At 45.8% G+C, this 1,153,433-nt stretch overlaps 3 protein-coding genes, 1 long non-coding RNA gene and 1 pseudogene across 29 annotated transcripts; 3 read left to right on the top strand and 2 right to left on the bottom strand.

The window, feature by feature from the left end:
• Window positions 1-3,243: 3,243 nt before the first annotated feature.
• PXDN (peroxidasin) lies at window positions 3,244-115,842 on the bottom strand. 2 transcript variants are annotated; one of them, XM_007971638.3, is made up of 23 exons: window positions 115,544-115,842; window positions 63,638-63,709; window positions 62,485-62,556; window positions 57,876-57,947; window positions 54,328-54,399; window positions 53,882-53,953; window positions 50,263-50,432; window positions 47,502-47,619; window positions 44,231-44,400; window positions 36,788-37,060; window positions 35,520-35,636; window positions 34,042-34,200; window positions 32,422-32,534; window positions 31,241-31,397; window positions 25,529-25,637; window positions 24,763-24,920; window positions 18,955-20,458; window positions 15,323-15,457; window positions 14,466-14,674; window positions 9,936-10,056; window positions 9,535-9,667; window positions 6,734-6,847; window positions 3,244-5,683 (listed from the first exon to the last, which is right to left on the bottom strand). In XM_007971638.3, exons 1-23 carry the CDS (start codon window positions 115,741-115,743, stop codon window positions 5,564-5,566), a joined length of 4,440 nt encoding a protein of 1,479 aa, XP_007969829.3. In that variant the 5' UTR covers window positions 115,744-115,842; the 3' UTR covers window positions 3,244-5,563. The 2 variants fall into 2 exon arrangements, with proteins under 2 accessions (XP_007969829.3, XP_007969830.3); XM_007971639.3 differs by lacking the exon at window positions 57,876-57,947.
• Window positions 93,090-93,470, top strand: LOC119627169 (small nuclear ribonucleoprotein G pseudogene; annotated as a pseudogene).
• Window positions 115,843-160,470: 44,628 nt separating the features above from the next.
• MYT1L (myelin transcription factor 1 like) lies at window positions 160,471-689,754 on the bottom strand. Of its 22 annotated transcripts, none has more exons than XM_073022739.1 (27): window positions 689,369-689,753; window positions 643,618-643,717; window positions 549,098-549,256; window positions 536,499-536,615; window positions 421,458-421,603; window positions 369,389-369,545; window positions 348,399-348,453; window positions 348,193-348,226; window positions 347,840-347,902; window positions 310,760-311,115; window positions 291,688-292,665; window positions 286,690-286,824; window positions 281,533-281,623; window positions 279,581-279,688; window positions 273,378-273,592; window positions 262,496-262,764; window positions 259,728-259,964; window positions 257,956-258,077; window positions 257,005-257,073; window positions 222,429-222,491; window positions 211,889-211,972; window positions 210,387-210,608; window positions 179,750-179,841; window positions 172,614-172,723; window positions 163,660-163,803; window positions 163,213-163,347; window positions 160,471-162,618 (listed from the first exon to the last, which is right to left on the bottom strand). In XM_073022739.1, exons 7-27 carry the CDS (start codon window positions 348,451-348,453, stop codon window positions 162,592-162,594), a joined length of 3,609 nt encoding a protein of 1,202 aa, XP_072878840.1. In that variant the 5' UTR covers window positions 369,389-369,545; window positions 421,458-421,603; window positions 536,499-536,615; window positions 549,098-549,256; window positions 643,618-643,717; window positions 689,369-689,753; the 3' UTR covers window positions 160,471-162,591. The 22 variants fall into 22 exon arrangements, with proteins under 22 accessions (XP_072878840.1, XP_072878834.1, XP_072878837.1 ...); XM_073022733.1 differs by lacking the exon at window positions 549,098-549,256 and adding an exon at window positions 684,461-684,536; XM_073022736.1 differs by lacking the exon at window positions 549,098-549,256 and having other exon boundaries at window positions 689,596-689,753.
• LOC119627171 (uncharacterized) lies at window positions 234,350-253,531 on the top strand. The gene is made up of 2 exons (XM_073022750.1): window positions 234,350-237,726; window positions 251,305-253,531. The coding sequence occupies exon 1, from the start codon at window positions 234,350-234,352 to the stop codon at window positions 235,883-235,885; it is 1,536 nt and encodes a 511-aa protein (XP_072878851.1). The 3' UTR covers window positions 235,886-237,726; window positions 251,305-253,531.
• On the top strand, window positions 385,414-397,062 carry LOC140713285 (uncharacterized). Of its 4 annotated transcripts, none has more exons than XR_012095172.1 (5): window positions 385,414-385,599; window positions 387,940-388,145; window positions 390,581-391,702; window positions 393,045-393,243; window positions 393,922-397,062. It is a non-coding gene; the product is annotated as an uncharacterized lncRNA (long non-coding RNA). The 4 variants fall into 4 exon arrangements; XR_012095174.1 differs by having other exon boundaries at window positions 393,166-393,243; XR_012095173.1 differs by having other exon boundaries at window positions 390,581-390,694; window positions 391,594-393,243.
• Window positions 689,755-1,153,433: the final 463,679 nt, after the last annotated feature.

Raw genomic sequence — 1,153,433 nt, forward strand, 5'->3', positions numbered from 1 at the left:
TATTGAAATTTGACCAATTAATATTCCTACAATGACCCTAAGTGTTCAAGGGAAAGGAAGAGTCACATGTCTCTCACTTGAAATCAAAAGCTAAACATGATTCAGCTCAGTGAGTGAGGAATGTCAAAGGCTGAAACTGGCCAAAAGCCAGGCCTCTTGTGCCAAACAACCAAGTCGTGAATGCCAAGAAAAAGTTCTTGAAGGGAATTAAAAGTGCTTCCCCGGTGAACACACTAACGAAACACGGTAATAAGTGAAACAGCTTTATAGCTGATAAGGAGAAAGTCTGAATCATCTGGATACAAGGTAAGTCAGACACAACATTCCCTTAAGCCAAAGCCTAACACAGAGTCAGGCCCTAATTCCATTCAATTCTATGAAAGCTGAGAGTGGTGACGAAGCTCCAGAAATAGATTCTGAAGCTAGCAGAGGTTGGTTCTGGGGTTTAAGGAAAGAAGCTGTCTCCACAGCATAAAAGCGCAAGGAGAAGCAGCAAGTGCTGATGGAGAAGCTGCAGCAAGGTCTCCAGAAGCTCTGAGATCACAGATGAAGATGGCTACACTAAATAACAGATTTCCATGTGGACAAAACAGCCTTCTATTGAAAAAAGATGCATTCAGGACTTTTGTAGCTGGAGAGGAGAAGTGAATGCCTGGCTTCAAAGCTTCAGAGGACAGGATGACTCTCTTGTCACGGGCTGGTGCAGCTGGTGACCTTAAGTTGAAGTTAATGTTCATTTACTTCTGAGAATCTTCAGACTTTTAAGAATTATGCTAAATCAACTCAGGCCATGCTTTTTTTTGTTTGTTTTTTTTGAGACGGAGTCTCGCTCTGTCCCCCAGGCTGGAGTGCAGTGGCCGGATCTCAGATAACTGCAAGCTCCGCCTCCCGGGTTTACACCATTTTCCTGCCTCAGCCTCCCGAGTAGCTGGAACTACAGGCGCCCACCACCTCGCCTGGCTAATTTTTTGTATTTTTTAGTAGAGACGGGGTTTCACCAGGTTAGCCAGGATGGTCTCGATCTCCTGACCTCGTGATCCACCCGTCTTGGCCTCCCAAAGTGCTGGGATTACAGGCTTGAGCCACCACACCGGGCCTCAGGCTGTGCTTTATAAATGGAACAACAAAGCCTGAATGACAGCACATATGTTTACAGCATGACTTACTGAATATTTTAAGCCCACTCTTGAGACCTACTGCTCAGAAAAAAAATCAATTATCTTCAAAATATTATTGCTCATTGACAATGCACTTGGTCACGCAAGAGATGAATGTTAACACAACATCCATTCTGCAGCCCATGGATCAAGTTATAATTTTGACTTTCAAGTAAGAAATCATTTCATTAGGCTGTAGCTGCCATAGATAGTGGTTCTTCTAATGGATTGAGGCAAAGTAAACTGAAAACCTTCTGGAAAGAATTCACCACTCTAGATGCTATTAAAATATTTATGATCCATGGGAGCAGGTCAAAATATACACACTAACAGGAGTGCCTGTTAAAAAAAAGTTGATTCCTGCCCTCTTGGATGACTCTGAGGGGTTCAAGACTTCTGTGGAGGCAGTAACTGCAGATATAGTGGAAATAGCAAGAGAATTAGAAGTGGAGTCTAAAGATGGGACTGAACTGCTGCAATCTCATGATCAATCTTGAAAGGATGAGGAGTTGCTTCTTGGGGATGAGCAAAGCAAGTGGTTTCTTGAGATGGACTCTACTCCTGGTGAAGATGCTGTAAACACTGTTGAAATGACAACACAGGATCTAGAATATTCCGTAAGTTGATGTGATAAAGCAGCAGCAGGCTTTGAGAGGACTGACTCCAATGTTGAAATAAGCAATTCTGTGGGTAAGATGCTATCAAACAACATCCCTTGCTACAAATAAATCTTTCATGAAAGTAAGACTAAACCAATGCGCTAAGCTTCATTTTGTCTTGCTTTCTGAAACTGACACAGCCACCCCAACTTTCAACAACCACCACCCTAATCAGTCAGCAGCCATTAACATCAAGACAGGACCCTCCACCAGCAAAGAGATTACAGCACACTGAAGGCTCAGATGATCGTTCACTATTTTTAGCAATAAAGTATTTTTAAATTAAGGTATGTACATTTTTTAGACATCATGCTTCTGTGCATGTAATAGATCATAGTATAATGTGAACACAGCTTTTATATGTACCGGGAAACCAAAAAAATTGTATGACTTGCTTTATTGAGATAGTAACTGATTGCGGTGGTCTGGAACTGAGCCCACGATGTCTCCCAGGTATGCCTGTATTTATGTCATTTGACATATAATCTTGCACGTCAGAAACAGGTATTAAGTGTTAATAACAAAAAGCAATAGGAATGTTTCAATGCATTCCACATATTATTAAAACAAGATGCATATGGTTAACTTTTGCTAGTTTTGCATTAGGCATTTCATTTAAATTAAAATTGGTATACGGCACTCATTCCCTGGTGACAGAAAAGCACCTAATTTGTCTTTTGTTGACTGAGGAGTGTTCATCCCATGTTCATAAACATTCCATGAAAGCAGCTCAATTTCTCATTCTAATTTTGAAATGATTTGGCAATTTTAACAACATAATATTTAATTTTTCCTTAATATTTCATTGCTCTTCTTATATAGATGAGTAGTATTTTTTCCAGGCCCTATAAAGACGCCCTCGAATCCATTCCAGTTTCCTTTAGAGCAGCAATCCTGTCCCCCACCCAACCACAGCCTGAGGGGCTCAGCAATTATCACAAGTCATCCCCCACTTCTGGCCCCAGAGCCCCACATGGCTCAGCTCTGAAAAGGGAGTGTCTGCCTTCTGTGCACTGTGCCCTCCTGACCTGCGTTCTTGCTTCTGGAAAAGCAGCTGCCCGTCACAGACACCTCGGTGTGTGAGCTGCTTGTATATACCTCTCTGACAAAGAAATGTCCTTCTCCACAGCACAAAAACTGCAGGAGGCATTTAGTTGCCAGAGGTTTTTCCCAAGAGCTCACTCCCACCTGTCAAAATTCAGTCAGGTTAAAGCATCCTAGCTACTTCGGAAAAGGAAGTCAACTTTATCTAATACCTTATTTTTAGTAATGTTTTCACATTTAGTCACAAAATCATTAGTGACTAGGACAGTTCTGGGGCTTTTTCCTGGACCTACCTCCTTCCCTTCTCAGGCTTTGGATCTCACCTGGAAAAGCTTTAGCCTCATGTACTGGTTTCAGGTAAAAAAAAAAAAAAAATAAAGCCATTCTCCATTTGAAAATGTGACCCATTTATTTGAACTGAAAGGCATCATTACAAAGTGCAAACATTTCTTTGGTAATGAACTGAATACAATGGTCATAAAAAAGGCATTTGGCTGTTGGAGCAGTTAGAAAAGTAAATAAATATGTACATTCCACTCCCGTTACAGCGATCCCGCAGAGGGGCTGCTAGACACGTTCACCCAGGCACTGCCCACTGTTCTGATTACAGAGAGTATCAAACTGGTGATTCCGCAGACGTTTTGGTTTGAATTACAGAATTTTTTTTTGGTAAATAACAGTCAGCTTCCCCCTTTGGCTTAGACAACACAATTGCTTGTCACTGGCCCAGACTGCACATTACACAGGTGTGCTACAGGTGTGCCACCTCAGCACTGAGACCGCAGAGGCCTCCAAGGCACGTAAGAGGCACAGAACACTTGAGAACCCAGAATCCACTGTCATCCGAGTGCCTCAGCAACTTACATAACCGTCAGTTTTTAGACGAACTTACATTTCCTGTTTTACAGAAATCTCTTCCACAATTCGGTCACTACATTTGACTTGCTATTTCAAAAGAAGTCCATATGTCATGAAACGCCAACCAATTTTATCACTCATTTACCAATATGAGGATAAGAAGTCAAGACAACCATTTTTACAGATAAAACCCATGAATCCAACGACCCTCCTCACAGCTGAAATGCTGCCTCTGCCACAACAACGCAGCAGGCTCGTGCTGGAAGGGTCGGGCTGCCTCCTTGGGAGGACATGCTCCTGGAACACGGGCCGTGCACGAATCACACTAGGCACTGTGCGCACCCATCCTGTCAGAAGGCAGCCGGCCACCCCCACCCCATGGAAGCCTCGACGTCATACCCCAGTGCTGGACACCTGCCACCCTGAACTGAAACGGCCGTGACCTCAGGGGCTTCCGCCTCCACCACCTCAGCTGGGCCGCGCTGAGGGCAGGTGGCCCGGACCTTGGTGCCTCATGTGTCCAGCACTATGCCCGGCACACGGTGGGTACTCAGGTCAGCGTGCTGCACTGAAGCTGTGTGTTCGGGGAAACGTTGCGCAGAACACAGATCGCTTTGTATTTAGAGAAAAATGGAAGGTTTTGGTCAATTAAAGAGAGACCATGAGGTATGAGAGTTGATTTTCACTGACTTCTAAAAGAACTTTTGCATAGTGGAAATGGTTTTTCTGTCATATCTAATACTTAAAAAATGGACAAAATTTCATAAAACATCACGCATTTTAAAAATACAAATGAGGTATAGGGATTCTTCTTTTTTTTTTTTTTTAACGCACTCACACAACCTGAAGTTAGACAGTTCCCGACACTCGAGCTCCTCTTCCCTTGGGAAGAGCCATCCGGAGGCGGCTCCTGTTCAGGACATGGACACAACCAGGGCCAGCTGGGGGCGGTGCTGTCAACGCATGCGACTGGCCCTCGGCAGGTATCAGATACACAATGGGATGAAGGAGGATTTTCACATTTGGTTCACAACTAGGCAGTATGTATGCAAGTGACAGCTGAAAGCAAACCTGTTTCTAAATGTGGCTTATGAATGTTCTAATCAAGTGTGGAAGGAGCTGACACACGGAGAGTCACAGGCTATACTGCTGCTTCAAGCAGCGGGAATGTTGGTCTTGGGATTAGATGCTGACACGCGGTGAAATGTTACAGAGAGCCCAAAGGAAGGAGGAGTTCAGAGGTTCCCAGGGAAGAGGCCGGGGGCTCGCACTGCAACCCCAGACAGTGTCCCTGTGAACACTCTTATAAACGGTTCTGTTCCATTTGCCAAACACCAATTCTCTTTTTAAACATAGCTTGTGAGGGAACCCCGATTTCGGTGAGCCCCTCTGGCAGCTCTGAGACTCACCCCACCTGCGGGTGACAGGTCTGCCGGCTCCTGGCATCTGAACAAGGTAAGGCTGACGTGTAGAGGTATCCTGCTTTATTTAAAAAGAAATGGTGTTGGGAGGCAAAATCAATTTAGGCGCCTAAATGATTCAACTGTGCAATTTAATAATAGCACCAATTTTTCATTGTAAAAGAATTAAATAAAAACCTGAGAAGTCTAACGTGAAGCTAGGACTCCTGCCTGCTTCCCTTCGGGCACCTGCTCCGCCTCCTTCTCCACAGATGCTCCAGTTGGAAGTCTCCTGCACTGCGTTCTGTAACAGCACCAGCTGGACGTTGTCATGAAATGTCGCGAGTTCTGGGTGTTTCCTGGTCTGCAGCCTGCAGCTCCCTGCCATCGGCCACCTGATCTCACGATGGCACAGCAGACAAACTCCGAGGAGCTTCCCAGGAGCCTAGGGCTTTTCCTCCGCCCTCTTCTGTAAGCAGACTGGACAGCAGGCCCCTGGGATGTTCATGGGGACAGCACAGGTGGCAGGGGGGCAAGCTTCCACGAAGCAGGTGACCTGCCCATCCTGGAGAAGAGAGACAGAGCACAGCCTGTCAGCTCCGGGACAGGTGTCAGCCACAGCCATGAGTCAGGCCTTGCCCTGAGGCCCCTGCCTTGCCCACTGTGCTTGCCCTGTGGGCATGGGTTTTGTGGTTCTCTGAGGATTTCATAGTTGCAGACAGGTATGAGTTAATGGGAGCTCCCATAACAAGTCTCCCTGAGGCTCCCGTCCCACCCTTCTGTCCATGCCCACCATCCTCTCACCCTGAGGGGCCAAGACCACCAGCTGGGCACATCCTCCCACCTCACACCTGGATCCCCTCGGACTGCGTCTGGGCGTGGACGTTGTCAGGAAGCAGGATGGGAATAGACAGAGAGGAAGGGACAGGGCTTTGCTCTTCCCCAGTCTGCTCTTCCCAAACCTGACCAGCTCAGGGACACAGATGCGCCCTCTCCCAATGGCCATGGCAAGCGAGGCGCCTGGGCTGGCCTGCTGTCCTCACCATCCTGCCTCCTCACACTATGCCCTGAGCTTTCCACGGAGCCTGCTCCAGCCAGACGTCTGTCCACTGGCGGCACCAGGGCACGCTCCACCTGCCACCAGTCTCCTTCTGCAGGGGAGGGATTGTCCCCCCGCGACCTCTGTAACAACCCCAGCCCTGATGGGAGGTGGGACAGGGTCAGTGGCGGGCAGGTCAGTGTTCACCCACCAGCTCTGCAGGGAGGAGCTGATCTGCCCCACTCACGGGTTTCCATGGCATGAACATTCCTGCCACAGCTGGTGGGAGGTGAGGCCAGTGCACACAAGCAGCCCCACATGGCCCCCCAACAGAGTAGGGGCTGCCCGCCCTCTGTGGGGTGGACCATGCCGAGGTTCTGAGCCTCCTAGCACGTCCTCTGTGCACAGAGAGCTGGGCTTGCCTGGTGCTTCCATAGGAGTGAAGGAGGGACGAAGGCCGGCAGAGGTGGGTGGGGAGGGGACTGGCCCTGACATCTGGGCCACCCACCTGAGTGGTCACATGGGACTCTCGGACTTGGGTATACCTTAGGGTGTGAAGACAGACCCCATACTCACTTTGCATTCACAAATGGTGCATGCATCCTTCTTCCACTTGGTGCTGTTGGCGTGAGACTCGCCCCCGGCGTCCACGCACTCTGTGGTGCTGAGCCGTGACTCGAGTTTCTTTATCTGCAGCAAAGCAAAGAACATTCATTCACGGGCCACTTCAGAGTAACAGCTTAGTTCTCGTATTAAAATATGTTATTTCCCTGAAAATAATGCCTTAAAATAAACAACATTTGAGGAGAATATTTCTCAAGAACTTTTACAGAATCTCCCATGTCCTTATTAGACTGGCGACGGCTGGCCAAAAGCCCCAGTGGAAGATGGTCCCACCACCGTGCTGTCAAATAAAAGCCTTGGTCACAAAGGTGACGTTCTCAGAGGACTGTGGGAGCAAGATTCAACCAGAGGACAAGAACGTCCTGAGCCTATGCTTCCACCAGAATGAACGACGATCACTCAGAATCCCCCGAGTCAAGTCTGCCTATTTTCCGAGTAACACCACCACTGGCTTTTCTCTGGAAGCATGGGGCCCCATAATAAGGTGCCCTTTCCAACCGCCGTGCCAGGCAGCGGGTGGCAGGAGCCTCCTGGAAGGGTCTCCTTCCTCAGACCTTCTCTTGCGTCTTGCAGGGCTGGGGGCCAGACAGTGTGACAGTGGCCGGAAATGCCTGGGCCACGAGGTGACCTTGGGAAGAGGCCACCCGCAGCACAGCACTGAGCCGCAGCAGGGAGTGACAGAAAAACTCGTACCTCATTAAAACCATCCGGATTTGGGGTTTTCTGTCCCCTGCAACAGAACCTAAACTGTCAGTGACGTCTGAAATGAACACAAATTATTTATCGTATCTATCCCAATTCTTCCAATAAGCCTTCTCATAAAGCATGTCCAGCCACAGGCAAGGCTGTCTGCTTTGACCGATCAACGATGCTGGCTGTGTGAGCCACCCACTCACTCATTTCAATTAAAACGTCGTCTTTGATCTCCTGTCAGCCAGAAGTGTGTCGTCCCCAACCTGTGCCGGGGCCGTGTCTCACCTGTGCACACATCATGCTGAAAAAGGTGGACGTCCCCTCACCGTACCCTCTGTATTTCATGACAGCTGCACATCTAGAACCTAACTAGTTACTCACTTCGGGAAATGCCTCAGATACGGCTTCTAAATGAAAGCCATCTTTCCTGCCTGCCTCATTCATTAGCAACTGGCACTTAAGTTACCAAAGCTTAGAACTTTCTAGCTTTGGGGATGGGGATGGGGATTAAGAAAAAAAAAGGGAAGCCTCAGGAGCAGTGGCACAGGGGCCAGAGAGCACTTGGGGGTGGCAGCCAGGACGGTCTGTGGAGGTTCCAGGTGACCTGCATGTCACCTCTGTGTCTGTGGCTGACCTGCTTTAATTCACAGCCAGAGAGAAGCAGTGACCACAGCAGCCTGCATGCGCCTCAGCAGTCACCAAGATACACGAACGCCTCTGCGCACACAGGGTGCGGGGAACGACCACAGACGGCACACACCCTGTGCTGCTGCCAGCCGCAAAATCACAAGCGACATCCGCGTTTCTCAGACCTAGCGCTGCTACCCTGGGAGCTGCCCATTCATTCTGAGGGTGAAAGGAAGTCACAGCGCTGTGGACCGAATCAACAACACGGGAGGGCACAGGGCATTAGTATTTGCAGACACAGGTGGGGTGGCTGGTCCCCCTCCGCCTCTGCTCTGCTGTCCAGGGTCACCTGTGCACAAGGCCTGCCCTGAATGACCTTGGGGTTCACAGACCCACCTCCCCAGTGGACCCCTGGGGCTCCCAGGCCTCAGCACAGACCCCAAGGGTCAGTCTGGGTTTGTCTCTGCTTCCCTCCTACTGCCAGGTGGAGCTGAGTGAACACTGCATGCTGTCCACTTGGGCAGCTGCCGGGGGATGTGCACCTGGTCTCCAGGCTGCAGAGGCAGGAGGACCTGCAGCTGCAGGGGATGAGGCGGCAGGCATAGAAGCAGTCAGGGTACCTCTCCCTGTGGCTGGGGGTTACCTTGGGGCTACACTAGGAGATGACTCTCCCAAACCTAGGGGCTTAGAGTCCTGTGAGTAGGAAAGGAGCTGTGCTTACAGGTTAAAAGTGCTGCAGACAGCCAGGACCCGCGCGCCCTGTGGATCCCACCCACACCAGCGGAGTGAGTGCACCTCCTTTTATTTAGCCATAGATCTCAATCTCCACCGGCTTATGTAACATCCCAGAGATAACCCCACCACAGGCACTGGAGAAAGCAGAAGGACGTTCCTGGGATAGGAAGGAGAGGACAGAACTCATTTCTGCAGGATTTCTGCAGAGCCCGAGAAGAGCCCCATCTGAAAATCCCTATGGTCGTACCACAGACACCAGCACTTTCCTCACACCGGAGAGGCTGGATCGGCTGTGGAGGACTGAACTGGAAATGCCTCCTTACCACGCCCTGGGAGGGATGATTCCAAGTTATTCCTAAGTAAGAGGCTTAAGAACAGGACTTCATGTTTGAACTCTCCTACAGCACCCTAATCGTGTGTTCTCTCCTGCAAGGTCACCTGGCTGGCAGTCCCACGGCTGTGACACAGATTGCCCCTGCCTGGTGACCCCCATCTGCTGGGAAACCCAGGGACACCAGTGGCACATGGCCCAGCCCGACCCAGCACGCAGAAATGACACCCCAAGGCTCCAGGGTCAGGGTCCCGTGTGGGCAGTCGAACAGCCGCCTGGGAATGAAGCAGTATCCCCAGAAGGTTGGGGCACGGCTGTGCTGCTGTGGAGTCTTGGATGGGGGGACACAGGCCCCCAGGCACCTCACCTGTGTTCTGAGGTCTGTGATGGTCTTCTGCATTTCCAGAACAAACTCTCTGAAGTCATTAGTCCCGGGTGTGTCTGAGCGTGTGCTGAAGGCTGAGGTGCTGTTGCTGAGATGTTCCCCGTGTCTCCCAACACTGTGGTGAGGGGAAAGGAAGAGGGAAATATAATCTCAGCAGGTCACGCAGGGTCTCATTTCAAGGTTTCCTGGGTGTGCACTGCCCCTGATGCTCTGAGCGGGCAGCACAGCAGGATGCAGGCTGCAGCCTGGCCCCCAGTGCCCCGGGACGTCCCTGCCAGGAACCATCCTCACCAGAGGCCCACAACAGGATGCTGGTCCTACTGCCCGATGCCCGTGGTGTGAGGGCCCCTCTGTCCATCAACTGACCTCAGAGACCACCATACCTGGGTATTTTCCGTGGTCTTGTTTTCTTGGTCGGCTTGTCCTCCTGGTAGCTGAACTCAAGAGACCGTCTGCCTCGGAAATGATAGGAGAAGGCATTGAACTGCCCCCTGGTCCTACAGTCTAAAATGGAAGCACAAAGCAGAATGTCAGCTCTGAAGGCTCTGACCTCAGGGAAGTAAAGCACATCCTGCCAACTATGAACAGTCTTCACTGGCTGCCGTGGAGCAAACGATGGCACCTTAAATCAGGCAACCTGGCAGCCGGTCTGCAGCTCTTACCGTCTCCTGCCCTGAGGGGGTCAAGCCTCTTTCCGCTGTGCCCCTGCCCTCGTGACCTCACGGCACCGGCCGCGCTGAGGACAGCTGGGCGAACTGAGGAGGCCCACACCACCCACCACGCCACAACCACACCCTTGCTGAGTTCCCTCCACCCACAGATGGAGGCTCAGGCACTCTGCCTCGGAGATCAGAGTCTGCTCCTGTCTGGCGGTCCCTCCCCTATGGCCAGGTGACACTCTGCACTCTGGAGTGCCTTGAAGTTACGCTACACTACCTGCATCACACTGCCAGTCCCACTGCCAGACAAGAGGCGGGCCCGGCCCTGCTTCTCCTGAATGTAGCCCAAACGCCTCCCTGCCTCGGTGTGGCTTCCTTTTCAACCTGTGGTGGACTGAGAAGCCTTCAGTGCGATACCTCACCTGAGCCCCGGGTGAGTGAGGGGCCCTCAGTGCTGTGTCCTCCTGAGTCCCGGGTGAATGAGGGGCCCTCAGTGCTGTGTCCTCCTGAGCCCCAGGTGAATGAGGGGCCCTCAGTGCTGTCTCCCTCCTGAGTCCCAGGTGAGTGAGGGGCCCTCAGTGCTGTGTCCTCCTGAGCCCCGGGTGAGTGAGGGGCCCTCAGTGTTGTCTCCCTCCTGAGTCCCAGGTGAGTGAGGGGCCCTCAGTGCTGTGTCCCTCCTGAGCCCCGGGTGAGTGAGGGGCCCTCAGTGCTATCTCCCACCTGGGCCCTGTGGACACACCATCTAACGAAGTGATGGGGTGTTTAGTCTGTCTTGTACATCATCCTCACCCAAGAAAGCTGTGGCAGAGAACGAAAGTGAAGGGCAAATATGGACCTTTGCAAAATGCTAATGTCTCAGGAAGCCACTGGAGTAGACATTCTATGAGAAGAGAAGAGGCATATGCAGTATAAACCTGAGACCCACGCTAGCTTTCCTGTCTCCCGTGAAGGGCGGCCGGCTCCTTCTGGTCTAGTATTTGCCTGACTGGCTGGAAAGAGGCAGGGAGTATCTTCAAGACACAGGCCTAAAGCCCCTTCTGCCCCCAGAGCAGAGCCCATAAACAGTCCCGCTGAATGACCTGTTGTTTATTTCCACATTAACTATACAGCTTCTGAGTAAACTCAGTTGGCTGGACCCCTCGCTTATTCCACTCACAAATCATCTCAGGAGCAGAGAAGAGTTTCTTGAAACGGCTCCTGGGCACACAAATACATCCTAAAACAGCAGCTGCCTCCCAGACTACCGTAGCCCCTCCCAGCAACACCCTGGGGACAAAAATGAGCCTCACTGGCAGGCCCACCCAGGGCTGTGCAGGTCTGGGGTGGGTCCCCGGTAGATTTCCAGGGCGACAGGGAAGCAGCAAGGCGAGGACATGGTCCCAGGCACTGAGGGGTCCCTGCCAAAGCACCCATCAGCCCCAACCCCAGAACTCTTTGATGGGACCCCCATCCCTCCAGGATGGCCGTCTCCTCCTCACGCCCCAGGGCACGGCTGGGCCACACCTGCTCAGCGGCCTGGCCTGCACCTGCTCTGAGCTGCCCAGGCTGGCCAAGCCAGGAGCAGGCTGGCTTCCCAGACCTCGTGCAGATGCCACACAGCACTTGGTGTAGGCATCAGTGAAGCGGATGACAAAGAGTTTCACCTCAAGGATGTTCATTTTAAATGTGTCTTTTTATTTTTATTTATTTACTTTTTTGAGACAGTTTCACTCTTGTTGCCCAGGTTGGAGTGCAATGGCACGATCTCAGCTCATTGCAACCTCTGCCTCCTGGGTTCAAGCGATTCTCCTGCCTCAGCCTCCCATGTAGCTGGGATTACAGGTGCCCACCACCACGCCTGGCTAATTTTTGTTATTTTTAGTAGAGACGGGGTTTCACCATGTTGGTCAGGCCAGTCTCGAACTCCTAACCTCAGGTGATCCGCCTGCCTCAGCCTCCCAAAGTGCTGGGATTACAGGCGTGTGCCACCGCCCAGCCCCCAATGTGTCTTTCTAAAAAGTGTAATTGAAAAGTAAATAGCAATTGACATTTGGTTCTGTCAAATCTGAGTTCTGTTTTCATATTTTTCTGCTGTATTTAAATATGGCTTTTGGGGTAAAATAAAAACAGGTAAAGCTTATCAAGCATTCTCTAAGCTGTGTCAGCTTAAGGCCATGCCTGTTATTTTAAGAGAGAAAAGTATCCTGAAGAAACAATGTCAGCCATTGCTTCAGGCAGTTCAGCCTCTCCCACAGTGCCCCTGAGAGGAGGAGGGGCTTGTAACACAGGGGAACAAAGACTGGCTTTAAAGATGAAGTCTTTCAAAGGACTTTGGATTTTCTTAGCAAAAGAACAGAAAACCTGGCTGTGCTTCTTAATAAGCAGCTAACAGGGGCCTGGTAAAGTTACCAGAAAATGGTTTTTGTATCATTGGCTTTTCCTAATCATTTTCAACAGCACAATTTTCTACAAACAGAACACATTTTCTACCATGCTTGTAGAAAAGTATTTTGAATTGGATAAACCAGTGAGGATACAAAACAAAAACAAAAACAGGCAGGGCGTGGTGGCTCAAGCCTGTAATCCCAGCACTTTGGGAGGCCGAGACGGGCGGATCACGAGGTCAGGAGATTGAGACCATTCTGGCTAACACGGTGAAACCCCGTCTCTACTAAAAAATACAAAAAACTAGCCGGGCACGGTGGCGGGCGCCTGTAGTCCCAGCTACTCGGGAGGCTGAGGCAGGAGAATGGTGTAAACCCGGGAGGCGGAGCTTGCAGTGAGCTGAGATCCGGCCACTGCACTCCAGCCTGGGCGACAGAGCGAGACTCCGTCTCAAAAAAAAAACAAACAATAAAACAAAAAACAGATACAAGTTTCCGACAGATGTAATAACAAACATGTAAATGATGTGGAAAATTGGGTACCTAGAAAGCATAATTTTATTTTTTATGTGAATTCTCCTATCATATATACTTCCCTGCATGTGTGTGTGGGTGGTGGGTGGGGGGAGGCAGATAAGGAGGCAGATGCAGAATTAGATCACACACCCACCACACACACACCCCACAGGTACACACACCCCACAGGCGCACACAGACACACAGGCACACGCTGTCTTAGAAGCTGCTAAAACACAGCTCTATTATCAATGCAGATTTCAACACTTACTAAATTAAATAAGATCTAGGCCAGAACTATTACTTCAGGAAAAATAAGGTGGTGGAGAATATGCCTACAGTATCTGAACTTTGTGTCTATTCTTAAACTACCAAGTGTCCACAGACACCACAAGCTCCACAGAGCGCTGGACGAGGCCAGGGTCTGGCCCCGCCTCCCCGTCATGCTCACCGCAGGCCCCCAGATCCCCCCATGGTGGTGGGCCCTGCTTCTCTCACCACGAGAGTGAGCACTACACAACCTGGGTTCTAAACATCCCCAGTTTGGTATTTTATGGGGCTCTGATCATAGTTTGAATAAAGCCAAAATTATGTTCAAATTAGTAATGGAAATGGAGGTTAACCAAGGCTGGGAGTTAGGAATGCGAAGCAGGAGCTCAGCCAGGAGAACCATCGCTGCACTCAGCAGGCCACTGACGCCTCTGCAGGGAAGGGGACCTGGCGCGCCAGGGCACGAGTGCCGGGGCTGTAGGATTGAAGTCAGGGCAGGGCACGAGTGCCGGGGCTGTAGGATTGATGTCAGGGCAGGGCACGAGTGCCGGGGCTGTTGGATTGATGTCAGGGCGTCCCTCAGCTACAGGACCCCTGACGCCGATCATGAGGCCACCTCCTACCTGCAGGGCTCCTCACGAGATACTTTACAACACCTATCTTCAGTCATTTACGTTACAGATATTTAGAACATTCAGTATAATTTTTTAAAGAAAACCTGATATATTTGATATGCTACTTTCATATTTTGATTTTTGTCTTTTATCTGGCTACACAAGTACCATAAGCTAGACATACATTAGGTTTTAAGGAAAAATTAGGGGCACACCTTGCTGAAGTCTGGGTTTCTATTTCTCTTACATAGTGCTTTAATCATGAATGTTCTCCCATAGCACTGCCAATTCCTCAGAATCACCACCTTTGTTTATATTTTTGGCTCCGCAGTCCATCTCAGCATGGATATAGCACAATTTAAATCTAAAGCTGAATATTTTGTTTTCAGTTTTCAAGATTAGGGTGACATCTGCAGGTAATTAAGCACCCGCCAAGCAGTCACGAAAACCAGGGATGAGAAAGGAACAGACGTGGTGCCTCTGGCACGCACCTTCACAGCAGTCCTGCCACACCCGGAGGTCCACCCTGGGGATCTCGTCACAGCTGCCGTAGCCATGAGGGAACTCCGCCACCCTGAACACGTCGCTCTGCACCCGGGTGATGTTGTCCGCGTTGTCGCATAGGATCCTGGCCAGAGACGTCTGCTTGATTTGAGTCAGCTGGGCGGGGGAGAACACCCCGGGGTTCTCATACCACAACCTGGATCCCCCAAAATGAAAGCAGGATCAGAGAAGGGCAGGAGACTCACAGGTCACCAGGAGCTGAGTTAAAATCTCCCCCTACTTAGTTCACAGCAATACAGAAACCACTAGGTTTGATTAGGTGTCACTTAAAAATGGACTCACACACTGTTCACATCCCTTACTCCATAACATAAGCAAAGGCAGACAATCTGGTGTAAAAACGACAGTGTTAGCTCTTCTGACTAGCAACAAAGACAATGGGCAACTTTAAAAAAAACTGGTATGGCACTTATTTTAGGTTTGCTGAAATAGTAATAGGTCTGCCTTTCCACTACATTAAAGTAGTAACAGTAGACAAGAGGCAAAACAAAGATCTTGCCCGAAGCCCAAACTTCTCTGAAGTCCCACAGTGGTTTAGCTGTATGGATTGTCCAATAGGTTTACAGGAACAGAAATATTCCTACAAATGAAGGGGTGGGAAAAGCATCTTTGAACCTGGTGTGGTTGAGTTTTGAGGCTGCAAGGACATGCAAGTCCAAGGCGGTGCACAGAAGACACCAGGGCCTCGTGCCTCCCTCATTCTCAACCAGGACGGCCCATCTCCTCTGGAGTCCCTGAGAAGGCGGCTTAGGAGTGCGCTCCCCTTTCTGGTGCACGTGCTCACCTGTCCCCATCTCGCAGGCGCTTGAATTGTGTGCTAAGAAGACACATCAGGGTGGGGCCCAGCCGGCTGCCAGGCACCAGGTCCTCCACCATGAGTGCTGGAAACAGGTCGATGTTGAGTGTTGAGCCATACAACCTAAAAAATAAAGAGAGAACTGAATTTACCTAACAAAGCTGGACATGGTAAAAAATACAGCAAACATGAAAACAGTTCTATTACATTTTACATTATTTAGAATTTTACTTAACAAACAAAATCTTTACTTCTTTGCAGCATCTCTCCACTATTCTTCAAAGGATTTTCCCTACTTTCTGTTATATATGTGAGACAGACACACACACACACACACACACACTTATTATAACAAATTTAGAAAAGTCAAGAAAACATAAGGAAGAAAACTTAAGCCACACCTTTTCCTACTATTCAGGGATAACCACATTAACATCATAATGTATACCCTTCCAACCTTTTTAAAATAAACATATGAACAATAAATTATATATAGCTAAAAGCATATAGTTTATTGTTCATGTTTATTTTTAAAAGTATATAGATACATTTTTAAAGAATAACATTTGATTCTACTATATATTGAAAATATATTTGCCATAAAAGAAAATATCTGCTAAGCAAAGATAGGGCAAAAGAAACTTAGGTTTATATGTTCAAAAACAAACATTTTCATCGACTTCTTCCAATTCCTTAGAAATACAGGCTTATAAGCAACATGTCACAACTTCTACCACAAATCATCTAATCTCATCTTAGAACTTGACTACGCAGCAAATGATGCCTGTTTCAACTGCTATTCAAAGCTCAACTCGATTTTTAACATATACATTCTATAATTCTCATTGCCCTTTTCTACAAAACTCAAATCAGTGACCACCAGCTGACGCCTAGGATCAAGAGAGATTTTGTTGCTGACTGAACAGGATGCACACAGGGCTGTGTCCTTAGTGGCCCCTGGTCTTACCGTAGAATAAACACAATTTTATGTAAACTAGCATTTAGTCTTTCAAAGACAGACAAATTGTGCCTTTTTCTTGTAAGTTCAATAACATTCAGGCTGAACTTCTAGCTCTAAGATGTCCCCTGGGAGTGAAACTTGGTCGGGAGGACCCTGGCAGCATCTGGTCTGTGGCTGAGGACAGCACACTGGGGCCACCAGAGGCGTCCACACCTTTTCCCAGAGGACTCCCTCCTGCTCCAGGCGGCTCCTGCTCCGGGCGGCTCCTGCTCTGGGTGCCTGCTGTCTTCTGTCCCCCACCTCTGGGAGGGACCCACCGTCACAGGGGCTGCAATAGTCACATTCCTTAGGCTCACCAGAGTCTAAAGCCTCCACCCGAATGCAAGGAGCTTCCTCCAGGGAAGAGACCTCGCAGTTCCAGAATGTCCCATGGCTGGGGATGGGCAGCAAAGGCGAGCCCAGGCCAACGCCATGCCATCCACTCGCCGTGCCGCCGTGAAACACAAAGTAGATGAGAACTACACAATCTCTAACGTCTGCTGAAGGCAACCCCTCTGCCCTGTGAAGTCCTCCCAGCCCCATGGTCTCCGATGGTCATGCAACTTTTCTCACGTTTATGTTTCATTTCCCCTTAGTCAGCAATGGGCTGAGCCAGGAAAACAGAAACAGACGAAGGGCTCAGTGTGTGGGTAACGTCCTTAACTTCTTTACCAGAGGCCTAGCACGCAACGCAGCCACGGTCCACCCAGCACTGGGCTCCACATCTAGTTCTTTTGAAAAGTTTTGAAATAAGTTTGGCAAAAGAGAGAATCAGCTGGGAGAGTAATCTGTGTCAGTTTGGACAAGAACAAAGGAGGATATTTAAGCACATAAAAAACACAGACAGTTCACATCAGTCCTAATTCAGCAAAACCACAACAAAAAACTACACTGGATTAATGGAGTGCGCACACATTTCCAAATGCCAGTAATTTAAGAGCATTATTTAAACGAACATTGGAACATATTAAACTTAATAGGACATCATGTTCATTTATTCATAACTTACAATAAATTACAAATAAAAAATCACTTTCCTTTAGAAGGCACAGGTCAGATCCTAACGGGATATGTCCTAACTTCAGCGTTAAGTAACTTAGGAGTCAACTGGAGAGTCCAGAAAATACGGGAAAACAGTCTTAAGAAGAAAGGTTTTTCTTCTTTTTAAAACAATGTTTTTGAATGGGAACAACATGTCCTATACACAGTGCCCTGTGGATCTGATTCATAATCTAAGGACTGAGAAGAATCATAACAGGAAAACACTGATGAGCAATTATTTTATTTTTATTTATTATTATTTTCTTTTTGAGATGGGGTCTCAACTCTGTCACTCAGGCTGGAGTGCAGTGGCGCGATCTCGGCTCACTGCAACCTCTGCCACCCGGGTTCAAGCAATTCTCCTGCCTCAGCCTCCCGAGTAGCTGGGATTACAGGCGTCTGCCACCACACCCAGCTAATTTTTGTAGTTTTTAGTAGAGATGGGGTTTCATCATCTTGGCCAGGCTGGTCTTGAACTCCTGACCTTGTGATCCACCTGCCTCAGCCTCCCAAAGTGCTGGGATTATAGGTGTGAGCTACCGCGCTGGGAGTAAAGGCACTAGCCACCCACCATGCTGGGATTATAGGCGTGAGCCACCATGCCTATTTGCAATTATTTTTATTTCCTTAAAATACCAAAAGCAAATCTGGTAGAAATAACATGCAAAAAAGGTAGTGAGTAAAAGATGTGAATATCTAGTAAAAAGGAAAGCCACTGAATATCTCCACTTTGGGGAAATCTGAGTTAATCAGAACCCCACTGTGCCACCGAGTCCTGGGAAGTGGACTGGCTATGGACCAGGCAGCCCTGATCCTACCCCAGTCCTAGGCCTGGGTAGTGCCGTGGTCACTGCTTTGCCGGTAAAACTTTGCCATTTTTGCCGCCCCACATGGCCTGATGTGACCTAATCTAGCTGGCCGGTTTTCCTTGTCTCAGGAGTGATGGCCTCCCATTTTGCCTCTGCGGCAGGACAAGGAGAACTGTGTCCACAGGTGATCAAGGTTGTGGCTCAAAAGCGGCGCTATCTGTGGCAGTAACGGGCAGGTGGCCCCACAGGCCTAGGTCTGGGCAACACAGTGAGTACGGGAGTTGCTACAGGCCAAGCCTTAGGGGTTGGTGGCCCCAACGGCCTGGTTCTGCAGACACCAAGCTCTGCCTCTCTCTCTCTGCCCCTGATACAAGACCAGGAACGTGAAGCACCGCCCCTAACAGCCACAGTGTCAGTTTCGGTGTTTTCTGGTGCGAACAGTGTATTGTTCTCTGCAGTCAACCCTTCTGCCGGAAAAGTATAGCTCATCTCCAAGCTGAAAACGTGCCACAGCTCAGCGAAGCTCCTCTCTTGGAAAACAGGCTGGTGGAAGGGCCCTCCACTGTCCGTCCACCCCTGGCTCTGCCCCCTCCCCACAGCCACACAGCCACTGAAGGCTGCAGGTTCCCATCTTCACCTTCATGGACTTGCTTCATCTCACCTCTGCACGACACAAACAAAACTCAGAACCAAATAACACACACAGCCACAGTTTGGGTCTTCCAGGTGCCTAGGTACATGAGCCAACCGCCACGGCCTCTTCAGCTCACCTTTTCAGTCTCTCCCGGATCTCAGGGTTTTTTATCTCATTTTTCAGGTCCTCGAACGTGTGTGCCGCCGACAAGTTGCAGTAGACCCTGTAGTCGTGGTAGGGCGGGATCCCGTGGTCCCGGCCGCGCTGGATGTTGATGGCCGCCAGGTCCAGAGCCACCGTGTGCGCCATGGAGAACAGCCGCTCCGTGAGCTCCGTGTTCAGCAGCTGCGAGGGCACACGCATCTTCCCCGCCACCCCGAACAGCCCCCTGAGAAGCGGGTCGATGCCGCCCTCGTTCACAATCCGGAAGGGAGAGAAGAAAGCTTTGTGGAGGGGGAGGTGGCCCTGTGCAAGCGGCTGGAAGTTCTCGTCCAGCCGGTAAAGCAGTGGGTTGACGAGCGTGTGGCCAAACCTGAAGGCAGCGGTGGCGAAGGCGTTGAAGATGCCAGCATTGATGCCGGGGTCGTAGCCCTGGTACTCTCCCAGCGTCCTCATGCCCACCTCCCCCAGGATCTTCGGGAGCCAGTGCTGGTAGGTGATGTGCTGGATCTCCGCGCCCACGATCTTCCTGGTCTCGTAGTAGATGGTGTCGCCGTCCCAGTGCGGGTTCAGCTTGAGCAGCTCCGCGGCGACGCGGTTGTGCTCGCGGAACCACAGCGTGTGCATGCTGGTGAGGCCCAGCTGCTCGTTGGCGCGGTGGTCCCCGGCCAGGAAGCAGGGGATGGGGCTCTCGTTCTCGTCCCGCATGCACTCGGTGGGCGGCCCGGCGGCGAAGGGGAGCAGCGGCTTCCCGGACCGCTGCACGATGCCCTGCCGCAGCAGGCCGCGGTGGCTGGCCAGGTCGCGAATGCTGCGGGCCTCGTGCTCCGTGCTGCCGTACACGTTGGAGGCGTCGATGTAGGAGGTGAGCTGGTTGATCTGCTCCCGCGGGTACACGGAGTTCATGAGCAGCGAAGTCATGCCGCTGCCGCACACGGGGCTGGAGCGCACGAAGAACATGCAGCGCGCCCCGCTCCTGGCGCGGGAGTCGTTGGGGGGGATCATGACAGAGAAGCAGGGGGGGTCGTTGCTGCACACGGAGCTGCAGTGCTGTCCGTCGGAGAAGCGCGCCTGGCTCAGGGCCACCACCGTGGAGTCTAGGTCGTGGTCCAGGAACTGGCCCCACTGCATCAGCATGTGGGTGAACTGCTCGTCGGGTGTGACGGTCTCCGTCCCGATCAGGGTGGTGGACACCAGGCGCGGCATGGGAAGGGCGTGCCCGTTGTACAGTCGGTGGGGGTTGATGCCCCGAGGGGTGTTGAAGCCGTTCTCGTACACGGACTTCAGCAGGCGCTCGAAGGCGGTCAGCGAGGCGCCCCACATGGGGTGCTGCAGGTTGTTGCAGGTGCCGTCGTGCGTCCGGTACTTCTGGTGGAAGCACATGTCGGAGCAGTTGTTCACGCGCCGGTGGGCGGTGCAGCCCGACAGGTTTGCGATGAGGTTCAGGTACTGCGGAGACACCAGGTCGTTGTAGTGGTAACCTGGGCATGGAGAAAAGCAAGATGGCACTCAATTCCCCTGGAGGACGTGACAGCCTGGTACCCCTTGGCACCTCTGCCGCTGACATGGGGCTGTCTACCCCTGGCTCATGAAACCTGTTGTGCGCCATGCAACCAGCCCTTCCTGCTGGAAACCTGCTCAGCTCCCATTTGGTAAAACTGCTCCTCCCCTCCTCCAGCCCCAAACACAGATATTCTCTCCACAGCCCCAGTTTCTGGGCCCTGTCTCCCCTCCACACTCAGCAGTCTCATGGTTTCAACCAGCAGCTCTTCTCTGGGAGACCCCTAACTGATGGAGCCCGACCCACGTTCACCAGTCCAGGCTGACACTGCTCCAACTTCACTTTAAACGCCCCGTGGAAGAGACAGTCACCACACCTCCACACGAGTGCACACCATCGGTCTCCACACGCCGCCGAGCAGGGCATTTCCTGACACACCTGTCGCTGTACATCTCGGTCCACTGAGGCTTCATGCTCTCCTCCCACCATGTCCAAAAGATCGCCACTTCCTTTCACACTGCCTCCAAAATGTTCCTAGCCCCCGTGCCCTCCTCTCCATTCCTCTGGCAGAATCCTGGGACTGATTTCCATGGCACTGGCCTTCAATTCCAGAAGGGCCTCCTGCCTGGTGGAAGCCATGCACACACACACCCTCCCCACAGCAAGCGCGCCCTCCCATGAACCTCGCACAGACTGGCTAGGTCACCTCGCTCAGAGACCTTCCATCTTTGCCCACTAGCTACAGAAGAAATTCCAAACATGGTAGCCTGGGCCATCGCTCCACAGATGAAAGAGATCTTCCGAAGTTCAGCTCCTAGTCTTCGCCTTCAAGACACCTGCTCCACGTCCTGGGGTCAGACACATCAGATCTCTGTGTTTGCCAAAGTATTTCCCCCACATATTCATACATCCTAGGCCTTCACCTTCCTCAACACTCCTCCTTTCCAGGCACATGCCATGCCTGCCAAAAAGCTACCCATGCACACATACATGCACACTTAAATATTTACCACTCACACATGCACACACTTACATGCAAACATGCTTACAGATCACACTCACACTTTCGTGTGTGCAGACACTCACAGAGTTCCAAGCCATCAATGCCTCTTTTTTCTAAAGTTTCTCCAGCCCGTTTCTGCTTGTCAAGATCACAAGTATCACTATGGACACCTTTACAGCAAACAAGAGACAGCCCCACATCAAGATCACAGGTATCACTATGGACACCTTTAAAGCAAAGAAGAGACAGCCCCTTTTCTGTGGGGGAGCGGTGTGCATAACTTCCACATAAGAAAGCAAAGAATTGGAAGTGAGGCATTTTCCAGGCTGGGGAGAGTAAGTCAGAAACACACACCCTGGTGTGTTGGGTGGGAAAGGTCTGCGCAGGGAACATGAACCCCAGGCTCCCCTCAGCCCCTGGTTCTGTTCTGACTTTTCCCAGAGGCTGAAACAGTGAGCTGAAACATCTGGCCCTATTTTCATAGCGACTGTTAGGAAGTCCCACAGAATTATCAATCTTGAACATCCACAGAGCCAAGAAAGCAGAGCGCCAGGAGGAAAAGCGCTTCCTCCCAAATGCCTGGCTGGGCTGCGGGGCTGGTCTCCGGGCTCTCCTCCAGAATGTTCACTTTTTCCGTGGCATTGGCCATTGGTTCAGAGGCAGACCAGACCTGCCAACCAGAGCAGGTGGCACCGACCCTGGCCCCAGTTTCCCAGGGCTGGTTAGCCCACGTCTGTCCTCACCCCACACAGGTGGTCACCCAGCCTGATGCTTTAAAATGCATGAAACCATGTTACTTCTCTGCAGGAAACCCTAAGGTTCCCATTTCATACAGAGCCAATGACACATCCTTATATTTGCTCCCAGGCCCTTTCTGGTGGAGCACAAATCTCCCTGTCTTTATCAGCTCTTCCCCACCCACTTTCCAGCCACACTGACCACCTGTTGTTCCACTATGCCCAGATGTGCCACACCTCCAGCCTCTGCATGTGTGGTCCCCTCAGATGCTCCAGGGAGGCCCCCTCACCCTTGTGGGGTTCCTGCTCACATGTCACCTTTGCCCATGGAGAACAGCACCCCATCCTACCCAGGGCGCTACCCACCTCCCACCTGCTGTTTCTCTCTGGGTCACTTGCTGGGGCTTCTTATATGCAGGGACCTCTCTCTGGTTTCCCATCTGCATTTCTCTGGACCGTTTGATCTTTGAGGGCTGAGGTTTTTATTTCTTCTGTTTGTGGCTGTAGGCCCCGGCCCGGGACAGTGACTGGCATAGAGGGTGTGCCCTGACAGGCAGGTGGAACGAGTAAGTGAAGAAATGAGTGCCTGCATGTGCATCTAACTGCTGCTCAGGTAAACAGCAAAGGTATAAAATGATTCACATTGTTGGGGTGATTTTACTTTTTCCTTTCTGACTGTCTCTGAGTCCAAATCTTTTTTTTTTTTTTTTTTTTTTTTCCCGAGACGGAGTCTCGCTCTGTCGCCCAGACTGGAGTGCAGTGGCGCGATCTCGCCTCACTGCAAGCTCCGCCTCCCGGGTTCATGCCATTCTCCTGCCTCAACCTCCCAAGTAGCTGGGACTACAGGCGCCCGCCACCACGCCCGACCAATTTTTTTTTTTCTTTTGCATTTTTAGTATTTTTAGTAGAGACAGGGTTTCACCGTGTAAGCCAGCATGGTCTCGATCTCCTGACCTCGTGAGCCCGCCTTGGCCTCCCAAAGTGCTGGGATTACAGGCATGAGCCACAGCGCCCAGCCCCCTGAGTCTAAATCTTTCTATAATTGGCATGTAATGACACACAATGGACATGCAATTCCTCACAAGGAACAACTTCCAACAGCCTGGCTTCGAGGAGACGTTTCCAGATGGCTTTATTTCTGTGGTGGTAGCAGAACCCACTTACTGAGCTGCCACAGTCATGTTTAAAGATCTGATCCTGTGACTAAATGAAGAAAGGTAGGAAGTAGCAAGAAATTACACTTACTAACTTCCCTCTTCATTCTCTGGAGAAGAGAACATGGCCTTTCTACCAGGAGACTGGCACCAGGGACTTGGGAAGGGGCTGGGACCCCACATGCCTGGTGCCTCTCACCCTAGTCTCCCCCTGCACCTGACAAGCACAAAGTGCCAAATAAACACTTGTTGAAATAACAAAATGGGCTCTGATGCGTCTCCCCAAGAATGTGTCTGGGAGGCGAGGCTGGAGTTTCATCCATCAAGAAAAGCAGAAACATTCAGAGGCCTCCAACTCCAATATTTCCTGCCCTGCCCCGCCCCGCCCCCAACCACAAGAGGCCAGGAGAGGACTGGGAAGCAGGAGCTGCGGAATGCACAGTTTTGCACTGGCTGGTGCCTGGGCTTCAGCACCAACAGGGCTCCAAAACCTAACAGGTTGGGGCTGGCTCAGAGCAACACTTTACTCCGAAGACAGGGATAAATTACCCTACAGGTCTCAATTTCACGCCTCTTTCATTCAACCCTTGAAGAACATTTTTTGCTCTAATCGTAAAAGATATGCTCATTGAAGACAATTTGGAAAACTGAAAAATTATAAGGCAGTTCTTTCATCCCACAGGGACAGCTACTGTTGCATTCTCCTCTGTGCTGTGTGTGTGTGTGTGTGTGTGCGCGCGCGCGCGCGTGTGCTCAGAACTGTGAGTAACCAGCTGCTGCTCAAAATGATGATTTTACATAAGAAAATCAGGGTCCTCTACGGGTTCATCAATAGTACAACTACCAGCAAGGACAATAATGACATGTAAAGGCATCTGTTATTTACTGGGCAATGGCAAAGTGCCAGAGCAGCGTGAGTGGGGGACATACCTCCCCCAACAGCATCTCCACACCAGCCAGAGGTGATCTCATCAGCTGGTTTCACAGACCAAGGACTCTTCAGAAACAGCCCTCCTAATACGCACGGCGCCGCATTCCCAGGACACAGCGTCACTCAGGGAGCAAGCACGTTGCCAAGTCCTCCCTTACGGCTCATTTGTTGCAGAGGTACTGGGCTTGCATAACCCACCCTGGCCAGGTGGACCTGCTGTAGCCTGACCAGCACTCCAAGGGACTTCACGTCCCCCAGAGATTCCTATTAAACCTAAGTGAGAGCGACAGGGCTGTAGGGTTCAAGAAGACTCACAGTTTAAGGAAATAATTTCACAGTTCATAAGCACAGTGGGAAAGAAAGTGCTGGAACTCTTCCCTAGGAATGTGACTTAACTGTGGCATGTTCAACCCCATTACTCAGGCCATGGAGGAGGAAGAAAAAGGCTTTGGCACTGACTTGTCCCGTTGAGGTCGACCATCAAGCCATGCTGCACGTGCTCCTGAATGAGCTGCAATGTCCGTTCAAAGATTTCTCCTGCCCGGGCCTGTTCAACCGTGTAAGGATCCCTCGGATACCGGAACAAGGCCAGCAAATCATTTGGAGAACGAGGACGGCTAACCAGAGTTTAGGGAGAAAAAAAGGAATAATGAAACAGATTACTGAAGATAAAATTCACAGTATCCAAAAATATAATCATTGCTATTAATATTTCTACAGCTACTTTCTACAACATAATGTACTATACCTTCCTCATCCGGAGTGGAGGCAACAAAACAAAAACAAAACAGACAAAAACCGGAAGACACTAAAAACAGATAATTAATTAAGTCAATAGAGAAAATTGCAGATATTGCATTTCAAATAAGAGGCAGAAAAACTGCTTTGGGATCAGCAACATGAACAAATACACTAATGACTTTTAAACTATTTGTTTTTGCCAAATCATGTAGTCATAAGCCAAAGGAATGAGTTGAAATTTTCAAAGAATGTTTTGGTTATGGATCACGGCCAAATTCTATTTGAAAAGCACACGTCCTTCTGTTATTTCAACCCCCAGAAAACTGGTGCCCATGTTGTTCATGATTTTTAAATTAAACATTTTGGTCATCAGATAATCAAATCAAAATTCATATACTAGAACTGCATGCATTCTTTAGTCAATCCCACCTTCACCCTAAAGCTCTGTGATTTGAGGATCAGCGTGTTTACAGCCCCGTGATACCTGTCAAACAAATGTGTTCGGGTTGAGTTTATAGCTCTGTCAACAGTCGCAATCGCTTCCACAATGGAGGTAGCTACAAACGGATCTCCATTTCGACTGACGTCAGGAACTAGGAAAATACAAAGTCGCGTATTACCAGGAAAAATACTACACAATTACTCATAAAATGATGTCTAGACACTACATCATTTAGCCACAAGGCATACTTTTCTCCAAATGTTATTTCTATTTTTCAAATCCAAACTCAAATTATTTTCTCACAAATTCTACTAGAAGCTGTTTCAGAGAGCATGAAAATTACAGACTTTAGCTTTTGAAATCATGTTATACCTAAGAAGACAGGAAGTAGTTATAATGTGAAACATGGAAGATCTTATACTACATGCGGCAGCACATGGGAGGTGTGGACTGAGGCCTCCCTGGGTGGCCAGCTGAGCGGACAAGATGTCTGTGGGGACACCTCAGGGTCCAGCAGATCTCATCCATTCCTTTCATCAAGGGCCACAGCCTCCCTGGACTCCGGGATCCTAACCCGCTCCCCTCTTTAAAGATCTGCTGCCTCCATGATCCCATCTTCTTGCCCGTGGACTTGTATCATTACACAGGGCAACTCCCTCCTCACACCCACCACACATCACACACACACAATCACATTATACACACAGAAGCACACACAGCACCTACATAAAACATTATACAGAGACACATACACACTATACGTAGCACATTACATGCATGCCACACACAGATCCATACCACACACACAGCACATTATACACACATATCACATTATACACACAAACACATACCACACACACACATTATATACACAGAAACACATACACCACCTACAGAGAACATTATATACAGACACATGTCACACCACACATAACACATCACACACACACCACACAGATACATATCACACATGCACTACACATAATAGCACATTATACACACACAAATCACATTATACCCACACACCACACACACATCACCTTATACACACACATCACATTGTACACACAAACACACATACACCACACAAATCACATTGTACACACACACCAGAGGTACCCCACACACACTGCACAGACACACAGACACAACACACACACACCTGCCCCTCCTGACAGAAACCTGCCCCCACCTGAACAAAACCTGTCCCCTCCTGGCAGGGATCTGCCCCCTCCTTACTGGGATCTGCCCCTCCTGACAGGAACCTGCCTCTCCTGACTGAAACATGCCCCCTTCGGACAGGTACCTACTCCCTCCTGACATATCCCACCTACATAGCACATTAAACACACACACACCACACATAGGACATGACACGTACACCACACACAGAAATATGCACCACACACACAGAAGATTATACATACAGATACACACAAAAATTACACATCCATCACACTACACTCAGATACACACCACACACACCACATTAGACACACGTACACACCACACAAAAACACACCCAGCACATTATAAATAACACACACAGCCCACCAAACATACAGATACACACGACACTATACACACAGATACACACTACACATGCCACACCATAGCACACCACACATACTCATCACACTATATAAACACACACATACACACACTACACAACACACACACACACACCTCCCAAACACCACATAAACACACAACATACACAAACACATCAAACCAAACACAGAAACACGTACACACACAATCGCACACCTTATCTACCCCTAAAGTTACTGCCCTCTTTCTGGTTCCCTCTTGTCATTCTTTTCTGCTTAATACTAAGTCCCTAGTTGATATTTTACCAAATAATATAAACTAATTCCAACCAACTTTTATTTCTAGTGATAAAAACAGCTCTAACCATCTCACGCAATGACATGAACCCCAATAAATCCAAAGTTGATTTCATTTTTCTTCAACATACGCAATCTTTTGACAGACGCTGACACAGCTCAACGCACCCTTACAAAAAGGCTTCTTTCACTTAGCTGCTGGGACACAGCCCGCCATGGGGACCTGCCCCCTCTTGACAGAGACCTGTCCTCTCCTGACAGAAAGCTGCCCCCTCCTGACTGAAACCTGCCACTTCCTGACAGGCACCTGTCCCCTCCTGCCTGAAACTTCTCCCCTCCTGAATAAAATGGGTCCCCTCATGACAGGGCCTGCACACTCCTGACTGAAATATGCCCCATCCCGACTGGGACCTGCCCCCCTGACAGGAACCTGCCCCCTCCTGACTGAAACATGTGCCCCTTTCGGACAGGGACCTGCCCCCTCCTGACCAGAAGCTATCCCCTCCTGCCTCAGACCTGTCCCCTCCTGACTGGGATCTGCCCCCTCCTGACAGGGACATGCACTCTTTAAACTGCAACCTAACCCCTCCTGACTGGGCAGGGACCTGCCCCCCACCCGACTGAGATCTGCCCCCTCCTGACTGAAACTTACTCTCTCCTGACTGGAACCTCTCACTTCGAGACTGGGAACAGCCCCCTCCTGACGGGAACCAGCCCCCTCCTGACAGGGACCTGCCCCGTCCTGGTTGGGATCTACTTCCTCCTGACAGAAACGTGCCCCCTCCTGACAGGGACCTGCCCCCTCCTGACAAAGAACTACCCTCTCTTGACAGCGACCTGCCCACTCCTGACAGGCACCAGCCCCTCCTGTGTGAAACCTTCCCCCTCCTGACAAGAACCTGCCCCTTCCTGTCTGGAACCTGTCCCCACCTGACAGGGACCTGCCCACTCCTCACTGGGACCTGCCCCCTCCTCACTGGGACCTGCCCCTCACTGTGATTTGCTTTCTCCTGGTCTCTTCCTTCCTCCCGAGCACTCCACTTCAGCTGTGGGCTCTCGCGCTCTCAATCTCTCTCTCTCTGAGTCAGGTCAGTCCTACCCTTGCTCTCTGTCACCGTCTCTGCATGTGTCCACTGTCAGTGTCTTCATGATCATTCTGCCTTGCCCGCCAGGCCTCTGATGCTGGAGCTCCAGCCCAGTGACCAGGTGTTCTGGTCCTCCGCAGCATCTCCCTGTGTGGTTCCATTTCACGCTGTTGTCTTAACATTCCCAACTTGACACCATCGTCCTGACCTCTCCCTGCAGTTCACTTCGTGCCTCTAACCACCCACTCCAGGCTTTTCCCCTTTTCCATGCTCAAACAGGACTCCTCCATCGCCTCTTCCCCCAGGCTGGCTTCTCCCCAGCTGTTTCTGGGTCTCAATCAGTGACACTGGCAGGGCCCAGCAGTCACCCCACAGTGCGAGCCAACTATTGCCAGGCCCCTCAGATCTGCTATTGGCTGCGTGCCCAGGGACTGGCCCTGCAGACCCCAGCTGTGCGCCCGGATGCAGGCACTCCTTCTCCCACGTGGCCAGGCACCCTCTGCTGTCCTCCCAGATACCTCATCCCGGACACTTCATCCACAACCCAAGCCGAGTCTTAGGAAAGCAGACCAGCTCACGGTGCTCCCCGCTGGGAACTTCCTCATGGCGTCCTGATATGTCCGCAAGGACAGTCGAATTCTGCAGCCCGGTCAGCACCAGCACCCCGAGAACTGCCCCAGCCCTGTGCTCCCCACCCCCTCGGCATTGGGCTCATTCTGACCCCAGAACCCCACCCCTCTACCCTCCCCAACCAGGCTGCCCCCTGCTACCCCCTCATCTCCCCGTGGCTCCTTCTGCTCAGAATTCAATACTCAGGAGAGTGCTGACGCCCTCTGCTTCCCACTCTGACCCACGCCTTGCCCTGCGGGTCCTCGTGGACTCCTCACTATCTGAGTGTGACTGCTCATCTCATTGCTTCTTATTCCTCTCTCCACCAGGATCTAACTCCATGGAGCCGAGCGCCTGGCGCACCTGGCTCAGCACTGAGGACAGAGTCCAGCCCACAAAGGCATTTGCTGAATGAATGACCAAGCGACGGCGACTATCGGTGTAACTGGGTCAACCCAGGGCCCTTCTGAACCACCTTCTTACAACATGTGTTCACACCCAGCTATGGATGGACACCTCCAGTCTCATTTACTTCACCGCTAACAAACATCACAGGCACGTGGATTAGGGGAGCTCGTCGGCTATTTTGCATATTTGAGGAAGGTACACATGGACAAATCAAATGGCTGAAAAGAATTTCAGCTAGGCAGACACTTTACTTTTGTGTGTATCTCAGAGCTCAAATTGACTAATTTTTGGGATGCAATATTTTTATGCCAATAGGTAGATAAGTAATACCATTTTACATAATTTTATGACTCTAATATTTCATTCTTATTAATGGTTTAAGTGGAATTTGTTTTTCTACAAGCAATGATCACAGAAAAATAATCCAAAAGCATTTCTTTATCTACCTTTATATAAAAAGAAAAGAAATCCAACCACAATATTAATGATGGCATTTTGGGGGGATGGAATTATGGGTGGAAGATTAAATTTCAGATGTAGTTAATTCATGTTAAGGTGGCATTTTTCAAGCAAAAAACAAATATTAATTTACAATAATCCACTAGTTTTTAAGTTTCATCAACTTAATTTTACATCAACTTTACATTTCACACTCTACATATAATGGGAAAATAAGGTCATTTAAGACTTTTCCTAAATAATTCTGAGAAGTCTGAGGAATTCCATTACGGTTCACATTTATGTCTGCCGTGTTCACGCCACTGAGGGGAGTCACTCTTCTTGTCTGTTAACAAGTCCCATGGAGAAGGCGGATCAGTCACAAGGAGAGTGGAAAAGGCAAAAACAGAGTCGCAGTGGAGGCCCAGGGGGAGGGCCAGCGCCCGTGGGGAGTGGGGTGATGGCCAGAGGGTCCTTTACCCCGTGAAGGGGGGTTTGTGCACGTTCTCAGAGTGCTGTTAACTCTAGGGGGACAGAGCTGGAGTGGGAACACACCACTGATGAGATGCAGGTTTGGGTCACATCATAAAGACTCCATGCAAAGCTAAAGGGTGTGAGTGTCACCCTGGTGGCCACAGGAGACACGGAGAAGGGTCAGGGACACATGACGGGCATCACTGGGTCTGTGGGTTGAGAAAGAGGGGCCAGAGCGACCCGGGCCTCTGTTATAAGAACCCAGACAAGGTGCCAAGGGCCTCGGGGTGAGTGGGATGGAAACGGTGGGGGAACCAGGATGCAAACAGGCAGATGCAGGCATGGAGTCAGGACGGCTCTAGGACCACTGACTGGATCTAGGTAAGGCTGCCTACAAGCACCTAGAGGTTCCCACTGAAAGACGCTTCCGGAGCATTCCTGGCCACAGCCCGGGGAGAGAGACACCGCAGCTAAGGAATCGGAATCTCATCAAGCAACCACATTTGCCAAATTATAACTGTAAATTACACCTGGTCATTTCTGGACAGATGTGGACGACCCGAGAGCAAACCTCTGCCCAGTGGACGGGCTGCAGGGTAAGGTGTTGCCCAGTGGAAGGGCTGCAGGGTAAGGCGTTGCCCAGTGGAAGGGCTGCAGGACAGAGCTCTGCCCAGTGGATGGGCAGCAGGGCCTGCAGGTGCCTGAGTGGAAGGGAAGGGCTGGCAAACAGCCTGGCCATGCACCAGGAGAGTGTCCCCACCTGGGAATCACAGGTGCTCTGTCTTCTGAATAATTCTGAACAGCTTAAGCCAATGGGCCTGGGACTGCACTAGGGGCCTGCTGGCTTTCTTTGTGGATACCACGTGGGTAGATGTGGGCATGTAGCATCTTACCGTTCACACTGAGCACCATGCTCACCGAGGCCGACCCAATGGTGTTCCGGGCTACACACTCATAGCGGCCTGCGTCTGCAGGGCCAACATCATTGATGGTCAAGAATCCTTCAGGGCTGATGTGAAATTTTCCGCTTTCTGTCACCTGAACCCCATCCTGGAGCAAAACAGAATGAAAACAGTAACAGAAATAAGACTAAGAAGCAGAAGTTGTCTGACCTAGGGTTGGGGGAGGGGAGACATTTGTTAGGATGCTTTGCAAATGGAGAAGCTCCCAGGCTGTGCTCGGATCCATCCAGGCCTGGGAAGGGAAGGAGACATGGTCAGTTCTTCCAACGCCAAGCTGGCGAGATAAACTCCACATCTCATTCTTCAGGAGAACAAAGCTTGATAGCTTGAGGCAAGGATGATTTTCCACAATGAGGAGAAGTGGCAACAATGATGACTCCCTTAGACACCCGCCATGGTGGGGGGCTCTACAAAGAGACCTAGGAGTGTCTCAGAAAGAGAGGCACTGGTCCAAGGGCAAAGAAGGATTCAGAGGCAGACACAGAGGGACAGGTGACCTCCCAGCTGAGGCAGGAGCAAGAGCAGATGCCTGGAGTGTGTGCGGCGAGGAAGGAAAGGACGCAGAGATTCACAGGGAGTGCAGGGATGCGGTGGAGGACGGGACCGTCTCCGCTGAGCACTCTCCTTCCGTGGGGACCAGTGCGGCCGGCCCTGTGCTCCCGGGAGGGATTTCACAGAAACACGGGTCGTGGCGTATGAGTGCTGCCCACATCTTCCTATTGAGCTTAATAAAAACAGCAAAGAAATGAAGTAACAATGTAAACCCTTCCTTATTGATGATGAGACCATAGTTCTGTAAGAAGGTTATTCTTTGCTTTTGTTACGAAAAAGATTAAAAAAATGGAATGCTCCAAGTTTGTTTTGTTCTTATTAGTAAGGATGCCCTGAGAAACCTCAAGGCGTACGATTTGAATGTTTTTCTTTCTGCTACAGAAAGTCTGTAGAGGAAGTGGGCAGGCAGCAGCTGTCCAGCCCATCACAGCCCACAGCAGAGGGGAGGCTGGGGCGTGGGCACTGCCCTGCCTACCTTGTTCCAGGCGGTGGGTGGTGTGGGTGCCAGCCCGTCTACCTTGTATCTGGGTGGTGGCTGGCCCGGGCACTGGCCCACCTACCTTGTTCCAGGTGATGGCTGGCTCGGGCTCGCCCTGGGAGCTGCATGGGAGCTGCACATTGGCGCCCACCTCCACCGTTGTGTCACTGGGAATGCTGGCAAACACTGGGGTGACTGGAAGGCAGATGTAGATAATCCAGGAAAATGAGTCAATTACATCAGAAAACTTCAGAAGAACAAAATCCCCTGCCCTCCCATCAGGCCCACCCAGGGATGCTGGCAGCTCGCAGTCAGTTTCAGAATGGGCCCTTTCCCTGCCTCCCAGCGGCCTCTGCACAGGGCGGGGGAGCCTGAAAGGTCCCAGGGAAGATCCGCCCGCCTCCCTGTCTCCCAGGGCAAGGAGAGCAAAGTGCAACCAGTGTCTTCCCTGCTCAGAGACAAACAGCCGCAGGGTCCAGGACGGGCTGGCGGCCATGTCCTCCAGCCCCTGCCCCTCACCGATGGCGGGGCAGTCTCAGGCATATGCTGTGCCGCAGGGCCCACGGAGGATAAGCAGCTCTGGGGAGAGCCCCACTCTCGGAGAAGGAAACAGAGGGGAGCTTCCTCCTCTGAAAGAGCAGGAGCGCGGCTGACTGCGGGGATCGGGGGCGCCGCTCAGAAATCCCACTCCCGCATTCTCTACACAGGCACCCAGAGTCCCGCTAGGTCAGGGACGCAAAGGGCAAAACCAAGAAACACAGAGCCAATCCGACGGGTCAGGCGTCAACAGCCTGCTGACGACAGGCCGGGGGAAGCCCCTTCCAAAGGTCCGCAGCGTCTCAGAACATCCCCAAAAGGGACACAAGGAAATCCAGCCCTATCCTCCCCGCACGTCATCTCTGCCCCACTCCCCATGGTCTCCATGACAAGCTCAGGGTCTGTGGCCACCTGGACTGCTCTGCTCTGGGGGCCACTCATGCTAACACTGGAGTTAGCACAGGACGCCTGCAACATGAGGGCTGGGTCAGTGGCCTTCGCTCTTGCAGAGGCCACAATCAGTGCTACGCTGACTCTATCAGGAGGGATATGAGGTTGCGGGGATCCTTCTCATTGCAGAGAACGGGCAAAGGCAACATCCAAAAAGGACAAGAGGAAGGCCGGGGTCCAAGGATGAGCGGGCAGACGGGAGAGAAACCGGACTTGGCCCTTGTGACACATCATCTGGGGTCTGTGCCTTGGGGGCGGACTTGATTACACTGCGTTCCTTAAATAACCACCCCAGAAAGGGCAGTTAGAAACAACCCTTTTCTAAAATAATCTTAATTAACCAAGGGAAAAAAAACCAAACAGACTTTACTTTAACAAGTCAATCTTTTCCAAGTTCAAAACAACCATCACTGAAAAATAAGCAAATGCTTTCACCAGCTAAAGGGACAGAGATTGAATGAGCTGCTAGGCAGACACCTTGGGGGCACAAGCACAATGACGGCGCATAAAATGCAGAGAGGAGAGCCAACGCTTCATAACGAAGAACAATACTAAGGTCAGCTGCAGAATCTGTGTTTCCTGATAACTGATCTGAGAAAATCAATTCAGTCCACATCCTCCTGGCACCTACCTCGGGGCCACATCCTCCTGGCACCTACCTCGGGGCCACATCCTCCTGGCACCTACCTTGGGGCCACATCCTCCTGGCACCTACCTCGGGGCTGCACAGTCAGGTGGGCCACGACCTTCTGGGAGCCGATGATGTTGACAGCCTGGCATTCGTACTGGCCCTGGTCGTGGAGGGCAACCCCGGAGATTCTAAGTGTTCCCGACGACAGGACCAGGTGCCGCCGGTCCACGGAGAGCTGGCTCCCTGCAAGGGCATGGGTCCATTACACTGGACACTCGGACGTACGGAGAACGCCTGTTCTCAAACTGACAGCATCACAGAAGCTTGTCTCCATCTGGGTCAGGGCGCCGAATAATTTGGCCTGGCCCTGCATAAGCAAATCTTTGACTCCCCAGCAGACACCATGGTGATACCTGAATGTCCCCACACCCGTAACTCAGAGAGAGGCGTTGACAGGGTCAGAGAACAGAGAGAAAAGCATTACACAGGGATCCAGGAAGATGTGGGGACTCGGGGGGCTCTAGTGGGGGCGGATGGCCAGCTGGGAGAACCAGGGCAGGGAGCCAGGAAGACGTGGGGACTCGGGGGGTCTGGGGGGTGGATGGCCAGCTGGGAGAACCAGGGCAGGGAGCCAGGAAGACGTGGGGACTCAGGGGGTCTGAGGGGGCAGATGACCAGCTGGGAGAACCAGGGAGAGGACTGGCTGGAGATGATGAAGAGTCAAGTGAGGCCCCAGCACGTTCCTTTTGGGGATAAGTCTCTTCTGTTCCACCCACAACTGCCTGAGAAAAGGGAAGTCCAGGGCGTGTGATGCAGGCACAGGCCTCCTCCCCAAAGACTCCTGGGTGGGGCCCCTCAGAGGGATGAAGGGATGGGCTGGCCATTTGGTGCAAGCTGGAGTGGACAGGAGGTCTCAGGGCCACTGCCTGCATCCCAGGACAGGAACCAGGAGGTCTGTGTAGCTCCTTCTCCGGCAGTTTCAGCTCCTGCCCTCATCCCAACCCCCACCCAGGCTGTGCCTTTACGCAGTAACGTGCCCAGTGACTTTCCCATTGAAGGAAGAGCGCTGGGACTGTAGGCAAAGAATGTGATGAAAGGTCACGACGCTGAATGGGGAGGTGACAGTGAGGGCTCTGCGAAGCAAAGTCAGAGCAAAAGCTGTTTGTCTGTTTCAATATAGTCCATGACTGTTTCCAGAAAATTCTATCCTCCATGCAAATAGATTCCTTCAAGATGCTACTTAAAAGCACGACCTGGAGACTATCTGAAACAAGGCAGGTGTGAGGGAGTCAAAGGCAGGAACCCCAAGTCTCTTCTGTAATGACAGAGCTTCTTAGAGTTTCCTGCCATGATGTCCATGAGGGACAGCCGTGCATGGACAGGAAGCCACGGGGGGTGTGCAGACACCTCTGCGCTTCCCAGTGCCTTGGTCCTGTGGAATCCAGTCCCAGCTCAGCCCTGTCCAGAACACATTGGGGGTTGCCTGGGCCCGGTGGAAAAGTGTGCTTCCTGTGTCTGTGGCTGCGGAGGGAGCAGGCAAAGGCCTGGGGCCTGGCTCTTACCTCCCTTGGTCCAGGCAATGACGGGCGGCGGGTTGCCCTTGGCTTCACACTGGAAATCCACGGTCTGGCCCTCGATGACGACTCTGTCCTGAGGCGTCACAGTGAACTGAGGAAGAGCTTCCGGAGAGAAAGCATTCGAAACAGGACATGTAAAAAGCAGCATGGGGTAAAAACGCCACCAAGAAAATGACCACAGTCTTGGCAGACACCTGACGGTTAGGAGCGATGTCTACAACGAAGAGTCAGAAAGAGGCAGAGGGCACGGGAGAAGATGGGAGCGAAACAGAAAGAAGATGAAGGATGGGTGAGTTCTCAGCATCATCCTGGAAAGCACACAAAGACTGTTCGATCACACCGTCAGCTGCAATGCACACAGGGCACAGATGAGGCCACACTGAAGCCTGTGGACACCAGGCCGACTTACAACGGTTCCTCTCAATCCTCACCCTAAACTAATATTTGCAAATGCTTAAAAAAAAATGCCATCTGGTATAGCTGTGTGCGATGATAGTGGTTATTATCACTGGATGAAAAACATTAACTTACAGAACAGTATTGTCTGGTATGATTCCATTTTTATACAAGTAACAGCCACAAAAAAAGTAATCCACGTAACACGGCTGCATTGCTGTACGTGCAAATAAACCCAGAAAGATTCTCGACAGATTGCCAGTGAGACAGGAAAGGGTTGAAGAGAGGCCGGCAGAAGGAAGTGATTTCTCTATCTCTAATATCATCTCTAATAATTTATCTTTTGCACTTCTGTATTGTTTGAAAGTTTTCCAACACACATCCCGTTTCACAAGAATAACTCATTTTACAGTCCATTAAGCAACGCAGAATACATGGCAGAAGGTGTAAACGATGAATACTCCCAGAAGACTACATCCAAAACTGATCTTATGGAAGGATTCAAAGCTGTCTGCAAGGTGTATCACCCACCTTACTGCACATGTGCACGCATGCACACACACACACACACACACACACTCACTTATCCGACAGACACTCCTGCTGGCCAGGTGCTTGAGGTACAGAGACACCACAGTCAGCACACAGAGCCCATCCTACTGAGCCTTCTGATCCAAAAATCTACAAATTGCGATCGTCTGTAGGTAGTCCAATGGGGGTGTAATGGATAAAAATGAACTGAGTGAAGTGGACAGGGCAGAGATTCTATGGAGCGTTGGTGGGTACGGCAGTGCGAGCTGGTGGAGCGGGGAGGAAGGGGCTGAGCCCTGGCTCTGGCACAGAGGATGGATACCCACCCTGGACGATGATGAACGCAGTGGCATGGACGCTGTCAATGCTGTTGGTCGCAGAGCACGCATACTCTCCGCTGTCCTCCTGGACGACATTCTGTATGTAAAGCCCGCCAGAAGGTGTGATGTTCACTCGCGGGTCGACGGGCAAGGGTGTGCGGTCACCTCTCGTCCAGGAGATTCGCGGCGGGGGGTGGCCTGTGGCGCTGCACTCCAGCGTGACGCTCTCTCCAACCAGCACCTCTGTATTCTGTGGCTGGATTACAAAAGTGGGTCGAGCTGTCACAATTAAACAGAAATTCTCAATTAATTTCGCCCGGTTTGACAAGGTTTTTGCTTGATTTTTTCTATGTCAGGCTATTAATTCTATTTACCACCAAAACAGGGCAAAACAAACACAACGTAACTGCATATTTTCCTTTTAAAGAAATGTGCAGACAATAAAAATGGTTCACAGCCTCGGGTCAAACAACATGCAGGCCACCTGAGCAAAGTGAGCAACCATGGCTGCTTAGGAAGAGCTAACGAGGAAGGGCTTTCTCTTAAAACATGTGCTGAACTCTATGGGGATCCTTATTTCTAAATAAAATCCATTATGTCAGTCTTGTTAGACCTTGCTAGTAGTTCCTACTGGCACAAATTATTGTTAGTGAAGTATATTTAGAGTATACAAAAATAACAAATTTACTCATAAAAAGTGCAAATTAAAAGTAAGCAAGAAATAATATTTTTCAAATTTAAATCCAGAAAAACACCCTACAATTACGAATGTGTTTCATGTGCGAGTTTGTGTGGAAACAGAACTCTCCCACGCTGGGAGTGGGAGCACGCCCTGGCCCAGCCCACCTGCAGAGATGTGGCCGTGCATACCAGCACTGAACATGTGCACACTCTATTGCCCAGAAATTACCCAGCTAAATAAAGGCTAGCAGAAGACAAGAAATAACTAAGATTAGAGCATAACTGAAGGAGACAGAGACACGAACAACCCTTCAAAAAAAAAAAAATGAATCCAGGAGCTGGATTAATTTGAAAACATTAACAAAATACATATTTTGTTAATCTGTTTGACAAGCAGATTAGATAGACTGCTAGCCAGACTAATAAACAAGAAAAGAGAGAAGAATCAAACAGGATAAAAAATGATAAAGGGGATATCACCCCTGACCGCAAAGAAATACAAACTACTATCAGAGATTACTATAAACAGCTCTACACAAATAAACTAGAAAATCTAGAAGAAATGGGTAAATTCCTGGACATATACACCCTGCCAAGAGATTGGTATTCAAATAGGAAGAGAGGAACTCAAATTGTCTCAGCAGACGACATGATTGTATATTTAGAAAACCCCAACATCTCAGCCCCAAAACTCCTTAAGCTTACAAACAACTTCAGCAAAGTCTCAGGGCACAAAATCAATGTGCAAAAATCCCAAGCATTCCTCTACACCAGTAAGAGACAAGCAGAGAGCCAAATCCTGAGTAGACTCCCATTCACAATTGCTACAAAGAGAATAAAATACCTAGGAATACAACTTACAAGGGACATGAAGGACCTCTTTAAGGAGAACTAGAAACTACTGCTCAAGGAAATAAGAGAGGATACAAACTAATAGAAAAACATTCCATGCTCTTGGATAGGAAGAATCAATATTGTGAAAATGGTCATACTGCCCAAAGTAATTTATAGATTCAATGCTATTCCCATCAAGCTACCATTGACTTTCTTCACAGAACTAGAAAAAACTGCTTTAAATTTCATACGGACCAAAAAGGAGCCCATACAGCCAAAACAATCCTAACACAAAGAACAAAGCTGGAGGCATCACACTACCTGACTTCAAACTATACTATAAGGCTACAATAACCAAAACAACATGATAGTGGTACCAAAACAGATACATAGACCAATAGAACAGAACAGAGGCCTCAGAAATAACACCACACATCTACAACCATCTGATCTTTGACAAACCTGACAAAAACAAGCAGTGGGGAAAGGATCCCCTATTTAATACATGGTGCTGGGAAAACTGGCTAGCCATATGCAGAAAACAGAAACTTGACCCCTTCCTTACACCTTATACAAAAATTAACTCAAAGATGGGTTAAAGTCTTAAACATAAAACCTAAAACCATAAAAACTCTAGAAGAAAACCTAGGCAATAGCATTCAGGACACAGGCACGGGCAAAGACTTTGTGACTAAAACACCAAAAGCAATTGCAACAAAAGCCAAAAGTGACAAATGGAATCTAATTACACTAAAGAACTTCTGCACAAGAAAAGAAACTATCGTCAGGTGAACAGGCAACCTGTAGAATGGGAGAAAATTTTTGCAATCTATCCATCTGACAAAGGTCTAATATCCAGAATCTACAAGGAACTTAAACAAATTTACAAGAAAAAAACAAATAACCCCATCTGAAAGTGGGTTAAGGATATGAACAGACACTTCTCAAAAGAAATTTATGTGGCCAAGAAACATACGAAAAAAAAAAGCTCATCATCACTCGTCATCAGAGAAATGCAAATCAAAACCACAATGAGATACCATCTCATGCCAGTTAGAACGGCGATCATTAAAAGTCTGGAAACAACAGATGCTAGCAAGGATGCAGAGAAAAGGAACGTTTTTACGCTGTTGCTGGGGTTGTAAATTAGTTCAACCATTGTGGAAGACAGTGTGGCGATTCCTCGAGGATCTAGAACCAGAAAAATAATTTGACCCAGCGATCCCATTATTGGGTATACACCCAAAGGATTATAAATCATTCTACTATAAAGACACATGCACATGTATATTTACTGTAGCACTATTTACAATAGCAAAGACTTGGAACCAACCCAAATGCCCATCAGTGATAGACTGGATAAAGAAAATGTAGCACATACAGGCCATAGAATACTATGCAGCCGTCAAAAAGAATGAATTCATGTCCTTTGCAGGGACATGGATAAAGCTGGAAACCATCATCCTCAGCAAACTAACACAGGGACAGAAAACCAAACACTGCATGTTCTCATTCATAAGTGAGAGTTGAACAGTGAGAACACATGGACACAGGGAAGGGAACATCACACACTGGGGCCCGTCGGGGGTTTGGGGGACAGGGGACAGACAGCATTAAGACAAATATCTAATGCATGCGGGGCTTAAAACCTGGACGACAGGTTGATGGGTGCAGCAAACCACCATGGCACATGTATACCCATGTAACATACCCACACATTCAGCACATATATCCCAGAACTTCAAGTAAAATTTAAAACATATATATATTATGCTAGAAACCTAATCTATAGTTATTTTTATAAGCACATAAAATGTCATATGTCCAAATACATTTTTGTTTGGGCCAGACGTGGTGGCTCACGCCTGTAATCCCAGCACTTTGAGAGGCTGAGGTGGGCAGATCACCTGAGGTCAGGAGTTCGAGACCAGCCTGGCCAACATGGTGAAACCCTGTCTCTACTAAAAATACAAAAATTAGCCAGTATGGTGGCGCACACTTGCAGTCCCAGCTACGCGGCAGGCTGAGGCAGGAGAATCACTTGAACCAGGGAGTCAGAGGTTGCAGTGAGCTGAGATCTCACCACTGCACTCCAGGCTGGGCAAGAGCGAGACTCTGTCTAAATAAATAAATAAATAATAAATTTGTGTTTTCCTTTTGCCCTGTTGTTTGTTCAGGTCAACCATCCTTACTCACCATGCTAAAATTCAGAAAACTCCAAAAATCATTATTTTTTTGTAACTTATTTGTTTGGAAAACTTGATCTATCTAGCATGAGGATACTTATAGCCTTTATTCTACTTTCTGTGAATATCCATACAGTTTGCTATAGGATATTAATACATTAATTATAGGGTACTATCCCAGACTCTGCTGACCGTCTAAATTGGTATGTGGATTTTACACTATGCTACCCTTCCAAAAATTTACCCAAGTTTCTGAATATCAAGAGACATCTGGCCCAAAGGCTTTTGAATAAAGAACACAGAACTGTGAGAGCTAAAGATTTGGAAAAAAATCTAAATTCACTCCAAAAGGAAACTTGTTAAATAAATTCAGGGTGCATTTAGATCATGGAATTCTATGAAGCTATAGAAAGAAAGAGAGTAAGAAAACTGATGTATCAAAAGTGAAAGACTAGAAAGATTTCTAAGCTATCATCTGAGAAAAATCACTTGCCTCAAATATGCTTACATTTTTTTTTGTATACACACAGGGAAGAAACTACTAAGCATTTTGGGAAGAGGGGAAGGGAACAGGAATTGAGTGCATGACGGAAAGAGCCAGGACGACTTTCTACCTTTTTATATACGTTAATATGTAAGCTGTGTTAGTCAAATATTTAAGTATAAATTACAAAAAATATAGAAATGACATTTAATATTAGCATTTCTATCAGAATAACAAATTGGAAACCATGAAGCTAACTCACAGAAGTAGGAACACCAAAGTCAAAGTCGGCCTTGAGGGCATTCGCAGACCCTTATAACTTAAATTGAGCTTTAAAGAGCCTTGTGCGGTACAGAAGACAAGACACAGATCAACAGAGGCCCACGAAGAGAAGTTCGACAGAAAACTGAACAGCTGCCTCCCCACAGTGCTGTGCCCTCGGCATGAGAAAGAACTAACTTCAAAACCTGCCTGCCCCACTCAGGGAACGATGCCCAGTACAAGAGATAAATAAATCTCATTTAAGTGTTCTTCACCAAAACCTGGTGCTCACATGAGCTTGCTGCCCAGCTCCCCCCACATCAGGCAGAAGGAAGGTGATCCCCGACAGAAGAGGAAGGACAAAGGAAGTGGGAACCACATGGATGCATCCAGACAAACACTGGAAGAACAAAATAATAATGTTTATAGGTTAAAAAAAACACAAAACAGAACTAAGCACGTCAACTCAGCAGGATGAATACATGTTAGAGGGGAAGGTTATACTAACTTTAGGCTTTGGCAATTTAAGAATGCATTTAAAATTTTCTAGGCTAACCACTAAAAGAACAGAAATGGGCATAGAGTGTGCAAACTGGTAGTGGGAAGCAAATATGAAAAACAATTCTTTCCAATTAAAGCAAAAAACATAGAAAAGTTTGGACAAACAGTTCAAAATAAGAGGTAGAATTTATAAATCTCATATTGTTAACGACAATAAACATATTTAAATGGATTAACTTTAAGGAAAACCTAGGATTTTTAAAAAAATTTCTAGCTCTGTGTTATTTATATTAAACATCTCAAACATGTGTACGTGGAAAGGCTCGGAGAAAAATGGTGGGAAAAGATACACCTGACAATAAAGATCAAGTAGAGGCTGCTTTTATGTATCTTACAACAAATTTACCTTGAAGCAAAAAGCACTGATAGAAGTGTTATTGATCAAAAATGTAATTCATCAGACAGATAAAAACTGCAAACTTTTTATATGCCCCTAATCACAAAGCTTCAGGATAATAGGTGCGATATGCCCCTTTATGGCCCACGGAGACCTCCACGTCACTCTATTCCTATTACTGTACATTATTACCATAGTCTGCAACAGCAGTTGGCCATTCTCTTTCTGTAAAGGGCCAGACTGCTCCTGTTCTAAGTTCTGAAGGCCACGCAGGTTTTGTTGCTACTCCTCAACTCTGCCATGGTAGCATACAAGCAGCCATAGACATTGTGCAAAAGAATGAGTGTGGTCATGCTCCAAGAAAACTTAATCATAGACAGTGACGCTTGAATTTCTTCTAGCTGTCATGTCGTCATAAGATACTGTTCTTTTAAAAGTTTTGATCATTTAAAATTGCAGAAAAGTATTCATACACCTTAGGAGAAACAGGCAGTAGGCAGGTGTGGACTGCAGGCTGTAGTGTGCCAGCCTGGCCTAGGCTTCTGGGCTTCTCAGGGCTGGTTCCCCCATGCTGCAGTAACTCCCTGTGCGCTGGATGGCGGGAGACTCTTCATTTCTATCTGAGGGAGCTACACCCACATGTTCAGACTCGTATACTAAATAGGGCTGTTATTCCTGAGAAAGACCCAAGAATTCAGATCAAAAGGAGCGAAATTTGGAACTCTCAAGCCATAAAGAGCTGGCTAAATATTCCTGTCCAGGAATCAATCAACCTACTCGCATAGTAATTCTCCTAAGTAGTTCATTACTCATAATCCACGGTTATTCTCCTTTGTCTGTGGCACATACTTCACAGTACTACATAACATTTTGTCCCTATTTGGTGGACTTTTTAATGCCTGAAAAACAGAGCCCAGCCTCCTTCTGGGAGCAGTGGCTGTGTCTTCACTTCTCTGCACAGGCCCACAGCACTGACTCTGGAAAGATGCTGAACGCCTTGTGCTGAACATGTGGAACGTTGTTTGATTGAGGGCTTTGAGTCAGCAGTACTATATCACTGGGCTTTCCTTCGAACAGAAATGTGAGAGCCGGGAACTTTCAGCCATCGGTACCCGTCGATTGTGTCTCTGCTGGGATGTACCAGGTGATACAGAGATTAGGCCAATTAAGGAGCCAGCATTTAAACAAGAAACACCAAAACCACTTATATTGCCAAACAAAAGGTTTTATAACCATAATGGCCTGAAATACAAAATACCAGGGAAACAGCGACCCTGGCATGATTTGTGGCTGAAGCTAAAGGAAGCCAGAAGGTTTCAGAGAGGAAGTTACCCCTGCAGCCTCCCTGGGTAAGGGCTCCGACTCTACTGGCTTCCACACAGGAGGACAGGCAGACCCGTCCAGAGGCGTGAAGGGATCCGCATCGTTTCCCAGAGCCGTGGGGTACACCCAACGCCCCATTCCGCTGTTCTGCAAGGGCCCAGCTCCTCTTCTGAGCAATGGCCACGGGTCACACAGGTGGATCAGAGCAGAGTTTGCAACCTGGTGGGGCCCAGATGGATGAGAGGCCACAGCTAGACTTGACGTGGCTGAGACAGTTTTCAAATGTTTTAAATGTAGGTGCCATTATCTTAAACATGAAAATATTGGATAAAAATCTAGAATTGTGGTTCCTTTTACATAATCCAAGCCCTTCGCAAAATAGAGACCTTGTTACCACATGGCAACAGCTGGCTGTGCCTGAGTAGTTGTCCCTTCAGAGGGCGCCTGGGTGGTGGGGTCGGTGGGTCGGGGGTGGCACAGTCTCTCCAGGTTCCCAAGGCCCTCTCTCCATGGGCCGGGCTCACAGCATGGACTGCCCCAGCTGTGTGGACTATGAGTGTGTCCCCAGATGAGGGGCTAACTGGGGACCACAGCACCACTCACGGATCATCTATGACCCTGAGTTTCGAAAGCTCTGTGAGCCAACCCTGTATTGCAGCTTCAACTTCAGACTTCAACGTTCATTCTTATTTTACTGAGTTGGGGTGCAAGGAAAGGAGAAGGCAGATACTGAGGGACGACAATTCTGGGCGGAACCCAGGTATGAAATGCCTGCCACATACCTGGAGACCCGAAGTACCTGAGGGTCACCTCTTGCGTCTTCACCTCTCCGGCCACGTTCTTTGCCATGCACTGGTAGATACCCTGGTCCGTCTCCTGTGTGTTCTGGATCATCAGGGTCCCATCGTCCAGCAAGTTTAGGCGGGAATCTGTCTTCATGCTCAGCTCGTTACTACAAAGACAGAAATTTGGTCTGGTCAAGTGTTGAAAGCACAAAGACGTACCTCACCCATCCCCAGCACAGGGGTTTCCAGCCTTGCAGCAGGCATATCAGAGCTTGTGCGAGCAACAGCTCACCTTCCAGGGTCTCCTCCTTCCTGGCAGCCCCTGACCCAACAGGCAGTTCTGAAAAGGGGACCGTGTATTCGCACATCTCATTCACTCAGATATTTATCCTTAGTATTCACGTGTTCAATCTATCTACATGTTTTAAAGTGTTCCTAATTCCAAAGGAGAAAGCAATGAACAAAATGGAAAAAATTCCAAGGAAACATTTTTTTTGTTTCTGGTGAATTAACTAAAAAGGGTAGAAACATTTTTACATTACTAAACGCCGAAGATATACCTACGTGTATTTTATTTTTTATTTTAGAGACAGAGTCTCACTCTGCGGCCCAGGCTGGAGTGCAGTGGTATAACCATGGCTCACTGCAGCCTCAGCCTCCTGGGCTCAAGTGCTCCTCCTGCCTCCAGCTCTGAAAGTGCTGGGACTGCAGGAGTGTGCCAGGCCTCTCTATCTGTATTTTAACAAACAGTGCCTGCAAGCTGCTGGCTGGCCTCCCTCTGGGATCTGGGAGGAACCTGTGGAGCTGCACCATGAACAGGCCAGGACACGGGTGACCTCACCCCCGCGTGGCTCGGTCAGTCCTTGGGCAACAATGACCTCCCCGGGGCCACGCTGCATCACACACACTTCGGCAGCCAAGAAAAGCTGCAACACCTTTACCCCAATGCTGAGTCCTGCCGCCTCTCACCTCACCCACCTGTAACTTCACTTTAGTTCCCTTTCTACAGAAGCAGGTGAAGAGAAGAGAGGTGACACTGGATGCCACTGAGATCACAGTCTACGGCAAGTGTGAGGACTAAGAACAGCCAGGCACGGAGCCCTCTGAGAATGCAGATGGGCCTACGAGAACTCCTGCTTCCAGATCGTTAAGAGAGACAAGGCCTCTGTGAAACAGAAACCCACTTCCTCCGTGCACGAGATTCATCATCTTCCATGTGCGTTTCCTAAGGAATGTGTGGAGCCTGCACCACGCTGGGTCGTTCATGCAGGAGGAGCAGCCCCCGCACTGTGCAAAAGCACTTTCCCATGACCGCCCTCAGACACCTGCTAGTGTGCTGCCAAACCATCAGGGACGCTCTCGAAAGACCAACACCCACCTTCTCCCAAATCTCCCTCATGCTCTCCTCTGCCTGGCACCAATCCCCCAACCTGCAATCTGCCCTTACTCACAGGGCTTGCTAGACGGAAGCAATGTCAGCTCAGGCCCGATAAATATGACTCTCTCTGATGTGGCCCAATCCCCTGCCCAGAAACATGGCGAGCCAGAGGTGAGGCTGGCCTGCAGGTGACTCTGGGTGTTAGGTAAGACCAGCCAGCAGGCAGGTGAGGCCAGCAGGTGAGACTCCAGCTGGTGGAGGGCAGAACCCAGCACAGGTCACCAGGCCTCAGGACCTCGGCTCGAGCTCTGCCATATTTAGCTGTGAGATTTCAACTTTGGGCACCAATTTTTTCATATATTAAATGTAGGTGTGATGGACTGGGGCCAAATTTATGCTCCCCTGACTTTTACATGCACACAACATAATATACTGCAGAATTCCTCCAGTGTTCTCTGGATTTTAAATCTCATCTACTTGGGAGTCATCCAAGACAAGAACTGTGAACAGAGTGACGGCACCTTATAGGCTCCTTGTCCGGCACTGCAGCCAAGGTCAACATGACCTTTCAGTCATGAGGATAACAAAATCTAGAGCTGGAACAAACCTCCCATGTCCTCTTCAGCATGGACACATCTTCCCATTCTGTTCGTGACAACTGGGGGCAGCCAGTTCCCTGCTCCTGTCCATCTCTTCTATAAACACCGCCTTGCCCGAGAGCCAAGCCCAGCCCGGTTTGCCTCTGGAGTCTGGAACAATGACTCAGTGTGTGCCTCATCTATCTGCCCGAGTATCACAGGGCTCACATCTCAGACGCATCCCTCTTGCTCCCTCATGACTAAACATGGCCAGAGAGGAGCAGCGCAGGAGCGCTGGGGCTGGGCCGGCAGGAGGAGCTTCTTCAGAAGCTGTCCTCACGCAGGCAGATGGGAGAAGGCAGGACATGGTGGCTTTACTTCAGGATTTTCTTTTAAGGATTCCTTTCAAAAGGTCACTTTGAAAGTGTTCCACTCCAACTCAGGACCCTCAGTGATTGGACCCCAGGTGCCTTCCGGCAATCTGACCTCATTCCCACCTAGACCTCTCTGCCCCTGCACCATAGGTCCTGCCCCACCCACCCCCCTTGCACGCCTTTCACCTCCTCCCACCTCCCACCTCTCCCCGTAGACTCCATTACTCTTTCACGAACACAGCCCCAGCTTGCAAACCTGAGCGGGGCAGGGGTGCTCCCCACACCTGGGCTCACAGGTGCAGCTTGCTGCCGGAACCATGTGATGGTCAGCGGTAGGACTTCCCTCTGTCGCCCTGACAGCCAGCAACTGGGACCAACTTAGCCTTAACAGGCCCACACCACGTTTGTGGACACAAGGGGAGACTTTCTTTGTTTGGGAGACAAGTTAGATCCACACGGGAGCTGAGCAAACCTGTGTCAGCGGCTGCATGGCGCTCGTCTCCTGAAGACGCCGTCCCGGCAGAGGTCAGGGCCCCGCCCACACCCACTCAGGTTGGTCACAATGCCCCAGGTCAAGGCTGCCAACAACAGTGACCAGAGCAAACAGGCTGCTGCCAGAGGTCAGTGGGCAGGGAGAGAACGACCAGCACGCTCTCCCTCCCTCCCACTGGGCAGGGCCGCAGGGACGCAGTGCCCGGCCAGGGCACCCCTGTGCTGCCCAGGAGAGTGGGGAAGGGGCCTGAACCTGGCAGAAACGTAGTCACACCCCCTGCCATGTAAGACCGGAAAAGAGCAGAAATATTTCATCCCTTGTACTTTTCCCTACATGACGGGGGAAGAGTGGACGTGGGCCTTGGTGGGGAGTGAGGTGCAGTTTGGGTGTCCAGGTGTAACTGTGAGAGATGCATGGGGGACATTTCCGTTTGGCCCCAACTCACTTGTTTCGCAGCCAGATGATCTCAGGCTTGGGGTTGCCTTCGGCTCGGCAAGTGAAGTACACGGTGTTCCCCGAGGTCACGTCTGCATCCTGGGGCTCAGATGTGATCCGGGGCCTTTCTGTGCCCAACAAGAAAACGGAAACCTTTTTAGTGTAAACCATGACATGAAAATAAACGACAACCCACGTTGAGTCCTCTGTGTCCAAGAGGAAACCACAGATGCCCAAAGGCGTAATTCAGCCGTAAACATCCCCCACAAAATTGCCAAACCGGCTTCTCCACAGCGCTGTCTATGGTGCGGATCCACATGATGTCTGCGCCAAAGGACGCCATGTTCTGACCACCTGAGGGACAGGCTGGCTCAGAGCCGGGCAGATGAGCCCCAAATCACACCCTTCGGCATCCCCTGAAGGCCCTTCGGGAAAGCCAAACACCAGGGCAGAGTGGACACGCCACAGGTCACTATTTTCAGTGAATAAAAGACAAAAAATCGTACTCTGTAGATAAAGCATCGCTGAAAGAATAAGTCTCTAAAAGCACAGGCAGGTAGCAGACACCACAGCTGGAGCAACTCCCAGCCTCCCTCCCCAACAGCTGCCCGCCCCTCACCCTCCACCCTGGACCAAGGGAAGAACGGCCTCTCCCGCCTCCTGCGTGCCCTGACTGCACACAGCTTCCAGCAGCCACCCGAGGGCTGACGGCTCCCAGGCTCCTGTCCCTGGTGGCCACTCTGGAGCTCCAGGCCTGCACAGGGAGTGGCCTTCTCTAAGGCTCCCTTCAGCAGCCGTGAGGAAACCACACTGAGGGCAGGCCTAGGCTCCCATCTCTGCCTCATCACCTCAGTGTGCAAATCTGTCTCCATGTACATGCTGTGAGCATCACAAGAAGAAAAACACAACCACACGCAGGTGTGTACAAGTGAGTGCCTGCAGTGGGGCAGACACAAGCGCAGGTACGAGTGTGTGTGTGCACTGGAGCTGACTCTGCTCAGCGCTGCCATTCTGTCTGGCAACCAAAACAAAGGCCCTCAGACCCAACTGGGGGCTGTCAGCAAGGGCTCCTCCTGGATGGCCTCCTTCCGTCTCCCCAGCATTGCACAGCCCAGGTCGCGAGGCTGGGGCGGCTCTGCCCAGCCCTCCCCATGCTCCCACATCACTCTGGGAACCGTGCCTCCTCTTCTCTCTCCTCTGCGGCACTGGAGCCCTTGGCTTCATGGAGGTTCTCATCCCTCCGGCCTTAGTCCGGCCTCCCCGCCTGCGTCACATACTCCCCAATTCCCTCTCCCTAGGGTTGCCAGAAAGCTCCTCCTAGAATACAAACATCATCCCAACGTTCTGTAAACCCTCCCATGGCTCCCCGTCACCACAAAATCAAAATAAGCTTTCACTGCTTTCTTCATTATTTAGGCTGCACAACCCTGCAGACATCCTAAAACCCACCTAATTATACACCTGAACAGGGTGAATTGTCTGGCACAGCAACACCACCTCCATAAAGCTATTATAAAAAACAAGAATAATCAGTGACAGCCAAATTGGAGTAAGGAGTAAAAGTACGACGAGATCTCCAAGGGCACAACCTCAGGAGCATTAGCGGCAACAACAGGGCCTCGACTGATTCACAGGGACTCACACAGCTTAGCAGAGCTGCCAAGTTGGGCAGCACAGGTCCCTGGGCCCCCCGAGCACTGAGGGCCCTCCCGTCAGGGATGTGTGGGGCAGCTCCTTCCATCAAGGGCTGTTTCTGGAGCTGCTGACAGCCAGTGCCCTGCAGAGCTGAGGGCGGAGTCTGCGTCCGGGGTGGGGAAGCAGTGCAGGCAGGCGGCTGCACAGGGGTCTGGGCCTCTTTTGCTCCCCAGGCTAGAAATCTGAGTGATGTAGTACCCCCAGCCACCAGGCAGCACTCAGTTCTAACTGCCCCTGCCATAGCTCCATCAAGAACTGAGCTAGAAGAAACTTTAAAAAAAAAAAAAAAACAACTATGTATTTTTGTCATATTATAAAACCATCACACAAGGAGATCCTTTCACCTTACCAAAATAAACAGCCGTGTGTGTGCGTGCCTGTCTGCATATGTGTGTGTGTCTATAAATGGTGTGAGTGTGTGGATGGTGTGTTCGTGTGTGTATGTACGTGTGTGGTTTGTGTCTGTTGTCTATAAATGGTGTAAGTGTGTGGATGGTGTGTTCGTGTGTGTATGTGCGTGTGTGTGTGGTTTGTGTCTGCGTGTCTATAAGTGGTGTGAGTGTGTGGATGGTGTGTGCATGTGTATGTGTGGTGAGTGTGTGGATGGCGTGTATGTGCGTGTGTGGTTTGTGTGTGTGTAGATGGTGTGTACATGTGCGTGTGTGGATGGTTTGTGTCTGTTTATGTGTGTGTGTCTATAAATGGTGTATGGTGTGTGTGTAAATGTGTGGGTGTGGTATGTGGATGGTGTGCGTCTGTGTATGTGGTTTGTATCTGTGTGTGTGTCTATAAATGGTGTGTGTGGTGTGTGCGTGTGTGTGTGTGTAGTGTGTGGATGGTGTGTGCATGCGTGTATGTGCGTGTGTGGTTTGTGTCTGTGTGCCTATAAATGGTGTGTGTGTAGATGGTGTGTGCGTGTATATGCGGATGGATTGTCTGTGTATTTGTGTGTGTCTATAAATGGTATGTGTGTGGATGGTGTGTGTGTGGATGGTGTGTATGTGGATGGTATGTGTAAATGTGTGTGTGGATGGTGTGTGTGTGTGTGGATGGAGTGTGCGTGTCGGGCCACTCACCACAGTTCAGCTCTTCCGGGGTGACCGCTGCCACTGAGCGTCCCTGGATGCGTCTGGGATATTCACAGGTGGCTGCTGCCTGCGCGTTCCCCGACTCCGCGTAGGTTTTCAGCAAATCCGCCAACCACAGGATTTCACAGTCGCAGTGAAGTGTGTTTGAGTCCAGTCGCCTGTGGGAAGGAAGATGCGGCCGGTGAGACACGGGGTGGGTGGGCTTGTCCATCCGTCCATCAGACAGGGCTTCCAGGTCCTGCGTCGGGAAACACGCGCCGGGCCTGCCGGGCTTGCGACACGGGGATGGGACACGTCCCGTGGTGGAATCCGAGCCCCAGTGCCCGACTCAGGGAGTGATGCAGAGACACACACATCACCAGGAAGAGCCTGGGGGTGCACAGTACCCCTGGAGGCACTAACCGGAGAGGCATGAGTAGCAAAGGGCCAGTGCACACCCAGACATCGGGTGTCGAGTTCAAGACGAAGGAGTGTGCCAGCGGCACAGGTCAGGGAAGTTTGCGAAGGAGACCGGGTGGGAGCCACTCACAGAAATCAGTAACATGAGAACCACAGCCACAAAACCACCACTGTCACCCAACGCCCATCATCACGGGCAGGACAGTTCTACGTCATCTCACTCCGGCCTGAGCCTTCCCAGGGAGTGCGGGAGGGGAGGGCTGCATCTCCCGGCTGGGGTTCACACCTAAGTTTCCTGAGGTCCAAGCTGACCTGGAAAGTTTCCAGTGACTGGCACATCCTGTCCCAACAAGGGAAGCACGGGCAGGATGTGCCTGCACCCTGGGAAAAGTGTTGTCTCCGCACACGGGGAAGAAGCTGTCTGGGGGCAGAGGAGTTCCAGGTAGCAAACACAGCCTACAGGACAAGGGCTGGAAGAGGCTGGCAGCTGGATGTGAGACTGAGGTGACCACATGCTAGCAGCCCTCATTCTCAGCGCCTTCTTGGCCTCGGCGTCCACTCTGGTGGTGCCTGAGGAGCCCTTGAGCCCGCCACCACTAGAGTGGACGCCGAGGCCGAGAAGGCGCTGAGAGTGAGGGCTGCTAGCATGTGGTCACCTCTCAGTCCAGGACAGCCAGGTGGGATGGGGTCCCCAGGCCCCTCCAGCCGGCCTGCGCACTGGGAGGGGTGCGCACTGGGGTGGAGCCCACAGAGATTCATGCCATTTGTGGGGGGAGAAGCCTGGCCCTCCTCTTCACGGGTGGAATTCAGTCTGCGAGGCAGGAAGCCCACCGGCAAGAAACACCCTCTCTTGCTTTGCTAAGGGTCTCTGTTTCCCCCACTCTTTTTCCTTTTTACCCAATTAAGTCCCATTTTTCTCACTCTTCAAATAGTCTGTGAGCCTACATTTTTGTGGCCACGTAACAAGGACCCCATCTTTCACTGAACTAAGGAAAAGTCCTGCAACAGACGTGCTCACTATTAACCCTGGATGAGGTGGCCCCAGGTCACTCCCCAGATGGGGATGGGACCCCGAGAGGTGCTCACCAGAAAAGCAGGGTGAGGGCATCACTAGGGGCCGAGGTTGGCTCCAGGAGGCGAAGGGGAGGCTACACCTCCCATCCGAGGTTCTCCTGGACATGAGCCCAGAGGGGACAGGAACACAGAACTGGCCTCATGACCAGAATCACCCTTTCCCACGTGAGCAGGTGCACAGCTCTCAGGTGAGGAGGCTGTGAGGAGGACAGTGTCAGCCACGTGCCCAGGGCACCCAACCCGTGCCCACAGCTGAAGGTCAGTACAGGACCACGGGCACATGTAAGACCTGGATGGTCACGGTCCGGTATGTGACATCTGGCCAGTCGGTCCTGGCGAAGCAAGCTGCCCCGGGCACCCGAGGAAGCACAGGATCCCCAACCGTCATCTGCTCTGAAGCAGAGAGGGCTATTCAGGAGGTCTGGAGTGGGGGGCAGCTGGCGCGCCCTCCTCGGCCTGGGGCCCCTCAGGGACGTGAGGTTAGAGACCGCTCCCAGCAGACAGCAGCCAGGACACAGCATCTCAGTCTGGGGTTGTAGTGTTCGAGCACCTCTAGCAAAGTGAGCAAACAGGAGAGGGGGACCTTGCCAGACACCCAGAGAGAGGCTGAGAACAGAGGGAAGGCAGCTGTCAGCATCATCCCGGCTGTTACCAGTCTGCCCTAAACTTGGCTACTTTCTAGAGCATTTATCTGGTAATTTCTTTCTACTCTCCGTTATCTATCAAATATGGAAATATTCATCCCATCTTCCTACCCAGGATGTAGCTTTTAGTTTGGCTTGTGATATCTTTATCCTAAAGAAAAAAAAAAATCACACACAGTCCTGAGGGTCTACGTTTTACTCCACTTCATTTCACTGAATAGATAAAACACACACCGTAAAACCACTCTGGAGCCAGGCTTGTCTCCTGGCATTTTCTGTTTCTTTCTAGGTCTAGTTCATTGCATACACTCAGTACTATTTAACTGAAAATAACGGCTCAAGACCATGGAGGAAAACACAAAACGAATGTCACAACTTTCTCCACCAGTAATAAAATGCCTTAATTACAAGAAATAGCTCAGTATAAGGAAAAAGTACATTTGGAAGCCTTAAAAAACGGGTGGGATTACGGGTGTGGTGGCTCACGCCTGCCATCCCAGCACTTTGGGAACCCGAGGCGGGCGGATCACTTGAGATCAGGAGTTCAAGACCAGCCTGGCCAACGTGGTGAAACCCTGTCTCTACTAAAAATACAGAAATTAGCCAGGTGTGGTCGCACGCGCCTGTAATCCCAGCTACTAGGGAGGCTGAGGCACAAGAATCGTTTGAACCTGGGAGGCAGAGGTTGCAGTGAGCCGAAATCGAGCCATTGTACTCCAGCCTGGGCAACAAGAACAAAACTCTACCTCAAAAAAAAAAAAAGGGTGGAGATCAGCCTCCTTAGTATGCTGTAGAAAGAAACAGAATACAGCACAGGGGTTCTTTCTATACTGGTTTTACTTCTACCAGTAAAGTATGCACTGGAATTAAAAATTAATTTGATGAATTTAAAGATGACTTTTTTTAAATGTTGGCTGGGCATGGTGGCTCATGCCTGTAATCCCAGCATTTTGGGAGGCTGAGGTGGACAGATAACTTGAGCTTAGGAAATCAAGACCAACGCGTGCAACATGGCAAAACCCTGTCACCAAAAAAAAAAAAAAAAAAAAAAGACAGAAAAAAAAGAAAGAAAAACAAAAAAACACAAAATTACAAATCTTAGCAAGGCATGGTGGCATGTGCCTATAGTCCCAGCTACTCAGCTATTTGGGAGCACTGCTTCAGCCCGGGAGGCTGAGGCTGCAGTGAGCTGTGATCATGCCACTGCACTCCAGCCTGGGCAATACAGCAACACCCTATCTTGAAAAAAAAAATTTTTTTTAAAGTCTTAATTGCCTATCAAAGGAGTAACTATTTGCCACATTGTCTGAGTCACATGTTTTCCATTTTGTTCTCTAATGGAGTCAATCCACCCTCCATATATTCTCATTCTTTCAGAATCAGATTGTTATCAACATTTCACTACACTTGAAAAAGAACCAGGTGAATGGACAACAGAGAGAAGTAAGGATTTGCAGCAAAGGAAACACAAAAGGCATCATTATACTTACAATCTCTTCATAGATTCCAAGTGATTAAATGTCCCTGGTACTAAATGTGTAATCCGGTTGTTATGCAAAAATCTGTTGAAAGAGATTTTATAACAAACCAATTTTGAAAAATACGTCTTAAAATGTGTAGAAAAGAATATAAGCAGTCAAATATACATCAGCTTTTAAGAAATCTCAGTGATTACATTTATTTAATACAAACGAATCTGAAAACAATGCTGTTTATCCCAGCAAAGAAATGGATTTTTTTCCTATTTTATCAACACTTTCAATTAAAGAGAAAATTATAAGTCCTATTTCCAAATTGTTAGACTAGAAATATGGACTTTATATCAAAACAGTTTTCAGGTGTTTGGTGGATATTGACCTTAATCTAAGCAAGCCAATGACTGAGGCCTGGGCTCTGTGAATGAAAAGGCAAGGAACAACACAAATACACAACTCACAGCCTCTCAAGCTTCGGGAGATGCTGGAACGACTCTGGGTCCAAAGTTTCTATCTGATTAAAGTGCAGGTATCTAGAGCAGTTAAAAGAAAAAAAAAAAAAAGTATAACTTACAATTTAATTTATTTTCTTAGATCCAGATTTTTGCCCCCAATTTTTTTCCTAGTGATTTCAAATTCAGGTATCAATAGATAGCTCACTCACTAGACTTCCTACGTTGTATGAAAAATACATAAAATTATCAAATGATTCGATAAATACAACTGAACACTAGGCACAGACATCCACCCTAGTGACTGGGTAAGGGTGAGGGAGGCCTAGAGGTGCTCACTGAGGTCCTTGACACCATGTGAGAAAGGCCTGACTAGGCCATTTTTGCTTCCAAAATATATGGAAAAAAGCCAAAATCTAAAGCATAACTTTAATGATAGCATATATATAAATAGGTGAATACCTTCACTCAAATCTTTTAACTCGTATGAATTTGGCAGCGGCATCATCACATACTCGGGCAGAGAGTATACTGTCAGATACAAAGATACCCTTCAAGACCACAAAGGAAACACAAAAAGAATGTCACACGACTTTCTCCGTCAATCCTGAAGCGTTAAACAAGAGACCGTCTTTCCTCGGGTGTGTGATGGTACAGAATACCCAGGGTTTCTATTTCTTTCCATTTCACGTGTCTCCATACTTCTACAATTTATACTTTTAGATATAACTCATTCTTTCTAATTTTTCCTGAATACGAAATTTCTCATTTTGAAAAGTGGGTTTTTTCCTCGTAAGTCAAACACAAAGTCAGTCTTCTCGCTGGGGTGCTCTGCTGGGAGACCCCTCCTGCCCACTCAGGCGTTCCCTGCAACCAGCACACATTGTAAATGAGTACTTCTTCAGGAGGCCAAAACGAGTAAAGCAGCAGCATGCCAGCGTTCACAGGTCTTCAGAACTCCACAGAAAGGAAGGGTCTTCAGAACGCACGCCTGAGAATCAGGTCTGTGGACATTCTGAGAATACCGTCACCGCCAGGGCACCAGAGTGCAGCTGCCAGGGCCCCCCCATCCTGGGGCCAGCTCCCTGGGCAGCACCCACACAGGCCACACTGAGTCTCTGCGGATGCCTGCAGCCGGAGGGGCCCCCAAACGCAGACTGTCCCTGCCCCTTGTCCCGGGACAGGTCTGTGCTCAGCACTCTGTGCACGAATGGGAAACATGAAGGAAGGAAAAACTGGAGCAGGAAGACAAGGAAAACCGCCGTGGGCGAGCATGACGGGCAAGCATCTGACGCGGGGGTCCCGAGGAAGGCCGAGCCCTACGTGATCCCTGGAGCCTCGTCTCTGCCGGGCAGTGTGCTGACAGAGTGCCTGTGGTTTCTTGGGGTTCTTGGTCTTTCGCAGCACACGCCAGTGTGAGACCCAGGCACCATCAACACACAGTGGCCGTGAGCTGCTCAGCGAGGCTTCAGTGCAGGCAGGCAGGGGTGGAGTCTACCAAGCAAAGCCCAGAAGGATGAAGAGGTGCTGACCGAGGGAAGGAAAGGGGGGATTTCAAGCCCCACGGAGAGTGGTGGGTATAAAAATCCCTCCACCCAGACTCTGCCATGCAGGCTGGCCGGGGGGATGGCTGAGCGTGTGGGACTTGGCACCTGCTGCATGGGTGCTACAGGAAATGACGGGCCAGGGTACACAGGACCTTAGAGAGGCTGGGGCTCCGGCGGCCTGGGGTGTCCTTCACCCCTCCCTGAACAGTTGAGGAAACAGGACCAAAGACAGGAAATGACTCCCCAAGTACAGCGAGATCATCACTGAATTCAAATGCGTTTCCTGCCTGGCCAGGTGTGTTTTCTGTCCTGTGTCCACAGCTTCCTAAGGAGCTTTTCTGGATCAGGGATACTCAGTTCCCCCAGGACAGCATCTGCGGGCTCTAGGGCATTCCTGCCTGCCGGTCTCCCAGTGTCACCAGGAATGCATGTTTTCAATAGCTCAGGGCTATACAGCCGATCGGGGGGGAAGGGGTGCAGTGAGCCAGGGTCCGGCACAAGCCGCCCTCCCTGGACACACAGCCTTTGCCCAAGTCTCTCACTGAGGTCTGGTGGACTCGCTTATCCCCTCCCCAGCAGTTCCCTGCCCGAGGGCGGGGGCTGGGCTGCCCTCAGGCTCGCTATACAGCATTTAATGAATGGAACCCACGTCACAGCAGCAGAGACCCCAGGGCTCACCTAACCCTGGGTGCTAAAGGCAGCCTGGCCAGCTCATAAAGCCCCCGCATCATCCAAAATTTCAGCGAACACCTACTTGGTGATTCACAGACGCCCTTCCTCGTTCAGCCTCAGGTTTCTCCCCTGACTTGCCCTTTCCTTCCTTAAAAATAACACTGGACTCACTCAGCACAAAGCCGGATGAGGATTTTCCAGTCCATTCAGGATCGAAGAACTGTCTGCTACGAAGATGTTCTCGCCCCCACTGAGTGACACGCTTGCTGGCTATGAGAGCTTGCTCCTTTGCAAGCTCTCCCTACATCTGGGGGTTCCCTGCATATCTCCATGTGTTTCTGCAATGAGGTGCACTGTCCCTCTCCGTGGAGACAGACGATCTCTTCCCAACTCTACCCACGCCCTGTCCGTGCTCACTTGAATCAACACGCACTTTCAGAACCATGAGCACTGTGGGTCCTCGGGATGCACAGTCCCAGAGTGGTCTCTCCCCCGCACCGCCTGGCCTCACACTCTCTGACAACATCGCTGTGTCCAGTCGCCCAGTGACCCGTGACCAGAGATCAGCAGCTGTGGCAGGAGGACGTCACACTGCATCACAGCAAACAGCTGCTTTCATCCACATTCCTAAAACCGTGACAACTTGCAACTCCCCAGGAATGGGCTCAGCTTGCCGAGTGAAAGGTGACAGGCCGAGCAAACAAACCAGGACAAATCCTCCTTTTTACCAGGACATTGTAACGAAAAATCAACATGCTGACTTCACAGCAAAGTACAACTTCACGGGCGGCCAAGGAAACTAGGAGTGTTTCATTACACGCTGCACACACTAACTAGAACTACAAGGGAAAAAAGGTTTTCTCCAAAATAATGGCATCACAATTGAAGAAATTCAGCCCATGTGTTCAGAGTCATAATGAGGAACAGTGAACGAGGCAAAGAGCCCGCTCCTCCCCGGGCACTCTGGACATTTCCCCTGCGAAGGACGCCTTGATCGGACTTGTGCGCCTGCCTGTCTCTCCTCTAAGTTGTGACGGGGATTCCACGGATCTTACTGTCCTTGGCGTCAGGAGAGCATGGCCCAGGGTCTGGTGCCACCATAGGGGAAACCAGTGATGCATCCTGAGGGGTGGGTGGAGGGCTGGCTGGGTGGAAGGCGGGGCAGAGGGCGAACGACTAGCCCATGCCTGTTTTTCCGTCATCATGCATGTACTCCCCGCACCTCAGGTAGCATAATCATGCATCATGCAAACAGCTAGCTCAGTCGACTGGTCCCTACAAGAGGAAAAGAGCCAGGCGGCATCCAAGAACTGAAGCATGAAGAGAGGAGGCACTTACAGTTGCTCTAGAGAGGCAAGTCCCTTAAATGCTTGCCTGTCAATTGACTGGATCTCATTCTTGTACAGATAGCTGAAACAAGAAACATGGGGGAGCATTAGCACACAGACAGGAGGTCAAACTTCAGACGGAAAAGAAGAATTAAATTGACGCGTGGAGACAGTTTTACAATTAATGGCTGTATTCGAATGCAAACAAACCGTCTGCACAGTGAGTACAGAGTGCCTCTCCCAAGGGCTTCCCTTCCCTCAGATCTCAAGTGGGCCAAAAGCAACTGGTGCCAACTGAAGGCGATCAAACCACTGCAACGGGTTTTTCAGGCAATTCGCAGACCTTAGACTATGGCTAATGAATTGCTGACAATACATTTGCTTCAAAGCCTGAAGAAGATAAAAACCATTTTCCACAGACATGTATAATGCACTGGTGATAAGATTCTATAACTGATATTGATACATCTCTAAAATACCTAGGAATAATTTGGGGAGTGGACCATATGAAGACCGAATGTGTCCTGAATAACTCACCCCTAGAATCGGATTCTTGAAAACAGAAGCAACAGAGGCATACTGGAAGAGTCACACAGTTGGCCTGGCGCTTGTCTTTGTGTAAAATGGTGGAAAATCTCAACAGAAGAATCGTATTTCCTAACATGTGACCTTGGAATGTCAGTGTCCATAAAGGAAGCTCTGCCAGAACCCACCCACACTCGCACACTCCGGACCGTCTGGGGCTGTGCTGGCGCCGTGTGGCAGAGCCGAGTGGCCCCGGCAGAGACCGTGCAGCTCACAGAGGCCTGGTCCTGCACTGAAAACACCTGCCAAGCCTGACCTAACAGACGGAGGGTGAAAATTTCCACACCAAAGTATCACCATTCCAAAAGAAGCCACAAAACCATGTGCATTGTGCCCACCCATCTCGGACACGACTCGCCCTCAGCCAGTTTGCTTCACAACACAGCTCTAGGCCAGCAGCTTGGAAGAGCCCAAGAAGGCTGTGAATCTGTGTCCGTGCCCAGACTCGGGGAGACCTGCCACTACCGCTTCTTGGAATCCCTGGGCTCCATCTCTGACATAGGCAGATGGGCAAGTCAAAATCTATGCTTTTCCTACTTGTCAAATTCAGGCAGACACGTCTCTTCAAAATTGATTATTTATGACTGGGTTTCACCTACTCGTTCCACTAAATAAACAACATTTTTTTGTCTCAATGCTTATAGTATTATATAATTCATATCCAGAAGGGCCGAGTGTTTGATGGTAAGTTAATTAATATGTCTGGTGCAGGATCCAGTTTAACAGAACCAGCACTGCTAGCCTTACTTCTTACAGCCCATCTAAGTGGATCTCACATCCTCCCTCCATGCAAATTTGCAGAGCTGACTTCATAAAGAGTTACAAGCCTTGGCCTGGCGCGGTGGCTCACGCCTGTAATCCCAGCACTTTGGGAGGCCGAGGCGGGAAGATCACAAGGTCAGGGGATCGAGACCATCCAGGCTAACATGGTGAAACCTTGTCTCTAATAAAAATATTAAAAAACTAGCCGGGCATGGTGGCAGGTGCCTGTAGTCCCAGCTACTCGGGAGGCTGAGGCAGGGGAATGGCGTGAACTGAACCCGGGAGGTGGAGCCTGCAGTGAGCCGAGATAGCGCCACTGCACTCCAGCCTGGGCGACAGAGCAAGACTCTGTCTCAAAAAAAAAAAAAAGAGTTACAAGCCTTAACACGAACCACCCAGAGTTCCCCAGTGACCGAGGGCCCAGTGCCCACAGCAGAGGCCTGGCACGGTTGTCACTTCTCTGGGCTGCACGTGTAGGAATCCTTGAACTTCCACTTAATGCCTGGGCCTCCGTTTCCTCTTCTCTAAAATGGACAGAAATCATTGGGATTAGTGTGTAAATATGTGTGTGTGTGTGTGTATACATTTATCTCTTACAAAATGGCCCCACACACATTAACTGCTGTTCACATGGGAGCTGTTACTATACTTCTGGAGAAGGCAAGTTTAAATGTAATTTTCTGTGCCCATTTCTTTAAAAAGAGAAACAAAACAAAGTATCAATGAGAACATCGTTTTAGAGGCATTTTAAAAAATGAAAGGGAATCTTTTTAAAGAATACACAGGACAATTGCATCAAACTGACATGTATGAATGTGTGTTTATAAAGACACTGGGATGTAATTTGTTTTCATAAGAATAGGTGGGTATTGGCTGGGCGCAGTGGCTCACGCCTGTAATCTCAGCACTTTGGGAGGCCAAGGTGGGTGGATCACCTGAGGTCAGGAATTCGAGATCAGCCTGGCCAAAATGGTGAAACCCCGTCTCTACTAAAAATACAGAAAATTAGCCAGGCGTGGTGGCGAACACCTATAATCCCAGCTCTTCAGGAAGGTGAAGCAGGAGAATCTTTTGAACCTGGGAGGTGGACGTTGCAGTGAGCTGAGATCACACCACTGCACTCTAGCCTGGGCAACAAGACGGAAACTCCATCTCCAAAAAAAAAAAAAGGTGAGTATTGATCATAATAATAAATTGTGATTTTCTGCTTCATCATAGAGTTGACCCTTGAACGAGTCCTAACTGTCTCAAGAAATGATTTCACTAAAAAACGTGAACTAAAGGGAAGGCTTATGCCTTACTAGAAGTAATTGGAGTTCCAAGAAATAAGAACTACTCAACCTCTACAAGTATACTTTGGTACTGACTCCCTATAGAAGGCTGAAATAATCAATAAATTTCAAGAGAGTTCTTCAGCATTTAGGTTGTACACAGTTTAAATCACAGCATTTAAGTCTTACACAGTTTCCTAAATCAGCACTTATCAAATGTCCTCCTCCAATGAGCGCTGAGGAGGCGGAGGCTGCAGTGCTGTGGAAAGGGGTCCCCGGGCCTCTCTGCACAGCTTCCCTCCTCTGCCCTGGTCTTTAGTCCGTTTCTGAGTCATGACCCACCAATCTGTGCTCCCTCCACCCCAGTGATCTGTGTCCTCCGCCGCCAGGGACACCGTGGTTTGTTACCCAGGGAGTGAAGAGGGAAGAGTGTGCAGTGCAGGCGCTCAGAGAGCCGCTGTGCAGCAGATGAGGTCGGACGAGGGTCGTTGAAAAGAGATCAGTGAAAACAGAGCATCCCAACAACTCCACTGTGAACACGTTTGCTGAGTGCATAGTAAGTTGCTCTTAATTCAAAACCAGTGACAAAAAATAAAATGTTAAAAAACCTGTTAAACCTATTACACACACATATACACACACAAGGAATGCTGGCTATCAGCTGACTGGATCTCCTTTCCAGGAAACAAAAGCCCTCTTCTGGAACTTGCACAACACTCGAAATACAAAAAAAAAAGGGGGGGGGGCGCGTAAATTAACCAATAAAAGATGTGTCTCATTTTAGAAATGTGGGACAAGGCTTAGTCATGTTTATATGAAATTAAAAATTAACATCCTATGCCACAATGATGGAGGGAGAGTGTGTATGTAACACTGACAAGTATCTTCACAGAGGCAATTATTTTAATAAACAGAGTTAAAGGCAGCTCTGTAATTAACAGTCATAGACACAGCTAGAATGAAAACAGATTTCAGAGTATACATCAACAATAACAACACAACTTTGTTTTAAGAATCAAAAAACCTAGAGCATTAGGACAAATACCTAATGCATGTGGAGCTTAAAACCTAGATGTCGGGTTGATGGGTGCAGCCAAGCACCACGGCACGTGTATACCTATGTAACAAACCTGCACGTTCTGCACATGTAGCCCAGAACTTAAAGTAAAATAAAAAACAAATCAAAATAACTTAAACATTTTTAGGTTCACGTATAATAAAAACTTCCAATAAAAATGGCTGAAATAAATAATTTTTATTAAAAATAACTCTCTTTGGAAAGTGACTAAGTCTTAAAAGAATAATCTAAAAGCACATGACACACCCTTCTACTCTGTTTTTCTTCAACCTTTCCAATTTTATAGCAAGTATGTGTGTGACTGAGACTAAACCAGGAAGCTCATTTTCTAAACTGCAAAACTGATCTCAACGAGCAAAAGATGTGTTAAATGAAGATAAATAGATCAAACTCAGTTTTTAAAAGTGAAATAAAATTCACACAAAATTAAGAGGTGAAATCACTTAGCGGAAGACAAGACAATATGCAGGAATGAGTGACATTCCACCGGGGTGAGTTATTTCGATTTTACATGTCACCTGCAGCAAGAAAGAGAACTGGAAACTATTTTGATAGCTGATATTCTGCAACACACCTGTCAGCTGTTCATATCAGCAACTCACTTAGCATCACTTTCCCCTCTGGAAACATCATCATTATTTCTAGAGCGATTTTCAAAGGCTGTGCATTTTAATTTTATGCAATCCACTTTACTAAGGCTTAGTGATGAAACATTAAAAATCACATAATGTAGCACTTTGTATCAATGACAACCTGTTTTTATAATCCCAGCTAAATTTTTACTCACCTTCTGAAAATAAAACCTCTTTTAAATGAATATATTTACAATCATTCATAAACAGCACGAAATTTAGCTCTATTTTTAAGTAATCTAAATATAGATACCGTAAGCTTTTAGGTTAAAGAACTGATCATTAACTTACAGATATTTTAAATTTTCCAAGTCTTCAAATGCTCCACTAGGGATCCTCTTGATCTGATTATTATTGAGAAGCCTATGAAACAGAGTCAATAAGAATTTTAAACAACAACAGAAAACAAACTTCGAAGTTGTGTTAAAACATTCCGACAGCCTTGGTAAAGGCCATGTAACAATTTCAGTTACAGATTTGCCATCAACATTCAATGAACGCTGAATTCACAGGACAAAACACAGCTTTAGCGTTTAACCATCATGGTGGAAAAGTTGCTCTGCAGTGCTGTCCCTATTCCACAGTTACCACCTTTTGATACAGTGGAGAAAAAATTCCTTCTCTCCTACAGAAGGGAGTTTGTATCTTTATCCTGCTGTCTCTTAGGTTTTCTGTTTTAGCCAGGACTGCGGCCAGTGCTAAGGCAGTCATGGTGGGAGGGTGGTGTGGGCAGACAGACGTGCCAGGAAAGGTGGGCCCTGTGGCCCGTGCTCGCTCCATTCATGTGCACAGACAAGGGCCTGGGGTGAGAGGCCCCAGGCCCCTTGCTCTCCAGAGTCAACAGTGGACAGGCGGCCCAGGCAGTCCCATGTTCCCCATGACCCTGCCCTTACGCCACTGTGCTCAGTCCTGGTGCAGAAGGGAACCAGCTTCCACTGCACTGGGCGTGCCCTGCAGAGCCGGAGGTCTGCACAGCAACACTGGACCTGGCCCTGCCTGCTCCCTCTGGGCATCATGGGACTGCCTTGAACCCTCACTTCAGTCCACTCCACGCTCAGAAGCAGCATTGTCCTGCTCAACCTTGCCACAGAGGAGGTGCAGGAGCACACAGAGGTCAGCCTGACCCAGCAAGGGCAGTGATTCTGGAGCAAGCGACCCATATGAAGGCCAGGGACAAGTTTTGCGGTCGGTCAGCATGGGTCCCAATCAACATGCAACGGACAGGCACACAGCCATGAGACGAGAAATACAGTGGCCACAGTCCTGGCATTCACCATCTTGGCATTCACCGTCCTGGCACTCAGGTGCATTTTTCAGCCTCACTTTCCTGTTCTACTTTTCCCCACCCATGCCCACTGATTGTGGACAATGAGTTCTACTCACAGGTAAATAATGTAATGATTTCTATTTTTCTATTAGTTTCCAATAGAATACTTCCACTCACAATGTGTTCAAGTTCCTCAGCCGCCTGAATGCCCCAGGTTGGATCTCTCTGATTCTGTTAAAGCGAAGATCTCTGTGAAGAAGCAAGAAAGGTATTATTATGTGGAAAAAAAAATCTATAACCGCCGCTACACTTTTGCTGTTCTTAGTCAGTTTCAAAACAGTGACAGCGCATTTAAAATATTCAACCATCCAGTTCACTCCTTAAATGAGTCTTCTTTTTCACTGAGGCTAATAAGTGTATGAATATTTATCTGAATGGTGGAACAACAGTCTTACACTACAGAATTTTTAAAAACAGTAATTATGGGGAGAAAAATTACATAAACTACCTAAACACCCTATCTTTGGTAAACCACTGGAAAATGTCATGTCGATAAGTCTTAGGATAATAAACACAGGTTAGGTGTGATGATATTCAAGAAGAGAGTCGCACCACCTGTGGAACTGAGTAAACACCTTAGAGTTTACTCCAGTGATTTCATGAGCTAGAATTCGGCTGTTCCTTAGTCAATGACCTCAAGTGTTACCTTCATGAGATTTAAACTGAATGTCTCAAAACCACGAAAGTGAATTCAGCTAACTGGGAAAATAGGCTTTCTCACATATGGTTTTACCCTAATGGTTCCAAACAGGTATTTTCATTAAATTAAACTTCTACTGTTATTTATTTATATTTATTTATATTTCGGGGGTGGAGAGAGGATCCAAATAGCCCATGAGAGACCAGAGAGCACACCAGAATCGACACAGAATCTGGTGCTGGAAGGAGAAACACTTCAATTCCTGACGATCTGATGCTCAGGCAGAGCAAGCTGGGAGGCCCCGACCAAGGAGGCCACGGGCCGCAGCATCAGGCAGAGCAAGCTGGGAGGCCCTGACCATGGAAGCTACGGGCCGCGGGCAGCAGCATCAGGCAGAGCAAGCTGGGAGGCCCCGACCATGGAGGCCACTGGCCACGGGCAGCACAGGCAGTCAGGTCAGAGGCCTGAAGGCAGCGACAGGAAGTGCAGACATGCAGAGGCGTCTGCTCTACCCTTGTAGACAGCCCATCCCAGCTTGAATTAAAACTATAAATTGAACAAGTATAGAAACCACTGAAAAATAAACAGAAAGACCAATTTCTTTATCAAATACTCAGGAAAATTAAAATTCCTTACGCGTAGGTCCAATCCCTTTTCATACCGTCCAGCAGGGATTGGTACGGGTTGAACTGTGTCTCCCGAAATCCACTGGGCTCACCCCCAGGGCCTCAGACGTGACTATGTTTGGTCATTAGGGTATCATAGGTAAGGTCAGGGCATTAGGGTATCATAACAGAAAATGTTTATAACCTTCTAAGGAATCTGATTGCCCTACACCAATCACTGTCAGTAGTTTGCAGAACTAGTTTATGTTCTACAAACTAAGTTCTAGTTTATGGTTCAGTAAGATACTTCGAAAAAAGTATCTGTGTCACTGACAGTAACAGCGTCCAGCCTAGAGGTGAGCGAATTAAATGTGTCCTTCCCAGGGCCGCCCCATGCTGTGGGTCAAGTTCTCCCGGAGGAGAAGGGGAAGGCAGCTCCCCTCTGCCCATCTGGCTCTCCTGGGCATCATTCCACGCTGTGCCCTCGCACCCGGGTTCGCTTTTCTCAGTGATACCCACTGTCCACCAACAGTCTCCTCACACGCACCCTCCCCTTGCACTGCCATGCTCCTTTTTAAACAGATGAGATTTTCATTTACATTCATATTCAGAATACCACTAGTGGCTCCATGTACTGTCCACATAGGAGCTGCTGAAAGTCAGAGGCACCGAAACCGGGAGGTGTTGCTGGAGGAAGACACGGGAGGGGAAAGCAGCCATCCAGGATGCTCACTCATTCCGTACAGAAAACACAGATCAAGTACAGATAAGGAGAGAATTCTGACCAGCTACAATTTCGGGATAAACAAATGATTGCAAAAAAGCTCCTGTACCTGAGACACAGCAAGCTGAGGGGCTTCCCAGCATTTGAACAGGTAAGAAAGGCTGTCCTGGAAGGCCGAGCCACGCATCACAGCTTAGAGCAGAAATCAACCCCAACCCCATCTAATCCAGAAACCAAGCTGCTCGTCCAGAGCAGAGGATGGAGTGACCCCACTTGTTCTGGCTCCTCATTCCCCATGGGAACCCACACTCAAGGCACAGAGGAGGCAGCGGCAACAGCGTGGAAGCTGGAAAGCAAGATGTGGGCTTGGCTCCTGGCGCCTGGGAAGACTGCAAGAAGAGCTGCAAAACCACCCTCCCGGCGACATGCAGGCCTTTCCCCAGACCTGAAGTCGGTGCCACCAGAAACCTCTAGAGTGACGGACAAACAGGTGCTGCCCCACACACAAGCCCCTGTGCCCTGGGTCTGAGCGCCTGAGAGGTGGCCAGTGTTGAGTAAAAGTGCAAAACTCACACTGGACCTCAAGGACTTCCTACAAACAAATAGAACATAAATACATCTTCAATAAAAGTTTATATTGAGTGCATGTTGAAACATGTACAAGTTTGGCATGCAGAGTTAAATAAAACATTTTTTAAATTAACGGTTTCTAATTTTTTCAGGAATTGACCAGAAAATGTTAAATTACATAAGCAGTTCTCATCGTATTTCTGTGGGATGGCACTGGTCTAGGTTAAGGGGACCATTTCACAACCTGCTCCCAAGCAGTTAGACCTTCCCCCACGTTCTTAGGCAGACCACTAAAAAAGACTTCTACTATGAAGAGGGTAAAACAGAGGGTCCCCTTTACTGCAAAGGGGGTTATCTTAGGCAACAAAGTGAAACAATAAAAAAAACAAACAAACTGAAATTCTAGAACTGAAAAATATGATAGCTGAAATGAAAAGCTCATTGGATGGACTTAACATATTGAGCACTGCAGAGGGAGAGGACTTGGGAGCTACTCAACATTAGAAATGATCTAATCTGAGGAACAGGATGAAAAAACACTCATACACCAATATTTATACATGCACATATTCATCTGCATGTGTGTATGTTTACATTTTCTGTCTGATACCACAGCACATGAAAGGAGCTAGAAAGATTTGTCAACAAACAGGAGCGTGTGTTTGGGTGGGATGATTTACAACACAGCTACATCTGCACACGTTACTGGAGGGGACTTGGAGCTGCCTCAGAAACCCTCCTGTTCCAGAGCAACAGAAAGGGCACAGGGTCCAGGTTGTTGTGGCTCCATCCCCGAGAGACAAGCTCAGGGCATGAAGACACCACAGACACAGGAAGCCAATGTTTGTTTCAAATATGAACCCCAACTTTGAGGTCATGAAGACAAATGCAAGGGCTGATTTTTGCCTGAATATTTCTCACTTGCAAGATTCTAGAAAGGTCAGGAGGGATCTGCCCTCCACAGAGCAGCCAGGATTCTCCTAAGCACTGTTTCATGGCACAGGTGCTTGGGAGCCTATTACAAAAGCAAATTCTGGGCCCCACCCCAAATCTCCAGAATCAGAAACTCCAGGAGTGGGTCCCAGTAATGTGGGTTCTAATAAGATTTCCAGGTGATTCTAAGTAAGGTAAGGTTTGGAAGTCACTGTTCTTCGGGAATGCTGAAGACATAATGCAAATACACACTATGTATATTTTTAAGTGTGCGCGTGTGAGTAGATATAGGAAAAGCATTTGCACACGCATGCAAACACATAAACACTAGTAGCAGGCATTTGCTCGTTTCCTCTGCATTTCTTCCACGTCTGATCCTTAACTTACTGGTCATCATTGACATAAAGTTTACAATAAATGTAAAGCTAAACTCTCCAATTAAAAAGTGCTACCATAAAAATCCTAGAGGAAAACCTAGGTAGTACCATTCAGGACATAGGCATGGGCAAAGACTTCATGTCTAAAACACCAAAAGCAACGGCAGCAAAAGCCAAAATTGACAAATGGGATCTCATCAAACTAAAGAGCTTCTGCACAGCAAAAGAAACTACCATCAGAGTGAGCAGGCAACCTACAGAATGGGAGAAAATTTTTGCAATCTACTCATCTGACAAAGGGCTAATATCCAGAACCTACAAAGAACTCAAACAAATTTACAAGAAAAAAACAAACAACCCCATCCAAAAGTGGGCAAAGGATATGAACAGACATTTCTCAAAAGAAGACATTCATACAGCCAACAGACACATGAAAAAATGCTCATCATCACTGGCCATCAGAGAAATGCAAATCAAAACCACAATGAGATACCATCTCACACCAGTTAGAATGGCGATCATTCAAAAGTCAGGAAACAACAGGTGCTGGAGAGGATGTGGAGAAATAGGAACACTTTTACACTGTTGGTGGGATTGTAAACTAGTTCAACCATTGTGGAAGACAGTATGGCGATTCCTCAAGGATCTAGAACTAGATGTACCATATGACCCAGTCATCCCATTACTGGGTATATACCCAAAGGATTATAAATTATGCTGCTATAAGGACACATGCACACGTATGTTTATTGCAGCACTATTCACAATAGCAAAGACTTGGAATCAACCCAAATGTCCATCAGTGACAGATTGGATTAAGAAAATGTGGCACATATACACCATGGAATACTATGCAGCCATAAAAAAGGATGAGTTTGTGTCCTTTGTAGGGACATGGATGCAGCTGGAAACCATCATTCTTAGCAAACTATCACAAGAACAGAAAACCAAACACCGCATGTTCTCACTCGTAGGTGGGAACTGAACAATGAGATCACTTGGACTCGGGAAGGGGAACATCACACACCGGGGCCTATCATGGGGAGGGGGGAGGGGGGAGGGATTGCACTGGGAGTTATACCTGATGTAAATGACGAGTTGATGGGTGCAGCACACCAACATGGCACAAGTATACATATGTAGCAAACCTGCATGTTGTGCACATGTACCCTACAACTTGAAGTTTAATAATAATAAATTAAAAATAAAATAAAATAAAATAAAAAATAAAAACAACTTTCAGAAAACTTAAAAAAAAAAAAAAGTGCTTAAATTTAAGTGCCACATATAAGTGCTCCCCATTTTACAACTTTTAAAATAACCTTTGCACATGTCTGGGCAGAATAAGACTGTGGGGAGGCATTTGATCCCTGCATTATGCACTTACATATGACTAAACAACTTGACAAACAGAATTATTATTTTAACAATCATAATAAATAGTTCCACAAATAATCCTAACTGGGGGAAAAAAACTTGCCCAAACTTTGAAGATTTAAAGAGCACTTCAACAAGTCTTCCTTGGCTCTTCCCTGGAGCTTTGTGCTCCCACCCAGTCCTCCTGCAGTGATGTCTCCCGAAGGGGCTGCGGGGGCTGGAGAGGGACCCTAGGCAAATGTGGTCGCATGGCCCTAGCTGTGTGCCACATGCCAACAGGCAGACCACTGGGTCACCTGCCCTCCGCAGCCACAGGACCACTTCTCCCAACAAGCAAGGGGCTCTGGCACTCCCTCCATGAAGTAAGTTGGCATGATGAGCATAGAAACAGATTCTAGAAAGTTCCGGGAAACTATAAGTGGCGTGATTACTAAAGCAAGGGGAACACAGATGAACACTGAGGGCTAACATCGGACACAGCATCCATGAACTCTTGCTGAAGTCAAGGCCAAAGCCCCAGGAGATTGTGATTAAAAATGCCACACCCCTGCCTGGGTAAGCGTGAGGGGTACATCCCTTCTAAAGCCTGGGGCCCTAAACCATAAAGCGCCAATGACAGCAAGCAGCAGTGAACAAGGTCACAGAAGGACGAAGTGCTTGTGTGTGAAAAGTCCTTCATAAACAGCAACCCTCTGTAAATATCCATCATGAACACCCCCTGCAATTCCAGTGGGTCTTGTCAGCTCGTTCACTGAGCACACGAAGCACGTATCTGGGGCAACCTCTGAGCTCGGCAGCAGCACCTGCGCTTAGAGAAGATCGGTGTGTACAGGGAACCCTCGAGAGCTCTCAGAAATGACCACGGTAGGGCAAGGTCACCCCCTACTTCAGAGTGACAAAGGCACATCCTGAGGAAATGGCTAAGCACACTAAGGCAGAGCACGTGAAGGTGGCTGACTGAGGGAAGGGAGGAGAGAATGAGATCCAGGTTAGAAGAAATCCCTTTTCTGGACAAATCGGAATTTAGAAACTAAGAAAGATCAGGTAATTTACCTAAAGTCAGTCAGTCTGTAAGTGGCAGAACTAGAAACACAATTAGAGTCAGCCCAGGGCTCTTTTCTCAGCATTAAAACTGCTCTCACTGAAGGCATTTCAAGAGGTTAATCCTCCCAGGTAGAGTCCACCAGACTCTGCCACTTACATTTAAGAGTTCTCCCAAGTGTTAGAGCAGAGCCGCTGCCTCTGACCTACTTAGGGAACGTGGACGCCAACACAAGCCCTCTCAAGTTTAAAGAGAAGCCTGCAATAACTATTAAGCATGAACTATGAATTTTTCAATTTAGAGTCTCAAAAACAGAACACAGATTCATTTACATTTTACATTTAAAAAGCAAGTGAAGTTCAAATCAAGGAGTTTTAGGGTAGTTTTTGTGTTTCCTTTTGTTTTGTTGTTAATGTTTCCATTATTCTCAAGTCTTAATGTACTAAAAATCCTACTAGGAAAAAAAAAATGTCAAGAATTGTAGTGTTTGGAATGAAACATCAAAGTACAGGTTTACACTCAATATCAAAATCACAAGTCACTGCAGAACCACAGAATAGTTGAAGGTTAGAACTAAAAGGAAGCTTGGAGATCCAAGTTCTAATCTAATTCCTTCCAGGGATTTTCGTCATTAGATTCCCTTTCACAGTAAACTAAAATGCACAGAACACTCGGAAATGCTTCATTTAATCATGGCAAAGTTATGAATTCTAAAAAGCAGTCATTAAAGATTGTTTTATACAGTTTATTCTATTATAATACCTTCCATAATACTGATTTTTAAAATAAAACAATCTTGACTTTTCCCATATGCAAGTCGCAGATGTGTTTGAATCCATGTTTAAATATAAAATATTAAGAATTTGGCCGGGTGCGGTGATGGCTCACGCCTGTAATCCTAGCACTTTGGGAAGTTGAGGCCGGCGGATCACCTGAGGTCAAGAGTTCAAGACCAGCCTGGCCAACATGGTGAAACCCCATCTCTACTAAAAATACAAAAAATCAGCCAGGCGTGGTGGTGTGCACTTGTAATCCCAGCAACTCGGGAGGCTGAGGTGGGAGAATCGCTTGAGCCTGGGAAGTGGAGGTTGCAGTGAGCCAAGATTGCACCATTGCACTCCAGCCTGGGCAACAAGAGCAAAACTCCGTCTCACCAAAAAACAACAACAACAACAAAATAAATAAATAAGAGTTTGCCAATTTGCCAACAAATTCAAAGTTACACACTATATTGTTCGGTTCAAGAACCAAAATTATCTCAATTATGGAATGAAAACTGACTCATGTCAGGGCATCAAAATTTAAGAAGTTACTTTCATGATGTGGCGACGGGAACACTTGCCTTTTGTTCTTTCTTGTGCTAGTCGTGTAATATAGGCCTGTTTCTAACTAACAAGAGCCAGGAGTTACCTGCAAATATTCCCCACAAACTATGTATTTCAGAGGTGAACTGTCTTTAATCTCAATATTTTTTTATTGTGACTTTATCATTATTGTCTACATTTTTATTTTTATTTATTTATTTTTTTAACACAGAGTCTCACTCTGTTGCCCACGCTGGAGTGCAGTGGTGTAATCTCAGGTCACTGCAACCTCCGCCTCCCGGGTTCAAGTGATTCTCCTGCCTCAGCCTCCCAAGTAGCTGGGATTACAGGCGCATGCCACTGCACCCGGCTAATTTTTGTATTTTTAGTAAAGACAGGATTTCGCCTTGTTGGCCAAGCTGGTCTCAAACTCCTGACCTCAGGTGATCCACCCACCTCAGCCCCCCAAAGTGCTGGGATTACAGGCATGAGCCACCATACCCGGCCATTGTCTGGATTTTTTTTTTTAAGTATTTTGTGCATCTTAACATGTTACCTAAGATTTTTGATCACATTTGGATCACAATGTTAAAAATCATCTTGAAGCTAATGGCAGAAGTATCTTCATTTTAAGCTCCTCATTAAGGCACAGGATTTCAACACGAATGTGCCGTCCTGAAGTAAATCACAGTGATGACATTGTGGTTCTTTGTCATTCGTGTTGCTCAGCAGTGAGAACACACAGGACACAGCAATACAAGCAAGGCCAGGCACTGTGGGAGGCCGAGGTGGGTGGATTTTTGAGGTCAGGAGTTAGGGACCAGCTTGGTCAACATGGTAAACCCTGTCTCTATTAAAAATATGAAAAATTAGCTGGGCGTGGTGGCGCACGCCTGTAATCCCAGTTACTCAGGAGGCTGAGGAGGGAGAATTGCTTGAACCTGGGAGGCGGAGGTTGCAGTGAGCTGAGATCGAGCCACTACACTCCAGCCTGGGCGACACAGCGAGACTGTCTCAACAACAAAAAACCAATACAACCCAAAGGCTCTTAGACTGCTGCTTCAGAGGAGCAAATATGCAAAGTGCTTTACTGATTTTAAAGGTCGGAATCACAGCCGATGCCCCACGCCCTCTCCCAGGATGAATACAGGACAGAAGCCCCCCCTCAGCCCCGCTGGGAAAGGCAGGAGGCTGAGTCCCACCTCCCCATCCCAGTCTCGCTGCAAGTGGGAGGCTGGGGGAGTTTGAAAAGCTGCATCCCAAAGCCAGGCCATGTGGTTTTCCATTCACATTTGCCTGACCTAAAACCGCTTCAGTGCCTCGCAGTAAGGACTGCCTCTCGTGACTGAAGGCACACCCAGGGCTTGTGTTCTCGGAGTACAGACCGCACTGCTTTACCACAGGGCTGAGGAAATCCACGCACTCGGGCCGAATGTCAGGAAGTCTCACGGGGCCCACCGAAGTCTGAAGGATTAGGACTTGGTAAAGTACTCGCTTCCGCACTTAACAGATGCGACCTGAGCCACCCGAGCAGGTGGCCACAGTGACACGAAGGGCACGGGGAGTTTCAAGCCTGCACTCCGGCAGTCGTAGGAGAAATGGGCGCCCTGAGTGGAGGGCAACGGTGTATTCTGGAGGAAGCGGGGATAGGACCACTGAGGTGGGCCGCGTGGCGTGAGCGAAGCCTCAGGATGCCCCTTGCCCTGTGGGAGAAGGGGAGCCCCACAGAGAAGCAGGCTCAAGGTAGGGGGATGCGGGAAGAGGTAGGGGGATGGGGGGGTGCGGGATGGGGTCGGGGGTGCGGGACGGGGGCGGGGGATGCGGGACGCGGGCAGGGTGTGGGATGCGGCGGCGGGTGCGGGATGCGGCGGGGGGTGCGCGATGCGGGGGGGCGGGGGGGTGCGGGATGGGGCGGGGGGATGCGCGATGGGGCGGGGGTGTGGGATGCGGTGGGGGGGTGTGGGATGCGGTGGGGGGGTGTGGGATGCGGTGGGGGGTGTGGGATGGGGTGGGGGCGTCCAGCTGCCTGGGTCCAGCGCTAGTGCTCATGGCTCCCTGAGCCCCCATGGCTGCAGACTGAACGTTCACGCCCCCTCAGATTTGTGCTGAGACCTAACCCCCAAGGGATGGTGTTGGGAGGTGGGGCCTCTGGGAGGTGACAAGGCTTTGATGGTGACCCTGAGAGCAGCCTTGTCCTGTCCACGATGTGAGAGGACACGAGGAGAAGGTCCCTTCTCCGAACCCGGGTGGCCCTCCGCAGACACCCAGTTGGCTGCTGCTTGATCTTGGACTTCCAGCCTCCAGAGCTGCGGGGGTGAACTGGTACCTGCTGCTGTGTTTACAGACTGCCCCACCCATGGCTCCTCAGAGAGGCCTGAACAGAGCTAAGACATAAGACGCCCACTAATACCATTAATGAGATCAAATTACGTTAGTCAGGACCTGCCTGCCCCTCAGCTAAAGAAACCTGGCCTCAATCCTTTGGCTGTGAGGGTCATTTCTTGGGGGATCCTGGAGTATCACAAATACCTGAAGGCAGAAGGAGCAGCGGCGGCTTGGGTGGAGTGAAGATCTATCTCGGCTTCCAGGCAACGAGAAGTGGAGGCCTGCCCATCCTCTCCCCCTGCCCTTCCTGTGTCCATAGGTGACACCCCCGCCCCCGGCACAGGGTCCCCTGTCACCGAGGCTTCCTCCAGGACACAGGGAACAGACTCGGCCTGGAGCAGGCTCTACCAGGGCTGCATGGACAGGACCAGGAGCTGCTCCAAGAGAGAAGGGGAGACAGAGCCCGACTCTCCTGCGGGTCACAGATGCCACCCCAGTGATATGTGTGAACCCCAAATATCTGAGACAGGTCTCGGCCAATTTAGAAAACTTATTTTGCCAAGGTCAAGAACATGCCCATGACACAGCCTCAGGAGGTCCTGACGACAAACGTCCAAGGTCTTCAGGGCACACCTTGTTTTTGTTTTTTTGAGAGACAGTCTCGCTCTGTCACCCAGGCTGGAGTCCACTGGCACGATCTTGGTTCACTGCAACCTCTGTCTCCCAGGTTCAAACAATCCTCCTGCCTCAGCTGAGGGAAGAGAGAGACCCTCTCATATTGTTTCATACTGTTTTATACTCAGAAAAGGAAAGAGAAGTGAAACTAAAGGCAGGTAGCCCGGCGCCTAGGAACCAGACCTGAAACCAAGGAACCAGACCCGAAACCAGGCCTGGGCCTGCCTGACCTAAGCCTGGTAGTTACAGATCGACCCCTGACCTAACCGGTTATGTTATCTATAGATTCCAGATATTGCACAGAAAGACATTGTGAAACTTCCCGGTCTGCTCTGTTTCACTCTGACCACCGGTGCTTGCAGCCCGTCACGTACCCCCTGCTTGCTCAGTCGATCACAATCCTCTCACACGGACCCCCTTAGAATTGTCAGCCCCTAAAAGTGACAGGAATTGCTCACTCGGAGAGCTCAGCTCTTGAGACAGGAGTCTTGCCCGATGCTCCCGGCCAAATAAACCACTTTCTTCTTTAACTTGGTGTCTGAGGAGCTTTGTCTACGGCTCGTCCTGCTACACAGCCTCCCGAGTAGCTGGGATTACAGGCGCCCGCCACCACGCCCGGCTAATTTTTTGTACTTTTAGAGACGAGGTTTCACCGAGTTGGCCAGACTGGTCTTGAACTCCTGACCTCAGGTGATCCACGTGCCTCGGCCTCCTAAAGTACTTGGTTTTATACATTTTAGGGAGGCATGAGACCCCAATCAATATATGTAAGATGAACATTGGTTCGGTCTAGAAAGGCTGAACAACTCCAGGTGAAGGGGGAGCAACTCCAAGAGGGGAGGGAGCTCCCAGGTCACAGGCAGGTAAGAGACCAATGGTTGCACTGTCTTGAGTTTCTGACCATCTTTTCCAAAGGAGGCAATCAGATACGTGTCCCAGTGAGCAAAGGGTGGCTTTGAATACAATGGGAGGCAGGTTTGGTTTGCCTTTAGCAGTTCCCAGCTTGACTCTTCCCTTTAACTTAGCGATTTGGGGGATCCCAAGACTTACTTTCTTTTCATGCAGTCTTGGGAATCAACCATTATCACATTATATTAATAAAAGCAGATGATGCATTATCCATTGGTGTATTCTGAGGATGTAATGAGAGAATGCATATACAGGAGCTAGTTGGTAACCAACTAAAAATTAACTGAAGTTACAGAAAAAAGACAACAGGGCAAGGCAGAACAGCTCAGTTTACTCCCAAACCCACATGACCCACTAAAGACACTCCTTCCAAGAAGGCTGGGGTTGGCAGGGGCGAGTGTAGGAGGCAGCCATGTGCCACTCCCCATGAGCCCAGATGCAAGGTGCGGCTGCCCACAACCTGGGACGCAGTGTGCAGGCTGCCGCTGCCCAAGGCCTGGGACGCAGGGTGCAGGGTGAGGCTCCCCACGGCCTGGGACGCAGGGTGCAGGGTGCGGCTGCCCACGGCCTGGGACGCAGGGTGCAGGGTGAGGCTCCCCACGGCCTGGGACGCAGGGTGCAGGGTGCAACTGCCCACGGCCTGGGACGCAGGGTGCAGGGTGCGGCTGCCCACGGCCTGGGACGCAGGGTGCAGGGTGAGGCTCCCCACGGCCTGGGACGCAGGGGTGCAGGGTGCAACTGCCCACGGCCTGGGACGCAGGGTGCAGGGTGCAGTTCCCCACGGCCTGGGACGCAGGGTGCGGCTCCCCACGGCCTGGGACGCAGGGTGCAGGGTGAGGCTCCCCACGGCCTGGGACGCAGGGTGCAGGGTGCGGCTCCCCATGGCCTGGGACGCGTGGAGTGTCACCAGCCCTTTTGGGGAGTTTCCCGCGTGGAGTGTGCAGCTGCAAGGAGCAGTTCTCCATCCATTACGGCCTCCCCCAGGCACTTCAGGCTCCCGGGCAGGGCCGCTTAGGTGTCCACGTGGCTTGGACACCCCTCTGAGGCTACTGTCTTCTCTGGTCCAGCTTCTTCAGGGTCTCCAGAACTCAGTCAGAGCGAGCACTTGGATCCGACTGGATGCTGGACTCAAGTTCTACCCCGTCCTCCAATTCCTGGGTTCTCAAACCCAGAGACCGTCCCAGCGTCTCCGACCTTCAGTGAGTTAGGAGCTCCTGGGTTATTCTACAAAATTGGGGGCTGGTCTGTCCAGCACCTAAAGATCTATCTGGGAAGGTGGGGCTTCCCTGTCCCACTGGCTGCCTGGTATTCACTGGGTCACAGTCCTGCCTCCATGTCTTATCAAGTCCTCCAGGGAGCAAGTGCAGTAACAGCTGCTTAAATCACAACTCCAAGTCACAGAATTTACATCCTGCTGGCATTGCCAAAAGCCAATCAGCTCTAAGCCATCACCTCCCCGATTGATAATATAGCCTGAGACCACACTGTAGTGTTCACCAATCAGCTCTAAACATCACCTCCCCACTAATAATACAGCCAAGACCACGCTGCAGTGTTCACCAATCAGCTCTAAACATCACCTCCCCACTAATAATACAGCCGAGACCACACTGCAGAGCTCACCAATCAGCTCTAAACATCACCTCCCCACTGATAATACAGCCTGAGATCACACTGCAGTGTTCACCAATCAGCTCTAAACATCACCTCCCCACTAATAATACAGCCTGAGACCGCGCTGCAGTGTTCACCAATCAACTCTAAACATCACCTCCCCCACTGATAATACAGCCGAGACCACACTGCAGTGCTCACCAATCAGCTCTAAACATCACCTCCCCAATAATAATACAGCCGAGACCGCGCTGCAGTGCTCACCAATCAGCTCTAAACATCACCTCCCCACTGATAATACAGCCAAGACCACACTGCAGTGCTCACCAATCAGCTCTAAACATCACCTCCCCACTGATAATACAGCCGAGACCACACTGCAGTGTTCACCAATCAGCTCTAAACATCACCTCCCCACTGATAACACAGCCGAGACCACACTGCAGTGTTCACCAATCAGCTCTAAACATCACCTCCCCACTAATAATACAGCCTGAGACCACACTGCAGTGCTCACCAATCAGCTCATCAATCTCAGATGCCTCATCCACGCCTTCTGAACATCAAACTGTCAAACAGAAGTAATCAGAAAGAAATTATGATTTAATTGTGATAGGTCTGACTTCTGTGTAAATAATCAACCCACACTTTTCGCCCAAATTTTTGGAAGCACGAGGTTGCCAAAAGTCTTCCAAAATGGAACAAAATGAATCCCTGCAGAGGGGCTATCAGCTGTCAAAGACGCAAGAACTGCATAGAAGAGGACAAAAAAGGGGAAGACATTTCCCTGCACAAGGCAGGGAATCAACACGCTCTGGGTTCTCTGTTAAAACTTAGTGCAGAGGAGAGATTCGTACCAAGGTGCCTAAAGCAACAATCCGCAGATATCCCTCCCCTAGCAACAATTCCCGTGACTGTCTAAAGCGAAGAAGAATCACCAGCGTTTAAGAGGAACCCATTTAGGATCTACCTTTTACCACACTTACGACAGCATCCTAAGGGCTAGAGAGGACCTCTTAAGACTGGAAAGTAACACAAAGCGAGAGATGGGAAACCAAACGCAGGCGATCCTCAGCCGGGCTCTTCTCCAGCTGGAACAATGAGCTTTGTCCCAGGAACAAGGCGGGAACGCCCAGGCCTGGAAGCTGCAGGATGAATGGGCTTCTCAAGTTCTCCTCCCACCTCCCCGCCAAGTAAACCCGGGAGCTGGTGTTTGCTTTGGAGCTGGCCTTGCTTGAGCTGGGATCACAGGGCTGGGTTGGCTGTCTGCATGTGCCCTGGCACAGGCCCAGGTCTCATCATGCACCCTCTGTCCCTGCCATTGTTCCACAATTAGTTAAGAGGGGAAACAAGCTTCTTACAACCCAGCAGGACGCTTTAGCGGACAAAGCTCCTGGATTTAACAGGTTCGCTCTTTCGTGTTCAGGCAGCTCCTCTGGTTTGGGCCTGGAGTTTGCCCGAGGCCCCCTGTGGATGGACTGAAGGGCTTTGCTCAATCCCACCCAAACACCAAGAACCCAGTCAGCCTCTGCCCTTCGCAGGAAGCTTCTTCCTGACTAGAATGACAAAAATCGTAAGAAGCCCAAGTGATTCTCAATCCTCCTTCAGGAACAGAGGTCGGAGAGGTTCCACCCTGACCCACGAAGGCAGAGGAAGGGGAAAGGGGTCCCTGATGCAGTCATGCACCCAGAACCACCGACTCACCCCACAAGGAAGAAACAGTGAGAGCTCCCTGAGCTGCCCTCACCGCCAGGCCACGGTGGGACGGAACCTCCTCTCCCGGGCATCTGAGTTGCACGGGCACTGGGCATGCCCAGTTCATAGAAACAAGGGCATCTTTTATGGTATCAATTTGGATCACCTCACTTAACTCTGTGACACACAAATCACCAAGAGCACATGGAGTCCGGTGTGCCCGGCTGGGTTCATTTAGACCCTTTCTACATGTACAGGTTTTATCAAGTATAGTTTTTTTGAGGAGTCACTGATGATGCAGAATCCTGGCTCCAAAACACAGACCTGCAGCGCCCTTGACCATGGTGTCACCCGACTTCACAGACAGCACGGGACAGGCATGATCTGAGGCTGCCAGTTCACCAAGGGACAGAGCTGGTGGCCGGTCTTCCCCATGGGAGCCAGGCTCCGGTCGCTGTGCCCTGGCTCTGATCCCACCCGTGGAACCGCAAAGAACATCCCAGCCCCTGTGCTCGCCGCCCACTCGTTGGTGTTCGCGGCACATCTGCAGTTCATGGGCAATGCTGACCACAGGTGCGGAGACCCATGAGCGCCGCTGTTCGGTGAGGAGGCGGCCAGGCGCCAGCAGGTGACCACGGCACCCGCTACAGTGGAAGCCTCAGGAGGAGGCCCGGGAGTAGCTACGGCTGCAGGTCAGAGAGGGCCTCAGAGTTCGGGTGCTTGATCTGACGAGGGCAGGGTGTGCAGTGTTTGCTGAGCGGACACTGTGCATGCCCATGGAAGACAGGGTGAGGAAAGGGCCTCTAACGGAAGCCACAGTGGGGCTGGGGTGCAGCGGGGCTGGGATGCAGCCAGAGCCAGCTCGAAGCTTCTCTTTCTTTATCTCAAACACTCTGAAGGTTCCAAAGTCAGGGCCATTGAACAAGACGTGCTCCCGACAGCACTCCCACTCCGCACCTGCCCGGCCCTGGGAGGCGGGCGAGGCGGCTCCCATCAGTCCTTCCGCTGTCACCCACGTGATGGTGTTATCAGGAGGGGAGCCTTTGGAGGTCACGCACTTTAGATGAGGTCCTCAGTACAAGCCCCATCATGAGATTCGTGTCCTTGTAGGAAGGGAAAGAGACCCAGAGCGTGTTCCTCTTTTTCCGACACGTGAGGACAGAGAGCACCATCTGCAGACCTGCAGGAGGCCCTCGCCAGAGCCCAACCCTGCTGGCATCTTTGATCTCAGACTTCCAGCCTCCACAACTGTGAGAAGACAGATCTCTGTGATTCACGCTGCCCCATCCGTGGTATCTGTGGGGCTGCCCGATTTACAGCACACAGTCTCCAGGCCCTTCCCACCGCGCCGCCCAGCTCACCAGAGGAGCACAGGCAGCTGCGGAGAGGGCATCTGGGTTCCTCCAGCCTTGCACTATTACAAAGAGCCCTGCAATGACAAGCTTCGGTACATCCCGTCTGTGATGCGTGTTAATATACTTATGAAACAGGTTCCTAGAAATGGCACTATTGTGTCAAAGGAGAAACACGCCGAAGAACAGCTGCCGTCTGCTGCCCACTTGCTAGGTGTGGACCACTTCTATCAATTCAGGTGCTGTGCAAGCCTGAAGGGCAGGAGCTCACTCAAGTCTGACCACAGCACACGGATCTAAAGACTCAGACCCAGCCTGCTGGGGGTGCAGTGTTTCTGGGGGACAGCTGGAGACAGCAGCACATGGTGGTGGTAATAGGAGGTGAAGCCTTTGGAGGTGACACATGTTAGATGAGCACCCGTTCCACGAGCATCCACTTCCCACCAGCATCCACCCTATGAGCACCCCCTCCACCAGCACCCATTCTCCACCAGCACCCCCTCCACCAGCACCCATTCTCCACCAGCACCCACTCTCCACCTGCACCCCCTCCACCAGCACCCACTCCACCAGCACCCACTCCACCAGCACCCCCTCCACCAGCACCCCCTCTCCATCAGCACCCACTCCACCAGCACCCCCTCCACCAGCACCCCCTCCACCAGCACCCACTCTCCACCAGCACCCCCACTCCACCAGCACCGACTCCACCAGCACCGACTCCACCAGCACCGACTCCACCAGCACCGACTCCATCAGCACCCCCTCCACCTGCACCCCCTCCACCAGCACCCACCCTCCACCAGCACCCCCTCCACCAGCACCCCCTCCACCAGCACCCACCCTCCACCAGCACCGACTCCACCAGCACCCCCTCCACCAGCACCCACTCCACCAGCACCCCCTCCACCAGCACCCCCTCCACCAGCACCCCCTCTCCACCAGCACCCACTCCACCAGCACCCCCTCCACCAGCACCCCCTCCACCAGCACCCCCTCCACCAGCACCCCCTCTCCACCAGCACCCCCTCCACCAGCACCCCCTCCACCAGCACCCCCTCCACCAGCACCCCCTCTCCACCAGCACCCCCTCCACCAGCACCCCCTCCACCAGCACCCCCTCCACCAGCACCCCCTCCACCAGCACCCACTCCACCAGCACCCCCTCCACCAGCACCCCCTCCACCAGCACCCCCTCTCCACCAGCACCCCCTCCACCAGCACCCACTCCACGAGCACCCCCTCCACCAGCACCCCCTCCACCAGCACCCCCTCCACCAGCACCCACCCTCCACCAGCACCGACTCCACCAGCACCCCCTCCACCAGCACCCACTCCACCAGCACCCACTCCACCAGCACCCCCTCCACCAGCACCCCCTCCACCAGCACCCCCTCTCCACCAGCACCCACTCCACCAGCACCCCCTCCACCAGCACCCCCTCCACCAGCACCCACTCCACCAGCACCCACTCCACCAGCACCCACTCCACGAGCACCCACTCTCCACCAGCACCCCTTCCACCAGCACCTACTCTCTACCAGCACCTGCTGAACCAGCACCTGCTGAATCACTAGCCTGAATGAAAGGAGGGCCACCTGCAGGAACCCCTGGGGGAAGGTGAGTGCTGGTGGAGGCTCTCTGGCAGTGATGACCCCCTGCACATCGAGCTCCCACTGCATTTGGCAGCCACGAACCAAATCCTCACTCAGAAGGTCTGGGGAGATCTCAGCTCCCTATAAATAGGGGCCTGGACTTGTAACTGCTCCCTCAAGAGGCAGGAGACTGACCCAGGAGCTCCTCCTCATCCAAAGCTCCGCTGCACTCAACAGCAGCTCCCATCTCAGCTTCCCAAGACAAGATGTCAAGTTAACTCAATTCTCAAGTAATCATCCAGTAAATTACTTTAAAATTCTTGTCAATGAAAATGTTGAGGATCGTATATCCATCAAGTGCAAAAAAGGTCAAAAAAAGCCGTTTTTTCTCTCCAATGAATATAGACTCAGAAAAGAAAGAACTGAGGTAATATTAAAAGCACAGGACAGAAAACTATTTCCAAAGAAGACAGGGAAATAAAGTATTGACAAATTGAAAGGAAGAATGTACATTATAATTTTTATTACGATTTTAGGTTTCTGAGGTTTTTTTTAATTAGCAAATGTAAAAATGCAGTAATTACACTTAAAGATTAGGCTTCTCTGGGATTTAATGACAATATTATTTCCTTCTTAAGGTGATGTTTCACTTTTTTTGTAATGCATCATGTCATAAAATAATCATAACACTAAACCTCGTTTTATTGGGTTCAACTTTTTACAGTCAGCCTACAGAGAGACTGGAAGACAACCGTGTAGAGGATCAAATTGAAAAGTCAAGAGCCTGGCTCATGTCAGATCACATAACTAACCAAATTCCAAACAGGCAGGAAGGGCAGGAGAGTGGAAATCTAAATTTGCTAAATTCCTCTTCTTCCCAGCAGCAAATCCCCAGGGACAGCCTGAGGTAGAGGAGGTCACACATGGTGGCCCTGTGGAAAAGCAGCCAGCAGCAGAACTAAAATGAAAACGGTCGGATGAGACTTGGGGGCAGGGAAACCGTTATTCTTAGTTTTAGACTTTTTTTTTTTTTTTTTTTTTGAGATGGAGTTTCGCTCTTGTTGCCCAGGCTGGAGCACAGTGGTGCAATCTCGGCTCACTGCAACCTCCACCTCCCAGGTTCAAGTGATTCTCCTGCCTCAGCCTCCTGAGTAGCTGGGACTACAGGCATCTGCCACCAGGTCTGGCTGATTTTTTGTATTTTTAGTGGAGATGGGGGTTTACCCTTTTGGCCAGGCTGGTCTCAAACTCCTGATCTCAGGTGATCCACCGGCCTTGGCCTCCCAAAGTGCTGGGATTACAGGCGTGAGCCACGGTGTCCGGCCATTTTGGAGTATGTTGTATATTTTTTCTAAAATAGAATACTCCTTTAATTACAAGTAAATGAATGAGTCACACAGGCAGCCCCCGGTTCCTAAACCTTGGGGCCCAAGACCCCAAGCCACTGCACGAAGCCCCTGCCACCTCCTGTCTCTCTCCTTCCACACATAGGTGCCCCCCGGTTCCTAGACCTGGTGACCTTGGGGCCTGAGTCCTCAAGCCGCCGCACGAAGCCCCTGCAACCCTCCCATCTCTCTCGCTTCACAAGCAGGGCCCTCAGGATTCAGACACGCTGCCCAGTGCCTTGCAGGGCGAGATCTAAAGCAACTCTAATTTTCTGCACCAACGATCAATTACCGCAGAAGAAAGAAGGCTGAGCCTCTCCCTGCTACAGTTTTGTGCTGTGATAACTCAGCCTGGCCTCCGGGCTTCCATCTCTTCGAAGAGAAGCAGGTGGATCCCACAGGAGGCACCTGGGAAGTCTGCGGCTAAGAGGTCTTCCCGCCCCCAGTCCAGAGCAAAAACCCATTCCAGATTCCTGCAGGTGACTACAGGCTGGGGAGGAGTAGGAGGGGCACCTGCCTCTGACAGGAGACCCCTGGGGGCTGCGTCTCCCCACTGGCCGCTCCAGCGCCACAGGCTGTCTCCCTCACAGCCCAGGGTGGCTGCACCAGCGGCCATGCCTCCAAATGGACCCCGGGTGGGCGGGAGCCTCAGCACCCATGAATGCTCGTGTGCTCGGGGCCTTGGTGTGTGCTCCTGGTACTTGCAGCCGCTGCAGTGCCTCCGGAGCATGGGGACACAGACTGAGGGGTGCACCTGAGGCCCCGGGCCCCCGAGAGGTGAGAGGTGGGCAGCCAGGCAACCCCAATGCTGCCTGCTCCAGAGAACTGCATATCCCCGTAAGTTTCCTGGGGTGTTCACTGACCCCATTTTTTTGGTATTGCTTAAAAAGAGACACGAGAAGAGAACTTTAGAGTTCTCCTTCCTCAGCAGGCAGGAAGGAGCTCCCATAGCCAGGAAGGCACAGGCTCCCAGGCTCTCCTGTGTGGGACAGGCACGCAGGTCGCAAGAGACAGCCAAAGTTCGTGTCCCCCTGAAACATGGCCCAGCCTGGGCAACCTACGATAATACTGGGATTGGCAGCTTTGGAAATGGCCTTCGGATAAAAAGGTTCAAGAAAGCGCATCCGTCACCTTTGGTGGCCTCCCCGCCACAACACCCATCCGCATCCAGGACACTGTTGTTTTTTTCAACTGCCTCCTTTATTGCTCTTACATCTGCACTTAACTCTCATGGATTTACACGTCACACCCACAGCACGCTGGGTAGGCAGTTGAGGGGCCAACCCCGGCCCAGGTCAAGCCCTCCAAAACCCCAGGAGCCACCTTGGGAAGGTTCCCCTGACCCCAGACCCTCCTGCACCCTGGCCCACTCTGCTCCCATGCCTGTGAGAGGAGAGCAGGTCTTGCCTCTGCCAAGAAGACGGAGCTACTGTGGGAGGAGGGACTCTGCCAGTCACACTTTCTAGAACTTCCAACCCCTCCCTCATCAACACCAATCCTCACCCAGCAATGACCACAGGTCCACGCTCAGGGAAATGCCCCTCCCACAGCAGGCCCAGTGCGCGCGTTCCCTAAAAGGCCAGGAGGGGACATCTTTGCTTGAGGTGCAGATCATGGCCTTGCAGCTCCTGAAATCTGTCTCAGCAGCAGGAATGCGGCCACAGAAGATGCAACCCAGTGGCTGTGGCCAAGCTCCATAAGCTTTTATTTATGGCACTGAAATTCCAGTTCCATAAAACGTCCACATGATGAAATATGACTCCTTTTGATTTTTTCAACCATTTAGAAACGCAAACTGCATAGCTCTTGGGCTGGACAAAAGCAAGTGTGGGTCAGACAGGGCCCTTGGCCAAGGGTGCAGGAGGTAGGGAGTCCCTCTCCAGGCTCTGGGAGCCTGGCCTGGCGCCCTTTCTTGCTCACCCTGTCCCAGATTAACCTGTTTCTAGCATTTGTCTTTTGGGAGCCTCAGGTTTTAGGTCACATATGAACATACCACCCATTAATACAAAGCTCCCCCCGCCCCCGGCTTACAGATAATCAATACACATCCATTCATGCACAGTTTACTCTTTGGGAAAAATAATCCAAAACTTCTTCCATGAGTGTTAAAAAATAAAATCAGTATTTTTCCTGCCTTCCAGACAGAAAAACTTGGCCAGTTTTGTGTTCCTGAAAACTTCTTCCAATGAAAACTTCTTTCATTCTGCCCTAGAAAGACCCCGCTCTGGGGTTAAGGGCAAGGACAGCGGGGTCACGAGAGGGGAAGGAGCCAACGGTCATCTGCTAAAGAACCCAGAACCAGGCACGTGAAACAACTGCAGGAACTCCACATTTCCCACTAAGTGTGTCCGGGAAAACGCTGCAGGCTGTCATCTGTCTAATTAGAAACAGCCGCAAAAACAGTGCCGGAGCGGGAGCCAATTCCCAGCAGAATCATGCAAATGAAATCCCAGATGAGAAGTGGGAACTCAACTCAGCTTCTGCTGAGAAATTGTAAACGCCTTCCTGTTATGAAAACAGGACACAGGTGTAAATAAGGGGCTGTATCTTCTAACTCAAGGAACATGCCATGGTGCAGGGCGGGTGTTGTCCCCAGCATCCCAGAAGCACCAGAGCAACTCAGCCACAGGTCAGCCGGCTCTCTGGTGGAGCCTGGTCTCTAGCCCTGGCCTGCAGCAGCCAAACAAGCTGCAGATGGAAACAGCCAGGGAAATGCAGCGTGGACCACTTCCCAGGCTCTGAGCACAGGGACCCGAGTGGCAGGTAACTCAGGTCTGGCGGAGCGTGGACCACTTCCCAGGCTCTGAGCACAGGGGCCCGAGTGGCAGGTAACTCAGGTCTGGCGGCCACAGGCAGCTTCTTTCTCATGGAAAGGCCTCACCTCCCTGCCCAGCCCAACTTCTGCAGGATGAGTATCTTCCACACTCAGGGTTAAGGTACTTGCCCGGGGAGACCAAAATGTGTGTGTACGACACAGACATAGTTTTTTCAGGCAAACAATACAGCTCTCACCCAGCTGCTCTGAGCAACGGATGGTCTTTTCTACTTTGACGGCAGGTGGTGGAGTGTTGGCCAAAGACAAGGCAACAGGCAGGCCTGGGGCACAGTCCACCTGTGCCACCTGACTGGCTGTGGCTTCCTGGACAGATGTGTGGGCCTCTCTGAGCCTCAGTGTACATATCTATAAAACCAGGGTGGCAGGCCGGGCGCAGTGGCTCACGCCTGTAATCCCAGCACTTTGAGAGGCCAAGGAGGGTGGATCACCTGAGGTCAGGAGTTCGAGACCAGCCTGACCAACATGGTGGAACCCTCAAGCTCTACTGAAAATACAAATATTAGCTGGGCATGGTGGTGCACACCTGTACTCTCGGCTACTCGGGAGGCTGAGGCAGAAGAATCACTTGAACCTGGGAGGTTCAAGTGAAGGTTGCGGTGAGCCGAGATAGTGCCACCGCACTCCAGCCTGGGCAACAGAGCGAGACTCCATCTCAGAAAACCAAAACAAAACAGGGTGGCAACATCGCTTGCCTCCCAGGACTGCGGCAAGTACTGGATGAAATAAGAGGTGTACGGTGGGAAGCTGGTGGTTAAGGAGGACCCGCGTGGGAGGCGGCGGGTGGGCTGGGCACAGGGACACCTTCTACCTGGGGCGAGGGGCTGGCAAGGGGACCCAGTGTATAGCATCCTCCTCAGAAAGAGACAGGCACCTCCAATCATGTGGTAGGGCCCACAGTGAGGTCCCGTCTGGGGCCTTATGCCCTGGTGGTGCCTCTCATGCCCTCCCAGCCCCAGCTCCATCAGTACGGGGTAACCACTCTAGACACCCCTGTTTGACCCCAAGGACAAACATAAGGGACTGAAAAATGATGAAAGGATGCCCAGTTCCACTCCTTCATTTCGCACCACATGGACAGGTTCAGATAAGTGGGTCCCTGTGCCTAAAGTCACAAAGCCCAACAGGGGCAGAAAAAGAAGGGGTTGCTAGCCTCGCCCCCACCCAGCCCCATGTCCCCAAAACCCCGCCCCCTGGCCCATTCTCAACAGCCCCTTGGTAAGCATGGTCTCTGCTGCACTCCACCCTCCCCAATTTTAACTTGGTTAAGGTTTGTATACTGATGGGAAGACAATCGATGTAACACAGCCATCGATCTTAAAATGCTACGGCCTCCCCAAATCTGACGTCTAGAAACGCTGGCCATGAGAAAGCTCCCTCGCCATCCTCTTGGCTGAGGCCACTCCCGAGAAGAAAAGCCTGCTTGGCTGGTGAATTCTTGGCCTTTCCCAACAATAGATTAAGGCCTAAACTGGCTGGTGGAAAGTCTGACAGGCGCAGGGATTCCGCAGCTGTCTGTCCACTATTCAAGGCCTCTTTGTTCTCGGTTCTGCGGATCAGGCCAAATGCCTCTCGCCCGGGGCTATCTGATTCAACTGGGCTCAGCAGCTTTTCCTGACTGGTAACCACACAACCAGGAAACAATGGGTCCACACACTAACGGAAAAGACTTCACACACCCCTGAATCTTTGTAAACTCCCATTGACAAAAGAAAAACTTGCAGCAATAGACTCACCTAATTTACCTAACAGATGAAAAAAATCAGGTCACCAAATTGTTGATGTGGGAAACTTACTTACAGGTCTCCTAATAAATGCAGACAGAATCACAAAATAGCTGATCCTGAGCCTGGAACCACATGGACTACTCTACTGACCTGCAGCACGGACGTCCTCTACTAACCTACTCCACTAACCGACCACCCAGAGCTACTCTACTAACCAGCTACCCAAACCTGCTCTACTAACCTACTCCACTAACCGACCACCCAGAGCTACTCTACTAACCAGCTACCCAAACCTGCTCTACTAACCTACTCCACTAACCGACCACCCAGAGCTACTCTACTAACCAGCTACCCAAACCTGCTCTACTAACCTACTCCACTAACCGACCACCCAGAGCTACTCTACTAACCAGCTACCCAAACCTGCTCTACTAACCTACTCTGCTAACCGACCACCCAGAGCTATTCTACTAACCAACTACCCAAACCGGCTTTACTAACCTACTCCACTAACTGACCACCCAGAACTACTCTACTAACCAACTACCCAAACCCGCCCTACCCACTAACCGACCACCCAAAATTATTCTAACTAGCTACCCAAACCTGCTCTACTAACCTACTCTGCTAACCGACCACCCAGAGCTACTCTAATCAAATACCCAAACCTGCTTTACTAACCTACTCTGCTAACCGACCACCCAGAGCTATTCTACTAACCAACTACCCAAACCCGCCCTACCCACTAACTGACCACCCAAAACTATTCTACTAACCAGCTACCCAAACCTGCTCTACTAACCTACTCTGCTAACCGACCACCCAGAGCTACTGTACTAACCAACTACCCAAACCTGTTCTACTTACCTACTCTGCTAACTGACCACCCAAAGCTATTCTACTAACCAACTACCCAAACTGGCTTTACTAACCTACTCTGCAAACCGACCACCCGAAGCTATTCTAACCAACTACCCAAACCTGCTCTACTAACCTACTCTGCTAACCAACCACCCAAAGCTGTTCTACTAACCAACTACCCAAACCTGCTCTACTAACCTACTCTGCTAACCGACTACCCAAAACTATTCTACTAACCAACTACCCAAACCGGCTCTACTAACCTACTCTGCTAACCGACCACCCAAAGCTACTCTACTAACCAACTACCCAAACCTGCTCTACTTACCTACTCTGCTAACTGACCACCCAAAGCTATTCTAACCAACTGCCCAAACCTGCACTACTAACCTACTCTGCTAACCTACCACCCAAAGCTATTCTACTAACCAACTACCCAAACCCACCCTACCCACTAACCGACCACCCAAAGCTATTCTACTAACCAACTACCCAAACCTGCTCTGCTAACCTACTCTAACTGACCACCCAAAGCTAGTCTACGAACCTACTATCCAAACCTACTCTACTAACATACTCCACTAACCAACCTCCCAAAACTACTCAACCTACTCTACTAACCTATCATCCAAACCTACTCTACTAACCTACTACCCAAAGCTACTCTACTAACCTACCCAAACCTACTCTACTCACCTACTCCCTTAACCTACCACCCAAACCTACTTTACTAACCCACTCCACTAACCTACCACCCAAACCTACTCTACCAACCTACTCCACTAACCTACCATCCAAAATGATATGGTTTGGCTGTGTCCCCACCCAAATCTCATCTTGAATTCTCACATGTTGTGGGAGGGGCCTGGTGGAAGGTAACGAATCATGGGGGCAGGTCTTTCCCTGCTGTTCTTGTGACAGTGAGTACGTCGCACGGGAGCTGATGGTGGCATAAGGTGGAGTTTCCCTGCAAAAGTTCTCTCTTTTTGCCTGCTGCCATCCATGTAAGACATGGCTTGCTCCTCCTTGCGTTCCACCATGACTGTGAAGCCTCCCCAGCCACATGGAACTGTAAGTCCATTAAACCCTTTTTTCTGTATAAATTACCCAGTCTCGGGTATCTTTATCAGCAGTGTGAAAACAGACTAATACACAAACCTACTCTATTAACTTACCACCCAAAGCTGCTCTACTCACCTACTCCACTAACCTACCTCCCAAAGTGACTCTACTAACCAACTACCCAAACCTACTCTATTCATCTATTCCACTAACCTGCCATTCAAACCTACTCTACTCACCTACTCTACTAACCTACCACCCAAAGCTACTCTACTAACCTACTACGCAAACCTACTCTACTCACCTATTCCGCTAACCTACCACCCAATTCTACGAATCTACTCCACTAACCTAAAACTCAAAGCTACTCCACTAAACTACCACCCAAAGCTACTCTACTAACCTACTACGCAAACCTACTCTACTCACCTATTCCACTAACCTACCACCCAATTCTACGAACCTACTCCACTAACCTAAAACTCAAAGCTACTCTACTAACCTACTACGCAAACCTACTCTACTCACCTATTCCACTAACCTACCACCCAATTCTACGAACCTACTCCACTAACCTAAAACTCAAAGCTACTCCACTAACCTACCACCCAAACCTGCCACACTGTCTACCACACTTTCTACCACACTAATCCAACATATGAATCTACTGCACTAACCTGCCACACTCCCCGCCCTGCCACACTCACCCACTCTGCCCACCCCACAGGTGAGTCCTGAGCCCCTCCTGTGAGTCACTCTCTTTGTCTGGTGTCCCCACCCAAAGGAATTCAAGCCCAAAGTTTTAGGAGAGAGACTGCACAATTCCCAGGATGGCAGCTGACCAGGAAGGGTGTTGCCAACACTGGAAACATGGACAGAGCAGAGGACAGAGGGGACGCAGAGGGTCCCTGGGGTCAGGGGAACAGAAGAAAGGCTGGTGTGCAGCAGCTACACCTGCGGGGACGGCAGAGCCCCGGACCACCTGACACACGTGGGGGCAGCACAGCCCCGGCCCACCTGACGCCTGCAGGGACAGCACAACCCTGGCCCACCTGATGTGCGTGGGGATGGCAGAGCCCCAGCCCACCTGATGTGCATGGGGATGGCAGAGCCCCGGCCCACCTGATGTGCATGGGGATGGCAGAGCCCTGGCCCACCTGCAGAGACGGTCTTCAGGAGCCCAGGGGCCAGTAACGCAGGCACACACAGGGTGACGCGGAGCAGCACACACAGGGTGACGCAGGCAGGGCGTGTGTGGTCCCTTTAGGGCTGCCGGGTCTCCAGGCCTTTCTAGGCGTCCTTTCTCTGGTGATGTCCAGTACTCTGGTTGAGCCCGGTCTCCAGCTCTGGCCTGCCACAGCCAAACAGGCTGAGGAAGAAATGGCCAGGGCAGGGCAGAGCGGGCAGCTCCCAGCACCTGCCACGACTCCAGCCCAAAGAGGGGTTCTTATGGCCATGGAGGAAGCCCGGCCCCGAAGACCATACCACGCAGATGGCGTATGAGGGGCACACCTAGGACACGCTAAGAGCCACGCAAGATCCTTGCAAAAGCAAACACTGGGCACAGTAGCCGAGCTCAGATGCCAGGGGCTGGCTGCACTGGTGCACTCACGGCTCCTTAGACCAGCGAGCCGGCCTGGCGCCCTGCGGCCATGCCTCCCGCCTGAGTTACTCGGAGTGGGGCTTGCTCCACACCTTCTCACACCACCTGCTCCCCACGTGGGACCGGAGCCAGGGGAGGCAGCCACCCTGCTTTGCCTGTCACCCACAGCCTGGCAGTCCCCTAAGAGGACGCCCCATGGAGACAGGCCCTCCGCAGGCAGCACCGGGCAGCAACCGACCCAGCCAGGCTCTGTCCCAGGCCCTGCTGGATGAGGCCCCCGAGTCCGTGCCCCGGTCACTGTTCTCTCCCCAGCACGAATCCTTACACACACCACACAAAGTCTGTGTGCCTCGAGGGTCCATGGAACCTAAGAGGGGACACTGGCCTTGCAGGAGGCATCGAACTCCCCGCCGGTCCCCGCCAACCTGCTGCTTGGCTCCCTAGGGCCCCTGTGCCTCTAACAGCGGCCTCCAGACCTCTCTGGACTCTCACCACAGGCCTCTGGTTTCAGCCCTCTGGTCTCAGCCCCGACGGCCAGCTGTTGATCCCTGAACATTTTCAAGTTCAAGTTCTCAGGAGACAGCATCACCTAGGCTAAGCCTGACCATCAGCGACTAGCACCTGGACCACTGTCCTGGGTCAGGCGCCCACCTGGGTCCAACCAGCTGTGGTCCAGGAGGACCAGGTCATGTGACACACATGGCAAACATTGGGTTGGTCAGGGTTCTCCAGAGAAATGGAGACCACAGGATGTGTGTACATGCGTGCGTGTGTGTGTGTGTGTGTGTGTGTGTGAGAGAGAGAGAGAGGGACGGAGAGATGCAGAGAGAGAGGGAGGGATGCAGAGAGAGGGAGGGATGGAGAGAGAGAGGGAGGGATGGAGAGAGAGAGGGAGGGATGGAGAGAGAGGGAGGGATGGAGAGAGAGAGGGAGGGATGGAGAGAGAGGGAGGGATGGAGAGAGAGAGGGAGGGATGGAGAGAGAGGGAGGGATGGAGAGAGAGAGGGAGGGATGGAGAGAGAGAGGGAGGGATGGAGAGAGAGAGGGAGGGAGGGATGCAGAGAGAGGGAGGGATGGAGAGAGAGAGGGAGGGATGGAGAGAGAGAGGGAGGGATGGAGAGAGAGGGAGGGATGCAGAGAGAGAGGTGGGGTTGAGGGTGACGAAAGAGGCAGAAAGAGAGGAAGGTGTATTTTAAGGAGCTGGCTGAGATGGTAATGGCTTGGCAAGTCCAGAGTCTGCAGGGGGTGCCTTGCTCCATACCTTCTCACACCACCTGCTCCTCACACAGGACCAGGGCCTGGGGAGGCAGCCGTCCACCTTTGCCTCTCAGATACAGCTCTCTCTGCGTCTCTTTCTCTCTCTCTGCATCTTTTTTTTTCTCTGTCTCTCTCTCTCACACACACACACACACGCACGCATGTACACACATCCTGTGGTTTCCATTTCTCCGAAGAACGCTGACCAACTCAGTGTTCGCAATGTGTGTCATATGACCTGGTCCTCCTGGACCGCAGCTGGTTGGACCTCGGTGGGCACCTGACTCAGGACAGCAGTCCACATGCTGGCCACTTACTGATGCTACAGCCCTGGGGGAAGCACGGTAGTCACAGCTCCAGTCCAAAAGCCGCCTCTGCTGGTGGAATTCCCTCCTGCTCAGGGGAGGTCAGCCTTCATTCTGTTAAGGCCTTCAACTAATTGGACGAGGTCCACCCACAACACAGAGGACAGTTGGCTTTACTCAAAGTCTCCAGATTTAAATGTTACTGTCCTCTAAAAACCCCTTCACAGAAACATCCAGAATAATGTCTGATCACGTATCTGGGTGCAGTGGCCCAGCCAAGTCGACATAAAATTCAGCAACACAGGCAGGCAGGCAGCGTGGCTGAGGACGGGGCTCCTTCATGTAGAAGGTGCGAATGTGGCAGGCAGCGGAGACGAAGCCACCTTGGGAGAAGTGTCAGAATTCAAACAACCGAACGGGAATAGTTTAAACAACTGTACGGGTTAATTGAGGTGGTTCCTGTTCGGAAAGACCCAGTGTGCTATTTGAGTTGAGCAAAATAAATGGATGAATCATGTTATCCCACTGGGCATTCATCCAGGATTCAGGAAACCAGCAGGCAGGAAGCCCCTCTTCACAAACCAAGCCCAGGAAGTAACTGACTCCAGACTCTACTGAAACAGATTGAGTTTTGCTTGTTGCTTTTCTAAAAGCCTCAAATCAGCCAGGCGCAGTGGCTCACTCCTGTAATCCCAGCACTTTGGGAGGCCGAGGCGGGCGGATCACGAGGTCAGGAGATCGAGACCATCTTGGCTAACACGGTGAAACCCCGTCTTCACTAAAAATACAAAAAAGTAGATTTAGTTCCAAGGCATCTGTGAGCCCGCAGAGTATACGCCATGAGCAAAGCTCACCCTCCCGAGTTGAAAAAATTTATGGACAAGAAGTTATCATTGAAATTAAATGGTGGCAGACATGTCCAAGGAATACTGCGGGGATTTGATCCCTTTATGAACCTTGTGATAGATGAATGTGTGGAGATGGCAACCAGTGGGCAACAGAACAATACTGGAATGGTGGTAATACGAGGAAATAGTATCATCATGTTAGAAGCCTTGGAACGAGTATAAATAATGGCTGTTCAGCAGAGAAAACCATGTCTTCTCTCCATAGGGAAATTAGGTCATATACATTTTCATATTAGACTTTTTGTTAAATAAACTTTTGTAATAGTCAAAAATGCTTTCTCGAATGTTCTGAATATAGAATATTAGCTCTCATTCCAATTTTTTCTAACATGAATTTTCCTGGTTGACACTGATATCAAAGGGTTTTATGCACTAAAGTGGACAAATCTTATTAAATGTGAAAAAAAAAAATACAAAAAAGTAGCCGGGCGTGGTAGTGGGCGCCTGTAGTCCCAGCTACTCGGGAGGCTGAGGCAGGAGAATGGCGGGAACCCGGGAGGCGGAGCTTGCAGTGAGCCAAGATCGCGCCACTGACTCCAGCCTGGGCAACAGAAAGACTCTGTCTCAAAAAAATAAATACATAAATAAAATAAAAGCTTCAAATCAGGCTGTGTTTTAATGACTTCCACTGGGGAAATGAATCATAAAATGGAACCAAGAAATATTTATACCAAATAGTTACTAAGAGACTCAAAGGGGATCTGACCTAGGGGACTTCCCACATACACATGACTTGTTAGGAAGACGAGAAAGGCAAGCCAGGCTGATGAGTGAATGAAGAAATGCTTTTTAAAGCGCCCAGTAAGACAGTTTTATCAATGAAAAAATACCACAGGACAAAGAGGTGTGCGAGAAATAATGAACCCAAGAGGGTTGACAACAGACGGGCTGAAAATGAACTATCAGGAAGCTTCTGAGCGAGTGGACACAAAACAGACATGTAAAATGAATAAAACTGGCCGGGCGCGGTGGCTCAAGCCTGTAATCCCAGCACTTTGGGAGGCCGAGACGGGCGGATCACGAGGTCAGGAGATCAAGACCATCCTGGCTAACACGGTGAAACCCCGTCTCTACTAAAAAATACAAAAAACTAGCCGGGCGAGGTGGCGGGCGCCTGTAGTCCCAGCTACTCGGGAGGCTGAGGCAGGAGAATGGCGCAAACCCGGGAGGCGGAGCTTGCAGTGAGATGAGATCTGGCCACTGCACTCCAGCCTGGGCGACAGCGCGAGACTCCGTCTCAAAAAAAAAAAAAAAAGAATAAAACTAAGCCAAGCAGTCCCTCTTGAAAGTTCTCCACGTGGACGTTCACTTGACCTCAGGTTATTCCGGTCACCAGCCAGCATGGCCGTTCCCTCACCCCGGGACGGTGATGCTGATGCAGTCTCCTCTCTCGGCACTGAGTCCTCAGAGTTCTGGGGGCTTGGCAGTCCCTCTCCAACGAGAAATTGGGAACAGGAGAATCTCAATGCAGCATCCACTGTGTGCAATGCATGGGTTATCCCAGCATCCAGATTCTAGCTGGCTGTGATCCTCAGAAGAACTGGAACATATTCACCCACATCATTTTCTTTGGAGCTTTATTTTCTCAACAACCAGTTGAAAAAGACTGCTAGACACAGAACTCTGAGGAACTTCCCAGCAAAGGAGGCTTTTCTAACCTCCCCTCAAAAAATGTAAGAAAGCTGTATTTTAAAATCAGTGCATTCTGAACTTAGGAGAAAAGAGGTGTGCATCTACAGGTGGGGCTCCTTCCACAGCTACCTCCTTCTCTATGACCCTCTAGCTGGGCTTCCAACACCATTCTTGAAATATGGGAGGGGGTACGAGGAAGCAGGGACAGGCTGTGGCTCAAGGGGCACAGGGTTACACGGCAGGGTGTGCCTCACAGCCTGACCCCTTCTGAACCACTAGCACCGGACAGCCTGCTGCTGTCACCAGTGTGGGACATGTCACAGTGATTCCAGTAGTGAGGGATGGATGGATGGGTGCATGGGTGAGGAGCTAGATGGAAAGATGGATGTGTGGATGGATGGATGCACGCATCATGGATGGACAGGTGGCTGATTATGGATGAATGGACAAATGGATGGACTAATGAATGGATAGATGAATGAATGGATTAATGGATGGACGGATGGATGGATGAATAGATGGATGAGTGGCTATGGATGAATGGACAGTTGGACTAATGAATGGATACATTGATGGCTGACTGGAAAATGGATGAACAGTTATGAATGAATGGACAGATGGATGAATGGATGAATAGTTATGAATGAATGGACAGATGGATGAATGAATTAATGAATGGAAGAAAGAATAGATGGATGAGTGGTTATGAATGAATGAACAGATAGATAGACTAATGAATGGAAAGGTGGATGAATGAATGCATTAATGATGGATAGATGGAGGGATAGAAGGATGAATAAATAGATGGATGTGTGGTTACGGATGAATGGAAAGATGGATAAACTAATGAATGAATGGATTAATGGGTGGATGGATGACTGGATAAATAGATGGACAAGTGGTTATGGATGAAAGGACAGATGGATGAACTAATAAATGCATAGATTGATGAATGAGTAAATTAATGGATGGATAGAAGAATAGATGGTTGGGTCATTACAGACGAATGGACAGATGGATGGACTAATGAATGGATGGATGGATAAATGGATAGGTGATTATGGATGGACAGATGGATTAATAAATGAGCAGATGGATGAATGAATGGATTAATGGACAGATGGATGGATAGATGGATTAATGAATGGATGAAAGAGAGGTTATGGATGGATGGGTAAACATGTGAATGGATGGGGTGACAAGGGCACTGATCCAAGAAAATTGTACAATAAAAAAACATGCACAAGAAAACAAGTGTTCAAGACTCCTATCAGCTGCCTGTTGCCATGCCAATACAAACATCCATGTGTTTGAGTAAACTACAATCATGAGTAATTGTATCTGCCAATACAAACATCCATGTGTTTGAGTAAACTACAATCACGAGTAATTGTATCAGCCGCCTGATACAAACATCCATGTGTTTGAGTAAACTACAATCATGAGTAATTGTATCTGCTTTAACTGATATTTTAAAAATTAAAAGTGTTGCTCTGCTGGTTATAGATTTTTAGAAATATTTGCTTCATACCAGGATTGCAACAAGTCTCATCTTATCCCCAAAAGGAAGCTTGGCTATGACTAGGAAAAGGAGCATAAATTCAATGACAAGGACTTCAGATACACTGCAGCCTTTGTTTTCCACTGCTGAAACACACAGATAATATCGCATTTTGTCTAGAAAACCATGTTTCTTTCCCACAACAATTCTCAGTGAAGAAATCTTCCTGCCTGAGAGCTGTTATAGTCTTATTTTTGTCTCCGCAGAAAAAAATGTTAATCAAAGAGTTTCAGTCAGTGCTAAGTCAAAATCTCTCCATCTCTACCAACATCAGCCTTATATTTTATTTAAAATAAATCTCAATTTCCATTTTTATTGTCTGTAATTCTTAGCAAAGACTTAACATAGATCTATGTGAGTACGACCCTTTAGAAATCGAGAATTGCTTTTTAAAAAATAAGGACAGGACTTTGGGAAGGGAAGGGCACGCTCATGGATCATGTCCTGGACCCCCGGAATGCACAAAGTGCCGTCTCAAAAGGGAAAATCAGATGTTTCTTAAACATATAGGTCTGGTCTGTTAGACAAAATTGCCATTCTAAAATGAAGTGAACACTCTGCTTTCTTGTAATTTCCTGTTTGCATCGAAGTATCCGTTTCAATTAAAGCCAGCCCATGAAGTAACGGCTGACTGAGCCCTGCGAACACACACAGCGCACTCTCCACCGGAGAAGCGCCACTGCCCCTCACAGCCATCCTGAGTCCTACACAGCGCACTCTCCACCCGGAGAAGTGCCACCGCCCCTCACAGCCATCCCGAGTCCCACACAGCCCACGCTCCACCCGGAGAAGCCCCACCGCCCCTCACAGCCATCCCAAGTCCCTCCTGCTGCCTCTTCCTGACCCTACTTTGGACTTCCTTGGCACGGCCTCGTATTTCAATTTATCACACTTAAATGTGCAGGATTCCATGCAAGCCGGAATAATAAGCAGCTTCCACTGCAAGAGCATCTACTGTGCTTGGCTGTTGCTAGGAGGTTTGCACGCACACCCTTCCTTACTCCTCAGGACTCCTACAGATGGGGAAGCTGAGGCCTCCAGGGGTGTGGTCACATCCTCCAGGAAGCACATCTGGAAAGCACAGAGCAGGACCCCAGCTCAAGGCTGGCACATGCCCTGCACCTGCTGCCGGTTCCACCACACAGGTGCATTTGTCCTCAGCCCTCAGTCAGGCAGCCTTCCCGCCCCTCTCAAGAACAGTCTCCACCACATCACACCACAGGTTGGTGGAATCCAACCCCCTGCCCACCAGACCCGCTGTGAGTCCATCGCTGAGATCATCTCCATCCCCAGCATCCGCCGGCGGGGCCTCCACATGGCGTGTTCGTTCTGACTTCCTAATAGTATCATTAAATACAACAACTTTAGAGTTGATCTAGCCTGAAAGGCAAGATATTTTCTCCCCTAAAGAAAATTAGTTAAGGACTGCTAAACTGTTTACTGTCTTGTGATATTCTTCTCAAGACTGTCCTGTTCCTTTCTTTCTTTTTTCTTTTCTTTGACACAGGGTCTGGCTCTATTGCCCAGCCTTGAGTGCAGTGGTGCAATCACAGCTCACTGCAGCCTTAACCTCCGAGGCTCAAGCAATCCTCCTGCCTCAGCCTCCGAGTGAGTAGCCAGGACTACAGGTGTACTCCACCATATCCAGCTAATTTTTGTATTTTTTGTAGAGATGGGTCTTGCCATTTTGCCCAGGCTGGTCTCTAACTCCTGAGCTCAAGAGATCCGCCTGCCTCAGCCTCCCAAAGTGCTGGGATTATAAGCATGAGCCACTGCACCCAGCCAACTGTCCTGTTCTTAACAACTAACGTAAACCCTGCAGCACAGATTCCGAGGCAGGTTTCGCTTGAGGCGGTCACACGGCAAGCGCCCCTGCTGGCAAGGTCCCTGGGCCCTCAGCACAGAGCCTCTCTCTAGAAGCTACCAGCTGGAGAATACAGTCCGTCATTATTTGCAGATTCCAAATTTATGACTTCATCTCAAAAATCAGTACTTGCAGCACCTCCGCCATTATCTGTGGACAGGCGCAGAATGGGGAAAAAAAGGAGTCACCTGATACCCAGGCCCACAACTGAGCTGGTGAAGCTGACACCGGCCCTCTTGTTTCCCCTCTCCTACAGTAAACAGGGTCTTTTTCAAGGTCTATTTAGGGCCACATGTTTCACACTCTCTGTGCTTTTGTTGGTGATTTTGCCATTTAAAACGGCCCGCAAGCAGTGCTGCCGTTCTGTCTGTGCTGTCCTCACAAGGAACAGGTGTGGCAGAGAAGCTCCACTCAGGAGTAGGGGACGGTGTTCGCGGCCACAGCTCGTTAACAATATCAGTGAATCAACAATGCACAGAAACAAAGTGTCCTTCAACCGAAATGCACCCGAAACAGGACGATTTGATAAAACTTTTGTGGCCAGAGATGTAGCCCTGTGAGTCCTCCAGAAGCGAGACAGGCCAAACACTCTTATTCAGGGTTCCAGGGCTCTGAAGAACGCGACCACCAAGGCTAACCAGGCTCCGCCCCAGGTAACAGCAGGCAGGGTGCGAGGCTGGCTGCTCTGTGAGCTCCTCCCAGTGTAGGGCCCAGTGTGCAGGTCCCACCATGACTATGGGTCTGGTAAGACCAGCTGACAGTAAGGCAGAGGCCAAACAAGCTACAGACAAGCCACACAGCGCAAACGGTCACAACGGTCACAACCTGGGATAAAGACAGAGCTGGCGAATAAACACACGTGATGACAGGCACAAACACTAGATGGTTTGGCTCTCAGGGCACACTGAAAATCAAACCATTTGGAGAGAAAACACATTGTAATAATCAAAATGCAGTTACTCAGCAAGGAAATACCAGCACTTACACAGGTTGTATATCCACCATCCCAGGGTGAGAGAGACGGCATCCTCGGCCGCCGACCCTTCCCTCAGCCCTTCCTCCTCACCTGTTACAGGCTCCCCTTGGTAGTTGCAATCTGTATTCGTCCTGTAGTAGGTAAGTCATCACCGCTTAGCTACAGAGAACATCCATCCGCAGGAAAATATGAACAGGGGCCAGGAAGAAAACACAACAGGGTAAGCACACCGTGGGCCAACCACAGTCCCCGGTGCAGATCAAAACCTCCCAGAGGGTTTCCACAGCAGGCTGGGGGAGGGGTGAGGGACAAAAGTCTACACATTGGGTACAGTGTGCACTGCTCGGGTGATGGGTGCACCCAAAACTCAGAATTCACCACTAAAGAACTGATTCATGTAATCAAACACCACCTGTTCCCCAAAAACCTACTGAAATTTTTTCAAAAAGATTTCTATAAAAATGTGCCCTAAAACAATCTAGAACGAAACAAAAATGGATGCAATCACACTTAGGAAATATTGTTTGCAGGAGCAGAAAAGTAGAAACAAAGAAATGACCCATAATAAGAATTCTGTTAGGCAAATTCGGCAAATTTCAAACAAATACCGTGTGGCCATTAACAATGATGATGGAGGCCTCTAATTACTGAACAGACACACAATCATAATACATTCTCAGATTTTAAAACCACACCAAGTGCATTATAGAGCGGAACATGTATCATGACCCAATTTTTGAAAATAGATACGTGACAGATAAATATTAACAGGTAGACAGACAAATACTGCTACACACTTTCTTTTTTCTTTTCTTTGACACAGGGTCTGGCTCTATTGCCAAGCCTTGAGTGCAGTGGTGCAATCACAGCTCACTGCAGCCTTAACCTCTGAGGCTCAAGCAATCCTCCTGCCTCAGCCTCTGAGTGAGTAGCCAGGAATACAGGTGTACACCACCATATCCAGCTAATTTTTGTATTTTTTGTAGAGATGGGTCTTGCCATTTTGCCCAGGCTGATCTCTAACTCCTGAGCTCAAGAGATCCGCCTGCCTCAGCCTCCCAAAGTGAACGCTTCCATGTGTGTGCATCTGAGGACAAAGCCCAGCTAGTTTATGTTTCTCTCGAACAACAGCAATGTAATTTGTTTCATTTTGTTCATCTTTATTTTTAAATTTTTCTAACATGAACATGTGCAACTTGCATAAAAATATTTTTAAGATGTGTTGTAAAAGAAAGCCGGATGGTGCAATTAGTGGGTGAAAGAGCAGGCATCATAATTCTTAGCGACAGCTTGTCGGAGAAGCAGCTGCTGAGCCCTTGTGGCAAACAGGCCTGGCAGATTATACCCCTCTGTGTACCTAACCAAACTCCACACTGACAAGAGGTGAACATGGATGGGCAGTTGAGGGGTCCTGGAGAGAAGGCAGTGGGGCAAATTTCCAAAGCTCTTACAAACTGATACACAACTTTAGAATTGTGCTAAGTAAACAGGAAGAGCTGGGCCCCTTGGCTAGAGGGCAGCACCGTGGGCAGGCTCAGGGTATGACGGACGGCCCAGTCACAGGCAGGGGAGGAGGCATGTTTACATCTGAGTAAAACCTCTCAAACATCCAACTCCTGGTCCCCAGAAGCCAATGATCCAGGCTGAGAACTCGGGATTCCTGCTGGCTTCCTTCTAAGGCTTCACTGGTGACCCATTACTTCTCTAACTACCCAGGGTACACATGAGGTCAAACCCAAATCTGCCCCATCCCTTAGAGAAAAGTCTTCAGTTAAGCAACTGGATTACAAGCAATCGGCTGTGACCTATGGTTCCAGTCGCGGAAACCATTCTACCCTTAGCACAATAATCACTCTGGGTCATCATGCATAAATAAACTGCCTTTAATCCCCAAATGATAACAAAATTCTTCCTGTTAGAAGAGGAGGGAGAGAGTTTTAAAACTATCTGTGGTAGTAGTTGCTACAGCCCACATTAGAAGCTGGGTTGGGAGGTGGTAAAATCACTGTAAGTCCCAGAACACAGAAGCAAGCAAAGGGAATATCAACATCACAGACCTCTCCGAAAAGTGACAAGCAGGCAGAGCTGCTCCATCCATGTCAACAGGACACTGTTGAGGAGAGCGCGCGCGCGCACACACACGAACTAGCGGGAGGAAGTTTTAAGAAAGCAAGCAATAATTGCATGCTATTAAACTCTGGGACAGCTATGGCAAAAACTGATAAGCTCACAGTCCACTTCCGCTTCCTGGACACGCAGCTGACCTCCGCATCCCAGCACCCTTGCACCCAGGTTGAGACGTGTGCCATCTCTCTAGTGCGCTGGGAGCAGGAACGCGGGTCAGCTCCGAGCAGGTGGGAGCAGTGAGCCTTCACATAACCTCCTCTCTCCCCTTCTGTGACAGCTTCGAGGCCAGGAACAGATGACGGTGGAGCTGCAGGCGGGGCAGAGCTGGGATCCTTGGGTCAAAGTTAGAGCAAACATGTTCTTACCAAGCCAGACTAAACAGCTTGGCTTGTGACAACCACTCACCTCTGCCTCTGCCAGAAGTGGGCAGCCACAGACGAAATTGGCCTGCCACATCCCACAGAGCTCAGGCACAAAACACACAGCTATCCCACGGCCAACCCCCGACCGCTCAGAGCTGAACCTCCAATGAAGAGCTGCCCAGCCAAGAACATCTGCCCAGGGATTTGTGTGAGGGGGGTGAGAATTCACATTGTTTTAATGCAATGAGGTTCTGCCATTGTTCAGGACACCAACTAAAGTTCAACGGCCCTGACTGAGGCGATGGCATTCCAAAGACAGACGGAGAACACCACAACTGAGTCATTTTCATCTTTCCTTAAATTTGAGCTTGAGAATGTGCATGTGGTCATTATTTTATGATGTTATTTATTTTACCACACCTGCTTGCAGAAGAATTCAGAGAAGGTTAAAAATTCAGAGAACATTTGTTTTTAAAATGTGAATGGAGATGTCTGCTTTAGAACAAGATGGGATTACAGGGGCAAGACTTTCTCTTCTGACTGAAAAAACCAAACACCAAAAGACTGACAAAATACATGAAGCAACTGTTTTCAAGTGACTGGGCATCAGCCAACAGAGCACTGATTCGTGCGAGATGGAAAACAGATGCAGCGAGCAGAAAACAGAACCGGCTCATTGCCTAAGAGAGAACACAATGCTGAGAGCCCGGGGAGGCCAGGGGACAGAGCTGGCAGGACAGAGATGGGATGCCCGAGCCCTCCCGAGATAGGGAGAGAAAAGGCCCAGGGGCCTGCAGAGCGTCCAGCACTGAGCTGCCCTGACCCACACAAACTGCCCACGGCCAGAAAACAGTCACCCAAATGGATTAGGGATCACAGGGCCCCACACACACTGGACCAGAAGTGAGTAGTGCCGTCTCATCAGCCAGACTGGAAACCTCACGATTCACAGGCAGTCGGTATGGGACAGGGAAGGGTCTTGGTTCAGCTGTTGAAAATGACGAGCCTTAGGTAAAGCACTGCTCCAATCCTGACCAACAAATCTTAAAAGCAAGACCTTAAAGAACCAAACTGTTTCCATATAACTGCACCAAGTACAAAGCTCAAGGATAATTATAAGAGCACAAAAATGTCCAGTGCTCACCAAAGTGAAATTCCATTGTCTGGAATCTGCTAAAAAAATGATACAGCATGAAAGGAAGGATATTACAACCCCTATTGAGAATATTAAATTATTCAATTAAAACCAACCCAGAGCAGCCACAGATGTTAGAGTTAGCAGAGTTAGTAGAGTATTAAAATTATATGGCCAGGCGCGGTGGCTCACACCTGTAATCCCAGCACTTTGGGAGGCCAAGGTGGGCGGATCACATGGTCAGGAGATCCAGACCATCCTGGCTAACACGGTGAAACCCCGTCTCTACTTAAAAAAAAAAAAAAAAAAAAAAAAAACTTAGCCAGACTCTAAGGCTAGGAGTCATGACATCAAGTAGTCATGGAAGATTTGTTTTTAATGCCCGCATTTTCTAGAGGTGAAAATCACAATGTCTGATTTGAAAAATACATAGAATTAACAGCAAATTAGATATTGAGAAAGACTTGTTACTTTCAAGACAAAAAAACAGAAACTACCCAAAATGAAACACATGGAGAAAAAGACACAGTTACAAAAAATTAAGCGATAGATGAGTGAGCCATGGCCTCATACATGTACAACTGGAATCTTCAAAGAAGAGGAGACAAAGGTGGGAACAGAAAACACATCTGAAGATGAAACACCCCCAAATTTTCCAAATTTGAAGAAATCTGTAAACCCACGGGTCCAAAATTTTTTTAATAAAATTAAATAAAAAATTAAAATCAAAATTAAAAAACCCAAGCATAAGAAACACAGAGAAAACCTCACCAAGGCATATCATAATCCAATTGCTCAACACCAGGGATAAGGAGAAAATCTTAAAAGCAGCCAGAAACACACAGATGTTCTACTGACACCATATGGGTGTCAGCAGATTTCTCATGGGAAACTATGTAAAAGGACGTTTTTAAAGCAGTGTCGGCCAGGTGCAGCGGTTCACGCCCATAATCCCAGCACTTTGGGAGGCCGAGGCAGGTGGATCACCTATAGCCAGGAGTTCAAGACTAGCAGGGCCAACATGGTGAAATCCCGTTTCTACTAAAAATACAAAAATTAGCCAGGTGTGGTTGTGAGCGCCTGTAATCCCAGCTACTCAGGAGGCTGAGGCAGGAGAATCGCTTGAACCCGGGAGGCGGAGGCTGCAGTGAGCTGAGATGGTGCCGCTGCACTCCAGCCTGGGCGACAGAGTGAGACTCTGTGTCAAAAAAAGAAAAAAAAAAAAAAAACGTGTCAGAGAAAACCACCAACTCAGAATATTACTTAGCAAAATATCACTCAAAAATGAAAGCAAAGTAAAGCACTTTTTAAACATCCAAAAGCTAAAAGAACCGATTACCAACAGAGCTGCACTACAAGACTTTTTTTAGAGTTCTTGAAGTAAAAGGACTGAATTATGAACCTACGCATAGGAATAAGCAGCACTGGAAAGAATTAAAAACATGTTTGTTTATTTAAATCTCTAAAAAGATAACTGACAGCTTAAACGAAATCATAAAAGTACAGTATTGAGTTTATAACATATGTACAAATAAGATGTAGGACAACAATATCACAAAAATTGGGGCCAGAGAGAAATATACCACTCAGATATTTCAGGTTTGGGCCCAGATCACTGAAATAAGCTAAAAATTGCAAAAAGGTTATTCACATGAATGTTTTGGTCTCCCAGTACATAAAAGTTACATTTTCACTACAATATAGCTGATTAATTATGCAATAGCGTTACATCTAAAAAAATGTACATACTTTATTATTTTGTTTAATTGATTTTTTTGAGACGGAGTCTCACTCTGTTGCCCAGGCTGGAGTGCAGTGGTGCAATCTCGGCTCACTGCAAGCTCTGCCTCCCAGGTTCACGCCATTCTCCTGCTTCAGCCTCTGGAGTAGCTAGGACTACAGATGCCCACCACTACGCCTGGAAAATTTTTTGTATTTTTAGTGGAGATGGGGTTTCACCATGTTAGCCAGGATGGTCTCGATCTCCTGACCTTGTGATCTGCCCACCTTGGCCTCCCAAAGTACTGGGATTACAGGCGTGAGCCACCACACCCAACCATACTTTATTTAAAAAATATTTTATTGCTAAAAATATTTTATAAAACACCTGAGCCTTCAGAGAGTTTTCTTCTTTTTGCTGGTAGAGAACCTTGCTTTGATGTTGCTGGTTGCTGAAGGATCAGGGTGGTGGCTGCCGAAGGTTGGGGTAGCTGTGGCAATTTCTGAAAATAAGACAATGACACTTGCCGCATCTATTAGCTCTTCCTTTCCCAAAAGGTTTCTCTGTAGTATGTGATGCTGTTTCATAGCTTTTTATCCACAGTAGAACTTCTTTCAAAACTGAAGTCAATCGGCCAGGTATGGTGGCTCACCCCTGTAATCCCAGCACTTTGGGAGGCTGAGGCCAGTGGATCATGAAGTCAAGAGATCAAGACCATTCTGGCCAACATAGTGAAACCCCATTTCCATTAAAAATACAAAAATTAGCTGGGCATGGTGGCGTGTGGCTGTAATATCAGCTACTCAGGAGGCCGAGGCAGGAAAATTGCTTGAACCCGGGAGGCGGAGGTTGCAGTGAGGCAAGATTGTGCCATTGCACCCCAGCCTGGCAACAGAGTGAAACTCCGCCTCTAAATAAATAAACAAAGGCTCATATTTGCCTATCCTGTAAAAATTGAAGTCAATCCTCTCAAACCCTGCGGCTGCTTTATCCACTAGGTTTAGGGAATATTCTAGATCTTGTGTTGTCATTTCAACAATGTTCACAGCATTTTCACCAGAAGTAGAATTCATCTCAAGAAGCCACTTCGTATGCTCATCCGTAGACACAACTCCCCATCTGTTCTGGTTTCATCATGAAGTTGCAGCAATTCTGTCACATCTTCAGACTGCGTTTCTAATTCTAGCTCTCTTGCTATTTGCACCACATCCGCAGTGACTTTCTCCACGGAAGTCTCTGAACCCCTCAAAGTCGTCCATGAGGGTTAGAATCCACTTCTTCCAAACTCCTGTACCTGTTGATGTTTTGATCCCCCATGAATCAAAAATATTCTTAATGGCATCTAGAATGATGACGCCTTTCCAGAAGGTTTTCAATTGACTTTGCCCAGTTTAATCAGAGAAATCGCTATCTATAGCAGTGATAGTTTTATGGAATAAATGCATGAAATAATAAGACTTGAAAGTCAAAATTAGTCCTTAATTCATGGGCTGCAAAACAGATGTTTTGTGTTAGCAGCCATGAAAACAACATTAACCCCTTTGCATTCTCCATCAGAGCTCTTGGGTGACCAGACGCATTGCAAATGAGCAGCAGTGTTTTGAAAAGAATCTTTTTTTCTGAGCAGTAGGTCTCACCAGTGAGCTTAAAATATTCAGAGATCCATGCGGCAAACAAATATGCTGTCATCCGGGCCTTGTCTCTCCATTGGTAGGGCAGAAACAGAGTAGATTTAGCACGGTCCTTAAGATCCTAGGGTTGGGGAACGGGAAATGAGTGCTGGCTTCAGTTTAAAGTCACCAGCTGCATTAGCTCCTACCAAGAGTGTCACCTGTCCTTTGAAGCTTTGAAGCCAGGCAATGACTTCTCCTCTCTAGCTATGAAAGTCCTAGATGGCATCTTCTTCCAATAGAAGGCTGCTCTGTCCACATTAAAAATCTGTCGTTGCGTGTAGCCACCTGATCACTGATACTAGCTGGAACTTCTGGAGAACTTGCTGCAGCTTCTCCATCAGCATCTGCTGCTTCACCTTGCACTTTTATGTTATGCAGTTGACTTCTTTCCTTAAACCTCATGAACCAATCTCTGCTAGCTCCAAACCTTCCTTCTGCAGCTTCCTCATCTCTCTGCCTTTACAGAAAGGAAGAGAGTTGGGGCCTTGCTCTGGATCGAACTTTGGCTGAGCAGAATGTTGTGGCTGGTTTGCTGTTCTTCCCAAACCACTAAAACTTCCTCCATAAACTAACTGATGCAAGAGACCTAGCTTTTGACTTATCTCAAGCTTTTGACATGCCTTCCTCACTGAGCTTAATAATTTCCAGCTTTTGATTTAAAGTAAGGGACATGCAACTCTCCTTTCACTAGTACACGGAAAGGCCACTGCAGGGTTATCAATTGGCCTGATTTCAATACTGCTGTGTCTCAGGGAATAAGGCCTGGAAAGGGAAAAGAGATGGAGGAATGGCCAGCCAGTGGAACAGTCAGAACACACACAACATTTAGGTTAGGTTTGCAGTTTTACATGGGTGTGGTTTATAACACCCCAAAACAATTACAGTAGTAACATCAAAGATCACTGATTACAAGGCAGCCACAATGGCTCACACATGTAATCCCAGGGCTTTAAGAGGCCAAGGTGGGAGGACTGCTCGAAGCCAGGAGTTGTAGATCAGCCTGGGCAAATAGCAAGACCCCATCTCTACAAAATAAAAAATTAAAAATAAATTTCTAAAAAAATCCAGGCATGCGGGCGAGGTGGCGGGCGCCTGTAGTCCCAGCTGCTCGGGAGGCTGAGGCAGGAGAATTGCGCGAACCCGGGAGGCGGAGCTTGCAGTGAGCAGAGAGCGGGCCACTGCACTCCAGCCTGGGTGACAGAGCGAGACTCCGTCTCAAAAAAAAAAAAAAAAAATCCAGGCATGGGGGCACATGCCTATAGTCCAGCTACTTAGGACTAGCTAAAAGTAGGAGGCTAAGGCAGGAGGATTACTTGAACCCTGGAGGTGGATGTCACGACTTAGCAAACATACTTTAAGTATGTGCCCTTTTAAAATGTGCATTATGTCTGATAAGGCTTTTGTTTTCTTAAGTAAAAATTCTCATGTGGACAAAGGTCAAATAGGGTAACAGTCACTGGTCAAGCTTCTCCTTCTGATTGAACCGTAGAACAAAAGGTAGATGCTCCTGCAGGCTCCTCCTAAACCTCCAAAGCTCGGCGGGACTCAACACGCAGCAGCCCGGTAGGATGGAGGGTGTGGGGCCGACCGCAGCCTGTTTTCCCGTAAACACCCTGCGCTGGTGCTCGGGGCTGCTCAGATCTGCTGGGCATCTGGACAGGAGCAGGGCATGAACCCTGCTTTCCATGGGCAGATGACGCAGGAGGCAGCCAGATCTGGAATAAACAAGACGCCGAACACGCAGGGCCCTCAGACGCCCGGAGGACGGCTGCCATTCGCCACCTCAGGCCTCCAGGTTAGGCTCCTTGGGGGTCTGTGTCTCCCATCCTCTTCGCTTGAAACAGGAGGGAAAGCAACATCCTCCAGAATAAAGAAACCAATGAACAAAACAGCAGTGATGACTGATCTCGTACCTACGCCAGGGAGATCCAACCCACGAAACAGTGGACAGTCTATTCATGGTTTTGTTTGTTTTTGCCAGCTTCAGTTTACCTTGCATGAGTAATCTTCCACTCAGACGTATTTTAGGCTTTACTATTTTGCTGTGGCCTTTTGGATCTGACGAGAAATTAGATGGGGAAAAATATAATGCCTATTTTCTTTTTTTTTTTTTTTTTGAGATGGAGTCTTGCTCTGTCCCCCAAGCTGGAGTGCAGTGGCACGATCTCAACTCAGTGCAACCTCTGCCTTCCAGGTTCAAGCGATTCTCCTACTTCAGCCTCCCTCCCGATAGCTGGAACTATAGGCGTGAGCCACTATACCTGGCTAATTTTTGTATTTTTAGTAGAGATGGGGTTTTGCCGTGTTGGGCAGGCTGGTCTCAAACTCCTGACCTCAAGTGATCCGCCCACTTCAGCCTCCCAAAATGCTGGGATTACAGGTGTGAGCCTCCACACCCGCCTTAATGCCTGTTTTTCAAAATAAACTTTAAAACAAAGAAAACAAAAATTACTAGTGTTATCAATTTAGAAAAATATCTATCAATCAGTTGTATTACTTTAGCATCAAAAAAAGCATGCAGCCACCCACTAACATCCGTGTGCTAAGTCACACGCAGGTGGCCCGGCAGCACGCACAGTTTAACAATTCAACCATCCAGCCTCGATCCTGGGGAGCTACTGGCCCACATAGAGAGATACCACTTAACAGGCCGGGCGCAGTGGCTCGTGCCTGTAATACCAGCACTTTGGAGGCCGAGGCAGGTGGATCACGATGGAGACCATCCTGGCTAATACAGTGAAATCCCATCTCTACTTAAAATACAAAAAATTAGCCAGGCGTAGTGGCGGGCACCTGTAGTCCCAGCTACTCGGGAGGCTGAGGCAGGAGAATGGCGTGAACCTGGGAGGCGTAGCTTGCAGTGAGCCAAGATCGCACCACTGCACTCCAGCCTGGGCAAAAGAGTGAGACTCCATCTCCAAAAAAAAAAAAGAGAGAGAGATACCACTAACATATAAAATGTCCTGATCGGCTATTTAAGCATCAAACATGGTAAAGTTTGTCTTCTCTTAAATTGAATTCCCTCAAAAAAGGTACTTGTAAATAAATCACATTTTCTTCTGAACCCCAAAAACATATGCAACTATCACTTAAAATAATTAGTACATGTTGGTCCCTAAAAGACCAGAGGCCGGCAGTAGCTTCTCAGATCCAGACCCTGAGTAGGAGCCGGGAAGATCTCTGTATTCCTGAGAGATCACCCGATTCCCGGGCCTGAGTTCCCCTCCCAGAGCACTGTGTGAGCCCGGCAGGACGTCATGCATTTGCATCTATTTTAGCAGCTTCTTACCGTCATGTGCAAAGGAAAAACACTTGGATTCTCCAATCAAAAAGGTATTTATCTCATCATACGCCAATGGGAATCAGCATAACGCAAGTTGATCTTCAAACTTTTCTTTTTTTTTTTTTGAGACTAGGTCTCGCTCTGTCACCCAGGCTGCAGTGCAGTGGTGTGATCCCAGCTCACTACAACCTCCGCCTCCCAGGCTCAAGCAATTCTCATGCCTCAGCCTCCCAAACAGCTGGGACCACAGGTGCGCACCACCAGGCCCAGATAATTGTTTCTATTTCTAGTAGAGAAGTGGTTTCGCCATGTAGTCCAGGCTGGTCTTGAACTCCTGAGCTCAGGCAATCTGCCTGACTTGGCCTCCCAAAGTGCTGGGATTACAGCCATGAGCCACCACACCCAGCCTGATCTTCCGACTCTTACCTAGCTTTGAGATTCATGAGATCTGCCCTGCAGACTGGAATTTTGTCTTTGTTTGTGTTTACATATTTAATTTTGAACCCTGGATCTGTGCCATTGAGGCTCCTGCCCGGAAAATGCAACACTTACTTTGCTTAAAAAGGCCCAGGTTTTACCCCAGGCAAGGGGCCCTCATCAGCTTCTGGCCAGTGTGTTCAGGGAAGATCAGATGCCATCCATGGCCCCAGAAGGGAGTCATGCACTCCAGACCCAGTGGCAAGGCCTCCTGCCCACTTACGGACATCTTGAAAACTGGTGTGCCACACAGACCATCTGATCCATTAAGACAATTCCCCAAACTTCTGCTTGTGCACTAAGAATGAGTCATGCATTGTCTTTCCACTGGACTGAGCTCTGTCGGAAGGGAACTATACAGCTGCCAAACATCAGCCAACTGAGTCACAACAACAGAGAAGCAAGCCAAGTCACCCATCCAGGGGAGAAAACCATAGAATATCACAGCCTGTGGACCCTGGATCAAGCCGCGCTTGAAGCTGGAGCGCCCATGGATTCAGAGTCATATAGAAGGATGTGCTTTCTTTTTACAACTATTTCCTTGACAGATGAAAAAACACACAGGAGGGAGGCAAGTTCTAACAATAGAAGAGCTCAATTACTCTGACTTCCTAACAAGAGAGGGCACTTTGCAGACATGTGGCACTCACATACTCACATACTGGTTTTCAAAGGTTAAAGTCCTGGTGAAAGCCTGGGGGTCTCACATACTCCCCTGAAGGGCAAACTGGACATCCCAGGAAAGGTCCCAACACACACTCTCTTGGGGATGGGCCCTCTCTAAGCTTATTTTGAACATTGATGATTTTCCTCTTCTGGCCACAGAACACAGAGAGCTCTGAAGATCAACCCGTCTCCCAGGCTCCCATGCTGAGAAAATGTGTGGTCCGCCTACTACCTTGCAAAGATAAATTATCAACATCTAAATAAGTTTTAAGTATCTGTATGGTACTTTTCAAACGTATTTGCGTGACAATAATACAGTCTTTGACTCTGTTGTGCCAATAAACAGGAAGTCATCATTTGTTCTATGGAAGGCAAACACTGACACTAGCGCCTGCAGAACCCTCCCAGCAGATGCAACCCAGACTCATCTGCCTAGGGCGGAGAAGCCCCAGGCTCCCACTCACACCCCAGACCACTGCAGTCTCCTGCCCAAAGGAGGAGGGGCCTGGCGTCCCGGGGCTGCGGGTGCTCCCAGAAGCTGCAGTCAGATGTGAGGGAACTTCCCGGGAGCAGGAGGATGCAGAGGAGGAGGAGGGTATGGAAAGTGCTGAGGGTGGCGAGCCAGGGAGTCCCCGGTAGGCGGGCCCCTCTCCAGCACCAGCCAGCTGGCTCCCTGAGTGCCAGGCAACACCCTGTGACGTCTATCTACGTGTAAGGAGGAGAGGTCCTCTCCGAAAGGCGGCCAATTCTCCAAGGGAGGTCAGGGAAGCTCCAAGGATCAACCTCAGGGCTGTGACTCAGGGGCCAATGTGCCTCAGGGGACGTAGTCTCCTGGACACAGGAAGTCAGTTAAAAGGCCCAAAGACCCACTCCTACCCATGAACTCTGAGCCCCAGAGGGTCTGCGGGACCTGCAGGAGGGTGGAGACCCAATGAGCAGCAACACTGGAACCTTCTGCCCATGTGGACACAGGCCAGACCACCAAGAGTGCAGGTCCCAAGCGCTCTGTGCCCCCATCCCCCGTCCCACCAGGCCTGCACACACCTGGGGTCATCCTACCACTCCCAGGAAGCCCCCTCACTCTCCGGGAGCCCCTGCTGGACGGGGATTCCATGAAGGCGGGTTCCAGTCTTGTTTTCTGTGGGTGGCCAACACACAGCACACATCGAGGGCCTGAACACCCAGTAGATGGTGAGAAAAACTGAGAATGAGCAGCAGCTGTCTGGAGATCCTGCAGGAGAAGAGGCCCCGCCCCGCCTGCCGCAGCATCTGCCTGTAGTTTCTCTGCGATGTGACCTCCCTGAGCCCACCCCAAGCGCCACATACCCAGACCCCTCCAATGTCAGCGTTTCTGTCACAGAACTACAGTTTGGGACTTTTTTTTTTTTTTTTTTTTTTTGAGACGGGAGTCTTGCTCTGTCCCCCAGGCTGGAGTGCAGTGGCCGGATCTCAGCTCACTGCAAGCTCCGCCTCCCGGGTTCCCGCCATTCTCCTGCCTCAGCCTCCGGAGTAGCTGGGACTACAGGCGTCCACCACCTCGCCCGGCTAGTTTTTTGTATTTTTTAGTAGAGACGGGGTTTCACCGTGTTAGCCAGGATGGTCTTGATCTCCTTTCCTTGTGATCCACCCGTCTCGGCCTCCCAAAGTGCTGGGATTACAGGCTTGAGCCACCGCGCCCGGCCCAGTTTGGGACTATTAACGGCTTGCAGTGGCCTGGACTGTGGTGAGGATGTTGGTTTTGATGAGTCCATGACCACTGTGGTGGCTCCAGGGAAGAGAGGAAGGCAGGACAGGAGGAGGGCGTGGAGGGCCTAGCTCCAGTGTGTCCAGCCAGCACCCGAGCGGCCCGACTGCAATGAAGAATGTTTCAAATGTGACCTCCTCAAAGAGGCTGGGGTTGAGAGGAGGAAAGGAAGGGGCGTCCAACGGCAAACTTTAATACTAGCTTTGAACTACCACTGTGATAAACTTCTATTGTGTCAGATACAGAATGAAACTGTATTCAAAAACCAAGCATTTCTACACAGCTGAACTAAGTCAGGCCTCCGGAGGGGAGGCGCTCTCCAGGAGACCCAGCAGCAAGGCCAAAGCCCCCAACCGAGCAGCACAGGGCGGGCGTGGCTCCTGCCATTCCAGAGCTCCCTTCACACTTGCAGCTGAGGGCACTCAAAGGTCGATCCAAACTGAGTCATGGGTGGGCTTATTTCCAAAGCCCCCAAGCCACAATTCAAACAATCCAGTATCAGACCCACTTAAACACATCTGTGGAGCATTTGAGGGGAAGGAGCAGTAAGATGTTTCCAATGGCTCTGATTTAATCTTTTGTGGAGATGGGGTGGAGGTGAGTCTCTTAAAAGCAAAGGGACACTGTGACGGTTGGATGGCCCAACTAACTTTGGGGCAGGTTTTTTTAAATTTTCATATATAGTATGTTCCCAATTTCTACCAAAAAATTTTAATAGCAAATAATCACATATACATGAGAACACAGTCCTGGGAGAATGCTGAAAGTGGACATGAAATGGTGCTTCACGTGTAGCATGTATCATGTATAACTGTGTCATCTCCAGCAACAGCCTACAGACCATGCCCCCAGAGACCCCTCAACACGATGTCCCCACAGAATGGGTGTCCCTCTTCCCTCCGTCCCTGCCTCCCCAGGCTGCACTCCCTAGCGCTTGCTCATGACGTGTCCACTGTGCCTAGGTCCGCACGGCTACACCCTCATGTTCTCCCAGGGAACACAGGTCCTGCTAAAAATCTCCCGGCTGGAATGCATCCAGCCAGGACTCCATTCTGGCCACCAGCGCTACCCTCCTCCTCTTGGCCACAGGAATAGCATCAGGAGCTGCCCTTCTCTCCCAGAACTTCTGTTTCCACTGCCATAAAATGGGTATGTTCATTTCTCCAGTAAAGTGTTTAGATCTATAAGGGATTTGATCAACTTAACAGCTACCAGTCTACCTGCCTCACAGAAGCAATGTGACTCAACAGCGACCTTTCAAAGTATCTCTGAAGACTGCAAAAACTCCTGAACGTATAAGATACAAATGGACGCAAATGTATCCTTTGAGGAAGCGTTGTGAGAGTTGAGGATGATGTCACCGTCTACTCTCAGCTCCTTTTTCAAATTCGGTGAGGTGTTTGTGGACGAGCACACCATGCAAAGCGCAGCACAGGGCCCCATGTGTGTTCTACGACACTTACTTTAAAATGTTATTTTCAACAAGCAATTAATATTCCGGGACAAAGCATACCGCAAGCTTTATGAAACTGACCAGATGTGAAAAATGACTTCGGGGTCCCATTCTTCCACTGGCTCAGCAAAAATTACATTATCCAGACCCGGGGAAACCTCACCCGGTTCCATTCTAAAAGTCCACCGCTTTTGAGTGAGATGTCCCCGAGACGTCCGGCCTGGGCTGACCTTCACGGGCTCTGGCAAGAAAGCCTCGGTCTCTCTCCGGAGGAACAATTTCCCAGGGGGAGAGGAACTCGCGCCCCCGCCCCGCCCCAGGGCCTGCAGGAAGCGGCCAGCAAGGCCGGCGACCCCCGGGAGCGGTGGTCTGTCCCAGCACTTCGTTTCGGAGGTGAGCGCACTGGCCGCCCACTTCCTGAACTGTTCACTCAATTATTTTACAACTTTTGCAGACTCTCTGGTGGTGCCAGAAAGTCCTCTGGCTCAGCTAAGAAAAGTGAAAACTATTTTTGGCATGCAGAAGAGTCGCTACAGGACTAAATGAGAGTCGGCGCCTGAAACGCAGCCCGCCTTCACAGAAGATTCCGAAAACGCTGAACCCGAGTCGCTTCAGAACGCAGGAGGCCTGCAGCGAACTCTGGCGGCACCTCGGTACCTGGAGCCGCGGCGCGGAGGAACGGGGATTCCTGCTGTGGAGACCGTGGCACGGGGAGGCCCGGGGGGGACACAGGGTGTCAACCCCAACGCGACGCATCTGGTTAAACGTTTGGCGCAACCGCGAACACGGTCGCGTGGATTAGAAACGAAAGAAGTGCCCGGGGCAGAAACCCGCTCTGAGCCCCGGCTCCGTCTAGACCCGCGCGGCCCCTCTCGGGAACCCCGGCCGCCCGGCTCGCTCTGGGCGCAGGAAAAGCCCCTGAGAAGCGCAGGGCCCCCGGGACACCCCAGGAGAGGACGCTGCGGGCGGATGCGGGGGCACTGGGAGCCGGGGCGCCGCGGCCGCGGGAACTGAGGCTCCTCTGGGGACGCTTCCCCGGCGCGGGGGGATGGGGTGGGCACCGCGCTCCAACGGGCGGGGGAGGGGGAGAGGGCGGAGGCCGGGGGAGGAGGAGGAAGAGAAGGAGGAAGGCGGGGGAGGAGGAAGAGAGCGGAGGAGGGGAGAGAACAGGACGAGGAACCGGGGAGGGGGGTGGGAGGACGGAGGGGGCTGCGCCGCGCTCGGGGAGCGGAGGGGGACCGAGGGGTCCTGAGCGGGGCAAAGGTGAGCGGAGGAGGAGCCGCGAACCAGAGGGAACCAGGCGGCCCGCGGAGCTTGGGGGGCGGCGGGAGGCGAGCGGGGCTTCCCCCGGCGGCTCCAACAACTTCCCTGTCCTGCGGGGATTCCGAGTTCCGAACAAAGGCGGCTCCGGAGGCCGCGCGCACAGCGCACTGGTCCGCCCCTCGGCGTCTCGGGCAGGGCGGACAAAGGCCCAGCGGGTCCCCCCGCCGGGTCCCCCCACGTTCCCCTTCGGAGGTTCGCTTCTGCGTCCCGAGCCCCCAGGCCCCCCGCGCGCCCGACGCCCCCTCCACCCTCCGCGCCCCCCGCCTCCGCTCACCCCTGCGCTCCCGGATCTCCACGAACCCCCGGACCCCGCGCCCCCGGCGTCCCCGGCGTCCCCGGCCGCACTCACAGGATGGAGGTCTGCGGCGCCACGGCGGGCACGGCCTCCAGCAGCAGATGCATGCAGCGCACGGTGGTGCGGAAGCACAGGCAGCGGCTCGGACACCCTGCGCCCGGCTTCTGGGCCACCACGGCCAGCGCCCCCCAGGCGCAGCACAGCACAAGCGCCAGCAGGCAGCGGCGCGCGGGGCCCCTGGAGAGCTTGGCCATGGCCGACGGCGCGGACGGACGCTCGGACGCACGGAGCCACCACGGCCGGCTCCCGACTGCGCCCGCCCGGCCGCGGCCCACGTCCCAGCTGTGCGCTGGGGGCGGGGGGCGCCAGCTGTGCACATGCGCGAGGCTCCTCCCGGCCCCTCCGAATCCCCGAGGGCGGGGCGGGGCGAGAACCCGGGGCCCCAGTGTCCGGCCCGGGCGCCCGTATCCAGGTGGGGCGGCCCGCATGGCCAAGGCGAGCGCTCGGGAGCGCGGAGGAGAGCATTGGCACCCCTGATTCTGCGCTCGGGACTCGGGACCCTGGGGCCTACGCGAAGCTTCTCCACTTTTCTTACCCGTGGTTTCTGCCTGCGCGCAGTACGGGTTTTTTTCTTGGCGCCCTGCTGTTTGTAACACTTTCAGAGCGCCTGCTCTGATCCAGGCACGATTGCAGGCGCGCACGCGCGCTCCTCTCTCTCCCTCTCCCTACCCGCAACCACGTAGGAAATTATTTAACGTTCAAAAAAGCCCCTTATTCCTTTTGAGGAAACTGAGGCCCAAGCCCCAAGGCGCACAGCAAGGGAGTCTCTGCGGGAAGGTTAGACCCAGGCGTTCCGGCTCCCCGGGGCCTGTCAGCCACCTGCTCTCTGCCGGCTGCCTGGCTCAGCACGCTTGGGAGCATGAAACGCCCTGTGTGGAGTCCTTGGCGCAGCGCAGCCCCCGGGATGCTCGCGGCCTTCAGTGCCTGTCCTCGTGGGACAGGCCTAGGTGGAGATCCAGGGAACCCGCCCACGTCGGGTGTGTCTAGAGACAGCAGAAGACTTTGGAAAGGAGGGAAGACACTGCGTGAAATATGCACAGTTAAAGGTGGTGTTCTCACGTAGTTCATACATTCTCTCCAGTCATCTCACAAGGACCCAGTCTCTGAATTTCACAGATAAGGAAGGTGAGGCCAAGTTGTTGAACCCAGGCCGCAGGGTGACAGTGCCAGATTCAGAGGCACAGGCTGGGCGTGTTGCCATCGCAAACCCCGAGTCTCAGCTGTGTCCCCGTGCTGATGTTCTAGCCTGAGCTGAGTTTGAAGGCAGCCTGGAATGGGATTGGTGGGTAATCGGCTAGTTTCCTGTTGCTATGTTAAAAAACAAAAACAATGACCACGAGACATAGCCCGGAGGTCACAGGTGCATTGCTGGCCACAGGGCACCATCTAAGGACTGGACTCCCGAGGCTGCTGGCAGGGGGTTCCAGTTCCTTGCCATGTGGGTCTCCATGGCCTGCACACCAGACATGGCCTGATGCCTCCCAGAGCAGGTATTAGAAGAAAGAGGAAGAGAATGAGAGCACAACACAGAAGCCAAGCTAGAATCTAACCTAGCCTTGGAACTGGCCCCACATCACACCTGCAGGGTGCATCCTCAGACGCTGGTGGGTCCTGCTGACATTCCAGATGCCATCTTTCCTGCAGGATTTTAACCACACTCTACAGTGGATGCAGCTCACACTCCAGATGCCATTTCTCCTACAGGATCCTATTCACACACTCCAGTAGGCCCAGCTCACACTGCAGACAACACCTCTCCTGCAGGATCCTATCCACACACACAAGTGGGTCCAACTCACACTACAGATGCCATCTCTCCTGCAGGATCCTATCCACACACACAAGTGGGTCCAACTCACACTGCAGATGCCATCTCTCCTGCAGGATCCTATCCACACACACAAGTGGGTCCAACTCACACTGCAGATGCCATCTGTCCTACAGGATTCTATCCCCATACTTCAGTCTCCAGATGTCATCTCTCTTGTAGGTTCCTATGTACACACTCCAGGGGTTCAGTTCACATTGTAGATGCCATCTTGAAGGGGTGGCCTGCCCCTCCACACCTGTGGGCATTTCTCGTTAGGTGGAACGAGAGACTTGAGAAAAGAGACACAGAGACAAAGTATAGAGAAAGAAAAAGTGGGCCCAGGGGACCGGCGCTCAGCTTACAGAGGACCCACGCCGGCACTGGTCTCTGAGTTTCCTTAGTATTTATTGATAATTATCTTTACCATCTTAAAGATAAGGGAGTGGCTGGACAATAGGATCATTGTAGGGAGGAAATCAGCAGTAAGACATATGAACAAAAATCTCTGTGACATGAATAAGTTTAAAGGAAAATGCTGTGCCTTGAGATGCATATGCAAACATCTCCATAAACCTTTTAGCAGCATTGTTTCAGCCTATCACATGGGGAGAAACCTTGGACAATACCTAGCTTTCCTAGGCAGAGGTCCCTGCGACCTTTGGCCATGTACATGTCCCTGGGTAGTTGAAATTAAGAGAATGGTGATGACTTTTAACCAGCAAGCTGCCTTCAGGCACTTGTTTAACAAAGACACATCCTGCACAGCCCAAAATCCATTCAACCTTGAGTCACCGCAGCACATGTCTCTTGCAAGGACAGGGTTCTGGGTAGGGTCACAGATTAACAGCATCTCAAATACAGAACAAAATGGAGTCTCTTATGTCTACTTCTTTCTGTATAGACACAGTAATAGGCTGATCTCTCTTTCTTTTCCCCACACCATCTCTCCTGCAAGATCCTATTCACACACTCCAGTTCACACTGTAGATGCCATAACTTATGCAGGATTCTATCCACACACACACTAGTGGTGCATTTAACACTCCGGATGCCACATCTTCTGCAAAATCCTGTCTGCACACTTCAGTGGGTCCGGTTCACGCTGTACATGTGCTCTCTCCTGCGGGCTCCTATCCACGCCCTCCAGTGGCGCCATTCACACTCCAGATGCCATCTCTCCTGCAGGGTGATGGCCACACCTTCCAGTGGGTCCAGTTCACACTCCAGAGGACATCACTTTTGCAGGATCCCCCCTATACATTCCACCGGTGCCATTCACGCCACAGAGGCTGTCTCTTTGCAGAGTCCTATCCACACACCCCATGGCTGCAGCTCACACTGCAGATACCATCGCCCCTGCGGTGGGTCCTATTCACATTCCAGAGGCTATCACTTTTGCGGGATCCTATACACACACTTTAGTGGGGCCAGCTGACAGTCCAGAAGCCATTACTCCAGTGTGATTCTAGCCACATGCCCCAGTGGCCCAGTTTACACTGCAGATGCCTTCTCTTCTGCAGGATCCTCTCCAGGCACAACAGTGGGTCCAGTTCACACTCCAGTTGCCATCTCTCCTTCAGGACCTACCCACACACTCCAGTGCCTCACTTCACATAGCAGATGCCATCACTCCTGAAGGATGCTGTCCAAACAGTCGTGTGGATGCAGTTTACACTCCACATGCCATCACTCTTGCAGGATCCTATCCACACACTCAAGGCAGTCCAGATCACACTGCAGATGTCATCACTCCTGCGAGATGCTATCCATACACTCAAGTGGGTTCGGTTCACACTGCAGATGCCATCTCTCCTGAAGGATCCTGTCTACACAATGCAGTGGTTGAATTTGGGTCCTATCCAAAGATTCCAGTGAATCCGGTTCCCACTGCAGACGCCATCTCCCTGCAGGATTCTCTCCATACACTCCACTGGGTCCAGTTTACGTTCTACATGTTGTCTCTCCTGCAAGATTCTATCCACACACTTGAGTAGGTCCAGCCGAAACTCCACATGCCATCACCCCTGCGGGATCCTGTCCACACACTCCAGCGGGTTCAGTTCAGACTCCAGGTGCCATCACCCCTGCAGGATCCTGTCCACACACTCCAGCGGGTTCAGTTCAGACTCCGGGTGCCATCACCCCTGCGGGATCCTGTCCACACACTCCAGCGGGTTCAGTTCAGACTCCGGGTGCCATCACCCCTGCGGGATCCTGTCCACACACTCCAGCGGGTTCAGTTCAGACTCCGGGTGCCATCACCCCTGCGGGATCCTGTGCACACACTCCAGCGGGTTCAGTTCAGACTCCGGGTGCCATCACCCCTGCGGGATCCTGTGCACACACTCCAGCGGGTTCAGTTCAGACTCCAGGTGCTATCACCCCCGCAGAGTCCTGGGCACACACTCCAGTGGGTCCAGATGCAGATGCCATCACTCCTCCTGGATCCTCTCCACACCCTCCTGTGGCTCCAGGTCACACTGTGGATGCCATCTCTCCTGCTGGATTCCATCCATAGATGCTTTTGTGTCCGGCACATGCCACAGGAGGGCATGGCCTGGGAGTGTAAGGAATATGAGACAGAACCGCTGGAGACCATCTTAGAGGCTGCCTACCACATGTCACTCTTGAGTTTATGTAGAACAGGGATGCTTGCCAGAATGCTGCTTCTGTATTTCCATGAGGGCAGAATGCTGGGTAGGAACTGCAAACATATGTTCAGCAGAGGAGGAGACAGAATCCTAGGCAGACTTCAGTACAGTCCTGCTGCTAAGTACCTGGAGCTAGAGCAGACCCTGCAGGTTACGGACGTGGATGGACCTCAGTAAGACCATCCTCATTTTAATACCACTTGTGTGTTCAGGGGTCCCCAGCTCATCCACACTTCTGACTGGTTACAGATTCAGAGGTTTCTGAGACCCTGTCCAACTACATCTCCTGCTGGAACCACACACAACAGATGAAAGTGCTGTGGTTACAAATACAGTTGTATTATGATACCAATCTGAACCCTCCAAATGAAATACATCAGGAGAGGTCAGGGAGGGTCCCAAATGCAGAGCCTCTGTGCCTGGCCTGTGGGATCAGGGCCCATCACCACCTGGCACAGGGACATGATCACCAACTGGGAAGCTGCACTGAGCTTTGGTGTCCAGAGTTTTCACCAGGGTTTTATGGCTCAGGGAGGACTGATGACTCACTGTCCATGGGGTTGAACTCTCCAGGGAGGTCAGGCGACAGCACAAGGCCCAAACACTTCACCCTACAATCACATGGTCAGTCCTGGTGATCAGCCTCCATCCTGCGTTCCTTCATCAGCATCAGCTCAGACATGGCTGGGAGCTCACCATGAATAACAGACACTCCTGTCCCTGGGGAAATTCCAAGGGTTTTGGAAGCTCTATCCCAGGAACCTGAGGAAAAGACCCAATTCCTTCTCATACACCCAAGCTTTACATGGATACTCGTGTTTAGGCAAGTGGCACCTGCTGCTGTGTCTGTCGTTGTAAGCAAGCACCCCGCTCACAAGGTGTAATCACCTTTCTGGTCATCTAGGGACCCCTTCCAAGCCACCCAGGTGTCCTAGGCACTAAGGAGTCACACATCTACCCACAGCACGCTCTGGGGCTCTGTACTCACTTCCAGGTTCCTTCCAGACATCTCCACCTCAATGTCCCACAAGAATTCCAATGTTATGAGGTCAGAAACCAGAATATCGCTCTCCATAAAAAATGCACTTTTTCTCCAGAATCTCTAATGTGATCCTTTGCCAACCTGGAAGTCATTCTCACCTCAATCCCCCATCCCGTCCTTAAAGACAGCAGTCGGCCAGGTGTGGTGGCTCACACCTGTAATCCCAGCACTTTGGGAGGCCAAGGCAGGCAGATCACGAGGTCATGAAATCGAGACCATCCTGGTTAACAAGGTGAAACCCCGTCTCTACTTAAAAAAAATACAAAAAATTAGCCGGGCGTGGTGGTGGGCGCCTGTAGTCCCAGCTACTTGGGAGGCTGAGGCAGGAGAATGGCGTGAACCCACTAGGCGGAGCTTGCAGTGAGCCGAGATCTTGCCACTGCACCTCCAGCCTGGGCGGCAGAGCGAGACTCTGTCCCAAAAAAAAAGAAAAAAAAAAGGCAGCAGTCACAGGATCCCGTTAATTCCTTGTGCTGAGCACTTTTCCTTCCCCATGGCTGTTGGCGGAGCTCTGGCCCCTAGACCACCAGTGAGACCCCTCCCGGGCACGTGCCTTTGGGTCTGCCTGGCTCATCACAGAGAAAGCAGCTCTCAGAAAATGTGCCGCAGCTTGGACCCTGCCACTGCTCTATGCAAGCACCTCTCACCCCCAGCCTAATGGAGTGGGCTTGGGGTCACCATCTCCACTGGCTTTGCGTCTGTTCTCTCCCCAAACACCAGACACTGACTTATTTCAACTTTATTTCCTGGCAAACTGCTACTGAACCTTCTAGAATCTGCTCAGTTGGATGGCTCCCTCTGTGTACTTTCCAGGCCCTGGTTTCCACCCCTGGTTTCACACTTCCCAGTGTGAATATCCTTCTAGTGCTACAGCCCACCCCACACAGCCCCAGGACAAGGTTTCTATGCCTAGCTCCCTGTCATGGCCAGGAGCCCTTGGGGATGGACTAGAATGGGCATCATTGGGTAAAAACAATGTGCACCGCGTGCCGCACTGTGTGCGCCACTGCCCAGCCCGATGATCAGGCGGACTCTTGGGCAGTCTTGCAGTTCTGAGTTTGCCCTGACACTCACTGGGGTGGGTGACAAAGACTAGAAACATCTGGAAAAGACCTCTGCATTCTCTGCTTTGAGTTTGCTCACGTTTAGAAATCATCAGAAACATCGTAATAATGATTGTGAGGTCGTTTCAGCATCTGCACAGAGCTCCAGGGGCAGTGCTGGGTATGGGCATTGCATTGTAAGGAGGGGCCCTGTGACCGCAGATACTCAATGCCTCCCAAGTGCGCTGGTGCCGCCTTCAAGTGGCACCTCTCAGTCTTCACTGTGTCACCCAGTGGCCCAGCACTCCCCAGTGTGTAGTCCCCCTCGCTCAGACACGGCGGCCTATACCTGACGTCCAAACTCCTCACCTGCTGCCACCCACGGGAGCATTTCAGGGCATCATGAATTGATGGCTTTTCTTTCCAGTTCAACAGGCATCTCCCAAGTCACCTGTGATGATTGCTTTTATGTGTCCACGTGGCCACACTCATCTAGACATTGCTCTGGAGGTATTGTGGATGTGGTTAATCTCTATCATCAGTTGACTTTAGGTGAAACAGGTGACCTTTGATGATGTGAGTGAGCCCTGTGTAAGCAGGTGAAGGCATTGAGAGCAAAACCTGAGGTTTCCCAGAAAAGGAGAAATTCTGCCTCAAGGTTGCAGCTTCAGCTCCCAATTTCAGACCTGCTGGTCCCACAATCACCTGAGCTGATTTTAAAAATCTATCCATCAATCAATGTCTCCATCCACCAACTCACCTATTCATACATGTACTCGTTCTTGCATCCGTTCATCCCTCCCTCCCTCCTTCCTTCCCTCCTTCCCTTCTTTGTTCATTGCTCTCCTCCCCCCACCTCCCTCCCTCCCTCCCCTTCTTTCCTCCTTCTTCCCCCAAACCCTTCCATCCTTCCCTCCCTCCTCCCCCTCCCCATCCACGGATCCATCCTAGGGACCCCATCCTATGTGTCCCTGAAGACCCCGAGTGGCACAGCATTCGTTTACATGTGCGTGGGGTTGGCAGGGAAGTCTGGGCAGGGGGTGGTCAGTGCAATGACCTGGGCCTGAATGAGGGTTTGGTCGTGAGCTCTTCCCCTGTGGAGCTGATGTGCAGCCGTTTTGTTCACAGCTTCCTGCGTCTGCCCTCTAGAGGCCCACAGGAGCCTCGCACCTCCCCGTTCTGCCGGTGAATTGTCTGAGCAGGAGCACGGCGGCTTAAGCTTCGTGTTCCCTGGGCCCTGGTGAAATACTCCCGCCCGCTCTGATGGGCACTTTCCGATCCTGTTATCCACCCCCAGTCTTGAGATTTGTCCCACAGCAAACACTCCTTCCAGGCATGAGTTGTGCCAAGGAACACTGTTTCGTTGTCACACACAGTCCTTAGACGCGGTGAGTGAAGAGATGCTTGATCCCAGGCCCCCTTCTCTGCACACACTGCCCTGTGCGCTACAGCATGCCAGGCAGGGTGCCAGGAGCACAGACCCATGAAGACTATGGCGGCAGCTGTCTGAAGACCAGGGCCCGAGGTTGTATGGAAAAGGCTTGTCACCCTCACAGGATGTCACAATGCTCAAGTGAGTGGGTCAGAGCCCTGTTCCCGGTGAGTTCCAGTCAGTGTCAACCATAGCAAAGGGCAGCCGGGCGGGGCACTGGGCTCCCGGGATACCCGCAGGGAGAGGCAGCTGCAGGCTCAGAACAGTTTGCTGTGCTCATTTCAGCCACAGAAAGATGAGATTCTAGAATTTACATGCTAAGCGTGGAGAGTCACCACTTCTCTGTCCAAAGGTCCCTCTGTCCGCCAGAGCACCAGGTCAGGCACCCGGGACATGGCCGGAGTGGAGGGGAAGAGGGGTCCTGAGGGTCCTCACCTTGTTAGAGTCATATCTTCACTGCTCCTCCCCATGGGATCTTTATGTAAATTAAGCTGCACACTTAGATTCCACGTTTTTCTCAGATAGATAGGTACCAACAAGGGCTTTCTGCACGCCTGGGTGATGGCGTCAGAGGGTGGAAGGCTCATGTCTGGGAGAGGGGCCCCGCTAATAATAACCCCTATCCCCAACAGGGGCCCTGGGTGTAGATGGAGGCCTCCTCAGCCCAGGCCCATGGCACGCTGTGTGCGGAGGTGGGCGACCCTCTGTCCTCCCTCGGGGAGAGGGTCTGCTTCCCGCCTTCCATGAGCCTTGCTGGGGGTAGCCGAGGCCTCCGCAGGAGGGAGAAACACCGAGAGGGTTACAGGGCTACCGTGGAGGGAGTTTAATTGGGCGACTGAGAGGTGAGGCAGTCAGGGAAGCAACCGGGCATCTCTACCTCTGCCCTCGGAGGCTGTGGAAGGCAGGGGAAGAACGTGTGAGCCTCACCTAGCTAGATTTATAACTGCAGGAGGGGCTGCCAGGGGCCACGGCTGCAGGTGGACGGCTGGGAGGGCAGGGAGGGCATGTGGAGCCATGGAGGCTGATGCCATCCCCTGGTCACCCAGGAGGAAGCCAGGTGGTAACGGGGACTGGGCAGTTCCCTATTAGAGGTTGGTTCCCCAGGACAGGCGAGGCAAGGAGGGGCAGAGACTGGACCTGGAAAATCCAGTGTGAGCACAGCACCCAGCCAGCTTCCAGGGAAGTGAGCGAGCAATGAAAATGGACAAGGAAGGGCAGAGACCCTGAGAAACTCACAGTTAGGTGGAAACACAGGCTTAAACGCAAGCCACTTAGACCTGTAATCTCAGCATTTTGGGAGGCCAAGATGGGAGGATCACTTGAGTCCTGGAGCTTGAGACCAGCCTGGGCAATGTAGTGAGACCTTGTCTTTACAAAGATAAAAAAATAGATATTTAAAAACTGTTTTTAAAGCCACATGGATACAAGCTGCTCGGATGACCACATTAAGTGAATGGACGCATCTGTGCACTGGCTCTGCGGCCCTGGGCAGGGACACAGAGACAGCAGGCAGAGCACCCGTCACCAGGATTCTCAGGCAGGAGTTTCACCAGAGCTCATGCGTGCCTGGCCCCAGGCTCTGAGCTGTGACGCATTCTCCTTGCACATGCCCTGTAGGCTGGGTGAAATGTTGTCACTGAAGGTGAGCTAGGAAGTCACAGGGCAGGTTTCACAAGTGACACACTCATAAAACAGAATGTGAGAGAGAAGCCAGCCAAAACCAAGATGGTGGCAAAAGAAACCTCTGTTCATTATACACTAATTATAATGCATTTGCATGCTAAAAGACATGGCTGGCGGCACCAAGGCAGTTTACAGATGCCATGGCAATGTCTGGAAGTTACCCTATGGGGTCTGAAGTGGGGAGTAACCCTCAGTTCTGGGGGAATTCCCTTTTTCCCAGCAAACTCATGATCCACGTGTTGCTCAGCATATAATCAAGAAATAACCATAAGAACAGCCACTCTTTTATTCCTGTGCAGTAACCACCCATTTATTTATTTAATTTCTTAATTAACCTGGTTTCACTCTATCCTCTCCATTTATTTATTTATTTATTTATTTATTTATTTATTTATTTATTTTGAGGCAGAGTCTCACCCTGTCACCAGGCTGGAGTGCCATGGCATGAACACGGCTCACTGCAACCTCCACCTCCCGGGTTCCAGCGATTCTCCTGCCTCAGCCTCCCGAGTAGCTGGGACTACAGATGTGCACCACCATACCCAGCTAATCTTTGTATTTTTAGTAGAGATGGGATTTTACCATGTTGGCCAGGCTGGTCCGAAACCTCAAGCAATCCTCCCACCTCAGCCTCCCAAAGTGCTGGGATTACAGGCGTGAGCCACTGTGCCCAGCCTGTCCTCTCACTCTTGAATTCCTTCCTGTGCGACGCTAAGAACCCATGTGACCTGGCCTGAGCCCCGATTTGGGGGCTCACCTGTGATAAAGTAAGCCGGTGAACAGCAGGGAATCTCTGTGTCTGTAGCTTCCTGCATGTAATTATTTCAAAATTAAAAGTTTAAAACTATAAAAATTATAAAGGAAATTAATAAAAATCATTGTCTCAATCTTCACAACAATCATGAACCTTGGAAATGAATTATTGTTTTGTTTATGCAGAAGAAGAAGGTGAGACACAGATGGGCTGAGTAAGCAGGGGAGTGAAATGGAACCAGGATCTCCAGCCCAGGTCACGCCGCCTCCCTGGGATGCCGGCTTGCTCTAAGCATTTCCATCTGTAAAGTGAAGTGTCTCCCATGTGAGGGCCGCCGAGGACCCAGCATCCCAGGTTCTCTGTGCAGTGTTCATTGCCTGTCCTCCAGATCTTCCCAATTCCCACCTCCCCAGCCGGCCTCCCCACTCCTGCGGAGGTGCCTGTCAGGGCCCAGGACTCACTGTTGCCTCAAATGCCCAGCACTTAGCCCTCCTCGTGCAAGACTCAGCTCTAACCTCAGCTCCTTTGAAGGCTCCCACGTGCTGGTTCACCTGCGGGAAAAGCTGGTCTTCCTCCGTGCCCAGCGTGATGTCTCCGTCCCTTCCTCACCATCACGGCACTGAGTGCCTTACCTGCTCACCCACAGGGCTGTCTCCCCACCTCGACTGTTTGATCTGGTGACTTCATCAGCGTGGGTGCTGGTAACCAGGAGGTAATGTGCTGACGGTGAACTGACGGGTCAGTAAATGGCTGGACGGGCTCCTGCCATCCTGGCTGCTGGGGGCGTCCTCTGTGGACTGTGGGCCCTGCTGGAGCAGGCATCTGATGCACCCCATGGCCCCCACCCAGTGCATTCCCTGGAACACAGGCTCTGAAATGTGCAACGCGTGGATTCACGAGGTAGCGGCCAGGAGTGCTTGTGGGGCTCGCTGCCCTGGGGCAGAGGCAGGAAGGGCTGACAGAGGCTCTGGGCCCAGCTCTGCCATGTGCTCCTTGGCAGGCGTTTCTGTTCTTTGTGTCTTGGTCTTCCTGTCTGTTCAGTGGAGCCCACCACAGGACCTGTGGGCCCCAGAACTACCTAGAGAGAGCACCTCACGTAGGCGCAGGCACATGGGGCGTGCCCACTCCCACGGCCACCTTCCAGCGAAGCCCACGCTGCCTGTGTGCCCGCATTCCTTTGCACAATGGTCTTTCTCTTGTGCGCCCCACATTTCAGGTCCCCAGCCTCCAGGTCACCCTCCTTATTATATCCGAATGAAAGGCTCCACCTCTTCAGCACTCCCCGTCCCCAGACACTTCCAGGAGTGGGGGGACCCAGGAGTCGGATGCACCCCCAGCACCAGTTACCTCTGGGTCCTTCTTTCCTGTCCGCACAGTGCCCACATCCTTCAGACCCCCACTGAACAAGGGGTCCTGTGTTTACTGAGGATATGAGGGTGACGGGGACCACAGTTAGCATGGAGCTGCCATTATCTCAAAATCACAGGAAATTGTCTCCTTGTAAATACTCTAAGTTTTCCCCACTGCAGGGAACATCTCACCCACCCTGTCCTGGCACACAGACTGTCTTCTCTAGGGTCCTCCAGTGCCTCCATTCAGAACAGGTGTACCCAAGGCTCCTTCATCCTCTACCCTGGGCACCTAAAACTCTTGTCTCCACAGCCCTCCAGGCAAAAACAGGAAATGCATGCTTATTGGGTAGAGCTGTCTGGTTCTGCTCCTTCCCTGCTGCTATTCCGGAAGAGGGCCGGCCTCCTGTGCATAGATGATAGGTAAGCAGGTGTGGTTTCCGAAATGTAGTCTCACCTGCTCACATCTCTCCCACAGGCGATAGGGGTGCAGCAGCCTCCCCTAACACACTGGGCGGGTACCTCGCTGGGCAGGGTCTCCCTAGGGAAGTGCCTCATGCTCTTCTCCTCCTGGCCCCTTTCTCCTTCCTTTTCCAATAGAAAGGACCTGAAACCAATGGAGCTCAATGCTGGTGATGAGATCAGTGTGCGTCTGCCCTCTGGGTGCCAGAGGAGAATTCCGCCATGCTTGGCTGTGTGTGTGCTAAGCACAGAGACCAAAGCATACCATGTCTCCGCTAAAAGCAACTTCCTGAGAAATTCCAGCCGGAAAGAGCAGGAGTGACCGGAAGCTGCTAGATAAATGAAGGTCGACTTCATAGATGGCTCAGCTAAAAGCAACTTCCTGAGAAATTCCAGCCGGAAGAGCAGGAGTGACCGCAGGCTGCTGACCATAGGCTGTTAGATAAATGAGGGTCGACTTCGAAGTGGGGCAGGAAAGTTGCAGTGAGAGGGGAGAACAATGCTGGCCCTGGGTGCCCTGGGGCTCTGATAAATATTAGTTTCTGCAGAGTAAATGGATGATGATGGAGCTTTCCCACAGAGAGAAGAACTAAGGCTTTGGATGCTTGGAGCAGATATTTCCATTCTTATCAAGTTCGTTTTTTGTGGATTTAATTAGTACTTATTCAAACTCCGTTCACAATCTGTCGCACTGGTCCCTCAAAGCCTAACTGGTTTTCTACATAAAATGTCACGTAGTCTTACACCCACTGTGTGGCTACTGGAAGTCTGTCGCTGTGCTCAGCAGGGGCTAGTTGTGGAGGTGAAATATGGCTTCCTGGGGAGAACAGAGTTCTTACAAGTTACAACAGAGACTTGTAAACAGGAGATTGCCAGCCTGGGCTTGGGAAGCATCAGAGCCTGCTGAGGGCCTGTGAAGCCCTGGACAAGGCTCCACCTGCCACGTCTGATTCATCAAGAATGTGCATGGCTGGCAGGTGCCCAGGCACCATGGATGCTGCTAGTCCCAACGTCGCAAGCCCCCAAAACTGGGTTCAGTCCGGGAGGCCTTGTGGGTTCTTCGCTTGGAGAAGGAAGAAATTCAAGAGCAAACGGGCAGAGTTAAGTGAAAGCAGGTTTATTAAGAATGTGGGGGCCGGGCGCGGTGGCTCATGCCTGTAATCCCAGCACTTTGGGAGGCCGAGACGGGCGGATCACGAGGTCAGGAAATCGAGACCATCGTGGCTAACACGGTGAAACCCCGTCTCTACTAAAAATACAAAAAACTAGCCAAGCGACGTGGCAGGCGCCTGTAGTCCCAGCTACTCGGGAGGCTGAGGCAGGAGAATGGCGTAAACCTGGGAGGCGGAGCTTGCAGTGAGCTGAGATCCGGCCACTGCACTCCAGCCTGGGTGACAGAGCGAGACTCCGTCTCAAAAAAAAAAAAAAAAAAAAAAAGAATGTGGGCCGGTGTAATCCCAGCACTTTGGGAGGCCGAAGTGGGTAGATCACCTGAGGTCAGGAGTTCAAGGCCAGCCTGGCCAACATGGTGAAACTCCGTGTCTACTAAAAATATAAAAATTAGCTGGGCATGGCAGCAGGCACCTGTAATCCCAGCTACTGGGGAGGCTGAGGCAGGAGAATCGCTGGAACCTAGGAGGCAGAGGTTGCAGTGAGCCGAGATCCTGCCACTGCACTCCAGCCTGGGTGACAGAGCAAGACTCCATCTCAAAAAAACAAAAAACAAAAAACAAAACAAAAAAAATGAAAATAAAAAGATGCAAAAGCCCCCATCTCCTCAGGAATAAATTATTTTTATAAAATACAAACTCTGGCCAAGCACAGTAGCTCACGCCTGTAATCCCAGCACTTTAGGAGGCTGAGGCGGGCAAATCACCTGAGATCAGGAGTTTGAGGCCAGTCTGGCCAACATGGTGAAACCCCATCTCTACTAAAAATACAAAATTAGCTGGGCGTGGTGGCACGTGTCTGTAATCCCAGCTGCTTGGGAAGCTGAGGCAGGAGAATCTCTTGAACCTGGGAGGCGGAGGTTACAGTGAGCTGAGATCCTGCCACTGCACTCCAGCTGGGTAATAAGAGCGAAAATCTGTCTCAAAAAAACAAACAAAAACAAAAACAAACAAACAACCAAAAAACTCACGTTGGGGGAGCAGTCAGGGAACAGCATAGATGGTGGTGTGTCACTCTGCACAGGGCCCCGGGTGGAAGCGAACTTAAGCAGTGAACAATCACCCTTCCTCCACGTGGGCAAGGACTCGTCCTCTGCAGCCAAAAGCGTGTGATCTGATGCTCAGCATGTGTTTGGTTAAGGGGGTGAAAATCATAATTAGGTCCTGCCCCAAACGCCCCTGTAATCCTTTATAACAAGTTAATTGCTTTAGGAATGACAGTGGGTGCACAGGCCGATTCCACCCAGGCCAGAGTCACTGTTGACTTGGAGAAACCAGACTCAGCTCCCGGCGGATGTTTTCTAAGTTGTCAGGAGCTTCCGCACAAGATTACGGTAAATACGGCTCACATCACCTGGAAGCCAGAGAATGTCAGCTGTCGCATCAATACCCACTGGAACTTGAGCTGCAGACATGTTTCCCACTCCCCCCCCCCCAACTATAGAACGAATGTGTTTGTTTTATGAGAAAATTCCAGGACCCTCCTTTTTAAATTCAGTCCAACTTCAAAAGAGTGAGCCTCTCCACCCAGAGGAGCTGAGTGCATTTCTACCCCATTTTCAAAGGCTCCGTTCTAGCTGAGAGTCACGACCTGGAGGTTTTTGCCCCAGGACTGCCAGACGTGGCTCCAGGGCAGTGGGTGCAGGAACTGGACTACCCTTCCCTCTTCGTCTACCACCACCTCAGGGTTGGCCCCACAGTGCAGACCCCAGAAGCCTGGCAGGTGGGAGCCCTCCACGTCTGCAGCTTGCAGAGGTGCACGTGGCTTTCCTGGCTGTCTGCAGGGCTGTCGTATGGGGAGCTCTGTTGCTTGGCTGGAGAGGGAGAGAGTCTGGACTTATAACCAGCTCTGACAGTTACCAGCTGCCTGATGTTGAACAATCTGACCGCTCAGAACCTCAGAATCCTCATTTATGAAATGGGACTAATATCCCGCAGGACTGACATAGAGGCTGCAAACGATTGCACGTGTCTATGGGTCGGAAATATAAACAGTGAATGTTAGTACAAGCCTTCTGCCCTACCAGTCTTGACCTAAGGATTAAACTGTCCGTCTCAATAATGGGGCAAGGGATACAGGCTCTTCTTGGAAAAGGGAATTTAGACCTTATGTATTTAAAATGACTTCAACTTCACATTTCTAAACTTTTGACCTAGGAATCACATTACCAAAAGCATCTTGATTAACCAGTACAAGCTCCCATTAGGATTTTTAATGACATTGCATCCTTTGATCCAAAATAGTTTTCAGGCACACTCTGCTCAAATTTACATGCCGACCACACTTCACAGCACAAAGCAGTAACATCATGGGTAGGAGAAACAGAAGTCCTATTATTGCCACTTAATTTCCTTCCTGTTAGGGAGACATGAGACATCAATTAACACGTGTAAGATGAACATTGGGTTCCAAGATGGCCAAATAGGAACAGCTCCAGTCTACAGCTTCCAGCGTGAGCAACGCAGAAGATGGGTGATTTCTGAATTTCCAACTGAGGTACCAGGTTCATCTTACTGGGGCTTGTCGGACAGTGGGTGCAGCCCACAGAGCAGGGCAGGGCATCACTGCACCCAGGAAGCACAAGGGGTTGGGGAATTCCCTTTCCTAGAAAAGGAAGCCGTGACAGACGGTACCTGGAAAATCAGGACACTCCCACCCTAATACTGTGCTTTTCCAATGGTCTTAGCAAACGGCACACCAGGAGATTATATCCCGTGCCTGGCTCGAAGGGTCCCACACCCACGGAGCCTTGCTCACTGCTAGCATAGCAGTCTGAGATTGAACTGCAAGGTGGCAGCGAGGCTGGGGGAGGGGCATCCACCATTGCTGAGGCTTGAGTAGGTAAACAAAGTGGCTGGGAAGCTTGAACTGGGTTGAGCCCACTGCAGCTCAAGGAGGCCTGCTGGCCTCTGTAGACTCCACCTCTGGGGGCAGGCATAGCAGAACAAAAGGCAGCAGAAACTTCTGCAAACTTAAATGTCTCTATCTGACAGCTTTGAAGAGAGTAGTGGTTCTCCCAGCACAGAGTTCACGATCTGAGAACAGACAGACTGCTTCCTCGAGTGGCTCTCTGACCCCCGGGGTAGCCTAACCGGGAGATACCTCCCAGTAGGGGCCGACTGACACCTCATACTGCCAGGTGTCCCTCTGAGACGAAGCTTCCAAGGAAGGATCAAGCAGCAACATTTGTTGTTCTGCAATATTTACTATTCTGCAGCCTCCACTGGTGATACCCAGACAAACAGGGTCTGGAGTGGACCTCCAGCAAACTCCAACAGACCTGCAGCTGAGGGTCCTGACTGTTAGAAGGAAAATTAACGAACATAAAGGACATCCACACCAAAACCCCATCTGTATGTCACCATCATCAAAGACCAAAGGTAGATAAAATCACAAAGAAGGGGAGAAACCAGAGCAGAACAGCTGACAATTCTAAATGTAAGAGTGCCTCTTCTCCTCCAAAGGACCACAGCTCCTCTCCAGCAATGAACAAAGCTGGATGGAGAATGACTTTGACGAGTTGAGAGAAGAAGGCTTCAGACGATTGGTAATAACAAACTTCTCTGAGCTAAAGGAGGAAGTTTGAACCCATCACAAAGAAGCTAAAAACCTTGAAAAAAGATTAGACAAATGGCTAACTAGAATAAACAGAGTAGAGACCTTAAATGACCTGATGGAACTGAAAACCATGGCACAAGAACTACGTGATGCATGCACAAGCTTCAGCAGCCAATTCAATCAAGTGGAAGAAAGGGTATTGGTGATTGAAGATCAAATGAATAAAATGAAGTGAGAAGAGAAGTTTAGAGAAAAAAGAGTAAAAAGAAATGAACAAAGCCTCCAAGATATATGGGACTATGTGAAAAGACCAAATCTATGTCTGATGGGTGTACCTGAAAGTAATGGGGAGAATGGAATCAAGTTGGAAAACACTCTGCAGGATATTATCCAGGAGAACTTACCCAACCTAGCAAGGGAGGTCAACATTCAAATTCAGGAAATACAGAGAATGTGACAAAGATACTCCTCAAGAAGAGCAACTTCAAGACAAATAATTGTCAGATTCACTAAAGTTGAAATGAAGGAAAAAATATTAAGGGCAGCCAGAGAGAAAGGTCGGGTTACACACAAACGGAAGCCCATCAGACTAACAGCGGATTTCTCAGCAGAAACTCTACAATTCAGAAGAGTGTTGGGGCCAATATTCAACATTCTTGAAGAAAAGAATTTTCAACCCAGAATTTCATATGCAGCCAAACTTAGATTCTTAAGTGAAGGAGAAATAAAATCCTTTACAGACAAGCAAATGCTGAGAGATTTTGTCACCACCAGGCCTGCCTTACAAGAGATCCTGAAGGAAGTAATAAACATGGAAAGGAACAACTGGTACCAGCCATTGTAAAAACATGCCAAATTGTAAAGACCATCGATGCTAGGAAGAAACTGCATCAACTAACAAGCAAAATAACCAGCTAATATCATCATGACAGGATCAGATTCACACATGACAATATTAACCTTAAACGTAAATGGGCTAAATGCTCCAATTAAAAGACACAGACTGGAAAATTGGATAAAGAGACAAGACCCATCAGTTTGCTGTATTCAGGAGACCCATGTCACATGCAGAGACACACATAGGCTCAAAATAAAGGGATGGAGGAAGATCTACCAAGCAAATGGAAAACAAAAAAAAGGGAGGGGTTGTAATCCTAGTCTCTGATAAAACAGACTTTAAACCAACGAAGATCAAAAGAGACAAAGAAGGCCATTACATAAAGGTAAAGGGGTCAATTCAACAAGAAGAGCTAACTATCTTAAATATATATGCACCCAATACAGGAGCACTCAGATTCATAGAGCAAGTCCTTAGAGACCTACAAAGAGACTTAGACTCTCACACAATAATAATGGGAGACTTTAACACCCCACTTTCAACATTAGACAGATCAATGAGACAGAAAGTTAACAAGGATATCCAGGAATTGAACTCAGCTCTGCACCAAGCAGACCTAATAGACATCTATAGAACTCTCCACCCCAAATCAACAGAATATACATTCTTCTCAGCACCACATCGTACTTACTCCAAAATTGACCACGTCATTGGAAGTAAAGCACTCCTCAGCAAATGTACAAGAACAGAAATTATAACAAACTGTCTCTCAGACCACAGTGCAATCAAACTAGAACTCAGAATTAAGAAACTCACTCAAAACCGCTCAAGTACATGGAAACTGAACAACCTGCTCCTCAGTGACTACTGGGTACATAATGAAATGAAGGCCAGAAATACAGATGTTACTTGAAACCAATGAGAACAAAGACACAACATACCAGAATCTCTGGGGTCACAAATAAAGCAGTGTGTAGAGGGAAATTTATAGCACTAAATGCCCACAAGAGAAAGCAGGAAAGATCTAAAATTGACACCCTAACATCACAATTAAAAGAACTAGAGAAGCAAGAGCAAGCACATTCAAAAGCTAGCAGAAGACAAGATATAACTAAGATCAGAGCAGAACTGAAGGAGATAGAGACACACAAAAAAACCTTTCAAAAAAAAAATCAATGAATCCAGGAACTGGTTTTTTGAAAAGATCAACAAAATTGATAGACCACTAGCAAGACTAATAAAGAAAAGGGAGAAGAATCAAATAGATGCAATAAAAAATGATAAAGGGGATATTACCACTGATCCCACAGACATACAAACTACCATCAGAGAATACTATAAAAACCTCTATGCAAATAAACTAGAAAATCTAGAAGAAATGGATAAATTCCTGGACACATACACCCTCCCAAGACTAAACCAGGAAGAAGTTGAATCCCTGAATAGACCAATAACAAGCTCTGAAATTGAAGCAATAATAGCCTACCAACCAAAAAAAGTCCAGGACCAGACGGATTCACAGCCAAATTCTACCAGAGGTACAAAGAGGAGCTGTTACTATTCCTTCTGAAACTATTCCAATCCATAGAAAAAGAGGGAATCCTCCCTAACTCATTTTATGAGGCCAGTGTCATCCTGATACCAAAGCCTGGCAGAGACAAAACAACAACAACAAAAAGAAAATTTTAGAGCACTATTCCTGATGAACACTGATGCAAAAATCCTCAATAAAATACTGGCAAACTGAATCCAGCAGCACACCAAAAAGCTTATCCACCACGATCAAATTGGCTGCATCCCTGGGATGCAAGGCTGGTTCAACATATGCAAATCAATAAACATAATCCATTATATCAACAGAACCAAAGACAAAAACCACATGTTTATCTCACTAGATGCAGAAAAGGCCTTTGACAAAATTCAACAGCCCTTCATGCTAAAAACTCTCAATATACTGGGTATTGATGGGACATATCTCAAAATAATAAGAGCTATTTATGACAAACCCACAACCAATATCATACTGAATGGGCAAAAACTGGAAGCATTCCCTTTTAAAACTGGCATAAGACAAGGGTGCCCTCTCTCACCATTCCCATTCAACATAGTGTTGGAAGTTCTGGACAGGGCAATCAGGCAAGAGAAAGAAATAAAGGGTATTCAGTTAGGAAAAGAAGTAGTCAAGTTGTCCCTGTTTGCAGATGACATGATTGTATATTTAGAAAATCCCATTGTCTCAGCCCCAAATCTCCTTAAGCTGATAAGCAACTTCAGCAAAGTCTCAGAATACAAAATCAATGTACAAAAATCACAAGCATTCCTATACACCAATAACAGACAAACAGAGAACCAAATCATGAGTGAACTCCCATTCACAATTGCTTCAAAGAGAATAAAATACCTACTTACAAGGGATGTGAAGGACCTCTTCAAGGAGAACTATAAACCACTGCTCAACGAAATAAAAGAGGACACAAGCAAATGGAAGAACATTCCATGCTCATGGATAGGAAGAATCAATATTGTGAAAATGGCCATACTGCTGAAGGTAATTTATAGATTCAATGCCATCCCCATCAAGCTACCAACGACTTTCTTCACAGAATTGGAAAAAACTACTTTAAAGTTCATATAGAACCAGAAAAGAGCCCACATTGCCAAGACAATTCTAAGCCAAAAGAACAAAGCTGGAGGCATCATGCTACTTGACTTCAAACTATACTACAAGGCTACACTAACCAAAACAGCATAGTATTGGTACCAAAACAGAGATATAGACCAATGGAACAGAATAGAGCCCTCAGAAATAATACCACATCTACAACCATCTGATCTTTGACAAACCTGACAAAAACAAGAAATGGGGAAAAGATTCCCTGTTTAATAAATGGTACTGGGAAAACTGGCTAGCCACATGTAGAAAGCTGAAACTGGATCCCTTCCTTACACCTTATACAAAAATTAACTCAAGATAGATTGAAGACTTAAATATTAGACCTAAAACCATAAAAACTCTAGAAGAAAACCTAGGCAATACCCTTCAGGACGTAGGCATGGGCGAGGACTTCATGACTAAAACACCAAAAGCAATGGCAACAAAAGTCAAAATAGACAAATGACATCTAATTAAACTAAAGAGCTGCTGCACAGCAAAAGAAACTACCATCTACCAAGAAACTACCAGAGTGAACAGGCCACCTCCACAATGGGAGAAAATTTTTATAATCTACCCATCCGACAAAGGGCTAATGTCCAGAATCTACAAAGAACTTAAACAAATTTACAAGAAAAAAATCAAACAACCCCATCAAAAAGTGGGCAAAAGATATGAACAGACACTTCTCAAAAGAAGACATTTATGCAGCCAACAGACACATGAAAAAATGCTCATCATCACTGGCCATCAGAGAAATGCAAATCAAAACCACAATGTGATACCATCTCACACCAGTCAGAATGGCGATCATTAAAAAGTCAGGAAACAACAGGTGCTGGAGAGGATATGGAGATATAGGAATGCTTTTACACTGTTGGTGGGACTGTAAACTAGTTCAACCATTGTGGAAAACAGTGTGACGATTCCTCAAGGATCTAGAACTAGAAATACCATTTGACCCAGCCATCCCATTACTGGGTATATACCCAAACGATTATAAATCATGCTGCTATAAACACATATGCACATGTATGTTTATTGCAGCACTATTCACAATAGCAAAGAGTTGGAACCAACCCAAATGCCCATCAATGATAGACTGGATTAAGCAAATGTGGCACATATACACCATGGAATACTATGCAGCCATAAAAAAGGATGAGTTCATGTCCTTTGTAGGGACATGGATGAAGCTGGAAACCATCAATCTGAGCAAACTATCGCAAGGACAGAAAACCAAACACTGCATGTTCTTACTCATAGGTGGGAATTGAACAACGAGAACATTTGGACACAGCGTGGAGAACATCACACACCGGGGCCTGTTGTGGGGTAGGGGGAGGGGGGAGGGATAACATTAGGAGATATACCTAATGTATATGATGAGTTAATGGGTGCAGCACACCAACATGGCACATGTATACATACGTAACAAACCTGCACGTTGTGCACGTGTACCCTAGAACTTAAAGTATTTTTTTTAAAAAAAGATGATTGGTTCGATCCGGAAAGGCTGGACAACTGGAAGCAGGGGAGGGGACTTCCAGGTCATAGGTAGACAAAAGAAAAGTGGTTGCATTGTTTTGGTTTTCTGATGAGCCTCTCGAAAGGAGGCAATCAGATACGCTTGTATCTCAGTGAGCAGAAGGGTGACCGTGAATAGAATGGGAGGCAGCTTTGCTCTAAGCAGTTCCCAGCTTGACTTTTCCCTTTAGCCTGTGATTTTGGGGTCCTGAGATATTTTCCTTTCACAGAGCCTATCCTCCGGTACCTGGGAATGAGACCTCGCTGGGACACAGGGCTGCCGCAGAGGGGATGAGCTCGTACCAGAGAACCAGGGGGACATGAACCCAGTGACTGGCGTCCTTATTAAAAGACGGAAGGCAGAGATGCAGAGGCCAAGGCCATGAGAGGCCGAGGCAGAGGCCTGGCCAGGGCTCTGTGGGATCCCCAGCCACAGGGCCGCTGAAGAGGTCCTGGAGGACACACTCTTCCCAGCCTGCAGAGGGAGCAGGGCACGCCCAGGCCCCACCGTGGACTGGACTGCAGGCTTCGGAACCCTGCAGTTTAAGCCTTAGTTTGCACCTCTTTGTTACAGCAGCCGCAGGGAATGCGCTTCCAGCCTGTCTGGAAGTCGGTTCTTCCCACAGGGTGTTCAAGGTCAGGTCAGCTGCTCCCAGAGAAGCAGGTGCAGGCAGAGACCACAGGCTGCTGGAGGGGAGGGGACTGCCAGCCTTGGCTGAGGCTCTGTCCCACTTCTGTTTGTCATATTTTAGCCATTTGGGGTGCACTTAACCACTTAGCTTATTCCTTCTCTAGCCTCCTACCTCCACCACCCAGACCGTCCCACTGTGCGGAAGCCAGGCAGCTCTGGGCCTCTCCCCCAGTCCCCCTGCTGAGCTCTGGACACTCTGGGATGGACTCTCCGCTCAGATCAGGCAGGGTCTGGGTCAGGCAGGGGCCGGCCGGCCGCTTGTTCTCACTGGCTTAGCCAGCAGTGGCCTGAGCCCAGGCAGCTTGCTGAGGAGGGATGGCAGGGAGAGACTCGGGTGTCCACCCTGCCTCACGGGCTGCTGGCCCTCCCACACTCCATCCTGCCCTCCTACCCTCCTGCCCTGGCTGCCACCCTGCCCCCTGGACTGGCTCTCAGAACAGCCGAGCACATGGGGGGATGGTCCAGAGGAGTCCCAGCCCCCTGAACGGGTAGACCTCTTTGGTCAGCTGTGCCCCAGGGGGATGAGTTGCATCTCAGGTGGCCGGTGCCCCAGGGACCCCTTTCCTTTCACTTACAGGAGAGTTCCTCTGTCTCACTGTCTGGAGGAAAAAACCAGCTGAGCCCGTCATGCAGATCTTCTAGGGAGCTGAGCCTGCAGGAGTCCTGGCTTGTACCGCTCCTGGGAGGTTACCTCTGGGCGCTCAGGATGTCTTGCCTGATGAGAGCGTCTTTCTTTACCAGGGGCCTTGGGCCACGCTGGAAAGCTGACAATCACAGTGGGACTTGTGGGGTCCAGCCTCAGGAGGACCTGCAGGCGCCCGCAGCACGGGATCTCCAGAGTCCGAGCCCGCCCCAACGCCCACGCCCTCCATGGGGCTGGTGCGGTCTCCCAGGTGCTGGTCCTCCAGCACTCACCACCAAGCCGCCCCACCTGCTTCCTTCTCATTCACCCTGGCCCTGCCTCTGCCCCTCCACACCACCAGACTCGAGTTAACTCATACCTCCTTCCTCTGTATTGTGCCTGCAGTATTTCTCAAATGTACTAAAAAATCATAAGAAAGACTTTCTGTGGATGTTTGTTAAAAGCACTTCCCAAACCCCTCTCCTAAAGAATCGGAGTCAGTAAGTGTGGAGTGGGGGTAGGGGGAGGTGGGGGAGGTGATTTTTTTTTTTTTTTTTTTTTTTTACAGGTAAGAGGAGAAGCAATTTGGTATTAAAAGAGTGTGCTGACTGGCCTCCCTGCCTCCAGCAGCCCATCCAATCCACGGGCACCCACTCCAGCAGCCCATCCAATCCACGGGCACTCACTCCAGCAGCCCATCCAATCCACGGGCACTCACTCCAGCAGCCCATCCAATCCACGGGCACTCACTCCAGCAGCCCATCCAATCCACGGGCACCCACTCCAGCAGCCCATCCAATCCACGGGCACTCACTCCAGCAGCCCATCCAATCCACGGGCACTCACTCCAGCAGCCCATCCAATCCACGGGCACCCACTCCAGCAGCCCATCCAATCCACGGGCACCCACTCCAGCAGCCCATCCAATCCACGGGCACTCACTCCAGCAGCCCATCCAATCCACGGGCACCCACTCCAGCAGCCCATCCAATCCACGGGCACTCACTCCAGCAGCCCATCCAATCCACGGGCACTCACTCCAGCAGCCCATCCAATCCACGGGCACCCACTCCAGCAGCCCATCCAATCCACGGGCACCCACTCCAGCAGCCCATCCAATCCACGGGCACCCACTCCAGCAGCCCATCCAATCCACGGGCACCCACTCCAGCAGCCCATCCAATCCACGGGCACCCACTCCAGCAGCCCATCCAATCCACGGGCACTCACTCCAGCAGCCCATCCAATCCACGGGCACCCACTCCAGCAGCCCATCCAATCCACGGGCACTCACTCCAGCAGCCCATCCAATCCACGGGCACTCACTCCAGCAGCCCATCCAATCCACGGGCACCCACTCCAGCAGCCCATCCAATCCACGGGCACCCACTCCAGCAGCCCATCCAATCCACGGGCACTCACTCCAGCAGCCCATCCAATCCACGGGCACCCACTCCAGCAGCCCATCCAATCCATGGGCACTCACTCTTTCCAAGGCCAGCGCTCCGATGACGCTGCAGCCTCAGCCCCCAGCCTCTGTCAGAGGCCCTCTGACGCCAGGCCACCTTTAAGCTCCTCTCCTAAGCGCCCCCTTTGGTATCTTGCACACGGCTGCCCCGTGTGAGCAGCTGGTGTGAGTTGGAGTGTAGGGAGCTTATTTGGCAATCTCTTCGATGATCCTTTTGTGTGTCTTAACTACCTGTATTTGGTACACGACGTAAACGTAAACTCAGAGAATCCTGACCAGCTTTCTAAGGTCAGGCAGCTGGTAAAAGGTGGTGTTTAGATTCAAATCCGGCTCTTCCTGGTTCCGAGCCTCCACCTGCTTCCCCTTCCAGGAGGGCTTGAGTTTGTGACCGATCTGCCAGCACCCCGACACGCTCCTACTTCGTGCTGCTCCCTCTGCAGCTCTACCCATTCTTCAAGGCCCAGGGTGGGCGGGCACAGTGGCTCACACCTGTAATTCTAGCACTTTGGGAGGCCAAGGTGGGAGGATTGCTTGAGGTCAGGAGTTCCAGACCAGAAACAAGAAAAAGACTCAGGACCCCTCCACGAACCCCATTTCCATTTCCACTGAACCTGAGGAATCCCCACGCTCGCTCTTTTACAGGCTCCCGAAATAGCGTTTTGTGTCAGCGTGACATCCGCGGGCACATATCCAATCTGTCTTCGTGGATTTTGAGGCAAAGATTGCCGCTTCTGTTGCTTCCCGTGAGGGGTGTCTGTTCTTCCAAGCGTCTTAAAGCCTTGGCTAAATGGAGTGGGAAATCAATAGTACTGGGAGTCCTAAAGGGAGTTAAAGGTTCTAGATTTGGGGGTCAAGACATAAATGGGAAAAAATTTTTAAATATTACATTATTTTGAGCTAAAGTTCATACCTGCATTAATTCTAACTTAATCTTAGTTGACATTTCACAAGACTGCTCTTATAAAACCTGGTTGGCTTGGGCTGATCTACTGAGATGCCCAGAGGAACTTATTTTACTTTCCCTCTGAAAACCCCAGTGCGAAACACGTGGGACTCCTGACCCTCCCAAGGCTGACTTGGAAGCTGCAAGCCTGGCTCCTTCCCTGCTAAAAAGCCTGCTCAGGTGAGTGCCCGGTGAGATGCTGCCCCCTGGTGGCGATCCTCTTCTTAGTCCCAGGTGCCCAAGGTGGACCTTGCCCACCTTCACAGGGAAGTATTTCTTGTACAGTGGTGACTACCCGGAGAATCACAGCGGGAAACAGCTCTGCTTCCAGAAACCCCGTCCAGTGAGATGTATGTCGCTTGGGTGGGTCTGACTAGGAGAAGTGGGCGAGCTCTTGCGTGTGTCTTTGAGGTGAGGGTTACATCCCTGAGCATCTGAACACAGCCAGGGCTGGGATCGCTGAGGAAAGAACTCTCCTCAGTCACTGGCAGGCTCTTTCCTTCCACCTCTGCTGCCCACAAACCCAGTTTCTTCTGTAAAGAAAGCGAGAGGGGACTACGCTTTCCCACCCTCTTGCAGAGTATGCAGGTGGGAGTTGGGTCAGGGAGACTGGGAGCTCTGGGCTCCTGCAATCCTAAGGAGATCACACCTGTCACCTAGGTACAGACGAGGCCAGAGCTTCCTGTCCTTTGAAATCAATGCTTATGAATGTTTTTCCCTAGAACAGGAATGACTGGTCAATGAAGAAAAATTGGTAAATAAATTCAAGCAAAACTTTTAAAACATGAAAGCACACATCAAGAATACCACTGTATTTCTTTCCATTTTTTTATATTCCATGTCTATGAGAGTGCACATTTCTCTTATTCACACATATGCGTGGGCCCCTCTTCTTCCCCTCTCCCGGGACTCCCCAACCCCATCTGGAAACCACTGGGGGAAGTGAGTATGCTCTTCTCGCTAGAATGTTATAGGAAACCAGCACCTCAGGAGGCCAGGCAGAGGGGAAGGCCGTGGGGTCTTGTCTCGAGGAATAGGTGGGAGAGGTGGGAAGACACCTGGTGCAGAGTTCGAACAAGTGAGATTTCTTTGGGCATCTCAAGTGCAAGTTTGAGGCCCACAGTAGTTCCAATGAGGACAAGGTACAGGTGAAGGAAGCCCAGTGGAGGTCTCGGACGGCAGCCGCCAGCTCAGCCCTGGAGATCCCAGAGGCAGGGCTGGGACAGCCACACTACTCACTGAGGCTGAGACAACAGTGACTACAGAGGGCATCGGGTCAGATCCTGCACCCACCACTCAAAGCTGGGCACTATGAAGCTGGTTCCCTAATCTCTGTGTCTCCATGTGATGTGTGTGACCAGGAGGGGCCCATGTGGGGTCCGAATGAACTGAAGCCCCAACAGCACCAGAGCACCCTGTGAGTTCATCTAACGGGCTCCCAAGCACAGATGCAGCGCCAGGCCAGGCTTGGCATCACCATGGAGGCCCCCACGAGTTCATCTAATGCGCTCATACACACAGATGCAGTGCCAGGCCAGGCTTGGCATCACCATAGAGGCTTCCAGTGGAGGTGCTAGAGCTCGAGCTGGCGAGGTGTCACGGGAAACACACCTCCTCCCGACCCACGCCTCACAAACCTCTCCACAAATGCGGAAGGGAATGGCAACAACTGAGTTACAGAAAACTCAATCAGCCAGAGTGTGGAACGCGGCAGCGGCCACCATGAGGAGACAGCAAAGACAGAAAGAAGCCTCTCGCTTTCCCACAGCTGGGGTTGCAGGTTGTGCAGTTTGGAGTTAGGGGAGAAGCTGGGCCTCCTCCTCCCAGAAAACAGGGAGAGGGACATGGTCTTCCTTGGCGGTGACTTTTCAAGGAGATGGCTCTTGGGTCCTTGAGAAAACTTTCTGGGTACCTGAATCTGGCCAGTGGCTTCTGTAGCCATTAAACAGGTTTACATACATTAAAAAAAGAAAGAAAGAAAGAACGTCTGTAGGGAAAGGGAAAGAGGGAAGATCTTATCTTCAGTAAGCAGAATGCAGCCTCTCTCTGTACTTTGTATTTGTCCTGGCACTGGGAGCTGGTCAGGGTGCATGTTCCCAGGTGGCACCCCAGAGGCCCCTGGATAGAATCTGCAGGAAGAGGGTGGCCACTGTTCATACCAGGCAGCTCCTGCCTCTGGTCCTTTCTGCTGCACCAGTGGAACTCTGGTCTCAGGTGGAATGCACTGGGTAGAACTCTGGTATTGAGTGGAACACACCAAACCCTCCCTTGTACTGATGGAACTCTGGTCTTGAGTGGAATGCACTGGACCCTCCCTTCTTGCTGCCCCTGAGGAATGTTCTGGGATGAACCACAAGTGGGGACCATAGAGGGCACTCGACAGGCACCCGACAGAGGGGTGCTTGGTGTCACCAGGATCCAAGGGCCTTATGTTGGAGCCAAGGGCAGTGCGTGTAAAGAGGCCTGAGTGAGTGGCAGCCCCCGGCCTCCGTCTGTGTCAGGCTCGTGGCGGCCCCCAGCCTCCGTTGGTGTCAAGCTCGTGGCAGCCCCCAGCCTCTGTCAGTGTCAGGCTCATGGCGGGCCCAGCCTCTGTCGGTGTCAGGCTCGTGGCGGGCCCAGCCTCTGTCGGTGTCAGGCTCGTGGCGGCCCCAGCCTCTGTCGGTGTCAGGCTCGTGGCGGCCCCAGCCTCTGTCAGTGTCAGGCTCGTGGCAGGCCCCAGCCTCCGTCGGTGTCAAGCTCGTGGCAGCCCCCAGCCTCTGTCAGTGTCAGGCTCGTGGGGTGCCCCAGCCTCTGTCAGTGACAGGCTCATGGCGGGCCCCAGTCTCCGTTGGTGTCAGGCTCGTGGCGGCTCCAGCCTCCGTCAGTGTCAGGCTCCTGACAATTTGTATTGGTCTCTCATCAGATCAGCCCAAGGATCCATGTTCCCAGGCCATTTTCTGCTGCAGTTAGCGTTTCTCATGGTGGGATTTCTCTGCCTGCTCCTTAAGCCGTGCTTTTTCAGGCTTGCCCTCAGAGTGGCCATTAGCCCTGATTGTTTCAGGACCCCAAGGCTGGGCCCATCCCTACCCAGAGCACACCAGAACGAGGGCACCGAGCAGTGGATTCGCAAACAGAACTGAGCTCCCGGCTTCCAGGTCCTTACACTGAGATTTCTTACTGTGCCAAGCAAAGTTATGAATGAACAGAGGTCTGTGGGCTTAACTCTCAGAGCTTCTCCTGGAGAGCAGCCCTGCTTGTCAGTAGAGCCTCAGGAGGCCAGTGCACTTTCTTTCTCATTGGCCCATGCCACTCTGCTCTGAAATCCACATGAGCATATCCTAAGTTAAAAAGAATGCAATTTGCAAATCATTCAATGAGTGGCAGGCCTCAGGAAGAGCTTGCCTGGCACAATTTGCACCAGGAAGTGGAGGCTGCCTTAAGGACAAGGGCTGGAGAGCATCTCTCCAACTGAAGGACCAAAGCTGAGAGGGGAGGAGGTGTCAGGTGGGGCTCAGAAACTGAACGCTGCCCTTCATCAGAAAATAAGAGATCAAGATTCAAGTCCAGACTTAAGGACGACTTTCCAGGTCTGAAGAGCAAAGGGACCCTCTGCTTAGGCTGCACTGAAAGAATTTTTAAAATGTGACTGCAGGCTAATCTTTACGACTTTCCATCAGATAAGCCTAAAGCATTTAAGAACATTTTTGAACCAACAGTTCATTAAATTCCAGGACATATTTTGAGCACTACAGCAAATAATGACACGTAATTCACAAGCAACGGGCAAGTGGGGCCTCCAAGCTGAATGGCCCAGGGACCCTCCAACAATGAACATCCAACAAGAAGCCTGGTGCACTTTGTAACTGGCTAAACTGCTCAGAACGATGCTGGAAACATGTGGAAAGAGATCAGGGTGCGAAGGCATTGCAGAAAGATGCCCAGGAGAGTGAGAAGAGTCCCCAGAAGTTACCACCAGCAGGGCGGCCTCCAGGAGGGCAGGCAACACCTGCAAAGATGTCGTCCCCTGATGTTCTAGATCCTTCTGAGGCCAACCCATCAGCTTCTTCATTGTCTTTGATGCTGCTAGGACCAGGAACATACTTCTGTTAAAACGAGAAAAAAAAAAATCCAAATGGTTTATTATTTATCCCAAGTGTTTTTCCACATTGCAACGCAACCCCCAAATCAGGAATGAAATTGTGTCATCTGAGCCTGATTGTACTTAAGGAGCTTTTCATGTTGTCCATAGTCAAATGAAAGGGAAAACTGTTCATTATCGGGTATAGATATTCTGTATATGAGATCACCGTCAACTCTCAAAATTTAAGAACAATGATTGTTCTGCAGAAAAGAAGAAAGTGCACATTTTTAATTGCTAACATCAACATTTCCAACAGAAAATTAATTTACTGATCTGAGTAAATGTGAGAAAATGGTGGCCCTCTTGCAAATGCTGCCTGAGGGACGAGGTACCAAATTTCCTAGCCCTTCCCGTCACTTGCCACCCTAAAAAACAGAGAGGTTCTCTAAAAGAAAAGTGATTTATCTGGAAATAAAGCATTGCTATGGGAGTGCACACGCCATAGTAAACTCTGTGTGTGTTCAGGGAGGAAAAGGATTCCAAAGGTTTTTAAAGGAAAAAAGGAGGAGGATTACATACTTGTCGGGGTAATTATCCTTGGCTGCCCTTACTTTGAGTTTAGTGTGAAACTGCAGCCTTATGTATTGTAAACTCAGCTTAAAGGTTTCTCTGTGCACAGTGAGCTGCCACCTAGCTGGGTGTGTAAACAGACACCTACTCTTCTGCCCCTCACCGAGCTTTGGGCAATTCCAGGCAACCAAACGTTCAAACCATGTCCCAGTAAGGCAAACGCTGAGCCGTAACCAATGCGGCTGTTTCTGTGCCTGATTCCGTTTTCTGCTCCTCACTTGCCTTTTTCTGTCCATAAATCTTCTCTGAACACCCGGCAGTGTCCACGTTGCTCTGAGCCTGTCCTGGTCCCTACCCGATTTGAGAAACGCTCTTTTATTCAGCGAAACTCTGCTAAATTTAATTTGTCTAAAGTTTTCTGGTTTTTTTTTTTTTTAACCCTATGAAGATAAATGACAAGGGTGACACACCTGTCTGAGGTTGGCCAGGTAGTTGATGGGCAGACGTCCTTGCAGAAGTGTTTCTTGTGTCCGGTTGCAATGGCCTTGGTGTGCGGCTGTGGTTTTTGCAGGCTTTTGTGATCCTTTTTGTTTTCAGGCATTCACGCATGGGCACCCTCTCCTCATGACTTTGCCTGGCTCTATTTGTTAGGGTTTTCTTGACATCAGTGACTCTATTTTGACTCGGACAACTTTCGTGCCTTCAGACTTCTGTGTTACAGTGATGGTGGTATTTCAGATTCTTTTGTCGATTGACCTCATTGTCTCCCACAGTTCCTAAGGACCATGTTTCTGAACCACCTTAATTTAATGTAGCGTGTTTGAAGAACACTATAGAAAAAAGATTGGACAATTGGAAGACCTTATATTTTCAATAGTCGCTACAATGAAATTGATGTAAGATGTTGAGAGCGTATCAGGGCATTTGACACATCTCTTACTAACAGCTACCGTAGGAAGGCATCCCTTTTTGTGTGTGGTGGTGTTACTGGAAAGGAGTTTGGATCCAGACCCCAAGAGAGGGTTCTTGGATCTCTTGCAAGTAAGAATATGGGGCGAGCCCATAAAGTGGAAGCAAGTTTATTAGAGAAGTAAACAAGCAAAAGAATGGCTACTCCACAGACAGAGCAGGCCTGAGGGCTGCCTGCTGGCTATTTTTATGGCTATTTCTTGATCACATGCTAAACTAGGGGTGAATAATTCATGAGTTTTCTAGAAAAGGGACAGGGAATTCCTGGCTCTGAGGGTTCCTCCCCTTTTCAGACCCTATCGGGTAACTTCCAGACATTGCCCTGTATCTGTAAACCGTCATGGTGCTGGTGGCATGTTTTTTTTTTTTGGCACGCTAACGCATTATAATTTGCTTATAATAAGCAGTGACGACAACCAGAGGTCCCTTTTGTGGCCATCTTGGTTTCGGTGGGTTTTGGCCGGCTGCTTTCCCCAGTCCTGTATTGTCAGTGGGGTCTTTGTGACCAGCGTCTTGTGAAACCAGTCCTGTGGACCTCCTGGCTCCTCCCACAACGGAGAATGCCTCCCCTCCTGGGAATGCAGCCGTGTAGGCCTCAGCCTCATTTCACCAGCTCCTGCTCAGGACGGAGTCACTCTGGGGTGAACACCTCTGACAGTGCTCCTCCCAAATGTCCAATCCCCACTGCCCAGCTCCCAACAGGAACCCAGCACACCTCTTTAGGGCCGAGGTCCAGTCCCATCCAGAAATAGCTTCACCTCCAGTGCCGAGCCCCAGACATGTGTGTCTGCCCCCACTTGACCTTTGATTTCTTGGCTCCTGTGGTCTTTGCCCCGGCTGCCTTGTTTGCAATGACCTCCAGAAAGACGGACTCACACTCACCAGAAGTGAATGTGTCCTGAAAAACAAATTTGTAGACAACAGAATGTCTGAGGGTAGAGTTCAGGATGGCTATATCATCTATATCTATATCTATATATCTATATCTATATCTATATCTATATCTATATCTATATCTATATCTATTTTTTTTTGAGATGGAATCTCACTTTGTCGCCCAGGCGGGAGCGCAGTGGCGTGATCTTGGCTCACTGCAACCTCCACCTCCCATGTTCAAGCAATTCTTCTGCCTCAGCCTCCTGAGTAGTTGGGATTATAGTTGTGCAGCACCATGCCCGGCTAATTTTCATATTTTTGGTAGAGATGGGATTTCACCATGCTGTCCAGGCTGGTCTTGAACTCCTGACCTCAGATGATCCACCCACCTTGGCCTCCCAAAGTGTTGGGATTATGGGCATGAGCCACCACATGCAGCTAATGTTTCTTTAAATATGATCTAAACAAGTTTCCTAAGTTCATACATGTTTATCATCTATCAGTCAGAATTCTTTCCGTAGGAATTACTGTCATTACGTTTTGTACTGAAAGTATCAGTTACAATGTGAGTGACAAACTTTTTGGGAGTATGTCTATTTTTAAAAGACATAAAGTGACATACTGTCAGTCACCAGTATTAATTTTTAATTAATTAATTAATTAATTAATTAATTTTTTTGAGATGGAGTCTTGCTCTGTCGCCCAGGCTGGAGTGTAGTGGTGTGATCTTGGCTCGTTGCAACCTCCGCCTCCCAGGTTCAAGAGATTCTCCTGCCTCAGCCTCCTGAGTAGCTGGGACTACAGGCGCCGCCACCATGCCCGGCTAAGTTTTGCATTTTTAGTAGAGGTGGGGTTTCACCATATTGGTCAGGCTGGTTGGAAGCTCCTGACCTTGTGATCTGCCTGCCTCACCCTCCCACAGTGCTGGGATTACAGGCGTGAGCCATGGCACCTGACCTTTAATTGGTTTTAATTTTAATAGCCTTATCAAGGTAGTGAATTTGTTTTTTAGTAACTATAGCTCAAATTAGTTTTCTGTATTCAATAACTCTCTTGGCATACTGAGGAAAACTATTTCATTTTTTGCTTTTTCAGATGATTTCATTAAAAAGGTAAAGAGCCACACCAACAGCTCATGTTAGACAGATAACTGCCAAAAGTTGTCAATTAGAAACTTGGTAAACTTCTCACAATTTTGTCTGTAGTTCAGGGGAAGAAAAACGTTTTTTTCTCTATTTATCTCAGGTTCTCCAGCTTGGACCATACAAGTGAGACCAGCCAAAGGCAGACTACTAGGAGAAAGCAAACCAAAGATTATAGCCTCTGCTTCCACAGGGGAGCCCCCAGAGATGAGTGCTTCCTGGGGGTGTTCAGAGCCTGGGTTTAAATACGAGCAAAGGAGAAGGGTTGAGGGCTTCTGGGTGGAGGAGGCAAGTTATGAGGAGGTGATTAGGAAAAGTGCTGTGTGTGAACGATGGCTGTCAGGCAGGGCTGCTCTGCAGACAGAGGCCTGGTCTTCTCCATTGATGAGAGCAGAAGCTGTCTTGTGAAGAACAGGGGAGAATTCACCTTTGAGGTCTCTGGTTCTTGAATGACCTTGCTTTAAGAGTCCTCGTACAAGAGAAGGAGACACCTTTTACGAAGGTAACTTGTCCTCACAAAAGGAAAGCTTGTGCCCTGTTTTTTAGGGTTTTCCCTGCATCTGCTCATTCTCAATGTCCTTCAGCTCAAAATCATCTTTATGTCAAATGGGCCTATTTTAGGGTGGCAAGTTCTGGTACTTTCGCTTGACAACACCTCTTCCTTAGACTGTTTTCTGTCTGCTTTGCTTCCAGTTATCAATGTGTTCTGTCACTCCTGAAAGACTAAAATCCAGCACTTTGGAGAATAAAATGACTGCAAGTTTCTGTTGAATTAAGTTCAGCCTCGAGCTTCCTTTCTCTGTACGCTGTAACCTACTCTTTTTTTTTTTTTTTTTTTGAGACAGAGTCTCGCTCTGTCGCCCAGGCTGGAGTGCAGTGGCTGGATCTCAGCTCACTGCAAGCTCCGCCTCCCGGGTTCACGCCATTCTCCTGCCTCAGCCTCCTGAGTAGCTGGGACTACAGGCGCCCACCACCTCGCCGGCTAGTTTTTTGTACTTTTTAGTAGAGACGGGGTTTCACCGTGTTAGCCAGGATGGTCTCGATCTCCTGACCTCGTGATCCACCCGTCTCGGCCTCCCAAAGTGCTGGGATTACAGGCTTGAGCCACCGCGTCCAGCCTGTAACCTACTCTTATGACAGTCACCAAGTTTTGGCTCATCAGAGGAGGCTGCTCAAACCTTGTTCAAATAAGGCAAACACTGAGCTGCAACCAGTCCGGCTGCAACCAGTCCTTTTTCTGTCTGTCACTTTCCTTTTGGTGTCCCTAAATCTTCCACTTCATGGCTGTGCTGGAGTCTCTGAGCCTCCCCTAGCTCCAGAGGCTGCCTGATTCACCAACCATCCACTGCTCAATTAAACTCTGTTAAATTTAATTTGGCTAAGGTTTTCCTTTGAGCAATGCATTTAACTGTCCTTTCAGCTTTCCAAAATTTACTCCTTTAACAGATATCGAGTGCTTTTTCTAAAGTGAAAACGCTGCTTCTCTGTATGATTCTCCCAAGGCAGCTGCTCTCAGATTCTGAGCATCTAGAATTAGGAGGGTCAGACCCGCACGCACGAAAGAGTTAGAAGTTACAGATAACACCAAGATGGGTAGGGTTGCGGTGGAGGGAACTTTCTTGTGATGAACCGGAGGGAATTCATCGTTGAGGTCTCTGGTTCTTTAACGACCTTTCTTTCAGCTTCACAGACATTGTATACTGGCTCAAATTTGAAACTTGCCCTAATGGGGACCCAGGTAGGCAAGGTCCTTCTACCCACAGAAGAAACAAGGGTGCACATGAGATTTAGCCACTTCTCTATTCTACTTTTGCTAGATCACTTTGAGTTAAAGGACGTTAGGAACCAACTGTCAACCTAAAAGGAAGGAAGAGGCAGAAGCACAAAATGTGATTTAAAGGGTTGACTTGAGCCAGAGCAAGGACAGCGACCTGAAAGTCTCAGCCCCAAGCAACCCTGGCTGGGAGCTCAAGACTCAGCCCCAGGCAACCCTCACTGGGTTTGGCCAGGAGGTCCATTCTGCCTTTGGTATAGGCAGGTTTTTAAAACCAAAAGCAAGGGTACGGAGAGGGGGCTGGTGCAAAGTGGTTTGCAGCAATTCTCATTGATTTGCATTGATTAGCGATTGCAGATACATTGGTAAGCAATAGGCCGGGGGTTACAGTGTCTGGTGGGGTGTAAGGAGGCTACTATGGCAACAGAGAGAAGTTTCAAGGGATGGACACGCAGCTCAAGGCAATGGTGGGTCCTGATTGCTGTCCCATTTGAACCTCTCTGGGCCTAAGAATTTGAAAGGGTTCACATTCCTTAGATAAAAGTTATTTTCTTTCCTCACAGTAGATTCAGAAAAAGCTCTAAAACAGGAACATGTTTTCCTTTTGTGAAGGAAATTTACATTTGTCAAAGATGTCTCCGTCTTCTGCACCAGGAAGAGCAGAAGTCTCAGCAACTCCTACTGGGGTGCAAGCCAGGCTTGAATCTGCAGGCCAGCCTCACCAGCAGAGGTTCACCAGCAGAGGTTCACCGGCAGAGGTTCACCGGCAGAGTTTCACCGGCAGAGCCTCACCGGCAGAGCCTCACCGGCAGAGGTTCACCGGCAGAGGTTCACCGGCAGAGCCTCACTGGCAGAGCCTCACTGGCAGAGGTTCACCGGCAGAGGTTCACCAGCAGAGCCTCACTGGCAGAGGTTCACCGGCAGAGCCTCACCGGCAGAGGTTCACCGGCAGAGCCTCACCGGCAGAGGTTCACCGGCAGAGCCTCACCGGCAGAGCCTCACTGGCAGAGGTTCACCAGCAGAGCCTCACTGGTAGAGGTTCACCGGCAGAGCCTCACCGGCAGAGGCGGGCCTACCTGCTTTCCCTGCTCACTTTCCTGTAATTTGCCAACCGCACCCAGAAACTCAAAACCCCTTTCCTCTGTTTGAGTCTGAGATGATGGATAAACACAAGTTCTACCCACTGCAGCACTCTCACACTGGGTGTGTGCTGTGTGTACCTGTGAGAGGCATGTGTGAACAAACTTCTATTTTTCTCACGTTAGCCTGTTTCTCTCAGGTCTGGTTGACTAGGCCACAGCTGTGGAACCTGTGATGGGCAGAGGAAAAGGATTTTATTTTTTCTCCCCTCCAGCGCAGTCCTGCCCACGTAACGCTCTGTTGGCTAGAAACCAGTTTGCCGTTACCTGATTGATGTCCGCCAGCTCTGTTTAGGCTCCACCTGAGGAGAGGGGAGGCAGAAACTGGAGCCCCACCTGCCCTGGGAGGAGAGCGCAGACTTTGATGAGCTGCTGCAGTCTCTCCTGGTGAGCTCCCGTGGGGCTGTGAATGGGGACCACGGACTCTACATGCGTTCCCACGCAGGGAGAGCCCGTCTTGGGCTCCATGTCACACAGGGAGGTGCCAACTCACCTTCTAGCCCAGTGGCAGACACTTAAGGCCTCTGATGTTAGTTCCAGCTCCCCTTCAGCCCTAACTTTTAATTTTCTTTCCTTTGCTCTTTTTTCTTTTTGAGAGCTGCAAGCTTGCTGTGGTCACGGTGCTGTTCTCCCCATGAACCACCCACAGGACCGCCTGCCTCCTGTGCCCTTCACGCACATGGACTGATGTCTCACGGAAGGAAGCCGTGCATTGGAGGGAACTCACATGCTTGCCTGGGATCCTCATTCTGGGGGCAGCTCTCAGGTGCGGGGGGCTCAGACCGGGCTCTCTGCACTGCCTCGCACCTGCCCTGTGACTTGGGACAAAGCATTTACCTTTCTCAGCTGGTTTCCCATGGTGCACTAAGGAGAGTGATACCTACCTTTGCAGACGTTGGGACTCAGAGCGTGATACCTCAAGGTACGTGCCTTGGCTGTGGTGTTCTTTGAGTTGCAGGATGCTGAAAGGCTCTGAAGCTAGGCTGTGGCCTCTCATTCTCTCTTTCACTCCTCAGCCTCCCCTGAAGCAGTGGTAGAAACGGGAATTCCTATGCCCCGAGGCAGGTCCTAGAAACTAGAGGTCCCTTCCCCGAAGCCAAAACACCTGGAAGGGTCACTTTCTCCCATCTGCCTTCAAGACACTCATTCCAGAAGGGTCCTGTCCTGTAGACAGAAGGAAGAAACTGCAGGGGCCAAGGGGAAACCCCCTTTTTACCCTCTGAAGGTTTGTTAAAAGTCCGCTGGTCAAAGGACGATTAATAAGAGTAAAGGCACGCAGATAGGAGCAGGCACAGGGTGAGGAAGGGACCGCCTCACCATGCGATGGGACAGACGCTGATACACCAGTCATTTTAGGGGAAAGGGAGGTGGGGCGTGTGGATGAGTTTAGCAGGTAGTAAATAACCTTTAGGGAAATTCAATGGGCTTGAAGAATATACGGTGACCTGAGGCAGCGTCTGTTGGGCCCACAGAGCAGACAATGGCTTATGACATGTGTCTGTCCAGGTGGCTTGAGACTTTGGTCTTTCTTTCTGTGACAGGAATCCAGCTGAGAAAAACCCAGGGAAGAGGCCAGGGGTGACCGTTTCCTTCTTTGGTGGGTCCAGATTTTGGCAGAGAAGGAAGCTGCAGAGAGCAGCTTCATCCTGTGCTTTGGGAGGCAGGGGATTCAGATGGGACGCGAGGGAGGAGACCAGAGAGACCTGGAGAGGCTGTCTCTTCAGTTCAACACGTCAAAGCACCACATTTTCGGGTGTCGATTCCTGAGCCCCCACAGCATGCTACATAGAGAGGCTGAGAGGAACGTGGACAGCCCGGTCTTGCTGGGCGACCTCTCTCTTTGTCCCATCATGTTTCTGCGTGGCCGCCCATCTTTGTCATGTTTCTGCGTGGCCACCCGTCTTCGTTGTGTTTCTGCGTGGCCGCCCGTCTTCATCATGTTTCTGTGTGGCCGCCCGTCTTCGTCGTGTTTCTGCGTGGCCGCCCGTCTTCGTCGTGTTTCTGCATGGCTGCCTGTCTTCGTCATGTTTCTGCGTGGCCGCCCATCATCATGGCATCCGAGCAGAACCTCAGTTTTCCCTTGGTCTTTGGGTCTTCCTTTGGAAGCCTCGGGGGCTACAGGAAACTTGGATTAAATAAATGCATTGCATTTTTCTCTAGTTAACCTGCCTTTCATTCTAGGAGGGTCAGCCAGGTCGTGACCTTATGATGAGTGAGGAAAGGTCTCACACCAAACAGGACTCTTGCTGAAGGCAGCGGGAGGATCAGGTGTCGCCTGGGGATGGGGAGAGATGAGGAACCCAGTTAGCTATGGAGGGGGTCAGATGTGGAGGGTGGGGGATTCTCTCTAAACTAATGTAATATTTTTGCCACAACTGGGTGAGGCAGGCCCAACGGGGAGAATGCTAAGGTCAAGCCTAAGGAGCCTGACTGGACTTCGGGCAAGGCAGGTCTTTCCCAGCACCGAGGAGGTGATAACAAGATAATATATGCTTTCGTTTTTTTGAGGCCTTGCTCAAATAATTTTTATTTATTTATTTTTTTTGAGACAGAGCCTCACTCAGGCAGGCAGGAGTGCAGTGGCACGATCTCGGCTCACTGCAAGCTCCGCCTCCCTGGCTCAAGTAATTCTCCTGCCTCAGCCTCCGGAGTAGCTGGGATTACAGGTGCCCGCCACCACGCCCGGCTAATTTTTGTATTTTTAGTAGAGACGGGGTTTCACCATGTTGGCCAGGCTGGTCTCAAACTCCTGACCTCAGGTGATCCACCCGCCTTGGCCTCACAAAGTGCTGGGATTACAGGCGTGAGCCACGGCGCCCGGCCACTCAAAGATTTTTTTTCAATGCAAAATAGAAGTTACTTCAGCTTTAAAATGACACATTGAAAAATCCTAGTTCTTTCTAAGGCTTTTATTTTATTTTGAGACTAAGTCTCACTCTGTCACCCAGGCTGGAGTGCAGTATTGTGATCTCAGCTCACTGCAACCTCTGCTTTTTGGGTCCAAACAATTCTACTGCCTCAGCCTCCCAAGTAGCCGGGATTACAGGCGTGCACCACCATACCCGGCTAATTTTTGTATTTTTACTAGAGATGGGGTTTCGCCACGTTTGCCAGGCTGGTCTTGAACTCCTGGCCTCAGGTAATCCGTCTGCCTCGGTCTCCCACAGTGCTGGGATTACAGGCATGAGCCACAGCACCCAGCCTTTCCTTAAGCTTTTAAAAACTCAACTTACAAAAGCCGTTCATTTGTTTAAATACGACAGGTGTGAGCAATCGAGATTAACCTTTGGTCCTGTCCACAAAGTGGTGAACTGAACATCATTAAACCTTCCACGCAGATTTTACAAGTGCGATGTGCTCACACTCCCCTAGAAGCTCCACTGTCTGTTGCATCCTTGTATTTTTTTTTTGACAGTAAAGCTGATAAGCAGCAGGGCTGTGTTTCTTTTAATGAGGCTGGGTGCACACGTGGAGGGATCACAGTTACATCAATAACAAAAATACACAATTGAAATTTTAGTCCTGTGGCTGAGCCATCACTTTAATTGATCAGATTCTCTTAAATATTTCAATTCCTAAAATGCTAAATATGCCTAATTCTAACACAGAAAATGGTTTATTTCTTCATTCTAATTTTTGCAACGTTGAAAGATGCCTATGACTGAGAGATGAAAATACAAGCAGACAATGGACCGACCACATGTAAAAGCAGAAATCAGACCCACAGACTGCACAGGAGACCAAGCCCTTACCTGCAATGAACAGCCCAGGATGCCCACCTGCTATCTGCAAATCAGACTTGCAGGAGTCCTGATCGCTGTCCTAGTGACGATCCAAAACGCTGAGCAACAACACCCTGTAACAATTAGCCCCAGCTGGTCGGAGCTTAATAACTCACTGCCCTGACTCCTGTCCTGACGTCCATTGAGGACAAACCGAGAAAGACAAACGTGCTCCCCCGACACTCACACGGGACGCCCCGATTCCTGTTGCCGCCCCAGCTCCCAGGCCAGCAGCCTCCATCGGGGCTCACCGGGCGCCTTCCCTTCCCCTGGGAATCTCCCACACCCAGCCTGCTGGAGTCTGCAAAAATGCAAGTGATGGCGGTCGGTTCCCTAACTCTAAGGAGCTCGGGACAAGTAGCCTCTGTCTGTTGTCGTTTGGGCAGTCTTTGCTTATTTCCACCCTACTCAGGAAACAATTTGAGGCCCCCAAGTAATTTTGGGGGTGGCCTTCCCAACTTGATGAGGTTTTGTAAACCGTCAGAGAGAGAGGCTGGGAGTGTCTGGCGAGAGACATGGCGCCTGAGTTATGATCTCATTTTAAGGTAGTGTCACAACCTCAATTTTTCAGTTTCTTTGTAAAGTCAGCAACCTCCATCTAGACTTCTATATCCCCTGATTAACCTCTGCACTCAATTCTATCTAAATAACTTTAAACTAGTGCCTAAGTTCTGAAGATCTTTGAACATGACAATGCTGTAATCTTTTTAAACCTTCTTTTCTGGATAGGTCATTTCTTACTTGGATTCTAATACTCCTAGGCCACACCTCCCTTTAAAGAGGTCACTCCTCGTACGGGAGGGAGACAGAGTCTTGTTGACTCCAACACACGGTCTCCTCCTGGATAGAGGGTCAGAGATTCTCTCTTAGGGAAAAAATGAGAGGATTGGGCTTTTCCATGACCAGTCTCACTGCAGCAAGACATTTCTCAGGAACACCTCTGCCGTCAGACATGCCTGACAAAGCTGGGTCCTGGGGAGAGGCCTCTGCCGTCAGACATGCCTGACAAAACTGGGTCCTGGGGAGAGGCCTCTGCCGTCAGATATGCCTGACAAAGCTGGGTCCTGGGGAGAGGCCTCTGCCGTCAGACATGCCTGACAAGGATGGTTTCTGGGGCAGATGCTGTTCAGGTGTCAGGAGGCCCCTTCTGTGGGGACAACTGTGTGAGACGCCTTGCTTGGGGTTGATGCACACGACAGTTTAACGATGGCGTGTCTCTGGCTCTCTCCCCGATGGCCTTGGGTGTTTTTGTTCCCCACATATCAGAGAAGGCAAATGAGTTGAACGCCTACTGTTTGCATCTCACACATGAGAGGAAACAATTTGTTCCTTAGAAAAGGGAAACACAATGATTGTTCATGGTTTTTATCAGATGCCTCACATGTTTTGTTGGTGGCGTGCGGAAAGAGCATGTTCTGCTGTTGCTGGGCAGGGCTACCAGCCTCCGAGGGGAGGGGTGGATCCTAAGGAAGGCCGAGCTCCCAACGTATTTGGCCAGAAAACAAGGCTGTGGTGGAAGCCGGGGACAGCTGTTGGGCCCTAAGTATTGATAGCCATGATTTACTGATTATCTCTCTTTCGGGCTCTAAGATGGAATTCTCAATTTCCCGATTCCATCACCGGCCCCTCCCTCTTCTTTCCTTCTCTGATTAATTTCCCGCCTTTATCTGGCCATCCACACACACATCCCTGTGTTTGTGGGTAATACTGATCCTTCTTTATTTGCTTATCTTACCTTGCTCAACGAAGATTCGAAGCAACTGGAAGGACATCATGAACAATGCTCTAGAAAGAAAAAACCCATTAAATTGAAAAACAAGAAGAGGATGAAAGGAAAGTAGGATGCAAGGATGGGGTCAGAGACCAAAGGTGACTCCATCCAGAGGAAAGTCCAGCACACTCCACGTTTGGCCTCACACAGGGAAGGCCTCATTAGGACCAGCTGTGAGGCCTCCCTTTCGACCACTCTATTTGATACTGAAAAGCAGGGTGCTCAGGAGCTGCCATGTGCCTGTTTTATTATTATACAAGGAGGGCTGTGCCAACTACATTTGTTAGGATGGGAGTTTTTCTTTGTGTTGTTTCCTGCTTGACCCAGGGTCTGAACGGTGACTGATAACTTGTGAGTGTCGAAGTGAAATACACACGATGAAAGCCTGATTGTCTTCATACACTTAAACTGCTTCTCCCTTAAGACCCTGAGCTCTGCCTCATTACCCAGCTGTGTTGTGTAAACCAGTAAGTGTCTGAGACAGGTCTCAACCAGTTCAGAAGTTTATTTTGCTAAGGCTGAGGACTAAACTCTGATTTTTTTTATCTTGCCCAAATTCCTATTGAAGGGGTCTGGGGAGTCACGCCCTGCAAATCTTACATTCTCATCAGATGGGTTTTATTCAACCTATATATCACGACTTAATTTTCCAACCTGACTCTGGCACATTACAAGACAAGGAAGAAACTCAAAATATTTTGCCACAAAACATGTTTCTTTGCCATATTTTGAAATGGCCCTGCAAAGCTGTTCTTTGTAGGGGGAAATTTTGCATCTGTAAAGAATCTCTGTTAACATAACTGGATCTTTTTCTTCTAGGCCCTCTCAACCCTGAAGAGATGAACTAAGATCTGAGTAGGAAGGCCAGGTGCAGTGGCTCATGCCTATAATCCCAGCACTTTGGGAGGCTGAGGTGGGAGGATCACAAGGTCAGGAGTTCAAGATCAGTCTGGCCAACATGGTGACACCCCGTCTCCACTAAAAATACAAATGTGATGGTGTGTGCCTGTAATCCCAGCTACTCGGGAGGCTGAGGCACGAGAACTGTGTGAACCCAGAAGGTGGAGGCTGCAGTGAGCCAAGATTGCACCATTGCACGCCAGCCTGGGCAATAGTGTGAGACTCCATCTCAAAAAAATAAATAAATAAAATACAATCTGAACAGGAGACATTAGCCATCTATTGTCTCTAAGAGAAGTCACTAAAGACTTCAAAAGAACTTTGGTTTCCACAATCTTTATCTTAACTTGAACATTCCCTTTCTATCAATCCCAGGTCTTTAGACAAACTCAACCAATTGTCAACCAGAAAATGTTTAAATTCACCGATAGCCTGGAAGCCCCCACTTTGAGTTGTCCCACCTTTCTGGACCAAACCAATGTATTTCTTAAATGTATTTGATTGATGTCTCGTGCCTCCCTAAAATGTATAAAATCAATCTGTGTCCCGACCACCTTGGGCACATGTTCTTAGCACCTCCTGAGGGCTGTGTCATGGACCATGGTCACTCATATTTGGCTCAGGATAAATCTCTTCAAATATTTTACAGAGTCCAACTCTTTTTGTTGATAATGTGCCCCTTCATGCATTTGTAATTTTTTTCTGTACTCTTCACCTATTTTATCATAATCTCTTTATTAAAAGGTTTTTATAGCCATTATTTTAAGAGCTCTCTAGTACTCCATAAAGTTCATGGATCATGAATTGCTTAATCATTCCTCCATAATCGGACTTCAGGGTTGTTTTTATTGATTTTGGTACATTTGTAATTGTTTTGGTATTTCTAGTATAGACTGAGATTGAGGCAAAATATAAATTTTCTAAGATTTTTGAAAATATTATTAAGTTGCTTTCTAAAATATTTACGCCAATTCTCAGGCATACTTCTCCTATGGAAAAATAGCTTTTAAGAATCCTAACAGACAGACCCGAGTCAGCACATCATTAACTTGACTTCCTCCTAAAGACAGCCTTTGACAGAGCTTCTTCCACCCTGCGGGTCTAGAGAGGCAGAGATGCAGGGTCACAGGAATGAGAGTCGCCCCTCTCTTCTGTCAGCTCTGGGGACTCTACCAAGGACTGGAGGGGGACTCACTGCAATCACCCGCACTTCCAGGAGGCAGTGCTGTCGCCAACGAGCCATCAGAACACACTAGCTTATAAGAAGTGCTCAGGGGGCCTTGAATCGTGAAGCAGCTGAAGGCACCACTGGGAATAAATTATGAAATTTAACCAAGGTTATCAGAGTCCCTTTCTCAAATTTTATATTTTGGGTGATTGTGTCTATGAGAGGAGGGTAGTTCTGGAATTTTAAACCATGACATTTACTAATACAGTTGATGTGAAAGTGGGTAATTCATTGTTAAATTATATTTGAAGGGCAATTTAAGTTTTATGGGTGACTTGCTGCTGGGATCCTTGCCAATAGCACGGAAGTAACAAGGCATCATCTTTCAACAACCAGGTAACCAATGATGGGCCGCCTGTCCTTCTGCTCCCCTGACCTGAAACTGGAGAAGGACACGTCTCCCAGTTAACCTGAATCAGTCAGGAGGTGGCAGCCAGTTTGGGACATTTTATAAAACAACGGTCCTGGGCTGTTGAAAACTGTCTGTGATCTGGGAGACAGGCAGGCTGAGAAACTGCTCAGTAATAAGGAGGTGACAGGGACAGAGACAGGGGCAGGGATGGACAGCTGGGAGCAGTGCACCTCCTCGACTGGATTCCAGAAGAAGAAAGCCTCTATGAAGGACGTGACTGCCTGGCCTGGGCACGCTGAGATGTTGACCAAAGCACAATGGCAAAGCCCCCAAGTGTGGTGGCTGCAAGGCTGCTGGTGGAGAATTCCCTGTCCAGGGGAGCCCTGTGCCGGGAGGCACCATGTCCTCCATCCAGGCTGGCTCTCAGATGGCCTGGCCCAGCGAGGGGCAGGAGCAACAGCAAATGGGAAAAGGACGGCCCAGTGGGGATGCCGAGACACTCACATAGTTTTCTAAAAGTCATTAACTCCTATATGCCTCGGAGTTGAGAACCAAACTGGTAAAAATGTTAAAAGCAACTAAGCTGGAGTGAAAGGCTTCGAGTGGATCCCACGGGGCTCCAGACAGCATTTCCCAGACTCAAGTGAAGACGCAGACCCGGGTTAGAGATCCTTCGTGCTACAAATGTGGCAACACCTTTTTTATTTAGAGTAAGATGTGTTAACATCCAGCATGACAAAATTTGTACAAAGTTCACAATTTAAAAATGAAGTATCACAGCAACTTGTGATTCCACACATTTATAGCAAAATTAAAGTGTCAACAAACCCATGCCGTGTAGTACAAAAATAAATCAAACTTCAGTTCCACAGAGAGCACAATAAATAGTTTATACAAAATTCTGTCTTAATAAATGATTACTTAGATTAACTTAGAAATGAATATGAACAATAAGTTATAATAAACTCTGATGACTCACAATAATTCCATATGAAAGGTCAGCATTCTAATATGTGACACTTTTGTGATCCCTATATAATAGTCACAGATAACTTTTGATTTGATATTATGTACCAACGTTAGATGAGCAGCAGGTTTGTGCTTAAAATCCCTTTCCATTGTACATAGGTGATAACAATAAGAATCCAAAACTGATACTATCTAGTACTCTACTAAAAGCATTACTATATTGGCAAAGAAGCTGCAGACACAACGCGGTGGGGAAATGCATATGCTGTTATGAACAATGGGGGCCCTAAAGGCGGCTGGGGCCCTGGGCCACACGGACGGCCTCAGGTGACTGCAAGCACCTTGCTTCAGCTCTCAAACGCATTCTGAGCATGGCAGCTGCAACCAATAGCACAACAGAAAGGGGGCGCTGTACAGAGAAGGTTCCGCAGAGCCCCGAAGTAATTACATCATCTTTTTCCCAGCTAGTTATTAAAGTCCTTGTGGAAAACTGTAAGCTTTTGTACAGTGAACAGTATAAAGTGCCGCTGGGATATACATATATTTATACATATATATATACCGAGGTTGAGTATTGTATCAGAATATTTGTCGTGAGATCCCTGTAGTCTCCCTTCGCAACATTATTGATCGGCCGTGAGGGCTCCTCTATCATCCATCCAGGTTCAGTGTCACAAGGCTACTGACACGAGGAATTGCACACCTCCGTACGGATATATAGGACAAGGTAAGTGCAAATAGTCGACTGGCACATTGTGGGGACAATGACCCTGTAAGTCCTGTTCTGCTAAAAATATTTTTTTTTTATTTTTACAAAACCCATCTTTTTTTTTTATTTCATAACAAAAATTTAAAGTACGTCTGTACTTCCTGCATAACATCAAGACATGGAAGGAAGAGATGCTATTAAATGGAAATCAAGTCAACATCAGAAAACACAACACATCGTCAAAGGACTACTCAGAAGGGGGACGCAGCGCTCAAAAGTGGTCTTATGCATACATATAGTGCAGTCATTTGGAGGAAAACAATCAAATCTGGAAGGTATAAACAAGTCTAAGATGATCTAGTTTAAAGCAAAAAAGTGCTGAAGTATATTTAGTTACTTTTAAAATCTGATTGCATTCATTCTTAGAATAGTCACAAGGAATCAAACAACAAGGCTCTGCAAATGCTCTATGGTCAACTGGTCTCCAGCCAAGTGTAGAACAGAAACGTCGTGGTAAAAGTCCTCTGAATAGGACCAAATGCTTATTCAGAGTCAAAGTCGGGCAGGGGGAGCAGGAGAGAAACTTGACCGAGCTGCCATCCCACCAGATCCAGCAGAAAACTCGGTCCAGTAACTAGAAGACTCACAAATCATTTGCCTTTATCCCTCAAATGTAAAATAAGAAGGTTCATAACAATAATAGGAATAATCATAATTTTTTAAAGTGAAAAGGGGAAATAAATGTTCTTAAATTATCTTTTAGCTTAAATCGAAAACACACAAATTCTGTTGATAAACTACATTGCAACAACAGACAGTTCAGAGGGGCACGAAACTCTAGGGGAGATACGAGAAGGTTGTTCCAAAGTTTATTGAAAATGTAAAAGGAAATCTTCACGTTGTCCACCTCTGATAAGATCCTGTCTTAACTGGAGTTCCATAGTCACACCATGTAATGCTTAGGAGTTAATTTAAAAGTGCTGTTTAAGCTGCTTTGAATCTTCTGCCAAGTTTCCATGGCTTGATGTTGTCTTACAATAAATTACTTATTTCATTTCTTACAGTTAATCCATATGCCATTTCCTTGGAATGCAAAAAACCTCATTTATTGCCCCCACCATACACCATCCTCCTAAAACAAACAAACAAAAAAGTCACATAATATTTCCAAGCATTGTTCAAAAATAAAGCATTTTTGCAACCAATTCTTGCTATGAAACAATATGCACACAAAATGTATTTCTTAAATTCCATAAAGTCCTCCAACATGAGGCAAAATGATAACGTCTAAAAAGCGGCTGCTTGGCCACAACATGGTCATTCAAAGCTGTGTGTGTGTGTGTGTGTGTGTGTCCATTTCAGTTCAAAATACTAAAACATTTAATCACTAAAGCATTAAAAAGAATTTACACTCTATTTATTTTGATCAGCTTACCTCTTCAGAAATAGATATACCCCCAAATGTGCATACATCAGCAGCTATAAACATTACATGGCAGAACACTATGTCAGCTTACATGGAAACGTACAAAATGTGGGTGTATTCAAAAACTATTCTGCAGGTACTATCTTTAAAGCAAGACATAAAATCATTATGAAGTCTTGTAAGCATAACACTGTTTCAAACAGAAATAAATATAGAACACTTTCTGGTAAGTTACAGCAGCAAAAAACAAGAGGCATCCTTTTTAAGCAAGAGTTTCATCACTACAGCAGCTGTTCAGACCTGAATTCCTCTCACAGCCTGCTTTATATTTTCCAGTAGGGCTTTATTTTCTGGACTCTGATAACGATCTTGATTTGTATACATTTCCGTCAAAGTAGTCACGTAAGCATCAAAATTTTGTTCATTGATTGGATCCTACGAGATATTAAATAGTAGTTCATATACAACTTTTATTTTCTTAATAGTATATTTACAAAAGCATAAAATAGTATCATAGCATAGTGCCCTTGGTTTTATACTATTTCAAAGGCCAGCTCAGAGCACACTTAAGTTTATGGGGTCAGCCCCGCCCATGTTTCTAGCAGTTAACGGTATGGTTTCGGGGTGGTAACCACAAACATTTGCCAAAGGCTGAAGAACCATGAAAATAACAACCAAAACGGCATCTACTTTAGGCGGTGCGCTGTGAGGACTCCACATTCCTGCCTTGCGCGCTCAGTCACTTACCATGTGTGGCAGCTGGATGTTGGCCAGACTGTGGATCAGAGACTGGCTCAGGTTCGCCAGCTCGTGGAGGAGGGACTCGTTCTGCTGCTCAATCACTTTGTTCTCCTCTTCGATGGTCTTCAGGTTGCTCTCCATCGTGGTAATCTGAAACGCACAAGTGCGTGTGACATGTAACACCAGGAGGACCTAGAAGCCCGTGGCCATTGCCGGGGGCCACAGCCTACTGGGTGCGAAGAAGGGGCCTCTCGCTGAAGGAGAAAGCCTTCGGGCCCGGTGCTGTGGCTCACGCCTGGAATCCCAGCACTTTGGGAGGCCAAGACAGGCAGATCACTTGAGGTCAGGAATTCGAGATCAGCCTGGCCAACATGGTGAAACCCTGTCTCTACTAAAAATACAAAAATTAGCCGGGCGTGGTGGCGGGTGTCTGTAATCCCAGTTACTTGGGAGACTAAGACATGAGAACAGCTTGAACCAGAGAGGCGGAGGTTGCAGTGAGCTGAGATCACACCATTGCACTCGGGCCTGGGTGACAGAGCAAGATTCCGTCTCACAAAAAAAAAAAAAGAAAGAAAGAAAGAAAGAAAAAGGCTTCAGTGTGAGCGCTTGCCGTTTAAGGACCTGCTGTCTATGCTTTGGATTCCTTGCACTTGACAACTGGGGAAGTGGGACTGTTTCCTTGTGCCATCCTGTTCTCTCAGCTGGCCTGATGGGACTGCAGTGTGTGGGGGCTTAGTGTTTTACTGACTTGATGCGAATACTTCTCCTTTCTAGCCTGAATCAAATTCTGCCACGGCTAAGTCCTCCAATGCTCATTTCTGTGTGGGGGTGTCACTATCTCTTCAGATGGCACCGGGCTGGCACTGTGCCCACACGGTGGTCTTCCTGCATTTCTCTAAGGAAAAAGGCCCACCGCGGACCCTTCCTTGCATATTCCAGAGATAATTTAAGTATCATCAAGGTCAAGGTCAGGGCCTCTGCCTATAACGGCACAGGACTAACTTCACACGCAGCAGGCAGGGAGCTGCCCTGGCCGTGGGGGGTCTGCCTCGGCCACCCAGGGGTGCCTCTGCTGTGTGTGATCTGGGGCTTCTCCCTGGAAGACCAAGCCGACCCACAGAGTCCAGGGCTGGCTTGCCTGGCCTACCCGCTCCTCTCCTCTCCTTCCCCGATGTGTCATTCCCAAGTCCTCTCATGAGAGTCTCTCCTCCTCTCCCCCTTGGTCCTGTCTTCTCCTGTGTTCTGGCCCTCCCTTGGCTGTACTGGGTCAAATCCCGGGTTCTCCCACCAGCCTCAGGCACAGACCCTCTGTTAGAAAACTGGTGCCCCTTGGAGATGCCCTCCAGGATGAAGTGGGGAGGGCGGGCCTTCTCCTTGGAAGGAATCGCAGCCCCCACCATTCCTGCAGGGTAGTGCCCTGTGGAGAACCCACTAAATTACACAGCTTTGTTTCCATGCACATCCTTGGTGACCTTCTCATTTGTGTTCCTTGGGATTATTTATCAAATTAATGTTCCCCTCCCAGCCGCCCCCTTGCAGGCTCAGGAGTGGATGCCTGCCCTCCCACGACTCCTGGGTGGGCCCTGAAGGGCTGCGTGCCTCGTGCTCGTCTTCCAGAGCGTTCTGTAACCCTTCCTGGGCGGCCACGTGCCTGCACTCACGGCCGGTGGCAGCTGTGGCTGGGACCTCACTAGAGATGATGTCAGTGTAAGGAGACGTAGGTTTTCTACGATGGAATCTAATCTCGGGTGAGGCGCCACTGCCCAGGTCCCGAGGTGGTTAAAGGCCCACGCAGGGGGAAGGCCACAGCAGGACGGCGCCACTGCCCAGGTCCCGAGGTGGTTAAAGAGCCCACGCAGGGGGAAGGCCACAGCAGGACGAGGTGGTTAAAGGGCCCACGCAGGGGGAAGGCCACAGCAGGACGAGGTGGTTAAAGGGCCCACGCAGGGGGAAGGCCACAGCAGGACGAGGTGGTTAAAGGGCCCACGCAGGGGGAAGGCCACAGCAGGACGAGGTGGTTAAAGGGCCCACGCAGGGGGAAGGCCACAGCAGGACGAGGTGGTTAAAGGGCCCACGCAGGGGGAAGGCCACAGCAGGACGAGGTGGTTAAAGGGCCCACGCAGGGGGAAGGCCACAGCAGGACGGGCACCTCTGCAGTCTCCTGAGCTGAGCAGAGGGCGGCTCCTGCCCTGTGCACCCGGTGGCTTTCCTAGATGGCCGCTGCTCCAGGCCCCTCAGCCCCTTGTCTGTGCTCAGGGAACCCTGCAGAGGCCTCCCCATTGCCGGCCCTCAGCGGGCCCTCCTAGATGAGCCCAGCCCAGCTCACCTCTGGTTGAGTGTCTCAGAGGTGCTTCTGACTATTCCTTCCTATCCTAGCCGGGCAACTGTGGGCTCTTTTTCTGGAAAATGGGCATAATGCTCCTTGCATTACGAACTCACACTGGCAGGTGCTGTGTGTTTGCAGTGAGAAGACATGTGTTATTCCTGGGGCCTCTGACCTGGTCTTTGGGGCTCAGAGTAAAGGGAAGTCCAGCTGCTCCCCCGGCTTAGCAGAGAAGTGGCCTGTGGGGTGCCCAAGGCAGGGGTAACACCCTGTCTCGTTGTCCCCAGCAAAATTCATGGGGACACATTTTAGATCCATTCCTCCTTCAACCTCTGTTCCCTGCTGGAAAGTCTAGCCCCTTCTGCAGAGGCAGAGACATGTTCCTGTGCTCAGGACTCTCTGTGAGACTCAGGAGTTAGGCTGTTCCTTCCCATGTTACCTGGGTCTGTGGCTGGGGTGGGGGTAGGGGGGCTCCCGTGCTTATAAATGCTTTGATTTTCTCAAAATGGAACAAATCTCATTATGTTGAATCCACTTAGCAGTGGAACAAAATATGCAGTTTGAACAAACATCCCATCAAAGCCCTGGTCAAAATGATCATCTCCTGAACCAGGCTGTGTGGTGAGCCCGGTCCAGGGTCAGAGGGGATGCCTGGAGATCCAAAACCAGAACTGATGGGTATCTGCCAGGTCTCACAGCCTTACCTCCCTCAAGCACACCCCCCCGGCCCCTGAATCTCCTGCATCTCCAGCCCACACACACAGGGCCCCGGGCTTCTCGCACGGGACACATTTGCTTGCCTGAGGCCTTCCTCCTGGGTGGCAAGAAGCTGTGTCTCAGGGTCACTGTTGCCCATTCCTTACTATCCTAGCCAGGCAAACTGTGGGCTCTTTTTCTGGAAAATGGGAGTGATGCTCCTTGCCCACAACATACACTCACACTGAGATGTGAGGCATGTTTGCAGTGAGAAAACATTTGTTATTCCTGGGGCCTCTGACCCAGTCTTAGGGGCCCAGAGTAAAGGAGAGCCCTCTCAGAACATCTTGGAGCTGGCCAGCACGCTGTGGTGTCATGGGAGACAGTGCTGCTGAGCAAGGTGATGCAGGGGCTCCGCCCAGCCCCTCATACGCCAGGCCTCCTCTGAGGATGGGGCTGAGCAGGCTGGGGAGGGCCCCAGAGGCCGGTGTCTCTCTTCCAAACCCAACCCACAGCAGCCACGGTACGTGGTTCCTGGCACTCGGAAGGCGTCCCTGATCACAGGTGCTTACACGGGGAGGGGCCTGTGTCTCGAGTGGGTCTGGGAGCCTGGCTGGGAGCTGGGCCGGCCACCTCTGCCATCGTCAGCAATGTGCACTGGCGAATCTGAGTCTGCATTTCTAGAACCATCGAGTTGCCTGTGGCAAAGCGGGGAGCCCTCTGACGACGGTGGGTTCTGTTTTTGATTGTTTTAAGAAACACCAAAAGTTTTTCAGGCCGCTAGGAAGCAGTGCATTCCCGGATGTTCCCAAGAAAGTTCCCACGTCAGCAGCAGCCTGATGGCCAGTCTAGGTCCAAACCCGCATTTTTACAGACTTGTCCACACCCTCTGTCCTTCTGGACCTTAGCATTTCTTAGACTGTGCAGCCTCTGACCACACCTGGAGCAGAGAAAGGTCAAATCTAGCCCAGGGCCTGACATTGAAAGCTAAGACTGAGCTAAGAATGGCATTTGCGGTTTTTAGTGGTAAGAAAAAAACAAAAGAATAACAGCATTTTGTAGCACAGAAGAGCTATTAAGTTCCAACTGTAGAACCATGTGACGCTGTGTTGAAACAGGGTCACACTCACACATGTGTTGTGAGGCTGTCACACTGCAACACAGATGCATAACCCAGAAGCCTAAAATATTTGCCATCTGGTCCTTTATAGAAAATGTTTGCCAATACCTGGTCTAGACTAAGTACCTGGATGGCGTGATGTGTTTAGAAAACATTTCTGGAAGAAGTGTAAAATGGGTGGGAATCGCAAGGCGTTAGCAGTGGGGCAGTGGAAGGGCGTAACCCCAAAGAAAGTGTCCTTGTGCAGGGAGGATGGGCTCCTGCCCATGCCTGTGCTGACCAGGGAGGCTGGACCACAGACAGGCTTAGCCCCAGGGAGAACAGCCATCATCTGAAAGTGGTGCAGGCTGTGGGATTAACTGAGCTGCCAACCTTAGAAGAAGTCAAGCTTCACAGGGCTGTTCACGCTGGTCCACGTGGGCCCTCGCACCAGGAGCTGGGGGGTTTCTTGTGAGAATAGCCTGGCCTGAAAACACGAGCTCCCTTTTATACTCAGATACCCCCACCCCCACCTCCCTGACAAACGCCTGCACTGTTTGAGCCAAGGCGGGCAGCATCCCAGCCTCCCAGCCAGCTCCGAGCCATTCTCCTTCTGCTCCTGCTGTTTCCTGTGCCGGAAGTGCTCCTTTCCCTTCTCCACCTCCCGTGTCTGCAGGACTCCCACCATCTCTCCTCGGTCTCCTTGCTCCAGTCCCCCATGGTGGGGTCTCGAACTCAGGCCCTCAGCACTCATGTAGTTCACACAAACGCCGCTTGCCCCGGCCGCACCCAGCACTTGAGTCCCCTGCTCTCTCTTCCTCAGTGGCAGTCTTCTTTTCTTCCGGATTCTGACAACAAGCGACTTCTGGGCGTCCCCTGGGGCCGAGGGCAAGCTTTTCTCGTCTCTGATCTGGGGTCTGGTGTGAACTGAGTTGAATCGGATGAGATGTGTCTGGGGAATCTTGGACTCCAGAACCAAGGCGTGGGTGTGCCCGGCGTGGGTGCCCCAGCCCCTGAAGCTGAGGCCACACTGAATCCAATTGAATGGAGTTGGGGAAACAGCAGATCCCACAGACACCTCGGCCGTTCTGCTGGTGCTGGGCCACCCCAGGAGGAAGCCTGACTGGGTTCATGCCATTCTCCTGCCTCAGCCTCCGGAGCAGCTGGGACTACAGGCGCCTGCCACCACGCCCAACTAATTTTTTCTTTTTTTTTTGTATTTTTAGTAGAGACGGGGTTTCACCCTGTTAGCCAGGATGGTCTCGGTCTCCTGACGTCGTGATCTGCCTGCCTTGGCCTCCCAAAGTGCTGGGATTACAGGCGAGAGCCACCGCGCCCAGCCGGTGTCAGGACTTCTGATGGCGTTTGTGTGCGGTGAAGTCCCTGAGACCCACTCTTCAAGCTGCCAAGCATAAGAATGGATTTTTCAGCCACATAGGAATTGTATTTGGTCGCACTCATTGGACCCCAAATAGTGTTTAAACACATTCCAAATTGGAAAACTCATCTCTCAGTAAAATAAAATTGCGTTTGTCCTAATTTGAATTCTTACAACTGAACAGTGAAAAAAACCTTTCCAAGTTTTAGTAAGAGCACTCCTGGGCTTGACACGTAACACAAAACCCCTTCTGCAGAGAGTGGCAGGGGCGGCCTTCCCCGCATCCAGCACAGGCACGGCGGTCTCCTTCCATCCAGCACAGGCGCGGGGGTCTCCCCCTACCCGGCACAGGCGCGGCGGTCTTCCCGGTCCGGCACAGGTGTGAAATTTAAAGGTTTGGACGGAGTCTCCTTTCTCCTTCTCTTGGATCTGTTCTTTACCAGATTAAAATCTAGACCCCTCCCTGTGCAGGACCCTCATCACTGGGCTGCAGGCCTGAGCACTGACTCTACCGTTCTTCCCTCTGTTCCCATTCCAGAGAGAACATCAGACCGTGGCATCCACTTCTCATCTATCTCATGGCTTGGGCTTGGGACAGGCCTGCAGCCCTGTGTCATCTCTGGCATGGGCTCTGTGCACAGGCCTGCATCCCTGTGTCAGTGTGTCTTGAACATGTCATGAGGCACTGGGAGAAGTCTGCCTTTCTCTTGGGTCAGAGTGGACAAGAAAACACGTGGGGCCTGTTCCCCTTCCTGGCCATGCTCCCTGAGGGTGTGAGGGCCTGAGAGGCATGGGAAAGTCAGGAAAATGCAAGGGGCGTGAAGGCTGCTGCAGGGAGGCCAAGGCCCTCAGGCAGGGCCGCGTTATGCCCTGGAGAGCTGGCCTGCCCCATGCTCCTCCTCCATACTCCCCGGGCAGTGGCCGAGGCACAGACAGCAAGGAGGGCTCCTGGCTGTGGGCGCACATTGTTTTCTGGTTAAGTTTTGCCCCAGGTCTAACCCGTTTAAGGAGTATCAGGCTCTAAGCTGCCTGTGTCAGCAGCTGCCTGTCTCTGAGCTCAGGCCTGGTGCTCACAAAACAACTTCTGGACTGGAGCTCATCATCAGACGCTGAGAGCTGCAGAGCTGGGGAACTCTGGCTCAGCACATTCCCGTCTCTTCTAGAATAGAGGAAGGTCCATCCCTGGGCACATCTGGGAAGTCACCTCTCTCATCAGCTGAGTCAGTGAGAATACATGTGAACTCTACACATTCATTTTTGACATCAGGTCCAACTACATGCTGTTAGAGCAACTACTCATCTCAGAGATAAAGAAAGGCACAAAGGAACGAGTGAGAATGGACACAAACCTGAGTGCTTCCTGAGGGGGAGGCCACGCCTGTGCAGGTGCAGAGAGTACCTGAGATTCCTACTCAAAGCAGCCCGCGTAGGCACATGCATTGTTTCTGAGGGCTCAGACCTCTAAGCCTACTCAGCCCTTGGCTGAGCCCCAGCCCCAGTGCTTCATCCACAGCTAGTGTCAGAGCTGCCGTCGTTCCCTCATGGACGGCCACGGAGCAGCAGGCCTTCACTGCGGAGGGAGGGGTTTTGGAAAGTGGGAAGAGCCCCCTTCCTGAAGGGCATCCTGTTGGAATTGGGTTGCCCCAGTAGACCATGGACTCAACACCCTGGACAGACAAGGACAGTCTGCCTTATCAGAGAGTGCCCCGAAAGGTGCCATTCAAAGGAGGAAATAAATTAAGATTTTCAGCTTGTCGCCCTCGTAAACAGAATACAACTGTGAGTCCATTAAACCCATTTCCTTTATAAACTACCCAGTCTCAGGTTATTTATTAGCAGTGTGAGAACGGAGTAATACTTAAGGGTGAATTGATTGTCCCAATTAAACAATCTTTGCTGACTAGGTCACCTCCTACTCTCTCCCAGAACCAGCAGCTCGTGGGTGCTCCGGTAGCCATGGAGTCTCCTATACAGTCCAAGATGCCGCCTCCATGGCCTCGGCTGGTCCCGGGGCTGAGAGATGCCACAGGCTGTCACTCTATTCCCCAAGCCCAACATTCAGGTAAGTCTTAAGGGAAATTCCAACCTGTGTTGGGTGAGCCCCAGCCAGGCCAATGCACGATTCTAGGAAGGCCTGAACACAGCCCCTGGGGCTTCCAGGTTGGTCAGATCAAGGCAGTGATGCCCTCTGGGGAAATAGGTTGGCATCAAAACGCCCAGGCAGCAGCCACATGGCCTTGTGGGGAGTTCCCGCCCTTGGCCTCATCCTTGGTACCCACAGGGGGGCCTGGAAATCCCTTTCGGTTGCTTGGTGGGGCCCCAGCCCCAGAGGATGTCTCCATTCTTGGGAAAGCCGTGTCCAGCGGGTGGAAACCACCTGTTGAGCAGAACAGAGCCATTGACCACACCTAGCTGACCACGGGAAAGGCCCTCAACCTTCCCCAGCCTCAGCCTCTTCATTCACGGAGGGGGGATAATAAGGGAGCCCCTCACAGTTTGTTAGGAGGACAGCATCATCACGTAGGTGGCCGGTGGTGTCACCATCCTCATTTCCATCCAGTCCTCGGGCTCATTCCCAGCAAACTGAGCAACCTTCCTGGAGGCTGGTCAGCATCCTCTGAGAACCTCATCACACCTCGGCCTGCTGGGAGGGGCCGGAGTGGAGACCTCATTTCTAAGAAGACAGGACACCTCTGCTCACCCTGTGGGCAATGTGAGGGTCGGGTGGTCAGCAAAGAAATTCCACTCCCAGAGTGTACTCAGGCGACTGGGACCCCAATGCAGCAAGCTGGGGGATGCCAGGCACAAGGCTCACGGTCAGACAGGGTCCAGCCTGGCCTCTGTGGCCTCGGCTTGGCTGAGGAAGCTGCCTCTCCGTCTTAGAAGCTGTATGTTTAAGACGAGGCTGAGGATGTTTATCCTGTGGGCTGCTTGTGGGCACGGAGGGGGTTAGGTGACCACAGCTGCTCTGCCAGCTGCCACTGCTCTCTCTTCCCAACCCCAGGCTCTGCAGCCGCAAGTCACTGGGGCTGCTTCCCCAAACCCCAGACACCCAGGAGTCCTATGTGGCAGGCACTCCTTGTTTTAAATTCTGGGAACCTCGGCTGTCGCTATCCATTTAATATAGTGATTAAATAACACAAGGACCTGAAGTATCTTGGAAGGAAAACCCTCATTGTTTGCAGGAACAGGTGATCCTCTGAAAATGCCTATTCGCAAATGCACTTTATTAAAAAACACAGACACACATGCAGACTGAAAACGAGAGAACCATGGCCCCTGCTACAGCGAACACTGCCATGGAATCGTGTCCATGGAAGATCAAGATCATAGGGTGGGAAAATAAAGGAAGTAAAAGAGCAAAGAAAGCGGAAACGACAGCTCTCCTAAAAGCCGATTTCATGCCATGTATCTCTGGTATAATAGCACGTGTTAGAGCTAAAATTGAGGGCTTCAAAAACTGTTACCTGAGTTCTGAGTTTAATCATATCGGCTTCCATCTGGGAATTGGATTCATTTAGCTCCTTGATTTCTTCATCTAACTGTTTGATTTCTTCATCATTTTCTATACCTGTAATAATGAATATTAGTATGTTAAAACTATTATATACAAAAATATTAGAGTTAAAATTTTGGGAGTTTTCTTTGTTCCTTTTATATTCGTAATTGAATTTGCTTGGAAAATAGACTCTTGAATTAGAAAGGAAAAAATCATCACAATCTTGAGTCTTTCTATTCCCTACCACTGCCCCTTCCCCACCTAAGTCCCCCCACAAAAACAATCGAGACACACAGAAGACTCCCGGGCACTCTGAGGGCTGAGCTCCCTGGGACAGTTAACCTGGGTCTTAGATATATCCCTGGGACACGAGGCAGAAACCACCTGGTCCTGGGTGCTGATTTGCTGAGCCTGGCCTATTTTCTCCTGCCTTTGTTCTCTCTCCCAACTCGCTCTCTGCATCAGACATTCTGCAAACACCCGAGGCTTGGGGCCAGGCTCTGCAGGCACATTCATCAACAAGGCCAGGCCCTCCCTGCCTTCACTCAGCTTAGGTTCTGGGTCAGAAAATGGGCAACAGACATGTAACCGCAAACGCAGTCCAGCAAATGCTGAGGATGACCTCACCTTATCCACCAACAGGAAGCTGTGGGAAGTGGGAGAGGGACACGGGGACTGGCTGGAGGGAGACGGCCACAAAAGGCTCTCTGAATATTCGACATTTAGCGAACAAAAAAATCTCATTCTGAATGATTAAAAAAATACGTATTAACTAACAGAATTCCCAATTCTACCAGAATGGCGACCTCAGCCAGGTGTGTACCTGGCCATCTGAGTGTCCCTGGTGGGTGACTGCTGCTCTGCCGAGGTCCACGGGGCACATGGATCAGTCCTGGCATAGCTGGGCACAGGGCCCAGATGCCCATATTTACAAAGGACATTCTGGACACCTGCTTCCCTGACTGGCTGTGTCTGGTTACTGGCAACATTACACTGCCAACGCCAAAGAGATGGAGATTCCTCTCTATTTGTGACCACTTGACCTCACACAATTGGGTGTACACAGAAGGAGAGCAGGAGTTTGGCAAACGCAATCACCCTAGAAAACTCAGGATTTGAGACTGCTGTTCTCATTGGTCCTATAGCACTACAATGGATCTTTACTCAAAACTAATGGAAATGTATCCAGGCCTCCTAGGAGGCTCCCAGTGGGTAGATGCTGTTTTCAAGCTTTGCAGACAGAAGGGAAGAAGGGGTGCAATCAACCAGAGTCCGAGGCCTGAAAGCACCCCAAACCCCGGCTGACATCAGCAGGACAGAGGTGGAGGCTCTTCTCTACCAAGACATCAGAAAGATGAGAGTAAGAGAAAGTGATGGATCATCCCAATTCATAAAGCAACTAAATTATGAATGAATGTATCATTTAAGAAGCATTCCCCACAAGCTTCTGTTAAACTGCAAGCATCCAAATGCCTTTAGAACACCTCCGTGTGAAGGAGGCCCTCAGAACACTGGACCTGGTGACGCTTCCACCCTCTACAGCCGTCACGGGCAAATTTCTCAAGCACGTTCCTAGGGATCCCGTCTTGCACAGGCCTTTCAATATATTTCCATCAAAAACCTTGGACCGGGGTGTTTAGTTTGAAGAATTTATGAGAAATGTCAAACTAACTGGCCTGTCAGGCTTGGTTATCTCATTGATCTGCCAGATCAGGTCAACTGTTCTGACAGAAGTCAGTGTCATTTTAAATCCAAACAAAGGTCTCGACACGGGTCCCACGACAACCTTTCATCTGTAATTTTGTTCTGGGAGTGATGGATGGGTGGATATTACTTCCATAGCTCTGCTCTGTCCTGGGGGCCACCCTCAGGCCCAAGTGGTCACCAACAGCCCTTTGTGGGAGCCTGGGAACGTCTCCGTCCTGCGGCTGCCCACTGCGGCTCCACACAGCATGCCATTCCTTTGTAAGGGGGAGGAGGGAGACGGGGAAACGGTGCCAGGAAGAACCGGCAGGTCACAGAGGCGTTCCCGGCCCGTACGATTCTGGAGGATGAGGGAATGTGGAAGAGGAGGGCCTGCAAACTAATTCTGCAGAGCTGTCCACAGCCACATCCCTGGGACAGCCTACGAGCCCCCAGGCACGTGTGAAGTCCCCTCAGGGAGAAGACAGCTCTGGGTTGGGTGGGAATTCCCCTTCCCCCTGCAGCAGGGCAGTGACTGGCCCAGGAAGCAGTCCCTGGGGTTGCTGGGGCCTCTGAGCTGAGCCTCACTTTGTGGATGGTTAGGCTGAAACTAGAATTTTGTTGTTGTTGTTTGTTTTGAGATGGAGTTTGCTCTTGTTACCCAGGCTGGAGTGCAATGGCATGACCTTGGCCTCCACCTCTCGATTCAAGCGATTCTCCTGTCTCAGGCTTCTGAGTAGCTGGGATTACAGGCGCCTGCCACTACACCTGGCTAATTTTTGGTATTTTTAGTAGAGATTCGAACTCCTGACCTCAGGTGATCTGCCTGCCTCAGCCTCCCAAAGTGCTGGGATTGCAGGCATGAGCCACTGTGCCCAGCCACAAACAGGGTTTTATAATACATTCCACCAGCTGGCCTGTAAGCCCTCAGGAAGAAACTGCCTTTATAAAAAACTGGCCCGAGCAGGGAGGGCCCCAGCTGAAAAGCAGCATCTCAGAGCCAGAAAATCCACCCATTGGACACCACACCAAACAAGCAAAAAAATCCTACTCAAATTAGCATAGCGTGGTCCTGGAAGATTTTGATTTATTTCAGGATCCTGGTAGCGCTTGAGAGACCAGCGTCCCATGGTGAACCCGGCCAGCACTGGTCACTCTCACTAATGGCTTGGTGGAATTTCCTTCTCCTTACAGCTGAAGTAGAAATGTTTGAGTTCCCACACTTTGGAGCTCTCAGGAATATTAAGCGAACTAAGTAGATGAAGTTCCTGACAAAGTGCTTCATGTTTTCGGGGCTCGATGGAGGTTAGAGCTCCTTTCCCTAGCTTGCTTTCTGCTGTGATAGTAAAAGGAAAGAAAAAGCATTATCTTATTTCCTTCTCTCCTAAACACTGCCCCTGCCCCCACTACCCCCCAAAAAGCCACTGATTGTACAACTTCAGCCAAGGTGCCAAGGCGCTAAGAGGCATACGGCGAACTGCAAAACGGTTCTGAAGGGAGACTCACTAACAGGGTCACCCCGGCTGCTCAGGCAGAGCTGAGTGCTAATGTGTGATGAGATCACTCCACGGATAAAGAAAATAAGGTGATCCTTGTCGGGGAGAGACACGAGAGTAGGCTCATCCCTAAACTTAAAAAAGAAAGAAAGAAAAATACTTTAGAGCCAGAAGGGAACCTCAAGGACATTTGGAACAGCTGCTTCCCTGTCAGACAAATGCTCAAGAGAAAGAACTCAAGTCTGCTGCCAGGGTCCTTCTTGGCCGAGTCAGGGCCTCACGGTGGGTCTCGGCGGCTTCTCCGTCCCACACGGCATCTGGGCGTCACACTCAGGGAAGCTGCTGAGCATCTTGTGAGAAAATGACCCCAGGAAAGGCTTTACACTCAGGATATGAAAGAAAAGAAGGCTGGGCGTGGTGGCTCATGCCTGTAATCCCAGCACTTTGGGAGGCTGAGGTGGGCAGATCGCTTGAGCTCAGGAGGTCAGGAGCAACCTAGTGGGCAACATAGTGAGATCTCGTCTCTATTAAAATATTTAAGGCCAAGCATGGTGGCTCACGCCTGTAATCCTAGCACTTTGAGAGGCGGAGGCAGGTAGATTGCTTGAACTCAGGAGTTTGAGAGCAGCCTGGGCAACATGGTGAAGCCCCATCCCTACCAAAAACACAAAAATTAGCTGGGTGTGGTGGTGCACAGCTGTAGTCCCAGCTACTCAGGAGGCTGAGGTGGGAGGATCGCTCGACCCTGGGAGGCAGAGATTGCAGTAAGCCAAGATCGTGCTGCTGCTCTCCAGCCTGGTGACAGAGTGAGATCCAGTCCAAAAACAGAAAGAGAGGGATTGTCTTTTCCACATCTGTGGCAAAGGCAACAGGAACACAGAGCTTCGGACGCGAAGAATGGTACTACGGCAGCAGAAATTGGATGCTGTGCCTCTGTCCTCTGAAGACGAGCAGGAAAGATCCCCTTTCCTGGATTAGCTGCACAGACACGGAAATGACGCCTGGGCACACAACTGTGCTCTGGGGGTCGGTAAGAACTCTCTCGGTTTGGTGCAAACAGTGTCAGGAATCAACAGCCCCAGGCGTCAGCACCCACCTGGACTTAGGAAGACCTGGGTGGGACCCACTTCCACCACCTGTTCTCCCAGTGGCCTGCAGCTCCTCTTTTTCACCCGTGGACGTGCGTGCATTAGGATCTGCAGAAGGGGAACTGTTTCTGTCCTGAAACTTAGCACTGCACGAACTGTGTGTCCAGCAGCTCGGGCGAAATGCAGCGACCTGGCTGAAGGCTGGCCGGCAGCAGGAGCTGGGCCCAGCGGGTGGGCGGTGACCCTGGAGTGCCCATGCCCCGGCTGCTTTCTGGTGGGATGAAGCCAGTTGTTGGTTCCTCTAGTTTAGAGTCACAGACCAACTGCTTATCTTCATCCCTCCGAGTCAGCAACTGTTTTTGTGAATTAACTCCTTGTGTGCGGCAGTAATGGGAATGTCTAGAGCCCTTAATGCCGACTCAGGCCCGCCAACGAAGACACGGCCACCTCAGGGATCTGCCCACCGCTGCCCAGGTGGACCAGCCCAGGTGTGAATGGCTCCTCCTCTAGGGTCGGCAGATCTGTTCTCTCCATGCTTTCCTTCCTTTTCTGTTTTGAACTGGACTACCTAACCTAACCGCCACGTCCTTCATTAATGGGGAACAAAGGCACATGGACTCAGATCAATTGTCTAAGGATTTCCGCTTTAATCCAGGATTATTCAGGGGTGAAATGCCCTCTAAGTATTTTGAAAAGCACCTGGCATGTGGATGGAGCTCAGGGAATGTTTTCTTCCTGGCAAGGAACACTGCTCCGTACTAACTGGGAAGCGAACGCTGGCTATCCTGGTATCTCAAAAGCAGGGTCCTTACGCTGGCTGCTTGGGACTGCACCCGCAGGGAGAGGGTGTGCGGGTGGGTCCGGGTGTCTGGAAACTGACAGGAGCAGCCTGGGAGGCAGGATGCCTCCAGGAGCCCCAGACTCTCAGGACCAATATCAGGAAGCTGATGACCTTTCTGGTGAACAATGGGCCACATGTTGAGGAATAGTTTGTGCTGGCTGCTGGCACAGGGAATCCTGCAGGCACACACGTGGGACATGCAGGCATCTCTCATGCTGTCCTCAGGACCACCAATAACAGTCAGATGAGAGGAGACCCCCATGGCTGTGGCCAGGGGCTTCGTGCCTGCATGCTTGGGAGCTGCTCAGGTGTGGCTCACTTGGTGGATTTGGGGAGGAGGTGCCCTTTGGTAAACGTACAGCAGGAGGTCCCAGGTTCTGCCCAGGGTCAGCTTTACAGGACGGATTTGTGCATCATAGGTCTGGGAGCCTTCAGCCCAGGGCATCCCGTGCTTTGTGGTGCTTGAAGAGCTTTGCAGGCTCCTTTTAGACATACAAAATTAGGGGTGCATCTTGCAAGTGAGAGCGGAGAAGGGGAGGCTGGGCTTCTGCTGTGAAGGGGACCAGTCTGCTCAGTGGCTACAGGTTACAGCTGATCTCATTATTCCCAGGGGCCGTGCGTGGTAAAGTTACCTGCACACAGGCTGAGAGCAGAATCACTGCCTCTGGAAACAAGGGGCCAAGCTCCTGCCAGCCTCTGGTCCCATTTTTGTCAGTTGAAAAATAAAAAAAACCCTGTTAATATTGTTTGGCTGTGTCCCCACCCAAATCTCGTCTTGAATTATAGTTCCCATAACCTCCACATGTCTTGGGAGGGACCTGGTGGGAGGTAATTGAATCATGGGGGTGGTTACCTCCATGCTGTTCCTGATACTGAGTTCTCACGAGATCTGGAGGTTTTATTAGGGGCTTTTCCCACTTCTCTCTGAACTTCTTTCTCCTGCCGCCATGTGAAGAAGGACATGTTTGCTTCCCTTTGCGTCATGATCGTAGGTTTCCTGAGACCTCTCCAGCCATGTGGAGCTCTGAGTCGATTAATCCTCTTTCCTTTATAAATTACCCAGTCTCGGGTATTTCTTCATAGCAGTATGAGAATGGACTAATACACCTGTTTTATGTGTGCTCCAATTTAAAGACAACTTATTTAATAGATACTGTGGATTCCTTAACATTGAACTCAGAGCCAACAGTCAAAACCATGACTCCTGTCTGAAGGGAGCTTGGCTAACGTGTGTGTTTTCTCTGTGAGGCACATCACAGCCCCCTGCACTTAGGAACACCAGACACTTCAGCTGCTCTGTGAATGCACAGGAGTAACTACAAAAGCACTGAGATCACTGCCTGTGTCTACAAATTAATTTTAGCAGGGAGGTGAACTCGCAAATAGAGTCCTCAGGTCATGAGAGTGGACTGTGCATGTTTCTAAGGGTTTAAGTGGCTCTCCTCTCTCCTGCTCCTCCAGAGGCCCCCAATTTTCCTCTGCAGAACTCTCTACACACCTGTGCCAGTTGGTGACAAGAGACACCCTCAGAACAAAACAGATTTGCAGGTGGAATCAAGAAAATCAGGCACTAGACATGCTGAGAGTGAGGGCAACAGGGGAGGAGGTACCATCCTTGTTATCTGTGGCCTGGGGGGCCCCAAAGCTGCTCCTGGGTGGAGAAACCGCAGATGAGGGCCTGAGGGACTGAGGCAGAAATGTGGGCACACTGGGGTTCCAGGGAGCAAATCGACCAGTGCTGGAGAGACCCTCAGGACTTGGGCTAGTGAATCCAGTGAGTAGTGAAGTTGGTGAAGGGGGGAGATGGTTTTGAGAAAGACTGCTTTTTTTCTCAAGATGCTTAGCTTTATAGATGAGAGGGCCAGAATTATCCCTGCCCCTGCTTTCTAAGAAAAGTGAGCTGTAACTGTTAAAGGACACAGAGCTGGCGTGGCCGTGCCCGCTGGGCCTTCCTGACCACGTATGCCACGAGGGCTGGAGGGGTGCTCACCGTTGCTGGCCCGCTGTTTGATGGTCAGCATCTGCTCTCCAGAAAGCTTTGCCTTCTTCATCGCTGACGTGGCTCTCGGGCATCCTGATAGGCTGTGGACAAGACACAGGACGGCCATTAGTCAACTGTCTAGTGTCCCAGCTCCGCAGGGAAGCAGTGGTAAGCGAGGTGTAGACTGGCATTATTGTACTAGCTTGGTTGCCAGCAAAAGGCTGTCTGACAATGAGGAAAAGCAAAAAGACCAATGCGTACAGTATGACAGTTATGCACACGGGGTGCATGTGTGTGTGCATCTTGCGTGTGTCCGTGTACTCATGCATGTGGTGAGCGCTGGTCATGGGCGCTCGGCTGGAGCTGCCTCTCAGGGGGGATCTTGGGAGCTGGGGCTCTGAGAGCAGAGGAAATTTGCCCTTCATTGTATAACTTTCAGAGCTTTTTGAAACTTTTATAGAGTGATAATGTTGCTTAAAAATCTTCTTTATTATGGGAAGCATCAAGCTTATAGAAAGGTTGGGTTTAAAAGTTAATTTCAAATAAACAAAAGTAGAGAGAGCAGAATAATGAACTCACCCCAAACTCAGCTGTCTCTCGAGGCTAGTCACCTGTGCCCCTCCTGCTTCCCCAGTCTTAAGCGTGAAAACATAACCGCAATCTCCTTATCTCACCCACAGTTTTTAGACAGTTTTCTAATATCACCAGCTATTCAATCTGTTTTCAAACCTCCTGGTGTCTCTTCACTTTTCTCAGCCACTGGTTTGTCGACGTCAGGATGCGTCTCAGCTCTTCAGAGTGCATGTGGTAGACGTGGCCGGTGGCCTCCGGGGCAGGAAGCGCCTCTGCCTCCTTTTCTATCCTGTTGGGTGTTTGCTGAAGATGGCATGTCCTGTGTGCGGAGCGCCTCTTCCATGCAGTCCCGTGCCTCGGCTTCCTCACAACTCCTCAGCCTCTGAGGGGCCTTCCCTCCCTCCCAGGGGCTCCTGGACATGCTGGTCAACTGGAGTCCTCACTGTGCTATAGGCCAGGGGCCATCTGGCACTTAACCATGGGTGAGGTGAAAAACTTCTGTATATGTTTTCTTTTTTTTTTCTTTGAGACAGAGTCTTGCTCTGTCACCCAGGCTGGAGTGCAGTGGCACGATGTTGGCTCACTGCAGCCTCCGCCTCCTGGGTTCCAGTGATTCTCCTGCCTCACCCTGCTGATTACAGGATTATGGCCTCTGGGATTACAGGTGTGTGCCACCACGCCTGGTTAATTTTTGTATTTTTAGTAGAGACACGGTTTCACCATATTGGCCAGGCTGGTCTTCAACTCCTGACCACAGGTGATCCACCCACCTTGGCCTCCCAAAGTGCTAGGATTACAGGCATGAGCCACCACACCTGGCCTATAATGTTTTATATATGTATATGACATACACGTTTATTCTCTCACTATATAATATTGTATTCCACCTGTATATTAAGTGTTAGACGGACCCTGTCCATAAGTGGTGTGATGGTCAGCAAAATAAGGTGGAGCTTGGCTGGGGTAGTCGGAGGAGCGCGCGCCCGACTCCAGGGAAAACCATCTCCCTTCTGGCTCCCGCATCTGCTGAGAGCAGGTATGTGTTAGGGATATACCTAGAAACACTCTTTACTAGCGCAGGCAGATTACATAATTATTAGAAATATCTCTTTAATATCTGCACTAATATTAAGCTTTCTAGATATTGTTTTTGTAATACATGTTTTAAAATTTTTTTTGAAGAAAACGGGAAAATTCATAGCAGAACTTGATTGTAATACATTTTCAACTGGGGATATTAGCGTGTTGTTTTTGGGGAAATCCTATCTTAGTATAAAAATATTTTCAGTATTCTTCATCAACATCACAGGTCTAAGTTGTTATTTTTTTTGCTGTGATGTTTGCATCTCATAATTATAACAGAATATTCATAAAATTCTAAATAATCATTGCTGTTGCCTGACCGTGTCCCCCGAAAACGTGTGCACTGAAATCCTGACCCTCACCGGGATGGTGTGAGGGGGAGGGGCGTGTGGGAAGTGAGGAGGCCTCGTGATGGGATCCGTGCCTCTATAACAGGGACCCAGAGAGCTCCTTCACCCCTTCTCCCGTGTGAGGACAGAGTGAGAAGGCGCCCTCTACCAACCACAGTGCAGCCCCGGCTGGACGCCGAATCTGCTGGCGCCTTGGTCTCGGACTTCCAGTCTCCAGAACTTGGAGGAGTAAATTTCTGGTTTCTACGCTGCCCGAGGTATGGCATTTGTTTTTGTAGCCCTAGAACGTCTAAGACAATCACCAGTATTTGTTGCTCATCCCAGAACTCTGTGGTTGTGAACTGCTGTGTTTGCTGATGATGTTCCTAGGTTCAGTGGGAGAAGGAGCAGCGGGGACTTTAACCCCGGCGTCATCAGCTCCAGCATCATCAGCTCCCGCGTCCTCTCCCATCCCAGGGCAAGCCCCACGGGAAGCCCCAGGAGCAGAGAGGCCTCTGGGAGCCGGATGGCGTGACGGGGTGGGCACCCTGGCTTCTCATGCTCGCCCTGACTGCATCCCCAGGAATCTGGATAGTCCCTGAGGGGGTCCTGGCTCATGGTTCCCTTTGCTGTTTTTTTGTTCATTTATTCGTTACTAGACGTTGGCACTGCTGCTTCTGATGGAGCCTCTCACCCTGCCTGCTGCTGTTTACACCGGAAATCCCCGTGCTCCTCAAGCTCTCTTTAGTGTGGGGCGTGAACAAACCCCTCGCATTCCAGAGGGAACAGGCTCCTTTTCAGCCTCCCTGATGGGGCCTGGGCAACAACCTGGCAGTCGCCCCCACTCCGGGGCACCCTCCTGGGTCTTCTCCTGCCTCCCCATCAGATCCCAGCAGGACGCCCTGCAAATCCGGCTGGGGTGGGGGCTGACACTTCTGCTTCCCTAGCTCATCCGTAAATCTGCTTCTGACGACGAGCTGGATGTTTTCATTTGTAAAAATAAGAAGTTCTCAAAAGATCTGTTAAGGCTTTCCTAAAATAGGATGCTTGGATTTTAACACCACTTTTCCCTTTCCTGCCACTGGACACACTGCGGCTGTTGCACACATCTTCCTGCAGGTGCCTGCGCTTTGGCCCCCTCCATCCAGGTAGACTCTGCAGTCAGGTGACCACATCTGGCAAGTCCTTCGTGAGACCAGGAGGCCCATCGGACCTCACACCGCACCCCCTGATGCTCTAACGCACATAAGACGTGCAGCTGGCTAGGAGAGACTCATGCATTCCTGTTTGCTCACTTGTGAAATGAGAATAAAATATTGAATTGACTGTGTTTGTGAAGTTTAATGAAAAGAATGTGTATTCTTGCGGGCAAGGATTAAAATGCAATTTTTGTTAAAATCCCCAAGATGGGAGAGTGCTGGAGACAGAGCAGGTGCCTAGTGACGATTTCTGAAAGCATAAAATGTCTGAATGCATTTTGTGATGGCTCAGTGAGTGGAGGCCCAGGGTGAGTGTGAGTGCACCCAGGCCCTGGAAGGTGCAGGCAGAGTCCCGGAAGAGGCCTGTGGCAGGATTTTGCAGGATTTCCAAGTTGAAAGAAGACTCTTGGCCAGGCGCAGTGGCTCATGCTTGTAATCCCAGCACTTTGGGAGGCCGAGGTGGGGGGATCACGAGGTCAGGAGTTTGAGACCAGCCTGACGAACATGGTGAAATCCTGTCTCTACTAAAAATACAAAAATTAGCTGGGCATGGTGGCGGTCGCCTGTAATCCCGGCTACTCGGGAGTCTGAGGCAGGAGAATCTCTTGAACCCGGGAGGTAGAGGTTGCAGTGAGCCGAGATTGCACCACTGCACTCCAGCCTGGGCGACAGAGCAAGGCTCTGTCTCAGAAAAAAAAAAAAGAAAAAAAGACAACTCTTGAGTGCAGCTGCCGCCCTGGGCTAAGATGAGAGGAAGGCTGGGGGGAGGGCCTCCTGCAGAAGTCCTGAGACTGTGACTGTAGGACGAGGATGACGCCTGGTCGGTCCACGGTGCCTGTGGCCCAGCCCTGCTCAGTGTGACCCTCAGAAATGCAGGGAGCAGCTCTCATCTTCCGTCCTCTGAACCTCCCCGGCCCTTTCGACTTGCCCTGTGTCTGTGAATGGCATTTAGGGGCCAGGAGCTGCAGGTCGGGAGAGAGGGAAGGCCAGAGAGGCCTGCATCCTCCCCCTTGCCATCCTCTCGGCGAGCAGCCTCTGCTGTTTGCCCTGAAACCCCTCCCTTCTCTTCATCACTTCAGTCCAGGTCTGTGCTTCTCCCTCTGCGGGGCCCCTGGGCCTCAGCCTAGGTCCCAACCGTTCCATCCCGGAGCTGAGAAACGGCCCCAGGGGCTCAGCTGTGATTGCCCCCCACTCCCCTGCCGCCAGGAGAGCTTCCAGCAGTTTCTCTGAGAGCAGCCGCCAATGCTGGAACATCTCCTAGGGCAGGGGTCCCCAAACCCCGGGCCGCGGCCTGTTAGGAACCGGGCCGCACAGCCAGAGGTGAGCGGTGGGCCAGCTCTGCCTCCCGTCACAGCAGCGGCGGGATTCGATTCTCACAAGAACGCAAACGCTATTGAGAACTGCGCCTGCGAGGGGTCTACACTGCGGGCTCCTCAGGAGAAGCGAATCCTGGTGATCCCAGGTGGAACGGTTTCATCCGGAAACCATCCCACCCTTTTTCTGTGGAAAAATTACCTTCCATGAAACCGGTCCCTTATGCCAAAAGGTTGGGGGCCGCTGTCCTAGAGGGCCTTGGCGACGGGCTCGTCTCCCATGTGCTGCTTCCCACTGTCCACTCACAAATTCCCCAGGCCAGCGAGCTCCCCTGCCGCTCGGTGCACGCCCCTGGCCTCCCACGTGAGTTTGCTGTCCCGCCCTGTCCCCGTCCAACTGGCCTCCCAACTCGTTACTGTTTTGTCCACAAAGCGGGGCCCAGCCTGCACCAGGAGGCCCTCCCGGCCTGGGCTGGGGCCCACCACAGCGTCGCCTTCCTCGAATCCCCGCGCCCCGGGGACGTGGACACGGGCGGTTCACATCCTTGGTTACTTTTCCTCTTTTGCTGGTCTAAGGGCGGGTCCCCGCAATGCCGAGCACATGGCCGTGTGTATCCCGGTGTCCAGGAGCCTTTGCAGATGGGACGCGTTTAGTAAAAATGCACAGCCTAGAAAATGGGAACAGACTGACATGCCAGTGATTTTTCCTTTCGGATTCGGCTTCTGCAGAAACTGCCCGGGTCTCCACCTCACTGGGGGTGCGGAGCTCCCCAGCCGCTTTCTCTTTTATGGGTCTTGCTGCAGAATTTTTAAAGATCTGCTCAGGTAAGTCCTTTAGGGCAGATCTCACTTTCTTTGTCCCACAGTGGACCAAATGCTTGCAGAATCGTCGGTGCAGGCCTGGCGGAGAGCATTCACCCACGAAGAGCAGCTCCGCAGTGGTGGGGCCGAGAGTGGGACCTCGTTTCCCTGGCTCTGCTCCAGTCTTGCTTCTGGGGGATTCTTGTTACCCACAACCTAGGAGCTCCAGGGAGAAGCAAAGGACGGGCTCGGAAGTCAGACTTTCTCGGCTAAGTCCTGCTTCCGCTGCTAACTCATTCTAGCGACCTCTCTAAGCCCAGGTGTTTTATTTGTAAAATGGGAATTTAAAAGCAAACAAAATTCCCTACCTCATAGGGATATTTTGAAGGTTGAATATAGAGAAAGGATATTAAGTGAGAGCCACGAAAGGCAGATGTCAGGATAACCAGGCCTGGGAGAACAGGTGAGGTTCCCTCCCCTGGAAACAGCTCAGTGAGCTCCGGCCGCTGTAGGCCCGGCTCTCTGGGGGACACGGCTGACAGCCCGAGGCCCCTCTGCGGCTGGGCTTGGTGACCCAGCTCCCAGAGCCTGGCCGTGTTGGTGCGGATGTCTCTGCCGCCTTCACTCAGCAGCACCAGCAGGCCCCTTCCCCGTCCTCTCTGTCGCTGGGGTCCCTCCCTGCTCCCACTCGTCATGAGGGAGTGCATTTGCTTCTTCAGTGGCTCTTGCCTCAGGACACTGTCAGCTCCACCCCAGCAGGGCCACCCCTGCGTCCTTTCCATCCCCTCCACTCAGAATCATGGTTCGTGCCAGGGACACCATGGGCCCTGGAGGAATGTCTGTGGTGTGAATAAAATAGGAAGGACAGTGTCCTGCCTCCCAGTGGTCAGGAAGCAGGAGGGGCCGACAGGCCGAGCTGCTTTCCGGCTCTGATTCGGAGGAGGGAGAGTGTGGGGTGCATCCCCCTGGGTGCACCTTCATGGAACCCTGACAGCCACCCCTTCCCCACACCCTGCCCGGAACTCCTGGCCTCCAGGCACCAGACAGTCGGCCAGGCCAGTGTCCCAGGGCTGCCTGGCCCATCTCTCCTTTGTCCTGTATTTTATCTTTTCTAGTTTAGAATTTGTTTTTGTCTCTTCTTAACCATAGGTGGCTTTTCCTGCATTCAAACCCTTAGACCGGAGAGTGGCTCCAGGCACACAGGTGCCAGGCGTACAGATGCCAGGCGTACAGGTGCCAGGCGTACAGGTGCCAGGCATACAGGTGCCAGGCACACAGCACCACCCGAGAAACCGTGCGTGGCTCCCTGTGCATCAGAACGCTTCATCGCCAGCGGAACGCCCCGTGGCACAGTTATCTCTTTTCTTTTAAAAATATTTTAATAGAAACTAGGTCTCACTATGGTGCCCAGGCTGGTCTTGAACTCCTGATCTCAAGCGACCCTCCTGCCTCAGCCTCCCAAAGTGCTAGGATTACAGGTATGAACCACCACATTCAGCCTTTTTGTTGTTGTTGTTGTTGTTGTTAAGGAATAAAACGGAAATTTTCATGGCTTAAAGTCCCATGTTAAAAATTTTGTATGATCCATTACTAACACATCACACAAGTACTTTCCAGCTCAGGTAGTGTTTGGGGACCCCAGGCAAGCGATCGTTCTGAGCTACGCTGTATGGATTAGCAAATGAAGCAGAAGCACTTGGGAAAAGCGGACAGGCCCCGCGGACAGCAATTCTGTGGTGTCTGGCAATTCCTGGCTCAGGAGCAGAGCTCCCTGCCGGGTTCCCAGAAGCTCTGGGCCCTGGTGGGCACCCCCAGAGGAGAGAGGAAGGAGCGCTCAAGCCCCGGTGCCACTCATGATGCTTCCTCCCTCCTGCTTTAGATCCAGCAGAGAAACCAGCCTAGCAGGGGGGAGGTGCTGCATGAGGAGCCAAGGACATTCCCAGCAAATACTTTCACAGCTTAAAAGCCGCAGCCAAAAGCAGCTGCTGAGGCTACGCCAAGACGAAGGCGCATAAAATGAGGATGGACATGGTGCACGGTTGGCTGCTTTGACTTGACTTCAGGGAAACCCCATCACCCACATTCTCTCGCTGCAGCTGCTTCCTTCAAGGTCACTGAGTGAATGCGGAGTGAGGAGTTGACAGCTATGGGCCACCCTGGGGGTGGACCTGTCCCGCTCCCATGCCCCAGCGGATGGGGCCTCACTCTCTGGCTGGGGGGCTGGGGCCTGCATTGTAGGGTGAGGTAGACCAGAGGACGCTGGGGTCCTGCCAGTTGGTTCCATCCCAGGGTGGACCCCTGTTGTCGGCAGCACCCGGGCCCCCGCAGATGCCATGCTCCAGAGGGGCTTCACACGGCCACCTTGTCCTCAGCTCCCCATGGGGGCCTCAGCTCCTGAAGTCACCCAGTGTGGTCAGAAGGTGGTTCCTGCTGGGAGGTGAGCACTGGGATACTTGTCCACTCTCATGTCAAAAAGGCCCATTTTCTCATGACTTGATTAAAAACTTCCTTATTAAGTGTATTTAAATAGTCATATCTATTAGGGATCTCCCCATCCTGGCTTCTCCTACCTTGAAAATAAAGGAACAGAACTAAGTGGTGTGTGGCTAATTAAGTGCATGGGCGAGAACCACCCAGAGGACCCACCGCTCCGTGAAGCAGAGGCCGCCGGAGACAAGTCCCCCATAGACGGGGGGATGGGGGCGCCACACTGCCGGAAACTGCAGAGTCCACATTCCTGGACCCACACTGAGGTTCAGCACCGGCTGTGCCCACAGTCTCATGCTGCTTCTCTTCACTCTCAGTTAATAAAACTGCCTGCTGGGAATGACAAATAATGGTGTTATTTAAGGAGCAGGAGCCTTCAGCAAGAGTTTGGGAAACTAAATTAGGAAACAAAGACGGGCCTGAAGAATGATGCATTCTGTCCAAACGCGGCTGTGTCGGTGCCGCCAATTCCAATCCAGTGACTGCATCGCCAGCTCAGGTCCAATTTGGAAGCGAACGCTGTGAGCCGGCCCAGCACAGCCCTGGGGGTGGTGGTGGCCCCGGTGTGGGGACAGTGCCATCTAGCGGTGGCCTGGGGGCCTGGGGGTGGCGCTGGCCCAGGGCTCTTAGGGGAAAGTCCACACACCTGGTTCAGCCAGGGAGGTCAGCCCACGGCTGGTCTCGGGTGGAGAGAGGGTGCTTTACCATTTCATTCACACGTTGGTTCTGAACGAGAGACCCAGCGGCCTGTTACAGAAACGCTTCTCCAATTAAAGTCAAGTGCTGCTGAGGGTAGGTTTGAAAGTCACAAAGTTTCAGTGCGGGAAGTTCCGGGCAGCAAGTGGTTAAGTGGCTGCTCCACCCGCTTGCCCCAGGCCCCAGACGTCTGGCCCCAGGCGTCAGCACCAGGAATTCCAGATGAACGTTCCAGGGGAGGCCCCGACATTTTTATCAGGACATCAGCCTAGAAGGGCCTTTTTCTGGAGAACATTACAGTTGGAAATAACTAAAGAAGTGAAACTTTTGAAGGGGGATATGGTTAATAAGACACAGATTGGGAAGAAAAATAAGCAATTTGAGAGGAGGTGGGAGTGTGTGCAGCTTTGTTGCACCTGGAAGGTGCTGGGATGAGGACAAAGAGCTCCGGGTGGGAAGAGCCCAGCATCCTCTGAAAATCAATTCAGCATCCTCTGAAAATCAGCTCCACCCAGCCAGGGGCAGTTTCCTTCACACTGAGTTTCACTCTAACAACATTTTATTTATTTTACTATTCACTATTCCACCACTACCATTATAATACTCTAACTGTATATAATTTATAGGCGACACCATCCACTCCGGGTGCATACATACACTATCACTGTAGATTTTAATCCTATTCTTGTCATTGATTGACTCATGATGACAGAGCGCATCTCCTCAGTAAGCAAACACGGATGTGGTGCGGCAGCCACAGCCTCTCCTGCGTTTGCCCCCGTCCCCCGGGAGCAGCTTTTCTGTCCTTTGCTTCCCAGACTCTGGCCCCAGCACGTGAAAGGAAGGGCAGGAGGGTGCTTTTGGAGCCAGGTGACATTCCTGCCTCTGACTGTGTATCAGATCTGCTTCCATGTCAGTGGGAAGCAATGGCATAGTGGTCCCTTCTCAAGCCAAGATCCAGAATTTGGAGGTTTTTCCCCTAAAAATATTCTGTGTCAAACAGGCTGCTCTCAAACCACGGAGCGAGGGGAGCGTTTCCAGAACCGTGGCCTCTGTGCCGGGTGGATGACTCGTCCACAGCCACACAGGCAGGTGGTACAGGAAGTGCAGTCCTGGGTGGCTGTGTGACCACCCAGAGGGCCCCCAGCTCCCAGCCCAGGTCCCTCCCACTGGGGTGCACGTCCACCTGCCTCAGGAAACAAAGCTCCCTCTCAAAGCCTGAGGATGGCAGCTACCCACACAGCTCATTCCTGCAGTCCAGGGAGTCCACCTACCTCCTGCCAAGGGATGGATTCTGGAGCCACTGCTATTCAGCAGTGACAATCAAAACACTGTTAGGAGAAGGAGGCCTGAAAAGAGACGTTTTGAAGAGCCACTTCCGTACAGTCCTAGCAGGAGGGTCATGACAGTGCCAACAGCAGTGGTGAGCTGCTGTAAATGCTTTACTTATCATGTGCTGGCAGGCTCTTCAGACTTGATCCACCGCTCAAACAACCTATGACCATCCCATTTTACAGAGAGAACTGGGCAGAATAGCTAACTTGCCCCAGACCATACAGTCAGAAAAAGCAGGGCTGAGTGTACACCCAGGTCATCCAGCACCGGCCTCACTCTCCACTCCTCCTCCTGCGGCCTCTCCCTATGCACCCGTGAGTGACAGATGCTACACCCGGGCCCTGCCAGTGCAGTACAGGCAGAGGTCCCTGTGAATACACATGCCATAGAGGGAGGCGCATGAGCCGACGATAGGATGCTCTGCACCGTTACAGAGGGAGGTGGAGTCTGCATGGGTGTTTAAAGACAGACATTTGTTTGAAGAGGACGAGAACAGTGGAAGGGCCGAAGAAGCCTGAGCAGCATGTCTCCAGCTTTGAATTTAGGTCTGGGTGCCACCAAGGGACAGAGAGACAGAGGGAGCTGGAGGGACGGGTAAGAGCTTATGAGGGAAGATCCCAAGTGCCTTACGGAGGAGAACGGATTTAGCTTCTAGGCAACGACAAAGGATCGGAAGCATGTAGTCCCGGCAACTAAACACCGTAGAGTCTGCCTGGTGGACAGCTCGCTGGCAGCAGCATGGAGGATGCTTGCGGAGAGCAGAAGGCAGTGGGGGCCAGTGGGGAAGCTGGCAGAGGGGACTGGGGGAGGAATGAGGGAGTACAGCCTGAGGCAGCAATGGCAAGGGTACAGAAGAGAGCACCCACTCAAGAGGAGTAAGAAGGGCTGGGGCTCGGTCACCCATTGGATGCGGCTTGCTGCTTTTGCATTCCAAATTGATAGTTTGGTTGAGTACAGAATACTGAGTGTGCAAACATTTTCCTAAGAGTTTTGAATTGTTCTATTTGATTATTGTTTCCAACATTGCTGTTCAGTACATCTTTTATTAGCTTCCTTTTCTTTTGTCGCTCACTTTGTCTCCGTTTGTCTCTCTCGCTCTCTGTATCCCCATTCCAGGTTCTCAAAATTTCACGATGATGAACTTCTGTGTTGTTGGCTATGATAGTTTTATATGTCAACTTGGAGAGGATACAGCACCTGGTTGTTTAATCAAATACTTATCTAAGTGTTGCTGCGAAGGTATTTTGTAGAGTGACTAACATCTACCATCAGTTGGCTTATTTTTATTTTTATTTTTTTTTTGAGACAGGGTCTTGCTGTTACCTACGCTGGAGTTCAGAGGGATGATCATACTCACTGCAGCCTCCAACTCTTGGGCTCAAGCCATTCTCACTCCTCAGCCTCCCGAATAGCTATGACCACAGGGATGCATCACCACGCCTGGTTAATTTTGAAATTTTTTGTGGAGATGGTGTCTTGCCATGTTGCCCAGGTTGGTCTTAAAGTCTTGGGCTCAAGTGATCCTCCTGCCTTCTCCTCCCCAAATACTGGGATTGCAGGTGTGAGCCACCACACTTGGCCTTGTTGACGTTAAGGAGATTATTCTTGATACTGTCAGTGGGCCTGACTCAAGCAGTAAAAAGACCTTAAGAACATAACTAAGGTTCCCCTGAGGAAGAAGAAATCCTCCCTGTGGAAGGGAACCTGTCCTGACCAAGAGTTTCTAGGCTGCCTGTCTGCCCTACAGATTTTGGACTTGCTGAGCCAGCCCCAGATGGTGTCGGACAGTTCCTTGTGATGAACCCCTCCGTATATAAATCCTATTGGTCCTGCTTCTCGGGTAGAGCCCTGGATGACATAGAACCATTTCATGATTGCGTGACTACTCAACGAGGCCTTTACATCTGAAAACTCAAGAGCTCTGTTATGGGGATTTTCCTTGTTTTCTTTCTTTGGGAATTTTCTTTCTTCCATTTTCTCTATTCTCTCTACTTCTTCAGAAACTCCTATTAGTTGATTATTAACTCTCCTGAATTCTTTCTCTATTTTTTTAAACAAAATCTTTTATCTTCTTTTCTCATCTCTTTATAATTTATGGGACATTACCTCAATTTTACATTTTAACTTTCTAAGTAAACTTTTTATTTATTTTTTAAAATAGGTATTCGTGTTCTCTGAATGTTTCTTGGGTTATGAATACAATATATTTTAATGTTCTTTCTGTTCTTTTCTGTCTGATGACAAATTACAGGTTTTTAAAAAGATTGCTCCTCTTTCCAGAAATGTTTCTGCTTCCTCTGAGCTTTTTTTGCCCCCTGGTAAGGCTGGTTTGTTTACCTGGTTTCTGGCATGTTGTTTGCTGCTTGCCTTCAGTGGCCAGAGTCCTTGGCTGTTCACTCATACTTTCCAGACACTGGTGCCTGGAGGCCCTTTATCTTGGATCTGTTGGTTCTAGAGAAGAGGCCCCTGCTCTGTCTGGAGTGGCGGGGAGTGGAGAAGGCAGAGGAGCAGGAGGAGCCACTGGATACCCAGAGTCACACAGGACCAAGGCCTTGGGGCCTCTCCATGTCACTTGATGTTCCCATCTTCAGTACAACGGCTCATCCTGTTGCCAGCTCTTCTCACCACCAGCTCCAGAGCTTCTGTTCTAGCTTCTCCTTCTTCTGGGGAGAAGGAGGCCTGTGGCAGGGCACCCAGGAGTCGAACCCCTCTTAGAGAGTTCAACTGGTCCTCTGTTTTCCGACCAACTCTGAATCCCCACCCTCAAGGTCCCAGCCTCTTTTCTATGGAGGTTCTGCACGCTACTCACTCCTCTTTTGCTGGGTTCTTTCTTCCCTCTTTCTCTCCACCCCCACCCTCTCCCTCCCCTACCAGCTCCTCTGCAGGGAGCTGAGGCCTGAGCCATGTGTGCTTGGGCTGGACAGCTCCCAGTGCTTTGTGGATAGGATGCTCTGCACTTATCTTCCTTATTTAGTTATTTAGTTGTATTATATTTGTGGGTTTGTAAGAGGATAGTGGGTCATTTAGTAGCATTTTAAGATTTAGTGGAGATAACTGTGATTTCAGTCTGTAGAGCTTGGCCAGGAGTCCCAACAGACATGCCTAATAAACCCAGTATTGAGGAACACACATGCACCTTTCTACAAAGTGTCTGCCATCTTTGTGTGGGTTGGGTCTGTTTCCCGGAGAGTGCAGGGTGTGTCCCCTGCCAGTCCCTCTTCCCTAGGGATGCTCCTGCGTGCTCAGCAGGCACCCGGCTGCCACACGATGGCGAGGGCTGGCCCTGGGACCACATGGGTCTGAGGCTAGAGGCAGAAGTGTGGCCTGCAGCCTGAGTGTCCTTTGAGAGGGGCCCCTTCCTTCCTCCAGGGACAGGATGGCTGTTGTGGCAGCAAACTCACCCTGAGGTGGTCTCCAAGTGTCAGGGGCTGAGGTGCAGGACCCAGGCATCTGGGTCCCTGGCAGTCAGGAGCCACTGCCTCACTGTGGCTGCCGTGTCCACGGTGAAACCCTCCTCTGCTGTGAAGGCCCCTTTCGGGCTGCCTGCTGAGGACTGAGTCTAATCTCAGCAGAAGGAGGGAAATGTTTGGTTTTGTTTCTCCTTTTGCTTGCCTCTCAGGAGGCTCGGTTGTTAACATTATCACTGCTGTGGTTTGGCTGTGTCTCCCGAAGGGGTATGTTGATGACCTGGCCCCCACACCTGTGAAAGGGACCTTATTGCACCTCATTTTCTTTTTAACATGTCAACCATAACTCTTCTGCAAATGTGAGCTTTTGCCCTAAGCTCCTCAAATGGCCTTGACACGTGGGAGGAAAAGATCATCAATGTGGAGACACCCGTCCTGCTGCACAGCCCTGTGGCCTCCCCGGGCAGACCCAGCAGGGGCGCCCAGCTGGTGGTGCTGGCTGTTACAGTCGTGGTGGTTGTGGTGGTGAGGGTTGTTTGTGTAGCTTGTTGCTGTGGTTGTGGTTGCAGCTGTCGTTGTCGTAGCTGTAGTCATTGTAGCTGTAGTTGTCAGAGCTGCAGCTGTGCAATTGTTGTGGCTGTGGTTGTGGTTGCAGCTGTCATTGTCAGAGTTGTAGCTGTGGCAGCTGTAGTTGTAGCCTTTTCTCCACTCGGGGCACTCAGGTTCACCCTATCTGGCTCAGGGCTTCGGCTCCAGGGTCCTGGAGGAAGGAGCAGGCAGCGGCTGGAGTGGGTGTGGTTGGCGCTGGAGGACAGCCTCTGAGCAGACCCCAGGAGGGAAGCGAAGGCTGCAGGGGGTGCTCAGGTCAGGCTTCTGGGAGGAGCAGCGACGAGGCTGGGTGCCTGTAGGAAGACCCATGGCTGGCTGCATGTTCAGCCCTGCAGGTGGGACTCAGGTCAGGCTCCTGGGAGGAGCAGTGACGAGGCTGGGTGCCTGTAGGAAGACCCGTGGTTGGCAGCGTGTTCAGTCCTGCACTGCCAGTGGTGGTGGCCCTCATCTCCTGTGGTCAAATTTACATTTATATTTACTGAAATCAAACAATTTTAAAGTCAGTTTTCTGTCACAGGGGCCAAACTTCAAGAGCTGAGTAGCCTCAGGTGTCCAGTGACCATCACGTAGCACAGTGTTGGCCTGGGCCTCGCTGTCCCTGGCACAACCCACAGGATGAGGCCATGCCTCCCCCCAGCGGGGCCACTGGACAGAGGTGATGTGGGAGGCTCAGTGGCTTTTCAGGGAAGGTGCCAAGCCCTCTCCATGGGGGTCGGGGAATGTTTTTAGTTTGGATTCTAAACAGAGAGCAATTCTTGCTATAGAACAAATTTAAACAACAGCTAATAAAGCAGACTAGACTTACTAGACATATTCCTATGCTTAGGACTCTGCACTGAGCATTTTATATACATGACCCCAACTAGTTCTTCCAACAGTCTGTGAAGTAGATTCAGTTTGTTATTTTCTCCATGTCTCTCCAGGGTTAGGTAATTTTGGGCCCAGCAGAGCAGGGCGGCGCTCTGTCCTCTGGGAAATACTGCCTTCTGGGAATGTTCCTTCCAGCCCAGAGTGCTGAGAAGGCTTGCAGGATAGGGGCCAGAATGTGTCGGACATCAGCGCCAGCCTAGATGAAGAGCTCAGATCCCAGAGAAGGTTGAGTGCAGGGAGGAGAGGGGCGTGGGTCTCTGCATTTGAGCTGCTCTCTCATCCTGAAGTTTGTGTCTTGGGCCCTGTGAGCCCTCGGAGGCCAGCCTGTGACACCCTGGCCAGGCCATGCAAGGGTGGCGCCGGAACACTGCCCTCTGTGGCTCCTTTGGGGAGCACTGCCCAGCCCCTCTGCAGTTCCTCTGGGGAGCACTGACCAGCACTCAGGGGATGGATCCGTGCAGCGAGCTGTCGAGAGGAGAGAGTAGGGGAGGACTCCGCAGTGTCCCAGTCAATGCATATTGAGTCGTCCAGAGGGGAGAGAGGGGGAGGACTCCGCAGTGTCCCGGCCGATGCATAATTTGTTCTTCTTATGCATTTTACCACCATTTTGGCTAGCATTTGGTACTTCAAGGAACAGTTGTTAGAGGCAAAAATCACAGAAAAGGTATTTGCGTTTCAAAGGCTTCGCTTTGTGGATGCCAAATCCCAGAGACAGAAGGAACTCCTTGAAGCAGCCATAGATTTGGAAGGATGCATCCCCATCAGGTAGCAGCTAAGGAATCTCCAGGGAGGAGACGGACAAGGGAGAGGAGAGGAGCAAAGGGGTTTAGATGCCTGGGGGTCCTCAGAGAGTGGCCTGAGAGCCAGACGTTCTCCCCCTCCCCCGAGAGCAGCATGGAGCTGCGGAAAGAGACCTCAGACACACCACTCCCCTGCCTTCCTGATGGCGACAGACATAGGAGCTCTCAGGGCTGGAAGCTGGGAAAGTGGAGGAGCCGCCCATGAGGCTGGTGCTCGGGCAGGGACAGGGGCCCCCCCGGGAGCTGCCACTTGCCCCAGAGGTACACCTGGGGTGAAGATCGGGGGGAGGCACCACAACCACCAGGTTATGGAGAGCAAGCTCTCACCACACAGTGGAGGAGAAGACAGCAAGTAGTTAAGTTACAGGAAACAGATACACTGGTAGAATTTACATGTTATAACAATTCCATTAAAAAGTTGGCATACTCCTGAAAACCTACCTACCCTTCCCTTAAGAAACAAATAATATTATGTTTATTAGAAATTATTTGGAGAAATCAAAAGATCGGAATTACAGTCTTAGCTTCACACTTAATTATGAGGACATCAAAGTTTTTTGTTTGTTTAATTGAGATTAATTCACATATGGGAACTTGCTTTTATTTATTTATTTATTTTTAAATTTCTTTTGAGACGGAGTCTCGCTCTGTCGCCCAGGCTGGAGTGCAGTGGCCGGATCTCAGCTCACTGCAAGCTCCGCCTCCTGGGTTTACACCATTCTCCTGCCTCAGCCTCCTGAGTAGCTGGGACTACAGGCACCCGCCACCTCGCCCGGCTAGTTTTTTGTGTTTTTTAGTAGAGACGGGGTTTCCCTGTGTTAGCCAGGATGGTCTCGATCTCCTGACCTTGTGATCTGCCCGTCTTGGCCTCCCAAAGTGCTGGGATTACAGGTTTGAGCCACCGCGCCCGGCTGGAACTTGCTTTTAAAACATCAGATTCTCCATCTCTTTATTGGATATAAGAATGATCCTGTTTGTTTGTCTTGTCAATTTTTTGTTTGTATATTGGTTTTCCCTATAAAATTTTAACAGGCTAAGTTTCTTGCGACAGAGACTGTCTTGAAATCTTTATTTCTCTGAAGATCCTAGCACAGTAGCTGGATAGCCCCCTTCCAGTGGGTAGAATTCTAAGGTGGCCCCAAAGTCTCCCCGTGTGCACCTACCGTGCATGGGCCTCTGTCCTGGAGTGTGGGTGGCCCTGTGAACACAGTACAGTCATTGCTCCCATGATGGGGGGACATCCTATGAGACCCCAGCCTGGCTGCCAAGTGGTGAGGCCACCAGCTGCGTGGCCAGGACCTGGGGACCTCATCCACGGAGGACGACTCTGCCCAACGTCCAGCAGGACAGTCAGGCCTGACAGCTGCAAGCTCAGAAGCTGAGTTCTGCCAGGAACCCGAATGAGCTGTGAGTTGGACCATGAGCTCTGGGGGGATGCCACCTGCAGAGGACCCCCTTAGGCCAGCCTCGGCTTCCACCATGGGAAAACTGAGCTAATGACGGGGCCTGGGTATAAGCTACTTTGTTTGTGCCACTTTGGAGGAGAAATTAGAAGACCAGCACAGTGCTCGGGCATGGAACACAGTTCGGCTTCCTGGGCTAGTGCGGACGACCCTGCTGAAGCTCAGTGCTTTCATTCAGCGTCTGCTGAATGCTTCTCAGGCCCTGGGGAGGGCTGGGGGACGGGCGAATGTGGGAGTGCCTCAGGAGGAAATCTTCCTGCAAAAACAAAGCAGGGTCACGCTCCACCCCGGTCAGCGCTGGGCCAGAACACTGGCTTGTTTCAGGCAGAGGAGGACCAGATGTCACCTCTCACTCCTGCTATTCACAGGGCTCTTTGGGATTCACAGTTCGAGACAGATGTTGAATCTGACTCTTACCCTCCCAATTGCTTCCCGTGAAATACTAAAAGATGGAGATTAAAGTAAAATAAGCAAAGGGTCTGAGGGGTTTTTGGGAGGCAGCACTGGGCACCGGGTCAATGCAGGGTAGGTGTCGGGGAAAGCGGAGGGCCCCTGATGCAAGGTCTCCCCTTGGAGGGCATCTGGGCCTGGGGCAGAGCAGGGAGCTGACTCCAAAGGTCAGAGAGGTCAAGTCCCTGAAGGCTTCCTTGTAAAGTGATTCAGTAAGGCCAGTTTTCCACAGGAGTGGCGTGGGGGCAGGGGGAGCATGCGTGGGGGCAGGGGGAGCATGGGGTGGGGGTCGGGAATGTAATTCTCAGAAGAGGTTCCTCATGACAGCAGGTGGTGGGGTGGGGTGGTGCTCACTGAGTCCTGCTTTCTTCCCAGAGCAGATGCAGGAGGAGGCGCATCGTGGCGAGGACCTCACTTTAGCAATCCCCACCCCTGCTGGCGCCCCAGGCCCCTCCCCATCCTGCAGGGCTCTGGATGGGTCAACCTGCCTGGCCTCCAGGACTAGAGATCGCGGCCTGGACACAGAGCAGCGACATTTCCTCTCTTTTCCCTGAGGTGGTGACCTGGCCAGATGACTGAAGGGTTGATAGTGAGGGGCTGCCTGCCCGGAATGGGGGCATGGGGCTTCGCAGGAGCTGGGGCACAGCAGGGTTCAGCCCTGGATGGAAATGCTCTGTTTCCCTCCCTTGTGCTGCATTTACTCCTGGGCTGGGGCCACCCTCCCTTCCACCTCCTGCCGATCACAGAGGGACCCAGCGCTCAGGAGAACTTTCGTCCTGTGTCACAAAACAAGGCGCATCATTGAAACATGCCACGGTCAAACAGAAAGCTCCCGCCGGGCCTGGAGGAGCCCCTGGCACTGTGGTCCTCATTCCCACCACTCTGCCTAGAGGGGGATCTCAGAGAGTTGAGGGGACCTCCCTGGTTGGGAAAAGGGGAGCATCCAGGGAGTGCCAGGAGAGTCCTGGAGGAGCATTTTGAGGTGACACAGTCCCAGGGCTCTGTCTACGGCAGGGATCAGTATTGCTGACACACCAAATCTTTATTCCCTGATGATGTGGAATTTGGAGTCATCATCAGAGACTTGAGCACAGAGTAACCAGAACCTCCTGAGTGTGCCCTGTCCAAATATCTGGTCTCTGGACAGGGTGGCCGGTCCTCGCCCACGACAGGGAGAGCAAGCACCCCTCCCCTCCACACAACTGGCAGACGAGGAACCACCCTCCTGAGGATCCAGGGGCAGGGCACCCCCCAGAGAGGACAGCTGGGGAGGGTCCCCTCACTGTACTTCCCCCAGAGGACAGCCGGGGAGGGTCCCCTCGCTGTACTTCCCCCAGAGAGGACAGCCGGGGAGGGTCCCCTCACTGTACCTCCCCCACACCTCCAGACACCAGCGAGTGATCTGTCTTGAGATCAAAACCAGAATCCTAGTAGACGAGCTGCGTGCTCGCTGTGGACGCCCTGCGCCATGAGAGTCTTGTACTGGATCACACGGGTGTGTCCACAAACGAGGCCCAGCAGCCCTGGAGGAGCTCCACATCTCTCCCTACCGGCAATGCATCCAGGAGCACGGCTTGCCTCCCAGTCAGTTCCCTCATCTCTAAAATAGGACCACACAGATCTCAGGGCACCTTGGTTGAATGTCAACCTGTGTTTCTGTAAAAACTATGGCTACTCAGCACCACAGAGAGGCAAGAGAGCATGAAGGTGTCCCTGTTTGGGCTCCCAGCTTCCCGGTACCAGGTGACACTGGGGGGCCTGTTCTACTTATGGAATTCCCAGCTTCCCTCATGTTAGATGACACCTTGGGGCAGGATTTACTTATGGAATTCCCAGCTTCACAGCGTTAGGTGACACTGTGGGGTGGGTTTTACAGATGGAATGAGAAAGAGGTAAGGTGTGTTCCTCCAGATCCAGACCCTAAACACCTCCCTCTTAGGGTCCTCCAGATTCTTTTCCTCTCTCCGGTTATGGAATAAAAACAGCCCTTGGAAAGTGTGTGAAAGGTGCCAGAGCCCTTCTCCCTGTTGCCTTGTGTGTAGACCTCAGCTCTGCTCAAGTAGTTTGAAGTGTGCTTGTCGTGGCCGTCAGCCTGGCCTCACTAACCTTCCATTAAATGAGATGATTGACTTAAAAAATAGCTCACATAGTAAGTACTCAATATGGTGACTTATTTTTGCAACAATTCCCTTGAGATATATCAAGCAAGACAAACATTCTATAAAAGGTTATGTTCTCAATTATAATGGACTAGAGAGGAACCCAAAAATAAATAGAATACTTCACATATTCCAGACAGAAAAGGTTTAAAAAATGTATGTTGGTCAAGACTCTTAAGATATGAGCTACTTCTAAAAATATTTGTTTTTCAAAGTTAGAACTTTAAGTTTGGAGAATCTTCCTAAATTTAACTGAAGTGGAGTGAGAACTGAAGTGGTGGCAAAGAAGGATGCTCAGGGCACCGCACACGAGAGAGAAGGCTCAACAGCTGCAGAGGTCTCCCCTCCACTTCCCTCCCTCTTCCACCCCATCCTCCCTGCATCTACGGGCTGCCCAGCGCTTGATGAGGGTCTCCCATGAAGATGGCGTTGGGCCCCTCACCTCTGGGGGTGCTCAGGCCTGGGCAGAGCACTCCCTGGTTCCCTCTCCCCCACCTTTACCTCCTGACTCCTTTTGCTCGACTAGAATCTCTCACCTTCCCACCTTCCCATACACCTGTGAACTGCACCTGTCTCCTGGCAGGCCCTCGGTTCCTCACATCCGCACCCAGTGAACACACGGCTGCTTCCTGTTTAAACACAGACTTAAATCTCCTCTCATAAAATGTATTGAGTCAATGGTGCATGAAAGCTTTTCTTAGAAGCTGTTGTGTGCAGCGCAGAATGAGGTGCCACGGATGTGCAGGAAGGAAACCAAAGGTCCCCACACATAGACATTGCAGTGGAGCGTGACGGATGTTGCAGCTACTCAGTATCGGGCAGAAAGGGAAGGGACAGTGTCTGCAGAGAGGAGGCTGGGGCAGTTTCACCAAGATCATCACAGGGATCAAAGTCTGGGAGAGATGAGACAGTGCAAAGCAGTCGCTCATGGGGGTCAGGCAGCCTAGACCTGAGCCCTGGCTCAGTCACTCACAGGACCCCAGGCAGGAAGTTCTCTTCTTTTTGCCTCAATGTTCTGATCTTTAAAACATGGATAATTACAGAGCCCATTTCTTCAGGCTGCTGTGAGGATTAAGAAGGCTGGTATGCGGAGGTGCTTAGAGCTCTGTCTGGCCCATAAGCCCTGAACAGCCTCCACTGACATTGTTTGGAAGATGAGGAGCCATCACATGACAGATGGGGAAATAGAGGAAAGGGTGCCCTTGGCAGCCTGAAGGGCTCACCGGGAGATGGGGGAAAGGGTGTTCTCGGCACCCCGAAGGGCTCACAGGTGTGAAACACCAGAGGGATGAGGCAGCTCAGGATAGCTAGGAGGAGATGCTCCCAGAGCCAGGAGTAGGGCCAGGCCTGGGGGAACTGTGGAGCATGGCAGGAGTCCCTCTCTCAGGAGCCTCTTCGCTGGGCCTAGGGGAACTGTGGAGTGTGCCTCCTCGCTCTGTCCTCCCTGCCGGCCGGCCGCGGTCTCCCTCACGGGATCCTCCATGTTCCACGGCCCCTTGGCGGCTGGTGACCTGGAGCTGCTCCCTCTGCACCTCCCGCATGCACCCGCATACACCCGCATGTCACCGGGGCTGGAGTAAGGCTCCCACGCTGCTGTCTTCCCCACAGCCTGACAGCTGAGCCTTGGGGGCAAAAGTGTGTCCTCCCCTCCAGTGGCTGACACGTGGTCTCCAATTCCCTGTGTGTCCTTGGCATGGCTGTGATTCCCTTGGAATCCCCTCTCCTGAAGGCGTCCCAGACACCACCACGCCCTGCAGTCCGACTCAGGTGTCCGACTCACGTGTGAATGATTCCCGTGAAGTCCCTGTCCAGATGGACCAGATGGAGCTCTGCTCCGAGGACCCCCGGCTCCCCCGAGGTGGAGCTCTGCTCCGAGGACCCCCGGCTCCCCAGTGCAGTTATGTCCACATTTGTCCAGCTTGTCTGTGGCTTCCTGACCTCCACCAAGATCTGTCTCCATCTGGTCCTCCTGCTGCCTTCTGTATCTTTAACCCATTTCTTCCTCCTGGCTTTTTCCTCTTCAGACAAAGGCCAGACCCACATTTCTCTGTGCCTGTGAGGTCCTGCCCACTCCCGCACCTTTCCAGCTACTGCCAGCATTGTTCCTCTCCTCTCGTCCGGTCTGCGTTTCTAGAACCATTAGTTGTGTCCTTTATGACCCCCTGAACTTTCCATCCGACTCTTGTCCTATCTCATTCTGGTTTTGGTGCCTGATCTTTTCCCTAAACTCTCCACAAAGCGCCTCAGTTGCATTCCCACGACCAATGCCCCAAATGAGTCCAGCATCATTTTGAACTCTGCACCACGCCGGCCTCTCGCCACTTTCCCCGTATTGTGCATGTTCTTTTCTTTGGAAGCTTCTGCACATCACGGCGCCCCTAACACCACTGTGAAGCTCCGTCTTCGTCACGGCCTCTCCGCCTCCACCTGTCACAAATGTGTGCATCTCCCAGGGGTGTCTTTGCTGCTGCTCTTCCCTGTGGACCCCTGGTCCCAGGGCGAACCCACAGGGTCAAGTGTGACCTGAGTGCTGCCGATTCCTGATTCCCACGCGGCTGTCCCTGAGACACCTCCCGAGGCCCGTTCCCAGCTGCCGGGTGGGTATTCCCACCTCAAAGTCCCACAGAATCTCAGAATCTCAAGCTCACATATTTAAAATGAAATCACCATCTTTCCCCACTTTCATGGTGTGAGTATTAGTGTCCCTCGAGGTTCCTGTGTTGAAGTCCTAACTGCTGGGTGTGTTTGGAGCTGGGGCCTCTAAGGGAGTAATTCACGTAAATGGCCTTGTAAGGGTGGGGTCCTGATCTGACGGGATCAGAGTCCTGACGAGAGGAGACACCAGCGAGCCTGCTCTCTCCCCGCCTTGTGAGGATGCAGTGAGAAGTCCCCTGTCTGCTGACTGGGAAGAGAGGCCTCCCCAGAAACCAGATCAGCTGGAGCCTGATCTCCGACTTCCGGCCCAGGGACAGGGGATAGAGGTCAGTTGTTCAAGCCACCTGGCCCAGGGTATTTTTTTTGTGACAGCTGAGCAGACTAAGATCCCCATGGCGGTCAAGACTTCATTCTTTCCCTCTTCCTAACTGCCAGCATTGCCACCCGTGCAGCTGCTGAGGTTGGGGCCACCTCTCCTGCCAGGATTCACCCACCAGGCCCTGCTGGTTCAACTTCCTCAACAGTCCTGTAATCTGTCCTTCCTTTCATGTCGGAGGTCCAGCCCTCATCATGCCTCACTTGGGAATGGCTTGACGTGTCTGCCTGCCCATCTGCTCCAGGTCTCCTCCATAGCCACCAAGGTGGCACATTCGAAGCCCAGACTCCAAGAGTCACTTAAAGTCCTTGACGTAACCTTCCTCCCTGTGGTGAGCTGTGCCTTTCTTCAAAATTCAGCTCCTATCTTGGCTCCTGAAGGGCCCTGGCCTGTTCGCCCCATCTGGACTAGACATTTCTCCTCTGTGATGCTGATGGCTGGCCTGGCACTATGTTGCAGCATCTGTAATCTCCTTCACCCAAGTGCACAGCATTCTCTAAAACATGGTCTCTTCTCCCCTCTAAAGAGCAGGCCGTGGTACTCAACTTTGTAACCAGACCTGGCCGGAGATCATCAATGCTGGTGGAGGCGTGTCTGTCTGTGGCGGCGGAATGAGACGAATGAATGACATGTCCATTGGGGGCTTAGGGGAGGGTGAGCTGCAGGTTGAGCTCTCCTTGGGCACAGACCCCAAGGGTCTCAAGTTCCCAGGAAGCCTCCTCAGATTCCTCTGAGTCTAAAGCCAGCGTCCCCCACAGCGTGCGCCGGTGGCACTGCATCCATGGTTGGCCTTGCCCTAGTGCCCGCATCCGAGGCTCTTACATGAGTCTGTTCCCTCACTGTGAGGTTCTGGGCTCAGGGAGTGAGTGTTAGGTCTTACTCACCATCACCACCCTAGGCTCTGCCGCTTCTGCTATGTGGCTCGGCCTTAGCACCTGTCCAGAACGCTTGCTGGGGGTCTGCATGGGCCGAATGGTCCCTGGTCATGGCCTGGTACTGTCCTCAGTCTGTGTTCACTGGGACTGAGGACACCCTCCTGTCCTGAGCCGTCCGCTCTGCCGCTTCCTCGTGTATAAAATCAGCATTTTCTACCCAACTTCTGTTGTGGTAGAATTGTCCCTGCCTCCTCCGTCCTGGGCTTCTCCATGTGCCTCCGGTTCTCCCCGTCATTTATGGGAGGGATTGGCCTTTACGCCTGACCTGAGGGTCTCGTCATAGCTGCTTTTAGAATCACAACATGGCATCTGCCCCAACGATCATGGCACCACGTATGCACGCGCCCAAGAGCCAGGATGGGGCCTTGACTTTTAATCTTAGACATTGCTTTTCTAGAAGGACCTGGCCAACCCTAAAGATAAAACGTTTTCTATTTCTCTTACATCAGTTCTGCTTTTCTCAGACATGACTCAGCTCAGGGAACAGGCTCAGGCAAAGGAGCCTTCCTGCCTAACCCTCAACACAGAAAGAACAGCAGTCGTGCCAGGACTCACCGGGAAGTGAAGTGGAAACGATTTCACAGCAAATGGGGTGGGTGACCAGGGGCTCCTGTCAGGTCTGAGACCCAGGAGTGGGCTGGGCGTGTGAGCAGGGCCCCAAACCATGGACATTGGTTCCTGCTTCCTCTACTGTTTATATTTTGGCACCTGCTTGAAAGCAGTTCTTCATCATCTGGCTAGACTGTCACAGTTTGGGGGAAAAGAGAAATAAAACAGGCAGCTTCTGTTTCAATCTTTTTTTGCTGCTGCTTCTAACCACTGCTTCGTTTGCACAGTGGGTGGGATGTACAAGGGCCCTCCAAACTCCAATCTTGACGTGTTCATGGGGGCTTTGTGGGACGCTTCTGCTAGCCCAAGCCCTGGAAGGTTTGGGAAAACCGCCAGGCAGTCCTGGCAGTCTGCGCAAGGCCAGGGCTTCCGAGGAAACAGAAATGTCTGAGGCTTTCTAATGCGTGTATTTCTGTGCGCTTAGCTGTGTTCTTGCTGGGTATTAATATTTTTACACTTTCAGAAAATAATATTCTGCCTAATAAAGTTGATGAAGATTTGATCAACAGAGAAAAACCATGGTCAACACATGATGGAATATTATTCAGTCTTAAAAGGGAAGGAAGCTTGGACATGTGCTATAAGCCCTCAAGCCCATGTGCTTGAGGACATAGACTCCGTGAAATAAGACGGTCACAAAAAAGCAAACCCCGTGGGATTCTACTTATAGGAGGTCCCCAGAAGTGTCAGATTCACAGAGGCAGAAAGCACAGTGTGGGTGCCAGGGGTTAGGCAGCTGAGGAAGGGGGAGTCAGTGTTGAATGGAAACAGGGTCTCGATGGAGATGGAAGAGTTGGACAGATCAGCTTCACAACAGCGTGAATACAGGTACTCCTCGACATACCATGGGGATGCATACAGGTACTCCTCCACATACCACGGGGATGGATACAGGTACTCCTCGACACACCACGGGGATGGATACAGGTACTCCTCCACACACCACGGGGATGCATACAGGTACTCCTCCACACACCACGGGGATGCATACAGGTACTCCTCCACACACCACGGGGATGCATACAGGTACACCTCCACACACCACGGGGATGCATACAGGTACACCTCCATACACCACGGGGATGGATACAGGTACTCCTCCACACACCACGGGGATGCATACAGGTACTCCTCCACACACCACGGGGATGCATACAGGTACACCTCCACACACCACGGGGATGCATACAGGTACACCTCCATACACCACGGGGATGGATACAGGTACACCTCCACACACCACGGGGATGCATACAGGTACACCTCCATACACCACGGGGATGCATACAGGTACTCCTCCACACACCACGGGGATGCATACAGGTACACCTCCACACACCACGGGGATGCATACAGGTACTCCTCCATACACCACGGGGATGGATACAGGTACTCCTCCACACACCACGGGGATGGATACAGGTACTCCTCCACACACCACGGGGATGGATACACGTACTCCTCCACACACCACGGGGATGGATACAGGTACTCCTCCACACACCACGGGGATGGATACAGGTACTACTCGACATACCATGGGGATGCATACAGGTACTCCACATACCACGGGGATGGATACAGGTACTCCTCCACATACCATGGGGATGGATACAGGTACTCCTCCACACACCACAGGGATGGATACAGGTACTACTTGACATACCATGGGGATGCATACAGGTACTCCACATACCATGGGGATGGATACAGGTACTCCTCCACACACCACGGGGATGGATACAGGTACTCCTCCACACACCACGGGGATGGATACAGGTACTCGACATACCACGGGGATGGATACAGGTACTCCTCCACATACCACGGGGATGGATACAGGTACTTGACATACCACGGGGATGGATACAGGTACTCCTCCACATACCACGGGGATGGATACAGGTACTCGACATACCACGGGGATGGATACAGGTACTCCTCCACACACCACGGGGATGGATACAGGTACTCCTCCACACACCATGGGGATGGATACAGGTACTCGACATACCACGGGGATGGATACAGGTACTCCTCCACATACCACGGGGATGGATACAGGTACTCCTCCACACACCACGGGGATGGATACAGGTACTACTCAACATACCATGGGGATGCATACAGGTACTCCACATACCACGGGGATGGATACAGGTACTCCTCTACATACCACGGGGATGGATACAGGTACTCCTCCACACACCACGGGGATGGATACAGGTACTACTCGACATACCACGGGGATGCATACAGGTACTCCACATACCACGGGGATGGATACAGGTACTCCTCCACACACCACGGGGATGGATACAGGTACTCCTCCACACACCACGGGGATGGATACAGGTACTCCTCCACACACCACGGGGATGGATACAGGTACTCCTCCACACACCACGGGGATGGATACAGGTACTCCTCCACACACCGCGGGGATGGATACAGGTACTCCACCACACACCGCGGGGATGGATACACGTACTCCTCCACACACCGCGGGGATGGATACAGGTACTCCTCCACACACCGCGGGGATGGATACAGGTACTCCTCCACACACCGCGGGGATGGATACAGGTACTCCTCCACACACCACGGGGATGGATACAGGTACTCCTCCATACACCACGGGGATGGATACAGGTACTCCTCCACACACCACGGGGATGGATACAGGTACTCCTCCACACACCACGGGGATGGATACAGGTACTCCTCCACATACCATGGGGTCAGCATCCCCATATAGCCATCTTAAGTTGAAAATACTGTATCTTGAAAATATTTTAAGTCAAAAATGCATTTAATACTTGTACTGACTCAACATCATAGCTTAGCCTAGCCCACCTTAAACGCACTCAGAACACTTCCATCAGTCCACAGCTGGGCAGAGTCAACTTACACAAGGCCTAGTTATACAAAAGTGTTGAATATCTCCTGTAATTTATTGAATACTAAATGCAAGTAAAAAAGAATGGTTGTGTGGATACTCAAAGTGCCACTTCTACCAAGTGTATATTGCTCTTGCACCATTGTAAGATTGAAAAATTGTAAGTTGAGGACCATGTGTATACCTAACACTACTGAATCATACACCTAAAGATGAGTGTGTTAATATTTTACCACAACTATAAGAACAGAACAGAACCCAGGACCGCCGTGGTCAGGCCTGGACTGCCCCTTTTCCCCTTGTGCTGCTGCCCCGGGTTTTCCTTTGCTGCACAAACAGAGGTGCTGGTCTCCGGGCAAACACGCCCAGAGCCCTGTGACACACAGGGAGGTCCCCTTTCCTCCTCGGAGGTGGCCGAAGCCAGCAGTTCAGAGAGTTCTGATGGTGCCTTTTAGTAAAATGGAGGAGTGTCAACATTTCCGTGCAGCTCAGCCAGCCCACGGCAGGGCTGTAGCAAGAGCTGCCTAGCATGCTGACATTTCCACCTCCACACCCTGCACGTGAATACTGATACCTGGGCCTGGAGCCTGTGGCCTCTCCCATCAAGCTGTGGCCCTGCAGGGTAGGTGGGGCATGGGCAGCTGGAGTCATTTCTATCATGCCTGGACTTCTGCAGGCCCTCTAGGGACCTGGGATCCTGAAAGAGGAGGCTCTGAGCTCTGGGCAAGGGTGGGTAGCAACCAGGTGGGAGTGAAGTGAGAGGCATACAGCTTTCAGAGATGGGAGCTTCCAGCATTGCAAATTCTCTGAGTAACATGAGCCTGTAAGCTGTGATTTTACTCACTAATGTGGCCTGGGCCCCAAGATTCCATCAGCCTGTACCCCAAGATTCCATCAGCTTGTGCCCCCAAATTCCACCAGCCTGCACCCCAAGATTCCATCAACCTGCCACCAAGATTCCATCAGCCTGTGCCTCAAGATTCCATCAGCCTGAATCCCAAGATTCCATCAACCTGCCCCCAAGATTCCATCAGCCTGCACCCCAACATTCCATCAGCCTGCACCCCAATGTTCCATCAGCCTGCACTCAATATTCCATCAGCTTGTACCCCAAGATTCCACCAGCCTGCACCCCTATATTCCATCAGCCTGCTCCCCAAGATTCCATCAGCCTGCACCCCAACGTTCCATCAGCCTGCACTCAATATTCCATCAGCTTGTACCCCAAGATTCCACCAGCCTGCTCCCCAATATTCCACCAGCCTGCTCCCCAATATTCCATCAGCCTGCTCCCCAATATTCCATCGGCTTGTCGAGGCCAGTGCATGCATCTCAACATGCTCTCACTCTGTGCCCGGGACCCTGGGGAAGAGGCTCCCTTTGGAGAAAAGAAACAGGGAAGGATGGAAATTGAGGTGAGGCTGGCAACAGAGTAGACAGAGGTGTGTGGGTGAGGTTCTAGCTGCAGAAATTCACGCCTGGCATTTGGGAAAGGGTGACCTGGGGCGGGGTCCTGCTTCCCACTTCAGTGGCTCCCGAGCGCTAAGCCCTCCCCCATGGAACAAGCGGCAGCACAGAGTTCTTGGTGGAGGGCCGTCCTCTGACCCTAACATGCAATGCAACCAGAGGCTGGGGAGCGGGAGGGAACAGCACTTATCTGGCACCTGGTATTTGCTGCTTAAATCAAATGGGCAAAGTCTCAGCAGGAGGAAAGCTAAAGCACCAGGCTCCGCAGAGGCAGCTCTGAACCAGTGCCATCCCTGGAGTGCAGAAATGCTCACGTGAGAGGACGGAACTGTTTTCGTTTGTGTCAGGCTAGCAAAACATACAAGCCCTTACTCATAGGTCAAATGGGCAGGGTTTTTACACAATTTTTAAACATTTTATTAATGGTGAAAGATTTGGGAAAGTAGACACTTTTTTGGAGGGCATTTTGGCACAATCTGTCAAAATTTTAAAGCTAGCATTCTTGTTTCCAGGAATATATCCTGGAGATCTGCTTGCACAAGGACATGGAGTTGGGTGTGGAAGGATGTTCACGTGGAGTTCTTTGTAACAATCAAACCTGGACAGGGGACTGGGTGGCATGCACAGCAGCAGGTTCACTGGGGAGGGTGAGGTGGTTCTGTGATACCCTGGGGTTCCGTGCACCTAACGAGGAATGCCCCGTCTGCTGGGCACTGGGTGGTCCTGGTGAGCAGCTGAGGCCCCTGTCCTCATGCAGGGTTCTGGGAGACACTGAGATCCATGTGTATAAATAGGGGTGCTTTTCAGTTCCAGAGAAGACGGGAACTGCCTGCCTTTGAGAAGGGAGTTGAGAGATGAGGTCCGGGAAAGGACATTCAATTTCTCTCTCTCTCTCAATTTTTTTTTTGTATGAGACAGAGTCTTGCTCTGTAGCCCAGGCTGGAGTGCAGGGGTGCAATCTTGGCTCACTGCAACCTCCGCCTCCCGGGTTGAAGTGATTCTCCTGCCTCAGTCTCCCGAGTAGCTGGGATTACAGGTGCCAGCCACCACGCCCAGTTAATTTTTGTATTTTTAATAGAGACATGGTTTCACTATGTCGGCCAGGCTGCCTCAAACTCCTGACCTCAGGTGATCTGCCCGCCTCAGCCTCTCAAAGTGCTGGGATTACAGGCATGAGCCACTGTGCCCGGCCAATTTTTCTCTTTAAACCAATTTATATTGTTTGAATTTTCTACTTGAGCAGGAATTTCTTTAATAATTAAAAAAAAACTTCCTTAACATTTCTTTAAGGATCAGAGTCACCTATTACTGAACGTGCCATTATTCCTGTAATCTGCATACCCAGCTTTGTTCACGCTGTGTTTGAGATGGATTTGAGGCGCAGGTGTGATTTTCGTAGAAAGTGGCACATAGGGCAGCAGAAAGGAAACCACTGCAAATCTCCCCAAAGGGCACGACCTTCACATCGTATGCATGATGTTTGTATCTTCCCCTCTGCCTCCTCAAGGAAGCTGAGGGACGCCGAGTGTAATGGGAGTCATCAGCCGTGGAGACAGGTCCCACACCGGTCTTCACTCCCTACAGAGGGACCGACTGCACCATCTGACTGCACAGAACGGTCCTCTCCTAAGATAATCTAACTGCTTGTATTTCTTTTTAAATGAAGCAAATAAAAATGAATGAGGTTGATTGGCTCTTTTGGGAATTTTCTCATGCATCTTTGGCACAGGCATTCACCAGGAGCCACCGTGCCAAACGCTATCCTCTTTTCCCCAGTGAGGCCTGCCTGTGAATCTCAGGTGAAATAAGTAACTAAATCTTAAGATATTCATGTGCATGTCTAAATGAAAGTCTATAGCTAACTGTGGATTCTAATTTTAAAAATGGAAAACTGCTGTGGTCATCTATAGATGGGGCTGAAGGAGGCTGTGCTCCCTAATGTAAGTTTAAGGTGTTTCAACGCTGTCCCCAAACCTTTGAATTTCGTTAGGTTGATACGATACTTTTCAGCCTTTTCTTTCTAAACACAGGTGACGGGAGAAGCTGGCACCTGCTGCCGTCGTAACCAGCCACGCCAGTTGGCTCTCGGCAGCACCATCCCAGCTAGGGTCCCGCAGACGCAGCCACTCACCTGCGGTGTGTGAGGAAGCTGCCGCTAACGTGGCCTGAGCCGTCGCACCCTGGCGTGGGGCAGGACATGCCTTCTGTCTTGACCGACTTCCAGGAGAACTGGGAGCCATTCAAGTACCCGTCTTTCTGCCTCTTGGCCGCCAAGGGGCACCCGGAGGCACTGCGATGGGACGCGTACTTCCCGGTGATGTGACCCTGGCCGTCGCACCCGGGGACCGGACACCTGCAGGCAGGCAGAGGGGACACACTTTATTGCCTGGCCACCGTCGGCTAGTGGTCTCTGTAACAAAGTCAGGATAACCCGGCATGAGGAGGAAAAGAAGAACCATGCCCTCCTGGCTGGGCAAAAGGAAAAGAAAAAAGAGAAAGAAAAGTCACTAAAAGACACCACCTAGTGGAAGACTGAACTAGTTCGCCTGTGCAGAAGGCTTGACCCACTGCGGAGGGAAGGATTTTTGGGAATAAAGTGTATGTGCCTTGTGGGGACTGATGGGTTCAGCACACAAAAGACCATGCAGCCGCTTGCAGCTATATAAGCGTGTATTTAAAAGACACCACTTTGGGACAGAACCATGGCTTTTCGGGTGGAAAATATGCAAAGTCAATAAGATGTCGTGGCATTATTTTTAAAGAGGCTGCTTCGTGCTTTTCTCAAGGGCGAGAAGACGTTTGTCTGGCTGTGTCTTCTGGAGGCCTTAAAATGCCCTTCCAGCTAGAGAAGATACTCAGCTGTGAGACGTCTCAGGAGGTCTCCTGGAGTCAGGCTGGCACATGGACACAGGGCAGGTGTGTTCCCGGGAACTTGGGAATGGCAGGACCAAGACACACACCAGGGCAGCAGAGGCGCCTGAAGGAGGCAGGGCCTGGCCTAAGCACCCCTCATGTGCCCTGAGTGGTGAGTTTGCCTGCATTGTTTTTATTAACAGAAAAGTTCGCGTTCCCCAGAATTTGCATCACCTATTTATTTTGACAAATCTTAATTTATTTGAATAATGTACGCTTTAATTTATTTTGATTCTGTTTTAATTAAATTTTTTTTCTGAAGATGTGGAGTGAGGTTTACTGTGTGGGTTTTTGGGGCCCAGGCATGGCTGACGTGGGATGGGGACAAACACCCCCTTGGGCAGCCCGTCGGTCGTCACAGGCCCCGAGCCCAGTGTCTGCTGCGGCCCCAAGCCCTGCTTTAGAGCAAGGCAGGTGTAACTAAACTATTTTACAAGCCAGAATACCAGCGAAGCATTCGCTTGCGGTGTTGTATCTAGTACTTTCAGGAGCGTTCACCAATCTGCCGTTCGCAATAATTCAGCTGCTTTCCCCACCAAGCGGACAGGGAAGGTTTTTTGAGGGGGATTTGGGTTACCTGGAACCTCAGATTGATGGATGTCAGCTTACTGCTGGACAGCCCCTGTAACTTTTCAGCCAATCAGCAGATGTGCTTCGCTTGAATGACTCACCCCCACACTGCAGCCCTGCTACGGTTCTCAGCCCCACTGGTGCTCGTACCTGATGGGCTCTTGATCTTCCTTATCTTCTTTGCTCTGTGCTATCCTGATACCGCTTTTCTTTGCTCTCGGGCAACCTGAAAGGCTAAATAAGAAACACGTTTCAGAAACCACCCCGCACCGTTGATTCCAGCAAGCTTTCTTAACGGATTTCTCCGGAAACCTGTGCTTCTGGGTACACAGTCAAGATTCAGGAGGACAGTTCTTTCCCTGTGTCCTCTCCAAGGCTTTAGGCACCGTCAGTCCCCTTTCAAGAAAGCTGGGAGACTGGGGTGGGCTAGGATGCTGTGAACGGGAGGGAAACTGGTTCACTGGGAGAGGGCAGAAGCAGTCGGGAGTCACCAGGAAAGATGCTGGGGGAGGTTTTGTTGACAGAGAGCGAGCGAGTGCACATGGACGTGTGCATGTCGGGGGTGAACATGACTGAAGAAAACAGCCTCCCAGCCTCGTTCTCGGGGGCTCTGTCTCTCACAGCAGCTTCCCAAGCACTTCCATTTCAGGTTCGTGTCTTGGGAGACAGTGATGGGCTGGTGACTTATTCCAGGCTTCGGGTTGTGCCTGCAGATGGGAGAGGAGGAGCTGGACATGCTTATTTTATTTAGTTTTCAGCCTAGTTTTCAGCTTATTTTATTTAGTTTTCAGAAGCTTTGGACATGCTTGTAAAGGGAATTTTTTCAGCTGGAACAGAAAAATACACACACATACACACCACATACAGTAATATATAAAATAAGTGGGATTTTTGGAAAAGAATTGAAGAACCAGAAATTGGGTAATCTCCTGCCATGCCATTGGGTCCTGTGGAAATGGCAGCCCTGGTGCTGGCATATGGGTGGGTCCAGGTGGGAGGCCACTGTTCTCCCTGGCTTTCCTGAGCTCGGGGATAGTTTTCCCGGTCAGTTCTGATTCTTGGAAACACGCAGATTCCCAGGAGGAAGTGCTCACTCCCCTAAAGATGGGCTCCATCCCGCCTCCCAGGCCTTGGCGTCCTCCTCCCTCTTCAGGTGGGGGCAGCCCCTCAGCACAGGCTGGTGGGGGAGGGTTCGGGGTTTGGGTCTGGGCAGGAAAGAGGTTGTCAGGCCCCACAGCGCCTTCACTCCAGGCCCCTGCTGCCCCAGCGCCTGGAGCCAGCGGGCAATCCCTCTGCTCCTTCCCGTCTGGCTCTTCACAGGAAGAGGAAAGAAGAGGCGAGGGCGCCTGAGCTCGCTGCCTGCTGGGGCCTTTCTTCTCCCCGCCTTCCTACAGGCAGAATCTGGAGAGAGGGGCCCGTCTGTGCTTCCCCTGACCTTTCCCTGTTCCTACCGCGGCCTCCTCCGCCCCCGCCCCAGCCTCTGGCTCCTGACTTGCCTGCAGGTCGCTGGGGCTCTGAGGCCAGCGCGGGTTGACTTCAGGTCCACCCCTGCACCCCCTGACGCTGCACAGCTGCTCGGATGCCCCAAAATTAGACTCATCGTCCACGTTACCAACCCAAAGCCCCAGGCCAGCAGACTGAGTGTGTCCTTGCTGGGTTTTGCTTCCCTCAGGTTCCGTTGATGTCACACCCAAGGCCTCTCCCCATCTGTCCAGCTTCCGCTTCCAGGGGCTTCCGCTTCCAGGGGCTTCCGCTTCCAGGGGCTTCCGCTTCCAGGGGCTTCCGCTTCCAGCAGTGCTAGTGCAGGCCCCCTGGCTGGGATCACCTCCAGGCCAGCCTTTAGCATCATCTGAGGCTCTTCCCTTCCTCAGGGGGACCCGAGTTCCTCCACACGGCTCCTTGGCTCCTCGAGGCCTGGCCCTGCAGTCACGTAGGCCCCTCTCCTGCCCACAGGCCCCGCCGTCCTCTCTGGGCTCTCCCTGCAACCCTTGCCTCCATCCTTTGGACTGACCGATGTCCCTGCCTTATCTGTGGCGCGTTCCCAGCTGCGTGGCCTCTGCATCCTGCAAGAGGCCTGGGCCTGGCTGTCTTCACAGGGCGACTGCTGCAGGCTCACATGGTTCTCTCCTCTACAGGCTCCTCTGAGAGGCGATTCCTGGGAGTATAAACCATGCAAGTGTTTATCCGCGGTTCCCCAATTCCTAGCCCAAAGCCTTGCACAGAGCGGGTGAATCAATGCATGAATGAAGAAAAGAGGAATGAAGGGGAGAATTACGGTATCCTACCCAGGGACAATTAAAGTGTCTTAGCCAGGGAGAATTGTGGAGTCCTACCCAGGATCCCATCTCCCCAGATGTAGGATTCCTGTGGGGAAGCCCAGTCCCTGACCCCACCACAGAGGCCGGGCTCCCTTAGGCCCTACCCGCTGCCCTGTCCCTGAGTCACTCCCTGCAGACTTGAGGGCCAGGGACAGCTCTTGGCCACCATGGAGGCCTGGGCTGGGGGCAAAGCTAAACCAAACAGAACAAATCCTCAAAAACAACAAGATTTGGCTCCGACAATGTGGTGGCCTCCAGGAAGCCTTGGCCTTGGCACAGGGGCTGCTCTGCACTCCTAGAATGCCAGCTCTGGGGCTCAGGAGCCCGTATCTGAAAGCCATGTCTGTGGGTGAGAAGAGACCCTGTGGTCTCTTTCTGGGGCACTGGCCAAAGGCACCTGTGAGAAACCTGCACATGGAGAGGCGTGGTCTTTACCTGCCCCCACTCACTTGATGGGTAGCTCAGTGCCTGTGCCCCACAGGGTCCTCTTCCACGCACCATAGCCCAGGGCCTCTGTTCTATCCCTAGGACAGCAGGATCTAGCTTCCCCTTCAGCACTGAACACCCACAGGAGTCCAGGGCCCCCAGCGGCCCCCTGTTCTCACTGTAGCATCTTAATGCATGGCTGGAACCTTTATACTGCTTACTTCTTGCTACTTTTCATGTGTGATGAAAACAAGGGAACGTTTCCCTACCCACCCACTAAGCACTAGAACTCTAGGAGCAATGGAATTAGAACTTGTTCAGTATTTAAAACTTCCCTTATCAGCTTACAACATAGGATGGAAATTCAGTACTTGCTACGGACCCTAGAGTGGAGATTCTCTACAGAACGACTATTTGTGAGAAGGATCTGAGCGGCCACTTCTTCCAGGCGTTGCACTGAGGGAGAGAAGGAAGAGGCGATGCTATGTATGGGCTGTGCAGACGTAGCCCAAGTGTCTGTGCTTCAGCTTCCTTGTCTGTATTTTGGGGCAGAAATACCTGCGTCACTGGCTGTGAAAACTGAAAGTGGTAACATGATACATACAATGCTTGGCACAGAGAAAGAGCTCTGTGATTTTAGATCCTGACTTTCACCTTTGTCTGCACTTCTGATCCCTTCTTTAGGGCCCAGATTTGAACCTACCAAAACATCACTCCCCTCATCTTCTCCTTCCAAATTTTAGAAACATAGGGATTCACTTGCGGGCCCTTCCCACACCCTGGAGGGAGGGGAGCCGTCACTCCTTTCCTGGGCGTCAGAGCTACGGCTCCATGTTCTGCTCAGGGCTCACATCCACAGCTCATTTCTTAGGATTTGGATCCATCTTCCATTTTTTTTTTTTTTTTTTGAGACAGAGTCTCTTGCTCTGTTGCCCAGGCTGGAGTGGTACAGGGGCATGATCTCAGCTCACTGAAGCCTCCACCTCCCAGGTTCAAATGATTCTCCTGCCTCGGCCTCCTGAGTAGCTGGGATTACGGACTTGCACTACTACACCTGGATAATTTTTGTATTTTCAGTAGAGACGAGGTTTTGTCATGCTGGCTGATCTCGAACTCCTGGCCTCAAGCGATCTGCCTGCCTCAGACTTCCACAGTGCTGGGATTACAGGTGTGAGCTACCACTGCGCCCAGCCACCATCTTCCGTTTCTGAAAGGGTCGTTTTCTTTTCGTGCATGAGTTGGAACAGCTCATCTGCTGATGACCCTGAAAGCTGTTTTTCTTCTCTCATCCTTCCTCCTTTGCTTACCTGAATATATCATAAGAATCCCAAAGTTAACATGTTTAGACAGAATCTAAGGCCCACTCCTCCTGGTGGACTTCTCTATGTCAGATGATGATGTCCCCTGGGTGCTTGCTGCATCCTAGGCCCTCCCTCTTTAGTGCCTGCCTTCTTCCCCAGGGGCCCCTCCCACTCCTGACCCTGCTGGTCACGGCCCCATTGCTGCTCTCCTCACCTGCACCAGCTCTTCCCCCGGCTGTCACCGTCACCACCCAAGTGTGCTCTTGGTACCTCCCGTCTCTCAGCAGCCTGCTCTCTAGGCTAAAAGCTAAGCCTGCACTTGGGTGAATATCCATTTTCCAGCAAGTAAAGTTTAACCCCCTCATACTGAATTCAACTGGACTCCTAAAGCAAGTTCCATTTGTAGCTGCTCCCATAGGCTTAGACCTGAAACTGTTGCCAAACTGAATTATTCACCGTCAAATGTGCATTAATGTTGGTGTCATGAGACGTTCTCCAACACTGTTCCCTTGCTTGGAATATCCTTTTCTGCTCAACCTCTTAGAGACCCTCCCCATCCATCACGCCGTGGCTCAGCATCGCCTCCTCTGTCCTGGGCCCCGACTCACCCTGCCTCGTCAGAATTAAGACATGACTTACTCATTATCTTTAGGCTTTGATAAGTACAGACATGTTTGAAAAGTATCTTTCAGGTTGGATTCCCACCCTAGTGCCATCCCGGCCTGGAGGCCCCAAGGCCACTGCCCTGAGTGTGCGTCCTCTTGGAGCCCATCTTGGTTTCCCTTAAACGTGCAGTAATGTGCTGGAGTGCGCCAGGCTGGTTATTTTATGTCTTTCCCCGTAACTACCTGTACCTTGAGGCTGGGAACACCTTAGTTATTGCTGTTCCTTTGCCTCGGGGACAGATTACATCCTCAAATAGATATTCACTAATTTACTAGGTTTCTGGAATTCCACACTGACATTTGGGATTACGTTTAAACGATTAACAATTTCCTAGACAGAAACTGTTTTCCACAATTCACAGGGGCTCATGCTACGTCCACATCTTTATCTGGAACTTTGTAAATGTTGGAAATGCCGTAAACACTTCAGAGCCCTGTGATCTCTGGGGGAGGGAAAGGCTGGGGGTACGCACACGGACAGAGCACACGGACAGAGCACACAGACAGCTCCAGCGTAAACACACGGACAGAGCACACAGACAGCTCCAGCGTAAGCACATGGACAGAGCACACAGATAGAGCACACAGACAGCTCCAGCGTAAGCACACGGACAGAGCACACGGACAGAGCACACAGACAGCTCCAGCATAAGCACACAGACAGAGCACACGGACAGAGCACACAGACAGCTCCAGCGTAAGCACACGGACAGAGCACACGGACAGAGCACACAGACAGCTCCAGCGTAAGCACACAGACAGAGCACACAGATAGAGCACACAGACAGCTCCAGCGTAAGCACACGGACAGAGCACACAGACAGAGCACACAGACAGCTCCAGCGTAAGCACATGGACAGAGCACACGGACAGCTCCAGCGAGCAAGGGCCAACAACAGGTGAGTGCAGGATTATGAGAAACTGGAGGATTTGGGATCCTGGGAGACATGTGGTGAAGGGCAATGAACCTCGTGGCCTCCAGGCCAAAGTGGTGCTAGAGTGGCCGTCCGGCCCGGAGCCCGGGGCAGAACACAGAGTTCACCGACCCTCTGGTGAAACAGCTCTGTGCCCGGCATGAGAGTGGATCCTGTGACCCTCCTGACCCTCTGACTAAACAGCTTTGCACCTGTGTGAGAGCAGATCCTGACAGGGTTGCACCAGCACCGCCTTCCAAGGTTCCCGAGGCTCCCTGGTGAGGAGCCGCCTCTCCGGATTTGGGCCGCAGGACCTGAGACCCTCCAAGGCAGACTTGCTCCTGGCTCTTCTGCAGGACATCAAGCCTGTTTCTTCACTGTCTTCTTCAGGACCTGGTGATGTCTTCATTTCACAGCAGGTAAGGCCTTTGGGGTCCCTGTTTAAAGTCCCCACAGCACACTGGGGTGGTATAGGCAGACTCTGTATGGCCATTTGACTGCCATGCTGGAGGCTTCAATTTTGCGCATTATTGTAAAAGAGCAGAGTGGAAATGCTCCAGGTGAGTGCAGGCGCTGACAAGACGGGCAGCCGAGCATCTCCGTGCCCACGCACCTTCATTTGCAGTCAGGATACCAATGATCTCATAGGGTGGGTGAGATGATATATGGAAAGTGCTCACTGTTTACATAGCAGGTGCCCAGTGAATGTTCTTTTGTGATTAGATGCCATTCGGGAACCGTAGAGGCCACAGGGTGCTCTAGTGGGAGTCGGATTCCTGAAGCATGATCATTTGTGGAAAATGTGGACTTGACTTCTGCGTTGGAACAACTTCAGGGCCTTTGGAGCTCTTGCTGCTTGCCTGATCCTATGAAAAAGGCATGTGGGACAGCTGGACAGAGAGGATGAGGAGCACCCCTGGGCGGGCCTGTCTGGCAGGACCCGGAGACTACAGGTGAAGGAGAGGGCCTGTGGGCGGTGGTCGGAGAAAAGAGCAAAGGTGTCTGGAAAACAGGATTTTGAGGACACACTTAAGAAACAGTCTGTTGGCCGGGCGCGGTGGCTCAAGCCTGTAATCCCAGCACTTTGGGAGGCCGAGACGGGCGGATCACGAGGTCAGGAGATCGAGACCATCCTGGCTAACACGGTGAAACCCGTCTCTACTAAAAAATACAAAAAACTAGCTGGGCGAGGTGGCGGCGCCTGTAGTCCCAGCTACTCGGGAGGCTGAGGCAGGAGAATGGCGTGAACCTGGGAGGCGGAGCTTGCAGTGAGCTGAGATCCGGCCACTGCACTCCAGCCTGGGCGACAGAGCGAGACTCTGTCTCAAAAAAAAAAAAAAAAAAAAAGAAACAGTCTGTTAGTTTGAAAACAAGAGTATAAAGAGGAGCCCCGTGGATGACTGTGAATGACGTGGAAGACTTTGTAGGCATATGGTCAACAGGGCCTCTGTTCACTAGGACAGAGAGTCGGCAAAGCAGCGGATAGAGGATTGTTTGATAGAACATCACAGTCAATAAACATTTGTTGAAATGGACTGAGGGACATTTCGGATGCTATGTGGAGGCCAGAAAACACCACCGCTAAGAGGCAGGTATAACCCCACCTTCTCCAGGTGGTTTAGGCACACACACTTCTTCCAGGGCCATCCTAGGCCCGTGGGGCTGCCGGGAGGTGGGACTTGGAGTCAGATGACATGGGCTCGAGTGCAGTTCTGCTACTGTATCTCCTGGCCCCTCAGTTTCCTCAAATTCAAAAGTTAATGAAATTGCTAATTCTCAGTGCATCCGTGGAGATGGTGGAGGACAGCTCCTTGCCTAAGTTCCCAGAACGGGCCCAGGAGAAGGCCAGGGCTTGGCCTCACTTTTCTCTCAGAAGGGAGCTGGGAATACTCTGCAACTGCAGACAGAACTGGAGTGTGTGCTTTTGTCCTGGGAGCAGGAGGGAGAATTTCAGACACCACAGATGCACGAGGCAGATCTGTGCTCTGAACACGTTCAGGATCATTGTTTGGTGACTTTCCCTCTCACAACAGCCCACAGTGCAGGAGGAGGATGCCTTGAACCCACACAACTACCTTTAATTATGGCACAACTGAGGGAAAAAGGCGGCCAGTGAATCATCATCTAAGTGAAGTTTGGCTATAGTAACATTATCTTCCTGTTCCTGGGAAATAGACAATAGAAGATTAACATGAAAAGAAGTTCCTTCTACTTGCATTTCTGGCCACCAAGAGCCAACAGACCTGGGAGAGTTCCCTTGTTTGCTTGTTGGCTTCTGTCTGTCTTTAGCAGCCAAACACACAGAACTGCACTTATTTCGCTGGGGCCTCCATCTTTCTTTAGCGGGAACTTTTCTTCTGAGCAATGTGCTCAGCCCTGTTTAGACGTCTATGCCAGGGAAGCTGTTACTGGAACAAGTAATGTCACAAGGTGTTCCACCTTCAGTACACTAAAACCCTGAGAGGCCTCTGCCTAGGTCTCAGATTTGCCAAACACAAATCACTCTTACTTTCCAACTCCACTGACTTACCCTGGGATTATTTACTCCAGGCATAGATCGTAGCTTAAATTTGAGCTTAGATTAGATTTTAATCATGGGTTTGTGCTATATTAATACTTAGCAGTCTAAGATATATGTAAAATGAATAAAATGTTTAAACAACATGATGACTAAATTTACATGATGACAACCCCCACCAAAAAAAATGAGTAGAAAAACAGACATTTGGACACGAAGTGACCAGGAAGTGTTCACCTTACGGGGTGCTGACATTATGCCACGCCGGAAGCTCTGGCCATGTGATAGGACCGAGACATCGCTTTTCTAAGATTGAAATAAAGAGCAGTATGGAATGTTCTTGTCTTTGTATATTTAATTGGAGTTTTACAAATTTTTATTTAATCTAAACCAGTGATTTAATTCTGGCAGTCTTGCTGGATGGCGTGACTCACTCTTGTTCTACCAAACGTGGTGGCTGTTTCTGTGCTGCCTGGTGAAGCCGCATCAATGTAATAAGCCTCTGCTGTCCCTGGTCTGTGGCAGTGGTCCCCTCAGGGGACACTCAGCAATGACTACAGGCATCTTTGGTTGTCATGAATGGGTGGATACTCCTGGCATCTGGTGGGTGAGGACCAGGGATGCCGCACAGGTCCCGTGGTGTGGAAGACGGCCCCCATGGCAAACAGCCATCTGCCCCCACATGCCAGCACTGCAGAGGCTGAGGAATCTGGGTCAAGAGCGTGAGACATTGGCACTGAGTCTGAAGAATCCTCCCCCAAGTTGTAGACTTCATTTTTCTTTGGTGGCATTCACAATTTGTGCTTTTCGTAGACACGTGCTGTTTAAACATAGCTCTCAAATGACTGGGATGTGAGCACAGGAGCAAATTACTTTCAGTGAGATTTTGATGACAAAACAATCATCCTGTGAGTTCTGTTTCTAATCCAAAATGCCAGCCAAGTCAGGTGAGGGTCCCTTCCTCTGACCACCGGGATCTGGTCACTCAGGGACAGACAGTGGGTTTCACTCAGCAACTCTGTGCAGACAACCTTGCCCTGGGGGGCGGGGGGGCCATTATCCACTGCTGACACTCTCTTTAACTCTCCTAGCTTCCTTTCTCTCCCTCTCTCCCTGCCTTCCCTTCCCTCCCCCTCCCCTCCCCTCCCCCTGCCTTCCTGCCTTCCCTGCCTTTTCTCTCTCTCTTTCTTTTTTCTTGCAAGCAGTATGTTAAAAGCAAGAGGCCTCACCTGCTTCTGGACTGCCTACTTTATAATCTAAAATTTAGAGAGAGGAAGGGGAGCAGATATCGTACAACTTAGTTTATTTATTTGATAGATGCAGCATTGTTTCCCATACGGGGAGACTTCACTTTAAATCGGTCTTATTTCAGAAACATTCTTGTCCTCACCTTGGCATTGGCTGTTGGTACATCTAAACGTTACTTAAACATTCGTGGCATGTAGTGGATTTGCCTTTGTGTGGACAATATTTTCACAAAGGTTTTCTTCTTGACCAAAACTTTAGTTGAGCTCCTCTGGGTCCTTCACTAGAATGCACCCGACCTTGACTTCCCTCTCTGTCCTTGTAGGATCCAGTTTGAGCAAGAATCCTTCTAAATCAGTTTAAGAACAATTCCCCACCATCTGTCTGAGCACTTGGAGATCCTACCACCCTGGCCAGCCATCAGCAATGATCCCATCAAGTCCATTGGCCAGAAATCCCTTCTCCTTGATGCTTCCTGTGGGGAATTTTGCATCCACTGACCCCAACCTGCTCCCCACTTGTCCTCAATGGGGTTCGAGTTGAGTCCAGTCTCTCTGACTGCAGGAGCTCATTGCATGGCCCCTGGACCTCTTGCCCTGCCCACCCCTCCTTGAATGGTCTGATGTACCGTCTTTAACAAGTGGTGAACTTTTTCTCGAATAGTACCACAATTTCTTTCCGTTCTCAGCTAAATAGTGTCTCTCCTCAATTCCATGTTCATCCAGTAGTTACTGAATGTCAGGTAGCATAGAATTTTTGTTATCTCACATGACCAAATCTCTATATTATATTTTGGACACGACCCTCTCTTTGGGAGAGACAGTGCCTAGACTTTGTAACATTAAGTGCTTCTGTTGCACTTAGCTCTACTGAAGCCTGCTTAGAATAACTGTACAGCTTTGTGGTCCAATCTTAATTTTAAGAGACCAACTCTCAGTAGTATTAGAATGTGTGTCTTTTGATGGCTTTTCTCGGGGATTTTATAGTAGATACTGTTCTTTTTCCTTTACTCTTCCAATTTAGAAAGAAGTGCTGCTGGATGACTAGGAATGTCTCTCAGTGGGGCTACTTGCACTGCACGTGAGATGTCCTGAGAGGAGACAGTGGCCCTGGAAAAGGAAGGTTTGCTTTCTAAGAGAAGCTCCAATGAGGACGTCACTGCTTTATGGTGCTCAGAGTCTCTAGATCCCTAATTTTGCCGATGGTGTCAAACTTTGCAAGGCTTGGAGCCTGAAGTGAGTGATATTCCCACCATTTCAGTGAGAAGGAGCATTTTGGAGAGAAGAGTAGCATCTCTACATACCTCCGATGAGAAGCATAATTGCCGGTGATATGTCCAGAACCGTCACAGCCAGGTGTGGGGCACCTACAATCAAAAACGCAAATTGTGTTAAAATTGAAAGGAATAAAATTCCCTGAAAAATTAACTATTTTTTATCCAAAAAGCAAACTAACTCTACTGCTTCACCTCCTACTTGAAAGAAGCTGAGTGGAGCTGGAAGTCACCGCGGCCACACGCACACCTTCCGGAGCACCAGGAGCTTCGTGGCCGCTCCGCTCCCCACAGTCTCTGGAGCAGATGCCGCACTTTTGGTCCCCAGGCTGCTCATTCTAGAATCTGTCTTCCCTCCTAACAGCCCACCTTTTTTCTCCCCTCATTCTTAAAGCTCAAGAGAGCCAGCAACCACGGGGCTTGTTATTGCACCAGTCCACGTGTGAAGCGAGGCTCACACATGAACAGATGTGCCCTGAGGTCTGAGAGAATGGTCTTAGTCTGAACTCAGATGCCAGCACTACAAAGGCACCCCTTCCACGGACCGACCAGGGCTGCGGCCAGCCTGGGTGGCCCCATGGAGCAGTAAGGGTAGTGACCTGTATCTGGACCATGGGAATACAGGCCGACCGTCTTCCCGACGACCACTGCACTCAGGCAGGTTTGATGGCCCTTAAAATAGTTGTTACTCTTGAGCAATATGAGAACATAAATCAGTTCAGATCCACCAGGTCAGTCAGTGGAGAGGCTCTGAACAGTTCACGGGGACACATGCTCATCTACTGAATTCTACCGAGGCGACCCCATCCTGTTTCTTAATTAAAGTCTTGCCATTTCTCTAATCAGAGACTTTTCTTAAAAGAGCTTTATAATTATATTGCCCTCCGTATAACTTCTTAAGTATGCTGTCTCAAGAATAATAAGATGGCACTGCAAACACATTTGCACTTTGGGCTATTTCAGTTGCATCTGCACCCACCATGAATGTAAAAATTAAGAAAAAATTCCCCTTTATTTCTATTACATTTGTAACTCTCCAAAAATGACAAGGATAAAGCAACTTAGTGAGCAATATTACCCCAGTAGGAAGCATCAAAGCGTACTCCATGCCCCTTCCTGCCTCAGTGAGTACCTGAATTCTTGTCAAGATCAAGAATCACAATTTAAAAACAGTTAATACATGTCTGCTGCTCCTAGAGATTTCAATTTGCTTTCCACTCAGAAAGTCACTGTGGATGGGATATTGGGGCTGAGACCAGGACAGCAAGGTGCTTACTTAAGGTGGGCTTTCTCAGGATCAGAGGAGAACGGCAGGGATTAGAGTGGAAATACATGAAATTGGCCGAATTTTAAATGTATGAATGTCATATTTTGACACTTGGATGTGTAAATGGTTTTCAGTACTCTCCTTTAGTCCTAAGAAAGGGAACAGAACTCTAGATCTCAGGGTATAGAAATGGATGTTTTCCATATCATATTAGAGGAAAAGTCTAACTTAGGACCTGCTCCCGGGAGAATGAGGGTCACTGAGTAAAGAAGCAGTGGAGGGTTCTTCTGTGTGCTCCCATCACCGCCCTTCAGACTAAGGGTAATTGGGGTCTTTAAAAGAGGAGTTGGAGGCAGAACAGTGATGAAGTATTTCAAACAGTCTCTGCATATCATGAACAACCCTCCAAATCCAATTGTTAGACCTGATTTTTGTTCAAGTAACAGCTGTTTACATACACTTAAAGTTTGATCATAAGACTATTCAGTCAGTTGCTAGGTAATTATTGTCTAAAAAATAAATTAAATGACTGAACTTAACTAGCTGGTTTTTCAAATGACACCTTATATGGGTAAACTCCAAACCCATAAGCTTACACAGGAAGGTATATTTGAAAGCAACAAAAATCATTCTATCCAAGAGAAGCTAATCTTGGTGCATGTATCTGTATTAAAAATGTACCAAGAAACAGTAATATACACTTGGCATTACTTTTTGCTTAAGAAAAGAAAAAGATTCTTGAACTTTCTAATTCAAGTACGTAGTGCACGTTTATTTAAAATTTATTCATTTTAACATGGCTAAACATTTTTGAGATTTATTTTGTTGGGGCAGAAGGAAGTTGACTCTTCTCAAATTTAAAGTGAGACATTATAGCCAAATAATTCAGTGAAAATCATATTTTTACTACCTATAAAAGTTTTTGTGGTAGTTTTTATGTGTTTAAATGTCATTTGTGAACGTATAATCCATTGTTTGATAAGAAAATAGGTGTTTTAACCAGTGACTGTGGTAACTTAATGTCCTGTCCAATACTTTTATTGCTTGGTTTGTATGTCCTTCTTGTTATGGGAGAATATGCTTTTTAAAAAGCTTATTAATAACTCTTTCCCAATTTATATCTTAAAAAGCTAAAGAACACTGGATTTATACAATTTTGGGGGGTAGGATAAAACAACTGATTGCTCTTGCTGCATTTCTGGGGTGGGATGGGGTTGTGGGAGAACCTGAACTACTTTGAAAACATTAGATTTCAGTATAAATACAACTCACAACTGCTAGCATTGAGGGTGGTGGGGGGACACTGTGTGGGTTTCATTTTATTTAATTTATTAATTAGTCTTTAAATTAGGGCTTTTTGTGAGATTACTGGACCATCATTAAATGTGACTATGTAAAGAGATTAATGATACATATGGAGGGCTCCACCAAAGTCCACTAAATAAGCAGTACTCAAGTGCAGACTGCAAGCTCAAATATATCTGTGTTACGAGATTAATTGCAAATAGCAAGTGTGGTGCTGAAGTCTACACCAGTGGGATTAGATGAGTGTTACGCTCTTAATTTTAAAATCAAACTAGGTTTCAGTAAAAAAGTTTTTAAAATGTCCTCTTTCATCATGAGAACAAACAAAATGAGATTGACTTGGCTTATTTTTAGAGCTTTCACCGTGTTAAGGAAGAAAAAAAATCACTGGAAAGAGGCCTTTGTCTCTTAAAAGGATTGTTCTCATTTCCAGGGTTTGGAGGTGGGTGTGTGGGGTGAGCATCCCACGCATGCCACTTGCTAGTCGCCTGAATGAATGTGGGGAAACTCTTTGGCCTGACAAGGCTCACAGGCCTCCTGGGCCGGACGTCGTCTCCTTCTGAGACGCCTCCACCTGCCTGCACAGGCTCCTGTGAACGCCACAGTTCAGACTGCCCTCAAGGTCAATTCCCTTCACCAGCGCCCAGGGCAGAGACATGCTGGAAACACTGGCTGTGTCTCCCTGAGATAACCAGCCCCGGTTTTCGGGGGTAGTAATTCAGCTTTTCCATCTTTAGGTGGTGCTTCTAGACCACAGAAGGCAGCCCCGACCGGCTTTTCAACCCTTCTAACCGCTCTTGGTATCCATTTTTATGTTACTGTGCAAGAATTTAAGGCTCTTTAAAAACTCATAGATTTACATACAAATTTCCTGGCTTTAAGAAATCTCAACATTAAAAAAAAAAAAAAAAAAACAATGTTCTGAAGTCGATGGATGGGGAAGTGACTGTTCATCTAACAAAAGGGATCTTCGCCTCTCAAACCCAGTCAGCTCCAGGATCCTCGGCAATGGGCGTGGCGTGAAATTGATTTGCAAACATGTGATTTGCATCTGCCCATCTAGGAGCACGCCTTTTCCACGAAGGAAGCCCGGGTGGCACAATCGGCATCCCCCGTGGATAGAATCAGATGGCAGCCTGTGCCGCACAGCTTGGGTCTGGAAATGGCAGAAGAGATTGACTGGGTTTCCATGGAAACGGCCTCAGCTCCCTTGCGGGAGGCTCCGGCTGCAGCGCTGCAGCACTCAGGCTGCTGGGGAGCGGAGCGGGGATGGAAAGAGCACCACTCACCCAGCACCCCGCCTGCTCTCCTGACAGTTACCACCAACAATAGCTGCAAGGCTATTTTAAGTTCCTGTAGATGGTTAAGGTGTAAACTTGCATTAAATAAAACGCTGGGTTATATATACATATGTATATATTTTCTTTTCTCTTCCAAAGATACTATTGTAAAAACAACTGGAGAAAGAAAATGATGAACAAATAATCTCAAAACCCACACGAGCCACCCCACGGATATTTTCAAGACAAAAATATTCCTGATCTTGCTTCATCTCTGGTGATAGGTTTGCCTGAGATTAAGAATTTAAGAGAAAAGAAAAAAGAAAAAAAGAATTTAAGAAGAAAATAACTTTTGGTTGTACATATTAAGAGAAAATAACTTTTAGTTGTACATATTGCTATTTGTCTTGTATAGACATTTAAGAATGGTGATGGAAAAAATCATAATAAAATATTTTAAGCAGTACTTACATTAAAGCCAACATGCAAAATTCAGGCAAATTCTAAACAAAACAAAAACACCCAAGCAACAACAAGTAAACAAAAAGTAAAAGACAGGGACACTCATAAGCATTGGGAACTCTGACTTTAGGGCAGGAGCCCTTCTCAGATAGAAACAGCTGCTCCTGTTGCTTTTGCAGATCTGAGGCATCAGAGAAACGCTTGGACTTGACCCCTTGTCCCCTTTGTGCGCCTGGCCTTGTCTTTACTATCCACCACCAAAGAGACAAGCTCTGTGAGCCTGCGTAAGCAGCAGCATTGGCCACACGTCCGTGGAGGTCATAGATGTGTCCCCCTAACGTAAAAGAAGAACTCAATATCTAGGCATTAAAATACACCATCATAAAAAATCATATAGTTTTCTACTGGTGCACGTCACGCAGCTGGGACCCCCACCAACTGGCTTTTCAGATGCCCTCTGATGCGTCCTTCCCAGGACACAAACCCACTGCTGTGCTGATTTCCTCCCACTTACAAAACCACAACCTGAAGCAGGGTGGTGTACACGAAGCAGCTGTGTCCACCGACTGAAGCTGTTCTGCAGCCCAGTCATTCATACAAATGTCTTGAAAGTGCTCCCTCTAGAGTCTGTCATCCCATCCTCTCTCTTTCAAAAGGAAATAGAATGGAAATTAAATAAACGCTTGCAGTTCTATTCAGCAAGGCATTGAAAGCAGGACATGCTCTTCAGGATAGGGCTGCCTCTAGCTAAATGAATGCTCACAGTACCGCACATTCTACTGCCTAAACCCACTTTACATCAATGCTATCAGAAAACAAGAGAGACTCCCGGAGATAGAGGCCAGAACAGAGCCCACAGCACAGACATTCATCGGCCAGGGGTCGGGACAAGCTGCCACGTGCTTTTGTTGAATGCCCAGAGTCAGTGAGGACAACATCCGACCATCGCCTGCAGAGCAAGTGCACATGGAGGCTCAGAGGCCACAGGCCTGGAAGTCCTCCCAGCCTGACTCAGCGTTTCACAGGAGCATGACCTCGGGGCGAGACCCAGCCGGTCAGCAGGGCGGGGGAGTCCTCCGAGCGTGACTCAGTGTCTTACAGGAGCATGACCGCCGGCCGAGACCCAGCCGGTCCACCACTATCTATCTCCAAATCGGTCTAAAGGGAGAACTATCTGGAAGAGACACGGAATCTCTCATCATGATAGAGTTAACTACTTATTATTATTATTTTTTAAAGTCTTCTGAATGAAGGCTAAAAGGATTCCCAGAATGTTTCAGCTCTGTCCGGATTAATGATCTGGGAGGCTGCCCTCATCTAACTGAGTCATTCCTCAAAGGCTCCCCTGATTTTGAGCTCAGCAGCTAAAATGTACAGAACAACATTGAATATTTGGAGTAATAATGTAAATGTCCGATGGAGAGACTTTGAGTTCTTCTAAGAATTTCTCAGAGAGCCAATTCATGTGTCTTTTTTCATTCCTTTGTTTCGTGGTCGCTCTATCATGGAGACTTAATTAGTAAAACGCAAAATACGAAAAAATAGATTTTTTTCTTTATCCTCCGAATTAAAATAAAATAACAAAAATAAATAATTAGGCCTTACCTATAGGAGAAAAACATATTTGTAAATCAGAATGATTCTGGCCACATGAATAAGGCTTTGCCCCACTTACACGAAAATTTCAATTTTAAAACCTGTTTTTTGCCTAAATAGATCTGGTCCTAAAAATATGTATTGTTCTGAAGCACCGGAGACATGGTAAAAAATTTTTTTTAAATATGCATTTTTTTAAAAAATTTGAGACAGAGTCTCACTCTGTTGCCCAGGCTGGAGTATAGTGGCGCAATCTTGGCTCACTGCAACCTCCTCCTCCCGGGTTCAAGTGATTCTCCTGCCTCAGCCTTCCCAGCAGCTGGGATTACAGGCACGCGCCACCACACCCACCTAATCTTTTGTATTTTTGTAGAGACAGGGTTTTTGCCATGTGGGCCAGGCTGGTCTCGAACTTCTGACCTCAAGTAATCTGCCCGCCTTGGCCTCCCAAAGTGCTGGGATTATGGGTGTGAGCCACCACACTCAGCCTAAATATATATTTTAATTTTGATTCTTGTCATATAAATGGGAAACAATAAAGAAATGTAGAGAAAGGCAAAATGAAGACATTTCAAATGGGAGAAAAAGGCTCGATACTCATTTTTAGTCTGCACTGCTGCAGCTTTCTTTCCAAACGGAAAGAGACCAGGCTAGTTAGGAGCAAGCAGTTCGGAGCTGATCCTCCGTGTCCGACGGCTCCACATCCTTGTATTCAACCAACAAAAGATCAAAACTATTCAGAGAAAAATGATAAAAAGCAATAATAAAAATAATACAAATTTTAAAAATACACTATAACAACTCTGTCAATGGCATTTACTTTGTATTAAGAATTGTATGTAATCCAGAGAAAGTTAAAATGCATGAGAGGATGTGCGCAGCTCGTAGCAGGGACTGGAGCCCCCTTGGATTTGGTATCCTCAGGGGTCCTGGAACCAATTCCCGGGGGACACTGGGAAACAATGACCCTGCATCATTTCTGGCCAGTTTCTTAAAGAGATTACCTGAAGCTCAAGGAAAGGCAAATCCTATAAGTCACTTTTCAATTTGTAAGATACTCAGCGGTTTCGTTTTCTTTTGGAATTCCATGCGAGGTATGCATATTTTGCACTTCTTCCCACGCTAATACAGCAGCGCAGGATCCCGCCGCACAGGGCTTTGATATTTTCCAAGCCACCTTTTGCTACCTTCTCCCGGGTGGAGTCTCCGCTGCCTCCCCCACAGGCACCTCAGCCTCCCTGGCCTGTGCCCTCTCGGAATTCCCTTTCCCAAAGCTTCTCATTAGGAAAGGGTGCGGCGGCACGCCTGCTACTTAGAAGTACCAGATACCGCAGGAGTGCTGCACACACACCCTGACAGCCTGGGGTAGGGTGCTCTTCTCACTAAGCTTCAGTCACTCTCGGTCTCCCCAGAGCCTTTATCCCTGAGATTCTTAGAGGGTCTCCCATTCCGCTTGGTTTCCTGAAAGTCAGGTGAGGGTTTTTCACAACGTGATGTCTAGGATATTCCAGTAGTAGGAAAATCTACACATTTCAAAGTGTGAAGCAGACTTGTCTCTATGAGGGGCATTTAGGTGGAAGGTTTGCTTTCTGATGTATGTGAACTGTGAACACAAAACTCCTTTCTTTCTTTTGGTTCCCAGTACTTTTCTTTTTAAATTACACTCGAAAATAACAACAACAAATACATGGGGAAGAATTTTAAAAGCACCCTTATCATAATTTTTTAAAAATTTCTTTTTCATGATGCAGGTAAGATTTTGGAATGGGCTAGGCCCCAGGTTGCTGAGAACGTGCAAGGGTCATCATGCAAATGAAACTCCAACGTTCTGGTCGTAGGGCCTTGTGGCTGAGAGGGTCCAAGAACTGTGAGGTTATGGCAGGCAAAAGAGCAATGGGGCGGGTGAAGAAGCATTATTAGTTCTATCATGCCCAATAACTGTAGTAACCAGAACACACCCCTGGTTCATCTGGACGACATGCAGGTAGTATCACCCATTGATCAGCAGGAATATTGGCCAGGGGATCTACACTGTGACGTACGGCTCCAGTGCCCACATTAGCACTGGGTCAGCCTCTCACCTGCACCACGTCCCATCCAGCCGCCCTGCCCCCTGGCCCTGGTGCCCCGATGCCCTGGAGGACGCACGCATGCTGCCCCAGCTTTGGGGACAGCACGCTGGATGAGAGGGGCTCTGGGAAAGTGGACCCGGGCAGCGCTGGTGACGGGTCTGGTCCCACTCCCGGGCTTGTTTTCTGGGGACTCTCGTGCTGCGGCTTGGCTGTTTGAGGAGCACCCAGGGGCTGCCGCGGCAGCGTCACTGTCCATGCTGCATGCAGTTTGTCTGTTTCCCGACCATGCAGCCTAGGAATCTTCACTCATCCCTCTGTGTTGATCATGCTGCCCTTGTTGCCAACACTGCGAACCGCTGCAGGGCCGAAAGGCGCCCCAAGTACATCCAGCAATAGGCTCCTGTCCAGTGCGGCAGAACGTACCTAGCACATCCTGACGTCCCATTCACTTAACGGGATGTGTCCATGGGAACTGCTGCCAGAGCACATGCACGTCCAGCAGCAGTGGAGCGGCTAAGCAAGAGGCTGGGGCAGCCGGAGCCAGTATTGGGGTTGGACTCGGAGGACCCATGCAAAAAAGAAATACAAAAGGTGACTGGTGCAGCTGACGCAAGGCAACAGAAACACCACCCCAGCCTCTCGCCCTCGCGTGGAAGAGTGAGTCTCATCCAGGGCCTGATGCATTCAACCACACGCTCGGGATGCAAGGGGCCCCGATTCCACATGCAAAGGGACCTCACTCAGGTTTGGCACACTGGGGCCTGGGGTCGCAAGAGAGGTACTCACCTTGAGTTGATTACATTCAGCTCTAAAGCAGCTAATACCATTTATATGTAGTAAAAACACATTTCAAAATACATTTTATGCGGGTTGTTGCAGGGAATTCCTTTCTGGCGGTGGGATCTGGGATGAGATGTGGAAGACTGAGCATCTCTCCCTTACTGTCAACACAGCCATTATTAGATGGTCTGGAGATGCTTTCACAAACGGTCCTTTGTCCTTCTCACTCTCAGAGGCAAGGACTGTTTGTCCCTTAGGGTAAGGAGCCCCCTGTGGAATGAGTCACTCATCCTGGAGGGTTAATGGTGGGGGCTGGGAGGGGTTCTTTGCAAGGGCTACTGCCTTGACAACACCAATTTTCCAACACCAAGAACCCACTGGATTTCCTGTGAGACCGAGACGGATGATCCACCACTGCGGCGACCATGCTCATGGCCAGTACCACCACTGCTCACCACATGCACACACACTTGCTCACACACACTCACTCCCTAGCCCCAGAGGGCACAAAGGGAAGCACCAATAATGGCCAAAAACCCAAAACGGCTCAGAGATTGTTTGTTTAAATCTGAGGACCCTGAGGCCCTGAGAAACTGAAAGACCCATTCTGTGTGGTATCAGACACAGACTCCGGTGCGGGCCTGGAGGGGTCCTGAGGGCAGCCACTTCTCCCACTGCTGACCCGGGCATGGGGATGGCCACTGCCTATCTCCCTCCGGGAGGGTTTACACTCCTTTTCAGTTACATAAGTAAAAGCAGATCAGTTTCCAAAAGCTGGTAGACTTCAGCTCGCCTTAGGAAAGGCAGGTCTTCCAGGACAGAAGGAAGGAAGGATTTCTAGAGCCACCTAGACAGGAGGGGATGTACATGTCTTTCCTCTTTAGCGGAAATGTTTATCCTCATCTTTAACATTCGTGTTATTTTTTGCTTTCTACTTTTTCTTGTTTGCCTGGTTTGTGGATCTTTTATTATTATTTTTGTAACCCTTAACTTGTCTCATAGAGAAAAGATTTTGTATTCTAATTGGGGTTTTGGGGGGTGTTAAAGACTCTGCTCTGCCTGCAGCCTGTGTAATCCTGGAATTCGCTGAGGTTTTTCACAATTGGGGGTCACTTGATGTTTTCTATTTCTTCCTCCCAAATTCTGCCACGTGCCCCATCCTCATGTTTGTAAGTATGATTTTAAAACTTTTTTGGGGTTTTACTCCTCTTTCAGTCTCTTATTTTTTAAAAAATGGAACATATTCTTCCTTTCTACCACGGAAGCTGTCTTTTCCCTCATTTCAAATCTTGTTTTATATATCAAATTTACAAATTATTTCACAGACTTAATTTTTCAAGAGGTTTAAAAAAAAGATAATCAAAATATCTTTATTTTGCAGGCAAGGAAACAGATGTAAAGAGTTAAGTACCTTTAAGATCAACAAGGAGCAACAAAGCCGAGATTACAGGAACCATCTCTTAACTTCTGGTGCATTTTTACTGCACTAAACGCTTCTTACATGTTCCCTTGTTATCAATAATGCCCACCCCCCAAATCTAGAATCTATCATGTGATCTATGGGGCGGGTTCATTTGTTTTTAAAGCTCAAAGGCTCATTCGTTCCTCTCTTTGTGCTTTTTATTGATGAGTTCACATGGACCTTCCAGGTCATATAAAATTGAGAAGATTGAAGCAGATTCTAGGAAAGAAAATGAAATTTATCTAGAGTTCTGAGTCAGGAAGTAGCCATCCACAGCAGTTGCTAAAAATTACACTGTCCTCTGCTTCTCATGTCTTCCCTCTGGTTACGAAGAGGGCCAAGGAGGGCAGAGAGGTCAGAGCACCTGCTGCAAATGCTGCAGGTATGTGGCCGTCTCATGTTCTGGCTCTGGAATCAGTGAGGTGTGATCCCTGGGGAAAGACGAGAATCGGCTGAGTGGACAGGGGAGAGGAAAAATCAAGGAGAGAGGTGAGTGGAGAAGATGGGAGGAGAAGGAGAAAGGGGGAGGAAGGGAGAGGAGGAGCTGCTGCAGGTGTGTTACGAATGCACCACAGATCCTGGAGACTCCAGTGTCCAACAGGAGGCTCACACCAGTGGAGTGATCCAGGAGGCCAGGGATGTGGGGCTGGCCCAGATGGACGCTGGGAATGGTAGCGTGTCCAGATGTGAGGTGCTGGGCACCCCCTGGAGACGGTGCTAGCTTTGGGGCTCAATCCCTGCTCTGACCTCGGGGAGAGGAAAACAGGGCCTGCTTCCTTGAGGCTCTTGACTTTCTACTGGGTGCCTTAACCAAAGATCCCTAACTCAGAACTGAGTGTGGAATGTGCTGTTTTCACGGATCCTGTGGCCTTTGGGAATCTGTTTCAAGAGCAAGTTAGGGAAAATGGGCTGGATGAAAACAATGAAGATGTGCTTCCAAGAGCAAAACAACAAGAAAACTATGATCCACCCAGGGGTGAGAAGACTGAGCTCAGATGTGCTGAGATTCTGACATTCATCCCCATGGACTTCCTTTCACATGATGCCACAGCAACGTGAGAGCCACGCTCGCAGAGTACTGTCCTGCTGCAGCGCGACCCCCAGGAAGAGAGAAACGGTATGTCCCGCTCCGGCCCGACTCCAGGAGGATAGAAACCATATGTCCCCCTCCAAGCCGACCCCTGGGAGGACAGAAACGGTATGTCCTGCTCCGAACCAACCCCCAGGAGGACAGAAATGATAGGTCCTGCTCTGGCCAACTCCGGGAGGATAGAAACCACATGTTCCCCTCCAGACTGAACCCCGGGAGGATAGAAACGGTATGTTCCACTCTGGGCCAACTCCTGGAAGGACAGAAACAGTTATGTCCCGCCTCGGGCCGACCCCCACGAGGATGGAAACGGTATGTCCTGCTCTGGGCCGACCCCTGGAAGGACAGAAACGTCATGTGCCAATTGTATTCCGACAGTGGCGGCAACAGTGGAAGCACTTGAAACATGTCACTTAAGAGATTAAAAAAAGGGGACATTTGGGGACATTTGGGGGGATAGTTAGCTCAGAGAAGACTAGACTCGAGGCAAACAAATGACTGCTTTAAAATAGATGGAAGGTAAATGTTATGAGGCAGAAAGAAATCTTGCTCTGAACATTCATAAGCGTCTCGGGACTCCCTCTTGGGAAGAGCCTCTGATCATGGTTGACAGAGGAAAGAACGGCTGCCCTGGGCGATGGAGCTAACCCTCATGGGAGGAGCTCAAAGACAGCTGGGGTTCGATGAGAAGTGCGGGGAGTGTCACAAGGTGGCTGGATGGGCACCTGCCACTGGCCTTCACAGCCCCCAGGACTGCAGCTGCAGGTTTTCTTCACAGCCTGACATGGCCCAGAGGGATGGTGAGGGGTGGGGGCCATGCCTTCCCTCTGGGAAACAAAGATGCCTCTTCAGGGAATTCCAGGAGGCTTCCATGGCTCTCAGGGGACAGGATGCTCAGGAGAGGGCAAACCCTCGTGTGAGGACCACGTGGTGCGAGGTCCTCCCCAGTTTGCGGAAAGCTAGCTCCCAGAAGACGGGGCAGGTCCGGGGCCCTCTGGAAACCCCCGCCTCAGGGCTGCACCCTCCACAGTCTCCGCAGCCCTCCCTGCCATGGTGCGTCCAGTCTCCAGCAGGCCCTCCACAGTCTTGCTGCTCCCTCCCCGCCAGCTCCTGCCTTCCCAGCTTCAGCCGGGCATGTGCTGGCCTCGTGTCCCTGGCCCTGTCTGTCCTATTGCCTCCCATTCAACACGGGGCCCCACATAAGGTTTGCTGGACACTCCCCAGGGCAGAGCTGGCCCTGTCCCCCAGTCGCTGTCCCCAGGCTGAACTTCCGCTCTGCCCCCTGCACAGAGCTGTCTCTGTGTTTAGGCATCTCATTTATTCAGGGTCTGGGAGGGCAGGGCTGAGCTCTGATGGGCGGCACTGGTGCCCCTCCACACGTGAAACTCCCCTCCGCAACAGCTCTGCCCTCCACGTCTCCGGAACAAAAGGAGGCATGGGAGGTTCGTGGCCCCTGCTTGAAGCCACCTCAGCAGTCACTTCGGGGCAGCCTTCATGCTCTACAGGTTCTGAGGAGCCAGCCATATGCCAGGCTCACAGAGCTGGTACAGAATGGTGGCTGCTGCCAGAGGTGTCGGCCTGTTCTGTCTCTCCTGGCTCTCAGCGGGGAGGCGGGGCTCAGCCTGGCTTAGCTGTGCCCAACTGCTGTGCTTCCACTCTATCCAGGCTCTGGCTTTTCCTGTCACCAGGCTTCTGCCAGAGGCTGCTGCTCCATGGGCCCCCAGGGTACTGTCCCCACCAGGTGCTCTTGTGGGGAGGCAGAGGGGAAGGGCACCTGTGTGGGTGTCAGTGTGCTAACCTGCCAGGCTATTGCATCTGCCCTGGGCTATGGACTCCCTGGGCATCTGTGTGGAGAACTGGGCTGGGGGCTGGAGGACTCGGCGCCTGCTTTGGGGAAGGTGCAGACAAAGGTGGGACCTGCACTGGGGGTGAGAGGGGGCAGGCGGGGCTGAGGGATACCCCCTCTAGCCCAGCAGCTTGCACACCTGGCCAGCAGCCCTGCTCCTATGGCCCTGTAGGGTTCCTGCAGGCTCTGAGGCTGAGGCACTCAGGGGTGTGGCCAAAGGGCTCAGTGAGCCAGACACAGTGTGGCCCGAGGCTCTGCCATTCCCTTGGTGCGGCACATTCAGACAAGTCCCTGCACCTTTCTGAGCCTCAGTTTCTGCATCTGTGAAATAGGAAAAATAATCCCCACCCACATCATTAGGATCCTTGTTAGGACTAAAGAACTAAATTAAGTGTAGAAAATTTTAGCTCCCCATCCTTTTTTCTCTTAGCAGCTAAGCCAGGCTACAGAGGTCTCGGATCTCCTAGAGGCTGGCAGCCTTTTTTGCTGTGGTGGTGCAGGTAATCACATAAGGACTAGCAAACGTTCACAGAGTTAGCAAGAAGGCCTGTGAGCTCTGCAGGGGTGGGTAAGAAGAGCCAGCACTTAGTACATGCTCAGTACACAAGGCACGTGGTGGGTGAGACGACCCCATGAGAACAGCCAACAGCACTGTGTTTACATCTTCCTCCCATCAGTCCCCGGAGCAAGAGGCTACTGCCACCATCCCTGTTTCAGATGAAATAGGCACGGGCATTCAGGAATTTGTCCACGGCGAGGAGTGGGCTTTGAACCCAAGCTGTCCCACCTCACAGGCACTGGGTTTAGCCTCTGGGCTAGTGTCTGAGGGCCATGGGTGACAATGCTGCAGCAGGTGCGGACTGAAAGGTGCGAAAGGAAGTTGTCTGCGATGGAGCAGCTTGGAGTGTGCATCCAGGAGATGGCCTGGAGGTGCCTCGTGGGGAGAGGATGGGCCAGGTGGAAGCAGGTGGGTCAAGCCGAGGTGGGGACCATGGCCAAGGGGATCTTTTTATAAATAGGGAAGATCACTTACAACAGAGGTGAGAGCTAGGGAGAGTCAGGACCACGGGGTATTGTGACTACAGGGTATTGTGAGTGGACAAAGGATGAAGGCTCCACAGACACCTCTGGTCCCGTCACCTGCTGCCCACAGCTCCCATAGGTGCAGATGATGATGGCCTTATGAAGATGAAAGAGAGAGAGGCAGATGGAGAGAGAGAGAGGCGGTCAGAGAGAGAGGGGGGAGGAGAGAGAGGCAGGCAGAGAGAGAGAGAGAGGGAGGGGAGAGCGGGGAGGGGAGAGCAGGGAGGAGAGAAGCAGGCAGAGAGAGAGGGAGAGAGAGTTGGGAGGACAGAGAGAGGCAAAGAGAGAGGGAGAGAGAGGCAGGGAGAGAGGGAGAGGGAGGGGGGAGAGAGGTGGAGAGAGAGGGAGGGAGAGAGGCAAAGAGAGAGAGAGAGGCAGAGACTGGGGGAGAGAGAGTGGGGGGAGAGAGAGAGGCAGAGAGAGAGAGACAGAGGCAGAGACTGGGGGAGAGAGAGTGGGGGGAGAGAGAGAGGCAAAGAGAGAGGGAGAGGCAGAGAGGGAAGTGGGAGAGAGGCCGACAGAGAGGGAAGGCAGAGAGAGAGAAGGGCAGAGAAAGAGGGAGGGAGAGAGAGAGGGAGAGGGTGAGAGAGAGAGAGGCAGGCAGAGAGTGGGAGGGTGGGGAAATGGAGGGAGAGAGAAAGAGAAAGAGGGAGAAAGAGAAAGAGAGGAAGAAGGAGAGGAAGAGGGAGGAGGAGAGAGAAGGAGAGAAAGAGAGAGGGGGAGAGAGAGGCAGAGAGAGGGAGGGCAGAGAGAGAGGGGCAGAGAGAGAGGGAGGGAGAGAGGGAGAGGGTGAGAGAGAGAGGCAGGCAGAAAGTGAGAGGGTGGGGAAAGGGAGGGGGGGAGAGAGAGAGAAAGAGAGAGGGAGAGAGTGTGAAGCAGGCAGATAGAGAAGGAGAGGGGCAGCCAGGGAGAGAGAGGGTTGGGGGAAGAGAGGGAGGGAGGAAGAGAGGGAGAGAGAGACAGAGTCTTGTTCACAGGACAGAGCGGAGAAAACACCAGGGAAGCAGCTTCAGCCCCAGGAAGTCACTGAGTGGAGAGAAGGGTGTGGGTGAGAGAAGAGACCTTGGGCGAAGGTGTGGATGAAGGTAGGCCTTGCTGGGAAGTGAACCGAGGGTCGCACACGGCACTCAGGCTATGAGCATCTCCCAGAGGCCCCATTATCTTGGCTCTCACCCCCAGGCCCCACAGCCCGGTTTCCTCCTGCCTATCCCATCTCTCGTCCCTGGAGGTTGGGCTCAAACATCTGGCAGGTTTTCCTGCACTACTCATCACTGAAGTCCAAAGTCCTCATCTTCAGTCTCAAGGGTATTTCTTGCCTCTGGCTGGGGAGAGGAAGCTCGTCTGTCAGAGGGAGGATTAGGAAGTCAAGTCAGTGAATGGCAGATGCCAAGAGTGGCCCTGGCAGCCACATCCACAGGTTTTGGGGGGGCGGGGGACCTTGGGACGCTCCCTGGCTCTCCTCCAGACAGGACATAGGCTGTATATGGCTCCGTCTGCAATTCCCCCTCATGGCAGTCTGGATGCAATGAAAGTTTGGTGATTAAATGTAGATATGCTCGTTAATGTGAATATGTAGATGAAGGCCATTGTTCACACATTACCTTCATTATATTAGCTATTCTCCATTAATTTGTATCCCCAAAACTGTTCCAAATAAAATAACACGTTGTGGCCAGAAGGCGGGGGAAGCTGCTGACTGTGACAAATTTAATATTAGAAATCCTTCTTTATTTAGTAAACCTTCAGTGGGAAGCAACTTTGGCTCTGTGCTTTTTTTTTTTTTTTGACAGAGACTAGCTGTCGCCCAGGCTGGAGTGCAGTGGCGTGATCTCAGCTCACTGCAACCTCCGCCTCCCAGGTTCACGCGATTCCCCTGCCTCAGTCTCCCAAGCAGCTGGGATCACAGGCATGCGCCACCATGCCTAGCTAATTTTTGTATTTTTGGTAGAGACGGGGTTTCACCAGTTTGGCCAGGCTGGTCTCGAACTCCTGACCTCAGGTGATCCACCCTCCTTGGCCTCCCAAAGTGCTGGGATTACAGGCGGGAGCCACCGCGCCTGGTCTTGCTTCTGATTTTTAAGAAAATCATTTAAAAGTGTATCTGTCTCAGAGTGTATTTTAATAGAAACTGCACTTGCATAATATCAAAAATGTGTTTCTTAGGCAAAGAATCTCCTTTTAAAAATGATCTGTTGTTATGTAAGCTATAAAGAAAGAACAGGAATGATTTTCTAGAAGAGGAAGGAAGGAAGGAAGAAACCCTTGATAACTGGGAAGGATCTTAGAGGATGAGAGGCTTGTAGTCGTTTTTAATCTTCCTGTCTTATCAGCACTGGCAAGGAGCAGGTCTCCAGAGCCCCATCCCCCCGGCCCTGAAGGCAGGGCAGGCGTCACCAGCCAGGGAGGAAGGCTCTTTGAAGGCTTAGGAAGGGAAGGGGGTCCATTCCTCAGGCTGCCTTCTCTATGCCCCCACTCTCTGGCACTTGGGGGCCTGCCCTGGGGCTGAGAGGCAGGGGGGATGCAGGCGAGCGTTGCTATGGAGATATGGTTGCTAGACTCCCTCCTCCCCCTTCCCCTCTGCGGTGCAGGCTGGTTCTATTGTGTGCAGGAAACCTGAGGGCCTGGATCAGTCCCTTGGCTGCAGCACTGCCAGGCACCTAGGAGCAAGGAGCAGGGGAGATGCCCTCAGGTGTGGTGGCCACGGGAGTGGGCTCCTGGGAGAGGGGAAGGCCTCCCAGTGACACCGGGTTCAGCTTAACCAGCCCTCAGCCGGGATAAGGATGTGCAGCCCAGGAACCCTTGGAACACACACCAGCCGTCACTGAGCTTCCGCAGGCCATGGGTGCTGGAGCCCCAGCCAGGACTGCCTCCTGGCACGGCCACCAGGGCACAGTCTGTGCCTCACTGGTCCACACACAGTCAAAACAGAAACCAGAATCACGTGTTAGCTGCGCTCCTCTTTTCCACGTGCCGTGGTACCTCCACCAGCGACAAAGCACACAGTCCTGGACTTGGGTTGTGTTGTCCGACTGCCCTGGACATTTCATCTAAGAAACTGGTTCAGGGACGATGACGCAGCCGGTTGGGAAGGGCACTGAGTTGGGGGGTCTCATGAGACCTGGCACTCCAAGCCCTCCCCTGTAGCCAGCCGCACTCTCTGGAGGCTTCTCCTGTGCACCGTGCCGGTGCTTGCATGTGTGTGAGCCTAAGTGTGTGCCTGCATGTGGCTGGTACAACAGAGACGGGACTCTGTGCCCTACACACTTCACAGGCTTCAAGACGATGGGAACACCCTGGCTTCAGGGAGAAGCATTTTGTTCTAAGGTGGAAGGAATGGTGATGAGGCAGGCAGGACCTCACGCTGCCTTTTCTCTCTGTTCTGGCCTGTGGTAAATAGTGACTACCTACGGTTTGCCAGACACGGTATCAGGCACTCACAGGCTAACTCATCTAAGTTAGTCCTCATCTTAGACTTGGAAGATGATTATTACTGTTATACCAGTTTCAGAGAGAAAAAGCCTGAGGTTCGAAGAAAACCAAGTACTGAGTTCAGGTTTCCCAGCAAGTGGCAAGCCAGGAGCTCCCCAGGCTGTTTGTATCTGGGGCTGGTGTCTGCTCACTACACCACACAGATCTCCAATTTCCATACCAGGAAACAAGCTAGTCACCTAATAAGTGCTTTAAATTCAAACGACATTAAAAACAAACAGCCTTCATCCGTTGCATCGAAAAATTGACCATTTGTAAGGCTGATGAGCTATTAAGGTTGTCAGACGGGTTTTCAGAGCTGAGAAGTCGGCATTATTCTCAGAGGGCATTATTCTTCTTCTCTACCTGTTGCATGTCAGTTCTGATGGTGACTCATGAAGATGCTGACTCTAGTAATGAGAATTTCTTCGTTGAAACTATTCGTTGAAATCATTTCACAGTGCAGAGAAAGCTTGTTGCTTTGGCAGAAATCCAAAGTGCAACCAAGCTGCATGGGTTTGGGGAGTCAGCAGGTTCTCTGTCCCATTACGCTGACACGGAAGACTCAGTCCAGGACTTCTAGCCTGCTTGGTGCTGGGGGACGGGTCTCTCCCTGGTGTTCTCCTTCCTGAGCTCCCTCCCTGTTCTGCGTGGCTATGGAAAGGTCATGAATGACTCTGCCCCAGAGAGCAGCAGTCCGGAAACTTCTCAAACACACAGCAGGACAGGACAGGGTGGAGGTGGCTGCGGAGGGTCGGTCTGCGGGCACCAGGAGCTTGTGGACACGACCCAGTCTTGCCTCGGTGGCCAGGGGTCTCTTTTTAGTTGGTGTTTTTGGGCCAGGGACCTCATTTGGAAGAATTTTCCTCTTCTCCTGTAGACAAGGCCTGGCCGGGCAAGTCCATCGTGAACTCTGAATCATGCTGCTCTAGGTAGAACTCCAAAAGGCACATTTTATGTGATCTGTGTTTTCTCTCTCTGAGATTTGTCAGGCCCAATGGCACACTGAAAATGTTCATCAACATTGTTTGCTACTCCAGTTATGGAAGATTGGGTTGAAATCTTGTCTCTGTGAAAAGCAGCTTTGCAATTTTAACGGAAATACAATATTCATTTCTGAAAGTTACTGCCAAAGTGTCCTATGTGTGGAAGCAGCCTGCAGTGCGTGGAGACCCAGCTCCGCCAGCTGGCCACCGGGCTTTGGGACCGTCTGTCTGTCACCGGTCTTCTGCTTTCCTCGCCCTGCCCTAGGCTGGGGCTATGTGTTGGTGCGCGGGATACATGAACAATTTCAAAAGCCTCACAATTCCCCGCAGAGGGAGAGGAAAGGGACAGGAAAGACAGGTGAGACAGAAGGAGCCAAGGAGGAGCAGCTGGGTCTGAGAGGTGGTCTGATCCATAGCCCTTCCTGGTTTCTAGAGTCTGCTAACACAGAAAAGTCATTATTCTGATGGACTGAAAATCAAGTGACTTCAAAGTGTAAATTAAAATCTCCACTCTTAGGCAACTAATTTAACCCTTAAAGTGCTACGGACATCTCAGTGTGCCAAGATCACGTGTCTCCGTGCACTGATGGAGGGGACTCTGTGAGGAGATTTCCCTCCAGACGTGGCTGGAAGCCCCTGCTGCTGGAGAACTCAGGGAGGGCCCCTCCTATCTCAGCTCCTCAGTTCCCTGGCCTGGAGAACCGGGATACCCACCCATGCCCTGCAGCCACAGGCTTCTGCGGAGAGCTGGACAAAGTATGCCCCTGTGGGACCCCACGTGAGGCCAGGGAAGCCGGAGGCCAGAGGGCATGGTTGCTTTTTCTGGATAAGAAAACTGAAGCTCAGAAAGTGTCATTGACTTGCAGAAGCCCAGGTGGCTAGAGGGGTGAAGGGTGTGGATCGAGGGTTTCTATGTCCTTCCCCTCATCTCACAGGGCAGATGCCTGGCCCAGCTACTCCCCAGGCTCTCAGGCCACCTCAGTCCTCAGCCTCTTCAGGGCCTGGCACAATGAGGATGGCTTAAACAAGTATGTGTTGAAAAAATCCTTGTGAAAGAAGTGAAGAGTTTGCAAGTATAAGATGCCACTAGCATGGACAAGAGAGTTCAGGATTTAAATCAAAATAGTTATCACTGATAGTAAGAGGTGACCATCCAAGCCAAAGCCACAGCGGAGGTCATCGCTGAGACATGAAATTCGGAAACACCACGCAGATTCTGGAGGAGGCGCATTGTATGAACTGCATTATTTGCAGAGACAATGGAGCAGTAAGCATCGTACTTGACGGGGAACTGATCAAGGTGATGCTGGTGCAGCTGCATGAAGGTGGAGCTAGCGTAACTGGGGAAGTGGAAGTCTAATCTTTTGTAAAAGAGGCTCCCCGAAGCAGCCTGGGGACTGGTCTGGCTTGGAATCTACATGAACGGGAAACAGAAGGGAGGAAATTTCCGGATGTCTCCATCATTGTCTCGGAGAGCGATGTTCTGAACCCCAATCATCCACCAGGGCATGAAAAGTGCCTCCGTTTCCATCATGTTCTCACCTTCACACACACGTCATCCAAAGAAAAGGTAGAACTGAAGCCCAGAATTTAAGGCAGTTTGAAAAATAAACAAATGACAGAGAATAAGACGACCAAAATATGCCTGCTAGGAAAATGGTTTAGAATTTGGAAAGTGGTGAGGACAGAGAGAAGGCAGTGGTGTGGACTAGGTCAGCCACGGGCTTGGGGGCCGACTGATACTTTTATTTGATGATTTTCAACCTGATCTATAAGTCTGAGTATTTTTAAACTATACCATATTAGAATAAGGCAAAGACATATTAGAAAAATGGAATTCTTTTATCTTTGAAATATTTTGATCTTGGTTGTTGGAATTTCAAGTATAAGAAGTTTTATTTCATTCCTTGCTGGAAGTGGGATAAATTTTAGTTCGTTAATTATCTTTGTCCTTTTTTTTCTGACGTGCCCTCCCTCCTCCACAGAGTCTCAGAACTCCAGGCCATTCATGAGCTGGTTCTTACCCGTCTTTTCTGGGAGTTAATTCTTTTCTGTAATAAATGCTTATACAGCTTATTCTGGGCACCAGGTGTAATTCTGAACACCTTACAAACATGAGCCCATTTAATTTTATAATCATGACCTCTCAGGTAGGGGCCAGCATGATCCTCTCTGTGTAGATGGGGAAAACAGAGAGGTTAAGCAACTTGCTAAAGATCACACAGCCTGTGGGTGGCCAAGCCAGGGAGTGAAGCCAGCAGTCTGGCTTTGAAGGCTGTACTCGTAATCACTGCCCCAGCTCCTGCCTCCTGCCTTGGCCTTTGCAGAGGGGTCATAGAAGTCACAGGCACTGCTGACGGGTGGAGAGAGGGCCCGCTCTCCAGGGTCATGGCCTCACAGCGTGTTTTGGGACACTCCCAGGTTTTCAAGTGTTCCCAGGCCTTTGAGGAATCTTTATCAATGCAATTTAAATATTTGGACTATATTTTTAAATATATACATTTTAAAAGAAAATAGTGGATCTCAAATATAATAGAACTAAAAACAAATGTTAAACTATTTTTATTTTACCTAAAAACTTACTCCATTTGATATCCCTGGAATTAAAAGCTAAATGCAGACATTTTTCAATGACAAAAACTCTTGTCATGATATGAGAAAAAACACGTGAAATACTTAGAGAGATGCCAGTGCCTCCGAGGCTGTGTGTGGAGAGGCCGCAAGTCACTACCATGTTATCTGATAGGAACAGCGGACTGAACCCGAACTCAGTCAGGCACATGGCTTCCTAATTGGTGCAGCTGTCCCCCCGAAATGCCAGCATTAATAAGAATGACTGAGATTTCTGCTTCAATTAAATCCACTGATGACTATTTCCGTGTCTGGCAGGCATCAGACACCATTCTGGGTGCCCCAATCCCAGACTCAGGGTGCTGGCTCTCAGAGAACTCTGACCCTCACCTGTGAGATTCTGCTGAAAACATGACATATTTAACGCAAAACAAAGGATTAAGAATAGAAAATTCAACAAATAGATCTTGACTTCCTGAGAGTAGAAAAGTTCTAAAGAGTAGAATATACTCAAAGCTATTTGCCTGAAAATTCGGCACCTGATGAGTTCTGAGGCTCAGTGTCTTCCATCTAATCAACACCACCCAGATGGAGAGGGGTGGAGAGGGATGGTCAAAGATACCAGACTATGAGGGATGGTCAAAGAAACCGGACTCTATGAGGGATGGTCAAAGATATGGGACTCTATGGGACAGGGCACAAAGGAAGTGACAGGAAATCTACAGTCGGGGGAAGGACGGCGAGAGGACGAGGAGCGGGCGGCCGGGACACGGACCCAGGGGTGCGCGCTGGCCTGAGGTGAATGCCCGTGTTTTTCAGCCACCCAGTGTTCTTCTCCTTTCCCTCCACAAACGACCCAGGTGTGGAAAACAGGAAATCCTCTTTTTTTTTCCAAGATGAGTTTTAAATGTGGGAGGTGAATATGAGTTTAAAAGGAAAGATCCAAGTCATTTCTCCACAAGAAGCCTCAGGCTCCCTGTCTGTGAAGTGGGCACAGAAGGTCACCTGCTTTGTGAAGACAAGCTAACGTAACGGGGAAAAGTGCTGTGTTTTCCTTATTTTATTAAGTGTTTTCACATTGGTTAAGATTGTCAAACTCTGCTGACTTCCTTTAGCACTGGCCAGACTTATTTCTCCGCTGCACCCTGGGCTCCTCTCCTCTGCCGTGGGGAGGGCTGTGGACGGGCCACGTGGGCTCAGGGAATGGTGGGGGCAGCCAGGCGTACCTGATGGGCAACGACGTGGCTTCCACCGACCTCTGGTTCAGCAGCTGGTCCAGATGTCCTTCCTCCATCACCTGCTCCCCCGTCCGAGGCCCTGCTGCAGGTGATGATGTGGTGTGCTGGGCGGCAGAGCCAGGGTGGAGCTACGTCCCTCTGCCCCGTGCTGTGCCGTTTGTCACCTCCATGTGACGCTGCAACCTGATCCCACTTGCAGGGAACTCCAGCAGCCAGTCCCACGGCTGTCCTCATGGAAAGGTGACCTGCTGGCCTCAGCCATACTCCTGCCCCATTTCCACCGAGGGCAATGGGATTTTCAGGCTCACGTGAATTTCCGACACTCGTGCTAGCTCCTCTCCTCACTAGGGAAGAGGCCAGAGCTCGGACAGGCAGCCTCCTTTCCAGGTCACCTGGCGGCCCGTCTGCTGGCCCATCTGTGGTCCTCCCTCCAGAATCCTTGCGTTCCTCACAGGGCTGTTTGGTGCAGATAAGTATATGTTCATTTATTCATTAGCTTTTTTACTTAAAGGCCTGGATTTTAAACAATGGGCAGCACAGGCTGAGGGGCGCCACCAAGGAGAGGCTCAGATCTGGAAGCCTGGCGTCCTACCCGAAGGCTTCTACGTTCCGGCGCAGGCGGAAGATACTGACTGAGCACAGAGCCACCCGAGTCAGTGCGATCGCTGCAGGGAGAGGTTGCAGTGGCTGGGCTGACACGTTCAAGGTCACACCCCGAGGTGGGAAACTGGACCCTCCATGAGTCGCACGTTGTGCTGGTGTTGGGCCTGGGTGAACAGGCTGGATTTCAGAAAACAGGGAGGCCAAGGAAGGCCATTTCGAGGGAGTGTGCCTGCCTCGCAAGGGCCAAGAGGGAGGGGCGTGATGTGGTCCTTGCACCGAGAAATACGCATACATTTTAAATGGTTGTTTTAAGAAATTAGAGCTACACATTTTCAGATTTCTTACGCTGGCTTCAAGCCTTGTGGTGAAATACTTTGCACATCTCTGAATGTGTCCCATCCTTCCTGTTCAAGGTAGAATCAAAGCAGTTCTCTCAGGAGAAGGCGAGTGCCTCAGTTTCCCTCCTGGCCTCACTACCGTTCTGTCTCTGTCCCCAAGCACCAGGCCAGGGGGCAATCAGATTTTACTTAGGATGGATGTCTGGGGAGCGGTGAGCGGAAGCAGATCTGTATGATCATCAGATTATTGCCAGGAAAGAGAGCTCCTTCAGAAGACCTTCTTTCTGGTTCTTTCTTGACCTCGCGGGGCCGCGCCTAAGCCTCCGCCTTCTTTGTTCAAGGGTCCAGCGAGAAGAATGAACTTGCTGCTCCCTCCCCCACCTCAGGGCTCTGCAGTCTTAGGGCAGCCGTGCAGGTGAACTTCTCTACCCTTCAAAATGGGGCCCTATCTCTCTGTTCATGTGTTACAGGAAAAACACGTTATTTAATCTTATTTAAATAATCCCCAATAGTTATATCTTAACAAAGATGTACACTTTGGATTTCTGAAGTACAGTTCTGTCCACGTGCACATCTGCGGTGAGGTTTGAGGGCTGGAGCAATATTGAAAGTCTCTTCGGCCGCCTGATTCCCAGGGTATTTTCAGTGATGTGCGGGGGAATGCTGCACTCTCAGGTCAGCAGGACATTTGGAGAAGAAATCTTTGTGATGGAATTTCCAAATTTTGTAGTTATTTTAATTCCCAGAAAATAATCAGATTCTTGGGCCCCTCTCGCTGGGTATGGAAACAGACTCAGGGTTTGGGCCTGAGCCCCAGAGTCTGGGAGAGTGAGAAGGGGTGGGTCTTGGCATCCTCGTCTGTCAACATCCACTGCCTGGTGATGCATCCATGCGTGGCCTTCGTGCCATCCGTGCCCAGGACTCCGCGTCCAGCCTGGGACAGGCCCCCAGAGCACCCACACACACGCGTGACATTCCTCTCCTCCACATCTCCACACAGTTCCTGCTGACCCTAACCCACCCGTCCATCTGGGGCTCCTGAGCCCACACCCACTGCTCACCCCAGCAACCTTCCCCATGGCCGGTGGCCAGAGCGGGCCTCTGGGTGACTCTCCCGGATGCTCTCTGCCCCACACCGAGTTCCCCCAGCTGACCCTACATGTGCCGCCATCGAAACCTCAGCACCTGCTGCCTCCCACCCCAGCCCTGCACCCCACTGGCAGAGCTCCGGACTGGCCTCTAACTGCAAGGCATCCGGGGAGATTTGAGAAGTAACATCTCACTCAGGACAGAACTAAAGTCCTGCCAAGACCAGTGGCCTCAGGTGATCTGACTCCTGTGCTGCTCTGCTCTTCTAGAACTTTCTCCCTGCCCCTCCTCTGCTGGCATCCTGGTGTCTTCTAAGCATGCTGGGACTGTGTGTCCGCCATCTCCCCAAATATCAGACCAAGGGAGGACAGAGACCCGGCTTTTTCTCCCAGCCGGAGACTCAAGCTGAGTCTCCTTATGACCAGGGTCCGCGGGAGGATCACAGCTCAGAAAGCACCAAACAGTTGGTCTCCGGTTCTATAGGATAAATTACACCCCTGGGAGGATCACAGCTCAGAGAGCACCAAACAGTCGGTCTCCGGTTCTATAGGATAAATTACACCCCTGGGAGGATCACAGCTCAGACAGCACCAGTCGGTCTCCAGTTCTATAGGATAAATTACACCCCTGCAGCAGAAGAACACACTCCGCAAAGCCCTTCAGCACCTAAGCTCTGCCTATCGTCGTCGTGGCTCTGGGGAGACCCCTGTGGTTCCAGCCGCACAGGTGAGGAAGGAGCCCTCATGGAGAACACAGGCTTCAGAATGCCCAGATTCCTGGTGCTGGAGACTTTTATCACTTGACTATGATGGAAGCTGCAAAAACACATTTTCCCTGAAATATGATGCAGTGATTAAAAATAAGATTATATGACTTACATGCTAAGCAGAAAAGCAGGTTTCAATCACACGGTGATTGCACAAAAATGCAAACACATCTGTGAGAGTGGTGAGATTATACATAGTTTTTCTTTTTTCCAATTCTTTTCTTTCTCAATTTTTTGAGCTTATATTAGGTTTACATCCAAAAAATCATTTAAAAACTTCCTTGCTCGACTGATGTTTTCTCCCCTTCGCTAGAGGATGCATTTGTGCCAGAAGCAGGTGCTTTTATATATCAGGTGGATTTTGTATCCTTGTTCAGTGAGCTTGCATGATGAACGCCATCAGCACTTGGCCAAAGGAGAGGGACATGAACGGTGAGAGCTGAGGAACGGGACCTGGCCGCTCGCACGCCTGTGCTGGGACAGGCAGGGGTTCCAGGCACGGCCATGGCTGTGGGCAGTTCTGCTGAACTCTGCTTGCTCTCATTGGCTCTGAGACCAAAAATTGCCTAAAATAGGTCACCTGTTTGTATCCTAAATTGTAAAAAAAAAATAATGCATGATAATGACACCTTCCTAATTCGACACGAAAACTAATTGGGACCAGGGAAGTGCTGGGGTCCCCCTCCGTGGAGTAAGCTCTTCTCTGCAGGTAGTGCTAATTAATGCATCAGCAAGCTTGGGAGATAAATATCGAAGATACAGGTGGAAACAGGCTTCCTACAACTTGAAGGCCCCAATTATTAGTGATTTATGTGTTAATTATATTGGGTTTATTTAGTCACTGAAGGAGGTTGCCTACAGACCTCTTTGATAACACCTGATTAACTAAATTTGAATTTCTGCCCATGCTTGAAAGTAATCCAGTTGCATGGTTTTTCACAATAGCAGAACTGAGTCTTTCCACTAACTTCTATTGAGTGCTGCCCCAACGCTCATCCCAAAGAGTGAGGTTTGCACTCATTTCACTGTGCAACGTGCAGGTATTCCATTCTGAAAATGGTAACACTGACATTTACGTCACATTTAGTTTTAATCTGTCTACAAACTGCATTAAACAAAAAAAGATACCAGTATATTAATAAAAAATTATTAACCTATTTGTCAATGGCTTAATGGTATAAGTCAGATGCTTAAAAAACATGAACTGTTCAGCTTCAGAAATGAAATATTCCCACAGGTTTGTTAGAATGTAATTCTAATTAGAATTAGAACAATATAAAATAAGTGTAAGGTTCTCTTGGGCACTGCCCAGTGTGTATACCTGCTTGGTGTATGTGGACATTTAGGTTTGAATTAATGAAGATGAAATACCATCAAGAATGCACTTCCTCAGCCACGGCAGCATCATTCAAGCAGCTTGTGACTTTTGGGTGGGACAGCACAGAACAGGCAACTTCATCCCAGAAGGCTCCATCAGGCATTTCAGGCTCTCATTTCCATAACCAAGTCACATTTTATTCTGATTATTAGAAAGCTTTTTCTTAAAAACATCAGGTAAGTGTGGGATGTCCAACTTCTTTACATTCTTATACTATTCTCAATTTCTCTTTGGAGGCAGATGAGATGTCTCCATCTCTCATTCATGAATAGAAACATGTAATCACCTGTAGAACCTAGTGACTTTAAAAATGTCATTAAATGGAATTCACTAGTGCCAGAAACCTCTTTCTGTAAAAATGCAACAATAGAATATAACGGAAGGGAAGGGGAGGGGAGGGGAGGGGAGGGGAGGGGAGGGGAGGGGAGGAGAGGGAAGGGAAGGGAGAAGAGAGAAGAGAAGAGAAGAGAAGTAATTTCCCTGAGTCATCACCCCTGGAAGGCCACAGATCACATGTAAGAGAGAGCACAGCGACAGGCTGAAATTGCAGACGTGACTGTGAGCTTTCCTGCTTCCCAGGCCCCTGTGCACTCAATGGCCCTTGAGTTCCTTCAAAGCCTTTCACTCAAGAAAGGGCCTGGGAGAGAATGAGTCTCTCTCCTGGAAACCCCAAATCCTTGTCAGTCATTTCCCAAAGGAAGCATCGACTTTATTTCCAATTTCATTCATTTTGCTCCAGGGAATTACAAATTAGCGAAGTGTTTACTACATTAAAACCTCAGAGGCACAATTAAGGGACATAACCTCCTCATTCTGACTATACTCTCCCATCACAGAATACTGGCTTCTCATCCTGCTGGCTGCCCGAAGTCAGATGTGGGGGCCCATGAAGTCTAAGAAAGCTCACTTCTCAGAGCCAGTCCAGAGGAGCCCAGATTTCCCTCAAATTAGAAGAGGCCAAATTTAATTAGACGTGAAATATGAAGAGACCTCAGACAATGTAACACGTCTCATGAAAGGAAATGTGTCCATCTTTGAAACCTAGACCAAAAAATAACAAAAAATGTGTGTGTAAAATAATAATATATGTTTATAGTTTAGTAATATATGTGTATATATATTTTAAATAACTTTAAAACTTCAGCACTTAAAATTATAAGGACAATAAATTCTTCCTTCTGTTCATGTGTGACAGAAATACTGTACATATTAAAAAGTCATTCAGAAGTTAAAAAATCAGTGTATTTAAAAATTTTTGAAACAGATTGTATAAGATGCATTATTTTACATTTGATTTGACGACAAATGATTTCCGTTTGAGAGTATGCAATACAATTCAATAGTTTCTGATGTTTGTATTAAATGTTTCATATTCTTAAAATGAAAGAATGGAATGCTAGGAAATATTTCATTAAAAATCTTCCTCATGATTTTCTTCTGAATTTAAAATGTTCCAAAATTTGACACAAAAAAACCAAAAACCTCACAAAGCCAGCTTTGGTGAGCAGTTAGAAATTTACCTTAATTGCCTGAGAGATTCGAGCTCCCTATCTCTGAGTTCAACCAAGCCACCATCCTTGAAAACGGCCTTTTAAATGGCTTAAGGCAAACAGATCAATTTGGTCAAGAAGCCGGTAAATATGGCAAATTAAAGATAAAATAAAATGTCCATAGAAGCCACCCTCTCTTTAGCAAACAGTATGCTGATTCTGCCAAAGTGTGAGGCTGCAAAGGTAAAACCATTCTCGAACTGAGCAATGAATGAGGTAAGGTAAGATGGAGAAAGCTTTTTTAATTTTTTGAGACGGAGTCTCACTCTGTCACCCAGGCTGGAGTGCAGTGGCACGATCTCGGCTCACTGCAACCTCTGTCTCCTGGGTTCCCGTGATTCTTGTGCCTCAGCCTCTTGAGTAGCTAGAAAACTTTTAAACGAGACTTGAATTATTTTCTTAACTGACTGTAGATTGGGCAGTCAGGTCTACACGCAGCCTGTTTCGTTCAGTTTTCAGAAGAATGAATGATGAAATATAAATGAAAAATGAAAAAGTTTCATTTTGTGGGGATTTTTGTACATGGTTGTTGTCAATTGTAACAGGTATTGAATGTCAGGTGTGTGCTTGCTACCAGTACTGTCCCACTTCACAGGGAAGGAAACTGAGGCACAGGGAGATTGACAGTGCTCCCCAGTGACTGGAAAACCCATGCTCTGTGTTTTCTTTTGCACAGAGAACCTCTCCAGGAAAAGCAGAGCATCTTGGCCACTGGCCTCACATCCTGCCACCTCTTGTCCCCTTGTATTACCTAAGTCTGAGATTTTACTCAGTGAATTTCAATATTTTCTTCATCAAAACCATGACAATGGCGAGGCATAAACAGACCTACACTACGTTTCAAATATAGCTGGAGAACTTTAGGAACGTTTCATCAAGCCGTTTAAAAAGGTAAACACTAAAGATTCTCGATGTGGTTGTTGTTTGGTTTTTGGCTGGCCTGTGCATCAGTACAGTTAGTTAAAATAAGTAAGATTCAGCCCAAACCCCAATGCCTGGGTCCCTCCCTTAATAATCCAGGTCTCAGGCTTACTGTGAGAGGAGGAGGCGGCAGGAAGAAAGATTTGCAGCAGGGACCCTCCCCACTTATAGCCCCTTCCACTGGGCCAGGGAGGCTCCTGCTGCTGGGCTCGCCCTGACGGTGGACTTGAGAAATGGAAGGAAAGACCGAGGCGCTTCTGGCTCATCCTCCCTCAACAAGAAACTCCGTGAACCAAGACCTGAGTGGTTTATTGTTGGTTTGCCGGTTCATTTGTGTGTGTGTGTGTGCGCGCGCCTGGAGTCATTCTGAAACATTCTGGTTTTAGAAGTTTTACTTATTATGCTTAATTGTATTTCCTATATTTTAATTTCTCCTACTCATTATGATAAAATACAACTCCAATAGGCTGTATTTTGTAGGATATTTTCTGTAAATGCCATAGTGCAAACTTTATAAACCATTTACAGATGTGAAAATATAAATGGTAGAACTGGGTCCCTGGAGGAGCAAGTTCAAAATGCGTTTAGCTGATTGTGAGGAGTGGGTGTGTCAGCGTTCCACCAGGGACGTGGCACAGTGCCAGGGAGGTGGCCACCGCCGGTGGGTCCCAGCTCAGCTCCCTGTGCGGGTCACAGGGCAACTGCACGAGGCCAAGTGTGGAAACAAAAATAAATTCTGTATGTGTGTGTGTGCATGTGGAGGGCTGTAGTCATCACTAAATGTAAACCCTTAATTCTCAATCACAAAGCAGCACACTGAAGGTGGTGTTATTAATGACCGAGGAGCAGGCATGAAGCGTGGGAAAGCTTCTGAGTCAGGCTTTGTCCTGATTTTGAGGAGCAAGCGTGAAGCGTGGGAAAGCTTCTGAGTCGGGCTCTGTCCTTGCAGTTGATAATCTGTGCATCTCCACTGAGCAGTCCAACCACCCGTTCCTCAGTTCTCACATCCGTGAAATGGGTCTAAGCACCTCTTCCTCCTTTTCCTCACGAAGACGACAGTCTGTGCAGAAGCATTTTGTCCACTGTCGGGCACCCCACAAGCCTGTAGCGTTTCAGCACAAGCAGGGACCACCACAGATCTGGGGAAGGCTCTGGGGCAGGCACGCAATCCCCGTGGCCTGGGCGGCGCTTGCTGGAGTCCCAGCAGACCCTGTGCGCTGGAGGGACCCGCACCTGGGAAACCCCAGGCCATCGCTTCTTCTCCCCAAGACATTCCCGCTCACGCACATCGCTGGTCACGTGCACCCAGGTGCTCTCGGGTGAGCCAAGTCAGCTGCTGAATGGTTCAATCTTTTATAACAGAAAGAAGGGTGCTACAAGAGCAATCTTTGAAGTGGGAGATCACACAGCTCCCCTCCCAATGTGGAGGCTGAAATCACACAACTTTCTGTCCTAAAAGAGCTGAATTTACACAGAGGTCAGCTCATTCCCCTGATAAGGAAATACGGCCTCCTGTTAAAGAAACTAGACCCCAGCCGAGGGCAGTTGTAATTCACAGAGTTCTGTGGATTGACTATTGTAAACTGTGAAAGCAGAAGATTACCGAAATGAGGATTATTCCTAAGAACTTGGTGAGCAGTCAAGGCGGACGACCCTCCTACACCCTAACAATGGAAGCTGTGGGGTGAGCAAAGCTCACATCTCTCTCCAGGAGAGCCGGGCAAATAATCTCCCTGTGCCTGTTATGTTTACAGCAGAGAATCCAAGCCCCAGGATGGGCTAGAAACAAGTAGCCTTAGCAAAAAGCAACATCTTCACCTACGTTCAAAATGCTAATTCTTTGACTTATGACGTATTTAAAAATGCATGTAACCAGGTTAAAAAGATGTGTTAGATGTGGCTAAAATTCCTGCATGCTCAAGCTGAAAAATGCCTAGGATACGAGCTTAGAGATTACAGAGCGTATGCGACCGTCGCGAAGGCCGAGGGACCAAAAGTACAACCTGCTCACTGCCGTGATGACTCAGGCCAAGCTCAGACTCCAGGAAAACCAACAAGTAGCCCAAGGTTCTTTTTCCTACAAGGAGTTACACTAATGTTGGGACTCATGGTATTATAAGATAAAGGCAAGGATAGTAAAGAGGAATCTTAATTTGGCCCACCAAAGCATAAATGGAAGCCAATTTGTGGGCTCCTCTTCAGAGCCAATTCCCTGTGATCGAAATCAGTTTGTATTTGGCTTACTTTGGTTATACCTACACCATGCCCATGTCTACAATGGCACACACATCTGGAAGTAGAAAAAAAATAATTCCTGGTTGGGAGAATACGGTTCCTTAAGACAATGAAAAAGAAAAAGAAAAGGCTGACCAGCTGTGATAGGTTTTGCAAGCGCTCTTTCCTGCTGTTTGTTTCAGCAAATCCTAGCAAATGAAATGTCACAAGAAGAAACTTTACAGGGAATCAGAGCTCATGATGGGCAGAGTTCTCATCCCCCAAAACTCTAATCTGCACAAATGTATTCTTTTTTGTTTTTTGGCCTGTGATCTCAGTGAATGTCACAGCCAGGCAGGGCTCACGGCGACCCTGGGAGGTCGGCTCCTAGAAAGGGCATACAAGGTGACGGTGAATTCCACCTTGAAGCATCGATGCGCAAAAGTCTGCCAGGCACAGAGGCTTTCGGAACTGGGCGTCCCTCCTCTGTCTGCCTCCCCGAAGTGTCCCTTTTACCCTGGGGATTCCTTCCTGACTTCTGAGCCTCTGAACTATGTCTTCAACACCAGATGGGCTACGGAGCAAAGAAAGCAACAGTCCCAGAGTTGGAGTAAGATTCAGGTGCACATTAAATTTTAATCCAGTTTCAGTTTACATGTTACACGTAATTGGACATGAGGTTATGAATTTTCTTTTCGAAACGTCCCACGTTTGCTGCTCTGGGTGAAACCAGGCAAAGTGTTATCTCAGGAAGTTTCAGAGCTTAGAGGATCCAAGAGCGAGAGTTTATCTGGAAAATTTGTTTTGTTCATGATCAAGAATGTCCTGTTAAAGGCCAAATATCACAATTCAGCATTGGAAGTGACAAGAAGAAAATTTCCAGAAAGTTCCATTTGTTAGCTGACATGTAGAGAAGAGTTTCGGAGGTAATTGGGGCCCACTTTCTACCATGTGTTTATGAATGATTAGAGGTTGTGGCAGGATACAGTGAATGGTTTCACGTCATACTGTTAATCAGGGACGCTGCTGCTGCAGGACAAATTGACCAAACCCTTGAAAATAGACACAAAGAATATTAAAAAGGACTCATGCGCGAATTATTCTAAAGAAAGTTGTTGCAAGTCATGAGGGGCTCAGTCCATGTTCCTGGGCTTGAGAAACCCACCCAACAGATCTTGCTGACCCAGATCCAACAGATAACAGATAAAGGGTGTCACCAATTACAAGGTTAAAGAAAAATTATAACCTATGGTTATACCATCAAGTAAAATTTGGTCATTGAAACATCAGTGTTTTTACAGAAGATGCTTGATTGAAATTCTTAGTTTTGAAGATCCATTCATAGAAAAGGACCATTTAAGAAAATCAGTCAAGTTCAGATTTCCCAGAAAGGCTCTATTAGAATAAGATAAGTTTAGACACGAGTGTGGCTTTTCGAGCAACCACAATTAGGAAAAGGCCATCCACTTCCTGGAAGATACAGTATCCCCTCCAAGACAAGGCAGGAAGGAGGGGCTGCCCATGCCCACCCTGCCCTGGGAGGCACGAAGAGCTAACCGGCTCCCTCGGAAAATGCTAAAGGTGGGGACCATCACACCGTCTTGTAAGATGAAGTAAGAGAAGAAGAAAGTGCTGCTGCTGGAGAAACAGCAAGCTGGCCCGGAATTTCAAATCAACAGAAGCCGCCAAGCCCAACGTGAAGGGATGCAAGCCAAAGAGAACGAATCCCTGCGGTCTCTGACCAGTTAGAGGCAACACTAGAAGCAACTTTTACAGAGGCTGTTTTCCTGTCTACAGCTGGCCTGTTGGAACTGGAGATGTGCCAATCTTTTGCAAAGTGTCCCTCATCAAGAAATTCAAAGGAATGTTGCCATGTTCGGATGTATTGGCCAAGTTCCCAGGGGAGTTAGTCACGTTTTGACCATGAGGGAAATGTGGTTTCCAGCCATACAAAAGATGCCTGAACAAAGTGGGTTGAACTGCTCTTGCTAATGGTGTCGTTTTGAGATCCTAAAGCTACTTTGTCCATGAGGAACTGTTTTGGATGAGGCTACAGACTTTACAGCCGTTAGGTAAGAGGAAGCCCTTCAGGCGTTTACATTCCATGAAGAAAGTTCCAAGGGTCTTGTAGCGAAACAGCTAGTTCAGGAAGTCACTGAACATAAGCAGGTGATCTATGGCCCTAGGGCCTTGGACAGGGATCCTGTAAAAGACGACATGGGTGTGAAACAGAAGCCTACACTTCGCAGTAGTCCTGGTCTATCGTCAGGGGTCTGGGAGGTGGGGAGGGATGATTGGGAAAGAGATCAAATGTGGGTTGAAAAGCAGCATTCTCTTTGCGTGGATAACAATGCTTTTTCCAAACAAAAGGAAAACCAAGCAATTTGACATAATGATATGGCATGTCCAATAATTTAAAGCGATTATCTGGGGACTCTTGGCTCTTATCGCACTGTGAGTATCTCCCAGGTCTCGCCCTCTTTCCCTGTGTGCACCTGCACCTATGGTCTCCCTGGAGTGCGGAGGCTTTGAGACTCCCTCCGTGACTTCTACCCGCTTCTTCCGAACCTGTCTGGCCCTGCATCTAGAGATGTCTGGGCGAAGGAGGGAAATCACAGTGTGGCAGTATAAATGTAGGTGTTTCACCCTTTTGCCAGATTTATGCTTAAAAATGACAGGCATAGAGAAGAGGGAGGTAAAACTCTAGAATGAGGTGTGTCTGGTTGAATTCCACGACTCTCCGGATCCCTGAACCGCGAGCTGACACTGTCCTAAAGAGTATTCATGACTAAGACCACGGTGTATTTAAGAAAATAGCTATTATGATGGTAGATTTTGTCATGAGTGCTACTTAAGTATCCATATTGTAAATACTCCTATGAATTTATTTTTTAAATTAAATGTTGATTATTTAGTCATTTTATAAAAATTTGAGTAACTGTAAAATTTCCCTTCCATATGCATGCATATCTGGAGAAAACACTCATGCTTTAGGAAATTCCAGATAGGAAGGATATGACATGAACAAGCTGGAGGTATGTCAGGGGAAAAAGGCAGAATGGGTTGTGTGGAAAAGTGGCTGAAATTCCGAGGACTCAATCACGTTTCTATATCAAGGCACTGGGGTGCACAGGCCATGTTTTTTAACAGACATTTTTCTTTGCAAATGACACATCATTTTTTTTTGTGAACTACTGAGTGCATGGATTTTTAAAAGAGAATTATTGTCATTAAATCTTACTTGAGTTCTTGGGAGCTGGTGGCCAGCATACTTCGAATGCTTTTGTCCGCCAGGGGGCAGCCAGATAGACTGTAAGACAGGCCGGGACAGGCAGGTCAGTCAACCGCGAAGCGCATAACTCCCGAACAAACACAACATAAAAACCAAAATTAAAGAGTTTAATGCAGAAAAGCAATGGGCAAGTGCTGTATATTGAATTTTTTTTGCATAATTAATTCTGAATTGGTTCGAATATAAATTTAAGAAAATATTTCTGTTAATAAGAAATTGTTTAAAAAGTAAGATAAAACATTTGTGCTCTTTGGCTTAAATGCTTAAGAAGAATTTTACAAATTTAGGTTGTTTATTTGAAGATAAAAGACATTATACAACACATAAATTAGCATGCTTTTGAAGGTCAACATATAGCACTTAAAGGGTTGACACAGAATTCAACATTTTTACTTTGACAGCATTGTTGAGGTAAGCTGAAAACAATAAATTGAAAAGACAGAATCCACCATGAGAAAAATGAAGTCACACCTTCTGTGTGAGGCGTAATTACCAGTCACATGACCACTCCCATCACACCCTGGAGTTGGACATCTGCCACCAAACAAAAACAAAAACAGCCAAAATAGTAAGTATGTTTTAAAAAAAAAAAAACTTTTAAAAAAGTTTCATTGTTTCCAGTTTAGCTGCAATGTCTGCAAGGGGATTTAAGCACCCTGAAGAAAAGCGGCAAAATGCACGGGTTAAATGAAAATGACGCCCCCGTCCAACAGAGCGTCATTGGGAACAGGCAAATGCACGGTGAGCTGCTCACTCTACTGACCCGGCAATCGGAAACATTTATATGCTGCGAATGTCGCATGCTCAAACGGCAAGGCATATACAGATCCGGTTTTTAAAAATCAGCCAAAGAATGGGAAGATTAAGAAGATTCATAATTTCACCTCACAGCATGCTTACGTTATTAAATCCTTTTTGCTCTCCTTGCACTGAGGGTACTTGGGTTTGGGACTTGGGATGGTCACCTCCCCGGGATACCGTCTTTCTTCTAGAGCCTCCTGGAATGGGTCCAAGTCTTCTGGCTGTGGGCAAAACACAGCTTCAGAGCCACACGGATGATCACACGGCAAACAGACTGAGGGAGGCGGTTCGTGGCTCTGCGGTGGCCTCTAATCTTACACCTCTTTCTACTGTACCTTTAAGATCCTCTTTGTCCTGATAATGCCCCTTCTGAAAATGCATATTGAGCTTTTCTTCCACTGCTCTAAACTAAAATGATGGTCACCTGTCAGTGGTCAGGGCCCTTATTCAACATTCACCTGGCCGTGCTCCCCACACGGACACACACACGGTCCAGCAGCCAGAGACTACGTTTAACTTGGTCTTCCTCATTCAGCATTCAGCACACACCTGTGGGTGGGTTGCTTTATCCAACACTTGCCTGCAAGATTCAACACTGGAACTACAGTGTGTTAGGGCTAAGCTTCCCCCACCATTGGTCCGGATTTTGCAAGCGCGTGCTTTAAGATTCGGGGTAATGGAGACCAATTTAGAGGAATGTAACTGTAAATTTCCTTTTCAGTTGTGTGTTCACCTGCAGTAACGTGGATGTTTCTACAGGTGGCGATGCTCAGCAGACACATTTCCTAAGTCTAGCTACATGGGAAGGTTTGTCTTCCATGATGATCCAGGACGAAAACACTTCTGTCATTTTATGAGGGCTTACTTTCAACTAAAATAAATTTGGAGATTCAACCACCATGCCTTATTTGGTAGTAATGATTCAACACTGCAGGAGAAAAAATACTTAGAAATTTAGCTTGCCACTCTGATTTGGTTCTTTTTCACAATGCCTGGATACTGAAATCAATTTGAAGACCGCAGATAACAGGCTTATAAGCAGGTGCCCTCTCTGCCAATTTCTACATGGGGCTAATGTTTCTTTTTTTTTTTTTTTTTCTATTTCCTTGTTTCTGTAAGACACTAGTGCTTTGATGGTGGTCTCTCCATTGTACTAAAAATAAATTTCATTTTTCAGTGAATAAAGAGGATGTCATAGTTCTCAGAATCAAAGACTTTTAAGTCAGTACATAAAGAAAACATTTTTCTTTATTTCTTTTCAAAGCCTAAAGGGCATTATATCTATTTTAATAACCTGAATTTGAACACTGTAGCTACTTCAAAAATATGTTCTTGACATAGATGTTTTAGTAATACAGTCATAAACAAAGATTTAGGTGATGGTACTAGAATAATTTATTCAAGGCTAGAGTAAACTCTTTTGAACACTTTAGGTTTCTTAGAGAAGGGACACTGTCCTTAGTTTTGAAGAGCTAGTTAATTAACAGCACACAGTTAACCATTTAAGTATCTAAGACTCCTATTAAAATTCTCTACCAGCAAGGAAAATCCTGTATTGTTCCAACAGGACACCCAGAAAAATGAAATCACATGCTATTTATATGTTTTCTTAAAGTAATCATTTGTAACAAAACATATTTGTTAGAAAATAAACTTTATCATTTACAAGAGTCAATAGTTTCACTCTAATCAGTGTTAGTCACAAATCTCTTCTGGGTCAACAAAAACTGTTTTCTAAGTCTCCTCAGTTAAAGGTCATATTTAAAGAGAAAATGTATTTTCTCATAAGGTCTGTGCAAATGGCACTTCCTTCAGCTGGGGCCCCATTTTAAAGTCTGGCAGTCAACACAGGCTCAATGAAAAGGACATACAGTAATGTCTTTGGACTCGTCCTCGTCCATCCTCCGGGGTTTCATCTTGGTGTAGTCTACAGGCAAGTCCCAGCAGTCGCCCTCGCCCAGCTGGAAACACCGGTTGTTCATCACTGCCTGCTGCTGGGGGGACATGGGCTCCAGGGGGGTCAGGATGGGGCAGCAGCTGTCCCGCGGCCTCTGCTTGTTCATGCTGAGGTCCAGGGTCCCGTTCTCATCCACCTCCATGTCAGGGTTCTGTTGGTAAAAAGACATGGTGACTGTGCTTGGCCTGGCACCTTGTAACACCACGGGTCCTTCCTCCCGGACTGCAGTCTTGCCATCAGCCAGGGGAGCGTTCAAACACGGAATTCCTCACTGCTGTTTCCTTGGCCTGAACTCCCAAGGTGAACAGTCCTGGTCTTTTGGTACATTCCTGCTATCCCATGCTTAGCTGCAAAATTGGTTGGAGAATCCAGGCATCGCTCCCACCCTCCCTCCCTCACTCCATTTCCCTATTTATCTACTGTCTACCCTCTCTCTCTCCTTCCTTGTTGTCCTATTATATCTCTGATTTAGAGTTTGTTCAGAATAAAATTACAAAGTGTTTAGTTTTAATTTTATTACAGTTACAAACACCTAAGAGATAAAAATTTTGCGTGTATGCATGTGTGTATATACATGTATGTGCATGTATGTGTGTGCATAAACACACATATATATCAGCTTAAAAATTCTCTTTTAGTTTTATTGATGCTAATAGTTCAAGAATTAGGGAGTAGGATAACAAAAGAATTAGAAGGGTGAAGGAAGGAAAGAGAAGAAACTAAAATTTACCTTGTAATATAATTTTTTTTTGAGGGACAGAGTCTTGCTCTGTTACCCAGGCTGGAGTGCAGTGGCACGACCTGGGCTCACTGCAACCTTCACCTCCCAGGTTCAAGCAATTCTCCTGTCTCAGTTTCCCAAGTAGCTGGGACTACAGGTTTGTGCCACCATGCCCAGTTAATTTTTGTATTTTTTAGTAGAGGTGGGGTTTCACTATATGTTGGCCAAGCTGGTCTCAAACTCGTGACCTCAAGTGATCTGGCCACCTCAGCCTACCAAAGTGCTGGGATTACAGGTGTGAGCCACTGTGCCTGGCTGTAATAAGAACTTTTATAACGAAGATAATTTTTCATTTTAAGAAAGGAGATCTGCAGTTGCAGCTAAAAATACCTTTACTACAGTGATTACCATCTGATCTCCTCTAAATTTCAGCAAACCCCTGCAATTTAGTCTACTAGCTTAAACAACAACAATAAAGAGGTACAAGGTGAGGCTTTTTGGATTTTTTAAAGGATGCTTTGAAATGCATCAAGAATTCTGTAGCACTTGCCTCTCAGGGAGAAAGGGAGAAGAAGGGACATGTGGACAGAAAGTTAAAAAAAAAAAAAAAAAATCAAAATACCCCTAACAATCCTGCATGTTTTTCCCCAAAGAGTGACACTCTTTTGAGCAAAATTTGATTTCAGAGCTGGTCTGAAAGTTGCTGCCTCCTCAAAGGTCTAGCAGCTCTCTCCTCTCAATGCAACAGTAGAAGTAGAAGGAAGATGCTTGGAATGAGACCACCATCCCTGGAGCTGTTACCTTGATAAATTATACAGTATCATTCTGCCTGAACTCTCTTTGTCAAAGTGCACTCTGATTTGAAGTTCTGATATTAATTTAAGCTTCAGAATGTTGGATTTATTCTCTCAGTCTTAGTTTAATTTTAAGAAAGTGCAACAAAATTTGGAAAGGGTCTCTGCTTTTTTCCTTTTGTGGTTGCCACAGAATCTCTTCCATGCTAACCTTGCATTTTTTGCAACCTTGGTCACCACGAAAACTGCAGACCCCTGGCGCTTCTCCAATATTTAGGACTAAATATACTGATAGAAGAAAAAACATTTGCAAAACATAAGATTACTGACCTTTCTTCATTCATACCAACTACAAGTATTTACAAGAACCACTGTCAGTGCTGTGCACTCAGGTGCATGGCCAGGCAGCGCGACACAGTGGAGAGCCCTTTGTTTATCGGGAGAGGAGGTGAACGTGTCCGCTGCTCAGCGTCCCTGAGAACACAGACCGCTCCCTGCACCGCCGGTTCTCCCCGGCCGCCTAGTGGCCTCGGCGAGGCGGCTCTGCCAGGTCTGTGCTGCATCCTAAGGGCTCTCTCTCCCGCCCGGCAGAAGCATTGGTTCAACTGATAAGAAAATTAAAAATAGACACTCTTCCTATGCCTTTCATAGCACTATAGCACCCATGCAAATGTGGAACTAACAAGTGCTGGCTGTAAATACACGGCTGATCCCTTGGTGTGAAGCCTGATTTTTACTTCCTTTGTTTCCCTGCTACCCAGGAATCCACGGGCAGATGCCTGCATTTCACTTGGCAACGGTGCTAGGAGCTTCCTGTCAAAGTTCAAGGGAGGTCCACGCTTCGTTTTGCATCCTCTGTGTGGTCACTGGAGACCACAGGAGGACCACGTGGTGTTCTTTGTTTACAGAAATGCTTCTGGATCCTGGAGAGAAGGATCCATTGATGCACATTAATTGACAAGATCTGACCCTTGCCTCTGATGGAGAAAATGGATGCGCTTTGGACAATGGTGCTGTTCAGGCTGCTTTAAGGGAAGCTGCACTGATTATTCACAGTGGCAGGAATGGTTTAGATCAGGGCGTTCGCACCATAAAGCTGCCTGAAAGCGCCGCGTGTCTCGGCGCCTGGGCCCGCGGCCCGCCTCCCCCACCCGCCCGGGGCCCCACCTGCCCAGGCGCGTGTACCCGCGTGGCGCACAGGTCCTGCGGCTTGGTGCTCAGGTTCTGCGGCATCTCGCGGCAGCGCGTGGACAGGTTGAGGATGGCGGTGGCCGCCATGTGGGCCGCCTCCATGTCGTGCGTGTAGTCGAAGCTGCTCTTGCTGCAGGTGCTGCTGGCGCTGCTGCCCCCGCCGCAGCTCAGGTTGCTGCTGCTGCTGGGCGCATAGCTGCTGGTGCTGCTGCTGCTGGGGCTGGGGTCCTTGCAGTACCGCTTCGCTGGGGAGACAGGGACAGGGATGACTCAGGGCCCGGCCGCAGGGCACACGGCAGACAGCACATGGCAGGGCCTGCCCGCCCCGGCCTTAGCCACACACAGCCGCGTGGGACGGCCCTCAGGGTGCCGGGGCTTTGGCGTAAAGAAAACAAACAACAGGCAAACGAAAACAAAACAAAACCCTCTGGCTCCTCTCCTTTTTTGCTACTTTTTCCCCTTTTTCTTATTTTTTTTTTTGCCCTGGAGGAGCATTCATCACCTGTTGGAAAGGCTTCACCTCGCACCCAGCACAGGCAGTTACCTGGTCCCTCGAAAGACAGACACAGGGCTGGCTAGCTTTCAGGAACCACAAGGTGCAGGCAAGTGACCGGGAATTCCAGCCCAGTCAAACCCCTGTGGAGGCCCTAAGAGTGAGTGGGGCTCCTCCCCCGCACATGAGGCTCACGAGCACTTTTGGTGACCCGACCTGGATCCAGTCTCTCATCTGTCAAGAGGTGGGCGGTTCCTTTGAGCCAGAGGGACTGTGGCAGCCTCCTGGGGCCCGGGTCCTCTGTGCAGGTGACCAGGATTCAAGGGGACCTGGGGGCCACCTGCTGGGCCTGTGGGGACCACGTGCTTTGGGAAGTGGATTTCTGGCTGGGCCTGCAGACCAGACAGGGTGAGTCCAACATTCTTTTTTTCTAGAATGCTGATACCGGCCATGGGAGTGAAAGGGGGAAATGCACGTAGAGAATACGCTCAGGATAAATGTCGGAACACCTGAGTGGCCACTCGGTGGCGGGCAGACATGTGGGGCACGTGTGCAGCTGCCCCTTTCATAGCCACGGCCTCTCTGTTCCCTGCACTGACCCTCACTGACACGATTCCCACTGCCCGGTAATCCTTTCTGAGCCACCACACTCACTAACAGCCAAATCGGCACTGCGGGGCAAGGGTTATTTGTTAGAGCTGTTAAAAATCTCCTTTAGTACATGAAAATGTTTCAGTCCAGGATTTATCTGATGGGTCCTTCTTTATTAATTGTTATCCCTGCCAGTTAATGTCACAGGACATCATTTGTGCATGGCCAGACATTTCACTTGGAATCCAGCAGAGTGAAGAGTTACTCAGGGGTGGACCTGGTCTCTCTCATGTCCTAAATCCCTCTGTCAGTGAGTCCCTCCCTTTAGGAAGCAACTTCTTCCCCAAGACATTCCTGCCTGCTTCCCTGGGGGCAGCGTGAGTGCAGCTGGGAGGACTTGGTGATAGGCTAGAGACATTCCAGCCCAGGTTCTCCTGGTGCTTAGGGCTGCCCTACTCCTAATGGGCAAAGCTCCAGGCTGCCTAATTCCAATGGAAACTATGGTTTTATCTGCTGCTACGAGGAAAGGGAGACCTCGCAGGCAGTCATGGCTCCTGCAGTGTGTTCCGTGCCATCAGCAGCAGCTCTGAACCTGGAACCAGGCTTCCCCAGGGACTCCTCCCCACAGAGGAAGAACAGAACAAAGCTAAGTGAAGCAAAAAGCTTTCTCACATTGCTGATACGGTCATTATGAGCTAATGCTAAGAAACTGCCCTGGATTCGGATACAAAGGAAAAAAAGAAGCGGTCATCATTGATAAGGTTTGGTTGGGGACTGAAGGCTCTCAGGACATGGGGAAGAGGTGTGTTATTGGTGATTCTGTAACGCACAGGCCCCTGCAGAGGAAGCACTAAGGACAGTACCCAGGGCGGGAGTTGGCCACACTGTCTTCGTCTCAGCCTCTACCAAAAGCTACAGAAAATTCCCCAAGCAAGTGACCGCTTTACACTCAGATTCCCGTACATGAACCAGAGGCTCAAATGCACACCCACAAAACCCATGAAATACAACAGTCATCTGTTGATATTATGACTGTGTTTTGCTAATCTGAATGAGCAAAGCCACCCAGAGTGGTCCCACGGCTGGTGGGGCACAGCTGCCCCTGAGAAGCACATCTGAGTGTCCATCAGTGTGCCCCTCCCTTCTCTCTTCTTTGGGAACGCCCCTCCTCTAGAGAGCCCAGCAGCACAGGGCGGGGTGGGTAGTGGCTGCCGGTCTGAGCAAGGCCCACGCCAGGGCTTTTGAGAGAGACCACCATGGGGCTGCAAGGGAGTCAACCAGAGGCAGACAGCAGAGGTTGTGAGGACACCCCCACTGGCCCTGTGCAGTGAGCACCCTGAGCCACCCTGAGCAACCATCAGTTTGCAGTTTGTGATACTCTGGATATGAACTAAAGGTTGTGATTTTACATCATTTACAATTTTGTTAAGAAATAGTAGAACAATTGTAGGAGAAATGAAATAATAATATGGGGTTTCGTTTTTACTGGTGAGGGCTAGCCACTGGTTTAGGAAAAAAAAATCATTGCCCACATAAATTAAAAAAATAATAATAATACTTTTGTTTTGAAATGAGGGAATTTCAATTCCTAAAAAAATTAAAGGAATAACACAAGTCAATGCAACAAACAACTGCAGCTGGCCTAGGTTGGCTGGCAACCTTCCCCTCAACTTTGGTGAGGGCGATGCTCAGGAGTGTGGGCGCAGAGGTGAGGCAGGAGCTTCCGTTCACGCCAGACAGAGACTTCTTGTCACAAGCTCCTCTCACCGTGACTCTCGCTACACTGTGTTCACAGCATCCTCCAACAGAATTGCATCTAGACCTCCACCACCCTGTAAGATGCTACCACATGCCCACCTCACAGATGTGGAGACTGAGGCTGCCCAATGTCCACAAAGAGCCTCGACTGCCATCAACAATGTGTTTGTCTGGGAGAGCTCAGCATCTTATCAATTAGAAAATGCTACCCCAGCATCTCTATATACCACTAACATCCAGGCTGATCGTCAATCAAGCAGATAATCCCATTCACAGTAGCCACAAAGAAAAGGAAATACCTAGGAACACAGCTCACCAAGGAGATGAATGATCTCCACAAGGAGAACTATAAAACGCTACTGAAAGGAATCAGTGATGACACAAATAAACGGAGAAATGTTCCATGTTCATGGATTGGAAGAATCAATATTGTTAAAATTGTCATACTGCCCAAAGCAATCTACAGATTCAATTCTATTCCTATCAAACTACCAATGTAATTCTTTACAGAGTTAGAAAAAAAATGACTCTTAAATTTCTACGGAATCAAAAAGCAGTCCAAATAGCCAAAGCAATCCTAAGCAAAATGAACAAAGCCAGAGGTTACACTCTACCTGACTTCAAAGTACACTATAAGGCTACAGTAACCAAAATAGCTTGGTACTGGTGTAAAAACAGACACACAGACCAGTGGAACACAATAGAAAACTCAGAAATACAGCCACACACCTTCAACCATCTAATCTTTGACAAGGCCAATGCGAGCAAGCAACGGGGAAATGGTACTGGGATAACGGCCGAGCTATTCACAGAAGAATGAAACTAGACCCATACCTTTTGCCATATACAAAAATGAATGTAAGATGGATTAAAGATGTAAATGTAAGATGTCAAACTATAAAAATTTAAGAAGAAAACCTAGGAAATACCCTTTTCAACACTGACCTTGGCAAATTTTTTTTTGGCTAGGTCTCCAAAAGCAATTGCAACAAAAACAAAAATAGACAAGCGGGACCTAATTAAAGTAAAGACCTTCTGCACAGCAAAAGAAACCATCAATGGAGCAGACAGACAACCTACAGAATAGGAGAAGATATTCACAAACTATGTCAGATGACAAAGTCCTAATATCTGACATCTATAAGGAACAACTACATCCACGAGCAAACCACAAAAACCCCATTAAAAATGGGTAAAGAACATGAACAGACACTTCTCAAAAGAAGATATATAAGTGGCCAACAATCATGTGACAAAATGCTCAACGTCACTAATCACCAGAGAACTGCAAATCAAAACCACAGTGAAACAGTTTCTCACACCCATCTGAATGGCTACTATTAAAAAGCCAAAAACAGCAGATGCTGGAGAGGCTGTGGAGAAAAGGGAACACTTATATATTCTTGGTGGAAACGCAAATTAGTTCAGCCACTGGATAGTAGCTTGAAGGTTTCTCAAGGCACATTAAATACAGCTACCATTAGACCCAACAGTCCTGTTACTGAGTATTTACCCAAATGAAAATAGATCGTTGTACCAGAAAGACACATGCACTCGTATGCTCATCACCATGCTCTTCACAGTAGCAGAGACACAGAATCAACTAGGCGCCCATCAGTGGTGGATTAGATAAAGAAAATGTGGTACACTGTGTAATACTATGCAGCCATAAAAAGAATAAAATCATGTCATTTGCAGTAACATGGATGGTGCTGGAGGCCACAAACCTGAATGAATTAATGCAGGGACAGAAAACTTTGTACCACACGTTCTCACTTGTGAGTGGGAGCTAAACATTGAGCACACAGGGACACAAACATGGGAACAATTGACACTGTGGACACTAGAGAGGGGCGTGGGTTGGAGAACCACCTCTTGGGTACTGTGTTCACCACCTGGGTGCAGTATGCCGTGTAATGAACATGCACAGGTACCTGCTGTGTCTAAAATAAAAGTTGAAACAAGAAAGAAAGACGCTACCTCTATGTGACATTTTACTTCAAAGAATTTTTAACTAAAACGACTCTCTGCATTTCTTCCTCTCATCTTACTTGAGTCACCTTAAATTATCCTGAAGTTATAAAATGTAGATGTGACGATGCGTTGACTTTTCCAGATATTTATTTCATAAGATGCTACAGCTAGATGATGCCAAGTGGACAGTACCAAATTTTAGTCGGTGACTGCTTTAGTCTTTTGATGCGCCTGTCGACTCACTACACTCAAATGGGCAGCGAAGACAGCATCTACTTTCACATGCATCTTTTATTGAATATAAAAAAATCATTTGAAAGTTTTAATTGAAACAAAAATAAAAATAAGAGTGCCTACAGTTAAAATTGCTCAGGAAAGGAAGGTCTTTGGTCCTAATAATTATCCCTATTTGTAAAATGTCAGCATAGCCCTTCATGCCAGTATCTTTGGACCACAATCAGCATTGCTCTGCTCAGTGCCCTGACAGCAGGGGGCGCTGCAGAGCAGGGGCTTCAGATTGGGGGTGCTCTGTTCCCCCTCTTCCAGCACGGAGGATGCTTGGTCTGATGAGAGCAGTTTCACAACGACAGAATACACTTTCAGCAAACAAAGCTGTTTTTTTTGTTTTTTTTGTTTTTTTTTGAGACAGAGTCTCTGTCACCTAGGCTGGAGTGCAGTGGCGTGATCTCGACTCATTGCAATCTCCGCCTCTTGGGCTCAAGTGATTCTCTTGCCTCAGCCTCCCAAGTAGCTGGGATTGCAGGTGCCCACCACCACGCCTGGCTAAGTTTTGTATTTTTAGTAGAGACAGGGTTTCACAATGTTAGCTAGGCTGATCTTGAACTCCTGACCTTGTGATCCGCCCGCCTTAGACTCCCAAAGTGCTGGGATTATAGGCATGAGCCACCACTCCTGGCCCAAGGCTATTTTTGATCAAATTGCTTTTCAGTTCATCAGCAGACAAGAATGTGTTAATGTTCTTCCAGGCGCCAAGAACATCACTGTATGTTACGAGCAATGCAGTAGCTTTAACTCTAGATGCCAGAGCTGCCTTGAAACAGGAGCAGCCGCTGGATCTTAAACCATCCTAAAAACACCTCTTCAATATTCCATCTCCTCTACTGCAGGAAAAAAGGTAAAGCACACAGGATTTGTGTGATTAAATATAGCTGTTGACATAATAATAATAATAAGAATAAGAATAATAATAAGAATAATAAACCAAAACAACAAAATATAAAACCTTCCAGGTAGGACCTTTTCATTTGCCTACTCTGCTCGGGAAATTCTTACTAAATGTACATGCCTCATTCTCCTAGGAATGTCTATTGCCTTATGGATTCACCTTTTCTTGCAGAGAATAGATAAACATGTATCCACAGTATGAATTTCCATGAAAACTAGACAAATGCAATCACAAGATGTCCATCATGAAGATGTCTCCACTAGCTGGGACCCAGTAATCTTTAGACCTAACTTGATTCAGGCCCTCATCTGTGGCACTGAGTCTCATAGTCTTTATACACTTCCACCTAGTGTTTCAAGTAAGTTGAAATACGGACATCTAATCTTACATGGGAAAGAACAGAGCTTTCTCGCCTGTGGGATGACATCTCAAAGGCACACGATCTACTTGCTGGAGTTGAGCTGATGTCCAAGGGGCGTCGGGGTCTCGGTGTCAGGCTTTCTTTTCCTCAGTGTCCTTGGCATGGCTACTGCCTGCCTGGCCTGCCCAGGCCCTAGAGGGTGGAGCGAATCTGCAGACCCAGCTGTGGCCCAGCAGGAGCTTGGGGCCCATGGGAAGACAGGCCATCCCGGCAGGCGGTGCCTGAGAGGTGAGACGCAGCCATGCTGCGGGGCAGAGTGTGGCATCGGGATCCATGGACGCAGGCAGATGGAGAGTGGTAGGAAGGGCTGCGCACTGCCCACAGGAGTAGAGAACTTCACCAGGGAGTGGCCTCTGCTCAGGTAGAGAGGCCGTGGGGAAGTCAGCCAGGTGGAAGAAGGGAGCCCTGCAGGTGGGCGTGATGGGACTGCAGACCGAAGGCCAGGGAGGTGCACTCCAGAGGGGTGGTGCAGGAGAGACGAGAGGAGCCTGCAGGTGCCCAGGTAGTCAGGAAAGTCGTCTGTGCAGCCAGGAGGGCAGGGGGCAAACAAGAGGAAGTGCCAAGATGATGGGAAGGTCTGAGTGCTGGCGAATTTGGAAGCTGGGAATAATCAAAAGGAGAACACGGGCAGAGCCCACTCGGGGGCTGGGAGCCTGACAGGACTAGGCCCCCAAGGGTGGGGTGTGTTGCCTGGAGACACAGCAAAGTGGAGACACAGCAAAGTGGAGGCCAGGGGGTGGCAACTTTTTCTGGAGAGGATTTCGTAGCAAATGTTTAGGCTTTGGGAACTAACTCTGCGATCGTTTTTGTGGCCACTTGGCTCTGCCCTGTACTATAGGAGCAACCGCAGCCTGCCCACCAAGCCCTGAGGGCAGCCAGGTGCCAATGACACTCTATCCATGGCATGGCAACGGAATTTCACATAGCTTTTATATATCAGAAAATATTATTTGCCATTTGTGTTTTTCTCCAATTCTTTAAAAATGTCAAAGCCATTCTTAGCTCACCATACAAAACGGGGGGGTGTGGCTGTGGCTCGGAGCTCCTGGGAGAGGGCGGGGCCCAGATGCCCCAGTGGATGTTCCATCCTCCTCCCCGCAGCCCCTCCGTCACCCTGCATGGATTTCTATTTCCTACAGACAACGTGAAGCCCCTTCCTCAGCAGCCCCCGCGGCTTTCCCTGTTCTTCCTTCTCATGGGTCTCCGTCCTGGCCTCCAGACCACTGGCTGTGCTCACCATCCTGTGTGTTTCTCTACCTTTGTATGATTTCTGCTCAAACTCTGTGATCTCATCTAAAGTTTGCCACTTTGGTAAAGCGCATGCTAATCTTGCAGGCAGAGGGACTCCTCACTTCACTGGGCACCAGTGTGTGTTTCACTGTCTTGTGTATCCTGAGGGAAGGAATGATGGACTGACAGATGGGTAGGCAGACACGCGGACACACAGACACACAGACAGACACACAGACACAGATGGTCAGGTGGACAGCAAGCACTTGTGTGCTATGTCTGGAAGGATGCAGCTGGTGAAGTGAAGATTTTGTGAGTGGTCTGATCACAGCTGATATGATTTAAGGGATGATTCTCCCAGGCTGCAGAGAAGGTCCTATGTTCTATTTCATTCTATATCTGCATGGCCCTGACCTTTGGTTGCTAAGAGCTGTACTTTTCTCCCTTACAACAGAACCATTTCTTTGTCTCTTTTTAGAAGCAACAAGTCAATTCTTTGTGCACCTGAAGCAAGTATTGGCAAAGATTCATTGGAGGGTACCTGCAGGCAGCAGTCACTCTGCAGTCAGAATCTGCCACCTGGTGCCCAGGAGTGGGGGCCGGACCCCCTCGGATCACACCCCATCAACAACCCTACCAGCCAGTGTCCTAGTGGGCACTTTCCAGGATGCTTTTAAAATCTGTCAGATGAGTCTAGTGAAATGGAAACAGAGTGTCACTAAAAGCCCAGACTTCACATCCACACGATACATCTGCGTAACACTTGTGCCTCTAAAATCTACACAAATAAGCGGAGGGTCGGCTCATTTTCTCACTACATTGTGGTAAGAGGCTGCATTTCCTCTGCTCTGTTTTCCCGAAGCCCTAACACTGAGCTTTCAGCCTGTCTGCTCAATAGACGCTTGTTTCCAGGCGGTCGGCTGCAAAGCATGGCTCAGCCTTAGTGTCCACAGCAGGGCCTCTGCCGGGCATGTGATGATCAATGCCAGTAACTAACATGTGATGGTGCCACCGAGCGCATCCTCGCACCCGTCCCGTCTCGGCTGATCTTCACTGCAGCCTGGCGAGGTCAGCAGAGGACACTCCTGCTTCCTCTCTGCTCCCGAGGAAACCCATGCCGTGCTGAGCTAATTTGTCCAGTAGCATCCGGCTCCTAAGAATGGCACTGAGAATATGCTCAGTGGATTTGACTTCGGGTCCCCTCAAGGCACCGTGACCCTGAGACTGCTCTGTTGCTCACAACTTCACCCAGAAGCCCCCTTTCCTTCTCAGGCTGGAGTCTAACCTTAACAATGAAGCTCAAGAAAGAAATCAGCCCACACGGAACAAGAACAGCAAAAAAACAGGTGCGTAAAAATGAACCTCTAATGAAAGAATGGATCAAATCCCGGTAAAATGTCAATGAACTGGAAATCATATAAACAGCCTTCAATTATGAGAACTTAATTTCTTTTCATTCTTCACTTGTAGATGAACAAATGAGATGATAAGAAACCTGAAATTATCACAAACCCAACAACAAACCAACAGAACTATTTCTGTTATACCCTACAGTCACTCCTTCTATTCATTCATGTCCGTGTTTCTGACCAATATATGATAGCTCCAAGAAATACTATACTTCATTCATTATACAAATAAATTGTTATTAAGGCAAGAAATACCATAGCTTAGAAAGGTTTGCGGTCATTCCTGTAGAATGATAAAAATGGTTTCTGAACTCCCCAGCATTCAGTTTAAACATTGTGTGTGTGTACTGTGATTTTAACTAAGTATCCTTTTCTTTGTTTTTGATCCAGCGTCTCGCTCTGTCCCCCAGGCTGGAGAGCAGCAGCACATTATCTCAGCTCACTTCAACCTCTGCCTCCCAGGCTGAAGCAATTCTTATGCCTCAACCTACTGAGCAGCTGGGGTTACAGGCATGAGCCACCATGCCTGGCTAATTTTTGTATTTTTAGTAGAAACGAGGTTTTGCCATGTTGGCCAGGCTGGTCTTGAACTCTTGACACCAAGTGATCCACCTGGCTCAGCCTCCCAAAGTGCTGGGATTACAGGTGTGAACCACTGCACCCTGCCCTAAATATCTTTTTCAAAGAAAAGCTTGATGACCTTTTTAAAAAAACTATTTCCTTCCCCTGTGCTAGAGAGTATCATGACAAGATTTCTAAATCATCAGAACATTTACACCCCAAGTCCCAATTGGTAAAACTTGGCAATTACGTCTATACAGCCTAGAATTTAAAGCAGACACACAGTTAGATAAATAAAAAAAATTAAATAAATAGAGTTTTCCCCTCTAATGAAAAACTACTTACCAACTAGCTTTGTAGTGAAATGGTAACTAGTTCACACTCTTGGTAGTGGTTCAAATAAGCATTAGTCAAAATAAACCACCCTTTTCCCGTGAAGCCCGTGGCCCTGCGTTTGCTGGATGAGCTCTATTTTGTTGGTGCCACGGCAGCCACAAGCCAGCAAGGAACAAAGCTCTGGCTCCGCCGGCAGTACCCCAGGCTGGGCCTTGTTTTGCTCCATCGTCCCCAGTTACAGGGGGGACCCAGGTCCTGGTCTTGCTGTGAAGAGGCTGGGTGACAAGGAAGCCACTAGCTCTGGTTGCACAGGAATCACTGGTGAGCTTCTCAAAAATGTCATCGTGTCATGCAGGGAGCCCTCCAGGGATTCTGATTTCATTGGTCATGAGGGCAGGTTGGGCATAAGAATTAAAAAAAAAAAATCTCCCCGGATGGTTCTCATGTGCATGCAAGGCTGAGAACACGAAGGAGATGGGTGCAGAGCTCCTCAAAGCTCCCGGGAGCCGAGGGCTGCCTGCTGGCTCCCCCTGCACTGTCTGTCTCAGGCATTTATTTAAAGGAAGCGTATTAAGATAAGGGTACTGTCTTCCCAGTACTACAAAAGACAACGAGCCAGTCCATCGCTTCTCCCTCTCCACATTCCATGAGCAGCCGAGTGCGCTGTCTCAGAATGATTGCGGGGAAACCATCACCTTCCTTCCCCTGAAGGTTTGCTCTCCTACAGCTGTGCGGACCTGGGGGCTTCCAGCTCCTGGGCTGTGCTACAAATATCCTGTTCTTTTGGTACCCATCGAGTGACCACCACCGCTCAACTAACTTGTAGGACATTGATATACACAACAACAACATCATCAATGGCAACGTGTCTCTCATGTAGAAGAGTGTGCACCTCCTACCATCATCATATCCTTTGGGGGATATATCCCTGGTTTGCACCTTGGGAGCTATGGCTCGCTTGCCATAAGTATGGCTGTCGTAACTGTTGTATTCAAACGAGGTCTTGGAATATTTCTCGAGCTCCTTGGCCAGGTTGGAACGCGGCGTCGTTGTGGGGACATTGTTTCTGTAGCCATACTGAGGAATCTCCAGCTGCTTCACAAAGCACATTGGCCTGGAAGTGAACAAAACAAACAACAGCTTGCTTTCCTGTGGCTTTGCACACGATGAGCTTCACAGTAAAACTAGAATATCCTACTTTTTAAAATGGATTACCTTTCACTAAAACTAAAACTTTTTTATTTTCTGAAGAAAAGACAAAGTGTGTTTTAATTATATAGCACCAGATAAACTGCCTAAAAGTCAACTTTGGCAATAAAAAAGGACAAGAAATAAAATCTTTAAATATGTTCCCTTTTCCTTCTTTCCTGTAAGAGGTCTGGTGGCATGGTGATGACATGAAATATGAGGATGGGGACAATCTCAGTTCTGAATTTTCTTTGCAGTGGTTACAAAGAGTTGCTGAATTACACACAAAGACATTGCCTCAATAAGAAATTCCGCTTAAAAAGTAAGAGGAAGTAAAGAGATACTCTTAGGGACAGACTGAGACAGAATCAGATCAAAGTGTACCTAACTGGACAATGAGGTAGGCTAGGTGGTAATGCACCTTGTCAAGTACTAGCCTATGCATTCAATATTTTTACCTAGTAGTCATTTCTTATTGTCTTTGGAATAAAATGTTTAAAAGGAAGGACAAGCTGGGCGCGGTGGCTCACGCCTGTAATCCCAGCACTTTGGGAGGACGAGGTGCACGGATCATGAGGTCAAGAGATCAAGACCATCCTGGCTAACACAGTGAAACCCCGTCTCTACTAAAACTACAAAAAATTAGCCGGGCGAGGTGGCAGGTGCCTGTAGTCCCAGCTACTGGGGAGGCTGAGGCAGAAGAATGGCAGGAACCCGGGAGGCGGAGCTTGCAGTGAGCCGAGATCGAGTCACTGCACTACAGCCTGGGCGACAGAGCGAGACTCTGTCTCAAAATAAATAAATAAATAAATAAATGAATAAATAAAAAAGGAAGGACACCAGGTCATTGCTCACTCATAGACATTGTGTCGTGTGTGTGTGTGTGTGTGTGTGTGTGTGTAGGTCCACCTCTTTATCTGTCTAGCTCATAAGTGGAGTTTTTAGACTTTATACTTAAAACAATTTTAGACTTGCAGAAAAGTTGTACAGAGGTTTTCTTTATACTCTGCCACCAACTTCCGCCAACGTGACCATCTTCATAACCATAAGACAAGAGCAAAACCAGGCGATTAACATTAGGATGCAGTTCTTTCCTAAACTAGAGGCTGTATTTGGATCTGACCAGTTTTTCCACTAATGTCCTTTTTCTGACACAACCATGCAGGGTCCCACAGTGCATTAAGGGTCCTGCGTTCTGTCCTCCCTACTGACAGCTCCTCAGTCTCACTGGGCTCAAGGCTTCATGGAATGGACACTGAAGAACTGCTCAGATATAGACATGTCTTTTTTTTTTTTATTGAGATAGTCTCGGTCTTGTGGCCTGGGCTGGAATGCAGTGGCGTGATCTCAGCTCACTGCAACCTCCGCCTCCTGGGTTCAAGTGATTCTCCTGCCTCAGCCTCCCGAGTAGCTGGGACTACATGCGTGCACCACCAGGCCCAGCTAATATTTTTGTATTTTCAGTGGAGATGGGGTTTCACCGTGTTGACCAGGCTGGTCTCAAACTCCTGACCTCAAGTTATTCACCCACGTAGACCTCCCAAAGTCCTGGGATTATAGGCATGAACCACTGCGCCCGGCCATAGATGCATTCTTAATCATAACATCCTACAGTCTCATCTGCCATCTTTGTGTTTTTCTCAAGTGATTATCCTGCCTCAGCTTCCCAGGCAGCTGGGATTATATCATGAGCCACGACGTCTGGCTAATTTTTGTATTTTTAGTAGACACAGGGTTTTGCCAAGTCGGTCAGGCTGGTCTTGAACCCTTGGCATCAAGTGATCCATTTTCAAAAAAATAGAGACCTTTTCACATCAGCATCACTTTACACACTATAAAGCTAACAAAACAGTGAATTTTAAAGGCAGAGAGTTTCCTGTTGAATTGTTGGCATTCTAAACTATATAAAATGTATTCCAACTAAAGACCCAACCAAGCAGGAAGAAACAAAAGGTGGTGAATTCATGTATTAGTGTGAGGTTCATAGTCAGCTTAGGAAGGACAGTCATTTTTTTTAGACGTAGTTTCACTCTGTTGCCAGGTTGGAGTGCAATGGCACGGTCTCGGTTCAATGCAACCTCCACCTCCCGGGTTCAAGTGATTCTCCTGCCTCAGACTCCCAAGTAGTTGGGATTACAGGCTCCTGCCACCACGCCTAGCTAATTTTTCTATTTTTAGTGGAGACAGGGTTTCACCATGTTGGCCAGGCTGGTCTCCAATTCCTGACCTCAGGTGATCCACCCGCCTCAGCCTCTTGAAGTGCTGGGATTAGAGGCGTGAGCCACCACGCCTGGAGGAAGACAGTAATGTTTGAGTAAGATCCTATTTCTTGATTACTAGTATCAGTAAGATCTGCAAATATTGCCTGTACCTCTAGCGTGAATGTGAAATTTTAGCAGATGTATGAAAGCATGATATCAGCAGGTACAAATGTGTGCTGTTTAGGAAGGAAACTCTTTGGCAACAGACGTGCAGACAGTATTCTGCTTGTTCTCCCTGGGGACGGAAACCTGAGGGGTTTTGATCTGTTCCTTTCCTAACTCATTTTCCACAAGTATTCTTGTGTGTCTGAATAAATATATTTTCTCTCGAGTCCTCACTCTCTTTCTAAAGGTGACGCACACAGGCACACCAAGATCAGCTATACTTGCCTTACAGGTAACAGGTTTAAAACTATTGTCTTGCTTTTTAATGATTATTTTCATGATTATGTTTTGCTTTTTTATGATTCACTGAAAAAAATATTTAGAAGACACAAAAGCTATTTTTTAAAAAATTGCCTGTAGATCTTCAAGAGACAAAAACTTTTAAAGTTTTCGTGTATTTTTTATGATTGACTTCATGCATTTTATATTTACTTAAATCGTTAGAATCTTACGCTTTTACATATTTTATGTTTCCGTTTTACATGATATTTAATTTTCCCTTTTGTTTCTCAGGCTTTAAAAACAGTTCTTAATAGCAGAGTGATATTGAAATCAATGAATATTGTACTATTTAACTATTTTCCAACTTTTTGATTTTGTTGCTGTTATAAATTCTGACTTAATAGGCATCCATATAGATAATCTCTCTTTACTCATTATTTCATAAATTTATATTGGTTTTGGTGCAGTTACAAAGTTTTGATAACTGGATTTTTTAAGAAAAGAAAGTCAGAATTTAGACTGATAGCCGTATCTATACTTTTATAACAGTACTGGATATATATCCAATTATATATATATATAAAAATTGGATATTGGTTAAATATCCAATTTATTTACCAAATCACCAATACATTTATTGTGATTTCATTAATTCAGCCGATTTACTTCTTGTCAAATCAATAAAATCATGTACTAATTGATTGTCTATTGTTCTTGAGACATTTTCCCAGTTAATATGACGGTGCATAAATGAATAAATCTTTAGGCCTTGCTTTAAAAGATGCTGGGGCAGGCCGGGCATGGTGGCTCATGCCTGTAATCCTAACACTTTGAGAAGCGGAGCCAGGAGGATCACTTAAGCCCAGGGGTTTGAGACTCACCAGAGCAATATAGGGAGACCCTATCTCTCCAAAAAACAAAAAAATAAAAATAAAATTAAAAAAAAATTAGCCAGGCATGGTGGTGTGTGCCTATTATCCCAGCTACTCAGGAGGTTGAATGGGGAGGATCACTTGAGCCCAGGACATCAAGGCTGCAGTGAGCCATAATTGTGCCACTGTATTCCCGCCTGGGCAACAGAGTGAGACCCTGTCTCTAAAATTTTTTTTTTTAATTAAAAAAAAACAAAAGACCATGGGTGATGTGATCATATTTCAAGGGTTCAAATGCTATGAGAATTCCGGAGAAGAGAGAACACTCCAGGCTATGGAATTCAGTTACGTTTGAATGGAGAAAGGGATGTTTGAAGTCAGTTTTACAGAATGGGTTGATTTTTAAGGTTAAGATCCGCGGGGCGGGGGTTGGGGGGTGGTAAGAAAGCATTTCAGGAAAAGAAACTCAGCGTCCAAAGGTGAGGAGGCAAAACAACAGAGTGGAGGCTGTGTTTGGACAAGGTGGTATTCACAATTACATGCATGCCTCGTCGGTCTGCAGCTGCTGTGAGCTTCTCCCTGAAATCCTCACTCCGTGCTGGCCCCCGGGAGCAGAGCAGCTCGTAGGTGGGCAGTGCAGTCACCTGGTGACTCCAAGAACGGCCAGGTACTAGAGTTCTTCCAGATTCTTGGAGGTCTGGCCAAAGTAGGCTGAAGAAAATTATTGAAAGCCCTCAGCAAGAAATGTCTCCCTACCAACTTTCAAATTCTCCTTTGACTAATAATGATCCCTTCTTGGATTACACAGCCCCGTGGGTTGGTCTGTTTTATTGGGTGGGTGGGGGCGGTTTTCATGCTGCCAATGATTAGCTGTGGGCTGGTGGGGAGAGGGAGGGTGGCCTATGGCTTGTTCAGCGTTTGGTCTTGCCATAGGGAAGATGGGTGCATTTCCCTGAAGGGGTGGCTCCCTGAGATGGGTGCTCTGGGGGCACTTCGGGCCGGGACCCCCAAATGCAGAAAACTCTGTGCCACAATTTATTGAGGTGTTATCTCTTGATAGTAGGGTCGTAGATGGTTTTGTTTTCTTATTTTTGCTTGAATATTTATAATTTTCTATAAAGATTTTAACTTTTCTATTTAAGGAGGAAGGGAGTTTAATGACTATGTTAGAAGCTTCTTGGGATGTTATGAAATAATACTCAAGAACAAAAAGGATATTCATATTGTTTGCCCAGTGATTTGTTCCAAGATATGTATCCTAAAGAAATAATTTACTTTTTTTTTTTTTTGAGACAGGGTCTTGCTCTGTCATCTAGGCTAGAGTACAGTGGTGAAATCACAGCTCACTGCAGCCTTGACCTCCTGGGCTCAAAGCAGTCCTCCCACCTCTCAGCCTTCTGAGTAGCCAAAGGAGTAACGGAGGCAAAGTGCTGTATATATGAAAGAAATTTTTATTATTGCCCTCTCTTTAATAGTAAAAGCAGGAAACAGCCTGAATGCCTCAGAGTTAGAACCTAGTTTTGGCACTGGGGGGTACGTCTAAACAGTAGAATATACGTACCTGTGAAGACAATAATTAGGATGATTACATAGAGACAAGGACGCGTGTTTCTGCAGTGATGTTGTGTGAAAAGGCAGGATATGTGGCAATTGTCATAGTTTTCACGTGGATGAGAATGTGAAGCAACACGTAAGAATGAAGGATGCATAGAAGGGCTGTGTGCATGGGGAGCCTGTCCTCCCAAAACTTAAATAAAACAGTGGTTTCAGGCGGACGATCTGTAACACTGTAACACTGATTGACCCACGGTAACATTTGGGTCTTTTAACACCTCTGCACTCTGGGTTTTCTCACTTGCCAAACGGAGGTGACAATACCTACCCCCACCTACATCTCAGGGTGTTGGGCGTAACAGGAGGGAGCTCTGCCGGCTTTGCATGCAAGAGCTTCCACACGCATGTGCGGGGTGCTCATACCCCTAGCACTGTCAGAAACATCAGCACCCGCCTGCAGGTTGGTGCGAGGCCCTCTCCTCCAAATTATGAGAAAATTACCTTGGGCATCTCATTAATTTTCAAAGCTTCCCTTTCATCTAGCACTCAGACTCATGAAATACCAGGTCCAGAAACAAATCAGAAACGATTTCCTCCAACTCTCTCATGTAAGTCGTCACAATGAGTCCACAGACACCAGGGGGAGAATGACACCCTTGCCCTCATACAGCCTGGCCTGGAGTGAGGTGTCCCAGCCCCGGCTTTCAGCACGGCCCCGCCCTCCCGTCCCAGTCCCTGCTGCTGTAAGGACATGCCCTGAGCAGGTGTCCCAAGCGCTCCGAGGTGTGGAGCAGACTGTGGATAGAGCTCACGGACGGACGGCGCACTCCTGCTGGGTACCTGAGCACGCGGTCCGAGGCCTGGCTGGACTTGGACACGTCACAGCTCTGGTGCTTTTCCTGTGCCTTGGCCAGTTTCTCTGCTGCAGCGATCGGGCATCCGGAGAGGCTGCAATCACAGAAAGCGCGTTGAATGGTCCCGCCTCAGACGCCTTCACAGGACACCAATCCTCCCTTAGCACCAGGACCCTGATGCAGGTGGAGCTGTGGGGGAGGGGTGGTTTCCCAAGCCTGGCATGGGCAATCCTGATGGGTGGACTGGGAGAGGGGGAGGCAGTCATGTTTCTAGGTGTATGCTTTCTGCTTGTCTCCAGCAGAGAATGCTGGCGGCAGTGCTGTGTGAGGTGTACTCAGTCCTTCCCAGTGAGAGCGTCCCAGCTCCGTGCATTCGGGAGAACATAGAGGACATAGCTGGTGAAAACGGTGGACAGATTCCGTTCTGGAGAGCTCGCCATTTCTGGAGATGAAGAATTAACAGCTTGGGTAGGAGGAGTTTTTAAGCCCATGAATGGCAATGAACTGACTGTTACCAGAAGATGGAGCTCCAAGCTGATTTCCTAAATGCTACTGACTGTGGCCTCTGGGGGGCCTGTCTGACATTAGCCCTTTGGTGTTCTCCACAAGCAGGGAAATGAAAGTGGAGAGGAAAGCAGAATGATTTCTAGGACTGCAATAAAATGTTCTGTGGAGCCAAATAGCTCGGGCTTCGTCTAGATGGAGGAGACAGCAGCTGGGCTCTTTCGCGTGCAGGCTCACTTTATGTGAGATCACTGCGCCTGCTCTGTGGGTGTCTCCATGCATATCTGCTCATACGCACAGACGCTCCCCCCATATATATGTCACACCCCAAAGACACGCCCGTGCTGAGGTTTGACGGAGGCCCTGACACTGTGGATGCTGCATCAAACAGCACACAGCCCTCACCTCTCCAACCTGTCGGTCATTTCCTGCTTCTGCAGATTGAACACCTGAATGTCTCTGGAGGGCACAGTGGTCATTTGTTTCATTATAAATTTAACACAAAGAACCAGGTTTGCCAGTCAGACAAACAAAAATTAGAGTGAAGCTTATAGTAGTTTCCTTCTTTTAGATATAATTTTATGTGAACTCATAAAACCATAGACTGTCAGACAAACTTCAAAAGAATCACTTTTCGGCCTCTGGAAATAAAAAGTTTTCAGATAAGAACGGAATATTATGGGCAGCTGAGTAGTTCTTATCAAGTCTGAACAGAACAGGAAAAGAGAACTGAAATCTTTCACAAACAAAAGAGTGATTTAGAGTACATTTGTTAGCGGGAGTCCAGAGTCTATTTCTCCAGCACCCCAGCCTCCCACAGACCCCCACCCAGCCTGCTAAACATCTGCAGGTTTTCTGAAGATGTCGGTACTTGTGATCTGGGGTTTCTGCAGAATTCCAAGGGCAGTCAAGCCAAGCTACATGCTGTATAGGCTTGCTGCATTCCAGGCCACGTCCTGTCCAATGAGCACCAGGACAGCCCTGTCTTCACCCTGGAGGACAGCAAAGGCTTGGCCTCCTTCCTTCCAGCCATTGTAAATGGTCATGGTACCACTCCTGATACTATACCCTGCTACCATAAGGTGGGTGGGGCAACTAAAACCATCCAGTTTGCACCACAAGGGCGTGGAGTGCTTGCCACTCCCGCGCGTTATGTGGAGGTGCCTGTACTTGGGGAGCACCATGTGGAGCACAGTCCGCCTCCCCGGGAAGGAGGCGGTGTGGAGGGCAGCCGGTGCTCCCTCCCACTCTAGTGCTGCACGTGGGTGCCTGCACTTGGGGAGCACTATGGGGAGTACCAAGTGGAGCAGGTGCCTGTATGTGGGGAGCACCATGGGGAGCACTGTGGGGAGCACAGTCTGCCTCCCCAGGAAGGAGGAGGCGTGGAGGGCAGCCGACTCTCCCTCCCACACCAGTGCTGCACGCGTGGCTTACCTTCGGTGGGAGTTCCTGTTGCTGTTGACGTGCCCGCGCCCCGTGCAGCCCGGAGTGGGGCACTTGAGGACACTTTCATGCATGGCAAGGACTTGACAGGGAGAGGCAAAGAGAACAGCCAGCGTTAAAACAGAGGCCCAGTCAGGACACATGAAAATGCAGTCATTTAACAAAGGCCAGGTCGCTCATGACAGACAGTCCTACAAACGTTTGTGATGGGCACGGTCAGGAAAACACACGTGGGAGAAAGAAGGTTGACTGGACCCTACAGACCCTACACGAAAGGCCAGAGAAAGGTTGACTGGACCCTACGCTAAGGGCCTCACACGGCAGGGGCGCTGGACCCGGGAGCCTGGGAGTTCAGAGAACACAGAACCGACTCTTTCCTGATGGGTTAGGGGAGCCAGGGCCTTGCAGACGTTACCCATGCATAAGCACAGAGTGTTGATTAGCCACAGAACAACACAGAGGCTGCGGATTTTAAAAACACCCCTGTGCTTTGGAAACACACAGCATTATGAATGTGTGGTGGGTAGATGAATACAGAACCACAAACCTCAATTTTAAATAAAATGAATTAAATAATCACGCTTCCTTTAGGAACCTAGTGCTTTATTATTCTTTAAATAGAATGAGCTAGAATGGTACGCGTTCTGCGTTTTTACGCTGTGAAATTAACAAGCGGGAGAGGCCGCAGGGACTCCTCTTGTGGTGCAAGGGTGCTACTGGCCGGCTGGCTGCGGGGAGCTGCTTGAATTTTCCCAGCAGTGGTGTTAGACCTGACTTATTTGTGTCTTCCTTCTTTTCTGGTCCTTTGTGAACACTTCACTACTCTGGGTTCTGGGGGAAGGTTAGCAGGGATGAAGGGACCCCCACACGGACCCCGTCTGTATGATGCTCTGCTCCTCTGAGCCTGCTGTCTCCAAACTCCAGGGCAATGGGGTGGCGGCTTTCCCTGCCAGCAAGGTTTACCTGAGGCCAGGTGAACATGGAAGGTCTATTCAAAACAGATCTGCCTACCCTAGTTACGTAATTGTATTTTCTACACTTTTCCTCCTTCTCTAGAACAACGTCTCTTTCCCCTGCAGCCTGCTGGGCACTGAATCCCACGTCCACATGGTGTTGCTGTTTTCTGAGTCCACACCCTGTCTTCTTCCTGCCGGGCAGGCCCTTCCAAAGATTCTGCTTTGGTGTTAGCTTTGTCACTCCCACAGTTCCTGGCTGGTCCTGGATGTGGTAGGTGCCCAGTAAGTGCCGTCAGAAAAGTGAATGATCAAAGTGAGTCCACCTTTGGCTCATCTTGTGCCGGGACCTGGCTGGAGGGGGTCCCAGGGGGCTCCTTTCTGAGAGAATCCCAGCACAGTTCCCTGCCCCCTTCCTCGCCTGTCCCAGAGGAAGAAGTGCTGCTCCTCCCTTTCAGGGAGGCCTCTCCAGGAAGCATGTGTGTGGTCCTCCTTCCTGCAGGACATCCATCTACCTACTTCATTCATTCCTTCTTCTTTACCATTTGTCCACCACCATGTGACAACAGCACACAAATGCTTTCCTTCACACAGCTTTCCTCTGACGTGCACCTGCACTTTCCTTTCCTTTTATGGTAAACTTTTCACACACAGTTTTCCCTGGGGATGGCGCACATGGGTCACTCTGACCTGAGGTCATGATGGCAAATGGACCTTACCCTGTCTCCTGCTGTGTGGGGATGCACACTCCCAGCCTCGCCCCTGAATCGTCCTGAGGTGGACTGTGCTTGCCATCCTTGGTCCACACTCTGCTGCTACTTCATCCATCTCAATCACATTTCTCAAACTTCTGCAGCATGTGCAGCTCCTATCCCTCTCTCCTCTTCTCACATCTGTCTCTTGGGGTCAACAAGAGGCTTTTACTCAAGAAACCCTGCTGGGCGCAGTGGCTCATGCCTGTAATCCCAGCACTGAGGGAGGCTGAGGCGGGTGGATCACGAGGTCAGGAGTTCGAGACCAGCCTGACCAATGTGGTGGAACCCCATCTCTACTAAAAATGCAAAAATTAGCCAGCCATGTTGGCATGCACCTGTAATCCCTGCTACTCAGGAGGCTGAGGCAGGAGAATCACTTGAACCCTGGAGGCGGAGGCTGCAATAAGCTGAGATTGCGCCACTGTACTCTAGCGTGGGCGACAGAGTGAGACTCCGTCTAAAACACACACAAAAAAAACAAAAAACAAAAACAAAAACAAAAAAACCCTGTGACCCCCCTAGTTCTTCCTCTTGGACCTCGGTGGCACCCCGGGTGTTGCCTTCCTACACGGGGTTTTATCAGAAACACCCTCCTCTTCTGGTTTTCTGTTTCTGATTTTCCTTCACCTGCCCTGTTTCTGTGCTTCATCTTACCATACATTCATGGCCAAACTTCTCATTTATGGGCCCTCCTTCATTCCCGCCTTATGCCTCCTCCCTAAGCAATTCCCTTCTCAGCTTCCACGAATGCTGCTCCAAGGACAGTATCCAGGTAGCCACCTCTGCACCTGACCCCCCCAGGCCTCCAGAGCCACCTCCCCAAACCCTATGGAATATCATGCAGCTCCTCCGACTCAAGTGGGAAGAATACAAGTCCCAGTTTCTCCACCAAATGTGGCCCTGCTGCTCAGCTCTCTGTACGGATTATCGGCCCTGGCGTCCTTAAGTTCACCAAGGCCACAATCCTTGGCTTCCTCTCGGTCTCCCCTCTTCTCTTAGTCCTCACGTGTGTTGTCCTCCACAGCCTGCCCACCTATCTCCAGATGTTTTGTGAATCTGCCCCAGCATTTTTATTCCTACTACCACTGTCTTTTCCATGCCCTGATCTCTTGTGTGGACTTTTACAACAGCCTTTAGAAAATGCTGTGAGTTCCTCACCTCACACAGGACAGCTGGAGCATCACCTCAGGGCAGCCTTGGGGACTCTGGGAGTGGTTCTCCCTCCTGCCTAGACCATGCTGTGGCGTCCCCACTGTGCAGAGCCCCGGCATCATGCAGAGCCCCAGCCTCGTGCCCATGCCCTTCTCTCAGCCGGGCGGGGAGCTCTCTGCGGGCCAGTACGGTATCTCGGGCAATGGCGTGTCCTCGGTGGTCCTGACACAGTGTGCTGCTGGTTTCTTTATGGAATTTAGTTGGACAGAAATGATGATTAGGGGAAACTAGCCCAGAAAAAAAATAAAATTAAAAGCCTTCTATGGATGGAATTCTCTAATCGTTTTAGTAAATGCTTGCGGTGTTATAAAGAATTGCACAGGAGCAAAGGCTGAGAAGCCTCCTCTGTATTGTCTGGAGTGCACCTGTGCTGCCCGTGGCAGAGCTGAGGCTCCCTGCCTCCGAGAGCGATCCGGCCCTGGGAGGCACCTGCAGCCGGCGTGATGGGCACCTTGCCAGTCCACACTCCACACTGCCACTTCATTTAGGCCTGTACTGTGAAAACAGGGAGTCAGAAGAATTTTCCATCCATAAAAACGAGCTGATAATCTGCCTTGAAGGTGAATATGTACGTCTCAAAAACACATAAAGAAACTCTTATTCTTAAAACACTAGAGCTTGGTCCTCCTGTCTCACTTTACAGATGAGGAAGATGAGGTATAGAGAGCTGCAAAGTGTTGGGTGTCACATCACGCGTTCAGATGGAAACCGGAACAGCAAACCCAGGTTTCAGAGGAGACAGAGGTTTGGAGGTCAGACAGATACGGATTTACATCTTAGCCTGGAGCTTACTTGAGCAAGTTAGTACCCGCTCAGATTGGTTTAACAAGATGTCGCACATCCTCAATTTGCCAGGCATTGGCTAACCTCTGGAGAGAGAGGGTGCCAGAGTCTCTGGCTCTCATCTTCCCCATCCGAATGAAAGGGCGGGTGTTGCCCTACAGTGTTGACTGGGGATCAGGTGAACTTGTGTTTGCTGTGTGCGAGCTGCGCCCTGGCACCAAGTGTGTGCTGGATACATGGAAGCTGTTGTCAAACCACGCTATCTTCCTGCTCATGTAACACACGGGATTGGAGCCACTTGCTCGGATTTGTTTATTTTTACGGCTCTTCAGGCTTGTTCACAAGATGGTTATAAAAAACACAGGTTTGCTGTTTTGAGGAGCCATTTGAAAACCTGGAGCCATAATCACATCTAAAGATCTTTCACTGGAAAACGTTCAGCAAAAACTTCCTAAGTCCCAAATGCTCCTGAGAACGTGTCTTTGTGCTGACAGGTTTTGCTCTCAAGTATCTCAAAGTTACCCGTTTTAATGGGACAGTCCTCAGGAGGGCCTTGAAGTAATTAACTGGTCATCTTGTCATCTCTCAAGCCATGTTATGACATGTTCCCCACTAGAAACTTGTCTTAGACAGTAAGGGAAACTCTTCCCATGCCACAGACTCAAAACCAGAACCTTAAACTCATATACTAATTTCTGAGAGTGTGCCTTTTCCCTGAACCATCAATTCCAGCTGCAGTATTTAATTTATTGGCAGACTTCATGTGCTGAAAGGATAAACAAAAGAAGATGTATATCATTTCAATTCTAAAAAAATTTAGCTATATTCATGGATTTATCCCACATGATCAGAACCTAATTAAAAAGAATGCTTAAGATCAAAACCCATCTGATTTCAACCTCCTTCCTTATTGAAGAACCTATAGTGTTGAAATGTTGAGACAACTATGACATGAGACAGACTTTACAGGTGAAATGCAATAAAACTTCAGATCTAAATATGCATTTGGATGATGTACAGAAATTCAGATATTTGGGCAAGAAATGTCTGTCTCAAGGCCTCTCTCCTCTGGGATTCCTGGCAGTTTCATACTGGAAGGGACGTCTTAGAGACCATCAGATTCAGTTGTGTAATTATGAGAAAAGATGCCTGGAAGCCACCTGCCAGGGTCCCAGAGCAGGTCAGAGCTGAACTCGGGACTAGAACCCAGGCCTGTGCAGGAGCTCTGTTAGGGGAGGTGGGCTTCATGGTGCACCACTCTCCTGGGGCTGTGCCACTGGCACACCCACGAATCCTGGATCAGTTGCCCATCAAGTTAAGTAGGGGCCTAGTTAAGTCAGGTCGCACCGAGCCGTACGATGGAGATGACGTCAGGTAAGAGGGATGACAGAGACAGAGTCATGGGTGTTTGCACCCCCAAGGGTAGCAGTGAGATGTGGACTTACTTTCTGGAGGGACCCTATCTTTGTGCGGGCATCCGGACAGGCTGCGGTGATGTGGGTACAGCCCAGTTACGTGGCCGGTTCCATCACACCCGGGGGTTGGACACTTGCTCTCTTTCTTTTCTGTTCTTGAGGGATCTAAAAGCGACAACAGGTGCCAAGAGAATAAATGTTTACCAATCAAAGACAAATGTGATTATTTCACAATCTGAAGGAACCTTGCTAAAGAAAGAAATAAAGCAGGTGTCAGGGGAACAGGCTGTGACATCAGACTTTTGCTTAGATAGTTCTTTGGTTTTGGGTGACTTTTTTCAACCTCACACAGTATAACCATGAATCATAAAGTATTTTTATTTTTATTCTAAAGAAAAGAAAAGCCTACCCCTCACCTTAACCCTGATTCATTATTTTCCCGTGTGTTACATGATAAGCGGTGTTGCTCAAAGGAATCAACGTAAATCGTGATGAGACAGTGACCTTCTTAGAGAACTAAATTCTGTGCCATCATCATTCAGCAATTTTCCGTGAAATTCAACCAGAGAGTGTCATTCCGTTCAAAACCTCTGTAGCTGAATTTCTTTCTTATTGAGCGCTCTGATCGCATACACTAGAAGCTGCAGGATTTTACTGGCATTGAAATTTGCTCTCCGGAGGTCAGGTGACACCGTTTCGCAGCACACCAATTTGGCGCTTTTCTGACAATAAAGTGAACTCTCAGAAGGCACTGCAAGCAAATGACCAAAACGGTGGAAAGCCCACCTGACAGAGGTGACGGGTAACCCACATGTTTCAGAAGCCACGGGAGCAGCCTTTTGTTTTGGTTTCTTCATCTGTACTTGGAACCAGAGGAAGGCTCGTAGAATGCCGTGCATGCATACACAAAATTAAGAAGTAATGGGTTTCTACAGCCCTGTCGGCTTCTCTGCAAGTACCAGTCAAGGGTAAATTAGGGCAGAGCTTTGGTTGAAAGATAAATTCAATACTAGAGGCCAGAAATGTAATGACATTGCTCACAAAATTATTTCTATATCCGGAATTGACTACAGTTCATAAATATGCAATATAATAACTTCAGAAAATATTTCTAAAGTAAAGCTCAGACCAAACAGTAAATCTAAGTGTGTGAAACACTGTATTTTTAGCCAATTTTTGAAAACCAGTTGCTCAGATCACCAACAGATAGCGATCATTATTAGTCCAGAAATGCAATAGTTAAATTTTCTTTAGGGATTAGTTCTTTTTGATACTCCATGAATCAGGCCAATCATGATTGCTAGAAAGCACACATTTTACTTTTGGTTAAGAATTCACTTTATATCAATAAAAAGCTGGATTTAGAATTTTTTGAATTTTTACGGACTTTTTTCATTCATTCGGGTGAACTTGAAATAGACAAAGGACTAGCAGGAGTAGACAAATGCCATCATGTTCATATAAAAACACTCCCCTTTTCTTTTTTAGCTAACATCTGATTCTGCATAATGTGCCTCTCCTGTGCTGGAAACTCTTAAGTCAGTACTGGCGTTGAGGGAAATACCGTTTGTACAATCGTCAGCTACTTTCCTACCATTATTTCAAGAAGAACTTTGAGAACAAATCTAAAATTACGTGGTTGTGGCTTCAGTTTCTAATTACATTACTGGAACTTCTCTTACACCTGCAAACAAAATGCCTGGCACCTTACCGCCTTTTCAGTAATTTCATCATAACGTTGGTATAAATTACTGTAAATACAAATCACTACAAATATAAAGTAGTAAGTGCACAGTAACAGTTTCAAAAGAAATACTGACAATCATAAACTAGAGATAAGAGATTTTGAACTAGATGTAAATGGCTAGTGGCCGGTGCAAAAAAGTGTAAGGCGTGTTATCTATTATTCATCCTTAAGTGACCCTATTTTATCACGACACTTAAGACTACCTAACAAAATATATGACTTCCCAGATTTCGAAAGTGCTGTGAAATTAAGTAGGGATTTGCATGAAAACATTGTGGCTCCAAAGCATTTTGGGTTTTGGAAGACGACAAGGGTATAGTCTCCTCTCGATGCATGAGGTCCTGGTTGAGGTGGGGTCATGCTATTGGCCTTCACCGTTACCTCCCCTTGGTTTCTTTTCTCTTGCAATCTCAAAAGCAAACATACAAGCAAACACAAAATAACCAAGCAAGCAAAGGAACCAACAATTTAACCCAACACCTTGCAACAACTTACAGAAAAAAAAAAAAAAGGGTGCTGTTTAGCCTGCTCCCTTCACTCTGCTGGAGCAGGCGATTGGGTAGAAGACAGAGGAGGTCCATGATCCAGGCCTTTTACATTAGCTCAAGATTTTGGAAATGTTGCTCGTTGATAATTTAAATCAGTTTGAGAAGATTGTGTAGAAATGAGAATACAAGTGTTCTCTTCGTATTTAATAAAATAACAGAGTGTCTGAAAACAGAGCCTGTTGACATGCTAGTGGTTGCAGGAATTCTCTGTTGGCTGTGTTGGTGAGATAGTACCACAATTTTTATTTTTATTTTATTTATTTATTTATTTATTTTTTGAGATGGAGTCTCACTCTGGCCCCCAGGCTGGAATTCAGTGGCACAATTTTGGCTCACTGCAAGCTCCGCCTCCCAGGTTCACGCCATTCTCCTGCCGCAGCCTTCCGAGTAGCTGGGACTACAGGCGCCCGCCACCACGCCCGGCTGATTTTTTGTATTTTTAGTAGAGACGGGGTTTCACCATATTAGCCAGGATGGTCTCGATCTCCTGACCTCGTGATCCGCCCACACTATTTTTTAAGGGAGCCTCTTTGCTCCACTTTGTTGGCCTTGCTTGGCTATATGTATTTTGTTCTGAATATAACTACAGACATCTTTGAAGGACATTTGGAATAGTGTGGAAGACACTGACAGATACGGAAATGAGCTTTGGTCAAAGAGGAAGGCCTGGAGCAGCTGGGAGAGACGGGAGTCAAGGCCTTCTGCTTGCAGGAAAGTCCAAATCTGCAACCTTTCCTCACTTCAGGGAAAAAGCACGTCTCAGTTTTTACTGTTCATTCCCACCTGACCCCCATTTACACAGAGGAAGCAAGCAGTTTGAATTCCATTTTCTTGCAAACAAAACAAAACAAAACAAATCAACAACAAAACAAAGCGAGTCAAAATTTGCATAAAGCCGCTGAATTTAAAGAGACCAAGAAACCAAAGAAGCCACCGCAACACAGAATTTGCAAATCTCAATCAGCCTTCTCCTTTACACGGCATACCCTACATGACTTCATGCCAACACGCCATCCTCAGCTCTAGGATCCGGGATTCTAAAATGTAAGCCTAAAATATATTTGTCCAACTGAGCAATCACATGAAAAGAAGACACTGTTTCTTCCCCCCAAATTAAAATGTTTCCTTCCTGTATGATTCTCAAAAATTCAACTAAAAATTTCTAATAATTTTAGCCCATCTTGTTAACAATGATAGCACTGTAATTTTAAACATAGATGCTGTGTTCCATAGTCTTTAAAATGCCCAAATCAGGCCTGAAGCCCTACTGAACTAGAAAATCTACTGATTCTCTTTCCTCTAAAAAACAACCCCTTCGCTACATAACAACACTGCAACAGGCAAAGCTTCACCTTGCGACTGAAATGCTGTCTGTGCCCAGGCACCTGCTGAGAGCTCCTGAGCCTCTGGCTAAGGTACCTCTACAGTTTGCATTTGGCTGTAGTGATGTCCAGCTTGCCGCTTAAGGTAGGTGCACACATTGAGAGGAGAATACACGTCCGTGCCACAGTGGGAAAAAGTGCAGTTTTTCTGATTGTTTGAAGTTTATACAGCAACTGATTTTCAAGTAAATTCCTGAGCCTCGCTACTGGGTTCGCAGTGAGGAAACTCAGGATTTGTCATGAATAGAATGTAGTAAAAAATAGAAAAGGATCTTTGGGGTACTAACATAGAAGTATTTAATGAACTGCCAAATTTATGTTTTAAATTGCTTCTTACTGAGTTCTAAAAGAATATTGTGATGGAGATATCCACAAAGTCGAGGTTATGCATGAGGCTGAATTAGAACCTGCCTCATATTGAAAGTGGACACCATCTTCTTTATAAACATGAAGATGATCATTCAGGTTGGAGATACATATATATATGATCTACTTACATACATATAGTATACATATATATATGTAAAGATAGCCAAATACATTGACATATGCAAACATATGCCCACATATTTCATAAAAGAAAACTCAGCTCAAACTATCATATTGGATAGTTTTTGAGTGTTTTATAATAAACTAATATTTGAGGAAAGCGCTGTTTAACTGTTTCCACAACGGAATGGAATCAGTGAGGGGGGAATGAATATCCTAAAGAAATTGCTATTGATCTTAGCTGAGGCCACACCATGCCTTGCATAGCAAATGGTTTCCATTACCTTACTATCTTAAGATAATTAATGTGTAGTCACTGCCCTTATCTTATGTTATTGGTCATTCGGTTACTGTTCAATTTCTATCAGGGGTGTTTTCTATGAGGGCAGTTTCATCAATACCTGTTACCTGATGATAATTTTATAAATCATGATGCCACCTACCCAATCCAATTTATAAAATATGTGCTTTATCTCGGATTGACTAATTGTTACATAAACCCTTGCCACTCAACATAGATTGTGGTTTATTTATAACAGCACAGGCTCACCCTAATATTTTCTATCACGTGATGTGTCTGTGCTTTAACCCTGTCTTCCCAGGAATGCATTTCCCACTGAAATATCCTACTGTTCATCTGCTCTAATAATATGACATTGAGCTGCTTTATGTATTTCTCAGACAAATATTTTATTTGCTTGTCAGAAACATAATCACAAAATATCCTTCTGGAATCAACTCTAAGAATGTGCAGTAGAGACATAATTCAGTGTGAGTCATACTTTAACTGGAGACTACCACCAACATCCTTTACCCTAGCTCATGTTTTCATGAGGCAACTTACGTTAGGTAGAAATATTACCTTTACCATAGTATGGCTTTTTGACATGGCTGTCACTGGATTTAGGCTTTCTGTCCTCCCCGGGAAGTTGTCTCGGAGACTGGTCCTCGTATGACCTCATATTGTCCCTCCTCCCGGCTTCCATGGCCATCTTCTCCCTCATGGCCTTTGCTCTTTCCGTTTCTAAAGCGATGGCTTTCTCCAGCAGGGTCAGGTTCCCCTTGGTCATGTCGAACACCTCTTCAGACCTGTCCGAATTCACGGAGGTGGTATCGTCGTCCCGCTCATGACACCCATCCTCCTTCGCACAGCTGGCAAACACTCTCGACCGGGGGCTCAACTGCTCCTCCAGCCGCATGAGGTTCAGCATGTCCGAGTAGTTTCTGTCCGGCGTCCTTCCTGGGAAGTCCTCTTCTGGCCGGACGTGCTGACGGATGTTCATGTTCTGCTGCGGGTTCCTCTCCTGCGGGTTGGTCTCGCTGAGCTTCCTGGCCAGGTCGAAGCACTGATTCCTCAGACACTCCAGACTGCTCAGACACACCTCCTCATCGCTCTCCTCCACCATCTTTTCCATGAGTCCATTGTTCATGGGCTTCCCCAACATGACGTAATTCATATTTCTGCTATCTTGCTGCGACATGCTGTCTGCATAACTTCTGTCATTCATGTTATCTGAGAGCACAACACCATGTCCTTGGGCTAATAGTTTCAGGGAGTCCACAGTTTCTCTAACAACGTCACTGTCTAAGTCTAAACTCAACTCACTTTTCCGACCCAGGTTTTCGTTTTTGTCACTATCGTCTTCCAGACTATTGGAGGTATTGCTGTTCATTTCGGATTCAGTCCTGGCCCGGTAGGCTGCGTCCTCAGCGATTTTGCCGAGGTTTAACAACGACTTGGCCACCAGTTCATCGTAATTGTCATATTCGTCATTATTGTTATCATCCTTTTCTGTGTCTTGCATTATTCGAGTATTGTGACAATTCATTTGATGGTCTTCTGCAAAGAAAATAAAAAAGACAAAAAAGAAAAGAAAAGGAAAAAGTGGCTAGAACTGGAAGCTTAGTTGCAACAGCATGGATAGCACGTTACCTGCAAGTCAAACTGTCTATCATCTCATAGAACCGTAAGTCCCATTTGCGGCTGGGTTGAAAAAGCTGACATAAAGAAAACAGATGTTGCTAAAAAGCAGAAGGCCATTTAAAATACTTGTTGTGAATTATTAATTTCTTTAATGGATCTTAAGATAAACCAGTGTGGCAAATATGATTTTAAAATATTAATTTTGTATTTTTCATACATTTTAAGAATGACTTATTTTCTCCATTGGCTTGCTTTATCTACAGCCTCGCCAGATGCGTATTAACTGTGCTCCTCACATTACTAGGCTTTCTAAGAGGTCATGAACTTTACTTGTTGCCAATTCTGAAGCAGATGTTTGCAGCAATTGCTTTTAAATGGTCTATTTTCACAGTGGCGTGTAGGCAACACAGGACAGCCTCAGGTTCCTGAGAAGTCAGGCAGGGGTGCCGGCTGCATTGGGAGCTCAGAATCATAAGCACACGTTGGGGCTGAATTAAGAGTTCTTTTGAATCCAATACCTTCCAGACAATTTATCATGATATACAGTGAAGCAACAGAAATTCCATAGTAAAAGTTTAGAAAGTAAATCTGATTCCTCTGACTGTGTCTCCACAGGTTTGAAAGTGAGAGAGAGAGAAAGCGCGCAGCAGCCAAAGGCCTATAAAAGGCGGGGTTGAGGTGAGTTGGTACAACCACTGCACAGTGTTTGACCGCACAGGCAGAGCTGGCACATTCCTCCATCTCACAGCCTCAGGAAAAGCTTGGTGAGCGGGTATAAAGTGTGAGTAAGTGTCATGCTTCATCTCAAAAAAGTATTTGGGAAAACTCTTTAAAAAAGGCCATGTTAAAAATTACATAAAACCCCTATGTTTTATCTCAAACGTATTCTGTTTCACACTCAAAGAGTATCTGGGATTTGTACCTCTAATCACCATGCCAGGTCACTGCTCCTATGTACATTGCAAAATATGAGTAATGATCAAAGGGTTCCTAAATGCATCTGTACCCTTAGATTAGATGTGGTTAACCACATGCCACTTTCACATCTGTTCTTTGGTTTTGTGATAAAAAATCCAGAGTAAGAAGAATGCCTAAAGTTTATTAATGATTTAAAGAAATGAAGTATATTGACCTCTACAAAATACCAGTTCACTAAAAGCTGAGATGGGGGGCTCTGGTGTTTTCTCTACGGGTTTTATGCAGAAAAGGCTTTTGTCAGTGAAAAAAGACTTGGAGTTCAATATGTCAATAACAGAAAACAGTATCTTTGCTATCCCATGCTGAAGGAACAAATATTTAAGATCTGACACACCTTTCTAAACTTCAGCAAATCAAATTTACCTTTTATTAGACATACAGAATCACTAATTGTGTGAAACAAATATTGCCCTTCTTCTGGATAATTCCTATAAATCATCTTCTTTATTATAAGGATAAAAGTATTCCCCAAGAGCAGCAAAAAGAGAGAAAATCAAACTAGTGAATGTAATCAGAAACACTGTGGGAGTATTAATCTCCAACGTACCCCTTGCTATAGCCTAGTGTTTAAGCTTTTAGGACTTGAAGTCAATCCTGTTTTAATGAATATTTGGAAATATAAAAGTCATATTCTCCTCTCAATTTATGCACTTTGTTATATTCATGGGCTGTGATTAGAGACATTTCCCCAGAATAACCAAGCTGAGTTACCCTGCACAATAGCTACGTTTTAACAGCCAGAATCACTGTGTCTATGAAGACCCAGCCATGAGATGAAAGCTAAGCTATGATTTGAAAACAAAAGAGCACAGGCCACATGTTGGAGCATTTTGAAAGTTGAGTCAAAGAAGATACCACAGTCAAGCAAGACACTATTTTCATGATGATCTCCTACGTTTCCTTTATGGAACTCATTGTGTGGTCCTGAAGAATTTGGAAAAGAAGCAAGACCTTGAAAGTGGTGAACAAGAAAAGAAACAGCCTGTCTAATCCTCTTTGCTGCTTCTAAAGCCACAGAAAGCCTACAGGTGGAACGGGTCCTGGTTCGCATCCTATCAACTTCCTCACCTTCCTACAAATGTGTTATGTACAAGACTGGTCATTCTCCACATTCCAAATCTCAGGATTAGCGTCAATTTGTTTCCCTCTACATTCTCCCTTCAGCAGCACATAGTTAAGAAGCACATCTCACCTTTTTGATAATCAGACATTTATCTGTTTCTCCACTCAATTCTTAAGTTACCTTCCCCCAACAAAATTAAAACAAAAATGGACAATCCTCTTCACGCAGGGTCTTAGCCATGCTGATGGGTGAAGCTGAGAGCAGCCGAGGAGAAAGTCCCTGAACTGTCTGGAGGCCGGCAGAACGCAGACCACCTCCGATGCATCTCCAGCTTTATACTCTAATCACAAAGCACACTAAGGGCACGGTTCGTCCTCAAACCAGACTGATATGGAGTTAGAAGTTCTACAGCCTGGCGCTCATCATGACTTGTGTGATGCTGAGGACCCAAGTCTCCAGGCCTTAATCTGCTCAGTGGGGATCGCAAAACTTCCAGGCCCTTCGTCAGATCTCCTACAAGGACCATGCCACAGGAGATGCCTCCTAAAGACTGCAGTTTGCTGTCTTATCACTGGCCCCAGAGCCGACTCCTGGGGAGAGCAGCCCGTTGGTAGAAGAAATCTGGAAAAGGCAGTGGAAAGCGTATTGGCATCTGAGCACAGAGCCTGTCGTGTGCTTCCCCCCTTCTTCACCCCTTCTTCATCCTCCTGCTCAGTGTCATCTGAGCCTCTCCCAACAGCAGCAAATGTGGGGACGGCAGGTAAAGATGGCATGGGCGGCCTCAAAGCCTGGCAGGTGAATGGAACTTCTCAAGCAACCGGTCTTTAACTCTTTTAAAACATATGTGAAATGAAGTCAACTCCTAATTATGTGGGCTCATGGAGGGGAACAGCCAGCCAATCATCAATAGGCAGGCTCCGAATCCCTGCTGGGCATCAGCCTCATCTGGAATTCAAAGTTGTTCACAGTGAGCTTTTGGGATTCCCTCCCTGGTTGTACACACTCCCTTTCAGGTATGCTTTTCTGAGGCTAATAATGAAATTAGTCACATGATGGGATGGGCTATGGGAACTAGATCAGAATTTTCTGCGCCAGTCTGGGGTTCAAAATGCGATGCAAACAATCCACAAAATGAACATTCCAACCTCAAAAATCAGGAGGCCATTTTACTAGGTTTTTTTTTTTTTTTTTTTGAGATGGAGTCTCACTCTGTCATGCAGGCTAGAGTGCAGTGGTGTGATCTGAACTCACTGCCACCTTTGCCTCCCGGGTTCAAGCAATTCTCATGCTTCAGCCTGCTGAGTAGCTGAGATTATAGGTGCACACCACCATGTAGAGAGAAGGTTTCGCCATGTTGGCCAGGCTGGTCTTGAACTTCTGACCTCAAGTGATCCTCCCGCCTCGGACTCCCAAAGTGCTGTGATTATAGGCATGAACCACTGCTCCCGGCCTCCATTTTACTAGTTTCTATGTAGTGACTATTGTTCTATCAAATAGGGAGAATGTATGTGTGATAAAAGAGCCCTTTATCAGGAAATTATTTTAAAGGACAAGTTTATGTTCTAAGTAAAGGCACGTATTTAGACGGAGATTTAAAGAGAAGAGCAAAGCATTCTCAGCTCCCTCTTTTGTGGTTTTCTATTTTAAATCTGTCATTCAGCAAAGCCGCACAGCAACGGACTCTGAGCAGGAGCCGCCCATCAGCGAGGGCCAGCCCGGGGCTGCCCACAGAGTTACCGCACTGGTTTGGAAATCAGAGAAGAGCTGGCCCAACTATTCCAGGTGAAAAAACTGAGCCCAGAAAACAGAACCCATTCAGTGGCTGATCTCATGGGCCCTTCTACCTTCCTATCAGCCAATTATTCTACAAACCTAACTTGTGTTGTGTTACACATGAGATCTCAACTCCCCTGTGAGTGAGCTTTATGAAACGTTTTAGAGCTGAATTTTCTCTCTTTTGAATCAGGTTGTTATAAACAATTTATGCTCCATAGTTGCAATTAGAAAATGAAAACATCTTCGTAAACAAAAGAAATGTGGTTGCCGTGGGCCATTTATCCTCCACTGTCCTCACTAAAGTCTGGTACAGTTAGAACTCTGGATTATAACTTTATATACAAGCCTTGGCTTCTTAGTGGTCTGTCCCTAAGATACACAACTTTTGATTCCTTCAGCATCTAGTCCTGATTGAGCTACTGTTCTTTCTGGTCACTGACACAGGCCCCAGGCAAGCAAACGTACAACGGAATAGAAAACACAGAAGAAGCTGCAGGTGGGGACTGTATTCCAAAGCGAAAATCACCCTAGACTTCCCCGGGTCGGAGGAGACCTGGTCTGCAGGTGCACTGCAGTGAGTTTCAAGTAATGAAGGGCTATTACTTTCCATGGCACTACAGAGGTGGTGTTTTGTTACATAAATAAATCAGTATCAAAATATTATCTTGACTTGTAAATACTGAAATATGACAATGTATTCATCCTAATGAAAAGATGATGGTGTTTTAATAGAAACTGCAATGATAAGGGAAAAAAGCCACATAAACCATCTATATATTTCTGTTTGTTTGAGACAGGGTCTGGGTCTGTTGCCCAGGCTGGAGTGCAGTGGCACAATCACAGCTCACTGCAGCCTCATTCCCCCTGGCTCAAGTGGCCCTCCTGCCTCAGCTTTTGAGTAGCTGGGACAACAGTCATGCCTCACCATGCCTGGCTACATTTTGTATTTTTTGTAGAGACAGAGTTTCACTGTGTTGCCCAGGCTGGTCTCAAAGCGATCTGCCTGCCTCGGCCTCCCAAAGTGCTAGAATTACAGGTGTGAGCCACTGCACCTGGCCATAAAGGTTTCATATACCACATCCTTCTGTGCAGAGGAAATGAAGTTAGTGAGTACAGAATAGTCTGACTCACCTGAGTCTGGTTCCCCTGATGACCCCATGAGAGAGGCACTGGGGCACCTACTTCTCCCTCTGAAGGTGACAATACAGAATCACAGAGGCTGACAGTTTATGCCATCGCTCACTGTGAAACGGCAGAGCTGGAACCACTGAGTTCTGGGTGCAGCACAGCCCTGAACATTCCACAACGCTGCCTCCACTTCCAGAGCAAGCACCCTGCACAGTTCTCACCCCACGGCCTCCCAGGACGCACGTTCTACACCAGCCAGACATGCAGCGCTTCAACAGTAGCGAGGAACGCGGCTCCCTTCTGTCTCGCCATTCAGAATGTTTTTGTTCCTATTTTTGCATTTATCTCCTGATTTTTTTTCTCCTTTCAATACTCTGCATTGACTTATGGACTGAAGGCTTGGCTGTGTCACCAGCCACTCAGAGCTGTGCTGGAACTGCCAGCTTAGTGAACCTGCCAGTCACCAGGGTCCTGATTAGTGGAGTTTGGGTCCACTCTGATGTGGAAAAGAGATTAGAAAATTAGGACAATCCGGGACTCCGGACTGATATTCAAAAAGGCGCTGGGTTTGCCACTCCAGGTGCCCTCAGGCATCTGTTTGGGTAGGAGGGCGGGAGACAGTTGAGAGCCAGGATAAGGATGTGGAGGGAGGGAACTGGGGGCGCAGGACAGGCCCAGACCCCCTGACTCGTGTGTGGGCAGGGGGCCCGTGTTTACTGGAGCCCACTTACTGCCCTGGCCAGGACCAGGCGGAGCAGCATGAGTTCATTTTCTTCTCGCTTCAGATGCCCCAGGCACACGCTGAGACACTGCAGCTGAGACACTGTGGTCTCTTTCCTTTCATGAGACGGGAGAAGTCACCTTCCAAGCCCGGGTGGCCTTCAGGCGGGTACCTCTCCTAGGTGCGGTGCCAACCTCAGAGTCCCTCAGCTGCCTGCCACGCAGGACGTGGCCTGGCTCCGGGAACTGCTATTCTCACTGCCAGCACAAGATCCCTGCACCCTCCTCTGTCTCCCTCACCCTCTACTGCCAGTGACAGAGCCCTGCAGTTCAACTCAGGTGAAAGGGGGACCTGGAGGGTGACATGGCACTGACAGTGGGATGCACGTGTCTTCTCCGCCAGGCCACACCATCCCTGGCTCTGCTCTAGACATCACCGTCATGCTTTCCTACTACTTCTAACTCAGGAGTGCTGCTGTGTGTCTTATTTCCAGTAGTGTGGGACATTTTCAGAATGGTCTGTCTGTATGCACAGTTCGAACAGTGATTTCTGAGTTAACAGAGGTTAAAATTCTCCCAGCAGAGGCTTGCTCTCACTACTCTTATTCATCTTGAGTACAGATTAACACAGACATTTTTTTCCAGTGCCGGCCATTGCTGTTTTCCTTGAATTTTAGTACTAGATAGAATTATAGAGATCGTGCGTTCAAAATTTAATATGTGAAGAAACTTAGGTCCAGGGAGTCGAAATCACCTGCTTGCCATTCACACGCCCTCCACAGAATTGCCACCTTGGTTTTCCTGCATGTCAAGCCTTTCCCCTACCTTTCAAATCCGGTACATATTCAGAGGGTCACAAAGCAGTGTCATCTCAAAGATCATTTTCTGAGACACAGGAAGATCCGTGTTATCAGGCATTCATCTGCTTCAGGTTGGAAAGACAGATCCCAGCCTCAGGTCCTGCACGCTCCCTCAGCTGGAGAGACAAGGAGGCCCGCTCGAAGGCGGCTCCACTCAAGAAGAACCCTTCCTCAGACCCCTAATTTGAGTAAGCACTCAGGAGGGACACAGAACAGCAGCTGGGGATGGAACGGAGGGACTGAGTTTTGCACTAAGTGCTACATGACACGTTCCAGATATCTTCCTAAATACCTGTCACCTGATTGGACAGCCTACTTCTGGGCGCCCCGATTCTTTCACTGAACTGCTGGAGTGGCATGTCCTCTCGGAGCAGAGCAGCACACCTGCCTCTCAAGGCACCCCGTGGTCCCTGTGGGGCCCTCTCTTCTCTGATAACTCATTTGCCTCTTTTGTTCAATAGATGCAGACACAATCTGATTCTACCTTGATCTCCTTTTTTCTTTCTCTTCTAAACCACAGGGTGTTTTCCTACCATAACCATCTCCCTGCAATCACAAAGCTTCGAGTGCTGGTGAGGTACCCACATCAGATCCTCCGTGATAGCAACACGCCTCACCCACGTCCTACGGGCAGAAGCGTCGGGGCTGCTGGGCACAGGGAGGGCTCAGCGCCGGGCTGCTGGGAGCTGTGAGTATAGGAGACGAGGTATCTGAATTTTGCTTTCAGATACTGATAAAATACTCAAAGTTGCTCTTAAGAGTTGTTTAAAATGAATGCTGTCTGGAATATGATTTCCCTATTGCTTATAAAAATATTTAGGATTGATCGGCATGTTTTTAAACTTTTAGGCTCGAGGGTCCGTGTGCAGGTTTGTTTCATAGGTAAACTCATGCTGCAGGGGTTTGCTGTACACATTAGTTTTCACCCAGGTCACAAGTACAATTCCCCAGGATTTTTTTTTTAAACAAGGAAAAGTAGAAATACTACATCTTAGTCACCATCTTCCTGCACCGCATACACTCACTAGAGCGGCCGGAGGACCTGTGGTTTATGTGCTGCACTTTGCCACTGTTTTTTCTCACTTTTGGAGATTGTGCAGGTCCATGGTCCTGTCTGCAAATACCCTGCTGAGACAGCGTCTCGCCACTCACCCCTTATAGAGGAGAAGGGCGGGGCCGGCCTGGGGGAAATCTTGCCTCCCAGCTTGGGGCTTCCCTCTGCTCCTCATCTGCCGTGGCAGACGAAGAAGCAGACACACCTGGAGAGGTTGATACCAGTGCCCAGTGCCGGGCAGGATGCCTCGCACGTACTTCGAATACCTCACAGAGCCGCGCGGGCACTTCCTCCACCCTCAGTGAGCCCAAGTCTGCTGGGCCTTGCAGGGTCTGTGTGGTCGCTTCTTTGTTCTCTTCGGCGCTAATTACTGGGGAGCTGGTTTTGGTGCATTATATGCAAATTACCCAAAATACACTCCCAGCCATTTTGCATGTGTTGTTCTCTCTATGGTTATTTCTGGGCCTCCGTCTCGTTACCATAAATGTCTGCGCGTCCAGCAGCTCGACCTACTTATCCACCAATGGAAAGGATTCTCTGGACTGAGGTTTGTTTCCCTGTGCCTTTGCATCGGCTGCTGTCTTTTGCTTTCTGTCTCTGTACCTCAATCTACTCTCTGCAGCAGGGGCAATGCCTTCCTCAACTCCAGGAAAGGAGCGTGTATCACCTCACTCCTGTCCACGCCCTCATTGCAGGGCTCAGGGAACCTAGGAAGGCGCCTGTCTGCCCTTCACGCATGCGTGAGGATGCCCCACTAAGTCACGTATTTCTAAAGACATCTTGGTCCCTGTCACTGCCCGAAAGCCTTCTTGACGACTGAAAGGAAGCATGCAGGCCAGACACTGCCCACACTCCCACAGCCACTGACGGGGTAAGGTGATAGCAGCCCTAGAGAGGCACTGACTCAGATTTTGGAAGATCCCACATAGCTGATTAAGCTGCAACAACACATCTCTTAGAAGAATGATCCTACGCAGGAAATTGAGGCATGGAGGAAAATGTCTATTTAAGATAGGAGGCATTTATGAAATTTCATGAGCCATGTGTTTACCTGGGTGAGATACTGAGGTGCTTAGATACTCTCATCAAACTGAAAACGGCAAAATCTTTGGAGAGGACGATGTAGCACAACCCTTTCATCAGATCCAAGAGAAATGTAATTATCACAATTCTGTACAAGCAAGTTCTGCTGGGCATGGCAGTGGGGGGAGAAGGAGGGAACTAACAGAATAATAGCTATTCATTTAGCAGCTGTTTATTGTCACACTTAGAGATGAACAATGAACCAAAGAGACAGCATCCTTGTAGTCATGGCTGTTCCACTGCAGTTGGTGAAAGAGATTAAAATAGAGAGTAAATAAATACTATGATGTCAGATAGTGACGTATGTTCCACGAAAAATGCAGCAAAATCAAAAGACAATGGACAGTACGTGGGATGGGGGGTCGGGCAAGTCCTCATTGAGAAGGTGCCACTTGAGCAGAGATCTGAAGAGGTGGGAAAGTGAGCTGTGCCAGGGAGAGTGTTCTGGGGGAGGAGAGAGAGGGTGCCAAGGCCCAGGGTTGTGTGCCTGAAGCTCCAGAAGCAGTGGAGCCACGTGCTGGTAGAGTGTGCTGGAGGGGCAGGTGGAGGGAGGGCTGTGAGGTTGGGGCTGGGATACACCAACATGGCATCAAGACAGCACCCTGAATGCCTTCTGCTGAAGCCAGGGAAGCCGGGGCCAACCTCCTCTCTAAAGGAGAACAAAAGTGTCAGCAGGCGGAAGCCACGCCGGCTATGTCAGTGTGCCTGGGATACTCCCTGGAGGCCCATGGAGGACCTCTGAGCGACACGTTCTTCACGCCTCACACCGCTCTCATCATCTTGTGGATGAAGGGATGGATCTGAGGAGGAGTTCAAGGTCATGTGGCTACGACATACACCTAGGAATCCAAATCATGTTGGTCCGATGGACAAGGCAGCTTCCACAAGCCCCTGCTGGGCTGACAGGACCCTTTCACAGAGAACCCAGGTGAGAGTTCAGAGAGCCGCGGAAAGTACCCCAGGGTTCCCAGGTGATAGAGAAGACCTGGTCCCTGGGCATCCCTGTTTCCACTCGGAGGAAGTTCAGCCAGCACAGATTCCAGCCCCAAAGTGGAAGAAAGACCACGTAGGCTGAAGAAAACATAACTTGGGCCAGAAAAAAATGCTGAGGAGTGAGGATGCCTTGGCTTTAAGTTGTTAATGTTGCTTCACTTTGAACAGTGAACAAAACTTATTTTCTGAATTCTTCCGAAGAATGACATGTATTTTCTATAAACTGCCCACCAGCAGAGCAGCACGCATGTGGGACTGTGCTTTCATGTTCTTGCGTGCTACAGTGATTTCAATGTTGTCCTTTCTATGAGCTAAAAGGTGAATGCATGAAGTCTCATTTATTTATAAAACTTTGAAGGTCTTTTTATTTGATGACATTTTAGGTATCTGGCTTACATAAATTAAGACATTAAATAATAAGATAGTCTATTCTTCTACCCAGAGAATGTGCTGTTTAGAATCAACAGCTACTCAGATAGAGACAGACTGAAACATTCAAACCAATTACACCACTGGCTCTGTCTCTATCTCATTCTGTCTCTCTCATTGTCTCTCACTGTCTCTCTCCCTCCCTCTCATGCACACACACACACGCACACACAGGCACACGCGCGCACACACGCATACACACGCACGCACGTGCACACACGCGCCCACACACGCACGAACACACACGCACCCACAGGCACACACACACCCACGCACCCACAGGCACACACGCACGACATGCACACGCACACGCACGCACACACACGCACGACACGCACACACACACATGCACACACATGCACACACACATGCACACACGCACATGCACACACGCACATGCACACACGCACGCACACGCACACACGCACACACACAGGCACAAAGACTTTCTGGATCAGCTGGACGACAGTGACGACTCCTTGTCCCCAGAGTGATTGCTTTTATTGTCCGTGCTAGGAACCCAGGGAGTAGAGATAAGGCTGTGAAAATTCTGGTTCTTCTGTTTTCCAGAATGGGTATGAGACACAGGTGGCTGCTCACATAAATGTACTCGATTGGGAGGAACCTGAGAGGACCTCAGGGCTCCTTTTCTTTGTCTCTGGTATTCCATATTTCATCCGTGTCAGAGAGAAGACTGATCTGTTTCTGCAGAGCTTGCAGAGACAGCACGACCACTTTTCTTAACAATCTAAAGTTTAGTGAGCCTCAATATTCAGAAATGTATGTTCTTATTTTCAAATCAAATCCTTAAAGCCTCCACCTCAGTTTATGACTTCTAATTCTGCCCCCTGTAAAGAACCATGCTTTGTATTTTTTACATACATGCCTCTTCCATATTGTATTATGTATTTCTTCTGGAAAATGGTGACTCTGTTTAGTTTTCTGTCCGTAAGCAACCCAGTGCCCTTCTGAGTACAGAGGAAAAAATACATACCGTGTTTTGAAATGAGCTGTCATGATATTCAGAATCTTTTAAACTCTTGCAGCCTTAATATACATGATACACTTGCTGCGTGTGGGGAGGGGGTCATGGACGTTAGGTTCAGGGTTACAGAAGAGGGTGAATAAATGCGTGGGAGCGTAATATCATGCTGAAGTTGTCCTTAATCACAATTGTGATGTTATGGTTCTGAACTGCTTCACATCTCTCAATTTTTTTCATATTCTGCAACCTCTTTAAGCTTCAAAACAAGACAGTAAAGTGAATGAAGGGCACATACTATTATCCTAATCTTAAGTGAAACTGAGGTCCAGTGAGGCTAGGTGACTTGCTTAGGACACGTGGTACAGCCAGAGCTGATTCCTCAACTCCATCTACCCGTGGATAAACTAGAACTTGCAGTGAAACCTAAATTCACAAGGCATAGCAGATAAACTGTTATTTTCTTAGTGTGGCCCTTATAAGCACATTGAACAGAAACATATTCGACCTCACTGTCTTACATTTTCTGTTTTAAAAGGAATTTCCCCAGGACTTTATGCATCCACCTGCATCTTTTTTGTTTTGTTTTGTTTTTTTGAGATGGAGTTTCGCTCTTGTCGCCCAGGCTGGAGTGCAATGCTGCGATCTCAGCTCACTGCAACCTCTGCCTCCTGGGTTCAAGCAATTCTTCTGCCTCAGCCTCCCGAGTAGCTGGGATTACAGGCATGTGCCACCACAACTGGCTAATTTTTGTATTTTCAGTAGAGACGGGGTTTTGCCCTGTTAGCCAAGCTGGTCTCAAACTCCTGACCTCAGGTGATCTGTCCCCCTTGGCCTCCCAAAGTGCTGGGATTACAGGCATGAGCCACCATGCCTGGCCTCTACCTGCATCGGAAGTGGCATGATATTCGCAGCCAGATTTCTGCTTTGTATCAAAGTACCTGAAGGTTTATGAAATGTAGGATAAAACTATATTTCTATAATTTTGCACAGTTTGCATGAAGAGAGTTTAGTTTTTTAAAATCATATATTGACAGCTAAAAATGTCTAATTCTATGATTACTCATTCCCAAGACGCGGTGCCATGTACTTCAACGTAGCTGCTTATACCATGTCCTAAAAAAACGCCTCTGTGGATGCAGGGAAAGGTTAGTTTTTAAGATGATAACAAATCATCACATTCTTTCTCCCAACTGTGTTCACAGTCTTCCTCTGGCTGAAGCCTCACACACTAAACATATGATCTTTGTTTCTATGTTGGTCTCAGAGCTCACTGCCTTTTCTGCTGACTGCAGTGAAAACTGGTTGGCTAATTCTGCTTTTCACAGTCTGTCTGCGTTTCAACTTGCTTTCCTCATCAGGGATATTTCCCTGAGAAAGACAGGAGAGGATAATTGGCTAATCAGTATGGAGAACGGCATCCTGCAGGGAAGCTGGGGAGTTCAGAGGCCACACACCCTCACTCCCTCACCCCTTCACGCTGTCCTCCTATGAAAACTCAAGCCTATGGAAATTGTCTTCCGCTTATTATCAGGATGCTCTAGCAACTTGGGGCCTAGCACCTCATCCTGTTTGAAAGAAAACACACCCTGGGAATTTTACCATGAAAAAAGAAATGTTTCTGTGAGAATGAATTTATATAGCATGAATTCTGTCTTGAATTCCCTTTAAAAAAGGAGGTGGGGAGTGGAAACGCCCCGTCAGAAAATTGTCCCATGCACAGGACCGATTTACAATGAGGACAGAGCCTGATATTAGAACGGAACAGGCACGGATTACTGGCCATGCTGATTCCACGGCTGGCCAAAGAGTCACGGCACACTCCTCCAACAAAAGCAGCCCCTGCCTCCTTCCTGTTCGACTCCCCGGACCCCTACACCGACCCTGCCTCAGGGCGGCCTCCATGCCCTGCCCAGAGCAGCCGCGGCCATCATATCGCATGTCGAGAAGGCCCTAACGTCTGTGGCCATCAGATCACACACTGAAAAGGCCTTAACATAACCAAACAGATTTCCTCTCAAGCAGCCCCTCCTCCTCAGACACCAGCAGCCCAGGACGCCATGGCACACCTTTGGGTCACTGATCTAGAGAACGTGATACAGGAAGCCAGGAAGACTGTAGAAAAGGAAGACGTCTGCATTTCACCCAATTTAACCTGCATGTCACCTGATTTAACCTCGTGATCGAGTGGCAAGGCAGCCCTGAGATTCAGTAAAGAGTAGTGAAGAAAGAACCTCATATATTCTCCAAGGTATTCCAGAAACAGAGCATTTAAAGCAACATCTATGTGCTACAGGCAGCTGCACACACGGAAGCTTTCTTTAGTCTAGAAAGCACATTTCTAGGCTCTTCCTCATGAAATGTGATTCCTGTCTATGGGAAGATGCAATGTCTGCTATAAAAAATGTACGTATGTGTGTGTATACATTGATTTAGAGATATTTTAGTGGACTGGATTATGAATACAAACCATACCTTGCTAGGTATTATGTATCTATTTACGATATATTTCTCAAATCACAGGAATCCAAAAAATATCATAACATAAAAAGATCTGATAATAGAAACATCTATGACCATTGAACAATAACTTTCTTAACTTTAGCATAACAAGGGGATTTTTAATTAGTGTGAACTTAGTCTGTAATGATGTATTCTAAAAACAAAATTCTTCACGCAAAACACCAGCCTATGTTAGGTCTACTGTATAATAAATATAACTTTGCTTAATTAAATATGAACTTAATCTGAAATGGGTTTCTCAGGTATTATCCCCTGTTGGTCAAATAAGCAGAAGGTGATCAGGAGAACATGAGTTCCATTACAAGGAAAACCATGCAAAGTGTTTGATTATCTATCCACCACCTACAGAAAATAATATCATCTTAATTAGCCTCAGTTTCTAATTTGTATGATGAGAGAAAAAGAGCTTCTGCCCTATACATCTTCTGCAATCAATGTGAAGATCAAACTCAATAACGTGATTAAATATGCCTGTTGGAAACTTACATTATTAGTACTATTTTGATTCATGTAAACAACAATGCTGGAGGATCCTTGAAATTAAAATAAATACTTAATCTTAAATTATAAATAATAGTCCTTCTATAACTTGTGGGTTCTTATTGTAATAATCTGGGAGTTTGTATACGTTTGTTTTATCTAAAACAAAACCTCTTAGTAAAGTCCACATTTCAGTTTATTATAGAAGTGAAAATGCTCGACTGGATGAACAAATAATGGCATCCAGCCAGGATAAGTCGCCTGAGACTTTCTCTCTACTCGCGAGGCTGAGGCCAGCGTGAACTTGTCCCAGCAGCTCCATCACGATGCCCTGGTTTCTGCAGTCAGATGGGCACCTGTGCCACTCACACTAGGCTCCGTGCTCTGACCACGTGGCTTCCTCTTAACCTCAGGTCATGGTCTGTGCTGCTATGTGTTAGAAAAAGGGCACAATCAACTTCAGGGGAATCTGTTGCTGGCCCAGGGACATAGCAGTCACTGTGAGTGTCACCCAAGGAACACGAAAGGCCAGCCTCAAGATGCTGACTCAGAGCTCCAGCACTCAGACACAGAATGGGACCCCCCAGCTTTTAGGGAATGCATGGTTTCTGCCAAGCCTCTGGAAGGGACAAAAGGACATCTCTGGTAGGCACTGTATGGAATCTCCTGTACTTACGCTACATATCTCACATTAAAAGTGCTGCTGTCATGGCAGACATTTACATTTGTTGATAGTGATTTTGGCACTACATTTAACAGTAAGGTAAAATATAACGTACTCAACAGCAAGAATATTCAAACAGGAGATGGGCTGATGTACGCCTTTCAAAGCCTCCTTTCAATACATTAAACTAGGAGTTTGATCACGTAAAATGACTGCTCTGTCAACAGAGTTATCCTGTTCCTTTGATACAGAAGCTGCTTGGAGATTTCTGACCCTGACGGGGTACGAGAGACCAGAAGATACTCCATCCAGCTGGAGAACCTGCAGGTGACGTTGGCTAAATGTGGTATTGAAACACCCAGGTGGGGCTCCCCCAGCGGAGACGTCTTTCTCCGAGAGAAAGGCTTCGTGAGTGTATCTCCAGGAATCAGGCCTCTCAGTTGATTAATTCTTGGGAAAAATGCATTTGTTTGTCTTAGAAATCAAACAAGCCTTCAGTGTCCCTCCAGAGAAGCTGTGGCAATGGAAACCTAGTGGAAGGTCCCCACAGGGCATGCAAAGCTGTTGGTCCTAAGTGGCTGCCTGGGACCTGGGATTCTCATGAGAGGCTCTCTGAAAGGGAGTGGAGTATCACGCTCTACTGCCAGGATGCTCAGTAAACTGGGTGCACCTGTCTCACACTGCTAGTAGGTAGGTTATCTCACAACGTCTCACTATGGCTGCACCCTTCCTGAGTAGTTCATTTGATTCCTTTAAAGGTCATGTCATAGGTGATAATAGAAGTTATTTCCTTGGGGAGCCAACTGCTGAACATGAATTCTGAAACCAGACACCCCACAATTGACTATGAATTCTTTCACGGTCCTGCTACCTCTTCACAGCTGTTTGCTTTCGGCACCTCCTGTCTTCCGTGCTCTGGACTCAGCATTTGCTGATCACCTGAGAGGTGGCCACCACGCCAGGTCTGGCCACAGAGTCAGAAATCCTAGGTCCTGAGACGTGGCCACCACGCCAGGTCTGGCCACAGAGTCAGAAATCCTAGGTCCTGAGACGTGGCCACCATGCCAGGTCTGGCCACAGAGTCAGAAATCCTAGGTCCTGAGGCCAATCAGCCATTGTTCCTTTGCGGTGCTGTCACACATCCACTGGGTGCCCATTTACTCACATTATTCTGGCAAAAATGTCTTTAATTCTAGTTTGCTTTCTGGCTTTTAAAAACAATTATGTCCTAAGTGTTCAAGTCAGAATAAACAAACCCTACGCAGTCACATTCTCAAACTGTTTCAATAACGCTTCTGACTGCCTTTCAAAGTATATCACTTTGTACTTTTAAAGAAATATTTAAATTTGACCATAAACTAAAACTGAATTTTTAATTCTAGAAAATGGAGAGCAAAACCTGGTTAAGGTCCCTGGTGTAAACGATACCTATTTACAGATTTCCTATCTTAATCCGTGATGGTTACAGTGAAACGGCCACACTGTAACCATCTTTCTGGTAAGTCCTGGTCAAGTTACAAATCATTAATCAGCCTCCACGATTAATGAGGTCACTCAAAACCACACTCACTTAATACAGTGTTCAGAAATAATTTGCCAGGTTGATCTACTTTCCAAATATTTTACTATACAAATCTATCATTTTAATTCTTACCATCTCATTAATGACACTGGTGCCTCGTGTCCCAGGTAGATTTAATAGCAATGATGGTAAGTCTGTTGATATGGGTTCTGATAGGCTTCTCCACCCAGCATTCTACCACAGACAGACAAAAAATCTTAGGAGACTAATTTTAATTTACGTAATGCATGTGTGTGTGCATATGCATCTATGTGTATATATATGTGTGTGTACATATGCATCTATGTGTACATACACATATCTATCTTCTATATGTCTATCTGTGCCTGTGTATTTATGTACATGCAAGTGATGGATTCTTTGCATTAAAATCTTAAGCCACTGTAACAATCTAGGATTATTTCCTAAAATTCAGGTTTCCTAGTACAAACTCCTCTGACTTCTGAAGGAGGAGTGGTAATTTAAGCCTGCCCATGAGATTAGCAACAAGCAACTCACATCTCCCTGATGTATGGAGGCACCTGATGTACGGAGGGACCTGATGTACGGTACGGAGGGACCTGATGTATGGAGGGGACCTGATGTATGGAGGGGACCTGATGTACGGAGGGACCTGATGTACGGAGGGACCTGATGTATGGAGGGACCTGATGTACGCAGGGACCTGATGTACGGAGGGACCTGATGTATGGACCCACTGGCTCAAACAACCACCCTTTGTGTCCAGAAATTAGTTCTCCTGGAAATCAGACTCTTGAAGAACTTTTGAGCCCAAGGGAGAAGGGCAAGAAAGAAAATTCCCTTCACTTTCAACATGTTTGGGCATTTCTATGAGGAAAACCCTAAGCCAATAAAGATGATAGCTAGGCTTTGCAAAAAAACGAACAAGCAAGCAAACAAACCAACCACAAAACTCCCACCTCTTTCCTCAGAAGCAATGACTTCTATGAAAGCGTTAGTTCTGAAGTTGTGTTGTGCGTCAGATAGTGACAGAACACTGGATATGAAAACCACGTCACCGTAAATGCACTGCCGGGAACACCCCCAACACCTAGCATGGCGGCTTCTCCCCCACATGTCTCAGGGCACCGGAAACCCCAGACCAGAAACACAGCTCTCACATATGGAAGCCGATGACGGGCTGATTGATTATCGGATAGCAATAGTACTTTCTTTCATCCCAGCTACGTGACCATCACTAAAGCAAAGTTTTGGCAATCTACAGACAGTTAAAACTCACTTTGCTGCTTGATGTACCAGTTGTTAGGCAGGACTTCCAACTCCCCTAAGGAGGTACCTGGGCTAAGCCATTCCAACAACACTGTTTTGCCCAATCATTGTATCTCATGGATACAGCATTCAAGAAAATGTAAAATTAAAGACCAGGTCTGCTAACTTAACCTCCTTGATACATTTTGTTAAGATAATCAGAAAGGTACACCATAAATATCTCAGCAAATTACTGACAACCAACCTGAATAAAAATTAGACTGACATAAAATCTGAAGTGTAACAGAGAATCTGAAGAATTCTTCAATGGAAGTGTTCAGTTCACCTAAGAGGTTAATTTTCTTAGTATTGACCGAGCAGAATGATTTCTTTATATGCCAATCATTCATAGTAACAGCCGGCAATTCACCTTGAACAGTGGACCCAAATCACGACTTGTTATTTTGCTAATATTTTAAAGATTACCGTTTTCTTCTTCCTCCTCTTCCTCCTCCTCCTCCTCCTCCTCTTCCTCTTCTTCATCCTCCACATCTTCTCCATCCTCGTCATCGTCCTCATCCTCCTCCTCGATCTCCTCCTCCTCCTCCCGGTCCCCCTCCTCATCCTCCTCGTCCTCATCCCCTGGCTCTTCATTGTCCTCGGAGTACTCCTCCCCCTCATCCTCCTCCTTCTCGTCCATGTCCTCAGTCCCATCACTGTCATCACACTCGTCCACTGAGGAGCTGTCTGCTTTCACAGCAAATGGCTTTCGTTTAGGAGCAGGTTCCTGGGGCTGTTTATCTTGTGTTTTTCTTTTTTTCGCCAAGGGACAACCATATACACTAATAAAAAAAAAAAAAAAAGAGAGAAGGCAGGGGAGAGAGAGAGAGAGAAAAAAAAAGATCTGTGTTACTGTCTTTTAAAATCAGACCAATGGGAGCCTTGATCAAGGTACTTAAAGGCTTATCATGAATGTCATCCACACAAACACCAGAGAGACATAAGCATACATGTCCCCCGAAGTGTGCTGGAATCTGTTAATGAAGTGATGGTGTGAATAAATACAGCTCACATTTGTCTCGTTACCATTCACATTTAGTCCGAGTCTCCTAGTTCCTCATTCCTACAATTCCAGAGATCCCACGAAAATTCATGAGGTTGGTTTGCATAACGTACATAACATGCAATTGACAATACAAATTTAATTTATGAAACATTTTACCAAATATATACTATGTATAATATACATCTGAAGCAAGATTTATTTTAATCCCATTATATTTACATACATATTTATGTAAAATATAAAAATGTCTATGTCGTGAAAGAGCTTTGGATATATTTGGATTTGTATATTTTATGGATTAAATTATATCTTTAGACTTGATAATCTCCTGAAACAAGATGAGCCATAGGGCTTGTCAATGTTATTATGAAAGCAACTACATCATTCAAAGTTGTGCAGAACTTCCTCAGTCTTAGATGTTATTAGTCCCACGCCAGCATTTCAGAAAACAACTTCAGTGTTAGCGGTAATCACCACTAAATCATGCTGAAATTGGCCCAGGCTTGGACAAGACCCTTCCTTACAGCAGAAGCTCACAGTCTTTCCTTGAGAAAGAATTATTATTATTATTTTTTTAATTATTATACTTTAAGTTCGAGTACATGTGCACAACATGCAGGTTTGTTACATATGTATACATGTGCTATGTTGGTGTGCTGCACCCATAAACTCATCATTTACAGTAGGTATATCTCCTAATGCTATCCCTCCCCCCTTCCCCCTCCCCACGACAGGCCCTGGTGTGTGATGTTCCCCACCCTGTGTCCAAGTGTTCTCACTGAGAAAGAACGATTTTCAAAGCCACATTACAAATTCACTTTTGTTCTAGAAATAATATATATACTAAAAAAAAAAAAAAAAATAGGTGTGACACGGAAGGCATAGAGGCAAACTACCACAGGCAAACACTCCATTTATGCAGAACGAGATGTGTGGCCTCTCTCACTGGCCCGCGGTTCTGCAGGGTGAGATGTGTGGCCTCTCTCACTGGCCCACGGTTCTGCAGGGTGAGATGTGTGGCCTCTCTCGCTGGCCCGCGGTTCTGCAGGGTGAGATGTGTGGCCTCTCTCACTGGCCCACGGTTCTGCAGGGTGAGATGTGTGGCCTCTCTCACTGGCCCGCGGTTCTGCAGGGTGAGATGTGTGGCCTCTCTCACTGGTCCACGGTTCTGCAGGGTGAGATGTGTGGCCTCTTTCACTGGTCCATGGTTCTGCAGGGTGAGATGTGTGGCCTCTCACTGGCCCACGGTTCTGTAGGGTGAGATGTGTGGCCTCTCTCACTGGCCCGTGGTTCTGTAGGGTGAGATGTGTGGCCTCTCTCACTGGTCCACTGTTCTGCAGGGTGAGATGTGTGGCCTCTCTCACTGGCCTGTGGTTCTGTAGGGTGAGATGTGTGGCCTCTCTCACTGGCCTGTGGTTCTGTAGGGTGAGATGTGTGGCCTCTCTCACTGGTCCACCGTTCTGCAGGGTGAGATGTGTGGCCTCTCTCACTGGTCCACTGTTCTGCAGGGTGAGATGTGTGGCCTCTCTCACTGGCCTGTGGTTCTGCAGGGGGGTCCTGCACACCCTGACTAGCTTGGCTTTGAATCTGGGATCGTGAATCATCATTCAATCATGACCCCAACCAGTGTTTACTATTTGGGCGACTCCTCTATGTTGGGTCCTGGGCTATGCTGGAGTTTAGAGATGAGTGGCACAGATCCTAACACGAAGGCTTTATGCTCTAACAAGGGACTTAGACAAGTCAGAAATACCATTTTAGAACCACTCCCTTCTGTGTACAGTGTGTGCCAAACACCCAGCATGTCAGAGACACTCAACAGGCATTTGCGGAATGAATGGGTGAACCATGAGAAATCCCATGATGAAAATGTGCAGAGGGTTCTATGTCCTGTACACAGAGGGCAGGCATGCACGGGTGCTGGCAAGGCTTTCAGGAAGAGGTGAGGCTGCTAATGAGCTTTCACAGACACATAAAGGATGTCTGGGAGGGAAAGAAAGCATTTCAATACATCCCAATCAAAACAATCTGCAAAAGACATGAACATACGTAAGAACACTACAGGCTCACAAAACTGAAACACACACAAACCCCGAAGGCTGGAGCACAGAGTGTGTGGAGCGGGGCTGGGCCGGGGGTAGAGGTTAGAGTGGAGAGTCAGGTGGGGTCAGATCAACCTCATGGATGAATGATGGGACTCTGGATTCTGACCCACGAAACAGGGAGTGATTCGAGTTCTTTTAAGCATTCAATAATGCAATTAAAATGCATGTTGGATAGGTAATGGCAGGGTGCAAAGCGGAGGACAGAGGAGAGGAGGTGCAGGCTAGAGATGCAGGGAGCAGAAGACAGCCAGTGCCATGTTCAGACGGGGACTGAGATAAGAAGGTGAGCTGAGGAGGGTGCCTAGATCATCAGACAGACGAGAGGCCAGGAGGACCAAGGGCCATGAGGGAGCTTCTTGGTGCAGTCAGAGCCTGGGTAAGAAGGTGCTGGGAGAGAGTGTGGGAGTAGGACACGGTGTGTACGGACCAGGAGGAGCTTGTGTTGCCCACGGCAGGTCTTGTTGATTGACTGACTTTGGACAGATGTTCAATCTTACACATGAATATCTTCTGCTGTAAAGTCACACAAATGCTAATCTCACATGGCTGCATTAAGGATGAAATGAAGAAAAAAAAAAAATATATATATATGTAAAGAAGTTAGTACTGGCACCTACTAGGTACTCAATGAATGATAGGAACTGCTGTGTAATACTGGTAATAATTAGAAACTTTTGCTATTTTTTTATTTTTATTCAGGTATCCAATTATCCAACAAATATGTCACTCCTGAAAGTTTTGGAAACTAATGATTGTCCTGTTTGTTTCTTCTATCAGTACTTCTAAAACAGTTTAGATCAATTACACTAGTGAAAGTGAAGATCAACAGTTTTGTGTTTCTTAGGAAACCAGTTTTTCTTGATGCGTAGTGGTTCGTGGCCTGTTAGGAACTGGGCCACACAGCAGGAGGGGGCGGCAGGCAAGCAAGCAAAGCTTCTTCCGTATTTACAGCCACTCCCTATTGCTCACAAGACCACCTGAGCTCTGCCTCCTGTCAGATCAGCGGCCACATCAGATTCTCACAGGAGCTTGAACCCTGTTGAGAATGGTGCATGGGAGGGATCTAGGTTGCGGCTCCTTATGAGAATCTAATGCCTGATGATCTGTCATTGTCTCCCGTCACCCGAGATGGGACATCTAGTTGCAGAAAGACAAGCTCCCACTGGTTCTACATGATGGTGAGTTGTAAAATTATTTCATCATATGTTACAATGTAGTAATAAAAATAAAGTGCACAAAAAATGTAATGCACTTGAATTACATCCTCTCCACCCCCAAACCGTGGAAAAGCTGTCTTCCATGAAACTGGTCCCTGGGGCCAGAAAGGATGGGGACCGCTGCCCTGGAAGACACAAGCATGGGGTACGGGCAAGAGTGGAGGGACTTCATTTCCACCTTGCTGCGTCACTCAGGGAGTCCCTTCATCAATTTGGATGTCACTTTTTAAATTTGTAAGATGAGGGCAGTTAGATGACTTCTAAGTCTCTGTCAGCCCTGAAACACTAGGGTGAAATGTTATCATCCCTTAAAAACATAATAAGCAAAATGAGAATAACAATTTTAATAACCAGATAATTCAAGAAAAAAATTCATCGATAGTCTACATACCATTTCAAACATGAAATACACAGATTTCTGAGATTCCTTGTATGCAAACATTTTCATTTGTGAAGGGATAATCTGAGATAATCATCTCAGAGCCAGCCATGCCTTCATGCTGAATTACCACCGGACAACCTGTGAAGTCTAAGCCCAACGCCAACCAACCTCCTCAGAGGGCCGCCTGTATCTGAGTGGACTGGTTCCGGTGGACACCTTCTGTGTTTGTCCACATAGCAGATAGTAGATGCAGCTGTGCATGGATGGTTCCTCCAGAGCCTGCCCTTGGCGTCTCAGGTCACAACGACTGGGGCTCTTCCCAGCTTCCTTCTCCTTTGTCAGTGAGTCAATGCGTTTGTTTGACACCGTCTGTTCCGCATTGAGGCCACCTGTACAGCACCGTTCACTAAACAGATAACTAGGCCTACCGGTGACCATCTATGAGTCCCGAGTGCTGGGAAATGACGTCACCCCACCTGGCTTGGAGGTGAGGTGACTGGAAGCTTCCTCCGAGGGTGTAAGCTGGGGCTCCTGTTTCATTTTCTCCTTGCTCGTTCACACGCACAGCTGCCCTCCTTTTCAAGATGGCTCACTTGTGCTCAGACTGTGCGATGTTGGCGCTGTGAGGTTTCGAGCAGGGGAATGGAGATTTTCCTTAAAACGGACGCTGCAGTTAGAAGTGAGCACACCTGGGCTTCACTCATGATCACCTGGGACCGCTGAGACTTTGGAGGACAGCGTGTCTGGCTAGGAGGACGTCTGGGAGGATGGGGTCCGGGCCGTAGGGCATTGCTGGGGTGGGTTTCTGAGTCCCAACCTTGGAGAGCGTGTCTGGGCCATCCAGGCGTGGGAGGTGGACTGCCTCCTGCTCACGCGTCCTCTGAACTCCCCTGTACCTGCAGCCGACTGGCTCCCTTGCAGGGGGCCCTGCCCACTTTCATTGCCTTTCCATCTCCTGGCAGCTGCCATAGCTCCCACTCCATTTGAATTTGCTGGGCATGGGAAGGTGGTGGAGGAAGAGGGACAATAAGTAAGCAAGAGTAGAAAAAAAAAACCGAGTTGCTCAAGACAGTCGGAGAAGGTGAGTGTGCGTGGAAAGGCAAGCACACGTGGAAAAGAAAGTGAAGCATTCACCTGGTCTCTGCCAGGACAATATTGGTATAATCCTACCAAGCAGGGTTTGGTTTAATACGCAAAACATTTCACAAACAGCCTGAGCGTATCCAGGGTGGTGACATGCAGAGCACACCACATGACCAGGGGCCTGAGCTCCAGGCTTGGTGAGCACCTCTTTGAGCACCTGGACTCTGGCTGGGCCCTGGTTTACCTATCAATGTAATAGAAGCAGCAGCAGTTCCTTTACTGCTCTAAAGCTTTACATGTTTTAAATTTCCTAAATGATTCCCTTCTCGTGGTGGGAACTTTCTGATGAAGTGTAGGTTTCGGTCCCTTCTAGTCTTCCATTTTTACTTGGATTGGTTTTACTTCCCTATCCCTACATTTTGCAAACCCTTGGATTCAGCAGTGCAACCTTTGGAATCATCTGGCCTCAAACTTCCAGTGCTTCCTGCCATTCGACATGGTTCATTGCTCAAGATTTGCTCTCTGTTTGTTAACGTAAAGTGTGAATACAATCATACCTCCAACTACAAACAAGTACCCTCCATCCCTTCTCTATCTGACCCATTCTCCTATGCAGTTCCTGGTATCTACTTCCACGGTGACAACACATTCAACTGCCAGGCACATTCCATTCCATCTGTGTTCAACTCCACGTGGCTCGAGGCCCTGCTTAAATCAACAGAGCCCTCTCGGTCTCCAAAGGCTTAGAATACTTCAAATGTGGATGGTCCAGACACGCTCTCCAAGGTTGGGACTCAGAAACCCACCACAGCAATGCCCTACGACCTGGACCCCATCCTGGAGCATGAGTTTGGGGAGCGTGGATCCTCCTACCCTCGTATTTTGTGAACAGAGTGTCTGCTGACAGGGCGGTGATCTGGAAGGAGAGAGGATGTGGAGGCACTGGTGGTGCTGCCCAGCCACACCCATGAAGGGCTCAGCCCAGCACTGCGGCCTCGTCCAAGACCTCAGCTGACCATGTCAGTGCCTCAGAGATGCTGTGCGGCTCCGGTCACCTCTGCGGCTACTGCACCCCCCAAGGCACAACGGCGGCCCTTTGTATTTGAACGTCATTCTGAAAGACTGAGTTCAACATCTGCAATGCACTGACAGAATGATGTTTACTCACATATCCTCTCCTGGATTTATATCTCTTTTTAGGATAGATGATATTTTAAGATTCCAAAAATAATGCACTTTTTTTCACACAGTTGATTGTAAATATGATCACTTATAAGATCACGGTAGCTCAATAGTTCTCGGTTAACAAAAAGTCCCTCCCGTCATTTTTCCAGAGTGTGTCCATAACACGATTCTCAATGCAGAAACAGGGCAGGGAAGCCAGCAGTGGCCTCATCTCACAGAAAGCCACGCTGTCTTATCCTTGGACTTCTCACAATTCAGCAGCAGCCAGCGACAGGAGGGGAAGTCCAAAACGCTTTGGGTAGAGTGAAAAGGCAAACACATGCTGGATTAGAAATGAGAAAACCTGGGCTTTCCGTGTTTTCACCCTGTTCAGGTTACGTCGGGTTACCCATGGAGGCCTGGCATCCTGTCGCCCCCACCGGCTCCAAGCCAGCCTGGGCCGCGCCTCCTGGGCCCATGCTGATGCCTCACGCTGTCTTTTTGCTGTTGCAGCTTTCATGGTCCTTTTGTGGTTAACTCGGTGTCAACAACTTCTAGTCTTTTGCATCTGGTTATTCTAGAACACTGGTTGCTGGCCATGGCTTTCCCTCATAAACTCATACACACAAAACATTATGTAGTGCATTCTCACGCTTCCATGTCATGTACAACTGTCTTTTATTGAATGTTTTGTTTATCCAATTTTAATATAAACAGGGATAAAGTCTGAAGCAACTGAAAACCAAACTTGGCAGCGTGTCCTCTGCTCCCAGCTGCTGTTATCACCGCCGTGGAGAGAGGAATGCGGTGAGGGCGGGAAGCGTCCTGTGTGCGGGCCTTTCCCACCGGAGAGTGGGGCTCGGAACGTCAGGGCGACTGACCAGTCGGCTGAGAGGCCTGACAGTGATTCCCCTACAACCGCCTCTTTTAGAGGTGTTATTTTTCTTGTCTTGCTTCAATGTTAAAACACTTATTTTGGAGTAATTTTTAACATATTTAAAGTGCATCTGAATATAATTCCGGAGCACTGGTTTTAAACCCACTCGGTTAATATCAGCACGGCTTAGAAAGCACTTCCTGTGTATCTGGCATTTTCTAAAATCTCTACATAAACAAATCCACTCAACCCTCTCGGTGACCTGCGATGTAGATTCCGTGTAATTCCTGACTTGGAGGGACAGAGATTTTTTGAGTCACTTGCTTGAAATCACAGAGCTGAGTAACAGCGGAGGTGGCATGTGCAAACCCCTTCTCCATGTCCTGATTTTCTGATCTCTAAAGGGAGACATTAATCCAACCCTGTTTCTTACTGGACCATGGTAAGATCTCTCTAAATGAGAACATCTATTTTCCCTAATGCCTGTTACATAGTAAGCAGGTGCCACAGAAACATGTGCTGAGTGAACACACTGCATGATTGATTTATTCCTTTATTTGGAAAGCACGTCACTGAGCAATACAGACCTACCCCCAACCTCATGGGACAGAGAGACACACACAGTTACCGTGCCAGAGAGGACAGAGGAGGCTTCACAGGGGACCAAGATGGGGGTGGGGTAGGGAGGAGACTGAGACAGAGACACAGCACAGAGAGATGCAGAGAGACAGAGGGACCCAGAGGGCGAGTTTCAGGGTGGCTGCATGGGCAGGAGGTGGTCAGAGGCTGGAGATGTGAGGGGCAGGCAGTCGGGGCCTCCCAGGTGCTGTTCCTCCCAGGAGCCGTGGGAGCTCTGGACAGTGTAGACAGTGGGATTACTTCCACACAGTTGACTCAGGGCTGTGAAACCGTCACTGTGGCTGCAGTGTGGGAATGAGGCGGAGGAAAGGACAGCTCGATGGTGGAAGGCCATTTAAGGAGCAGTGTCAGGTCACAGGTTGGCCTGGGAAGGTAGAGGCAGGATGTGCAGGAGTGAGGTGAGGGGAGAGGTGTGGGACGCAGCCTGGTTTCCAGCTCAGGTAACTGGCAGGTGGAGGTGTGTGCACTGGTAGGGAAGACACAGGAGACTCAGGTCTTCGCTGGCTCGGGTTTGGTTGGGAAGAGAGGCTTACAGGTGCTTCTCTATAATCTCTTCTTTTACAGATGCACAAATACCACGCTTCTCTAGAGTTGCTAAATTGGAGGCGTCTCAGCTTAGGTGACCTCTAGAAGGGCTGAAGTGTTGGTCTGGGGCAGTCAGGGGGTGGCCGTTACAGACAAGATGGGGAAAGAGGCAGTTTCCTGGGAAGAGTGAGGGCTCCACCCTGAACCCTTAGGGACATAGGGGTTTGGGGACTGGGGATGGAAGAAGGGGCCAGCAGAGGGGCAGAGATGAAGAGGTCGGAGGTGGGTCCAGGGAGCATGAGGCTGGCCCAGGAGACACAACCCACAGACCCTCATTCACATCCACAGGAAACAGAGAACTTGGGGTAACCCAGGGGACACAACCTCAGACCCTTGGTCACATCCACAGGAAAGAGAGAAGGCTGGGGTCGTCACCCGGATCTGAGTGGTCCACGAACAGCAACCAGAGCCACGTAAATGTTAGTAACATCTGTACAAGGTCTGTGTGCCTCGCCAAGTCACTTGAGGGTCTGCACCTGTTTAACCCTGGGAGCTGTATTTATCTCAGCCTCAGTCTATCCATCTGTGAGATGAAGGGGGGTGCCCATGTTACACACTTAGGGCAGCAAATGAAAAATAGTCCACGCGGAACACCCAACGACTAGCAAGCAGGGCTGCTTCCCAAACCTGAGCTCTCCTTTTCTTATTTCCTTTCTCCTCATGTCTTAAGAACAGTTGATATCCCTTCTTACCACTAGCCCTTTAAAGGGTTACTCTTATATGTTTCTAGAATATATAAAAGCACTTAAAAAGACATCAGAAATAGTTGAAATCATTGAACTATGCAATTAAATAGCTAGCATTTCCAACTTCTTGGTGTTTCTAAAACGTATATACTAATAAAACCAATTCAGTTTTAACTACATATTCCTTCATTTTTAAATACTACTTTAAATATATTTTAGCGTCTTTTATTTTTTTCTCTATATTGTTACAAACGTGTAGCTAATTTGAAAGCTATGTATTTTCTTAAACTTGATAGACATGTTCTATACATGAAAAACATTCAACAAATAATTGACCCAACAAATTTACTTGACCCTCTTAGGGAATTAAAAAAAAAAATCTCAGTTTCCGGAATGCAGGGAGTTGCTTTTTTATCTTTTAAAAGTCACTTTAAATGATATAGCCGGTTATTAAATATTTATTGTCTTGAATAGTAATTCAAGATTCAAATAAAGTTACAATAATCACTAAATTTAATCTCTTTCAACTCCAGAAAACTAGTTATTTTCAACTCAGTAATGAGAGTAAAAGTACCTCTCGGGCTTTGACCATTTGTCAATGCATGCAGACGCACGTCTCGGAGGTGGATAAAGGGCAAATGGGAGGCTCACATGCACGTTTTCCAAACCAGCTTTCCAGGAGACATGGTTCTCTGACTTGCTGGGATTGTTTCTTCTATGTCTATTTTTTTCTTCTTGAAATTCCAGTTCACACTTCCCAAGTGTGTCTCTGTTCCTTTAAAGCTGAAAGACTTGAACTAATGTGAACCCTTGTGTGCCGGGTCAACCTCCCCCACCCCCGCCCCAGTCATCCGCACCAACAATGCTCCTTCTTCCTTCTTCCTTCCTTTCTTCTTTCCCTTCCCTTCCCTCCTTCTTTTCCTTACCTCCTTCCTTCCCTCCCTCCCTCCCTCTCTTCCCTTCCTTCCTTCCTCCCCTCCTTTCCCTTCCCTTACCTCTTTCCTTCCCTTCCCTCCTTCCTTCCCTTCCCTCCTTCCTTCCCTTTCCTCCTTTCCTCCCTCCCTCCCTCTCCCTTCCTTCCTCCCTCCCTCCTTTCCTTCTTTCCTTCTTTCTTCCTTTCCTTTCTTCCCTCCCTTCCCTCCTCCTTCCCTCCCTCCCTCTCCCTTCCTTCTTCCCTCCCTTTCTTCCTTCCTTCCTCTCTTCCTTCCTTACATCCTTCCTTCCTTCCTCCCTTCCTTCCTTACGTCCTTCCTTCCTTCCTTCTTTCCTCCCTCCTTCCCTTCCCTTCCATTCCCTTCCCTTCCATTCTCTCCCTCCCTCCCTCCTTCTCTTCCCTCCCTTCCTTCCTCCCTTCCTTCCTTCTTTCCTCTTTCTTCTTTCCTTCCACCCACCTCCACAGGCTCAGCTGATCCTCTCACCTCAGCCTACCAAGTAGCTAGGACCACAGGGATATACTACCAAGCTCGGCTAATGTTTGTATTTTTGTAGAGATGGAGTTTTGCCACATTGCTGGGGCTGGTCTTGAACTCCTGGGCTCAAGTGATCCACCTGCCATGGCCTCCCAAAGTGCTGGGATTACAGGTATGAGCCACCACGCCCAGCCTCTACTTAATTGTTAAGAAGTTAAACTATTTGGTCACCCCTTTGCTGTACCATTTGAGATTCCACTAAGTGTCCACATTCGCCCTTCCTGATTGCTGCCCATTTTCCATCATTCTCACCCCAGAGCTCTATGCTCATTATGATTCTTCTTGCTGGAATGTTCTCTCCTACTGATCCTTTAAGACTCATCTCAAGTCCCCTTCGCCACGGTGTCATTCCTGCTCATCCTGGAATTCAGGGTCCTGTGGCATTAGCAACTCTGTGTCGCTAGACATTTACCATCTAAGTGTCAACCGCCTCCTGTTGCTCTTGATTTTCCGTGTGTGCTTATCCTATTGTCTCAGTTTAGCTGTTTTCTTTTTGGTTTTAGAGCCTTTGCCATCTAATTAATTAGTCCAAGTCCCATGGTGCGAAGCAAAGGTGTGGGTGTTCAGTACCTTTGTTTCCACTGACTGAGTGGATTGACTGGTCTGCCAGTGCTTAGGTGTGTTTCTATCAGCATCTGCTTTTCAGGAAATCATACTGCCTCTTTTCTGTCAAAACAGAACTCACTGCCCTTGCCACCTGCAAGACTAGAATGTTGATAATGTTACCACAGAAGTATTCTAACCATCTACCTCGTGGCAGCGAGATTGGCGAACTCAGCTGCTGTATGAACATACTCGGGTTACCAGGGTGCTCCAAGTGATGTTCCATTTTAGTGAAAGACCTCAGAAGGTTGACGGGGCTCCCTGGAGTGTCCCGTTTGCTACAAGCTAGTGACTGGAACTCTACTTACTAGTGCAACACCCTCAGGACAGGAGAAATCTGGTGGAGGGATAAAGCTTGAAAATCACCTAATCCATCTTTTCACCTAGAAAATAAAGTGGCATGCACAAAGTCAAATCCTCAGGTCATGCTGAGCTAGACATTCCACCCTCTAAGCAAGCACCTCCCCTGCCAGGCCAACACAAACGCTGAAGTCACTGTGAGTCAGAAAACACACTGCAAATGGGAGCCTGAGCAGCCACTGCTGCTGGCACTCACTGCCCGTTAGACATCCCAGCCACGGCCGCTGCCTGTTAGATGTTCTGGCCACGGCCACTGCCTGTTAGACGCCCCAGCCACGGTCACGTAGAGGAACGTGTCCAGAGAGGAAACTGCTGAAAACAAACACCACACCTGCAGTCAGTCTGTCCCAGTGACATTTTCAGTGTCGTCTTTGTGACCATGCATACGTCCACACCAGTGCTCTACATCAGGAAGGCGCTAGGACACACCGAACGTTAACATAGCAGTACAGATGATGAGACTGCACTTAGTGCACCCATGAAGAGATTCTCTGCTTCGTGTGCTGTGTTCACTGTGACAACATCAGCAGCAAGTGGCTGCTCTACCTTCCACTGTCAGGGGTCCTCAAAGATGGCACAGGTGCCGTTCTCTTTTCCAGGGACCCCTGAAGTTACAGCAGTACCACAATTACGATTGATTTGAAAAAGTGAGAAACAAGCTTTATAAACATGTATGATTCTGGCCGAGTGCAGTGGCTCATGCCTGTAATCCCAGCACTTTGGGAGTGGATCACCGGAGATCAGAAGTTTGAGGCCAGCCAGGCCAAACTTGGTCTCTACTTAATAAAAAAAGAAGGAAAGAAAGAAAGAGAGAGAGACAGAAAAGAAATAAAGAAAGAAAGAAAAGGAAAGAAGGAAGGAAGGAAGGAAGGAAGGAAGGAAGGAAGGAAGGAAGGAAGGAAGGAAGGAAGGAGGGAGGGAGGGAGGGAGGGAGGGAGGGAGGGAGGGAGGGAAGGAAGGAAGGAAGGGAGGGAGGGAGGGAAATTAGCCGGGCACGGTGGTGTGCACCTGTAATCCCAGTTACTCAGGAGGCTGAGGCAGGAGAATCTCTTAAACCTAGGAGGCAGAGCCAAGATCAGGCCACTGCACTCCAGCTTGGGGAACAGACAGAGACTCCACCTCAATAAAAAAAAAAAAAAAAAAAAAAAAAAAAAAAAAAAAAAAAGTATGATTCTACCTGCTATGTGTTTGCACCAGGGAAAAGTTATAAGAAAATACAGGAAAAAAAAAAAAAAAAAAAAAAAAAGGCTAAAGATGCCCGTTCTTTAGATGTTCAGGACAGAGGACTTTGTCTTGATGTGGTTGGTAAGAAATTATTCAGTTGTGAAATATGTAAAATTCTGGTACTTGAATGATTAGATGTTTCTTTTTTTAGTTTGGTGATGGAGATATACATCTGAACACTCTTAGCTCAAACAATTATGATCATGTCTACAATCATATATAAATATATTATATGTAAAATATTATACATACACACCACACTACACTCTATGCAGGCAAAATATGCCTCTCTAGAGATATCATTAAGCTTATTAAATATGCATTTTCTAGCAAGTTATTGCAAGCAAAATACCAGCTGTTGCTCCACACAGATTTCCAAAATTGTTCAATAGTTTAATGGGCATCAGGCTACAAATAATAAACCTTAAAACCTGGTTATTATAAAGAGGATTAAGAATGTTTGCTCCATGGTATCTCCCCAATTTTAATTTCTGTGGCAATGGACAGTTACAAGCTGTCGTGTCTGCACACTTTGTTGAAGCATAACCTCGTAACTGAACCCATCCGTCCTGGGGTGCCTATGTGGTGTTTGATAATATCTTGGCTGGACACAGCTATTCGTATCCTATTTATGTACTTTCCAAATGGCCATTAGAAATACTTGTCCAAGGAAAGCTCATGAGAGTTCTGAATTGTGCTGTCCCACTCTAAAGTCACCACGTGTGGAAACAGAGCTTGGGTTGTGTGTTTAATAGAGCTTAATACGGCCGCTTCTGTTCTATGTGTCATGGAATATGATGTTCCAAGCTGTAGATCTTCATCATCCCTAGTACTGTCTATTATCTATCTATCTATCTATCCATCCATCCATCCATCCATCTTTGTATCTACCTATGATTTATCTACCTGTCTACTTATCTATATATCTATCTTTCTACCTACCTATCTTACCATCTATCTATCTGCCTATCTACCTAGCTATCTACCTATCTATCTATCCTATCCTAGTCTATCTATCCTATTCTATTCCTAGTACTATCTATTATCTATTATCTATCTATCTATCTATCCATCCATCCATCCATCCATCTTCGTATCTACCTATGATTTATCTACCTATCTACTTATCTATATATCTGACTATCTTTCTGTCTATCTACCTATCTTACCATCTATCTATCTGCCTATCTACCTAGCTATCTACCTATCCTATTCTATCTATCCTATCCTAGTCTATCTATCCTATTCTGTCTATCTATCCTATTCTATCTATCAATCCTCTCCTATTTTATCTATCTATCCTATTCTATCTTCTATCTATCTATCACCAATCGTCTATCTATCATCAATCATCTATCTATCTATCTATCTATCATCATCATCATTATCTGTCTATCTTCTTTCTAAACTCAGTTGACAAGAGATATAAGATTTTCTTGTGACAGGCAATACTGGTTTTGGACAGGCAATTCTTCTCACACAGTAATCTAGTGAAAAGCAAAAACAAACAAACAAACAAACAAAAAAACCATGTTTCAAATGGAAATGGGGTAGAATCTTACAGGAAATGTGTCTTGAGGACAAGTTCAAAATATCCATTGTGCTTCCTCTTTCTAGAGTCTGTGTTCTCTAATTCAGTGTCTCTGTCCCATCTGTCTGCAGCCCATGACTCTGTGTGAGCAGGAAGGGGTCTTCAGGGCCATGAGGATGCCTCACATGACTGGGACACTGGTCGTGCCCAGTCCAGTTTCTAACCAGTGGTGTATGGCAGAGCGCGGGTCTCAGGGAGGGGTGCTGCATGTCACAGCAAGCACCTGCTCCATTGAGATAGGGTTCACTGGGCATGTGGCTTGAGTGTGAGGCCAACAGATGTGGGCGCACATGTATTCATCTATCATCTATGCACCTATCATCTCATCTATCATCCACATACTCTGTCATCTTTCTTTGAAAGTTTTAAAAAAATTCAGTAGTTCTTGGGGTACAAGTGGTTTTGGTTACATGGATAAGTTCTTTCATGCTGATTTCTGGGATTTTAGTGGACCCATTATCTAAGCAGTATATGTTGTACCCAATATGTATCCTTTTATCCCTCCCCCCCCCCACTCTCCCAACCTCCTGCTCGGGGTTCCCAAAGCTCATTAGATCATCCTTACGCCTTTGCATCTTCATAGTTTAGCTCCCACTCACCTACCTCTGTCATCTTTCTATAAATCTTCCCCACTCTATCACGTCTCCCTCTCCCCATCTATCAATCACTTATCTATCTATCTATCTATCTATCTAGCTAGCTATCTAATCATCTATCAGCTATCATCTGTCTATCACTATCATCTATAATCTATCAATCTACCTGCCATCTATGAATTACAGAGGCGCAGCAGTGGGCAGCTCTTCCTACCTCCCTGGCACCAGCTTCTGAGATGAAGGTCGCTGAACATTTATTTCTCTCTGCTGATTCCTCAGAAGCTGCCCAGTCTCCAGGGAGCACAAGAGAAATACCATCCTGCAGTGCACACCTGGCACACAACAGGTTCTCAGTGCGTTATGTATTGTTTGGTTTTGTTTTAATGACATCACTCATTTAAGGTGAACGATGAGCTGTTTTGCTGAAAAGGCTCCAACCCATTTCTAGCCAGGCCCCAAGCAGGGAGTGTCCGATAAGGCAGAGGGCAGCTCACGCATGCCCCCAGCGCTTCCCCTCCTCATCCAGTGGAAAATGCATGCGTTTCTGCTGGAGCTTCTTCAAATGCAGCCATGCCCGGTCACTGCACTTGTGTCTAAGATCTGAGTTGCAGAATACTTTATTTCTGTTTTAGAGAAACACAATATTGCTTCCTTCATGTCTGTGCAGAAAGCTCGCTGAGGGAGCCAGAGGAGGAGGCGGCGGCCGCTGCAGACGGAAGCCAGGCAGAGTCGCTTTGTCACTTCAGGTGCTAGGTGACTCATTTGTCATGGGAAGGGGCCCATCAGATCCTCAAGGGGCCTCAGCTATGTTTTCTGGAATTGTGGGGCCTTCAAGAGGCGTCTCACGGGACTCTGGGCAAGCCGGCCAGGGCTCCAGGAGCTGCCGCCCTCATCAGAGCCACTCTGTGCTGCCTGCTTTCCACACTCGTGATCCTATTTCCACGGGGGCTGTTCACTGTGACAGGTGGGGGCTCAGTCGGCCACCTGACTGCAGAGGTCCCTCATTCTAGGATTCTCTGTACGATTCTCCGGGGTTTCCTTCAATAGCTCTTACTGTAAGAGGGTTCCTCATGGATTTCATTTGGAAATAGGTCAGTCTCATAAATTATAAAACATCAGACACAAAAAAGAGATGAGTAAGAATTGGTGGGGAGCTTGAATCCCTCTGGGGATGCCAGCGTCTCGGTGTTTGATAGATGCAAATAGAAGGCATGATGACATCAACAATCAACAGGTGTCAGATCATCTCATAGCTGTGAAAAACACACAACAAAACCCGACACGAGAAGGCTGGACACTACGTTAAGGTGGAGAGTTGGAGAAGCTGTGCGGAGCTGCTCTCTCCAGATCGTGCTCCTGGGTTTGCTGGTCCACATGCCGTAAGATACAGCCAGGGATGAACATCTGCTCCTTCAGAGAAGACCAAACGCAGACCGTCTGGATCCGAAAGTCCCTCCTTGAGAGCGGAGACAGGCCTGTGACCTCTCAGACCATCTGGATCTGAACGTCACTCTTGGAGACCGGAGACAGGCCTGTGACCTCTTAGACCTTCTGGATCCGAAAGTCCCTCCTGGAGAGCGGAGACAGGCCTATGACCTCCGGGGTCGCAGTCCAGCATCTGGTACATCTGGGCACTCAGGGAAGCTTCTGATGGACTGGCATGGATTTGTGGACATGGGGTGTTTTCTCATGCCTCCGTGCCTTCATGTAAGGTCCTCCCTCAGCCTGGAATCGCACACACCTCCTCCCAGTCAATTCTGCAACTCCTTCAAATGTCAGTGGGAGGGTCTCCTCCCTTGGGAAGCCCCTGGCTACCTGCAGAGAATGGAACCACGCCTCCACTCCATCCCTCTGCTCCTCACATACCTCCTTTAGGGCTCTCAGAGCACCAAGACACATTTGTGCTCACATAAAGAGGCTGCACATTCTTTGAATCAGCTCCCTTCCTGCATGGGACATGGTAAGAAGAAACTGTCTACACAGGCAGAAACTGTACAGCAGTGGAAAGTGGACATACAGGGTGGTACCTCACCAGCATCAGTAAAGATAAACCCAGCCCTGGGCTTTACATGCAGAAAAATAATCTGGCCTCTGAGGAAAAGTGATGATCCCTTGTATAAAGTAAAACATCACATGGCAACTGAAGAATGCAGAATGTGGACTAGACCTGGAAGAATCCTGGTGCTCATCTGTACTTTACACATATGAAAATACCAAGGACAGGGTGGGGGACGGTGAAGTGCCTTGTCCCAGGCCCTACTTCTAGCTAGGGCCACAGCTGGGACTAAATAAAAGTATTCTAACTTCCATTTTTTCAAAATGTTGTCAAATTTGAAATTTTTGTGTCCAAGCCATTTATTAAAGTCAACATGCTTAGTGTAATGCATTTATAAGTGGCATGAAGGAAAATAAGACTGATATTGCCAACATTCTGCTTGCCATCCCAGACTCAAGTCTCAGTCTTCTGCTGAGTAACATTAGCAGAGGTTGCACGGGAAAACCTCACCTGCAGCTCGGGAGGCTTCTCCAGGATGCCCATGTACCTGGGACTTCTCCCGCAGTGCACCACCTCCCTGGACCCTTCCTTGCATGTCACCTACAGCTCAGGAGGCTTCTCTCGGGAGCTCATGTCCCTGGGGCTTCTCTCACAATGCACCTGCCTCCCTGGACCTTCCCTTGCATGTCACCTGCAGCTCAGGAGGCTTCTTTGGGTGCTCATGTCCCTGGGGCTTCTCTCACAATGCACCTGCCTCCCTGGACTCTTCCTTGCATGTCACCTGCAGCTCAGAAGGCTTCTCCAGGTGCCCATGTCCCTGGGGCTTCTCCCGCAGTGCACCTGCCTCCTTGGACCCACCTGCAGCTCAGGAGGCTTCTTTGGGTGCTCATGTCCCTGGGGCTTCTCCCGCAGTGCACCTGCCTCCCTGGACCCTCCTGTGCATGTCCCTGAACTTCCAGTGCATGTGTGCATCTGTGTCTGTCTATGTCGCACAGGTGACATCACACATGTTTCCAAGGCAGGGAACCATCTCCTTGTCCCTAAACATTGTTTCTGAAAGAGAGCTGTGCATGCAGTTAGCACTCAACAATTAGTATCACAGAATACACTTTTAGCAATCTGTAGCATCATATCATCTTCTAACTGAACACAGTAGCCTGTGATCATTTCAAACTTGACTGTGATTCCCTAGCAAATACTGTAATTTCTGAGATGAAACAGCTGGATGAGTTACCTGACAGGTACAATGTACAATACGCAGGTGATGGTCACACTAAAAGCCCAGACTTCACCACCATGCAATATATTCATGTCACAAAACCACACTTGTACCCCTCTATCTATAAAAATAAACAAAAATAAAAGTTTAAAAAAGGTATTGACTTTGAAGTCTAGCCCGACTATTTACTCACTCCTTCTTGGTCTCACTGAACATTCCCAGGTATGCAAGACCACCTGTGACACAGTGAGCTGTCTGTCCCTGGTTAGCCCATGTGTCTCTAGAAAGCAGGGATGGTGTCTAAAGCAGTTCTCACTCAGAACTGGCAGCACCTTTGCCTGGCCGTGCACAAGACGTGTGTGCTGGGCCTCTGCCATCGGGCTTGGTGCACCCACACTGGCAGGTTAGAGGTAGGCAGAAGAAAATGAAAAGACTCCCAGGCTCTTGCTACACAAACTCTAACAGCCACTTCAGGCCTAAATTTCTATGATTTTAAAATTGAAAGGCACTTTTATACAATGATCCAGACCTAGAACTTGAGTACAGGCAGACCTTGGAGACGTGGTTCCAGACACTGCAATCAAGTGAACACGGCAATCAAGCAACTCACACAGATGTTTTGGTTTCCCAGCGCAATATAAAAGCTGAGTAATGGGTACAAGTATACGGTTTGACAGAAGAAATACGAACTAAGGTTAGATAGGTCAGTAGGGTGACTGTAGTTTACAATAATGCGTTATGTATTTCAAAATAGCTAGAAGAGAATAATTTGGATGTTTCTAGCATAAAGACAAATATTTAAGGTGATGTATATCCCAAGTACACTGATTCGATCTCCACAAATTACAAGAATATACTAAATTATCACATGTACCATGAAACTATATATATCTATTACACATCAATAAGAAATGAATTGCATTGTCCATTATATCCTGTTGCTTTTTAGGACACAATGTTATAATGTACTAACACCTTGCATGCATTTTTCTATTGCTAGAATGTTAATCTAGAGTAGACTGTGTCTGTCACTAGTGTCTGCACGGCTCCTAACCCCAGGGAGGCACAAAAATCAATTGTTGAGTAGGTGTTTAAATAAACAAATATTTGACAAAAAGTTATGGAATATTAAATGTGCAATAGTGTTATGTCTAAAAGTCAACGTATATACCTTAATTGAAAAATATGTTATTGCTAAAAAATGAGAATGATCACCCTAGCCTTCAGGGCGTCCTAATCTTTCCGCTGGCGGAGGGTCTCGCCTTGACGCCAATGGCTGCTGACTGATCTGCGTGGTGGTTGCTGAAGCCTCGGGTGGCTGTGGAAATTTCTTAAAATAAGACAAGGAAGTTTCTCACATTGATCGAGACTTCCTTTCAAGAAAGATTTCTCTGTAGCACATGGTGCGATTTGATAGCATTTTACCCACAGTAGAACTTCTTTCAAAATTGGAGTCAGTGCTCTCAAATCCTGCCACTGCTTTATCACCTAGGTTTATGGAATATTCTACATCCTATGTTGTCATTTCAACGACGTTCACAGCATCTTCACCAGGAGTAGAATTCATCTCAAGAAACCACCTGCTTTGCTCAGTGCTAAGAAACAACTCCTCATCCATTTGGGTTTTATCCCGAGATTGCAGCAATTTCGTTCCATATTCTGGCTCCACTTCTAATTCCAGGTTTCTTGCTATTTCCACCACATCTGCAGTGACTTCCTCCTCTGAAGTCTTGAACCGCTCAAAGTCGTCCACGAGGGTGGAATCAATGTCTTCCAAATTCTTGTTAATGTTGACATTCTGACCCTTCCCATGAATCACAAATGCACTTACTGGCAACTGGAATGGTGAATCTGTCCCAGAAGATTTTCAATTTACTATGCCCAGGTCCATCAGAGGAATCACTCTCTATGCCAGATGTAGCCTCATGAAATATATTTCTTAAATAACAAGCCTTGAAAGTCAAAATTACTCCTGACCCATGGGCTGCAGAATGGATGTTATGTCTGCAAGCATGAAGCCCACACTCACCTGCTTGTGCGTCTCCAGCAGTGCTCTTGGGTGAACAGGTGCATTGCCCATGAGCAGTAAGAAACGAAAGAGAAAAATGTTTCCCCCTTGGGAAGTAGGTCTCAACAGTGGGCTTAAAATATTTACTAAACCATGCTATAAACAAATGTGCTGTCATCCAGGCTTCGTTCTTTTATTTATAAAGTACAGGCAGAGTAGATTTAGCATAGTTCTTGAGGGCCTTAGAATTTTCAGAATGTAAATGAGCATCGGCTTAAATTTAAAGTCACCAACTCGATTAGCTCAGAACAAGAGAGACAGCCTGTCCTTTGAAGCTTTGAACCCAGATATTGACTTCTCCTCTCCAGCTATGGAATTCCTAGATGCCATCTTCTTCCAATAGAAGGCTGTTTTGTCCACATGGAAGATCTGTGGTTTAGTGTAGCTACCTTCATTAACGATCTTAGCTAGAGGTTCTGGGTAATTTGGCACAGTCTCTCTATCAGCACTTGCTACTTTACCTTGTCCTTTTAAGTTATGGAGAGAGATTCTTCCCTGAAACCTCATAAACCCACCTCTGTTAGTTTTACACTTTTCTTCTGCATCTTCCTCGCCTTACCTTCACAGAACTGCAGAGAGTTACAGCCTTGTTCTGGATACCCTCTAGCTTTAGAGAAGGCTGTAGCTGGTTTGATCTTCCATCCAGACTGCTCAAACTTTCTCAGCAATAGGCTGTCTCACTTTTCTATCATTTGTGTGTTCCCTAGAGTAGCAATTTCATTTCCTCTAAGAACCTTCCCTTTGCATTCACAAGTCGGCTGTTTGGCACAAATGGCCTAACTTTTGGCCGGCGTTGAGTTTTGGCATGCCTTCCTCTCTAAGCTTAAGCATTTCTAGCTTTTGATTTAAAGTGAGAGATGTGTGACTCTTCTCTTCACTTGAACACTTAGAGGCCATTGTAGAGTTGTTATTCAATATTATTGTGTCTCAGGGAATAGGAAGGCTTGAGGAGCAGGGAGAGGTGGTGGGCTGGCCGGCTGGCAGAGCGGTCAGAACACACAGCAATTACAGATTAAGTTTACTGTCTTACACAGGCACAGTTCCTGGTGCCCCCAAACAATCACAGTAGTAACATCAAAGATTACTGATCACAGGCCGCCATAATAGACATAAAAATAATGAAAAGGTTTGAAATATTGTGAGCATTACTGAAACGTGGTACAGAGACGCTGAGTGAGTATGTGCTGTTATAAAAATGGCATTGATGGACTTGCTTGGTCAGAGTTGCCACAAACCTTCAGTTTGTAAACATCAGACCTTCACTGCAAACTGCGATAAAGCAACGTGCAACAAACAGGGTGTGCCTGTAATGGCGAAGGTTGCTCTAAGAAAACGCCTCCAAAATACTTTGAATTGTTTATTTTTATTCTTTGATCCAAAGAAAAACATGGGTAAAATTTTCTACTTAAAAAAAAAATCTTAATTAGATTTTGTGTTATTATACATTTTTAGATAATATTTAAAAAACAACAGACTGCATTAAGGATCTAAGAACAAAATAAATTTCAGGGGTTTGGGTACAAAGACTGATCCTCAGAGCCCTCCTTATCTGCTTATCTCCAGCCCGCAGTTTCCCTGTCATGTCACTAAACAGGTGTCTGTGCTTCTGGAAAGGCTTCCGGAGGTGGGTCTGAGGTGTCTGGGACAAGGCTCCTGCTGGCAAGGAGCTCGGGTCACGGGCAAGGAAGACTGGCAGCCGTGGGTGCAGGAAATTGCCACAGGCAGCACTCACCAAGCAACCCTCACTGTTCTAGGAGAGCCATTCTCCATTTGCCTGGGGTGAAAATGGCTGTGAGAGCTCTCAAACCATCAGTGCCCAGAAAATTAAAATCACCAGAACATTCCGGTCGCCAGCAACACTACTATGCACAGAGCTGGGGACTGTTCCCAAGACCCAGGGATCAGGCAGGGAAGAGGAGGATGCAGACTCTGTGCCTTGCAGAAGATGAGTTCTTTGTTTGGAAGGACCTGGAGTTTATCGGGGATGGGGAAGGCTGGGCGCAGAGGGGTCCCATCGCCCCTGCCCTGGAGTGTCCCTTTTTCACATGTGGGAAGCCAGAGAAGAGAGTAGGCCATCCCTCTGCCTTTTGGCATCACAGCTGGTGACTGGGCAGATGAAGGCTCCCCCATCATCCCGACCTTAAATTCAAGGCCTCACGAATGCATGTGGGCACCACGGGCTGATTCAGGATTCAGGAGAGCTGGCCGGGGGGACGCACAAATGCCCAGAGCTTGCTGCTGCTTTTCAGTGGCCCTGTTTGGGCAGCAGACAAGGGACTCAAGGAAAGGCTTTGCCCGGCATGCAGGGCAACCGCTCACAGACCCGAGGCTGCCAAGCCCCCGTGTGAGACAGCTATGTGCCGGGTGGCCCCACCAGGGCACCAGGACTGCCTGCTTCATGACGCCCTGGGGCCTGCACTGCTGCTCTGCCTGCTGGCTCTGGGGTCTGGCCACTCAGCTCCCCTTGCAGGCTCCTGTGCTGGGAACAAGAGGCCCTGACACCCCTAGAGGGGCACAAGATTAGTACTTTCTACTTTCTGCCTGGCAGGAAGCATCACCTCTGCCTGGTGGTCTATTCCTTTATTCAGCTATGGCACACACCACTCCCAGGATCAGCCTGGGAGGCAGGGGGCTCCTCTAACGCTGAGTGAACGAGATCATTCGCAGGAAGAAATGGGCATCGTTCACCATTCTTTCTTCCAGAATTTTCTAGCAAAGGCATTGTTAAATATAATGATCACTCCTTTAAAAATGATCCTTTTAAAAACAAGACAATTCTGTGTTTGAATAAGAAGGCAGCAATTTGAAAATCATTATATTCCCTATGTTCTATAGTAGGACAACAGGGACATCCCCTGATCCTGCTGGTGGGGTGTAAACAGGTCTGATCTTCCCGGAGAGAGGCTCTGCTGGAAAGGGAACCCTCCATGCCCTCCCCTCCCTCACCCCAGCAATTCTCCTCCTGGTCATTCAGCCCAGGGAAGAAGCAAAAGACACAGACATTGTCTGCAAAGATACTTTTTCCACTTTATGCAGAATATGGAGACGTTTTATGAAAACTAAATACATTTGAACAATAAAAGAAATGCATAAATAACATTACAGCCACAGGATGAAAGCCAGCCATGAAAATTAAAACTAAAACATTTAATGGCTATTTGGAAATAAGCTCATGTTATAATGTTAAGTGAAAAAAAAAGAATACAAAATACAAAAAAATTTACATCAATCATATGAGACTAATTCAGAAAATAAGAGCAAAACTGTCTTAAAAAATCAGAGGAAAAATCTAGCAGCAGTTTCCAATGCCCTGGATGAATGGCACACTGTGACTTTGAAACAATAGATATATATATTTTTCTCACTTTTTAGCTAGATGTGTTGATATTGGGAAGCAATGACCACCAGTAACTTTTTTTCTTCCCCCACCCCCTTTTTTTTTTTTTCGAGACTAAGTCTTGCTCTGTCACCTAGGCTGGGGTGCAGTGGGGGGATCTCAGCTCACTGCAACCTCCACCTCCCAGGTTCAAGCGATTCTCGTGCCTCAGCCTCCTGAGTAGCTGGGATTACAGGCACTCGCCACCACGCCTGGCTAATTTTTGTATTTTTAGTAGAGACGGCGTTTCACCATGTTGGCCAGGCTGGTCTCGAACTCCTGACCTCAGACAATCCGCCCGCCTTGGCCTCCCAAAATGCTGGGATTACAGGCAAGAGCCACCACACCTGGACTTTCTTTTTTAAAATTAATTTTATTTCTATGGTTTTGGGGGTACGAGTGGCTTTTGGTTACCTGGATGAATTGTGACAGAACAGACACTAATAACAGGCTGTCATTTGTGTCACTTGCATTATGAGTTCTTTCATCATTTCCTTTTTAGTCCTCGCTTTAATCCTCAGCAGTCCTTAAGCCAATGTATTTCTTTTGGTTTCTATTGCCAGTAATACCCTCGGGGAGAATCAGTGAAGAACATTTAAGAAGCAAACTCTTTTTAGCTTTTCAGGTTCTAACATGTTTCAAATATTGGAAAGCCCCATGGTTGGTGCCCTCTTCCCTGTGAGGCCTGTGCTGTGAGTGGGGTTGCGTCCCCAGGGCAGTGCCCACCTGGCCTGTCTGGCCTTCAGGGTTCCCTGCGTTTGGGGATGCACCCAGATGCACCCTCTGGGAGGCGGCCCGGGGTGAACGTGTGCTAAAGGGCCCTGACTCACTGGTTCAGCCCCAGAATCTCCTTTGCCAGGCCTTCACATCCTCCCCCTTTCCTCCTTTATTAGAAATCAATTTGGGTTAATTTAAGAAGCTTCTCTGCCAAAACCATACTAGCCTCAGGGAAAGTTCAGTTCATTAGTCACTCAAAGCAGGTGCACCTTATTCTAATAATGCGATGAGTGCTTTCTGCGCAGCTGCAGCAGGGACACTGGGCCTGACTGGAGCTGGAGGAAGAAAAGGTCATTCCAAGGTGGAAGAGGACAGGGTGGGGGGTCTGTGGTCAAAGGGGGGTAATAAAGGTCATTCCCGGGTGGAAGAGGACAGGGTGGGGGGTCTTGGTCAAAGGGGGGTAATAAAGGTCATTCCTGGGTGGAAGCGGACAGGGTGGGGGTCTTGGTCAAAGGGGGGTTGTTTTGCTGCAGCAGGAGAGACGCGGTGCAGCGAGGCACAAGGCCCTGGGCCCTGCCTGGGAACAGTGAGCCCTTCTGGAATGTCGTTGTTGTTATTACCAGGATTAGGAGGCAGCAGAAGGGCTTCCTGTGGGGGAGGGCAGGAGCCTACACTCCACTTCTACAAAGCGTCCTGCTGGCTGTGTGTCCCCAGGGAGCCTGGGAGGAGAGGCGTTTCCTCAGGCCTCTGCACTGCTCCCTGCTCACTGCACCCCAGGAGGGGAGGAGGGGGCAGAAAAGAGGGGAGAGGCCCAGAATCTGCATTCCCGGACACAGTCAACTCTACCCACCTGACAAGCAGTGGCAAGGAGGCTACGTCCAGGGTGCTCAGGGAAGCCCAGCCCTTGGGCCCGAAGCTGGGCCCCTCCAGCGGTGCCGCACTCTCTGCTCCTCAGACCTTATCCCCGTTGAGGTTGGACTAAAGCTCTGGACTCCCCAGCCTTCCTGACCATAAATGCAGCCATTAGGATTCACTACCCTCTGCCCTCTCTGCGTGCCCGCTTCCCTCGCTCCCCAGAGAACACCCGCACTTTATTCAGAAGCATGAGAAGCTGCAGGATTGGTCGAGGGAATAACAAGGTGATTCAGGCATCGCCGAATCGCTATGCATTATTTATGAATAAAATTTCTTCCAAGATGTTCATTTTCCCCCTCCTCTCCTCCCTAGAGTTTCAGGAAATGCATCCACTTGTATAGGAAGCGTGTGTCTGGTGATATCAAGTAGCGCATTAGATAATATTCACGGCCCTGTAGAGTGGCTACCGAATTACAAGGAACGGATCTTTTAAAATCTGTTGTATTATGTAGGGGGAGCTCAGCTTCCCTCAGCAGGAGACAGAGGGTGCGTTTATCTTAAGAATGCATCCAGAGGCTTGTGAAGGCTCATGGAGAGCCTGCCGGGCCCCCAAGCAGTCCTTTTTGAATAAGGGCCAAAGGGGGCCCTAGGATCCTACAGAGACTCTGGGTTGCATCCAGATTCCCTTCCAGCTGAGATGCCTTTGTGGTTGGCTCCTCACTGGGCTCTCTGTAGGCAGAGGCTGCAGGGCACACACAGCCAGGCGGCCACAGTGCCTTGCTCTCTCAGACCCCATCCTGTCCACTGAGGACATGTGGATGGCAGGTGGGCGGGGGGCAGCTCTGGGCCCCTCCTGCGTGTGCAGCAGAGGCCTGGCTCCCGAGGTGCTTCTGGGGCACCCCAGAGCAGGCCAGGCTGAGTCCAGAGAAGCTGCTGCCCCACGGTCCTGACCCCACTCCAAAGCGGCTGTCCCTTCCTTTCTCAGAAAATACAGTCTGCTGCACTGTTCTTAAATACTGCCTTGCTTGCCAGCTACATCAATCCACGGTATGAGCAGAAGTGAAACGGAAGTCCCTGATTAGAAATCACCCTCCAGCACCACTGGTTTTGTTTTCCCCACCCTGCGAAGGCACTGGAAGCAGGACGATAGCGATGCTGGGCCCCCGCGGGGCATGCGGGTGAGCGGGAGGAGCTGTGGGAATGCCCCACCACTGTTATGTGGACCCTGTGAGCTGCAGGCACAATGCATGCTGGTCTTCAGATTTGTCTGTGCCATCGGCTGTGTGTGAGTTGCTCACCCAGAATGAATTCCTCCTGTTCCCATTATCTAAACATGCTGTTTCATTAGGAGTCTGGGCCTGTTTGTTGACTGTGATTCTCAAACTCAGGGAGCATCAGAATCATCCCTCTGGAGGGATAGCTAAAACCCTGATTGCCAGTCCCAGCCTTAGCTTCTCACTTCACTGGTCACAGGTGACAGTGATGTTCTGGATCAGGGAACTCCCCTTGGGGAAACGTGGCTCTGGGAAGGCCACCCCGCCTCACACTCCGGAGGAGGCTTAAGGGTTCTGAGGATGTCCGACTTGCTTGTCAGTGGCATTCAGGAATGGCTGTGGGACGCTGGTTGTTGGTATCTCTATGAATCCTCTTTTCTTCAGGGAGCTTCTAGAAAGCCTTCCTGAAGCTCTCTCTGGACACTGGGGGCAGCTGTCCGGCCAGGAGTGGCCACAGCCTTCTCCCATGACAGAGGTGAACGTGGTAGGAGGTGTAGGAGGATACAGCGGAAGGCCTGAGTTAAGTCATCCTCAGCACTTCCTCTCAACGCCCAGGTCAGGTAAGATAATGATTCGGTGTTTAGACCAGTTTGAGGTGGGTTTCCAGGTACTGCAGCCCGCAGCATCCTAAGTCACACAGAGTCTTTCAGATGAAAACACCAGTACCTCATTGAAGCAACCTTATGACCAAGCGATTGTTTGTTTCCTCTAAATCTTTACTAATTTTGGCAGGAAGAGAATATGGAAATTGGCATTTCAGTCTTATTTTGGGGTCTAACCCTGAAAACACTGTTCTCACTGGGGCAAGTCAGAGCGGACAGAAGAAATATCCACCTCCCAGAGCTGGACCTCAGGAGGGTCTCCATGATTACTGCCCACTCTCCTCAAGCTGTGCCTGTGAGTGACACTGGTAGTAAGAGCAGGTGGATAGCCCCAGACAGGGACTTGAAGAGCTGGGTCCCAGCGATGCTCATGAACCTGGCTACTCCAGAAGTATTCCCTGTGAGTGCAGATTCCGGCCCTCACTGTACCCAGGATAGTCTTCTGAGCTAGCTTAGATGGGTGTGGTGAGAGGACTCCCACACTTTCAGCCCCGGCCCCCATCTCGCCAGCCATCCTTGCTTCTCTAATGAGTGGGGCGCACACCCCTGAGTAGATGTACTGGACAGAGATCTCTACCGAGGAACTCATGGTATCCATGAGAGGGACATCCTGTGGTCGGCAGAGGCTCCAGGCACACAGGGTGAAGGGCTGGCTCAGGGTTCCCGGGGGCTCTGTGGTTGTGCTCTGTGGCTGCTGGGAGTTGCACAGCTGGACCACTGTCACATCAGGACTCCTCTCCACACTTCAAGATCTCCATAGTGGCTGCCCTGCATTTTCTAGAACCCCCACATGGATGAGGATGGTGAGAACTGAACTGTGGTGTTTTGGTGGGTAAACCTCAGATAACACCTGTACTGCACGTGAATTTCTGCTGTGTATTCTGTTGATGTTTGTAAGTGCCCAAATTGTATATATTTTTAATTATTAGTTCAAGAAATCAGAACAAGATTATCATTGTGATATCTAGGCTTGACCAATACAGGTCATACACATTACAGATTGCCCATCAGCATACTTATTGTTTTCAGTGCGTTATCTGAAAATAACTCGTGCCTTCCCCTTGAATTGGAATTATTTTAAAAATATATCTCCTTTTACCAAACATCAAAAATATGCTGTAAGCCCAGCACTCTGAGAGGCTGAGGTGGGAGGGTCACTTGAATCCAGGAGTTCTAGGCTGCAGTGAGCTCTGATCAGGCCACTGCACTCCAGCCTGGGGGACAGGGTGAGACTCTGTCCCTTTAAAAAAATCAAAATAAATAAAATCATGCTCTAAGATGCATTACATGCTTTGCATGTATTAAATCCACCGAATTAATCATGTTGCATTCACAATACAACACAGGCCATGCCCCAGAGGTGTGTCTCCTGGGGCTGACGCACTGTAGGCAGGCACCAGGCAAACTACTTTCTTTAGGATGATGACCAGGTGTTCATTCTGTACATAGAGGACTTACTTCAACAATAAAGCTGGACTGCAACCACCATCGAAAACAGAAGGCTTTGGGCCAGGTGCGGTGGCTCATGCCTGTAATCCCAGCACTTTGGGAGGCTGAGGCAGGCGGATCACCTGAGGTCAGGAGTTTGAGACCAAACTGGCCAACGTGGTGAAACCCTGTCTCTACTAAAAACACAAAAATTAGCCGGGTGTGGTGGTGGACACCTGTAGTCCCAGCTACTTGGGAGGCTGAGGCAGGAGAATCGTTTGAATCTGGGAGGCGGAGGTTGCAGTGAGCTGAGATCACGCCACTGCACTCCAGCCTGGGCGACAGAGCTAGACTCCATCTCAAAAAACAAAACAAAACAAAACAAAAACCAGAAGAGGAGGCCTGAATTTTGTGCCTGCAAATCTTGTGGGTACTCAGGTCTCTGAGCAACGGCAAGCCTGAACGTCACCTGTTTGATTCTCTTCTTTACCCAAGTAAACCCCTAGACCTCAAAATCTTTGCTCCATGTGCAACTGTGCCATGTTATCAAACTAATGTTAAGATATGCACGCCCGACCTTCTGATTTATGGTATCAGTGACGAATAGTAAAAGGACGGGCGTGCATAAAGCTTAAGTCGGGGCGGGCGGCGGTGTGAGGCGTACACAATGATGTCTCATAAAGAATGAAGGAGAGCTATTCATTCTCACGGATTCATGGAGTAAAGCAGATAGCCTGGTTTGGAGGCTGCGTGCACAGAATTTTTCATAAACATCCCACAGTGCACCCCGTTGTACAGCAGCCGCACGCTAATTAGAGCATTCAGCAGACACTGCAATGTATTCCACGCACCCAAGTGGATCTTCATTTTTCACATGCAGGGCCTCACTAATTAAAATCAGCTTTGCAATTAAATGTGGAAAATTGTGTTAAACTTTCAAGCGTGGTTAGAAAAAAAATGCAATTATTTTTAGGATATTTTATTTTAATGCAAATGAAATTTCTATCTATGTGGAACCGGTGAACGGGAGGCATAGGAATTCCTGTTTTTCTCGGTCTCCCTCTCTGTTTCTTCTTTTTTTATTTATTTTTGGATTATAGATGCTCCTCTCAGTTGCAAGTTGCAGTGCTCCACATCTCTCAGCCAGCACCTGGCTCTGTTCCAGGGCTTTTAGTGAGTGCTCTCTGTCAAGGCATGAATAATACAGCCCCTAGGCTGCTGGCAGACTCCAAATGAGGCGTGCATACATCAGGAAGCAAGCCCTCGACTTTAGCTCCAGAACAGCCTCCTGTGAAGACAGGCAATTATTCACCACGCTGTGCCACGGCACGGCACTCACACCGGCAGGCAAGAGGCGTGAGGAATGGAGAGGGGAGTCTGAGTGAGGGTGCGCGCCACAAGCCAGAGGGACCCCAGTCACGTTCTAATGAAAAGGAAAAGCCATCACTTGAAGATTTTAATTTTTAAGTTTCAAGTGAAATGATCTGACTCAGTGTACCCGACACTGGGAAGGATTGGAACGTGCTACCAATACCCGTCACCTAACTTTTGGGTGTTTGTTGAGTGCACAAAGACTCTGACGCTACATTGCAGGGTCGGAACCCTAAGTTCAACAAACAAATAATTAAAACGGTCCAGTGAAGGCTAAATGGGAATAAAATCCATTAAATTTCAGAAATAAATCCAGAGGGATCACAAAACAGATGTGTGAAGAATGAGGCAAATTCCTAGGAATTTCCTCTCTCTCTTTCTGGTGCGTTGGCACTTATACAAAAATCACCATTTGGAAATAAGTGTGTCCAATTCATTCTAAATGTCTTAGCATGTGTATCACTGTCACAAGGAAGGCTAAAATTCAAATTTCTGTAATCAGTTAATATTAATCTGTAATAAATATTAACAAATTTTCATTATTCCTATTTTTAATTTTTATTGGGAAATTTTAGGAAAAGGGATTTCAGAACAGCAAGTTGACCAGTATTTTGATGATTAAATTTTGTTTCTATAGATAGATTCCATTCTAACCACCAAGTTGCACTTTGTTTTTAACACAAACAGCATTTTATATCAATATGGAAAGCCAAAAAAAAAAAAGATGAATATAAGGCACTAGAATTTTTCATCTTAGTCAAATGTTCAAAAATAGATTATTGCAGACATGTTGACATGTGATATTTTAGCTGGAATACCAGCATCAGTTCATGAAATAATCTGGATGAACAACAACGTCTCTTTAGCAGGTACTTGAGCCCCACTAAACAATCACCTACACAGACAGCGAGGAAGGTGTGGTTTCTTTCAACATGTCCCTGCGCTTCAGGAGATAGCAGGCTTTGGTGTGAGGATGCTGCCAGGAAATGCTGAGCCTCCAGGCCTAGCCCTGCGATGCTTCCCCTGCTCAGGTGTCCGCATTAAGCGATGAGCTCAGTAGCAGCAGGTGCAGCTCCCCAGGCTTCCCACACCGATGCAGTGTTGTTCAAACCATACACTTTGGGCAGATTCACCCTACCTATCTCCATAGGGCCTTCCCAGCCAGCAAACTGCTGCCAGGGTGAGGATAAGAATATGCAGCAGCTTCCCCAGTGTCAAGGTTGGTGAGTTCTTAGTAGGGCACTGTTTTCCTACCATCTATCCACAAAACAATAGCGGATGGTACACTGGGACAGCTTCTGTCTTCCATGTTTCAAATGCCTGGAGGCCACCCAGGCTGGCTTGCACAATTTGGAGACTGTAACACAGGGAATTACTCTCCCTTGATCTTGGGGACGGAAACTAAATCTTGGGAAACTCACTTAGGATGACTGAGGTTTGCTTTGTGAGCTTGCAGGTCGGACACCAAGTTTGAGGCACCTGTGCCCCCAGCCACCTCTGAGTGTGGTGTGGGGAACATGGAGGTGCTCGGAGCAGCTGAATGGACTGAGCCACGTGCGTAGCCATCTAACAATGGGCACAGAAACAGGGGACTGTGCGCAGAAAAGACCACATGAGCATGTTCACTCGCGATGTAAGAATTACTTCTAGCCCTGCTTATAAAATTCACCATGTTTTTGTCATATTTATATGCTAATATCGTAACACAAAAACCTCAGTTGGGAAAAGCAAAAGGCAAATTCAGGTGTCTGGCCAATAATGACGTTTCTGAAGATAAATATGTGTCATATTTGTTAGCTTCCTAGGAGGCCTGTCCCTGATGACTCAGGGTCCAAAAATGTTGACTAATCTTGGATCCCTGCTGGGCAACGTGTGGACATTGAAACATTTTTCCTTCGGTGCCAAGAGTGTCTGTGTCTCTAAGGAGCTGACTGCTTTTATCAGATCCTGGAACTCTGTCCTTAGCCTTTGTCAGTTGGTGCCTTGGTAGCCAAGAGACCCAGAACAAAATGTAACACCACATTAAGACCCCCGATATATCCTGGGTTTTCAGTAAAATTAGGTGATCATTTTCCTTATGTTTCAAATTTATATTTTGATTTAAGGTTTACCTGTGTAGTTTGTACATAGGCTTATCAGTTATTTCAAATTCTTTATAAACTATTAACACCAGTAAATAACTATAGAGATTATCTTTTGTTCAAAGACATGATTTGGAAATTAATGTAGAACATCCAATAAAATAAATATTATAACCTTACTGCTACCAAAAAATTTTAACCAGAGTTTTAAATCATGCACTCCTTTTTAAAATTATTTTCTTTCCCAAGTATTAAGCACTGGATGATTCTCCTCTATTCTCAATATCGTACAAGCCAGCAACTATACAACCATCACACACACACACAAAATCCACTCCAGCCGCTTTCAGAGAGACCCAGCACGCCCCTGAGGAGGGGCTAACCAAGCAGAGACCGCCAGATCCCACCGCTGGATCCCCACCACCGGATCCCCACCGCCGGATCCCACCGCCGGATCCCACCGCCGGATCCCACCACCAGATCCCCACCGCCGGATCCCTCCGCTGGATCCCACAGGTTTCTGAGACCCACATCAGATCCTGCAGCTGTGGCAGAGAGCGTGACGCATGCCCCCAGAAACTGCCACAGCATCTGTCCTACAGAGCAGTAATCGTAAACTACAATTGTGAGAAACATTTAATTTCCTTAAAAATCTTCTACATTGAAAATTAAAGACTAAATGACAGGCTGGGCGTGGTGGCTCAAACACCTGTAATCCCAGCAATTTTCGAGGCCGAGGTGGGCAGATCACTTCAAGTCAGGAGTTCGAGACCATCCTGGCCAACATGGTGAAACTCCATCTCTACTAAAAATATAAAAATGAGCCAGCCACAGTGGCATGTGCCTGTGATCCCACCACTTTGGGAGGCTGAGGGAGGTGGATCACTTGAGGCCAGGAGTTCGAGAGCACCCTGGCCAACATGGTAAAACCCCACCTCTGCTAAAAATACAAAAATTAGCTGGGCGTGGGGGCGCACACCTGTGATCCCAGCTACTTGGGAGGCTGAGGCAGGAGAATCACTTGAACCTGTGAGGCAGAGGTTTCAGTGAGCTTAGATTGTGTCACTGCACTCCAGCCTGAGTGACAGAGTGAGTCTCTGTCTCAAAACAAAACAAAAACTAAACTAAAAAACCCTGAATGGCTGGCACCATTTTATTACTTGGTATTCCTTTCCTAAAAAGGAAAAACTGATTTTTTACGTTGCTGATGCCCCACATCTACCTCAAGTTGTTTTTGGCAAGTTCCAATACTTCAACACCTCGAAGTACTGAAATACAAGCTTTTTACTTGGCTATTGCTGATGCCCCGTATGAGCAAAATGAACTTGTAGCCTTAACATAAACACATTCATTGGAAACATTCATTGTTAATAGACCAAAAAAAGACATGTGATTTCATCAGAACCAAAACGGAGGCTTCTACTCTTTTGTCCTATTTGGAAAAAGCCTGATGTCCTATTCCCACCAGGAACCTGACAGGAAATGTCAGCGTCACGGCTGTGTTCACGGAGGGTGTGCCGGCAGGAACGGGCAAGAATAGCTGTCGGGAAGGGGTAGCTTTTGTAGTCAGTAAATCTTTCAAAACCAGTAAAAGAACAATGCCAGGGCCAGGTGTGGCTCACGCCTATAATCCCAGCACTTTCGAAGGCCAAGGTGGGTGGATCACCGGAGATCAGGAGTTCGAGACCAGCCTGGCCAATGTGGTGAAACCTTGTCTGTACTAAAAATGAAAAAATTAGCTGGGTGTGGGGGCAGGAGCCTGTAATCCCAGCTATTCAGGAGGCTTAGGCATGAAAATTGCTGGAACCCAGCAGACAGAGGTTGCAGTGAGCCAAAATTGCGCCGCCACACTCCAGCCTGGGCAACAGAGCGAGACTCAGTCTCAAAAAAAAAAAGGCAGATATAACGGAAGACTTCCAAATTTAAAATAGCAATAGTCATAGATGTTAACATATCCATGAGTCTTACCTAATTTATCAAGGGACACTTTTTAAGTTTAAGAAATTAAAATTTTATCCTTTAATTAAAAGTGACTGATAATACATAGACATCAAACAATAAGGCTTAGAAAATGCTCAGTGAGATTCCTCTCAAGAGAAGGCTCACACAGTGACAACATTTCTTTTCTTTTTTTTTTTTTTTTGAGACGGAGTCTCACTCTGTCGCCCAGGCTGGAGTGAACGGCGCGATCTCGGCTCACTGCAAGCTCCGCCTCCCTGGTTCACGCCATTCTCCCGCCTCAGCCTCCCCAGCAGCTGGGACCACAGGTGCTGCCACCACGCCCAGCTACTTTTTTCTAGTTTTAGTAGAGACGGGGTTTCACCGTGTTAGCTAGGACGGTCTCAATCTCCTGACCTCGTGATCCACCCGCCTCAGCCTCCCAAAGTGCTGGGATTCCAGGCAACATTTTTGCACCGGTTTTTACAGAATAAAGTCTGCCAGTCTCTCACTTTAGAATGGAGGAAACTGAAGGCGGCAGACCTTACGTAAGTTGTCCAGAGCTCCTGGTCCATTAGTGATGCAGTGGAAGCCAGCATCGGGCCAAGGAACCGGGAAATAGTTCTTTTTCAACTCTACCACATTAGATCTCCTAGATAACTGCATGTATTAAAATATTTGGTGTTCTAATAATTACATACCATATGAGTCATGGCAAAAATTGATGACTTTTAAAAAATTAAACAAAAATTTACTGGAAAGAGCTCCTGGCCGGAGCATTTCCGTGACTCCTCCCTATCATCCCAACTAATGGTTCCTCTATGGCTCAGGCGCTTCTGCACGAATGAGTCAGCGGCAAGTCTCCGAAAGAAGAAAAAGCCCAACTTGTTTTCAAATCAAACTCTAGGGAGCATTTCTTAAGCAGGGAAAGAGGTCTCAGGAACAGATCCATACACATATTACATGGGACACATCCATTCATTTTGCAGTGGAATGCACCTTGGTTAAGGATAGGAATGTTTCAAATTATTTGGAAACATCATGATTTTTCCTGCAAAACGATGGCTATAAAATTAAATGTAGCTCACACCTCTTTACAACTTTTTATAATTGTACATTTAAAAATAAGTAAAAGAGGATATTTGAATTGTTTGTAACACAAAGGATAAATGCTGGAGGGGATGAAGATTCCATCTTTCATGATGTGATTATTTCACATTGTTTGCCTGTATCAAAATATCTCATATACCCCCTAAGTATATACACCTACTATGTACACATAAAAATTAGAATAAAAAATTTTTAAAAAACTTTTCAGCCAAATTTAATTTTTTTTTTTTTTTTTTTTTTTTTTTTTTTTTTTTTTTTTTTTTGAGACGGAGTCTCGCTCTGTCACCCAGGCTGGAGTGCAGTGGCCGGATCTCGGCTCACTGCAAGCTCCACCTCCCAGGTTCACGCCATTCTCCTGCCTCAGCCTGCCGAGTAGCTGGGACTACAGGTGCCCGCCACCTTGCCTGGCTAGTTTTATTTTTGCCAAATTTAATTTTTATATAACAGTATGATAAAGTTTAGCTACTGACTAATGAACAGATGATTAGGGGAAAACGAATTTTTCTCATGGGTGACTAACTTCTTTTGAAAACATAAACAATGCAGTGTTTTAGACTTTTAGATTAAGTGCTGACATATATATTTCTTCATAAAATAATACTTTACTTATTTCAATTATGTAATTCAATAATTTACTATTTTATACAATAACAATCATAATATAATTGACTAAATTTAATCATTGGAATTGCAAAATTATCTGAAAAATAGCCCACAATTCCTTTGGTTTGTAACAGAGGAAGTCAGACAATCGTTTAATGGGGGGTGCTCATTAGACATTGCTGCCTCCACAAATGCTAGCATGGGGATTTGGGAGTAGTTTGTAATTTTTCTTTTGATTTTACTAAAGAACAATCAAAATAATTGCTTGATGTCACTCGTAAGTTAATGTTTCACTAAAAAGGAAACGAAATGCAAGGCCGTGAGGAGAGGCCTCCCAGGCGTGCTGCAGATGCACCTGCTTTAGAATCAGTTTTGTGACCTGGGTCTGCTCACTGAGGGTTTGTTAGGCTGGAATGACCTTGGTCTTTGCAACCCAATTTGTAAAAGTAAAGCTAAAAACATTTTAACCTGTACACTCTTTTACCTCATCATAATTGAAACCTTTCTATTGAAAGGCACGTCTTCATGAATAGCATAGGGGAAAAAAAACGCTTACCAGAAAAACACCTAAAGGACTGATGTGTACCTGAAAGTCAGCCATGGGCATGTAACATATAATTCTGTCATGATACATTTTGAACAAAATGATCACCTTCCCCCTTAGTTTCTAAAGGTTTTCCACACCCATCCCTGTCGCAGACCTGAAATGCCAGTATTTACAAGATAAATGTAATCACTGCAGTCCCAAAGTCTTGCAAGCTTGATCTGCCCTGACCTTCACTTGACCTGACCTCACCCTGCAGCCGTCCAGATGTAAGAATGGGCTTAGTTTCCCAGGATGAACCTCGTTAAATGGTGGAAATGGAGTCTACAGAGAGGTCAGAAGGTCACATTTTAATTGACCATTCATTGTTTACCATCCTGCCACTCCCAGAATGAGGAAGTGAGGAAGGAGAAATAGGGCTCCTCCGTAAGCAGTGGGAGGTTCTCAGGGGGCCATGTGCTGAGCACCACATATGCAGATGGGAAATGAGTTTAAGGCTGGCCTGAATTTCTATCATCCTAAGGAAGGTCACCTATTCTGCCCACAAAATAGAACGGCTTATGTTTAACTGAGAACCCTTTCAAGAGACAAAGACTGAGTTCCAGTGAGAGAAGAGAAAGCAAGCATAACGTGTATTGCTTTCCAGCAACACCTGCCCACACATTTCATTATTAGGACTAGGTCCCCAAATAAGTCACTTTAGGCAGCACATTGTGGAAAAAAAATGCAGGCATTACCTTCTGTGTCTTGCATATTTGCCACTGACATGACCACTGCCGTCACAGCCAGGGGTGGGACAGCTGCAACAGGAAAGAATGGATTACACGGTGCCGCAGGCAGGCAGGTGAGACGGAAAGCTTCCGTGGCAGCAGAGAGGAGGGTGGCCCGGACAGAGGAGAGAAATCACACAATCCAAAGGAGGGGGCAATTCGGGGAGGCTTTTTATGAGCAAGTCTTGGGGGAATTAATTTCCTCAGTGCAGCGGGGTGTGAGCAGGCCGCCCATGAGCTCGAAAGTGCAGTGTGCCCATTAGAAGGCGTGAATTTTCCAAACTGCGAATGGGGATGCATTTTACCCACATGGCACTAACCTGAACAGCTCTTGTATGGCTGGTTCCACGGGAACTGCAGAGAGATGGAAATAGATAACAATTTACCATCCATCACAAGCACCCCTCTTCCACAGAAAATTACCAAAAGGGTGGCATGAAAGTGGGGTCAGAGTGAATCGACCTCGGTTCCGCAGGACGAAGGTGACCCTGAGCTGGCCTCAGGAGGCAGGGAAGCGCGGACGTACCTCGAACCCCCTTGGACCGCGTGCGATGCCGCTTCTCCTCGGTGTCCACCTCCATCTGGGGATAGATTAGCAGCAGTCAATGTGCTTATCCGGCCTGTGCTGGCCAGCCCTGTAGGGGTGGCTCGCTCTCCCTGGCATTCTATTGATGGGGCTTTAATCCTGTTTCATTCTGTGAAGGGAAGCCCTCTACAAGGGCAGGGGGTGGGTAAGACCGGGGTCAGGCAATCTAAATGTATTATTCAAACAATTATAAACAGAGGGATTCAATGTAGGGAACACTGAGTCAGGAGGCCCTTGCCCTCTATAATAGGGTAGATTTTGATGAATCTTGAAGTACCATCTATTTACTCTCTTTTCAAGAATTTGATGGAGGCATATCTGGGTGCTTCTGAGTTGTAATTTGTACCAAGAATATAACAGCCATTAGGTTTACAAGAAGGTAAATATATATATTTTATATATGTATTTTTATATATCTTATGTATATATAAAACATATATTTATATATAACATATATATTGTGTGTATATATATAAACCTTTCAGTTATAAGGAGAATCTAAATATTATATAAACATTATATATAACATATACATTATATTTATACACATGCATATTTTATATGTATATAATATTTAGATTCTCCTTGTAACTGAAAGGTTTAATCTGATTAAGCGGTTAAGACAAGAGGCTGTAGGTATAGTGGAAGAACATGTTTTACCATCAGGGATGCACTCTCAATATTGTTTAGTTCCTGGAATGCAACTATCCTCCACATTTATCTAAATTGCTAGGTTTCCTTTGAGGCATCTAGACCTTCCACTCATAGGAACTAACACATCTTATACTTGAGACATTACAGATGCTTTTATATTACTTTGTGGGATCTTCACAACAATTTTGTAAGGAAAGTATTTTTATTATACCTATTTAATACACAAGAAAACTAAAATTCAGACCACCTGAGTTAAAACCAAGATCATTTGAGTAGAAGGTTTTGGAGTAGGAACCAAAAAATCACATGTCTGCCTATGTTCCCTCTAAGCCTCAGGAGCACGCTGTTGCATGGCAAATACATGTGAGTACATTAGTTCAGCAAATATTCCCACAGTACGTCAAGTGCCTGCACATGGCAAACTGGAGAGCAAGATGGAGAGCAGGAGAACTCTACTCAAGCCGACGGGGGAGTTAAAAAGAGATGAGCAGTAGAAGCTGGCCAGAGCCCCACTGAACGGCCTCTACACCGGCTCACAGGGTACACCACAGCCACTTCCTCCATGGTTTAGAGGAAGAACATTGGAATTGAGTGAAGAAGACCCATTAGATGCCTGTGGCGCTATTCGATGCACACTCCAGAAAAGAACAGGGTAGACCTGCCGCTAAAATAAACTACAGCACTAGCAAGGCACAACTCAACAGATACAATACAAACAGCATCAGAAATCCACATGGACAGTGCCTGATTTAATGTTTATATCAACTAACCAGCAGCTATTTATTGATGAATACTTTGGCTAAGTATTATGGTATCACGGGATAAAAACATACATATAACAAAAACATAAGCTCATTTAATTAGCTTAAAAATCTCTTAATGGGCTATATCCATGAACAGATATAACGATGTGCCAGATTTAACATCAAAACAAAAACTTCAGCAAAGGAGGAGCCAATGGGAAGTGGAAGCCGAGGAAAGATGCTCGGGGAAAGCTGTGATCCATGACAATTGTTTGTGTAGGTGTGAAAGGAAGGAAAAGAGACTGTCTCTATGACTTGTATCTAGAGGCTTGATATCCAGTTATTGAGTGAATGAATGAATGAATGAATGAGTCCATTTGCTGGGAATGCTGCAGGTCAAGGAGGTGCCTGAGGTGGAATGTTGGAAAGACAGCATTGGATAGCGCACACGACAGGCCTGAGCCAGGGCCGTGTGCAGAGGTGACAGGATAGCGCACACGACAGGCCCGAGCCAGGGCCGTGTGCAGCAGTGGAAGGGATGTCCCGGGAGGCACCGCTGGTCCAGCTGAATAGACAGCTGCTGGCCTTTCGAGCAGGGGGAGGACGAGTTGCAAATATGTTTTAGGAAAAAATAAGTTAGTGGCAGCTTCAGAGAGGGCATGGAGAGGGCAGGCAGTGCAGCTGGGAGCAAGCTGGGAGGAGACCAGCGGTCGCCTAAGAAGAAAGAGCTTGGGCAGTGGCCTCAACAGCATCTGTGGCTTAGTCCCATCGTCAGTCAATTCGGGAACATAGTTGTCTGGGAAAGAAAGAAATGGGTTTAAAAAGCTTTCTGATGGAAGAATTCACACAACACAATGGCTCATCAGGCAGCTTTTGGGTTTTCTGTCCTTTCCTATGACTTGAAGATATGCCTGGGATATGAAACTCTGACTGTGGCCACACTACGTGGATTTGACATTTAAATAAATAGCACCCCGAGTAACACAGCAATGCTCTGAAATTGCTATTCAACATGAAAATACTTCAAAACACCAGAAAATTCTAGTAAAGGGATGTAGGGCCAAAGTGACATGAGGCAGAGATGAACTAAGAGTCAAGAAGCCTAAAGTGATGGCGAAAACGCCATTCACATCCACGAGAAACGGTGTTTCCCGGGGTCCCCCGCCCTTGTCACAGGCCATTCACATCCACGAAAAAAGGCATTTCCCGGGGTCCCCCGCCCTTGTCACAGGCCATTCACATCCATGAGAAACGGCGTTTCCCGGGGTCCCCCGCCCTTGTCACAGAACTGGGGATGCAGAGATAATGGGGTAAAATCGTATTCTTTAAAGAATTCAAAATTGAATTAAAACCTTTAATGAAGGCCTATACATTGAGAAACATTCTCCAGGGGCTGTGGTGGAAGCTTGGATGAGGCTTCCATTGGATTCCATGGATTCCATTCCATCATTCCATCGGACGAGGATTAGGAAGAAGAAAGAGAAATTTCCTAGAAGAACTGATATTTGGGCTGAATTTTAAAGGTTAATTGGATGTTTCATTCTGGTTTAGTCTTGGGAGGGTGTATGTGTCCAGGAATTTATCCATTTCTTCTAGATTTTCTAGTTTATTTCCATAGAAGTATTTATAGTATTCGCTGATGGTAGTTTGTATTTCTATGGAATCGATAAAGGTGGTGATATCCCCTTTATCATTTTTTTATTGCATCTGTTTGATTCTTCTCTCTTTTCTTCTTTATTAGTCTTGCTAGCGGTCTATCTATTATCTTTTCAAAAAACCAGCTCCTGGATGAAGTTGAATCCCTGAATAGACCAATAACAGGCTCTGAAATTGAGGCAATAATTAATAGCCTACCAACCAAAAAAAGGCCAGGACCAGACAGATTCATAGCTGAATCAGAGGTACAAATGTCAGAGGTACAAAGAGGAGCTGGTACCATTCCTTCTGAAACTATTCCAAATAATAAAAAAGAGGGAATCCTTTTCCCTAACTCATGTTATGAGGACAGCATCATCCTGATACCACAGCCTGGCAGAGACACAACAAAAAAAGAGAATTTTAGACCAATATCCCTGATGAACATCGATGTGAAATCCTCAATAAAATACTGGCAAACCGAATCCAGCAGCACGTCACAAAGCTTATCCACCATGACCAAGTCGGCTTCATACCTGGGATGCAAGGCTGGTGCAACATACTCAAATCAATAAACATGATCCATCACACAAACAGAACCAAAGACAAAAACCACATGATTATCTCAATAGATGCAGAAAAGGCCTTTGACAAAATTCAACAGCACTTCATGCTAAAAGTTCTCAATAAACTAGGTGTTGATGTGACGTATCTCAAAATAATAAGAGCTATTTATGACAAACCCACAGCCAATATCATACTGAATGGGCAAAAACTGGAAGCATTCCCTCTGAAAACTGGCACAAGACAGGGATGCCCTCACTCACCACTCCTATTCAACATAGTGTTGGAAGTTCTGGCCGGGGCAATCAGGCAAGAGAAAGAAATAAAGGGTATTCAATCAGGAAAAGAGGAAGTCAAATTGTCCCTGTTTGCAGATGACATGATTGTATATTTAGAAAACCCCATCGTCTCAGCCCAAACTCTCCTTAAGCTTATAAGCAACTTCAGTGAAGTCTCAGAATACAAAATCAATGTGCAAAAATCACAAGCATTCTTACACACCAATAACAGACAAACAGAGAGCCAAACCATGAGTGAACTCCCATTCACAACTGCTTCAAAGAGAATAAAATACCTAGGAATCCAGATTATAAGCGATGTGAAGGACCTCTTCAAGGAGAACTACAAACCACTGCTCAATGAAATAAAAGAGGACACAAACAAATGGAAGAACATTCCATGCTCATGGATAGGAAGAATCAATATCATGAAAATGGCCATACTGCCCAAGGTAATTTAAGATTCTATGCCATCCCCATCAAGCTACCAATGACTTTCTTAACAGAATTGGAAAAAAACTACTTTAAAGTTCATATGGAACCAAAAAGAGCCCGCATTGCCAAGACAATCCTAAGCCAAAAGAACAAAGCTGGAGGCATCATGCTACCTGACTTCAAACTGTACTACAAGGCTACAGTAACCAACACAGCATCGTACTGGTACCAAAACAGAGATACAGACCAATGGAACAGAACAGAGGCCTCAGAAATAATACCACACATCTACAACCATCTGATCTTTGACAAACCTGACAAAAAGAAGAAATGGGGAAAGGAATCCCTATTTAATAAGTGGTGCTGGGAAAACTGGCTAACTATATGTAGAAAGCTGAAACTGCATCCCTTCCTTACATTTTATACAAAAATTAATTCAAGATGGATTAACGACTTAAATGTTAGGCCTAACCTAGGCGATACCATTCAGGACATAAGCATGGGCAAGGACTTCATGACTAAAACACCAAAAGAAATGGCAACAAAAGCCAAAATAGAAAAATGGGATCTAATTAAACTAAAGAGCTTCTGCACAGCAAAAGAAACTACCATCAGAGTGAACAGGCAACCTACAGAATGGGAGAAAATTTTTGCAATCTACCCATCTGGCAAAGGGCTAATATCCAGAATCTATAAAGAACTTAAACAAATTTACAAGAAAAAATCAAACAACCCCATCAAAAAGTGTACGAAGAGACACTTCTCAAAGAAGACATTTATGTGACCAACAGACACATGAAAAAATGCTCATCATCACTGTCCATCAGAGAAATGCAAATCAAAACCACAATGAGATACCATCTCACACCAGTTAAAATGGCGATCATTAAAAAGTCAGGAAAAAACAGATGCTGGAGAGGATGTGGAGAAATAGGAACACTTTTACACTGCTGGTGGGAGTGTAAACTAGTTCAACCATTGTGGAAGACAGTGTGTTGATTCCTCAAGGATCTAGAACTAGAAATACCATTTGACCCAGCCATCCCATTACTGGGTATATACCCAAAGGATTATAAATCTTGCTACTATAAAGACCATGCACACGTATATTTAATGCGGCACTATTCACAATAGCAAAGACTTGGAACCAACCCAAATATCCATCAATGATAGACTGGGTTAAGAAAATGTGGCACATATACACCATGGAATACTATGCAGCCATAAAGAAGGATGAGTTCACATCCTTTGTAGGGACATGGATGAAGCTGGAAACCATCATCTTGAGCAAACTATCGCAAGGACAGAAAACCAAACATCACATGTTCTCACTCATAGGTGGGAATTGAACAATGAGAACAGTTGGATACAGGGTGGGGAACATCACACACCAGGGCCTGTCATAGGGTGTGGGGAGCGGGGAGGGACAGCATTAAGAGAAATATCTAATGTAAATGACAAGTTAATGGGTGCAGCACACCAACATGGCACATGTATACATATGTAACAAACCTGCATGTTGTGCACATGTACCCGAGAACTTAAAGTTTATATGTGTGTGTATACATATTGTGTGTGTGTATATATGTGTATATATATACACACACATATATACATATGTATATATGTATACACATATACCCCCCCACACACACACACATAAAAAAATTGAATGTTTCAAGTTAAAAAGAAAAACTGTGGTGAGCGTGCTCCTCACAGTGGGAACAGGATGTGCAAAGACCCGAGGCTTGGAGAGATCGGTGTGTTCCAGGAGAGACAAAGCTGGGGCTGAGGTGGGAGAGACACACTCTGAGCTTGGCTATGAGCTCCCTTCAGGAGGGCACAGACTTCTCAAAGCTTCTAGCAGAACAGGGGCCAGCCACACTCAGCGATCACCCGGCTTGCTTACCCTTATCTAGCATCTCGTGAATAAACCCGCATTTATGATTTCTCTGGCTGTAGTTTAGGGAAGAACCTGTGAGCAAAACCGCAGTAAAGCTAGTTTTCCTTTGTGGGCATTAAATCGAAAAACTTGGCCTTATTAGTTAACTGCTCACATGGTTGGATAAGGATAAGAATTGTTTTATTTTTATAATTAAATTCTTCATCCTTTCAGTATTTTTAATGCATATAGAGGCAACCTTATTTTTTTTCCCAGTCAGATAGCAGTTTTTCCACTAATCAGTTATTAAATAAATCATATTCCCTCCTTACACTAAAATATTTCTCTTGCTGAAATGTGAAATTCCTACCACAGTTGGGTTTATGATCAGACTCTCTGGTCCCTCCTCTGTTGGTTTCTTCCAGCATGAATGCTATTTGGATTACGGTGGCTCTACAGTGTGTTTTCCTCTGCTGAACAAGGCCCCTTGCTATGAGCATTACAGGAGATAATTTATGAAAGATGCCGAGCACAGCACCCCACATGGAGCAGACGCTAAACAGATGGGGGCTCCCCTTTCTTTCCCTTTCAGCCAATGAAACCCAAATCTGAAGAGTTTCAAAAACTGTTTTAAATTTTACGTTTACATAGCTGTTTAATAAGTGCCAACTGCCAGCAAGGTTCAGATTAAGCAGAAAGCATAAAACGCATAGTCTGAAATGCCAGGAGGTTTTCATTTTCTAATGTGTGCACCTGATGGTGTGTGGTCCTAAGGCAGCTGGCCCTCGCCAGCGCACTCGCAATGTGTTGCTTCAGGCCTCCCCAGCCCCGCCATCCTGCCCTTCCTGTCTCTCCTACCCTCCTGAAAAGAACGCGTAGGCTTGCTTCCACCCAGGGCCTGCCCACCCCGGCGACTGTCATTGGCAGCCTCAGGTGTTTAAACTGTTCATTTGAATTCACTCTTCTGGTGGTCCCAGGGCCGGAAGTGCGAGCTTCACTTAGTGAACCTGTGAACAACTCAGTAGGGTTTTCTAAGACATCAGCTCTGATTTTCCTTGGAACTGGAGAAAGTTCACCTCAGTTATCACTGCTTGGGTTTCTGATTACCTCTCCAGTAATTTACATTTAGAAAATCACCCGTAAAACTCCACCTAAGCAGTAGTTCTTTTATTTTGAAGTCTAATATTTATTTTTAAAATAAGGATGTTTTCTAAGAAGATTTAAAATGTTTTATATGTAAAGAAAAGTCTTGAATTTAAGGAATCTATTTTCAGGCAATAAAGCTTTCAGGAGTGATTCATGAAGCGAGAGCAGGTGAATTATTTCCTAATATGAAAACTTTACATTTGGACTCAGGATTTATTTTATTACTATGATCTTCCTTCTCTTCCTTCCAATAAAAGGGATGCTTTCTTCAAGTTGAGCCTCAGTGAAGAGATTATAATGTATATATATTTGATACCTATATTTAGGGACAGGGTATCACTTTGTCACCCAGGCTGGAGTACAGTGGCACAATCATAGCTCGCTGCAGCCTCGGATTCCACTTCCACAGTGGCTGGACTGCAGGCGTGTGCCACCATGCCTGGCTAATCTTTTCAATTATTTGTAGAGCCAGGGTCTCATGATGTTTCCCAGGCTGGTCTTGAACTCCTGGACTCAAGTGATCCTATTGCCTCTGACTTCCAAAGTTCTGGGATCCCTGGTGTGAGCCATGGTACCTGGCTAAGAACTAATATTTTAAATGCATGAAAATTTCACAAATTCAGTAAAATTCCTTGGAGTCCTCATCTGCTGCTTTCTGATGTCAAGTACCACATCAGGCCACAACTGTGAACCCATGACGGGTTCACTTTGGGTCCCAGGCCTGCCAGAGACCGGCAAGGTCCCCCCAGCCCGAGTCTCTAGCCGCAGGGACCTGGTCTCCCCACCCCACAGAGTCCTCTTGCAGGAACGAGCATGGGGGCTTGGATTGCAGGCGGCTTCCACTTCGACACCAAACCTGAGCTCCAGGCCTCCCTCCCTGCCACAGTCACTCCTCCACTATCCAGAAACCAATTTCCATTTTGCCAGCCAGCCGGACCCTGCCGTTTAGCTCCTGCTGCTCAATTCGCTTGGTCAATTCTTTGCTTGTCAGCACCATCAAGGAGAGGAGATGGGAGGGAGGGCAGGAGCCAGAGGTCAGTCCTAGCCTCTGTGAGGGGTAAGGAAGGCTTGGGGAAGGAATGTTGAAGAGAAACTGGAAGTCCTGGCAGAAGACAGTGCAGTTGTGCACGTCTAGCCATACCCAGGTGTTTTCCCAAGAGCACTTCTTCCCAGGAATTACTCTCTCCAAGGCAGCTGGGAGCTGGTCAGCCTTTTACAACCCTACGTCATAGAAAATACCTCCACGTCTCAATTTGGACTCCAGCAAATTTGGGCTCCTAAAAATACATCTATGAAGATTAGCAAGAATCAGAACATATTTTCCAGTCATCCTTGAAAAATGTTTGAATGGAGAATGACAACAATTAAAAATTGTTTTCCAAACTATGACAATATTTCCTGCTTTTTAGTGAAATTAATGTAGTGTAAATACATTACTATTTGGAATTCATATCTGATATTCATATTTTAAAGGACAGCATTTTATCAGGTCACAAAAGAGTTAGAAAACATAAGTGGGTTTATAGTTCATTACATCATGGTTTATAATTTTTAAATTTCCATTGTTCATCTTCATAGAATACAAAGGAGAAAATTAGGCACATAAAACAGGAAAAAGAGGCTTGGTTTGTCTGCTCCTAATTTTTCCTTTTCTTCCTTTCCATTTTTTTATTGATGCAGATGGCAATTAGTGAAGCCATCATCTCGAGGAAAGAGATCTGCATTCCTGGATCTGTCCCTTTCACCCCCTCACTGTGTACAATGTGTGTGCCTGTTTGGTCCGGCAAGGTTGATGCCAACAAAGCCAAGAGAAATTAAAATGAGAAAATAAAAATTATCTTGGCGAAACAAGTGAAGATACAGCTAATACTTACATGGTATGTGCCACTCTGTGTGCTGACCCTGACAGTCTCTAGGGTGAGACAAGGTAAAACTGTTCCTCTGTGCTCAGAAATCAAGATGATTTTGTAGGTTAGCACTTTTTAGAAAATGAAAGAAAACATTGGAAATAGCATATTTGAAGTTCACTTGAATGAGATTTGAAAGCTAATTGTTTTATGAACTGGTCAATGAATATTTAGTAAGCTTTAAATAGGTGGCATACAAGAATGTTTTAGGAAGATATTCTAAAACATGACTTTGAGCTAAACTGAAACAGAAAAAGCATCCCTCCCCCATTCTTTGGTTACGAATTCCCTTAAAGTACTAAAGAGGTTTACAAATGTATATAAAATCAAACTGAGTTCTGACCCTAACATGTCTTAGTCTTTCTCCTGATTCCAGTCACTAACGATCAGCCTTTGCTAATCACTTCTCAGGTAGAAGTTCTGGAGGACACCAGTTGGGAACTGATATTCAGCTACAAGTGAGGGAAACATAGAGCAGGTGTTGTAAACCTACACGTGGCTGTGCTCTTGCTTTGGCCTGGAGGAACCTCTGGAAGACTCCTTCCCACCACTGGGAGGCTCTGGGCGTGCCTCCCCACGGACAGGGAGTGGCTTGAGCCTGGTGGTCATGCTTTCAAAAGAATAGTTACAGATACGGAGCCTGCCAAATAATGTTTACACTGTTTCTTAGGGCAAGAAGCAGTCTGTGAGATACAGCTTGAAGGCCAAATTACTGGAACTTCTAGGACATTTGGGGAAATTTCCTGGCATACATAGGATAGTTGAAATCAACACAGTCTTGGGAAATGTGGGCTGCAGGCTTTCTCTAATGGCTGGAGACGATAAAACTCAAGTGATACAGCAGCACACGTACTATCATGAAACCCTAAAAATAAATCCTTCTAAATGGCATCGTTTGAATGCTTAATAGACTTCTATGCCTAGTTTGAGACAAACACTTTAAAAATCATGCTACAAATCCTAAGAAAAGAGCAATCAAAATGATGACAGGTTGCAATAAAGATGTCCTGTAATAGGCTCCCTAGAGGGGAGCTCCATCATCTTGACAGAACCAACTCGTGAGAGTGCCACCACCCGGGACAGCACTAATTCGAGCGTGGCACCGAGGACACCACGTCAGCCTGTGCCTCAGTGGGTGCCCCCAGCCTCTCCCCCAGATCTGTGTGTGCTGTGGGAGCGCAGAGCTGGGAGCTAGACCCAACAGAGGTGGGAGGACAGGCATACGAAGTGCACTCAGCCACTAGCCTTTTGAATACAGGAAAAGCAAGTTGTCAAAATATAGGATCCTATCTGTCAGGCAGGTGGACATCCTGATAGAAAAGTGCCTGGCCCCAGTAGACGCCTGTAAATTTCAGTTAAATGAGTAAATGGATAAACTAATTGCAATGGACTAATGCATCTCTTGGTCAGCTAGATTGTTAATAATTTTATTACAGTTTTTAAAAAATTCTCACAGTACAAATAAAAAGTTTCAAAGAAATATCCACTCCACAGGCAGCCAGAGGATACCTATGCCTCTATTTCTACACAGATGGTGGGGATGCTGCGTCAATGGAATGCTGGTCAGGCTGCACGGGATTATTCAACGTTAAGCCGGAAGTCAGAAAGGGAACTTAAACACGGCAAGGAGCCTTTCACAGCTTCAAAGACAGCCACAGGGAATTTGCTCTGGGAAAGTCCTGGGATTGCCTGGCCCAAGAAGGGTTTCTTCAAATCCATGTTTGAGCCAGGAACCTAATGGAACATTTGAAACTTAACCAAACCTGAACCAAGCCTCAAAGGCTTCGAAGATGTTGACAGGGTAATTGAGGCAGTGGTGATGCTTTCACAAAATAATTTACATTTGATTTTATTCAAAAATGGATGACTGAGCAGTTCTAAATCCATGAAAAACAGGTCACCCAAGTTATGTCACGTACGATACCAGCAGAGAAGCCCAAAAACACCCACGAGAAGAACTTTCGGGGAAGTGCTACAGGCCAGGGACAGAGAGGCCTCACTTCGCTTTGAAGGCCTCATCTCCGGCCAAGTGGGTGGTCAGCTGCTGTGCAGGTGGTGATGACCACAAAACACGGGGCTACCGTGAAGCTTTGTTGTTCACGCTAAGAGCTGACACCTGATGAGCTGAAGTCTCTTTCGGGTGTAATGGTTGCATTTCCAGTCACAGCACGATATCTTCTTTTACATCAAGGAATGTCTGGGCAGGAACGCACCCCTTCCAGAACTCCAGAGGAAACGTGAAGTCAGGTGCCCTTCGAGAATTTAACTATTTTTATTGTTGGTGGTAAAATAGATGTTGTTTCAGTCCTGAGTGTAAAAACAAGATAATAAATCCTTATTTTCATTTTAAAATATGATCTTCTAAATTTGAATGTGTTTATGACTTCACCATTATTTTATCTTGCCAGGAAGCTCTGGGAGAAAATTCAAAGAATCAGAATTTTAGGACTGGGGGCACCTGAATGGTCTCACAGCCAGAGGCTCATACCCAGCCACAGAACTGTTCTATCGGGTTCTCAGTGTTGAACAAATTGGACTAACATCTAAAAATCTCAAGGCTTTATATCAAAACCTGGATTTCTGTGTTTTTTTGTTTTCTGGAAAAATATGATGATCTGGAAGCATTGCTCTGAATTTCTCTTGGCCTCCGATGGCCGGAGTGGAGGTGCAGTGTTCCCATGGGAGGGGCAGCCAGTGTCCCCATGGGAGTGGCAGCGTTCCCATGGAAGGGGCATGTGGTACCCCACACCACAGGGCCCTGGAAAGCACATGCCCATTATTTCCTGGGCTTGTGCCTCCTGCCCACCTGCTTCAGGGGTTCACCTCTGCTGCTCTTCATCTGTTCCAAGCTGATTCTGAAGCTGGACCTAGCAACAGTGAGCTGAGGCTGTGTGGGGAGTGTGGGTGCACCCTGGGTCCCCTGCTCTCTGCCCATGAGGATGACTGAGTCCAGGGAAAGAGCAGACATTGAAGTCCCAGGGCCTCTGGAGCATCCTGGGGAAGCCAGACCTCGGTGGATGCTTTTGGGTTACGTAACTGTTACAGGAATGACATTCCCATGCTGGGCCTCAAGACTCAGAAAATGGCTCATTGGGACGTTCGTGGGTCCTGGGTAGATACTGGAACTGCGTGTGGCAAAGGTTCGGGATGTACCAGCTCCCCCTGAAGCTGTCCTCTAGCACCTGAGCTTTTGCTCAATGTTTAATAATTTATTTGCATTTCATTTCTGCTCTTGGAGTAATTTGTTCTTTAATCTCCCTGAAAGTTGCTCCAAACAAGTTTCCATAGACTTTGCACATGCCTTTAAAATAACTCTGGTCTTAATCTTCATGTGCCCGTGAGGCCTCCACCCTCCCGCCAGCCCAGCTGCACCTCTGGGGTGTAGATATGCCACACTCCCACCTGTACCTCCCATTCCTGCGGAGTGCTGGGCACACAGCACGGCTACCTGACCATGGTGGGTGGGTGGAAGGTGGGCCCTTGATGCTGTGTGGCTCCGAACATCTCTGCATGTGCTTTCTAGGGCCGTGTGGTGGGCAGCATCCTCTGTCTACTCTGCTGGCTCCCCGGATTTCAGTGCCTTCATATTCTCGAACTTCTCCTTGTCAGTGGCAGCCCCTTCACCGGACTGCTTGGGAGGACACTGTGGCCTGTGCACCGTGCGGAGCAGCAGCATACATGGGCATGACAGGGGCGACGGCTTGCAGTGCCAGTGCTGGCTCCACACACAAACCTGCTTATGCCGACAGAGTCACCTCTATGAATCTGAGTATTTTCATGTGTAAAATCCCTACTTATCTCATTGGGTGGTGGAGAGGATTGAAAAAAAGAATCTTAGGCAAGAACCTTTTACAGAGCTTGGTGCATAGCAGATGCTGTCCAACTCTTGGGCTCAAGTGATCCACCCACATCAGCCTCCCAAAATGCAGTGATTACAGGCGTGAGCCACCACGCCCGGCTGGGTACATAGCAGATGCTGAGGAGACGCTTGGGGCTTTCTTCTCATTTCCATGTCTGGGTGTTGTAAGTTTTCCCAAAGGGATAAGAAACAAATGCTTGCAGAATCCATGTTACAGATAACTGCATAGTCCTTCTTAAGTAGGGTAAGACGAAGTCCTCTGGGTACTGTTGATTACCTTCTCACAATACCAAATATCATATCAGCCTTTCATGTCCCTGAACTAGTACGCTGGTACTTTGGCCCCAGAGTATAGTCTCCAGGACTCCTACAGCCAAACATTTTGCATTTTCAAAATCTAAAATGTGTGTGGGGCGGGGGGGTGTGGGGTGAGGTGGGAATATAACTTTCTTTTCTAGATGAGAATATTTTTCTTGGACTCTTCACAGTCTCCCTTAATTCAACTAACTCTTTATTTCTAACAGGATTTGGACTCCTAAATTCCCTGTGCCAGGCAAGGGAGCAGCTGAGAGCGTCTTCTCAGGAGCCGCAGTCCTGAAGCCTGGGGAACTGGATCATTCCTGAAGAGGCGGCTCTCTGCATGCCAGGAAAAACCCAGCCCAGGGTCTGAGCCCGGCAATCTTGGGACAGAAGCGAGAGTGCATCGTGCATCTTCTCATTCTGCAGCCCCCAGCATGGCGCTTGGCACAGGGCAGTGGCTGGATAAATATTTGCTGAGTTGTACTAAATAAAAATACCAAGGTTTGATTAAGGATTGCATGAAGGTTGGACACACCTTCTTGACAATAAAGAAAGAATTTAGTTAAGAGTCACGGATGCTCTACGCAAGAAAGAAAAGGAGTAAAATAAAGGGAAGCATTTCCTACCTATAGGGGGAAACATCATAAATATTAGGTAAGTAATGAAAATTCAAAAACCTTAGACTAGGGGCAGGGCGCGGTGGCTCAACCTGTAATCCCAACACTTTGGGAGGCCAAGGTAGGTGGATCACCTGAGGTCAGGAGTTTGAGACCAGCCTGGCTAACATGGTGAAACCCCATCTCTACTAAAAACACAAAAAAATAAGCTGGGCATGGCAGCGGGTGCCTGTAATCCCAGCTACTCTGGAGGCTGAGACAGGAGAATCGCGCGAACCTGGGAGGCGGGGGTTGCAGTGATCTGACATCGTGCCTCCAGCCTGGGCAGCAAGAGTGAAACTCTGTCTCAAAAAACCCAACAACAACAACAACAACAACAACAACAACAACAAAAAACCACTTAGACTAAGGATAATTTTAAAGGCTGGTAGTTTGTGCTTTTTTCAGACAACTATAGTGTGAAATAAAACTCATCTCAGGTCTTTTAGCACCTGTAAAATCAGTGTCTTGCAGGATAAACGGTATGGTTAAGGGACACAGTCCTGATCTAGGAGGTGTGGCTGATGCTCCCCATTCCTGGGCAGACGCCGTCTCCTGTGGGAACTCACAGCTCTCCCTGCACCACCTGTGAGGGCTTCTCACCCTCTATCTTCTACTGTAGCTGTTCACAAACTCACGAAGAGCTACACAGCGGTGCACACTTCCTGAGGGCGAGGGCTTTCTAAACTCACTCTTGAATTCCGTGGTTCTTCAATTTGTCCCATAGTTTCTTGTAAATAAGAGAACCTCAGCAAATCATGATGAAGGCAGACGAGCACTCACACACCAAGTTGTAACACAAGACAGGATGAACTCAGTGCCAAAATAGAGAAACCACTGTGGGGGCCGTGAGGGCAGTGGGGAGCAGTGGGGCGAGGAGCTCAACCTCCCAGGGTCACACCCTGCCTTTGTCTCCTCTTAGCTGTATGAGTTCAGGCAAGTTATCTAAGCTCCAGGTCCCAGGATGTCTCGATGACACATATGTGGGCAACAGCACCCCTATATACCCGGGGATGTTGAGAAACCAAAGAAGGGAGTGGCTTGGAGAGTGTTCTGGGGAGAATGAAAGTTCTGTGTGGACTGCCAGGCCCAGCCCTGCCTTCTAAGGTGCTTTGGAACAGGCCAGTCGTCCAGAGTCCTCAGTGTCCACTGCCACACCTCAGCCAGGACAATACCATGTGAAGAAGCAAGGCTGGCGCATGCCCTGGTGCACACCGCTCTGGGGGGTGTTGGTACAGAGCCCAGGGCTCTGCTGTGCAGCCTCACAGGCGGCCATCTGAGTCCTCCTGCTGTGCCAGCTTCCTCTGTGGGCTAAGCTCATCCCAGGGCTGATGGAGACTCCTCTCCCTTGCAACCTGCATTTCCCATCTTGTCCCCTCTCAGGTAGCAACCTTGCCATTCTCTTCATAAGGAAGAGCAGTGGAGCCACTGAAGCCAGCCCCTCCGCTGGTCTCATCCACGTCTCTCATTCAATATCCCTTTCCAGCCTGCCTCTGAGTAAGAAGTTTCCATTTGAATCTCTGCTCGCTGCCAGGAATTGTGGCCCCAAATCACAGGGTGGATCCAGGGCTCCTGTTGGACCCCACCAATGCTTCCACATCAGCCCCTGCTGCTGCCGCCCCCTCTTGTGAGGGTCTTGCTATGTATTTTTCTTTTCCTTTTCTTTTTGGAGACGGGTTCTTGCTTTGCTACTCTGGCTGGAGTGCAGTGACATGATCATGGCTCACGGCAGCCTCGGACCTCCTAGACTCAAGTGACCTTTCCACCTCAGCCCCCTGAGCTCCTGGGATTACAGATGCTCACCATGTCTGGCTAATTTGTGTACTTTTTGTAGAGATGGGGTTTCACCATGTTGTCCAGGCTGGTCTCAAACTCCTGGCCTCAAGAGATCCTCTGCCTCAGCCTCCAAAAGTTCTGGGATTATGGGTGTGAGCCACTGTGCCTGGCCTAGATCCTTTTCTTAAAGCGGACCTCGGAGGACCCACTCTCTCCCATCCTTCTTTCCTGCGTGTCTGTCCATCCCTCTCACCTGGTCCTCCTGCTTTCCTTCAGCTGGGTCCCTTCCAACCTCCAACCCCGTGGTTAAGGGAAAGCCCCTAAATGAACTCTCCTTGCTGCCTCTGTCACATCAAATTCATTTTATGGCTTTCCCTTAACCACGCCCCTAATTCCTATCTCACTGTTAGGCACTGCTCTCTCCCGTCTCCTTCCTCGGCGTTTTGCAAATTTATTGATTAGACATCAGTTTCTCTGCACAGTTCACTGGCTGTAAGAGCTCGTGAGACTGGGCTCATGACACCCCAGCGTCTGTCCACGTTCTCCATAGTTAGTTCCTGAATGTATGAGGTGGTTGTTCTTCCCTTCCAAAGTTTTAAAATAATACTTGGCTAGTTTTTCCCCCTTTCCCCTATCAAATAATTTATCACATTCTGGTTTTGGCTGTTATCATTTTATCCCGTTTCCTCGCATCCGCCTGGACGCCACACTGGTCCATGCCGGATCCTACCAAGAGGGAGCATTGCTGGAGTCCCCAGGTGTCCCCTCCTCCGCCTTCCTGTCCATCCCCGACGGCCCCCGCTGTGATGCCATCCGTCCAGGAATTCTCGGGCTTAAGAACCCAGAGCGGTTCTCTGCTGATTACCTCAAGTCTAGCAATAATGCCTCCTTTTCCTTACCTGCCTTTGCAAAATTTTGACTAAGACAGTGAAAGAGATCTGACTTAACCCACTCCATCTTGCTTCTAACACCCGAGCTGTCCTTGTTCATTCCTGGGCATAGGCTGAATTAACTTTGGGAGAAACTTAGTTTAAACAAAGAAGATAACAGCCGACCTCCTTCCTGCCTGGGGACTACACTGCCCTTGTAGAACTAACAGCAGCCATAAGATTAAAACTTATGGTTTAGGAGTCACGCAGCTGGAGGCTACAAGATTCTGACCCTCCCTAAACTGCTCCTAAGATCAGTGCTTGGGATGCTTTGCAGACCCTGCACTGGGTGGATCAGCTGGCTCCACCCAGATCCATAAACTAGCCCATCTGTTCTTATGGCCCCACCCAGGAACTGACTGAGCTCAAGAAGACACCTCCGCCTCCCTCTGATCTCATCGCTGACCAATCAGCCCTCCTGGGTCACTGGAGTCCCCTACCGACCAAGTTATCCTTAAAAACTCTGCTCCTCCAATGCTCGGGGAGACTGATGGGAGTAATAATAAAACTCCAGCCTCCCGCAGAGATGCCCTGAGTGAATTACTCTTTCTCTATTGCAATTCCCCTGTCTTGGTGAATCAGCTCTGTCTGGGCAGCAGGCAAAGTGAACCCCTTGGGCAGTTATATCATCGGGCTGAAGTACAAACAGGCACACAGAGGTCCGCCAGGTGGGGACTGGGCAGCCGCTGCTGTCTCTCTTCCCGCAACCAATTTCCTTACTGGAGGAAACCAACCTTCGCTCCACTCCACAATGGAATGAATAAACAGGGCAGGCTCTCTGTGTATTTATTATTTACAAAATCAGGCTCTGTTCACAAACCTTTTTTGTAACTTGCTATCTTTCACTTAGAAAAAAATCACAGCCATCTCTCTAGGCTAATGTCTATCCTTTGAACTCATCTTTTTGAATGGCTGCATAGTATTCCTCAAAATATACTTACTATAATTTATCCAGCCAGTCCCCCAAGTTCCTTTACTAACAAGGCTTATGTTGTTTTATTTCACTACAAAAATAATTTACAAACATGATTACAGGTATTTTGTACATATTTATAGAGCTTTCTAAAAAGATATTGTCACTTTACCATTGAAAAAGAAAACATTCTGGCTGGGCGAGGTGGCTCACGCCTGTAATCCCAGCACTTTGGGAGGCTGAGGTGGGCAGATCACGAGGTCAGGAAATCGAGACCATCCTGGTTAACACGGTGAAACCCTGACTCTACTAAAAACACAAAAAATTAGCCGGGCGTGGTGGTGGGCACCTGTAGTCCCAGCTACTCAGGAGGCTGAGGCAGGAGAATGGAGTCAACTTAGGAGGCAAAGCTCGCAGTAAGCTGAGATCACGCCACTGCACTCCAGCCTGGGCAACAGTGCGAGACTCCGTCTCAAAAAAAAAAAAAAAAAAAAAAAGAATCCATACCCTTTTTGGTAATGTGTGATCATGGGGTTGTTTCTGGAAGCACTGGTCACCTTGAATTTTATTCCACCCTTGGCTTTGGTTCAGTAAAGCCATGTGTCTTGTCATCTCCCTGGCCCCCAGGGAGCCTAAGCATTCTCTCACGCCTTCCCCGTCTGCATCTCCTCTTCTGTGAAATTGTGATTCATGTCCTTTCCCTGTTTTTCTTCTTTCTTTTCACGTTTTTCACATCAATTCGTAATAGCTCTCTGTACATGGCGGTGCTAACGCCTTCGCCCACCTTATCTGTTGCCAGTATTTTCTTCCAGCTTATTGTTGATACTGTTTTGTTATTTTTCCATTTTGCTGAGGTATTTTTTCCCACATATACATAAACGTTTTTGGTAATACAGTCATTTGAAAAGAATCCCAGTCTCCATGGCCTGTCTGTGACTTTCTCACTGAGGCTTGCATTTTGGGGTGAGTGGCCGCATCCCCCCACGGGCCCGTTCCTTCCCATGTCCTCACCAGGCTCAGCCCTGGTCTCATGCCCTGCTCCCTCCTCCCAGCGAGTCCTCCTGCGGCCATCTGGCTCCCCACCCCCGCCCCAGGCCGTGCTGCCTCCTGGTGATGTTCAGAGGTGTCCGGTCCCTCCCTAATGAATGCCTGTCCCAGAGGATGTGTGGCTACAGTGCAAGTGAAGAAACAAGCTGTCTCTTTTCGATAGCTACAGAACACACAAATGTAACGAAAGTGCTGCTTTTAATAAGTAATAGACAGTGTTCTGTACTGCTGACCTATAGGCCTGCTTCCCAGACTCCATCTGGTTTATATCCAGCATTTTCTGTCTCTACTTCTCCCAAATTCAGATTTTAGAGATGTGGTAAAAAAATTTAAAATCAAAAATTCAAATATGTTTTGCCATAGAAAAATATTACTAGAACTTCCCATTTTTGCAGGTATTTGAAATTATCTTAATGATTTTTCCAGTTTCCAAATTCTTTTTAATCCATTTTTTAAAATTACTCTACTTATTTTTTAGGGGGAGGAAAATACTAAAAGAATAAAGAACAGAAAACTTAAGAGAATCCTGTGTCTACGAGTGATAGAATGTGGACTCTGTGACATACGTTAAATATTCACGGGGGTGGAAATATGTTGTTCCACAGAAAAGTGATAGAAATGAAAATGCTCTGAAGATTATTAAATGGGAAACATGAAGTTTAGAGACAGGGCATGGGCTTGGAATAGTTTTGTTTTTGTTTTTTCCTACTTACTGTGTCTCTAACTTTCAGGCCTCAATTTTATCATCTGCACAAACTATGCCACAGGAATGTCTTTCCCGTGTGTTCATGTGACAGTCGGTGGATGTGAACATTCTAGCACGTGTGGAGGAACCCGGAAAATGCACAGGGCTCCACACGCATAAGGGGGTGCTGCTGTGTGCCTGGTGCGGTAGCTGTGAGTTCACCAGACTGTCGTCCTCACTGCGCTCTCTTCCCGTGAGTGCCCTTCTCCATGAGAGAAACGCACCACTAATAATCACACTGCCCTCCCTTCAAGGAGCAGGAATAGGAAGAAAAAAAAAAAAGCATCAACAAGAGCATTCTAAATAATAGGAGAAAACCCTAAAAAAACCCTGCCTGTTGCAGAAGAAAAGAGGAAGTTCTAGAAAGGGTGGAAGAGAAGAGGAAGGAGTATTATGTTGTCAGCACAGCCGCTGTAGGGGGAGGACCGAAGGAAGCGAGCGGGTGGTCTCTCACTGACCACTGCTGGGTAGTGGCTGAGCGTGAGCGAGGCCATCCCGTGTGGGGTCGGAGCACAGAGGCTTTGTCCCCGGGTGATGGGCGTGGGACCAGCTGAGGCCGAAATCCCCATCCCAGCCAACACTGCCTGGGCTTCGTGCTCTTTTCTCAAGGGGAGTCCCAGGAGAATGCGGAAGGATTCTCAGAGCCGCTGCACTGGGCAGGTGCCAGGGAGGTGGGCAGTGCTTTGCCCAGGACCGCCCCAGGGGACAGAGGCACGTGACAGCTACAAGAGGGAGGACGGAAGCTGCTCTCTGTTTCTCAGAATCCAAGATGGGGTCAATCCAGCCATCAGAAAAGAAGAAGTGACGGACATAAAAGAGGAGAGAGGGAAATCTGGAGGAATGGTTTAGAAGAAAAAGCCAAGATACCTTCTGAGGATGGAAAGTGGAAGAGGGAAGGGCCGGAGAGGCCGAGGTGGAGGAAGCGGTGTGCAGGCTGATTGTTTTGATCACATAAGGAAGTGGTTTGTGGACAATGTGGTCTGGAACAGGCTAGCAGACCCAGGCTAGCAGATGTGAGTGCTGCTGTTTACTTAGTTCTTTTCACACACGCAGAGAGCACACAACCTAACCGTCTACAGTAGGGGCCATCCTGCCTCAGTGTGGGCCGCACAGAACTGAGTGTAGACGGGCCACCTTTACCTAGTGAGTGAGGGCCGCCCTGCCTCAGTGTGGACTGCACAGAACCAAGTGTAGACGGGCCGCCCTGCCTCAGTGCGGGCTGCACAGAACCGAGTGTAGACGGGCCGCCTTTACCTAGTGAGTGAGGGCCGCCCTGCCTCAGTGCGGGCTGCACAGAACCGAGTGTAGACGGGCCGCCTTTACCTAGTGAGTGAGGGCCGCCCTGCCTCAGTGCGGGCTGCACAGAACCGAGTGTAGACGGGCCGCCTTTACCTAGTGAGTGAGGGCAGCCCTGCCTCAGTGCGGGCTGCACAGAACCGAGTGTAGACAGGCCGCCTTTACCTTACAGGAAGTCTTCTCTCCTAGGAACGGAGGCAGCGTGACTCCTGGCAGGACGCAGGCCCAGAGTCAGGGGCTCGCTCTAAGCTCTACTCCTGGTCCTCTCCAGCTTGTGACTATGGCAAAGTCACTTAATCTCTCTGTGCCTTGATTTCTCCATCTGCAAAATATGAAAAGCAATATACAGCACCTCATGAATTCATCACCACCACCACCTTAGGAAGAGACATACACAGGGTGTCGTCCTCTTTGCAACTGTCAACACGCACACATCAGCTTCCTCCAGGAAACAAAAGTTCTCTTTCATGTCCATGAACAACGCATTCCCCTTTACAGTTTATTCTCCTAGATTTGACGCCTGCTGTTTGGACTGTGACCCTTGCCCAGGCTCCTGTGGGAGCAAGCCCCGGCTGAGAAGGTTTGTTCTCTGCCAGCTACGTCAGCTCTGTGCTCTGTGCTCTGCCTGAGACGGTTCCATGAGCTCCCAGTTCCTGTGGACCAGAAGCCCTGCGCGCAGCTGTGTCCTCCCTCCTGCCCAGACTCGGGGTAGGCTCAGCCCGTGCGGCAGCATCGGAGGAGCTCCACACCAGGATTCCCACTGTCACCCTTATTCATTCTGTGATGTCTCCGGGGACTTCTGGGGTGACAGGATCAGCCTAGTCTCCTTAAAATTTGCAGAACTTAAAACCTTACAAAACACTTTCTTACCCGTTATGTCATTTGGCCATCAATTGAACTTTATGTGAATTTTACGAATAAAGAAACTGATACTCAGAGAGGGTGAAATACGTGCTCAGAACTCCCCAGTTAGTCAGAAGGAGAGAATAACTGAAACTGAATTATCTGTGTTAAGATCCAGTACAGTTCTTCCCACCGTGAATGAAGGCTGTCCCTACATACGCTCAGGAAGGCCCCGCAGCGCTGAGATACGGGTCAGGGAATCTGAGTCTCACCACTAGGTCCTAGGGGAGCCTTGGGTGGTGGCACTGGATAGCTGGCCCCTTACGATGTCCATTCCAAAGGATTCAGTGCTTCCTGCTCTCCAGGGTTGACAGGACTAAAACCCTCTGGGCTGTTTTGAACCTCAATAGGTCAAGTGAGCCGGCAGCCCTGAGCCCCTGCAATGATGCAGCTTAATGCAGATAACCATCATGGAAGTGCCGTCCCACTTTCTATGCAATTCCTCATTTGAGCAACAGGAAACCAGAAAGTGGAGTTAAATAAGAAACACAGGGAGTCATAATAGGGCCATTTTCCCCAGAATTCGCCAATCTTTTCCTTCGACCTGGAAACTAGCCCACCTCGTCCACTTCTGCTGACCATTAGGGACTGAGCCCCAAACCCTTCCCTGTGTACTTAATTTTCCCCAAAGAACAACTTCATCCACACACACAGTTAATAAGGGATGGAGCATGTATATCTTGTCAAGAACATAATGGTGGATATGAACCTCAGAAGGTTAAAAGTCCTGATTAGTCCCTTGAAAGAGAAAGGAATTAGACCAAATTGATCCTTTTTCTCTACTACATTGTAGTTTAAAACAAAATAACTTCTCTTACCCCTTTGGATATAATAACTCCCCTACACATTACCACGAACTCTGAACTATCTTACAGAATCCTCTGTTATGTGAGACCCCGGGGCCCACACAATTCCTACCCGCCTTTGGATCTTATGTGCCTGCTCCTAGTGGTTAATATGGATTCACTGGAAAAACAAAAAAGAAAACAAAAGAAAGAAAAAGAGAAAGAAAATGCTTGCATTGCCCTGTGAAGATGGATTCTAACTGCTCAGACAATGCTGTACATGTGACTCAACCAACAAGCAAAATCTTTAATAGTTAAACAATTTTCAATTAGACAGATGGGGTTATAAAAGCACTACCACTTACTACTTCATGATTTGAGCATGTTGTTTTATAAGCATTAATTTCCTAGACTTTCAATGTCTGAATTAAATAATATATCAAAAATGTCTGGCTTATCATTAAATGCTCAATAAATGATAGTGGGCAGTGATATTAATATCGCTAGATACCAATTTGTTAGTATACAATTTCAGTTTCTAATTTCTAACTGTGATGATCTAGACAAGCAGCAAAGGTTACATACAGAAAACTCTGGCTCCCAACATGTGAGTGTGACCAGTGAGTCTGCCCACCCCTGACTGAGGGCTGAGTCTCTGGGACTCTGCTAGACACAGCTAATGCAGTAGAAAACAGATGGGTAAGACATCGCTACATAAACTCAATGGAAGGTGGAGAGAAAGAATAGACAGAAGCTGGAATGGACATAGTTGCAATCTTAAATATGTAGAAAAATAATTTACTTTGGGTGTAAAGACAAATGGAAAGTATGAAAGAACAGAAAATTTAAAAATATAAAAATGTATTTTTGGGTAAAAAAGAAATTCCATGGCCATCTTTAAATTTACCACCTTTGGGGTCAACAAATGAGAAAAATCTATTAAAAGAAAAAAATTAAAATGAGTTAATACATTGGCAACATGCTCAGTTTTCATGCTGTGTCATATGTGGGGTGTTTGGTTTTTTTAGTAGATTATTTTATAAAGCTATAGTTATTTTAAAAAGCATTTTGCAATCAGCTAATGTCAATGGAATATTAGTAATAATATCAAGAAACATACATATGACTAGCTCATATCTAAAAACTAAACAGTTATTAATGAATGACAAGCAAACTATGCTACAATTCATATTCATAGTATAAATTAAAATGGGTGTGAGGTTTTATTAAAGTTGTCATATAAAGCATGCTCATTTGTGGGATTTTATGAACAATAACCTTATGCTAGACAATGCTCCTTAAAGAGCCAACGGAACAAGGAATAATGATGAGATGGAAGAAGCTGAAATCCATCCACGTTATTCTGATCAGAAGGTGGCTGCACATGACTCCAGAACAAAGTACTGTACAAAACCCAAAGCTCCCATCCCTGGGCAGGAGCAGGGCAGCGAGTCTGTCCCCCCAGCCTCTGCGGCCACCAGTGGAGCACAGAGTCCTGTCCCAGGACAGGGGTTCAAGTCCATTCTCCGAGCCTCTGCGGCCACCACTGGTGCACAGAGTCCTGTCCCAGGGCAGGGGGGTCGAGTCCATTCTCCCAGCCTCTGCGGCCACCACTGGTGCACAGAGTCCTGTCCCAGGGCAGGGGTTCGAGTCCATTCTCCGAGCCTCTGCGGCCACCAGTGGAGCACAGAGTCCTGTCCCAGGGCAGGGATTCAAGTCCATTCTCCCAGCCTCTGCGGCCACCACTGGTGCACAGAGTCCTGTCCCAGGGCAGGGGTTCGAGTCCATTCTCTGAGCCTCTGTGGCCACCACTGGTGCACAGAGTCCTGTCTCAGGGCAGGGGGGTCGAGAACCTACCAAAATCCCCCTTTTGTGGCTCCTAGTTCATTTTAAAAAAAATATTTAAAGTCAGAGGCAGAAATTTCCTCTGGGACATCTATTTTAGGCAAGCAAGTTATCCGACCTGTTTTGTTTCTGTGTATTTGATTTTGAAAACCAAGCATTTGTAAGTGGCCGTCTCCAGAGCTTGACAAGAAGAACTAGCCTGAGTGCTGGGTGCCCCGCCCTGGGCTGGGCAGGTCCTGTCTCAGCAGGACCACAGGGTGGGTGTGGTGTGTAGGGGCTGTGCACTGTCTCCCCCGCCCCCCGCCCTCTGGCTACAGCAGACTCCATGTGACCTGAGGGCAGGGGGTTGTTTATTTTGGGTTCCTTATGAATCCCATGGTTTCAGTGTCCCACACCACTCTTTCTTGGATTTCTCCTCCAGTTTGTGGACACAGAGCCCCAGGCATTTTTCAGAATGGGGACCTCCAAGCAAGGGTTCCGAGGCCCTGCGTGTTGGAAATGTCTATTTCACTAAGGGGATAATCATCTCTCCCAAGACTGCAAAGGCCCTGGGGCTATTTTATTCTATGCTATGCACGTATAGTGTTCAGGTTTACCAACGGTTCCACTCCATTGCCAGGCCAGTCTGCAGTCTGATCCTGGTTCCCTCGGGAAGCTCAGAAGCACGGGTTTTCTCTCTAAACAGCTCTAGGGTCTTCTCTTCTCTTCCTGTTGGTTTTGTGGAGTCTGATGAGTTTAGGTTTTTTTCATTCTTACTGCTTGACATGAGTGCCCCCACACAACCTGAAAACTGTTCACCTCCCAGAACTTTCTTCTTTATTAATTTTCCCCTCTTTATTTCCTTTATTATTATTAGTTGGTTTGAATTTCTACTACTAAATGGATTTGGATTGTTGGATTGTCTAAATTTATCTTCCACTGGTTTTAGCTTTTTTTTTTTTAAATCTCTTTTTCCTCTCTAAGTTCCGGAAGGTTTTCTAACATTTACCTTTGACTCCCTCAATTGCACTTTAAGTTTTCAGTACTCCAATTTTAATTTTCAAAGTTAGCTTTTGTCACAGTCACACATTGGCATTTATTTTGGTGAATTCTTGTCTTTACAAGAGGATAGAGATCAAGTCGCACCACTGTGTGATTAATATCTCACACAAGGTACCTTACATGTAAACAGTTGATCAATAATAGAGTGAAGAAATAAAGGGAGAAAGAAGTGAGTGAGGGCATCTCTGCTCAGGGCCAGTGCTACCGTGTCCCTGCTCCTCACAACTGTAGAAAGTGGGTGTTACTAGCCCCATTGTGCAGATGGTGGACAGAAGCTGGAAGGGGTACACAATTTGGTCATTTTTGCACAGTTTATGAGTAAGTCATGAGAGGAAGCACAGGGTGTCCTGAAGCAATTCAGGCAAAAGTAAAACAGTGAACAATGTCAGGACCTCCTGGGTTCCCCTCGTTGGGCATGACCTCTTAGCACCTCAGAGTTCAGCTGAAAAAAAGGCCTGGTTCCAACCTGGTGCCCTGGGGATTCTTGGTTTACTTTCTCATTCCTTGAATGGGTCTTGTTACCTCCAGTTCCTCTTGCTCAGAGGTGGGGGGTCACCTTCTTTCTACATGGAAACAGGATCGTGGCTGTCATGTTTTAACCCTGCTCCATGGTGAGAAGTAGATTTTACCTCTTGATCCCATGTGCACATCCTATGTATATTGTAGAGAGATTTGAAACCATGATAAAATCAAACATTTCACAGAACACCACATTCTTAGTATGCATCACATCTTCAAATACTTTCCATTTTACTTCTTTTTGTTGATATTAGTACTGCCTCCTCAGATTGATATCACAACTCACAAATGAATTGTGGCCACAGTTGGAGAAACACCGGTGTAAGTTAGCTGGGGTGTATTTTCTCCATGGTCTCTCCACCATGAGACTTGGTGTGTGATCGCGTGGTTGGTTCTCTGCTGATGCCGGAACAGTGGTGCCTGCCTTGACCTCTTCTAGCCCAATACCTCGTCACCACTTACGATAATAAGATACTGAAAACATTATCTATGATCCCGGTTGTAGAGTACAGTTGTGTATCTCTCAGTTTCATATAGAATTCAATTTCAAAACTGCTTTCTGTGTATGCCACAAGCTTCGGTTGGTCTATCATTGGATGCCACTGGTAAGTGTCAGGCCACTGTTGTGCTCCAGGCTGCCTAAGAGACAATGAGGATGGAATGTACGAATTGACTCCAGAAGCATCCCAAGACCCTCAGGCCTTCAGTGGACCAAGCATTACACTAACTGCAAAAGGGTGCAATCGTTTCTCCCTATTCACAGGGTAGGGTCAATGTTTTTCAGGGTAAATATTCAGCATGATAGTTTAGGCTTGTGATATGTGTCCCCACTCAAATCTCACCTTGAATTGTAATCCCCATAGTCCCCAGGTGTCAAGGGCAGGACCAGGAGGAGGTAACTGGATCAAGGGGGCAGGGTGGTTTCCCCCATGCTGTTCTCATGATAGAGAGCGAGTTTCAAGGGATCTGATGGTTTTATAAGCATCTGGCATTTCCCCTGCTTGCACTTCTCCTTCCTGCCGCCTTGTGAAGAAAGTGCCTTGCTTCCTTTTTACCTTCTGCCAGGATTGTAAGTTTCCTGAGGCCTTCCCAGCTATGTTAAAGCATGAGTTGATTAAACCTCTTTTCTTTATAAATTACTTAGTCTTCGATGTGTCCTTACAGTGGTGTGAGAATGGACTAATACATCTTGGGAATTACTAAGAACCAAACTGTGCCTCCACATCAACCCCAGGGTAAGCTTACAACTGCTCCAAAATATGCGCCTGTTCTTCTTGAGTCCTCATCCCATTTCCCAGTTAGCCTTGCTCCATTCTCACAGCCTGCTCTGCATGGGGGGCATCTGTGCTTCTGGTGTGTGTCTCAACACAGCCTCACACTTCCTGCAAAAGGCCTTTTGGGCTTTTCCACATGACGTTTCACACAAATCATTGAAAAAGTCAGCAGGTAGGAGGGTCACTTATTAAAAACTCCTCCATGTTCCCTGTGACAGTGAACAGTAACTAACCAGGCCTGCAGCCCAGGCTCATCCACCATCACCCAGGCCCATGGCCTTGGCCTCTGGGTAGCTCCTCTCAGCCTCCCGGTGCCTCTCAGCAGAGCTCTTCTCTCCCTCCTGCTGTGTGGCTGGATTCCCGCTGACGGACCATGACCTGGGGGCCTGCTGCTTCTTCCTCTGGCAGCCACAGGGGTTTCTCTCCTGCCCCTTCTCTATGTCTTTGTGAGATGTCCCCTTCCTGCAGCTGAGTCTTCAGTGCCACCCCATCACCTTCGAGGTAAGCCAGCACGCTGGTGTGGGGCCTGTGGGTGTTCAGGGCCACTGAGCCTCCTCCATGCCTGCACACCTCCCTGTGTGGACCTCCGCATTCCCTGACTGTCTCCCCTCAGCCTCTGGGAGCAGCATCTGCTCTCATGGCCCCAGGCCCGGCTGCTTCAGGCACCCCCACTCCACTCCCTCAGTGCACCATGCTTCCTTTTCCATCAAGAAGCATAATATATTGATTAATGCCTTTTGTGCATGCATTCTTTCCTGCATGCCTTCTTTCCTGCATGCCTTCTCTCCTGCATGCCTTCTCTCCTGCATGCGTTCTCTCCTGCATGTGTTCTCTCCTGCATGCCTTCTCTCCTGCATGCGTTCTCTCCTGCATGCCTTCTCTCCTGCATGCCTTCTCTCCTGCATGCGTTCTCTCCTGCATGCCTTCTCTCCTGCATGCCTTCTCTCCTGCATGCGTTCTCTCCTGCATGCCTTCTCTCCTGCATGCCTTCTCTCCTGCATGCCTTCTCTCCTGCATGCCTTCTCTCCTGCATGCGTTCTCTCCTGCATGCGTTCTCTCCTGCATGCCTTCTCTCCTGCATGTGTTCTCTCCTGCATGCCTTCTCTCCTGCATGCGTTCTCTCCTGCATGCGTTCTCTCCTGCATGCGTTCTCTCCTGCATGCCTTCTCTCCTGCATGCCTTCTTTCCTGCATATGTTCTCTCCTGCATGCCTTCTTTCCTGCATGCCTTCTCTCCTGCATGCCTTCTTCCCTGCATGCTTTCTTTCCTGCATGCCTTCTTTCCTGCATGCATTCTCTCCTGCATGCCTTCTTTCCTGCATATGTTCTCTCCTGCATGCCTTCTTTCCTGCATGCCTTCTTTCTTTTGTACCCTTTCCTACTTCAGACACAAAGCACATCATTATATGGTACCCTAACAGTCTGCTTACAAGCCTAGTTTCTCCACTGAATTTTAAAAAATAAATTTTATCATGTATATTTAATGTTTACAACATGTTGATATGCGATATGCATACATCATAGAACGCTTACTATAGTGAAACAAACTAACTTATTTATCATTCCGGTTACTTTTTTGTGACAAGAGCAGCTAAAATCTACTTACTTAGCAAAGCCTCTAACACAGTATAATTTTATTAACTTTAGTTTTCATATTGGGCATTAGATCTCTAGACTTGATCATCCCATGTATCTGCTATTTTACATCATTTGACTTATATCTCCCCATCCCCCCACCTATAACCACCATTTTACTCTCACCTATGTGTATTTGAGCTTTTATTTTAATTTTTACTTTTTTGAGACAGGGTTTTACTCTGTCACCCAGGCTGGAGTGCAGTGGCGTGATCTTGGCTCACTACAACCTCTGCCTCCCAGGCTGAAGTGATCCTCCCACCTCAGCCTCCGAAGTAGCTGAGACTACAAATGTACATCACCATAACTGGCTAATTTTTGTATTTTTAGTAGAGACGGGGTTTCACCATGTTGGCCAGATTGGTCTCCAACTCCTGAGCTCAAATGATCCACCCCCTTTAGCCTCCCAAAGTGCTGTGATTACAGGCCTGAGCCACCGTGCTCAGCCTGAGCTCTTTAGAAAAAAAAAAAAAAGAAAAAATATTGTATTATCTCACATTTAAGTGAGATAACTTATTTATCATCTCTCATTTAAGTGAGATAACACAATATTTTTCTTTCTGAATCTGACTTATATTAGTACAATATTTTCTGGGTATATCTATATTGTGGCAAATAGCAGGACTGCATTCTTCTTAAGGCTGAATAATATTCCATTGAAGATATATATATCCCCCACATTTTTTCTATCCATTTGTCCATCAGGTTGCCTCTGTATCTTGGCTACTGTGAATCATGCTGCAATGAACATGGGCGTTGCAGGCATCCTTGCAAGGCATTGATTTTGTCTCCTTTGGGAATTTCCTCAGGAGGACTGGTGGGTCACATGGCTGTTCTATTTTTAATGTGCTCTTTTTCATAATGGCTGTACCAACCCACATTCCCATTACAGTGTGCAAGGTTTCCCTTTTGTCCACACCCTCACCAGCCCTTGTTATCTCTTGATTTTTGGATAATAGTTGTAAACCAAAAAGTATCTGAGATGGGTTTAGAAGGTTATTTTGCCAAGGTAAAGGAAAAAAAAAAAAAGAACAGAATCACAGAAACAGTCTGCACCTTTCTCCAAAGATGAATTTGAGAGCTTCAATACTTAACAGGGAAAATTGACACTTTACGTAAGATAAGGTGAATGAGGATTTGCTGCCTGTGGAGATATTTAACCTTTTATCTGTAGCTATCTGCTTAGGAACAAAAGGAAAGGCAACTTCTTGCATGACTCAGCTTTCAGCTTAATTTTTTTTTTCTTTTGGTACAAGGAATTGGGGTCCCAAGTTGTTATTTTGCACTCACACAGCTGTCCTTCCAGGTATGAAGTGGTAACTTTTGATGAAACCACCTTTGATAAATGGTTAACAGTGAGAAAATTCTGGGAGTGGAAGATCTGATCCAGCCAATGCCATTTTGCCTTTAGCCTCAAGCTGCCAAGTTAGCTTCGGGAGACATTTAGTTGACAGTTTAAATGATAATTAATAGGCTTCCCCCAAACCCAACTGCCTTTGTAAAGCTAATGAGAGACCACCCCGTGAGGGGGAGAAGTGGAGCCTGAATTCTGTTAAGGTGTAGATATTCATGATGGCCAGCCATTATTTCGGAGGTCCTGCAGAGAGCATCACTATGGTAGTACCTAAGATCGGCTTTTTGAGGCATCTTTTCAGGGTTTTTTGCATGCCTGATACCCATGGCTCCACGTGGACCCCCCAGTAGATGACTCTTTCGCTCCTGTGGCCCCACCCAGAAACCACTCAGTGCACAGTGGGAGCTTTCCCACACCGTGACTGTATCCCAGTCAGTTGGCAGCAAGCAGCCACTGCCTGGGCGCCCCACCGTTTCCTCAAACTGTCCTTGAAAATCCCGTAACCTACAAGCCTTCCATGAGATCGATTTGAGTAATAACTCCATCTGCCACGGCCATGGCCAGCCTGGCATTAATTAGACCTTTGGTTTACTGCAATGCCCTGGTCTTCATCTGTGCAGTGGGCAGGGAGAACAGGCCAGGAGGTGACGATGATGGCTTTATTTTGCATTTCCCGTTTGAGGAGTGATGTTGAACACCTTCTCATTTGCCTGTTGGACATTTTTATTTATTGTTTTAAAAAATGTCTGTGTAGGACCTTCGCTCATTTGAGGATTATTTGCCTTATTTTTACTCTTGATTTGTAAGAGTTATTTATACATTTTGGATATTAACCCCTTATCAGCTGTGATTTGCAAACATTTTTTTTCCCACTCTATAGGTTGCTTTTTCATTTTGATATTGTTTCTTTGTGCAGAAGCTTTTTAGTTTTGTGTAGTCCATTTATTTATTTTTGTTTTGTCATTTAAGCTTTTGGGTAACATTTTTTAAAGTATTGCTGTGACAAAGGTCAAGGAGATTTTTTCCAACATTTTCTTCTATGAGTTTTTTGGTTTCAGGTTTTACATTTAGGGCTTGCATCCATTTTGAGTTAATTTTTTTTTAAATGTATAAGACAAGGATCCAGTTTTATTATCTTCCATGTGAAAATTCAGTTTTCCCAGCACTGTTTATTGAAGGGACTGTCCTTTCCCCATTGTGTCCTCTTGGTGACTTTGTCAAAAATTAGTTGCACTTATGTGTTTCAATTTATTTTGGGGCTCTATGTTCTGTTCCATGGGTCTATGGTTCTGTTTTTATGCCAGTATCATACTGCTTCAATAGCTATAGCTTTGTAATATAATTTTAAATCAAGAAGTATGATTCCTCCAACTTTGTTTTTCCTTCTCAGTGTTTTTTTTTTTTCCTGGCTTCTTGGAGTTTTTTGTGGTTCTACAAACATTTTAGGATATTTTCCCAATGTTTGTGAAAATAGCTATTGTTGCTATTGAAGATTTTAATAGGGATTGTGTTAAATCTGTATATCACTTTGGGTAGTATGGACATTTTAACAATATTAATTCTTCCTAATGAATATGAAATAGCTTTTCATTTATTTGTACCTTTTTCCATTTCTTTCTTTAATGTTTTATAGTTTTCAGTGTACAAATCTTTTTCCAGCTAGGTTATTATTTGTCTACACAAATGCTACTGATTTTTGTATGCTGATTTTGTATTCTGCAACTTTACTGAATTCATTCATAATTCTAACAGTATTTTTGTGTGTAATCTTTGGGATTTTCCACATATAGGATCATGTCATCTGCAAATAGAGAAATGTTACTTCTTCCTTCTGAAATGGATCCCTTTTGTTTATTTTCTTTCATTCCTCGTCTGACTGCTCTTGTTAGTACTTCTAATCCCATGCTGAATAGAAGTGGCAAGGGAGGGCATCTCTGCTTTCTACTGGATCTTAGTGGGAAAGTTTCAGTTGCTCCCTGTTAATTATGTTAGCTGCAGGTTTTACATAATAGCTTTCATAATGTTGAGGAACTTTTCTTCTACACCTAAACTGTTAAGAGGTGTTTTTGTTTTTGTTTTTTATCATGAAAGGGTGTTGAACTTTGTGAAAAGCTTTTTCTGTGTCAGTTGAGATGATCATGGGGCTTGAAAATCTTTCGTTCTGTTAATGGGATGCATCACATTGATTTGCATATTTGAAACCAGCCTCCCATTGCATTTTAAAGATCATTCTCAAGCTGTGCAAAAACTCTGCCTTTACATTTTGGGCATCTATGGGGTAAAATGGAGAGTACACCAAGGCAGTGCCCATCTGGCAGAACTTCAGTGTAGATTCTCCTGTTTCTCCTCCTGCTCAGCTGCTTTTCTGTGTAAAGGGTGAGGAAAGTGAGAAGCATAGGCAGCAGAGGATTAAGAAACAACTTGTTCCTAAATGACCCTTCAGGTTTGGGGGAAAACACTTTGAAGAATGGGAAGCCAACTATTTTTCCCCTAGACCTAGATGTTTGAAGCTGCAAGTCTGGAGGCTGACTATACGTTGTTAAGTTCTGCTTGGCTATGAACAAGCTGTGTAATGTGGGGACGGTTAGGTGTTGTCTGGGTGTAGACAGGGCCTGCTGCCAGTGACAGCAGTGTGTTAGGAAAAAAGGCACACAGGAGGTGCGGCTCTGCTGCTGTCTCTCCATCATACCCACAGATTCACTACACCGGGTCAAGTCTCAGTATCTTCTGGATACACTTCCCATGGCTGCAACTACCCAATGATCGATCCGACACCCTTCTAGGAATGTTCTACCATTAAAAGACCAAAGATTAAATCCATGATCTTCTATGCAATGGCTTTGTGAACTTTAAGATTTAGAAGCCGCACCCACAGCTAACATCATACAGAACAAAATAGGACGGCAAACACTTCCCAACTTCAAAACTCACTACAAAGCAACAGCAATCAAGACAGAGTGGTGCCACTCTGTTCAGTGGAACAGAATCCATACCAAGACGCACCTACTGTCAACAGACTCTTCACAGGGGTGCCGGGGCTAGTCAAAGGGGAGAGAATCATCTTTCTAACCAACCAGACATCCCCATGCAAACAGGAGTACTCATTTCTGAGTACTTCAGCCCAGCAAGACGCAGTTAGTGGCAGCCTGCCTCCAGCATGTCCCTATCTCACACTGTATACAATAATATACCCAAAATGGATCCAAGACCCAAACTTGGATCCATATACGAACTAAAACTAGGCTTGGCATGGTGGCTCATGCCTGTAATCCCAGCACTTTGGGATGCCAAGGCGGGCGGATCACCTGAGGTCAAGAGTTCGAGACCAGCCTGCCAACATGGCATAACCCTGTCTCTAGTAAAAATACAAAAAAATTAGCCAGGCATGGTGGTGTATGCCTGTAATCCTAACTACTAGGGAGGCTGAGGCAGGAGAATCACTTGAACCTGGGAGGCAGAGGTTGCAGTGAGCCGAGATTGCACCACTGTACACCAGCCAAGTTGACAGAGCAAGACTCCATCTCAGGAAAAAAAAAAAAAAGAACTGTAACTATACAACTCTCAGATTTGGCAACATATTCTTAAATATGAGAACAAAAGCATGCACAATAAAAAAGTAGATAAATTGAACGCTATAAAAATTTTAAAAAGCAGACTTTTGTGTTGCAAATACACCACCATAAAAGTGGAAAAAAACAATCTACAGAAGGGGAGAAGATATTTAAAAATCATACACTCATAAGTGATTTCTATCCAGAATATATAAATAATTATTATAAATCAATAATAGAATGACAAATAACTCAATTAACAACTGGCAAAGGATCTGAACAGATATTTCTCCAAAGAAAATCTGCAAAAAACCCTAAACACACAAAAAGATCGTCGATATCTTTAGTCATCAGAAATGTATAAATCAAAACTACAGTGAGACCATGCTATGCCCACTGGGATGTCCAGAAGCAAACGTCAGATGCTGACAAGTGCTGGTCACTTGTCACTTGTATGCAGGGAGCCTTCATTGCACCTGAGGATGGCCCCAGGTGCTACGACATGAGGAAATCAGAAGCTGCACGTTGATGGTGAGAATGTCAACAGTACAGTCACTTTAGAAAACAGTGAGACAGCTCCTGAGTGGACTGACCAGAGTCAAGTCACTATGTGACCCAGAAATTCCACTCCTAGAGAAGCAATAAGAATGTGTTCACACATTCATATAAAGACTGTATATGTTTACTGTCGCTTTATTTGTGACAGCCAAAATGTAATCTCCTCAAATTTCCATCTACTGATGAATGGATAAAGAGAATGGGGCTTATTTATATAATAAAATTCACTAATGTGGGATATATATGAATTCATAGATAATGAAATATGTATCTGTCATAAAAAGTTATGAAGCACTGATAGATGCTACCACATAAATGAAGGTTTAACACATTATGCTAAGTGAGAGAAGTCAGTCTCAAATTGCCACGTCTAATGATTCTATTTACATAAAAAGTACAGAATAGAGAAAGTTGAAGAGGCAGAAGGTAGAATTAGTGGCCATTCAGGGCCAGACTCGGGGAATGTGGGAGTGATGTGGTTTCTTTCTGAGGTGATGAAAATGTTCTAAAGTTGAGTGGGTGACACTTGTTCCATATCTGTGACTATTGTAGGCCTCGCTTACTTGTGGTTTTCCTTTTCGTGGTTTCAGATACCCAAGGTCAACCATAGTCCAAAAAAATTCAATAGAAAATTCCAGAAATAAACCATGATGAATTTTCCATTGTGTGCTCGTGATGAAATCTCCCGCCCTCCAGCTCCATCTGGCTGGGATGTGAATCATTTCTTTGTCCAGTGCGTCCATCCACACCGCACACCCTACCCACCTGTCAGTCACTTGGGAGCCATCTCAGTCATGAGAGCCACTGCCATGGTACCTACCACAGTGTCGTACGCAGGGAGCCCTTACTGCACTTGAGGATGGCCCCAGGTGCTAGAGCACTGAGGCTGGCTTGTTGTCATCGCTTCATGTCATTAGTTATTATTGTTAACCTCTTCCTGGGCCGAAGTTTTAAATTAAACTTTACCGCAAATGTGTGTGTATGTGAAAAAACATAGTATATGGAGTTTTGGCACTATCCATGGTTTCAGGCACCCACTGGGGGTCTTGGAGTGTATCCCACAGATATGGGAGAAAATGTGATACTAGAATGCACTGAAGTGTACGCTTCCAATGGGTGAATTTTATGGCCTGTGAATTATAACTCAAAGTTATTGATATATTCATGTGATGTCTCAAGGAACACTCAGGAAACACAAATGAAGCAACTAAGCCTCCTGAGCTACTCACTCCTGCCTCCACTTCCCACAGACCCAGGGGTCACTTCCTCCCTGGACGCAGGTGCAAGGCTTCCCTCGAATGGCGCATGGGAACCCCCTTTGTGCCCTTCTGCTCCAGGCTAAGATCCTCAAGATCCTCACCCATCAGCAATGGGTCTGTGGGGCCTCTGACACCCTCCCATCCAGCCACTGGGCTCTGCCTCTTCACAGCCTCACCTGCTGAGCCGGGACCTGAGGCCTAGAACCTGGAACATTAACCCAAACTCATTGCCTGTGTGGCCCACTGGGGCCTGGAACCAGAGGCTCATGGAACCTGGAACAAGGGCACAAGGGCTCAGATACATGTTGCCATGCCCAGAATTCTGCTTCTGGCTGTAACTTTGGCTGCTGATCAGGGAATGTCTGGGGAGCCAGGCTTCAGATCGCGCACTGCTCTGCAGGTCGGGAACCTGCTGGAGGCAGGCTGCCACCAACTCCATCTTGCTGGCTGAAGTTCTCAGAAATGAGGGGCAATTCTCACCAGAAAGGCAAGAGCCCTGCTGCCCCAGGTGGGCTCCAAGAAGGGCGACTGAATTCTGCTAACACAAAGCACCCCTGCGGGTTCCGCAGTGCCAGTCACGCATCCACTGCTGCTGCGTGGAGGACTGTGCCCGCACCCGCGCGGTTTGGTTTAAGGTCACAAGTGTAGTCCTTCCCACATAAACCTTTTAAGGCACAGGTATGGCGAAGAAGTATTTGCTCCATGCATCACAGGATTTGATCTTGCTGGAACTCCATTCTTATGACCAGAAATGTGGATGCCCGTGACTTCTCCTATGCAGCCAATCTGCCTAGTAAATAACAACTAACTGCTAAGGAAGAACCGGATCAAGAGTAGATCACCTCTTTGCACCTTTTAAATGAAAGAAACCTTTGAGAGCGAGTAAAGTGCATCTCGTTATTATTTCACTTTTTTCCCGGGGTAGGATAGGCAGGAATCCTGTTTTTTTCCTGAGCAGTCAGAGAGAGTTCAGCTGCCTCTATCTAGTGGCAATGTGGGGATTTAATGCCTTAATAACTAGCCCTTGTCCTTGTGAACCGCCTTTTGTGGGCGGTCTCCAAGTTCCTTCCAAACAGTGACTTAATTAATGCTCACAGCAGCCCTGTGCTCCGGCAAACGTGAGAATCCGCCCTTCACTCCGGACGGCCCCGGGAAGGCCGGTCATCCTGGGAGAGAACCATGCAGGGCAGAGCCCATCAGCAGCAGACCAGAGTCAAAGGAGTGGGTGGAAGGTCGTGCCTGCATGGAAGGTGAGGAGGTGTTTATCCTCCTTCCTCCGCAGCAGGGAGCGCAGGCGTCTGCTGCTGGCAGCTTCTCAGGAGCTCCGGCATCTGTGTCTGGGCATCCCGGATGGGCACCCTGCCTGACTCTGATTCATAATCTGAGTGCTTAGCCCAGAGCCCAGAGCTCACAGAAGCAAAGAAATGAATGCAGATAAGATGTATTTAGGCCAAGAACAGCCAGCAAGGCAGGCAGCGAGTGCCAGCGCTGGGGCAAGCAAGAGGACTAGGTCCCAGGAGCTGAGGCGCAGCCGGCAGGCTTCCGGGGAAGAAGATTCACGGGAGTTCCCCTTAAGAGGGGTTAATTAAGGGGGCATCAGCCCAGCCCTGTGAGAAGCAGAAGCTAGAGAGTGTGCTGAAAAGAAAGGCTTTGGTGAGTCAGAGCGCAAGGCTTTTGAACTCTGAATTGAGATACTTTGACTTTTTTTTCTCTTCTTACCTACAAAGGGCTATTGGATTTCTTGGAGTGACACAGTGTTAAAATCAAAATTGTGTTTTAGGTTGTTCTTCTTGGCCCTAATTTGAAATGCAAATTTGCTAGCTTGGCCGGCACTTGTATCTGAGAACACCAGGTGTCCCGGTGTGGGATGAATCATCCAGTCGGCCACGTGGGTTTTACAAAGGGAGGCAGGGCCGCAAGAGCGCTGCAGTGCTGAAGAGAACGGTGCGAGGGCAGGGGCTTCAAGCACGCGGCTGCCAGGGGTCGCCGTTTCTGGGGACTTAATCTGGGCTCCATGATAATGACGGAAAGGAGACAGTGCAGGTGCAGCACGCAGGATGTTCACCAGCAGCATCCTTGTCACACTTGATCCTCACAAAAAGGCCACGTTCTTGCATGGTTGTTGCCACCGTGCTCTAAAGATAAGGAAGCCATGGCTATGGGAGGCCAGGCAGCTCCTCCCGCAGCTGGGCCACCTAGAAAACTACCTCATCTCCAAGCCTGCACCTTCTGGGCTGTGAAAGGGATCCTAAAACGGCTATCTTTGGGCTTTCCAAGCAAAACACACATCAGGACACCTCATTAAGTAACAAGTGTGCAAAACATTATATGAGTTACAAAGTTCTCTGCAAACTCAAGAGACTCTTGGCTGCTCTTGCTTTGCAGCTGCTTTAGAGAAATGGAAAGCCACATGGGGAAACAAAGGTGGAAGGAGAAGCCTGGGAGGCAAGGGAAGGAGGAGGCGGGAGGAACTTCTTGCCAGCATATCGGCTGTCCACTCTGTCCCAGGTTCCAGGACAGGTTCTGTCTTATATTTCACTTGTTCATTTCCTTCAACAATCCCTTGAAGGGGCAGCCCTTTGTCTACTTTGCAGGTGTTGTGTAACTCATACAAAGTGAGATTCTGGCAAGCAGTCCAACTGGGGTCCCTTCAGGAATATGGGTGGAATTCCCAAGTCAGGAGGCTCGCTGCGATCATGGTACAGCAGAACAAAGGAAACCTTCACAAAAAGTTCATGAGGGAGGGGCTGGAACCTAAAAGGATACACACCATCCACTGTTTCCTTTAATAAAACGTCAACTTAGGAAGGAAGATATGCTTTCATCTTGGGTCCGCTAAAGCCTCGTAAGGATTCACTCATCAATTAGGTGCTGGGAGCTTTGTCCATGTCCACTGTTTGGGTGCAGGGGACAACACTGTGGTGAAACCATACAAAGCCACTGCTCTCTGGAGCTTAGATGCCCAGGCAGGGAAGGCAAACAAATGCACAGACACATGATATGCCAGGAGAGAGAGGAACTCAGACACCAGAACACAGAGCAAGGAGATGGAGAGGGTCAGGAAGTGGCTGTTTCAGGAAGATTGGCCAGGAAGCTGTCTGAAAACTTGGACACCTGAGCAGAGCAATTCCTCCTCCCGCCTATGAAGCTGCCAAAGCAAAGCCCTTTGGAATTCAGGACGGGGAAGCAAACCCTCAGCTCAAGAGTTCTCACAGACGCCACAGCACTGTTTGCTTTTCTAAATGCTGCCGAGCCAGACAGTTCCTCAGAGGTCCAGGATGCTGTAGAAATAAGCAGGAATCCAACACCCTTCTCTATCACAGCACTCTGTGGCTGCTGATGCATGAGGTAGCTTCTGTGCAAACTGGGGAAACATATGTGAAAGAAGAGCTCCAAAGACAATAAGACAAAAATAATATTTAGAATCAAGAGGAAGAAAGGAGCTGGCATGCTGGATAAGAAAAGCAAAAAATATATAAATACATATGTGTGCACATGCATCTGTGATTATCTAGATCACATGAAGACACGAAACCACATAGGACCCACCAGTACATGCATCTAAGTCTGTGAATTTCCTGCCAACCTGGGCGATGGCATTCTGAAATCCATCAGCCAGCGCACAGCTAATGAAAGCAGACCCACATTTTCTTAGTATGGATTTCACTACACAGATGGCAATTTACAATCATCTACCTGCTTAAATTACAGTGTAAAGGAGAAGATATTAAAATCTTGCTAATAATTGAGCCCAAAGGCCCATCAATAGCTGTGTTGTCTCCGAAACACAGTCAGGTGGGGAGGCAGGCTGGGTCACCTAGGGCTTCCCACATCATTACAGGCTGTGGAGTGGCTTGGGCTATAGCCGTATTCATGGACTCCTACACTCCGCACTGAGAGTTGCCCTAGAGACCCACACTTCCTGCTCATCGCACTGTGAGGCCAGAAGGCACCTGTGCTCACCTGACATCAACTAACCTCCTTCCTTTGCAGCACTCTGCATCTTCTCAGGTTTGCAAAAGTTATTCAGGAGAACAGACAATGGAACACAATCTAATTATCCGATGGCATGGGAAGAGCTTTGTGATTGACAACAAGTCCATGTCCCAGTATAGACGAGAGGACCTCTGATTTGAAAAAGGAAGCTGGCTTGAGAGATCGGCTTCCAGCCAGAGACTTCAACTACAGATCTACCTGCTGTAAGTTGCAGGTTCCCTTCATACTGCGAGGGTCACAATACCTTGCTGTGTGGTGGCTGGATGAATTACACGACAAAATATTCAACACACAGCCAGGGTCCAATAGACACAGGTCCCTTTCGTCCCCAAGTAAGACAAGTATTATGAAGACTTTGTAGCAACATTTAAACACTTAAGATGTAATTTTTAAAAAGTACACATTAGGTTGCAAAATTATAAGTATAATCCTATCTATCATCTATCTATCTATCCATCCATCCATCCATCCATCCATCCATCCATCCATCCATCTCATAATCCAACAGACCACAGAAGGGATGTTATATGTTGACTTTCTTCCTGTATTTGAATGCTAGGTTTCTGGGGCAGAGACTGCATTTCAATTTCTTTCATATTTTTCAAAATTTTGCACCTTTAAGGATTTAATTTGTTGTTTTTATTTAAGTACCTGTTTCACCTAAAAGTATTAATAACATGTTAATCTAGTGAAAGCAGGTATCTGTTTTGTACACAAGCACTACACTCTTAGAGTTTATTTCTCACTATTTGTGCCTTTATCATACACACACACACAAACACTCACACACGTACATAATTGATTTTCCACATGGATTCCAAAGAGTAATGCCCGCATAAAGAAGGCAGTATAGACCCAAAGCATGTGGACTCTACTTTTAAAATCTCAGATGACGTTGAGCAGGTTTGATTTTTCTTTCTCTTTTCCTCACCTAAAAATATTCTAGGGCAGAGAAAATAAGACCTTCTTGCCTAGTGTCTGTTTCTCTGTCTGTTGTCTGCCCTCAGACACTAACTAGGGTCATGGCAGAAGATGCAGCTGGTCATCTCCTTGGATTGCAGGTTGAGTTTGATGCATCCTAGGGCCCTCCCACCGTCCCGCTGGATGGTGGCCACGGAGAGATGGAGAAGCAGAGGGAGGGACAAAGGAACAGGGATGGAAGGACCTGCACTGGTCACTAGTTACTTAGCGACCCATGGGCCAATATGAGGAGCAAGAGTCTCACTGGGCCATGTGCTTCAGTGCTCCTTTTGTGGAGGAGGAAATCTTGAAAATACTGGGTCAGATCGAGGACTGGACAGGCTGCTCATCAGATTCAGCCTTTCCTGCTCTCCACCGTTTACGGCATGGCACATGTTGCAAAGCAACGCAAAGCTGAGGAGTGATTAGACCCTCAAACCCTCAGGAAGTAGCAGTGGATCCAGGGCCTGAACACTTAGACTGTGTGCTGCTTACCTATCCTTGGTCAATGGATTCTCCTGTTTCACGCAGAGATCAACTCCCCCAAAAAGGTGAGCCCAGTGTTTGTGTAGGAGGTCGGGAAAGAGGCCCTGCGGTTCCTCAACACCACCTACATTTTGAGTTCCAGAGAGAGAACACCTCCTAGGGAGGGTTGCTCTCCACCTGTCTACACTCACAAGGGCATATTACACAGACCTGGGGCAGCTGCTGATTTGTGATATTACACAGACCTGGGGCAGCTGCTGATTTGTGAGTTGACAGATGGAGAGGATGGTTTTGACTTGGGTAAGAAATATCTTCCAACCTTAATACAATACTAGATGCTGGCTCCTGTGTAAGTTTAGCTTTATCTCCATTTCTCATAAAAAGAAATTAATTTGGGGGACTTATGTAAGGTCAAGTAACATGCCTGATATGGTTTGGCTGTGTCCCCACCCAAATCTCATCTTGAATTGTAGCTCCCATAATTCTCACACGTTGTGGGAGGGATCTGGTGGGAGGTAACTTAATCATGGTGGGCGGGTCTTTCCCACGCTGTTCTTGTGACAGTGAGTAAGTCTCATAAGATCTGATGGTTTTATAAAGGGGAGTTCCCCTGCACACACTCTCTTGCCTGCCACCATGTGAGATGTGACTTATTCCTCCTTGCCTTCTGCCATGATTGTGAGGCCTCCTCAGCCTTGTGGAACTGTGAGTCAATTAAACCTCTTTCCCTCATAATTACTCAGTCTTTGGTATGTCTTTATTAGCAGCATGAGGACAGACTAATACAACGTCCAAGGCCACTCAGACAAGAGAAGAGATTTGGTATCCAAGCCCAGAGGCCCTAACCCCAAGTCCACTGATCCAAAGTGATACATAAATATATTCTCAGTGTGGGGGTTCAGACTTCGTGGATAACTCAAGTTCCTTTAGATCCATGTCATTCTCTGCCATGCAGGCAAACACCTTCGTGAGTTTTTTCTGTATTTGCTGTACATACGTCTACATGCACATGCACACATGCACACTCACACAAAGGCTGCCACACCCTTAGTCCTACTACATATGGAAATGCTAGAACTACTTCATTTTTTTACCATAAATATTATACTGTAAATATTCTTCTGCTATTTTTTTTCAGTTTGAGTTAACATTTGCATGCCAGTGTAATTATTTTCTTTATTTTTTGATACAGTATGATCTGTCACCCAGGCTAGAGTGCAATGGTGGATTTCAACTCGCTACAGCCTCTGCCTCCTGGGCACAAGGGATCCTCCCACCTCAGCCTCCCAAGTAGGTGAAACTACAGGTATGCGCCACCGCCCCCGGCTAATTTTTGTATTTTTTTGTAGAGACGCGGCTTCACCACGTCGTCTAGGCTGCTCTTGAACTCGTGAGCTCTAGCAATCTACCCAGCTCAGCCTCCCAAAGTGCTGGGATTACAGGCGTGAGCCACCGTGCCCAGCCGCCAGCCAGTGTAATTAGTGATACCTTGATTGTGAGGATTGGTGGGGGCTGTTATTCCATAGTATGGGTACAGTCAGTTTATAAAACTATCACGTGTTGTATAAATTCAGGGTTTCTTTTCCTATTTTTCACCAAATGCTCAATACTGTAATAAAATTTTTGTATGTGTCTCTTTCTCATGCACACATACCCGTATTTCTCAAGGGTAGAGATTTAATTAAAATTTCCACAGACGTCGACAAGTTGCCCTTCAAAGTGTTCTCATCAATTTATCATCAGCACAGGAAAGTGCACATTCGCTAACACATTTGCCATTGTGTGGTTTTACCTAACTTGATTGCTGGTTTGATGGTGTATTTGTGTATTACAGATACTGGAGTCTGAATATGTAGTTCCTAGACACGTCTACCTCCTCTTCTGTGATGCAGCTATTTACTTCACCTTCTTTATTACATTGTGTATATGTACTCTGCATACTTAATCTTTTCGTATCATAGTTCCCCCGTTTACTGCTGGTCTTTTGGCTTTGTTTATAAACTTTTCTTGCTCCGAAGCTTTAAACTTTGATCTGCGTACAATCATCAGTCTTTTATAACATCCACATTGTGGCACCTAGAAGCCTTTTCCTATTCTAAGGGAAAAGGCAGGCTCCAGGATTTACTCCTAATCCTCACATATATTTGATTTTCAAAATGTAGATCTTTAATTAGCCAAAGTTTATTTGGGATTGATGTAAAACAGGAATCTGACCCAGTTAGCATAGCTGCACGGACCCCAGCTGCCTCTGAACGGCTCCTTCCAGAAGACCAAGGACCTTCCCTCCTGCGGCAGAAGGCTGTGAACTGCACAGGTGAGTCTGCGTCCTCATGGCCCCTCTCCACATAGTAAGTGACGATGGGCAGACACCCGAGAAGAAAACCACTGGCGATGCTGGCTGGTCTCCCAGAGGGACCACTTGAGAAGGGTGGGGAGCTCAGGAGGGTGAAAGGCTTTTCTAAGGAAGTGACAGTTGGGTTCCTACTGCCTGAGAAACCAGCTAACAAAGGCCCAGACTGAGGACACAGCAGGTGCACAGGCACAGGAGAAAGAGATTCAGATTCAAGGAGTAAACAGGAGGTCTGGGATTTGCAGAGAGCAGGGGTGGGGTAAGGTGGGAGGTGGGCAGGGGAAGGTTGACATAGGAGGCTGATGCCACAGACCGGTGTCAGCAGTGGCAGGAGGCTTTTACAGGGTTTATGTGGGGAGCAAATGACACAGGTTATGTTTAAACAGCCCTCTGGGGACTAGTCCTCTATGTTCCACCTGGAAACCAGGTGGCGAGGAGTGAGGGTCGACTGGAGTGAGGGTCGACTGGAGTGAGGGTCGACTGGAGCACATTTATGAGGACATGGGTGGTATTTTCACTTATCTGGGGCCCTTCTGATTTTAAGACACTTAGAGGCGGACAAGAAACATGACTTTTTACTTGCATTCATTAAATGTGTAAGTTTACCGAGATGCCTCTGTGACTGAGACATCATGCTCGCACAGCAGACGTCACTGACACGAGCGGCAGTTCCAAAATGTCCTGAGTGCGAGCCAGCACAAAAGGGGCTGAAAAATCTCAGGGTCGGGAGTCTGCGAGGATGACACCTCTCGTATGTCTGCACTTCCCTCGGGCGAGTGGGCGCAGCACTTTGTTTGTAAAAGGAATAACCTCAGAATGTTGGTTAAATATGGCCTCACTTTGCCATGGCAACCTCACAGGCGCACATCTACCGAGGCTATGCAGGATTCCTTCCAAATTGGGAGGGATTTCTGCCAGGGTACAAGTGGGATTCTTTCTCTCTGCACAGTTAGAAGCACATGTCCTAGAGAGCTCCAGTACCCACCTCCAAGTGGTCTGACAAGCTACAGTCTATGCTCTGTGCGGGTTAACATCTTCTCATGCAAATTTAAATGCCCTTATTTTGTGGAACAGTGTTTTCCTTGGCAGGCTCAGAGTTCCACAGCATTAATTTTAGGTATTTTTTTTTAAACAAAAGGATATACACATTCTACCTTTAAATAATGATACAACAAGTATTGAGAGAGATTTCAACCTCTGCTGTTCCACCTGTTAACCTACCAGACCTTCTCTGGAGTTAGAAAGGTACACAATATGTGGATGTACAATGTCAGTCCTTTGTCTGTATTTATCTTTCCAAAAACAGTGATTTATCAGACTGCAAATTGATATGGTCAACTTGAGCAAATGTGATGGAAGGCGGGTCACCTGCCTACCTGTGACCAAATATTGGCAGAGGCATTTCATCTTAAATAACTACTTTTCAGAACCGGCCACAGATGCTCAGAGGCCAGCGTGTCAAATGTCAGTCACATTCAGGACTCACCTACATGGCCCAGGAGAAGGTAAATTTTCTTCACTATCTAGGAAAGAAAGCATCTTTCATGATACTTGCTGGGTTAGCCTGTGATACTGACAAAGGTGTGCTGCCCACATCTTTGTCAATGCAACAGAGTAGACGTGAGTCTGACAATTTTAAACTGCACCCCAGGGAAAGACACTGTGAGGTCATCTTGATGGGAAAGAAAAAAGGGGAGAGGTGGAAGGGACATCAGGGTGGGGGCCTGAGTCATCTTTATGACCAGTGTGGGCACTTCACCGAATCCTGGACACCAGCTGCCTCCCTCAGAGGAATGCTGGGCTGGACTGCATAGACTCGTGCGTGTACTGTTCATCTCGGCTGTGCACAGAACGTCCATTACAGACGGGGTCAGCCTGTTTCCCAGCAGCTGCCTGGATGTTGCCTGTGGATGGTCCTCTGGCTGGCCTGTGTGTGTGCAGAGCCCAGCTGAGCTCCACCCAAAACTGTGGGGGCAATCTCTCTCTCTCTCGCTCTCCACTTCAGGGGGCTGGCATAAGCCTGCACCAACAAAGTGGGTGGCGCCTAATACCCAGCGGATGTGGATGGGAAGCTCCCAGCACGGGCTCCTGAAGGACCCCGCAGAGGTAGAACTCGGAGCAGTGCCCCTGCCCTGGTGGCACAATGCTTTTGCTTTGTATTGATTTTTTGTTTTTTTCTTCAGACAACACGGAGGACTGAATAGTTGGATGGGGAGGAACCTGAAAAGGCTGTCTAGTGAGTCTTCCTCTTGGACTAAGTGAATTCTTCTTTCTGAGAAACGTAGCCTGGGACCATGTGGCCCTCTGATATGGAAGAATGTTTGTCTGTGGGCACGAACTCTTTCAAGCATTAACATGAAAATCAATGCAAAATCTGTTTTCTGGGGCGAGCTTTTCCTTTTGAGAGAACTATAATACTGTCATAAGATTGCATGGTGTTCACTGGAATAGGCACCTTTGAAATTACCCAATTTTAAAGTCCCTTAATTCAAACAAAAATTCAGGGCAGAATTACTTTGCCAGCTTGCTTTCTTTATATCTGGAAAACTTGGACTCTCTTCCGAGAAGATATTTTACGTTGATTTTTAAAATACTTCTCTCAAAACAAATGCCAATTCCAAATAATTCTGAAATTTTTTATCTTGACTATAATCTAAAAATTAACATATTTTATCTACCTTCTGCCACTACTCTTACTAAAATTAATTCTCAAAAGGCACCCATTCAAGATCCCTTTTCTAGGCGTCTTGGAATATATATACTACATTATTATTAGCTAGCGTCAGCCTGCAAGGTAATAGAACACCAGAACTTATTCTTACAATTACTATGTGTTGATTAGAAACAAAATTAATTAAAAAAACAAACAAAAAAAGTAACACAGCACCCAAACCTGCCTGGTGCAGGTGCACACTCCCGTTCTGCCTTTTGCTCTTCCTGGCATTTGGCTGGCTTGGTCATTTCATTGTTCTTGAAATTCCCTCCCCTTGTGGCTGATGGATTCACTTGATAATTTCCAAGCTGCTCTTTCTATTCCTTCCTCTGCCAAATTAAAATGTTCCCTAGATTCTGTGCTTGAGCCTCTACTTTCATCCTTGGCAACTTCATTCACTGCATGAATTTAACTTCTACCTCTAATTAAACAACTCATAAAGCTTCATCTCCAGGCCTGCTTTGTTGTTGCTGTTGGTTTTTTTTTTTTTTTCCCACCAAAGCTTCTACTCCCAAATTTCCAGTGTCCGCCTACTTTCCCCATGCAGGCACCCAGTGACGGCTCATCCTAAGGTCCTTCCACAGCCAGCCTCAGTCCACCAATTCTGACTTCCTGCTGTTATCAGTATCATCAAGGTGTTCCCAATCAGCTTCCTACAACCGGAAAATCACCTTTGAGCCTTCCCTCCATCCTTTTCATTTTCAACCAACTGCAGGGCTTCTGCATCTTTTCAGCCTTAGCTCTGACTTAGCTCCCACCCATGGACGTGTTCTGCCTGTCCCACCACAGCTGCCCGTGCCCAGGCCTGACTGTGCCAGCCTGGACTATCTCACTGGGTTCCTGTGGGTCTGTTTTTATTGCCCCCACTGCATCTTGTACAGTGCTTTTTTTTTTCACTGTGGACATTTTCTGTGTTTTTAATTTTATAGGCACACCCAATACAGACGGAAGTTCAGAAGCCCTGGGTGGACGGTGGGAGGCGTGGGGCCCTGGCTGCCAGATGGAAGTTCAGAAGCCCTGGGTGGACGGTGGGAGGCGTGGGGCCCTGGCTGCCAGACGGAAGTTCAGAAGCCCTGGGTGGAGGGTGGAGGCGTGGGGCCCTGACTGCCAGACGGAAGTTCAGAAGCCCTGGGTGGAGGGTGGAGGCGTGGGGCCCTGCTGCCTGTTGTTCCTTCTTCCCTAGGTTGGCCACAGCGCTGCCTTCAAGCCTCGGGCTTCACAGAGCAGCTGGAACTCACAACAGCGTGCCCCTGACTCGGTGTGCTCTCCTCAAGCTCCCGGAGTGAGCCCTTGAACAAACAGTTACACACAGCCTCATGGTCTGGGGATACCAGCTCCCTCTCAACTGTGATTCCCGTTTATCAGTCTACAGGGTTCTCGAATGTGAGAGCTGTGCTGTGTTTATCTTGTCTAGTATTTCACACCAAATAGCAGCAAATGATACTTCTTGAATCAAAGTCAATTTTAAAATTAGCATCTGTAAGAAACACAGAGTGATTTTCCCATAAGAAGGCAGATACGTTGGTAGACAAGTGGTGTGTGATACCCACCCCCCTACTGGAATAGTGTGGGGGAACTTCTGAGATCTTTTGAGAAAAGTAATCAGATTGTTTTAAGCTGGGACATCAATTCCCCCAAGTCTTCTTGAGCACGTATGGTGAACCCAGCTCCCTGGTGGACTCACCTGTGACAGTGTGAAAAGGGAAACGCTCACCGAAACACAATGCAAGAACACACGGACATTAGCATGTTCATTTACATAAATTTACATATAACCATTCCTGTCACCCCAGCTCCCAAACCTGCACACTGGATAAATTTTTTAAACAGGTAGTGTGACCTACTGCGATTATACTCAAACTCAATATTCAGAACAAGATACATGAAGCAAAACAAAAATCTGAACTAATCAAAAATCTGAACTAATCAGTCACGTGCCTGATTGGGACAAAGACAGGCAGAGCTTCAGCAAGAAATAGAAAACCAAACATCCAGTGCCAAGTTCTCCTAATCCGTGCTTCAAAGTAGCAGGGCCAGCCCTGGCTTCCTGGTCCTGTTATTGCTCGTTTCACAGACTTTCCGTCAGTACCACCCTGTGCCATGCTCTAGTTAGGGGTATAGGGCTTGACTCTTTATTTAACAATTATAATAAAACTGTGGCCTAGGTGTTACTGTCTCCACTAAACACACTTCTTAAAACTTAAGAACACATTTTTACGGCTTCACCCTATGCCATACAGTCAGGTGAGGTGGCCCTAGTCTGTCCCCTCCACTGTGACAAGGGTGTACGAGGGACGTGGGTGAGAGGTTTGGTGGGGCTGGCCCATCTCTGCCTGCACCAGAGGAGACTGAGGAGCAGGGTTCAGAGAGCCGGGTATCCCCAGGCCATGCCCAGGAGGGAGACTGGAGGGCCTGCGTTGAGAGCTGTGGATCCTGGCAGCCCGGCGGGGATTCTAGCAGGGGTGGCCCGGGCCGCGGGAGGCCCAACTGTTCCACAGACAGAAAGCGGTCTCTCAGCTAAACACACAGCAACAACAGCAGCCAACCAGCTAACTGCTCACTTACCCACTCAGTGTGTTAGTAAGAGAGCGGCTTCTCAGGCCTCGCTGGCTTCCTGGGACAGGAAATGCCCATGGCAGAGGCTGTCCTGCAGGTCAAGGTTCGCTGCAGGAGAGCGGGGTGCCCAGTCCGGCCTCTGCCTGCCTCCCTGAGGCCCCGGAGGCACAGGGAACCTCTCCGTCCAGGGCGGGGCCCTGATGGCGCCCACTCCTCAGAGACTCCTGAGTCTGCCACCCCACCCTGCTCTGGTGGAAAGTTCTTGAACATCGGCATGGCCCTGTGTGGGGCCCCTCAACACCAGGAGGGCAGGTCCTGAGAAAACCTGCCCCTCTCCTCGGGAGTGCAAGGCTCGCCTCTGTGGGGTTATCCGGGGGGCCACGGGGTGCTTTTCTCTGAGTGTGGGGCCCCGTCACGACCAGCGGAGCCCACAGGACAAAGCTCAGGGGCCCCAGGTGAGGGCGAGAGAAGGGCAGCGTCCAGGGGGTGGGGGGCACATCGGATCACTCTACCTGGACCCCTCGCCACCTCCAGCAAAGGGGAGAGAAAGAGAGATGGGCCGCGCACGCCTGCCTCAGTGTGAACCCGCCACCGCCGCTGCCGCCACGGACTGCGCCGCCTTTGAGAAAGCCGAGCGCAGCCGCCTCATCCGGGGATCCGGATCCGGAGCTGGCCGGAAGTCGGGAGGGCTCATCCGGAGATCCGGATCCGGAGCTTGCCGGAAGTCGGGAGGGCTCCACCCTGGGAGACAGAGCACCCTCCTGGTGGGCGGGTGCTTCCAGGCCCGGCTCTGCCCAGCTCAGCAGCAGCGGCATGCGGGCCACCCTACGCTGTGCTGTAGCCCACAACAGGCTTAAACTCAGGCATCAGCTGGGTCCGTCCATGTTCTGAACAAGGTACCAAAGGTCTCCGAAAGGGAGATTCGGTTGGAGAAAGGCACAGACGCTGCCTGATGACCCTCGGCCACTCTTGGATTTATGGAGAGGATGTACTGACTGGATTCTGGGAAATAAGCCAACGTGTAGAATAGCATTGTCAAGATTACACAAGAAAATTAGCTGTCAAATATGAATTGATTATTCTAATATATCACAGAAATGCAAATTAAGAAATGATGTCGTGTACAAGAAAGATGCACTATAATGACCAAAGAATACCCACTAAGAGGCTGGTTAGAGGGTATTTGGCAAAGCTAACAAAGGGTTTACATTCATTAACCTAGTGCTTCCATTAGTGGGCGATACTGGGCTACCTGGGTGATGTCTCTGGGTCTTATCTGCCTGAGTGATCAAGGGAGGAAGGTCAGACCAGCCTGGCAATTTAGAAAAGGTGTCAGTGGCCAAGGGCTGCTGCAGAGAAGGCTCATTATACATGGCAGCTAAGATGATTTTACTTTAGAGCTCAGGAGCCATAAGCAAATGTAAAACCGAAGAATGTCATTGTGTTGTTATTGTTTCTGCTTGGATGCTTCCTCATATACAATGTTGCCATCTTGTAGAGGTGAGTTCTATCATAAGTGGGGTCATAATGCTGAGTTACCTAGAACAATGCTTACTTGAATACTTTGCAATGCTTAGCCAATAAGCTTTTGACTCATGCTTTGCCCTGCTCCTTCAGGCAAGCACAGAGCAGATGCTGGAGGAATGAAAGGCATGGGCCCCTCGGTCTAGCGTCTGGATCTGGCACGGTGCTTGGTGCCAGCACCAATCGCCTAGGTTGGGGAGTGAGCATGTGCTCGTGGCCCAAACCAGGCTCAGGTTCTGCAGGAGGGGGCTGGTGTGGAAGGAGCAGGAGGCTGTGGGAGTGTGGGGTTCATGCCCAGGGACCTCTGGCACTTATGCCTGAAGCAGTGACAGGATTGAAACTTTGGGGGCAGAATTGAAGGGACTGGATAGTAGATCCACAGTCCCATCATTTTGAAGGTCAGATAGTGACAAGAGGGAGGCTAGGAATCCATGTAATGGCAGAGTAGGAAAAGAGAATGAAGGTTCTGCAGGACACTGAAATGAGGCTTTGTCCAAGGTCTGCACTTGAAGGGAGAGTTTTAGAGGGAATTTAAAACAAATAAAGGAATATTTTGTGTATGGTGACAAAGATTAGCATCATAGTTCTGAAATAGGCCCTTGTCAGGAGTATACTATAAGACAAAGATCAGACTTGGTATTGGAGACATGACCACGAACCTTGATTTGTCAATACAACCATCTTTCATTGATTCAACAGACTTTTCCTGTGAACCACGCTGTGTGCCAGGAACTAGGGACATCAGGACAAAGCACTTTATGTCTTCAAGGATCTTACCATCCATTGGGAGACGCGAAGGGAAAAACATTCATTAACTCGTTTTTAAGAGGCCCAGAAGGGGAACATCATAACCAGGAAAATGAGGGGGACACATCAGGGGGTCTTCTGAGAGGAGGGGATGGTTAAAGGACGCCTTTTTTGAGACAATCACTTGGTCTCTCTAAGCCTCGGTATCCTTACTATAAACTAGGTCCTAGGATGAATGCTTTTTAAAATTCTTTTCAACTCAAGTATTACAGAACTTTTTAAAAAGCTTTAGTTTAGCATCTTGGTATTAATAACTCAGAATAAAGAATCTGACTAAATGTACCAAAAAGAGAAAGGTAGTATTTTATGGAACTATAATTACACAAAGCAAATATCTAGGCTAAAATGACTAGTGAATGACACTTGTGACCATCTGACATATTCATGTCCATACACATATGCGTATACCTATGTGTATTCGTCCATTCTCATGCTGCTAATAAAGACATACCCAAGACTGGGTAATTTATAAAGGAAAGAGGTTTAATGGACTCACAGTTCCACATGGCTGGGGAGGCCTCATAATCATGGCAGAAGGGGAAGAAAGAGCAAAGTCACGTCTTACATGGAGGCAGGCAATAGAGCTTGTGCAGGGGAATTCTCATCTATAAAACCATCAGATCTCATGAGAGTTATTCGCTACCACGAGAACAGTATGGGAGAAACCACTCCCATGATTCACTTATCTCCACCTGGTCCCGCCCTTGACACGTGGGGGTTATTACAATTTAAGGTGAGACTTGGGTGGGGACACAGCCAACCCATATCGATGTGCATATGACAGCTCCATACAGACATCTGCAAGCACACACACACACACACACACACACACACACAATATGGCTTTCCACACATGAAATGGCTTGGATTTAATATTATGTTTATGTACATACAATAATCCAGGTTGTATTTCTTTAAAAATATATTTAATAAATCAACTTCAAAATTACTAACTGAAAAGTCTGTATATAATTTAGAAAGTTATTGGCATTTTATCATTGCTTGCATATCATTCTATATGGATCAAAACCATATTTGTCAAAGTCAAAAAATCATAGCTAATATTTAACCATTTTTATTTGCATATCTTATAATTTGTATAACTTCTTTACCTGTAATGTAAGGGCTCCTGAGAAGAATTTACATTCTTGTAGAGTTCCAGTTACAGCCACAACTGGCTAATGTACAATTTAGTGTATTTTAAAGTATGAGACCAGAGACCAAGGAAGGAGGGATGTCCTGTAGAGCCTGGTGATGGGCACAAGGAATTGTGTTTTTTTTGTTGTTCTTTTTTTTTTTTTTGGTGATGGAGTCTCACTCTGTCGCCCAGGCTGGAGTGCAATGGTGCGATCTTAGCTCACTGCAATCTCTTCCGCCTCCTGGGTTCAAGTGATTCTCCTGACTCAGCCTTCCAAGTAGCTGGGACTACAGGCGCCGCCACCACGCCTGGCTAATTTTTTGTATTTTTAGTAGAGACGGGGTTTTCACCGTGTTAGCCGGGATGGTCTCGATCTCCTGAACTCGTGATCCACCCACCTCGGCCTCTCAAAGTGCTGGGATTACAGGCAGGAGTTTTAAATTTAAGTGCAGTTTCAAATTTAGATTCCTGTTTTGTCTCTAAAGCATTTGATTCTTAACTATCATTCATTCATTTGTTATGTGTGTATTCTTTTATTCTCTAAATAAAATTGAATGCCTATTATTTGCCAGCTGTTGTAATGAGTGATGAAGATTTTTTAAAAATAAGTAAGAGAAAGCAGTTGACTTCATTATAATTTAAACATGTCAATTTTAGATACTTTATTTTTGGTTTTACTAGAAATGTATTTGTAAGCTGAATGTGTATCCTTAGAAATTACGAAAGAGTGACAAATGCAGTTTTCTTCAATAGTTTACTGAGACCAAATTTGTTAATTTGATAAAACCTCCCTGTAAGTACAATACAGGTGACAAGGAATTACGTCTCAGCCCACACTGATATGATATGTAATCATTTTAGTTGTGCAGTCACTGGTCCTTAAAATACGCATTTGTTTTGACTTCTAAGTAGAATGACTGTAAAATTTGGTGCTCATATATACTCAGTCTAATTGTTTTTCACTTCTTAAAATTGATCTAGGTTTTAATAAAGCCCATATTAAACTTTGTTGAAAGCATTAGTTTCTGGTTTCTCACATTGTGAGGACATCCTTACTTTGTGTTTGTATTAAGCGTGTGCATGACAGCTTTCTGAAATTACGCGCCCTTCATCACCAGCTCCAAGAAAGAGCATGTCTACTCTAATTTCAACAAAACAACTCTTTAACTTCAGAAGTTAAAATTTATTTCTCTGTACACTTTAGAGATGTGGCATGTCAACATCACTGGGATTCAGGGCACCTTGGATGCTCAGAGCTGTCCAAAATCTTCCTGACTTCACAGTGGCTGTGATATGGAAATGAAGCCACAGGCAAGCTTGCACGTACGAGGGCTGGGAGAGGTGCTCAGGATGGAGTGTCAAAAAAGGTCTAGTCAACTCCAGAGATTAAGTGGGTTTTCCCACGGTCAAACAGCGAAGCAGCCAGAGCAGATTCTAGAAGGAGGGCCTTCTACACACCCCCTCGCCAGTGCCTCTCATCATGTGGCAATGAGGCAGGACTCAGGATGTGACCTCGGGGGCACGCCAGGTCAGTCTACTTACAATGCTACTCCCTGAAAAGAACTTTGACTTTTTAAGAGGAAAATCATCTCATTCTTCAATATTTGAAGGTGAAATTAGGAACCAATATTAAAAAAAATCTGGGTTTCACCTTGCTAAAGAAATGTGAAGTCATTACATTCTAATAGAGGTGGGTGTAGTAGGAGAATCTATTAAATCAACTCTCCGGGGAAGATGATTGGCAACCCCCAGCTGTTTTGTCCCCATTCAGACATGTCTGAAGGACACAGTGCCTGGAGGAGCCCCAGCGGCCCCTGGGGACAGGATGGCACCGTGCCTTGGCTGTGCCCTTGTCAGGAGCTTCTGCTGTGGAGCAGAGACGCCACATACTGTCCCAGTTGCATTTCAGTGTAGAGTCAAGTCATGATAATGAGAAGGGGTGCATTACAGAGAGTGTCGGCTCAATTCCAACAAATAAATGCACTTGAATTTCCAGAACCTAAGTAGTGAAAACATGCCAGAGTGGGAGTCAGGAGCCAGGGTTCTGTCCCGACTCCAGCCTAAGTAGCTTCATCACTGCAGACGGGTCATTTCATTTTTCTCATTAAATCCCTATTGATTAAGAAGTTGGTTAGTAAGTTGTAGGGACACCAGAGGGAAAGGAGCTAAGAAGACGACATCGGTATCAACACAATTCAGGCATATCCCCAAAGTTATGTCCAGCCCACTCGGCATCTCCATGAACATCCACAACTTCATGCGGGTGCAGAAGAGAGCTCCTAACTTCTCCCCCACAATCTCCACCCTCCAATGTCTTCTTTTCTAGGCAATAGAATCCCATCCACACAGCTGCTCGTGGCAGAAACTCGGCAGCCACATATAAGTCTTCCTTCCTCTCAGTCTCCCATATCACTGAGTCTTTATGATTTTATCTTCAAAGCACACCTTGAATTCTTTTTTGTTGATCAATGCAATCACCACAGTCCAAGCTACATCATTGCCCACCTGACTAATGCAGCTGCTTTCTAATTGGTTTCTCCATTGTCATTCCAATCCCTTATTCAAATCTCCAATCTGTTTAAGCACCACACTTAAGACATAAACATGTCCCTGGCAGCCTTTTGTGTTGCAGTCACCAGTGGCTTCCACCGCACTTCAATTTAAGACTCATCGTGCCTGTCACCAGGCCCTACAGGACATGGCTCCTTCCTTGGTCTCGGGTCTCATTTTGTTCCCTGATGCCAGCCAGTGAGTGATGCAACAACAGAGGCATCCCTTGGTTCTCCCAATACGCCTGGCTCAGCAGTGTCCAAGGCTCCTTCCTGTTCCCTCTGCCTGAAATAGTCCCCCAACTTAGGGCCAACTCCTTTACTTTAAGCCTCAGCCTAGCTGTGGTTTTCCTTGGAAAAGCATTTCCAAATCACTCTACTTAGACTAAATTTGCCATCTTGTTTGTTCCTCACCACACTATTTGCTGCCTGCACAATATTCTTATTGCAACACGCAATTGTTTTACATGTCTGTCTGTTTCTGCCAACCTTTCTAAGTTCTGTGGTAACTGGGATAGCGCCCACGTTATTTCCCACTGAATCTCTATCACCCAGCACAGAGCCCAGCTGAGATGCCCTGTGGGGTATTACTGTTGCTACTGACACTTGAAAGCATTTCTTTCTCCAGTTACGATGGCTCTTGTCCAGGAAAATAAGTAATTAGATTCAGTTTTTTTTTTTTTTTTTAACTGTAGTTTTAGGCCAGCCAGAGTGGCTCATGCCTGTAATACCAGCACTATAGGAAGCCGAGGTGGGCAGATCATATGAGGTCAGGAGTTCGAGACCAGCCTGACAACATGGCGAAACCCCGTCTTTACTAAAAATACAAAAACTAGCTGGGTGTGCTGGCACATGAGTGTAATCTCAGCTACTCGGGAGGCTGAGGTAGGAGAATCGCTTGGACCCAGGAGGTGGAGGCTGCAGTGAGCCAAGACTGCACCACTTGTACTCCAGCCGGGCAACAGAGTGAGACTCCGTATCAAAACAAAACAAAAAACAAAACCAACCAACCAACCAACAAACAAAAACACTCCCCCCTCCACACACAAGCTGTAGATTCAAAACTAAAGTTTTTCAAAATATACAGTTTTCAAAACTATACATTCAAAACTATAGTTTTGAATCCTCAAATCACTTTGTAACCTCCACTAACTGCCACCACCGATTCTGCACAGCCTTGGTGAACACTTATTTTGTGTCCATGTCTTGCTTTTCTTACTAGGTTAAAAACTCTTTGAGAGGCCGAGCTATGTCTTGGTGAACTTTGTGTTCCATGCAGGCACAGCATGGGTTCATTCAGACAGAAACCTGAGCAACAGGAACGGGACTACGGCACGTGCTTGCTGAATCAAACAGCATTATTTCATGACGTGTCCCTCTCACAGGAATATTAGAATGGCCTGCACTGTTTAAGATGGACTTTGTTAGAAACCATGCCCCTTTGTATCACTATTATTCTATTATAGCTGGATTCTATAGCTAGAGTTTGGGGATGTCTTTTAAATCCAAGATTACATAATTTTAAGTATGTCTTTGGTTGAGTATAATCTCACCCTGTTTGCAGGTGACCCCATTATCTTATCCTTCTCCCCACATCGGTGAATGACACCATCAGACCTAACATCAAGTCAGGTGCTTGGATTCCCCCGACTTCTCCTTCCTGGCCATCACCACCCTCCTTCAAACATTACTCGATGGTTGGCCAACACTGCCTCCCTGGCGTCTCTTCACCGGCCCAGTTAGGCTCACTTGTCTGGACGCCATACTTATCTGTCTATATTTCTGTAGCATATCCCAGTTGCTGCTCCTGCCACCAAACAGCTCCCCGTCAAATCGATTTTTCATGTGTAGTCATCAGTCAGAAGTAATGTGACATTGCTTGTTTGCTTAGAATGTGTTTTAGTGGGTTCCAGTAGGCTCTGGAACCCAATCCGAACTCCCTGGCATGTGGAAAGGTCACAGGTGGTGAGGCCCCGGTTGATGTGTCCAGCGTCCCCTCACACAACCTCTTCCCCGATGGACATTAGCCATCCTGAACCCACACCCCAGCTCCCCATATGTGCAGCTCCCTCACCCTTCTCTGAACTCACTCCTTCTTACGTTCAGGCATCACTCTTTCCAGGGCCTCCCCTGGTGTCTGGTCCCTCCTCCTCAGTGTTCGTGGCTCCTTTCGCCACAGCTCTGGCACACTGGGTTGTGACTGTTTAGCCACCGACCACCCCCTCTGCCAATGACGCACTGTCACCTCCAGCTCCTTGTGTTATGTGGCAAATTTCCTGGTACATGGAACAGCACTGGCACATGGAATGCAGTCAGCAAGCACTGCAGGAATGAACAAAATCTCTCCCAGAGCGTTTTCCCCAATACTTATAAGGAATAATTACAGTGGCATTACGGTTCACACCACTGTCTCACATGTATTGTGGTATTTGACCCTCACAATCTCACCATGACTATTTTATAAACATTCTACACATGTCTAGGCATGGTGACTGGCACCTGTAGTCAGCTACTCAGGAGGCTCTGGTGGGAGGATCGCTTGAGCCCAGGAGTTTGAGGCTACAGTGTGCTATGATTGCACCACTGTACTCCAGCCAGGGCAACCGAATGAGACCCACTTTCAAAAACGAAACAAAACAAAACAAAACAAAACAAAACAATCTACAAATGACCTTGATGTGTCCTATGGACAAATCTTCAGTTCAATAAATTAGTAAATTCGTCAGAACCTCTGTTTCCTGACTGTTAGGGAAGTTTGCCATTTGCAGGAATGTTAAAAAGTGAATTTATGAAGGTGAAAAGGTGTGAATTGTTCAGGGAAAACATGATAGATGATACAGAATGGATATGATTTTGGATGTCACAGGTTCTCCACCCATCAACAAAATCAAAGACAGACAAGTTTAACAGATGGGTTTTGATGAGGAATAGGATGCGTTCAGTTGGGCATAGAAGTTGAGCTCACACGGCATGCCTGGGTCAGCCTGCTCATGCTTCCTCCATTTAAAAGTTACTCAGAAGAGTGTGACTAGGGACATGACACTCGGGAAGAAGGCAGGAAGGCTGTTCCAGGTGGAATGGCTGCAGGCATAACTGTGTGAGATGGATCAAACCAGGAGACCCTTGTTTATGCCTGGCTGCAAGAAGGGAGGTGGCTAAGGGACACAGGCATGACAAACAGGCAGGGACAACACGTGATAGAGTCATAGGAAAGGGCGTGCCCACAGGTGTGTGCGTGAGTGCCTGCAGAAGGGAAACGAAGCCAGGAATGGACTTTTGCAGCACATCCCCTCTGCATTGAGGACTCCATCTTAATATGTGCTGATCACAGCCGGCGACGTGTGTCAGGGCTGCTATTTCAGTCTCATTTCATTTGTCCTGGTGTTCTGGTTTAATCATCCTCCTAGGGCTGTATATTTGGAAACTAGTGATGTGTGCTCAGCACTTGACACTGTGCTGACCACACATGTACTCTGGATTCTTGATAAGTGACTGAACTTCTAGGTGTGCCCAACACATTCTTGTACATGCAATGTGCACGTCCAACCTGTCCTTGTCACAAGTTTCCATGGCTACAGGACGGAAAATTTGGAACGAAGGAGGGACAGAAATCATCCAAGCAGATGAATCTTCAACACTCGATTCTGACAATGTCTGTGCTTGTGGAGTCGGTGTGAGGCTCTGTCTGGTGCAGCCGACCCCCTGACCAAACCCTGGGTGTCCCCCGTTCCAGAAGCTCCCTCATAGAGCAATGTGTATTTATCATATGCAGCTGGAAATTAATTTTCAGGCAGGAAAATTAATTATAAGTAAATTTGTTATCCACATTTTTAAGTTCTGGATGGAAATTGAAATATGCCCTTATAATTAGACGCTTGGCCTCTCTTCAGGGAAAATTAGGAACATGTGATATTTTGGAAAAAGCATCAATATTTATTTTTTTGTCAATTCCTGAAGAATGGATCATTGTTGGGGGCTGGTCATTTTGGGGGTATATATTTAAAAGTTTGAAGTAAAAGTAGTTTTATTAAGTGTGAATTTAAAAAAAAAATTTCATTTAGTATTATATCAATTTGAGGTTAAAAAGCTATAAATAATTAACTGGTTTCTACTTTTCTACTTGCATTTGTTGAAATTGCTAATTCCGACACCATCTCCATAGTAACAAATGTGCTTAGAAAGCAGAAAAATAGGAACACTCAAGAAAGGCAAAAAGAGAAGCAGGACGACTCATGGTGAAAAATAATTTTTTTTATTACACTGCCTTTTCTGGAAAGATACGTTTGTTTATAAAAATGTGTTTATGTAAAATTGCAAACTACCTGAGGTTTTCTCCAGAAAAATGTTATTTAGCAGATAAATATAAAAATATATTACTGATGCATTAATAATTTTGCTTCAGGTAACTTGAACTTTTGAATTAAGTTACAGCTTTGGGGAAAGGCAGAAGTTAAATTATATGACATAAACGTACTATTAATGAAAGTTGATGAAGACTGTGAAATCGCCACATTTGAGTCCTGTCAAGGTCAACTGAGAATCCAACATAAAGTGTTTTACTTGAAGGAAATTGCCTTCTTTCTCTTGAAAACGTTCACCTTCTCGATGGGAAGCTACTGGGGGAGGGAGAAGTTGGAATCCTGCTGGGTCTCGGTCTACTCAGAGGTGCCCCCCAAGAGCTGCTCAGGACTTCGGAAGGTGAATTGGAATTAATTGCAGTTTGGGTCATGCTATAATTACTTTTTGTTTTACAAAGATATTCGTTGTCTCTTATCAAATGACCAAACATCAGAAAAATTTTCTGTTCCAGCTCCTCATGCTTCTAGAGCAGAGAGTGTGGAGGTGTCTCCTTCCCTGCAGGAGGAGCCCGTCCCCCATGGCCAGCCCCAAGAGGACCTTTGCCTCTGCTCACTCACTGGAGGTGAATTTCTCTGGTTTCCTTATGGATTTTCTGGAAAGAAGGGAAGGGCCTGGTACCTCTATCTTGCAGCCTAAGTAGATGGTTTTAAAGTCAGACATCTGCAGCTGTATCTAGCCAAATCTTTAATAACAACCATCTTCCTACTTTAACCATCATACACAGAACCTTTGAACTCAAAGATTCTCTGTAGAAAAGTTTCTTTCTTCCAGTGAGATTGGACCATACATCTGTTTAAGTCCCATAAAGAAAAAGTTTTGGGGAGAATCTCTCCACACCCCTAGCTTTCTTACCAAAAAAAATCACTTTTAAGTTAATCTTACAAGTAGAGTTTTGTTTTCAAGACGGAAGATAGCACAGAGTGTCTCCTGCTTCTAAGTCTGTTTAAAGCCAGAGATATTCAGTAGCAAGGGAAGGGCACCCTCTTGAGGGGCTGGGCAGCTGACAGGCAGCCCCACAATCCTGAGGGTGAACCCTGGATGCCCTACGATGAACTCTGTCTCTAGATGATTCTGCCCATCTGTAGGCTGATATGAATCTTCTGGGCATGTTTAAGGCAGGTGAGACTAAGCTATTACGTTTGGCAGGTTATGTGGATTAAATGCATTTTCAACTATGAAGTTTTTGACTTCTGCTGGGTTTGTTAGGAAGTTGTACCACCATAAAGTGAAGAGCATCTGTCTTGCACCTTTGGGTGGATCTCTGAAGAACCCTGACAATTGCAAACAATTTCAAATAAGCCTTGTGATATGGAGCGTATTTATTAATCCTAAGCAATTATATTATTTCCACGCTCAAAGTCGCAATGCTATGTGTATTAAATTCAGTCACACTAATTTACTTATTTTCTAGAAACCTTGTTCTAATATATTACCTTCAATTAATAGTAAATTACAATGGGAATGCCATGACATTTCTTGTTATGTTGTTATCAGTTCTCACCATTGGCAGAAATTAAAAGGGGCCTCAGAACCACATAAAGGCCCCATCCCTGCACCAACAGTCCTGGGCTTCCTGTCACTCTGTGAGGTTGGAGCTGTTGCATGGTTTTTTCTCTGCTCTACCTGTTCCCACGGCAAGGCATCTGCCCTCTGTCTCTAAGCATCAAACGCCCAATATGCATCCAGCTATCACCACACCTGTCCCCATTCTTGATGTCATGACAGTGGGCGACAGCGTCCCAGGCCCATGTCCTCTCCCCTTTGCCCTTCCCCGCTGCTCTTCCCTGTGAGCAGGGTCTTCCCAATACTGGCTCCGGCAGGCCTCACCTGGTGCCGGTGGCGCTGACCCAGGGGTGGCATGTGTGCTCTTGGACTCTGGACAGGTCTTCCTCTGTTTCCCTAAAACTCATCAGTTGTGAAACTCAGTTCATCTAAGACTCAAAGCGACACCCTGATGTGGCCCCAAGCCCGGGGACCTCATTCACCTTCCTTGAGGGTTTCAGCCCCTGGTTGACAGCTGTCATGTCCAAAATCACTCTGCAAAGATTCCTGATGGCTTCTATGCACTGTGGACGATTCCTCCAAAAATGAGGACTCTTCAGCCTTCAATCCCTGACCCCTGCCTCAGCCACCTAGTCCCTTGTATTAAATTTAGTCACACAAATTCATTTATTTTCCAGAAACCTTGTTCTAATATATTACCTTCGATTAACAGCAAATTACAAAGGGAATGCCGTGAAATTTCTTGTTATGTTGTTATCAGTTCTTACCACTGGCAGAAATTAAAAGGGGCCTCAGCACCAGACAAAGTCATTGTACATTGTAGCCACACCCTACAACGTGTTTGTTAACTTAATTATATTATTCCAAGTTCATAAACGCAGTGACTTCTTCCCTGGGACAGTCCCAGCCCCAACTGCCTCCAGCTCCCCTTCCATTCTTTCCTGGACACTCCTGCGAGTCATCTTGAAACAGTTGTGCCCGCTGTCTGTGTGGCCCCTCCCCTGATGGGTCCATGCCTTACTCATGGGTGACTGGCTCCCTTCACCGCTTCCTTGCCCTGAGCTCAGGGCGGGGGCATTTTGTTCTACTTCCCTCAGTGCTGCCCACATCAGGAGCAGTGCCTGCTACCCCAGAGGAAGCCAGGAATATCTGTTGAATGAGTGAATGAATGCATGAATATGGTACACAAAAACTTCTCAAATTGTTCATACCATGACTAAAAGAAATATTAATTTAAAAATAATCTCCACTAAACATAAGGCTAAATTTTGACTGACGGAGAATTTGATGGATTAGAGAGCAGACACGATTTTTATCATTTTGTCTGACAGAGATGAACTCAATCAAACAGATATTTGTTTTTTGGAAAAAATGAATAAGGAAAGAGTTCAAAAGTACTTTTCTTTCATTTTTAATTTAACTGATTAAAGGATTAGCTTTCCGGGTGAATGTTTTACAGTGCTTGTGTTCTTATATCTCTTTTCCTATTAATGTATACACATGTTCTGTTAACCTACCTTGTTAACCTTACTCAGATACGGGTCCCTGTGCACTCCCATGTTAGCCATACACAAATGGATATACACAATGGCAAGACAGTACCCACTGTTAATACTTGTCTATAAATCATTGCACAATTTTAGTCACAATTAAAGTCTTTCTGTCACGATACACCACACTCATCACTTCAGTCAGAGCTATCTATACCTGAAGTTATCAAGGTAAACTTTTATCAGCCGTTACATAAGCATAAAGTTGCAAATGCAGATATGGTGTGCCCATGGAGTATCAAACTCCCGTACCAACACCTCCTGCGTCCCAGCAACAGACACCCAGAAGTTGTGATTGTGGTATAACGGGATGAGAAAATGACGTGCATTCAAACCACAGCACAAAACTCTGCAATGGACTTTTGGAAATGCTAGAGTCTGTCATCTTAGATGCAGCATGAGACGAAGCCTTTTTAGAATCTTAGACGTCTTCTTTGAAATGACTCTAGGTCTTTCTAAATATTTGCATTGATAGTATAAACGGACCCATGATTAACCGTTTTGGGGAGAGATGGTGATTGGGTGATGGGGGCCATGGCTAGCCTTCTTCCCCCCAAAACCCAACCCTGGCTTCCTATACAGGACGGCACTTTAAAGGCGATTGGTATCTGTAGTCACTTTAAAAATAATTCAGCTCACAACAAGGACTCTGTGTTCCCGATGCCTCAACCCCTACCTCTATTTTGGGATGCAAGCCCTGTTATCACTGAACAGAATGACATTCACAGCAGGTACAACTGACACAAGGAAATTTGTTGGATCAGTTGCACTAATTGGATATCTGTGCTTGCAAGGATGATGGCACAAGTAGGAGGTGTTTAAACATGTGAGTTCAGAACCCTGTTTAGGGTCCATTTCCATGGAAATGAGGAGCAATGGCAGTTTAAGTGCAAGGCGCCTGATAATACACCAAAGGCAGCCCCCAGACTGAAGGAATGAAGCCTCGAACAGAAAATCTATGAGGAATAAAAGAAAACTGTGTTTTTCTCACCTTCCTGCATGTAAGATTTATGCAAGCAACTCCCATTAGCACTAATGAGAGTTATGTCTGTAAATCTCCCATGAAATGACAAGGATATGAGCCTCATCCATCACTGTGCAGATATCACAGTTTCTGGGGCAGGCTTCTCGCAGGCAGGCTGCAGCACTATGATTGCTTTTGCCTGCCCTTCCTTAAGGTGCTGAAACAGCAAGCCTCCTGCAGTGGGCCTGGTAGGAGAGGCTCTGGTAGGGGTGTCCCTGCAGAGCCATGCAGGGGGCCAAAACTCCTGTCTGCAAGTGCTTTGAATAATTCAGAGAGCATCATCAAAACCACCCACCTGCTCACGAAACTTCATTAGAAAAATAAAATGAATAACCTTATAGTCTGTGGATGGGATCCTCTTTTGCTCACCCCTCACTCTCATATTTTATTTTTTCTTAAGAGAGCATGCAAAGCATTTTAAATAAGTTCCCGGCAATGAAATGTCCCAATTTCCCTATCCTCTGCTCATGTAGTTGTACTGTGAATGCATCAGAAATTAGACAAATTGCCTTTTTCTCAGACAGGACCTATATTTTTCGCCTCAATGCCTTTGCTCAGCTGGTGGAAGATTCTCTCCCCCCTATTCTCTCAAATTCAACAGAACTATTTGGATCTCCAGGCCAACTTTCTTCTTTCCAAGGACCTGGTGTCCCTGTGTTTGGCACCAATGATATGGTTCTATCTCTCCCTCCCCGTGGTCCTCCGTGGGTCTGTCTTAGCGACATCCCCAGGGTGCACATCCTGACCTGCTGCAGGATCCTCAGCTCCTCCAGGGCCACTGTCGCCTTCTGTATCTTTGGGACCTTTTTCAGATTCAACACATTGACTTGCACATGGTTTCTCCATGAAATGTGGTGAATATAAACATGAATAATTTATTTTAAAAAGGAATGCACATATGCATGGTACAGCATTCTTAAGGATTCAAGAGATATACTATGAAAAGTAATTTTTCTCCCCCAGGCACCCAATTCCTTCCCTCTGGGACAACCTGTCCTGTGGTCTTCCTCTGAAGTTCAATGCATTGACAAGCATCTATGCTTGTCATGCTTTTTAAAACACACAAATCATAACATTACACGCTTGGCTTTTTCATGCTGCAAATTTTGTTTCATATTATATCTTGGGCTAGGTTTATATAATCTCCTTCATTAAAAAATAAATATATCATGCTCCACTACATGAAAGAAGCATGATTTATTTCACCCATCTCCTATGGATGAATATTTAAGTCGTTTCAGAATCTTGTTCTTATAAACAAGACTTATAATGAATGCAACAAAAATAGCCAACATTTCTAATACAAAAATGCTTGCTATGCGACAAGTGCCATTTTGACTCATTCCATCAATGTTTATCATGACTCTCTTAGGTATAAATACTGTGATTATTCCTGGCATACACAAAAAGAAACCACAGCAGGTAGAGACCAGTAGCTTGTCCAAGGTGAAGCCACACTTGGTTCCTGCAGGTGTGGTCAGAGGTCTTGCTCTTGGCTCCTGCACTGGCTGTCTATTTATAAATGCAACTTTGCTCTCCTGTGTGTGAATATTTGTACACTAAATATCTAGAAGTGGAATTACTAGTACAGAGGATACACCCTTTCTGAGCTTCACTGATATTACTAATTATCATCTATAACCCGTACTCTCCAATACTTTGCTATCAGCATGCCTGACTACTGTTCACTGAGAGGGAAAGAGAGCCATGACTTAGTGACTCCACTTGGAAGTCATGGTGTCATGAGTTTGAGCAGCTTTTCTAATGTCAAATTCATTTTTATCTCCTCTGAATTGTCTTCCATATCCTTTGCTCATTTTTAGTTAATATTTTTATTTGTTAAATTTAATATGCTAATAAGTCACTAATTTTACCCATTTATGCTATATTTTAGTGAAGTAATTTCTTATTTATTTATTGGTCTGATAGTAAAATAATAACTGCACTAAAATTTCCACCTTTCTACATTATCTTGAAAGTTCTTTTGACTCAACAAGATTTATTCATTTCATTTCTGCAGTATCTATGTTTAAGTTTAATGTCTTACGTGGGACCTAAATATGATCTTCATTTCACTTGGTCAGATGCTATTAATTCCCACCCACAGATTTTACACTGGATTTTTTAATTTATGAAAGATACCTAGGATATTAACGCTAACATGATTTTCATCCTGGTCAAATTAGAATATGTCCACAAGACTAACGAAAATGATATACCTGAGAAGAATTGCTTCCCCTAACAAAGTCTACCCCCAATGGCCATTCTAGAACCTTCTATGGAATGTGGGTACATGAAAATTCTCCTTCACAAGTGAAAAGAAAGATCATGTGTTACTAAACATTAATATTCTCTGGGAGATACATTGTTCGAGGCTTAGCATATTGAATAAAGTCACACATTTCTATTTTTGGAAGAAAATTTAAAAGCTCAACACTGATTTTTCACGATAAAAATTTGGCTAACTACATTTAAGAAGGATTATTGACTTAAGCAGACAACGAAGTCTACATACAAGCTTAAATGGAAGATGCTGCTAGTTATTTAAATACGATATGCTTCTCCAAACATACTAACAATAGTAAATTTTTATGAATACGATAGTATATAATCATTTTAAAATTAGAACTCAAGGAAATAATGTAAACTACTACTAAGGAGAAAATATGAAAACAGTGAACAAAGTATCCAGCTTAAACCACCACAGTACCATTTCCCAGCAAAGGCTGCAGAACACAAATTTCTTTCCAGGTTTCTAGAAGAAAGATTGTCTCCAGGGAATTTGTAGAGGTACCTCCTTCAAGACATGGGGCTGTCCCCAGTAAACTGTGCAGTGTGTCAGACCTTAGACTGTGAGCTTGTTGGAAGCACAGACCTGGCCTTAATGCAGATACCATGCACCAAGCACCTGCTCTATCCGTGTGTCTGCTTCTCATTTTGTGAAGGGGGGATAGAGCCTGATTAGTCTGATGTTCAAAACCATTAGTGCCAGTAATCTGAGGAACCACTTTAGCCCACTCCACAGTCTTCCAATCCCTTCTGCCCTTACCAGAAAAAAAAAAAAAATAACACTTATAAAAGAATTTTGATGAGGTCAGAAACTGATACCTCTTCCTGAGATTTATGTGACTTTGTGTAGCTCCAGCAAAATGTTGTGCTTGCTTGGCAACTTCAGGCTTAGAAAGTTTCCTACTTCTGTTCCAAGGGGAAATGGGAACAAGGGCATTCAAGCTTAGAAACTCTCGTGTGGAAAATCCCCTTGTGTGAAGCTTCCAGGAACTTGTGGGGCACTGGACACTGCTGGGACATCTCAGCTCACACAGCCCCAGAAGGAGCGATAAGGTTGTGCCACACACCAGAGTTAGGTGGTTCATGTGCTGACTCCACTAACTACGGCAGGACTCTCAGAAAAGCAAAGAGAAACTCATCTCTGGCAACCCCCTGCCTCCCATCCTCCTAGGTGGACCGGTGGTGTCTAAATCCCTTGACGATATCTGACTGCCCCTTAGATCTGAATCCCCCGAAGCGGTCCATGGTCCTGAACCACATATCCTCCTTTCCAACTTTGCTTCCATCAAAGTGTCCCCTGATTTCAGGCAATTGTCCTCAGTTCGGAGGAAGGAGGTGCCATGATGTGCAGTTTCCACCACACTCTGGAATAGGAGGACAGGGATCAGTAGCTTGGCATCCTACTCGCCTACAGGGTGGTGGTCCGTGACTTTGATAATACCAGTCATGAGAAATGCAAATCTCTACTATTTCCTAAACTACATTCCAGAAAAATAAAAGCTCAAACAATTTTATTTTTAACGATCCATAATATTTTATAACGTCGCATTGCAATAAACATTGTTTTAATGAAATCATAACAATTATGATAGAAGCAACACAAATGAATCACTTGGAAAACAAATGAAAAGAATTATTCCATGACTTAGGGAGGATTTTCTTTTTCTTTTTCTTTTTTTTTTGAGACAGAGTCTTGCTCTGTCGCCCAGGCTGGAGTACAGTGGTGTGATCTCAGCTCACTGCAAGCTCCACCTCCCGGGTTCACACCATTCTCCTGCCTCAGCTTCCCGAGTAGCTGGGACTACAGGCGCCTGCCACTTCGCCCGGCTAGTTTTTTGTATTTTGAGTAGAGACAGGGTTATACCGTGTTAGCCAGGATGGTCTCGATCTCCTGACGTTGTTATCCGCCCGCCTCGGCCTCCCAAAGTGCTGGGATTATAGGCTTGAGTCACTGCGCCCAGCCGAGTTAGGGAGGATCTTTACAAAGCAAGACTCAAAATTATTTGATTGTTTTCTGGGGAAACATGTATGAGGATGATGACTATAAAGTTATATTAATGGCACTGCACCACTAAAGCAAAACAATTTAATTTGGCAGCAACCTAGCAGTTCCACAAGTTCTTTGTGTAAATATACACACAGTACATTATCTACACACACAAGTGCATAGATATATATATATATATGTATAATATATATTACATATAGTTATGAAATAGACACAAGAATAATAATGTGTAATATCTGCATATGGCTTTGTAGAGATAGTAGAAAGTTAGTTCACAGTAGTTAACAACACGGGCTTGGAAGTTAAAATGCCTACATAAATTTGAATCCCATCTGTGTCATTTATCAACTGTGTAACGTTAGACAAATTATTTAACTTCTCTCTACATTAATTTTTTCCTAATATAAATTATGAATATAGATAGATCGATAGGTAAATAGACAGACAGACATGGTTTGGGGCTGTGTCCCCATCCAAATCTCATCTTGAACTGTAGCTCCCACAAGTCCCACATGTTGTGGGAGGGACCCAGTAGGAGACAACTGAATCACGGGGGTGGATTCCCCCACACTGTTCTCGTGGTAGTCAATAAGTCTCACGAGATCTGATGGTTTTATAAGAGGTTTCCCCTTTCACTTGGCCCTCATTTCTCCCTTGCCTTGCACCAGTTAAGACATGGCTTTTGCCTTCTGCCATGATTGTGAGGCCTCCCCAGCCATGTGGAACTGTGAGTCCATTAAACCTCTTCTTCTTCATAAGTTGCTCTGTCCCAGGCATGTCTTTATCAGTATTTTGAAAATAAACTTAAATATATGTAAATAAACATATATATATATATATATATATATATAGAGAGAGAGAGAGAGAGAGAGAGAGTACTAGCTTCATAGGGTTTTTTTTTTTTTTTTGAGGATGAAATAAGACATGGTGAATGGTACTTTTAGAACCAAGCTTGGTACAGAGTGATGCTTAATAAATGGTTAGCAACTATTGTTATCTTTTGTAGTTTACATTAGGTTCATGATATCCATCTCATTTGACCATTTACTTCTGTTTTACAAAAAAAGGAACAATTTTTTTGGTAGAGATTTGCCCAAAAACAAGTGATCGTTGGCAGTTACAGGACTACCTTGTGACATTTGTTCACTGTTTTAAATATATTTCTCTCAAAGGGTCAAAGAATATAGATTTACAGAGTTGGAGCTATTTCAGCAGATTTCTCCTTCTGGACACATGATACGCTTTTCTTTAAAATAGTCACCATTCAGAACACAATTCATGTAGTTTTTTGGGAAACAGATACTGATTTTATTTTAAGGAAAGTCTTTAGCATGGAAATTGGATGCAGAGTGTGATTTTCTCTTTGGGCTCTGGTTCAGGGGAAATTGGATTTCCTAGAGCACCAGCTGCGGAGGCGCCACAGGTGTTCACGGCTCAGCAATCACAGTGGCTAATTGGGACACACGAGGACAGAAAAATGCCCTAAATCTGAATCTTGTTCTATGGCATTTTTATTTCTCCCATAAGATCAAGCCCCAAAGTCCTTCTTAAGTGGAGATGCTAAAGGAAGCTAGCTGCTGCAGACAGAAAAGATGACACATGGTAGGGGGAGCACTGCAGGGGAGGGGAGAGCTGAGAGCCGCGGAAGGTAGCAGGACTTGGGGTTGTGTGCAACAGCTGCTGCTTTGCAGTGGCGGTGGTGCTAAGGCCCCTTCCATCTGAGTGTTTCTGATTCTGAGTTGTAATCCGAGGGTAGGACTAGCAGAGCAATTCCTGGAGTCTACAGTTGGACTACACAACAGCTACTAAAATTGAATTCAGAAAGTTGAATACAGTAACACCAGACTTTGGGGGTAGAAAGGATGGCAGGCAGATGAGTGAAAGAAAGTAGTCATCAATTTCAAGGACTGAGAGGAGGTTTGCAACTTCTTACAGAGGACCATTCTGTTCTACGTTCCATCCGATATGGGAGAAATAGAACCACATCCCATTCTGTCTCCGGTGGACCACAGAATGCAGATAGTACCCATACTCATTTTATAAACACCAAACCTAAGCCATGGGGAGCTAAGCCCTTTGTCCTAACATGCAGCTGTACATGAAAACTGAATAGTATTCCATGTCCATTACTTGATGCTTCCCATCTCTGAGTTTTGTATTTTCTTCTCTCAAGCCAGCCACTTCCAGGTTTATTCATCTAATAAACTAATCTTTAAAAATCCACTTTTGGGGGTGATCTCCTCTCCAAAGTCCTCTTTGATTCCTCTGCTCCTAGTTAAGATCTCTTCTGTGTCCTCCTCAACAGCTTGCACAGACCTCTGTGGATTCATTGAGATGTGACTAAGTACCTAATATGGCCCAGGAAACATGCCCAGCTCGGGAACGCAGAAAGGAATAAGACACATTTTGCACCAAAGGAAAGACTAGTCCTTTCCATGGCTTATGTTTGTTCAATGTGTGAAGTCTTTGAGGGCAAGGACTGCATCTCATTTATTTGTATACATCCAGACACAAGAATTCCTGGCACAAAATAGGTACTCAGCACTGTTGAAAGAATGAGAGAATGATGAAAGAATGATAAATACCCACTTAGTACTGGTGACAGAAAAGGGTAGTGGTAAACAAAGTCTGTTCTTTGAGTGAAACTTTCATCAGGTCATTTCTAATGCTAATTTTAAAATATTTTTCTTAGACTTGAATATAGACTTGAATTAAGGAGTGAAATTAAAGGCTCTTGGAGTTCGTGATTTGTGCTAAGTCTAGATCCTCAAACATCATTCCTTCCCACCACATTGTACACTAGCCTTCTTTCCAGGACACGTGGGCATGGTTCAGGTGCTGTCTTGGCTACTTATTAATTATGTTATCTTAGGTTAGTCACCTAAGCTCTCTGATCTTCCCTTTACTGACCTCTGAAGAGGGAATAATAGTCACACCTTCTTGCAGGAGAAATTCGTGGTTGCCAGTGCTGGTACTTATGGGGTAGGGCTCTAACAGTGATAAGTTTTACAATCTATTAATGGACATAGTTGGGGTATTAAGCATGTGCTCCGACCCTCTCTACATTGTTAGTATTCATGGTAGTCTTGGATGATGCCCACCACATCTAAGTGTCTAAGCTTGGTTATCTTCTAGTCTCCTGTCATGAGCAATGAATCTCTGGACTCCAGGGTATCTTCAATCACTGAGATTAAGTGGAACATCCCATGCCATTGTTGACTTTCTACCTAAGAAATTCCTGCTAGAGAACAAAGCCTTCAAAATTACTGCTAGATAATTAAGCCTTAAAAACAAAGCTGAGTTTTTAAGAAACTAAACAGACACAACGTCTTCATCTTTGGGGAAGATTTTAGAAAACTTTTTATTTGATATTCTTATGTAATTGCTCATTACTAATCAAACCAGGCTCAGAAAAACTAGGTAAAAATCTGAACTTTTTTTTCCAAACAGAAATAATTATTTAAGGTCATGGTACATGCTTAAATTGCATATAGAAATTCATTACCAGAAAATACAAGAAACCCTATTTCTATCTCGTTAAGAAACTTAGCCATATGATCTACAAATTCAGTGCAATCCCTCTCAAAATCTTAAGGTCATTTTTTTTTCAGAAATTAATCTATTCCAAGATTCATATGAAATCTTAAGAGATCCCCAAATAACCAAAACTATATTGAAAAAGAACACAGTTAGACATTTCATACTTCCTGATTTGAAAACTTACAACAAAGCTACAGTAATCAAAACAGTGTGGTACTGGCATAAAGACAGAGATACAGACCAGTGGAACAGAATAGAGAACCCAGAAATAAACTCCTGCATATATGGTCAAATGATTTTTGACAAGGGTTCCATAACCATTTAATGGAACAAGGACAGTCTTTTCAACACACAGAGGATACCCACATGCAAAAGAATAAAGTTAGAATCTTACCTTAAACCTGTAAAAAGAAAATTAACTCCAAATGGGTTAGCAACCTAAACACAGAGGCTAAAGCTATAAAACTCTTAGAAGAAAATAGGAAGGATCGGCTTCCTGACATTGGATTTGGCAATGATTGATTGGATATGATACTCAAAGCATAGGTTAAAAAAAATAGCTAAATTGGACAACATCAAAACTTAAAAAAAAACAACGAAATGCTTGTGTGTCAAGGGACACTACCAACAAAGTGAAAGGCAACCCATGAAACAGCAGAAGATATTTGCAAATCATATATATGACAAGGAGATAATATCTGTAATATATAAGAATTCCTACAACTCAATAACAAATAACTGATTAAGGCAAAAGACTTAGACATTTCTCCAAAGAAGACAAGCAAATTTCCCGTAAACACATGGAAAGATGCTCAACATCACCAATCGTGAGGGAAATGCAAATCAAAACCACAATAGGATGCCACTTCACATCCATCAGGGTATCTATTATTTCAAAAAAATAAAACCATAGAAAAGAATAAGTGTTGGCCTGGATATGGAGAAATTGGAACCCTTGTAAACTGTGGTGACAATGCACCACTTTATGGTGCAGCCACTATGGAAAAGAGTGGCATTTCCTTAACAAATTAAAATGAAATATGATCCACATGATCCAGCAATTTCCTTAACAAATTAAAATGCAATATGATCCACATGATCCAGCAATTCCACTTCCGGGTTGATGCTCAGGAAACGTGAAATCAGGGACTCAGATATATATTTCTACACCCAAGCTAATAGGAGCACAATTCACAGTAGCTGAAAGACGGAGGCAGCACACATGTCCACTGACAGATGTACAGTGGACTATTATTCGGCCTTAGAAAGGAAGGATGTTCTGACCCATTCTACGACATGGCTGGACCTTGAGGGCATTACGCTAAGTGAAAGAGAACAGTCACAAAAGAACAGATACTGTACCATGCCACTCACACGAGGTAAATCTAGTGGCCATATTCACAGAGACAGAAAGCAGAATGCTGGGACCCAGGGAGTGTGGGGGAGGCCTGGGGAGTTAGTGTTTAATGGAGACAGGGCTTCAGTTAGGGAACGAAAAAGTTCTGAAGACGGCAGGTGGTGACCATTGCACCACTATGTGAATACATTTGATATCACTAATTATACACTTGAAAACTGTAAAAATGGTAAACTTCATGTTACAGGTATTTTACTACAATTATTTTGAAAACAAAAGGCTGTAACCTGAAGTTTTTCAAGAAGCATGACTCCCAGAGCCCACAGTGGCAGCAAGCGAGGTTTGTCAATAGTAACTGACACCTACAGGAACCCTGGGCAACGCAAAAGAGGCCCCAATTAATGACCTTCTTAATTTCCTCAAGTATGAAATATCCCAAAATAGAACTAATAACGGACACAGGGATCTGATTTTAAAGAGGCTTTGTACAAAGGAGCTTCTCTATGACTGCTGAAGGGTGAACAAGGCCTATTAGTATGCTTATAAATTCTTCTTTTGGGTGATGTAACTAGATAACTGAAGGCTACTTGAGTCTATGTTTACCAAGAGATTACACATTCTGACTTTACATTGAATTGCTTATTAAAAGCAAGAGGTGTTGTATTCTTTATCAAACAAAATGCTGCTTCATTCACAAACGTATATTTATGCTTTTTTCAAAGTAATATATTTTAAGGTAAATATGCAAAATGCCTGTCTGCATGTAAAGCTTAAAATATTAATACCACATAGAATTCCTCACCTTTAGGTGGCTCCTTGGATATCCATATGTCTGTGAGACCAACTGGAACCTTTCTTGATGGAATTTTGTTGATAGTTTGAAAGATGCAAACACTTGATTGAATTCAATAACTACATTTTTTTCATCTTCCACCAGATGTGGCCACTCTAGAGAAGAACAAAAAGGCAGAATAATGAGGCTGATATTCATAATAAAAGCGAAACCCTAACTGGGGGATGTGATTGTCAGGTCTTTAATGCATTTGCTGCAAGTAGGCAATGAGGGCAGGCTGGGTGCACAGACACATGGAGATGATGAGACACACAGGGATGAGATGCATGCGGATGATGACACACATGGAGATGATGAGATGCATGGAGATGAAACACTAGGAGATGAGACACATGGAGATGAAATACACAGAGATGATAAGACAAATGGGGATGATGAGACACGTGGAGATGAAACACTAAGGGATGAGACACATGGAGAAGATGAGATCATAGAGACACATGGGGATGATGAGACACGTGGAGACACATGGAGATAATGAGACACACAGGAAGAGATCCATGGGGATGATGAGACACAACGAGATGAGACAGATGGAGATGAGACACAAGATATGATGAGACACATGGAGATGGAACACACAGAGATGATGAGACGCATGGAGATGAGAAGCACAGACATGAGATGCATAGAGATGAGACACATGGAGATGGAACACACAGAGATGATGAGAGGCATGGAGGTGAGATGCATGAAGATGATGAGACACATGGAGATGATGAGATGCATGGAGATGATGAGATGCATGGAGATGACAAGACACGTGATGAGCACATGGAGATGAGATACGTGGAAATGAGATGCATGGAGATGAGACATAAGAGATGATGAGATGCATGGAGATAAGATGAGAGGGATAGTGGCGACAATAACCTTGTATCACACTCAATTAATTTCCAATGAAACATTCCTTATAGAAAAACCTTTTAGAAAATTAATGAAATTACTCTTTGTAATATAAAAAATACACAAAACTATAAATATATTCTTATAAAACTAAGGGAAAGAGTCATTTTTATGATTGAGTCTACAAAGTATTAAGATTATAAAATGTGTAGAGACAAATTACAGAAGCATACGTGATGTATCTGCACATGTATTTCATAGCTAATATCATCAGCAGGTTGTCATGTGTGTTTGTATTTTTGGCCTTCTCAGTTCAAAGGATAGCAAATAAGTTGTGATTTCCACATAAAAGATTTTACAAGAGCATGCTATCAATTAAAAAGCAAAACAAAATGCAACATCTTGGGTAATAATTCAAACTTTTTTATTTGTTATGGCTATAAAGCAACATCCAAATAGTGTTTAAAATGGGGCTTATGTATAAACCTCTATGATTAATGTTTATACAGTAGGCACAGTTATTTCCAACACATTCTGAGATACTACTTACTAAACTGACTAAGAAAGGTTGGGATGGTATTCAATACAGTGGCTTTATAAACATGCAAGTTAATTTTCACCATTTGAAAGACACCAAATAGACAAATTTAAATAAATATTATAAACAAACCAACATAAAACAAAACGAGTGATTGAGAAATAGTAGCATTGGACATTAATAATCAAAGCCACTCTAATATATTGTTAGTACTATGCGTAAAACAATCATATTTTACTTTCATAAAATATTATTACGTTAATTTACACAATGACTTACTCTACTGGTAATCCTAAAAATTCATCTCTATCAGTTTAAGCTTTTTAGCATGTTCTATAGATTCATCGCGTTGTCCGTCGTTGTTCTGGGAAAAGTGTTTTTTCTATTCTTCAATGTTCACAAAGGGTAGCAAGGAGGAAGACCTGGAGACCATCAGGCCACTCCTGTGGGAGCAGCCGCAGTCCCAGTCCCTCAACGGCAGATATGACTGACCATTATCAGGAGAGGGACAGGTTTTTCATTAAAGTGATAAGTATCTACAAAACAGAATTTCGTGGACAAAATGAAAGGTTTTATTTGGAGCGTGCTCTCTTCTCCATGCACACATTCACAAATCATGGAGTCAGAAGTGTCCTTCCCATTCCCAGGTGAAACAGCAAAGCACCTTCAGCCTCTCATCAGGGCTGCTTGTCCAAATATTCCAGTTTGGGTGTTTCTGGTTCCTTCCCTGGGTCCCTCGGGCTTTCCGGAGTGAGGAGACACCCTCACAAACGTGAGAACTCCTCTTGGAGGAAGGAGAGTTAGAGTAATTGCTGGAGGTGAGACTACCTTTGTTCCAAGATGCATTCCCATCTGGGAGTCATTTACCAGATGTAGATTTAAAAGCCACTGACAAATGGACTATAGGCTAAATGCCCTTGCAGGGTATATGATGCTGCTTACTAAATGTGTGTGTGCACATCCATCCATCCATCCATTCATCTATCATCTATCTATCTATCTATCTATCTATCTATCTGTCTGTCTGTCTGTCTGTCTGTCTATGTATGTATGTATGTATGTATGTATGTATGTATCTATCTATCTATCTATCTATCTATCTATCTATCTATCTATCTATCTATCATCTATCTATCTACAGTGTGCTTTTAACAACAGGCCCTCACTAGGTAAAGATTCACAGAACAATCAGCTAATGAGTGAGTGAGTCAGTGACCTCCTTTTCCCAGTTCTTCAGGTGCCATAGGAAGGAATATGCACCTACGGTTTTGGCTGCTCACAGTTTCCTGTCCCAGATGCCGCTTGTAATCACTGGTAATGGAATTCCTAGGATGAGCTCTTAAACGGCATGTTTAGCAGGCAGCTTAGCTGCAAAACAAAAATAACACCAGCCAGGAGAGAGCTCCTTGGGGTTCTCAGGCACACTCCGTCCTCAGCCAAAGCTTTGCTGGCCTTTCTCCTCATCCACCCTTCCTCTAATTTCCCAAATGAGAATGAGTGGGGGTTTTTCTTTATGGCATTTGTCATTATCTGGGATTATATTACACAGATTTTGGTTTTAAACTGTTTTGAGGTAACTGTAGATTCACATGCAGCTGGAAGAAAGAACACAGAGATCCCATGCACCCGTGTTTCAGTGTCCCCCAATAATAACATTTTGCAGAACCATAGCACATACAAGCAGAATGACTTGATTCGTCCCACCGATGTGCAGATTTCCTACTTCTCTTGTGTTCATGTATGCATGTGCGATTTTAGCACCAGTGTAGGTTTCTGTGTCTGTGACCACAGTCAACATGCAGATAACTATCACTGAAGGAGCAAGGGTTCCTCTGCGTCCTTTTATAGCCCTGCCCACATCCTGCCCCTTTCATCACCAAGCCCACCCTCTTCCTTTTCATAGCCACGCCCAGCCTTTTCCTGTTCATCACCACGCCCACTCCCTGCCCTTTCATAGCCACGCCCATCATTTTCCTTTCATAACCATGACCACCCCATTGTCTTTCATTGCTACATCCATCCCCCTTCCAATTAATAGCCACGCCCACTTCTGCCCTTTCATAGCTACTCCCACCTTCTTCATTTTCATAGCCAAACCCAGCCTCTTTCCTTTCAGAGCCACACGGATGTCCCTTCCCTTTCAGAGCCAACTCTCCTACCCTGAACCCCTGGCAACCACTCATCAGTGTTTCCGTCATTTTGTTATTTCAAGAACGTTCTATAAATGAAGTCATACACTGTGCAAAGCTTGCAGATTGGCTCTTCTTATTCAGCATAATTCTCTGGAGCTTCCATCTGGGTTGTATCAATAGTTTATTCTTTCTAATGGCTGAGTAGTATTCCATGGCGCGGCTGTACACAGTTTAACTCTTCATGCTCGGGAGGCCATCTGGGTTATTTCCAGTTTTTGGCTACCATGAATAAAGCTTCTGTAAAGATGTGTGTGTAGGTTTTACTGTGAATGTACATTTCCCTCTCTCTGGGGTTAATGCCCGAGAGTGGGATAGCTGGGTCATATGGCAATTGCATGGCTAGCTTTAAAAGAAAACGCCCAACTGGTTTGAATAGCTGTACCATTTCACTTTGCCTCGATTAATGTACCAGTGATTCAGTTTGTCTGCATCTTAGTCAAAATTTGGTGCGTTGTTGTTTTATGTCAGTCATTGCAGGTATGTAGTGACAGCTCATCATGGTTTTAACTTGTATTTGCCTAATGGTTGATGAAATTAAATATCTTTTCATGTACATTTAAATTTCATCTTTAGTGAACTATCTGCCCATGTCTTTTGCCCATTTTCTTACTACATTGTTTTAAATCGTTGAATTTGAGATTTCATTGTATATTGTAGATACTAGTTCTTTGATGAATATTTGATTTCCAAGTATTTTTGCTACTTTGTTGCTTGTCTTTTCATTGTCTTAACAGGGTGTTTTGTAAAGTAAAAATTTAATTTTAGTGACAATTCATCAATTTTCCCTTGTGGATTATGTGTGTGTAAGTATGTGTTTATGCATTTATGTTCTGTCTTCCCCCATGGAAAACTACACTCCATTGTGGTAGACATTTTGCTATCTAACTTATTTCTAAATCACAAGAGTCTAGAATTTTGCCTGGCACACACTAATGATCAACAAATTCATGTTGAATGAACAAATAAATGAATAAACACTAATTTATTAAGTAAAAACTATTTAAAGTAAGTCTTTTTCTAACACTGGGGAATGATAACAATAGTAAAAGTGGTATATTAACATTCTGCAAAAGGATTTTAAATCCATTATTCTCTTGGGTTTTCATCATCGCCTGTGGGGAGGACAGTTCAGGTATGATTCTCTTACTTCAGAGATGAGCCCAGGGATGTGAGGCTCCTTCTCAGTGACATCTGCACCTTGTTTCCACTCTAGTATGTTTCTGCCCAGGATTCCCTCAATATTTAGAAGTGATTGAGGATGATTAAAGAAAGAATTAATTCATATGGGAGCAACGAAACTATAGACCTTACTACCTTAAAGTGGAATATGAATTGAAACCATATCTAAGTGTGATTGCAGTTTATATAAACTCAAGGACAATTGGGTCATGTCTGCTGTTTGAGGGAAGGAAGAGTTCACTCAATGGTATAGACACAGTGGTCTTGTTATTCCTCAAAAGGTCTGTGTGTCACCCACACTGGTGGGAACCGAATGGCTGTCCCCATTTCTCTGAACAAAGGGTGCCTGGCTGAGTGGGCCTGCAGCACCCAGCCACTTCTTACTCTGGGTGAGGGCATTAACAGGGTTGCAACTGCTTTTTGCAGGATTGTTTTACTATTTCCAGTGGCTTTCCATGAAAGCACATGCCATCTTGTCCCATGCAACACAAAACAGTCATGCAGGGCACCAGAGTTAGCACCCAACGGTCTCATGGCCCCACAGTAAGCACCCAACAGTCTCATGGCACTGTGGTAAGCACCCAATGGTCTCGCGGCACCACGGTAAGCACCCAACGGTCTCACTTTCCATTTGCGTTGATGAGCAGAGCCCCCCGGAACCAGGTGCATTGGTCAGTGCTGGCAGCACTTCGTCCGCGCTGAGGGTGGACATGTGTGCTGTGAGTTCTCCACACAGTCCTGGCCAAAGGCCTTGTACCAAAGCATGAAGGGATGCGGGGCTGTAGTTCGGCAGGGGGCACATAATGCATGGGTGACATTTCTATGAATAATTTATCTCTCAAAGTCCTTAATAATGTCTTCTTAGGCTCTTCACCTTTCAGAATCATTGCAGTTAAAAAAAAGAAAGAATAAGGAAAGGCCTCAGTACAGATAAAAATTGTTCTATAGATCAATAATTATAAATGGATGATTGTCACTGAAAATGTGGTGAGTTTCCTAGAAAGAGTTTTGTAGGAAGCTTTGGAGGCTGCAACACATCTTGTGTTATGGTTTTCTCTTGACTCTGTCACAGAATTTAGCATACCATGCTGTAACTGTAGGTCTCCTAAGCAGCACCCCAACCCCACCACGAGCTCATCAGGGCAGGGGAGAGAGCCCATTAGACTCTAAACCCCAGAACTGGATCCACTGCAGACATAGAACATGCGTGCAACCGAAGTTTGCTCAGTTTCATGGGTGAATCAAAGATGAACTAAATTAACAAACCTCCATCTGTCATCTCACAGCCAGCCACAACACCTGGGCACACAGATAGCGTGCAGCAAGGAAGGACTGCAGCTTCAGGGTGACACTCTCCCTGCTCTTCAGTTTGGGGCCGTAGGGTCCCTTTCTCAGGAACTTAGGCCATTTCTTCATTGTCATATCATATAGGACAAACAAGTGACTGTAAAAACTCAGTGTAGATCAATGAATTATTCATAGCTGTATTATAAAATTCATTTTAACTTTATCATTATTAATATTCATGATATATGAAAAATGTTTTTACTTTCCCCCTTTAACAAGGGTACTTGGTGTTTAATTTATTTTAAGTTAATTATGTAGTGAATAAAAAATCATTATTTGTCCAAAAATTCAAGAATGATCTATTACTTTATGTTTAGTTATTTAGACAGATTATATATTAAGAGACAGATTGAAATTTAATGATATATCCTGTAATGAAAAGTAGGCATAAAATGACCTTCTGTTTGAAACTTTTGCATTTGAGGGTAAAGAAAGCCAAACTTGTTTATTCACTTTTTCTCTCCTTTCTTCCCTCACTGTCTGTCTCCCTCCCTGTTTCCCTCCTCTCTTCTACCCTCCCCTCCCCTTCTCTTCCCTCCTTTCCTTTTTCCCTCCCTCCCTTCCTTGCCCACTTCCTGTCTACCTCCCTCTATTCTTCTCTTCCTTTCCTTTCCTTTCCTCTTTTCTCTCTCTCTCTCTCTCTCTCCTTCCTTTCTCCTTTGTTTTTTGGTTTTTAAGTTTATTGCCAAATGATGAGGTAGAAGACAGCATTCCAGTCTGATATTTGTAAGCACTTCTCCGTATATAATATTATAAACAGTTATTTTTATTCTTAATATATAAAAAAGCTAATTTGGTTATACATTTTACTGTAAATTGTTTTTCCTTTTAACATTTAAAGAATCAGAGAGATAGTGATCGGCAGTGGGAGGGTTTTGATTAATAGATGTGACTTAGAGAGTGAGTACAGGTCATTTTGAGGCAGATTTGGTCCTTGCTAGTTTGTATTTTATTCTCAGGGTTCCTTACACTTCTTGTGTTCACTAGTGGCTCACTGTGAACGTGTGGCTTAACTCCTCCATGGCCCAGCATTAGGGAGCTGTGGACCCTGAAGCCTGGCCGAGGGGGCCACAGTGACTGAGGGGTGCAGAGCTGAGTCACAGGGTTGCCAGCACAGGGGCTTAACCTCCGGTGACTGCCAGAGCTGCTGGCAAGCTAGAGTCCCATTTGGAGCCCCTCTAAACGGTTCTATTTGTAATGAAAACTATATTTATGCTATTCAGTTTTAAATATAGAAGTTGAAACAGCTGCGTTTAGCGCCTTTGTTCACACAGACCCCCTTGCAACAACCTTGAGAACCCCAGGGAATTTGTCAATGTCAGAGAAGGAGCATTTTGTCAGTTACCAAATCTGTTTATTACCAGAGGGATGGAGGGATGAAGGATGCTGAAGAACTTTGATGTCCTCTTTCCTAAGATGAAACGTGTAACTGCGCTGTCTTTCGCTTCAGCTCCCTGTCACCCAATGCACCTGAGATATCTGGATTCCGGGAAATTCTTCAACCTAGACCCTGAGAGATTGTGCAGACCAGCTCCAGATTGCTTGTGGTCTGACAGGCTGCAACTGTGAGCCGTCACAATGAACAACAGGAAGAAAAGGTCTTTGAAAAGGTGATGTGTGTTCTCATCAACCTCATACATGCACATGGTTTGGGGTAAAATACCTCTACATGGCTCATTATAAAAACAGTGTTCCCCACATACCACCCCTATCTTACTTCCAGCTCCCCAGAGGGAAAACTTTCAATGCTTCTAGCCATTTCTTTTGGCATTTGCCTTCAGACCCTACATGAATGCGTCTCTACCATGGGCGGCTGCGTGGTTTCCCACCATGAACCACTGAACCTCCACGTCCCGTCTGGGGGAACTGGGAGGTATGCTAACGCACTCCACGCCCAAGCCCTTCTCACAGTTTCTGCCCCCAGCATGGCTGTACTAGGCAATACATGAGATTATTAGGCAATGCTTTACTGTCATAACTACAGAGAGACTATTGCCAGATGAACCACACGTTAATGCTATGTTCCTTATCAGCACAATATTTCTACCCTGCAATTAATATAATTGTGTCCGTGCACACGCATGCTCTCCTATGTACCTTTCATGGCTCTATCCTAAATTCCCAATGACGTCATATCTTCTTCTTAGGGAAGAACAGCTTAGGTATCAATGTGGTGTCCTGCGTAAAGTCTCAGGGAGTCATCTGTGTCCTCCCATCTGGCCTGGTCCACACTGGTTCTCTTGAAAGCTGGGGCTGTAATGATGCCCCTTGGCCATCACCAGGTCCCTGCCCCATCTCTTGTAATCTCTCTCTCTTTGCTGCATCCCTGTCTTCCTCTGTCTTGATTTGCTTGTTGTTGGTTTTTTGTTTGTTTGTTTTTGGTGGAAGACGTAATCCCACAGCTTCCTATGGAAAGGTTGTTGGGAGATTTTTAATGATTCTCAAATGTTAAAATGTCTATTTTTGTCTTGACACCCAACTAATATTTGTCTGAGTAATACAGTCTAGATGAGAAATAACTTCCCTGGAGGTCTGATGGTCTTCCTCCCTCATCTTCTTACCTCTTGAAGATTCTTCAAATCCTTTCCCCTAAACCCCCATGCCCAGAGTCATCATGATTTTCTCTTTGCTTCTAGTGTTTTAGTATTTCCCCAGAATGAGGGGGTGTGTAGATCTGTTTTCTCCCATGTGATGTATCCTGCAGCTTTTCCAGGGCCATTGTCTTCCCTGCTTTCTTCAGTGGTTGTTTTCTCTCCATTTTCTCTGATCTCTTTCTGGAACTTACATGATTCAACCAGTGGTCCTGTGGGAGCTGGACAGACCCTCTAATCTTATTTTCCATCCCTTCGTCATTTTGTTGTAATCAGATTTCCTCTACTGTACCTTCTCATCTCTCTTGTGAGACTTTTTAAAATTTCAACACTCATCTTTAAATTTCTAAGTGATCTCTTAGTTATTCAACTCATCATCTTCTTCTTTTTCTACTTAAAATTAAATGTGTTCCCGTTCAGCAAACCCAATGTAGTTTCCCTCCTGTGACTCAGACAAAGTCAGTGATAGCTTCTTTGTTTCTCTTGAACAGTCTTTATTTTCTTCTTTTTTGTTTGTTTGTTTGGGTCCTTTTTATATTAGAGGGCTTGCATGAACATCTAGAGATCTTCATTATCTGTTCATATTTAACAGGGCAGCATTAGAAAGCCTCTTGGAAACACTTTTCACATGGGCGGCGTCTTCTGACCTGTGGGGGGCTTTGTGTGCTTTGCCTGGGCTCCTGACTGGGGGTGTCTGTGCCCCCAGAGCATGGAAAGAACTGGATTCTGAGCCAGATGACATGAACCTGGATTTAAAAAAAAAGAACACGACCAGGCACAGTGGCTCATGCCTGTAATCCCAGAACTTTGAAAGGCCAAAGCTGGTGGATCACCTGCAGCCAGGAGTTTGAGACCAGCCTGGCCAACATGATGAAACGCTCTCTACTAAAAAATATAAAAATTAGCTGGAGGTGGTGACACGTGCCTGCAATCCCAGCTACTCAGGAGGCTGAGGCAGGAGAATTGCTTGAACCTGGGAGGTGGAGGTTGCAGTGAGCTGAGATTGCGCCATTGCACTCCAGTCTGGGTGACAAGAGCTAAACTCTGTCTCAAAAAAACAAAACAAAACAAACAAAAAAATCTACATTTGCTTGATAATTCCTGACATATCTCTATAAGTCTCCTTGCTTGAGGCTATCTACACTAAAGATGTTAACACTAGATACTCATGCCATGAGATCAGGCACATAAGAATCTCTAAAAATTTAACGTAGAGAGCCTTCACCAAACAGTTGTTTAATACCCGTTATTTAAAACTAAGCTCTTTAGACGCACAAGTGATATCTGGGTTCTTTAAGTGTTGACAGCAGAACTGAGGAGGGGAGAAGCCCAGAAAAAGGGGTTATAGAGTATGGCAAGTCTGAAACCACCTATGATGGGCAGACTTCACATTATTCCTCTTCATTCTCAGAAGCTACTCGGGGCAAACACAAGGTCAGTACCTAGACTTGGTGAGTTGGGGCCAGCTCAAGTCCTAGCTTCACACCCCCGGAGTCCCCTGCTTGGGAGTCGGTATCCTCACAGCAGGTGAAATGGAGTCCACACCATCACAGCAAGGTTTGATGATTTCCAGTTGTTAACAGGATAGAAGTTGTCCAGGAGAACGTGGGGAAGTGAAATTTTCAAGAAGATCAGATGGAGGGAAGCACTCTGACATCCTGAAATGTAGATATGGTGTAGGTTTCCCAGGATGAACACGTCAAGGACATAATTATCATCACCTCCTTCAGGGAGACTAAAAGTATCTGTGTACAGAGAGGAGACTTTAAGATATTGCTCGGGGAGTTTTTTGTGGTTTTTTTCAGGGCAATAATCTATAAAATTCTGAATTACAGACAATATAAATTCTTGACAATCTTAAACTGTTTAGACGAAATCATTGACAATGTTATGAAACATATAACATATCTAATAGAATTAATGTAGAAAAAGATATCTCTACTTTAGTGAAATAAATACATTTCAGAGAAGTTTGTTGGAAAGTCAAATTTTCAATGAAATAACTTTTCCTCATTTATTTTCATTATGAAATATGAAATGGTTCCTGATTAAAGTATTTTGGTGTTTAGATGCAATAAAGTCAAAATTAAGAAATGAGTGTATGACCAGGTGCAGTGACTCTTATGCCTGTCTGAAATCCCAGCATTTTGAAAGGCTAAGTTGGGAAGATCACTTGAGACCAAGAGTTGGAGACCAGCCTGGGAAACATAGTGAGAGGCCATCTCTAGAAAAATAAAAATGGTAGCCAGGCTTGGTGGCACACGCCTGTAGTCCCAGCTACTTAAGACACTGAGGTAGGAGTGTAGCTTGGGCCCGGAAGATTTTTGAGGCTGCAGTGAGCCATGATAGTGCCACTGCACTCCAGCCTGGGCTACAGGGCAAGACCCTGTTTCAAAAAAAGAAAAAACAAAAACAAAAACAAAACAAAAAAAAATCAAGTGTACTTCTAAAACTTCATCACATTATAGTTGTATAGTCATAGCTATACTATTCAAATCAAACATTAACAAAAATTTTAAAGTAGTTATAATACCCAAAATTAATGGCTACAAAGTCACAAATATATTCAAAGTTAGAATTTGTAGCAATATAAAAACCTTGACAGCACATCTCCTCCCTCACCTTGCTGTATGCATTAATCCTTTCAAAGAGGCAGTCCTTCCCAAAGCAATTGCACTTTGATTAAATTGATCACCTGCCTCAAACTCCTCATCATTTTAAACTCTTCATCCTGAGTAGCCATTTTAATCACCCTCCTTTAACTTGAAATTACCAGCCTCAGTAACCCGGCATGGTTTTCTGTAAGATTCTACAAAGGGAGCACATGTCCACCCCGCACTTCTCAGCGAGCGTCTTGCTTCCTTGCAATGAGTTTGCACCTAGAACAGCAGAGTGTCTCCATGCTGCCTCCCATTCCAATACATCATGAGAGAATGCCTCCCATTGCAATATGATCCTGTGCATTTTTTACCTACTCGGAGCAGATGACACTTTTTAATTAACTTATAAAAATGCTGCTAATTTTGGAACAGAATAATTTCCTAGGGCATATCGGTCTCTCTTACACACACACACACACACACACACACACACAAAGCATCTAGAACCAAAGCTGGAAGTTAAAGCAGAAAGAAGAAATTAGGCATAAAATAACAGTAAGAAAAGTAAAATTCTGATGTTTTCCAGGAATGATTTATCTTTTTGCAAAAAAAAAAGCGTGTCTTCCTGTCTCCTTGCCTCATGACGTTTTTCACACCAGCCCTTCCCACTAAATGTTTAAATTTTATTCATTTAAAAAAGCCCAGCTCAAATACCTTCTTTCCATTTCCAAAAAAGGTGATCTATCATCTTTACATATCAAACGCTTTAAACTTCTTCTAATGCGGCACCAGAATTAAATCTCATGTTAGGTTAGATCCGCATCCTACTTCTCTTATTAAACAAGAGCTGCACAAACAGTAATGATAACCGAAAAGTTCATATGTTCTTGCTGTGCACCAGGTGTGTTCCAAGAACTTTATAAAGATTAATTCTTGTAAACCTCAGCACAACTTCCAGTGAGGCAGGAACCCCTGGCATGTCCGTCTTCAGGAACACAGACCCTCAAGAGCAGCCCGCTTCCCCGCAGTGTGATCACAGACACTCGCTTGGCCTTTGTGAACCTCACTTTCCTCATCATTAAAATAGCATGGCTCATAAATATTCTGTGTACATTTTCTGTGAATTTAAATATTATTTGTTTCTCATTCTCACCAAAGCTCTGACCTACAAACTACTGATTCTACAGCAAGACCAATTCCAGGAGAGGCTATGGGGGCAATGCCGAGAAATGAAGAAAACAAGGGTGGGGCATGGAGAGGAATGAGAGGTGACCTGGTCAGGGGCAGGTGGCTGCCCCTTGCAAGCATGGGGGAAAGAAGAAAAGTTGCCGCTGTCCAGTCCTTGCTTTTCTCCATCATTTCCTCAGAAGAACTGACCAAGAAATATCTGGACCAGATGGTGGAGCTCAGGAAGCCTTGGCAGTCAGGGTGAGTCAGTGTCATTGCAGAGGAGCCGTTCAGAAAAGCATTTACATCCGTTCAGAAAATACAAAGCCAGTAATACATTAAGAAAAGATGTGTGATGCCTCTACAGGGAAAGTCACAAAACTTTATTAAGAAATGTTAAAGGAGGCCTGAATCAACAGAGAGATAAATCACATCGTGATTAGGAAAACTTAATGTGATAACGGTCTCAATTCTTCTCCAAATTAATAGTGCGATTTCAATCAAAATATCAAATGAGATTTATAAGGAACTTGATAAGTATATATGAAGAAGTAAAGGGTTGGGAATATCTCCAACATTTGTAAAAAAGAGAATCAGGAAAGGGGGGTTGTTCTACCTGACCTTAAGAATTATTCTGAAGCTATAGTAATTAAATCCATGTGGTGTTGGCTTGGGATACAGAAATTAATCTATAAAATAGAATAAAAAATCTGTCAACAGGCCTATGAATATTGCATGAGGAGACTTTGGAATAGAGAAGGTATGCCACAAGTTTAAAAATATATATATTCCTTAATAAATTGAATGAAAAAATGATTACCGACAAAAGATGAAGCTGTATTCTCACATCATATGCAAAGAAAACTTAAGATGGATTAAGGAGTTAAATATCAAAAACTAAGCCTCAAGTCTAGGCACAGTGGCTCAAGCCTGTAATTCCAGCACTTTGGGAGGCCAAGGCAGAAGGATTGTTTGAGCCCAGGAGTTTGATACCAACCTGGGTAATGTAGTGAGATCCTGTCTGTACAAAACAAAAACATAGAACTAAAGTCAGACTCTTCCTAAAAAACATAGATTAATATGTACTTAGGCCTTGGAGTAAGGAAAAATAAACAGGACCCCCATAGCATTGATTATAAAAGAAAAGATGAATTAATTCAAAAATATTAATATTACAAATTTGTTCATCAAAAGACATCTTAAGGAAAGTGGAAGGTCAAGTTACAATCTGGGAGAAGATATATTTTTGATTTATGTGAAGAACATATAAAGCATTAAAAATAAATAAAAGCATACTCAACACAATAAAAGATAGCGCAAAAAATGTTAAGCATTTCACAAGAGGGAACACGTACACCACGAGCATATGGAAAAGTAATCAACAGTTATTATTTGTCAGAGAAATGGAAAGTAAGTCCGGATGAGATACTGTTCCCCTACCATTCAATTACAATATTTTTGAAATCTGACAATACCAAATGTTGGAGATATAAAAAGTGACAACATCTTAGATGCTTAATTTCCTATCAAGATAATGGTGTTGGTGCCTGCTGACTGGTGAAGGAACCTGAGGAATCTTCTGGTCCAGTGAACTTTACATGGTGATTGCTGATGTGCCAGGGGTTTGGGGGAGACACTTTAGAAGCTACCCAGGGAGAATGTGGGGATGAGCTGAGCACATGAGGAGCTGCTACCCCGGCCAGCAGAGCCCCACTCGCACACATTTCCATACAGGGCTTCCCCCAGCAGAAAGGAGAGTCCGAGGTTGCAGTGGCTGAAGGCTTCTCCAGGAAAGCACAGTCAGTGCAGACAAACTGGGATGAGGTCACAGAGCAGGTCAGCCAAGGTAAGATGAGACCCCGGGCCCTCCCTGTCCTGACACCCAGGCCAGGTACCTTCCAGTTCACAACTGGCTTCCTGCAAATAATTCATGGGAAGAGAGTAAACCACCTTTCCTGCATATTTCACATTAGCTAAAATTCTGAAATGCCATCATTTAAATCCTCAGTAAATATAGATGTAATGTATTGCTCACTTTGTAAATAGACATATTGCTAAACAATTTACCTTAAGGAAAATATCTGAAAGATAATAGTATTTCCCTCACCTATAATGACACAAAATCATAAGAAAATAATCTAAAGATAAAAATTATGATTTTATTTTAATTATCCAACAATAATACTGGCTTTTTTTTTTTTTAGTGTGTATACTTGCAAGCGTGTGGGGGAGAAAGGGAGGGGAAAGTCACAGTTACTTAACTATTATTATCTTTCCTTGGTAACTAGGATAAGGACAATTCTCTCTATGAATCTGAATTTAAAATTCATCTTATCTGAGGCCACAGGTGTCTGGAGTCTGTGGCTATTGGGGTTAGCCTGGGATTGTGGCAGATTTAAGCCTGGGACTGCAGAGTAAAACTTTTAGAAAAACACATAAGGAGAAAACTCCTTGACATTTATCTGGGCAATAATTTTTTTTCTTTTATTATACTTTAAGTTCTGGGGTACATGTGCAGAATGTACAGGTTTGTTACATAGGCATACATGTGCCATGGTGGTTTGCTGCACCCATCAACCCATCATCTATATTAGGTATTTCTCCTAATGCTATCCCTCCCCTAGCCCCCATACCCCGACAGGCCTTGGTGTGTGATATTCTCCTCTCTGTGTCCATGTGTTCTCATTGTTCAACTCCCACCTGTGAGTGAGAACATGTAGTGATTGATTTTCTGTTCTTGTGTTAGTTTGCTGAGAATGATGGGTTCCAGCTTCATCCATGTCCCTTCAAAGGTCATGAACTCATCCTTTTTTATGGCTGCATAGTATTCCATGGTGTATATGTGCCACATTTTCTTTATCCAGTCTATCACCGATGGGCATCTGGGTTGGTGCCAAGTCTTTGCTATTGTGAATAGTGCCACAATAAACACAGGCGTGCATGTGTCTTTATAGTAGAATACAGAGATTTAGTAGATACAGAGATTTATAATCCTTTGGGTATATAGCCAATAATGGGATTGCTGGCTCAAATGGTATTTCTAGTTCTAGAGCCTTGAGGAATCACCATACTGTCTTCCATAATGGTTGAATTAATTTACACTCCCATCAACAGTGTAAAAGCATTCCTGTTTCTCCACATCCTCTCTAGCATCTGTGGTTTCCTGACTTTTTAATGATCACCATTCTAACTGGCATAAGATAGTATCTCATTGTGGTTTTGATTTGCCTTTCTCTAATGACCAGTGATGATGAGCTTTATTTTCATATGTTTGTTGGATGAATAAATGTCTTCTTTTGAAAAGTGTCTGTTCATATCCTTCACCCACTTTTTGATGGGGTTGCTTTTTTTTTGTAAATTTTTGAAAGTTATTTTCAAAATAAGTCACTTATGTAGCCAACAAACATGAAAAAAAGCTCATCATCACTGGTCATTAGAGAAAGGCAAATCAAAACCACAATGAGATACCACTACATTGTACACCATAAATGTATTCAGTTTTTATTTGTCATTAAGCTGAGGGAAAATAAAACAAAAATCGACCTGATCCTTTTTTGCTGTTCCATCTCTACTACACCCCCAAAACATAGGAAAAACCTAATCTGAGTAAGAGAGATTAGCTGTAATAGTAAATTTATCATTCTTACCCACTTTTTTGCAAAAGGAAAGTTCATGTTTCCTGTTAAGGTGATCTACCCCACATTTCCATTTTGCCATCAGCCTGCCGTTTGTCTGTCCATCCAACTGTGTAACCTGTGTTACAACACCACCTCTCATCCCACGTGGAGGCTCTGTGCTGTGGGGTCACTTGGGGTGGAGGAAGCTAATCTTGCCCCTCAGCTCACAGCCTGACTGCAGATGACTGAGTGTCCAAAGCAATGACAGGACACAGAAGAACTTCTAAACAAGTTCCTTCCAGCTTGATACTGAGATTTCACTTTTGCTGCAAACTCTTTTTGAGAGTTGATGTTGACCCAACTCGCTTTACCCTGGTGAGCAAGATGAACTGACAACTGTGTTTGTCTGGACATGTGTTTATTGTGTCATGTACACCAAGCATTCAACAAATCCTGACATGTCTGTCAAACTCAAAATATTAAAGCAGGCAATATCAATTATAAAAATTTATTCACTTGATAATAAGTAAAAAGATTAATAATGTAAATATTCATTTTACGAAAAAGACAAAGGGCTGTGACTGGACTGAGCCCAGGACATCAATATCGGCTCCATGTGAATCATTACTTACTTGAGTGTCCTTGGAAAAGTCATTTAATATCCATTTGAATATTTGTGGGTGGGAAGTATCTATATACCTGCATTCCTAATGACCCATTTTGAAGATAAAATGAGACAAAAATTATGAAAATACCTTAGAAAGAATGAAATGATACAAATACAAGGTAAGAATGATTATCCTAGTAGTTGTGTTAAAAATAGTGGGGAAAGAGGATATGGGGTGAAGTCGAAAAAACAAAAGGGAATGGTGCTGTAGAAGGCAATGTACAGATGAATCCTGGCCCGCTGGGGGGCTTTCTGATTGATGCCATGGAAGCGAAAAATGTTCATATGTGATAAAGCCTCCTAAATCCTGACTAATTGGGGAAAAGCCAATTTGGAGTTCTGAAAGGTTTTAAAGAAATGTAGTTCTATTATCTTAAAATGAACATAGTAATATGAGCTATTGGTTAATAAAAATGTGCAGACCTCCATTAATATTTAGATGAGGATAATGTTTAATCATCACTGATTCATTAATTTGGTCAAATATCCACCAAATATTTGTGTGTTCTACTACGAGCTCAGCACGGGGGGAAGAAAGAGGAAACAAAGTGTGACTCTGTTCTCACCAAGTTTACTGTCTGGGGTGTGATATTGACAAACAAATGGATGAGTACCATACAATATGACAAACATCCTAACAATACAGATAAGCTCAGGATGCCATGGACCCGCCTTGGAAAGACAGAGTTCTCAGTTCGAGGGGGCACCGATGAGAGGAATACGGACATAGGTTTATTGTGTCATGTACACCATGTATTCAACAAATCCTGACATGTCTCTCATAAAAATTAACACTGACACTGAGACCTAAGAGGAAAGTAGGAATAGCCAAAAATAAATTGGTGGGAAGGAACACTTGAACTTTGTCCTAATGAAAGTCAGGCCATGACAGATTTTAAAGTATGGAAGGATAGGTAATATAATTTGCATTTTTAAAAAATAACTTTGGCTGGAATGGGGGAATTGATAAGGGGAATGATGTCTAGAAGAAGGCAAACTAATTAGGAGGCTACTGCAGCCACCCAGCCATGAGGTGATAGTGATCTAAAACCAGGCTCGGGCCTGGGAACAGAGGTAAACAGAGACCAGAGGCATTGAAGAGCCGCGGGCAAGGAGGGAGAGTGCATTTTAGTTTGGCACAATTTGATTTTGAGATAAATCTGGAACATCCAGGTGGAGACCTGTGGCAGGAAGATAAATATATGGAATTGTAAATATAGATTTTTAACATTTGGGTTCTATGTCATCACATCATCCTCAAAAAAGACTCCGTGTCAAGCTTCCCTTAAAAGAGGAGCCCAGTGATTCAAATGACCCAGGCTTTGAAAGCTGCCCGCTGCTGACCCCTAAGGCAGAGCCCTTGTCTTTATGTCTTTGGTGGGCTCTTGAAAGCTGTTGTTCTCTGACGTTTTACTGTCTTTCTAAGCCACTATCAGTCTCTCTTGGAAATAGTACCACTTTGTGGGATTTTGCCTACTACCTATGTGCTGGAAATTCTTAAATGTATGCTGAGCACTTCAATGAATTTCATATTTGTGAATCCAAATGTCTAAAATAATCTACTAGAAAGTCTCACAGCCACCTCAGAGGTTCCATGTTTAGACCTGAGCAAATCATTACCCACTGCCCCATCACTCAGAATCATCGTCCTGTCCTCAATTCTGCCAGGAAAAATGCAGGAGATGTTTGTCTTAGTCCATTCAGGTTGCTATAACAAAATAGCATAACCTTGGTAGCTTACAAATAACCGAGCTTATTTCTCACAGTTCTGGAGGCTGGAAGCCTCATATGGTTTGGCTCTGCATCCCCGTGCAAATCCAATCTCCAATTCTAATCCCCAGGTGTTGAGGGAGGAACCTGGGGGGAAGTGGTGGATCATGGGGACGGTGTCCCCAGTGTTGTTCTCATGCTAGCAAGTGAGTTCTCGCAAGGTCGGATGGTTTTATAAGTGTTTGGAAGTTCCTACTCGTCCTTCTCTCTCCTACTGGCCTGTGAAGAAGGTGCTTGCTGCCCTTTTACCATCTGCCATGATTGTAAGTTTGCTGAAGCTTCCTCAGCCATGTGGAACTGTGAGTCAATTAAAACCTCTTTCCTTTATAAATTATCCAGTCTCAGGAAGTGTGAAAATGGACTAACGCAAACTCCAAGACCAAGGTTTGGGCAGGTTTGGTGTCTGCTGGGGGCCTGTTTTGGTTTGTAGACAGTGTCTTCCCACAACAGAAGCAGGGAGGGAGCTCTTTGGGGCACTAATGACATTCATAAGGGTTTTACTCTCATGCCTTAATCATTTCAAACGCCCAACGTCCTAATACCATTACCTCACAGGTTAGGATATCAACATAATGATTTTTAGAGGACGTTGAGTCCATGGCAACATTACAGATGAATCTTTCTTTCCCCTCCCTCACTCTCCTATTTATATTTCTACACCATCTCATCTCCCATCCCCCCATCACTGCCTTAGTCCTGCTCTCCAGTTTCTCTCAACTAGAAGAAGAAGGGCCACCTAATCGCTCCCCGGCCTGCTGTATCTCTCACTGTAAGAACAGTGCAGTAAGATGACTTCATGCTAACGAAGAGACTTCATCCTGACGTTGATCCTAATGGAGAGACTTCTTCCTAACGTTGATGGATCTACAGAGGCTCTCCTGTCTCTCCTACAGGGAAGGGAGAGGCATCAACATTAGGATGAAATCTCTCCTCACTTACAGACCTTTACCGGGTTCCCACTGACTGCAGAAGAAATAAATTTAAGGTCCTCGGCTCCTAGTCCAAGTTTCTTGCCGTGTGACTGCAGGCATTCTCCCACCTCCACGTCCTGCCAGTGCGTATCTTGGACGCTGTATGTGGGTGGCTCCCACTTGTAAGGAGCCCCTGCATGTTCTGTGTTGTGATGCTCCCTCCACCCTCAGGTCCACGTTTGACTTCCTCTTGGAGTGTTCGTTCTCCCTCCCGCTATCTGACATATTCTTCAACACTTAGCTTAGGTGTCCGTCCATTTCCAAGGAAGGCCGTCTAGCTTTCTCCGTTCCTCATAGGCTGCGGGCAAGAACCTCAGCTCTTGCTTTTCTCCACCTTCAGCACTCTGGCCTCCTGGCTTACCGTACACCTGCCTTCTGCAGGAATTGCCTGTCTCACTCACAAGACTCTCGAGGCCCTGTATATGGTCACTTTACATTCTCCACAGGAGGCACAAGGCCTAGCAAGAGGAAATCACTCAATGAATGTTTATTGAGCTGTGTTCCATTGAAAATGTTAATAAAAACATAAATAAAATAAATCAATTGTTTAATAATTTCACTTGTGTGGATTATTAGAAAATGTTTCTATGGGCAGTGATAGAGAAATTTCTACCTTCTAGAGCCTGGGTCAGTTAAAGATCCTTTTTCTAACCTATTTTTAAAAAACATGCCACTCTTATTTTTGGTTTCACACAAAAGTTGTATTCGTCCCTTTAAAGTGTGCCTAGTCAGTCTTAATCAATAGAAAAGACACTCTGCTGAAGTTTTCTAACCAAACTGACTGGCTGCCTTAACACACCCGCTGCGAGTCTGAGTTTAGTGTGACACACGTTAGATGTGCTCGTACCTTTACCAAAGTAGTGCATTACAAAAGGAGTGATAAGTACAATAAATTGTAGGTAACTTCAGAGAAAAAGATACCAATTTACAGAATTAAAACACCAGTTAAATGAAGACCATTTGGGGGATTAAAAAAATATGAGTTAAGGCTTGAAGAAATTCACACCCAGTGGGATATGGTTAAAAGCAAAACATAAATATGGTGTCAATACAGTAAGAAAGAGTACACTATCAAGGCTAGAGAGGTGGAAATGAGCTAAAATGACCATAGATTAAATAATCTAGTCTTCTGGACTGAGATGAAAACAGCCCAAAAGAGTAAGAGATGATGGTTTTGATGGACAAAAAATACTCAGTTGAAGAAGAACATTAGGAGTCAGTCTGTTAACTTTTGATCTCATGCAGGGGTTTGTTCAGGACATTTGGAGACCTGAGCACTGAAACGATGTAATAATAAAAGCTCACATTGACTGAGGGTTTATTTTGTGATAGGTACTATCTTATGTAATCTTTACAACAACCCCTTTGAAGCACCAGTAGTTACTATCCTTATAGATGAATCACAACCAATCACAAGCTTACACATACATAAATAAGGCACTCTGAAGTGAAGAAACATGTTCACAATCCCACAGGTAGTAAGTGGCGGAGCTAGGTTTCAAACCCGGGAGTCAAGTCACACTCTCAACCACTGTACCGGACAGAGAGCATTTCAGGAGAGAAGCCTTAATGCAAAGTGCAGAAAGAAGCAGAGGGAACGGAGAACGCAGGCAAAAGGCTGTTTATCAGATGACATGGTGATCAGTCTTTTTGGGGCAGAGGAAATATAAAGAAAGGATTATTTTTCCTTGTGATAGAAGTTCTTAGAGAGGACTCTACCCTTTTGTGGGTCTGTCTTTCTTCTGAAAATGTGATGAAGCTATGATTCCTCTTGATGAGGGGAAGACGTACCACACACATCTGACACCCTCACCATGTGCATGTCCTTCAGCAAATTCACACTCATCAGGGGGCCCTAGGTTAAGAGTTGTCATCTGAGGCTGTGGAAGTAAGAAAAGACTCTAAGATGAACCAGAGGTTTTGAGGAATGTTCATTCTGGTAGGGAGATGGAAGACTGAGGTCTATTACAATTTGACAGGTATGTAAGGCCACATGTCATCTTAAGTACTGAACTGTGAGTTTCAAACTGTAAGAATCACTGGAGGAGGGATGAACAAAGCTTGGCTGAATAAGATTATGCTATTCAACTACATATGGTTTAAAGGCGGCTGAAGTATATTATGAATTACATTGTTAAAAGTCATGAAAATCTGGAGCATTAAAAAAGCTTATGGGTTGGCAAAACAATAAAATCAATGACTTCAGAATATGGCAATTAACTGAAGCCACAGATTAAAATGAAAATTATTCACCCAAGAGAAACTGGGAAGTACTGGATTTTGAGATAATGATGAGTGTGACTTTTTAATTTGGGGCCATTCCCATCCCCCTCTTCATCCCAGCTAAAAGCCGGTGACATTGAAAACAAGAAAAAGAATTGACGGGTTTTGGAGTTCCATTAAAAGCACTGTCCTCAGAGCACAGTCCATATTTTATCGGAAATTGCAGCTCTTAGGAAATCTTGACTCTGTGGGCACAGCAGTGAGGGAGAGACTTACCTTCAGGGAATCATGGAGACAACGGCAAATTGCTGGCAGCATCCCAGCTGCCCAGGGCTGTGATTTCAGCTGGGACTAAAGAAGCCTGGCTGGAAGTTGAATAAAGAAATCCTAGATAATATAGACAACCGCAGGGAACTTTGGAAAGCTCTGTCATACTCTTGGGAATCTGCAGGGCTGTGTGCGTGTCCAGGAAAGACAGGAAAAGAAAGTCATCATGCATTCATTCCTGGGTGACCCCGAGGCTCTTTACAAGCATGGATTAAAAGTTCAGGCCTCCTGGAAAGGGCCAGGAGTTTAAGGCAATGCCTTCTCACATAGATCCCCTTGGCAGATGGTAGAAGCTGTTCAGGAAAGGCATTTAATAAAATCCTCTGGCTATTCATTGGCCGACCACTAACTTATCCTGACTCAGGCATAATACTTACAAAGCCAGGCCTTAAAAACTAACCAATAAACAGACAAACTACAAGCTCCAAGAACTTGAAAGAGAAAGAGAAAGGTAGCAGAGGAATCAGTAGCCAAACAATGCACAATACTCAAAATCTCCAGAATTATACCAGGAAAGTTACTAAACAAATAAGAAGCAACAAGGAAAATAAAACAAAACTAGTAGCAATAAAAATCTAGCAACAACAGCAAGTCTTGGGGGATGTAAGAATCTGATACCAGAATTGCTATAACATATTACCTAAAAATTTCCAGTTGCCATTACAAAAATTATAAGAGATATAAAGAAACAGGAAAGTATGACACACACACAAGAGAAAAAAGTTAACAGAAAATGTCCCTGAAAGGGCTCAGATTTGGGACTTGGTGAAGACTTTAAACCAATTATTATAAATATATTTAAATAACTAAAGAAAATTGTTTGAAAAATTCAAGGGAATTGTGACAATTTTGTCTCGCCAAGTAGAGGATTTCAATACAGAAATAGATGTTATAAAATAAATAACCAAATAAATATTCTGGAGTTGAAATATTCCATAACTGAAATAAAAATTACATTAGAGAAGCTCAATAACAAATTTGACCCTTAAGAACAAATAATTCAAAACTTAAAAATAGGCTAATAGAGACTATTTAGTCTCAGAGACAGAGAAAACAAAAGAATAGAAATGAAGATAGCCTTACAGATCTCTGGGGCACCACTAATTCTATCAATATATACACAATGAGAAATTCAGAAGAGAAGAAAAAGGGGGACAAAAATATTTGAAGAAATATTGGCTGAAAGCTTTCCAAATTGATGAAATATATTAACACATAATTAAAGAGTTCAATGAATTCAACATAGAATACACATAAATGGATCTACACATAGATATATCAGGATCAAGTTAACAAAAGTCAAAGGCAAAAATTTTTTGAAAGCTGCAAGATAAAAAGACAGAGAATAGATTTGAAACAAACAGACATGATTCAATTAAATGGTCTCTATAAAATGCACTTTGAATTAAAGCCACAAATAATTCGAAAGTGAAAACATGGAAAAATATTCCATGCAAGCAATAACTAAAAGAGAGCTGAAGTGACTACAAGGCAGAGTCAATAAAATTACTACTTGACTTTTCATCAGCAACTATGGAGAATAGAAAGCAATGTGATGACATCTTCAAAGAGTTGAAAGACTATCAATAAAGTTCTCTATTTAGCTAAACTCTTAAAAATATTAAAACATTCCAAGATAAACAAAAACAGATAATTTATTGCTAGAAGACCTGTCGTATATGAAATACTAAAGGGAGCCCGTCATGCTGAAATGAAAGGACACACAAAACCACATGAAGAAATACAGAGCAATGGTGAAGATAACTGCATAGATATTATAAAACATGGTATAAGCATATCATTTGTAACGCTTTCATTCTTCTATACATTTTAAAAGACATCGACAGAAATCAATAATTATAAAACTGTGCTAACAGCTTATAAGGTATAAATAAAAAGTTTTATAGCAATAATAGCACAAAATTGGTGGAAGAAATGGAAGAATATGGTAACTAAGTTTTTATCTATGTTTGAAACAGAGTTAGTATTAGTCTGAACTAGATTGCTTCAAGTTAACAGCTAATTGTAATTTCCAGGGAAATTGAGAGAAAAAAATTAAAATTATTTAAAAAAACAACAAAGGAACTAAAACAGTATACTGGGAATCATATTTTTAACAAGAATATGGCAAAAATAGGGAAATAGAGGAATAAAAAAGACACAAGATATATAGAAAATAAATTGCATAATTGTAGGTGTAAAATTACCATATCAATAATTACATTAAATAGAAATTGATTAAGCATCCCAATCAAAAGGCAGATAATAGATTTGAAACAAACAAACATGATTCAATTAAATGGTCTCTAAAAAATGCACTTTGAATTTGAAGCCACAAATAATTTGAAAGTAAAAGCATGGAAAAACATTCCATGCAAGCAATAACCAAAAGAGAGCTGAAGTGACTGCACTAATATCAGACACAAAAGACTGAAGACAATGTTTAAAAATTAGGTGCAAAAAAGTTCATTTTATGATGAGAAGAGGTTTGATGAGTCAAGAAGACATAACAATTATAAACATATATGTATCGAACAGTACAGCTCCAAAATACATGAAACAAATTCTGATAAAATTAAGGGGATAGACAGTCAATAAAAATAACTGGAGACATCAATATCCCACATTCATTAATAGATAAAACTATTAGAACTAACAAATTAGTTCAGCCCATTTGCAGGGTAAAATATCGGTACATCATAATCCATTGTATTTTGCATATTAATTCTATGATTTAAATGTTTGTGTTTCCCCAAATTCGTATGTTGAAATGCTAACCCCCAGGGTAATGGTATTATGGGATGGGGTCCTTGGAAGGTGATTACGTCATGAGGGTGGAGCCCATATAAAGTAGCCTCAGAAAGCTTGCTTGCCCTTTCCACCACGTAAGGATGCAGCAAGAAGACAAATGCCTGCCTATGAGGAAATGAACCTTCACCACACACCCAATAATCTGGTGTCTTGATCTTGGACTTCCAGGCTCCAAAACTGTGCAAAATACCTTTCTGTTTTTCATAAGCCACGCGGTTTATGACATTTTTCTCTAGTATGCCAAATGGACTAAAACAACTAGAACAAAAAATACAAAAATAAAAAATAGAAAACAAGCTCATTGATGAAATTGACATAAAGAATAAAACACCTGGAAATAAATTTAACAAAAGAAGTTCAAGACATGTATACTAAAAGCTATACAATATTGTTTTAAGAAATTAAAGATTGAAATAAATGGAAAGACGTGTTCACAGATCAGAATATTTAACGTTATTAAGGTAGCGATACTTCTCACATTGACCCACAGATCCAAATTCTAAGTAGTATATTTCAATGAAATGTTTAAGTAGATTTTAAAAGTTACATGGCAATGAAAGGAACCAATATAAGAAAACAAATCTTGTATAAAAAATAGTTTTAGGAATTAGTCTTCTGGATTTTAAAATCTACTACAAATAAACAAATAAACGAATAAATAAATAAATAAACTACAGTAACTGAGAGAGGATAGTACCAGCATACGGATGGATACTGATCAATGAAATAGAATGGGGAGTCTAAAAATGAACCATCTCACTTATTGACAACTGATTTTTGACAACGGTTTCCGAACAATTTAACGGGAAAATCAAGTCTTTTTAATGAACGGTGTTGGAACAACTGGGTGTCCACATACAAATGGGTCAAGTCGGACACGTATCACACCATAAACAAAAACGGACTCAAAATGTATCACAGGCTTAAACATAGAAGTTAAAACTATGTAACCTCTAGAAGAAAACCTATCAGTAAGTCTTTGTGTCCTTGGGTTAGGTGATGGCATCCTAAATACACCACCAAAAACGCAAGGGATAAAAGAAAAAAACCCGTAAGTTTAGCTTCATCAACACTAAAAAGTTGATCTGACAAAGGCCATCATCACGAAAGTGGAGAAACAACAAAAAGAACAAGAACAAATATTTACAAATTACGTATATTACTTGGGACCTGCATGCATAATATGCAAATAATCCTTACTATGCAATAAGAAAAGACAATACAATTTAATAACGTCCAAATGATTTGAATAAACATTTTCCCAAAGAAAATCTACAAATGGACAATAATCTCATGAAAAGATGCTGAACATCATTTGCCAGTGTGTCATCTGGGAAGTGCAAATAAAAACCACAATAGGTACCTCTTCATATTTACTAGGGTGGCTATTGCAAAAAAAGGAAAATAAAAGAAGAAAGAAAAGAAAGGAACAAATGTTGGTGAAGATGTGGAGAAACTGGAACTTTCATACATTGCAGGTAGGAATATAAAATATTGCAGCTACTTTGACAAAAATTTTGGCAATTTCTCAAAATGCAAAACATAACTTTAACATGTGACATAGCAACTTCACTCCTATCTAAGATAATGAAGATATGTCTACAGGGACATTATGCTAAATGAAAGAAGCCAGTCGCAACAAAACCCCTCATATTGTTCGATTCTATTTATGTAAAATGTCCAGAATAGGCAAATTTACAGAGACAGAAAGTGGATTGTAACTGTCAAGGGCTGCTGGGAGGGCAGAATCAAGGATGACCACTAATGGGTCCATGGTCTCTTTTTGGAGTGTTGAAGAGGTTCTAAAATTGGAATAGGGCGATAGCCACATAGATCAAAGGATATACCAAAAATCATTGAATTATGAATTTTAAATGGGTGAATTTTATAATATGTAAGATAATTCTCAATCAAGGGTAAAAATATGGACTTCTACTATAGAAAGAGCAAAGGGAAAATAGGCCCTCTCTCCTGTTAGTTGCGTCTTCAGTTTTAGTTTGTAAAATTTATTAATGGCTGTATAAATGTTCCAGGAGTAGGTGGCAGTTCTGGATTCCTACTTCCCTCTCGGCAAATGCACCTCCCTGAGAAATCGCTGCATGCCTGACCAAATTGCTTTCTCAATGGTACTGATAGGACTACTAAGGGACTCAGCATGGACTCTCCCATGGTGGAACTTGAGGGCCAAATGGTGCTCAAATTAAATTAATGTACTTTATTCTATTGCTTCCTGCTAGCCATTTGCTAGAACATTTATTCATTAAGTTGCCAACTCATTCATCATGTCATTCAATTGTTTACAAGCGTGTATTGAAAATCTGTCCTGCTTCATTTGCAAAGATCTCTGGAAAAAATGCAGGAAACTGCAAGTCAAGTCCCAGAGGTTATTCTTGTTAATCTCTTCATTCCTTAGTTTGTTTATTTATATTTATTTAGAGATGGAGTCTCACTCTATCGCCCAGGCTGGAGTATAGTAGTGCGATCTTGGCTCACTGCAACCTCCACCTCCCAGGTTCAAGCTATTCTCCTGCCTCAGTCTCCTGAGTAGCTGGGATTACAGGTGTGCGATGCCACATTTGGCTATTTTTGTATGTTTTTTAGTAGAGACGGGGTTTCACCATGTTGGTCAAGCTGGTCTCGAACTCCTGACGTGATCTGCCTGCCTCAGCCTCCCAAAGTGCTGGGATTACAGGTGTGAGCCACCACACCCGGTTACCTTAGTTTGTTTTAAAGCATAATTGGAATGAGGATCAAAAAGGCTGATAGAATGACAGCATCCATCAACAGGGCTGTTGAAAGGATCTATCACTGTCTACACCATACTATACACATACACAAAGAGCTTAGGTGTGTACAGCATAAGACGGCATTACAGAAAATGCTACGGAAACACTTGGGGCAGTTTTACAAATGAAGAAACTGAGATGTACAGGCTTGGTTCAGTCACTCAAGCTTTCAAAGGAAATGTCGATGTGGGGACTGAACTAACATTGAAGTTATGGAGAACTTTAGTACCATAAAACTTAAGTCAAATTCATTTGTTAATTTTTTTCACAGTCACTGAAAGAGCGTCTCGTTTCCTCAAGTTTTACGTGAGCAAGTGACACAGTTGTAGGTGACAAGGGCAGTTGTCACATGCCTTAAGCCACACGTCAGAGGCTCCGACTGGCATTCCATGGCCATGAGTTGAGAATGTTTGTTTTTTTCTCCAAATGTGGCGTATAACTTTGTAACATTTATAATAATAGAATCATCATGTGAAAATGCTTTATGGGAACTCAAAAATCAGTAGCCACATTAGTGAGGGGACAGAGTTCCAGAAGTAATGCACTGGAATTTTATCAGAATGCTGTTCACATAGCACAGCTTCTTACTGGGGAGATATATATATTATATATATATATATAATATACATTATATATTTATATATATTATATATATTATATATTTATATGTGAATATATTTTCATATATAATATATTATATATAAAATATATATTCATATATACATAAAATATATATTTATATATGTTATATATTATATATTGTATATAATATATAAATATAAATATATAACATATATACATATAAATATATAAAAATATACATATATAAAATATATAAATATATAAAAATATACATATAAATATATATAAATATATTATAAATATATATATACACACACACACACACATAAACCCTTCAGAAAACAAGACAACCTCTTTGAAGTTTCCCCAGTTGTAAAGGGAAGACTATTGCATGATTAGGAATAAACCCAGTGGCTTTCAGATATGCCAGCCAGCACAAACACCATAGCCCACCTCCCTAAGCAATTTCCTCATCACCCAAACCTCATGGCTGACTAGAGCAGAAGAGCATCAGGCGGAAGCTGGCATCTTGTCAGCCAACCCCACTCACTCTCCCCAATCAAGAGGCAGCTCAAGGGGCCGGAAATGAATGGGAGGGATACTGTGATTCCTCAGCATGGTCCCTGAAACGTGAGTCACCATGAGAACCCAGAGACCGGCGCACACAAGTTGTGAGCTTGCACACACCTAGAAAGCTGCCAATGTCACTGCTAGGGACTATGTGGAAGGTGTCTTCACTGGTTTTAAATGCAATGCACTCTAAGCCAGTTGGAATACTTTTGCTTTGAAGAAATACCTGCCCTTCTTAAGTGCTGTGGCTTTTCTCAATGCTTTACGCCTGTGCTCACTCGTGGATACAAATCCCCCACTCAGCTCTTGCCCTGGGTAGCAATCAGGTGGTTGATGAGTGGTGCCAATCAGTTACATTTCCTGATACGCAATACGGCTGGCAGCAGGATGCCCTGCACACGCACGGGAATGGCCCCGATGAGCAGAGATCCGACAGTCCCACCATCACAGCTGTCTTCACCTTTATCCAGGTGGGACCAACACAGGCCTGCAGGGCCGAGGAGCTCATCTACGGCACAGTCTGAAGTGACTGAATTAATCAGGTCACAGTGGCCAAAAGCCTATCCACTGCCACTGCAAGCCACCTTTCCTGCAAGGTGGTTCACTCTATAGGAAACTGGTTTAACCAGAATCTGGAATTTTACAATTTTTTCAGACCAGCAACAAGGAAAAGGACTGGGAAATTCGACACTTTGGAGAGGAGCAGGACTGATCGGAGGAGAAAAAATAATCGGCACTGGGGCCAGGGATGTGGGCAGGAAACTGGGGAAATAAAAGAGCTTGGAGGGGAGGGAGGCCACTCCATCAATAAACTGATGTGCTGATGACTTCCTATACTCATTTTAGTATAGATTGAGAGGGCTAATAAGGAATGGAAAATTCAGTTCTTGCCCTAAAGAAGGGAGCAGGCAGCTCTTCCAGAGTTCCTGCTCACCCCACCTCCTGGTCACGCCTCTCTTTGGTGTAACCGGATGACTGCCTTGTGTGTGTAAAACAGGATACACCAACAAGTGATGGGATGTCCCTCCCATGATCAGGTTAGAAAACACTGAGCGCTCCCCTGCAGGTCCTCGCCCCACTGCCCCTTGTGTTTGCTTTGACTGGCCCTGGGCTAGGAGTGGAGAGGGCTCCTCAGCCAGCGGCCAGCAAGGGGCAGCACCTACGTCCACAGCCTCAGAGGAACCGAATCTTGGCAACAGTCGCTGCAGAAACTGGGAGGCGATCGGCCTGCTGGAACCCTGAGAGGACTGAGGTCCCCAGTGACCATGGGCTGCAGCCTGTGGGAGACCCTATGAGGGAGGATCCAGCCCAGCCAGGCCTGAATCCCAAACCCACAGACACTGTGAGATACTAAACGAGATAGTTTAGGCAACTGAGTACTGGTATAATTTGTTACACAGAAATAGATGATGAATACAAGGATTTAATTGGGAAAGGAATTAATTACTAAAATAATCATCTACAGTATAACCTGGTGTAAATGTTGGAGGAACAAGCGCTGGTTATTATCTGACAGATGAGCTCTCAGTGCAGCCGTGTGACGAAGCCCATCAGAGGCAACCATGCCAAGGCCGCATCCCCTGGCCAGCCCTCCTCACCCTCCCATTCTCTAAGCAGCTCTGCCCACCCTGTGGTCATCAGGCTTTGTGGTCAGGAAGCTTCTCTGACCACACCTTCTCCTTGAGTCTCTGCCCTCCCATGGTGAAACTCTGCAGGCCCTTCTCTCTGCACAGTTTCTTCTCTCCGTCAGCTATCTCTACCTTCTCCAGGAACGTATTTTTAAACGATGGCACCAGAGCTGTCTGCATGTCTCATGGTTTTCTGACTATTCTGCACATGTGCTCAGGCAAGCCCCTTGAACTCAGCTCTGGCTGTGTGACTCCCCTGCCCCAAATCCTCTAGACAGCCCCACTGTCTAAGCAGTTGAGTGCACCTGTCCCCACGTGGCACCAATATTTCCATCTTGTATGCGTTCACGGGCACGTTACTGGGAATTTGCCTATACCCTTCTGTCTCTCCAACTCCTATTCAACTCTAAGACTTGCCTCAAATGCACCCTTCTACATCAAGCCCATGCTGCTCCCTTTCCCACCCTGAGAACAGTTTCTCCTTCTTTGAATCCTTATCACCCTGTGGGATACCTCCCAAAGGCTTGTCATGCTCTGCCATTTGTCATGGTTGTTTATGTTCCTGTTCTTCAGCCATATACATTTCTCAAAGTTCCAAGCAGAATGAGCCTTATTCATAATAGTATCCCTAGTGCTTCGTTCATTGCCTGGAACATAATGAGCACTCAATAATGTTGGCAAAATTGAATTTGATCCACAGAGTCCTACTGTTTTATGCCCCAGCTGGAGCCCAGACCGTAAGACGCTGAAGCAGCTCGGCATCCACACAGGGTGCTGGAATCGACCCACACAGGCCTCTCTCGGAGACACCACACTCTCAGGCCCCTCTGCCCCCGCTCGGTTTCCTGATCCACAGACTCCCACCTTTTCATGAAGAATGTGTCTGGGTGTTCCCTTTTCTCCCAGCCCCTCCATAGGTGGGCTTGATCCAGGGAGAAGGGAATGGAATCTCAACCTACCGCATTGCTTATAAAACTTCTGTAAACAATTGTTACTGTTTCTGTTGGATCTCATTCTGATTTCTAAGAAAAATGAAGGAATACATCACCGTGATCTTACTTCTTAGCATCTTGCCTGCTTTTAACATGCCTCTGTCTTGATAAAGAAGTAAAGACTGAAATTGAGGGAACAGTGTGTATGGAGTGCCAGACCTCACAGTTTACTGTTTAGTAAGGCGACACGCTATGTTAGGAAGAGATGCGCTAAAAATCTAGATAATATAGCACCAAAGATCGACACTGTGTCAACGGAGCACTCCGTCAAAGCACGGAGCTGTTAAACAACTCTGCATAATAAGGGATATGCATTTAAACTGAAATTATTTGTATAATTTTTTTTGTTGTTGTTTTTTGTATTTTTTTTGAGACGGGGTCTCAATCTGTCGCCGAGGCTGGAGTGCAGTGGTGCAATCTTGGCTCACTGCAAGCTCTGGTTCCTGGGTTCACACCATTCTCCTGCCTCAGTCTCCCAAGTAGCTGGGACTACAGGCGCCACCACCAAGCCTGGCTAATTTTTTGTATTTTTTTAGTAGAGACAGGGTTTCACCATGTTAGCCAGGATGATCTCGATCTCCTGACCTCATAATCTGTCCACCTCGGCCTCCCAAAGTGCCGGGATTACAGGCGTGAGCCACTGCACCTGGCCAATTATATTATTTTAAACATTATTTTTAATACTATCCATTTTATACTTGTACACAGTAGTTATGGAAGGCTGTGGTGAAATGCTAAAGCCAACAGTTGAAAAATAGGCAGTTAATCTCAGAACAGAAAAAAGCCTGCAGCTTGCCATCATACCCATTTGTCCTATCGTTTTAATATGTACTCACTTTGTAATTAATAAAACCTGAGATATTTCCCATATAGAACCACTCTGCAATCGTGACAGTGGCTTATCACCCCCTTAGCTGAAGGTCCCTGGCTTCTGCCTGTCCTGCTGTGGGTTCTGAGGCTAGGAAAGGAGCCCAGGTGGCTGAACCCCAGGCCTCCGCTCTCTCAGCCGCTGTCTGCTGATTGGATCTCACACAAAGGGCATGCTTACGTAGTTTCTTGGAACCTTCCCCTTAGGAAGATTCTTTCTTTCTTTGTTAGACACCTTTGGCTTCTTTGCTTTTTTGTTTTTTTTTTTTTTTTTTAAAAGATAGGTCTGCAATGCCAAATAAGCTGAAAGGCTTGACATGCACGTTTTACAAAACACTTAATGCCATTAATGTTCTTCCCTTTTCTTTGTTTGGGAAATTTCTCATCACTGGAGACAGGCTAGGGTGCCACAGGTAACAGGCAAGATGAAGCTTTAGGGTCAAGCTTCTGAGGTCAGCCCTGAAAGGACACCCAGGAGGGGACCTGCAGGTTCATCTCTGCTGCTGAGGGGATCACACAGCATTTGGCGAATTGGCGGGCTCCATTAATTAACAGAAACATCTCATACAGCTTAGGCAAAGGTGGCTTTTCAAAAGTATTTTTGAATCTGTTAAATAAGAGCTTGGTCCTAAATAAAATATGATTTGTGCTTATTAGTCTTGGTTTTTAACAACCGCCATGTGCCCTGTCCATGAACTGAATGTAGTTCCTATTATCCAAACATGACTCATTGACAAGGGACTAACCCAGTGCTTCTCCAGGAAGAGCTACTACAAATAGATCAAGTCAAAAGAAAAAGGAAATGAAAGACCATGACATTCAAAACCAATCTATAATGGCTTTTAAGCATGGAATGGGCCGGTGACAGCTTGCTAATGTGTGAACCATTCGCTATAAAGACGACACATAGTCTACTGGGGCTCCACAGCCTTGCCTTGACCACACATCCACTTTGTGACCACAGCTGAGTTGGTCAGACTCTCTGAGCATGTTTCTCCCTCTATAACACACGAGTGTAAATCTCTAATTTGCAGGATGGTTAGGAGGGGTCAAGAAGAGGTCACGTAGCTAACAGCACAGAGAAGAGTGCCCAGCACGTGGTGAGTGGTGCATGAGTGTGGCTTGTTACGGCACTAGAGCTGAGCCACATACAGTGTGATAGCTGCCTGGCCACGGGGAAAAGGCTGTGTGTGAAGGGGACTTGTTTGCCCTGGCATGGGCATCACAGAAGAGAAGGTGATGACTGACTCGCTTTCTCGAGAAGACGGAAAATAAAATGCATCGGGAGAGCAGCACTGGCACCAGTGAGAAACGCAGTAGGAAACCATGAACACTTCTCCACAGAAATGTCACACACAGAACCAGGAGCTCGAGGAATTCAGTGAGGATTCCTATCTTGGGTGAGAAATGTGGCAGGAAATTGTGAGCCCTTCTCCTCCATGGAAATGTGTCACACACAGAACCAGAAGCCCGAGGAATTCAGTGAGGATTCCTATCTCAGGAGACAGTGTTCTCTGAGGTGTGTGCAGTCCTGGTGGTGAGGCCTGTGCTTGTGACCCTAAACTCACAGTAGGTTGTTGGCCTGGGCATCACTAGGGTGACCAGTGGATCCAGCCTTTCCCCTGGGCCCTGAAGTGAGACAATCCCAGGCGCTGGTGGTGGATGAGGCTGATGGAGCCTGTGGGAGTGGGGCCAGCTGCATCCAACCTGCACTAACAGGAGGTCTGATTCAACAGGGGTTGATTTACTGGAATAAAAGGATAGCCAGTGGTAAGTACTAGTATAAAAAGTATGTGATTTTCCTCTACTTGAGCTTCAATACAGATTAGTGTACCCAAAGAGACGCCATACTTCTAATCTGAATAATACTTTTAAAGAAAGAATGTAGTCAGCAATTTGAACGAACAATTACAACCAGTTTTTATGAGGTTTGTATCCTATTAAAAGCAAAAGCATAGAGCCTGTCTCATTTTTTAAAATTAAACCATAAGAAAACAGCACTCTCAAGTATCCTACAAATACAGACTGAATCCTACCAAAAAACATTTTCCTGCTCTTTGCATTTTTAAAAAGTAAATTTATTGAAAAGAAGTAGTTTAATCTTTTCTGTTAAGTTTTCAAAGACATTTACCAAATAACGAATATGATAAACAGTGGGATACTAATACTGTTAGATACATCAGTAGAACAGATCTACAAAAACTGATTTCACAGAAAAGAAAGGAGCCCTCTGGCTTTACACATGGAGGAAAATATGAAATGTGCTGTTATTTGGAATGTACAATAAGAGGGTCAGGTCTAAAGTAACTTTGAGCAATTTTGGGGGATCTATTTGCTCTATTGTTAAGGCAACGTCAATCTCATTTTAAACACACCAGTTACAATCAGGCTTGCAAATGAAAACTAGACAGCCACCCTTCAGGAAGAACTGCAGAAGGCTTTACAAAGCGTTTGTTATCGTGCCTAAAACCGCTGTAAGCACTGAATGCCTGGGGTAGGGAATGGCTGGAGGAGCAGAGCCTCAGGAGATCCATCTCTCCTTTCTTCTTAGGTCTTTCCTAATAAAGCCACACACATGAAAGAAATAGAAATCTCGACAGTGTTTCATGAAGGACTGTTGAGAAGTGGGATCTAGGGAGGACTTGGAAAATGACTGTCATTTATATGGGGAATGCAAAAAGTTTTAAATATCAGCAGAGATTCAGGAATACGAGAGCTGGAAGGATTTTGTGTAATCATTTGGTCCAATCTTCCCATTATACAGATGGACAGAGGTTAATAGCACAGAGTAGGAGGAAGAAATTGAGCTGGAAGGTACAGACCTGGTTCAGTTATTACCTTCTTTTCTCTGTCTCTGTCTCTCTCTTCTCTCCTTTTCATCCACTCCTCTCCTCTCTCCCCTCTCTATCTCTTCCTCTCCTCTACTGATACATTAAATAGCCTTGGACAAGTCACTTGACCTTTTCCTGGCAGTGAAATATGTAATAACACACTTATACTCAGTTCCTGTGAACTAAAATACATACCACACCAGACATAGCAATTCCTGTCCTTCAAACATTAAATGAGACAGGTAGGAGAGTCTGAGTTAGAATCTACATTGAGTTCAAACTTGTCCCCATCCCATCCTTCTGCAGTTATCATACACAGTCTGCTGCCATTATTCATGGGAGTCACATCCTATAAAGTCAGAGCAAACAGAAAATAAGGATTCTGAGCCATTGCTCCTGGAGGAAATGCAGGGTTAGTTTCCTGAGAGTGCCCTGCTCACAACATATTTGTCAACAAATCAAAACGTAAACTTGCTTTATGGCGTTTCTGTTTAAACACGCCCTGTTTAATACAGGCGTACCTCAGAGATACTGCAGGCTCACACCAGACCATCACAATAAAGGGAATACTATAATAAAGGAAGCTACACAATTTTTTCATTCCAAAAAAGTGCATATAAATGATATGCTTACACTATACTATAGTCTATTAAGTGTGCAATAGCATTATGTCTAAAAATGTATATATCTTAATTTCAAATTGCTCTATTGCTGAAGAATTCTAAGGATCACCTGAGCCTTCAGGGAGTCATCATCTCTTTGCTGGTGGAGGGTTTTGCCTCAATGTTGATGGCTGCTAATGGATCAGGATCAGGGTGGCAGTTGTTGAAGGTTGGGTGGCTGTCGCAATTTCTTTAAATAAGGCAACGATGAAGTTTTTCGTATCTATTGGAAAACTTCTATTGGAAAACTATTTCCATATCTTCCTGTCAGTAAAAATTTCTCTGTGGCACATGATGCTGTTTGATAGGACTTTAACCACCGCAGAAATTCTTTAAACATCAGAGTCCATCCTCTTAAACCCTGCTGGCTGCTTTATCAACTGGGCTTACGTAATATTCTAAATTCTTTCTTGTTGATTCAACAATGCTTACAGCATCTTCACCAAGAGTAGATTCTGTCTCAAGAAACTACTTGCTTTGCTCATCCTTAAGAAGCAACTCCTCATCCATTCAAGACTGATCATGAGATTGCAGCAATTCAGTTGCATCTTTAGACTCCACTTCTAATTTTAGTTCTCTTGCTATTTCCACCACATCTGCAGTGATAGCCTCCACTGAAGTCCTGGGTGAACTTAAAATCATCCATGAGGGTTGGAATCAAATGCTCCAACCTTCTGTTAACGTTGTTATTTGGACCTCCTCTCATGAATCACCAATAGTGAATGCTTTCCAGAAAGTTTTCAATTGACTTTGCCCAGATCCATCAGAGAAATCACTATCCATGGCAGTTATTGCCTTCAAAATGCTATTTCTTAAATAATAAGACTTGACAATTGAAATTACTCCTGATCCATGATCTGTAGAATGGATGTTGTGTTAGCAGGCATGAAAACAACATTCATCTCCTTGCACATCCCCATCAGAGCTCTTGGGTGGCCAGGCACACTGTCAATAAGCAGTAATGTTTTGAAAGAAATCTTTTTTTTCCTGAGCAGTAGGTCTCAACAGTAGTCTTGAAATATTTAGTAAACCATGCTGTAAACAGATGTACTGTCATCCAGGCTTTGTTGATCCATTTATAGAGCCAGAGGAGAGTAGGTTTAGCATAACAACTAAGGGCCCTAGGATTTTTGAAATGATTTATAAGCATTGGCTTCACCTTAAAGTCACCAGCTGTGTTGGCCCCTAAGAAGAGATCAACCTGTCTTTAGAAGCTTTGAAGCCAGGCATTGATTTCTCCTCTCCAGCTCTGAAAGTCCTAGATGGCTTATATTCTTCCAATATAAGGCTGTTTCATCTACATTGAAAATCTGTTGTTAGTGTAACCAGCTTCATCAATGATCTTAGCTGGATCTTCTGGAGAACTTGCTGCAGCTTCTTCATCAACACCTGCTGCTTCTCCTTGCACTTTTATGTTACAGAGATGACTTATTTCCTTGAACCTCATAAGCCAACCTCTGCCAGCTTCAAACTTTTCTTCTGCAGCTTCCTTATCTCTCTCAGCCTTTGTAGTTTAAGGAGAGTTAGGGCCTTGCTCTGGCTTAAGCTTTGGCTGAAGGGAATATTGTGGCTGCTTTAATCTTCTATCCAGACTACTACAACTTTCCCCATGTCAGCAATAAGACTGGTTACATTTATTATTCTTATGTTCACTGAAATAGCACCTTTAATTTCATTCAAGAATATTTTCTTTGCATTCAAAATTGGCTGTTTAGCACAAGAAATCTAGCTTTTGAACTATCTTAGGTTTCAACATGCCTTCCTCACTAAGCTTAATCATTTCTAGCTTTAAATTGAACGTGAGGGACATGCCACTCTTGCTTTATTTGAATATTTGGAGGTCATTGTAGGGTTGTTCGTTGGCCTAATTTCAATATGCTTCTGTCTTAGGGAATAGGGAGGTCAGTTTAGAAGGGTGGAGACAGAGGAATGGCTGGTGGGTGGAGCAGTCAAAACACACATTTGTCAATCAAGTTTGCCATCTCAAATGGGTGCTGTTCGTGGTGCCCTCCAGAAATTGCAATAGTAACATCAAAGATGACTGATCACAGATAACCAAGCAGATATGATGATAATAAAAAAGTCTGGAATTTCCAAAATGTGACACAGACACTACGTGAGCAAGTGCTGTTGGAAAAAATGGCATCAATAGACTTGACTGACGCAGGGTTGCCACAAACTTGCAATTATAAAACATACACTCTCCGTGAAGCACAGTAAAGGGAAGTGCAATCAAACAAGCTACGTATGTTTGATTCATCACCACTGAACTCCTGGCCACAGCCCTGCAGCTCTGTCTGAAGGAAGGGTCTATTTCATAACACACGTATTTTTCTCTGTGTGGCACATCGCAGCCTCCTTACACTTAGAAACACTAGGCAGAACCTCAGCACTGCACTTGGGAGCCGTTGTAAGCAGCAAAATCACCAAAAAGTGACGAACACAGCAGTAACCAGACCTTGAAAAGGACCCTTGTTTATGGTAGAGAGCTGAAGTCAGGAGACTGGGCACCGCCCTGCCCTTTAGCAGCTGAAGGTGTGCGTTGGGCAGCTCAAGCTTTTGCCTCTCCGCATGGGTGTGTGTGTAACTGTGAATGCACCACAAGCATCGATGTTCAGGTTACAATACAGTTTTGTAAGTAGGCAAATTCACAGACATAAAGTCTGTAAATGAAGAGGATGAACTGACAATAAAAGCATAATGAAAATATTTTATTTTTGCTACCTGCTTAAAAAGCGCTTTCATTAGAGTATGTCTCCCTCAAATGTATCATCCCCAATCTTTTTAAAAAGATTATCAGAAACTAGAAAGTTCTCATGTCTGGCATTCAGCCCCGTTGTCACCCGCTGCTCTTCCAGGCGAGCCGGGTCTCCAGGGAACCCAGTCCGGCAGGGGTCTCAAATTTGTTTTGATATGTAATCAAAAAACTGATCAGACAATGTAAATATCACAAAACCTCCTAGACTTTAGTAGAGACAAAAACAGAGACCAAGAAGTGGAGAGGGAGAAGCGCTGCATCCCAGGGGGTGCCCCCGAGTTGTGACAGAAACCAGGTGTGAGTTTCCCTTTAGTCTCTGGGGGGAGCTTTCTGGGACACAGCCACGCAGACAACAGAGAGGACAGTGTCCAGGCCACCTGGTCTCACCTCTGCCAACTCTCCTCTCCCTCTCCAGGTGAGGCTGAGTTTATTTGGAGAACCAGCAAGGGCCTGGTGTCAGCAATGCTCCTCAGTACGGACATCGTTGTGATATGAGTTCTATGAAAAGGGTCCTGTAGACCCTGAATACACAAGGACTGTGGCCTCAAGATAAATTGAGCTTGTGCTATCTGACAAGACCCTGCTTGGGTCTGGAGACACCCCAGAAGCAGTGTCAGCACCTCACATCAGGGGAGCTGTCCTGCGAGCCCTGACCTGTGGCCGCCAGGGGTCACTACACCAAAGAGTTCTTGGTCTTTACTGTGTCTAAGTCAGTAAGGAGGAGAGGAGAGCAGCCTCTTTCCGTCTGTGAGCGTCTGCCTGTGGCTTCTCTCTGCAATCTGTGGTCCAAGGGGGTTTCGACAGACACCAGCATCCTCACCTGAATAAAGACATGAGTGTGGGGTCTGTGTGGTGACTCCGTGGCTCTCCTCATCGTCCTGGGCACCCCCCGATGATTAGCACTCAGCACTTTATTCTGTGCAGCTGTCACACTTGGGTTGGAACTGTGATCAGACACGGCGTCCTCTGACTATCATGCCCGGGGGAATTGCACAGGGAGGTGGAGCAGAGTTTTGCTTTGTGAGTCGGCCCCAGCTGCTGCTGAGGAGGAGCCCTGGTGAACGTGGACACGCATGGGACATTCATGGGTGGGTGTGTGGCTGCCACCTGCGGGTTTTACACATGGTTCACGCATGCTTAATAATTGAGTTTGTAATTTAAAAATTTTATTAACAATTATCATTGCGCTTTCTTCATCACGAAAGAATGACCACAGCGAATATTTAAAAAGCGACTTTTATTTTTGTAATATCATAAGCAAAAGACATTGAACCAGGATTTCTATTCTTCTCTCATCATTTTTCTATTCACTGAGTCACCCAAGGCAGGTCTGTCCAGGGCACCACAAAGCTCTCACTTGCAGCTCACAACGCTCCTGCTGCGCGAGGGATGTCCACGCGGACAGCTGTGCGTGCCACTGTGCTCAGCAGCCTTGGAGGGCACGGGAGGCCCCCCTCTGCTCCCTTTCAGAGGCAGTAGTCTGGCCTTGCCTCCGCTTTCTTCTTTCTCATGGCTGGTCCACATCCAACATGAGTTCATTCTTTTCAGGTTGTTGAGGTTCCTGGACATGCTATTTACTAATGTCTCCCGTATCCAAGTCAACTCAGGGGAGATTTTCCAAATAACCAAAACACTTCATTCTGTACACTCTAACTTTAGATACTGCCATCTAGAAAACCAAAAGAAAATGCAGTAAACACCCCCGTATCTCTTTATTCTGACACGAGGAGCCTTGTAGAAAGGCCCTCTGAAGAAGACAGAACCAGAGCAGGTATCTCTGCTTTTGTTCCTTTCAGGGGTGGGTCTGCATTTCAGGTGTGGACAGTGTAGAGTGATCCTACCCCCAGCTCACCTTCCTGAGGACGGACTGTGTGCCAGGCACTCTGAGAATGCCAAGCCCATGCTCCCAGGCAGAAGCCCTGGGGTTCTCTTCTTGAACAAAAGTCTGCAGTGTTAATTTCTTTTGAGAACCTTCTCCTTTTAGAGCCATTTGCTCCATGCTGCCTTGGGGCCCTGTGAGACTGATAGGGGAGCATCAGGATAAAGTGTTGTCTTCAGGGGCTGTGGGCTGGGCTGCCCTGCCCAGCTCCTCTCATGTCAGTGGCAGCCAAGCTGCAACGTTCCTCATCCTCATGGTCCCAGTCTCCCTTAACCTCTGTTCTGCCACCTCGTCCAATCTCCCTGCAACCTCAGGGAGCACCATCTCCTCCAGCCTCCTTCTCCAGCCTCCTTCCCCAGCCTCCTTCTCATTGCTATAAACCCAGTGTTCATTGCGCCATGGCACCTTCTCTATTCCATGGAATTCTCAGGTGGCCGAGGCGCTGCAGCAGTACCTCCCTCTGCTTCTCCACTCTGATTCCTGCTTTGTCACGTGGCAGTGAGGCTGGAGTGAGTTTTCTTATGTCTGTGGCTACCAACAGGACTACTGCAGTCCCTGGAACCCACGTGTTCAGCCTGGTCCCACCCTGACCCTTGGGCATGTGCTCAGCAGGCTCTTCCTGTGGGGTCTTTGGGTCATTTAACTCCTTTAGTTTCCTCCTCCTGTCAACACATGATCTTCTCAAGTGGAGGCCAGGCTTATCCGGGGCACACAGGCACTCATGCATCTTCTCATCTCGTTAGGCCACACACAAGATTAGCAAAAGTAACACAACACACAGTGGCTAATTGTACAGAGCTGTGGAGTTGACAGAGGGTTTTTACACCATGGAAACTGCACCTCACAATGACCCAAAGAGGCGGATGGGATGCATAGTGAAAATTTGCATCTCTGTGACCATGTGCCTTGCCTAAGTTCACAAAGATCGAGAAGAGGGCAAGGATGTGAGGGGAGCATCCTAGCTGCACAGTGTCATGGTCGCCAGTACTCATCGGGTATATGATGAGTAGTCAGCGCTCATCGGGTATGTGATGAGTCGTCGGTGCTCACTGGGTATGTGATGAGTCATCGGCGCTCACCGGGTATGTGATGAGTCATGGGCGCTCATCGGGTATGTGATGAGTCATCGGCGCTCATCGGGTATGTGATGAGTCATCGGCGCTCATCGGGTATGTGATGAGTCATCGGCGCTCATCGGGTATGTGATGAGTCATCGGCGCTCATCGGGTATGTGATGAGTCATGGGCGCTCATCGGGTATGTGATGAGTCATCGGCGCTCATCGGGTATGTGAAGAGTCATCAGCGCTCATCGGGTATGTGATGACTCATTGGCGCTCATCGGGTATGTGAAGAGTCATGGGCGCTCATCGGGTATGTGAAGAGTCGTCGGCGCTCATCGGGTATGTGATGAGTCGTCGGTGCTCACTGGGTATGTGATGAGTCATCGGTGCTCATCGGGTATGTGATGTGGTGTGCATGTGTATCTCCTCCACATCTCATGTTGAAATGTGATTCCCAGTAGTGGAGGTGATGTCTGGTGGGAGGTGATTATATCACTGGGGCAGAATTCTCATGAATGACAGTACCATCCCCTTGTTGATGAGTGAGTCCTTGTTCTGAGTTCATGTAAGATCTGGTTGCGTAAAAGTGTGGCACCTCCCTCCTTACTCTCTTGCTCCCACTCTTGCCATATAGAAATGCCTGTTTCTTCACCTTCCACCATGATTGGAAGCTTCCTGAGGCCCTTACCAGGAGCATATGGTGCCATGCTTGTGCAACCTGCAGAACCATGAGCCAATTAAACCTTCTTTCTTTATAAATTGTGCAGCCTCAGATATTCCTTTGTAGTGATGCAAACACACACACACAGTGCAGATCACACTGCAGCACATTAACAGATGACTTAGGCGTTCCCGTAGGCTTCTTTCCTCATGGCTGTTATAAGTCAATTTATTTTTCAGAAGACAGATGTCTTTTCAACACCACCAACAATTTATGCTTTTTAAATGGTCTGAGCATTGAATAATATCATGTGGAGATTAAACCCAGTACCACCTGTCTTAAGTAACACAGTGTTGGTTCTTAACATTGTATGTTCAACAAACTCACTTAAAGCAGAGTTTAAATAATTTGTTGCATTAGATTATCCTGAGCCATGAGTTTGGCTGTATTCTAGACCAGTAGGAGATCGTGCCTCCCAGAGAGGATTTGATAATGTCTGGACACATTTTTGGTGTCACCCTGGGGAGAAGGGTGATCTGGTATCCAGCAGGTGGAGGCCAGGGGTTCTGCTAAATGCCCGGCAGACGCAGGGCAGCAGGCAGCTCCACAGCAAAGAATTGCCTGGCCCATCCACTTCCCAGTTAACCTTTGTAAAAGCAAACAAAAGAAAGAAAAAAACACAAACATTGATGCCACAGACTAGTTTGCTATGGTTGAGATATTCGGTCATGTCAGAAGCACCAGCCAGCAAAGAAAACAGGGTCTGTAAATCATTTGTGTTTGTGCCACACCCTACGGTGAAATTAAGTGCAGTCTGGAGCTTCTAAAGACAGGTGGCGGGGTCTGCAGTGACCATCCTGGGAGCCGGACAACCTGCCAACACCTTTATCCCCTGCACCTCCCGAAAGGTGTAGGGAGAGACAGACAGAAATAGGTTTGGATCTGCAGGAAGCAAGCCCAGTCCAGCACGGAGAACAGAATTTAGCACAAGCACCACTAGGCAGCCCATTAAAAGCATTAGGGAAGTGGAAACAAAGACAAATGCATTGCAGATTGGCCCTGCCTGCTTCTTCCAAAGGTCTCAAATGTAGTTCTTTTGTTCATTTCTTTTCTTCTTCTTTTTTTTCACAACATGATTTCTTTGGCTGAGATGATCAGTCCCAGAATGTAAGTTACTGCTGCTACATGGCTGACACATGTACTGATTTTATTTTCTCAGATTCTCAGCAAATCATCTCTGTGTGTGCAACAAAATAAAAGAGAACATGTAGTTTTCAGTCTTCCCAGGGGACTTTATGCTTCAATTTTTAAATGTCATTTTTTTCTCATTTAAAAAAATACAGCTAATAGAAAATTAGGAAACTAAGGGCTAATTCATAACAGTTTCTGAAAGGCTCATGGCAAACAGGTCTCCTAATGGAATGCCCTTAAGAGAGACAGCACAGAGACTAACAGGCTTCCCGGAGAAAATTCTCAGCACTTGCCATTCTGGTTCCTTCTCTGGGAAATGTTATTACCACACTTATTTACATTGGGTCTCAAAACCTAATTGCTATTTAATGTGGTGAGAAGGTAGAGGTGCACATATTTACTTAGCAAAATCCATTTTGTTTCATTTTAAGCTCTGGTTAAAATGTCCTAACACAGAGTGAAAACAGTATAGCTGTTATCCATAACCAACCCCAAGATCACCAGATACCCTGAAGATGTGAAAAGATACTTCTGCTGCAAGTCAAATAGTATAGCTATGCATTTCAAGTTATGAATTCCGTTATCTTCACAGAATCACATTAAGACTAAGAAGTGTAGCTTAATTTATACTGTTTTGTTTTCTTCCAGTAACTCTGAGTGGGGAGGCTTGCCAATTATTAACATAGAGCCTAGGCTATTCTGAAAGACCTACAATTGACAGAGAGAGCAGAATCTGTTGGGTGGGAATGGGCGCCGTAGGCCTTGTCCATCCTCACCTTGTCCATCCTCAATATATTTTTTTATATTGTCTGTGTGTGGTTGCATTTATGTTTTCCTTGTCAATTACCTAAAGTGTGGCAGGTAAAGTTAGGTCAACATCTAATCCAATCTTAGGTTCAATATGGAGACAGAAGGATGTATGCTATTTGGACATCTCTGGCAGGAGTTTTGAGCCCGGGCTTTTCTAAAGAGAGTAGTGAGTATGCTTTGGTTGTGAAGAAGCAGGAGCAAACTTCAAGGACAGAAGGGGGGTGCCAGTGAGGGTGGGATCATCAGATATAATCACCGTTGACTCTAGAGAATAACCAAAGATGGGGATCCAACTGACTTTTTTGTTTGTGCAAGTATAGTAACTGTTTTTCTAAACTTTACCTTAAATTTTATTTTGGTCTCCCAATCCACTGAGCCCTCATTTTTTTTCCAGATTTGTGTCTGAGTTCCCAGAGGCCCACATATTACTGATGTGTATTTCTGTGGGTAGGAAGAGGTGATACCCTTTCTTGGGAACCTAGTCCTTGATGTCATCAGAAATAACACTGATACCCACTGAGCTGCCCATCGTCCATGGACAGTGGTCTCCACGGAGAATCTTGTTCTTGAGTTATTAATATTTCTTCCAGTTTTGTGAAGTCTTCTCTGTTTCCCTAGGTGGTTTAAATTCAAAATCCTGGAAGAAAAAATTCCCCTTTCTTCTGCTAGTCCCCTGGGTAATGGTGAGACCTCATCCTGCTTCTTCTCAACCAAGCCATACTCACCGGTCTCTTTAATAAAGTTTGGGCTCAAAACTCATGGCAGGGGTGCATATGTAACAGCCATCCTTCTATCTCCACATTGAAACTAAAACTGGATTTAATATTGGCCTCATTTAATAATATATTTTCCACACTTTGATGGTAAAAATAAGAAGAATAGTACATAGATAATATAAAACAATATTCAGAATTTACTCACACCTGTAGCAGTGTTCTCACTCCTCAAATAAGCAGTTTGTTTCTAGATCAGATAGTGGCAAGAATTCCTCTCTTTCAACCTTGTTGCCTGACAGTATTTACCCATTGTGCTTTGATTGAATTTGACCTAGAATTATTGCAATCTTAAAAAATTCTGATTAAATTTGATGGATTTTTATGTTATATACATATTTCCTGGTAAGTTTTGAGAGCAAGTGAATTTTATATCATATATATATATATGTTTTAAAAACCACGTATTTGTAGCAGATACTTTTTCTCAGCAATTGGCAGATCTCACCAGCACCAACTCTTAAGTGGTGAGGCATGAAATCTTCAGCATCATGGACCCAGTCCTTCCTCTCTCATGTGCCATTCACATGACTGTACGCTGGTTGCTTAACCCTTTTGAACTCCATTAAAATATATGCAAAATAAAGTTTTAATAATAAAATAGCTGTGACTTATTTCAGACATTAAATCCACTCATCCATCTACCACCCACCCACCCACAAATCTATCCATTTATGCATGTATGCATCCATCCATCCACCCAACAACCCAGCCACCCATCCATCAACCCATCCATCCATCAACTCACCTACCCAACCACCCATCCATCCATCTACCCACCCTTCTACCCATCCATCCAACCTTCCACCCATCCATCAACCCATCCATCCATCAACTCACCTACCCAACCACCCATCCATCCATCTACCCACCCTTCTACCCATCCATCCAACCTTCCACTCATCCATCAATTCATCCACCATCCACTCATCCACCAGTTCATCCATGCATTAATCCATCCACCCATCCATTTATCCACGCACCCATCCATCCACCTATCCATCCATCTATCCATTTATCCATTGATAGAGGTGTTGTAAAGATTGAAGAGAAAATGCATTTGAAGTACTTCGTAAAATGTGCTTGGAATAGCATCTGTTCTATAAATTGTAAAATGGCGGCTATTACTGTTTTACCTTATGTGAAAGCGATCACCAGTCATAACTTCTCTTGAAAAGCAGGACCTATGATTAGGTTTCTCCATTGCAAACACTTCAGTGGTTTCTGATTGCCGAACAAATTAAGCACACATTTTTCATCTTGCTGGCATGCCCTTTCCTGAATACATTATCTCAGAAACCTTCTTTATCACCTCCGTGGCTGTCACCTTGTCTTCTTCCAAATCCCTGCAGTCCCCTATTTATACCACTGGGGGAAACTGTTTTAGAGTGATTTTTAGGCTTCTTGTGGCCTCCTGAGCTTTTTTTTTTGTAAGAAATTATATGTGTTTTGTCAAGATACTGGGCAAACTGCCATGTGCATAGTTGGTGCTTAATAAATGTTTGAATATCACCTCCAAACTGTTGTGAGAATTATAGTTTACTAATTAGTTCAAGAGCCGCTAATGGAATATAGGTAAATTTTCTTTTCAAATGTTTACAGGTAAGTTGTTTACATGGTTTAAAACTATAACGTATATAGGGATCCACTAGGGAAAGACTTTTTTCCTTTCTAATTTCATCTGCCTAACTCCAAGCCCTCTTAAACATATCAATATTGTTCTTTGTTGTTTACAGATCCTTCCCAAGATTTTCAACATATGGAAACAAAGAAGATTCCCATTCTACCTTTTTATTACAGAAAAGGTTTTCTGCTACACCATTCTACTGTTTACATTCTCCATTTGGCAATGCCTCTTGGGAATGTGTGTGTGTGTGTGTGTGTGTGTGTGTGTAAAGTTAATTAGATCTCTATATTGCATAAAAACATGATAGAGATCTAATTAACTTGATCCATGAAGCACTGAGTCCTGGATGGGTGGAATCAATGGTCTGAAGCCACTATGGAGCCTGGATTTCCTGCATCTCGGTAGCACTCGCATCCCTATCAGGTCTCTAACTGCAGCCTACACCTAGTTAGAATATCCAATATATTGCTCCACTGGAATATTGATCTATATAAACATTTTGGGCTTAATAAATATAAGCAGTTTAAAAACAAACTATATTAAAATACAATGTCATAACACTTTAAAAAAAAGCCTTGAAATTCCTGTGAAAGTGAGTGCTCTGTGCAGGGAAGTAGGAGACGCAGCATGCGTGTGTTTAGCGCTAATTGAGAATTCCTTCACAGAACAGCCTTCTGTTGCCATGGACACCGTCCTCAAGAGGAGGTTGAGAAAATTCCTCCACATGCTCACATGTGCCAGAGAAAGTCTTCATGTTTCCCTCTAATTTTCAAAGAAATCTCTGCACGTGGGTGGAAAAAAAAATTATTCAGCACTGCAACCATCCAGCAATGAAACAAATACACTTACAATGTCCCCTACACGGGCCCAACTTTGAAAAATTAATCAACCTTGGTCACATACAATGAGGTTATCCCAGCCTCTGCCAGGGCTCCTCTGAAGTGCTTAATCCTGGGGCTTGTCTTGAGAGCGGTGCAGCAGGACCACCATGAGATTCTAGATCAATGGAGCCAACTCCCCCACGGCAACACATCCTCATCTTCCCTAAATACAGAATCAGCCCCAGATGCCAGCCAGTCAGTGGCAGTGTGTCTGCGGGGCCGAGTGGAGGCGGCCGTTCAATGACAGCTCGGGCATTGGCCAGCGAGAGTGCAAAGATGCTGTCTGATGCACCGAGTGCCACAGCGCCAGGTTAAATGGCGCACTCATAGGTAACCCAGCATCCCAGCACATCCCTCATGACACCCAGTGTGTAGAGGTGGGCTCCACAGGTGCACAGGGCATGTTCCCCACATTGTATCAGGGGCCTCTGCCTCCTGGCCCATCCCCAGTGCAGCTGCTTCTTTTCTCACTTATGCCCTGGGATGCTCTGCAGACAGCATACTTTCTCCTTCAAGAGAAACAACAGCAAGATCTCACGGTGCTGGTGACAAGCAGGTGTCATCATGTCAGATTGTCATGACAATCACAATGTCACAATGTCACATGTCACAATGACATACATGGCATTGTGAGGGTTATATTAACAAGAAACTTCAACAGAGCAGATGCTGTGAGTATGGAAAATGGTTTCTCCACGGATCAGTCGAAGGCAAGCGCTACTTAGCTCTCTCAGAAGCTGACTCCAAGCCTCCCATGACGGGTCCACCTCTGAGCCACATTTCTCAATCAGGGGCTCTCAGTAGCATTTGTGAGAATTGTTTGAAGAGAGTTCAGGATATTTAACACTAATGGTCACTAATGTGGTATAAGACTTTTGTTACCTTCATGAACATGAGAACAATTTGTGCCATTCAAGTTACATTAATACCACAGTATGTCCTCAAAATAGGTACTAGGCAGCTGGGAGAAGTCACTGATATGCTCAAAATGTAGGAAATAACAAGAAAAAGGGAGTCAACTAGCAACAAACAAACAAAATCAATGCAATAATTCTGTAACACATTTCACAGAGGTGTTAGTCTCAATTAATGCTGATAAAATACTTCAAAGTTGGAAAGAACTACATTCTGAGTAATATCATGGTACTGTAGTCAACCACATATTAAAAATGGAATCAGACAAAATGTTAAGTGGCAATCGAATAACAATTTCAGGGCAAAAAACTAGAAGAAAAACTGCACACACTGGCCCTTTAGTAAGTGGGTGAGCACTGCATGCTTTTCAGGCAGGCAGGATGGCTGGAGAACGGTGCAAGGCAGTGGCCACCTGGCAACAGTGACTCCAAGGCTGGCTCGGCAGGGGCCAGAGAGGCATCCCTGACCCTTAAGGTCTCTGCGTCCAGTTACATATTTGGCACCAAGTGCTTTCTGTGGCCTTTGTCTGGCTCATTGGCCATCCCTCTCCAGTTGTAACAACGAAGTCTCTGAATGTTACCTTAGGAAACACTTGCCCTTGCCTTATTCCCACCAGCATCCTTCTCTCAGGCACCAGGGGACTCAGGGTTCCGCATGGCTGCCAGAGGGAGAAGGGAAGTTTTCCATGCTGCTTCCGGCCTCTGCTGCTAGAAAGACTCCTGTTCTCATCTGAAGTTCTGAAGCATTAACAGCTGTTACTCTTCTTTAAGGAGAGGTCGCATCACTCTAGAGGAATCTTAGGTCACTCAGCCCAGTGAGCAAATACTCCAGTTGGACACATTACATTACTATTGAAAATAATAGATTGGAACACAGCAGCAACCTTTTTATGATTGGAAGACAAGCTACTTATTTGCTCGTGTTCTGTACTATCATCCACTTTTATTTATTGATGATTATATTTCATATCTAAGACAAGAGTAACTCCATTAATCTTCAGAGAATGCAATTTTGCAGTGTAGTTTTGTAAAGGCTCCGTGTGATGCTAACTAAACAGAGTAAGAGTTTTGCCCTGGAATGCGATGGATCCCTGGCAGCCTGTGCACCCCTCTCTGTGCTCCATGGACCACATGAAATGTGCTTGTGGGACACTACAGACCAGGGAACCAGAGACACTACGAGGAGGATTTGCTTTCCACACTAGCAACTGCCATGACTGCATTATGGCATGAGAAGAGTGTAATAAATAAGCCCCAGACTGTCCCAGAATGAGTGACATCTGTTGCCCCCTCTTTCATTATTGTGAACTTTGTAGGAATAATCAAATTCTGTCTATACTGTGTTTTTCTCCTCTTTATTTCTGCTCATGACATAAGAACAATTGCTTTCTCTCCATGCTTAATACGTTCTCTCTTAATGACAAAATGCTAATTTTAAAATGAATGTGTATCAGTGGGGCTGGGTTACTAGTGATTAGAGACAATATTGTCCTTGCAGAGGTTTCAAACATGTTTAAAAAGTAAGGCATCATACAGTCACAAAAATTTCTGATAAATCACTTGTGTGCATTTTTATATTTGCAAAATGAATAGAAGTTGGGGTTCCCCAATGAAGCTAAATGTACCAAGTGTTCAGAGACTCTTGCCAGATCTGACTGTCTGAACAAATTACCTTATGAAACAGCATGGAATCAAAATGGGGTTTATGTGTATGTCTTTTGTGGTTCATTTTAGAAGGCAGGGACTCAATGCGTTTCAGTACAAATATTAGGCTAAATATGTGTGATGCATTTTTATACCCAGGACAGGGTGATTCATTAGGATAACCAGGGACTGTGCATTTCTTAAAAGCAAGTGTAAGTTGAAAACAAAGTCAAACACTTTCAAATTAGAAACCAACTCTGGTTTGTACCCTGTTTGACCAACTCAAAGACACCTTCAAATTAGAAGCCAACTCTGATTTCTACCCTATTTGACCAACTCAAAGGAACGTAACACTGCAGTGTGGAGCACCACGTGGCCAGCTCAGGGAGGAAACGTGGCTCACCTGGGACCTGACGACCAGAAGCCCCGAGCAAAGACAGGGTGAGCTTCCTTTGGAAGCCTTTCAACTTTTATAAAAACAAGGATAATATGCTAGAGAAAGTGAGGTAAAGTGTTTACTGTAATTGGTTGCATTCTTTTCTTTAAATGAGGCTAGACATTTAGTACAGCTTTAATAAAAAGAGCCCTGATTAAAATGAAATTTGGCCAGGTGTGGTGGCTCTTGCTTGTAATCCCAGCACTGTAGGAGGCCAAGGCAGGCAGATCACTTGAGGTCAGGAGTTCAAGACCAGTCTGACCAACATGGTGAAACCCCGTCTTGACTAAAAATACAAAAATTAGCCAGGTGTGGTGGCGTGCGACTGTAGAACCAGCTATTCAGGAGGTTGAGGCAGGAGAAGCACTTGAACCTGGGAGGCGGAGGTTGCAGTGAGCTGAGATCATGCCACTGCACTTCAGCCTGGGCAACAGAGCGAGACTCCATCTCAAAAAAAAAAAAAAAAAAAAAAAAGAAAAAGAAAATTAACCTCCATGAGGGAAGTCTGTCACGTTCCTAACACCGTGACTTGAACACTACACAGAGGCATTCAGGACACGCCCTCTTGGTTTCTTGAAAAATGAAATTTGAAAAATGTAAGCATTAGATGCATCCAGCATCTTAGAGGCGTTTTCAAATTCAGTATGTCCAACGTGGAGGTTACTATCTGCCCCCAAACCTGTCCCCAGAGCAGACATCCAGTGTCCAGGGGTGTCTACTAATGTCTGGAGACAGCTTCCACGGCCAGACTAGCTGTGGTGGGGGCAGGCAGAGCAGGTGAGATTCTCAGTGGAGCTGGACCCATTGTGGCCTTCGTGGGGTTAATCTTCCAGAGCTGGAGGCACCTCATCTATAAAGTGGAGATCAACACATCTGTCTCCCACAGCTGTTGCAAGAGTATGCCATATTGAACAATGCTTACAGAGACCAGCCCAGGACCTGGCACACAGTTCAGGAGCAGTCAGCGGTGGCAACAAAGAAGCAAATGATAATTACGTTCGAGAATCTAAGACCAGGACGCAGGTTTGGGCAGGGAGGACTATCACCACAAAGTCCTGCCGGTGACGTCAAGCACAATCTCCCTCCTCTGTGCTCGGGCAGGATTTAGCAGAGGATGGTCCACTGGCCAAACCTGGCCCACAGCCTACCTTTGTGAATAAAGTTTTATTGGAACACTGCCACATCTGTTCATGTCCATGTCGGCTGTGTCTGCTTTTGTGCTACAACAGCAGAGGCCAGAGGTTGTCAGAAGCCACCTGACTGTGAATCCTAAAACACTGGCTCTCTGACCCATTACAGAAAGCATTTGCCAGCCTCTGGTAAATAATTAAGTGTCCAAAATACTCAAGAATGGATTCTCAGAACCATTGATCCCCAAAGGTAAGAGCTAATGCTGAAAGCATTTAACCAGATAATTTTTACAGAGTTTTTTTTCTGTTACTTCTTCTCAGCAGTTCTTGCCTCCATTGTACTTGGCAATAATGACAACAACAAAATATTTTAAACCAAATCAGGATTGTGCACTAGTTTTCAAAGAGAATGATGGGCTGTGTTTAATCTGTTGCTAGTTTAGAGGGAAGAGGATTCTCAGAATAGAGGGTTAAGCTGCCAATGAGCGAGGACAGGAAGTGAGGACAGGAAGTTGCAGCGCGGGAGAACAGGCGTGCGCACCCGGAAGAGCAGAAGCCCGGCCGCTGCTCTGCATTTGCCCCAGACACAGCTGCTGCACACAGCGAGCTGCCTGTTCTGAAACACGGTGCTCAGAACCCAGCGCTCAGCTCTGCTCTGTCTTCAATAATATCTGTTTAATCTAGAAGTTGATTAGAGTCAATGTCTAAGAGATCAGGGCATATGCTTAAATCAACCTCACTACCTAAGCAATGAAATTTATTTTTACCAACAGAAACGAATACATTGGTTTGGCTTTCCAGATGCTGAGTACGTGGATAAATGCAAAGTTTTACGGGGTTTCAGCAGGAGATGGGCAGAAAATCAAAGCCCCCTTATTCGGAGGATGCCCGTGCTGCGAATGCCTCGCCTGAGTGGCCTTCTAGACTAACCCACTGCTGAAGTCCCTCCACATGCATCCCGGTGTGCCAACCCTACCCACTGTGCTGTGCAAGGCAGAGGAACAGAGGGAGCTGTGGCCACACTGCATATGCTTTAGTTTCTCTGGAACATGCATCCAATGGGTTCTTAGGAATGGATTCAGCAGCTGGGCTTCTCCCCACAGCTTACCCTTCATACAGGGGCATGATTAACCAAGGCCCAACTCTATTCTATGGGAGTTCTTCCTTTCAGCTTCATCCTAACATCTTGTCTGCTGTCATATTTATGCAGGTTCTTCTTAAAGCAGGAGGATCTTCCCTCACACTGAATGCAGGTTTCCCAATGAGTTTTTGAGACAATTCAGAGACCTTCGAATATCTCTGAATTCTCCTATCACACCAAATGATGTCAAAGCCAGTAGAAGGCATTTCTTAGCAAAGGCATTAGAAATCAGCATTGCTTCAAAGCTGGTTAACTGTAAGCATCTTATGATCCACATGACTGCAGAGATCACAGTATACATTCAACACATTTTTTCTTAAGACTTCTCACTCATGCATATTATTATTTTTATTTTGTTTTATTCAGAAAGATACGGTGTTTGATCTTGGCAGTATTTTTTTTTCTTTTTAGGTGTGGAATATCTATTTGTTACTTAGCTCTATGCAATATATTTTCTACACCTCCTGCACTTTTGGTGACGTTGTACATTACAAATCACTGCAGCTGAGCTGCCAACCATCAGGTGCCTGCATTGTCTGGCTGTGGCCAGATGCAGCCTTCTGCTTCTGCTCCTCTCCTGTCCTGACAGCAGCCTGGCCACTCCCTGTCTATACCCCAGACTGATCCCAACAAGGCCAAAGGGACACAGCACACATTGGCCAATCCTTAGTTGCTAAAAGTCTGTGGATTCCTCTTCACTGAGGTCAAAACTGCCCTCAGAGATCATTCTAATAATGATGGATCCGTACGGGAGCACCTTGATTGTGGACAGTCATGATTATAAAGATTTCTCCTCAACACCTGTGAGTGTTTGCTGGGTATGGTCCTGTTTGCAACAGTCTTTGGAATGTTTGCTACAGAAGAAAAACATGGCAGTGTGTCCCAGGAGAAGCAGGAACACCGGTGGCTGAGAAGTCCCACTCCCTGACAGTGGATCCAGCCCCCTCCAGATTCCTGTGGTAATTCTGGAAAACCCAGAGCTTCTGTTAGAGAACAGCCTGGGGAGGGGAGCAGGATGGGTGCCAGAGGTAGGAGGTGAATTGAGATGAACCAGGAAAGGGATGGGATGTCACAGCACAAGGCACCTGCCAGGTCTCAGAATCTCAAACTACAAAGAGAAAGAGGCTGTGGAGCTCACCCTTTCTTTAGTTTCCTTAGAAACTAAAAAAAAAAAAAAAAAAGAAAAAAAAATAAGTTATGTCCCAGTCAATACCACTTATTGTAGTACTTGGGGTTTTGGGGAAGGATGGAATGGAGAGAGAGACAGAAAGTTAAAGAAGTCTCTCTCTAGAACAAATATTTGGATTTTATTAAAAGAAGTTTTCAATTAAGAATTTAATAGATGGCCACTTGATGATGTAAATGAAAATTGGTTTGTAAGATTTCTGTCTCACACACACATGCACACAAAGAAAAACCTAGCCACGTGTGGAAATATTATTTCAGGGAGGAAGATTCACGAAAGTGCTGATATATATATATATATATATATATATATCCCTTTCAGAATAAATTCAGAGCTAAGAGATTCTAAATCAATGCATGCTTAACAGTTCTATATCCATGGAAACAAACAGTGAAACACGGTGTATGCACGCACGCTGTGAAGTGACACAGGGAGTACTGTGCTGGGCAGTCTGGTTGGACATGCCTCCACAGTGCCAAGTCCAGGGGTCCAAACCTCTGAGGACCTTTGTCCCATTTGATGCCAGGAGATACCTGAGGTCGTGCCATAATCATTGCATAGAGGCGCTACTGGTCAGAGGAGAAGTCGATTCTAAAACCTGCCCTTATTGAATGACTTATTCTTATTTACATAAAGTGTTCCAGTACCTCCTACTATAATATAATACAGAATATAATATAGGTCTTCTTTAACCTTATTATTTAATTCCAGCTCCATTTATCTGTTCCCCCTTACAGGAAATCTAAAACCTCAGAAGAATTGTCTGTAGCAGCCTGTAGCCCACTTCCCTCCTCATATTTACCCTCTAACCCATGTTAGCTTCTGGTTTTACCACTTCAGAATAAGCTCCAAGTTTCCCAAAGACAGGGGTCCCTTTTCTACTCTCACTCTGCTTGGCTCTTCCCGATTAGCCTTGCCCATCCTTCCCTCTTTCCCTGTCTCCCTCCCTCCCTCTTTCCCTCTCTCCCTTCCTTCCTCTCTCCTTCTCTTCCTCCCTCCCTCCATTTCCTCCTCCCCTCTCCCTCCCCCTCCCCTCATTCCTTCCTTCCTCTGCCACCCGGTCTGGTACTTTTCCATCTCCTTTCTTGCTCCTATGTCTCGCTCAGTCTTTCATGGTCAAACTCTCTGGCACCTTCTGCACTTTTCTGGCTCTGTCATGGGCCCCCTGGAAGCAGGCGTGGAGATGGAGGTCCCCTGCAGGAGGGGTGTGAGGATGTTGTGTAGATGCTCATGGGGGGCACTATGGAGGCGGAAGTGGGCGCTGGTGTGAAGAGCAATGTGACCACAACTGTCTCAGGCCACCCCGCGATGGGCCCTGGAGCTGAGCTCGTCCTTCACAGTTGTCCCCATGGAGCACACAGGGTGGCCCTTCCACCCCAGCACAGCCAGCCACGGGGCATGGGCTCCTCCTGGGAAGGGCACAGCCCTGGAGCCATTTCCCTCGGCCAGGAGCTATTCCCTTTGAGGGACACAGCAGTGGGCCCTGGGCAGCCCATGTTCTTAGACGCTGGAAGTGAGGGTGTCAGCTCTAAAAAGGAGGCCTGGGAGAGTACCCAGTGTCAGCACAGCCTAGCCCTGCTCACTGGTCCCTGTAACAGGAAGAAGACCCTGAGCTGTCACCTCAAGCCCCGCCTCTCTCACTGAGCTCCAGACATTCATGGACAAAGATGCCCTCGGCATCCCCACCTGGTGGCTCACAGGCATCTCGATTTAACAGAGCACAAGTCCTAGGAGCGTCCTCCCATTGTCCCCCGACGGCACTCACACACGTGCTGCTCCTCCCATCATCCCCCCGACGGCACTCACACACGTGCTGCTCCTCCCATCGTCCCCCCGACGGCACTCACACACGTGCTGCGTCCTCCCATCGTCCCCCCGATGGCACTCACACATGTGCTGCGTCCTCCCATCGTCCCCCGATGGCACTCACACACTGCTGCTCCTCCCATCGTCCCCCCGACGGCACTCACACACGTGCTGCTCCTCCCATCGTCCCCCCGACGGCACTCACACACGTGCTGCTCCTCCCATCGTCCCCCCGACGGCACTCACACACGTGCTGCTCCTCCCATCGTCCCCCCGACGGCACTCACACACGTGCTGCTCCTCCCATCGTCCCCCCGACGGCACTCACACACGTGCTGCTCCTCCCATCGTCCCCCCGACGGCACTCACACACGTGCTGCTCCTCCCATCGTCCCCCCGACGGCACTCACACACGTGCTGCTCCTCCCATCGTCCCCCCGACGGCACTCACACACGTGCTGCTCCTCCCATCGTCCCCCCGACGGCACTCACACACGTGCTGCTCCTCCCATCGTCCCCCCGACGGCACTCACACACGTGCTGCTCCTCCCATCGTCCCCCCGACGGCACTCACACACGTGCTGCTCCTCCCGTCGTCCCCCTGACGGCACTCACACACGTGCTGCTCCTCCTGTCGTCCCCCCGACGGCACTCACACACGTGCTGCTCCTCCCATCATCCCCCGACGGCACTCACACACGTGCTGCTCCTCCAGAGGCGGACGGGAAGGGAGTGGGAACGGCAGAGGAGATTTTAGCAAACCTGATGAATTCGAAGAACAGGGACTAGCAACCAGCATTACAAGGTGGTTAAGAAACTGGGAGTCATTTTCACATACTGATTTTGAGAATTTAGTGAATAAGAAGGGAATTCTTGAAAACAGAGGCTAGAAATGTGAAGGATCTTTCTAACAAAGAGGAATTGTCTATAGTGAATAGGGCAGTTAGTATAACACACAGAAAGACAGGGGAACAGATCATCAAATGATACATTTGCAATCACCAGGAACCAGGTGAAGACTGGAGGAGAAACCTACTAGAGTAGTTGGATTGTGTGTGAATGTTTTCTCTTTTTTTTAAATCTCAAAATGTGCAGGGAAAAAAGGACAAAGCCAAGAGCAAGTGAATTTGCCTTGGGTGTTGAAAGTCGAGGCTGGGGGTCCTGGCCTGTGCCCCGTCTCCTCCCTTGGCTGCCGCAGTGGGCGTCACCCCCGGCGGTGTATCGTTCACTTGCTTTTGCATCAATCCTATGAAACACCAGGGTGAAATGATCTGCATCAGGTAAAAGCCTGTTCTACATTGTTCTTTGAAGCGTGCAAATTTGGGACCACTATTTTTTTGCCGGCTTCCTGAGGAGTCTCACAAGAAACAAACCCCAGCTTGTAACGAATGAGTGAGAATAGCCCAGAGCCCCCTCCCGTGTTCGCCCTGTCCGGGACCTTGTGCTCCTCAGCCTGATTAAGATTCTCAGTGTTTCATGCTTTAGTCCTGCTTTCCTGAGACGAAAATATTCTGCACCCCCTTTAAAACCAGGCATCTCCCTATCGAAGCTCACAGCAGATTTCTGTGGCCAGAATTTCAAATGAAGTAAGAACATGTTCATTTACTTATATGCAAAACCAAGGAATAGTTTTAACAATTTTTATAAAAAGCAGTGCTTAAATGCATCACCCCACAATTTACTGGTCAAAGGAAAGTATTGTACGTGTGAAACACTTTAAAAATGTTTCCTTAACCATTTGCCTAAAACTATAAATTCAGAGAAAAAGAGTTCACCCAATTGTACTGCTGACTTCTTTCTGCAAAGAGCTCATGCCCTTGATGCAGTGTGCAGTGGAGCATTGAGACTGCAGCCACGTGGTGCCCGGGTCCCAGGCCATCCGCAGTAGAGCTGTGTCATCTGATGCCCTGGAGTCTTGATACAATGCAGATTCTGGGGAAAGGCCTGGCTGCTGTGTTTTTATCAGCACTCAGGCAACACTGATGCTGATGGCCGCGGATCATACTGAGGATGCTCATTAGGAGATGAACTAACAGCAGGAGCACTCGCAGAACTAAGGAAGCATTGGCCACTCTGCTGACCACTGCATGCCCTCTCCAGTCTGTGGCTGAGAAAAAAGAATTCATTATGAACCTTAAAACCATGGCTCCAACATGAGCTCTGAAGCATGCGGCCTCCAGGAAGTCGCACAATGGTGCTTGGGTTAGGTTTCATCATCTGCAAAATGCCTGTGATATGCTGATCTACTCTGCAGAGTTGGCTTCACAATCACAGGACAATGGAGGTGAACTGCCTAATACAGTGCTTGGAAGGCAGCAAATGCTCAGCCACTGTGTGCTGCTGCGGCCATGACGAGGAGCATAATGAGGGTGCTGATGACTGTGGGGCCCTGCCAGCTTCACCATCTCCTGGCTGGGAGAAGAAGCAGATTCCTAATAACCTTGTCTCTCACCTCCTGAATGGGGAACTAAATGAAAAGTAAAAGTGAAACAGATGGATAAAAATCAACTAGTGCTTCATGTTTGATAGAACAGAACTGGAGAGTGATTTGGGATTCCTGATAAACAAGTTTCCTGATACACGAAAAATTAAACTTTGGCCCTCCAAGCTGCAAAACTTCCATGCAGGGGAAAAACCTGCCCCAGTAAGCCTGCTGTACGATCCAGGTGCAAAAATGCAGCAGACAGAGCAGGGCTCCTCTACAACACAGAGGGAGAATGAAGTGACGGGCATGCTCTCTGTCCAGCAGCTCCGCCAGCCAGCCAGGCCACTCCCGCACCCGGAGGCGCTTTCTGGGGAGACTCCTACATGCTCCCACTTTATCATCGCATGCAGGAATTTCCACGTGGAAATGTAAAGTGGGGCCGGCAGGCTTCCCCAGCCTGGCCCATCTCACTCTCCTCATTCTTCTGTTGTATGTGCTGCTGAAAATTGGGCCACTTTAAGTGGAAAACTTGCTCAAAGTTCTGTTTTAACTGCCAGCTGCTGCCTCAGGTGATTTCAAAGTCGTTGTTTCATTTAACCTTCAAAAAGTTATGAAAACATGACTGCCTCCATTACATAGATAGAAAAATGGACTCAGAGATTTTATGGGTCAGATCCCAGCATAAGAACGCGAGCTGGAGCGCAGCAAATGCTGCCCGGTCATGCGGTGGGTTGTAAGGAGGCAAATGATCATCTGACCTTCAAAATGTGGGGCTGTTTCCTGGTACAGACAAGAAACAGAAAACCAGTATTTTGACTTTCAGTGCAAGTATTTTACTTATAGCACCCTCTTAGTTCCCTCATGTCCAGGAAAAACAAGTCCCACGGTTGCCATGAAGTCTGCGTCTTTCTGTTCGTTTGTTTTGGGGAGTCTGTCCTATGTTGGCAAATGAAAGACCTTGAACATTTTTGTCTTTCCTACCTTCAGACTTTAGATAAAAAGCAACCTCCTCAGAGTCCCCTTATGATCACCCAATTTAAAATAGGCGTCCTGCAGCTCTGTCATGAACACCTTCCTTTCCTTCATGACATGTGCCACACTTTGTAATTAGATAGTTATTGACTTTTCAGGTGTTTTAATATCTGCTTCTCTCAGGAGATGATACTTTTTTAAAAGCAGGAGCCATGCTTTTAGTCTATTGTGATATACCCATTCTGAAATGTAAGATGTACCCAATAACGATTGTCAAACAAATGAATGGATGAGTGGATGAATGAATCAAGAGTTGGCCAATGAGTGGATGAATGAATCAAGAGTTGGTCAATGAGTGGATGAATGAAGCAAGAGTTGGCCAATGAGTCAGTGACACAGGTGGCCAGACCCAGGGTCTTCATAAACAATGCAAGGAGTAGAGATCATTGAAATGCAGCTCAGCTGTTGCTTCAAGTCTGGGCTTTTCAGGTTTCCGTCATCATGTGCATAAATCACAGTGATTTTCACTCAGTGTCCTGCCTGCCTGGAAGCCCAGCCCCTTGCTGTGTGTTGTTCAATCAGAAGATCCACCCACTCTTCCAGGTCCAAAAGTCCCACCTCCGTAGCGTCTCACAGACTGTTTTCTGTTCCTCACACACAGCAGGGAATTCAAGGGCTTTACCCTGGATCTTCCCTCTGCCTGGCATGCACATCCCCACAAGTCATGGTGCTTAGTCTTCTCCACAGTGAGCCCCTCCCTGCCCGGCTGTTAACACTTCAACCTGCTCCTCCTGACAGTTGATCTGTTGGTCACTCTCCATCTGCTTTAGTTTCCTCCCTTGCATTGAAATCTTTGTAAAATACAGTAAAGTGTGTTCACTTGAAATGCTATCATGTGAGTGTCTCTACCAGATGTAAGTGCCACAAGACCAGTGTTTTTACCAGTTTGTCCCCTGCTATATCCCCAGCACCTAATACAGAGAGCACATAGTAGGTGTTAAATAGATTTGCTTTTGAATAAATGAATTTATAGAACCCCCCACAATAAAACTTTCAACAGGGATTAAGGATTCTCTCATGGTTTTATAAATCCATGAGACAGTGACAGGCCTAGGAAGGTTCTCGTGCTTTTGTATTGACTCTATTTATAGAAACAGAAACATTAGAAAGTAAAGTGACAATGCACAGAATGCAACTTTTGCTAAATGTGTAAACTTAAACTATAAAGGTCAATTTCATTTACTCTGCTGAATGTTGGTGGCGTGTCTAGCACATGCCAGGGCCTGGGTGACATGCTGAATAAACAGTGGTGAGTGAGATGCCCCTGCCTTTCTGTGGCTCAGTCCTGCGTGGCATCTAGACTAGGAGGGCGCTGCCAAGGCAAGGCCCCCACAGGAGTGTTGGGGTTGGGACAGCGGGAAAGCCGTGCTGTGCAGATGAGGAAACTGAGGCTGAGGAGTAGGATGCATCATGTTGAGCTGGTGAAAACAGAACCTCAAGGTTCCTGATTCCCAAATGACCACTTGATGTTCATTGAACACATTCTGTCCTTATGAGGCCCATGCTGAGGGCCAGGCACAAAACCATGAGGAAGAAAGGGCCATCCAGGGACGTGAACACTGCGGAGGAGATGCCTTTGTCTTTGTTCACCTTCTGGAAGCTCACTGGACTCCCGTGACAAAGAAGCCTCCTGATTCCATGTTACATTCTTGAAGAAAATGTCTGTATTTCATTCCCTTCACTGACCACCATGCTGATTTGTCAAATACAGATGTTCTTCCAAACCTGCATTCTTGCCCCTCTTCTCCGTTCTCTGCCCTTGGTCCCAGGAGATCTCAGTCACAGTGATGACTTGAATTCTCAGGCTAGCAATCCTTGGAATCATGAGCAAACAAACCTCCTTCCACCTTCCACATTTAGCTTATCGACACACCATGGAACTTGTCTCCAGAGTGGGTCCCCAGTGAGCCCTCCTTGTGAAACGCACAGCCTTGTGCCATGCCTTCTCCGGAATCTCTGCCCGTCCTATGACTCTCTTTTGATCAACGCAATGCAGTGCAATTGATGCCATCCGACTTGCAGGACTGGGTTAGAAGATGCCTCTAGGATTCCACATAGGTTTCCTGGAAGATCTGCACCCGGGACAGCCAGACCATGTAAGACCACTGGCTACCTTAGGACCACCAGGCTTGGAGGAAGCCAAAACACCCACGTGCAGAGGCTGTGCAGGGAGCGAGGGAGGTTCAGCCAACCCTTGCCTGACTCTACTTCCAGGCCCAGGGGCCAGACCTGAGCACCAGAGCCATCTGGGGCATTACCCCAGCAGTTGTCACAAGATTCCAGACACATCTGGCATTTGTCACCAACCACATGAAAACTGCTGCGGGCAGTGGGAGAGCGATGAGAAAGAAGCTAAAGTGGTTTCTGGAGGCCACTAGGTTTTGGGTGGGTTTCCACAGGGCAGCAGCTCCTGGACCTCTCCCCCTGCAGAGCCCCCACAGCTGCCCACCCTTGCGTTCCCTCCGCCCCTGCCTTCAGTAAGCCCTCAGGGTCTCTTGCCAGAGCCAAGGAAACAATTTCTTGTTTTCCCTTCATTGATGTCTTCCACTCCTATACCTAGATAAATACAGCAGCTATCTTAAAAAATACAGATGGGATCTTCTCATTACTTTAAAATAAATGTTTTTTGAATAAAATGCAGTAGTAAAGAGTCGTGAAAAATAAACCAGAGAAAATGTATTGCAGTAGAGAAGGAAGGAATTTGCGGACTCTGTCTGCATGTTGTCCTGGACGTCTCCACCCTCAGGGATCCTGAGGGTCTCTGCAGAATCCCCGGGACTTCAGTGGGCATCACTGGGTCAGTAGGTGGACCACACTTGTAGTGTCTGTGATGGAAGATGTGTGTCACTCCCAAGGAAGCCTGGATACAAAAAGCATCTGTGCCAAGACGCAGCCCTCACTCTGGTATTGGGCAGAACACAATTGATGTCATAAGATCCATGAACCACACATGACAGAGACTCGCTTTAGGATGCAAATGTTCCCCTATAACCCTTATATTCTAACAGCATAATTCCTTGGTTAATTAGAGTAACTTAATGGAATAAGAAAATCACGACTGGGGTAGGATCATCACAATAAAAAGTAACAAAAAATTAGGAAACATACTAGAAATAAGAGCTGCGTCTCCACTAGATAGCAATGAGGAAGCTGCTGAGAGAGGAAGAAACTGGAGACAATCCCCAAAATAATGAGACAGAGCCAGAGTCAGTAACAGGCAGAACGTGGAAAGTGAAAATCTTCAAATATTTCTCATTTTTTAATGCAGATCATGATTCTTTTGCTTATGTTTGGGGTATAAAGTTGATAGAATGACAAAATATTATATTATATATGTACAAGAACACACATATACTCATATGCCCACACTATATAATGGATCTATTTGCTAGTTGTCAGGTTTTTGTTCTATATTTATATTCAGTCAATAATAATTTTTGAGCATCTATGTCAAAGGAAGGCTAAGTGGAGAGTTACAATAATAGGATGGCATCAAATGCAGACGGGAAACTGACAGGCTTCTCCAGTCTGTGTGCTCCAAACCATCTTAGATATTTAATATGAAGAATTGCTTAAAAATTTTCAAGCACAAGTTCAAGTGTATTAATCAATAAAACAACTAAGATAATCATATCCTAATTGAAGTCCTAATTGACGATAACATAAGCAAAATAATTGACGCATAAACACTGATATTAATGATTTCTCCAATAATATTATATGGCTATAACTAAGGTTGAGATATCAAAATCAGTGATTCCAGAAATTCCCAGAGAAACTCTACTCAGATATCCCATTGCCATAAAATCAAGTACAAGGATGACTGTTACAAACATAGAAGTGTTATAAATGTGGTTATGCCTTGCACTAGCCAAAATATTTGAAAATTCCTCAAATTTTAAAATCAACAACAAAACAACAAATTCTGTTCGGGATAGTGCCTCGGATACTACCAATCAATATTAAAGAATTCCAGTTATTTTCTTTTTTTTTTTTTTAGTGAAACTTGAATTATTATTTATAAAAGTCTAAATTTAACAATTATCAATCAAACACCACTTCCTCCCTCCCAAAATAAACGACCACAAGAAACATCAAGTACATTCTACTTTCTCAACAATGGTTTTATCAAGTTTGGAACACTGACATTTTCATAATGAGAGGTACATAGAACAAGGCACCATCTCCTAGGAGAACGGTGACGGAATTAAGAGCTCTCTGTGTAAATGGCAGCGTGCACCAGGGCGCAGAGGTGCTTCCAGTTTTCCTACCACCATATTCATTAGGTTAAATATTCAACCATGTGGTTAAGACAAACATTTGAAGATGCAGAATATCTCTAGCTACTGGTTAGGTTTGCATTTATACTGAAACCTTTCGTTAACTCGGAATCACGGCTTCACGCTAACAGGACATTTTTATGTACATTTTTCAATGGTGTGAAAATATGTTTGACCTGGCCAAAAAAAAAAAAAAAAAAAAAAAAATATATATATATATATATATATATATATATATATATATATATATAAAATGGTGAGAGGACAACCTGATAGGCAATTTGCTAGGAATAAAGAACACTTGTAATAATATATTGCCTCAAAAATTACAGAGTGCTTTTATCTACATAAATAGGCACTTAAGAATTCATGCTTACAGTAAATAAATAGTAATCTATGAAAAATGTAGTCTAAGGTAAAAACTCATAAATATCTCATCTTATTTGGGAGTCATTACCCAAAAGTAATTACGGGAAACTAAAAATTCAGTTTTTGTGTAATGAATATATTAAAAATTTATCTCAATGCAGACGACTGAATTAAGTATTTGAATTCAAAAACAAGTTTTAAGAATTAAATGATCACATTTCCATTTTCCATTTTCCATAAGAAAAAACTCATCTTAAAAACTGGAGTAGGAACCATGCTGGCTAATACGGTGAAACCCCGTCTCTACTAAAAAATACAAAAAACTAGCCGGGCGAGGTGGCGGCGCCTGTAGTCCCAGCTACTCGGGAGGCTGAGGCAGGAGAATGGCGGGAACCCGGGAGGCGGAGCTTGCAGTGAGCTGAGATTCGGCCACTACACTCCAGCCTCAGCAACAGAGCGAGACTCTGTCTCAAAAACAAACAAACAAACAAACAAACAAAAAACTGGAGTAGGAGAAGCACGACATGCATTTTAGGGCACATCTGTCAGTGAAGGTCAGCCCAGGTTTAACCTCAGCTCCTTATTCTTCCCTTGCTAGTGACAAGAGTTAGCATCACAATTAGCATTAATACAAGACAAAATCATATTAATTTCAGAGTTTTAGAAATACTTGAGTATACAAAATTGTATGTATGCATCTTCTAATTATAAATTATTATTTCAAATGTCCAAACTGAAATATATATTACCTTTTATACACACTGACTGTAAAGTGAAAGTATTTTTTTAATCATAGCTATCTTAGGTAACTTACAAGGAAATTTGGTTTGCGGAAATATGACTGAGAGAAGAAATACGTGTGTGTGCGAGAGAGGGTGTGTGTCCGTTTAAGAGAATAAAGGGGACTTAGATAATTAAAAACACCTAATATTTACAAATGAGGGAAATGGAGATCAACCTTAGATTTGCCCAGCTCATTACAAAATCTGGGTTAGGATGCCGTTCTTTGCCCCCCATGATAACAGAATTTTAGTCTAGATCACCGACATGCCTCACTACAATATGATTGTGTTAATCGTCAAATTAGCTCAATTAGCTGAGTTTTCTATGAGGAATGGAGGCTGGTTCCTGTGCATCTACATTCACAGCCCTGGAAGGGGTGGTCCCTGCCCTTGCAAGCTCGACTTAGGGTAAATCACAAGTCAAACATGTACACCTTAAAGCTGGGGATGAACTGCATCTGCCTGGGCCTCTGTTTTCTCGTAAGTCACGTGCTGCTTGTACATTGCATAATGTGATGACCATAACCTGTTTCAAAAATAGTACTTACCTCTCTGCTTGTCTCTTCTTTCCACTACATTAAGCTTCCTATTAAGGCCTTTAAAATTTATTTTTATTTAAAAAAAAATCATTGTAAAGTCAATGCAGGGCTTGTTCTCCATCTCATTCTCTTAAACCTAAATTACTGTGCCCTGAAGTCTGGCTCTTTATACTGATACACTGTGAGTGAGGGATGGATGTGAAGCTAAGGGGAGTCGCGCCCTTACAAAAATCAAGCCGCTGGTGAAACTTGAACAAGAGAAGCTAGAAATCTATAATTAAGGTAACTCTTAAGGTATAATACTTGTTCCTATAAAGTAGGTTGTACATTACAAAAGATGATCCCATGCTCCCCACTCCGCACTGTGGAGACGAATGTGCGCACTGCACACACGTGCGTGTGTGTTACCCTCGCCTCCGAACCCCGGAATACCTCGCTCACAGCGAACTCTGAAGACTCCCACCAGCTGCCCGCACCGAGCGCGCGCCGCGTGGGGGGTGTTTGAACTTCAGGAACCCTGCGGACTCCCGCGAGGTCCGTTTCCAGGGAAGCTGCACGTTAGGCCCACAGCCACCAGGTGGCGATGGCGGTCGCCGCGAGGCCGGCGCGGAGGAACCGGCGCCCACAGAGCCGTGTTGGGCCGGAGTCAAGACGGTGCCTCCCAGCCCGTGGATCGAACCATTTTTATTTACAGTGCAACTCTTAAACATGATTCGGTTAAAAATAATTGTGCTTGTACGTTTTTTAAACTCGCTCTCCTTGAATCCTATTGCAGAGGAGAACGTTTTCTAATTTGTAGCCCAGGCTGGAGTGCAATGGCGCGATCGTGGCTCACTGCAACCTCCGCCTCCCGGGTTCCGGTGCAAGCGATTCTCCTGCCTCAGCCTCCTGAGTAGCTGGGATGACAGGCGCCCGCCACCACGCCCGGCTAACTTTGTATTTTTAGTAGAGACGGGGGTTTCACCATGTGGGTCAGGCTGGTTTCGAACTCCTGACCTCATGATCTGCCGGCCTCGGCCTTCCACAGTGCTGGGATTACAGGTGTGAGCCACCGCGTTTTTTCAAGCTTTCGGGAATTCTCTATTATGAATGCAGCCCTCATCCTCCTGCTTTGCTACTGTAGCCCAGGAGTGGGTGGTGGTCGCCTGTGATCTCAGTTCCTTCTTGCTGTATCAATGATTCTTTCTGCCACATGAGGCCACCCGGGAAGGAAAGGGTTGCTTGGCTGATGCCGGCCCTGATGGCAGGGAAGCACTGCTGCTCCCTGCACCTCTGACCAGGAGAAGGTGAGGTCTTCCTACACTCTTGTTAAACTGTGCGCCTTTCAGCAGGGCGGCATTGTCATCCGGCCATGTGCACGTGGACCTGCTTATGGCACTGGTGGGATCCCACTCTTCAATGTGACTAGCAATGCCTCACAGTCAACTGCCTGTATCTCCCACTCACTTTAAGAGTGTGGGCACCAGCTCCAGACTGTCTGGCTTGGAGTCTCAGCGCTACTTCTTCCTGTATATGCCGTCTTGGATGATGTATTTGACCTTTCTGTACCTCAGTTTCCTCATCTGTCATGGGAACACTGCAGCCCCTCTCTCATGGGGACTCTGCAGGTGAAATGCACGGATGGACACGAGGTGCTCAGAGCAGTGCCTGGAACACGGGAGCACCCAGGGCATTGCAGCCACCATCATCACAGAATGTCTGCCTGTGTCTGGCATTAGACTACACGAAGGGGTAGGAAAAAGCCCATCTTCCTCCCTGTAATGGCCGGAGTAGGCGCGAAACACGTGTTACATGGTGTCATATACAAAGTGATTCATGTACAGGGTCCAAGTTCTTAAGGGACTCAAGTCCTCCAAACAAAATAGACTATTTAAAGCTAACAGCCATTACTTGGACATTGTTGTATAGTCTTGGGTCCTGGACAAAATTTACCAATGTGTGAGAGTTTACAGTGGTTCCTCTTCTCTTCTCTGTCACAGAGAACGCTGGGGTGGCGTACAACTTACTGTCCTTCCCCATCAGCTGAGGGTTCTGTCTCTGCCAGCCTGGTTCCTAGTGTTCTGTACAGAATTGTGGAACTGGGAGGGAGGATAGGAGAGAGAGAGAGAGAGAGAGAGAAAGTGTGAGTGTGTGTGTGTGTGTGTGTGTGTGTGTGTGTGTGTTTGAGAGAGAGAGACCAATGAGTAGAAGACAGAACTGGATCTACACGGACAGGGATTTCTGTGGGGAGGAGCGACAGAAGGAGAGAGAGCTTGGGTGCAGTCACACAGGGCACAGGGTGAGGGAATGAACGCAAACCGAGAGAACCCAGGAGATCGAGGGGTTTTCAGGGCACGCTGGCTCGCCTGACCTTGTGTTTCCTCCCCGAAGTTTTGACACAGTGGGGGATCGCATGACCCGTTTCTTTGGGCATGGTGCCACTGCTAGATGAAACTCTGGAGGCTCAGGCTATGTTGAGTTACCCTGTTTTCCTGTAATCCTAGGATTTAAAGAATTTGATTTGTTTGGGAGTGTTTCAGCATCTTAGAGCCTGTGGGAGGCAGAATAATGCTCTTCTTCCCAGAAAAGAAATCCCTAAAGCGAATTCCTAGAACCTGGGGATAAAGTATGTGAGTATCTTACATGACACAGGAGACTTTGCAAGTGTCATTAAGTTAAAGTCTACAGATAGGAAGTGCTGTGGTTTGGATCTGTGTCCCACCCAAATCTCATGTTCAATTGTCATGCCTAGTGTTGGAGGAGGGTTGACTTTTCCGGAGAACAAGGGGTAGTCCCGGGACAAAGGATGAAGTTGTTTGGAGTTTGGCCAGACACTTCGCTGAGGCACAGACGTGTCCACCTATGGCACAGGTGGGGCTGCCTAGAAGCCTCCTCGACTTAGGTCGGTGCCAGACTCTCCCAGCTACAGTTTTACATCACATCATCCAGTACTTTTTTCAACAAATACAATTTACCACTTTCCTTGTGAGTGACTTTCCATAGAATTTAAACATTAAAGGGAAACCTTTATCCATAGTTAGTTGAGGTTTTCTTAACTGAATAAGCAATGTATAACCATTAGAGAAACACAGACGGAAGTCTAAAATAACACATAAAAATCTCGGGGCCTCTCATCCTGCTTTTCTCTTCACCTTCCTGTCTCTTACTGCCTTTTTACTAAACTACTCAGGGGCAGTTTGACACCTCGATGTCTCACACACACCTGCCAATCTTCCTCACTGCCGGGGTGGTCCAGGCCTCAGTGAGTGGCGGTCTACTCACCACAGGCTCCCGTCTTGCCTTCCCACATCTGGATCCAAGTTTTATTCTGCCACAAAGATGAGCTATTCAAGATATATTTCTGATTCTACTTAAAACCTTTAACAATGCTACAAATCAGTGAATAATTTCTGGAGATTATTTCTAGAAAAAAACATAATATGACGATTTGACTCACGTATATATCCTTTACTAAACTGTAAGCTCCGCAAAGCAGGAAACAGGTACATTCCGCTCACCTGTTTATTGTCGGGGCTAGGTATTGAGCACATCAACCTTAATAAGCATTTGTTGAATGTGTGAATGGGGCATGAAAACATATACACTCAGGTGTATGAAGACATGGTCCTTGAACACCCAAGGTTAATTTTTAAAAGGTGAATTAGGGAGTAATTACAAATAATACAAAATATTCTAGTTTTGGAAAAGAATCATTATAAGTATAGTGCAATGGCATTCTTTTCTGGCACCCTTTTGTGTTGCAGAGGACTATAGGGAAAAAAATGAAAGGGAAGAGTAGAGAATGAAAATGCTTAAAACCATTAATATCATCAACCTAAATAACCTCAAATAGTATAAAGTAAGCCCATAGAAGAACTGTATTTCCATTAACTTTTCAAACGTACCAAGAGATGTAGCCATTCTAGCAACAATGCCTCAATGCAAGAATCAATACTAAGAACAGACGGCTTCTGTGTAGCTTCAGAGCATTTCCCTGTGGAGTGCACTGTTTCATTCTCATTATGACCCAGATCATGGTGGACACAACATTCCCCTCGTGGGCCACGGCTAACCCAGGCTCCAGGCCTTGCATTTGGGAAGGGGAGAGTAGGGGTGGGATAAGAGCTCTCTTCCCTTTCCCAGATCTCTAACCATGCCACCAGCTTCAGGGTCCCTGTGTTTACCTGGGAGGGAAGTTGCTTACATGTCTTTCTGGTCAAGCTGCTCTAAGACCACAATTGCCTTTTTAGGGGATTATTTTGAGATTTAGAGATGGGATATCCATGCTCAATAAACAATGATCCTCATTATCATAGCAAATGCATTTTAACGTTTGCACTAGAATTGTTCCAAATTAAATCAATCCCATAGCTCCAACTGTAAAGAATGCTTCTATAATTAAAAAAATGCTCCTTGAAGTAAGCTTTGGGAATCCCGCATGTGTTCACCACCACCCCTGCTGTTTCATAGCAATGGGATCTGGGGCCCAGAAAGAAGAGGGTCCTGACCGTGTTGTGCTTATCAAGATAACCTCAGCCCCTTGCCATAGGGTGGGTAGGGATTGGCGAGCCTGAGACCATCGACACAGGTGTTCTGATCTGAGGAACGAGTCCAGAAAGGGGTTTGTAACCTCAACTGAGACAAGGAGGGAAAAACGGAAGTTTGCTGCAGGACTCTCGCTCTGATGAGCTCCTTTCCAGAACTGACCTTCTCCTCTACTGGGCATGGTCATCTGAGAGGCAAGGGCTGGGCATGCTGCCGCAGAAGTGTCCCAAGTGCCAAGGTTCCATCTGCACATGTTATCACCAATTCCTGTTTGTGTGTGAAGATTTCTTAGAGCATGGACCACCCAGATAAACACTGCTTTTTGAGTACCAAAATTTTCGTTCCTTGAGTTTCAGAGGATTTATAACCAGCATACACTGCTGCTCCATTTCACACGGATTACAGATGTGTCCATGTATTTTAGAGCAGCAATTGTCTTTCTTCATAAGGGAAGCCTCCAGGGCTTTTCCAGCCCACTCAATTCTCTGGGTTTATGCATTTCTAAAGAGCTGAATTCTCTTATAATAGTAACTAAACTAGTCAATCCATCTTTAAATTCTATACGCATTTTTTAAACTTTTATTTTAAGTTCAGGGGCATATGTGCAGGTTTTTACATATGTAAACTTGTGCCATGGGGGTTTGTTGTACAAATTATTTCATCACCCAGGTATTAAGCCCTAGTACACATTAGTTATTTTTCTCAATCCCCTCCCTCCTCGCAGCCTCCACCCTATATGTATTTTAGAATTAGACTTTGCTGCAGGTACACGAGTGTAATTATGCACACACACTGCAGAAGCAGCTCTCACAACTAGCCAAAGAGCCTCCTCAGTAAAGACAAGATTTTTTATTTAAATACAAACAAAAGACTCTCTTAAAACCTGTTTTGGCCTCGACAGAGCATCCATGTTGTCAAGGACATAAGGTGACCTAATTAATGTTAATTTTGTAACTCTATGAAGCTCTCTAGGTGCATAAACCCATACGCGATCTCAATCCAGAGATGGTGCCACCACACGGAGCCTTGTCAGAACTCCGGAATGTTCCCCTACACGCCTCCCGGTAAGCAGCTGCTCCTCTGACTTGCGCTAGCATCCTTCATTTCTCTCAGTCCTGAGCGTTGTGTGAATGAGCCACGCAGTAGGTGCAAGTCTGTGTCTGGACTGAGCTCGGCAGCTCCCTTACAGTGCTCCACCAAGCTGCTGGACACTGAGCAAAGATGAGGAAGGAGGCACAAAGACTCCTCCCAGAGTCACATGTCCCTGCATCCACACACCACCACCTCCTTGCCGAATAATGTAATCAGAAATTAGGGACTTCTGAGTCAAAGAATAGGGTTTGAATTCAGTTTGCCATTTCCCAGCTGCCTGAAATTAAGTCACTGATCCTATCTCAGTCTCTCCAAAATAAATGTATTAATAATGTTACCTAACAGATTTGCTGTGATCACTGAATGAAATAATGTATGTGAAATTACTTTAAATTGGAAAGTATCATAACAATGCTAATTACGAAAAACAAAAACTGTCCTTTTCTGATGTTAAGAAAGATAGTGATGTAAACCAGAAAGGTCACCAGATCTGAGATCCCTTCTAAACCTTGAACTTCTTCTTCTTCTTTTTTTTTTTTTTGGCATCTGAGTCTCGCTTTGTTGCCCAGGCTGGAGTACAGTAGTGTGACCTTGGCTCAGTGCAATCTCTGCCTCCCATTAGCAAGTGATTCTCCTGCTTCAGCCTCCCGAATAGCTGGAATTACAGGCGCCCATGAACATTCCTGCTAATTTTTTGTATTTTTCGTAGAGACGGATGGCATTTCACCATATTAGCCAGGTTGGTCTCGAACTCCTGACCTCAAGTGATCCGCCTGGCTCAGCCTCCCAAATTGGTAGGATTACAGGCGTGAGCCACTACGCCCAGCCTTAAACCTTGAACTTCTAAATGAGAAGAGTATTATCTACAGTGCCTAACGTTATGGGATGCACAAGAATCAAGAGAGGCATGATTCATACATTCACTGGTGAAAGGTAGAGTTGGTGGCAAAGGGGACTACGGTATGTAAAAACATAGTCTAATATACATTAACTACATATATACACTTATTTGTATTTAATTAAAATTTATAATGGTTTTTATACCAACAAATTAAAGGAAATAAATAGAAAAACAATAGGAAACATTGTATACCCATTTGAAATAAAGAGTGTACATAAATTCCCACCATAATTCAACAGCATAGGTCATATTAAATGGTGAAATGTTAATAACACTGAGTTGAGATCAGGAAAAAGAAATGTCGTTCATCATCCCTTCCAGCCAACATTATTTAGGAGGCTCCAGTTAGCATAGTAAGATAATTGCCCAACATTATTTGCATAAATATTAAAAGAGAAGATGCTTTGTTTGCAGATGAAATGATTTCATGCCAAAGAAAGAGAAGAGAGACTTTTCCAAGGAATATTAAAATTAGTAGAGGACTCAATACAGTGGTTGGAGACAAGAAAACACACCAAAATTATGGCTTTTCTTTCTATTATGAGTCACCACATTGACACAGAAAAGGCAAAGAAAACCTCGTCCACTGAGAAGACAGACGCAAATCCACCAACCCAGAGCAAGACCTGAGTGAATGTGGTGTTGCGGCAGAGCCTGGAGGAGAAGGTGGTCGGGAAGACGTAACATCCACAAGCAGTTTCACGGGTCTGTAGTCAGTCTCCAGATGTGTTAATTTGGGGAACGGGGGTTGTCTGAATAAATTTATTTTGAAGATCACTTGGAAAAATAAAGATATGATAGTTGCTGAACAATTAGGCAAATATCATGCTCTTCTGGATATTGAGGACTTACTATAAAGCTAATGCTATCAAACCAGTATGGTATTGACATAGAAATGGAAAAAAACAGATCAATTGAAAAGAATGAAGAACTTAGAAAAAGTTCCAAATGGCAACATGTGTGTGACAAAGAAGACACTGCCCTAGAGTGGAAGGCAGCTGCCCCCGAGAGCGCCTGTCAGGCTGGAGACCACACAGGAGAGAACACAGCCAGTTGGACGAGTGACTGCAGCCACAAATACCAACTGCATATTGAGTCAAGAATTAACTTCTTTAGGCCGGACATGGTGGCTCACGCCTGTAATCCCAGCACTTTGGGAGGCCGAGGCCGGCGGATCACAAGGTCAGGAGATGGAGACCATCCCGGCTAACACGGTGAAACCCCGTCTCTACTAAAAATACAAAAAATTAGCCAGGCGTGGTGGCGGGTGCCTGTAGTCCCAGCTACTTGGGAGGCTGAGGTGGGAGAATGGTGTGAACCTGGGAGGCGGAGCTTGCAGTGAGCAAAGATTGCGCCACTGCTCTCCAGCCTGGGTGACAGCAAGACTCTGTCTCAAAAAAAAAAAAAAAAAAAGAATTAACTTCTTAAGGAACGTAAGAAACAAACAGGCCACAGAACTGACCAGATTTGACTACATAAAATTTTAGTTTTCTACGTGGGAAAAGGCCCCATAGGTATTCATAAATATTATCAGCAATCTAATGGTACATTGAGAGAAACATTGGCATTATAGGACAGAAAAATAATCTATATTCCCCAAATATTAAGATAGCCTTAAACTTGAAAAGAGAAAGACAACTCGGTATAAAAGGGGTTCAGAATAGGGATGGCAAGTCACAGAGGCAGCAGCACGAGGAGCTGAAGTAATGCCCAGCCTCCTTAGCAGCTGGAAAAATGCATATTAATGTAACAGAACAGTTTCACCAAGAACACTGGCCAAAACTCCAAAGATTGATCACATCCACCCCTGGTGGTAAAATAACCAATTGCTATAACATTGTCTGCAGAAATCTGGCATTACTGATGAAAACTTTGAATGGTATTCCCCTGGATCCAATTATCCAACACACAGGCATCCCTCCTACAGAAATAAAGGCACAGGTGTCCAGGTGCGTGCACACAAACACGTCTGCAGCAGTGGTCTCGAGTGGAAAAGCCTGGGAACCCACATTCATGTTGATGGCAGAGGAATGGTGGAATCAATTCAGGCTAAAGTGCACCATGGAATACTCTGCTGCTATTTTTAAAAAGTGAGGTAGGGCAGGTCATTTTGACCCAGAGAGGCTTCTGTATACATAATGGATGGAGTAAGAACAGGTTGATGATGAGAACTTCACAGTGCAACCCCAGAGTTTGCAGGAAGGAAAGAAATGCTTTGTGTCAACATAGATGCTTTTGTGAGTGGATACAAATGAACGTGAACTTTTGGATAAAATGAGGGGAATATTAGCTTTTTCTTTGTGTGCTCTTGTTTGCTTAATTTATGACAATTTTATTTGTCATAAACAATTTTATTCTTGAAATTTCAACAAGAAACCCAGGCAAGAAAAACATCTTTAAAGCTCTTTTCATAAGTGTGTTTATAAATCCAGTTAGAAATTTCCACATTAAAAATTCTAAGGCCGGGTGCGGTGGCTCACGCCTGTAATCCCAGCACTTTGGGAGGCTGAGGCGGGCGGATCATGAGGTCAGGAGATCGAGACCAACCTAGGTGACACGGCGAAACTCCATCTCTACTAAAAATAGAAAAAAATTAGCCGAGCATGGTGGCGGGCACCTGTAGTCTTGGCTACTCAGGAGGCTGAGCCAGGAGAATGGTGTGAACCTGGGACGTGGAGCTTGCAGTGAGCCGGGATCGCACCACTGCACTCCAACCTGGGCAACAGAGCAAGACTCTGTCTCAAAAAAAAAAAAAAAGAAAAAAAAAGAAAAAAATTCTAAAAAGGAGCACTTAATATTTAAAAGAAAAATGCGTATGACCCCTAAATAGTTTTTAAAGTTGAAAGAGAGGGCATTTGTGTTGCGATGCCTTATGGAAGTAGAGATGAGATGGTCTTTAACAGCAGTGAGCTGTCCCTGGGCAAAGCTGTTCTGGGTTACTCTGGGTTCTCCTTTCCCTAACTATAAAAATCTGTAGGAACCAAAGCAAGGAGCCCCACTGAGATAGGGCAGCAGCAGCCCACCAGGTCCACAGGGTTCACCTCATGCAGCTTGGAGGAAAAGACAGGAAGGAGTCTCTCCGTCCACATGAGGATGCACGATACTTACGGCACCTGGAGGAAACACCGCTCAGTGCACAGACGCACATAAATCCAACAGCCTATGATGCAACAATTATGGCAAAATTATGCTTGTGGCTCCTAGTTTACAAAAAGGTAACAGAAGTATCTTCATCATTTGCAGTGCAGATGTCACCTGTTTTTAAAGTTGCTTTTTCAATTTTAAAATATCATTTTATGGCAAAAGGGGCTGCATGGAGAGTTTATTTCCTTACTGGTTAGATTTATAAATGTGATACCCACCACTAGCCTTTGGGCATACGGTTACAGAGATGACGAAGCACATTAGTAACTAAATGAGAGGCTAGTAGCTTGGCTAATAGCAGACTTTAGCCTGTAATGTGGGGGTGAGGTGGGGGCATGAACACAATATATTCATGACAAGCTGTCCCCTCGCAAATGGGCCACGGGGGAGGACTTGCAAGAGCAGTGATTGTGAGACGTAACCATGAGGTTCTGGTGCTTCTGACAGCTCCTCCCAAGTGACAACTCGGTCAGGTACCCTCACGTGCGGCACAGAGACTGCACTCTCGGACGTCCCCTTCTCTGCGGGAGGTACATGGCCTCTAATTCTGGAAGGGGATGTGCAAGACAGTTCATCCTTTTTTTTTTGAGATGGAGTCTCGCTCTGTTGTCAGGCTGGAGTGCAGTGTCTCGGTTCACTGCAACCTCCAACTTGCTGGTTCAAGCAATTCTCCCACCTCAGCCTCCCAAGTAGCTGGGATTACAGCACGTGCCACCATGCCCAGCTAATTTTTGAATTTTAGTAGAGATTGGGGGTTTCACCATGTTGACCAGGATGGTCTTGATCTCCTGATGTCGTGATCTGCCCACCTTGGCCTCCCAAAGTGCTGGGATTACAGGCATGAGCCACCACACCTGGCTGAGAGTTCATCATTTTTGGCAGAGCTTGAGGGTCTCTTAAGAAATCGTTCTACTATAAAGACACATGCACACATATGTTTATTGCAGTACTATTTATAATATCAAAGACTTAGAACCAACTGAATGTTCATCAGTGATAGACTGGATAAAGAAAATGTGGTCCATATACACCATGGAATACTATGCAGTCATAAAAGAGAATGAGTTTATGTCCTTTGCAGAGACATGGATGAAGCTGGAAACCATCATTCTCAGCAAACTAACACAGGAACAGAAAACCAAACACCACATGTTCTCACTTATAAGTGGGAGCTGAACAATGAGAACACATGGACACAGGGAGGAACATCACACACTGGAGCCTGTCAGGACGTTGCGGGGGAAGAGGAGGGAGAGCATTAGAACAAATACCTAATGCATGCGGGGCTTAAAACAAAGATGATGGGTTGATGGGTGAAGCAAACCACCGTGGCACATGAAAACCTACGCAACAAACCTGCATGTTCTGCACACGTATCCCAGAACTTAAAGTAAAATTTAAAAAAGAGAGAGAAAGAGAATCTATGCGATATGAAGAGACTAACTCTACAGAAATATATGAACTAAAAAGTTAAGTCCTTTCAAGACATCTATGGAATCAGACATGTTCACAGTGGCCTGCTGGAAATTTATCAGGTTTCCGGTAGCTCAGCCTTAAAAGCAGTCCCCTGTCCTGTCCTTAAAAACTCCAGCCCCTCTTGTTTGCTGGAGTCGTCTCTTTTCCTATTCACTGACAATTGCTGAGTTTTGAAAGATGTCATAACAAGGAGGAGAGGTATGCTTCTCTCCTTATGTTCCTCCTGTGCACACTGTCTTCTTTGAGGGGGACGAAGACACACACTAGGAGACGGCACTTTTTGAATGTTTAGGATAACGGCTCGCATGCCAGCATTACCCACGTTGTGCTTATCTCCAAATATACTTTAAAAAGTTTAGGAAGATCACAGCACGGTACTGTAAAGCAATGATCTATACAGGCACAAAAACCGAGAGACTGCTCCTCCTACATACAGTTAGTGTCAATCAAGCGCAACTTCTCCCAACATTTGCAAATTAGGGACATGCGGAACAAGGCACATCACAAAACAGTGAACTTAGCAAGAAAGGACAGCAAATTCAGTGAAAACAATCCAAGTCATTCCCCCTCAGGCCTCTCAAGCATGCTTATCTCTTACGTTGTTTTATTATTATTATTATTATTATTATTATTATTATTATTATTATTATTATTATTTTTGAGACGGAGTCTCGCTGTGCCACCCAGGCTGGAGGTGCAGAGGCGCTATCTCGGCTCACTGCAAGCTCCACCTCGCAGGTTCACGCCATTCTCCTATATGTTGTTATTTTTAAGTCACTGCTATTTATGGAGATTGATCCCACAGCAGTTAATTTCCTCATATTCACCCAGTGTAAACTCAAAAGCATAAAAACACACAACAGCATGGCACACCTTTTCTTGGGAAGTTGATATGAAGGCAAAAGCTTTTTATCTTTAATATGCTTAATTTTTAAAAGGGGATAAATAGCTGATTAATTTTTTTTAGTTTGTTCCCAAATCACAACACTCTTCCTGCTTTCTGAACAGTCCCTTGGTGCTGATCTGATTCAGTGGCCGACATGTCCCCATCTAAAGGCAGTGCCCACCCTCACACAGAAGGGAAATGTTTGCACTGAGGTCATGCGCCCTCCTTCCCCAGGCTACTTTCCCTGACTCTCCACTATGCCCAGGTGCTTAGGGACATACCACATGCCCTAATTGTACAAACAAAGCAGATGCTTTAAGAGAAAAAAAAGAAAAAGACACAGGAATAATTTATTTAAACTTAACAGCACACGCCACTGCACTCCAGCCTGGGTGACAGAGTGAGGGAAAAAAAAAAAACAACGAAAACCCAAAACAAAACAAAACAAAAACAACTTCACAGCACAGTGTTCATCTACGGATGGTGGAAGAGAAAGAGAATGTTGATTCTCTTTAGAAACTGCCACTTGATCCTCCAGCCATTGGCACTTCTTCTAGTTCCCTGTTCCAAACAGCTGAAAGTCTCCTGATAGTGGTGTGGTGATCAAACACAATTCAATGTTTCCAAAACTAAACTCACCACCTCTCACCAGAAATCCACTTGCCCTTGAGTGCACCCAGCCCGGTACATTGTGTGTGCCTATGGCTTCAGCTCTCATGCTGGCACCTGGGAATCTCACCTCCCTCCTGGCTTCCACATCAGGTTCATTTTTTCTTACGTCTCCCTGCCAGCAGATGGCTTCTCTATCCTCATTGCTACCATGCCATCAAGATGCCAAACGAGTAGTCAAACTTTGTTCTTATTACTAGAAATCTCCTAAGAGATCTTATCCCTCCAGTCTGGCTCCCTGAAATCCACTTTTACAGAGAGAAGCTGGATCATTATTGCTAGAAAACAAATGTGACTATGTATGTCCCTTGCTGAAAATCATACATGCTACTATTGACAGCATGTCTGTGTCCTCCCCAAATTCCTATCTTGATGCCCTAACCGCAGTGTGATGGCTCTTAAAGGAGAGGCATTGGATGATGAGGTCGTGAAGGTGAAGCCTTCAGACGGGATTAGTGCCCTGGTAAGAAGAGAAAGAGAGACCAGAGCTCTCTCTCCACCACATGAGGACACGGTGAGGAAGTGACTGTCTGCAAGTCAGGAAATGGGCGCTCACCAGAGGGACAACAGATTTGCCAGCACTTTGATCCTGGACTTCCAGAGTCCATAACTGTGAGAAATGAATGTTGTTTTCTAAGCTACCCAGTTTGTGGTATTTTGTTATAACCCAAAGGAACTAAGATGTATCTCTTTCCTTGTCTGGGGCTAACAGTCCAAACTCCTTAACATGTATTGCAAAAGAGGGCACCTCCCACCTCCTATCTCACTTTCTCCTCATCACAGGTAGCTGCCTGCCCAGGTGAAACTCTTGCACTTCCTCAAAGGTACCATCTGCCTTCTTGCTTTCAAGTCTCCACACATTCCATTCTGGCTGCCTTTGGTCCTAGCTATTTCTGTCTAATCCACTCCACCAAATTTAGTTCCCTCCTCTGCACCTTTCCAGCTCCCTGCTCCCTCACTGGTGCAGAATTTCTGAGTTCATTCTGATTGATAATCGAGCTGTCTGTGTTATATTGTTTGGCTGTGTCCCCACCCAAATCTCATCTTGAATTGTAGCTCTCATAATTCCCACATATCATGGGAGGGGCCTGGTGGGGGGTAATTGAATCATGGGGGTGGGTCTTTCTTGTGCTGTTCCCGTGATAGCGAATAAGTCTCATGAGACCTGATGGTTTTATAAAGGGGATTTTCCCTGCACATGCTCTGTCCTGCCTGCTGCCCTGTAAGACATGACTTTGCTCCTCCCTTTGCCTTCCACCATGATTATGAGGCCTCCCCAGCCATGGGGAACTGTGAGTCCATTAAACTTCCTTCCTTTATAAATTACCTAGTTTCAGGTGACGTCTTTATTAGCAGCATGAGAAAAGGCTAATACACTGTGTAAGCTAGTAACTTCTTACCTGAGCAGGGCGAGAAGTTTCCTGGCTCATTGACCATTCTGTCTCAAAGTATGGCACATGTTCTGAAATGTTTGTTGATAGAATACAGAAATGCATACATGAATGAATGCACAAAAGAAAGAAGAAAGGCAGAGTGGATGGATAGAGAGAGAAATCAGCAGAAAAGGAGGCTGGGTCTTATACTCTATGGAAAAAGCCATAATCCTGCCATGTGCTGGTGACAGCACACCATCACCAATGAGTGACCAAAGGGCCAGAGAATGTGCTCATATGGCCAGAAAAAGGGGAATGCACTTTCTTTCAGTCTATTCCCCCACTCTGGACCTGGGCCTGCCAGGCCTGGCCTTCAACCCCAGTCCTCTCTCGGGTCTCTTAAGAAATTGTTCTACTATAAAGACTCATGCACACATATGTTTATTGCAGCACTATTTACAATATCAAAGACTTGGAACCCACCCAAGTATTCATCAGTGATGGACTGGATAAAGAAAATGTGGTACATATATACCATGGAATACTATGCAGCCATAAAAGAGAATGAGTTCATGTCCTTTGCAAGGACATGGATGAAGCTGGAAACCATCATTCTCAGCAAACTAACACTGGAACAGAAAACCAAACACCATAGCTCTCGCTTTTTATATTCCTCCAATCTGCGACTCTGCTGGGAAATAGAATCTTGAGCAAAGGAGAGAAAACGGTTCAACTCAGGGCGGCCAATTTGTTCTTTCTGTCACTTAGCAATCCTTTCAGAAACCGCATATTCCAGCGTCCAGATGCCTTTTTGGTTTGAAAGAGTTAATATGTCAGCAAAGAGTGAGGATTTTAAATTCTTCTGCTCCTCACCGACAAGATCAGGTCTGATATCCAGGAAACTGTTAAATTCTTCAAACCAAGGCTGAGAATCTTCTTGACAAGCAAACACATTTCTCAGCTCTGAGTAACAGTTGCTGAGAGATGTAGATATGAGAGATTATTTCTCTCCTTTCCCCGCCCTCAAGAAGAGGGAGCAAGTCAATCACGGACACGTCCCAGCCTGTTGGCAGAGTCTAATTTCTTTGTTGGTTTAAAATCAATGTATGTTCTTTCTCTATTTATTTTTCATCATGAAACCTTCAATTTTAGTAAATCTATATTATTCTTACTGTTTAGATTTTCTTGTCTTCAAAGAAATCAGTAATCTATCACACATCCTTATGAGGCTTGTGAGAAATAAGGAACGCCCCGAAAGCCTGGTGTGGTTTCCCGCCTGGGCCACGGTGAAGCTGGGCAGGCCACTCGCTCTGGGCAGGGCACCGTGCTAGCTGGGCAGGCCACTCGCTCTGGGCAGGGCACCGTGCTAGCTGGGCAGGCCACTCGCCACACCATTTTGTCCTCTAGGAATTGCACTACCAACAGCACATGCAAAACAATCCCGTTCCTTCTTATGAAGGGGTTGGATTCGAGCAGGGCCCCGTGTCAGGTACAGGGATAGGATGAGGACACTGAGACCAGCATCTGGTCTACCAAAGGTGTGAATCCGAGAGGACTTCCTGCAACAGAGCACGCGGAAGATGCGCATGGCATCTCCCCTCCCAAACACGTCCCCTGACTCTGGAATGCCATCCCCTGGAAGGGGAGACGTGGTCCCCAGAAACCCAAAGTCAGCCGTGAAATTTCATCTTCTTTATTGAAACTGTAGCTGCCAGAGTGAAGAATGCAGGTGAATTACCAAAGAATGTGCATGTCCAGGCCGGGCACGGTGGCTCACGCCTGTAATCCTGGCACTTTGGGAGGCCGAGGTGGGCGGATCCCCTGAGGTCAGGAGTTTGAGACTAGCCTGGCCAACGTGATGAAACCCCGTTTCTACTGAAAAAAAAAAAAAAAAAAAAATTAGCCAGGTGTGGTGGTGCACGCCTATAATCCCAGCTACTCAGGAGGCTGAGAGAGGAGAATCACTTGAACTCGGGAGGCGGAGGTTGCAGTGAGCCGAGATTGCACCATTGCACTCCAGTCTGGGTGACAGAGCGAGACTCCATCTCAATCAATCAATCAATCAATCAATCAATCGATCAATCAATAAATAAAATGCATGTCCAGGCGCTAGGACATGTCTGCACTGCACAAGAGACAGTTCTGTTCCTCATGTTATGGCTGAAGACTGAGTAGAACAGAAACATTGGAAAGTGCTGCTTACTCTTCCCTGGTTGTAGCAAACAAAACTATCATTTTGAGAAAAATTTTTGCTTTGTTAAAGTTCCTCATATTCTTGTAAAATAAAAGTGTGTTTTAATTTCCTCAGGTATGTTGGTTTATTCTTGTTTGTTCTATTTTTAAGAATGGCATTTCAGATTAGGGAGCCAGGATCAGTCAAAACTTTTGCATCATATATTAAAAATTATAAAGCACAACATGATGTATCACATAAACTAAATTAGAAAGAGCTTTCTCACAGCAGAAATAAAATATGTTGCTTATTTCTTTCTTGTATTTAATCATCTGCCATAACACATGTATATCGGCAGATTGAAATTCCTAATTTAAGAGAGTCCTATAAAGCCTATCAAAACAGGAAAGTTGTTGACATACATTGATGAGCATTACTGTTAAATGTAAAATCATCTCAACTTAGATTAAATAAAATGTTTTTAAAATGTGCCATAGCGAATTTAAAATTTTATACACATTAAAAGTCAGGAACCAATAAGAATGTTATGAAAGGCAATTTAATCCAATTGTTTTTTTTTCAAAAAGCTGTTAAACAGTGTGCTTATTCTATTTTGTAGAAATTTGCTCTTTTTGCAAGATAATGGATCAATGTCTTCATTTCTTTTCTTTTCTTTTCTCTTTTCTTTCTTTTTTTTTCTTTTCTTTTTTTTTTTTTTTTTTTTTTTTTTGAGAGAGTCTCACTCTGTTGCCCAGGCTGGAGTGCAGTGGCATGATCCTGGATCACTACAACCTCCACCTCCCTAGTTCAAGCGATTCTCATGCCTTGGCCTCCTAAGGAGTTTGAATTACAGGTGCCTAGCACCATGCCCGGCTAATTTTGTGTTTTTAATAGAGATGGGGTTTCACCATATTGGCCAGGTTGGTCTCAAACTCCTGACCTCAGTTGATCCACCTGTGTCAGCCTCCCAAAATGTTGGGATTATAGGTGTGAGCCACTGTGCCTGGCCTGGATCAATTTTTTGATTGTTCAGAATTAATCAACTGCATATTGAAATTATCAAATACTTTTTTAAAATTAACCCAAAATGATATAATCATAGAAATTTCACTGTCTTTAAAAATGTCTCAGAAAGCTGCTTATTAATTCCAATACTACTTGTTTTCATTGTAAACATTATGCACGCTCTTGTAAGATATTCAAATCCCATGGAGAAGTATACCGATTGTGTGAGAATCAGTGGACATTTCATCCACAAAGAGATAACTACTTTTTTTAAATTAAATTGATATCCTTTTATTCATTCCTTCTGTATAATTAATGTACACACAGGTATGCATAATCATGAAAATACATGGTTGTGTGTAAATGGGATCCCACAGGTAAGCCCTTTATAATCTGCCTTTCCACTAATAAACATATGGATTTTTTTATGTCAATAAATTTAAATTTATGTTACCATTTCAAGGCTGCTTAGGAGTTCCTGTGGCTGTAACACGTTTCATAAGACTTTTAGGATGCCCCACCCACCTGTTTAAACCAATACAGAGAATACATTCCCTTTTTCCATCTCTATCTATGTATCGCATTATCCCGTGAGATACGTTTCAGAAGTTGGATTTCTGGGCCTGGGTTCTGCTTGAGTACTCCTCTTCCTACTGCTGATAGATATAGCTAAGCTTCCCATCAGAAGAGGTGCACCAATTAAACCTCTAATATCAGGAGAAGAGATAGTCCACTTAAAATCTATTTTGGAAAAGTCTGCCAGGGCCAATAATAGTTTCTGGCATATCACGAATGCTCACTCTTTGAGGATATGTTTGGATTTTACAAGTAGTCCTAAGCCATGGGGCCAGGACAGACGAATACATTGTAGAGGAAGCTGAGTGCTAGAACGAAGAACAAGACTCAGCCAAACGCAGAGAGCTGGAGTAAAACCTTAGTCCAGGAGCCTCCTCTTAAGGTCGCAGAGAAACTTTAAACATTGAGAAACTTCTCTGTAGGGAGACTGACTCAGTTAATGAATTCTGGAAATTTAAAAAATGATAATTAAAAACCCAAGCACATCCTCATCTGTTATTTTGAAACTCTCCTTCCCCCACATGGGAAAGCTTAATGTTTTCTTTTTAGTCAATATAAGAAAATAACAGCTTTCCTTTAAAAATAATTACTTCTGTCTACCTTTTCTTGAAAGATCAAATTCATATCAAGTTTATGCTTTCTCTCACATGACACAAAATTACACGGCTGTTGTCCCCCTTTCTTGCCTGCTTGAGCCTTGTTCAGGATGCACGTGAATCCTTTCCTGGACTCAGCAAACATCTTGTGTTATGAGTTGCAATCATCTGCTCTAGAGTACCAGAGCAGTGACCTTTCCAAACGCTTATGGACGCAGTAAATGTTTAGAAGACGGCGGCATGAATTGTCATGGCATTTTTCCTCCTACCATCCTTTACACTAATTTTCCCATAATTTCAATATCCCACATGTCCTATGCATCCTACCAACTTTGCAGATATTTTAATAGAACTTTTGCTCAAACAGGGGTGACTGATTTTTCTGTTACACGAATACCACCAGGATCTCTGCATAAGACCAACTCACCAGGCGTGAAGCGCCGATTCCCTGGGCTGTGTTGTACATGTTCCCATCTGGAGAGGGAGCCCAACATCCGTGCACAGTAACCATTCAGAGGTACATTTTTGTGCAGTGAACATTAACAAAGGGTTAGAGATTCTGTTCCCACTGCCTTGTGAGCTGATGTGTATAGACAAGGAAACCCAAACTCTGATATCTTTTTTTTTTTTTTTTTTTTTTTTTTTTTGAGATGGAGTCTTGCTCTGTTCCCCAGGCTGGAGTGCAATGGCATGATCTCGGCTCACTGCAACCTCTGCCTCCTGGGTTCAAGTGATTCTCCTGCCTCAGACTCCCTAGTAGCTGGGATTACAGGCACGCACCGCCACACCTGGATAATGTTTGTATTTTTAGCAGAGCAAGGATTTCGCCATGTTGGCCAGCCTGGTCTCAAACTCCTGACCTCAGGTGATCTGCCCGCTTCAGCCTCCCAAATTGTTAGGCTTATACGTGTGAGCCACCATGCCCGGCCATAACTTTTTAAAAAAGTTTTAGATTCTGAAGTTTAAAAGCAAAGAGAGGAATGTCCTAGAAAAACAGCAGCTGATGGAGGAGGCTGTGCCTGGGGCCGAGGTGGTCAGTCACTCTATCCACACAACCTGCCTTCACCCCACATGGCCACACTTCCTGCAATTCTACTGGTCAGGGATTCCCCTGGAAGCCAACATTTATCTTAGACTCTCAAGTCCTCTCAGCGGGTAGGAGCCTCACTTACTCACCACTGAGCCTTTGTTTAAGAGATTGTCCTTCTCCTGCTGTCTGTGTTTGGTGCTAAGAATGATGTGGAGGGCAGAGGTGGGTCATTTGGGAGGCCTGGGTGTTAGAGTAGACAGAAGCTTGAGACATGGGGCGGTATTTGTGCTCAGGAGATGGGCACAGCTAAAGGAAAGAGGAACTTACCCTGCACAAACTTGGTCTGATTTAAACTACATGTTGCCATGGAATACTATGCAGCCGTCAAAAGAACAAAATCATGTCCTTTGCAGCAACGTGGAGGCAGCTGAAGGCTATTATCCTAAGTGAACTAACACAGGAACAGAAAACCAAACACCGTGTGTTCTCACTTACAAGTGGGAGCTAAACACTGCGTACTCGTCGACATAAAGATAGGAGCAATAGACGCTGGGGACTATTAGAGGGGGAGGGAAGGAGGGGCGCAAGGGTGGAGAAACTGTTGGGTACTATGCTCAGTACCTGGATCAACCGTACCCCAAACCTCAGCATCACACAATATACCCAGCTAACAAGCCTGCATATGTACCCCCTAAAATCTAAAATAAAAGTTGCAGCTATGGTTCAAAAAATCCTAAAAACAGAAAACCAATGTGCATTGGTTGGACCTGCACCTGGGAGGTGAGGCTGTCAGGAGGGGTTGGGGAGGCTTTGTCCCCCCTCCCTCCTGCTCTGCCCTCAGCCTCCCAGGACTACGACCACTCACAGTCATGGCTCCCCAGCCACCCCCGCACCTGGGCCGCCTTTGGGAGGGAGAAGCTGCTGATGGAGGTCACCAGTCAGCTTCCTCATCTCAGGTTTCCACCTGGTGGGCTTGGCCATCCGTATGGCTCACAGGTTGAGTTCCTCCATATTGTGTGCTGGAAAACCAAGCATACATGGAATTGTTCCCAGTAACTTCTTGTTCCTTGTATAACCAAATCCATAGTCTGTGCAGAATCCTTGCCCCGAATCTCTAATACTATGGTGTCTCTACGCTGTGAGTGAAGTAGAAAGTAAAATGTTATGGGCTAGCGTGGGAACCGGCAGATACTTCAGGTGCCGAATCCAAAGGAAAGCTCCTTTGCATCCTCCAGCTATGTGGTCAACCATGAAAATCCGGCTACATGGTCATCGGATGGGCCCTGGGTAGATACACTTACATGTAATGGAATTGTTTGTCAAGGACTAAAGGAGTTAGAACATATACAATGTGCTTTAAATGTTATTTTTAATAGACTTTCACAGGCTGGCCGGCATCTTTCTGTGGCTCTCACCACGTAAAATCCCATTCACAACTTCCACACCTCACCACCCTTCTCTTGCCCTGCAAACCTCGAAGAATACTGCAGTGAATTATACCTTTAATTAAATCATTATTCTTATAAACCTTCTCTGGAAAAAAATAAAATGGGCTGAAGTGCAGTGGGACGATCTCCACTCACTGCAAGCTCCACCTCCTGGGTTCACACCATTCTCCTGCCTCAGCCTCCCAAGTAGCTGGGACTACAGGCGCCCACCACCACGCCCGGCTAATTTTTTGTATTTTTAGTAGAGACAGGGTTTCACCGTGTTAGCCAGGATGATCTTGATCTCCTGACCTCGTTATCTGCCTGCCTCGGCCTCCCAAAGTGCTGAGATTACAGATGTGAGTCACTGTGCCGGCCTATACAATGTCAGGCCTATAAAATGTAATTTTACTTGTAAAAATATCTCTGATCATGAAGACTATCTTAATATTTGCTTTGTTGAAAAGTATGTGTGTTTGTGTGTGTGTGCACATGTTGAAAAGTATGTGTGTTTCTGTGTGCGTGTGCATGTTGAAAAGTATGTGTTTGCATGTGCGTGCGCATGTTGAAAAGTATGTGTGTTTCTGTGTGCGTGCGCATGTTGAAAAGTATGTGTGTGTGCGTGCGCATGTTGAAAAGTATGTGTGTTTCTGTGTGCGTGCACATGTTGAAAAGTATGTGTTTGCGTGTGTGTGCGCATGTTGAAAGTATGTGTTTCTGTGTGCGTGCGCATGTGGAAAAGTATGTGTGTTTCTGTGTGCGTGCGCATGTGGAAAAGTATGTGTGTTTCTGTGTGTGTGCGCATGTTGAAAAGTATGTGTTTGTGTGTGTGTGTGCATGTTGAAAAGTATGTGTGTTTGTGTGTGTGCATGTTGAAAAGTATGTGTGTTTGTGTGTGTGTGTGCATGTTGAAAAGTATGTGTGTTTGCGTGTGCGTGCGCATGTTGAAAAGTATGTGTGTTTGTGTGTGTGTGCACATGTTGAAAAGTATGTGTGTTTCTGTGTGCGTGCGCATGTTGAAAAGTATGTGTGTGTGCGTGCGCATGTTGAAAAGTATGTGTGTTTCTGTGTGTGTGCGCATGTTGAAAAGTATGTGTGTTTCTGTGTGCGTGCACATGTTGAAAAGTATGTGTTTGCGTGTGTGTGCGCATGTTGAAAGTATGTGTTTCTGTGTGCGTGCGCATGTGGAAAAGTATGTGTGTTTCTGTGTGCGTGCGCATGTGGAAAAGTATGTGTGTTTCTGTGTGTGTGCGCATGTTGAAAAGTATGTGTTTGTGTGTGTGTGTGCATGTTGAAAAGTATGTGTGTTTGTGTGTGTGCATGTTGAAAAGTATGTGTGTTTGTGTGTGTGTGTGCATGTTGAAAAGTATGTGTGTTTGTGTGTGTGTGCGTGCACAAAAATATACACGCGTCTTTTACAAGGGCAAGAACCTGTGAGACGCCTTGTAGGGCCATTGGACAGAAGGAGTCCACACCGTAGGAAGCTCCTGGCAGGTGACTTCATGGGACTGGCTCTGAAGGTGTGGCCTCATTGCCTGTGTACGACCTGAGCAAATGGCCTGTGGGGAGCTGATCTGGAGAAAGAAAGGGAGATGATCCCATGGCCGTCTGGGGCACAGGGGTGCTGCTGAATTTGTGAAATGGAATCAGCAACGCATTTCCTCCGATGCCTCCTGAACATGCTGTCCAGTGCTCTAGCCTGTCTATGTCTGAGACAGAGACCTCAGTGGCACTGCAGATAAAAGACATATTATAAAAAGAGTTCTGTCTTCATGTCTTCCTTCCTGGCATTTCTAAACCGGCCACACCATGATATCCTGGTGGGATACAAAGGGTGTCCACGAGGCCAGATTTAAACTGGAAAGTTAGGAAGGAGAGCACATTCTAAAGTAAAAAGAGTAGAAGATGGTGTGGGAAAGAAGGGAAGAACACCTTTCAGTAGCCACTGAAAGAAAATACACACACACACAGACACACACACACACACACACACATTGCCAGAAAAATATACCTGTAATGGTGGCTTATCGCACACTTCTAAAAAAATTAAACAGTTTGTTATAAATGTATAGTGTTTAATATAATGTTTTGATAAATATATGTTAATTATATAAATTAATGTGGCTTAAAACTGAAAGCAATTTAGAAAGGGTCAAATAGGCAGAAAATGCCCATGCAACCGTTTTATAAAATGATCATTTCAAAAAACGATGTAATGTTCAGAGGACTTCTATCCTTTCTGTTTAGAACGTGAGGAAACGGAAGTGATCCCCCGATCTCCTGCCGATGCTGACGATCTGGAACACTGTGGGTGCATTTTCCTATCTTAACAAAGGGAATTATTAGTACCATTGTCTAAGGACTGTGTGGTGCCCAAGGCTGATTCCAATGGCCATTATGCAAGTTGCACAGAAGTACATAAATCTGTAACACTAACTCAGCATATCAGGATAGAGTTTTATGTTTTTTTTTAATAATGTTTACAAAATATTAATATTATGCAATTTGACTTAGTTATAAATGCAACTTTTTATTTTAAAAATGAAGAAAACAAGTATATGGATTTGTAGGCATTACAAAGAAATAACTGTTCTGTCATGGAGACCACAGAAAGGCCTGGAGAGTGTGGCTGGGCAGAGATGCCTGGGATGATAGGAGTGAGTGCGGGTGGTGAGCACTGTCCTCCTAAGGTAAGGGCTGCAGATGACGGAGCACATGCAGGGTTCCTGCCTCCCTTCCTGGGCTCAGTGCTGTTGTCTGCTTCTCAGCCCACCCCTGGAGACAGATATGACCCCTAGATCTAAATGAGCGAAAAGATGCAGCCTAAAGTGCCAAGCCACTGTCCCCTGTGTCCAAAGGCAGCCATTGTCAAGATCCGTGAATAACAAATAACTCCAGAATTAACAAGTGCATCTACACACAGTGAACATTTTCCTATTGTTTCCATGCTTTCTCCTAATTTTCTTGGTGCAATTTTCCTAGATTAATCAATGAGCTGACACCCTATTAAATAGGGGCCACCTTAGATATGCAATCACTTTACAATGAATGTATCTCCTTTGGTGCTTCTGCAGCAAAACTGCAGGCAGTGTCGTGTGTGACCTTGAACATCCTCCACAGCCACCACACTAAATATAAGGCTTTTTATGCATTTGTTCCATAGAGCAGAAAGGAAAGGGGTCTGGAGTATTTGTTACTTCTCATCTGAGATCATCTCTTAGCTTAGTAGTTGCCTCATGATGGCATTTCTTAGCAATAAGATTCAGTGACAATTTGGTTGCCGCAGTTATTAGCATTCAAAAGCCATGCAAAGCTGCAGCTGAACTCCAGCTGCTAGCAGGCTTGAAAAGACCCAGTGCCTTGCAAATCTCTCAGACAGAGGCATTTGGAGACCAGCACTCCATGACCAAATCACCCTCCCCACGTAAACCTCACATCTAATGATAATGAACGGCACAATCAGACAGCCTCCCCAGCCGGGATGCTTGCAAGTCTGCATCAGAGCGTCGGTGTCAAACAAAACCTGGAAGGACTCAGGATGCATCCACAAATATGCCACTATGCATGGCTGAGAGGGTGCGAGCACACGGCGGGCACGCTGCCTGCTGGCGATGTGGGCTCCAAGGCCCTGGGCAGAGGCGTTCTGTTGGAGTTAGCACTCAGGCAGGACTCCAGGAAGGACCGTTCCCTCCATCAGACACCATTCGGCTACGTCCCAAGCGCGGTTTGTCCTTGCGGAACTCCAAGGGTAAATGAGGCACGAGAACCCACAGCTGACTGACTGTTCAGGCACAAGGCAGAAGCCACATATTCCGCCACCAACACATCAGCTCGCGGCCTCACAAGTGACTCCAAAGGAGCCTGAGTCCTCTGCACCCGCAGGACGGGGGGTGGGTGGGTGGCTCAGAGGCTGACAGTGTACGACAAGCTGCCAACCTGCTCATGAGAGCTGAAATGGCAGCCAAAGGCACAAGAAGGCAGGGTGTCTGCATCCCAGACGAGGACAGCTGGGGCACATAGCAAGCAGCCCGTCCACCTGGGAACCCCGCAGCAGACGGCAGATCACTGTCACTTAAAGACACAGGTCCATCTGGTACCGTGTCTCCTGGTTACCAGGATTTCCAATTTTGAATTTTAATATACTTTGTCTTTCACTTTCCTGCTCAAGAAAGAGCTACAGACACCCCCGACTTTAAACTGAAGCTGAATCTGTAGTTCTAGGAGCCAGATAGAGAATGCTGTTGGGGGAGATTGGCGAGAGGCTGCCTGAGGAGAGCCTGCACCTCTAATTTAAGGAGGATGCAGGATCACACCGCTCATCCTCCGGGGCTCACCAGTTCCCTTTCCCTGGTGCCTGCATGACCTATCTGGATATCAAGGAGACTGGCAGAGATATCTAGCAATGATCTCTTTACTAACAGCATAAAGCAGCACTCCCCAAACTTTTTGGCACGGAGGACCAGTTTCTTGGAAGATCATTTTTCCACGGACAGTGAGGAGATGGTTTCGGGATGAAACTGTCCCATCAGGCATTAGATTCTCCTATACAGCACACAACCTAGATCCCTCCTATGTGCAGTTGACAATAGCGTTCGAGCGCCCATGAGAATCTGATGCCACCTGCTGATCTGACGGGGGTGGCGAAGCTCAGGTTGCAATGCCACAGGCCCGCCGCTCACCTCCTGCCATGAGGCTGGGTTCCTAACAGGCCACGGATAGGTAGTGGTCTGCAGTTTGGGGACAGGGGACACCTGGCATAAAGAAAAGATGTGAGTATAATAGGTGTTCCCTTTAGATCCTAAGTGAAACCACAGAAAGGTGCTGAGGGCTGGAGGGGCACCTGGGATTAGAGAATACGGCTGTCTCCAGGGCATGGCTTCCCCCTCTGTATTCTTCAGAGCACGAGGTATGAACAGACATCCACAGAAATAGAGTCCAATATGGTTGGAAGCTTGGGGTAAACAGCATGAACAGGTTTCTCCACTAAGAGATTTTTAACACTTTTAGTAAGTTAGTGCACAGTGTGAGCCTCCAAAAGGCAGATATTGTCTTTGATGCACCTGGATTATTTTATTACAGAATTCTTCTTACGTGGCATGTAGGTTGCTCAAGAACAAAATGCTGTGTCCTTGTTGTGAAGTCACAGTACCGTAAGGAGCCTTGCCTCCCCCTGGACCAGTAAGATTCCTATCAGGCTATTATAAGCCTTGCTTTCATTTGTGACATGATATGTTCTGGAGACGGTTGTCACCCAGAGGGAAAAATCCCATAGACAATATTGCTCTTAGTTTTGCTCTATGCAGGTTTATCCTTCCTTTTCCTTCCCTTCCTTCCTTCCTTCCTTCCTTCCTTCCTTCCTTCCTTCCTTCCTTCCTTCCCTCCCTCCCTCCCTTCCTCCCTCCCGTCCTCCCTTCCTTCCTTCTTTCCTTCCTTCCTTCCCTCCCTCCTGTCCTCCCTCCCTCCCTTCCTTCCTTCCTTCCTTCCTTCCTTCCTTCCTTCCCTCCCTTCCTCCCTCCCGTCCTCCCTCCCTTCCTTCTTTCCTTCCTTCCTTCCTTCCCTCCCTCCTGTCCTCCCTCCCTCCCTCCCTCCCTTCCTTCCTTCCTTTCCTTCCTTCCTTTCTTCCTTCCTTCCTTTCCTCCCTCCCTCCCTCCCTCCCTCCCTCCCATCCTCCCTTCCTTTCCTTCCTTCCTGATTTCTTCCTTCCTTCTTTTCTCTCTTTTGTTCTTTTTTCCCTCCCTTGGTTTCTCAATTATGTTCTTCGGCTGAGCAAGTTCAACAACATATAAAAATCATGTAAAATTATCCTTAGAGATTGTTGTAAGCAACAAGGGACTTTAATGGAAAAGTGTCTTTAAAAAACAGTGGGAAACAATGATGAATTCAGTAACTAGTGCTGCAGATATGAACACCAAGTGGGAAGGCAATCGCAAGGCCAGCTAGCATGCACTGCATATGTGTGCTGTGTTAGACACTGCACAGAGATCATCAACAATTGCATGAGGCACAGATGAGGAAAGCAATGGTGACTGACTTGCCCAAAGCCACCTCAGTCAAGTGGCTAATTCATTATTTCAACTCTGAGCTCAACCTCATTGTTCTCAAACCATATGTGGAGCTGGGTTTACCAAGTCTCTGTTCCCTCACTCAAAGCCTGCCACAGCCAAAGGAGGAGAATTCAATCATGTTTGGCTCAGTGGCTACACTACCTGTTAGGCCACGCAGGGTTCTTTCCAGGGCTGTTCCATGTCGGTGTTGCAAGCATTCTGCTGAGAACACATTGTTACCCTCATTGGCAGAAGAAGGAACAGAAGTTCCCGAGAGTGCATTATTAGGCTGCAGGCAAGTTGGTCTCAAATTAGGCTGCCACCCCAGGTCTCCATTTCCAAAACTCAACTGCCTTTTCCCTCTCCAAGTGCATGTGTCAGTTCCTGGAGTCCTGTCCCTCATCGGGACCACAGCTTCCTACCTCCACTCTCCATGCCCTGACCCAGTCACCATATGGTCAACACAGTGATCACATCCAAATTCACATCCCAGTACCCACCTAAAAAGTGCTTTTCCTCTCTCACCTCGCCTCTCTCTTTGGGCTCTGCAGTCTTCCACCTCACTTTACACCGGTGGGACGGGTTATCTTAGAGTCAGCCTCCAGAAGCCCAGATGCTTTGAATGGAGGGAGAGGAAGCCGTGGTGCCTGGCGTTAACCTGTCTTGAGAAGATGGCCTTTGAAGCCAGGTGAATGCAGGACACCCTACGGCTCTCTGAGGTGGACTTGCTCTGGGACTTGCTTATTCTATACCTTCAAGAAGATAAAAAAGCACTAAAATAACATCATATCCTCACATGCGTGGTCAATCTATGTTTCATCTTAATTTTTTGAGATATTTTAAAACCAAGCAAAGACAATCATTACTAATATTAGTAAGAAAATTCCATGTGGATTTCAGTTTTCCATCTACTGCAGTAAGTTACATAACTTGAAAAAAAAAAAGTCTGTATTTAACTTGCAAAGTATAGTTTGAACACCAGGGTTAAAGCCGTCTCTCTCTTCATCCTGGCTGTGCTGGTCTCTTTCCAACCAAGCCCAATTGCTACTAGTTTTGATAAAAATCACAATTTTTCTTAGAAATTACAGCATAGATCATGATAATAATTTATTTTAATCTCAAACCGAAAAGCATCATATGCTCCTACTTACACCTTAGATTCCCTGCCTTATCATCTTAATGGCTCAACACTTTGGTTCCTATTTTTCTACAAAGATTCAAAATGTGCAACTAGGCTTTTGATGTGAAGTGCATACTCTTAAAGAAGAAAGGGGGGAGGAAAGAAGGAAAAGAGAAAGAGAGGGAGTGAATAGGAAAGGAAGGGAAGGGAAAAGAAGGGAAGGGAAGAAGGAAGGAAGGAAGGAACGAACAAAGGAAGGAAGGAAGAAAGGAAGGGAGGGAGGGAGGGAGATGGAGAGGAGGGAGGGAGACGGAGGGAAGAAGAAAGAATGGAAAAAGACAATGTGAGAAATTTCAAGGCTGGCTCTGAGGAAAACTGTCAGTCAGGATGTAAAAGTTTAGGAGAGAAGAAAATGCTATATTAAGCACCTCTTTACAGTCTTGAAGTAAGTAAAATGAAAGTAAAACTTTGAGTCTGTGCCAAGAAAACTGGTAGAAATCACTCTTTGGAGATGTTAAAAGGAAGGAGTTATAACTTGACCAGCTTTAGAGTCTCTTAGGAAAAACTCAGTGCCTAAAACACTACAGCTTAAAAAACATGAAGATTTTTCTGTGGAGCTGTAGAGACTGTGAGAAGAAACCATTGCTTTTATGAATATTGGACACCTCTCTTGAGTAGGACAGGAGGAGGAAAACAAAATCTATAGTTAGTCAGTAAGTACATGCAGCTTACTCAGAAGAAAAACAGCTGGGGAGGCAACTAGTCCCTCCCGATGTCCACACCGTGAGTACTTTCAGGACCACTGAGTACTGACCATGTGGCACGCTCACAGACGTCAGGGGCCAAAGTGAAACAGAAGATTCATTCCACACCATAAGCTTTGAGTCCAGCATTGAAAAATAGCCAGTGAAAATACTATAGGAAGTGCAATATGACATTTGAAATCCACGAGTTCCTCTTGTTCATGGGGGTACGGTCCAAGACCCCCAGTGGATGCATAAAATCTCGGATAGTACCACACTGTATCTATGCTGTGTTTCCTATATATACATACCTAGGATAAAGTTTAATTTAGAAATTAGGCATAGTAAAAGATTAACAACAGTAACTAATAAAAAAGTAGCTAATAAAAATAGCACAACTATAGGCCGGGCGCAGTGGCTCACGCCCGTAATCCCAGCACTTTGGGAGGCCAAGGTGGGTGGATCACCTGAGGTCAGAAATTTGAGACCAGCCTGGCCCACATAATGAAACCCGGTCTCTACTAAAAATGCAAAAAATTAGCTGGGTGTGGTGGCAGGTGCCTGTAATCCCAGCTACTTGGGAGGCTGAGGCGGGAGAATCACTTGAACCCAGGAGGCGGATGTTGCAGTGAGCTGAGATCACGCCACTGCACTCCAGCCTGAGTGAAAGAGCGAGACTCCATCTCAGTAAATAAATAAATAAATATATATATATATAAATAAATATTAGAAATAAAAATAGCACAACTATAACAATATGCTAGCATCACCATTCTTGTGCTTTGGGGTCATTATAAAGTCAAATAAGAATGATTTGAACACAAGTGCTGTGACACTGTGACCACTGACCTGATCCCTGATCACCTGGACGACCACTAGGGACTAACTGCCAGGTAGCCCACAGGGTGTGGACATACTGGGCAAGGAAATGATTCGGGTCCGGAGCAGGATGGAACGAGAAGGTGTGAGACTTTATCAGGCTACTCAGAATAAAACTTATGAATTGTTTATTTCTGGAATTTTCCATTTGGCATTCTCAAACTGGGGTTGACTATGGTGAGTAGTTGAAACCTCAGAAAGGAACCAGAAACAAGGGGCGAATACTGTAGGTGCCACACCAGTTATGCTGATCCCCAAACTCAGTCTGCGGGAGGGGCAGGGTCAGACGCACAGATGTTGAGGGCTGCAGGAGACGACTGACGATTACATGGTTAACGGCAGAGTGAATGGAACAATGTCATTCTGTGCAGAGGACAGAAAGCAGGTGCAGGAGCCTGGCGATCAGAGCGTCCTGAGTGGATGAGCCCTATGCGTGGTGTCAAGTTGCAGCAGAGGGGGGCCCAATAATCACAGCCCTTGGGCATGTTAAATAATTCGATTCCATCAGTGATGAGAAGGCAGTGGAAGAGTTTAGCAGAGGGGTGGCCTGGATAAGTTAAGATTTATGTAGATTATTAAACAAGCTATCTTAGTTAGGAGTTCCTTGGAGGGGTCCGCACCAGGGATGAGGGTGTGAATGTCAGGGCTGGTGGGAGGTGTTCGGGAATTGATTTCAGAAGCTCATGGCCATCTACTGAACAAGGGGAAGACACTCCTGTGAGCCTGGCTTTTATAACAGTCGAGATATTGATGCCACTGAGCTAAAAAAATGCAAGAGGGCCAGGCATCATGGCTCATGCCTGTGATCTCAGCACTTTGGGAGACTGAGGTGGGAGGGTTGCTTGAGGTCAGGTGTTCAAGACCAGCCTAGGCAACATAGTGAGACCCTGTCTGTACTAAGGATTTAAACAATTAGCTAGATGTGGTGGTGAGCGCCTATAGTCCCAGCTGCTCAGGAAGCTGAGATGGGAGGATGGCTTGTGACTATGGGAAGGAGGCTGCAGCTAAGAACGAAACCCTGTCTCAAAAAAAAAAAAAAAAGAAAAAAGAAAAAAGAAAAAAAAGAAAAAAAAAAAGAATGCAAGAAGAAGGGCAGCCATCAGAAGAAAGGTGATGGCCAAGCTCAGGTGCCGCCTTTGAGATGTCTCAGGATATCAGCGTTAAGATCCTGGGGAACAGATATCACCTGGAGCTTTGCCCAAGCAGTCAGAACTGGAAGTGCTGGGCCAGAGTCCCTCTCCTCACACGTAGGCAGTTGTTTAGACCTGAGACTGCATGAGAATCCCGGGAGGGCTCACGCAGGGGTACAGGGGCTCATGCGGGGAGAGGAGGAAGGCAGGGGCTGGGGGTGGGCTAGAGAGTGAGGAAGAGGAAAATCTTTACGCAGGGATAGATGGTGTCAGGTGTGGTTTGGAAGCCCATCAAAATTAATTTTAAAATATTGATTGGATTTGGAAATTAGAAACTCAACTAGTGATGCTAGTGAGTTCAGTTTATACTGAGCTTGTATTCCAGCAAGTCAACTGACTGGAGACCAGCGTGCAGAGAGGAGAGGAAGACTCTCCAAGTGGGCTTCCGTGAGAGAGCTGGTGGGCTCACCAGCAGCCGGCATCTGGGTGGCGCCTGAAGGGGCGGGGGGCGGTGGAGGGAGCGAACAGCAGAACGAACATGGAGGAACCCCCGGGTGCAGCGTGTTTGAAGTGCTGAGAAGTGTCCGATGAGCGTGCTGGTGGACTAGTGCCAGGGAGGGACAGGGCCAGATGGGAGGGCAAGTGCAGAAGTGGCGGGCGGTGCTGCCCGAGGGGCTGGCTCTGGAGCCTCAGTCGACTGTAAATGTTTTGTCCTTCTAAGGAGCTCAGTGGGCGTTTTGAAGATTGGTGACTCTTCTGCCTGAGGTTTACGTCCCTGCTCTTTACTCCTGTTTGCACTGGGAGGGCTGATGCCTAATAAGGCTGGGAGGAAGAAGAAACCTTCCTAACTCATAGGTTTCTTAGTCCCAGGGTTTGAAACCCACTCACCATCTGTTGGGTGAGTGACTTTACTTACACGATACTGAGATTAATGAAGATTTAGTAACTCAATAGCTAGTAAACTTAAAACTAACCTGTGGCGACACCTAAAATTAATGAGGCATTGACTGAATAAAGAATAGATACTAGAGTCTATTCATTGCAGCAGCACTGTTCACAACAGCAAAGACATGGAATCAACCTAAATGCCCATCAGTGGGTAGACTAGATAAACAAAACATGGTACACATACATCATGGAATACTATGCAGCCATAAAAAAGAATGAGATCATGTTCTTTGCAGAAACATGGATGGAGCTGGAGGCTATATCCTTAGCAAACTAATGCAAGAACAGAAAACCAAATACTGCATGTTCTCACTTATAAGTGGGACTTGAATGAAGAGAATACATGAACACATGCCTGGGTGATGAAATAATCTGTACAACAAACCCCCATGACACGAGTTTACCTATGGAACAAACCTGCACATGTACCCCTGAAATTAAAAGTTAAAAAAAAAAATGTGGCCGGGCACAGTGGCTCATGCCTGTAATCCCAACAATTTGGGAGGCTGAGGTGGGTGAATCATCTGAGGTCGGGAGTTCAAGACCAGCCTGACCAATATGGAGAGACCTCATCTCTACTAAAAATACAAAATTAGCCAGGCATGGTGGTACATGCCTGTAATCCCAGCTACTCGGGAGGCTGAGGCAGGAGAATAACTTGAACCTGGGAGGCAGAGGTTGTGGGGAGCCAAGATCGTGCCATTGCACTCCAGCCTGGGCGACGAGAGCAAAACTCCATCTCAATCAATCAATCAGTGAATGCTACAGTTAAATTCATAGAAGTTACCACAGAAAAACTTTTCTCCTAAAAGTGTTGGACTGAATTGTTATAATCGGTAAATTTAAAAACTTCTGTGTTGTAATCGCCACGTATCTAAAGTATCCAAAGTGGTTCTTGGGTAGCATAGATGGGACTCGTGGAAACGAGAGCAAAGTCTCCGCCTTTCCGAACCTTAAGGCAGGAGCCAACCATCTTCTTGAAATCTTGTTTTTTTTAATATAAGTCATGTAAGATGAAAGTATTTTTCTATCTATTAATACCTATAATTTCCTGGTGGTCTATTATGTGACAGACACCAAACCAGGACTACGATGTATGTCATCTCAGCTCTTCTCAGCACAATCCTTCATTTATTCATGAAATCAAACTTGCTCAAACCAGCGTGTCTTGGAGTCAAGATCTGAACCCAAGTCTTGCTAAATTTAAAACCCTCAATCTCCCCACTGCGATATGGTGCCTTCAATTTACAAGCTTTATTGCATGCTAAATGGGATGTCTCAGACACCAGGTTACTTTCTGTGGATGACTCAAGGCATTGTAATGCCCACCGTGTCAGGGGGGAGGCTGGACGTCCTCACGGAGCAGTCTGGAGCCACTGACACCAACTTTTTAAATGGTTACATTATCTTTCACCACAGAGCCATCCACATCACTCCTTACTCCTGTCATGAGTGTGGGTTCCAGGCATCTGGAAGTTCAAAACCATGTTCCATGATTTGCTGTGTGTGCAACTCCAACCCTGTGACTCACCTCACTAAGCCCCACTCCGTCACATATGAAAAGGAGATGGGATCTAATTCTAGGGTCTTCACTATAGTGACCCATAGCGACAAAAATCGCTAAGCACTCTCTGCTGCAGAATAGACAGGTATGTAGGCGGATAAATAAAATTTAAAAAGCTATTATTACCTTAAATGTGTTCTTCTTTAGTATAAAGTGAGTCTGTAAACTACATATTAAAACCTATTAATCTTGTAAAAATAACTTAAAATTTGGAATAGCTTGGCTGGGAAGCTGTGCTAGGAGGAGATTGAATTGGAGCTCATAGACTCAGGGATGTTTACTTGTTTATCAGAAACCTATTTATATTCCAGTGACCTCTTACACTTTTAGTTCCAACCTGAAGGCAAAGCTGCTGATGAGTTCTGTTCTCCGAGAAGCTGTGACTGTATTAAACAATCACACAGGTTGCAGCCTCCAACAGGGGAGAGAACTGAGCGTGCAGTATTAAAGTCAACATAGCTGTCGGCTGTATCCTCAAATGGCAAGACAGCGCAAGGCACTGACTGACCAAATCATGTAAAATATGTTTACTAAATCTCAGCTTATTCCTTTCTCATATGCAAATGTGAAAAAAGTCCAGTTTAAAAATTAAATGTAAGTTAGAGGTTTATTGTGCTCAGTTCATTGGTGCCATTAAAGTGTTTTTGCCCTCACCAGAGGAGAAGGCTGACTTTCTGCTTTTTTGTATCTATGCTTATGTTGGCAAAGGTGAAGGCTGGAAGGAGGTGGCACTCTCTGCTGAACCTCAGACTACACTGTATCGGGGCAATGGCCTCCAGGGCCCCAGGAATGCCTGACACCACAAGGGGGGGCCCTCCCAGTGCAGAGCAAGAGCTGCCATCTTGGGAACAGAGCAAAGCGGCCGTGGGAGAGCCCTGTTGAGACAGCAGGATCATTGGGGAGGTCTGAGGAAAAACGCGCATGTTTTAATTGGACCTTGTCAGGGTTTCTTTAGAAAACAAAACTGTTTTTGTTTTCCATTTGTTTCCATCAGTTTGGGGGAAACTCTCAGGATTTCACTCAAGCCCATTTAGGCACAATGGAGTTTTGATTATGTTACAAAGGTTCAGCAAAATAAGTGTCCTGCTGAAATGCTGATGATGTCACAGTCAGAATGGCTTATTATTCATTTAGAAGCACAGAGTATATTTTTATAAAATAAAACAATCGAGCAGATCAGTGAAATCTACTGTCTAAAATTGTAAGAATAATTACTAGTTTTGTTTTTAAGTTTTATCTCAGCCTCTAAAATATAATGAAATCACATAATCCATGTGAAAGCACTGTAAAAATGGTATATATAGATATAAGGCATTATTATTATTCATAACTTTGCTTCATTAGTTTAACAAGGACGTATCAGGCACTTCATAATTTTACCAAGTAATTAAGCAAACTTAATATGTCCCTGGACTAGACTTTTGTAAAATAACCACTTAATAATTTCTTTATTATTCTGGAGATTTTTTTGTTACTTTTAGGGGAAAAGCAGAGGTGGGAGGGAGCTGCCATTAGTTCAGGTTCAATGGTTACTATTTTAATTTCATTACAATTTTCACAAAATGCAGTGACTTGTAGTATCTTTTTATCTTTGTTCTTGGCAATGTCAGAGGCCAGTGAGAAATTCAGATGATACATGTGCTGAGCATATGAGGAAAGGCAGGAGATGAAATATTGAGACACGCCTCCTGGGCCTTCCACTGGAGCAAAACTGCCATCATTTCCTTTCCTATACATTCATCTGCTTCTTTTATAGGATATGCATGGTTTGCTTTGTTCTCATTTAATTTTAAAAGAAAATGTCAGTTGCCATAGAAATATTTCTCCACACTGAGATTGCATCACACCAGCAGGTCTTTGGGCCTTTGGGTGCAGCAGTCAGCACCTCTCAAAGGGTAGATCCAGTCTTATGTCCCTACATTTTCACAGCAGACAATGGATCCACAGAGCCAGACTCTGCAGAGGCCTCGCACCAGAGAGACCTCATACCTAGGTCAGGCTTCAGTTCTGCAGGGAGCTTCTCTCCTGGTTCCTTTCTCCATTCCTAGATCTCTTGCCCTTTGCACTATGTTTTTCAGTAACATTCCTTCTGGAGACTCAGTTTACCTTCCATATGGGTCCAAGCCTCATTTTGTCTCCCCTTGGCTACAATCACACAGCCCTGCCAGCCAGGGGCCATGTGCAGACACACTGAGACCACACAGTGTTTGCAGCAAGTGGGCTGTGAAGGAATATCCGCTGGACTAACTCTGTGTATGCCTTGGCCCTCACTAGGCAGATTTTATTTTAAAAGAAGAAGAAGGAAAAAAAAAAACCCACTTCTGATTCCCTGCCATTGTTTCCTAGAAAAAAATCTGCAAGGAAAGGTTTGGCAGACTCCCGGGGAGCTGTGAAACAGTGTGTTTGGCATGCAGTCACCTTAGCAGTGATTTGCATGTTCCAGGCTGTCACTCCTGGGCTGCGCCTGACAAAGCCTGCAGGGGCCTATCACAAACGCGCACCATGAGATCGCTTCTTTCTTCTCTGCACTTAAGTGACTAAAAGCAGAAACCTTAGCTAGGGTTGGTCACTGTCTTGGATCAAAATGCAATTCATATCAGTTCATATCAGCAATGGCTTTTTATTCAGTCATAGCTCTGCTTCTCTCTCTCCTCCCATGGCATACACACACACACACACACACACACACATATGCATAGGTGGACATGGGTGCACACATTGCACATATGGATGCACAAACATTCAAGTACACACACACACACACACACTTGAAATTGGATATAAAGAACTTAATATCAACATGGAGGATTAGGCAAGCAGAAGCAACGGTCCATGATGACATGTGTCTTTCACCGACAGGCAGATGGCACAGGCGGACCCAGAGCCTCTGCTCCAGGGAAGGGGTGATGGGGTGGGGGAATGTTGGTATTTCCTGCTGAAGGGCTCCAGGGCCTCATGCCATTTGCACCCTTACTTATAGGGCATTTTGTTGTGTACCTCGTCTCAGGATTGGTGTTCCAGCACATATGCAGCATCTGTAGGAGAAGAAGTCTAACCTGACATCTAAAGCACCCGTTACACCTTGACAAGTTTCCACCTGCCTACATCTCACATCCACGATCCGCAGGTTGCTGTAGCAATCGGCCAGCATGGGGACACGTGAAGAGCTCCCGAGACTCCCAGGAAAATACTTGGTGAAGCAGAGGGCTGTCAGGGTGACGGTGACAGACTTGCTTTTCAGCCTGTGCTAAAAAGGAAGGGAGGTAGCATGCTAGGCAATCCTTATTGAGTCCATATGGGAATCGCTGACTTGGAAATGGGGTCAAGGGTACAGTATTCATGGTCTCTTCAGGGTCCTCAAAACTCAGGTGTTGACGCTGAATAGACCCTCCTCTACACTGCAAATGCATGTTTTAATTAGGTGCACAGCTGTGCTTTAAATGGAGGTGAGAGGTGCTCAACCAAAGGCTCTGGAAACTCCCTTAATTAACACACACCAGGTGTGGTGTGGGATCTCACCTGGCTTTCCTGCCCCACCCCCAGATGCTGGGGTGCTCCTCACTGCCAAGTGCAGGCTGCCTTCAGACCAGCACTCTCTTCACCCACAGGCCTGTGTTGAGATTGCCAACTAGGAGGTGGCCAATGCCAACCTGGGAGCTGCCTTAGCGAGGGGGTGTGGATCCCCCTGGATACCCCTTGAGAATTAAAGATCTCTTCAAAGGACAGAAAGGCCATTAGCAACTTCTGGCCATTAAAGCCTTCGGCAGCCTTCAGCCCAGTTAACCAAGCAGATGACCTTGAAAAGGCTTGTGCTATTACCTTGTCTAGTACCTTTACATTAAATTGTTGATCACTTGAATTTCCTCTGGGAGATTCTTCTGTTTGCTACTTTTTCTTCTTTCTCTCCTTACCCTCATAAACATGCAGCAGGCTGTGAGTGAATTCAAAAGCCTAAAGTGCTCAGATGCTGGGCCAGAGCTCCAGGTTGGACACCATGCAACAGCACCCAGGTCTGTCACGTAACAGCTGTGTGGCCATGGTTGAGTGGCAATCCACTTCTCTCTGTGCCTCAGTTTCCTCATCTGCAGATGAGGATGATCATAGCATCAACCTCATGGGGTGTTGAGAAGTTTAACGAGGTAATATGTGTGCCTCCCACATAGCACATGACAATCTTCAAAACTCAATGTTAGTTCTGACTTTCATCATCGTGAGTAGTATGTGCACAAGAAAGACCATGTAGGCTTTGCAAACAAAAACAAAACCTCAGGAAGTACCAAATGTTTGCTTCAGTACATGCCTGTTCATATTTTAGTGTTGGTATTTCTCATTGGAAGAGAAAAAATACTATTATTTGAAAAAGTGCTAAAGCAAGAAAAACATTTACTTTGATTTTTATGCAATAGAAACCAAATGGTTGATGAGGGAATGTTTTCTGTAGAGAAGTCCTCCAAATCGTAAATTAAGAATGATAGAATATCATCCGTAACCCTGGAGAAATGGTGGATCTAGGCCATGGGTGTCACTGACTACTGCCAAAGCCACAAGGGAGAAGGTTGAGGGGAAACTTCCTAACAGGTTGATCAGGCTGACAGCCTGGGCAACATGGGTACCTACCTGCCAACTGTAAGGCTACAGAATGGGAGGCAACCAGACATTGCATGCCACCTTCTCAAAAAGATACAAGATCAAAGCTGCGGTGGCTTAGGTCTCTGCATTAACCACCAGTTTGCAGGAAACTCAGAGGTCAGAGGAACATGTTAAATGGCACCAAAGAAGTGACTTCAGGAAAACACAGACTGGGGGACCCTCTGCCCAGCTTGTTCAAAAAATAAGTCACAAGAGGTAAGGGGCAGGGAGGAGAAGGAAGGAAAGGCTATGTAGACCACAAAAGAGGATTCAAGACACATGTCGGTAAGATGCCACTGCAGATCTTATTAGATTCCAATTCAAAAACAAACAAACTGGGCCGGGCACGGCGGCTCACACCTGTAATCCCAGCTCTTTGGGAGGTCAAGGCAGGTGGATCATTTGAGGTCAGGAGTTCGAGACCAGCCTGCCCAACATGGTGAAACCCCATCTCTACTAAAAAAAAAAAAAACACAAAAAACAAAAATTAGCCAGGCAAGGTGGCGCGTGCCTGTAGTCCCAGCTACTTGGGAGGCTGCGTTATGAGAATCACTTGAACCCAGGAGGCAGAGGTTGCAGTGAGCTGAGGTTGTGCCACTGCACTCCAGCCTGGGCAATGGAGTGAGACTCTGTCTCAAACAAAACAAAACAAAACAAAAACCAAAGTGTAGTAGTACCTTTGTGAGACCATATGTGAAATGTGAATCCTGTTTGGATATTTGATAACAAGACCTTTTTGTAAGGTTTGATGGGTGGTTATGTTTTTATAAAAAGAACTATTATTTTTAGGAATTTATGATAAATTATTTCTAGCTAAAATTACACACTCACTTGGATTTGCTTCAGAGTGACCCATGCCTGCGCGAGGAAGAACGGGCGGGATAAGCGAGGCCACTCTGGGAGCTTGAAGATGTACATTTGGGGCTCAACTCCACTTGTGCCTATGTTGAATCCTTCTATTGTAAAATGGTAGACAGTAAAAAATAATAAAAAGAACTTGAAATAAGAAGGATGTGTCATTATATTTCCCAGGTCTCAGCTGACAAAATGAAATGAAGAAACAAAGACAAAGAACCCTGCTCCCTGGGTATGAGGCAATAGAGCAGGATGGTGCTGGGGACGCCAGCACCCAGGAGCCTCCGAGGTGGATGCATCAGCTCAGTGAATGTGCTGCCACTCTGGGCAGGAGCTGTGCATTAATGTGCATATGAATTTGTGGGGGTATTTATTAAATTTTTTATATACAGGCCCTATACCAGAAATTCTGATACCTTAGGTCTGGAATGGAGATCAGAGCTCCATGGAAAATGAAAAGCAAAGTTGGGGGTTCTAATGAAAGTGGTCCCAGAACTGTTCTTTGAACACTGGTTTAGGGCCAGGTGATCCTCCCGGTAGTTTCGGAAGCAGGCATACCCGGTGGCGTTTATGCTCAGGATAGACTCGCTTAGCCAACGTCCAATTTCACAGACCAGTGTTTCCGGCCAGAAGTCAGTCTGTGCATCTCTGCAGGAAACACAAATGAATTTGGACCCCAAACTCAGCTCGGACAAGCAAGTTCACCAGAGTCCTCCTTGAAGGCAGACCCGTGTTGGGTGCCAGATGATATTAGCAACAAAACCAAGTTAGAACACGGGAAGCGGGGTGGGTAGGTAGGGAATGTGGACAGTGCCCCTGGTCCACAGAGAAAGGGGTTGGGTGGGAATGCAGCTGGTGTCTGGGGTCCACAGAGAAAGGGGTTGGGTGGGAATGCAGCTGGTGTCTGGGGTCCACAGAGAAGGTTGGGTGGGAAGGCAGCTGGTGTCTGGAGTCCACAGAGAAAGGCGTTGGGTGGGAAGGCAGCTGGTGTCTGGGGTCCACAGAGAAAGGCGTTGGGTGGGAATGCAGCTGGTGTCTGGGGTCCACAGAGAAAGGGGTTGGGTGGGAAGGCAGGTGGTGTCTGGGGTCCACAGAGAAAGGGGTTGGGTGGGAAGGCAGCTGGTGTCTGGGGTCCACAGAGAAGGTTGGGTGGGAAGGCAGCTGGTGTCTGGGGTCCACAGAGAAAGGCGTTGGGTGGGAAGGCAGGTGGTGTCTGGGGTCCACAGAGAAAGGGGTTGGGTGGGAATGCAGCTGGTGTCTGGGGTCCACAGAGAAGGTTGGGTGGGAAGGCAGCTGGTGTCTGGGGTCCACAGAGAAAGGCGTTGGGTGGGAATGCAGCTGGTGTCTGGGGTCCACAGAGAAGGTTGGGTGGGAAGGCAGGCGGTGCCCGTGGTCCACAGCAGCTGAGCCCTCCTGCCTCACCCCTCGGAAAGCAGCAGATCTGAGGCTCTGCTCATGTCCATGTCACCCCTCTTCCTGGGCACACAGGATGTCTACACCTCCAAGTTTCCCGGGCAGTGGATTGGGGTCTGAATCTGACTCTGACTAACGGAACACTGTGGTCTAGCCCAAAGTGTCCTGCACAGTTTTCATGGCCACGCTAATTTCTGGAAGACTCAGATTCCACAGGGCAAGGCCATGCACTGAAGGGGCTGCCCAGCTGGCAGTAAGCTGTGACGTGAGTAAAGAATAAACTTTAATCAGGGTTCTGCTTTCTGAGTTCATTTCTGAATTCATGTTTTAAACAGCCTAGTCTATTCCAACTAGTTCAGACATGGCCATATTTACAGGCGTCGGAAACGTTCTCTTGCTCTCAGGTGGCGGTTTGCACTGCTCCTTTTATCAGTGCTCACAGTAACCTGAATTGCCACCCTGCAACCCCTTGATTTGTAACCCCGTGACCTTGGAAAGGTGGCAGATAAATTTACTGCAAGCACCGATAAAAGTAGAAGTGGGGGCCTTCATGACCACCCCATTATGTCTTCAATGGAGATCAGAGCTCCAGGTAGAATATAGAAATAAGATCTTGGCTAAATGGGTCTATCCACAGAATAAACCCCACCTACCAAGTGCACCTGTTTCTGAAACTACCAGCAGGACCACCTGACCCTAAATGAGTGATGTTTAAAGAACGGTTCCGGGACCACCTCCATTAGAACCCCCACCCTTGCTTTTCTTTCTATATGGGGCTCTGAGGATCTCCGTTTGAGACCTAAGGTGGGGGCCTTCATCACCACCCCGGTAGCTAAGATGCCATCTCTTATCCTACCTGCTTCGGTTATACTTACTCATATTTTCTGTAAGAGCAAATCATCAGTTGCAAATCTGTGACAAGGTATTTTGAAGACGTATCACTGAAATAGAATTTATGTTGCCTGACAGTAGTTGCAATTAAGTAAGAGACAAAACAACACAAACAAAAGGACTTTGACCTCCTATGCTGTCATAAGTTCTGAATGGATTCTTTGCCTCAACACACCCAGGAAAGTGTTAGTGGTCCGTGACAAAGACGAAATGGGAACGGGTATAAATTTTATGTCTATCAGAAAACAGCAAAGTTCTTGCTTCTCTTTTTCATTGAGAGAAATATTTTTTTTCCTCATAATTCTTATTCATGCATGTTTCATGTAGCGAAAAATGACCTCAATATCATCCCCATAGCAATACACATATTTTTATAATTTAAAAGAATACATATAATTTATATAAATTTAATTTCTTATGGATATTAAACAAAAATAGTGTACGTAATTTAGCTCTTTTTAATGAACTTGGCTAATTTAGATTATTTGATTATGGTGATGCAGTCAAGCTGTTGGAATGTTTAAGGTCATATAGGTGAGTAGGCGTTTGTTTTTTGTTTTTCATTGTGTTTTTTTCTTATAGTTATGTCCATATTATTTTGCACCCTCTTCCTCTTTCCTTCATTTCTTCCTTCCTGTGGTTTTGCTTTTTTAGGTCTTTCAAGTATTCCCTTGGAACGTATCATTTCCTGCTGCCATTTGTGTTTCATTTTGTTTTTATCTAACGTCTGTTTCACGTATCCTGTTTGGATGAGGCTGGCTTGCGCGACTATGAACAAAACACGTGGGCATCACGACATCTCTTTGCTGCTTCATCCATGTGGGTCCAAGCTGACCAAGTTTCCTAAACACCTGACTTCCGAGCCACCGAGGGCGTCAACACTGGCTCTTATCTTTTGGTTACTTTTCAAGACCTAGCACAATGCCTCACATAGAGCAGCCACCCCAGATTGTCGGTTGACCAACTATCCTTTTTATTTTCTGTGTGGGAATGAATGAGAAGAAATACCATCTGCATAAACCTGTGACATTCTGCAATGTGCTTTCAGGGCATGTGAAAGAAAGACACGTGCTGGCAACAGACGATAGACGTGGCTTTCAGGAGCACACACACGCCGTTGTTCAAAGACAGCTTCCCTGTAGCCCCTGCCTGTAGGACTGCACTCCATGTACACAAGTTCCCAAACGGAGTGTTCTGCTAGAGCAGTTTATTTTCATGAATCGGACACAGGACACATAAATGCACTGTGATAGAAGGAAAGAACGGCACTCAAAGTTCACCTGCAGCTTCACCAATAAACACTTTGGCTTAGAAAACTCTCCATTTGGCGGGACTCTTTCCTCCTAACCTGTAAATAAGGGGCAGTCAAGGCCTGCCAGCTACTTTCCCGGATGAGTCTTTGCTGGAAAGGGGACCTGCGCCGGCTCTCCAGGGACACCAGAAGCGGAGCTCGCGGACCCCCCAGTCAGAGACAATTCATCTTTCCTTAAGTTGGAAAGGAGATTTCGAGTTCTATGATCTACCTCTGATGGTCTAAAGTACGTCTCTAAGGAAATGGATGCAGTAAGGTTACTTTGTAACTTTGTCCATGTTAGACACCAAGTACAGGTGGGGTACATGAACCAGTCACACACACACATACATACACACACACACACACACGTGCACGCGCACACACACACGTGCACACAGGTGACCACAGACATCCACATGCCACATACATATTTTCCTGAACCTCACAGACATCGTGGCAAGCTCACACCTAAATATGTGAACATTTACCTTCTAAGAAAAAAACACACTCTCCCACATAATCGATGTGTAATTTCAACAGAAAAGGAAGTTAATATTATTTAAATCGTATCATAAAATATACAGAATATTGGGAATATTCACTTTTCCCCAACTGTCCATATGTCCTTTATAGCTGTTTTAATGTATAAAACATAACTAGGATATAAAATTACTTTTTCCTTTATTATTCTAAAGAATTTCTTCCACAACTGCTGCTTTCTCACATTATCACCTCATAGCTCTTTCTTGAATGTTGTGTTCAAAAATACTTTTTAAAAATAACTTTGAGATTCTGACCTTTATTACTGAAGAAGTACATAATAATAAAATATTTTATTTTTCTACTTTGTAAAGCAAGTTTTAAAGTAGTGAATTTTAGAAAGAAGAACATGTATGAAATATTATGAGAGCTATGGGAAAAACTGAAGTTATTAAAAGGTAATTGTGTTTATTAGGCAAACATTGTTAACTAGAGAATCTGATAGGAGAATTTCTCCCTCTTCTTTTATTTATTTTCTTCCTCGTCTCCTTATTTCCTTTCTTAATTATCTAGCCTGCCTGCTTCTTTTCCTCCCTCCCTCTCTCCTCCCTCCCACTGTTACAAACTCATGAACGGGCGAGGCTGTTTTGTCTACAGGTCACTCAGATAAGTCCTCATGAAACAGGAAGCCCTTTTCAAGCACTCTCCTATGGCCTCCCTCCCAGCCTCCACCACCAGCACTGCTGTCTTCTTTATCCACTCCCATCACTTAGCTCTGATCCCAATCATTTAGGCTGATACATCTCTATATTAGCCATAAATGCTGAATAAGACTCCACAAGCATAACTGTGTATTGTAATGAGGGGAAAGGGGGTGGCAATGCACGGGTTTCCGAGTCGGAATTGAAATCCAGAGCTGTCATTCACTGGCTGCGACCTCGGTCAAGTCATTTAAGCCATGGATCCTCAGTCTCCTTAGTTGTAAAATCGTATGAATAATCCCTTTCTACCTAAAATGAAGGGCCGGTGAGGATACATTAGATTGGTTATGGGAAAGTACTCTTTCATGTTTCTTTTAAATTTTATTTTTTGAATATGAGATACATTTGCATCATTCAAAAATAAAGAAACAAATTAATAAATGAATGAACAAGAACAACGAAAACATTTCCCTCTCAACCTGCCTTTTCCCTTAGTAACCCCCATACATATTTTTTAGTGTTTTTGTCTATCCTAGATTTTTTATGCAAATACAAGCAAATACATATGTGTGTGTGAAATCATAGTTTTGCTTATCTTCTGTATCTTGCTTTTTTCTTTAACAAAATCTTCCTAAAATCTTTCTGCATCGGTTCAGAGTGCGTCTTCACTCTCCACATAGCTGCATAGTAAGTGAAGGCACTTCGATTGAATACCATAAAGCATAACACAGATGTAAATCAGGTCACTTCCGCCTTTGTCTTTTATGGCGAGGCAAGTGTGCCTTGGGTTCTTTATGAATAATAATGAGGGTGGCCCTGGTTTGAAGGGCTGGTGCTTCTTGCCAGCCGCTGCACTGCAGATTTTACAAGCATTAGCGTCTATAATCCTCAACAACCCTATGACGTGGGAAACACTCCCACTGTTTTACAGATGAAAATCCCAGGTTTTGAGGGGTGAGTGTAGAATTTGTGTATGTTTTCAAAGTTGTACTGTGAAGCCCTTTCGCTCTTCTTCCCTGTTGGGCGCGATGACGTCCGAATCCCACCTTGATCTGCACAGCGTTGCTGCACTGTACGCCCACCAAATGTACCTTCACCTTCTTCAAACCAGATACCCCTGTCCTTCTGGAGACCCTCAACAACTTCTCCTGGGCTCTGTCAACAACCCCCTGTCCTCCAGGCACTGGCGTTAGCTCCTCCAATCCACACTTCACACTGGGAAATCAGACCTTGTCTCCTCTTTGCTCAAACTCACCCGTAGTCTCTCACCATCTACAGAGCTCAACTGAAACTCACCAGGCCCACCCTGCCCTCCCTCCCACTTCCCACTCCCAAACCTCGGGCCTTTCTTGATGCTGGTACCACATCTGGACTGTCCTTGTCTAAGTCAAAAGATGTCCTTGGAGCCAGCCTGGGAGGTAACTCTGCAGCCCTCCGTGCCTTCTCCAGGAACACACAGATTCCCCCTTTGGGGTGGTTTCATCCTCATGACTTTGTAGCTCCTCCTCCAGCTGTTCTCTTGTTGTGGTTGCTGTTATGCCCTCACCTTTATCAAATGGCTCAACAAGAACAGCTTTTCTGCAGAATTCTCTGATTCCATTTCTATATAACATCTGGCATGTAGTAGTTGACTCAAACATACGTTATACAAATGCACAAAAGAAAATATTTTTTGTGTATGGATGGGGTATTTGAAATAATTCACTTATAATGCATTTTATTTAAAAGGATAGGCATTTACTTCATTTAGATGTGTGTTAAATTTTATCCCTTCACTTGCACCCACAAACAACAACAAATGAGAAACTCAAAAAAACAGGTGACTTCACATTGGTGGGATGTGTGTGTAGACTTATGAGGCACCTGTAGATCTATGAGTAACTTTGCAGAACGGTGTGGGCTCAACAGGAGGAGGAAGCACAGGCATCCCAGAGGCTCCAGGTTGGAGGGGTGTGCGGTAAAAAAGATGGAAGGTTGCATGATGAGGGTGTGCATTGTATTTCATTTAAAAGAGTACTACATGTGCATGCTAGGCAGACAAGTGCCAAGTCAGAGACGAACATAAAAAGTAATGATTTCTGCTACTATTGACCTTCAGTTAAAAGCACTCCTTAGGTGTGTTGGGGTGCATACGGAAAGTTCTGGATCTTACTTTCACACTTTATAACACTTACTGCAGGTCCTTGCACATCAGCTGTTTCTAAATTATGAACAAATGAAAACAAGGCTTTACACGGGAAGGTAATGGACCCACCCATTGCTGAGACTGATATTTTTCGGGTGCCTACACAATAGACATAGCAGTGATGTGACGAGAGCAGGGTACACAAATAAGCCACACTCTGCCTTCAGGGCCCCAAGCTCTCCGAATGCTTCAGATGTCCCTGAAGTGCTTTGGATAAAAGATGCTGACATGGAGACTGGTCAGCCCTGAGCGTGTTTTACTTCAAATACAGAATCAGTGTTCCCGGCTGTTTGTGCCTCTGCTCCCTGAGAGCGACTCTCCTTTTTCCAGGAGGTTTTACTTCCAAGAAATAACGGGGGCCAAACCCACTCAAAGCTTTCTAGAGCCAGGTGATGCAGTTGGTGGTCTTCACTGGGGAGCTGCCATCTGGAGGGGAATCGGGCACCTCTGTCCACTTCTCGTTTCAAAAACAATACAGCTCTGGGAAATTCTAAAACATCTTCTGTGTTTCAAGGACTAAATCTAGTGTTTTAGACACTTATAACATGTAATCCTTGTAACAGTTCTGTTAAGAAGCAATTATTATGGCCATTTTACTGATGGGGAAACTGAAACTCAGGTTCAAGAAGCCAAGTAACTTCTCTGCAGACGATGGGGTAGAATTAGGATTTGTTCTCCAGTCTGACATCCTATAACTTTCTAGGAAATTTCTGCTGGACACTGAACTACTTACGGGACCAGCAGACCTTTCCTCTCTCAGCTCCTTGGGCAGTGCGGTAGGAGCACACTCGGCAGGTTGTGTTCCTGCTGTTTCTCTCTTGATCACCTCTTTTGGCTTATTCTGTAATAACGTATTATCATGTAGGATGCTATGTTAAAGATACACTGATTCCAGCAAGTCATCTCAGTGGAAAACGTCAACTAATGCTCTGTTTTGGCTAAATCACGTATGACACAGATTCACATGCCAAATAAGATTTTTGAAGTCCGAGGCAAACATAAGGAGCCTTTAAAAACATCTATGGCATTGTTAAGGTCTTTTTCAGCATTAACCTTTTTATCAAGCTAGTGGTGTACAGTCCCCTGCAACCAGAAATCGTTCTCTTTTGTGTTTGGTATTTTATTCTCCATGTTCGCTATTTTTTTTTAATGTGTCAAATTCATATGTTTATGTTTTTGTTTTGTAGTCGCAGAGGATGTGGGAAAACAGGCCGAATGGAATCCCACCCCAAGCAGTTGTGTGGTCTGGTCCTGTCGCGTGGCCACGTCCGGCTCTGCCCCACAGACTGCTGACCGGCATCCCTCACCCTTCCGGGAAGATGTTTTCTTTTGGCGTAGGTGCGGTTTTACGGACAGAACTCCCCCTGTATCCAGGCGTGGAAACACCCCTTCCAGTTGGATTTGGTTTGGTTTCACATCCCACACAGTTTTCAGGATGATATTTCTAGTCAGACAGGGTGATACAGGCACAAACACACTAGGAAGGTTTCCTCCGCTTGAAATCTTTCGAGTCTCTTGAATTCTGCTCTGATTTCCACAGAGGTGACAACCTTGCTCTCTTCATCCTTCTTCAGACTTTGTGGAAGCTTCTGCTAGCTCCACCTTGGGTACCAGGCTCAAGTGTCAGCGAAGGGCTTTCCTGGGAGCAGCATGTCTGTGGATGGTAACTTTAGACTGTCCTGTGAGTTTGCAAGGGACCGCTCACCCAGGGAGGAGTCAGTGACCATCTCTCTGCCAAAAGTGACTGTGGCTATTTCAGAACTGGGAACTTAAGTCTTCACCATGGGTTGACAAACTCAGGCTCGCAGGCCAAATCTGTTCTCTACTGACGCTGTAAATAAAGTTTTATTGTCAGGCGGCAATGTCATTTGCTCGCTGTTGCCTATGGCTCATTTCAGACAGTGGTGGCAGTGGTGAGCAGTTGCACGGAGACCACTCCCTCCCCAAAGTCTAAAATAGTATCTGGCTCTACAAAAAATGTTGGCCCACCAGGTCTATGTAACACAATGATTTACAAATTGCCATTTTATAGCTTATTATGTGAAGATGTATTCTCATTAATATAGCAATGTATTCCCATTCTATAATGCTAAATCTATTTATTTCTAGGTACTGTTTTATATATATTTCATTGTATCACCCATTTACTAAAGTACTTATGACATACATAGAGAAAATAGATATTGACCATCCCCTGAGAGTCAAATATTAATCTTTAAAAAACAAGAACATGGATAACAAATCCCAGAAGTCAGAGGCTCTGCGTCTGCTTACTTCACAGTGTGTGGCTGTCACGGTGACCTTTAAGCCTTGCTACCAGAGCCCTGAAAGTGAGGAATGATTGGTGAGGACTGAATGAAGACAATGAGGACTGAGTGGAAAGACTGACGTGAAATGCAAGCATTGGTTGTGTGTCTTGCTCTTATTATCTAATTGGATCTGGAGGCCCCTGGAGACCTTTGGGTGCTAAGCTTGTCTTACACCCAGAAGGGTTTGCTCACCCAAGCCCTGGCTGGAGGGATCCCGGTGTACACGCCACTGAGCATGGCAGTCTCCAGGGCAAAGCAGGACAGGATTTCAGCTGCTAGAACCTCGAGATCTCTTTTTTCCCCTAACCAAGTTCAACTTGCTCTCCCACTCTGAAAACGGACACTTATCAAAATCAAAGGTGATGCCTCAGCTGAGAACCCTACTGAAAGCCAAGTATGAACATGGCTGTTGCTTGCAAATCCAGCTCACTGTTTTTCCTTGTGGTTTCATGTAATTCCGGGTGAGATTGGTATGTGAATGCTTTATATCCAACTACACTGAGCACGCTCATTGAAATGCGAACATCTAACTCAACGCCAGAATCCAATTCAATGAAGCCACATGTAAACATTACACCCTTATAAAATATGTCATAAACGTCCTTAACTTGTTACTAAAATTCAATGAGATGAGATAAAACAAGACAGTCTAGACATATGAAACCCCTATAGTTCAGAAACTTTAACTGCTTCTGAAGCCAAGTGTGCATGAACAGTCAGTGTGAATAGGTTCTTTTGTTTTTTCTTTTTGTTATTGTTGTTGTTTTAACCTCGGGGAAATGTACAATTAAACATAATGCCTTCCCAAAACTGAAGCAATGAGTGCAGTGAGTTTCTTCAAGAAAATGAATAGGGTATAGATGAGAAAATGATTAGAACAATTGTGACCTATTACAGCAGTTCATAAAGCTCTCGAAGCTTGCAGCACCCACAAGCTTGCGGCATATGGAAGACAATCCCAGCCTCTAATTTCTGTGCAGTGGTAAGTAGTTCTATTATCAGACAGGCACATGGGGCGGTCGGCAGACAAATAAATCACGATTGCGCAGTGAACCTTAAAATGCACGCCACAGCTTTCCTTATAGAGCATGCTGAGAAATTGCCATTTTTACCGGAATTTTCTTCTTTTCTTCATCAGAGTGACATATATAAAAGTACTTCGAAATGTGAGTATTGAGAAGATAACACCAGAGTTCCCATTCCACTCACTCGTTCAGAACCAGATACTTTGCAGGATCTGAGATTTGGGCCATATTTCAGTCTTGTTGACCTCCAGCCCTAAAAATATGTGCTGCCCGGCAGCAGCCACTGGGTATGTGCCAATCTCATCCCTCCCCAATCCTCCAAATCAGACCCCAAGTGCTTTACTAAGCAGTTCCTTCTGCTGCAAGTGTAGATTCTGTGTGCAGTGATTCTACACGAGCCATTTCCACGTGAGGGTCATGGGCACCCTTCCCTCCCCACTGGCCACACCGAGGCATCCTCTCAGCACCCACAAAGGAGGCTCACATCATTCCTGCCTGATATAACGTCAGCAGTGAGGACAAGCTATGCCTCATCTAATTTAACTGCAAAGGGCTCTTTTTGGCAGGAATTTTCCCTTTGGAGAGGATGCGCAATGCAACTTTTAACTGCCTCCCGGAAGCCATGAAGCACCAGGCAGCTAAGATGAAAGTATTTACTCAAAGCAGCAAATGGGACAAGCACCAGAGGAGGGGCTGCCTGCAGCAATCCCGGGAGCCCCGTGCTGGGCAGAGGTACCTGTACTCTGTCTCCAGGAGCCCCGTGCTAGGCAGAGGTACCTGTACTCTGTCTCCAGGAGCCCCGTGCTGGGCAGAGGTACCTGCACTGTCGCCGCGCTGGGTGGGTGATCCCTGGACCTGATATTCTTCTGCCGTCCACCAGGGTTCGAAGATGCCCACTGGATAGGAATTCACCAATTCTCCTCTGAGTTCATTTTCTAAAGGATAGAGTGACAACACAAAATACCTTAAGTAAGAGAAGGGAGGAGGGTGTAAGGAGGGTTTGCTCCCCTGTGCTGTGACACAACAGCTACGTTTCAAGATAGGTAACTGCACCTTGAGAAGATGTGTAAATAATTTTACTCAGAAACCTTGTTATAAACTCTAATAATGGCTAACTAGAAGTACTTTTTAACATTTAGTTAATTTACTTTGAAACCTAAGATATTGAGGAGTTTTAAATACATGTCCTAGGTTTGAAGGTAAAATCAAATGCACTTAATATTTAGATTGAGCCATTACTGGCCCATTTCTCAGATGATTGCCTCCTTTAACACTTTGATGTAATTAGAAAACAATTTAATACAGGAGAAATATTTTGTATGTTTATTTTTTGGAAATAAGAGAATTTAATTCATAAGAAAATATAGTTTGCTAATGACAAGGCCACTTCCAAATGTCAGCTCAATTTTACCTTACTGTAACAACAACAAAAGAAATTACCTTCATTAATGGAAATGTAGAAATTGTTAACTTTCTATCATGTTTTTCTGCAATGTTATCTCAGTATTAGAAACCATTTACTGTTCTAATTTGAAGAAGAAACATCCATACTATTTCAAAGTCTACTACCAAAGAGAGAATTTATTTTGTTAAACAAAATGATGAGCTAGAAAATCAGAAAGTGAGAGGGTGATGCCTCAGTTAGGGAAGCCGTTGTTTCTGGTGCAAACCTCCTAATTCCAAGAGGCTCATTAAAGTGCGTCTATGGCAATAACAGACAAGTGTTAATGGGCCTCAGTGAAGTGTGTCAGGAGAACGAAGAGACCCTGAGGGGCTCCCCATGCTGTTTATGATCAGCTAGATGCAGCAGCATTACCATAAATCCTCTAACAGATACTGTACTTCCCGCCTGTAATAAGATGATAGCCAGAGTGCTTAGCAAGTGGAACTTGAAATAAGATAACACAAGATTTCCTAGGAAACACAAAGGCAGCCGATAAAATGCAACCGTAACAGTTATTAATATTTCCCCTAATTAGAATTTACTAAAACAAACACGTAAAGAACAAAATAATTCCAAAATAGATACGTGGAGCTAGAGAGGTTTTAAAATTACCCTGAAAAATCAAGGTTCAAAACTTGAATGAGAGTTAGTGTATTCATTTTGTTGCAAAGTCTACAGGTATCAGTTTGGAGTTATTTTGTAATATTTAAAAATATATACTTAGTTTTTAACACAAATTATAATTTGGGGTCTTATTTATAGCAGTACACAGCTATCTACACTGGAAAATCTCTGATAACAGTGGTGTGTTTTATGGCTTTTTCTCAACACCCACACAGTATAAATGCAAGGAATTCTTGCAGTTTCTTCCTGAGGCAAACGCCCCTGCATCAGACATACTACCTTGAAATCATCTACAAAGATTCAGGAGCAATCATCCCAGACAAACAACGCCTTCTTCTAGCTCAGGTTTGCTCTGATCATTAATGCTCGGAATTCAGACCCACGTCCTTTCGAGGCAGAGACAGAGGCAGACGTGAGAGCACATGTGGAGATTCCCTTCTGGACAGTTTGATGAGGATGAATGTCCACTTGGTGGATACTCCCTGTGAACTGGCCTCTTTGATTTTAACTGTTTGAACTGGGTCCCTACTTCCTCAATCAGATTATACTAAGGCAACTAGCATATAAACTTGATACTATTAATATTGAAATAATATGATTTAAAAATATAACTATTCGTTCCTTCAAGTGTTATTGATTATATGGACGGTCATTACTCCTGGGTGAGCAAGACCCATCTCAGCCAATCTTGGTGTGAACGTCTGTTGAGTGAATAAAACTCTCTGAAGTTCAGGTTCTGTATCTGACAATAGCAGGGCTGGGCTAAAAGTTTAAATACGTTTTTTAGCACCAAATGCTTTAAGCCAGAATCCCACTGCTGTGGTACTTGATATGAATCCCCAGGCAGCAAGTGAGCCATGAGTAGAGAAGTGTGGTGCTCTCCTTGTGAGGCTCACTCAGACTTCCTTTCTACGTGTGTTGTGTGTTGAGTGTGAATGTGTAGCTTTGAGTCTTGGCTCAGTGGTTTCGGGAATTATCATGCAAACCTCCTTCTCTCGGAGAAGTGCCTCCACCATGGGGCACTGCTGAGGAAAGGAAGAACCAAGCCAGTCTTCCTCCATCCTCTCTTGCCAGGGTGGTGCCCACCACCCCTGTGGGACATAGATGGAAAGAAGTCAGCTCCTGGTGACTTTTCCTGCAGGTATCAGCTTCTGAGGCACACATATTCATTCCTGCCATCGTTGCTTTTCTAAGATTTCTTGTCAAGAAGACCTTTTGTTTAGCTGAGTGTTGCTGAAATGGCAGTGCTTGTGCCTGTCTGGTAACCCAAATCACACCTGCAGGCTTAGCTACTAGTGGAAATGGGTCATGCTCTTGGTTTTTCACCCTAACAGTTCTGTGTGAGATTGGTTAAAAGATGAGAGCTATATGTTGATAGTGCTTCTTTTTCAGACGTGTTAACACTGAACAGCAAGAACCAGACAATTGCCTGACAAAAGCCCACCTCAGACACCACCATAAGGAGAAGGTGAAACCATCCTTTGTGAACTGAGCCAGTTTCAGAGGAGCCTCTGAAATGCATGCAAGGACGCCTGAGCCTGGTTTTGCGTACTTTCCTGGACCCTTGCCTCGATGCTGTCTGAACAGGAAAACTGCTTTAAGAATGTTTTCTGTGCCCTTCAGTGGTCAAATTTGGAATCCATAATGGCCAGAGAGGACAGTGCATCATAGCAGCCAGGCTGGAGGGCAGTCCTGGCCGCCTGTCCCCATTGTGATTGGCAGGTGCATCTCCAGCTCTTCCGCCTGTTTCTGTAGCTCATCTCTACTGACTAACAGCCATGCGATCTCCTTGCTCAGGGGCTGGGTTGAGATGAATAAGCTGCCTGCACTATGCAGTACATAGCAGGTTCCCCGTTAGCCTTTCCTGGCTGAATAAGGAACTTGTTTCCTTTGTACCAAGTTAAATGGATTTCACTTAGCTCACTGCGTTGCTCACAGCCTTTGTGTTAGTATGTGCTCATCAGACAGTCACTCAGCTTCTAGGTGGAGATGAGATTGAGAATATGTCCACTTTCAGTTTTTCAGAGAAAAGAAAGAAACGGCCATTTTCAGAAGATAATGATGACCATATAGACAAGGAAAAGGAAATATATAATAAGTAAATAAATGGGGACATCTTAAAAAGAAAAATAGGAAATCAGGAAAAGAATGTATAGCCAATTTTAACATCACCCTTCTCATTTATAAACACTCATGTGAGCTTTGCTTTAAGTCTAGGTCAGTTAAGTTTTTGTGGGATGACTTCAATTACTTGCAACATTGGAATGTATTTTTGGCATTTAAAAAGGTTTGGATCTACCTCCCATACACGGACATTCCCATCTCAGTTCTTCCCGTAGATCACCTGTACAATATCAATATTTAGAACATAACTTATTATTATTTTTTTTTGAGATGGAGTTTTGCTCTTGTCACCCAGGCTGGAGTGCAGTGGCACGATCTTGGCTCACTGCAACCTCCACCTCCTGTGTTCAAGCGATTCTCCTGCCTCAACCTCCCTAGTAGCTGAGATTACAGGTGCCCACCACCACAACCAGGTAATTTTTGTAGTTTTAGTAGAGATGGGGTTTCACCATGTTGGCCAGGCTGGTCTTGAACTCCTGACATTAAGTGATCCGCCTGCCTTGGCCTCCCAAAGTGCTGAGATTACAGGCATGAACCACCGCACCTGGCCTAGAATATAACCTTAATCTCAACTTCTAAGTAAGAGACCACTGATTTCAACATGTCAACCAACCACATAAAAGGACACCAGCAAATGCAATTTGTAACCTGGAAGTATTTATAGATAAAGACATCATATGAATAATCTATCCTCTAATTTACTAGCTATTCTTAAACTTAGACGTGAACTGAAAGCCACAATTGCCTTGTTTCACAAAATTAACACCGAAGTGGAAACAGGTTTGTTTCCCACTGTGGCTTAGAGAGGGCCGGTAGCACTCCCACTGCCAAGGAAGGGGATGAGAGCCTCCCCTGTCTTCTGTGTAGCGGGGACGATGTCGTCAACAGGACTCTCACGCAGGTTTGCGTGGATGCAAATGGAACAACCTTGTTGTGTCGGGAATTTGGCAGCATGAATGAAAATTTTAAATGTGCATATGCTAGCCTGACAATTCCAGTTCCTGGTATCTACCAAATATATATTTAGTCACACATATGCATAGATACCTGCATAAAATGTTTCAATGTGATATTGTGTATAATCAAAACTCCTCAGTGATAGAATGGTTAGATTATTTGTGGTAAATAAGCAATCTAAGACTGGCCTGTAAACACTGACAAGGCAGAATCCGCAAGATGTGTAGCAAAGTGATTGGAGGATGGTGCAGAGAAGCATGCACAGTGTAACACGTTCACATACAACAAACTAGAACCTAGGATGTATTCCTCTGTTCTCACACTGCTAGAAAGAACTGCCTGAGACTCCGCAATTTACACAGGAAAGAGGTTTAAATGACTCACAGTTCCACATGGCTGGGAAGGCCTCAGGAAACTTACAATCATGGCAGAGGCGAAGCAGGCACATGGTACATGGTGGCAGGCGAAAGAGAGAATTTGACAGAATCCAGGGAAAACTTCCTTATAAAACCATCAGATCTTATGAGAACTCACTCAATATCATGAGAACAGAATGGGGTAAACCACCCCCATGATCCAATCACCTCCCACCAGGTTCCTCCCCAAACCCTGGAGCTTCCAATTCAGGATGAGATTTGGGTGGGGACGCAAAGTCTAACTATATAATAGGAGCATGTCTTATTTTACACGTGCATGCGTGTGAATACAGAGGATGACGCCAGCGTGGACACAGACCCAGTGGGTAGCTGAGATGATCTTTGGAGATAGGAGTGGGGTTGTGACAACTAAGAAAAACTTTCACTTTTTACTGCAAATACTTCTAATTGTTTATTTCACATAAATACAGTTCATTTATAAATACATAAAATATTTATTTTATATAAACAGACTGTAACGATTTGATTGCCAGAGAAAATTCATGTAACATTTATGTAACAAAATAAACTGAAAAATTTAATGATTTATCTATTAGTATTTTCAAAAGATATGTGTCAATTATTGTAAAAAATGACTAACAAATTTAGGTTAGAAATGTACACTCCCAAAGTCATGTAATACTTGCCAGCAACTTGCACTCCTCAGACACCCAGGCCATTTGCTGCTTAACAGTATAGTTTAAGACAAGCCCTGGGATGCACTGGCTGTCTACAAACTAATAAACAATGTGGCAAGGACATCACATTTGTGCCTGACTAGATCATTCTAGCTCATTAAAACACGTTCTTCCATGTTAAGCAAAATGATCTAGAAGAGCAAGGAAAATGGAGGCAATTAGAACAAAGGCAGATGAGTGCCGTGTCAGAACAGAGAAGGTGGTCTGGCGCCCATGGCCTCCTTCCTTCTGCAGGAAGGTGCTGTTGAGGTGGGCCTTTGGGGCTGTCTCTGTCCCCTCAGGGCCTGCTGTTTGCCTGCAGCCCACTCATGGACAGTGAGCACTTACCACTAAGGCAGACCCAGCAAGAGATACACATGGTAGAATGGCTTTTGGCATTGTTGAATATTGGCAGTGAAAGCAATCGTAAGGATAGTGCAGCCTGCCTCTTCATTTTTAGATTTGGTCACTGAAGTCCAGAAACCCTAAAGAACCTGCACAGGGTCACCCGAAAAGTGAGCAGAAGGCCCAGGACAAAGTGACAGGTATGCAGTCCCCATCACTCCTTTCTCAACAAAGTGAAAAGTAGTTTAAGGAAATCTAAGATTTAATTGCTGTGAATTTTATTAATAACAAGCTTTAGTTTTCAGTGCACATGGGAGAAGACATTTCCATGGGGCATAGAAAAAGTGAGGAATAGCATTAACCAAAGAGCAGTAACTGGGTTCGTTCTGCCATTCACATGCTACAGGCAATACCTGGTCTGGGAGCCCTTGAATGTAGGAACCTGGGGTACTGGGAATGAACACCAATGCCTCCACACACATCCCTGGCCATCAGCTGTAGGACATGGCTCAGGAAGTAGTTCATCCATCCACAGAGGTTTCAGGCTCACGGGCGCCCTCTGAAGTTTGGAGGACCCAGTGGTTCTGCATCTCATTGAATCCAAAGCTTCCCAAGAGGCAAGTGCCCAAATAAATTCGAATCAGAGGACTCAGGCATAGCCCTGCCTTCCTTTCTTTCCTGGGAAGGCCCTAGGCTCAGATGCTAATGAGTTCTGAGTTAGCTTAGCTGAGTTCACTTCACCCTTCCTACCAGCCCCCCAAACCTGTTCCTCCTCCCTTCATGCTGAGAGTGGAGTCTCTAAGAACATGCCTCTGTTGTAGATGCCTCTGACCAAGAATAAGTCCACACAGTGACCATGATTTGTATGATTATCGTTATCATGATAGCACCTTACATGTGTATCCCAATTTAAAGTTAAAAGTTATTTCACACACAATCATGTAAAGGAGGTAGAATTATGTGTTTTATAGATGAGGAATCCGAAGTTCTGCAAGCATTGCTTTAGTGAGTGAGGAACAGTAGGAATCGGAGCTGGAACTAAAAGCACACACTCTAGCCCAGTTCCCAGGGCTCCTGGAGCTTGGTGACATGTCATTTCTCAATTCCTAAGACTTACCACCGCCTTATGTGACCTTTAGTTTAAGCTGTTTTGTCCTCTCCATGTCCCTCAAATATAAACTATACTTCCTCACTTTGGTTCACACCATTCCTCTCTTTATGCACATCTCGAAGATGTATCAGTCTTCACATCAAATCTCACCATTTCTCTACTCAAAACTTTTAGATCATTCCAGCCCTCAGGAGGAGGCTGTTCCTCTGAATGATGAATGAGGTCATCCTCTGGCTCATCTGTTCATACATTCACACACCATTTCACATAGCCAGCCACTCATTCCACTGTTTGCTCACTTCTGCTAATGCTACTGTTGTTTCAAAGAAACTAGGGTGCTTGAAGACGAGGATTGCACCTGTTCATTTTTGTATTACCAGGGCCCAGAGAAGAGAGAATCCATTAAATGAATGAATTGAATAACAGTAATGATAAGAAAGTAGAGTTCACTTCACCCTCCTTCCCAGGCCCCCAAGGAACTCATGGTTCCTTGAGAGTACAGAAGATGTTTATTACTTGGTGAATTCTTCATTTGTCTAGCATAGCACATAATATGGACTCTCAAATAATTACTAATCAAATGAAAAAATATAAGCTCTTTCTTTAAAAACAACAACAACAACAACAACAACCTGTATCAGGAAAGAAGAGGAGAGAGCAAGTGATCATTTGAATCAGTGGTGCTACCTTAGGAGTGAATGCAAGTGGCAGAGAGACAACTTGAAGTGGGTGTGTGCAAACTGTGCCTGAAGGTGTGTGTGAACCTGTGTGTGTACCTGTGTGTGCACCTGTACCTGTGTATGCCTGTGTGTGCACCTGTATCCGTACCTGTGTGTGTGCTTGTGTATGTACCTGTGAATGCCTGTGTGTGCACCTGTATCCATACCTGTGTGTATGCTTGTGTATGTACCTGTGTGTGCACCTGTATCTGTACCTGTGAATGCCTGTGTGTGCACCTGTATCCATACCTGTGTGTGTGCTTGTGTATGTACCTGTGTGTGCACCTGTACCTGTACCTGTGTATGCCTGTGTGTGCACCTGTATCCGTACCTGTGTGTGTGCTTGTGTATGTACCTGTGAATGCCTGTGTGTGCACCTGTATCCATACCTGTGTGTGTGCTTGTGTATGTACCTGTGTGTGCTTGTGTATGTACCTGTGAGTGCCTGTGTGTGCACCTGTATCCGTACCTGTGTGTGTGCTTGTGTATGTACCTGTGTGTGCACCTGTATCTGTACCTGTGTGTGCACCTATGTGTGTACCTGTGTGTGTGCTTGTGTATGTACCTGTGAGTGCCTGTGTGTGCACCTGTGTGTGTGCCTGTGTGCTTGTGTATGTACCTGTGTGCACCTGCATCTGTGTATCTTTACCTGTGTGTGCCTGTGTGTGCACCTGTATCCATACGTGTGTGTACCTGTGTGTGTGCTTGTGTATGTACCTGTGTACCTGTGTGTGCACATGTATCTGTACCTATGTGTGCCTGTGTACCTGTGTACCTGTGTATGCACCTGTGTGTACCTGTGTGTGCACATGTATCTGTACCTATGACCTATGTGTGCCTGTGTGTGGACCTGTGTGTGTGCCTGTGTGTGTATCTGTGTGTACACATGTATCTGTACCTATGACCTATGTGTGCCTGTGTGTACCTGTGTGTGTGCCTGTGTATCTGTGTGTGCACATGTATCTGTACCTATGACCTATGTGTGCCTGTGTGTGTACCTGCGTGTGTGCCTGTGTATATACCTGTGTGTGCACATGTATCTGTACCTGTGTGTACCTGTGTGCGTGCACCTGTGTGTGTACCTTTGTGTACCTATGTGTCTGTGAAGTGAGATTGAAAACACTCACGAGAGTCTACTTGGCACTCTGTTGTCTCTGAGACACAGAAACTTCATGAATGAAATCATGTTACCGATTGCTAGCTGAACTCTCAATTTTCAGAGAATCCTTGGAAAGAAAATCAGAATTCTAGCAGCAAGCTCCGCTCTTAGAATATATAGAAATTACTGTCAGAGGCTGCGAGTGCAGAGTGTGATTTAAATGTGCTATGAGTTTAACTTAAAGCACAGCCACACATTTCAACTAGAAAGTCCTAATGGTGGGGGCATGAGTGTACTTAAGGCCCTTCATCTGTGACAGAGTCGACCACGTGGAAGGGCTTTGTCCTCCTGGATGCAGTGCCAAGGACTGGGGGCTGCTCCCCGCTCTCTAAACCTGCAGCCTTTTCCTTCCTACAGCAACTGCAGAGGGTGCACGCCGAGAAGTGAGATTCCTCCAACTGACTGCTTCCAAGTGACAGAAAAAGGACTTTCCACGTTCCAGCACTTCCATGCTCGTTCTTTCATTTGATCCTCAAAATAACCCCGAGAATAGGCAAGCAGGCTATTATTGGCTCTATTTTTGGAGAGAAACTGAGGTTCAGAAAGGTAGCTTGCCTGAGGTCACAGAGCTGGGATGGGGACCCAGGTTTCTGGGCTGGACATTGACAAGTGTCCACCCTGGCAGTCACCTCCCAACTCCCGTATGTAACAAGCTTTCAGAGCAAAAACGAACGGCATGCCCCACTCTGACTGCACTGTGTCTGGAAACTGTGGCCATGGAGAGGTGACCTTCCCTCTGCAGGATCTGATTTCAGTGGCTTAGGAAGGGCTTGTCCTTCTGATTGTCAGACCAGTACCCATGCCAACCAGTGAAACCCTTCCATTAGAAATCCATTTATTTGAACATTTTTTTAAAGAATTTACCTTTATAAGTGCAAATGATTCTGGGCTAGCTGATATTTTGAGTCACTATTGATTCAAAAGATATTAATTTTTCATGGAACAAGGAAGATGTTTGCATTAGTATGCCCAGCATCTATCCTCATTCTCTGTCCCTCTCTCACACCCATGCACCCCCTACACTCTTTCTCTCTCATTTTCAGTCTGTATTTCACAAGGAAGAAAGGCAGAGAGTAGCAATTGCCTGGATTTGGATGGAGGATTTAGGGAGGGCTGGAGGCTTAGAAACAGGCATTGCCTCGGTTTATCAAAGCACAGCATGCGCTTTGCAGCTAACCAGAAAGGCATGCTCTGTTTTTCATCTGGCCATTGTTTGTTGTGGATCTCCCCCTTTGGGTTTTGGGGAAGGAGGAGTGGTTTGGGAATTGCTGGCTTCCTACCAAACACCACCAAAGAGCAGTGCAGTCCCAGTTTGGCCCACAGTGGCAGCGACTGAGATGGATAAACGTAACAGGAGTTAAAGAGACCCACAGCCTGGGCCTCCAGGCAGGACAGACTTGCAGAGGAGAGAAGGAGGGGGCGTCATCGCTTCTCCTCTAAGTCAGGAAGGCTGCAACAGGGATGCTCACAGTGCTCAGGGTTATGCAGAGGTGAGCGACTCTGCCATAGAGGTGGGGAGGTTTTCTGAGGAGCAGCAGCTGAGCTTTGAGAAGGGCACGTCATCAGGCTATGGATAAGTCACAAGGGGAGATCTCCTGGACAGGAAACAGTAACACGAAAAGCGCAGATCAGTTGGAGGGAAGGGTGTGCTTGGATGGTAAGTCCTGGGGGAGCCTGAATTTTATCCCGCAGGACACAAGGAACCTCCTGGGCCTCCCCTACAGAATAGTGAGGAGCCAAGTTGCTGTTTTAGAACAGAGAGGAGGGGAATAGACAGGGAGGAACGAACCTGGGGGAAGCCGACCAGGAGAGAGCTGCTGGGGTGAAGCCTGGTCACAGAGAAGCTGCCCAGCTCTGTGCAGAGACAGGAAGTTCCCCGGTGAGGGGAGGAGAGAAGGGGCGGGGCCAGGCGCTGGGAGGAGAGAAGCGGCCTGGAACCAAGCCATCTTGTGTCCTAAGCTTGCTTTGTTTCCACGACTCCAGAAGCAGGATAAAAGAAACGTCCCTCCATTGCACAAAGCTTGCAAGAGAGTAATATTATGAATGTTTGAAATCATGCTATACTTGATGGCCCTGTAAGGTAATGATGAGGTTCTCAGTGTGGTGAGGTAGAGATCCTTATTTTAGCACATATTCTTCATAGTTGCGGCTCTCTGTAAAAGTTATCAGCATATGACAATTCAGAATCCCACATGTAGTTTCTTGCAAAATATATACTAGAAAAAATAGTTTGGAGATATAACTAAAATAAGGAAGGAGGGAAGGAGAGAGAGGGAGGAAGGAAGGAAGGAAGAGAAAGAGAGAGAGGAAGGAAGAAAAAAGGAAGGAAGGAGGGAGGGAGGGAAGAAAAGAAAAGGAAGAGAAAGAAAGAAAGACAGAAAGAAAGAAAGAGATAAAGAAAAAGAAAGAAAAAAGAGAAAGAAAGGAAGGAAGAAAGAGAGAAAGGGGGAGAGAGAGAAAGAGAAAGAAAGACAGAAAGAAAGTAAAAAGAGAAAGAAAGAGAGAGAGAGAAAGGGAGAGAGAGAAAGAGAGGGAGGGAAGCAGGGAGAGAAAAGAGGAAGGGAACGAGGTAGATAGCTTGAATAATGTGGGTCATGTTGAGGCTGTTCACAATTTTAAACATCTAAAAAACACAGCTAATATTTACCTAGAAGGAATCACTAATAAATCATACAGTTTCAATATTATCAAAATATATTCTTATTAATGACATACAAAGTAATAAATACATTACAGTGTTAATGCATGTGTGTATTCAAAAGAAACAAGTAGAAAGTAAACACAAGACCGAGTCCACGTAGACGCCGCAGTGAAAACGTGCAGTGCTGCCCATAAAGGCCGGGACAGAATAGACGAAGGGCTTCCACTCCACTGATGTTTATTTTCAGGCAAAGACACATTATACGTACTTTATATAAATGTTAAAATGATGAGTTTAAGGTGTCAGAGTAGCATGCCTTTAAAAATTGGGGATTTTTTCACGGGATGATTTTATCATTTAAAAACTCCAGGCAAAAATATCCTACACTCCAAACTGCCCAACCTCATGTGTCCAAACGAAGGAATAACACTCATCTGAGCAAGACCTCCTCTTTCTGCCTAAGCCTCCCCACACCGCACGCCCACAGTGGGCTGGCGGCCTCTCCAGCAGAGCGGGCAGATCTCCCCAGCTCGGGGAGGAAAGCTCTGTTCTCCTTCTGTGACGATATCAACCTCTCCTCCTCCATCAGCTTCAGGTGCAGGAGAGACTCCTGCCTAAATCCGTGGCTGGGGTTGGCTTCAGGTTTCCAGCCCTAACCTGGCAGTACCTGGAAAGGGACCTGCCAAGAGAGGCCGCAGCTCAGCACTTTAGCTAGAAACTGTGCAAAGCCCCACTCCATGAGTAGCTGGATTACTCCGGGTCAGTTTTGCCACCTCTCTGGCCCTTACTTTTGTCACCTCTGAAATGCAAATGGTGTTAGTAATTGTGGCTACTTTAGAAGGCTTGTCAGAGGATCCACTGAGCTAGCACAGCTCCTGCATTTGGAAAATGCCCTCATGCTCCAAACCTTCCAGTCACCAGCCAGCAGCTCTTCCATAGCCATCCAATAACTCTCTATTCTGCACCTAATAAGCGTTCCACTCTTATATACAAGCCTCCTTATAAAAGGTCCAGACTTAAAAATAATAATCATAATAGCAAACACATTGAAGGTAAATGGGAATTAGGGCATTTTCAACACAAAGCTTATATAACATATTTGTGCTGTTTAATTAAAATGTAACTAGTCATCCAGTCCTCTGTGTGGTTTTTGTTACTTCCTTGTATTTTAATAGCTCTGTTCAAATATGAGTAACTCACCACAAATTGCATGGTGTGCAAACTAATATATTGATCTGGTTGGCTTCCATACATGAGGAGGATGCAGCCAGGCCTTCCTGAGCCCCGCGTTCCTTACTGGTTAACTGCAGTCCCGCATTGTTATGTTTTTCATTTTTTGAAGCCAAGATAGCATGCGCACTGCAAAAGAAATTGGACCTCAATGAACAGATAATAGGGAGAATCTCATGCACCCATCCTGGAATTACATTCTTAGCTCTGCCCCCATCACTATCGTTGGAGGGAAGCAGCTTCTGTGAGAGGCATCGGTAAAGTCTCCATGTGTCCCCAGGAAGTCACGTTCTACAGACCTATCAATCACCCTATGTCCTGCCACTCCCTCTAGCAAATAAAGATCCTTGGGTTTTTTCTGGATGCGTACACTTACTAACACTTGACCCAAAGTCTGCATAAGCATCACAGAATTGAAAATCTATAATTAACAGATTGTTATGAAATTCTACTATGAATAAACTCTTAAATTCCAATTCAAAATACTGTAAATTTTGCATTTTAAATTAACATGAGTGTCTGTAGCAAGGTTAAGATCAATTTACAGTGTAACCTAGTCTTCATCTTGGTCTTCATTAGCACTGATTTTTAAAAGATCTGTAACTTAAAAGAAGCAAGGCCAACCTACAGCAATGGTCTTTCTACCAAAATAGCATAGAAAAATGCCCATTCTGCCTGTTTACCCCCTACCGCTGCAGTGCTTAGACTGGTTAAAATACTTAGAAATTGCTCCTGGGGCAGCGGGAGGAGGCAGGCACTTGAAATGCGGTTTGCTTCGTTCTTTTATCAACTCACAGGCAAATCAATAGAAAACAACACAAAATGACCTTCCCAAAGTAGCCAACCTCGACCGTTCTTACATGAAACCAAAAGGAAGAAACACCCACGAAAGAAAGTTTATTGGATGAACAGCTAATGTGTAAAGCATAGCCAGGCCCTGGAAGCCACACTCCATCAAGAGGGCAAGTTGACTTCATCCTCAGCCCGAGAGTCTGGACACGGACGGCCGGGGCCCACCCTCAGGTGGTATGACAGGCAGGAGAAGGGAAGGAAAGGGGCTTTGAGGAGCTGCCACTGGGCTGTCCAGTAACAATATTCACTTAGTTCCTTCTACAGTCAATTTATTTGAGCAGGGAGCTGGACGAACGGGCCTCACAACTGCTTTCGACACATTAGTCCAGCTCCTGCAGCCCATTCTCCCTGCTCTCCATGTGAAAGTAAGACGGACTGTGGACAGCCACCTTTAGAGTGTTAGACCCCATTCTGGCATACTTTTTGTTGAAAAAGAAGCCTGTGTGAATTAATGTCTTATGCTTGCATGGAATTATTTTTAAATTCCTATGTATAATGAAGCCTGATTAAAAATGTAGACATTTTGAAAAAATGTGTAAGAATATTACCAAATAAATAATGACTGTCCTATCCTATACTTAACATTTCTTTCTTTGGAAGACATTGAAAGTGAAAGACAGTGAGTGACACAGACAAAGCCAAATGATGGGGTGACCCCATCTTTGCCCTGAGGTTGTTCCACGGCCCTGTCCAGCAGGCCCGGGGAGGGTTTGTTACCGGTGAAAGTGAACCGTTCAGTTCAGGTGTGGTTGTGTTTCTCTGTGCATGATGATGGCAGTAGAAATCGAGTGTGCACTGAGTGTAACTGAGCAAATAGGATGCATACGTAAGAAACTTCTGCCTAAGACCAGGGACGATGGTCTACACAGCACCAGGATCCACCCAACACTGTTTTTGATGAAGCCTTTGGAAGGTGCAGGTCTGGTCTGACTCTGTTCCTTTCGGACTTTATGACCGTGGACAAATCTTCCACCTCCATGGGCATCTCTTTTCATGTGTAATTACTAAGTCCAACTCGGTGGCCTCTCTGACCATGACTAGCTCCAAATTACAGAAGTCTGCTCAAAATGCTCCTTTAAAGAAAGTACAAAAAAATTAGCCGGGCATGGTGGTGTGTGCCTGCCATCCCAGCTACTCGGGAGGCTGAGGCAGGACAATCGCGTGGACCCAGGAGGCGGAGGTTGCAGTGAGCTGAGGTCACGCCATTGCACCGCAGCCTGGGCAACAGAGTGGGATTCCATCTCAAAAAACACAAATAAAAAATATGTTCCTTTAAAGAGTGAGTTCTACTACTTTATGCATGATGGAATTTGCACCCACATTTTAAAGTTGTACACACATTTTAAACAATGCACTTCATAGACAACATAAAGGGTGCAATATCATCTTCTGAAGATAAGTTGCTTTCATTTATTTCTACCTGCTCTGATCCTCCTTTCGGAAAACAAAATGAAGAATTTTTTCTAAAAAAGGTATGATCGAAACTTGGCCTTAATGAACTGAAACAGCAGTTCATCCTCACACAATCCAGTCTGTATGGATTACAGGCCTAGGGTAAGCAGGTTGCAGGCACGGTGAGTGACGGACGAGCAAATGTCAGAGGAGATGCTCTGATATTTGGTCGTGGGCTCCCTCTTCCACCGAGGCCTTTCCTAAATCTGCCTTTGATGAGATTCCCCAGCGATCAGCTCCGTCCTTTCCCTCTGGAGCTGCCGAGGGTGCTTCATGGAAATGTCATCTGCCAGGACGGCAATTACTGGCACTCCAGCAATCACGGGCACAATGCAGAGTGGGTCGAATTCAGGTGAGAGCGAGAACCCACAATCAAGCCCGGGGAAGGAGAACAAAGCCATTTTCTTTCATTCGCCGTCAACACAACCATCAGGCCTTAATTACACGGCGCGTGCGGGGCTGGCTGCTGAAAGGCATGTTATTACCCAGCTTAGTTCCAAATCAGCTCGGTATTGATGAGCGGCAGAGGGAGGAAGCCAGCCTCGCCCCCGTGGAAAGGAACAGGCACCAAACAAGCAGATGAGTGGCAGAGGGGGGCACACTCCAGGGAATTAAAAAATAATTTTAGAAGGGAGGGAGGGACCCGGTACCTAAACGCTGGCTAAAAATACATTTCCAGAGGCCTATCGCATTCATGGTTGAATTCAACACAGGTATACCTACTTCAGCCAGGGCTGTTGAGCCCGCCAATATCTGCTGTTTATCTTACTGGAAAAGTTCTTGAAGCTGTTATTCTCTGCTCACAACGTTTCCCAAAGGCTCCAGCAACTCTCAATACACCTCTGAGTACATTCTTTGTTCTTATCCCCACTTCTTTTTAAGCAATTTAAGAACATTCTTAAAAAAAGTTCTCAAATTATCCCTCTCTCTCCATGTATATAATAGACATGTACGCATCTATCACTTATATTCTCACTTGTATTAAATAAAAATGCATATTTGCCTCTGTCTACGTTAAAATAACGAATGTTCAGTGCAAAATATTTTTTAGAGATTGGCATAATAACACTTAATGGCAAGCTCTAACATCTTTGACTAAAGCTTCTACAGTAAAAATAAATGGTTCATTTACTACTAAAAATTACACACATACATGCACGCACACACAAGTACACTTCCTTCCCATGGCAAAACACCGTATTTGTGTATGAACCTAACACAAAAAGGCATATTCCTCAGTATCACTGAAAGTTAATGGTAATATTGACAAACCCAAAGCAGAACATGAATTTGGAACTGTTTTGTTTAGAAGTCTAAAACAGATTCTGCTATTTGGTGCTATGCACCTGGACGTGGATTAAGGGGTGCATCTCCTTTCAAGCTGGGGGAACCCACACTGCCAATCTCCCACGCTGACCTTTGATGGATGCATGAACTTACCAGCAGGCACACGCTCACGCCCGCCGATAGGAGCCGTGCACAAGCGTGTGCAGTGCTTAATGCCAAATTATGTCATTTAAGGGACCTTTACATTTCCTAATCTATTTAAAATGGCCTAGAAAATAAGCCCTGATCTGTGTGCCTGGGCTAGGTCTATTAAGAGTCAGACAGACGGCGTAATGAAAGCCAGGGCGCAGCCCTAATAGGAAATCCAATGTTCTGTGTACTCCCTTCCTCTCCCTTTTTTGCCCAGGCTTTAGACTTCCTGGGGATCTGTCTCGGGCAGATGCTCATGTTTTCCAAGCTTATTGCTTATGGGAAGTGGTAGGAGTTTAAGAAAATCAGAGAGAAGAAGCTGTCATCTTGCTGACAAGCTGGCCAAATGCAGGTGGGTCAGAGTTTTGAGTGATGTGAGTTTTGAAATCCGCCTCCAAGGCAAAATTAAAATACAAAAGCTTTGTCCTGCCACATATGGCCCTGTGATTTCCCTAGGATGGTTGGTTGCTGAAGACCTGGGAAGCACACCCCTCCTCTGATGCTCAGACACACGCTTCAAGTGAGTGCGCTTACTCTCCGAGACTACAGGGAAAGGAAATTAATTTGAGCTGCTGCCGCCTTCCTCCCCAGCGTAACCATGAACACAGCCTCTTAACCAGCCTCCCTAATCCATTGCTTCCCCTCCAGTGCATTCTCCACACAGCAGCAGGACCATCGTTCTAAAAATGAAATTGCATCTTACTATATAAGAGCTTCTGATCGCGTTCAGGGCTTCCAAAACCTGAACTCCTGGCCATGCCCCCAAGGCGGCATAAGAGGCAGCTCCTCCTCGGCCCTCCTGACTCCTGTGTTGCTCAAAATGTTCTCCTGGAGCAGTTCTCAAAGTGGGGTTCACGAGCCTCGGGGGTGCCCTCCAATGTTTCATGGGGTTTCTGGGGTCTCCCCTCATGCAACTACATCATCTGTGGGGTTGGATTATCTTCAAAGGCTTCCGCCAAAACAACTTATGCAATATGTTAAGTGCAGAGGCAGATGAGAATTCAGCTGCTCTATTAACACACGCATGAAAGACATTTGCTAAATGTGAAATAATGATGCTCTTTCAATAAATGTCTTCTTTATGGAAAATATTATTTTTCATAAATATATAATCACATATTAACAGGTAATGGGTTTTTAAATTATTTTTAATAACTAAAAAGCAAAAAATGTTTTAAAATATCTTAGTTTTAATTGTTAACGTGGCAGCTCTAACTCTTGTAAACAAAATCTCTGTGAGGGCTTCAGACTGTGAAGCTTCGGAAGAGCCCTCGAAACGGAATTCGGCGAGAAGCAGTGTTCCCAGGACCGCACGGTGAGAAGCAGTGTTCCCAGGACCGCACGGTTCCTTGCCTGTGTGCACACACTGAGTTCTCCCTTCCTCAGGGCCATTGCACAGCTGGTTTTTCTGAGAGGAAGCCCACGCAACATCTCAGAGTTTCTCCTGTCTTCCATAGGGCTTATCCTTCACTTTCTGTATTGACCCTGCTGTTTTCCCATGTTTAGGACCCTGATTTTTAATGTTTTCTTAACTATTTATTTACTTTTTCTCTTATCGGAAGCAGGACGGGCACAGTGGCACATGCCTGTAGTCCCAGCACTCTGGGAGGATGAGGCGGGCCGATTGCTCGAGCTCGGGGATTTGAGACCAGCCAGGGTAACATGGCAAAACCCTGTCTCTACAAAAAATACAAAAATTGGGCAGGCAGTGGCACACGCCTATAGTCCCAGCTACTCAGGAGGCCGAGGAAGGAGGATCACTTGAGCCTGGGAGGTCGAGGTTGCAGTGAGCTGCGATCACGCCAGATGGTGTAACGAGAGCCAAGGCACAGCCCTAGGAAGAAATCCAATGTTTCTATATGCCTTTTTTTTTTTTTTTGCCTTTACACTTGCTGGGGATCTGTCTCGGGCAGATGAAAGAAGAACGTTCACAGAAGAAAGAGCTTGTGTACCGGATTCCTTCAGTATCACCACAGTGCCTAGCACAAGGGGCACTTTTTAAACATATAAAGAAGTGAATGGATGAATGAATGAGGTAAATAAGCTGCTCATACTCAGAATAGGTGATTGTAATAAATGTTCTGACTCTTCTGCCATGATCAAGCATATGGCAGGTTCTTATGTGTCTAGGGTGGTGTTTCTGAGACAGAGTTTCACTCTTGTTGCCCAGGCTGGAGTGCAATGGCACAATCTTGGCTCACAGCAGCCTCCACCTCCCAGGTTCAAGTGATTCTCCTGCCTCAGCCTCCCAAGTAGCTGGGATTACAGGCATGCACCACCACACCCAGCTAATGTTGTATTTTTAGTAGAGACGGGGTTCCTCCGTGTTGGTCAGGCGGGACTCAAACTCCCAACCTCAGGTGATCCGCCCACCTCAGCCTCCCAAAGTGCTGGGATTACAGGTGTGAGCCACCGCGCCCGGCCGTCCAGGGTGTTTTAAGTGAGGTCTTGCTTGAAGACGGGAGGGTGCACTGGTTGTGTGTCAGGCAGTGGGAACTTCCAGAAGCCACCCCTAGGCATGGATGGAATGGCTGCCTTCCTAGCACAGGATGGAGGATGGATGGGAATGGCGATGGAATGGCTCCGTTCCTGGCACAGGATGGAGGAGGGATGGGAATGTGATGGAATGGCTCCCTTCCTGGCACAGGATGGAGGATGGAGGAGGGATGGGAATGGCGATGGAATGGCTCCTTTCCTGGAACAGGATGGAGGAAGGATGGGAATGGCGGTGGCATGGCTCCCTTCCTGGCACAGGATGGAGGGATGGGAATGGCTGAGTCTGGGAAGGCTTTGCCTGCTGGGATCCGATGGCGGCTGATGGCGAAGAGCCAGGTCACAGGAGAGGATAACACTGGCAGGTCAGATCGGAGTTTTGCAAATAAATACCATCTGCTTTTCATCAGGATTAGAGACTTGGGGAAAATGTCAGAACCATATCCATTATGAAGAATATGTGAGAGCACTCTGGGATGCATTTTTAAAAAATCGAACTTGGAGTAAACACAGAGAGTACCAACCTGAAGCCGCCCATCCTTACTGCTCTACAGCGGGGGCCTCAGTATCTTACAGGAAACAGAGCCTTTCATGTCCCCAGGGGAAGAAAATGCTGGGAAAGTACACTAATGCCACGAGTCCGGGGCTGGGGTGCATGCGGACAGTGGGGTCAGGACCCCTGCAGGTGGCGGGGCTTCAGTAAACATGTATTAAAGCCAGCTACATGTCAGTAAACCACAGCAGAATCAACCCTTTGAATATGTAGATGCAAAGTATAGAGCCTGTGTGGGAATCGATTTATTTCCAACTCAAATTTTTCCTAAATCCCATTTACCATTTCTCATCCTTTTAAGCAGAAGGTAGCATGGAGGAAGAATCTTCAGGACATAGATTAGCCCAGGTTTTATGAATTCAGCATTGCTGCACAACCTCCAGCATAGTTGGTTAATTTTTTCCTAAATATTTTTCAAAGTTGTACTCTGTAGCAGACACTATGTCATCCATACAGATGAGATGACAGACTACAGACGGCATCCTTGTCTGGAGGAAAGTAAGAGCCAATTAGTCCCATTGAAACCTGGCAGAAATCTCTCTCTTTCTAGAGACCTCTCTGTGTTGGGACACGTCCTGGCCTGGGAGCTGGAAGATTTGTCTTTAAATCTAGTTCTGGTGTGTACTTTGCCGCAAATTTCCCATAGATTGTGAATTTCTGAAATAGAAGGCTGACCTGAATCATCTTATATACTGTAAATATAGTTCAGAGAAAACGTCCAATGATGATGTACTCGGAGTGTCGTCTGGCAGAACGCCGTCTAGAATTCCACTCCCCCCCACACGTTACAGAGTAGTTGTAAGGGACACTAAGGTAACAGGTAAAGTTTCTAGGATAATGACTCAAATGCCCAGTTACAGCTTTGCTTCTTTTTTCTTCAGGCTTTTATTCAGTGTTTCATGTTAGTTTCATTTTTTTTTTCATATAGGATGCTGCTTTCTAGCTTCCCTCTCTGAAAAGAAGTCTCATTATGAAAACATGCAGCAGAATATCTTAAACCTCCCGGTGCGTACAATACGGAGAGCGTCTGTTGGTCCTGGCAGTGGGTGGATATCGTCACATACTTAATTTTCATTCAGTGGCTGGCTCTGTTTTCTTTCTTCTCAAATGTCTGGCTGTTCATCTCTTCTGTCTCACCCAAATTTGAATTGATCCTGGCAGAGCACAAAGCCTCATCCAAGTGTCTCCACAGTCCCTCATTGTGAAGGAGGAGCTACCCTCTGTGGCTGGGAGGACTGCACCTGGGGACAGTGACAGGAGCAGAGGCTGGGATTTGCCACAGAATGGCTGCTCCTTTAGGGGAGGAGGCTGCAGTTGCCTTGCGAATCTAGCCAACAAGTCCAGGCTTGAGGACCTGTCTGCTAAACCTAACAGGCTGGGGATTCTGCTTTTTAGAGTCAGAACTACCAGTTCCGTACTAAGGAATGTAAACTCCCTGGCTCTTCAGCTTTTGAGAGGGAGTCTCACTCTGTCACCCAGACTGGAGTGCAGTGGCACGATCTCAGCTCACCGCAACCTCTGCCTCCTGCGTTCAAGTGATTCTCCTGCCTCAGCCTCCCGAGTAGCTGGGATTATAGGTGCCTACTCCCATGCCCGGTTATTTTTTGTATTTTTAGTAGAGATGGGGTTTCACCATGTTGGCCAGGCTGGTCTCGATCTCCTGACCTCAGGTGATCCACCCACCTTGGCCTCCCAGAGTGCTGGGATTATAGGCGTGAGCCACCATGTCCGGTGACTCTTCAGATATTAAGTCAGTGTCTGGATTAGAAAATCATGTTGTCTTTCTGGACTGTGAAGATGAAAACAACACTTTTGTCAAAAAGATTTGCTAGTTGAGAATCACAGAAATGCTTAAGTGCTTGAAAACACAGCAAAGTCATGTGCGCTGGAGTCAGACTGTCCTCCTGCGGCTGCACACGGTCAGTCGTCTCCCCAGGTTTTGGGATTTTTGGCTTCAGTAAATGAGGCAAATGTGTAGGGTTTGTTTTCCCCAGTCCTGTCTGTAAAGCTGTGGAATACGTTATTGATCCATTTTGGGTCTGGAACTTCATCCATACAATCTATAATCTCATCTTTGGTATTCCACTTATATCTGGCAAATTCTAAGAAAAGACAAAAGAGTGAGAATTGAAAATAACTGAGCAGTCGTCTGCTGCCTCATTATGTAATTCTGTGATTTTGATCAGATTTGGACAGCTAAGCAGGACTGAGTAGAATACTACGTATATCAGGAAACAGTGAACCCTAGGTTTTATGGGGGAAGTTTTAGACATCTAGGGGTGAATCAGCTCCTTCTGTATTATTTAAGAGCTGGAGAAATTTCTTGAATATGAAACAGTCCAAGGCTTCATTTTATAGTTAAGATTCAAAATAAAATACTGGAACAACATCTGTGTATAAAATTATTTTTAATAAAAATTATATTTTTTCTCTAATTATAGTGATTTAATTTTTTTGATATTTTATTCATTAATAATGTTTCCTAAATGATCTAGCTGTAAGACTATTCACCTGATGGTTGTTATTTTATAGCTATTATTCATATATATATATCTATTTTTGAGATGGTGTCTCACCCCGTCCCCTAGGCTGAAGTGCAGTGGTGTGGTCACGGCTCGCTGCAGCCTTGACTACCTGGGCTCAAGTGATTTTCCCACCTCAGCCTCCTAAGTAGCTGAGACCACAGGCACAAGCCATTATGCGTGGCCAGGTTTTAAGTTATTTGTAAAGACGAGGTCTTGCTGTGTTGCCCAGGCTGCTCTTGAACTCCTGGGCTCAAGCAGCCTCCCAAAGTGCTGGGATTATAGGAGTGAGCCACTGCACCCAGCCTGTAGTTATTCATATTTTATCTCCCTTTAGAACATGACAGAAACTTGTTAATACCAAGAGCTTTTGTTTGATATTGAGATATAAAACGTATAGCTATATTCCTTTAGAAATGTTACATACAGGATGAGGAGAAAGGTGTGACATTCCTCTGCTGGGACCACCTTGCTGCCATTTGGAAGCTTTGGGCTGTGTGTACATGGCCACTTTGAGAGGCCAGTGGGGGACTTGTCCTGCTCCTTTTTTCAGAAGCAGTGGAGTGTCTGTCACTCCAGGAAACTGACGCTTGTCTGGCTGCTCCAGAAGTTTCCTAGCTGGCTGTGAGACCTTCCAACCTCATCAGATCCTTTCATTAACCTTGCACCAACAACGCTAAAGCCAAGAACCTTAAAGAACAACTTTAAGAACAGCTCTAAGAACAACTCTTAAGCCAAGAACCAAGTTGATGGCTTAAAACTTGGATAAATGTATACCGTCAAATGAAGTTATTACTGTCACTTTACTAATATGGAACGCTAAGGATACCTGCTAGAAAGAGTCTTGGACAACATCTACTCCAGTGAATGATCTTCAGACTTAACTACCTGAGGTAGTCACTTGTGGATTAGAGAAGGAAGTGGCTCTGCTTTTGCAAAGACAAACCATCTTGTTTCAGAATAATCCCCTCTGCTGCTAACAATTAGAAATGTAAGACTCTACACAACCCATTGTAAGGCACTGGGAATCCGTCATCATGTGCACAGTCAACATTTCATGCAGAGAGAAATCTAGAGAGTAAGACCTAGGTTTAGCACATCTTTCCTGCTTGAGGCATTTATTGATACCAAAGAGTCCCATGATGATCTGAGTATCTGAACAGAAGGTTTGTCAAAATTGCATCATGCAGGTCATAAGCTTAAGATTCATGGCCTCCTGAGAGGGAAGCTCCTTGGTAAACACCACAGGCTTCCAGTTGGAATCCCACAGGATTGCATGCTAGGAAGAAGGATAAACTGAAAATAGCTCAGCTCTCACAGGTAATAAACCACGGCTTTGAATCATCAATTCATGATTGGATTGAGGTGTTTTTCTGTGATTTAGATGCCTAGAAGAAGCAAATCTTTTCTGCAAGAAGATAATATAATACAGAGGCTGAGAGTAAAGCTACAATCTTCCATCTACAGTGTCTGAAATTCAAGCAAAATGAAACAAGGAGTATGACATGATAGATTTGACCAAACCTCAGGAGAAAATAACTATAGAAACAAATACACTGAGACTCACAGAAATTTAAATTCATTATGATGACAATGCTAACACATTTAACAAGAAGTTAAATTTCAGGAGGTAAATAAAAATTACCTTAAAAATCAATTGGAAATTTTAGAATTAAAAACTATAATAATCGAAGTTAGGGTATCAGTTGATGAGATTAACAACAGAATATGACAGGCCATAGAGAGAATTAGTGAACTGGAAAATGGGCTAGCAGAAAATACCAATATTAATATATAGAGAGATAAAATGGTAGAAAATACATAAAATAAGATATATATAAGACACAGTGTAAAACCCTATCACATGTAAAATAGGAGTCCCATAAAGAGAGGAAAGAGGAGCAAAAGAAATATTTGTAAAGATAAAATGTGAGAACTTTTCAAACATGATGAAAGGCATTAACCTATTAGTTCAACAAGCAATAGAAATTTCAAGGGGGATAAATACAAAGCAAATAACACTTGGGCATATCATATTAAAACTTCTGGAAATCAAATATCAGAAAAAAATATTTAAAAATGCCAGCAGTTACTGACAGCTAATTTCTCAGCAAAAAATGATGGTATTCAGATGACAATGGGATTCTATACTAAAAATGTTTAAAGAAAGTGATTGCCTATGTAGGTGAAAAAAAAATCCTTCAAAAATGAAGGTAGAGGATTTTGGATACATTAAAAATAGCATTTGTAATCAGCAGATCTGCATTAAGCGAAATGCTGAAAAATTAGTCAGAAGTAAAATTATCTGCTTGTAATCCAGAGATACATGTAGGAATGAACAACAAATACTGTAAATATGTGTATAAAATGAAATAATCATTAACTGTATAAAATAATCTCTTACGATTTAGTGTATTTATAATAAAATTACATTCAATATATGTTCATATATCAAATTATAATATGTGGTTTGTATTATATAACATATAACACATATTTAATATCATAAAACCTCACCTACAGTAACACACAAATAGGGGGATGTAGTTGGAGTTAAAGCATTTGTAATTTCATTGTGTTTTTGTAAAATGGTAAAACTACCCTTGATATTAAATTTTAGTAAGTCAAGAATGCAGGCTGTAATCTCAGAATAATCAATAAAACCTAGTAAAAAATCTATTACTATCAAAGTTATGGACAGAATAAAGGAATAATATAAAATACCAAACGCAAATAAGATTAAGAAGAAAGTCATAAAAAGGAGGGAAATTAGAAAACAGTAAATTGGAGAATGCAACCCATTAATAATTACATTGCGATGTAAAAGTACACAGGACCATCAATAGTGAAAGATTATCACACCAGATTAAAAATCAAACTCAACTAAATGCTGCTTTCAAGAGTCAGATTTGAAATGTAAGGACACAAAAAGGTTGAACATAAAAAAAGAAGAAATATATTACAGTGCAAATGTTAAGGAAAAGTATTATAAATTTTTAAAAATATTGATTTGTAGGCCCATCATTGGCTATTATGAATTTTTGAATATTGGTTAGAGCATAGGCAACTGTATTATTACAATTGTCTCTGGTAATTTCTGATGAAAAAATATGGCTGAGAAATAGGTATTTAGTCTGAATTTTTTTTTTTTTTTGAGGAAACAGGTCAGAAAAGGAAGTGATTTACCACAGTCCTTTCAGTCATTATTAATTCAATATTTAAGGGACATCTACTATGAGATAAATATTAAATAAGGTGGGTTTCCTTGATTTATAATTTTAAAATTTATGTATATATGTAGAAGTATCTCCAAAACAAGACAGAAAAGGAAAAGGCCTTACCCAAGGGACAGAATAAAATACCATTGATTGTGCCCAACCACAGATGAGCACATAAAAACATGGTACATCTATCTGTCTGCATGTGTATATACACACATGCACACACACACATACAATGAATGTGTAGAGATGCATGTAACATATACACACATATATACACACATGTACACACACGCATACAATGAATGTGCAGAGACACATATACCATATACACACATATATATACACATGTACACACACGCATACAATAAATGTGCAGAGACGCATATATCATATACACACATTTATACACACATGCACACACACACGCACACAAATGTGTAGAGATGTATATAACATATACACACAGGCATACACACGCACACAACGAATGTGTAGAGACTCATATAACATATACACACATGCACACACACGCATACAATGAATGTGTAGAGATGCATATACCATATACACACATGCACACACAGATGCATACAACAAAGAGATGTATATAACATATACACACATATACACACATGCACACACACATGCACACAATGAATGTGTAGAGATGTATATAACACATACACACATATCTACACACATGCACACACATGCACACAACGAATGTGTAGAGATGTATATAACATACACACACATATATACACCTATGCACACACGCATACAATGAATGTGTAGAGATGCATATAACACATACACACATACATACACACATGCACACACGTGTACAGAAGTATATAACATATACACATATATACACATGCACACACATGCATACAATGAATATGTATAGGTATAAATAACATACACACATATATGTATACATGCACACATGCACACAATATGTGTATATATTATATATATGATATATACACATGCATGTATACAATTGAACACTACCCAGAAATAATAAAAGAAGGAAATTCTGTTATTTGTGGCAACATGGATGAACCTGGAGGTCATAATGTTAAGTGAAATAAGCCAGACACAGAAAGACAAACGCTGCATGATTTCATTCATGCGTGGAGACTAAAACAGTTGATTTCATAGAGAGCAAAGAATAGAACAGTGGTTACCAGAGCCTAGGAAGGGGCAGGGGTATGGGCCCCAGGAGTGGCTGGCCAACCAGTAGCACGTTACAGTTAGCCAAGAGGAACAAGCTCTAGTGTTCTATTACATAGTAGGATAACCAGAGCAGATAACAAGGTACTGCGTATTTCAAGATAGTCAGAAGAGAAGATTTAGAATATTATCACCACAAAGATAAATGGTAAATGTTTAAAGTGATGGACATGGTAACTTCCCCAATTTCATCATGATACTATGTATATACGCATTGACATATCACACTGTATTCCATAAACACATACAATTACCACGTGTCAATTAGAAATACAAATCAGGCCGGGCATGGTGGCTCATGCCTGTAATCCCAGCACTTTGGGAGGCCTAGGTGGGTGGATCACAAGGTCAGGAGTTCGAGATCAGCCTGACCAACATGGTGAAACCCCATCTCTACTAAAAAATGCAAAAATTAGCCAGGCATAGTGGTGTGTGCCTGTAATCCCAGCTACTCAGGAGGCTGAGGTAGGAGAATCGCTTGAACCCAAGAGGCAGAGGTTGCAGTGAGCCCTGCACTCCAGCCTGGGTGACAGAGCGAGACTCTATCTCATAAATAAATTAAATTTAAAATTAACTAATAAAAATACCACACAATTTCATGATACTATGTATATATGCATTGAAACATCACACTGTATTCCATAAACATGTGCAATTACCATGTGTCAATTATAAATAAAAATTAACTAATAAAAATACCATAGACCAAAGGAGTGAAAGATCAATTCCAGAGAGAGGACCTGAGTCAATGGGAGAGGGAGGACCCACAGGAGAGAAGTGGGAGGGTCTCAGTACCAGGACGGCTGCGGGGCAGAACTCTGTCCTTGCATTTGATGGCTCACAGGATTTGAGTGAGGGACACAGTGTGTAAGAAGCCACCGACTTTACAAGGCTGCATGTTCCTCAGTTAGTCTTCTCTGTCTTTAGGGTTGGCACCTCCTCACCTTGGGTCTTACTGATGGAGCTGTATTCTCTGGCCCAGCTACGTTCTTCTCTCTGAAGCACTTCTTCCTCTTTCCTCCCAGGAACTGTTCAACAGAAGTGTCACCTGCCTGCCCAGTCCTCATGCGGACGCACAAACTTGCTTCCCACTACACACAGTACCCCTCACGGAGGCAGGCAGCACTGAGACCACTGGGGAGGAACTTCTGAAAAAAAAAATGCAGCTCAGAGTGTTCCAACATTTCATCCAGGATTTCAACACACAGTGCTCGGATTTAGCCAAGGGAGCAGCGTGCAATGCCATTCCTTCCTCCGGGTAAGCCTCATTAGGCCGTGCCCTCACACACATGCTGGGCCTTACAGTTTAGAAAATGCATGTCTATCAATATGTCACGTGCTTCCCACTGTGGCACGACAGGAAGCCGAGGCAGGTTTCGTGACAAGTGAAGTTTTGGTGTAGGCTGCTTGAGTGGTCCATGATTTGCAGGTTTCATGACAAATAAATTTAGGTACTTGGTGGTGGCTGCTCAAGAGGTCATGGTTTGCCATTGTATTAGGAAACTAATGCAACGTAATTCCTACAACAAATTAGCTTAATGATTGAAAATAACACACAATCACTAGGTTGGAGGGCAAAAATAAAGAAATCAAGGTGTCAGCAGAACTGCCTTCCTTGTGAAGGCTCCGAGGAACCCCCGTGTCCGCGCCTTTTTCTGCTTCTAGAGGCCACCGGCATTCTGTGGCTCCCAGCCCCTTCCGCACATCACCTGAAAATCTCTCTCCATGACCACATCTCCTCCTGCACTACCCCTGTGATGCCCTGGGCCTGTCCCTGATCCAGAATAACCTTTCTCTCTTACTGTCCTGAACTTAATCCCCTCTGCAAAATCCCTGTGTCCTGTAAGGTGACATATTCACTGGTTCCAGGAAGGTGGACACGGGCCATGGGTGCCAGAACTTTGCCTACCACACCCACAGAGAGAGAGAGAGAGAGAGACAGAGAGAGAGAGAGAGAGAGAGAGAGAGAGAGAGAGAGAGAGAGAGAGAGAGAGAGGAGAGAGTTGAGGAGGAAAGTCGGAGCCTTCCAAGGCCACATCTTTCTACTCTTCTGAAAAGGGAGTTTCTCGAATGCCAGCAATGGCTGAGAAGCCCAGGGGGTTGCGCGCAGGGCTGTTCAGGCTCCGGTGCGTTGCTGAAGCACTCATGCTGCAGCCCTAAGGGAAAATCACCCCACAAGGTAAGCAAATGCGCCCGGGAGTACCACGGTGCTCACCCTCCTTCCTGAGACATGCAGGTTGTATTCCTACAAGTATATGATCCACTTCAAATAAATGAGCTTTTGGAGAAGTTAACAAAGCACATTAGTCTTTACTCAGTAAGATACGATGAATTGTATATGACGCACAAATGCCCTAACTCATTGTGAGAGAACCGCAGTTGGTTCTACACCAGGCCCGATACGTTGCCATACCAACTACTGACGTGGAAAAAATAAATCCTAATTCTGAAAAGACCTAACCGTTGAAACAGACAACAAAGTGTGTACGTTCAGAACCAGGATGTGAACATGTGAACTAAGCAGTTCTATCAGCTGCATTTTGACAATGGTGTCCAAAGTCAATTACTGGAGACTGTTTTCCATGACCTGGTGACCTGGCTTACACAACTGCCCCAGAATGGACTTAGTTGAAATCTGCACTCCTCATGGTCCAGCCAGTTGTTCCAATTTGAACAAGATCTAACCAATTGTTCAATAACCTTCTATTTTTGTCATTAATGGTTAGGTTCTTTAAAAATCATAAATGTTGGCCGGGTGCAGTGGCTCACACTTGTAATCCCAGCACTTTGGGAGGCAGAGGTGGGCGGATCGCGAGGTCAGGAGTTCGAGACCAGCCTGGCCAATACAGTGAAACCCTGTCTCTACTAAAAATACAAAAATTAGCTGGGCATGGTGGTAGGCGGCTGTAATTCCAGCTACTCGGGAGGCTGAGGCAGGAGAATCACTTGAACCCGGGAGGCGCAGGTTGCAGTTAGTTGAGATTGCACCACTGCACTCCAGCCTGGGCAACAGAGCAAGACTCCGTCTCAAAAAAAAAAAAAAAAAAAAATTCATAAGTATTTTACAGTTTAGCCTTTTGAGTGGTATTTTCAGCTAAATTCCCTAATCTGTAGTTTATCAAAAATGATATATTAACTTCTGGGTTTTCAAAACACTAAAACTTTTCTAAACAATATTTCCAAACCTTATATTTAACGGCACTTAATCATTACTTGAGCAGCAAGAAATACAGACTTTTATTGGGAGCTAATGAAGAAAAATAAACATTATTATAAATGAAGTACAGAAAACAGTTATTATATAACAGTTTTTCTTGTTTTAAATGGTCTTTTATTCATTTTTTACTATGTGAAGCTTAAACAATTCTTAAAATGCCCCCTGCCCCTTTTCATTCTAGTAGGATGTATGTTAGTAATGTTCCCTAAATTCAGTCATTTATGTTTTTGATTTGAAAAAAAAATAAAAAGGAAGACTGAACTATAAATGTAATAATGCATATAATGTAGCCAGGGGAACATCCAAACTCAATCATACTCATTCCTAGATTCTCATGCCCTTTTCCTTAGGCTTTATCTACTTTTAAATTGTCTCTCCCTCTCTACACTGCTGCCAATCTCCCTTGAGCAATGACAAGAGCCATTTTTCTGGTGTCTAGAACTCGCAGATGCTTCCATCCAGGTAACCGCTCTCCTCAATGCTACCAGGGTTGATATCAACCTAGATTACATTTCTAGCGATGTTTCCATCCCTCCTTCTCTTCACATATGGGTTAAAGTCCAAAATCTTTACATGGTCAACCAAGGCCCTTTCAATGTGGTTCTCACCAGTCTTTCCAGTATCAGCTCCTTTGTTCTCACATAATGTTTTACATTATGGCATTATCAATGTCCTCACAATTTTCCAATGTACTAAGTTGTTCCACGATTTCTTTTCTTTTTTTTTTTCAGACAGGGTCTCACTCTTGCCCAGGCTGGAGTGCAGTGCAGTGGCATGACGTTGGCTCACTGCAACCTCCACCTCCCAGTTTCAAGTGATTCTCCTGCCTCAGCCTCCCAAGCAACTGGGATTACAGTTGCACACCACCACACCCAGCTTTTTTTTTTGGTAGAGACGGAGTTTCACCTTGTTGACCAGGCTGGTCTCGAACTCACGACCTCAGATGATCCACCCGCCTCTGCCTCCCAAAGTGCTGGGATTATAGGCATGAGCCACTGTGCCCGGCTAAGCTGTACCATACTTTCATGTCTTTGAACATCTATTTGCACCATTCACCTCATTCTTTTATTGCTGTTTACCTAATGAAGTCTTAGTTATCCTTTCAAAACTGCCCACTTGGAAGTCCTTTTGATAAAACTTCCATGATATTAGAAAGAAAACTTGGGTGTTACTTTGTCCACACTTCTATATTGTACTGAATTTGGTTATGTCTGTCTCCCCAGCTGGTCAATACGCAATTGGGGTGGGGTAAAACTGTGCCTTACAGATCTTTCTTTCCTCATTACCTCATGCAATCTCTGGAATAACTCAGGATCTCAAAAATCAAATTAAAACATGGAAATGCGTAAGAGAAAAGAGGAGCATTTCTTAGTTTGTCCTTTAATACAGACAAAATCCAGTTAGGTGAGATGCTGCGTTGCCACTGTGAAAGTCATCCTCCATAAAGCCCCCAGAGCGAATCCACAGTTCATCCTCCCTTTTGCAGATTCTGTGGTTGCCCATTTGCCTACTTACTCTCCTGCTATAGACCAGTGTCTTTTCCATAGCCTGTTTAGAGCCACGTTTTTCATTTATGTCCTTTTTCTTCAGTTTAAAATAGCCCCCAAGCATGGTACTGAAGGGCTATCTAGTGTCCCTACATGCAAGAAGGCTGCACTATAGGAGTCCAGGGGGAAGACCCTATTCCCTATGGAGAAAGCGCTCCTGCTAGAGAAGCTTCCTTCAGGAATGAGTTACAGTGCTGTTGGTGGTGAGTTCAGTGTTAATGAATCAACAATATGGTTTACATAACGTGTCTTTAAACAGAAACACAAATAAAACAAGGTAATGTATTGATCAGTTGTTGAAAATGTTGTGGCCAGAGGCTGACAGGAGCCCAACCTTCTCTTTCCCCCAGGTACAATGGTTTAGGATTTGTTCATTCTAATTTGTTAAGTATGCAGAGCCACTTTGGAAAGCATGATTACTATGAATTAAAAATTGATTGTATTATATATTATTATATATCTACACTACACATATAAAACACATACATAATGTGCACTTTCCTGCTTGAAACCTGACACACTGATTAGAAGCTGCCTTATGCCTCCCTTCTCCATCATTGTCCTTTGTCAAGGACAGAAGCATCTGGAAACGTCCTGAGGAACTGGCAGCCTGAACCCAGGCCAGCCTCACACTGTGTTGAGCTTGTGTAGTACCATACACTGTCTAGCACAATGTCCTGACATCTGTTTTAAGTGCACCATCACCAAACAAGTTAAATTCATCAAACACTGTATCTTCTGGAAGAGAGAATGGGGGAAAGCCTCTTTCTATTTGGTCCACTACTGAGCCTGGAACACTGAAAAATCTGATGCAGGCTGTGGGCTCTCTCTTTCAGAAAATACACAAATGCAGAAACCCACACATTTACACAAATCTTCCAAAGGATTATAAAATCCTTGAAACACACCCATGTATGGTTGGGTGATAATTAACTCAGATTAAGAACCCCTAGGATGGATGCCATGGAAGTATCTACACCAGGAGCCTGGGCATGATGTGTGGTGTCTTTCAGCCCTGCCCACCCCGATGTGTGTCTCTCTCTGCAATTCCCTTCCACTGGGGGCCTCCTATCATCCGCTCTGGGAGGTTGGGTTCAATTCACCCCATGCCCCACTCAGTGGCAAACCCTCCTATTCATTAGGATACAACCAGTTTCATTATCCATGTACACTACAGTGACTTAGGTGCTCTAACCTGAGGATGCAGATACCGGAAATGTCAACAATCCAAGCAACAGTCCAAGCTGTCTCAGGGGAAGCCCACCATTCATTCACTGAGGAAGAACTAGGGTCACAGAGCATGAGCCCCGCTGCAAAAGGACATTGGGTTTGATTGAATTCGAGTTCTCCACCCCCAGTGAACGTGGGCTCAGACTTGCGATACCCTGTTTTAAAAGTCACTTTTTAAAAAGTTTGCCATGAAATGTGGTGGTAAAAGTGTCTGGTTTGCAGACCTGTTGCAACCACTACATGACACAACGCAGGTAGAGTGCCTGTCACAGCCAGGAGTTCAGCAAGACATCCAAATTTTCAGAGTCCCACCCTCAAGTGCAAGCGGGTGTAGTGCCATCCAAGCAGGTAGATTGGTCATTCCTTCAGTGAAAAAAGGGACTGAGTCTCCTTTGTATATATGTATGTAGGCTTGTATTCTCATATACTGACATACTGTATTAACTGTGAATCATATACAACAATAACAATGAAAAACTTAAAAAATCTTTAATTATAAATAAACTTTTTTCTTCTGAAAGGTATGAAGAATGTTTTAAAAGTGAGAGATATATCTTTAAATATGAAATTACTTTTTAAAATTTTGCCTGACATTTTATGATAGAGCAATTTCAATCTTTATTTTTAAGTTTAATTTATCTTGATATTTGCTTTTAGGTCCTGTCATAATGGAAATGATACCTCATGAAGACACATTTACCTAAAATAGAAAAACAATAAACCTATACATTGGTTACCATAACTAGATCATGATACTTATTTTTCTTTACTATCTATGGGCTATCCCAAATTTTTATCAAAATTTAGCTAATCACTTTCCATCATTCTCAAATGTCATAGGTTGCTTTTGAAATTAAATAGGGAGGCATTTACACACACAGACACACACACACACACACACAAACACACACACATACACCAAATAGACTCAAAGTCACTGAAATGATTCATTTTGCCAGTTTTAAAAATTGCTTATGCTTTAAAAAAATTTTGTGTTTTTAATTTTTGTGGGCACATAGTAGGTGTAAATATTTATGGATTACATGAGATAATTTTTGTACAGAAATGCAGTGCATAAAAATCACAGCATGGCACACGGGGCCTCCATCCCCTCAAGCATTCATCCTTTGTTTCACAAAAAAACCCAATTATACTCTTTTAGTTATTTTTAAGTATGCAGTTAAATTGTTATTGACTATAGTCTCCCTGTTGTGCTATCAAATATTAAACCTTATTCATTCTTTCTATTTTTGTAACCATTAACCATCTAATACCCCTACCCCCTACCCCACCACCCTTCCCAGCCTCTGGTGACCATCCTTCTATTCTCTATCTCCATGAGTTCAATTGTTTTGACTTTTAGCTTCCACAAATAAATGAGAATATGTGAAGTTTGTCTTTTCGTGCCTGGTTTATTTAACTTAACATAATAACCTCCAGTTCTAACCATGTTCTTCTAAATGACAGAATCTCATTCTTTTTTATGGCTGAATAGTATTCCATTGAGTACATACATAAATTTTTGAAATTTTAATTAAAAATATATATGTATGTATGTGTACGCCACATTTTTTTAATCCACTCATCTGTTGATGGACACTTAGGTTGCTTCCAAATGTTGGCTTTTGTGAACAGTGCTTCAGTGAACACGGGAGAGCAGATATCTCATTGATATGCTCATTTCTTTTCTTTTGGGTATACACTCAGCTGTGAGACTGCTGGATCATATGCTAGTTCTATGTTTAGTAGTTTTTTGAGGAAGCTCCAACCTGTTCTCCATAGTGGTTGTACTAATTTACACTCCCACCAATAGTCTTCTTTTTCTCCATATTCTCTCCAGCATTTGTTATTGCCTTCCTTTTGGATATAAGCCATTTTAAGTGGGGTGAGATGAGATCTCACTATGGGTTTGATTTGCATTTCTCTGATGATCAGTGATGTTGAACACGTTTTCGTAATCCTGCTTGCCATGTGTACGTCTTCTTTTGAGAAAGGTCCATTCAGATCTTTTGCCCATTTTTTAATTGGTGTTTTAGATTATTTTCTATAGATTTGCTTGATCTCCTTCTATATTCTGATTGTTAATCTCTTGTCAGATAGGTTGGTTGTTTCCTTTGCTGTGCAGAGGCTTTTTAGCTTGATATGATCCCATTTGTCCATGTTTGCTTTGGTTGCCTGTGCTTCTGGGGTATTACTCAAGAAACTTGGCCCAGACCAATATCTTAGAGCGTTTTCCCAATGCTTTCTTGTAGGCATTTCATAGTTTGAGATGTTAAATTCAAGTTTTTAATTCGCTTTAGTTTGATTTTTGTATAAGGCATGAGACAGGTGTCAAGTTTGATTCTTCTGCACACGGACATCCAGTTTTCCCAGCACCATTTATTGAAGAGACTGTCTTTTCCCAGCGTCTATCCTTGGCCCCTTTGTCAAAAATGAGTTCACTGTAGGCATAAGGATTTGCTTCTGGATTCTTCATTCTGTGCCATCCGTCCATATGTCTGTTTTTATGCCAGCTCCATGCTGTTTTGATTCTGTATAGTTCTGTAGTATAATTTGAAGTCAGGTAATTTGATTCCTCCAGTTTTATTCTTTTTGCTAAGCATAGCTTAGGCTATTCAAGGTCTTTTGTGGTTACATATTAATTTTAGGATTTTTTTTCTATTCATGTGAAAAATGCCATTGGCATTTTGATAGGAATTGCATTAAATCTGTAGATTTCTTTGGGTTGTATGGACGTTTTAACAATATTGATTCTTCCAATCCATGAACATGGAATATCTTTCCATTTTTTTAATTCTTCAATTTTTTTAAATCAGTGTTTTATAGTTTTCATCGTAAAGATATTTTACTTCTTTGGTTAATTCCTGTGTATTTAATTTTATGTGTGGCTGTTATAAATAGGATTGCTCCTTTGATTTCTTTCTCACATTGTTCAGTGTTGGTATATGGAAATGCTACTGATTTGTATTTTGATTTTGTATCCCAGAACTTTACTGAATTTATCAGTTCTAATAGTTTTTTGGTGAAGTCTTTAGACTTTTTCAAATATGAAATCATATCATCTGCAAACAAGGATAATTGCTTATGCATGTTTGATTCGAAATTTGAGAGTTTTTAACTCTGAAAGTTTTTAAGAGTTTAAACATCACTTATAGCCAAAATTTTTTAAATCACATAACAATGACCACGTTCGTAAACATCCATTTTCAAAATGTTCTTTTTGTAGGATGAGGTTCTTTTTAAAGTAATTCTTTCTCACTAATTGTTTTAACATTAATTTTGTTTTGAAGCATGATTAAATGTATCTTTTTTTGAAAAAAAAATCTGTTAGTATGATATTCCTTTAGCCACTGGCATCCACTAATAGCAAATTTGAAGCATGTGTCTTTATTACAAGAAAAAAATAACTCATCTTTAAGACTGACAACTCTGGCCAGGCACTGTGGCTCACGCCTGTAATCCTTGCACTTTGGGAGGCTGAGGTGGGTGGATCACGAGGTCAGGAGTTCAAGACCAGCCTAGCCAACATGGTGAAACTGCGTCTCTATGAAAAATACAAAAATTAGTCGGGCGTGGTGGCAGGTGCTTCTAGTCCCAGCTACTCAGGAGGCTGAGGCAGGAGAATCGCTTGAACCCAGAAGGCAGATTGTAGTGAGCCAAAATTGCACCACTGCACTCCAGCCTGCGGACAGAGCGAGACTCCATCTCAAAAAAACAAAAGCCCCCAAAAAACAAGACTGACAATGCTTCTAGAACAAGCAGAACTCTTTGTGGTACAAATGATTTTCATAGTAGTCCCATTCCATTACAAAGTATTATAAAATATTATAATATTACTCATAAATCTATTCACTGAGGCCCTCATAAACTGCAATACAGAGCAGGATGCCAAATGCCAGTGGGAGAGTCAGGGTGCCAGTGTCAGGCCTCTGCATTTCAGACTGTCCATGGTCTGCAAGACCCCGTGCTGGACACATGACTGACGCTGGGAAAATGGCGGTGCCTATATGCATGTATGAGCTGTATACTTGGAAACAACACATTTATTAACTTGAATAGATTATATTTTATTTATATTATTTATTATATTATATTAAATCTATTTATAATACAAATAGATTTATATTTTTCTTATACTCCGATACCTTTGAATCCCCTGAAATATGGGCATTTAACTTGGAACACCAATATCTTAGAGTCCCACATCGATGTTCAAACATGTTCATGTTCCCACAACAAAGGAGCAGGTGAAATTTTAGGAAGATTGAGTGGTGCCTAGCTGAGGCTCAAACACAATTTGTAAATCCTAGTGCTTTTAAATTTGTTACCAAAAAGCATGAATAACTAAATTAACAAATACATGCTGTTTTGTAACAACAAATGTTGTATATGTAACACTGATATTCATAATTTATTAATCTAATAATACATATTTTTGTTAATTTGGTACACATACAAACACACTTTGATTTCAATTCCCGTAAATGCTCCGCTATGTGATAAGTATAAATGGTATTTAAGTTGTATAGATGGGATTAGTACTAACTAGTAATACTGTTTCATGACTAAATTAGATGTCTATCTGTTTCCTCCTCACTTTTTACTTCCCCTTCATCTATCATTAGCCTTAGTAGTTAAAATTTCTCTGGTACCATGTAGTATGTTCCCACAGTTGTAGTCATTGTCACGCACAGATCAACACATTTTAAAACAAATATCTTGAAATAGGCCACCAAATAACTGGTATTACTTTACTCTCCCGAGTTCATCATTCCACCTCGCTCCGTTCTCAACCTTGACACAGCGACGGAGTGCCCTGTGCCCACAGCCTGGTCCCCAGTGTCCATCTTCTCTGAGGGCCACAGCAAGCTGGCCATCGGTTTTCATGAGGGAAGAAGGAAGAAGGCAAATAAGCGGAGGGGAGAGGCACAGAGCGGACTTTATTCTCATCAGCCAGAGACTTTGGGATGGAAGAACTGGAACAGAGGAACTAAGGAAAATAGGACTTCTGCGTCCCACCAGGATGCAGGAACAGATACCAACTTAGCTTCTCACCAGAACAACTGACCACGCAAAAATGCAAACAGACAAATGATACAAAACAATTGTTTCAAGACATCAGACACAAGATATTGAAGGAGAGTGATCCCTGAGAGATAGAAAACAAACATGCTTGTCCTGGGTTACTGCCTCGAGTTTCTGGAATGTGCTGTCAGGAGGGGAAACCCAGGGAGAGCCAGTGAACTCAATGAGTTGAGGAGACAGAGCTTAGTGTCCAGGGAGACCAATATAGCTAGAGGTTTCAGGACAGAGCACTGGAGAGAAGGGAGCTGCAGAGAGACAATCCTGGAGGTACACAGAGGGTCCCCCAAGAGTATCCAACATAATATCGACCAGCACAAGTCTATGAGGAGACTGCCTGAGGCCAACCGATAAACCACCTGAAAATCCTTGCAGGAGGGGTGTGCAGTGCTGACCCAGGGCAGCGGACGAAGCCTGTTCCCGTCAGCCAGGTGCTAAACTTTATATTCAGTGCCTTCAGCAGAGCACTCAGAAGGCCTCAACCTAATAGCAGAGAATAATTAGTAATAGACTGAATATTACTCAGTTACTGCCTAACAAATGTTAAAAGCTAGACCATATCATACTGTTTCTGAGTAACTTAACTGCTTCCAAGAGAAAAGCTCAAAAGGATTTCTAGAAATGCGAACATATCCCGCACCCAGAAGGTAAAACTTACAATGTCTGAGATTACACTAAAATTTTCCCGGCATGAGAAGCAGCAGAAAAATAAAATCCACAGTGAGGAGAAAAATCAATCAATGTAATCATTGTAGAACTGACACCACTGTTAGAATTCTAAGGACAATACAAATAATTATTATAATTGTATTTTATACATTCGAAGAGTTAAGTGGAGACAGGAGATATTTTTTAAAATTAAATCAAATTCTTACAAATGAAAGCTATAATATCTGAGATGAAAATGCACTGTACATGATTAATGACATATTAGACCTTGCAGAAAGAAATACCAGTGAATTTGAAGACATAACAATTGAAATTATCTAAATGAAACAGAGAGAAAAAAAGAATTATAAATGAACAAAATATCAGTGAGTCATGGGACAACTTCTAGTGGTCTCATATACATGTAATCAGAATAACCAAAAGAAAAAAGAAACAAGAGACAAATTTATCTATCTATCTATCTATCTATCTATCTATCTATCTATCTATCTATCTGTCTGTCTGTCTGTCTGTCTGTTTGAAGTTGCTGGCAGAACTATCTCCAAATTTAATGAAACCTCAAAACCACGGATCTAAAATAATTAACAAAACCCAAACACAAGAACACACAGAAAATTACATACCGCTCAAAACAATCAAATTTCTCAAAACCACTGACAAACAGGAAATCTTAAAGGCAGATAATGGGGAAAAAAGGTGTGAAGGGTCAACGATAATAAATATAACACACATCATCAGAAACATAAATGCAAATAGAAAGATAGAACACCATCTTAAAGTACTTAAGAGGAAAAGAAATTCCCTTACCCTAAAGTTCTTTGTCTACAAAAATGTCATTCAAAAATGAAGTAAGACAAAAACTTCTTCAGATATAGAGAAGCTGAAAGAATATCTATCAGCAGCAGACTGGGCCTTACAGAAATATGAAACGAAGTCTCCACACAGAAGGAACATAGGACCGGATTGGGATAGCCACACGGTAACAAAGAGTATCAGAGGTAGTAACTGTATGGATAAATGCATCATATACTTTTCTCATTAGCTAAATCTCTTTAAAAATAAGCAATAGTTTAAAAATAACAATGTGGTGCGTCATTTGTAACATATATAAAAGTAAAATGTATGATAATAGCACAAATGCTAAGAGGGAAAAAATGGAAGAACGACATTGTAAGATTCTTGTACTATATGTGAAGTGGTATAATACAATTTGATGGTAAAAAATTAAAGATGCATTTTACACATCCAAAGCAATGACTAAGATAATAGCAATTATAAGCATTATACATAATAAGCCTATGAAAGAAATAACAGAATCATAGACAAATAATCTAAAGCAAGGCAAAAACAAGAAAAAGGAAATAAAGAACAGATGGGATAAATGTAGAAAGATGGCCGACTTAGAATTAACTATATTAATACATTAAATGTAAGTTATCTAAACACAGTAATAAAAATGCAGAAGTTGTCGAATTAGATACAATGTAAGATCCAACTCTATCGCCTACAGAAAACACATATTTAAAGACAAAAGTAGGTTAAACATAAAAAGATGAAAAAGATACATCATGCTTGCACTAGTCAAAAGAAAGCTAGAGTGGCTCTATTAATAAGAGACAAGGAAGCTTTCAAAGCAAAGCATATTACCAGGGTAAAGAAGGTCATTTAAAACAATAAATTAATCAAAAGAAGACGACAATCTTAAATATGCACGTAATAACTGAGCTTAAAGGACATGAAGCAAAAACTGAAAGCACTACAAGGATAAATAGACAAATCCACAACTATAGTCGGAGATTTTAATGCTCCTATTCTGATAATTGATAGAACAAGTAGACAGAAAATTAGTAAGGATATAAGAGGTTTGAACACTATCAATGAACTAAACCTAACTGATGTTTACAAAACACTGCCTCCCACAAGATAAATCATATTATTTTCAAGTCCACAGTGAACATTTACCAAGTGATATAGTTTGGATATTCGTCCCTGCCCAAATCTCATGTTGAATTGCAATCTCCAATGTTGGAGGGGGAACCTGGTGGAAGGTGTTTGGGTCATAGGGGTGGATCCCTCATGGCATGGTGCTGTCTTCATATTAGTGAATTCTCCTGAGATCTGGTCATTTAAAAGTGTGACACCCTCTCCCTCAACCTTCTCTCCTCTTTCTCTCTTTTGTGTTTGTCTGTCTCTCTCTCTCTCTCTCAGTTCCACTTTCAGCATGTAAGATGCTTTCCGTTCCGCCTCCTACCATTTAAGCTTCCTGAGACCTCCCTGGAAGCAGATGCTGGTGCCATGATTCCTGTGCAACCTGCAGAACTGTGAGCCAATTACACCTCTTTTCTTTATAAATTACCCAGTCTCAGGTATTTCTTTATAGCAATGCAAGAACAGCCTAATACACCAAGGTAGATTATCTTCTGGGGCATAACACAAGTCTCAATAAATTTAAAGGGATTTAAGTCATACAAGTATATGTTTTGACCACAGTGGAATTAGATAAGAAGATAATAATGAAAGATTTTAGAAAATTACCCCCAAATATTTGGAAACTAAATAACACATTTCTAAATAACCCATGGGTCAAAGGAGGAATACAAAGAGAAATTTGAAAGCATTTTCAATTGAATGAAAATGAAAAAGAAGTTCCACTAGTTATCGATTTGTGGGAGGTTGCTGAAGCATTGCTCTGGGCATTTAATTTACAACATTAAATGCATGTATCAGAAAAGAACAAGTATCAATGACTTCAGCTTCTGCCTTAAGCAACTAGAAAGAGAAAAGCAAATTAAACCCAAAGTAAATAGAAGAAAATAAATTATGAAGATCAGGATAAAAATCAATGAAATAAAAAAAAACAGAAAACAATAGAGAAAAATCAACAAAGTCACTTGCTTATTCTTTAAGAAGATCAATCAGAGTGGGAAATCCCTGGTCAGGCTGGTCAGGAGAGTGAAAGAGAGAGTGAGAGAACACAATTACCAATGCCAGGAATAAGAGAGAAAATGTCAATAGTGAGCCTACACGTACTAAAAACATAATGAACAAAAATTATGAACAACTTTAATGAATAAATTCAACAACTTAGGGGAAATAGAAAATCTGATTTGAAAGACACAAAGTACCAAGCTCACTCAATAAGAAATAGGTATCTTGGAAAGCCTTCTGTCTACCAAAGAAATCCAAATTGTAGTTAATAACCTTTCCACAAAGAAAACTTCAGATCTCGGTACTTCAGGTGTGAATTGCATCTAACATTCAATAAATAATATAAATTCTTTCAGAAAATTTAAAAGAGAGAAATACTTGTCAACTCATTCTATGATGCCACCATTTGTCAGATAACTAAATCAAAGCTACTACAAGATAAGAAAATAACAGATGAATATCCATAATGAACATAGATGAAAAATTCTAAACAAAATTTTAACAGTGAATCCAACAGCATATAAGAAGTACAGTGCATCATGATCCAGTGGAGTTTAATCAAGGTTAATTTAGAATTTGAAAGTCAACCAATGTAATTTGTGACAAAAAAATTAAAAAGAAAGAAAATCCAGCCAGGCGCGGTGGCTCATGCCTGTAATCCCAGTACTTGGGAGGCTGAGGCAGACAGATCACTTGAGGTCAGAAATTCAAGACCAGCCTGGCTAACACGGTGAAACCCCATCTCTACTAAAAAATACAAAAAACTAGCTGGGCGAGGTGGCAGGCGCCTGTAGTCCCAGCTACTCGGGAGGCTGAGGCAGGAGAATGGCGTAAACCTGGGAGGTAGAGCTTGCAGTGAGCTGAGATTGTGCCACTGCACTCCAGCCTGGGAGACAGAGCGAGACTCCGTCTCAAAAAAAAAAAAAAAAAAAAAAAAAAAAAAAAAAAACAAAATAGGGTAACCATGCTGGCAGCCACTCATAATCCCAGCTACTTGAGAGGCTGAAGGCAGGAGAATTGCTTGAACTTAGGAGGCGGAGGTGGCAGTAAACTGAGATCGCCACTGCCCTCCAGCCTGGGGGACAGAGCAAAACTCCATTTCAACAATAACAACAACAACAAAAAAAAAAAAAGAAAAAAAGAAAAGCCACATTACCATCTCAATAGATGCTGAAAATTCATTTAACACTATTCAACATCCATTTCTGATTTGTAAATCATATAAAGAGCTTGAATCTAGAATACAAAAAGAGCTCTCGAAACTTAATGATAACAAGATAAGCACCACATTTTTAAAAATGGGCAAAAGATCTGAACAGACCTTTTACTAAAGAAGATATATGGATATGAAATAAACACATGAAAAGATGCTTAGCATCAGTAGACATTAGGGAAATGCCAACTAAAATCACATTACAATGTCCTACATAACTGTTAGAATGCTAATAATAAAAAGACCGACCATATACGTTCTTGATGAAGAAGTTGGAGGAATAAGAGAGCTCGTATACTGCAGGTGGGAATGTAAAATGGTAGACTTTCGAGAAAGTTTGGCAGTTTGTTATAAAAGTAAGCTTACTCCTACTCTATGAACTTATCATTTCACTGCCAGGTATTTACCCCAAAGAAATGAGAGCCTATGTCCATACAGAAACTTACACATTAACATTTCATAGCAACTTAATTTGAAAAAGCCATGAATTGGAAATGATCCAAATATCAATAGTTGATTGATAAACAAATTGTGTAATATACAGGCAATGGAATACTAATCGACAATAGAAAGGAATGCACTATTGATACACACAGCAACATGGATGCATGGATGAATCTCAAAATACCATGTTGAGTGAAAGAATACAGAAAAAACTACATGCTATGCAATACAATTCATACCAAATTCTGAAAAATGCAAACTCATCTGTGGTGAGAGAAAGCAGTTCCACGGCTGTGTGGGGATGGAGCTCGGGGAGGAACCAGAGGGAGAGGCTGCAAAGGAGCATGGGGAAACCTTGGCATGAAGTTTGCCACTTGACTGTGGGGATACATGTGTATCTATACACTTCACAACTTACAAAGTTACACACTTTAAATATATGTATGTCATGTCAATTGTCATTCAGTAGAGCTGTTAAAACAGCATAAATGAGAGGGTTTGGTAAAGCAGAGGAAACTGCCAGCCACACCCTCACTTCTTGTCCAGATTCTATCCTCTTTTCCTTTCGAAAACCTGAAAGAAGCAGGAGTCTAAGCTGAGGGCAGAGACTGGGCATGTGGGTTGGGTTCCCAGCACCCCTCATGTTACCACCACTGCTGGCTATGAAATGCCAAGTAACTTTTGAGACCAAAAGACAGTCATTTGAAAGAAGAAGCATAAAGATTTGAATAGCTGAGGGATACACTGGCATGGATAAGTTTGGCTAAAATGAGAATGTTTTCTATTTTAGTGGAAGGGAGGAATTTTGAGTCAAGAGGATGTTGTCTTGCCATCACATTGCTAAGAGTGGCTGGTAGAAGGAGAGTTTGAGGACAGTGGAAAATGATTTTACAGGTTTGCCATATTTCTTTGCATCTTTCCGTTTTTGGGGTCCTACAGAGAAGCGCTGAGTGGAGGTGCTCCGTTTAGTCAACAGCTAATCCTATGGCCGCTTAGTGCAGGACCCAGGATATGGGAAAAAGACTCACAACTGCAGATTAGAGGGTTTAGAATTGGCTTTCTGTGTAATTTAAGGTGAGACACTGCCTCCAGCTGTAAAAAGTAGAGGTTCCTCTTCAAAGACTTTCCTCCCCATCTAATTAGGAATAAATAGTAACTTCTCTTAGAAGCAAAATTTATTCAAAGACCTGTGCTAACATTCTTAAATATCTGCTAGTCATAATAAAGAAATCAATGTACTTTATGTTCTTAGCTCCCACAATTTAGCCTAAATATCCACCCTGGCATGCTTATACTGGTCCAAGCAAGCATTAGGTCATAGCCTGTTCCTCTTCCTTATTTGAAGGTGTTTTTACCTTTCTCAGTATTTCACAAGTTACTTCCTCCTTCCTTTGTTCTCCTCTGCCTTTGCCTCTTTTAAAAAGTTCCAAGTTGCTAGCCAGTCAGGACAAACACAGAATGTGAGGTCCTGTTCCGGCCAATGGAAACCGGACACAGTAGTAAGGTGGATGCATCAGGTTATAAATGACCCTGTCTCCTTTGTTTGGTGTACTCTTGTGGCAAAACTGCTGGTGAGTGTACCCTTTCTGCAGAAAGTAAAAATGGCCTTGCTGAGGAAATTAAATTTATATTCAAGTGCTATTTCTTTGTGGCATGAAGGAACAAGTATTTCTAACACAGCCATCTCTCCCTTGCAGAGCTTTGAGCTAATAACGCCACTCCAGGTCAGTCAAGAAGGGACACAGGACACACATTTGCACAGTGACTGGAGAAGAGGGGAGGACAGAAAACTGGAAAGGAAAGGGTTAAATTTCTGTCAACGAAAAGAGTCAAACTCTGTAAAATATTTGAAGAAATTTATTCTGAGCCAAATATGAGTGACCTTGGCCCGTGACACAACCCTCAGGGGTCCTGAGAACATGTGCCCACGGCGGTCGGGGTGCAGCTGGTTTTACACATTTCAGGAAGACATGAGACATCAAATACATTTAAAGAAAACATGGGTTTGGTTCAGAAAGGTGGGACAACTCAAAGGGGGTTTGGTGGGGGTCCTTCCAGGATGCAGGTAAATTTGATCATTTTCTGATTGACAAGTGGCTGAGTTTGTCTAAAGACCTGGGATCAATAAAAGGGAAACGTTCAGGTTAAGATAAAAGAATGTGGAGGCCAAGGTTCTTTTGAAGTCTCATAGTGGCTGCCCTTAGAGACAACAGATGGCAAATGTTTCATATTCAGACCTTTAAAAAGGTGCTGTACTCTTAGCCTCCTCAGGATTGGGAGGGCCTGGAAGAAAAGGATCTTGTTATGTTAATAGAGATTCTTTACAGAGGCACATTTTCCCCTACAAAGGACACTTTTGCAGGGTCATTTCAAGGTATGGCAAGGAAGCATGTTTTTGGGTAAACTATTTTGATTTTCTTCCTTGTCTTTTCATGTTATGCCAGAGTCAGGTTGGAAAGCAAGTCATGATACATACATATGTGTGTGTGTGTGTGTGTGTGTGTGCATATATATGGTTAAATAAAACCCAGCTGATGAGAATTTATGGTTTCTAGGGCATGAGTCCCCAGACCCCTTAGATAGGAATGTGGGCAAGATAAAAAAAAAAAAATCAAAGCTTAGTCCTCACTTCCAATACCCAGAATCGTACATGTTATCGATGATGATGATTTGAACAATTATGGTGATGGTTTAAAAAAGAGAGGGAGGGAAAGAAAGAAGTGAGTTTAAAGAAGAAAATAATGATAACAAGAAGCGACTGGATAAAATCCTATTAGCAGGGTCAACAACGGAAAAAACTTGTGCACCTTGGAATATTTGTTTTTGGTAAGCTCACTATACATATTTTTCTTCTCCTAAATTGTGCTTCTTTCCAATAACGATGTTTTTCACGGGGACTTTGAAAGGTTTGGATCCTAAGAGCGCAGCGTTACTTCAAAATGCTTCCTGAAGAACTTGGGGGCTGAGCCTTCTTGCTCCCTGAGGAGGGTGAACTGGAAGACGCTGGCATGGATTGAGTCTGTGCACCTCCTTGAGGGTGGACTGGGAGCCATTGGCATGGATTGAGTCTGTGCATCTCTTGGATTATTAGTCTGAGTCTGCTGGCCTTTGCTAGGTAAACAGAAATCTGGTCCTGTTGGAGGTGAAGTCTGCTCAGAGCTTGCAATGGGCACGGAACGCATCTGAGGCCCCTGTTTGGGGACTGGGATGTCTCAAAGTAATCCTTGGGTGGCCACACTGTAGTCTCAATTTAAGAGAAAAAAAAAGTAACCAAATAGGAAAAAGTAAAACAAAATAGAATTACTGAATAGGAGAGAGAGAGAGAGAAAGAAGGGTGAAGGGAACAGACAATGACCACTGATTCCTTGCACAGCGGGACATGCTGCCTGGGCTCCCTCAGGTCCATTACCCTGTGGCAGGAACTGGGCTTTTGAAGTCCAAATTGCAGCCTGTCTAGCCTGTTCTCTTTTGCTCTAAACTGCAGTAAGGTCTTGTCTGATGAAAACAACAAACAAACCTTAAAGTATGAAGAGCCTTGGAGTAACTGCATTTTGGAAAGAGAACTTTTAAAGATAGAAAAGCTTTTAATTTTCGAAGGCACGGAGATCTACAGATAAATTATTAGGTCCAGGCACCAGCCCCTGTGTGAGGCTCCGCGGCACTTCCTGCCGAAGCCGCCTTCCTGGTTCCCACACAAAAGCCAGGACAATGGGACAGTGATGGCTGGCATCGCTCACAGGCGCACGCCTGCCTCCCTCAGCCAGGAAAACACCATGGGTTGTCTTCTCTCACTTGATGGCAGTTAATTGATAAATCCATTTTTCTACACTTTCATAGGTAGAACTATTTTTTCTTTTGTACTTCAAGGACTATTGGATGTTAGAGCTCTGAAAAATATAATATATATTCTAAAGGATTGAAACTCAGTGAAAAAGAGTTCAATATCCTTTTAGAAATATTTTTGGGCTGGGCACGGTGGCTCAGGCTTGTAATCCCAGCACTCTGGGAGGCTGAGGTGGGTGGACCACCTGAGGTTAGGAGTTGGAGACCAGCCTGGTCAACATGGCGAAACCCCATCTCTACTAAAAATATAATAATTAGCCAGGCGTGGTGGTGGGCACCTGTGATCCCAGCTACTTGGGAGGCTGAGGCAGGAGAATCACTTGAACCTGAGAGGTGGAGGTTGCAGTGAGCCAAGATTGTGCCACTGCACTCCAGCATGGGTGACAGAGCGAGACCTCATCTTAAAAAAAAAAAATTGTATTTTATATTTTAATTAAATTGTGAATGATTTTGAACATATGTAGGAGTTAAGTGTTTTTAAATATATGTTTGTAAATAAAAATTATGATGTTGCCTGGTTCCCTTTTTTGGCCATATTATCTCAATCCTAAGGAGGGCTAAGACGTAAGATGGACTCCAGACTAGACTACACATAGACTAAAGACTTTAAAATATTCTCTTGTCTTCTTGAGGAGAAGGAATCCTAAACTGTGGGATATCTACTTGTATTTTAAAATAAAAACACAAGTTTGTCATAACAAAGTATTAACGTGATGAAGTGGCAAGAAAAAGTAAAACATCAAATAAAAAATAAATTCTTACAACTACCTCCTTAAAATGACATTGAAAATTATAAAATATGCATCAGTAGGTACCATAATGAAATCCAAAATTTAGAATAATTTTTATTAACTCCAAGAATCAAAATTCTTCCTATCTTCTGAATGATGCCACAAATACATATAATAACAAGCACTGTTTGAATGTCCTTCTAAGCCCCTCACACTAAGCAATGAACTTCCTAGGCACTGCCTCCTGCTCAGCTTCCAACAGCAAGTGAACTGCAGAGCTGAGATTCGAGCCTTGAATGACAACTGAGCTGGACTGTCGACCACAGACATCCTGCCTCGAAATGTGAGTCATGTCTGAAAATCAAATCAGACCTGAGTTAACTCCTTTCTGAACAAGACAAGCCAAATATAAAAATGTATGAAAATACTAGAATATAAAAAATTGAACAAGACCAACTAGTTTGTCCCTTAATATTTTTTCGTACTAAAGAGAGAGTATCTTTGCTAGGCTCGTCATAGGTGAAGTTTCTCTATTAAAGATTATTTGAAAAAGTAACTGAAGTGCATTGATTTGTTCTAGAATTGAACTGGTCAAAAATGAAGTCAGATTTATAGACTTCACAATCTTTCTGTTTTATAAAAAGTGCCCAACTTTTTTTGTTTTAAAGCTAAAATGTAATTCTTGATTGGTTCTGTACTGACATGTGGTATTAGGTACTTCTAAAAATACCTGATTTGTCACATTGCAAGGAAATTTAATTGTTGAATAATTTTCTCCATACATTTGACTATTTGCCCTCATATTTTTTTTTACAAGACTTTATAGGCCAATTTTTGTCTTTACAAGATTGGATTCAAAAAGATAACTAGAAGTTGAATGCCCAAGGCTATTTCGTCATTAGCATTCAGACAAGAAAAATATCTACCCAGCATATTTTATGTTTTCGTTTTGATTTTGGAATGTTTGAAACTTTTTCTTCTAAAAGTAACTAAGAAGTTTTTAGCAAAAGCTGTGCAAACACAGGAGGGTTGCCTGTGAAAATGGACCTCAGCTGGAGGCACTCCTCCACCAAGCCTCCTCCAGGTGGGTCAGTGAAGCGAGACAAAGGAAACACGAATTCAAACTGCTGCTGAGGTCAGTGGGCCCTTCGGATTGCTCTGACTGAGTTGACAGGTGGGGTAGTATGTTGTGTGAGGTACCTTCAAGGTGTCCATCTAAATGCAAGGCTCGCCTAAGCATCTGAAAGACAAAAGGGTGAATTGGTGGGGAGTCATTTAAGGAGGACAAGCCTGTCTGAGGGCGTAATCGCACTTCCAGTGAGCCTTTGGTCACTTTGTATGTGAACAGGATCTTCTGCTTTTCTTAGAGGGAAGAATTCTGGGATGATTTGGCCCCTTCTTGCCCATCTGAGAGCCTATTGTGCACTCCCTCATTTAAAATAGCAGGGTGTGACAGCAACAGATGGCGCCCAGAAAGGAGGCGTGGCGAAAGCTTCCAGCAGACAGCAAAGGAAGAAGGTCCACGGGCTCGTGTCCCTCAAAACTAACACCCCTAAAAAGGCAAGAAAGTTGGCGAGGTGGCAGCCATGCTGCTCTTTCTGATTGCAAACATTTGCCAGTGAGAAAAAAGGAATCAGAATAGGTTCGGCCTCATCCCACCCTGGGCCATAACTGTTTTTCCCATTGGGAGTTATACCTGATGTAAACGACGAGTTGATGGGTGCAGCACACCAACATGGCACAAGTATACATATGTAACAAACCTGCACATTATGCACATGTACCCTAGAACTTAAAGTATAATAATAATAATAATAAAATAAATATTTCAAGCCAGGCACGGTGGCTCACGCCTGTAATCCCAGCACTTTGGGAGGCCGAGGCGGGCGGATCACGAGGTCAGGAGATCGAGACCATCCTGGCTAACACGGTGAAACTCTGTCTGTACTGAAAATACAAAAAAATTAGCTGGACGCGGTGGCAGCGCCTGTAGTCCCAGCTACTCGGGAGGCTGAGGCAGGAGAACGGCATGAACCAGGGAGGCAGAGCTTGCAGGGAGCTGAGATCGCGCCACTGCACTCCAGCCTGGGTGACAGAGAGAGACTCTGTCTCAAAAGGAAAAAAAAGAAAGAAAGAAAAAAAAAAAATGTTTCAAATCCTTGAAAAAGGTCTTAAGCAGGGCCAGCCTCATGCTTGTGTGCTGGGCAGTCATGCGAGCCCAGCTTGCTGGGCTCCACGCTGGGTTTGAGGTTCTCCTGTCACTGTCTTGGAAGCTTTAATATGCTTGAAGAACAGGCCGTGCATTTTTATTTTGCACTGGGTCCCACACATTGTGTCGCCAGTCCTGTCTAAGATGTCCACCTTTAGAGATGGCGCCTCTTTGGAAACTATTTAAAGTTTTTTTTCTGTCTCCTTGCCTCAAATCAGATCTGCCCCAGCTGTGAGTGGACACAGCCCCAACACATAGCATTCTGTTCCTGCCTTAATCTTCTCCTCTCTCCCCTGTACCAATCCCCAGGCCTCTTGCAGTTTCTACAACACTGCAAATTCAGGGGTTGCCCACCAGGGCCGGGGGTTGTAGTTGGCCTCTCGCTGTCCCCTTCAGTGCCCAGGTCATCGGCAGGAGTGGGGATTGGACATCACCAGTTTTTGAAAGCTCCCAAGGAAGCACCTGCCTATGTACACCCCAATTGCAAACCACCTCCCCGTCCATCTCCAATCTTCTCTCTGCCCAGACTCCACCCAGGTGACCCTAGTCTGGGACATGGACATTGCTGGTCAGGAGTGGTCTAAGAACCATAAGGCTGGTCTCACTGACTCAAGCTTTACTTTCCTCCGTTCATGTTCCATAATTCCAGCACAGATGTTACTACAGTGTGGTCTCTCCTGGGCTGTCCCACACCAGCCTCTCCAGCAGGCAACTCCCCACCCTGCTTGCCTCCTGCTCCTCCATGAGCCGGGGTGGGGACGGGGGCAGGTGAAGTAGAATCTGGTACAACTGCTTAATTAGAGGGAGTATCTAGGTATACAAATGTAAAAAAATAATAATATCATGGAGAAATTTAAGGGGAAAATACCCCACAACAGCAACCTGAGGAGGGCTGAGAGACAATGAAACGAAGGTCCCATTCATGTTGCCCCATTCTGCTGTGAAGTAAGAACATTCCTAGCTGCACTTTACAGATGAGAGAACTGTGCAGCGAGGATGAGAAGCTTGCCCCAGGCCAGAGAGTGAGGGTGGAGCGGGGACGTGGGTGCAGGCTGCCTTGGCTCCAGAGGCCAACTCCTAAGCACCATGTTAAGTCGTGGCATCACCAGAGTGGTGGGGATTAACAACTTCGCTTTTCTGGCACGTTTGCTTTCTTATAGATGCATCCATGAGCCAATACCTAAAGGCAGAAATGCAGGAAGAGCCAGAAAGCAAAGGCCAGAACCCACTGTTCAGGCTTGCTGCGCCCCAAAACTCTTCACAGCGACGTGAGTCCGCGTTGTGCGGCCTGTCAGGGTGTTTGCTGATCACTTGTGAAAACCAGATACATCCCGGAGACCTTCCAACATCATAATTAATGAGGAAGGAAACACATTTATTCTATAATAAAACAGGTTAATATAAAATTAGATGGATGGAATATAATTTTCAAACCATAAAATCCACCCGTGGGAGTGTTTGTCTTATGAGTTTCAGAACATCCAGAGTCATGGCCATGGACACCGCTCTACCGGATCCCATCCACCCCGGCGATGCGCTGTCCCAGGCTGCTTTTCTCCTTCTTGCTTCGGCATGTTTCACCTCCCATCTGCCTGTTCTCCCAAAGACAGCACACACCCAGACCATTCTGCCTACAGCCTCTCCAACTCAGTGGCCCCCACATGCAGGGCAACGTGCAGCCTCCAAGGTTGCGTTTCCAAACCTCCGACCACATGAACTCTATCGACTCATCCAGGCTCATCTGCTGCTGCGTCCCGGGACCTGCCCTGAGAACCAGCCCAGAGCAACGCTCAGTGTTCCTCAGCTATGGTACCTCCTCTCCCACCGTCTGCCTGTATTTGGGCCTCATTTTCTGGAATGACTTTCCCAACAGCGTTTCTAGGCCAGGGTGGACTTCATGGTCCTTCTTCAACCCTGGGCTTCTGTCCAAATAGCACGAAGTAGATAAGCTCTTTCTAATGTGTCTCCCTTCCGTATTAACAAGTATGCTGGCAATACCCTTATTCTCTTATTTAGACTATGCTTTGCTTTAGAATGATGATTTCTCAACAACAGGGAATTCTTACAGTTCCTGCGAGCAGGGCTCAACTCAGCAGATCCTTCATTTCTCCTTGAAATGCGTGCTTCTGATTTCTGGGACACCACTCCCCTGGATCCCTTCCACCCTGGGGTTGTGCTGTCCCAGCCTGCTTTTCCCCTTTTCCCTTTGGCTCTGACCATAGAGTGTTGCAGGGCTCAGACCTCAGACTTTGACTTTTGTGTCTCTGTTCCATTCTTTGTTGATATCATCTGGTCCCATGGGATTAAATAGCATCTCTACACGGATGACTCCCAAAGCATATTTCTAGACTGAGACTCACCTCTGAACCTCAGACTCATAGATTCAGTGACCCATTTGACATCTCGACTGAGCTATCTAATGGGCAGCTCAAGCTTCCCTGTCCACAGTGGAATTCTGGGTGTTTCCCATAAGCTCACAACCCTTAGACCAGCTGGCAAACCAGAAAGGTGTTGGACTGTGAGGAGTGCATTGAGGGACCACAGGATGGTGCCCGGGATGAGGCTTCCAGGTGGAACCCATAAGGACTTCATCTCTTCCCACCTGGTCACACCCAGCCCTGCACTGCTCCTGTCCTGGGCACAGACTCACATGGAAAGCTGACCGCACTGTCTGCTAAGAAGCTCCTGGTCTTCTGTCCTTTTCTTGTTCGAGCTAGCAAAAAACTCTTTGTTTTTGGGGATAGTGGTTCAAATGTGCTCACTACCATTGTTTTAGAGCTAGGCGAATTAATGTTCATGATGGTACCCATGAAGTTAAAACCCTTGCGTCATGTACTTCTTAGAAAGGCCTTTTTCACTAAATTTTCAAAAACCGCCATAGTTTAACCGATATTTTGCCCTGATTTATATTCTCCAGAAAAATAATTCAAAGGGAATTAACATGACCTTCTAGCATTTGTCAGAAGTTGTGCTCTGTGATTTACATATTAGCTTGTTCAATTCTTCAGAGAGTCTGAAAGGCCTATACTATTAACTCCATCTTGCAGTTGAGAAAATAGATACTCACAGACATTAATTAAGTTACCCAATGTCAAGTAGCTCATAATGGCTAGTAAATGCCTAGGGTTGAATATAAGTTTGTTGATGTTCAGACCATGTATATCTCTATGCAAGGATTACAGATAATATAATCATCATCACTATCATCAGTATAATCATTACCTACATAAAAGACAGGGCAAGGGGGTGATTCTGTAATATACATTCGCTATCAGGTTTGAATATATGATAAAGTCATTTAGCCTCATAATTACCTTGAGAGCACAATGATGCAAAAGTCCATCATACGACTTTCAAATTGGCAAAGGTGATAATATTAAAAACCTGTGCAACATGATTATAATAATAAATTAGCTAGCCACATGGTTACTCACCACTGCGTTAGATTTTGAATGCTGTAGTGAATGAATGTCTTATCTAAAAGATAGCAAACATTTTTGAATATTGTTATCTAATTAATTAGCTAAGATTTTTTGCTGAAATCAGCAAGACAAATGGAACTTTAGAACCAGAAGTTTAGAATTTTTTTTCCAACCTTTTTGATTTTATAGAAAAAGTATATATTCTTGAGTTGAAAGATTAAAAACAAAATTTTTAAGCTAATAACAAAAATTGCAGTCTAGAAACCCATTTTGTCTATAAAACATTAAAATAGACCCATTTATATAATTTAGCAGGTATAAAAAGGTTTCAACCTTAATATTACAGAGGAACTGTAAATATATTATTTCATGTTCCCCCAAACACCTTAAAACTTATGAAAAATTATGTTATTTAGGTTGCTTCTTTTCAAGGTAATAGGGAGGTATTGAATATTTGCCCAGCCAATGATAAATTTGTGCTCAATATTAGCACATATTAACAATATTTTTAAAAAATATAGGACAAGGACAAGTTAATAAGAAGAAACATAAGCAGTAGAGAAGGGTATGAAGTGAAACACAGGAGTCTTCCAAAGTATCCAGCTGAGCTCCTGGCTCTGATTTCTCAGCAGCAAACAGCTGGTTGAGGACTCAGCCAGGTATTCTCTGTGCCTTTACAAATGTATCAGTCTATGTATACACTTACATACATAAATATACAGAGAGATGTTTATATTTATATTAGACATTTTACATATCTAATTACATATTTAACATAACTTTCTTCTCTATACAAATAGAATCACATTATTCCATAAATTTGAAATGAGTTCTTCATATATATAAATGATATCTTTATTAACTTTTCTAGATCTGTTTCATTCTTTTTTTAAAAAAGTACAGGATCCCTATATATAAAAATAAATATTTACTCATTCTTTTCCCTACATTTGAAATTTTGGTGGTTTCCATGATTTTATTATTACAAAGTTAGCTGGCACAATGAGTATCCCTATCCACATATTCTTGAACACTTATAAAGAGAGTCCCATAGGATTGCTTGCTTGATTTCTTTCTCTCTCTCACCTTTCTCTGTTCTCTCTCTCTCTCTCTCTCTCTCTCTCTCTCTCTCTCTTTCTCTTTTACTTTTTGATACAGAGTCTCACTCTGCTGCCCAGGCCGGAGTGCAGAGATGTGATCATGGGTCACTATAGCCTCAACCTCCTGGGTTCAAGTGATCCTCCCACCTCAGCCTCCTGAGTAGCTGGGAACACAGGTACAGATTTTTTTGTTTGTTTAGATTTTTGCACAGATGTGGGCCTCACTGTGTTGGCCAGGCTGGTCTTGAACTCCTGGGCTCCAGTGTGCACTCGCTATAGGCAAGGCGCTGTGTTAAGAATTCTACGTATATGTATGTATATGCATATATTGTCTCTAAACCTTATGCCAACCCAAGCAGGCATAGCTGCTCCCATGATGTACCAAAACTGCACAGCTAGTGAGGACTGGAGCCACTGTCTGAATCACTGTGGATCTGCCTTCCAAGTCTTTGTCTTCTCCACCAAAACAGAAAACCATATTTATGATTTTATTATTTATAAATTCTTCTGGTGAAAACCATTTGTTTTAAATTCCTTGCATTATTAAGCAGGGAATTTTGCTTGAAATCTCCTTTACCTTTAGTTTTAACTGTTTACTTGCCTAACATAGATTTGACTTCAAAACAATTCCTCTTTTCCTTCATTTAAATCACATTTCAGATTCTCCAGTGACTTGTCAGTAGAGGGAGCCTTAAGATGCATTTGACAACCCTTTTATATGGTGAACAGTGATTTCTCAACATGAAAAAATCAGCCAGTTGAATTTATAATAGAACAACATATTTATAGAAAGGATAAGGAAAAGGCAGGCAGCTGCTGGGTTCAGTCTGTGGGAGAAAACAACCTACAAAGTGCTCAATGAACTCATCCCTCAGCTGCAGCGTCTTTCTGTTTCCCTGGCACTTTCAAGATACAGTTTCCTTTTGCTGGGATTCAACTTCAAGCTTGAATTTTGAAAGTAATTCATTAGGATGTATGCTAAGAAATATGTGCTGCCTGTTCCCTGTGAGTTTATTGAAAAGCTCAGTTCAGGACTATGAATCGCCAATGTACTTGGAACACAGAATTCTTGGTCGGTGACTATTACGGGTCTTGCTGAGTTAGGATGGTGGCCCCGGACAGCTCCCTGAGCTCTGCCATCGCCACTGGCAAGCTGCATGCCTGCAAGGTGACACGTGACAGTGGCAGCCCACTCCCTACCCAGACGCCACGCTGTGGAAAACCCGCTTCTAGCAGCAGCATCTGGGCTGTCGGTGGGCTCCACAGGCACCAAAGCTGACAGCCCTGACATTGCCAGGGGCTCTGTCTCAAGCGGGCTCCACATCACGCTGAAAGATTCCACTCCAAGCCATTTGCGTGACCTTACCTTTGATCCTCAGCTCTGCATATTTTTATAAGATTAGGTGGAGTAAAAAGTACCTGTTCAAATACCTTCAAGATCTTTCTGTCTTTACATTCCTATGGTGGAAAACGAGGTACCCTGAGCCTGGACAGGAATCAGGAGCCCTACTGTGAGGCCATGCCACTGTCCCGGGCAGACCCACCACACGACCATCAGGGAACTTACTCAGGCCACGCCCCCCAGCCTCAGGGCATAGCAAAGGTGCTTCGCAAATACTTCAAAATGGGAATCACATCATCCAAGTTATTACCCTTTCCAGTCCTTTTCAACTGCAAACACAGCTTTCATTTCCTGCTTTTTATTTCACTGGTTCCCAGACTATTGAGCTGGATTGGGAAAAAATATTAACAGCTGAATATTCAAGCCTGAGAGAATTAAGCTCCACTGTAGGATGATAGAAGGGAGATACTAGTTATTCTGCCCTCCCCATATTCACCCATTCGTCTTCCGTCTGTCATTTACTAATTAACAAAGCTTTGTAGGTTGACTGTAGTCTGTCAATTACTAATTAACAAACATTTGTAGGTTGACTGCATTACTGCCTAAGATTTTCAAGTCTTGTTAGGCAAAAATGGTTTTTAAAATTATTTTTATTTATTTTTATTTTTTTGAGATAGGGTCTGGCTTTGTCACCCAGGCTAGAGTGCAGTGGCACAAACACAGCTCACTGCAACTTCCTGCAACCTCCACCCCCCAGGCTCAAGCAATCTTCCCACCTCAGCCTCCCGAGTAGCCGGGACTTCAGGCATGCAACACCATGCCCAGCTAATTTTTGTATTTTTTGTAAAGATGGGGTCGTGCCATGTTGCTCAGGCTGGTCTTGAACTCCTGAGCTCAAGCAATCCACCCGCCTCAGCTTCCCAAAATACAGGGATTTACAGGCATGGGACACCTTGCCCAGTCAAAAATCAATTTTTTATATATATAAAAAAAGCACAGAACAATGACAACTTAAGGACTCTAAGAATTGGATTTCCATGATAACTCTTCCCTGATAGCTCCTCTAGTCTTATATTTAGTCTTTGTTCATTTGTTTTGTTCTTTAGATTCTTGTTTGGTTTGATCTTAAAAGTCATCAGAAGAAGCAAAGGATTATTGTGGTTCTTCTCAGAGATAGGCACAAATTCTGTCTGAACTCAAAATACCTAAAAATTGATGCTGCAAAACCACTTAACAATAAAGGAAAGTTTCATTCCACAATTATGCAAAGGCTTCTTTTGCAAATATCCCTGGGACAGAGAACACAATGACAAATAGGCAAGAAAATGTAACTTGCTGATTACTGAATTTCTTCATGAAAGAGTGAAGAAAGGATGTGTTCAGTGGTGCAGATGGCTGAGTGCATAACAGGTAGGTCTGGTGAAGAGGGGACAGTCAGCATCCACAGGAAGAAAAGGAGAGGTGGGGTTTGATTGCAACAAGCAGCTCTGCCCTCCACCAGGGAGGGTTGGGTCCACCTGCAGTTACTGTGGCAAACACAACAAGAACTCAAGTGTGCCAGCTTCCTGCCTAGGCAGGTTCTCCGGGGGCAGCTGCCAGCTATGGGCCTTACTTTGTAAGTCAGCATTCCATGGTGAAAAAGGCACTGGACTTGAAGTCTGTTCTTCTACCCACTTCATTGATTACTCTTGGCCCAAGTAGGTGTCTCTGTAGCATGGGGATGACAATTACTTCTCAAGGCTTCTGTGAGTTTTCTGAACTATGGACAATATGTGAATGCTGCATGTTATTCCTGTGTCCAGAGTGGCACAGTCCCATCCATATGAGGAAGGAAAACTCATTCATTTCTTCACACAACTCCTTGGACAAAGGACTCTTCCTGGGAGCTACGACAGGCTTTAGGGATGGTTGAGCACTTTTAAGTTTAAGGGTGATGATATATATTTGAAACAGGAAGGCAGTGTGGAGCAATGATGAGGTGACTACAGCCAGGGCAGGCAAGAAGAGGTGGACTTCAGTTCTTTGGCTGCTGACTGCGCTGTGACCTGCCCTCAGGCCCTGCGTCCTCACGGCTCCCTTCTCTCTGATCGTACTGCCTCTGCGTTGATATTTCCACCTAAGTTGTATTTCTTATCATTCTGGACCTTCAGAGGTCTCTGTGAACAGAGGACAGCTGTAGAATTTAGCTTCTAAAATCACTGGGCCAATTGGATGCAAAAATGTTCATGAAGCCCCTGACTCAGGGCCCAGCCTGCATGAAGCACTGCTCAGCATCACGCAGGCATCCCCTGGAGGTAGCAGGTGCTCAACGTATGTTTTTTGAGGGAATGAATGAATAATATATAAATTTTTTAAGTTGCACATTTCACATCTTGGAAATCTTGGAGAAACGATTTTACAGACCTGAGCTTTCCAAGGTCAGATGATCAGCGAATGACAGAGCCAGGAGGGTCCAAAGAGGAAGCAGAGCACGGGGTGCCAGGATGTCAGGGCTGAGATGTGGGGTTGCAGCCTGCCATGTCTCATCTCGGTCCTGGAGACCGAAGGGCTGTGGGAAGCCTAGGGTTGCGCTGTGATGCTCACGAGCTGACGTATCTAGCGCCCCTGTGGACCTCGCCTGTGTCTTGGAGGCTGCCTGCTCTGGCTCCTGAGGGGTCTGCACATCTCACAGACCCTGGGGTTGGACGGGGTGGCCTCTGGTGTCTCAGGACACTCGTGTGTCCTTGGCACAGAAGGAAGAAGAGGAAGTGGCCATCCAGTGCACACGATACAACGAGCACTGGGAATCATGACTCACAGTCGCCTATGAGTGTGGTTGTAACAAGAGGGCAGAACCAGCCACACCAGCATCATTGTCAGACAGGAAATGAACCCAAGGTGGGCAGCTGCCTGGGAGAGTCAGCAATCCACCTGAGTAACTACCATGTTGAAGCCAGACATCCCCCACGGGCTGCAAGGGAGTCCAGATTCTCACCCTACACTGGCCTGCCAAACTCGTGGCCTTTAACAGTCCAGCAAGAGTCTGAAATACAGGAGAAACAGTCACTGCTCAAGGGTCTATTTTCTTTTTGTTTGTTTTTGTGTTTTTCTTTGTAAGGCCATGGCAGGATTGTGGGTACACCCGGCACTGATCTTACAACCAGGCTTGTAGCTCTTAGATAAGTCCATGCTTGTTTTGTATAATAAAATGTAAAATCAATCTGCTATGAAAGTCTATTCAGTATGTTTTAAATGGCAACTCACATTTATCGGGTCAAGAAGTGACATTTGTGAAATGCACAGTCTATTTGTCTCTTTAATGTACACTCATTATTCTACTCCTTAAAAATTGGAATTAAGCATGAAATAGGGAATAAGAATAAAATTCATACATGTTGCCCTTTTCTAGATCATTTCAATTTAAAAGAATAGTGTTAGATGAGCTTATAATTTCACACTTGTCTTGGCTTTCCTGCTCTGAAGATTGTAAGAAAGAAAGGCCCTGATTATAGTCTGCAGAATAAAGACGGTGAAGACAGACGCACACATTCGTATGGTGGCGAATTCAGAAGTTTCTGCAATTGTACAAAAGTGCTTCAAACAATGCATTTAAATCAAGGACAGATCTCACAAAGTTTGAGAGATTGTCTTTGGATACGTAATATATACGTTTGCTGTTTATTAATGCTTGAACCAAGAAGATTACAAAGAGAAAGCGGTGTGGTGTGGAGCCCCTGCAGCTCAAGTTGGCATCGCTGCTTTGCCTACAAAGTCAACAGTGCCTCCCAGAGGGTCTACTTCACCTAAAACTGTAGTCCTTCCCCACAACAATCTTTAAGAGGTGGTGCATTAAAAGGGCTATAGAATGTTCTGACTGGAATTACTGAGTAATTCTCTGGTTCAAACCTCAGCATGAGAATATGAAGTTCTACTCACTGAGCTGGAGCTTGGAGAACTCCAGCAAAATAATGTAGACTATTATTCAAACAGGCTCTGATTGCACTATGTTCGTATGTTGAAATAGATGAGCGCTCAGGACTCACTGCACTCACCCAATGCTCATGCCTCTGGTCATCTTTCCAAACCCAGCTTCCAGCTCCCCTTGGCCTGCGGTCCTGTCCGTCTCTGCTGGCTCCTCACCCTGGACCTCCCCCTTTTCACTTTCCCTTTCTCTCTGTCTCTTCCATTGTCTCTTGTCTGCCTGCCAATGCATTTGTCATAACCCACCAATTTCTCTTCTGTTCCAAGCTAGATTTGTTGTGGCAACCACAGGTTCTTCTTAGAGGGGTGTCTGCTAGCTGGTTAGCATCTCCCTCACATCTTCCCTTAGAGGGGTGTGTGTAGCTGGTTAGCTGGTTAGCATCTTCCTCACAGCTTCTTGGAGGGGTGTGTGTTAGCTGGTTAGCTGGTTAGCATCTTCCTCACAGCTTCTCCTTAGAAGGGTGTGTGTTAGTTGGTTAGCTGGTTGGTGTCTTCCTCACAACTTCCCCTTAGAGGGGTGGGTGTTAGCTGGTTAGTGTCACCCTCACAGTGTCCCTTAGTGGGGTCCCTGTTAGCTGGATGGTGTCTCTGTTGCTCCTGGGTCTCTCACCTCCAGCCCTGTGTTTACTGGCACTAACTCTTGACCTGGGTTTCCCACAGAGGTTGTATTTCCTGGTTCCTCCGGCCCTTACATTGCATGAGTTTGGTTTCTCACTATTCTGCCACATTCCAGTTGGCAAGAGTGAGCTTGCAGCCCCTCCCCAGTTCCACACACTGTACACTGAATATGTCACCACCTTGGTTATGTACTAACCCAGGCTGACTGACACAGTGAAGTTGTGAATTCATAGTGTTTTACTTCTATATTTTTATAAGGTGCACCCTCCCTCATGTACTCTTCATTTCTAATTAAAATATTTTTCCAGCATCAAGAAAATGTGGTTGTGAATGGCTTTTACTACTGGTAGGCTGAGGGGCAGCTAATCTATTGTTTATTGAAAATCCAGTAGTTTTATTTACATTGCATCTGAATTTTTGAGACACACAGATAATAGCGTATCATTACCCGTCATATTCTTAAAGGAGCCCAAGAATGAACAGATTACAAAACAACCCATTACATCCCAACCCAACCCAGCACATCCCAACCCAACCCAGCACATCCCAACCCAACCCAGCACATCCCAACCCAACCCAACACATCCCAACCCAACCCAACACATCCCAACCCAACACGGCACATCCCAACCCAACCCAACACATCCCAACCCAACACGGCACATTCGATATTCTCTCAGCCTGCCTCAAAAACTGGTAAAGACTCACTGGTTGTCCTTTCTTCTTTCTTTCTCTTTTTCTTTTTCTTTTTTTTTTAAGATGGAGTTTCACTCTTGTTGCCCAGGCTGGAGTGCAGTGGTGTGATCTCAGCTCACCATAACCTCTGCCTCCCGGGTTCAAGCAATTCTTGTGCCTCAGCCTCCCAAGTAGCTGGGATTACTGGCATGTGCCACAACACCCAGCTAATTTATGTATTATTAGTAGAGATGCGGTTTCTCCATGTTGGTTAGGTTGGTCTTGAACTCCCAACCTCAGGTGATCTACCTGTCTCAGCCTCCCAAAGTGTTGGGAGTATAAGTGTGAGCCACCACGCCCAACCTGATTGCCCTTTCTTTAAATCAGGTAGATGGTTTTGAAGGAGATGGTCATATTTTCCCATCTTACTCTTCCCCTTCTGGATCCTTCTTTGCTCCTCCTCCTCCCTTCCCACCTCATTCCATCTGAAGTATTTCAACTACCTGCAACTAACCGGTAACTGGCACTTTTCACACAACCACAGCAACCTGTGAGGAGCATGAACGTGAAGCATCTTTACCTTGCACAAGCCAAGCTGAAACCAGGGCGGGAGAAAAGACCCGTCCCCTCCCAGAGAGCATTAACGTCTCCTCGTCACGGGGAGCACTAACGTCTCCTCACATCACTGTGCTGGTGGTTTGGATAGAGAATGGCAGCATGGGGGATGTGGTTTTGTATCCTGAAGTGCCAAACGTCATTCTCTTTCCTAACAAAAAGCATTTTTTGTAAGTGTTTTAAGTTGCTTAAAATGCATAATTGAACAGACTTTCCCCTCATGGCCTCTTTATCCAAAATCCCACAGAACCTCAGTGAGAAGTAGCCTCCCTTCCGAATGTCGGGGGTGCCTCGCCTAGAGCACTCAGTGGGCGCCAGGCCCCTCCACATAAACCGCCTAAGTCCCCTAAGCCCCTGGATTGGGAATGTCCTTCCTTCAAAGAGGGGGCCAGGCCGCCTAAGTCACTGCTCAGGGCTGCACGGGCTGCATGTCCGTGACTGGCAGAGACGGCATCGGCACCTGGGTTCTACCTCATTGGGCAGCTGGGGTCTCCTGTGAACCCCACAGACAGAGGCAACCTGGGGCGGCGGTCACCTGCAACTCCCCTCTCTACACCTTGGTATGTGTGTAAGGTAAAGTCAGGATGTTTAAAGAGTGGGGCACAGCTGCAAACGCCACAGTTTCTTTCTTTCCATGTTTAAGATCCTTCTGAAAGAAAGGCGTGTTATGAGTCCTCCATAATGGAAAGACAAGATCATGACATGTTCAAAGAAGAGAAAATGTTTTAAGGTTTCTTAGTTGAATATTTTTTAGGATATTGAATCCTCAGATTTTTCGCAGAACCAGAGAACAGGGGGGCAGGGGGCGACATCTGAATCGCTGTATTAACTTATTGTAAGGAAGGTAAATCAAGGTCATTATCTGCTGTTAGGAAGTCAGTCCTTACTGGGAAACCCATGAGCTGTGTGTCTCTGCGCAAGGTACCCTGCTCTCCGGGTCTCAACTCTTTAATCTAGAAAATGAAGATTCTGGACTAGATCGATAATGTTCCCACTGGATTCCCAGAGCGTGATTCATCTCTGTGGCTACAAAGGAAGGGTGGGGCCACTGGGTGCAGCTGCAGATGTATCTGTAGTGCGAATGAGGCCTCGGTAAATATGCAGTTGGAGAAACACTCCCTCCTTTTACAAAGTGTTGGAGATTGTCATTTGTCACTTGAGATCCATTGTGCTGGGTGACACCCGAGGACCGCTGTTCTTCATTGTTTGGGGAACAGGGAACACTAAGGGCTCAGCCTCCACCAGCAGAATCACAGCTGAGAGGTGGAACCTGTGTGCAGTGTATACCTGGGAGCTCCTGCATTACGATCTCTGCGTAGGAGCTCTGCTACTAAAGCTCTCTTAGAGATCAACTTGTGATAAAAACGCTTTGTGCAATGCAACGATTGAAAGTACAATAAATACGTCTCTACATGTTCCACGATAAGCAGAAAGCGAGCCCTCTTTGACTAAAAGCTGCCCTTTCCCTCAGCAGCCCCCAAAGCTGTACACGACAGTCTCTGGGTAGCTGATCGTTCTGTTTATCTTGGTCTCTTGTGATGTGGAATAGTAGCAGGTGCCAGGGTGGGTGGGGCATTGCCAAGACCCTGCACAAAGAGTAAGAATTGGTTAAGTGTCAGCTCTCCACATGCCAGCTCCTGGGGGACCTGGACCCAGCCTCCTGGCCACACTGATCCTGGCTCCTGATCTCTAAAAATGAAGGTAACAGTAATTCTCACTTAGACAGTCTCTTACCTGATAATGCATATATAAAAGCAACGGCAATTTGAAACTAGCACACGAATGGACACTACCATTTCTAGTTTAGAGCTACCCCCAGCTCCTCGTTATGGCCTTTGCAGCCACCATTACATAACAGAGAATGCCCAGTGGAAACATGTCAAATGTATGCAAATGTGCACATGCACAGACAGACGGGGCAAAGGAAGGAAAAAGTGACTCTCAATGAGACCTAAAGTTAGTCCACGATAAGTTGCCTAGTGAGCGTTTTTATAGACTGATAATGCTTCCTTCACATTCTTCATTATGGTCACAGTGCACATGGGTGACAGGTAACACACTTTCAGTTTCACATGCAGGGAAATTAGTGAAACAAATTCGAGGAAAGTTAAAGCATTAGAGACATATAAGCAGGTACTGGTCTCTTATAGGTGAGCTATGAGTTTGTTTGAAAGGAATAGCTTCAAACTCTGAAGTCAGGATGGGCAGCGTCCTTCAGGGTTTACACTGGGGATAGGCTCAGTGATGCCATGCTGTCAACCTAAGACTGGCTTGATTATATCCGGTTCCAAAACCTGCTCTCATCGCTGCTGATACGGTCCAAAAATATTTTCCTCTTTCTCCCCAGTGGGCTGGTTTGGCTCTCCAAACTATAGCAAACCAACAAAAATAAACAACAGGCAACATCAACGGAAAAGGCAGGTGGTAATCTGCAAATTTGATATTTCATGAATGGAGCTGAGAGGTGAAGTCTGCCAGACAGAGCGGAGAGCTGCTGCTGGAAGCTCTTATTTCTTCTCTTGAAGGTCCCCGTGCACTCATCTCTTTTTGCTCTGAGTTTGTATTCCTTTTGTGCCATTCTGTCGTCCATTCTTTTTCCTCCTTTGTCTCTATTTCTCCTTGTCTCTTACTCTAATAACTGATAACCTTATCAAATAAAAGGTAGGCCAGGCACAGTGGCTCACACCTGTAATACCAGCACTTTTGGAGGCCGAGGTGGGCAGATCACCTGAGGTCAGGAGTTTGAGACCAGCCTGGCCAACATGGTGAGACCCTGTCTCTACTAAGAATATAAAAAATTTGCCAGGCATGGTGGCACACACCTGTAATCCCAGCTACTTGAGAGGCAGAGGAGGAGAATCACTTGAACTGGGAGGCAGAGGCTGCAGTGAGCTGAAATCATGCCATTGCGCTCCAGCCTGGGCAAAAAGAGTGAAACTTCGTCTCTAAATAAATAAATGGTAAAGTTACTATGTGATATATTTCCCAAGTAAAATATTTTATCCTCTACTTTAAAAACTATGGTAATACAGACTCATTTTTTTAAAAAAAAGAAATGTAAATGCTCAAGAAAATATGGGATCAAGGGATAACAACATGGTGGTAGGGTCGTTTTTAGATGGAGGGAATTTGGATCATTCGGTTTTTACTCTTTGTTTATTGCTATTTTGAAAGAGGACACAATTAAATCTATTTTTTTATAGTAACACAAATTAAAATATATGTATCTAACCTTTGTCTAAGTCTCTCTAAAGCAAATGAGAAAACGATAATGCAGGTCTTAGTTCCGGATGGACTTGAATTATATTATTTGAAGGTGACAGTTAGGGTTGCTGACATAGCAGTGTCCACATTTTCCAAATACATCCTAGCTTTCTTCCCACAGAGGCAGCCCTGGGGTAAAACACGGGGTCACTCTCCCCACCAGCCCCATGTACGTGGATGCCAGCGGCCTCAGTCAGAGGTCAAGGAGCATATTTCTATTCCTACCACTGTCATGGAGTTGGAAAAACGGTTTCAATGTTAACAACTTCGGTATTTAGGTCGAAAGTCATGTTGTTCAGAACCACAATCAGAATAACGCCCTGATTTTCCTTTCACAGATGTGTCCCTGCGATTTGGGGTTTAGCTTGTGAGTGAACAGTAGCTGCCACTTCACGTACTGGGGAGAGACAGAGGGAAAAACTAGAGACAAAAAAGTATCATGCTGCAACATGTGAACCCCTTTTATTTATTATTGACACTGGATGCTGTCATGCTACCAAGAATTTTTTTGAAATTTCTGAATTTTGTGTTTTAGTGAACGTGTTAATAAAGTAATAAACTCACAGGTGCTATAACAGCATACTTCCTGCCATATCCAAAGGATTAAAAATGTGTGCCCTTAAAAGGGACTTTTAAACGTATATCGGTTTCTTGTAAAATATATCTTTTATTTTTGTGGTGCATCCACCACAAAACACAAATAATCAGAAAAGACGGAAGAACAGGGAGGCAGTGGGGAAGCCCCACGAAGTGAATTTGCATTTCTCCTGTCCACGAGCCCAGCACGGCGCGTGCTCCTCTCTCCTCAGTTCTCAGCACCCAGCACGGCGCGTGCTCCTCTCTTCTCAGTTCCCAGCATTGCTCTGGGCTGCCTGTCCACACGCTGCTTTATGAGGCCAGGAACTCACCGGGGCCCTGCAGAAAAGTAGCCGGGAGGCCACATGTTGCACTCCAGCCATGTTACTTTTATTTATAGGAACACATACGACTCATATGGTAGCATACACGGGCATCCAAATGCATGTCTTTCTTATATTTTTGTTTGTTGGTTGGTTTTGGATTTTGGTGGGAGCTGAAAGCAAGATATGTGTGTGTGTGTCTGTGTCTGTGTGTATATATACACAAGCACACACACACATATATAGTACTATATCCTACCTTCCATTTAGTGAAGTGCTCAATATACATTGATAGGTTGATTGAAGGATAAAAGAAAAAAAAAGAGAGGAAAAGGAAGAGAAAGGGAGAAGGAGGAGGAAGGCAGGAAGGAAGGAGGAGAGGCAGGGAGGAAAAGGAAAAAGAAAAAATGTCAGAAGTATGAGCTTGCTTCACTTAAGTAACTGGAAGATCAGAGTTCATTATTAGGAAGCTTAAAAGGTAAAACATTCCTAAAAATGAGTCCATGAGCACAGAGACCAGATCCATCTTTTTTCCTCTGCCAATATCTGCAAAGGAGCACAGGCCCAGTAAATATCTCCCAAATGGAAAAATGAGAAAAACAAACCTGTCACTTAATCCAATATTATTAATTTTGCTACAATGTAACTGAGTGATGGTTAACACCACTTAACGCACATTCCAGGGGCTTAGTATAAACTATAAGTTTTCACCATATATTACAAAAAGAACTTGCTGCTTTAGCTAGAAGAAAATGTCCTGCCCTGAGTCTTTTCTCCTTCATCTTTTACTCAGAATTTGGTCTCATGAAGACAATGCCTGGCACATAAGAGAGGCTGTATCAACAAACATGGCAAAAATAAATGTAGTCTTCCATTCATCCACTCAGCTTCCATTTATCAAGCACTGGACACTTGGAATACTGTGGGCATTTCAGAAAGAAGCAGGCAGGGTCCCCAATTCCATGAGACTGTGCATGCCTCATAAGGTGCGACAGCTGTCACCCAGGAGGAAGGCCCATTTCAAGGAGCATTAGCAGGGCCACAAATAGTTTTTGGTCTAGTGAGTGGGCATACACCTAAATCACAATATAAAGTCGAATATGGCTAAGGAGAGTTTATGGCAGAAAATCCCGAGGAAATGAACATTCCTCTACACAAGGTGTGCCCAAGTTTTAGCAACGAGGAGGATGGAAACAAGAGAGACCAGCTCTCTAGGAAGGATGCACGGTTCAGCAAGGTGTCTGTGGAAGAGAAGGATGGATGGCTGTCTGTTGACCAAGGGGCAATGCCAATGGGAGCAGGGGAGAATGAAGGAAGGACCCCAGGTAGAGAGAAGTACCAAGGGAGAGGCTGCCCTGAAGTTGGAAAACCAAAGGAAAAATCAGAAGTGTTGAAGTTGAGGAATCGAAATTGTCTTAAGTAAAAATACACTTTATTACAGTTTCCTAAACAACAAATTAAAATCAAGGTTTGGACAGGCGTGCCCTATTTTAAAAGCCCTAAGAAAGTTTACCATTCAAAGGTATTTTTGGTGAATTCTTTTGCAAAGAGAACAAAATAATTTATGTAAAATAAATAATCTTCTATACAAACTTATCTCTTAAGGTTTACTTCGGACTATACCTTCACTTGGCATCTCCCTTAATTGGGACGGGGGATTTAAGGTCCCCCAACAAAAGAGGGGTACAAACTAATAGACTTCATAATTTTTTAAGCTAGTTGTGAAGAAGTATCACGCCAAATCACAAACTTCCATGGTACCTAGTTGTGTATAATGTAAAATAGAGTAGACATTTGACTTTGCATGTGGCATGCCTTAACACACACCAGGGACCCTGCAGAAAAGGAGCTGGTAGGCCACATGTTGCACTCAATCCACATTGCTTTTATTTATAGAAACACTAAGACTCATATGGCAGCACACGCAGGAATCCAAATGCGTGTCTGTCTCATATTTTTGTCTTTTGTTTTTGGATTCTGGTGGGAGCTGCGAGCAAAGCAGTGGAGTCACTTTTGGCATCTGATTGTTAGATGACACATTTCAGTATATAAGGCAACAAGGAGGCTCGAAGTTAGCTTCCAGTGGAAAGACGCTCACATCATTGAAAAATGTTCACCCTAATTGGCAACCTTGTTAGCAGCCATTCCAGCAGAAAGACCACCTGCAGGACTGGCAGCGCACACCGACAGGGAAGTTTTTGAATGACTAAATTCCAGACACATCCAAAAGGCAATCAAATACAGATTCCATAATAAAATACTCACACAATCCTGGAGACCATAACTCCAAATATATTTCTATTTCGATCGTGCATGCTCAGTCCCATAGGCAAATACTCAAACTTATCAAAATATTTTTACATATCTAAGTACACATACCTGCTTTTATGAAAAGTCACAACCTGGGAAAATGCTGACCAGTTTTTGTTGGTCCCTAGTCTTTGTCAGAAAAGGGTAGTTTTCCCAAAGACCAGTCAATGTGGGTTTTTGTGTGTGTCCATTTGCAAAATTAAACAGTAAACTTTTGCAAGATTCTTGGTTGATGGACTTATGAGAAGGGAAAAATAATAATCTCATAAATAAAAAAGGATAAAAGTGTGCCTTCCACAGTGCTTTATGATATGTAAAACACTTCTGACCAATTATCTTACTTTATTCTCACAATATTCTGCACAGTGGACGGGGCACATAACATCCTCATATTCTAAATGAGGAAGTTGAGTCTTGAAGACTGGGCATCCCAAGTTCTGGATATCGGTGATGAGGCCTGAAGTCCTTGGGAGAAGAGAAGCTTGCGCCAGCTCAACATAAGCTGAGCCATCGCAGATGAGAGGGGGCTCTTTCTGCTACTCAGACTGCAGGTTGCAGGAACAGAGCCAGCTCAGAGGGCAGGTGTGGGGAAGAGGGGAAATGGTGGCAGGAACACAGACTGACTTGATAATATGTGGCCTTTGGCAAGACATGATACTGCCATAGGGCAACTGAACGGGCTGCCCTGCAGCCTGCCTGCTCCAGCCAGCAGTCCAGGTTCTCCCTGCAAACTGAAGGCTAGAGATTCTTCTAGCTCTCTAGCCAGCCACATCACCTGGGAGAGCTGAGATGGCTACCATATTATTTTGAGGTCCTTATTAGAATAAATATATGGAGAAAAGCTATTTTCCCTTTAGAAGCTATGTGCAACATTGTATTCTGTTGTACATTCTACATGAAGTATACTCAACAGGAATGGACAATTGGTGTCTAGCACACCACTTGAGTGCTCAGATTAACAACACAGCATACTCGTATTACAGTTTGAGAACAGCTCCCCAGTATACAGATTATGTTAGCAAGGCTAACTATTGCACCCAGAATGATTTTTTTTTTTTAAATAGGCACAGGTGATGGAAAAAAGAATCTTGAAAAACAGAGAAAAGACTGGACGTATGGATACGAATTATGGAGGGAGATGATTAACGATCTTCAGCAGGCTTCACTGTCTATGTCAAAGCATGCACTGAGCCAGCTGAGGGTGGACGGTGCTGAGCCCTGTAGAGTCCTGAGCTCTAGGCCTACTCCAAGTCACGCGCTTGGTAACTCCTTGAGCCTTGTGTTTCTTTCTTCAGGAGAAGAAAAGACTAGATAAGCTGATGAAGCTTTGAGGCTTGGCAACATTTAAACCAGGAATTCAACAGTTGGTATTATATCTTAATGCTACTTCTACAGCTCATTCAACGTGTAATGTCGGACAAAACCCTGAACTCTCCTGTAAGAGATTAGGTAAACGGATGCTGCGTATCTTAATTCAAGGCAGTACAGAGCCACTCCTGGCTTTGGGATCCTTTGAAGCACTTTGGTATCCGAAGTGTTTCTCTGTTTTCCATGTTAAAGGGTTTTGTAACTCTTATAATAAAATTATGAATGTGAATCCTTAACTCCATACCTAGAGATAGGGTGGAAAATGTTTTCGCTATTATGACTGTTACAGTAACATCAGCAAGGAACTGCATTGGGCAAACTACAGATATGGTAATAAATGTCCACAATTCCAACCATCATCCATCCATTTCCCACTCACAGACATCTTAGAAACAAATTTTAATCAGAAGAGTATTAAATATGAGGATGCAAAGTACTCGTTCTTATAAGATTAGATGCCTATAGATTTCAAATAATCAGAGGAAAGCCCAGAAAGATGAACCATATCCGTTTATATCAATTTATTCATATGGGATATAAGATTTGGCTGTGACATTGGTCACCCCTGGATCACCAGGTTGATTCGCTGATGTGACTGGCTAGGCAGGTGTCCTCTTTCTCCCTCAGCACTCCATGTGCATCCCTCCCAAAGCTGTGTGCTCAGTTGAAGAGGATGACCATCCCTGATACAGGAGGACCAGTCTCTTGTCAAGGGTATACAAGTAGCTGCGCTCCCCTGCTAGTACCCCCAAATAAGCGCTCACTTTATTCATTATGGAAGGACTGTCAAATGCCATCACTTTGTGTAGATGAACTTGGACGTTTCATGTTAAAAAAAAAATTCCTGAAACACTCAGCGAAGATAGAGATCCAACTAAGGTAAATATAAAAAGCTTCTATAATGGAATAATAACAATTTAACTTTGAGCCCTTAGTTCAAATTAGTTGACATCATTTTCTAATTTGATGAAAATGTCTTTTTAATATACACCACATTTGTAAGGTCACAAAGTTCTGCAACGATGACAGATCTGGGTAGGCACAATAAGAGCCCCCCAAGATGTCTATACCCTCATCCCCAGAACCTGTGAATATGATCCCTTAGGGGACATGTGATTAAGTTAATCCTGAAATGGGGGATTTTTAAAGTATTATTACCCAGCTGTGCACAATGGAATCATAAGGGTCTTTACAAGTCAAAGAAGAAAGCAAGCTAGCAGAGAGGTGACAATGACAATCACTTAGTAGGTTCTGTGAAATACACTAGCAGGCCCCAGGAATGGAGGTTCAAGGAGTTACCAAGCTCATGTCTTAGAGTAGGCCTAGAGCTTACGACGGTCTACCTCCTTCTCCAGGACTCTACAGGGCTCAGCACCATCCACTTTCAGTCGGCCCAGTGTGTGCTTTGATACAGGCGATGGAGCCTGCTGAAGGTTGTTAATCATCCTCCTCCATCACTCCGATCCACACTTCTAACATTTTCTCTGTTTTTCCAGTCAGAGAGGGATTTGGAGATGCTGGGCTGCTGGCTGTGAACATGGAGGCTGGGCCCAGGAGCTGGAGCACACGGGTGGCCTCTAGAAGCTATAAGGCAAGGACAGGGATTCTCCTCTGGAGCCTTCCAAGGAAATGCAGCCCCGAGACCCATTTTACACTTCTGCCTAGAGAACTGTAAGATCACAAATTTGCATTATTTCAACCGCTGTGTTTGTGGGAATTGGTTGCAACTGCCAATAGGAAACTAATATAGGCTCACTGACTGCCCTAGGTCAGCCTCCTCCACCTGAGGCACCTGGTGTGTTTTCCGGCAACTGGTGTACTGAACGAGAGCTAACAGAGAGGTGACAATGTCAATCACACAGTAGGTTCTGTGAAATACACTAGCAGCCCCCAGGAATGGAGAACTTCACCTGCCACAAAAGAGTCAGGTATTTCTGGGTCTTCAATGCTTTTCACCTGAAGGAGTTCCTCATGTTGCATATTTAGGCTTCAGACTTTTTCCTGTTACCTTTTTCACAGGTAGCTGGGCTGGGACAGGGAGACAGTGTGGCTGAAACGAGCCGTGTGTGCAGCAGCTGAACACCATGAGATGGGTTCCCAATAGACCTTTGATAAACCTCAAAAGGGAAGAAGGAAGGAAGCTCATCAGCATGAGACAGGGGTCCCTGTACTTGTGAGGGGGCCTTTTCTTGTCCTTCCTTCAGACAGCTCTGGAGTTAACTAAATCAAAGCAACAGAGACTTATTGAGTGCCTACTGCGTATGAGCAATTGTGTTATTTTTATATGCAAGGTAATTCACAACACCCACATGAAAATAATCCAGAAGAAGGCATGTGATTCTGTGTAAGAGAAGGCTAGAGGGACTTAAAAAAATTGTAAACCTTGATTTACTTCTGAAGATGAGTGCTAATTAATTTTATCGATCACTTACTTATTAGGAGCCAAAGAATCTTAGCTTTAGTGAATTAAATTACATCTCAAGTTTATGAACATGTTCAATGCTTCTTAAGAAGACCATGGGGTGAGAATCCTAGCACACAGTCCACAGAGCATGGAGGCTGAGTGTCAAACTCACTGGTGAGCACTGTTGTGATTTGGACAATTCCATAGACTTCATAATGAGAATGTGATTGGGTGGTATGACCTTTGAAAAAAAATCAGTCAGTCACGAGTAACTTCCTATTTATTAATAATAACAATGAGTGGAAATGGATTAAACTCTCCGGTCAAAAGATAGAGAGTGGCTGGATGGATGAAAAAAAAAAAAGACCCAATACCTGTAAAGATACACATAGAGTGAAAATAAAGGGATAAAAAGATATTTCATTCAATGGAAATGAAAAAAGAGCAGGAGTAGCTATACTTACATCAGATAAAATATATTTCAAGACAAAACTGTAAGATACAAAGAAGATCATTATATAATGATAAAGGGGTCAATTCAGCAAGATGATATGATAATTGAACATACATATGCTCCCAACACTGCAGTATCCCCATATATAAAGCAAATATTATTAGAGCTAAAGAGACAGATAGACCTCAGTACAATAGCTGGAGACTTCAACAGCCCACTTTCAGCATTGGACAGATCTCCCAGGCAGAAAATCAACCAAGCAACATTTGACCTAATCTGCATTATAGAACAAAATGGACCTAACAGATATTTAAAGAACATTTCATTCAATGGCTACAGAACATTGATTCTTCTCTTCAGCACATGGATCATTCTCAAGGACAGATTATATGTTAGGTCAAAAAATAAGTCTAAAACATTCAAAAAATTTGAAATAATATCAAGCATCTTCTCTGATCACAATGGAATAAAACTAAAGATCATTAACATGAATAATTTTAGAATTTAATGAATTTTAAAAAATACATAGAAATTAAACAACATGTTCCTGAATGACCAGTGGATCAGTGAAGAAATTAAGCAGAAAATTGGAAACTTTCTTGAAACAAGTGATAATGGAAACAAAACATACCAAAAACTATGGAATACAGTGAAAGCAGTACTAAGAGGGAAATTCATAGCTGTAAGTGCCTACATCAGAAAAGAAGAAAAACTTCAAATAAACAACCTAACAATGTACCTTAAAGAACTAAAGAAGAAACAGCAAAGCAAACCAAAACTGAGAAGAAAATAATAAAGAGCAGAAATAAATGAATTTGAAATGAAGAAAACAATATAAAAGTATCAATGAAACTTTTTTTTTTCCAAAAAGTAAACAAATCTGACCATTAGCCAGATTAAGCAAAAAAGAGAGAAGATTCAAATAAATAAATTAGAAAAAAACAGATGAAAAAGGAGACATTAAAACTGATATCACAGAAATTCAAAGCATCATTAGTGGCTAATATAAGCAACTATATGCCAATAAATTGGAAAATCTAGAAGAAATTGATAAATTCCTAGACAAATGCAACCTACCAAGATAGAACCATGAAGAAATCCAAAAGCTAAACCCATAACAAGTAATGATATCAAAGCCATAGTAAAAAGTCTAGTAAAGAAAAGCCCAGGACCCAATGGCTTCTCTGTTGAATTCTACCAAGTATTTAAAAAAGGACCAATACCAATCCTACTCAAACTATTTCAAAAAATAGAGGAGAAGGGAATACTTCCAAACTCTTTCTATGAGGCCAGTATTACCCTGACACCAAAACCAAAGACACATCAAATAAAGAAAAATACAGGCCAATATGTCTGACAAATACTGATGAAAAAATCCTCAACAAAATATTAGCATGCAGAATTCAACAATACATTTAGAAGATCATTAATTATGACCAAGTGAAATTTATCCCAGGATTGCAAGGATGGTTCAACATTTACAAATCAATCAATGTCATACACGATATCCACAGAAGGACGGACAAAAACCATGTAACCATTTCAATTGATGCTGAAAAAGCATGTGATAAAGTTCAACATAGCTTTATGATAAAATCCCTCAAAAAACTGGGTATAGAAATAACATACCTCAACATAAGAAAAACCATATATGACAGACCCACAGCTAGTATCATACTGAGTGAAAAGCTAAAGACTTTTGTCTTAGATCTGAACATGACAAAGATGCCCACTTTCACTACTGTTATTCAAGATAGTACTGAAAGTCCCAGCCAGATCAACCAGACAAGAGGAAGAAATAAACGGCATTCAAATTGGAAAGGAAGAAGTAAAGTAATTCTTCTTTGCAGATGATATGATCTTATATTTGGAAAAAACTAAAGATTCCACCAAAAAATGATTAGAACTTATAAATTCAGTAAAGTTGCAGGATACAAAATTAACATACACAAATAAGTTGCATTTCTATATGTCAATGCTAAACAATTCGATAAAAAAATAAGAAAAGTAATCCCACTTTACTATAGCCACAAATAAAAATAAACACCTAGGAATTAACTGAACCAAAGATGTGAAATATCTCTACAATGAAGACCATGAAATAATGAAATAAATTAAAGAGGACACAAAAAATAAAAAGATATTCAATGTTCATGAATTGGAAGAATGAATATTGTTATAATGTTGATGCTACCCAAAGCAATCTACAGATTCAATGCAATCTCTATTAAAATACCAATGATATTCTTCACCAAAATAGAAAAAAAATCAAATCAAAATGAATTAAAGGCTTAAATGTAAGACCTCAAATGACAAAACCACTACAGAAAAACATTGGATAAACTCTCCAGGACATCGATCTGGACAGATTTCTTGAGTAATACCCCACAAGCACAAGCAACCAAAGCAAAAATGGACAAACGGGATCACACCAAGTAAAAAAGCTTCTTCACAGCAAAGGAAACATCAACAAAGCGAAGAGACAACCCACAGAATGGGAGAAAATATTTGCAAACTACCCATCTGACAAAGGATCAATAACCAGAACATATAAAAAGCTCAAACAACTTTATAAAAAATCTAATAATTTGATTAAAAATGGGCAAAATATTTGAATAGACATTTCTCAAAAGAAGACATACAAATATCAAACAAGCATATGAAAAGGTGTTCAACGTTACTGATTATCAGAGAAATGCAGATCAAAACTGCAATGAGAAATCATTTCAGCCCAGTTACAATGGCTTCTATCCAAAAGATAGGCAATAACAAATGCTGGATAGAATGCTGAGAAAAGGGAACCCTTATAAACTCTTAGTGGAAATGTAAATGAGTACAACCACTATAGAGAACAGTTTGAAAGTTTCTCAGAAAACTAAAACTACAGTGACCATAAAATTCAGCAATCCCATTGCTAGTTATATACTTAAACAGAGGAAATCAGGTAATTGAAGAGATCTCTGCACTCCCATGTTTGTTGAAGGTCTATTCACAGCAGCCAATGTTTGGAAGTAACCTAAGTGTCCATCAGGAGATGAATGGGTAAGAAAAATGTGGTGCATAGACACAATGAACTACTATTAAGCCATAAAAAATGAGATTCTGTCATTTGCAACAAAATGGATGGAACTGGAAATCATTATGTTAAGAGCAGTAAGCCAGGCACAGAAAGGCAAACATTACATATTCTCACTTATTTGTCGGATCTCAGAATCAAAACAATTGAACTAATGAAGATAGAAAATAGAAGGAATGTTACCAGAGGCTGGGAGAGTAGTAAGGGGCCAGGCGGGTAAGTGGGGATGGTGAATGGGTACAAAACAAACAAACAAAGAAAACCAAATAAGGTCTAGTACTTGATAACACAACAGAGAGACTATAGTCAATAATAATTTAATTGTACACATAAAAATAACTAAGTCTAGTTGGATTATTTCTAACACAAAGAATGCTTGAGGGGATGGATACCCAATTCTCCATGATGTGATTATTACACATTGCATGCTTATACCAAAATATCTCTTGTACATCATAAATATATATACCTATCATGTACCCACAGGAACTAAAAAGGAAATTAGAAAAAAGAAAAATCCAGTCAGCATAATTTACCCATGGCATATTTTCTAGTTATTCTCTTTAAAGATCCCACTCTTTAAATATCTAAAGAAAAACATTAATTATAGCATGATTTATACTTTAAAAATGTTTAAAATTAGAAAATGTTAAATTATGATCAGTTCTGCAAACAAAATATTTTGCTGACTTAATGTTTTCCTGGAACTTTTATGACCTGAAAAATGTTCCAAATGTAAGGTGAAGTATAAAATCTTATTAAATGTTAATGTATATGATAAAAGCTATTACCTCTAATCGTGGAATTAGATCATTCTGTCCTTCAGGATACATTTTTAAGGCACATACCCTGAATCCTCATTTACAGGTACGTTGTGAAATTAGAGGTGATTTATTTTTCTCTTATAATTTTCTTTACTTTCTTTAATTTGCTTACAATAAGCCTATATTCCTTTGATTATTAGTGAGATAACGAGAAAAACTACTGTATAATGACCTAGACGTGGAGATATGTCCGCTGCAGCTCAGGCTTCACTCTCCTGCCCTGGGCAAGTGGTATCACTCCACCAGCTCTTTCAGAGTTTCCGCCCGTGAATGCCATCACCAATGCTGTCTGCCCACACCACGCTTCCAGCTACAGAAGCCTGGCATGACAGGACTGTACCTCCCCACCTCCTGCCCCACTCCAGCTGACTTGCACCATCACATTGTTTTTATGAAGCGCTGTTAGTCTAAGGAATGCACCCAGTAGGCACCTGGACATTGAGGAAGTATATAAGCCAGCAAACCAAGTGCACTGTTTTTATTAACACCAGGTAAATTCAGTTTTCACTAGGTTATTCTAAGCTACTAGATCCAATGACAATAGATCTATTATAGCATCTGAAAGCTCTAATATACCTGTTTTCAAAAATGCCTTATTCTCACAGAAAATTTATCCACGACTAATACAAGAGCATCATTTGAGCATCTAATAAGGGCCAGGTTCAATATGGAAACAGAAAAAAAGAAAAAAGGAAGGAGGGAGGGAGGGAGGGAAGGAAGGAAGGAAAGGGAGGCAGGAAGGAAGGAAGGAAAGGGAGGCAGGAAGGAAGGAAGGAAAGGGAGGCAGGAAGGAAGGAAGGAAGGAAGGAAGGAAAGGGAGGAAGGAAGGAAGGAAAGGAAGGAAGGAAGGAAGGAAAGGGAGGGAGGGAGGAAGGGAAGGAAGGAAGGAAGGAAAGGGAGGGAGGGAGGAAGGGAAGGAAGGAAGGAAGAAAGGAAGGAAGGAAAGAGAGAAAGAAGAGGAGAGGAGAGGAGAAAAAAGAAAATACAGGGAATGGCAAGGCAAGGCAGGCAATGGGGACCACAGCAGGCATCTAAAAAATAAAACAGATGAAATGAGATTTACCTGAAGTTACCTAAATTTTGGCCAGGGGGAAACGTAAACTAAAATTCAGCTGTCCTTGTTACCAAATTCTCCATTCCTCCTCTCAAGTGTTCCAGTGGTGGAGAGAAGCCAGGCTCTCTGTTACCCTGTCTCAGCCGACTTTCCTGGCTTCTCTCTCAAGGAGGGTGTCCAAATGGTCTGACCCAAGCTCCTCTCTCCTGTCCTGCCTCCGCTTACCTCTGTTTGTTCCGACTGCCCTTTTAACTTAAAAATTCCCCCTGAATACCAGCCCATGCTTCAGGTTCCAGGCTAAGATTCAGCCCTCCCATGGTCTCTTTCTGAACCCAGGAAACCTCTCGGGATCTCAGCTCCAGCCCTGGTCTGTATCTGGGCATGAGTCCACACTGCCCACCACAAGCTGGTCTTCCTATTGATGTGCATGGATGGACGCTGTGCAGAAACTGCTCTTGCATACAGCAGAATTCTTGTTTTAATTCTATAACAGATTTATAAATTCTTGAATATAAAAGCAACAATGACACCACAGGTGTGTTGCTGGTAGATGGGCGGGGTGTTGAAGAGGGAAGACAGCAGCAGGGAGGGCCCTGGCACACAAAGCTCCCCTGTCCTCACCATCAAAGACCACATCTCCAAGGCTAAAGGAAAGAGGCCCTCGTCTTCATCTGTCCTCACCTCCCCCATGAAAAGCATCCCTGGGTGTGCTCAGTGGGGTGCTCTATGTCTTCCAAAATGCCTTCCCCTCTTTCTTCCTACCGCTATGTGAATCTTTCTAGAACATTCTGGGGCCTATAACATTGTAAACAAGATCATTCTCTCCTTCAGGACACCTTTTTAGGGCACATATCCTGAATCCTCATTTACATCTACAGTCAAGGAAGTAAAGTTTTTTTTAAAAAACTAAACCAAATTTCTATCCCTCACTTGAAAGCCTTTATTTTCAGTTAAGGTCTTAGATAACTTTTTTCTGCAAAATTTTAGAGCCAATCAAAGAGAAGAACATATAAAAATAATGTGGCTTTTGCTATTGTGGCACCTTTGAAAAAGGAAAAAAAGAATTAAAAAAAAAAGAGAGAAAAGAGAAAGAAACAGCATTGCTTACCAGGACACCTGTGAGCCGGAACAGGCTCCACTGTCCAGCCTGGTCTCCATTCCAGCTGCAGCTTTTGCTACCCGCCTCCCAGGAGCCTCCCTTCTCTGAGAACAGGGCTCACTGGCTTCCACACAACGACTTTGCCTTGAAGGTGCTGAGGAGAGCGTTAACACGCTTTCTCTACTCTACCACCTTTGGCTGAGTCAGCATATGAAATTTCTGGATAATAGTCCACACAGAGCATTGCTCAGCGGGAAATCTCAGTAATGGCACGGCCCAGAGTCACAGACTGATAATGTCTTCACTTCTAATGCTCTATAGGGGGAAGGGGAATGCAGTTAAAAGGAAGGATTGGGAACGCGTTTGTAAAAACGAGTGCCAAGAAGGGCATGTAAAGTAAAACACAGGATCACAGAAGAGAAATGCACCGAGGAGGCTGAGAGCTGAGAAGAGAAAGAACTCCCAGTTCATGCACAGGAAGCAGGGAAGGAGAGCAAGTCTGAAACAGGAAGCGGGGCAGCAGAGGAAGTTGGAAACAGGAAGTGGGGCAGGAGGGCAAGTCGGAAACAGGAAGCGGGGCAGGAGGGCAAGTCGGAATTTCCTGGTAACAGTCATTCCAGCCACTGCCACTCTCCTAACATCTGGCTTCAGTGAGACTGTGAGTTAACTTTCATCTTAAGCTTGTTTAAAACGTGTTTTATTTGAAAAAATTACATAGTCTGGGAAAAATGCTCCAAAATATAAAGACACACATATATGTACCCCCAGCACACTATGTATAAAAAAATGACTAAAATTGAAGGCTCCCTATGATAAGTATGAAAGGAATGTTGTACACCATGGCCATGGTTTTACTCACAGAATTCTGCATTGTGCATTGTGTATCCCAAATAGTATGTGCTACCTTTTGCAGATTTGCAACATATAAGATTTTGCATAAGAGTTTGCATATATTTGTCCAATGCACATATAACTAAGCAAATAATCTACTTTTATATGAGATTCAATTAATGCCATTCATGGGAAAAATCTTCAACAATGACTGCAGATCAGACCTGGATTTGGGCTTTAGAGTTGAACTCCATCAATCCGTGGATAAGGAAGCAGAGGCACTGGGAGGTGAACAACTCACTCAACAGCTGCTGGATCTCTGGGAGGCCTCAGGGCTGGGCTGCACCTCAGGAGACTGTGATAAGACACTGATGTGGGCATTTTTCAGAGGGGCCACAGCTGCTGAGAGCAGGGACTCTAGAGCCACGTTGCCAGAGTGGCCTCCATGTCCCCATTTCCTTATCAGCACAATGGTTGTTGTGAAGATTAGACAGATTCATACATGAATCTTACATACAGTGTGCTTCTTAGAGCACTGGCTGCCACATAGATCAATAAATCTTAGCTATTATTAGTACTTAGTATTTTGTTTTAAACACCCTGAAAATGCCCCATAGACACAGAATAGCAAAATTACACAGAAAGATGCGAAATGTTCATTTTTTTTTCTAATGAAAGTGCTTATTGTCATCTCCTCTTTCCATTTTTACTTAAACTTTAATTTTCATCACAAGAATCACAGTTTGTCCTTCTGACCAAGAAAATTGTCCTCCAACTGGTCTGCCATACAGCCCCAACCACTCATTTTTTATTTTATTTTCCTCTTCCCCAAACTTTTTCTACAAGGAAATGATCTATATTTTTTCTCTACTTCTATAATATACATGTGCCATATTCTTTCCTGCATAAATATTTCCAGTTTATTTTTTGTTTTTATAATATTTAGCCCATCTGCCTCCAGGAAAGATTTGAAGTGATTTAAAATAAAAGACATGTGAACGTTTAATAATTAATAACAATAGGCCAAAGGGAAGGGTCTATGGAAAGAGATAATTTTATAGAAAATAAATAGTCTTGTGATTTTTAAATGTTTTGTTTTCCTAAATGTAGGAAGTGATCTTCTTTCTCCACTGAACACCATTTATGGTTCATCCTGCAGCTCCCCGTCCTGACAGCGTTTCTGGGCTGCCCAATTACGGGGTGATTTCTTACCCCACTAAATTTCCAACATGTACTCATTACCCTTCCATCCATGCCATGCAATATATCAGGAGGATATTGGTGGAGGGGGCAGGGGTTGTCAGTTTTTAAGCACAAGTCTTATTTTCCTGCTCAGCCCTAAGCCTCCTCACATACAACTCTTTTGCTCCAGAAAAGGGTAATGGTTGCCCTCAGAGCATCAGAGCAGCTGCAAACCCACCTAGAAAGGAAGGGAGAAAGGAGCCACATGGCGAAATCATTCTGCGATTTTCACTGGAAATTCAAATTACTCTGGAAATGATATCTACATCAGCCCTCATTTGCAACTGGATTTTAAAAATATTTGAATAATTTTGTTTTCTAAAAATATGAATCACTTGAACATAAAACATTTACAGAACGAAGGCTGGGCCGTCATCCTGTTTTTAGCTATTTGTCACACATACCCATGTAGATGCCTGCAGGGACAGGTACAGAAGCCGTCTTCATCCTCGTCACACCCATGACCATATTAGAGTGGCTGTTGTGAAACAAAGCAAGCTCTGGAGGCCGTTTCTAGTCCCACTGCTTTCTGCGCCATCACGGATTTTGTCTTTCATCTGGGATAAGAGCAGTAACAACTTATATCTGTTAGGGGCCTGTTAAGGGATGAAAATTGTGAACACCTTACCCTTTACTGAGGCTGAATTAACTCATGGCAACAGCCTTGCTTTGCTCCCTGGTACTTTTCTACAGCTGCTGGGTCTCCTTAAATAGGGAGCCATAGCGGGGTAAAAGGACAGCTTGTTTTCTAAAGAGAAGGTCCACCTGGCCTTGCCACAGATGGAGATTACTGTTAATCACCTCTGTAACCGTCTTCACTCGCCTCAGGCCAAAACAAGACCTCAGGTGAATAGACAGAGGCTCCAGGCTGTAGATGTGAGCGCAGCGTTCTCAGTGCTGACATGGCGCATTGCTCAAAGAGGTGTGAGGCCAAATTGGTCCTCAGGCCGAGGCCGGCGTGGGTACCATCAGCAACTTGAAGGGCCACACCTGAAAGGTTAAACGATTGCTCCAGTGAGCTGCTTAGGCTTTCTTAGGAAAGTGAATGAGGGTTTCAGATCAGCTGTTGCCCAACTGCGGCTACAGGTCTAATTCAGGTGCCACCTATTTTTATAAATAAGGGGTTTTAAAACACAGCCATAGCCTCACATTTCCATATTATCTGTGCTGCTTAATGCTACAGCAGCAGAATGGAGTAGTGGCAACAAGAACCATCTGGCTCTAAGGTCAAACATATTTACTATCTACCTTTTAAGGATAAAGTTTGTCAACTACTGTTTTCCACCATTTCTCTGCAAACAGAAATCCAAAGAGATGCTATAACCTTTAGAACCTTGTGCAGAGGGCGTATGAAGAAACTGAGGACAGGACAATAAGCAGCATTTAGGAATTGTGTGAGAGTACAAAATGCTCCTTTTTTAAAGGAGAGAGCACTGATTGTGCCATATGGCCAGGTAATGCTGACATAAACATCCAAAGCTGTCATAAGAAGCAAAGGCATAGCAGTCACTATGTCAGCAGTGACAAATGGGCTAAGGATTGATACAGGGGAAGTGCAAAGCAAATGTCTGCTATTCATGTCTGTTCACATGTATGTGAGTGTGCATGTGTGTGCAAATGCCATTTGTATATCCACACAGACACACATGCACTTATAAACATATGTGTAGTCATACATACATAGGTTGCTGCCTCCCTGATGTTACCAAAAAACAGATTTTCAACGTTCATCTTGCTTTACCTGGAGAGCTTAGTGAACTATGCATTCCTGGGCCCCGCCCCCAGAGTTTCTGATTCTGTGGAATTGGAATGGGGCCCGGAACTTTCTTTTCTAAGAAGCCCAGTTGATGCTCCTGTGGCTGATCAGGGCACCCCACTGAGAACACTGCTTGAGAGAATCATCACTGTTCCCGGATTAGTAGGACCCTCTGGATACCTCCTATGGAGTGAAAATTAATTCAGGTGAAATGCAGCCCCTGCAATATGTCATTATGACTTTGAACTTGGGGCTCATATTGGAAATGACTGACAGTTTTCTCTATCAATGTTGTCTTAATGCCCTGGGATTGTTTATCCAGGTTGGAGCCATAAGGACCTTGAAAGATCCAATCTTGGCCACGGTGGCTCACGCCTGTAATCCCAGCACTTTGGGAGGCCGAGGCGGGTGGATCACGAGGTCAAGAGCTTGAGACAATGCTGGCCAACATGGTGAAACTCCGTCTCTACTAAAAATACAAAAATTAGCCAGATGTGGTGGTGCATGTCTGTAGTCCCAACTACTTGAGAGGCTAAGGAAGGAGAATCACTTGAACCCAGGAGGTAGAGGTTACAGTGAGCCGAGATCACACCACTGCACTCCAGCCTAGGTGACAGGGTAGGACTCCATCTAAAAAAAAAAAAAAAAAAAAAAAAAAAAAAAATCCTATCTCTTTTTCATACTCAAGAGTCCAGTGAAAAATACCTGCAAGTTCTCCACAAAGGCCTTCCTCTTTAATAATACAGAGCCTGTATTATTAAAGATTATTAGAGATGACAGATTAATAATATAGAGCCTGTATTATTTAAAGAGGAAGGCCTTTGTGGAGAACTTTCAGGCATTTTTCACTGGGCTCTCGAGTATGAAAAAGAGATTGGATTTTTTATTTTTATTTTTATTTTTATTTTTATTTTTGAGACTGAGTCTTGCTCTGTCATCTGGCTGGAGTGAAGTGGTGTGATCTCGGCTCACTGCAACCTCCACCTCCCAGATTCAAGCGATTCTTCTGTCTCAGCCTCCTGAGTAGCTGTGGTCATTAGAGAAATCCAAATCAAAACCACAATGAGATACCATCTCTCACCAGTTAGAATTGTGATCATTAAAGAGTCAGGAAACAACAGATGCTGGAGAGGATGTGGAGAAATAGAAATGCTTTTATACTGTTGGTGGGAGTGTCAATTAATTCACCATTGTGGAAGACAGTGTGGCAATTCCTCAAGTATCTAGAACCAGAAATGCCATTTGACCCAGCAATCCCATTACTGGGTATATACCCAAAGGATTATAAATCATTCTACTATAAAGACACATGAACATGTATGTTTATTGCAGCACTATTGACAATAGCAAAGACTTGGAACCAACCCAAATGCCTATCAATGATAGACTAGATAAAGAAATGTGGCACATATACAACATGGAATATTATGCAGCCATAAAAAAGGATGAGTTCATGTCCTTTGTAGGGACATGGTTGAAGCTGGAAGCCATCATCCTCAGCAAACTAACACTGGAACAGAATACCATACACACCATGTTCTCACTCATAAATGTGAGTTGAACAATGAGAACACATGGACACAGGGAGGGGAACATCACACACCAGGCCCTGTCAGGAGGTGGGGTCTGAGAGAGAGATAGCATTAGGAGAAACACCTAAAGTAGATGACAGGTTGATGGGTGCAGCAAACCACCATGGCACATGTATACCTATGTAACAAACCTTCACGTTCTGCACGTGTATCCCAGAACTTAAAGTATAATAATAAAAAGAAAATACAGAGTCTGTCTTTCTAATTGAAAACAATTCATCACAGCAGACCTTTGAATTGGGAAAAGCAATCTATGAAAAGGAATATTGCCCTCCTGTACAGTGACCTTTCTTCCTTCTATTCATTTTGCACTAAAATTAGGAGAGTACCACCTTCCGAACTTCCAGGCTTCTGTAAGCCTCTTGGGTATGAAAGACCCATCAATTACTCTTTTCTTGATGGGCAAATTCAGAAGGAGAAAAGAAAAAGAAAATTCTAGCAAAAAACAAAAACCAACCAACCAAACAAAAAACAATAAAAATAAAGAGTAAGACCTGGAAAGAAATATCAAAGAGACATCAGAAGTCCTTTAACCCTTAGGTCTAATGTTGTGAGAATTATTTAATCTCATTATCTGATGGTTCACTCTCAGGTGTTATATTCAAAGGCTAAGAATGAGCAAGACATACCCTTAGGTTGTGCATATCACCTGGCATCATGGGACAACACAGATGTCCATCAGCAGGTAGATGGACAAAGAAGGTGTTAGTGTATATGAATAATGGAATGGCATTCAGCCTTACAAAAGAAGGGAATCCTGTCATTTGCAACAATGTGGATGAACCTAGAGGACATCACGTTTAATGAGATAAGCAGACACAGAAAGAAAAATACTCGATGATCTCACTCACATGTGGAATCTAAAAAAGTCCACTCAAAGAAACAGAGTAGAATGTGGCTGCCGGGTGCTCGAGGGGGTGGGGGATGCAGAGAGATGCCATTCAAGGAAGAGAAAACCTTATCAGACAGGAAATGTAAGTCCTGGAGCTCTAATGCACAGCATGGTGACTATGTAAATAGCACTGTATCGTATATTTGGAATTTGCTAAGAGAGTAGTCTTAAGGGTTCTCATCACTAATTTTTTAAAAATGGAACTGTGTGAAGTGATAGATGTATTAGTCAGCTTGATTGTGGTATCCTTTCCCAATGTGTGTGTGTGTGTGTGTGTGTGTGTGTGTGTATATCACATCATCACGTTGTGTATCTTAAAGATATATAATTTTTATTTGTCAATTATATTTTAAAAGAGCTGAAAAAAATATCAGGAATATGTCCCCAAAGTGAAAATTGTGACCTGAAAATCTACAAACTTTTAGGATTAATGGGAAAATTAAAATCACATTCTGACTGACCCTCTCCTTATAGAAAATGTGGCTAGTATCGATCCATTCCAGGGACTGCTAATCCCTCTGGGATGGAAGGCAAGGTGCGAGTCATCGTGACAGCAGACGGGCTGCAGAGTTGGGAATCCTGGGTTTGAGCCCTGTCAATGTGTGTCACTGGCCAGGTGTGCTAGGTCACGTTGTTTAACCTTCCTGAGCTCTAGTTTGTTTCACATAGAAAGAAAAAAAGCACTGGCCAGGGATTTTGTGAAGACACAATAGCCTAATCTATGTGAAAAATGTTTCAGAAACAGTCAAGCTCCTTCACATGGCTCCTCCACCACAGCCTCCCCAGCCCAGGCTCTGACAACGAGCAGGGGCTCATGTCACACATGTCATGACATCAGCACGGCCTGGCTCCTTCTAAACAAGACCAGAGTATCCACGCCATTCCTTCATGTTTTCAGATCCACTCGCGAAGCATGGAGACGACATTACAGAGAGAAACAGGATTCACGATGCGTGACGAGATTTTACACCTGGCTTCCCGCAACTGACATGTGATGCTGAAAAATTATTGGCTAAAGCAGTCTGCGCCTCCGTGACCCCATCTGTGAAGTGGGTATTGGAGTAAAAAAACTTGACAAAATTTTCCTGAGGATCAAATGAGAAAAGGTTTGTGAATAGAACTTTGAAATTGTAAAGGCATACACAGACTTCAGTGCCCATTATTGCATAACACCTCTAAGAATTTTTACTGTATCTCAAGTGAAAATGACAGGTTTGATTGAAGAATCATAGCGACAAACCAGAAACTGAATGCCGTGCTTGTGAGTTACGATTTCACAACTTCCAGAATCATTCACACTTCTAATTTTGCAAGGCTGATAGCAGAACTACTTCAGCCTAAGTCATCTGTATCCTGCTGGAGGAACTTTGGAATTTCTTTCTTTCTACCTTTTCTGTTTTACATACTTTTTTCTATCTCACAGAAGCTTACTTTGCTGGCAATTTATTAATTTTTGTTATATTATACCAAGACTCTGCTTTATTAAAATTCCCTAAAAGAATTTTCCCCAGATTTCCTTTAGTTTTATTATTTTTCTCTTTGCAATGGAAATATATTTCCTAGCCCATGTGGCACAATCATCTGCAGGGTGTCTTCAGAATCGGACACTCAGCGGGCTGCTCCTGGGTGAGGTGAGGAGGCCCGGTGAGGAGGGGGATGATTTGTCTGTTTTGTTGTCATGGTAAGGTCTTCCAGGACAATGCTCCTAGCATTTCTCTTGGGAAATTCTGCCAGATTCTAAAACATACTACTCTCAGGAGCCTATCCTTGATCCTGTTACGGTGTTACTTATCAGATTACTCAGAGATTGGGCACCACCAAATCCTGTCTCAGGAAGTCTTGGTTAGGCAACATTTGCCTCAGTCCATTGCCCCACACTCAACTCACCCTACGGCCTTTCCTCCCTGTTGGGGTGTGTGTGTGTGTGTGTGTGTGTGTGTGTGTGTGTGTTTGTGTGTGTGTGTTTCCACAATGTGTCTACAATAGAATCTCCAACTTTTTTGTTTCACAATTTCTTTGCATTTGGTTTTTCTTACCATCAAGTCAAAACAGAAAACTACATTTCTATTGCACTTATACACTATGTCTTTTGATACTGTAGTTCATTTGCATCATAAATCTGATTACAGTCTTTTAGACAAATCGGAAATGAAGAAAGAATATTATAAATTAGGAACATAACTATATCATCTACTAATGTTAAATAGACACAAAATTATTTGAATGGAACTAAGAAGATAATTAACAAACCCCCGGGAGAGTCACAGCATTAGTCCTCCCACCGTTAGGTAGGAAACAGAATTATCTTCCATTGCCAAGTCCTCAAAACTCCTGTCAATAGGGAGTTGGCTGGTGAGATGTTAAGATTTGGCTAATGAGGCAAATAGCAGAATTTGGCAAAAAACACATTTATGTTAGAAGTTAAAAAGAAGTAAGTAAGAGAGTTGTGCAGATACACAACTTCTACAAATGGATTTGTGGAGATCTTCAGACCATTAAAATATTAGGCAGTGGCTTAATGATTATGTACTTCTGGTAAATGAAGACTGAAAGTAAAACCTAAGTCAGGGAATTTATGCTCTTGATTATTATAACGTTTTCTGGAGCCAGTCAGGAAGAAGGACATGCACTAGGAACATCCTTCATTTCTTAAAAGAATAAAAATAAATTTAAAACATACACAGGGAAACAAATTGTTGGAATGAGATAAAACTTTAATGCTTAATGTTCCCCAAAAGGGTACTATTAAATTTAAAAAGTACATGATAAAAGGAACCCAACTCAAAGCTGAGTCACGGACATTCTATGATCCATGGATGCAGTCAGACATGCCTTAACACAGCTTCTGGAGTCTGGAGTTTTGTGTGTTTTTAAAGTTTTTCCACTGTTGAATCCCAACAGCTAGAATAGTGTCTGACATAGTACAGGCACTGAATGAATATTTGTGAAATAAGTAAATAATCAACTTTGGGGGAAGAATAATGAAGGAATGAATGTGTGTTTTATCTATTTCCTCAGTTCTCTTTCTGGAATTATTTATAAAATAATTTTGCCGTAATATCCCGTCAAGCAAAATACTTTCACAAATAATTATGATTCCTGCAGCCACAACATCTGACCTGTCTTTGCAGCTGGTTGGAGCTTTTCTAGCCCACCCAAAGTCCAAATGACTTCTGCACAATTCCAAATAAAGGCACGTGTTTCAATGCACAGCATTTTTCCTTCATAGATTATGTTATGAACAGTGATTTACTTGGAAAGAATTTTGATGTTTTTACCCCAGGTGAGAGGCACAAATATATATGTGTGTGTGTGTGTATACACACACACACACACACAAATTACATATATATTTATATATATACAAATTATATATATAAATTATATATATATATCACAGGTAATAAACATCTAGGTCTTCAATGAAGGAAACAAAATAGCATAAAGTGAACATATAAAATATTTTTCCCAAAAGGCAGGGCAAAAGACACAAACAAAATTTCCAGATATAAAACACATTGAAACTAATAACTTTTAAATGAGAACTATCATTGCCCTTGGAGAAAGTAGTCAAATTTAATTCTTCCCTGAATGACAACATGCAACTTCCTTTTTTGATGAATTAATTGATTAGGATTCCCGTGAACAGTCTTGTTTCAGCATTTGTGAAAGTCGTGCATTTATAATCACTTTGAAAATGGAACAGAAGGAGAACCCTACTGGGAGGAGTGAGGAGAGCCAATCACCTCCCAGCTCCAGGGTAAACGACGCCCTCTACCTACATCCCAGAAACAAGGGGTGCTGCACATATGCAAACCCCGGTCACAGAGCGTGCTGCCTGATGACAGAAACCATTCCGACGCATAAATCAATAAATGCCTGAACCGTGTGGCGCAGACGACCTTTCGGATGTGAGTGTGAACTATATTCCTAAAAAGGCCCTTTGCACACAGATACCAAGCAAAGCAAGGGACTAACAGATCATAACTGGTGCTGGGGTTTGCAGGAGAGCCTGTTGCTAGTGCCCTCCTCTGCCTTTACTTACAGTACCTGTCAGCTGATGCAGCTCGTGCCCCCAGGATCCTGGCAGGTGGCACAGAAGAGGCCCTTTTCCCCTCTGGCCGAGTTCATCCTCATATGACTTTGGCCTCTTGTTCATGACTAGACCTTTCAGGACCCTGACTATACCTGTTTGCTGTATGCCAAGCATGATGTTTACATCTTGGGTTCCCTATGTGATTTCATCCTTGCAGCAATTTTACGAGGTGACTTTTATATGTGTGTTTCTCACTTTAAAAAATTGGGTCTTAGGAAAGTTAACTTGCTGGGCCAGACATCCATGGCAGCAGGGTTAGAATTTGAACCTAGACTCAACTGACCCTGAAGCCCAGGTTCCTCCCAGCACATCTGAATTAAGCCTGGCGGTTTTAACACCATCCACTTGTTCTGCATTTCTGGGTCTCTAGCTCATGCTGCCAAGGACTGCGCATCTCCTGAGACTTAGAGTCTCTGCTTTCCACTAATCCGCAGCCCAGCCTGGAGCCGTAAAAGGCCCTGGGTCTGATGCCTTTTTCTTTATTCGTGTGTGTACAGTACCTCATGACAGCAGTAGAAATAGCATGCTCTGATTACTCCCCAAATCCTAACCCCCCAAAAAATCCCAGACTGATACCCAAATTCACAAAAAATCATACTTCATAAGTTACTTTATATAGGAATGAAAGTTAAAAACTAGGTCATAGTGAAGTATTCATACAACCTAATAATCTGAATCAACTGAGGAGAGCAGTAAGGTACTAATTCTGGTGGGGTTGCCTTCGATGGACTTAACTTGAGGTTCTGTGCAATGCAGGCCCAAGCTGCTCAGGGCCATGGTGCTCGGCTGAGTGTGCCCACTCCTGTGGGCTGAGGATGCACACAGTCCCAGCACACCGGGCTACACACCGTGAAACTAAGACTGGAACGTCAATGAAAGGTCAGTGCTGAAGTTGAGTCCAAGCGATAATGAATCATACAGATGTCTAGAGGAATTCAGCACTCCTCTAGGAGAATTACGCAACAGCAAAACCCAGTGGACCCAAATCCATTCAGCAACTTTTTTTTTAAAGCACTTCTCATGGCAAAATACCAGAACGAATGTTAAAGGGGATGCAAAGCCGAGAAAAGGAGTGAGTAAGTAAAAGCACAATATTTGGAGGCAGCCAGATCTGGGTTCAAATTCCTGCTTTATAACTTACTGGTGAGAACATCTTGGGCAACTAAAATTCAGTCTTTTTAAACTTTTTTTTTTTTTTTTTTGAGACGGAGTTTTGCTCTTGTCACCCAACCTGGAGTGCAGTGGTGTGATATTGGCTCACTGCAACCTCTGCCTCATGGGTTCAAACAATTTTCCTGCCTCAGTGTCCCAAGTAGCTGGGATTACAGGCGGGCACCACCACGCCTGGCTAATTTTTTGTAATTTTAGTAGAGACGGGGTTGGCCAGGCTGGTCTCGAACACCTAACCTCAGGTGATCCACTGGCTTCGGCTTCCCAAAGTGCTGGGATTACAGGCTTGAGTCACCGCGCTTGGCCCATCTTTTGTTTTTTATTTTCGTAAATGATAATAATGACATCTACATTTTAAGGTTGTCATTAGAGTTAAATAAGATTATGTAAATGAAACACTTGGTACATAGCCTGATACAAAAAAATATTTAATAAATGGTAACTTTATTATTTTAATAAGTGCGAGTTCTTGAGCTCAAAAAGCTGCAGCCAGTGGCATATGAAAGAGAACACAGTGCGAGCTAGACGGTGAGTACAGAGGGGACCCAGGCGGGCCTTCCTCCCGAGTCTAATTGGGAGTTTGGATGATGTTGGATGGTGCACCCGCCACATGGGAAGAACTTCATTGTTTAAGGGCATGGGCCTTGAGGCTGTGACCGTGAGAAAAAGTATTTAATCTTTTGGTAATGTTTCCTTGTCTATAAAATATGGATATTTTATTTTATATGGTTGTGGTAAGCGTGAAGTTCAATAATCCAAATACATGAAGATCAGTTCAAGGTACGTAGCAAGTAATGGAGACATTTACATTTGACAATGACAACGATGGAAACAAAGGGCAGAGCCTTGAGGCTGGTGGGATCTGGGGCCCTAAGGAGGCATGGATGGAGGGAGGAAAACACTGAAGGCTACGAGCTGTGAAGTTGCTGCCTGGGGAGAGGTTTTCTAAGCAATGCTGAGAGGGCCTGGAGGTGGCTCAGCCTCCCATAGAGGTTAGAAACAGAACAGCTCCAGGTGCAGTCTGCGTGGGCAGCCAGCAGCGGGGCAAATGCAGCGCAGCCCTCCACAGCCTGCGGATGCCCCAGGAGACATTCTGAGAGTTTCACAAGTAGGACCTCATTCAGCCTTCACAATGACTCTGCGAGGCAGGCTCTAGTATTATCTCCATTTTATAGGTTCATAAGGTGATTCTCAAGGAAGTCAAGTAACTCCATGCAGCTCCAAATTCACTCATGGCACAGCAAGGCTTGTAGCTAAGATCTACCAGGCTTCACTGCCCCTGCCTTGCCCAAAATATAACACTGCTCCCCTTGGGAACATTCATTCCACGTGCAATAGAAACGGATGGCATTTGCATCAGGAGCAGTGGCTGGTTTCACATGATAAGACCTCAATATTTACACAAACTATGCAGTGAGGATGGGAGTGCCTAAGTCCCAAAAGGGCTTTTCTGGGTTTGTCTGGAAGACACAAAGGTCCAAAGTAGCAAAGATATTGATGGGGATGGGGTGGGGTAAGGGACCACAGCATTTCGCAGTGGCTCCATGAGCTACCGTTACCCTGGCTGGAACCAGTTAGGATATTTAGGATGGCATAGGAACAGGGAGTGGGCCAGGGTGTGGTTAAAGGAAGGAGGGAAAATGGTGATATGGTGTGGCTGTGTCCCCACCCAAATCTCATCTTGAATTGTAGCTCCCATCATTCCCACATGTTGCGGGAGGGACCCAGTGGGAGATACTTGAATCATGGGGACGGATTCCCCCATACTGTTCTCATGGTCGTGAATACGTCTCACGAGATCTCACGGTTTTATAAGGGCTTTCTGCTTTTGCTTGCCTTTCCTTCTCTCTTGTGTGCTGCCATATAAGATGTGACTTTGCTTCTCCCTTGCCTTCCACCATGATTGTGAGGCCTCCTACGTGGAGCTGTGAGTCCATTAAACCTCTTTCCTTTATAAATTACCCAGTCTCGAGTGTCTTCGTTAGCAGCACAAGAACAGACTAATACAGCCAGCAAGCCAGGGAGCACATGGAGCGTGCTTCAGCACAGGAGGATGGGTCCTATGGCCATGGTGAACCAGAATGAGCCAGGTGGGGAAACTGAGCCAAGGAAGGAGGCAAATAGAAAGTATGCAGATGCCAAAGGGGCAGGGCCCACCTGCAAGCAGCTGATGTCTGGGCAAATGGTACCCCGAAACACGAAGTCTGAGAAGAGTGTTTGAGAAGAGGAGCAACGGCCCTGCACTAGCTGCTGCCTCACAGATGACACATGGGGCAGGCTTTTGCCTCACAGTCCCCCTTGCCCTCACAGGAGGTTCATGCACAGGGGCCTCGCCCTTACTTCCATGGGGAAACTGAAACTCAGAGAGGTTGAGTGAATTCCAAAGACCCCCAAACAGGTAAAAAGCGGAGCTGAGTGAAACCCACATGAAGGAGTCAAAGTGCACACTTTAGTCTGTTCTAGAAAGAAAATTGGAAGCTGTATAAGAAGCAGATGTGGGGATAGACCATATTGGGGGAAACGAGGAGGATGAAACCTAATAAAGGAATGGACAGAAAAAAATGCCCCAGATGGAAGCAACAGGATTTCCTAAATGGCTGGATTTTAGGAGAAGGGCACAGGGGAGGCCGAGGTTGCCCTGCAGTTCACCTCTTGGTGGGCCGAAGGGGGAAGGTGCAACGCAGCTAGCATGAACTCAGACAAAAGAAGAGACCCAGTGTGGTCAGGGTGTGCTGAGCTCAAGGAGCCCAGGGCATCAAAGGAGAAATATCTGGCAAGGAGGTGCCTGGATTCTGTCAAGCTACAGTCAGGGATGTGAAATTTGGCTGTGAAAATGAGAGTTAAAATCATGGAATGGACACTACTCTTAAGGCAAGTATGTCAAATAAGAAAAAAACCACGGACAGAGGCTTCAGAACCACATCCGAAGCTCCCACATCATTCAAGTTCCTTTAAGGTCATGCATCCAATACCCACTTTGCATGTCTAACTTCAACATTCATTGAAGATTTACTCTCTAATCAGTATTAATAAACGATGAGATTTGGGGAGATAGCAGATGGGAATTCCAAAATGCTAGAAAGAGACTTATAAGATAAGATAGAGTTTAAAACAAGGCCATTTTCCAGTTCCACGCCAGCCCACATCCATTTGATGCATGTATTTGTCGACTTTGGATAGAAGGACTTATTTCCTGAGTCGTAAATAATCAATAAGGTTTTCTGTCATTGTTAACTAGGCATGAGGGCTAATAAAAAGTATGGAAATAATAAAGTAATTTACCTCTATAGTACAGAAATTTACTTTTCACACATTTTACTCTTAAGAATCAGTGAGATGAGTGGCGTCATTCTTTGTAAATTTGCACATCAATATGGGGGAACGTAGTGGAAAAGAGAGAAGACATGTAAAGTAGGAAACAGCTATGATGAAAACGCAAAATATTTTATTTTAAGGTCAATTTTTCCACATTTAGACCACAAATAGCCTATGAAAATTATTCATAAATTTCTTATCCTAAAAATAGTAATATGTATAATAAAAGTTGCTGTTTAACATTAAACAATCAGAAAAAACGTTTGAAAACTTTTTTGTCCTGAGTAATAAACTCACAAATGGAAATCAATGGTAAGAAAGTTCAACTGGAAAACCATGCCAGGAAATCGGCAAGAGGAACTCCCTTTTTCGTTAATTTCCAACATATAACAAGCTGCTCTCACTGGTGTGTGTTTCCGGCTTGGAGATAACCCGCGGCAGTTGTCAACCCTGGGCTGCCTTCCGTTTGCAGAACCTTAACAACATCCCTGCCTCGAAATCAAGAATGATATGTTTAGGGAATTCAAACTCATTTACTTATTAGCCTAAGTAAAATATTAATATGAAGATAAATCTGTAGGGAAGAGGGAAAAACCCCAAATTACCCATTCACAAGGCAAATAGAAATGCCACTTTGATTAACTCGTGTTTTAGTGCACACCTGAGCAGGTGTCTCTTTGCGGACATTATTATATGGTGCACCCAAGCATTTGGGGCAGCGTGTAGATTTGTAGCCGTGTGTCTCTTTCATCAGCCCAGTCTCCTGCGTGTGGGGTGCACACAGGCCTGGGCTGGAGCTCAGTGATCAGGGCCTCCCAAGGCCATCTATCGCTCAACACTTTCTAAATTATCTGGAGGTAAAGGGTGAGGATTTTTAAAGATTCCCACACACTTATTTTAGACTAATTGTTCTATAAGATACCTTACAATGCTTTTTTGAAATGACCATGCCCTTGAATTTATATTAAGGTCAAATTGTTACAGAAGCTTCTGTATTCTCAGACTGTGCGCTTATCTGGACATGGTGGGTTACAAAGAGCTTGTGGCCCTGCTCGGCTGCAGCCCACATTCTGAGCAGCACTGCAATAGCACCTTTCAGTGTCTTTGCTCTCTTACAAAACAGGGGCACACTTCCTATCTCATGAAGGTTGTGAAGGTTACAGGAGGTAACCTGTGCTTTATATGCAGGCAGCTTTCAGGTCATTGCTGCTAGCCTCGTTCCCTTCACTCCCATTCTACTTCTGCCTTGCATTCTCTCCACATGCTCTTCCCTCCAAGCTGCCATAGAGATTCCCAACAGATTCACCTTTGGGAGCCAAGTGCCATCTGCCATCCGTGAGCCCAGTAATCTCCAGTAGCCCCTGGATTTGTGCACCCCGGCAAGTCCTCACAGCTCAGCCTGGTATCAAGGCTCTCACGTCTTGCTTAACATCTTGATCCTTTTCTTCTCTGTAGTGCCTTCTGCCTGAATGTCTTTCCTCCAATCAAGAAGGCAGAATCACTGTGGGTCCATTTGCATAAATTCAATCCTCTTTGATTCTCCCAGCCAGAATTATCTCTTGCTATGCCCAAAGCATACAGTCCTTTATCTCTGCCTCCAAAGCTCTTCGTGACTTCTGATCTAATATTAGAAATCACATATACAACATAGGCACACGGGCTGTGGACTAATGATTGTGTCTCTCCACCGTTCATGTCTTGAGCCCGGATGTGATGGTGTCAGGGGGTGGAGCATGTGGGGAGTCATTAGGTCACGAGGGTGGAGTCTTCATGAAGGGACTGGAGTCCTTTGAAGAAGGAAGAGGAAGAGGGAGGCAGCTCTGCGTCTTCACCTTGTGAGGATGCAGCCAGAGGAGATTGTCTGCAACCCAGGAAGGGAGCCCTCGCCAGATACCAGATGTGGAGACACCTTAATCTGGACTTCCGAGCCTCCAGAACTATGAGAAATGATGCCTGTTGTTTAAGCCGTCTGGTCACTGATGCCTTGTTGCAGCAGCCTGGGCAGCCTCACACAATGTTTGTAGACAGCAATGGACTGAGAGCTGCCTGCATCTGCCTCATCACATTCCTTTAGTTATTAGCTTGGTGTCTTGTACATTCACACGAAATAATTTATCCCCTTTGCAAATCTATCTGTGAGTCTCTACCATGTGCCAGATAGAGGGATGGATGAAGAGGGAGAGAAGGGAATGATCTGTCACTTAATCAGAGGTCTGTTACACTTGAGATTTGCCCAAAAAAATGACACACAAGCAATGAAAAAATTACAGCCAATCTCCCTAATTGGTACTCCATGTATTCAGGGATTCTTTAAGTATAGCCATAAAAGGACATTAAGGACAATACATAATCAAGCGAAAGTAGTTAATAAAGAAAGTACAGCACAGTCTCTGCCTGCCCTGGTGCTCCTGTCCCAGCTCAGTCCAGACGCCGCGCCCCCTCCCAGCCAGTTTGAGGCTGCAGAGATGTCACCGAGAATGAGCCAAGCAGTGCCAAGCATCCTGCTCATCATGACCTTCCTCTTTAAAAATCAGCTGACATTGACTCCTGTTTCATTTCTCTTCCCTTCCTGGTCATGTTGTGGAGTTTATTATGTCAGAATGTACAAACTCCTTACCCGTGTCAAGGAGGTGGCTGCGCGTTCCTCGCTTCCTGCTTCCAGGGAGCACTCCGCAGCCTGTGCTGGCTCGAGAGGTCCCGTGTCTGCACGTGTACACCTGTGGTTATGGTTTCTCACCATGAATCATGTCTGCAGTGAAGGGTCCTGACATCTAGCAAGGAATTGACAAGTGACCCTTTTGTTTTTCTCTGTTTCAACAGTCTGGGCAGGTCACAAATGGACACAATGCCAACAATATGGATTTTTAAATTAGAATTTGAGGAGCTCCCTGCCGACCCCAGGCGTAATAGCTTAGTTATCCACATAGTCCAAGAACACCCACTTGAAGAAGGCTCTATGGAGCTCTCTCGTTTTGTTTATTCCAGTTAATGAAAGACAATTCTTGCATTCTTAAAACAACGTTCACACATGTCAGCCATGATGCGATTGATACAGGATGGCTTACAAAGCTCCCACCCCACTCGAATGGGAGGAATTTATGCTGCAGGTCTCAGTTTGTCTTTAAAGGCAGAAATGTCTTCACGTCTCCTAGAGGGAACTAACAGGAGTTCCCTGTTGGCCAGATGGCCTCTCTGAGCAAAGGTGCTGAGGTCATCTGGTGGTTCTGGGAGTCAGCTGGGGCTGCCATACAAAGTGCCATAGGCCGGGTGTTTAAACAACAGAAATCATTTCCTCACAGTTTTAGAAGGAGGAAGTGCAACATCAAGAAGCCAGAAAGTTTGGTTTCTAGCGAGGGCCTGCGTCCTGGCTGTCAAATGGCCACACTCACCCTGTCCTCACTCTGGCTTCGCTCACAAAAATGCCAGCTCCCTGGACAAGGATGCCATGCCCATGACCTCATTCCACCCCCAACCGCCTGCTTGGGTTTGAGGTTTCAGCGTATGAATTCTGGAGGGACTCAGAGTTCAGCCCATAGCCGCAGTGTTTTTACTAAGTGGGTGGATGAATGGCAGATCTTCAAAGGGAGAATCAGAATTCAAAGAAATTTAGAGGCTGAGAAAAGTGTCTTCGTGATTCATTCTGCCTGTTGATCTTAGGCACTCACAGGCTGCATGGCCGCCTGAACTCTGGGTCCTGGCGAGGCCTCGCCCTACCCAGCACTCCCGCCACCTGCAGTAATGCCCCCCTGCCCTGCCTGAAGCCGAAGATGACAGGCACCCTTATTGCCCAGCTCTCTTCCCAATGCTTGCTGGGTTCCAGCCCTGTCATCGTCCACTCCTGGCACCACCTGACCTCCCACGTTCTCTGGGCCTCTAGGACACCCACGGCAGGCTCTCCCCGGCCTCATCTTCCCCCAGACCTTGCTGGGCCCTGGTGCTCTCAGAGGTGCCACCTGCCTAAGGAGTGGGTGTCTTCCCTTTACTGCTACTTCTCCATCTCATTTCTTTGCTTAAAAATATAATGGTCAGACCCCAAACTATAAGAAAAGAGTAGAAAACAAAACAAACTGGCCTCTCAGGGGAATACACTTTAGTGTGTGCATGTTGGTGAGTTTGGACAGGAACAAAATCAACAGCTTCTGCCTCCCCTCCTTGAGCAACATCATCTCCAGCACAGGCCTCTTCCCTGAACTCCCGAAGCCCAGTTCAACTACGAATTTCTCCATTAGATGAAAAGCAGGCGTCTTGGCTGAACCCGTCTAACCTGATCTCTGGGTGTCCCTCCAAGGGCTTCCCGCCAGTCTTTCTAGTTGAGCAAATGACACTTTCATTCCACTGGCTGCTCAGAGGAGCTCTTGGAAGTCACCCTTGATGCTTCTTTCTCACACCCCGTGACCACTGGGTCAGGAAATCCCGCTGGCCCTGCACCTCCAGCGCTTCCAGGCACCTCCCATCTGCACCCCTGGTGCCCCAGCTCCTTGCCTGTACCCCTGCAGGCCCTGGCTCCCTCCTCTCCACTCTAGCTCCTTCTCCACCTGCAGTGGAGGGATCCTGGGACAGTGTCAGTCCCAGGAGCTCTCAGGGGCCTGTGCCTTCTGGGCCCCTTGCTATCTCTCAGGGAGGCCGAAGCCGGCCTTGTGTCCACATACCCTCAGCGGGCTGTATCCTACCCCTGCCACAATTCTGGACTCTTCCCTGACAATGCTCCTCCTCGTTCCTCTGCTGGGGCACTAATGGCTTATTTAATCTTGCAGGACCTTTTGGGCCTGGTCCTGCCTTCAGCCAGTGAGAAAAACACTAAATAGTGAGTGAGAAGAAAAACAAAATGAGTAAGAACAGGGATTTTCCTTAAGGATTAAAACACATCTAGAAATGACCCCTGATAAATGAGACATTTGGAAACAACAGAGACCAATACGGGAAGTGGGTGCCAGGGAGCAGTCTCAAATCCCATCATGTTCCTGTAGGATTGGGGCTATAGTTTTGGTAGCTTTTTAAATGGATCATGCCAGGAAGATTTAAACGTTCTACCTCCTCAGATAGGAATCCTCCTAAGGACCAGTCTTTGGCCTGATCGCCCAGCCAGAGCCAGTGTCTGGAGGGGGTGGGAAGCCCTTTGGAGCATAGCGCAGTCAGGGCCTGTAGGCAGTGCCTGGACCTGCAGTGAGTGTCAGAGGCAGCTGCCCCAGGGCAGGGGGGCTGTGCACAGGGCCACACGCCTCAGAGTGGCTGCAGCAGCAGGCAGTAGTCAGCTGTGACGGCTGCAGTGCTGCACATCTGAGAGGTTACTAAGGAGGGAATTTGGGTTACAAGAAGGAAACACACCGGAAAAGTCAATTGCCATTTGCAGGTCTGAAGGTGAGGCAGTAACGTAAACGTGTTGCTTTTATCCACCTACATAAAACATTACTGTGGGTGAAATTAGAATTTGTATTCTTTTTGGTATTTTAAAATATTTTGTCTCCATTATTAAAATTAAAAAAAATGCTATAAAGATCTTACAGAACACTAACAAAATACTTTTCAAATGAGCATAGAGAACTGATACCCAATTATCTATATGATACATTTGTACAAAAAGAAACAAAAAGGAGAAAGGTAGGCGCAAAGAAGGAAGGAAAGGCATCATAGAGAAATTATAATTAACAATAATTACTACATGTTTCAAAATAGCTAGAAAAAAAGAATTGTAGTGTTCCTAACACAGAAAAGAGAAATATTTGAGGTGATGGTTAACTAATATCCTGATATGATCATTACACATTGTGTACATGTATTAAAACATCACATGTAATGTACATGCATGAAAACATCACATGTAACGTACACGCATGAAAACATCACATGTAACGTGCATGCATGAAAGCATCACAAGTAACGTACATGTAGGAAAACATCACATGTAACGTACACGTATGAAAACGTCATGTGTAATGTACATGTATGAAAACATCACACATAACTCCACAATATTTACGACTATTACATATCAATTGAAACTTTTGAAAAGAAAGAAAGGGAAGGATAGAAGGAAGGAAGGAAGGAAGGGAGGGAGGGAGGGTGGGATGGAAAGAGGGAAGGGAAGGAGGGAGGGGAGGGAGTGCATTCAAAGCACTCAAATGTCACTGGAATTTACTTACAACATAAACTGATTTTTTTTCCCTAAAACATTTAGGAAAACAGATAAAGGGACATTCTTAATCACTCATACTATGTGAACACTCTTAGCTTCTCTTACTAGTATTAGAAGCATTTTGTTTCAGGAGATTTGGACTTGTTTTTATCTAAAGCAATTTCTTCGACTAAGGGGAGTAGGCTGAGAAGGAAGAAATAGTGTACTTAAAACATATTTCTAATATAAGCAGTATTAGCTCCAGCTATACAGTTGCAATGAACTATGTTTCTAATAACATCACTTGGCATAGGAATCTTAATTGTAGACCTTGTAAAATGTCTCCTTACACTCACTGTTTCAGAGCACTTTTAAAGCATGCCACGGTAAGATAGAGGAGAAGTGGTGTTGAAGCCCTCCCAAAGCATGGGCAGAGCCTGGCTCAAGCCAGCCTGTAACCTGGTCCAGGGGTCATTCCATGAGACCCCCAGAGCCTCCGCTCGGAGAGCTGTGAGGCTCAGCAAACACGTATTGATCCCTGTGTAGTGCTGTGAGGGGGCTGGAACAAGGAAAGCTGATGGCCACACACCGAGACAAGGGCAGTGTTGCACCTGGAGCATGAGCAGGTGAGGTAGAGTCAGCCAGAGCCTGAGCACTGGCTTGGGGTGGGGATCACAGCTGGAGAGTGCTGGTGGTCGGATGTCACCTTGGGCAGCCATTGAGCCAGGCCTTGGAGGATAAATGGATAGACATGTTTGGAAAGAAATTTCAAGAAAATGTAATAATAAAATGGTTTTTTGTATTTTTTGGTAGAGGCAGGGTTTCACCGTGTTAGCCAGGATGGTCTCGATCTCCTGACCTCATGATCCACCCGCCTCAGCCTCCCAAAGTGCTGGGATTACAGGGGCAGGCCACCGCGCCTGGCCCCGATTGATTCTTGATTTTCCAAAATGCTCAATCTTTACTCATCTTTTCACCCTTCATACCCAAGGGTGATTTGTACAAAGCATTTGCTCAAGCATTTGTACAAAGCATTTACCTTGTGGGAACCACTTCTGTTGCCTCCCATCAAGTAAAGGATGACGGGGTTCCACAGGTGGACCGGCTGTCCCATATGGGAGTGAAGGGAACACAGATTACACACAGGTGCACCATGGCCAGAACGGAGGGAACAGTCAACACCCGCAGTTACATACACACTCGTGTTTCCACAGCCTTCACTGTGTTTATCAGTGAAAGTGGATTCTTTAGAAAATAAAGTTGTCCAGAGTCCCGCAACTCGTTCCTTTCCTATAACAGGGATGAGTTAGAATTTAAATAGTGCGGAAAAGAAAGAATTACAGGATTAAGCAGCTATAAATTACTGCCCTTCAGGTGTTATGTAAAGGTAAACTACAAATGGTCATATAACAATTGTAATTATAGAAAAAAATGGAGTTTTCTAGCCTTTGCAATAGAATAAAAAAAAAAGTAAAATCCATGATACAACCAGTGTTATGGCTAAGCTACCTAATCAATTAGCCTACCCTAATTTGAAGGAAAAAGAACTATAGTCTATTCTATAAAATTTAAAACAATAATGTCTTTGAATATCTTTAGAAATCCATCCAATGTTACAGTGACAGAAAAGTCATTATTAAGTTATTTCTGCTTTTGGTTGCAAAATAGAAAAGGTAATTATTAATTCTAGAATACTTTTCATATACAAAATTAGACTTTTTTTCCTATGTGACAATTATCAATCTAAGAAATTTAAAGCGGAAAGTAAAAACAAATTTTTTACTTTTATGAGTTAATGGTAGTGGCCGTATGTGTGCTATGCACGAGGCACTAATGTGGCCTCCATGTGTTGTGTACGTATGACATGTGACACACAGCAACTCATGTGATCTCCACAATGATTCCAAGAGGTCCTGGCTAGTGTTATCCTCATTTTGCAGAAAATGAAACTGAGAGGCAGAGAGGAAAATTTGCCCTCAGACTTACAGTGGTAGAAAGCTGGATTTCCTGCCAGTATGGTATAGGGATCCCTCTTCTGCCACTGTTACGCAACTTTGCATTTATTGAAGCTTTTAAGTATGGAGAATTTTAAAGAGAACAGTATAATAAGCCCGTATACCCATCATTTACAAAAATGTAGTTTGGCCACTGTCACTTATCTAGACCCCCATTTGATAACCATTTCTATATTATTTTGAAGAAAATTCCAGAAATTATATAATTTTGCCTCCCAGTGTTTCAGTGTGCATATCTAGCATATTAGAACTTTATTTTTAAACACAGGCAGGACACTATTAATATACTTAAATCAACAGTAATTATGTAATATCATGTAGACATTTTAAATAGTCTATGCTTTAAACTTCAGTGGTAAATCTAATGTATAAAGTTATATTTTTCCTGACTATATTTTAATGCCATGTATTTCTTCTTAAGGGAAGCAGTAGGACAGTGGTGAACTATGAAGGGATAAAGTGTCCCCTTGAGCCCAAGGCCACATCACCTAAAGGGGAGATGAACACAACACAGGAACTTACCAAGAACAAAAGGCCCCTCTCTTTCTCTTGTTCTAACTTCTTCACCATGCTCTTCCTTGCCCAGCTCTGGGAGGTACCTGTACTAGGGCTCTGTACTCCCTGCCCCATGAGCCCGTGTCTCTGAGATGCAAGCGGCATCTGGGAGGCCCTGGACCAGCTCTGCTGTTATCTCTTACCCCACACTACTTAAGAGGAGGCTTAAAATTAAAGGAGAGCTCTCCTCAATGGAGCTTTGTTTCAGCTATTTACCACTTCTCAGAGTCTTAACAATTGTGATGCTGTAAGGCCACTATGAAGTTCTGGGTACAGAGGACAAAACTCCCTTGGTTTTATGGTTTAAGATTATATACAGGCTAATAGTATCCACTTTTCCTATATTTCAAGGCTATGTCTGATTGTGATGATAGTTCAAAGTATGGAGGACAATAATGCCTTCTTATATGGCAAAGAATTATTATAATGATTCAGCCATTCAACATGGAAGAGGAAGAAGAAGGAGAAGAAGAAGAGGAGGAGAAGGAGGAAGAGGGAAAGGTGGAGGAGGGAAGGGAAGGGGAGGGGAGGAAAAAGAGAGGTAGAATCCAGGAGGAAGGAAGAAAAAAGCGGAGTAAGAAGAGAGAAACAGGGAGGGAAGGAGGAAGGGAGAGAGAGGAGAGAAGAAGAAAAGAAGGAAGAAAGGAAGAAAGGAAGGAAGGAAGGAGGGAGGGAGGGAGGGAAGGAAGGAAGAAGGAAAGAAGGAAGGAAGGAATCAATATTATTCCTCAAATGTCAACCAACACCTGTTCCATACCCAGGTTGCTTTTCCCTCTCAGTTCAACTTTACCTTCAAGTTTGTTGGCTGGGTAGTTTGGGGTTGAGTGTCAGCCTTCGAGTTATTTCCATTTTGCCATTCTATGTTTATAAGGGTTTTTAATATATGCCCTCAAGTGGGCAACACTGCACACTGGGATTTTCTTTCACTAGCTGCTTATAATCAAAGAATGTAAACTAGGAAAGGTAGGAAGCTCTTGTCAGCAGACAGTACTTATGTGATTTATCTATTTAAGAAGCAGGACAAGTACATGGCATAAAGTCAAGGATGGGGTAAGAGGTAAATGAAATGAAAGCTTTGATATAGAAAAATTATCTGGGATTTCAAATAGATGGATATAAGAAGTAGTAAAATCAGGTATTAGAAAAGGAGGAAATAAAGAAATAAACGATAAGTGTCATCAGTCAGAAAACATTAAAGGAAAAATTAAGAAAACATGTATGAACAACTAAATTCATTTGTGGACTAAAGTAGAAAGTGTTAGATTTTCTGAGAAGTTTTTCTTTCTATAAGGAAGATTTCAAGCATATACTATTCCTACTTATATGATGTCAAATTAGGTCATTTTAGTGAATCCACCACAAAACACTAGACATTGCATACATACCCTGGTTGTATGGTTCACAGCTTTACGCATTGTTGATTTGTTGCTATTGCTTTGTTTTCTTGCATATCAAAGTTGCATTGGTAATAGGCCTCATCTCCAAGACAACCAAGTGAACCAACTCCAAGAAACTATTTGGAGTTAAAAATCTGGAGGAGTAAAGGCGTTCACCTGCCCGTTCTATATAAGACAGAAATCAGGAGCTGAGGCTATGGGGTGCCTTTTAAACCAAACTAAACTTCTTCTATCTGCCTTTGTGCACATTACATAACGCTCTGCCTCAGGTCTCTCATGCTCAAAATGGGGATGATAGTGTTTCCTTCCCTAGTGTTATTTTAAGGAGGAAGTCAGGTAACACACGTCAACTTTGTCGCACAAGGCTGCAGTGCAGAAGTGTGCGCAGGGTGACCATGTGCGTGCAGCATTGCAGCAGGGTTAGACCCCATCAGGAGGTGGAAAGGAAGCTTCAGCCAAACAAACCATAACATGAGAGGCATCCAGAGCCTTGTGATCTAAAGCCCAGAACCCCAAACACAAAATTTCATCATAAAATGTTGTAATTTAAGTCTCCTCAAATATTTCTAATTCCTTCATTTAATTGATGAAGTGGCCGAGGTTTAGAGAAGGCTGGTGGCTTGCTCGGGTGCAGCCATAGGGGACACACTAGGTTTTCCAGCTTTTGATGTGGGTTGTTTTACACCAAATGTACACAACCATGGTGATATGATTTGGCTGGGTCCCCACCCAAATCTCATCTTAAATTGTAGTTCCCATAATCCCCACATGTCATGGGATGGACCTGGTGGGAGGTAACTGAATCACGGGGGTGGTTACCCCATGCTGTTCTCATGTTAGTGAGTAAATTCTCACGGTATCTGATGGTTTTATTAGGGGCTTTTCCCCCTTTGCTCAGCACTTCTCCTTCCTGTGAAGAAGATGCCTTTCTTCGGCTTTGCCTTCTGCCATGATTGTAAGTTTCCTAAGGCCTCCCCAGCCATGCATAACTGTGAGTCAACTAAACCTCTTTTCTTTATAAAGTATCGGGTATTTCTTCATGGCAGTGTGAGAATGAACTAATACACGTGGTATGATTTTTCATGTCATAACTAGTAATAGTGTGGGACAAATGACTTTTGCTTTCTTTTTAATAAAATTGTTGGTAATATGTACAGAAGTGGGAGGAGTAAATGCCTGTGTCTTCCTGATTGATTATAAAATTCTTTCCAACTAGCTCGTGCAAGTGGTCAACAACTGAGGCCAAAATGTATTGCTTTATAGAGATTTAGCAGACTTATATTAATGATCTAATTTCCTTGAATGGGGTGAACTTGTTAACTTGCATATTTAGAAAAACTATAATCAAATATTGAAAATACTGTCCTAGGAAATAGAAGTTAGCCCATAGAACCTAGAACATGTTCTGAACATAGTAGATCCTTAACATATATCCATTACATTGAATTGAATTAGACGTAGTCTGCATCTCTCCAGAGGCTGAAAGTAAGAACAACAGGTGCCTATTATAAAACTGAATAATATTCAAACCCTTGACACAATCCAACAATGGAATGAGTTGCCTTGTTGAGTTGTAAGCTATCCATTCCTGGAAATATTCAAGAAGCAATAAAAAGGCTTCTTTTTAGGGGTAGGTGGCATGGGGTAGAAATGCTTCTGCAGTGCACTCTGGAGTTTAGTATAACGGACACAATCCTAGCTTTCTTTAGTGGTAGTGGATCTCGAAATTCTCAGAGTTACACATCAGAAACAATAATAGTCACTATATTAAATTGCTCATACTGAGATTTCATTTTTAAAGTAAATATATTATAATACTTTTCATACCGTGTATCAGAGACTCAATAGAAGCGTGGATTCTGCAACTAAAAGGTGGACTTCTAAAAAGCTGGGTCATATTCTATCATTTGCATATCACCACTGCCTCACACAGTGTATTGCACATAGTAGGTACTTCATACATTGATTTTATATACGAACAAAAGAACAAAAAAGTGTCAGATTTTTAGCTGAGTTTATGAGAATTTAGAAGATATTTTGAAATACATTTTTAGCCTTTACAAAACTAAATTTGTGCTATGAGATTAGTTTTTTCGTAAGGTTGAATTTATGACACTTCTATGTGTGATGGCAGACCATTCAAACATTGGATGGTTAGCTGTGTTTTCAATAGCAGAGGACATGCAGTGATATGACCACACATAAAATGCAGCAGGATTGTAAAGATATTGCCCTTCTCAAAAGTATCAAAATGTACATAGTCTTGAATCAAGAAATTCTACTGTGAATTTATCTTAAGAAAATCATTAACAGTGTGAAAGGTTTTAAGTAAAGAATGGTTATTAAAACCGTGTTTATAAGGTAAAATTTAAAAATCCAACTTATGAAATTACAATAGAGAATTGATGAAGTATATTTCAGTATATCCATAATACTGTAGAATTATGTATATCCATATAATCTATTATTCCATAATCCATTATTATGTATACCCATAATAATTGTAGAATGCTAGACAAGGTAACAGAACAAAATAAGGTAACAGAAAAGTAGTTCTTCAGGCTAGGTGCAGTGGTTCACACCTGTAATCCCAGCACTTTGGGAAACCAAGGCGGGCGGATTACTTGAGGTCAGGAGTTCGAGACCAGAATAGAAAAACAGAAAAATTAGCCAGGTGTGGTGGCATGTGCCAGTTACCCTAGCTACTTGGAAGGCTGAGGCAGGAGAATACCTTGAACCTGGAAGGCAGAGGTTGTGGTGAGCCAAGATTGTGCCACTGCACTCCAGCCTGGGTGACAGAGCCAGACTCCACCCCCCCCCCCAAAAAAAGCAGTTTTTCTTACAGAAAGATACATGTGATGCATAAAGGGGAAAAGGAGTAAAGACCAAATGGTAGTTTGACTCACATTAATTTAAAATCTTATTGAAGACTGTCAAAGAAATCAGTCTTGAATTTTAAATCAAGATACTAATGGTAGTTGTCACTGAATTTTTGAATTTCCAGTGCTTTAAAAAATTATATTATCTATTATTCTAATATTTCAATTTTTCTACAATGGACATACGCTAATTATGTAAAGAAAATAGAAGTTTAAAAACTTGGTCTGTCTGGCAGTTTGATGTTAATGCAAAGAATGACATTGAGAGGATAAGTTGCTAAAGATACTGACACCAAAAGTAAGAGAGTACAGAGATGATGCCTTGAAAAGGATAATTTTTGAACAATTAAAAATTAGTTGTGTAGCAAATAGAGGACATTGGGTCCAACAGATTGGTTTATTTCTCAGTCTTGAATTTGTAGCATTTCTCAATTCCACCCACTCTTAATTGGAAGAGAAAGTGAAGGTCATAGAAGCTGAGAGTCTGCCTCAATGTCCCCAGGCAGTCAGGGCTGCCCAGACCTGGAACCTACACGTGGTCAGTCAATGCCACTCTTTCATGCAGCTGAAAATTTACACAATTACATCCAAGATAGATTTCAAATGATTCCCAAAGATGTGCGTCCATGGAAAAAGGAAACTACATCCTCAAAATGGGGCTTTGATTGGCGGTAAGCTCTGAAGTCCATGCACCTCTGGATACCCGTCCGACCTCCCTCTGCCTCAGTTTCCTCGTATCTAAAAGGGATGGTGGCAACTTTCTTACAGGGTACTCAAGGGCTTAAAGAGAGCCAGCCGTGTCTACAATGTGGCCTCACTCAGGCTCAAGTGAAAGAGTAGGAGTGGGAGGATTTTGCAATTCAGAAAACACCACGTAAGTATAACAAGAGAAGAATTAGGAAATTAAACATAACTATATTTTTTGGATCAAATTCTCTGCTTGGTTCAGTTCATTTATGAAATATTTAGATTATAGGCAATGCTCTCCTCAGTATAAGGATATAAGAAAAAGCAATAGTTGATGTATGAATTTAACAAGTATATGTAATTGACTAGATAAGGGCATACAACGGAAGCATGTAAGCATTAAAAACAGCAAGAAATAACTGGTACAAAAGAACCCAATTGCCCGAATTCTGTATCAGTCATTGCCTTGTGAGTTCTGTTTGTTTTCAGGTACCTCCTTTACATTCCTAATACAGTGGTGAAGTCCCATTGCAGTTCACATACCACACGCTATGATTCCTCAAATGTCGACGTGGATTGGACAAAGGTCCAGGCAACAGCCGCACACACCTCGTCCTTGGCTACAGCCTCCGCATGACCCGCCCTGCATGTAAGAGAGGAGGAAGAAACGGTAAATGGAACTGAGACTCTTTTCTCCTGAGTTAATGGGAATGGATAGTTTCCCTACATCTTGGGCTAGTCTCATTAAAGTATTGAAGGCCCTACACACACGTAGAGCCACACTTGCTGAAATTTATCTAAGGAGTGGCCTTAGATAAGTTAGATACACTCCTACTGTTTCTCCTCAAAGTTGTAATTCTTTTTTTTGTTTTGAGATGGAGTCTTGCTGTGTCGCCAGGCTGGAGTGCAGTGGCAGCATCTTGGTTCACTGGAACTTCTGCCTCCTGGATTCAAGCGATTCTCCTACCTCAGTCTCTCGAGTAGCTGGGACTACGGGCATGGGCCAGCACACCCCGCTAATTTTTTGTATTTTAGTGGAGATGGGGTTTCACCATGTGCCATGTTGGCCAGGGGCCAGGGTGGTCTTGATCTTCTGACCTCATAATCTGCCCACCTCAGCCTCCCAAAGTACTAGGATTACAGGCAACAGCCACCACACCCGGCCAAATTTGTACTTCTTTTAAAATAAAGGTCTGTCCTTTAATAAAAATGAAACAACAAAGTCAGTTGTGTGAAACTTGAGAGAGTTCCTAAGTCTCAGTCCTCCCTACAAAGAGTCCTAACCCAGGGAGATGAGCTGGAGGTGAGCTCCAGGCCCAAAAGGCTGCTTGTCAGGCAGTGATTGAAGTTGCAAGAGAAGGTTCTGGACTTAGGGGTGCACCGCGAATTGCATTATGGCAACGTATGCAAATTCAATAAGGACCTCAAACACAGCTTACCTATCTAAGGCCATATCAGGACTAATGCCACAATGAAAAACAATAGGTGTTTAAAAAATAGAAGTAAAGAACCATGCGCAGACCAGGAAGTTTCCCGTATTTCCTATTTTCTAGGTTCACATGGAAAACTGGGGTGGTGGAAGAAAAGGACAATAATTCCTTTGGTACATTAATTCAACTTTTTCTACCCACTAACCATATTCATTCCAATTTTAGCAGTTCTGTGGGAGGAAAAATGAAACATGAAATTCTTCTATACTTTCAACTTTGCATATTTCTTTACCTCTACCTGGAATGCCCTCCCCTTTCTGGGTCTTCCCAATCCTGCCTAGAAGCCATACTTTCTGTTTTGTGACACGTTCCTGATGAGAGAGGAGCAGGGATCTTCATGGTAAGAGCAGCACACGTGTCAACCACTCCCATTACTGACTATCTAGCTGAGAAGCTACACGCTAGGTCAGACGCTGCAGGTTCAGTATCTCTCTTAATCCTCAAAGTTGGCATTATTATTTCCCTGCACGTGGGTTCAAGATGCTGCCTAACTCCTGGAGACACAGAGCTGGAGCCTGCCTAGCAGGGGTTCAAAACCAGCTCTTCCCAACTCAAGGGTGCTTTCTGCTGCTCCAGGCTGACCTCCAGTTTCTTAGGCCCTCCAGTACTCCAATTCTTTGTTCTTTCTTCATTCTCCTTCTTCTTCTTCTTTTTTTTTTAAGACGGACTCTCACTCTGTCACCCAGGCTGGAGTGCAGTGGCGTGATATCATCTCACTGCAACCTCTGCCTCCCAGATTCGAGTGATACTCCTGCCTCAGCCTCATGAGTAGCTGGGACTACAGGCACATGCCACCACATCCGGCTAATTTTTGTATTTTTAGTAGAGATGGGGTTTCACCATGTTGGTCAGGCTGGTCTCGAACTCCTGACCTCGTGATCCACCCGCCTCGACCTCTCAAAGTGCTGGGATTACAGGTGTGGGATTACTGTGCCTGGCCTGTTCTTCATTCTTCTAAAAGGAAACATTTAGCATTTGTGACATGCTTTGGCTCACACACAGAAACTTTCTCTTTTGCAGATGGAATTGATGACTCTCCCAGGACAATGTCATTCATTACTAAAATGTGGAGAGCATCTTAGATCATTTAAAATCAAATGAAATATATGTACGCTTTTAAAAGAAGTAATGCAGATATCAAGTTTCCAATGATTTCTAACAAATTGAAAAAAATAAAACATAGAACCCATTAGAAAACTTTTATGAGAATGTCTGGTCTTGGGATTTTACTTTACGACTGAAAATGACGATAAATTTAGTTTCTACTCGGGTTAAAGTGTGCTTGCCGATTGTGAGTCAAGAATAAATGGTCTAATGGGTTTAAGTGGCCCCACATAGTTTGCTACGCTTGGGCACAGCAGGAGAGATCATCTGTGGCCAAGAGTGCCAGCAACACATCTACCTAAAGTGCCAGGCATTGGCTTTGGAGAACTACGCCAGGCCATGGCAGGCTTCCCTCCCCACGCACCTGCACTTGGAAGGCCACCTGCAGAAGGCGGGAAGGGTGCGCAAAATCCCGAAGGCAGGGAGTGGAAGAGACTTAGTGTCAAAGCAATGTCACTAAGTTCTATTTCCCATTCTGTTATCATCACCTAAGAGAGGGAGACACAGATACACACACACACACACATACACACACACACATAGATTTCATCTAAAATTGCCATTGCTTTGAGGCCGAGGTGGGCGGATCACCTGAGGTTGGGAGTTTGAGACCAGCCTGACCAACATGGAGAAACCCCGTCTCTGCTAAAAATGGAAAATTAGCCAGGCGTGGTGGTGATGCCTGTAATCCCAGATACTCCGGATGCTGAGGCAGGAGAATCACTTGAATCTGGGAGGCAGAGGTTGCAGTGAGCGGAGATTGTGCCTTTGCACTCCAACCTGGGCAACAAGAGCGAAACTCCATCTAAAAAAAAGAAGAAGAGAAACAAAAAAACAAAAAAAAATCCTTTTTAAAAATTCAGATAATCCTCAAGTAGCTTATAAGACTTTAGGTATTAAATTTTTAAGTGTTGAAAAAACTGACTGTACAAAGTTATTTAACGTCAGGACCATCATCTTTTTAACATTTTGTTAAGCATCACCAGCATTCTGGTGCAAAATTCTGGACGTAAGACCTGTTCAAATACTTCAAAGTAAGTGATTTACAGAAAATTAACTAGCATGAGTCAGTCCCAGTCTTTTTAAAAAAATAAATCATTGAAAAAATATAAATACTGTGTTTACTGAAGATGGGAAAGTGGCAATTTCAGGAGCACAGAGTGACTTTCTCATTTGTAAAATGAGGATAATGGATTAGATCATCTTTAAGAGTCTCCTTTTGACCTCTGAAATCCAGCTTTATTTCTCAGTAAGAGCTGGGTCTTTTAAATTCATATGGATATTCTAGTTAATTAATAGTTATTTCACATAGTCTTTTAGATAAAGTTGTAGTTATTTCTGTGTGGATATCACCACATTTTTGGCAGAAGACAAGCACTCGCCTTTCTGTGGAAATTGTAATAGCAATGAAACTCAAACTCTATTAAGCCTGACTAACTCTACAGCTCATTCTGAAATTTGGAATTTAACCTACTGGAGATTTAAATAGAGTAATAGCTAAACACAAGGGCTGACATTAAGAACTCTCTGGTGGGGTACATAGATCATTCTAGAATATTTACTTGTCCCCTTTTTTGGCTTCTTCAAACAGACATCAGATTTATCCCTAGATAGATCATCTGGTCTCATTTGCTGACACCCTATAGTTCATTTCTAGAGATAGGGAAGATATATTTTTAATGACCTAAACATACAGACTATGTGCTAAGTACTAAATATGAATTGTCATTTAATTCTCACGACCAGGTAGATACATGACAACATCAGTTTCACAGATCACAGAAATGAGGCCCTGGGAAGGTACGTCACTAGCCTAACATCACCTAGTTTGTCAATAGTAGGGTTTGATTGGAATCCTGACCATCTAATTTCTCAGCAAGCACTCTCAAATACCACACTCAAACCTCAATGCAATTAAAATGAACTTTTTAAAAATTAGACCATCATATGCCTAGACAGAGCAAAGTATTGGGAAGAATTGGGCGAAGTGTTTCTCATTATCTGGGTCCTCCACACCCATGAGAAGAGCAGGGCATGCACCAGCCTTGTGTGCAGTTTACCTGGAAATGTGCCATAAATGTAAAATACACACAAGATTTGATCACAGCATGGAAACAATATAAAACGTCTCATTAATAATTATGTATGAATTGCTTGTTGATATTATAATATTTAGGTTAGATAGCTATATTATTAAAATTAATTCCATCTGGTTCTTTAAATTATGTTTAACATTTACTGGACAATGTAATATCACATATGTAATTCTTCCACTTGCATTATATTGATACTAGACAGTGCTGATCTAGACTATCAGTTATCAGGTTAATTTTACAATGAGTTACACTTTGGATTTTTATCAGACTAGAGCCACACACACAGGTTCAGCTTGAACACCTCCTTGCTAGAGAACAATAGAACTCATTCAGTTCAGTCTCAGGAATGCCAGGCTTATATTCTTCGATAGCATCTTAACTCAAAGCTACTTAATAATAAAAGTTATTTTCTCCAAGATAATTATCGTTTTAAAAATGTTCTACCCTTCAATATAAGCCACAGGCTTGCATATTAAGTAGCTTTTCTCCAGGCTTCTGTGGCTCATGATGTTAGCGGTAGGTCAAGATTCCTTATCACCAAACAGAGCCCATGATGACACTTGTCTGGGCAGACAGAAATTTCCGCTGATGGCAGAGTAAGACTGAAGACCACAGAGGGTGATGCCTGTCTCTTAACCCTGAGAAAATCCCAATAGGTGGCCCTGTCTGGCTAAGGTGGGACTATCCTCTGTTAATCACACTGCCATATACTTTGAAGCTTTATTGCATGTTGGCCAAAAAGCTTTATTTAAATGCACTCAAGCTTACTTATTTACAATTTTTAGGCTTTTACTATTTTACCCCATACTTCAAGCATGGTAGTAGTATAGTGGTTCATACTCTTAATTAAAAACAATTTTTAATTAGCTGATTATCATTTTTTTGGGCCTGTCTAGTTTCATATAGTGAGCTAATTTTTACAAATACCTTATAGAAAAGTTGGGCTTACATAAAAAAATCTGCAAATATGTAAGCATAGAGCAACAGCCTATGATAACAATAATGGAAACACATAACAACCTGCCAATTGCTGTGTTAACTTGAACAGTCTTCCTTCCATAAGACTGAAATAAGAAGAGCCCTTGTACCACTGCTTGATGTTCTGCAAACAAATGTAACTCCCCCTCACTGGTACCACCCATGGAATAAAAACAGGCTAAGTGGAATAGAACCAAAATCCTCTCTAAATGGGGTAAGTGCATGACTGATACTTCAAAGCATTTGATATCTGAGACATTAGGTGAGTTTCTTAGTATTGTCTGAAGAGATTATTTTAAGTGATTTAGATGTGGATCCAGTTAATAGCCACAGTCAAAAATCCCCAAACTCCAGCTCACCTGTGTCACGGTATAAACAGGGCTTCACTTCAGCCCTGACAGCAAGGGCAGGTTCCCGGGAGGCAGATCCCAGGAGGTGGAGGAAGGAGAGGAGTGTGTGTTGAGAGGAAATGTGCTCCCTGGGGAAGACCTCCCCATAGCAGGGCTGGGATCCCCAGTGGGAGTCAGAGTATTTACGTTCTGACACTGGCCTTGGCAACTCGGCATCACAACGCTGCCACACGAGCTCATGATGTCAGCCACACAGCCACAAATTGCAGGACACGGGCAGAGAAGCCGTAGAGAAAGTCAGAATTTCTAGTTTCACATCTAGAACCTTGTCTTGGAACTGTGCTCTGTATATCTGAGGGCCCTATGGTCACCCCCAGCCTCTGATGGAGCAAGTGTTTATCTGCAAGGAGAGGGAGGTGGAAAAGGCCCAGAGCCCTGGCTTCCACTTCCATCTCAGGAGTGAGGCCTTTGTCTGCTTTCGTTTTTAAAAAGGTTCTTTATTCGTGCAAGTCTGAAGTCGCTCGGTGACCTCATCTCGAAGGCTAGGGTGCTGTGTGCTTTATCACATGCTATGTAATAGCAAGAACATGTTATACTCGTGCAGTTTGTATAATTAAAGGACTTACATTTTAAGGAAACACAACACTGGTGTGGGCATAAAGATAACAATGAAGAGAGTCATTAAAACTTAATTGCTCATCACATGTGCCAGCCAAGTGGAAGAACTACAGGCTAAAATGACAGCATTTTGTTAGTGTCCATACTCCCAGTCCACACACACCCACATGCTCTGACATAGAGGCAGGAAAAGAACATGGTTTAAAGATGCGGTTCCTGGACCTGGTTGCATATTCCAGTTACCTGGGGCCTCTGAAAAAGCACTGACCCCTGCCTGCAGACAGTGATCCAATGGGTCCGGGGTGAGGCTCAGGCATCAGTAGTTTTTTGAAGGCCCCCTGGTCATCCTGATATGCAGCCAGGGCTGAGAAACACTGGCTCAAAAGAAATGCCCAGAACTAGCAAAAGAATGTCCAGATTTAAATTACTATTCTGCTAGTTCTTAGCTGTATGAACTTCACAGCACAACCACTTCCTCCATTAGACAAAGAGGAAAAAGATAAAACATTGACAACACCAGCCCACTTGCCTTCTAGGGCCGTTATAAAAATCAATTGAGATTATGTAAGGAGAAGGCTAGGCAAAAAATGAAACTCAGTACAAATTATGCTTTTACTTCAGGAAGAACCCAGAGCCACATGAAACTCTCCTAGGCTGAGAACCCTGAGACAAGGCACAGAAGAAGGGTAAGAAGCGAGAATGATGAAAAAAATCAGAAAAAAAGGGTTGTGATTCTGGGTTTTAGCTACAAGGCCACGGTGCAGCCTTCCTGCCTCCCGACTATAAAATCAGTGATTTGTGATTTGAGCTTAAATCTCTTTATGATATAAAATGAACATGTTCTGGGTTCAGGACAATTATCTAGATAAGCCCATGATTTTACAGGTTGGAGCTGGAACTGAAGCCCCATGCCCATGACTTCAGAAGATTTAATCTACAGGCATTTACTCCCCGCGGAAATGGAAGAGGTGACTCTTGGGGATGGGAGGCAGGAGACTGACCAACAGGAAAGTGTTCCGGTCTTTGTCCTGAGGAAGCTCATCACACAAACTGGAAGGTGAAAATCAAAAGCGGCATATTTGCTAACGGGACAAACAAGAGGAAGCTGCTCTGTTCTGAGGAGACGGGTGCGTGACGGGTTCTGAGTCCCAGTGCCCCGGCCTGTGTGCAAGGTCGGGTTCTGCGCCGCGGAGGCTGGGTGCCATTGCAGGTGGACAGCAGCCTTCATTGCCACGTGCAGCCGCCGAGCCAGCCTGGCTCCCCGACCCATGCACCCTGTGCCCCCAGGCACCAGCTCTTGCACTAGAAGAGCCCACATGACCAGGTCTGAAAAGAATCTAAAAGTCACTGTCTCACAGAGTATTTGATAATTTTTAGTATTTCTATTCGCAGCCTGGCTTTCTCCGGAGCATCTCACGAGATGTGAGAGTGTGATTCTAAGAGTGCAGAGAAGGGCTCGATAGCCCGCAGGTGCAGGGTGGGGCGGGTGGCTGTGCCCCGGGCTGAAAGGAGCGGGTGGGGCTGCCCATCCAGGGCACTGGTCTCTGAGCCCGAGCCTCAGCTGTGTGGGCTCTGCTTCCCTCTGTTGGTGTGCAGTGGGAAGGAATCTTCCCAGGCAAAAGGGGCAGCGAGCAGGGCAGGTAGAAGCTCTGCTGTCCTCAGATGTGAGAATTCCTGCAGAGTGACTGGGGGCAGGTGCAGGGGCCTGCAGCTCTGGGGACAGTGGCTTAGGAAAGACTGAAGGCTGCGCTGCACAGCCTCTCCTGAAGCTGAGTCAGTGCTGCTCAGGCTGGCCTGCTGCCTCCTTGGTTTGGGATAGCAATTCTACTCCCAAACCTTACATGAAAACAAACCTGAAACTGGAGAAAAGGTCCTTGCGAAATGCACAAAAGACGTAACGCTTGGCTATGGAAAGAAAGGTTGGGAAAATCCCCCACTTTGATTTCCTTTGCTATCTTTTATTTTCTTGTGGATGTAAGGACTCCATGTTGCCCTCAGCAGTGACACGGTTTCTGGACAGGACACTGCAAACCCAGAGGCGGTTCGCCAGCACACGGTTACAGCCTCCCAAACCTGTCGGGGCTCAGCTTGGGGCCCTGCCGGGACAGGCGCACAGACACAGCCGTCTGTGTGGCCCTCATGGTCCCAGCCTCGCGAAGCCACACTCTTAGAATCACACAGAGAGCAAAGTGTATGTTTGTAAATTTAAAACAGACAAAGTGGTTCTACATCCCGACATCACAAGCAAGTTTGCTTCCAGGAAATCAGACGTATTGGATAAATTGTATCTGACAAACTATTCTCCCTAATTTATTTTAACCCCAAGACTGTACACAGAGCAATCAGAAAGACATTTGGGATAAGGAGAGTGGGATAGGAGAGGAACGGATCTGTGGAAATCGGTGAGATAGGGAACCAGGGCACGCTCTTTTCCCTGAAACACACTCTGCAAAAGAACATTTTCCTCTGTCTTGCATGTTTCTGTTTCATTTGCAAATTCTGCTTACAGAGTAAATCTGAAGTCATAGAGGCAGGATCAAGAAAATAGAGGCTCTAGATTTAGGGCCAAGACAGCCACCCCAGAGGCATCCGGAGCTGGAGGATCCCAACTTAGCAGCTCCAGGAGCCAGAGGATCCCAGCTTAGTGGCTTCGGGAGGTGAAGCCTCAAAAGCGCCATTGACATCAGGTGCCACTGGCCTCATGGGGCATTTACTATGGCAGCTGTGTCCGTCTTTTCTGTAATCCAAAGGGCTGAGGAATAAGAAAAAGAACAAGAACAGCACCAAGGAGGGAAAGAAAATGCCTGTGTGTTCTTAGGGGAGCCTGCCAAGTGCACTAAGGAAAAAGGAAGGGTGAGGGTTGCAGAGCTCTGTCCCCAGCACCCAGGTACTGCAGATAGAGAGAGGACTTCATTCCCCATTCCCCCCCAGACTGTGCTCCTGTGAGGACAGAGCACCCTCAGTTAGAGGCAGGTCTGCAGGAGCAGGGCGTGGAGGGTGACGGTGAGCACTGCTCCTACACAGGTGGAGCTGGGCTTCCTTCGGAGCTAAGAAGGTGGAGCTTAGAAGGACGAAGGCTTCCAGGTGAGGGGCCTGAGGGGGTCCCCGGGAAACAAAACACACCCTCAAGGAAGTAGTAACTGGTATAAGATGGTGTGTCTGTGTCCCTTAGGTGTGCAGGGCCAAAGCTTCCGCCTGAGGCTGCCCTGGCCCTTCCGGGAAGCATCTGCCCCTCGGCCTGGGGCAGGAGGTGGACACCAACCCCTAGGCACAAGACCGGCCCCCTCCCTCCTTCCGGCTCCTCTGGAGTCAGACGGTTTTGAAAATGCACAAAGCAGAAGGAAAGATGTGGGACGAGATCCTTGGAGGGAACTCAGGCTTGTTCATGCCCAGTTCCAAGAATGCCAGCCTGCTCCGTGCTTGGCATGCCTCTGAGGGACGCTTCTGGATCACATCGGCCATGGGAAGGCAACGGTCACCAGCATGGGGGGCAGGACAGGGCCCCCCGCTTTCAGTGTAATTGGATGGTCATGCTTTAAAAAGTAGTGGCATGAATACAGAGAACAGTAAAGAGGAAGAGGGGAAAAAAAAAAACAATCTGGGTTCTATAAGATATCTTCTTCTGTCAGTGGAAAATACTAAATTATAGTGACAGCTTAGACCCTGAGGAATGAGGAAGATGAGAACGGCCGAGAGACAAGCATGGTTGGGCACAGGTGACGGTGAGTGACTCACGGGTGGTGCCCCAGTCACTTGACTAGACTTAGAAAGCAACTGGCCATCCGAGGGGAGCCCTGTGGTAAGGGGAGCCCCTGGCATCCTCTCAGCTTATGCCAGGCCCCCAGCACAACAAAAGCCTGGTTGTCCTTGTTGCATATCTTAGGATGGTTTCAATTTAGAAAGAATGGGGGAAGAGAGTTGGCAGGGACTGAGATCAGATGAATTTTGACTTGAGCTCAGCACAGCATCACCCAGAAGCCGCGTCTGATGCCCATGCCTGATGCAGTTCATCTGAGGCCAGGCAGCCCAGCAAGGCTCAGCTGAAGCCACTGAACACACGCTGGAGACTGCATTGCCATTCGAGACGTGAACGGAAGGAGGAAAGAAAAGGGAGACGGCGAAGTCGAAATTACCTCATTCTACACGAGACCAAAACCAAGTTAAATCTGCTTCACTTTCTGCCTGTTCTTTTCACTGGGGAGGCTGAGGGTATCTAAGTCACATGTCACTAGGAATAAACATTCAGCCCATTAATACTCAAGTGTCATCTGATGCTCATTTTACTGTTTATCTTGTAGCAGAAATCAATTAAGTATCTGTTGAAATCAATAGTGTGTGCAAAGCCTTGGGCAGGGTAGTGCAGAAGACATTATATTACATTATATTATACAATAGTCCCTGTCCTCAAGAAGCTAACATTCCGGACAGAGAAGCATTCGGTGTGCATAAATGAGATCAACAACGTGCACTTAAAAGTGATGTTCTTTTTTTTTAGGTGATGATCTCCCCTTCAATCTAGGTATTCAGGCAGAGACCGGATCAGCAGGTGAACACCAGGAAAGATTTCCGGAGAATCCCTGAATTAGGAGAGATGCTGGATGGTGTGAAATCTATGATCCGTCTTTTCCTGATCACAGTCTGTGATACTAAAGCATGCTGAGGCTTCGAAGCAGATGTGATAGGAGCTCAGGAAAGAGGAAGCTGAGACAGAGGAGCCAGGAGCAGAGCTCTGAAGCCCGAGTATGATCTGGTGGGAAGAGATGGATGAGGAAGGGCATTCCAGGCAGAGGAAACTGGTCTCATGCTGCACTGAAGCCAGGGACACGGGACAAGGGCAATACACCAGGAACAAGAGGTCTCCTGAGAACCATTTCCTCTGCTGGGAGCTGTCCACTCAGTAAACTCTATGCTGTGAGGCCACAGAGCCAGACAGCTTCTTCTGCCACCCAGCTGTTGCAAGAGATTCTCCCAGAGCATCAGCGCTTTGCATTATGGGGGACGGAAAACCAACCCAAAGGCAATGTGGAGAGCGTGGCGGCGGGGTAGGGGAGGGCGCAGAGGAGGTGCAGAGAGAGACAGGGACAGGGACAGAGAGAGAGACGGAGGACACAGACAGAGAGAGAGGGGACGGGAGGTAGCAGAGAGAGATAGACAGAGGGAGAGAGGCAGAGGAATAAAGGCAGAGAAAGAGAGAGAATAAAAAAGCTAGAGAGAGAGAGGTTGGGGAGGGGGGGAGGAGAGAGAGGCAGAGAAAGAGAGAGAATAATAAAGCCAGAGAGAGAGAGAGATTCCAAAGGCTGGCAACCCAAATACATACAATCAAGCAACTCAAAAGCAGAGTTACATTTTAAAAACTCAGCAGGATAAATATAGAAAATATAGACAATTTTATTCTATTTTTCAAGGAGGTGTCTATAAACCAAGCCAGAGCCAGTCAAATGGAAGCCCTGGGTGGTTGAGAAGCTTTGCTATAAAAGTCACCTGAGGTGCAGCTAAACTTCCTCCTGTCACTGCTCCTGAAACAAAAGCTATTTAAGAGGCAAGAGGAAAGAGTGCCTTTTAAAACAAGTGGAAGAAGAAATTGATTCCAAAGAGGCTGATTCTCTATTAAACAATGCTTGGCCTTCTTGGTAAAGGGTCACTAGTCCCATTTAGATCATTTTTTTTTAACAGAAAAAAAGTGATTCACAGTGACAACTATTTCCATTTTGAAGGTTTTCTTTTTATTCAATAAATAAACATAAACAGAAGCTTTGTAATTAGTATCCATCTTCGTATTTCAGCAGTGGAGCAGATGTTTTGTTTTTTTTCTAGAAATGCTGTCTGGCTAATGTCATTAACTCCTGGAGAAGACAGAGGGGGAGTGAGAGTGAGAAAGGGGTGTGTGGGACTCTGTCCGTGGTACCTCGGGGTTAGTGGGGACACAGGGAGGAGAGACACTTCAGGAAAGGGTGCTGCCTCCTGCTGCCTCAGGGCACCATGCATCCCTCTAGTGAAGAGAAGCTGGTGGGCGGCCTTGGCCTGGAGACACCACACAGCACGCTGCGTCAGGAGCGAGCCTTGCCTCTTTGTGGCAGGTCATCACCTGGCCTCACTGGTGTGTGCAGGGCTGGCCAGCACCCCAGAGGCTCCTCATGGCAACGCCCCCGGTGCACAGAAAACAAATGATACTCGCTTTAGTCCCAGGGCAGTGCCAACAGCAGCTGGGCCAACACCTCCTTCCCAGGTGTCTCTGCAGGAAGCTGGAGGACCCTTCAGGGCCAATTGGAACCACCTGCAACGTCCCTGCTTCAAGGGCGGGCCAGTAACAACGCAAGTATCAGGGGACTTCCCATCTTAGTGACGCAGAACGCACACAACCCTTACCCATGGCTCCGCTGAGTCTCTGCTTCCAAGGCTTCTCAGTGAAGTCGTGACCGTTGGAGGTTTTGAAAATGATTTCTGATCTGAGTCGTTTCTTCCTGCTCAGCTCAAGTAGGAAGCATCATGAAATTGCATTTGAACATTCCTAACCACAGGATGGCATGACGGGGGACCGTGTGTGGGGCAGAAGTTCAAGTGGATGGGACACCTGCACAGGCGCGTAAGCCAGGCCCATCCCAGGCCCACCAGGAGGAGGCCCTGGGGTTAGTGCTTCGAAATTCGGCAGAAATCTGCTATTACCAGTACACAAGATTCCCACCAAATACTTGCTATTCTGCAGATGGATCATGGAGTTCATACTTATTTCCCCCCAGAGACAGGTTTTAATATTCCTACCATTCCAGTGCTTCACGCCTCTCTCCACTCTCCCCTTGGCCGTGCCAACAGCTGCATGTGCCACTCATGATGCTCAAAGGCATTCACTCCAGAAGGTTCCAGGGACTGCTCAAGGAAGAACAAATGTGTCCTTTCTACAGCACGAAGCATTGCCCTCCTCCTTCTGCTCTCCCAAGGAGGGAAGACGGCCAGGAAAGTAAAGGGAATGTCTTTGGGAGCCATCTGAGGAAAGAAACAGGGGCTCCAAATTTTGGTAAAGCAAAACCACTCTGCTCTCTCCCTCTCCGCCACAAAAAGGGATATTGAGGATGCCTGTGCCCTTCATTCTCGCTCACATCCGCTTCATTCTCTGCCTCCACGCCACTTAGTTACGCAACAAGGACCCGAGAAGAAAGCCAGCTTCACAGCTGGGGTTAATTCTAGCAGGAAACTAGGAGAAGCAAACATCCACAAAACATCCTTAACTTGCTCACCCCCTAGTGCCCTAACGAAGCTCGGCTGTGAGGACCAGTTTGTTCTCTGATTAAGCCTGGCTTTTAATTTGGGGCTGAAATAAACACAGAAACACTTGATTTGCCAACCACTGGCACGAACACATTTCCCAGGAGCCTCAATCACGGGCCTCTGAGGACCACATACGTGGGAGATTCTGGGAGGATTTGGACCTGATACTCAGGATCATATCCTTTCTGAAGAGACACGATAGAAAAACAAAAACTTAAACAGTGAAAACTTATGTGATAAGCAAGGCGATGAGAAACCATTCAATGAAGCCTCAAGTCTGAACACCCTTCTGGCGTGGATCTGTCAGCGAAATATTCCAGCACGAGGAATGTTTTCGTTTAACAAATGGCTTTACAATAATAATCTACCAGATGCCACAACAGCACAAACTTTTACAAATTTTCATTCAAAGGGAACTTTTCTCTGGTAACATAAACACGTAATGTGACAAATAATACCTTGAAAAACAGATAACTGAGATTCTGTTATCCACATGCACACACCTGAGTTCTGGGAGGAGTAAAATAGGATGATCTGTGTTCAGGGAAGCATGAGCTTCCACAAGTCCCTGTGCCATCAGCAGCCTCCTGGTCCCAGTGTCAAGAAGCACAAGACACTGCATGTTCTCGTGGGAGGTGACAGCCTCACTGAAGTTAGCCAGGGCTGCCACATGGCCTGCAGTGCGCGGGAACAGTCCTCTCACTCTCTCCACGGTAACTCTGTGTTTGTTTATTTTATTATTATTATTTTTTTGAGACGGAGTCTTGCTGTGTCCCCAGGCTGGAGTGCAGTGGCACGATCTCGGCTCACTGCAACCTCTGCCTCCCAGGTTCAAGTGATTCGCCTGCCTCAGCTTCCCGAGTAGCTGGGATTACAGGCACCTGCCACCATGCCTGGCTAATTTTTTGTATTTTTAGTAGAGATGGAGTTTCACCATGTTAGCCAGGATGGTCTCGATCTCCTGACCTCATGATCCAACCGCCTCAGCCTCCCAAAGTGCTGGGATTACAGGTGTGAGCCACTGTGCCCGGCCAACTCTGTGTCTATTAAACAGGGGCATGACTTGTTCATGAAAGCAAAAGGCTTGGGTTCCTCTCCAGGGGCTTGGCACTAAGAATTTCTCTAAGATGGAGCACCCATCAATGTGTGGAGATCCTGACTCTACCTGACAGCAGCCTGGGCCATGATCTCCCCCAGATGCATCGTGGCCCATGTGAGCCGCCAGCAGGGACCCGTGTCAGAGGCCACTGGAGAGCCCCATGGATGCCTGTGGACTGGCAAGCCAGTACTCCAGTTTGAACTGCTGTGGGCAGGAGGCCATGGTTGTGACTAGGAAGCCTGAGTGTGCACCAGTCAGTTCAGGATGGTGATGTGTGCGGGCAGGGGTGGGAGTTGGGGTTCGTGTTTAGAAAGGAAGGTTTGCTCCTTCACTCAAGATACGCAACTAGAGGATGCTGCCATTCTTACAGTCTTTCTAGTGAAATTGCAAGTATTCAGGACATTGCAAACCTTGAGCATCTGAACTATTAATCCCGTGTTTTTCTTCAGCTCTGCTTAGTGCTGACTGATCCATCCTTAAAAATGACAGAGAGACTCTTACTTACAAAGGAGAGGAGAGTTTCATCCAAAATGATTTTTTAAAACATCCAGTCCCATTACAAACTTTTTCCATGTCATCATAATCTTTCACTTGTCAGATTCCCAAATCTTACTTTGGCACTAGATCATTTTCCACCAGCCTGCTGATGTCTTGTGTCCTTTTAATTAACTTTAAAGCAAAGGAAAAAACATCAATACTGTTTGGTGTATCAATGACTTAGAAGTCATTCCCAAGCTGTTTAACCTGGCCTCAAGTCCACATATTATTGTGAAACACTAGAATGGAGTAGTAAGGCTTTATATCAGGAAAACACAAAACAAGATTCCATCAACACATAAACTCAAAATTCTTCTGTGAAAATGTGTCTTCTTTGTGCCTAATGATGACTTATACGTTACTGGAAGTAAAACTGATGCGTTTCAACCTGAAGACATTCAAATAAGTATGTGTTTATGAAAACACATGTAATTGGATATATGTGAGTAGAGACATTTGACTTCTGATTACCTCTGGAGTTCCTTTTACTTACTATGGAGAAGATCGCAAGCTCATGTAACCTGAATAACTCTAATCTCTTTGTTTCCTTAAAAACGGAGGAAGAAAAGCAGTATAGTCTTTCTAATGCTCAGCTTTCAGGCTTTTATAATCAGTTTTAGGTGACTCACAATTGTTCACAAACTGATCCTATCAAAGTCCAACAAAATGTGAACATTGTGAGAATCTGTCTCTTTACATCTCATTAGTGTGGGGCACACATTTCTTGAGGTAATTTACATAGTCACATTCTCCCAGCTTGAACAATACTCCATAAATGAAGCACAGTTTTCCAAATGATAATAGTAACACTGAAGTATTGTTTTTCTCAGCAACGTGATGCTTTAAAAGAACTTTGTCCCGTGTGCATTTTGAGTCGTCTAACCTCTGGCAGCATGGCGGGAAGGGGAAGTGGAGGTTCTCAAATCCATGCGATTAATCTTAGTGGATTCATAGAGTTGGCTGTGAAAGCTTTCTTTGATTCACACACTCACAGAGCTGCCTGGAGCTGGGCATCTCTCTTCCCATCTTAGTGGTCATCCGAGCAGGGACCCAGAAGGCCGTGTGCCCGTCTTCTACTCCACCAGGAAAACTAAGTCCTGAATTTTGCTGTGCCATAAAACGCCGTCTCTCCTGCAGGAGCGACTGGTCACAGCAAGCACACTTGGCTGTGCCCCGTTCTCTGTTCCAGTCCTCAGCAGACAACATGGAAGCCTACATTTATATTAGTCCAACGAGTGTTCTGTAAACCCACACCTTTTGTTTGGTGCCAGCCTCGCACTTTTCTCTTTGCCCTGTGAAGCTTAGTGTTTTACCCTCCCCTGCCTTCTCTCTTTCCTTTGTTTCCAAGACTCTCCCTGCCTCTGTCTCTGTCTTTTTTCCTGTCTCTGTGTTTCATTTCCTCTCTATATAAGAAAACTTTATTTGAAACAGACATGGTGAAAACTCTCTTTGCTCTCCTATATACCCCAGTTCACGTACGTAGGTGGACACATTCATTTTTTCATCACTTTATTAGAAAGCATTCAACTCACCTTTTTCAGCCTTACTAAGTATCAGGCACTGCCGTCGGCATTTCATTATAAGAGAAAATAAAGCAAAAATGGAAGGATTGGTCAATATAGTCATTCTAAAAGTTTTCTTTAATTAAAAATTTAAATATGGGCCTGGCACAATGGCTCATGCTTGTAGTCCTAGCACTTTGGGAGGCTGAGGCAGTAGGATCACTTGAGGCCAGGAGTTTGAGACCAGCCTGGGCATTATAGTGAGACCCCATCTCTACAAAAAAATTTAAAAAGTTAGCCAGGTATGATGGCACCTGCCTGTAGTCCCAGCTACTCAGGAAGCTGAGGCTGATTGCTTGAGCCCAGGAGATCAAGGCTGCAGTGAGCTACGATTGCATCACTGCACTCCAGCCTGAGCAACAGAGACCCTGTCTGTCTAAAAGAGAAAAAGAAGAAAATTTAAATATGGAAATATCATAGAGATTCACTACTGTGCCCAAATATTAAGTTCATGTGAATTTGATGAAACATAACATTTTAGCTATATAATATGTGTCAGGCACTAAGTTAGAGCTTGTTGATACAACTATAAAGAAAGCATGATTCAGCCTCTATAGAGGAGGGCAGGCTCATCAATGGCCCTCTTTTTATTCCAAAATTTATATCCACAATGGGCTAACATTGCCATGATCAATTACCTTTAAAATGCATTAAAATAAGTCCACTTTACCACTGGCATAGAAAACACACACACACACAGAGAAAAAAATGAACTGATATCCATTATCTATCCATGATTTCCTCAAATGTGAAACATGGCAGAACATTGAAACAGACATTCATTCTGCAAACAGGTGCTCAAATTCTGGACTAAAATTTTAGTAGATAGATGAGTAATTATCTAACTTATTAGTCAGTGAGTGCTGTCTAAATATTCAGAAATTTTTGGACCAATCGATTTAAAAATGCACGCAGTGATCGTATGATTTTGGTTTCCTCCTTTATGTGAGTTTGTTCATCTATATAAGGTGAACTTTGAAAATGTGGGGCCACTTTTCCTTGGAAATGGTGAGGAGGAGGGGTTGCTATACTTCTATTTTTGCCAGATCTCAAGAAAAACTTGACTGAGATGTCAAATTGCAATGACTATGCCTGCCACTAAATATGCTGATATATGCACATTCCTGTGGCGGATGTCTGCTTACAATGAACAATGAGTTCTTTCCGTCCCTAGAAAGATAGACAGCTTTGTGTGCTCAAATGGCTGGGATCGAACAAAAAGTGGAAACCTGATCAAATTCTTGTAACTCTTAGAGAATTTAAATGGGTTCTTTTGTCTCATTTAAAACTTTGCTGAAACCCAAATTATTAATTAGATTGTAGACGTGGTAATATGCAATAATGGTTTGATGCGTGAACAAAGTCCTTGAGAGGGGCCAGTTGACTGTGGTAAGGAGTAGTACTTTTGTTACAGTGAAGAAGCAAAGGCACTTTTGGCTTTTAGTACTATTTGTGAATAGCTTTTGATCATAATCAACATTGAGTCCCTTTTGCATAAATTCTTGTATTTATTTTTAGTCATTCAATAAATTATTCAACTTACATTTACTCATCATCTACTGTTTGCCAGGGAGTAGTCAATCAGGCTCCATTTTTAATTCTAGGTTAAAAATGGGAAAACAACAATAAGAATAATAGTAGTCAAGATAGTAATAGTTTGCAGATACTCTCTCTGTTTCACAAACATTATCCTGTTGTATCCTGGCGATCGCCTTGATCAACATAATGTTCAGCTTCACAGGTGGAGATGCAATGTCCAGTATCAAAGGACTTGTTGAAAAAGCAGATAAGCTCAACTTTGAGTGGCTGTGGTCCCACAATATGCTCGGCTTGCCTGGCCAAGCCCTGCAAGTCTCGTCTTCCACGGGGGCACCTTTACTTCTTACTGAGGCCATGCCCCCTTCTTCCTTTATACCCCAAAGACACCCAGTGCCATTATCAGTACAGACCAGGAGTCAGCCAATTCCTACCAACTGATGCTTATTTTCCAAACAGTGTACAAAGACAATGTAGTCAAAACGTCTTAAAATCACATGTCACTGTTTGGTACAGAGTCTCCCTGCTCTCTTAATCAGGCTTGGGTCAGAATGAGGGATCCGGTCATTAGGGCTGAGATGTATTTTAGCAGCAGGAGTGCACTTAGGCAGTGTATGGACTGTGTTCTGGCAGTTCTCAACAGGCCCCTCTGTACGGCGCACACATCCTAGAGGACACCACGTTAAGAACAATTCATTTACCCATAGAAACCAAGAGGAGACATTTAACACCAAACAAACCAAAGGCCGGGTGGAGGGAAGAAGCTTGTCTGAAAACGACCACAGTTCATAGTAGTGTTAGTAATAGAAACCATCGCCAAGGATAGCCACCTTCCTTCTCAGAGAACAACGTATGTAACGCGACATTCAAGGAAGAATCCTTCCCCGAGTTCTGCTGCCCACATTGAAAAACATCGAGCAACAAGTCACATCAAAGTGTCCTGACTTAACCACAGTTGTCCCAACTGTGGGCAGTTGTCAGCAATCCCACGGTTTCTGTTTTATATTTCTCATTAGAAGTGTTTCTTGAAGACCCCTTTATTCCAGAACAAATATTTGAATGAGGATTATGTGGAAACAAGAAACAAAAAAGACACTGAAAAATAAAGTGAGACGCTATAGCTGTACAGGATTTAACAAAATATTAACAAAATGCACTATTTAAATTCCAAATCTGTCAAAAATTAAACAAATATCTACGGATCACCAGAAAAATCCATATGGTGGAAGGTAACACACTTAACTCATGATATACATTTTCCAGGGGATACAGTCTGGTGGTGGGTAGAAAAGTAATACACTCATTAGCAAGTAGCCTGAAAAGTTATGCGACTATGTTAGGTAAGTGAGTGGTGTAGGTAAGACTGGCTATTGGGATAAGAAGAGGCAGACCTCGAAAGGATAGGTAGGGCTTAGTAGGGGAAGAGTAACATCAGCTGGACTCTGAAGTGAGGACGATGACTTAAACCTCTCTGTATAGTCCACACCAAGTGTCTTGTCTGTGCTAATGATCCTTGTCATCCTCTTCATTTTTATTCAATAATAAGCACTAGGTAACTTTTCTTTTCTTCCTTAATCTTTTAATCCTTTTTAGCTTGCTCCTGCTGAAGTTTCAGGGAGCAGGTTGCTGCTCTGTGTCTGTATCACTGGAAGTCTAATAGCCTTGGAAATACATATTCTGCAACTCAAGCCCAGTCATAGGCAACACACAAATGAATGGCCATGGCTGCTTCAGAAAAACTTTACAAAAACAGGGAGTGGTCTGGATTTGGCATACAGACCGTAGTTTGCCAACCCTGGAAAATCCATCTCGCTAAAGTATTTATATGGGTACCCTCTAGTGCAGATACTGAAAGAGCAGGCATGGCATTAGGAAGAAACAATCACTAAGAATGAACTGTCCTGTGGGTGCCACTAGCCACATGGGCTTTTGAGCCCTGGAATGTGGTCAGTTTGAGTTGAGATGTGCTTTCAGTGTACAATACATACTTGGATTTGAAGTTCGCATAAAAGTGTAAGATATTTCACTAAAATTATTCTGTACTGTTTATATATTAAAATGATCATTATTTACTATATTGGGCTAACTAAAACATTTTTTAAGTTTATTTCCGTGATACTGGGAATTTGGACTTGCATTGGAGATCAGGTAAAATTGATTATGAAGGTTGCACACTTATGTTACAAATCTTTGCAGAGCCTGTATAACTCATCACAACTGAAGAGAAGCCCAGGCATTTAATATAAAGGATACTACAAATTCCAGGTAAAAACTTCAGGCAGTGCATGTAAAGAACATTTCACAGTGGAATACATTGGACCAAGGTGATTATATTCATTCCTACAGTTGATGGCTGAAATGTATCCCCTGAACCAACACTTGGTTTAAAATACACAGAAATGAAGTGCAACATCTAAGTATCTGTTTTCCCTAAAATAGTTAACTCAGCTTAGCCATAATGTATTAAATACTAAAGTAACTTTTAGTTTTAAAATTATCATTAAATAGGGAGGATTCCTTATTACCTCAGAAGCAGGCACTTCACTGAGACTGCCCTGCTACGAAGATCACTGTTGCGGAAGGAACTAGCAAAAATCTTGTATTAGTCCATTCTCACACTGCTCTAAAGAACTCCCTGAGACTGCGTAATTTATAAAGAAAAGAGGTTTAATTGAACCACAGTTCCACAGGCTGTACAGGATGCATGACTGGGGAGGGCTCGAGAAACTTACTATCATGGTGGAAGAGTGAAGGGGAAGCAGGTACATCTTCACATGGTGGAAGGAGAGAGAGAGAAGGGTGAAGTGCTGCCCACTTTCAAAAAACCAGATCTCATGAGAACTCACTTACAATAACAGCAAGCGAGAGACTGCCCCCATGATCCAATCACCTCCCTCTCCAACACTGAGGATTCCAATTCAACATGAGAGTTGGGTGGGGACACAGAGCCCAACCATTTCAGATACCAAGTGGCTGCCTATTTCTGGACAGTGGCGTCTTCGGGAGCCAGTGTTCATCTGTCCCACTTAACGTCAAGGACCCTTTCATTTTAAAATCTGAATGATGACATTTCTGATCCTGGAACAGGAGCAAGGTCAAAGGCTTCTTTCTCTGCCATGAACCCAAGTGTGAAGACTCCTGGAATTTTGTGCCTGGACTCTTTTCCTTATCCCAGGTTTTGCCTTGGTAGGAGAAAGTATTGAGAAAAAGGAAGACTTCCTCTCCAGTATTTCAGTTCAACTTCCACTCTCATCATTAACATTGATTGCTGTGAGTAAAGCTGCCGGAGTTTGCGTTTTCAAGAGTCCTTCTCAGTTGTTTGAACTCAAGAGGCAGATACACAACTATTTATTTTTTAAGTGGTATCAAATTGTCCAAAGGAAATAGAATGAGACAGAACACACTTAAGTAGATAAAGTAAAATGCTGTGTGTAGAAGCCAAAGGTTTTCAAATAGGAGTCTGGACGTCTGGCTCCTGGAATCTTTATTCCACACCATTGTCACAGTAAGTCTCCCAGAAATGCAGCAAAACAGCTGGTCACATGCATTCATGTGTCCTAAGTGCCTTGGGAATATCTTTCCATGCAATGCAACATGCCTATTTCCAAATATCGAGGCACCCTACATAACACAAACCAAAGAGAGGTGATCACCACTTTCAGAAGAGGTAACCTCACTGTGAATCAGAAGGCCTGGAAATCCCAGGACAGAAGGTCCCTCAAATGATGGTGCTCTGGTCACAGCAACAGCACTAAAGAGAGTTCCACATTCAATCTTGACCCCATTCTCTCTTCACACCAACAAAGATTTACTGAGAACCAACTATGTCCAACATTTCTGACAGGAACATACATCTATGAAGAACAGTGTTTCACAGCATCATAGGGTAGGTTACATCATTATATAAATAGCTATCAATGCAAGGTAGACAATGATAAGGATCATAAAAGTATACCTTGCTAAAGTTCAAAAGGAAAGGGCTAGAATTCACCTGGAAGGAACAGACAGGGCTATGTGGAAAAGTGGCATTTTAACCAGACTTTGAAGAGTGAATAGGGTGTGTTTGCATAGACACCAGAGAAAGACATTACAGAAGTAATAGTGTGAGTCATCTAAGCACAGACAATGAATAGTGTTTGGCCCAGTCCTCACTGCAATATTTGAAATAGATGAGCATAATGCAGGGATAGAAAGCATACTTGAGAATGGGCGGGGAGTTACCTCAAAGAGTGGGGTAAGGTGTTGGGTTTATTTCTGTATGAAATAGAAAGACTCTGGTATTGTTTGAGCAGAAAAATGCCAAAGCTGTATTTTGCAATAATTGATCTGAAAACAGAATGTAGAATTCATTTGTAAGAGTGTGGGTGACAGTGGGGGTGTGTGGCGTGATGGCTACTATTAAAAGTCCAGAACGAAGATAATGACAGGCTACTCTAAAGTAATGATGGAAGAAATGGCAGGGATAAAACATTTGGGAGGACAATTTTAGAGATAGAATTGGCAGGAAGTAGCCGCTGATTGGCTGCCAGACTAATTATCCCAAAGAAGAGCTCTGACCTTGCCATTCAACTATACAAAAACCTTCAGTAATTTCACATTATTGAGAGAACAAAGTCATAAACTTATCTCATAGAGACTATTGTAAGTATGACACTCATGATCTCCATGACCTACACTTCAGTACACTCTACCTATACTCCACCTATGCTTCAGGATACTGTTATCTATACTCCACCCATGTTTCAGTACACTCTATCTATACCTTACCTACGCTTCAGTATACTCTCTCTATACTCCACCTATGCTTCAGTATACTCTATCTATACTCCACCCATGTTTCAGTACACTCTATCTATACTTCACTTATATTTTATATATGCTTCAGTACACTCTACCTATACTCCACCTACGCTTCAGTACACTCTACCTATACTCCACCTACACTTCGGTATACTACCTATACTCCACCTATGCCTCAGTATACTCTATATTCCACCTACGCTTCATCTACACTTCAGTACACTCTACCTATACTCCACCTACACTTCAGTATATTCTACCTATACTTTACCTACACTTCAGCACATTCTACCCATACTCCATCTACACTTCACTATAATCCATCTATACTTCACCTACACTTCAGTACCCCCTACCCATACCTTCAGTACATTGTATCCCTACTTCACCTACACTTTACTATTTTCTACCTATACTCCACCTATACTTCAGTACATTTGGCCTATACCCCACCTACACTTCAGCAAACTCTATCTATACTCTACCTGTGCTTCAGGATACTCTACCTGTACCCCACCTATACTTAAGTACATTCTATCCATACTCCACCTACACTTTAGTGTATTCTACCTATACTCCATCTAGACTTCAGTGCACTCTACCTATACTACCCCTGTCCTTCAGTACATTCTATGTAGACCTCACCTACACATTACTTTTCTCTACCTGTACTCCATCTACACTTCAGTGTATTCTACTCATACGCTACCCACTTCAATATACTCTAACCATACTCTGCCTACACTTCAGCATACTCTATCCATACTCCACCTGCACTTCAGTACATTCTATGCCACCTAAACTTTACTGTTCTCTATCTATACTCCATCCACACTTCAGTATACTCTACCTATACTCCACCTACACTTCAGTATACTCTACCATCTACACTCCACCTACACTCTGGTATACTCTACCCATACTCTGCCTGCACTTCAGTACATTCTACTCCACCTAAACTTTACTGTTCTCTATCTATACTCCATCTACACTTCAGTATACTCTACCTATACTCCACCTACACTTCGGTATATTCCATCTATACTCTATCTACACTTCAGTATACTCTATCTATACTCCATCTGCACTTCAGTATACTCTGTCTGTACTCCACCTACACTTTAGTATACCCTATCTATGCTCCATCTGCACTTCGGTATACTCTACATAGACTACGCCTACACTTTACTGTTCTCTACCTATACTCCATCTACACTTTAGTACACTCTACTCATACTCCACTTACCCTTCATTAAACTCTACCTATACTCCACCTACACTTCAGTATACTTTATCTATACTCCACCTACACTTCAGTGTACTCTATCATCTACATTCCACCTACATTTTGGTATACTCTACCCATACTCCACTGCACTTCAGTATATTCTACTTCACCTAAACTTTACTCTTCTCTACCTATACTCCATCTACACTTCAGTATACTCTATCTATACTCTACATACACTTCAGTATACTGTCTATACTCCACCCAAACTTTAGTGTACCCTATCTATGCTCCACCTGCACTTCAGCATGCTCTACACAGACTCCACCTATGCTTTACTGTTCTCTACCTATACTCCACCTACACTTTAGTACACTCTACCCATACTTCACTTACACTTCAGTATACTCTATCTATACTCCACCTACACATTGGTATACTGTACCCATACTCCACTCACACTTCAGTATACTCTATACTTCACGGGCACATTGGTACACTCTACATAGACTCCACCTACACTTTTCTGTTCTCTACCTATACTCCACTTACACTTTAGTACAGTCTATACTCCACTTACACTTCAGTATATCTATACTCCACCTATACTTCAGTATACTTTATCTATACTCCATCTACACTTCAGTATGCTTTATCTCTACTCCACCTACACTTCAGTATACTCTATCTATATTCCACCTACACATTGGTATACTGTACCCATACTCCACTCACACTTCAGTATACTCTATCTGTACTTCACCAGCACGTTGGTCCACTCTACATAGACTCCACCTACACTTTTCTGTTCTCTACCTATACTCCATTTACACTTTAGTACACTCTATCTATTCTCCACTTACACTTCAGTATGCTTTATCTCTACTCCACCTACACTTCAGTATACTCTATCTATACTTCACCTATACATTGGTATACTGTACTCGTATTCCAGTTACACTTCAGTATACTCTGCCTATACTTCACTGGCACATCAGAACACTCTATGTAGACTCCACCTACACTTTTCTGCTCTCTATCTATACTTCACTTACACTTTAGTACACTGTATCTATACTCCACTTGCACTTCAGTATACTCTATCTAAACTCCACCTACACTTCAGTATACTTTATCTATACTCCACCTACGCTTCAGTACACTATACTACTCTCTACTACTTCTCTATTGATGCTCTGTTGTCTCATCAAAAACTTCCTCTAAATCATTCCCTAGAGAAGCCATGTGTATTATCTTCTATGGGCTTTTGTACTGTAATTAGCTTCTAGAACCCTACGTTTTCTTCAAAGATTATTTTAAACAATACCTTTTATATGTTATCCCCACTCCAGCCTGGCTTGACATTGTGTCTCCCTCCTTTCAGAAAATTTTAACACTTAACTTATATTTACCACTTCTATCAAAGTCCAAGCCATTATATAGTTATCTGTAAATTTGTCTTTCCTTCCCTGTTGGTCTATAAAATATCTGAGACCCATGGGCAGTTGTGACTCATTTTCTTATAACCCTTAGCATCTAACAAGGTGAAGAATTGATTGAAAAAATAAATGAAAGAAAAATTCTATAAATATCTTTAAGCAGAAAGAGGGCTCGCAACAACATTCGTTTATCCAACTATCCAACCAGATAAAATATAAAACAAAGAAACAAATAGAAAAATGAAGAAATATTCCGCTTCAGGGATCTGTGACTGCATTTCCCCAACTGGGTCAACCCTGAAGTGCTGGCATTTGATCCTATACCTCTCCCCCATACCCCAAGGTCCCAGCTGTTGCTTGTGGTCCCTCCAGACCCCAGATCTGAACACAGCCAAGGATTTGATTTCAAAACTATAAATGACATGTGAGAAACTTAAGGGTTTGATAACCAAGACCACATAAGAGTCAGAAAAGGAGGCTGATGTCAAATCCGAGCTGACAATGCATGAGAATGAAGACACGAACCATGTTGTACCTTCCTCCAGACCAAATCACACAGATATGTGTGTCCAACCTGGATATTCTATGCTGATGTATCTAGACAAGAACGCGGCTGAGTGGCCCGGATCAGGCTACTGCCCTGCCTTATCTAATAAACATTCTTCGGTTCTCCTTATCTAACTTGGAAAGAGATCACGAGATGTGATATGCACAATAATGTTGGTCTCAGATGGGTATATAAGCTGAGAGCCCTGGAGCTGCCTTCCTGTTATTAAATGAAGCACCGTATACTGCGATCTGAAGAATGAGAATGATCTCCTCTGTCACACGACTTTGGGGGGCACCATTCAGGTTGGCATCGTGAACAGGAGTGTTGTGCATGCTTGGAGAGAACGGCGGGCCTCCCCCCATCTCTCTTCTCAAGCTACAGCTGGCTCTTGGACAGATGTACATTACTGCCAGATAGGGGAGCAAGAACAAATAGGGAAGCATGCGAGGCCTCTGTTTCCACCCACTCCAGGCCCTTGTTTTACCCCAAAACCTTGTATATTTGGCCTACGGTGACTTGAGTCAGTCACTTCAGCTGTCTGGAACATAAATGAGGTAGTGTGCTTCAATGTATTAACAAGTTATGCACAAACAGTTTGGGATTCCAATACATTTCTTTGCCACATTTAGGTCCTCCACCTACCTCACAGAGTGCAAATGAATCATAACACTCAATGACAAGTACTGTAGGTCATATTGTGTGTGCAGCAATGCTGCTGTGGGGGAAACAAGCCTAGATTTGTGGGTGACAGTGAGGAGAGACTGCAGTTGTAGACTTTACACAGCACCTCTAGCTACTGGGGTTTGGAAAGGGGACTTGCGGAAAGGAGAACCAAGTCGCCTGTGTCACGCTCCTCATGCTCCCTTGGCCACCCCTCTGCATTCTGTTCCACTTATGTTTGGTACCAGACTGTTCACCTCCCTTCCCAGTGTCTCTATCTTTGGCTTCTGATGAGGTTGTTTCCTTTCCTTAGTGACTGAGAAACAGAACCACAATTTATGCTCTATCTCTCCCTTTCTCTTTCACCTACATGCACTTCTATGGCCCAGGGCAGTGGCTCATGACTGTAATCCCAGCATTTTGGGAGGCCAAGGCAGGTGGATTGCTCGAGCTCAGGAGTTCAAGACCAGCCTGGGCAACATGGTGAAACCCATCTCTACAAAAAAAAAAAAAATCAAAAATTAGCCAGATGGGGTGACATGCACCTGCAGTCCCAGCTACTCTGGAGGCTGAGGTGGGAGGATTACCTGAACCCGGGAGGAAGAGCTTGCAGTGAGCTGTGATTGCACCATGGCACTTCAGCCTAGGTGACAGAGTGAGAAAAAAAAGAATATAACACTTCTGAGGTTTACTAAGTATTTTCATCACCAGTAGCTTTTTTGATAGTTTCATTCTATGCTTTCTACCCCATTCCCACTCTTTTTATGTTTGGATCCCACAGAGATAGAGACAAAGTCTGCATTAGGCTAACCAAGGACAGAGGAGAACGTATTCATTGCCGCATCAAGGACATTTTACTCAAAAGCGATGGTAGAAGACTATTGTAGGATGGGGTGTGGAGAAATAGGAAGAAAGGGGGCTTCTGGCCAGAAGCAAGCAGAGAGGAAGAACAGCAGGCTGTCACAGAGAAAGAGGAACATGTCTTTGGCTACTTGGTGAATTAACTGGTGGTTGAGTGGCTATTGTTTGAAGAATGAGTGAAGCAGAGGATTCACAGATTGTCAGTGTCCTGGGCAGAGGAGAAGAAAAGAATGAAAATAGCAATGAACTTAGAGCTGAAGAAATTACAATTTGTGTTCCTTTCAGAATATATATGACTTAAGGGTTCATATTGTGTATTCACTACCTTCAATATATCAATTAAGACAGGGTGAAAGAAGGAGCTTTTTCTCCATGTCCTTGGCATAGTAACAGCATCTTTATAAAAAGCAAAGCTGATAAAATTCAGTACATTGCTTTCTGAAGATCTCAGCTGATATAACAAAAAAATTGGAAAATCAAGGGCAATCAGTGGTTTGCTGGCCCTGAAAATGTGCTGTCTCCACTACTGGTTGTCTTAACCTATGCTCAGAGGTGGGTATAGCAAGGGTTTCAGGAGTCAGTCTCTGGAGAGGGACTGGGGCTCAGTAGAGATAACGCCTGATTCAAGTGAGATCTGAAAGAGATAACAAATCTCACATTCTCAATAGGCTTTACTTAGTTTGAAATTAGTTAAAAATACCTGTTTTTTTTTTTTTTTTTTTTTAAATGGGAATGGTATAAGGAGGAAGATAGAACATTTCTCTTCAAAGACTCAATATAGGGAAAGACCCTACTTGATATCACACAGGAAATGGGGGATGAATTCACTGCTATAGTAAAGTGCCAAGGGTGTGGCAATATAATACTATCTTGGTCTTCTTCTAAAAAATTTAAGTAAAATATGATTTATACTCTTACTTTTAGAGATATTATACATTCTGCAAGTCATGTTTAAATTTGATCTTAGTTTAGAAGCAGGAGCTCCTACTAATTCCAAAGCCATGTTGAAACCTGAATAAAATAGTTTACTTATCTCGATACATAAGTTTATAAACAATGCTGGGGCCCAACCCTCACTCTAGTTTAGAGACCATTATATGTTTATTTTTCTAAGGTATCTCTCTCTGTGAAGAAGAAAGAAAAAATATTCTTATTTGGACATAGTGATTTTCATAGCAAAGGAGAAATAACTATTCTCATTATTTTCTAAAATGTTTTTAGTTGTTTTATGACAATTCTTATAGTTATTTTTGCATACCACGAGATCAAGTAACTCTTTAATCATCTTGTAAATCATTCAATAAGAAACAAAACTCCACCAACTAGTAAACTTCTAGACTGTCATATGTTTAGATCATAGAATGAAATGATATGCATTTTCAGAAACTTTTTAAAGAGCAAACCATTAATAGTTTTCAAAGTGAAACTGCCTCCCATATATATTTATGTAAAACTCCCCCCCTTGTCACTCTGAATCGTATACAAATCATGGGTAATATAACAGAATGAATACTTAATTACACACTATCAAATATCATTAAATAATGACCATTCAGAACACTACATCTATTTACCACACATGTCATGTTCATAGTTATATAGAAGGCCTGGTCCTTTTTCCCCATGTATACAAATTACACTGGCTTTCAGGGCTGATCCCAGATTCCACCTGTTCACCAGTTCTATTGGCCACTGGCCCTGATAAGTGGCTTGCCCTTCTGTGATTTCTTTTTTTAAAATTTAATTTAATTTAATTTGAATTTCTGGCATACATGTGCAGGAGGTGCAGATTTGTCACATAGGTAAACATGTGCCATGATGGTTTGTTGCACCTATCAACCCATCACCTAAGTATTAAGCTCCATACACAGTAGCTGTTTATCACAATGTTCTCCCTCCCCCAAGACAATCCTAAGCAAAAAGAACAAAGCTGGAGGTATCATGCTACCCAACTTCAAACTATATTACAAGGCTACAATAATGAAAACAGCATGGTACTAGTACAAGAAAAGACACATAGAACAATAGAACAGAATAGAGATCTCAGAAATAAGACTGCACATCTACAACCATCTGATCTTCAACAAACCTGACAAAAACAAGCAATGGAGAAAGGATTCCCTATTTAGTAAATGGTGCTAGGAAAACTGGCTAGCCATATGCAGAAAATTGAAACTGGACCCCTTCCTTAAATCTTATTCAAAAATTGACTCAATATGGATTAAAGACTTGAATGTAAAGCTTCTCTGTGCTTTCTATCTCAGGGACACTTCAGAAACTCACATGGGGAACTCCAGAGGGCAAAGCACATTTCTATTAGTGTGTCAATTGTCCCTGAAGACTTTTGGGGAGATTGTTGACATTATAACATTTTCTCTGGTTATGTCTTGGGTCCTTAGCTGGATTTTCAGTTCTTAAGGGCAAGGACTATGCCTTACACTGGCTTAAGATTTGCACCTACAGACATTCAGTAAATAAGTGTTTGGTCTATTGAAAATCATTGTTGGCAGTCAAAGTAAGCATTAAATTGAGGATGTAGAAAATCATCAATATATTCTCTGCCTATAAAAAGTTTGTATTGGGGGTTTGGTTTCTTAAACAGTATATATCCTAGATAACCTGAACTCTTTAATAAATATGTTTACTTATTTTATGATTATGAAGATAATAGTAGTGCCTACAGCAATCCTATAGATTTTTGTGGGCTTTGGCTGATATAACCCATGAGGAAAGCACTCAATTTACTGTACATACTAAGTATTAGCCATTGTTATTATTGCTTTCAGGGTGCCTTCCTGATAGTCTGTTTTTATTAGCTTCTCAATATAATTTATCAACAGTTTGAAGTTGTATACAAGAGAGTATGTGTCCTTGGCACCTAACTTTACTCATTTTATGATCTTCCAAAAGTGTGAGTCTTCTAGTTGGTCTATGTTTACAACATCTCACTCTAAGTAAGAATTGGGAATAGCCAAATTGTATGTCTGAAGCATATTTCTATTGCCTGTAAATTTTTTACTGTTTTTAATTTCAAATGGATAAAAATGTTTCTGCGTTTGTTTTCTTTCCAGCCCCATTCATTCTACACATAGGTACCTTCCTTTTGTTACACCTCTCCGTTTAGTTTCATATGAGAAGCATTTCCCAATACTTAGAGAAAAGTTCCACATGTAGAAATTCGCACTTTTGAAATAGTGGATTGCCTTGTTAAATAAAACATGTCCGTGTTTGAATTTTCCCAGTGGAGCCTCCTTGGTAATAGTGACCTGGAAAGGCTCCTTTGACTCAGGTCAGGAGTCTGAGATTCAGGTGTGGAGAGAGACAACTGCCCAACCTCGACCTGAGCTTGATTTCTCAGATTCCTTTCCTTTTCCCACTGTGGGCCTGATGTTCTTCTCTATGTTGCTGGGATATTTTGGGGACAATATTCAGGCCCACTCTTCTGAGTTGGTGAGAACATGCCATTGGCTACCATGGTAAAAACCTAGTGTTTATTTGTACCCACGAGTTCTTGCTTGTCATTTTGGGTGCCTTCTGCTCTAGGAGACCAGAAGTAGGACATGGATTGTATAATAGATTTTAGCTGCTAAAAACGCATTCCTGCTTAACCTGTGCATACCCCAAATACTGCTTTTAAAAAGAAAGGTAATACATAAAGTTGATGGGGCTATTTCCTTAAGTATTATGTCAAGTCATGTTAATGACATATATCTCCCTGGCCTACATCACGAGAAGTTAGGAAGACTCATGTAGTCACCAGAGTGGCTTGAGAGAAACCAAGTAGTAACAGCAGAGCTGCCATGGCATGTACGTTTCTGTGAATTGTCAGGGCAACCCACCACCTACAGCTGGCATTATTTGTGTAAAGTAAGAAAAAATTCTGGTTACAAAATGTATAAAATTAATAGAGAAAATAACTTAAGGCAAAGTTAGGTTTCAGTTACATGTCTGAATGTCACATGGTCCAGTGACTTTTCTTTTCTTTCTTTCTTTCCGTTTTTTTTTTTTTTTTTTTTTCAGTACAGAGTCTCGCTCTGTCACCCAGGCTGGAGTGCAGTGGCGTGATCTTGGCTCACTGCAAACTCCGCCTCCCGGGTTCCAGCGATTCTCCTGCCTCAGCCTCCTGAGTAGATGGGACTACAGGTGTCCATCACCATGTCCAGCCAATTTTTATTTTTATTTTTGTATTTTTAGTAGAGACAGAATTTCACCGTGTTAACCAGGATGGCCTCGATCTCCTGATCTTGTGATCCGCCGGTCTCAGCCTCCCAAAGTCCTGGGGTTACAGGTGTGAGCCACCTCGCCCAGCTGGTCCAGTGATTTTTCTAGATGATCAAGAAGCATTTGATAAGATTAATTTCTTGTCAACCTGCCTGACCTTGGTAGTCCCAGATTAGACTCATCAATCAAGCAATAGCAGCTACTCTAAATACTGCAGGTTTCTGGTGTTGGGTTTGCATTTGCACTTCTCTGCAAAGTGGTGATAAACAAGGGGCCCGTCGGTGTGGCCCTGCTGATAGCATGACGCCCACTGTTACACAGGAATGCCTTTGAAATTGCTGTCCGTGTGAGGATGTCAAACATGCAGTCATCAAGCCTTAGAACTGGGACTCTCTCACTTTAAACGAGGGTCCTTAGAGGCAGAAAGCTGCAGTCATTTGTATCAAGTCATCTCGGAATTCTGTGGAGAGGTGACCTAGGAGGAAGCTCTTCCCAATGCAGGGCTCCTTCACAGGGACTTTACGTTACTGTCTAGGTTGACTATGGGTGGAAAATCTCACTTAGAAAATTTTAAAAAGACAAAAAATAAAAATGAAAAAATGTTTAATATTAGGTAAAAATATCCTCCTGGAAAGTAATGGAAAAATGAAGTTACCCTGTGTCATGGGTCATTGTTCCTATTTTGGAGAAGTAGTCAGAAGCTTATAACACATGTGCAACCTAGCCGATATAACCAGACCAGGCAGGGTAAAGTCTTCCTGACTCTTGGAAGAGACCAAAATAATCAATCAAGGGATTTTGTAATTATCCTCCTGACCGTGCCCTTAGTTAAAAACTCCAGGAGCAGGAGCCAAGAGGGGCGCTAAGGCAAGCCAAACAATTGGAGACCATGGTGTTGTAAGGGCCGGAGCCGCATGCTCCCCAGTCATAGCAGGAAGGGAAAGAGACTCGATCTGTTGGAGGAAGGATGAGATGTGTGAAAATTGTTTACTGATTTTTTTTATTGAAAGAGGCCATTTTTGCAATGCTAACTGCCCAATCAGCAAGCCTCACGCTTCAGTTATGCCTTTGAGGCTAAAACACATGATTCAATTTGCGTATGTTGGATTGTGAAAATGTGAAGCATGAAATGTACTCTATCATTGACTCTACTACTCCTTACACAACTTCTGCACCTAATCTGTGGAATGTTGATATTTAACATTTGGAATATTTATCATAGGCTTAGTGTGTTTTCTAACTAATTCTGCATTTAATATACATACATTGAAATGTTAGGTAATAAAAATGAGATGTTACCTGCTGTCTCACAAATTTGCCTTTCCACTCTTACTAACCCCTAGGATCAGATACTGTTTTGATCATTAACTTTAAAACTAGATGAACAGGTGGCTTTGCCCATTTGTAAACAGGTGTGTTAACTTGTCCCTGGAGAACAGATACCTCATTTCTTGGCTGGCACTATGGGTGTGGGTCTCTTAGGGAAAAGGATTGTTTTTGAGCTAATATAATCCCAGTAACAGCATATTAGCTAAAAAAAAAAAAACACTTGGGCAGCAAAACTACCTCCATTCTTGTTCTCAGGACTATGAAAAGAATTGCGAAACATCTTGGAAGATTCAGAAATTCAGTGGAAAATTTCACACGTTAATTCAGTACCTAATGTGCCACATTAAACAAAGGACAAGTAAGAGATTGATCTGAAATATATCTGAGCAGATTATTAAGATTTTATTTCACATTATATACAAGAACCTAGCATCAACCAACCCTCCTCACTTTATATAATCGCAGAATTCCATTTTTAAGCAAAGACATGTGGCTTTTTGATGCTTGAGCTCCTTAAATTTCCATACTCTGAGAGAATATAAAATGCGAATTCTAACCCAACTTGTCTTTTACAGGGTATAATGGCAAAATTCTTAATTCTAAATAGGCAGGTATGTGCAATCAGGTCTGACTCAAGGGAAATGTGGCAAATAGTCATTTGAATTGTCTGAAATACATGACCAGTTTCTAATTTGAATTCTCCTCTCCTCTTTGTTTTGATGTTTCTGCAGCCAATGGTGAGCCGGTGGATAACCAGGTTGGCCGCCCCTTTCAGCTGTCTGCACTGTGACAGGACTGCTTATGTCACTGAGAAGGCAGAGACAAGTGAATATGACACAGGGGATCTTCCTGTTTGCTTGGAAGGTTGGCCCTCAGTCAATAACCTAGGGCTTCACCATGCCAAATCCAAAATGTTCTGTTGTTGATCTCTGGTATCAACAGCTCAGAAACTGCAAAACAGACCCCCGACAGTTACCAACACCCTCCTCCAAAGAGCATTCTGTTTACTGTTTCGTGTTTTCTCAGGTAGGCGAAGGCTTGCTGCGATTGTAACTCTGAATAATGGAAGGGGACAGGGAACGTGTACTTAGAAACCATGATGGATGAGGGCTGACTATCCAGAACCTTCAACAATGTGTAACTCTTGATTCTGTAAGCAGTCAGTACCCTGAAATCACACGTGCCGTCGAATAGAGAATATGGGGATTCAATGCAATGCTGTTGAGTGATGAGTTTTGGAATGGTCACCTGGATTCCCGAAGTGCTGATTACCCAGGAAAGGGGCCTCAAGGTTCACCCAACTCTTCTTCTTAAGTCATAAGAATGCTTTAATCTATTTCAAAATGCATTCAAGAAAAGTAAACCTAGAAGTATTTATGATTACCCTTTATCAGAAATATGCATATGTGTACACACACACACACACACACACACACATTACCTGACATTTGTGGGGCAGAAATTTGTTACTCTTTTCTATCTCATTTGGCTCTGCACATAGTAGGTGCTCAATATATGCACATTGTATTAATTATTCAGTTATGGTGCTAAGAGGGAAAGGAGGTGCTGACCTTAAGGAGTCTCACCTTTTGTCTTCAGCATTGACTTTGATATTTTCTTTCTAGAAGAGGACAGTGAGGAGAGCCCCTGCCTGCCCACCATTGTTACTAACTCCAGCTGGTCTGTCACTGAAAACTTTAAAATGCAGAATCTAAAACTAATTAATATATGTACAAGTAGGTTTGGAGGGAAGGAGAACAAAAGGGAGAACTGCTACCCCAGCGGCTGAAAAGTCCCAGTGGGGTGCAGACAGTCCCCTGATCTTGAGCACCGAGCGTCTTCCCAGAGTGACGTGTAACAGCCCCAGAGCCTCTGCCCTGGGCATGAGGGTCTTGGTGTTGGCAGCATGTCAAGCCTCATCCGTGGCTGTCTTTTCCCTGCTTTCTTTAGTATGCTTGGTCTTGGGAAAGTGCTCATACAATACGAGGCTGAGAGGGATGGACAGGGTTAAATTCATAACGTGGTGCTCATTCACACCACATTAGCCATAGGGACACTACAATTAGGCATAAAATTTTATTTCTGTGAAATATACTCTAAGTCCTAAAAAAAAAAGAAAGCCAGCAAAGAAAATAATTTCCCTTGGGGGGTTGGGGAAACAACCAAAAGCCAAACCAGGTACTCTTGAAGGCAAACAGCACAGCATTAGAACAACTACCATCATTGACACCAACCTACAGGACACGAGGCCAAAAACAGGTTTGAATCCAGAAAATACAAGCCATTATGACTTATCCTATTGATCACTGAAAAATCAGAACCACGGAATAATACACCGAGTTTCTAAATTTCCAAGTTATTTCCAAGTACGAGTGGTCTCTGTCTCATGAAGGAAGTCGGTAAGTCTATCTGCAGGAAAACCTGGTTCAGATGAAGCCACAATCAGCTGCCATTGGCACGGACAGCAGAAGAGTTTCATTCTTGCCATCCCTTATAATCATTTCCCCCTCGTTCCTGCAACTGGTGATGAGCAACGCTTTCCACGACCCAGACAACAAACAGCTGGATGGATGCCAGGAGACCATACATCCGTGGTCTACCATGCCCTTTTTAATCAACTTCCTAATTAAAAAATGCCATGCTGGCATGAGGTATGAAGGGAGTAGGCTTGGAATATATTTTACAAAATAGCATCCCCTAATCCTGGGGTTGTTGAAAATCTGTGTTCTTACAGATGTTGATGAGTTTTTCTGGTGCAGAGATAGAATCAATTTGCTTGTGCCTGGCCCTCAAGACGTATTAAATTTATCCTGGAGGAAACTGGATTCTGAAAAGCTCTTGCCCAGATGCATTAGGGCAGGTGGGAGTTTCAGAGAAGCACAGGGTCCACCGGCAGATGCGGCACTGATTTCCGAATGTTCACAATCTACCAGACAGCTCCAGAGCAGACTCGGTTTGATGGCTCTCTATGGGGTGCCCTGCAGACTCGATTATTTCTACAACCAGTCTGGCTAGCATTGTTTCATGGCGACAAAGCTCTGTGCTTTCAGCTTCTGTTCAGATGGCACAGGCTGGTGGAATACGTGCACCAGGGAGGGGAGGTTGGGCCAAATTTAAAGTCAGCCTCTGAGAATGGTCCATTGCTTTTAGGGTTCAGTGGTGTGGTAGCCCCTGGAATCAAGAGGTGATGCTGACTTTTGAAAAATCTTTCTGTTGAGGGCCATTAAAACACACTATGCATTTAGGTTGAGATAACGGCATGAAGGCACCACTCAGAACAGTGTTTGAGCTAGAAATCCTATAATGAAAATCTTTGTCAATGTACTAAAAAAAAAGACCCCCATAAATTACTAATTCATGAGTTGTTTGCTTTAGAGTCCTAAACCTGACATTCCACACTTGAAAATTTCTCAAGCAAATGCCCAATATCCTTGAGGTAATTTTCTTTGAAGCAATTGGAGTGTTCTATGTAAACAGTCAGACTTCAGTAAAAAGCAGTCAGTATGCAATATTGAGTCCTAAAGTTCTTTCAACTATATTAATGAGTGCACAAACACATCTAAAGCAGGCTTACATGGCACACATACTAACCCTATGGCTCAAATATTGTCAGCTTACACACATTTTCACACTGGCATTTTAAAAATATACACATGCATGCACTCACAAAACCATGGAAGAGAGGAATTATAGTACCCCAAGAGTCCAAAAATACACAACAGTACTGAATTTTAAAGGGAATACAGTCAAATAACCTTTTTAATAAAAAACATTTACCTGGTTTTTTTTTTCATTCACTTTCAATGGAAACCCCACCAAAGCAATGCCCTCTGTGGCTTCGGTGAGCAGAGCAGGCCCACTGAGACAGCAGACGCCCCACACTGACCAGCATTGCCTACACAGGGCATTTAGGTAAAGGAGGGCTTCATCTTTGGACTCACACCTTGGAATCACATCAATTGATTAAAAATTTTGCCATAAAAGGCTGCTTTTCTTTCCAAAGTTGACACTCAACCTTAGAGTCCAACTAGACAGGGAAAAATTCCCTCAGAAATCACCTTTTCAGACAGGTGCACATCAGCCTGTTTCCAGTCCTGGGACCTTTCCGTGTCTTTGCCTGTGAGCCTGCTCCACGGCCTGAGAACAAACGTGACAGAGAGTGGCACGTGAGGCTCCGTGGAGTGGAGACTAACATGACACAATTTTGACCCTAAGAAAAAAACAAAACAAACAAACAAACAAAAACCAGCTGGGCTCCACCTTTGAAGGCAGCCAGGCACAAAGAGCATCGGAGAAGGGGCTTTCAGGGATCTCCACATAGAAATGCACAAGGTGAGCTTAGAAAGTAAATGCTGATATTTTGCCCCAAGAAAGTTATAAACCACCATCATAAAGCTAAAAGCAGCTACATTAATCATATAAAGCTTGGTTCAACTCTAACATGAAATGTAGCCATGAGAAAATAATGGAACTATGACTTTATGACTTTTCTCTAGGTAAGATTTCATGAATCTGCTTGAAAACAATTTGATATTTAAAACTGCTTGAGTTACATTTTTAAAAACTCAATTTTTTCCTCATTCTAGTTTACCAGCAAATTTAAAAATGAAATAGAAAAAGAAATGTGTCTGTGTGTATAAACACACACACACTGAAAAAACAATAGATAATTTACCTATTATGCAGAAAAAGCTCAATGTGAGTACTAAGAAACTTGCAGGATGAGAGGGAAAATGATGAAAACCAAGTTTCAGCAGCTTCACATGAAGGGTTAATATGTTTTTCCATACCTTGTGTTTGAGCTTTAGATTCGTTAAAGGTGGTTTCCTTATTTTTTGAAAAGATATATTTTTTTAAACAGAAAATATTTTCCCCTCCCCCCAAAAGTTGTATTTTCTGTCAGATATTCACTGTTATTGTTTAAAGCAAACAGCTAAAGTAAAGCAACTCTTTAGAAAAAAAAAGCTTAAAATAAAAGCAAAAGAAGATAAAGTGATCTAAAATATTCAGGAATCTATAAAAAAGATAGTTAAAGAATAACAATTTCTACTTGAGTTCTACCTAAAAAGCAGGTGAAATAATTAGGTCAGTTAAAACGAAAAAAACCTTGCCTTTTAGGGAGAATCGGAATTATTAAAACAGGATAGAACTATTTATCTGTGAATTCCCCCAGATGGAAGTATATTTAACTAAATATTAAAACACCCATATTGCAGTAGTACAGTCACAGAATTATATAAGAAATGTGTCACTGATGACAATAGAAAATTAGGATTCCAGCAGGCTCTTTATTCTTACTTCTCAACTCAGAAGACTGATTTGCAAAAATGATCTCCATTTTTCTGAAAAGAACTGAGAGTATCACTGTGTGCTAATTTCTACATTTCCTAGTTGTAGATTCTACAGATCAATAGAAACTTCAGTTCAATTTTCACAATCTCCAGTAAGTTGCTGGTTAAATTAGCTAAAATCATCTTCCAGCTAGGAAAAATACATACTAGTCAAAACTAATTATGTCTGGGCTTTAATTGAAACAACATTTGCTAATTTTGCTGGTCTCGATGCACGGTTTCAGAAAATATTAATTAAACACATTGAATAATGGCTGCTGTAAGTTTCTAAAAACAATCATCTCTAAACAGTTAATTTCCACTTCAGACACATGCACACGAAGACGGATGCAGCCGCTACCCCAAACCAGCCGCAAATGACTATTCTTTTGTTACTGACCATCAGGAGTTGAACTTTGCTCCACTTTGGGAAGCGGAACAAACGCTCTGGAGAAGACAGGGAGCACAGGACATATTTACCTGGAGGGGATATCAAAGAGCAGCCTCAAGACTTGCAAAACAAAGTCGTCCCAGTGAATTAGCTGTGCCTGCAGCCGCACTTGGCACCTTCGGCTAAGCCAGTGTCTGACAAGCAGTTGTTCCCACGGCAGCCACCCCTGCCTTCCATCTTAGGGACTCACCCAGAAAATTCTCCAACCTGCTCCACGACTACAAAACTCTTCTAATGCTTTTGAACGCCCACCATTTGTTCTCCATTCATCCAATCAACTTTCCACTGCACATCTTCTCTCTCTACCGGCGCCCAGGCAAGGGGCCACTTCTCATCTGTATGCTAATTATTTTGCCACATGGACAAAAGTAATAATGCTTTCAGACAGGAAACTAACAGGCCTGAAGTCGAAGATGGAAATTAATAAGTTGACACCACTAAACGACAGGGAAGACGGGCATGCGTACAGCGCTCTGCCGGGCGGGTGAAGCGCAGCCTCCATCAAAAGGCAGCAGACAGCGCCGGGCTGCGAGTCCCGCCTGTGCTGCGTGCACCAGGCTCAGGCTCCCTCAGAGACCACATCGCTGCAGCAGAAGAGCCTCGGAAGCATCCTGCTGACTTACCCTGTCTCAGGCTGCCTCCTTGAAGCAACACAAAACATGTCCACTTCCCCAAACCCTAAGGTGGGAGGGAACTTCACTGCTGATCTAGATATTTTTCAAACTACAGCTGTGGATCAAACCAGCAATTTCTAACCTTCCTGTGTATCAACCTTGCAACACAGGCAGACACGAGTGGAGATGTGTGCTGTATGCTGCTTGCCTTGTACCCACAGGCCCCTAAATCTCTAGAGCAGAATGTGTATCATGAGCAGTGCTGTATTTAATGTAATAGATGAGAACTGTAAATACCGGAGTCAGGCTGTTAGCAGCTACCAGCTAGGCAGTCTATCTAAAAATATCTCCCCTATCATTGATGTTATGGTAAATTCATGCTGTGGCCAAAGAAACCTCACAGAAGTAAGCTGAACCTACAGTATTTTAAATGGCATTACCGGTTAACATCCAAGCAAAACAAAAAGAGGTTCCAAAACCTGTCACTTCTTAAAATAAAAGAATGGTGACACAAGAGTTAACTCTAACTGATTCCTAAAATCTTTTTTGGGTTGCCAACCACACTATATTATTCTGTTTCAGTATGAGCTTCTTGTATCATTTTCTTTTAAAACAAAAGACACGAAACTTCTTGTCTAAGAAAGTTAAAACATTTTTCACCTTTTAGTATTGTTTGAAGAAAAAAATATAGACAAAGTTTTCTTTGAAAAGACAAGACCTTATAAGGTTTTTAAAATAACTAAGGGAACATAGATACCTGATGTTCATTAGCATTTTTTTCTGGCTTAAAAATGTGCTGATTTTATAAATGGCTTCTTGAATTAAGTCATAGATGTTTTACTCTGGTGGTGACTATACCGTTTCACTCTCTGCAAACCTCTCTCCTATAACACTCACCGTTATGAAAGGCTACATTAAATCATAAAGGCTACTTTAGCACCTCCCACCCTCGCCCCTGGAAACTAGCCTTGAATACACAGACTCATGTTTAACAACAACTCCAGGCAGTATGCAGACATATCGGTGCCCACAATGGCATTACACTGAAGGAGAAGCTCTTTTGAGAGAGGGTCCATTGTTGGCGTGTTCACATGCCAAACCAAGAGACTTTAGGAAGTGTTGTGTATGCAATCAAATGAGAGCTGGAGATAGGCAGGCAGGTAGAGAAACAACTATTTTTGAAGTACTTAAGAGAAGAACTGGGAACTGCAACCACCAGGCAAAAAAAAAAAAATCCTATGTAACCTTTACAATAAAAGGAAAGAAGTACCTTTTTGTGGAAGAGCTGGTGGCCATCAAGCCAAATCCTGTTCCGCAGTCTGCTTCTCACCCACGCAGGGCTCTGTCTGCCGTGGAGAGACCATCGCACGTGCTGGTCACAGTTCCCTCTGTGTTTCCATTCCATTCACCCCTACCCTCTGGCGCCCGCACTTCACCAGCCCACTATCCACAGTGAGTGAGAGTCGAGAGCAGAACAGCACGAGGGAGCAGCCACTGCAGGCTTTCCACAGAGCACAGTGCTGACTGTGGTTTCCGTGGGGAGACTGACAGAGAAGCCCCAAGTTACCAGGAACACCCTCTTCCAGCTCTCAGAGGTAATTCCTCTGAAGACCAAGCTCTTCCCTGATGTGTTGGGACCAGACTTACTGGTTACTACAGAGACTGCAATTCCCTTCCTGTCGAGTCCTGCTAGACACCACTGCAGTCTGAAAGCAAGGAAAGCTTTAAGAAAATGTCCTGTATCATTCCATCTTCTCACAACACAATACTCCTTACACTGAGACTAAAATATTCACCCCCCCAACTTTTCTGATAATCACCACGTGGGGAGCAGAGATTATTTTAAAAGAGGTACATGGTTGGAAAATTTTCCTAGCAGAATAGCCTAATACAGCAATGTTTATCAGTCTTTCTCTATCTAATAAATAAGCATCTATGCATTCTTTCTAGTTTTATAACACCTGGCTTACATTTTCTCTGCCATCTCTGGTTACTTCCACAGATACCCTGAGGACTCATTATGATGTCAAAGCCAAAAACACTTCCATTGTGGAAACAGGCATAGAAAAATCATTGTGTATGCTGGAACAATGCAGGTGTGAAAGAAACACAGAGAGAAGAGAGGGTGGCAAAACAGACACACAGGGACTGAGTTAAAGAGAGAGAGGGCAGAAGAGAGAGAAAGGAAAGTGGAGAGAAAGAGAGAGAAGAGACAAGACACAAAGATATTACAAACTGAACCACATTGCATTGAAATAGCCCACTGATGGAAAAAATGGATAGCTGTTGCCTTTAAATAATCTAATATCAGAAAAAAATCATACAACAAATTACTGTAAAAGTAGAATATTTGTATTATTTCATATGAGTTATGGTCACTATAGGGAATATTTTAAGTATGGGGGTGGCATGCCAGTTTAAAATATCTTTTTCATACCAGCAACCCTGATATGTAGACATGACACTACCCCCAACCACACACACACAAACACAAACCTACATCTAATTTCTTCTTCAAGTTTGTGGTATCTTTTATCTTCAGTCTAGTTTGGAAGAAATGCAGATCCATGTCAGGTGTTGTGTAGAATACAGCATGATGAAACTTAGCTTGGTGAAAAATATGTTATTCACAAGTTTTTGTTCAAGTTTATCCTCAGTTACTCCTTTCTAAAGGATACTACACAACTTTTCAAATAAAAAAGAGGATATTCATAAAAAGAACTCTTAAAAACTTGAAAATAGGAAAATGCATAATGTCATTGCAATCAAATTATGCAATGGAGTAGTTTGATTATAAGAATTTAGCAAAACTGTTGGTCTCTGTTTCTGAGTCTAGCATTTATTTGCCTCCTGAACAGAGTTCTGGAAAGACTTTGCCTCAAGGTAGACTTCCTGGCAAAGGACAACACACATTTGAAAAACTGATTACTGATTGAAAATCATAGTCCTGGTCTAAAAGGGACACCCAGCCAAACCAAACTGTAAGTGCAGGGCAGAGTGGTCATTACCAAAGAGCGTCTGGCTAGTCCCCCTAATTCCACGGAGGAGATTTTTAATATAAAACATGTAAGAGTAGATAGGCCTTTAAGTTGTTTGAAGTTAAAACGTGTCCACCAAAATATATAACAAGTAAACAAAGTCTTTCAGATTATATATTATGTATTTTTAAAATAATATCTCTCCCTCAAATTAGATTGGCTTACAGGTAGAGTTGAAAATCTAGTTTATGCATGTGACTTTGAAAACATTATTTACTTGACAAAATTAATTTTTCACAGAGAAGTAATTGGCTTTTAAAAATTATACCTGTAAAGCATTTATAAAAGCAGTTGAGCAATCAGATTATTAACTCAATATTTTTAATTTTAAGTATAATTGTAACAAATAGAAAAACTTTACAAATCTTTGAGATTGCATAATCACTTGTTTCTTTTCCCTAATCTATTAAACATTGACACAGAAAGCAGACAGAAAACATTAGACAGTGAAATAATTGGGTATATTCAAGAGTAATGGACAAAATAGAAACATTTTCAAGAGAGTAAAAATTAAATAAACAAATTAGGTGAAAAACATAACAGGGACAGTGAAAACAGCATATTAAAGAAGTCTCATTCTATGAAAGTATCCACATAGTCCTAAGGTCATGCTTTGACAGCTTTTATAACCCCAAAGAAGACTATGTACTCATATTCCTTTAGGAATTTTTGTACACCACTCATATGTGGTCACAAATTATTGGGCCTTTACCTGGATCTCAGCTTCTAACACAAATTTGTGAAATTGGCATAAGTTCTGCAGCTGGATGCAAGTCTAACTAAAGAAAAGCTGAAATTTGTGTGTCATGCATACTTTCTGCCTGTGACACCAGATAGTCCTGGTGCCTCTTTTCAAAGATGAATTTTATTAATAATTACATGTATTTGGAGAAAATTTTACAGTTGAAAAGTAATAATGTTTATAATTTTTCAACCTACAACTATGCATATATACAAGTAATTTTTAACATATTGATAAGTTTGAGTATTTGGAAATAGAGTACAATGTGTGTGTAATGGCAGATGGAAAGTCTTTACTAAATAAAAATCTTCAAGTATAGATATCTTTGCTGCCACCATCTTCAAAACATCCAAATGTGACCATGAAGGCTTCTACTTCTACCTCAACTAGCACAATCATTAAGGTGATGAAAGTGAGCCATTTTCACATTGCCAATAAACTAGGAGGAAGTCAGTCACTGTTGAATGCAATCGCTATCAGCTGCGGACAGCTCCTGGTGCTGAAAGGGAAGGCAGAGAAGCCTGCTCACAATAGCTCACTCCACCAGCCTTTGAAAAATCACAGCAAAACTGAATGAGGTGGCAAGTGCTCAGCCTGAATAGCACTGTCTACAGAACAATGGCAGCCAACTCTAAATCCTACTATAATCACATTAATGAGATTAATCAGTGAATTAGCAGCAGTCAAATGTCAGGGAGGCAAGGAAGAATCCAACCAAGATTGGTAATTAACTTTTTGGGGGTGGGGGTGGGGAGGAAGCAAAAATCAATTGTGCGACTTCAGAGGTTTTTTTTAGATGTTGACAATTTTGATTCACAAATCTGAAGATTATATGTACAGATCAAAAGGCACTAACTTAATCCTTCATATTATAATATAGATCCAGATCTCATATTACTGATGCTTAAACTATAGTCCTCTGAGAAAGCTGATGTCACTTTAAATAATCTTCTTAATCTATCAGAATTTTATTGTTTTAAATTTTTTAAATGCATGATTAATGTTTAAAATAAACTTATTTCTCTGAAACTCAAGCTAAAATATAAAGAAATATGGCTGATTAAAACCAGAAGGATTATATAACAACTGTTATTGCTTCTGAAAAGTGTATGATAGTATGGTAAGAGTTTTCAAAGTGCAATCAGGTAAAGTGCCATCACAAAAACACATCAGCAGTGGTCTATTTTGGTTAATAGAGAAAATTTATCACTCAAGTATAACTTTAAGGAGACTTTTAAGCTATTGACTTACTGCATTTGAGGTGATAGAATCATACATGTTCTTTTAGGTCAATCAGAAAAAACAAACTTCCTTTTTTCTGGAATGTGTCTCTTAGTAGCATTTATAACTTACCATCAACACTTTGGATTCAAAGTTCTTGAGAGGTGAAAACTTATAGGAATGCAATGCTATTGTGTTTTTGAAAAGGAATATTGTATAAAATACTTTTCTTTTAAAAATAATTACATTTTTATCTGTATGGGAGACATGACTTTATTAGTTTTAAAGCTACATGACACTTAGGAAGTTGAACAATTAGAAAGACCCTCATATGCCTGTAAGGGTGGTTTTGGGATTCTTTTGTCTATGATGTTAATTTTGTTTAGTAAAAAATATAAACATTTGAACAAAAAGACTCTTATATAAAATATGTTTACTCTAAGTAACTTAGAAATTATTTAGCTTATATAGCTTTGATGGTACAAGAAATTGTCATGGTTAATGCTAAATTCAAAATCTGTTCTCTATATTTTATATAACTAACTTTCATATAAATATTTACATATACATTTTTGCTTTATTCAGATCTATCTTAAAACTAAAGTGTACCATTTAAACTTTTAGTTTATTAATTTAGGTGTTACAAAAAGACATATTTCTGTTATAAATTACATTTTGTTTCATTATTATGAACTTCAAACATTTAAGTTAAATTTAAAAATCTTTGAGTTTCTCCACTTAAACAATATAAATCAACTCTCTTCTTATCATTAGGTAAATTCATCAAAAATATCTAATATTTTAATTGCCTTTGTATAAAATGATGTGCTTCATTTGTAATGTAAAGTAATCCAGTCAAGTCTCTGGGAAGTTTTTGTTTCAGTATCCTCTTATCCTCCAAGCACTATACATGCATCATGTTTTGTTTTTGTATCTTTTTCCTTAATAAACAACATCACAGTTAAGTCATGCAACCTAATACCCATTTTAGTTTAAAGACAGATTTTCTGTGGATTACAAAGCCTCCAGTCCAGGAACATTTCAGCTACCAGCCATGCTATAAAAATAACTTTAAAAAGGAGCAGACAATGGAACAGCAGCCTCAGCCCTTGAGCTACGGTAAAACACATCCTGCTCACTAAGTCCCCCAAAAATTAACCTAACGAGCATCACGTACCTCACAATGACCACAACCGCTCACAAGCGAAAGACAAGTTCAATTTTGGTAACTGTGCTGGCTCAAAATACACAGACAGGGAAGAAAACCCTGTTCCACCACAAGTTTGAAAGGATGATGAGACACATGCATGCCACCGAGATGCAGAAAAGGTGGCTTTTTGTCTTCAGTGAATATTGATATCATAACCCATAGTCCAGGGAAAGAAAAAATTAAAATACACCCACCAACAATGAGTAAAAAAACCAGGGGGGCTTCAAGAAGACTGCAGGGAAAAGCTCTCTCACTCTGTTTAGTGTGCAGTAGCTTAGGGAAAAAAAAATGTCGCCCGGGCAGGAATGACAAATGCAGTGCGATAGGCTCGCAGGCCTCAGGGATCTGTTTGACTTCCACACACCCCCCATGCACACACTCCCACTCATCCTCTCCTAGGCTTTTTTTTTTTTTTTCCACATTTTTTTTTTCACAAGCTCCAAATCCCCGGCATATGACCTTCTGTTAAATAGATAAAAAAAAAATTGCTTATCAGTCATGCAAATGAGGCTGAATTCATTTTCCACAACAGATGGCCTCATAGATAATGATGATGGAAGAGAGAAAATTGAATGTCTCTCACAAGGTGGCCATGGCAACCGAGAGCAGAATAATATCAATAATAAACTCACTGCATAATAAGGTTGTCAGTCCTACAAATCAAAGTCTCCAGCTAAATCAGGTATACCACCCCAGCTAGTTACCAGGTAAATAGTACACACACACACACACACACACACACACACACACACACTTCCCCAGAGTGGCTTGAAATCTTTCATGGTCACTGTAAAATGTGTACGTGTGTGTGTGTGTGTGTGTGTGTTGGTGGCAGGAAGGGGTTGGGGGAGAGAATAGTTGGATAATGAAATGACAATGTGACTTTTTTCTTTTCTTTTCCTTTCATTATGTTTTCTGCAATAGACTCGGTTTCATGCAGGACCTTCTAACTAGCCATATTGAAATCTGGATGCGGTGCTGAAGGCTTTCTCTCCTCCCTCTGCCTCCGCGCTCTTGCTCTGATGTGCTGCATTGATGCAATAGCAGCTCGCCTCAGGCTTCCACCTTGGCTCCCAGGGGGACATCCTGCAAAATGAATCAGCAGCCATCCTGAGCAGGCTGATTAAAATGAAAATGGCAAGGCACATGTCTGGGCGGAACTGGAGCTCAGCTTTGCTGCTTGTCTGGCAAGCATGCTCAATATAGCTCTTGCTAATAATGGCTTACTGCCTTTCATTTTTTAAAAAGGTATCACCCTTTTTCCCCTTCACTGACTGGTGTTGTGTGTGTGTGTGTGTGTGCGCGAGAGAGAGAGAGAGAGAGAGAGAGAGAGTGTGCATGTATGTGTGCGTGCGTGTCGTGGGGGGAAACGAGAATGGATGGTTCTATTCTTCTAATTTTCTGCTGCTCACATGCAGACTGCCTGCCTGACATCACCATTATTTTAATGCTGAACTTACTTCCGTTTTTCTTTTGGGACGGGGTGGGGGGCGGTTGATAAGTCTTGGGGCGGAAGGGCTAGTTTTGAAATCAAGCTGCCTAAAAGGCCCAGACAGGGTTTTTACACTCCAGATTCAATAATTTCTAACCAAATCCGAGGCAACAGACCTCGAGAGAACTCCGATGCTGTGCTTCACAGGCTGACAGTTGGACATGCTGAAACGCAGCCTAAGAAGAAACCTATTTCTGTTTCAAGCATTTGCAACCAGCCTGTTACCGTATCCTAGATATTATGCAACACAAAGAATTAAAATAGAGAAAGCTACTAGCTAATAAGATAATCGAACGCAATTTAAAAAATAAATCTTGGATATTTTGTTGTTCAAAATTCTCAGGCACAGCTTCAAGATTGCCCTCAGATAAGCTTGACTTTGCAGTATCTCTGCCAAGTATTTCAGGGGTTTTCAAGGCATTCTGGAAATTAGACCATTATCACCTCTCATAAAAAACTGTTGAAAAATTAGAACGAATAATTTTTTCTGAACTCATTTTACTCTACTTCTCCTGTGCAGCTTATTCTATGTTATAAACAGTCTTTGCATTTTGCTAAATTGTCACTTTTGGTTTCCTTCGGTAACAGATGCTTGATTTTTGTGTAAAACTATCTATCTACTTATTTTTGTCTTTGTAATTCCTGTTTCTGAGATGTGAGGTTTTATCTTCTGCACTCTAGCCCTGTTGCTGCAGTGTGAATCAGAAATCAATAGCGCTGCCCTAATGGAGACTCCACTCGGCACGCGGCAAGGCAGCTGCAGTCTCCTCTCTCTCTTTCTCTCTTTCACACACACACACGCACACACATTCGCACACACACACACAGAACTAATGACGTCTGTGCAGCTTTTTCAGCTGATTGGGCACCACATCGGATGTTCTGTGGAGCAAAGAATAGGAGTCATTTACAGTCGGCGGAAAAAAAATGGGAGCGTATATCCTTCTGTGTGTGAGACCCTGAGCTCCCCAGGCAAGCAGCACGTGGGTAAGGACAGTTCTCCGTGTTGTGTGGTCACCGTGGGGTAAAGAGAGACTCCAAAAATGATTATAGAACTGGAACTGCGGTACAATGGGAGTATTTGTCCATTTTGTTAAGGACAAAGCATTCCCCTAAAAAGAAAATAAGCACAATAAAATTCCCATGCAAATGTGAGTGTTTAGGTCAAATCATGACCTTCTGGGTAGTATTTAGGCATTTAAATATATATATTATATTATTACTTCAAAATCATTCCAACTGTACTTAAAAAATAAAGTTCAAATTAAATGAATATATATGTATGTACATAAACATACATACACACATATTCATGTAATCATTCCCTATGAGTTTATCATAGTTGTGTTAATAATAAATTCGGTTTTCTTAGTTAAAATTTGCCCCCAAACACCTTATCTTACGTTAAGAAGAAAGAAATCTGTAAATAATACTGTCACAATATTTTAAATCACAGATTTATACACATATGTGTTTCTTACACATTTCTTACACATTACACATGTCTATGAAAATGCAATGTATATTTGATATGGGGCACCTGCACACACACACACAGGCACAATATTGTTTCAACAGCTTTGGTTACCTTAAGCCGTAGGTGTAACTCACTGCAATGACAGCCTGCTGTGTTGATAAGCATAGTGTCTAATGTTTTACCCTTAAGGTAAGGCATCGCTGGACCCAATAGCAATAAAGAACACGTCTTCCCTTACCACACTGTCACTGCATTTCATTCAACCTCATCATGTTGACAACAACTGCCCCAGCCTGAATCTGGCTCCAGTGAAGCATTTGTATTCCTTCCACCCATTCTCTGCATGACTTTTAGAGCTGAGATACCAGCCCTCAAATGGCTTAAGAGAAGAGGAAAAATGAATGAATCATGAAGCCACAGAGCCACAGCAGAGCAACACTGCAGTCTGCATTTTGCAGTTACATTGTAGCTCAGTTGATACAGTATGATTTCTTCAAAAATGATATTAAGTACTCTGCAGTAAGGTACCATAAAATCCTTCAGGATGTAGAAGGACTGGGGGATACTCAAATGACCATTTAGATTAAAAATCTCTCTGTAGTTTGCAATTACACCATATAACCAAATGTTTTGCCTCTAAGTTAATCTGTCACCTGCCTCCTTAAATTATTTCTAATATATTTTATACTTCGTGTATTAGTTTATTCCACATGTTAAAGCCTTTGGTATTAGGAAATACATATGTCATTAATTTTGTTTATTTATGTATTTATTTGTTTATTTGTAAGAGAAAATAAATGGGAACATTTTGCCACTTCTAATGGGTATGTCCTCCAATGTGGTACAACGAAAAAAAGTCCAGATAATGTTATGTGTTGAAATACACAGAGGTTATAACCTATGATGTATTTCCAACTGTAGCATATATATTCTGATCACTTTAACAAACTGTAGATTGATCTCTCATAGTATAGGGAGTGCAATCTCTCTCCTTTCTGTTCTCTGGACTCTGGTCTCAACATGAGACCAGAAAAGGAAAGGAGTCTAGATGTTTCTTCAGGGGCCATGTTGCACACCAGGTGAGGAGCCGGGAACTAGACCTTCATGGAAAGCATGATGATGACTTATATGAGTTTCGCTACAGGAAGCTCATGACCTTTTCTTCAGGATTATGTCTCCACCAGTGATGGAGAGCTGTGACATCTAAATGGAGTCTGAGATTAATTTAGGTCTGGAGCAAACAGCATAGAATTGCTATAGTTGGGTAGTAAATTGGTAAAACCTGGAATCCAGATATTACTATATCAGAGTGTACAGTAGGTAAAATCAGGCACTAACATAGCCCTCCCCTACTGTATTGGGAAACAACTTTCCAATTTAGGTATATACCAGAGAAGGGGTGGTTATTATCAATGATAAAGACAGGGAACCCATTTTCATTACAGGGAATTAGCTTCAACTAATCAAAACATCTATAGAGTGACTCAACAGCAAATGGATAAAAGAAATAAGGTGTAGGTGGTTAACTTGATAAACAGAATAATGAGGAAGAAGTTTAGGAGCCATATCATGAAGAAGAGCGGAGGTATCAAGAAGAGTTGTGGCCAGATAGAATTTGGTTGTGTAATCTCAGTGAAATGACTGGATCAAAAAGGGTAGACCATAAACCTCAGAGCTCATGCATTATTTCTGCAGCTATCCCAAGCTGACCATTCCATTGAATATAAACCCGTATTAGGGGAGTCTGGAACAGGTAGAGTTGAAAACATCTGTATTCAGATCACTTGGCCTGATTTTATAGAACTGGTTATTTGTTGGCAAAATATATAGATATAAATATGAAATATAATTTTGAGCTCTAAAAGAGAATTGAAAATTTAAGGTGTAGGTAAGGGGTGCCCAACCCCAGTCCGTGCCTCTTAGGAACTGGGTCACAGGAGGTGAATGGTGGGTAAGCGAGCATTACTACCTGAGCTCCTTCAAATCAGTGGCAACATCAGGTTCTCGTCAGAGTGTGAACCCTCTAGTGAACTGTGTGTGTGAGGGATCTAGGTTGTGTGCTCCTTATGAAAATCTAATGCCTGATGATCTGAGGTGAAACACCTCCCTCCCACATGTTCTGTGGAAAAATTGTCTTCCACGAATGAAACCTGTCCCTGGTGCCAAAAACGTTGGGGACTGCTGGTTTAGATGATTATAACCAGCGCAAGCTAAGATAATCTATAAAGGGTATTTATCCTACTCAAAGTCCATAATTTTAAAACAATCTATGATTTTATGAAAGTAAATACCTTTCATTTCACTCATAGTGGCCCAATAAATTCACAAATACCCATATTCCAATAAGACTTTCCACAATACCTGTATACCTTTGAGACCCAGTCTCTGAACTATTTTGCATCCAGGATTTTTATATCACATTTTATTTGTTTATGCCATCAGGTTAGTATCTCTGCAATGATTCAAGCTACTTGAAGAAAGGGACTTACGCCTTTTAGCTTATAAATACATAGGAATAGTGCTGGTCTAAATCAGGTTCTTAAGAAGAGTACTTTTGTTGATTTTTGTAATTAGCTTATGGGTCTCATCCCTGAAGTTAAAAAAAATAGACCACTTACTTTATTCAAAATTACATCTTTCTTCACTGTACTGAAAATAGTAATAATTATCATGCATATTTGGAAGAGTTTTGGTGATGAAAATCATTCAGAAAAGAGAATCTAGAAAAAACATGGAGGCAGAGAAGATGATGGAGTTCGACAAAAGGAGTAAGATGTACACCCCAGTCTGTGCTGCAGTAAATGTTTCACTCTTTCTGAATTTCTAGCATTGGAACCTCCTTCCTATATCCCAACCCTCCCCAACATTTGAGCCTCCTTAGCAGGTAAGGACTGCCTCTCACTCTAGATACTAAAATAACAAGCGAATTTATTTTTCCAACTTCTCTTTCAGCAAAGACACGGACACGTGGCTTACGACTCACCATTATGACATTCCCAATTTAGATTTTGAATTGTGTGTTGATCCCACAGAAAACCATAGTCCTTAAAGATTCCCCTACGGCAATGGTGGCTGTGTAGTGTAATTGAGAAACAGTGGCAGTGTGTAGGGTTTATGGTGGTTGTAATAGTGTCCTGAGAAAACCAGCTGTACTTTTAGGTATTATCATTAACGTGCTACTCTCCAAGTTTGAGACTTCAACCTTCCTAGTAGTTCTGATTTTTGTGCTGAATTCAGTCAGAATATTTACTTGGAGCTAAGTACACTAAAAGAGGCACATATGTATACTAAGAATGCAGACAACTCAATCTCTGAGAAATAGCAGTTTTGTTATCTTTTCTGGTAGAAAACACCTCATAAGATAGGAATTCGTCAGGTCACAGTACATGGTAGAAAACCAATTAAATGGCCAGCCCTGGCCATATGGAATAATTTGCTGAAATAGATGGGTGGTCTACAAAGTTCCTACTTGATTTACGAAACTGTAGAAACTTGGTATCTGTGCACAGGTGTCAGACCCGAGCTCTACCATGAAGATTTGAGGATCCTCACCCAATCTCGGAAATAAGTTGGCTTCTAGACTCAGGATATCTAGAATTAAGAGATGCCTTTAAAGAAAGATCTTGCAGTAACATCGTGAACATAAATGTCCTTTCCCAGATGGCCCTACAGCCGTTTGTCAGTGTGATTCTGTATTTGAGAAGAGAAATGCCCCTACCTCACGGACTCCATTGGACTTTGGCTTGCCTTAACTTCTGGGAACCCAGAATACCAAGTGGTCCACTTGAGAGAGATGTACAGGGAGCAAGGCTGGAGATGCATGCTCAGTGGGGCCTTAAACCCTCCCTGCGTTTCCCCAAAATTCCTATGGGCAGAGATGAAAACCGTGTATTCAATAAACCGGGTATAATGGTGCCCATGTACAGTCCTAGCTACTCAGGAGGCTGAGATAGGTGTGTCACTGGAACCCAAGAGCTCAAGGCTGCAGGAAGCTATGATCGTGCCACTGCACTCCAGACTAACTGACATATGGGACTCAGTTTCAAAAAAAAAAAAAGATATTTTCCATAGCTGGCAGAATCCCCTCCCTGGATCCCTAATAAATGGAATATCAAAATAGTAAATCGAAAGCACTGTGACATTGCTGGAGAAATGATAGCTGTAAAGTTGCCAGTGGTGATAATGGCAGGCATGCTTGTCTTATCTTCTTTCATTCACTGGTGGGGCTAGCACAGAAGACGGAAATCTGGAGAACCGTGGTGAGCTACCGTGAGCTGACAGAGGACGACGTTCCAAATGTAGCGTCTCTACTCCAGCAAATCCTCACAGCTCCAATCACAAGGAAATGGATGTTATCCCGATGAAAGGATAAGACCAAGATTAGTATTTCTTCATATTTTAGGAACAAGAGCACATCTTCACTGTCTTATCCTAGGTTACATTAATTCTTTATCTTTGCAGAAAATACAATTTCTCTCTGCCCAGAGGACATAAGGGTGGCCCCACTACAGCAATGACAGAACACTGCGAGAACCTGGAGAGGAGGGGCCAGTATTCACGCTACGTTTCTTGATAAAATAGAGACTTACTAGAGACCAGAAGGTGAATTCAACAAAAATATAGGGGGCTGCACCTTATAAAGTTACTAGAATCTGATTGTCTGGGGAATAGCCAGGTTATGTTTGTAAACAGAAAGGCAAGAAGCTTTGCCTTCCACTCCTGGCTTTCTCTCTTTGGAGGCTCAGGCTACTGTGGGAGCAGGCTGCATAGGGGTTAGGTGTTCAGTAAAAGGATTGACCCAGATTATCAAAGGAACACAGGGATCGCTACACAGGGAGGGCCCTGCTCTGATTTTAGGGCCATGAACTGAAAGCCCCTCCTTTTGTCATCTTAAATAAGACATCTTGGTGCACTAATGACTACCCTGAAAGCAAAAAGAAGATTCTTGGGGCATCATAATGCCGGGTTCAGTCCTAACAGTCAAAGGAAGGCTAGAGCTGCCAACACTGAGAACTCATCTCTCTCTGTGCAGATGCCATCCTACAAGGGGAGCACCTCTGACCAGCTGAGGAGCTGGCTGGAGGCAGAGGGCCCAGGATGGAGCTGGGAAGATGCTGATGCTCACCTTGTAGACAAAAGGCTTAGAATATTTGACTGCATTTATCTTCCTTCCTGGGTCGTGTACATCTTTATACAACGGAATTAATTTTCTGCTTTTCTCTCTTTCCCCTGTCATTTTAAGGTGATAGTGGCCTAGAGTATGAAGCATATTGACATGGAATTATGGCAGAATAGAGAAGAAGTGGAGACAGGCTTGGAATCCTGGACTGGGAGCTGAGCACGGAGAATCAAGCCCTTCCTTTCTAAGAATGGGGGGAACGTTCTCGGTCAGGAGAGGATTGCATTTAGATGCCTAAGTGCTTTTTAGGGATGTGTGCTGATGCGGGGCAGCACGGGATGGAAATAGCAGATACTTACTCCGTGTTGATGCTTCATGGAGGAAGGTGGCACCCTGAGAGCCTGGGCGGGTGGAGAAGGCTTCTCCGGTGAGTGCAAGAACGGAGGAGGTGCTGGAGCTGTTCTGAGTGAACTCCCTCAGCCGTGCGGCCTGGATATTGGAAATGGCCACAGCCCTCTCTCCTCATCTTCCACTTCTGGGCATTTGGCAAGATGCCAGTATCTTGTTAATAAATGGCCTTTTCTGCTGAAATGAGCCCATTGGTTTCCTTTGCTTGTATCTCAGAGCTTTCACTGATACAATACACAGACACAGAATACAAAGGCACACACACGCACAAACACCTAAACCCTGGGTCTTTCAAGGTTAAGAGCCCAAGCTCTGGCACAGTCTCTCATTTTCTACCTCTCATCATGGATCTGCTGCCGCCCTTCACCCCAAACCCTGGCCTGCTTGCTTTCTGAGAAGTAGTCTCGTCCATTCATTCACATCTTCTGAGCCTTTGTGGGAGTGGCCCTGCTCCACACAAATCCGATGGAGTTCTGGCTCCAAAACTTCTTTCTCTCTCAGCTGCAAATGCAAAATCCCTTAGACTCCAGAAAGGAAATAAATTGTGCCACAGTCCAAATTCTATCAGAAATGAAACAAGTAAGTAGGCTAAACAAACCCCACAAACTTTAGGGCACAGTTAGTCACCAACCCTTTTGTGAGATCAAGCTGGAAGAAACTTTGCAAGGAGAAATATCTTAACAATGTTTTGTTGATGTGTGGTCTTATTAATTTGTAATAGAGGACGATTCCTGTTTTTTCTTTTAATACACTACACAGCAGGTGTTCTGTTTCCCAATGATGGACTAAAAGTACCTTTGTCTTCTATCTCATCTTATTCTTGGGATAGATGTAGGAGCCATGGGTGTCTCTGGAGACCTTGTTGAAAATGCAGCTTCTTGGGCCTCTCTTGGACCCATTGACTCAGGATCTGCAATTTAACCTAATTCTTCGGTGAACTGTATGTACAGTGAAGCTTGAGAAACATTGGACTAGATCAGTGCCTTCCAAAAGATATACACTGTAAGCCTCATGTTTAATTAAATGTATTCTAATAGCTACATATTTCAAAACAGAAACAGGCAAAATAAGCTTTGATAATTCATTTTACTTAATACATATAGAATATTATTAATCAGAATTCAATTTATTAATGAGATATTTTACTTTTTTTTTTTTTAGAAGGAGTTTTGCTCTTGTTACCCAGGTGGGAGTGCAGTGGCGCAATTTTGGCTTACCGCAACCTCCACCTCCCAGGTTCAAGTGATTCTCCTGCCTCAGCCTCCTTAGTAGCTGGGATTACAGGCATGCACCACCACGCCCAGCTAATTTTGTATTTTTGGTAGAGACATCGTTTCTCCATGTTGGCCAGGCTGGTCTTGAACTCCTAACCTCAGGTGATCTGCCCGCCTCTGCCTCCCAAAGTGCTAGGATTACAGGCATGAGCCATGGAGCCTATCTTTGTTTGTTTGTTTGTTTGTTTTTGAGACGAGGTCTCACTCTGTTGCCCAGGCTGGAGTGCAATGTCACAATCTCGGCTCACCACAACCTCCGCTTCCAGGGTTCAAGTGATTCTCCTGCCTCAGCCTCCTGGGTAGCTGGGATTGCAGATGCTTGCCAACATGCCGGGCTAATTTTTGTAGTTTTAGTAGAGACGGGGTTTCACTATGTTGGCCAGGCTGGTCTGAGATCCTGGTCTCGTGATCTGCCTGCCTTAGCCTCCCAAAGCATTGGGATGACAGGCATGAGCCACCGTGCCTGGCCTATTTTACATTTTTAAAAACAATCTGGTGTGTGTTCTGCACTTAAAGCCCATCAGAATTCGTACCAGCAGCATTTCAAGGGTTCAATTGCCACACTTTAAGCCGGCGACTGCCATATTGAACTCTTGGATAGAACCTGCCAGCTTTCTCCTCTAGTTTCACACTGGGACAGGTCTGCTGAGCTTCCCCTGGTCTACAGAAAGGAGAGAAGGGCCGTATGGAGGAATATGGAGCAATGCGAAACACTGCCGATAACCAAAGACCCAGCACTTTTTCACACATAGACATAAATATTAATAAACATTCGCTGACTGACTGAATGCATGAATGTTTGCTCAACACTGGGACACGTGCTTGGACTCCTGTCCCGGACCTTAAAAATGTCTTTGTGGATCCTTCCCTTCTGCCTGCCTCAATGTTGGCAGCTGGTCATTATTGTAGGATCTTGGAACTTTTGTTCTGTTTAGATTCCTCTACTTGTATGTAACAAAAAAGAAAGGCACGTCATATTCTGCAGCTTTGGAGTTTGGGAACTTGGTCAGTGCTGTTTATTCTAGATCTGCTCTTCTTGCCTTATGCTTCCCTGGGTCCTCAGGGTCAGCCTGTCTGTCCTGTTACTGCCACAGGCCCCTCCCAGGAAGCCTGTCCATTCCCCAGGGCTCTGGACCTGCATTTCTGTTTGGCTTGCTCTGCTATTCATTCCCTAACCTTTCTGGAAGTCCAGTGTGGACAACAACATATATTGTATTGGCTTTTAGATCTTTTACCAATGTAAATTTCAGAGGCCTCTCCTGACAACATTCTGTGATTGATGGCAAGTTTTACACCGGGGTGGCCGAGACATGCTTCTTCAGCACTATTTGTGAATGTATGCATTCATGAGCTGTGCTGTTTTTCCTTGAACCTACTTTCACCCTCATCTGAAAAGAATTTCAAAGGCTGGAGTTGAATTCCATGTTATTTTATGGAGGCCATGAGAAGCGGTGTTTGGAACCTCACTCTTTAAATTTATCTTAAATAGTTGCCTAATGCAGGCAATCTACTTTAGTTTGTAGAATTGGAATCTCATTTTCCAAATTCACTTATAATAAAAACACAAGCAGATGTTAGAAGTATAGGAAATTAGAAGTGAAAAGGCTACCTTAGAGATGATCTATGTTATAGTTTAGAAAGCTGAAGTCTAGAAGGTGGTGACTGGTCTGAAATCATTGATGAGAGAAAAAGTGAGAGAGAGACAGAGAGAAAACAGAGATAGAGACAGAGGGAGACAGAGAGACAAAGACAGAGATAGAGACAGGCAGACAGAGACAGAAAGAGATCCTTTAAGCTGCCACAGTCACTCACTCAGGATGGAGTAGTAGCCTTCATGAATAAACCTGGTGGTTTGTCCATTAGAATTATACTATCTTAAAGACGTCTAAGAATGTTTGGTTAGCAGGAAATTAAAAATTCTTTTCTAGGCCACTAGAGCTCAAATTGGGACATTAACTCAAATGTGAATACGTGTATCTGCACCGTGGATTTCAAGCTAAGTCTCACTGAATTTGCTGTGTTCCTTTAACCAGATCTAAGTGAGAGAGGGACTTCACAAAATACCTTCCATATATTATTTTACTTAATTTGAAAGTCAGAAGATATACTTATAAAGTAATATGAGTGATTTAAAAAATACTCAAACTTAAGACATTCAGAATACTCTTTTCTCTTTCATCAGGATCATATTTATTCCAGAGCTTTCTATTGTTTAAGACAAGGCTTAAGTTATTCAAGATAAGTTTGGGATACCTTCAGGTTACCTGGCATATCTTATGTAATTTTTTCATTGCAGAAAAATCTTTATTCTTGGAAGATGAATGTCTAGAAAGAGCCAAAATTGTTAAAATATCAATTCTAGTAAATAAAATAGATTCTCCATTTGTTAATACTGTTCAGACAAAAAAGTACGATGTGTTTAAAAGGTAACAAGGCAAATTTTTAAATGTATGCCTTAAAAGCTGGGTCTGAAAGATGGGTCTCAAATAAAAACCTGTATTTGTCTCAGTCTCAAAATCTCAGCCACATGAAACCCTGATTAGAATCTGCTTCTGAGGCCTCCTGGCTTCTTGGGCCCTTGACATTGTGAAGAACACCAAAGGCAGATTGAGCACATTTAATAATGCACAAAAGAGTCAGAGATCTGCAAGTATCCCCCAAAGCCAACATGCAGGCAAAAAGCTAGTAACAGTTGTTCTAACAAGACCACAGGCGTTAGTAATGGGTGGGGAGTTAGACCCTCGGGTAGGTGAAGGGTCAACTTGCAGCATGACCTCCAGCAGGGGCTGAGCATCAAAACGGGACATGCAGAGAACGGTCAGGTCAATTCTCGCACGGCGAGACCTGTGTGTGTTCAGTGGGGACACTTAGTAGGTCCTCAGCAGAAAACGCCTGCTACCTACCACTCCTACCGAGGAGCACTGTGAGATCAGGAAGAGACAGCGAAGGGAGAGAAGGGCCACAGAAACTGGAAGGGGCTAAGTGGAAGGGCAGGGTAAAGAGCCAGGGTGAGTTTCCGAGGAGAACTCAGGAGAACAGCAAGCCTGATTTCACAGGCATGGTAATTAGGGAGGAAAAAGGCACATTTATTAAAATGTAGTGTATATACTTCAAGCGTCTTGGATTTGTTCTCATTTTATTTTTTGAGTTTCATGTTTATTGTCATCAATTAGAAAATGCAAATAAAGAACAAGAAAAAAAAAAAAGCATAGAGTTCCACTGCCAGCTTTAATGCAATTAATGTTATGTTATGCTCAGACATTTTTTAAACATTGTTTTCTACTTGTTACACTAATCATAAAATAATAAAATCCATTCATCTGGCCTTTCCTCAGCAGCTTCTTTAAAAAATACAAGACATCTATCTTTATATTTTGAATATCCCTATTTTATAATGAGAACTGAATGGTCACTTATGCAATACAACAATAACTGCAAAAATTGAAGATAAGAGAAAAACTTAGAAATATGGTAGACTCACTTGTCTTTATAGTTGAGAAAACAGGCCTCAAGAAATGAAGAATGTTACCTCCACTAAGACCTTTTTATTTGTTGTGACTGCCAGCCAGTACATTCAATGATTTAATTATTTAATGGAGTCCAAAAATCACAAAAGAGGTAAGACAGTCTCCAAACATGCCCTTTCGACCAGGATTTTATATTCAACTTAATGCTAGAGGTCCTAACTAATATAATTTCAATGCAGACAATATAATATAACCATAAGGAGGTAAGGTGCAATTTCTGCATGTAAGATCATCACTCCGTTATCATGCCCAGTCCAGGCAGCCATGCTGGCCCTGGTGGTTCTGGGGACAGACACCCTGAACCCACACAGCCACCTGGCTGGGTCTGGACACTGGCTTCGTGGCTTCCCAGCTCTGGGGTCGTCAGCAAGTGACTCTTGTGCCTGGATTTTCTCCTGTGTGAAATGAGAAAAACAGCAGCACCTGCTTCATGAGGTTGTCCTGACAATTCCAAGAGTTGATTCCTATAAAGTGAGCAAAGTGTGTCCACACCTAATATGTTCAACTAATGCTGGAGGCTACACTGTTACTGTTTTTGTGACTATAAACCATGGCGTTGGTTCCCTCTAGGGAGGAATGTTGGGGAATAAAGGGAATGAGAATTTGGGTGAAAATAAGAGGATCTAACTTATATTCAGCGTTGCATTTATTTTTTAAAAAATGAAACAAAAATGACAACATGTTAGCATTAGGTAATTTATGTTGTATACTTGGTATTGTATATTTCCCATATTTTTCTACATATCTGAAAATGCTTATATTTTAAAACATATATAATGTTTGCCAGCATAGCCTAAGACCATTTTATCTCTATCTTAATCTCCTCCAAACGTAACAGTATAGATACATAGGCCTTTTCTATTTTGTCTCTCAACTTTTTAAGTTATAAAATAAAAAAAATACAGGAATATGACACACAACAGATGCAGAGAAAATAAATTCTTCTGAAGGAAACCACTCTGTTGACCTCCACTCAGGTCAAAAAACAGGCCTCTTCCAGCCCCCCACACCAGGCCTCTTCACATGCTAAATCCTGAACACAGTGGCCTTCTTCCTCCTCAAATTCACCTGGATCACGGAGTTTCCTGCGTTTTTCTTAACTTCATGTGCATGGTGCAGTTCAACGTGTTCTTCTGTCCTCTGCGTTTCCTGCCTAGGGCATCCTGGACTCCAGGCTTTAGGAGGATTGCATTCCACACCTGAGGCCTGCCTTTCATGGGGCCAAGTGTTTCCATCAGGAAACATGTCATGTTTGGGATATTTTGGTGATGTTATCAGTGGTTGCTCCTCAGTGACTAATAAATAGATTCTGTGGAGATTGCAAAATGGTGATGTTCTAATTCAATCATTTAATTTTTCCTTATTAGATGTAATCTTTTTATAAGGAGAAGCTTCCCTCACCTGCACGATTTGGTCTCTGGTAGACTTCGTGTGGGAAAGGCAGAATAAGTACTTGGTTCTTTCCTTTCTGTACTGTTATCAAGATAATTAGTTTCCTACCATCTTTCAAAGGTGACCGTTTAAATTTTTAAAAAGTTTTCTATGAGGTGGATTTAAACATATTCATTAGGTTTCTATGCATCATCATTATCTTCCTCATTGAAGCTCAGGCTGTTCCATCTGTGGGTGTTGGGGCCTCTTCACAGTGAACCTTGTGTCTTCGAGATGATGCCAGCAGTCTTTGACAGCCTTCTCTCCATGTGGTATGTCATGACGTCCCAGGCTTATTTTGTACCCTTCCGTTCCAGTTTCCTGAGAAGTTCTCATTTCTTTTCCTGAGGAATGATATTTCTGGACCACTGTCTGGGGCTAGGCATGAATGTTGCCACTGCACTCACATTGTTTCTAGGCTTTTTTGGTGAATGCAGCCAGGAGATCAAACAAGTTATAAGTTCCTATTTATACTTCCCACCAAATTCAGGACCACAGGTTTCTCATGTAGTCTCTTATTGTACTAGCCCGTTCTCATGCTGCTAATAGAGACATCTGTAAGACTGGAAAATTTATAAAGCAAAAAAGGTTTAATTGACTCACAGTTCCACATGGCTGGGGAGGCCTCACAATTATGGCTGACAGTGAGTAAGGAGCAAAGTCATGTTTTACACGGTGGCAGGCAAGAGAATGTGTGCAAGGGGAAGTCCTTGTCCACTATTCACCATCACGAGAACAGCACAGGAAAATCCTGCCCTCATGATTCAATTACCTCCTACTGGGTCCCTCCCATGACATGCGGCAATTATGCAAGCTACAATTCAAGAAGAAATTTGGCTGAGGACACAGCAAAACCATATCACTTATATAGCTCACATCTACCTTCTTCTGTTTAAAAAATCTATCAAGGACTGTGCAGATGATTTATCTAAAATATCCCATAATTACTTTCTTTTTGCTTTAGCCCTAAAAAGTGTATTAGTCTCAAAATGACAGTACTAAGTATTACCACCATCAATATGATTACTGAGAAGTTTCAAAATTGTTTTTCCAATTGGTTGTCTGGTTCTTCCTCAGTTTTTATGGTTGAACTATAGTTATATTGTCAAAGGATATAACCATTAAATATGATACTTTCTACCTTTTACCCATAGGTAGTGTAACGTCTATGCGGAGCTGTCTATTTAATGATGATACAGTCTTTCCATTCAAATCTGCTTCATGATTTTGGTTCACAGAAGCTCACTGCCTAGAAGGCTCCTCAAGAAAAACTTATGGGAACACATTCCCTGAGGCTTGAGGGTGTTTTTTGTCTGGATATAAAAATCCTTGGTTCACATTTCTTTCAGGATCTTATAAAGCTCACTCAATTTTTATGTACAAATTTCCACCAAGCAAGGCTGTCCGGGTTTCCTTCAGCTCTCTCCCCCGAACCACCGTGTCATGGACCCACCTGCCTGCCCTCCTTTCCAGGTCTATCTGGACGAACCCATCTCCCAAATTCCCCACATTTTCTTTGAGTGTGCCCACTCTCCTTGCCTTGACTAATACCTGACGCATTCTGTGACTCTCCTCCATCCTCCCGCGGTCTCTCACAGGGACTTGTCTCTTTGCTCACAGAACCCATGAGGTGAGGAACCACCCTGCTTTGCTCACTCGTGTTACACTAACACTCAGCAGCATGTGTGGCAATAGTTAGCTGCCTACTGAATGTGTTAAGTGAATGAAGGGGGAGTGAATGAATGAATGAGGACGTTCGACAAGCAAAATCTAAGAAAAACTAAGGCAGTTTCAAAAGAGGGAAAGAAAGAAAAAATAATTGTCAGAGCAATCCCTGGAATTAAGAACTAAGGCTTACCTCACAAGCGAGCAGTCTGCGTGGTGCCGTATACTGATAGAAGCTGATGCCAGAAAGGGAGGAACCTGAAGAAGTACTGTTAAGAAAATAAGTAGATTTTATAACCCTAAATTTCATTCCAAGTCATCTTAATTACTTCACCTTTTTTCACCTCTGGCTCTGTCTTCAAAGAAAACAAGGAGGAAAGTGAAATCTCTATTAAAAGACTACTTACCCACCACCCTTCAAGAACTGGGTGAATTTCAGGAGGGTTTCCCATAGACCCCCTCCTCTTCTGTCACCTTATTTGGGTTTTCCTCTGGTTTAACCCTCACCATGGAATACTTTATTTTGTAATGATTTGACTTATGGCTGATTTGCCCCAGAAAGAATGAATTATTTATCTTTCTATGCTTTATACACCCAAGAATAACACATTATATAAAATGAGCACTCAAAGTGTATTGAGTTGAAGAACGTTGAATCCTAATAATTGTTCACATTGTCATTAGAAAAATGGAGTATATTTGAAGAAGCAGAGGAAGCATAGACCAGAAGATCTGATAATCTGGCTCCTTACATCCTTATATACATTTGTATTTTTAAAAGTAGATACATCGAGACTCTATTTAGACACTCACCAGCTCGGAAACGAGAGGAATTTTTTCATTATTAAACAATTTAAATGGGGATTTGAGAAAAATATATTACTCTTTGGAACACAGAAAGGTCACTATCAATCCTCTAAACTCCACTTGGGCATATTTAATTAATGATCTCTGGAGGGTTAACTTATTTGAAGAGAAGATTGAAAAATTTTATAAAAAATAAAACTAAGCCAATTTAGAGCACCAAAGAAACAATTTAAAGAATATAAAGAGAAGAAAGTCCTCATACTAACCAGTCAAGACTGATGTCTTGAACAATATAATTCTTTTGCTAATGTTGACGTATAGTGAATTATTATTTGTCATGGTTATTTCACCAATAATAGGACAGAGGAATAAATATATACAATATGTCAAAAACACATTTTTAAAATTTTAATAATTTTAAAATTATTAAAATTAAGAATAAAATGTGATTATCCTATGCTCAAGTTTAACTTTTTGTTCAACTCTAAAACTAAAACATTTTAAATACAAGCATCCACTGTCCTTTAATGTTTAATTTATATTTTGTGTATTAACATACACATACCATTTTTTATTTTCCATAATTCTCTTCAATAGATTTTTATCAATTTTTGGTGGAGAAAGGGAACAGAGAAGGAACTCATCTGTGAATATCAGATATTTTTAAAGTAGATTTTCTCTCTTATCAGCAATTTTTATTGAGATTTAGTCCTTAAGTTTTCTAGTTAAATGATCATTCGATTCTATTCCAAGTGTGCTTTGTACTAATTTTTCTCTAATTCTTAATTCCTGTCATGTTCAGCATTGAGGATAAATTTGGTTTTCCAAGTTTGTTTTTATTTTTGCAATAACTTCCACTTATGTTCAGTAAATTTTCTGAACAATATTGATGAATATTTATCTTCATATAAGCATTAAAACTGTTTTTTTGTGTTATGTTTATAGCCGCTATACAGTTTATTTCATATAGATGTAGCCTCCTGCGGGATATGAAGAGAGTTTCCTAAATATTTCATGCTTGATGGCTTTATAAACGTGTGTTAATCACTTTCCTATTTCTTAAACTTTGGCTAGAGCCTGACTGACAGCAACATGAATGGGACAGCGTGCCTTTATTATTAACTACAATTTCTTCTTCTGATGTCTGTAACTCTTTTCTCTTTTCCTCATTTACTCTGGACTAGAACAAAATGAAATTTTCTTGTTGCCACAATATTCTCTCCATTAATAAATTCCCATGGGTGCCTCTGATGCCTTCGTTGTTCCTTCTGTGCCTCTGAGGTCTTCACCACCAGCCTGCACCTGAGCTCAGACTATCACAAACAGTAACCTCTCCCGAAATCCTCCTCTCAGGCTTACTTTTAGCTTTTTCCTTTTTTTGGCATTATTACACCTTCTTAGCTTCTCTCTCTACCAGAAAGTTTACTTCATGCATCTTTTCTTGCTTTTTTATATTTTCTTTGTCCACTGCATTGTGTCATTTCGACTTTCTTGTTTAGTTACAGAAAGCTTAACTTCCAAGCGTGGGTCGCTTCCTTTAAAGAATATTAGGAAAGAAACTATAATACAAGTTTTCTTTCTTCCTTACGCATAATTTGATTTTTATTCCTCGATAGACACCTGACACCCAAATTTCCCACATGTGGCACTGTCTTCTGCTATGAAAGTGGGGCCCTGTGGACAGGGACAGACTGCCTGTCTCTGACAGGCTCTGGGAGCAGGTCACAGGAACCACCTCTGTGGGTTAGTGGGAAGGCAGAGTGGTGCCTTCATCCATGCCTCTGGGTACTCTGGAGATGGGCACTTTCTCCTCTGAACTACTTTCCTTCAATGGTCAATCACAACTGTAATCATTTGGGGTCAAATACATCAGACAAAATCATCCTGTCCTACTGCATGTAAGCAACTCAGAATCCAATTGTGAAACCCGTATCTCTGCTTTCTCAACTTCTAACCTCACTGCCAACTGTTCCCAAAGCTGTGGCTCATTGAATGCTCATGTTCCCGTGTTTCAACAGTAAGAATAAATATCACATATACAAGACAGCTCAGTCCCTCCATCGCTTTTACATGATCCATTCCCGTGTCTGCAAGAATCATTATTTGAGGTCAACTGGAGTCCTACAGAGAGAAAGTTCTGGTATGGCAAATGAGAACTCCCCCATGCACTAGTGACCATAAGAAAAGCCAGAAGATAAAACATAGGCCACACTGAAGATAATAAAGTATTGCTTAATTTATATCAATTCTTAGGTAAATACAAAAGCACAAAATTGTTTGATCCCCGCTGGGCACTTCTAACTAACTTACTTTACAGTATTGATTTCTTCAGCCCCTGTAAAATACCAGATATTTAGAGATTAAAAAAGTCTGGAAAAACAATAGTAACAACCATTTATGGAATAGTTTTAAGTGCTATATATTGTGGTAGGCACTTTGCATCTATTAATTATCTCATTTTCTCCTCACATAAGAGCTGCAAGTTATGTCGTGTAGGCTGCCATATAACAGTTGAGAAAATGGAAATAAAGAGGGATTTTAAAACACAAACAAGTTATTTCTCCGCATCCTCTCCAGCACCTGTTGTTTCATGTCTTTTTGATGATCACCATTCTAACTGGCATGAGAGTATCTCATTGTGGTTTTGATTTTTGCATTTCTCTAATGACCAGTAATAATGAACTTTTTTTCATATGTTTCTTGGGCACATAAATGTCTTCTTTTGAGGAGTGTCTCTTCATGTTTGGTGGAGTTATTTGTTTTTTTCTTGCAAATTTGTTTAAGTTCCTTGTAGATTCTGGATATACAGATCCAGATATGTAGTCCTTTTTCAGATGGATAGATTGTAAAAATTTTCTCCCATTCTGTAGGTTGCCTGTTCACTCTGATGATAGTTCCTTTTGCTGTGCAGAGTCGATGGGTGCAGCAAACCGCCACGGCACGTGTATACCTATGTAACAAACCTGCACATTCTGCGCATGTATCCCAGAACTTAAAGCGTAATGAAAAAAAAGCAAGTTAATTGACTGAAAATTTAGTTTAAAACCAAACCCATTTAGATTTTATTCATTGGATAGATATTTCTCTAAGACAAGATCTATGAAATAAACTTTGTGTATGGTATTTTAAATATTTCACTGAATACACAATTATCCAAGTAAAAATCAGGTCTTTATCAAATTATTCAACCCAAAGAATGACATGAGTTTATTTACAAAGTAATTTTCTAAACAGTTATATTTTTATTTAAAAAAACTAATTATAACTGCAGCAAAAAGAGACAGTGTGTACCGTCATGTTGAATTTTGTTTTTAATTCATTGTCATAATTGTCACAAAAAAATTGGAGTTCTCTCTCTCTCTCTCTCCATGTATTTGAAAACCACAGCTTATTTTTCTAACTTAGAATATTATTTATCACAGATTGTGCCCGTAATCCCAGCTACTCTGGAGGCTGAGAGAGGAGAATCACTTGAACCCAGGAGGTGGAGGTTGTAGTGAGCTGAGTTCGTGCCACTGCACCTGGGCAACAGAGTGAGACTCTGTCCAAAAAAAAAAAAAAAAAAGACATTGTTTCAATTGAGATATGAATTACATTTCAATACGCCACAACCAATTCCAAATGCATTTCTGTCCTATAGGCTCCTTTTCTCCCCTTCAGTTTTGTTGTGGTTTAATCGACAAAATCTATATGTGTGTCTATGTATAACAAAATTTCTTAATTTAGTACCTACATTGTATTATGCCAGGTTCCATCAACATGTATACTATTAATATCACTGAAAATATAAATATTTTTTTCAATGTTTAACCTCTTCACCAAATTTATCTATTTTTTGCTTTCTCTACTTGAGGCATCTATGACACTGAAATAAAACTGGCTTCCTGAAGCTGTTTGCAAAGCGTTTCTTCAGCTAATGAAACTGGAACAATGGCAGTGATTGCTTCACTTCTCATACATGCACAGGTAAGCTTGGAATCGGAGAGATTAATTTATAACACTTTTTTGATCTAAAAGAAATGTTTTGCTTCGCTGAGCGACATGTAACACACTTTCTGCAATCACACATCGTACGTTATTATCTTTAGGCACAGATTTCATTTTCATCCAGTTCATGGAAGACAAAGAAAAAGTGAAGAATTGTCACAGATTAGAGGAAACGTGGGAGACATGAAAAGTATACACAATGTATATGGGACATTAGAACAAGACAAAGGCTGTAGGGAAAACTGGGAAATCACAAATAAAGTCTGTTAGTAGTATTAAACCATGTGAATTTCCTGGCGTGGATAATGGACTCATGATTACACAAGTTGTTAATATTAGGGACAGATGAGCAAAGGGCATAAGGTCACTCTCAAGTTTTGCAATTTTCTTGTAAATCGAAATTTATTTCAAATAAAAAGCTACTAAAACATCTGAGTATTTCAAGGAGATACAAATGTTTTCTTAGAAGATGTGTGCCTTATGAATTTTATATGCTTAGTGACATCACTAAGGTACCTTTATTAGAAAGAAATTTTGGAAAACAAAGGGTAAAAGTTACACATTGGTCATTGAACTTCTTGAGAAAAATATTTATTTTTTCATTAAATACACTCTTCTGTAATATATAATACATTTCACCCTCTCTCTTTTCATTTTTCCTTCCTTCCTTCCTTCCTTCCTTCCTTCCTTCCTTCCTTCCTTCCTTCCTTCCTTCCTTCCTCCCTCCCTCCCTTTCTTCCTTCCTTCTTTATTTTCTTTCTTCTTTCTTCTATGCTCTGGTTAAAGAATAACTGCATAATAGGTCTATTGCAAAATTTTAAAATTACTATTAAATATGAAATAAATGGCTAAATATTTACATAACAAGATGAATGCCCGAACAATTGTAGTAAAGGTATCCAGACCACCCTCTAAATTAACTACAGAGGACTACTGCAGTACTTTTATTTTTTATGCATATTCCACATTTACCCAACCATAATCCAATCTCTCCCCACTTAGTCTGTAATAGGCATTGGGTGTTTTAGGGCCTCCCACTGCCAGGATGCTAGCTGGAACAGGAGATGGTCAGCAAGGGCTGCAGCTCTGACCACGTCTTCAACCACCACCCAGACCAAAGGGCCAGCTTTCCCCAACTTCTCGCATCTAAAAACACTTGGTTTTATTCATGGGCATGCTGACCTTGAAAAAGAGCTGTTACTCCTATCATATTAGAGAGTGTTGAACAAAGAGAATGGGTTATAGCTGGGCATCTGTCAGTTTTAGCCACATGTGAACATAGAAACTCTATCCATCTTGCATGCACTACAGACATTTCCTCATGAGACCAGGGTGGTAGCTGTAGCTACAAAGTGGATGGCCACCCCATCCATCCTGCTTATATTCAGGTAAGAAGAATAACACCTCACTACAATGAAAGTTTCCAGGAAGCTGGATAAAGCAGCATGATATTGAGAAAATAGGACATGATCTAACTCTCATGTTCTACTTACAGAAAACTCACCTTATCCATAAAGACACATATGGACTGGAAGTAAGGGAAAAGAAAAATATATTCCATACAAATAGAAACCAAAAGTGAGCAGGACCACCTATACTAATATCAGATAAAAGAGACTTTAAATCAACAACATTAAAAGAAGGCAAAGAAGGTCATTACATAAATATATGAATATCAATTCAGCAAGACAATATAACATTCCTAAATATGCGTGCACCCAAAATGAAAGCACCCAGATTTATAAAACAAATATTACAAGATCTAAATAATGAGATCAACAGCAACACAACAATAGTGGATAATAGTGGGGGACTTCAACGCCCCACTCACAGGACTAGACAGACCATTGAAACAGAAAGTCGACAAAGAAACACTTTGACTTAAATTGGACTTTTGAGCAAGTGGACTTAACAGACATTGACAGAACGTTCTGCAGAACATACATTCTCCTCATCAGCCCATGGAAGTTTTTGTTTTTTTATTTCTTCCAAAAACAAAAACAAAAACAAACAAACAAACAAAACTGGGATACATGTGCAGAACGTGCAGGTTTGTTACATAGGTAAACGGGTGCCATGGCATTTTGCTGCACCCATTGACCTGTCCTCCAAGTTCCTCCCCCTCACCCCGCACCCCTCAACAGGCCCTGGTGTGTGCTGTTTCCCTCTCTGTGTCCATGTGTTCTCGATGTCTATGGAACATTTTTTAAGACACCATATGTTAGGCCACAGAACAAATATCAATACATTTTTAAAAATCAAAATTAAAACAAGTATCTTCTCAAACAACTGGTTTTATTCCACTGTGGAATAAAACTAGAAATCAAGACCAACAGAAATTGTCAGAAACTATACAAATACATGGAAATGTAACCACATGCTACTGAATGATCGCTGGGTCAACAAAAAAATTAGGAGGTAATTAAATGTGTTTAAAGACAAAAATGGAAAGACAACATACTAAACCTGTGGGATACAGAAAAAGCAGTGCTGAGAGGGAAGTTTATAGTATCAAATGCGTACATCAATAAGGTAGCAAGATCACAAATTAACAACCCAATTTCTCACCTCGGGGAACTAGAAAAACAAGAGCAAACTAAACTCAAAGTTAGCAGAGGAAAATAAATAACAAAGATCAGAAAAGAATTAAATGAAATAGAGACCAAAAAAATACAAAATATCAACAAAATGAAAAGTTAGTTATTTGAAAAGTTAATATTGATAAACCACTTGGCAGACTAACCAAGAAAAACAGAGAAAATCCAAATAAACAAATCAGGAATGAAAAAGAAGACATTGCAACTAATACTATAAAATACAAAAGATCATCAGATACTATTATGAATAATTATAAGCTCACAAACTAGAAAATCTTGAAGAAATGGATAAGTTTATGGAAACTTACAATCTTTCAAGAGTGAACCAGAAAGAGATAAAAATTCAGAACTGACCAGGAACAAGAGTAACGAGTAGCATGATTGATCAGTAATAAAAAGTCTCCCCTAAACACCAACGAAAATATCCCAGGACCAGATAAATTCATAGCCCAATTCTACCAAACGTAAAAAGAAGAAATCATCCTGAAACAGTTCCAAAAAATTGAGGAGGGAAGGAATCTTTCTAACTCATTCTATGAAGCCAGTATCACCTTGTTACTAAAACCAGACAAGAACACAACAACAACAAAAAAAGAAAATGATGGACCAATATCCCTGATGAGCATAGATGAAAAAGTCCTCAACAAAATATTAGCAAACTGAGTACAACAGCATGTCAAAATGATAATACACCATGATTAAGTGGGTTTTATTCCAGGTATGCAGGGATGGTCCAAAATACACAAATAAATAAAAGGGATACACGATATATACAGAATTAAGAAAGAAATAAAATCATCTCAAAGATGTAGGAAAAACATTTGATAAAATTCAACATTTTTTTCCAGATAAAAACCCTCAACAAACTAGGTATAGAAGGAACATACCTCAAAATAATAAAGGCCATCTTTGACAAATCCTCATCCAACATCCTACCATGGGGAAAAGTTGAAAGTATTCCCTCTAAAACTGGAACGAAACGAGTATGCCTACTTTCACCATGCCTATTCAACACAGTACTGGAAGTCCTAGCCAAAACAATCAGGCAAGAGAAAGAAAGAAAAGGCATCCAAATTGGAAAAGAGCGATTTGAATTATCAATTTTCTGATGATATGCCCTTATATCTAAAAAACCCTAAACATGCTACCAAAAATCTCTTAAATGTAATAAATAAATTTAAAGAAGTTTCAGAATACAAAACAAAGTACAAAATCAGTAATATTCCTATATACCAGTAATTATTAAGCTGGGAACTAAGTAAAGAAGGTAATTCCATTTACAGTAGCTGAAAACGGAAACAAAATACCTAGAAATACGTTTAACCAAGGCAGTGAAAGATCTCTATAAGAAAAACATTAGAAGATTATTGAAGGAAATTGTTGATGACACAAACAAATAGGAAAACATCCACAAATCTACAGATTCAATGTAATCCTTATCAATCAAAATACCAACATAATTTTTCACAGAATTAGAGAAAAACTATTCTAAAATTCATATGAAACCAAAAACGAGCCTGAATGGTCAAAGTAATCCCAAGCAAAAAGAACAAAGTTGGAAGTATCACATTACTTGACTTCAAATTATACTAAAAGGTTATAGTAAACAAAACAGTATAGTACTGGTATAAAAATAGACATATATATGAATGAAATAAGATAGAGAACCCAGAAATAAAGCCACATATCTACAATCAACTGATCTTTGACAAAGTTGATAAGAACATGCAATGGGGAAAGAACACTCTTTAATAAATGGTGCTGGGAAAATTGGATTGTTATATGCAGAACAATAAAACTGGATTTATCTCTCACCATATACAAAAATCACCCCAAGATGGATTAAAGGTTTAAATATAAGACCTGAATCTATGGAAATACCAGAAGAAAATCTATGGAAAACTTTTGTGGACATTGGTCTAGGTGAAGAATTCATTACTAACACCTCAAAAGCACAAGCAAAAACAATCGCCAAACAAACAAACAAAGACAAATAGGACTTGATTACACTCAAAAGCTTCTGCACAACAAAAGAAATAATCAACAGAGTGAACAGCCAGTCTGCAAAGCAGGAGAAAATATTTGCAAACTATGCATCTAGTAGGAAAGAAATCCAGAATTTAAAAGGAAATAAAACAACTCAACAAAACCCTCCAAATAATCCCATTAAAAAGATAGCAAAGGACACAAATAGATGTTTTTCAAAAGAAGACACTGAGTGGCCAAGAAGCATATAAAACAATGTTCAACATCACTTATCATATGGGAAATGCAAATCAAAACCACAATGAAATATCATTTTACATCAGTCAGAATGACCAGTCAGAATGGCTATTATTAAGAAGACAAGAAACAATAGATGTTGGGGAGGATGCAGACAAAAGGGAACACTTAAACATTATTGATGGGAATGTAAATTAGTACCACCTCTATGGAAAACTGTATGGAAATTTCTCAGAGAACTGAAAACAGAACTACCATTTGATCCAGTGATCCCACTACCGGGTATCTAGTCGGAAAAAAGCAATAATTATATCAGAAAGATACCTGCACTTGTACATTTATTGCAGCAGTAATCACAATAGCAAAGATATGGAATCAACCCAAGGGTGTATCAGTGAATTATTGAATAAAAATGTGATATATATACGCAATGGAATACTATTGAGCATTAAATATATAAAATCATGCCTTTTGCAGCAACATGAATAGGACTAGAGGCCAGTCCTATTCTGAGTACAACTCAGAAACAGAAAGACAAATACAAATGTTCTTGCTTATAAGTGGGAGCTAAATAATTTGTACAAATGAACATATAGTGTGGACCGATAAGAGAGAATTGGAAGGTCATGGGGTAGAAGGAGGGTAGACGATGAGAGATGATTTAGTGTATATAATGTACATTATTTGGGTGATGGATACACAAAAATCTCAGACTTCACAAATGAGATGTCACTTTACACCAGTCAGAATGACCAGTCAGAATGGCTATTAATAATATATACATACAACACAAATGTACTTGTACCCCATACATTTATAAAAACAAAAATGAATATACAAAATAAATAGTTCTTGTTAATAAATTGACTTTTTACCACTCTTTCTTGCTTGAAATAAAAAGAAATAAACCGGGACTGTTCCAGGCAAATGGGGATATTGTATTGGGGCTCTTTAAGGTGCAACAAACTCTCTGACCTTGCAGGAGCTTGCAGGGTCACTGTCTTCTGAGCATTTGCCATTAATGGGCAAATGGCAGATTGAGTGAACTCATGCCACAGATTATAAAGAAAACCAGGGAATTGTGGAATGATTAAAGACAGATTACAGAGACAAAAAACAGCCTGTTTGCTGCTTTTGTTGGCTCAGTCTCCGAGTACTTTTACTCCTCAAAATCTGGTCAGAGAAATTCCAGCCAGTGGCATAGAAGCTTCCAGTTCACTCATGTCCCAGATTCATGGAGTTGCTCCCTTGGCCAGCTCTAACTCTGGGCCACACCTGGAAGGGGAATTTGCAGAATCTGTTCCCAGACTTAGAAGAGACAGTTGAAGTGCCAAGTTAACAGGTAACCCAGTGAAAGCCTGCATTTGAATCTCTGACAGCATGCATGTTCATCCAGTAAGAGTTAAACAGGGGCTCTTCCTCCAATATTTACATTTTACCACTCCAAGTCATCCACTCCGTTGAGTAACTATGATCAAAATATTGGAGAGATAAGTGCTGAATGTACTACCTGTAACACTGTTGTTTCTTCTAATTAAAGGATTAATTTAGCTAAAGGAATATTTCAGTTATCTCAAATTATCAGGGAAGGAAGGGTATTTTGAGTTGAGGAAGTCGAGTTTTCTAGTTAAAGGTCCTCACTTCCCTGTTCGTATCATGCAGCCTCATTATTAAAATGACTGCAGCATCTCTAACCTTCAGCCTTGAATGTTATGCCTCCCACACCACCATCTAGCTCTCCAGCCCACACTCAGTGGACTATCTACCAGAAAAACAATCACAGCCTGTGAAGACCTCCGACACTTTGTCCCCACATATGCAACGCCTACTGCCCACTTCTCTCTCTACAGTGCTTAAATGGGTCCATTTTTCATTTAACACATTGGATGGGACTTTCTATAATGTATCACTTTTCTGTGTTATTGATAAAGTTATTCTATATGTAATCTCACCTTTTACAAAAATCTTAGACCATTATTGTGAACATTAGTGTATTGTGCTTTAATATTTTATATTAAGATCTAACATTTATCGAATGATTTTTATCTTCCAGGAATGGTGCTAAGAACTGTATATTAATTAATAATTTATTGTTCATAAAGCTCTATGATGTAAATGCTATGATTATTTCAGTTTTCCAGATGACAAAACTGAGTCTCAGCAAAGGCTAAGTCCTTGCCAAAAAAATATAGGGTTAGAAAGTGTTTACCCAGAAACCGAACTCAGATGTATCAGTCTGTAAAAAATAGGTTTTTCTGCTTTTATACTCCACTGTATTATATAAATTTGGCTGCATGTATAGTAAATTACTTCAATCTGGCAATACTTGGAGTTCTATTGCCTTTTATTTTTAAAAATATGTTTTAGTAAAGAGAATTTCTGTATACCCTTTATCCAGTTTCTTCTTCATTCAGTTTCTACTTTATATTAAAGCAATTAAGGAACCAATATTGATACATTATTACCAACCAAAGTTCATGTTTTGTTTGTGTTTCCTTCATTTTTACTTAAAGTTATCTTTTTGGTTCCAGAATTGCATCCAGAATCCCATATTTCATTTGGTCATCATGCCTGTCTCCCTAGGTTCCTCTTGCTGTGGCAGTTTCTCAGGCTTTCCTTGCTCTTGATGACCTTGACAGATTTGATCTGGTCAGGTATTTAGGAGGTCTCTCAATTTGGATTTGTCTGACATTTCTCTCAAGGCTAGGCTGGAGAGCTATGTTTTGGAGAGGAAGATCATAGAGGTAAATTTCCATACTCATCACATCCTAGCAAGGGTATGTGCCATCAACATGATTTAGGGCTACTGATGTTGGCCTTGATCACCTGACTGAGGTAGTGTTGGCCAAGTTTCTCCTCTATAAGGGTCTTTCCCCTCATCCCTTTTCATACTGTACTCTTTGGAAGGAAGTCACTGTCCCAAGCCCATACTTAAGTGGTGGTATTTTATGCTCTAACTCCTTGAAGGTAGAGTTGTCTACATAATTTATCTGAAATTCTTCTGTGAGGGAGATTTGTTCCTTCTCTCACTGCTCTGGGCTGAGTATCCCCTCCAAAACCCATGCTGAGGTTTAATTGCCATTGTAACAGTATGAAGAGGGGGAACCTTTACAAGGGAATCAAGTCATTAGGGCTGCACTCTCATGAGGTAATTACTGCCATTTTCTGGAGAATGGGATAGTAATTTCAGGAGTGGTCTCCTAATGTTTGCCCCCTTCCTGTCTGTCTCCCATGCTCACTCCTGTCTGGTTTCTTACCGTGGGATGACTGTCTTGCTCTTGGACTTTCCAGCCTCCAGAACTGTGAGAAATATATATGTATCCTTTTATAAATTACCTAGTCTGTGGTATTCAGTAATGGCATCAGAAAACAGGCTAAGAAATCTTTTTTATTTACATATTCAATCATTTATTTATATCAGTGTGAACTCATGAATATTTATTTTATACTTTGGGTTTTAATCCAATACTCTGTTATTTATTTTGCTGCTCAAATTTTTTCAGCTTTCATCATTGGGAGCTCTAGCAGGTTGGCACCTGTGTCCTTTAACGTGTCCCCATAGTTGTGTTGTGTCAGCAGTTCCTTTCCTTCTGGAACTCAGAGATGCTTTGGGGTCATGTTATCTATTTCCTGCAAAGCCCTGGAATTGGTAATTTATCCAAGGATCCCTGGGATTCTTTTATAGGAGAATAGTATTAGAAACCAAGATCTGCATTTGGGGTGAGCTTATTGCTGCTGGGTGTCACTGCTACTATCTTAGCAGACAGAGCTAGGAAATATATGTATGTATACTAACTGATAAATGCACACATATATACACTTATTTCTGTATCTATCCATCTGTTTCTATATTAAGTTAAACACGAGATCATACTGATGTCTCTAAATCTAACTCAGTACCACATGGTTCATTCTATTTCTCAGTTTCATTTTAGAATATATTTTCTGTCTTCTATCTTGCTAGCTATTTAGTTTTCTCTCATTAGAATACTTACCTATATCAGTTCACTTTTTGTCTTTCCAACATACGGCTTTAGAATAAGACAATAATTTTTGTTTGAATTTTGTGCAAAATAAATTTGACCCCAAGTGAGAGTTGGAAAAACCTTCTTATGATTACAAGTTTAAAGATAAAAGAGTTTTAGAGTCTCATGGGGCCATTCGGAGAGCTTTGATGTTTGCATTTATGTCCTCAGCTGAATTCCAAATAGGCGAAGTTGGTAGGGAGCTGGCTATAGTCAAATGGACTACTGCTGCTGGGAGCTTTGGTTTAACTGATAGGGAGTTCCTTACTACTAGAGGTTTTATTGCGTTTCCCAGGTTTTCTGTTTAAATATGAGATTATCACTCCTCAATAAATTGTTTGCCACTCCTTGAAATGATTTCTACAGAACCTGTAGACATACATGAATACTAATCAGTCTTTAAAATTTTTATTTATTGTATATGTTATGGAAAATATTAAGACTGTAAAGGTTCTTTGTCTAAGGCTGAGACACCCATCGTTATTCACATGCAATTTTCTAAACTCTATCAAAAATGTGGGAATAGTTTCTAGATGACTGTTAGGTGAAAAACACCTCATGGAACCATAGTATGAGCAAATACCTGAAGCCAGGTATATCTAGAACCATGGGAGTTGGGATATAGAGTGAACAAAGAAGGAGAGCGGGTGGGTTTTTTCCAGTCAGGGGCACAGATAGCTGTAGCAATTTGTTTGCTTTTGTTTTTTAAATTTTTTAAAATTTTACTTTAATTTCTAGGATACACATGCAGAATGTGCAGGTTTGTTACACAGGTATATATGTGCCATGGTGGTTTGCTGCACCTGTCTGCCCATCAGCTAGGTTTTAAGCCCCGCGTGCAATAGGTATTTGTCCTAATGCTCTCCCTCCCCTTACCTCCCTGCCTGCTACAGGCCCTGGTGTGTGATGTTCCCCTCCCCGAGTCAATTGTAGCAACTTTAATGTGGTTTCCACGGGTGAGGTTAGGGCAGAGTCTGAAGGACTCCAATACACAGCCTGGAAAAGTACCCCTTTCTTGAATTCCTAGGTCAGGATGTCACTAGTCAGACTATCATAAATAAAGTTTTAGGTGAGCTATATTTTAAGTATTCAGCACAATTTCCCTGTATACTTGTCAGGCAACATATCCCAATTTGGGGTCTGAAGTGAATACTGTAAGCTGATCTCATACATAGACTTCCTGGATACACTTTGAATTGGAAGAAATATTGTTTCTTATTTCTTACTTCAGGAAGTTCTAAATATTTGTTCTTCCACTGGTTGAGTGGGCAGGGTTTGCTAAGAGGACTAGAGAAAGGAAACAATAAGAAATGTGTATTTTAGAGATGACAATTAACCTTGCCATCCTCATAAATATGGTAGATTTCTGGTTACTCTCGAAGCTCATAAAGTGACAGTAAAGGGATCAAATGAAGGCCAAAGCCTAGGGAAGTATGACCAACCCAACAGAATCAAGGATTATAGCAACAGTATTTTGGAAGCAGGAAATCTTGAATTCAGCTTTTGAGGGCCAAGGATTTTCAGGCATATGAGAATAACCCCTAATATTAAAAAAAAAAAAAAAGATGAAACCAAACAAAAGACAAACTGAGAAACTTGGAGAGAATAAAAGTTATAGAAAAAAAATGGAAAAACCTGGTATTTTCAGGACAATAAGAGAAGATAAGGATGAGAGTTTACATGAAAAGGAAGGAGATTCACAGCCAAAGTATCTCTTCATATTGAAATGGGATGAGATGTACAAACATTCCAATAGAAGGATTGAGACATAATCTTGTGAAAATTTCCTAGACAGTAGAACAACAATAAAGAAAAATAGATGGAAGAGAAAAACGGGTAAGAATATAAGAGGATCCATCCAGTAGACCAACATCCGAATAATAGGAGACCCACAGAAGGAGAATTGGGACATTATCACGGAACTAAAGCTAGAGTCCATCCACAGCAGCAGGACATGGACCCACAGATGGAGCAGCCTCTGTGAGAGCCCGCACCGGTGGTCACAAAGGAACACTTAATCCTGAAACTGCAAAACACAGGAGACGGTGTGCGGGGAGGTTACATCAATAGTGTAAGAAACCAGAAGCCTGGTGAGCTTTTACGCAGCAGCAGTCTCTGAGAGAACACAATAGGAAATGCTTTCAAATTCTGAGGAAAAGTAGTTTCCAACCCAGAACTCTATGTTCTCTATGTTCAGTTAAACAAATAATAAAGTATGAGAGCATAAATAGAAAAAAAAAGATAGATAGATAGCTAGCTAGATAGATAGATAGATAGATAGATAGACAGATAGATAGATAGATGATAGATAGATGATAGACAGACATGCATGGTGTGATGGATTTCACTAAAATTGCATATTACTAGCTACTCCCTCATCTTCCTTATTAACAACATCACAATGTTGCTTATCACAGAAGAGTGCTCAGAAAGTAAGCATAATAACATGTAGGATTATTTATGTTACAAAATCTAGTCAATATGATATATGTAGAATTCTGCTGGAAAGTTTTTCTTTCTCTTATATAAAAATACAGGTATGTAAGGAGCAGCTTTTGTTCCCCTGTTTCTTCTTGGAGCACAGATGTGAATTTGGACGTAACACCAAGGATGATGTAAAGCAAGAATGGAATGGACTTGAGACCTTGGTGACATAGCAGACCCCACCCCAGACCTGAATTTCCTGCCTTCATGCTTCTTGCCATGTGGAAACAAAAACAAAAGCCAAACTCTTTGGCTATGCCACAAACGTTAGATTATCAGTTATAATCAGCCTAGTGCGACCCTAATGCAGATGTCTCAATAATTTACCTGCTACTTGGCGTTCTTTCTTATAAAGCTACTAAGGGACGGGCTCTACCACAATTTAAGTGGTAAACCAACATAGAAATGGTTTCAGGGATTTAACTCAGGTTGCAAGAGAGGGACCTGCCAGCACAATAATGAGTGGGACTCCCTGGATAAGTGCAATGAATCAGGGCGAGGGGGAAACTGGCCCATGTAGGATCAGTGGGGCCAAGGGCTCTAGAAGCGATGTTTCAAGCAAAGGAGGGCATGCAGACATTGCATGATGGAGACTGCCCTTCTAATAGAGTTTGAACCTAGATTAGAAATTGAAATAAATTATGTAATAACCAAATAAGACAACAGAGAAAACCAACAAAAATATTGTACAAGAAGGGGATGCAATCATTATACCTGTAAGTCTCCACTGTGATTATCACCTGTGTGATCACAATTAAGGAAACACTGAGTATTTTCTCTCAAAACTGTCATATAACTGGGTTTGGAGTTTGCGTGTAGGAGAATTGCTGATGTGTGTAGAATGGGGGCAACAAATCTAAATTCTGAACTTACAAAATGGAAAGTCACTAGACACTATCCCAACCAGAAACGAAGAGAAACAATACACAAATCTCATTCAGAGATACAGAAGCAACTGTCAGAATAATAGCCAAATATCAGAAACAATATTTGAAAGCGGCTGCTTCTAAAGATGGACCACATGATGGAGAAGTGCTATTTTTCTCCCTTGTAGAATGGTTTGACTTTTTAATCTAAGTGAATGTGTAATTTTCCTAAAGCCAAAAATAAAGAAATATATTTTGCAAGTGATAAAGTTAGATTTATATTAATACCCTGAGTAGTTTTTTTAAAAAACATGTAAGGGTTGTTTTCCTCTCCATGGTTTAGATCAATCTCTAATTTCCCATTTCCTTCATTCTAGCATAATATTTCTAGCCTAGTGATAAATAATAAGAATGAAATTAAAGAACACAGAAAGATAATATTAGATTTCAATAGTGTGGTTTTTCTGACCTTAAATATTTGCCATTTTTGAAGCATAATAAATATGTGCAATTATGAAATATGCACCTTTATGGAAACTGACTACAGGATTGCTTGCTTACTTGTAGGAAACAGTCCCACTGAGATGCATGCAAACAGCAAAATTCATATGCATTATTTTCAATATAAAATATTGCAGGAATGACGTTCATGTTATTTTTTTCCAAATTTCTCCATTTTAAACATACTTTATTAATTCTGCTTGTTGCACAGTTGGGGTGTCCACAGGGCTGCATTCATTTCTGGGGACTCTGGGGTGAGTTCCTTTCCAAGCTCCTTGCTGGCTGAATGAATGCACTTGCCATTCCAAGGCTGAGGCTCCTGTCTCTGCATCGGGTCCATCTCTGCTTCTAGAGGTTTCCAGACTCCACAGGCTTTTTGTTGGACTCCCACTTGATGCTTCACGCGGGCCACATGCTCAATGGGACCAATGACTGGCTGAGGTGCTTACATTATTCAAATTAGTTCCTGTCTCTCTCTCTTATTAAGTAGTGGATGATACATGAAAGCCTGCAAGTTAATCATGCATATGATATGAATCTACTATGTAGAGAAAAACAATTTAGAAGTATGAGACCCTCTTGCAGCTGCCTACAGGACATCACTAAAGCAAAGTGATATTAAATATCTTTCTCTATTTCCCAATAATTGAATATTCTAATTATAAGTAATTACACAAATATAAAGGAATTCCTTAAATATGCTTAAACTGGATTAAGGATACCATTTTCAAATCTCTCAATCCTAATCCAAAACTCTTCTTTGCATTTGTGTACTCACTGCCATTTCATTCTCTAAAGTCATCGTCATCCCACAGATTTGCGATGGCTCTCCAGCTTGTCAGTGAACCCTGGCACTGGGTTGGACCACAGCTATTACTATACAGATGGCAAACTGTTAGCATGTGAAGACAAATGAAAATGAATATTAAAAGTGACAGAAATCAAATATTCACCTGGACCACCATTACATATCTCTCCTCTTCCTCTAATTATGTAACTTAGAAGTAGCACAAATGCAGGCCTTCTGTGGAAGATGATTTTCAGAATAATGTTTTAACCTTGGGAGAGAGCCCCTGTCCCATCTCCTATACCCTAGATTTCAGGGCCAATTAAATTCTGCTGTAAGCCACTTTTTTCTTTTTTCACCGATTCCATCTTATGAAAGTATGGCCTATTGGAAAGTGAAAACAAATCAGGAGAAGTCAAGCCTATATCCAGAACAGAGGAGGGCAACTGAGTGGCCAGTGGAGGCAAACCGCCTAGCAGGTTCATCTGAAGGCTCGTCAGACGTAAGTTCCTCCCTGTGTGCCCATCCTAACTTTGGTCATTCCACAACTCTAGATTCATTCTTTGACTACTTCATTTTTAAAATCCAGGTGCCAACTTTTGCAGTGTAAATGTCCCTAGATGGAACCTCACCCTATGATAACGTCATTAGAAGACGAACCTCAGGAGTGATTCGTCACTAGCTAAGAAAGATTAAATTACTCTGGGAGCAAGACGGGGCTTCGGAGGCTTGCTGAGACAAATACCTTGGAGCAGGGATCAAAGTGAATTCTTTCCCCTTCAGAGTTTTACACAGGGCTAGCCCTACATATGTCATCCTGAAATAACGATCAAGTAGAACTTTGAACACTTGGGCAAATGCTTTCCTCTTCATTTTCCCATTTGGAATGTTCGGTTATTTCTGGAATGACACCCAACATTGTCTAATGTGAATGTAGTTCCAATTATCAATTAAAGACAAAGCTCTAATTTGTGGGGGAAATACTATTAAGTGAATATTCAATTATTTTAGAATGTCCCAATTCCTGAAATCATTTAACGCTTTTTGAAATGGTGAAAAACTAAGGTCAGGGTTTTATCATAGCTCAAGAAATGATTTTGGCCTTGGCTCAATTTTTACAATTCACCATTTATACTGAAACTAGTGAAACAAACAGTATCACAGCCCAGAAAATCCCAAATTCAATTTTACTTCAAAATACAGACCTATAAACCCTTGCCCCAAACCCTTTGTATCAGATGTGTGTCAAATTCATTTATTTTTCAGATCTTAGAAAAGTTATAGGGTACATGTTCTGTACATTATGACACCGTTGAAGGTCTAGGACAGCTTCCGGTCAATCGAACACCCCCTACTGCTGCCCTAAAGCGTGTGGATAGCCAGAAGAGGAAGCTTAAATAAAGACAGTGGTGCTCCATCCATTGGGCGGGCCTATCTCATAACTTTAGGGCAGGAAAGATTTGCCTCCAAATGAGTAACTAAACAAATACTCAAAACATGGGTTTTCAGGTGTTTTGGACTTCTGAATCACAGATGGCAGATTGCAGACCTACACTTTTATTACCACTATGTATGGGAGAGCACTTAAAAATTAAAGTAATGTGTGTATTCATGAGTTTCCCAAACAGTTCTTTCTAAAGGAGAGGAGGACGCAGAGCAGATGAAATCAAGCACACACACACACACACACACACAACATTGGTCCTATAAGGACTATTACTCAAAGGACAATGACTAAAGCAACCTAGGAGAAGCACATGAGTTCGTTGAGTGAGAATAACTATAAAATGTAAAAAAAATCAACTAAATACACTCCAGTTGTGCCAGTTTATACAGGAAATAAAACAAGAGTAACTTTGTGAAAACCACCTTAGGAAAATAAAGTATATTTAAGAAGAATATTCACAATTATTGACCAAAATTAATGGAACCATAACAAAAGAAAACTAGTAAAATGGTCAGTCTATAAATGGGAAGGCTGCAATGGGGCGTAGTCACGTAAATCATTTGACGCTAGAGTTGGGTTGGTGTGTCCCAGAACCTGCTGTTTCTAGATCAAACCAGTATAGACAAAAGTAAATCAAATGAACAAACAAACAAAAACAGGGCTTTTAGATCATGTAGTTTTTTGTTTATAAAAAAATAAAAAAAAATTATTGGGAAGAAGTAATTACAGAGGAAGAGAGGGAAGCAAAACTAAACTACTTTTTGTGAAGAAATTGCCAATTTCTACATCAAATTATTTGTTAACTATCAGCTGACTTGGTGATCACAGACCATAGGAAATAAGAAAACAAACAAAAAACTCCCTAAGTAATTACAAACAAAAAGTTACGGACAGGACGTCTGGGCTGCGATGGACCTTTCAGATTTTAGACTCAAGAGTGAATGAAGCTTACCAGGTTTATGCACCAAGATCAATCCTGCGCTCATTATCAGGGGGTTCAACTTGAGACTTGTCATTTCACAGAGGTCTGAGTCATATTCAAACACGAACATCAAAATTTAAAGCAACAACTGAGCTCCCGTGAGTTTAGAGGCATTGGCTTTGGTCCAATCCTGTGGCTTCTACTCCGCTTTTAAATTATTTTTAACTCTGTTATAAAAGACAGTGCACTAGGAAGCAATGCTGCAAGCGAGGGTCCGCTTAAAATACTAAAGGAAGTGCTAGACATGCCATCTGGAAAATCCAAAGGGCAAAAAGAAAATAAAGAACGACAAAGGAATGGGAAGTGGGTAGTAGACCTGCAGTACGGAGATGGGACAGGTGGCCCGGGGAATATGGGATGATAAACACCTTCAATCATTGAACTTCTCATCAAGAAAGACATTGTGCTAATAATACATGCAAAAGGAAGTCAGACAAAAGAGAACTCTCTCTCTCTCTCTTTCTCTGTCTCTCTGTCTTTCTCTCTCTCTCATACACACACATAACAATACTGTATGTGGCTCGACTTTATGTAGGATAGTAGGTACTCACTGGCAAAGAATTTCTTATTACTGCCATAACTAAATTTTCATTCTTCTGAGATGTATGTGATTCAGACTAGTCTGCAAATTACTTAAATAATTTTACTTATCAATGTTGAAGTCTGTCACTCATATAAAGGGAAAGCAAAACCATATCATTTGGTGCACTTTACAGCTCAGTGTCACCTGCCATATTTTTAATCATCTTGCATGCACAATTGGCAGTAGGCGATTAGAAGCAACCCTCCAAAAAGACATCCCATTTTTTTTATTTAAAAAACTTTATTTTTTAGAGTAGTTTTAGGTTCACGGCAAAATTGAGATGCAGATACAGATATATCCCTTATAATCTCATCCCCTCCCCATTTTCAATATATCCCACCACCAAGGCACACTTGTTGCTATTGATGAACCCAAATTGACAGACTCCCAAGTTCACATTAGGGTTCATTCTTGGTGCTGTACATTCTGTGGGTTTAGACAAATGTATGGTGACATGTATTGACATGTTTGATTGTGTCCCTACCCAAATCTCATATTGAATTGTAGCTCCTATAATTCCCACGTGTCATGGAAGGGACCCAGTGGAGGTAATTGAATCATGGGGGCAGGTCTTTCCCATGCTGTTCTTGTGATAGTGAGTAAGTCTCACAAGATCTGATGGTTTTATAAAGGGGAGTCTCTCTGCACACGCCTGCCGCCATGTAAGAGATCTTTGCTCCTCATTCGCCTCCCACCATGATTGTGAGGCCTCCCCAACCATGTGGAACTGTGAGTCCATTACACCTCTTCCCTTTATAAATTACCCAGTCTTGGGTATGTCTTTATTAGCAGCATGAGAACAGACTAATATATGTATCCACCATTGTAGAGTCATACTGAATATTTTCACTGCCCTAAAAATTCTTAGCCATTAACCCAACCCTAAACAAACACTGTTTTACTGTCTCCATAGTTTTGCCTTTCCCACAGTGTTCTATAGTTGGAATCACATAGTATTGTAGCTTTCTTAGTTGGGCTTCTATCACTTGGTAATATGCGTCTTAGGATACTCCATGTTTTTTCATGGCTCGACAGCTCATTTCTTTTTACTGCTGAATGATATTGCCTTGTCGGGATGCACCACAGTTTGTTTATCCATTCACCTACTGAAGGACGTAGTGGTTACTTCTATGTTTTAGAAATTATGAACAAAGCTGCCATAAATGTCCATGTGCAGGTTTTGTGGAAACATATCCTATTGTATGTTAATTTCACTTTCCTTTGATTTGGGTAAAGTCCTAAGCAAGTAACAAGGCTTTTCACCTAGTCCTGAAGTTTAAAGTAAGCCCCATGTCAATAGTAGTCTTCTGATTACTAGGCAAACAGCATCACAAACTCCTGATTTTTGACAGGTGGTGAAAACTCAGATGGGTAGCACAAACCTTTTCAAGTCTTTCAGAATTTTTTCATATTTCACTGTATTAGAACTTGGATCAAATGAAAGAACTGTTTGCAATATCAGAAATCAAATATGATTAATTAGAAGGATTCTAGCATTACAATCAGTATTTCAGGTGAAACATAGACTCAGACAAAATATCAGATATAAAAAGATAAAAATCAGTGCCAATAAAGCCATTAAAGCCGGTCGTATTTTATGTTATTTTGCACACATATGTGAATATATATTACTGAAATGATAAATATTAAGGTAAAATGTTAGCTTTTTTGTAACACTTTTGACATTAGATGTTGGAGCCACTGAAAATAGGTAGGGTTGACAACAGGAGGCTGAACTCCTGTGCTGCTCTTCAAATGCGGATAATTCCAAGGCAGTATTATATTCTAGAACTTAATGAGAACATTTTGTTCTTTTTTTTAAAATTATGTTTTAAGTTCTGGGGTACATGTGCAGAGCGTGCAGGTTTGTTACATAGGTATACACGTGTCATGGTGGTTTGCTCCGCCCATCAACCCATCATCTACATTAGATATTTCTCCTAAGGCTATCCCTCTCCTAGCCCCACACCCCACAACAGGTCCCAGTGTGTGATGCTCCCCTCCCTGTGTCCATGTGTTCTCATTGTTCAATTCCCACATATGGGTGAGAACATGTAGTATTTGGGTTTCTGTTCTTGTGTTAGTTTGCTGAGAATGCCAGTTTGCTAGTTTGCTGAAAAGCTGGGTGGTTTCCATCTTCATCCGTGTCTCTGCAAAGGACATGAACTCATCCTTTTTTATGGCTGCATAGTATTCCCTGGTGTATATGTTCCACATTTTCTTTATCCAGTCTATCCTTGATGGACATTTAGGTTGGGCATAATCTTTGCTATTGTGAACAGTGCTGCAATAAACATATGTGTACATGTGTCTTTATAGTAGAATGATTTATAATCCTCTGGGTATATACCAGTGATGAGATTGATGGGTCAAATGGTATTTCCACTTCTAGATCCTTGAAGAATCACTACACTGTCTTCCACAATGGTTGAACTAATTTACACTCCCACCAACAGTGTAAAAGCATTTTTATTTCTCCACATCCTCTCCAGCATCTGTTGTTTCGTGACTTTTTAATGATCACCATCCTAACTGGTGTGAGATAGTATCTCATTGCAGTTTTGATGTGCATTTCTCTAATGACCAGTGATGATGAGGTTTTTTTCATATGTTTGTAGGCTGCATAAATGTTTTCTTTTGAGAAGTGTCTGTTCATATCCTTCACCCACTTTTTGATGGATTTTTTTTTCTTGTAAATTTGTTTAAGTTCTTTGTAGATTCTGGATGTTAGCCCTTTGTCAGACAGATAGATTGCAAACATTTTTTCCCATTCTGTAGGTTGCCTGTTCATTCTGATGATAGTTTCTTTTGCTGTGCAGAAACTCTTTCTTTTAATTAGATCCCATTTATCAATTTTGGCTTTTGTAGCCATTGCTTTTGGTATTTTAGTTATGAAGTCCTTGCCCATACCTATGTCCTGAATGGTATTGCCTGGGTTTTCTTCTAGAGTTTCTATGGTTTTGGGTCTTACATTTAAGTCTTTAATCTATCTTGAGTTAACTTTTGTATAAAGTATAAGGAAGGGGTCCAGTTTCAGTTTTCTGCATATGGCTAGCCAGTTTTCCCAACACTATTTATTAAATAGGGATTCCTTTCCCCATTGCTTGCTTTTGTCAGGTTTCTCAAAAATCAGATGGTTGTAGATGTGTGGCGTTATTTCTGAGACCTTTGTCCTGTTCCATTGATTTATATATCTGTTTTGGTACCAGTAACATGCTGCTTTGGTTACTGTAGCCTTTTAGTATAGTTTGAAGTCAGGTAGCATATTGCCTGCATCTTTGTTCTATTTGCTTTGGATTGTGTTGGCTATGTGGGCTCTTTTTTGATTTCATATAAAATTTAAAGTAGTTTTATCTAATTCTGTGAAGAAATTCAATGGTAGTTTGATGGGGATATCATAGAATCTATAAATTACTTTGGACAGTATGGCCATTTTCATGATATTGATTCTTCCTACCCATGAGCATGGAATGTTTTTCCATTTGTTTGTGTCCTCTCTTGTTTCCTTGAGCAGTGGTTTGCAGTTCTCCTTGAAGAGGTCCTTCACATCCCTTGTTATTTGTATTCCTAGGTATTTTATTCTCTTTGTAGCAATTGGGAGTGAGAGTTCACTCATGATTTGGTTCTCTGTTTGTCTGTTATTGGTGTATAGGAATGCTTGTGATTTTTGCACATTGATTTTGTATCCTGAGACTTTGCTGAAGCTGCTTATCAGCTTAAGGAGATTTTGGGCTGAGACAATGGGGTTTTCTAAATACACAATCATGTCATCTGCAAACAGAGACAATTTGACTTCCTCTCTTCCTATTTGAGTACTCTTTATTCCTTTCTCTTGCCTCATTGCCCTGGCCAGAACTTCCAAAACTATGTTGAATAGGAGTGGTGAGAGAGGGCATCCTTGTCTTGGGCCTGTTTTCAAAGGGAATACTTTCAGTTTTTCCCCTTTCAGTATGATATTGGCTGTGGGTTTGTCACAAATAGCTCTTATTATTTTGAGATACGTTCCATAAGTACTTAGTTTATTGAGAGTTTTTAGCATGAAGTGGTGTTGAATTTTATCGAAGGCGTTTTCTGCATCTATTGAGATAATCACGTGGTTTTTGTCATTGGTTCTGTTTATGTGATGAATTATGTTTATTGATTTGTGTATGTTGAACCAGCCTTGCATCTCAGGGATGAAGCCGACTTGCTCATGGTGGATAAGCTTTTTGATGCGCTGCTGGATTTGGTTTGCTGGTATTTTACTGAGGATTTTCGCATCAATGTTCATCATAGATATTGTCCAGATATTTTCTTTTTTTCTTGTTTCTCTGCCATATTTTGGTATCAGGATGATGCTGGCCTCATAAAATGAGTTAGGGAGGATTCCCTCTTTTTCCATTGTTTGGAATACTTGCAGAAGGAATGGTACAAGCTCCTCTTTGTACCTCTGGTAGAATTCAGCTGTGAATCCATTTGGTCCCAGACTTTTTTTGGTTGGGAGGCTATTAATTACTGCCTCAATTTCAGAACTTGTTATTGGTCTATTCAGGGATTCGAATTATTCCTTGTTTAGACTTGGGAGGGTGTATGTGTCCAGGAATGTATCACTTTCTTCTAGATTTTCTAGTTTATTTGTGTAGAGGTGTTTATAGTATTCTCTGATGGTAGTTTGTATTTCTGTGGGATTGTTGGTGATACCCCCTTTATCATTTTTTATTGCATCTATTTGATTCTTCTTTCTTTCCTTCTTTATTAGTCTTGCTAGTGGTCTATCTATTTTGTTGATCTTTTCAAAAAACCAGCTTCTGGATTCATTTATTTTTTGAAAGTTTTTTGTGTCTCTATCTCCTTCAGTTCTACTCTGATCTTAGTTATTTCTTGCCTTCTGCTAGCTTTTGAATTTGTTTGCACTGTGGGATCAGTGGTGATATACTCTTTATCATTTTTATTGCAACTATTTGATGCTTCTCTCTTTTCTTCTTTATTAGTTTGGCTAGAAGTCTACCTCTTTTGTTGATATTTTCCAAAAACCAGCTCCTGGATTCATTGATTTTTGAAGGGTTCTTTTGTGTCTCTATCTCCTCCAGTTTTGCTCTAATCTTAGTTATTTCTTGTCTTTTGCTAGCTATTGAATTTGTTTGCTCTTGCTTCTCTAGTTCTTTTAATTGTGATGGTAAGGTTTCAATTTTAGATCTTTCCTGCTTTCTCTTGTGGGGATTTAGTGCTATAAATTTCTCTCTAAACACTGCTTTAGCTGTGTCCCAGGGATTCTGGTATGTTGTATCTTTGTTGTCATTGGTTTCAAAGAACTTATTTATTTCTGCCTTAGTTTCATTATTTACCCAGTAGTCATTCAGGAGCAGGTTGTTCAGTTTCCATGTAGTTGTGCAGTTTTTAGTGAGTTTCTTAATCCTGATTTCTAATTTGATTGCACTGTGGTCTGAGAAACTGTTTGTTATGATTTCCATTCTTTTGCATTTTCTGAGGAGTGCTTTACTTCCAATTATATGGTCAATCTTAGGATAAGTGCGATGTGGTCCTGAGAAAAACGTATATTCTGTTGATTTGGGGTGGAGAGTTCTGTAGATGTCTATTAGGTCTGCTTGGTTCAGAGCTGAGTTCAATTCCTGAATATCCTTGCTAATTTTCTGTCTTGTTGATCTGTCTAATATTGACTGTGGGGTGTTAAAGTCTCCCACTATTATTGTGTGAGAGTCTAAGTCTCTTTGTTGGTCTCTAAGAACTTGCTTTATGAATGTGGGTGCTCCTGTATTGGGTGCATATATATTTAGGACAGTTAGCTCTTCTTGTTGCATTGACCCCCTTACCATTACATAATGTCCTTCTTTGTCTCCTTTGATCTTTGTTGGTTTAAAGTCTGTTTTATCAGAGACTAGGATTACAACCCCTGCTTTTTGTTTTTTCTTTCCCTTTCCATTTGCTTGGTAAATATTCCTCCATCTCTTTATTTTGAGCCTATGTGTGTCTTTGCATGTGAGATGGGTCTCCTGAATACCCAATGGGTCTTGACTCTTTATCCAATTTGCCAGTCTTTGTCTTGTAATTGGGGCATTTAGCCCATTTACATTTAAGGTTAATACTGTTATGTGTGAATTTGATCCTGTCATTATGATGCTAGCTTTTTATTTTGTCCATTAGTTGCAGTTTCTTCATAGTGTCGATGGTCTTTACAATTTCATGTTTTTGCAGTGGCTGGTACCAGTTGTTCCTTTCCATGTTTAGTGCTTCCTTCAGGAGCCCTTCTAAGGCAGGCCTGGAGTGACAAAATCTCTCAGCATTTGCTTGTCTGTAAAGGATTTTATTTATCCTTTGCTTATGAAGCTTAGTTTGGCTGGATATGCAATTCTGGGTTGAAAATTCTTTTCTTTAAGAATGTTGACTATTGGCCCCCACTCTTCTCTGGCTTGTAGGGTTTCTACAGAGAGATCACTGTTAGCCTGATGGGTTTCCCTCTGTGGGTAACCCAACCTTTCTCTCTAACTGCCCTTAAGAATTTTTTTATTCATTTCAACTTTGGTGAATCTGACAATTATGTGTCTTGGGCTTGCTCTTCTCGAGGACTATCTTTATGGTGTTCTCTGTCTTTCCTGAATTTCAATTTTGGCCTGTCTTGCTAGGTTGGGGAAGTTCTCCTGGATAATATCCTGAAGAGCATTTTCCAACTTAGTTCCATTCTCCCCGTCACTTTCAGGTACACCAGCCAAAGGTAGGTTTGGTCTTTTCACATAGTCCCATATTTCTTGGAGGCTTTGTTGATTGCTTTTCATTATTTTCTCTCTAATCTTGTCTTCATGCTTCATTTCATTCAGTTGATCTTCAATCTCTGATATCCTTTCTTCCACTTGATTGATTCGGTTGTTGATACTTTTGTACGTTTCATGAAGTTCTTGTGCTGCGTTTTTCAGCTCCATCAGATCATTTATCTTCTTCTCTAAACTGGTTATTCTAGTTAGTAATTCCTCTAATCTTCTTTCAGTAAGCAAGGTTCTTAGCTTCCTTGCATTGGGTTAGAACATGCTCTTTTAGCTTTGAGGAGTTTGTTATTACCCACCTTCTGAAGCCTACTTCAGTCAATTGATCAAACTTATTCTCCATCCAGTTTTGTTCCCTTGCTGGAGAGGAGTTGTGATCCTTTGGAGGAGAAGAGGCATTCTGGTTTTACAATTTTCAGATTTTTCGTGCTGGTTTCTCCCCATCTTTGTGGATTTGTCTACCTTTGGTCTTTGATGTTGGTGAGCTTTGGATGGGGTTTTTGTGTGGATGTCCTTTTTGTTGATGTTGATGCTATTCCTTTCTGTTTGTTAGTTCTCCTTCTAACAGTCAGGCCCCTCTGCTGCAGGTCTGCTGGAGTTTGCTGGAGGCCCACTCCAGACCCTGTCTGCCTGGGTATCACCAGTGGAGATGGCAGAACAACAAAGATTGCTGCCTGTTCCTTCCTCTGGAAGCTTTGTCCCAGATGGTAACCCACCAGATGACAGCCAGAGCACTCCTGTATGAGGTGTCTTTCAGCCCCTGCTGGGAGGTGTTTCCCAGTCAGGAGACATGGGGGTCAAAGACCTGCTTGAGGAGGCAGTCTGACCCTTAGCAGAGCTTGAGCACTGTGCTGGGAGATCCACTGCAGAGAGCCAGCAGGCAGGGACATTTAAGTCTGCTAGATAACATTTTGTTCTTTAAAGCCTAGAGAAGGATTGGAAATGAAGAAATGGGAACATGAACTAAATGTATTAAGAGACTTTACGTTTAGGTAAATGAAATTAATATTTGTTGACCAATCCCCTAAAATGAGCAAAGCTTGAGTCCGCTCCACCTGTGGACAGGCATGAGTACACGGCCCGTAGGAGGTTTCCACAATGGAATATGCAGGTAATTCCGTGATGCACAGCAGAGGCTAGCAGGCATGCAATGCTATTCACCCTCTGGCAGAGAAGCTAGACAGATGGTAACCAATATTTACAGTGAACTTTCCAGTACACTTTCCCTTACACACATTGTCCTCCCTCTGCCCCACAGCAACCCTGTTAGGTAAATACCTTGGGTATAGGCATTTTACAGATTAAAAACTGACATTTATGAAGGTTATATAACTAGTATAAAGTCACCCTGAGAGAAACTAAAAGAGCTGATATTAGAGCTCAGGCTTCAGTCTCAGTGTTGAGTTGGTTCTTGGTAACGGGCTCACTGGTGCCAGCAGCAGCCATTCTGTTAGGATTAGAGGGAGTGCACTGGGTGGGAAGGAGCGTGGGACACAACAGCAGCCAGACGCCCACAACCAAGTCCACCTGGCAAGGGCTCTCCTTACCACGCACCATGTACTTTCCACTAAAAACGGCGCCTCTCCCAAAGGGGAAACAGAAGGGGTGGGAGGTGCCCACCGATTTCAGAGTAAAACCAGGAGGAGGGGAGTATAATTATATTACACTTCACATGACTAGAACGGAACTTGAGATTTTTCTCTTAAAAGCTGGTCCTCTTCTGCAGTGCTGCTCAAAATCTGGTTGTCAGGCCAGCAACTCAGTGTCACTGGAATGCATTGGAAATTCAGGCTTCCAGGCCCATCCAGGTGCCATGTGGGCCACACCCACTGAGTCAAATAGGGTGGGTGGGGGAACATCTGTTGTGTCAGAAGCCATCAGTGGTACTTGTGCCCTAATCTACCCATTCTTTAACTCAAAGGACAGCTTCACCGTCACCAGTTGTGTGAAGCAGAAAACTAGGTGTCTTTCCTGAATCCTCTTTTCCTCAGTCCCTACAACCTTCTCAAACATTTTTCCAGCAAAATATTTCTCCATCTATTTTTCCTCTATCTCCACTGCCACTCCCTAGCTAAAGTCTTTCACTGGGACACCTGCAAAAGCCTTTCCAAGGGCTCCAATGTCCTTCAAGCCATTTTGCACATGAAAATCAAAATTATATTTGAATGCGCATTAACATGCAGTCCAATCCAAAGCCTTTGCTGACTTCTTGTTGTTCACTTTTAGGATAAAGACTGATCCTTATCATGGTTGATCGGGCAGTGGCCGTCTGTCTGCTATGTGTTCTCTGCTCCATCCTCCAAAGTGCACCACCTCCAACCACAGTGGAATGATTGTGGAATGACACAGGGGAATGACAATATCTCACCAGATAGCCCATTATCAGAAAGCAACTTAACAATGAGACTATGTCCACTGCTATGACCATAGACAAACAGAAACCATGCGCATCAAACTATGATATAAAAAGGTCCCAGGTGATTTGCTGTATAGAAAAGTGAACAAGACTCAGGTCTCTGAAAGTCATCTTTGGTGTTTAGTAGCTGTATGATCTTGGAAAAGTCACTTCATGTCTCTATCCTTGTTTTTGTTTGTTTGTTTGTTTTCCTTTACAACCTATTAATAATATTAACTCCCGGTTTCCTCAGAGTTGTCCTAAAAATGAAGACTTTTGAAAGCACATTCATAACATTAAAGTGCTCATAAATTCTCTGAGTCCTTCTTTAAAAAGCAAAAGGTATCTCCTTCCTCATGTTGAGAAAAATAGCTGTACATATGCTGATATGGTTTGGCTCTGTGTCCCCACCCAAATCTTATCTTGAAGTGTAATCTCCATAATTCGCTAGTGTCACGGGCAGGAATAGGTGGAAGTAATTGAATCGTAGGGGCAGTTTTCCCAGACTAATATAGTAAATTGGTACCAAGAGTGGGGTGCTGCTATAAAGATACCTGAAAATACAGATGCAACTTTGGAACTGGGTAACAGGTAGAATTTGGAACAGTTTGGAGGACTCAGAAGAAGACAGGAAGATGTGGGAATGTTTGGAACTTCCTATAAACTTGTTGAATGGTGTTGACTGAAATGCTGATAGTGATATAGACAATGAAGCCCAGGCTGGGGTGGTCTCAGAGGGAGATGAGGAACTTGTTGGGAACCAGAGCAAAGGTGTTCATGAGGCAGATTCCTTTTAAAAAATTCAAACCTTGTCCACTCCGGGGCTTATATCATGGTAAGTTATATCTAACTGGGGTCACTGGTGAGCACTGAGAACCACGACTGCAGAGTTACAGAAGTCTTCTTGGCTTATTGGCCAACCTATCATTGAATGTTGACTTGATAACAAATTCTGAGGCAGAAATTTATAATCATGCCAGGGTCCCTGAAAACATCCTGGCTCAAACACTTAAACTTCATGTTTGAAATAAATTAAGTAATATTGCAGGTTCAAAAATTAAACAAACAAACAAAAACAAAGAACAAAAAAACAAGAGAGAGAGAGAGAAGGCCCTTCTCTTTTTCCCATGAAAGCAGAATGCCAAGTGGGTCCAACTTCCCAAACAGCAAAGGTGCAGGCAGAAGACCAGCCTCAGTGACAGTGTGGTTGCAGCCCTGACTGGCCGGACCATCACTGCAATCAACCAAAAACCTCAAATACATGTTTTAAAGCTCCTCTTTCACTTGTCAATGAGCTGGCAAATAAGTAAGAAATATGCAGAAACTAAAAACTCAGGAAACAGGCCTGTAACTCAGAGACAGACATTCTTACATGCTGAGAGGAAGACCTGGGGTTTTGGTTTTCATGGCCTCACAGGACACAGAGGCTGTCCAGGGATTGCAGGCCAAGCAGTGTTTATGGGGAAAGTTGTAGCCTTAAATGCTAATGCTGGAAAAGAAGAAAGACTTAAGATTGATGAGCTAAGCTTCTAAACTAAAGTAAAAACAATAGGGTGAAAACACAAAGGATAAAGAAAGGAACTAAAGGTATGAACAAATATTAACACCATTTAAAAAAATCTGTAATAGGGATTATTATGATCCAAAAGCTAAAAAATAAAAAAAGATACTTTTTTGGTTAAGAAAAAAGAAATAAGGCACAGATAAATAGAACTAGGAGTGATAAAATGTGCATAACATCTAAATCTAAAGAGAATCAGTGGTGGGAATCATTATGAACAACTATGCCAATAAACTTAAGAACTTCAATGAAATATTTAAACTCCTAGAGATACATGATTTCCCAAAATTGGTTCAAATAGAAGCAGAAAACTAAAATAGTCCTATAACCATTACAATATTGAATCACTAAATATCTTTCTAAAAAGAAATTCTAGAGTCAAATATTTTACAGGCGAGTTATACTCAGCTTGCAAGTAAATAATCTCAAATTTAACCAAACTATTCCAGAGCATATAAAAGGAGAGAATTACTTCAGATCACTTTTGAAGCTGTCAAATCCTTGATTAAAAACAACATAAAATAACAATAACACCACCACCACCACCACCACCACCACCACCACCACCACCACCTTGGAAAGAGCAGTAGGAAAAGATCCAATTTTGCTAAAGATAATAGGTAACAAATTTTAAATGAAATGTTAGCAAAAGATCCAGCAACATCCTCCTGTGCATATGTTTATGTGTCAGAAACAGTAATGGTTAATATTGAATGTCAACTTGATTGGATTGAAGGATGCAAAGTATTGTTGCTGGGTGTGTCTGTGAGGGTGTTGCCAAAGGAGATTAACATTTGAGTCGCTGGACTGGGAGAGGCAGACCCACCTCAATCTGGGTGGGCACCAGCTAATCAGCTGCCAGCATGGCTAGGACAAAAGCAGGTAGAGGAACGTGGAAGGACTAGACTGGCTGAGTCTTCCAGCCTCCATTATTTCTCCTGTGCTGAATGTTTCCTGCCCTCGAACATCAGACCCCAAGTTCTTCAGCTTTTGGACTCTTGGACCTACACCAGGGGTTTACCAGGGACTCTGAGGCCTTCGGCCACGGACTGAAGGCTGCACTGTTGGCTTCCTTAGTTTTCAGGTTTTGGGACTCGGGCTGGCTTTCTGGCTCCTCAGCTTGCAGATGGTCTATTGTAGGACTCCACCTTGCGATCAGGAGTCAATTCTCCTAATAAACCCCCCTTCATAGATTCATCTATTTTATTAGTTCTGTCCCTCTAGAGAACCCTGACTCATACAGAAACTAACGTCAAGTTGGCTGTTTCCTAGGGAGATGATCCTTATATAAACATTTACAAATCAAATAAAATAATTAAGCAAAATAATTTTTAAATTAAAAAAGTCATATGATGAAGAAAATTTAATATTAATCATCTTTCAAAAACTTAAAACAACAGAATACTCTTAGCAGAGTGAGCAAGTAAATCAATCAAGTATATTCATTTTTTGCTTCTGCCTAAAATACTGCAAAATAATCCTAAAGGGTCTTTTTTATCGGCATAAACACAAAGTTCCAGGGGCAGCAGGAGAGGAGACCACAGTTCGTGACCATCTGCCCCACTCTGCCTGGGACTGCACACACCTATGTGGCCCTAGCACAGTTACCAATCGCTGTCCACTTCACCATCACTGGGCCTTTAGCCTGCATAATAAACTACTGTATCATCCCTAGGCAAAACAAAACTGTGTTTGCTGTTCACAGGTTATGAGGATTAGGGAAAATAAATGTATTCACTGGAAAGCAGATTTAAGGTAAGTAAGTGAAGAATCTTATCTGAGAAAACTAACTTCCAAGCAGCAATGAGGAAGAAGGAAAATTAACTTAATTTATGCCTCTGAGTCTCCAGGGTCTCAGACAATGGCAGCATCAGCTTCCTGTAAAAGGCAGCAGTGAGATGATTAAACTTTTAGAAATCAGTCACTTCTCCACTTGTACCAAGCCAACAGAGCTGCAGCATCCTCCGCTCTAGATCGTCACCTGGCTTCCAAATCAGTCGCCCGCTTCACCTTCCCCGTAGAGTCCATGCTCAGCAGAGAATTGATCGTGATCTTCACAGCATGTTGGTAAAAGCATGCCCCTCATCTTCTGAAAAATCTGGAAATGTTTCTTTATTTCACTTAGAGGAAGACCTCAAATCCTTGCAGTGACCTCTTGGGCCCTATGTGATCCATGCAGCTACCTACACATGCACTTTGACCCCTCTTAACCTTAACTTCAGTCCAAATACACGGGCCACCTTCCGTTGTTGACACTCCAGCCATGCTCTCACCCCAGAATCTTCACAAAAGATGTTCTGTCTGCTTAGCACGCTCTTTCCCCAGAATCCAAACACAAACCTCACTCCCTTACTTCACTCAAGAGTTTACTCAAATGTCACCCTCTCAATTGGTCATGCTCTGACCACCCTACCTACAACACCTGATCCCCATTCCCCTGCTGGTACTCCTTTCCCTGCTGTCCTCTGTTGTCCTGTACTTAAAATCTGATTTCCTATATGTCACTTATTTTTAAAAATATGTTTATAATTTGTGATCCATCTCCCTTGGTCATGGTAAGTTCTGAGATTGCTGGGATCTCTGTTTTGCTCACTGCCATATTTCAAGAGTCTGTAATAATGCCTGATATTTAGTAAACACCCAGTAAATATTTCAAATATATGTTTGGAATGAATTAAATTTAAACAAGAAGCAGGCAAATCCTCCCCTCCTCCCACATCACCAGAATCCTTCCCAAACGCTGCCCACCTTCAACTCCAGCAAAAATTGAAAGCCAATATTCTGGTGAGAGCCAAGTAGAGGTTTTCACATAGAGTCTCCACAGCTGTTTAGCAAATTACCAAAAGTTAGCAGCTTAAACAACATAAATTTATTATCTTGCAGCCGTCCTGGGTTAGGATTCTGGGCTTGATTTAGTTGGGTCTTCTCTTGAGGGTCTCATCAGGCCAAAGTTGCATTCTCACGTGAGGCTTGGAGTCTTCTTTAAAGAGTTAGAGATAGAGGTGGAAACACACAGAGTATAATAAGCTTCCAGCCCTTGTTACAGATTTTGGTCCTTATGTAAGAGCAAAGAGAAGTCCTAACAGTTGAAGTAAGGAATAGAATAATAGGACTTTCATCTTATTGAGACTGCTCTGGCTTTAGTGTAGAGATTGGACTGGAGAAGCCTCCATGAGCCTGGTTCAGTGGCCCAGGTGACAGATGACAGTCTCTGCCTAGAATAGAGGTTGTTTAAATAGAGAGAAGCAGATATGAAGAGACACACAAAGGAAGTGAAATTAACAGAATGTGAAGACTGAATCAATACAGCAGGAAAGAGACGTCAAAGGTGACTCCTAAATTTCCAGCCTGTGCAGTTGCGGAGATGGAGCAAACACTCCCTGAAGGTGGCAAACGTGGTAGGAAGAACTGTTTAAGAGGGAAAACCACGTGGTCAGTTTTGGGTTTCAGTTTGAAGGAACTCTGGGACACTGAAATAGAGATGCTGAATCACTAATTGGTCAGAAAATGAGGACAGGATCAGAAGACGCTCATATTTAAATACCTGGGAGGGGAGGTTGAGTAGACAAAAGCCGTTGATAAAGTGTGGCTAATAATTTAAATAGACAATTCGTGTTTTGCCTGTGCTTCCCCCAGTAGAGATTAAGTAGAAAAATGGCCATGAGATGAGGAGAGTGAGGAAAAAGGAAATAGGAAAATAGGATAGGAGGAAAAATAGGCAAAAAAGCCTGAAGAAGCCAAAACAAGGACAGCAAGCTCTTCAGTGACCAGCCTGGCATGTTGGTTTCTAGCAAGTCATTCAACATTCCCAGCCTCAAGGAGATGGGCTGCAAATTAACTTACCACTTGAAATCATTGAGATGTCTTAGCAATGAACGATTTTTATTATTGTTACTGTGATACCTAAAGGCCATGCCAAGAGAATCTGAAATATCCAGGAAAAGAAGACAAGAAAAAAAAATAATATTGTGCCCGGGACCTAGTATTGTGAGGAAAAAGATGAGCACTGATGGTCTTTAAGGTTACAGGTGAAGATATCCAGCATTCCCTTAATACAGGTGGAACTTAGACACTTTGGATCTCTTCTACAGGGAGCCTCCAGTTGACCTCCTTGGAATTTTAATGGAATATACATTGAAAGACTTTTGACTGGTGCAGAATTTTGGCTGGTCATGGTGAGGTCTTTTTTTTTTTTTTTCCTTGGACAGTCTTTACAACTTCAGTTTGGAATTCCTTGTGTGCCTATCTCTCCCATTTAGAAAATCATTATTCCATGATGCCAGGAAGAAAAGTGTTCCAGCAAACATCAGAGATAACTTCCTGATTGCCAAGTCCAGCAAAGACCCTGCACTTCTCATCTCACAGGAGCTTCTGAACACTCTTCCTTCCCTCATTCAATGATGACACACTCATTTTATTCTCCTGGGACCTCTCTGACCATTCTGTTCAGTCTCTTATTGGAAAACTATTCTCCTTCCAAATGCAAAGTATTATTGTGCCTGACGGTTGAACTCTTATTGTTTTGTTTTGTTTTTAATCCTCACTTGAAAATATTGCTCTGGGATTTCCAGCAGGACATGCTCTGGCAGCACCAGCATATGACAATAACCAGCAAAGAACAATACAGATGAAAGGTGATTCAATGTCTTAAAAATTACAGAATTACACCATCTGCGGAATGAAGAGCCCTCAATGTAATAAGAGCATCTGAAGACCTCCTACACTTCAGATGTAGATAATGATCGCCTTGAATCATCACGGAAAAGGTAGAACATCATGCACACTCTCTATTTGGAAGGGTTGGAACAAATACATTGGACTTTAAAGAGATTTTTGTATCAATTGATTACATTTAGTATCCACATTTCCCAATAGCCAGAATGACACCTCGAATTGGATGTCTAGCAGACATGACATTAACACATCCAAAGTGAACTCTTTTTCCACAGTCTGCCCCTTCTGCAGCCCTCTACACCTCTGTAAATGGCAACTCCATGTTTTCTTATTTCAGAGGCAAAACTCCTCTTTTTCTTATAATCCATATCAATAAACATACTGTCAAAAATAAATCCATAACCCAACGCCTTCCTTCCTTCCTTTTTTTTTTTTTTTTTTTTAATTTACTTTAAGTTCTGGGATACATGTGTGGAATGTGCAGGTTTGTTACATAGGTATACATGTGCCATGGTGGTTTGCTGCACCTATACACCCATTATCTAGGTTTTAAGCCCCACATACATTAGGTATTTGTCCTAATGTTCTCCCTCCCCTTTCTCCCTGCCCCTCAGCAAGCCCCGGTGTGTGTTGTTTCTGTTTCTGTGTTACGCAGTGTTTGGTTTCTGTTTCTGTGTTAGTTTGCTGAGGATAATGGTTTCCAGCTTTATCCATGTCCCTGCAAAGGACATGAACTCTTTCTTTGTCATGGCTGCATAGTATTCCATGGTGTACATGTGCCACACTTTCTTTATCCTTTCACAGCTACTACCAGTCTAGAAAAACTGCTGTAATTTTTCACCTGATTATTCCAGTTGCTTTGTAAAGGGTCTCCCACCTTTGTTGGTTTGATTGACAAAGTCTACTCTCAACAAAACACCCAAAGCTATCCTTTTAAGATCTTACATTATATCATGTTACACTCTGTTCAAGATTATAAAATGGCTTCTCTTTTTATTACAAATAAAGAAGTTGATCCTACATGACCTGGCTTCATTTTCCCTGTCTGATTTCACATCCACATATTCTTGCGCACACTCCGCTCACTCCAGCACTACAGTCTCCTTGATGTTCCTCCAGCAGCGAGTCATTGACACAACTGAGTTTTGTGGAATAGGAGCTTGTGTTCCCTCTTACTGAAATGCTCTTCCTGCTGATATCCACATACCTGTGTACACGTGGCATGACCCTTCCTTCATGTCTGTATTAGGCCTTTCTCTTATTGTTAAAAAGAGATACACAAGACTGAGTAATTTATAAAGAAAATGGTTTCACTGGTTCATGGTTTTGCAGGCTGTACAGGAAGCATGGTGCCGTCATCTGCTTGGCTCCCAGGGAGGCCTCAGGAATCTTACAATCCTGCAGAAAGTGAAGGGGGAGTAGGCACATCACATGGCCAGAGCAGGAGCAAGAGAGGAGGAGAAGGTGCCACACACTATTGAACAGTCAGATCTTGTGAGAATCCACTCACTATCATGACAGTACCACGAGGATGGGGCTAAGCCGTTCATGAGAAATCCAATCACCCTCCCACCAGGCCCCACCTCCAGTACAATTCTACATGAGATTTTGGCTTGGACACAGACCCTAACTATATCATTCTGCCCCAGTCCCTCCCAAATCTCATGTTCTTCTCACATTGCAACATACAATCACGTCTTCCCAACAGTCCCCCAAAGTTTTAACTCCTTCAAGCATTAAATCAACAGTCCAAAGCACAAAGTTTCATCAGAGACATTGCAAGTCTCTTCCATCTATGAAATGCAAAACAAGTTAGTACTCCCAAGATGCAGTGGGAGTAAACATTCCCATTCCAAAAGGGAGAAATCAGCAAAAGTAAAGGGCTACAGGCCCCATGCATGGTTGAAACTCAGCAGGGCAGTCATTAAATTCTAAAACTCCAAAATAACCTCCTTTGACTCCATGTCCCAAATCCAGGCACTCCAGTGTAAAGGATGGGCTCCCAAGGCCTTGGGCAGCTCTTCCCTGTGGCTTTGCAGGGTTCAGCCCCCAAGGCTGCTCTCACAGGCTGGAGCTGAGTCTTTGAAGGTTTTCCAGGTGCAGGGTGCAAGCTATCCATAGGTATACCATTCAGGGGTCTGTAGGAAGATAGCCCCCTTCTTACAGCTTCACTAGGCAGTGCCCCAGTGGGAACTCTCTGTAGAGGCTCCACCCCATATTTCCCTTCTTCACTGCCCTAGTAGAGGTTCTCCATAAGGGCTCTGTCCCTGCAACAGGCTTCTGCCTGGACACCCAGGCTTTTCCAAATATCCTGTGAAATCTAGGTGGAGGCTCCCAGGCCTCATTTACTCTTGTATTATGTGCACCTGCAGGCTTAACACCATGTGGATGTTTCCAAGACATAGTTTGTACCCTCTGAAGCAGCAGCTCAAGCTGTAACTGGGCCCTTTGAGTTCCCTCTGAGGCCTCTTCGTCTGTGATGGGAGGGGGTGTTGTGAAAGTCTCTGAAATGCCTTTGAGACTTTCTTCCCATTTTTTTGGCTATCAGCACTTGGCCTCTTCTTTGTTATTCAAGTATCCCTAACAAGTTGTTGCTCTGTAACCTGCTTGAATTCCTCTCCTGAAAAAGCTTTTTCTTTCTCTGTCACATGGCTAGGCTGCAAATTTTTCAAAGCTTTACACTCTGCTTTCCTTTTTAAATATAAGTTTCAACTTATTTCTTTGCTCCTGCATCTGAGCTAGGCTGTTAGAAGCAGCCATGACACTTCTTCAACACTTGCTGCTCAGAAATTTCTTCCGTCAGATCCCCTAGGTCATCACCCTCAAGTTAAACCTTCCACAGATTCTTATCACATGAACAAAATGAAGACAAGCTTTTTGCTGAGGCAAACATGCATGACCTTTGCTGCAGTTCCTAAAAATTTTCTAATTTCCATCTGAGACCTCATCAGTCTAGCCTTCACTATCCATAGTTTTATCAGCATTTTCATCACAACCACATAACAAGGCTCTAAGAAGTTCTAAACTTCCCTCATCTTCCTGTTTTCTGAGTTCTCCAGACTCTTCCAACCTCTGCACATTACCCAATTCCAAAGCTGCTTCCATATTTTCAGGTATCTTTATAGCAAGGCCTCACTTTGCAGTACCAGTTTTCTCTATTAACCTATTCTGGCATTGCTATAAAGAAATACCTGAAGCTGGGTAACGTATAAAGAAAAGAGGTTCAATTTCCTTATGGTTCTGCAGGCTGCACAGGAGGCATAGTGCCGGCATCTCTCAGCTTCTGGGGAGGCCTCAGGAAACACAATCATGGTGGAAGGTGAAGGGAGTAGGCATGTCACATGGCAAGAGCAGGAACAAGAGAGAGGGAAGGTGCTACACACTTTTAACCAATCAGGTCTTGTGAGAATGCATTCTTGCAAGGACAGCACCAAGGGGATGGGGCTAAACTACTCCTGAGAACTGAGAACTCCACCCCAATGATCCAGTCACCTCCCACCAGGCTCCATCCCCAATACTGGGGATTTATTTTTCCCTCCTTCCTCCCTCCCTCCCTCCCTCCCTCCCTCCCTTTCTTCCTTTCTTTCTGATGGAGTCTTACTCTGTTGCCCAGGCTGGAGTGCACTGGCGTGATCTAGGCTCACCACAACCTCCACCTCCCAGCATCAAGCAATTCTCCATCCTCAGCCTTCTGAGTAGCTGTGATTACAGGTGCCCACCACCACGCCTGGCTAATTTTTTTTTTTTTTGTATTTTTAGTAGAGATGGTGTTTCACAATTTTGGTCAGGCTGGTCTAAAACTCCTGGCCTCATGATCTGCCCACCTTGGCCTCCCAAAGTGCTGGGATTACAGGTGTGAGCCACCACGCCTGGCTGGGGATTTCAATTCTACATGAGATCTGGGTGGGGACACCGATCCAAGACATATCCAAGCCATTGCTCAGATGCCTTCACAGTGATGGATGTCTCCATCATCCATCCACCCCAGTGATGGATGCTCCTCATCTGATTTACAATTATACTTTCTGCTTTGTGAGTTCATCGGTGTTGCTTCTCCTGTTTTACCTTCCTCACAACGCTTTTCACATTCTAACATATGATATAATTTAGTTTTGCTTCTGCTCACCACATTAGAATGGAACGTCAACGAAGGCAGGTATTTTGGCCTCTTTTGTTCACTGCTGCATCTCAGTACCCAGATGAGTGACCACCACACAATAGGTACTCAAAACATTTCTGTGGAATGAATGAATACAGCTTAAAATGTATTTTAGAATTAGTAAATCTTTGGCTCTCTGGAACGTCCAGTTCTTCAGAATAACATGTCCCACAGGGTCCTGCTGATCACATCTTCCTGCACCGCAGGCTGTCTGTGCTACTCTGGCCACATTACAGCCTAAATTAGCTTCTGTAGACGAACTTGGAGGAATGTATTTTCCATTTTCAACATGGTGCTTATGGGATAATACATTTGTAAGTACAAAGTCATGAGCTTCCAAACAAATTTGTGGGACAAATTCTCCCTGCATGATGGGGTTCCCTCACAGTGAACCCAAGGCAGCACTTATTTTGGATACCTCAGGGAGCTACAAGTCAGGTGTCTTTAGTTCCAGCTCTCCTCTCTCTCAGGTCAGCTGTGTAAACTAGAGCAAGTACATTGAACTCAGTATTTAGTTTCTTCTTCTATAAAGAGAGAGGTTTAGATCGTGTGATCTTTAACATTTCTTTCGGCATGAAGATTGTGCTTTCAAAAGGCAATAAACTATTAACAGAATTAGAAGTCATCTCAGTAACCCTTGGCTTTCATAGAACTTACTGGGTTATTTTATAAAAGCTGAAGTCCACAAGGGCACCATTGAGAACTGCCCACAAACAAATAGCTGAGCATACACTAATTCATCTGTCTTTCAAGGAGGTCTCCGAAGAACAAGCCACGCCAGGGCTTCTTTTTATAATTCAATCGTGGCCGATCAGGAACCTTTATTAGTCAGTGAACTTGCCCTGAACCACATCATACACTTTTTATCAGCCGATTTTCACAGAGATTGAAATCCAAAGTAAAGTGGCAGATGTTGGGTCTGGCCGCCTTGTGACTAACATTTTTATTTCCTTCGAATAAACTGACTCGCTGATTCTTTCCCCGGGTCTCTAGCTGTCTGAATGCAGGAGCATTGCTAGACTGCTTGTGGTTTTGATGAGGCAGGTAAGGAGGAGGAAGCGGCTAAGATTTATCAGTTGCTCACTAAACGCTCAATGCTCCCCATCTGGGCACATCACAGTGCATGCCTGGTTTGTATTAATACTGACCTTTCTCAGTTTTTCTACAAATGCTTCTTCACAGAAGAAAACTGAACTGGCTGAATGTTCTAGAAAGTTGGAAATATTTTCTTAGTTTTTAAGGCCAATAGTGTGAGTTGTCAGAGAATAATAGTTATACTATATGTGTCCAGAAATCATAATCCAGTGTTCATGAAATCTCTTATTTAGAATATGTTTCAAGGAAAGAAGAATTATATGGGGACCCCGACATAGACGTCTTACAGTGAGAGGAGCCTTTCTATCATCCTGCAAAGATTCTGCAACTGAAAGACTGCTGTCAGCTACCAGGGAGCCTGCAGTCTTACTGTAGCAATGCAGTTTATGTAATGATGTTGAAGGAGGAAGAGTGATAGGAGAAAAGGATTAGTTTCCATGGAGACAACAAATTTATCTTTAATGAATGACAATTCTCTAGATTTCTGGACGTACCAATTCATGCATTCAACAAATATTTTTTACATCTCCCATGGGTCATAGTAGGTAGGTTTTGAGGTACTAATGGTGAGTATAATCTGGGAACCTGCTCTCAAGGAGTTTATAGTGTAGGGATGGAGGCAAATATTGTCATTAATAACACAGCTCTTAGCAAAGTGGTTTTTTTCCCATCCCAAACCTTTCTTAGCTTCTCACCTGCTTTTCTCCTCATGGATTCCAGGCTTATGTTAAATAGAATGCAAAAAGGAGAAGTGACTGGTAAGAAGAAGACAATATTCACAGACTTTTGTTTAATTATGCACCAGATGGACTGGGCACGGTGGCTGACGCCTGTGATCCCAACACTTTTGGAGGCTGAGGCGGGCGGATCACCCGAGGTCAGGCGTTCAAGATCAGCCTGGCCAGCATGGCGAAATTCTGTCTTTACCAAAAAAACAGGGCGTAGTGGTGGGCACCTTTAATCCCAGCTACTCAGGAGGCTGAGGCAGGAGAATCGCTTGAACCCAGGAAGTGGAGGTTGTAGTGAGCTGAGATCACGCCACTGCACTCCAGCCTGGGTAACAGAGTGAGACTCCATCTCAAAAACAAATAAACAGATAATACACTAGATTGTGCTACCTAGCACACAATGAGTGTTTCTAGTTTCATAGATATTTTAACTAGAAGTAGGCTGAAAAGATGAATTTTTCTTTACTCCCTCCTTTAAAGAAGAGTGAATTGAGCTTGATTAATACCAAAGATGCTCTGGGTATTGTAGACCTAGTGGTAAGGGTGGTTTGGGTAATAACATGTAATTGCATGACCAAGTTGTGTCAACCAATGTATTCACGAACATGCTTCCTAGATGGAGTGCCCTAGGAACTCAGGGCTGTGGCAGGGACTCTCTCTCTGTGTTCTGTGTTAGCTGCCTCGGTGAAAGCTTGGGGAGTTAGAGAATCAACCAAGGTTACTGATAAAGACCAAAGCGAAGATAATTTGTTGGGGTTTCATAAAACACTTCTAAACTTCAGGACATGCAATTTTGACCAAAATTAAGATAGTTGGGATGCTCTATGTTATTAATGTCAATTTGGAGAAAAGAGGGTGAAAGTTCAAACTGTAAAAAATAGTCTTCTTGAGAAGACCTAAGTCAGCAACAGAAACATCACTGCTCATGTTGACATAAGCAATTGAATGAGAAAAACAGCCTGTAAGGGGCAGTACTGTGGTTTGGATGTGGGTTTTCCCTGTCAAAACTCTTTTTGAATTTTAATTGTTTTAGGAGGCTGAGGCAGGAGGATTGCTTGAGTCCAGAAGTTTAAGACCAGCCTGGACAACATAGAAAGGCCCTGTCTCTGCAAAAAAAGTTAAAAGAGAGCCAGCTATGGTGGTATGCACCTGTAGTCCCAGCTACTCAGGAGGCTGAGGCAGGAGGATCACTTGAGTCCAGGAGGTCGAGGATGCAGTGAGCCATGATCATGCCACTGCACTCCAGCTTGGGCAATGGAGTGAGAACCCCTCCCCCATCTTAAAACAAAAACATAAACAAAACAGAGGTTTTCTTAAAAATAGATTTTTAAAGAAATTTAATTGTCAATGTAACCAATCACGGTGCCTGTAAGGGGTGACTAAGTCATTAAGATAGATTAATGTCTTTCTCCAGAGACTGGGTTAGTTCCGGTGGGAATGGATTAGCCCCCACAAGAGCAGGTTGTTAGAAAGCAAGACTGCCTCTCATGTTTGATTCCTTCCCACACACGCCTGCTTCCCCTTCCCCTTCTCTGTGAAGCAGCCTGAAGCCCTCACCAAAGGCTGAGCAGATGGCAGCACCATGCTTCTTTGACTTCCCAGCCTTTAGAATCATCAACCTAATAAACCAATTTTCTTCATAGATTTCCCAGTTGTGGGTAGTCTGTTGTAGCAATACAAAACAGATGAGGACACTTTCTTGTGCTGAAAATTTAGCATCTTGGTAGAAGTTGTAGAAGGGTGGTGGAGACAGACCTTCAAACCCAGATTAAGGCATCTGGGAGAATAAGCAGCACAGACAGGTGATGGAATGTGCGCATGGTGGTCTCATCTTAGAAGTGCTGAGGAAGAAGGACATCGAGGCTGGCTTTGCCCCTGCTGTGGACTGGATGCTGCCCCTGCTGTGGACTGGATGCAAAGCTGCAGAGGAAGTAACGCTGTGTTCTTAGATGTCAAGCCATGGTTGACTGAGAGACTATTAAATGCCTTTCCACTTGGAGATGAAATTTCAAATAATAATTTGGTTAATGCATAGGGAAGACAGAACAGAGAGGCAGGGGAAGGAGAAGCAACTTCTGGAGGAACCACGTTTATGACTGAGCTCTGCTTGCCAATTTCAGGCTGCTCCACATTCTGAAGGCTGTTGGGATGCTCTATGTTGTTAATGTGAATTTGGAGAAAAGAGGGTGAAAGTCCAAACTGTAGGAAACTGAGCACACCCACAAACAAAAGAAGAATGGAGTGGCTATTCTGGGGTATTGTCTAAGGGAAAGTGTACATCCTCTTGGGTGCAAACTGTCAAAGAGACACTGGTTGGTGTGGTGGCTACCGCACTAAGGCAGTGTAAGCTGGAAACACGCCAACCTTACATTTAGGGGCAGTGGAGAATGTGTAGAGAAAGTGGCTGGTTGAGTTTACAAGGTCCTCTTTCACAACAGTTCTCACATTCATTACCTCTGTGGGGAGGTTGGACATGTAATTACAGACTATATCTAACTGAGGAGAAACTCCCTCATACGGCAAAAGACAGGAAAATGTGGGGTGATGTGTAATTGGAGGTAGGCCCCCAGCAGGACTCAGGAACTTAGGGCTGCTCTGTGCATCCTCTAGAGCAAAGGATATACTGGAAGTCTGGATACCATCAGTGTCTCAGCACTATTTGAGATCATCTCGAATGTCACTTGGATATTTGCCAACTACTGTCAGTCAATGGCCAACAGTATTTGGCCAAGCCCTCAACTTAAGCTCAACAGATGTAAGCAATCCCATCAAAGCCCAAGGCATCTAGTCAGAGATCTCAGTTAACAATAACTTCAGGCCGGGCGCGGTGGCTCAAGCCTGTAATCCCAGCACTTTGGGAGGCCGAGACGGGTGGATCACGAGGTCAGGAGATCGAGACCATCCTGGCTAACACGGTGAAACCCCGTCTCTACTAAAAAATACAAAAAACTAGCCAGGCGAGGTGGCGGGCGCCTGTAATCCCAGCTACTCGGGAGGCTGAGGCAGGAGAATGGCAGGAACCGGGGAGGCGGAGCTTGCAGTGAGCTGAGATCCGGCCACCGCACTCCAGCCTGGGCGACAGAGCGAGACTCCGCCTCAAAAAAAAAAAAAAAAAAAACAAACAAACAAAACAAACAAACAATAACTTCAGAGCTTCCTAGGAGCCAGAAGAAATGTAATCAAGGAAGCTGCAAATGAAGATTGAGTTGATCTCCCTCCTTAAATGAAAATCGGCCTATTTCAAAAGATATACAGCACCAAATAAAGTAATAGGTAGGATGTGAGAATTTTTTGTTGGGTGGTGGTGGGTATTCTGGAAAGATGGTCCTCTCAAGTGATTAATGATTAAAGGGACTATATTAGAAACTCCATGTTAATGGTAGCAATTATATTTGTCCATTTTGGAGCCCCTATGTATCCTAGATTTTGTGGTTAACTAGAAAATCTGTGAATAAGATACATAGGAGAATTACAGAGCATGGAATAAATAGGCTAAAATTAGTAGCAAAATATATCCCAAGTTAATTCTGCTACAGTTACTATGTGCATTAAATAGGACTTTTATAAAATAGGAGTGAGCTATCATGTAATAGCTCAACACATCATATGTTTTGGTGAACATTCCACAAGCACTTAAAGATCATGTGCATTCTACAATTGCTCTATGTGGTAATCTTCTAAATTCCTACTAGTCTTACCTCAGGCTGCTATAACAAATATCACAGACTGACTGATTTTAAACAACAGACACTCATTTCTAACAATTCTGGAGGGAAGGCTGGACGTCCAAGATCAAGGTACCAGCAGACCCAGTGTCTGGAGATGGCCCACTTCCCACTTTCTGGCTTGCAGGGAGCTGTCTTCTTGGATCGTCCTCCCATGGTGAAGAGAGGGCTCTGCTGTCTTGTCTTCTTCTTGTGATCCCATCTTGAGAGCAGTACCCTCAAGACCTACTATAACCTTAATTGTCTCTTAAAGACTCCATCTCCAAATACTGCCCACTTGGAGTTAGGGCTTCAACATAAACATTTGACATGGGGGGAGCACATAAACACTGAATCTGTAACACTGCTTTAAAAAATGTTCTTGTTCAGTTAGAATGGAAACAAAAGTGTGATTAAATATTCCATTGTGACTGGGAATTTGTCTCTGTTTTCAGGAAGTTTTGTTTTCAGTAGTTGATGGTGTCCTCTTAACTTCTAAATCTGTGGTTTGGTGTCCATAATTGTTTTTGAACATTTTCAACCGTTTCTTCTGAAAATATGTCTTTTGTCCCATTGTCATTCTCTCCTTGCACTGGGATTTCAGTTATGCATATGTGGCCCTTCTGATGGCATCTTGCAGTTCTCAGCCGTTCTGCTTTCCTTGGTCACGTCTTTCTCTCTATATATTTTGGTTTGGAGATTGCTACTTACTTACACTAGAGTTCACTGATTCTTTCCTCAGTCTCTCAAGTCTACAGCCTGTCCACTGGGAAGGAAGCATTCCTCATTGCTCTTACTGCATTTTCATGTGTATGTCTAGGATTTTTGCTGGATTCTTTCTTATCTTGTTGGTTTCCTGCTAAAATTCAACCACATGATCTTGCATATTGTCCACCCTTTAGACTAGAGACAGAAGCACAATTATTTTACATTCCTGGTCTGATGACTGTAGCACCTGCATCATCTCTGTGCATGATTCTGATGCTCGTTTCGATTCTTTGCAGAATGAATATTTTCCTGGCCTTTTTTATGCTCCATATTTTTTGTTGAATTACAGATATCTTGTGTAAAACTACAGAGCCTGAGGTGAATAGGTTGTTTTACCTGCAAATGGGCATGACTTTCCTTCTTTTAGAAGGCGGTGGTTTGAGGCTGTCTAGCTGGAAGCTGAATTTCTCTGGGGATTCGTTTTTGTAACACTAAATGGTGAATCAACAAAAGCTTTATTTTTTAATCTAATGTATTTTTTTTTTTTTTTTTTTTTTTTTTTTTTTTTTTTTTTTTTTTTGAGACGGAGTCTCACTCTGTTGCCCAAGCTGGAGTGCAATGGCACGATCTCGGCTCACTGCAACCTCCACCTCCCAGGTTCAAGCAATTATTTTACCTCAGCCTCCTGAGTAGCTGAGATTATAGGCACACACCACCATGCTCTGCTAATTTTTGTACTTTTAGTAGAGATGGGGTTTCACCATGTTGGCCAGGCTGGTCTTGAACTCCTGACCACATCAGATCTGCCCACCTTGGCTTCCCAAAGTGCTGGGATTACAGGTGTGAGCCACCATGCCCAGCCCGAAAGCTTTACATTTTAGATTAGAAATTAGATTTTTTTTTTTTCTGCTTATCACCACGTCTTTTTAACATCTTATTGGAAATTCTAGCCCAGGATAGTAAATTAAGAAAAACAAATAGAAGGTACTTATATGAACAAAATCCAAAACATGACTATTTACGGCTGACTTTATGCATATAAAGTCTCAACGATTCTATTCTGTTGATAATAATTAAAATGTTAGGTGAGCAAGTTGCTGAAATAAAATTTTATATATAAAAATCAATTATATTTTGGTCAGAAAAACGTATTAAATTAAAAAAAAAAACCAGCTTCTTTTTAAAATAGCAAAAGCACTAACCAAGTTCTGTCAACCACCACTGGGCAACCTCTACCCAGGATGTGTCTGGCCCCAGAGTCATCCTTCCCCAAGGCGAATCTGCAGAGCCCGCGTGGCTCAGTCTCAAATTCCAACAAAAGTCGCCAAGAGCCCGCCCGTCTCACTGTTCCTTTTAATTCCGCAAACCTGGGAGGACGTCTCTGAGCCTCGCTGTGCTTTTCTTTCTTCCCCAGGCGTGAGGACAAACCCTGTCCCAGACCCCGCAGGTAAAGTACTCACGGTGTTCCTGTGGGGTCCGTCCTACGTCAGCGGTTTCCCTGGTTCAGAAAGCTGGACTCTTCCTCTTGACTTCGGGCCACCCACCCACCCCGTTTCTTGGGTCACATGTCCAATAATTGACTCCGTAACTGAACCGTTTTTCTCCCGCCGTATTTCCCTGCCTGGTGGTTCCACGCCCCTCTCCACAGCGAGGGCGGCTCCAGGCCTCGGGCTCAGGGCCTGTATTCCTGCCCCTCCTCCCCGCCTTCCTCAGCTCCAAAGGGGCATCAGCTGCGCTCTCACCGGTAACTCCTTGCCCAAATCAAGATTGAAAGTTTTGGTACACACACACACACACACACACACACCCTCATGAAGTGCCTCTATCAGATGGGGAACGTAATAGTTACAATTAAATGTCATATATTTTCGCATTAAAAAAGAGGCTGGGCTAGGGTCTACAGGGCAGGGGATTTGTCTGTTTTTTTTTACAGTTTTTCCCAGTGCCTAAGATGGCTCTTGGCAGGTAGTGAGCAGGCCTCAGGGAGTCTCTGTGGACAAGTGAGCTCACACGTACAGCCCAAGACAGACTGGCCATTGGGCTTCAGAAAATTAATACGAAATTCAGATTCATCATCGCTATGTACAGCGCCCATATGTCCCAGATTGTCTAGGACAGACCTGATATCAAATATTCTGTCCCATTTTCAGAGCATGTTTCAGACCATATGTCCACATTTATGTTTAAGAAAATACAGTATTCATTTCTTTAACGAGAAAGTAGGCCCAAATCTCGAAGAACCACTCCTGAATCCAAATGGCTCCTCCTCGCCACACGAAAGGTCTAATGTAAATTCTCAGTGTTCCCCTGGGGGCCACACAGAGAGCAGCATCTCCAGAGCGGGGGCCAGCCTCATGCAGCGGCTACACTCAGGCACGTGCTCAGGCGTGGAATTAGGAGGCTGTGACCCTGTACTAGCCCTTCTGGGAGCCAGACTAAAATAATTCTAATCACTGTCACCATTTCCTGAATATTCTTCTGTGATTCATGTAACCAACTCTGAAATTTTTCTTAACTTGTAGCAAAGTAGACACATTTAATCGCTCTTAAAGCACAATTATCTGGGCATCTCCTATCATTTCCTGCTTTTTGGAATGGTTTAGACACACGGGTGCCCATCATGGCACAGTAACACAAATAAAATATAAGGAATGATAATTGATCCTTGTCCTAGTTTATTATATATGTATTTCATGCTGTTTTCTGTAAGGAATTATTCCCTCACAGGAAGAAACCACTCTTTGGAAATGCCATAAATGACATAGCATAGCATACATGGTACGGTTCCATAAATTTTCCTCTGAATTCTGAAGGTCAAAATTTAATACCATGAGATAGTTATGTCACTTAACAAAGGTTCCAAAATACCACTAGAACACATTGACCACCTAGAAAATATGTATTCATATAAAAACAAAAATACCATGCCATGATTAGGTTATTATTTATTTCAAAACAAGATTTATCACCCAGTTCAAATGATGTGTTATAATTTAATAAATCTATATCCATATTTATTGAACAGTTTCTTATTAAAGGAAAGTTGAAAATCTGATAGAGATAACCTAATTATAATATCTAATTACAGAATGAAATAAATCACTAAAACCAGCGTAATGAGTCTTAAATACTAATTAATATTCAGACAAGAAGCTGGAATTTTGACATTCCAGTCATGCAGTAAAATCCAGGAGCACGAGGGAGCGTGCGGGGTGTTCTGTCATTTCGAATTTGAAATTCCTCACACCTTCTGCATTGTTCAAATGAGTGCTGCGTTCTTCGAAGCTTTTGTTAATAATGGTCTAGACCTGTCACTAAAATGCTATTAATGCCACTCGCCACGTGGAAAGTCTTAGAGATAATTTTGCTAAAATCAGTTAAGGAGGGAAACCTAGAAAAGGTTTTAATCAGTGTTGTTGTTAAAAAAAAGCAATGACTTTTATCAGAAGAGGGTGGAAATAAAGGGTCTCCAGAGAGGCCAGTGATCTGGTAACAAGTATCTGAATGGAATTAAAATACCCCAGTGGAGCGTGCACCTCCACGCTCCTTCTCATGCTGAGAGTGGCGCTGGTACTGAGGCTCAGAGGCCAGACTCCAGTGAGCCTGCCAGGCGCAATTCTCACGTCCACCCTCACTGGCAAACGTGGGGACGTGGTCACAGCTCTGCTAGCTGGGCCAGCTCCTGTGGGAGCCAGGGACAACAGTGCCACACACGGCGTGTAAGTCACTTTTGGAAATGTTTTTACATATTGTGCTGCAGATACTTCTCCTAACTGAGGGAGGCCCGGGCCGCTCCTCCCTCCCTCTTGTGGGCCAGGGTTGTAATCAGCCACCTCCAGGATCACAGTGACCAAAAACAACAACAAATAACAAGACACCCAGCTTAATAATGGTTGCCTATGGAATAGCAGAAGACAGTCATGGAAAAAGTAGCAAAAAATAAAAAAGTGATGGACTCATACCTGAGTAAATCTAAGTGAAGGACGAGTCTTGAAAGGAATGAGGCTGTGGGGACCTCATGCGAAGGAAAGCGGAAAACGCCACCCGGTCAGCACTGCTTCTCCTGGAGACTATGCTGACACTGTCAGAAGCACTGTTGCCGAGACAGTGATCCAGAAGCAAAGAGCTGCTGAAGTTTTCTCCAGCTTGTCAAGAACGTTAGGATAGTAGCTTCTTTTAAAACTTACCTAAAACTGAATTTAGGCCATGCCTGGAAGCAACCACAACACAGCTTCTTTTCAATCCCCAGGCACCCACTGGCAGCCTCAGGAGCTGACCTCCAAGCCACAGACTGGAAGGTGCCCCAGAGGCATAGCTGATCCACAAGATGCTGTAGGATCCGATGGAAGAACTCTGGTACCAAGACAATCTTTTCCAATCATCTATGGTTACTCTAATCTGGATGCATTTTGTTGATAAAGTACAATTGTAATAAGTGAATATATGATGAATTTCAGGAAGCAGTATTCTCAGCATTCTAATCAGAAAGAGAAACCCAGTAGCAAGTAGGCAGGCAGAGGACATGAAGCTGAGCCTTCCACCTGTATGATCTTGGGCAGGTCACTTTATACTCTGCTGAAACTTAGTGTTTGTTTTAATAGCGGCAAGGTGACCAGATGGTCACAAACTCCTTTCTGATTCTCCTGTTCTATTTGGTTTTTCTTGTTATTAAAAAATGTCCAAGTCACTTAATATTAAATTAAAAACATTTCATGAAATTTACTCTTCCTAAGTCACAGATAACTTAAGTAATGCCATATTAGTCCATTCCCTCATTGCTAAAAGGAACTACCTGAGACTGGTTAATTTATATAGAAAACAGGTTTAACTGACTCACAGTTCCACAGGCTGTATGGGAAGCATGACTGGGAGGCCTCAGGAAACTTACTCTTATGGTAGAAGGGGAAACAGGCACATATTACATGGCTGGAGCAGCTGCAAGAGAGAGAAGGGGGAGTTGCTATACAGACTTTTAAACAACCAGATCTCATGAGAGCTCACTCACTATCATGAGAGCAGCAAGAAGGAAATCTACCCCCGTGATCCAATCACCTCTCACTAGGCCCCACCCCCAACACTGGGGATTGCAATCCAGCGTGAGATTTGGGTGGGGACACAGATCCAAACCATGTTAGACACTGAGCCCATTGGTAGCTGGCCACACCTTCCTTCCAGAAGGGTCCTTCTCCTTGGATTTTCTCTTTCCCTCTTTCTTGGTGTCCTTTTCCTCCCAAGTCCTAATTCTCATTGGATGTCTGTTTTCCTCCATGTTTCTTCACATCCCCCCACCTGGGAAGATATCCTCAGGATTTCTTATGAGTTCCCATGTTTTCTCACAGTGTATATATATATATCTTATGTGATTTTATTTATCCATAGCTTCAACCACCATCTACAGGCTGCAATTCCCAAATATTTATTTTCATTCCAACTTGTTATGTTAACATTTTAGACCCCCTTCATAGCTATTTACAATAAAACTCCACCTGGATATATGCTATATGTATTAAGATTAAGCACATTAAAATGTTAACTAGTATTTTCCTGCACCTTATCTCCTGCATATAAATATAAACATCCCTGTCTAAATTGTCACTAGTATCAGAAATCCAGGAGTAAGTCCTAGACCTTTTCTCCTTCTTCCTATAAGCTGTTTTCTAATCCTTCCACCACCAAGCCCTGCCCGCTGCACTGCTTAACTGTTTATGAAATATTTCCCTCCTCTCAGTCTGCACTGCTGTGAATTCTTGCCTTATCGTTTCTCACCCTGACTGCCGTGATACTTTACAAAGTGCTCTCCTGTCCATTGTCTGCCTGCTTTCCAATTCATCCTCACAGAGGCTCAAAGTGACCTTTTAGAATGTATATTTAATCATGCAACTTCAAATCCCTCAACCACCCTCAACTATCACCCAGCGCAGTGCACACTCCATTCGGAAGATGCTCCCTGATCTGGGGCATGTGACTCCTACCCTCCTGCCACATTCCAGTCAACAGCCCTATGCCAGCAAGGCTTCATGACTTGGGCTTTCTAATAAGCTGTGCTTTTCAGCCCCTCCCTCTACATGCATTTGCATACAGACCAAGCTTCTTCTCCCCTGACCCCCTTCCCTGGACCCCTCTGGTATCACCCCCACTTGACTGCAACCTCTTTGACAGTGACAGTGAGGATCAGCCACTCATGTCAGTTCATCCCCTGTGTAGGGCCTGGCTCCAGGTGCCCAGTTGGTGCTGACTGAATAAAAGAATACAAATAAAGTATATTTTAGAATAAGAATAGAATGTATGTCCTTCATTCAAAACAGATTTATTGAGCATCTGTCCTGTGTCAAGAACTGTTGTAGGTGCTCAGAGGTATCAGTGATTGAAATAAAGATATCTGTCCTCATGAAGATCACCTTCCGGTATGGAGAGGCAATAATTATAAATAGGCATAATAAACAAGTTATATCATGCATTTGAATATGATGACTGCTATGGAAAAAGACAAGTCAATCAGGGCAGAAGGAGAGTAAGAGTACTGAGCCAGAGGTTGGAGTGGCTGGGGTAGACTTCGTCTAGATGATGATGTGTGAGCAAAGATGGGGGAAGGGGATGGTGGGACTCCACGGTGGGGGTGTCTGAAGGGTCAGTGTGCTGGTGGAGAAAACAGCCATTCCAAAGGCCAGAGATCGTGGCTCAGGTTCTACAAATAGCAAGGGGACCCATAGTAACAGCTGCTTAAAAGATGCTGGTAGAAATTGTATACAGCTCCGAAATCAGATCAGTATTTCTGACATAGAATGTACTGGTCAGTTAGTTAGAAAGACTTTAGATCTTAGAAAGAAAAAACCAACAATATATTGTTTTTCTTTCCTAGTAAACAGAGAGGGAAAAAAGTTATTTCACAAGTATCCAAGAACCACAAGCTAAGAGGAGGAATGGTTTTAGAGCTGGAAATAGCTTAAAGTTTGCATAATACCCAGTGCTGGCAAACTATATAAAGAAATAAATTTTGATATATCTATATGATTAAATACTGTTAAGCAATTACAAATCATACCACAAAAAGTTAATGCAATAAGAAACTGTTCACTATATAATGTTAAGTGACTGAAGAAGGTTGCCTAATAACATAAACAAGCTCCTATTTTAAGCTTAAATTATGCACATATGCTTTATAATACTTGAAGAAATAAACAGTGCAGAGGGGAGATGGTAGTTTGTATATTCATATTGTAGTTTTATATATTTTGCAAATTTTCTAAAATGAATAAGTATAATTTTAATATCAAAGAAAACAATGCTATTAAAAAGGAAACAGAGAAAGCTCTGTAACAGAACTCAACATATATTTTAAGAACTTAAGAGAAGCCTCACATATCTTTGGAAAAGTAAAGTGTTATTCAATAATTGCTGCTGGTAAAATTGGAGTTATTGAACAATATGTAAGTCCTTCTCTCACACCATTCACTAAAACACATTCCAGTTGTGTTAAATCATTTACAGAAAATTCTTGAGGAACATCAAGATTAAAACCCTAAATTGTCTTCTGGTCAATGACGACAAATTGACCACATATATTTACGTATTTTCTTTCTATAATAGTGGGGAATGTAAAAAAAAACACTTAAATCTATAGCAACCAAACTGATACAAAATATGGATGGAGAAGTCACATTTTTTAAGCAGGGAGGATGAAGCTACAAATAAAATATCTGTATAGGCTGATATCAAAGAGGAGAAAACTGATTTGCCAAGCAAATCATGTGAAAAATCTCAGAAATTGTTGGTATTGGTATCAGTGAAGTGAGGAGATGATGTGTAGAGAAGGAAACAGGTGCACCAACTGCACATCTGTGAACGGAGATGCCACATTTTCCTGACTGTGTGTATTCAGAATAATACTAATCAGCCTCCATGTAATCCCCATGCACACAGCTAGAAAATTGAATGTAGGTTTATTTTATAGAAAAAAAGTAAAATGTGGGGCTGAGAAAATAGTGGTCTTTTAAATATGATTTTAAAGACAGACCCTAAAAGAATTAACAATTCAGCTCCTAGAACATATACCCCCAGTCATAATATCCAAACAAGAGATTACATAATTATTCTCTGGAGAAACTAAATAGTCCCGATTTTACCCAAGTACATTCAGAGTCCTAAAAGTAAATGCTTGCCTTGCAGGCTGATCAATCTGCAATGATGCTAAGCAATGAATAAGTCTTACCCACACATTCAGAGCTCCTAATCAGCTTGTCACTACACTATGTGCAAATCTAAACAGTCAGATATCTCTTTACACTGGCAATCAGTTTTCAACACACACACACAAAAAATGCAGTTTAGACAAGTGCAATGAGTGGGTATGAAGAGAACAGAGATAATGCATTAAGGAAAAGAAAATTTTTAAGGTTATAAAGTTTAGAATACTAAGAAAAGACATTGTATCTATAAAATAAGAGCAGTATGTTATGAAAATAGAACAATCAGGAGACAAGAAAAAACATTAAAATTAGGAATATAGAAAGTCAATTACATATATATTAAATACCTATGTCTATGAATGGGAACAGTATAAGAGGATTAACTTTTAAGACTACCATAAAGACAGAGAGGAAAGCATTCAATTCCATCCAAGAGATCAAGAATTAGAAAGACATTGGCCTTTTTAAGGAAGATATATTATGCTAGATAATAAACAAAGCCTTACTTTCAAATTTTGAAGAAAAAATATTTGCAATTTTATACCTAGCTAAGCTATACAATGACTATGGAAATAGAATAATAAGAGAATTTTCAAAAATTTAAGGATTCAGAAAATTTGACCATCATGTCTTGTTTCTTAGTAATATAAGGAAGAATACATTTCAATGAAAGGTGAAAGTAAGTTATGAAAGAGCAAGATATAGAAAACAGGAAACATTAACTCTAACACAAAAGAATTGTGAACTAAGTTTTGTATGACAGCTATATAAGCTATATAGTAGGTCTAGACACACAAAAAGTAAAAATTGGAAAAGAATACAAAGCTCTGGAAAGGAAGTATTCAGGACATGAAGTGACCGATTATTTGCTACAATGGATTATTTGGAGTAAAGTGATTAAAAGTATTGCATATCTGATGGATCACTGGAAAAACAATTTTTAAAAATATGTAGAGTGATATAGGCAAAGATTTCTACTGCTATTGCCATGAACACTATTTACATAATACCGTGTCATGAATTGAATGATGTCCTCACAAAAGATATGTTAAAATCCTAACCTTGAAAATACATCAGAATGTGACTGTATTTGGAAACAGGGTCTTTAGAGCTATAATCATGTGAAGATAAGGTCATGAGGATGGGCCCTAATCCAATGTGATGGGTGTCTTTACAACACGAGTGGAGAGAGAGACACAGAGAGAACACCATGTGATGAAGAACGCAGTGTTTGGAGTTACATAGCTGCAAGCCAAGAAATGCCAAGGATTGCCAGTAATCAAGCAGTGTGTAAGAGATCTTAGACAGAGCATGGCCCTGCTGATGACTTGATTTTGAAACTGTAGCCCCCAGAATTATGAGTTAATACATTTCTGTTGCTTGAAGCCAGGCAGTTTGTGGTACTTTGCTACAGCAAATATCCCTAGAAAAACAAATATATGATGCAATTAATATTTATTAATTTAAACAAAGATTATGACATAACCATGCTGGCAGAGATATGTGGGATGTAAAACTGCTACATCTTTATCTATTACAAAACACATTTTGTAGATAATGACTGAACTTGATAAATTAAGAAAGCAGTATAATCATATTAAGTAAGCATTTATTATGCATCTTTATAATGTCCACTGTATTTATATAGAGACACATATCAGAAAAATAGAACACTTAACTTCATATTTAACATATAATTTATAATATGCCAAGTAGTATTCTAAATGTCTTACAGGTATTAATTCATTTGTTGATTTAGTAATTCTATGAGGTATTTTTGTTATCGTCATTTCCATTTTTCATATGGAGAGACAGAGGGAAGTGCTAAAAAACTAAGTGATTCTACATATGAGTGAGAACGTACAGTGTTTATCTTTCTGGTCCTGGCTTATTTCACTCCACGTAATGTCCTCCAGGCTCATCATGCTGCTGCGAAGGACAGGATTTCATTCTCTTCTATGCTACATTTTCTTTATTCACTCATCCATTCACGGGCACGTCAGTTGATTCCTTATCTTGGCAATTGTGAATAGTGCTGCAATACTATAGTATTCAGTATTCGGTATTCAGTATTTATTTGCATACTGGTTTCATTTTTGGGGATATAAACTCCATCGTGAGATTGCTGGATCCTATGGTAAGTGGCAAAACTTGAATTCAACTCAAGTACTCTAGGCCCAAAGTCTGTCATGGTAACCACAACAGTAGGCTGCATCTAAGACAATTGTTGAAGATCTGTGACAACGAATTGAAAATAAATTGTCTCCAAGAAAGTTTGTAAGGGACAATTGAACACTCGCATACACAGAGTTGTACAGCTATTCTAGAATACTGTTGGTGTGATCTATTAAATTTGTGTATGTGCATGTGTGTGTTTGTATAAAATGATTGTACATGGGCACAAAAAACATGAAAAGTAGAATTCATAGATACTAGGTAATGGCAAAAAACACAATTGCTTTTGCACCACCCTAATATATCCATGGAATATTATATGATAAAAAACTGTACAACAAATAAAATAAACTACCATTACATTGGTGTAGTTTCAAAACTCTTTGAAAATTAACAGTCTCTACTTTAAACTGTGCATGTACATATTCAGGAATTTTACTTCCCAACAGAAATGGGGAAGTGGATTTATAAGAGGAAAAACATAGAATGCTCATAGGAGGACTAAATGTATTAAGCCCCAACTCATTTTATGAAATGTCCTTCTGAAATCGAGCAGACACATAAATTGTGGCATACTGACACAACAGAGGACTGTCTGGTGAATATACGTAGGATCATGGATAAATCTTACAAACAAAATTTTTAGCAAATGAAGCCAAACCAAAAGAAAATAATTGATACTGTATCATTCTATATATACTTAAAATTTTTTAAAAGAAATATCATCTATGATTTTAGAAGTTAGAATAGTGGATACTTTCTAGGAGAAGGGAAATAAGACAACATGGGAGATTTTGGTGTACTAATAATGTTCTATTTCTTGACCTTGGTGGTAGTTTAGAGCGTATAATAACTTGGATATTATTTCTTGAATTGTGTACTTAGGAGTTGTCTACTTTTTACAGAAGTATATTAAACTGAAGTTCAAAATAGTGTGATTAATCAATACTTCTTCTCTGTCATCCCAAAAGAGAAGAGTTTTATGCAATAGATAAATACAGAGAGGCCGAGTGCAGTGGCTCACATCTGTAATCCCAGCATTTGGGGAGGCCAAGGTGAGAGCATCACTTGAGGCCAGGAGTTCGAGGCCAGCCTGGGTAATATGGGGAAACCCCAACTCTACTAAAAATACAAAATTAGTTGGGCATGGTGGTGCATGCTGGCAGTCCCAGCTACTCAGGAGGCTGAGGTGGGAGGATCACTTGAGCCCTGGAAGTTGAGGCCTGGACAATAGAGTGAGATCCTGTCTCAAAATAAATAAACAAATACAGAAAAATAAATACAGGTATATTTGTAAACAACAAAACCTCCTGAAAGGAAAAGGTGTGGTTAAGGATAGAGTGCTCCTTTGAAGAATGGGATGAAGATTTGCGGCTTGGTTCTGCTGCTTGATATTGCATCCCCTCAGTCAAGTAGGAGTCGTCAGTTTCCTCGTCTGTAACATGGGGCAGATAATCTTTCCTGGGGCTTTTGTGGGTGGTAAGTGAGCTATCCAATGCAATGTGCTGAGCAAGAACCTGATATAGCACAGGTGCTCAGCCAACGCCTCCCTCGTCCTCTAGGCCACCGACACACCAAGCCAGCTGGTGACCACCATTTCCCTCAGAACCATACTCCTCATACTCCTCTTTCTCTGTTGTTGCTGTAAGTCATTTATTGACTTGTGATATTCTTTATTTGATTTTATTTTTAATGTTTTTAAGTTCCTTGCTGTTTCCAACTGAAGCTAGACATTTTCCTCCTCCCATGAGTATAAGTTTCTTTCTCTAAAATTAAATTAGTAAAAGGTTTTTTTTTTAATGTTACACTTCCTAAGTGTAACACATTGACAAAGTATAAAAAATTATTAGTGTACTTTTGTATGTTTTTGACCACACCTGAAACATTGCCTTAGGGTGGTGTCCAATGTGGTTTACCCAATTCCGTTTTCAGTCCAGCCCGTCTGTCCTTCCTCCCGCTGCTTCTCCTGTAGCTTTGCCCACGTAACCTTTATTCTGTCTTCTCTGCTTTCTGTCCCACCCTAGTCCCCTCCAGAATGACCCAGCGCCCCTACTGCTTGTGGGGAGCATTCACAAAGAATCAGCAGCTGGCACAATTCATTCGTTGCTTCAGATCTTAGACCTGAATCTTCTGTTTCCTTCCATCTTGCTCTCTGCTTCCACTTTTCTACTTTCCTGGACTCCTCATCGCCTGCTTTGCACCTGATATTCTTCTTCTGGCCCCTTATTTTGGAAATCCAAACATACTGCTCCCCGGTATACATGCTGGAATTCTTGTCTTGATTTCCATTTGACTCTACATGGAAAAGGAGAAAAATAACCTTTAATTGATGACCTTCTAAATAGGATGTGTTCTGATTATTCATTTTTGTTTGTTTTGCTTGGAGGATATGGGAGATGGAAAAATAAATGGGATAGGTTACAGAAAAGGATAGATCCAGAAACCCAAAGAAGGCACAGATTACTTACAGCTGTGGTTCTTAATCAGGGTGATTTGTCCTCAGATCCTCTTTGGAAACCCCTGTCTTGTTCCAGTCTGTGTGGCAGCTACTCCAATCTCACTCTGCTGGCAAGCAGTTAAAGCCTATAAGGACCTAGCCCAGCACCTGCTGTTTGCTGAAAGTTCACTATCTCCTCACTCTCTCCCCACTTGCCCCTGCAATTCTCCAGTCTGAGTTTCTCAACATGAGTGCTGCTGACACGTGTCACCAGAGGATTCTGAGAATTTGGCAATTTCAGAGAATTTGGCAATATACCCTGGACTTTCTGAGTCTGCATTTTGTCTGCACTTTTGGTAAATGTTGTTTGTGTGTAGTGGGTAAAGGCCATAGAAGCTCATTACCCTTCTACAATGAAGAGAGCCCCTGACAATGAAGAATCCTCTGGTGACACACGTCAGCAGCACTCATGTTGAGAAACTCAGACTGGAGAATTGCAGGGGCAAGTGGGGAGAGAGTGAGGAGATGGTGAGCTTTCAGCAAACAGCAGGTGGTGGGCTAGGTCCTTACAGGTTTTTACTGCTTGCCAGCAGAGTGAGATTGGAGCAGCTATCACACAGACTGGAACAAGACAGGGTTTTCCAAAGAGGATCTGAATGAAGTCTTTCATGTTAGTCAATGTTATTTTTTCTACCAATTCACTACTTAAGGCGTATTACTTTTCAAGTGTTTGGAAGTCAAATTTGAGTCTTTGCAGCTGTGACGTCGTATTGAGACAGATTTGAGAGAGGATCAAGAAGACCTCACTGTTGGGGTCATCAAAACTATCTCCCATCTTCATTGCTCCATCTAAGCCAGTCCTAACCCTTGAGAAGGGGGTGGGGAATAATGTTAGCCCAAGGATATGACTGGTGTTTCGATGGACATGTTCCAGTCTCTCTGAAGAAGACTCAAGCATACTTCTTGCATCCTTTCTTGTATACAGTGATGGCACTCTACTAACTTCTCCTCTTGTAGTGGCCTCCGCATTTGAAGAGGTTTCTGCCCTGCATACATGAACTCATTTACCCATTTCACGAGACTGTTTATGTTGATCCTAATGGCTGCAGCTAAGCTGTTTGCAATCTTGTCAGAAAAAGGCAAGCTCAATTCCGGCAGCTGAAATTTCATGTTTAATGCAGGCATAATACGAAAAACAACTGCTGCAATCAGAAAAGGCCCCAGGGGGGATGTGTGGAAAGAGGAGTTTAGATAGCAGTCACACACGTTAACTGAGAATCGAATCCAGAGATGAAATTACTCTGATTACAAAGCTCCAGTTCGTTATGGTGCCGCCATTATTCTCCCCAAGGCTTCTGTCATCCTTATCTCCAAGGGTCAGAAAAATCCTAAATCAAAGTTAAACTTCCAGGTAAGAAGAAAACACACTGAAAATATTACATCACTATTTATTGTTTGGGAGAAAAGAAAAAGACATTCATTTAAGCAGAGAACCGTAACATTACTGCAGATGTCTGCCCGACATCCTTCCCCTTCTTTCCTGCGAGCAGAGCCCTGATGTTGCTAAGCACGTCTCTACCTCCTCCAGTTAAGCCACTCAGGAGACTTCTCAGTCCCCTTGCTAGTGATGGGTTTAGGCTGGAGCATCTGACACAATCCTGGCCAATCAGATGGCCTGATGGGTGTTTCCAATAAAGAAGACAGGTAAACTCAGTGGGAGGCCGGTGCCTGAGGGAGGCCAAGTAGACATGTGGAAACCCAGGTTCTAATGATATGGTTGGAACATTGACATAACCATCCTACCTCTGGATTTGTGAAAATAATGTTTAAGTTGCTTCGTGTTGGGGTTTGTATTTGCTTGCAGTAAAAACATCAAACTAATAAAATAACTTTTTATTTGCCACAGAAGGTGCACCATCTTCTTTTCCAAAGGAAATAGTAGACTTAGCAACTGTATATTAACAAATCAGGAAAACTGGCAATCCACCATTTTTTGCACAAAGGAAGGAACATTTCAAGTGGTTCAATCACCACCACTTACTTTGTTTCCCTGAGCAACTCGAACTTTAATGTCCTTAAGTCTATGAGGTGCTTGTATTACTCTCTACACTCAACCTGAGTAGTGTTTTTGGTTAATTTCACACTTCATTTCAAACTTGTTCTGAATAGGGCTCATAGAGCATAGTGTTTCTCCTCAGAACGAGTACATAAAAAGTCTCACTGATGATATGAGTCTTCACTGTCCCTAGTATTCTATATCAATTATGGCTACATACAGTGGCTCATGGCTTGTAATCACAGAAATCTGGGAGACCAAAGTGGGAGGACTGCTTGAGCGCAGGCGTTTGAGACCAGCCTGGGCAACGTAGTGGGACCCCATCTCGACAAAAAATAAAAACCGAAAAAATTAACCAGGCATAGTGGCATGTGTCTAGAGTTCTAGCTACTGAGGAGGCTAAGGTGGGAATAGTACTTGTTGATCAAGTCAAGGTGCCCGGAGCCAGATCACACTGCAGCTTGGGTAACACAGGTAAACCTTGCCTCAATAAATATAAATAAATAAATAAATAAAAATACATTCTACTTGTGCTTTTACCTGTTACCTGGTATTTCTAGATCGACAGACATTTAAATGTCTTGTTTAGACTTCATCATGATCTTCAAAAGATGATTAAGAACCCAATTTTATATTATATTGTGTGTACTAACATGACTTTGATTATAAGATAATCTAGAATTATAATGCCATTAAATTTAATACATATTCACTGCATTCTTATCACTATATTCTTAATTATTGACATCTCATATTTGTATGGTATTTTAGAAGTTATAGAAGTAATTTTATATTCATTCTTTAATTTTAATCAGATTAACATATACCCAGCATTGTACCAGATGCTGAGGGAATTTAAGAGAAATAGAAAAGTGGCTTGGCTAACTGAAATAATGCCAAACAGAAGTTTTATCAAGAAGTTTTAATTAAAGCTGAATATCAGTAATGCTATAACGTATTCCATCCACTCTTCATATACTAGCTTGATACTCGATAGATAAGAAAGATATTTTGATATGTGGCTCCATGGCACTGTTTTTTCCCCCAGCTTTATTAAGGCATAAATGACAAATTAAAAATCACATATATTGAAGATGTACAAGTGGGGTGTTGCTATATGTATACATTGTGAAATGATTACACAATCAAGCTAGTCAACATGTTTATCACCTCACACAGTTACCATTTTGTGGGTGTGTCTGTGTGTGGAGTAAGAAACACATAAAATCTACTTTCTTAGCAAATTTCAATACATAATACAATATTACTAACTACAGTCACCATGCTGTACATTGGCACTATTTGTAAACCCAAAGGTAACAGATATATGATAATTCATGAAATCAAAGTGGCCTTTTTAAAATGTAGAAACATTTATTTTATTTGCAAGACTTAAACATCTTTTGGTCCTGAGTGACATGCCTATGTAACTTGCACATCTCAAATTGTTAATTGTCACTGGGAATCTGAAATTAAACCTGAAAAACTCCAAAAAGAATTCTCTATAAGACTATGGGGTAGATCCCTCTTTATTATGGTACAGATAATTATTTAATTTATTTTCTTATATAGCTTTGTCATTTTCACCTATGGAGAGCTAGGCAGAAGGCTTGATTGATATTTTTAGTATTTAGAGCTTTTTTGTTTTTTAAACAATCTGACTTTTTTCTTTTTTAAGGAAGGCAGTTGAGAAAATGGTCTTTCTTTGGGGGAGTACTAAATCCTCATGAGGTCACAATAATAAACAGCATTCTTCTTCTAATCTGGAATTCCTAGTTTTAGTAGCTAAATATGTCACCTAAACTGAAAGTCGTTATTGCAACTAATCTCAGGCTTGAATCTTGCTCCTTCATTTTCTACCTGCATGAGCTTGGAAATGTGCTGAACTTCCGGAAGTCTCCCTTTGCATCAATTATAGAATAAAAACAAATCCTATCTACACTATAGGTGCAAAAATCATCAACAGAATAATAGAAAACTAAATCTAGAAACATAAAAAAAAAGGATTATATGCAATGGGCAAGTGGGATTTATCCCAAGAATAAAAGATTGTTTTAACCATGTGAAAATCTAATGATGTAATTAATCATGTTAATAGAATAAATAACAAAAATACGGGATTATCTCAATAGATGAAGAATAAAACAAATGACAAAATCTACTACCCCTTAATAATAACTTTAAAAAGCCTGTAAAACTAAGAGTAGAAGAAAACTTAACTTGGTGAAGGGGGCAGCCATGGAAACCCCACAGCACCCATCAGATTCTGATGTGTGAAAAAATTAAACGCTTTCCCCTAACATCAGGAACAACTCAGGGATTTCTGCTTTCGGCCGCTCCATTTACCATTGTGCTGGAGGTTCTGGCCAGGGCAGTTAGGCAGGATAGAGGAATAGAAAGCATCTAGATTGGAAAGAAAGGAGTAAAACTACCTTTATTTGTAGACAACATCATCTTATGTGTGTAAAATCCTGAGGAAACTTCTGACAACTGTTAGAGCTAATAAAGAATTTTGTGAACATCAACATCCAAAATCAATCGTATTTTTTGCTCTAGTAATGAAAAGCCCAAAAATTAAATAAAAAACCATTCCATTTGCAAAAGCATCAACATGAATAAAACAATTTGATAAAACGAAATTAATCAAATCAAAATTAATTTAACAAAATAAATGTAAAGCTTTACTCTGAAAACCATAAAATATTGTTGAAAAAAATTTAACAAGACTTAAATAAATAAAAATATATCATTTGAACTAAGATACGAAGATTTAATATTATTGAGATGATATTTCCCAAATTGATCTAAAGATTCAACACAATATTCATCACGATCTCAGCTATTATTTTTGCAGAAACTGACAAGACAAAAATTAATATGGAATTCAAGGGATCCAGAATAGTCAAACCATCTTAAAACAGAAGAACAGAGTTGAAGGACTCGGGCTTCCCAATGTCAAAACTTCCTACACAGCTGCAGTAATCAGAAAAGCATGGCACTGGCAGTTAGCACTGGTGTAAGGAGAGACACACAGATTAATAGAATCCAACTCAGCACCCATAAGTAAATCTTCACATTAATTGTCAATTCATTTTTGACAACAGTGCCACAACAATTAAATAGGGGAGGGAACAGTCTTCTCAACCACTGATGCTGAAATAATTGGATATTCACCTCAAACTATATATAAAAAGTTAACTAAAAGTGTATCAAAGCCCTGACTATAAGAGCTAAAACTATAAAACTCTTAGAAGAAAACCAGTGCCTTTCTTTGCGATCCTGAAATAGACTACAGTTTCTTAGATATGACACTGAAAACACAAAGAAAGAAAGAAAGAAAATGATGAAACAGACTTCTTCAATATTAAAAACTTGTGTGCTTTGAAGAATCCATTAAGAAAATAAGAGACAACCACAGAATGAAAGAAAATATTAGGAAACCATATCTTAGGGACTAACATAATTAACCCTTTAACAATGCCCCTACACAGTCAAAAATCTGCATAAAAACTTTGACTCCCCAAAAAGTTAACTATTAATATCCTACTGTTGACTGACAGCCTTACTGATAGAGTCAATTAACACGTATTTTATGTTATACATTATATACTGTATTTTCACAATAAAGTAAGCTAGAGAAAAGAAAATGTTTAGAAATTCCTAAGAGAGAATATTATTTATTATTTATTAAGTTGAACTTATTAAGAGAGAATATTATTTATCAAATGGAATTAGATCTTCATTAAGGCATTCATCTCCCTCATCTTCACACTGAGTAGGCTGAGGAGGAGGAGTAAGGGGACGGGTTGGTCTTGCTGTCTCAGGGGTTGCAGAGGTAGAAGAAAATTCATGTATAAGTGAACCCATACAGTTTAAACCATATTGTTCAAGGGTCAATTGTATAAAAAGTAATAGAAATAAAATAACACAATTAAAAATGGGAAAATACATATGAATAAACATTCCCCAAATAAGATACACAAATAGCCAAGAAATACAAGAAAACATGCTCAACATCCTTAGTCATCAGGGAAGTGCAAAGCAAAACCGTAATGAAATAAAGCTTCACATCCACTAGGATGGCTATTATCAAAACTATGATAACAAAGGTTGACAAAAATACAGAGAAATCAGAACCCTCACCCATTATTGGAAGGAATGTAGAAAGGTGCAGCCACCTTGTAAACAACTTGGCCATTCTACAGAAGGTTAAACACAGAGATACCATATGACCCTGCTATTGAACTCCTTGAGACATACCTAAGAGAAATGAAAATACATTTTTACACAAAAGTCTGTACATGAATGTCTATATAAACTTTGTTTGTAAAAACAAATAAATAGAAACAATTCAAATGTTAATACTTTGTTTCATAGATAGATAAAATGTCGTATATGCACTTGATTCCACATGGAATATTGTTTAGTAGATGTATTTTAAACATCACATAGAATCAAAGAAGCCAGTCACACACAAAAAAGCATCAGTGGCAGACTAAGGCTGGCGACACTGAGGGGAGTGAGGAGTGACTTAAAATTAACTGTGGTGATGGTTACGCAACTCTGTGTATTTGAAATAAATAAATTAAATTGCATGTTTTAAATGAATACATTGCATGATACAAATTGTTTCTGCTATGGACTAATTTTTTTGTCCCCACAAAATGTATATGTTGAAAATCAAACCCCCAGTGTTACAGTGTTAGGAAATGGAGCCTCTGCAGGGTATTTAGGTCATGAAGGCAGAGTCCTCATGAATGGATTTAGTGCTCTTATTAAAGAGTCCCCAGGGAAACCCCTTTCCCCTTTCACCCTGTGAGGACGCAGGGAGAAGAGGATAGCCTGCAACCTGGAGGAGGACCCTCACCAGACACTGAGTCTGCTGGTTCTTTGATCTTGGACTTCTCAGCCTCCAGAACTGTAAGAGAGAAACTGCTGTTGCTTGTAAGCCACCCAGCATATGACACCATGTGATGGCAACTTAACTAAGACAATATCTTGGGTAAAGCTAGATTTTGTGTGTGTGTGTGTGTGTGTGTGTGTGTATGTATATGTGTATGTATGTGTGCATATTTTACACATATATATAGTACACACATATATACAAAATAGATAATTTAATACAAAAAAGTAAAATAAAGAAAAATAGACAAATTTACAAATGCCAATTATAAAAGAAAAATTGGTTAATTGGAATAGAAGAGCTTCTGATCATCACATTGTAAATATGTACATACACATACATACATATGATTTATGTCTTGACAGAAAAGTTCTATCCAGAACATAAAAAGAATTTCAAAAAAATCAATAAGAAAAATCAACAAGAACAAGACAAATAATTCAAATAAAAAACAAAATACTTGACTAGCTGCTTTGGCAAAAATAGCCCATAAATATTTCTAAAGGTTTTCAAGGTAAGTTTTTTAACTTAAAAAACACTTTGTGGGTACATATTAGGTGTACATATTTATGGGGTATTTGAGATATTTTGATATAGGCATGCAATGTGTAATAATCATATCATGAAAGAAACTATGCCTCTATGAATTTTCATAGTTCCTAAAATTCCTCTGGTTGTTTAATTCTAGTTCTATTCCATTGTGGTCAGAGAGGATGCTTGACATTATTTCAATCTTTTTGAGTGTTTTAAGACTAATTTTGTTACCTAACATACGCTGTATTCTTGAGAATGATTCATGCGCTGAGGAAAAGAATGTGTATCCTGTGGTCATTGGATGAAATGTTCTGTAACATCTAGATCCATTTCATCTACAGTGAGGAAGTCTGATGTTTCTTCGATCCATTTGGTCTATAGTGGTCTCATTAGATCCATTTGGTCTATACTACAGATGAAGTCTGATGTTTCTTAGATCTATTTCTTCTTTAGTGGTCTCATTAGATCCATTTGGTCTATAGTACAGATGAAGTCTGATGTTTCTTAGATCTATTTCTTCTTTAGTGGTCTCATTAGATCCATTTGGTCTATAGTACAGATGAAGTCTGATGTTTCTTTGCTGATTTTCTGTCTGAAAGATCTGTTCAATGCTGAAAGTGGAGTGTTGAAGTCTCAAGCTATTATTGTATTGGAGTCTATATCTTTCTTGAGCCCCAACAATATTGGCTCATATATCTGGCTACTCCAGTGTTGGGTGCATATATATTTAAAATTGTTTTATTGTCTTGCTGAATTCACCCCTTTATCATTACATAGTGACTTTCTTTGTTTCTTCTCATAGTTTTTCTCTTGAAATCTACTCTATTTTGTCTCATGTATGTATAGCTACTCCTGCTGTTTTTTGGTTTCTGTTGGTATGGAATATCTTTTTACATCCTTTTATTTTCATTCTATGGGTGTCTTTATAGGTGAAGTGTGTTTCTTGTAGGCAATAGGTTAATGGTCCTTTGTTTCAATCCATTCAGCCAGTTTATGATTTTCATTGGAGAGTTTAGTCCATTTACATTCAATATTATTATTGATAAGTAAGGACTTACTCCTACGATTTTGTTATTTGTTTTCTGATTGTTTTGTGGTCTTCTCTTCCTTTCCTTCCTGTCTTCTTTTTAGTAAAGGTGATTTTCTCTGATGACATAATTTACTTTCTTGCTTTTTATCTTTTGTCTATCTTTTGCATGTTTTTTTGTTTGTTTGTTTGTTTGAGGATACCATGCAGCTTGCACATACTATCCTATAACCTATTATTTTAAGCTGATAACAACATAGCACTGTTTGCATAAACAAATAAATAAGCAATAAGAAAACTGATAAAGACTCTATGCCTTAATTTCCCCCCTCTTTTTAGCAGTTTGTTGTTACTATTTCTCTTATTGTGCTACCTACATCTTAAAAAGTTGCTGTAGTTAATATTTTTGACTTGTTCATCATTTAGTTTTTCTACTTAAGTAAGAGTAATTTACATACCACAGTTACAGTGTGATAATATTCTGTGTTTTTCTGTGTACTTAGTATTACCAGTGAGTTTTGTACCTTTAGATGATCGTTTTCTTAATTGTGCATTAATGTCCTTTTCATTCTGATTGAAGTACTCCCTTTAGCATTTCTTGTAGGAAAGGTCTGGTGTTGATAAAATCCTTCAGCTTTTGTTTGTCTGGGAAAGTCTTTATTTTGCCCTCATGTTGAAGTACATTTTCACCAAATACACTACCTTGAGGTAACAGTTTTTTTCCTTCTGCCCTTTAGATCTATCATACCACTCTCTTCTGGTCTTTAAGGTGTCCACTGAAAAGTCTGCTGCTAGATGTATTGGAGCTCCATTGTATGTTATTTGTTTCTTTTCTCTGGCTGCTTTTAGGATTCTTTCTTTACTGTTCACCTTTGGGAGTTTGATTATTAAATGTCTTGAGGTCATCTTCCTTGGGTAAATCTACTTGATGTTCTATGATGATTTTGTACTTGGATGTTGATCTCTTTCTCTAAATTTCAGGAGTTCTTTGTTATTATCCTGTTGAATAAACTCTCTATTTCTGTCTCTCTACTTCCTCTTTGATGCCAAAACTCTTACATTTGCCATTTGAGGCAGTTTTCTGGATCTTGTAGGTGTGCTTGTTGTTTTTTATTATTTTCTTAATTTCCTCTGATTTTGTATTTTCAAATAGGCTGTCTTCAAGCTTACTAACCCTTTCTTCTGCTTGATTAATTTTGCTACTTAAAGTCTCCGATGGGCCTGGCACGGTGGCTCACACTTGTAATCCCAGAAATTTGGGAGGCCAGGGCAGGTGGATCACTTGAGGCCAGGAGTTTGTGAACAGCAAACAGCATGGCCAACATGCTGTGTCTACTGAAAATACAAACAAACAAACAAACAAACAAACAAAATTAGCTGGGCGTGGTGGCGGGCACCTGTAATCCCAGATACTCAGGAGGCTGAGGCAGGAGAACTGCTTGAACCCCAGGAGGCAGAGGTTACAATGAGCCAAGATCGTGCCACTGCACTCCAGCTTAGGCAACAAGAGTGAAACTCTGTCTCAAAAACAAAAACAAAAACAAAACAAAAACCAAAAAGTCTCAGTTGCATTTTTCAACTCTAAAGTTTCTGCTTGATTATTTTTAATTATTTTATAATCTGTTGTTAAATTTATCTGAAATAATTCTGAATCCCTTCTCTGTGTTATCTTGAATTTCAGTCTCCTCATAGCAGCTCTCTTGAATTCTCCGAAAGGTCACATATCTCCGTTTCTCCAGGACAGGTTCCTGGTGCCTATTTAGTTCATTTGGTGAGGTCATGTTTTCCTGGTCTGTCTTGATACTCATAGATGCTTGTCTGTATTGGGGCATTGAAGAGTTAAGTATTTATTGTAGCCTTTGAAGTCTGGACTTGTTTGTATCGTCCTTCTTGAAAAGGCTTTCCAAATATTCGAAAAGACTCGGGTGTTGTGATCTACGCCATATCTGCTTCAGAGGGGATCCTAACCCCAGTAGTGCTGTGGTTCTTACAGACTCTTAGAGGTACCACCGTGGTGGTCTCGGACAAGGTTCAGAAGAATTAATTATCTGGATTACCGGGCAGAGACATTCGTCTTCCGCTCTTGTTTTTGCCCAAACAAACAAAGTCTCTGTCTCTCTCTGCACTGAGCCTCCTGGAGCTGGGGGTGGGTGACACAAGGAACCCTGAGGCCACCAACCCCAGGACTGTGCTGCATCAGGCCTGAAGCCAGGACAGCACGGGTCTCACCCAAGGCCTGCTGTAGCCACTCCCTGGCTACCACCTATGTTTGCCCAAAGCCCTGGGGCTCAACAATCAGCAGGTGACATACTCAGGGAGGCCTATGGCCTTCCCTTCATGATGGCAAGTTTCTCCAGGCCTTTGGTGGATACAGAGTTGCCATCCAGGGGCCAGGGACTAGAGTTAAAAAGTTGGAAGTCCACCTTGTGTTCTATTGTCCTGTGGCTCCGCTGGCAATCAAATCACAAGACACAATCCTTTCCACTCTTCCCTCCCCTTTGCAAAGGCAGAGGAGTGTCACCCTCGGGCCACTGCCACCTCAGGCCCACGAGGAGTACTGCCAGACTCTCCCAAGGTTCCTTTAAGGCCCAAGGGCTCTTCAGTCTGCTTGTGGTGAATGCTTCAGAAAGGCCAGTGAATGCTTCAGAAAGGCCATTCAGTGAATGGTTCAGAAAGGCCATCCAAGAGCCAAGTCCTGGAATCGAGGACTCCAAAATCTCGCCTTGTGCTCTACCCCACTGTGGCTGAGGTAGTACCTAAGGTGCAAGACAAAGTCCCCTTTACTTTTCCCTCCACTTTTAACAAGCAAAAGGAGTCTTGCCCCTTAGCCATCATGGCTGGGAACGTGCTGAGTCTCACCTGAAGCCAGCAAGTATCAGCATAGTACCTGGGTATTGCTGCTGATATTTAGGGCCTAAGGGCTCTTTAGTTAGCAGGTAATGAATCCTTCCAGGACTGGGTCATTCCTTTCAAGACAGTTGGTTTCCTTCCAGCCCACCGTGTATCTAAAAATGTCTGGGGGCCCTAACCAACATGGAGAAACCTCGTCTCTACTAAGAATACAAAATTAGCCAGGCATGGTGGTGCATGCCTGTAATTCTAGCTACTCGGGAGGCTGAGGCAGGAGAATTGCTTGAACCCGGGAAGCAGAGGTTGAGGTAAACCGAGATCGCACCACTGCACTCCAGCCTGGGCAATAAGAGCAAAACTCCGTCTCAAAAAAAAAAAAAAAAAATGTCTGGGGGCTAGGGAAAAATGTCGGGGGGTGGTGCTAAGGCCTGGAAAGAGGGCCTCATGACTCTGACTGGTGCCCTATCCTGCTGTGGCTAAGCTGGTATCCAAGATGCAAGACAAAGTGCTCCCTACTCTTCCCTCTCTTCTCAAGTGGAAGGAAGATGTCTCTTTTGGAGCCACAAGCTGTATAGCCTGTGGTTAGAGGAAGGGTGATGCCAGATGCCAGCACTTTCTTACCCACTCTGGCTGGTGTCTCCGTGGGTCACATGCCCTCGTAGTCTACTGTCTCTGGGCCCAGTTGAGCCCTAGGGCTCACCTAGGTATTGAAGTCCTTGTGGCCTAGAATATCTTTCTTTGGAGCCCCAGAGCACTTTAGCCCATGGTGGCGAGGCTTGTGGGAACTCAAGTTCTGACAGCTAGGCTTGGTGACTCCCCTCTGGTTAGGGCTGGTTTAAAAGCTCTTTCCATGGGTGGGTGTCAGTTGAGTTTGACCCAGTTTTGCTTTGTGCTATAACAAGGGCAGCACTGAGCTCTGTGCCTCACAGTTGCTGGCTCTCCCTCTTCCCAGGGCACAGAAACACTCTGCACCATGAGGCTGCTTCCAGGGAAAGGAGGAGTGGCGGCATCAGTGACTCAAGACTGCTTTTCCTACGTCTTCAGTGCCTCCTTCAGTGAAACGAAGTAAAAACCAGATCCTGTGAGTTCTCGCCTGATTTCAAGCTCTTAAAGAGGTTCTTTTTTCATGTAAATAGTTCTTGAATTGGTATCCTTGTGGAGGGGGGGGGGGCGGTGATCGGTGGAGACTTCTAGTCCATTATCTTGCCCCACCACTTTCCTTCAATGTAATTTTTTACTAGGAAAATACAAAAAAAAAAAAAATACAACCCAATATTATTTACATTCCTTCACTAAATCAATTAAAAATAGAGACAGGACAAGAGAATGAATAGATTAAGTGTTGGTGATGATACAGAAGAACTGAATTCGCTCACCCTGCTTACGGGAGTATAGATTGATGCAGGAACTGTGGAAAGCACATTAGTAGTATTTACCAAAGGTAAACATTCATCTTCCAGAAATTCACATCCCAGAATTCCTCTCCTGGGCACATAACCAAGAGAAATATGTGCATATGGTCACCAAATGACGTGTACAAACAGGTTCCCAGAACTGGAGTCTCATCAAATGATGACCAACACTAGAATGGAGAAGTATAGCATGCCATATTCCCACAATGGAATCTTGTGTAACGATGAGAGTGTGTGCGCGACCACATGAAACAACATGGAGAGATCTCACAAACGGAGTGTTGAATGACATAACTAAGGCGCAGAGAGTGCACACTCAGTAAATGAGAGTAATCTGTGGTGCTAGAAGTTCAGATAATGGCTCCCCTTGGGGACCGGGTGATGAAAAGGGGCTTCACAGACGCTTCTAGGCATGACTGACGCTTTGTTTCTTGGACCGATCTGGGTTCTAGACACAAAGCTGTGCTCATTTGTGAAATGTTTTTGAGCTGTACACTTACGGTTATAACATCCTTTTCTTATGTATGTTATAATTCAATAAAACGTCTACAAAATCAATCAATATTGATATATAGTTTAGGTATATTACCTAGTCATAAAACAACTCCTTAAAATTCAGAAAAGGATATAATTTAGATGGCATTTACTGTGTGGGGAAGGCTACAAGAGGAGACAATTGAGAATGGTGTTTACTGTGTGGGGAAGGCTACAGAAGGAGTTTAGAGAAGGGTTGCTCAGCTACATTCTTCAATATTAGTAATAATTACGAGGTTTGGTGCTGGGTTCATGGGTGTTAGTGTTGTGATTATGCTTCCCATGTTGCATATGTTTCCAATCGACTAGGAGCACGGGGAATGAAAAGAAGCCTGATGCAGAAAGCCGGGCAAGATGTGATGGGGAATGAACCACTGTGATGGCAGTGAAAGCATCAAGATACATTATTTTAAAGGAGAATCTATGTTAAGTGCTATTTGACAGCCTATGCAGGTGAGACGCAGGCTTCTGGTCTGAACAGCTGGGTGGACAGTGGTGCTGAGAAGAAGCCAGGGAAGAAGCAGATTTGCAGAGCACATGCAGAACACTGTTCTGAGCATGTTTAAATTCAGACATAGAAGGAAGTTATCAGTGAAATGTCAGGTAAGCAGCTGGATGTATATAAATGTGATTCTCCAAGGAGATGTCTGAGTGGGCAATATAAATTTGAAAGTCGTCAGCATAAAAATGACATGAAAAGCATATTAGAATGGATGCAATATCTAGGAGAAGAGTGCATGGAGAGGTAAACACAGAGTCCAAGTTCAAATCCTCAGTGATTTTAAGAGGTAGGTTTGGATGGAAAGGAAGAGCAGCAAAGAAAAATAGAAATTAGTCAACTGAGTAGAAAGACATCCAAGAGAGCTGGTGTCAGGAAACAAAAAAAAGTGTTTCAAAAAATTTCAGATAAGAACAGACTAAAAAGGTGAGCAAGACTGAAACAGAAAAATCACCATTGAATTGGGAGGCATGCAAATCATCAGAGACCTTTTCAAGAAAGTATCAATGGAGTGATGGGTAAGGAAGACAGGAATGAGTTGAAGAGTGGATTGGGAGGTAAGGAGGGGAGACAGTAACAAATAACATTGCTGTTATTATGACACTGTAAATAATCTAAGGTCTGGAACATAATAGGTGCTAAATAAATATTTTTGAGCACACAAATAAGTGAACAGGAATGACCTTATACTTTGTTTTACCCAAAAGTAACTAAAAACACTTATTTATATGTCTTTACCTCTTTATTTTAATTTTTTAAACGCCAGACAAAGCCAGTGAGATATATGGTAAATTGCACATGAGAACATAGATTTAGCTGGTGGTAGGACTGACATGTGTCCAATATCTTGGCTAATAAATATCTCCTCTTGAGACAAAGAATATAAATTTATGAACATAAACAATGAAGAGTTATTGCATGTTTACTGTGTGAAAGATCAGTAGACATTGCAAAGTGCATTCAAAAATTTTAAACCATTTAATATTTTATTCATTCTGCTATACTCAAAACAGCATGAAAAACATATGAACATAAGAGGTTTCGAAAATGGATCTTTCCCCATAAACTTGAAGTACTCTACTAAACACAGTACTATATACCACTATCCCACTAGTAATATATTTTGAGGTTGTATTCCTTGAAATATATTTCAGTGGGTCTATCTGGGGGTCATGCTGGTTGTGAGTGTGCCTGTGAAATTTGATTACCCTTTTCACTTGCTAAAAATATCAAGGCCTGCAGAATTCACTTAACTTTTTTAATTGAGGTCCCTATGTTTACAGCATAGATAAATATCAACATAGAGGAAAAGTTTTCAAAAATATCCTAGAAGCATCCAGCATTTAATTATAATTTACAATGGCCATGTCTTCATTTTATTTGTGGGGGAAAATAAAGACAAGTACCTTTATTTATCTGTAGTCTCCAAGTTTTGTGTTAAAAGTGGAGTATTATACGCTAAAAATTGCAAGCTAGAAGTTTTAGTTGGGTACATTTTGGATACCTTTTGTTTATTTATTTTATATTATTTTATTTTTTTGAGTCAGGATCTCACTGTGTCATCCAGGCTGGAATGCAGTTGTGCAATCACGGCTCACGGCAGCATCAACCAATTGGATTCAGGCAATCCTCCCACCTCAGCCTCCTGAGTGGCTGGGACTACAGGCTCTCACCACCACGCCTGGCTAATTCTTGCATTTTTTGTAGAGATAGGGTTATACACTTTGTTAGAAAACCAAAACTTCGAGTAAAACGTAAAAATTCCTCACAATAAGATTTGCCAAACTGAATGAAGAAAATAATGGATTATCAGAATAATTTTAATAATTTAAAAATTAAATATATTTTTTAACAAAGAAGTCTCTAAGCCCACATGGCTTTATAGGTGAATTTTTAAAACAGTTTGTAAAATAAATAACACTAAACATTCAAAAATTTTCAGATAAGAAAGTATAAAATATTTCTTAAGTAGTTTGTGTTAAATGAAGCCTACCTAAATTTTATATTTAAAAAATTGGTGCTGATGTTAAGGTAAGTACCTTCATCTCTTACGAATGTGATGCAAAAATTTTAAGCAATCTATTACAGTTGGAAAAAAAATATTTTAAACGAATTATTAACAAGTTGAACCCAGTGATTTACATTAACAAGTTGAACCCAGTGTTATCAATGACATATTATCATTAATGATGAATATAATTATATGATTATTATTATAATTAATGATGATATTATTATTGTACATATAAAGTTGATCTACTTCATATATAAATAAATTTCATATATATTTTATAAATTTATATATGAAACCTACCAATTGTATGTATGATGATAATGTATATATTTCCCATATATGTGTTTATGTATGATTATATATACATATGCTATATGTGTTTATATATGATAATATATGTTTATATATTTCATCTATATGTTTATATAGATGTGAATATAGATGTGAAATATATATGTGAATATATTGGTCATATTATAAAATTTTAACAAAATTCATTTATGTCAGTAACAGGAAAAGGAATAACATGTATCATTACTTCAATATACTCATTAGAAGCATTTTAAATAAAAATTATCAGCAAATATGAATAGAAGGATATCTTCTTAATCTGATAAAGAACATCAAACAAAAAACAGAACAGAACTTGCAGTAAAATGATCAGTGGTAAAAAACAGAAAGTGTTTCCCTTTTCAGGACAAGGATGCCTACTCATAGCATTTCCATTCAAAGTTAGACCGATCCAATACTGTACCTGAACAATCAAGCAAGAAAAATTAAAAAGGCATAAGAATGGAAATGAATAAGTACTATTTTCAAATGACATGATTATATAGCTAGGAAATCTAAATTAATCAAAGGCAAATTTTTAGAATTAATAAGTGAATTTAATAAAGATGGGATCCAATATCAATATAAATTCAATGAACTGTATATTTGCATATTAGCCACAAACAAGTAAGAAATGAAATTAACAGTAAAATGCTACTTAAAATAGCATTCATAAATATCCGATGCCAAGAAATAAGTTTAACAAAAGGGATACAAGACTTTTGTACTGATAAATACAAACCATTTATATTAGTCCGTTTTTCATGCTGCTGATAAAGACATACTTGAGACTGGGCAATTTACAAAAGAAAAAGGTTTATTGGGCTTACAGTTCCACGTGACTGGGGAGTCCTCATGGCAGAAGGCAAGGAGGAGCGAGTCACATTTTATGTGGATGGCAGCAGGCAAAAAAAAGAGAGCTTGTGCAGGGAAACTCCCGTTTGTAAAACCATCAGATCTCGTGAGACCCATTCACTATCACTAGAACAGCACGGGGAAAGACCAACCCCCATGACCCAATCACCCCCCACCAGGTCCTTCCACAACACGTGGGAATTATGGGAGCTACAAAATGAGATTTGGGTGGGGACACGGAGCCAAACCATATCACCATTATTGAGAAAAAATAAAGAAACCTAAAAATGGCTATCTGTATCATATTAGAGGGTTGCAAGATCAATATTTTAGATAAGTCAGTCCCCTAAAATGTATCTATTAATTCAGTACTGTTTCACCCCCGGCAGGATTGATGTTTGTATGAGTGAGGTTTTTAGTGTGCATATCCACAAGCTGATTCCAAAGTGGATATGGCCATGCAGTTTGCTAAGAAGAGCTAAGATAATATTGAAGAACAAAGCTAGAGGACTTACAATTCACATATTGGGACCTATAAGGGTAATAGAAATCGTTACAATGTGCTTTGGTAAGCAAGATGAATGTTTAACAGTGTAACAGTGTCCAGAAACAGACTCCTACACATACATGAACCCGAGTAATGACAGAGATCATACTTACTAGGGGGCCATTTCAGTAAGTGGTGCTGGGCTCCTTGGATTTTCTATACGTAAAACCAGTTTGCATCCTTACTTTAAAGTATTTACAAAAATTAACTTCAGATACAGTGCAGGTCTACATATGACAGGTAAACCATAAAGATTTAGAAGAACATATCTTCAAAGGCATTGAAGTTTTTAATTTTTTGTATACCCTTAAAATAGACAAAAAATAATAGTGAGCAATACTAAGATTAAAAACTTTGATCATCAAAAGGTACTATTAAAGTGAAGAAGCAACTTCAGAAAAGCGGGAAATACTGCCACATATATATCCTACAAAGGACGTGTATTCGGTATGTATAAAGAAATTCTACATGCCAATAAGAAAAATGAGTAAAATATTTGAACAGACACTTTACACAAGAGGATATACAAAAAGGGCCAATAAATCCTTCTAAATGAAGAAGACAGGGTGTTTAACTTTCAAACTGGCAGAAGTTAGAGTGATAAAAAAAACGCTCAATAAATTCGGTATTGATGGAACGTACCTCAAAATAATAAGAGCTATTTATGACAAACCCACAGCCAATATCATACTGAATGGGCAAAAACTGGAAAAATTCCCTTTGAAAACTGGCACAAGACAGGGATGCCCTCTCTCACCACTCCTATTCAACATAGTGTTGGAAGTTCTGGCTAGGGCAATCAGGCAAGAGAAAGAAATCAAGGGGATTCAGTTAGGAAAAGAAGAAGTCAAATTGTCCCTGTTTGCAGACGACATGATTGTATATTTAGAAAACCCCATTGTCTCAGCCCAAAATCTCCTTAAGCTGATAAGCAACTTCAGCAAAGTCTCAGGATACAAAATTAATGTGCAAAAATCACAAGCATTCTTATACACCAGTGACAGTCAAACAGAGAGCCAAATCAGGAATGAACTTCCATTCACAATTGCTTCAAAGAGAATAAAATACCTAGGAATCCAACTTACAAGGGATGTAAAGGACCTCTTCAAGGAGAACTACAAACCACTGCTCAGTGAAATCAAAGAGGACACAAACAAATGGAAGAACATACCATGCTCATGGATAGGAAGAATCAATATCGTGAAAATGGCCATACTGCCCAAGGTAATTTATAGATTCAATGCCATCCCCATCAAGCTACCAATGAGCTTCTTCACAGAATTGGAAAAAACTGCTTTAAAGTTCATATGGAACCAAAAAAGAGCCTGCATCTCCAAGACAATCCTAAGTCAAAAGAACAAAGCTGGAGGCATCACGCTACCTGACTTCAAACTATACTACAAGGCTACAGTAACCAAAACAGCATGGTACTGGTACCAAAACAGAGATATAGACCAATGGAACAGAACAGAGTCCTCAGAAATAATACCACACATCTACAGCCATCTGATCTTTGACAAACCTGAGAGAAACAAGAAATGGGGAAAGGATTCCCTATTTAATAAATGGTGCTGGGAAAATTGGCTAGCCATAAGTAGAAAGCTGAAACTGGATCCTTTCCTTACTCCTTATACGAAAATTAATTCAAGATGGATTAGAGACTTAAATGTTAGACCTAATACCATAAAAATCCTAGAGGAAAACCTAGGTAGTACCATTCAGGACATAGGCATGGGCAAAGACTTCATGTCTAAAACACCAAAAGCAACGGCAGCAAAAGCCAAAATTGACAAATGGGATCTCATTAAACTAAAGAGCTTCTGCACAGCAAAAGAAACTACCATCAGAGTGAACAGGCAACCTACAGAATGGGAGAAAATTTTTGCAATCTACTCATCTGACAAAGGGCTAATATCCAGAACCTACAAAGAACCCAAACAAATTTACAAGAAAAAAACAAACAACCCCATCAAAAAGTGGGCAAAGGATATGAACAGACATTTCTCAAAAGAAGACATTCATACAGCCAACAGACACAGGAAAAAATGCTCATCATCACTGGCCATCAGAGAAATGCAAATCAAAACCACAATGAGATACCATCTCACACCAGTTAGAATGGCGATCATTAAAAAGTCAGGAAACAACAGGTGCTGGAGAGGATGTGGAGAAATAGGAACACTTTTACACTGTTGGTGGGATTGTAAACTAGTTCAACCATTATGGAAAACAGTATGGCAATTCCTCAAGGATCTAGAACTAGAAGTACCATATGACCCAGCCATCCCATTACTGGGTATATACCCAAAGGATTATAAATCATGCTGCTATAAAGACACATGCACATGTATGTTTATTGCGGCACTATTCACAATAGCAAAGACTTGGAATCAACCCAAATGTCCATCAGTGACAGATTGGATTAAGAAAATGTGGCACATATACACCATGGAATACTATGCAGCCATAAAAAAGGATGAGTTTGTGTCCTTTGTAGGGACATGGATGCAGCTGGAAACCATCATTCTCAGCAAACTATCACAAGAACAGAAAACCAAACACCGCATGTTCTCACTCATAGGCGGGAACTGAACAATGAGATCACTTGGACTCGGGAAGGGGAACATCACACACCGGGGCCTATCATGGGGAGGGGGAGGGGGGAGGGATTGCATTGGGAGTTATACCTGATGTAAATGACGAGTTGATGGGTGCAGCACACCAACATGGCACAAGTATACATATGTAGCAAACCTGCACGTTGTGCACATGTACCCTACCACTTGAAGTTTAATAATAATAAATTAAAAAAAAAAAAATTAACCAGTTCTATAGAAGTTTCAAAAGGAGAAAACAGATATAAAGACATGGTTGAAAGCAAAAGTATAATCAGTCATTAAAATTACCTTTAAAAAGGCTAAACATTTAATTAAAAAGTTTAGAATAATGAATTAAAAACTATATGATGTTTATGAGAAATATTTATAACTCAGGAATACACGGCTATTGAAAATAAAAGCATTGAACTATATATGTGTATAATTGAAGTGTTAAAGGAAAGTCTGGCTGGGTCAGTAAATACAAAAGTGACTGAGGTATCTTGCATTAGGAGATAAGCAGGATAACTTAATAATAATTGACTTCTCTATTATTTAGAAACATATAAAAAATACATACTCCAGTATAAAGTCATATACAAGCATCCTAGAATACACGTACGAATGAGGTCGGTAGCAGCATTGCTCATAATGGCCCCAAATCAGAAATAATCCAAATGTCCACCAAAAGTTTTAAGCCACAATGGATCACAACTAATGCACATCACATTAACAACAGAAACAGAAACTGAGTAAAAGAAACCAACCACGCAAGAATGCAGAGTATTATGCTATTGTTTTAAAGCTCAATGCCTGGAGAAACTATTTCTTATTATTCAACAAACATATAAACTCTATGTAGGTTGAAAACTATAAATTTATAAAAGGGAATATCAATTACAAACATCATCAATTATGGAAATGCAAATGAAAATAAGATAATCTACACACCTACCAGAAGATCTAAAATGAAATTTAAAATATTAAGTATTGGTGAGAAATTGGAACCATCATGTGCTGCTGGTGGGAATGTAAATTGGTGCAACCTACCAAACTTTGGAAAATATTTTGGCAATATTACTAAAACAGCATGTGCAGTTCCACTTGTAGATATATACTCAACAAAAATGTATACATTTGTTCACCAATAAATAAATTGTTATTCATAACAGAAATATTTCTAGTAGCCCTAAACTGGAAAGTAACCACATACCCACCAATAATGGAATGAATGAATGGTGAAATAGTTCCACGATGGACTACTATACAGCATTGATAAGGAAAAATGTATAAGATTGAATCAACCAATGAAAGCCTGATTTTATTCCTAATGTTAATGAGAATGCTCCTATTATTCTACTACTTTTTATAATGTTGACTTCGATTTCTGGTACATATCCTTTATCAAGTTAAAGACATTTTTTATACCTTAGTTTCATAAGAGCTTTTATTGCAGTGTTGAATTGTATCAAATGTTTATAACATTAAGATAATTGTAGTGTTTTAATCCATTAATTTCCTGAGATAGATTTTCTAGTATTGAACAAAAGGTGATTTTTTTTAATTTGAAGCTCCTTTAATATCGAAACAAACATTACAGTTACAATGTCATATTCTATTAGTACACTTTTGTAGTCTCTTTGCAAATATTTTATTTCATATTTTGTGCCAATGTCTGTAAGTGGAAATGTCCTATAATTTACCCGTTTTATCACTGTCTAGTTTTGGCATCAAGATTTTTAATTCCTTAAATTACTTTTGAAGGTTTTTGGTTTTCTTATTCTCCAGAATAGTTTACATAGAATATACATTTTCTGGTCTTTGAAGTTCTGAAAAATTATTTCAGCCTAGAAATTTTCAGGTTAGGATAGTGATTCAGATGACGATGATGATGGTGATGATTCACTTACAATTTTATTATTTCCCATGATACATAATTTACTCGTATTTGTCACTCATTCTTGAGTTAGTTTTGGCGATGTATCTTTTCTCATAAAATCATTTTTCTCTTCTAAATTGTTAAGTTGTCATTAAGGTATGTATTTTATTTTTATAAGTATGTATCAATTCCATAATTATAGTTCTAATTTCTTTGATGGTATTCTTAATATTTTCTAGTTATTTTTCCAAACCTTTTTAAAAATTAGATTTGTAAAATATTTCTCTATTTTTAATAATTTTAAGAAAATATGGTTTTGATTTTATTGATTGCATTTACTGAGTTTTAACACTTTTGATTTTACATTGTATTTAATGTATGCTTATATTTTTATTGAGGCACTATCTCTATTTTTGTCCTACTTCATGAAAATGAATGTATAGTTCATGCTGGAAGGGACTAGGGTGGAACAGAAAGCAGAGAAAACCAAGAATAGAGGTTATGTGGGCAAGGCTGCAGGAGAAGCAGCTGGAGGAAGAGCAGGCTGGCTGGACTAAAAATTTAATCGGGTAAAATGCACTGGACACCGCCATAAGGCAATGTTTCGGGTGTGGTCAAAAATATACAAAAGTATACTAATAATTCTTTTACTTTGGGGATATGTCACCCTTAAGAAGTATAACATAGAAAAAAACACTTTTAATAATTTAATTTTAGAGACAGAAAACTTGTACTCCTAGGAGTAGGAAAGTGTCTAGCTTCCAGAGGGGCAACGGCTAATTCAGTTGGAAACAGCAAATAAAGAACTTAAAATCAGCATATAAAAAGCAGTGTATTTCTGAAGACTAACAGAGAACAAGTTGAAAATTAAATTTAGAACCAACCCCATTTATTGTACAATTAAAAAGAATAAAATTCTCAGAAACAATCTTACCTAAGAAGATGAAAAAACTTGTATTCTGAAAACTACAGACATTGATTACTTAAATTAACATACACACAAATAAATAGAAAAACATCCCATGTTCATGAATAGGAAGACTTAATATTGTGAAAATGTCTCTACTACCTAAAGCAATCTACAGATTTAATATAATTTCTATTGAAATCCCACGAACATTTTTAACAAAAATAGAAAAAAAAAATACCAAAATTCATATGGAACCTGAAAGGACTGCAAATAGCAAAAGCATTTTTGAGAAAGAAGAACAGGGCTGTAGTCATCACACTTCCTGATTCCAACATACATTACAACACTACTGTAATTAAGCAGTATGGTAGTGGTATAATGTTTTATTTGGTATTAGAATAAAAAGCTCCTTATATACTTTCTGCCTTTACGATTTCTCGAGGCTTATGTCTTGCCCTGTGGTGTTAAGAAATGTTCAGATTCTGAAAATGTGCTCTTAAATAATTCTTCAGCTTAATCTATTGTTTATGATGTTGTTCTCCAGCTGCAATGATTCTAATTTTATCTATAGGCTGTCCTATCTTGATAATCATGTTTCTAATTTCTTCAAGAGCTCTGTTTTGTAAAAATTATTATACCCTATTCTTGTGTTATGGATGCAATGTCTTCTCCTGTCCCTGTATTTTCCACCCTGTCATCTCAGGGGTATGTTTTGCTGTGTGTTTACTTTGTGTTGCTTGCTAATTTTTGTTGCTAACTTTTATGAAATACTAGGCGATCTTGTTTTTTGCTTAGATTATCTTCCTAATTTCCTGTTCCTCTGTCTATGGAGTTTGTCTTTATCATTACTGGCATTCTGTGACTGAAGAGGCAGAATAAAACACCCTGTAGTCAGGATGGATGAGCTTGCTAGTCTCAGGTCTTCCAGGCATAGGCGTTCAACATTATTTTTATAATTTTTCAAGATCTGAAGTAAGTGAGGAAGGAAGTAATGTTTCCAACCTAATCCCATCTCCACCTTTATCCTTTTTTCATCCTATAAGATCAATAAGTGTTAGAACCCTGAGAAACTCAGACAAAGGTTTCATTTTTAGGTTAATCAAACAAGAAAAATAAAAGCTTAAATTACCTAACAAACAAAATGTGCCAACAAGATCAGCATCCAAGGGTAAAAATGTACTTTAATTCACAAACTTTAGTGGCAAAGTAATGTTTTAATACTAAAAAATCGGTATTTTAATATTCCATAACAAAGTAATATACAGATGTGATATAGATTGCACTATGCCTCCTCCATTAACAAAGAAGACTACATATAGTTTAACATTTTATTCCAAGTTTAAACATCTCCAAACAGGAAGGAAAAATTCCTAGAATTTATTTTCATAAATTTCACATTGCTTTTAATTTAATTTAACCAATTCCTGTGCCTTAAAATCAAAGATAAAATACTGTGAGCAGAGTCTCCTCATCCCTAGACCTCCAAAGTGAACATTACGCAGTAGTGACCATAGCTGGAGAAAATGTGGGTTAAAATCAAGGGTGTTTGTCTCTGCATATGTAGCTAAGTACTAGGTTAAGACTTTTCATATCCCTCTTAGGCATGTAAGGCAGACCCAGAAGACTACAGAAGTGGTAACACCAGTAATTATTAATAGAACAGAATCTAGGATTAGAAGTTTGGGATTTAGACAACATCTTATCTCTCAGATTTATGTATGAAAAAGTCTACTCTATTTTACCTTCTAGACTTTGTGTGCATTATCTGTCGTTACCAGGGTCCCCAAGTCAGAAAGTAGATCATCCCTTCTTTAAGAACTGCTAATCATTGTGTGTGTGTGTGTGTCTGTGCACGCGCGCACGAATCTCTCTCAACAAACCTTATGTAGACTCTGAAGCTGCAATCTAGGATAGCAGGATAGCCCTATTAGGTCATGAATTGTCACCCAAATACTTTGATTCCAGCCCTGTTGCTGAATAGGGGTTTATCCAATTATCTTTTCATCAACTGACATCCTTGAAGCCAAAGGTTGACATTAAGCAATTAATACTAACTCACTTAGTTTCAGATATTATTCTGCTAGAATTTTATTTTAAAATAAAATAAAATTATTTTTATTTTTATTTGGTGGCTGGTCCAGGGTGGAAGCGTGTGGTACTAACACTGGCTGTTAATATGCTTTATGGAATTTAATTCATCAACATTAACTAGTTATATTGTCTTAATCTATAAAATGCCAAGTTATTAGATACTAATATTGCATAGTATGTTGAAAGAATGCAGTTGTCAAAAAGTCCTGTTTTTCAGATAGATACATATGAGGTTAAACATGTGATAGGGAAAGGGGAAGGGATTAAATTCAAATGTTGGAATGCTACTGGAGAAAGTAGATTTTTATATGCTTCAAGAAATAGAAATCAAAAAATATTAGAGACTAATGAGTAAATGGTGAAAAGGTCTTTCTAAAAGCAAAGGGACTGAGTGCGGTGGCTCACACCTGTAATCCCAGCACTTTGGGAGGCTGGGGCAGGCGGAACACTTGAGGTCAGGAGTTTGAGACCAGTCTGGACAACTTGATGAAACTCTGTCTCTACTAAAAACACAAAAATCAGCTGGGCATGGTGCGTGCACCTGTATTCCCAGCTACTCTACTCGGGAGGCTGAGGCAGGAGAATTGCTTGAACCCGAGAGGTGGAGGTTGCAGTGAGCCGAGATCGCACCACTGCATTCCAGCCTGGGCGACGGAGAGAGACTCTGTCCCAATAAATAAATAAATAAAATAAAATAAAAATAAAAGGAAGTATAGAGGGTAGAAGGGAGTAGCCAGGCTCACTTTTTCAAAGAGTAAGAGGCATGTACCTCACGGTTCCTCCCAGGACCAGCTATGGCCCTCAGATTTAATCAGCTGCACCATGGAGTACTCATATTAGATTCCTAGGGTGGCCATAACAAAGTACCATGAACTAGGTAGCTTAAAACAACAGAAATCCACTGTCTTCCGGTTCTAGAGTCTGGGAAGTCAATCACCCTGTTACCAGCAGAGGCTGTTTCCTCTGAAATCTGTAAGGGAGGATCCTTTTTTGCCTCCTGCAGCTTCTGGTGGCAAATGAGAATCCTTGGCATTCTTGAGCTGTATCATTGTTCCAATCTCATCTCCACTGTCGCCTGTGCGTCTGCCCATATGTCTCTTTCCTCTCCTTAAAGGACACCAGTAACACCAAAGTAGGGGTCCATCCCAGTCCGGTGTGACCTCATCTTAACTAATTACATCCGCGACTGCTCTATTTCCAAGTAAGGTGCCCTCCTCAGGCACTGGGGGTTAGGAGTTTAACACGTCTTCTTCTTGGGTGGAGAGGACCATAATTTAACGTGTAGAGGCTGCCAATGACTCAATGTGAAGGCCGGGAACCACTGTCTGTCCTTTCTCCTTACCCCCCAGGTCAGTATTTCCTCTTAAATAAATAAAAAGCCCATTTTACATGGTTCCTAAGTTCGCTTGTAAATCTGAAGTGTCAGTTTTCTCTTATGTACTTTTTGTGTGCCAAAATTAAATCCAACAAATATTTACTGAAAGCCTACAATCTGTAATCTCTTCAAGAATTAGATAAAGAGCCTCCAGTCGCCAGGTGTATCTAAAGAGCAAAATAATCATGTTAGTAACCTAACTTAGAAAAGGCATAAAAAAGACAGAACAAAATGACCATTAGCACATATGCAGCTGAAAGAAATAAGAATATTGCATATTTTAGAAGTAATGTGATCAATAAACAAATCATATGAGACACTTAGCATGTATTGGTTTTCAATAAATACTTGATATTATTATTTGAATCAACTAGAGAGTTTATTTGATTTAGTGAAAGATGAGTTGGGGAACAGAAAAGTAACAATGGCCCCAAAATATAAGAACCTTCAAAGAAAACAGTAGCACCAACCATTTTAAGGAAAGGGAAAGAGAATAAAATATAAGAATCTCAACAAAGAACATTAAAACACAAAAAGTCTTTCACTGAGCCAACACATTACTGGAAATAATAAAGTGTCACGTTTTCCCAGCTATGTTTTAAACATGAACACTGAAGTGTAAGGATTTCAAATGTGAATTAAAAGGAAACAATGGTCAGGAAGTGCTCTTGTGTGAAGAAAAGGAATGCCCTAAAAGCATCAAGGTGGTGCTCCACTGGCCACTTCTGATGCCTCTGCCCTCCCGCACGAACAGTCCAGCAAGGATGACAGTGACTCATTACTGTTGTGGCCTTGTAGCTCTTTGCTGTGGTGAGGGGCACTGTGAGGGGATGGCCTGACCGAGAAGATGGGGGCCTGCAGGTCCTCGCCACACCCAGCCTGGTCTGCTCTCCTGGCTACAGTCGCCTACAGCCCTCAGTGCTCCCACCAGCCATCCCCGTGTCTCGGTTTCCGATGTCAAAGGAAATCACTGGGCCTGTGCAGACAGCAGACCAGCCTGCCCGGTCCTCTGCCACCAGGTCCTTAGTAGGACGGACATCTTTGGGACTGCTGTGTGACGCGGTACATTTTAGAGTCTTTCTCTTGGTCATCTTGCTTAGAACCTCCCTTCTTCAACCAATGAAACGGAAGTTGTCAAACAAAAGGATAGTCATCTTGAAACCCTGTGAACTGGTTTTCCAGACCCTTTAGACCAAGCACAAGCCTGCCTTGAATCAAACCCAAAGGGCTCACTATGCGTTCCAGTGGCGTCTAATGGACAAAAGGGAATGTGAACCTCCGCAGAGTCCGCACTGACCTCCCCTTGCATCTGACATCCAGGGAGGGGTTTCAGCAGCAAGGTGGTTTGAGCTGCCCCCCTATTCCAGGGTCTGAGGCCAGTGAGGGTCATACAGTGACCGTCCTTGTTAGATGCAAGGTCCAGCGAAGCATTCTCAGGTAAAACTCAGAGCCCTGAAGCTGGCCCGGGGAGCCATCTGCCTGTTCACTGCTATGCTGCATCCTTGCAGGCTACAATCAGGCTGCTCGAGTGATTTGGGGGCCTCTAAGGTTCATAGCTCCATTCTAGATCCAGCACCTCCTTTCAGATTCACATGTTCACTCAGCAAACATGAATTTGATGCCCAGTATGTGTGCCAGGCACTGTGGAGGTGTTGCAAATGGGCCAGTGAATGAGAGGCAGGGTTTGTAGAGTTGAGGCACCTCTGACTCTTGAAAGAGGTCAGAGAAGGGTTCCCAGAGGACGGAAGTGGAGTCCAGGCTGAAGCTAAAGGTTGACTCTGGAGCAGGGAGAAGAGGAGAGCATTGCTGGAGGGAACACAGGGAGGAAAGTGGCCCCTTTGAGGGATTCCAGGTGGGTCAGTGAGATTGCAGGGGTATTGGAAAAAGTGGAGGAGGAGTGTGCAAAGAGTTCCTCAAATACAACCATATAAGCCAGAGTAAAATCACTTTTATGTTTGGGCTTGTGGTGATTGAGATTGTGGCTGGGGGTCATTTTAGAAGGCTGTGGCTGTAATGAGAGGTGCCCTTCATCTCTACACTACACAACATGATGGAGTGTGTCTGTTGTTCACATTTTTTCTCATTTTTATTATAATTTTTATTTGATTTATAAATGCTTTTACATGTGTTTTAAAATTTACATATGTATGGGAAGAATTTTAACCTTTTTTTTTTTGCAATTGATTTCCAATTTCATTAGATTTTGGTGCATGAATGTGGTCAATAATATTAATTTCTTGGGTATTCGTTAAAACTTTCTTTGTAGTTAAATATTTTTAGATGACTGTTTCATGCGTCCTTAGAATGGATGTGTGTTCTTTTAGTGTCGAGTATATCCCTGAGGCCAATGTCAGATTAAGCTTATTAAATTTGCACAAAACATTTTTTCCCAGTTTGCCAGATCTATTTCTTTTCTAAGAGTAATATAATAAGAATATCTAGCTAAGATTCTAAGTTTTTTCCACTTTACCGACATACTTTTTAAAAAGAATTTTTTAAATTTTTTTAATTTTTTAAAAAGAATTTTTGAGTTTATATGGTTAGGAATATATAAGTTTAAGCTTTTCATGACTTTTTACAGCTATTTTCATACTTAATGGAGCTGGATTTGTGTCATGGGTTCTACTTTTCTCTGATATTACTGTACTTGTTTTCCTTGTTTATATTTGCTGTGCATACCTTTTTCTATCTCCTTACTTTTAACATTTCTGTTAAAAGTTTTAGGTGTGTCTCTTATAAAACACACATAGCAAATATTTTTTAAATTTATCTTCAAACTCTTTAGATATAGAATGTCAAGTTATTAGATATTAATATTGTATAATATGTCGAAAATAGGCAATTGTCAAAAAGTCTTATTTTCAGATAGATACATATGAGGTTTAAAAAAGTGATAGGGAATGGGGAAGGGATTAAATTCAAATGTTGGAATACTATTTGGAGAAAGTAGGTTTTTATGTGCTTCAAGAAACAGAAACCAAAATGTATTAGATGGACACTTTTATTTAAACATAGAAGATGTGAAGAAAAGAGAATGCTAAAAATAAATTTCTTAAAATCTATTTTGATTAACAGAAAAATTTAAAATATATTTATCTTGATATTTAATATATTTTGATCTATTTTTACCATTTATTTTCTAATAATAATAATAATTATTATTATTATTATTATTTCACTTTTCTCCTTGGTTTCTTCTATATAGACAGAGATTGTTCTATTTTTATTTCCGCTTTTAAAATTTTATGGGTTTATTAAACATTCTACTTCTATACTTTATAGTTCTCTTCATTAAATATTTATTGCATAGTTAACAGAGTCAAAACATAGGAGATATCTCAGTCTCCTTACCAAGGAAAAGAGTTACTTTTGAACTATTTCATTTTAAACCTGTTTACCGCTCCTTCCATTTAAAAAAATTTTCAATACTTTGTAAAAGTGTTTTTGAACTTTCAAATATTTGTCTTCTATTTGACTAACTTACTATTTAGCAAAATAATGAAACTGGACCCTTATTTTACACCATACACAAAAATCAACTCAAAAATGGATTAACAAGCATAACATCTAAAACTGTGAAAATACTAGAAAAAAGACACAGAGAAAGCTTCTTAATATTGACCTTGGCAATGACTGTTTGAATGTCACACCAAAAACTCAGGCAACAAAAACAGAAATAAACAAATGGGACCACATCAAGGAAAGAAAAAAAAAAAAAAAAAAAAAAGGCAATCTACATACCAGGAGAAAACATTAGAAAATCATGTATCTGACAAGGAGTTAATATCCAAAATATACAAAGAACTCATACAACTCAATAGCAACAGCAGCATCACACAAAACAACCTGATTTTTAAAATGTACAAAGTATCTAAACAGATATTTCTCAAAAGAAGACATGCAAATGGCCAACAGATATGTGAAAAGTGCTCAAAATACTAATTATCAGAGAAAAGCAAGACAAAATTACAATGAGATTTACCTCATTGTATATCTCATATATTCAGGATGGTTATTAAAAAAGACAAGTGATAACAAGTACTGCTGAAGGTATGGAGAACTCATACATTGTATACTGTTCGTGGCAATGTAAATGGAAACAGCCATTATGGAAACAGTATGGAGCTTCCTTAAAAAATTTAAAAAATTGAGCTACCATATAATCCAGCCGTTCTGCTGCTGACTATATATGTCCAAAGGAAAGGAAATTAATGTCCCAAAGAAATGTCTGCATTCCTATTGTTGATTGCATCATTATTCACAATAGCTAAGATATAAAAACAATCTGTGTCCATTGTAGAATAAACGAGAAAATGTCAAATATATGTGTACATCACACACACACACAGACACACACTATATTATTCAGCCTTACACAAAAGAGAAGGTGCTGCTGTGCTGCCATTTGTGACAACATGGCTAGACCTGGAGAACAACGTGCTCAGTGAAATAAGCCAGGCACAGAAAGACAAGTATCTCATCATCTCATTTATATATGCAACTTCAAACGGAAAAAGTGGTTGAATACATAGGAACAGAGGGTAGAACAGGGGTCAGCAGGGTAAGGAGGGAGAGGAAGTGGGAAGGTATAGGAAGGGTGTAAACTTGCAGTCACACAGGCTGTATAAGTCTATAGAAAGTCCAGCAGGGGGATGGTAGTTAGTATTGTATTGCATATTGAAAATATGCTGAGAGAGTAAATTTTAGGTGCTGTCACCACAAAAACATTGAAAAGGTAACTATTGAAGATGATGGATATGTTAAATTGCCTACTCATAATAAGCATCGCACCATAGATATGCATCTCAAAACATCAACTTTTACTCCTAAAACTTATAAAATAAAAAATTCATTGTTTAGTCTTTTGTTTGTTCATCACTGCTCCTTTCCACCTACTCTTTCCTCAAGGGTTCAAAATTTCCTTCTTCTTTCAAAATATATCCTTGAGAAGCGACTTCTGTTGATATTTACGTAAAAAAAGTCTTTAATGCATTTTTACTTCTGAATGATGGAAGTTTAAAGTCAATAGTAATTTTTCCTAGTATTTTGAACATATTCTCCCACTGTATTCAGAAATCTAGATCTTGCTAATGAGATTGATTAAAAAGACCTTTGCATAACCCCATCTTTGTAGAGGGAAAATTCCTTATAATAACAAAACATTCAGTCTTAGATGCAGCACGATGGACACAGAGAGGTGCCTCTTCTGTCCCCAATACTGAGCTGTGGGCAGACACCCATTGCTGGCCAGGCCCTCCCAGAGGTTTCCTGTGCAGCAGGGAGCCACACTGGCCTAGGTCACCCCCCTGGGAAGGGTAGGAGAAGAGGAGGCCTAATCCATAGCTAGTTCAGGTGGTAATATAGGACCACAAAGGCTTTTCCAGACCAACATGGGTCAACTTCATGCCCCCCCATAGTGTTGGCTGAGTCTGTTCAGGCTGAATTGTGCCTTGACTTTGGCCTTGGCCAGTCCTTGTTCCTTCCCTCCCTTCTGGCACCCCTCCCAAGGTTACTCTGTAAACCTTCATGCCGGTGAAACTCCATCTCACAAGCTGCCTACCAGGAACCCGACCTTGGCACTTTGATTCCAGAAATGATTACAAACAACAGGTAAGTTTAGAGGGAGTCTGGGAGTGGAATTATCTTTGTATGGGGTAATGAGGACTCCATCACTGGTTATAGGTGGATTAAAGACCACCTCCAAGAACAAAGTTGAAGCCCAGTTACTGAAACTCTTCCTGATGGTGAATTGGGATGGGTACCCCTGAAATGATCCAGTAGCCAGTGGCAGGGTTCAGGCATTTTACAAATGAGGGAGAAATGTAACAACCAGGACAATGGACTTGGGAGTCACTGTTTAAGCCAGTGAAAGCATTAGGTAAACAGAGACTGAGATCCATCGACAGGAAGCTAAGAGCCAGGGATGAAACACAGAGGGAATCATACACAGAAGCTCTTCTGCTCTGTAGGTGAAGGCTGAGAAAGCTGAGATAGAGACTGTATTAGTTTTTTATGGATGCTGTAACAAATACACACAGACTTGCTGGCTTAAACAGTACAGATTATTATCTTATGGATCTGGTGGTCAGAACTACAAAATGGGCCTCACTGAGTGAAAACCATCTGCTTTGTTCTTTCTGGAGGCTCTGGTGGAGAAACCAGGTCCTTTACCTTGTCCAGAGGCCTTATTCTAGAGGCCACCCACATTCTGGGTCTCCTTGACCACTTCCTTCTCCTTCAAAGCCAGCAGCGTATGGATCAACTTTCCATAGTCACATAGTCACATCTCTCTCTGACTCTCCTGTTCTGCCTCCCTCTTTCAATTTTAAGGACCCTGCGATTCTATCAGGAGCACTACAAAATTCAAGATAATGTCCTTACTTTAAGGTCAGTTGGTTAACAACCTTGATTCGATTGTAGCCTTAATTTCTCTTTGGCATGGAACCCAACATATTCACAGGTTCTGGATCAGGATATACATCTCTGTGTGGACAGAAGGAGGCATTATTCTGCCTGCCGCACAGGCATTAGACTTAATATTCAAAGTAGCCAAACCCAGAAGAAGGTCAAGCTTCTCACCAAGGCAGCTCGGCAATGCACAATTCTGTTTACAAAAGAATAGAACCATGATACATGGGATGGAGACGTTTTGATTGGTGTGTCTCAAAATCTTGAAGTTCCGTGTTCCCACATGTCTTGTTTTCCAGAATTGTTTTACCCCTCCCTGTTAAGAGCAAGCACTCTCTCTTACTTAAAATGCAGAGGCTGCCCCCCATAAGACATCTCCTAGCTGTTAGAACATAATTAAGCTTATGTCACAGCTGGGATGACCTGGGTCTGATAAATAGTTACAAGATCCAGCCAATGTGCACTGGCAGAGCCAGAGAAGTACATATAGGATTGGATTTTGAGAATTCTTCAGCAAAGGGCTCTGCACAAAAAGGAGAGTTTATTGCTTTGGAAGCAATTTGGAGATACAGGATTTAGCATCCTGACAAAGCCTTTGGAGATGGGGTAAAATTGCCACCATGATGCTTCCTGAAGAATGGAAAAACTCAATGGTCCATACTAAGTGAGCTGGAATGCCAGGATTGCATGACAGACAGTGGGAGGGGGCATGGGGAGACTCAGGGAGGTGGGCATGCTGGGATGGTTGCACTCTGTAAGGCCAGCAAACCCACTAGAAGGTTCACAGAGACAGGGGGTTCTGGCAGACTCTATTTCCTAGAGGAAGAAGGAGTGCACAAGAAAAGAAAAGAAGGACCAGCCTCCCAAAGACTGTTGGCATTTGCTCTCCTGTAGAGGCAGGGCCGATGGTGGGAGACACCTTTACAGAATTAGGCTTGCTATAAATACAGGATGACAGAAGTCTGCAGAAATACAGACCAGGTGGCAGTACTTCAAGATGAGAAGCCAGGTGGATGCAATTGTCATTATGACTGGCAAGGTTGGAGTGGCCGCCAACAGGGCCTGACCTTCAGAAGTATGAAGAGGGTTTGTAGAACACAGCACCCTGGGGGCAAAATGGACAGGCAGCCAATCAGGGCACTGCTCACATCATCAGAAAAAATCAAGGATGGATGATCAAGAGGCTGAGAGCAGTAGCTTCCTGGTGCAGTTTTGAATTTGAGCCAGTGTTTGGACCTAAGACCCATTGATTGAAGAAGAGACCATGTTCCCAGGAGGAAGGACCATGAAACACCATGGAAAGTATGCATGGCAATGATTTCCCCAGCCCTTCCACAAAATGATGTATGTAATTTCCTTGAGTCACTGTACACAAGGGAAAGAAAAATATCCAAGTGTTTCTAGGATTGTTGGACAGAGATTTAGAGTTGACAACAACACCTGGAGCCCTGCAGAGTCATTTTCACTCCTCTGTTAGAGTTCGAATTTATGGGATCAGTGATGAATGGAATTTTGGCTGATATCCTGCTTGAAATAGATTCATTGATTCTACAGACCCACCAAGTGCCTAGTATATATTTGGGAAAGACATACTAGACCACTGGTGCAAACCCCACATTGGATCTTTTGCATGTATGGTCAGAGATATAATAGCAGAAAAGCCAAATGGGAGACTGTAAAACTACTCCACCCTCATCTCAGACAAGATATAAATTTATATAATTGGGATATATTTATCTATCTATCGATAGATATATATCTCACCCAAGGATGGCAGGAATTAGCAGCACACTTAAGGAGTTAAAGTATGCCACGGTAGTGATCCTACCTTGTCTGTGTTTACTTAGCTTTCTGGGCCTAAGGAAAATTCAGATTATTTTGGAAAGACAATAGTAGTACCTTGCAAGCTTAATGCAGTATGACCCCAAGTGCTGTGCCCTGCCCATACCCAAGCAGGTTAACATGGCTGCAGGTGCATCATAAAAGATCATCCATCTAATGATCTAAAAGATCATTCCCATCTTGATCAGAAAACTAGATCAGTGTCTTAGTCTATTTTATGTTACTTTAACAGAGTATTTGAGACTAGATAATTCATAATGAACAGAATTTTATTAGCTCACAGTTCTGGAGGCTGAGAAGTCAAAGGTTGAGGGGTCGGCATCTGGTGAGGGCCTTCTTGCTGCATTATCACCTGGAGGAAGACAAGAGGGTAAGAGAGAGCAAGTGGTGGCCAGACTTGCCCTTTTAGAACAGCACCAATTCCACCCATGAGGGCAGAGCCCTCACAGCATAATAACCTCTTCATACCATCACAATGGCCAATTGAATTTCAACATGGGTTTTGGAGGGGACAAATGTGGAAACCATAGCAATCAGAAAGTTTGCATGCACATGAAACTGACAATAGCACATATTTACAGTTTCTTCTCAGGGCAATATTATGTCTTCTGCCTTCTGGACAGAAGAGATCTGGGCCATCTGGACATTATAAAGGTCAACTCTCTATGACATTGTGTTAATCAGGCCAACACGAAGAGACTACAGTGTTGGATGCCTTGGTAATCCACACACACTCCAGAGTGTGGCAGATAAGCCCTAGATAAATCCAGAGGCATGCCACTTTAGTGAAACTTTTAGGAGTCTAGGGGTCAGGATATGTTACCCAAAATAAAGGACAAGTTGTGGCATCTCATTTTTCTACCATAAGAAAGTGCACCACCTGGCAGACCTGTTTGTCTTTTGAAACAGCATGTGCCGTACTTGAGAATACTCCTTCAGCCCACATTTCAGGCAATGCAAAAGGATTCCTGCTTCTAGTGGGGTCGCAAAATGAAAAGGTACTGCAGTGGTTCAGGCTATGGTGCAGTCGAGACTTGGGCCAGATTATCCAACAGACTAAACAGTATTAGAAATATTAGAAGTGGGAAGGTGCGGTGCCTCATGCCTGTAATCTCAGCACTTTGGGAGGCTGAGGTGGGTGGATCACCTGAGGTCGGGAGTTTGAGACCAGCCTGACCAACATGGAGAAACCCTGTCTCTACTAAAAAATATAAAATTAGCCAGGTGTGGTGGCGCATGCCTGTAATCCCAGCTACTTGGGAGCTGGGATTTTTATGTGAAGATATTACGTGATTTTATGTGAAGATATTAGCCAATCTAATTGGAATTGAGGGGAGGGACTTAAAAAATAAACCAAGAAAAGATAAAAGTGAAAGAAAGAAGAAAGATTATGTTTATTTGATAATGATCTTATCAGAAAAACTAGAGACCAATAGAACAAATGTTTTAAATAATGAGAAATGTCAAGGGGGCTAAATAAAAAGTTAGCTTACAGATATGAATATACTTTATGTATTCAAACAATTGTTCAGACAATGTATAAAAAAACTCTGTGACTTTCAGGGTACTAACAAGAAGCGGAGGACACATCAGCTGAGGTTTCAGAGAGAATGTAATGAAGGAGTGATTCAGAGAGCAAAAATAAACCAACAAGGAACATTAAGATATAAGAAGGAGAAGTTGTTCCACCCTGGACCCGAGGGAGCAGGAGGAGAGAATGTCCTTGGAGCGTGGGTCAAAGAAAAGGGCTGCCCAGCAGGGAGCTCTAGTCACAGCCGTGCTCAGTCACTTCCCTAATCTTCGCACCAGGTCACTGCAGGGTAAATACAGGGACCCGCAGTCACCTGTCAGTGACACTCCTCCTTGTGCAAAGCCAAATACAAACCAGGCCGTGAGGAAGGCAGGTGACAGAGCCCTGGGGAGGGCCAGGAGGGGTGGGAGGTTAGGCTGGCCCACAGAGCAGTGCCCAGAAAGGCACTGGGCAGCCATCATGTTGCACACTCTGCTTCTCTTGGTAACAGGAAACTGTAACGTCGAGGAATGAAATTAAGGTGGCCAATACAATTTCAATATGTGGAAATCCAGAGAGCCCTCTTGAGAGACTGTGGAAGATATAGCACATACTTGGCCAGAAATTATCATTGTCAGAAACATTTCAAGTTTTCCCATGTTAATTCAAAAACAACAGGATTTAATAACATAGCATCAGGATTTGTTTTTTGTTAGCAGGCTTGTTTTAAAGGATGTGGAAAAATAGACAAGTAGCAATGTCCATGAGCATTTTGCAGAAGAAAACAATGGGGGAGGCAGTTACTTGTTATGATCAATGTAGAGTTCACTTTAAAGCTACAATAAGTTAAATAATGTGATACAAGTTCATGACTAGTGATCATGATCAATAAAAGAGACTAAAAAGTCCAAAACTTAATATAAAGCTATTATTTGCTATTAATAGCACAACAAATTAAGTGGGGAGAGATGGATAACAAAATTAACTCATTAACTCAATTAATAGAAATATTAGTTAATGTTCATTGAATGTTTATATGCATGGGCACTGTTCTCTCTATCTGAACTGATGTACGTGAACTAATTTAATCATTAAAACAACCCTCAAAAGTAGATATTATTATTATCCCCACTTTCCAGTTAACAAGAAGCACAGAGCTGTTAAGTGATTGCCTAGAGCTCCAGAGCTAGAGACTGGCAGAGCTAGAATTCAAACCAGGCAATGGATTTCCAAAATGCATTATGTTCCTTAATACTCTGCTGATCTTGGAGAAAAAAACTCAGATTGTTTCCTCAAAACTTTATACCAAAAATACATTATAAATAAAACAATGATTTAAGTTTTAAGGAAAAACAAATTGCAAGAGTACTAAAAGAAAACATTGTGTTTTCAAGTTATTATTGGTATTATTTTTAATAATGATCTTTGAGTGGGAAAGCCCTTCTTAAGTTTAGTCCCAGAAAAAATGTAGCTGTAGCTAAAATCACGGACCATGTTTAATTCCCTTAATATGCAATGGGCATGCCGAAATATGTAAGGAAAACATATTGATGAATCAATAGAAAAAAAATGGGCATGGCTATGCAGACAGTTGATGGAGAAGGATCTGCAGATGGCTCTCAAACATGTGAAAAGAAGATAAATCCCACCCCTAATACAAGAAATGTAAATTAAAACTGCCTTCAGCTATTGCTTTTCCTCATCAAATGAACAAATATTCAACATCTGGAGAGCCCATTGTGCAGAGGATGATGTGGAGAAGTTGCAGATTCTAGGAACAGCAGTTTAGCAAAATGCATCAAAACTTGAAATGCACACACTCTTCACCTTACCCTATTCTCTCATCCCAACCCACAGTATATTTTTATCACATCAGCCAGCATGATCATTATAACAAATATAAATCAGAGCATGTCTCTCCTCTAGTCAAGGCTCTCCAATGGCTCCCATTTTTCTCAAAGCAAAAAGCAAAAGTTCTCCAAATGGCTCATGGTACCTAGATCCTTCTGAACCTCTGTGCCCTGGTCTCATTGTAACCTTTTCTATTAATTATCTCATTCATTTTTTTAAACATTGTTAAACCAAAGTGAGCATATCATAAGCCATAAGTAGAAGTGAACAGATCATAAATGTACAGCTTGGTGAGTTAAAGGAATAATCATAAATGACCTCTCTGGAAACAGTCGTCCAAGTCATGAAATCTAACATTGCCAGCATTCCTGTGTGTCCGTGCCCAATGACTGCAAGAGGAAATAACTTTCCTGCCTTCTCATTCACAGTCTTGTGGTGCCCATTTTTGAACTTTATATAAGTAAAACAGTGTGTGCTCCTTTGTATCTGATTTCTGTTGCTGAACATCATGCTTTTGAGATTCTTCTATGTAAATAGAGCTGGAAATGGAACTGGAGTGTGACGTGTTACAGCATTCATATCACATAATATCAGGGCATGTCATACATTATGTCATATAATCACATCATGCCATGCACATGGATACACAGCAAGGCACCTGCCCATTCTAGTGTTGATGGACACTTGGACGCTTCCAGTTTGGGGTTATGAATTATGGAGCAATGGACATTGTTGTGCATGTCTTTTAGTGTATTTCTGTTGGACATAAACGTAAGAATAAAATTGTCGATTATGATATAGATAGATTATAGATAGATAGATAGACAGATAGGAACAATATAAGTCCATAATGCTAAAGAACTGTTCAAAGCGGTTGTACTCCCATCAGTCAGGACTGTATTAGTGTTTCATTTACTCCATTTTTTCCCCAAAATAAGTATTATCATAGTCCATTGAGTGTTGCTATAAAGGAATACTTAAGACTGGGTAGTTTATAAATCAAAGAAGTTTATTTGGTTTGCAATTCTGCTTGATGGAAGGCTCAAGATTGGGCATCTGCTGAGGATCTCAGGTGGCTTACAGTTCCGGCAGAGGTGCAGGGGAGTCAGTGTGCAGAGATCAGAGGGTGAGAGGAAGCAGGTGGGAGTACCAGGCTCATTTTAACAACCAGGTCTCCTGGGAACCAATGGAGGGAGAACTCACTCACCCTCCAGTAAAGGTGTAAATCTATTTTTGACAAATCCACCCCCCTGACCCAAATGCCTCCCATTAAGCACCACCTCCAAAGTTGAGGATCAGATTTTAAAATTATTATTGTTATACTTTAAGTTCTGGGATACATGTACAGAATGTGCAGGTTTGTTATATAGATATACACCTGTCATGGTGGTTTGCTGCACCTATCAACCCATCATCTAATTTAGGTATTTCTCCTAATGCTATCCCTCCCCTTGACCCCCACCCCACAACAGGCCCTGGTGTGTGATGTTCTCCTTCCTGTGTCCATGCGTTCTCATTGTTCAACTCCCACTTATGAGTGAGAATATGGGGTGTTTGGTTTTCTGTTCCCGTGTTAGTTTGCTGAGAATGATGGTTTCTAGCTTCATTCATGTCTCTGCAAAGGACATGAACTCATCCTTTTTTATGGCTGCATCATATTCTATGGTGTATATGTGTCATATTTTCTTTATCCAGTCTGTCATTGAGGGACATTTGGGTTGGTTCCAAGTCTTTGCTATTGTGAATAGTGCTGCAGTAAACATACATGTACATGTGTCTTTATAGTAGAATGTTTTATAATCCTTTGGGTATATACTCTGTAATGAGATGGCTGGGTCAAATGGTATTTCTGGATCTAGATCCTTGAGGAATTGCTACACTGTCTTCCACAATGGTTGAACTAATTTACACTCCCACTAACAGTGTAAAAGCATTCCTATTTCTCCACATCCTCTCCAGCATCTGTTGTTTTCTGACTTTTAATGATCACCATTCTCACTGGCGTGAGACGATATCTCATTATGGTTTTGATTTGCATTTCTCTAATGATGAGTGATGATGAGATTTTTTCATGTTTGTTGGCCACATAAATGTCTTCTTTGAGAAGCGTCTGTTCATATCCTTCACCCATTTTTTGATGGGGTTGTTTTTTTCTTGTAAATTTGTTTAAGTTCCTTGTAGATTCTGGATATTAGTCCTTTGTCAGATGGATAGACTGCAAAAATTTTCTCCTATTCTGTAGGTTGCCTGTTCACTCTAATGATAGTTCCTTTTGCTGTGCAGAAGCTCTTTAGTTTAATTAGATACCATTTTTCAATTATAGCTTTTGTTGCCTTCGCTTTTGGTGTTTTAGTCATATGCTTGATGATTATGTGTCTTGAGGTTGCTCTTCTTGAGGAGTATCTTTGTGGGGTTCTCTATATTTTCTGAATTTGAATGTTGGCCTGTCTTGCTAGGATGGGGAAGCTATCCTGGATAATATCCTAAAGAGTGTTTTCCATCTTGGTCCCATTCTCCCTGTCATTTTCAGGTACACCCATTAAATGTAGTTTGGTCTTTTCACATAGTCCCATATTTCTTGGAGGCTTTGTTTATTCCTTTTTATTCTTTTTTCTCTAATCTTGTCTTCATGCTTTATTTCATCATGTTGATCTTTAATTTCTGATATCCTTTCTTCTGCTTAATCGATTCAGCTTGATACTTGTGTATGCTTCACAAAGTTCTCATGCTGTGTTTTTCAACTCCACCAGGTCATTTGTATTCTTCTCTAGACTGGTTATTCTAGTTAGCAATTCCTCTAACCTTTCTTCAAGGTTCTTAGCTTCCTGGCATTGGGTCAGAACATGCTCCTTTAGCTTGGAGGAGTTTGTTATTACCCACCTTCTGAAGCCCACTTCTGTCAATTGTCACACTCATTCTCTGTCCAGTGTTGTTCCCTTGCTGGTGGGGAGTTGTGGTCCTTTGGAGGAGAAGAGGTGTTCTGGTTTTCGGAATTTTCAGGTTTTTGCCCTGATATTTCCTCATCTTCCTGGATTTATCTATCTTTTGTCTTTCATGTTGGTGACCTTCGGATGGGGTTTTTGTGTGGACGTCCTTTTTGTTGATGTTGATGCTATTCCTTCCTGTTTGTTAGTTTTCCTTCTAACAGTCAGGCCCCTCTGCTGCAGGTCTGCTGGATTTTGCTAGAGGTCCACTCCAGACCCTGTTTGCCTGGGTATCACCAGTGGAGGCTGCAGAACAGCAAAGTTTGCTGCCTGTTCCTTCCTCTGGAAATTTCGTTCCAGACGGGCACCCGCCAGATGCCAGCCAGAATTCTCCTGTGAAAGGTGTCTGTCAGCCGCTGCTGGAAGGTGTCACCCAGTCAGGAGGCACAGGTGTCAAGGACCCACTTGAAAAGGCAGTCTATCCCTTAGCAGAGCTCCATTGCTGGGCTGGGAAATCTTCTGCTCTTTTCAGAACCGGCAGGCAGGAACATTTAAGTCAACTGAAGCTGTCCCCACAACCGCCCCTTCCCCCACGTGCCCTTTCCAAGAAAGATGGGGGTTTTATCTATAAGCACCTGACTGGGACTGCTGCCTTTCTTTCAGAGATGCCCTGCCCAAAGAGGGATCTAGAGAGGCAGTCTGGCTGCAGCAGCTTTGCGGAGCTGCGATGGGCTCTGCCCAGTTTGAACTTCTGGATGGCTTTGTTTACACCGTGAGGGGAAAACTGCCTACTCAAGCCTCAGTAATGGCAGAGGCCCCTCCCCCAACCAAGCTTGAGTGTCCCAGGTCGACTTCAGACTGCTGTGCTGGCAGCGAGAATTTCAAGCCAGTGGATCTTAGCTGGCTGGGCTCCGAGGGGGTGGGGTCTGCTGAGCTAGACCACTTGGCTCCCTGGCTTCAGCCTCTTTTCCAGAGGAGTAAATGGTTCTGTCTCACTGGTGTTCCAGGCACCACTGGAGTATGAAAAAAACCTCCTGCAGCTCGCTCTGTGTCTGCCCAAACAGCCACCCCGTTTTGTGCTTGAAAGCCAGGGTCCTGGTGGTGTAGGTACCCGAGGGAATCTCCTGGTCTGCGGATTGCAAAGACCATGGGAAAATGTAGTGTCTGGGTCAGTAATGCACCGTTCCTCAGGGCACAGTCCCTCACAGCTTCCCTTGGCTAGGGGAGGGATTTCCCCACCCCCATGCACTTCCTGAGTGAGGGAACGCCCCACCCTGCTTCTGCTCGCCCTTTGTGGGCTGCACCCACTGTCTAACCAGTCCCAGCAAGATGAGCTGGGTGCCTCCGTTGGAAATGTAGAAATCACCCGCCTTCTATGTTGATCTCTCTGGGAGCTGCAGACTGTCCAAACTATGGCAGATATAATGTCTAAAAATGAAAATATGTGCAATCTTCAAGAAAAAAGCTTATAACGTACCTTACAATTTTTTTCCTTTTAAAAAGTATTAAGAATAGCTGGAAAATTAAAGCTTCTCATTAATACTAATTTAATGAGAAAATTTGATAAACATAAACACCAAGAAGTTTTTCCCTAATTATGGTTGTACTATATACTAATCTTTTTAAGAAGTTCTCAACAGATTCCGCACTTGGCAAACTCCCTTCACTAATTTATTTTCTGGGGTTTCAAGGCCTATTGGTGCAGCAGGCCCATTACTTTCAGGGTGTAGCCTTTCCAATCCTGGCCTTTTAAACTGGGGTCAGTATGTACATTTCCACACAATTTAGGTTTTCATCTTTCATATCTCTAGTTAAACTCTTTATTAAAGAAGAGTTTCAGCACACATAATTTAAAATTCTTCTGACTTGTAATGTCCTCAGACTACTGTATAGCCTCTTACAAGACAGTATTTAGCCTTCATCTTTTATTTGATTTACTAGAAGTGTAATCCATGCCTATTTCTTCTTAAGATCATAACTTTCAAACATGAGAAAACTAACCTAGAGCAATAGGAGTGTTGCACACCTGAGAATTGGAGCTCCCTATCTGTCTGCACCAACAAATTCTAATTAATAGCTGCTTTCTTTGGAGATGTGGTCCTGAGGTTAGTGATTTTGCTACATAGTCAGGCTGATGGGTGTAATTAAGACTTTCTCAGAGTTTCCTCCTATCAACTCATGAGGAGGAGGAAGGCCCATTACCAAAGTCATCCTAGGAGTACAAAGACGTCTAGCCAGAGACCTATTCTTCCTAAATATGTGTTGATGAATTGATTGAGAGAGAACAAAGAAGTAAGAACACAATGACAGACAAATTTTTTCCCTGGGTTGTGAAAATTCTGTGGAGTTTGACAGGGACTTATCCATGTTGAAGGAAGCTGAGGTATTTGGTGATGTAAAACCTAGTCCAATATTCAGCTACAGTCCTCTAATACTCTTTGGCTTAAACGTCTAACATGCTTTTTTTCTGCATCAAATATTTTAGTTAGTGGGGTCTTTTTTTAATGCTAGTATCACAGGACAGCCTTCTGCCCCCAAAACTGGAAAGACAGAAAAGGGGACACAGAATTAAAGCTCACTGGAGGACAAACCTGTGAGCAGAATCTCAAAGAAAACCAGTACAGATTGGGATAACCTGAGCCATAATTCACAGATTTCTACAACAGTGTGGACAAGTCTGACAGTTAGAAACACAGGGGGATGCAGTCACGGGGGCCCCCCACGCTTTTGTGAGCTTTATCTCTGGGAGCCTACCAGGCCTTCACAGGGATTGTCAGAGACAAATCCCTTGGCTCCCAACAAGGGGAAGTGGAAAGTAGCCTCTTGAAATATGTCAGAGCCATCTGGTCTTCACGGGGGCTGCCTCAGGGAAACTATTTTACCAGCACCTTAACTATCAGGGTTTTATCAGAACCTAGCAGGCCTGGGAGAAGGCAGATAGACAATTCCAGGCATCTATAGCCTTCACGTCACACCTGAGGAGAGGGGACGAGAAGCACAGGTGAATGTCACAGTCCAGGTCACAGAATCAGCAAACACCAAGACCAGCTCTGAGGACAGTGAGATGCTTCCCTCCACCACACCTCACCTCCACTTCACTAAAGATTGATGTAAAGCATTTCCTTTCACCCAGTATGTCATGTCCAGCTTTCAACAGAAAATTACAAGGCACACTAAAAGGCAAAAAATAGAGACAAAGTGAACAGTGTGAACATCAAAACCAGAGTCAGATGCAGCAAGAATGTTGGAATGAACAGACCAGGAATTTAAAATAATCATGATTAATATGCTAAGTGCTCTAGTGGAAAATGTTGACAGCATGCAAAAACACAGGTAATCTAAGTAGAGAGATCTAAGAAAGAATAAGAAAGAAATGCTAGAAATCAAAAACACTGCAACAAATGAAGAATGCCTTTGTTGGACTCGTTAGCAGACTGGACTTGTCTGGAGGGAGTCTCTGAGCTTGAAATGTCAATAGAAGCACAAACCTGACCAGAATTGCAGTGGATTTTTTGGTAGAAACCAACAAGTTGATTATAAAATTTACAAGAAATTCCAAGGAACCTAGAATGGCCAAAATATTTTTGAAAAAGAGGAACAAAGTAGAATGAACACTTCATGGTTTGAAAACTTATTACAAGGTAATAGTGATGAAGACAGTGGGATACTGTAGAAGGACAGCAATGTAGATCAATGGAATCAAATTGAGAACCTAGAAATAAACCTACATCTATGGCCAACTAAACTTCAACAAGAGTGCCAAGACCATTTGATCGGGAAAGAAGAGTCCTTTCAACAACTGAGGCTGGGACAACTGGACAGCCACATGCAAAAGAATGAAACTGGACTCTTACCTTACACCATAAACAAAAATTAACTCAGTATGGATCAAAGGTCTAAATGCAATAAATATAAAATTAGTAGGCAAAAACATAGGAGTAAATCTCCGTAACTCTGTATTTGGCAAATAATTCTTACATATGACATTAAAATCACAAACAACAAAAGAAAATATAGATACATTGGACTTTATCAAAATTAAAATCTACACTTTAAAGAATGCCATTAAGAAAGAGAAAAGACAACCCACAGGATAAAAGAAAGCTTTTACTGATCATATATTAAATAAGGCACTGGTATAAGAATATATAAAGAATACTTGCAACTCAATAATAAGAAAATAAATAACCCAGCTAAAAAGTTGACAAAAGATTATAATATACATTTCTGCCAAGAAGGTATACAAGTGGCCAATATGCACATGTAAAGATGCTGAACTTTCTAGTCATCAGATTAAATTAAAGCCAATCAAAGTGTAATGAGATACCACTGCCATCCAATAGGATGTCTGGAATTAAAAAGTTGACTAATAGCAAGTGCTGGTAAGTATAATACACGAGAAGTTAGAATTCTCACACACTACTGGTGGAAATGGTCCAGCTGCTTTGAAAACCAGGCTGGCAGTGCCTCAAATGATTCAGCATAGAATTGCCTTGTGATCCAGCAATTCTGTTCCTAGATATATACCTAAGAGAAATGAAAACATATGTCTATACGTAAAGTTGAACACAAATGTTTATAGTAGCACGGTTCATAAAAGTTAACAAGTGTACACAGTCCTAAAGGTCCTCATTTGACAAATGAAGAAAAACTATGGAATATCCACACAATATAATATTATTTGGCCGTAAAAAGGAACGAAGTCCTGATACGTGCGTCAACACAGATGAACTTGACACAAGACCACGTATTGCGTAATTCCATTCATATCAATTGTCCAGAACAGGAAATCTATATAGACACAAAGTATATTCATTCTTGCTTAGGGCTGGGGGCAGTCTAGAGATTGGAAGATAGGGAAATTATGGTTAAAATGTATGGGTATTTTTTTTTTGTTTTTTTGTTTTTTTGTTTTTGGAGACCGAGTCTCGCTCTGTTGCCCAGGCTGGAGTGCAGTGGTGCAATCTCGGCTCACTGCAAGCTCCGCCTCCCGGGTTCACGCCGTTCTCCTGCCTCAGCCTCCCGAGTAGCTGGGACTACAGGCACCTGCCACCACGCCTGGCTAATTTTTTTTATTTTTATAGAGACGGGATTTCACCGTATTAGCGAGGATGGTCTCGATCTCCTGACCTCGTGATCCGCCCGCCTCAGCCTCCCAAAGTGCTGGGATTACAGACGTGAGCCACCACGCCTGGCCATATGGGGTTTTTTTCTTGAGGTGATGAAAATCTTTAAAATTGATGATGGTGCTGGTTACACATATCTATGGATATATTAAAAACCATTGAAATAAACACTTTAAATGAGTAAATTTGTATGTTGTGTGGTGTGTGACTTATATCTCAATTACATTGTTTTTTTTTTAAAAGAATGCTCCACATACATATCCCCCCACCTTGAACACACGTCTCATGCAGACAGAGATGCTGTCACACACAGTCCCTATCACAAAGAGAAGCAAGTTACATACACACCTGCCCACCAAGTCAAATGTTTCCTACTTGAAATAAATAAGTGGGGGAGGGATTTTCTCCTTGACGGTTGCCATCCCTGATTGATTCAAAATAGATAAAATGTGAACAGTCTGATAAAGTTCCTTTTAACTAATTGAATCAAAACAACTTTTGGGGAATTTTGTTGTCTTAACTGCTTTCATTTAAATGGATAACCTAGATTAGAGACTAATCATTTGATTTTTTAAATTCCATTGAATCTACTTGAAGCAGGCAACCATCCTTACAGCTCATTAAAATGAATCTAAATTTTCTAAATGAACCTATTCAAAACTAATCAGCTCAATGTAAGTCTAACTAAGGTGATGGTTCTTGGGGTAATAGGTGATAAACTCAAAAACCAAAATCCTTTAAATTACATTAAACACATCATTCCCAGCAGGCTCACGTCAGTGACATAGGACTTACTCATTTCACGGTTTGATCATCTGCATGGTGTACTCGGTGTACTCGGTCCATGCTCTGCCCAGTTAAGACACATGTTAGGTTTTAAATTCATGTAGTGAAGTTGTGGCTTAACTGTGTCCTGAGTCAAGAACTTAGTGTTCATGTTTGTGTACCACAGTTATTTATACAGCCCTGCCATGCTTTGGGTCATTTTCTAGGTGCTGAGTACAAAGGAGTGAAGGGGACTGCTCTAGGAAATTATCCTGGAGTAGATAGGCTCAGGGAAGCAGACAATGGCAAGCACATAATTAAAAGTTACTGGAGCTATTGTCACATGCTGTGAGTATGAAACAGTAAGGTGAGAGCTTGGAGAGTGCCTTGGGGAGAAGTGGCTATTTGAGATGAGAGACGGGAGAAGGCATCTCCAAAGAACTGATATTTGCACGTGACAGACAGGTGAGAAATAAATTGTTATCCACTCATTCTGCATGTTTTCCAGAATACATTCCCAGGTATTACTGCATCTGGTTAGGATATGATCCAATTCACAGTTGGAATTGGGGAAATCATAAGAATAATTAGTGATTTACATTATATCCTGTACTCTGCTTTTATTTGGGGGGTTATAAGAGAGATTTTTTTGTTGTTTTTATTTTGTTTGTTTTTTGTTTTTTCCATGAGTCATAACCAGACTTGTTACAGTGAAGTCTTGCTCCCTTCAAATAACAGAGGAGCACTGCCTACACCTTTAACTGCAGCTGGCCTGGAAAACTATCTGTTTCCTCACCAAACAAATTAACAAACAACGCAAAAAGTAACATTTTATAAAGAGCATTCCTTGGAAGACTAGATCCAAGGAACATTAATATGTTTTTAAGTAAAACAGATCAAATAATTTGTAAAATCCTGGCTTAAACAGAGTCGGACTGGGGTTTTGTTGTTGTTGTTGTTATTGTTGTTTTGTTTTTCCCCAGATGGACATTTTGGAAACTTTACTACACCAATTGCTTTTGAAATGTACCTCCAAGTCAGACTGTTCTGGTGATGGAAATACTGGTCTCTGCCCCTTGGGCACATCACATATTTTGATAACCGGGGTGTTGATTTTCCTTGATTTTTTTCTTTCTCTGTTTTAAATTTACACTAACTTAGACAGAATGGTATTAGAAAATTACTATTAACCAAAAAGAAGATCTTCTGGGCTGGAGAAAAAAATTAATAATTTTTTCTAATTTATGAAATGAACAAAGAGCCACCTGCCAGGCCTAATGCACAAGGTGGATAGTAGAATCAAACAGAAATGTTCAGTACTGTTATTACTATAATATTCTCCAAAACAAACATACAGAAATTGCCTGTGCCAAACACATGCTTGATAAGCTCATAAAAGGAATTTGACAAAGTAGCTTGCACACTGGTGACTCAGTATTTATCAAGCACTAGCAAGCCTGCTGTCCCAGGCAGAGGTGCTCCCCACCCTCTTGGAGAAGATGTTTCCCAGAAGAGTCAGACACCAAGCAGGCAGGCAGAAAACCCACAGGGTTTTTGAGCATCCGAGGTGACAAGAAAGGTGAAAAGCAGAGAGAAGGGCCAGAAGGAGGGAAAACAGGAAGAATTTTACGTATGATTACTCAGGAAAAGTTCTTTGAGGAAACAGTATCTTATAGTATCTCAGCAGACATCTGGGTAAGAGGCAAGGAGCCCCCACAGCTGTGTAAGTGAAGCACTGTGCAAAACTCCGTTTGCTGAGACCAGCGATTGTGATGGTCTTGAAACAACACGGGGCTGTAAATAATAAAACATAATGCCCAGTATGTAACAGTTCAAGGCCAAAACACAGGATGGCCATACAATCCAGGTTTAAACTGAGAAAATAATATATCATTTTTATTATGACTTTATTGATATATTACTACTAACCCAGTCTCCAACCAATGAGCTGTGCTGAAGCAGAAAACTGATGCAAATCAATAATTTCTAAACATAAGTTATTTTTCTTTAGCTTACAGGACACAAGGCATTGGATGGCAAAGGCAAACAGAAGAGTGTGACGGCTCTTTCTGCCAAAATAGCTACTTAATACTAACAAGCACAATAATAATGATAACAACAAAAATCACATAATATGAATCTATAAAAACAACAAAAGAACTTTAACGTATAATTAGAGATGACTTTGTCACTTTCAAAAATTACATGCCTATTTGTATATTTCCAACCCTGTACAAATGAACATAAATTCAGATAATAACACTGAAGAAAATTCTTTTCAAATCGAACAAACCATATAAAAATGCACTATGACAAATTCCATGTAAAAGCACAATCCATGAAAAAAAGAGAAGTTGGACTTCACTAAAATTAAAAACTTCTGCTCTGCAAAAGACACTGTTAAGAACATGAAAAGGCAAGCCACAGACTGGGAGAAAATCTTTGCAAAACACATATCTGATCATGGGCATCCAAGTTATACAAAGAACTTTTAAGATTCAACAATAAGAAAGCACAACAGCCTAATCAGAAAGTGGCCAAAAAGTCTCAACCGACACCTCACCAAAGAAAATGTAAAATCCAGCACACTGGCAACGCCATATGCTGGCGAGGACGTGAAGCCACAGGAACTCTCATTCATGCTGCTGGGAATGCAAAATGGTGCAGCCACTTTAGAAGACAGTTTGGCATTTTCTTATAAAATTAAATATACTCTTACCATATGATCCAGCATTCGTATTCCTTGGTATTTACCCAAATGAATTGAAAACTTATCTACACAAAAATCTGCACACTGATGTTTATAGCAGCCGTATTCATAACTGCCAAAACTAGAAACAACCAAGATGTCCTTCAGCAGGTGAATGAATAAACTAGTCCATCCAGACAATGAAATATTATTCAGTGTTAAAAAGAAATGAGCTATCCCGTCATGAAAAGACATGGAGGAGCCTTAAATGCATATTACTAAGTGAAAGAATACCAATCTGAAAAGGCTACATATGGTATGATTCCAACTATAGGACATTCTGGAAAAACAAAACTATGGAGACGTAAAAAGCTCAGTGGTTGCCAAGGGCTGGTGAGGGGAGGGCTGAACTAGGAGAGAACAGGGAATTTTTAGGGCAGTGGAATTATTCCGTATTGTATAATAATGGTAGTTACATGACATTTGTCAAAACCCATAGAGTTCCACAACAAGAAGAGTAAACTCTCAGGCAAACTAGGGACTTCAGTTAATAATAATGTTTCAATATGAGTTCCTCCGTTGTAATAATGCACCACACTAACGCAGCATGTTAACAATAGTGGAAACTGTGAGGGTGAGGTGGAGAGGGGGACATGCCAGAACTCTGTTCTCCTCACTTTTTCTGTAAACCTAAAGCTACTCTTGAAAATCAAGTTTATTCATTAAAAATAAATAAATAATGCAATGATCATGTCAAAACGACCCCATTAACTTGTTCTTAGTATTAGAATGCTGGAATTAGAGCTGACATTTCAAAATATCATAGCTTTTTAATTCCTTGATATTCTTTCTTGCAGTAAAAAGGAAACAAACATAGAACATATGTATTCTTACGAGGTTACTCTAGTGACTTTATCACAGGTCTACAATATGCATGACTTTCATTTGGTAACTTTTTACCCATTTTGCAGTTTACTGTTGATTTTGTCATTGTTAATGTCATGGGAAGTCAACAAACTACAGTCTCCGAATAAAAGCCACGCCATATTTTGCAGTCTGAGATGTGAAGCCTCAGAGGGTTCCTCTACCACCACCCAAGATTACATCTCCCGGATAATCCTATACCCTCTGCTGTGCCTCCTGCCGGGCCCCATGTCAGGCTTTTCTTCCCAGATTGTTTTGCATTTCCTGTGCCAGATCCAGCCTCACACTACGCTCCTTCCATGACTGCATCTCCATTTTCTGTACGGCTACTCTTCACCTCCTCACACTTGAACTTCAACATAAAGCTGACTTCCTCCCTTGTATGAAAATCAACCCCAAGACTGGAGCCATCCCCTTTCTCGTTGGAGAAATGACTGAATGAACCCCTGCTTACCTGGTCCCCTAGCACCTTAGCTCCCATAGTCAACTTCCACTTTTCAGTGACAATAATGGTCACCTTTGTCAAAGCAAACTAAGACACACTCCTACTTGAAATCTTTCAGTGGCCTCCAACTGGCTTTCAGATAAAGAACAAATCTTTGACATGTCCTCAATTGTTTGGCATGGCCCCACCCTCTTTCCTTCACCAGCCTCATTTGCTAGATTCTCTGACTCCTCTTCTTGCCCTACGCCCCTGGTCTCTTTCAGTCCTTCCTATGTGCTGAACGCAAGTCCCTCTCGGATCCCAGGCATTAGCTCTCTGAGACTTCTTCCCTCTTTTGGGTTTCTGTAGCATGAGGCTCCTCTCCTGCAAAGCTCCTTACCATAATTTATGCAGTGATTGTATTCATGTCTCTTCCACCTCTGTAAGCTTTCTAAAAGGATACTATCCTCCCCTCTCATCATGTCATCCCCAAGCACTTAGAATAATAATGCCTGGTAATTAGTGATAATTGATTGACACCTCCAGAATCTGCCCATTTGTCTTCACCCCATGGACACTCCTGGGACTTGTGGCCCCTCAGGTCTGACACAGACAGCCAAGCCAGTTACTCACCTGGGGTCTTGACACCCTCCATCCATGCTCCACACTGTGGCCAGAAGGTCCCGCTAAAGCGCAAATCTGATCATTTTTAAATTCTCGTCTCCCACTACTCTCAAGATACATCGCAAACTCTTTAGTGTAGTCTACAATAAATCTTCTGACTTATACTCAGCTTTATCTGTGCAGCTATATAGGGATATATATGTAAAAATAGATCATATATACATATCTCAAGACATACTGAATTACTTATACGTTACCAAAACAGACCAAGTCAGATGATGGGTGACAAGCCCGGTGGAAACAAGGGATTGGACCTTCCAGATGTTTCTAGGTTCTAGCTTTCAGGGAAATGTCAGAATATCCCCTGAATGATGGAGACACCTTGTGCACCTGCTACTACTTACCACAATAAAACACAAACTCTTCAGAGTCTCTTTGGATTTTGGAGACAAAAGAGACCCACTTTTGGGTTCCCTGCGAGCCATGCTAAGGCTGTCCATTTTGAGTCGTATACAGATGAGATGTAGCAGATTCCAGCTGCTCTGCCAGTGCCACCGTGTTGATAGTGCTCCAGTGAATAGTGCCCATGCCACCGTGTCATAGCACTCCCGTCCACAGTGCCTGTGCCACCGTGTCATAGCCCTCCAGTCCACAGTGACAGTGCCACCTTCTCACAGTGCTCCAGTCCACAGTGCCAGTGCCACCTTCTCATAGTGCTCCTGTCCACAGTGCCCATGCCACTGTGTCATAGCACTCCCATCCACAGTGCCAATGCCACCCTGTCATAGTGCTCCAGTCCACAGTGCCAGTGCCACCTTCTCATAGCACTCCTACCCACAGTGCCAGTGCCACCATGTTCATAGTGAATACAGTCTTCAGAATGTCTCAAAAACTATCACTCTATCCTCCCACTCAACGCTTCTCCTAACCAGGGAAGCCACTTCAGCATAATAGAGCAGCAGTGGGTGTCTGCCCTTTCACAGATAACACCACACACTCCATCACCCAGAAGTTCCTACAGAAACCATGTGATGTCTTGACGAAACTCAGTCACATACAGCTAGGGCACAACTCCCTGTGAGTCCAGGGTGCATCCTACAGATTGGGGTACAGGCTTGGAATCAGCCACCAACCGGTGGTTCTGTCTCTCCCAAAACCAGAACACAGAATCTGCAGATTTTGATCTGTGGAGTCAAAGACAAGAAGTTGGAGGGATCCTTCTCACGACCACTCCCAATAACCTACTAGAAATATTTTTTTTTCTGTGCATCTCTGGATCTCTGGATATCCTGGTATAGAATTCCAATTCCCAAAAGCAAAAGTGGAAACAACAATGATTCCTCCACGCTGAAAGCTGACACAACCACATTGTCATTTGGGGCTCGTCACAGTTTTGAATTGTCCAGCAAAGAAAGGAGTTACTGGGTTGTCTGGGGGATTTCTCCAAATTATCAAGCAAAAATAGAGTTGTTGCTCCACAATGGGGCCAAGGAGGAATATGCATAGACCTCGATAAACTCTCTGCAGTGTCTCAAACACACCTGCCAGGAAAAGTAGTTACGTACAGCAATTCAAAAACAACAAAGACAGTAAGGACTCGGATTATTTACAAATAAGGTTTAGGTCACTTTCCTCCCCGAAGGTAAAGAACGACAACCAGTTAAATACCATCTGAGGGCAACAAGATAATGTAATCGGTAATGCAACAAAGAAAATACAAATATAATAATTGCAACCTCAAGACGAATTGCAGAAACGAGGACTGCTGTACCTACGCATATTTTCTTTTTCGCTTGCTAGATAGACATATAGCTGTAGATATAGACATAGGTAGATATGTATTTATATATATGTGTGTGTATCTGCATGTATATGTGTTTACATATTTATATTCATAAGCATATATATCCCTATAGGTTATATCCTAACAGATCACTTTCTGTTTCTTTCCCCTTTATCACTTCTCCTACAATTTTATCTAAGGGCTGGCGGATTTGGCTAACTTTGCAAGTGAGACTTTTGAATAGAAAATATGGGCCGGGCACGGTGGCTCACACCCGTAATCCCAGCACTTTGGGAGGCCGAGGTGGGCGGCTCACGAGGTCAGGAGATTGAGACCATCCTGGCTAACATAGTGAAACCTGCTAAAAAATACAAAAAATTAGCCAGGCGAGGTGGTGGGTGCCTGTAGTCCCAGCTAGTGGGGAGGCTGAGACAGGAGAATGGTGTGAACCCGGGAGGCGGAGCTTGCAGTGAGCGGAGCCACACTGCACTCCAGCCTGGGCGATGAGCAAGACTCCATCTCAAAAAAAAAAAAAAAAAAGAAAAAAAAGAAAGAAAACATGCAGGTGGGATTTTGATTTGAATTCATGCCACCCAGAGATGGAGATGCTGACAGGTAGAAACTCATGTCTCCTTATTTTAGAGAACAGTGGTCGTAGGCGACAGCTGCACGGTGTTAGGCAGGGGCAAGAGGTCATGCTCACTGATGACGCCTGGAAGAACATCTCTGGGTCGACGATGTTTGTAGATGGGGAGAAGCCATGAGAGTAGACTGGTCGCTCTTCTGCTGGGACCAGCCCTTTCCCACTTTCCTGGCCTCCCTTCTAGATGAGGGGGGAACTGGAAACCTATAGACCTGACTCTCACACTGTCTGGCTTCTGGGAAGACGTAGGGTGGGAGATATTGGATGAAGGGTAGGAAGATGGAGGACAGCATTGTTTTTCTGCTTGAGGCCGGCTATTCAGCAGCCACAGTAGCAGATGGCTTGGCTCTAACCGTGGCCGCAGCCGATGTCAGTGCGAGCAGCCTTGGTGACATTTTCCAGAACAACAGTGTGATGTGGCTTCTGAGTGCCTGCCACAGAAGTGATGCGGCTTCAGCAGGGTGGCTGCCGTGATTCCAGACACGAAGGGCTTCAGCCCTGGGTTGGTAGCAGTTTAGTAACCTCTGGGCAAGAAGAGATCCTCTCCCTACTCCTCCAAAAGTACTGTTCCTCCCTTTTGCTCTCTCAGTCCCATCCACAGCTGTCGGCTTCTGTTTTCCTGACAGATGTGTGACTGATAGACTCATGATCCTCTTCTTTTCTACCAGCACACTCTTCTTTTGCCCACCCAGTGAAGTTTGGGGCCCTGTCTTTATCCCTAAAGCTGCCTTAGACTGTGAGCTGCTGGAAGGCAGGGATAGTATTTACTCATCTTGGAATGTGGTCATTTTGTGCCTCTGACTGTAGAATACAGCGCAGGTGCTTCTCACTAAACGTTGAATGAATGACCTCATTTCTTGTTATGACCTGAATCGCATCTGCCTGGTGATGAGTCTCATGTCGCCGTCTGCAGTTTTGACCTCTCTCCTGAATTCCACATTGGTCACCTGCAGCTTTACCTGATTGTCTCAAAGATGCTCCAATTCATCACAAACCAGATCACATCTGCTCTCAGGCCACGTCACAACTGCTGTGTCTGTTTGTTTAAGGGCATTGCCAGCTGCCCTATTAGATCTCCTATTAGACCCCTTTGCATTGTTTCCAAGCTCAGCCCAGCTCTATTCCTGAGGAGCGGCACCACAGCTGACACAGAAGCCAGACACGGCAGCAGCCCCAGGTCCCAGCTCAGGTCCCTCCTTTCTGGCTCATCTTCTCGCTCTGATTCTGGCTCCAGGACCTCCCTCTCAATTCGTGCCCCTGGCCTTTTGGTTCTGAGTATCCATTTAGACTTTGCTTCGTAGCTTACCAAATGGCTTCTTTTTTTTTTTTTTTTTTTGAGATGGAGTCTCGCTCTGTTGCCCAGGCTGGAGTGCAAGTGCAGTGGCTCCATCTGGGCTCACTGCAATCTCTGCCTCCCGGGTTCATGCCATTCTCCTGCCTCAGCCTCCTGAGTAGCTGGGACTACAGGTGTCCCCCACCATGCCTGGCTAATTTTTTGTATACTTAGTAGAGACGGGGTTTCACCGTGTTAGCCAGGATGGTCTTGATCTCCTGACCTTGTGATCCACCCGCCTCGGCCTCCCAAAGTGCTGAGATTACAGGCGTGAGCCACCGCACCCGGCTTCAGATGGTTTCTATTCGGGGTTCAGCTCTCCATGTTTTTCAAATTTTGTCATTCCCAATTTCTCTTATCAGTTAACCCTTCCCTTAACACCTTTTGGGAAGAAGTTTGGAAAATGGAGAAAGGGCCACCAAATCCAGGCAGCTGTCCCCAGGGATGGCTCTGTGTTCCCCCACTACATCTCTAGGGCTGCTCTTAGAGTTCTTAGCTAGCACTCTCCATCTGTATTACAGAAATGATGATGACCTGATCTTCCTGCCTTTGCTCCCTCCCACTCCAATGGATTCCCAAACTGCTGTCAGAATTATTATTTATTTTAGTGAAAAATTAATCTGATTGTTTAATCCATTAGCTTTTCCATTGAGTGAAATAAAATAAAAGTTCTTCCCATTACAAACGTGCTGTGATCCGGCCGGAGCCTCCTGCTGCAGCTGCAGCTGGACAACGACAGAAGCCCCTGCTTCTGTCCAGCGGTGCCAGGCCTCCTCCTCAATCTCGGGATGCCACACTCTGTCATGCCTTCCTGTCTTTGTGAAAGTGGATCTCTTTGCCTGGAAAGTCTGTCTCCCTCTTCTCTGCCTAGCAAATGTTATTTCTCTCTCAGACTGGCCTCAAACACTGCTGCCTCTGAGAAGCCATTTCCATTTCCTCTCAGAAAGGCGGTCACTCCCTCTTCTGCACATGGACGGCTGATTACATGGCCAGATCCTCAGGCTTCAAAACCACATCTTCCTTTATTTATCATCCTTTTCGTTTGCGGCAGAGCCTCATCTAGTAAGTTCTGATTACCCCGTGCAATAGACACTGATGATCACTTTATTACTGTTATTGTTATTATTAAGTGCTACACTAGATGTTGATACAGGAATGTGTAAGAACCGGATTTGGAATCAGAATGCTGAAGATAACATCCTGCCTCTGTCACCACAAAGCACGTATGTTTTACATAATATAAAATCCAACTTGCATTTATTTTATTACCCCACATAATTGGAAATGAAAATAGGGAGCGGACTTTGAGTTTGCCTGGTTGGCATCGATAATGTAGCTAAGAATGCATATTCCCTCTGCTCTGTCTTCCTCTATCAGCTCCTGCAGGAGGCTGGCAGCCCAGCCAGGAAGGGCGGGCCAGGTGGTGATGAGGCCCCAGCCTCCTCGCTCCCACTAGGTAGAGAGAGAACAAGGTTCTATTCCAGGTTTCCAAGCCAGACCTGCAAGTACCTTGGTCAGGCTGCTTAACAAGATTTCCCACTCCTGACTGTGTTGGGGAAAACAGCGGTGAGACCTCACTAGTCCAGCCAGGCGCAGCACAGAAGCAGAGGCCTTGCCATGAAACGCCTGGGCAGTGTGGTGAAGGGCTGGGATCCTTGGGCAAAAATCTAGGAATTTTTATTTTTCAGTTAGGTTTTCTTTCAGCTGCACATCAAAAGAAGTTAACCACAGAAACACAGCTAAAGCACTGGCTTTTTTTTTCTTACGTAAGTCCACAGAGAAGGGCCCTTTTCTGGGGAAGTGATTCTACAGTGTCCTTGAGCAACCAAGCTTTCTCAGATTCTGCTTTGCCTCTCAGCGTGCTGCCTCCTTGCCCACTGACATACCTGCTGCCCTTCACACATGCCCTTCCGAGTCCAGGCACAAGGAAGACAGGGACCAAGAGCAGCAGCTCTGCACGTAACCCCCATGCACCTGTGCAGCTCCCAGGTGATCACCATTTAGGCTGTACAGAACTGAGTCATGGGGTCAGTTTAAAAAAAAGGTAGGAAGTGGAAATAGAGAGGGCTCTTCTTCTCATTTTTTGAACTCAACACCCCTTAAATACCATGGGTCTCATGTGATAAGCTATAATTCTTTCTCACTGTGGGGAAACTACTTTCATGTCTAGAAAGTTTGCTTATGGCTATTTCAAAATAAGTCTGGTATTTTCCCCACAAAAATGAATCAAAAAGTCATACCTATTACTCCCTTATTTCCATTCTGAAAAGGCAAACCCAGAAATCCTTGATGCAAACTGTAACAAGGAAATAAATTAAAGAATTCCAGTTTGATTGGACACATTTATATGCAAACACTGTGCCAGTTAGAGGGAGCGACATAAATAAGAATAAGACATGGTCTCCGTTCTCTAAGGTCCCCAGTCTAGTTGGGGGAAAATTGTCAGCTAGAATACCTGGACCATTACCTTTTACGTAACATTGTCTCACATCTCAATTTTATTTCATTGAGGAAAATTTAATGTTCTCAGTATTTTTGCAAAGTACATGATAAGGACGAGTGGGAGAAATTTACACTCACACATTCACCTTCGGTTAGTTTCCTGCCTCGACTGAATGCCTGACCACTGCTCAGTAGACACTACCCATGAATGCATCTCCTTCTCGGCACGTGGGAGGCACCCACATGAACTCACACATACATACTCAAACTCACACTCAGAAACTCACTAACACATACACATACAAACTCACATGCATACAAACCTACGCTGGCATGCTCACTCACACACTCACAACAAGGCCTTTCCATGATAGCTCACTTTAAAAGAGGTTTAAAAATAGGAAGTGCACTCACATTTGAAGCAGATTCACAATCCAGATTCTGCAGCCCACGAGCCCCTCTGGCGGGTTCCAGGCCAGCCTCCTGCAACGCGGTTGCTCTCTCGATGCTGTTGAGCCCACGGGCCCCTCCGGCGGGTTCCAGGTCAGCCTCCCACAGCACAGTCGCTCTCTTGATGCTGCTCTTACCGCCACTTGCTCTTGGAAACGTCAAAATTAAAAATACCCCACGCTCCATTTAAAAAGTGGCTCCAATTTTCCCAACTCCAACAAAACACTTAGATCTGATTTATCTTTAAGTACACATGTTTACATTTATTTTTAATTTAATAAACAAATGTTTTATTAGTACCTCCTAAGGTTCATACACCCCTCAAGGCACCATGGAGATGAGGGTGAGCCCTAGCAGGCACATCCTCCTGCTCATGGACCAGAGAGAACAGGTTAGGAGATCGTGGAGGCGGTGGTTGTGAACCTAAGACTCACAGAATACTTATGAAGTCCTAGTTGCAACAAGTTCTACAAGCTAGAGAGACATGGCTTGATGAAAGCATATAAGGACGCACTTGGCTTCTTCCAGGAATTCAGGGAATAATGTCCTGAAGACTTGAGGATGATGCATGCTGAGCGCTGAAGGATGTGCCAGGGCCAACCAAGAGAAGGCTTGAGAGAGAAAGAAATCAGGCAGAGGGTCTAGCATGTGGAAGTCGGGGTAACAGAGTGGAGGCACGTCAGAGGAAGTTCGAGACCAGCATGACTGGGTACACAAAAAAGAGGTGTTGCATGGCGTCACATGAGGCTGTAACAGAGACAGTGGCCAGACCCACACAGCTACTCTGGATTTATGCATGATTTTGGTCTTTTCCTAGGAGGAACAAAGAAGCGTGCTTGGGAGTTTGCAGTAGAGGCTTGGTATGACCAGAGGAGGGTTTGCACTGCATATCAGAGAAGGTACCAAAAGACAGAAAAGACAAAGCAAGCACACTGGTCAGCAGGCTACATTGAGGCAGACGAGACTGGGGCTGACCTCTGCTTGATCTAGGTGGGGGCCAGTGGAGGAGATCAGGATGGAGAACATTTCGAAGGTGTTTACTGGGTAAAAAGTACAGGGCTTGGTGAGCGGTAATTGGAGAAGCAGTGGAGAAAAAAGACGCCCCAGATGATTCCTACAATTATGCTCCCGATGACTTCAGAGTAGCTGATTGTTCCAACAATATATACACAGACAGCAATACGTTTGTTAAAGATCCTTAGCAGCACTGATCATCAGACAAATGCCAGTGGAGACCAGGATGAAACACCGTCAACCTGCTGCAACAGCTAAAATGTAAAATCTGCTGATACCAAGCAAAGGCAAACACGGGGAGTAACCGTAATTCCAACATATCGCTGGCGAGAATATAAAATGCATCCACCCATTGGAAACCGGTTTGAGTTACACATGAGAGTGAGGACGCTGTGTGGAGTCTCCCTTCTGGGCCTCCACATTCGGCAACTTCTTGCTTCTCTCACCCCTTCCAACCTCACCCCCATGAATGGCTAGTTATCCTTTCAACTCAGCAGCGTTTCAACTCACACCTCACAGGTGCTCATTCCGCTCTCGGAAAGGCCAAGTAAAGTGCATTGTGAAAACATTCTCATCGCATCTTTCCATTCTTTCTTTGTAGGCTTTCCAAGAAGGGAGTTAAAAGTCCAGTTATTTAATTTCCGATTTATCTACTGGGACGCAAGCTCCGTGAGCAGGGCTGGTGTCTGTCTCTCTCACTGCTACGCGCCAGTGCCTGGTTTGCTTAAATCTTTATGGAATGAATGAATATAAATGCATGAATTCACATAAAAAACACGAAGTAGGAGGTAGGAAAGAAACAACATTCATGTGTTTGGTTTTGTAGACCATGAGCTTAAGACGCATGTGGGACTACTTAAGAGGTTTCTTCTCAGAGATAAATGCATATCTGGCTTCAGTTACACTTGAATTGATAAAACTATCCTGCTCTTTTGAGGGAATGTAAGAAGAGATGGTTATGTTTGAGTCACACCTTGCAAGTGGAATATGACAGTAATAGATAAAATCTATGAGTGTGGTAAGCAAGATTGCAGTGGGCATTAGAACTGTGCAGCAACTTACATTTTATTTATTCATTTTCATCCTTCTAATTACAAAATTAAAGTTCTTCATTGTTTCTTTAACAGAAATAATTATTGTTTCCATAATTTTGACTACTTGATTGGAAATATAGTCATTATTGTAAAGTAAGGATAATTTGACCACAGTTTTGTGTTTAATTTCAGAAGTAAACAAAATTTGATTAATTGAGCTCAGATTTAAAAAAAAAAGTTTATTGTGTTTCCAAAGTTTCTGCTTAAAAGAATGTGCCTGACAAAAGCCACAAAAAAAGTTTATTATTTTTGGAGTCAAGGGTGGATAAAGCTAATTTCTAACATGTAGTAATTTTCAGACATTTATATTAAGTCTAAAATTACTTCAAAATGAAAGTTGAAAAATTATTTTTTAAGAACTGTATAGACAATTTGAAACTTACTTCAAATTGTCTTCCCCTAAATATTCCTACCAATTCTCAACCTCTTTTAGCCCTGAATCTGTTTTTTAATTTTCTTTTTTATGAATTGCTTCTTGATTCATGATTTTCTCTCATTTGTGTTGAGTTCTCTACTTCCTACATTTATTTTCTACCCCCTTCTTTCCATGGCATTTATTATCTATTATGCACAGAACACAGTGTTGGTAACTACATATACAAGATTTAAAAAGAATACACACTTTTTTGATCCGAAGTCATGCAGATTGTAGTTGGGGAGTGATATTCTAGAAAAGCAACTGTAATCCAATATGATGAATGTGAAGATGGAATACAGAAATTGCCACAGTCTCCCAGTGGGAGAAGCTGACTTGAGAGCAAAAGCAGAGCCTGGGTCTGAAGAGTCCAGACCTCCAGCTCCACCTCCTACGTGGTCTCATCATGACTCAGAGCAGCACCAGGGCTGCCTGGGATGGCCTGATGAAGTCACTGCATGAATGAGTTAAGGCTTTCTGATTAACAAGGTGATATGGTTTGGCTGTGACCCCACCCAAATCTCACCTTGAATTGTAATAATCCCCACCTGTCAAGGGTGGGACCAGGTGGGGCTAATTGAATCATGGGGGCAGTTTAACCCATACTTTTCTCACCGTAGTGAATAAGTCTCATGAGATCTGATGGTTTTATAAATGGGAGTTCCCCTGCACAAGCTCTTGCCTGTTGCCATGTAAGATGTGACTTTGCTCCTCATTCACCTTCCACCATGATTTTGAGGCCACCCCAGTCATGTGGAACTACGAGTTCATTAAACCTCTTTCCTTTATAAATTACCCAGTCTAGGGTATGTCTTTATTAGCAGGGTGAAAACAGACTAATATACCAAGCAAGTCTAGAAACAAAAGCTACCATGTAAAAGCTATATCCCAAAGACAGGAGTTTGTATCATTAAGTTTCAGTCTTCTTTTGAACCACTTCCTTTTACCTGCAGTAAGTCTCAGTCCAAGGATGACAATTTTAAACCAGTCCCCAAAAGAAGTTCAAAGGCATTTATATCTCCCTTCACTAAAGACCTCTTGTACTCATAAGTGGTTCTACACAGAGATAACTTAATGATAATAAGTGTTTCTATGCAGAGAGAACCTAATTGTACTCAGATTATTCATGTTATGCCTGCTTTTGTCTTAACTAGGTTGTTAGCTCCACAAGGGCAAAACCCAAGCCTTTAATAGTATATTACCAATAATGATAACAATATATATTTAGAACGTTTCTTTTGTGATTTTTGAAACACTCTCTGTTATGTTGTCTTCCTTAATGCCAAAGACACATGGGGGAGGCTGAAAGGCATCGTCAGGCTTTTCACAGGTGAGGAGACAGAGCCTTCGTGGGTCTTTGCTCCCTGAGAAGCACGCAGATTGAATGTCTCCTCCTTCTCTCTCAGAGGTCTCCCTCCCTCCTACTTCACCTCTTCTGCAAGAGTTCAGGCCAGGTGACGCTTAAGAAATTCACTTACAATGTGTCACTGGCTTGATGGAGCTGCCTGCAAATACTGAGTCCAACATTCGATAGGGGAAACTTCCTCATTTTTCTGAATAAGGAAAAGAGATTGTGAAGAACTGGAAAGCGCTGACTGACAGCCTCTTTCAGAAATGTGAAGTTGGTGGGTCTTGGGAAAGAAGAGCAGGAGGGCAGACAGAACGCTCTACAGCACATAGAAACCACCGAGGCCAATACCCCCTGCACTTTCCAGTCCAGTGCCAGCACCACTAAAGCTGGCTGTGACAGATGCACTCAGCTGCAGCCCAGGAGGCCATGATGCTCAGGAGTGGACGGTGGCAGCAGCCTCCCTTCTCCAGGCTCAGCACCTGGGAGTGCACGGCACGCTCAATTGGCCTCTCTCCTCTGTCGATGAGAGGATCTATTGATGCGCAGACAGCCTGTGGGGGAGGAGGTGCTGAAGCTGCAGGTTGAAGACCATTTCCATAACTTTTGAGAGAACTGGCAGGTCGGAAATGAGTCGATAGTTCAGATAGATTGTCAGGTAATAAGGAGAGTCGTTAGAACAGGGGAATAACTGCAGCTGCTTTAAGTTGAGCAGGAATTCAGCCAGATGTCAAGGTGGGAGCGATGCTGCTATCTATAACAGAAACCCCATCTTCCACCCATGCCTGAAGAGCCACGTGGGCCATGGGTTCAAACAAGAGGTTGACAGCTGCAGCTCCCAAATTGCCTTCATCTCTCATGCAAGGGCACCCACAATGCAGTCAAGAAACACAGATTGATCTCGTGTTCAAAGACTCACAGTGCTGAAAAACGCCAGTGCCCGGGCTCCACGGCCTCAGTTACTCGTACGAAATGAACTGGAAAAATTAGGCAAGGCAAGAAATTAAGGGATACAAAAGCTGGTTCCACATTTACTCTGCTATTAAGAGATCACAGTGAATACACCAATTCTCCTCAGTGTTCAATGCAGTTCAGGCACACAATGCTCAGCTCTCAGGTTCCTCCCTTTTGGGGCTACAAAGGGTCTCAAGTGTCCAGAGAACGTGAAAGAATGAGAGTCTTCCCTCGTGGGCCCAGAATTCAGCCATCTCCTGAGGCTCTCACATGCTTTATGCTCATCCACACAAAGCAAGCTCCGGATGAAAGCCTGTCAGCTGCGACTTGCGATTTGAATGCTGGTGCACACACACATCACACTAGAAATGCCGGCTGATCCCTGGGCAAGCTGAAGGGGTCATAGGATGCTGGTGCCCTCCAGGGCTCAGCACAGAGATTATCCCAGGGCACTTCGGCCTCTGTCTGAACAAACCACAGTCATTTTTACCATGAATCACGAAGGCAAACACTACACGTAATTTCATGCTTTCATTTCTTTGTTCATGTGTTTCCTCCTCCCCAGAAAGCTTTGTCCTCACTCTTCTTCATCCATTAAGGTCCAGATCAAACACCACTTCCTACGAGAATCCACTCCCTGCCATCAGCTGCACTCCACCAACAGTTTATTGATTTATAACTTGATTAGTGCATGCATTACACATTTTTATAATGGTCAATTGCCTATGTGGCCTTCCCCTAATAAATTATGAGCATGGACTATGACTTATTTATTTTGTATCCCCAGTGCCTAGTACTGTGTTGGGTGCATAGTCAGAGATCAATAAATAATTGTTGACTTAATAGTCTCTGCATTCCAGGAAGGTCAAGGACGCTTAATGAGTGAAATGTCAATAGGTATAGCAGCAATGAGCTGGAAAGGACAGGAACTGACACCATGGGTAGGCTGTCACAAATTTGCAAATGTCTAGGCAAAGCCATAGGTAAGTGGAGGTCCACTTGACTTAGCATCCACATCACCACTGTTGTCCTTCCTGCAGTATCTGAACTCAACCCTAAACAAGAGGATGGATTGCAAGAATAGAGGCCAAACATAAATTTCAATTGTTCAGCACAGACTTGCAGATGTCAAGGTACGTGATGAGACATCATCTTTAAATGAGTTTCTTCTCAGAGACCACATTCATGTCCTTCAGTATAATTTATTATTTTTTTTTCTCTTTTTGAGATGGAGTCTTGGTCTATCATCTAGGTTGGAGTACAGTGGTGTGATCTTGGCTCACTGCAACCTCTGCCTCCCAGTTTAAGCAATTCTCCCATCTCAGTATCCAAGTAGCTGGGGCTACGGGCATGTACCACCATGCCCAGCTAATTTTTCTTTTCTTTCTTTTTATTTTTTATTTTTAGTAGAGACGGGGTTTCGCCATGTTGGCCAGGCTGGTCTCAAACTTCTGACCTCAACCAAAGGGCTGGGATTACAGGTGTGAGCCACTGCGTCCAGCTGAAATTGATCACTCTAAAATATATTCACTCTCTTTCCCTGGAAGTTCTCAACCCTCATATTCCATATCCAACTATAATGTCCAGTTGTAAAATTCACTGTAAATCTCAGTCTCAGTAACTGACAGGACGCTCTCCTGCTTCCTCCGAAGTCCACTTCTCAAGCTCCTCCCCTGTATTCTTGTGCTGGCCTCTGTGGTTCTGGGACTCACATTTGAGTCCTGCTAGAGTGCACCCGGTTCTCTGGCTCTCCCTATGTCACCTCTCAATCCCATCCTCCCCTGAGACCTTCTAATTGTTTAAAAAGAAAAAAAGAATCTTGATATTTCTCCTATCTTTCCCTATTTTCCCATTTCAACTATTCTTTCCTCTGTTACCACCTGGATCAAAGCCTGAATCTTTCTCTACTTCTGTATCGCATGCTAATGCTTCATCCTCAAAGCCTTCAGAATCATCTTTGTAGGCCATTGCTTTTCTCCTCCAACATCCAGAATTTTCTTCAGGGCAAAGTCTCGGTTCTCTTGCTCAGTGCTCTGTACATCGGCATGTTCTCCTGCCTCCCAGGGCTCTCCCACCCCTGCCCCCATGCTCAGGTTCAGACAGGCCTGTCTACTCATCCTGGCACATCTCCACGTCCGAACCCCAGCTCAGGTCCAACTCCAAAGCCTCTCCATCCACTCTGGGTCAATTGCATCTATCTTTTAAGACTCAGCTCAGGTTCTAATTTCACAAAGAAAATTTTCCTGACCACTCCAGCCCAAAGTGAGCTTCCCCTCCCTCCTGTAAGCTCAGAACCAAATAAAGACACCATGTACACAGTGTTCAGTTCATATGGTAAATCACGAGTGACGTTTAATTGTGTAGTATGCTCTACAGGTGTTCTTTTGAATTCTAGAAGAAAAGATCCTAACATTTTTTCTTCTGTGTGACCTCCACACCTAGTTTAGAGCCAGGGCTATGGAAAGCACGTGCAGTGTGTTGACGAGTGCATACGCATACATGTATGTGTTAGGCACCTTCTTCCAAGTGCCTAAAAGCCTTATAGTTTTGGATTCAGAAGCTGGGGACTCTGTCTAGATCCAGGCTTCACTTCTCAAGTGGACTACAGAGGATTCCCTAGCCCTGGTTCTAGAAGTGAGCAGAGAAGGGGAACAGCCTCGCCTTGGCAGACTCAGGAGATTTATTCTGATTCCTGGAGTTGTGTGGGGGGCGGTAGACAACCAACCAACTAACCAACCAACCAACCAACCAACCTCAACCAACAAAACCTGTGCCTAAAAAAACCCCAAACCAGCATCTATAGATTGGAGAGACTTTCTCCACACTTCTCATCTGTCCTTGGGGAGTTCTTGCAATTTCTACCCTATTAAAGAAGTAGCCATTCCACCCCACCAAGACCTTAGGACTTTCCTGCCACCTCCATCATATTTCAGATCGGTTGCTTTTTTCCAGATGGGAAACACTCACAAGATAGATATTGGGTATGTGGGCATTCATCTAAACCAGCAAGATCCTCTAGGGTAAATTTTAAAGCCCCAAAGGCTTCAGAGCTGGCACTGTACCCTGGGAGAGGGCTCACTCGATGGCTTGGGAACAGCACTAATGAAGCAATATGGGTAGTGAAGTGAGAGACAGTTGAAGGTTCCCTTTATCACCTCACGAAAAATCACCCTGTACAAAATGTGCCCAATTCAAGCACAGGGGAGAGTCACATGTCCTCCTCAAGGCAGACTGTGTCCTGTGTATTTCCAATTGTTCACTGATGATCCTCATTCCCCAGCTCAGTGATAAACACTTCATAAAAGGTAGGGGATGAGAAAGTACCTAAGGGACACGATGTCCACTCTTTGGGTGATGGTTATACTAGAAACCCCAATTTCACCACTGCAAAATAAATCCAGGTAACAAAACTGCACTCTACCCCCAAAATTGATTAAAATGCTTTAAAAGCTTAAAAATCACAAAATAATTATAACAAGTAAAAAAGCTGCTATGAACACGTGTGTACGGATCTTTGTGTGAACAAATGTGTTCATTGCTGTTGAATAAACACCTCTTAGTGAAACCTCTGGGTTCCATGGGAAGAGCATACTAAACTTAGAAGACACTGCTAAACTATTTCCAAAGTGGCTCTACGATCTCGCCTTCTCACTAGCAATGCATCAGGGCTCCAGGGTCCACACACCTGCCCACTCTTGGAATTCAGTCCTTTCAAGTTTAGTCATTCTAAAATATGTGTACCGGTATAAAGTTTACCTCACTGGTCAATGATATTAAAAGGCTTTTCATGTGCTGACTGGCCATTTGTATACCTTCGTTTGTGAAATATCTGTTCAAATCTTATGTCTCCTCCCACCTTTTTTATAATTGTCTTCTTGTTACTTAAATTTAGCAAGTATTTATATATTGTGCATGCAACTCTTTGCCAGATTTGTGTGTTGAAAATATTATATATTCCTGTAGAGTGTGGCTTACCTTTTTATGTCTTCATGATGTCTCTTGAAGAGTTGTCTAATTTATCTGCCTTTTTTTCCCTTTCTCTTTTCTTCTTCTTCTTTTATTTTTTTTTCAGATGGAGCCTCACTCTGTTGCCCAGGCTGGAGTGCAGTGGCACGATCTCGGCTCACTGCAAACTCGGCCTTCCAGGTTCAAGCAATTCTCCTGCCTTAGCCTCCTGAGTCGCTGGGACTACAGGCGCCCACCACCACACCAGGCTAATTTTTGTGTTTTTAATAGAGAAGGGGTTTCACCACATTGTCCAGGCAGGTCTCGAACCCCTGATCTTGTGATCCACCCACCTCGGCCTCCCAAAGTGCTGGGATTACAGGCACGAGCTACCGCTCCTGGCCCTTTTTTTTTTTTCCTTAAGTCTTGTTTTTTTTGTTTCCTACTTAGGAAACCTCTATCTCCAGATTACAAAACTTTTTGTGTATGTTTTCTATATATATTTGAAGTCATTTTCATCTGATGTGTGAGGAATGGGTCAAGGTTCCTTTTATTTTCATACAGATATCTAGATATTTTAGCACTATTTATTAAAAAGGCAATTATTTTATCTGAAAATAACCTAAGCACATTTTTCAAAAATCAATTGAACTCATAAATTTGATTCATTTCTGGACTCACAATTCTCGCTTATTGATCTATATGTCTATCCTTGTGCTAATATCTTTTGTTTAAAATATGAAACATTTAAAGAAATCTTAAAATCAGTGTAGGTCTCTGAACTTTGGTCACTTACAGTTGTTTTGACTATTCTAGGCATTTTGCATTCCTGTATACACTGTAGAATGAACTTATAAATTTTTACAGAAGCACTTTCATAGATTTTAGTAGGCATTACATTAAATTTCCAGATCAATTCAGGGAATATTTTCATCTTAGCCATATTGAGTCTTGCAATCAGGGGACAAAGTATATCCCTCCATTTATTTTAGTATTCTTTAATTCCTCTGTTTACAGTAATCAGTGCATATTTATATTTAAATTTATTGTTAAGTATTTCACTTTTTATGTGAATGGAACTTTTTGGATTGTTCACTATTAGTATAAAAAATAGGTTTTGTATTTACATAATCTGAAAATTTGCAAAATTTATGTTGTAGGTTATTTTGGAGTTTCCTTAAGATTTTCTAGGTTCATAGTCATATCATCTGTGAATGAATGCAATTCTTTTTTTCCCCAAGAATATGCTCTTTTTTTCTTGTCATATTTGTACTATGACTTCAACACAAAGTCGAATAAAATTGGTGAAAGCAGACATTTTGCCTTGTTCCTGACTATAAACAGAAAATATTCAGGTATTTCTCTTTAAATGTGCTGTTAGATGTAGGTATTTGTAGATGCCTTCTATCAGGTTGAAGAAGTTTTCTTTTATTCCTTGTGTGCTGCGAGTTTCAGCATGAATCTTTGCTGCATTTTGTCAAATGATTTTTCTGCATCTATTAAGATGATTTGACTTTTCACTTTTCTTCCAACATAGCATTACATTAAATGATTTTCAGATGTTAAATGAAACTTGAAATTTGTGTATATACCCAACCTAATTTTTGTATAGTATCCTTTTCATATGTTGTTCTATTTGGTTTGCATATTTTTATAAGAATTTTTGAATCAGTGTGTTTTGGAAATACAAACGCTTTCTTTTGATTTATTTTTCCTGTTTTGGTATTGATGTAATAGTGGCCTCTAAAAATAGGTTGGAAGGTGTTCCTTCTTCCTCTTTTTACTGCAGGAGTATTTTTATAAATATTTGAGATAATTCAGTAGTGGAAATATATAGGCCTAGTGTGTGCGTGTTTGTGTGTGAGGTTATGTGTATAAGTGCAAAAGGTTTGATTTGTATTTTAATTTCTTTGGTAAACACCAGGGTTGCCCAGATTTTCTATTTTTTTCTTGAGACATATGATATAATTTATATCTTTCAAATATTTTGTCTACTTCATCTAAATCATCAAATTTGCTGATACAATTTTTTCATGTAATTCCTTTTTTTGTCCCTTTAATAACTGTAGGACTTGTACTGATGTCTGACAAAGTCTTATGTAATTTTCTTTATCTAGTCTGAAAATTTTTGCCTTTTATTAATATTAGTCAAATTTTCAGCAAATATTTTCTATAAAGACCACCCACAGTCTCTGCTGCACCACCTTCCTCCTCCTTTTCTCTGTTTCTTATCATCGTTATCATCTTCCCCATCTTTGTCTTCATTTTTCTGTGTGCTTTTATCTTTCTCTTCCCTTAACAGTCTTTTGAATAGATAAAAGCCATTCTCAGCTCACGACCACACTGCAGGCCATATTTTCCTCAAGGTCCACAGTAGAATGAGGCCTGGCTTAGGGTGAGTCTACTCAAGTCTAATAGAACCACTGAGATGGCTGGGTCCAGATCTAGTCTGCTGCCCTTTGTTTTTTATCGGTCTCCTTTCTTCTTTTATTCCTCTCTTTTTAAGTCAATGGTTGTTTTTGTGTGTGTTGAATAAATGTATTTTAGTTATTATATTGGATGTTTAACTATTTTTCTTTGTGTTTTTATTCTAGGTAACATAATACAATATTCATTTTTAACTTCAAGTCAATATTGACATATATTCAATATAATATAAAAACTTCATATCAGTGTGTTCCCATTTCCTTCCACTCCATTGTTCTTTTGCTGTTATTTATATTACATCAATATATGTTATAAACCTTAAAATACATTTTTATAAATTTCACTTTAAGCAGTCATATGTTTTTAATAAAGTCAACAAAACCAAAGAAACATATATATATAATTAAAACATAATAATCTATAATTGTTCCATTATATATGGAATATATATAATAAACCAATATTTTATTTTAAAATCAGTAAACAGTATTTTATATCTAACATTTCTTGTGTTCTTTACTTCCTTCATGAATCTGAGGTTTCATCTGAAACCTTCAGGTGAAAGACATTCCTTAGTATTTTTATAGCGCAGGTCACTAGCAAAGAATTCTGTCAGGGTTTGTTTATCAAAAATGCCCCTATTCTGCTTTCATTTTTAAAGGATAGTTTGATTATACATAGAAGGCATGTTTTTTTTTCACTCAATGTTTTGAACATTTTATTTCAAATCCTGTGGATTCCACTGCTTTGGATGAAAAGTCATCTATAAATTACATCCTTCCTTTTCATATGTGAATTGTCTTTTTTTTTTTTTCTTCACTGCTTTCAGGACTTTTGCTTTGCTCTGGGTTTTTAGTGGTTTGAATATAGAGTTTTTAGGTGCATTTCTCTTTGAATATATCTTACTTGGGACTTTTTGAGTTTTGTGGATTTGAAAACCAATGTTTTCATCAAATTTGGGGAATTTTTAGGCATTACTACTCTAAATATTTTTTGTGATTTGTATTTTCCTTCTATCTTTCTAGAACTCCAATTATACATATGTTGAAATGTTTGATAATGTTTAATCAATCTCTGTGTCTCTCTTCACTTTTATTCTTCTTTTTTCTGTGCTTTTCAAATTGGATACTTTTTAATTTATCTAATTTTTAAAATCTCAGTTCTTTCTTCTGCCAAGTCAGTGCTATTGATTAACCCGTTCAATGAATTTTAGCTGTATTTTTCAGCCTTAGAATTTTGATTTTTTTAAAAAAAACTTTTCCCTTCTCCACTGAAAAGTCCTGTTTACTCACTAATAGTATACTTTCTTTAAATTATTGGATCATAATTGTTCTCTAATTGTTTGAATGTATTTATAATAGCTTCTTTTAAGTTAATGACTACTAATTCAAACTCAAGACCCACTAAAGTTATTTTTCCTAATTGTGGTCATACTATCCCATTTATATTTGTGGCTAATAAGTTTTGGCTGAAAACAAGACATTGTAGATCATAGCAACCCTGGATTCCGTTTGTTCCTTAGATTTCTGTTTATTCATTTTGTTTTGTTAGGCAATTAATGTGCTTGCACACAAACTGTGAAATATTTCTTCCTCTTAGTTTAATTTTTTTTAAAAAACCTGCCTATGTAGGTGCCTCCCTTGGTCCTGTTTATTTTAATTCTCAGCCAGGGATTTAGTCAGAGGTTATGCTCAGTTTTCTCAAACCAATTTGGCTTCAGGCATGTGGTTAAGCTTTCTGTAGTTTAAGGATGCATTTAAAAATGCAGCAAGTTTGAAAGCACCCTTGCTGTTTAGGGGCTTTCTGTAGTTTTCCACACAAATGCATAGTCTAACCATCAGTCAGGGACTTGTGCAGACTTTGTTATCCCGGACTTTCTCCAGCTATCACCCCTATTACTATAACTTTTCCCTTAAATTTTTGGCTGTTCTGCCACCCAAACCAAATATCCACAGCTGGCTACTTCTTCTTCTTCTTTTTTTTTTTTCTTCCTGAAAAACCTGGGGAAATGAGAAGCCCTCCAGGAAAGAAAATCACAAGCATCATTCTGACTCAAAGTAGTAATAAAGTTTTGCAGGTTGTTTTAGAAGCCTAGCAAGAAACATGTGAAGATGCGTGGTCTCCTCATGTTTCGGGAAGAGCTCTGCATGGCACTAATGTGTATGTGGCATGTACTTTCCAAAGGCACCTGTATCAACAGACGTCCCCACACCACTGTTCGGGCTGCCTTTGTCCTTCTGTTCAGGTATGGAATGTGTATTCAGTTATACTGTTTTCTATCAGGTGTTTTCAGCCTTCTCTCTTTAGAAAGAAACTTTAAAATAAGTTAATTAATACCATAAGATAAATTGGACTTAATAAGAACATCAGGCACATTAAAAATATAATTATTCTTGATGTGGTGTTAACCTGAATTTCTGAATTACAATATTTAGAACAATATGAGGCCACACAAGGAAGGCAAGGTAAAACTAGATTTCCTTAAAGACTTTCTTACATCTTTGTTTCTTTTTTTCTTTCTGTTTAATAATGCAAATATCTGCATCAGAATCACCTAAGGTGATAGTTAAAATTCAGGTTTCTAGACTCCACCTCCATTTACCTGTATCATCATATCCCTAGGTAAAACCCTGAAAACCTGTGTTTTTAAATAAGTTTCCAGAACAATTCTTTTATATGTTGAAATTTGCTAATGAATGCATTAAAATATCAAAGTATCTATTTAAGAAAATACTATCAGACATTTGCTGTTTTTACTCTTTGACCTAATAATTGCTTTCAAGATTATTTTAAGGAGATAATTAAGATAATTTGAAATGCTACAAGGCCTGAAGATGTACATCATCTCATTATTTATAAATAAAGCTTTAGAAATAAGTATCCAGCAATTAGAGAATGGCTATAAATATATGATTAAGTAACTCTATGATATATTATAAGCGCTAATAGTATATTTATAAAAAAAGCACTATAAAAATAATAAAACAACATAAAATTGTATGTGTATCATTATTAAATCTATGTAAAAACATGAATTGATAAGTTAGACTAGAAAGAAACAGAAAAAATAAACTATGTCAAGGTGATGACATTATAGATCATTAACAACATTTTTTAATGTTTTGATACTGAAATACTTCAAAAAGAGAAGTTTAGCAAAACCTACTAATAAGTAAATTAGATAATATTGAAATTTTAGATTGTATTTAACCCAAACATGTTTCTGTAATGCTTACTAAGTATCATCTTTTTTTTCCCTGAACTCCTGTAGAATCTATTAAACGTGATATTTCATCAGCATTTGCAGGAGGAAAAAAGTCTGGGAATGGCCTTCTGTGGAGGGGAGCAGAGCTTCAGTCTGAGAGCACAGCAAGTGTCTGCCTCCAGAACAGAGAATTCTCAGATCCCTGTGGGTGTGCAGTCAGGTGGTGGGTTGGGTCCAATAGTTACAGGTCTTTGTCTGCCTGGCTAAGGAGTTTGTTTTTTTCTCTTAGAGGCCACAAGTTGAAGATGCTTTCCTGAGCAGGGAAATATTTGCACTGGTTTTAAGCACAGCGTGAAAAAGCAATTGAGACGCACAGACTGTGACTTTGAATAGGAGGGAGTTGACTCAGTGTCACTGGTTTTTCCTTTACAGCAAAGCCCTGCCATTGCAATATGCAAATATGAGCATGAGTTATTTAAACCATCCCTGCAGAATACTCAGAATACTACTTTCTAAATAGTCAGTTGCGCCAAGGAAGTTGCTATCCCTGTGCCAATTTGGACTTCCTTTCAGATTAGAAATTTCTTGGAAGAAATACCACTTGGGAAGTAAGACTTTGGTTATAAAAAGGAATAAGAAAGCAAACATCAGCATTTGGTCATGAAGTGGTACTACTTATTACATGTGAACAGAATTGATTATTTCCAGAATTTCCAGAATTAGAGCTGGCATGTGTCCTGAATTTACGGGTATAACTTTAAAACACCCTTCTGAATTAAACCTTTGTGTAGTTAGCGCAACTGGACCTGCCTCCGTAGTATCTGTTTGTCCACAGTATTGCAGCCACGAAGTTACGAACTACGTATCGCTGATACCAAGCACCTGAAACATCGGAATTTGAGATCCATCGTCATTCCGTTTTCCACTCAAAGAGTGGAAAACCTGAACTCTATCCTCAGGCAATCTATAAATACTTACTGAGCAAGTGCTATGTGCAAAGAACTGTGCTAGCTGCCATATACAAAGAAGAGATATACAAAGAAGATGCAGATTCTTGGAATCACCCAGACCCAAATATAAGCAAAGCTACGTAGCAATCTAGTTGCTTACAAACACTATAAAATCTTATAAATCATTGATAAGGAAAACAACACAAACTCTACATAGGTAAAATCCATACAGATGATCTAGTTCAAAAATAAACTATTAAATGTGTCTGAGTGGTCTTTGGAAAGATTATTGCAACTCTACAGCAAATTCAGTGGGTTTTGTCCCTCTTTTCTGTCTGAATTTTCTTCCCATGTTGCCTTGTTTTCTTCTCCTAAAGCCGGTATTGTGCTTTCTTTTTTATGCACTGTCTAACTCAGACTCAATTGCCGGCTTTCTTTTCTCCTTAATAAAGCGTCAACCCCTCCCTCAGCCATTGTGCTCAGGGTGCCCCACACCCACACACTCCATGCAAGTCCTGAACTGTGTCACTTAAGTGTCTACGTTTTAAGTCCCCTCCTGGGGGCTGGAAGTGTGTTCTTTGTTCAGCACCATTTAATCTATTGCTCTGCACAATGTACATTCACTGAGCAACATAAATCATAAATAATAACAGTCAATATCCTTAGGGCAAAGCACAGGCAAACAGCTTGCCTCTAGTAGCCTGCCCCCAGCAGGGGCTTTGACAACGGCTATCACCTGGACACGAGGGTAGCATTTAGCCCACCTGTGTTTCCCATTATGTGAAGTCATTGAAGGAGACTTATTTTTTTAATAGCAAAATGAGACAACTGAATATTTATCCTTTAAAGCATCTTTTAAAAATCAAAATTACTCTTTAATCCCAATTATGGTTATTAACCAATTAGTTCCTCCACATCTCACTTAAATAATTTATTGCAGAACACACTCAAGGACAATTCTCAAGCCCAAGTACTGCTTCAAGTTCACCTAATTACTACAGCATCAGAGCGACACGCGTTCCAGAATAAGAGACCATCCGTGGATGTGCCTCAGTGCTCCCTGGCTTGGCAGACACCCTCTTTGCCAGGGCCGTTGTATACATAGCTAATACTCATACATGTCTGAGTAAAAAGACAATTCCACAATTCAGGTACAAGAAACATAACACCAAACTAGACTGTAAAAAATGCCAAGTGTAAGTGCCAGAAGAAAATCTCAATAATAGAAATGCTTATCACATGATTTGGGGTAGGAGCTGTGTGAGAGTGTGTGTGTGTGTGTGCATGTGTGTGTGTGTGAATGAACATAGGTTGATGTGGGAGAACTGGCAAGAGTGGGTAAAAAGATCAACACTATTAAAGAAACAAGGACAAGCAGAAAAAAAGGGAGATTTGAAGGACAGAGTTATTTACTGTTTCAGCAGTCAAATCATCTTACAGAATAGGAAAATAGATCACCTCTGTATGCTTGCCATCATGTTTTTGATGCATGATCAGAACAAGATATTCATAGATAATAAGGCCATTGTAAACCAAAAGCATCTAACCCTTTCAAAGTGTCAAGGAGGGGAATTTATATTTTCCTAAATGTCTTAGAATCCATTTAAAAATATCGGAGAGAGGGACTGAGGAAAGGTGATAACATGTGGTGGGCCCTCGTAATATGTTTTGCAAATAAGAAAATTCACCCCTTGCATGGAGCAGAGGTATCCCACACCAAGGCAGCGGGCAGCCTGGACCCAGGTCCCTTTCACCTCCTCACCACTTGACAGGGAATGTGGGGTGTGTGGTGCTGACTGCACACCTCTCCTGGAGAGGCTGGACGGAGGGAAAGCATGATGTTGTGTCATGGAATAAAAGTAGATTCACACCCATTGAGGGAAAGTACCCTTTTTAGAAAACTTTCCGATTTCCTCAGGAGTTGATTAGTTTCCTTTTTTTTTTTTTTTTTTTTGGGAGACGGAGTCTCACTCTGTCACCCAGGCTGGAATGCAGTGGTGTAATCTCAGCTCACTGCAACCTCCGCCTCCCAGGTTCAAGTAATTCTCCTGCCTCAGCCTCCTGAGTAGCAGAGACTACAGGCGCACGCTGCCACGCCCGGCTAATTTTTTTGTAATTTTAGTAGAGATGGGGTTTCACCGTATTGCCCAGGCTGGTTTCAAACTCCTGAGCTCAGGCAATCCACCTGCTTCGGCCTCCCAAAGTGCTAGGATCAGAGGCCTGAGCCACCGCACCCAGCCTAGTTTCACTTTTCTAAAATGGTACTGATGAACTTCCTTGTTCATTACTGTCTATACAATTGACCTAAAAAGACCCAAGTGTAACCATATTTACATAAATGTAGCACAATCTGCATTTCATTTTGAGAGATGATGTAGACACAAGCTTTCACATAAAAACGCCTCTTGTCACAGAGGAAGGTATGCCAAAATTTATTGAGACCTTGAAAATTGTGTATTAAAAAAGGTGTGTGAATGTGTGAATTTTACACTGAATATTCTCTAGGAATCAGAATCAATATCGCTTGTCTAAACTGATTCACGTGAGCAAGGCTATCATGCAAAGTCAAGAATTCTGAACTCCAGTAAGCCCAAAAAAAATTGGTTTTAGAAATCAAAGTTTTGAAAGGATTATTAAATTCATCAAATTATTTTGTTTTATATGAACTTAGTTTGGGGGATCTTTCGTTTAAGAATTACCTCTGTAAGCGAAACTATAAAACCCTAAGTGTACAGCATACGGTGCAATCAATTTTCACAAACAGAGCACACCTGTATTCACCAGAACCCTAATCAAGAAGCAGAGGACAGCCAGGATCCGGGAAGCCACCCTCCGTCTCCTCAGTTACTACCTCCTCCAAGAGTAACCACTGTCCTGACCACAAGACCATAGGTAAATTTTGCCAGTTTCTGGAATTTGTAGAATAAACTGAAGCCGTGCACTCTCCTGTCGGGCATTTGCTGCTGACATGCATCCACATCGCTGCAGGAAGTTGTGGTCCATTCATCATCATTGCTTGAGATGTGTGGCTCTGTCATAATCTCTGGACCCATCGTACAGGTGCTGGGTACTTGGATAGTTTGCAGTTTTGAGCTATGATAAAGAGTGCTACTAACAACATTGTGGACACTGACCTAGCTCTTTTCCAAAGTTATAACAATTTGTACTCCCACTAGAAATGAACCAGAGCTCTGGTGGTTCCATGCCTTCTACATAACGCAGCATGGAAAGGCTTCCTTCATCTTAGCTGGGCATACAGCAATGCCACACCGAAAATGTAATTTGCATGTTCCTGGTGACAAGGGAAGTTCAACATCTGTAAATATATTTATTGGCCATCTTCACATGCTTTTATGAAATAGCTATTGAACTTGCTTCCCTATTTTTTATTGGGTTTTGTTTGCTTTTTTTTGTATTGACTCGCTCAAGTTCTTTATATATTTGTGTGTGAATCTTTTGTTGGATGGATGCATTGCAAATATCTAACTCTATGGCTTGTCTTTTCACTCTTTTAATGCCTATTGATAAAAAGAAGCACTTAATCTTATGATAGTCAAAATGTATTAATATTTTGTTCATAGCTTTGTTCTATTTAAGAAATGTTTGCTTACTCCAAAGCATAGGGATGATCTATGTATTCTTAAAGCTTTAATGTTTCATTTTTCTACATTTAGATCTGCAGCTCATCTGGTTTGTTTCTGTGAATTGGTGCAGTGAATTTTCCGCTTTTTGCTGTTTACTCAGCCCAATTTATGAAAATGGCTCCTGCCTGTCCACATTCTGCAGTTCACAGCTCTCATCAACCAGGTGACTTTTGTGTGTGGGATGATTCTACACTCTGTTCTATTCTATTGGTCTGTTTCTCTATCTGACTCTTCTGTCTTAATTACTGCAGCTTTAGATCAGATCTGAATATCTGGTAGCTTCAGTAACTTAGCTCTATTCTTGTTCTTCAAGATTGCCTTGACCATTTGCATTGCCACAGAAATTTTAGGAACAATTTTTCAACAGTCTGTAAAAAAGCCTGCTAGAATTTTAATTGTAATTGCATCATATGTACAGATTGTTGGGAGAAAAATTGAAATTAATATAGTATTTATTTTTAAGCTATAAGCATAATATATCTCTCTGTATATTTAGGTATTTAATTTCTTTTCTTCTTGTTTACTTATTTATTTAATTTATTTTTTTCAAGACGGAGTCTCGCTCTATTGCTCAGGCTATAGGGCAGTGGCACAATCTTTGTTCACGGCAATCTTCGCCTTCTGGGTTCAAGTGCTTCTCCTGCCTCAGCCTCCTGAGTAGCTGGGACTACAGGTGTGCACCACCACACCTGGCTAATTTTTGTATTTTTAGTAGAGAAGGGATTTCGCCATGTTGACCAGTCTGGTCCTGAACTCTCGACCTCAGATGATCCACCAGCCTCGGCCTCCCAAAGTGCTGGGATTATAGGCATGAGCCACCGCACCTGGCCAATTTTTAAAAATAAAAATTATATACATGTGGGATGTACAACATGATGTTTGAAAATATGTAGACATTGTGTAATTGCTAAATGAAGCTATTAACGTATGCATTACCTCACATATTTATTATTTTTTTGTGCTGAGAGCACTTAATCTTCTCTCAGCAATTTTCAAGTGCACGATACACTGTTATTAAGTAGAATCACCATGCTGCACAATAGGTCTCTTGAACTTACCTCTCCTGTCTAACAGAAACTTGACACCCCTTGACCAACATCTCCCCAATCCCCTTCCCACCTGCTCCTGACAACCACCATTCTCCTGCCTGTTTCTAGGAGTTCACCTTTTTTAGCTTCCACATATAAGTGACCTTACCTCGTACTTGTCTTTCTGTGCCTGGCATATTTAACCTAACATAATGCCCTCCAGGTTTCTGTAGCTATAAATGACAGGATTTCCTTCTCTTTTAAGGCTGAATGTTGCTTTTATGCCACATTTTCCTTATCTATTCATCCATCGTTGAACTCTTGGATTTTCCGTATCTATTAATCCGTCAATGAACCCTTGGGTTGATTCCGTATCTTGGATGTTGTGAATAGTGCTTCCATGGGCACAGGACTGCAGATATCTCTTTGACTTACTGATTGAATTTCCTTTGGTTATATACCCAGCAGTGGAATTGCTTTCATTGATGTTGCATAATTTTCAGTGTAGAGGTCTTACGCACTTTTGTTTGATTTATTTTTTATATATTCTATGTGTGTTGTTTTGCTACTATAAATGTTTTTTAATTTTTATTTTGTTATATGGAAATTTGACTTTTTAATTGTAATAGCTTACAGAAACGTCTGGAATTTCTAAACATATAATGATGTCATTTGCAGAGTAATGTCATTTCAATACAATAAATATATCACTTTTTTTCTAGTTACAGAATGTTAAAAAATATAAGACATGTTGAGTTCACTCCCCCACCCCTCTATATTTCCTTTGAGAAACTCTTCTTTCTGCTGAAAATACAGAGAACACACAGGGGATCAAAACTCTAAGTGTATATGGAGTAGAAGAGAACAACAGAAAATAAACAAAACAGGTAATTATTTATTACGTGAAAACAGGACTTTCCCCTTCTATTGGCAATCTTTATGAATATGGTTAATTACAAATGTAGTAAGTGTTTATAGGTGAAATCAACGATGTGTAACATGACTGAGAATTGCACGTTATCAATTTTTGCCTTTGTAAATTACTTTGGATATCCATAAAATGATTATTTAAGGAATTTATTGCATGTAAAACCTGTCCTGTTTCTCATATATGAACAAAGTCACTAATAACTTCATAGTCATTCTTCTTATTATTAATTAAAATGTCATTTTGGTCTTTTCGAGGTGAGGCAATATGAAGAGGAATCCTATGGCAATAAAAGACATATTATGTTGCACTTTTCTCAGAAAATGGTTTAATATAGCTCATATTTGGAGCCTATGAATGCATTATGGGACTGTTGTCACAGTAAACATAAGCAGAAAATGTTGAATTTAAATAAAAATCACTACTTTCAAGAATCTCTTAAGCCTCCGATTTTTGTCACCAAACGAGAATATTTAAGTAGGCTGGCACCTCTGGATTATTTTGGCTAGTGAATATTTAAATAGGCTGGCACCTCTGGATTATTTTGGCTAGTGAATATTTAAGTAGGGTGGCACCTCTGGATTATTTTGGCTAGTGAATATTTAAGTAGGCTGGCACCTCTGGATTATTTTGGCTAGTGAATATTTAAATAGGCTGGCACCTCTGGATTATTTTGGCTAGTGAATATTTAAGTAGGCTGGCACCTCTGGATTATTTTGGCTAGTGAATATTTAAATAGGCTGGCACCTCTGGATTATTTTGGCTAGTGAATATTTAAATAGGGTGGCACCTCTGGATTATTTTGGCTAGTGAATATTTAAATAGGCTGGCACCTCTGGATTATTTTGGCTAGTGAATATTTAAATAGGCTGGCACCTCTGGATTATTTTGGCTAGTGAATATTTAAGTAGGCTGGCACCTCTGGATTATTTTGGCTAGTGAATATTTAAATAGGCTGGCACCTCTGGATTATTTTGGCTAGTGATGCGTATGGCAATTATTCTGTTCCGCGTTTCATGCAAGGAGACCCTTCGGTGGAGAACGTGAGCACCGTGCCCCAGGGCCTTTACTCCTTGCACAGGACCGTGGGTTCTGGGCGCGGCAAAAAGATGTAGAGGAGCCCCTCGTCCTGCGTTCCTTTATAAAACCATCAGATGTTGCTTTTTGTAAAACCATGAGATCTCTTGAGGCATATTCGCTGTCATGAGAAGAGCACGGGAAAGACCCGCCCCCGTGATTCAGTTTCTTCCCGCGGGTCCCGTTCCTGACGCGCTGGAGAGTGGCCCCTCGTCCTGTGCCTCTGTCTAGAATTCTGACAAGCCTTTTTCAAGGGAAGCTGGTAGCTAGAAAGGAGGAGGAAAGAGACAGAAAAGGCAAAGCATGTTGGAGGCAGAAAACAGGAATACTAAGGGGAAATTAGAATTAAACTTACAAGTAGGTGAATAGAATGGTGACGCCTTCAAACGAATGAGGCATATTTTTCTCTTCCCTCTTTCCTAGAGTTTTACCAACTTCATGCTGAAGTATATTCCAACACCACAGCTAGCCATGTGTGGGCAAATGGTAGAAAGCGAGGTCAGTCAAAAACAAGGAGAACAATAATTTGGACAAATATAACAAAAGAAATAAAAAGTAGTCAAATTTGTCACAACAGGGAAGGCCCTACCACGCCTCACCTCCGGGCTCAGAGTCGCCTTCTTTGGCATTTTCCAGGGGCTGCCTCTGGGAGGGTTGTTGTAAAAGGCTGTGAACTTCAAAATAAAATACATTCGGGAAAAATATAAAATATTATTTTTGTGTCCATAAAAAGAACTGGACCTATGAGACATAAGGGAAATTCCCTGTTTTCCAGAGAGAATATCAAAACAAGGATTATTTATTGGCTATGAGTCAATGAATGATGGCCCTCCCATCCACGTTGAGCTAATATCTGGTGTCAGTCTTCATCCGATGAGATGTCAATGGGAGACCCAATAGCAAGGCATGGGATAGTCACAAAAAGAAGAGGAGGACTAGAACCTGGAGGAGGGTGGACACAGGGAAATGTGGCATCGTGAGGAAAAGGACTGGACTGATCTGTGTAACCCTGGAGGGGAGAATCAGGATGTATTAGTCTGTTCTCATGTTGCAAATAAAGACATACCTGAGAGTGGGTAATTTAGAAAGAAAAGAGGTTTAATGGACTTACAATTCCACATGGCTGGGGAGGCCTCACAATCATGGTGGAAGGCAAATGAGGAGCAAGTCTTACATGGCGGAAGGCAAGAGGGCATGTGCAGGGGAACTATTCTTTATAAAACCATCAGATCTTGTGAGGCATTTCACTATCATGAGAACAGCTCGGAAAACACCAGCCATGATTCAGTTACCACCCTCAGATCCCTCCCAGCACATTTCAGGATTATGGGAGTTGCAATTCAAGATGAGATTTGGGTGGAGACACAGCCAAACCACGTCATGGGACAAATTGCCATAGGACAGCAGTATGTACCTCAAGAAAAGAGCAGCATAATTTAATCAAAGGCTTGCAAAGTGGGAGTGAGAAGTCATGAGGGCAGATGAGCACAGAGGTGCATGAAGTTACAATAACAATCAAAGTACCGAATAGACACTGGAATAGGTCAGTGTTGAGGTCCTGCAGAACCAAGACCTCAGGACTCCTGGGGCACCAGCGAAGAGGGTTTAAATGGGCTTTGCTCTCCTAACCCTGGAAACTCTTCTAGGCTGTTTTATAAATGCACAGAATGTGCCTAGACGGTCAGGTTCATGTTTACTTATAAGTTTTCTTCTGTTCTAAATTATAACGCAACATATGTGCTAAAACTATCACTATAAAAATTATACCTATTTTTCCATCAGTTACCATTACTGGCCTGAAAGTTTCCACGCTTTAGTGTCTTCTGTCATTTTGGATACATTTCTTTAAAACTTGAAAAAAACACTATGTATTTTATCACCTCAAAATTTAGAAACACACAACCCAAAGACACATGCATCCTCCCACACCTCAATTTCTGGTGTAATTGCTCTTGGTTCACAGACCTCTAGAGCAACATGAATCCAAATTTCACTACTCTGCATCAGAGTATTTTATATTTTACTTATAAATATGAGTCACTTGACTAGAGGTGAGAGGAAAAGAAAGGTAAAGTCAAAGAGCTACCGGACACCACCAAACCACCAGAGCCCCAGTGAAAGGCCCATAAGCAATTGCATTTCACAGGACTTCTCTGAGGCCCCGATTTTGTACAAGGTGACATTCGAATTTGCTTCTTTTCTGGTTTAGTCAAAACGTTTGTTTTTACACTGTGTCTAAGCAACCCTGAATTTTTGTGGGATATTGAAAAGAGCACTAGGCAGGGAGGCAGGAGGCCAGCTCCCGTTCCAGGTCTAATGCTGCCCACCTGTGTGACCATCCCCTGCGAAGCTGTGAGCCAGTCAATGGTAAATGATCTGGGGGCTTGGTTCTAGCTCCAGGTCTCACGCTGTCCACCTCTGAACCTGAGCGAGTTCCTTCCCTGTAAAGTGATGAGTGAGTAAGTTGCCTTTGAGACATGTTCCACGTTGGAAGTCAGAAGACCTCATGCCCTTCTGCTAGGTTTCCTCCGGGTTGAATATAAGGGCTTCCAAAGCTCCAGCTCAACATGTTTTCTGTCCACAGTAGTTTCTTCTTGTATGTTACTATAGAAAACTATTTAATCTCAGGTGAACTTCTTCATTGTCCTCAACTAGTACAAGAGGAGAACTTCCTTCCAGCATTCGATGTGATGGTTAACTAAGAAAATAAATGTAAAGTATTGATCACGGTGTCTGTCATGTACAAAACTCTCAGCAGACAGATTTTAAGACTGGACTTTTTTCTTGTAGGAGGAATGTTCAGAAAGGAAAAGAATTTATCAGAAACACCTTTCTTTTAGCAAATGTCATCTTATATGTTCTAAGATGCTAAGGAGATTGGAGGAATGTGCATATGAATATCATATGCTTGTATATTTTGAATATAAACATGTATTTGCATGTATGTGTGTCCATGTTTATATGCATGTGTATTATGTGTGTATTTATGTGTGCATATAGGTATTTATATACTTTTTCCACACCCGCTGTTCTTGGCCTCTATTGTTTTGTAATCTGCACTTTTGAATTCTGGGCAACTGGGCCTTTTTCACTTCTGCCAGTTGCCCATCCAAACAATAAACAAATAAAATGACTTAAAGCTCTTAAGCTGAACTTAACTTATTTCATGAAGCCGGTAATCTAGATGTGATATCAGCCTAGGGCATCTTAGTGGAGTTGCTCTCCATCCCACCTTCCACAAAGCAGTAGCACCAGCTTGCACACCAGCTAACACAATGATATCATTCTTAGCTGGAAATTTTGATAGCTCCTGTCTGTCACAGAGAAAATCAAGTTGAAATGTCTTGGCAGGGAATGTCAGGCCATCCATGACTCAACCTCTCTGTGAAGGTTAATTTTTGTGTCAACTTGACTGGGCTGTGGGTGCCCAGATGTTTGCTCAAACATTATTCTGGTTGTTTCTGTGAAGATGTTTTCTGATGAAATTAACATTTGAATCAGTAGACTTGGAAACACTGATTTCCCTCTCTATCATAGGTGGGCCTCATCCAATCCATTGAAGGCCTGAATAGGACAAAAAGACACTCTCTGGAGTAAGAGATAATTTTTTCTGCTTGGCAACTTTCCAAACTGGGACATTGGCTCTTTTCTTTTCGTTTTTCTTTTCCTTTCCTTTCCTTTCCTTTCCTTTCCTTTCCTTTCCTTTCCTCTTCTCTTCTCTTCTTTTCTTCTTTTCTTTTCTTCATCTTTATCTTTATCTTTATCTTTATCTTTATCTTTTTCTTTTGGACTCAAACTAAAGCACTTGGTCTTCCTGGGTTGGCACTACACATCAGATCTCCTGGGTCTCCAACGTGCTGACTCACCCTGTGGATCCTAGGACTTGCCAGCCATGATAATTACATGAGCCAATTATGTATAATAAATCTCCTTATTCAACACACACACACACACACACACACACACACACACACACGTTTCTTTCTGCAGAACCCTGGCTGACACACCCTTCGCTCTTATTAGTCAGCACCTCTGCCCTGAACTCCTCATTGCAGTCAACCACATATAAGCAGATTCTGGAAGATACCTTGTGGCCCCTTCTTTTCGCACCCTTGGCTTTGCCCCAAGATGGCCGGATTAGCTTCCAAATCCAGCTCAGACTGTCCTCTGCCTTGTGAAGTCGCCTTGGAATCCACCCCACTCCCACTGCTCCGTGCCTTGACCATACCTTTACTGATGCACCTTCCAACTCCGATGATTTTTGTATGACTATTGCTTTCACTAGGTTATCCACCGAACATAGTGCCCAGAACCTAGTGAGCATTTCATTTGTGAGATGAATCCCTAAAAGACAGCTCCTTGGGAGAGAGACTCCTGTCTGATTTATCTTTGTATGGTTTGATATCTTTTAGTACATGCACAATTTACATCTAATGACATCGTGCTATAATTTAGAATGCTCTGTCCTACAAAAGGCAATGACTTATTTTATTATTATTATTATTATTATTATTATTATTATTATTATTTTGAGATGGAGTCTGTCTCTGTTGCCCAGGCTAGAGTGCAGTGGTACAATCTGGGCTGACTGCAGCGTCAGCCTCCTGGGTTCAAGAAATTCTCCTGCCTCAGCCTCCTGGGTACTGGGGACTACAGGAACATGCTGCCATGCCCAGCTAACTTTTTGTGTTTTTAGTAGAGACAGGTTTCACTATGTTGGCCAGGTTGGTCTTGATCTCCTGACCTTGTGATCTGCCCACCTCAGCCTCCCAAAGTGCTGGGATTACAGGCATGAGCCACCGTGCCCGGCTTAATTATTTTTAAGATACATATCTTATATCTTCCTGTAAATTGTAACCCCACTGGCAGCATAAACCCTATGACCAAAGCACCCCACACAGTTGATTCAGTGTTAGCCCTATGATGGGACTAAATATGTGTTGGTTGATTGATTTTGGCTCTTTGAGAAATTGTTCTGCAATGATTTTGATGCGTCAGTGTAAGTTGTTAATGTCAGCTACCAATTCAATCATTTCTAAATTCTTACTAGCCTTAGAAGCTTCCTAATTTCTGTTGTTTAAAAACATCAAGCTTTATACTCACCTCTAAAAATATTAACAAGTTATGGAAACACTCGACATATTTACCAAATATGTGAAATAAAATGTCTTTTATTTATTTGTGGACTCTCTTTCGGTTTCAAATGTGAGAAAATACGCACGGGGAGATGATGGATGAGTTTATGTCAGGTGTTAGGATTCTGATGGTTTATCTACACAATTTCCTCCATAATTTCCTGAAACTGTAAAAACTAGTACTTTCCCTCAACATTCCAGGTATTGTTATTATCTTGAAGGACAGAAGGTGAATAAAATATCAGTTCTGCTCTGCTCTTGCTCTAAGACTGGAAAGGTAATTCTGATTCAAAATATCTAGACGAGAGGATTTGCTTGGCAACTTATGGTGGCAGCAAAAGCAAGGACCCACTGATACACATGAACTCATCATTTATAAGTAAAATATCCTTCCTACGTGGCAAAAAGCATTTCTAACTGAATAAGATGATCTTTTCTCGGGAAACTTTCTACAGTTTTGCTCCTAAGTGAGGAGATACAGGACATTCCCCTTCATTAGCATCTTGGGGATGAAAAATGATTTTGTTTCTTATTTCTTTTTATTGTTCTGGCTGGTACTAAGGTAATTCTGCAGAAATCCCAATGCCAAATAACTAGTATTGTCAGGTGCCCCAAAAGAATGCTTTTTAGGTTTGTCAGTATCTCAATCCCATGGCACAGTTGCTGCTCCTGGGATGGGGGCACTCTGCAAGCACAGCTGCAGGGCGGACCCTCTGGATCCAGCTCCATGGAGTCTCATCCTTCCGGAAAACCTGGCTGAAGAGTAAGTGGGAACAGGAACATAGAGAAAATAATTTTGCCTGTCTTGTAACTCCCCATCTAATTCTAGCTAGAGATGATTGAGAGAATAGACTATATCCAAACATTAATCAACTCCGAAGATTAATTCCTGTGGTTGGATATAAAGGGCTCTGTTGAGGCATTAAAACCTAATGCCTCCACAAACCTTCAAGCAGTTAGACATCTGCACAATTCTTTCAACCTCGTGACCATTTATGTGAAAATGATGCAACAAAATGGTGAAAGGAGAAAATGCAATTACTTCCCACGTATTTCCTCAACTGAGACAAGGAAAATTGTCAGACATGTTCATTGTGTTCATTGAAGTGTTAATCACACACCTTGCATAGAGGAGGGGATCATTATGGGTTAAGGTATAAATCTGTAAAAGAGTCATATGATGCTAGGTTACCTCAGTCATTGCAAGACAGTTTTGGGAGTCCATGCAGTCCATTCATTTCTTCATTCATTTGATGAGAAAATACGTATGTGTTTCCATTGTGTGTCAGGCATCATCATAGGTACTAGAGTCACGAATGCAAATAAAACATAATCTCCGGGTAATGGTATTTAAAGTACCCAAGGAAAACAGAGATGCATACACAGATATGCATAACCAAAGTGTCGCAGTAAAAGACCGTACAGGATGCAATGAGAACACAGAAGAACTAGAGGGAGGAGGCGGGGCGTCCGGGGAAAGATTTATCAGATGTCGTAGTCAGGTGGGAGGAGAGACACACGCCCAAGCAGAGTGGGTGGGGTAGCAAAGGCATGAACATGTTACATGCTTTTCTTGGATTCTTTCTGCAGTTTCAAATGCTTTCCGAATTACCTGCAGAAAGGGACTTGTTTTGCTGGGTGAGATCCAATAACTTGATAAGTGCAAACTTTTAAAAATGTGAATGAGTTTCAGACAACTAAATTTAATTTCTATGTTTTCAGGTCAATAGTGTCTAGAGTGCTTGCATGTACTATGACCAATGGAACATGCTTATATTCTGAAATACCATAAATTATTAATACGATTAGATACTTTAAAAGTAATTTGAATTTATTAGATGGTTTGACTGTAACATAGCTTACCTGACACAGTTGAATATAACTCTCAGCTGTCAATTCTGTACTGTTAATTGGGATTTGGATCCATGTGAAAAAGAGGTTTGCTAACTTGTGCTGATCAAAATGTTTTCCACTGGAGAGGGTATGTACTGCATTCTCGATGTTCTAAGAGGACTGAGTATTAACTTGAGAAAAAGATTGCCAACAAGGGCTGTGACTGGTACACAGCATAAGGCATACCTGGCTGGAGCAGACGCAGTTAAGAGACTTCTTGACTCTTCAGAAAAGAACAAGGACTTCTTTACCAGTTGCACAAATTTTATTCTATGAATACTTGTCCTTCACAGATAAGCTCTCAATGTCTCTATATGATTCAGCATTTTCAGGCTAAGCATCATCATGAAACCACAGATATATTGATTGCCATGAAAATATGTCCAATGTTTACAACAGCATCATGGTGACCACGAGATGCCTAAGGCAACATCCAGAGTTCTCTCCTTCATCTTATGGTGATTCCAAGTCTAAATGCTCTTTCCAACAGGCAACGTAGATTTCCAATGGAAGTTTCTGTTCAAGGAATACAATGTGTTACACATTGAACAGAACCGGTAAGATCTGCAGGGATTTCAAGAATGAGCTTCTGAAATCTATAGAAAATTCTAAACATTTGGCTTAAAATTTTTCTCCATATTTAATTTACAGTTTGTGCCATTCCAATGACAAAGTGTGCTTTCTAAAAACAGGTGTCATAGATACTTCTTGATATTCTCTTCATTGCTGATTACTGTTCTAGGGTCTTGGTAGACAATAATTATCTGCTAGGTTGATGAATGAATAAAATGTATCCATACTCATTGGAGAATGAGTGATGTTAATAGACCATGAAATTTGATTGACATGTGACCATTCTCCTTCAAAATGAGAAGTGGATTCACTTGATGAGGACAAGGAGGATCAGAGGAAGACATCTCATGACATGCAGGTAACTAGAAAATAATCCTGTAGCAATCCTGTGGCTAAGGGGCCAAAGAAGGTAACCCTAAGGATATTACTTTCACAGTTCTCTTCTTCCTTCCAGATAACCAGTGAATAGAAGACATATGGAATTTTGTTACTTTTGTTTTGAGTAAATCCTTGGTAGGAGACAGCATCATCAAAGTAAGTAACACGTCTGAGTCTTGACTAGTCAGCTATTCACAGAACATGGGTATGGGAGAGGTAACATGAGGGTTCCCTGAGGCTCTTAGCTCCATGAGTGTTGAATGTTTCACTGTACCCACAGTTACCAATTGTTCACGAGTTTGAATAGAGTAGGTGATATGGTCAGGCTCTGTGTCCCCACTGAAATCTTATCTTGACTTGTAATCTGAATTGTAATAATCCCCACATATTGGGGGAGAGATCTTGTGGGAGGTGATTAGATTACAGGAGCAGTTCCGCCATGCTGTTCTCATGGTAGTGAGTGAGTTCTCACGAGATCTGATGGTTTTATAAGGGTTTTTCCCCCACTTCGCTCGGCACTTTTTCTTGCTGCTACCATGTAAAGGACATGTTTGCTTCCCTTTCAGCCATGATTGTAAGTTTCCTGGGGCCTCCCCAGTCCTGCAGAACTGTGAGTTAATTAAACCTCTTTCCTTTATAAATTACCCAGTCTCAGGCAGTTCTTTACAGCAGCATGAGAACTGACTAAGACAGTAGGTTTGTGAGATAGTTCTCAACAAATGCAAGCAAGGTGTCAGCTTTCATCATGGATGTATCCTAGTTTCCTAGGACTGTCATAATAAGCACCAGTTGGGTGGCTTGACAGGACAAATGTTTATTCTTCCACCTTACTGGAGGTCAGAAGTAAAAAATCAAGGTTGTATTTGTTCGTTTTCATGCTGCTGATGAAGACCATGCCTGAAACTGGGAAGAAAAAGAGGTTTAATTGGACTTACAGTTCCACATGGCTGGGGAGGCCTCTGAATCATGGTGGGAGGTGAAAGGCACTTCTTACATGGCAGCAGTAAGAGAAAAATGAGGAGGGAGAGAAAGTGGAAACCCCTGATATACCTATTAGATCTCAAGAGACTAACTCACTATCACGAGACTAGCACGTGGAAGACCAGCCCACATGATTCAATTACCTCCTCCTGGGTCCCTCCCACATGTGAAAATTCTGCGAGACACAATTTGAGTTGAGATTTGGGGGTGGGAACACAGCCAAACAATATCATTCCACCCCTGGCCCCTCCAAATCTCATGTCCTCACTTTTCAAAACCAATCATGCCTTCCCAACAGTCCCCCAAAGTCTTAACTCATTTCAGCATTAACCCAAAAGTCCAAGTCCAAAGTCTCATCCGAGACAAGGCAAGTCCCTTCCACCTATGAGCCTGTAAAATCAAAAGTAAGCTAGTTACTTCCTAGATACAATTCGGGTACAGGTATTGGGTAAACACAGCCATTACAAATGGGATAAATTGGTCAAGACAAAGGGGGTTACAGGGCCCATGACAGTCCAAAATCCAGGGGACAGTCAAATTTTGAAGCTCCAAAATGATCCTCTTCGGCTCCATGTTTCACATCCAGGTCATGCTGATGAAAAGGTAGGTTCTCACGGTCTTGGGCAGCTCCACCCCTGTGGCTTTGCAGGGTACAGCCTTACTCACGGCTGCTTTCACTGTCTGGTGTTGAGTGTCTACAGCTTTTCCAGGCACACGGTGCAAGCTGTTGGTGGATCTACGATTCTGGGGTCTGGAGGGTGGTGGCCCTCTTCTCACAGCTCCACTGGGCAGTGCCCCAGTAGAGACTCTGTGTGGGGGCTCCAACCCCACATATCCCTTCCGCACTGCCCTAGCAGAGGTTCTCCATGAGGGCCCTGCTCCTGCAGCTAACTTTTCTTCTGTGTACTGGCAGGCTCAATACCACGTGGAAGATGCCAAGGCTTGGGGCTTCCACCCTTTGAAGCCACGGCTCGAGCTCTACCTTGGCCCCTTTCAGCCATGGTTGTAGTGGCTGGGATGCAGGGCACCAAGTCCTTAGGCTGCACACAGCATGAAACCACTTTTTCCTCCTGGGCCTTGGGCCTATGATGGGAGGGGCTGCTGTGAAGGTCTTAGTTATGGCCTGGAGATATTTTCCCATGGTCTTGGGGATTAATATTAGGCTCCTTGCAACTTATACAAATTTCTACAGCTGGCTTGAATTTCTCCTCAAAAATGTTTTTTTTTTTTTCCTTTTCTACTGCATTGTCAGGCTGCAAATTTTCTGAATTTTTATACTCTGTTTCCCTTTTAAAATGTAATGCTTTTAACAGCACCCAAGTCGCCTTTTGAATGCTTTGCTGCTTAGAAATTTCTTCTACCAGATACCCTAAATCATTTATCTCAAGTTCAAAGTTCCACAAATCTCTAGAGCAGGGGCAAAATGCTGCCAGTATCTTTTCTAAAACATAACAAGAGTCAGCTTTGCTCCAGTTCTCAACAAGTTCTTCATCTACATCTGAGACCACCTCAGCCTGGACCTTATTGTCTGTATCACTATCAGCATTTTGGGCAAAACCATTCGACAAGTCTCTAGAAAGTTCCAAACATTCCCACATTTTTCTGTCTTCTTCTGAGCCCTCCAAACTGTTCCAACCTCTGCCTGCTACCCAGTTCCAAAATCGCTTCCACATTTTCGGATATCTTTTCAGCAGTGCCCACTCTACTGGTACCAATTTACTGTATTGGTTCATTTTCACACTCCTGGTAAAGACATACTTGAAACAGGGAACAAAAAGAGGTTTAATTGGACTTACAGTTCCACATGGCTGCGGAGGCCTCAGAATCATGGCAGGAGGTGAAAGGCACTTCTTGCATGGCAGCAGCAAGAGAAAAATGAGGAAACAAAAGTGGAAACCCCTGATAAACCCATGAGATCTTGTGAGACTTATTCGCTATCAAGAGAATGGCAGGGGAAAGACTGGCCCCCATCATTCAATTACCTCTCCCTGGGTCCCTCCCACCACATGTGGGAATTCTGGGAGATACAATTCAAGTTGAGATTTGGGTGGAGACACAGCCAAGCCACACAAAAGGTGCCAGCAGTTCGGGTCCTTTGGAAGGCTCTGAGGGAGAACCTGTTTCCTGTCTCTCTCCTGGCTCCTCGTGGTGGCAGGCAGCCCCCCACTTTCCTTGGCTTGCAGATGCATCACTCCAGTCTCTGCCACCATCTTCCCATGGTGATCCCCCTTTGGTGTCTGGGTCTCTTCTCTTCTTATAAGGACACTATTCACATGGGATTAGGGACTAGCCCAACCACCTCATCTTAACTTGATTATACCTGCAAAGACCCTATTTCCAAATAAGGTCACATTCAAAAATACTGGGGGTTAGGACTTCAACATGTCATTTCTGGGACACAGATCCACTGGTGGCCTTGTCCACTGGGCACTGGGATTCAGCGTGAGATATAAACAGGTCTCACCGCTCTCCAGCCTCAACTGGGCTGGGCTTCCCTTCAGAATGATAGTCCATGATTGCTAGAAGCAGTGCTCTGGAGTGGTTCTCTGATGAAGAAGCACACTGTGTTCTCTCTTTTATTGGTGGGGGACGTGTTCTGCATCTCATCTGGTGGTGGCTACACGTGTAAAACTTCAACAAGCTGTACACTTATGGTTTGGTATTTTACTATACATCACTGACACCTCAAAGATGTTTAAAAAATGATGCTGGGCCTAAACTAGCACATATTTTCTGTGGCGTTTATACTACAGGAATCTGTACATGCCCTGATCTGACAGTAAGCCACGTCACTTTCTGATTTACACATTATCTCGTGTTCATATGTAGTAATCATATCCTTGAATTAATTATATACATACCAGCAATGTTCTTTTTTCCCTGCATTATTCATATAGTAATTTTATTTACTTCATTTGTTCATTATTTGATTCATTATATGAGAGTTTACTATGCCCCAGATATTGTAGAAATTGCTGCAGAGGCAAAGATGACTCATACCTAGTGCCTGCCTTTGAAACACTCTCTAGTCCCAGAGTCAGAGGAGAAGCAGACAGTTACGTAACAAGTACAAGGCCACATCTGCAGGGCTGCTGGGCACCAGAGGGGCCCCGGGATGGGAGTCCTTAGCAGGCAGAAGTTGGTCAAGGCAGCAAAGGGAGTGATGTTTGAGTGAGGGCTGGAGACAGAGAAATCTAATGACGGATATAGGGGTCAGGCAAATCAGTGAAGAATACAAAGGACAGATCATGGGACAAAGATATATACACGTGTGCGTGTGAGTCTGTGTGTGTGCGCATATGTACATGTGTGCATGTGTGTGTGCATATGCACGTGTTCACGTGTTCGTGTATGTGTGTGCATGTGTGCACGTGTGTACGTGTGCATGTGCGTGTGTGCATGTGCGTGTTTGCACATGTGTGCATTGTGTGCATGTGTACATGTGTGCGTGTGCATATGCACATGTGTTCACATGTTCGTGTATGTGTGTGCATGTGTGCACGTGTGTACGTGTGCATGTGCATGTGTGTGCATGTGCGTGTTTGCACGTGTGTGCATGTGTGTGTGCATGCGTACATGTGTGCATGTGCATATGCACATGTGTTCACGTGTTCATGTATGTGTGTGCATGTGTTGTGTACATATGTCTGGATGTGTAATAAACACAGGTGTGCATCTACACATGTCTGTATGCATTTGCAGTGAGCGTCCCCACCTCTGCTCTTGGAGGAAAGATCCTTTGCCTGCTTGGTCAGCATCAGGTCCCGACCTAGTTGTGCTGGGTGGATGAGGCATGAAGACCAGCTGCAGATGGGCAGATGAAAACAGACCAAGTGATTTCATCCGAGGCCTGATGTGCGAGGGAGTGACACAGGGGCAGAGATGTTTTAGGAGTGCCAGCCTAAAATGTGGTGGTGAACAGCCATGGCGAGCCGCAGCATTCAGGGAAAGGACCAGGTGACGGGAGCGTAAGGGTCCTTCCCGCATGTGGTGCACGCTGGCCTGCGCCTCTTCCTCGCTCCCCCAGAGAGCAGGCAGTACAGGTTCACATCCCTCTCTCGCTTTCTGGGGCTGTGTTTGGCTCCTAGTAGATGCCACCCCGTGGAGCCAAGCCCTCAGGCTGGAGCAGAGTACTGCGTTGATTCTGGTTACAATAATAATGGGTATTTTTTTTATATCTAGTGCTCTTTAGGAGTCAGATCCTGTATAGACGTTATCTCTAATTTTCAAAATAAGCTTGTGAAACTGACTTAAACATTCAAGAAATGCAGAAGTGCTGGCTTGCCCAGGCTGCCACTGATTTGCCTGGTGTCAAAACCACCATCCTACCTTTCCAAACTCAAACTCGCTGGCTTTTTGGGGTCCTCACACAAGGCTCATACCCAGGTGTCTGTGTCTTTATATTCTTCATTGTACACAACATAAGAGTTCAAAGCAAAGCAAGAAAATGGCATGACAGTCCCTCACCGACAGGCTGGATCTCGGGGTGACAGTCCACATCTCCTCTGCACCCCCACCCCAGTCCTACAGCTTAGCTTGGAGCCAGGCACACGAGAGCAGTGGGCTTCCACTCTCCAACCCCTCCACAGTGCGCACAGCCCCTGAGTAACATGGGCTCTGCTGACGGCTTTCACACACGCTGTCTCAGACAATTCTCAGAATAACTCTGTCTTCTGGAAAAAGCTCTCCCCACCTTCCAGTGCAGAAGTGGAGATTCTGGGCGGTAGAGCCTTTCGCTCAGTTCCACCCAATCCTTAACTCTGCGGTGGACTCAGGCCTGGTGAGTGCCTCTGTCCTGCTCCATACACTCAGCTCTCCACACTCAGCTCCCATCTGCTGAGACCATCCGAGGCCTTTCCCCAGGGACCTCTATGTGGGGAGTCCATATCCACTCATTTCCAGGACCTGGAGGATGGACAAATGCCTTCTGCACTCTTCCAACAGTAAGCGCTTCTCTGCACTTAATGTTCACCGCAAATTCAGTGCTCCCTGAGCACTTCAGTTCCATTCTCTGAGAATAGCCCTGTAAGAAAGGCGCCGTTGCCCCCGTTCACAGGAGAGGAGACCCTGGCCTGGAAGGACTGTGTGGTTACACGTCTTCATCCAGCGGGGAGGCATCAGTGCTGGAAGCCTGCAGGGACTCCTGCCTTCACACACTGCACTCATGGACCATGTAGGTTTCTTCCCAAAGAAGAGAGTAATTTATGTTCAGCTTAGTTCAAGCTTTAATTTCTATTCTATTGATTAATTTTAATGTGATGTATCTCACTGTGGGAAAACTACTGGTTCTTTCAAAAGATCGATCATCCACTCAGAGAATATAGGTCCTGGATTAGGACTAGGGGTTATCTGTACAACGAGGTTATACAAATCCTGAGGACACTTGCTTGGTATTCCTGGGATTCGATCCCATCTGGGCCTCTGGTTTCAAATTCCACCCATCATTTTTGACCATCTGACCAGCAAAGTGCTGAGGCTCTGCCAGGTGGACCTTGCCATTCCTCAAATCTCCTCAGTAGGGTTTCGACAGACAGGTCAGAGACCACTAACGAACTCAAACTCAGAGTGCTTGGACAGGGGCGTCTGGGGCAGGTGTGGCAGTGGAACCACAGAAACAGAGGCAAATCCTGCTGACCTGGTGTGGGAGCCGCAGCCAGCCCTGCCCATCTGAAGCGAGCCACAGCTTTCGCTTAGCTGTGATGTTCTGCATAGCAGGCACAGGCCTCCCTGCCCAGGGCTCTGCTGCATCATTAGCCAGGTGCAAGAGGAAAGTCACTGTGCCTGGGAGAAGCTGCAGAGATCCCAAGCTTCAGGATGTCGCCATGTGGTGCTGTGATGAGACCAAAAACGTCTCCCCCCAAGACTGGACATGCCTGAGAAGGACTCTCAGCAAAGCTGCCAGGGTGAGCACTAGCTGAGGAACGGGCTTCGGTACCACGTCTCCTGCTTGCCAGTGGGGCCCCTACAGAGAGAATTTCAGTTCTGCAATTGAAGTGAAAATGAACTTTCAAAAACAGCTTTGCAAGTTTAGATTGAGTGTTAAATGTGCTACTAGCTTAAAAATAAGTGCATTCACCTTCAGAGAAGTCTAACATCTAGGAATTAGAAACTTAGAAGTGGCATCCTTTTTCTTTCTGTAGAAAAGCATATCAGATTTTAGTGTAAATTGCAAGAAAAATGCAGAAATTATTTGTTTTTCTCCAGCTTTTTGTGAATATATGATTTTAAGCTGTACTGCACTAATTTTATAAGTCTCATATATTGCTTATATATAAATCCTTTTACGAAGACTTTTAAAAATCATAAACATTGTGCAGCTTGAGGTATAATAAACAAAATATTTCCTGTACTGAATGACAAGCTATTCACTGAAAGTGCGTCTGTACCATGGTAGTGGAAGGGAGATCGCCCTCTTCTCTCACGTCTGTATCAGAACAGCCTTCTTTTTTTTTTTTTTTTTTTTTTTTTTTTTTTTTTTTTTTTTTGAGATGGAGTCTCACTCTGTCACCCAGGCTGGAGTGCAGTGGCATGATCTCACTCACTGCAAGTTCTGCCTGCTGGATTCATGCCATTGTCTTTCCTCAGCCTCCCTAGTAGCTGAGACTACAGGTGCCCACCACCACACCTGGCTAATTTTTTGTGTTTTTAGTAGAGACAGGGTTTCACCGTGTTAGCCAGGATCATCTCGATCTCCTGACCTGGTGATCCGCCCACCTCAGCCTCCCAAAGTGCTGGGATTACAGGCGTGAGCCACTGCCCAGCCAGAATAGCCCCTTTTCTTATTTTCAATGCTTTCAACTAAACACATGACTATTATTCCACTAAATAAAATATGAAGTTGCTCTGCAGTTTTAAAGTAATAATTATAAGGAGTTTAGTTTGAACTAAAAACAAGTTACCCAGCAATTTCAATTACTGAAGTGAATTTTTTCTGGGCACAGATTCAAGGGGCCACAACCTGGGGCCCCACCCTGGATGGGCCTCCCAGCATCCGATCTCCCTTCCTGACTTGACTGAGACTGGTGGGGCCTAACTAGAAAAGTTCAGTGAGGAGATGTGTCTCAGGACCAGAGCCTGCATCTCTGGTTACTTCCTCCATAGCTCCCAGCCTGGTTTCCCAGCTGTGCTCCACATTCAGCCCTTGGAGCCATCATCAAGCATTACTTCTCTGATTCTGACTCTATTCCCTTATTCAGCTACAATTTATGGTCATCACTGGGGAAATGTCAGTCTTTAGTTCTGGTAAACAACCCAACAAGCTTAACATCCACCATCCAGGGTCCGGCTCCACCACAGCCCTGCTCACGGATAGTGTTACCAAAGGGGAAACCAAACTAAGCCCGGAGAGAGAAGCGACAGTTTTGCCAGTGCACAGGGTTCCCAGCAGCCTGGGGGAAGTGTCAGGAGATGTTCCTCCCCTCCACAATGATTTTGGCCACAGAGAGTCAGATGAGGGTGAGAGCAGAAGAGGCAGGAAGATAGAGAATAACACAAGTCACTGACTGACACCTGCACTGGGCCAGGCTTGGCACACATAACCCTCATCCATGAACGTTCCTGCTGGTGAGGTCAAACAAGTCCCTAAACTTGCATGGTTAGCAGGGACCAGAGGGGAGGTTTGGACCCAGGATTTCTGATGCTAAAAACTCCTCTCATTGCAGTCAGCCTCCACAAGGGGCCCTTGATTTTGTACTTTTGTTCTTAATCCCTTTCATAATTAGTTTTTCTCCCTGTTTCTCCTACTTCACCTTGACAATGAAGTCTTATTTCTTTTTATTGCTAGTTGGCTTGCATGGCTAGCAATAAAAAGACATTCCCTGAAAGGCCCTTTGACCATTCTGGGACTAGAGGTTTCTCTGTAGGTCATCTCAGGGACATTCACATTCGCACAGGAGGTGCAGACTAGGATCCTGTGTAAGCACTACAGACAGGCCAGCCCTTGAAGCCCCTTCCCAAGAAGCCAAAGTTCCATGTGAGATCCACACCACTCAGGTAGGGCAGGTGCAGGCGGTCAGGAAAGAACAGGAAGGCCTTCCCACAGAGCTAAAGAAAGAGGAAAGAAACATGAAAAGTGGCTCAACAGTCAAAGACAGGTTTATTTTGGAGAATATACCTGAGAGGGGCTTCTGGTCAATTTCCATCAGAAGCATTCTCTCTTACAGTCTAAGGGTATTTAAGGGTTTAGGAAGGCAGAGTTTATCTCACAGACTTGGAATATTTCTGTGAGAGGGAAAGTTTATTGAGGGGCTGGCATGTCTCTTGTCAGAAGGTAGGTTATCTTGGGGTTGGCATGTTTCTGGCTGGACAGGGGTTTATCTCAGGGTTGGAATGTTTCTGGTCATGCTGACGTTAACCATTAGGCTAACGTTTTGGGGCTGGATTTAGGCGGTTTTTAATCAAGGGAACTTAAAATGGCGGTATGTGTCCAAGAAGGCAGTGTGTGTCCAAGATGGTGGTGTGTGTCCAAGATGGTGGTGTGTGTCCAAGATGGCAGTGCTACAGCTCTGTCGCTTCCCTCCACAGGGCCCCAGCCCAGAACTGGCTCCCACTGGAGACAGCTGAGTGGGGAGGGGAAATGAGCTGAGAAAAGAGAGAAGGTGGGCACTTATACGATGTAGGATACAGATATGAACCCTCCCCACCCACCCCTTTTAAATGAGCATCTCTGCAGATACTGTTCAAAACCCATAACACCTCACACTGGCTGGGAGCCCTGACTTCATCCTATTTCACAGGAAGACCACAGGAGGTGGTGTGCTCTGTGACCACATACCAAGTCCCAAGCAGCCGGGGCTCCAGACTCCCAATTTGCTGCTCCACACCCTGCCCAACTCTCACTGCTCCCTTCTTCCCTTCCCTTGCCTGTTGGGAGAGAAAGTTTGCATCATTCTTCATTTCCTTTGATTTCCTATTTTCCTCCCTTCCTGGTGTGGAGAGATAAAATGAATTACACACAGAGATAAAGAAAAGGGGGTCTTCCCCTAAACCAGGAGACTGTCTGGGCAGGCATTTGCTGCAATTGAAGTCTGACAATGGGGCGAGAGATCAGACGCCGAAAAAGCCTGTGGCACCTCCTGCAGGGGCTGAGAGGCCCCTGCCTTGCTGTTCCAGGAATCCGCTCCAGGAAAAAGCTAAAAGCCTCTGCACCACCGCCGAGTTCATTAAATGGCTTCTGCTGTATTAATCTTTTGTTTCTACTTAATGGAGGTTACAGTGAATGGGAGGGGACGAGAGCCCAGGGTGTGTGGGCTTGATGGGAAATCACCATGGGAACGGCAGCCTGATCACCAATGGGTGATTAGCTGCCGGGTGCCCACCCCCGGAATTCCATCTTGGAAGAGCATGAGGTCCAGGTGGCGGCTCGGCAGACCGCAGACCCGGAGTGACGGGTGGCCAATGGCCCCACAGGTCACCCAGCACCTCCTCCGTGGCTGGCCTGGCCACGGCCTGCCCTCCCCATCCCCGGGGACGCTGCCAGCATCGGCGAGAACCAGCTGAGTCAGGAGCTTTCTGTGTGAGCAGAGAGTGTGCCTGCCAGTGCCGTTTTCACAGCCGACTTTTTCAGAGGAGAGGGAGGAAGCACCCCCCGGCAGAGCCACGGGGCTCCATGCCCGGCCTGGGAGGTCGGTGCAGACCCGGGCCTGGCGCAGGAGGCCGCAGTCTGCTGCAATTGCAGTTCCTCCCCCGCAGAGAGCTCAGGGTGGTCCAGCCTCTGGGTGTTCAGTGCCCCTGGGGGCTACGAAGGCTGCCCCGGGTTGGGAAGCCCTGAATGGTCTTCGCAGAGGAGGGGGTTCTGCTGAGAGTCAGGCGGTGCAGCCCAGAGCAGGCTGGGCGGGGCATCCAGGAAGGGGGGACTAGGCGGTGTGGAATAGGCCGCTGTTCCAGCCTCCAGTTCACAGTTACCCTCCAGAAATTTCTTTCCACGGAATTATAGGGCTAGAACACGATGAAGGATTTTCATTCTGATTGCTTCTAGACATTTTCTTATCCATAAAACTTTTTAATATGAAATTTTACATGTGGTCCCAATACACATGAGAACAAGTGGACATGTAGCTGTTTTACTTATGATGGGGCAGAGGCAGAAAAGAAAGAAGGCAGCCCCTCTTGAAGGACCCTGGGGTATGTTCATGGACCTCCAGGCTTCCAAAATGCAGAGTTTTTAAACTACCAAGTAATTGTAATCTCATTTTTATTGTTGGAATTATTCTTTACAGCATACCTAAAATAATCAAAAATGATTATTTTAAGTACCTGGTAGGAAAATGGCCAGATTTCCCTAACAAAATATATTTTTATGCTCTATTTCTAAAAGAAACTCCTACTTTTGATCTAAATAATCATTACACAATTTAGGGAAAATTACTATCAGTGATGGGGAACTCACTACCAGTCAAGCTATTTCTATATTTGAATTAACTTATGATAGTGTGACATTCAGAAAGCTACTTCCCCTTTATGAACCTTAATTTTTGTGTGCAAAATAAAAATAATAATGATACCAACCTCATCAGGTTACTGAAATACTTGAATGAGATAATTAACTTAAAGCCTGGCACGTGATAAACGCTCAATGAAAGTTCTATATCATTACTGGAAAAAATTGTCATTATTCAGATGCTCTTATTATTGAACTGAAGCCTGCACAGCTAGATCTTCCCCAATGCCTCTTAGCTGTATCCCTGAGAGCCACCCAGAATGAATAAATTGAACTCCCTCAGACTTCAGAGAAAATAGAATCCTTCAGTCAAGACCCACTTAGCTTTCAGGCCACCAAATTGAAAAACTGACTTGAAACTTCGTTCTTCCTTTGTCTGCTGTCCATTTTGTTTTGCTTACTATTTTAGGGTTCTCCATAGAAACAAAACCAATATAACATATATCTATCTATGGGAATAGATATATTTGTCATGGGGAATTATTGGCTCACATAATTATTGAGGCTAAGAAGACCCACAATCTACATCTGCTAGCTGCGACCCCAGGGAAGCTGGTAGTGTTGCTCCAGTCCAAACCCGGAGGCCTGAGAACCAGTGGAGTCACTAGCGTAAGTCCAAGCCCAAGTCCAGAAAAGAACCAGGAACACAAATGCCCAAGAGCAGGAGAAGATGGATGCCTCAGCTCAAGCAGAGAGAGAGAATCTGCTCTTCCTCTGTTTTGTTTCATTTGGGCCCTCAGTGAATTGGATGATGCCCTCTTACACTGGTGAGGGCTGTCTTCTTCTTTACTCAGTTTATTAGTTCAAATGCTAGTCTCTTCTGGACACACCCTCACAGAAACATCCGAAAATCATGCTTTACCAACTGTCTTAGTTTGTTTTACATTGCTAAAAGGAACAGCTGGGGCTGGGTAATTTGTAAAGAAAAGAGGTTTATTTGGCTCACAGTTCTACAGGCTATACAGAAAAGCACGGTACCAGCATCTGTGTCTGGTGAGGCCTCCAGGAGATTCTACTCATGGTGGAAGGCATAGGGGAGAAGGCATCACACAGTGGGACAGGAAGGATGAGAAGGGGAGGAGGTGCAAGGGGATTTTTAACAATCAAATCTTGCAAGAACTCATAGAATGAGAACTCATTAATAAGAGGAGAACACCAATTCATGAGGCATCCGTCTCCATGACCCAAACACTCCACTAGGTCCCACCTCCAACACTGGAGGCTTTTAAATCTCATGTTAAAAAAATTTTAACATATTTGGAGGGGACGAATATTCAAGCCAACTGCCTGGGCACCCCATGTCCCAGTCAAGTTGAAACCAGTTGACCCCAGTCAAGCCTGCCTTCTTGGGAACCTCCTTCTATCAGCATTTGACCTCTTCTGTCCCTTCTGGCGTCCACCCTCTATGAGCCCACACCAGTATGCACACCTGCTCTTGGATCATCCCAACAGCAAAATGAAAAAAAAATATATCTCTCTACCCTCATTCACTTCTGGTCACAGTCCTGTGTTATGCTTTCTGTCCCCTCTGACTTTGCAAGAAACTTGACCTCCACGGCATCTGCGTTTCCCCACTTCCCATGAATTCTTCATGACTTTTCCTCTAGAAACACTCTCTTTGAGGACATCAGTGACTTCTTATGATAAAACTCAATGGAAAGTTTTCAGATTTTGTCTCCTTGTTTGTTGTTTGTTTGTTTTTAAGAATCGTTTAGCAACATGATAATATTGATTACTATATTGTTTGTTGAAAAGTATTCTCCAGGATTTTTTGGTGTCAGATGCCCTGGATTTTGCTTTAGCCAGTGTATTAGTCACTCTGGGCTTCCACAATAAAATCTCACAGACTGGGCAGCCTGAACATCCGGAATCCATTTTCCCAGCTTCAGTTCTGGAAGCTGAAAGTCTGTGACCAAAGAGCTGTCAGGGCGTGTTCTCCTGAGACTGATCTCTGCATGTGCTGGACACAGCACCTCCATGTCACCCAGGCCTCGTGAACACAGCATTCTCAACACTGATGTGGTCATCATTCCCAGAACAGGTGTCTGCTCTTCACTCTGTGTTCCACATCTCAGTGAACTCATTTATGTATTCACCTGCCCACCCATCTTTCAATCCCAAAAATATGTCCTGAGCACTGTGCCTGAACTGTCTCTATACTCACAGAGCTTACAGCAGAAAGAGAATGTCAGATTTTAATTAAATAATTTCATAAACCCATGGAAAATTTAATGTACAGTAAGAGATATGCAGACACATGACAGCAGGTGCCAGGGATGTTGCCCAGTTCATGAAGAAGGGGGTGCTTTCTGAAGGGAGAGGACCCTCAAGCTAATACTGAAAAGATAGAGGGAGTAAGTGGGCACGGGAGAACAGTGTTCTACCCCAGGGAAGAGTGTGCAAGGGTGGGGACAGGGTGGTGTGAGCGATGAGTTCGGGGCTGAGGAGCAGGGGAGGCCAGACCCTGTCAGGCACTGTGGGAAGTTACGAGCGCATCTTTTTGTTTCTGTGAAAAGTAATGGAAATCCACTGATGGCGTTAAGTAATGGGGTGACAGTGTCAGATTTTCATTTTAAATTATATATCACTTTGATTATCTTATGGTGAGTGCATTAGAGGAGAGATGCAGGTAAACAATGAGATTATTGCAATGGTCCCAGCAGCTTTGGCCCGAATAGTGGTGGGGAAATTGCAGAGATGAATTTATGTTTAAGACACATATGGGGAAATAAAACCACATGTCACGGTGACAGATTGAACTTGAGAAGTAAGAAAAGGAAAGGTGTTGCTATGGTCTGAATATGTCCTCCACGGTTGACGTGTTGGGAACCGTCCCCCTGCAGCAGTGGGAAAGGTGTTACTATGGTCTGAATATGTCCCCCACGGTTGACGTGTTGGGAACCGTCCCCCTGCAGTGTTGACAGGTGGCATCTGTAAAAGGTAACTGGGTCGGGGGCACCGTCCTCATAAATGGATCAATACCATTGCCAGAGGAGTGGGTTCCTGCTAAAATGGATGAGTTTGGCTTCCTCTGTTCCCTCCCACCTCCCTTTCCTCCTTTTCTTCCCCTCTTCCCTGACCCCCATCTGCCTTTTGCTGTGGGATGAGACAGAAAGAAGACCCTTGTCAGACACGAACTTGGACTTTCCAGGCTCCAGAACAGTATGAAATAAACCTCTGTTCCGTATGCATTACCCATACTCATTACCATTTTGTTATAGGAGGACAAAATGGACTAAGACAGGTGTCATAACGATTCTTGGTTTCCGGCTTGTACAACTGAATGGGCAGTGATAGCCTCCGAGAGCAGAGGGGCTCTGGAAAGGGTTTGGGGAAAGGGCCAGCATGTATTTGAGATAGACTAGCGGGGAAGCCAGGGAAGAGGAATGTCAGGGGAGGTGCTGGATCTGGGTTGGAGGTCTCAGCTAGTGAGCAAATGTGTGCAGGGAGCGTTTTTAGTCGTGGGTACAGGGACTGTCTGGGGAGAGAGCACAGAGCAGGGAGGGGCGAAGATGGAGACCAGAGCCAAGACCCCCAAGGCTTACTGACTTGTAGGGGAGGATGAAGCACCAAACAGGACTGCGAGGGCCCCGCTAGGTTATGGGGCAAAACAGTAGGAGTCTGGGGTCACAGAAACCTAGAGATGTGAAGGACTTTGCCGAGGAAGGAAGCTCTTTGCTGTGTTTAGAAACCTGGAGGTCATTGTTTATTTAGACAAAAGTGGTTACTGAGTCACGATGCGGGCAGAGACCAGACTGGACCCTGCTGAGGAGTGAATGGGAAGGAGTAACTGGACATCATGTCCTGAGACCTTGCTCAGGGAGCACGCACTTGAAGGAAGACAGAGGAGTAAAACAGAAGCAAGAGGTGGATGTGGGGTCAAGAAAGAAACGTCTTGGCTATTTCATGTATCTGCTTTTAAGCATGTGTTACAGAATGGAGAAAATATTATAGGACTTACCCAGTTCAGGGTTAAACACCCGTCACCCCTCTTGCTGAGTGTTGGTGGCTGAAGTCTCACCTGAGTCCCTCTCCAGCCAGTGCCCATGGCTAAAGAGAGCTGTCCTGTCCAACCGCACCCCCTTTTCTGGGGGCAGCCTCATCAGTGACTGGTCATTGCAGGGTTATAAAGGCCCAGTCACCTCACCTCAATAAGGAAAGCTCCGAAGGGCTGTTGCAGCTGCAGAGGACTGGCTGAGTGAGTGATCTGACGACTGGCTGATTGACTGGCTGGGACAGAACTGCAGTGCAGCTTCTGCCTTGCCTCCCCTGCTCACTTTATTCGCCAAGGGGTTGGTCCTGGGTCCTTCCATGTCAACAACCCTTTCTCAGGTAGCCAGGACCATGGCACTATATTAGGAGGTGGTGTCTGTCATGAGCACTCTAGTCCTCTTTTAAGTCCTGGCAGAGCGTTTGCTGCTGCAAAGAAACTGACAGAGGAAAGGCTAGAGGTAGAGCTCCTTCAATGTGCTCCCTCTGCCCCCGTGCTCTGTGCTCCCTCTGCTCCCCCAGCTCCCTTGTTCCCCCCGCTCCCATGCTCCCCCCGCTCCCTTGCTCCCTCCGCTCCCGTGCTCCCCCCGCTCCCTTGCTCCCCCCGCTCCGTGCTCCCTCCGCTCCCTCGCTCCCTCTGCTCCCGTGCTCCCTCTGCTCCCGTGCTCCCCCCGCTCCCTTGCTCCCCCGCTCCCGTGCTCCCCCTGCTCCCGTGCTCCCTCTGCTCCCGTGCTCCCCCTGCTCCCTTGCTCCCCCGCTCCCGTGCTCCCCCTGCTCCCGTGCTCCCCCGCTCTTGTGCTCCCCCCGCTCCCGTGCTCCCTCCGCTCTCGTGCTCCCCCCACTCCCGTGCTCCCTCCACTCCCTCACTTCCTCCGCTCCCGTGCTCCCCCCACTCCCGTGCTCCCTCAGCATGGCAGTCATCCCTCCTGGATGTGAAGAGCCACCGTGCTGCAATGAGTCTTTAAAAATACACATTGTTGCTGAAATATGTGCCCCTGCAGCACACACACATTTCATCCATTCTCTCAATTATATCATGAATTGAGTGCATCCTGTGACCATACACTGCATCTTCCACTTCTGTCATTTATTTTGCATGAGGTTGAGCAGTTTTGATCCATGATAACTGAAAAAAATAATTTTTTGAATTCACCAAAATGAAATAAAGAAAGATTATTAGGCTGTATGATAAAATTTTAGCTTTATAACTTGAGGTGTCTTCAAGTGAATGATCTAAGAGTGAAGAATAGAGTAATCAGTAAGCAATTAAGCATTGGTAAAAGTCCATTAATAATATGAAGAGCACCATAAACATCTCTCAGCCTGGGAGTATCGAACAACAATTATATAATGCAATGCTATCTGGATAAAACTGTGGCCTCAGAAAATTTTTAATGATTGGGAATCTGAAACAAAGAAAGGAAAAAGTTATTGCCATCATCACAATGTATTATTAGAACTGCTTTTCCCAGGAAAGTTATTTCCTTGCTGCATAGTCTGTGTGTACTTTTGTGGTATTTCAACATTATTTCCCTCCTCAGTGGCCAGGTGAACACTGGAAGGCCAGGATTACCCCTGTCTTGTGAATGGAATATCATCCACCACCTGGAAGACAGCCTGGAGCATGCAGGCACCCAATAAACACTGGAAGGTTGGGTGGGTGGAGAGAAGAATATGTAAATGCATATTTACCCCTTACATTTTGAAGAGTGTCTATGGAAGGTTGGGTGGATGGAGGGAAGAATATGTAAATGCATATTTACCCCTTACATTTTGAAGAGTGTCTATGGAAGGTTGGGTGGATGGAGGGAAGAATATGTAAATGCATATTTACCCCTTACATTTTGAAGAGTGTCTATGGAAGGTTGGGTGGATGGAGGGAAGAATATGTAAATGCATATTTACCCCTTACATTTTGAAGAGTATCTATGGAAGGTTGGGTGGATGGAGGGAAGAATATGTAAATGCATATTTACCCCTTACATTTTGAAGAGTGTCTAGTGAACCTAGTTGTTAATATCTGGCACACACATATCCAAGTTAATTATGCATGTTCTAGAGATTTGGGGGGCACTAAACATCTACGAAGATAGGCGGTATATGATCACTGTTGTATGCTAAGACCTTGACACATGAAGGAGCCTCATCCTGGATGGTATCCTATTTCAGATCAACCAGTTTCCAGAACTATTGATTTATTTCTTCACTCATTCATTCAAAAAACCATTATGTGTTCGCCATGAGTTTGACATCAGAGTAAATAAGATCTTATCCCTGCTCTCATGAAACTCTGACCACTGTTAAAAGATTATCTTACGTATCAGTTCCACAACTGATTTGAATTTATTTGCTTCATTTTGTCTCATCTTTTATTTTTCATTGTTTTTATTTTAGGGGCATGGTTACTCTCCTTCAGGTAATAATTATGTGGTTTGCCGACATTATATATCCTGCATGTCTAATATTGTAAAGTTCGTTATTGCTATTACTAACACTTATTTTTATCTACCCTCACAGAATGTTTCTTATGCTAAACATTTTGCTAGACACATTATATACGTGAACACATCCTCATAACTATGACAGAATATTATCTCCACACACTAGCTGTGAAAATCATGGCTTCAATATACAAATGTTTTGTAGATAGACACACATAGGCAGAGATTGCGAATCCAGGTCGGTCTGATGCCAAGGCTGAGGTTCTCGTAAACTTTTCTGTATCTACCATTGGCCAGGTAAACCAGATGTTCATTCATTACGCAGTTGCATTATTAAATCAAAGCAAACAAAAGTTGTTAAACACAAAATCGTGTTCGTTAAATTTAGTTTTGGAACCTGGTGGCGTAAGTGACATATGGAAACTATGCAAGACATCATTAGTAATTCTGTTCGAATACCCAGAAGAGTAGTCAAAGTGCCTGTTCTCTGAGAGAGTGTGGGTCTAATGCAGGTTCTTCCCCAGGGTTTTCCTTCTTCCTCCAAGCTGTATTTGCTCCTGGGAATACACTGCCTGTCTTGTTGCTCCAGTCGCTGTTTCCCAGAACCCACCTGATCAGAACAGCCTCTGTGAGAGCATAGCCACCATTTTCACTGTGGACAGAACTTCCTTTCTAGTTTTATGTTTTCATTTTTTTTTAAGAGTTTCGCTCTGTTGCCCAGGCTGGAGTGCAGTGGCACCATCTCAGCTCCCTGCACCCTCCACCTCCCAGGTTCAAGCAATTCTCCTGCCTCAGCCTCCCTAGCAGCTGGGACTACAGGCACCTGCCACCACGTCCCACTAACTTTTGTATTTTTCATAGAGATGGGGTTTCACAATGTTGGCCAGGCTGGTCTTGAACTCTTGGCTTCAGGTAATCTGCCTGCCTTGGCCCCCAGAACTTCCTTTCTACTGCAGCCACCACCCTCAGACTCAGGACTCCGTGATGTGGCACCTGGCTCCTCATGTGTATTCAGTAGGAGAGAGCTCGTAGGATTTTTCATGAGGAGCAGGTGCAGCACAGCCCGTTGTCAGCAGTTTGGGAAATCTGAGCAACCTCCCATTATCTCAATTTCATCGTCTACTAAAGGAAGAGGTTAGACTGTCCACTGGGAGAGGTTGCTGTGACCATGACATGGAATCACGTAGTTAAAATTGCTTTAAGAATCCTAGAATCCAAAATCAAGATGCAGCTATTGTTACCTTCACTCTGCAGCACTGTTAGAATTTCCCCAGCTGGTCACTGAGAGCACAAAATACCCTCATTTCAGGTGGGGATTATGTATCAATTAATGCAATAGAGGATTTCGTCTGTGCCAGTGTCTCACAGCCTAACTTGTCTGCTGTTTCATTCCAATCCCTCTAAACTGAGCTGCCATGGCCCCAGATCACTCACCTTCCCATGTGAAGGCCAGACCTTCTCTCATGGCTTTCTGGAGCTCTTTTTTAAAGGTCGTCCCCAAATTAGGTCAGAGTGCACCCTCCGCCTTTAGTATATCTGACCAAGAACTAGCCTCACCCTGCTGCCCAATTCCCCAGCCCTTGAGCAGGGTCTGCCCTGCTCCTGGGCAGCGTCCTCCTTCACTAGGATCAAAACAGGAACAGGTCATGTCTTCCTTACTCTGCCTCCACCCGCCAGCCCTTCGTCCTTAAAAATTGACACAATCCAGCCCCATTCTCCAATCTCGTTTAAGAAAACTTTTAAATGCAAATACAAATGGGATATCCACAGAACTGGAGGTGACTGTTCATCCGTTCTGCCCGAGGATGAAGAGGATGTGACTTTGCAGCAGGGCAAGGTAAAACTCCAGTGCCGGCTTCTGCCCACTCCCGGGTTGGGATTTTTTTCACAGCTATTTTAAAGCGGCTTCCTTCTCCATAATTAGCCCCTTCTGGCCACAGTCGCTTTATCTTCCCTGGATTTTTGTCCTGAATATAGTGTCTATAGCCATTTGTTTGTGTAAAAATAGTTATTGCTGTTAACAACAGGATCCCATTTCGCACAGACAGGAGCTGCCCAGGAGGGTGCCAGGCAGGCAGGAGAGCCCGTGGGGGTGCAAAGCTCCGAAGCAGCAGGAAGGAGCCACAGAGAGAAGCGGATCCGTGGCAGAGCAGAGCCGTGGGAGCCACGTGGCCTTGACGCTGTCTGGCTTGAGCTCTGCCTTCTGTCTGCTCATCCCTAAAATGGAGGTGCCGCACCGGATTCCTCCCGGTGATCCTTAAATCCCTGACATTGCGGGGTTGCCGGCAGCCTCCTGGGGAGTGCCCACTGAGAGCTGTCTCCCAACATCTTAGAAATTACATTCCTAAAAATCATGCAGGCTAACCTGAGCAAAACACACCCACTGGAGAATAATAGCACTTAAATGTTTCCACAAAATTTTACGTGGCTACCTGCTTCTATCACTGTCCTTATCTCATTTGATCCTAAGAATCTCCATTCTATAAACCAGGAAACTGAGATACAGACATTGAGTGGGTTTTCTGAGGGCTCTGTGCAGAGCCAGATTAAAATCCAGGCCCAGGGGCCACCGGTGGCTCCAGCAACCTGTTTTTCAAAGGGGTTTTATCCTTTCTCCTTGTTCTGAACTTGGAGGGGCTCAGAGGGCCCAGGCTGCAGAGACAGTACTGAGTGACCAGCTCCACTTCTGAAAGGGATGGAGGTCAGGCCAGGAGTGAGACCACAGGGAGTGAGCAGTCCACGGGCACCCACTGTGCCAGCTGGGGCCAAGAGGGGCTGAGGGCACAGGCTGCCTGTCCTGGTTGCTGCAGGGGCTGTTCCCCTCCCTGCTTGCCTGCTCCTGCAGCCTGGGGCCATCGGGAGCTGTCAGCATTCCGAGGGGAGAGACACCTGATTGTCTTTGATTGTTCTGAGACTTTAATTAAAATTCATTCACTTTGCCTTGGTGATTGCTCAGGAGGCTTCTGGAAGGACAGTTACTTTCCAGCCTGTGAAGTGTCCATGTCCCTCTTGATCCATGCTTGGAAAACACACAGAAAGACCCCTCCTGGTCACCCAGGGGCAGGCTCATCTAGTGGCAGCTGCTGCCTCTGCCTGCACCAGGGAGCAAGACAGGCACTGCCTGTGTCCACACCTCTCTGGGTTGCAGTCCCCAGCTCTGCAGGACCCGGGGACTGTATGCCACTATGTCTGGTGACCACCATGCTGAGCCCACTTCTGGGGTCTTGCAGGATACAGAACCAAGTACTTGGCTGAAAGGTATATTTGGTTTTCTATGTGTTTGTGAGTTTACCTTTGTGTAATGAGGAACCTACAACTGGACGGTGACTGGCCTTGGTCCCCACATTCAAGGACATTAGGGTGACATTTCTAAAATGAGTCCCTAGTTCCTTCTCTCATGGTGCCAACATGACCCTGGGGCTCCAGCCATTATGCCCATGTTCCCACAGGAGGGAGGGAGATGGGAGGAAAGGAGGCCAAACCAGAGGCTCTTCCTTGCATCTCACGGCAAGTCTTTCTTCTGGGAGAGGCTGGGGACATCCAATCACAGCAGGGCACATCCCCCTCCTAATTGCAGGGGCTCTGTTGACTGGGAGGTGGGAGCTGGGGACTGGACAGCAGATTTTTGCCCCCTTATGCAGAGACACAGGTGTCCTCCACTGGCTGTGCTACCAACTAGAGGGTATTAGTGAGCTAATCACTTAGTAACTGTGTGTCTTCATTGTTTTTAAAATATGGAAAAAGACAGCAAGGCCCACACTTCTGCCTGTGGAGGTAAAATGAAACCATGCATAGCACAATGATAATGTGTAAGAGCCGCACTTGACCTGAACCTTTAGAAGTGCTGCCACATGCATTAGTAGCTACTAATTTTCCGATTTGAGTTGATGCTACTTAGAGCTGCAGACATCTGTCAGATGTCTTTTGGGTATGAGATACGACACCGTGGGCAAATTGGAGAAGCCCCATCAGAGCCGAGGATTCTGAGAGTGCGTGATCAATGCGCCATTCGGCTTCTGCAATCTCATGTGTGGGCCGCATCCCACAGCATGTCATTTCTAGAACCAGATTCAAGGAAAGAATTCACCCCACAGTGTGAGTGGCCAGTCACACTTTAAGTGAGCTCTTAGACCGAGGTGTTCAAACCATTAGAACAAACTCACAATGGTGACTGTCACAAAGGAGGCTGGGTCCCTGCTGCAGACTCCATCAGAGCAAGTCCAAGATTTGAAGCTGAGAAACCTGAAGTCAAATTTTGTCTTTTCTCCTTGCTTGTGGTGACTTTCTTAGTCTGCAAGAGGGTGTGAAAAGTCCAGGGCTGTCTCAGGGGCGGTGATGGCACAAGGCAACACGGTGGGAGCAGCCTGCAGGTCCCCAGATGAGAATGGATGTGCTGTGTCCTGGAAAAGGAGTGTAATTAATGCTTGTTCAAGTCCCAGCTCTGCCACTGCTGAGGAACTGACTCTTAAGAAAGTCAGTGAAACTTCAGCTTCGTGAAGTTCACATGGAAAACAGAAACAGCCACATTTATTGCTGTAAGGCTGCTGTGAAAGTCGAAGCCTGTGGTGCGTACAGCGGCCCTTGGCATGCACCAAAGCTGCAGGTGGAAGCAGAGTGAAGCCAGCCAGCTACCACCTTTACCTGTTTTCGGAGCCGTTTTCGTTAGTGCATAGACTTGAACATCATACTGTTGCCTTGCACCCTCCAGTTTCAATGCCCAGAGTCTCGGCGAAAGAATCCCACTCAGGGGACAGAAGATACCGAGCTTGCTGATTTTCATGTTTCTGAAGATGTGGCATTCAGCCAGGAACTAATATTTTTCCTCTTCCTTCCCTTTCAGGATCCTGGAACAGAGATTCTCAGAGAGAAAATAAAATGTAGACGAACATTTTCTTTAGTGATGGAATTCCGTGCCCGTGGGGTTTTCCTAGGAGCTCACAGTCACTCATGATGGAAGCTCTTACCAAGATGACTTGGGACAGAATCCCTCTGAAAATTATTGGGAAAAGAACTGGAAATCTTGTGTCTAAGCCAGAATGAAAGGGCCCAGCTGGGTCCTCCACCTATGACATCACAGATGGGTGAGGCCCTGGGACTGGGTCCTCCACCTATGACATCACAGATGGGTGAGGCCCTGGGACTGGGTCCTCCACCTATGACATCACAGATGGGTGAGGCCCTGGGACTGGGTCCTCCACCTATGACATCACAGATGGGTGAGGCCCTGGGACTGGGTCCTCCACCTATGACATCACAGATGGGTGAGGCCCTGGGACTGGGTCCCAGATAGTTCCTCTTGTTCCTGGGTCTCAGCCCAGCACCACCAGTCAAGGGTGAGCATGAGGCTCTGTGGACATTCAGATTGTTAATTCAAGTGATTTACTCAGGAAAGGAGCTGTGACCTAGGGCCTGACTTCTCCAGTGATCAACTCCCCATGATATTTTCTGCAGGACTCAGAACAGGAGTAGCCCCAGCTGTCACGGTCTGCTAAGACTCTCCTCCTAGAGAGTGGTGGCGGCTGCACGGGAGTCAGAGGAACTCAGACCCTTACCTGGAGGCCCCAGGAGCTCCCCGGGCTGCAGGGTCTACTCTGGGAAGGGCCTTTCCCGGAAGGAACACATGAACTCAATGTGCCAGTGACTAGTGGTGGCTGGCAGGTGCCCATCGGGGTTGTTTTTTGGAAAGAGAGCTGCTCCCCTTAACCACGGGACAGCTAGAACTTGAAGGATAGCTGCCCTGAAGCTGTGCAGAGAGAAGTTGTCCCAAAAGAAGGTGGCCTCCTTGCAACCCAACATGACTCAGGACGAGCAATGGGGTCACCTGAAAAATTTTTAGAAATGCAAAATCCGAGGTTTCACCCCAGAACTTCCCGGAATCAGAATCTGCATTTTGATAAGATCCCAGGAGCACCCCCACCCCTGCTCAGTGTATACCTTTAAGTCTGGGAAGCCCTGCCCTGAAGGAGGTACGGCTGCCCTCTCCTTGGCCAGGGCTGGGTTGCCTGGGAATTTCATTTGCCTTTTCGTTTCTTCAGTTCTCTGTCCAGTCTTTACAAAAATTAGTGCCATTTTTCTATTTTAAACCAATGTCACCTTGATCAAAAGTTCACCCTGTACTGCCCTGGATTCTGAGGGCAGCGTGGGAGGAGGCGGTGAAGGCATCTATATTTTCCCTCCACTCAGATATTACAAGCACCTCAGGTGTCTGAAATATCTCAGCTCCCCCTGTGCAAATTGCAGGCACTGAGCCGCATAAGCCGGTGCGGAGCTGGCCCTTCATCCCGGCAGGCGCTCAGCCTGCAGACACAGGGAGCTTTCCAGACAACGGGAGAGGCAGCCACTCTTTGTCCTTGGAGACGAGGGTGGGTCTGGGCTGCTGCCCCCTGTCAGCCCAGCTCTCCTCCTGTCCGATCTAGGACCAAGGGCAGGGCACCCAGAGGATAATGAGTAAGTAGGCTGGACTGTCTGGGGTGGGGCAGCTGAGGATTGCACCCAGACAGACAGGAACAGCTTTTCTTTCTAGAAGGAGGGCCGGGGCAGTTTTGCAGCAGACTTCAGGGACTTCACCCTTTCAATCCCCACAGCCAGGGACAGACTCAATCTCAATGCTTGCCACACTGGAGGCAGCACTGTTTTATCAATACCACCTGCCTGCTTCCCATAAAGCCAGCCCCGTTGTCCTCACCAGTAAGCATGTCCTGTGAGGGGCACGTGCCTGGCCACTAGTGTCTGCTTCCCAGAGGCCATGCCCTTTGACTGAGTATCCACAGCCTTGAGGGACTCAGTCGTCAGTTTGAATTCCAGAAAAAAAAAAAAGTGAGATCACACGCTGCTGTGTGCTCTCAAAGAAGTTGTTCAACCCCTCTGAGGCTTTGCTGTGCCCCTCCTACTTCACTTGTGTTAAAAATAGAAGAGGAAGAATGATAAAAGAGTACCTGTAATTTGCTGGGGAGAATTGACTGGATAACATTTAGAATATGTGCAGCAGAGTGTCCTTTAACGTATGTGTGTGAAAGGGAGTGTTGCCCTCAGTATCTTCCTTTTGCATCCTTTCTCCTGTTCCCCAGGCTCCTATTTGTATTGCCCCTCCCTTCATTCCTTATTCTTCTACAAATAACTCTCTGAACCTCAAACTGCACTTCATTGTTAATAATTGCCTGAATGTCCTCCTTGGAAACCCTTTGCTAGATTACAACCAAAAATGACATCCTCCATTATTTTTGCATTTTAATAAATCAAAGTTAAAGCACCATTTGTCTGGTTATCATTCATTCATTCACCCATCTACCCATCCACACATCCATCAATCCACCTTCCTATGCATTCATCCAGCTGACCCTTCGTCCGTTCATTCACCTGTTTACCCGCCCATTAATTTATCCATCCATTTATTTGCCCATCAATCCATCCATCATTATTCATCCTTCCATCCATCCACCTACCCATCCATCAATCTATCTACCTATTCATTCATTTACTCATTCCTGTATCCCTCCATCCATCTGCCCATCTGCCCACCCACCCATCCACCCATCCACCCTCGCACACAGTCATCCACCCAGTCATGCATTCATCCATTCATCTACCCACCCAGCCATCCATAATTTACACATCCATCCTTCCATCCCTCCATCCATTTACCTACCCATCAATTAATCTACCTACCTACCCATGCCTCCATCCATCCACCTACTTATTCATCAACCTACTTATCCATGCGTCCATCCATCCATCCATCCATCCATCCATCCGCCAATCCATTCATCCATACACCATCCACCTGCCCATCCCCCAACTGCCCATCCATCCACCCACCCATCCATTCATTCATCTATTCATTAATTCACCCATCCATCCCTTCATCCATTCATCTACCTATACATCCATTCATCTACCCATTCGTTCATTTATTCATTCACATATTCATCCATCATTTATCCTCCATCCATCCACCCATTCATCCATCCATAATCAGTCGTCCATACATCCATCTAGCCTGTGTTCCATCTATCTATCTATGCGTTCATCTATCCCTTCACCTGCCCACCCATTTGTTCTTCCATCAGTCTTGTACTAAGAAGCATTTAAATACCCAGCTCTGTGTCACCCGTTAAGAAGAACTCAAAGTTGAATAGAACAAATCATAAAACCTCTCAGTCCCCTTGTTCTTCATCTGTAGGAAAAAAAAAAAAAAAAAAAAAAAAAAAAAAAAGCTTTGATTGGTAAGCTCTAAGGCCACTTTTAGCTCGAACATTCTATAACACTTTTATCATCCTCATCAAAAAGCATACATAAAGAGACCCCATAACACAGGGAGCTGGGCTCTGCCCATAGAGAGCTCTGTACGCCCAAGGAGAGCTTTAAATGGGAAACAAATGTGTAGCCCTCACAAGTAGACAAATTCTAAATGATGTATGAATCATAGAACTTTAAGGAATCACACTAGATGAAGACCTAAACATCATTTAGCAGCAACACTAAGGTAGTCCTGGCTGTGTGTTCCTACTCTAACACAGCTAATTTATCATCACTTTGCTTCCTCACAACAACCTTGTCAGAAAGGTGCTTCTGTTATCCACCACTTACAGATGAGGAAACTGAGAAATAGGCCAAAAACTTGCCTAAATCCACTCAGCCAGAATGCGAGCTGGAGTTCAGCACCAGACAGCCAGGTAGCCCCCTGCACTGCCTTTGCAGCTGTGGACCTGCCTTCTGACCCCTCGCTTGGCGGAAGAGCACTGCACAGTGAAGCACGGTGCATTCTGCTTGACAAAGGCGAATCTAAAGTGAGGCATGTGCTAGAGACAAGCCACAGGGCCCATTATTTTCAAAAGTCCTCTATTTTCCTGAGTTAATTATCATGAGAATAAGAAAACTATTTTATTAGTTTACTCGAATCCCCAGTGAACGAGTGAATGAATGAATTTACAGAGCTTCGGTAAGGGATAGTGGTGCGACAAAGATACAGATGGGCCAACGTCCCCTTAGAATCCTAAGCCCTGAGGACCTAGAGCCACTCTCATTCCTCATGAAAAGTCCTCCTGTCATAGGAGAATAAAAGACATGATGTTATGCTGGCCTCCTTAGCCTTTCTAGTTCACAGAAACTCGCTTTCTCCTGCATCTCTTTATTTTAAACTTTGTAAATATAATTATTCATTTGAACTGTATTGCAGTCACTTACGTACACTTCCTGCCCTCAGCGTCTCACCCACTCCTTAGATTGAGAGATTCCTGAGCACTAAGTTTACAAACCCGTTATTGTTTCTAAGGAGCCCCTTCTGCACGCACACGCTTGCAGACACACTGCACACACACACACGCACACGCACACACACACACACACACATGCACACACACACATACATATACACACATGCATGCACACGCACACACACATGCACATACACACGCACACTTGCAGACACACTGCACACACACATGCACACACATACACACACATGTACATACATACATGCACACACATATACATGCACGCATGCGTGCACGCACACACATGCACACACACACGCACACACGTGCACACACTTGCAGAGACACTGCACACGCATGCACACACACGCACACATGTGTGCACACACGCACACAAGTGTGCACACACATGTGCACACGCTTGCAGACACACTGCACACACGCACATGCTTGCAGACACACTGCACACACACATGCACATGCTTGAAGACACACTGCACACACACACGCACACAATTGCAGACACACTGCACACACACACGCTTGCAGACACACTGCACACACTGCACACACACACTCAGACACACTGCACACACACATACACACGGCCCCTAACATGCAGGGTAACACATAGCAGGTGTCTTATGCATGTTTATGGGTTGGAAGATAGATTTCTACCCCTAAAGAAGCAAGTTGTCATCTGAAAAGTTACTATTTATAGCAGGAACAGAAGAGAAGGGAGCCTGCTGGATGTGATCCATGAACTGAGTGTGGAAGGGAGTAGGGAGGTGCAGACGACAGAGAGAGGGAAAGGGGAGGGGGTAGATTTTCTAGGGGTTGCAGACATGAAGAAAAAAAGACCATGCTACGGAATCTTGATTTATGGCAAAATGCAATTTTAAAAGATAAATGCACAGGCTGAAGTCAGGAAGGTAGAGCTGCCGTTTCAGGTTACATAAGAGAAAAATGAGTACTTGCGTTCCCTGTCAGGTCAGGCTGCACCTACCTTGCTTGCTCTCCCTATCCCTCCTGGAGTCTGTCTCTCTTTCTCTTTCTCTGTCTCGCACACACACGCACACACGCACACACGCACACACGCACACGCATGGCTTCCCTGCTCCCACTTCGAGCACTCTCACAGCTCTGCTCTCTGCATCCCTCCTGGCCCTGGCTCTGCAGTGGGTGCAGGGGGGAGATTTATAGCTGCTGCATCTCTGCTCCTGCCTCCCAGACACAGGATCATCCCACGCAAAGCTTCTTTATATGTGGTTGTTAGCTCTGCTCTGCTGACTTGGGAGGGTACATATTTTTAATCTTTATTATTTTAATGCCATACTTCATCCCTGGGCTTCTGGCTGCAACCTCATTCGGATCGCAGAACACCAACTTCAGTAAAGCCACTGCCATTTGTCACCCCACACGGATTGCCTGGGATCCTGAAGTGAAAAAGTGTGGGAGGGAACACAGCTTGAAGGTGCTGCATGTCAGCCCCACGGACGGTCTGTGAATGCAGGGACACTGGCACACCCCGGCCTCCAGCTGAACGGTGCACACTGCGCATGGCGTCGTGGGCTTTAACTAAAGGGAAAGTCTGACCTGAGCTGGGGGCAGCATCAGTGGGTAGGATCAGAATGTGCTTAAATGCTTCTGTTCTCTCAGAGAACCAGACACATGGAGGGCAAAGAGCCAGTGATGGAGCAGAGGGAGGCCCCACGGCAGCCGCAGCTCTGTGAGTCCATTGGAACTGGGCAAACATCGTGCCTTGCAGCCCTCACAGCCATGTGTCACCAGACCAGAGAAGGCCGTCACAGACGTATTCTTCAGGGCCACTCCATATCCTGTCTCTGGTTGCGGTCTCCCTGCTCCTGCTGGGCCTCATTTCCTCTTACGCTAACTCCTCTGTGATGTGAAGGTTGAGAAGGCATAAGGAAGGGAGGATTTAGAGAAGCTTCCTTCTGAAGCTTGCAGAAGGAAGTGCTCCATCCACAGCTGAGGAATCTTAACACGTTGGGTGCCCTCCTGGAGCCTGTGGGTGCCGTCGGCCCTCTGCACCCTACCACCATGTTGTGGATCGGATTTGCAAAGACATAGTTAGCCCCGTTTTGGACATGAGAAAAACAGCCGAGAGACATTCTATGGTTCCCCATCGTCACACACTAGAGGGTTGGTGGTTAAGGTGTCTCAGTGTCTCACCTCAACACCCCCGTGTTCCTTGGCACCCCGTCCCAGCCAGGGTGTCAGGCCTGGAAAGAAACCCCAGACCCACCACTCACAGTCTAGTGACATTTACCCATGGAACAGGGATTTCCCTTCTGGAGAACACAAAGGTGAAGGTGTGTGTATAGTGTGACACTGATGCAGCAGTAGAAAACGTGTGCTGCTCGCCCCAAATTCTGCGATCTCAGATCAGAAGAAGGCCCGTTGCTGACCTGGTTATGTAGGACACAGACTAGTTCCAGGGGCAGCGGAAGCTGCCCTGTTTGGATTGATTTTATGAATTCAAGCAGAGCTCTACTTCTCTGCCAAAATCTTCCCCATCAGCTTCCCTAATTGAAATTAATTTTCATTTATCCATTAGAATTAGATTTTTAAAACACAGAGACTACTGGTGAGAGGTGAACCCAGGAAAGCGAATCCATACCCCTATGCATGGCTCGGAGCTCAACCTTCCTGAAGACACTTTCTGTAAGGAAGGAGGAGGGTATCTGAAACCAGTGTCCAGACATGCAGTACGATTTCCCACCTCACCATGGTACTTGGGGCAGAAGTGATTTTTATCATAACCCAAGTTGAAACATGAGCTTCTAAATATTGTTCTGGACATTTTGGTTTTGCTTTACTGTTTCAGTTCATAATTAAAGAGGATTCTTCTATTAATGACTTTTACATGGTAACCTTCTCATTAGTCCGTGACAGCATCTATTAAACCTCTTGAGATTAGACATCTTCAGAAGGCAGCTTAATGTACACAGCTTCACCAAGGGGCCACGCCTGCTGAGAAATTCCAAATCCTGCCTGATAACAGAATACTGCAGTTGGTGATGCACAGTGATTCTCTGAGCCATTGGTAAAGCCTTTTTAGATGGCATGAAACCTTCATCTTCATGCAACTTGAAAATCTGACTGACTAGTTTCATGTTTTAAATTTCCTGATGAGGATTCATTGGTATTAATTTTTGTTTTAATTTTTCTAGGCCAGTAATATAACTAGGATACACAGAAAATTTTTAAAGTTTTAAAAATGTAGCCTCCTAACAATTAATCAATTGATGGACCTTTTTGAGAACGTGTGATCGGGACAAGTCCTGGGGATGTGGGAGGCTGTGTGTCCCCACAATGCACCCTCTCCCATGGCTCCCACGTGACCTTCTAGCAGAGCACCAAGGACGTCGTATTGCTAAATCAAAACGTCTTGTTCTTGGCCCTCATTCTTTTGGTTCTTGACATCTTCTCTGCATCACTTTTTACTATGTTCCCTCCTGGAGAACTTGTCTTCTTGGGGTTTTCAGGGACTTACGCTACCTTCATTTTCATCTGACATTTTGAGCGGCTGGTTTGCTCCTCGGACAATGGGTCTTTGCCTCCTGTTTGCTAAGTGTGGGCATTGGCCAGGGACAGCTCTTGGTTCTGTGCACTTCATTTCCTATGCACTCCCTGCTCGGTGGTCCCTTCCCATTCCCGCTTTTGCAGAATGAAAACAGAAGGCTCTGCAGCCTTGCATGGCCTTCCCCTGACCTCCCAGCTCCTCCACCGCTCTCCACCCGCAGCCCATCCTCCCACCTGACCGGGCAGGCCCTGAGCAAAACAGCAAAGCCAGTCTCCCTCCCAGACTTTCCTGTTCCTCATCCTACGTGTGTGCTGGGCACAGATCATTAAAAATAAACAATCACAGTATTTAATGATGTCAACACTGGAGCCATCAGAAATACCATTTGCAGTATACAAAATGTTCTCATGCATATTACCTCATTTGATTTTTGGGAAGCAGAGGGCTGATCATGTTTCTGTTTTACAAACGAGAACATTAATGCCCAGAGAGGTAAGAATCTTGGCCAAGGATGCAGATGTAATAAGTGATTGATCAGAAATCAAAACATAGCTCCTCTCCCCTCAAGCTTAGTGCCCCTTCTAGAATTCCCTACAAGATCAGAGGAGGGTTCTATGACAGATGCCCTCTGGCTCGCTGAGCCCTCTTCCTCAGCTCCTCTGAAAAGGTTATGTCTAGAATTCCTAAGATAAGTGTTAGTAATGAAGGGTATGACTTAGCCCATTGCATCATGGGTGACTCAGCTGTGGCAGTGTGTGACATCACCAACCCTAGTCAGCAAGAGGCCATTTCCTGCATGTCAGCTGAAACACTCATTCCTAACAAGGCAATGCCGTGACACCTTTTGTTGGCAGAACTGCATGTCTCTGGACTACATGGCCGAGGTCACTATCTATCTATGGACCCTGTTTATTGAGGTAGAAATCATTCTTCAGGTAAGGACTTTAGCCTCATCTACCTTTGAGCTTTGCTCACTGGTGTTCACTTCTTCTCCAATTTTGTTACCTCTGAAGTGTGTCTGGGACTCCCACTTGCACAATTCAGTGGTACATTTGGTCCTGCTGATGCTGTGAAACTGGATGGAGATGTGAAAGTCATTCACTCCGACCCTCTTCACCCTCTGCCAGCCCTGCCTGCTGTACCAGGCTTCCATGTTCTAACGTTTTCTCCTTGTTCAATAGCACCAGCATGAGGAGGTACAGAGAGCTTGGAGAACACAAGGACTCTGATGCTCTCTGCGGGTTCCTGTGCATGCCCCTTAAGTTTCAGGGCCTCAGTTTCCTTAACTCTATAGTGAAAGTTGTGAAATCAGAGTTAATATATGCGTTCATATGTTATAGGTTCTAAATGAACACCAAACATTATTGCTGTTATCACCATTATTATCATCTATGAGGTGAATATACCAAAAATGTGGGCTCCAGAGCACCTATGATTCCAGGCTGGCTTGCTTGTTTCATATTTAAAGCTTGTTTGAAACCTCAGGATGCTATCGGGGATGAGTTTAATAAAAAAGAAAGAAAAAGGGCTGCTTCCCTGTGACATATATAAGGAGTAACTAAAAGCAGCCTTGAACATCATCACTTCTCAGTGGTTTTCCATACATACATCTGGTCATCTTCACCACAATCCTATTAACATGATGTTCGTTCCACAGGAAGTGGAACATCGGAAAGCTTGTCACCTGCTCAGGGTCAGGGAAGGAGCTTTGCCAAGTTGCATACGTGATGTGGAGAGTCTTAAGTTGCAAGTAACAGAAGCTGACACGGTCTAACTTGAGCATGAAAAAAAAAGAACAATAAAGAAATCGATGAAAAATGAAGGTTTCTAGGAAGAGTTATGGGATAACTCACAGAACCAAAGGGAAGTATTCCCAGCGATGTTTGGGAAGGTCAGGGCCCATCCCAGGAGCTTTAATGCAGGCCACGCTCATCTCACAAGAAAGTTCTCCTGCCTCCTTCCATCTCTGTGAATCTTTTCTGGCTTTGAATTCCCAGGAGAGGGATTGTCATCAGTCAGGCATCTGGGTCTGTGTCCAAAGCACATCACAGTCCAAGTGCACGGGTCACGGGGGAGCCAGCTGCTGAGAGCCGACAGCCAGCTAGAGTGACCAGTGAGGCTGGGCAGAGGTGAACTTGGGCTTGCTGTCAGGGCGTCTTTCAGTTCAAACTCTGTGTTGCTCAAGGTTCTACGGTAAGATTTTCTGTGTTAATTTACTCTATTTGGTTAGGCACTGTCATCAATACTTGCTCTTTATTAACCAGAATTGAAAGTCTTTCAACCATAAACAAAGGTGATAGATTTGGAGAGCTTAGAGCTGGATCTCAGGGGAGTCGTTTCCCAGAGCAGGTGCCATGTCTGTGGCCTCCTTCCCATGGATTGCAAAGGAACGGTGCTAAGTCTCGGACTCTGGCCCGGGAGCTCAGCGTTCATGGGCATCCTGCCATTCAGGAACGTGGCAAGGAGAACGCACACAGAGTATCCTGTCTAAAAGGTCCCAAAGTACTGATGACTCCTGGCCTGTCACATTGTCTGAAATTCCACCTTGATTACTCTAATCTGCTTAGGATAGGGTCCGGTTTCTTGTGAATAAGTGTCAACTCCTTGTGAAGGCTGTTCCATCGAGCCGTATCGGCTGTAATCCCCCAACCAGGTAGCACTGATCCTTTTCCACCTGACAGGCAGCAGAGGTGAGGTTTGGCTCCTGAAAGCAGCAGGACTGGGGTCCTAACACAGCCTGGCCATAATGGCCCTCATCTCAGGAAAACAGAGAAAAATGGGGACAAAACAGTAAGGAATCATGACGCTGAGTATGTTCAGCTTGAACAATTTTCTCCATGTTGGCGTGATGCAGTCCTACACTGGGTGTGAGTAAGATGCTCCTTTTATAAAGTAATGACAATAAATAAGGTAATATTTTTAAAGCAGCAACTAAACTTCAGCCTCCCCCCACGTTATATTTTTATAAGATCAAATGAGTCCATTTAGCACTAAATTAGGCACTACTGGCCAAGGGCACAGCTGAGGAGAGATGAGATGTGGTCTATGCAGCTGCTCTGCTGGCAGCAGGGGTGACAGGTGGAGTCCCTCAGGAGGGACCAAGAAGGGCAGGCCATGGAAGGGTCACCTTTGTCCTCAATAGTTTGGTTGGGATGAGATTGGGATGGGAGAGTGAGGCCCATCCGTGCTCATTTTGTCATATTCGCCAATCCTAACTTCACATGCACTGTTCTTGCAGAGTATTCTTTTCTATTTCTTTTTCTTTCCCACTGGGTATTTGCAAAAGTACACTTTCCTCCCTCCAAGCTGTCACTAAAGATGGACCCTGGGAGCAGTGGAGCAGTGAGGTGCCAGCCTCCGCCCCAGGACGCTAATGATACCAGCCCCAGGGCTTCTGGAAATCTTCTCCCAACGAAGAAATGCTAAGTCCATAGTCTGGCTGCTTTCAGGTGGGGTCAAACTGGCCTCTGCCCCAGCCAGCACCGGCCAGGAAGGCAAGGGGCTCGGCCACCGTGTCAGCACTGGGGTCTGCTATCCACCCAGAAGGTCAAAGTGGAACTTGCAGAGCCGTCTCTACTCAGCCCTCTGCTGCAGGCAGACAGAATAGTCTCCTCCCTCTGGCAGGTGCCACAGACACTCTCTCCCTCCAGAGCACAGGCAGTTGCACATGTGGAGCCGTTACGAGCCTCGAAGACAGTGTGCGTGTGTGTGTGGGCATGGACGTGTGAGTGCACGCACCAGTCTGTGTGTCTCATATGGAAGAAACTTGATGTGGAAGGAGAATCTAAGGTCATTCCGCAAGAGAGTGTCCTTCGAGTCACATTTAGCCAGGGCGCCTTTTGCAGCCTCCTCCAGCCTGGCACAGACACAGATGGCCACATGGCGGCCACAGCTGGTGGAGAGTGGAGCTGCCGGCCTACTAGTGGGAGCTGGCTGCCCACTCCTCTTCTCGGGAGTGCTTGGCTATCTCCTCTGGCTGCCGATGCAGCCTGGGAGGGGCCTGAGCGTCTTCGGCGCTGACTAACCTCCTAATTCATTTTGCATATGCTCCTTTTGGCTGGCACTGCCACCAACTGCTCCCAGACCTGACCTGGTTAGAAGTGGAGTGGGGCACTCCAAGGTTGTTCTCACACACCAGCAGTTCCTGCTGCGTGGACTGATTTGACTACTCTGCCTCAAGAGTGAAGTTAAATTTGTTCAACTCTGCACACAGTTGCTTCTGGTCTTACCAGTTGATTACATCTTCAGGTTGACTGTTTTTATTTAAATTAATTTAGTTTGTTGCATAATAAACACTTGGGAAAAGGTAAAATAATTGGTTCGGTGACCCCCGGCACACCTTAGTTTTTCTAGAGCTCCTTATTGTTATTTTCTAATTGAGAAATGGGAGACAAGGGACTAATTTTCTCCATATTATGTTATCAAATGAAAACATCAATCAACTATTTATTTATTAATATTTTTGAGACAGGATCTCACTCTGTCGCCCCGGCTGGAGTGCTGTGGCACAATCATGACTCACTGCAACTTCCACCTCAGCCTCCCAAGTGGCTGGGACTGCAAGCACATGCCACCACACCCAGTTAATTTATAAAAAAAAATTGTAGAGATGGAGTTTTCCTATGTTGCCCAGGCTACTCTTGAATTCCTGAGCTCCAGTGATCTTCCCACCTTGACTGCCCAAGGTGCTGGGATTACAGATGTGAGTCACTGTGCCCAGCCTAATCAACTTTTCAAAAACAGTGAAAGGATACTTGATACCAGGCAATGAATAGATATCCAACCTCTATTGGCTCAATTAGGAAAAATTTACTGGCTTAAGGAATAAGGCAGAGAATGGAATTGACATGGCGACATTCCAGTCTCAATGAGTCTCAGAAGGTCTTTGTGATTTGAACTTACTCTCTCCCACTACAATCACAATCAAACCATATGGTAGGGGGAACTATTACTCAATGTTCCTACACCAAACAATCACAAGGTAAGAGAAAGTGACCCCCCACATCACAGATTGGAAAATTCTGAGGAGAGACTGACTGGCCCTGTTTGGGTCACCTGCCAACTCTGACTTGATGGGTCAGCCCAGTGCTGTGGCCCAGCCAGAGACAGACACAATTTCCAGGGGACAGGGACACACACAGGTTATACTCCAGCAGAGTCAGGTGGAGCAGCTGCCAGGTGGGTGATATGGTTTGGCTGTGTCCTCACCCAAATCTCATCTTGAATCGTAGCTCCTATAATCCCCACATGTCATGGGAGGGACCCAGTGGCAGGTAATTGAATCATGGGGGCAGGTATTTCCCATGCTGTTCTCATGACAGTGAGTAAGTCTCACAAGATCTGATGGTTTTATAAAGGGCAGTTCCCCTGCACACGCTCTCTTGCCTGCCGCCATGTAAGATGTGCCTTTGCTCCTCCTTTGCCTTCTGCCATGATTGTGAGGCCTCCCCAGCCATGTGGAACTGTGAGTCCATTCAACCTCTTTTTCTTTATAAATTACCAGTCTCTGGTATTTTTTCATAACAGTATGAAAATGGACTAACACAGTGGGGCTTTCTTGATTAGAAAGGCAACCCAGGCAAACAAAAGAGCCTGTGGGTTACGGATGTAAAAAGGCAGTTCATAGGTCAGAAATATTCACCAAACTAATGCTCAAAGAAAAAAGCACTACAGCAATGATTAAATCCATTTTAGCTCATCAGGTCACAGAGGTCAGTGCATTTGGTAATTTTTACTGTTGGCAGGATGAGTAGGGACAGGTTGCTGGAGTAAATGTGCACTAGAGCAGAATTTTTTTGAGACCAAATACATATTGGTTCTTGAAATTATATAGCTTGATTCAGAATTTCTGCTTTTTAGAATTTATTCTACACAATAAATTGGAGAATTCTCACAAGTGAAAAATATATGCATTTGGAAGTTTACTGCTGTATTATTCATTTTTTTAAAAAAATTGGGAAAAATCTAAAGGGTCCTCAATTGATGGCATGCTAAATTACTTGAAATATATACATTAAAGTCATGAAAAAAAACAAGTTAATTCTTTACTTACTGGCATGGAAATAAACACAAGATACATTATAGATGAACATGCTGCACAATCATGTGTAAAAATAATACAATTTGTGCTTTTTATTTTCAAAAATCTTTATGTTTGTGTGTGAGAGAGATACACACAAACACACACAGAGAGAGAGAGCATTTGTGTTGAGAAAGAGAGAATACACGATTCACAGTCCAAATTTATTTAACTACTTCCTCAGTGTTTGGCTTTGGGTTACTTTTTCACTTATCGCTGTTTTAAATAACATTTTAGATATTATCAAAAATACGTACATGGGTGTGTCTCTAGAGGATACATCCTAGTGGGTTCCTAACTGATCTAAGGTTATAACCACTTGTAAGGCTCTGGGTGCACATTGACAAATTGCCCTCCAGATCAACTGGATCATTTCACACTTTTCCTAGGCGTGTGTGAGAATGCCATGTCTTTTCCACCTCAAAATGTTGAATATCATGACTAAAAAGTAAAAACCTTTAATTGCACGATGTCATCCTGTGAGTGGACTGGAACCACAGGTTACTGTTCTTGGTTTATGGCAGTAGGAATCTCTCTTTAAAAAAATTAAACATCTTAATAAGGGATAACTGATATCGAATGAATAACACACATTCAAAGTGTATAATCTGATCATTTTTAACATACGTATACACTTGTGAAACCATTAACACAATGAAGGCAGTGAACATGTTCACCTCCAATGCTCCCTTTTGCTCCATTTGTTAACCCTCTCTGCTATTCTTCCTACTCTCTTTATCCCCAACCAATTGCTGATCTGACCTCAGTTAATATAGATTAATTTGCATTTCTTAAAGCTTGATATACAGGGAATGTTTTTGTTTGGCTTCTTTTATGCAGCGTGCTGAGTTAGAGATACAGCCATGCTGTTCTGTATGTCAATAGGCCATTTCTTATCATCACTGGGCAGTATTCCATTCTAAGCACAGACCACAATCTGAGTATCCATTTGGCTGTTCATGATACTTGGGTTGCTTCCAGTCTTGGTCTATTACAATTAACATTACTATGAAGATTCATGTGCAAGTCTTTGTATGAATATATTTTTCTCTCTCTTTGGAAAATATCTAGGAATGGAATGGCTGGATCACATATTTGGTAAATATATGTTTAATTTTTTAAGAAACTGACAAGCTGTTTTCCGAGGTGGCTGCACCGTTTTACATTCCCACCAGCAGTGAAAGGAAGTTCTAGTTCTTCCACACACTCACCAGCACTTGGTGAGGTTAGTCTTTTTAATTTTACACATTCTAAGAAGTAGGTACGTATTAGAATTGTGGCGTATGGAAAGTCTATTATTAATTCACATTCATAGTTAATCAGATGTCAATTGTTTATGAAAATGTAGTGTACACTAAAGTGTATCAAACACTTTAGTGAAGTCATTTAAGTATCTACTGTATTCCCTTTTGTCACAGAGTTTGGTAATCCTCTTGGAAAGAGCTCTAAAATCTGTAGGGTATGTGTTTTATAAATTTTTTAACTTGTTTTAGACAATGCCTTCAAGGTTATGCTATATCTTCCATTGTTCCATGGGTTGAATTATGAATTGTTTCTATTACATTTATGAGAAATAAACTTTCTAATAAATTTATGAGAAATATTGCAACATTTATAAACTTTATTAAAATATCAGAATTTATATGCAATCTTTATTGAAACAGATGGTATTATATGTGGAAAGATAATATTCTGCGAGATGGACTTTTTTATTTCAGGGAATTTGCAATGGATTGCATCCATATTTGGAAAAAATGTTGAATAATCAGATATTTTGAGTTTTATATTACAGGTATCTGGAAGTTTAAAATTTATTTCTGCTGTACATATTGTTAGGTGCATACAATATACAGTTTTTTTTGTTTTTGTTTTTGTTCGATACAGAATCTTGCTGTGTCACCCACGCTGCTGTGCAATGACATGACCTCAGCTCACTACAACCTCCACCTCACAGTTCAAGTGATTCCCCTGCCTCAGCCTCCCAAGTAGCTGGGACTGTAGGTGTGCACCACCACACCCAGCCAATTTTTGTATTTTTTAGTAGAGACAGGGTTGCATCATGTTGCCCAGGCTGGTCTTGAACCCTTGGCATCAGGTGATCCACCTGCCTCGGCCTCCCAACGTGCTGGGATTACAGGCACGAGCCACTGTGCCCAGCCAGTATACAGATATTTTGAGTTTTATATTGCAGGTGTCTGGAAATTTAAAATTTATTTCTGCTATACTTATTGTTAGGTGCATACACACAAGCATGTGCACACGTGTGTTCAGTAAAAGGGGGAGGCTCCCAGTAACCCAACAATGCTATATGTATTGTTAGGTGCATACACACACACGTGTGTGTACAGAATTTAATAAAAGGGGGATGCTCACAGCTGAGGAGGGACGGAGCGGGTTTTCCTAAAAAGACAGTCAGAAGCAGGTAGTGGCAGGGGTGGAGAAGGATGAGCCTAGGAGACTAACCCAGTGCTACCTGCTGAGCCACCCCTGGGAGTTCTCAGTCCAAGTATGTCTGATCACAAGGTCTGTGCCTTACCCAGGCTGGGTACTGCTCTCACATATTAAGAATATTCCATATTAGCCAACTCCTGTAAGTATATTAATACAAACAGAACCAAAATAGTATTGATATTAATTGGACTGGCTGCTGAATGGGCCTGTTTTTTGTGTAATAAATGCGTCCACATTAGCAAAATCAAGCTAATGTAGATCGTTGCTGGTATGTGGAGGTGAATAAATGCCATCTTCGTACCCAGGAAGGCAAAATCCCAGGGCTTTTCCCCATGCCAGCTATGGTTCCTGTACATTCCTCTGCGGGTTTTCAGAAATGGTGGTCAGCAATTCTGAAAATTAATGGATGATTTCAGCCCTGTGGGATAGTCAAAGTCTGTACATCTCCAGCATCTTCTAAGGATTTACTTGTTTCAAGTGGCAGCTTTCCTCCCTGCTTTCTTCTTGTAATTTTGTGGATGATACAAAGCGGGATGCCCCGCACTGCTCAGAACCACGGCAGGCGGGTGCCACTCAGCCAGCTGACCTGTGGACGCTCACATTTTGGATGGGAACGCCCTTTACGTCTGCAGAGTGCTTGGCAGCTCATGGTGCTTATGTATCCAGAACTGCCTTTGAGATGTGGTCACCCCACGAAGCAAGCAGGGCAGACAGCATCAAGAGTCCTCCGGCCTGGAAAATGGGTTCAGGGTGTGAACTAAGAAAAGTTTTGTCCTCCTCCCATCTGGTATCTTAAATGCAATGAGTTTCACCCCACCACCCTTCCAAAACAAGAAGATTTTATTCCAGGAACAGGATGCTCAGTTCCCTGGATCTCTCCCCTTATGGCAGGGTGTGGAGACCTCTCAGAGCTGTTCTTGCACCAGCTCAGGTATGTTCATCTCCTGAGTGTGGTACCCAGAATGGGGACTAATGACCGAGGGGCGGCCCCATCCATTCCGAGAACAGAAGAGCCACCGTCTCTTCTTGCTCTGCAGCTGCCACACAGCACAGCACCCTGGAAAGCCCGCAGCCCTTTCAGTGGGTATTTTTTGATGGGATGAGGAGCGAGTTTGGGAGGGGCACGTGGAAGGCTTCATCTTTCTTTTAAATTTCAGGCTCAGGGGCGAGGTGACCAAAAATCTTCTGGTCAGCAAGGGACAAGCCCAAAGACAGTGGCCTGGGTCTGTGTGCTGTGCGAGTTCCACTAGACAGGCTTCCAGCCTGCCCAGACTAATGCCACTGAGCCCCACTCTGTTGCTCTCCCTGCCCCCTCTGCCTGACTTCCTAACATAGAAATTATTACACTGCTTCCTCCCCCAGGTGATTCCTAATCAAACCAGAGCCTTAGAAGCACCGATGTTTTAGAGCCAGCCTCTGTCGTCCCTGACGTGGCGGACTTTCGCTCTTTCATCTGAAGCGCGTCTTTCCTCTGGTGTATTTGCAAAAGTGCCTTTTGATTCCTTTTGTCTCATTTTCTTTGAATGAATGTGCTGTGCATGCTCTTTGTACTGTTGGCAAAGGTGTGGCGAAGTGTGTGGGTCTGGGAGGGAAGCACATTGACCTGCAGAGCAGGCGGCAGCAAACAGGCAGGAGGGTCTCCTGCGTGTCTGTCTGTCTGTCTGTCCTTCCTGGGGGCAGGAAGGTCTCCTGTGTGTCTGTCTGTCCTTCCCGGGGGCAGGAGGGTCTCCTGTGTGTGTGTGTGTCTGTCTGTCCTTCCTGGGGGCAGGAGGGTCTCCTGTGTGTCTGTCTGTCTGTCTGTCCTTTCCGGGGCAGGAGGGTCTCCTGTGTGTCTGTCTGTCTGTCTGTCCTTCCCGGGGCAGGAGGGTCTCCTGTGTGTCTGTCTGTCTGTCCTTCCCGGGGCAGGAGGGTCTCCTGTCTGTCTGTCCTTCCCTGGTCAGGAGGGTCTCCTGTCTGTCTGTCCTTCCCCGGTCAGGAGGGTCTCCTGTCTGTCTGTCCTTCCCCGGTCAGGAGGGTCTCCTGTCTGTCGGTCCTTCCCTGGTCAGGAGGGTCTCCTGTCTGTCTGTCCTTCCTGGTACTGAGTCGCAATCCTCCCACCAGTGGTGGCTGGGCTCTGTTTTCATCAGCCATTTGTGTCTGCTCTGTCAGCTGATGAAGGGTGCATAATGGATTTAAGTGTTAATTCCTCTATGGGTTATTTGCTTTTTTAAAACAACAACAACATTAAGGGCCTGTCTTTGTTATGCATGACGTTTGCATTGTTGAGAGAGGATATGTGCATAGTGTCCCTTGTTCATTTGGTGATAACCCTGAGAGACTGGCGTGATGCAGAACATTTTGTGGATACGATAACCAAGGCCAAAGATGTTAATTTTGAAAGGTTGCTCAGCTGTGCAGGCCCCAGGGCTCCACTGCAGCATTGCCATGCCCAGAGCTCACCCTTCAAGCAACTGGCTTTGAATCTTCAAATGTCTGCAAAGCTTAAAAGAGTGACAGGTGAACTACAGCACTGCATCTATTCACAAGCATGATTTACCACTTGCTGCTGGTCAGGCTGAGTGCTGTGGGATGAGGCTATGAGGTCCAGGATCTAGAGCAACGCCTCCCCAAGTGTGGGCCCTGGAGCCAGCCCCTCAAAACAACCCAGTATCTTCATTTAAAATGCAGATTTCCTAAATCTCTTAAATCTCCTAAATGAACATCTCTGTTAATGGGGCCCAGAAATCTGCATTTTTAACAAGTGTGCTCCAGGTGACTTCTGTGCACACTGAAATTAAAAATAAAAAACAAATATAAAAATTTTAGGAAGATATGGTGAGATTTAGCAATTATGGAACTGATAGTCTTAGACCTTGAGTGTCCCTCACCTCCTTCATCTGGCTGGACTCATTCCCAGAGGTACAGTATAACCGCTAAGATGGAACTGAGGCTGAAGTCTGAAAGAAGGAGCTGATTTGGGCTCAATTAGAGAAAAGTTTATTAAAAAGGAGGCTTAGGGCTGGGAACCAAAGAATACAGAAGGGTGCTAATGGCCAAACCGCCTGCCTTTCACGCTACGCAGCTGTGGGAGAGACTACGGCCCACACACCAAGCGGAGGCTTTCATTACAAAACGTACTTTTCACGTGGGGTAGCCTGCTGGTCCTCGGGGTGCCGAATAGACCTAGAATGACCAGAGAATTCTACTGTTGGAACGGGGGTAGTTTGAGAGTGAAATGGGGATGCTGGTAATGATTGCACCGGACTACAGGCTTTCTTTGGGACCATACCCAGCCAGTTAGGAAATACAGTGTGTTCTATGGCATCCCTGGTTCCAGAAAAGCCAATTTGTTCCAACAGGATTGAAATGTTAGGGAAGAGCTTCGGCCAAATGTGGATTTCACGTTAGCGTCTGCGTGGACTCATCCGAAAGAAAGACTGGGTGACCCAAAGAACCAAACCAGGTAAGAGCTAGAAATGCATAACACGCCTCAGACACCACTGTTACTCAGCTCCTCGTGGGGTGCAGGGTCACCCACACACATCAGGCGTTACTGTTTTCCCTTCTCACTTCAGAGAACCTGCCTTCCACCACTCGCGACAACCCCCAAGCAGCACACCCTCTCACAGCCACTTCCACAAGCTCACGGCAGGTCTCTCTCAAGGCAAAGAGGTGCATTTACGACAGGATTCTGATTCTTAACCACTTACATGTGGAAAGGCTGTGCTGACATTTTTATTAGGTTCTTCTCTCTCTGTCTCTCTTTCTCTCTCTAAACGTGTCACTGATTCAGATTTTGAGTGTTTTGTCTTCAATCTCATACACCCTGGGGTTTTTATTGCAGGATTTTGAATAGCATGGTAATTTTCAGAAGCACATATGTTGTTTTCTAGTAAAACTCTCCCTGGAGTTTTTCTAGACGGAAGCTCTGGCCCACTCATACCTCCAGTTTGCTTCCCCTCGAGGCTTACAATAGGAAAGGTCACCATATCTGTAAAACCTAAACATGAACCTAGAGTTTCCTCAGGGTCCAAATGACCCTGCAAAAGAATGGACAAACGCCATGATTTATTTCCCTCTTCCCTGCAGGGGAAGTTCATGGTGAGAATAATTTAGGGCGTGCTGAAAGTAGGAGTGGGAGGAGATGGTGGGTCTGAACACTAGCAGATTTCTATTTTTAGTAGAGCCGGCTGCGCCCCTCCCAGCTCTCCTGGGAACGTTTCGCCAGGTTCCTCCTCAGCAGCGAGGGCTTCAGGGACAGGTGTGTGTGGTTATATTGCACCTCCCGTGTGCAGCACAGGGGCTGTGAGGCAAAAGTGTGCGATAGATATGTGCATGAATTCTTTCATTCAAATGAATATTTGTTGAATCAAATCAGATCCATCAGTTGACAACAGGTGACAGGCACAGCTTCGCCGACCCCTGCCCTGTCCTCACCAAACTCCCAGGGTAAGGTTGCTTGCAGAGGAAGATTTGCAGCCACCCGCCATAACCTGCCAAGTCTCCAGAAAGGTGTGAAGTGGAGACTGGCTGGTGTCACCCACAGTTGGGGTACAGCCTAGGAGCCCCCAGGAAAACCAGCTGGAGTGGGTTTCCAGGGGCCACCTGGAAGCTGGGAGAAGAAAAAATGCTAAACTTTTCTGCCTGCACTCAGGCCTCTCTTCCTTCCTCCCTTTAAAAAAAAATGTTTAACTTCCCATCCCAGCCCCCTTCCTTTTCTTCTTTCTTCCTCTCTTTTTCCAGCTCTGGCTCGATTTTTTAAATCCTTTATGACATCCTCAAGAAAACTCACTGCCTTTACCTACTAGAATTTCCAGTGAATTGCCAATGAATCCATTGACAGAAAACTCCCAGTGCCAATTAGGAGAGTGGGAAGAAAGGAGCAGAGAAAGAGGAAAAGGGAAGGGGGAAAACCCCAGGTGCAGGAGAGAAGAAAGAAAGTGTGGAAATCACTTGCCAGGTGTGACCACTGACGCGCACGGTACTGGGGACTTAGCAACACTTCGTTTAATGTTTAGAGTCCTTCAAACATATATGATTACCTGCAATCTATAGTTGAGGATATTTGAGCAGTAAAATATAAATAATTTACTTAAGATCATAAATATAGGGGACCCATCTAATCAGGTTGGATGCCTTCCTCCTCAACCCATGCTCCGCTGCCTGGCAAGAGAGGGCCTGGGAAGATAGAGAGGCGACCTCTGAGTGTAACAGCTTCTGTTCAGGGCTGGAGCCAGCCTGGTGCGCGTCCTGCACCATCCAGCCCAGTGGAGACTGACAGTATGGAGACTCGAGGTGCATAGAGCTGGACACCCCAGTTTCCCGGGACATGGTCTGTTTGGCTCCTCCAGAGCCAAGGGATCTCTGGGTACCTTCTGATGTGTTCATCTCAGCTGTTCAGAAAACCACCACGATGATTCCACCACGGTCCCTCTTGGATGACAACAGCCCTTTCAGAAACTCGATGTAATGTTTTAGCTTTAGCTCTAAGCATGGACAGGAAATGTGCTGTGGTCAGGCAAACACTTTCAGGGTGTGGGAAACTAAATCCAAAATGCCTGTGTCTCCCAAGCCAGCTCCTCATGCCTGACATTCTCATATAATAAATGGATGCCTTTGAGGTGAAGAGTTGCCTAGTGCAAATATCCTTGATCTGTAGCTATTATTAACATACTAATTCAGCCAGAGTTATTCTGATATCTTTTCCAGGAGAATGACTTGCTGAGATGTAGCCTGAATAGGTATGGAGACAGAAAGAGAATTCGGAGGGGCAAAGTTTTAAGACCACTGAAGGATGGGGAGGCAGGCTGATGCTCCAGTGGGTGACAGTACAGGGCTTTGTATAAATGGTGGGGACAAAGGGAGATGATCACAGAGGCTGAGAAGAGGGGGAGGCTGTAAGTGGTCTTTAGAAAAGAGAGTTGGCTTTAGATCATTTAATAGTTGTCAAGTCCAAAGAGAGAGAGGATGCAGGCAGCAGAGAACAATTAACGATGCTTTCAAACCCTTCGTTTCACCACCCACCGGGGCCCTGTCAGAAGCACGGGGATTTGGGGGAAAGGCAAAATTATGTGTCCTCTGAGCTCTCGCCTGAGTTCTGGGTCCACAAAGCTCAGGACTCAGGGTCTGGAGAGCATCTAGGAAAGTCACTGGTCTGAGGCATCGCCCTTCATCTCAACTCTTGTGAGGGGCATACGCTGATCATTGCAGTTGTGTGTGATGGAAATGTCAGCATTATAATGACTAAACAAAGCAGAAGGTCACATCCCCATCGAAAGCTCCCAGAACCAGGCAGTCCAGGGTTCGCTGGCATCCTTAGCACTGGGGTTCAAGCCTTCCCAATGTGCTGCTGGGCCACAGTGCTGTGTAGGGTCCTGAGCCTGCCCTCACCCATCCTATCCACATCCCAAAGCACAGGAGGAGGGAGGGAAACGGGGGTATCCCCAGTTTAGAAGAACATTTCCCAAGCATCAGACACAGCTCCTTTGCCTACATCTCCTTGGCCTGAGCCTAGTCACTGGGACACACCTGAGCTGCAAACATTGCAGACAGAGGTCTTTCCCCCAAGGAGCATTGTGCTTAGCTGAAATTTTACCTCTAGTAGGTTCATTTTAATTAAGAAAAAAAAAACTGGAGACATTCTACAGGGAAAACACCAACATTCCCTGCAACAAAAGATGCTTCACATGACCCTAAAGACCAGCAAACAGGCTACTAAATATAGACATGCAATTTCCAGGCTTTGTGTTCAAGTTCTGCCATTAGCTAAAACATCTGTACAACATTCATCAGTGTAAGAAAACAGACCAGAGAAATACAAAAGAGCAGAGGGTCCTGAACGTTAATGCCACTGGAATTTGAGAGTTTACGACGAGAAACAATGTCATGTCATCATGAGGTGGAGGAAACTGATGTCAGAAAAATATGTATTAGAATTCTAGCTCTGCCTGTTGGTATTCAGTGACTTTGGGAAGGTTATTATCTATTTGGAGAAAAACCTGTCCCCAGCACCCAACACTCCCATCCCTGCATGTCTGACTCCAGCAGTTCCCCTACGTTGTGGGAGATGGTGGGTGTAGCCCCAAGCACTTTCTGGAGAGAGCCTGGCCTGCGGGGAAGCGTGGAAGGCTCCACAGCCTACCCTGCTGAGCCCACCTGTCTCAGAGGGCAGGGAGCACAGCTGCCACAAGACAAGAGTGACGGGGAGGCAAACCACTGCCCAGTCCAAATGCCCAGGAGGCGGCCTGGCACTTAGCACAACCCGGGGTGTTAGGCCTTTCTTGTGTTGCTGTAAAGAACTACCAGACCAGCACTTTGGGAGGCCGAGGCAGGTGGATCACCTGAGGTCAGGAGTTTGAGACCAGCCTGGCCAATCTGATGACACCCCGTGTCTACTAAAAATACAAAAATTAGCTGGTTGTGGTGGTGGGTGCCTCTAATCCCAGCTACTCAGGAAGCTGAGGCAGGAGAATATCTTGAACTCGGGGGGTGGAGGTTGCAGTGAGTCGAGATCATGCCATTGCACTCCAGCCTGGGGAGCGGCAAGAGCGAGACTCTGTCTCAAAAAAAAGAAAAAAGAAAGAAAGAAAAAAAAAAAAGAGCAGGGCCCTAAGAAGGGCCCTCAGAGTCTGTGGGCTCACAGGCTCCCGGGTGTCTGTGGTGAGAGTGGACCGGGAGCGGGAGGGATCACAGAGGCCACCTGTGCCTGAGGTCATGAGAAGAGGTGGGAAGTGGGGCCTGCTGGACCCCAGAGCTCTCCTTGAAGACACCTTCACGTTGCCTGAGGTGGTCTAGTTGCAGAAGACAGAACAAATCAGTCCTGCCAGAGGATCGCAGTGCCCCTTCTCTGGGCCTTTCCCCTAGGCCTGGAGTCTACTTTTAGCTGTAAGGAGCGCAAGCCCAGGCGGCCTCTGGTTCTGGGGAGGCCCCCACGGCCCCTCCGAGGTGGAGCACGGAGCTCACCAGTGTCTGGGGAAGCTGCCACCGGCGGTTCTTTCCCCGGTGCAGGAAGATGGCACGGGGCTCTGCAGTGGCCCGGCCTCCCCTCGCCGTTAGATGTCTGTGCAATCAATCGAACCTTAGCCTGTCACCCGCGTGGGGGTTTGCCGCTTTTCTCCTCAGAAGGAGAACACCGTTGCCACCCACAGCAAATTAAAATTAAGTGCAAAGCTATTTCCGGGTCAGTGAAGCACAGCAGGTCACTAGCCTTCCGTTGCTCTCAGAGCGCAGAGCAAACATCCCTCAGCCGCATGTGCTGGGATCCTGTGAAACGCTCACGGAAGGTAGAATACCTACGTTTGTGTGTCTGTATTTTAAAAGTACTGCATAATGTAGTTCAGACCACAGATTGCAGCAAAGGAGGTCCTGAATATCTCAATAAAATCCATTTATAAATGACAAATATGAAAATCAGCCTCTACCTTAGTTGACATGGATTAATAAGTTGTCTGCTTCTCAAACTTTAATAGGCACACAAATCTCCCGTGTCTCTTGTTAAAATGCAAATTCTGCTTCAGTAGAAGTAGGCAAAGGCTTGTGATTCCACATTTCTAACCGCCTCCTAGGTCAGGACTCCACGAACTGCCACCCACCCAAGGACCAGCCCCAGCTCCTAGCCTGTGTGTGTACACAGCAAGCTAAGAATGGCTTTTTACATTTTTAAAGGGTTGAAAAAAAAAAAAGGGAGACCAAACAACAGAGACCTTGTGTGGCCCAGAAAGGCTGAAATATCTATGACGGAGTCCTTCACAGGCAATGTCTCTGACCTCCATCCCAGCAATGCCAATACTTGCTGTCCATGGGCCACATCTGTGGCAGCGAACATTTAGGATCAGCTCTAAGCTACATTCTCTTTCATGCCCCAAACCAAGGAAACATCAAGTCGGCAAAAAAGATTACACAGGGCAGGGTGTGGTGAATCATGCCTGTAATCCCAGCACTTTGGGAGGCTGAAGCAGGCAGATCACCTGAGGTCAGGAGTTGGAGACCAGCCTGACCAACATGGAGAAACCCCATTTCTACTAAAAAAATAAATAAATAAATGCAAAATTAGCTAGGCATGGTGGTGCATGCCCGTAATCCCAGTTACTTGGGAGGCTGCAGCAAGAGAATCACTTGAACCCAGGAAGCAGAGATTGCAGTAAGCCGAGATCACACCATTACCTGCCAGCCTGGGCAACAAGAACAAAACATCGTCTCAAAAAAAAAAAAAAAAAAATTATATATTGGAAATGACTAGACAGGCACAAATACTATATCTATAGGTGTGGGTATATGTGTGTACATATGCATGTATGATAAATAGATGATAGACAACAGAGACTAGATAGGTGACAGACAGAGGTTAGATGAACAGATAGATGATAGGTTGGTAGGTAGGTAGATAGATAGATACACAGATAAACAACAGAGATTAGATAGATAAATGATGGATGGCTACCCAACCATCAGGTCCAACCCCTAGCCTATTTGTCTACACGGTAAGCTAAGAGCTAATTAGACAGATGATAGATAGACAATAGGTAGATAGGTGGATGATAGAGATTAGATAGATATAGATATAAATGCAGCTATAGATGTTGACGAAGTTTCAAACTGCTCAAGTCAGGAGATAATGTCCTTAGCTTACTGCAATAGGGGGAGCTCCCCAGATCCAATTCACGGTCTCAGCAGCGTGGCTCTGCCGCACTTTCATAGGGAGGCACAGGCGGGTCGCCGCTGAGTGATTTGCTCTTGAGATTGTTCTGCAGTCGGCAAGGTCTCAGTCAGCTGATGGGGACAGGTTTGTCTCTGTGTGTAGCCGGTTTCAGGGGACGAGCAGTCGTAATCTCAGGCAACACAGAAGTGAAGGTGGGGCCTGGGTCTGGCCTGTCAGCAAGTTCAGGAAAAGGGGAAAGTGTGGTCACTTGTCACAGCACAGTAGGGGTCCCCTGTGGGTCTCACAGGAGTCACAGGGAAGCATGGACGGTGGTTGCCTCTAAGTCATACAGGAGGCCGTGCCTCACTCACATCTTCAGATGTGCGCACCTGCAGTTTACAGACGTGCCTTTACGTAGATCATCTGTGACTCCCAGAAACTCCTTAGGCAGCAGTGTTCACATTTTACAGATGAGAAAACCAAGGTCAGTCACCCAGCAGACCTGGGAGCTGACCGTGAAGCTGATCCTTCTCATGACACCAGTTTCATCTTCCGCTGAGGAGTCTGTCCTCACAGACATGGATGGGGTGGACATGGATTCTAAGAGTATTTAACGTCTTTAACTTAACTTGAAAAAATGCTGCTTCTAAAGCGCTGCACCCTCCAAAAACTATCACTGATGCTTTCAGCCTGGGGCAATGTTTCTCCTTCTTGATGGGGTGATTTATTGGGGATGCAGTAGTTGGGGGACATATACCATTTGTATGGCTTGTAAGTAGTTTTAGGTACAAGGGCACTCGGTTTATAATGTACATTCCTGAAAGGAGGATTTGCAAAGATGCAGATGATCACATTTCTCTAAAACTGAACTGCATGAAGTGCACAAGCCCCCACTTCTCTCGGCAGCAGAAAAATCATGAACTTCCTAGCAATGTAGGGTGACTCAACTCCTTCAAACTTGAACCTCACTTTTTCAGGGTGAATGCTTTCCCCAGCAGTTCAACGGCTCTCCGCATCACTCTTCTCCTCTGTCCTCAGTGATTCATGCCCTGGCGTTGTCCTGGGTTGGGGAAGTAGGCACCAGGATCATGGGCTACATTCTCTACGCTGTGGACTCAAGCTCAGGGGCGCATGTTACCAGGATTACGGTCTTGGCGCACGGGCAACCACTGTGGAGATACTCGGTCCTGCTGTGGCCTCCAGTCCCAAGGTCAGTCCATTCTGTCTCCTCCAGCTCGGGTTCTCTCCCATTCTCCCCATTGGCTTGGATACTCCACTCCTTTTGTGGTGGAGGGGTGGGCCCTGGCCACTTTCTGCTTTTTTCCTCCACTATGGAATGTGCAGTACTTTGAGGAGTTCGCAAATGGTCCAGCCCCCAAACCCAACTCGCTCAGCCATCACTACCCTACGCTCTCTGGTACCACGTTGGATAAAGGTCTTTTCCTTGAGGGTCACAGTTCCTAGGTTATTCATTAAGTGGTGAGCAAAAGTTCACTCCCCTCAGGTTCTGCTCTTAATCGATGCTTCTGCCAGTGTTTCTGCAGGACCTTCCCATGTGCCCATAGGGACATCTCCAGGAGGGGCCTCCAGGCCCTTTGTCATGGACCCACGAGGTGTCTGGAGCTCCAGCTGTGCCTGCTGGTGAAACTCTTACATCCCTTTCAGTGAGAGTGCAGCTCACAGGACATCAACCATTTCTCCCTACCTTGTGGCTTATGATATAAAAATCTATGCCCAGTTCTCTAAGGCCTAACGTGTTAGAATCCATAAATCCGTTTTTTTATCAGAAAATAAAATCTGGCTTCTCTAAAGGAAAGTGTTACTTTCAAGACAATTGTGTTTTCATAGATTTCCAAAGGTCTGTCCAGCACATCCATCAGCTTCTCTCTCCTGCAGGCATTGGTGGTCCCTTTGTGGTTCCTCATGTGGACAGATCTCAGGCTGCCCGAGGAGGGGGAGGATGGGACAAAGGGCTGAACAGGCACCTTAAGACCAAATGCCATTCCTCTGCACAGGCGTTTAAGCTCACCCTTGACTCTAAATCACAATTCCAGGCTTCAGCTGCCCTGGCATCACCGAGGAGCTTGTTGAAAATGCACATTCCTGAGCTTTCCCCAGATTTTCTCATCCGGGTAGTGTGTTTTTAACAGAGGTCATGTTTAGATGCTTTTGATGAGGGCTGACTGAGAACTGCCTCTCAGAAAAGCGCCGAGGCATCAGGCTTTATTTAAAGGAGAGGTTCTTCTTGCCTCAGCATTGCTTGTGGCACTGAGATAAGGGGTGGGCAAGGGCAGCTATTTAAAGGAGAACTTGCTCATCCAAACCCGCGGGACATATGTTGTTGTTTTTTATTTTTATTTTTTCTGCTCTGTAGGCATTAAAACAAGCATTTTCAGACCCTACGTGGTGAAACCCAAGAACCATGGGTGAGCCAGACACATTAGTAAGGAACCGGAAAAATGGACTTTAAATACTTTTAAATGACTTTATTTAACCTTTAAATAACATTAAAGAGATGCAGTCATGATCCTGGGCTGAAGATAACAATTTCATAACAAAAGTGATCTTTGCTCCGGTTTCAGTAAGTTCCTCATTTCCCTGAGACCTCCTCAGTCTGGGCTTCATTGTCCGTATCGGTCTCAGCCTTTGGGTCACAACAATTTAACAAGTCTCTGGGAAATTTCAAATGTTCCCTCCTCTTCTTGTCTTCTTCTGTGTCCTTCACACTCTTCCAACGTCTGCCTACTACCCAGTTCCAAAGCTGCTCCCACACTTTCAGGTGTCTTCATAGCAATGCCCCACTGCTCAGTACCAATTTTCTGTATTAGTCCATCCTGACATTGCTTTAAAGGAATCCCTGAGACTGGGTAATTGATTAAAAAGAAGAGGTTTAATTGGCTCACCATTCTGCAGGCTGTACAGAGAGCATATCAGCTTCCGCTTCTGAGGAGGCCAAAGGATACTTTCAGTGATGGTAGAAGGTGAAGTGGGAGCAGGCATGTCACATGGCTGAAGCAGAAAAAAAGACAGAGAAGAAGGAGGTGCCACACGCTTTTAAATAACCTTATCTCATGAGAACTCTGTCACAAGAACGGCACCAGAGGGGGAATTATACCCTCATGATGCAATCATCTCCCACCAGACCCCACCTTCAACATTGGGGATTACAATTTGACATGATATTTGAGCAATGGCACAGATACAAACTATATCACAAGGTCTGTCTCGGTTGGTGAGCTGACTTCACTTGGAGGTATTTGGATCACTAGCACATTTGGAGTTGTCTCTATCATCTTACAATTTTGCATTCTGTCTGCTCTGGACTTTTTTGTCTCCTGTTTTTTTTCTTTTTCTTTATTTAGGCTGAGATTTTTACTCTGCCCTATTTTCTGTTTTTCTCTCTACTGATATAAAATTTGTACAATCTATTTTTATTTTGACTAAACTCGGTAATTGCTATGCAAATTCAATCTAATATCTAGAATTAAAGAAACTACAGAATCCGGCAAAATAACCTAGGCAATGCCATTCTGGACATAGGAACAGGCAAAGATTTCATGACAAAGATGCCAAAAGCTATTGCATCAAAAGTAAAAATTGACAAATGAAATCTAGTTAAAGAGCTTCTGCGCAGCAAAAGAAACTATCGACAGAGTAAACAGACAATCTCAAGAATGGGAAAAAATTTGCAAAATATGGATCTGATAAAGGACAAATATTCAGCATCTATAAGGAGTTTAAGGAAATTTGTAAGAACAGAACAAATAACTTGAAAAGTGGGCAAAGGACAGAAACAGACTGTTTTCAAAAGAAGACATGTATGCTACCAACAAGCATATGAAAGAAAGCTCAACATCACTGATCATTAGAGAGATGCAATTTAAAACTTCAGAGAGATACCATCACACACCAGTCAGAATGGCTATTATTAAAAAGTCAAAAAGTAACAGGTGATGCTGAGGTTGCAGGGAAAAATGAACACTTATACACTGTTGGAGGGAGTGTAAATTAATTCAACTATTGTGGAAAACAGTCTGGCAATTCCTTAAAGACCTAGAAACACAACTACCATTTAACTCAGCAGTGTCATGATTGGGTATATACCTAAAGAAATCTAAATCATTCCATCATAAAGATATATGCTTGTTTATGTTCATTTCAGCACTATTCACAATAGCAAAGACATGGAATCAACCTAAATGTCTATCAATGGTAGACTGGGTAAAGAAAATGGAGTACAGATACACCATGGAATACCGTGCAGCCATTAAAATGAACAAGATCGTGTCCTTTGCAGAAACATGGATCCAGCCATAGGCTATTATCCTTAGCAAACTAACACAGAAACAGAAAACCAAATACTGCATATGATCTTACTTTTAAGTGGGAGCTACATGATTTGAACACATGGACACATAGAGGGCAATAACAGACACTGGGGCCTATCAGAGGGTGGAGGGTGGGAGAAAAGAGAGGATCTAGAGACATAAGTAACGGATACTAGACTTGATGTCTGGGCGACAAAATGATCTGTACAACAGATTTTCATGACACTAGTTTACCTATATAACAAACATGCACATGTACTCCTATACTTAAAAGTTAAAAAACAAAAAGGAAAATAAATGAAAAAGAATATCTTAACATTCTTCTAGAAAAAAAAATTATCTTTAATTACCATCACTTTGCTCACATGATCTTTCTCAATAATTTCAAGGTTATCTCCTCTTCCTAACACTTACGTTAATCATTGTTCTTATTCTTAATTTACAGAGGCAGAATTTGAGTTACATATTTGTTTTCCATTTTATAGACTTACCATTTGTTTTTATTTTAGATGCTTCTTTGGGGATCATTTTTCTTTTCTCAGAAGTATATCCTTCAGAAAGTTCTTCAGTTTAGAACTCTTGGTGAAATATCCCTCTTATTTATTTAACAGCATTTTTGTTTCTTGTACTGAAAAGACAGTGTAGCTGAATAAAAATGCTTTTCCATCAACGTTTTGAAGATATTGTTTCATTGTCTTTCACGGTTGCTCTTGAGGGGTCTTCTAGCCTTCTAATTGTCATTCCTTTCTTTCTCCTTCACATCTTCTCCTTGCCCTTAATGTTTTGCAGTTTTGCTAAAACAAGAGAAGGCAAAGATTTCAGTAAGTCTTCCTACAGACGATATGTGGTGCATCCTGAAACAGGCCTGTGTCATGCTTTTTATCATTTCTAGAAAATTTTTAGGTATTCGTTCTTCAGATTGCTTTTCTTCCATTTTTCTCTCTCCTCTTTTCTGGACCTTGATGGTATGTGAGGTCTTCTCTCCTTTGTTGTCCTTTATGTCTCAAATTACAAATCGTATCTTCTTTCTATAAACTTTTTTTGACATATCATTAATTTCTTTCATTTTTTTATAATCATGACTCACTGGACATTTAATTCATCCACTGAGTTATTGATAATTTTTAGTTTAATAAATCACACAGACTTAATATATATTATATATAAAATAAATCCATTTATTATGTAAATGTTTATTACAAATAAAAAATAGAATTTTTTTAATTTTTAGGAGTTCCTTTCATATGTTTTTCAGTTTTTTGAGGTATAATTGATAAATAAAAACCAAATATATCCAACATCTACAACATGACACATAGATATAAGTATACATTGTGAAATGATTATGATAATCAAGTTAATTAACACACTCATCTTACATAGCTATCAGTGTGTGTGTGTGTGTGTGTGTATTGAGAACACTTAAGATCTATGCTCTTGGCAAATTTCAAGTATACAATGTAGTATGATGATGGTGATGGTGATGATAATCTTGCTCTGTCATTCAGGCTGGAATGCAACGGCCATCTTAGCTCACTACAGTCTCCCAACACTTGATCTCAAACAATCCTCCTGCCTCAGCCTCCCAAAGCACTGGTATTACACACAGGAGCTGCTGCCTGGCCTACACAATAGTGCATTATTAACTATAGTCACCACACTGTGCATTAGACCCCAGAACTGAAATCTTACATCACCTGACCAACATTTCCCCACTCCCAGTCTCTAGAAACCACAGTTCCCCTTTCTGCCTCTATGAGTTCAATGTTTTTAGATTCCACATGTCTTTAGATTCCACATGTTTTTAGATTCCACATGTGAGTGAGATCATGTAGTATTTGCCCTTCTGTGTCTGGCATATTCCATTTAGCAGAATATCCTCCAGCTTCATCCATATTGTCATAAATGGCAGAATTTCCTTTTCTGTGGCCGAGTGATATTCCATCCTATGTGTGCTGTATTTTCTTTGTCCTTTCATTTGTTGATGGACACGGAGGTTGTTTACACTTCTTCTACATAATAATATTAATGCTGCAATGAACATGAGGGTACGGCTATCACTTTCAGACACTGGTTTCATTTCCTTTGGTTATATACGCAGAGGTGGGATCACATGGTAGCTCTATTTTTAAATTTTTGTATTTATTTTCAAATTTATCCACAAGCCTCTTGTTGCCTCCTCATTTTTGTAATTATACCTTCTATTTCTTTGAATATCTATGCATTTCTCTACTGTATGCTGTCTGAAAATTCTGCTGTTTGCAAATTTTGGGAATATACATTTTCCTTGTAGTTTCCCCTGATTTCTATGTGTGGTCACTTTCTTGGTGGACATTGTTGTAACTCTGCCTGGGATGGTCCTGTGGCCCTAAATTAGGACTGTTTTTCTCTAAGAAGATTTTCTTCTTCTAGCAGCCAGGGGGAGGCAGGGGGATCTGCCTAGGACCACGTTAACCTGGAATGTGGTTTTGTACTTCATCACTATTCTGCTGTAAACATCCACCCCTGGGAGCCCCCCTCCTGACTGCTCTGTGTCTAGGTCATAGTTTTGTGATTTTTTCACAGGGGTTGGTGGGGGGAGGTAGCTCATTAGGAGCTCTGAGGGCAGCAGAGTGATGAATTATTGTTGTATTGGAATCATCCCATATTCCTGAGTTGTCCAGGGAAAGAATACATGCATGCTTCCTACGGACCACAAGCAGCCACGCACAAGGCTAAGCCGTTCTGGGATCACTGTAGCTCCGGTGCAAGAAGATGTGATAGAAAGATGGAGACTCCATTGAGCCCCAGGCTGGGAGACAAGGGACCCGTCAGACGGGAGAGCTACTCACCTAGACTGAAGACACTGCAGGCAAGGGTGATGCTTCAGCACCAGAAGGATGAAACCCATGCACTTTGCGTGGTGAGAGAGGAAAAGAAGAGTTTGATGGAAAGAAGAGGAAAAGAACTGTGCCCCTCTTAGCTGGCAACCACTCAACTCCGACGCGTATCACCTGGGGAAGGAGAGCAGCCTGCCCTTCAAGTCAAATTTGGAGTAACGGAGACAGGAAATGTGGCTGGGGTGGCTTCCAGGAGTTATGGCAGGGGAAGGAAGATTAAGTCACATTTTTCCAGTTCAACCAACCCATGGGCATCTTTTACTTACTTTCCTAAAATGATAATTATAAAAGAAGGAGTAGTTCGCCATATCATAATGATAAAACACATGCACACACAATAGAGCCCTACTATCGGGAACCATGTATAGCGTTTAAAAGCAGGAAAATATGTCATTCACCAGCAGCCTTAACTTTTCTCTTTCCTCCTATCTTTTTGCAAAAGCAGAACTTTTTGCAGTTGGCCATGGCTGCCCTGCACAAAATTAGTAAGTTCACAAGGGAAACAATCATTTAATTGCAAATCATGTCCATGCTGGTCGAAGTCGAAACCATCTTCCCTTCACATCATTGCATTCATTTTCTTCTTTCCCCAGTGAGTGGATGTGCAGTGGCCGGGCCAAGCCATGAAAGAACGGCAGGGGGATCGGGACACCACTGTGGTTGCACTCATGTTCAGGGCTGCTGTAACACAGAACCACAAGCTGCCAGTTTCATAACAAGAAAAATGTGTTCTTTCCCAGTTCTGGAGGCCAGAAGTCTGAGATCGAGGTGCTGGCAGGGCCATGCTCTCTCTGAAGGCCCTAGAGGAGGATCCTTCTGATATGGACTAAATTGTGTCTACCCAAAATTTCTAGGTTGAAGCCCTACCGCCACGTGACACTATTTGGAGGTGGGCTGTTCATGGAGGTAATTAAAGTTAAGTGAAGTCATAAGGGTGGGATCCTAATCCAATAGGACTGTGACCTTACAAGGAGAGGGAGGGACACCAGAGCTGTGTGCCCCCAGGCACACACAAACCGTGTGAGAACACACAAGAAGACACCGTCTCCAAGCCAGGAAGTAGGCTTCGCTGGAAAACATCCCTGACAGCACCTTGGCCTTGGACTTCCCAGGCTCCTGGATGGTGGGAAATACGTGTCTGTTGTTGAAGCTGCCCAGTCGGCGGCATTTTGTTACAGCAGCCTGAGCTGCCTAATCCACCTCCTGCCTCTTCCAGCTCCTGGGGACCCCGGGAACACCTTGGCTGTAGCCCTACGGCTCCAATCTCTGCTGCCATCTTCGCATGGCCTCCTCTTCTGTCTCTAAGAACACTTCTTATATTTAAGGCCCACCCAGTTTGTCAGGAATGATCTCATCTACAGATCCCTAATCCACAGAGACCCTTTTCCCAAAAGGTCATGTGTGTGGGTTTCAGAAGAGAGGACACAGGTCCACTTCAGTGGAATCCATTCATGTCCCTGTTTGCTTACCGGTGCGTGTGCAGGACATTCACCGAGAGCCTTCTGGGTGCGGATTGCTGCTCTCAGTTTTGGCTGCGGCTGCTTCTGTCCGAGTGCCCCTTCCAGGAGCGTCTGATGTCCAGCAGCACGTGGGGTGGCATAAATTCACTCTATTTGATTTAGGGAAACCTGGGTTTTGTTCTAAACCTGAGCCTTCGAATTTATTTTCATCTCTTTGGCTCCCAGGTTTGTGAACTCTGTAATGAGTAGGGAACCTTCAGTGATTCCTGAGATCCTTTCTAGTTTCATAACATTATACAATTCCTCACCCCATCCCCAGACACCAGGATTTCATTCCATTTCTCTAACAGGACAACACATAGGTGGAAAGCAGGGACCCAGGACACATCTTCTCCAGCGGGTCCCCCATCTCTGTTGCAGAGCTGGGGACTGGGCCCTCCAACCGAGCACTGCTGCACACCTGGTGGGGTGCAGGTCACGCTGGAGTCTGTCAGCCTCCAAATACACAGCCTTGGTGCGTTGGGAGCCTGGTGTTCATTTGCAAGTTCCAGACGTCTGGCATGCTGGCTGGCACAAAATAGACACTCAACAAAGCCCAGGGAAAGGGAGTACAAGCAGCTTTCTGCCCTCTGCAATAGAAGCTGCCAAGTCTCACGAAGTCTGTTAGCCTGGCTTTGAGCTGATAACTGGACTGTGGGTACAGAGTGAATAAAGCACTGAGGGGAAGCTACTGTGGCAGGATTTGCCTCTGTGTTTATGGCAGAGTGTGTGCTGTGCACAGCGGCAGAACACACAGAACGAGCCCAGCTTGCACTGCACGTGGCTGAGCTCCTCTGCTCCCTACCACCCTCCCCACTGCCACTTTGGGCCTGGCGCAGGGTCTGATTCCTCCTCTGTTACCCTCCCTGGGTCCTGCCTCTATTCCCAAATGCTGTGTTTTCCCTGATAAACTTTCTGAAGAAAAAGGTGTGGCCTCTGCGACCCTCCAAAGTGCTGGACTTCCTTGCTAGCTCAGCAGGGCCTGACAGGGAGACCAGCCGTGGGATGTGGGTGCCCTTATGAGTCATGGGGAGTTGGGTATTGGAGCTGGCTTTACATCCATCTGTGAGTGGGCACCAGCCCATGGGGACAGATAGACGCCAGTCCAGGCCCCTCCCAGGGATGACGTGACTTCCGTGTCTAAGGGCTTAAACGTTGCTCTTGACTCTGGGCAGCACTTGCAAACCACAGTCTCTGTGGAGCCTTAGTCAGCCCACTCAGTGCTCTCCTTAAGAAAGGGGCTTTTCATAATGCATCAAGCATGTCCAGTGTGTGCATCTTGGCATGGCTGGAGGCTGCTGCATCTCCCTTGCCCATCAGGACTAGCTTCCCTGGGCTGCTGTAACAGGTCACCACAGACTGAGGTGGAGTCTGGCCCAGAGGAGCCTGGCCCCACTTTGACTCAGGAGGCCGGAACTGCCTGAGCTGTGGGAGGAGCCCGTCGCTGAGGATGGGGAATAAGCCAAAGCAGAGGCCCGATGTTCGGGTGAGGAAGATCCCCTTTCTCCTATGCCACTTCTATGTCATTTTTTTTTCCGGGAGCTCTCACTAGCCAACCGGTTACGATGCACGTAATCACAGCACATCCTTATCCCAACACACTTCTCAACATTCAATAGATTCTTAGATAGAACTGCAAGAGCAAAAGACAACTTCAGCCTTTTCTCTCTATGATCTAATTTAATCTCGTAAGAGCCATGCGAGGCATCAATGACTTTCTGATGCAATGCGTGGTGTGGCAGGTCACATTCTGTCCTCCAACTGATGTGTTCACATCCTGACTGCTAGAACCTGTGGATGTTTGCTAATTTGGAAGCAGGTTCTTTGTAGGAATAATCAAGTTAAGATGAGCTTGCGTTGGATTGCTGGGCCCTACTCTGACGCTAAGTGTCTTCACAGGAATAGAGAAATGTGGACACAGACACCCAGAATATGCCACGTGAAGACACAGCTGCACAGAGGAGGACCGTGTGAGGAGGGAGGCAGGGATGGGAGTGATACGGCCACAAGCCAAGGAGCACCTGGGGCCTCCAGAAGCTGGAGAGGCAGAAAGGGTCCTCCCCTAGGACCTTGGGAGGGACATGGCCCTTAGATGTCTTGATCTTGGACTTCTCACCCCTCAGTCTGTGGTGACCTGTTACAGCAGCCCAGGAAAGCTAGTCCTAATGGACAAGGGAGATGCAGCAACCTCCAGCCATGCCAGGATGCACACAGCAGGCAGGGGCAGAGCTGGAGCCGAGGCCGAGCTCCCCGTGCCTCCAGGGTGGCGTCCTTCCCTTTCGTGTTGCGGCAAACCCCTTGCGGGATCCTCTTTTGAGTGTATCCACTTTGACTCCCTTAAATACACAGAAGTGATGTATTTAAAGGCAGGAACACCAACTCCTAGATTTCTTCATCTATGAAATATGAATACCAGTAACTACCCAGATGGTGTTCATGTGGATTTGTGAGGAAATGCGCAGGAAGCTCTGGGTGCAGGGCCGGGCATGCAGGAAATGCTCAGCAGATGCTGTTAGTGGGCGCCATCAATGCTGTGTCCCAGCACAGAGCGAGCTGCCCCTGTCCATCATCTCCTTCATGAACACCAGCCACCTGGGAGGGAACCATTCATCTCTCCTTGAGAAAATGGGCACCAGGGATGAGACCTAACTTGCACCATGTCCCAGACCCAGCGGTGGTGGCAGCAGAATTACACCCAGAGCCCACCTGTCCCCAGCAGGTGACACTGCCTACCTTCGTCTGTCCCTCTGAGGATCCAGCACATTCCCAGGTGAATGGTGGACACTCACTGCATGCACCATGTTTGATATCGCCATGGTCAGAATGGTGGTTAGGAAACAAAGTCCTCTTTCTATTCCCCAAAGCCCACGTTGATTAAACCCGTTTCTTATGGAATGGCTGAGTAGCCTTTTTTCCATTTCGCTCTAAACTAAGCAGGGATGTCCACATGAGGGAGAGTCTGTGATGTCTGAGCATGGCACAGAGTCAAGCCACACAGCTCAGGTGGGTTTCTTGTTTTTGGTTTTGTTTTTCTGGATGGAGTTTTTGCTCTGGTTGCCCAGGCTGGAGTGCAATGGCGCAACCTCTGCCTCCTGGATTCAAGTGATGCTCCTGCCTCGGGCTCCCAAGTAGCTGGGATTACAGGCATGCCCCACCCTGCCTAGCTACTTGTTTTTGTAGTTGGTAGAGATAGGGTTTCACTACGTTGGTTAGGCTGGTCTCGAACTCCTGACCTCAGGTGATCCGCCCGCCTCGGCCTCCCCAGGTGTTGAGATTGCAGGCGTGAGCCACCGTGCCCAGCTTGAGGTGGGTTTTGCTTCAGCTCGGTCAGCGTGGCGTGGGTCTGTGACTTCCCCAACTCTCGAGATCATGGAAGGGCCTTGGGAGGGGCAGAGGCTCAGTTCGGAGCTGGTGTGAAGCAGCATGTGCAGTGGAAGGTCTTGGTTCTGCTACAGCCCGCGCCGTCTGTGGTGGTGGGACCCGGAACACAGGAACGAATGTCTCAGCTCTCACCTGCAGGGGCGGTGGTGCTGATGGCATCTGCCCCTGAGCTCTCGGGGAGCCTCCACGGGCCTCTGGGGTGGGCCCCTGCGAAGGGCTGCCTGGCTACCAGGTGGAAGTCCTGGGTCCTTGGGCTCTAGAGCTCATCACACCCTGTCTGCATCCTCTCTGCAACACCTAGTGTGTGTCTTCTCCTCACACATCTGAGCAGCCCAGTCCCTCGCACTCACCTGTCCCTTGAAGCCCCTCTCTGTCACTTGGAGGCAGTTTGGGGGATCCCCACCCCCAGCCTAGGAGAGGCAGGTTCCCTTGGTTTGGGCACTGAAAGGATTATGCCCACAGCTTTGCCCTTCCAGATCTCGCTTATGAGGAGTTCTCCCAGAGTGAGGGGTGTGAAAATGCCACCCTTGGCAGGTGAGGCAGGTGAGGTAGGTGGGTAGATGCGGCAGGTGGGCACGTGAAGCAAGTGAGGCAGGTGACATAGGTGGGCGGGTGGGACAGGTGGGCAGGCGAGGCACATGGGAAGGTGAAGCATGTGGGACAGGTGAGATAGGTGGGCGGGTGAGACTGTACCTGACACCACTCAGGCCTGCTCCCCAAAGGTGGCACCAGCCTGGACTGAGGAGCCAAAATACCCATAGAGAGAAGAATCTGTGGAGACGGTGGGAATGAGACATGTTGTCTTGTCAGAATCTTCAGAGATGTGGCCTTTCCAGGGGGCCGTGGGCGGCTGCAGTGGCTCTTGGGGGCCAGAAACGCTGTTTCTGGGTCTCTATAAGGTGAGTCAGTGCAAGGGCTGGGGGAGTCACACAGTGAGGATAAGCAGGGCAGCTTCGTCCCCACACTGTCGGGCACCGTGACCGCTGCTTACCAAGTAAGACCCCAGTGGGTAGTGGGCACGTGATATGTTTCCAAATCCACAGCCCTCGGATCAGTCACCCTGAGAACACAAAGAGGACGGCACCCACTGGAGCCCTTCCTCCACCACTCCCTTGCGATGTGACCTCGGGCCTTTAGAGAAAAGTGGCGAAGCCTCAGCCCGTGTCTGTAAACCCAGGGCGATGCTCTCACCTCGTTATCAGGGTTGCCTGTCACGTTCGCATTAAAAAAGATACCGTAATGTCTGGGACACCAGGAGACCTAAAAATGCAGCTATTACTGTTAGCATTTTCATTATTATTTAGCAGAAACACAGACCCCCAAGTCTCAAAGGCAGTGCCACACAGTGTCATGCACATTATCTTTGGCACCCTCAGGAGAGCCTTTGCAGACAGGCCCTGGGGTACACTGTTCTTCCCTCCCCCTCTTCGGAGCTGGAGACAATGGGTTCAAAGAGTGGAGAGACTCCCCAAGGCCACGGAGGTCTCCGAGTTCCCTGAGGCTCCATCCTGAGCACAAGAGCTCCCGTAATCCAAGAAGACAGATGCCCTCTTATTTGCTTAGGAGTAATTCCTCCTGTTCAGCAGCATCTATTATGACTTTTGTGGATTCAGTCCTTCCTCCCTCTTGCTGCCTTTATTGCCTTCCTTGCCATAGCAGAAATGTCTCCCACATGGAACAAGCAGGAATTATCTAGCCAAATAGGGTGCTTATTTGTGCATATGCACTGCCATCTCTTCGTTAACTAGGGTAAGGGGAGAGAAGCACAAGCAGACCCAGATGAGTCCACGGCACAGTCAAAACACAGCGGCAGGCAGCCCTCCACGTTTCGAGAGCTGATTAGGCGCGGAGGATCTGCTGAGCTGCAGCCCGGCACCTGGAACTTAATCAGGTCCCCAGGGGCTGGCGCAGTCAGGGCAGCTCCACTTAGGGACTGGTGCTAATAGGTGCCCCTTGTTCAGCCTCTCCCAGATCACTCCCCAAGCCAGGGTGCAAGTATTTAGAACTCTCACATCCCTAATAAGATACCTTTCCTGCCCTGGGAATGTTCCCCACCTACGAGAGGAGGAGGTAGACATTAAGCAAATGTGTGTGGGCTCACACACACACAGATAGACACAAAAATACATCGACACACAACACACACACTCATAGAGACACGCAGACAAAAACACACAAACATTGTTGCACACTCGATACACACACACTCACACACCAGACACACACACCCCAGAGGTGCCTGTGCTGTCCGATGGTGGGTGTCATGGATTGAATTGTGTGCCCTTAAATTCGTATGCTGAAGCCCTCACTCCAGCGTGACTGTGTTGGAGACAAAGCCCTCACGGAGGTAACTAAGGTTAGATGAGGTCGTCAGGGTGGGCCCTGACCCAACAGGACTGGTGTCCCTATAAGAAGAGGAAGGGACACGGGGGCGTGCGTGCACAGAAGAAACCCTACGTGAGAAGACGCCACTTACAAGCCCAGAGGAACAAGTCAGTTGGAACCTTGATCTTGCACTTCCACCTCCAGTCTTGAGGAATAAAGGTCTGGCTTACATGCCCGGCCCGTGGCCGCCATTAGGGCAGCCCCAGCTGACTGAGACACGGGGTCTGCACACTCTGCTGTGGAGGCAGAGACAGGAGTCACCGCGTTACCGGGGCACTGAGAGGTGGGTGGAGCTGACCACTTTCGGGGAGGAAAGGAGTCTGTCTGACAGACGGGCCGTTGCTCCCCCGAGGACAACGTTTGCTAAGGTGAAGGTCTGGACAGCGCCGACCCTGGCAAGCAATGAACTCAGGCTGCGTCTCGGGGGGATGCTGGACGTGGCCTTGCTGCAGGCCATACGTGGCCGTTCGTGGGCCGAGGGAGCCACTGCTGTCTTCCAGGGCATACTTCAGTCATCCGGTAGAGGGGGAACTGCAGCGTTTGGCTGGCGGGGGTCACGCAGGACTTGCTCCCGCCTTGGGTTGGCGCGAAGGGTCTACTGTGACCTGTGCGCACCCCAGGCCGCCACTGTGCCAAAGGAAACTCTGTGAAGAAGGAATGACACCCACTCATGGCTTTTCATGAGAATTTTTAAATGCTTATAATTTACGGTAGGGAAAAAATTAGTTGGAAAAATTGAGTTCTCACAGAATTAAGATAAGGAAACTGTCTATTCTTAACACAACTGTGTTTTTATTCAGATGCATTGTATTGTTGGAAGTCGCTATTTCAACATTAAGGTTATTTTAATAACGTTTCTTGAAACCCTGAACTATCCTATGATGGACACACCGAAGGGAGGAGCAGGTTGTCTTGTTTGCACACAGCTGTCAGCCTGGAGTGTGCATCAGGCCTTCTCTCCTGCCAATTTGCAGCTGGAAAATCAACTGACCTGAGTATGCTTCATACGCGGCTTCATGTTGGTCACTGACCACACTCTGTGACTGATCTCAGCCTGTGGGGTTGACGGCAGGGTGGTGGAGAAGTGTGGGGCTGAGAGTGAGGGGAGTTCAGAGCCACTGAAGCCACCCAAGTGACCTGGAGCCAGTCCCTTGCCACCGTGAGCTTCAGTTCCCTGGGCTGTAAAGCATCACAGGGTCCAGCACCAGGCTCCCCAGGGAGCCTGCAGAGTCTTCAGAAGTTCAAACTCTCAGGCCTGGCCCCATAGACCCAGTGACATCCCCCGCAGTCCCAGTGAGAGACAGTCACACCTAATGTGGGAAACCGGGTTGGGGGATGTCCAGAGCACGTCCGGCCTGAAGGTGCACGGACACCAGCCTGGGCCTAGATGGGAAGGACTGATCTTCTCAGGAGAGGTAGAATATTGTTGTAGGCACCTGGCACTAAGCTGTCCACAACATAATTTAATGTTTTCAGTGAGCTGGCCATTCTTTGCCCATCTTCAGAGTCACCTTTATGGGTGTAAACTGGACCATTGAAGCCCAATACTCAGGCATGGAGGAAGTCACAGGGGTAGCAGCAGAGAATTAGGTGCAACGTCCCACAAATGCTGGACACCTGGCACCATCACTCTTGACTCAATGACCCTCGGCAGTGGGCACAAGTCCTCCAGCCTCGGCTCCTCCCGATGGTCACCGAGTAACTGAACCTGACAGAGCTAGAAGGCCACTCTGGCCTTTAGAGAGTATGGGTCCAGGTACACGGGCTGATTCTGCAGTGACCTCAGAGGCTCTTTCCAACCGCCTTCATGGGATATGCTGGAATCCTCTATATGTTCTATTTCGGCTTCTTGCCTAAATACATAATGGGGAAAAATAGCATCTGGGTTTAATTTTCCCGTAAGTTGGATGTGTTTTCACTCTTATGAATCTGTTGTAATGTCATTGACTTAATAAACATTTGTTTAATGAATTTCATCTCATCTGCTTTGTACTGTTGAGGCTTATTCCAAATGACCCCCTTGCAGAAGTTAACTAAATGTCATTAAGGTGGGTACGAGGTACCATATCACTGTGACCTGTGATGAGGAACTCCATCCCTTTTCAAAATGGAAATTTTTCAAATGTCTGCTATGTACAAGAAGACGACTTAGTGCCTTTAAGCCGAACTCTCCGTGTGAGCTTTCGCTACTCGGGAATCACATTTCCATCTTGACCTGCGATAAGAGCTGTCTCTCTGCCTGTGTCTTGCTGAACACCTACGAAATGGGGCAACTGATAGGGCGAGTCTTATTCCCGAACAGCAAGCTCACGGCGGAGGAAACGGCCTGGGCCAAAGGGAGCACAATACTAGGTGAGGAATATTAGAGCATCCAATACCAGCAAGCAGGCTCTGGGGCCAGGACCAACACAGAACATCAAAGCATGCAGAGCCTCGATCGTAAGATGCAGAAGTTCGGTGGAGTCTGGACTCTGTCTCTCCATTAGAAAAGTGATGGCCGGGCGCGGTGGTTCACGCCTGTAATCCCAGCACTTTGGGAGGCTGAGGCGGGTGGATCACGAGGTCAGGAGATTGACACCATCCTGGCTAACATGGTGAAACCCCATCTCTACCAAAAATGCAAAAAATTAGCCAGGGGTGGCGGCGGTTGCCTGTAGTCCCAGCTACTTGGGAGGCTGAGGCAGGAGAATAGCATGAACCCGGGAGGCAGAGCTTGCAGTGAGCCAAGATCGCGCCACTGCACTCCAGCCTGGGGGACAGAGCGAGACTCCATCTCAAGAAAAAAAAAAAAAAAGAAAAGAAAAGTGATAGGATGACCTCGTGCTGCTGGGGGGCGCATAGCCCTTCCCTGCCCCGTCCTCAGCCCAGGTCGCCTGTTCAGTGATGCTCACAGGAGCTCCCTGCACGGAGCTCAGGCCTCTGCTGCCACAGTCCCCTCTGTCTATTGAGTGCCCCAGCACGTGAGGCAGCTGCATGGCAATGGAGTCGATTCCAACAAAACTGGAATGGAAGCTCCTTCTTTCGTCCTCTGCTCATGGACCCTACAAACATCCCTGAAAGTGTCCACCATGTGCCTGCTGTGTTCTACACTCTCACGATTCAGTGCCGAACTAGACAAGATTCCATGAGGTTCACTTCCTAACAGGGGTTACAGATGGAATACACATCTACTTAAAATACAATGCCCACTTCTAATAAGTGCTATGATGAAAATAAATGACAAATAAAGTGAAGTCCTTTGTTTAGATTGGGAAGCAAAGTCATCCCTCTCAGGGTGCGCTCCTTGAGCTGGCAGCAGACTGCCTTGAAGGAGAAGACCTGGACAAAGCTACCTGGGTGGGGAGAGCTGATGGGCAAAGTTTTCATGCTAGAAACAACCAGGTCAGTTCCGAGTGGAGGCCCATGCAGCTGGAGCTAAGAGGCAGGTGATGGGATCAGGCAGGTGGAATGAGCACCTGTCAGCGTGCAGCTGTCCAGGCGGGTGATGGAGAAGGCCACACTCAGCGTGCAGCTGTCCAGGCGGGCGATGGAGAAGGCCACACCTGGGTTGGTGGTGAGACAATCCAGTTCCAAGCATGCTCTCATGGGAGAACGAACAGGACCTTCTGAAGGTAGAGAACTATTTCCATCTTCCTTTCCTCAGTTTCTCAGGGAACCCTTGGCTAGAACCTGAGCTTCTCTAGCCATCAGAGCAGAGCAATGGGATGGTACCATCCTCTCTTGATGGGCTGGCCCAGCCCTGGGAATTTAAATGTCTAGGAAGGAGAACACCAGGGCAAGGTCCACATGACACCTACAAAATGAATATCTAAGGGGAGCATTTCAGGTAACTCTAGACCAAGACGGAGGAGGTTGAAGAACCTTTCCAGACTGGGTGGCTGACCTCCTGCTGGATACGGCATAATGCTTGCTGGGGCTGGACGGAAGAGGGCTGCACTTTTCTCATTGCTGTCTGTTGTAAGAGCATGCCTTTGAGGCATTTATTTTGTACCACCTACAGGTTGCATCATGGGTGAAAACAGAGCCCTCAAGACATAAAAACCATAAGCCTTCAGTGGATGTCATAATACGATACAAGGGGCTGGACTGACTCTATTTTTCAGGAGTTCACCTATGACAGGTGCCTGCTGTCAATGGGGAACTTGCGTTGGAAACCTACGGCGTATTGGGGGAATGCACACCAAGGGCCCTGCACTGCGTGTCCTGAGACGGGATCCCCCAGGACAGCTGCACATCCTCAGCTGCAGTGAGGGGTGAGCAATTGTGTCCAGAGGCTCCCTGGGAGGCAGCATGGGGCAGAACCAGGTAGTGCAGGGGTGCAGGGATGGCGAGGAAGGCAGGCATGGATCTGTGGGCAGTGGCGGCAGGACGTGCATGTCCCAGGCTGTGGAAGCAGCTGTCATCCCTGGCCAGGCACGGCCGTATCTGTGAATTATGATGTTGTACCGGCAGGCTTCATGTCAAGCCCTCTCCCTAGATCTGAGCTCAACCTTTAGAAATCCCCTTTGACTGCCTGGCTGTGGAACAGTGGGCTGGGGAGGGGACACTGAGGCACTGTGACCCGTGAAGGCCAACAGAGATCACAGGGGTAACTGTCACTCTCTGACACCATCACTGGAGTCTTCTGGGTCATTCCATGGTCTCAAATGGAAAGTTTCAATCTGAAAGTAAGACCTTATGTGAGCTTATTAGAGTAAGCAATTCAGAAAGCTCTCTAGGGAAGTAGCATGCGGGAAGTCCTCTCTGGCCTCCACCAGCACGCGCATATTAGGAAGCTGGCTATTTTCCTGGAAGGAGGAAGGCGGTCTGGGGCAGACAGGCGTGGGCTGGATTCAGAACCATGCTGTCGGCGACGAGGTCCCAGGAGGTTTGGCTGCTGCTGTGGGCGGGCTCCATCCTGCAGGCCTGGGGACAGCTAGTCCAGCTCTGCCTTCCCAGACAACACAAGTAATTACAGAGGAAGGCTTTGAATTGTGGTCATGACATTATTACCAAAATGTTCTAGGGACCAGTAGATGGAGAAGCAATCATAATTAATAGGAATTTTACAGGCAATAGCATTAGGATTCAGATGTGGTCTCAAAATCTCCAGTGTCGTTGCCTCTGTGTCAGGACAGCTGAGGGCAGGCTCATGGGTTTCCCGCAGTGTGCACAGATGCTGGGATTTGAATGTTGAGATTCTAACCTCACATTACAAAAAGGAGAAGGGCTTCACGGATGTGGTGAGAACCGGGAGGCTCCGGCAGCCTCACACAGAGCACTCAGTTCGGGCAGTGAGGCTCGGTGGGGCAGGGGCAGAACCACAGACACCCCAGGGTGGCACCACAGACACCCTTCAGGAGGGACTCCCTCCCCCGTGGCCAAGTGGTGCTGGTGGTAAAGTTCAGGTTGGAATTTGAAGAGAAGAAGGCATCACTGGCTGACCTAAGGAACCTGGAAGTGACCAAGAGCTGCAGTGTGGGTAGCGGGGCAGACATGGCGGGGGTGAGCGGGGCGGAGATGAGGCAGACATGGCTGAGCCCCTGAGACAGATGGCGTGAGCAGGGCGCCAAGGGCGTGGGTGGCTGCTCTGGTCTGGTCAGATGGGTCACTTGAGGAGCTAGAGACACGGCCAGAGAGCCCAACCTGGCTCTCAGTGTGCAGCTTTGTTTCTGGTCAAGGTTTCTGCAGTCACCTGGGTATCCCCACAGCCACTCAGCAATTCAGTGTCCAGTCTACCTGGGACAGATTCCGCACATTCCAGTGACTGCCCAGGACTCTAGGAAGGCAGGCACACAGCCCATCCAGGTGCACCTAGCAGGGATGTGAGGGGCTGGCTTGAAGACCCCTGACAGGTTTCACACTGGCCCCTCTTAACTCAGACCCCCAAGCAGGCTTCAGACTCTCCTCTGTTCCCAGCAAAGCAGAAGCAGGCCCCAGGGAAGCCTTGTCCCTCTCCACTGGCCCACAGGAGGGACAGTGACCAGGCACTGGCCACAGGGATCACAGCCTGCGGCAGAAGTTTCCACTGAGCTCAGAGGTCCGTGCAGACTGCCTGGGCTCTTCTTGCTGTTGGAGATGAGGTCCCAGGAGGTTTGGCTGCTGCTGTGGGCGGGCCCCATCCAGCCGGCCTGGGGACAAATAGTCCAGCCCTGCCTCCCAGACAACACAAGTAATTAAAGAGGAAGGGGTGCAGGCAAGGGTGCCCATGGCCGCCCGAAACCTGGGCTTGACCCGGGTCCCCTCAGAAAGGAAGGCCTTGCTGCACAATCCCCGGCCTCGCGTAACCCCTTTCCCAGGTTCAGTTCCAGCCCAGCAGTCCAGGGTCATAGCTTCTGGGGCTGGCAAGGACCTGGTGACAGGAAGGGTCCCTCCCAAAAGCAGAACTGACCTTGGCCCTCAGGTCAAGTGGCCTCTGGGGTCGTGAGCCCCCATCATGTCTGCAAAGCGGTGGCTTGTAGTGACAGCAACCTCTCCTATGGCAGGAAACGCAGCTGCAGAGGGGTCTTGTCACTCCTGTGGGGCGCCCGTGGAGGGTATCTGGAGTCCGGCAGATGGTGGGGCCAGCCCCTGAGATACCCCATGCCCCTGCTGGGCTGGAGAGACGGCCATGGTATGAGGTGGGGGGCTTCACACTGCCCCCGGCCCTGATCTGGGAGGCCCTTCCAGGCCCAGGCAGTTCCCGGCTTCCCCTTCCCACTGCCCCTCTCCCTCCCCATGCCCGCCTCCTCCTCCCTTCCTCCTCGATGCCTCCTTGCCTCCAGGCCACAGTTTCTGTAGCTGGGTCTTCAGACTTTGGAAGTGTCCTTTTATTCTAGAGACTTCAGTGGTTTCCTAGAAAGCACCGGATTTTCAAGCTTTCTTCCTGGCGGGGTTGCTTTGTCCTGCGCTCCGGCAGGAGTTGTGGGCGGCAGCTGCAAGGCCCGCTCTGGCCCCGCCTCCCTTCACAGGTGTTGAACCAGGAGTCACCTCTGCGTCTGCACAGCAGTGGGTCTGGGAGAGGAGCTCTGTCCACACCTTCTCCTCCTCCGCATCCTCCCTGGATGGGGGACGGAGAAACAGGGGTCCCGACAAGCGTGCACAGCAAATTAGATGAACACCGTCGCTGAGAGCAGGGAGGTTCCTTCTGATTTGCCCTGCCCTTCTTCCAAAATAACAGAAAGATTCAGTAATGGCTTCAAAGACACTTAAATGGCACATTTCTATAAAGGACACAAAAGGCTTCTAAGTAATTGGATTGCCAGGCTTTTCCCACAGATGGAGAAAAGAAACCACGCCTCACTGGGCACAGGCACACACACCACACACACCACACACTCCACACACCCCACACCACACACACCACACACACCCCACACACCCCACACACACACACACCACACATTCCACGCACACCACACAATACACACACACACACCCCACACACCACACACCCCACACACTCCACATACCTCACACAACCCACACACCACATACACCACACACCACACACACCACACATTCCACACACCACACAACACACACCACACACACCCCACACACCACAAACACCACACACACCACACACCCCACACACCCCACATACCACACATTCCACGCACACCACACAATACACACCACACACACCCCACACACCACACACACCACACACCACAAATACCACACACTCCACATACCCCACACAACCCACACACCACACACCACATACACCACAGACCACACACCACATACTCCACACACCCCACACCACACACACCACACACAACACACAACACACATTCCACACACCACACAACACACACCACACACACCCCACACACCACACACCCCACACACCACACATTCCACGCACACCACACAATACACACCACACACACCCCACACACCACACATTCCACGCACACCACACAACACACACTACACACACCCCACACACCACACACCCCACACACCACAAATACCACACACTCCACATACCCCACACAACCCACACACCACACACCACATACACCACAGACCACACACCACCTACTCCACACACCCCACACCACACACTCCACACACCCCACACACCCCACATACCACACATTCCACGCACACCACACAATACACACCACACACACCCCACACACCACACACCCCACACACCACAAATACCACACACTCCACATACCCCACACAACCCACACACCACACACCACATACACCACAGACCACACACCACATACTCCACACACCCCACACCACACACACCACACACCACACACACCACACATTCCACACACCACACAACACACACCACACACACCCCACACACCACACACCCCACACACCACAAACACCACACACTCCACATACCCCACACAACCCACACACCACACACACCACACACCACATACACCCCACACCACACACACCACACACCCCACACTCCGCACACACCACACACCCCGCACACCCCACACTCTACACACCCTACACACACACCACACACACGCCACACACACCACACACCCCACACACCCCACACTCCACACACCCTACACACACACCACACACACGCCACACACACCACACACCCCACACTCCATACACCCTACACACACACCCCACACTCCACACACCCTACACACACACCACACACACACCACACACCCCACACACCACACACCCCACACACCACACACCACAACACCTTACACACCACACACTCCACACATACCACACACACCACACACCACACATACCACACACTCCATACACCACATACACCACACACTCCACATACACCACATACACCACACACTCCACACACACCACACACTCCACACACACCACACATTCTACACACACCACACACCCCACACACCACACACACCACACAACACACACAACACACAGAAAACACACCACATACCACACGTACCACACACCCCACACACCTCACACCACACACTACACACAACACACACCACCCACCACACACCACCCACCACACACAACATGCACCACACACAACACACAACACACAACAAACACAAGCCTCACACACAACACACCCACCACACAACACATACCACACAAAACACACACCACACACAACACATATGCCTCACACACACCACATACACTACATACGACACACACGACATGACACAACATACACATGCCTTGCACACACCACACCATACCACATACCACACACACCACACACCACACACACACAAAACACACACCATACACTACAGACAACACACACGCCTCGCACACACCACAAACACACTTCGCACACACCACAAACCACACACCACATACACCACCCACACGCCTCAAACACACCATGCAAAACACACACCCATACAACACACACCACACACCACACACAGCACACACAACACACAAAAAACGCACACCACACACAACACACACCACACACTGCACACACCACACAACACACACACACCACACACACATGCATCACACACACAGGCACATGCACATATGGAGAAAACACGCAGTCACACACACTACACACCCTACACACATGCCTCACACACACCACATACAGATAAAACACACGGGCACACAGGTACAGGCACAAACGAGGAGAAAACATACAGGCACACACACCACACATGCCATACACACAACACACACAGAGAAAACACAGGTACATGCACCACACATGCCACACACACACACCACACAGAGAAAACACGCACACACACTACATACACCACACACATGCCTCATACACAGAGGCACAGGCACACCCATGGAGAAAAGACACAGACAGGCACACAAACCACACACACCACACACATGCCTCATACACATAGGCACACACGCCACACACGCCTCGCACACACAGGCACAGGCACACACATGGAGAAAACACACAGACAGGCACACACACCACACATGCCACACACACACCACACACAGAAAATAGGCAGACACACCACACACGCCACACACACACAGGTGCATGCACAGAGAAAACTCTCAGACAGGCACACACAACACACACATGCCACACACACACAGGTGCCGGCATAAACATGGAGAAAACATGCATACAGGTACACACACCACTCATGTCCCCCCCACACACAGGTGCAGGCACACACATGGAGAAAACAGGCAAACAGTCACACACACCGCATACATGCCACACACACAGGAGCAGGCACACACAGGGAGAAAACATGCAGACAGGCACACACAGCACACACACACCACACACACAGGTGCGTGCACACACACAGGGAAAACATGCAGATAGGCACACATACCACACACATGCCTGGTGCTGTCATGGTGATGTGGCAATGTGGTGATGTTGTGGTGATGTGGTGATGTAGTGATGTGGTGGTGTCATGGTGATGTAATGGTGATGTGATGTGTGGTCAGTGATGTCATGGTGATGCGGTAATGTCATGGTGATGTGGTGATATCATGGTGATGTGGTGGTGTCATATTGATGTGGTTGCATTGTAGTGATGTGGTGATGTCATGGTGATGTGGTGATGTCATGGATGGTGATGTCATGTAATGCAGTAATGTCATGGTGATGTGGTGACATCATGGTGATGTGGTGATGTCATCGTGATATGGTGATGTGGTCATGTCATGGTGATGTGGTGATGTGATGTGATGATGATGTGGTGATTTGGTGATGTCGTGGTGATGTTGTGGTGATGCAGTGGTAATGTCATGGTGATATGGTGATGTCATGGTGATGTGGTGATGTCATGGTGATGTAATGGTGATGTGGTGATGCATGGATGGTGATGTCATGGTAATGCGGTAATGTCATGGTGATGTGGTCATGTCATGGTGATGTGGTCATGTCATGGTGATGTGGTGATGTGATGTGATGATGTTGTGGTGATTTGGTGATGTCATGGTGATGTTGTGGTGATGCAGTGGTAATGTCATGGTGATATGGTGATGTCATGGTGATATGGTGATGTCATGGTGATGTGGTGATGTCATGGTGATGTAATGGTGATGTGGTGATGCATGGATGGTGATGTCATGGTAATGCGGTAATGTCATGGTGATGTGGTCATGTCACGGTGATGTGGTCATGTCATGGTGATGTGGTAATGTGATGTGATGATGTGGTGATTTGGTGATGTCGTGGTGATGTGGTGATGCAGTGGTAATGTCATGGTGATATGGTGATGTCATGGTGATGTGGTGATGTTGTGGTGATGTGGTGATGTCATAGTGATGTGATGTGGAGGTATAATGGTGATGTCATGGTGATATGGTGATGTCATGGTGATGTGGTGATGTCATGGTGATGTGGTGATGTCACTGGAAAGCAGGTTCAGTGGGAAGGTGAGGAGTCTTGCGTGGGTATCGTGAGCCTCACCGTGATGATCACCTGCCCAGGACTGGTGGACTGTAGTGCTGGCCTTGTGGCTGGACCTTCCCCTGTGTGGCACTGGCTGCATGGACCCAGGCACCATGTCCTGCCTGGGACCATGAGCTGTCGGGGAGCCATCCTGGAGCAGGGGATAAAGAGTAGCTCAGCCTTCAGCCCATGCTTAGAATCCCTGGCTGGGAGCTGAGGCCGCAGCCGGTGAGCTTGGCTATCAGAATGAGGCTCAGGAAAATCGGAGGTCAGGAGCCCACAACCAACACAGGGAACAGGATATTAACCCAGGTAAACAGCTGGGGTGGAAGATTCTTCCAGAAACTCTTCTGTCCTGTTTTCCTCTGAGCTGGCTATTGCCTAAGCTCTCTAAGTGTTAGAGATGATACCCACAGGGAGGCCCCTGTCTCTGGAGCAGGGTCCGGCCGTCCCATCTGCATCTCTGCACCCACCCTGGAGGCTCTGTGGGGCTGCCCTGTCCCTCCTGCTGGCCTCCAGTCCTGCTGCCTCCTGGGAGCCCGCCGCAGGCCACTGGCTCCGCTGGCCCTCATTGCATGTTTATCAGACTCGGGGGCCCCCACCGCAGGCCACCAGCTCCGCTGGCCCTCATTGCATGTTTATCAGACTTGGGGGCCAGGCAGCCCCACTCTCCCTGGGCCCCCACAGCTCCAGACCCTACCTGGCATGAAGTTCTGGTTATTTGTCCTCAGAATATTGTAGTTTTGAAAGAGGAGACTCCTTGCATCAGAGAACAGCTTTGAGGACCAGTGAAACTGATTCCATTGTAAACACAACTGCAGCAGGGATGGTCTGCAATACAGTGAGTGGTAGCAGAATCAAAGGGTAAGAGCTGAGTTCTACTCGTGAGGTGCTTCTGGTCTAGCAGAGCAACCGGAAAGGGTCCACCAGACAGGTGTTCAAGCTACGCTTTCCTGAGTATGACCCTGTATCCGTAGCCAGCTGATCAGCTACGCTTTCCTGCGTATGACCCTGTATCTGTAGCATATGTGCCTGACCATCTCAGTGCACGGGATGATGGATAGATGTCCAGTGGCTTCCTCTGGTTGATGGTACTGCTTGGTGAGAACCAACTGTTAAATTTTCAGGAACTTTGTGAGCCAGTTGATGTCACATGAGCAGCTTGAAATCAGCCAAGTGGGAGTATTTATATCACAGAAATTGGCAAATGCTATAATTTTTTTAGAGTCAGTTATTAAGCATCTACTAACATACCACTTATTAAACCCATCTATTAATTTGATTATTTAAGAGCAATTGTTTATCAAGCAATAATTATGAGCAAGGCACTGAGATATGCATAAGATAAATAGGAGAAAATAGGATTTTCCTAAGTAATTTCCCCTTTAGTTTCGGAGCCCTAAAAATTGAACTATGTGCCTGGAGAAGTGCCTGTGTGCTGGGTGTGCCAATGTCCTCTACCTAATGGAGATGGCAGGTGTCTCTCTGTGAGCCCTCCTTGCCCTCCACCACTGCCCCAGTACAGACCATGCTAGAAGCATGTACTGATAATGCTTTATAGGGAGGGTATGCTGTATTAGAGTTTTCGGTTTGCTTCTCAGGCTTCAAAAACCAAAGCAGTTGACATCAGTGACCCTAACACTGGAGTGACTGGTGGGAGCTGTGACACCACCAGGGATGTTGGACCAGAGGCACAGCCCAAGAAAATGACAGCGTGCACTCCTTGCAGTGCGGGGCTCACAGCCGGAGATCTGCCAAACTCTCTCTTCCAAACCAGCAGTTCCCAGTCCTTGGGGAGCTCCCTGACAAGTGCAGAGTTGGGATAAGAGTGCAGAGGCAGTGCCTGGCTTTAGGGGTGGCTCACCTGACTATCTGACATGCTCACAGGCCTGGGCCTCCATGAGGGTTGCCTGTGCGGTTTTTCATCCTTGTCTCCCTGGAAACCAGGACAGAGTGAAAACAATATAGGAGTCAATAATTTCTTGTTTAAGCAATGAATGAATAACAGAAAGATCCAGTTAATAGTTCCAGTTGACAGCTGCAGTCATGTAAGAATGACCTATCCTATAGAAAATACTCATCAGATGTCCTATGTTCCACCTAAGCATGGGAGAATGAAGAACAGAGAGGAGTTGGAGAAAAGGAGGAAGGGTAGGGGAGGGAAGGGGAGAGCTGGGAATGGGAGGGGAGGGGATAAATTTATTTTAGACGAGACAAGAAAGATTTAAGATAGAGACTAGTAATACATTTCTTTCTCTAAAGTTTGTTTTTAAGGAACATTATGGAATATGGTCTCTTAAATAGTACAGAAGTTAGAACTATATTTGAGAAAAATTTCTGAAAAATTATCATCTGGAAAACAAGTAGTTTATTTGAGACTAAAGAGAATAAAATATTGAACTTTTTATAGAAAGTAGAGATTATCTCTCTCTCTTAGTCTCTCTGACACACACACTCACACACACTCACACACACTCACACACTCACACACACTCACACACACTCACACACACACACACTCACACACATTCTCACACACAGTCACACACACACTCTCACACACTCACACACACATTCTCACACATACACTCTCACACACACACTCACACACACACTCACACACTCTCTCTCTCATAGCTGACTTCCGTATTCCCCTACTCATTAACCATGTGGTAGATTCAGATATCCAGCAAATGTCCAACAAACGTCCTTAGATCTTGACCAAGACACCCAGGAAGGTGCCCTCAGCACCCCAAGTCACCAACCATAAAAACACAGAAACGATGGGGCTTAGATCCAGCCGTCTTTTATTTCAGAATGTACCGGGAACAGGATTCCTGGGGTCATAGAGACAATAAAAGCTGTTACTGGTTTACAGTACGTGCATTAAAGCCCATTTGCCTTTTCCATCAGCTGCAAAGGGCAGGACAGTCACACGGGAAAATACACACCTGCTTAAACTGAACTCATTCTGGAAAACTGCTTGAAATATCCCTAGGCTAGAATTAATGAAATTATTAACACTAAAGGTATGTTCAGAAAAAGAAAAAAAGTGGAGATTTTCAAGATGTGAATTACAGAAACCATTATACTATTTAAAAAATCAACATCCACATGGCATATTAAACTGCTTTGTCTCATGCATTAGGTCACACACATCACAAAGCACTGAAATATCACCATTGTTTGCAGGAACACAGCATAGCAGCCCTGAGTGTACATGGGGAAGCCTTTAAATCAATGTGGGCAAACAGCTCTGTCGACACCACGTGGATGTTCTGGCAGCTGGCGAAGCACAGCCCAAAATGTGCACTTGGAAGCCAGTGGCAGGGCCTTGGCCTTGGTCTTTGTGGCTTTCGTTTGCTCTACCCTGGGATTTGTGAATCCAGAGTGGAGGCTGTGCTATTTCACTGAGATCATTTGGAAGCCACTTCATTTTCTTCTGTGACACAAGATTCAAAGCTTAATTTATCAGATCTAAAGATGCTGTTTTTTCTTCAATGCCCAAGGCAAGAAGCCAGAGGCATCGCTGCATGTAATTAACATCGCGTCCAACACAGACTGACCTGGACCCCGCTCGTGCAATGCTTTTCTTTCGGGGATATATATTGACGGGTAACTTGATTTAACAATAATTCAGAAATAACCACATTTTAAGCTACAAGTCCTAAATTGTGTGTACATGCATTCAAAATAGTTAATAATTTGTCTTTTTAAAAATAATGTGTGTTAATTCAAGTTAAATGTTTCTGAACACTAAAATATTTCCCCTTAAAGATTTAAAACAATCTCAGCAGTTGGGGTGAAGAGGGTTTTTAATAATTTTAATAAGTTTAAATATGTGACTACAATATATACAAGTATATATATACACATATTCATGCACACCTATGTGCACATATGTGCACACACATGCACACAAATATGTCACATTGCACAGGGTCAGTCTGCTGCTGGGTGCCCTGTGAACCTGTCTTCTTCATCTCGGCCACTGAGCCTGCTCCCTCTGTCACCTACTTACTGGTTCCTCCACCTCCAGGCACAGCCTCTTCCAATCCACCCCTGCACACTGGAGTGACCCTTGTGAAATGAAAATCCTCATACTCTTCACACAAAAATTAACTGAAACAGTATGGTAGATTTAAATATGAAACTAGAAAACTTTTCCAAAAGAAAACATGAGAGAAATCTGTGTGGTCAAGGATCAGTCTGACACAGCATCCAAAGGCAAGAGCCACAGGAAAAATTTGATTATTTGGACTTTACAGAAATTAAAAATGGTTTTTTGTCTATGAAAGTCTCTGTTAAGCAGATGAAAAGACAAGCTACAGACTTGAAAAAAATATTTTCAAATCACAAATCCAACAAAAGACTTGTATCCAGAACATACAAAGAATTCTCAGCTGCACTGAATAACAGTTTGGCAGTTTTTCACAGAATTAAATACGAATTTACCATACGATCTAGCAAGACAGAACTTGAGTATAGAGCCCAGAGAAATAAAAAATTAATGTTAACAAGAAAAATATCTGGAAATGAAATTTTATAGAAGTCGTGGTCATAATCACCAAGGCCCAGGGGAGAAAATGAGCGTCCATCATCCTTTGATAGGCGAATGGATAAAATGTGGCACATTCGTGCAATGGAGCCCAACTCAGCAGTGAAAGGGAATGGAACATTGACACCCAAGGCAACTTGAGCAGCTCTCCAAGACCCCTTTGGTGGATTTCAAACCCAATCTCAAAAGGCTACAAGTCCGATGATTCAATTTGCGTGATATTCTAAAAATAACAACATTTTTCTATTTCTTTTTCTTTTTTTTTTTTTTTTTTGAGACAGAGTCTCGCTCTGTTGCCCAGGCTGGAGTGCAGTGGCACAATCTTGGCTCACTGCAACCTCTGCCTCCCAGGATCAAGTGATTCTCCTGCCTCAGCCTCCCTGAGTAGCTGGGACTACAGGTGCCCGCCACCACGCCCAGCTGATTTTTGTATTTTTAGTAGAGACGGGGTTTCACCATGTTGGCCAGGCTGGTCTTGAACTCTTGACCTCAGGTGATCCTCCTGCCTTGGCCTCCCAAAGTGCTGGAGTTACAGGCATGAGCCACCGCACCCGGCTGACGCTTTTCTGATGGAGAATGGGTCCATGGTCCTCAGGGGTGCATGCTACGTTGTGGCCGTGACTGTGTCGGGGCAGGATGAGGGGCAGGGATCTTTCTGCACGGTTCCTACATGAATGTTTCTGTGTGACAAAATGTCAGAGAATTGAACCCTTCTCCTTTCCCGGGGGAGCCGGAAACAGAGCGCATCTAGAGCCTGGTAAATCTGAACGAGTCCGCGGTTTCCTTGATAGCACTGTACCCATGTCAATTTCTTGGGGCTGACGCTTTTTTTGTTATGTAAGATGTCATCTCGGGAAGCTTGGTGAAGGATATTTAAGGACTCTGCACTATTTTTAGAACCACTATGTGACCCTAAATTTATTTTAAAATAAAGATTTCTGAAAGTTCTTAGTAGATTACCACTGTGATTAAAACGCCCCAAAAATATCACAGCATTCTCAGTCTAAAGACCAAGTGCCTTCCCAAGGCACAGAAAGGCCTGTGGGATCCTGTCACTCTCTCCCCTCCTTCTCACTTCCACCTGCTCTCCTATCTCTCTGGCTTCAGCAAATCCCTGAGGTCTGTTTTCTCTGCATCTTGTGGCCTTGCTGATGCCAACAGACTTCCCCACCTATAGGCTGAAGATGTTGCTGACCCCCCAGGCCCAGGCCGAATCAGGCGTCCTCTCTCCACTGGGACACCAGGCATGGTCTGGCGACAGCTGATGCACTCGTCTGAGTCTTCGTCCACCTGGGCACAAGCAGAGAAAGGACCATGGCTTTCATCTGCACAATAACTGGCACAACGTGGCTTCCTAAGCAAAGTACAAGGAGGGCGTATGTCCGGGAGGCGCACTGTGCATGTCTGTCGAGGGCGTATGTCTGGGGACTGTGCTGTGGGTGTCTGTCAAGGGCGTATGTTTGGGAGGTGCACCGTGGACATCTGTAGAGGGCGTGTGTTGAGAGGGTGCACTGTGTATGTCTGTCAACGGTGTGTGTCGCAGGCGGTGCACTGTGCATGTCTGTCAAGGGCACGTGTCGGGGAGGTGCACTGTGCATCTGTCGAGGATGTATGTCGGGGGGTGCACTGTGCATCTGTCGAGGATGTATGTCGGGGGGTGCACTGTACATGTCTGTCGAGGGCGTATGTCTTGGGGGTGCACTGTGCATGTCTGTCGAATGAGCAGATCAACAGTACAAAGCAGGATGCTGATGCAGGCACACAGACATGCTCAGCTTCGACAGATACTCTCTAAGGAGCAGCCTGCGCTGCCTCGGGGCTCATCCCTCCGGAGGGCACAGACGCAGGGCCCGGAGTCCTCAAAGAGAACCCCAAAGAGCCCGTTTTCCTCTGCTTCCTTCCCTCTGCCTTATTTTATCTGCCTTTCAAAAAAATATGTTTCGAGTGCCCGCTCCCTGCTGTACCTCACTAATGCCCTGGAATAGATGCGAAATTAAGACGCTGAGAATCCAGCAAGCATGCTTAAGGAGACAGTCACCCCACAGAACCGTAAACTCTGGCTGTGACACAAACAGGAGCTCAAGGTGCCCCGGGAAGGGGACCACCCGCCTCACGGGCACAGCACAGCTGCCTGGAGCCATCACCAGGAGCAGAGCTGGGAGACTGGCCCAGCTGGGGAGCAGCTCCCAATACCTAGGGAGACTGGCCCTTAAAACTGTCCCAGCTGGGGAGCAGCTCCCAGTATCTGACTGAGTGAGTCCCACATCCCTCTCATTGTTTCTTTCTTCTCTTGCTGTCATCACCTGCTTATTTGAGAATCACTAAAAAGCTTAAATATCTGGGGCATTTTGATTAAAATCCTATTTCACTATAAAATTATTTAGGAAAGACTGATGTCATTCTAATATGAAATATGATTATAAGAACATATTTGGGAAAACTTCCACCTTTCAAAGTTAATTATCAACTTAAATGACCAAAAAATTGAAAAGTGAAAGAGAAACAGCCCCCACTGGGAACACTGGCAGCCAGGGCAGGCCTGGCTTTACTGGAATGACCCGGATTTACGGCCAGCTGGACAAGGTAGCTTCAGGGTGCCCTTGAGTCCTCACAGCAACCCCACGGCTCCCAAATGCTGCATGCTGGACTCATTCGGGATCTTTAATACGTGCTGATGACATCCCCCATATTTTCACATGGTCAAAATGCGGTTCTTCCCGGACTCCAGATTTTTAAAAGCTCCTCAGCTAGTTCTAAAGCATGGAATGACTGGGAATCACAAAATTCTTCACCACCAGTTTGATTACATCCATGTTCGAGATGAGAAAACGGAACGTGACTAACACAAAGGGAAGTCCTTTTACCTAACACAGCTTGTTAAGTTGGAGAGACGGGATTCAGTCCAGGGTTTCTGATATCCAAGCATGTGCCCTTGGCCATAATGCCTCCAAAGGCAGAGACCCCAGCCCACTTCTCAGGCAGAGCATCACTCAGTGTGCTGATCAACGAAAACAGCATGGAGGCAGAAAGGGGTTCAGCCCCTTGGCCTGGCATTGGTAAAGCCGGAGTAAATGCAGATGTTTTATTACCATGAGCTCTGGCGGCGTTTGCCAAACCTCAATCCTTCCCCGGTTTGAATTAACTGGTCCTTTGCCACTGAACTCGTGACGATTCTGGTTGTTCAGACAATGAGCATTTCGCCTCGTATTTAATTCCCTGGTGTGATTTTGGAATCGTTTATACCTAAAATCATTTTGCCAGAAAGAGGAAAAGAAGAAAAAAGGAATGAGGACTTGCCTATGAGTGAGAGAAATGACAGCTTAGAAGCACGACAGGCAGCGTCGCAGCTGGTGTAAGTGCTTTAGTGGCAGCAGGGTGGACACAGAGCAATGTCCTCACAGCGCTGGGGTCTCCTGAAAGCCCTGGATACATGTTTCGGAGGAAAGGAAGGCGGCGGTCCTTTGGATTCTCCAGTCAGAGCCATCTCATCTGAGGAAGGCAACTACGGAAGATTGGTGTGAAGAGGCCAGGCTGCAGCTTTCTGGGGGACACAGGCTGTTCTCAGGGCGCTGAGCTCAGGAGGTCTTCACTGTGTCGCTCATACAGCAGGGCTGGGGGCCAGCGCTTCTGCCACCGCTGGGCCTGTGCTCCTCCCAGGGAGAGATGAGGACACCTTAGAGGAGAATGAATGAACTTCCTCGGCAGAAGCGACAGGGAGAGACTGGAAAGCAGGATGGGATGAGAGGTGCTTATGATGAAATCCGTTACAAAGAAAATAAGAGTCACCAGGTGTACAGGGCAGTGCTTCTGCTTAAAGGCAGGCCTGCAACCTGGCAACCTAAACCAAACCTCGGTCATCTTCTTTGTATCACGGACCCAGCTGGCATGGCAGGGGAGCTCCCGCTAAATGAGATATTTCCTAAACCTTGGGAACTAAAAATAAAATCCTAAGCCCTCCTACCCCACTGAAGGGACCCCCTCTTAGCCAAGGAGAGCCTAGGAAAACCTTAAAAACTGAATTCTGGGCCATGAAGGGATGGGAAGTCAGACACGTCTCCTTATATCATATCCCCTTCCTTTTGGAATTTAGACACAACTGACCAGCGCTGAGGCTGAAGTAGAGATGGGAGGACTGACAGAAGGGACTCCTGTGGCCATACAATCCCAAATTACAAACAGGACTTAAGGCCATGTGGGGCCAGGGTTAAGTCCCCCACCCCTGCAGGTCAGTCTCACCCAGCATATTGGTTAACAGACTTCCTTAACTTCAATCATTTCTTTCTCAATCTAGGCAATACCATTCAGGACACAGGCATGGGCAAAGATTCTCTGATGAAATTGCCAGAAACAATGGCAACAAAAGCCAAAATTGACAAATGGGACCTAATTAAACTAAAGAGCTTCTGCACAGCAAAAGTAACTATCATCAGAATGAACAGGCAACCTAAAGAATGGGAGAAAATCTTTGCAATCTACCCATCTGACAAAGGTCTAATATGCAGAATGTACAAGGAACTTAAACAAATTTACAAGGAAAAAAAAACCAACCCACCAAAAAGTGGGAAAGGACATGAAAAGATACTTTTCAAAAGAAGACATTTATGCAGCCAACAAACTTATGAAAAAAATCTCAACAGCACTGATCATTGGAGAAATGCAAATCAAAACCACAGTGAAATACCATTTCATGCCAGTCAGGATGGTGATTATTAAAAAGTCAAGAGACAACAGATGCTGGTGAGGCTGTGGAGAAATAGGAATGTTTTTACACTCTTGGTGGGAGCGTAAATTAGTTCAACCACTGTGGAAGACAATGTGGCAATTCCTCAAGAATCTAGAACCAGAAATACCATTTGACCCAGCCATCCAATTACTGGGTATATACACAAAGGAATATGAATCATTCTATTATAAAGATACATGCACGTGTATACTTACTGCAGCACTACTCACAATAGCAAAGACATGGAATCAATCCAAATGCTCATCAATAATAGACTGGATAAAGAAAATGTGGTACATATACACCATGGAATACTATGCAGCCATAAAAAAGAATGAGATCATGTTCTTTGCAGGGAAATGGATGGAGCTGGAAGCCATCATCCTCATCAAACTAATACAGAAACAGAAAACCAAACATTGCATGTTCTCACTCATAAGTGGGAGCTGAACAATGAGAATACTTAGACATCACACACCAGGGCCTGTCAGGCAGGCAAGGGGAGGGAGAGCATCAGGATAACTAGCTAATGCATGCTGGGCTTAATATCTAGGTGATAGGGTGATAGGTGCAGCAAACTACCATGGCACACATGACCAATGTAACACACCAACACATCCTGCACATGTATCCCAGAACTTAACATGAGATAAAATTTAAAAATATACATTTCTTTCTGCTGACTCCAGATTTCTAGGCAGAGCTTTAACGCTTTAACCAGCTGTAAATTATTGAATCCACCTGTAACCTATAAGTCCTACTTCAAGATATCCTGCCTTTTCTGGCTGAACCAATGTTTACCTTCCATGTGTTGATTTATGTATTTGCCTGTAGCTCTTGCTTCCCTAAAATGTTTAAAACTAAACTGTAAATTGTGACTGCTCCAGTAGTACTTTCTATGGACCTCTTGAAACTGTTCTTCTGTTGAGCTGTGGTCACACATGTTGGCTCAGAATAAACCTCTTTACAATTGCTTACAGAATTTGGATTTACTATTAACAAGCTTCTAGAAGATTCATCCACTAGAGGAAACTTGTTCAGAATTCTCTCCAATACGACACTGAATGTAATAGATATGTAAGAAGGACAAGCATTACTATAGCTGGGAAGCTAATAACCCTGGTCAGTGCGTTCCTCAACTATTTAGGTAGCTATTATATCAGACACCTGCAAAATGACGCCTCTTATTCAGTGTCTTTATAATTTATGCTATACTTTCAGTCCAATAAAATCAGGTATATTGGGCTTCAACATCTGGTGATAAGTCAGCATCTGGCGTTACTAAGTATACATGCATCCACAGACATCCGCATACTCATCATATCCGTGTGTGTGGTTATATCAGTACCTATACATATGTATAACCTTATTTCCAGTCAGCATCTGGCAACAACTTGACTGACGGTCTGTACGTGGGTCTTGTGATATTGGTCTACGCACATCATGTGTGCATCATGAAGAATGTGATCTACTTTCCCTTTTTTTCTAAGCATCAGTTGCAGTTCATTTAATAATCCTAAAATTAATAACCACAATCAGCCCTTGTCTTGCTAAGTGATGCAGACATTCGCTTTTAAGCCGTCTGCACCACTCAGGCCCCATGGTCTGAAATTGCATTCTCACATAGAAAAGTCTAGTTTCACAGCGATAACAGGAGGTCAGGAGAGGGAGGTATTTCTTGCGAGAAGAAGCAGGAGCCTGAGTAGAAAGCAGCAGGAGCCCATTCCAGACCAGCCATTTCCACGGGCCATGTGGAGGAAACACAGCTGAGAAGCGATCTGGGGAATTAGAGGGGAGAGTCGCAGGTGGGGGTCAAAGCAACAGTGTTCATGCTGATGAAACAAAGGTGTGGCTCGGACACAAGCTCCCGGAAATGTGGATTAAGGCAAACTCTGAAGATCTGAGTTACGGAGCGAATTGATGGGACTCATCACAATGGCCGTACTTGCAGCTGGAATTGATGGGACTCATCACAATGGCCGTACTTGCAGCTGGAGCCAGAGTTACACTGTACCCAAGAAAACAGGCCTTTTCACACTAAACTCCTTTTCCACTTTGAAAACTAAAGCAAATTAATCACCAGCAGAGGACAGAATTGGTCACACGGTGTCCATGCCTTTGTCACCAAACGTACACGCACAGCAGCAGGAGCTGGAGGAGCGGGGAGAACATGGAGCCGCGGGCCCCCGTGCCGTACCAGCTGCCCTTCTCACCTCCAGGCAAGTTCCTTTGCATCTTTGATTCTCAGATTTCTTGTTTGTTTTTTTTTTTATTTTGCTGTGAGCAAGGATTTGGATTGAATTTAGAAAAAAAAAAAAACCTTTTTGCTCTAAAATATTGATTATATAAAGTTATCTACAATTATACTTGTGAAAGTTATAGTCACACCCTTTCTGTCATTCACAACTCTGCTGTCGAACTGCTTGGGTCACATGGATCTGGTTATCAATTCCCTTTCAGCGTATCCCCTTAGCACAGCTACAAACGTGGCTGCGAATCAAAATCACTATTAAATGCAGATGCATGGGTCCATCTCTAGAGCTTCTGGTTGAGTTAGTCTGAGATACATCCCAGCCTCCTGCACAGCTTCACATTTTATTCCAAATCATTAAAGAAGGTGTTTTCTCAGCAGGGAAAGATGATGGCAGCACAGGGAGGGACAAAAGAACCCAGACAATGAATCCGGCCAGACTGTCCACCTCCTGGCAACATGGACTAGGCTGGGCCCTTGAGACTCTCTGGCTCTCTGTGTCTTCGCTGGAGGACAAGGGTGATGAAGGCTGCTTTCAGAGCAAGACGAGGACTGGTACTAATGCATGAGATGCATCTGGCCACAGTGAATGCTCGGTATTTTTAGTGATTATTCTTCTAGTACTGACTCTTTTCTCATCTCTGAGGGCAGATGTTCCTGCCTTTTGCTGGCTACTTAAATCATAATAACCTGATTTTATTTGGGATATTTTCAGAAGGTGAGAGAAGAGACATTTAGAATGCAGACTCTATGCTCAATCCTTTTTATTCTTTGCTCAAAGCTGCCCACAAAATCCCTGCTTGATCTTTGAATCATTTACAACAGAGGCTTAAAAGGAGATGATCATAATCCGACGAGGGGCAGGAGGAGAGCACAGCTGAGAAAGTGCAGTACGATGGCTGGCATTTAAAAAAGGCTGCACGATCTTTTGTTGCATAGTGTGTGTGTGTCTGTGTGTGTGTGTGTGTGTTCTTGAGTGTGTTTGTACAAGAAGCATGAGCTTCAGCTTTATAACGCTTGAATTCAAACCCTGACCCCACCTCTCCCTAGCAGCGTGAAATAGAGCAGACAGCACACCTGTCTGGGCTCCAGCTAGACAGGATTAGCTAAGATAATGAGTAGGAGAGTGCCTCTCACAAACCAGACCCACATAAGCTCGGCACATTTAATTTTACTTCATTAAAAATTAAAGGGCAGGGTGCGGTGGCTCATGCCTGTAATCCCAGCATTTTGGGAGGTTGAGACGGGCAGAGTGCTTGGACCCAGGAATTCAAGACCAGCCTGAGGAACATGGTAAAACCCCATCTGCAAACAAAAAAAAATGCAAAATAACTAGCCAGGCATGGAGGCATGTGCCTTTAGTCCCAGCTACTTCAGAGACTGAGGCGGGAGGATCTCTTGAGCCCAGGAAGTTGAGGCTGCAGTGAGCTGTGATTGTGCCACTGCACTCCAGCCTGGGTGACAAAGAAAGACCCTGTTTCAAAAATTAACAACAGAAAAAGTCAGCCCATGGAGGATCTCTTTATAGCCGAAGCATCACGTTTGTTACATAGATTTTAATTTTTTAAAGGCACCAGGAAGAGAGTCTTCTGCCAAAGCACTCCAGGTTCTTGGCTATTGGGGTCTGCCGCGGGCCCCAGGTCAGATACGAACTCTTGGCTACAGCTCTCATTAGGTACCGGGCCCACCCCAGTGGTATCCACATCAGGAAGAGACTCTTGGGCCTCAGGATTCACCCAAGTGCAGTCTTTTAACTACTGGGGGTCCCCAGGCTACTCCCCCATTTCTCAGGGTCTCTCTTGCCCCACCTCATCATAGCTGAGGCTGCCAACCCATTAATCAGGAAGATGTCCGGGGGAAACTGGGGTCCAGCTCTTCTTGTCCCCTTGAAGATTTGAATCTTGTCCTAACATTTCAGTCTGAACTAGCTGCTTGCTAGCTGTGTAATCTCACATCTGCCAAAGAAGGCTGAGATGCACAGGACCTGGCCAATCTGCAGACCCGTGATTCTTAAAGAGGGACTCGTCGATGGGTGAGTGCTGTCCAGGGTCACCCAGGAATTTTGTTGTAACTTTGTGGATAAAATGCAGCCTGTGGGTATCAGCCTGAAGGTCACAGCATTGCATTACTGTCATTCTGTCTGGACGTTATGTGTTCATGGCTTGAGCCTGTAACCTTTCCTGCATCCGTCTGGAGTTTCCACACTACCTTGGACCCCAGGTTCCAGCCTGAGATTCACCGGTGGTGGTAAACCCTCATCATGAGACGCTGTGAAGGCCAAAGTGACTCCATCCTGGACATGAGGCCAAAGTGACTCCACTGTGAATGGGAGGCCAAAGCGACTCCATCGTGAATGGGAGGCCAAAGCGACTCCATCTTGGAAGCTAATCTGCCATGTTGACTTCTGATTAACCCCAGTTCTGGGAAGGCCTTTGAGATTTCCAGGTGATCTGTGGTCCCTTGTGGAAGGGCAAATACTTAAATCCTGCCCTTGAGGCAAATTCTTACCCATTCCTGCTAAAGAACACGTGTCTGCATCCTTCCTCTGAGGTATATGATCTCAGGGTCTGGGTGATGATGGCGTGAGGATCCATCATCTTGTCTCATCCTGCCCAGGACACAGACATGGCTTCTGTTTGTAAGTCTCCATTAAATGTTTCTTTCTGAGAAACTGGATTTGGCAGCCTCTTTCTTTGAGCTCTCACCTTTCTTGGACTTTGGGGCTGGTCTCCATGGGCCCACCTTGTTTCATCTTTCAGTGAGAACCAGGGTGGGCCATAGCAAGTTTGCCTCAGCAGGCCTGGTTTTAACTTTTCTAACTTTTCCACAAACATATTTTCATCTCTAATAGAGATGTGTGCATTTCATCGTTTTAATAATTTAGTTCTGAAATGATTTATGGCCAGCATGTTAATTATGAATACATATATTACCATTTTTATAGCATATTTGGATAGGGATCAGCAGAGAAGGAACCGTTACCCTATTGTTTTCATTTATCACTCATGCTCAGTTCTGCACATTTGTGTAACAGAAGCTGGTTCCAAACAGGGAGGATTAACCCAAACATTCCTCAAAGCCACTTTGATTTCATCCATTGTACAGAATGTCAGGCTTCCGTCTAAAAATCGTACCTTGCTAATAAACCTTGACAGAGCCATCCCCAATTTCCCTCCAAAATGTTATGAAAATAGAGGAAAAAAAGTAACAAATCACCCATAGGTTGCCAAGGAAGTCTTACAACCCCGCCTAGTTCCGTAGGTGGAGAGGGATTTACAATTATTAAAAAGACAGTGGAAATTTAGTGGAAAAAAAAATAAAGGAAATACTTCAAATAGTAACAATTCCATCTCATTTCAGCCCCTTTCCCTGCTCCCAACCCCACCCCTGTCCCGTTTTTGCCCATCCAACACCCAGGGCTCCTTCAAAGTGACACTCAAATGCCTTCATTCCTGGAGCAGCCCAGCATCCGCCCACTGGATATGGCCTTGCCTCCCTCCAAACTCCTGAATCTGCCCCTCTCTTAGTCCCGTTAGCCCTGCCCCCGGACTATAGTGATGTCTACAGAGAATGATTGCCCTGCCTTGGCTTACATTCAGCCATGTGCTTCCTCCTGCATGGCCTTGCACCCTGGTGTCCCCTTCATCAGCCTTGTCTGCACAGCGGTGATAGTGACTGCTGACCTGCAGGTTGGCTCCAGGGATTAGCGGTGGTTATGTGAAGTGCTAGCACAATGTCTATCAAATTATAAGTGTTTGTGAAGTATTTGTCAAAAGAATGTTTGTTGAAAAACAAAAAATACTGAGAAGGCAGAGCCCCCTCCCACCTTTCCTGGGGCTCTTGGGCCTTTGTGGTGTTGGTCTGGGAAATGAGTGAAGCAGAGCTGGAAAAGCCAGAGATTGCCCTGCCTGAGAGAGCCTGAGCAGATACATGGGAAAGAGGGTCCTATGGAGAGTGGACATCTCTCTCTCTCTCTCTCTCTCTTTCTCTCTTTCTGTCTCTGTCTCTGTCTATCTCTCTCTCTCCCCCCTCCTCCCTGTATGTCAGATTTTCAAAATATTTTTCTATGAGCAGAATCTATTTTGCCTTTTGAGACTACAGTAGGGGCTTGGTGGAGCAAGATGGCCGAATAGAAGCCTATACTGTTTGTCCCCCTCACTGGAACACCAAATTTTAACAACTATCTGCATGTAGAAAAGCACCATCACAAGAACCACAAATCATGTGAGCAATGACAGTACCTGGTTTTATCTTCATGTCACTGAAATAGGCATTGAGGAGGGCAGGATCGAGAGAGTATGGAATCACCAGTGCCACCCTTCCCTCATCTCCTGGAGGTGTGGCCTTGCAGCACAGAAGGTCTGCGCACTTTGGAGAGGGAGAGCGCTGGAGGACTTTACGTTGAACTCAGTGCTGCCCTGTCATAGCAGAGAATAAAACCATGCTGGGCTCAGCCAGCACCAGCACATGGAGGGGGCATTTGGACCATCTCTAGCCAGAGGGGACTCACCCATCCCAGTGGTCAGAACTTGAGTTTGTAGGCAAGCCTTGCCGTTACAGGCTGAAGTGCTCTGGGGTCCTAGGTAAACTTGAAAGGCAGTCTAGGAAACAAGGACTGCAGTCCCTAGGCAACTCCTAGTGGTAAGCTGGGCTCAGAGCCAGAGGACTAGGATGGCATGTGTTCTAGAAAAACACCAGCTGGGGTGGCTAGGGAAGGCTCGAACCATTCCTCCTCCAGCCCCAGGCAGTGCAGCTCAAAGCAATGAAAGTGTCTCCTTCCTTCTGCTTAAGGAGAGTAAAGTAAAAAGTAAGGAGGGTTTTGCCTTGCATCTTGAATACCAGCTCAGCCACAGAAGGAAAGAGCAGCAGGCACAGTCATGAGCCCCAGGTCCAGGCCCTAGCTCCCAGATGACATTTCTAGACACACCCTGGACCAAATGAGAGCCCACTGCCTCAACTGTGAGAACCAAGTCCTGGCAACATTCATCACCTGCTGACTAAAGAGCCGTTGGGCCCGGAATAGCCAGCAGCAATACCCAGGGAGCACACTCCACGGACCTTGGGCTCTGAGATGTGCTTGCTTCAGGGGCAACCCTGCACATTCTCAGCTGTGGTGCCTATGGTGAAAGACTCCTTCTGTTTGAGAAGAGCAGAGGGCAAATAAAGGGGATTTTGTCTTGTACTTTAGGCGCTAGCTCAGCCACAGTGGGGTAGAACACTAAGTGGGCTTTTGGGGGTCACCATTCCAGGACTTGGCTCTTGGGGTGCCCGAGTTCAGGCCCAGGACCTTGGACAGCATTTCTGGACCTCCCCTAAGCCAGAGGGGATCAGATCCCTCTGTTATGAAGGGTGAGTTCCAGGCCTGGCGGCAATCACCACAAGCTGACAGAAGAGGCATTGCCACCAGTCAACACTGGTACTGGCCAGGCAAAAACTCCTGGGGATGAGTGGTAGTGGTGGCCACAAGGATAGGCTCCTCTGCCTGCAGAAAGGGGAGAGAAGAGCCAGAAGGACTTTGTATTGTGCTTTTAGTGCCAGCTTTGTGGAAGTAGAATAGAACATGAGGTACATTCCTAAGGTTTTTTACTCTAATCCCTGGCTCACAGACCACAACTTTGGACACACATGCAGCCTGGGGGGACTCACCACCCCGAAGAGAAGGGCCTTGGTCAAGGCCCAGGGCTGTGCTGGCTTTAGGTCTGACCCAGTGCAGTTCCAGGTGGTGGTCACAGGGGTGCTTGCGACACCACAGCCCCAGTTCCAGGTGGCTCAACACAGAGAGACACTTTGGGAGAAAGAAAGGGAAAAGAAAAGATCCTCTGCTTGGTAATCCAGAGAATTCTTCTGGATCTTATCCAAGACCACCAAGGTGGGATCTCTAGGAGTCTTCAAAAAGCATAGCATTATTGGGCTTGGGGCTCAATCCCTTCCAATACCTGGAAAGCATTCCCAAGAAGCACAGCCACAGATAAGTCCAGACTGCAAATACCATAAATTTCTAACTCTTCAATGCCCAGAAATCAGCAAACACCTGCAAGCATCAACACCATGCAGGAAAACAGAACCTCACAAAATGAATTAAATAAGGCACCAGAGACTAATCATGAGAAACAGATATGTGACCAATTAGACAGAGACGTCAAAATAGCTATTTTGAGGAAACTAAAAAAAATTCAAGGTAACACAGAGAAGGAATTTAGGATTCTATAAGATTTAACAAAGAGATTGAAATAATTAAGAATCAAGCAGAAATTATAGAGCTAAAAAATGCAATTGACATGCTGAAGAATGCATCAGAGTCTCTTATTAATTAGCACAATTGATCAAGCACAATAAAGAATTAGAGAGCTTGTAGGCCAGGCACGGTGACTCACACTTGTAATTCCAGCACTTTGGGAAGCCGAGGTGGGGGGATCATGAGGTCAGGAGATCGAGACCATCCTGGCTAACATGGCAAAACCCCATCTCTACTAAAAAATACAAAAAATTAGCCAGGCGTGGTGGTGGGTGCCTGTAGTCCCAGCTTCTTGGGAGGCTGAGGCAGGAGAATGGTGTGAACCCGGGAACCAGAGCTTGCAGTGAGCCGAGACTGCGCCACAGCACTCCAGCCTGGGCGACAGAGCAAGATTGCATCTCAAAAAAAAAAAAAAAAAAAAAAAAAAATTAGAGAGTTTGAAAACAGGCTATTTTAAAGTCCACAGTCAGAGGGGGACAAAATAATGAGAAACAATGAAGCACAACTACAGGATTTAGAAAATTGCCTCAAAAGGGCAAATCTAAGAGTTATTGGCCTTAAAAAGGAGGTAGAGAAAAACACAGGGGTAGAAAATTTATTCAAATAAATAGTAACAGAGGACTTCCCAAACCTAGAGAATGATATTGGCATTCAAGTACAAGAATGTTTTAGAATGCCAAGTAGATTTAATCCAAAGAAGCCTACTTAAAGGTATTTAAAAACCTAACTCCCAAAAGTAAAGAATAAAGAAAGAATCCTAAAAACAACAAGAGAAAATAATTGAATAACATAAAATGGAGCTCCAATCCATCTGGCAGCAGACTTTTCAGTGAACACCTTACAGGCCAGGAGAGAGTGGCTTCAAATGTTTAAATTGCTGAAGTAAAAAAAATCAAACTTTTACCCAAGAATAGTATATCCAGGGAAAATATCATTTAAGCATAAAGGAGAAATAAAGACCTTCCCAAACAAAAGCTGGGAGATTTCATCAACACCAGACCTACAAGACATGCTAAAGGGAAGTTTTCAATCTGAAAGAAAAGGATGTTAATGAGCCATGATAAATCATCTGAAAGTACAAACTCAATGGTAATTGTAATCACACAGAAAACCACAGAAAAGTATAACACTGTAATTGTGGCGTAAAACCTAGTCTTTTCTTAAGTAGAACTAAATAATAAACCAATAAAAAAAAAACAACAACTTTTCAAGACTTACACAATACAGTAAGATATAAAGATAACAACTAAAAGTTTAAAAGCAGGGGGATGAAGTTAAAGTGTAGAGTCTATTAGTTTTATTTTTGTGAGTTTGTGCAATCAGTGTTAAGTTGTCATCAGTTTAAAATAATGGGTTATGGCAGTATTTGCAAACCTCATGATAACCTCAAATCAAAAAAATATATATATAACAGACACACAAAGATACAAAGCAAGAAATTAAAGCATGCCATCAGACAAAATCACTGTCATGAAAAGGAAGACAGGAAGGAAGAAATGGGCCATTGAATGTAAATGGACTAAATTCTCTTATCAAAAGCTATATAGTGGCTGAATGAATGAAAAGTCAAGACCCAATGTTCTGTTGCCTGCACGAAACACACTTCACCTACAGAGATATACATAGACCGAAAATAAAGGGATGGAAAAAGATATTCCATGCCAGTAAAACCAGAAAAGAGCAGGAGTAGCTACACTTGTATCAGACAAAATAGATTTCAAGACAAAAACTGTAAGAAGAGACAAAGCCATTATATAATGATAAAATAATCAGTTCAGCAACAGGATATAATGATTGTGAATATATATGTACCCCAACACTGGAGCACCCAGATATATAAAGCAAATATTATTAGAGCTAGAGAGAGAGATAGATCCAATAGAATAATAGCTGGAGACTTCAACACCCCATTTTCAACATTGAACAGGTCTCCCAAATTAATTCCAATGTTTCTTGATATTCTGACTGGGAGATCTGTATACCAATAAATTAGAAAATCTAGAAGAAATTGGTAAATTTCTAGATACATACAATCTACCAAGATTGAACCATGAAGAAATCCAAAACCTGAACAGACCCATAAGAAGTAATAAGATTGAAGCCATAATAATAAAAAAAAAAAGTCTCTCAGTAAAGGAAAGCCCAGGACCTGATGACTTCACTGCTGATTTCTACCAAACCTTAAAAGAATAATTAATACTGGCCAGACGCAGTGGCTCATGCCTGTAATCCCAGCACTTTGGGAGGCTGAGGCGTGTGGATCACCTGAGGTCAGCAGCTCAAGAGCAGCCTGGCCAGTATGGTGAAACCCCATCTCTACTAAAAATACAAAAATTAGGCAGGCCTGGTGGCAGGTGCCTGTAATCCCAGCTACTCGGGAGGCTGAGTCTTGAAAATTGCTTGAACCCAGAGGCGGAGGTTGTAGTGAGTGGAGATCGCGCCATTGCACTCCATCCTGGGCAACAAGAGTGAAACTCCATCTCAAAAAAAAAAAGAAAAAAAAAAACTAATACCAATCTGACTCGTGTGTTCCAAAAATTAGAGGAGGAAGAAATACTTCCAAACTCACTCTATGAGGCCGGTAATACCCTGACTCCAAAACCAGACAAAAGCGCATTAAAGAAAGAAAGCTTCAGGTCAATATCTCTGATGAGTATTGATGCAAAAATCCTCAACAAAATGCTAACAAACCAAATTCAATAATACATTAGAAAGATCATTTATCATGACTAAGTGGGATTTATCTCAGGGATGCAAAGATGGTTCAACCTCAATCAATCAATATGATACAACATATCAATAGAATGAAGAGCAAAAACAATATGATCAAATCAATTGATGCTGAAAAAACATTTGATAATATCCAACATCACTTTATGATAAAAAACCCTTTAAATACTGGGGATAAGGAGCATACCTCAAAATAATAAAACCTATATATGACAGACCCACAGCTAGTGACTCCTGGAAACAAGAAAACATTGGGAAAACTCTCCAGGACATTAATCTTGGCAAAAATTTCTTGAGTAATACCCCAGGAGCACAGCAACCAAAGAAAAAATGGACAAATGAAATAATATTGGGTTAAAAAGCTTCTTTCCCCAAAAAAGTGTCACCCAATAGTGAAGAGACAACCTACTGAATGAAAGAAAATATGTGCAAATAACTCATCTGGCAAGGGCTTAATAACCAGAATATATAAAGAGCTTAAATAACTCTATAGGAAAAACATCTAATAATCCGATTTAAAAATGGGGAAAAGATTTGAATAGACTTTTCTCAAAATGGTAAACAGGCATATGCAAAGGTATTTGACATCAGTGATCATTAGAGAAATGCAAATCAAAATTACAAGGAGATGTCATCTCATCACAATTAAAATGTTTTTATCCAAAAGTCAGACAATACCAAATGCTGGTGAGGATGTGGAGGAAAAAAAGAGAGAAAAAAAAGGGAATGTAAATGAGTACAACCCTGAGACAATGCCTTCCTGACTCATAGCTTGATCACAGCCCCATGGGAGACCCTGACTCAGAACCACCCTGAACCGCACCTGGATTTCTGAGCCTCAGAAACCGTGTGAAGTGATTGAAGCCTTGGATTGTGGGTTTTGTTTTTCTTTTTGGTTGGGTTTTTTTGTTTGTTTGTTTTTTTTTTTTGAGGCAGAGTCTTGCTCTATCACCCAGGCTGGGCTGGAGTGCAATGGTATGATCTCGGCTCACTGCAACCTGTGCCACCTGGGTTCCAGCGATTCTCCTGCCTCAGCCTCCTGAGTAGCTGGGATTACAGGCATGTGCCACTGTGCCTGTCTAATTTTTGTATTTTTAGTAGAGACAGGGTTTCACCATGTTGGTCAGGCTAGTCTCGAACTCCTGACCTCATGATCCACAGCCTTGGCCTCCCAAAGTGCTGGGATTACAGGCATGAGCCACCGCGCCTGGCCAGACTTGTGTTGTTTCAAGCTGCTCAATTTTGGATTACATTGTTACGCAGCAATAGATAACTCTAACAGCAGTAGATGATGGAAGGGACCTGGACTGGAAGTTTGACTGGCACTGAGCTACACTCACTGTACCGCTGACCAGCATGGTGACACTGAGAAGTCACTGATTCTCTGTGAGCCTCAGTTACATCATTTTTAAAATGAAAATGGTCACTGACATCTGAGTTTTACTGTAAGGACTAAATGTGAATTTGCATGATGTTACCAGCACACAGTAAGCAATTTGTAAATACTCAACAAATCAACGGATATCTCTCCACCCATCCTTATATATTGATTTATGGTGCAATTGAAATGCTAAAATGGAATGATGCATTTTAAAAGTCCTTAGTACTCTACAGCTTTGAGTGATGGTCACTGCTTTCCCTGAGTTACTAAATCCAGAGCATTGAGCTTCCTTAGATGCATGTGATGGTTCCACGTAGTGGCAATGCCCCTTGCCCCATCAGTCTACACCAATTGCCTTGACAGTCAGTGTTACCTGGCCTCTGTGGTGAGTCTTTCTAGGGAAAGTTGGCCCTTGGATGCTTGGTTCATGCTGTGGTCTGGTTGGGCTCAGTATCAACCTAGTAGCAACCACCCCAAACACAGCAGGAAGCAGGAAAGTATACACTGGCAAAAGGCATTTCCTGTCAACAAAAATAGCAGAGATGTTGAAGACATAATCTTGCACCTTATAGGAAGGATGGTACAGTGGGAAAACCCCAGAGATGGACATCAGGGAGGCTGGAGTGTCTCTCCTCTTACTGCAGCTAACAAAGTGCATGGTTTTAGACATGTCGACATCCTCACTGGATCTTACTTTTACTTTTTTATCTAAAGCAAAGCAATGGAAGTTGGGTTTTTTGGAGCATTGACTTCACTCTAAGAATGGTCTTCTAGTTCTAATATACACCAGCACATGTTTAGATCAGAGTGGGAAGGATGGAAGAAATAATTCAGATGGGAAAGCGTTGAAGAAACTAGACTCATGAAGATCTCAGTAGTTTTCCCCAAATTACTGAAAGACTGCCATAAAAAGAGGACAGATTTGCTCCGTGTGGCCTTGTAGATTGTAGCTAAGATACGTAACAAGAAGACCCAATTTTCCAATTGCATAAGTGAAAATGTCTTTGTGATCCTAGTTAGTCATAAGCAGGATGATCTCCATGAGAAACAGAGGGTTCTCTGTTACAAGGAGCGTTCAAACATATTGCATTTCCATTTGGAAGGGATTTAAATTCAGCTGGGCCGGGCCTTGAGAGCCATTTACAGGGACACTGGCCATGGCCACACTGTGCACTCAAAAGGCAGGGGAACCACTCCCGAAGTCAGCCCCATAATGGTGCCCCTGGAAGCTGTGGAAGGCGGCTGCCCTGGCCATCAGGACTCCTCCAGGCTTGAGCATCACTGAGCTAATCATGACATCACCTGCAGATCTCTGAGCCACTTCAGAGCCCTCTCATTCTGTGAATCTATGAAAACGCCACTGCTGCCAGAAACTCGTGTTGGTTCATCTTAGTGTTTATTAAAATATTGTGTTTTGTTAAACCTGTCTTTATACTTAGACCAGTAAAATCTGATAGTAAGATCTTACTGATTCTAAAAGGAGTTCAATGCTCTTTTCTCTAATGAAAGTTAACAGATACTATCACTGAGGCCCTACCATCTAAGGTAGGTATGTGGGTGTGCCCTTGTGTGTACTGAGCAAGCATAACTCACATCGTAATCAACTAGAATGCAGCTCGATGGTTAGCATTTGGTCCTTTAAGAGTTTTTCAGTGAAAATAGTTTTCCCCAAAAAATCTCTCTTTGTCTATTTTATTCATTTTTAGGTACTAGACAATGTTAGGGTCACTTAAATCACAGAGTTTCAATTCAAAAGTTAGCATGTTAAGAGCAAATATTAATCAAAACTGTGGGTCTGATTTCACAGCACAATCTCCTGTGCTGCTGTGGCTTAGCCTGGAGTGGAAAAGAAGGCTGCGTTTAGCTTCCCTGTTTCTCTTCCAGCCCTTCTCCCTCCTCCTACACCAGCTCTTAGTTTGCTGGGCCCTCTCCCATGTTGGAACTGGGAGAAGGAAGATGAAGGACAGAACCATTCTTGTTACGCTCATGCTGTTATAAGCTGGCTTTCCACTCTCTGTGGCAGATTTTTGAAACAGATTCTTTCTCTCACGAACACTTCTGAGTGTTTTTTGAAAATGAGCTTTGCTGTGGCTTTTCTCCTGCCGTGCCTCTGACCTGGCAGATGAATCTCTCTTGTGGGAGGCTGTGGGACTCCTCCCACGGTTCCCAGTGAGTGGGTGTCCTCCTCCAACTTCTTGGCGCTGGGTCCCTCTGCCCCCCTTGGCAGAACTTCTGGAGAGATCTGTCGGCAACCTGCTCCAGCTCTCTCTTCCCCACACAGCATGTTAAACTCTTATCCAATCCTTACTTCAATAAACTCCAGGAGCGTGCAGACCCCTCTCAACACAGCTGCAAGAGGCTGAATCACGTCCTCCAGCAGAGGCAGGCACCAGGAGACTCTCTTGTCAACTGCAGGGGACACAGACTTTGAAGTTCCCTCTCACCAGGACTAGAGACACAAAATAATGCTAAAACATTTCTTCACACCTTTTCCTTCCCCTCCGGCCCAGCAGTTGTGTATTCCGAGTGGGCGAGGAAGTTTGGGAGTGGAGGAGTTATTCTGAGCGATTTCCTTTGTTGAGTCTGCTTAGAGGGCTTCCCCCTCTCCTGGATGTCTGATAGCTGCCAGATGGATGCTTCCATTGACGTCGAGGCAGGAAGATTTCCATTTGACATCCTACTTCACATACAAGACATAATTTCCTATAAAACATATTTAACATAATATATAACATATTTAATAGCACCCTACCAAGGTAGGCTTAATTGTCTCCGTTTACATAGAAAGAAGCTCAGACTGGAAGAAGTGGAGTAATCTGGCGGCGCACACAGGCAACAAGAGGCAGAGTTGAGATTCTGCCTGACAACAGGAGCCCTTTGCACGAGACCTGTGATTTCTACGCTTGAACATGTACCGTAATTACCTGGAGGGCCTGGGGAACAGACTGCTGAGCTGCACCCCAAGAGCTTCTGATTCAGGTATGAGGTGGGGCCTGATCGTTTCTAACTCCTTTCCAGGTGAGGCCGTCGTGGCTGCTGGTCTGAAGGCCCTGCATTCACGACCCTGACCCAACTTTGCTAAATCAACACGCCCCTCTCTTCTCTTTCCTTTCCAAGCGCCGACACAGTGGTCTTTCTCAAACGTGTTTCTTGTCAGGGAATGCCTAATTGGGCTTTCTCGTTACTTGGCTGGGCAGATCTGCATGAGAACAAGAGCACTGTGGGTCGCAGGTGCCCTTGGGGCACAGCCGACTGGAGACACCTAATTGCTCTCCGTGGTCCGGAGAAACTTCTTAAGGTTTCCTCAAGGGAGAACAGAGAACGTTACATGTGGTTAAAAGGGCCATGTTGGAAATAAGATACGGCCGTCTCAACGCAATTTCACCTAAACAAGTGCTCATCTGAGGAATGCGCGCCCAGCACCACGTGCTCTGTGGGGATTGTGAGACGATGACCAGGTAACGCAATTTCATTGAGCACAGTACTCCGCTTTAGTAAGCCTTAAGGCATACACACGTGCACAGGAAACTCACTTTTATGCTTTTGCCCACTGGCTGGTAGATTTAAGGAGCCACATAAATAGGTGGGAGAAGACAAATACATAAATAAATAAAAAGGGAATTTAATTTTGAAAACTGAGTTTTCATTTGGAATACACCAATTTATAAAGCTGGAAGTGACAAGCTAAAATTAAACGTACTTTCCCTTTATTACTGTTTCTCGACACCCTCATCAGCCAATTACACTCTCAAATCATTTAGTAGAAGGACCATCTTTACTCTCTTTTGAAGGAGAAACATTCTTCTTAAAAATCCATTTTAATAACTGATTGACAGCTAATTTACATTTTTATTTGTCATGTTCCCTAAATTTTCTCGGTAAGAATATGTCCATTCAGAATCCGTGCATCTGGATCTGGATCAAGCCTGATAGAAGATATCTGAGCATCGTGAAAAACTGAGACGTCCCACACGATTTCTGAAATCTGTCCCCACAGCTTAGACCTAAGCTTCTGAAGCTTTATTGAATATCTTCACATTCAATAAAGCTTTTACGTTAAAGAATATTGCAAATGAGTGATGTGTTCTGTCTTCAAAGATATCTGTACGTAAGCAATATGATAGTAGGTCAATGTGAATGCCAAATCTGGCCAAATGTTTATTTCCTGGTCTAGGGACTGGCTGCTTAAGCAAGATTTATTTTATATAATAGTCCAGCCAGCTTTCATTTCCTGTTTACATCAAAGCCATCAGCTGTAATTTTAAATGTAAAATTTCAATTGGATTAAATATGCCTTCTACTTCTGTTATTTCATTCATTCTGGAATACTGCTAAAAGACACCAAATGAAGAACGTCGTCAGGGACCACCAATCCATGCACTACAGGCCGCATCAGCCCATCACATTCTGGATGCTTGAAGGACAATTTTTCTAATACATTTGTACAGATGCTCCTCGATTTATGGAAAGGTTGTGTCCTGATAAACTCGCTGTAAGTTGAAAATATCATTGGTGGAAAATATATTTTATGCAGCAAACTTACTGAACATCATAGTTTAGCCTAGTCTGCCTTAGTTCTCAGAACATACACATTCGCCTAGAGATGGGAAAAATCAACTAACACAAAACCTATTTTATAATACCTGTTGAGTATCTCATGTAATTTATTGAACACTGCACTGAAACTAAAAAATACAGTGGCTGCGTGGGTGTGTGGGCACTCATAGCATGCTTTCTACTGAAAGGGCAGCGCCTTCACCCCATCCTGAAATCAAAAAGACGTCAGGTGAAGCCACTGTAAGCCAGAGACCATCTGCACATGTAGCCCACCCTCAGTATCCATGGGGTATTGGTTCCAGGAAACCCTCTAGAAAGCCAAAATTCACAGATGCACAAGCCCCTGATCTAAAATGGTATAGTATTTTTGTGTTACCTACACACACCCTCCTGCATACTTTTGTTGTTGTTGAGACAAAGTCTCACTGTAGCACTCAGGCTGAAGTGCAGTGGTGCGATCACAGCCTCAACCTGCTGGGCTCCAGAGATTCTCCCATCTCAGGCTCCTGACTAGCTGGGACTACAGGCATGCGGCACCAGGCCTGGCTAGGCTAATGGTTTGTATTTTGTTTGTAGAGATGGAGTCTCACCATGTTGCCAAGGCTGGTCTCAAAATCCTGAGCTCAAGCAATCTGCCGACCCCGGCCTCCCAAAGTGCTAGGATTACAGGTGTGAGCCACTGCACCCAGCCACCTCTTGTATACTTTAAGTCATTTCTAGAGACCTTATAATATTTAATACAATGTAAATGCTATGTAAATATATGTTATCCTGTATTGTTTAGAGAACAATAACAGGCAAAACAGTCTGTACATGCTCACTGCAGACACAATCATCTGTTCTTTTCCAAATGTCTTTAATCTGTGGTTGGTTGCATCCACTGATGCTGACCATACAGAGAGGGCACACACACAGAGAATCATCCACTACATAATGACATCACACACACACACAGAATCATGCATCGCATAATGACGTCACACACACACACACAGAATCATCAGCTGCATAATGACATCACACACACACACACACACACACAGAATCATGCACCCCTTGATGACATCACACACACACAGAATCATGTACCCCATGATGACATCTCACACACACACACACACACACACACACACACACACACACAGAGTCATGCACTGCATAGTGACATTTTGGTCAATGCTGGAGCACATATGTGACAGTTTTCTCATATGATTATAATACCGTATTTCCACTGTACCATTTCTGTGTTGGGGTGTGTGATGTGTTTAGATACACAAATCTCTACCTTTGTGTTATAATTGCCTTCAGTATTCAGTACGATAACTTGCTGTACGGGTTGGTAACCTAGGAGCAATAGACTGCACTGTATAGTCTAGACGTGTGGGAGGCTATACCACCTAGGTGTACACACTCTAGGATGTTTGCACAGGAACAAAATCACCTAAGATGCGTTTCTCAGGATGTATTCCCATCCCTGTGTGATGCCTGCCTGTATGTAGAGGTGTTCTAGCTGCTTGGCGTTCACTTCCCTGGATGTGTTTCTTGCCACCCCTGTATCTGTCAATACATTGACTTCATTTTTGAGAGACCCCTTAACCATGAGGCACTGCCAGGACACAGCTCCCAGCAGATGTCATGGAAGTTCCAGCAACTCTGGAGCTCCTGAGGGGAGGGCTCAGCAGCTCTACCCACGGGCCATAGGTGAGAGAGCTCACAGCTGGCAGGGGCCCAGCAAGGACATGGTGGATCTCCCTCTGAACTCGGAGCTGCAAGGAGCCTTCCAGCCAACCCCAGCCTTGGGACCCTCTCTGAACCCTTACCCAAATCATTCACCACATCTATCCTTCTACCCAGGGCTCTGCCCCTGTCATTAACTTTCTGGGTTACCATAATCGATGTATCACCCCTCTAGAGGTCTGGTTCCTATAGAGAGGGGTGATAAAACTTATCCTATGCAATTATTAAGAATAAAAATCCTGTGCACAGCAAGTAGTGGTACATTGACAGCAGCAATCAGTCATTTATTATAAACTCCTCCTCCTCCTACCTCAGCTTCCCACCCACAGTAAAACCTGCCAGGCCATGGTTCCACATGTAGGTCCTTCTCCCTTCCGTTCAAGGTGCATGCCGATTTCTAAGTCAGGTTAATAATGAACAAATGGGTTGCTCCTGCAAAACACATTTGCCTTTTAGCAGCAGTCTCCTGGAGACAGGTTCCCCTGATTAAAATATGAGTTCGGAAGCGCAGGACTCAGCCGTGGTGGTCAAGCTGCTGAAGACACAGTCTGAAAATTTGCCATTCCATTGTAGGCCATCTGTCCACTCAAATGGCAAAACATAACATACAAAAGACAAATAAGTAACTAAAAGTACAAGAGGTACATAACCCAAGAGATACCCCAAGACAAAATTGGGAAGCAGGTTTCATCTTGATAGGTTAGCTGTGGAGGAGGACCGTGGGCTGCCTGGCTCCTGTGGGGAGAGTCCTGCTCAGGCACCATGGATAAAGGCCTTGGAGAGAAACAGGAGACTCACACAGATAAGCGCTGTGGTCAGGGGCTGCCCCAGTCTTTTACAGAACCAACAGCAAAGAATCTGACACAAGTGATCATGCATCAATCTCAGATGAGAGGGAAGTCACTGGCGTTGACACTAGATTTCCACTGTCTGAGTTAGAACTGGCAGGATTACAGAATATGGATAAAAATCATAATAAGGAGCTGTCTCCAGCTGAAGACAGTCACTAAGGCAAACTGGGGGAGAAAAAAATTAGAAAAGGTGATTTGCACAGTAAGGGGGTTCATTTGTCTGGGGTGGAACTGTGTAATGGGTGAGCTGTAAAGTGCACATAGGACAGAGATACGCTTTAAATGAACCAACTTTAGGTCAGGCTGAGTGCTTTTGGAACTGTTCCTGTTATAGATCTTGAGTTTGCATTTTAAAAGTTATTTTGTGACCATAGCATCTCTAAAATGAATGAGATCTTTAAACAGCAAGAAACACACCAAACACCAAAGCTCGTCTTGGAGCTCGGAGTTTAGCTTAGAGTGAGGCATTCCAGGACTGACTCCCTGGGGAAACAGGGTCAGACTCAGTCCTTGGAGACATAGGCATGCAACAAGGACAGTCCCCCAGAAGCAGAAAGCGCCTCACTGAGTGCACTTCTGTGCTTACCCGGAAGCAGAGTCGATGAGCTTCCAGGACGGAGGTGGGAGCCTCCTTGCTTTCATTCCTGGGTCTGGGCCACTGCTTGCAGCATCCAGCCCTGCAGTTGTAGGTCCGTGGAGACCCTGTGTGCCTGGTCCGGCACAGAAACATGTCTGATATGGTTTGGATCTGTGTCCCTGTACAAATCTCATGTTAAATTGCAGTCTCCAGTGTGAACAGTGAGGCCAGGGGAGAGGTGATCGGATCACAGGGGCAGGTTTCTCATGAATAGTTTTGCACCATCCCCTCGGTGCTGTTCTCCTGACAGTGAGTCAGTTCTCCTGAGACCTGGTCATTTAAAAGTGGGTGGCACCTCCCTCCCTCTCTCTTGCTCCTGCTCCTGCCATGTAAGATGCCTGCTTCCCCTTCGCCTTCCGCTATGAGTGGAAACTTTCTGAGGCCTCTCCAGAAGCATAAGCCACTATGCTTCCTGCACAGCCTGCAGAGCCGTGAGCCAATTAAACTTCTTTTCTTTGTAAGTTGCTCAGTCACAGGTATTTCTTTACACCAATGCAAGAATGGACTAACAATGTCCCACCTACTCGTGACCCACACAGCCTGAACCTGTTCCCCTCCCAGCTCTTCTGACCCACAGCTTCCTGACTCCTGTTATCCCCCAGGGCGTGGTGTCCATCTTCATCCTTTCAGCTGAGTGTGCCGATTTTACTGACCCTGGCTCTTCCCGACTTCACGTTTCTGTTGTCCCAGCAGGGGTGAAGCTGACCCCCAGCTCATTTGCTCCTCTGCCCACCCTCACTCCCAGAACCCCCTCTTGAAATCTCCTGATTCACATGCCCACGGGCCCATCTGGAGCAGACCCCAGTTGTTTGGACATCGCTATTGATATGGTTTGAAGCTGCACCTTCCCTTTTCTGATCTGCTTTAGATGCTGCTTCTGAAGAAATTATGTCTCTACCTCCTTCATTTGAATGAAACAAAAGGCCACCAAGTGTGCTCAGTGTCTTGGGGCTCCACGGGAACCAGCTTGTTAATGTTCTCCTGCTCCTCAGAGGCGGGTGTCAAGGGGCCCCTCTGTGCCTGCAGCCTTAAATACACTCCTCAGAATGATGAGGAAACCACGGCCATCCCTACAGGATGAGTCTGGAAAACAGTGTCAACAACCGCCTGTGATATGTGGACAGAAGCTGCTTCTGTGAAGCAGAGCCCAGCCGTGTGTGTTTTCTAGATGAGATATGTGCTGCTGTGTTAATCCATAGACCCCCATCACCACAGCCATCACCACTGCCCTCAGCTAAGGTCCCACTGTGTGTCAGCCACCTGCCAGGTGCTTGCCATGCATTATTGAAATTCTCACAGTAACCTCACAAGGCAGACACTAACGGCTGCATTTTTTTTTTTTTTTTTTTTTTTTTTTTTTTTTTTTTTTTTTTTTTAAGATGGAGTTACGCTCTTGTTGCCCAGGCTGGAATGCAATGGCACAATCTCAGCTCACTGCAACCTCCACCTCCTGGGTTCGAGCTATTCTCCTGCCTCAGCCTCCCAAGTAGCTAGGATTACAGACATGCGCCACCACGCCCGGCTAATTTTGTATTTTTAGTAGAGACGGGGTTTCTCCATGTTTGTCAGGCTGGTCTTGAACTCCTGACCTCAGGTGATCCACCCGCCTTGGCCTCCCAAAGTGCTGGGATTACAGGCGTGAGCCACCGCACCGGCACAACTGCACTTCATGCATGAACATGAAGCATTTCACGGTGTAGGGAGGCAAGTATTTTTCCAAGGTCCCAAAGCTTGTAAATGGCAGACCCAGAATCCAAACACAAAGCAGCCCATGTCCTCAGGGAGGCAGTCCCACTTGGAGAATCTACCAACGAATTGGCCTCTACAGTAGGAACGCACAGGTTTTGCAGATCCGGAGGAAGTCCTCGGGAGAAATGAGTGAATTCTAGGTGGGCCACTTAACCATCAAAATCACAGTGATGCACAGATGAAACTACGTATAGCTCATTGAACTCGAGCCTGGTATTTCTCCCAGAAGCACATCAGGGGAAGGGTGTGTCTGATACTCTGTCTCCCAAGCAAGCAGTCATCCATCATTCGCTGAGCCCTCCTCATGCTGGGGATGCTTTATTGGATAAGAGGGATAGGACATCATGCACCATTCCAGTCCTGAGAGAACCCTCAAAGTTCTCGCCAGCCACTGGCAAACACCAACCGACAGCTGCAGGCCGGGGAAGCCATTGCACACAGACAACCTCTGTGATTTGACTGTTTCTTCTAGTTGTCTCTTCCTGTGAGCCTTGCTTGTTAAACTACCTTGGAAATAGATGCCTTATGCTCCCTTGCATCCTTCACAGAACCTTGTATGCTTCTGAGCCCACTGAACATGCAAACCCTGCCAACCGCCCCTCCTGTGAAGCCTTCTCTTCCCCTATCCTGTCCCTGCTGTAAGAAATACCTTCCTCCCCTGGACCCCAGAGCACATGGTTCCTGTCTCAGCCTCAGTCACCAACACCCTGTGGCCACAGCTTCCCAGGCCTGTCTCAGACAGAGGACCCCAAAGGCATTAGATGGAATCACAGACAAGACGTAAATTGGGAATTGGAGGAGACTCTACATCTAACTGTGCCTTGACCAGAATGAGAATTACAATCACCCGAGAAGGGAGCGATGCAGGTCCAAGCCCGGGGCCTCTCTGGGGACCCAGGAGAATGGCAGAGGGTCGGGACACAAAGTGAACACCCAAAGTGAACACCAGGTGCTTCTGTTCAGTTCTTTCTAAACTTGTGGTCTTTTCTTTATTTTTAAAAGAAACAGATATCCTACAAAATGTTTCCAATTAAGATACACAAAAATAAAAGTATCACTCTTGGTCTCACACCAAAGATAATCAATTGTATATTTTTGTATATTTTCCCTCTAGGAATTTTCCCAACGATAGATATTTTTTAGTGATACTAAACTGGACTTCTGAAACTGGTGGTAAATTCTAATTTTTGGAAAGGCTTTTCTAGAAAGATTTATTGTATTCACTGAAAGGAATTTGTTTTCAACTTCTTAGGAAATTATTTTATTTATCATCTAGAAATATATTTTTCTCTTCACCACTTGCAATGCAGATTTTAATTTTGCTGTTTTATTTTTCACGTTAAAACCATCTTCCTTGCTCTAATCAGCTCTGTTGTTATCTTTGCTTATTGATTTTACAACACATCAGTCTAGTGTTAGGAACCTGAGCCCTGGTAATGGCATGGATTCAGATCGGTGGTTCTCATTGGCCACAAACCTTGGGGAAAATCACTTCCCCTCACTGTTCTTCAGCTTCCTTGTCTGCACCTCAGGGAAGATAATAGTACTTGCCTCAGCGGGCTGCTTGTGAGAACTGAGGGGGTTAATATATTAATATGTCTAATACCTAGAAACTATTTGCCATAGAGTAATCACTCAGTACATGTGAGGTATTTGCTATGGTTTGAATGTGTGTGGACCTGCAAAATTCATGTGTTGAAACAGGAACTCCCAGGTGATGGTATGAAGAGATGAGGCCTTTGGGGCAGTGATTAGGTCATGAGGGCTTCACCTTTGTTACTAGGATTAAAGCCTTTATTAAAGAGTTTCAGAGAGCTGCCTGGCACTTCCATTGCTTCTGCCCTGTAAGGGTGCCACGAGAACACACCATCTTGGAAGCAGAAAGCAGCCGTCACCAGACACAAAATCTCCCAGTGTCTTGATCTTGGATTTTCCAGCCTCCAGAGCTGTGAGCAATAAATTTAGTCTCAGATGTTTTGTTATAGCTGCACAACCGAACTAAAAAGCATTATTATTTCCATTACTAATATATGCAGAATGAAATTCTCCCCATATATTAATTTTATTGAGGACAATAAACAGAAATACAGTTCATAAGAATAAACAAATAAGAGACTATTATAAACAATTATATACCAATAAATTGCATAACCTAGAATAAATGGATACATTCCCACCATGCAGTGTATCACATTTATTTACACATACTCCCTACCAAGACTGAATCATGAAGAAGTGAAAAATCTGAACAGACTAGTCATGCACAAAGATATTGAATCAATAATCATAACTCTCCATCAAAGAAAAGCCCAATACCTGATGAGTTAATGGATGAATTCTGTCAAAGATTTAAGTTACTAAAAACAAGCCTTCTCAATCTCTGAAAAAAATTAAGGCAATGACATGCTTACAAACTAATTTTAGAAGACCAGCATTACTCTTATAGCAAAGCCAGATAAATAAAATACAAGAAAATTAATTACTAGCCAATATCCCTGGTGAGCATAAATGCAAAAATTACCAAGAAAATACTAGCAAATTGAATTCAACAGCACATTAAAAGGACCAGTCACCTTAATCAAGTGAGATTTATCCATGGGATGCAGGAATGTTTCAACATATGCAAGTCAATACATATGATACACTGGATTAACAGAATGAAGAAGAAAAAAATATGATAATCTCAACAGATGCACAAAAAAGTAGTTGGCAAAACTCAACAGTCTTTTATGATAAAAGCTCTTAACAAATTAGATATAGAAGGGATGTACCTCAGCACAATAAAGACCATATATGACAAACCCATATCTAACATATTATACTCAACAATGAAAAGTTGAAAGCTTTTCCTCTAAGATCAAGAACAAGACGAGGATGCCCACTCTTACCACTTCCATTCAAAGGAATTCACATCAGAAATCAGGAAGTTAAATTATCTTTGAGTTCAGATGACATGATCTTATAAATAGAAAACCACAAAGATTTCACCACAATGACTATTCAAAGTGTTGAAAAAGAGAAAACAACAAAAGTAAAAAGATTCCACCACAAAACTGTAAGAAATAAAAAACAAAATTAGTAAAGCTATATGATACAAAATAAATATAAAAAAACAGTAGTGCTTCTATAAATTAACAAACTATTCAAAAAAGAAATCAAGAAAACAATCCCATTTATAATAAATAAAAAATAGAATAAAACACTTATGAATAAATTTAACCAAGGCAGTAAAAGATCTGCACATTGAACACTAGGAAAGATTGATGAAAGAAATCAAAGAAGACACAGATGGAAAGGAACATATCTTGTGTTCTTGGATTGGGAAAATTAATAATGTTAAGATGCCTACACTACTCAAAGCAATCTGTAGGTTCCATGCAATCCTTAGCAAAATCTCAATGACATTTTTATAGAACTAGAAAAAAATTCCTAGAATTCACATGGAATCACAAAAGACCTCTAATCACCAAAACATTCTGAGCAAAAAGAATGAAGCTGGAGGCATTATGCTACCTGATCTCAAAATCTACCCCAAAGCTATAATAATTAAAAGAATATGATATTGGCACAAAAACAGACACATCAACCAATGGAACAGACTAGAGAGCCCATAAATAAATCTGTGCACTTATGGTCAAATAATATTTGACAAAGGTGACCAGAACCCACATTGGGGAAAGGACAGTCTTTTCAATAAATGATGTTAGAAAAACTGAACACCCATATGCAGAAGAATGAAACTGGACTCCAATTTCACCTTACAGACAAAAATTAATTCTAAATGGATTAAAGACTAAACTATAAGACCAAAAATGGCAAAATTACTAGAAAAAAAATTTGAGATAAGCTTTCTGGCATTGGTCTGGGTAAAGATCTTTTGGGTTTGATCCCAAAAGCACAGACAACAAAGCAAAAATAGACAAATGTGTTTACATTAAATTAAAAGCTTCTGCACAGCAAAGGAAACAATCAACAGAGTGAAGAGACAGCCTGCAGAATGGAAGAAAATATTTGTGGAACCATACCTCTGATAAAGAGTTAATATTTAAAATACACAAGAAACTCAAAAAAACTCCATACTAAGGAAACAATCCACCTGATTAAAAAATAGGCAAAGAACCTGAAAAGGCATTTCTCAAAATAAGGCTACAAATGGCCAACAAGTATATGAGAAAATGCTCAACATCACTAATCATCAGGGAAATGCAAATTAAGACCACAATAAAACATCACCCCATACCTGTGGTTAGGATGCCTATTATCAAAAGGGCAAGAGGTAACAAGGATGTGGGAGGGTGTGGGGAAAGAGAATCTTGCATTGTTGATGGAAATGTAAATTAGTGCAGCAGCCATTATGGAATGCAGTATGGAAGCTCCTCAAAAAGTTAAAGTAGAGCTACCATATGATCCAGCAATTCACCTTCTGGTTATATATACAAACTAAATGGAATCAGTACGTCAAAGACAGATTGAACTCCCACGCTCCCTGCAGAATTATTTACAACAGCCAAGATAAGGAATCCACCCAAGTGCCTATCAACAGGTGAATGGATAAAGACTATGTAGCATATACACACAATGGAATACTATTCAGCGTTAACACAATGGGGAAATCCTGTCATTTGTGACAATGTGGATGACCTAGGAGGACATTAAGCTAAGTAAAATAAGCCAGAAACAGAAAGACAAATCCCGCATGACCCTAGTTTTATAGAGAATCCAAAAAAGTCAAACTCATAGAAGAGAGTAGAATGGTGGTTATCAGGGCAAAGGGAAATGCAGGGATGAATGGGGAGAGACTGGTCAAAGCATACAAAATTGTCATTGGGAGGAATAGCTGAGGAGATCTATTGTGCAACATGGTGATTATAGTTAATCATTAACTATATTAATTATATTAATATATTAACATGTATACTTGAAAATTGCTAAGAGTACATTTTCAGTGTTCTCAAGGTACACACACAAAGTATGTGAGGTAGTGGATATGGATTAGCCTGATTTATTCATTCCACAACGTATACATATATTAAAACGTCATTTTGCACACCATACATATATTTCATTTTCATTTGTCAATAATTAAAACTAAAATTATTACTTTTTTAAAAAAAGAAAGATCCTAAACAATTTTCTAAATATCTTTATTTCAGGTTCAGAAGTAGTTTTCAGAGGCCTGCTGTTCCTCTGGGTCTTCTGCCTGATGGGCTCTCTTCCTTGTTCAGCAACGTCCTTTAGGTCCCATGCTAGTTATTTTTATTCGTGTTGTTTTCCTTTTTGAGAGTTTTTATTTTGCTTTAATTCTTCTTCAGGGAGAACTCAGTTGTCCAGGACTAGTGCCTGCCAGCTGCTGCGTGGTTACATGACTGAGCCTTGGGTAGACTTGCTTCCCAGTCCTTAGCTAGGGCACAGTGTGGTACGGAAGCGCCGGGCTCAGCCTCTGATTCAAGCCTCTGTGCGCACTGAGGACACCGCCCCAAACCCCGCCACTCTACCCAGAATCCAGGCAAGATGGTGCCAGGGCGCACTCAATCCCCAGCATGCACTGCGACTGCCCGTAGTAGGAAGCGTAAACTACAATCCCCAGCATGCACTGCCCCAGGGCTGCGCCTGCCTGGCGCCACGGGCGTGAATGACAATCCCCAGCATGCACCGGAGTAGTGGGCGTGATCAACAACCCCCTGCATGCCGCGCGCGGCCTCTAGCCCTCACCTGTGCTCTGCTTGTTCTGTGTATAGACAGCTCTTGAGGATGCAGAGGGGCCTCTGAGGGGCGAGGGTGGGAGAGGCGGTGGGAGAAGACTATTCTGGCCACTAAAACAGCAGCACCGCTTCAACAGAAAAGATGCCTGCTTCTCTGGAGGGTGATGACAATGCTCTGAAGCTGACTGTGCTGCTGCAGGCATGCAAACCCTCTGACAGTTTTAAAGAGAGCACAGCACGCATTTTAAGACATGGCTCCACCAGCCTTATGGCAAGTGGAATTCTTATATAATGCGGCAATGTATGGACAGTCAATTTTTGTTTTAGGAGGAGTCACAGTTTGTGTTCACTTTGCATCCAGAACAACTAGCCAGCGTCATTTCAATCTCTGGACGCCTTTAATTTGGGATGTGCGCATGTGCATCTGTAATCTTGTGCACGTAAATGCAAGTGTGTGAGTACTTGCATTAAAAAAAAAGGGGGAGGATTTCAAGACGGTGACAGCAGAGACTGAAGCCAAGCATAGGACCCTCCTGGCTGGGGCCCAGGTCAGTGACCAGGAGGTGGCTATGGTGCACGAAAGGGCTACAAGCCCTTGTATATGCAAGCGTGTGTGAGTACGAGTGCTCAAGCGTGTGCATGTATGCATATCCCCTTCTCCGGGAGAGAATCTCCTCCCAGTGGTGACATTTTTTACAGAGAAGGTTTTTACACTAGCTAGCTGAGAGGCTGTGACTGCATCCACCCCCAGGCCTGAATGTCTGAACTACTAATCAGTATCCTCAGCCTGGCTCCTGCCTTCTGAGGATTTCCTCAGCCCACAGGCAGTTGCTCAAGCTGGGACTCAGTGCTGTCTCTGTTAAGTCTCTCCAAGCCCTGCAGAAAACTCCTGAGACCACCCAGAACACGGAGCCTGTGCTAGTCAGGAAGGCTTGGGCTTTAGGGAACTGCTGTACTCCAAACAGAGATAGCCTTCAGCTGCTTCTCTGAGACAGGCTGAGGCTCTGCACAGCTGGGAGTTGCCTAGAGGAGCAAGAGACAAGGTCGACCTGTTCTTCCTCCTTGATCCCCAGGGTTCAGCAGGGCCACGGCATGCTTCCTGAGCTGTGTTCCTGTGGGTGCCTCCTCGGGGGTTATGTTTTTGCCCTTGATTTCAGTTTGTGTGTGAGGACAGAAGATGGAGTGCAGCAAACCTATGAAACCATCAAATCTGCTATGAGCTCTAAGTAAAGCAGAACTACAAGGAGACAAGGGGAGCAGACAGCCAACAATTCTATCCAATGATGGAGAACAGCCCCAGTTTACCATGATCAGAACTAGACTTGTAGCCCTTGCCGTGCACCACAGCCACCTCCTGGTCACTGACCTGGGCCCCAGCCTGGAGGGTCCTATGCTTGGCTTCCGTCTCTGCTGTCAACGTCTTGAAATCCTTTTTTTTTTTTTTTTTTTTTTTGACACGGAGCTTCACTCTTGTCGCCCAGGCTGGAGTGCAATGGTGTGGTCTCAGCTCATTGCAACCTCGGCCTCCCACGTTCAAGTGATTCTCCTGCCTCAGCCACCTCCTGAGTAGCTCGGATTACAGGTGTGTACCACCATGCCTGGTTAATTTTTTGTATTTTTAGTAGAGATGGGGTTTCACCATGTTGGCCAGGCTGGTCTTGAACTCCTGACCTCAGGTGATCCACGTGCCTTCACTTCCCAAAGTGCTGGGATTACAGGCGTGAGCCACTGTGCCCGGCCCTTCACATTTTTGAACAAGGGTCCACACATTTTTATTTTGCACCGATTCTTACAAATTTTGTAACTACCACCTTCCTGACAGAAACTTCCTCCTGTGGGCCTCAGTGTTCTTCTTTGTAAGATGGGAAGATTGGAATAAAAAGTTTTCAAAGATATTTTTGCTCCTAAACTTTTTTGTCAAAAAAATATATATTTAGAACTTGAGACATAACCCATGTAATAGGGTAATATTTCACATCCTTTCTTTTCTTTTTCCTTGCGTTACTGCTTCTTTTTCTTCACCTTTCTTGCTCTTTCTGCAGTGTCTCTGGGTCTCTGGAGGTGGGATAGTGGTTGTCTGGGGAATCTACCGTCCTAATTATCTGCAGGTGATTGTTTTGTCACCCGGTAGGTCAAAGGGAAGGTGATTCCAATGCTTGGCATTTATCCGGGGAAATCCCTATTCTTCCTATGCCCTCCTCATCTGTGAAATGGTGATAGCAGTAGCACTACCTTAGAGGATGGTTATTAATGAGAAACAAAAGTGAACACTTAACACAGGTTAGCTACTTATATTTTCATACATATTATTATTCGTATGTTTAGCTGCATCCCACTTCTTAAAGTCATTACACACAGAAAGGCACATAGAGAGAAATCAAAGTAAAACACACACAACACACACATACATAATGGTACCATGGCCTTCTGCCTGGGGGCACGTTTTAGACGATGGTGCAGGAAAGAGGATCCCAGTGAGGGCAGGGGTCTTGCTAAGCTTTGGACACAGAGATCACGGTCAGGGAGGTAGAGGCAGCTGTGAGTGCCCAGGCACAGTCCACAAAGGTGGGAACAATGCAGAAAGAGAAAGTTCTAGAAACGACTCATTAAGTCTTTGAGCAAACACTTATCTGAACATGTCTAGAGCGAAATTCCAGGACACAAAGCAAAACAACTGCCTAATCGCTGTGAGGTGGAAGATTCCCCAAGCTCATAGGGAAGGGAGGCATTTGAATTTTATTCAGTCCCAGGACATGGACCTCATGCTCATGGGACCATCAGGATTATCAGCGAAGACACAAGAATATCAAATATTTCCTCCAGTGTGGCTACATTAGATCTAGAGTAAGGACTGCTATCTTCCCACCATAATAAATATTAAAAAACAAACTTAGAATTGATTAACCGTACCTAAAAGTAACATAACTGTCTAATAGCACAAACTTCAACATTCTTGAAAGGAAGAAGACCAAAGCCAACTCTCAATACTGTGGCTTTCACAGCATCTGGCAGTCAATCGAATAGTACTAGGCAGGTAGAGAGGCTGTAACTGTTAAGCAGATCCAGGAGGAAAGTGAGTCAATAAAAACAGACCAAGAAATAACAGATATAGTGGAATTAGCAGACACAGACATTGAAACAGCTATTATAAACCATAAATCTTGCTCTGGTATTAAAAAAAAACACATGATGAGCAAAGAAATGTAAGTCCTAAAAAATGACCATCTGTACATCAAAGGATGCTACGAACACAGTGAAAACACAACCCACAGAATGGAAAGCTACGTGCAAATCCTATATCTGATTTAGGATTAATATCCATAATATATAAAGAACTTTACGACTCAACAACAACAACAAAAGACACAACCCATTTGAAAAATGAGGAGAGAACTTTAATAGACATTTCTCCAAAGAAGATGTATGAATGGCCAATAATCACATAAAAAGATGCTCCATGTCACTCATTATTAAAGAAATGCAAATTAAAACTACAATGAGATCCCACTTGACACTAATTAGGATGGTTACAATATTTTTAAGTGTCAGCAAAGATATGGAGAAACTGAATCACTTGTGAATTTCTGCTGGGAATATAAAGTTGTGCAGCCACAGTGAAAAACAGTATGGTGGTTTCTCAAAAAGTTAAACATAGAATCCTGTGATCCAGTAATTCCCCTCTTAGCGATGCACCCAAAAGAATTGAAAGAAGAGATACAAACAGATATTTGTACACCCATGTTAACGGCAACAATACTGACAATAGCCAAAAGGTGAAATCAACAAAAGTGTCCATCAACAAACGAGAGAATAAAGGGAATGCTATCTGTACATAACAATACGATATGATTTAGCCTGAAGAAGGAAGGAAATTCTGACACCTGCCACAATATACATGAATAATGAAGACGTTATGCTAAGTGAAATAGGTCAGACAAAATGGACAGATACTGTGTAATTCAGTCATATGAGGTATCTTGAGTAATCAAATCCATAGAGACGGAAGGTGAAATCGTGGTCACCAGAGGCTGAGGGCCGCAGGAAGGGGGAATTACTGCTGAACAGAGTTCAGTAGTAAGAGTTATAGTAAGGCAAGACAAAATAGGTCCTGGAAATGGATGGTGACGTACTATATGCTTAAAAATGGTGAAAATGGTAAATTTTACATTATCTGTACTTTACCATAATAAAACAACTGCAGGAAAAAATCTAATGGAACTTCTAGCGATGAACATGACAATGTCTGATTAAAAACAACAACAATAACCTGCGATTAACAGCCGATTAGACAATGCAGAAGAAAACAGTAGTGCATTTAGGATGTAAGAATGGAAACAACAAAATAAAGCTGAGACAGAGAGAAAGAAAACCTGGGGCAAAAAAGAGAGGAGTCTAAGAGGCAGCATAGATAAATTATTTCAAAAAGTTATGGCCAGAAACTTTATAAATGTGATGCAAGAAGCTCACTGGACCATGAAGTTGGAAAACACAAACAGAGGCAAACCAAAGAGCATCAAAACGAGACGTTTGAAAACTACTAATAAACTGAAAATCGTTAAAAATAGCCAGAACAAAAGCCACATTACTTAGAGAGGAACAACAACAGAAAAGACAACAGGCTGCTCAGAAACTAAGAAAGCCAGAAAACAGCTGGACAGCATGTTTAACAAACCGAGAAAATAAATTCCACGTAAAATTCTGTATCAAGTATAGAAGTATCCTTTTCAAAATGAACAAGAGAAAAAGAATTGTATCAGCTGAAGAGAAAGTAAAAGAATTCATTGCAAGCAGGCCTGTACTACAAGAAATTATAAAGGAGGTGCTTGGTGTGGGAGAAAATGATATCAGTTGGAAAATTGGACAGAGAGATATAAAATACATAAGAATAAAATTAACAAGATGAGGAGAAACTGTGTGAAGAAAACCACTAAACTAAGGAACATGAAAGAACACAACTAAATTGAACAACATTCTATGTTCTCTAACAGTAATACAAAGCACTATAAAATTATTATTTCTCTTCAAATTAATTTATAAATTTAAATATCTTTAGTGAAAGATTACAATTGGGTTAAAAATTCAAACTATGCCTAAAGTTCATTAGAAAAAACTAAATGACTGTATTATAGAAAATATTTTTCTTAACATTATAAAAAATGTATAAAGCTACAATAATTAAAGAAGCATTTTACTGGAGCTAGAAAACTGCCTCATAATGGAAAAGAGTGGAAAGTACAAGAACAGAGCTGATTTATGTTACAGTGTAGCACATGGGTAGAGTGGTCCTAACCTTAAAAATCAGCAGGGAACGATGGCTTAATATGTTAAAATTAATGAATGGCCACATGTAAGAGTAATTATCTCAAAAACTTTCAGAGACCAGTTATACAACAGATATCAGGAGCCTTCAAATGTATATATGCTATGGTTCATAAACTCTACTTCTAGAAGTTTACCCATGTAGAAATGTCAAATGAGAGATTCAATCTGCCCATATAAGAAAGCTATGAACTTTACGTTCATAATTGTGAAAAATGGGAACAACATAAGTATCCTATGGTGGGGGGCTGGTTGAATAATTCTGGTACAATAGAGTGTTAAGTATAGGGTTTTTGTATTTATCATGTATAAACCATGAACATATTTTATTTAATTTTATTTATTATTTATTTATTTATTTATTTATTTATTTATTTATTTAGAGATAGCATCTCACTCTGTTTCCCAGGCTGGAGTGCAGTGGTTCAATCACAGCTCACTGCAGCCTTGACCTCCTGGGCTCCAATGATCCTCCCATTTCAGCCTCCCCAGTAGCTAGTACTACAGGAGTACACCACTATGTCTGGCTAATTTTTTGTTGTTTGTTTGTTTTGTAGATACTGGGTTTCACCATGTTGCCCAGGCTTGTCTCAAACTCCTGAGCTCAAGCAATCCACCTGCTTTAGCTTCCCAAAGTACTAGGATTACAGGTGTGAGCCACCACACCTGGCCACGACCATAATTTCATACACAACATATTTTTTGAAAACCCGTGACTCGGTTTGTTGAGCAAGTCCTCTGTGCCAAACAATAAGCCAAGTGCCAGAAATGCTCATGAATAAGAGGAGGTGTTTATGACCATATGCTTGAAAAACTCACGTGGTGAAAGGGCAGTCACAGGGAGATGAAGTGTGTTACGGCAAGTGCCACCGTGTGGATAGGGTGAGAGCACTGTGACCATCCCTGAAGACATGAGGAGCTACTGTGGACTGAACGTCTACTGCAGCCAGACACTGTACCTGCATCACCTTTGTTAATCATACAGGTCCACAAGGGCACAGCAGGCAAGTTCACGGGGATAAATGGGGCTGTGGGACACGTCCAGTGTCCAACCGGAGGAGCTGGAAGAGGAGAGGCTGAGGTTTCCATAACACTGATGGCCCTCTGTCCTCTCTCCTCCTCCTGGCACAGCGCTCTGCCTCCCCTGCTGCCCCTGGGATTTCCCTGCTTCAAACGTGGAATAATGCCTGGAAACATCATAAGTCATCATCTTGGATTTGTTTTTGTTTGTTTGTTTGTTTGTTTGCTTTTGTCTGTTGTCCCCTTTCAATAGATGTGAAAGACGCTAAATTCTAAACAATTGTATTTCAAGGTACATCTCTTTCATACTTGGACTGTGTCACCATTACCAGGGAAGAGGACATGCTGACATCCTGGAATTGCCTGGAGTACTTGGACCATCGACTCTGGGACCCTTGTGCTTAAGGAACTGATCTCCTTTGAGGGAAAGCAAGGATGACAAATGGGTGTCCAGTTGACAGGGACATTCCTAGTTTCAAAGCTCTGTCCCCAGGGACAGGTCATGCTCATGGAACTTTCTGAGAACATCCTTGCTGTCTATACAAGTTCTTCCAATGCAAGTAGACTCAACCACAAGGCACCCGAAACAGGCTCCTTTTGTGGGTTCACCTGTGTGTTGTTCTATGCTCCTGTGCTCTGGTGTGCATGTTTGCTTTGTTGCCAAGGAAATTACACATTGAAGTATAAATGTTTGGAAGTCATTATGCTCAGGAATTTAGACACACTGAAATCAGTTTTCCAAAGGATCTTTCATAGAACAAAAGTAGCATAACATCATACCTCTAAACAAACAGATAAATAATGCATAATAATTTTTTCATAGTTATTCACATATAGTTTGTATGGATATTACCAGAGTTGTAAACTTCTTTGGGCCAGTATATAAAGTCCTCGTCTTTTATTTATTTTTTTAATTTTTTGACTGTAAAATAATGTTTAAAAAAAAAGGAAATTGGCTAGGTGTCGTGGGGGCACTACCTATTAAATGCTATGTGGGTTTTTTGCAACGATCTTCATAGCTATGAGCCCTCTTTTTTCTGTAAAATGAAAATAAGAAGCTATAGCTCAGAGGGTTTAGTGAGATATATGTGGAGCATTTGGGCCAATATTTTCAATAATGGTACAACATGCTGAAGATGGTTTGTACCAGCTCGTGAGAACTGATTTTCAGACATTTTTGTGAGCTATTCTTTCTTTTTTAAGAGGGAGTCTCGCTAATGTTGCCCAGGTTGGAGTGCAGTGGCACAATCTCAGCTCACTGCAACCTCTGCCTCCCAGGCTCAAATGATTCTCCTGCCTCAGCCTCCCTAGTAGCGGGGATTACTGGTGCACGCCACCATGCCTAGCTAATATTTGTATTTTTAGTAGAGACAGGGGTTTCACCATGTTGGTCAGGCTGGTCTTGAACTCCTGACCTCAGGCGATCTGCCCACCTCAGCCTCCTAAAGTGCTGGAATTACAGGCGTGAGCCACTGTGCCCAGCCTTGAGCTGTTCTTAAATATTGTCATTACTAAAAATTAAGTTATAAAAACTTACAATCAAATAAATTAGAGTTAAAGCAAACATAGTAAAAATGAGAACTACCTGGGCTTTTGCTTCCTGATTATTGCACTGTGCTGTACTGTGCCCCATCCCTTTGAGGTCGCTTTGCACCTGCTGCATCTGCACAGTGGGACCCTGCAGCACAGTGAGCTGGTGCAGAGGCCTCTCCAGTGCTCATCCAGTGACGCCCTGCAGCACAGTGAGCTGGTGCAGAGGCCTCTCCAGTGCTCATCCAGCGATGCCCGGCAGCACAGTGAGCTGGCGCAGGCCTCTCCAGTGCTCATCCAGTGACGCCCGGCAGCACAGTGAGCTGGCGCAGGCCTCTCCAGTGCTCATCCAGGGATGCCCAGCAGCACAGTGAGCTGGTGCAGAGGCCTCTCCAGTGCTCATCCAGGCACGCCCAGCAGCACAGTGAGCTGGTGCAGGCCTCTCCAGTGCTCATCCAGGGACGCCCAGCAGCACAGTGAGCTGGTGCAGGCCTCTCCAGTGCTCATCCAGGGATGCCCGGCAGCACAGTGAGCTGGTGCAGGCCTCTCCAGTGCTCATCCAGGGACGGCCAGCAGCACAGTGAGGTGGTGCAGGCCTCTCCAGTGCTCATCCAGGGATGCCCGGCAGCACAGTGAGCTGGTGCAGGCCTCTCCAGTGCTCATCCAGGGAACGCCATGTTGGCAACTTGGAACTGGACACAGTGAGAGAAATTTCACCATAGACATTGGCATGCTCATGTATCAGGGTTTGATACAGTGTTTTGTTGATTGCCCAGATTTATGATGGAGAAAAATATTAGTAATGCAGATTACACTTAAACCTATGGGATATCTGCAGCCATCACATTGTGAACAGCACAAAAACCGAGGAAGTATTCTTCCAGTATCCAAAAACTATTATCTGATTTAGCAAAGAAGCCACACATACCACTGACGAATGTGTGAAGTTCTGGCACGCATCTCCACCAACCCCCTCCGTCTGACTGGGTATACATTATATCAAGGAGAGTGTTAACCGGCATTGATGTTTCAACTACGTCAGTTTATAAATGGGAAACCATAATTTGGCTATAGTTCAAGAGTTGTTTTTTTAGTAGACTCTGTTGTTTTAGAGAATTTTTAAGTTTACAGCAAAATTGAGTAGATACAAAATTTTTCCTTACAGTATCCTCACCCCTATACCTGCAAAGCCTCCATCATTATTAACATTCCCCACCAGAGTAGTACATTTGTTACAACTGATGAGGAGTTTTGAAAAAAAAAAATTTAAACATTTAATGAAAATCACTTTTGTACAAAATTTATAAAAGAGAGTACTGTGTATTTATTATTTGTAAATATGATATATGACATCCTTATTATCATTAAAACTAATAATAACTGTGTTCATGTGCATTGGCACATATGCATTAATACATTAATACATTAATGTTTTTGTGGACATCCACAAAAACAATCACCAGCACACCATCCTATCTGGCGGCACCTCCGGGAGTGGGAGAGCAGAAGGTCCTAGGCTACTCTGAGCCAGTTCTCCAGGCCTGGAAGTGATACCAAAGGCATCCAAGCAGTAATTGATCTTACGGTAAAGTTGAGGCCAATGGAAATCTCTACAAGCATATGGAACTACTTTAAATCATCGTTTGAGTCCTGGAAAGACCTAGCTTTCCTGGGTTTGGTAGTGGTGGTAGTGGTGGTAGTGGTGGTAGTGGTGGCAGTGGTGGTAGTGGTGGTAGTGGTTGGTTGGCTGGTTGGTTGGCTGGTTGGTTGGTTGGATGGCTGGTTGGTTTTAGCAAAGTTGTAACACATGTCACCATTGTTCATCTCCAGCAATAAAGGAGCAGAAAGTCCCCACAAGACATTAATCTGTTTCATGACAACCATGCATTTGCTCACGTATTTCTCACTCCCTAGAATGCTCTTCCACTTGCTCCCTCCCTGTACAATATTTCCTTACTTAGCAAGACTCAGCCCAGTCACCAAATTCTTCAGGAAGTTATCACTGGTCAGATTTCTCTTCTCTTTACTCTCTTGGTACCTGAATGTAACACTTACCATGTTGTATTTTATTTAGCAGATTCAAAAATTGACTATACTATCCTTAGGGACAGGAAAAGAGAATTGCTCATCTCTGCTAATAGCTAACTAATAGCAGTTTCCTACTGAATTGAGTAGTGGGATGTACAGAAGATCATCCCAAGGCTGTACCCTTCCTTAGCAATTCAATGCCGATGTCATGGCCCCACTGCATGAAAGAGTCACATAGAGAAAACAGTCTGGATGCTTTGCTGCACAAGTGAAAATGTAGGAGTCATACTTAAGTTGGGATTCTTATAGCCAGGGCAGTATATGGTATTCAGCTGGGTTCCTCCATGGTCTATGGAATCTGGAATCGAGATATATCTGAAAATCAGTGTCAGAAATACTTCCGAGACTGAGAACCAAAATATCCAAAAAATTGTTCAGCCTTACAGTTTGAAATGAAGTCTAGTATAAAAGAAACCCAGTGTGCACTTGAAAGTAAAAAATCTAGCTTGTAGAAATTTCCTGAGGCAGATGTGAGTGTCACCGTGGGAAGTGAGGCAGCACTTATGGTCACTAAGCTACACAACCAGAGTAAGAGATCCACTGCTGTAAAAATAACCTTTTATTCCTGTTTGAGGAAGGATAACGTAGACAAAAACAGGCACAAATGACCAAGTGCACAGCTTCATAAGCTCGTACAACATTGAGCACACCCAATGTTGAGTGTATCTACCCACTCAAGATACAGGAAAATACCAATGTCCAAGAAACCTCCACCGTGCCCCTTCCAAGTCGGTTGCATGTCAGCGGAGGCACCATCCTGCCATTCATCACTGTGGATTAGCTGTGGGCTCTGCTGTGCCTGGTTGCTTTCACACAATCGTGTTTGTGACATTCACTGATGTTTTTGCATGCAGCCTCAGTTTCGTATTACTCCGTGCTCTGTAGCATTTGTGAACCCAAAATATCTGAGACAGGTCTCAATTATTTTGAAAGCTTATTTTGCCAAGGTTAAAGCATGCCTGTGACACAGCCTCCGGAGGTCCTGACAACATGTGCCCAAGGTGGTTGGGGCACAGCTTTTGTTTATACATTTTAGGGAGACATGAGACATCAATCAATATGTGTATGATGTACATTGATTCGGTCCAGAAAGGCAGACGTAGAGTCAGGGGATTCCAGTTCCTAAGTAGATAAGAGACAAAAGATTGCATTCATTTGAGTCCTTGATCAGCCTTTCACTAAATACACAATTTGGTCTGGCTCGGTGAATCTGAATTTTTACATAAACAATAGGGCAGAGGAAGCTATTAGATATGCATTAGTCTCAGGTGAGTGGAGGATACCTTTCTGTCCTGCACCTGTGAAGATAAGCTGTCAGGTTACATTGCCAGGGTGAAATTCAACAGAACTGTTTTAGGTAAGAATCTGGAGGCCCACAGGGAATTTCCTTACTGGCAAATTGTGAGGGAGGTATGTAGCTTTTTAAATCTTTGCAGTTACCATATTTAGAAATAAAATGGAAGGCAGGTTTGCCTGACATAATTCCCAGTTTGACTTGGTGATCGGGGGGTCCCAACATTTATTTTCATTTCACGCATTTCACTATATAACTATATAACCAGCTCTCATCCATGCTACCCTTGATGGACACTTGATAGGCTGTTTTTAATTTGGGGCTATTAGGAATGGTATTACCATGACTATTCTTGCACAGATCTTTTGGAGCACATATTTTGGAATAGATATTTAGAAGTGGAATTACTAGGTCAAAAGGTAAGTGTGTATTCCACTATAGCAGGTGCTGCTAATCCATGTTCCAAAGGAGTTGTCCCAACTTTAATTCCACCTCCCATACATGAGAACTTCTGTGGCTCCACATCCTTGTGAGCACTTAGTACTGTCAAGATTTTAGCCCATTCTAGTGCACACATGCAAGTAATGATGCTGAGCATACACTTTATAAGTTTATAGGCCATTGGATACCATCTTTTGTGAAGTGACTTATCAAGAATTTACCCATTATTATTGTAGAAGTTATTTAAATATTCTGGTTTGTGAGTAGATACATGTATCGTAAAACCTTGTCCTACTCTGTGGCTTGCATTTTAACTCTCCTAATGGTATGTTTTGATGAGCAGAAGTTCTTCCACTTAGTAAAATAATTTTTTTTAGCCTTAAAGTTAATGCTGCTTGGCTTCGTTTAAGGACTATTTCTAATACTACAACTTCATAAAGATATTTTTCCACTGTGTCTAGTAGAAGTTTCGGTGCTTTATGATTTACTTTTAAGTTTATGGCCCATTTGAAACTGAGTTTCTTGTGTATGCTATGAAGTGGGAATCAAGGTTAACTTCATTTCCATATGAATGTCCAATTAATCTGGTGCAATTTTTTTAAAGCCCATTTTACCCATGCAGAAGAATGGTAATTTTGTTGTGAATTCGTTGATCATACTATGTCAGTTTGTCTCTGGACTCTCTATACTGCTTTTTCAAAATTTATTTTTATATGCGTCTGTCACTATCACACTGTTTATATTACTGTAGTTTTATAATAAGTCCTGAAATCTAAGTCACCAAATGTTTTTTTCTTTTTGAAATTGTTTCAGCTATTTATTACCCTTGGCATTTCCATAGATATTTAAGTATCGGGTTGTTGGTTTCCACAAAACATTGTTGAGGTTTTGATGAGAATTGCATTGAATTCATTGACAAATTGACGGGGAACTGACACTATCATAACACTGAGTGTTCCAGTCAAAGAACATGGTGTATTTCTCCTTAGGTCTGAAGAAGCTAGCCTGGTACCCAGCCTTGCATTTCTTGAATAACCCCAACTTGGTCATCATTGCATTGTTTTTATACATCACTAGATTCAACATTCTAATATTTTTGTTACACATTTTACAAAAATGCTCATGAGAAAGAGTGATCTGTAATTTTCCTTATTTGTATTGTTATTATCAGGTTTGGTATCAAGGTTATGCTGGTCTCATACAATAAATTTGGATGTCCTCCCGTTTTTTGTATTCTTTGGAAGATCTTGTGCAAAACTGGCATATTTTCCCTTAAATTGTTACAAAACATAATTATCCAAATTATTTGAGGCTAGAGACTTATTTGTGTAAAAGTTCTACATTGCAGATTTAATTTTGTTATAGACATAGGACAATTTAGATTTCCTGTTTTGTCTAGTGTCAATGTTGGTAAGTAGTGTTTTGGTAGAAATTTTTCTATTTTTATACCATTTACATTTATTGGCATAAAGTTGCTCTTAGTCATTATAATATACTAGGATTTAAGATGTATTTTTTCTAAGCAGCATAGAAAGTATTTACCCATTTTTTGTAGTCTTACCCTGTAAGTTAAGAGTATGTAACCCACTTGTGCATAATGTAATCTTTCATGTGGGATCTTTATCAGTCTCAGCCTCAGTCAACCTAGAAAGAGAAACCATGTAGTAAGTTGAAGAAGGAAGTTTAATATAAATTATGATTAACTACAACAGAGGATGGTGGTAACAAGTAACAAGAATGCTAAGGAATGTAGAAATAGAGCAGCCATTACCTTGAGGGCTGAGTGTCCCAGAAAGGTCTCTGCCCCTCACCTGCCCCAGGGTGAGATCCAGAGCCTATGGATGCCAATGGGACTCACTGGATGTCAGAGGGGTGACTGCAGTGCTGTAGTGGAAATCTGCCTCCTGGGTCTTGCCAGAAATCCTGGGGTGCTGGGGAAAGCTGTTGCATGAGAGGTGTCTCTCCAAAGGCCTTCTTCTGTGAAACCATCTGAGATAGGGTGCTGTGTGGAACCACTGGCTTTTGCATGAACCACCATGGAGCCTGGGGCTGGGGAAGCTGACATCTGCAGGACGCTGGTGCCAGAGAAGCCACACATCTGCAGGAGCTGAGTCCCAGAGAAACTACACAGCTGGAAAAACCTGGTGTCCGAGGAACTCCCATCTCGATGAACCTAGAGCCCGAGAGGCTACACATCCGCAGGAGCCTGATGTCAGAGATGCCACACATCTAGAGGGACCTGCTGCCAGAGAACCTGCACCTCTCGAGGGGTCTGCCAAGTGAGCACACCACAACCAGGAAGCGACACTCTTTTCTCCTGCAGTGTCTCTGCAGCCATCTATTTGCAAAACCTGACTTCGTGCCAGACGGCAAGGTAAAAAAATCTTTAAAAGGCCCAGATCCTTTTTCACAAACCGGGCTAAAAACCTGGATTTAGAGCCCAAAAGTAATAAACGGATAACAGCACAGAATCACTTATATCTGTTCTGATAATATTATTCTGTTAATAAATATGCTCTTTTGCATTTAATATAATTAATAATTCATTTGGGACTCATAGCTACCATCTTACTTTTTAAAAAAATTTTACTTTAAGTTCTGGGATACACATGCAGAACATGCAGGTTTGTTGCGTAGGTATACATGTGCCAAGGTGGTTTGCTGCACCCAGCAATCCGTCATCTACATTTTAAGCCCCGCATGCATTAGGTATTTGTCCTAATGATCTCCCTCCCCTGACTGCCCCCTGACAGGCCCCAGTGTGTGATGTTCCCCTCTCTGTGTCCATGTGTTCTCATTGTTCAGCTCCCACTTATGAGTGAGAACATGCGGTGTTTGGTTTTCTGTTCTTGTGTTAGTTTGCTGAGAATGATGGTTTCCAGCTTCATCCATGTCCCTATAAAGGGTATGTTGTTCTGTATTTTTATCTGCTTAATGTTTCTTTTCTCTACTTGTTACCTACTTTTGATTGAAGCAAGTATTTTCAAACTTTTTATCTGTATTATTTTATTAACTTTATAAACAGTTCTGATTCTGATTAGGATTACAAACTCAGTATTATAAAATGTAGCCTTTATGAATTATAGTGTAATGTAAATTAATACTATTTATTCCTCAATCAAATAACCTTAGAAGATATAATTTCTGTTATCACTGTTATTGTTATGCATTTTTAATCTCCATGTATTTTAGACTACAGCATGTATTATTACTATTGTACTGTGAATATTTATATTTACATATATATTTCTTATTTACCATTTTTCTCACTTTATTCCTGGATTTCTGTGTTTCTCTCTGGGATCATTTTCTTTCTTCTTAAGCAATTTTCCTTTTAATATTTATTTTTGTGTATCTTCTGGCAATACAAGCTTTCAGCTTTTGCTTGGGGTGGAAATGTATTCTGACTTCACTTGTGAAGGACGTTTTCTTCAGGCAGAACTCTAGGTTGCCAGTTATTTTCTTCCAGAGCTTTAAGGAGTCATTCTGTTGTCTTCCAGCTCCCATTGCTTCTGTTGAAATGTCAACTACTAGAATCTGTGTTCCTCCATTGAAGGTAGTTGTTACTTTGTTCTCCTCATCTTGGGATTTCAGCAGTTGTCCTTACCATGTGTCATCATAATGGCTCTTAGTTGTGCTGCTTGGGGTTCCTAGTTCTTTGTGCATCAATGACTTCAGTTTGACCATCAGTTTAAGAAAATTCTCTGCATTATCTCTCTCCTTTTCTTTTTTCTCAAACAGAGCCTCACTCTAACACCCAGGTTGGAGTGCAGTGGCGCAATCTCAGCCCACTGCAACCTATGCCTCCTGGGTTCAAGAGATTCTCGTACCTCAACCTCACGAGTAGCTGAGATTACAGGTGCCCACCACTATGCCTGGCTAATTTTTGTATTTTTAGTAGAGACAGGGTTTCCCCATGTTGGCCAGGCTGATCTAGAACTCCTGGCCTCAAGAGATCCGCCTGCCTCAGCCTCCCAAAGTGCTGGGATTACAGGCGTGAGGCACCGCGCCCAGCTGAGCATTATCTCTTTAATTCTCCTTTCCACCTTCTGTCTTACTTCCCATGCAGGTATTCCAACCACAGCTAAACTTTCCACCGTGTTCCACCCGCCTGGCGCTTGTCCTGTGTTTTCCTTCCCTATGCTTAGGCCAAGTTGTTTTCTACTAACTCATTATCCCATAATCCAATCCTGTCTTCCAGGTTGCTTTTAAACTTAACAATTAAGTTATTAGTTTCAATGACTGAAAGTTTACTGATAAAATCATTAGTTGACGTCCTTTGTAGATCTACGTTTTCTGATAAAATTTCTCATCTGTGCTTGATGGTATTAATCAGAGCTACTTAAGTCCACGGGTGTGACCCCAACAGAGGGATCACACCAGGAGGCTGAGGCAGGAGAATCTGAAGCTCTTTTTCTATTTTCCTCTTTCTCGGTTGCATCTGGCGATCCTCTGTAAAATGCTGCGTGTTTTGCATGGAATCTTCGGCGGCTCTGCATGATGCTGTCTGCTCCGGATAAGGCTGCACCCTTCCTCTGACATCCACACTGAGGGAGGGTTCTCCTTAGTCTATCACAGGCTGAGTTCCTGTGGCTACAATGCCGTTCTTGTTTATTTGCGTGTTTTGTTTTCTCGGTGCCTTTTTTTGCAAGGCTTTCTATTAGTCTCATTTTCCTTTCTAGGACGCCCGCTCAAGGTCCTAACCCAAAGCGCGGACTATTTACTATCACCTACATGGCCTTTAAACTCTAACTCGGCCCCATCAAATAAAAAGTTCCAAACTCCAGGGCTTTGTGCTCATTTTCTTAGAATCTTCCCCCCTTCACCCTAATAATGTAGTAAATGCTTTCACGGGAAAATCAAAGGTTTATGACAGAGCATTCTTATTATGGACTCAATGCTTATTTCTCCCCAAAAGTTATACATTGAATTTTTTTTCATTACTTTTTTTTTTCTTTTTTCTTTCTTTCTTTCTTTCTTTCTTTTTTTTTTTTTTTTTTTTTTTTTTTTTTTTTTTTTTTTTTTTGAGACAGAATTTCACTCTTGTTGCCCAGGCTGGAGTGCAATGGCGTGATCTCGGCTCACTGCAACCTCTGCCTCCCAGGTTCAAGCGATTCTCCTGCCTCAGCCACTGAAGTAGCTGAGATTACAGGTGTCCACCACCACGCCCGGCTAATGTTTTGTATTTTTAGTAGAGACAGGGTTTCTCTATTTTGGTCAGGCTGGTCTTGAACTCCTGACCTCAGGCGATCCACCCTCCTCTGCCTCCCAAAGTGCTGGGATTACAGGCCTGAGCTATGCGCCCAGACTATACGTTGAAGTTTTAACCCCCAATATGATTGTATTTGAAGATGGAATCTTCGGGAGATAAATGGGTTTAAATAAGATGGTGAGGGTGGGGTCCCCATGATAGGATTAGTGCCCTTATAAGAAGAGGAACAGACACCAGGGCTCTCTCTGCTTGGCAAGGTCGCAACAAGACAGAGGACATCTGTGAGCCAAGGAGATGCCCTCGCCAGGAACCAACCATGCTGCACCCTGATCTCGGACTCCCAGCCTCCATACTGTGACAAAGCAAATGTCTGTTGCTTAAAGGCCACTAGTCTGTGGTATTTGGTTATGGCATCCTGAGATGCCTAAGATAACCCTGTACCTCCCTTTTCTCTGGGATCCTCGTTCCTTAAGTCTCATCACATGGATGGGATTAGCAAACTCCTTGCTGGCTTCACTGACTCCGAGTCAGTGCCTGGCAGGTTTCTTGGGCTCTCTCCCAGCACAGAGGAAGGCAACATCGCACTTCTAGGTGGCTCCTTCTGTCTAGGATCCTGACTTCTCCAGTCTTGACTGCTTGGGCAGCTTGCTCATGTCTTCAAACACACTTTTTAAAAATCTGACCTTTCTGCAGTTCTCAATGAAGCGTTAGTGTGGGTCTGGCTTCTCCATCTTAGTGGGAAACTGGGAGGTCCCACTGCCCCAGTATTGATCCAAATAAGGGGGAAAATATGAAACCTGTGATTCACCAGTTGCCTACTCCCAGTCCTTAGATGATGCTCCTGGTGCTCCCAGTCCTTGGATGATGCTCCCAGTGCCCCTAGTCCATGGATGACGCTCTCAGTGCTCTCAGTCCATGGATGACTCTCCTAGTGCTCCTAGTCCTTGGATAACCTTCCTGATGCTCCCAGTCTGTGGATGACACTCCTAGTGCTCCCAGTCCTTAGATGACACTCCCAGTGCTCCCAGTCCTTGGATGACACTCCCAGTGCTCCCAGTCCTTAGATAATGTTCCTGGAACTCCCAGTCTTTGGGTGAGACTCCTAGTGGTCTCAGTTCATGGATGAAGCTCCTAGTGCTCCCAGCCCATGGATGATGCTCTTAGTGCTCTCAGTCCTTGGATAATGTTCCTGGAGCTCCTAGTCTTTGGGTGAGACTCCTAGTGGTCTCAGTCCATGGATGATGCTTTTAGTGCTCCCAGTCTTTGGATAATGTTCCTAGTGCTCCCAGCCCATGGATGAGACTCCTAGTGCTCCCAGCCCATTGATGATGCTCCTAGTGCTCCCAGTCCTTGGATGATGTTCCTAGCTGACCCTCGTTAGAATCCATGATGTAATCTCAGGAATGTTCCTAGCTGACCCTCGTTCGAATCCATGATGTAATCTCAGGAATTTTGTCAACACATAGCTCTAGGGGTTCACATAGTATTAAACTTATCTGCCTGACCCATTTGAGGTTTCTGACGGAGCTTACTGAATCATTTTGGTCAAACACTTGCCAATCTCAAGCAAAAAGTGAGTCTGCAGTTGTCTGAATTCAATAGTTTTTCATAGCATTATGGTTTTCTTGGCTAAATTCAGACTGACTTCATGTGTTGGAACAGTTTGCCTCTCTTACTTTATCCGCTTAAGAAATGAAAAGAATAATACTCGTGACTGAAAAACAGGGTCATGAAGACTATGCAAATATTTGGAAAGCAGCATCGTTTGAACACTTGAAAGAAAAGTGCAATATAAATGATTATTTTTTAAAGCACCATATGTAGGAAATGCAATCCAGCTTTTTAAAGAAGAAGTGTTTTGGCGTATCATCCCAATTTACTGATGAATGGTAACTAATGAAATGTTTGTCTGGGATTCTGAAGAGGCAATTCGATTGCTGCATGTGGATAAAGAATGCCAGTTGCTTTTGATCCTGCCGACCAAGGCATCTTATATAATGATAAATTATACCAGGTTTCAAAATCCTCTGAATGATGCTATCTGCAATACCATTGCTTCTCCTTACTATCTCCCATTTTTACTTCCTCCCAGTGAAAGAAATAGCAGTTTGTAAAGACTTATAAATTCCAACTCTTATCTTTTAAAATGGTTGTTCTCTTCCTCATCTTAACATGCAAATAGACTGCCTTTCTTAAGGCTTTGATAAAGAGCCAGAAGAAAAGTTCACAAGGTTTCGATAAACCGTCCTGAGAAACCCAGCCAGTGAACAAAGATCCACGAGGAATTTACTATCTCCTAATGTCGCTGTAATAAGCAGACCCTCACCTGACATCCTCAAAGGAAGCCGGGTGAACATTGAAAGCGATGCTCAGAAAAGGTAAAGGAAAACCTAAGCATAAATCTGGTGAGGAGTTTGGAATCATCTATTCACAAAAGAAATTTACTTAATTGTCTTCAGCACTGCTCCCAGCAGTGGGGCTGTAGGAAAAGCAGAGTCCCCCAGAGGCGGCTGCAGGGGAGGTGACCTTCCAGGGCACTGTGAACTTCTGTTCTGTGTTCTTGTCCTGACGCAGCCACTAATTTGCTGCATGACCTTGGCAGGACCCACTGGGCTTACAGGATCTTTTCTTTGTGCACCGATGGGATGAGGCTGGATCTCTGTTGCCTTCAGCCGTGCTGTTTATACCAACAGGGTTTGGAGTTTTAGTTCAGGAGGGGGCACCACGGGGTGCGGGGCCCCTCCCCATGTCATGGCAGTCAAATTCCCCATACTCAGGCCCTAGGACTCTAACCCAGACACCTGAAGCTCTTCCTCACCCTCGTTTCCTGTTCCTTCTCCTCATCCCAAAGATCCCAAAGGATGTGCAAACTTCCCTTCCAAACCTACTTTTCTGAGTTGTTGGTATCATGCTACATTTCTTTTTAAAAGCTCTCATTCTGTGACCTGGACCTAATCTTTTGTTGTCATTGTTTCTAAGAAAGTCACTTTTTAAAATATTTTTGCATATTTAATGTACAAATAAAATTGTGTATACACAAGGTGTACAGTGTGATGATTTGATATATTCATCCATTATGTAATGATGATCACAACTTATCATGTCCGCCATCACTCGTGCTGTGCAGGAGATCCCCAGGACTTTCTCATCTTATAACCGCAAGTTAGTGCCCTTTGACCAGCATCTCCCCACTTCACCTCCCAGCTCCTGGTAACCACTCTCTGCTTCTGTGATTTCAACTTGTTTAGACCCCATGTACATAAGTGAGATCAAGCGCTCTTTGTCTTTCTGTGCCTGGCCCATTTCACTCAGCATCACGGCCTCCAGTTTATCCATGTTTTTGTGAATGGTAAGATGTCCTCCTTTATCAAGGCTGAGTAATAATCCACTGTGTGTGTGTGTGTGTGTGTGTGTGTGTGTGAGACGTTTTCTTCATCTATTCATTTGTTATGGGCGCTTAGGCTGCAACTTATCTTGGCTTTGGTGAGCAGGCTGCAGTGAGCCTGGGGACTGTGTTCTGAAGCCCGGATGCCTCTCGGTGCTGTGGTAAACAGGCTGCAGTGAGCCTGGGGGACTGTGTTTTGGCCCCCGGATGCCTCTCGGTGCTGTGGTGAGCAGTGCTGCAGTGAGTGTGGGAAGCGTGTTCTGATGCCCGGACGCCTCTCGGTTTTACCTCTCATGCCCCCTTACTGGTGATTCTCTTCTCCAGCTTTAAGCAAACTTCCTCGGCATTGACCTGGGTCCTCACATTCTTTCTTAAGGGTTCTGGACCCTGGTGTTGTTTCTATCCCGTGTCTTCCTCTGCATCCCCACCTACCAATAATCAATATCTTCTTCTCATTTTAAAGGCAGCCTCTGCCTATTTTGTAACTGCTGATCCTACTATTGTTTTTAATTAACATTTTTTGTGTGTTTCATTGTCTCCTGTCCACAGGCCCTGAGTTTTTGCTTTCAGAGGAGACTTTTATACCCCCAAAATGTAAAAAAGTAGGAGTAGCTTAATGGCATCACCTTCGTTTTACAATGAAAACTAGTTTTCACAGCCTCAAAGAGGTCATCAGGCCTGACACTCTCCCCAGTAGGGTTTTTATGTCTCCATCCGCACTGGAGAAGAATTCCATGGTGTGTGGCCATGCCGTTATTGGAGTTGGGGTGAGTTAGTTAGTTAGTTGGAGTTGGAGTGAGTGAGTTAGTTGGAGTTGGAGTGAGTTAGTTAGTTGGAGTTGGGGTAAGTTAGTTAGTCGGAGTTGGGGTGAGACTGTGGCCTTCAGCCCATTTTTAGAGGTGAGACTAAGAAAAAGCTCATGCCAGCCTCTGCTTTTCTAACAATGTCAAATTCAGGAGGTAGTGGGTGTGTTCTGAAGGTTGTTAGGACAATGGAAAATGGATGTCACAAAGCAGGAATATGCCTTAAAGAGTGTGCTGGTTATCAACTGCTGGTTAACAAATTACACAAACTCAGTGGCTTAGAACAACAGGTAGTCTTCACTCCACAGCTCCCCGTATCAACACATGGCCATGGTTGAGCTGTGTCCTCCGCTCCGAGTCCTCCATGGTTCAGCTGTGTCCTCTGCTCCAAGTCCTCCATGGTTCAGCTGTGTCCTCCGCTCCGAGTCCTCCATGGTTGAGCTGTGTCCTCTGCTCCAAGTCCTCCAAGGTCACAGTCAAGGTGTCAGCTGGGCTGCATGCCTCTCTGGACACCTAGTCCTCCTGGAAGTGCACGTGTTTGTTGTTGGAACTTAGTTTTTTGTGATTGTAGGGATGAGGTCCCTGTTCTCTTGTGGGCAGTCAGCCAAGGGTTGATCTCAGCTCCCAGGGCTGCCAGCAGCTCCCTGCCTCAGGACTCTCTCTGGAGATGGCAGCTGAGCCCTTCAAGGTCAGCAGGTGACTCTGCTGCTCCCCATCCCTGAGCTTGGAGGAGAACAACATCTTCCGTTGAAGGGTTTGCCTGATTAGGCCAGACCCACCCAGAGTCATCTTTGTGTTTACTTAAAGTTAAGCTGATTTGGGGCCTTACTTAGATCTGGAAAATTCCTTCATCTTTGTCCTAAAATGCAGCCTGACTCCCAATTCCATCTCCTTTGCAGGTGAGAAACCAGTCACAGGGGCTGCCCTCACTACGGCCTGGCTCATGGGGCTGCCCGGTGTGTTTTCATGACGAGAAATTACTCGAAGAGACAAGCAGTCCCGCAGTGTGGGTCGAATACGTTAATCAGCATTGCAGGATTAAAAATGTTAAATCAGAAGCGTGGAGGTTAAAGAAAAGCTCGTATCCAGGGGGCGACTTCTGAACCTGTCTCCCCGCGCGCATGGCTTTCTGTAAGGAGATCACTTCAGCTGGGAGTCAGCCCTGACCCCAGGAGACCTTGTCCTTATTTCACAGACAAAGAAACTGGGTCTCAGCACAAATAAGAAACATACTGGAGGCTAGAAGCCCTGCCAGTGCTGGGGGCTGGCGCTGGAGCTCAGGCCGCATGCCCCGACAACGGCTGTATTTAGGTCTCTGATGTTTAGGCAGAGGGAGCATCGCTGCCCTTGGATCCTCCGTGTCAGAGCTTGAGCATGGGCCCACCTCTTCCACGTGGAGAATGAGAGATTTGGAAGCCTGTCACAGAGAAGGCCCTGCTCCCTTGCCCCCACCCTTCAGTCGGGTCCAAGCCTCTGATTTCCAGCCCTGACCAGCCCCTGGGCACCTGTCTACGTGTCTATCTCCTTGTGCCCATAAAGACCAGGTGACACTTCTTTTTTTTTTTTTTTTTTTTTGAGACGGAGTCTCGTTGTGTCCCCCAGGTTGGAGTCCAATGGCGCAATCTCGGCTCGCTGCAACCTCCACCTCCCAGGTTAAAGAGATTATCCTGCCTCAGCCTCCCAAGTAGCTGGGACTACAAGTGCGCAACCACCACGCCCAGCTAATTTTTGTATTTTTAGTAAGGCTGGGGTTTCACCATGTCGGCCAGGCTTGTCTCGAACCCTTGGCCTCAAGAGATCTGCCTGCCTCAGCCTCTCAAAGTGTTGGGATTACAGGCATGAGCCACTGCGCCTGGACAACCAGGTGACACTGCTAATCCAGCCACCTGATCTCTCACCCTCATGGCTTGTCACACATTCCCTGACCCAGTCCTGCCCATCAGCTAAGCCAGCCTCCGCTCCGGGCACTCAGAAGGTCTTCCCAGGCTCACCTCTGGTCACATTCCTCCTGCGCTCATGCCCACCAAGGCTCAGCTTTCCTTCCTGGTGATTGAGGCCTTTCTTGCCCAAATGCTCTGGGTGACTTCTCCCTTCCAGCCCCGTGTGACAGTCCTGCCTCCCTGTCACCTTCCCTCCTTCCACTGACACCTCCTATTTGTCCTCCAGGGTCTGGGGTCCTCCCAGAGGAGGCCCAGCAGTCTCAGGTGTTATAGGCTCCCACGTCCACTGGACACTCTCCACAGCCGAGCTTGTCACTCATCCGGAGCCCACCTACTCCTCCGATGCTGCAGCTGCCCCGGAAGCTCCTATTGCCCCAGTAGAGTCATGCGTCAGGCTGGGCATGCAGTAGGCGCTTGACACATAAAGTCTGCTCAGTGAAGATGGGCCAGGAAAGACAGTGCTCCATCCCTAACCTACACCTCAGTGGCTCTCCGTCAGGACTGCACTGATATTCTACGGGGTGGGACTGAGTGCCCAGGGGCCTGGAGGAATGCCAGCGGCATGCAAGTTCACACCACGTCCTATCACCACATGGACTCTCACAGGGCAAGAGCAGGTTCCCGGCAGCTCACCCTTCTGGGGCTCTCAGGAAATCCTGCCTTTAAAGCTCCTTTGGGAGTAAGTGGATCTCGCTAGAACCCCCTTGATCAGATCCAGGTGGGACTTGGGGTGTTTCTCCGTCTTTGCCCGGAGCCCCACCCTGCTCAGGAACTTGCATAGCTTGTCCCCTCTTGAAGGCTCTGGAAGGTCCTGCCTCTGCGAGCAGGACAGAGCCGCACTTCCTGGCTGTGTAGGCTGAGCTGTTAGGACTCAGAATCTGCCCGCCGTGTAGACTGAGCTATGAGGACTCAGAATCGCTGACAGCCCAGCTGCTCAGATGGGGAGGGGCAGTGGAGCACTGGAGGGCCTGCGAGACCCGTCCCACAGCAGCTGATGCCTGTTAATTGTAGAATCATAAAACGATAAAGGGGCCTTGGAGATCAATGCATTTTATCTGGCATTGCTGCAAACTGCAGCTGTTGGCATTCATTTTCCCAGCCCCCAGCCTGGACAAATAAACACATTATCCAAAAAGTGCAGCAAAGATGGTGCTGCTCTTAGCCCCCAGCCCTCTGTTTTGGAGATTTTGGCCTCTTTCAAATTCTAACCTTTGCCCAAAGGAATAGGAGAGTGTGGGGGCAGGGGCGGGATGATGGAGACAAGAACTGGATTCTAACCCGGGAGACTGAAAGAGCAACAGGATCTGGGGTGTGGCCTCGGTTTCCCCATCTGAGGAATGAGGGAATTGACAAAGATGACCTCTGAGGTTCTAGACAGCCTGAAAGATTTTAAGATTTTAGAGGACTGCTTTATATGATGGGGAACAACGGCAAACTCCACATGACATAAAATTAACCCTTTTCAGGTGAGCAATTCGGTGGCATTGGTCCAGTCACAAAGTGTGCAACCAGGTGGGCCACTGATAGGTTGATCTGTTTTTGTATAGACAGAACAGAGATCAAGCAGAGGCCTGGGAAACTAAAGGAGGGGGTCTTGGCTCTCACCCTGTACCCCATGGACATAACTGTCCCCACACTGACAGGGACACATTCCGGAGACTGCCCGTGGGCAGGAATGCAGCAGGAGCCTATGATGTGTCCTCACCTCCACCTGCCACCTGAGAAGGCGTCATCAACCTGCTGGGGCCCCAGGTGTTCAGGCCACAGCCCCTTAACCCTCCCTTGGGTCTGTGTTTATGCAGATGCTCTTGTCACCAGTCAACAACTGTGACATAAGGAGAGCTTAAGACAGCACCAGGTCCAGGTCCTGAGGGGACCAGAAGAGAGGAGGCAGCCTAGGCCTGATGGAAGAGGAGTCCCAGGACCCAGCTCTGTGTGGCTCTGGCCAGGCGGGAGGCAGGAACAGGGCCACAGAGGACCCACAAGGTGAGAGATCCCCGTATGTCCTGGGGCAGCTAGAGCTGCCTCCCAGCTCACACACAGCCCGCCTGCTCACTGTGGAGCCACATCCTTCATTTCTGCAGAGAAGCTGGGCTTTGGGGAGAATAGAAATGAGAAGCCAGCGCTGCAGCTGAGGAGGGGGACACAGTCACACCGAATCTGTCATGTTCAGAAAGCAAAAGACAGAGCGAGAAGCCAGCACTGACCTCGCACATTCCTCAAGGTGCTTTGTCTTCATTGCATTTCAGCATCTAAAACTGGATGCTGCTGCCTTTCTTTTATTTTTCTTTATGTTTATCTCCACCCCTTTAGTGTGAATGGTGTTTGTGAGGATCTGCTCATTTGCTTTCTCAGTGCTATGTTTTCTGGAGAAATCTGCACTTCTGCACTTACATTCTCTGAAGACATAAAAGCTATGCTTTTTTATGAGAGCTATGAAGATGGAGATAAATATACGTGTGAGATGTATTCTTGTCTCCATGTGCTAGGGGCAGTACATGCACTGTTTTTGGTTCCTGAAACAACGGGAGATAGGCATGCATCATCTACTGAGATGATCTGGGGAGCAGTAAGTTACTCCCAGGGGGTCACGGGAGGAGCAGGGAGAGTGGAGGGGGGTGCACCTGCCGAGGCCGGTGACTCATTTCCCAGGGAGAAAGCTGAGGCTGCAGAGGTCATGCAGGTGACCGGGGACGGCTGCCCACCGTGGGGTCTCCAAGCGCTTTTCCGAAAGGCCTGGACCGCCTCCATCTCCTCGGCCCCTTGCTTCATCTGCGTGAGCTTTCTGCCATGACCCCTGGCTTCAGCAAGGGAAAGGTAATTTTTTCCTGAAGCACACAGAACGTAGTTTATGGTTAGTGCAGCGTGCGCTTCGAGAAACTCTAAATTACCGTGATTGCCGAGACCTATGTGCATGAATAATGGATCCAGCCCAGTGCAGCAGCCTCGTGTGCGACTTCTCAAGGCGCCTCGATAGTCTCTCAAGGGTGCTCACCGAGGTCACAGCCTACTTGAGCTATTCTGGGAGGGGAGCAGCAGAAATCTGCAGGTGGAGGGGAAACACCATTCCTCACCGGCGTCAGCCTCCCGCAGAAGCTGCCAGAGGCGAGCTCTGAAGAGCGCAGGTCTGCCGGAGGGAAGGAGCTGGCATCTGTTCAGCTCTGTTCAAGAAGCAAGGGGCATCATGGCCGTGGCTCTGCAGGCACTGCCCCACTTAATCCTCCCAAATGACCACCGCCAGCAGGGCAGGCATGGCATCAAAACACAGAGCGTTCTACCAGCCCAGAGCTGTATTCTTTCCACTATTACATGTCACGGCAGGTGAAGGTCACTTAAAAATTTAAGAGCAGCCTGGCCCACGTGGTGAAACGCCATCTCTACTAAAAATACCAAAAATTAGCCAGGGATAGCGGCGGGCGCCTGTAATCCCAGCTACTCAGGAAGCTGAGGCAGGAGAATCACTTGAATCCGGGAAGCGGAGGTTGCAGGGAGGTTGCAGTGAGCTGAGATGGCACCATTGCACTCCAGCCTAGGCAACAAGAGCAAAACTCCTTCAAAAAAATTTTTTGAGAGTAAAATGCATGGGGCTTTGATGACTGTGGCTCCCCTGGGAAGCAGGGAGCCTCACTCTCAGTCTCTTGCTGGGCTTGGTGACCTTGAACTCGTCACTGACGTTCCTGAGGTACACGGTGTGTCACAATGCAGACGCCGTGCCTCAGTGCTCGTCTGCCATGTGGGCAATACACAGCACTGTAAGTGGAGCGAGATGTCACTGGGGGAAGGGCAAAGGCTCTGCCCCAAAGGTGGCACCGTGGGTCCTTCTCTCGCTCTAATTCTTGCAGACACAAGGTTGGCCAATGTCTTGGCTTGGTGTGCTGTGTCATCAGTGCGTAACCTACTTCATTCTTCCCTGTTAGTATAAATTCAGTGACAATTTGGCAAAGAAAAAGGTGGTTGGCACTGTGTTCACAGTGTTGGTGAATAAGCAGGTGGGTTGCTCCGTGCATTCCGTGTTTGTTGTCAGAGTTGCTTCACACACAGCCCTGGAGGCAGAGTAATGACCCTCAATGACACCCAGCTCCTAATCCCTGGAAACTGCAAATATGTCACGTCTTGTGACAAAGGGGCCTTTGCAGGCATGCTGATGCTACAGTCTTGAGACGGGAGATGGTTGTGGATCAGCCAGGTGGCCCGAAGCAATCACTAGGGCCCTTAGAGGGGCAGAGGCAGGAGGGTCAGTGGCAGGGGAGGAGAAACGAGAGCAGAAGCAGAGGCAGGAGGGATGTGGGGTAGGAACTGGGAGAGTGGCAGCCCTTCCCACACCACCCGGGAGCACAATGCACGTCCCAGCTCTACCCAAGCTTTGTTTCTCAGGCACACCTCATATTTGTTATTTGCTTCTCTCTGCCTGGAAAACATGTCCTTGAAGGCTCAGCTCAAACCCCTGCTCCCCGGGGAAGCTTCCCTCACGGCTCCCCTTGCAGAGCTGGGCCCCCCACCCTGCAGCAGTCTCAACAGCCCCTGACCACACACCTGCTCTCACCGTCCCTCCAGTGGACACGGAGGCAGCCCTGCCCGTCTCTCTCAGGGTCCCACAGCCTGGCTGGCCGAGGGGTGCCTTGTGCTGTTGAGAGTGTGCAGCTGTGCACACACACGAGACCGCTTCTCTTGCACACTCCTCTCTGGAGGCAGACGGCTGTGGAGGTCGGTCAGGAGAGAGCCAGGGGCCACCTGAAGATCTCATCTCAGAGGGGAGGAGAGCTCTGTCCAGACTGCTGGGGACAAGGACAGTCGCTCTTCATGGTCACAAGGTTCAACGTCTGGTTGCATACCTGAGCCCTTTGGGAGTTCCCAGTGACTGGGATTTCTCGGCAGGGCTGCTGTCACAGGTGAGGCTGTCTCACCCTTGGCTCTCCACTGGGGCTAAGTTATTCCAACAGCAGAGCCTGCCCTCCATTTCCCACAGTCCTGGGTACAACACTGTTCAGAATCTGAGCAGCGGAGGAGCTTTGAGAAAAGCTGCTGTCAGGCCACTGCGGGTGGGGGTCAGAGGCTCTCAGCCCAGGCTGCTGTCAGGAAATAGGGGACATGGAGAGATGGCCATCTTAACCAGGAGGCATGCCTAATGAGTGAGGTTAAAGATTTCTTTGTAGGAGAACATCAGTCACTCATATTGCCCGGGAACGGGGCCATTTGGCACTTCTGGGCTCTGAATGTGGTCTTGTCTGTGCTGAGACATGATCGCAAAAGCTGCCTCTCTTCAGCCTTGATGTGCGGTGAGACAGGCTTTGGCTGAGCTAGTGTCCTGTTCACTATTTCTGTGGCACAGAAACACGCTGGGGCCCAGGTGTGAGCGGCAGGTGGGGTCAGAGCTGCGTTTGCCCCCAGAAATGCAGGTAACGCTCCTGCTCTCAGCTTCGTCGGGAGCTCTGGCGTGCGGCCTGCCCCCAGGTTCATGGCACGGCTCATTTGGCTGGTTTGGCTGCAGTCCATGCGCTCCGTGGTCCTTGAAAGGGACGGGCAGCCTTCAGAGGCCGGCAACACCAGAGCGGACCTAGACAGCTGTCATGTCTCAAGTGGGTCAATGTTATCATAATCAGGGTTCAGCCACAGGCATGCGTCTCAGCCTTAAGCAAGTAATGGTATCCAGAGAGAAACCAGCCATCGAGAAAATCTAGAAAAACATGTGAGGAAAGCTTGGTTTGTTGAAAAAATTTATTTCAATGAGAAGAGAAGTAGAGAGAGAGTCAGAGAGAGGAAAAGTCAGGGAGAGAGACCCAGAGAGAGAGAGAGAGAGAGAGAGAGAGGGACTACAGTATATTAATTTCTGATGTAGTGCCTTAAAAGCAAGGTTTAACTAAAGAAAATTCTAAATTAAAATATTTTCTGTAGAGTTACAGAGAGTAAATCTTACTACTTATTATGTTTTATTTATCCTCATTTCGGCATTTTAATTTATAGGCTATTTAAGCCCAGCCAGTAATAAGAGTCAGAAGAATGTTACCTCTTAAGACAACCTTGTGTGCAGATTGTTTTATAGGAGCCTAGGGAATTAAAACATTTTTGTAGGACTTTTTCTTTTGCTCCAATCTGTAAACTGTATTAGGAAGTATATGAAACACAGTACACATTTTTAGAATACCACGAAACAAAGTGACAGGATACTGTTGACTGCATTTGAACACCTTCTGATACCAACTTATCATCTTCCCAGTGTCTGCCTGCCGTCGTGGGGAGGTGCGGGCGGCACAGCTTTCTGAGTGGCTGGAGCTTCTGAGCACCAGGCCCGGCCAGAGGTGGCAGCCCCATGGGCTTAGGAAGCCCTAGCTAGGGGACGGACGGCCAGAGACAGAGCTGAGAGGCCACCAGGCAGACACAGGACTCATAGTCCTGGGGGAATGAGGGCAGCCCAGGATGCAGGGAACCGGCGGCACACAGAGGCCAAACCTCAACCCCTCAGCGCTGGGAAATGGGCTCCTATGTAGCTGTGCCTTGATTGCAGAGGGCTCACAAGCAGGGTAAGACGGAGCCACGTAGCGTGAAATTTGATTGCCGTGGTGCTGAGCAGGCGTAGGACTGGCACAGCGCTGGGGCTCTCTACCGTCACATTTCCATACACTGAGCAGCTCGGCTTCTGGCAGAGGAGGCACTTTGGCCTTAAGAGGCTGAATCCTGGCTTGCCAGCCCTGGATGCCCACCAGCCGCTATGTCTGTGCCAGATGTTCTCTGACCCCTGCCAGAGGCTGGCTGTGCTCTGGGGGTTGGTCCCTCTTTCTGTCACTGGAGAGGGACCCAGGGGTCCATCCAGCCGCTTCTTGGGCATAGGCATCAGGGAATGTCAGGTCACTCTGCTGCATGCCCAGGAAGCTTAGGCCACGGTAGCCAAGGCAGGCTGGACGACCTCACCGGGGTCAGTGTCAGCCCACGTTGGCCACCAGCGGTCCTGGAGCACCAGGGTTTCAGCAGCTAGACTGCGGCCCTCCTCCAGCCTGTGGGCCCCTGGGCTGTCTCCCGTGGTCTGACTCGGTGCCAGTCTGAGAGAATCTGGTCCCAGCAGAGGGACTGCGGGAGGCCCAGCCTAGGCACAGGGGTTGCTGCCAGCCCCGACCCAGCTGAGACCCCAGCAAGCCTTGAAGCAGAACCTGTCCAGGTAGCATCCTTAACTTCTTGCCTTAATATTATATTCCTGCCAGTGACAGAGCACACAACAACACAACCACTATACAACCACACAACCACACTACACACCACCACCACCACCATATTACGTTCCTGCCAGTGACAGAGCACATGACAACACAACCACTATACAACCACACAACCACACTACACACCACCACCACATCACAACACAACCACACCACACACCACCACCACCATATTACATTCCCGCCAGTGACAGAGCACACAACAACACAACCAGTATACAACAACCACACAACCACACAACCACACTACACACCACCACCACCACAACATATCACAACACAACCACACCATACACCACCACCACCATATTACATTTCCACCAGTGACAGAGCACATAACACAACCACTATACAACAACCACACAACTGCATAACCACACTACACACCGCCACCACCACAACAACATATCACAACACAACCACACCACACACCACCACCATCACATTACATTCCCGCCAGTGACAGAGCACATGACAACACAACCACTATACAACAACCACATAACCACACTACACACCACCACCACAACACATCACAACACAACCACACCATACACCACCACCACGATATTACATTCCTGCCAGTGACAGAGCACACAACACAACAACCACACACCACACAACCACACTACACACCACCACCACAACACAACATCACAACACAACCACACCACACACCACCACCACATTACATTCCCGTCAGTGACAGAGCACACAACACAACCACTATACAACAACCACACAACCGCACTACACACCACAACACAACACATCACAACACAACACCACACACCACCACATTACATTCCTGCCAGTGACAGAGCACATGACAACACAACAACCACGAAACAACCACACAGCCACACCACACACCACCACAACACATCACAACACAACCACACAACGACAGAACAAAACACAGAGAACCACACAATATCACAACACAACTGTACAACAACAGAAAAACAATGACACAACAACACAACACTACACAACACAACACCACCACCACAACAGCGGCAGCAGAGCGTCCCGGAGTCTCCCCACCTGCTCCGGAGGCTGCCGCCTGGCTGTGCAAGCTCTTCCCCTCCTCAGTCTTCCACAGGGATTCCCGCCTGGTCAGGCCTCTCCTCGGAGACTTGGTGAAGTAGGAGCAGGCAGAGATAGGCAGGAGGTGTGAGCTAAAGCCACCGACGGCCAGGCTGGAGGAGAACCTGGGGTGGGAGCTGGCTGAGCTGAGCTCAGGAGGGGGTGTGGCTTGAGAGAAGCAGGTGGCTGCACCCTGCCCTCTTGGCTCAGAGCCCCTGGGACTGGTCCTGTGAAAGCACCTCTTGCCACCACCTCCCCTCCACCTCTGGGCACCTGTCCACCGTTGCAGCCACCACCTCCCCTCCACCTCTGGGCACCTGTCCACTGTTCCAGCCACCACCTCCCCTCCACCTCTGAGCACCCTGTCCGCCATTGCAGCCACCACCTCCCCTCCACCTCTGGGCACCCTGTCCACCCTTCCACCCACTGCCTTCAGAAAACCTGGCCTCCTCTGCTGCCTGCACCCTGTGTGCTCCTAAATCTCTTTGTGGCTCCCACACAGCCCTCGGCCGTTCTTCCTGACACGGAAAGGACGAGGGCTGAACACAGTAGCAGCACCTGCACGGCACAGGCTGTGGAGCTGACAGAATTCTTCCACACATTGTCTAAGTGGCTCCTGTACAACCTTGTGAGAAAGGACGCTGATCAGAGGCCATGGGGCTTGCCAGCATCCATGCCCTCCCCTCCTTCCTGGGCATACAGCTGGGCTCGTATCTCCAGCCCCCTTGGGCTGCAAGGTGGAGCTCTGGTCACCAGAATGTGAGCCGAGAGCCCAGCCCCACTTCCAGCCATGAACCTGAGAGGCTCCTATGAGCCTGAATTTCCTCCCCAGTGGGCCGACGGGGTAACCCTTTGAGGACCAGCAGGAGGAGCCACCAAATGGAAGGGCCCTGGGGTGGCCCAGAGCCCTGCTGATCACCATTCTCCTGCGATGTGAGACAGCCGGGGCAGGGGTGAAGGAGGCCTCCAGGGGCACACGGTGAGCAGGAGCCCTCTCTGGGCCCCGCAGGGCCGGGTGACCTCACCTTCATTCTGTACCCACGGCACCTGCTCACCTCTGTTGGGTCTGGCCATGGTGAGAAACAGACCTCAGTGTTGCTAAGCTGCTGAAATCAGGTTTCCTATAGGAGTTAAAGGAATTCAGGCTATAGGAGTTATACCCGTGCTAACTAATGCAAGTGGATGGGTATTTTGTGTTTCCTTATTCAAAAGTGAGGAAACCATGGCTTTAAAGCTCTATGATTTACTGAAGTCACATAGCAGAAAACTGAGCAGAGCTCCTGTTAGCATACAAGGTGCCAGTGTAGAGCATCTGGTGGGTTTATTCTGCTGCTTCACACACCTGGCACCGACCCCCTCGCATCCAGGGCACATGTGAGTGCAGCCTGGGAGTTCTTCTATCATTTGCCCCACACGACCCTCACACAGAACCTCGCATGGCATACATGGTGCTCAAGAAACTGTTAAACGGATAATCCCTGGGTTAATGTGGAATGCAAGTTTTCTGTAAGTTTAGTTTATTTAATTCAACTTCAAGTTGGATAATTATTGTTTACTTTGCGAAAAAATTGTTGAATTTCCATTGTTGAAGACTATGAATGACCCTTGAGTTTAAAAGTTATGGAAGGATGAGCACGAAGAGCTTAATTAATGCACTGAAGAAGGATGTGACAGAAAGCTTTGTGCTCGTCACACCTACGCGTCTTGTCTCCAGAAGGTAACAGGGAGGGTGCGGGGGAGGTTGCTGAGTGGTTTTGAAATTATACAGAGCTGGATTTGAACCCCTTTCAGCAACATGCTTTCTGTGGGACTTCTCTAAGACTCATTTTTCTTTTCTGTAAAACAATGTTTAAAAGTCCTATTTCTAGGGTTGTTAATAAAAAACAACATTTATTAATCATTTACTATGTGTCACAAACTGTGTTATGCACGTATAGACATGGTCTTATTTCATCAGGCTACTGTGGCTGGTGAGTGGCAGAACAGAAACTGAAGTCTGGGTATCTCTGACTGTAGAGCCCACGTGTTTACCCGGTTTCTGGCACCTCCTCCAGAGCACAATGTGAGTTCAGATTAAAGGAGACCACTGCGGTGAAATGGAAAGCAAGGCCCTTTGATCTGACAGCTCTCAGACTGCTAGCGCCTCCCTCCCAGCCCTCCTTCCTCTCCCTGCGCCTCTCAGTGCCTGCAGGTGGGATCCTGACCCCTTCCATCTGGGCCGTCCCCCGACTCCTCATGTCTTAGCTGTCCTACTCCGAGTAGCCCCAAGAGGAGATGCCACTCAGAAAACTCTTTGGGGACTTAAAAAAATTGAGGTATAATTCGCACACCATTCTGGAGATTTTAAAATCTAGACAGAGAAACTGTTCTCTTGCTGGTCACGAAAATTCCAGTTTCAGAGCAGGAAGTGGCTGGAGGCCATGGCCCCAGCCTCTTGGAGGAGCTGATGTGAGAGAAGAAGCCTGGACCCTGAGAAGACCAATGAGAAGGAAGGGCTAAGGGCACCTGCCCTGGGCTCTGCACCCCCAGTGTGTGCCACTCCTGCAAGCTGGTTATGTGGGCCAAGTGTTCCTCTCAGAGGTTGCACAGCTTAAGCTGGCTTTTGCCTCTTGCAAGCATTCGCTTATCCTCAGAGGTACATATTATTATGTTTTACTGACAGAAATCCTGACAACTGTAATCCATGCGGTGACTCATGTGCAATCGCAGGAAACCAGCCATCCCCTCTGCCTGGAATTCTCTCCCTTCCACCCTCGTAGCTTTCACTCCTTTTCTTTTTACGCTCTCATCTTAACGGAGTCTTCCCCGACAAGGTTTTCTGAGGGATGCCCTCCCTCCCGCCCATTCCGTCCACATCACTGCATGATGTTCATTGCCACCAGATCACTTATTTCAAGTTATAATAACATACTTGTTTAGATGATTATTTTCTGTCTACCCACATTATTTGGGAGAATTTCAGCTGTGTGAGTAATAGGACCCTGAAAATAACTTGGTCTTAAATAAGACAGAGGTTTATTTTTACCTCAAATATAAGTTCAGAGATAAGCAGTCTGGGGCTGGTGTGACAGCTCCACAAACAGAGACTCTGGTTCCCTCAATTCCACTCCTCAGCCATCCCCACACATGACATGACCCGTGTTCCAAGAAGGCTGCTTGAGCTCCTGCCCTCGAATTCCTATTCCAGCCAGCAGGAAGTGAGAAGGGACTGAAACAGAGATGCCTTCTCCCTTGTATAGTCACCTTCTGGAATTTTAACTCACTCTTCTACTCCTGCCTTTTGGAGCAGAGTCCATTCTCATGGCCACTCTTGTCTACAGAGGAAATGGGGGAGTATAATCTCATATTTGATGGCCACATGCTTCACTAAGAATTTGAAATTTTATAATTAAGAAGCGATAAAGGAATATTGGGGGCGGGGGGAATCTCTGTCCTTCTCCACTCACAGGCAGTGACACACAGGAAGGAAGGTGCCATGTCTTTGTGGCTGACCAACAGGGACCCAGCATTGTGCACAGTCAGCATCCAGGGCACGGTTGTGAAAAAAATGTATGTATGGAACAAATGAACTCCTGCCCTGACCTAGACTATTCAGAGAATCAGACAACAGCTAGAGTGTTTGAAAAGCTGCTCTTTCCAACTGGGTGTGGTGGCTCATGCCTGTAACCCCAGCACTGTGGGAGGCCAAGGCAGGTGGATCACTTGAGGTCAGGAGTTCGAGACCAGCCTGGTCAACATGGTGAAACCCCATCTCTACTAAAAATACAAAAATTAGCCAGGTGTGGTGGCGCACACCTATAATCCCGGCTACTGGAGAAGCTGAAGCAGGTGAATCACTTGAACCTGGGAGGCGGAGGTTGCAGTGAGCTGAGATCATGCTACTGCACTCCAGCCTGGGCAACAGAGTGAGACTCTGTCTCAAAAAAAAGAGAAACGAAACAAAGAAGAAGAACTCTTCTTTCCCATGTATTATTATACAGAGAATTAGCAAATCACTAGGCAAGAAAAACAAGAAAAGTGATGCTAATAATTTCTCTCACTCTGTGCCCAAGCCCGCTCATCTGGTGGTTTGCATTCCCACACCTTCCCCTTCCTGTCTTCCGCTCCTGTCCAAAGGGAATGGGGAATGTACCCGGGCCTCTGGTCGTCTGCTCCCGTGTTCCCTCGGCTGCTTCACCTTCGGCCTCCGCGTCCTTCCTTTTCCTTAGGGCTGGAGCGTGTTCAGCGCTTTGCACCCAGACCCCACTTCGTTAATGGCAGAACACAAAGTCAGGACCTCCTCCGGCCGCACTCCTTCTCCTGCTTCAGGCTGTGCTTCTCCCGGTCCTTCTGCAGCCCCGTCTCGTCTCTGGACAGGCAGCGTTTTCCTTCCTCACTTCTGCGGCTGGGATCCAGCCCCCGTGGGCTGCTGAGATTGGCAGAGCTGCTGAAACACCTCTCTGTCCAGACGCCCAGACTGACGATGTGGACCTGCACTCCGGCTGCCTCCCTCCTGGGTGACGAGACGTGGGACTCTGCTCCTCCCCACTCGCCTCATCTGGTTTCCAGGCAGCCTCTTTCCCGAGCTTCCCGCCTCTGCAGCCACCTCCCAGCATCTCCTTCGCAGTCCCTGCGTCCTCCTGCCCCACGTGTAGTGATGTTCCCAGGCTGCTGTGGTCCTTCAGTTCTCACTCCCAGGAAAACCTCATCCCAGCTGGCGGCTGTCACTGCCCATCCATGGCACTCGCCACGTCACGCCGCCAGTGTGGACGGAGACACAGCTCCCCACGGAGTTACCCTTAGGGGCCTCATCAGAACCCAAAGCTCAAGTTCCTCAAGGGTTCCCAGCCATGCCTCTCTCTCTCTAGATCCGGGCTCTGGTTGTCCAGGGCAGCCCCGGTTTCCTCTCCCACCCCCTCACATCCCACTTAGCACTAAGTGCTGTTGGTTTCCCTCTTAGGCGCTTCCTGTATTGGCCTCGGCCTCTGCCTCTGCAGCCCATGGGCGCTGACCTAACCCTCTCCCCGTGGCCTCCCCAGGCTCTGCCCTAATGTCCGCACAGTCTCTACACTTCCACCCGAGGTGGGCCCAGGAACATTTCCCACAGAACCCTGGTGACACACACGCCCTCTCCGAGCAGAAGCCTCCCTGTTACCCCAGACCCAGCCGTGGGTGCTGATGGTGATGTTCCTGATACTTGTCCAGTCCAGCACCCCGGGGTATCCAACACATGCCTCCTGTGGCCGTCTGAGTCCCCTGGACTCCCTGAAACACGGTGCCCTCCCCCACGCCCTCCTCTGCCTGTGAACTCCTTCCCTGACCTGCTTATGGCCCGACTAATCACTTTCATCTCCCCGCTCAGCTCGGACGTCTCCAAGAGGCTTTTGTCACCTGTTCATCTTGGTGCTCGTTGTAACTGCACTTAATTACTTGTGTAGAAATGGGATGCAGTCTCACCACAGGGCTCCAGGCCCTGTGAGCAGAACAGGGGTCAGAGGCCACGTCTGATTTGCTCACTGCTGCGTCCCTGAGACACACCCAGGGCCCTGCACACAGGACAGTTTCAGGTATTATGGGCACATTTGCCTCCTGCCTGTCTCCTCCTCAGATGCAGGATGTCAGCACCAGGGCCTGGAATCATCAGATCCTCTGTCCCAAGCTGGAGAGCCTAGCGGAGGGGATTCAACATGTATTCCATGGAGTAAATGATGGGGCATTCCTGTTGCTCAGGCTTGGATACTCTATTTGATACACAGCATTTCTGCACAGTTAGGCAGGTTCCACACAGCCATCAGAGAAATGTTATTCCTACTTGGACAAAATGTGCACACTTTTTATTAACAGGTTGTTTGGGGAAAGATGTGGGTCCTATTTGAGTTTTTAAAATTCCAATGCCAAGGGGACGATCCTGGGAGGCCAGGGCATAACACAGCGTGGGTCCCAAGAGGTGAGCCTGGTGCCTCTCCAGTGCCTCAGCCAGGCTTCCCTGGGCTCCCTGCATCTCTGAGGGGTCAGGTGGCTTCCCAGGTTCTGAACCCCTTTGCAACACAGTCTTGGGGTAACCCACCTGAGCTGCACTGCACACCCTGTCTCACACTCCTGAAGTTCTCCAGGGGTCCCCATGGTCTTCAGGAGAAACAGCCCTTTGCCCAGCACAGATCTCTATCAGGTCCAAGCAGCAGGCGTGCTCCATCCACATCTCGCACGGTGCCCAGCATGGTACTCGCACAGGGACAAGTTCTCAGAGGGCCCTCGGGTACCGGTGATGTTACAGAATGTTTCACGGGTCTTCATCAGGTCCTCAATCTGTTGCTTGTGTTTTCACTGTTAGGAAGAATTGGCCTATGCTGATATACTAGTCATTTTATTGCTGTCTAGACATGATTTCCTGCACACAGACCTCTATAGGAAATGAGGCAGGTGCAAAAAATTGCAGCAGCAGGTGCCATGAGGCCAGAGACAGACTCAGACACGGAGAATAGCAGGGAGGGAAAAGCGCCCTGTGCTGGGCAAACAGGAATGGGGGACACAGACCTGGCTGGAGGGTGGGGCCAGTTAGGAGAGTCACAGCGGGAAAGCAGGGAGGCAGGCTGGGAAGAAAAACAACTTTTACAGTCCCTAGAGGGAATTCAAAGGAGTTTTCCTCATCCATTTGGATGAATCCTGATTCTTAAACAAAACCAGACTATAGATTATACACACTATGTGTGTATGCTATATGTGCATTTGTGTGTGTACCTAAATACTGTGTGTGCATGCCACGTGTTTCTGTGTATATGCTATGTGTACGCATGTGTATGTTATGTGTGTGTGCATGTTTTGTGCTGTGTATGTGTGTGTATACTACATTTGTACTTGTGCAACGTACTCTGTTGTGCAGTGTACAGTGTTGTGAATGGACTCTGCTCCAAAAGGCAGGAGCAGAAGAGTAGGGTTAAAACTCCAGAAGGTGCCTATACAAGGGAGAAGGCATCTCTGTTTCAGTCCCTTCCCACTTCCTGCTGGCTGGAATAGGAATTCAAGGGCAGGAGCTCAAGCAGCCTTCTTGGAACATGGGTCATGTCATGTGTGGGGATGGCTGAGGAGCGGAATTGAGGGAACCAGAGTCTCTGTTGTTTGTGGAGCTGTCACACCAGCCCCAGACTGCTTATCTCTGAACTTATTTTATTTGAGGTAAAAATAAACCTCTGTCTTATTTAAGACCAAGTTATTTTCAGGGTCCTATTACTCACACAGCTGAAATTCTCCCAAATAATGTGGGTAGACAGAAAATAATCATATAAATTATTAATATAAATAAGCATATGGGGATATGCTACGTTTGTGAATGTGCTTGTAGATTATATGTGTATTTGGGTGTGTGCACATGTGTTCTGCGTGTGTTGTGTGTGTGTACGTGTATGTATGCTGTGTGTGTATGCTGTATGTGTGCCTGTGTCTACATAATATATGTGCATGCACAATGTGTGTGAATGCATATGCGCATGAGGTATGTGTATATGTTGCAATGTGCTTGTGTGTACATGTGTGTTTGTGTGAATTTATGCAATATGTGTGTGCTATGTGTGTGCTAGTATGTGTGCCTACATAGTAGATGTGTGTGCATAGTGTGCGTGGACTCTATGTGCATGCGTGTATGGTATATATGTGTGCTATATGTCTTTGGGTGTGCTGTGTGGGCATATGTGTATGCTGCATGCATGTTTGTGTGTGTGCTGTGTATGCACATGTGTGTACTCTATACATGTATTTGTGTGTATGTTGTGTGTGGGCATGAGTGTATGTATGTTAAATTTGAATGCTTGAATGCTATGTGTGTGGGCGTGTGTGTGTGTGTGTATACTTTGTGTGTATGCATTTACACTGTGGGTGTGTGTGCACATGCACTGCCTTCTGTTCAGTGTACAAGACACACAGTTCTCCACAGGGCCACACATACAAGCCAGGGAGCCCAGGTCTGTGGCATGTCTGCCTCCCACCCTCCAGATACAAGCCAAGCAGAACCAGCTTCTCTCCCCACATGCTGAGGACACCAGGGACTTTGCCAGATTGCAACTCACTGTCTGTCTCCAAAGCCTGAACCTTAGCTTCCACTGCAAAGTGCCTACCTAACTTTAAACTGCTGCCCCAAATAGACTGCACACCTGGTATCAGCGTCTACAGACAAATGCCTCACTGTTGTCCAATAAATACTGTCCAATAAATACTGACGACATTGGCGAAGTTACGGCCTTGGCCCCGCATTGCTCACTGAAGTGATAAACCAGCAGCTTTGACACCTAAACTCATTCCAAAAGCAGTTTAAAAAAACAAACAAAGCAAGATAATTCAATGACACTTCATAACTTAAATTTTAGAGAGACAGGTAGGTGATGGGCTCCCTGATTATGATTTCCCAGCTCCTGACAGTACGGATGATGCTTACTTCCTCTGATACCAAATTAGAAAACTCAAGTCTCTGTCTCTTGAAACAGAAGAACCATCGACAGAGCCTCAGTGCCACGAAACCCGTCTGCCCATGAGTCTTGGCTCAGCCCAGCACGTGCTGCCCTCTTCCGATCAGGGCATCGGGCCATTTGGTTTAAATAAAAGACTCCAAGACACTGAAGGCAGCTTTGGAGAAACCTGACAAGGGCTAGGTGAGAAGTGAATGGCTGACGAGGAGCAGGGAAGCTGCATTTCTCCTCCCCTCTGCGAGAAGCTCAGTAAGTCGCATGGAAAGGTCTCCCTTTCGATGCCCATGAGTGATCTCCCATTAGAGTTAATGGGACTTACCCTGTGCACGGAACACTGAGAGCGGGTGATTGCAATCTCAGCTCTAAATAGCCTGTTCTTATTTGAGACCCTCTGGAGTCCTCTGCCTTTATGGCCTTTCTGTGTTCTCTCCCAGAGTTCCATTTCCTACCGAGTCAAATCACAAGTTCAGATTTTTGAAAATTTCCAAGTCTTGTCAGAGTGAGACTTGGCTAAGATATAAATTTGGTGAAGACACGGTCCATTGGAAGATACCCCTTTTTATTTCGCCTGCATAAAATAATGAGGGTTTTAAAAATTGCTCTAATTTTCTTGACAAATAATAGAGTTTGAGGTGATATCAGTAGAGGGATTAATAAGGACAATAAAGCATATTTTGTAGACCAGAGCAAAGAAATAAAAGAGTTGTGATGAAAGCTGAGAGATCTGGGCAGGAGTGACTGCACACTGAAGGTAATGAACATATGGAATAAATGAGGAGACAAGGCAAATGTAGCAAAAAATTAATTCAAGCCCCTGACTTATTTCAAGGGAGGGAAGGCATGTCGACAGATGGGAAAACATCAGGAATGCAGGATTAAGATAAGTTTTAAGAGAACAGGTGTGCAGGACAGAATGGCCTTTTCTGCTCTGAAATGCTCTTCCCTCTTTAATATTTCATTGCTGGTTGGATCCCAAGGCACAGCCCGCATTAGGTGCCCATTGCAATATGCCCTTACAAAAGGGCTGTACATCTTGTCTCTGCTACGAGGCTGAACTTTAATCCACTCTGAGAGATGTATGGCTCATTCTCCCTCTGCAGGGATGCCGAAGAGCCTAAATTCAGGAAGGAACTCTCTTTCAACAGGAGATCCTGCTACTACAGCCGGGCTCTAATTTAAAATTACCACAAAGTTTCTGTGCACAAAATACTAGAAGTCCTAAAGACATAAAAGTGTTTGACTATATGCAAGAGTAATATTTTATGTATCAAAACACTATACCCACGTTAAATGACAAGTGGCAAATGAAAAATAGTTGCTACATGTGACAGATCAATATCCTTAAAATATAAAGAAACCTAACCAAAAATAAAATATAACACTGTCAAAGAAAATGAACAGGCAATTGAAAATATAAATCAAGAATAAATATGTGAAAATATTCTAATTCATTAGAATTCAAATCAAGATAAAATCTGTCTACCGTTCATACCTATCAAATTGGTAGAGATGAAAATATTCATAAATGCCAATGAGTATTTTGGAATAAGTGGAAAAATAGAGTTATCTGATATGTTGGTAAGAATACGAGTTAGAGAAGAATTTCTGGATGATAATTTGTTGATTTTTATTAAAAGCCAACTAAATGTCCATACTTTTTGACCTGGAAAGGTCACGTTGAAGATTTGCCTTAACAGCAAAAAGATTTACATACAATGTAATTTGTTGCGTAGTCACTTCAAGTGTCTACCAGTGGACAACTGGTTAAAACCATTCATGTATCCAGCAAATATTTGTGGACCGTCTGCCATGTGTCGCTTATTATTCTGTATTCTTTTAATACAGCAGTGGACAAAACCAGCAAAGACCCTATCCTGCTAAAGCTTCTATTTTAGCTGAGGACACAGACAAGAAACCACTAAATACATCATAAAATGGCAGATGGCAATGCATGCCGTGAAAGAAAATTTGAAAAGCAAAGAAATGGAGAGTGATCAAGGGCTGCTGGAAGACCAGCAGAAACGCTTAAAGCCACGAAAACAATGTCATAGAGAATACTTGATAAATTTTGAAAAAGTCTAGGATGTTTTAAAAAACAAAAGGATATTATAAACCAATAAGTACAATACAATACTATTAATATCATGTAGAAACTAATTATATGCACTGGAAGAAATGGATATGTTCCCCCCGAAATGTTCCCAGTAGTTTTCTCTGGCCTACGAGATTACATATGATTATTTTTAAAGCTATTTCTTCTATTTTCCAAAATTTCTACTCAGTTGTGTACTTTTACAAAAGTAGAAATACAGAAGAGTTCGGGCCTTTTTAAAAAAATATATAGCAATAAGTCTCTCTCCTCAGCAACTTGTTTTATGTATGCAATGATTTGATATGGGCTTAACAGGAGTGTACAACAAGGCCAGAGGTGATGAGAAGCTTGGGGGATGCTGCTGCTGCGTCCTCATCTGTCTGAAGAGTGCTCACAGCCCAGGGGTTCAGCCTCTCCCTGCAGTGCCAAGGGCAAGACTGAGGGCTGCACGCGGCAGACGGTGAGAAATGTTTGAGCCATGGGTGCCCAGCAGTGTGGGGGTAGCAGTCAGTGTAAGTGTGGCCTCCAAGATCATGCACAAATTAGAGGATCCATGAGGGTTCTCCCTAGTCTTTCTCCCTTGTCTTTCTAGCTCTGCCTCAGCTCAAAACAGACTCATCCCAACAGCACACAGGCTTTGGTTAACAAGAGCAAGCATTCTTCAAAAATAGCCGGACTGCACCAGCACATAGGAGAAACATTTCCAGGCTATGAAAAAATAAAACCATGAAAATATGTTGATGGAGACAAGGCTAGCTTTGAAAGAAACACAATATGCAGCAACCATCTTGTTCCAGGGGGACGTTCTGTACCCAAATGTGCAGCGTTCATAATGCCTCCACTGCTCAGATTGCTTAAATTTACAAAACATACTCCCATTCACCATTGTATTTGTTTTCCAGATTGCACTGTGTTGAGTAGAGGGGCTCTTATCTGCCCTTGACAGAGAAGGAAAGTGACCCACGGAGAGGCAACCCCCACGGGAATCCTGACTTCTGCCTCGGAGCAGCCATAAGCGGGTCAGCACAGAGCCCTCACACGTGGCTGTCGGCGCTGGGTTAACAGCCAGGGCAGACAATGAAGACGGTAGTGGGCTGCTCAGATTCCAGAACAGAGAGCTGTTTATCTTGTGCTTTTGTGTCCCAAAGGGTTGGATTTGGCATTTTTAAACCTTCAGATGATAGCCTCTTAGGTGCTCAGTCTGAGGTTTATGAGAAAATGGATGTGAAGCAGGGCATCCTGTGCCTGGGAGGAACCCATCCGGAAGGGCTCGCCTCTTACCCTGTGTGTCCATCGACCAGGACTGCGAACGCTTCCCCTGGTGGGGCCAGCCAGCCTGCCCACGGCCTCCGTGTCTTGGAAAACCGCCAGCGTCTCACTGTCACTTAACACTTTGTGGGAAGTCACTCCCACACTGGCTGCAGACACTTTGGAAGAAAAGAAAGGATCGATAGACTTGCAAAGCCAGGAGGGGAAATGCAATATGCATTTGGTGTTACTGGCAAGGAAATGTTCATTTTGAGGGTATGCATAATACCCTGAGCAGCACAGTTCAACTGCTCTGTCCGGCTCTTCCCCACATTGCTGGCAGCTTTCTCTCAGACTGCAGTAGTCTCCAACCCCTCCCTGAGTTGTTGGTTCTGTCAGTTCTGTCTGTGTTTGCCGTTCAGACTCAGGCCTTAACTTCTTACTGTTTTATTTCTGCATAAACTACTGGAGGAGCTCATTCACTATTGGATGTCTATGGAAAGTCCAGTGAGACGGTACCTGGACCTTTGAAGGCAGGCCTGACTTCCCTGCCACCTGGGCTCTGTGCATGGAACACCTTCACCTGGATTCCTTCAAACATAGCACACCTGAGCCAGGTGTAGTCTATTTATTTCTTCCCAGCCCTCTTTCCCAGTTGCTGCTGCACTCCATGTGTCAGCCCATCACCCAGACTCCAACTCAACTGTCTTTCCCTCGAGCAATCGCTGCGCCCGCGGAGCTGTCTTTTGGTCCTCATAGCAACCCCACTGACGAGGAAGGAAGTGTAGCTCAGAGAGGCAGACACTGGACCCAGCTATTAGAGCGCATCAGAGGCAAGGTCTGCATTTGGTGCAGCTTCTCACGCTCCCCATGGCTCCCTTGCTGCTCCTTGTACATGCTTGGCCCCCATGCACCAGCAAACCCCACCAGCACCTCTGTTGAGAGGTACCCACATGTTCTTCTGCATGTTCACTTCACAAAGCATCGTGCAGCCTCCTCGCCCCAGGCTGTGCATACCAGCCCCACTTCCCGTCGGTGGCGGGCTCCACCCAGTGCTGTTCAGAACTAAGGACCTCTTTGATGTTTTCTGCCAGAGGAGCCCCCGCCTGCACTCAGCAGGGCAGACCCACACCAAGGTAAATCTATGAGTGCAGTTTGAGGACAGACAGACCTGACTTCAGGCCAGACACACCCACAGCTAGCTAATGGTTCCCATTTGCTGAACTGCTCTGCCTCATCTCAGATGAAAATAACAATTGCCCCTGCCCTAGAGGGTCATTTAGAGGTGACTGTGGTCATGTGCCAGGAAACTCATTTGGTGATATTCACAGTTACTCTATTGTCAAAATAAACACCTGTACCCAGGTGGTCTTTACCCTCCTTCATGCTCTTCCTCTCCTGCCCATCTTTGCAAATTCTCTGTTCCCTCATGGTTAAAACATTCCTGAGGATGCCTCTCTTGCTTCCTGGAAATGTCCAGTGACCTGTCCATAAAAATTCCGCCATCTGCTAGGTGAGACCTAAGGCCTGGGGAGAACCCTCTGGGGGAGGTGATTTTTATCAACATTGCAAGATAGAGAAACACAACTCAAGCTCTAGAGTCAGGCTGCAGAAATATCATCTGATCTCCCAGTCACAGTTGTTCAAAATCAGTTTCCTCATCTGTGCAGTGGGCGTAGTGATTGAACTAACTCCTTGTGTAGACTGTGGAATGGCAAGGGTTTTAAACAAAATTTTCTAAAGTGGGGATAATATTATTGAATTCCTTGTAGAATAATTATGAGATTGGTCACTTCAAAATAGATAGAATTAACAATCTGCAAGTAAACAGGCTTGCACCAGAACAAAAAGCAAAACCAAAAATACAAAGATGGTGGGGATAAATAAAGCAGGCCAGATTAACATCATCTGGTGTCTTTAAAATAGAGTAGGCAAGAGATGACCACTGTAGTAGTCAAATCTCACACTGCTATAAAGAGCTACCTGAGACTGGGTAGTTTAGGAAGAAAACAGGTTTAATTAATTCAGTTCCACAGGCTTTACAGGAAGCATGGCTGAGAAGACCTCAGGAAACTTACAATCATGGCAGAAGGTAAAGGGGAAGCAAGCACATGTTCATGTAGCCAGCAGGAGAGAGAGAGTGAAAGGGTAAGTGCTATACACTTTCAAACAACCAGATCTCATGAGAGCTCATTCACTTATCATAACTACAACAAAGGGGATGTTCACCTCCATGATCCAATCACCTTCATTTTATTCCGTGGGGAATGCAATTCAACATGAGATTTGGGTGGGGGAACCATCAAACCATATCATTCTACCTCTGGCCCCTCCCAAATCTCATGTCCTGCTCATATTTCAAAACACAATCATGCCTTCCCAATAGTCCCTCAAAGTCTTAACTCATTCCAGCATTAACTCAAAAGTCCAAGTCCAATGTCTCATCTGGAAATAAGGCAAGTCCCTTCAACCTATGAGTCTGTAAAATCAAAAACAGGTTAGTTACTTCCGAGTTACAGGCACTGGATAAATGCTCCTATTCCAAATGGGATAAATTGGCCAAAACAAAGGGTCTACGTGCCCCATACATGTTCAAAACCCAACAGGGAAGTAATTAGATGTTAAAGCTCAAAGTAATCTCCTTTGACTCCATGTCTTACATTCAGGCCACATTGATACAAGGGGTGGTATCCCAAGGCCTTGGACACCTCTGTCCTGTGTCTGTGTAGAGCTCAACTCCCACAGCTTCTCTCAAGGTTTGGCATTGAGCGTCTGCAGCTTTTACAGGGGCACAGGGCAAGCTGTCTGTGAATCTACCATTCTGGGGGCTGGAGGATGGTGGCCCTCTTCTCACAGTTCCACTAGGCAGTGCCCCAGTGGAGATCCCCTACATTCCCCTAGTAGAGAATTCCACATACTGCTCTAGTAGAGGTTCTCTATGAGGGATCCACCCCTGAAGCAGACTTCCCCCTGGACATCCTGGCATTTCCCTGCATTCTCTGAAATCTAGGTGGGGGCTCCCAAGCCTCAACTCTTGCCCTCTGTACACCCAATGGCTTAATACCATGTGGAAGCCACCAAGGTTTCTTATGGCTTGCAACCTCTGAAGCAGTGGCCTGGGACATATCTAGGGCCCTTTTAACCATGGCTGGAGCTGTAGTGACTGGGAAGCAGGGTGTCATGTCCAAAAGCTGCACAGAGCAGTGGGGCTCTGGGCCTGGCCTGGCCCACAAAACCATTTTTCCCTCTTAGGCCTCCAGGGAGGCCTCCTGTAATGGGAGGGGCTGCTGCGGAGGTCTCTGAAATGTCTTGGAAGTATTTTCCCCATCATCTTGGCTATTAATATTTGGATCTTTTTTACTTACGTGAATTTCTGAAGCTGGCTGGGACTCCCCCCTCCAAAAATGGGTTTTTCTTTTCTATCACATGACCAGGCTGAAAATTTTTCAAACTTTTATGCTCCACTTTCCTTTTAAATATAAATTCCAGTTTCAGGAAATTTTTTTTTGCTTATGAATATAAGCACACCCTGTTAGAAGCAGCCAGGCCAAATCTTGAACACATTGCTGCTTAGAAATTTCATTCGTCAGATACCCTAAATCATCTCTCTCAAGTTCAGAGTTCCACAGATCCCTCAAGCAGGGGCACAATGCTGCCAGGCTCTTCGCTAAAGCATAGCAAGAGTGACCTTTCCTCCAATTCCCAATAATTTCCTAATCTCCATCTGAGACCACCTCAGTTTGGACTTCACTGTCCATATCATTATTAGCATTTCGGTCACAACCATTCAACAAGTCTCCAGGAAGTTTCAACCTTTCCCACATCTTCCTGTCTTCTGAGCCCTCTAAACTGTTCCAACCTCTACCCATTATCCATTTCCAAAGTCACTTCCATGTTTTCAGGTATCTTTACAGCAATGCCCCAGTTCTCTTGTACCAATTTCCTGTATTAGTTTGTTCTCACACTGTTATAAAGATATATCTGAGACTGGGTGATTTCTAAAGAAAAGAGGTTTAATAGGCTCACGGTTCTGTGGGCTGTGCAAGCTTCTGCTTCTGGGGAGGCCTCAGGAAACTTACAATCATGATGGAAGGTGAAAGGGAAGCAGGCAGGTCTTCACATGGTCAGAGAGAGAAAGAGAATGACAGGGGAAGTGTTACACACTTTTAAACAACCAGATCTCATGAGAACTCACTATCATGAGAACAACAAGGTAGAAATCTGGCCCCATGATCTGATCATCTTTCACTAGGTCTCTCCCTCAACACTGGGGATTACAATTCAACATGAGATTTTGGTGGGCACACAGAACCACACCGTCTCATGCACATCTGGATCACAGAGGCACAGTGCAGTACCTGCCGGAGACAAGAGCTAGGGGCATGGGCAAGTCAGCTCTGGAATCTTACCACGTTGCCTGGGAATCCATTGCTGGGGTTGAGCTGTGGAAGCAGGAGGTGAAGGACATGCAGCAGGGACCCCATGAGGACACCAGACCGAAGCAGGGTCAGCCTTAGGAAGGACAGAGTAGGAGAAACTCAGGAGAGGGGGTCCTGAACCAGGATAAGGTGGGCGCCATCCCCACAGCAGAGCCCAGGGGATGACAGCTCCAGCTTGCTATCAAGGCTGCGGGGAGGGCCAGACAGCAGGTATGACATCACTCTCCAGACGTTTCTGGTGCAGGAGGGCTCAGGAAGCCACCCAAATTTTACTTTGTTGCTGTTTTTATCATTTGTCTATTTGTTTTAGCTCTGCCTTCCTGGTTTTCTTCCCAGAATCTCCATTCCTTGCCCAAATTAACTCCCCTTTGGATAGAGCTTAGCCAGTGCTGTGTGCCAATTGTGTCCCCAAAAGGACAAATCCAAGTGCTAACCTTGGTCCTGTGAGTGTGACCTTGTTTGGAATAGGGAGTGTGCAGATGTCATCGCGGGAGGACTTAAGGTAGACCCCATGTGCAGTCACTGGCTTCTTGATGGAAGAGGTGAGGTTGCAGAGCCTCATGCAGAGGGAGGACGGCCCGATGGCGATACAGGCAGAGACTGCAGCAATGCGGCCATGGACTGGAGAAGGCCTGGAGCCACCAGGGGCCGGAAGAGTCAACGAGGGATTCTCTCCCAGAGTTTGTGGAGGAAGCGTGGCCCTGCCAACACCTGCGTTTGGCTTCCAGCCCAGAACTGAGAGAATAACTGTCTGTTGTTTGAAGCCACCACGTGTGTGAACGTGTCACAGCAGCCCTAGGTAGGCCAGGCAGCCAGACGCTGTGGCTTGCTCCAGTGAGGGCACACACTCTGCTGACATCTTGTTTTGCAGCCCTGCTGAGCTGGCTGCCCTGGGGTCCCTGCTTTCCAGCCTGAAGCTTCCATGACCTACGGTTTAGAAGAGACCTAGTGCTCACTGTCCAGAAGACTTAATGCCAAGGCCTGGTCCAGAGGCTGCCTGGCCAGCTTTCAAATGAGTCAGGAAGTGCAGGGCCCAGTAATGAGCCTCTCCCGAGTTGTCTCTGGGAGTCAAGGCAGGCCAGCCAGCCCTTGTCATCCACATGAACTCCCCCAGGCAGCCCACGTCAGTCCCGGCAACCGAAATGGATGCACAAACTCTTGTTGATATTGAACCAAGCTCTTACCCCTTCCCCGTTCCCCACCAGCATGCACACAGCTGCACACCACCCGCCTGCCCCTGGCGCTCTCAGCTTGTGCTGTCCTGGGGTGCATTCGCAACCCAGAGCCACAGCCGTGGCTGCCCCTCCCCAGCCTCCCAGCCTCAGCAGCCACACAGAGATGCAGAGGGATCACTCGCAGAGGGATGACTAGAGGAGAGCACTGCACTGGACGCTTGGTGCCGTGCATCTGATTTAACTCTCGCAGTAACTCTAAGGAAGGAGCCACACTCCTCGTTTCTACAACAGAAAGACTGAGACTCACAGAGAATACGTTATTTGCCCTGCGTCTCCCAGCTAGAAAGTGGTCAAATTGGATGAGCCCTGTGTCGGATGCGCAGCTCTCGTTCTTGGCAGGAGAGACTCCCGTGTCCGGCGGGTAAGGAGGCCGCTCTCCCTGGAAGACAATTCCCCATGTGTGCTGCAGGCAGAGCCAGCTGTGGCGACGTCCTGCAGGGGGTGCAGGCTTATAGGACACCTGCCCCACCTGCCCGCACAGTGAGGAAAGGCAGCTCATGGCCCCAAAAGGAACATCGGGGGCAGATGGGGACCAGCTCCCCCACGCCCATCTTCCCCTTGGTCCTGAGCTCCCAGGGTATCTGTCCTGATGTCCCAGACCCCTGGGAGGCCTTGAGTCCCCACCTGCCCTAGCAGGGTACAAACCCTCTTCTCTGTGTCTCCTGTGGGCAGAAGCTGAGCACACACGGGAATCTCTCCTGCCAAGAATGACAGCTGCGCATCCGGCAGAGGTCTCTTCCAATTCGACCACTGTCTAGCTGGGAGATGCAGGGCAAATAACTTATCCTGTGTCTCAGCCTTTCTGTTGTAGAAACGAGGAGCATGATTCCTACCTTAGAGAGTTACTGCGAGAATTAAATAAAACACACTGCACCCAGCGCCCAGTGTGGCGCTCTCCACGAGTGATCCCTCCGAAGGCGCAGTTCCTCTCCTTGCCAACCTTTCCAGTAAACAATGCACGCTACTTACCATTTATTTCTGAGGATTTTTCCCAGCAAATTATTTCACAGTGAGAAGCACAACTATTACAATGCACCCAGCGTCTTCAAAAACAGTACAAAAGTGGGCCAGAAAAGGTCACCTTAGTCATGTCTCAGCCAACGTCAAAACTTCATTGGTCTCTCAAGCCCCTGTTCTGCCTAAGGGTTCTTCCAGGTAAGATGGGGCGCTTCTGCGGGACCTCAGGGGCTGAGAAGGCAGCCACATACGCCTGAGGACCCCCACCCCTTGGAGTGGCGTCTGTGCGGTGAGGGTCTCGCAGGGTTGCCGGCAGTCATGGGGACAGGTGTCGGGTGTAGCGTTTGCCTCTGGCATCTGCCAGTGTCTGCCATTTGGTTACTGGCCTCTGAGCCTCTGCCCCTCAGCAGGCTGGGGGTTGTACACGGCCACTGACAGGTAAATCTACGAAAGCCCTACTGTCCTCATGATCTCGGCCACCGCACCTGGCCACATCCACCGTGCTCTCTCTCACAGAGCCACTGCGCACCGTGGGCAGCCCCCTCCTTCTCCATGCAGCTGCCCAGAGCCCTGTACCTCGCTGTGGGGCCGGGAGACGAAGGCTGTACTTGGGAATCACCGCACTCATGACCCAGTCAGGCACTGACGTGTCCCCAGAAAGGGTCCCAAGACTCCTGCTCAGGGAGGGAGCACTTTTCACGCCAGCTCCCAGTAAAAGTCAGTGTGTGAGTGTGTGGGTGTCCTGTGACCTCTGTGTGTGCGAGTGTGTGAGGGCGTCACACAGGACACACTCACAAGGAGAGACAAGGAATACACTCACACACACACAGAGGACACAGGACACCCACACACACGCACATGCAGAGAGGACACGGGATACACTCTCCATACTCAGACACACACAGGGCACAGGACACACATACACAAAGAGAAAGGACACACTCACACATGCAGACAGGACATGGGACACTCACACATTCACACACACACACAGGACACACTCAGACACACACACAGAGGACACGGGACACTCACACACTCACACACAGAGAGGACACGGGATACACTCTCCATACTCAGACACACACGGCATGGGACACTCACATACACACACAGAGAAAGGACACAGGACCCTCTCACACTCACACATGCAGACAGAACACCCCCCCACACACACAGAGGACATGGGACACGCTCACTCACACACAGAGAGAACATGGGGCACACACACTCACATGCACAGACGACATGGGGCACACACACTCACATGCAGAGAGGACATGGGACACCCTCACACACACACAGAGGACACGGGACACCCACACACACACACACACAGAGGACACGGGACACTCACACACACACACAGAGGGCACGGGACACCCACACACACACACAGAGGGCACGGGACACCCACACACACACACAGAGGGCACGGGACACCCACACACACACACAGAGGACACGGGACACTCACACACACAGAGGACACGGGACACCCACACACACAGAGGACACGGGACACCCACACACACACACACAGAGGGCACGGGACACCCACACACACACACACAGAGGGCACGGGACACACACACACACACAGAGGACACGGGACACTCACACACACACAGAGGACACGGGACACTCTCTCACACACAGAGAGGACACGGGACACTCACACACACACAGAGGACATGGGACACTCTCACACACACTCATACACAGAGAGGACACAGGACACCCTCACACATTCACACATGGAGAGAACGTGGGACCCTCACACACACACACACACAGAGAGAACACGTGACACACACACTCACATGCAGAGAGGACATGGGACACTCTCACACATACAGATAGAGGACATGGGATACTCTCCATACTGAGACACACACAGAGGGCACGGGACACTCTCATATACTCACTCACACACACAGGCTACACACTGACATTTTCCCACGCACGTGAACGGGACCCCCTCTCACACACACAGACACAGAAGACACGGGACACATTCTCATAGAGAACACAGGAGGCACTCAGGTACTCACACATAGTCACACACAGAAGACACAGGACACACTCATACACACACATACAGACAACCCACATACAGGATATGGGACTTGCTCTCACATACACACATGCACACAGAAAACATGGGGCACACTCAGGCTCCCACACAGGGGGCCACACTCATATGCTCACACAAACAACACACAGTCACACACCCCTAGCAGCACACATCCGCTTTGCAGGCATCTGTACACACACCCCACATGTGTGCACACACCATACCCCCACACGTGCACTCCCAACACATGAGCACACACCCACACATGTGCACACACACACATGCACGCACCCCACACCTGCACACTCACTCTCACCTCTGCTTGTCTGAAGCCATCACCCAGCGGTCCACCTGAGGCTGCCTTTGTCTCCATGGGAGGATTTCCTGGCTTCCACCTCTCAGGTCCCACTGCTGTGCTGTCTAGCATGAGTGGCTGCCTCTGGCCCTGCGAGGACCGTCATCTGCTCTCTGGGTCGGTCACAGGCTGCCTGGTCCACCGGCTGCACCCCTGTAGGTTCTCGTGAGCCCTGCAGAGCCCTGGGCCCTGGCCTGACCACCCGCCCACCCACCAAGGAGCTCCTCAGCTCAGACTCACAGGTTCCAAGGCCTCTGAGTGACTCGGGCTGTGCACAGGCCACCAGCTCACTCACACAGACAGAGGCCACCAGCTCACTCACACGGATGGAGGCCACCGACTCATACAGGCAGAGGCCCCGGCTCACTCACACAGATGGAGGTCCTGGGCTCACCACACAGACAGAGGACACAGGGCTCCTGAGTTTCCCTCCTGTCAACAGCTGGAGCGACCAAAGCAGGCCTCACCTTCATGGGAAGGGGAGTCAGGCACCCCTCCACAGCAGGAAGGACTAGACACAGCCCTGCCTCACGGACCCCAGCCCCAGCTCACCTCCTTCTCCGAGGCCTCACTGTGCCCAGCCCCACTCCCAGCACACGGAGGCCCTCAAGGGTGCTCTGCTCTCAGGGACATGTGCCCTCTGTACCAGGTCAGCTTGGCTACACCCAACCCTTCTTTCTCTATCCAGGCCCAGTGAGGCCTTCTCCTCGAGTCCTCCTCGACTCCCAGTAGGTGCCAGCTTCCCCCTGCATCCCAACTGCTGGCTACCACTCCCCTCACCTCGCTACTGAATGCACTCATTTTCCTGGGCTCACGGCTACCGCGCTGAAGTTGGCCCTTTTCGTCAGTCTTCCCGCTGCCCCCTTCCTCTCCACACCATGCTCTCCGTTCCGGGATCTCACACGTGCATTTGATAAGTTACAAGTGCCTGTTGCGAAATGCTGGTGTCCTGTCCCATCTCCATGAAGGCCGAGGCAGGCCCCTGGGTGCCTGCATGCGGAAGGCCCTCTAAATCCTTACAAAGCAGGTCACTCTCTGCATTCCCAGAATGTAGCAGTGCCTGGGATAAAGCAAGGGCCTCAGACGTGCCTGTCCACTGAAACTGGAAATGGTGAAGCGCCCAGTTTAACAGCATGTAGATATCATGCATAGCAGTATAGAGGTGTTAGAGTTTTATATTTTTTCATACTTTAAAGTGTATGTGCTACATTTCACTTACCTTCTCCGTTTTTCCCTGCATTGATTTGCCTCAAATGGTGAAAACATCACTGCAAATTTTAGACACAGCAAAGCCACAAAGAGTTTCCTATTACTTATAAGAAATTAGCTCCAAGCGCTCCCCAAAGCCAGGTGTAGGATATATTTACAGCACATTTAACTGTTTGAATTTCAAATGGTAACACATGGACGGAGCAATCATGCAAAGTCATTCCTCTTCCTGGGCGTGGGGCGATGCTGTTTGTTTGTTTGTTTGTTTTGAGACAGAGTCTCACTCTGTCTCCCAGGCTGGAGTGCAGTAGTGCGATCTCAGCTCACTGCAACCTCAGCCTCCAGGGTTCGAGCAATTCTTGTGCCTCAGCCACCCGAGTAGCTGGGATTACAGGCATGTAACACCATACCCAACTAATTTTTGTATTTTTAAATAGAGACAGGGTTTCGCCATGTTGGCCAGGCTGGTCTGGAACTCCTGACCTCAAGTGATCCGCCTGCCTCGGCCTCCCAAAGTGCTGGAATGACAGGTGTGAGCCACCGTGTCTGGCCATGCTGCTGTGTTTGTGGAGAGAGCTTCAGTCCCATGCCAGACCTAGAGAGCCACTGTTCTGAACTTGGGCACTTCAGCTCACTCTTTGACTTTTGTAATAGCCCTTATTCTTCACTGACCCCCACCTGCTGCAGTGAAAGCTGAATGTACACTATGCCCTGTGTTGAGTGGTTACTACTATCTGAAGGCTACCTGGGAACAGGTGCAAAGCTTTGAGGGGTCTTTGCCCATAAACCCCCACACCTTCCAGCAAGGGTACTCTTCCAGCACGGCAGTGGGTTGCCTTGAGACTCGAGTTCACGACCAGGCTAGGAGATGAGGACTCCCAAGCTCTCCATTCAGAACCTCCAGATGGGACAGGAGCCCAGACCTGTATTCTGCAGGCCCATCTGAAGTTTATTATCAAATGCAAGGGAGGGTCAGTATACAGGTCCCCCAGGTGATATAGAGAGCACCAGTCACAGTGACCACCTGTCAAATGGAGGTGATGATCGAATGCAGCGGACATGTTGTGGAACCGCAGAGATCTCCGATACACATTCCTGGCTAGCAGTAGCTGCTCAAGAAACATCACCTCCATTTTGTAACATTGCAGCCTATGTGTAGCGAGATAACTGTTCCATGGGAAACAGCAGCCCTGGAGGAGGACTCGGGTTTGAAATGTGGTTGACATCTCCCAGGTGATACAGCTTAATCTCTCTGAACCTCAGATGTCCTATCTGTAAGTAGGGAAGACAAGCGCCTCGCAGGGTTGCTGTCAAGATTAACCGCGAGGTGCTACACAGCAGAATTCCTGTCAGTGCCCAATTCTTTCCCTGTACAGAGAGCTCAGGTGCACATTGACCTGGTGAAGGACATCAGTCTCAGCTCTTCCAGGCTGGAGGCCAGCCTCAGTCTCAGAGCTCAGGCATCTTCCAAGTTCCTTCCCCTCCCACTTGGCCACTTGCCACCAGACAGCTCCCTCTAATTTCTCCCCACACAGCCCAGCTGTGAGCCCTGGTCAGGCCACCTGGCTGTGGTCTGGTGATCACATGGTCCACCACTGTGTGGTGCACAAGAGGCTGGACATCCAGTACATCGAGGGTGTGTGTCCACTCTGCCTAAGTCAACCTCTCCCTGGCAATGCTGAAAGCTTCAGTGAAGTTAAGAAAACAAAACAGGATGCAAGGTTCATGTTACCTTGGGGTCACTTTGTGAGTCCCATAACTGTGGCTGGAAGCCGGTACTGGAGTATCCTCTGGAAGAGAGGACGGTCAGTTCTGAGCACTGTGCATGTCACTGAAATGGAAACTACAGTCGCGATTAATCCCTCTCTCTTCAGTGCATCTGAAGACTCGGATGAGTGCCCCTGATTCCAGGTCATCTTCACAATGCAACTGAAGCACCCTTTGAACTCTGTCTGTTCCTGATTAAAACTGTCACCTGGAGAGATGCCACATGATTGTGGAGGCCAGAGCAGCAGCCGAGTAGGGCTGCCTGGAGTCATTGTCCACCTCAGCCTCCACAAGAACGGCCTCCCTCGTGCAGAGGACCAGCCCTGCAGACTGCTGGCCATAGTGGACCACTCCTGCTGTTCACTCAGAGGAATCTGGATTTGTTCAAAAGAATGGCACCCTAGCCTCTGTGACTGCAAAAGAACTCTCGGCCAATGCCCAGTGGTCCCAACAGGCCCAGAGGAACTCGGCCAACCCCTCTGCCCTTGGTAGCCAGGGGCCCCACGCCCATGGCCTCCAGTGCGGAGCCTGCCTGCCTGTGGGCTGTGCTCCCTCTTCCCCCACACCACACACTCCCAGCTCATTCCTGCCTTGGCTTTTTATGTGGGAAATGCAAACCCTCTGTCCTTCACTCTCCTGCAGCAGAGCCTGCTTCCCGAGGTCTCGGCAGTGTCTCTGGCCAGGAAGCCCTGAGCACTCCCTTGGTGTGGGACCTCCAGGACAGACCTGCAAACCACCGATGGTCTCGCCCAGGGTGATGCTTGTGGTCCCGGTGGCATGTGAGGGGTCAGGATGATTCACAGAAAGGACCCGAGGATCAAGGAGGTGTCCGAGGGGCTGCTGCCAGCCGAAGCTCAAAGGGTGAAGCTGCATTCACGGAACCCCGGGAAACGGCAGGAGCTCACTCGAGGCGAAGGCTGGTCCAGGTGCAGCCACAGCGGGTTTGCTGCGTCTCTGTGCAGGGCGTCCATAGCTCAGGTTCTGTTCTCCCTACCCGCCTTCTCGGGCTCCAGTCAAGCCCTGGCACACACATGGCCCGGTGGTGGGACACAGGTGTCAGGTGGCTGCTGCAGGGCAGGGCTGAGCAAACACAATGTGCCTGCCCCTGGCTTGGGTGGGCTCAGGCCCCTTCACCCAGCGAGGAGTTGGGGCCCCCGAACCTCTGGGAGGACACATCCTAGGGGATTTCCTCCATGGCGTTGGAATTGAGGGACTCAATGACATCCCTTCCCAGGAGCACCGAGTGCCACAGCGTCCCTGGCACATGCCTCAGCCTCACACACCAGGGCCCAGGGCTGCCCTGCGAGGTGGGAGGGAGACCCAGGTGAGGACCTGGAGCCAAGGGCCAGTTCTTACTGCTCCAACCGCCCGTGGGCCAATGTTGGCAGTGGCCTCCATGCCCTGAGCCTCATAGCCCCTCATCAGCATGACTGGTGACGGTGTCCAGGTGGACCCCGCCTGGCCAAGTGGCCTGGGGGAGCCGGCCCATTGAATCTCTTTCCTGGTCACCAGAAACTAGAACACAGCCTGGGAGGGCCAGCCCATCGAGTTTCTTTCCTGGTCACCAGGAGCTGGACATTGAGTTTCTTTCCTGGTCACCAGGAACACAGAGGTGTGGGCTGGCTGCTCTGGATGCTTGAACTGAGAAAAGTTAGAGGTCAAATGGGACCTGGAGAGGGTGGGGCATTTTTGAGCTGCAAAAATGAGAGAATGGGACAGAGCAGAGAGGCAGCAGTGGAAGGCGGGAGTCCGAGAAGAAGAACAGAGTCACAGAGGGAGAGCAGGACCCCTGGAGCCCATAGCCCGGCCCCTCATCCCAGCCTGAGAGGGGTTTTTGGCTGCTCCCACCCTGGAGTCCCTGAGCTGGGACTGAGTCCCCCGACCCCTGGAGCCCCTGAGCTGGGACTGAGTCCCCCGACCCCTGGAGCCCCTGAGCTGGGACTGAGTCCCCTGATCCCTGGAGCCCCTGAGCTGGGACCATATCCCCCGACCCCTGGAGCCCCTGAGCTGGGACTGAGTCCCCCGATCCCTGGAGCCCCTGAGCTGGGACCAAGTCCCCCGATCCCTGGAGCCCCTGAGCTGGGACCATGTCCCCCGACCCCTGGAACCCCTGAGCTGGGACTGAGTCCCCCGATCCCTGGAACCCCTGAGCTGGGACCGCATCCCCGACCCCTGGAGCCCCTGAGCTGGGACTGAGTCCCCCGACCCCTGGAGCCCCTGAGCTGGGACTGCATCCCTGACCCCTGGAGCCCCTGAGCTGGGACTGAGTCCCCCGACCCCTGGAGCCCCTGAGCTGGGACTGCATCCCTGACCCCTGGAGCCCCTGAGCTGGGACTGAGTCCCCCGATCCCTGGAGCCCCTGAGCTGGGACCAAGTCCCCCGATCCCTGGAGCCCCTGAGCTGGGACCATGTCCCCCGACCCCTGGAGCCCCTGAGCTGGGACTGAGTCCCCCGATCCCTGGAGCCCCTGAGCTGGGACCACATCCCCCGACCCCTGCAGACCCTGAGCTGGGACTGAGTCACCCAATCCCTGGAGCCCCTGAGCTGGGACTGAGTCCCCCGATCCCTGGAGCCCCTGAGCTGGGACCATATCCCCCGACCCCTGGAGCCCTTGAGCTGGGACCGCATCCCCGACCCCTGGAGCCCCTGAGCTGGGACCGAGTCCCCCGACCCCTGGAGCCCCTGAGCTGGGACTGAGTCCCCCGACCCCTGGAGCCCCTGAGCTGGGACCAAGTCCCCCGACCCCTGGAGACCCTGAGCTGGGACTGAGTCCCCCGACCCCTGGAGCCCCTGAGCTGGGACCGAGTCCCCCGACCCCTGGAGCCCCTGAGCTGGGACTGAGTCCCCCGATCCCTGGAGCCCCTGAGCTGGGACCATATCCCCCGACCCCTGGAGCCCCTGAGCTGGGACCGCATCCCCGACCCCTGGAGCCCCTGAGCTGGGACCAAGTCCCCCGACCCCTGGAGCGCCTGAGCTGGGACCGAGTCCCCCGACCCCTGGAGCCCCTGAGACTGCGTCCTTCAGTGATCTCAGCTTCATGTTCCTGAGCTAATGGCAGCACGTTCTGACTCCATGATTGCTGAGATCGTGTTCATCCCTGAGCTTTATCAAGTGTTCTCCATGGACCAGTTACCCCCCATTCATTCTATGTGCCACTTCAAGGAAGATTCATATCTTGTCTAGCACAAGAGTACTACTTAATCTTGTCCCCATCATATACATTTTAAAATCAGAAAACAAAAATGTGAGACAGAGAGGAAATGGATGGTGTGCATGAGACAGCAGGACCAGAAGTCCGCAGAGACTGCCTGGCCCATGCAAGAGGGAGAAGCCCAGTGCCCTGCACTGTCCCACCGAGATGGAGATGCCCAAATGGAGCAGGGCTCCCTGAACTGAGCCAGTCTCTCCTTCTCTAATTCTTACTTAATTGCCTTGCCGCGAAGCCAGGTGTGCGAGGCAAAATGCCTTTGCTGGGCTGCCTTTTGAAAAGTTCTTGCTCAGTTGGTCTCCCGCCCTCCACCTTGGTTCAGCCCAGGCTCCCAGCTCCTGTCCCCTCACCACTGCAGCCAGGCACCTCTCTAGAGTCAAGTCCGACGATGCTGGTCCTCACTTCACTGTCTGTATGGGTTTCCCAGAATCGACCTCCAGTCTATTTCTGTATTTTTGGGGCTGTTTATCACCCGACCTCTACCTGAGTTTACTCCTTCACCCCATCACCCCAAATCCAACTTCACAACCCAACCCCAGAGCCAGCACGATCTTGTTTGCTGATGATACTGACGTAAATGCAACAGGAATTCCTGCCTGGTGGAGTCTGCAGTGTCCTGGGGGAGACAAAGAAGAGTGAACCAAACAAATGAGAAAGCATAGAGTTTGTTACAGTTAAATGTGCTGCAAAAAAAAGAGGAAGCCGAGGGGTCTGGGAGGCCCAGAAAGGCAAGCGTGGGGGACGAGCAGAGTCAGCCAGGGTGGCCACGTCACCCCTACTGAGAAGGCGGTGGTGTTTGAGGGAAAGCTTGCAAGGGTTGGGGGAATATCCAACAGGCTCTGGAGGAAAGATTCGAGGCAGACAGAGGAGCCACGAGAAGGACCTTAAGGTGGAGGTGCACTGGACACATGAGGGGAACGAGGGAGGCCAGCGTGGCCAGGGGGAGCACAGGAGCTGAGGTCGGAGGAGTGGTGGGAACCAGAACATTGGCGGGCACCGGGGGCCATTACTGGAAATTTGGGCCTCCCTCAGTAAGACAGTGGCCTCCTGAAGATTCCGAACAGAAGAGTAAAATGATCCGAGAGAGCTTTGGATGCTGTGTCCAGGACACATTGCAGGCTGGCCAGGGCTGTGGGTGCAGCAGAGATGGAGGAGTGGTCAGGCTGCCGCCCTGACACAGCCCAGAGAGGACAGCGCTGGACCAGGCTGAACCTGGAAAGGAGGTGGGGAGTAATTGGATTTGGGTCATATTCGGCCATGGGGCCAACAGATTCCCTCATTGTTTGGGTCTGCAATGTGAGGTAAAGAGAAGGGTCAAAAATGACCTCACAGTTTTTTTTTTTTTTACCTGAACAACCATAAGGATAAATAAAAGCAGCCATCCACTGAGTTGGGGGCTGTGGGAGAAGCACTTCACAGGGGGAAGATCGGACTTTCAGTTTGGGATGGGTGAAGCTGGAAAAGCCTGTTTGACACTCCAGCTGGGATGTGAGGTAGACAGAGCAGGAATGGGTGTGAGCTGGAGATACCTACCCACTGGTGAATCCTCATCAGAGAGACATCGTTTAAAATAGAGGGAAACGCTACGAAGACCAAACATTAAGCCCTGAGTCAAAAGGGCCACAGTTAAAAGGTCTTCAGGATGTGTAAGGACCAGCAGGGAGTCCGAGAATGAGCAGTGGGTTGGAGGGAAGATCGAGATGGCACCGTGTCCTTCAAGCCGGTAAGTCCTGCTTTCCAGGGAGCACAGACCATGACCACGTGGAGGGAGTTCCAGCAGGGCAGCCGCACGGGACCGTCACCATCTTGGGGCCTGGAGGAGGCAGAAGTCCAGCTGGAGTGAGTTTAAGACGGAAAAGAAGGGGAGGAATGGAAATTCACAGGATGACCCAAGGGTTTTACTGCAAAGAGGAGCAGATCTCTGGAGCAGCAGCTGGAAGGGCGAGTTGGGTGAAACACATTGCTAACTTAAAAAAAAAAAAGATGGATACAGAGGCCAAAGGAAACAGCACTGATCTGAGAAACAAAGAGTTGCCATTTGAATATACTGCATCAGGACAGCCTTGAAGAGCGTCTTGCAAGGCAAGTGCATGAGAGGGTTTTTGTAGGGGATTTTCACAAAGATCTGGTTTTGGAGGCCACTCCTTGATAAGGCCCTGAGTCCTCCTCAGCCCCGCTGTCCCCAGGTCCTGGCCATGGCCTGGTAATCACATGACCCATCACCGTGTGGACAAGAAGCTGCACAGCCAGAGAGTTGAGCAACTGTGCCAGCGCTGCCCATATCAGCCACTCCATGGCAATGCCAAAAATCTCAGGGAAGTTGAAAAAGCAAAACCTTTAAGGGAGCCAGGTTCATATTACCTTAGGGTCACTCTATGAGTCCTGCAGCTGGGACTGGACATGGATACTCATGTATCCTCTGGAAGAGATGACGGTCGTTCTGAGGACTGTGCACGTCTCCAACATGGCCATTTGCTGTCTGGGCAGAGATCCTAAATTGCAAACCTGTTCTTGTTGGTGAGTTAATTAGTGTGGTCCTAGTGAAGAGTTGTTGAAGGCTGGGGGACAATGACTTCAATTGCTTCCTCAAGTCTATCGGAGCATCCAGCAGGTGTGGGAGCAAAGCTGTCACCATCTTCCAACCCCTCTTTAGAAAGCCTTCGTTACCTCAACTTCCACATGTTGCCCTTTTGATCAAGATCTTTATCCAGAAGGCATCTCACATTAACTGGTGAGTCTGATTTTGTTCTTTGTCGCGGGGATACACCTGTCCCAGGGAATCACGTTCCATATTGAAGGGTCTCTAGGCCTATGGGAATATAAGACTAGACTGTGTTACATTTGAGTAACAGGGGGTTTTGAAAGGAAAGCTCTCAAGCCTGCTTAGGTACCTAGAATTGTCAGATCAGATGTGTTTTCCACATCATAGCCTTGATTAATCATATCATGCTTCTAAGGACTGCTACTTTGGTTAAACTGATTTCTAAGCACACATGGATAAGGAGAAGTGACTTAAGTTTTGCAACAATAACAACAATAGTCACAATAGTAAGTAACAAAAGCTGAAGACTGGATTTTAGCCACCTTCTGAAGAGATCAAATAGCTGAATATTTCCATGGTGAATGCTCTATTTAGCTAATTAGTGAGTGCCCAAATATTTCCAACTCAGTTTCTGCTTTGCTAGATGTATTTATCCAGTATAACATGAGGAATTCACTACAGTGGTTGGGCAAGATATAATTTAAAGGAATTCTGTTGTGTAAGGGAGTGAAAGACAAAAAGCTGGAGTATAGGGAAAGCAACAGACACAAAACCAAATATTTCCCGGAGCTTAATGATATCCAGGCCTGGTCTGGGGGTCTTGGGTGCTCAGTCAACTTTAGCTGTTCTCTGCTCCACTCCTAGGTCAATTTTAGCTTCAGACCTCTGACTGTTTCTGAACTCCAGCAGGGGTAGGAGCCTCCTTTAAATAAGAAGTGTGAATCCAAGAGTGAACCTTTTAGTTTGGCAGCACAGAGATGGTCAAGGAGCACCTGACATGGACCTTTCTATTGAGGTTGAAGCAATGATCTTGTAAATTTTTCTCCCAATAGGCAAAATCACCAGGAGTCAGGTTGTGCTGTATGGTGTCTTCATCTCCTGGAAGCACACTATGGAAAGATGGTTCTACTAGGGTATAACTTGTGTCTAAAGCCTTCATTATTCCTTTACAATGTTGGAAACTGTCTCCTTTGATGAATTGGATTTTAAAAGCAGAGTGGGCTAAATGCATTGGCCACCCAGTAATAATTTCAAAAGGCGGTGAGTTATGTTTTCCAAAAGTTGCAGACCTTAGACTCAAAAGGACCAGAGCAAGTGTCTTTGTCCAGGGCAACTTTAATGCCTCCTCAAATTTCACCAGTTGAGTTTTGATAGTGCCATTTGTTCTTTCTGCCAATATGGAAGATTGGAGATAGGCACAAGGAAAGGGTTGTAATATGGCCAAGCTTGGCAAATTTGCTCTTTCTCATGGCCAGTGAGGTGCATTCCTCAGTCACCATGTAAGTCTGAGGGTTTGCCCCATGTAGGATAACCTTTGCTAACAACAGCTTTGTAGCTGCTGAGGTAGTAGCCTGTCCGCGAGAGAGTGCATCTACCCAAAGGGAAAACACACAAACCATGGTTTATAACCTTGAGAGGGAGGTAGCTGGATGAAACTCACTGGCCAAATCTCAAAGGGTCCATTAGGCTGATCAAAGGGACCTGGAATTGTCTAAATAATCTCTGCTGGGTTGAATTCTGGACAAACAGTATGAGAGAGCTGTGCCTCTTCAGTGGCCCCCGAAATGTTTCTCTAACAACACTTTCTCATAGAATATAAGTTTACTAGTTTCCCAGCGAACGATCTCAAGTATCACTTTCCATAAGGGATCTTCATAGATCGTGGTGATATTGGTTTATTAGTGGGACCATACCATAGGTTTGTCTTTGGGCCAAAAATGCAACCACTAGTCCAATAAGATTTTTCTCTATGTGCCCAAGACTGAACATCTTTTAAACCCTTTAAAAAGAACACCATTTAAATCCTTTTTGGAGAATAACCAACACTAACTACAGGGTTTTCAGTCTTTGTGGAGCTGGAGGCAGCCGCCCTCACTGCATGATCTGACACGTGGTCTCCTTTCCCCTCATCAGACTCCAGTTTTGAATGGCCAGGAATTTTGATTACAGCTGAGGCAAAAAGAGGTTGAATTAAATTGAATGAATTATGGCAAGAGTTCCATTTGTAATTTGGTTTCCTCTAGAGGTTAAAAATTCTCCTTGTTTCCACAGCAGACAAAAAGCACAACCACAGAGTCATACGGACTGATGGTGTAAATATTTGCAGTTTGACCATTCACCAGAAGACAAGTCCTGTGATCAAGGCATAAAGTTCTGCATGTTGGGCTGAAGTGGCCGTTAGCAGTGGGTGCTTCCACTACTTCACAGAGTGTGGAAATAGCATATGCAGCACACTCTTTTCCTGCATTATCTGTTCTAGATGATTGATTAGTAAACCAGGAAATTCTGTCTGGCATTGGAGTTTCCTATAAATTGACTCTAGGTTTTAGTCGTTGGTCAGTTACACGATGATGAGGTTTCTCATCATCAAGTAGGAAAGGAGGGCTTCTGGATTCAGATTACTGCAGCAGGAAAGAATAATATGTGGAGAGGCCAATGACGAAGCCTAATAAGCAGTTAGTCTACTTGCAGAAAGATGTTGGGTATCATGAGAGTGGAGGAAAGCTTTCAGGGCATGAGGAGTATAGATGGGAGAGGAGAGCCCACAACCATCTTCTCCGTACCTCTAAAGCCATAGTGACTAGCACAGCTCTCATGCAGGGAGGGAATCTCTTTACTCCTGATTCTAATTGCTGCTATAATAGCCAAGGGGTCTGTCAGTCTCCATTTCTTCGGGTAAGGATCCCTAACATATTCACTTCTCTTTCGTGCACAAAAAGGAAGAAGGAGAGATAATAATTGAGGTACCCTAAAGCAGGAGAACTTAGAAGTCCTTCTTTTAACTGATGGAAGGCTGTGTGGGCATTCCATTCCAGTTTAAGGGAACTGGTCTGTTAACTTTCAGAAGGGTTGAGCTATCAAAAACAAAGCTCTTCCCTCATCCGTGAGGTTTCTTTTCAGGCAGGTGGTATTATTACAGGGGTTAGTGCAAGACACCGTTACATTATTGGCTTTATGTTCTGCTGTAATTGGTTTAATTTCTGCCAGAGCTCCAGGTTGAGGGGGTATTATCTGATTTTAGAAGGGGGCTTGTTTGAGTTCATTCGAAATTTTTTGGGGGGAGCTGAATGGATTCATCCAATGTCTGTTGTGGATTTAGCCCAAAGTTCCTCAGGAACCTCGTTTAAAAGAGCTAATCTCTCTGCATTTTTGTTATTTAGGTTGAGGGCAAAAATCGGCAAGAGTATTGAAGAATTCTTACTGCTGTCAGTTAAAGCAGGGGTTGACTCAATTTTTAAAACTATGGGAAAGGAAACTTTCAGGAAAAGGAAATAACAACAGGTGTTTTACTAAGAGTCCTTTCCAAGGAAGTGAACTGGGGTCGAGATAACTCATAAAAATGAATGACTGCCCGGGAGATGACCTAGTTGGAAAAGTGGGGCAAGGGTTTGCAAATTGTTAAAGGTACATCAGAAACTCCCAACATTTGAATTTGTTCAGTGCTCCAAGGAAAAGGCTACTTGAGGCCAGTGACGTCAGTCCCAGAAAGGCCTGCTTCCTGGTCTACGATGACAGTGAGAACTTCCTTTCCAGTCAGGAGGGTAGTCTTGTCCAAATGATTAAGAGGCAAGACCTGTTTCCTCAGAGCACCTGCAGTCCCTAAGGGTTATAGAGGGCAGTTTATTAAGGAGTCTTTTAGCACACTTTAGCTGTGTGTATATATAATATATATGTGTGTGTTTATTAATATATATGTGTATATATATGTGTATATTATGTAATATTGTATATTATGTAATATGTGTATATTATGTAATATGCACATATATTATATGTGTGTATTGTGTGTATATATGTGTATTATGTATGTAATATGTGTGTATTATGAATACATACATATTAATATATATGTGTGTATATATGTGTGTGTGTGTATATATTTTTTTTAATTTCCAGGCTTTTTGCAGTAGCAGTAGGTCTCTTTAAGATTTAGTTTTGTGGTATTTGATCACCATGTTTTATTATGAGGAATAGAAGCTGCTGAAGCTGTAGATTCATTATTTTCTTTGCCCTCACTTTATTGGTCTTAAAAACTGAGCAGGCTAATTTGTTGGCCAGGTTAACTAAATCAGAGATGAACACTGTTGTGATGGTTAATACTGAGTGTCAACTTGATTGGCTTGAGGGATACAAAGTATTAATCCTGGGTGTGTCTGTGTGGGTGTTGCCAACAGAGATTAACATTTGAGTCAGTGGGCTGGGGAAGGCAGATCCACCCTTAATCTGATGGCCATGATCTAATCAGCTTCCAGTGAATATAAAGCAGGAAGAAAAACATGAAAAGAAGAGATGGGCCTACCCTCCCAGCCTACATCTTTCTCCAGTGCTGGATGCTTCCTACCCTAGAACACCGGACTCTAAGTTCTTCTGTTTGGGGACTTGGTCTGGCTCTCCTTGCTCCTTAGCTTGCAGACAGCCTATTGTGGGACCTTATGATTGTGTAAGTTAATACTTAATAAACTACTATATGTAGATTTTGGTACCAGGAGTGGTTCTGAAGAACAGAATATTAAGGATGGAGTTATTTCATTGGTTTTGGGGTTTCTGAAGTTGGCTGCTTAATATGATTAGACCCCAAAATGCTAAGGACTCTACTTCTAATAAAATGGAGAGCACTGACAGTCCTTGGCAGAAACTGTTTAGAGAGTTATGCAAAATAAATGTGTTTGACACTCCTGATTCACTGCTTGTAAGGGGCAAGGAGTTTAGTGACTCTATACATAATACCTTTGACCATATGTGGAGAACCAAGGAACATAATGAAGCTGGTTGGTTGCTCCTAAGTCCAGTGGACAAAGTGATGAAAGAAAATGATGAACTCATGGATTCTGTCTCCTGGCTTCAAAAGCAGATACTAAGCCTCAAATCTGCTAAGGTTGCCCTGGGTGAGAGTCTTATCTTCTGTAGAGAAGGAGCTGAAATTGTGGAAAAACAGACACAAGCTCTTATCATGTGAGTGGCTGACCTGCAACAAAAGGTGCATGGACAGTCTCGCCAGGTGTCTACTGTTAAAGTGAGGGCATGGATTGGAAGAGAATGGGACCCTGCAACTTGGAATGGGGACATGTGGGAGGACCCTGATGAAGCTGAGGACACTGAGTTTGCCAACTCTGATGAACCTTTTTGCCAGAAGGAATGGCTTCCTTATCCCCAGTAGTGGCAACATCCCCTCTCCGACCCATGCTGCCATCAGCCTTTCTACCTTTGTCTGAGGAGACAAACCCTGCACTGACTGAGGCAACGGTGATGACCTCCCCTGGGGCAGTTCCCAGGCAAGATAATGTTAATTCTCTTCAGAAGCCACCGCTAACACCTCTGTTTACTTCTAGACCTATAACTGAACTAAAGTCCCAGCGGGCCCCTAGCACTGAAGTTGAGAGTGTGACCCATGAGGTGTGCTGCACTAAAAAAAAAAAAAGTTTGAGTTTTCTAATTTATATAAATGCCAATCTGGAGAACAGACATGGAAATGGATATTAAGGGTGTATGATAATGGTGGAAGGAACATAGAGTTGGATCCAGCTGAATTTATTGATCTGGGCCCACTAAGTAGGGACTCTGCATTTAATGTTTCAGCTCAGACAGTTAAAAAAGGTTCTAATAGTTTATTTGCTTGGTTAGCTGAACTATGGATTAAAAGATGGCCCACTATGAATAAGCTGGAAATGCCTGATCTCCCTTGGTTTAATGTAGAGGAAGGGGTGCAAAGGCTTAGGGAGACTGGGATGGTGAAGTGGATTAGCCACTTGAGACCTACTTGTCCCAGCTAGGAGGGTCCAGAAGTTATACCCGTGACCAGTGCCTTACAAAATAGATTTGTGAGGGCAGCACCTGCATCTTTGAAGAGCTCTGTAATTGCTCTTCTCTGTATGCCAGATCCAATGTTGGGAACAGCAGTCACTCAACTACAAAATTTAAATACAATGGGAATAATTAGATCCTGAGGTGGCAAGGGCCAAGTGGCCTCATTCAACCATCAAGATGGGCATAGCTACTGTAATGGACAGCAGAGACAAAGTGGCAATCATAATAGCCTGACTCGAGTAGAGTTCTGTCATTGGCTAATTAATCACTGTGCTCCTATCCTAGAAGTAAGATTGATAGGAAGCCTACTGCATTCCTACTTAAATTATACATATAGAAAACTTCTAGGTTGAATGGACAAAAGACTAATTTGAATTATAAAAACAGAGAATCACAGCATCTCAATCAATTTCCAGACTTGAGCCACTTTACAGACCCAGAATCCCTTGAATGAAGGGGAGGCTGGGTCCCCTTGAGGAAGGACCCACTACATTACTGAAATTTTATGCAGTGAATCTTTCTTCCATCCATCCATCCCCAAGGACACCTCCAGCTTTTTACCAGGGTAATTGTGCATTGGGGAAAGGGAAATGATCAGACATTTTGGGGACTACTGGTCCCTGGCTCTGAGCTGATGTTGATTCCAGGGGACCCAAAATGTCATTGTGGTCCTCCAGCTAAAGTATGGTCTTATGGAGGTCAGGTAATTAATGGAGTTAGCTCAGGTCTGACTTACAGTGGGTCCAGTGGGTCCACGGACTCATTCTGTGGTCATTTCCCCAGCACCAGAATGTATAATTGGTATAGACACACTTAGCAGCTGGCAGAACCCCTACATTGGCTCCCTGACTGGCATGGGGATGGCTGTTATAATAGAAAAGGCCAAATGGAAGCCTTTAGAGCTGGCTCTATCTAGAAAAACAGTAAATCAAAAACAATATCACATCCCTGGAGGGTATGTGGAGATTAGTGCCACCATCAAGGACTTGAAAGATGCAGGAGTGGTAATTCCCACCACATCCCTGTTCAACTCTCCCATTTGGCCTGTGCAGAAGACAGATGGATCTTGGAAAAGGACAGTAGATTATTGTAAGTTTAACAAAGTGGTGACTCCAACTGCAGCTGCTGCACCAGATGTGGTTTCATTGCTTGAGCAAATTAACTCATCTCCTGGTACCGGGTGTGCAGCCACTGACTTGGCAAATGCCTTTCTCTCCATTCCTGTCCATGAGGCCCACCAGAAGCAATTTTCCTTCGGCTGGCAAGCCAAGCAATATACCTTTACTGTCCTACCTCAGGGGTGTATCAACTCCCCGGCTTTGTGTCAGAATCTTATTGAGAGAGACCTTGATCGCTTTTCACTTTTGTAAGATACCACACTCGTCCATTACATTGATGACATTACGCTGATTGGACCCAGTGAACAAGCAGTAGCAAACACACTGGACTTATTGGTGAGACATTTGCATGCCAGAGGATGGGAAATAATTCCAACTAAAATTCAGGGACCTTCTACCTCAGTAAAATTTCTAGGGGTCCAGTGGTGTGGGGCTGCTGAGATATTCCTTCTAAGGTGAAGGATAAGTTGCTGCATTTGGCCCCTCCTGCTACCAAGAAAGAGGCACAATGCCTGGTGGGCCTATTTGGATTTTGGAGGCAACACATTCCTCATTTGGGTGTGTTAATCCTGCCCTTTCATTAAGTGACCCAAAAGGCTCCCAGTTTTGAGTGGGGTCCACAACAGGAGAAGGCTCTGCAACTGGTCCAGGCTGCTGTGCAAGCTGCTCTGCCACTTGGGCCATATGATCCGGAAGATCCAATGGTGCTTGAGGTGTCAGTGGCAGACTGGGATGCTGTTTGGAGCCTTGGCAGGCTTCCATAGGTGAATAACAGTGGGAGTTTCTAGTATTTTGGGGCAAGGCCCCGTGCCATCTTCTGCAGATAACTAATCTTCTTTTGAGAGACAGCACTTGGCCTGTTACTGGGCTTTGGTGTAAGCTGAACGTTAGACTATGGGTCATCAAGTCACCATGTGAACTGCCTATCATGAACTGAGTGTCTTCTGACTCATCTAGCCATAAAGTGGGTCATGCACAGCAGCATTCCATCATCAAATGGAAGTAGAATATATGTGATCGGGCTCAAGTAGGTCCTGAAGGCACAAGTAAGTTACATGAGCAAGTGGGTCAAATGCCCATGGTCTCCACTCCTGCCACCTGCCTTCTCTCCCCGCAACCTGTGCCAGTGGCCTCATGGGGAGTTTCCTATGATCAGTTGACAGAGAAAGAGAAGACTAGGCCTGGTTCACAGATGGTTTTGCACAATATGCAGGCACCACCTAAAAGTAGAGGGTTGAAGCACTGCAGCCCATTTCTAGGACAGCCCTGAAGGACAGTGGTGAAGGGAAATCTTCCCAGTGGGCAGAACTTGAAGCAGTGCACCTGGTTGTGCACTTTGCATGGAAGGAGAAATGGCCAGATGTGCGATTACTGATTCATGGGCTATAGCCAATGGTTTGGCTGGATGGTCAGGGATTAGAAGAAGCATGATCGGAAAATTGGTGACAAAGAAATTTGGGGAAGAGTTTTGTAGATGGACCTCTCTGAGTGGTCAAAAACTGAAGATATTTGTATCCATGGGAGTGTGCACCAATAGGTGACCTCAGCAGAGGAGGAGTTTCATAATTAAGTGGATAGGATGACCTATTCTGTGGGCACCACTCAGCCCCTTTCCCCAGCCACCCCTGTCATCACCCAATGGGCCCATGAACAAAGTGGCCCTGGTGGCCAGGATGGAGGTTACACATGGACTTAGCAACATGGACTTCCACTTACCACGGCTGACCTGGCTACGGCCACTGCTCAGTGCCCAATTTGCCAGCATCAGAGACCAACACTGAGCCCTCAATATGGCACCATTCCTGGGGGTGATCAGCCAGCTCCCTGGTGGCAGGTTGATTATATTGGACCTCTTCCATCATGGAAAGGGCAGAGGTTTGTCCTCACTGGAATAGACACTTACCTCAGATATGGGTTTGCCTACCCTGCTTGCAGTGCTTCTGCCAAGACTACCATCCGTGAACTCACAGAATGTCTTATCCACCGTCAAGTATTCCACACAGCATTGCCTCTGACCAAGGCACTCACTTTATGGCTGACAAAGTGCAGCAGAGGGATCATGCTCATGGAATTCGCTGGTCTTACCATGTTCCCCATCATCCTGAAGCAGCTGGATTGACAGAATGTTGGAATGGCCTTTTGAAGTCACAATTACAACACAACCAGGTAACAACACTTTGCAGGGCTGGGGCAAAGTTCTCCAGAAGGCCATGTATGCTCTGAATCAGCATCCAATATATGGTCCTGTTTCTCCCATAGCCAGGATTCACGGGTCCAGGAATCGAGGGATGGAAGTGGAAGTGGCACCACTCACCATCACCCCTAGTGATCCACTAGCAAAAGTTTTGCTTTCAGTTTCCAGGACATTACATTCTGCTGGCCTAGAGGTCTTAGTTCCAGGGGGAGGAAAGCTGCCACCAGGACACACAAGGACAATTCCATTAAACTGGAAGTTAAGATTGCCACCTGGACACTTTGGGCTCCTCCTACCTTTAAGTCAACAGGCTAAGAAGGGAGTCACAGTGTTGGCTGGGATGATTGACCCAGACTAAGAAAATCAGTCTACTACTCCACAACGGAGGTAAGGAAGAGTATGCAAGGATTACAGGAGCTCCATTAGGGCATCTCTTAGTATTACCACGCCCTGTGATTAAGGTCAATAGGAAACTACAACAGCCCAATCCAGGCAGGACTACAAATGGGCCAGACCCTTCAGCGATGAAGGCTTGGGTCACTCCACCAGGAAAACAAACAAACAAACAAACAAAAAAACACGACTTGCTGAGATGCTTGCTGAAGGCAAAGGGAATACAGAATGGGTAGTAGAAGAATGTAGTCATCAATACCAGCTACGACCATGGGACCAGCTGTAGAAATGAAGACTGTAATTGTCATGAGTATTTCCTCCTTTTTTAAAAAACATACTTGTTCACGTATACACTTAAACTAAGAAAATATCTTCATTTTATTTCATTTTCCTTTATTATGTGACATAAGATTTATTGACTTCATACCAGCATTTAAGTATTGTTAACTTTACGGAATAGTATTTGGACTGGGGATTGGTGTGTTTCCAGTTGTACGAAGGATAGTTGTATTATGTTGGGTATAATTATAACCTCATTATTGTCTTATGTGAAGATAATGTGTGATCTCAGGAGATGTGTATGAGTTCAAGTTGACAAGCGGTGGACTCGTGGTGGTTAATACTGAGTGTCAACTTGATTGGATTGAGGGATACAAAGTGTTAATCCTGGGTGTGTCTGTGTGGGTGTTGCCAAAAGAGATTAACATTTGACTCAATGGGCTGGGGACAGCAGATCCACCCTTAACCTGGTGGGCACAATCTAATCAGCTTTCAGCAAATATAAAGCAGGCAGAAAAACACGAAAAGGGTGAGACGGGCCTAGCTTGCCAGCCTCCATCTTTCTCCTGTGCTCTCCTGTGCTGGATGCTTTCTGTCCTTGAACAGTGGACTCCAAGTTCTTCAGCGTTGGGACTCGGACTGGTTCTCCTTACTCCTCAGCTGCTTGCAGAGAGCCTATTGTGGGACCTTGTAATTTGTGTAAGTTAATGCTTAATAAACTCCTATATATATATATCTCCTATTAGTTCTATCCCCCTAAAAGAACCCTGACTAATGCAGTTGTTTACCTTAACAAATTGTTAAGTTGAGCCTATTAACTGGAGTTGTAAGATTTTCATCTCAGCCATTTCTGAAGACAGGGTTAAAAGCCACTTTGGTAGATTCAGCATTCTGAAAGGAGTCCCGAGTTTTTCTTGAAAGTGATTTCAAGTCTGTTGTAATAATCACTGCCTCACCTTCCTTTCGAGAGCAGGCGTGAATCTTGTCCCAAGCTACTCATTTGGGGATGCTAAGGGAACGGCTCGGTATAACGTTTTAGCTCCTTCTTGAGCTTTTTGTCTCCTGGGAAGCATATAGCATCGCAGGTCTGCTAGAAGATTGCCCCTGCCTGCTTTTGCCATCCAACATTTTACCTGGCCTTCTCCAATGAGCCTGTGTATTAATTGATAAAGATCAGAGGAACAAGGTTCATCAATTTGGGCAACAATTTGAAATTCTTCAGGAAATTTATGAGGGTGTTCAAGAACCTTGGGGAAAGTGGGGTTATAGCCATAAGCTCAGCTTTGGTTCAGGATGTCTAGCAAATGTTTGAGAGGGGGCCCTTCTTATTTGGATGAAGCTAGAAAGGGAGAATTTGAACAGGTTTGGCAGAAACAGGGAGATCAAGAGAAGCTTTAGAAGGGAAGTTGAGCATGTGTGGGGATATCGAGGCAGCGAGCAGCAGGAGTGGGGGAAGGAGGGTGAGGGGAGAGACCTGAACCTCAAAGACTTTTTCTTTCTCCTTCAATTATTTAATAGTCTCTGTGAGTTCAGAGGGTATATTTTGAAGAGAGACCATTTTAGAGCCCTGAATATGTTTGGATGACTCTAAATGCCAATTGAAACCCACACCCCATTCAGGTTGTTTTGTTTTCAAATCAAGGTATTCTATGAATGATTCAGTCTGGAGAAAACCTAGCTTTGATATGACAAAGGAACCTCAGTTTGGCCATTGTAAAAGCATCCACAGTTCCAGATAAGTACGGGTGAAGACCCCATAATTTTTTTTACATATAACTAGTTTGAGTCCCAGAAGGAAGGCCAACATTACTTGGTTTGGAATTAAAGAATCCCATACTCAGGGCCGGGCACAGTGGCTCACACCTGTAATCCCAGCACTTTGGGAGGCTGAGGGGGGCAGATCACCTGAGGTCAAGAGTTCAAGACCAGCCTGGCCAACATGGTAAAATCTCATCTCTACTAAAAATACAAAATCAGCCGGGCTTGGTGGCGGGCGCCTGTAAGCCCAGCTACTCAGGAGACTGAGGCAGGAGAATTGCTTGAACCCAGGAGGCGGAAGTTGCAACGAGCCAAGATCAAGCCATTGCACTCCAGCCTGGGCAAAAATAGCAAAACTCTGTATTACAAAAAAAAAAAAAAAAAGTGGGGGGGGAGATCCGATACTCATAATAATTATTATAATCCTAATAATACTCACCAAGAGGAAAACTTCTAGTAAATTAGGAAAACTTCCTCACAATTAGAAGCCTTTGTTGGCACAAATGGAACTACCTGCTTTAAATTTCCAAATAGAGATATGAACCTCAACCAGGGGGATAGAGGTCAGGGCCCAGGAGGCCGTCAGATCCCGGGTGCCAGCAGTCTGGGAAGGTGAGTAGAGGCGACCTCACTCGACTCCAGAGAACACGAGTCCCCGCAAGGGAAGGTCACTTTGGGCTCTACTTCTGACATCAGTTTTGTTAACTTGGAAAAAACAAAAAAGATTTACATCAAGATGAAAGAAATACATTTGTTTGGAGAACAAAGAATTGCCATTTGAATACACTGAATGGGGCTGCCCCGCAGTGTCCTGGAAGGCAAGGGCAGCAGAGGGTTTTTGTAGGGGATTTTCACAAAACGTTTTTGGAGGCAGTTCACTGTCTGGACAGCAATCCTAAATTGCAAACCTGTTCTGATTGGTTAACTCATTAGGGTACTGCTAGCTGAGAGGCACTGAAGAGCGGGTAGCAGATCCACCCTTGCGTTGTTTATCCACATCCCTCGGAGCATCCTGGAGTTCGACCTTCAGCAAGTGTGAATGGAATCACCCTGCAACCTCATACTCCACATGAGAAAGCCTTAGCCTTGGTTACTTATTTCCCAGCATACACACAAATGCAAACGCACATCCACATATGTGGCATGCACAGTGGAAATGTCGGCATGTTCACTCGCCGATGGGGATGATTTAGCAAGGGCACAATTAATAACTGAGAAGGAAGAGATGCGTACGTCGGTGACAGTTTTCCCAGATTGCGAGGGGACGTGTCCAGTGAGAGTTGGAGTCACTGGCTCTGGATGGACCCATGGACGGTACATCTCTAGTCGAAGTCAGCCACAGGCAGGAAGGCGGAGGGCAGGGTGCAGAGGCTGGGGCGGAAGTGCAGTGGAAAGGCCTGGCAGGTTCCCTATTTTAATCTTCTCAGTGAGGCAGGAAGCAAGGTCATCAGCCGAGATGAGCATCGTGGAGGAGGTAATGGCGTGCGGTGGGTAGGAGACGTGAGAGGGGGATGCACTAGATGGAGGAAGCTGCAGGTGTCATATAAAGTTCCCCGCAGGCTCACGGCCATGAATTCAAAAGGAGCCAGTGAGGGCACTTTGTTTTTTATTCAGACACAATCAGTTGAACAGATGCAGGCAAAGTGTCGATAGAAAATTGGGTTTGCCCAGGGTTATGGCTCTGCCAAGACAGTTGTAGGAAGTGACAGAACCATGAGGAAACTGAGCAGGTGTGAGAGGGATGAGAGCCTCTGACGAGGGAAGGGATCAGGTCAGAGCAGAGAAGACAGGGAAGTATAGGCCGCAGCGCGGTTTGGAGCTGTGGTAAAGACAAGTGGTCCTGGAGTTAAATGCTATAGGGGGAGAGGCAGGGAGGGAGGGAGGGAGAGAGGGAGGGAGGGATTCAGCTAGAAGGACAGGAGACAGCAATGCGAAAGCTGGGACTCACGACACTGAGTCTATAGAGGAATGAAAATAGAGTCTGTGGCCAACACAGGATGGAGGACACAGCCATTGGAGGAGGTGTGTTCAAGAAGTCCAGTCCAGATTATTAGTGATGCCATCGACACCAGCACCGAATCCCCAGGAATCAAGGCAGCAGGGGTGCAGGGCAGACGGGCTGTGAGTCAGGAGCCAGGAACCTCCAGAAACAAGGAGCAGCCACAGCTGGGGACCCAGGGTCACACCTGGGGACAGAAGAGGCCACACGGGGGAATTTAGGAAGAAGGCCTGAAATGCATGCCGGACATGGCAATGAGAAACAGAGTCATCTGTTCTGCTCCCAAACTCAGGCCTGGTGGTGAGGAGGCGCCAAGGACGTCAGGCAAAGAGACACACAGGAAAACCCACCGCCCCCAGGGAAAGCTGCAGGTACAGCAGGTCTGGGGGGAGAACCAGGTTTCTGCTAACACGGGAGGGTGAAGGGAACATTCAGGGAGAAGCAGAGGGAGTTGGACTGCGAATTTCAGAGGGCCCCGGTAGATGTCAAAGCTGTGTAGAGAGAACGGCATGGATGAGGAGGGAGGCCCAGCAAGGCGTTCTGGGGATAGCGGGCAGAGAGTGGTGGGAGGCTGCGAACGCCAGGGCTGGGAGGAAGCGCAGGTGGCCTCCAGGAGGTGCAGTTTGCTCCCAAGTCCCCTGACAACAAGGCCCTGTGGTTGTTGGTAAGATTGAGAACATCCGGGGAAGTCAGGGATTCCTTCCCGAGTGTGTGTGTGGTGGGGACAGGGTGGAGTAACGGAAGTTTGAGAGTGTGTAACCAACCCGCTGCTTGAGGCCCTTTCTGTGCTTGCTAGAGTCAGCTTTCCTGGGTGCTTCAATCTTCTCTTCACTTGGCCACGTCCTCCTCTAAGGTTCCACATTTACCCTGCAGGAAGCCCTCTGTTCCCTCCCGAACGTGCAGTCAGGCGCCCATCACGGTGACCCTTAGACCCGGGAATATTCCCCTCCTCGTGACCAAGGGTACTTGCCTCTCCACGTTCCATTCATCTTAGTGTTCAGGAACCTAGCATCATCTTGGTGCTTAGCAGGGGGGCAGAAACACGACGCAAGAGTAACCATACAACGTGACAGCTTGCAAGGACCTCAGTTACAACCGGTCCAGCCCCTTCCTTGGATAACTGAGGAGAACTGAGCCAAAAAGGGGCAGAGGCACTTGGCTGCACCAACAGCCCAGAGCCAGGGCTCCAGACCACTGAGTCACGGCTTTGGCCTCAGCCTCACAGCTAGACAGCTCTGATTTATGGTCCCTTGGTTTTCAATGCTGACTTCCCACTTTCCACTGTGTAGGGTTCTTGAAAGAAAATCCCACCTGCTGGTTCCCTGGGAGACTGGGGACCACTTCAGACCCAACCATTTCTTTGGTTCAAGAGTTTGGTGCCTTCTAAGCCCCCCGACTTCATCATCTGTTTTCTTCTTTGTCAAACAGGACACATGCCACCAGTCCTGCAGACCTTCTAGCAGAGGGGCAAGAATTGTCAGAGACCAGGCCTGGCTCATTTATTTGTATACGTACGGTGCAAACATTTTTGAACTGTCTTCTATTCTCCATCTGCTTTATCTGTGTTTACTCCATATGCTTCTTGGCAGCAAGCTAGCTGCCTTCTTGTTCGTTTTTAACTTACAAGAGGTCCTCTTCCTCCCTCTCCCTGTGTTGCCTCTGTGGATGCTATTATCTTTTCAACAATCAGTGTTTGGCAATAGCCCAGGTACAGAACGGCTAGGTCTAGAGACCATTCCTCAACTGAGAGCCCAGAATACTATTTTAAATAAATGTGCAGATTCAGAAAAAGGACAAATATCAAGTAAATCTTGTCTATGATGTCCCATCAAGTAATATTCCTGAAGATTAGCTGCTAGAACCTATGAATCTCAGGACCCATAAATAACCCTGCTTTTGACAAGCAACACATATACATTTTCTTTAAGAGCTAAATGTCAGGAAATTCATTCCTGGAGATCTACCCGGAGACATGCACATCGACATGCTGCTACCTCTGTAATAAATTTGGAGATGTAAAATACAGATCATATCGCCGAATTTTTCACATCCTCATCAGCCACCTCAAAGAATCAAAGATTAGGAAGTCCTCACTGAAATCAACCATTGCAACTTTCTCTAGAGGCAATTTCCATTCTGATGTTTTTTCTCCCAGACCCAGACTATTAAAATTGGAAGAGGAATATGGAATGAAAAAAATCAGGCTCAAACCTTTCACAGATGAACGTACGACAATAATAGAGGTGGATTGCAGTTTTGCATTGATTATGAACAGCAGTATCTATAGACATATTGATGAATCCCACGGGGAGAAGCAATCGAGGTCTGTGAACATGGTTATACGAGTATTTTTAAGCCTACAATGTTATCAAGAGCACATAAGGTGAATGGCCTAAGAAAATGCAGAGTGTGAATCGTTTCATTCAACACTAGTTTAATTTGCAAGTCCAGATTTGAATCTAAATCCATAGGGATAAAAATAAACCTCAACTTAAAAATTTGGATAATTTCTAATTCTTTTTATTTTAAAGCTCGAAAATCTCTAACATCTGCCACCCGAAGACTTGACACCCTCCCCCTGCCATCTTTTTTAGGGCAGAGGAAATGATAGAGATCTTCAGAAAGGCTTTTGAAGGTGTCTCGGTCCATTTTGTGCTGCTGTAACATGGTATTACAGACTGGGTAATTTATAAATAAAAATAATTGCTTGCTCACAGTTCTGGAGGCTGGAAAGTTCAAGGACAAGGTACCAGCATTTGGTATGGGTCTTCTTGTTGCGTCATCCCAGGGCGGAAGGCCGAAGGGCAAAAGAGCACTCAGAGAATAAGAGTGGGGAAGAGGGGCTGACCTCATTTCTGTCAGGACCACACCCCTGCTGTGTAGACACTGATCCCCTCATGAGGCCTAATCACCTCTTGATAGTCCCACCCCTAATACATCACAAGGGCAATCAAATTTCAGCTTGAGTTTTGGAGGCACTGTTCAAACCACAGCAGCAGGGATCCCTAATGAGTTAATATAAGACACTTTTACTTCCAATACGGAGACATGTTTAAGAGTTGCTATTGTGTGGCTTATGTCAGAACAGAAGAAAGTTAAATGGATTGGTCGGGTGGATGGCTGCTTTTTGATTTGTTTGTTTACCTACTTTGCTTCGTTTCTTTCCTGTCCTAAGGAATTTCTTCATATAATTATTCATTTAACAAATATTCTTACCTCCTATTCCTAACGATAATAACAGCAGTTGCTGTGTTTACTGAATTCTTATAATGCACCAGACATTATGTTAGTAATTCTGTGCGTGTGCTATCTCATCATTACATTAGACCCAAAAATGGGTGTTACATTTCCATTTTGCACATAAGGAAATAGAGGGTAAGGTGTGGGCAGCTGCTGTCTCTAGGAGTAGATTGTGGGGCAGATATTCTGTCCTTTTAAATGTCTTGTTAGATTTTTACATAGGACCACAAAGATGAATACATCTTCCACTGCCTCTGAGAAGCTTATACAGATGAAAATACGTAAAACAACGTTAAAAGTGATAGATGATGTAAGAAAGTCTATAGAAAGGTGAAGAAAATTCAGAGAAGAAAGGATCATTCTCTACTGGGGGGATTAGGGAAGGTTTCCTAGAAAGAGGATTCAGAGAAGAGGGAAAGCGGCAAGAAGCAGAGGCTGGAAAGCGCAGAGAATCCAGGCAAGTTCATTCTGATGAGATCATCGAGACGCAAACAAAGATTTGATGTTTTACATTAGCAAAATTATATTATAACAACAGAATTGTCTAATCACACAAGAACAGTTATAAAAACTGTGGCAGATGTATGTAGAGAGATCACAGGAGATGGTCACACGAGGAGCCAAAGCCTGCGAAGGAAACAGCCGCGCAGCCAGGAGGGGGCGGGAAGCGGAGGAGCAGCCGGGAGGTCTGAGAAAAGGGCAGGTCAAGCTCTCCTGTGTCCAGTGCAGAGATGGACCAAGCAAAACCAAGGCTGGGCTGTGCCTGCTTCCTTTACCATCAAAGAAGGCGTCACTGAGCTCAGGGAAATGTGTGGGGAAGGAGGAACGGAAGAGGAAAGCAGAGAGGACGGCAGGGACTCCATCTGAGGGGAGGTAGCAGATGAAGAGGAGGAAGATGGATGATTCTTTCAGGAAGGAAGGATGTGAAGAGAAGAAGTAAGCAGCATTTGGAGTGGGCAAGGGAACCAAGAAATGTTCTTGCTTTACTTTTTCTTTTTTTGTATTTTTTTTGGAAGAGACAGGTTTCACCATGTTGCCCAGGCTGGTCTCGAACTCCTGAGCTCAGGGTATCCACCCGCCTCAGCCTCCCAAAGTGCTGGGATTACAGGCATGAGCCACCGCGCGTGGCCCTGTTCTTACTTTTTAACGTGCTGTCAAAGTGGGAGAGACGTAAGCACGTGACGTACCTACAGGAAGGGGCCCAGGGTGACCGAGGTGGAGGATACAGCAGCCAGCGTGGTGAAGGATACAGGAGCCAGCGTGGTGGAGGATACAGGAGCCAGCGTGGTGAAGGATACAGGAGCCAGCGTGGTGAAGGATACAGGAGCCAGCGTGGTGGAGGATACAGGAGCCAGCGTGGTGAAGGATACAGGAGCCAGCGTGGTGGAGGATACAGGAGCCAGCGTGGTGGAGGATACAGGAGCCAGCGTGGTGGAGGATACAGGAGCCAGCGTGGTGAAGGATACAGCAGCCAGCGTGGTGAAGGATACAGCAGCCAGCGTGGTGGAGGATACAGGAGCCAGCGTGGTGGAGGATACAGGAGCCAGCGTGGTGAAGGATACAGGAGCCAGCGTGGTGGAGGATACAGGAGCCAGCGTGGTGGAGGATACAGGAGCCAGCGTGGTGAAGGATACAGCAGCCAGCGTGGGCCCTGGAGAAGGCAGGAGCTGGGAATGAGAAGAGCTGCAAGCAGGAACCTGGCCATGGGAAGAGGCCTCCACCTGTCGCAAGGAAGACTTGCTAGGGAGAAGGAAATCATCCTTATAAACACACACCACGGCCTACTAGGGGGTGGGGGGCAAGGGGAGGGAACTTCGAGGACAGGCCAATGGGTGTAGCAAACCACCATGCACACGTTTACCTATATAACAAAACTGCACGTTCTGCATATGTATCCTGAAACTTAAACTAAACCAAAATATAAATAAAAATAAACTAGCTTTGTGCATCCTTTTTCACCTGCATTTCTGATGACATATTTAGTACAGATAAATGACCCACAGTTTGATGTATCCGTCTCAGGCCTCCCACCCCCCACATTCTGCCAACAACTCAAGCCCACAGGACTGCCTCCCTCTTCAACAGGCCCTTGACAGTCCCCACCTACCTCCCTGCCTTGGAGACAGAGGCAGGATCCTGCGGGGAATAAACAGCTCCTTGATGTCCTCTCAACCCCAGTTGATCAGGAGCTTATGGGAGAGAGAGTCCTCTTCAAAAAACTGTCTTAACGTGGTCCATGAAAAAATGCTATTAGACAAATTTTAGTAGATAAAACTAACAATAGGAAAAATTGTTTAGATTAAAAGAGGTTATTCAGTTTTTTTAGGAGTAAAACTCAAGAGAAGCTTGATATTTTGAAATATATTATTGCAACTCAAAATCTAACCATGGGAGTTAGAATTGCATGTCCCGAGGATGGACATTTTGTCAGGATTGGAGCCCAGGCTCCAAGGGGGGTCCTAGGAGCCCCCTCCTGGCACAGTCACCCTGGCAGCCTCTCCTCCCCTGTGAGGGTGGATGGGACCTGCAGCTGGTTTCTACTCAGCAGAATGTGCCAATTGCAGGGTACGGGGATGCCATGTCTGTGATTATGCTGCACTACCCTGGACGCTGCCTCTCCAGGAGACTCACCCTGGAGGTTCTCCTTGCTGGCTTGAAGAAGCGAGAAAGCCTTGTCAGCAAGGATCTGTGGATGACCTCTAGGAGTTGAGAATGACCTTCAGGAACTGAGGGTGTCCTCCAAATGATGGACAGCAAAGACCTGCGGTCAGTGATCCTGCAAACACTAGGAGATGGATTCCGCAACCACCTACATGAGCGTGGAGGTGGATTCTTTCACAGCCGAGCTTCCAGAGGGGAATACGCCCTGGTCATCATCTTAATAGCAGCCTTGTGGGACCCAAACCAAAGCCCCTGCTAACCTGGGCTCTGACTCCTGACCCACAGGAACTACGAGATCGTAAATACTGTTTATGCCACTGCATGGTGGTCATTTGTTACCAGCTGTAGATGACTGACAGGCGACAGGAAGCCTCCTGGCAGCTCCTCTCACCTGCTTCCTCCCTATGTAGGGCCTCTCTTGACATCCCTAGGCACGGACACGTGCCTCTTCCCAGCCCCACCACACTCACGGGGCTGATGAACGTTAGGCCGCCTGCTGGTTTCAGACAATTTCTCTCATTCTTCCCACTGGTGATTTGATATCCTACTTTCTTTCGGTTTCTCAGTGTGAGGGAGACCCAGACACATCACAGGTCTGTCCTTAGTGAACCGGGGCACACAATTGGGGCCTGTTTCTTAGACCCCTTGCACACTTCACACTATATGTCTCAGTGTGACGTCGAGTTTGTAGTTTGGTTCCTCCTGATAATATTCATGTTCAAATTGAGATGCTTCACCTCTTAGAGTAGCAAGGATACAATGCACTTTGTCATATGTTTGTTGTAGCATGTTTGTTGTTGAATCAAATGGTCTTCTAGGGGGACGGCTTTTTGAAATCCTTGAAAATAGTGAATGGGAACTCAGTGGTTAACAGAACAAGGTGTCCTGGTCAACACGGCACAGGAAAAATTGAGGGACAACCCTGAGTCTCCTCACAGCATACTTTTCCCCATTCCCTTTCTAGGCCGTATCTTCTGCCTCTCTGTTGCTGGGCACCTCGTCATTAAATCAGAGACAGGAGAGGCATTCGATCATCGTGATCATTTCTTTGCCAAGGCAGAATTGATCCCCGGAGGATATTATGTCTTTGCCTCATCTAATCTTCCGCATCTCGGGAAACTCTGCCGCTCCTCCAGGGACACCTTCCCGCGGAGCAAGAGAGCTCATCTCCTGTTCTTCCTAATCATTCTACCAACTTTTTCCTCCTCCAATTTGCCCCATTACTTCAAGTCAAACCTCCTGTATCAGGTCTAACGAACCCTCACAGCCTCCCATTAACTAGTGCTGCTGGCTCTTATGACCTCATTCTGTTGTCAGCCAAATTGTCATTTAATATTATTTATTCCCACAGTTCTTCTTGACAGCCTGAATGTTGTTGCACTGAGCCGTGCGGGTAGTCAGGTGTTCCTAATCCTCAGACGATGCTTGTTTTCTGAACCCTTTCTGAAGAAGGGGTGTGCTTGCTAGCTGCATTTACACCCTGCACAGTGATAGTTTGCAGGGAGCAGGCATCTAAGGGCTCCGCCCTCCCTGGGCAGGGACATTGTCCAGAGCTCCTCTGTGCTCTGCGAAGAGCAGAGGGCTTACCCAAAACCCTCCTGGCCTGTCTCAGCAGGTGCCTTTGGAGATCAGAACTCCCCTAGAGCCTGCCTAATGCAAAACTAATGACTTCAAAGTTTCAGAGCCAGGAACAGGGCTGTGGGGACAGGAATGACCAGGACACAGAGGGGTATTTCCAGGACTTTCTGTGTCCATCATGCCAGGGTACCAGTCTCAGACAGAGCCCTCTTGACCAGTTCTGTGGCCAGGGACACAGCGCTCATGAGGGACCAGGTGTCTTCCTCTCAATCAGGTGCCCTGGGGCGACATCAGCTAGGAAGACCTCCAAGGCCCCCATCTGTGGAGAAAGCCTGAGTGCCCGATGTGGCTCACAAGCTGCTTCCAAGACACCATTGTGGCTGCTCGGGTGTGGGTTCCAGCAGTCCTGCCCATCCAAGGTTCCAGCCCCACCTGGCCTAGGTACTGCTAGAAAGGTGGGAGGGTCTCATCAGGCCACTGTGCCGGGTGACACTCGGGGGCTGCAGTGTGGGAAGGAGCCATGGAGTGCGGTGGGCATCCCTGGCCACTGCTCGGTGGGCTTGTCCCCACTCCCCCACCCTCTATTCATGGGCTGCTGCTGTCTGGGTGGGATCCTCCAGGGTGTATCACCCATGGGAGCTGAGTCTGACACATTCTCCGGTTATGTTCTTGCCTTCTGCTTCTCATCTGCTGCCTACTCTCCTACGTCCTCTTCCCTGAGCTCACACCACCCTCTCCACCCTCCTCACACCATTCCTGTTTGGCCCCAATCTCCACAAGCTGGCTTCTGACAAGGGGATGATCCCAGACCAGGTCCCTGTCCACAGCCACATGCTGAACTCAAGTCCCAGGAACCTTTCACACATATTCATGTCTCACACCCTCACCTCCCAAACCCTAATCTCCCACACACATTCACCTCTCACACCCTCTCCTCTCACTCCCTCTCCTCTCACTCCCTCTCCTCTCACTCCCTCCCTTCACACCCTGTCCTCTCACACACTCTCCTCTCACTCCCTCCCCTCTCACACTCTCTCCTCTCACTCCCTCCCCTCTCACACCCTCTCCTCTCACCCCTCCCCTCTCACTCCCTCCCCTCTCACACCCTCTCCTCTCACCCCCTACCCTCTCACTCTCTCCCCTCTCACACCCTCTCCTCTAACCCCTCCCCTCTCACTCCCTACCCTCTCACACCCTCGCCTCTCATACCCTCTCCTCTCACCCCTCCCCCGCACTCCCTCCCCTCTCACACCCTCTCCTCTCACTCCCTCTCCTCTCACTCCCTCCCCTCTCATACCCTCCCCTCTCACTCCCTCCCCTCTCACACCCTCTCCTCTCACTCCCTCCCCTCTCACTCCCTCCCCTCTCACACCCTCTCCTCTCACTCCCTCCCCTCTCACTCCCTCCTCTCACACCCTCTCCTCTCACTCCCTCCCCTCTCACTCCCTCCCCTCTCACACCCTCTCCTCTCACTCCCTCCCCTCTCACTCCCTCCCCTCTCATACCCTCCCCTCTCACTCCCTCCCCTCTCATACCCTCTCCTCTCACCCCTCCCCCTCACTCCCTCCCCTCTCACACCCTCTCCTCTCACTCCCTCCCCTCTCACTCCCTCCCCTCTCATACCCTTCCCTCCCTCCCCTCTCATACCCTCCCCTCTCATACCCTCTCCTCTCACCCCTCCCCCTCACTCCCTCCCCTCTCACTCCCTCCCCTCTCACACCCTCTCCTCTCACTCCTTCCCATCTCACTCCCTCACCTCTCACTCCCTCCCCTCTCACACCCTCCCCTCTCACTCCCTCCCCTCTCACTCCCTCCCCTCTCACTCCCTCTCCTCTCACTCCTTCCCCTCTCACCCCCTCCCCTCTCACTCCGTCCCCTCTCACACCCTCTCCTCTCACACCCTCCCTCTCACTCCCTCCCCTCTCACTCCCTCACAAAGGTAACTAAGGCATTACTGCCTCCCATCTGGAGAGCTCCAGCACTGGCCCAGGTCTGCCACTGTCATGTCCTGATTGATATGGTTTGGCTGTGTCCCCACCCAAATCTCATCTTGAGTTGTAGTTCCCTAATTCCCACGTGTTGTGGGAGGGACCTGGTGGGAGATAATTGAATCGTGGGGGCAGTTTTCTCCATACTGCTCTCATGGTAGTGGATAAGTCTCATGGGATCTGATGGTTTTCCAAGGGGTTTCTCCTCTCACTGGGCTCTCCTTCTCTCATCTGCCACCAATTAGGACATGCCTTTTGCCTTCTGCCACAATGGTGAGGCTTCCCCAGCCACGTGGAACTGTGAGTCCATTAAACCTCTTTTTTCTTTATAAATTACCCGGCCTTAGGTAGGTCTTTATCAACAGCATGAAAACGGACCAATACGCTGAGATTGAGCGAGACACGGCGCCCATGAGCCCCCTCCACCTGTAAGAATCAGGAACTGGACTCTGTAAGGGTGACCATGCTCTGCAGACATTAAGATTTCCTGGAGTTGCCTCAGGGCCTTGAGAGGTTGGGCTTAAACCAGAGGGCAGGGCTCTGGAGCCCCAACCCTTTTCTGTAAGTGGCCTAATCTTCTTAATTTTTTTTTTTTTTTTTTTTTTTTTTTTTTTTTTTTTTGAGACAGAGTCTCCCTCTGTCGCCCCAGGCTGGAGTGCAGTGGCGTGATCTCGGCTCATTGCAAGCTCCGCCTCCCGGGTTCACACCATTCTCCTGCCTCAGCCTCCCGAGTAGCTGGGACTACAGGCACCGCCACCACGCCTGGCTAATTTTTTGTGTTTTTAGTAGAGACGGGGTTTCACCGTGTTAGCCAGGATGGTCTGGATCTCCTGACCTTATGATCCACCCACCTCGGCCTCCCAAAGTGCTGGGATTACAGGCATGAGCCACTGCACCTGGCTATCTTCTAAATTTTTTATGTTGGACTTCATGGTTCATAATTCATGTTTGAGCGCCATGGGACCAGACTTTTCTGAGGTCCCTCCAAGGGTAACCCTCCAGGACGGCTCCAAGTCAACACATGGGTTCCTTCTCCTTCTACAAAATCATTCCAGGACACAGATACTTCCCCGCTCCCTGTGGCCAAGTCTGACTCCTTCTTCCCAACTCAGCTCAGGTGTGGGCTTCTCCATGAAGCCTCCTAACAGCCGTACACTCTTCTCATCCTGGGACCCTCCCACCCCATGTCCACGCCCGCGATCCTCCTGCAGAGATGTGTCTGTCACAGAGTGGGCACTCCGCAAACCTTTGTAGATGAATTGCTAGGATGGCAGCCCAGGATGCTGCTCTCGGTGATCTTTGAGTTCTTTTCAGTCTCTGACCCAGATGGGAGTATGGAGGCATTACAGCAGTTGCCAAGGGACCCACCTCATACACCTCTGTAAAAGACCTTTTCTGTTATAGGTCTCAGCAAATAGCTGCCAGACCGAATAGGGAATGGTCCTGTGTTTCACTGGCTCTGACCCCAGCTCTTTTGCCTGCTGGACACAGATCTGTAGCATAGAACCCTCAGTGAGCCTCCGGAGGGGCCACCCACAGTCTGTCTTTCTGGTTCTGGAGCACCTGCTACCTCATCTCAAAAATGCCACTGGACAGATTAACTGGACCCTGCAGCCCTTCTGATGTATCATTAGAGAAAACAAGTGAACTAGAAATCCACTGGCTTTAACTTTCCTTCCCAAACACAGGCCTATCCATTGGGGAAATCTCTCGGCTGCTGGGTTTGTATTTCTTTTCTAACAAACCAAAACAGTTACCTTCCTCTCCCAGGCACGGTGAAGAGAAAGATGACAACTTGGAGTGACTGGCTTATATCCCTCTGATCGTGCTCCTTGGACCAGGGCTGCTGAGGGAGATAGACCAATACAGTCCCAATCTAGCCAGATGCACCAGAAAGACCATGTGTTCAGACTCAGTTCTGCACACATCCCTGAGGTGGCTGCTCTGCACAGCCACAGGCTCTCTGGAGACCCCACCTGCCAGGTCCACTGTGCTCGAGTCTTCCTTCAACCTGGCTTCTCATCCCCAGAGCAGGACCTCTTCACTGCTTCCCACGCTTTCTCCCCGGAAGGAGAGAATATGCAACAGAAAACAAAGGAGAAATAGGGAAAACAGTGGAACTCAGAAAAGAGCGGAAAATGTAAGTGAGGGATCCCAGGAAATTCCATCTGAAGCCTGAGTCAGCATCTCCCTTGTGGACTGTTCGCCATTCCCCACCGCTTTCAGGGAAGGTTGTCTCCATGGCAACGGGGACCACCTAGTTAGTTCCCAACGCAGTCTATCCCAGGGGACCCTAAGCAACAGTCTTTCTTCACCGTTGCTCCTGCTGGCTCCCTGACTACTGGTCCTCATGGATGCTTTCCAGACACCCACACCTTCTTGGCAAGCCAGTGCCATCGGCTGCCAGAAGGAAGACACGGAGTTTCCATTTCTAACTTGCTCCTGCCTGTACCCCACCAGCCTTATGCCATTAATAATGGCGACCCCCACCCCAGCACACACATCTGCACAAGCACAGCTGGCCCTGAGCAAACTTGGCTTCACTGAGCAAAAGTGAAGCAAGACAATTGCAACAGGGTCTTCCATTCCCCTCCCTTGCAAAAAGCAAAGTTTCTCTCATCTACTTTGGGAAGTCTGAGTGTCTCTTCTTATTCCAAGTTCACTGTCCCACCATTGTCCTGCCCAGCACACCAGGAAAATTTAGCAACAGCAGAAATCCACCTTGGACAAATTCTGACCATGTTTCTGCTTTTGTGAAACCTTCCTGCAAAATCATTGCCCTCCTCAAAACCAACCATCCTCCAGACAGTCTTCACCATCAGGCTAGACACATTTCCCGCCTGGAATATCCACTTTTAGGCAGACTGAGGCTGGAACGAGGCAAGAGGACCGTCCAGCTCACAAAGCACAGGCCGGCAATGGCTGCAGTGAGTGGCCGCCTTCTGCGGCTGCTGCCTCATCACACTGATTTTATTTTTCTGATGCTCTATGATGAAGTATACCAATTAAAACATGCCGGTGTCATCATGTTTTGCCTCAAAAATAAGTCTCTTTTATCATACAAAAGAAAAATAGCATTTATAAAACAAAAGCAATCTTCCCGCTTACTTCCCGGTAAAAAGTCAGTGCACTTTTCCGGTGAACAGTTTAACGTGACTCGCCGTGTGAAATACACATGGCTTTTGACCCAGCAATTCCTCTTCTAGAAAGGTGTCATTAAGCAGATAACAGGGACTTCTGGTTAAACATGGTGGGCCTCACACAGTGTCATTCCTTCTCTCTCCTAATCCTCTCTAAAATGAAAACTAATGGAATAAAATGTTGTAAATACACAAAAACAAACCAAAAAAATCAGGTAAAGTTGCCAACGTAGTTCTGAAAGATGGTGCGTGGAGCTGAAGGCTGAAGTCCAAGCACCTGGGGAAACGGGGGCTGTTGGAAATCAAGCTCTACTCCCTGAAGAACCTGGAGAGGCTCCCAAACTTGGGCACCAGCAGCCGTGGGAGGTGGGGAGGCCGTGGGCTGAAAAGGAAGAGTGGGGACAAGATGTGCATGAGAGGCGTAGATGCCTGTCCCTCATCCCTCCCCTCCCCACATACCTCCCTTGCCCTGGCTACTGCTGAGGACGTAAGACATCCAGAATGACATGGAAGCTGTTAACAAAAGACCAGTGATATCTGTGGAGGCAATAGGAGAACCTTATTTTCTAAAAGCAAATACATTTTGCTTTTAGAAAAACCTGTGATTGTGGACACGCAGCCTTTGGTGTAAGACACAGGTGGAGGGGTGGAGGATTGGGAGATGATGAAGGCAAATCGTTTGGAGTAAGAGTTTGGGGGGCGTTCGTTGCAGGATCCAGACTGAAAGGCCTTTAAGCAAGACATTGCCAGTCTCTCTGCATCAGCCTCAGGTGACCTGTGGGTGGTCAATAGGGAATTTTAAGCCAAGGTCTAGCTCAGCACCAACGACAGGAGCTGGTCAGGCCTGATGGTAGAGAGGGAGGTCACACTTCCACAGCATCTTCCCGAGGACACGGAGTGGGTGACCGCTTCCTTACCCTGCCATGACCGACCGCTTCTGTTTAACTCTGAGTGCCTCAGGTGGCCACGGGGAGTCCCTTTTGTCTGTGGGCTGGGAGCACACTTAACAAAGCTTGCTTTCAGGAACACATGCCCAGTAGAGGTCGGCGGGGTGCGAGGTTGGAAATGAGATTAAATAAATGTCTACGTAATATTCACAGAGACCCCAGCTCTCTCCTGAAGCTCAGCTCCAGGAACGGTGGTGGTCAGGGCACGGCCACACAGTCTTACCTTGACTGCTCAGGAAAAGGCCTGGCTGCTGCCAAGCACAAGATGTATAGATAACCACAACAAAGCTGCCCGCTTCCAGCCCCGTCATGCTGCAGAGACCTCACCGCGGGCGGCCCCCTGCACACGTGGAAGCCCCCAGTCAGGGCCAGTGCCTCTCTCCTCAATGCAGGCCGAAAGGCATCTGGAGTGGGGAGAGCATGGCCAGCAATAGACACTGCAGATTCAGTGGCAAAGACGGGGGCAGAGCTGGAAAAGTGAAAGAAAGAGAGAATAAAATGAGAACAAGAATCGGGGTATGAGCTGTCAGGAAGACGCTGAGGAGAAAAGCCTGTCACAATCTTCTCATCCATTCTTCTGCTTTATTCAGACCGTCGGGTCCTTGTCTGGCCTCAGGAAGGAACAAGAGGCAGGGTATCTCAAAATTCTGCTAGCTGTTAACATAGTTTCTTGTTGGTCTTGTCGCTTTCTGCATTTTTATGACTTCCCAGTAAAACTCAGCATTCGGGGAGGGAAGGCAGGGAGAGTGGGAAGTGGGAGAACCTGGGACTGGCATTGGTGAGGGGGCTGTGCTGAGGTCAGAGGTGATCTTCTCTGGCCCAGCAGAGACCTAGAGCCTCTTGACAGTCAGGCCCAGGTGAGTGAAATGAGGGTCAAAGCCAGGGCAGAGGGGCGTTGCAGCCTCCAGGGAGCTGGAAACAGATACTGGTGGGAGGGAGGAGGGGGGGGGCACAGGGAGAAAGGGAAAGAACTTCTATTTTAAGGTCCTGATGTTGAAAATTCTGATGAGCTCCCAGTAAAATAAGTAGAGATAAGACAATGGTCCTCAAGGCTGAGATGGAAAAAAGGTGGCCATGGAGGCGGCGACAACCTCCTCCCTTCCCAGCAGACAGGGAAGAGCCGCACGGTGAGCCAGAGGCAGCTTCTGCCTTCCACTGCCTTTGGACTCAACATCGACCTTACCTGAGTTTCCAGCCTGCTGGTCTTCAGACTTCAGATCTCCCAGCCCCACGAGGGAGTGAAATAACTCCCTGAAATCTCTCTCTCTCTCTCTCTCTCTCTCTCTCTCTCTCTCTTTCTCGATCTGTTTCTCTGGAGAACTCGGACTCAGGTAGATTTTGGTCTGAGGAAGGTGAGAGCAAGTTGTGATTTCATTCAGCAAGGGTGCCTTGAGCTTGGACTTCCCTGAGCCTGCACACACAAGGATCCACACTGGAGGGCTCCTCCATCTAGAGGAGTCACCATGGAAGCAGAGAGTAAAAATACAACTGAGAGGGGTGGCCGTGGAAATGTGTATGACTCACACAGGAACACCAGGATGTGCACAGGAGCACCGAGGATGCACACAGCAGCACGGGGATGCACACAGCAGCACGGGGATGCACACAGCAGCACGGGGATGCACACAGAAGTACTGGGGATGCACATAGGAACACCGGACACGCACACAGGAGCACTGAAGATGTGCAGAGGAGCACCAGGGATGTGCACAGCAGCACCAATAATGCCCACAAGAGCACCAGGGATGCACACAGGAGCACCAGACATGCACACAGGAGCACCGGGCATGTGCACAGGAGCACTAGGGATGTGCACAGGAGCACCAGGGATGTGCACAGGAGCACCAGGGATACAAACAGGAGCACCGAGAATGCGAACAAGAGCACTGGGGATGTGAACAGGAGCACTAAAGATACACACAGGAGCACCAGTGATGCCCACAGGAGCACTGAAGATATGCACAGGAGCACTGAGGAGGCACACAGGAGCACCAGGGATGTACGCCCCACCCAGAGCCAGGAGGAGTCTGGATGGCTCCCTGAAAGTCATGATGCTTGGGTGAGTCGGTGAAATGGAGGGAACATTGGCACCTGAGTCCAGATGACCACACTCACCAATTCCAGAGGCAGCTGCTGCACAGCAGGAGTGTGTGTGAAGGTGGCTGGGTGCAGGGGCAGAGGCTTAGTAGACACAGGCAGCAAAGGTGCTCAGGTACCTGGCATCAAGGGCTCACGCATCAAGTTGGAGTTTGGGTCTTACCCTGTGGGCTGCGGAGTGCCTCTGAATATTCTAAATAGAGAAGTGACTTGGTCAAGATTTTCACTAGGAATATATGTTATTATTTATTAGAGTCACCATATTGTGCAACAGGTCACCAGAGCTGATTCCTGCTACCTATCTGAAACTGTTCCCTTTGACCGGAATACCCTAAGAGAGGATTTAAATATGTTCTTCCATAAAGAAATGGCAAACATTTGAGGTGACAGGTACGTTAATCAGCTTGATTTGTTCATTCCACAATGTGTATATATACATATGCTGAAACACATTGTGCCCCATACATATATATAGCTATCATTTATTAATAAAAATATAACAAATATGAAAACAAAAAAATTAAAGCATCTCCCCCAGGAAGATCTCTCTGTGATGGATTTGAGGGAGTGAAACCAGAAGAGTCCTCCTAGGAGGCTATGGTGGTGCTCCAGGCCGGAGACAAGGGTGTCCTAAGCAGCTGAGGCTGCAGGAGGGTAAGTGAAGGAGACAGAGTAACAGGACTTGCTGCTAAATAGCCCACCATGGTCAGGAAGGGAACCCAGGATGTGTGGACGTTCTGGTTTGAGAATTGCAGTCTTTGACAATGCACAAGGAGGAGTGGGTTTGGGTCCAGCGAGGGTGGTGATGGGTTTCGGGAGAGGCCTGGGATAGTGAGGTGCCTGGATGGCCACACCACCGTGACCAATTTGCTTATGCAGGTCACACCCAACAGCGACAGAATCACAGGCTGAAGTAGCCACCAGAGCCTGGATGTGGCAAAGACGAGCCCATGAAATAATCCACACTGTGCACTGGAGGAAGATGACGGGGACGGGGCATCCTCTGTAAAAAGCAGGAAGGAGGAGGAGGTCCTCAATAGCATGGGGCTAATGACCTAGAATTCTACAGTCGTACAACTCTATCATTTTCCAGGGTAAGAATGAAGGCTTTAAGGGGCTTTACTCCCATTTTACAAAGAGGGAAACTGTTACAGAGGGATAGCTTCCGCTCTAGCTCCAGTTCTGTGGATATGATACTAGCTCTTGGAAGTGACGTCCTGAACCTGAGCCGATGAGCCTGAGGGCATGCCCTGTGATACCAAGGACCTCAGCATGATCAAGGACACTTTCAGGGGGCAGCCAGGACCAGGAACCCTGAGGTCCAGGTCTGGGCTCCTCTCCCGCAGCCCTGCTGAGCCGGCACTGCCAGGCGTGCACCAGGACCAGGAACCCTGAGCTCTAGCCTGGGCTCCTCTCCCGCAGCCCCGCTGAGCCGGCACTGCCAGGCGTGCACCAGGACCAGGAACCCTGAGCTCCAGCCTGGGCTCCTCTCCCGCAGCCCCCCAGAGCCAGCACTGCCAGGCGTGCACCCAATGGCTGCTCACATTCTCTGATTTCCGCTGTGGGTGACAGGAAAATGGTGCTACATTCCCTGGGCTGGTGGCTCAAGCCCAGAGTCAGCATCCGTTTTTAAATGATATACACATGACAGTTTTTATGGCATCCTTTCTGATATCAAATCCTCTCTCTTCACTTCCAACTCAGAATTAATTGAGAACGTTTCTTCCTTAGATTTGATGCTCCTTATGGTTATTGAGGCCCATCTGCACAGGTAAGAAGCTTTATACAAGTAACCATAATACCTTGCATTTTTCCAGTGTGCATTTTTTCTGGACAGATCAAAAGACTATGGCATCGCCCTCCTGTGCCTGAAAGGAAACATTTGCTCACGTGCCATGGATGCACTGTGGGTGAGGTCGCACTTGCCTGCATGTGGAAGCTGCCACCTGACGCACACTTACATATCTTGCAGGGAACCAGCAGGGCAAACACCTCTTCCTCCTGAAGCTGAGTGGCTTGGACAGGCACGACGGTGCACCAGGAGCCCAAGGGGAGATCAGGGCTGCAAGAACCAGCATGACCACAGCCTTCCAGTTCAGAGGCCCGGGGTGGAAGGAGGGATTTGACCACACCATAGGCATCAGGAAACGGTCGCGTTGCCTGCGATAGACTCACTGAAGATGCTCCAGCCTCGTCTGTGTGGAGGGACACAGGCTTCAGGGCAGGAGCACAGAAGGAGGTGGGCACTGCACCACCCGCAGGGGCCAGTGGTGAGGATGGGCAGAAGATTCAGGGACGTGACCTTGGGTTCAAGGACATCTGGGCTGTGAGGAAGGAGAGATGCTCTGGCTGGAGGCCTCGTCACCTAGGACACCAGGCCTGGAATGCAGGTCTCCATTCAGCCCCCACTCACTGCTGAGCCTCCTGCTTGGAACAAATAACTCCCAGAGGAGGAAATAAAGATGGCGCACGGAGCTTTGAGCACTGTCCCGCTACACCACGGATCCAAGTGATGAGGGAGACAGGAGAGGCTTTGTTTCCCTTTGGCGATCAAAGTTTAAAAGATGAATAATCCAGGTTGTTACTAGTGAGTGAGAGAGCATGCTACACATACTGCCGTACGCTATGGTAAAAGTCAACGTGGAATAAAATGATAAAGGAAGCAATAGCCATCAAGGAACTTTGAGGGAACTTTTCCTAATTAAATAATCTAAAACAAGAATAAAACCGTATTCACCAGGATGTTCACTATGTTGCTATTTATGGTATTAAAAATAAAAACAATACAGTGTCCACAGTTAGGGAAATGGTTCATGATAACACTTCTCTGCAATGCAAAGTGGACGTAAGAGCAAACGGGAGTTCACACACTGAGAACGAGGAAATGGCAATGCATTGACATGAGAAGGACTGAACCAGCAATGACCTGTGCAGTGTGGTTCCTGGGAGAGGCCCCGGCCAGTGCGGAATCTCACAGCCGGAGTCAGAGCCACAGTGGAGCCTCCCAGAACCTCCCTGAGCTCTACCTGCCTGCTCTGTAAAGCAAAGATAGAAATGCTGGTCTCAGGCCAGGCGCGGTGGCTCTCACCTGTAATCCCAGCACTTTGGGAGACCGAGGTGGGCGGATCACTTGAGGTCAGAGTTCATGACCAGCCTGGCCAACATGGTGAGACTTCGTCTCTACTAAAAATGCAAAAATTATCTGGGTGTGGAGATGCATGCCTGTAATCCCAGCTTCTCGGGAAGCTGAGGCAGGAGAATCGTTTGAACCCAGGAGGCGGAGGTTGCAGTGAGCCAAGATCACACCACTGCACTCCAGTGTGGGTGACAGAGTGGGACTACGTCTCAAAAAAAGAAAAAAGAAAAGAAATAAAAAGAAAAGCTTGTCTCACGTGACTGGAGAGGGGATGAAAATCAGATAATGTATCAGAGGCATGGTGATCACATAATTACCATTAAGCACTTTAGATAGAAACCCAGGCCGGGCGCGGTGGCTCAAGCCTGTAATCCTAGCACTTTGGGAGGCCGAGACGGGCGGATCACGAGGTCAGGAGATCGAGACCATCCTGGCTAACATGGTGAAACCCCGTCTCTACTAAAAAATACAAAAAACTAGCCGGGCGCGGTGGCGGGCGCCTGTAGTCCCAGCTACTCGGGAGGCTGAGGCAGGAGAATGGCGTAAACCAGGGAGGCGGAGCTTGCAGTGAGCTGAGATCGGCCACTGCACTCCAGCCTGGGCGACAGAGTGAGACTCCGTCTCAAAAAAAAAAAAAAAAAAAAAAAAAAAAAAAAAAAAAAAAAGAAACCCAGATTTCCTACCTTGTGTTCTGGGTAGATAACACAAACCAGGTGTAGACACGGCGAAGACACCTGGAGACCTCTCAAAGCCAGCTGGGGTTCTGTACGCAGGTCTGTGACAGAGGCAGCGGCCTGAGACCTCAACACCGAACGAAACAGGGGCTGGGTGAGAGAGGGCCTCTGCAGACCTGAGCCCCTCCTGACTGGGCCCCCAGCACCTGGGAGGGCAGGATGATAAAACACCAGCTAAGGCTCTTTAATTGGTTATCTGCATGCATGCCTTTAAGCCTACGGTTTTGTGAGTAATAAATAATCCATTTCAGAGTTTAGGGTCCATTCTCTCAGCTGATTTTGTGGCAGCCTGCCCTGTTATTAACAGGCTTTGAGGTCTGGAGCAAGACACTTTCCTTTTTGAACTCAGTTTTACTATCTGGCAAAATATGTGGGAAGACCCTGAGATGCAGGGTCCTTGCCAGGCAACATTTTTCCTCCTTCAGGCCTAGACCGAGGCTGGTCCTTGTCTTCACAGTCAGGCTGGGCCAAGGTCACAGTCGGGAGGACGCTCCAGCCCTGCCTGGCTCCTCTCCGTCCTCCCCTTCCCCTCTAGAGCAGACTCTAATAATAATGGTGATCATGGTGAACCCTCCCCTGCGTCTTGGAAGGAGACAATTTAAACTAAGTGCAACTAAGGCAAAAGATTTCTCTTTTCTTTTTCCCCTTCTTATTTTTTAATTCTACTTCTCCAGTATAAGGAACACATTAGGAAGATAACAGGGGAATACGCATGGGAAGCAAAGGATTCTGGTTCTCTCAGAAGAGGGTGACCCCCACCAGCCTTCACTGTCCTCGGAGGGCCCACATGTCCCACAGAGCTACTGGGGCCCTTGGTGGGTGTGGGCGTGGGGGGCTTGGAGTCGCTGGCTGTCAGCAGAGAGGGCTGCTGAGAAGAACAGCAGACATGGGGAAAATCCCCAGAACGTGTGCAGGGAGAGTGACTTTCGCACCCCACGGCTGACAGGGACGTCGCCTGCAGGTCCCACGCGGGGCTGGCTCTTTACCTTCTCCAGAGTCCGCAGCACAGGTGGCTCAGGCTAGGCTGGGCTCAGAGACAAAGGCTCTTTCCAGAGCCAGCCTCCTGCTCTTTCCCAATAGAGACACCCCCCTCCCACCATGCACTTGGAAATTTTGCCTCCCCACACCCGTACGTGCAAACCCACACGCAGGGTGGAGAGGCTCTCTGTCGCATGTCCCGGGTCTGAGGACATGACCGGAGTGGAGTCAGGGAAGTCCCTCAGGGGCAAGCACACGGGCAGCTCTGTCTGCTGATCCTTCCAGTCTCCCTCTCTTCCGCCTCAGAGCTCGTCTCTTTGCTGTCCTTAGAAATGCAAAAAGTACAATTAATAATTAATGGAGTGAGAGCCTCTTGTCTGTGTTATTCAATGCCCAAATGCTAGGACAGACCAGCCCCGAGAGTGGCTTGAACCGCATGGATCCTGAGCTGCACTTAGAGGCATGTTGATTTCCTCCCATCTCCCCTCCCTGGAAATAAGGGCAGGCCCAGATGCAGTGCACGGGGCCAGGCCAGACAAGGGCCCGGATGTAGAGCATGGGGCCAGGCCAGACAAGGGCCAACATGCAGCACATGGGGCCGGGCCAGACAAGGGCCCAGATGCAGCACGCAGGGCCAGGCCAGACAAGGACCCAGATGCAGCACGAGGGGCCAGGCCAGACAAGGGCCCAGATGCAGCATGAGGGGCCAGGCCAGACAAGGGCCCAGATGCAACATGAGGGGCCAGGCCAGACAAGGGCCCAGATGCAGCATGAGGGGCCAGGCCAGACAAGGGCCAACATGCAGTGCACAGGGCCAGGCCAGACAAGGACCAAGAGGCAGCGCATGGGGCCAGGCCAGACAAGGGCCAGATGCAGCACGTGGGGCCAGGTCGGACAAGAGCAAGTGCTTGCCACGTGATGGTGCACCTCGAAGGACCATCCTGATTCCAAGGGCCTGTCCATCTGCTGGATGATGGTAAGAGGGCCAAAGTAAGGCCCCAGGCTTTTTTTAGCAAAAGGTACTTTTGCAGGGTTCACAAACCAAGGTCATCATCACTGGACACCATGTCTCTCAACTTGTAGGGTGGCATTGTCTTTCCCATGTCACAGATGACTAAATGGAGGCACAGCAGAGTTTGCCTGAAAAGCACACTGCTACTAAGCTGTTCCATCAATTCTAAGATACTCATTGAAAAATATATTTCAACATCAATGGCGTGTCAAATGTAGTTGATGCCATCTTTTTAGAGGTACATAAATATCTTATAGTTGATGGGATTTACTAAAGCAAATCTGGGATTAGCACACTCCCCTTCTGTTCAGCTACTACTCTGGTGCTCTGTTTGTTGGGAAGATAAGGAAACAAGAAGATGTGCACCTGGCAGGCTGTCCCCACCCATCCCTGTGTGCACCATCTCTTCTCCTGCCTGAAGGAAGCACTCTCCTTAAATGAAGACGAAAGGTCCATGGTGGTGGGTGGTGGGTGGTGGGGGAAGACAGGATGCAAACCTGCAGCCTGTGGAATCCAGCTGACTCAGCCTCTGCTGCTCCCTCTGTGACTGTGGGCAGGTTTCTGGGCAGTGGGATTAGTGATGGTGCTCCCAGGTGGGCCTCCAAGTGCCCATCCCATCTCTCCATGCAGTCATCTGGCCATCCCTGGGAGTGGCCAGTCCTCCTCCCTCTCTGCTCTCTAAGCCCTGTCCTGTGCACTAGCAGCAGAGGCAGGGGCTCTGGATGGGCTTCCCAGCTGTGAGCACCTTAAAGGCAGGGGCTTTGTCATATTCATCCCTCACCAAGCCTGCAAGATGCTAAGAACACATCTCTCCTTGCAATTTGAAAAACGGAGGAAGCATACCTGACTTCATTCCCTTGCTAATTTCTCATGATTAACCAGGCTGATATGAGTATTGTGTTTCGCTGTGAAGAAAGAGGACCCGTATTATAGTTTGGCTATTTCAGAGTACACCAGGCACATTCGGCCAAGGCTTTTACTGAAAAATCTCGGCAGCCCTCTGTAGGAGCTGGTGCCTGCTCTTGCAGCCAAGCTTGGTTCTCTGCAGCCTTCTGAGCGCAGTCTGGCCAGGTTGGTTATGGCTGTTCCCCAGGCTGCTGTGGAAGGCTCTTGTTGGCTCAGGCACCAATCCCTCTTTCAAGTCACAGCGGTCAGGGTCACAAAACTGGTTTTGGAGAAAATGATATAAAACTGACTGACATAATCTCCACCCCAATTTGCCCCAAAAGGAGCAGGGTAAGCAGCAGGCACTAGGGGGCTGCAGCCTCAACCCACAAGGGTGAGATCTTGTCACACAACAACCTCACCTTTGGAAGGGTAGCAGGTGCAACGTTAGACTTCACAAGCCACACACGGCACTCAGCACATGGGAGCCCAGGGCCCCTGTGGCCTTCCCCTGTGTTGCCTGCAGGCAGAGCTCCCACCTCTCCCACTGCAGTCAGGAGATGGCAAACCCCAGCTCTGTCCTCAGGACAGCGCCTCACCCATGCTTTTCACGAGGAGGAGGATAAAATCCACCCTTCAGGGTTGTTGGGAAACTAAATGAGACACCATGTAGGGGCACAGCAAGGTCTATGGAGGCCCTGGAGTTGCTGCTGGTTCATTCCTTTGTGTCTTCAAGATCCAGGCAAAACAAGCAAGCATGGGATGGGATGGGACGGGAGCAGCCGTGGGGTGCGGCAGGCTGCCCACTTCCCCGGCCTGGGTCTCTGCCCAATACCTCAGACTCCATCCTGCCTGGCAGCTAACGTGGCTCTGCTGGCTCCTTCCAAGAGCTCTCAGCCTGAGCCGCTATCGATTATAGACACTTTGCACGAGGCCGGTAAGATAGGAGGGGAGAAAACGCAGCAGCCATCCAGAAATAATTAGAAGAGAAAAGGACTCCCCAGATCCACCTCTTTTCTGAAAAGCCTGAGACCAATGCCCCCTCGTCCTCCACCCTCTCTCCATCTCACACACACACACTATTGCCAAAAAATGTGTGCTGAAAAATCAGGTTGGCGATTGTGTTTGATCCCGGCTTCTAGCTGTCTTTCGGAAGGGTCTGCGGTCAAGGACATTCCTTTTTTTTTTTTTTTTTGAGACAGTCTCACTCTGTCTCCCAGACTGGAGTGCAGTGGCGCCATCTCAGCACACTGCAAGTTCTGCCTCCTGGGTTCACACCATTCTCCTTTCTCAGCCGCCCAAGTAGCTGGGACTACAGGCGCCTGCCACCATGCCCAGCTAATTTTTCTGTATTTTTTTTTTCAGTGGAGACGGAGTTTCACCATGTTAGCCTGGATGGTCTCGATCTCCTGACCTCATGATCCGCCCACCTCGGCCTCCCAAAGTGCTGGGATTACAGGCGTGAGCCACCGCGCCCGGCATTGTCAAGGACATTCCTGAGCAATGTCTTGGCCACACAGGTTGCCGTTCACTCCTCCCCTCATTCCTCCTCCCCTCCCTAGGATCCCACTTCTTCTTTGTGGATAACTCTGTCCTAGGAACAAGACTGAAGCAAGACACTAGGGAAAAGGAAGCAATCCTCATTGTTGAGTAAGGACTGCACGCCGGGCGCTGTCCTGAGCGTCCTTCCCATGAAAACCTTGTGAGTTGGGTATGAATAACCACATTATAGATGAGGAAACTGAAGGAAAGAGAAGGCAAGTGAAGTGCTGGGGTGACTGTTCATCCACGACCAGCAGATTCCAGCAAGACTGGGCTCTTCCCGTGACCCTGCCAGACCCCTCCAGCCGGGTGGAAACGGGGCTCTCAGACTTGCTGGGGTCTTTGCATCCTTGTGAGAAGTGGTGGGCTGGGAGGGATCTGGACCGTTGGAACCCACACTGTGCACTCCAGCCTCGTGCTCCAACTGAGCCCGCTGAGGCCTGAAGAGAGGAGGCGGATGTAGAGAGTTCTGCCCGTGGAGTCAGACAGAGCCTGACGGTGGGGATCGGCCTGTTACTTCCAGATTTTATTTGCTTTGGGCCTGAAATTCTTCCATTTACAGTCCAGGTCTTTAGGTTGAAAATTTCCCTCTTTCTTTCTTTTTCTTTTCAAGGACAAAGCTTGTCCTCACTGGCTGTGAGCTGCTGGTTTCTTAGCTGGGTGTCCCATTTCTCCGTAATCAGAGGGTGGTGGCAGCAGAACAGGCCCTGAGGGCAGAGGAGGAGGGAAGAGGCCCATGTGAGAAATGCCCTGGAGGAATGGTGCTTTCACAACGCTGGGGGTCAACGCAGCCGCCTTTGTGCCCTCCCCCGGCCTCCTCGGCAGCCACTGGGGGCACCTCCCAGGCCTGCTACACACGCCTCCTGGTCTAAGGAGAGAGAACTTGGTACACGGATACCATAACAGAAAATTCAGCAATGGCTAAATAAATAATTTCATCAAAATGCAATGAGAGCCACAAAAAAGGAGGCTCAGGGAATGCCTGATGTGAGCCTCACCAGTAGGTGTCGACCTCAGCACCGGCTCAGTGCAGGGCACAGGGGATACAAGGTGGGCCAGCCGAGGGCCTGCTGTCCACAGCCTGCAGAGCTGCCGGAGGAAACTGGTCTGAGTGGGCGATGGTTTGCAGCACAGAGAGCACATGTGCAGGTCAGAGTTGCACGGCCTGTGGGCAGCAGAGAGCTGAGGGGACATTCTCCTTCCCCGCCGGGTCCATCCGCCAGCAGGGATATCCGTATCACCCTCCCACTCTTCAACAGCAGTCTTGTTGGATGGGAAAAAGGAGAAGGGGTGCAGGCAGCTCAGGGCTGTTGACCTGAGCTCAGAGAAGGAGACGCCAATGCGGGGAGCCCAGATGGGCCATGCAGAGGAGGCAGCAGAAACACGTCGCTGGAGGGTGTCTCTCTGTCTCTCTGAAGGTTCAGCAGAGAGCAGGAAGCCACAGAGCAGTGAGGCACCTACCAGCAGCAACCCTGGAGGGAGGAAGCCTGGGCGGACAGAACCATCGACACCAATGGTGTCCATGACCTCCCCAGGGACCTGTCATGTGTCACCTCACTGGCAAAGAGACTCGCAGATGTGATTAAAGTAAGAATTTGGGGATTGAGGAGATTATCCTGGATTATCCAGGGGACCCAAGGCAATCACTCTGGTCCCTGTAGGAGTCAGAGAAGGAGTGAGAGGGCAAAGGCTGAAGGTGCTCCTGGCGAGCTGTCAACGGGGAGGAAGGGGCCTGGGCCGAGGACTCTGGCTGGTGCCTCAGATCGGAAAAAGGTGAAGAATCCCCCAGAGGCTCCAAAGGAGCACGGCCCTGCTGACACAGACGCCTGGCCACCAGGACTCCTCCCATCCCGGCGGTGACTATGAGCATAGGTGGCTCTGCGCCCACTGAGATCGTGGGAATCTGTTACAGCAGCTGTGGCAAACCGACAAGGAACTTTATCAGGAACTCGGCTGAGGGGCTGGGGCCACCGGTGAAGGACCCCATCCTCTTGTGGAAACTCGGCACAGGGGCAGGAGGCACAAACTCCACCCACACAGCCTCCGAGCTGTGATCTCACAGTGCCACCCACTCGTTCAACCAGGTCAGACACCAGAAGGCAAGGAGTTCATGGTCACTGAGGAGGGCAGAGAGGGAGAGCTGGTCTTGGTGCAGGCACGTGAGGGCACAAGAGAGCCACCCAGCTGTGCAGAGGAGAGAGCAGATTCCCACACAAATCCCAGCTCAGGAGATGGTGCTCAACTGGGGCGCTCATGGCGTGGGGGCAGCATGGGCTTGGAGACTGTGCCTGAGTGTCTGGGTGAAATGTTCAACCTCTCCTCCTTCCCGGTGTGGGCAGTGCTGTCCTCGTCCTCAGTGACCAGCCTCCTGGGAGCCCTTGCTCTACGTCGAGGGACCACACACAGACACTGAGAACTCAGACTGTGCTGCCCCTGCCTGTGGTTCCTGCTTTCAGAATAATAGGAAGCAGACTCTTCCTGTGTCTCCCACCATTGCTGAGATGGCTTAGGCAGTCCAGGGACCGATGCATGCTTCCTGTGAAACCATTAGTGACTAGATTTGAGAGCTCAGGGTAGACGAGAAAAGTCTGCAGACGTGTAAGGTGTCCATCGCACCCCCCACCGGGGGCCCTGGGATGGGATGGGCCCACCAACTCAGTCAGCACTTGAAAAAACAACTCCCAGGGACTTTTCCCAACTGCAGTCCCTATGAGATCGGAAGACCTGGATTCCAAGCTCGTCTCTGCCTCGAGGGGACCCTGGCCCATCTCTGAGTCTTAAATCTCTGGTAACCTCTTGTAGACCCCATACTCGGGCCACATTCTTCAGGAGAGAACACATGGGTAGACCTTCAGTGGAGACAAGAGGCTCTTCGAGGCTGCAGTGCCAGAAAGAAAGACATTAGCTGGAAATCGCACAGCACACATGTGCGCGCCGCCCTAGGTGGTGGGTTTCCTCCACGGCGTCAGCCGCCCACCCTCGTTGCTGCCAGCATCCCCCTCAATTACTTATGTTCACAGACATGAGCTCAGTAAACTCACCCTTTATTTGTCCTGCGGAGAGAAGGGCTGAGGGAGCCCAGGCGGCTCAGCAGGACACAGGGACGCTTTTAGAACAGTTCATTTGCATGAGGCAGAGCACGTCCCTGTGTCTTTGCGGAAGATGAAAGTCTGCCTCTCTCTTCTTATGCTTCCCCTGTTCAGGCATCAGACCAGGCACTCACTCTTATCAAAAAGGAAAAAGACTACATCAGCAAACTCTCTCTCTCCCCCTCTCTCTTTCTCTTGCCCAAAGATTCTTTGCATAATTGAAACCAAGGGAACAAAAATGCACAAAAGCAAGTGGCACAGATGTTTTCATCACAGGTACCTCAAATAACTCCAAAGGGCCTTCACCAAGCAGCGCCTGTGAATATATTTCATGCCCGGCTCGCTGAGAATTAGCATTGGAAGTCATCGCTGTGAACGCAGGGAGCTGGATGCATTTCAATCCAGCACAGAAAGCAGCCGCTGCTGTTGCGGGATGTCAGCTGCAGTCACATCACTGCAGAGCTCTTTTGCAAGACCAGCAGAAGCCGGCGTGTCACTTTTGACATAGCAGCTTGTCCCTTTTCACTGCCCAGCTGACAGCACGCCCAGTGCCTGCCTGTTGCTCTGCGTCGAACGGGCCCAGGTGCCCAGGCGTGAGTCTGTGGGGTTCTCTGGGGGATGTCGCCTCAGCTCTGTGTCTTGGATGGCAGAGCTGTGGGACCAATTGATTTGCTTGCCAGCAGCGCCCACACCCAGGAGAGGAGATCGCTGGAAAACTGAAGCATCCTTCATGGGACTGTCACACTGATTCTGGGAAGAAAGTCATGTAGGAGCCTTGGCCTTGCCAACACTGAGACGGTGCCCTTCCGGGGAGGCCTTCTTTCCACTCCGCCTGGAGTGGCAGGTACACCTGGAAACCTGGAACACTGTAACTATGGATGTGATCTCCTGCAGGGCCATTTTCACCCTTGCTACATATTTTCATATGCTAATTTATTTGCCATTTTTTAATGGTGTGGAGGTAGAAAAACCTCAGCATGGAGGGAGAAAAAGTCTGTGGATAAGAGCACACTTGTCCCTCTTCTTCCTGTAAGTTCTCACAGTCAGGCAGAAGGTCTCCTCCTCCCGGAGCAGGCTCTGGAGAAAATGCTGCACACGTGGGCTGAGCCCTGACTGCGCTGCTGGAGAGGAAGGTGCGTCAGGCACAATGCCTGCCCTCGGGGGGTTGCTGTACCTGTGGGGAGGCTGAGCACAGACACACACGCCTAGGCTCTGTGTGTGTAAAGTGCATGCATTAGCATAGGCAGATATGCCTGCTTCCTCAGGCTGCACACAGACACACACGTGCACGGCAGATACACAGAATCTGGAATCAGATCCAGGACTGATGGCTGCACCGCAGGTAACAAGCCATGCGGCCTTGGGCACATCGCCCAGCCTTTGTGAGCCTCAGGAGCTCTGTCTGCACCATTCAGACAACGCACCTTCTCCAGCGGCCTCACGGCATCAGTGTGCCATTCAGTTGAAAGTGCTCTTGGGACCTTGAAGAGCTGTTTGCATTTAAGGGGTAGGAAATGTGCCCTTGTTCCCTCCCATGTCCTTTGTTCACCCTCGTCCCTCACTCCCAGGAAGTTCGCGGTGCCGCTTTACCACCTGGGCCAGTCTCTGGGAAGGTGAGGCCCCAGGTGCTGGGTCTGCAGCCTAGGGGGAGGCTGAGGTGCGCACGGTGGCCGAGCCCTTGCCGTGTGTTAGCTGCCGTGCGTGTGTTACTTCGTTAGCCCTCAAGGAAGCCTCGTGGAGGAGCTGCAGTTTTATCTCCACTTTACAGGTGCGGCGTTTAAAGCATAGAGAGAAGAGGTGGCTTGTTCAGACTCACGCGGTGAGAGCGGGGCCCAGAGTCCCCCCAGTGTGCGCCAGTGCCGGCTGCGTGATCTCAGGGGTGGGCTGAGCAGGGTCGGCTTCTCTCCCAGGCTGGGCCACCCACCACTCCACCTGGCCATGCCTGCGAGGTTGTGGCGTGGACGCAGACAGTGTCCATGGCTTCTTGCTCTCCTCCTTCTGGTTGGCTCTGGCCAATAGGAGCCCTGGAAGGAGAGTGGGGAGAAAAGAGAGTGAGGAGAGGTCGTCATGCCCCTGGGTCCATCACACCAAGGTCTCTGTTTCTCATGTCAAGGTCACTGCTCCACTCAAGGCAGCCCCCACTCATGAAACTCTGGTCCTGATACCCGGTCCCTCTGGCTATGCCCCGGGCCAGGCAGCGGCGACCAGTGCCTGCCCACTAGCCCAGTGGTTGGTGAACCATGATCACCATTACCTGAGGCTCCCTCCACTTGCCTCAGCATTGTAAATAGACTCTGGATGAAACATGCCCCTTAAGAGTCATAACCTCCGTGTTGTCTGTGGCCCTTAGGCCCTGCTGGACACAAGGAGGAGCTTAGCACAGAGCAGGCAACTGGATGTGGGAAACACGAGGTGGTTGTGACTCCTGGGCAGGTCCCGTCCCCTTTGAGAGCCTCGGTGTCACCCTCAGGGTGATGAGGGTTGACAAGACACCAGAACACGACACCCTGAGTCCCTCAGACGAGCCAACAAGTATCTGGGCTTCCTCTCGGTACAGCAGCATCTTCCTTGTCTCTTCGTTGCCTCCCGAGGTCCCCCCATTGCAGGATGTGCTCAGTCAGGAACAGGCACCCTCAGCACTGGGGCTCCATTTCTTTATCCACTTCCTGCAGCATTTGGCCAGAGCAGCCTTGAGCCCACTGTGAAGTGAAGGACACGACTCTGCTGCCGGCTCTGGAGGCAAACATCCCTCCGTGTGGCTGAGCCGATGCACCCACAGCCTGCTCGTCTGCACACCCGTGTGCTTGTCTAGGGATCTGCGTGGCTCCTCTGCCCCCAGGAGTGGCCTGGAGACCTTCTCTTTCCTGCCTGTCTCTCCTGTGTCTCTGGTGGGAGCAGGAAGCGGCTCAGGCACCATCTGTGTGGGGGAGGCCTTGGGTGTTCTCTGCCACCACGGCGGACTTTGCTTGACACGCAGGCATCTCAGATCCGGAGGCTGGTGTAGAACAGGATTTGCTGTGGGTTCCCCCTCCTGGCTGGAAGAAACTGTACCTTTCCCTAGAGTCATGCTGGAGATATTCAAATAGAATTTGGGAACAAGCAGAGGGCTGCTGTTGGAAGATGATCCGATCTGTCTTGTTAGTCAGTGAAGACAGTATCGGCAGGGACCAAAGAGGAGAGGGATTGGGAAAGGGCTTGCTCCCTCTGATGTAAACGCCTCTATCCTTGAGGCACTCCACCCGTTCACCCACATAAGGAAGTTCTATCAGAATAAAATTCCCCATCAACAAATGGCCACCACCTCCTTGGGAGAGGGAAAGAGAAGACCGCTCTTATCAAATAATTTTGGTTGTTGAGACACAGTCTTGCTCTGTCGGCCAGGCTGGAGTGCAGTGGCATGATCTCAGTTCACTGCAACCTCTGCCTCCTGGGCTCAAGCAATTCTCCTGCCTCAGCCTCCTGAGTAGCTGGGATTACAGGGGTATACCACCATGCATGGCGAATTTTTGTATCTTAGTAGAGATGGGGTTTCACCATGTTGGCCTAAGATGGCCTCTGGAATCGGAAAGAATTGGGAAGTTGGGAACAGAAATCCTAGGGAGTGTTTGATGGGTTATAAATGCGTCCTGTTACTCTGGAAAACTCGGATACAGACTCTGAGTAGTTTCCAATGACTTTCTATGATTAGATAATTCTCTAGCGCTTGTTCTCTCTTTGAGACTCTGGGATTTGTGGGTCTCCTGACCTGCAGGCCTCCCATGATGGGAGATCTTAGCTTCCAACCCCTTCACCTTAGGGACAGCCACAGCCTCCTCTCCTCCTCCAGACCCATCTTCCTTCTTCCCACTTCATGTTTACCTCGAAATACCAGATCACTGGTGAAATCCTGCGTATGACACACTTCACCATCATTTCCCGCTGTCCAGAGCACCGGCTCCTGCCTTCCTCCTGGGCTAAACCCTGTTCTTTATGGGCTTAGTTCAAGTGTTCTCCCTTCTAGGAGGCTTTCCTAGAACACCAGACGGGCCCCTCTTCTCCACCTCCAAAGCGCCTGTGCCTGGTGCCCAGTCCGTAAACAATACTTTCCAGCCATCCCCATGTCCAGTTCTCTCTCCCCACCTCACACACACACACACGGTGCTCTGAGCTCTATTCCACCACCAAGACCCTTCCTCTCCCCATCTTTCAGGAGGATGCTAGCCTGTACCTCGATTAGTACTTATCTCATTTAAAATAAATATTTTCCGATAATAATATGAGTGTGAACTACATATTTTTTCATTTAAGAAATCACAAAAGTAGAAAGAAGAAAACAAACCACCCACAAACCTACCTTGCAAAAACTGTCAAAGGCTTCTCACGAGAGAAGAGCGACAAACCCCATTGAAACTCGGAGATCAGAAGATTCCAGGACATTTAGAGGGAAGAGCGACAAACCCCATTGAGACTCGGAGATCAGAAGATTCCAGGACATTTAGAGAGAAGAGCGACAAACCCCATTGAGACTCGGAGATCAGAAGATTCCAGGACATTTAGAGAAGGGAAAATGCCCTAACCCAGTTGCAGAGCTATTAAGGGCATCGCTGGTTTATAGGATAGAATGATTGATATTTATGAGATCATCAATGAATGGCTAAACAACATTTATCAATCTGCCTGTGGGTGGCAGAGCCCGGCACTTCCCCTGTGTGGGTTGGATACTTGGAGAACTGAGCCGGGATACAGGATCAGGGAATGGGAAGACCCTTGCCCAGAGAACCTTGCAGACACACAGTATGGACTGCTGTGGAGCAGAAACTGGGAGAATGACGAGAAAGGGGGGACCTGCATCTCCCTGTAGGGGAGGTGTCTCTGACACTCACCAACTGGATGGAGACCAGGGGAGAGCTGAATCTGGAGAGGACCCAGAAGCAAACAGCAGGGTGACCTCCTGGGTGCTCTTACCCCAGGGCCCCACGACCTGTGCAGTGGGCTCCACAAACTAGTTCTCAAGTCCGATTTCTAGAAGACCCACTCTGCACACACACGTGCTACACACCCATGGCATCTGTGGCCAGATCAGGATCTAGAGCCAGGGAGACAGAGGCGTCATTCAAAACAGATGCACGGTTAATTGGCCACCAGGTCCGTGGAGAATCTGGGAATCCTCAACACCCCATGCACAAATGGTATCCAGTTTCCAGAAATAAACACCACAAACCCAGGTTGCTCCAAAGACTTTAATAACGAGAACATGGCAGAGTCAGGGAAGCCAACGGGAGCTGTTGAAACACGGAGACTCACAGCAGCAGGGCTCCACTCTTCAGATCCGAAGGCAAAAGCAAGGTCTGTGCAGCTGGAGCCCTGGGGAGGCCCACCTGGTGGGGAGCTGCAGCCATGGAGGCATCCGCCCAACCAGGAGGAGACAACGAAGAAACAGCAAGACCCCGCTTCTGCCATCCCCAATCCTCCTGTGGTGTTGACCATTGGCTGAACCCAACTGGGTGGCCGTGGAAGCCTGGGGAAGGGGCTCTGGGGAAGGGTCCCTGGGGAAGGGGCCCTGGGGAAGGTGTTCTGTCGAGTAGACTAGCCCTTAGGCTGTCAAAGCAGGGAAAACACGGGAAACCTGGAGAGAGCAGTGTTGCCGCAGAACAGACATGGCCAGCAGAGAATACGTCTTCAGATGGGATTTGCCAACATTTCCTCGCCACTGCCATCGGCGTAAGAAGCTGTCCTGCAGCGTTACTCCAAGCCCACTGTCCAACTCTGAAAACCAACAGTGACCACAGATTTCCACTCTGGTGTGTTTGTTTATTGCACAATCCATCTGCTCATTGACCAAATATCAATGATGTGCCGGGGACTGTGCTTGGAATTATGTGAGGCATGGAGGTTGAATTCACAAGATCCCTGTTCCCAAGGTGTTCATAATCTAATGAGAAAGTAATAGCTCTGATATGGTTCCATGAAATAACCAATCGGAACATTAGCCTGAAGGAACTGAAGGAAACAAGGAATCATTAATTCAGGAGAAAGTATTTTAGCTCAGCCTTTGAAGATGAACAGCAGAATCAGATTTTCATTTGTGTTTGGAGTGGGACAGTCTTCCCCGGAAAATGAGAATTAAATACCATCCTTACCCAAACACACACACACACACACACACACAGAGAGAGAGAGAGAGAGAGAGAGAGAGAGAGAGAGAGTTCAGGTGTTAACCCCAGTCCAGGTAAGACTTTAAGATTTCTGTAAACCTCCATGTTGTCATCACTGCCATCCCCACCCCTCTGTTAAGGCAGCCCCAGCAGCGGGAGCAGCCTCAGGGTGCAGTGGGTCTGGTTGCTGTGTCTGTGCCTGTGACCCTCCCTCACTGCAGATGCCCCCTGAGGAGGGAGGAGTGGGGATGCGCTGTGAGGACCTCTGTACGCAGCATGTCCCTTTCAGCCCCGGGCTTGTTGACCCAGAAAGCTGGGGCCTCTGGCAGAGAGACAGCCCCTCTCTCAGGGCACAGGCAGGCTTCGGAGGCCTAGGGGAGAATTTCCTTGTTGTGGCTGAGCTTTGGGAATCCTCTTTGTTCCACACTTCAGATGTCTCTAACGGAAGTTTTCCACAAGGGACTCCTGACGTCCCTCCATGACCATCCTCCTCCTTCAGCATCTGCCCCTCGGGGGTGATGTCACCACAGTTGTTCAGGAGGCATGGGGCCTTCTTGGTTCCCACACTGCATGTCACGGTTGGTCAGGAACCCCTGTGGCTCCCCCACTGACTGTGCCAATGTGGGGTCACTTCCTTCCACCTCCACACCATGTCCCTTTCCCAGTCTCCCCCACCTCCACACCATGTCCCTTTCCCAGTCTCCCCACCTGGAGGACCCGGGAGCTCCCAGCAGGGTGTGGACATCAGTCATCCTCTCCTGCAGCCAGTTCCCCACGTGGACTGAGGGAGCCACGTCCCAGAAAATCACCCTCAATTCCCCAACAGCCCCAGTTCACTGTCGATAAAAGGCCGAGTGTCCACCACACACTGCAGGGTTCTATTTGACCCATCCCTTATGCCGCCTGACTGTTGCCATCTCCTCCCTGGCCACCTGTCCCTACTCAGGCCACAGAGGAGTGCCTTCTGCGCCTTCTCCCTGCGGCGCTGTCTCCATATTCCTAAATGCCCCTTCGCTCAAGTAACTCCTACACCATTGCGCTTACTCCTTCTGGCCTGTGCAATACAGACGACTCCTGGGTACCCCATGGCGCTTCCAAATCCTGCACCAGGTTCTACCTTCTATTTTGATTTCCCCCAAACTTAAATTCTAATGCTTTTTAGCTAACTTGAATATTATCATTTTCTGTCTTTCCTCAATGGATTGCAAACCAATGTAACTATCTCTTTTTTCACCCAAACTTACATACCCCAGTCACCAAGATCATTGCCTGAAGTGCTCAGCAAATGCTCTTTTGAACATTAAGTGAACTTGGGGCTCTGTGGTTGACATCTACTTGGGGAGAGCCCTGGAGTCGGTGCAGGCTCCTCTGTGGGAGGGGTGCACTGTTAGCCTGAAGCCCCCATGGGAAGACTTTCACAATTCCACTTTCCCCACTGAGAAATATTTTCACCTGATGAATCCCTCCTTATTGCTGCAGTGACAGACCTGAAATTGGGAAAGTTAGAAGCGCACGATGCTGGCGCTGGTGGGAATCATTTGTGAACCGGGTGCTTCTCTTGGATCAGAAGCTGGAAGCAAGAGTAAGAATCTGGGAAGATCTCACTGGAGGGGGGAAGATAAAAACATCAGGTTGAATTGATGATGAGGCCACCCCAGGAGGAGGGAGGCCGAGAGGACAATTTGGAAGCCATGGGAGATGCCGCGTGTGGATGAGAGTCCAGTCAGAAGCAGACACCACACAGGGCTTGGAAGGCTGAGGGGACTCCAGGAAGGTGCTAGTGTCAGGAGGGATGGAGAGGCTGAGAAGCCAGAGCCAAAGGGTGGCCGGGAGGAGCCACTGCCCTGAGGGATGAGCAGCAAGGACCACGTCAAGGCAAGGGAGAAAGAAGAGGGGGTGACGAGCACCCCATGAGACCTGAGTGACAGGCAGGCACAGGGAGGAGCAGCAGCCGCTGTCAGTCACCGTCCAGGGCAGGAGAATGGGGGGATGCCAGCTTCCCGCACCTCCCCCGCTCCACCTCCAGCCAGCGCCTCTCTCTGTGGAGCCAAGGAGATGTGGGCAGCCTGGGTTCCTGCGGAATTTGTCCCCAAGAAGGGGGAGTCCACCGCCCTGAAATGCCAGGAAGGCCTGGGCAGGGGGGGAGTGGAAGGCAACGAGGCCAGTTTCCACAGAAAGCAGGGGATACAAGAGGACAGGGACCCCCTGGGACAGCCGCCAGGAGCTGCAGCAGCCTTTGGCATTGCAGTCAGCGGAGGGCAAAAGCCCCAGCACTGTGGAAACATAGCTATTTTTAACTTAAAGTCTTTCCCTCCTAGTGTCTCTTTAGGATTTGTGAAGGATTTTTAAAATGTCACCCTGTCACCTCTATGATACGGGAGAACCAAGAACCTGGGATTTCAAGAGAGCAGCGGGGCCCTCCTGGGGTGTGCGTGGTGGTAACCGTGGGAACTGGCAGAACTCCCCCGGGAAGAGAGGCTCTGCAGCTTCCACCCTCCTCTGCAAGATGTCTCTTTTTACCTGGAGTTTCCTGACCTGCCAGTTCTTTTTCTTCTATGCTTCCACGTGGCAGCGTCTGGTATCTGGCTGCTCTTCATGCCCGTCACTGCGGGCCTTTTTCAAAGGTCGGGCGGTCTTCCCCCAGCCCGTGCAATGCCCTTCTCTAATGGAAGAGCTGCTGCTATGTGGGGACTCTGAGCCCGGAATGCCAGCCCTGACCTGCAACCTTGTCAAATACAAGAGCAATGTTTGCAGTGGGAATGTAATGAGTCGGTTAGACACAAATGCCTTCGTGCAGAGAACCTCTCCCTCTCTGGTCACCGGACATATGAAAAGTTATACCTTTGACATCTTAAGGGCTCAAGGAAACAAAATAAAGGATCCTCCAGCCTCAACGTCACATGCACCTGCAGTATTCCTGAGCCTTAAAACAATCTGAGTTTGCAGGTAACTCCTAGGAAACGTGCTGTAATGAAAATGTGCCAGGTCATCGGGTCTCTCATGAAAGAGTCCTGAATAACTGAGGCTCTTTCTCCGAGCTGGTGCAGCCTCACCGCGGCATGAGGAGCCTGTCAGTGTTGGCTGCAATTTACAAACGAGACAGGTGGGTCCTGCCCAAGGGCATGCAACTGTTAGGCAGAGCCAGGGTTGGGACTTTTGTCTTCTGGGACACACTGAACGTGGCTCGGCAGCTTGAATCACATTATTCCTCTTAGAGGAATTCACCCCTGGATTTTTCATCTATCAACATTGTTACCATCTTTTAAGGGATGACTTCTCTAAAGAAGTTAGTCCTGACCCACGTCTCTCCCCAGAGGCCCTCTATCCCAGCACCAAAATAATAATTCGTCTACTGTTTTCCAGGAGTATGTCATTGGTACTTCTCCCAGAACTCATTTTACTTAAAATAAATATTTCCCACTAAATAAATGAGCATTAACTCTATATTTTTATTTAAAATTCAGAAAAAAAATTAGAAAGAAGAAAATAAACCACCCATCAACCTGTCTTGCAAAAACTGCCAACCGCTTGCCATAAGAGAAGAAAAATAAACTCCAGTGAAACTCAGAAATCATTAGATGTTTAGGTCATTTAGTGCAGGGAGAAACAGCGTAATACAGCTCCACAGCTGCCAAGAGTAACTCTGTTTTATAGGATGGAATAATTGATATATATGTGATATCATCAATAACTGATTACATTACATTTCTCATATAACGTAGGTGAGACAGTGTGCTATCCATTTTAGAAATATTTTAATTCGACATTCAAAATGATTTTTGTGTGTTTAAGTTTTGCCGATCGAATTGATAAGCTGTAGTTACCTGCAAAATTTGTGTGAGTTTGAGTACAGCGCCTTCCCATGCCTGGGGCTGGATAAATGAAGTATCCCCCAAACAGCATTAAGCAAAGGGATAACAACAAGTAAACGCAGACTCTCATGAAGGGTCAGTTACAGGATGTTTCAGAGTTTCCATGAAGCTGAGTGTAATTGTGTTTAAAATCACCTTGGTGTCATGCATGCTGAACTGGAACTGGCCATGGTGCTGGAAGTAGACGTCATGTTCCTACGGAAACGGCAATGATATTGGGGCAGGCAAGCTACACTGACCATTTTATTTATGATTTGGAAGAAAGAGCAATGACACAATTGATTTAAAACCTATATTTCTAGATGACTCAAGAGGCCGAAACACTCAGGTGATGAACCCTTACACTGTAGAGAATGCGTAATGTGACTGTGTGTCTTTCATCCTCTTCCTGCCTCCCTCTGTGAGGAAGGAAGGACAATGCCAGGCGTGGAGATGACAGGGATTTTCCTGAGGCCAGCAACGTGGCTAGACCTCACTCCTTAGACCCTTCACTATGGGCTTGTTCCACTCCACAGACAGAAATAACACATGGGTAAAAGATAACCTTTTGCCTCCCACTGGGGAAGGACGTAGGCAGCTGGCATTCGATGAACAATTGCTATGTGGCTGTCTGACTTGCCTATCTGAGGTTACTTTACAAACGTAATTTATTTCAAATATCGTAACAACTCTATGAGACAGGTATTACTGTCTTGTTTTTAAAATGAGAACAGAGAAGCCTAGAGATGTTAAATAACTTTCTCAAGTAAACAGCTAAATTTATACACTGTAATTAAGTAATGCATTTAATTCAATTCAAACTTCTTATTCTACCAGGGAGGAAGCACTACACTAGGCACTGGAGATACGAGGAGGAGTGATGTTTCTGATCACCTTCTTCATGGAGCAGGAGTGATACACGGCAATTAAAATGCAGAGCCAGGGAGAACATCGTCCAGGCAGAGTCAACAGTGTGAGCTACGACTTGGACGTGAGAGGGAAGATGGCTCATTCAAGAATTCGGAGCAACTGGCTGTGCTTCAGCAGAGTCTGCATGGGCCTGACAGCACCAAGTTGAAAGGCATTTCTCTGAGGAGCATGAAGGTTCAAGTCAAGGAGGGGCATCACCTCAGACCCAAGAGACACTGGGGGCTTCTCCCAAGGGCAGTGCAGTGGGGTTAAGCTGCTGAGCGACACTACGGAGGATGCTGTGCTGACAGGTGCAGAAAGGCTTGAATGACAGTAAGAGTGGAGACGGAAATGGAGGATCACAGCGCCAGCGATCACGAGACAGACGGGCACAGAGCAGGCGCCCACCACATCCCAATGGAGGATCACAGCGCTGGTGGTCATGAGACAGATGGGATTCTGCAGAGGTGCTTAGGCTACTTCCCACGGGGTCCCTGCAAATGGCTTTGCATTTACATTTCATGAACACGTGGAGAAGAACTTATGGTTCTAAGTCCCATTTCCAAAAAGACTTGAACTAGTAGCATCCAAAGGCTGCTGATGGGATAGGAAAAGCATCAGAATTTGTGAAGTTGGGTGAGCCTGGGTTCAGATCTCAGAGTCGCATTGTCACTTACCCTCCCCAAGTATCACAGCTTCTCATCTGCAGAGCAGAGAGGGTGAAAGCGCACCACTGCATTTGGCCTTCACGGTAGACCAGCACGTGTGTCCTGCATTCCCGTCCACACTGTTGGGAAGCACATTTACGGAGACGATTAAATGTGAAAATACAGCTGTAACCAGAGGTCAGAGGTCAGAATCTCGCTCATTCTGCTTCCACAGCCCATGCTCTTCCAACCACACTATCAAGCATAGCCAACATATCCCTGGATGACAGGCCCTCTTTCCAGCCTCCCCGAAAGTCTCAAAAGGCTGAGCCCATCATCTCTGAACAACAGCAGCCTGGCCAGGTTAAAGGGCATCCTCTGGTTCAATGCCTGACCTTCAGCCAGAGCTCTAACCAGTAACCGGGACTCAGAGTCAAACACAATGGCCTGGAAGTTTCCTCATGGAATGAGATACACCCAAACCTCAGACAAGACAACGGTTGGTGCATGTGGGTACTCCAGATCCCATGTGACCTTGGGAAGACTGCCCCTCATCAAGTCGCAGCTTCTCCCCTCTCAGTCCCTCCATATCTTGGGAACTCCCCTTGGTCCTCATACCCTCTCCCTTCCACGGCAGGAAGCCCACCTCCACAGGTACCAAAGTGACACCGGAGCTTCACGTGCTCATGGCCAGTCCTCTCTCCGTCCATCTTACCACCACCATGCCAGCGCTGTCTGCACGTCTGCAGTGCATGAATGCCCATTCTAAGAAGGACGTTGTCTTGGGCCACGTAGGCTTCTACAACAAGATACCTTGGACTGAGTAACTTATAAACAACAGAAGCATATTGCTCACAGTTCTGGGAGCTGGAAGTCCAATACCAAAGTGCCAGCAGATGTGGCATCTGACCAGGGCTCTTTCTGCTTCATAGATGTTACCTCGTTTCTGGGTTTTCACATGGCAGCAGCGGAGAACAAGCCCCTGAGATGTCTTCTCTAAGGACATTGATCCCGTTCATGAGGGCTTTGCCTCAGGAACTAACCATCTCCTCAGGGCCCCACTTCCCAACACGGCTGCACTGGGGATTAGGGATCCACGTTTCAACTTGGGGTGGGACCTCAACATTCAGACCATAGCAGGTGCTGCCATTAGACATAATTGCCCCATGCCTCACAGACCAAAAATGAAACTAGTTACTTCTAATTCAAAAACCAAGCCTTCCCACTATTAACTTATTGTTATCACCCAAAGCTGTGACCCCCCACTCACATGCATCATCTCTTCCCATTCAACACATTTTCCCAGTCCCAGTCACCCCTTCTCTCTGCCCTCTCACAGGCACAGACTGTCAACCACATATCCCCACACCCTCCCTAAATCTTCCATCCATTGCCCTCTCCGACTGAAGTGTGGATCTCCCTTAAGATCACCAAGTCCTCTTTTCAGTCATGTTCTTTTATCTCCCACCCCCAAGGCACCACTGGGATAGAGGTGGTGTGGGCACCTCCCCTGCTTGACCTTCCCCAGCCATTGCTGTTTCTTTCTCCTTCACAACCCCACCCCACCTTGCAAGCACATTCCATCATATTATGCTGCATGCTACCCTGCTTTTTGCTGTCATTTGCCAGCTCGGGGCACCCCACTGGCTTCTTTTTAGCACCTGGTTCACTAACAACAGCTCCCGTCACCACTCCCGTCTTTGGGCCAACTCCATCCTCCATGCTCACACCCCTCAACCATTTCCAATGGTGTCCCCACCTGAATGAGCCTCTCACTGCAGAGCCATGCCCTCCGTGATTTTTGTATTACCAATCATGTGTATCCTCCAGTGTCTGGTTTTAAAAGCCTACCATTGAGCCGTCCATATTTCCAGATCATTTCCAGATCACTCATTCTAGAACTTCCAAGATAGCTCATGTTTAGCCCCATTGCAACCTCCAATCCACTCACCCTACCACGCTTCTACTGCCCACGAACCCATGGCCTCACTTCCATCATGAATAGATCAGAGAACATAGCTCATCAGTGTCAGCACTGCTTGTGTACCTCGGCCAGTCTTTTTCCACGCTTCTTCTAAGATACTTATTCACCTGGAAAAATTCAAGCTCTGCTTATCCGTGGATAAACAAAAGCATTACACACTCACATCCACACATCCACAGACACACAACTATGCTGACCATTCTCATTTTAAATTTAAATGTAGAACACAGACCTTAATGACGCCTCAATGTTGCCTACAAATCCGACCACTCAAGGAACCTACTGCTACTCTCACCCTCTCCCCCTTCCGCATCAGCATCTCCCTGTATTGTGCCGTTTTCCACCAGATTATAACCGTGCTGTGATAGTTATCATCTTAATAAAACAGGGAAAGAAACCGGTAGTTTCCATGTCCCTAATTTTACCCCATTTTCTTACAAAATTGTCATCTGTTGTTCTTTCTCCACTTCACCTTCCATTCTCACCTCAACACACCCTGGTCACCTCCACCTATGGTCGCTTTTATCAAGGGTAACAGAAATCTCCCTCTAGCCGAATCCAAAAAGAATTCTTAGTCTCCAGCTTTCTTGAATGACAGCAGTATTCGACACATTTGAATGCTGACATGTGTTTGACACATTTGAACGCTGCTTCCTGGACATGTCTCTTCCCTTGGCCTCCATGACCCAGCCTCCCCTCACCTCACTGCTGACTGCTTCTCAGGTTCCTTCCCTGATGGCTCCTCACATTCTGACCTTCCAGTTCACTCTCCATCCTCATCTCTGCCCTTCCCCACTTCCCAGGACTGTCACACCGAGCACCTCTCACCTCAATAAGCTCCTGGCCCAGGGCGGTGGATCCAGCTCCCAAGTGGGCATCTCTGCCTTTGGTCTGATAGATGCCCCAAACATAATGTTTCTAAGGCAGGGCCCTACTCTCCATTCTCCTAATGCCACCTTCATCCAGTCTTTCCCACCTTGGCAAACAGCAGCACAGCTCCTGACACCTTAACAGAAACCCAGTCATTCTTCAGTTTTCCCGTTCCCTCCCAGGCGCCATCCTGTCTACCAGTGAGGTCTCCGAAATCTGTGTGTCACCCCCTCTTCACCTCTGCCGCTTAAATCCTCAGCCATCTCCTGCCACCCGGATTATAACCATAGCTCCCCTCCCAACATCCCCTCTGCCCCTTGACATCTGACCTGTGGGCCGCTTGGTTCTCAAATGTACTTAGATTACGTCACTGATGCACTTACTGCTTTAGAAGCTGCCATTTTAGGCATGAAACCCTCACTGCTGCCTGCACCTGCAGGGCCCCACTCCGGGGTGTGCAACCCTCAGACCCCCGCGTTCACCGCACCCCTTCTTCCTCACCTCGTGGCTATCTGCTACTTAGACAAAGCCCACCCCACCTCACCGTGACCGCACCCACTGCTCCGAATTCCAGGGCACTCTTCTTCCAAATCTCCTCACATCCCACACCTTTATTTCCCTCTCTGATCAAATATCGCCTCCTCCAAGATGGTTTTCTGGCAGTCTGATCCCTGCCCGTCACCTCTATCCCTCCCCTTGCTTATTTCCCCACCTCCGCATCACATCACACCACAGGTTCGAGTTGCTGGCTTTGTGTCCACTCCCCGGAATGTCAGCTCCCTTGTTTGTGTCCACTCCCTGGAATGTCAGCTCCCTTGCATGTCTGCCTTTGCTGCCTTCTGCTCTGGCCTGGCTACCGCACTGGACTGCACACACCACCCACATGCCGGGTAGAGGAACTCATCCTCATCCCGCACACTTGGCATTTCCCATTCTGCATATCATGGCATTTCCATGCTAAGGTGAGTCCTTAATGATGCACCAAAAGGAAAGGCAAACGGTCGTTTTGAAATGAGAGGAGGGGCTAGGAAAGGGATGGCGTCCACACTGCCTGCACTGGCACGGATTCCCCCGCTGCAGGGCAGCAAAACAAGCCTGTGCTGGGCCCAAGGCTCCTCTCCCAACCTGCTTCCCATCTCCTCAGGCCGTCTGACCTGACCGCAGTGAGGCTTTGCTCTGCTAGCTATGAAATGTTAGTGGCCCTTAGTCCCCCACATTCCCCCACAGCTTGCTCCCCCCGCCATCTTGAGGTGAGGAGCTGTGGCAAAGGCCACTACCTGGAGAGTCTGGGGGCCCTTGGATGAGGGTCCGACTGGCCCCCCTCACCTTGGATGGGAGGTCCGACTGGCCCCACTCACCTTGGATGGGGGTCCAATTGGCCCCACTCACCTTGGATGGGGGTCCAATTGGCCCCACTCACCTTGGATGGGGGTCCAATTGGCCCCCCTCACGCACATCTGCTCAGGGCCCTGCCTGCCTCCCGGCCCTGTCTCCTTCCTCCCAGTCCTGCGGCCCCCACTCAGCCCAGGCTGCTCACTGGGTCTCTCCACACACTGCGGAAGGTTCTTCCCGTCTAAGGCATGAATTGTGCCCTCAGGTGCTTTCTGGAGTTTTTCCTGACCCCCTTCCCTGCCTCCCCGGGGCCCAGCCTACGTCTGAGCCGTGCCCACACTGCTGCTAGAGTGGGTTCTGTTGTTACTCAGGTGTCCCGGGAGGGTGGGCACCTCCCACCTGCACCCCCAGGCTACCAGTTCTATCCTGAGCCAGGCCCCTGCTCGCTTTCCCTACAGAGTGACCCCTGAGATCCACTCCCCAAGGTGGGGCCCCAGCAGGGGTGCAGACTCAGGGGCCCAGCCTGGTGCTCCCTCTGCACAGCCTGGAGGAGGGAGCCAGGTGGGCTATTTCACAGAGTCCCCCATGGCTCTCAGGGACCCAGCGCTCTTAAAGCTCCAGCTTTTAAATCTCTGCTCCCTGGGCTAGCTGTGAATTGGTGACAAAGCTGCTGTCCCCACAACCAGCACTCCTGGCCACACTGACCCCCACACACTGCTGACAACACACAGCACGAAGCATACACAGCACAAACTTGCACACGCGTCCAGAAGCATGCACTTACACCAGACACACAGACCACATATAACTACACACAACACATCACACACCAGATACACACCACACATGAGCACACGCATAACACCCATGCACTGCATGACAACACACATGTGCACACAAGCACACACTGGAGCCACACACCAGACACACAGACCACACCACACACACACACTGACCACCCAAAAATACACATCACACACACACACACCACCCGTAAACACACATACGCAGGCTGCACACAGGACTCACACCACACACGGATCCACTGGCGCTTCTCTGCTGGCAGCTGGCCTCTCCCTCCTTCACCCATTTCCGCCTCTTTATTGTGCTGCATTTAATCCTGTTCTCTGCACCTGTCAGGCTTTGTCTCAACAGGGTCTATTTGGGATCTCAACAGCCTCTCTCAATGGTAAACACGCAGCCCAGGCTGGGCACGGTGGCTCATGCCTGTAATCCCAGCACTTTGGGAGGCCGAGATGGGTGGATCACGAGGTAAGGAGTTCAAGACCAGCCTGGCCAATATGGTAAAACTCTATGTCTACTAAAAATACAAAAATTAGCTAGGCATGGTGGTGCATGCCTGTAGTCTCAGCTGCTCGGGAGGCTGAGGTAGGAGAATCACTTGAACCCCAGGTGGAGGTTGCAGTGAGCTAAGATCGCACCACTGCATTCTAGTCTCGGCGACAAAACGAGACTCTGTCTCAAAAATAAAAATAAAAAAGAAAACAGCCCATAGACCTGTTGCCTGCTGGCAGGGAGTCTGCAGCAGAGAGAAGGGGGCCCTCACGGTCACTGGGGCACAGGGGAGGCACATGGCCTGCGGGAGGGTCACAGCCCCGGGTGATGCCGACCTTCTTCCTTCCGTCCCTCCTGCATGCAGAAGTGCTCACTGTGGCCCTTTTGCCGACGTGCGTTAAATTCCTAAGCCAGTGAAATGCTGCACTTGGCCAGGGAGTACATTTCCTAAAGAGTTTATAGAATCTAGGGCCTGGAGTCAAAAGCTCAGGGTTAAAGTCCCGACCATGCCTCCTACTATGTGCTTTGGGCAGGTAAATTAGCTACTATCAGCATCCATTTCCTCCTCTGGGAAACAGGCCTGATGGTACTTGAAAGCTTTACCTGAACTTTTCCCCCAGTTGCCGTAAGGATAGAATGAGGCCTTGTGTGAGGCCTGTGTGACTGCAGATGGCTACCAGTCTTGTCCCGAGTAGACACTCCAAACATGAATGTGGCTGGGCTACGTGCTTGTGACCTGCTTGTCACTTTGCTTGTGAAGGATGCACAGGAAATAAGGACGGTCTTTCCCCTCCAAGAGCTTGTTTTCTTAATCCAGGATGCAGCCACATGCCCTGCACAGAGTGGTGAGTCCACCGAATGTTTAACAGTAACAGAAGCGCAGCCTCCTGGGGGCAGGGAGGGTCTGGCTGTGTCCAAGCTCTGGAGGAAATGACACCTGGACCAACTGTCCCCAGCTAGGGAGGGAGGAGCCTGCAGGGCAGAGAGGAGACAGGAGGACCCAGCTAGGGAGGGAGGAGCCCGCAGGGCAGAGAGGAGACAGGAGGATAGTAGGCACCAGCAGGAAACAGAGCAGCTGAGTGACGGTGGACACTGGACTCCTTTCCCCTCCCTGAGCTGCCACGTGCAGATGGCCACGGTGCCCGCTTCATTCTTCATCGCACTGGGCAGGAGCTCTGTGCAGGGCACTGAGTCTAGTGCCATTGGGTATCTGGGTCTGAGAGCCTTCATTGCTGCAGCATTTCTAAAGTCACCAAAGGCCTGAAGTCACGTCTGCCCAAAGCAAATGAACGAGACCCAAGAAATACCAGCCTCTGTGTTGAGGTGGGGCCCACAAAAGAGCCCAGAAGAAAGCCTGAGTGGGAGGAGAGAAAACAAGAGTAGTCCAGAGGGAGGGAGGGAGTGACAGTGACCAGCCATCAGAGGTGGGGAGAAGAGGCTGGTGGAGTGAGGAGGTGGTTGGGCTACTGGAGATTGGGTAGCAGACAGCAGGGAGGCCAGGAGAGAACACAGGGAGGGAGGGAGGATGCTGCAATGGTGCCTTGGTCAAGAATTCTAGGTGAACCACAGGATGCAGTCCTGTGCCTAGGGATGCAGCCATGGCTGGAGGGTCATTTTTCACATCAGAAGATCCAGCTTCTCATCTCTTCATTCCAGACTGGAGGGAAAGAGTGAGGGGAGACATCAGGGTGCAGGGGTGAGGAGGCACAGCTGCCTGGGGCTGCAGCAGGAGTCTCGGTCCTTGGGGTGCTCCAGGCTGGGGAAGGAGGCAGCAGGGGTGGAGAGGGCTTAGTCTCTGTCCCCAGCCACATCTCAGCAGGGCAGAGAGGGCAGCTTTGCCTATGAGCCCCAGCCCCTCCATCTGTGGAGTGAGAGCACAGTGCCTGCTTGCTAGAGGCATCGTGAACATGAACGAGTCTCGTCTGCACGGACCACCTGCCACGTGAATGCTCAGGGGGCTTTTTCCAGCCCTCCCCACCCACCACGCCCCCCATGCACACTCGATTTTTTTTTAATGGACTGTGGAGGAGGCGCTGGCTGTGGCTGCTCACAGGGCGTCCGCTCATCTACGCTGCTCCCTCAGTCAACAAGAAGCCGCTCCCTCGGCTCGCAGGTCATGGCCTGTGGGGACAGACACTCATCGCTCGTCCCGAGGTCTCATAGTCAGTGCCCTCAGCTACAAGGGACACAGCTGAGACCCAGAATATGAGCAGAGGTGGCTCCAGGCTGTCAGAGAAAATTAATGCCATGGAGAGATTCCAACGCCTCCCTGAGACTCTCAGGGACTCTCACTTCCACAGTCCTCACACACGTGTGTCCCGCTCCCCTGGGAGGCCGTGCAAGACGACATGCAGTAAGACACACAGCAATGTGAAGGTGACTGGCCGACCCCAGCAAGTCGCAGCCCCTCACAGTGGGAGGAAAACAAGAAATGGGAGGAACGAAAGCCAGGGCTCAGAGAGAAAGTGGTCTGCTCCAACAGCAAAGGAACACATTCTCTTCAATAACAGGGTCCTGTGGGCATCGCAGACGCCCACAGCACCTCGGGTCTCTAGGATGACCTCAGACAGCAAGGACAGTAAGCAATGCCTCCATGCACCCGCTGTGAGATGACAGGGAAGTGAATGAGCAGATGTGGACATCACTGAGGGTGATGAAGATAAAAGCATGTCATACATGTGACTACGTGCGGCAGAGACAGCCGTGGGTGGCCGAAGATGGAGCAAGCTCAGCTCGCCATTGCTCCCCATGTCTAAAACTCTCTTCCAGGAGATGTGGTCCTGGAGGAGCCCCAAGTCCCGGGTCCAGGAACAGGGGTTCGAGTCCTGGTTCTGCCAGAGCTTAGCTTCATCACTTCCAAGCCACAATTTCATTTATCAAAAAATATATATAAAAATAAATAAAAGAAAAATCAAAATAAACATAGTAATATTCCTTTGTCTACCAATTCCTAAGTTTATTTGTGAATCAAATGAAACACTACCTATGAACATATTTTGTTCAGTATAAATTGCCTTGCAAGGGGAAGAGCTTTTTATAATCATACAAATAAATGCAACCAACATATCCACTCCGGCAGCAGAGGACAACTGTGCAGCCGCCAGAACTGGGAAGGGCAGAGGAGCTGACTCCGCATCTTCCTCTCCTGAGGCCCCCACTCCTGCCCCACAGCATGATTCTATTAAACGCATGCATAATTAACCCGCTATTCTGCAAGCCATTCCCGCAGTGAAATACAGGGGCATTATCATGATATATTGTGAGATTCTGCTGATTGGAGGTTACAAAGTATGTAATTAGCTCATGTCACTCCACATAGTTACCTGAGAGTAAGTGGTGCCATTCATTACAGCATACAAGGAAACATAAAAATGATGAAAGGAAAACAAAATTCTCAATTCCTTCATTACTGAGTTCAGTGACAATAAGAAGCTAATTGCAACATTCTGTTTACCTTAGATAGTTTGATGAATATTGTTTTTTTTTTCTTTAAATAAACCCAAGTACTAAAGTCAGAACTGTCCTTGGATACTATCCTTTAGCCCAAGACCTTGCATAGGATGAAAGCGAGGCCCCAAGAGACTGCATCACACTTTCAGTGTTGTAAGCAAGTGCACTGAGTGTGGATGGAAAGAGGAAGACTCAGGAACGGGCGGCTGAGAACCGCTGCACACCCATGTGCAGGCACCACACCACCCGCAACTGCCGCCCGCTGCTGAGAACTGCCGCACACACGTGTGCAGGCACCGTGGCACCCGCTGCTGAGAACTGCCGCACACACGTGTGCAGGCACCGTGGCACCCACTGCTGAGAACCTCTGCACACGCATGTGCAGGCACCGTGCCGCCCGCTGCTGAGAACCGCTGCACACGCAGGCACCGGGCCGCCTGCTTCCCAAGTCCAGTCTCGTTCAATCTCTTGAGTTGGCTGGAAGCGTGTGTGGCATTGAGGGGTTCACCGCCCGGGTGTGGAAACTGGGAGTGATGGGGGTCAATTCACTGGTCCAGGGTTCTACAAATGGGTCATGTCAGAGCTGGGAGAAGCGTCTGCAGACCGTTAGCCCCATTTTCAACACAGAGAGTGACTGTGAGCAGGGCTGCCTTCTCTGACCCGGGGCACCACCACGTCCCCATTTCAGACAGGAGGGAGCTGTGTCTCACTGAGAGCCCATTCCTCCCTCAGTCCTCCAGCTGCTTCACAGCAAACCACAGGGGACTCTCTCCAAGACCCCAGGGGCAACACTCTGCAGCCTGCACTCAGGATGACACCACAGCCTGGCCTGGCCGGTGTGTCCACTCGGCCCGAGAGCTCAGTGCGTCCATCCTCGTTTCTCCACTCCAGAGGCCCTAAGGAGGCTGAGCGGGCAGAGGCACCTGGGCCCCAGGGTGAAGGAGGCCAGGGTGAGGCTGGCCTGTCGACTGCCTCTCTGCACTTCACAGACACACACAGGGTGCCAGTATCCAGCTTAGTCTGGGATCTCTGCCCAGGGAAAAAGGGGCCCTGGCTGTTGAAAGGCTCCATTCAAGGAGACTCAGGCTGAGTGTGAGAAGTGGCCTTGCTCTGAAGAGACAGGCAGTGGGGGACTGTGGGGAGTCAAGTCTCAGCTACTAAAGAGTATGTGAACGGTGTGGAACAGAGACAAGCATCGCTGGCCACGGCTTGTCCCTCACATCAGCCTGCAGGGCATGTCATGAGCCACAGGACTGAGCCCCACACTCACGGGCCCAGGTGCAAGACTGGCAAGATCCTGTCCACAAACCTGCTCCCACATTGGCCTTTCCTGTCCGAGTGGGTGATCCCAATGCCCCGAACTGGTAAAAGGCCCTCGCAGGCACATCGCACCTGTTAGAATGGCTGCCACCAAAGAGACAGAAAATAACAAGGGCTGGGAAGGATAGAGAGAATCGTACTAGAAAATTCTGCCACTGCCACAACATTCATTAACCTTGACATTGTGCTAAGGAGTCAGTCTCACACACACACACACACACACACACACACAGTCACACACACAGTCACACACACAGTCACACACACACACACACAGTCACACACACACAGTCACACACACACACACAGTCACACACACACACACAGTCACACACACACACAGTCACACACACACAGTCACACACACACACACACAGTCACACACACACAGTCACACACACACACACAGTCACACACACACAGTCACACACACACACAGTCACACACACACAGTCACACACACACAGTCACACACACACACAGACACACACACACACAGTCACACACACACACAGTCACACACACACAGAGTCTCACACACACACACACACAGTCACACACACACACACAGTCACACACACACAGTCACACACACACACACACAGTCTCACACACACACACACAGTCACACACACACACAGCCACACACACACACACACAGCCACACACACACACACACAGCCACACACACACACAGTCACACACACACACAGTCACACGCACACACACACAGTCACACGCACACACACACACACAGGCACACACACGCGCACACACACAGGCACACACACACACAGGCACACACACACACACAGGCACACACACACACACACACAGTCACACACACACACAGTCACACACACACACACACAGTCACACACACACACACACAGAGTCACACACACACACACACACAGCCACACACACACACAGTCACACACACACTCACACACACACACAGTCACACACACACAGTCACACACACACACACAGTCACACACACACACACACAGCCACACACACACACAGTCACACACACACACACACAGTCACACACACACAGTCACACACACACACACACACAGTCACACACACACACACAGTCACACACACACACAGTCACACACACGCACACACACACACACACAGGCACACACACGCACACACACACACACAGGCGCACACACACACACAGGCACACACACACACACACAGTCACACACACAGTCACACACACACACACACACAGCCACACACACACACACACAGCCACACACACAGTCACACACACACACACACACAGTCACACACACACACACAGTCACACACACACACACACACAGAGTCACACACACACACACACACAGTCACACACACGCGCACACACACACACACAGGCACACACGCACACACACACACACAGGCACACACACACACAGTCACACACACACACACAGTCACACACACACACACACACACACACACAGTCACACACTGCGTGAGTCCATTTATATGAAATGTCTAGAGTACCAGGTTCATGAAGACAGAAAGTAGAAAGGCAGCTGCCAGGAGCTGAGGGAAAGGGGACAAGTTATTCTTTAACGGGGAGAGTTTCCATTTTTTCAAGATAAAAATGTTCTGAATATTGATTGTACAACAATGTGAATATACCTAACACTACTGAACAGTACACTTAGACATACTCGAAGTGGTAAAATTTATGCTATGTGTATTTTACCACAATTTAAGAAAAAAAGGGGCCATCCTGTGTAAGGTTTGGAAATAAACGCCTGCTAGGCAATCGTTTTGGAAAATGCCTGGAACATAATAGGTGTTCAACAAACTGTTGCCTTTGTAATTCGTAATGACCATGGAGCACAGCCACCCAGCAGAGCCCGGGGGTGTTAAGGCAACAACCGTAAATCAAAAGTGCTGGATGGCGCATCATCGGGGAAAGGGTGCCGGGAAGGAACCTGTTCTGAGGTATAACAGGAGGTGGGTTCCTGGGAAATTACTGGTTGGGATTGATGAAACCACAGTTGAAGTTTGAGCAGCAGACACACAGTTCGTCATGGGGCAGCTTTTCTCTATTCGTATCCTGAGCCAACATTTGAGAAGTGGTGCACGCAGACTGTGAAGAGGCTCTGAAACCCACCTGTGAGCTGGTTGGGGCGGAATCAGCCCTGAGGGATGGTGACAGGGAGGTTCAGAGAAAGCAGAGCCCAGGAAAGAAGGACAGAGGCTCAGAGAAAGCAGAGCCCAGGAAAGATGGACACAGGCTCAGAGAAAGCAGAGCCCGGGAAAGATGGACACATTGGCAAGGGCATTTGTAGGGCACAGCCCTGAAACCATGGAAAGCCATGCTGATCTCATCTTAGAAACAAAGCCCATGTGCGAGATAAAGTAGCACATATCACATTTCCAGCTCACAGACATCAGATCAAGACAGCATTTCGCCACAGTGGACAACTAACCCCCGGGACTCCATGACAAAAAATTTCCAGGAAAGTCACTAATAATCCTAGAGAAAACAGGATTTGAGCCAGGAGAAAGTCATTAAGACAAGAACTACCTGAGACAGCACGCTTTTTTTTTCCTTTTTGCTTTTCTTTTCCTTTTGGAGAATTGTTAACTCCTTGCAGTGGTATCAGCAGTAGGAGCAGGAGGGGGATGCGGCGGCAACTTGTGTAATCACTGAGTACAATCCCGCCTCCTCTGGCCCTGAATGCATGGATGTGCATAGTATTCGTGTGCGCGTGTGTGTGTGTGTGCATGTAAGTGAGTGTGTGAGTGTGTGTGTGTGTGAGAGAGAGAGCGCCCTGGCAGGCCCCTCCTGTGTAGCTGTGACTGATTGCTCCTTCCCACATCTCAGGTGGCCACTGGTTTCAAGAGTCCCTTTATATTAAGGTCAGATGAAGAAATTGACAATTGAACTAAAACACAAATGACCAAAGAAAAGAAAGGTCCAAGACAAAAAAAAAAAAAAAAAAAAAAAAAAAAAAGGAGGGGCAGTGGGCTAGAGTTTCTAGGCCAAGAAGTAGATTCTTAGCCCCAAAATACTCAGTGTATTCCCAAGAAGAATTTTGTACCAGAAAGCATTTAATCCAATTCTTTTCAACTGACGCTTGATACTACTAGACTGGTTCAAAAATAATCACGGTTTTAGCCATGGAAAGTAATGGCAAAAACTGCAGTACTTCTGCATCAACCTAATGGTTTAGATTCTAGACAGCAGGCAACAGAGCCTGGCTCTGCCCAACTAAAACAAGAGAGAATGGATTCAAGGCACATCGGAGGCATCTGCAGGTTAGTGGGTAGCTCTGTGCCAATGGCAGCGCCTGTGCTGGGGACTCATTCTAGAGTCATATGAGACCCTGGCATTATGGGCTCCTCCACCAGGCCTAGAACGGTGCTCAGAGCTGGGCAGAGGGTCAGTCAAGTCCTGTTGATTGATTGCTGTTTAAAATAACTGGATGAGTCCACAGCTACACCACCCTGAATGCACCCGGTCTCATCTGAAACAATCTGATGTGCATGTTGACTTTAACTATAAGCAGGTTGACTCGCTCTTGTGGGATCTAAACATTACTTGATGGAACCAGCTATAGGATATGGATTACTGGTTTTGATTTACCAATAAGAAGCCTACCATGTCATGGATTTTTCTCCCAGCCCCACCCTAGTTAACATGCAAACTTTAATCAACGCCCTTCACATCTCTGAATCGGTTTCTTATCTGTAAACATGCAGATGTGGTGGAGAAAATACCTTCCACCCTAACAGCCCATTGTCTGTGAAGCCAGCAGAAGGCTGTGCACAATGAGAGGAGGCAAGGCCTGGCACTCGGGGATTCGTGCCGCCGAGGGCTCTCGTTCAGAGCAGGGTCCCCTCGCACAGCCTTCGGTGCATCCAAGAGACACAGAAGAACCCTTGTGCAACTGGCCAGAAGCCTCACATCCCACCCGTCTCCTGACAAGGACCAGGCTGGACGTTCTCTGACAGGGAGGCTGCTTCTCAAAGGGCAGAGAGACAAATCAGAGACGATTGTCAGGAGCAGTTAATGGTGATTTGCTCCAATTTTCCCCCGGTAATAGTTAGTCTGCAGTGCACCTCTAGCTCCAGCAATGAATATTTAACAAGAGAATATGTCATCAGAACAAGCCCCCACAGCCAAGGAATTAATATTAATGGGGCGAAAATTGAGCCTCCTACTGAACCCTTGGAGAAGTCTGTAAAGACGGTGATTACGGACGAACTCAGATGATCTCAGAGCTGACCTTACCCTGGGCAGCTCTCAGCAGCAACCATGTGAAAAACAATTAAATATTCAACGTGGCTCTCCCACCAGCCTGGAATTTGGGGCTTAGGTGCTCCTGACAACGTGCATTTCAAAGCTGAACTGCAGAGCAACTGACAGGTCAGACAGAGTCATGGGAAGAAGCCTTGGAAAAGAGCAGGTCGCCAACAAGGCCATCGGGGGATGGAGCATTGGCTTAGGACCAGACAGAGCTGGAGGCTCAGCCCAGGGCGCCGTGATGCAGGTGAGGAGCCCAGGACAGAGGGGCTGCCGACTTCCTCGAGCTGACGTCTAACTGGGAACAGGGACCCCATTACCCAACAGCAGCCCCGACCTCTACCCGGTGTCTAAGTAGTCCCTGGCACAAGGGGAAGTTTCCGTCGAGATGAGCTTGCTCCTCCCAGGCCTCAGCACCACGCAGGAGGGAGGCCCGGCCTCCGGGCTCACCTCGGCGATAACATCCAGGCACATTTTCCGCAGGGCGTTTGGGCAAGTCCATTCCCACGCAGGGCCATGGGTGCCGACACGCCCAGCACTGGCGCAGGTTGGTTCAGGCAAGGAGAGTCTCTGGCAAGTCTGATCCTGTCATGTCCTAATGCTCGGCACATTTCTGTGTATCCATCCAGTTATTCGTTCATCCTATCAACATTTACTGAGGACTGAAAAGCATCATGACTGATCTGGCCTTGAAAACAGCAAAATCATTCTCCCCATGGCTCAGGCCTAGTGTAGGGGACAATGAACAAGAGAAATATGTAAAGTATGTAAAATGTTGGAAGTATCCTAAAAGGAAAAAAAAGTAGATGCCAAGCACAGGAAGTGTGTGGGGTAAAAATTAAGAAATGAGGTTGAGAGAGAGGCCTCAGTGAGATGGGTACTTCAAAAAAAGAAACAAGTGAGAGAGGAGGCTGATGGAGGAGCACCTGCTGGACTGAGGGAGGAGGCTGATGGAGGAGCACCTGCTGGACTGAGGGAGGAGGCTGATGATGGAGGAGCACCTGCTGGACTGAGGGAGGAGGCTGATGGAGGAGCACCTGCTGGACTGAGGGAGGAGGCTGATGGTGGAGGACCTGCTGGACTGAGGGAGGAGGCTGATGGTGGAGGACCTGCTGGACTGAGGGTGGAGGCTGATGGAGGAGGATCTGCAAGAGTGAGGGGGAGGCTGATGGAGGAGCACCTGCTGGACTGAGGGAGGAGGCTGATGGTGGAGGACCTGCTGGACTGAGGGTGGAGGCTGATGGTGGAGGACCTGCTGGACTGAGGGTGGAGGCTGATGGAGGAGGATCTGCAAGAGTGAGGAGGAGGCTGATGGAGGAGCACCTGCTGGACTGAGGGAGGAGGCTGATGGTAGAGGAGCACCTGCTGGACTGAGGGAGGAGGCTGATGGTGGAGGACCTGCTGGACTGAGGGTGGAGGCTGATGGAGGAGGATCTGCAAGAGTGAGGAGGAGGCTGATGGAGGAGCACCTGCTGGACTGAGGGAGGAGGCTGATGGAGGAGCACCTGCTGGACTGAGAGAGGAGGCTGATGGAGGAGCACCTGCTGGACTGAGGGAGGAGGCTGATGGTGGAGGAGCACCTGCTGGACTGAGGGAGGAGGCTGATGGTGGAGGACCTGCTGGACTGAGGGTGGAGGCTGATGGAGGAGGATCTGCAAGAGTGAGGAGGAGGCTGATGGTGAAGGAGCACCTGCTGGACTGAGGGAGGAGGCTGATGGAGGAGCACCTGCTGGACTGAGGGAGGAGGCTGATGGTAGAGGAGCACCTGCTGGACTGAGGGAGGAGGCTGATGGTGGAGGACCTGCTGGACTGAGGGTGGAGGCTGATGGAGGAGGATCTGCTGGACTGAGGGAGGAGGCTGATGGAGGAGAACCTGCTGGAGTGAGGGAGGAGGCTGTTAGAGGAGCGCCTGCTGGACTGAGGGAGGAGGCTGATGGTAGAGGAGCACCTGCTGGACTGAGGGAGGAGGCTGATGGTGGAGGACCTGCTGGACTGAGGGTGGAGGCTGATGGAGGAGGATCTGCTGGACTGAGGGAGGAGGCTGATGGAGGAGAACCTGCTGGAGTGAGGGAGGAGGCTGTTAGAGGAGCACCTGCTGGAATTAGAATAAGATGGAAGGAGTAGTTGCTGTTGGACTGAAGGAGGAGGCTGATGGAGGAGAACCTGTGGAGTGAGGAAAAGGTTGATGGAAGAGTACCTGCTGGAATGAGGAGGAGGGTGATTGAAGAGCCCCTGCTGAACTGAGGGAGGAGGCTGATTGACAACCATCTGCTGGAATGAGGAGGAGATGAAAGGAGTAGCACTTGCTGGACTGAGGGAGGAGGCTGTTGTTGGAGGAGCACCTGCTGGAGTGAGGAGGAGGCTAATGGAGGAGCACTTGCTGGAGTGAGGAGGAGGCTGATGGAGGAGCATCTTCTGGAGTGAGGGTGGAGGCTGTTAGAGGAGCACCTGCTGGACTGAGGGTGGAGGCTGATGGAGGAGCACCTGCTGGACTGAAGGTGGAGGCTGATGGAGGAGCACCTATGGAGTGAGGAGGAGGCTGATGGAGGAACACCTGCTGGAGTGAGGGTGGAGGCTGTTAGAGGAGCACCTGCTAGATTGAGGGTAGAGGCTCATGGAGGAGGATCTGCTGGCATGAGGAGGAGGCTAATGGAGGAGCACCTGCTGGAGTGAGGGGAAAGCTGATGGAGGAGCACCTGCTGGAGTGAGGAGGAGACTGATGGAGGAGCACCTGTGGAGTGAGGAGGAGGTTGATGGAGGAGAACCTACTGGACTGAGGAAAAGGTTGATGGAAGAGCACCTGCTGGAATGAGGAGGAGGGTGATTGAGGAGCTCCTGCTGAACTGAGGGAGGAGGCTGATTGACAACCATCTGCTGGAATGAGGAGGAGATGAAAGGAGTAGCACTTGCTGGACTGAGGGAGGAGGCTGTTGTTGGAGTTGCACCTGCTGGAGTGAGGGAGGAGACTGATGGAAGAGGACCTGCTGGAGTGAGGGAGGTGGCTGATGGAGGAGTATCTGCTTGAGTGAGGGAGGAGGCTGACGGAGGAGAACCTGCTGGGCTGAGGGTGGAGGCTGATGGAGGAGCACCAACTGGACTGAGGGAGGAGGCTGATAGATGATCGTCTGCTGGTGTGAGGAGGAGGCTGATGGAGAAGCCCCTGCTGGCGTGAGGATCAGGCTGATGGCAGAGCACTATAATAAATGGGAAGATCAATGCTACAGCTGTTAGGCCTGAGCCTGTCTAGTTTCTTTAAAGACCAGGAGGTGTCTAGCATGGGTAACATGGAATAAGCACAAGTGACTATGGAATCCAGTGGTCAGAGTCCTGATGGAGGTAAAATCATGTAGGACTCTATCCCACAGGCTTCAATTTAGGTTTACTCTGAGTACACAGCAAATCTTATGAGTATCTTGCTTTTAATCAGCGGAGTGGTCATGTATCATTTGTGTTTTACAGTGACGTTGGTTCCTGTGTTGAGCATTGACTCTAAGGTTCAAGGTGAGTGCAGGGAGAGCAGGTTGGGGCCATTTTTATACCCAGACAGAAGACACTGTTGAGCAGTAGTCACTGATGTTTGTGTTTTGTTGGCACACTCAACAGGATTTAATGATGGATTGGTAATGTATTGAGAGAATTTAAAAAAAAAACATAAAAGTCATTCTTATGTATTTGGGCTGAGTAACTGGAAGGATGTGACGATCATTAGCTGACTTGGGAAGAAAGCAAGAGAAGCAGGCTTTGAAGTTCACACAGGACCTCTTGCAGTTATTCAACACTTAAGCAGAACACAGTTTTATGGATGACTGTGGAGTTTGTGGAGAGAATGGGGCTGGACATGTGCAATGGGACTCATCAACATCCAGAGGGTGTTTAGAGCTATGACTCAATGGAATCACTAAAGCATAAACGTGACCATAATAAAAGCTTTTCAAAGACTAAGCCCTGATGTTCCAGCTTTAAGTTATCTGCAAAGGAGACTGAGAAGAAGGAGACAGGGCAGCAGGAGAAACACAAGGCAGGTGATGCCCTGAAGGCCACATAGAGAAATGGCTTCAAGGAGGAAAGAGCGAGGCCTGATCTCTTGATGTGGATGCGAAGAGTTGTGCTGGAGGATGCAGAGAAGACTGACAGCCACTGTGAGAGCACAGCGGGGAGAAGTGGAGGAGGTGCAGGTAGGTGCCCTTTCAGGGAGTTTGTCTATCAGGGGAACTAGACACACACGGTGATACCTTGAGGACAAAGAAAAGTGGAGAGGATTTACTAAGGAATGAAGAAATAAATCATGTGTATCTGCTCTTGGAAATGAAACAATAGAGAGAAGAAAGGGACAATGCAGGATTTAGAGTGAAGAATGTCTAGAAAATAAGGTCTTTATGGAGGTGAGGATGCTGAGACCTAAGGAACAATGGAGGTATTATACTTAGCTAGACAGGTGCAAAGGTCACCCTCCATCAAAGGAGGGAAGAGACGATGGATGGACGGGGCGATGGAAGGAGTAACGAATAGTGGGGTGGGTGGGCAGATGGGTGGATGCAAAGGTATGTGGGTGGCTGGCTGGTGTTGTACATGGAATGGATTAGTGAATATTCATTTATTGTCACCAGCTCTCTGGTGGGATCTGTGGCCATAGTGAATTGTTGTAGCCTCTCACTCAGCACTGCCTTAATGCTCATGGACTTAAGACCCAGAGAGGTTGATAACATTTAGCTAATGAACATGATAGCAGGTAACAAAAACAGAGGTCAGACTTTGTTTCCTAGAGACATACTGGTGATGTCGTTTGTGAATGAGAACCTCCCACACAGCTGCTGTTCTCTGACTGCTCAGAAAATTGTCTCTCTAGAATGCCAACTTAATCATATCACTTCCCTGCAAAAAAAAAAAAAAAAAGAAAGAAAGAAAGAAAAAGAAAAGAAGAAAAGAAAAGAAAAGAAAAACAGTTCGCTAGCTTGCCTTTGGGATAAAATAAAAAATTCTTAACGTGACCTACAGTTCTCACCATCCCTACTTCTTTCCTGTGTGGATGAAATGGCTATTGCAGCCTAAAGCACCACTCCAAAATTCAGTAGTTTAAAATTACAGCTATTTCTTATCTCTTACTGAGTCTATGAGTCAGCTTGGCGGCTCTTCTCATGGGGGTGGGATCTGCTGATCTCAGCTGGGCTCATGCTTGAGTCTGTCGTTGATGGGTGAGCTGGAGCTGGCTGGCCTAGGATGGCGTTGGCTTGTGTCACTGGCCTCTGCCTGGGCGGAATTGAGAGAAACAGACAGAGACGGAGTAGGAAGCACACAGGCCTTTTGAGGCTGAGGCTCAAAAGGGCTTGTGCTCACCATATCCTTTTAGTTAAAGCGAGGCCGGCCTGGTTTAGGTGGCAGGGTGGCTGGAGGGGTTTAGACTCCAACTCCTGAAGGCAAAAGCTGCAGGGTCAGAGTGAGAAGGCCATGAGTCCCAGGACGGTGCAGAGATGGGCGTGTTTGCAATCCACCTGTCTTACCATGCACAGCGCATGCTCCTTCATTCCTCCAGCACTGCCCTCTGCCCAGCGTCTCCGCTCCCTCCCCACCTTGGGATCCTTGCGCATGTCATTGTGTGTCTGTAAGATTTCTTTTGGAATTCCCATCTCTTCCTGTCCGATTAACTCTCCTTCAACCTGCAGGCCATCCAGTGACAATCACCTCCTCAAGGAAGCCTCCTTGGCTGCCCCGGAGCCGAATGAGTCCTCGCTGCTCCTCAGAGGCCAACATACCGCTTTCCTTCACAGAACTCGCCAGAATTCCATTCAAATACTGACCTGCTTAGTTGTGTGTCTGGTGTCTGTCTCCTCTACCAGAATGCAAGCTCAGTGAGGGAGGGCACTGGACATTTTTTGCGTATGTGTTCTGACCTATAATAAGAGCTGAGAAAGTATGTGTGCTGTAACAACCTGAATTAATAAAGGACATTGCTTAGCACAGGTAGACAATAAACCTTGCTCTTTTTTTTTCAGTCTGTGGCCCACCACTTTTATCTTTGCTCTCCTAAGTCAGTTCTCCTTGGAGAAAATGAAGTGTTTCACCAGGATCTATTTTATAGAAGAGGTTATGCAAAGCAACTCTATTAGGGTGTGCATAAGTCCAGACACCCCACTGGATTAAAGCTATTCAGATGCAGATCACGTGCCAGGATTGTATCTGGAATCTATGTACCTGGGCTTAAATTCAGCCTGTGCCAGTCACTGTGTGAATGTTGGAGAAGGACTAACCTCATTAAGCCTCAGTTTCCCCTCTAAAGGAGAATAAAAATGGCTGCCTCTCAGGGTTTGGTTATTATGCACTTTTCCATGTGTTTACAAAGCCTGCCGACACTCCATCAATGTTGGTCCCCTTCTCCCCGTGCATGTTTTCTTTCTTTTGTCTTGGCTGTCTGGAAGAAAACCCAGCACACAGTAAGTTCTCTATTTAAGAGTGGAAAATTAAACTGACAACACTTTGCTGTTAGTCAAAGCAGAAGAGCCAAAGGGCACACGTTTGGAGAGAATGAAGGTCAGTTCAGCTTCTGCGGCAGACGAGACGTTAGGTGGAGCGGTGCCGGGACAGTGGGAAGCACAGGACTGCGATGTGGGGCAAGGTGAAAAGGTTTGAGAGGAATCTACCTAGTGCCGACAGCCCGGTAGGGGCCTGGAGCCAAAAAGGACAATGCTAAAATTTTCTCACTGTGGTTTTTCTCTTAGCAAAGAAGGGGAGAAAAACTGTTATGGGAAGCACATAGGTGGACTCTCTGGCCAACTCAGGCCCGTATCTCTGAGGAAATCTGGGAGCCTCTGAGGCTGCCTTTGCCGCTTCCGAAGTGAGCTCACAGTTCCCCAAGTGGTAGACAAACCCCAGTTTACAGACTTGGGACTGCAAGCAAACTACGTCTGCATGGAGACTTCCTTGACGGCTTTTGGTTCAGGATTGGGGAGTAGATGCCCGTCGATGTAGACTAAGGGACGGAGTGCAGAGGGCAGACAGGGTGCAGCCTTGGGCCTCTGGCTCATCGCAACTGGAGTGGAGATGAGGGTCATGAATGTCAGTTTCCCAGAAGCTCAAGTATCATGGATTCCCAGTGCTGCAAGCTGTGGCACCCAAAGAAAGAATACACCTCTTACCTCTTTATTCCGTGAGTTGTTCTGAAGAATTCTACTGGGTTCCATCTTTGGTTTTCATCTCTGTATTGTTTGACTCCCATGTCTGGGGCCCGAAGCTACACCACAGCCTGGCAATGGACACTCGGGGCTATAGAACTGTGTTTGTTTTATAACAGACTCTTCTATCCATCAGTGAAATTTCTCACATTCCTCTCAGCCTCAGAAGCCACGTGTGTGATCCTAATCCCACAGACTAAGTACGGGGCCAGGTGGCTCCTCCCAGAAGAGCAGGTGCTCTCACTGGACCACATCACCATGTCTGTCTCCCAGCTGTGGCAACTCTAGGGTGCTTGAGGATTTTCAGCAGGAAGTCGGATCTACCCCATATTGGAGCCCTTGCCAACACACACCATTGGTAATGGCCATAGCCCTCAGCTTCACGGCTTGTATGGGTAGATCCTCTTATTGGCATTATCTTATTTAAATACTTGCAGATCCTACATCACTTATAGCCCCAAAATCTTAAACCTCAAGAAAAGCAAAAATAATTTCTGCTAAGGAGCACAGTGTAGCCCCTTGGTGATGGAAGTCCTGTAGCATGCTGTGTTAGGCCATTCTCGCACTGGTACAAAGAACTACTTGAGAGACTGGGTAATTATAAAGAAAAGAGGCTTAATCAGCTTACGGTTCTGCAGGCTTTACAGGAAACATGGCTGGGAGGCCTCAAGAAACTCTCAATCATGGTAGAAGGCAAAGGGGAACCAGGCATGTCTTACATGGCCAGAGCAAGAGGAAGACAGAGAGAGGGAGGAGCTGCCATACACTTTCAAACAACCAGATCTCTCAGCACTCACGATCACGAGAAGAGCAAGGGGGAAATTCGCTCCAAGATCCAATCACTTCCCACCAGGCCCCACCTCCAACACTGCAGATTACAATTCGACATGAGATTTGGGTGGGGACACAGATCCAAAACACACACACGCCAACCTCTCAGCTTGATGGACGGTGATGGGCTTACTTTCTTATGTGAGCTATCAATAAACTATGTGAAAGTCAGGTTTCTTTAAAAGTTCACTTATTTCGTTTTGTTTGTTTTAATAATCTTTTTATCTTTGAATAGTTTTAGATTTACAGAAAAGTTGTGAAGATCAGACCGAGTGCCCACGTGCCCAGCTCTCTCCATTACTAACACCTAACATACGTCTAGCTCACTTATCACAATTGATAAGTTAATATTTCTACATTATGACTTAAAGCCTGTAATTTATTCAGGTGGACATAGTTGCTACCTGACACCTTTTTTGACACAGGATCCCACAGGACATTGAGCCACTGTGTCTCCTTGGGCTCCACCTAGCTGAGACAGCTTCTGGGACTTCCCTAGTTTTTGTTAACGGTTGTGAGGAGTGCTGGCCAGGTGTGTTTTGTAGGATGCCCCCTTAAGTGGGGTTTTGCTGAGGTTTATCCTGATGGTTAGACTTGGGTTCTGCATCTGGGGAGGAAGATGCAGAGGTAAGTGTCTTCCCATCACGTCCTGTCACAGGCATCTGCCACCAGCATGACTTGCCTCTGCTGCTGGTGGACGTGGTCACCTGGCTGAGGAAGGGTTTGTGAGGCTTCTCACTGATAATTACTCTCCCCATTGCGGGTTGCCTCTGTGGAGAAGTCGCTATGCACAGCCCACGATGTAGGGGTGGGAGCTAAGCCGCACCTGCACAAGGTTGCCGTATCTTCATAAATTAGAATTTCTCTGCATGAGAGATTTGTCTATTCTCCTCCACGTATTTACTCAATTATATGTTTATAGTTGTATAAAAGCACTGGCATGCATTTTATACTTTGGGTTATAATTCAATGCCACATTATTTATTTTGTTGCTCAAATTGCCCCAGCTTCAGCCACTGGAGAGTCCTTGCAGTCGGCTCCTGTCTCCTCTCGACCTTGCCTCCCATTATATTTGGATTTTGTTTTTAATTTGTGTTTTGAGCACTTCCTTGTTTTCTGGCTCTGCAAGACGCTCTGGGCTCATCTTGTACATTTACTGCTTCTGTCCTAGAATCAACCATTTCTCCAAGGACTTTACTTCCCTTTCAAAATACAAATTTCCTTGAGATTCTCTAAGGGGAAATAAACTCAGAAAATGCATGCTGTGACTGGCAAGCAAAGGAGGGAGCCCTAGTTTCATGAGCGGGGCAGCTCTGCTTGGAAAATCTTCAAGCACAGCTCTTCCCAGAGATGGCCTTTCCCTCTTCCGGTTCCTATGGCCATACTTCCAAGGCAATAGAACATTTGAAAGAAAATATTGGAACTATTATATATCAGCAAAAATACATAGTTTGCATGTATTCTACTTGAGGATATAACACCGACTTTTGGAAAAATCAATAAGGAAATAAGCTGACCAGTAATTATTTTTCCTTTCAGTAAAACAGATGCTGTTTTGAATTATGACTCTGCCATTCACTGGTGATGCGATTTGTCAAATCACCAAACATCCCTAAACTGCAATTTCCTCATCTAAAAATAGGACCAGGCATGCCTGTACCAAGGGTATTATGAGGAATAAATTAGGACATATGACCTGAGCACCTAGAGGGCCTCACACTCGTGGTTTCTCTTTGTTTCCCACTGAACATGACTGTTATTCAATACCATTCTCAGAATCTAAACTGGAAGCTCTGCCCTCCAGGAAGGGCCAGGGAGCAACTGTGTAAGAGGAGCCTGGGTTTCCCACTGACCCCTGAGATTTCCATGTGGCCTGGTCTTCCCAGAGGGCCCCTGGGAGAATGCTGTGTGCACACTCATCTCAGCAGGGCAGGCCCGTCGGGGAACACGGCCACATTTAATAACCCTGGGGCGGGAGGTGGGACAATTAACAAGCCCGCCTGTTGCAGCTGGTTGGGCCTGGGTCCATGCTTCTCCTGAGAGGTGGCCGGGGCGCGTGGAGAGACCAGGCGTAGGGGCCCACAGCCTGCAGCCCACCCTGGCAATGCTGGTCCTCAGCCCAGCAACTCTGGTCAGCCTGCGCAGTCTCTCTGTGCGTCCGTTTCCTCATTTGTAAATGGAGCAGTCGATGGGCTTTGTGTTGAAGTTGAATAAGATGGTGTGTGGTGTGTGTGGCCAAGAGCAGAGCCCTCTCGCCGTGGGCGGGTGGGTGCTGGTGCCTTTCTCACTGTCGTGCACACCTGGAACTCCTGCCTTCTTCATTCAGAGCCAGGGCCTCTGTGGTCCCCTGAGAGCCTCATCATACCTGAGCTTGGTGACCTGCCCTGCCTTTGCTCTCCGATGACAGCATGAGGCTACCACGTGACCAGCCACGTCATGAGCGCCCCGTGTGCCAATCAGCTGGAGCTGGCAGACGTCAGGCCTACTTTGCCATAGGCAGGGCCATTTGGCGAGTCTTTCTCCTTCCAGTAAATCCCTCAAGGGCAGTGAGTCTGCTTATGCTTAACTGGAGAGACACCCCACCTGGCCCTGGGGCTGGGCAGCAGGCAAGGCTCTGGCTGGCGGGGGAGCTGGGCAGCTGCATGCTGGAGAGATGAGGCCCACCTGGGAGGGGAGGCTCAGGAAGACCTTCACTCCAGCAGGCTCCACTCCCGTGTGAGGACTGCAGCAGGGCCCAGAGCCAGCTCTCAGAACCAGGGGCAGGCCAGGGAGAGGCAGTGCATGGACACTGGGCAGAGTGGCCCCTCGTACTCAAGTCTCCTGGGCTCCAATCAGCCACGCAGGCTCAGGAGGGCAGAGTTCCAGCACCAGTGATGGAATTCACGCCCGCCTCTCTGGTTTCATCTGCTTCTGTGCTCAAGGCTGTGTCCCCATCATAACATCAGGACAGCACCTCCCGAGAGGAGTGAGGATTGAGTGGGATACTCTGTGTACAGTCTCAGTTTCCCTGGCACATGGTAAATACTCAGTAAAGGTGAGTTAGCCTTACCACAGCTTGCTTTTTAGACAACATGGGGCATTCACGGGATCTGAAACTTCAAAAGTGGGGTATGAGCTGTCTTAGCAGTCAAGCACATGGCCTCCTTCACACCACAGGCTGAGCGGACAGTGACCATGACCACGGTCGGTCACACCACAGGCTGAGCGGACAGTGACCATGACCACGGTCGGTCACACCACAGGCTGAGTGGACAGTGACAATGACCACGGTCGGTCACACCACAGGCTGAGTGGACAGTGACCACCACAGGCTGAGCGGACAGTGACCATGACCACGGTCGGTCACACCACAGGCTGAGCGGACAGTGACCATGACCACGGTCGATCACACCACAGGCTGAGCAGACAGTGACCATGACCATGGTCGGTCACACCACAGGCTGAGTGGACAGTGACCACCACAGGCTGAGCGGACAGTGACCATGACCACGGTCGGTCACACCACGGGCTGAGCGGACAGTGACCGTGACCACGGTCGATCACACCACAGGCTGAGCAGACAGTGACCATGACCATGGTCGGTCACACCACAGGCTGAGTGGACAGTGACCACCACAGGCTGAGCGGACAGTGACCATGACCACGGTCGGTCACACCACAGGCTGAGTGGACAGTGACCACCACAGGCTGAGCGGACAGTGACCATGACCACGGTCGGTCACACCACGGGCTGAGCGGACAGTGACCATGACCACGGTCGGTCACACCACGGGCTGAGCGGACAGTGACCATGACCATGGTCTGTCACACCACAGGCTGAGCGGACAGTCACCATGACCTCGGTCGGGTGACGAAGGGCCAGGAGACCACAGGTGTTGCTGGTGACTGAGGCGGTGGGGATCCCTGGGAGTCTGCTCTCCAGCCACGCTGCCTGCCGCTCCCTGAGTGCCTGGGAACTGACTGGGCCACCAGCCCTTGTTCCCGAACCTTGGAGAGGAGCGGGGGATATACCTTCAGGCTCCCTCCAGCTCCAAAAGTCCAGGAGCTTGGGACATCTTTTCCTAAAGCTGGTACATCTTTTCTTAAAGCGTCATAAACTCTATTTCCGGCAGCTTAATAGGCTTTTGACTTGGTGGTTCTTCACTAGTGAAGTGTGTGTGGGTGGGGAGGGGTGTGGGTGTGCGCATGTGTGGGGGGTGGTGGTGGGGGTGGTGGTATGTGGATGTATAGGGGGCATGTGTAGTTTGTATGTGTCTGTGGTGTGTTTATGTGTATGTGTGTGTATGTGTAGTGTATGTGTGGTTTGTGGGGTGGTGTGTGTGGGGGTGATGGTGTGTGTATATATGTGTGTGGTGTGTGGGGGTGGGGTGTGTATGATGTGCATATATATGTGTGATGTGTGTGGGGTGGTGTGTGTATGGTGTGTGTGTATATACGTGTGTGGTTTGGGGGGTGGTGCTGTGTGTGTGGTGTGTGTAGACACGTATGGTGTGTGTGAGGTGGTATGTATATGGCATGTGTAGATATATGTGGTGTATATGGGGTGGTGTGTGTATGGTGTGTGTAGATATGTGTGTGGTGTGTGTGGGGTGGTGTGTATGGCATGTGTATATATGTGTGGTGTGTGTGAGGTGGTGTGTGTATGTAGTACATATGTGTGTGGTTTGGGGGTGGTGGTGTATGGTGTGTGTAGACATGTGTGGTGTGTGTGAGGTGGTATGTATATGGCATGTGTAGATATATGTGGTGTATATGGGGTGGTGTGTATACGGTGTGTGTAGATATGTGTGTGGTGTGTGTGGGGTGGTGTGTATGGCATGTGTATATATGTGTGGTGTGTGTGAGGTGGTGTGTGTATATAGTATATATGTGTGTGGTTTGGGGGGTGGTGGTGTGTGTATGGTGTGTGTAGACATGTGTGGTGTGTGTGAGGTGGTGTGTGTGTATATGCGTGTGTTGTGTTTGGGCTGGTGTGTGTATGGTTTGTGGGGTGGGGTGTGTATGGCATGTGTATATGTGTGTATCAGGGGTGGGGTGTATATGGTGTGTGGGGTGGGATGTGTGTGGCATGTGTATATGTGTGAGGGGTGTGTATGGTGTGTGTATATGTGTGTGGGGGTGTGTATGGCGTCTGTATATGTGTGTGGGGGTGGGGTATGTATGGAGTGTGTATATAGGTGTGGTGTGGGGGGGTGGAGGGTGTGTGTATATGTGTGTGGGGGTGGGGTGTGTATGGAGTGTGTATATAGGTGTGGTGTGGGGGGGGTGGAGGGTGTGTGTATATGTGTGTGGGGGTGGGGTGTGTATGGAGTGTGTATATAGGTGTGGTGTGGGGGGTGTGTATGGAGTGTGTATATAGGTGTGGTGTGGGGGGGTGGAGGGTGTGTGTATATAGGTGTGGGGGTGGGGTGTGTATGGCGTGTGTATATGTGTGTGGGGGTGGGGTGTGTATGGAGGGTGTATATAGGTGTGGTGTGGGGGCTGTGTATGGAGTGTGTATATAGGTGTGGTGTGGGGGGGTGGAGGGTGTGTGTATATGTGTGTGGGGGTGGGGTGTGTATGGCGTGTGTATGTGTGTGTGGGGGTGGGGTGTGTATGGAGTGTGTATATAGGTGTGGTGTGGGGGGTGTGTATGGAGTGTGTATATAGGTGTGGTGTGGGGGGGTGGAGGGTGTGTGTATATGTGTGTGGGGGTGGGGTGTGTATGGCGTGTGTATATGTGTGTGGGGGTAGGGTGTGTATGGAGTGTGTATATAGGTGTGGTGTGGGGGGTGGAGGGTGTGAGTATATGTGTGGGGGGGTGGGGTGTGTATGGAGTGTGTATATAGGTGTGGTGCGGGGGGTGTGGAGGGTGTGTGTATATGTGTGGGGGGTGTGTATGGAGTGTGTATATGTGTGTGGGGGTGGGGTGTGTATGGAGTGTGTATATAGGTGTGGTGTGGGGGGTGGAGGGTGTGTGTATATGTGTGTGGGGGTTGGAGGGTGTGTGTATATGTGTGTGGGGGTGTGTATGGAGTGTGTATATAGGTGTGGTGTGGGGGGGTGGAGGGTGTGTGTATATGTATGTGGGGGTGGGGTGTGTATGGAGTGTGTATATAGGTGTGGTGTGGGGGGTGGAGGGTGTGTGTATATGTGTGTGTTGGGGGGACATGTTAATTATGGAGGGAACGGAGCATGGAGCAGGTGAAGGTAGGAAGTGGATAGAAATTCTCTGTACTCTGGGCTGTTTTTCTGTAAACTTAAAACGCCTTTAGAAAAGAAAGTCTATATCAATTTTTTAAAAAGTACGTTTAGTAAAATTTAATTTCATTGATCATTTAAATGACTTCTGGAAAACACCGCCTTTTCCTTCAGTCACTCTGACCGCACCCAGGGTCCCTGGTGCCCCTCCGCCCCCCGGAGGAGCTGAGCTTCTGTCCCTCCCGGGGTTCGCTTCCCGCTCAGCTAAACCGCAGCGACCAGGGCCCGCTTCCCACCAGTGCCTCTCCCGGGAAACGCTGCTCCTTACATGGACGAATCCTCACTTGGTACCCAGCACAGCTAAAGGATACTGGACGAATTCACTTCCTTAATTTCCATATTTGCCGGAGAACCAGCTGGTTCAGAGCGCACAGCAAAGGGGAGAAGTTAAACCAGGTTCCGCGACCCAGAGCCCAGGGGTGGCCCCGGGGACCCCACCAGATTCCACAAGCCCGATGAGGGTGGAGGATCCCTGCAGACCTCACCCTTGCTGGCAATGCTGCAGCCCGCAGGCTTCTCCTGGTCTGGGCGTCCTGGCCCTCCTGCTGTGTTTGCCACAGTGCCGCCTCATCCTCCCTCTGGCATCGTCTGGCTCCTGAGTCCCCTCCTCCCTCCAGAACCCTCTCACTCAGCCCTGGGACCCCCTCTGCCCCGCCTCGGTTTCCTGCCTCTCCTGTCTTGCCACCTGCTTTCCCTTGAAGCACTCCCGCTTTCGGCAAATGCTCCTCTGTCCAGCCCGAGCCTCCCGCAGCAGCGCGTCCTGCTGTCCCGCACACAGCTGGGCTGGGACTCCCTGTCCATCGCCCACCTGCCCACAGTCACCCCAGATGCCAGCTCCCTGTGAAAAAGGACTCGCCGGGTGCTGTGAAGGATAAAAATGAATGAGATTCCGCCCCCGTGACCAGAGTAGAGACTTTGCGGACATCCTGCGGGCGCAGCAGCAGGGTCACTGTGGGGAGGCGACAGGGTGGCCCGGCGGCCGTCTCCAGCACCCATTTCCGAGCCCTCCGAGACACCACTCCCAGAACACCGGGAATCTGCCAGGAGGGCCATGTTGGCATCCAACCCGCACCAAACATCGCTTGGCCGACTTCGCTGATTGCCCCATTTATCAATTGCTCGTAGCAAATTACCCCAAAACTTAGTGTATTAAAAATTATCACATTTTATTATATCTCACAATTGTGTGGGTCAGCAACTCGTACAAAGCTCAGTGGGCCATTCTCCACATGATGCCAGCGAGGTCACTCAGAGGTCAGCCTGGCCACAGGGAGGTGCTGGGCTGCTCCCTTCACCACCAAGGGGCCTTGGCCAGAGCTGAGGGAGCCTCCCCTCTCCTTGCCCATGGAGGCCCCACCCTGTCCAGGCAGCCTCCCCAGCAGGTGCTAGGAATTCTCCCTGGTGTCCAGGGATGCCACAGGTGGTGTTTCAAGAGGCCACTTCCAGCACCTCCTGAGTGAGCCTCAGGCCTCCAAAGGTGCCTTCTGTGTTCTATAGAAGAGACAAGTTGCTGAGGCCAGTCTAGGTCAGGTGGAAGAGATCAAGATGCCACCTCTCAGAGGGAAAGCAGCAGGCTCAGGATGCAGCCCTGAGAACATGGCCCTGGAGCACCCCTGACTCCTGTGAGTGAACAGAAGTGGAGGAGCAGCATGGAGCCCTCCATGGCCCTCCTCAGCCACCAGCACTGTGTCCTCTGTCCTGTGTCCTCTCCTGTCCTGGGCTGCCCCTCGGGATATGGACTTAAAGGTGGTTTACTACAAAGACTCTTGGGATAGACTCTTGTGGGCAGGGAGGGAGGGACGCAGAGGAAAGGGAACCCTTGCTGTGGGGCATCCTCTGCAGGACGTCGACAACACCGTGGGTGATATGGTTTGGCTGCATTCCCACCCAAGTCTCATCTCGAATTGTAGTTCCCATAATCCCCACATGTCATGGGAGAGGCCCAGAGGGAGGTCATTGAATCATGGGGGTGATGGTTTTATAAGGGGCTTTCCCCCCTTTGCTCAGCTCTCATTCTGTCTCCTGCCAACCTGTGAAGCGGTGCCTTCCACCATGATTGTTAGTTTTCCTGAGGCCACCCCAATCGTGCAGAACTGTGAGTCTTCTTTTCTTTATAAATTACCCATTCTCAGATATTCCCTCATAGGAGCATGAGGATGGACTAACACAGTAAATTGAGACTGGATAGTGGGCACTGCTATAAAGATACCCGAAAATGTGGAAATGACTTTGGAACTAGGTGACAGGCAGAGGTTGGAACAGCTTGCAGGGCTCGGAAGAAGACAAGAATATAGAGGAAAGTTTGGAACATCCTGGAGACCTGTTGAACGGCTTTGACCAAAATGCTGATAGTGATATAGAAAACAAGTTTCAGGCTGAGATGATCTTAGATAGAGATGAGGAACTTGCTGGGAACTGGAATAAAGGTGACTCTTGCTATGTTTTAGCAAAGAGACTGGTGGCATTTTGCCCCTGCCCTAAAAATCTGTGGAAGTTCGAACTTGAGAGAGATGATGTAGGGTATCTGATAGAAAAAAATTCCAAGCAGCAAAGTGTTCAAGAGATGACTTGAGCAATGTTAAAAACATTCAGCTTTATGTAGTCACAAAAATACGTGAAGGGAAGCAGAGTATAAAAGTTCAAAAGATTTGCAGCCTGACAATGTGATAGAAAAGAAAAACCCATTTTCTGAGGAGAAATTCAAGCTGGCTGCAGAAATTTGCATAAGTAGCAAGAAGCCAAACATTAAATCACGAAGACAAGGAGGAAAATGTCTCCAGGGCATGTCAGAGGTCTTCATAGCAGCCCCTCCCATCAAAGGTTGGGAGGCTTAGGAGGGAAAGATGGTTTCCTGTACCAGGCCCATGGTCTTGCTGCTTTGTGCAATCTCAGGACTTGGTGCCCTGTGTCCAACCTGTGGCCAAAAGGGGCCAACACACAGCTTAGGCCATTGCTTCAGAGGGTGGAAGTCCCAAACCTTGGTGGCTTACATGTGGTGTTGGGCCTGTGGGTGCACAGAAGTCAAGAATTGAGGTTTGGGAACCTCCACCTAGATTTAAGAGAATGTATATCAACACCTGGATGTCCAGGCGGAAGTTTGCTGCAGGGGCAGAGCCCTCATGAAAAACCTTTGCTAGGGCAATGTGGAAGGGAAATATGGAGTCAGAGCCCCCCCACGGAGTCCACGCTGGGGCATTGCCTAGGGGAACTATGAGAAGAAGTCCACCTTACTCCAGATCCCAGAATTTAGATCCCCTGACAGCTTGCACTGGAAAAGCCACAGAAACTCAATGCCAGCCCATGAAAGCAGCCAGGAGGGGGACTGTACCCTGCAAACCCACAGGGACAGAGCTGCCCAAGGCCATGGGAACCCACCTCTTACATCAGCATGACCTTGATGTGAGACTTGGAGTCAAAGGAGATCATTCTGAAACTTTAAGATTTGACTGCCCTACTGGATTTCAGACTTGCATGGGGCTTCTAACCCCTTCATTTTGGACAATTTCTCCTATTTTGAAACAGTGTATTTACCCAATGCCTGCACCCTGATTTTATCTAGGAAGTAATTAACTTGCTTTTGATTTTATAGTCTCAGAGGTAGAAGAGACTTGCCTTATCTCAGATGAGACTCTTGGCTTGTACATTTGAGTTAATGCTGGAATAAGCTAAGAATTTGGAGAACTGTTGGAAAGACATGATTGTGTGTTGAAATGTGAGGATGTGAGATTTGGGAGGGGCCAGTGTGGAATGATATGGTTTTGCTGTGTCCTCATCCAAGTCTCATCTTGAATTTGTAGCTCTCATAATCCCCATGTGTTGTGGGAGGGACCCAGTGGGAGGTAATTAAATCATGGGGGTGATGGTTTTATAAGCGGCTTCCTCCCTTCGTTTGGCTCTCATTCTTTCACCTGCTACCCTGTGAAGAGGTGCCTTCCACCATGATTGTACATTTCCTGAGGCCTCCCCAGCCATGGGGAACTGTGAGTCAATTAAACTCTTTTATTTATAAATTACCCAGTCTCAGGTATTTCTTAATAGCATGAGAACAGACTAATACAGCAAGTCTGAGGCTGGATGTCCCTTCAGAACCTGCTGAGTGGTCAGCCAATCTTTGGAGGCAGACCACCCTGAGAGGAGATGTGACCTTGAGCAAGGGGGCCCCCATCCACCAGGTACTCGCAGGTGCTGACAGCTCATAGGTCCTCCTTTGCCACAGGGGACCTGGGCAGTCCATTTCCAGGGCCAGTGCCACTGGTCACACCCTGGCAGCTCCTCCAGGACTCCACTCTTCCTGGAGGACTTTGGAAGAGAAGATAAGAAGGAGGAACATCAGCTTCTGTCACTGCTGCTGGTCTGAGGCTGCAACTGTGTCAAGTCCTGCCAGCATGTCCCAGATTCCTGTGGTGGGGATCAGCTGCACTTTCAGGCCCGTGCTGGCCACCCACCTGCACTGCCCTGGGAGCACTATGTTCTTTTGAGCCTCTTCATGAATATCTGGGATAAGAGGGTCTCCCAATGCCCCTCCCTCCTCCCAGCTCACGGCAATTGTGTCCACTGGCTCCTGACACCTGGCCCCTGTCTTTCTAAGCTCCAACACCCAAATTGCTCTGGGTGGTCCCAGTTCTGTAATAGCCCCTTCTACAGCCAGTCTGACCTACAGAGTAAGTCCACACTGCCTGCCTCCATCATGCAGGGAGCTTTGGGGACTGATGTGTCTCCTGAGCTCTCATATGGATGGCAGCTCTCTGCAGGTCTCCAGCCTCACACTGAATGTCTTCTGCGATGTGCCCCCTGCTTCTCCATGCCTCTCACAAGCCGTCCACCATCTGCTATGTGAATGCTGGTATTGCCACCACACACAGGGGTCACCAAATGTTCCTTGCTCCCCAGAGACATCCTAGGGGCATTCCACACCACCACCGAGGGGCCCTGCAAAGCTGAGCCCTGTGGTCGGGGTAGCACTCCCAAGTCCATCCCCTCTCTTCCACCACACTGTGCTCTGTCTCCCTTGCCCTCCTGCGCAAATACCTTCTCCATCCAGCACTCTGCTTGCTCCCCTACCCCTCCCGGTGGGACTGGCTGGGCCCTACAGCCCTCTTCTTCCTTCACTAGAGCTAGCTTACCCCACCTGGATATACTGGGACTAGGAAGGGCCCTGGGGCAAGTCCCGGGGACTAGTGCTGCTGTGCAGTGTCGGGCCCCTGCATCACCCCAACCAAAGAGGCAGTGCTGGCTCCCATTGTTAAAGAGGTGTCCCTTCACTGGGTTCAGAGGGTTTTGGAGAACCAGGAAGCTCCAGATTTGCAAAAGTGTCAACCCCTTCACACATCAAAGCTGAGTCCTGCCACCCTCAGTTTCTGCCTGGGCACCACCAGCCTGCCTAGACTGAGAGTTCAGCCTTGTTCAGATATAGCAACTCCTGTGAGTCAGACCTAGAACTGATCCTTTGGCTTCCTTGGTCCTCCCTAGAGGCTGAGTCCTTCTCCCTACCTCACCAACCACACAGTTCTTCAGGCCAGCTGAGCCCCTGCCATGTTTCACAGTAGCCCAACAGGTGTCCACACTGCCCACTGTCTACTCTACCCCTTCCCTGTCCCTCAACCAGTCACTCCCAACAGGATCGCCTCTGACACTGAGCGAAGCGGCGGCCCTCGTGCTGTAGCTTCTTGTTTCACCCACCTCCAGCGACAGGGTTCTCACTGCCTCTGCAAGGTCAGCCTGTGCATCCTCCAGCCACTGCTGGCCAATGCATCCCAGGGCTGGGGGCCTAGAAAGCATGCCCTGAGAAAGAGGTCAGTGTGGGAGGACTCCAGGAGCCCCAAAAATGTCAGGCAGGGAGGCAGGGTGGACAGAGTCATGAGCAGAGACAGAGTCTCAGTGCAGACTCTGGCCCACCCTAGGGCAGCACTGAGGCCCAGGAGACCTTCAGAGTTAGAGCTGAGGCAAGGTCAGTGACCTGGGTCTTTACAACCCCATCACACCAGTCACTGGGACTGGGCTGCACACAAGAGGGGTATGTCTCTGACCTGCCTGGGAAGGGGCTGAGAGCCGGGGATTTCTGTGGGAAACTGGGTGGAGGGGCACAGGAATTCTGCCTTATTTTTGCAACATCTTATAAATCTCAAACTAATTTCAAAATAAAAAGCTATTTTAAAAATGATGGCTTGGTGACTATTATAGATGTAGCAGCATGGATGGGAATGGAGGGCTCCTGCATGTGTCCCCAAGAAGGACCTAGAGCTGGGGCAGCTTGGACCAGGGGCCTGGCACCCACGCAGCTGTGGGCAGAGTTCAGAGCAGGCCCAAGTCTGCAGAGGCATCTTTATGCCCCAGGGGTGGGACCGCCCTCAGAGTCCATTCACACTCTTGCTTAGGTGTGGCTGACAGTAATTTCAGTCCAGTACTGCTCCTTCATATCCCAAAGTGAGGTTAAGATCAGAGGCAAGGTTCCTGGGAGACCTAACACATCTGCCTTCCCTCAAACAGGTGCCACTCTCATTTCCTTTAGGGCTTGTCCCCTGCACACCCTACCCTCCAGGAGGCCAAGGCTGCAGGTGTCAGATCCCAAACCACAGCAGACCTATTTCTCCAGAGGGCAGAAGAAGGAAAAATTGAAAGTTTCTGCCTCTTTAGGGTCATGTCTTTAAATAGTTTCTCTCATGAAATATGCACAGCAAGCATCACAACTAATGAGGCTACAGGTTCCCGTCTTCCCTCATCAACATGGAAATGTTTAAGGACAGTGCTACTTGTGTGTGTTCCTCTCAGGCAATTCCATTCCTCTTCTTTCTGCTTCTTCCTCTCTGTGGACAAAACAGGGGAAGGACAGAGAAGAGACACTCCGGTTGCCAAGAGCAGAGACTTAGAAGAGAAGGGCAGAATCTCATTGTGCTGCATAATAGTTATATGACTCTGCACACCTTGGGAGCCTCAGTTTCTCCTTTTGTAAGATGGGGGTAATGATGCATACCACACAGGGATGGTTATGAATGCCCACAAGTAGTGAGCATCCACACCAAAGTATTCAGGAAAAGATGGATTTATCGATGGCTGCAGCCAGGAAGGACACCAGAGTAGCTCACAGCACTGGAGTACCTGGGTTCTAAATCCCCCCAGTTCCCCACAGGGACCCACAACTCTTGGCTTCACTTCACAGTAGGCTCCACGAGCAACTCTGACTCATTTCTCACACTTAGAGACAGAGAAAACAGAACTCCCCACTCCCGGCCTCTATCAATCCCTCAGAAGGGTTCTAGTGAGCCCTGTGTTATGGCTTGGCTCTGTATCTCCATCCAAATTTTAATCTCCAAAATTGGGAGAGAAACCTGGTAAGAGGTGAGTGGATCACGTGGGCAGATTTCCCCCTTGCTGTTTTCGTGATAGTGAGTGAGTTCTCATGAGATCTGATGGCTTCAAAGTGTGTAGTGCTTCCCCCTTCATTCTTGCTCTCTCCTGTCATCATGTGAAGATGTGATTGCTTCCCTTTCACCTTCTACCATGATTGTAAGTTTCCTGAGGCCTCCCCAGCCATGCCCCCTGTACAGCCTATGGAACTGTGAGTCAATTAAATATCTTTTCTTCATACATTACCCAGTCTCAGGTAGTTCTTTATACCAGTGTAAGAGTGGACTAATACATGCCATAAGGGTCACTGTCACCTAGAGGTGGAGCTGAGACTGGCAGATGCAGATGAAAGTAGACAGGGGCTGTTCTCCTAAGAGAAAGGGCATTGTAAATCTGCTGAACGAATCCCAAACTGGAACCGCCCTCCTCTGCTCAAATTTGGATTTGATGAACTTGGACACGTGAAACAGACCCAGGCTGTCGGGATATGTGTGGGACTGGTGGGCCTGGAGCTGGGTCAGGTTGGTAGTCAAAGGGGTTCCAGATGCCCAGGAGCACCCCCCACCATGGACACCAGAGCGGGGATGCACACCTGAGCACAGGAGCCTGTGCCAAACATGCAGGGGCAAAACATGCACAGGCAGAAAATGGTGCCAAGGCAAGCCAGGGCAGAGAGGATGAGATGATATTGGGGTGAGTCCAGGTGAAGCCCAGCACTGGCAGAAGATAGCAGAAGGCACAGAGAGGAGAACAGCCTCGGGGCCAGACAGAGTTTAGGGACAGGTGGCCGGAGATGGGGGCAGCCATCCAGGCATCTCCTGGTCCTGATTTCTCTCTCTACCAGCCTCTGACCCAGATCTTGAAGAGGCACCAAAGGGGCTCCCATGCATGATGCCAGGCACATGAGAGTGCTCAGCAGAACACCTGCAGTCACATCCCCTGAGCACTCAGGAAGAGGGTGTGCACACAGGGACAGGGCATCGTGTGCGTCTGTACTGACGATGGAATCCCAGCAGGACACCTTACTCACTTCCCACAACCAGCAGCAAATGTCATGCATCTTTGAAGGAGCAGGAGAAAAAGCTGCACGTTAACTCTGTCATTTTCCAAAATCACCAGACCAAAGATAAGCATGAAATATCTTTTCTCTAAGATAATAAAAGTGGGCAAAAATAAATAACAAGCCTGTGTTATTACTATTTACCCATCTGACACTACGGAAGCCTATTTTAAATGGCAAATATTGATCAAATATCTATGAAGATACCTAGCAAGTGATTCACTGTCTAAAAGGCTACACTGCTTGAATTTGATCCAATCTATCACAGTGTATTAATTAGACATATGCCATTAAATATTAAATCATCTCTGCCTACATAATTTGTAATGCATTGTTTGAAATTGTATTTGTAATATATCCACAAACTTATTTGCTGCAAAATAAAGTCTACCAAATTTTATCATATAGGTAATATAGATGGTTCACTGGAAAAGAATGAGAAAATATGACTGACTTTATTTTCCACAAACTAAAATACACGCTTGCACTCATTAAGAAAAAAATATGTATTGTTCCCAATGTGAAATCAGTTTCTTTGAGATACACCACATGTAGTCATTTGCCAGGAGGCCTGGACCATGTGATGTCTCATTTTCCTCACAATTATTATTATGTAGTTGTTGCCAGTGCCAACATTCCCCAGGAAAGTCGCTTTATTTAATACTAGAATTACATCACATTAATAGTAAATTTAAATTTATAAACAACATATAATTTGCTTATTTCAGCATTTTACCTGTTTTTAAGACAGACAAAAGAGCTTGTCTTTCCAGCTACCAAGTATTTGGATTTTTGTATGTTATTGGGGTAAGAGCCCTGAACTGGGAATTAAGAGAACTGCCTTTGTTTCCATTTGTGTCTGTTTTATTGTCTGTGCACAATATTCACTAACTCACGGTATGACCTTGAATGAATCTTTTCCTCTCTCTGAGACCTACTTTCCTCATCTGTAAAGGAGGTCAGCTTAGGTGGTCATGAAGTACCCTTCTGATTATCACATTTTGTATCTCTGTTTGAAGAAAGGAATGGCTATTAAATGAGATTGCAGAAAAAGTAAAGTGACCATGGGACCCCACTGCTGTATCTGCAAAGTGGAAACATTTTGGATTTTGTTAATCAAAGTGCTTCTCTCTTTGTCTGTCACTTGTCTTTGAAATCAATAAAACAGTGCTTCATGAAGGAAGCATTCATGCAATGCCCACCACGGAATGGGAACTGCCTTACACACTGGCGATATAGCAAAGCAGACATAGACATTGAGCCTACATTGTAAGGAAACAAGAAAAATAAATAAGTGAGATGCAGAGAATGTTTTTATTGCTGTGAAACAAATTATCACAAACTCAGCAGCTGGAAACAGCCACCTCATGAACTCATTGTCCTGCCGTCAGGAGTCTGGTCATGCTGAGCTGGGTTTTCTGCCTAGACTTATATGAAACAGCATCTAGATGCCATTCGGGCTGTGTTCTCATCTGGAGGCTTGACTGGGGAAGAATCCCCTTCCAAGCCCACTCAGGCTGTTGGCAGAATTTCCTTCTAATTGCGGATAACTTGGTTATTCGAAGTTATTCATGATGTTATGAAAGACTCTGTTTTTCCAGCCAACTTGCTCCAGGTGGTCACTTCCTAGAGTGAGTCTGCTGGGAAAACGCAGTCTTTCATGACATCTTGCCCTCACCAGTGTGGCACCACACCGCAGCCAGCCCACTCTATAGGGTGGAAGCAAGACACAGGCCATGTCACACCAGAGGGCTGGGTTTCACCAAGATCTGAACACAGGAGGCAGGGGCCATGAGGACCCCTGCCCCAGAGTGTCCACCAGAGACCAGGAAGGTGACACTGCATCCAAGACTGGAAGGAGGTAGTAGCTTCATTACAATTGTTGGGCATCTCCATGGCTAAATTAGCCACTGCAGTGTCCCCAAGGGAGGAGCTGGTGCAGTTTGTCTGGGAACAGCTAGGGCTGTTGCTGCTGAAGAGAGGCCAGAGGTCAGGAGTGGGACCTGGGAGTGGGGGTGGCAGGGCCCATGGGGCAGGACTGGTGCACCTCAGGACCTCATTTTTTGACTTTATGGTAAATGAGGTGGGGCCCTTGGAGGGTGCCAAGCTGCAGGATAGCACAGCCACCTTGGCTTTCCAAGGGCCCTGCTGAGCTGCAGGAGGGTAGGGCCAGAGCAGAAAGGCCAGATGGACACTGTACACACATTCCACAGTGGATACTGGCCCTGACAGGGCCATGACCAGTGTGAGGTCAAGGGATGTCATGCTCAGCTTGATTTGGGAGGTGGCACTGACAGGGTTTACAGATGGATTAGAAGTGAGTTTCCCCAATAGTCAAGACCCTGTGACTCTCCAGCCCTTCTCTGCCTCTGTAATGGGACCTAAAGAGACCCATCTAATGGTGTCCTGCCATACCCTGGTGTGGGCACCTGGCCCCAGTCCTCCACAGCCCCACACTCTGTCTCACCTTGGGGTTCCTGTTGCTGAATAACCCTCACCCTACTCCCTCATCCTGCATCCCACAGGCCTCTGACGGGCATGTGTCATTCATAGGGTGCTCCTCCCAGGATGCTGCCAGGCAGCTAGAACTGCCTGAGATGCTTTCCTCAACACCTCTAGGTAGAAGTGAGTGTGTTCTGCCCACACTCATACCACACACTCTTTTTCATTGGACACGGCTACCTGATGGCTCGTCTTCCCTATTCCTAAGCCTCTGCCCCTAGTACAGTGCCTGACATGGACACTCACTAAATACGATTACAGAGTGTTAGGCAGAAAGGTCCACATAGCCTCTCGATGGCCAACCCAGCAAACTCAAGAGCTGGGCTTTAGCGGGAAGCCCAGTGGAAGGAGGAAGGTTTTCAGGCTACTGATTGGAGACAGCAAGTGTTAGAGCCTGAGCTTCAGTACCAACGCCAGAGGTCTGCTCAGAACTTGCAGAGGGCAGGGGAGCCCAGTGCAGTGAATCTCAGACAGCAAAGACAGCAAGAAGGATTGGGCCCCACTCAACGCAGTCTGGGAGCTTGCAGTGCTCCTGGCAGTTGCAAGAACAGATACACCGTTAGAAGAGAGATCTGGGGAGAAACCAGATGACCCCTGCCTAAGCCATGCCATCAGGAAGATCAGAGCAAGCCCCTGGGCCACCTGAGCAGAGCTGCAGCCAGAGCCCAGGGTGAGCTCAGGGACACAGCCTCTCTGAGAGCCCCCAGCGAACGTGACAGGAGGCCCAGCAGCCTGGGTTTGAGGGCCCTGTCGGCTGCCTTGTGTATAGTTCCTCATTTTCTCAATAGTGGTTTCACCCTCTGGGTTGTGTGAGGGGGTCTGGTTTCACTGAGCCAAGTAGCAGTGAACTCTGGAGCCTGCTTCCCCAAGCATCCCTGTCATACTCTGGGACCCTGGTCCCAGAGCCATAGGAGGAGGGGTGCCCCAAAGCCCCAAAGGCAGATCAGGTGCCCCTGGGGTCCCAGCAGGTCTGGCCTGAGTGGGGACCTCTGGCATTGCTGTCTCAGCCCCAGAGAAGCACAACGGCCCCGCAGCTCACACCTGGTCACCTGCAGTCACCTACAGCCTCTCTGCACCCCACCTGAGACCTTCCTGGAGAGGGGTCCAGGCAGCACGCCCACCTCCTGCCCAGATCCAGGGCCGGAGAGGGGCTCCTGGAAGGGTGAGGCCAGTGGTCCCCGTTCATCCTTCCGACAATCAAAGCTGGAGCTCATTCTCAGAGGCCTTTCCTGTCTTCCTCTCCTCTATGAGAATGCCAATACCTGGCTGAGATGATGCATTAACCTATTTCTCACTGAGGCACGGGTCATTCATCAGATCCCCTTTCCCCATGCGGGGGGCGCCCAGCTGCCAAGTACACGCTGCTCCCCTCAAGCCAGCCAAGGGCTGGCCGGGCTGCAGCTTCAGTGGGCTGTGTGTGTCTGGGCATGTCTCCCACTCTGAGCCTCAGGGCCCTGCAGGGGCTCTCAAGGGGGTGGACCCTGAGCGCAGAGCCCTCTTCCCCCCAGAAAAGCTCAGTTATGGGAAGGAAGGCGCTCTCGCCTTTGCCTTTCCCAGAGACAAACCTCAGGCTGAGATTTTGTGTTTGATGTGAAATGAATGCCAGCCAGACAAGAAGCTGCCAGCTGCTGCGTGGGGTTTTTCCACTCATGGCTTCTGGTCTGCAGCTCTGAGAATCCTTTCCTTTAAACCAAAACCATGAGCGCTAAGAAAATCAAATAAGCCGTGGCCTGGGACACCTGCACAGTCAAGGGTGGTGCGGCTGCCTCCAGACCTCGTCTTCTGGAAGGCTGGGCAGGGGAAAGTGGCAGCAGAAGGATCCAGAGCTCAGCTCAGGCTGCTGCTGTGTCCGTGTACTGAGAGAGGAAGGGGGTGCCCCTTGGCCAGCACAGCCCGGTGACAGCCCCTGGGGGGTGCTAAGAATCAGACTCAGGGTCACCCTAGCAGAGGGTCCAGCTGGGTGCACCACGGGTGACTCCACCGAGAGACAGACACAGACACATGGGGCTGGCTCAGAAAGGAATGCGCAGTCGCATGGTGGGGGCGGCTGGGAAGCCCGGCATGTCTGCGCCTGGAACAGGCTGGGAACACCGGCCCCACAGACGCCCAAGGCGCAGCTGCAGGTTCTCTGTGGCCACGCCCCTGCCCTCCGCTGGAAGCCGCCTCCCGCCTATGACTGCTCAGTTGGAGAAGGCTGCGGAAGGGCTCACAAGCCCCCTCATGGCTGGGGTCAGGGCCTCCCTCCAGCTGTGCTCAGGAGGGCTGCTGGGCCTGTGGCTGCTGGAACCCCCACTTACCAAGTGCCCTCCATTAGCCCTTCCCACTCTTGCCTGAAAGGAACCCTGAAAACTGGCAAAGCATCAAATTTCCCCCACTCAGCTTCCAGGAGCTCACCCCATTCTCTACAGGAGGGTGGCCAGCGTTGGAATCAGGACACCAAGAACCACTGTCCAGAGGCTCAGTCACCCGGGCTCACCCTGAGAGTTGGCATAGGCCCAGCCTCTGGCCCTGCAAGGGGCAGGGATTGGGAACCAGGGCAGGTATGCTTCCAGCACACTCAGGGACCCGTGGGCCACCAGAGTGGGCCCCGACCTCCCACACGATGGGCTAGGCCAACAAGTATGGATCCACACCAGAGGTTTTGACTGTCAGCACAGTGAGCCTTGGGAGCCACACAGGACTTGAGACCCCTTCAACCTGGAAGGCCGCGAAGAGCAGTGGAGAGCTCTCAGCCTTCCTGAGATTAACTGGGCCTCTTCTGACCTGTGAGCAGATAAAAATGAGAAATGGTCACTTCTGGCCAGCTCTGTCTATGGAAAGGACTTCTCACAAGAAAGGACTCAAAATGACCTTTGGAATTCATTTTTCTCAAAATAAAGAAAGCCAGTGAGGTCGGGCAGAGGACGAAGTTGCAGAGGGAACCTGGAAGGAGGGAAGGAGGGAAGAAGAATTCTTCATATTCTGACCTTGAGAACACTTTTGGAAATTCAGCCATGCACCACATAACAATCTTTCAGTCAATAATGAGTTGCGTATATGATGGTGGTCCCATAAGATGATAACACCATATTTTTGCTGTAATGTTTCTAAGTTTAGACACATCGTGTTAGAGTTGCCTACATTATTCAGTGTGGCAGCATGTTGTTCAGATTTGTGGCCTAGGAGCCATAGGCTGCACCACGTGGCCCCGGTGTGCTGTGAGCTGTCCCATCTGGGTGTGGGTAAGTGCACTCCGTGATGTCTGCACAATGAGGTGCATTTTGCAGAAGGCTCCCCCGCTGTTAGGAACCGCATGCCTGTGAGCACCAGAAAAGTGGACCTTCTAACCAGCCGTCAGGGCCGCTGGTGATAACCGCATGAAGACACCCTCCCCGACATTCCTGTGGCCAAAGAGAAATGTAGAAGACAAAGCCTCCTCCCAGGGGGACTCTGTGCACGTAGGACACAGGGAGAGAGAGGCTGGAATGTCCCTAGCAGAGGCCTGCGTTGGAGGCGACACCCGCACAGTCCTTCCCACAAGCACCTTGCTGCTTCTGACAAGCCTGTGCCCTTCCACACACAGGCAACCCAGGTGAAACCTGCTAAAGCGACACCACATCCCATCCCAAGAGGCACTTCGGACCCTGCAAGGCTGCCCCCCACGGTGCAGGCTGAGCCGGACAGTCCTCTCCCCAATGGCGAGCTAGGCACTTTGGACCCTGCAAAGCTACCAGGCAGCCCCAGCTGCTCCCCATGGTGCAGGCTGAGCCGGGCAGTCCTCTCCCTGATGGCCAGCTAGGGGTGCTTCCACAGTGACCTGGTTCCCTGGCTGCCTCCACTACTCTCCTAAGGAACACTGTTACCCTCTTCTCCTCACAGACACAGGAGGGACCTGTAGAGTGGCTACCTGGGAGGGTCCCAAAGGCTTCCCTGGAGAACAAGCACCTGTCACAGAAAGGAGTCACAGTGGGTGGGGAGGGCGGAACAATGAGCTTGCTCCAATGGGGTCCTGGGTGCTGTGCTGAAGACCTCGCAGGTGGCCAGGCCTGGGCAGCAGCTGCCACGCATACTGGGCATGGCCTTCCCTGGAGGGAACCTCAGTGGGCGCAGCTCCAGCTCCCCAAGTCTAATGGACATCTGCACAACCCGCCTTGAATTCTGAGACCCCTCACACCTAAGGCATCCAGATCAAAGTTCTCCACATCTCCCCAGTCTTGCCATCCCAGTAAAGGACACCCCACCTCACCAGGTTCTCAGGTCAGAACCAGAGGGCGGCCCCTGCCCCCTCCCTTCCCTACACCCACGAGGCCCAGGAACTGCGAGAGACAGGTGAGCCCTGCATGAAGATCAGATCCCCTGAGGGAGGCCTCCCCGGTCTGCAGCTACCCCGTGGGTGTCGTGAGCAGGCCCCGAAGTGGAGTCCCTCAGTCAATTCCTGGCATCTGAGCAGGGAAAGGGAGCACAGAGGAGGAGGAGATGTGGGGGAGCCATTGCAAGGGTGGCCAATAAAGGCTTTCTCGGTTAGCATCCCTGATGTCACCATGAGTCGCTGGTGCCATTGGATAACAAGGGTTCCGTGCTCAAAGACCGCCCTCCTGGTTCTGGTGGAATCAGCAGTCGTGGCTGTCTGCCCTGCGCAGTGAAGGGTGGGACCCACCGTCCAGCTGCTGCCCAGCATGGAGTGGGGCACTGGCACACTGCCTGGCAACCTCCAGATGGCATCACCACAAGGCCAGCCCGCTGCCACCAGGCCCTGCCCTTTGAGGACTCAGTAGCTTCTAGGGTTCAGTGTTGATCAAACTTCAGGCTGGCGGAAGTGCCCGCACAGCATGGTTAGGAAGCAGCCGCAATCATCTGAAGGCGTGAGAGTGTCTGATGCTCCTAGGAGGAGACTCCTGAGTGCACACCGCCCCTTCCCCTCGTGACTGGATGCTCCCAGCTCCCCCCAGGCCTCCTGCTGAGCAGAGCTGCAACCCAAACCCAGATTCTTCTAGAAAGAAAATGATGTGATCCCTTGTTCTTGAGCTGCCATTTTCACTGTGTCCAGCCTATCTCACCCTGTCCTTCTTCACCCACCGCATGGCAGCCCTGAAGGTGTATCAGTGCTGGAGATGCATCAGTGATGGTTCCAATGGACTTCTTGAATTCCTTCCTCAAAACAGTCTTTTTTCTAAGAAAGTCAGGGTGGTGCAGAGGAGGCAGCGTTTCCTCACTGATGTGTTGGCCGGACAGGAAGGCCATTGACTTAAAATACTTCCCATCCGGAAGCAGAAATCCACCCACAGCAAGCCCTCCGTTGAATTGAGGTTTTATTTTTCCTCCAAACCACTCCTTTACCAATAAGAACAGGTCAGGGCACCACAGGATGTGTGGATCCCGCCTGCAGCCACCGTGGTGGAGGCAGCCTGAGAAGTGGATGGGCCCCAGGGGCCCGCACATCCCAGATGGGGTCTCCCCCACGCCCCTGCTTGCCCCCTGGGTGAACCCACTGCACTGCTGCTGAATCGTGGCCTCACCGCATGCGGTTCCCCAGTGTTTCAGCTTCACGGTTCTGTGCTGCGTTCTGAGCTCCCTGCAGTGAGGGACCTGGTCTCCCTCACAACTCCTCCCCGCGACCCTGCTTCCCTCCTTTCTGATTAGGGATGAGGGATCCGCATGCAGCCTGGACACCAGGACCAGCAGAAGCCTATGAGTGCCCAGGTCCTGTTGCCGTGTCTGTGCGACCTGCGCTAATAAAGGGCAACTGGTGATCTGTGCCCCACGAGACATCCACGGGGTGCCCCACACCCTCAGGCAGGCCACAGACCCCGTGGGGTTCCTAAGCTCCGATGTCCAAGTGCTGACCACGCCCAGCTCCTCTCCTGGGCTCCTCCCAGGCTCTGCTCCAGGAATGCCGTTCCATCTCCTGCAGGACCCAGGCCTCCCCTGGGCCAGGCTCCCAATCGACGCCAGCCCCTGCTCCCCAAGACAGACTCCCAGACTGAACGGTCTCACCAGGTGAGGTTTCCCGTTGGAACCCTCTGCTGCTTCTGAGGCACCGTGCTTCCTCCTGGGCCCTCAGGCAGAGGACAATTCCCTGGTTGATGGCTTAGCTGCATACAGGACCTGATGCAAGACCTCGCTTGCTCCGAGCCTCAGTTTCCCCATGGGGGTGAGCACTGCTCTAGCAGGAATTGTGTGAGGACTAAAGGGGAAATGAGGATCATAGGACACTGTACCTGACCTGTGGGAATACTGGGTTCCTTGGCCTCGTGACCCACCTGGCCGGGTCTCCCAGGAGCTCCAGCACCCAGACTCATCCGTGCAAGTCCCACACCAGTCCCACCACCAGTGCCAGGCTGTCCACAAGGTGAGGCCGCACTTGCCAGGATGTGGCACTCCGCAGCCTCTGACAGGCTCTGCCTGGCTCACCCTGTGCCCTAGCCCCTCCTCGCCTGTGCCTGTCCTGCCAGCCCTGCCCAGTGGCTTCATCCAGGCTGCTCTGCAGCCCAGGCTGTGCATCTCTTCTTTTGGCTGCTTGGGGTCTGACTCCTTCCCCTAGAAGCCATTCTTTTCTCCATCCCTCTCCTCCCAGCATCCTTCACCCCACGCTGGATGGACAGCTCCACTACAACATGGTCCTGGACGCAGGTATCACCTGCTTACCCTTCTGTCTTCTCCCTCAGTGCCATGTCTGCAGGGCGTGCGACTCCTCCTCTCGAGGGCTCTGAGCTCCATACACCATGTGACAGGAGGACCATGATAAACAGATGTTTGTGGAGTGGATGAATGGGGAAAATATTATAATGGTGGAAACTTCCAATCTCTGGGAAGGGTGATGGGGTGATATTTTGAGTTTCTTATGATCTTACCACACAGGCAGGTGACCTTGAGGGCAAAATGGAGGGCTGACCCTGGGGTCCCTGGGCCTCCTCCAGATCCACATGTGAGAGGATTGGGAGACACCCATCTGCCCCAAGCAGGGTTCCCAGGTGTGGCTGCACAAGGCATCACCATGACAGCGTTACCCGTGACCTTGCTGGGTGCTGCCACAATGCCCCGGAGGGCTTGTGACTGAGTGTCGCCTGGACAAGGGGACCGGGAGCTCTGCAGGGCCCGACACATGGTCAGATTTAAGAGCCACTGCCCCAAGGTGACCTCACCCAGGGTGTTCCGTGGCCGTGAAAGAAGACCCTGCGCGCCTCCCTTGGGGTCAGTGCTTCCTCCAGGTATCCCTCCCCCTCCAGCTCCCCTTTCCCTCCAGGTCCCCACACCACCACCTCCAGAACCCCCTCCCCTGCACACCTCCCCTCCCACTCCAGCTCCCCTTTCTCTCCAGGTCCCTCCCCACCTCCAGAACCTCCCTTCCCTCCACACCTCCCCTCTCCCTCCAGGCCCCTTTCTCTCCAAGTCCCTCCCCACCTCCAGAACCTTCCTCCCCTCCACCTCTGGGCCCCTGTCCCTCCATGTGTCCCCCAACCTCCAGAATCCCCCTCCCCTGCACACCTCCCCTCCCCCTCCAGGCCCGTTTCCCTCCAGGTCCCTCCCCACCTCCAGAACACCCTCCCCTGCAGTTCTCTCCACTCCAGGTCCCCTTTCTCTCCAGGTCCCCCTCCAGTTATGTCCCCAGTCCTCCTACACTCCCCTCCCCTATTTACACTACCCCTACACCTCCTTCCTACTAGTCCCTCAGCTCCTAAGCCCCCTCTATATGCAGAAAAACCCCTACCCCGGCTCACTGCCCCCACCACCATGGGAAATAAACTGGAAAAATGGCTGTAGTCAGGGGCGCTGCAGAGCTGGAGGGAACACCAGGTCGGAGCCCACAGGCCAGTGGCGAGGGGTCAGGGTGGCGAGGAGGGTGACAGCGTCCTCTCAGCCTGGCCTCTGCCTCCGTCCCTCAGGGCACCCCAGTTTCTCAGATCTGCTCTGACAATGAATCTGTGCCTTCCAGTCTTGGCTCCCAGCCACGTCCATGACACTGGGAATACAGCGCTCTAATTAACGGCCCTCATTAATCAGGGCTCAAACCGGGCAGAACTCAGATCCGGCCCGGAGGGGAGATGAATGCTGGCTGCCAGACAAAGGCCAGCTTCTGTCTCCACTAAGCAACCCCGCTGAGCACCGGACCCTGGGCCAGCTGAGACCTGGGACCTGATCGGAAGACACAGGAGGCACAGACCCCTGCCTGGGAGAAGCTGTGGAACCAGCACTCTAGGAAGGCTGGAAGGCTGCAGAACGTCATTATTTTCTGTTTGCTTCATTGCCTGGAACCTCTCAGCAGTGATCCCACCACCAACAGACTAAAACCCATGCTCCCAGCTAAATATGGAAAGCCCAGTGATCTGACCCAGGGTAACCCAAGCCCCCCTCCCATCACTGGCAGCTCCACACACTGTCTGGTGACAAGCCCAGATAGGCACTCTCGCCTGCCTATGGATGTCTCGTGATGTCCCTACAAGGCCAGTTGCACCTCCCCACGCCGGCCACATGCAACCCACACAGACCCGGTCATTCCAGAGGACACCACCCTGTGGCCGCTGCTCTAGCAAGGGCAGTGGCGCTGGGCACAGGCTGCCCTGCAGGCCTTCCTTCCTCTGCCCAGGTCAGGTACAGATTTTGCGGATTCAACCTTGTCCTTTGGAATTTGACTTCAGCCAGGCACAGAGGCATCCATGCAGCTCTGCCCTGGGCCTCTGGCACCAGCACCCACTCCCCGCCCGATCCTCACCGCACAGCACCCATGCACCCTCCGACGCTCTGCTAGGCCGAGCCTTCTTTGAGCTCCTGGCATCTGAGCACTTTCTGCATGGACTTGCACAGCAATGTATTAAAGCATCAGTATAGCGCATCTCACAATCTGCCAGTTACTATTCAAAACAATCATTTATGTCTCCCAGATTTTAACTACCTTGAAGACAGGGCTTTAATGAGTCCCACCCACTCTGCCAGTGTCCAACATCATCTCCCCAACAAACAGATACAGGTAAAATATACCAGAAATGTCCTTTTTAAAAAAAAAAAAAAAAAAGTCAAGGATTGGATTTAGGACTACATTACCCCATGCTCTGACTTATTTTTAGATGTTAAAGGAAAGGAAACACTTTTTAAAATTTATTTATTTTGAGACAGAGTCTCTTCTGTTACCCAGGCTGGAAATTCTCCTGCCTCAATCTGAGATTACAGGCATGCACCATCGCACCCGGCTAATTTTGTATTTTTAGTAAAGGCAGGGTTTCACTATGTTGCATAGGCTGGTCTTGAACTCCTGGCCTCAAGTGATCCACCAGCCTCAGCCTCCTAAAATGCTGAGATTATAGGTGTGAGCCACTGCACCTGGCCACGTTTTTCAAGATAATTCACCCTTACCTCGGCATCTGAATGCATCCATAACAGGTAAATCTTACAGGTAACCAAAGATGTGACAGAATTATCCTTTTGACTTTATCTTACAGATCATTTTCAAAGGCATAGTGATTGTTCCAAGCCAGTGCAGCCAGGACATCTGTTGACAAAGGCACCTGACATGGGGTGGAGCCGCTGTTCGAAAGGTCCCAGGCCTTGGGTGAGGTGGACAATGGGATTCATCCAGCTCCCAAGGTTGCCGCTGGGACAAAATTAATTTGGGCCTTAATATTAATTCATGCTCACCTGATGTATCTCTTTCTCCTACAAGCAGAGCACAGCCTACAGTGCAGGGCAGTGAAGCTGCCCCTTTTTTCCAGATGACAGAGGCACTCGCTCTATCTCCAGCAGACATGGATTGCCCAACAACATCAGCTGAACCTGCACTGAGCACGACAAAACGCAGGTAGCACACAGCTCTTCGCAGGATCGTTTCAACTGTGGAATCACAGAAAATCATGAAACGTGCAGTCAGCTATCCACGTGAGTCCTGGCTCTGTCATTTGATTAGTTGAAAGACCTTGGTGGAAACTGAATCTCTTTGAATCTCACTTTCCCTATCTGTAAATTGGATTTAAAGACACCCAACCTACTTATGCCAGACTTGCTTCAAATGTCAAGATAACAATAGAGAAAGCACAAAGACGCCTCCCTCTGCAGTAAAGAGAAAATATCTACCCAAAGACCAGGCGGTGTGTCATGGGTTCTTGGGAATGCCAGCCTCTTCTCCCCACCTCATTCCCATGGAAACCTGTGTGAGGCTGGCTGCAGGCGGGAAAAGGAGAACAGTGGAGCCTCAGACCTGGCAGAGTCCCTGGGTGAACACAGGGCTGGGAGGACATAAGAAGCCAGTTACCTCCAGAAGGCACGGCTCCTGGTAGGCTGACTGCTGAACTGGAAACAAGATTTCTGTGGGGCAGAAGGAACAACTGAGAACCAACAGAGCAGCGTCCTGAGTCACAGAAAGAAACAAAGGAGATGCAGGCACAGGGAGGACCAGGCAGGAGTCTTCTGGATGGTGCCAGCCCTGCCTCTGCCATAGCCCTGCCCACAACAAGCATCCCTGCCCATGGCAAGTATCCCTTCTCCACGGCGAGTGTCTCCACCCTATGCCATCTCGCCAGAGCCAGGCGACTCCCAGCAAAGGCTGCAGAGATGGGAGAGTCCAGGTATTGTACCCGCCATCATGAGTCTCTGCTTCTATGAGATGGTCCAGGAGGCCTCCCCTCTATGCCCATTTTTGTGCTAATTCCAGGGTGATTGGCTTATGCTTGTCCCCACATCAAAAATACAAACACTGCGAGCTGTCAATCACCTTTCAGTGTCCTGTAAGCTCTGGGGCTACTACTACTTTAATCGGGAAGAATGAGTGTTTTGCTTTTTTTCGCTTTTTTTTTTTTTTTTTAAGCTCCAAATGGTTGTTTTAATCCCCCAGTCACTGGTTCAGGTATTTTCTAAACTTTATTTGCTGCCTCCAGCCAAACTCAGACCAGGGTTCTAAGTCAGAAATCTAGTCGTCAATCTCTGTTTCCTTTATCATGTGGCCCTCCTGTGACACAATAAAAATGTATTAGGTATTTGTCCCTGGTTCCTGGCATGGCACTCTTAAGCACTTGGAATTTTCTGAATGGTAGGAGTGTCTTTGGTTACTCATAGAGAGCTGCCTCTAACACACATGAGTTTAGGCTAATGTGGTGACGTGCTGTGAGGGGCCTGGAGGGCTTCAGGAAGGGAGCTGCCCACCAGAAGAACAAGCATGTGCCCGCGAGTGGAGGGTTAGAACTTTCACCCCAGCCCCATCTTCCCTGAAGGGAAGAAACACTGCGGGTTGAGCTCCGTCACCAACGGCCAGTGATTGAATCCACCATGTCTCAGCAATGAAACTCCATATAAAACTACTGAAACAAGGAGGCTTGAGGAACTTCTGGGTTGTTGAACACAGGCAGATGCAGGGGCATTGTATTAGTCTGTTTTCACACTGCTGATAAAGACATACCTGAGACTGGGTAATTTATAAAGAAAAAGAGGTTTAACGGACTCAAAGTTCCACGTGGCTGGGGAGGCCGCACAATCATAACAGAAGGCAAAAGTCACGTCCTACATGGTGGCAGCAAGAGAGAATGAGAACCAAGTGAAAGGAGTTTCCCTGATAAAACCATCAGATCTCATGAGACTTATTCACTACCATGAGAACAGTATGGGGGAAACCACCCCCATGACTCAATTATCTCCTACCAGGTCCCTCCCACCACACATGGTAATTATGGGAGCAATAATTCAAGATGAGATTTGGGTGGGGACACAGTCAAACCCCATTGGACGTGGAGCACCCAGTGAGGGCACGGAGCTCCTGCGCCCTCCCCAGACCTTGCCTCATACACCTTCTCATCTGGCCATTCATTCCTGTCCTTTCGGATAAACCAGTAATCATAAGCATAAAGGTTTCCTGAGTTTTCCTGCTCTTGAAATATTCCTGCTCTCGAAAATTATCAAACCTGATGAGGGCCGTAGGAATCCTCAAATGTACAGCTGCTTGATCAGAAGTGCAAGTGACCCCAGGACTTGGAGTTGGCATCTGGAGTGAGAGCATTCTTGTGTGTCTGAGCCCTTAAACCTGTGGGTTCAGCATTAACTCCAAGTGGTTAGCCTCAGAATTCATTGAATCACTGGACACATGACTGGTGTCAGAGGATCACTGCTGGAAAATGGGCCTCCACATCTGCTTCAGAGCCATGCCTCACCCACACAGCCATTAGCACCTCCCCAGCGCCACCCAGGAAAGGCCCTCCTCATCCTCCTGCTAAGGGAGCACCACACCACACCACTGCCCTGCTGGACTTACTCACATTCCTCTGCTTACAACAGTTTAGTGGGTTCCCATCACCATCATCATGAAACATGATGGTCAGAAAAATACTCCTTATAATTCACTGTGGGGCAGATTTTGCCACTCTCACCCGGGGAGGATACACGTGGAATGCTTTGTCACTTGACTGAGCAAGTCTCAGCTGCCATAGGCTGTCTGGGGACATGGAGGCTTCCATTCCTCTCCCCATTTCACGGCCAAACCAGTGAAACCTTCCAGAAAGGCCCAAGTCCCCATATGCTGAGATTTCCCAGGATAAAATCCAAACCATGCGTATTGCATATGTGTGCAGGGGAAATGGCACGGAAGACCACTGGAGAATGTGCCCTGAGCCTGGCTGCCTTGCCCCAGTGCATCCCAGGCTGGCAGGATGAGGGGAACGCATTGCTGAAATCGTCCATGTTTCTCGAAGCTTGCTTTGGTTCCCCTTTTATTGTTCTTTGATGTCTTAAAAACGAGAACAAAAAAGACATCTCACGTGGAGAGGATCAGTTTCTTTCTTCTTTTTTGCTATAACCCTTACTGCTTCATATTGGACTACTATATCCAAAATTAAAACTGCATCTAGGCCTTTTCTGACCTGAGGGTATGTGACAGCACCAACATTTGGTGACAATTCTGGAAAGAACCACTCCAACTGTTACCCCCACCACTTTGGCATTCCCCCAAGACATGACAGGGTGGGTGGGGCTGGGGTGGGTAATCTTGCCTGGAAGTGCCCTGTGCTCAGGCTCTGGCCCCTGCCCAGCCCTGGTTCTCAGCCCCTTTGCCTTGCTCCCCTGGGACTCCTTCCCTAGTCATTCAGGCAGGGTTCATCCCAGCCTCTACACCCCTCTGCTCTTCCTTGTGCTATATATTTAGGCCAACGCTCATCAAATATGCCATTTATCTTTTTAATTGCAAGTTTTCACTCTTGGCTGTAGCTCCTTGAGGACAGAGACCACATTCTATTTATGTTAACAACAATAAATTTTAACTGCCTTTACCCTAAGTGACATTTACCACTGAGATTTTAATATGTATTCTCATTGAAACCTCACAGCCATCCTCATTTTACAGATTAGGGGCCTAAGAAAGAGAAAGAAAGAATCCTGCCCAGGGGCAAACAGCCAGAAAGTGACTCAGCCAGAGCTTGAACTCAGGCAGAATCTTGACCCTGGCAGCAGCAAGTGGAGCACCTGGCCTCGGTGCTGAAAGACCATAGAGCAATGATGACCAAAATGCTGACGGCACTGGCACTCCATCATCAGAGCTAATGTCTGAGAAGAGAGCTTTCTCACACACGTGGGCTGTTTGGCTCAGGCAATGTCATCGTATATCATATTCTCAAATGGGACTTGTGGCATATTCACAAGTATCTTTGAGGTGATGACTAATGCAGGTCCAGCCCTTGAAGCCAGCCTGGACATGGAGTAAGACGTACCCAGAGAGCTAATCCCCAGACAGTGTATGGAATAGAAACAGCTTGGGATTTGGAGTGAAGACAGGCAAACGATAAAATATAATTTAAAATCTGGTTCTGGAGGCCACAGAACAAACCATGCCTGCATTTGTGAGTAATGAAGAAGTGGTCATCCTCGATCAGGTTGATTCAACAAGCTTTCCTTAGTTATAGATGTGTAGGGGAAGTGGTGCGGGGGGAGGGCGGATGCAGGCATGGAATGACCACTTGTGATTTTTAAAGTTACTTTTTAATTGGTTTATTTTTTCATGCAAGCAAAATCACCTGTGTATGAAGTCAAGATGTATGGATCAGTCATGACTGCATGGAAGTTATACTGCTTGGAAGCCATAATACCTGAATATTATGACACACAGAACACTCATGATGCATGGAACCCATGCTGCATGGTCGTCATGATGCATCAAACAGTCACAACACATGGAAATCATCCTGCATGAAAAACATGAGGCATGGTAGCCATAATGCGTGGAAGTCATGAGGCCTGGAAGACATGATGAGTGGAAGCAATAATGCATGGAAGCCATCATGCATGAAGGTTATGAAGTATGGAAGCCATCATGCATAAAAGTTGTGATGCATGGAAGCTGTAATGCATGGGCCACTCATGTTGCACAGAAGTTATCATGCATGGAGGCCATAATGCATAGAGGTCATGATGCATGAGCCAGCCACAATGCATGGGAATCATGATGCATGGAAGCCATGATGCATGGGCCATAACTCATAGAAGATATGATGCATGGAAGTCATGATGAATGGAGGCCATAATGCGTGAAAGCCATGATGCATGGACCAGTCATGATGCATGGACTAGTCATGAGGAATGAATGTCATCATCTGGCCCTACCTTTCTCTTCAGAGCCACCTTACTGAGTCCCAAGCCTTTCATTGTCCCTGGGCCCTTTAATGTTATTGTCCAACAATACTGAATGGATGAGGTCCTTCAAACACATCATGTTTTATGTCTTTTAACCTTTTCACTTTTTCTCTGCCAGAATTTCCCCACCCTCCTTCTATAACCTGTAATCTTGTTCACTTTCCAGGTTATGCTAGAACTTCAGAGTCATTCTCTGGTCTCCCCCCAGACCTATTCCTTTGTCCTCCCAAATCACCTTGAGCTTACTTTCTATGTCGTACCTACAGGGCTCGGGAACAGAGTTAGCTCTTCCCCCATGTTACATTGCTGCAGGAATATGAGATTCCTGAGAACAAGACATAGGGCTTCATGATCTGAAAATACATGCCTGTGTCAATCAGGTGGCAGGAAACCTATAAACGCATCAGAATAAAATAAATAAATGATCAAACAAGCAAACTCCTTACTTACCTCCTAGGCTCATGGGTCAGGATCTGGGCATTGGGCTTAGTTTGCAATGTTTGCTGAACCCTCTTCTTTTTCATTAATAATCATTGTTCTCTTAAAGTACAAAAAGCTTTTTATCCCTCTTAAAATAGGCCTAGGTGATATCAAAGTGAACTCTGGTCTGAAAGATGCCCAGAAGACATGAATGTCACTTTGTTTCGTGGTAACTTTTTCTGAGAAAGAACATAGAAAAACTGGGCTCTGAGAATATCCAAGCATGCCCCCATTGGGGTATCCAGGTTTTGCTCCAGGAAGCATTGCAGGGGGAAAAAAAAGGCATAAGAAAGATGGGGAGATGGGCAAGCTTTGAAGACCAGAATTGTAAGCCCAAAGTGTGCATTTAAAGCTGAGTGAGGTGAGGCGTATAAATGGAAACTAATTAATCTGAAGGAGTGATGTTCTGGTGGATATTCGAGTTTGCCTGGGCGCCATCTGGCCAAGTGCTCACAAAAGAGGTAACTGTAAACAGAGAAACCCAGAAAAGCATCTTAGAGATGGGAAGCTGCCTGTGAGCACCGCCAACCAGGCCAGGACAGCCCAGAGTCTGCTGCTCCTGAGGCCTCACCCCCGGCTTGCCTTCAGTTGCAAAGTAAAGTGCAGGGAGTGGACCAGGAGACCTGGGGTCAGGGACCTGGGTTCAAGTCCTGGCAGGGCACCTGCTGACAAGGTGACCTGGAGAAAGTCACACAGCCTCACTGAAGTTCCATCTCCTTCTTTGTCATCCGCCACACAGAAACATTGTGGATTGCAGCCGCCTCTGTGACAGTGCTTGGAAGACTGCAAAGGGCTCTGTGAACAGGAGCTACCATTATGTGAATTGAGTCCCTGCAAGAGTTCAGAAATGCTGCTGGTAAGAAAGCCATGTCTTCCAGCTCCAAAATCATTTACTCCTTGGTTCATGGACTCAGGCATCTGGTCATCCAATATTGAATGAGGATGTGAAGTGCTGACAGCAGTGTGTGAAATGCAGTGCCATTCAGGCTCACTGCTACTCTCCAGTGTGGGAGGAGGCAGTGGAGGCCCCATAGAGACTGGGCTTTGGGGCTGAGCAGGCCCCTGAGTGAACCACCTCTGCTGTTGCATGATGATTCCTGAAAAGGGAGAATCTCACCTGACCTGACCTTGCAGGTGTCCCATGCTCAGCACAGTACCTGATACACAGCGACCCTGAGGCCATGACCTGCTGATCCTCCTGCCCTTCTTATCTTAGGCCCTGGTAGCCAGTGATCATCCAGAAAAACCCTGGGAAACACAGCATCAGCAATGGATCTGGAGACCTGGTGCTGAGAAGGCTCAATGAAAAAAGCCTATGGAAACCACAAAGGTCTACATTTGGGATCATGAGACAGAGGACAAACAGGGAGAAGAAATGGTTGTCAGAGACTCAGCAACTCTGCCGTGGTCCAACAGGACCATGGTGACCCCTGGGTGCCAGAATCACTGAGGGCTATACGGGCCTGTATTAGCCTATTCTCACACTGCTAATAAAGATCAATTATAATAATAGTTTATAAAGGAAAAGGTTGAATGAACTCACAGTTCCACATGAGTGGGGAGGCCTCTCGATCATGGTGGAAGGTGAAGGAGGAGCAAAGGCACATCTTACATGGTGGCAGGCAAGAGAGAGCATGTGCAGGGGAACTGCTCTTTATAAAACCATCAGATCTCATGAGACTTATTCACTATCATGAGAACAGCACAAGAAAAGCCCACCTCCATTATTCGATGACCTCCCACCAGGTCCCTCCAATGACACGTGGGAATTATGCAAGCTACAATTCAAGATGAAATTTGGGTGGAGGGCACAGCCAGACCACATCAAGCCCTCTCTGCCACAAGCTCTGTGCTCTGTGGGCTCCGTGGTGCAAACTCTCCCTGCCCACCTCACCCCTCTGGCCTCCATATCTTAGTCCTGGTCATTGGTTCTTCTCTTCCATGGCCTCCTTACTTTGTCCTGGAATACTGCACATCTCACCCTAAGAGCACTGGTCCTACAAGTGCTTGTAGTTTAAACTTTTCTTCTGGCTTATGGCTTCCAGACCTAGAGATCAGCCCCAAACTCTGCCCTAACATTTAAAGCAGCCTGTTCATTGCTTGTTAGTCAGCCGAGTGTCCCACAGGACTTTAAATTTACATCCAAACCTAAACTCATTCTTCCTCCAAATTGGCTTCTCTTGTTACCTTCCAGTCGCCTGAGCCCAAGCCTGGAGCCAGCACAATCTCTGTGTCCTCCTTCGCATCCTCTCATCCCCTCCATCCCTCACACGTTCCTTAAGTCCCACATCCAGCTGATTTTAACCCCCATGTATGTCTTGCCTCCTTTGTCTTCCTAAGCCGACCACCAATGGCCTGGTTCAGAAGTCTGTCACACCAGGCAGACTGTCTCGAGAGCCACATGGTCTTCCCACATCCAGTTCCACCTGCTTAGGTCCCCTCTGCACACTGCAGTCAGGGTGGGCTGCTGATACCGTAGTCTCTGCAGATCTCTTGTTGACAAAGCACCAGCTCCATTCACGTCATGCACAAGGTGAACCATAACCTACCCTCCCTCCTTCCCTCCTCCCTCCTTCCCTCCTCCCTCCTCCCTCCTTCCCTCCTCCCTCCTTCCCTCCTCCCTCCTTCCCTCCTCCCTCCTTCCCTCCTTCCCTCCTCACTCCTTCCCTCCTTCCCTCCTTCCCTCCTTCCCTCCTCCCTCCTTCCCTCCTTCCCTCCTTCCCTCCTTCCCTCCTCCCTCCTTCCCTCCTTCCCTCCTTCCCTCCTTCCCTCCTTCCTTCCTTCCTGGATCACAGAACCCTGGAGTGGACTGCTTTCCATCCACTTGAGCCTCTGCTCCTTCCACACCCACCCTGGTGCTCATTCCCTGGTCACCAGGAGTCTCAGGACCCCTGCCTCCTGCTTGCACAGGCTCCTCTCCCTTGGTCACCACCCCTGACTCCCTTCCCACCCTGGCTTATCCTCCCTGACTTTCACACCTGGCACCTCAGGTGTCACACTCTGCACCCTCCCAGCCTTCACACCCAGCACTTCCCCAGGCTTCACACCCTGCACCTTCCCAGAGTTCACACCCAACACCTGCCCAACTTCACACCCTTTTCCTTCCAGGCTTCACACCCTGCACTCTCCCAGAATTCACATCCTGCACCCTCCCCAGCTTCACACCCTGCACCTTCCTAGAGTTCACACCCAACACCTCCCCAGGTTTCACACCCTGCACCCTCCCAGGCTTCACACCCTGCACCCTCCCAGGCTTCATACCCTGCACCCTCCCTGGCCCCAGAAAGTTTCTCCTGAATGGGCCAGGGGGCCTGGTGTCCTGCCAAGCTCTCATACATCTGTGCCCAGCTCCGAGGTAGAACCTGCCTAACTCACCTGTCACCTTAGGAAACACAGGGCTCTCTTTGACGACTGTGCTCTCTTAGGAGAGGCTGCATCAAAACCCACACCCATCTGTTTATCTTCAGTGCCTGGCACACCGAAGAACAAATGACGAACGTCCCACAAAGGTTTGCTGAACTCAGCCTGGAGTAAACAAGAACTCAAAGAAGGTCAAGAACTAGAGCTGTTGCCAAATCTCAATAAGTGCAACCACCACAGGGCAGTCACTAACTTTGTGACATTGATTCAGAGCCTTCTGTACTCCACCACATAGCTGCTACAAACCACTACCTGCTCTGGGGGCTGTTATCACATACCTGCCTCCCCAGACTAGAAACTTTCTGAGATCAACACCTGCCTTATGGATCTCTGCACCTTCAGGCCCCTGCCCTACACCTGGCCTAGAGTACCCACACGTGCATGCTCACAGACTCAGAGCCACGATGATTGGTGCATCCCAAAGTTGTCCTTTCTCTTTGCATCTTCGTGCAGACAAGAGGAGGAATCACTTCCGTCATCAGTGACACTTGGTATGGGAGCTGCCCTGGGTCTATTAGCAGGATTGACATTTATGCCACCTCCCTCATGGGTGACTTGGATCAGGCACCGGCATTTCCTGAGCGGTGACCTCAGGGTTCTAATTGCCACCACCTTCAACCCACCCCGACTCCATCACAGCCCGGCAGGTGCCATGCTCACAGCTCAGGAGTGACAGCCACGTTTGACATGGAGGCCTGGAAACTTCTCTGCGCCGCATTCCACCCGTGATTACATAATTAATATCCGACACAGTTCACTCACTGACACACAATCTGCTGCAACTCCAGACGTTGCCACTTATGGCTCAATCTTTGCAGGATTCATTAGGTTTGGTTGTTCATAGAATCTGCTTAATTTCCAGCTATGCCCTGTCCTGTTAGAAAAAAATTATAATCTGTAACAATTACACAGTTCAGTTGTTTAATGGAAAGTAGATTTGTCATAATTCTCTTGCGAAAAATGGCTTCACCTCCAGAGAATGCATCGTGTTCCTGCAGTCCCTTCAGTGGCCCCAAGGCTCCCACGGCTCCCAGCTCTGTAGGGTCCAGCCTCACATCGCTCACCACACCCACTTTCTTCCTCCACCAGGGGAGTCTATCCCTGAACAAGCGCTGGTGGAGCATTTTATGTGGAAAGTCACTTATGATGAACATTAAACGAGCTATGGTCAGGAAGGACTCCATGCCCAAGTAGGTTGGAGAGAGATTCAATTTTAAAAGGAAATATATATATTTAGGGTAATGCTTATCAAAGATTTACCATGCAAAGTCTCAATATTTGGGACTCTCTGAGAGGGGAGTACAGGATGCAGTGCTGAGCAAACCTGCCTGTCTCCAGAAGCCTCTCTCCCTTTGCCTTAGGACAGCTGGTAGGATCGGCTCTGGGCATTTCTCAAGACCCAACACTGAACTCTCTCCACTCACGTTCAGAGGGAGACACAACATACAAGCAACAACGGTGCATCTTCCTCCATCGTGGATGGTTCTTTTAACAAAAAGAAAAGAAGTATCTCATTCATTCATTTGTCCACGTGGCACTTGCTGAGCCACTTCTAAATGCCCGTGGGAGGTGTTTTAGGACAGGTTCTCTGGAGGCTCTCTGAAGCAGAGGTCTGTGTGCAAGCATTTATCGAGGAAGTGCTTCCTGAGGAAGTCTGTGAGACAGCAGAGGACACAGTCGGAGGTGGAGAAGGCCAAATGCAAGGTGACCTAGGCAGAGCCCCACGGAGAGCGGCTCCAACTAAAGCAGCCAGGCCCTAGCAGGCCAGGCATATGCCGTTCCTCTGAGGCCTGGGATGGGTTCCTGTACCTCTGTAGGAACGTCTGAAAGTCAGAAGCCAAAAGGAAAGTTTAAACTACAAGCACTTGGAGGACCAGTGCTCTTAGGGTGAGAAACACAGTGTCCCCAGGGCATGGGGTGCAGGCTTCCAAGGGTTCTCAACTCTGCACTGGAGAAGCAGCAGGCCCAGGAGCCCCAGAAGGCCTCTGAGAATGACCTGCAGCCCCGGTAGCAGCTGGGGGACATGGACCATGGTGGACGCCTTCACCCTGCCCTGCCTCTCTCAGCTGCTCTGCTCAGAAACTGGGTTCATCTTCTCACCCCAGTCAGTCTTCAAGTTGACCTTAGCAAAGCATCTGGCATAGAGTAAGCAAGTGACCAGGATTTTGAGGGAATGAATGAAAAGAATGAATGAATGATGATGGAATGGATAGACATGCCCATCGTGTTGCACCTGTGGCAAATGCCTCCCACAGCTCCCTACTGGGAGAGGCAAGAGAGCGGCTTTGCACTGGGAGCAGTCCCTAAAGGCAGACTACCAGCCGATGGCATGTTCTCATTCCCCACATGACCTTGAGCAAGGGTCTTAGCGTCTGCATCTGTTCTCTCACCTATGAAGGAGGCATTCGATGAGTCACCCCTGGAAAGTACTCAGAAGAGCAGACACTCAGCAGACACCAGCACAACCATCACCTCCCCGCATCCAAACACACACAGAGCAGTTCTCACGGGCAGCCTCTGAGGCTTTCTGCTGTCGCCTTCGGCTCCTCTGACCCCATCCCCTTCCCATACACAACGGACTTCCCCACTGGACAGCTCATGGCTTCCTGGACAAATCCTGGGTGTGCTAACAGCCCTGACCTCGTGCCATACTCTTTCTGTCCTCAATTTTGAATTATTTCTGTCCCCTCTCCCTATACAGCCTCCTTCCCAAACTTGGTCCTTCCCAACTACAACTCATCTGTTCCCCTTCCAGGTCAGCATGATCTGACCCTCTCTCATGTCACAAGTCACATTTGGATGCAACTGCTGTGCTCATCTTCTCTTTAAGTACTCCATGCCTTCCATCAAGGTGCCCACACATTCCAGACTCAGGAATGGGGCAGCAGCAGGCAGAAGGAGTCTGTGGCTGTACATGGCATATTTCAGGGATGGTTGTGTGGGGGTGAGGGTGATCACACTGCATCCAATAACTAGCCGTGGCGTGTATTTGCAGAAATGGTTGTGTGGGGGTGGGGACGATCACACTGCATCCAATAACTAGCCGTGGAGTATATTTGCAGGGATGGTTGTGTGGGGGTGGGGACGATCACACGCATCTAATGAAGAGCTTCCTCCATCCTCGTGGAACTACAGGAGCAGACACAAGCAAGGGACCTGTCTTAGTGACACTTTGTCAGTCTGTGAAACTCAAGCTCCAACATAACCACATTCCCACAGCTCTGTGGTCATCAGAAGAACAGATTCAGTTGCTCAGCTGGGGACCTCGGAGTTGCTTGGGAGCCAATATGAACTCATTTAATTTCATTAGCCTTTCTCAGAAACCTGCAGAACATGACCAGAGTATGTCAGGACAATGCAGGCTGTGAGGGGGAGGTGGCGTTCTTGAATCCACATTGTTATTTTATTTTTACAGACACAACCATCCATGATTCTGTTCCAGACAGGAGACAACCAAGAAAACAAATCCCTGCCCACAAGAGCACTTCCCAAAAGAAGGTGGGGGAAATTTTCCAGCCATGATCACAGCCCTAGTGAGTTCTCTGCAAGCACTGCCCCAGCGAGTTCTCTGCAGACCTGAGTGACAGGGAGGGGACGAAGCTGAACCTGCTCAGAGGCTCTGACCTGCGGGACTCTGGGTGCCTCGTCCCTGCCCGCCCCTCGGTGCAGCCTGGCTTTAGGGGAAGACACACAAGAACACAAGCCAATGAAAGGGACGAAAACAGGAAGCCCCGCATGTGTGCTGAGGCTGCCTGGACCTTTCTGGAGACACCTCATCGGTGGCATTAAAAGAACTCACAGCGGGGCAAGATCAGGCACAAAACTCAATGTGCATTCACGTTTCCACGCAACATGTGAGGCCGACGTCAGGCACCAGGTCCCAGGAGCACAGAGCTGAATGGGACAGTAAGGACAGGAGAAAGTGGGCCAGGCCAGGAGTGAAGGCAACAAACACATCTGCAGACTCAAAATCTCTGTTGGTGGATGCTTTGAGAACGGGATGAACAGCTGGCAGACGTGCAGAGAAGCCTCACGCTTGAGCTGAGACCTGAATCACAGACATCCAGGGCCAGGTCCGGGAGAAAAGTCGCTACAGAAGTGAGAGTGGTGGGAGGGCATGGAGGGAGTATCTGCTTTGTTTAAGAAACAAGAAAATGACTTGGGGCTTTGTAAGTTAGGAAGAGAACTTTAGGTCTAATTTAAGGTAAAATAAAAACCTTTAAGTGCTTTAAGCAGAAAAGCAGCATGGCCTGGTTTGTGCTTTTGAGCAGCTTCCAGGCACCATGGGACAAGGGCTGTGGGGAGACACAGTGCGAAAGAAGAAAGGGGGAAGTCTTTGGGGGAGGGCTCGGTCAGACGGTGGAGGGCAGTCCCTGGAGGGCTCGGTCAGATGGTGGAGGGCAGTCCCTGGAGGGCTCGGTCAGACGGTGGAGGGCAGTCCCTGGAGGGCTCAGTCAGATGGTGGAGGGTAGTCCCGGGGGCTCCATCAGACAGTGGCAATGGTGGTTTAGGCAAAAGGTGGCTGTGGAGATAGAAGATGAGAGGACGACCTAGAATACTGGGGGCAGGTGTGACAGGAATGGCGGATGCATTTTAACCTGAGGGTGACAAGTTTTCATTTCACACAGCTGAGAGGATGCTGAGACCTGTTAGAGCTGAGGAAGCATGCGGAGGAGAGGAAATTTGTTTATGTTGGGGAGCAGGAGGAAGGATCCACTGAAGCCTGACAGCCACCCATCCGTTTTCAGGACAGTGTAAGAGGCAGCATGGCCTGGTGTGTGTGACTGGGAGCAAACAGCAGCTCTAGGCTCTACTCTGCCGCTCGGTGGAAGACCCTGAGCAACTGCCCAATGTGTGTGCTCAGTAGCCCTGTCTGGGGAGATACATCCCACACAGAAGCTCAGTGGCCCTGTCTGGGGAGGTGCATCCCACGCAGAAGCTCAGTGGCCCTGTCTGGGGAGGTGCATCCCACGCAGAAGCTCAGTGGCCCTGTCTGGGGAGGTACATCCATGCAGAAGCTCAGTGGCCCTGTCTGGGGTGGTACATCCCACGCAGAAGCTCAGTGGCCCTGTGTGGGGAGGTGCATCCCACGCAGAAGCTCAGTGGCCCTGTCTGGGGAGCTGCATCCCACGTAGATGCTTGGTGGCCCTGTGTGGGGAGGTGCATCCCACGCAGAAGTTCAGTGGCCCTGTCTGGGGTGGCATATCCCATGCAGAAGCTCAGTGGCCCTGTCTGGGGAGCTGCATCCCACATAGATGCTCAGTGGCCCTGTCTGGGGAGGTGCATCCCACGCAGAGATGACACTCCTCTTCCATCCAATGTGTGTGCTCAGTGGCCCTGTCTGGGGTGGTGCATCCCACACAGAGATGACACTCCTCTTCCATGAGATCACCGTCAGTGCCTGAAACATCACAGTTCAATAGTCGAGTGCAGTATAGAGTGGAAACATTGAGGCAGAGCTCAAGCTTCATAAGTGGGTTGCATTCATCACGTTTTACACAAAGACTCGCACTGGAGACCTTTGATTGGGATGAGAAGGGCGATGTGGCTCCACTAAGGAGAAGCTTCCTGTGAGAAACAACGAGGCATCAGGAAGGGGAAAAATGCACGGATTGCAGTGGAATCAACAGCTAAGGAGACAGGGAGGAAAGAGCCATGAAACCACGAGGAGATGGACTGATTCAGCAAACGGCACGGAGAGAGTCATTTAAATGGGAAAAAGTCAAATTACAGTTGTATTTCATACCAAAAATTAAATTCCAATAAATTAAATAGAAAAATATAGAAGCAAAATATGGCTGGGCGCAGTGGCTCACACCTGTAATCCCAGCACTTTGGGAGGCTGAGGAGGGCAGATCACTTGAGGTCAGCAGTTCGAGACCAGCCTGGCCAACATGGCGAAAACCCATCTCTACTAAACATATAAAAATTAGCCAGGTGTGGTGGCGCGCACCTGTAGTTCCAGCTGCGTGGGAGGCTGAGGCAGGAGACTTGCTTGAACACCTGAGGAGGAGGCTGCAGCGAGCCGAGATTGCGCCACTGCACTCCATCCAGCCTGGGCAACAGAGCAAGACTCCATCTCTAAATAAATAAATAAATAAATAAATAAATAAATAAATAAATAAAAATTCAGGTAGTTTCCGTGTGTTTCCTAAACAGCCTGTAAGGTAAAGAGTGAGGTAAGAGGGTAGAGTTCAGGGATCAGATAAATTTAAGGTCAATTCTAGGACCCAACATACATGGTGTTAGACAAGTTACTTAACCTCTTCAGGTCTTGGTTTTGCCACAAAAATAAAAAGAAGAAATTCCACGAAGACTAAATTTGACAGTGCGTGCATAGCATCCAGCCTAGCAGATGACAAGTACCACATTATGTGAGCTAGTTTACCGTATTCATGTGTATTTTATAAAAATTTTCAATAATAGCAAAAAATGCATTTTTTTCTTTTACTGGCAATGCTTAGACCTTCAAAACCTTCTGCTTCTCAGAATGTTCATTGAATTGCAGTCAACCAAACTTCTATGCACCCTAATTTCACTTCAGGATCCCCCAGAAGCAGGCCCCCTCATGACCAGGGTGCTTTGGGGGCCTGCATGGTGGGTGTACACAGCAGACACGAGTTCTGGGTTCCAATCCTGGCTTGGCATGAACACAGAGGATGTCCCAGGATGCACAGCTTGGTCACAGGAGTGATAAGAGCCAGTGCTGACGATGACCCGTGACCGGCCCTGCACCAGGATATACAGAGGACACAAAGCTGATCCCCATCACAGCCCGTGATCTGTGTTTTGCAGATGAGGAAGCCGAGATTAAATTAGGTGACTTATGCAGAGTTGGAATTCAGGATGTGGCAGAGCTGAGGCTTGAGTCGGTGAGATCGGCCAGGCTCTGCAAGGAGTTCTCTTCAGTTTGACACATTCAGCTTTCATTTGTCTGTGGAACTCACACTTGGCAGGCACAGCGCCAGACGACATGGCAGCTCCCTCACAGAGCCCGGACTCCAGCAAGAGATAAGCAGCTCGGCCAGCGCCATCCGGACGTTTGATAAGTGACAAGTGACAGTCAGGGAAGGCTCAGCAGTAAGAACTGAAACAGAGTAGTGAGGTTCAGGGAAGACTTTCTTTCTAAGAGGATGTTTCTGAAAACCTAAGAGTCTTTACAAAATTGAATAGTGCATGCAAAGGGCCCTTGAAACCATATACCTTCCTCAGCTTCCTCAGGTGCAGAACACAGGAACACAGACCTCCAAGGTATGTGCCTGAGTCTAGGACCAAGCTGAAAATAAAATGAATCAGAATCCACTCAGGGTGAATGTGAGATCTCCCCTCTCACAACTCTTACGAGCAGTTGTCAAGGGGCGAAAAGAAAAACTCCACGAGCACTTAATTCCCCAGCTGGGAGCCCTGGGGACACACTGCAGGCGGCAGTGGGAACAGGCCTGCCCAGGCCCTCCTGCCGCCACCCTAACCCTTTAAATTAGAAAGACAGCGTGTAGCCTGAGAGGAAAGGCAATTGCCCCAGTCTCTGAGCCTCCAGAATACTCAGACTTGCAGACCGGCATCAGCATCCACGCTGTGACCCTCAGGCAGATTTCAGAAAGTCTCCGTGTGAAGCAGGAAGCCAGAGGGAGGTGGCTCGCAAGTCCCCACTGAGGCCCCAGATGATGACCTGGGCCTTAACCTGTTTTCCAAATTCCATTTGTGGGAGTTCCAGTGAGCGACTCTCTCTCTTACGGGGGTAACTTATCAGCCTCCCATCCTCCTGTGACAGTTCCAGGGTTTCGGAGCTGCCTCCCGCTGCTGACCCGAACTGCCCACATAATCTCCCAACAGGAGTGACCTTATTTAGGTGATAGAATCTTATAACTTAAATAACTGGAGGATGGCCTATCTGAACATGACAGATAGCATATTTTCTGTCAACTACACCATGAACCAGTTTTCTACCCATTTTTTTTTTTAGATCAGAAATAAATGGAAAAGTGGAAGATCTTCTAAGATATTCCTGTAAGTGGTGACTGAGCGTCTACTCCATTGGAGGCACAGCGGCTTCTGAGTGCTGTCCGAGTGTGCAGGAGCCCATGACCTACAGGAGAAGGAAACTCAGGGCAGAACCAACACGGTACACGGTACAGGGCGCTCCCAGGGTCTGGAGAGAGGCCCAGTGCAACCCTGACTTGCGAAGAGGATGAGAAATCTCATTCCTGACCAGAGAATCAGGACAGGCCTGCAGCAGGCACTCACGGCCCTGTGACAACTGTGTCCTCTGGAATTACGTGAACTCAACTGAATTTCCCTGGAAGTCTCACCTCCAGAAGAGCACGACGATCTCCGGCCAGTTAATGAAGAACACGCCCTTACATTTGCAGATGTCTAAAGAAAATGTGCTTGGAGGCCGGGCGCGGTGGCTCAAGCCTGTAATCCCAGCACTTTGGGAGGCCGAGACGGGCGGATCACGAGGTCAGGAGATCAAGACCATCCTGGCTAACACGGTGAAACCCCGTCTCTACTAAAAATACAAAAAACTAGCCGGGCGAAGTGGCAGGCGCCTGTAGTCCCAGCTACTCGGGAGGCTGAGGCAGGAGAATGGCGTGAACCCGGGAGGTGGAGCTTGCAGTGAGCCGAGATCTGGCCACTGCACTCCAGCCCGGGTGACAGAGCGAGACTCCATCTCAAAAAAAAAAAAAAAAAAAAAAAAAAAAAAAAAAAAAAAAGAAAATGTGCTTGGGAAACAACTTGCATCCGAAACCCAAATCTCATGAAAACTCACAGGGCCTCTTGTTAACGGTCCCCATAGGAAACCAAAGGCTCTTTTCACTGAACAACTTGTTTTTGGGCTGCCACCACATTGTCACGCTGTTGGACTAGCACACCCCCATGGAAGCAAAGAATAAACAGTGATCTTCTGGTCTGAATGTAACGACCTTGCGCCTGGGTTACTGAGACGACGCCAAGTTCCAGCTGGTGCTCACAGGCGGGGAAGGGCTCTGCACTGGGACAGGTCTCCTAAAAGCGGCTTGGGAGGAATTAAAATGACCAGAGAAGTACAGTGTGGAAGAGTTGACTATGAGGACAGGTTTTCAGGAGGCTCACTGGCTCCTCATGCTTCCAGAGGACGAAGCGTTTGTTTTGTGGCATTTGTGTGCCCGGGGAAGGACATGGATCATTTCCACCCAGAGCACAGCCGGCAGGAGCCTTTCCCTTTCCCGGGTTTGGGTGCAAAGAAGCTCCTCCTTGCTTAGAGGAACCATCTTCTCAGCCCCAACTCCTCTCCCCCACATGCTCGGAGCAGGCCTCCTCTTCACACTGCGGGTGCCCAGCCACCACCCCGGGGCTCCCTCGAGGATTTCTATCTTTCCTCTCTCTTCTCACTGTGACCAAACATGACCTGACCATGAATTTCTAGCCGGACTCGCCTGCTCCTGAAGACTTTGCTGGCAAAAGCAGCCCTCAGGATTCGCTCTGCCCAGAACCTGGAGCGCTCAAGCCCTGCCTTTCTGGCTGTATGTGCCAGGTGCAGCCACCTCTGCCTCATGGCATCGAGAGATGTCCTGTGCTTCCTGTCTGATTCCGGCTGCCAGACCAGCTGGAACATCATCTCCTGATAAGACTCCCAGCCCCTACCCTGCAACACAGAGCCCCGTCCTTCCTCCGTCCTGGATTCTGCAGCTCAGCTCTCCTGTGTTGCATCTCACACCATGAGTCACAACATAACGTGACCCACATTTATCCATCTCCTGGAGCACAGGGAGCTTGTCCTGCTCTCTGGGGGCTGCCCTGTGTGCCTGATACACAGCAGATTCTCAGTAAATGCCAACGAGCCCATATGGGTGGAAGAGCCTTTGCATTCGAGAAGCAGCAGCAAGTCACGGTCCACACACCTTAGTTAGAAGCCCTGTGTGTTCCTGGAGTGTGAAATGGATAGAAATGCACCATCTGAGGGTCATGGCAGGATCCACGAGTGGGAAGTACCTGCAGCTCGGGCCTGTGAGGGAAGAGCCACGCCTCCCACAGGGCTTCTGTAAGAAATACACAACCGTGAGCCGAGCCCATCCCACAAACCTGGTGTTTCATGGACCCAAACGAGATCGAGTTGTAAGCGTGTGGTTTGCTGGAGTCACAGTGACCAGGAGAACACTCATCTTTCAACAGTCATGAAGATTTTCCCCAAACTCACAGAGTCCCTGAGTTTTTCTATACGACCATGGACACCACTTAAAGTCTCTGACATTTTCTACCTAAAAGATAAAATTAAGAGGAGATGGAGGGGTGGACCGTGTTACCACATGGCCAATTCCCCAGTGCCTTGCCCTGCCCATGAGAGGGGAGCACTTCCCCGCACCGAGGACCCTGAGCTCCGCCGTGGCTGTGCTTGCGCAGATGAGACTGAAGCAAGTACACTCCAGGCTGCATCCCAGCAGTGGTGTGGCTGAGCCTGTTGTCCAGTGCTCCCCCATGGAAAACACACACGGGGCTGAGCCCAGAGTCCAGAGCAGAGGTGCCAGAACCTGCAGAAACCCCAAATGGTGCTAGATCCATGTTGGGCAGCTCCCGAGTGTGAGCATCGCCACGAGGGAGCAGAGCACAGGGAGAGCTAATGTTTGGCATCGGGCAGTGAACCCGGAGGAGGCCTGTAGAGCAGACATAAGGCGTCACATCTGGGGGCAGGCACGCTGTGACTCACTGACTCGCAGTAATGCCCCTGACTGCGGAACCTCCCAGAAGCGCAGCCGTGTGGACACTGCAGACCTAGGCGCAAGCCACCATCTTTGCAACGGCCAGAGTAAATGCTGACAATTAAGTTCACACATTTAACCAAACAGGATCCAAGATAAGTCACTCATCTCAAAGACCAGGATCTATTCATCTGAGAGCCCTGTCTCTGTCTGACCATTAGACCAACTGGCCCCTTCAGGCTTCCAGAAGACAGTGCAGTCAGAGATGCCATCTTCAGGCCCCATGTAGGTGGCCGAGTCTGTCTGCCCCTCTCTTCTCTTCCCTTCTCCTGCAAGGGCTGTGAGCAGCAGGACCTAGTCATCGTGCTGCACTTTGCAGAGCGCTCTGGCTCCAGGTGGGGAACACAGCAGGGGCAGGCACACTGCTCAGCATCAGGCTCACACTCGGGGGGGCTTCTGAGGCCATCCCCAGGAGTGGACAGGTGGCATGGGAGGTGGTGCCAGAGACCAGCAGCCTCAGACTCTCAGATACACCCCATGAGGCCAGGGTGTGACTCCAGCCTCGCTGCCACTGGCCAGTCATGTTAGACGTCACCACACAGCATCTTTCTCTGTCACACTTTGTCACATGATGTGCTGATTGGACTCCAAACAACGGCTGATTTGGAATGGAAACTCTCTTGTATTTTTAGATGAAATAATATTAATTTGGACAGTGAGCATCTGATCAGAATTCCTTGTAAATATTTACATCGAGTGCCTGGGGAAGAAAGAGACCTGGCCAATTGTAATTAATCATTGATAATTCATTACTTACAGTATCTAGCACAGCTGGGGCTCCACTGGGCTCAGGAACCTAAAAGCCTGCAGACTCCAAACCAAACCTAACGTGGTGAAGGTGGCATCACCTTGGGTGCTGCCCGACAATGACAAAAGGGAGCAGGGGTGGGCACAGCCTCCCATGCCAGTCACCCTCATGGGTGTGATTCAGAGACACCACAGGGTCCAGGACCCAGAGGGGAGCAGCAGGTCAGGACGCAGTTGCCAGGATGCCCCTGGAGACCTCTCCTCATGCTGAATCCCTGGAAGGGGGGCTTCTCCGGGGACCTCCATCCTCTCTGCCCCTGTCTGAGGAGCTGGGGCAGAAACAGGGCTGAGCATCCTCATCTTCCGTGCAGAGGAATCTAATTTACTAACGCAGGAGTAGTTGGCCTGAGAGGAAGGGCACAGTGGCTGCAAGGGCCTGGATGGACACGGACAGCGGAACTGACAGGGGCAGAGGAGAGAAACCTGCAACCACTTAGCAGGAGGATGCAGGCCACCCTCCATGGGAGAGAGCCTCAGGGATCAGCAGCCACTCAGGCGGGAGGACACAGGCCACCGTCCACGGGGGAGAGCGTCGGGGATCAGGGGGTGCCTGGAGAAGTCTGGGAAGAGGAGGGAAACAGGGCTGGTGCCTCGGGCACGGGGAACAATGGTTGGAAGGTGGAAGACAGAGCTTGTTTCAGGGAATGCAATCGAAAACCTGGAAGGCAAACCAAAACCTTTCCTCCTCCCTGTCCTCGCTCAGCCGTGTTCCTGCTGCCCTCCTGGCACTCACAGCGACCTCTACCCATCCTCCCAAGGCTGCCATGCTTAGAACGGCACCACCTCCTGCCTGCAACCCCATGACAGCCCCTGGACAGCTCCCAGCTCCAGCGTCTCCTCCCTCAGTCCCGTGGTGTCACCGCCACTCATCCAGAGTGCCCATCTGATCACTGCTCACTTTAAAAACTCTTCAGGAGCTTCCCATTTCCTTTCATGAAAAAGGCAGACTCCCAGCCAGGCTCACCATGGAAGCCATCTGGCTTTGCTCCTCTCTCTGGCTTGAAGGCCTCAGTTCTTGTCACCAGGACCACCTCCTGGCCGCTCACCAAAGCACACCTCGTACACGGCCATCCGCGCAATTGGCAGATTTGGTTCCTACAAATCTACCTACTTGTAAAATCCACTTGTAGCCTCCGTTTGAGGTGCACTTGCACCCGTTTGTGGACATGAACAGAGCAGGATTAATACTTGAGTTGCCTGAGGCACAGCTTCCTTTCTCATTGTTCTTACTTCAGCTCTCAGACTGTAACAAGGGTTCTTTCTGAGGTATAGTTAGTGACGTGTTTTTTGCATTTCTGTGGGTGATTTCACAGTTTAAAATGGCCCGCAGGTGCGGTCTCTAGTGCTGTCTAGGGATCCTGAGGGCAAGAGGCCATGACCTGCCTCATGCAGAAAATATGGTTAGAGTTACCATGTGCAGGCATGAGGCACGGTGCTAGCGGCTAGGGCTGCCCTGCTGATGAGTGAAGAGCACGTATTACACAGGCATCTTTAAACAGGAACACATATCACACTATGTCATGTGCTGGTCATTGATGAAAGGGTTGTGACCAGAATCTTGCAGGAATCTAACTGTGATGGTTAATTTTCTGTGTCGAGTTGGCTGAGCCACGGTGCCCAGGTATTTGGTCAAACATTACTCTGAGTGTTTCTGTGAGGGTGTTCTTGGATGCAATTAAGATTTAAGCCAGCACACTCTGAGTAAAGCAGACCCTCCCTGCCATGCATGGGCCTCATCCAGGCTGCTGAAGGCCTAAAAGAACAAGGACGGAGGCCCCAGAGCTGGGGGTTCTCCTGCAGATGCTCTCCGCCCCGAACGGAAGCACCGGCTCTTCCACCAGCCCACCCTGGGTGCTTTGGACTTGCCAGCCCCCATAATCACATGAGCCAATTTCTTAAAATCTCTCACTGTCTGTGTACACACACACACACACACACACACTTTTGTTTCTGCTTCTCTGGAGAACCCTGACTGATAAACTTCCTGTATTTCCCCTGAGAGCAAAGGTTCAGGAGTCACTAATTCGGTGTTTGTGGCGACTTTACAGAACAGAACCTCCTCGAATGATAGGAACAGCTGCCTTGGATTCCCTAGACTGACCGGAAGGGTTGCCTTGGGCTCCTTTGAGTGACAGGAGTGGCTGCCTTGTGATCCCTCAGTGACCGGAAGGGCTGCCTTCCCCACCTGCCACTACGACTCATGTCCTGAGGTTTTTCTGAGACCGTCTGCACTCCCCACCTCATGAAGGCATCTCTCTGCCTCCCTAGACTTCTCCCTCGTGCCCCCCAGTGCCTGGTCTCACCCCTCTTCTCACACCTGGTACAGAAATGACATGCAGTGTTTTTGGAGCTGCCCCCTCACCTTTGGCACAGGGCCAGCTGCGTTCCTGGCACACAGGAGATGCCAGATGCCATTTGACACCGGAGCCATCGATGAGAGCTCCCACTTGGGCAGGCAAGGGCTTCAGCTTTGGAATCACAGCCTCTTCCACGGTCAATGGAGGCACAGCCCGTGGTGCAGGTGTGCGTGGAGGACACCCAATGATCCTTCTACAGAAACGCCCGACACACCGGGATGGTGTGGGCAGCTCCTGCACTCGGTCTCCTCCCCTCGAGGACTTAATGGCTACAGCTAAAGCAGAGGCCTGCTGGGGGGAGCAGGGGGAGATGGGCGGTGCGGTGGCCTCCCAGGAGCACTTGGCTCTTCCAGTTGGTAGGGTCTGAAGGAGAGGGGCTCAGGGAAGCTCTGTTTCTGTGGGCTCTGCACCAGAGGACATTTGAAACTGACCGGTGTGCGTGCGAAAGTAGCCAAAGACTCAGCGCATTAAGGAGGACCCTGGTGTGGGGTTGGCAGGGAGTGCACGTGGGCAGCCTCCCACCAGGCGGTCTGGGAGCGTCCTGGTCTCAGGCGGCGCCTGCACTCTCCCTCCTCTGCTTATCCGTCTTGCCATGGAGCCCTAGCAGAGAGAGCTGGTGGCATTTTGTATCACTCTGGAGAAAATATCTAGAATCAGCGAGTTGTGAAAGCTTCAAGGAAAGTGAGATAGCAGTTAAGTGAGAACGTCAAGGAAGCATATTTGTGTTCAATAGCTCATTAAAAACGGCAAAGCTCTTCCACAATTCCAGCTGTCCCCATGCAGCTGTGTGTCTGGAGTGGTGGTGAGCGTCCCCGCAGTGGGGAGGTGCAGGGACGGATGGGGCTTCAGGGACTCGCTGGAGAGGAGATTGCTAAGTTCCTGGAGGCCTTTCCAATTTCGAGGGCCCCAGAAGGGACCTGAGTGATTTCCCGACTTGAGAACCATCCGCATCAGCCCAGCTTCCTGCACAGTGTCTGCACTGGTGCGCACCTTAGAGGGGAGCTGCGCCATCAGATGAGCCAAGACCCTGGTGGAGGGAGGGGGGTGCCGGCAGGGCTCCCATGGCACCTGCTGCCGGTGGCTGAGGGGAACCTGGCAGGGCACCAGTCCCACCCACCCCTGGCAGAGAACCCCTTGCACAGAGAACACAAACAAACAATACAACCACAGCTGGAACCCCATGCACAGCTCATGATTCACCTTCCCACTCACTGCAGTCCGCTGGCTTCAACCTTCTGTTGACATTGATGACAATTTTACATGGACGGTAGCCAGGTCTGACTGAGTTAAAAGCAAGAAATTTGCTGTCCCAACACTTAGGTACAAATACTGGGCTGAGAACTGAAGGACCACTTGAATGCCTGTGACTCAATTTTTTTCTCTGTACCTCAGTTTCCCTCTCTGTCAGATACATGGATGTGGGGTTGGCTGTGAAGCAAAATGAGCTCCTACTTTGCACCACAAAGCTCTGGGCAGATCTCCACTCATTAATGGTGCCAGGAAACGTGGAATCCGCTGCCTGCCGGCAGAGCATGTCCGCAGGAGCCTTGCAGTGCTCTGTGGGTCCACCCCACCTGAACTATGCTCAGGGCTTTCTTTTCTGCCACAATCTCCATCCACTGTGGCAGGTACAATCACATTTTCACATGGTGACCAGCATGTGTCATTCACAGAATTGGCTCAAATCACACGTGATCAAAAGAACAATTATGTTGAGAGTTATTTTTTAGCATCCTGTTCTTTGACACTTTTGAGGAGATCAAATGTCAGACTTTTTTTCCTTTTTGCATTTGCTCAATGCATTCTCTCTAAGGCTAAGTGGGTTTTGAAAAAAAATCTTAAGAGCATGCTATCCATTTTTTAAAAATTTTTCCTCTGTCAATGAATGAGATCCAAAATGGGGGTGTGACTCATCTTCAAGCTGTGGCATTCATGGCAATGCTTTCTGATGTCACAGTGGATAACTCCACTAGAAATAACCAACTTCTGAATGATATTGGTGAAAATAAAAATCATAAAGATGAGCAAGGTCGTTGATTTAAGACATGAATAGTTATTGTCAACATAAACACCAAATAGTCTTCAATGATGTACAATTAAAACTCCACTCGGCTCTGATCAGTTTTAACAAGTGGGCGTGCTCTGCAGAGAGGCAGCCCAGAGAAAATTCTCATCCCGGAGAAGCCGAGCTTCAGGCTGGCCATCTACCTGCATCTTTCACGAAGAACACGACTTCGGAAGTATCACTTGACCACTCTGAGCCTGCTTCCTTCCTGAAAAAATGGGGTTAGGGACATCTGGAGAGGTGGTTGAGCACTAAGGATTCAGTAAAGGTAGGGTAGCTGTGACAGGCACATTCTGGCTCACACAGTAATTATCAATACTCTTCCCCACGCCACATGCAGAGCAATCCTTACAGAAATAGAGTGACTATATCCATTGCTTTAGAGCCCCAAAGAAGAGAAAGGTCCTCTGCACACTGACAGCAACCTGAGCCCTCTTCCAGCAGTCCACAACCAGGACACCAGCAAAAGTGAAGGGGCCTCCCAGGTCCTGCACTGGATGGAGCTTCCCCCTGAACCACCTGCATGAGAACGAGCAGCTCAGAGGCACCGGCACATCTCGATGAGTGCAGCAGATGGAAGC

Source organism: Chlorocebus sabaeus, chromosome 14 (genome assembly GCF_047675955.1).
Source record: "Chlorocebus sabaeus isolate Y175 chromosome 14, mChlSab1.0.hap1, whole genome shotgun sequence".
Lineage (NCBI taxonomy): Eukaryota > Metazoa > Chordata > Mammalia > Primates > Cercopithecidae > Chlorocebus > Chlorocebus sabaeus.

Bases quoted from the DNA above. Each gene is read 5' to 3' on its own strand.
- PXDN (XM_007971638.3), bottom strand. From the start codon at position 115,743: ATGGCCAAGCTCTCCAGGGGCCCCGCGCGCCGCTGCCTGCTGGCGCTT. The intron at 47,620-50,262 runs GTGAGTGGCCCG...TGTTGGGCACAG, and splicing joins CCCGGAAGAGCTGAACTGTG to AAAGGCCCCGGATCACATCT. The intron at 31,398-32,421 runs GTAGGTGGGCCA...GTTTTGCTCCAG, and splicing joins CAGCCATCACCTGGAACAAG to GATGGGGTTCAGGTGACAGA.
- LOC119627171 (XM_073022750.1), top strand. From the start codon at position 234,350: ATGGAGCTAACCCTCATGGGAGGAGCTCAAAGACAGCTGGGGTTCGAT.
- MYT1L (XM_073022736.1), bottom strand. From the start codon at position 348,453: ATGGAGGTGGACACCGAGGAGAAGCGGCATCGCACGCGGTCCAAGGGG. The intron at 262,765-273,377 runs GTAGGAGGTGCA...CTGTCTCCCCAG, and splicing joins CCCCAAAGGATATGATGATG to CGAAGCGGTACTGCAAGGAC. The intron at 257,074-257,955 runs GTAAGCATGCTG...CCTGTCTTACAG, and splicing joins AGCAAAAAGGATTTAATAAC to TCTATCTGGCTGCCCCCTGG.